The sequence below is a fragment of the Hippopotamus amphibius genome, chromosome 5 (genome assembly GCF_030028045.1).
Source record: "Hippopotamus amphibius kiboko isolate mHipAmp2 chromosome 5, mHipAmp2.hap2, whole genome shotgun sequence".
NCBI classification, from domain to species: Eukaryota; Metazoa; Chordata; class Mammalia; order Artiodactyla; family Hippopotamidae; genus Hippopotamus; species Hippopotamus amphibius.
Genome location: NC_080190.1, coordinates 5,823,181 through 6,843,869, shown reverse-complemented (window position 1 = coordinate 6,843,869; position 1,020,689 = coordinate 5,823,181). Strand labels below are relative to the sequence as shown.

The 1,020,689-nt window shown below is 44.3% G+C and overlaps 9 protein-coding genes and 1 pseudogene across 37 annotated transcripts; 5 read left to right on the top strand and 5 right to left on the bottom strand.

Moving 5' to 3' along the window:
- Positions 1-27,309: 27,309 nt before the first annotated feature.
- TEX36 (testis expressed 36) lies at positions 27,310-35,091 on the bottom strand. Its single transcript, XM_057737525.1, has 4 exons — positions 35,041-35,091; positions 30,166-30,297; positions 29,160-29,240; positions 27,310-27,606 (listed from the first exon to the last, which is right to left on the bottom strand). The coding sequence occupies exons 1-4, from the start codon at positions 35,089-35,091 to the stop codon at positions 27,310-27,312; spliced, it is 561 nt and encodes a 186-aa protein (XP_057593508.1).
- Positions 35,092-64,141: 29,050 nt separating this feature from the next.
- EDRF1 (erythroid differentiation regulatory factor 1) lies at positions 64,142-111,832 on the top strand. Of its 6 annotated transcripts, XM_057734151.1 has the most exons (26): positions 64,142-64,347; positions 65,337-65,545; positions 67,501-67,567; positions 68,203-68,328; positions 69,421-69,545; positions 69,785-69,941; positions 72,742-72,843; positions 73,111-73,232; positions 74,000-74,111; positions 75,402-75,549; positions 75,639-75,747; positions 76,049-76,160; positions 77,567-77,827; positions 79,537-79,608; positions 79,900-80,050; positions 80,247-80,318; positions 82,162-82,350; positions 82,693-82,893; positions 84,303-84,521; positions 86,529-86,752; positions 88,241-88,399; positions 88,570-88,719; positions 90,177-90,330; positions 102,951-103,066; positions 103,950-104,101; positions 111,001-111,832. In XM_057734151.1, the coding sequence occupies exons 1-26, from the start codon at positions 64,240-64,242 to the stop codon at positions 111,170-111,172; spliced, it is 3,789 nt and encodes a 1,262-aa protein (XP_057590134.1). In that variant the 5' UTR covers positions 64,142-64,239; the 3' UTR covers positions 111,173-111,832. The 6 variants fall into 6 exon arrangements, with proteins under 6 accessions (XP_057590134.1, XP_057590136.1, XP_057590135.1 ...); XM_057734153.1 differs by lacking the exon at positions 72,742-72,843; XM_057734152.1 differs by lacking the exon at positions 80,247-80,318.
- On the bottom strand, positions 108,419-152,768 carry UROS (uroporphyrinogen III synthase). Of its 7 annotated transcripts, XM_057734174.1 has the most exons (11): positions 152,530-152,660; positions 139,151-139,238; positions 138,889-138,972; positions 137,151-137,247; positions 134,387-134,461; positions 132,845-132,919; positions 128,035-128,115; positions 127,121-127,206; positions 126,113-126,211; positions 109,427-109,468; positions 108,419-108,748 (listed from the first exon to the last, which is right to left on the bottom strand). In XM_057734174.1, exons 1-10 carry the CDS (start codon positions 152,607-152,609, stop codon positions 109,457-109,459), a joined length of 777 nt encoding a protein of 258 aa, XP_057590157.1. In that variant the 5' UTR covers positions 152,610-152,660; the 3' UTR covers positions 108,419-108,748; positions 109,427-109,456. The 7 variants fall into 7 exon arrangements, 5 of the variants coding, with proteins under 5 accessions (XP_057590157.1, XP_057590156.1, XP_057590159.1 ...); XR_009053648.1 differs by lacking the exon at positions 127,121-127,206 and having other exon boundaries at positions 152,530-152,768; XM_057734173.1 differs by lacking the exons at positions 108,419-108,748; positions 109,427-109,468 and adding an exon at positions 123,821-124,360 and having other exon boundaries at positions 152,530-152,547.
- BCCIP (BRCA2 and CDKN1A interacting protein) lies at positions 152,767-166,433 on the top strand. 2 transcript variants are annotated; one of them, XM_057734179.1, is made up of 7 exons: positions 152,767-152,913; positions 157,053-157,127; positions 157,852-157,932; positions 161,607-161,696; positions 162,975-163,162; positions 164,628-164,802; positions 165,988-166,433. In XM_057734179.1, the coding sequence occupies exons 1-7, from the start codon at positions 152,767-152,769 to the stop codon at positions 166,156-166,158; spliced, it is 927 nt and encodes a 308-aa protein (XP_057590162.1). In that variant the 3' UTR covers positions 166,159-166,433. The 2 variants fall into 2 exon arrangements, with proteins under 2 accessions (XP_057590162.1, XP_057590163.1); XM_057734180.1 differs by lacking the exon at positions 161,607-161,696.
- Positions 166,222-223,848, bottom strand: DHX32 (DEAH-box helicase 32 (putative)). 7 transcript variants are annotated; one of them, XM_057734162.1, is made up of 12 exons: positions 223,405-223,844; positions 214,100-214,192; positions 192,772-192,965; positions 187,109-187,481; positions 181,794-182,039; positions 180,433-180,529; positions 180,188-180,346; positions 171,857-172,048; positions 171,022-171,171; positions 169,165-169,352; positions 168,112-168,293; positions 166,222-166,760 (listed from the first exon to the last, which is right to left on the bottom strand). In XM_057734162.1, the coding sequence occupies exons 2-12, from the start codon at positions 214,151-214,153 to the stop codon at positions 166,589-166,591; spliced, it is 2,007 nt and encodes a 668-aa protein (XP_057590145.1). In that variant the 5' UTR covers positions 214,154-214,192; positions 223,405-223,844; the 3' UTR covers positions 166,222-166,588. The 7 variants fall into 7 exon arrangements, with proteins under 7 accessions (XP_057590145.1, XP_057590141.1, XP_057590143.1 ...); XM_057734158.1 differs by lacking the exon at positions 214,100-214,192 and adding an exon at positions 201,569-202,078 and having other exon boundaries at positions 223,405-223,843; XM_057734160.1 differs by lacking the exon at positions 223,405-223,844 and adding an exon at positions 216,173-216,190 and having other exon boundaries at positions 214,100-214,189.
- FANK1 (fibronectin type III and ankyrin repeat domains 1) lies at positions 223,574-326,146 on the top strand. Of its 7 annotated transcripts, none has more exons than XM_057734168.1 (12): positions 223,610-223,906; positions 233,132-233,292; positions 234,371-234,422; positions 301,129-301,306; positions 308,939-309,063; positions 315,245-315,326; positions 316,688-316,762; positions 318,454-318,519; positions 321,979-322,144; positions 324,922-325,065; positions 325,587-325,664; positions 325,751-326,146. In XM_057734168.1, the coding sequence occupies exons 4-12, from the start codon at positions 301,281-301,283 to the stop codon at positions 325,988-325,990; spliced, it is 1,002 nt and encodes a 333-aa protein (XP_057590151.1). In that variant the 5' UTR covers positions 223,610-223,906; positions 233,132-233,292; positions 234,371-234,422; positions 301,129-301,280; the 3' UTR covers positions 325,991-326,146. The 7 variants fall into 7 exon arrangements, with proteins under 7 accessions (XP_057590149.1, XP_057590148.1, XP_057590151.1 ...); XM_057734169.1 differs by having other exon boundaries at positions 234,368-234,422; XM_057734166.1 differs by lacking the exons at positions 233,132-233,292; positions 234,371-234,422 and having other exon boundaries at positions 223,574-223,906; positions 325,751-325,795; positions 325,899-326,146.
- An 8,141-nt stretch (positions 326,147-334,287) lies between these two features.
- ADAM12 (ADAM metallopeptidase domain 12) lies at positions 334,288-686,367 on the bottom strand. The gene is made up of 23 exons (XM_057734683.1): positions 685,920-686,367; positions 638,421-638,557; positions 586,460-586,533; positions 465,180-465,258; positions 448,577-448,653; positions 433,260-433,440; positions 426,627-426,692; positions 425,490-425,561; positions 419,353-419,522; positions 416,390-416,474; positions 412,707-412,855; positions 392,154-392,331; positions 387,481-387,570; positions 385,533-385,728; positions 371,832-371,940; positions 371,521-371,719; positions 368,836-368,913; positions 365,956-366,064; positions 362,914-363,049; positions 362,200-362,308; positions 360,172-360,351; positions 338,104-338,234; positions 334,288-334,423 (listed from the first exon to the last, which is right to left on the bottom strand). The coding sequence occupies exons 1-23, from the start codon at positions 686,005-686,007 to the stop codon at positions 334,363-334,365; spliced, it is 2,754 nt and encodes a 917-aa protein (XP_057590666.1). The 5' UTR covers positions 686,008-686,367; the 3' UTR covers positions 334,288-334,362.
- On the top strand, positions 492,883-494,432 carry LOC130853204 (high mobility group protein B3). Its single transcript, XM_057734682.1, has one exon. The coding sequence runs from the start codon at positions 492,958-492,960 to the stop codon at positions 493,561-493,563; it is 606 nt and encodes a 201-aa protein (XP_057590665.1). The 5' UTR covers positions 492,883-492,957; the 3' UTR covers positions 493,564-494,432.
- On the top strand, positions 668,848-669,159 carry LOC130853053 (cytochrome c-like; annotated as a pseudogene).
- A 33,684-nt stretch (positions 686,368-720,051) lies between the features above and the next one.
- Positions 720,052-803,286, bottom strand: C5H10orf90 (chromosome 5 C10orf90 homolog). 5 transcript variants are annotated; one of them, XM_057734681.1, is made up of 9 exons: positions 803,183-803,286; positions 794,030-794,121; positions 784,538-785,657; positions 746,370-746,660; positions 743,110-743,294; positions 740,813-740,990; positions 725,087-725,150; positions 721,049-721,148; positions 720,052-720,960 (listed from the first exon to the last, which is right to left on the bottom strand). In XM_057734681.1, the coding sequence occupies exons 1-9, from the start codon at positions 803,226-803,228 to the stop codon at positions 720,922-720,924; spliced, it is 2,115 nt and encodes a 704-aa protein (XP_057590664.1). In that variant the 5' UTR covers positions 803,229-803,286; the 3' UTR covers positions 720,052-720,921. The 5 variants fall into 5 exon arrangements, with proteins under 5 accessions (XP_057590664.1, XP_057590659.1, XP_057590660.1 ...); XM_057734676.1 differs by lacking the exons at positions 794,030-794,121; positions 803,183-803,286 and adding exons at positions 723,026-723,126; positions 787,491-787,696; XM_057734677.1 differs by lacking the exons at positions 794,030-794,121; positions 803,183-803,286 and adding exons at positions 723,026-723,126; positions 787,491-787,696 and having other exon boundaries at positions 746,370-746,657.
- Positions 803,287-1,020,689: the final 217,403 nt, after the last annotated feature.

Below are 1,020,689 nucleotides of genomic sequence, written 5' to 3'. Positions count from 1 at the left end.
ATTACAACAAAAAATAAATAATGCTCTCCTTTCCTTCTGAACCAAACTCGCTCTCTTTCTGTTGGCTCAGATGACACCCAGCAGAAGGACCTTTGTTGGGGACTGATCAGGAGGGTTGGTAACAGTTTGAGCACCCCTGCGTCACACATTCTGCAGTAATTCATCTTTTATGTGCATCGAATTCATTTTCTTCCAGTATATTGCTCTTTCCGTTTTTTGGCTCTATCGTCTCATGTACAGATTTTTTTAAAATGTTTAACACTGTAACATTTACCAAAATTTTATTTTATGGTTTGTTTGTCCTCTTTTGTCTTTTAAGAAATTCTTCTCTTCCTGAGATCATACAGACATCATGCTATATTTTCTTCTAAAAGTTTTAAAGTTTCTTTCCACAGATTGTCCTTCCACCTGGAATTTGTTTGTCTGTAGTGTGCCCTAAGGTTCTCATTTTATTTTTTCATGGGGTAATAATCACCCCAGAACTCTCCTTTGAATCATCCATCTATTCCCTCCTGGTTTGTAATGCCACCGGGCTATAGGTCATATATCACATTTCCATCACATGTGGTTCATGTCTCTGCTCTCCCTACTCAATTTCTACTGTTGTGTAACCTGCTTTTTTTCTCAGGTAACTATATATTGTGACACATTTTTCCCCCATAACAAGGTTCTTTTACAATGTAAATTTCAGTGGCTGCCTAATAGTCTGCCATCCTTCATTTTGTTAGGTTGTTCCGTTTTTTCAGTTTTGCTCCATTGTAAATAACGTTGGGGTGAATATCCTTCACAGGATCTTCTTCTCTCAAACACATATTGATTTAAGATAAATTCTCTGAGTGAAATTAGCAAGTAGACATATTTTTAAAGCATTGGATAGATTTTGCCAAATTGCCCTCCAGAAAAATTGTACCAATTTATGTTCCCACCTGTTTCCTGCCACCTTCCTAACATTTTAATTCCTCAGCATTTAAATCCCTGCCAATTTCATGGGCAAAATAAATAAAGACATACTATTGTAATTCATATGTCTTTTATGACAACTGACAATGAACATTTTTTATGTTTATTGGCCTTTGTATTTACTTATTTTAACATATGTATGTGAAACTATCCTGTTCTAAGCCTGTTTATGTGTAGGTGCATGTGTCTTTTTCTTATTTATGGGTAAAGCTTTTTATATATGGAAAAATGATAACTCTTGCTTATGTAGATTGCAAAACTTTTTTTGCAATTTGCACTTTACTTTTGCTTGTGGTAGTTTCTCAATGTGCAGAAACTTTAAGTGTTGATATGGTCAAGTCTAGCAACGTTTTCCTTTAATATTATACTATGAGAAAAAAAAAGTCCTACCCAAAATCATTCCTTGACGTTTTCTTTCAGTCCTTTTAGGTTTTGTTTTTCACATTTTATTGTTTAATTCACTTGCTACTTACACCCAATCTGCAGGTGGCAACTGTGTCTTTCCCGTCTTCTCCAGCTTGGTGAAATCCCCCTACTGTAGGCTCACAGAGCCTCAGGTACCTTCCCTCTTACCACTTTCATGACGGTAATATTTCATGGTGTGTGATTCTTTGACTAATGTCTATGTCCTACTATAGCATGCAAGCCCAGTGCTCTGTCTCTCTTCCACCTTTTTGTCCCCAGCACCCATCAAAATGCCAGGCACCTGCATCTACTCACATGTTATCATTCTAGCTTTGTTTAGATCTCCTGATAATTTCCACTATCAGCCCTTACCTATTTCTATTTAGCTTAACTAATATGCACATATATACACACATATATATATACACATATACATGTATATAGTTTTATAGTTATACAGTTATATCCTATCCAGCCTTTTTATGAGTTTGTAGCCATATAAGGGGCTGCCTTGTCTCATTTGGCCATGTCATTCTCTTCTCTGTAATGGTTCTCCAGGTAGTGCCCCTGGGCTTTATAAGCAAGCAAACATAATATCTAAACATAATTTAGTTTGTCTTATTTCTACCAGTCATAATGCACATTTTTGATTTGTTTATTACATTGGCTAAAATTTCCGGAACATGTAGTTCTTTTATAAACAAGAAAAAAAACTATATAAAACCAAAATAGATGATGGCTATATTGTATTTAGGTTGCAATTTCTTTCAATTATAAATTTCAAAAGATATCCAGATGGTCTCCTGATGTGCACACAAAGATAATTTTCATCATTCTTACATCAGTACATAAGGCAGCCACCATCCACCCCCACGTCCCCAGCAGCCTGCGCTGGTCTCCTGTTGCACCACTGCAGTGAGTCCAGTGTTCCAGTGGGAAGCCAGGGTCATGCCCCTCCAGCAGCAGGGTACAGTGTCAAGGCATACTGCCTGGGTGTCAGGAAAGCTAGGACCCAGTCCCAGCCGTGGCCCTGAGCTGGCATCCTGTCTGGGACAAGCCACTATGCCTCTATAGGTCTCGTTTTCCCCCCTTCAGTTGAGGCACCTGCCTCCCATCTCTGCAGCCTGGGACTCCAGGCTTGTGTTGGAGTGCCCTTCAAGCACTGTGGGTCCTGCCACCTCCCAGCCCCTGCCCTCTGAGCAAAGTGATCTTTGCCAGTGCACATGCAAGTCAAGTGATGCCTTAAATAAGCACTGACTTGAAAGCCTGCCGCAGTGAGAGTATTAAGGAAACAAACCTTGGAGAATATCCTACATTGGCTGAGTTGAGCCCACACAGATCATGGAGAGAATAAACCCTAAAGCACTGTCAACCCACCGTAAGAGCACGGTGCCCAAGACGAGTGATGTCAGGGAAGGAGACGCAGTGGGAAGCATTATCAAGTCCAAGGGAAACAGAGACAAAGGTTCAAATCCTTAACAGCTGCCCAAGAGCCACCCCCCTGCAGAGCCTTCCCTTGCCCTCCCCAGTCACCCCACGCCAAGGCTCCTAGCGTCATGGTGGAGATCTCCCCACCGTGCTGTCTGCTGCTTGAGGACAGGGAACGTGCCTCATCCTTTTTTCCTTCCCCGAGCCCTTTTAGCCCTTTTACGTTTTTCAAATCATATTTTTAATTAGAAAATATCAACTGCTTATTCTAAAATATTTAGGAGATAGAGAAAGGTACAGGGAAATCGATCCTAGTCACCTCATCCATAAATCAAACATTACATTTTACAAGTCAAACATTACATTACAAACATTACATTTCCTCTCTGTTTTCAATGTTTTTTTTAACTCAATCATATTAAGTGCATAATCTATGTGTATATATCATTGTAAAAATTTCTTACATCATTAAATATTTTTCTAAGATATGATTTTTAGCAGCTACATAATTTTTCATCTCATACCTAAACATTTTCCATTTGCCAGATGTTTAACTCTGGTCTTTGAACTATTATAAATGACTCTGTAATAAGTATCTTTGCCGCTAAGTCTTTGTCTAAGTATCTTATTGATTCCTTAGGATAAGTTCCTGATAGGGGATCATTGGGTCAAAAGATATGAATTTTTATAAGAGCTGTTCCTATGTGTCACTACATTTCTTATAGAAATGTACCAATTCTGTCTGAAGTTATCCATCTCAACAAACCCTTGCCAGCATTAGGTATTTAAATTATAATAATAAAAATCTATGCTCATTTCATAGTGAGAAATGGAAACTCATTGTTGCTTTAATGGGCTTTTCTTTGATTACTAGTGAAGCTGAAAATTTTCTCATTTGGTTACTGTCCATTTGTAATTTATCTTTTGTGGATTTTCTATTCATTCCTTTTTCCCTTCCTCCCTCCCTCTCTCCTTCTTTTCCTCAGATGTTCAGTAAAACTGTGCTGAGCATCTATTTGCAGACCCTGTCCAGGTACCCTGGTGGACATGGGTCAGGAAGATGCAGTCAAGGACTCAACACCCCGGGGTGACATGCACTCCAGCAGGACACTACCGAACGGTCAATGACAATTACTGTGGGGCGGCAACCTCATGTAATTTTTAAAAAATTATGATAAAATACACAACATAAAATATACCATCTTAACCATTTTTAAGTGTACCACTGAGTGGTATCAAGTGTATTCACATTGTTGTGCAACCAATCTACACAACTTTTTATCTTACAAAACTGAAACTGTCCCCATTAAACAAGAACTCCCCATTTTCCCAGCCCCTGGCAACCACCCTTCTCCTTTCTGTCTCTTGGATTTTGACTACTCTAGGGACCTCATATAAGTGAAATCATACAGTATTTGTTCTTTTGTGACTGGCTTATGTCACTTAGTGTAATGTCCTCAAGGTTCAGTCATGACGTAGTAATGTGATAGGATTTCCTTCCTTTTTAAGGCTGAATGATATTCCATTGTGTGTGTGTGTGTGTGTGTATTTAACATATTTTTTGTTCATTCATCCCCTGATGGACATTTACGTTGCTTCCACCTTTTGACTATTGTGAATAGTGCTGCTATGAACTTGGGTGTACAAATGTCTCTTCAAGACTCTGTTTTCAATTCTTCAGGATATATACCCAGAAGTGGGATTGCTGGATCATAAGGTAATTCTATTTTAATTTTTTGAGGACCCACCATAATATTTGCACAGCGGCTGCACCATTCTGCCTTCCTATCAGCAGTGCACAAGGTTCCAATGTCTCCACATCCTCAACGGCACTTGCTATCTTCTGTGTTTTTGGTACTAGTCACCTTGGTGGGTACCAGGTGGTAGCTCATGGTGGTTTTGATGTGGGTTTCCCTGATGATGAGTGATGTTGAACGTCTCTTCGGGTGCTTGTTGGCCATCTTTACATCCTCACAACAGGTGATTTTTGACATTGCATTTGCCGTCACTGCATGTAGCATAGTCATGTTGGGAGGAATTGCCTTTCTGCGTTAGCTCATTCTTCTTTTGTAGTATCTTTAACATGAAGCTGACTTGAAATCACCCCTATGATTGGCCAGTTTCAAAATGAGAGAAAGCTTGTGTCCGTCCCTGGTAACCAAATCCTCCACAGGCCCTGAAACATCAAGGTGTGAGGCTCTGTAGAGAACTGATACGTAGGTTCGAGGTGACTCTGTAGGTGGGAGAAAAGCATTTTAAGTTCATTCCGGCTCTTCACAGCCTCACTAGGAACGTTATCTCAGCAAATATGTACCCAGGGATTTAATAACACATTAAAGAAAAGATGGGAGGTCAGTTACTTTGCATGGCGGTCTATGCAGTTTGAATTTACAAATAATCAGTCACCTCTTCGTTTTGGCTCTGGAGACAGGGCATCAGGACATATTAACAGCGATAGTCTTATCCTCGCCTCAGAGGGGACACACATGTGAGAATCAGCTGGGTTAACACGTGTGTGGACAGGCTGGAATGCTTTCTAAGGCAATGATTATTTTCCCTCTTGGTATCCTCAGTGCTTATGTCTCAGCCTTTCAGAATTACCTGCAGAGACTTTTGTGTTCTAAACTGGACAAACATTGTCGTCCTGGTTCTCTTCTCCCAGTTGTGAATTGTGACAGGCTCAAGAAAAGCAAATTAATTCCAGGGTTTATTGAAAAAAAGCACACTCTGGCTGCTGAATCTCTTCATCTCCCAAGACTCCCTGCTGCCAGGTATTACTCTGAGAACTTCCCAAACGATAGTGAAAGGATACTGGGACGACGCCTGATGCCCCAGGGATTGTTGGTAGCACTGTCCTTCCCCTGAGCTGGGGGCAGTGCTGGGGGAGTGTTGGCAGTGGGCAGATGACAAAGTGAAAAGCCCAAAAGCAGGTCACCGTGTGTGTGTGTGTGTCCTGCGGTCTCTAGGCTGTTTGGGGTCTGAACCGTACCAAAATATCTGGTTCTTAACACCGTCCTGAGAAAAGGCATCAGTGGCGCTGAAGAAAGAGGTGGGTAGCCCATTGCTGGTCGAGCTCAGTCTGAGGGTGCCACTCAGGCCCTGAGGTCCCCCAGGCTCCCCCACCCACCTTTGTACTGTGGGCTAACTTAAATAGAAGTTTAAGGAGACTGAGATAGGGAGGGAAACTTCCACAAAGTGAAATGTACAATTCTTCAGTTAAAAAAAAAAGAGAGAGGGCTTCCCTGGCGGTGCAGTGGTTAAGAATCTGCCTGCCAATGCAGGGGACACGGGTTTGAGCCCTGGTCCGGGAAGATCCCACATGCCGTGGAGCAACTAAGCCCCTGTGCTCTAGAGGCCGCAAGCCACAACTAGGAGCCCATGTGCTACAACTACTGAAGCCCCTGCACCTAGAGCCCCTGCTCCACAACAAGAGAAGCCACCGCAATGAGAAGCCTGCGCACCACAACGAAGAGTAGCCCCCACTCGCCTCATCTAGAGGAAGCCTACATGCAGCAATGAAGACCCAACACAGCCAATGAATAAATAAAAAAAAAAAAAAAAAAAAAACCTTAAAAAAAAAGAGACTAGAGAGCAGTAGCTGATGTCAGATGAATTTAATGGAGCGAAGACCAGGGAACCCGGGGACACTGCAGAGAGGGTTTGTGAGAGGAGGCTCAGGCGCAGAGGATTCCAGGAGAAGCCACTGACCCTCCAACAGCAAGCCAGGGGAGCTGAGAGCAAGCCGCCTTTTTGCACAGAAAGATAAGGAAGTGCATAAAAGACACGAGTACAAGCGCACAAAGGCAGCGGAGGAGCCATTGCCAGGGGAGGCCACCGTGACCTGGAGTCTGGAGAACAAACACAAGCAAAACAAGGTTTCCAGGAGACAAGCCAGACGACTTAGATCGCAATCTCTCCAGACTGGCAAGGGAGCACTTCTTCCAGAAAGTTCATGCTCTCCGTGTCTCCCCACCCCCTACACACCCAGCTCAGCCACCACGCAGCTGGCACGTGTGCATGGAAGCTCCCACCAGACTGCGTGCCCCTTGCTGGCAGGGATGGGCCTCATTTACCCCATGCCCAAAGCCAGAGCGGTGGCTGGCACAAAGTAGAGGCGCAATGAAAGTTTGGTGGAAAAAACTAAAAATAGTTGCGATCCCAACTCCCCCCCTCAAAAAGTTTTAAAGTTTTCTTTTGAGCAAGATGGGAGGCTATTAAAGGGTTTGCGTGGAGAATGGAGAGGTGTCCAAATGTGAAGGGAAATTCAGGTTTGATCCAAAGATATTTTGATGTTCTGGCTCAGTTCATAGTTTAAAGTGTTTGTTTCCATCTAGGGGCTGGCAGAATTGTGCGTCATAACATCTCTTTTAAAGGGAGAAACAGGAGGCAGGCTGGAAGATTGAACATGACACATTTCTTGCAAACTTTTAAAATAATTTGAGGAGCATTACTGAGATGTAGTTTACGTAACGTGCATAGGAAAGTCAGTACGTTGTAAGCGCACTTCTCAACGTAACCCCACACCCAGAGTAAAAGAGAGAACGTACCAGCACCCCAGAGGCCCAGCCTTGGACTTTTGAGGGTCCCGGCACCTGGCCTAGTCCAGAGCCACTTTTGGCAGCCACCACCCCCACCCCCTGCCCCACGTATACACCAGGTTGCGTTTTTCCAGCTCAAGGCCGCCTCCACGGTGGGTGAGGGATTCACTGAGCCCAGGTTCCTCAGCTCCCTCAGCTCCCTCGGGTAGTGGATGCTGTAAGAGCAGGTGTAGTGGACTCTGCAGTGCTGCCAGACATCCCCCACCCCCACCCCAGCACACACCTTTGGGGACTGAAGGGCTGCCTGGCCCAAGGTCACACCGCTTCCTGGGGACCCACATCCCATGTTTGATCAGCGCAGGGGATAAAAGCCAGGCCACCTGGACCCAAGTCAGGACAACTCTGAAGGGCCATCCGAGCTCAGGGGTCCCCGTAGGGACAGCCAAGGGTGTCATCGGGCCACCAGCATCACAGCCCGAGTCCTCCCTCTGCCAGTCCCACTCCCAGCCCCTCCCTCCCAGAGGTCTGGTCCCACGGGCTCTCCTGAGTGAACATCTGTACACTGGACACCACCTGAGTCTCTGCTTCCTGGGGCCCAGCCTGCCACCGGGGCTCCCTTCAGCCTTCCAGCCTTCATTTCTAAAGGTGGTGCTGAGTGCCTGCTCCGTCCTGGGCAAGGCCCGGGTGGTGGCGGACGTAAAGGGAGTTCTCATTGATGTTCAAGGGCTTCACATAGTGCTTTGCTGTTTACAAAGCACTTCCCTGCGCGCTGTCTCATTTGGTTTCTGCTCATTCGTTCATTCACTTTTCCAGCCAGTGAAGGGCCTGCTCTGCACCAGGATTTAAGATCCAAAGAAGAAAGTGAGCCTCCCCTCCCTCTGAGAGCTCCCAGGCTAGAGCAGAAGGCTGACGCCAAAACGGAGAATTCTCCCCGGCTCTGAAGGCCATGCTGGGAGAGGCCATGAAGTGGGGAAAAGGACAGTGACCAGAGTGCTGAGATTCCCAGGGGATGGGCTGCCTGGCTGGGTCAACAGCTGCAAGGCAGCACCGAGATCACTAAACCCAACATCAAGATGTACATCAGGCCCCGGCAGTGATAGAGCTGCACACAGACTGAGCCGTCCTGAGGTCTCCACTGGCCTAACCCACAATGGCAGAGTCTGTGGGGCCCAGGGGGCCTCTCATTTCCCCCAGTGCGACCTCCCAGGGGTCTCCTTTTCCCACTTGGTACAGCTCGTTGGGGCCCCCGGGGCAGCTAGGCGGGAAGAAAGCAGGGAGGAGAGTAAGGAGGGAAGGAGGGAGCTTCCTGGCAGTGGCTGGTGGGTGGTAGGATTCCAAACAAAAGAATAACAGGATCTTGGCAAGCTGCCCCAGGCCCTACTTCAAGCACTGGATTAACTTAAATCTGTCCTTGCTACTTTCCAGAGTCAACAGGATTTGTTGAATTTTGTATCTCCAGTAGGGGAAGAATCTTGAGAGAACAAGGTTAGAAAAATACCCGTAAGTGAGATGTTTTCACTAATCTGAATTTGGAGCATATTGACACTTGGAAAAAATTTCGATTCCTTAGTTGGGGGGGGTCAGACACGTCTTTAGAACATCTCTGCGTAGAAGAACAATGAACATCAGATTCTGCTTTTAGATGTTACAAAGATGAAAATATATCTTGTCTATTTATCAAATTAATCACCCTATAATCTAAAGACAAATGGGATTCCTAGGGCAGTATTCAGCCAGTAATTTAATACCTAAGTTTTTCTGATCAATAAACCATTGGCCTGTTAAAATATTTAAGTCATGTTTAGAGTCATTCAGAAAAAAAAAAATCTATTAACTTAAGTTCTTTGAAAGCATGTCTTTAAAATGTCATTCTCTATTTAAGCACTGCATTTTACCTTATTATAAAACAACACCAAACTTAATCGGAATAAAAATATTAACAACCTTTTTTGAATCAGAAGTATGTTATCATTTATTAAATGTTTTATTCAACAAGTATTTGAGCGCCAGTACTATGGCGTACCACCTCGTACAACTCCAGGGGCCACTATTCATGTTGTGATCTTGGGAAATGGTCCAGGTCTGTGTGAGGCTCTTGGAATACCGTTGTGGACAGCATGTTTGTGTCCCCCCAAAGTGCATGTGCTGAAACCTTAACCCCTAGTGTGATGGTATTTGGAGGTGAGGCCCTTGGAAGGTCATGAAGGTGGGGCCCTGATAAGAAAATTGAGAGACCAGAGTGTGCTTGCTCTCTCTCTCTCTCTCTCTCTGCTATGTGAGAACACGACAAGAAGACAACTATCAGAAAACCAGGAAGAGAGCTTTCACTAGAAACCAATCATGCTGGCTTCCCAGCCTCCAGAACTAGGAGAAACAAACGTTTGCTCTTTCAGGCATGCTAGTCTATGATACCTTGTTATAGCTGCCTCAACTACAACAGATGCCACAATGATAAGACACAGTCCCCGTGCTCGAGGAGCAGGCCGTGGAGTGTGAGACCAACCAGTGAGGACAGCCTCAGGATCAGAGGAGCAGTGCCCGCCGGAAGTGAGCCCAGGGCACCCTGGAGCCCAGGGAGGGCACCGACCCCGCCCGCCGTGGGATCTGGGAAGTGCCCAGTGTGGCTCCAGGAATGTTAAAGCCACAAACGTCTTTTCCAAGATTCTCCAGCTGAGAGGTTGAGAGATTCGTCCAGGCTCACCCAAGTGGCTTTAAAGCTAGAGTCACAATTTACTGCCTGTCCAAATTAGCATGTTTACACTCACAGGTTAAAGGTTATACAAGTTATTGGTGCTTTAAAAAAAAAAAAAACCTCATAGTAAAATATATTTGACACCATGTAATGATAAAAAACATTTGGCATGTTGAAGGGGGAAAAAAAAATGCAGCTGTTGTAGAATTCTCCCCTATAAAAACATCTGACTTTGTGTGCCAGGCCCTGGGAGGAAGCAAAGCTTTAAAGAACTCCATTTGGAGTCACTGCATCAGCCAGGTCTGCTTAATGCAAACAGCGCATGTTCTGTCGTAAATGATTTCCACCTCAGCACCTTGGACATGGAAACACAGCTCAAGTCCCTCTACAGCTAATTCATTATTGTGGCCTCTGATGTGGGTTTGTGGCAGTTGTGTGAAATATTCCTAGAATCCCTTTGCAGCAAACTTTCAGAGGGGAAACCAGCAGATGGGCTGCTTTGGAGGTCACTGCCTTTTGTAATAGATCAGCGTGTCTGTCTCCACCGCCACCAACCAGGAAAATGAGGTGCAAGCCTTCGCTGATCTGGGAGTTTTTTCCAGTGGTAATAGTTGGATCTTCAGATACAGTATGGAAGCATGGAAAGGACCTGTTCTGGAGGAATCCTCTAGGAGAACGTAGAGAGAACATGCACTTGTACACAGCTAGTTATGGAGATGCTACACTTATTTAGCATCTTTGCTTTCAAAATCATTTTTAAAGATGTTTATAGAACAAAAAGCAGGGCAGTAATCAAAGCTGTCTGCCAAGGGCTGCTATGTCCCAGGCAATGTAGTAGCCATCCCACAGGTGATGTGTGGTCACAGGTGAGGCACAGGTGTGGTGGGGGGTGGGTAGAACAGCCTGCTATCTGCCAGGCACAAGATCAAGTGCTTTACATCTATTACCTCATCCGATCCTCACAACATCCTCTTGAGAAAAACGGAAGTATGGGTTCCATTTTACAGATGAGAAAGCTGAGGTTGAGAGAGGCTATTGAGTTGTGCAAGGTCACAGGACTTCTACACACCAACTCTCTACCCCTGAGCTCTGGGGCCTCACTCAGCAGCTCTGGGTTGGGGCAGGGCAAATTGCAAGTGAGCGACCTGAGAAAGCCTTCAGTCCTAGCGCTGTTGGTACCATAAGTGCAATTAAACTGTGCACTGACCAGCCACAAAAAAGTACTGAGTGCATAGTGTATAAAAAGCACTCCATGATCAAGGCTGTCTAGAGTTTACAAGAAACATTTTGAGTACAACAATTTGTAATCAGTAAAACCCCAGGGTCTGAGAAGCCTATTTCTTCACCTTTCTTGGAGAAATGGAGGCAACTTTACCCAACAAATTAGTTCATTTCAATGTCAGAATTGCATTGGGGGAGGGGGGGGTCTGAGGTGAAAGAAAAATAAGTGTAATTGCTTCTTTTTTCAAAATCACATATTACTTTGTTCATTATGAAATAATGAAGCATTATTTAATCCCATTATGAAATAAATGAGATTGAGTAAATAGCACATCTGCATTCATGCAGTGATATAAAGTCAGGAAATGTTTATCCCACTGACATTTAAAAATAGCAGCTCAGTTTTTCTTCGTAATGAAGTTGTAGGTGTTTTCATTACAAAAATATATTTTATAAGAAATACAAATATGGCTTTGTTAAATTAACTGTTAGGGGACCTTTCCTACTGAAGTCTTTTCCAGATGGTTGTGTTTGAAATGTAGATTCACTTCTTCAAGATGAAGCCCATCTGTAGGCAGTGATCAATATCTAACAAAATCATCAGTGAAATGTTAAAAAAAAAAAAAAGTCAGTATGAGAGATATGAGAGACTAGGGTTAAGTCCACGAAAGCCCTAGTTCTGTATGTACACCTGCCCTCTTGTGGTTTTCATCTGCATGGTCGCCTACCGTGGCATTTTTAAGACTTTGAACATGGGTATCCTCACCAATATCCTACGTAGCTGTCTGTCTATACACCCAACCACAGGGCCTCGTCCCCGAATAGTTACTCTTGCCAACAGGCATTTATCAGACATCTCTGCTCCACCTGAAAGCCCGCAAGGCATGCTCACATTTGGGGATCGCAAAACTGGGGGGAAATTCTAATTACTGGCATTTCACTATCGTGGTCCAGCCGCTACGCCTGCATTAAAAATTACCCCGAAACATCACAGTGCAGAACACCCATCCGGCGAGTCAGGAATTCAGGAAGGGGTGGCTTCTCTGGGGCCTTGTGCAGAGACTTAAAGACGGAGGGCCGGAAACATCCGAAGGCTGCTCCACTGGGATCGGGTGGCGGAGGCTGGCCGTCGGCTGGGGGCCTCAGTGTCTTCGGCACAGGGCTCTTCACAAGGGCCAGTTTGGGCTTCTTCAGAGCATAGCGAGTGTCCTGAGAGAGAGAGAGAGAGAGAGAATGAGAACACCAGGCAGAAGCTCTACCCATTTTATGACCTAGCTTCAGAAATCAGTATGGTCACCTCCACTATTTCTATTGGTCATAAGCAGCCAGCCCCAATTCAATACGGGAGGGGACTACACAGGGCACGAACACAGTGAGGCATGGACCTCTGGGGACCGTCTTGAAGGCCTGGATCTTTGGGGACCGTCTTGAAGACTGCACACATTTCAACAGTGAACCTACGTTGTATTTTGTTTTTATGTGAGGTATGACTGCCATCATCTTCTGCCCCTAGTCCTAACCTGCTCTCCAGCCATGTGGGCCAGCATTTAGGATTGAAGGCCCCTATTCCTCCAGGAGAAGCACTAAGGGAGAAGCCCCAATTAGAGTAAGTCATCCCAGGGAAGAAGTGAAATCGTGTAGGATTTCGTTCTGTAAGGAAAAAGGGGAGGGCAGGGGAGGGACTCTAGCACAGCCGGGTGGGAGGTGGTCAGTCTCCAGGAAGGGAGGGAATGGGGACTCTTTACTCTCCTCTTCTGAGAAATCTCCCCCCGCCCCCCCCCGCCCCATTCCCTACCCCCACCTCCACCTGCACTTTAAAAGGATTTCATCAAGGACTCTGGGAGAAATATGAATGACTAATACACGTTAAAACACACACACCTCAATTTCATCAGTAACCCTGGAAACAGACATTGAAGCAACAATCAGATACCCTGAGAGGATTTTTTTAGGCAGGAAAGGTGTGGTCAGAATGCTTTCTCAATGACTACAACCTCATTTAATCTGCAAATTTACTGCTACCTATAATTATCTAAATATATCTCGTCTTAATTCAGATTTTTTTTTTGATTTTTAAAAATATGAGTATTTTTTTAATCTTAAAAAATAGCCTAGTACTCAGAAATACCAAAGCCTGGTCCTGTGATGACTACCCACAAGCTTTTGAGGGGACAATTCTGTAGCCAGAAGCTCTCTTGGTGTGGTCACATCTGTAAGATGGAGATCTCACTCCCAATTGTGAACATTCTGTGTTTTTATCGGAGAGGAGACGCCCCAGGGACAGAACCGCGGAGTATGAGGAGCCTGAGAAGAAGCCATTGGACTTGGGCCCCAATAACAGACGAACAGGATTTTTCCCAGGATTGCTCCTTCTGATAGGGTGTGGGGAAGTATTCTAGGGAGAGAGAACAGCATGAGCCAAGGCCCAGTGGTGTCAACAAGCACCACATCCTTGGGAAATGATGGGCGCGTAATGCCCCAAGGTGATGCAGGGAGTGCGTGGTTGGAGGCTGCACGTGGAGATTGACACTAGTGCCTGAGGACCATGGCAGGGAGGTGAACTTGGCTCATGGACTGGAGCCTTCAATGTTTTTTAAGCAAGGGCATCATGCAATTGGGTGTGTTTTAGGGTAATTACTCGGAGCCTGGTGGCCATAGAGGAGCAAGAGCATATAACAAAAATGACAGCAAGTGAGGGATAACAGGAATGCAAAGAAGGAAATTATTAAAGAGACATTCCTAAGGCAGAATGGCAGGATACTGGGGGTGAGAGGGAGGGAGGGAGGCATCTTGCTTTGGGCTTTGGTGGCTAGATAGACCGTGGTGTCTTTAGCCAAAATGTGTGATACAAAGGGGAGGGGAGCTTGAGCTCACATTTGGACTTGCTGAGTTTACGTGCTTCCGGGACAGGCAGGGAGCCAGCCCAAGCCCGGCCCTGCCTTGGGGGCATTTATCTGGTTAAAGTTAAATCATTTCTGCTTGTCTGCGTGTCTCCTCCACATGGGATTGTGCCATCCCAGAGGGAAGCCTCTCTGCTTTATCTGGAATCTCCTGTGCACCTGGGGAGGGTGCAGCCAGTTTTGCTAAATAAATGGTTGTCTACGTAAGTAATTGAGTGACAAAACGCATGTAAGTGAGAGGGGGAGGGGAAGGCAGAGAGTGAAGAGTGGGACCCGAAGATCACCATTTGAGAAATGGTTGGAAAAAAGGGAAGACAGTGAAGGTCATGGGGAAGAGCAGAAAGGGGGAGGCAAGAGAGTCAGACAGCAGATGTCTCACCCCAGCTCTTCATGTCAACAGACACAGCAGCAGCCCAGCGGAGAGTCCCTTGGACACAGACCCTGGATGGAAAGCCAGCACTGACCTGCTCATCCTGATGGTGTGGGTTTGTTCTGTCCACTTTCACACAGAGTCTGCTCCCTGTAAACAGTCCACGTGAGCAATCCAGCTAGTATCTCCCAAGCTGTTTTCTAAACAATGGGAAATGAAGAGAGATGCGAATTATACACCTGGTTCATTGCCTCATCTTTCTATATCATACTTAGGGAGAAAAAGTTTCCTAAGTATTATTAATTACCTGAAAGAATTCAATAACTGGAAAGACCTGATGAGGGATTTTTTTTTTAATTAATGGAGTTATTTTGGACATCTGTAAAAATCAACAGTCCTCCAGATGAAAGCTAAGATGCTCAGTCCTCTGGTACTTAATTGAATTTCTTGGGTTTTAGTTGATTTGCTTAACGTTGGAAGCCTCATGTGATTCTCTTTGTTCTGAGGAATAGGCTCTGCTAAACAATTAACTAATTGTTTCACTGATCGATGTCTAACTTTTTGTTGTTGTTGTAAAACCAAAATAGCAGCAGAAAATGTAGAAAAGAGGGAAAACCACCTCCCCAAATCCTGCCCCCATCCTGAAGTCTAATAACAATTGTACATTTCCAGTCCTTTGCCCTAAGCAGATAGCTTTGTAGTTGTAAACACAGGGGAGGCTGTGCCCTGCTTTTTTTCACTTAACATAATCTGATTCTCTTTTATGGGCAATGAAATTTGATATGAGGTACTGCTCACACAGTTTTGAAAGACCGTGGTTGCAAGGATTGGTGAGTATTTTCTAAGCCCCATCGACTTCAGGGAATCAGGAAATTAAACTTTTTATTTATTGGTCTTTGACTTTCCCATAAATGGACACAGTTCTACCTTGTTTGACTGCATTGTAAAAGCAGGCACTGGCTGAACAAAGACCATGCCGGTGAGTAATTAGGCATCAGGAACAGGCAAGGCAGCGCTTTATGGGGCCATTAGTACTTGCCCAGCTGCTTTCAAGGCTCCAGTCTGCTCCTTGGGCATTAAGACCTTTAGTTTCTTTAGTTTCAAAAAATTACCTACGTGGGTTTGTTGTTGTTGTTGTTGTGCGAATGTTTAAAAATAAAACTGATCTCTGGAGTCATTTAAGGGAAAGAATAAAGGGTGTTTGTTACATATGTGATTTTTTTAAAAGCCACGTTCTGAATCTGATTAATCTTGTGTCCACTTGAGTGCTTGGGGACTTAAAATATAGATGGAGTGATTCATTCTGCAGAGCCCGGGAAGGCAGTTCCCAGCTTTCCAGTGTGTCTCTTTTATGCTGAGCAGAGGAGGTGGTCTGACCTCCACACGTTTTCGTGACATCCCTGAGAGACTACGTTGTTATGATACGTTCCTCTGAGAGTCCACTGGGGTTGTTCATCTTAACCAGAGCTCTAGGGGGAAAGCGGTTTTTGCTTTGGGCACTTTTCCTGGTAAAATATCTCTCTTCATATATATTTAGTCCAGAGCAAAAATTGTTATCTTCTCTACCTGTGATCACAGCTATTAAATAAATAACTAAAGGGAATCTATCTTCAGAGGAGAAAAATTGGAGAGTTCTTTTCCACCATCGTGATCTCAGTAAAACATCACCATCCTTGTAGACCAATCTTTACTTACCTGCTGCAGCTTTGTAAAGCAAAATGATCATTGCCGCTTCTAGAATGGAAAAATGTCCATTTGGTTAAAATTCAGAAGGTTAAAAAATGCCCAGATCTGCAAACCCTGGTTTTAGTAGTTGGTGTTTTGAAACACTCCCTCGTGCATTAGTGCAACAAATCATTGGTGAATGTCAGACAGAGAACTAAGTGCTGTGACAAGGTAAAGGTGAGAGGGATGATGTGAGACTGTCCCTGAGGCCCTGCAGCCTGGGAGGAAATGAAGCAGATGCTTAACAGAGCAGTGGGCTCAGGGCTATGAGGGAGCTCAGAGGAGAAAAGAGAAACCTTACCTCCAGCTGGGGATCGGAGGGGAATGGCCAGGTCTTCCCTTAGCAAGGCAGGATGAGGGGTCAAGACCACATCAGACCCAACACCAACCTAGTGTTCCTCAGTTCTCTAGGAACTAATGTATCCACTGTTGGTGCAAGAGAATTGGAACTAGGGACCCAATTTTGTGAAGATTTAATGGCAAAGAGTCTTGATAAGAAGTGGGCACCACCCCCACAGCTCCATGCATCCAGGAGAAGGGATCCAGAGGGGTCACCCTGCCGGCCTCACTGACTGGCCATTGGAACCTTCCATGTGGCCAGAGCACCTACCTGCAGAACTCTCACCCTGCACCCAACACTGTGAAAAACACTTTGCATGCATTCTCTCAGGTAATCCTTAATCCTGGGAGGTGAGTTCTATAATTAGCCGCAATATAAGAATGTGAAAACCGGGCTTCCTAGGTGGTGCAGTGGTTGGGAATCCGCCTGACAATGCAGGGGACATGGGTTCCATCCCTAGGTCGGGAAGATACCACATGCCTCAGAGCAACTAAGCCCATGAGCTGCAACTACTGAGCCCACGTGCTGCAACTGTTGAAGCCCAAGTGACTAGAGCCCATGCTCTGCAACAAGAGAAGCCACCTCATGGAGAAGCCCACCCACTGCAACAAAAAAGTAGCCCCTACTCGCCACAACTAGAAGCCCAAGAGCAACAATGAAGACCCAACGCAACCAAAATAAATAAATAAATAAATAAAATTTTAAAAATAATTAAGATGTAGCAACAAACTTTAAAAAAAAAGAAAAGAGCAACTTGCCCAATTCTGGGCACCAAAGCTGCACTCACCCAGTAAGCTAAGACCAGCCTTCATAACTGCCCACTGCAAAGACATTCTAGACACTCTTTTGGTCGTCCCTTTCAATAATGCCTGTATGCTGGGCAGGTGCAGTATCTTGGGGTCTGGGGCTCCAGCAGAGAGGAGCAAGTGCACAGTCTTCTACTGTGCCCAACCACTGCCATCATCCAGGCCTGACACCCTGGTAGTGTCCTGGTGCCATCTCGTGCCCCAGCACCCCACGTGCTTTCTCATATTTCCTCCTGTTTTCCTTGCACACAGGCCAGCGCTCCTTCTTCGAGTCATGAATGAGCTTCAGAGCTGAGTTTCATTGCAGCCCAGACTGGACCCCAGTTTCCAGGGCTCTTGCAACCTCTCTCCTTAGTTACGGGCCTCCTGCATTTCTAGGACACTCCAATATTTACTCCTCGTGTTTGCTCTGCTATTTTATAAAGATGATTTGTTCAATGGATAGCCAAATGAGATTCAGTTTTGATATCTTTGTAAAGGATCCAAATACATTCACAAATACACTTTTCTCAATCCTGTGCTCCAGTTCTATAAACCTGCTCCACGTGTTGAGTCAACATCGTACCACTGCTCACGAGCACACACGTGCGTGCGCGCACACACGCCCACCACTCACCCCTGGGTGTGCTCAGGTGAGTTCCTCTCATTTCCTCCCAACTTCCATGGCATCCTTAGTCCCCTTCTAGCTTCTCCAAAACTCTGATGTGTTGCCAGTGCGTTTCCTTGTGTCCTACCAGCAGTATTCAGCTCTGGCCTTGGAATCACCTGGGAAGCTTTTAAAATATACCAAAGCCAGGTCCCACTCCAGACACCTGACTTAACTGATCTGGGTGGGACCCCAGCCCTGGCACTGCTGAAGGCTCCCCAAGAGACTAAATGGGCAGCCAGCCTCAGGAACCTTGCCTCCGGCCTTCTCTTGGTTCCATCTCCTCGCTTTTGCCAGCAGGAATGATTTTCACTCCCCTTTCATCACTTTCTCCTGTCTCACTCCAGATCTGCTAAACCCCGTTAGGAAACCCCAAAGCAGGAGTACAGACCCTCTCTAAATCCAAACCATCTCCCAGCTCCGGGGCCTCCTCCAGCTGGTGGCCCCGCCCACCTTGCCCAAGGTCCCACCTCAGGCACCTCCTTCTCAGATGAAGACCCACCCTCTACCTTTGTAGGAGGAAGCAGTCACTCCAGAGGGACTCAAGTCCTCCCTCTCCCCCTGAAGGTTTCTCTCATCTCCTCCAACACACTCATGCCATGTGCCCCTCATGTAGAAGAGGGTCCCCCTTCCAGGCGCACACCCCGCCAAATACGCACCAGCCTCAGCTACTCCTCCTCCATCCTTAGGCAGCCTAGTCTGTCCATGTCCATTCCCCCTCTTGCCTTGGTGTATAAGCACCACTCTTCCTTATGTTAAAAAAAAAAAAATTCTAAAAATAGAAAAAGGGGGGGGAGGGGGAATCAGAAGACAGAACCAGAGAGATGGCCGTGTGGGAGGACTCAGACCAACATTGCTGGCCTTGAGGAAGAAGCAAGAGGCCACAAACCAAGGTTCTGGAAGCCGGAAAGGGAGAGGAAATGGGTTCTCTCCTAGGACCTCCAGAAAGGAGTACAGCCCTGCCCACACCTTGATTTTTGCCCACTGAGACCCATTTTGGACTCTGACCTCCAAAACTGTAAGATAATAAATTTGTATTGTTTTAAGTAAAAAAAAAAAAATTCTGCTGCTGGCCCTCCCTCCATCAAGCTATCATCCCATCTCCTCCCTGTGTATCCGGTCCCCATCTTGAGCTGACCCTCCCTACCACTGGAGGGCTCCCCCTACCTCCCCCAGGCACCTTAAATGGAAGCCAGCTGCAGCCACAGTCATCACCTTCTCCCCCAACCTGGAGCCTTTGTTCTATCCCTGAATAGCTCTATTTATTTGAACAGGGGCTAAATGTTGCCTGACTTTACCCAAGAGCAAACCCTGTAACTTCACATTCCCCACTATAAGGTGAGAAAACAGCACCTCGTTCCATCTGCCAAATAAATCCTCACTATTATACTATTAATTCTTAATTTCACCTATCATTATGCTTTCAGTAAGTAAATGAATGAAACCCAAATAACTGTTTGTATCCATAAGTAATCAAAATGTGTTTAGTGCTTTAGCAGTTTGTTTTTCTAATTTTCCTTTCATTAGCAGAGAAAGAATTAAAATCAATTCCTCATCCAGAAGATAAAAAAAAAAAAAGACTCAGCTTTTGCCCTTACACATACCCAAGTTTTAATGTACACAAGAAACACAAATTTATAATTGTTCTGTAATGTAATATGTATCCAATATTACACACATTTCTATGACATTTATCTTATCTCCCTGATCACAGCTTAATAAAATTATAATTATGACCTTTCAAAATATTATCACCTGATCCACACTTAATCAGCATTCTTAGCTGGAAATCTTGGCGATTGCGAGGGGGGGTTGCAGCGTTTGGTCCTGACAGATAGTCTAGTTTGCATGCACTTCGAACAAGGATGAGTCTGTTGCTACTTACCCTAGCAGTCCAGTGCCCAAAGCAGGGGCTTGAGAAAAAGTCATTGAATGATAAGTAAATACACGGGCTGTTTGGGCATGTCTGACATGTATTGACATTGGTACCCATGAGAATGTGGCCCAAAGGGAGTGGGGCAATTGAGAGGGGGAGTATGGGGCAGGGTGGGGCAGAGTCGTGTTAAGAACGATCTGGAAATCGGCCCTGATTCTGTTGGTCAACATATCTGCTTTAACCAGAACTATCCCTGAGATTGACTGAAGATGCTTAAGTCTCAGATGGCTATGTACCAGCAGAGCCAAATCCTTGCTTTAAAGCTCTAGAAGGTCATAGATATTAGGCATTGGTTTCGTAAAAAAATATGCTTTGGAGGAACAGTAAGATTTTTCCCGTGGAATTATGCTGGGACTTTCCCATCCTCCATTGGAACTGCATTGACATTTGTTGAAGAAGGATTGGACATACCACTCATGGCTGGAAACAGTCATGGAAGCTTAGACCAAAGTTATAAACAGCAGGAGAATATTTAAAACAGTTTCAGTGTTTCTCTTTCAGGCTTAAGGAACAGATAGCAATGCGTTCTTGGGCAGAGAAGGCTGTATTCAGCTATGGTCACTTACAACCCTGTGAACAGCTGTAGGCGCATGGGTAATAAGCGGAGTTGCTCTTTCTTCTGGGAACTAGGGTTGTGCATGGTAAATGATACAGCCTGACCAGTGCCCAGGTGGAGCAGAAATAACGGCCCTTGCATCTGAACATTCTGGTGCTAGCTCCTATTTGGGCAGGGGGAGGGGGTGAAGGGAAGAAAATGTACGCTCCTGTGCCTGTATTACCCAATCTGGGAATGTGCAGATCTGTTTGATTTCGATTGGGAAAGAGAATAAAGCATTTGAAGTTATTTTGGTTACTGTGTGCAGAAATCACACGCTACACCTAACAAATTCAACGATTTCCTAGAGCCGTAGTCAAACGCGTGAGTTACGATTTTATTCATTCCATTTATTCCGTGAGTCAGGCTCTGACAGGGGGTTGATTTGTTGTTTAATATTTGGGGGGATTATTTTGGTATAGCCGTAACATGTTTACTTAAATACTGTGTGTTAAATGAGATGTTTTCATTTGTTTTGATAGGTACTTATAAAGGCAATGTACAGCATTTCACACTTACACAGCCCTTCCGAGTCCACAACGCAGCACCAGGATTCCTGCAAAAACTACCCTGTGTGTTTGGGAAGTGCCAGCCCCGTTCCACCCAGAGAAAAGCAAGGCATGAGCAGTGCTGTCAAGCCCCAAAGCCCAGAGCCGAGCTGAAGGGGGTCTTCCCCTCATCAATGGCTTGAGACACCACACTAGGACCAAAGACTGTGGGCAGCAGCGAAGCGCTCCAAGGAGGAAATTTATTCTTCCTGCTTGTTTTATGGTGCTTAGGGTGTTACCATAACAGCATGGATTCTTCCCTGAACTCAGCGGAACATATGGGAAACCTATACTTAGCTTATCATTGCAAACCCTTCCTCCCCCACACCCAGCTCCCCCCCAGGAGGCCTCAATATGGTACCAATTCTGTAGGTTTAAAAAAAAAAAAAGTTGAATTGAGTGAAGTGTCTGTGTCCCCCCCCCCCCCCCCCCCCGCGATCCATGGGCCAGCAGTGATGTCTCCTGAGCTTTGACTGGAGTTACAATTGACCACTAACCTGCGAAGAGGAAATTGTTCACACAAAGGATGGTCGTATCAGCCATGGGAAGAGAAACACAGCCACCACATCTAACTCAAGTGTGGAGCCACCAGAACAGAGATGGCTGTGGCCAAAGACAGCCACAAAATATGCAAAACAGAGGGCACAGAGCAATCTTTAAAATTAGTCATAAATGTCACAACAGATCAAATGAGAGTGTGCCTCTCTGCCTAAAAGCAGTGTTTAAGAGTTGTTCTCATACAGGAAAACATTACTCTGCTCTTTAAACTATTGTGTCTAAGGGTCTTTAGATCCGATTTCTGCAAGTACAAATTAGAAAGTCAAGTCCACAACACGGACAGTGAGTAACTGAAGCTTCCCGGTTTGGATCTAGAACGGATACAAGGCAGCATCACTCCAAAACGTTATTACTAAGCCATCAGCCATCCTTTTAGTGTCTAAGTCATTTCTAGGATGGCACACGTCCAAGTCTAATTCATTAAAAGGGAAGAAATCTATAAACACCTGCATGTAATTGATTAGTAAGTTGGGGTTTCTTTAACCGGTTGTTTATTCCTCTGTGTGAAGCAACATACTAAAACAAAGAACCAACGACAGCAAGTCATTGACATTTTGCCAGGTTATTAAAGACTTATTTTTGCAAAGTGGCTTCTTCTATTTGGGGTGTCAACCCTGGAGCCCCTACGACCTACCCCTCCATTAAAGTACTGTATCCTTTTGTTCTTGGTTCATTGGACTGAGAACTGTGAGGTCATTGGACAGTGTTTTTTTTTTGTTGTGTTTTTTTTGTTGTTGTTTAAGAAGAAAACAATTAAGTGAAAAAAAAACTGGTTTTAAGGGCAAATTATCTGTGTTTCTGTAGAGAGTAAACATACTCTTTAATCCCAAAGAGTAGAGATTGGTCTTCCCCCATCCCCACGTACCTGCTTCACATAATTGCAGGTTTGGTTCTTTATACCTTTTTGGTAACTTTTTGAATTTCATCTCCAGTATGTTGAATTTGGGGTCACTCTTGTTGCAGATTGTTGGTGTTTGAGCAGAGAAAGATGAGGCAAGGCAGAGGTTCAGCCAGTGAGGGTTTGTGAGGAGACCTTGGGAGAAGAAAAAAATGCAAGGAAATGTACCTGGTGAAGAACAACATCCTGAATGTCAGGGAGTCAGACTGCGACTTGCAGAGAACTTACCCCAGACAGAGCTAAGGCCATATAACCCTGTGCATGGGGATATGGACTTGAGAGTCAGGTATAGTGCAATCCCCAAAAGATTTTCAAGCATTCGCTTATTTTGAATGTCTGGATCAGGGACCCAAGAAGCAGGACTGGACATGAGAAGCAGCTCAGGTGTCGTAAAATCTGCCTGTTAATAGAATCTGGCATTCTATTAAACCAAACAAAAACAAAAACAAAGCATCTCTTTGAGACTGGGGACAAGAGGGATCACCTACAGTTTTCCTCAAAAAAGAAACAGTAAATGGGAACACCCACGATTACTAGTTTAAGATGTATAACATGTCACCAGACAGTCTCTTTATTTTTGTGTGTCATTTAAAATTTTTTATTTAGTGAATGTAAAAAAACACTTTGTAAAGGCTGTGGTAGGGTTGACTATCTCATTTCTATTTTTCTCCTAAGATTGGAAGTTCTTCAACAGTGAATTCTACCAGAGGTGGGGCCGAGGTGAGCCCAACCCTCCCTCTTAGATGAGGAGTCACCACCGTAGCTTCAAAATCAACACAAACAGTCTAGAATATTTGGTTTGATAAACATTATGTAGTTTTCACAGTACAAAATTGTTATTCACTCGATTGACCAGATGTGGAATCATATATTACAGAATAGAAGCCAACATTTAAGGGTTTAAAAAATATTCCTTGCAAATTGTGATCAACATCCGTGGAACCTGCCCTGCACATGTCACCGGTATGCCACAAGGATTGGGCTGCCCTGAAATGTAACTGAGAGCAGGGAGCACCCTCAAGGGGAGGGATGTGACCAGCATGGACAGAGACCTAGTCTTTCAGTGTCAGAAGACAACTTTGAGGATGTCTGTTTCCAACCTTTTCTTGAAGTGTAGGAGACACTCTTAGGTGGCTGACAGATGCAGCATTCAATAATATTGGCTTACATATTAAGAAAGTTGTTTGTTTTTCTATTCCATTCTAAGCCTTCTGTTTCAGTTGGGGAGAAAGCCTTGGGACTTACTAACATTCCTTTTCAAAAATCCGTAGGCAGGCCTCAGACAAGAAGTCTTGAGGAAGCAATAATGTTTGGGTGGAATTTAATCACACTGGTTTAGGTTTTTTTTTCCCCACTGCATTTACTTTTAGGTTACTTTCTATTTATGGCAAGTCATCTTGATTTTCTAAGAGATGGAAGGGTGAAGTGAAGTGTGTACATCAGGGATGGGCCAAACACAGCAGCTACTCCAGGGGTGCTAGTGTGGAGGCAGCAGATTCGGGAAGAGGCAGCACCAGGGCACTTGATGGGGTTACTTATAGAGATTATCTGTCAGAGAAGGTCCGTATCGCATTCTCTGCACCAAGCAGTGAGCTGGATCTGAGTCTGTGCCAAAGTAAAAGGATGGAGAGTACATGATTACTGGGGCCAGGGGTCAGGGCAGTGCCCTAGAAAGATGACAATAGATGAACTAGGAACCCTTTCCCAGAAGCACAGCTGGTGGCCACACTCCAGGCAGTATTCCCTGTCTCTCATCCATCCTCACACCAACAGTGTGAAAAGAACATACACACTGCCCACATAAAAACAAAAATCACTAAATGTTTGCACCACACTAAAAAGGCAAACAGACATAGCAATACCCGAGGAAACAAAATGGAGAAAAATAAGATATTAGAATAAGTAAAATTATTATGACAGAATTAAACATTGCATCCATAAATAAGAGCCAAATAGAGACCTTGAAAATTAAAATGTTGTTTGGTTATAGGACAGCCTTAGTACATTGGCTAAATAGCAGAATGGGTCACTTAAGAGCCAATTAGTAACCCGGAAGACAAAGTTTAGAGGCTCTTTCAGAACCCAGTGCAAATAGACAAGCAGATAGAAAATATAAAGTAATACTGAAGAGTCAAGGAAGATAGATCCAGGTATTTCAATTTCCATCCAAGAAGCATTCTAGAAGAAAAAGGAGAAAATGGAAGAGAGAAAATAATCAAAGAAATAATTGAAGAAAATTTTCTTTAACTAAAAAAAAACCCCTCAAAACCATAAAATTAAAAATAAAAACTCAAGGATCCTGAAAGTGAAGTATTCCACCCAATGTCCAAGTATACATATCATGTAAACGTTACACTTGATAAGCCAATTAACAACGTAAATATAATCTATAGATAATTTTGTAGCCAGCAAAGGAGGCTACACACATAAAAATAGAAACACACACACACACACACATAAAGCTGGTAAAACTTTAAATAAGGTCTGTGGATTGTACCAACATCGATCTCCTGGTTGTGATATTTGTGGTAGGTAGGATTCTAAGATGACCCCATTGACCCTCATTCTTGTATAGTCCCCTGGCCTTGTAATAAAATATAATGGAAAAGAATATGAAAAAGAATTTATATGTGTGTGTATATATATGTACATACAGCAATATGTATATGACTGAATCACTTTGCTGTACACCAAAAACTAACACAACACTGTAAATCAACTACACCTCAATTAAAAAAAAAGAAAATAATAACTTTTTTTAAAAAAGGCTACAGAACTGGAGCTGGGAGAGAAAATGGGGACTGGAAGTCAGGGATGTGAGGGAAATTATTTTTCACTGTTTATTTTTATTTCCTTTGAAATTTTTCCATGTACATATACTTAAAAAATATATATCAGGGGGGAAAAACAGGAAATTAAGAATATAAGAGAACATTCTTAACTAGATAAAGGTTATGGATCTGAAATCCACAATAATAGTCACAGTTCAGAGTGACACATTAGAATCAGCCTCATTAAATTCAGACATAAGATAAGGACATGCACTATCCGTGCTAATATTCAAATTGTACCCAATGCAATAAGATGGGGGGGATATAAATGCTAGAAATGACATAAGTTATTGCTTTCACAAATGATATAATGATCCTTATAGAAAATCCAAAAGAATCAACTGAAAAATTATTCAAACTTTATTTTTACTTTATTAGAATATTTTTCATTTGTTATTAGAAGTTTATCCAGGTAGTTAAATAAATACAAGATTCACATACAGAAATCAATAGCTTTTTTATGTATCAGACAAAACCAACCTAAAAGTGTAACTTAAAACACACACACACACACACATTAACAATAGCCACATTTCAAAATATACAGGAATAAACACAGAAAAGAAACATCATACTTATGAGAAAAAAGTTATAAAACTTCACTGAAGAACATAAAATAAGATTTGGATAAGTGGGGAGATACATCATGGTATAAAGATGTCAATTCTCCTATAAGTTATTATCTAAATTCAGGGAAATTCCTATCAAACTGCCAGTGGATTTACTTGACAAGCTTTTTCTAAAATTCATCTATAGGAAAAATATTTAAATAGAAACAGGGACATTTCGATATAGAATGATGGTGATACTCTTCCATTTAAAGGGCGATATAAATGGCCACTGAGTGGGAAAAGACGGTCAGCTTCGCTAACAATCAGAGAAATGCAAAAGAAGAAAACAACAAGATATCTTTTTTTGTCCTTAAATATCTAAAAGATATTTAGGGAGGAGAGAAAGAGAAACTCACAGATAGTATTGGTGGGAGTTTAACTGGTCCAGTCTTTTCCAAAGGTGATTTGGCAATATTTATTAAAACTCTGTGCATGTGGTCCAACCTGGCACTAGCAAGGTAACTTTCAGAGATGACTCCAGAGTACATTTAAACATGCACCCAAAGATCCTGATCGAGAGTGTTCATGTAGCACCAAGTCTGACAGCCAAAAACTAGAAACAACTCACATGCTCATTAGTAAGACAGTTTTTTGAAACATGGTACATCCATATTAGGGGATACAGTGCAGCAGTTTAAAAAGCAAACCAAACTATTCATACTGACACTGCAAGAATTTCCAGATTAGTTATGTACTCCAAGAACATATGTACTGTGTAACACAGTTTATGTTCAAAATTTTTATGTAGTTATGTACAAGCATATAATTGTAAAAGCACAGAAAGAAAACAAATGGTTGACTTACTTCTGGGGACAGGACAAGAATTAGAGATGTGGTGAAATCAAAGAGGACTCCTGCTTCCTTTGTTTTGTTTCAGATTTCAAGATGAAAATGTAAGCCTATATTAATTAATTTTAATACCTGCCCAAAATGTTAATGTGGTAATTTTAAAATTTAAACACAGTTTCATATAAAACACATTCATTTAAAATGTGTATATCATCACTTATCTTTATTTTATAAGGACCTGAATATTTTTCAACCGTATTAAAACCATAAAAATACTTTAAAGGTGGGAGAGTGGCAACGTTATCTGTTGCCTTTCTGGCTTCTCTGTATAAGGACTTTATGTTATCACTGCAAGAATACTTCACCTCAGCATTAGGGCACATACAGTCTATGTTCTCTAATTCTAAACAAATCTTACATCAAACCTCAGTGCTGGATCAGAAAACACGTACTTTTAGAATGTCCAATGAAATACCAGTATTGCAAAACTCATCAAGAATCTTCTGGAAGGGTTAGGGCTCCAGTGGAGAACCAGCCTTTTTGTTCATCGTGAACCTTACTTTCGGAGTCTTTTGCAAATACTCTGCATAGCTTTGCTGGGGAATAAATTTAAAAGTCTCCCATATCTCATTATAATGTCTTGGAAAGCGTCTGAAAATTGGGACCACCACAGCTTCCTGACAGGCATACGATATCTGGTTATTTGAAAAGCCATCGAGACAAGATGGAACATAGTCACATGCCCAAAGATTGAAATTTCTTGAAACGTGTTGCCTTTTTTCTGGGGAGATCTTCTTACGTCCCAGGTCCTAGAGAAGAATCACAAGATTAGCAGAAAAATATTCAAGGTCACACAGTTCAGATGTCTTTAGTAAAACCACCTTCGTGACATCCTATGTGTATCGTCACCCTTACAAGAAGCACCTTTTATCAGCCTGTTGGAGGCTGTAAACTGACGCAACATCCTGGTTCTTGAAGCCTTCCACTCCCACCAAGGGGACTGGACTTCTAGAGACACGGAGGGCAGAACCAGAGAGACCCCAGCCTGGACTGCCAAGTAGCTTCTCTACATCCAGGTGGCTCCTCAACGTATCCACCCAAGCTGCATTCCCAGCACTCAGTGGGATGGTTCTTACTCCAAGAGATCCGAAGATTCTTTCTCATCCCAGAGGATTCCCAATGAAGGAAGCAGCACCTTTGGGTCTCTGCCCACAGGCTTCCTCATCAACTCTTACTAATATGGCTATTAGAAATTTTAAAATTACATACGCGACTCATAATCTATTTTCATTGCATGGTGCTGTGTTAACCACTACTAACCAGTGCTATCAGACTTTATATTTCTTCTTTATTATGGGGAAACACCACCTCCAGAGAAAAGACAACTGCATTATGAGGAAGTGCTTCTTTTTTTTTTTAATTGGAATATAATTGCTTTACACTCTTGTACCAGTTTTTGAGGTACATCAAAGTCAATCAGCTGTATTTATACACATATCCCCATATTCCCTCCCTCCCTCGACTCCCCCCCACCCTCCCCGTCTCGGCCCTCTAAGGCATCATTCATCATCGAGTTGACCTCCCTTTGTTATACAGCAACTTCCCACTGGCTATTTTACAGTTGGTAGTGTATATATGTCTATGCTACTCTCTTACTTCATCCCAGCTTCCCTTTCACCCCCCCAACCTCGTGTCCTCCAGTCCATTCTCTGCATCTGCATCCTTATTCTTGCCCTTTCACTGGGTTCGTCAGTACCATTTTTTTTTTTTAGATTCCGTATATATGAGTTAGCATACAGTATTTGTTTTTCTCTTTCTGGCTTACTTCACTCTGTATGACAGACTCTAGGTCTATCCACCTCATTACATATAGTTCCATCTCATTCCTTTTTATAGCTGAGTAATATTCCATTGTATATATATGCCACATCTTCTTTATCCATTCATCTGTTGATGGGCATTTAGAGAAGAAGTGCTTCTTTACAACATGTAAGCTTCCCATCCATTCCTTTGACTCCTCCTTATGGATCCTGGCTCTGCCATCCAGAGACGCACATAGGCAGTCCCTCCTTCCGAGGACACATCTTCACAGGGCAGCTCGCAAGTGAGACAGCTTATGGGAAAGCACTTTGATAAGCATGGAATTCACAAAATCCTAGGCAGAAGGAAGGCTGGTGCAGATTTTGAAAGCTACATGGAACTTTGAGAATTTAATGCTTTTTTTCCCCCACTGGTAACCTGTTATGAGGTTTTAATTTTGTTCCAACGTTGAGGTTAGTCCTCTATCTTCAACACGTCTCAGGAAATCAAGAGCCCTGATGCTGTTCCTCATTTTATTAACAACTTGGAGAGAAATACTCACAGAGTCGAGGTAGAATCCAGAGTTCTGAAGGCTGTGGCGATTGTCGTGCACAGAGAAGGGGAAGTTGTTATTCACTGCTTGCTGGGAAAGAGCAAGAGAAGAGAGAAAAAGGCACACATCAGAACCCCAGTATGCTTCCAGAACCCACCTACAGTGGCATAAAAGGAAGAGGGAGGAGGCAAGGTGCTTGTAGCAAGAATTAAACCCATGGACAGCGATGGGGCAAACAGCACAGGGTGGGGTCTTGGGTGTGTGTATCAGCTCAAGCTTTGAAACTCAACCTTGCTGCCAGCCTGCTGAAAATCATAAAAAATTCCTTTTAAAACATCCTATTGAGGGGCAAGGAAGGGAAAGTTCTAGGCATGGAATTGAAACCTGGAAAGGAATTTGTGAGGCCATCTTCTTCATCTGGCCCATAAGGATCCTAGTAGACCAGAGCTCTCTGGTCCAGGGTGGCTAAGTGTGGAGTCAACCCTGCTTATCCCTCTGGCCACTTCATGCCCCTAAAGTTGCTCGTGAACTGGCCAGTGAGGAAGAACATGCATGTTAGAACTCTGTCCATTGGGACTTCCCTGGTGGTCCAGTGGTTAAGACTTTGCCTTCCAATGCAGGGGGTGCAGGTTCAATCCTTGGTCGGAGAGCTAAAGTCCCACATGCCTCTCAGCCAAAAGAAACACAAAAACATAAAACAGAAGCAACATTGTAACAAATACAATAAAGACTTTAAAAATGGTCTACATCCAAAAAAAAAAAAAATCTTAAAAAAAAAAAGAAAAAGAACTCTGTCCATAAAGGAACCTAACTTTATTGTCTGGACCAGGGGTTGTTCCTTCTAGAGAGTATTAGAGGCATCATACTGACTAGGGTATGAGGTGAGGATGCTACCAGAATTTAGGGACCCAGGGAGGACAAGTGAGAAGTTCCCTCCAAGCAAGACTTGTCTGGTGCCAGCGGTGCCACCCGCTTGGAGAGCCACAGGGGCACGTGGCCAGCGCTCTGGACTTACTTTCACCCGCACTTTGTAGATTGGTGGCAGTTTCTCCTCCACTTGCTGAGATAAATGTGGACTATGGGACTCTTTTAACATCGTATTTGTGATGGATTCTGGTGTCTTTTGCATTAGTCCAATGTGAGGGAACTGGAAAAACAGCACACGCCTTGATTAAAACCAGACACATCTGAATCTCTAAGCCAAGTATCAGGGCTTCCTCTGTAAAGGGATTAAAATGCAATTTGGGTGCTTCTGGCATGCGATGGAAATGGCATAATTTTTGTAATTTTCAAGTATTCTTTCCAAGACAAGAAATATTGCCATGGCCAGAGGCCACCACTGCCGGTTGTTTCAAGTTACAGGGGCCACCCTGCTGCTCGGAGCTTGGAATTGTTTCCACGCCTGGTGAGGAGGGTGTGGCCCCATGAGAGCTGATGCACTTGGAGGAGACAGAATGTGTTATTTGAGTTCTTCCTTGCAGTCAGGGAGCTCCCCACACTGAGCGCCAAGGATCTGGCCCATGTTCACAGGGGTGAGTCAACCTCCTGCAGGTATGAGGCAGACCTTAGGACACAGGGAAGGTGAGAGGGTTGCCTTGAGTCTCCCCAAGAAAGTAGAATGGTAGAGGGTGGGAAGATTATGTGGATGGCTGGGGGTGACCTGGGCATGGACTATAGAATCTCCCTATGAACAGGTGGGAAGGAAACAGGACCAGGCAGAGGCAGGTGGTCCCAACAAAGGCCTGGACAAACCCCACAGGGAGCTCTAGACATGGGATGCCTTCTCAGAGTCGTCCTTATGTAGTGAGAGGACTGGGCCTTTGTGAGCCTTCATCAATCAGTCACTGGGTAGATGAGGAAGGTGGGGACCCAGGAAGTAACCTTGGGGAAGCAGCTGTTTTCAGTAAAGGGATACCTAGGGATGGACCTCCCAGGCCACACTCTCAGCAGCTGGGCAAGGAGTCCGTTCCTGAATTCCCCCCAAAGAGGGATGTGAGTGGTGCTTGATGGCCACTGTAGCTCATCACAATTTCATATAAACAGCACCTCTTAAAAGCCACCCCAACAAAGTGGCCTTTGAAGCAGGGAGCTCTAGGAAAGGAATATGAATGGAAACTAAAATACAAACAGAAAGCAAGACCCTGACTCCGTGAAAATTCCCGCAAAGGCAGGAAGCATAATGTGGCGGTGGGTCACAGATGGTAGATTCAAAAGCCCTGAGTCCAACCCCAGCTCTCTCTTGTAGAGATCAGCCTTCTTCAAGAGACAATTTTTCCCGGCTCCAGTTTCTTTGTCTGCAAAATGGGAATGATAATACCTACTTGATAGGGTAGATGTGATTAAAAGAGAAAATGCATGCACCCAGAGAGTGTTCAACAGTTGTTGGCAGGTTCTGTTTCTGCTCACAGCTGTCCCCTCCTTTGTCCCCAAACCCACGGTCGCACCCAGGCCAGTCCTTCCTTCTCTTTGGGATGGTAATGATGTCGGCTGGCACTGCCATTCTCTCCCATTCCTTCTCAAGTCGTGATATAACGGTATACCAGGTGGCTTGTGTTTAATCTCAGCACAAGAGTGCATTTAGTGTGCTCCTATTTATGTCGAAAGGTGGAGAGATTACATCATCTCGGCGGTGTACTTGGTGGGGCATTGTGGGTGGAGGAGACGCGAAGCAGTGGTCCAGGGGACACACGGCCACGGGGAGGTCTTTTCAATGCAGAGCTGAGTGGAAGGAAGAAACAGAATGAGATCTACAACCCAACACACCATTTCTGTACATAAATAATCCATGCACACAAAACAGCTATACATAATTTACAAGAACACATCTCAGTGGAAGAACTCCCAGTAAACACGTGCGAATGGCTGCCCACGGGGTGAGCAGAGAGGGCAAGGGATGAAGCACAAGGAGACAAGCACACAGGCCAACACGCTGCCATGTGGACGGGCTCCTCCGGGGCAGGGCGGCAGGGGCACTGCGCAGGGGAAGGAGGTGGACTTCTTGCCATCGTTTAAATGTGTCTTAACCAAGTGCAGCTATTACATGGTCTTGTTTCCCACAAAGAAAATAATCGTATTTGGTTCTGATTAGAGCTGTAATACGTACTCACGGTTTTAAAAAGTTCAAACAACAACAACAACAACAACAAAACCATAAAGAAGGAAGTAGAATTCCCCTGAAATCCCATCACTCCTTCTCCTTAACTCTTTGGTGACCAACTTTGTCACGCATCCTTGTGCGACTGTCCACCCACACGCATGCATAATTTTGCATACATAGATCGTATTATAAATGTGATTTCAAAAGTTATAAATACCTTTTTATAATCTAAAGGTAACTTTTGGTTTCTGTTTCCTTCTTCTCACCCCCACCGCCCCAGCTAACGATAATAACAATAACAATAATAGCTCTCATATGATCCTTTACAAACACCTGTACCTACAAAGGGGACTCACACTGCTTTACAAAAATTGGACCATATAATGCATACTATTTTACACCGCGCTTTTCTCAGTTAACAATACACCCCAGAAATTTTTCAAAGTCAACCTATACATTTCTAATTCATCCTGTATTATGTTTTTTAATGTTTCTCAACAATTTTTAAGTAAATATAACTAATACAAAGGGCCTCCAGACTCAGAATCTTTCCCTTTTCCTCTCCTTCAATCTGGTTTTCCAAGTTATGGAAAATCGGGCTGGGGATGGGGAGTCTTTCTACATCAGGAAGGATCCTTCCCGCCAGCTAAATGACAACTGACTTGAGTTCATTTGTATTCTGCAAGTCTGTGGACTAAATCACTGTAAAAAAAAAATGGCTCTAGCATTTTAATTTCACTCTTTTAAAATATATATTTAATGGCTATAACATGATAGCTGTGAAATAAACCCTTCTGTTAGATATTATAACCGTGAAATATAGCTTTTTAACTAGTTGGCGGTGAAGTTTTTGCTGCATTCAATCACTCAATGACTGAAATATTAAATAGGAAGGTGAAAGTAGTGTCTGCAGAGAGCCTTTTCTACCCGGCAACAGCCAGATTACCACCAGCAAGGTCAACTGCAAAATGACTGTCACCTCCAGTGTGGCAATTACTATCTCCCAAATGGGCTGCTGCTGACGCAAAGCCAACAATTTCCTTAATTTCCCGACAAGATACTTTGGGAAACTTCACGTCAGCACTATTCTCTTTATGTTCTGAGGTGCCGGCAGCAGAAAAGACCACCACCAGAGGCTTCTTTCCTAAACTGGGCCCTGGTATATTCCTGGGACCCCAAAAGGAGATGCGATGTTCTTTCTTGATTTCTCCCTTATAACAGAACCCTGACTTTGTTTGGGGTGGCAACGTAGCCAGTTAAAAAATACCCCCCAAAACTCCCTTGCAACTAAATTGGCCAAATGACCATTGAAACAAAAGCAGAAGTCTGTGGGTGGGGCTCGTGGGAAAGTGATTGTTTTTCCTAGGAAAGGAGGCAGATTTAGCTGACGGGTGCCTTCCATCTATTTGTCCTTTGCCTTTCCTCTCATTTACCTGCCTGAGTTGACACACTGCACTAAGGATGACAGGACAAAAGGCTGAAAAGAACCTGGGACTCTGACAATGCCCTAGGGCATCTGTACCAGCCCTGAACTGCCTCCTTCTGGACTAACTGTTACTTGAGAAACACAGACCCCTGCCTGGTTAAGGCACTGTAGTCAATTTTTTACAGTATTTAGTCAAACACAATCCTAACTGGTGATAAAAAGAGGCCAAACTATTTAGTCTAAGAAGTTTACATTTGTCTCTTCCTGACCAATTAGTGTATGTAGTTCACACTATTTCCCATTTTACTTTGACTACCAGGAAACTCAGAGTCAAATTTGATGTCCAAGTAGCTACTGTTTAGGCCGTATAGCCTGCATATCTATGTTATATATTTTCCCAGTCTCAGCCTCTTAAAGTATATTTAAACTGGTTCTGAATTTTTATTTTTATATACTTTGCTACTTTATTGTGAATATTTTCCATTCAGCACTTTAAATCTTTGTGAAATGGAGCAGGATATCAATATAAATATATATCCCTTGGAATCTGCAGGGGATTGGTTCCCCCATCCCACCCTGCAGGTACCAAAATCTGAGGATGCTCAAGTCCCTTAGTTGCTCTTCAGTATCCGTAGGTTCTGCCTGGTGGACACAGTACACATGTGTTACATATACACATGTATTATATATTATATATATAATAGTTAGCATGTATTAAGTGGTTACTATGTTTCCATGCATGATACTAAGCACATTTGTACGAATTAGCTTATTAATCCCTACCATGGCCTCTAATCTTGCTATATTAGGCTCCCATTTAACAGACAAAGAGACTGGGATTTAGAAAGACTAAGTTGCTTAGGGTTTTTAAAGCCTTTAGGCCCAAATTTTGCAAAATGTTTTCCATTTTCCTTTTAAACAAAAAAAAATTTTTTTAATTTTTGTATGTATTGCTGCCCTAAAAGAGGCTAGTACCACAGTTTTCCCTGAAACAACCAGTACAGGCGAGGGGCGGGGGGGAGGATAAAGATACCAGCTTCACAGAGTTTAGATAATAAATTATGTAGTATGTCAGAAGATAGATGTTATGGAAAAAAGAAAAAGCAGAGCATACACCAATTACTGCCTAGTGGACATTCACAAGGTGCCAGTCTGCTGAGCGTTTTATACACATGTTAATTTCATTTGATCCTCCCAAGAATACTATGAGAGTCCCATTTCACAGATGAAGGAACTGAGGCTGGGTGAAGTGATTTGTCAGGTGTTATACTATGGTAAGTAGCAGAAGCGGGATCTGAACTCAGTTCTGTGTCCTAACCACACCCACGTGGCCTGAGAAAGGTGAGAGAGGGCATCATTCTTCTTACCCATCTTCCCTCCTTGTCTGAAGGTGGGTTGAAGCGTCTCCCTTTGGCCATTTTCTGCAGGAAGCTGAAGGGGGCTGAGGCTGGCTCTCTTATCCCTCCATTGCCTCATGAGCTCTACACCTGGTAAACCACTCCTCCTTGTTCCTGATCTTTAATTACCAGCCTCTACCAAGAAGGGAAGTCTGGGAGTGGTCCCTGTTGTCATAGCATCAGAGGCCACCCGTCACAATGGGGGAGGAGTGCAGGTTTTCCAAGCCCCCTGAGGGCTCCTGCCACAGGTCCCTCACAGCTGCCGCTCCCCAGTGTGTAAGCCCCCAGCTCCCAGGTGAGGAAGCCCCACACACAGGTCAGACAGGTGCGGAACAGTCTTGAGACAATGCCAAATTCTGCACCCTCCACATCCTCCAACTGATGACTTTCGAGTTGAATGTCCTTATGGTAACCATCTGTCCCAACCTCTTAGTTTTCAGAGAAGTGAGTTACCTCTGCCTCATGGCACAACAGTGGGCCAGGACCCAGGCAGCCCCACATGCTCCTTTCACGGCTGCCTGCATGTCCCAGCTCGGGCTCACTCACTGTGCGCTCACCTTACCGCACACGGCTGCGGCCACGAGGAAGCAGCAATCATGAGTAATTATTAAATGCCAGGTGCTGTGCTAAGCACGTCCACGTTTTACTTTTTCTCCACGAACCTTTGGTGTTTACAAATGGGGAAACAGAGCCACGTACCCAGTGGAGGGGGTGCCAGGTCATGGGACAGCTCCAGGGCTCTTGAGCCTTTCTGAGGGCCACCTGGCCTCCCCCAAGTTGCAGAGGTGGCCCCTGAGAGCTGGCCTTCCTCACGGGGCCCAGACACTCAAGTCCTGCCTCACTTCTACTGAGTTATGTGATTTCTGCTTTTCTTTCCCTCCCTCCCTCCCTTCCTTCCTTTCTTCTTTTTTAAATGCTGTGTCTTGACAATTCTCTTGGCTACTCCATGTGAAAATAAGAGTGAACATCTATGGGAGAATCTGTTCAACTCGTTCTCTAAGAAACTGTGTCCTTGTGCCCCTCTTCCCCTAATCATCGACCAGGGTGTCCTAACAAGAGTCGCCGTGTTAGTGACACGAGACCTCTCCTCCGGCCAGCACCAATGGCCCAGAGATGTGTGTTCCTGGATGAGATGCCTGAGGTGGAGCATGGACCGAAACTGAGCAGGCGTTGGAAACCATCTCCACTTACAGAAGAGGAAAGTGAGTCTCAGAGAGGTGAAGGGACTCCGCCATAGTCACACAGCTAATGTGTAGCAAAGCTCACACTGGAACCCAGGGGTACAGAGGCCAAGTTCAATGCCAGCATCAATAGGATCCATTTCACTGCACTTCCCTAACCACGTTAAACTATTGGGCAGTGAATTTTCTAGAATTGCTTTTAATTCCCTTTCTTTAAGCTGCATGAAACCGGGCCTCTTAGCCATGATCCTTCTCCATGGTGAGCTCTGGCAGGCCAGGGATCAAATGACTGCCAACGTGTGCTCCTCCGGTGGCCGTCCCTCCCAGTGGACGCCACGCCAGGGAGCGTGGCACAAATGGAGGGGAAGGATGAGTGCAGAAGGCTGCTTCTCCCACATCCCAAGACTGAAAGTAAAGCAATAAGGAGGGAGCCAAACATTGAGACGAAAAACCTAAAAACAGTGCCATTTCCAACACAGTATTTCATGGACATTCACTTTGTCTCCACTGATGGAGCAGAAAATCCTTTAGATCTGAAATCTCATTTCTAAATATATTCTGCATCTCCACTGTATGTAGTCTTATGCTCTATTAAACAGGGTATATGATCACTGGTTAAGGTGTATTCCAATTTTCCCCTTTCGAACGATTGTTTAAAATTCTAAAAAATTTGTCCAAGAAAATCAAAACTGCATAAAGAAAACCCAGCCAGGAAAAATGAAATTCAATTTTTCTTCAGCTAGGATTTCCTAGCTGCAGATTGGGGTGGGGTTGTTCATTGTTGATGTTATTGTTTTCAGAGGTTTGAATTACTGGGCTGAACTTGGAGACCCACCACTCTGAAAACAAGTCCTGTAGCACTCAGAGCACTCCCATCACCAGGGCTGAGAACACCAGAGGGTCAAGCTCCATCCTGCCTTGGGTCTTTGCATGAGCTGGGCCCTGCTTGGGATGCAGTGATGCAAAACGACCTGTTGAAGGCAGCTGTGAAGGCAGCGTTGAGCACGTGACTGAACACCCACTATGTGCCAGCCCTGTGTCCAAACAGGGCTAAGACAATCACGGAAATCAGTTTATAAGTAATAAATCATGGATTTGCCAATACATCAGATGACCAGAAACCCCAATTATTGATTAACCAAAAATTATTTTCAGTGAGCGCTATCTATAGCATTTGTATCTAATTGTTCTACCCAGTGTGTTTTTTGACATGACAGCTGTTGTGTACTTTGACTTTTAGATCTTTTACATCCAAAGTGTTAAGGACCTTATGAAAAGCAGCTGTGTCTATCGCTTCCACGTGTTTTCAGCGCACTGTGCCATTCCTTGTTTTGATTAACAATTTGCTGTCTCTTGCGGGAGAGAGAGTGGTGGAACCACGGATGTGTTTTCACAGACACGTCTGCCATGTGCCCACGTGTGCGGCCCCCACAAACGCTCAGACCTGTACACGGAGGCACGCTGCAGTTCATCAGGCCACCAGAGGAAAGTTTCACCTCCATCTTCACGTCCACAAATCCCAGACAACTTAACTGGCATATAGGGAAAGCAGAACCACCTGCACGTAAAATCTGGAGCATCTGAGGCATTCTCAGTCATCTGAATGATAAAACACATTTTCTTTTCACCCTGCAAGGTAACTATCTGGATTCTTTCTGCAAATAGCAAACGAATTGAGGTGACTCAATTGCACTTTTTTATTACGATTCAGGATTCATATGGAACTAATGGGAATTACAATGGATGCACAGCCCATTTGCACACCACCTTGAAAAGTACTCAGGCATCTGTCAGGTGAAGCACATTTTTTTGTTTGTTTTGCAAACTATCTGGGAAATTAACTGCCTCTTTCTCCCTTACACTCAAGAAAACAATTCCTTGATCAAGACAAGTAAGATGAATTGAAAGATAAGAAGGAAAACTTGACCAACTTGGAAGTTCACTCAGTTGAAAGGTAGCAACAGTAACATTGATAAAAACCCCTGACTCTGCTGACATGTCTGAGTCGGCAAGGATATGAGACATTGCCCAGGTAATGACAATTTTTGATAACCTTGCTGAAACACGAATTGCTATAAACTTTTCAAATTGTGTCTAGAGAAATTTTTGGTTCATTGATAACTTGGAGAACGGGTCACTCAAAGAATTACTGAAATCTAGCAAATGGTACTGGGCACAGTGAAGGTCACAGTAAGTACTGTGGCTGTCCTCATGAACCTGACTGTCTACTGGGGAGACAGATGTTATCACACAGATCATTGGTTATAATTGTGAGAGGTATGGGGAGCTCAAGACCATATGACAGAGGGACCTGCATGAATCTGAAAAGTGACCAGGAAGGTGATGAAGAAATGAAGAATGACTTCAATGAGCCGAGGGGAGAAGGGAGCACATGCCAGGCAGATGGAGAACCCATCAGAGGCCCTGATGTTGGGTGGAACGTGACTCACTCAGGAACCCGAAAGGAGGACAGAGCACCATGCAGGTTGGAGACGATGGAGGAGAAAGCAGAAGACGGGCCACTCAGGGCTTCCAGGCCGTCTGAGAGCTGTGGACAGCCACCTCGCCCTCTGTGACCTTGACCAGCTGGCCGCTGTCAGTTTCAGGCAGAGATTCGAGGAACTGGTAACCACAACACACCAGTTGAGAGCGTTGGCTTTTTTCGAAAAATCACCTCAGAAATAAGACTCACCCTTAAGATGCTGCAGGCATGCCGAGTTTATTCTTTCTCCAAATTCTGAAAAAGGCAGAAATATTTAGTTTGATTCCCATTTTCTCCACTGGTGGGGTTTGTTATTCCTGTTTTCACTTCTGTGTTTCCGCGTTTGTTGTGGTTTACACGAAGACTTGATGCTATTGTTTTCACCCCCTGGAAAGACAGCTGCTTTTGTCCTCTCGCAGTTTGAATGGGACAGTCCTCCGAAGACACAGAATAAAAGACAGCAGTAATTACAAGTGTGGTTCAAACAGAGAGCACTGGAATGGAAAATGCCAGCCTCCACAGTCGTAAAGCAAAACAGCCAAATAAATATGTATCTTTCAGCTGAAGAGAAAATGAAGTGTCTTAGATTGTGATGGAAAGTTCACCTCTATCCCACGTGGGGAGAGGAGAGAAGAGTCAGGGTCCCCCCAATGAAGAAGAGATCTGTAGGCCTTCTAAAATCTCCTCTCTCCTCTTGTCATGTACCATAAAACATAATGGAGATTTCATCAACTTGGCAGCAAATTGTGAGCTAATAAAAGAGCCTTGTTACAAAGACAATAAGAAGACAAAGTCATCAGTGACAGACGTGGGCTGAGTCCTAGCGTTAGGCTCCACTTTTTCCAGCTCAACAGGGATCCCAGGCTCATCAACTCAGTTAGTCCTGTGGATGACCGCCAATTTGTCCCTTCTTCCTCTGCTCTTTCTTCACATTCCAGGGTATTTCTGCCCACAGGGGGTGCCTTGAAAAGGCAAGTAGGAAATGTGCATAGCATCAAGTCTTGTGATGTTGCCTTCTGCACCTGGTCTTTTTTCCCTACCTCCTGCTAGGTTGACTGTGAGGTAAGAAACCTTCCCACCACCAAGGCCTCCCTGCTCCAGGCATGGTCCTTGGACCAGCAGCCCAAGCATCACCTGGAAGTTTATTAGAAATGCAGAATCTCAAGCCCCTGCCCAGACCTACTGAATCCAAATCTGCATGTTAACAAGACTCCCAGGTAATCTGTGTGCACCAAAGTTTGAGAAGCACCACCCCAGAGAGTCACGAGGCCCTGGCTGGTGTTTGAGACTTTCTCAGTCCTTCTGTGAAAGGACAGCGGATTCTGGGCCCCCGTGGGCCCATTTGACCTTGCCCCTACAGAGAAGCACTGCAGCCTAATCCTTGGACAAGGATCACCGTCCTTTTAGACTTTTAAAGATTTGGAAACAAGCAGGAAGCTAAAAGAGTTTACATCCTATTTACCTAGGAGGTTTCCCTCCGGCGCTTAAAATATTTCTAGATGGTACCACACTGATCTCAGTGTGCCTGATACGGAAGTAGGGAAGTGGAGAAGGTTTTCCCCCAGAGGACCCTGAGACACACGCTGTTTCTTTGCACAGTTACATAAACAGGCTGCAGTGTGGTTGTCTTAATGTTTCATTTAGATTCCTGCCCCATTGATTCAACGGCAGCTCGGGCAAATGAGAGTAAACCAAATTCATGGTTCCGCTGTGCCACGGTCCAGTCGTTTTGACGGTGGGAGAATGACCACATCACGGCTGTGCGCCTAATTAAGCACTTAGTCAATAACCTGCTCCCTCTGGACCGAGCCATTTGCTTTCTCCATTGTGGGAACGAGATCAAACTGGGCAGTGAATGTGGGTAATTCATGCAGGAAGAACTCATTTTAGGTGAGGGCAGATTGATTGGAATTAGTTATTTCAGAATCAGTGCTGGAGATGGCAGAGAGAAGGCGCTTTCCTTCCTCGGGTGATTCCATTACTCCTCCACAAAGGTGAGGCGAGGACCACGTCCAGCTCGCCAGGGGCACACACGTGTGGACCGTTTAGAGCCAGCATCCTAACGCGCAGGCGTGTACCTCTCTGGGGTGGGCTCAGCGATTTGGGAACAGACCATGGTTGGTATGCAGACAGCTCACAGCTGCACAGCCCTCTAACTGTTTTGCAGTGAGACAAGACCTCTCCATTTTATCTGAAGTCTCAGGACAGCTTATTGACTGCACTGTCTGGCTGTACAGCACATAATAGCATTGTTAGGGGAAATGTCAGTGAAGGCACTGAAGGGTGGAAAAACATGAAATCAAATTTCTCACATGACAAGGGCTTGGGTACTTGTTGGACTTTTGCTCCCACCGAATGGGGCCAAGGATTCTTTACAGGCTGATTCGATCCGACACCGTGGAGTGTGTGTCCAGCCAACCCACCCCGCAGTTAACACATTTTAAGAAGTCATCTCCTCTTCCTCCTCCCAGAAAGAGGTCTGGAACAGGCAGACACTGTACCAGTCTCTTCACAGAGAAATCATTTTTGTTAACATCCCAAGCCTCCTAAGATGTTGTGTTGTATTCTTACATCAGCCATCTGCTAGGGTAGGTGCATCCATACAACATCTTCCTCCGCTGGCATAATTAAAAGAGATGCTCTCCATTCGAACGTGGTGTTACATTTACATGCAAAGTTATGTTGCTCTCTCTTTGCCCTTGCCCTCAAGGAATTGTGGGAACTCAAGTTAATAGGCTTTTAATGGTTCTGTGATAACTCTGATTATAAACTGTGAATCAGACCGCGGGAGCATCGAGGTTCAGCTGCATCTCACGAAAAGACGTCACCGTTGCTTTTGATCCTTGGTTGAAATTTGGTTTCCAGTGTTCAGACACCACCATTTTAAAAAAATAAAAAATAAAAACAAAAGGCACCTCATGTGCTTCACAATTGCTTTGAAAACTATTTTAAAGTCTTTAAGCACACATTTTCCTTTTGATATATTAGCAGTATTTAGAAACACATCCTGTTGCTAAAAATTAAATTTCAAAGTCTACAATTGTATTTCCTGCTTCCTTTTAGAGGGGAAGATGCTGGGTTTATTTAAAACACATGCAACATGTTGGACACGTGTGCACACACACACACACATGCACTCACCATACGCGCTGCCTTCAACCTTTCACTGCCAAATATTTAGAAATAAATTTGTACTGTGTTCTCTGAACATATAATTACTGCTTTGAGGCTAGTTAATGAAAATATACTTTTCTTTGAAACATGTTGGCTCTACTAAATAAGCCTTTCCTTGTGAGTCCATAGATGAATCGATGGTGAGCCTCCTCGAAAAAAAAGAGGCATTCTCATCATTGTTGCCAGATGTCTCAAGCAAGCCTGCCAAGCTGGGGCCAGAAACACAGCCTTAAAATAGTAGGCACGGAACTGCATCGTCAGCCAATTAGGGCCCTGGGAGCAAATTAGCTCTCATTTCCCATTGGCCAGAGCAGCTGTGACTTGTGCAGGGACAGCCGGGGGGGACGTTCCAGCGAGCATCTCCTACTCTGGCCAATTGTTGCCGGCATCAGAAAAGGCCGCAAAGAACAGGCAGCCCCTAGTTTTAAAAAACTGCCTTGCTGAAGCACCTCAGTCCACTTCCAAGGAAGATCCCCATGGCCATCCCTGGAGAGTGAGGCATTGTCTAAGACAAAATAATCCCTGGGAGTGGAACTGACCTCTAGAGAGAAGGTCTTGCTCTCAGGTAAGGGAGCCCTTACCTACAGGCCCTCCTTGAGGAAAAATCGATGGGATCGTTTCAGTGGGAAATCCACAAGAATGGAAGCTGAGTGACAGAGCGACATACAGTACATGATCTCCAGTTGGAGGTTGCATTCAACATCAATTTTAAAAGAGACATTTGAACAAAAAAGCCCTGGGAAGCATCGAACCCTTAAAGACCAGTTCATCTGTAAAGAACAAAGGACCACTGGAGCAGAAAGTCTCATCTACAAAGGTCAGCTCTTGGCAACATATGCCCCACTGAGCAGCCAGGAGCACTTTAGACACTGCCCAACGATGCTGCCAGCACTGGCATCAGGACCAAGAATTAAGAAATTACTATTGGCAGCAAAGACTAATTTGGTTGCAATAGCTCCCCCAAAGCCTTAAAAATATCCATATTTATGATCCAGTAATTTTACTTCTGAGGACTTACCCCAAGAAAATACCAGCATGTTTGCACAGATATATCCCTAAGCATGCTCGTTACACTCTTTGTTGGGAAAAAAGAATTGAAACATAAAGTTGAACCCAATGCGGTCATGAAAAACATAGAAGAATGACACAGAAAAGTGTTTACACTGCATTGTACAATCAGAAAGAAAGGTAAATACTGCTACAGGGTGATCCTCTTTTGTAAAAATGTATATACCTATTCACGGAAAGTGCAAGGTTACACTAAGATTTTAGAATTAATGGAATTTCTTTTTTTTTCTTCATTGGGCTTTTCCAAATTTCCATCATGTGCGTGTATTGCTATTGTGGGCAGAAACAAAATTAAAAGAATTTTTAAAAGAAGGTATAGCAAAGCAAGTAACACGTGATCAATGTCTTACAACAGTTCAAGACCCAGGCAAGGAGAAGGGCATGTAAATTAAGCTATAAAACATACAGAATCAGTGATGTCAGCTAAGAGCAGAGAGGGCTAGACTGGCTATGGTCAAATCATGAATTTACATGTGTTCCAGGAAAGTGTTTTACAGGCAATCCTCCACATTGCGTTAGGTGCTGAAGGTACCACAGTCAATTATCAGTGGTTCATACTCTAGAGGGCCCATGGCCTGAGTGAGGAATGTGCCCACACTGCCAAAGAAGCATTTCATTCCACCCTGGTGGCAGGCAAAGTTCCCCCATCAGCTCCAGTGGAATCCACTTTAATAAGCTTTGTGTTGTGGAAAGTAAAATTATATAAAGCTTAAAGTCTGCAGAGGTATGACCCTTGGCCTTAACCCAAACTTTTAAGAGTGAAACCTTGAAATCAAACAATGAGGAATAATGAAGTTCCAAGTTCCAGCAGTAGCCCTGCTGAGATCTTTAAGCAGGAAGGCTAAGTAAGACATGCTCAAACGTCTTCATGGACTCTTCTGAATACAATCTGAAACTTTCAGTGCTTCACATCCTCAGGAATCAGACCCTAAAAAGGTGTATCAGGTCATTTTTGGATGCCTTCTCCTCTCCACTTTTGGAAAGCTTTTGCCATGACTTCTTTGATACCAGCATTAATTTTTGTAGTAAATAGATCGCCTGACAGACTTCTACCTGACAGGGGGTTAAGGCAGGCCCCAAGGGCACTGGCAAGTGATTAAAGCCAAGGCTCAGTCCTAAGGACCAGAGTTGATAATTTCCATATTCAATTTATTCCCTTGTTAATCACCCTATCAGTATCATTAATATAAATATAAATTAATAATGATCAATAATATTAATATAATTAATATATTTTTCTGTTAAAAAATAGGCATCTTCATCCTGTATCTTTGTTGATCATGTTTTCTGGATTTTAGTGCAGTTTTTTCAGACTCTTTGGTCTAAAAAAATTGCCAACCTCTGTTCTAACCTAATCCATTGGAGTAAAATAGAGTTTTTAAAAGTGTGTCTAGAATTATCAGTTGTCTGTTCTCTAAGTCATACTTTACAGCAAAAGTCACCTGAATACTAGTATCTCAATATTTCTTTGTATTTCTCAATATTCTCAATATTCCCCTGCAGGACAAAAATTCCAACACTTAGAAATGTATAAGCAATGGCAAAAAACCCCTAGGAAAACCCATCCAGGGATGGCCTCTGGAGGCAGTGTTGGCTGGTGGGTGAGAACAGAGTATGGGAGGTGGCCAGTGGCTTGCACCCCAGCACTGCCACTTACGTGCTGTGTGATCTTGAGCAAGTCACTTAATCTCTTTGTGCATCAGTTTTCTCACCTGTAAAATGGAGCTAAAAACTAATACTTGTCACTTTGGGTGATTGTAAGGACTGAAGCTGTTGATACAGGTCAAATGCACAAAAAAGTGCCTGACACGTAGTTGGGTGTAAATAAATGTTAGCTCTTTTGAATACACATTTCCAGTCCCCGTAAAGTGCATGAATTTTGTCAAGAGACTCATGGGAACTCGGTGGTGCTGAGGGCAGAAGGAGGAGGGAGCTTAGGTAATCAGAGATGGGCAGGACCAGAGCTAAGGACTGCTCTGAGGCTCTAGAAGTCTCTGCATAGAGCCGGGGCTTTGGGATGTAAAGGAGACTGATGGTCTCTGGGCCAACCTGAAAAGCCCACAAAGAACACATCCTAATTCCTAAAGATGGCTTCTCCAGGATTCTCCCAGGCCCTGGCCTTCGATTCTGCCTCTCATTCTCTTTCTCTGTCCAGATATGAGATCTCCTGCAGCTGTGTTGGCATCTGTTCTTCTTATGACTTGGAGGTGGGGGGTGCAGCCAGGTGGCATGTGAGAGGGTTGAGGACAAGGAGGAGTGCTGCACAGGAGGGGACCACCAAGCACCATGTGGGGAGCCTGGAAGGCTCAAAGGCAAATATGGATGCTGTTCAGCTTTGCTAATGGAAATCCTTGCTTCAGTCTGAATTCAGGTTTTCCAAGAAAAATCAACAGCAGTGACAGGCTCTTCAATATGGGATCCAGCCACAGGCCAAAGATCAAGCTTCGCTGAACCAGAGTGAGGGAAAAAATGACAGTCAAACATCTTCTTTTTCCGCACACAGACTGTCATCAGCTCTCCACAAGGTCATCCTGGAACTCCAAGGACAGTCCAGACCCTCCTGGCTCCTCAGTAATGGACGGAGGCAATGGTGCAGATAATCCAACCAAATGGTGGGTAATCCAAAAGCCATTTCCATTTGGCCTTGGGAGAAGTTTCCATGCTCGCTCTGAGTGTGGGTGTATGCGAGCCTCCCTGCCAGCTCTGGGGTGCACGGTGGGGTCTGGGCAAGTCCCAAGCTGAAGCTGCACTCAGGGGAAGGCGTCTCCCAGCAGCAGCTGTGCAGGCTGTGGTCACTGCAGAACATGGGCCACAATGCAGGCCATTTAGGATGGGATGTGAGTAGGGATTCTCCACCTGCCCCCCTTCCTTGGTCCATTCTCCATCCTCCTCTGACCTGTCCAGGAGGCTGACCTTGCCGATGGCATCACCTAGGTGCCTTTGCTCTCTGGCTTCCTGGTAGGTTTGAGCAATAGGACATGGGAGAAGAGAAAGGAGAGAAAACCCGGGATGTCTCTTCCCTACTTCCTTCCTGCTCTGGCACAATTTCTCTGGTAACATCTGCTTCCCTCTACCTCTGCACAGGCTCCAATTGTCACTGAGCTCCAGGACACCACTCCCTCCCTTATCCCCTCCGTCTCCCGGTGGTGGTGATGAAGGCTTGTTGTCCCATGTGTGCTGTCAGCCTGCACGCACCTCCATGAGCGGTGCCTTCATTAAAACATTTTCACTAAACCGTCTGGGGCGAGCTCTGATTCCCACTGAACCCTGGCGGATAGAGAGTGGTACAGGATGAGGCTGAAGCTGGAGCTGGGGGCCTGGGAGGGCTTAAGCAGAGAGGCAGCTTGATCCTCTCTGAGAGCACAACCCCTCCCTAGATCTGACTGAAGCCCACCGCCCCTTCTGGTGTAGAGGCCACTTGGCTCTACATTCCAGGCAAGTGGCATCAGGTACAATCTACCTGGATAATTCGGTGTTAGAGGCCAAGCCATCTCTTCCTTGTGGTCATCTGGGATGACCAACTTCCCTTGGGATTGGAGATACCATGTTTTAAAAGAAGTGACTTGCCCAACATCCTTGAATTTTCCTTCTCCTGAGCCCCCTTCTCTAATCCTGTCCTCTTAAAACTGGGATTGGGATTGTATCAGGGACCTTTTGTCGATCAACCTTGATCTTGACCCTGACCCTATTTTCTAGAATCACAGCCCATGGTCTTTCTCCCTAGTGTGCTCGAGTGTTTGGCTTCTGGTTTGTTGAAGCTGGTTTGTTGAAGCTGCTCCACATCTACTTCTGTGGCAATCCATTTGCTTATTCTTCTATTGATGGACAATTCAGTTGTTTCTGATGGTTCTTAAATCCAGTTATTTTGCAGAATTTCTGGCCTCTGTGAATGGCACCTCCATCCACCCAGTCCCACACACCAAAGATTCGGGTGTCATCCTCGTACCGTTCTCTCCTCCACTCCCCATATCCGAGCCTTCCTCAAGTCCTGGCATATCTTTCTAATTCATCCACCCCACGAACTCTGCTTCCAGCACCCTGATGTGAGTGACACTGTTTCTCAATTGGGTGACTGCCGCCTTCCACGAATCCCTGCATCCACACTGCCCTCCTTATCAAGACTTCTTGCACCCCATGGGCTTTGGAAACATGAATCAGACCATGTCAACTCTTGAAATCCCTTCAGAGGCCTCCATTACGCTGAGCACAAAGACAGTTTTTTTTTTTTAATATTTATTTGTTGGCTGCATTGGGTCTTCATTGATGCAGGTGGGCTTTCTCTAGTTGCGGCGAGCAGGGGATACTCTTCGTTGCAGTGCATGGGCTTCTCATTGCAGGGGCTTCTCTTGTTGCGGAGCACAGGCTCTAGGCATGTGGGCTTCAGTAGTTGTGGCATGTGGCTCAATAGCCGTGACTCACAGGCTTAGTTGCTCTGTGGCATGTGGGATCTTCACAGACCAAGGCTTGAACCTGTGTCCCCTGCATGGGCAGGCAGATTCTTAACTACTGCGCCACCAGGGAAGTTCCCCACGAAGACGGTCTTTCCTGGATCCACAGACTCCTGGCCTCTCTGGCCCCTGCTCTTGCCTCTGGCTGCATCTCGCACCATCTTCCCCTCCCTTCTTGCGTTCCCTCCACAAACCTCACTCTCTGCTCCCACTGGCCTTTGTACACTGCTCTGCCCCACGTCCACCTTGCCCCTTTATCTCCATGACTCCTATTCATCCTTCAGATCTTAAACATCACATCGTATAGACCAAGTTGGTTCGCCCAGGTACATGTAGAAACCTGAACCTTCCTTCAAAGCTCCTGTCACAGTTTGTAATATGTCATGTGTTCATGTGTCCTCTCTAGACTATTAGTTCCATAAGCCCAGGAATCATCTTTGGTTTTCTCACCCCTACATCCTGGTACGTGGCAGGTGTTCAATAGTCTTGAGTAAATAGTAGGTTTTATCTATTAAAAATATGCTACAGAGAAATTTCTGGGTCAACATGACCAATGTACCACATGATTCTCTTTCCTCTCCTTCTGGAATCCCTCCAATAAAGGAATTTTTCAAAGGTATAGACCCATAAGAACGAAGAGAACTAAAGAAGGGGCAATAAGAGAAGAAAGACTCAGCAGGTATTTTAGAACATACGAAGCAGGTGGAGAAAGTAGTGATGCAGCAAAGAGCAGCAGCGACACCTCAGAGGCCCACGGGCAGCACAGACCTGGGAGACACAGAGAGTGTGGGCCCTGGGGGCAGGGCAAGACAGGGGCTGAAAACAAAGGATTCGTTGAAAATCTACAGACAGAAGGTTTAAATCCTCACCCCTTTCCCACCCTGTGTTGCTGAGCAACTACTCCTCCCGTCTCCACTCTGACACCACCAACAGGTGAGCAGAGGCTCCTCCTCTGGATAGAATGAAGTTGAGAACCTTCACAGATGAGAACATGAGACACGGAGGTGAAGGAGCACAGGACCAAAAGCAGGCAGTTCAGTGAAAGGCTAATAATCCACAGTGAATCCAGAGAAAAGCCCTCAGGTGCAGGCACGCGCCTCCTGGCAGCTGCAAGTTGGCCAGAGCACACTGAATGGTCTCAAGACACTGCGGGGCAGGGATAGAGTCCATTACAATGAAAACGTGGGATGTCACAGCCGCAGTGTGATCCTGGATCAGCAAAAGAAGAAAGGCAGCTGTAAAGGATGATTTGAGACCATTGGGGAATTCAAATGCAGACTCTATATTGGATTTTATTTTACCAGTGTTAAATATCTTGCTGTGATAATAGTATTATGCAAATATAGGCCAATGTCCTTGTTCTGAGAAGAGCTATGCTGAGGTATTTAGGATGCAGGCATTGTGATATCTGTACCTTTCAAATATTCAACAAAGAAATTATACTCATACAGATAGATACGTGAATATATGCATAGAAGATAGACAGAAATATGGGTGGATGGGTGCATGCATGGATGGATGCATGACGGATGCATGGATGGATGGATGACAGACCACTGGCCAGGAGAGAGAAAAATGAAATCGGAAGCTGTTGTGGCAAAAGGTTAACAACAATGAAGCTAGGTGTGGAGTACTCAGGTGTTTTTGTTCTGTTCTTTATATAGTAGGCTTGAAATTTTTCAAAATAAAACAGAAAAAAAAGGAATCCAAGTAGCATAATCATGTCTCAGCAGCAGCACTGAAAGCTAAAATCAATAACAAGGGTACCTTATATGATACTGAGTGATTTTTCAATCCAGGTTTCTATTCCCAGCCAAACTATCTACTCAAATAGTGAGGGTAAAACAAATATATTTTTAACACATGCAAGAACTCAACATTTTAATACCCCATGTACCTTTTCTCGGGAAACTACTAAAAGATGTGCTTTGAACAACACAGATTGGATTTGGGAAATAGCACGGGAAAGAAGGGAAGCCACAGGATGCAGTGGTGCAAAGGAACACCCACCCCAGACTGGAGCAGGAGGACACTGGGTTTCTGCAAAAGAGGAAAAACAAAACAAAACAAAAAAGAACTCTTGTGCCTGCCCCAGTGGAGCTTGTTATTGGTAAACATGTAGCAGAGCATTAAGGGACATGTAGCGATGATAATATGTAGAAAACTGAGTAAATGCAAAGTTGATGTCACTGTTAACTATGGAGAAAAATGAGTACTCCAGGAAACAGACAAGGGAGTAGAGCAGGTCTGGCTCAGCAGTTGACAACATTTGTAAAGTTACAATAGAGAAAACACTGGTTTTTTAATTTAACCACAACTGTGTGGGAGTGGAGGTGGGGAGTGTATAGAAAGGTAGGGAGTTGGTTATGATTAAGTCCTCACTTGTCTGATTTAACATGTCTGGAAATGAAAAGATAATGTAAAAAACGAATTAATCAAGAAACAGCTGTCCAAAACAATTGAAAACAGAGGCCCAGGCAGGTGTTCGGACATCCACGTTCATGGCAGCATTTGCAACAGCAAAAAGGTGGAAACAACCCAAATGTCCACAGGCAGATGAATGGATAAACAACATGCGGCATGTATACACAATGGAATATTATTCGACCTTAAAAAGGAAGAACGTTCTGACACCTGCTGCAACATGGATGAGTCTTGAAGACTTTATGCTCAGTGAGATCAGCTGGTCACAAAAGGACAGATATAGTGATTCCACTTATATGAGATACCTAGAATAGGCAAACTCATAGAGACAGAAAAGAGAGGTTACAAGGGACTAGGGGGCTGGAGGAGCGGAGAGCTATCATTTAATAGGCAGAGTTTCCCCTTGGGAACATAAAAAAGTTCTGGAGGTGGATGGTGGTGATGGTCCCACAACATCATGGATGTGCTTAATGCCACAGGATTGCACACTTAAAAATGAAAAAAAAATGGATAAAAAGAAATACCCGTATAATAAAAATATCTGAAGGTATGGTGGTAACCAACAGGAGAAACAGCCAGGCGTTGTGAGCGCTCGCCACTAGGAAGTGATACGAGGAGATGGGAGGGATGTGGCCAGGGACTGCTCCTTTCTATTACTGTCCGTTCTGCACTATTTTACTTTAAAAGGTACACTGTTAACATCCTACAGACCTGCTTTAAATACTTCATGTATATGCTCATTTAATCCTCATATCATTATGAGGTGGGTGTCTGTTCCACATTTTGGAGAAAAGGAAACAGATCCAGGGAGGTGGGGAGGGCTCCAGTTTAGGCAGGCTAGCTCCAGAATCCCTGCCCTTAATCTTTCTACTTTGCTGCCTTTAATGTATGTGTATTACTGTGATGCAAGTAAAAAATTAATTTTAAAAATATGCTTGTATATATATTTTATGTGCTAGTGTGAGAATATCAGATTCCTGGGAGTGAAACACCCCCAATTTCTATAAAAGATGAAACATGGCATTCAGTTCATCACGTGGGCATAAAAGCTACTAGAATAACACTGATACTGACATTAGGCTCATTTTATTATGGCACTGAAGCACAGAAGCAAATGACTTGTCTTTGTATTATAATTTTTAACAGGTCTCCCTGGTTTTTGCGCCCTCCCCCCCCAATTTCCCCTCTCAGCTCCCCTGTCACAGTGATCACCACCATAATGGTACCTGTGGAAGAAAATACAAGAAAAATGAGCACTGAGAGTAGTAAACCAAGGTTCCTTTAGAAATAGAGGAAAATAATTTTGCAGTTAGAAAACATGTTGAAATATTATTTTTATAGTGAAAATAGTTAACATCACAATTTCAAATTACATTTCCATTTGAAATGGAGTCGATTTGCACCACCTACTGGAATAGACAGGTCTATATAGTCAGAGGTTTCAAAATTACAAAACCACTTTGAAAATTTTAGTTACATGCCTAGTTATCTTCAAGAGACCAGCCCCTTTGACTTGCTGGAAATGCCACATGCTAATTTACTTCAGGGACCATTTTCTAAAACAAACTTTCTTTAAAAGCCAAATTTAATCATCTAGTTAAATTAACAAATTGTACAACTGCTTATAAAAATGAAACGATTAAGCCAAATACATCAACCAAAGAGATAAAAATGTAAATTAGAAGCAAAACTGAAATCAATACACATTATCAGTTGCTAACTCACTATTAAAAAAGAGGATTCAAGCAGGCAAATGGAAAATGGCAGGAAACATAAGCAAACAAGATAATAAACAGAACATAACTCAACATTAATTAAAAAGAACTCACCCAATGAAAATTTGATAGTGTCTATATCCAAAGTAATAATCATTGTCGTGGCTTAATTACAGCTGAACATCAACACACAAAGTATTTGTATTTAGGTTTTTTGACATTTTAAAGGAAACATCAACAAAAAAATTCATTTTTCATGACAAACTACTCCAAGCAATACATTTCTGAATTATTATTGTGTAATTGACAGAGATTCAGGGAAAAATTACATCTACAATATCTACTATTCTAGATGAAATTGCTTTAGAATAGAATCCTAAATATATTACATTTTAATTTCTTGAAACATATTATAGCATTTCACTTATTTTATGGGTATTTTGTCTGAAAATTGATTTTATTTTTATATGTCAACTAAATTAGATGTCAACTAAATGAACTGAAGCATAAAATATGCCAGCAAGATATATTTACAAATGCACACAGCAAAATGGTGTGTAACAAGAATCTGATTTAAACTCACAAGCACAAAGAGACCCCATGCAACAGTGACCAACTCATCTGTAATCCTCTTTGTCGCTGCAGGTGATTTGTGCACGACAAGCCTGTTTACAGCGACAGATGTCATGAGCAATGTTGCTGGAAGGTTTTTCTTTCTCATTTTAGTTCATGGCTAGTGTGACTTCATTCTTAAGATTCTCATCTGCTTTGGAAAACTTGGGCTGTATAATTTCTACCAGGTGAGCGGACAGTCTCTCCCCAGATATCACGTCCATGGACCCTAGCCCTAAGGTTAAGGTTGGCTCACCACCTCCATGGAGATGACTGCTACACCTAAGTCTGCAGCCCTGACCTCTTTTTACAGCTTGAGCAGTATATCCTCCTGCTTGCTCAGTGCCCCCCTAGGCGTCCCAACGGTACCTCAAACCTATATGTCCCAGAGCCAACTCATGACCTACCCCTCCAACCTCACCTTCTTTCAGTGTTCCCAGATTGTCCATCCCATTTATTCAACAAGTACCCCTGGTATCTATTTCCCACTTAACCCTAACTCAATCTCCCCAAAGTCCTGGCCATTTTACTTTCTAAAACTCCTTGGAGCCTGTATGCCTTTCTCCATCTCTATCACTATCCCATTGGTCCAAAGGACCATCATGTCTAGCCCGGACCAATTCAAGATGGTGTAGCATCATTTACCCTGATCATGTGACCTTTTACTCAAAGCCTTTCACTGAGGATCCTGAGAAATTCTTTAACAAGGTCATGGAGACCTTACCTGGTTGATGCCCACCTGTCTCTCCAGCCCTACCTCTTACCTCGAGCTCCTGGGGCTTCTACCTTACCACCACCTTTCCATGCCTCATGCTGGCTGCAACTCTCTCTACTGGTACCAGGACTTCGCCTATGCTTTTCCCTCTGCCCTGAATTCTCTTCTCTCCCCTTTTTTCCTAGTTACCTCCTCCCTGACTTTCCTGGCTGGGTCAATTCATAGTTGCAAGTTCACATTTTGGAGGGAACTTATTTGAAAGTTTCTGCGTGGCCCCACTAAACTGTTTCCACACAGCTTTGCATTCCCAGCACCCAGCACATCACCTGTACATAGAAACATGGAATAATTCACTCAAATCAGGGCCGGGGGGTGCCTGTTCTGGCTTTCCTCCGGCCACCCCCTCCCCACATGGAGACAGGCCCACCTGGAGCTCCAGGGAGGCTGCCCTAATGGCTCCAAGCCTGCTTCAGGGTCTACTCTTCCCAGGCCTGACCCCCAAAGAACCTGGTGTTTGCACCCCTATGCCCAAGGGGTGGCCAGGGGTCATCTGTTAGAAAGGTCAGAGGATAGAACATTTTAATAGTTTCCAAGGGATGGCTGTGACAAGGTACATTAGCCCAGGAAGGAGGATAGAACATATTTTATTTAAGACATTGTTGGCTTAATATATAACTTAGATATTTAGCCATATGTTATGCAGACCTCCATTTACAGCTTCCCCAGGCCCTGAAAAAAAAAAAAAAAAAAAAACCAAACAGAACAAAACAAAACAAAAATCAAAAGACAAGCACAGGGGGACTTCCTAGGTGGCGCAGTGGGTAAGAATCCGCCTGCCAATGCAGGGGACACGGGTTCGATCCCTGCCCCAGGAAGATACCATATGCCACGGAGCAACTAAGCCCGTGCGCCACAACTATTGAGCCCATGTGCCGCAACTACTGAAGCCCACGTGCCTGGAGCCCGTGCTCTGCAACAAGAGAGGCCACTGCAATGAGAAGCCCGCTCACCACAAGGAAGAGTAGCCCCTGCTCACCGCAACTAGAGAAAGCCTGTGTGCAGCAACAAAGACCCAACACAGCCAATTAAATAAATAAATAAATAAATAAATAAATTTATAAAAAAAAAAAAAGCACAGGGTTTGTTTCATGTGTACCTGAGAATAAACTTTCTCTCTCATTTAACATCAAGATGATCCCCCGTATCCCATCTACAATCTGAGTTCAGAGGAGAATTGACTCTTAAGGTCAACAGAGACAGAAATATTAATGCCAACACTTGATAAGCACAACAAATGGGGTGGAGGCAGAGACGGGGTGAATTATTGAAGTCATTCAGTATTGGAAACATGTTCCAAAATCATCATATGACACCAAAATATTAAAAACTATGTTTTTTGGATAGTGGGACAATTCATTTTCTTGCCTTTTTACATTTTGCTACTGTTTGAATTTGCCAACATATATGGGCCTACGTTTGTAATGAAAACCTTATTCTTTTGAAAAATCAAGTTACTCTTCTGTTTCATTTACAAAACGTGAACATTTTGCCAAAGCTCACCATCTTCTTCGCTACCCCTTACATGGAAACAGCGCTAGGAATTTTCTGTCCACGTATTTATTTCACTGGCAGAGACAAAAAAACATATTTTCTTAAAACTCGGCAGAAAAAGACTGCCGTTATCCTTATAGTTTATGTAGTGGGGAATCACAATGAGCCTTATTTAAAGGTTTAAAAAATGCGTTGCCTGGCTGATGGAAGCAGGGTTCGCTTTATTTCAGGCAGCTATCTGAGTTTTCTTATACCACCCCTGCTGCCTCGCTCCCATTAGCCCACCTTGATTTCTTTCGGTTTCCTGACTGTGGTTTGGAGTTTGTTTTTTCATAGCCATGCCCTAAAAATCCAGTTTTGGTTTTCCTTCCTTAGAAATAAGTACTGTCTGATTACTAACCTAGAATGAACCAATTGCCCTCCTCCTGCACCCACCCCTCATTTCCCCATTCCTCCCACCAAGCCCCTTGCACCTGGTGCTCCAGCCACTTGGGGGATGCATCTGTCCCCACACCCTGCTCAGCTATTCCCACCCCCAGGTTTTGGCAAATGTTTTTCCTTCACTGTCCCACCCCACACCCAACCCGCCACATCCCTCCTCAACATCTCAGGCTCCACAGCCCTTCCTGACCTCCCGGAACATCCCCCACACCTGGTCTTTTCCCTTCCTCGGGGGTCACATGTGCCTTCTGTTCCTGAGTACTTGCTACAGCCCTTGTCCTCTTCCCAGAACTAGATCGTATGCCCGTGAGGCAGGAACCCTGTTCTGCTGAGATCCTTAACCCAGCGCTGTGCCTAGGACTAGGGGCGTGTCTGTTGGGTGGAAGGGCATTAAGCCTACATCGTTCGGTCCATCTCACCATTTCTCCCAGAACTGTGTGGGGCTTCCTTGAGAATGGTGTCTTCTCATAGCCAATCCAGCAGACCAACTCAAGACACTGATTGACAGAAGAAAATGGCCAGAAAAATGCAACAGGGAGCCTTAAATTAAAAATGATGAAGGGTGAGCTAATTTCAATAATCATCTGAGGAAGGGGAGGGTCCTTGGAAGGAGACCGGATGGTGTTGCTCATTTTTCAAGGTGGATGATGGTGATGGTACATGGAGGTTCGTTTTACTGTTCCCTCTGCTTAGGTGAGTATTTGAAATTTTTGTGGTGAAAAGATTTGAAGAAGGCAAAGGAAGAGGAGAAGCAGCAGCTGATTTGCAGACTCAGAGGGGACCCTGGGCAGAGGTGTAAGAGACAGGCCTGGGACATGGGTCTCTCCCTTTGGGAACCATCTCGCCTGGTAGCAGCATTCTGCCCTCCAAGCACCTCTCCTCCTGCATCTATACACAGCCCCCCATCACTCATTTACAGGGCTCTGCACACTCAGACCTTTGACCCAAGTAACACCATTCCAGGCTCTGTCTCTTGGCTAACACCCCATGTTCTAGAGCATTCCCAGATGGGCATGGGAGCCCTCCAAGCCATGCTCTACTTCCACTAACACAGTTGGTAAACCTTCATCCATGTGTGTGATATCACACACTGAGGTCTTCTGGGGCAGAAAGTCCTTGATGCTTCTTAAATCATACCAAGCAGAGCCCCTACAAGAGAGGATCTGCCGCGGGTCACAGGAGCCATGCTGTGGAAATATCTCCACTCCAGAAGCCAGTGGAGAATTGATCACCCTCTGCCCAGAACAGCTCCATTCTAAATGACCCCTCAGGAGGTCTTCCCTATGGCTGTGATCCTCCCATGAGTCACTGCACTTAGATAATACATGTTCATTGCAGCCAAGATGCACAAAGCACTGTATTGATTTCACACTCAGGTCTTTCCAAAACAATTCACGACATCCACAGCAATCATGTCCAACCAGTTTTAGGGTTGAATGAGCCTGAAACCCTCCAACAGGAGAGCTCACTCTTATGCAGTCCCTTTCCTACTTCCAGACCATTAAAGGAGAGAGATTTGTAATGTAGATGAGGCCAGTCCTTTTGCACAATGTTGACAGACACGAGGAAGATTCCAGAGAGAAATGCCACAGCAGCAAATGAATATAAACGATGCTTTTCCACTCTGTGCTTATAAAATGCCTTTTGTACCCAAATCTCAAAGTGCTCCAGGAAGCAAGGCTTTGACTGGCACGTCCACGCAGGATAACCGTGAATGGTCAGAGCTTCTCAAGACATTTGTGATAAAGAACAAAAGTGCAGGCACTTTTAAAATGCAATATTCTTGCCTTCTGGGTAGTAAACAAAAGTGTGCAGATGGATAATGACATCTGTGGATTCTGGCTTCATTTCCTAGAGAGAACAAAATGTAGATAAATATGTAAAAAACTGTCGTATGTGAATAACACCCGTGGTCCACCCAGTAGTTACGATTCTGCCCAACGTGCTCCTGCAATGGATTCCATTACTGGGTGCAGCCTTGTGACTGCATTACACCGAGAAGGTAAAAGAGATCTCCTCAATGCCCACAGGAAGACAAGCAGAGCAATGTGTAGTGAAAAGGCCCAGCTTTGACACCGGACACCTTTCCACGAAGTGATGCCTTCCTTTTATTCTCTCCATGGAAGCTTCCTTGGAAATGCTTAATGGCTAAATGATTCATTAGGGTCTGCAAAGTCCAAGCCCTTAATTAGAAAGGGCTGAGGGGTTGATTTGAAGGTTCATTTGAGAATTCTTTCCTTCTCATCCTCAGCCTAAGGGGCAAGCCCAGCATGAGTCACCGCTAGTGCTCCAGCCACCAACAAGGTGCCTGGAGAGCAGTCGTTAGTGACTTTGGAGCTGTTCCTAGGATTCATTTAGGGTAATAATCAGCTTCAGAGGATAAACCTCACAAAGATTCTAAGGACATTTCTGCCAGGAAAGTAACAGTTAGCAGAGACAACCTGCCCCTACGATCACTTGAGTTGGATTCTGAAAGTCAAGGCTAATAGCTTGCAGAAGAATTTGAGTTCATCAAGTATCTAGAACAGGAACTCCTTCAAATGCAGTCGAAATGATTTCCAAATCGTTTCAAGTATTTTGCTTAAATATTATTAGTCTACAGAAAAACAATTAAATAATTATCAAGAATAATTACACAAGGTACCCTGTGGTTGTAACTGAGAGTTCCTTGCTATCACACTGGTAGATTGCACATCAAAGTTTGCATTATCTTGTACTCTAAAATTTTTCTACTCTGGTCAAATTAAAGTGTAAAAGAAAAAGTAGATCATTAACTTAGTAACTGTTCTTGACTTAAAGAGCACCTAGCTTGTGGTTTTTGGTTCTAAAAGCAGTAGTCTATACACTTTCCTATCATACATTATTACTAGTTGAAAAAAAATTCTGAACATGTAGCCCCAATATATGCATATGAATTTATTTGTAAATAATACACTAATAGTAATACATTAGCATAAAAACACAAAAGTAGAAAATGTTTAAAGTCAAAAACAATATTTAAATATTTTAATTTTATTTATTGACTGCAAACTAGTTCTGTTCTCGCTAACGTTTTTTTAGAGAGTAAAGTGACCAAATAGGTTTATTTTTGTGACTTGGCTGAAAACTTTGTGACGTAGCAATTTGAAGTATTCTTTTAAGTTCAGTTTACTTTAAAACTTGCTTTTAACGACTGTCATCACTTAAAATATATCAAAAGATAAGTAAACTAACTAGGAAGAATCTCATGGCTTACCAAGTCAAACTGCTCATTTCAATTGTATCCACACATTATGCAAAGGTTTTAACTGAAATTTGGCTACATTTCCATCTTCTCTGAAGTCCATCAATCCTTCTTTTACAAACCAATTAAATGGTGTCAAGGAATAATTCAGAGAGACTTAGCTATTTGTTTTACGTGAAATTCACTTACTTGTACATGAGGAAGAAAGGTCAATTGACTGTTGTCATGGAACACAATTAAAAACAGGATGTAAAAAATAGAGGAGAGAGGAAAAAGCCTGCTGGCAGCTGGGCATAGTGAATCTTACAGGCATATTTTGGGGGTAAACAAATCAGTTGGAGGCTGACAAAGAGTTCAGTCTGGGCATTCTGGGTAGGCCAACTAGGAGTAACAAAGAAAACAATTAAGATGTGGATCCAAAAACTCTCCACCTGGGAGATTTTTTTTTTAATAAATTTATTTATTTTATTGGCTGTGTTGGGTCTTTTTTGCTGTGCGCAGGCTTTCTTTGGTTGCGGTGAGTGGGAGGCTACTCTTCGTTGTGGTGTGCGGGCTCCTCATTGCTGTGGCTTCTCTTGTTGTGGAGCACGGACTCTAGGCACGTGGGCTTCAGCAGTTGCAGCACATGGACTCAATAGTTGTGGCTCACGGGCTCTAGAGCGCAGGCTCAATAGTTGTGGCGCATGGGCTTAGTTGCTCCGTGGCATGTGGGATCTTCCTGGAGCAGGGATCGAACCCGTGTCCCCTGCATTGGCAGGAGGATTCTTAATCACTGCGCCACCTAGGAAGTCCCTGGGAGATTTTTTAAAGAGGTGAAAAATTTCAGTTTCTGTTTTGTGTAGATATTAGGCTTTTTTTTTTAACAAGCGATATATGTCATTTTTAGCAACAAAATCATATAACATTGGAAAGATTTGCAAACCTCTATGTTCAAAAATGCTCTCTCTATAGGATTCAGTTCTTTTGAAAACCAATGACTTTCCCACTTGTTAAAACATCACTGTTATCTTGAAGGAACAGATTAAGTCTGTTTATTTTTGTGAAACTCTCGCCTACAGCATCCTAATGACAGCTACTTGTCATCACAGAAAAGATGAGGAAATGTGGAATATTTTTGTAAAAGAAAATACAGCAACTCAATTTTTGAAGCTTGACAGTTCTTTTAAGTGCTTTGTCACAAGATGATCTGTGATCTCTGTGTGGTATATGAGATTTTCAAGGTCACCCCTCATCTTATTACAAAACTCTGAAAAGATTCTTCTAAAGGTCTTGTTTTGTCACCAGATTTTACCACGTGGTTGGCATCCACTGGCCTGCCCAAGCCACCATATGCCGTGGTAGATTGCATAATGGTCTGCAGACACCCGATGTCCCTCCTTAGGGGACCATTACTCTTCACCTCGTGTATCATTCTGGCCAAAAAAAGTGAGAGCCAGGGATGCTAGTCACTTCTGAGCAGGAGCTTTAGGAGCTAGTTTACATTTCACCAGTCTCTTTGTTGCTCCACCCCCCCACCCCACCCCCTACTCCCCCACTAGCTCCAGATGCAGGTTGCTTTATCAACATGGGTCCTGGAGTAAAAATTACCTGGACCAGTGAAAGTTTGTCCCAAATGTCACAGGCAACATACCGCTACTAAATATTTGGAAATTCTTACCCTTATTTTTTTTTTCACTGTTTATCTTAAATTTATTTATTTTACTTGGCATCCCTAGTTTAAGTCACTGGCATTTGGGAATCATTTGTTTTGGCTGAATAACCCAATCTTACTGGACTGATACATGAGCTGACCATGGCCCAAGGAAGGAGACCTGTGTCAACCTGTATGTTAGGCATTAGTAAGGCTTATTTTTGCCTTTACTTTGCAGATCAAAAACAAAAACAAAACAGAAGCCACAGTTCTTCCTGCACCCCAGGGGATAATCTTTGGAGAACACTGTTCTAAGTTATGGTCTGCAGGTCAAGGTGTTCAGACACTAGTAACTCACTGAAAATGTAGATTCCCTGGTAGTGGCCTAACAATACTGACTTAGGCTCTGGAGGTGGTTAGAGGATCTGCTCGCTTAACAAGTTCCTCTGGCTGGTGTTTGCAATTTGACTTTTTTAAAGGCTAACTCTACTAACTAGTACTCAGCACCTGGGTACTAGTCCTGTCTTTTCTATTTAAACTAGCTTTGTACGATGTTCAACAGGTCAACTCTGTTCTCCTTTCTGGATTGCATTGCTCTCATCTAAAGAGGGACAGGATTGGCTCGGATAATCTCAAATCTCTCTTCAGCTCAAAGTCCAGGACTGGGAGTCAGAAGACCAGGGACTTTCAATGTCCAGCAGGCAAAGTACACAAGTGAGGCTGGGTAGGTATAAGACACTAGGTCGTGGACGGCACTGGGGCAGAGGGGCCCAAGCCCCAGTCTCAGCGCTCCCTGAAGCGTCCCTCTCTGCAGGTGGGGCTGCTTGGGAATTTCGAGGGCCCTAAGCCTATCTGCCTTACATATAACTGTAAAAGTTTTGGAAAAGATTTCTAACTTTGCTTTGGAAAACACTGTGGGCTACAAGTAACTAAAAGTTTGATTGGCATTTCTCGGAAATCATCTTGGGTGCTGGGAGGATTTTTGTAAGCAAAGAAAATCTAACATACAAATTGTTTTAGAAGGGAACGAACGGTGTGAATACTAACTTTAATAATGAATGACATTGGCACTGCAAATTTTGTAGCTACTTCATTAAACATTTTTAGCTTTCATTTTGCAAGATTAAAAGTATATGTATCTTGGAGCCAACAACATTGTTTTTATGTCTCAAACATTTTGATAAGTATTTTAAAAGCCTCCTAGCACCAGTCATGTTACCTGTATTAGCCTAAGGGCTAAAACAGCTCTGTGGGCTGGTGCTGCTCTGGTGGTGGTAAAACAGAGATGCTTAGACAGAATATTAGCCCTTGAGGAGCTCACCGTCAGCAAGGGAGGCAGATATAAATAAGTAATTTTTCTATAAAGCGGCAACTGCAGGATAAACTCCATACAACTTTTGGGAACAAAGAAAGGGACCCTATGGGGTAAGGAGGGGGAGGTGTCAGGAGAGGCTTATTAGGGATGATACCTGTGATGGATGAGTCTTTAGGAATAAACCAGGTGAGGAAAGGAAACGTATTCTCAGCAAAGGAAAAACACCAGCAGACATAGATTTACAGGACAACTTGTTGAAGCCGCAAACGATAAACCATTCATTCAACGAACATCTCTGAACTGGTGATGGCATCAGGCACTGGGGAGTAAAGGTAAACCCATGAGAGCACGAATTGGTTACAAGATTCAGGATTACTGCTCCTGCAGGGCACAGCAGGCCACAGATGATGAAGCACACCTTGAGGGGGGGTAGGAGCTAGTGGGGGCAGGGAAGGAGGGGAAGACAGACACTGGGAAAATATAAAAATGGACATAAATAAGTGTCTTAAAATGTGAAGTTGTGGAAATAAGGACACGTTTTCCCACATTATATATTTCAATCACATACATTAAAACAATGATAATAACTTAAACCCACAGCACATAAACGTTATTGAAGAGGGAAAAGAAAAAATTAATAAGCACTTAGAGCTAGAAGAATGTATAAACTTTATGTAATTCAGACGTGCTCAGTTTCTCCTGCCATCAGGGATCATCCTCCTTTACCACCTAAATCTCTCTAGTCCTGCCCAGTGAGAGGCCCCCGGATATCTGGTCCCTCCTCAGGTTCCCCTCCACAAACAGTTCCCGGGCGTCCCTGGTTCCCCCAGCCAGACACCAGCTCTCATGTCCCCTCTACCGCTGACCTCTCTTTTTCTGTGCTGAGTTCCTGGCTCTCTGTGGTTCATTCTCCTCTCTGCCTTTTTACAGGCTGTTTCCAGCACATTTTCTCCCTAATCAACAAGGGTTCAGGCACTTACTTCTCAAGAGGCCTGCTATGTACGTAAGTCCTGAAGAAAGAATTACTGCTACCTTAGGAAATCCCTACTTACAAACCCAGAATTATACAATAAAACAACAGAATTTAAAGATCATTAGAAGCTAATCATATGTGCATAAATGCTTAATAAAATGCCATTTTACTATAAAATAATGCATCATCAGAAAGAAAAATAGGGAAATGAAGCTTTAAAGAATAAATTTTAAATCATTTTACCCCTTAGAGGTATGTTTTTATGGACATTGATACAGAAATAAACGTTTGTGAGATTAAGATCCTCTCACAGGTTTGCTTTAAATTTTTTTTATCACTTAACATTGCACACAATTTTATAGTACAGTTACATTTATAGTAACATACAATGTGTAATTTAAATGTTCTTGAGTATTCTTGAAAAACAATTTATTGATAATAGTTGCACAAATTAATGGTATTATGTACCAAAAGTAGACTTAATCATCCTCCTAATGTTAGACATTTAAGTTGTGTTCAACTTTTCACTATAATGTAAAACGAGTTACCTGCAAAAAACAAAAAGAATTGGCTGCAAAATACAAACAAAATTATAGATATCAAAATCAATATACTTCGATTTGTGTCTACAAAATACACTACAATGTTAAATTCATTGTTAAATATAAATCTTAAAAATGTTTTTTACAATTGAAAATAATTTGTAAATTTGCTAACAGTCACAAGGACTTCTAAATCTGCAGAGTACTGCATTATCAGCACCTGATGCAAACTACAAATTGAAACACCCAAATAACTGCAAGGCAAAACTAATTTTTCAAAAAACTTTCCAATATTTTTCTGCAAAACAAAACACACTTTTTAAAAAAAAATTATTTATTTATTTATTGGCTGCATTGGGTCTACGTTGCTGTGCGCAGGCTTTCTCCAATTGCGGCAAGCGGGGACTACTCTTCTTGTGCTGCGCGGGCTTCTCATTGCGTTGGCTTCTCTTGTTGCAGAGCACAGGCTCTAGGCACGTAGGCTTCAGCAGTTGTGGCACACGGGCTTAGTTGCTCTGAAGCATGTGGGATCTTCCCTGACCAGGGATCAAATTCATGTCCCCTGCATTGGCAGGAGGATTCTTAACCACTGCACCACCAGGGAAGTCCTAAATCAGACATTTTTATGAAGGCTGTGACTGCATGTAACTACGCTTAATACAATATTGGGTGTTGGCTGAGAGGATAACCGAGCCTAGCACCTTCAAAGTTCTAAACCGGCCTTGGCTAGTTCTCTACCTCTTTGCTACTCCAAGCACTTGGCATCATCTCCCGGGGGTCTGGTAGAGATGCAGAATCTATCTCAAGCCCCTCCCAGACCAACTGAATCAGAATCTCCATGTCAACTATATGCCTAGGTGTTTCCTGAGCCCTCTGATGCTGAGAAGTCCCTGGACCACTGGAACGCCCTTTGCTAGTTCCCTGGGGCCCGACACATAGGAGGCTCTCCGCAGATGCTCCACGAGTCATTAAGCAGCAAACTCTGCACCTCTGAGGGTGCCATCTCCTCTGCAACCCATTCCTTGAGCAACGGCGGAGGGCCTCCTCCGCGCCCCTCTCCCCACGGAGCCCCAGAGGCCCACGCATGCATTGTGATGCGCGGACAGGACGCCGAGCCCGGACTTGAGCCCGGACGGCGCCTCACCTGGGCATGTCTTCCCCTTCCTGGGCCCGTGAGCCCGCTTGCAAACCGAGGGGGCACTGAAAGCTGGGGCGGGAAGGGTGCTAAGACGTCCCTGTTTCATGTAACGGGAGCCGCTGCTTACACCTACAGCAGCTCCCCCCCGCCCGGGCAGAGAAGACCTCCGCAGCAACGACTCTGCGTGAAGCCCGCGTCCCAGGACCTGTTTGCCAACAAAGGAGACCGGCGTGCAAGGGGTGGAGCCTGGGAGTCGGGTAACGCGAGAGGTAGTTTCCCTAAGAGACGCTGACGGACGCAGGCGCACTACAGTTCCCGCCCCCTCCGCGAAGGTGGCCTCTACCGGGGGAGGCCGGGCCAGGCCTCTGGCACAGCACTCGCGAGATTTGAACGCGCCCGCGCCCGTTCTTCCTGTCAGAGGGCGGAAGTGCGGGGCGTCTCGGGCGTTTGCTGTGTGGGGCTGCCGCGCCGCTGGGCCCGGGTGCCTGTCGCGGCTCCTCGGGGCGAGCCTCCCCTCGCCTGCCCTGGACAGAGGTGATGGGGGACTCTAAGGAGGCCGGGGCCGAGGCTCCGCCGGCCGGGGCCGCTGCTCGCGGAGGGCTCAGCCTCCTGTCCCAAGGCGAGAACGAGGAAGCTTCTGCACAGGTGAGTCCGCCATGGGGCGGGACCTGCAGGGCTCCGTGGGCTGCGGGCCCGCTCGGCCAGGAGGGGACGTCACGGGTCCTGGCGGCTTCTGGCGCCTTCTCCACGCCTCCCCGACGGCCCCCTAACGGGGTGGAGGTCCTTGTGCCTGTCGACAAGCACTCAGGTGTTCACTTGCAAGTCAGTGGTATCAAAAGCCGTCCTGGCTTCCCAATGGACGGTACCCGATGGGTGAGTTAGCTGCGACCTCTGCTCCCCGGGAGGGTGCCTGTAAACACGTGGCTCCAGAATTGGCACAGCCCTGCAAAGCTGGCGGGAGAGGAGAGCGAGCTCACCGAGGTGAGACTGAGCTCGTGTTTGAAGGGCGCAGAGTGTTTGCCAGGCCGAGAGGGTGCTGCGTGAGAGAAGGTTGGAAGAGTTACCTCAGACCCTGGGCTTTCCTGGGGGTGTGCAAGTGAACCCTGTGCGGGTCCCCCAGTGACTTGCTATGAAGCTAGACATCCGGAGTGTTTGTGCCATAAGCTGACTAATCAATTACTAAACACTAACTTCAAAACAAAAAAGGCCCAGATATCTCAGCACAAACCGCTTTCTAAATGATGTTGCTGAAATTAAAATACATCTTTAATATTGAACAGAGGTTCTGTTACATAGTGCATGTAGTTAACGTGATATTCTTGACTCCTTGGTTTCGGCTTCTACATTTTCTTATGAAAGTTGTAAAGGATAGCTTGGTTGGCCTGTTTCCTAGCTAATAACGGTAACCATCACACTCCGTGACTCATCTTTTTTTTTGAAATTATGTGAAAAAGAGCTAAGTAAATGTTACAAATTTATGCTCACGTTTTTTATGTGCTGTTAGTAACATTGTAGCATATGTTCTTGGAAGCCTGATGTGGTAGGGTTTTTTTTCATTATTATTAAGGTGGGATTTTTTTTTTTTTTTTTACTCCTAGCAGTGTACATAAAGTTTCATTTACTGTGTTAATCAGGGATCAGCTTTATTCCTTGGAGGCAGTGAAGTGAAGAGCCGAGCTGTGGTGAAGTACTCTTCTGCCCCCCCTCGGACAGCATTTGCACGCCTGGAAGAGAAAACAGACTTGAAACTCCCACCTGCCAACTGGTTACGAGAGAGTGCCAAACTAGGGCCGGCAGGAACTACCATTCTTGGCAATAGTAGGAAAAGCAAGCCGTTTTCCAGGTAAATACTCATTGATAGCATTTTCACCTGTCCCTCAGCCCCACCCCCCTTAAAACTCTTAATACTTGCTTTTCAGTTTAATTCGTAATGTTTGTCAACGTGCCAAGATTTTGCTTTAGAAAAAAGATGATATTTGACTTTCAGTGTCCTTTTTTCCCCTGATAATAGGCTTCTGTTAAAATAGGAAGCATATGCTTCTTTTAAGTCCGTATCATGTTATTAACAAAGATGAGATTTGACCACTAAAATTCAATCAGCTGTTTTAATTTTAGCCCATTTACATACCTTTTGAATATGTGAATACAGAGAATTAGGGTGGCACATGATGAAGAAAACCCTTAACACTGCCTCACCTGTCCTGTGGAATTTTTCGTTAAATGATGGTGGATTGTCTGGTCTGAAAAAGCCATAATGTAAAAACACAGCACATTGAGTGAAGTACACCCTTGGCTTTGAGCACTTGCTGGAAATGCTGCTGGTGGTATTTAAGGTTGAGAGTGGCCTGGGCCTCACCAAGAAAATTGTGCTGGTGTTAACATTCTCATAGGCCGTTGAATGTGTGGGGCTCTCTTTTTTCCTCTCAGTGATTGAACCTAAAACATTTCTGCATAACATATAGCAAGAGCCATAAATACATTAATACCTTATGTGCCAGTAGTTTGGAAATTATCCTGATGACTCAGAGGTAAAAGTTATATTTGCAAAATGTTGCTTGTTTGTAGCATTTTTTATACTAGCAAAAAGAATTGGAAATAGTCTGCATATCTTCTTTTAGAAGAATGACTTAATAAGTTATAGGTCAACAGAATTAAGTGTTATAAAGTGATTTAAATGATAGTTATATTGACTGGTACAAACCCTGTGCTGAGTACTTTATGTGTTTATCTCATCTCATTCTCACAACAACCCTTTGAGTTTGGCACTGTGTAAACTAACTTTCCTGCAGAAAACTGAAGCTTAGAAAGGTTAAGTAACTTGCCTAGACCACATGGTAAATGAGCAGCATGCTTTGAAGTGAGGCCGTCCTAAGTAAGTATCCTGACTCTCTGCCACCTACTGACTGAAAAATGGTGACGTCAGCTGCTCTTCAGGCTTACAGATTATCGATGTGCCTCAAGTGGTACCTGGCACAAGTTGGGTGCTCAGTTAGCTGTTTTTTCTCCTTCTGGTTGAATTGGTGTCATGTGCATTTTTTTCTCATTTTTTTTTTTTAAAAGGGTAGTAGTGTATATTACTGGGAACATAATCCCAGACACAAAAATCCTGATAAATGTTTCTGTTGCTATTTTTCTCATCTCCCTACCTAAAAAGAATAACTCGAAGTGACTATTTTCTGTTGGATATTTTTTAGATTTCGTGACTACAAAAATAAAAATAATAGCTAATTCTTTTTATTCTAAATATTTCCTATTAATTGCTTCTATTACTGTTCTATTTTTATTACTATCTTTTATCAAATCCAAGATGCCATTTATTTTGTCACCCCATTTTTATTTTGTAAATTTATTTTTTATTGAAGTTTAGTTGATTTACAACATGTTAGTTTCTGGTGTACAGGAGAGTGATTTGGTTATACATATATATTCTTTTTCATATTCTTTTCCATTATGGTTTATTACAGGATACTGAGTATAGTTCCTTGTGCTGTAACAGTAGGACCTTGTTGCTTATCCATTCTGTATACATAATAGTTTGCATCTGCTAACCCCAAACTCCCAATCTGTCCCTCCCTGTGGCAACCACAAGTCTGTTTTCTGTGTCTGTTAAGTGATCCCATTATTTTATGTACCACCAAGAAGGAAAAATTAGCTGTGATGGTAATAGGCATACTGATTTCAAAGATGTTAGAATGTGGAAAATGTGTCTCCAAGAAGCGATGAAATATAGTATTATGTTGTAAACAATACCTGCACCACCATGAACGTGATTTTTGTGGCCTTTGTTTTCTCCGTTAGCTTTGGGATGGCGTATGACTTTATTGATTCAGTGGGGAACGATGTGGATGTTGTCTCTGACTCCGAAGTAAGTGTCCTCATTGCAAATGTCATTGGGATGTTTGTGCTGGGGATTTACAGCATGCTGTGTTGTGCAGTCTTGAAAAATTAGTGATGAAATAAGCTACAGCTGTCTGATTATTGAATGCCTTTTTTAAATTAAAGTAACACTGTTTACTGCAGCTTTCCTCAAAGAGGAGGGAGAAACTCCCGAAATACTGGCAATGGCAATATTAGTATTGATGGTTATATTTTAATGATAGCAGTTTTGAAGATAGCAGTTATAATGTTGGGTTATGTAATGTTACTAGTTGAGAATTAGAAATGATACTTGTAGTAAAATCCATTGATCCTTAGTTGGTCATTTTTATCTGTGATGCGTCAGTGTAACCTGTACATACTTAATGAAATTCCATCATGTAAAAATAAATCTTTGTCATTTACATTAACACAGGGTGACTGGTAAAGGTGATTCTGGTTTTAAAGCTCTGTCTTCCATATGTTTGTAGGCAGCTCTTTGTGTAAAGTACAGTTTGTATGACCTTGAGGAAATAAGGTTTATTATGCTTTAAATTTGCATGAAGTTAAAATTTGAAAGATTCCAGATCACACTACAAAGGTCTTTCTAAACTGTTTTTCCTCTTGATTTTTTTTTTTTTAAAGAACATAAAAAAGCTCCTGAAGATTCCCTACAGCAAATCACACGTGAGCATGGCGGTGCACCGTATAGGGAGGACTCTCTTACTAGATGAGTTAGATATTCAGGAGCTTTTCATGCGGTCTTCTCAGGTAATACTTGAAAAATAACAAGAAAAGCACTATTTTAGCAACTCAAGGGCATGCTTTTGTTTCAGAGAAAAGCCAATGTGGAAACGTGGTTGAGTGATTTTGTTTCAAAGAACATCCAACATGGACACGTGGTTGAGTACCTCAACCAAGAAATGAGAAGTTTCACTGAAGATAAAAAAGCTTTAATACAGAACAAATAGAAAAGAGAACAGCAAAGAAATTACTTTATTGATACCAACGGCCAGGGTTGTTGCAAGGGAAAGGGTGCAGTGAATGAAGAAAGTTGTGAAAAATCTGAAATTTAAGGGACTGTTTAAATTTTTGAAAAATGCTTTGTCTCTTTTAAAGAGATTGTCATGAAACATGGCTGCCAGGAAATGTGAAAAATGTTTTAAAAATTATTTCTTTTGAGTATATAATTATATTGGAATTAATTGGTTCTCTTAAAGCAGAGCTTGTGAAACTGTGGTAAATGACTATTCCCTTGTCCCTATTATTTTGTAAAATATAATAATGTAATAATGGTGCAGTTTCTGAGAGCTTACTCTGCATTTCTGTGTTTACCTTGTCATTACAAATAGTTCACGGTTGCAGATCATGGTGTTGCCACTCCCACAGGCTACTGTTTCAAGACTATTCCTGCAGTGCTTTAATATAGGAAAATAAGTTACAGTGATTTAAATGGACATTTAAAATAAATGTTTTTCCATTTGAAAAGACCACAGTTCAGCCTATATGTGTTAGCCACTGGGCAAGATCTTGAGAATCATAGTCCTTGCTTCCTAGCAGCTTATGATTTGGGGGTTATAAACACAGATAATTTTAACACAGTGTACATAGTGGGACTTGTTCCAGGCACTGAAAAACATACTGGGGAGAAGAGTCATCTCTCCTAGTCTGGCTTAAGGAGAGGAGGAAGACAGGGAGATTTCCTAAAAGAGGTGATAGGAACTGAATCTAGAAAGGTAAATGTTTTACAAGTATATGTTTATGTAACAGTATTTAGAAAATAAAGAATATTCCGTATAAGAGCAATAGGTAATGAATTGTTTTGACTGCAAGTTCTGTGTATCAATTTCTTATGTTATTCAGACTGGTGATTGGACGTGGTTAAAAGAGTTTTATCAAAGACTTATTGATCAGAAGTGGCAGAGGAAGAAAAAAAGCAAAGAACACTGGTATCAGAAGGCTATTCTTTCGAAGTTTTTATATTACAGGTACTTGGCTAATTGTGTATTTTTATCTTAGGAGGAAAAATGAAATTCCGATCTGAAACTTAATTTGAAGCCTGTGAAAGTGGTTTAAGTTTTGCAGCTATTATTGTTGACATTTGTCCTGTATTCATTTTTTAACAAGATTTATGCTTGATTATAGAACCTGGTTTTTAGAAACCGGTGGCCTGTTACGTGAAGTTAACGTCAGTAACAGTGCGGTGTTTTTCTCTCTGATTTGGCAGCATCAATGGGGATGGGGCTGCTCAGCCTGTCCCGCCTGCCGCAGAGCAGCAGGAATCGTCCAGCTCAGGTCAGGCCACGGACTCGGATGGGGCTTCATGGCCCGCCCCCTTTGAAATGCCTTCTTCAGTCTCTGAAGACCCCAGTGCTTCCAGTCAGGTTAGTTAGTACTTAGATGCTAATTTCGCAAACTCATTTAAGGAGACAAAACCAGTTATCCTGTTAGTAAAAAATAGATGAACGGGAGTAAAAAATATTCTATCAATTTATGTCTTCACAGTTACAAAAAGTACTTTTTTTAGTTTTTCAGTATGGAATTTACAAGGGATATTATGAATGACTAGATCAGATTTTTTTAAAGAAAATAATTCAAAAACATTTTAAAGTTTTTACCACATTTAAAGTAGTTTATCAGTACTGATTATTTCAAACTCATAAGGAGGTATGGTGTATTTAAACTGTAGAAATAGTAAATGCCTATCAGATATTGAGACTCACAGGCCTGTTTGTAATTTAAATACTGACCTTCTACCTTAACTTTTAGTCAGATTGTTTTCTACATGAAGTTGCTAAGACTTAACCTATGTTAATGTTATGAAGCTTTTAGAAAGGAAGAGAGTAGACTGTTTCCGCTTTTCTCTCTCATGTTCTTGGTTTCTTCTTATTGTTCATTTGTTTTTGTCCTCATTGTGTCTGTCAAAGAATAAATTAACTCCATAGACGTAAATTGCTCATGTTTATTTTTAGGAAAGTATATTGACAGGCTTGAGGAAGAGAAAATTAAGATCTTTAACTTGGTAAATTGTGTTTTTCCTCTTGCTGTGTGTTCTCACACATTGAACGTTCAGTATTTGTCCAGATTCTTTCTTTCCTCACAAATTATAAGGTTATAGGAGACAAATACCTTTAACTTGATTTTAGTTTCAGTAGGTTTTCAGATAGGGATACCTCATTAAACTATATTGTAAACTTAAATTTTTTCCAAAGTTGGGAAAGCTGTAAGGAAAAGGAAGGGAGTAATTACCATACAAGTCCATATGGTGGTAACCGTAGGAGGTGTGGCATGTTATATAAATGAGAAGGGACATGGGTGCTGGGCGCTAGCAGGGTCCCACGTCATGACTTGGGTAGTGGTTACGTGGGTAATTTGCTTTCTAATCAGTCATTATACTATATTCTGTGTTATTTGTTTTACATACTTTCCTCTATGTGATTATACTTCATTAAGGGAGTTTGTAAAAAATTATTTAGTATTCTATTCCTTCACTTCAAAACACACACACTATAAAAAGACCACATCATAGAAATACTAGTCTTCTACCACTCATCTCCCCCTTTATCAGCCTTACCATTCTGTCCTTGGAGGGTTACTGTGAGAAACCTTGGAGGCTTTTGCGAATCTGTAGACTTGCATGTGGAGGAAGTGAACTGGCATCTGTATAATGCTTCTTATGCCATATACTTTATGCCGTGTGTAGTGTATAAATTGTTTCCATCCTTGGAGCTGCACATGTATTATATTGATGGTATTTTACAAATAAGTGAATAAAGCTCATAAAAAGTAGATGTTTGTCTGTGGTCACACAGCTGGTGAAGTTCCAGCTAGGGTTTAAACCCTGATCCTTCTGACTTTAGAGGCCTGTTCTCACAGCAGTACTCCACTGTGTCTGTGTATTGCGCACATTTAGAAGGGGCCTGAAAGCAGTCGGGTTGTCTTAGCAATGGCATATTCCTGAGTAGAGCTATCTTGCCTAAAAGTAATCTTTTACAGAATACTTTTTGTAATATATATAAATCTCTAAATTTCAGCATTTAGAGATTTTTGTTTGTAAGTATTACCTCACGAAATCGTGCTCCCAAGAATAAAAAAGCTAGTTCGAGGCCTGTGTTAAGCAGTAAGAGAGTTTAAATAGGTCTCTGTGGTATGGCCTTGGAGCCAAACCTTTACTGAGAACATTATAACCTAGAACCCAAACTCACATTGAAGCCACTACCTGGCAAATATAATTTTGGGGGTTGATAACTTGTCTGTGTAAGTAAACAATATAATAAATGTTTGAAATCCTTTAAGGACCCTTTGAGAAGAAGGCAAGACATAGCAAAAGCACTGGAGATGTCCCCCTACACTTGCAGTCATATATACTTAGTTTGCAGGCATGTGCTAAGCCTGTTAGCACACACAGGAATAAACAAGACACACATGCTCACATGTGCACGCACATATGCCTGCTCGTCTTGGTTTAAAGTAACCTTTCTTAATGGCAACTGCCCTTATGGTTGGAAAATTGAATGGTAGACTGCCTTTACCTATGACAAAGATTCCCCTTCCTGTGTTTTCAAAATATATTCCACAGAATCTGATAAGAATAAAAAATGTAATGAGATCAGATAAATTTGAGAACATTGGATTATACAGAGACAAAGTAGGTTTTTCCAGTACAGAACCTCTTAGGGGCTTTTTATGGTAATAAGAATTGCTACTCTCCAAAAGCAAATCCTTGCTAAGCAGTGTTTTTGAAACCTGACTACGGGAATTTTTCACCCAGGGGCTAGACTTCTGTGAAACAAACACTAGGAAATGTGAAACTGGAGGCTGTTCTGATGACCAGTGTCTCAAAATATGGCTGAGGTTTGTTAGGATTCTTTTAATCCAGTAGGGGTGAGGTAGGCTGAAAGAGCATTGCTATCCCATTCACCCAAAAACGGGAAAAAAAGCTTAAAATAATCTTTAATCATTATTTAAGTAAGATCTAAATGTGATTAGCGTATTTTAGTAACTGATAATTAGGAGCTGAAGTATGCCACCCAGTGATGAGAGTAAATGATTTGTATTGGCCCAGATTTACAAAAGTAGATTTGAGGTGTATGTTTTAAATGTTTAGGTCATACTTTTTAACAGTTGGCCATTTTAAAGAACTTACGACACCAGAATCACTCCTTATCCTTGCGCTTTTCACAGGGAAGTGAGCCTCTTGAACTCTCATACATAGTGGGGCATGTGGCCTCAGCACCTAAAGAACAAAACCTGACTACTTTATTCAGTGACGGGGAGAACAGTCAGGTATGCTCTTCGTGGTGTCCAGGCTGAGACACCAGATCCCCAGTCTACTTCGTCATGTACAAGATAGTCTGAATTGGAATTCGTAGGGAAAAGATCCGCTTGATCCTGAGTCTCTTTCTAAACATCTCTGTGATCTCGTAGCTCTCCAGCTTTAATTTATCTTGTCTCTTTTGTCTTTTCCTTTTTCTAGTCTTTCTGTGGATCGTGGGGGGAGATTATGGATCTCCTGTTTGTTATATAATCTTTCTATTTTATTTTAAATCAAAGGGTCTTAAAAATGACTTTGTTCGGAATATTTTGTGGACGTTTGAAGATATACACATGTTAGTCGGCTCCAACATGCCTATATTTGGAGGAGGCAGGTATCCAGCAGTCAGCTTACGTCTCAGGTAATCAGACTGTGTTCCTTTAGAGTCGGGAAGATCCCACACACCACGGAGCATCTAAGCCCTTGCGCCACAACTACTGAGCCTGCGCTCTAGAGCCTGAGAGCCTAGAATTGGTGTGCCACCTGCCTTCACCCATCTGTTTGGCATCATTTCTGTTTTCTAGTTTTTTTCACTTCCCTCCTACCCCCATCAATTGCAATGGCCGGGTGTTTTGGCAAATGTGAAAGCCGTCTGGCTGGCTTTTCATTCTAGTCCTCAGTGCATGGGGTCAGAGATCTTATGTACTGATCTAGTGTTAAGTCTGAATCTGCAACTTGTGAGACTGTAATGCAGTTTATGTAACTGGGTAAGGAGATGGTTTACCAGCTTCCTGTTAACTAATGGTGAGCATTTTTTTTAGTGTTCCGGGATATGTGTTCGTATCAGCCCATGTGAATTCTGACTTGGGCACTGTGATGCACTCTCGTCAGTCTTTACTTCAGGTTGTGTGAGGGGCATACAATAGGTCCTCTGCTGTCGTAGTTCCTCCTATTCTTCCTGAAAACTCTTGTGGACACCGTTAGAAGTCCAAGGAAAGCTTGTGGAAAGATGTTAAGTCCAACACACCACATGAGCTACATGTGCATATCTCGTCAGAAGAGAAAGCATAAGTGGCATTCTCCAGCCAGGGAGAATAGATTAAAATATTTTAATTGAGGAAATAAGACTCGTGATTATTATGGAACCTGTTAATTAAATCATATAACACTGGAAATGTTTATTTTTAGGGATAACAACAAACCAATTAACGTGCTAACTGGAATTGACTATTGGTTGGATAACTTGATATGCAATGTACCGGAGCTTGTCATGTGTTTTCATGTAAATGGAATTGTACAGGTAAGACAGATACAGTATGACTTTTAAAATAATGTCTCTAATACAGATTGGAGCAGAAAGTACCTCATGAAAGTTTTTAAGGCCCTTAAATACTAAGGTGTATTTTGGCAAGGAAGATAGCTATGGATAAACTCAAATTTGAGTGTTTTCACGTTTGAGTTGGTGATATCAGAATTCTGGATGTTATAGGAGTCTAATTTTACAGGTAATTTGGGGGCAGGTCATAAATATATTAAAATCTACATTTATAGCCAGAGAACTAGTTTTAATGCCAGGCACACGTAGTAATTACCTGAAAGTGTCTAAACAGTGGAAGTGTTTATTTGTTATACAGATACCTTCTCAGCTCATGCAGAGTTTTAAGGCAAGGCCCTGGCAGTAATTGCATAAAGTAGGTAGCTTACATAACAAACTGTTATCAAGCATGTTTTATTTGTGACAGACTTTGTCCCCATCCGAAATGTTGGAGGAAAACAGTAAGGTCTGGTCACTACTCAGAACCATTTAATCTCTTGGGAAATAACACGCAGAGAGGAAAGTGGGGGCCGTGGGTGAAGTATGAGAAGTGCGGTGCACACAGGAGTCTGGATGACCAGAGAAGGGTGAGATCACCCCTGTTTTGATCTGGTCTATTTTCCAGTTGATTTGTAGTTTCTTAGAATACTTCAGAAAATATGGTAAGAGGCATTTAGGGAAGCGTGAGCAGAGGACAAGCTAGAGAAAAATATGGAGGTGCTTTAAAAACCATGATAGTAACGTCCTTGCAGCCTTTACTCCTGCTGCTGCCTCCACCCCCCATGCTCCATTTCTGTAAAGGAATAGAGTCCACGGCTCACGGGGAAAAGAGGGTATACTGGAGACACTGCCCAGGTGACTCTAGTGTCTGGGGGAAAAAAAACCCGAAATACATACTTTGAGAAAGCTTACTGGGTGAAGTCTGCCTTCATTTACCATTTTCCCAGTTGAAAACCATTAGGGTAGAATAGAAGAAAGTGTACAGTGCGACTTGTTCCATGGTTAGGACAGAAATGAGATCCTGCCTAAGTGTGTGGTTCAAGCTCTGGTGATTCTCCTTTGACAGTTATTCCCATGGTGAACCACCACATTGCTGGCAGGGGTGGGCCAGGTGCCTTTGGAGTATCAGAGCAGAAAAGGGACAGAAAACCAGTGTCTTAAACTCTCATGCTGCATAGGTCTCTAGCTGTGGGGTTTATGTATTTGGTCGCTTTTTAGTAAGAGAAGTGTTGCTGTGAGGGTTTTCTCTTAAACTATCTTCCATCTGTTTTACAGAAGTATGAAATGATAAAGACAGAAGAGATTCCCAATTTGGAAAACTCTAATTTTTCTACTAAAGTCATAAAAGACATTGCACAGAATATTTTATCATTTTTGAAATCTAATTGTACCAAAGAAGGACATACCTACTGGCTATTTAAAGGTAAGCTAATTCTTGAATGAATGATCATTGATTTGAGTGGCAACTGTAAAATGAGGTTTATTTGGTTTTTTTGTTTGTTTTTTCCCCAGCAAGTGGCAGTGATATAGTGAAGCTCTATGATCTCACTACGCTTTGTGAAGAAACTGAAGACAAATATCAAAACCCGTTCACAATGCCAGTGGCTGTTCTCTTATATAAGTGAGTGCTTTCACAGGTGAAGATGCAGAAGCAACCTTAGTGTGTGGCCACATTATCACGCCAAGGTTTTAAATGCCTCTTAGATTTTCATAGTTTAAAAAGTGTACGTATGTATGTGTGTATATATACACCTATATACTGTTCCAAAATAAGTGGGGAAGGGGGCGGGCAGGGGTGTAAAACACAGTATTCAGTTGTTTCTTATGGCCCTTATTCTACTGGAAGAAGAGAAGAGCGAGCCTAGACTTGAGTCTTGCCGAGAGTGGTGAAGGGGAGTAAGGCTGATGTCATCTTCTCCTAGGGTTGCCTGCAACATGATGATGAAGAAGGGTCAAAATAAGAAGCACTACGGGACAGTGCGCACCCTGCTGCTGAACTGTGTGAGGTTGCTGGACAAAAGCAGGCACCCTCAGGTAGGGTTGACGCATGCTTCCTGAGGGAATTCTGGCATTCCGATAGAGCACTGTTACCTAGACATTACAGCCGCCTGATTCACAGTCTGTGACTTCCCAGTCCAGTTTGGTAGCCAGTTACCACATGTTGTGCTTAATCTGAATTGAGATGTGCTTTAAATGTAAAATACACACTGAACTTTGAAGAGTGTGTGTGTATGCGAACACATTACATGTTGAAATATTTTGTATTTATTGAATCAAATGTAATATTAAAAATTGATTTCACCAGATATTACTTTTTTTAATGTAGCCACTAGAAAATTTAAAATTTTGTGTCTGGCTCATGTTGCATTTCTTTCAGATAACCCTGTTCTATAAATTTAGAACTCACATGATTTTAGTAAAGTAGTGCTGTTTTTCTTTTGTATTATCACTATTAGAAGGTGGAAAACTATTGTATAGTCTCTCTTAAAAGATGCATTTACATGAATGTCAGTATAAATAAGGTCCATATTCTGTACCTCAGTTTACAAAAGCATCTCTTAAAATAAGGTCAGTCCTGTGTGCAGTGGTTTTACACCACCCTTATTACCCTCAGTTGTCTGAATTTGACAACTATGTTTCAGTGTAAGGCTAGTTGTGTCCTGTTTAAATCAGAAAAGGTATAGGTATGTAGTATCTGTGATTTTTTTTAAAGATCCAAGTTAATTTTAGTTGTAGCCACATTCAGTTTGGAGATAAAGATTATCCTAGAGGCCAAACCAAGATAAACTGTTTTTGAAGAAAAATGGCAGAACAGTTTCTGGCTTAAATATCAAATTGCTGATTAAGGTGGTGGTGGTTAGTAAGTTAAAAGTAGTGTTACGACTATTGCATGTCTGAGATTAAGAATTACCTAAATAATAGAGTAAAATAAATGCTTATATATAAATGCTAATTTTAAGAGAAACCAGATTTTCTGGACTTTTCCCTCGTTAAGCTAGTGGAGGTTTTTCCCCCAGAACCGTAGGTTGTATAGTAAATATTAGTTACCTATTAAAGATAAACTTATTAGTTCATAGCTTGTAAAGAGAAATGCTGGTTTCTTGGTTGATATGGGGTGATATCTTGCTAATATGTTAGTTATGACACTTTACACATGAAAACTTGTCTCCAATGAAATACACTTGCCACTTTTTCTTAAGAGAGAGGGCTGGGAATGGAATAATTTTAGGAAATAAACATGCCAACCCATGAGGATTTCACAGAGTACATTCAGGGTATTGTTCTTGGAGTCAGGAATGTTTCCTGTGTGTATTAACAGTCTGTGGTGGAAACAGCCTGACTGCAGATCTCCTAAAATTTGTTAGTACAGTAGTAAAATCCATTCCACTTTAGAATGCTCAGTTTTAATGAGTTACTTGTATTTTTTTTCTTTTAAAAAGATTATTGCTTCAGCCAATTACATGCTTTCAGAACTTTTTCAATTGGATGAACCTAAAAAAGAAGAAAGTTCAGAATCTCCGTTAAATGAGAATTCTGATGAAAGTTACAGTGAAGAGGAGGAGGAGATGCCAGACAGCGATGAGAACGGATCCTACAGCACCTGTTCTGATCCGTCGGATGATAACAAAGCAGTAGCTATAATTAAGTCTGTTGGAGAATTGTCAGTTCCAGAAAAATACAAATCTATTCATCAGATCAGAGTAAGCATGTTGAAATTGGCATTAAAATTTCATCAGTGGAAAAGCAAGCAGTTGTTAACTGAATACAGTTAGCCTCTCGAAAGATGGCACTACTTCAGTAAATCCTTCATGGTCTAGGATCTAATAATCGTTAGCTTTATCAATTCTGAAACTTGGTTTTATAATTGTCCCGGGGTAACTGACCCACATGCAGACCTATGGTGGGCAGGTGTATGTGGGAGATTTTCCTTTCCAGCGACCGGTGTGCCACCCTGGCTGCTCACCACAGTGCTTCTTCCCGGTTGCCATGTTGCTGGGAGACTGAATGTGTAGGTTGCTTGGTGAACATAGAATCAGAGCAGACGGGTGGCTCGTTGATCCATATGTGGAGAGATCTGGCATGTTGTCCCTGTGCTACAAGACGGTACTTTTCACTGACTGTGGCCACGTCAGCTGGATTGGACATGTCTCTGTGCTGGTCACAGACCGATGGACCCTAACAGCTTCCTGCCCTTTAGGTTTCTGTGGTGTCCATTGCGTAGACTGTTGTACTATCCATCTTTTTCTAGATAGTGTAATTATGTTTCATTTTTCTAAATTATAATTATTTTCCAGGCATATTTATAGATAATCTCTTAACTTAAGCTCTGAGTTTAACTTTCAGATGGAAATTTTATATCCAGGTAGGTTTTTAGGGGACACCTCTCTGTCACCCCAGGACTTTGCCCATCCTTCTGACCTTCTCTTCATTTCTTCTCTCATTTACCTTATTAGCCCCACTGCCTTTTTTCTGTCTCTCATGAGCGGTCTGTCTTCATGCACTCGCGGCTTGCATCCCGCAGTACAGTAAAAAATGTTTCTGATTATAAACAGAATCACTGATTGTAAAAGGTACCTGTATTTGGGAAACTGCATCATAACAGAATGCAGTTATATTCAGAGAGTGATACGTTCACAGATTTTTTTTTTTTTTTTACAGAGACAGCACTTTCTGTCAATATCAAAAGCACTTATAAATACAGTCCTGGTATTCATGTAAACCTGTCTTTTGTGGTAGCTTTGCCATATCTCAGGATTTGCTGAAGTGCGGACAGCATGGCTACAGAGCCCGGCTGCAGCCTTTGCTCAGTGTGCTTGAGCACATTGCTTAACATCTGTTTTTTCTTCTCTGTGTAACAAGAACGGTAATTCCAGCCTCATAAGATTCACCAGGTGGAATGCCGCACAGAAGCTCTTACACATGATCTCACTTAGTAGATGGAGGTTATTAACTGATTCTGCTCCTAATTAAGTATATGAATTATACAGTGAGACCACTGGCAATACTTGTTAACTTATTGCTAAACTGATGATATTGTTCACTGTGTTACCAAGAACTAGTGCTAATTAGGAGTCCAGCTGACCCGTCGGAATTAGATATACATTTATTTAAAGCATTACTACTCCCACTCTTGCTTTTTTTTGTTGTAATAGAATTATTTTTTGAATTTTAAGTACTTAAAGCAAAATATATGCTGGAAGATCTTTTTTAAGCAAAATTTTTGTTGATGCTTATATCAGTTTACTCTGCGATTAAAACAATGCATTGACCTTAAAACGTCACATACCTCACTAAGCTAAATACACAGAAAATTTCAGAGTTATTGATTTGTAAAGTTTTAGTAATTTTCAGGAGATGGAATTTGTCATATTGGCAGCATATTAATAATTTTATATGTTTGTTTCTGAAGCCCAGTTGTGCGTTTCCAGTTTGCCATGACACAGAAGAACGCTGTAGACTTGTGCTTAGCTATGTTCTGGAGGTAAGTTTCAGTTTAGACTTCACTATTTCAGTAAAACTTGTACTTGATATGCAAATTTGTTTATTGGTGTCTAAACATTATTCTGAGTGATATTCTACTGTGACTTTTTTTCCCCCTTTAAGCATAAATTGAAAACTAATTTTTCCTAAGTTTCAGGTCAAATGTAGTTTTTTAAAATCTGTTTTCAAAATATAAATTCTAAATGTATTTAGTAGTCCAGATATCGCCTTATATTTAGTTTCCAGTTGGTGTTCAGTGACGTGTATAGTAAATGCTTTTCCTCTTTTAAAGGGTTTAAAATCTGTGGACAGCAGCATCAAAAAAGAAAGGGACCTCCCTGCTGCTGACCCCAACACCCCAATCCCACTAAAATATGAAGATGAATCCACAAGGGGGGGTCCTGAGGCTCTGGAGAAGCAGATGGCCTTGTTTTTGGACAAAAGTAAGTTGAATTGATGTGCAAATAAGGCCTTTTCAATGGAATAATATAGTAGGCCTTTATCAACAGCAGACTTAGGTCAATTAAGGCATTCACTGAAAGAAATTCAGAAACAGGATATCATGTGAATGGAAAGTAGGGGAAGATACCCCTTCATTCGAAATGTAAAATAAAACAGGATAATTTCCATCCTTTATAGATCGTTCTAACAAGAACATAAGGAACCTGCTACCTCCCGTTACCTGCCGTGAGGAACTAATGCCTCAACCCGGTAGGGTTCTCCTGAGAAAGCCCTGCTTCAGTAGACGCACTTGAGGGGTTAAGCGCAAGGACTTAGGAACCACAGCTTCAGATCTCGGCTTCACTAGGGCCAGTTGTTTGCCTTTTTTGAGCCTTGTTTTCTCTCTCAAAGTAGAGACAATAGTAGTGCCTACTTTAAAGGGTTGTTGTGTGGATTAAGTGAGTTACTGTACATACCGTGCTTAAAACAGTGCACGTGATGAGCGCTGTGGGCGTGGTAGCGGTTGCTCCTCACAGCACTCGAATAAGCTGCAGGTGTCACTTACAAAGGGTCTGATTTATTCCTCAAGAACATCACTTCATCAGGAGCATGTGAACTTTGAAGTAAAAGTCTTGAGTTTCTCATTTATTGTATCTAAGTTGTGTTTCTTTTTCCAACTTTATCCCCCCCAACCCAAGTCAGTTTTGAAAGCCTGTGTATTTAAAATAGTACCAAGTTCTTTCTGAAAAGTCCTTTCTTCTCTTCATGAACATAAGCATGGGGTTGGGAGTGGGACGGTGGATTCATTTCCCCAGCGTTCATGCAGTGCTCCCTGCGTGTCAGCCTGAGCCTGTGCACGGTAAGGACCATGGCAACGCTTGAGACCCATCTCTTTTTCACAGCGTTCCTTCTCTGAAATGCCTTTTCTGTCTCCTCCTTCCTCCCCATCTCAGCTGTTCAGGGTCTCCGTGCTCACCTCTGTCCCCAGTCAGAATTACTTGGTTCCCTCACCACTTGGTCCTGTGAGCACTTACTGAAGCGGGCCTTGGTCATTGTCAGCTGTGTTTAATGGTTTTGCACATGCACTTGAACACATTTGTGAGCAGAACATCATCGTCTTCATCTTGGGTTTTCTCACAGTGCCTCACACACAGAAAGTGCATACCGTAGCAAAGGAAAAAGAAATACATGCATGAAGAAAACCATAAAAGAGACTAAGTACTTTTCATCATTTCAAAAGACTAAGTGTTAGAGCTGATCAAAACAGGAGAAAATCTTGAAGCTGGGAGTTGGTGGGGTGGTTTCCACAGCATTTTGTTCTTCTGCCTGTCCTTGCACTTAATATATTTTATCGTGGTTAATGTTATCAGCCCATCTCCACCCCTGGTCTATGGGGTCTTCAAGGACAGAGACCATGTAACTAGATGTCACTGTTTCTGGTGGCTAGCACAGTGCTTGGCACAGAAGTGGTCATTTGTTGGCTGAAGGAGGCAGTAGTGGGGTGGACTTTAGAGAGTGTTCCTGCCAGAGGAGGCAGTAAACTAAGATGGGGTACAGGAGAAGCAGGGTCTGTGTGGGCAGCAAGCAGCACCTTGGCTTCAGCTGGTGGTGGGTAGGAGTAGAGTACCGGGAGGTAAGACTGAAAAAAGTAGAACTTGGGAAGTGGGCTGAGATGCTGAGGCATGATTTAGTAAGTGCTGAGAAGGCATTTTAATGTTTTAGAACAGGAGTTCCTCTGTGATTAAAGCTGTGCTTTAGGAAGGTGAACTTTTTGGCAGTTTGACGCTTAGACTAGAGAAAGGAAGTAGATGTCAGTCATGAGCTTCGTTATGTTACTGACCCCGAGAGAGAGGGACAGAGTTGACAGCTGCAGGGAAGCAGGCCTTTGGAAATCCCAAGCGAGAGAATCAAAACACTGCTCTTCTACTTCACTGCGTTTAATAGTAAAATATAGTATTTACCAGTTCTGTTGTAGCTATTAAGAGTACGTCAGCCTGGAGTGTTTTTATCAAGAAACAAAATTTTTTTTTACGGTGAGACTTACATTCAAATAAAATGTGCTAAAAAAAATAAAATAAAATAAAATGTGCTGCCTTTTTCCCTCTTGTCATAGTGGGCTCCCTTCAGAAGGGTAATTATTCCAGTCAATCTGGAATGATCCCTGGTTCTTGGCAACATAAAATGAAACTCCAGCTGATTCTCAAGTCATCAAAGGCCTATTATGTTTTGTCTGATGCTGCCATGAGTCTTCAGAAATATGGGAGAGCGTTACGATACATTAAATTAGCTTTGCAGAGCCATGGTAAGTCACTATAAATGAATGTGTTTAATGGGCATTGGGAGGAGAGAACAAAGAAGAAGGCATCTGAGTCACAGTGAAATTTTACTCCTATTTCTGTTTTAAATGTAATTTCAAAATAATTTTTTCTAATCTTGTATATGTTTCCTGGTATTTCCCACTTTGGTCTAACATCCCTTCATTTTGAAATACATGAAGTCATATGTGATATCTGACATGAAGTAAACTTAGAGTAGATACAGTGGTACAGATTGTCAGCTGGTAACAAACTGTCTTAATTTTGGCTGTATTCCTTCATCTGTAACATGCTGTGTTTTTTTTCTCCTTCCTGCCCTTTCCGCATAGACACTTACTGCTGCCTCTGCACCAATATGCTTTCTGAAGTGCTGCTGTTCCTTTCTCAGTATTTAACACTCTGTGGTGATATCCAGCTAATGCTGGCCCAGAATGCAAATAACAGAGCGGCACACCTTGAGGAGTTTAATTACCAAACAAAAGAAGATCAGGAGATACTGCACAGCCTCCACAGGGAGTCCAGTTGTCAAGGTATGCCAGTGAGGCGCATCCTTTGATTCAGAAAAGCGCCAGAAATGTTAGTGTTTCCGTGTTGCTGTTTTGTTTCATCATTTCTGAATGTTAAAACTAAACATGATTCTGTGCGTTTGTGCATAAAATGGTTTTGAAGTATTTTATGATTACTAATTATACAACTAGAACTAACTAAAAAATAATCTCTGGAGACAATTGTATTGACTTTTTAGACTTGTCTTTTTGTAAGGTTTTTCTAGGTAACCCTTTAATCAACTAACCAAGCCATGATTTTCTTTTGAAAGGGAATAACAGTTCGTAAAAGTGGATGAATTACCTTTTGAATGGTTCCTGAGGGCCAAGATACAGAGATCATTATTTTTTAAATGTAGTTCATAGTCTGTTTTTGGAGTTGTCAGATATTAAACCTGGGAGATAGGAGAGTTTAGTCCACAGAGCTGTATCCCTCCGTCTCAGTTCAGTACAGCTATACACACACTTTGCAATTAGGGCAGTAAGTGAGACATAATATGCTTTTGTAATGTATCATGGAATTGTTTTATTATGCTCTTAAATTTTTTATATCATTTGATATCCACATCCCAAAAAGTTTCAGACTGTTAACATCTAGAGAAGTACACTGGGGGATGAAATGTATTTTTCCTTGGAGTTTTTTGTTTTGTTTTTATTTTGTTTTTTGGTCTCTTTCTTCCCCTCTCCCCTTCTGAGTTTCTCAAATGATCATTTTAATAGACATGGTGAGAAAATCCTTAGTTTGTTTTTGCCACTCCCATCATGTTAGTTTCATTTAAGGTACTTCTTTGTAAGAGTGATGTGCTCCTTGAAAGTTATCAGCGGTAGTACTACCCGTTTTTTCCCTTAAATTCTGGGGCCCTGCACCTGAGTTTACTCCAGTCTCCACTAGATGGCAGGTTTAAATCTTTGAGAGCTTATCTGTCAGCTTCTTCAGTGACTTAAACTTACACTGGCAAACTGTAATGTACATAACTAGCTCTGGTAGCAATCAGAACTTTATTTCAAGAACTGTTTTCAGTAATTAAAAAGAAAAAAATGGTTTACCTTCTATCAGTGGACAACTTTATGTCTGTATCAATAAACAGTGGACCTGGTAAAATCTGGGTCTTGGGAATTGTTTGGTATTTTTAGGCAGGAAGATATTTCTTTTAATCAAAATGTTAATGTCCCAAGAAAATATAGTTATTTAAATAAATTCAGAGATCTTTACTTTTGAAGTTTAAAATTTTAGTTGTGTTAACTGAATCTTAGTATGTTTATACTATATTGCATATTGTAGTATAAATATAATTTTACTGTATGTTATTTTGTCTTAGAAGCATTAGATTACTTAGATGCTAAGGAAGAAGGGTTCATATGACTCATGGTGATGTTTCCTTTTTTCTTTTAAGGATTTGCATGGGCAACTGATTTGTCTACAGACCTAGAAAGTCAACTTTCAGTTAGTTGTAAATGTTATGAGGCTGCTAATGAAATCTTGCAATTTAGTGACTTGAAAAATCAAAATCCAGAACACTATGTACAATTATTGAAGAGAATGGGAAACATTAGAAATGAAATTGGTGTCTTTTACATGAATCAGGCTGCTGCATTACAGAGTGAGAGAGTGGGTGAGTACCTCTCTGGAGTCCTCTTTTTATTGCCTATTCTCTTAGATTTTACAGATTTCAAGCCAAGAACCATGGCATCTGATTTTATGTCACAAAGGGGTGCACTGTTAAAGAATCTTTTATTATTCAATTCTCAAGAAATAGAAGTAGAAAAAGACACTACTTCCCCTTGGGAGTCGTCATCTCAGTGTCCTCCGTCCTTCATCTGATCAGTTCAGAAGTGAGTTAGACAGTCAGCCACATGCTAGGCTCTGTGCTGGATGTGTAATTGGCTAAGACATAGGTCTCTGAGCTGAGAAGCCAGGTGTGAATACACATCTCTGAAAAATGCTGTAAGTACAGATGCAGTACAGTATAGGAGTGGGGAAAAGAGACGTTTCTTGAGGCTGTGGCGTCCTTGGAAGGCCTGTGGAAAGAAGCTGTAGTTTGGGTGGACTGGCACGTAATATGTAGGGCGTCAGCTGGCAGATGTAGGAAAGGCAGGATGTCCCGACTGGAGCAGGCAGCGTTAGGAAGAAGCCAGAGATCTAGTGTCCAGTGGGGGTGTAGAGGAGCAGCAGGTGGTCTTCAGTGACTCAGGCAGAGGGTGACGGATTCATCTGGGCCCATGTTGAATTTGAGAGGCCAGTGGACATGTGCGTGAGTGGTCTGATTTAGTAGTCAGTTAGGAATGTGTGCTTAGAGCCCTTTGGGTTAGCGGGGCAAACCATAGAACCATCAGTGGTTTGTTGGGAACCATTCACATAGGGGTGAAAGCTGAAGCTATGAGAATGGGTGAAAATATAGAAGCTGTACACACAGCATGAGAGAGCAAAAGGGCCGAGATAGAACCGAGGACAGCAGGTAGGTTGAGTAAGTTATTTACTGTGTGCCTATTGACCTGTGAGCTGTACTTGGCACCAGGGACACAGAGGTTATTGCTGGTGGGAGAACCTGTGCTTTTTTGTTGTTGTTATTTATATATATGTGATATATATATATATTTTTTAATTGGCTGTGTTGAGTCTTTTTTGTTGCGTGCTGGCTTTCTTTTTAGTTGCGGTGAGTGGGGGCTACTCTTTGCTGAGGTGCGCGGGCTCCGCATTGCCATGGCTTCTCTTGTTGCGGAGCACGGGACTTCAGTAGTTGCAGCACATGGGCTCGATAGTTGTGGCTCACAGGCTCTAAAGCACAGGCTCAATAGTTGTGGTGCACAAGCTTAGTTGCTCCGTGGCATGTGGGATCTTCCTGGAGCAGGGATCGAACCCATGTCCCATGCATTGGCAGGCAGATTCTCAACCACTGTGCCACCTAGGAAGCCCCCTATTTTTTTAAATTGAGATAAAAAAACCTGTGCTTTTAAGGTACCTCTGGAGGAGGAAGTCAGTGAAGGTGTATGAAAAGTGGCAGTCAGAAGCCTAAAATTAGAGAAGATACAGATTGTGCCTCTTAAAATTCATGGGACCATGTCTTTTGAGTCTTTATAAAATAGTGCTTTGCTTAGATGTTTTTATGTGCTTGCTTTAACATCAGCTGGTTAATAGAGAAGAGGACTCCTAGTGTGGTATTAGTCTGCTTGGCTGCCATTAAAGAATACCACAGACTAGGTGGTTTTGACAACAGAGGTTTCTTTCTCACAGTCTGGAGCTACAAGTCCAAGGCTGGATTTCTGAGACTTCTCTCCTTGGCTTGCAGGTGGCCACCTTCTTGGTGTGTCCTCACCTGGTCTTTTCTCTGTGTGTCCCTGACGTCTCTCTCTTATGAGAACACCAGTCATTTTGGATCAGGGTCCCACCTTATGACCTCATTTAACCTTAAGTGAGTCACATTTGTGGTTAGGGCCTCACCATGAATGGGGAGGGGAGGGAGCACAGGCGTGATGAGAACAGTGCGCTGCAGTCGATCCAGGTGGCTGGTGCTCCACTAGACATCCTGTCACTGCTGTACTCTCATCATCTCATCGAGAGACACTGGGGGGTTTATGCTGATACCTGCTTACGCACTTGTTTTCTTTCTTTTTTTGTGAAGTGAGCAAAACTGTGTCTACCGCAGAGCAACAGTTGTGGAAAAAAAGCTTTTCTTGTTTTGAAAAGGGAATTCACAACTTTGAGTCAATTGACGATGCCACAAATGCCGCCCTTTTATTGTGTAACACGGGACGACTCATGCGAATCTGTGCACAGGCGCACTGTGGTGCAGGTGATGAATGTAAACGTGAATTCTCACCAGAAGAAGGCTTATATTACAATAAGGTAACACGCTTGCTTCCATGTTGGACCTCATCTGTTCACACCTGATGGTCATTCACACTTTGCCATAACTCCACTGAAAGGTTATGAAACTAAAATAATAACTGCAGGGTTGGCACAGGACTAGACAGATCACCAAAACACTTAGAAACTGGCCTAAACTCAGAGTTTAGCAGTGGAGAGGACAGGTTGAATTGGCAGGGAAAAGATGATTGTTCAGTAAATTGCATTGGTGTAGTCAGAGTAAATGTCAAATGGGTTAAAGATCAACATGGAGAAGTCCCAGAGGAAGTACGGGTAGATGTGCATCTGATGGGATGGGAAGGGACTTCCCAGCATAACACAGCGAGCAAAAATTGTGAAGGAAAAGGCGGGTATATTCAGATGCATAAAAACTTTTTAATGCATAACAGAAAGCATGATTGAAAGCATTCCACAATCTAGGGAAAATACAGCACACATGACAGGCCAGAGGTTACTAAATCCTTAACATATAAAGAACAATAAAGAATCATTGAAAATAAGCCCTCTCAGCAGAAGAAAGAATAAATAATCTTGAACAAAAAGTTACACTTGTAAAAAATAAAGGGGGGGGGGTTAATATGTAAGAAAAATTTCAAAACTTAAATTTTTATGAAATTTAAAAATTGTTTCTTTTATCAAATTATAAATATTTTTTGGCAGTTGGTACTATCCAGCATTGGAGGAGGTACAAGAACCCTTATTTAGGGAATTTCCTGGTGGTCTAGTGGTTAGGGCTCCGTGCTTCCACTGCCATGGACCTGGGTTCAGTCCCTGGTCTGGGAACCAAGATCCCACATGCTGCATGGTGTGGCCAAAAATAAATAAATGAATAAATAAAAAACTTAAAAAAAAACCCACTCATTTAGTTGAGAACTTTAAAGCTGTTTATATGATGTTAGCAATGTTTATTGCATAGTGAACATTAAAAAAAAAGTGATCTTGTTTTTCTTTGTTTACATAAACATAGAAAAAAGTGGATAAATACACACCAGAAATGTAGAAATTATTGCTGGGTGATGGAATTCAGGGTGATTGTATTTGATTAAATACTGTGACCATGTATTTCAGCATGGTGGTGACAGAGGTGGGAAGGGTTGCTTCTTTATACAGTCAAACCCAGCAAATTTTTTATCCATAGACTTATTTTTTCTAGTTTGCTAGTTGTATAAACTGTATAATTTAGAAAGGAAAAAACCAAAGGAAAAAATGCATCCTCATGCTTTACACAAGTCATAAAACACTCAGCTTGGCTGATGACAGACTCGAGAGGAAATGTGGGGCGGCATGCAGTCCACCTTAAATTGCTCTTCACTGAAATCGTGTCATCAGTTTTTTTCCTTTCCTCGTGATGTTGTCCTTTTATAAATTCCCTCATGTTGAATTAACGCTGGGGGGACTGTGAGGCATGTTTCACGTTAAGGCATATATTTGAGCTGAGTCCCGACTGTCCTCTTTCCTCCGTTGCAGGCTGTTGATTACTATCTGAAAGCTCTCAGATCCTTGGGAACACGGGACACACACGCAGCTGTGTGGGACTCAGTGAATTGGGAATTGTCCACTACTTACTTTACAATGGCAACTCTACAGCAAGATTACGCTCCACTGTCTAGAAAAGCTCAAGAGCAGGTAAAATTTGCTGGATTATAAAGGAGTCCTAACCTCATTTATTCTTTTGTTTAACAGATACTGAGCATCTGTTAGTCTTTTCCTTGACAAGCAGTATTTAAATGTTTAATTTTTACATAAGATTATGGGATTGTCATTTTTTTTCCTCCCCCTTTAAAAAAAATACACAGATTGAAAAAGAAGTCAGTGAGGCTATGATGAAATCCCTGAAATACTGCGACGTGGATTCGGTGTCTGCTCGACAGCCTCTTTGTCAGTACCGAGCTGCAACCATCCATCACAGGCTGGCGTCCATGTACCACAGTTGTCTGAGGAATCAGGTATTGCCATTTCAATTCAAGTTCAGTGCCAAGTCCATTTAAAAGTGTTCTGGTGCTTTTCTTACATTTCTGTATCGATCTAAAATGCCATCTATTCTTTTAGCTGTTTGAGAAAAACTTGGACTGTAGGTAATTTTCCCCTCTCTCCTGTGCCATGTGTTTCTTCTGTTATAATTGGATCTTAGTTTGAAAAAGTTATGTATTTGCCTGGATGTATTATTTAGATTTTCTTTAAAAATGTAGTTAGGCTTTATAGTAACGATTCTATGCCAATTTTGAAGTATCCATCACCCATTTTTAAAAATTTTTGTTGTGAAATAGAGCATGTATATAAATTCACATAGAAAATGTATGTGAAGGATTTATACAGTTTAAAGAGTAACAAAGGAAACCCCTGTGTACCTCACCTTGAGGTTAAGAAATGGGAGAGTCCTTCAGGGATCCCCTGTGTGCCTTTCTTTTTTGAGTCTCTCAGTACCCACCCAGATTAACTACTGTCCTGGATTTTCTGTTATGTCCATACCTTTTCTGTGTTTTACCACTTAAACAGTATGTTAAAATTTAACTGATTGTGAACTTTATAGAACAAATGATACGGTGCATACTCTTCTGTGGCTTTTTGCTTTTTAGTTAACATCATGTTTTAGAGATTGTTTCAGGTTGATGCACGTAGCTATTCATTTTCTCAGCTCCATAGTATTCATTAAATGAATATACCACAGTTTATCCATTCTGTGGTTACTGAACTTTTGGGTTGTTCTAGTTTGAGGCCATTAGAACTAATACTATAAACAGTCTTATACATGAATTCTGATGCTCAAATGCATGTATTTCTAAGGGTAATTTGAGACCTGAGCTGAAGATGCCTTCCTTCAGAGAGGTTGCCTTGCTTCTGCCAGGAGTCTTGTACTTATAGATTCTCAGGGATATTTTTTATTGTTTTGTTGTTTTCCCTGTCTTAGCCTAGCACCAAGACAACTTATCTTGCAGTCCCTTGGGTGTGGGTTTACTTCTGGGTTGCCTTTATCCTGAAAATATTGCCCTTTGTGGTCCAGCTTAATGTGGAGAGGGCTTCTTTTCACTCTGAGCTGGCCCTAGACTCTTTTCCCCTTGCCACAGAAGGCCCCCAACCTAAATACACATTTGTCCAGACAGCCTAATATCCTCGTGACAAAAGCAAGCTTGAGAGAATTCCAAGGCAGTTCACTGGGGGAAGAGTTGTCTATTCAGCAAATCGTGCTGGGACAACTGGACGTCTACACACCGAAGGATAGGGCTGAACTCCTCCCTCACATAACATACAAAAATTAACTGAAAATGGATTTAAGACCTAAATGTAAGAGCTGAAACTCTAAGATTCATAACAAAACACTAAAAAGCATTTAGTGACCCAGAGACTTGGTTAAGTAGTTACTGTGAAATCCAAGCCTTAGGATTTATTTTATTTTTGGTTCTAGGTTGGTGATGAACATCTTAGGAAGCAGCACCGGGTACTAGCAGATCTTCATTACAGCAAAGCTGTAAAGCTTTTTCAGCTTCTGAAAGACGCTCCATGTGAACTACTTAGAGTACAGTTAGAAAGAGTAGCATTTGCAGAATTTCAGATGACCAGTAAGTCTTACTTTTTTATTTCTCAGATTTGTATGCATTGGCTTAGTGTTGGATTGTCTTAGAGTGAGGCAGACCTGTGGATCTCTCTTGGATGTAAGTAATATTGTTTTCTTTTGAGTTTGTCCATAGTTAATGTCTTTGGGTAGGGATTTTTTGAAATGCTTTTTAAAACTTAGAGAAATGCATTAGATCATGTTTAATGACTAAAAATACTGAAATATAGCCCAGGATTTCTTATTTGAAAGAAAATGATGACGTTAGTTTAGACAATTAAAGATTTTAGTCGTCATGCACAAGATGGGAGTGGAGAAGCAGTGGTGGGGGGTGGTGGGCCTCGCCCAGTCCCTCGGAGCAGAGAATTAAGACTGGAAGCTTTGGAATAGACTAGAACAGACTTTAACTGCAGAGCCTGAACAAGGTGAGGGTGAAGTGGGAGGGTGGGGGAGGGGTGAAAGCTAGACGCCTTATTACGTCATTGTCTATGCAGTGGGTGAGCTGGTGCTCCACCACTGAGGGTTGTTTTGTTTTGTTTTTTTAAGCTCTTTATTGGAATATAATTGTTGACACTCTTGTACCAGTTTTTGAGGTACACCAAAGTGAATCAGCTGTATTTATACATATATCCCCATATCCTCTCCCTCCTACAACTCCCTCCCACCCTCCCTGTCCTGGCCCTCTAAGGCATCACCCATCACCAAGTTGATCTCCCTTTGTTGTATAGCAACTTCCCACTAACTATCTATTTTGCATTTGGTGCTGTATGTATGTCAGTGCTACTCTCTCACTTCGTGCCAACTTCCCCTTCACCCTCTGCCCCTCAGCCCCATGTCCTCAAGTCCATTCTCTACATCTGCATCTTTATTCTTGCCCTGTCACTGGGTTCATCAGTACCATTTTTTTAGATTCCATATATATGAGTTAGCATACGGTATTTGTTTTTCTGACTTACTTCGCTCTGTATGACAGTCTTTAGGTCTATCCACCTCATGACATATAGTTCAATTTCATTCCTTTTTATGGCTGAGTAATATTCCATTGTATACATGTGCCCCATCTTCTGTATCTGTTCATCCGCTGATGGGCATTTAAATTGCTTCCACGTCCTGGCTATTTTAAATAGTGCTGCAATGAACATTATGGTACATGTTTGTTTTTGGATTATGGTTTTCTCTGGGTATATGCCCAGTAGTGGGATTACTGGATCATATGGTAGTTCCATTTTTAGTTTTTTAAGGAACCTCCAAACTGTTTTCCATAGTGGCTGTACCAGCTTACATTGCCACCAACAGTGCAGGAGAGTTCCCTTTTCTCCACGCCCTCTCCAACATTTGTTGTTTCCAGATTTTGTGATGATGGCCATTCTGATTGGTGTGAGGTGATACCTCATTGTGGCTTTGACTTGCATTTCTCTGATGATGAGTGATGTTGAGCATCTTTTCATGTGTTTGTTGGCCATCTACATGTCTTCTTTGGAGAAATGTCTCTTTAGGTCTTCCGCCCATTTGTGGATTGGGTTATTTGCTTTTTTGGTATTAAGCTGCATGAGCTGCTTGTATATTTTGGAGGTTAATCCTTTGTCTGTTGTTTCGTAGGCAACTATTTTTTCCCATTCTGAGGATTGCCTTCTAGTCTTGTTTATGGTTTCTTTCACTGTGCAAAAGCTTTTAAGTTTCATGAGGTCCCATTCGTTTATTCTTGATTTTATTTCCATGATTCTAGGAGGTGGGTCCAAAAGGATCTTGCTTTGATGGATGTCATAGAGTGTTCTGCCTATATTTTCCTCTAGGAGTTTTATAGTGTCTGGCCTTACATGTAGGTCTTTAATCCATTTGGAGTTTATTTTTGTGTATGGTGTTAGGAAGTGTTCTAATTTCATTCTTTTACATGTTGCTGTCCAGTTTTCCCAGCACCACTTATTGAAGAGGCTGTCTTTTTCCATTGTATATTCATGCCTCCTTTGTCAAATATAAGGTGCCCATATGTGTTTGGGCTTACTTCTGAGTTCTCTATTCTATTCCATTGATCTTCCTTTCTATTTTTGTGCCAGTACCATACTGTCTTGATCACTGTAGCCTTGTAGTATAGTTTGAAGTCAGGAAGCCTGATTCCACCAACTCCATTTTTCCTTCTCAAGATTGCTTTGGCTATTCGGGGTCTTTTGCATTTCCATACAAATCGTAAGATTTCTTGCTCTAGTTCTGTGAAAAATGCCATTGGTAATTTGATCGGGATTGCATTGAATCTGTAAATTGCTTTGGGTAGTACAGTCATTTTCACGATGTTGATTATTCCAATCCAGGAACATGGTATGTCCCTCCATTTGTTTGTGTCGTCTTTGATTTCTTTCATCAATGTCTTAAAAGTTTTCTGCATACAGATCTTTTGCCTCCTTAGGCAGGTTTATTCCTAGGTATTTTATTCTTTTTGTTGCAATGGTGAATGGGAGAGTTTTCTTAATTTCTCTTTCTGCTCTTCTGTTGTTAGCATATAGGAATGCAAGAGATTTCTGTGCATTAATTTTGTATCCTGCTACTTTACTAAACTCATCAATTAATGCGAGCAGTTTTCTGGTAGTGTCTTTAGGGTTTTCTATATATAATATCATGTCATCTGCAAAGAGTGACAATTTTACTTCTTTTCCAATTTGTATTCCTTTTATTTCTTTTTCTTCTCTGATTGCTGTGGCTAAAACTTCCAAAACTATGTTGAATAATAATGGTGAGAGTGGACACCCTTGTCTTGTTCCTGTTCTTAGAGGGAATTCTTTCAGTTTTTCCCCATTTAGAACGATGTTGGCTTTTGATTTCTTATGTATGGCTTTTATTATGTTGAGGTAATTTCCTTCTATGCCCATTTTCTGGAGAGCTTTCATCATAAATGGATGTTGAACTTTGTCAAAAGCTTTTTCTGCATCTATTGAGATGATCATATGGTTTTTATCCTTCAAGTTGTTGATATGATGTATCACATTGATTGATTTGCATATATTGAAGAATCCTTGCATCCCAGGGATAAACCCCACTTGATCATGGTGTATGACTTTTTTAATGTGCTTTTGGATTCTGTTAGCTAGTATTTTGTTGAGGATTTTTGCATCTATATTCATCAGTGATATTGGTCTGTAATTTTCTTTTTTTGTGACATCTTTGCCTGGTTTTGGTATCAGGGTGATGGTGGCCTCGTAGAATGAGTTTGGGAGTGTTTCGCATTCTGCAATATTTTGGAAGAGTTTGAGAAGGATAGATGTTAGCTCTTCTCTAAATGTTTGATAGAATTCGCCTGTGAATCCATCTGGTCCTGGGCTTTTGTGTGTTGAGAGATTTTTAATCACTGCCTCAATTTCTGTACTTGTGATTGGTCTGTTCATACTTTCTGTTTCTTCCTGGTTCAGTCTTGGAAGATTGTATTTTTCTAAAAATTTATCCATTTCTTCCAGGTTATCCAATTGATTGGCATATAGTTGCTTGTAGTAGTCTCTCATGATCTTTTGTATTTCTGAGGTGTCCATTGTTACTTCTCCTTTTTCATTTCTAATTCTGTTGATTTGCATCTTCTCCCTTTTTTTCTTGATGAGTCTGGCTAATGGTTTATCAATTTTGTTAATCTTCTCAAAGAACCAGCTTTTAGTTTTATTAATTTTTGCTGTTGCTTCCTTCCTTTCTTTTTCATTTATTTCTGCTCTGATCTTTATGATTTCTTTCCTTCTGCTCACTTTGGGGTTTCTTTGTTCTTCTTTTTCTAATTGTTTTAGGTGTAAGGTTAGGTTGTTTATTCGATAATTTTCTTGTTTCTAAAGGTAGGACTGTATTGCTATAAACTTCCCTCTTAGAACTGCTTTTGCTGCATCCCATAGGTTTTGGGTTGTTGTGTTTTCATTGTCGTTTGTTTCTAGATATTTTTTGATTTCCTCTTTGATTTCTTTAGTGATTCCTTGGTTGTTTAATAGTGAATTGTTTAGCTTCCATGTGTTTGTATTTTTTGCAGTTTTTTTCCTGTAATTGATATCTAGTCTCATGGCACTGTGGTCTGAGAAGATGCTTGATATGATTTCAATTTTCTTGAATTTGCTGAGGTTTGATTTGTGACCCAAGATGTGATCTATCCTGGAAAATGTTCCGTGTGCACATGAGAAGAAAGTGTATTCTGTTGTTTTTGGATGGAATATCCTATAAATATCAATTAAGTCGAGATGGTCTAATGTGTCATGTAAAGCTTGTGTGTCTTTATTTTCTGTTTGGATGATCTGTCCATTGATGTAAGTGGGGTGTTCAAGTCTCCCACTATTATTGTGTTACTGTCGATGTCCCCTTTTATAGCTGTTAGCATTTGCCTTATGTATTGAGGTGCTCCTATGTTGGGGGCATAGATATTTACCATTGTGATATGTTCTTCTTGGATGGATCCCTTGATCATTATGTAGTGTCCTTCCTTGTCTCTTGTAATAGTCTTTACTTTAAAGTCTAATTTGTCTGATATGAGTATTGCTACTCCAGCTTTCTTTTGACTTCCATTTGCATGGAATATCGTTTTCCATCCCTTTACTTTCAGTCTGTATGTATCCCTTGGTCTGAAGTGGGTTTCTTGTAGGCAGCATATAGAAGGGTCTTGTTTTTGTATCCATTCAGCCAGTCTGTGTCTTTTGGTTGGAGCATTTAATCCATTTACATTTAAGGTGATTTTTGACATGTGTGTTCCAATTACCATTTTCTTAATTGTTTTGGGTTTGTATTTGTAGGTGTTTTCCTTTTCTTGTGTTTCCTACTTAGAGAAGTTCCTTTAGCACTTGTTGTAAGGCTGGTTTGGTGGTGCTGAATTCTCTTAACTTTTGCTTGTCTGGAAAGCTTTTGATTTCTCCATCGAATCTGAATGAGATTCTTGCTGGGTAGAGTATTCTTGGCTATAGGTTTTTCTCTTTCAGGATTTTGAGTATATCCTGCCACTCCCTTCTGGCCTGCAGAGTTTCTGCAGAAAGATCAGCTGTTATCCTTATGGGTTTTCCCTTATATGTTATTTGTTGCTTTTCTCTTGCTGCTTTTAATATTTTTTCTTTATGTTTAATTTTCATTAGTTTGATTAATATGTGCCTTGGTGTATTTCTCCTTGGGTTTATTCTGTATGGGACTCTCTGTGCTCCTTGGACTTGGTTAATTATTTCCTTTCCCATGTTGGGGAAGTTTTCCACTATAACCTCTTCAAATATTTTATCAGACTGTTTCTTTTTTTTCTTCTTCTTCTGGGATGCCTATAATTCGAATGTTGGTACGCTTAATGTTATCACTGAGGTCTCTGAGACTGTCTTCTGTTCTTTTTATTCTTTTTTCTTTTTCCTGCTCTGTGGCGTTTTTTTCCCCCATTCTATCTTCCAACTCACTTATTCGTTCTTCTGCCTCAGTTATTCTGCTGGTTATAGCATCTAGAGTATTTTTAATTTCAGTTATTTTGTTATCCATTGCTGTTTGTTTTTCTGAGTTCTTATGAAGTGTTTCTTGTACTTTCTCTATTTTGTTATCGAGATTTTGTATCATTTTTACTATCATTACTCTGAATTCTTCTTCAGGCATTTTTCCTATTTCTTCCTCATTTATTTGGTCTTGTGGGTTTTTTTCCTGCTCCTTTGCCTGCATGGTGTTTCTTTGTTTCCTCATGGTTGTCCAAACTTTTGGGGTTGCTTGTCCTGGTGATAGAGGTGTTTATAGAAGAGTGTCCAAGCCTCAGACTAATGTCCAAGTGTTGGGTTAAAGAAATACTAAGTCTAGGAAACACATACATGTATAAGACACACAATTACTGAATCCATTAGGACATAAGGCTCTGGAAAGACCTGACAGAACCCCAGTATGCTATCAGATATTCAAAGAGAAACCCAACAGAAATTAACAACTGAAACAGAACAAATCAGAAGCAAAAGCAAACGAACAGACAGATAACACCTTACACATACAAACACTAATCCAGGGAGATTTTGTAAGCTAAAATCAAATATAGAAAAGAGCTAGAGTACCACCAGACAGAATGGAGATTCTCAGAATGAAATTAGAGAATTGTACTAAGAACTAAGATAAAGACAAAAACCTAATATTAAATACCAAGGCGGTGCGTCATCTGGAGAATAGAGCAAGGAGTCTGAGCAGATCGATAGTGTTGCTTATAAGTATGTTAAGATAAACTAAAAATGGATGGAAGAAAGGGGAACAGAAGAGCATATTGTGATTGGAAATATGCAAATAAAAAGAAAGGAATAGAAATGTATAAAAGATAGGGATGAAAGGAAAGTATGAGAGACATATTGTCCATACTACCAAAAAGTTAGCTAGATATAGAAGTATATAAAAAGGCAAAAAAAAATAGAATAAAAAATAGCATTAAAAAAATTATGTTACAAAACTTGTAGATCCCTTAGGACTAAGATCGTAATTAATAAAGGAAAAAAAAAAAATCCAGAACTGCTCCCAGAATGGACCAGTTCAATAGGATTGATACTAATATTTCTGTTTCCTTAGAGTCTCAGCTGTAAGTGTCCTTCTACTCGCCTTGGGTTTTTTTGCATTATTCTGTGGCCAGCAGAGCTTCCTTTATTGTTCGTCTGTAAGCGTTGGTGTGTGGGGAGGGAGAGGGTACAATAGTGGCTGCTTTCCCTGGGAGTGAGTGAGCAGTGGCGCACTGTTGTTTCAGTCAGGCTTGGAGGTGCCTGTTGCAGCAGGACGCCAGTGGCTCAGGTGTAAACAGAAAGTGTCAGAGTTGGGCCTCTCTCAGGGTTTTTTTTTTTTTTCTCTGCAGCCTCCCTGCTGCCGGGTGTTCCAAGGGGTTTTAATCCAGCCCCGCCCGAGTGCCTGAGGGTATTTGTTATCCCTGAGCACCTTAGGTGGCCCACAGGGCATCTTTCCACTGCCTGTTGCAGAGGCGCCAAAAGAGAGAGAGAGAGAGGCTATGCCCGCAGCTCCTCCCCCCCACCCGTGAGCCTGCAGCATCCAGCCACCGTCATCGCCGGGCAGCTCTCAGGGGCAGGCACTCCTCACCGCGGACCTCTTCCCTCCTGTCCTCTTGGTCCGTCACCTTACTGGCAACAATTTTCTCACCCTGAACCAGCTCTCCGGTTCCCATGCTCCCACTCCTGGCCCCTCTGTTCAGCTGTGAATCGACATCTCGGTCCGGGAACGCTGAGCTGCAGTGCGGACCCTCTGTATGTTTCTCACTCCCTCCCGTCTGCCACAGCTCCGCTGCTTCACCCTCTTTGAGCTGTTGTAGATGCCTCCCTACCGGTTATGTCGGGCTCCTTGCGGTCCCTCCTGGTGTCTGAGGTCGTCTGCTGGTGTTCAGTTGGTTCTCTGTGGGAATTATTGCGTCCTTCGGTGCATTCCCAATACATCTGTGGAGAGGGATGCATTCCATGTCCCTCTACTTCGCCGCCATCTTTTTCTCATTCAAGATTAGGTTCTTTATTCGATATTTTTCTTGTTTCTTGAGGTAGGACTGTATTACTATAAACTTCCCTCTTAGAACTGCTTTTGCTGTGTCCCGTAGGTTTTGGGTTGTGTTTTCGTTGTCATTTGTTTCTAGGTATTTTTTGATTTCCTCTTTGATTTCTTCAGTGATTTCTTGGTTGTTTAATAGCATATTGTTTAGTTTCCATGTGTTTGTATTTTTCACAGTGTTTTTCAGGTAATTGATATCTAGTCTCATGGCATTGTGGTCAGAGAAGTTGCTTGATACGTTTTCAATTTTCTTGAATTTACCAGGGCTTGATTTGTGACCCAAGATGTGATCTATGCTGGAGAATGTTCCGTGTGCACTTGAGAAGAAAGTGTATTCTGTAGTGTTTGGATGGAATGTCCTATAAATATCAATTAAGTCGAGATGGTCTAACGTGTCATTTAAAGCTTGTGTGTCATTTATTTTCTGTTTGGATGATCTGTCCATTGATGTAAGTGGGGTGTTAAAGTTTCCTACTATTACTGTGTTACTGTCGATTTCCCCTTTTATGGCTGTTAGCATTTGCCTTATATATTGAGCTGCTCCTGTGTTGGGTACATAGATATTTACAATTGTTATATGTTCTTCTTGGATTATATAGTGTCCTTCCTTGTCTCTTGTAATAGTGTTACTTTAAAGTCTAATTTATCTGATATGAGTATTGCTACTCCAGCTTTCTTTTGACTTCCATTTGCATGGAATATCGTTTTCCATTCCCTTACTTTCAGTCTATATGTGTCCCGTGGTCTGAAGTGGGTTTCTTGTAGATGACATATGTAAGGGTCTTGTTTTTGTATCCATTCAGCCAGTCTGTGTCTCTTGGTTGGAGCATTTAATCCATTTACATTTAAGGTGATTTTTGACATATATGTTCCTATTACCATTTTCTTATTGCTTTGGATTTGTTTTTGTAGCTCTTTTCCTTCTCTTGTGTCTCCTGCTTAGAAAAGTTCCTTTAGCAATTGTTGTAAGGCTAGTTTGGTGGTGCTGAATTCTCTTAACTTTTGCTTGTCTGGAAAGCTTTTGATTTCTCCATTGAATCTGAATGAGATTCTTGCTGGGTAGAGTATTCTTGGCTGTAGGTTTTTCTCTTTCAGGATTTTGAGTATATCCTGCCACTCCCTTCTGGCCTGCAGAGTTTCTGCAGAAAGATCAGCTGTTATCCTTATGGGTTTTCCCTTATATGTTATTTGTTGCTTTTCTCTTGCTGCTTTTAATATTTTTTCTTTATGTTTAATTTTCATTAGTTTGATTAATATGTGCCTTGGTGTATTTCTCCTTGGGTTTATTCTGTATGGGACTCTCTGCGCTCTTGGACTTGATTGATTATTTCCTTTTCTATATTGGGGAAGTTTTCCACTATAACCTCTTCAAATATTTTCTCAGACCCTTTCTTTTTTCTTCTTCTTCTGGGATACCTATGATTCGAATGTTGGTGTGCTTAATGTTGTCACCAGGGTCTCTGAGACTGTCTTCCATTCTTTTTATTCTTTTTTCTTTTTCCTGCTCTGTGGCAATTATTTCCCCCATTCTATCTTCCAACTCACTTATTCGTTCTTCTGCCTCAGTTATTCTGCTGGTTATAGCATCTAGAGTATTTTTAATTTTGGTTATTTTGTTGTCCATTACTATTTGTTTGCTCTTTAGTTTTTCTCAGTCCTTATTAACTGTTTCTTGTATTTTCTCTATTTTGTTGTCGAGATTTTGGATCATCTTCATATCATTACTCTGAATGCTTTTTCAGGCAATTTTCCTATTTCCTCTTCCTTTATTTGGTCTTGTGTATTTTTACCTTGTTCCTTCATTTGTGACATATTTTTTTGTCATCTCATTTTTCCCCCACTTTGGATGGACAGGGTTGTGTTCCTGTCCCACTGGGTGTTTGGCCTGAGGTTTCAAGCACTGGAGTTTGTAGGCTGTTGAGTATAGCTGGGTCTTAGTGTTGAGGTGAGTATCTCTGGGAGACCTCACTCTGATAAATATTCCCTGGGAACTGGGTTTCCCTCTTAGTCCAATGTTTTGGACTCAGAGCTCCCACCTCAGGAGCTCAGGCCTGACCCCGGGTTTGTGAATCAAGATCCCACAAGCCGTGTAGAGCAGGAAAATGAAAAAAATTTAAAAAAAAAACAAAAAAAAGAGTAGGAGAGCAGCAGGACAATAGCAAGATAAAAAAATACGGTAAGAATGGGAAACTAACAGATGTGTTAGAAAAAACTTTTTAAAAAAAGTAGATGGAGCAACAACTGGAAGGTAAAACAACTGCAATCACCGAAGTGAGTAAGTGGGAAGAAAAAAAAGAAAAGAAGAAGAAAAAAAAAGCCAGAAAAGGCCTTGGCTGTGGGGGCAGGGCTTAGACAAGGGTGGGGAGTGGGGGTGGGGGGGTAGGTAATGGGCAGAGCCTATGTTTAGAAAAGGCCCTGGGGGTGGTGGGGAATGGGGCTTAGGCCCAATGAGGCAGAGGGGCCCAGGAATGCCTCTGGTCCTGGGGACAAAGGACCAGGTCCAGGTACCCAGCAGGCTCCCTGGGCCCGAGTTGGTGAGAGAAATGCTAGGCACCTCCCCTAGTCCTCCAGTCTCGAAGGGTCCTTCCCCCTTGGGTTCTCCTCTTCCTCACCCCCTCCCTCCTGTTCCCCTAGGACCCTCACAGCTGGAGGGGGCACTGGAAGGCAGTGACTGACACTCAACAGGCTTCCTAGGGCCAACTATGCTAGGGTAACGCCTGCAACAGTTCCCCAGATCTCCCAGTCTCACAGGGTCCCTGTCTGCCTCTCTTCCTCTCCCCCACCCCGCACTGTCCTAGGTCCCAAGCAGCTGGAGGGGGCCCCGGAGTGTGAAAGACCAGATCCGTGGCCTAGCAGGCTTCCCAGGGCTAGTGGGCAGGGGAAATAACTTCCCTGCCTCCTTTGATCCTCCAATCCCAGAAGGCCCCCTCCCCTGCCCGGTTCTCCTCCTCTCCCCTGCTTTCCTTTTACATCTCTAGGACCTTTGAGACCTAGAGGGGCCCTTGAAGGACCGAAGACCAGGCCTAGGGGCACCACAGGCCTCCCCGTGCCAAGTGGGTAGGGAGATTTCCCGCAGCGTCTCCCCTGATCCTCTGGACCTACAAGGTCCCCCTCACCACTGTCTGCCTCTCTTCCTCTTCCCCTCTCCTCCCTCCCTCCCACTCCTGCACGACCCACTCAGCTGGAGAGGGCCCCAGAGACCGAGGGACCAGACTCGGGAGCCCAGCAGGCCCGCCGGGCCCAAGTGGGTTGTGGAAAGGTCCTCCACACCTCTCCTGGTCCTCTGGTCCTGGGACGTCCCACCACCGATCTGCCTCTCTTCCTCTTCCCCTGCCACGCTCCCAAGCCCCCGGGACCAACATGTCTGGGAGGGGACCCTGAAGAGTTGGAAACCAGGCCTGGGAGCCCAGCAGGCTTCCTGGGCCACTGGGCAGTGGAAATGCTTTCCGCTCCTTCCCCATCCTCTGATACCAGAGCATCCCTCCCCCCTTCTGCCTCTCTTCTTCTCCCTCCACCACTTCCCTCCTGTACTTCTAGGACCAACGGCCCAGAGGGGCCTCGGAGGGTGGAGGACCTGCCCAAAAGAAATAGCCAGTGGTGCCTCCCCTATTCTTCTGACTTTGAGAAATCCCTTCCCACCCCCACTGTCTGCCTCTCTCCCTCCTCTTGTCCCCCTCCCCCCCACACCCCCAGGACCCACGTGCCGGAGGGGGGCCTAGAGAGTGAAGGACCAGGCCTGGAAGCCCAATCTCTGGCCAAGAGGGCAGGTGAAATGCCCTCTCGCCTCCCTGTCCCCTGATCTCAAAGCCCCCACCCCCACCAGTCCGCCTCTCCACCTCCTCACCCCTCCTCCTTCCTTCCCACACCCCCACGACCCAGGCAGCCCCGAGGGGTCCTTGGAGGGTGGAGGACCCCGCTGGGGAGCCCAGCAGGCTCCCAGGCCCAGGAGCTCAGCAGGCATCCTGGCCTCCTGGGCGGAAGAAACCCAGTTGCGGTTTTGGATCTCCCTAGCCCCCAACGGTCCCTCCAGTCGGGAACCTCCCACCTCACCCAGCCACCCCCCAGGGGCGCCGGCTTCCCCTTCCTCTCCCCCTGACTTCCCCGTGGTCCTACCCGGTTGCTCTGGGGTGCCTCAGGTCTCCTTGGTCCTCAGGTTCCCCGCCAGCCTCTGGCACCGATCTATTTGTCGGGAGACGCGATCTCCACGTCTTCCCATGCCACCATCTTGACTCCCGAGGGTTATTTTTTTTCTAAATTCCCTCTTCGCCCTTGTTCACCTGCTCCCCTTGTTGACAGGGATCTTTTGAGAAAAATCTCTTGTGTGGTAAAGAAACAATCAACATTTATTTGAAGTACAGCAATTCCATTGGTTTCATTTCAGTTGTTTTCCTGTATAAAATCAAAATAAGTGTAATGCTTTATATATGTGTTAAGTATTACACTTATTTTGATTTTATACAGGAAAACAACTGAGATGAAACCAGTGGAATTTATACAGTATCTCTGGAAGGATGGACAAGAAACTGATGGCATTGTCGCTGCTGGGGAGGCCGGGAGGGTGGCTTTCAGTGTATGCCCATTTGGACCTTATACATCTTGAGAGTGTATTACCTGTTCAGAACAGTTTTTAGACATGCTTTTTACTAAAGGCATCATTTTAAAGTTTTTGCCAGTTTATATTGCACAGCTGAATGTCCTAGGTGGTCACCCAGGATTAACAGTAGCTCTTTCTGGGGATGGTCTGGGGTGATCTTTTCCAATTTGTATCTTTGAGTTTTTTGCCATGTTTGAATTCTTTAGAATAAGCAGGCATCGTTTTTATTAAAAAAACAAGAGAAGTAGATACTAGGAACAAATTTGCTAAGATGATAAGTATGGTTAACTCCCTTTTTAAGAAATGTTTACTACTGTGAGTATAAAACCAGACAGTGAGGTAGGGAAACAGTTATTATTTATTGCTTTGTCTAGTCTTACTATTTTTCTCTAGGGATAATTGCTAAACAAAAGCTGGATTTAGAAGATTTCTTGGGAGTCTCATGAGCTGCCTTTACAGTGTTTGAAAATCAGAATTTTCATTGATACGTTGACATTGGATGGGTTTCTAAGTTTGTATTTAAAGGAATGATCATTTTGTGTTTGACACTGTAGGTCAGAATAGCAATATTGGAAAATTAAAAACACTATCTGGGGCTCTTGATATAATGGTGAGAACTAAGCACGCATTCCAGCTCATCAGAAAGGAGCTTGTAGAGGAATTTGACCAGGTAAATGGAAAAAAGACTTACGATTGTTTTTTATGTGTCTTAAACTAAATGCTACATGATGAACGGATGTAGTGGGCATATGGGATGTGTGTATGTGTGTGTGTATATATATATAGTGTGTGTTTACAAATACACTCATAAATATGCATGCTTTGCATGAAAATATATTAACAGTGATTTGTTGTATTTTCTTGGTGGAATTATTAAACTCTAATTTACAAGTGTATCTTTTATATTTTAAAATTACTTCTTTAAATAACCACGCAGACCTTGGTTAATAATAAGGCCCTGGGAGTATAAAGTCTCTGTTAAGTTTTGCTTTTGTTTTTTTTGTTGTTGTTTTTTTAAGAGAAAGGAAAGGCCTATCTATGCCTTCTTTTATAATCTCCAGTAAACTGCCTGCAGTTGCATGGTGAGTGGGCTTAAGCAGGCTCCGTGGGGAGGTCTTTCCGGTTTGCCAGGCGTTGCCACATTCATGCTGCTTTCTGCTGAAAGCCTCCCTGAGTCCCCGTGGCCCCCAGCCTACTACTTTCCAAATTCTGGTTCTCAAATCATACAGTACCCGTCTCATCTTGCTCCTTGAGCGTCCATGTTGGAAAGTCGGGAGGTTTTTGTTCAGGATTAGTTTTTTCTGCATAAGTGCCTTGTAGGTATGAGACTTTTTTTTAATGTGGCTTAGTCTATCACAGTGTTCTCAGGGGAGGGAGGAGGAGGCCATGACAAGGCCACCAACAGGGCTGTCTGTCCCTGGGGAAAAAATTCATCTCAGGTTTTGGTTTTGGTTTAAAAGTTTACTGGGTTACTGGAACTGTGGTTCCATCACGTTAGTATGAAACTGTAGCTATGAGGTAGCTTAGGTGAAATAACATTTTGCTGTTTTTAGCCCAAGAATGAAGAGACCCCTCCAGCTGCTGATTCTGCTCCTAGTCTTAACCGAGAAGAAGTGATAAAACTCCTCAGTATATTTGAGTCTCGCTTGTCATTCCTTCTTCTTCAGTCCATCAAACTGCTTTCTTCAGCTAAAAAGAAAACAAGGTAAATTATTTGTGGAAATTTCTGTCCAAGCACATTGCCTATATACTTTTTATACTGATACAGTAAAAGGGTGGGCCACATTCTTGCTTGTGTTTTTTAAGTGGTGCTCTTTTGTGATTTGTTAAATTGGGTGAGCATCATCTCCACGTGGCCTGCTACGTGTTGAGATTATAGAAACAAGGAAATGTTGCTGCCTAAGGATAAGTACGCTATCGGTTGTAATGTTTTCCCTGGGAGACGAATGACCTGGGATGAAGACCTTGACTGTTTCTTGTAATTCTTCTGAGCTAATTTATCTTAATGGGAAATCAGAACTACAGTTTAGATACTCAGAGCCAAGCGCGTCATAAAAAGTATGTGACAGAACATCAGAGTCTCTCTAAAGCCCAAGAAACTAGTGAAGAAAAGAGTGAGCATCTCAGCAAATACACCTATAACATCTTACACAATTATGTTGTTTTGCCAGTTATTATGTTGGCATTATTAATTTGAAATTCTGGTAGTAAGTACCAGATCAGGAAAATAATGTAAACAATATGCCCTTTTTGAAAAAAGTATAAGTACATTCCCCAATTTATAAAATTAGGATACAGGTAATTTTTGTCTCTATTTTTTATGTTTTAATTTATATACAGTAAAAGTCATCCTTTGTGGTAAACAGTTCTCTTCAGGCTTTGACAGGTGCATGGAGATGTGTGTCTACTGCCAAAAGCATGACACAGAGCAGCTCCATCGCTCCAGAAATTCCCCCTTGCTGCCTCTTTGTAATTAAATCCTGTCCTGATTTCAGTTCCGACGCGTCTCAGGGAGAAAGCATTCTGGTTCCTACCATGAAGCGTAACATCACCCACCCACTTTTTGTAGATCAGGTTGAGGATGTTCCCGTCTATTCCTAGTTTGCTGAGGGTTTCATGAATGGATGTTAAATTTTTGTCAGCTGTTTGTGCTGTATACATTGAAATGACTGTATCATTTTTCATCTTTAATCTGTTAATACAGTGGATTACATTGATTTTTTTATTGGCTGAGTTGGGTCTTCGTTGCTGTGCACAGGCTTTCTCTAGTTGTGGAGAGTAGGGGCTACCCTTCATTGCAGCGTGCGGGCTTCTCATTGCGGTGGCTTCTCGTTGTGGAGCACGGGCTCTAGGTGCAAGGGCTTCAGTAATTGTGGCATAGGGGTTCAGTAGTTGTGGCTCATGGGCTCTAGAGCACAGGCTCAGTAGTTGTGGCGCATGGACTAAGTTGCTCCGCAGCATGTGGAGTCTTCCTGGCCCAGGACTCGAACCCATGTCCCCTGCACTGGCAGGTGGATTCTTAACCACTGTGCCACCAGGGAAGCCCAGATTTTTTGTTTGTTTTTTTAATGTTAAACCAGCTTTGAATTCCTGGGATAAACTTGTACTTTGTTGTGGTGTATTGTTTTTAATGTATTGTTGGATTCCATTTGCTAATATTGTGTTGAGAATTTTTGTGTCTGTTCATAAGGGATATTGGTCTGTACTTGTAATGGTTTTATATGGTTTTGGTATTCGAGCAATGCTGGCCTCATAAAATTAATTAGCAAGTGTTCCCTCTCCTATTTTTTGAAAGAGATTAGAATTTACTGGTGAAACCATCCTAATGTAGAGTTGGCTTTATGAAAAGTTTTAACAGTGAGTTGAGTTTAATTTCACAGATATAATGGTACTCAAGTTGTCTCTTTTCTTCTTGAGGGGAAGTCTGTTTCACCTGTTGTTGGGCTCACAGCATTCCCTTATTAGGCTTTTAGTGTCTAAAGGAGCTGCTAGTGATCGCCCTTCTCATTCCTGACTTTGGTAAGTTTTATTTTTGTTTTTTTCTCTGACAGCAATTCTGCTGTCATTCTGATCTTTTTTCTTCTATATGTCATGTGCCTTTTTCACTCCAGCCACCCTCAAGATGTTTTCCTCTTCTTCCCCCAGCAGTGTTGGCATGATATGCCTAGGTCATGGGATTTTTTTTCCCTCCTCAGTGTTTTTATTTCTTCTCCATTTTCTCTTCTTTTTCTTTGTTTCCGTTTATACCTATATTAGACTGTTTGCTACTGTTCTGCAGCTTTTCGGTGTTCTACTGTTTTACGCCTGTTTTCTTTTTGTGTTTCAGTCTGAGCAGTTTCCCTTGATCTCTCTTCAAGATTGTATGACACAAAACTGAGTCAGCCCAGTTGGACTTGCTGAGGGCATTCTGTCTCTTGTCACTTGCTCCCATCTCTGGTGTTCTCCTCGGTTCTCTCTCAGCGTTTCCCTCTCTCTGCTGGAGTTGCCCATCGGATGCTGCACGGGGCCCCCCTTTCCCATTTCAGCCTTGTAATCATTGTCATTTTAAACCCCTGTCAGATGGTTCCAGTGTCTGTGTCGTGTCTGAGCCTGGTCCTCTTGATTCTTCCACTCCTGGCAGTGTGTGGTCTCCTTGCCTTCCTGTGTCTGGTAATTGTTGGTGGGAAACTGGGTGTCTCCTATAGGATGGTAGAGACTGAGGGAAATGATTATTAAGCCTGGCACGTTTGTACACCTGTCTCGTGCTAGGCCTTCAGTGGGGGGTTTGAGTTCATTTCTCAGGTCTGGCGTTGAGCTGTGGTGGAGATTTTCTCATTGCCTTGGTTACCTCCCGTGCACCACGGGCTGCCAGTCCCTCTGGCAGGGTGGAGCAGCCCCACAGAGGCTTCTCCTAAGGTCTTCTCCACCTTCACATTCAGTCTTCCTGTGGTGCCTCAGAGGGGGCCTGTCTTCATGCTGTTACAGCTGCCAGCCGTCTTCCACGCTCGCTGGTCCCTCAGGGCTTTCTAGCTGTTGGGGGCTGACCAGGCTTCTCGCTTGTTTGGGGTTAGGCTCAGTCCAGGGCCGACCCTGTGTCCCTGAGTGTCAGGCGTGTGGCCCTCCCCCAGGGCTAGTGTTTCTTCTCTCCCCTTCCCCTGTGTGCCCTGACCTTCACCACCACCGTGGAGAGCAGGGTCCGGGTGGATTTGGGTTGCCTGCCCCTGCACCCCCGCGCCGTGCAGCAGCTCTTCACCTCGCCCAGGCCTGCATCACAGAAGCACTGCCTCGGGACTCTCACCACTCTCACGTGAGCTCCTGCTGGGGTTCTTACAGGACCAAGGGAACTCGTCCTATGCCTGCTGCCCCCGGGGGCCCCCGCTCCCTCAGCAGCCCTCTCTCAGCCTCTGCCAGCTCCGTAACTGTTGTAGCTAAATTCTTCTTTCCATGTCCAGCTGCACCCGCCCCAGGTGAGGAAGTGCTTTCCTGTCTCTCCCAGTACCAGCCTGTCTGTCCTTAGTTTCCAACTGGTTGGTTGCCTTGCAACCCCAGCTGTCTGGTGGATTCAAGCAAAGTCGTGGCCTTGTAGTTTGCTTTGCTTTTATTGTTGTTTTGTCGTAAGGGTGGGAACGATACTTTTTCCAGCCCTCTGCATCCTGAGCAGAAACTCCCTCTACTGATGGCTTTTGAGTGATTCTCTCTGGCCTAAGAAGAGCATTAGTTGTGAGAAGAGCACTGGATGTTAGGTGTGCTGCCCTCTCGGCCCCACTGTGGACCCTGGGCAGCTACTCTGTGTCCTGTCACTAGTGCACAGCAGGGTGTGGTGATGCAGGGAGGACAGGGTAGCAGACACGTCCATCTTCTGGAGAACCAAAAGGCAAAGGAGGTAGGCATGTAGTGACACAGTTGGAAAAACTCATGGTCTTTCCTGTTTAACAGCAGTGGGTACATTTTGAGAAATTTTTTTTACTGGTTTTCACAGAGTGGCAATATAAATATATATGAGATGTGAGAAACTGATTCATTGATTTTCACAAATCGATGGTTTGAGTAATTGGCTAACACGTGATAGTTCAGTCTTACAGTATCCTTTATACTCGTAACAGTCGTGTATGACCTAAGTCATTTTTATTTTAATGGAGAGTCCTCTAACCTTCTGTTTATTCAGGTTATTACTATTCTAGTTAAAAAGTTTTAATCTAAACTTTTTACACATGATGCATGAAGTCCTATTTAGCTAATCTGTGTTAGTTTGTTGAGGTTTATTAAATAAAAGGCTGTTAAACGTGCTGCATGTGTTAATACAGTTAACTATGTTGACAGGTTGCACAGCCTAGAGACGTACTGGTGAGTAAGTCAGTGACTATTCCTCTCATGTTTCACTGGTAACACGCGTGAATATCTGTAATTTTACTGTGGAGAGGAAAACACCATGTGCTGCAAGCGCAGTTAGTTCACCAGGAATTAATGAACGTTCTTTTTTGGAGTAAAGGGAAATCAAAACTAGCTTTTATTAATTTTTTAATTAATTAATGTATTTATTTTTTGGCTGTGTTGGGTCTTTGTTGTTGCACACGGGCTTCCTCTAGTTGAGGCGAGCAGGGGCTACTCTTCTTTGGTGTGTGGGCTTCTCATTGCAGTGGCCTCTCTCGGTGTGGAGCACGGGCTGTAGGTGCGCGGGCTCTGGTAGTTGTCACACTCTGGCTCAGCAGTTGTGGCTCTCGGGCTGTAGAGCGCAGGCTCAGTAGTTGTGGCGCACGGGCTTAGTTGCTCTGTGGCATGTGGGATCTTCCTGGACCAGGGCTTAAATCCATGTCCCCTGCATTGGCAGGCGGATTCTTAACCACTGAGCCACCAGGGAAGTCCCAAAACTAGCCTTTAAAAGAAAGGAAATAGTCATATGTTTTTGTTTTGACCACTTCTCCCCTTCTCTCCCACCAAAGAAAAAGAATAGAATAAACTGAGCTTGCTAATTTAATTCTTAGAATCCTAAAGAATTGGAAAGAAATCTAAGAAAACTAAGATGCACTTAGTTTTAAATAATTTTTGTTTTCCTTTTGAGATTGTGCAGGCACTTACAGTGTTGGTGTCAGCATTGTCCCACCAGAAACACTGGTTTTGTCTGTTGGGTTGTGTTTTTTCTTTTTGGATCAAGAATTTATTTGCTCTTGTACTGCATTTTAATATTCATTGCTCTAGCAGATTGGAGCTTCTTGACCTTTTGCTGGCTTTGGGGTTTAATATAATGGAAAACTATGAAAAATAGGCGTAGTCTCTGAGGGTTTGGATGCCCTCTGCTGTAGTCAGAGAACGGACCCTTTAGATTTATGGGTTTTCCTGGTCAGGTGTGTGCATGTGATATTTGGTTTAGATTAGTAAAAAGGAAAAAGAATGTAGGTTACCTTCTTTTGGGAAAAAGATAACCCTATGAAATGACGGGACCCCTCAGGATAGAGTTCATGGTTTCATTAACTATTGATGAGAGTCGCTTAAGGAGGGGAATGATTTGTAGAAATTGAAAGGTAACAGATCAGAACAAATCAGAGGGTCTTACATTTACGATCTCAGAAGCCGGCAGTTATCTTTAGGCATCCAGCTGAAATGACAGTGATGTTATTACCCACAGAAAATAAGGCATATTTCACACAGTGTTTCTAATTGTTACGTGCTGTTGCCTTGATTACTGTCAGATAGTAGTTTAAATGTCTTAGAAGGTTACCAGAGGTTTGTGAACGCTAACCTTCCCCCCCCCGCCCCCCACCCCAAAAAAACCCTAAAACATATCCATCTTAGGCTCAAAGTGCAGATTGTGCATGCATTTTGCACAGTCATTGTTACCGTGCTGGGTGTGGGGCTGGGGGTGGAGAGAGGAGGAGATGTGCCTGGTAAAAGTGGGAAGGAGAGGGAGGAGAGACAGGTCCGTGAGAGGGGAGTGTGAGGGCCTCTCACTGGTGGTCAGGCTGGCCGCCGTGTGGGAAAGGTAGGCCCTGTCAAAGAAGAACAGCGGAGCCGTGAGTGGAGCCAGGCTCCTTCCAGCCTGAGCCTCGACGTGGGGCAGAAGAGAGGGTCCAGGCTGCTGGTTTGCGCTCTGGCAGGCCTGACCGACGGGCACACAGGCAAAGGTGGAAGCTTTGCATATTGGAGAGTGGAAAGAACATAGCATTTGAAGTCAGAAAACATTTTGAGCTTGAACCAAATTATTTAACCCTTCTGGGCTTAGTTTTTACATCTATAAAATAAGAATACTGAGTCCTTGCTCCCGAAGTGACAGTGTCACGGGCAGCTCGCACGTGCACGTGTGCACTCTCAGAGCCCCCTGTGGTCCGCTGTTCCCTGTATGTATGGCCAGGGCTCTATCTTTATTACATCGGGACTCAAAAAATAAAAAGGATGCTAGACGTGAACTGCCATGTAATTACTAGTCTTTTTCAGTAACATAAGTCTAATCCACTGATCTACCCTACCAGGCAAATATTTTCAAAATAAACTGCAAACTTAAGACGTTTTCGTTAAAAGTTTTGAAATGGAAATTCTCACTAGAACTGTCCAGCTGAGGGGCCCTCTCCACACAGGAGCTGCACAGACGTTTCCGCACGTCCACCCCAGGCCGTGCCCGCTCCAGGGAAGCAGCGCCACAGTCGCCTTAGCTGTGCGCTCAGAGCGCCGTCCGAGGCCGGGCCAGAGACCGAGGCTGTCCTGCGTGGCTTCCCCGGGCCCCCGGCTCCACTGTTTTCTTCACAGCACGTGTCATCTGACAGTCTGTTCTCGTCACTGTTTCAGCGTGGCTTCTCCCAGCATTGCCTCAGTAGAGTGTGGATTCCGTGAAGGCAGGGACTTCCAGGTCTTTTTTGTTCATGACCATGAGCAGTAGTTCCTGGTACATTGTAGGCACTCGAATATTTATAAAAAAAAATAACCATTGGCTTTAATTGATGTTTTGAAATGTTTAAAAACAGGCCCATGAGCAGTCGATGTAAGAAGGTGGGTATGGAGTCACCACTGATAGAGCACCAGCTTCCCTGTGAAAAGTGATGATGGGCTGTCAGTGTTTAGTTTTTGGGTTTCTTTTACAGCTGTTGGTGGGCATCACTCTTTGCTTCATCTCTCTCTCTCTCTTTTTTTAACCAGTAATAACCTTGAAGAAGATGTAGTCCTCAAAACCAACAAGCAGACTTACTCGCAGCTTCTGAGAGCTACTGCGAACAAAAACACATCTCTCTTGGAAAGAATTGACGTTCTCATCCATTTACTGGACCAGCTGGCTCGCGGCAGCGGTGGAGGCGGTGGTGCTGTTCAGTGACTCCCGCCTGGGGCTGCATCCGCAGAGATGCTGTCGGTGCCTTCTGCACTCGGGGGCTAGTGTGTCCATTTGGTGCTTCATTTCATTAAATGTGAGGGAAATATCCACTTACAGCAGGCACAGCAGTGAAAACACAGGGTTCTCATTTCCCATGACAAACAATCGTGGTTGAGTTCTTTGGCTTCTTCATTGGAGGGGCCAACATCAGAATCAGACCTAGAGCTCCCACGTTCGTTTGTTTGAGAAGTATTTGGTACCTCAATATTAGCAGACTTGCTGTGAGGCAGTTAACACTTTTAAATATTTTTGAAGTATGTTAAGCTATGCGGGTTTAAGAGATAATTATCTTGGATAAGTGTTACTTTGGTCAAGGGAACTTTTATCCAAATTATTTTAGTGGTTCAGGTGGGTTAAAGAAACTTCCTGTACATCCAGTGTTTCCTTCTCATTTGCACAGAAAAAGCCACCCTTTCTAAGCTTCAGTACAGGATTTTTCGAAGACTAGCCATTGTGCGAGTCTGCCTTTAGTGCATGTTCTGAACGGATCTGCTTTTCTTTGACTTTGTATGACAGTTGATCAAGATAGGTACTCCCCCCCACCTCTTTTTTTCATTTTAAACTTGAAACTGTGAATAAGGTAAGAAAACTATTTTGAATAAATAAATTATTTATTTAAAATGTCTTTGTTTTCCATTTCACATTTCTTCACATTGAGTTTTGATTTGAACTGGTTTGATCAATAAATTTTACAAAGTGAAGATTAAAACATTAAATAAAAGTCTGCCATCCACTAAATTCTCACTAGAATATTATACTTACTACCTGCTGCTACGTGGCTCTCGTCCAGTTGCTGAAAACATACTCTATTTTTCCAGTGCCTACAGCATGCAAGGCTGCACTTGTCATAGTTAATTCATCTCAGTTTCAAGAAAGATAACATAATATACAAATCAAGCATACTGTTTCCTCTGGGTCGACAGTTTGGACTTACGTGCATGATGCCTTTGTGGACAAGAGCTTGCCCTGCCGCCAAGTCCGCTGGCCTGAGTGTGGGAAGAGGTGCTGCTGCTCCTGCCTCCCCACCCCCCCGGCCCACCCCGGCCCTCCAGTGCCACCTGCAGAGGACATTCTCTCTGCAGATCCCTCTCCACTCACCAGCCACACCCCTCTGAAGAAGTCTGAACTGGACTAGAAAATTGTCTGGAGTAAACTTGTTTTAAGCTGAATGTTTAGACTTTCTTGTACACTGAGATTTTCAGATGTTTTCACTGGTGAGTTGACATATCTGTTATAACTTGGCAGAATTATCACTTGCCATTTGTCCACTTCCTTGTAATTATTTACTTTGCATTGTCCTCAGGACAGATTTGCATCCATTAATCATTGAGGCATTGAAAGTTTTGCCTATATTGTAAAGCAGTTGTACAAAATCAACATCTGTCAGGACAACTGTCATTCTGTTTCCCCTTGTGGCAAGCATACACACAGGATAGAACTGTTAGTTAAACCTGGATATGTCCATTGACTATATCTAATTTTGGGTTGAATTCCAAAAGGATATTGTACTTAGGAAGAAGCTGGAGTTCAGGATGTTAGAGTTGCCCATCTTCTTTCCTCTCTCCTTAGCAAACAGCCTTTTAGTCAAGAGGAAAATGTGCTTTTAAGCAAGAAGATATCAATTCCAGCTCTCTTCCTTTGTCAAAGCAATAACATGAAACTTCCTATAGGGGAGGAAAATGTCCTTTTAAAAGCTTTTTGTCATTTGCTGATTTTAATTTAAAGCTTTTTAAAGTGCCTGTGTTTTAGCTGTGTCTTTAGAAGCATGGGGCATTTGTGGCCTGATCATTGAGAGTACCCAATCTCTCTTTCAGTTTAACTTCAGTGCCCAAATCGTCCTTATTACATATGACTTTGGGGGGCTTATGTGAAGAAGAGGTAATGCCCGTATTATAAATTACGTAGAAGTTAAAGGGACGTGATGCCCAAGATAACTGATACAGGAAACAATGTCATCCAATGAGCTTCAAGAGCCTTGTTTTGGTAGTTTAACCCTCAGAACGTGAATAAGCACCGCGAGAATGGAGAGAAAGTGCAAGGGCCCCAGGCTGGGACCAGGAGAGGAGAGGACGGTCAAGAGCGGAAGTGGCAGTTGACCTTTGACCGGACACAACTAGGGAACTTTAGTTTCTTTACCTAGAGACGTGCACAGCAGTATCTGTCCTGCCACTGACAAGTTGTAAAGAGCAAGAGAGACACAGACGTGAAAACCTTTGGTACAGTGTTAGGTATTAGAAAAAAAACTTGTTAGGACAGGGACTTTGGAGTGTAGTTAACTCGAATTCTGTGATCCTTTTCATTGAATCCCCAAGTTCTCAGTGCAGTAAAATCATTTCCACACCCTTGGCAGTTAGGGGGCGAGTAGGATTTCCTGTGATTGGACCCTTCCTGTCTCCCCGTGAAATCGGGGCCTGGGTGGGTGGAGGGACAGACAGTGGGTGTTGGGGATATGGCGACAGAGCTCTAGACAGAGTGGGAGACAGACAGGGATTCCTCAGGATACTTTTTTTTTTTTTAACTTTCCTACATTTGATTTTCTAATCAAGTAATTTAAAAGTCCAAGAAATGCTTTTCCCAATGAGCTTTAAGTTAGGGAGCCATATTTGCTTCAGTTATTTAAAATCTGGTTTGTTTTCTTTGTAAAAGAAATCAGACTTTTCTCTTAGAAATCCTCTGACTCTCCGTTTGCCTGTTTTTCTCATTACGAGTTCAAGAATCGACGTCACAAACGTCAAGCCACTGCTCTGAGATAGACCGCTTGGGAAAAAAGCCATTTGGGATGCTGTTATTTGTCCTTTGTTGACGACTTTTCAGTACGCATTGCCTTTGATGCAGAAGACCGAGTGGTGAGTGTAGGAGTAGTCGGCTGAATCTAGATCTCTGACAGCATGGTTTTGTGGCTCTATTCCTTGAAAAACCTTAGTAATCTTCATTGGATAAGGATCAAGGACTCGATTTCTATTCACATCAATGCAAACACCTGCAAAGCAAATAAAGTTAAGACTGGCTTTTCTGGAAATCATTGATTTTTAGGTTAATTTATAGCAATGAGGTAAGCAAATCTGTGGCTTTGCACCAAATTTTTTGGGCTTGACGTTCTTAAAAATTTTCTGTCTGATGGGATGATCTGCCATGGCCATACATATAGGTCTGTGGTAATTGAGAACAGCTTTCACCTAAGAACTTGGTCATCTGACAAATTTCAGTCAGGGATGACAAACGCAACACCAGGCTGGAAAGCCTTCTATTACAAGGGACCTTTGAAGAAGTAAATAAAGTGTTTTCTTCTGTCATAAAAGGCATCACCCAGGAACTTGGAACGCCAGGAAATCCTTCTGAAATCACTCTAGCTTCCTCCTTGTTCATCTTCTCTGTGGGCCTGGTCCTTGTCACTGTCATATATCCAGTATTGATTTTCTGAGAGCCAAACAGGGTTTAATGTGGTTTATTACTGTTAAGTCACAGGAGACAACAAAGACAGCTTTCAGTCTGGGCCCCGGCCAACAGTGACAGCCCACCATGATTCCAGGAGAAGGCAGGACTTGCAGTCTTCACATCCATCCGATTGAAGCCTCTGCTCAAATGAATGACTCCCCGGGCCTTGAATCACCTCTAGGTTTAACCCCAGGAATTGATTTCTCTTGTACATCATCGCTGCAGTTAGAGTGTGGTTGGCTCCACGCCCACTGGTGCTCATCAAAGGCAAAAACGAAGCAACAAAAACCATGCAGTCTTTTTCACGTAAACATCTTTGTTTTTGTCTCCTTCCTTTATAGTTTAAAGATTTTTCTTTTACGTGTTAGGGTCCCATGGGTTGTCCCAAATCATTTCCGTATCCTAATCGATACAACCTCTTTTTTTTTTTAATAAATTTATTTATTTATTGGCTGCGTTGGGTCTTTGTTGCTGCACACGGGCTTTCTGTAGTTGCTGCGAGCGGAGGCTACTCTTCATTGTGGTGCACAGGCTCCTCATTGTAGTGGCTTCTCTTATTGTGGAGCACAGGCCCTAGGCACGTGGGCTTCAATAGTTGTGGCTCACAAGCTCTACAGCACAGGCTCAATAGTTGTGGCGCACGGGCTTAGCTGCTCCGTGGCATGTGGAATCTTCCCAGAGCAGGGCTCGAACCCATGTCCCGTGCATTGGCAGGCGGATTCTTAACCACTGTGCCACCTTGGAAGTCTGATACAGCCTCTCTTTTTAAAGAAAAATATCATGATGCTTATTATTGGATTCTTTTTTATTCCAGGGGTTTAGAATCATCTAGTTCCACCACTGGCCCCATTTTTACAAATGAGGAAACTGGAATAGAGTTGAAGCAATTCACCCCTATTCAGACAGCCTAGGTGGAACCAGGGATACAGCCCGGGGCTCCCGAATTCCACCCAAATCACTACCCACTGACCTATAACCTATTTTGTGATTTTGCTCCATTTCATTTCAAGATCCAAATACTAATTTCATGCTCTGAAACAGCGTAGGATTATTTTAAGCTGTCCTTATTAGTTCCTCAGCCTGAATATTTGGTATATTGTTGGCATGCAACAGAATAAATCCAGAGTTAGATACTTTTTTTTTTTTTTTTGGCACACGGGCTTTGTTGCTCCGTGGCATGTGGGATCTTCCTGGAGCAGGGATCGAACCTGTGTCCCCTGCATTGGCAGGCAGATTCTTAACCACTGCGCCACCTAGGAAGCCCCAGAGTTAGATACTTTTGATACATTCCTCAGCAACCAAAATATTCAACATATTTGGAAAGGTTTACCATTGAGAAGAGTGTGACATGTCCAGCTAAAGGTGCGATTCACTCTAACTGGGATGGTTTTTGAATTTAGCGTATTCACAGCAAGTTAAATTTAAGATGTTTTTAAAGCTCCAAGAATGGAATACAGCTGTATTATAGCAACTGCCATCATGACCTAATTCTGTAATTGAGATTCTTGAGTGTTGCCAATATAAATTCTGGACTTCTTAAAGCGCCTAAAGATGTGCTTCCAACTCCAAAAGACCCGAACTATAAAAGTCCACCCCGAGGCCATTTCTTTATGTCCCTGAACTAAAATAATTCTCTTTCTGTGTGATGTGAAGGAAAAGATGACCAGATTTACACACAGGCCTCTCCTGGCAACGGGGGCGTGCAAAGTTTTCAGTTTGGCTCCAGCCTCTGAACTTCTGAGCAACGTAAAGCGATGTGATTCTATGACTGGGATTCAGGCTGAGCGAGGGCCCACGACTTATTTCTGGGTGACCAGGGGAAGGAAAACAGCAACCACAAAATCGTGTTTGTGATCAGACTGCGCACGCTCTGCGTGGGCCGCCTGCCTCCGCCTCTGCCCCGGGCACGGGGGCCTGGGAAGGCCCGGGGCCACCTTCTGTGTGTCACTGCAGGCCCCCACCTCAGCTTCTGCCTCCCGACAAAACACTGCTCCTCCCTGCTCAGAAACTGCCCAGTGACGTACCCGCTCCCCCGCCCCTGGTGTTCCCCGTGCCCTGGCTGACCTGTCTCTCCAGCCCAGCCTCACCGCGGACGAGGGCCCTGCCGCCCCTGCCTGGGCTCAGCGGTCTGGCCGCCGGGCCTCGTTCTCGCCCAGCTCTGAGCCCTTCCTTCTGCTTCCTGAGTCTGCCCCCCCACCGCACACCCCCTCCCCACCTCCCCTCACAGGACAGACTGAAGCTAAAGAAAAGCATACGACCTACCATTTATTATGCCTTAAAACTCAGCAATAACCCTCTAATATGATCACATTTACCCAGGCAGCATTCACATTTTCAACTGTGGCCTCATTCTTTATTAAATTTGAAATTAGCTTTTAATGGGAAATTAAAAACTAAGATGAAAGGGAGAATGAAATTACTTAAAATGTCACATAGGCATCTTGTACTTCCCATGTGACTATGACATGGGACATTTACACAGAGCCAGAGAGCCAGGGAGAGGCAGTCTGGAGCCTGCTGGCTGCCAGTCCTCACGCCTGTGCCCGTGAGGCCTGCTCTGCTCCCTCCTGTCCCTGGGCTTCCGTGAGAAGCCTCATGTAGCTAAATGAACCCCCTGTCTAGTGGAACTAGCTTGACCGGCTCTCCATACCTTGTGATAAAAGATACGTGACCAGGACCAGAACCAAACTCTAGTTTCTTCTCACTGCACAGCATGTTATCAATGTCAGTATACAGTTCTCAACTATACTCAGTTGTATGCTCTCTGTATAACATAGGTAACCATACATAAAACTGACATATTGGACTTCCCTGGTGGCACAATGGTTAAGAATCTGCCTGCCAATGCCAGGGACATGGGTTCGATCCCTGGGCCAGGAAGATCCCACATGCCTCAGAGCAGCTAAGCCCATGCGACACAACTACTGAGCCCATGCACTGCAACTACTGAAGCCTGTGCGCCTAGAGCCTGTGCTCCAGAAAAGAAGTCACCGCACTGAGAAGCCCGCACACTGCAAAGATGTGTAGCCCTGTTCTCCACAACTAGAGAAAGCCCGTGCACAGCAACGAAGACCCAAAACAGTCAAAAAATTAAAAACTGACATGTCAATTATGTTTTATATATATATATAGCCATTTATAAAACATTTAGTTATGTCCATCATATAAGTCAGTTATATTTATCAATTTACTTAGCCAGATCAATATATGTCAGTGAACACAGCTCTGAGTCGTGATAAGTGGCTATGTAGTGTCCACAGTGTGGCCAGAACTCTCAGGTCGAAGGACACTTTGCCTCCCTATGTGGCGAGGTTTTTCCTTCCATTTTTTTAATCAAAATCTCAAACTACGTTTTGATTAGAAGACAAACCCTAAATGTTTTCTCTGAGAGAAACAAGAACCTGCCAAGCTGCAAGACTTGGAACGAAATGATGAAAAGTATCATCTAGACGTTCTGCATCTTCTGGGAGACGAAAATAAACCTAAACGCAGGACAGAACTGAGAACCCTGGGATTGGGAGCTGGTGTTCTGAGGGCTGATGTCACACAGCCTGCGTCCCGACAGGTATCAAAGCCCCAGGACCTGCCTGTCCCTCTCTTGAGCTGTGGCTGAAGACAGCGCGTCTGGAAGTCAGGTCTCCCTCTTAGGATCGTAGGAGCAGGGGATTTATTACTGAAGGGTCTTGTTCCCTACAATTCATTTTATTTTTTAACTTATTTTTACTTGGCCTCGTGCAGCTGAGGACGGCTGGACTCAGGGAGGTGTTGCCTACCATTCAAATGATTGGCTTTTCTCCGGAAGTTACTTCTCTTCTCTCCAGGGATTACCAAGCCTTTGAAGGGACTGGCTTCTGAGGGCTGAGTGATTAACCAAATTACTCATGCCAGGTAAATTAGATTTTGAGGAAATCAGTTGGATTTGGGTGGAAAAAAGAGTTGAGGGAGGCGTGTGACCTACAATAAAGTCAGAATAAGGGAGAGGGGCTCCTGCAGAAGGTGCCTGGTCTGTCTGTGCAGGACACTCCCCACCTCTGAGCCTGGGGAAGGGTTTGGTGGAGAGTTTCCAGAATCTCCTTAAATGCTAAGACAGCATGACCTACTTGTCAGTGGGAGAACTGAAAACATCTTTTCCCCTGAAACACACTCATTTACAAAATGGGCTTGCATATTTTCAGCACTGCACACATGACATTTGGGAAAAAAAGACATCCCCTTAGTTATTCCCACAGGAGATTCTTAAGCCTGACTCTGGAGGTGATCCTATTTCAGGAGGCCCAGGGTTTGCGAGCAAAGCCACGGGCCCAGGTATAGGCCTGTTTGTGATTCACAGCTGCCCGTGACTGCCTATGAGAGGGAGAGGGTCCTCCCACCATGTGTCCTTCTGATTTCCTTCTCTCTGGACTTTTCTCGGTCCCTTTTCATTCACAAAGAAGCCCTTTACCCACCCTGGTCCAGCTTAGGAAGATTCATCCACATGTTACACACCGCATGCTCTGTGGCTGGGGTTCACTCTCCCTCCACTGAAGGAAGCACGGGAAGGTTGCTAGGTGGCTGGGGGGAGGGGGTGGGAGCGGGGGTCACCTTCACTGCTTCCCGACACTCCTCTGCCCAGCTGTGTGCTTCACTTCAAGATGATAATTGAGAGGCTTGACTTCAAGATTATGATCACCGTTGCTGGCGGCTTACTGGTCGCCGCAAGCCTGCTGATGTGCTGTGTCATCTGTCTTAGCTACAAAGGGACCAGGGCACCGAAGTGAGTGGTGTGGGTAAGAGTGGCTAACACCGCCCAAATGGGATCCTGGGGCTCTGGGCTGAGCAGGGTCCGCCCTTGCCCTGCGGCCGCACCCTGGGTGAGGTCAGGAACAGCGGCAGGGTTTGAGACGACAAAGGCAGTGCGTGTAGAATCTGGGCTTCTTCCCCCTCTGGTCTGGGGCTGTGAGCTCATAAGCAGACTGTTCTCAGCCGGGAGGCTCTGTGCTGCTTTGCTCTCACTTGACCTGGTTGAGTTTACCCTCGGGTGGTTGATTCCACACTGGTTGGCCCCCTCTGTCCAGGCCCTGCAGACTGGGGACTGTTGGGGAGGCTGTATGAATGCGTCTCTGCCTCTGTGCACTCAGACTGACTTCCTCTTTGCCTGAGTTGGGGGGCTCTTGGGGTGTCCGTGTCCTTGGCCTTGGCAAGGTGGGCCTACAGGCCTCTGGGGAAGCTGAGTGTGGAGAGGGCCCGGCTGACCTGACGATGGGGTGCAGGTCATGATCATTAACTTGCAGCTCTTTTCAAAATGTTTTTTTACTTTATCTGCAGCCAAGGAGCAAATCCAGGAGGTAAAATGAACGTTTCCAGTTTGGGGAAGTTAAACCCATGAGGAGGATGGGATCCCAGGAGCCCAGCCCAGCGGTCTTCGGGCTGCCGGCCCCTTCACGCCTGCACCTCCTGCCTGGAGCCGGTGCACACCAGGCGCTGGCGGGCAGACTGGTCAGCCCTGGTGCCATGTCCCTTCTCCTTGTAAAATGTTTGGGGAGGAAAGGACTGGGTCAGGGTTTGGGAGCGGGCAGAGAGGTATAATCGAGGGCTGGGGTCACGTGACACCATTGTCCCGCTGAGAACTTCTGACAAGTCTAAGAGATGGATTTAAAATAGAAATCGAATGTTGCTTTTAATAAAATCTCTGAAAGAAAACATGGCAACCAATGACACTGACACAAAGGGCAGGCGACTGGGTTTGCAAGGCGGCCGTCCTGGACTCCGCCGTCAGGCCCCGGCCCCGGAGAGCAAAGCTGTGGGCGCCCGCGCGGCCCGGCCGCTGTCCTGCGGCGGGAAGCCCCGGCCAGCCTGCGGAGCTCAGCTGCAGCCCCTCGAGGGCAGGAGCCGCGCTGGCCCCCGGGTTCCCAGCGCACGGCTCAGACGCGTTAGGTGTCAGGGGTCATGACCCGGACGTCACCTTTGCATCGGATAAACCTCTCAGACACAGCAGCGAATCCTGAGTAGCATTATTTTGCTTCCTGGTGGGAATACGGTACACGTTAGAATTTTAGGAAGATTTCCTGCTAGGTTCTTTTCTGAAAAACCATATATACCCGCAGTGGTTTTATTTTACCTTCCACTCACGTTTAACATCACTGCATCAACATCTAAGAGATTCGTTGGCGTGGAGCTATTATTTTAACTCGTTAACACGTAACAAATGAGTCACAGCACCTAAACCTTGGAACAGTGCCCAAGAACGCAGCCATGATTATGAGCTCGGCTGTAAGGTCCAAAGGGAACATCTTCAACTCACGGCTGCCCCACCCCGGCCCGAGGCCCAGCGCCGGCTCGGGCGTAGAATTCTGCACATTTCACCCTCTTCTCAAAGGTCTTCTTTCACCAACACTGCACGGCACGGGGGCCAGGGAGGTGGGTGCACCAGAGCCCATGTAAAGAGGGAACGCAGAACATGGCAGACCCTCTCCAGCACCTCTGTTCAATGTCTGCCCGCTGATCTGTCCTCTCCCACCTCATGTTCTGTCCTTCTGATCCTCCAGGACCTGGGGAACCTGGGGGTGGGGGCTCTATCAGGGTTGGGTGGGACTCCTGCCTCCCGCCGGCTCCCGGCTGCCACGTTGGGCCTGGGAGGCGCCCCGCGCACCCACAGCCTCAAAGCTAACCCTCCCCAGGCTGGCCCTGTGCCTGGCGAGCTCCTGTCCTGAGGCTGCCACTCACTCTCTTCCAGCCGCCAGACCACAGGCCATGAACCAGCAGAACCCTGGTCCTTAAGAGAAACGGTCATTATCTGGGCAAGGGTGAGCAGAACGTGTGGCCTCTCTGGGTTTAACTTTCCTGAGCTGAAAGTTACTGAGATTCCGCCGTCCCCAGTATCTGCAGAACCCGGGGTCCTTCCCCGGTCACTTTAAAACTCATGTTTGCCTACACAGCCCTCAGTTCTAAACTGCCAACTGGAGTCCCCAGCCCAGTCGCCAAAGCCAGCTTCCCCACTCACAGTGACAGCCAGCAAACCTGCCCCCTCGCTGCCTGGCTCACCTCTCTCTCACTGAGTCGGCTGCAACCCTTCCGAACCCCAAAATGACCTCCATCTTTAACCAAACCTGCCACACCTCACCTTGAACCCTGGTCACCACCCCTTCCAAAGGGCACATCAGGCTGCTGTGCGGATGAAAGACATTTAGCAATCCTTGTCCCCTGTCCCTACCCCCACTCTCACCCTCCCCGAACCTCCTCCCGCCCCTGCCCCTGCGGGGTGACGTGGCCCTTCCCTTCTCTGAGACAGCTCCTCCACAGACCACGCACCCTTTCTCACCTCTGTCTCCCTGTCTGCCTGCAGCTGGGTTTCCCGTCTCCTCCACTGCTCAGGGCCTGTTCCTACTTCTCCAGCTTCCAGTTTCGGCCAGGGACTGCACCCTGGCCAAGTGGGATGGTTTTCAGATGTGGCTGCAAATGGGAACCCCCTGGAGGGCTTCTAGAACGCCTGTTACTTGGGCTTTACTCTAGGAAGCAATTAAGGTGGGGGGGGGAGGGGAACGTGGGAAGGAAGCAGCTCCCTTTGCAGAAACACACCATGTGGTTCTCATACGCAGCCAGGGTTCCTGATTCAGGGTCTAATCGATTTCACTTTGATACAGAGAGAAAAACGTGCATATAACGCAGTGCTCTCCACATTATTTTACGCAATCCTCTGGGACAAATGGCTGCCCTGTGCAACCACCACCACGATCAGTTTTAGGACACGCCTATCACCACACACGTTCTCTCTGGTCCACACCCTGCGTCCCCCAGGTCTGCATCAGGCCCGCACCTGCACACGCGCACTCCCCCCAGCCCGCTGACCCAGTCCTGCGGTGGCGCGCTCGTCCCCACGAGGTCCCCATGACATTTCTGACTGGTCTGCTGCTCATCCCAACTGGCGAAGCTGCAGGTTTTCTCACTTACCTCCTATGGGGTTCACCACCTCTGCTGAAAAAGCCCTGGTTGTTTCCTCCTGCCCGAGTCCAGGGTGGCAGAGCTGCTGGTCCCAGCAGTGCGCGCACAGGGATAAGGAGCATCTCCAGGCCACCAGGCCACTGCTGCTGGTCTGAGCCAAAGAGCAGGTTTTCAAGAAAAAATGCTTCTCAAATTGTTGTCTGGCTCAGGTCAATTTTCAGAGCCCTGAAATGGTGGTAACAATTTTGTCCATTTCTACCCTTGTTTTCTCCTGGAGAGGATGAGCCTCCCTGCTCCCAGCTAGACAAGTCGGGACCTGGGACACTTTGCTGCAGGGCTTGCACCTGGACAAACATCTTCTTCAGCAACAAAATACAAAGAAACTATAAGAGACTAAAAATAACTGTGTGTGCATGTGCAGTTGGGGCAAATTACGGACAACAAGATACAAAAAGACGCCCCAAGACCCAACTGCCGCTCCTGAAGAGCCGGGAGCAAAAGCAGGGTACCATGCGCGCCCCCTGCACTCAACACCCCCAAAGCGGTAGGCAAACCACCTAAGCCACCCCTACGCTCACCGCATATAAGGAACCAGCTCGCCCACCTCAGGTTAATGTCCAGCTGTTGTGAGATGGTGTATGAATGTCATTGGTCCTGGTCTGTGTGCTGGGTTCACAAATGCCTTCTAATTCACCCTGGTTCTGTCACTCACTAGCTGTGTGACCTCGAGCAAGTCACTAAACCTCTTGAGTTTCCCCTTCTTCACCAGAGAATGGGAATACCAGTGACACCTCCTCTCGAGGGTTGTTCCCTGGCGTGGGCATCAGAGGGGCAAAGCCTCTGCCTGGGGCTGGAGTCGCGCAATTGGAAATGTCTTCCAACGGGACTTGCCCAGGGGACCCCGACGTGCGGGGAGCCCAGGGATCTTCCTCTCCCGCTCACGTTACTGACAGACAGAAACGGGTTCGTTCAACCCCGCTCAAAACCCAGGCCAAGATTACAGGCGTGGAAACAAAGTTCAGGGACAGATTCCCAAAGCCTCCCTGCAGGCCCTGCATCTGCCTGTGAGGCCCTCACAGTCAATCAGCCTCCCGGCCTCTGGGACACCGGCTGACGGATCTGCTTGTCTATCTCTGAGGAAAGAAAGCTTCCCTGTATGTGAATTACAACTGTCCACAGCTCACAAAGCAGGAAGTTCGAGTCCTTCTATAAGATGAATAAAACTCCTTCATACACAGCAAACTTTATTATTCGTACCAGGGTTGTCAGTTCTCAGAACACGGGCCCCCCTGCTTCCTCCCCAAACACAGCTTTGCACTGAAAACCAGACAGCAAGTGACAGCACAGTCAGCACGAGCGGCCAGCGCGCCTTGTTTGGTCTCCTCCCTGCTGCCAGAGCAGCCGCGTGCGCCGGGCCAGGGTCTGAGCTGCCTCCACAGAGGGACGTCAGGCGCGCGTGAGCCTGATGCCGGCCCCCAGGCTGTCCGGTCCCCGCTGTGGGGGGGCACCCCTCGGGCACGAGGCAGGAGTGTGAGGGCGGCGGCGTCCCGGGAGCCCCTGCTCAACGCCTGGCTCCACCGGGAGGCAAGAGCACCCGGCCCTGGGGGAGCAGCCCAGCCCAGGGAGGGCGCCAGGGCCCGCGGCTCAGCATCCGTGGGGCTGGAGCGCCGTCCTGATGCCGGATGCCAGCGCTCGTGGCGTCGGGCTCTCTGCGGTGCAGCTCACAGGCAGGCCCTGCGCGGCCAGGGCGTGGGCCGTGGTGGGGCCGATGGCCACGAACTGCGGGGAGAAGACAGAGGGGCCTCAGCGGGGGAGGCGGGGGTGATGGGTGCAGGGCCCGTCAGACACGCTGTTAGGACATCGCTCCTCCCGTGAGAGCTTATAAACACGACAACACCTCCTGGTGTGAAATGCCTTCACCTCTACAGCCTCACCGGCAGTCTGAGCGAGATCTCACTATAGCCCTGCGGCCCGAGTGTGGGGCAGGAGAGGCCTGGAATCCGTCAGCGCCTGCCGTGGGTGGGGCCGGGTGGACCACGGAACAAAGTCCTAAAAGGGCTCTGCATGTGGCAGGGGCAGTGGCTGGGCCCCCCAGGAAAGCAGAGCAGTCGAGACCAGGGCCCAGAGACAGAGGGTCAGGTTCAAATCGCAGCTCCCAGGACACTGGCCTCAGCAAGTGACCCACCGTCTCTTGGCCTCAATCCCCTCCTCCGTGAAGCTGAAAGGTTAACAGCTTTCCTCGTCCAGCCGCTCCGAGGACTAGATGAGTGACGCGTGTAACCACGGGGCCCCGTGCTGGGCACAGACAGTTGCCCAGTGACCAGCAGTGGCTGTGCTCATGGGGCCATCGTTAGCCCAGACGAGACGCTCCAACAGCCTGGACCTCGTCAGCAGGATGCCCCTCTCCAAACAAGCGTACGTCTGGTGGTTCCATCCAGAGCCTCACTTTGGGCTGAACGTGATTTTTCGTTGTGACTCTGGCCCTTGCTAGCTGTCATGACAAGTCACTTAGCCTTTCTGATCCTCAGTTTCCTCATCTGTGAAAGGGGCACGATGACCCTGCCTCTCTGTGCCAGCACGGGGCGAACTGAGAACTCAGCTTCTGGCAGAGAGGACGTGCTCACTGCCACCCCCCCGGACTAACACCATGGACGTGGACCCGCCCGGGAGCGGTCTGTGACGGTGAGCCCCCGACAGCCCAGGTGGGCAGCCCTCGTCCACCCTGCAGCAGGCGCCCGACAGCCCGGCACTGACACCTGTGTTCCATCCACGGGCACCGACCCAGGAGCGGGTGCACCAGCGCCGGGCGGGGGGAGGCCAGCGCTGTGTAAGGCCGAGACAGTCCCAGCCCTCACTCCCGCCCCGGTGTGCTGTGAGCCGCACCTGTTAGGAAACGTGACCTGGCTGTGTGGGCGCCTGCAGTGCTGGCAGCCTGTCCCGGGGGCCCCCAGTCATACCCGCAGCCCACTACCCAGGCCCCCTCAAGCCCTTTAAGAGCATCCCCATTACAGGCACCACAGGGCGGGGACTATTTGTAGACGCCTAACAAATACAGTCCCTAAAGGGTGCAAACAGAAATCCTTTGAATTAAAAGAATGAAAAGGGAAAACTTTTAGAATCATTTCAAGAGTTAAATGGGAAAAAAGGGAAAGGATGCTAATACCTGTGCCAGGCCCTGAGCTAAGGAATCTGCCTGTATTCTTTCATCTAATCCTGAGACTAACCCATCAGGGAAGACCACACACTTGTCTACAAAGGCCACAAAGGGATAATTATCTTCATGCTACAAATGAGACAGGCTCAGAAAGGTTAAGTAACTTGTCCAAGAGCACCAGCCAGGACGTGGCACTGCTAGCTGTGAGCAGGGGCCTGGGACTCCCAACGCCCTGCCTCTTCTACAGAGCTGCCACCAGGGCACCTGCGAGGTCAAGAGTGCTTTGACTTCACACTGAAACTCTAGGGTAATCAGTAAAAAAAAAAAAAAAAAAAAAAAGAATCTGAAAAAGATCAAAAGCCCACTGAATACCTCACCTTAATTTGGTCAATGTTGTCACCAGATAACTCTTGAATATGCTTGAGACTGTGTGTCAGGCCAGAGGGACTGAAAAATGTGATGCTGGCAGGAATGCCCTGTAGGGAGAGAGAACAGGATCAATTCCTTGCCTTGGGATCGAGGACAGAGATGCTGCCCCAGCCCCACCATCAACCCCTGGACCCCCAGGAGACAGCCCCGGGCAGCCCGAGTGCATTCACAGCAGGAGGGTCCCTGCTGATGCTGGTGTTCTGGGCTCCATCGAGGTGGAGTTCAGGGCAGGAACTGTTTAGAGAGGGGTGCGATGGGAGAGGCTGGACGCTGCTCTTTGGTGGCTCTGCTGGCTTCCAGATCAGAAGACATGGGCACTGTGGACCTGGCACCCAGGAGAGTGGACAGTGCCTCTAGCTTGTGTGGCCAAAGTGCACTGATCAAGTGAGACAGCAGTGAGCCTGCCTCCCCGTCAGCTCTCCATCCCTGCTGGAAATGGAGCAGACGGCAGACAGACCGGCTCTCTTGGCCTTTCTGCTTTGATTTGTGCTAGCAGGGCCTCCCAGAACCGGCAAGGCATTCAGAAGCCTGTCCTGGGAGAGGAACAGGCGGTGTCCTACTGGAAACAGACGTGGAAAATATCGATCAACCCAAACAAGAGCCGTGCACTCTTCTGCCTGGAGCCTCCAAAGGTTCCTGCGGCCTCCCAAATTCAATCCAGCCCCTCTCCAGCCTCTGCACTGCATCTCCACCAGTGCCCCACGCCATCCAGAGTAACAACGTCCAGGCCACTGGTGACCCCAGGCTTTCTATGTCTTGGATGCTATACAAAAAGCTTCTCCTTACAGATAGGTCTATTCCTACTTCCCAGATACAGAGATGGAGCCAAAAGATGGCCTCCTCAAAGTCGCGCAGCTGGCGACGGTAGAATCAGTGGCGGGTGTCTTGTGCCCCTTACCCCTGCCCGCACTACCCAGGTGCCCACCCCACCCCAGCTCCCCAGAAAGTCCACGCACCTGCTGGGAATAGTAGCTGTTCAGGTTCCCCTGGATTCCTGGGTGTGGGATCGTCCGGTAGACGGTTATGCTCTCCATGGGAATCCCTGGACCCAATCAAAACCAGGGGACAGACTTACTGCACCGGCAACACACTGCGGGCACAGTCAGTGGAGACCTCTCAGTGCCACAGACCCTCCCAGAACAAGCCACTGAGAGCTGGGAGGTGTGGACTCAGGCCGGCCCTCTGCAGCCTGCTTAACACCGCGGAGCGGCTGACGTGGTAGAGCTGGCTGAGGTGACAGAGGAAACTCGAGGGTCCCGAAACCTCAGCATGCCTTCGTTCCATGGATGCTTTCTGTTTGCAAGTTTGTGTGGGCTGCCCACAGGACTGCCCCGGCCCCGCCCCCACAGATGCCATCCGTGTGGAACCCCACACTGAGGGCCAGGGCTGAAGGCAGAGCCTAGAGGGAGTTTTACCCGCCTGGCGGCTGAAGCTGGCAGCCATGAGCCTTCTGGGGCCTAGACACCTTGGTCCCTGGCCCCTCGGAACGGAGCCGGGGGTACAGAGCTAGTGCACGGCTAGACCGGCTGGGCTGGAGGATGCTGTGTGTGTGCGGTCAGCTCCCCACTTGGACTGGCTTCCACGTGTGCCCGCCCCGGGGTCACTGCCACGGTCCTCCTGGAGAAGGCTCCATGCCCCTCTGCGTGCTCCCAGCTGAGCTGAGCGGGTGGAGGCAGCAGCTCTGAAGCAGGAGGGCAGACTGCACCTCACACCTGACGTGAGCGGTGCCTGCCTCCCGGCCTGGCTGGTCCAACCCAGGCCTGCTCTCCCTGGAGGTCTCCAGGGCTGACACTTCGTCATCACGAAGGCTCTCGGGGGACCCCAGAGAGGAGGGGGACGCAGCACCCTGGGAGTCTGTGCATTAGGTCACCTTTGTCCTTGAGCATTTTCGGCAGGATTTCTCTCTTGAGAGTTCCACAGGGAAACAGAAGAGGCAGTGCTGACGACTCCCCTGCAAATAAATAGGCAGACTCTGTAGAAACTCCGGAGGTGTGTTCCCGGGTGTGGGAGGGGCAGCCCTGGGCCCCGCCCTGCGTCTTTGGTTGCAGGACGGGGAGCAGGAGGAAGCTCGTGGGGTCACGCGGACAACAGTGCATGGAAAACTAACATCCACGCGAGCCCGGGGCTGCTGTCGCCACTGCTCCCTAACAGCCTCCTGTCCCGGTGGCTCTGGTTTCTGCCTCTGGAGGAGCCCGGATGGGACGCGAGGTGGCTGGAGCTCAGGCCTCTGCCGGGAGGCAGGAAGTGGCAGCAGAGAGTGGATGTGCAGCCGCCCCACAGAGACAAGCTGCGAGGACACTTCAGTTACGGTGGGGATGGCAGCCACCTGGCCAGGGGCCCAAGGGCCGGAGGGACGGCTGCGTGGGGGCCCCGTCTGCTGAGAACGGCCCTGCCTCCCGCCCCACGCGCGTCTCTGCTCTGGGAGACCCAGCTGGAGGCTCTCTCTGCAGAATTGTGGAGATAGCACGTGAGACACCACCTCCCAACAAAACTGATGGGCTGTCAGATGTCAGAATCCTCCCCAACTGTGAAAGCAAGCACTTTAGTAGAAGTGATCACTTTCCCCTTCCATCTGTCCATCAGATGTAAGACGTCTTAACGAGTGTTGCGCATCCACAAACATGTACGTCCCCACATCTGTGGGATCTCTCTGAACACATGCCCTTTCAGTGCCCGCAGTCACAGGAAGGAACAAACCAAGCTCTTCCCACCCAGCACCAACTCCACGAAGGCCCAGCTAAACAACAGGAATAACTGTAGGCGTCCTTATTTCAAGTTATTCAGTAACTACAAGCCGGTGTGTGTTTTCTTTCTTTAAACCGCTCTGTAAGTACCAGTACTGACATAAAAGAACACAAGGAATCGGGAAACTTTTAAATATATCGGGGATAACAGATGCCCTCTGATTTCTCTTTTCCAGTGTGAGGAAATGATTTTCTGCAGTACAGATGCCGTCCCTAGAGACACACTTCAAAGCCATGACCAGGTACTACTCTGAACCAGAACCCAGGCATCCCTCCAGTGTCTGTGTGTCTGTATGTGTGTTGGGTGGTGGGGTGTGGGGGAGTCTAGGGGCCAACGTGGCTCCCACGGACCCTTCCCAGCACCTGCTCTGGGGCAGCTGTGGGACCAAGCAGCCAAACCAGGGGCCTACTTTTCCTGCAGGCTCAACCCCAAGGGTGTGTAAAGGGCTTCTAGAAGACTCCAGAATCTGCCCTTCAATTGATGGGCAGAATCGGCTGTTCATGGCATCTCTTCCACAGGTCCAGCAGAGCACTGAGCTGCTCATCTGTGCTTCTGATTGTGGCCACTACTAGGGAGGTGGGGAGCTTAGCGGCACAGCCCGGAGCAGGGCAGGCGTCTGTCTCCCCCACTGCACCCCCAGTGCCCGGCGGAGAGCCAGGCCGAGCAGGCCCAACCAGCTCAGCTGGCTTTGTGGAAAAGCACGGCCTTATCAACACAAGGGAGGAAAACCTGAAAATGTCCTGGCTGAGAACTCTTTCCCGCCACAGGAGACCTCCCGAGACTGTATTTCCTGGGTGCTAACCTCCTCCAGGAAGTCAAAGGCAAATAATCAGCACTCCCAACCTGGATTACGTCCCGAGCAAAATTCCTCGTGGGACTCTTACACCACTGAAAGATGCAGCAGATCACTTGTTACATTTACGGGAATCAACCTCTGGCCGATGAGGACCTCTCTGGCCCATCTCTTTGCCATGTAAACTGACAGCATCTCCAAAAACGGCATTGCTTGACCATACAACTCTTCCTCTTTGCCATAAGACTGTTTATGGAAAATAAATGAATTAATTATTTTTTAAAAATGTCTTTTTTGGGATGAGCTTATGTCTACAGATTTTTAACCCAAATGGGCCAAAGCTAAATAGGCCAATGTTAAAGCTGGTTGATTCCGCAGAGGTGAGAGGTGAGGTCTCCCTGGGACGACAGGGAGGGACAGGGGCCTAGCGGGAGTCTAACCCGACATGAGATGGTGAACCACAGGGCTCAGGAGCTCTGCTCAGCATTCCTTTAACAGGAAGGGGGCCTGGCCTGCTGGGCTGTGGGGCTGAGGACGGCAGCTGTGTTGAAAATCCTAAGAGAATGTGATGTAGCTGGGGCAGGGGCCCGGTAAACAGTCACGGCGGGTGATTAAGACAGTGACAGTGAGTGTGTAAACGCCCTTCCGCTGGAGGACTTGTGCGTGTCTGTAAAATCCTAACACCCTCCAGGTGTGCGATGACTGCGCCCTCTCAGGCCTGCTGTGAGGGGCTAGTCGTGCAGGCAGTGGGCACTTAATGGTAGATAATTAGGATGATGAGGTCGACTGGGGGACAGAAGGAGAGCCCAGCAAGGGGGCGAGGGCCACAGGGACCAACCTTCAGTCAGCTCAGAGCAAGTCCAGGGGGACAGTTCATATAACCCGCACAGTCTCTCTGCCTCTGACACCCTCCCCCTCCTTCTCTTTCTATCAAAATGGTAGAATTATCTTCTGCCTCTGACCATTTAACTTGTACGTTCTTTGCCGTTCGTGGAGATACCCTGGGAGGAAAGGACTGTCAGAAAGGTGAGCTATCCGATTAAATAAGCTAAGAGCTTCAAGCGCCTATAACTGTGCCTGTCAGAGTAACTATGTGTTTAAGTTAAATAAATAAGCAGTAACTGTGAACTGGCCTGTGTACTCCAAGCGTTGGAAGCAGACTCTTGGCTTTTAAAACCAAGCTTCAGAGTTGACTGGGGGAGAAAATCGTTAAGGCCTGGGTCAAACTGAGGTGAGAGTCCTCAGCAGTCAAGAGGGACTTTTATTTGGATGGTATTCTAGTTGCAAACGGAAGATTCATTAGGACGCACGGGGTGAACACGGGCCGTGCTGTGCGGAGTCTGCCCTCCCGCCCGTCCCCTCACAGCTCTGGGACCTTGGACGGTCACTTGGTCCCCAGGGCCTCCACAACAGCGCTTCCAAAAAGAGCACTGGGCGACGCTGGGGTGCCCAGGGCTGCCCCTGGGGTGCTCTGAGCCGTCAGGGACGGCTGAGCTGCGGTCTGTGCCTTGTGTGACAGGGGGACCACATTTTTTTTTTATTTCCATTAATTTAAATTTAAATAGGCTCACATGGCTCCTGGCTGCCTGCAGTGGACGGTGGTGAAAACCAAACAAGACGACGCAAGGGAGGTGCCAGGAACACACTGACCGCCCAGTAGCGTCCAGTCCTCGATGTTAACACAGAGGACACAGAGACCAAGGACAGAGGAAACAAAATTACTCTTGAACGTGGAAAAAGGAGAGCGAGCTGGGAGCCTGGGAGGTCCCTCTGCCGCCCCCCACCTGAGCTCCCGGGGGCCTGGTCCACGGGGAAGGGGAGGACACAGGACGTTTCCAGGACCGGCTCCTAGGGGTCAACAAGCTCGAGAACCCTCACCAACGGCACTGGCTCCTGGCAGGAAGGCCTCCTAAGGCTCTAGAAAGATCGAGAAAGGCAGGTCACCTTGAGAAGAGGGGTTTCTACACACCACACCCAACATGAAACCACACAACACGGTCCCAGAAGCCATAAAAATTCCTGGTTAAGGTGTCCTCTCTCCCCGCCCAGCCTGACGCCACCAGCCCAGCGGCAGAGAAGACACCCTCTCCCGGGACAACCTCAGAGCAACACCTCAGGCGTCAGCAGCCAACCCAGCCCTGTCTCCGAGCTCAGCAAGCTCTAGAAAGGGTCTGCAAACCGCAGCCCTGGGTCAGAGCCTAGCCCACGGTCTACGGCTGCTCTCGTGCTACGACGGGCAGAGGACGTGCCCACAGAGCTCACGTATCCCGTCCTTAACAGACAGTCAGTCCCACAGCCCCTGATCTCAAGGAGTGAGGCCCTGATTTCCATCCAGTAACAGAAGGCAAGCTGGTTCTGTCACCTTTCACGTGGGTGTCTGATGTCACACGTCTATCAGGGAGGGGTCAAAGTGACGAAGGCACAAGAGCATGTGTCTGCAGTTGGAGCAAGCATGCGTGGGGGAGAGGCCAGGACACACAGCTTGGAGGGGGCTCTCTTCTATATACACACTGAGCCTTTCCGTCCTCTCTCTCCGAGAGTTCTGCTCCAAAAATCTTGGCTCTCATATCGTCAGAAGCCAAACATTTCATAAGTGGTTTAAAGCTTAATCCCTATTTAAATACAAACATCCCAGAACCCTTGCCATTTAAAGTCTTGGCCCATATGCTGCCCCATGATGAGCTTCTTGGGGGGGCAGTGAGTGGGCTCTTTAGGGGGAGCAGGCTTTGGGGGAGGGAATTCAGAGAAGGGAGCGATTCCTACCAGGACTTGGGGGCGGGGGGGCTGGCTGACAGACGGGCGGTGCCAGCAGCTCCTACCGCCTCCACTCCCCTTACGATCCCTGAGGAGGGTCTTGCATCCGGTTTTGTCTCCAACCCTTTCATTTTGTGTCGTGTTCGAGTTGTCTCAAGTCCTTGCATGGAGGGGCTGGAGGGCAGTGGGCAGAATCTCAGACCAGCACAGACAGACGCGGATACGAGGCGGCCGCGGTCTTGGAGGGGCGCACACAGTCTCACCAGCCACGTCACCACCATCGCCACCGAGAAGGCACCAAGGAGATGGCCCTTTCCCAAGGTGCTGGTTGTGAGACCACCCAACAAAAACAAACGGGCTTCCTTTGGGGCGACCTTGTTCTACTTACTGGAACAAATGTACTCTGCAAGTTTTTCTGCGTTCCCACAGTTTTCCCCTTCTGTCAGCAGGCCAATTTTATTCACTGGAAAACAACAACAACAATGAAATATATTTCTTTATGTGGTTATTAAAGTCCTTCTGTTCCTGTGTCATTTTTTACATGTGCAAATATGAAGGCACGCACTTTACAAATGACATGGAGAAAGTCTCCCCCTGGAAGCCGGTGCCGGGAGACGGGGGAGGCATCGTGCAGGCCGAGAGGGAGCTGGGTCGTGGCCCCGCCCGCCCCAGACCCACAGCTCTGGATGGTGCGGCATCATGTTAGCAACTTAGTCTCAAAAGGTTCACGAAAAATTAAGTTCTTTACCTTGTATTTATAACTTTCCTGTAAGTTTTCTTTAAAATAGATTGGATATATTATCAGAAAAGGGATTAGTGGGCCAATGGGTACAAATATTTTAACAAAGCTTTTGAATACATGCTGACCTAGTATTTCTCAAAAGATGTGAACCAATTTCCAAAGCCATTTAGCAATATTTAAATATATTGGTTTCACTGCACCCTTATCAGCAGCATTATATAGTTAACTTTAATTACTTTTTGTAAATTTAATAAGGAAAAAAATCATATTTTAAACTGAATTATGTTTTTTAACAAAATGAACAAAGCTAAGTCACTGTGTTTTCCTTCTCTGCCCTGCTCTCACCACCACACTCACATCTCTGCACTCTGGTTACCCAACGTGTGGGTTTTGCACACCAGGCAATTCCCCAGTTCTCAGCTCGGTGTCCCACAACTGAACTCAAGTCTGACTCCCGGGAGGTAGCGTCAAACCCCGAGGATGGAGGGCTCAGTCCCACAAACTGCCCCCACTTCAGACCCAGGTCTTCGCTGGTGCTTCTGACTGACCGGCTCTAAATTGGCGGTTCTCACAGCCCACTCCTTGGGTTGGATCATTTGCTAGAAGAGCTCACAGAACTCAGGAAAATGGTTCACTAACTACTGCCAATTTATCACAAAGGATATTTCAAAGGGTGTAAATGAACGGCCAAATGGGGGAGACACGGCGGGCAGCTATGGGAGGAGGCCCGAGCTTCCAGGCCCTCTCCCGGCACCAGCCTCCCAGCACCCTTGGTTTCACTGTCCTGGATTTTTATGGCGGCTTCATTACATAGACTCAGTTGCTTAAATCACTGGTCGCTGGTGATTAATTCAACCTCTGGCTCCTTTCTTCGCCCTGGAAGTCGGAGGCAGGGAGGGCAAGAGGCTGAAAGATCTTATCCTGATCAGAGATTGGTTCCCATGGCAACTAGCCCCCAATGTAAGGGGCTTTCCAAAAGTCACAGCATTAAAGTCAACTCAGGTGGAGTTGAAAGAGGTTTGTTATGAATAACAAAAGATGCCTTTATCTTTCTCATCACTTAGGAAATTCCAAGGGTTTCAGGAGCTCTGTGCCAGGAATCAGGATGAAGACCAAACATACATCGATTATTATAATCACAACATCACAGTCACCCTTCACTGTTTCATTTGTACCCTGACTGCTTACCTAGAGAAGCAGTAGCACTTCCCACCACGTACACTGACTTGGCATTCCATTTTTCTTTCAGAGACTTTCTCCAGACTGTAAAACATGAAACTCAATGTCAGCTGCAAATACCAAAGTGGCCATTTGGACTGCTGCCCAAGGCTGTTTGTTCATCCTAAAAAACTTGTGAGCAAGGCAAACTACTAATAACCAAATGTAAAGAACAGCAGCTCAAACCACAATCCATTTTTATGCTGTTCGTGTTCTGCAGGCAAATTTTTAAAAACCACTTTGGCAAATGTTTCAGTATGCCTTGCTTGAAATAGTAAATCATTTCCACAGTTGGCACGAGAAGCATTTTTAATGTATACAGTAAAGAAATATAACTTGAAGAATTAATTTGCATGGTGATACTAAAATTTAAAAATCTGGACTTTTAAAGAAAAAAATTACTGGTCATGAAAAAGAGGCAACTTAAATGTCTAATAAAGCAATATAACTGGTTTTATTTGGGACATAAATCTGAAAGCAGTCAAGAAACTGTCATCTCAGATGAGAAGGCTCATTTATCCATTAGGTCAAAGTAGAGAATATATTTCAGGTTCATAAACAAACACAATTTAATAGAGAACACTACTATCTTACGACAAAAAATAAACATTTAAGCATGGATTAAATACCAAGAGAAAATGGATTGTATAAATGTATCACAAGGCCACTTGGCATCCAACATCCTTTTAGAAGACAAGGAAACACTAGTTCTTGCTTCCTAGGACCTGACTAAGAGCACAACTTTCCCTTAAATTCATTAGTGTCGCCTACCCCTCACACTCCCTTTTAAACAGCAGTGAAAGATTGTTTCACCTTCTTTCCTTTCATACCCCACAAATGTAAATAATATTTATTTAAACATTATCTACAGCATGTGAACAAACCATTCCCCAAGGCTCACAGTGGACAGAGGCTCGAGCAAGCCCTGGGTGGAATCAGAAAGCCCGGCTCCAGGGCTGCCTCTGTCCCTTAACTCGGGTTTGTCCCCAGCATGTCAGCTACCCCACCTCACCTGTCTCTCCATCAAAACAACTGGGATTCACCACACCTCTCCTGCCTGTATCACAGACGTGTTTTAAGAATCAAAATAAGAAAACGTGTGGGCTATACTGTACACCTGTAGCTTATATAGCATTGTACATCAACTATACTTCAATTAAAAAAAAAGAAAAAAGAAAATCCATGGGAAAACGCTTTTTAAACTATAAAGCACTACAAAAACTTGTGTCCATTCTGGGGTTTTCTTCTTTTTCATCACCTTCACCCTCAAAAGGCACACAAAAGGGAAAACACAACTGTAAGACCAAGGTTCTGGAAGCGCCACTGGGAGAGAATACATGTGCTTCTCCATCTCGAGTCTTCTTTCTCCACTTTGGAAATAAAGGTACCTCCGGTTCTCAGTTGCCTCATGGACTGGACGGCACATGTCCTCATCCCTAAGAAAAGCCTCAGACTTTCTCCTAACAGGAGGTAAATGTGCATGAGAAGTCACCGAGGTGGTGACTTTCCGGCTGTAAGGAAAGCCTAATTACCCGTGAAGGGCGCATAAAGACCACACAGCACTGTCACCTGCTTGCGCTCACCACGCACCAGGCCGTGTCCTCAATGCTCCTCTCTGGGACTCAGACTCCGTAGCTAGAATCATAAATCTGAGACTTACAGCCCGTGTGGTCTTGGAGAGTTTCATGCCCTCTGCTCTACAGGCTCGTTCGTCAGGTGGAAATACTAATCATACCTACCTCGGGGGTAAAGCATTTAGGACCTGGTCTGGCACAGAGCAGGCCCTCGAGCTCTAATTAGTAGCAGAAGTGACGATCTTGGGAAGCAAGTATTATCGTGTCCGCTTTCCAAACAGAGAAACTGAGGCTCAGCGAGGTCAAGGGAGTCGCCAACGTCAGAATGGCCACCTGAAGCCAGGCCTAACTGGCTGCAAAGCCCTTTTGGTAACCACCTGCCCTGCTGCCTCCACTGGCTAGTATAACTGGAGCTGGTCTGGCCCAACCAACTGGCTCCAGGGCCTTGGACAGGTGCTGACTCTCCCCAAGCCTCAGTTTTCTTATCTGTAAAATGAGGACAGCAGGTGCGCCTCTGGCTGGCCTAAGACTGAATGAGATCATGAATGTAAAGTTAACATACAGCCTGGTATACAGCAGGCGCTCCATAAATGTTAGCTCAAAGCTGTCTGATGGGACAGACGAAGCTGGTTGTTGGGTCTGAGAGCCGGGCTCTGATGGAGCGGGAAGGAGGAGGGAAGGCCTGAGGGGGTCACGTCCCCGAGGGCTGACTCGGCACACTCTGTTCCCATGTGCTGCTGGACCTTCCCATCACCTCTGAGGAAAGAGACTGGCGCCCGTACACTGTGAGGGGGGCTGTGACCACCTGGCGGGTGAACCTGCAGACCCCTCTCAGCGGCACCCGTCTGGGCGTTCAGGAGGCAGCACCATCTCCTGCTTCCCGGGGTCACGGCACCACGAAGCACTCACCCCGCCAGAAGGCTCCCAGCTAACACGCCATTCTGTGTGGGACTCTAAAAAGCTCAGAAGGAATTTCATCTTCTCCTCCCTCCAAAGGTTACACAAACACGAAGTAACTTGGTATCCAAATACTTTTTGAGCTAAAAGTCACTGTACTTTTTCAAACCTGAAGTCCAGCTATTTCTGGAATCTAGGATCACCAACGGGAGATATCAGAGTAAAGAAAAGTCCGGTGGAATTCACAGCAGACCCACCCTCACCTTCAGTTTTATTGTCTTTCTCCAAACACAGCTCCACTGCTTCCACTGCTCTGGGGCTGGTAAAAATGAGTCCCCCGTAAACTTCAGGATGAGACAGCTGCACACCAAACAAGAGCAGAGGCATTTTATATGACGGTCAAGTTCAATATTTCCCAGAGTTCCAAGTGCTTCACAAGAGTAGTAGGCAAACTAATTCCTTCCATCCGTCCATCCATCCATCCACTCGCCCACTCAAGACATGAGAGCTTACCATGTGCGTGGAACTACTCTAGGCCTTTAAGGACGTACAAGTAAATTCATAGCATTTCCCTTAAGCAGCTCATGGTCTTGGGGAGGGACAGGCCAGTGCGATGCAGGGTGGCAGGTGTAACGGAGCAGAGGGAGCAATGTGACTTAGCCTGGGCATGGCTGGGGTACAGGCAGGACGGTAGAAGTCTACCTGCATCTGTAATAAAACTGGAATATTCAAGCAGCGATATCCTTGCTGAAGCCCTGGTCTTCGGGGATAAAAATGGTGATAAAATCTAGTGAACGTGCATTCTGAGCCGGGCACTGGGCTGTTATACACATAACCCTGCACTGAATCTGTCAGAGTGCCCTGGGAGATGGGTGGAACTATCTGCATCGCACGGATTAAGACACAGAGGCCTGGCGAGGATAAGGAACCTGCCCAGGGTGAGGGGCATAGCCCGGACTCGAGCATGTGCCTCTATGATTCCCCAGCCCGTGCGCTCCCTCACTGCACAATAGGAAAGGGGGTTCAGGAAGCCCCTCATGAAATAAACTGGCTGGGGGGTGATAGAGAAGCTCCTGCAGAGACTCTAGTATCTTTCTGCCCATGAGGTCCTGGCAACAACCTCAGATGATGAGCTCTGGGTCCTGTTACAGCTGCTTCTGGAAGAGCATGTCAATGTGGGTCCCCTTCATAGTCCTCAGCTCACACAAACCCAGGGCAGATGCCAAATCAATGTTTGTCGAGTAAGCTGTTGAATGAATACTTCAATCTTCAGCTCAAATCAAAAGGAGAACGCAGAGAGGCCCTCCACAGAGACTGATGGGCAGGCTCTGATGTGCAGAGCACAGGGGTGAACCTGGTGCTCACAGCGGCCTGGGAGCCTGGTGGGCAGAGCTGGCCACACCAGTCCCAGGAAGCCACCCTGGCTCTTGGCCCACGTGTTCAGAATGGAGCCCCCGGGCAGGTGTCCAGTGACGGGGTGCACATGGATGGGGTTGCTGGGCCCTGAATCTTTAATCAGGAACATCAGAGGGCATTTTTGGGACTGTCCCTGGCCATATCTATCGCTCCAACACTGGACAGTAGTCCCAACTCTCCCTCTTATCTGCTGGAGGACTCGGCCAAGTTGCTCAATCTGATGAAAAACAACAGCTGTTCGGGGCTTGGCTGAGGTCAGGAGGGGTGGACTGAATGAGAGGAGGAAGGTGAAGGGTCTGCACGGTTGAGAGCAGCGCAGGCTTGGTGCCATCAGCACGAGCGCCTCTCCAGGGCCTCCTTACGGGCCCAGGTCCAGGTGGGGTGGCTTACTGGAGGGGCTTGGGCTGAGGATCCAGCAGCAGCCGAGTCCTGGGGCAGGTGAGCGGGTGCCGTCCTTGTTTCACAGTCGGGTAGCAAGATGAGGGCTAGTAAATGCGTCCTTCCCACTCGGGCTGGCAAGGATGCTACACAAACCAAACGTGTCTCATTCAGAAACGAGGGTGCTCAGACACTGATGAATCTTACCTTCTCTGAAAAACTGGGAAGAGACAAAAACTCAAATGATAAAACAGGGATCAAAGTGGCTTCGAGTCCACATAATCCTAATTCCTGCAAATAAAAGAATACAGTTCTGAATTGGCTGGGGTTGTTTGGAAAATAAGGAAAAGGTCCCATTTCACAACTAATTCTGTGCCAGTTCCTCGGGTGTTAGCAGATGGACCCGCCCCTTGACTTCAATCACAAGGCAGTGCTGGGCTTTCTGGGACCCGGCACCGCAGGCACTTACCCTGATGTAGGGATCCTGGCCACAGTCGTCCTCCTTAGGGTCTTTCAGTAAAAGAACCTTCATTACTGCCTGGCAGTCCTCACAGGCGCTGTGACAGAGCAGGGAAACGGACCTTAATTAGACCTCAAAGGCTCCTCCTGAGCAGTGTCAGCTGGGCCAGCGCGGGAGCAGGTAATCAGCTGCAGGCGGACCCGGCCCGGCCCGCCCCGTGCGCACCATGAGTTGGCGTTTTCGGGCTTGCTCCTTCTGAAGACCCTGTCATCGATAAGGCCGGGGACAGCATGCTGGCACTTGATATCACTTGGAAAGGCAGATGAAAGCCACTAGGGAAAGGCAGTGCCCTAGCCGAGCATTTAAGGCTCAGAGAATATAAGTGATACATATTCTGGGTTATCTCAGTAACAAATAGAGAAATGAGTATCTTACACTTTAAGGAAATAATTACTTCCATTTCAAGATAAATATACCCAGCTGCTCATAAGCTCTTTAGGAAATAATTATATTGACTCTTCTATTTCTCAAATGATGTTTTATAAATGTGGTTGAGTACCATGAGATAATTTTTCAAAACTTTTCTAACAACCTGGAAACCAGTTGGTTGATATTTATCAAAAGGCTTATATACTTCATGCCCCCTCTTCCTATAATTTCACTTCCAAAGAGTAACATAAAGATGTTCATCCTGGTATTCTCTTTTAACTGACACATAAATGACATATAACACTGTGTAAGTTTAAGGCATACAATGTGATTTAGTATTTATATGTTGCAATATGGTGACCACCATAGCATTAGCCAACACCTCCATCACCTCACACAATTATTTCTTTTTTGAGGTGTGAACAGTTAAGATCTAGTCTCTCAGAAGCTTTGAAATTTATAATTGTATTTTGAAGTTTATAACAGTCTTGTTGACTACAGCCACTAGGCTGTGCGTTAGACCCCAGAACTTACCTTAGAGCTGCAAGTCTGTATCCTGGTATTCTTTTTTTTTTTTTCATTTTATTTACTTATTTATTATTTTGGGGGGGGGTACACCAAGTTCAATCATCTGTTTTTATACACATGTCCCCGTATTCCCTCCCTCCCTCGACTCCTCCCCACCCTCCCCGTCCCAGTCCTCTAAGGCATCATCCATCCTCGAGTTGAACTCCCTTTGTTATACAGCAACTTCCCACTGGCTATCTATTTTACAGTTGGTAGTATATATATGTCTATGCTACTTTCTCACTTCGTCTCAGCTTCCCCTTTCCTGGTATTCTTTATAACTGCAATAACGAGAAACCATGCAAACGTCTAACAATAAGAGAATGGTTAAATAAATCATGGTACAGTTATATGAAATCATTAAAATAGTCATAAACAACTTAATTATAAGGATTATTTAATCATAAAATAATGTTAAATTTAAAAAAGTAGGATTCAGGGGGGCTTCCCTGGTTGCGCAATGGTTAAGAATCCGCCTGCCAATGCAGGGGACATGGGTTTGATCTGTAGTCCGGGAAGATCCCACATGCCACAGAGCAACTAAGCCTGCGCTCTAGAGTCCGCGAGCCAGAACTACTGAGCCCACGTCCCGCAATTACTGAAGCCCGTACACCTAGAGCCCATGCTCTGTAACAAGAGAAGCCACCGCACTGAGAAGCCTGAGCACCGCAATGAAGAGTAGCCCCCGCTCACCACAACTAGAGAAAGCCCACGAAGACACAACGTCGCCAAAAATAAACAGTAATTTTTTTAAAAAGCATGATTCAGAATTGCATAAAGAGTATGACTTTATAAATTTTACATATACATATGTATGAAAGAATATTCTTTGGTGGCAGATTAGGGTGATTATTGTCTTCCCTGCCTCCTTCTATACTATCCAAAAATTTTTTACAATAAATATTGATTCCTTCTGTGTCAAGGGGGCAAAAGCATATTATAACCATCCTAAAGGCCTCAAAACAAATGCTACTGAAGACCTCAGAATAAACTCTGCTGGAAACGCAGGTTATATCTCATAGGTGGCATTAGACTACCAGTTAGTTACTTAATAAATATCACACGGTGCCTGATAATAGTCAGACGGGATACTGTTTGGAGCAGAAATGTGTTAACTCTGGGAGCCAATACTTATAAATTATTACTGAACATATTTCTGGAACATTATAATATCTCTGGGACATCTTAGGAAAATTTGGCTCCAAATTGCTTTGTATCTAAGAAACCAAACCTGGGTGAACAAACAATAATTATTTACTGCTGCTGTCGGGCAGTTAGCTGGGGATGGGGACTTGGGGAAATGGGCAGTAGCATCGTTTCTGTCATTTCCTGAAGTGACTCAGAACGTGTCTCCCACAGAATTTGGGAATCTCCCTTTCGGTGATGGTCACCCTTAGGTGTCCACGTGGCGAGGATATTTTCCCTGTTTAGTCACAAATGCTAACCTAGGTGCTGCTGGGCACGTATTTTGGAGATGTGATCAAGGCTGCCATTAGCTGGCTTTTAGTAAAAGAGATAATCCTAGGTTAGCAGGGAGGCCCTGGTTCAGGCAGTAGAAAGGCCTAATGGGCAGAACTGAGGCTTCCTTGAGGAAGAAGAAATTTCACCTGTGGCCACAGCTGCAGCTGGTGCCCAAGCCCGGGCTGCCTTTCCCGTTGGCTGGCACTGTGGATTTCAGCCCTGCCCCACGGCTGCACAGGCCACTCCTTGCACTAAGTCTCCTGACATGTATCCCCTATGGTTCTGTTTCTCTGTTGAACCCTGACTGATACACCTTCCAATCTGGGGGCTCCAGGAGTCTGGTGTGTCACTGAGTGGCAGGTAAAACTTGGCGTTTTCTGCTAAAGCATAAATCTTTCCGGGGCACACAAAGCAAGCAACTATTGTGGGAATCAGTGGGAACAGAATGCTGTGAAGCAGGCATCCTGCAGCCTCAGACCTCTACTCAGCCCACTGCCCCACCCCCACCCCCATCCCGGGGCTCCAGGATACACACCCCCAAGTTTCCAAAGCATCTGTTAGTACTGCTTTCAGATACCAGGAACCAGTCTCTCACAGAAGGATTTCTATGGAGGCCTCAGGCAGAGTCACCTGGAACCTCCCTCAGGGAGGGGAGGTCTGCCTTATCTGTTGGAGGCGTGGATAAGTTCAAGCACTCCAGGCTGTGAGGTGATGTGGCAGAGGTGACTGTGGTGCAGGTTACCTCTCCAGGACGACCTCTCTGAGCAGATGAATCTGAGTTGAGATCTGAATGATAACAGCAGGGGCTATTGAAGTGTTCAAGTGTCAGAAAGGGGCCCAGGGTGTCCCCGGGGGAAAAGGGTAGGCATGGCCCGAGTGCAAAGGACAAGGGGGACTCTGGTTCCATGAGAAACGGGAATCCACTGGACGGCTGAAGCAGGAGTGACAGCAATGGGATTTACACCTGAGAAAGACCTCAAGGCAAGGCAGGCCACTGCAGACTAGGTGTGGCTGGTCTCAGCAGCGAGGAAGTTAAGAAGCAGCTGGGGACTTCCCTGGTGGCGCAGTGGTTAAGAATCTGCCTGTCAATGCAGGGGACACGGGTTCGAGCCCTGCTCTGGGAAGATCCCACATATCGTGGAGCAACTAAGCCTGTGCACCACAACTATTGAGCCTGTGCTCTAGAGCCCGTGAGCTACAACTATTGAGCCCATGTGCTGCAACTATTGAAGCCCACACGCCTAGAGCCTGTGCTCTGCAACAAGAGAAGCCCCTGCAATGAGGAGCCCGTGCACCACAATGAAGAGTAGTCCTCCACTCGCAGCAACTAGAGAAAGCCCGTGTGCAGCAACAAAGACCCAACGCAACCAATAAATAAATTTATAAAAAAAAAGCAGCCAGATTGCGGATTCACGTTGAAGGCAGAGCTAAGATGTACCGATGTAACTCCATGTGAGACCATCTGTCCAGAGCCTGGTTTGAAATGGTTGGGACCAGGATGAAAATAAGCATCTTCCCTCTTTGAATCCCACCTAAATGCTTGGTTTACTCTGTGTAATCCTATCAGTAAGTCAACTGATACTCAGGCAGTCCAGCCCCAAAGCCCGTGCTCTTACCCCGTGCTGCCTCTCATACACTTTGCACACCCAAGTATTTGGGAAGACAGACAGGTATAAAGACAAAAAGTATCACTCTAGTGTAAAGTGCTTAGTTTAGTCATGAAAATATGTGAGAGCAAAACCAATCTACCCACTGCAAACAGAGAAAATATTTCTCCTGGGCTCTACTCTGTGGTTCTCTCAGGTAATAAAACTGATTCCTTCTGGATAACAACTGTTAAGAAATTCCACGAGATGGGCTGCAGGACTTGACACATAAAAATCAAGTACTACCCTCATCCCTTCTCTGCCGCTGCTCAAAGCATCTCTAACGTAAAATTAAAAGGAACCGTTGCTGATACTTCCTGACCATGCCGGAGCCCATATCAAGTTCACTAAGAAAGGGATCAACTGATAAACGCACACAGAGAGTCGTGCTAACACCCTGGTACTTTTCTTAGTAACTGAAAACTTAAAGCTGAGAGTGTTCAGAGAATTAATTCTCCCCCACCCCCATGCCCCACCGTGGACAGGTACCAGTCACTGAACCACTGGGCACATCCAGCCCAGGGCAGAACCCAAAGGCTCAGAGAAAGGTCTACAGACACCTTCTCAGAAATGGAGGGGAGTTCCCAAAAGGTCTTGCAGAGCCCAAGGGTCTGCTGCAAAGTCCCAAGAACCAGGTGACAGAAGCCAATCGTAGCAAAGGAAACACTTGCCGGGGGCGGCCTGGCTCGTGGGGCAGCCCGCAACCCCCCTCACCCCTTATCGAACACGTGATCACCAGCTGCTCTGTGAACCAGGAACGACCTCCCTGCCTGGACTCCCCAGCTTCTGTCCAACAGCTTTCTTTCTCCATTCATGGGGGCTTAGATGGTGGCATTATTGTAACTTCTCACGGGCCAAGGGAAGGACAGGAATAGTTGTAGAGCTCAGCGTGGACTGCCGTTCCTAGCTGGAGAAACCCACACTCCTGTCATCTCCAAAATGTACCCAGCATGAGTGAGAAAGAGAAACACTGCTACTTCTCACCTACACAGTTTCTCCTCCTTAGATTAGGACCACAGAGAAATCACAGCCAGCCCCAAAGGTGTAGGTGTCCTAACTCTCATGGAAGATATAACGGATTGAACTGTGTTCCCCCAAAGAAGTCTAACCCTTGGTACCTACAAATGTGACTTTACTTGGAAATAGGGTCTGTGCTGATGTAATTAGGTTAAGGTGAGGTCATAGTGGATCATAGTGTCCTTTATAGCTATGACTAATCCAACATGACTGGTATCCTTAGAGAAGAAAACCTAGATACGGAGACAGATGGAAGACCATGTGAAGGAGGCAGAGACTGGCTGCCACAAGCCAAGGACACCTGGGCCCTCTGGCAGCTGGAAGAGGCTGGAAGGACCCTCCCCTAGAAGCTTCAGAGGAGGCATGCCTTGCGGACACCTGGATTTCAGACTTCTGGCCTCCAGAACTGGTAACTAAGACAGAGGTGAACTGATTTCTGGAGCTGTCTATAGGACTGGTGTCTCCTAAGAAAAAGCACCTGTGTGTCTGCTCCCAGCATGGCCAACCCTTCTTTTTCAGCTGAGGAATTTGAGGTTGGGGTGGGGTGGGGGACCTGCCCGAGCTCACATGGGACGTCCAGGGCAGAGCTAGTACTGAACCCAGGCCTTTGGGGTCTGAGTTCAGTTTCCTCCCCCAGCTCATGCCCATCACTCCATCTAAAGACTGAAAGCAGCAACACAGCCTTTCCTTGTGGGTGATAAGCCTGCTTGTGAACTAGTACTTAGCACGACATTTTCACTCAATTATGAAGCTTTTCATTTGGGGTTTAACCTTAATTATTTTCTCTTATTTATTTCCCTCCACCCTGAGTCTCTACCACTTACCACGGAAAGGGACTTTACCACAGCCATCTTCTATTCTTGGGGCAGGGTCAGAGTGGGGGAGATGTCAGAATTTTTATCCTTATAGTTAGGGCGAAGTTCAGCTGCACCCTGAAGGCCTGCAAGCCCTGTGCCTGCCCAGCCTCAAGACCGAAGAAAGAGCCCGGAGGCAGCGACAGAGACAACAAGGGTTGAACGGAGGAGGGGATCTTAGGTGTCCGAAATGAGGTCCCGGAGTGACACCCCACCGTGTGCGGCAGATGGCGGCCAGGACACGGCAGCAGTCTTTGCTAGCTGGGAGGAGAGAGGTTACCAGTTACGGGGAGAGCTGACATCAGGTTGGTTCATCGGGAAGCCAGGGAAACCAGCAGAGGGGCCACCCCTTGCTGCCCCTTTGATAAACTATCATAGTGGAGATAGTTCTGATTCAAAGATTAGAAAACTCATTAGCTGGTGCCAAGAGCACGTGCATAGGCATTTACTGATCGCATCACAGGTTCTATGATTAAGAAGGAAGGTCAGTCAGGTGAGCAGGGGATGTGCAGAGAGCAAGAGGAAAGGCACCTTGGGTGGCCTGAGCACACAGGTGACCACATATCCCAGTCTGTCCAAGAGAGTCCCTGTGGGATTACTGACAGCACCCGACTGCACTCTCAAAGGTCTCCCATCTTGGACAGTAAGTTATGGAGTTGCCTCCCTTATAGTGGCTATGGAGGCCCACAGATGTTCTCTACAGCTTGATGGGGTGGAAAAAATGCAGGACTAGAAATGAGGAGAGTCATTCCTGTCCAAGAAACATGAGCAGTCTCAGCAACGTAGTGTCTAGCAAGTCTGAGAAGAGCATGGTGGCCAGGCAGCGGGGCCAGAGCGCGGGGAGCTCCAAGGGGGAGCAGATGGGCTCAGGGCTCAGAGCTGCCGTGCAGGCCACTCGGGCTCTAGTGAGGACCTGGCTGATTGCCTGAGTGAGATGTGATGCCACCGGAGGATTCCGAGCACAGGACTGACCTGCTCTGCCTTCTAGCTGAACGGGACCACGTGCAGGTGTGTGCAGAAAAGGCTGAATGTAGAAAACAGCACAACAGGGAGGCTACTGGAACCGTTTCGGTGAGAGATGATATGGGCTTGGACCAGACTGGCAGCTGAAGTGGGGGAAAGTGCCCGCGCTTGGATATATCATGAAGGTGTCGCCAACGGCATTGACTTGGACTGGACGCAGGGTGGAGAGAAAAAGGAATCAAGGTGACTCCAACTGGACAACCAGAAGAACGGGAGCACCACGTCAGGACGCGGAGAATGACACAGACTATACTTGAGAATGCGTCTTCTCTGCCGGCGTGCCCCTGCCCCTCAGAGTCCCGGGAATGGGTTCACAGCCGTGCCTGGGGTCTGGATCCTCTCAGCCCTCGGGGCAGCTGCGTAGAGCCCAGGGCAGCCAGAACCCACTTGCATTGCCTCCACATCCACCCGAGCCGGGGCTCACTGCCTTCAGCTGTAGACTGTAAACCCTCATCTGCTTATGGCAACGTGCTGAATGAATATTACCATTCACTCGGTGTGCCACAGGGTTAAAAGCGGGAGTACCGCTAATAGACGTCCAAATGGAGAAATCAGGCAGGTGATTTGGGCTCAGGGAAGGAGTCAGGTCAAAGGACAAAGATTTGGGAGTCATCAGTGTATAGATGGTATTTAAAGTCCTGGGACCGGGTAAGATTATGGGTAGAAAAGACAGGGACCCAGGACAGAGCCCTAAGGCACTCCAACAACGTCAGGTAAAGCCAGGGGGGCAGGGCTGAGGGGATCCTGGCAAAGAAGGAAAAGAGACTAGAGGGTGTTGTAGCCTGGGCTGCCATAACAGAATACCACTGACCAGGGGGATTAACAACAGACAGTTATATTCTCAGACTTATGGAGGCTACAAGTCCAAGATCAAGGTGCCATGAGGGGGGGTTCCTCGTGAGGCCTCTCTTCCTGGCTTGTAGACTGCGGCCTTCCTGCTGTGTGCTCACATGGCCTTTCCTCCGTGCTTGTGCAGAGACAGACCCCTGGTGTCCCTCCTCTTCCTATAAGGACACCAGTCCTATAGGACTAGGGCACTACCCTCGGGACTTCATTTAATCTTAATTACCTTTTCGAAGGCCCTATATCCCAAATACAGCCACACTGGGGGTGAGGGCTTCAACACAGGAGTTTGAGGGGCACAATTCAGTTTATAACAGAGTAAGTTACAGAATAAAGTGGACTGAAAGATGTAAATATGAGGAGTATCGCTATTAGGAAGAGTAGGAGAAATACGGCCATAACTGGCGAGGGAGGCGGTGGGGTCAAGAGAGGTTCCAGAGGTGTCCCCCCCGTCCCCATACACACATGAGAGACCCCAGAGCCAGGGTGGGCGTGGAGAAGGGCTTTGGGATTAGTAGCAAGTCAGGGAAGAACGCCGTGCAGCCCACTTGCAGAGCAAATGAGCATGGCCCTTTGGCCTTTCTCCTTGAGGTTCCTGGTGTACCTTGTTCTACCTTGTCCACCTTGCGGAAGCTCCTGAATTTTAGCCACAAGGAGAACTAAGAAAGGACAAGCTGGCCTTCCAGGCCGGAAAGCTGGTGCTCAATTAGGCAGGCAAGGGGCTCTGCCACACTGTTTTCATTTACCCAAGAAGCACTGCGTCTCTTCTTTGTGATGCTGGGTATCGGATGCCAGGCAAGGGACGCGTCAGGCATAGTGACTCAAGGAGCTGGTGAGGGAGGACACACCACCACAGAACTGTGAGCAAAGTGTTGAGAGAGAGACAGTCAAGGCACTTCCTTAGTGCAAACCACCAGGATTCAGAAGAAAGGCTTCAAAAGTGTGCCTCTGGGTCTGGGGCTCCTCTGATCCAGATTCTATAGATGACTTAGGGTGAAGTATGCATATTCTAACCACTCTGTATGGAAGGTCTGTTGAGATTAACAAATACAGGAGTTCACCATCAGATGCATGCAGAATATGTTTCAGATGGGTACAGCCAGCGAAGATGCTTTCATCTACTAGAGCCTGGAGTATTCTAGGGATTGGGGCAGGCAAGGGGGTTCCCAAAAAGTGAACACACACACCCCTTCTCAGCAATATGTCGCTCTGGCCAATGTACACCTCCACACAGAATCCTTTAGCTGCTCCCATCGAGAAGTTCAAATGCCGGTCATCTAGTCACTTGCTATGAAGAGCAAGCAGTGAAAAGGCACGTCTGTGTACTTGGCCTCTGTTGTGGATTGAATCCAAACTTTGTATTGTGAAGTCTTTTAACCCCCAGGACCTCAGAATGTGACCTTACTTGGAAACAGGGTCTTTGCAGATGCAGTCAAGTTAAAATGAGGTCATCAGGGTGAGCCCTAATCCTTTATGACCAGCGTCCTTATGAGAAAGGGAAACCTGCCCACACAGACACACACAGGGAACACACCATGTGAAGATGAAGGTAGAGGTGGGGGTGATGCATCTACAAGCCGAGGAACATCAAAGATGTGCCAGCAAACCCACTGGCGGCGGGGAGAGGGGCCTGGAGCAGAGTCTCCGCACGGCCTCAGAAGGAACCCACCCTGCTGACGCCTTGATCTTAGAACCTGAGCCCCCGGAACGGTGAGACAATACATTTCTGCTGTTTACACCATCTAGGTTGTGATACTGTGATAGGGCAGCTCTGGGAAACGAATACAGCCTCATCCAGACTGAAGCTACAAGTGTGGTGGAAACACAGCACAGGAATTCCTTCTCCCTGCGCTTCTGCGACCAAGTTGAAAGCTCTCTGCTGTAAGAAACTCCTGTGCGGAATGTCCTGTGAAGAGTGTCGTCATCTGCCCTCTGCCTCTACAAGAATTAAGTTACCAGCCACCGCAGTTGCAGACCTTTGACACACCCTGAAAAGAGTTCAGGGCAGAGATCAGGAACGAAGCTGAACTCTGGAAAAATGTGGCAGAACAGGCCTTCAAATATATTTTCAGGAGAAAATTTTATGAACCCAATTTCTTGCATCTTCTCAAACCTAGGAAAGCACTGAAATCCTTAACAGAGACCTCTGCTCCTGTGACTGGCAGCAACCTTCTACCACGATGTGTGCTTCCCTGCACGTGCCCCCTTCACCAGAATCACATGTATGCTGACCTCCCCCCACAGCTTCTGAGCAGCTCCTCCGAGCTGAGAGGCTGTCTCCCGGGCTACAGTCCTCAGGAAGCCCCAAATGAAACTTAACCCACAACTCTCATGTTGTACGTTTTTTTGTTGTTCTTTTTGAGGGGGGGGGTTCTTTTTTTCAGGTGTCAACTGTTATCTGCATTGCAACAACAGGAGGAAGCTGGGAACAGAAGGAGACACTGGGGTATTCTCAGGCTTTTAGACAAGGAGGACTGTATGTGACCCACTCTGGACTTTGGCAAGAGGCCTGGTGGGATGGAAGAAGCTTGTGCCAGAGGGGCTGTTCTTCTTGGTCTCAATTCCTGCATTTATGAAATGGACTGGGTCCTCTGAACCACTGGCTTTTTTTTCTTTTTTGGTTTTTAAAATTTATTGGGGGGGGGGGGCCTGCACCATGTAGGATCTTAGTTCCCAGACCAGGAATCAAACCTGTGTCCCCTGCATTGGAAGCGCAGAGTCTTAACCACTGGACTGCCAGGGGAGTCTCCCACTGGCTTTTCTGAGGGACTTTCTTCCCTGTAGTAGATGCTCAGTAAATATTCGTTTGCATTGTGGGAAAACAACACTTTAGATTTACTCAGCAATTTTTGGAGCAGGGGGAATGGTCACTTTTCCTTAAGGAGACAGGGAAGTGACTTGATTAAGGCCTCTTTGCTGGTAAGAAAGAGCCACACCTCAAACCCACACTTTTTAACTGTGTCCTGCTGCTCTGAGATCAGCAATAACAGCAGCCACCCTTTCATCCAGCACTTACTCTGTGTAATTTACCAGAGCATTTTACATGCAAGATCTTAATTTTCATTTAAACCAGCAAGAAAGGTATTAGTATTCCTTTTTTACAGAAGAGGAAACCAAAGCTCTGAAGGCTGGGTAACAGGTTCAAGGTCACACAACACACAAGTGGCAGAGGTGAAATTTAATCCACGTCTGGAGCCCATGCCCATTCTCCCAAGCACTTGCTACCACCTCTCTGCTCCTTTAAGATAAATTCTGAGCTGAAGGTGGAGATGAAGCCAGATGGTCAGCAATCTAGTCTCTGAGTGAAGTTCGCTGGGATCAGTACCATACTTTCCTGAATGCCAAAACCACAGTAGTCCTTTTATTCACATTTGCTACTCAGTCCCACTCTGACGGTGAGTTCACCACTGGAGACCAATCCGTAGCACAAAGTAAGGCTTTCCCCCCCTTCTCATATTAAAGCAATACATGCTTCCTGTGGAAAATTTGCAAAATGCAAAAAAGTATAGTTCCTCAAAAAATTAAAAACAGAATTCCTATATGATCCAACAATTTCACTTCTGAGTATATAACCCCCAAAATTAAAAGCAGGGACTTGAACAGATATTTGTACACCCATGTTCATAGCAGCACTTACAGTTGCTAAAAGGTGGAAGCAACCCGTGTCCATCCCTGGATAAATAGGTAACAACAAAAGTACATACAACGGAACGTTACTCAGCCTTAAAAAGGAAGGGAATTCTGACACATGTGATGGCAAAGATGAAGCCTGAAGACATTATGCTAAGTGAAACAAGCCAGCCACAAAAGGATAAATACTGTATGATTCCACTTAGATGAAGTCCTAGAATAGGCAAATTCATAGAGACAGAAAGTAGTGGTTTTCAGCGCCTGGGGGAGAAGAGATTGCAGAGTTCGTGTTTAATTGGTACAGAGTTTTGTTTTGCAAGATGAAACATTTCTAGAGATGGATGGTGGTGATGATTGCATAAAAATGTGGATGTACTTAATGTCCTTGAACCGGACACTTGCTTAAAACGGTAAATTTTATGTTATGCATATTTTACCACAAAAAAGTATAAAGAAATAGGTAAAAAATTACCTATGATGTTTCAGTGCAACTCTACTGATAGGCTAACACGGTGCCTGAGTCTTTTTCTAATCTTAGCCTTTCACAGGTTTTTCCTTCCAGTTTCCTCTCTCCTACATTATTGGAAGATACTTTTACATTGCTGTAGTACCCAAAGGAGCCATTTTAAGCTATGCCGTCATATATGAAGCCCTGATGTTTACACATATTATAATCCATGTTGCGGCCTGGTAGACTAGACTGTTAGGACGGACAGGACGCACAGAACTCAATCATGGGGACTGTGGCTGTGAGGACCCTTAAGATATCCTGCTTCCATCTCCTGCTGCGGAAAGATCACTGAGAGAGGTTACCACACGTCTGCTTAAACTTCTCCAGCAATGTCCAATCTCACAACTAAGGTGCAGCTCATTCCATTTTTGCAATCACACGCATCCAACCTACTCTCCTCATTGCACAGAGAAAAAAAAGGAAAGCCACAGATCTCACTCTCAGAAAGCTGATGTCTTCTCTAACTTATCAGTTTCTTTCCAAATAGTATTCTTTAAAGCAGGCTGCAAACTGGCCGTCTGTGGGATAAACCTGGCCTGCAGATGAATTTTATTTGACTCAAGTTTTACAAACCAAGATTTTTTGGTAAAAATCCAGAGCTCCCGGTTCTCGTGAAATGGGAAAACTGACAACACTGGGCGGCATTTCCGCTCGGCCACAACTGGCAGCAGCTGCCCGGTACCCGCTGTCTAGTTTGCCGTCGTCCCCGGCACTCTGTTCTCTCAAAACAGGCTCAGGTCAAATTTAGAAATCCCTACTGGCCCTGAAGCATGTAAGCTTGATCCCTGATTTTAAAGAAATCTTCAGGTCAAGAAGTGCGCTTGGGGGGGGGGGGAGGGGGCTTGGGGCGGGCATCAGGATCGGTGCCATGTGTCACTGACAGGTCTGTGCCACCGACAGCGCTGGGGGACGCCCGCCGCGTCGGGCCTGAGCCAGGCGTGCGGGCATCCGCACTCCCCCCTCGGGGCCACATCCCCCTCGGGGCCGAACACGGCCCGCGGACCACGGCCCAGCACGCAGGCCAGCGGCGGCCTCCGGGTTCCGCTCCCGACGCTTCACGCGCCGGCCGTGCCACAGGCGGGCCGCTGCGCGTCCGCGGAACTCCGAGTCTCCCTCGGAACCGAGAGCGGCGACACCTACCTCGCCGGGCCAGGGAGGCGCTCGGCAGGCGCCCGGTCGGGAGCGGAATCTCGCGACCGCGACCGCTGGGTAGGCGGCCCCCTCACCACGTGGCCGGCGCTGCCATGGCGACGGCCCACGCCGGGCCGCACGTACCGCGCCCGCGCCCGCGCCGGGGGTCTTGGAGCCGCGCCACGCGCAGCTGGAACTCGCGCATGCGCACCGACACCCAGGCCCCCGCGACCGAGCGGAGATGGGTCGAACCACTGCGCGAAGGGGAGAGAGAACCTTGGAGAGGCGGGAGGATGGATGGACAGAGGAAGACAAGGCCGAGACAGGACGCCGGATTGGACGTGACGCTGAGGCATCCCGGCTGTGGAATCCACCAGGGGCCGTGGGGCCGACGCCGACCCCGCGCCGAGGTTCTTCGTGACCTCCCAGCACCCCACCCCCGGCTTGTATGGGGGGGTCCGGAAGGGCGGGGGCGTGGACGTGAGGCCGCGCAGGCGCAGGGAGGCCGGCGGCATGGCGTCCAGGCCCAAGCGGCGCGCGGTGGGCGGTGCGGCCCCGGTTCCGCGCTGGGAGGAAGAGGACGACGGAGTCGAGGATGAGGACGACGACGAGGAGGACAGCGACGAAGAAGAGGACGAAGACGACGAGGTCGTAGACGAGGTGAGGCGCACGCGCGAGCCCTGTCTGGGAAGAAGCTTCCCGGCAGCCAGGGCCGCGTGCGCTGCCGGGGGCTCCGCTTCCCCGCCCCGAGGGGCGTCCCGGGACGCTGGCGGGGACCGGGCTCTCGCTCCCGTTCCGCTTCCGTCTCTTCCGCGCCGCGGCCGCGGGAAACTGTTTTCGGGAGTCCCGCCCCGCGCATACACGCAGTGGAAGGTCCGCCAGGACAAGGAACGAAGCGGAGGTATTTGTGGTGAGGGGGATGGACCCAGAGCGGGCCATGCAGAGCGAAGTAAGCCGGAGAGAGGAAAACAGGTGCCTTGTGCCGACGCAGGTGTGCGCAGTCTGGGACAGTGGTGCTGATGCACCCCGCGGCGGGGCAACAGAGATGCGGGAGCAGAGGCGCAGACGTCGAGCACGGACTTGAGGACCCTGGGCGGAGGGGAAGCTGGCACGTAGAGAGAGAGTGGCACTGACGTATACACACCACTGAGTGTAAAATAGGTTGCTAGTGGGAAGCTGCTGCAGAGCACAGGGAGATCAGCTCGGTGTTTGGTGACGACCTGGAGGGGTGGGATGGCGAGGGTGGGAGGGAGGCTCAAGGGGGAGGGGATGATGGGCATATATGCATACACATAGTTGGTTTCTTTCGTCGTGCAGCAGAAACGAACACAACACTGTAAAGCAGTTATACTCCAATAAAGATGTGTATGTAAAAAAATATTTAAAAAAGTTAAAAAATGAATAAAAAGTCCTGCCCCGGCCGGGTGGGCCCTCCGCATTGCCCCAACAGCACCCTCCTCGGGGACTTTCGTTAGTTCTTAGGCTAAAGCCCCAAATCCTTCTGAGCCTCCGGGGGGGCCCCGAGTTCATCCTGTGCCCTCCCGCACAGCCACCCCGCTGGGTCCGCGGTCCTGTCTCCCTCACGGCGGCCCCCTTCCCATTTCTCGAAGGCCAGCCTCCTGCTCCGCTCTACACGCTGTTTTTTTCCTGCAGTGTTTCCCTTCCTTGTTCAGATCTCAACTAAGCTGTCTTTTCTTTCCCTCAAACTAAGTCCTGGTGATATGTTCTCCTAGAACTGGGTCCTACCATAGAGCCTGGCATTAGAGGTACTTAATATTTGTTGAATGAGTAATTAGGACTGAATGGTCCTTAGGACCCCAGAATGTCAAATAGGTACCCCAAACTTAACACCTCCAAAGCAGAATTGATAATTTATGCCCCTGCTCATAATCTTTGCTATTTCTGAAAACCGGCTTTGCCTCTTGGTGGGGGTCGAGCCAATAGACACAACCAAGAGAAGATCTGGAGAAGGAAGAATGTATTACTTGCAGCAAGTAAGGAGAACACGGGGGATCTTTCTCAAAGCCGTATCTCCCTGAACAGCTAAACTGGGGAAGTTTTAAGTTACGGATACATGTATATTCATGAAGGGGCTTGAGCAGAGAATTCAGCATAAAATTGGGGCATAGGTGGACGGAGTCCCAGCTTTAGTTGATTGAAATCAGGAGGGTCAACATTATTCCATCCTCTACCTGGGTAGGGGCCTTAGTTCCTGCAGAACTTAGATATTACTATGTATAACCTCTGAGGAGGCACTAGAACTCTGCTTTATCACTGCACTATGGTTTGACTGCCTTTTCTCTGTTTCTGCATTCCTCTGTATCCTTAAGATCATTAATTATTGAGACCTGTTCAGGGGCAAGCTTTGTGGCCAGGCTGAGATCACAAAATGGCTTAGGCCGAAAATGGCTTCTCTTATGTCAAGAAAGTCTTTTCTTATTCTTTTTCTCCAGGGACCCTCTAATGTATCTGCTTACATATTTGGTCCCCAAATTCACCAGCTGCTCAAATCCAAAACCTGAAAGTTAAATTTAATTCCTTCTTTTCCTCATCCTTCATCAGTAAATCCTGTTGGCTTTACCTTCCGTATCCAGACATTTCTCATCAGTGATTCTGCAGTGGTCATAGTCCACCCTTCCACCATGTCTTGCCTGGACTTCTATAGTAACTTTTAACTGGCATGCCTTTTCCCATTCTTGTTCCTTTACAATCTCTCCTCCACCCATAGCAGAGAGATCTTTTAAAAATGTAGGTCTGGGGACTTCCCTGGTGGTCCATTGGTTAAGACTCTGCACACTTCCATTGCAGGGGGCACGAGTTCGATCCCTGGCCAGGGAACTAAAATCCCACACGCCATGCAGCGTGGCCAAAAAAAAAAAGAAAAAGAAAAATAGATCTGTTACTTCCGTTTTTTTTTAAATAACTTTTTCATTAGTTATCTATTTTATACATATTAGTGTGTATATGTCAACCCCAGTCTCCCAATTCATCCCACCACCCTCCTTTTCCCCCCTTGGTGTCCATACAGTTGTTCTCTACATCTGTGTCTTTATTTCTGCCTTGCAAACTGGTTCATCTACTTCCCTGCTCTGACCGCTCCAACAGCTTCCCGTTTCACATGTAAGAAAATCCAAAGTCCTAATGGTTATTGGACAGAGAGACAGCTGATGTGGCGGGATCAGAACAGGGAAGAGAGCGATGGGAGAATAAAGTCAGATAAACATGAGGTGGGAAGCGTGGGTGCAGGATTAGGGCTGAGGTTGTTGCGTTGGGCGTGTGATGAGTTTTCCGTGGAAGAGAGCTTTCCCTCGCAAAGCAACTCTTTGGCGCCTTGCCTTGAATGTCTCATTGTTTTTTATTTAGAACTTTAACTGGCTGTTTTGCTAACTTTGGGTTATAGAAATCAGTGCTTCTTGTGTTAACCCGGATACTCTATCAGACTGCAGTGATCGGAAATTTGTGTAGTAAGCGTCACTGAAGATAGTGTAAGAAAATAGGCACTTACATATACTGTTGGTGGGACTATAAATTTTTTTCTTTTTTTTTTGTCCCACCACACAGCTCGCGGGATCTTAGTTCCCCCACAAGGGATTGAACCCTCGCCCCTTGCAGTGGAAGCATGGAGTCTTAACCACTAGACCGTTAGGGAAGTCAGTGGGACTATAAATTGATGCAGACTTTTGGGGGGGGCAGTTTGGTGACATCAAAACTTAAAATATGTAAATTCTCTGATTCAGTAATTCTGCTTGTAAGAATTTACCCTCCAGCAATAATAGTAATACTAAATGTATGATTTAGGATCCCCAAGGACTGGGCTTATTTGGTACTTAAAAGCCTTTAAGGGTTTGTTTTTGGAGTGAAGTAATCCTTTATTTATGGACTATTTTAGAGGCATTGCCTCTTGGAGTCTGTTGTTATAGTTGTCTTACAGAAATAGATGAGGGCGCCTAGCTGCACACACTTCCTTTAGTTACCTGTACTCACCATATTTCCTCCTGCCTCAGGGCCTTAGTATGTGCTGTTCCCTGTGTCAGGAACTCTCTTTACTAGTCCTCACTTCCCAGCCCAAGTGTCACTTCTCTCAGGGAAGCCTTTCCTGAATTTCCAGCCTCCTGTTTCTTAAGCCATTACAGCACCATTCACCTGTGTCTTACAGCATGCATAGTCGTAAGTTTATATTTATTTTATGGCTGTTTCCGTAATGCCTGTATTCCCACCTAGACCGGAAGCTCCGTGAGGGCCTGGTCATTCATGCCTGCTTTGCTCACCTTTTCATCTTGCGTGCCTGGCACAGTGCTTGGCACAGAGGGTACTCAGTAAATATTTGCCTGGTGAATGAAGTGAGGCCTCGTACCCGTGGGTTGAATCAAGCTCTAGGCAACGCCAGGGACTTTTGAAGTGATTTTGTTCTTTGCTCACTCTTACCGCAGTCAGGTAAATAATAATTTCTCCTTTGCTTTATCCAGAACAAACTTTCTCAACATTAGAACTAGGTCACTCTGAGTGCTTTGTTCTTTTCACGCTGTTGTTTCAAAAGAGGAGACGGTGTGAAGGTGCTTTGTCATCTGTGCAGATGGCAGTCTTGGCAACGTTTGCTTATTTTGAAGCGTAGACGGTTCTGGTTCTTTTGGTAACATTTTCTTCTTCTTGTGCTTTTTCTGACACGTTCTGCAGACGGAGATAGAGCCAAAAAGAATGGGGTGGGGCAGGGCAGGGAGAAAAATGCTCAAAGTGGAAAATAATGCCTGAATTATCTTTGTGAGTTACGGATGACGGCCTGTTTTATGTGTCGTTTACAGGAAGTGAATATTGAATTTGAAGCTTATTCTATCTCAGACAACGATTATGACGGGATTAAGAAATTACTGCAGCAGGTATCGTCTTTTATTCATTACACATAAATTTGCTCTTCTTAGAAATTCCAGGCCGTTCAGTGTAAGATCTGTCAGATTCCGTTTTTTCTATTTTAGAATTCCCATTCCTACCCTCTGTACTCGCCTGGAGGGAAGAATTGCTTTCTTCTTATCTGGGCTCCCTCCCCGACTTGAGCCTCTGCTCCCAGACCCCTTCCTTTGATTGGTTAACATATTTAAGTATCCCTTGTTCTAAAATACCTTCCCTTTCATCTTTTAATTACTTGAGCTATTATTCTGTTTTTCTCTGATTCTTCTCCAAACTTTGTGGGGTTAGAGGAGTTCTCACCTGCCAGCCCTGTCGCCACAGCACCGTCTGGTGCCACAGGCAGCAGGCTCGCTGCTTACCCCTCATAAGGTGGCTTTGGTTCGTTACCCTTTAGAGCCTCCAGTGTCCTAGTCACCACATTGCTTGGCCTTATGTCAGCCCTCCTCCCCTCTCTTTCCTCCCCTCCTCTCCCGTCCCCAACACCTCCTATATTACCACCGACGGCCTTGTCTCAGAGTTCTGTGCCTTGGCTCCTTTGATTCTCTTTGGCTTTTTCTTTCCTCTTGGGATTGCTTTTTTGAGCCATCTTCCTGGTCAAGTCATTGAAATTTCATTATTTTTATTTGAATATGCAAATTAGAAGTTTAAGTAGAGAGCAAGCTTTGGTTTTAACTTTAATGTTTTTTCTCCTCTTAGCTTTTCCTGAAAGCTCCTGTGAACACTGCAGAACTAACACATCTCTTAATTGAACAGAACCATATTGGGAGTGTGATTAAGGTAAGCAGGACAGTTGTGTTTATTCTGGTTAAATTAGTTCTTTATCCTAAGTTCCTCCTAATTTAGAGCAAGCAGGCCAGAAACTCAAATTGGAAAGTATTCCTGGGTAGAAGGCCATCTCAGCAATGCAGGCTTATTAGATGCAGTGATCCGGGTAGTGGTAGTGGGGAGAAGGGGGCTGATTCAGAAGATGTTGGGGAAGTGAAATACGACGGGGCTTAACGAGTGATTGGCTCTGAGGGTGAGGGGAAGAGGAGTCGGGGTGACGCCCTAGTGTCTGGCTGGAGAACCACGATAGCAGGCCCGGAGGAGGACCAGGTTAGGAGGGGCAGCCGGGCGAGGAGGGGAACGGGAGTGTGGGTTTGTACATCTTGTGTTTGATGTGCCTGTGACACGTGCACGTGGGGTAGTGAGCAGCGGCTGGAGACTGGGCCGTTTTCAGCAGGGAACCAGACTTCCCAGACTGCAGCCGTGGCAGCGGCTGAGGTTGCCCAGGGAGAGCAGGGACAGACTCTGGTCATAGCAGCGTCACTTGGGTGAGTGAGCCGAGTGGCAGAGCCTGCCGAGGAGACTGAGGAGCTATGGGGAGGGGACGAGAAAGCCGCGCGTGGTCACGCAGGGCAGGGAGTGCGTTTGGAGGAGGGAGCAGGACTGGGACAAAGCCCGCCTCTTTGCGTCCTCTGCGGGCTCTCTGTTCCCTTTGCTGCCTGACACACTGCCCTGCAGCCTAGTGTTTTAGGGCAGAAGCAGTCATCTGTTTGACTTGTGAATCTGCACTTTGGACAGAGCTCAGTGAGGACAGCTCACATTTGCTCCAGTCACGTTAGCTGGAGAGACTCCATGGGGGCTGGAGGGTTTTCTTGCAAGATGGCTCCCTCCCATGGCCGGCAAGCAGTGCCGGCTCTCCACTGGAGCCCTGGGCCTCCGGGGCCTCCGTCCCTCTAGTGTGGGCCTCCCTGCCCAGGAGAGCCAGGTGGACGTGCAGAGCGCCACAGGGTACCGGCCTGTTTCCACCACTCGCTTGCTCGGCAGACATGAAGGTCTATGCAGGTTCAAGGGGAGGGCGCACAGAGTGGGAAGAGTGTCTGGGTCACTTTGTCAGATGAGAATGTGGGATAGGAGATATCGTTGTGGCCATTCGTGGAAAATGCCGTCGGCCACCGTGACCTTCACCTGTCTCCGCGAGCACCTCTGACGATGAGGACGGTGCCTGCTTCGTAGATGGGGGTGAACGAAATCAGATGCATAGAACAGTGTCTGGCACAGGGCTTGTGCTCTGTATGCATAGCTGTCCCCATCCAAGTCTTTTTCCTATTCCCAGCATCTGTCGTCGAGCTTATTGTAAAAAAGCAAAACAACTCCACCGCAGTCTAAGGTTCCACTCGAACGACCTCACCTTCAGCCATCTCACTTTGTTTTCAAAGCCAAAATTCTCGAAAAATAGTCTGCATTCGGTTTCCACCTCCTCTCCTCCTAAACACCTTAATCTGGATTTTACCTCCAGCACTCTCCTGACGTCCTGAAACTGATGGGATCACCATCGTCTTTGTCACTAAACACAACGGGCGCTTTTCAGACCTGCTGCCAACATTCGGAACCTCTGGCACACGGTGTCAGGAGGGAGAGGGTGGGTGGCTCCTTGGTAGCGCCCTCTGACTAGCTCCGTGGGGGGAAGCAGGCCGCCTGCTCCATCACCAGACACTCGTGAGCTCTGGCTGATCTGTGTCCTGAGACTTGATGGGTACCGATGAGAAGCAGGCACTTTTGTTTTTGAAAAAGCTTATTCTCTAGTGGGGGATTCCTCCTTTAATTGCATAATGACGCAAGTCTGAATTACAATTATGGCTTCCACGGAGTCACCCGAGGTGTCCCAGCAGTGAGACTTCCTGTTCCTAGGACGGGCTGCCAGAGCTTTCTCCGGAGCCCGTGTAACTGGGGGGTTTGGACTCTCCTAGAGAAGGCTTTTCCAAGGGTCATGGAGGGAAGGGGCTTCTGCGGACGGCACGTGCGAGGCTGGGGACTCAGGGCCTGGGTGTTATGCAGCCGGTTGCTCAGAACTCAGGGGCCAAGAAGAATCGTGTTGAGCAAAGGGGCCCAGGAGAGGTCGGGGTGGGCTGGGAGGAGGCGGGACTCGGGTCAGGCGGGGGGGGGCGGGTGGTGGTGGACAAGACGGATGGGGTGACCAGCCCTGCGGAGCCAGCGCCACTGCCTGGATGCCTGGCGCCTGTTGAGGAGGGGAAGGGGGTGCTCGCTGCTTCCCAGCCGGGTGAGTGGGGGGGGTTTCTCAGGGCTTCACGCTGAGGGTGCCTTCACCCCCCAGCCTCTGTCTGTCGGTACCACATGGGCTTTGCCACAGCGTCTGGGGGACGGAAGCTGTGTTGCTCTGGGGAGACAGGGCGGGTTTACACAGCTCACCGTTCTGTACCCCTTCCCCCTCGCCTCCAGGAGCAGACGTGCCCTTGGTCCTCTCACCCTGGACCTGTTCGTCTCTCCTGAGCTGCCTTCTCGTCTTCTGCTTCTGCAGCCTCCTGTTTTGTTGAGCTCGAGGCGTCTCTCATCTGGGCGCGTCGTGCTTTCAGTGAGCAGACCTCTGAGGCCTTGCCTGAGCCACCCCTGCCTTCCGTGTTCTTTTCCCACCGGCTTCCATAGAAACATTTGGCTGTAGAGCCTGGCCGCCCCTTTGCCTGGGGCCCCCGGGGGCGCTGCCCGCTGAGACCCAGAGCCACGTCCTCCCTCGCCCTCCTCAGGGAGCCCAGGTCCCCCCGCAGCTCTGTCTGCTTTGACCTCCGCCCCTGAGGCAGCTTCCACTCGCGCTCTGTTCCCGCCCTGCGGCCCCGGCCGCTGGGGGCGCCTGGCACTGCCGACGGTACCCGGCGGAGCCGCGGGTTTGGTGCCCCCTCCCGAAGGACGCGCTCGGGGACAGACGGGGCCGCATGGATCCCTGCTGTCCTTCAGGGGAAGAGCAGCAGCCTCATTGTATTTCATCCATTCAGCACATGTTCCCTAAGGCTGTAGCCTGTGCCAGGCTCCACGCTGGGGGCCAGGGCTGCTGCGAGAGGCGTTACCACTCGGACGAGCAGACCAGCAGCGGGGGAGGAGAATGCGGGCCACGCGCTGCGTGGAGCCCAGCCAGGCGGCTCACCTGGAGCCAGGCGGCTCCCTCTTCGTTCTGCTTTCTCAGCAACTCGTTGCCTCTCTTGCCCTCCTTTTCTTCCCTCTGCCCACGTGCACTGAGGCATGGTTCACCCTCAGCGGTGGTCAGCAGTGGCCAGTGCTCTGGGCATGGGTTTCGGGGGAGACAGTGTTGTGGGTCCACAGAGGAAGAAGCCCGGGCTGGCTCCTGCCAGGTCGCTTAAGAAACAGACTAAAACCGTTTCTTTCCTTCATGAGGTCTCACCTGTTCGGGATTTGTAGTACCTTGAGGAAAATGTCTTAAGAGTCTAGTATAAGGAAGTTTAGAGCAGAAAGAGGTCATCCAGAATGTAAGAAGAGGACAGGATCAAGGGAGGTGAAGTGATGTGATTTTAGTCCACGATGCTTTTCTAAGGTAACGACAGTAAAACAAAGTTATCGTCTGAAAAGTGCAAAGATAAATGAGGTCTAGATTCTAAGACTTGGTATTGCACTTCTTTCCAACCAAATATAAACTTAATTTTTTTTTCTTTTTAAAATAGCAAACGGACGTTTCAGAAGACAGCGATTCTGATGTGGATGAAGATGAGATTTTTGGTTTCATAAGTCTTTTAAATTTAACTGAAAGAAAGGTTGGTTTCACTGGGTGGCATTAGAGTGGTTATTCCTTAGGCCAAACCCTAAGGAGTTAATTTTATTTAATGCATGATGAAAGTGTCTTTTATATCAGACAGTGATATTAACTATAAATATGTGTGCTTTTGTGAAATCTTCTTGTAATCCTTTTTTCAGTATGAAGGCTTTTTTGTTTTCCTTTGAATAAGCTGTACCCAGTTACAGTCGTTCACTGCCTGTGGTGTAGAAGATTGTCACCTGGTTTTTCAGGAAGGCGTGTCCTGATGTTGGTATTGACACAGGAGCTGTTTTGCCGTCCCTGCAGCTGTTTTCTTTGATTCTGAGTCTTTGTTGCTTCCTGAAGTTGAGGACACTTACTGACATTTATTTGTATGTTCATTCATTTCTTTTTATTGACTCATTGATGAGTTCTAATGAAAAACCAGCAGCTTCCCCTGCTTAGAATAAGATGCAGGCTGTACTTTATCGTAATTTTTTTAAAAAGTTTATTATTTTATTGGCTGTGTTGGGTCTTCATTGCTGCACACGGGCTTTCTCTAGTTGCAGCGAGCAGGGGCTACTCTTTGTTGTGGTGCGCGGACTTCTCGTTTTGCGGTGGCCTCTCGTTGCAGAGCATGGGCTTTAGGCACATGGGCTTCAGTAGTTGCAGCACATGGGCTCAACAGTTGTGGCTCACAGGCTCTAGAGCTCAGGGTCAATAGTTGTGGTGCACGGGCTTAGTTGCTCCGCGGCATGTGGTATCTTCCTGGGGCAGGGATCAAACCCGTGTCCCCTGCCTTGGCAGGTGGATTCTTACCCACTGCGCCACCTAGGAAGTCCTTTATTATAATTTTTTTGTTGTTGTTAAATGAATTCAAGATGATATATATATTTTTTAATAATTTTATTTATTATTTTTTGGGGGTACACCAAGTTCAATCATCTTTTATACACATATCCCTGTATTCCCTCCCTCCCTCGCCTTTATTGTAATTTTTAAGTGAACTTTCCAGTTACTTCCATCTGTCTTTGTGGGATGGACTAGAATGTCTATCCCAGGATGTCTGAGTGTTAGTATACCCTTCTCCACCGCTGACAACGGGATGGTAAATAGCCAGGTGTAGTTACTTTAGAGAAATACTTAAGCAGTCAACACTGATGACATAGAAGGTTGTAAAGGTTTTGGCAGAACACTGCCCTTACCTGTAAGATAAAAAGTGATAGCTCTCATTTTGGAGTTTTCTCCTGTAAGTGATGGCCTGTAATAAAAAGCGAGCTTTCTCTTTACTTTCTAGGGTACCCCGTGTGCTGAACAAATTAAAGAGTTGGTTCTGCGCCTCTGCGAGAAGAACTGTGAAAAGAGCATGGTTGAACAGCTGGACAAGCTTTTCAATGACACCACCAGGCCTGTGGGCTTTCTGCTGAGTGAAAGATTCATTAACGTTCCTCCGCAGATTGCACTGCCCATGCACCAGCAGCTTCAGTAAGACACTTCGGAAAATGCCTGTGAACCGTCGTTTTGTCCCAAGTGGACTCACAGATGTGATGTAGATGGAATATGTTGGTATAGAGGGTTCTGCCCCTGGTTTAAGCACATGTGGGAGTACCTGTGAGATGCATGCATTACTCATAAGTGGCTTTTTTGAGGAGTTTTAGTGACTTAGGAATATCTTGACAATAGTCTTAATAATCATAAAGATTTACATGGTATAAAAACAGTTGAGTTTCACACAGATTTTTTACCCCACTTGACTGAAGTTTTCCACCCTCCTCACAGATGGATTTCTGTAACACACAATGTTGAGTAATTACAGCAGTAGCAAACAGTACAACTCCTCGGTCCCACTGGGAAGCTTTATGGCTGATGCACCCCTGGTCCTGAGACTGCATCTCTGGCTTCTCAGGGTTTGTCATTTTGTTTTTTAATGCAGGAGTTTTAGGTTTACAAGAACATTTAAATGTAAGAAGGGCTAAGAATTGATATTGCCTGTGCTTTGAAATGGAGGAGGATGAGATTACAGGCAGGCCCCCAGGCTTTATAGAATAGTATTTCTCAGAGGTCATGGCACTTCTTTGTGATTTCCTTGGAAATAGTTGGTGCAAATGTAACTATAGTCTGAAAACCTTTACTTTCCCATTTTCCCTTTACAGATTCATTGCTTTTTGGTTTTACTCTCATTTTCCCTTGCCCCCACCCCTCAGCTGATACTCCTGTTGTACTTCTGGTGCCTAAGTGCTTTTTGTTTTGCGTTGTCTTTTTTCCTGATCAGCCGGAGCACGTTTATTTGGTTTCCGGGGAGGGTTGTCTGCTTTCTCCTGATCCTCTGTTGGAGAAAGCTGCAGTGTGTTGCTCTGAGTTTCTTTACGTTTCTGTTTAGGCAGATGCACAGGGTTATGTAGGATCTAAAGAAAGGAAGGAAAGAAGTAAAGGCCTCATTGTTCTCTCATTGACTGTGGTAGTTCAGGGCACGTGTCTGGCTGTTCCTGCAGGTCGTCAGAGATGAGTCCCAGATGCCGGTGTTTGGAGACTGCGGTGGTCACGTGCTCTGATGGCACTGGTCATGGCCCTGTGCTTTCGTGTGCTTCAGTTAAATGTTTGTTGTTTTAAAAAATCCAGATGCTTAGGTATTTTTAACAGAGCAGTGATGTTGTGTGAACTTGAGACTCATCTGTTAGCTGCTGTGTATCCACAACTCAGACATAATCTGAGAGTCAGTGTACCATTAATTATAAAAGGCACTGCCACAGTCCGTCAGATTTGCACCTGGCCACATAAAGCTCATTGCTTTAGAAGCGTCCAGATCTAACATCTTTCCTTTAAGCCTGTGTCACAGCAGAACCCAGTGAAGAGGCCTCAGTGGTTTTCTCTGTGCTCTGGTCTGTTGGTGGATCTTGCCTTAGCCAGCAGCCAAACCGTGTGTGGGGGTGTGTGTGTGTTTGCCTTGTAGGAAAGAACTAGCAGAGGCACACAAGACGAACAAGCCATGCGGGAAGTGTTACTTCTACCTTCTGATTAGCAAGACGTTTGTGGAGGCAGGAAAAAGCAACTCCAAAAAGAAATGGAGCAGCAAAAAGAAAGATGAGTTAATGTTTGCAAATGCAGAAGAAGAATTTTTCTATGAGGTGAGACTGTCCTGTTCCATCTCTCTGTTTAGATGTAGATAAGGATTTTCTTGACTAGTCAGGACTTACTGCTCTCCCATTTATGTCAGAGTCCTGCCAGTGTGGCCATTCTGTTTTTAACCCTCCGTATCCCTGGCAGCTAGGAGCTAGTAACACTGGGAGTGGGCATGGGTGATCATCGACCACCCGATGGAGATCGGGCACTTACAGCATGCTCACCGTGAGATCTGTATTCTCAGACTGCCCTGGGAGGTTGGCATTAGCCCGGGTGCACAGATGGGGATGCTGAGTCCGAGGGAGCTTGGAGCCACTGTCTGGTTGGTGTGGAAGATGCCCCAGCTGGACCCTGCTTGCTCTCCCAGGCTCATGTGCTACCCTGTGCCCTTAGTCCTCGAGGCTGTTCCGCTGGTGGGATTTCTAGCACTTTCTCCCTATCAAAGCTTGTGCCATGACAGACAACCAAATACCAGAGCATATACTTTCTCATGCTGCCTTCCTCTCAAAAATGTTAAATAAGTCTCCGAGGAGGACATATTTTTCCTGGATTGGGTGATATTTATTTTAAGGCATCCACTAAAGACCAAAGCACTATACATTCAGCTCTGCCCTTATTTTCCAGGAAGTGAATAAGTGAAAATTAAAATTTTAAAACTGTGTGCCTCAGCACTTCAGGTGGACCGTGTCAGGGACATATGTATGGGTGTTATAAGATGCGCTAGTTATGCAGACTTACTTGTCTTCACACAACAGCTTGGTGCCAAGGAAGCAGCTCGGACAGTGGGTAAGACCAGCTGCTTAAAGATGCTTCTCATTAATTGCCAAATTTTATGAGTCTTAATTTCACTTGTGTATCACAAGATTATTTTGAGAATCAAATGAGATTATGAATAGGAGTGACTTCAGAATTATAAGCAGTATATAGGTGGGTAGTAGTAGTATTACTTAGCTGCCTGTTCACCTCTTAGAAATGGGACACTTCTACCCATAGTCCTCACGTAGGCTAGAAATCTATTTGGTGAGTGTTTAAAACGTCTGCCTGACTGTCCCATTTGAGCTTATTTGATTCTGTGTTTTGCTACCTTTAGCTGTCAGTCTTACTACATATGCCAAGCAGTACTTTTTATCAGTTAAATGAGTTTTACCTTTCGCTTGTCTGAATTTTACATGTATGGTTCTTTGGTTTAGAAGGCAATCCTGAAGTTCAGCTACTCAGTGCAGGAGGAGAGCGACATGTGTCTGGGAGGCCGATGGTCCTTTGATGATGTACCGATGAAGCCCCTGCGAACTGTGATCTTAATTCCAGGCGACAAAATGAATGAAATCATGGAGAAACTGAAAGAACATCTGTCTGTCTAACCCATTTCCCAGGGACAATGCTGGGCTTGTTTTTTGTAAAATTACCAGAAGACTCTGTGGAGGTTTACTGAAAAACTCATGACTTTATTCAGATTAAGGTCCTCTACAAAAAGCAGGGTTCTGTCACCCGTGTCTGTGACATATTTACAAAATATCTGCTTTTTAAATTTTTGGTCAAATTAAGAACAGTTGATTAAAAACTTTTCCAATAAGAAGAAAAACATGGAGCAGTAATTTAAAGAACTCAATAAAAACTTCTATTTTTAGTTTTTAAATAATATACAAAGTGTTATTCTTTTCAGGCCTATCCTGTGTAGGGTATGACATCCAGCTTCACCGTCGAGTCTGCACATCACGCCAGTGGACCAGCCTCAGGCTGCCTTTGGGATATTTATTGCACATCAGGTTTTGTGTAGAAGCTTCTTGAGAGTCACTGTATAGTGCATCTTTGTTCAGTAGTTTCAGGGCACTTCTCACACATTTTCTGTTCCTTTTTCACTGTTGAGATGGGTGATAGATGATCCATCACTTGCTGTAGAATATCCTTGCTTTCACTAGGAGGCAGATTACTGAAGTAGTATTGTGGTGCCAACTGCATAAACCTGTGTAAAACAGAAAATTATTATTAGTGAGAGGTACCAAATGTGACTGGGTAGGTACTTCCCAGGTCTGGAGAACCTGCTTGTAGAATTCTGATTTGTTCAAAATCTAGGCAGTGGCTTCGTCTGCCTTTGTAGAATGAATGCTTTCTGTGGTTTTCATGGAACCAATTCAGTTGCATTTCTAGGATAAGTTGGGTCCTCTGTGCCACACAGCATAAGTGACAGCCCCCACTCACCACTGGGGGAAACTGGTACTTCCCCAAGGCCCATCACAGTTTTGTGACAGATCAGATGAGGTGCTTGGGAGAACTCTGGGTGCGTAAGAGAGGGGGGAGTATCTTTCGTCTCTTACTAACGAATAGCACACCATATCCCGCTGCTGAAGCTGGACACACCTGAAGCTGGGCACACCTGCAGTTACTTGTGGCTCCTGCCTAGAACATCACACTGCCCAAGTGGTAGTGGTACCTTCACAGTGGGTCCAGCATCTGCAGCAGCTTGAGACTGGTCTCCATTCTCACTGCTGTCCCTACAGCCCACTCAGCCAGAGGGATGTTTAAAATCTACAGAGAAGAAGTTACCCTTGCTTGAAACTCTCCAATTGCTCTGTACTGCACTTAGGATCAATTCCAAACTCATAACGTGGCCCATAAGCCTACACCTCTGCTTCCTGCCTGTCTTCAACCTCGCCTCCACCCCTGCCCTTCGCCACTTGCTCCAGTCTCAGTGGCTCATCTCTTTTTTGTTTGCTTTTTTATAAATTTATTTCATCTTGGCTGTGTTGGGTCTTTGTTGGTATGTGCAGGCTTTAGTTGCGGCAAGTGGGGGCTACTCTGTTGCGGTGTGCGGGCTTCTCATGGCAGTGGCTTCCCTTGTGGACGGGCTCTAGGCATACAGGCTTCAGTAGTTGCGGTATGAGGGCTCAGGAGTTGCGGCCGTGGGCTTAGTTCCTCCCTGGCATGTGGGATCTTCCTGGCCCAGGGCTTGGACCCGTATTCCCTGCATTGGTAGGTGGGTTCTTAAGCACTGTGCCACCAGGGAAGACCCTGCTGTTCTGCGAGGTGGCTATGCTCATTCCCCCTCAGGGTCTGCACCTGCTAGCCCTGTTCCTCTTCAGGTGCGGCGTGCTGTGCTCTGTGTTCTATACTGTATTCTCTCTTTATGCTGTAATCTCAGAGGCGTGAACACTTCTTAGTCATCGATAGAGACCTGCCTTTAGACGGTACTCTCAACATAAATTTAGATTGGTAGCAGTGTAAATTTATATTGAAAATGTAAGGAAAACCAAATTTGTGATTTGCTCTTCAAGTATGAATTCAAAAGAAACCCCCTTTTTCTCCATTAAACATACAGTTCAGGAGAGATTTCTGAGGCGACTCTGATGTAGTTGTTGTCAGATATGCTGAATTTGTGGAAGAGAACCCACTCCGGCATCTTCTTGTTGACAGAGTAACAGGACAAGGGGTGCAGCTGTGCAACCTGCTTGTGCGTCAGCATTAAGTAGTTACCGGACCCATCAACGTCCCGAGCAATCTGAAAGGCAGCGTTTTAAAGAAAAAAGATTTTGTATTAATATGGAGATCAATACACAAAAATATGTTGTTTTAAAAATTCCAAAATACTTGATACAGAATAGTGAAAACTACAGATTTGCCACCCATGTTTTCTATTTTCAGATACAGAAAATAAGACACACACACGTCTTGCTCAGAACTTGGAGCCAGTGATGAGGACGACGAGTGGTGTCAATTTCAGGGCAGCGTGCCAGAACAGTGCAGCTTCCAAGGTGAAGGTTTTGGTCAAGAAACAAAGCTAGCATGCTCCCTGCCACACTGTGGACTGCGCACGCATGCAAATGTCCAGGGCTTCATTTAGTCCTCTTGATAACCCTGTGATGTAGGTACCTTACTTTTTTCATACAGAGGAGAAATCCCTGCTAAAATACCCTTTTTCTCCATTAAGACTGCTTTAGAGTTTAGCTGTGCATACTTATTTCTGTAACGTGCATTAGTTTAGACGCACTACGTTAGTCAACCTCCACGCTGGGAAAGAAACATTGGGGTGTTGCCTTTACTTGTTGTTGGGCATTACGTCACCAGGTAAATGGGAGCAAACAGGTGAGATGAGGGACTGTAACTGACGTTCAGCCAAAAAAAGTGTTGTAACAACTTTCCTCTGTGATGAAAAAGATCTTTTGGACAGAGTTAACATTCTAGCTTAGTCCCTCCATTCCCTTGAGGGGAAGTACATTTAAATACCAAATCTTTAATAACATAAGGGTTTTTAGTTTTATTTTAAAGTTATCCATAAAATAATCATCCCAAGTGGGAGATTTCTGACAGGATGTTCTGAATATGTGAAATTTTGTGGAGACCACACTGCAGGTGGCCTTATCCATTCCTACCTGCATGAAGTAACCAGACAGAAGAGCTTTCCTTAGGTTCAGAGTATTTTCCTTTGAGCCAAAAGCAGGTTCTGTGTAGGGAAGCTCAATTCGCTTGATAATTTCTAAGAGTTCAGCTCGGATAACATCTGCCATCCTGAGTGCAGAGCAGTTGAGGAAGTAATCGTGACACCACTTTTCAACACAGTCTAGGAAGGAACGAACAAAAGGCTGTCAGGACTGAGAGCCCAGGCCGGAAGGTGCTCTGTCTCTACCTCCTCTGCATCTCCCCTCCTAACAAGGTCACCACACAAGTGAGTGGGAGGGAGGCAGTAAGGACAGGGACCTCTGCTGGCCGTAGAAGTGGCTGTCCCTGCACTGCCAGGAAGGGAGAGGGTGCTGGCTGGCAGGAGCTGCAGTGGCTGTGGGGGAGTCCATGACCCCACCGACTGGAAAGTGCAGGTTCCTAGCGCTGACCAAAAGTACATCACCTTTCAACTGGCTCGTAAGGGGCAGAAGAGACTGTCTTAAGATCAACATTTTGTCCAGTGTGTATACAGCAAGGATGTACGTGGCCACAACATTTAATCAAACTAGGAGGGAAAAAGTTTACAGAAGAATACCTCTGACCCATGAAAATACCTCACATTTAATTATAAGAAAAGGGTTACTACCAGGCTGGTTTGATGTGACAGTGAAGCTCGCCTGCCCTAGCTGCAAATTTTGTATTGAAATTCAGTACCCTGGATCAGTGTGAAGTTATTCTTTCTTGCCGTCTGTGATCACTTAAGCTGGACCCAGAGTTCTGCCTGGACCTGGGAGTGCACATGGCCTTGGCACAGTGGGCTACGGACCTTCGTCCACCCTGTCCTGTCCACTCGCCCAGGCCTACATGGAGCCACAAGAGCATGCACGTGGTTACGTGATGACAGCCATTCGGCTTGCGTGCCAAAGATGCTGCCAGATTCCCGGTGTACTTTCTGGCTCCACTGACAACTTTTTCTTCTCAGCTTTGAAAAACTAACCGCCTGCTCTGTACACACCTGCCACTCTGATTGCTGTTATAGTTCCCACGTTACTTTTTACACCATCTGTTGGAGCAAAGGAGGTAAAAGCAGCATCGTGGAGAACAGAAGTGAGAATGACCCTCCCTGTAGGAAGGGAGCTCCTCTCTGGCTGTGACGGCCTCACTGCTTTCCCCGTCTGCCCCTGGAGACCCTTCCTGTCTTTAAGGCCCAGCATCGGAGCTTCACGTGGAGGAGTTTTCGTTCCCTCGTCACAGGGAACGGGAACACATCCACTGTGGTTTAGACATTCCCAGGACTCCTGCCGTAGCTTTTCCACAGGCCATCCTCCTCCCCTGGACGCACCCCCCCCCACCAGGCTCCAGCCTCCCTCAGCTCCTCAGCCTCCCCATCACAGTCCCCTGGAGCTGGCGTTGGTTGGTTGGTTTTGAGTGCTCCATGTTCTCTCTCCACCCAGCAGTGAACCTGCCACGTTATGAAAAGCACACAGCACAGCTTGACCGGTGGGCACCTAGAGATGGCAGTTCCTTTCCTTCCTCCCCGGACCCGGGAGGGCAGCAGCCATGCTGTGCTAGTCTCTGCGTCCCTCCTCCCTGTGTCCCCAGCGAGCGCGCTCTGAAGGCTGCAAGGCTGGGTGCTGGGGTCTGGGATGCAGGCCCGCCCTCGGGGAGCAGAAGGCATGGGTCTACTGCCCGGCAGGACCCTGCGGGGGCCTGAGGGCCTGGAGCCCGTCCCATGCAAGTGACCACGGGGGCCTGGAGAGAAAGAGTGTTTCACGAATAACAACTCAGCTTTGTGTGGGGAAGGGAAGGTGGAATTAGGTGATTTCTGAGAAGGCCGAGCATTCACTTACGCTCGCTGGTGGCATTCAGGGCCGTGTCCTGGTAGGCCTTGTAAATGTTGATGAGGGTGAAGTGATCTCCTTCAGGATGTAAGAATGTCTTCCAACATGACAAGGCGGCCTCCTCCACTCCGCGGGGCAGATGCGAAAAGCAATTAGGAGCTTTAAGAGGCAAAAGGTCATCAGGTCATCAATAATATGTTCCTTTAGCACAACAAGCGGGGGGGTGGGGGCCTCACTGCTGTTTGTAGCCCTGCTCCCGGCTTATTCTGTGAATAACATGTTATCCTTGTTTACTTAGAAATCAGAGATGTTTAGGGTGAGCTGTCATCATGTTTCTCCTTGTTTCTGTTTGTTATCTTTTCTCAGGTCTGCTAAGCACAGCTGACACCCTGCTTGTAAATATTACAGTGGGGGCTGGGGGACCTGAGCCCCTCAGAGGCCCCGGCCCCGGTCCCGGGACAGGGTTAGAACTCAGGTTCTAATGCAGCACAGCCTTTGGTTTGTTCCGCCAGTAAAAGAATCAATTAAAATCTATAAACCGAGATGAATGAGGTGGCAGGAGATAAAAACACGCACCTATGTTGGGTGGGGGAAGAATACTTCTAGTGACACGCTCTTCTTGATCTGTACCGATTACTTCAGCAAAAGCAAACTTAGGGTGCTTTCACCTGTCTGATTTAAGAAATTCACTGGGTTTTTATTTAGATTTTTTCATACTAAGATAATTCTTATAATTTTCTACCTTTTTAAACTATTAAAATATTTAATTATCATTTCAAATGGATCTCATTTAAATCTATACCTGCTGCAGACTCACAATACAAAAGAACCATCTAGGCAATACCTGTTACCATGGCAGCAATTGTTAGCATTTCATCTACACAGTCAAATTCACAGGATGCTAAGATAGACTTGGACAGTTGTGGATCAAGAGGAAATTCTGACATGATGATTCCAAATTCAGAAAGATTTCCATCATTGTCCAGTGCTGCCAGATAATCTAAGTCTTCCAAAGCCTGCATCAAGCTTTCTGGCGCTAGGGAAGACAAAATTAATAATTAGAAAGTCTTAAACAACCAAGATGGAGTAACAGCTACTGGATTTTCCCTCCCACACAAAACAACCAAACAATGAACAAAATATATGAAACAAGACAGAGAACATCGGGTAATGAAGGACAGTGATTCCTGAGGGGGGACACCTCAAGAGGCGAGCCCGAGGACTGCCCAGCTCACTGCCTTGAGAGTTTCCAGGCTGTGGTGTTGGGAAGGGACCCAGGGCGAGCTGCCAGACTTCCCGAATTACAGAGATGGTGCTGAGGGTCTCGGGAGCCTAAGGGGGCCAGAGCCTGCAGGTCAAACCTCCTGAGAGGACAGAGCTCTGCAGCGAGGACTCCGAGGAGCTACAAGAGCCCTTCACTCACTCAGCAGGACCCGTGGAAGAAACCACTCTGGGCCAGAGAAGGAACCATCCAGAGGAATGGAGGGTCAGCTCCTGGCGCTCACATGGCATCTATGCCCGTTCCCACCAGCCAGGCTGCAAAGCCTCATGATTCACGGGGTTCTGGGGAGGAAACACGGAATAACCACACCCACATGTGCACTGTTTCAGTGCCATCTCACTAGTCCTAAAATCAAGACCTGAAAGGATCACTATGCATCCCAGGACAAAGCTCAAGAATATTTATAGGAATACAAAATATCCAGTATCCAACGCAATAAAGTGTACAATGTCTAGGATCCAATAAAAATGATGAGGCATGGAAAGCAGCAAAATATAATCCCATAATAAAGAGAAAAACAAATCAACTGAAACTGACCCAGAACTCACAGAGATGACATATAGTAGACAAGGATGTTGAAAGAACAAATAAGGATTGAAGGCTAATTCTCTCCATCCCTTTATTTCCCTTTTAAGTTTACATAATATCAATAACGGTATAGTGTTTAAAGTGAGGTATTCTCCTTGTCCTTGCAAAATAAAGTCAGATTAAAATAAATACGTGTGTTTTTCACCAGGCCTCACAAAAAGCAAATCACTTAGCATGAAGCTACTGGATTGTCTACCTGAGAACCTGGAGGATTTATGAGCTACTGAACGGCTTCACTTGTCTCACTTCCAACATGTGCCCGGCAGGCGGGAGACAGAGCCTGTGGGGACCTGAGAAGCAGTTTAACCTCCCTGCAGCTGGACGTTCAAGGTAACGAACTGTGCAAATTTACTTATTTGCTGCCAAACTTTGACCACTAAGCTATTTGTCAAAATTTCAGGCTGTGTAACTCAAAAGCCAGTCCCAAATTCAGATTTGATAAAATCCCATCTTCCCATCAAGAGATACGGGAACACTGGGAGAAACCCCACTGCGGGCTAAGGAAGGACCCCCAGTGCTGCAGGCAGCTCCTCACATCTCCAGGCCTCTTGCTGGAGGAGAGAGTGCAGAATGGGCGTGGCCGCAACCTCTGACACATGACTTGCCAGCAAAAGATCAGTTACTGGGAAAGCAAGTGTCGGGCTGGGCTGAGGAGCCGTGAGCAGCCTGCAGAGAAGCCAGGCGTATGCTGGGGAACTCGGGCGCGGCTTTCATCACACTTGGTAGAAAAGAAGCTGAACATCCCTGTTTTTTATTTCCTTCATCAAGATTTAAAACTGAGAAGAGCATGGCCCCCAGGGGATTCCATTCCTGGGTTGTGAGCCCTCGGCCCCTCCCAGGCGCTAGCCAGGAGCACTGGTGGACTCCTTGTTCATCTGGAGACCCTGAGGCAAGGCTGAGACCCTGAGAAGTCACAGTCCCGGGAAGTAAACAGATGGCTATTTAGAAGAAAAGTCCGAGGTGCCATCAGTGAGCCATGAAATCAAAAGTAACGGCTGACCTGCCAGAAAAGGTGCAAGAAGCAGCAGCAGAAATAACATCTCAGATTAAACAGAGCAGGAGGGGGCTGGGTACACAAACTTAATTACTGAAAGCTGTTTAGAAACCAGTTTCTATAAATCAGCAAAGCTGCTGCACTGTAAGTTACAGGATCTCTGGCAACCATCCCTGTAAGCACCTGGCTTGACAGCCAGCCTCTGTCCCCAAAGGGCACCTACTCTTCGTTTTTATGTCCTGGAGTAGAGCTCGCTGCACACAGGGTTACTCACGGACATACCTTCGTGATGCTGCTCCCGGTCCTAACACCAGAAAGAGGGAGGACGTTCTTGGGGTTTTATTATATTAGGAAGAACAAGTTAATGAATGCAGATTACACAGGTGAAGGAACAATAATAGCTAACTGAATAGGATTTGCTAAGATTACATTCTACATTTGAAGACATCTCCCCAGTATGGCCCATAAAATTCCCTCCGGTACTTCTTTATGGCAGTGCTATTTAAGTGGAATCTGTGGTAAATAATGCTAACAAATGGAATACAAATGTTTTAGTGCAAAGCCTCTTCTTTACAGCGTGCAAAATCACACTGCTTTATTCTGAAGGCAATTTCAATATGGACAAAATGCCATTTTTATTAAGCTCTACTGCCAACGGCAGCTGTGCTCCCTGTGGGACAGCTCACTGCAAGGCCACATGCTGCCCCCCACTGCCAGCACGCTAAGTCACTTGAAGGGCTATTATCACACTATTTCTTTATGGTGACCATTCCCCATGGAACCCCAAATGCCAGGCACCCATACTGAATCTGCATTTTCCTGCCACAGCATCTGCAGAAAGGCTGCTCATGAAGAGGCCATAACTCTGGAACAAGGGTTTTAAAAAGTCCACCAGCTGGAGGGAGGGACTGACTCAGTGCTGATTCTAAGCAAGAGCGCAGGTCTGATGAGGAGTCCGAGGCACTGCTGTGTCATCTCCAGAACTGATGGCCTCACATAGCACCTTTCGATGGCCTTGAAAAGTCTGCCAAAATTTCAGATGTCCCATAGCAGGAATCATAGGTTGTTCCCCTCCCCGTCACAGGGACATCTACTCAGGCACTCAGCAGGAAAGAGAAGAACCAAGAGACAGACAGAAGCTGAGTACAGTGCTATTCAAGCCTCTGTCCTCAGGTGTCCCTGAGGCACTGCCACATTCTCGTCTTGGATTTCACAAGACACCCCACGTTCCTTATCACAACACACTTCAGCTTATGCTCGTCTGAGTGGCGTTACTAGCACTTGCATCCAGAAGAATTCTGATACGTATACTACATCAGAAATTCTGTCACAGAGGAAGAGTGTATCAAAAAGGCAGGGATGAAGTTGGCCCGGGAAGGAGGACAGCTGTGCTCACACAGAGCTTGCCGTGTGCCTCGTACACAGGTGAATTACATGTACACATGTGAAGACGGACACGGAGAAAGAGTGACAGCTGTACAGGGTGGGAGCAGAAAACGAAGTTTCTGGCCCTGAAGTTTCAGTGTGCACTGAAGTAAAGGACGCACGGAGGGGAGAAATGGCAGAATCACGACAGTGCTGGCTGGACAGTGCAGACTCTTGAAAGTCTTGGGACTTTTAGGGAATAGGATTAAGAGTTTGGTTCTGAAGAGGAGAGGAAGGAAAAGCCTCTGTTTCATTTAATTTCACAAGGACATGCTCATAAAAGCTGCCCTGTGCCTACCTCCTACCCTATACGGTACACAGAGCACTTCTGCATAATCTCACTTGAACCTCTTAATAACCCCAGGATACAGGAGGGCAGACCTTCTATTCGCGTGTTACAGATGAGAAAAAGGTAAGTGACTTGCCAAGCCCACGGGGCTAACCAGCCTCCTTCCTCGGCTGTAAAATGAGGATTTGAACCTAGGCCTTTTCGCCTGCCGCGTCTTTTCTAACCCGTGTGCTGTCAGCACAGCTGCCAGCAGCCTCGTGTCTTGCAGCTCCTCGTCTGAGCTGGGCTCTGGGCCACCACTGCTCCTCGGAGGGAATCTGATGCTGCCTCCCAAGGCCTGTGGATCGTACCTGTTTTCCACACCATTAAAACTGCCCCTGGGAGGCTCTTCTGCAGCTTGGGGCTGATGAGCCTCCTGTGTCACAGCTCAGGCAGCAGCCACGGGGGTGATGGCAGCTCAGTGTTTACTACAGGCAGGGGCTAGAGAGAGTAACGAATTTATCTGAACTCCACAAAGGAATTATCAATGCTTTGATGATGCTCAAATTCAGATGAAGGCACCGAGGCATCGAGAGGACATCCTTGTCGAATGTCACAGCTGGTGAGTGGGGGCTGGGGCTGGGTGCTGATTGGCTGCTCAGGCCTGAGCTTCCGGGGCAGTCCCCGAAATCTGGGCCACCTCTGGCCCAGTTTGCTGAGGGTGGCCCTGTTTCGATCTTTCACCAGCTTAATGAAGGACGGCATCCCCATTCACTCTCCAACAGCCAGGCCCGAATAATAAACCCCATGGTGGCCGGACCCACGAAGAGCCAAACGGGTTTCAAGGGCTGAAAGTGCTTCCATTCTGTGCCTTTTAAAATCTCCCCAGGTTGTCTTTTCATTCTGAAAAATTACCTACTGTCTTGCTCCCAAGAGCCTCACACCCTGGCTCTCAAGTGGTTTTAGCATATTTGTGCCCCTTCTCCACACTCCTCCGCTGTCTGAATACAACAGTAAGCTCTGTGCGGCCTTCATGAATTCAGAAACCTAGACCAGGGCCTCCTGCCAGTGCCGTGTTGGAATCCTGGCTGTTTGGGGGCGACCAGCAGCAGGCTCCCCGCTGCCGATAGAAGGACCGGCGGCCAGTCTCCCTCCCAGGGCCGCAAGGTGAGTGCCAAGTCCGCGGCCCGCTTCCCCTCCATTCTCCTCTTCGTACAGACTGTAACACGTTTAGAGCCTTTGTAAACTCCAAAGCAGAATCCCAAGTTTCCAGTGATTCCTGAACCAGCACTTCTCTGGTACACTCACAGACCAGACTCTTCGTGTGGAAGAGAAAACTGCAGGTCCTGAATCCCATGAAGTACCTGCCCCGTCACCACAGATGAAGCCGCTGCAGAACCTGTGCCCCTTTCACAGCCCTAACTCGATTCTGCCCTTGCCTCTTCCCCCATCTTTGCGAAGTCTCTGCCTTGTCCCGAATGCCACGTCTGCCAAGTCTCTATGTATTTGGGTCCACTTTTCACAGATCATTCCGGCCGCCACCAAAATGAGCCCTGAGTCCAGGAACAAACATGATGTCTGGTGTGGTCCTGACTTCCACTAGCGTGTCTCCAAAGTTCTGTCTGGGCTCCACTGCCCTCCCAGCATGGATGGCATCTGGGCCCACCTGAAGTGGTCAGCTGGTCCTGAGTTTCCTGATCCGGATCAACAGGGACTGTGTCACTTGCAATGGAAGACAGTCCTCAGCACCAGGGAAGAAAAAGAAACTGATTTTTTTTAAGGGCTCTTTAACCAAGGGGATTCGATGAATAGCCTCGTTACACCAAATCCATTCCACACGGCCTGCGAGTCCTGAGAAGGGAGGCCGGTCTGCTGCATCTGCGTATTTCATTTACAAGTGGAGTTAAATGCAGCAGCTGCAAGCATCATCTTTTTTTTTTTTCTTTCTAAACAATGAGAGTTAATCCACAGTTCTATTTTCCCCAAGCACAGGAGAAAATAGTTCTGTATGTACTGTCAGGGGACAAAAAGAAGTTGTCACTCTCACCCTCTCGTCCCCCGTTATCAGCTCGAAGCCCCACGGAGTGAGCAGCAGAGGGTGACCACTGAGAGACACGGGGGTTCCACTGCACGGCCGAAGTTTGCCATTTGTTCTTGAAAATCTTTGACGTGACAAGGCCTGCTCTCCTTCTCTCTTTATGCTAGTCCACCAACTAACGGCTATCATGACAAGAAGATGCCCAGGCAGCCAACATGTGGCGATTCTTGGGCTTAAGAGATGAGTTGTTTTCAAAAAATGAAACCTGTTTCTGCAGGGGGTGGTCTCTGGAGTGATGACTGTGGCCGGCCAACAGAAGCCCTGGGGTCAGCGGTGAAAGGCGGGAGAAATGGATGCAAGTGACAGACCTCAGGGGCCAGAGCGAACGCCAAGAGCAGAGTGGCTTCACTACTTGAGGGTTAAGGGATCATGGCTAAAAGAATCCTGCCGCCTGTGTTTCCCAGCCTTTCTGGGGCCGTAATACCCACCCACCCACCCCCCACCAGGGTCCCAGCCCGCACCCTCTCTAACGTGCCAAAGTCCGTATCACTCTGGCCATTGCTATAGAAGAAAAACGCATTTGTCGTGAGTTTGCTACACACAGTTGACAACCTTACCTCACACTCTGACCACTTCTTTCCTCCAAGCTGCTCCCTCAAGGTACGTTTATCACTCATGTATCCATCACTTCAGCTACTTAGGAAGGGGCCGGGCCTAACGGACCTGTTTTCAGGTGGGGCAGCCCTGAGCCAAGCTGGCTCATATCCTCAGAGGCAGGCATCAGGCTTGGGACTGCTTGGCTGTTATCCAGGTGAAGTGCTCATCTTCCCAGGGACCTAAATGCCAAGGTCTTCTTTACGTGCATTCAATTTAGGCCTCTGCCCTGCATGCCTGAGCTTCTGCTGGAGAACAGCACCCCCCTTCCCGTAAGAACAGACACCTCCGAGGGGGCAGATGGCTACAGAGGAAGAGGGCCTACCTTAGACGAGATGGGAGCTCCCCTGCTCCTTTTCCTCCTAGAGATTCCACTGCTCCTTGAGGGAAGAGTCTGTTGAAAACTTTAGATTCCAAGGGTTCCCCAAAGTAATTGATTTTCCAAAGTGTTTACTGGGAGACTTTCAGTATAAAACTCCCTACGGTTCTCGGGAAGGCGGCAGCGCTGCTGAAGAACACGAGCCCCCATGCAGACCTCCAGGTGAGACCCTGGTGCTGCTCCCCCGGACCGCCAGGGCGGCATCTTCCCCTGCACTGAGAAACTGTCTCCATGCTCTAGTTTCTTTCCTGCCTTTTCATTTCAAAGGTTAACTTTCTTAGGGGACCCTCTTCTTACCTAACCTACTCCAAATTCTATGCACTATTTTAAGAAATATTTTTGAAAGAGTAACTCTAATACAACCTATATTTCTCAAGTGCTTGTAATCCTAATGGCAGCACTGGACAAAACGACTGAAAAATACAAGAATTGAGACAAAGGACTGCAAAACAGTAGAAATTACAGTTTCCATTTTAAGTACACTCTGCTTACAGGTCTTTTAGCTGACTGCTCTCTTGTGCAAATTTGATAAATGCCACCACGGATATCTTAACACTGAGATTAATACATTGCCAATCACCCCCTTTGATAAACACAGTGACAGTTTCAACCACGGGCCTAACGTGTGGAAAAAATTAAGGACGTTCTTTTTATTAACGCACAAGTAAAAACTAAAACATCAACTGCAGGGAAATCTGTACTTAAACCAGACACCTTCAGACAGGGACTCAAATACCCACTCAGGTGCAATGAAATTAAGCTGCGGGTCGGGGACAAAGCAGCAGTTCCGGGGACAGAGTATACAGGGCTGGCGCTGGGCGGCCCGTCCCTCAACAGGAGCTGCCTGCCCTCCAGCTTCCTCAGCCTTCTGTCCAGCATCCAGTGGTTTCCACGGGAGCAGCACAGGTCCCAGCCAGGTCTGGTACTAGCGGGGAGGAAGCCAGGACCTCTCCCGGGTAGGGGGCTCTCCTCAGTGAGCTCGAGGGCAGAGGAGAGCACACCAGCAGACAGGTGCTCAGACTTTAATTATAAGGCCTCAGTCCTACGCTTAAAAACCACTCCCCTTCACATCTGTTTACCTTTAATTACAAAGGAGCCAACGTCTAGTGGGTCTTCCCCAGGTGATGGGATGACTCATGAGGAGGGGCCGCTTGCCTACACGTGTTCCCACCAAGAAGCACTAATGCTGCCAAGAGTCCTCTGCTCAGTTTGGCCTTACGCCCCCCTGTACTCTACTAACCCTCCCCCCCCACCCTCCCCCCGCCCCCAGGTTTCTACTGGCCTGGCCCCGTCTCCCTGCGTTCCACTGCCCAATGGCAGACAATTTTCCAGTGTCAGAACAGATATTTCCTAGAGGGTGGGGTTTTTTTTAAGTTTTAAATTACTTTAGAGCATGTTTACCTCCAGTGGGGAAAATGCTTCACGACAAACCAAAGCCCCGGGCTTGCCGCACCGCCAAGGGCCACTGCTCCTAGCACTGGGGATGGGCAAGGGGTAAGAGGGTGAGGCTCAGCCCGGTGCCTGCCGCCCCGCGAGCACACGGCTACCTGGTCTGTTCATGAAGTCACAGTGGCCTAAGCCTGCGATGTCGATTCTCTTCATAAAAAGCACCGTGCTGGTTAGGTTGGCTTCCTGCATTTCTGCTGGCTTAAGGGGCCGCATGTCTTTGGAGGCAAATTCCTCAGAATACAGACAGAAAAGTTTTCCTAGAAGAAACCAAGGAAAATGGTTTTTACGTTTGTGTTGCCTCCAGACGGGAATCACACGCGTTGGGCTGGGGCCCACGTGCTACCTGAAGAGGAGCCGAGAATCTGCCTGCGTCGCTCGGCCTGGCTCTGGCTGATGGGCTGCGTGACCAGCGAGTTGGCGCGTATCCTGGGGTTGTACACCTTGAAACGAAAGACAGCTTCTTCAGCATCAGCTCACTCAAGATTTAGCAGGCTCACTGGCCCTTAAAGTGACTGCTGTTTGCAGCACTTTACCTCATGAAATGCTCTGCTACAGACTCATTTCTTTTCTATAGTATTTATTATTGTTTCACTTGCCTTGAGAGGGAAACTGCAAGAGCTTTGATAAACGGATTTAAGGGTTGTCTGCGTTCATTGTAGCTTCAATAAACATGAGAGCTCTGTATCATCTGCTGAAATACGAATGCCGCTTCTCAAAGCACAACGCTGCTGAATGGTGACAGATGCTCACGTGCCACGTGGAGAGGACAACCTTCCGACTGTGCTGCGTTTCCTCAAGGTTCTATCAAATTGACTGTGATCCCAGGGGTCTCACCTTTACAACACATGCTGGGCTTTTCCAGTCCTATCAGCTAATACAAAGACTGCGGATGGCACTAACAGTGATTTTTCTTAGGCTTAGTTTAAAGGTAAGTAATAGCCCCAGGTTCTCTGAACAGTGGACAAATTCAATAAGATAACTCCAACTGGTTTCAAGGGAACCTTCCTAATGGCTGGAATTGCTCTGTCACAGTAATCAAGGATTTTTAGGGGACCCACAGTTTCCTGGAGGGATAAAGCTACACAACACCTAATAATGGTAAAAGGATCAATACTTGGGTAGGTTGTTTTTAGTTTAAATGCTATGATTTCTGAAGTCCCATTGTCTTTGAGAGTTTGAGATATCCTAGTTCCATTTTTCCTAATTTTTAATTTAAAGATACTGATTAAAAATATATATACATTTTTAAAAAAATTTAGGATGGAAGTTTATCATGTCAACTATAAAGCCAAAATTTGCTAAAATGAAAGTCTGTGTACTTGAAACTAATTTCTAGTAAATTACCTGGGGGAAGATGCTAATTACTTTGATAAAGGGGCTACCAAAAATACCCAAGAGAGGTATGGAAGAAAAGATTAGTTTAGGAGTCAAGTAATTTGCTTTAGTAGCTGTCTTTCCTTAAAACTGTTTCCTCTGGCACCTCAATCAATTTAATTTGTTTCCAGACCACCAACCTGCTAATGAAAGTCAGTTTACATGTGCTCAAGACTTTTGTTACTGGATGCAGTAGTTCTTCTCTGCACACATGGTCAAATACAGAGAAATCCCCAGATCATACAGTTCATCCTCACTTTCTGGTCAATAAAATGGTAGGAGCCCAAGACAATTATCAGCAGTCTATTTAACCTCCTTGATAATAATTACCTTTCTTCTCTCCACACCCACATCAATAACAAATTTGACTGTGTTGCTCCAGATCAATGACTCTCCCGAGCTGGCCGTTAACACCACTCGTCTCTGATAAACTTGGCATCTTTTTTCTGTTTCATCATTTGGCTTGAACAATGCACATTTCTCTTTTGGATACAAAGGAATAACTACCAGCTCTCCAAGATCTGGGTTTAAGTTAGATCCTTCCTGACAGACAGTTTCATAGGCTTTTTCAATACCCTAAAGTAAAAGAATAACATCACCCATGAGAATAAAAGTACACCACAAACAGGTTTCTCCAAATTATATAAGACTGTAGGCAAAGCTGCACCGTGCACACAGGGAAAGAAATACTCATGCTGTTGTCTACGGGTATCGTTAAATAGGAAAAGAAGATTTAACTACGTAAGAACATTTCTTTGGGGAAGTTAAATATAATTCATAAACAATTTCATTGCTTTTAGTTCAAAATCACTTTCCTCTTGTGAAATGTACTATCGTTGCCTCTATGCCTTTATCCTGCTATTTCTCTAGCTTGATGCAATTTCTCACATCTGTTAACAATGTCAGGTAAACAAAAGGCATTCTCACATAATGTATCACTGTGTTTTAATGGTAGCAGAACTAAGAATTATAAAACAATCTCTAGATTTCCAACAGAAGCATATATACATACATTCCACAATCAGGGTCTCCAATCTGGGTCATCCTAAAAACTATTACTACACATTAGCACTTTAAAAATAGCAGAAATGCAATGAAGTAGGCAGGAAATATTCACAGCTATTTTTATCTTTGCAAGATTCAGGAATTTGGAAATACCCTTTAAAAATGTTTCACTGTCAAATATATTGAAAAAATGAGTAAATTATGTGCCCTAAAACTACAAACAAGTAAGTATATTGGTACACAACGCTCAAAAAGCTAGGCATTTTACTCAGTACTTTATTTCTCAAATCACCAGACTTTTAGGACCTCATGTAAAAAAGATGTCACAATGTAATTCTTACACCTTTTACATTTGTTTCCAAAATTTCTGTTTAAGGGCCTAACTACCAGATGGGAGAAGCCACATTTCATTTCATTAGATACATTAGATTTCACTAAAAATCTAAGTAGAAAAGATGCCTTCCCATGACTGCTATTAAGGCTGAGTCCACTGCCCAGTGCTCCAGCTCACTTCTCCTTCCTTCCACATCACCTGTATCGTGGGACTGAACTAACTCAAGGGCTTTGTAGGCGGACAGATCTGCCTAGAAAAGTAGTGAGACCTGGGGTGAGCTATTTGAAGCTGCCGAGAGGCCCCCAGGAACCGCCTGCTGGGGCCCACACAGCACTTATCCAGGTACCTTCTCTTGCTCACACCTCCCTTTTCTGCAAAGTTGGTTTACTCGGGGCAGATGTTTTCTAACCAAGCAAAGAGCAGGACTATTGACCGTAATGAATGAAAACTTGCCATTTGGAATAATCAGAACAAAGCTACTTCCAATTTTTATAATTCTAATCATGTCATCATTTTAAGTGAGAAAAGCTTAGAAATTTCCAGGGAGAACAAGTCCTTGAGCTGTGTCTGCCGGCACAGGACAGTCGCACGTTCCTGCCAGGCAGCGGTGGCAGCCTCCGCACGCGGTGCTTCACCCTCCACAGCTACCCTGGAGCTGGAAGAGGAGGTTTGATTGCAGCAGTCCACTCACAAATTTCCAATCAAATTAACCTTCAAACTGCACTGAATGTAAGCCACTCATTTTTCATTTACTTCCAGTTGCTGAATTCTTAGTTATAGAGGGATTCTAATGTTGAGTTTTGTTCCAAATGGGGGAAAATGAGAATTTTAAAAAATCTTCAAAAAGAAAAAAGCAGAGCAAAATAGAAACAGATACTGTACCTAGTTAAGGCTCCTCAAGCTCCGCTGACAAAGCTTTGAGGCATAATCTTCAGAATTTAAAAAAAAGTGCTTAAAATACTCATCTGGTGCTTCAAACTGTTTCCTCACTTCCTTCTTATTCAGTGTGTTCAGAGCATTTACATATGTGGGGCTTTCCTGCAATACCTGCAGAACTATGGAAAACACAGTAACCTGCACTGAAGGTAGATGTCTGACTCCCAAACGAAAGGCCCACAGCTAGATGGAACATTTCCCAGGAAAACCTTCAACCTAAGAGCACCTTCCTCGTCACAGCTTCAAGCTGCACGATAATCTGGGCAGATAGTATTCGTAATCTTAATTTGTTTTCTATTTAATCTATTTCACTTTTTTCCTGGTGAAAAGATGGTGACGTGATAGGGAACAGCGCAGTGTAAACCTGCAGGGCTCCAAGTCTCAACTAAGCACAAGACCCGGGGGCTGTGGTGTTAATTCACAGCAGGTGAGGGGCTAAGCCGCAGTCAGAGAAACTGGGAGGCGCCTGAGGCTCACCAAGCCCGATGCTTGAGTATTTCTGCAATGTAAAGTGGGCCTCTGAAGAGAAAAAGTGACAGTTAGTACACTTCCGCTAGACTGCTTGGGTTTGTTTTCATATGACATTCAGTTGCTATGGCAGATTTTAAAGTTTTAAATCAAAATCAAGAAAGCTTCAAATAGCATGGGGAAAAAGGATCACCGGCTGTTAACATGGGTTTCGGGGCAAGACAAAATTTTCCAAAAGACAAATTCCAAGACCATAGGAGAGTATCTTAATGTTAATCCTGACATAAGTAGTAAAAGAGAAAAGAGTCTGTCAGGATACTGGACTATGTTCAGCTTGTTAAGTGGTGGATGGGGAAAAGAAAACCAGATAATACCTGTGGAATCTGGGGCTGAATTTTGAGGAGAAACACTGGTTCCCAGAGCAGGTAGGCTCTAGCCAACAGAATTGCTGCCCCACCCTGGGCAGCCCTCTGGGAGCCTCTAAACACGGAGGAGCCCCCTCAGAGACCGCAGTGCTGGACCCCGGCCACTTCAGCAGCCCCTGCCAAAGCGGTGACTCCTCATCCTCGGAGGCGCCGAACTGTAAAACCTACCCAGCGCTTTCACTACACTACCAGGTTCATGACTTTCAGACTCTGCAGGACTGACAGTTTCTAAACAGGAAATGTCTTTCTGGTCTGACTTCAAGGAAGATTATATACCTTTCTAAGCCCTGTGGATTTTATAGTTTCTACCACTATCCTAGGCAGAACTGTATCTTCTAAAGTCCGACAATTCAAAAGTCACTATGCCATTAATTATAGCTTAAACTTGTAAGAATCAAATACTTTAACAAATACTACTCCCAATTCTGTTATAAGCTTTATGTTTCAAAAATGTATTTTGGAATTTTTGGTTACTCTGACTGAAGATGACTAATCCTATCACTTTTTTTTTGTTAATAAATTTATTTATTGGCTGCGTTGGGTCTTCGTTGCTGCACACGGGCTTTCTCTAGTTGCTGCAGGCGGGGGCTACTCTTCATTGTGGTGTGCAGGCTCCTCGTAGTGGCTTCTCTTGTTGTGGAGCAGGGGCTCTAGGTGCGTGGGCTTCAATAGTTGCGGCACATGGGCTCAGTAGTTGTGGCTCATGGGCTCTAGAGCACAGGCTCAATAGTTGTGGCGCATGGGCTTAGTTGCTCCGTGGCATGTGGAATCTTCCCGGGGCAGGGCTCGAACCTGTATCCCCTGCATTGTCAGGCGGATTCTTCACCACTGCGCCACCTAGGAGGTCCCTATCAGTCTTAATTATACTGTGCCCCCCTCTCCCCCGCCCCTGCCATGCAGGTCTTCTTTTCACCTGGCAATTCTAACTTTCAAATGTTTTAGACTTCTAATTCTGCCACTCCCCTCTTCCTTGGGCTTCACCCAGTTATGCTGAGAACCTCTAATTGTTTTCATAAATCCTTCTCCTGTCTCCTTAATAATTTTATTACTTCCCTCAGGACTTTCTTGAGTATCTTGAATCATGCAGGACTGGGGAATGAGTACAGAATACATCACTGTAATAGGCAGAAGATTTACTATTCAAGAAACTGTATAATCTGTACATGAAGAATTGATACATATGCTGTAGTTATATATTTGAGATTCTAATTACTTTCTTTATGGAAACAGATAAAAATCTAAGTTGTGAGAAAACTGTCTAAAGTTCCCAAAGCTAAAGGATCAGTCACCCTTTATGCTTTGACTATAAAGCACAATAAATACTCCTGAAGGTACTTCTGAAAGCGTGTGGATACTTAGGAAAAGGCTCTGATAGAGAGCTCAGGTACTTGTCTTTGTTCAGCTGGTGGCTCAGCCAATATCAGTTTCCTCTTGGTTTCTGTTTAATCACTGGAATCACTACATATTTGGGTCATGGTCTAAAAGCCAGTGCTTTTACGCTCTGAGTGAGATGATGGGTAGGGGGAAAAGGCCAGGAAATCAGTCTCTAAGAAGAAAGGGCTAACTCTTGAGATTCTGGAGGCTTTCAGATTTGGTCAACAGAGCAGTGGAGACAGAAGCAGGACTACAGTAACCGCATTTTAAAAAATGCAACGCCAAATGGCATCTTGACTCTATAAAAGCAGTAACAGATGCTCAGTTGTACATGTCCAACTGTTCTTTTGAAAAGACATTTTTAAGTATCCTAGTGAAGATTTTTCTCATTCATCTTTTTAAGAAAATGTACGGAGATAGCCTTCCTGTGTCTGCTGTAGATTATATTTTCCTGCTGAATACTCCACTGACTGTTGCAGGAACACACGTGGGTACTTTTTGTTTCCTGAATCTATGCCAAGGACTTGGGTATCTCCAGCACATGCTCCTGCCATGAGGGAGGCAGCGTGAGTATGAGATGAGTTGGTGTGTCTTCTCTACTGAGACTGTTCACAGCAAGCCTTTGGGGGCAGCCTAGGATCCCCCCTGAGTCCTCTGGAAGCAAGTCAGCTCTGGAGGTCATCCCCAGAAACTCCTTAGATGCCCCACGCCCCCACCCCCATTCTGTGTTTCAGAACAGCTCCTGTATTTATTTTTCTTTTTTTTTTGCCATGGCTTGTGTGATGTTAGTTGGCCAACCAGGGATCGAACCTGTGCCCCCTGCAGTGGAAGTGCAGAGCCTTAACCACTGGACTGCCAGGAAATCCCCCAGCTCCTGCATTTAGAAGCACTTCCATGTTTGCCTTTCAGCACAGGTTTTATTTACTCTATGTCAAGGATTCTTCTAAAGTATGAATAAAAAGGCATGATGGAACCAAATATTTAAACAGTTAATTAGCAAACTGAAACCTGTATGTTAGTTATTAAAATCTTCCCAACAAGGTTAAAAGGTTCCCAGTAAGTAACCTTATTACATCTCTTAGGTTAGAATATTACTTACTTACTTGTTCACAGGCCAGAAAGACTACAATGTCACCCTTCTCACCCGAGTGGTGAATTTCAAAGATAAGGCGTAAAACAGACTCAAAAGACTCCTTCTGAGCCCCACTAAGGTACACAATCTCCACCGGATGCTTATTTTTCACTTCTAGGAGAGGCACATTTCCATAATAAGAACTGAGTTTGCTGATCAGGTGAGGTGAGGAGTTAATTATGAGCTTCAGTTCTGGTCTTGCTAGTAAAACATCTTTAAGAAGTCCAAGTAACACATCAGTTGCAATGCTTCTTTCATGAATATCATCTAAGATGATGACCCCATAGCTACCCAAGAAAGGATTGGACATCATTTCTCTTTGCAACATATCATCAGTACAATACCTACAAAGAAGAAACAGTAAAGTCAGAATACGCTCATGAAAAAAATCATACAAAAAACTCCCAACATAAACAACAAAAATGCCTTTCCTATATCCTTTTGTCTAAATCAGAAGTTTATATCTTTATTGGGGCCAAGATTCCTTTAAGCTGATAAAATCTACAGACCTTCAAAACAGAAAAATACACATGAACAAATTTTAAGTGCAGTTTGCATGTGTTCACAGACCCTCTGAAGACGATCACTGAACCCTGCCTTACATGTTTATTACAGATATTAACAACAGCTACATTTAACATTTGCCCTGAGCTTCTTAAACAAAAAAGTAATTCAGCAAAATACCCTTGTCAGGTAAGAGATCCCCCTCTGTCATCAGCGTTAGAATTTTGAGTCAGAGCACACACTTCAAGGGGAGGATACACGAATGACTGTCCTGTCTCAGGCTCACGGCCCAGTGAGTCCACTAGTAGGACTCTGCTGGTGGCACACTGTGGGGGATGACGTCACCAAGGTGTTAGCATCAACGAGTTTGAAATGTTGCCTAAATAATAATCACACAAAAGCATCTAAAAGGTAACCACCTATTTGAGGGCAGCATTCCTGGAGGAGGAAGGGGTCATTACTGATTTTAATGGAATTTTGCAGTAATTCTTGGGATGTTTTTAGAAATAATAATAAAAATAAATACCTATCCAGCACCATACAGACATCGTCTTTCTGATACTATTTACATATCTACCTATATGATTCCTTAAGGAAACCAATCTTATAAGTTTTCTACCCATTTAAGGTATTTATTTTACGTGTCCCTGTCTACGGCAGGTCTGAAACTGCTATTCTTAGAAAGGCCTGCTTGCAAGGTTGGCCCTTGGCTGGCATTTGGGAACTTAGATTTGGGAGGGTTCTCACTGTTCCCAGAACTGATGCTTACGGTCTGTAACGTGGTCTAGGCTGCTCTCCTTCTGGGAGTTTGGAATTTTAAAATACAGTAGGAGACAGAGGGTGCCTGTATGATCAGCCCCCAGTAAATATCTGGACACAGTCTCTAATGAGTTTCCCTGGTAGGACAACATTTCACACTTGTTGCTACAGCTTGTAGCTGGAGGAACTAAAGCATGTCCGAGATGAGTCCACTGGGAGGGTCTCTCAGAAGCCCGTGCCTATCTCCTCTGGACTTCACCCCTTGCGCCATTTCCCACTGCTGACTTTGCTTTGTATTCTTTCACTGCAGTAAATCTGAGCTGTGCATTAACTATACACTGAATCCTAGCAAATTATCAAACCTGGGGGTGATCTTGGAGACCGGTACAGTCTTCAATTAACCCTTTTCAAGGAAGAAAGAAAAGAGAGAAAACACCGACGTTCCAAGGGTGTGCCAGGCATCGTGCTGGTAGAATAGTTTTCATTCAACCTTTAGAATAAATCTCTGAGGTAGGCATTACTATCCCACTATTTATAAATGAGGAAACTGAGGTTCAGAAAGGTTAAGTACCCTGCATAAGGTCATAAAGCCAGGGAGAGAGTCAAGATTTATGCCTGAATATCTACTACATCTCACGCCATTGTCAAATTATGAAGATTGGTTCCTTGGCTGCCCTGGATTGGTAATAAAGCCCATGTTCTCCCTCTCTGCATCTTTAGGAGATCAGAACATTTGCTCCCTGCCTTTCTCCTATACTTGTTCTCATTCTGTCTTGCCAAACAAGCAATGATAAGTTGCTGATTATTCCTTTTCTCAAACTTAAGAAAGAAAATATATTGAATCCTACAGCATTATACTCTGTGCAAGATGCAAACAGAGATGAATCCAAAATCTAGCTTTCAGGTCATCTTTTGCTGAGGGTAATTAGCATGATATATTGATGTAAGTACTATTGACTCTTGTCTGAAAACAAGTTATTTTAATCTATGCTATTTCCTTAATGTTATTCCCTTCTCAGCAAAACTCATCTAAGCACTGATCTGATAGGAAGAATCGCTCCTTCTCTGCCAGGCAGAGGAGGGCTATGTGTTATGTAAACACATCCAGGCTTAATTAAAAAGGGAGATGTGACTCACCTAAAACTCTATGAGACTCAGCAAGCTAGACCGGGCCTTCCAAATGATTACATAAAACTAAGGGAATACGAAGGATCAATCCTAAAACTTACCATACAAACCTCCAGTTTTCTACATAAGACAGAGATCTATTTCTTACCTTTATATTAATAAGATCATGTGTATAGTCCTTAAGAAAATACTGTTGCTGTTAACTACGTAAAAAGATGGATACATTTTGGAAATGTAATTTATATTCTAAATTATTATGATGAAATTTCTGAAAGCTAAGAATATAATAAAATATAGGAAAGTTTTATTAATATTTTCTGAAATTATATGTATTGAATTAGACCTTAAATAAAAATTTGAGTAATTAAAAAAAAATCTGTGTTCTAGAGGGTCCATGTTTGAAATTTACGTGTCACTTCCATAAGATATTGTGATATCTAGTTCAGAAAAACTATTTTAGGTATATAGTATTCAGGTATCCACTGTTTCAAAAAAAAGCTTCAGAAAAAAAGCTTAAAGAAGAACTAAGCTGTTTTATATAGAATCCAGAAAAATGGTAGTGGCATAAAGATCATGTTTACTAAGTGCCTATTATGTGTCCAACAGACTAGATGCTAAGGAGTTACAAAGAAAATGAAAGAGATCATATGAAACACACAACACTACCTTCTATAATCAACAGTCATCCTTAGATCCTCTTATTTAGCCATTCAACCTGAGCTTATCAAAAATTATGGCTAGCACGTGTCTCCTAGGAAATGAATGTGGCTGAAACGGACCTTTCAATCACCCAAATCGCTCACACGTGCACTGTGCTCCCACGCACCAGCCACGGGCAGTAGCTCCCTGAGTCCTCACGACAACCCCGTGAGCAGGTGTCAACCACCGCGTTTCATGGACGAGGACGCGTAAGCAGGGGGGCTGGGGGATGAGCGCAAGGCGACAGGCGGGTGGGTGGTGGCGACACTCGTCTTACAGCCACATCGCCGGCTCTCTGGAGCACAGGGCACCAGGAGGAAAATAAGGGACAACCTCCTCTTATCACCCAGGGCTTTTCACTAGCTTTGGCCCCTTGGCTGCAACTCAAACCCTGTTAGCAACCTATCAGTATCTGCTGACCGTGCATTGGCTGGGGGATGTCAGGGTGGAAAGCACAGCAGCAAGAGTGACTGCAAAGTGAAGAGAGGAGATGAGAGGACCAGGCAGCCTGGCAGAGGCAGAAGGAACCAGAAACTGCAGTGGCCAAAGCAGGCCGCTGGTTCCCCTCCACCCCGTAAGGTGTACCTGCGGTCCAAAGGAAAGCTACAAGCAGATAAGAGCTAAAAAAATTTTTCAACAGAAACTGAAGTCCTTCCTTTGGCTGTTAGGATTGAATGCTTGCAGGGTTTTCATCATAAAGCAATGAAAGCCAAGTCCAAACACATAATAGATGTTTAAAAGGTGAGATGTGTCTTTGACCTACTCTGACAACATTATTGGGTTACTCATTTATCTCTATGACTTTCTAAAAAAAAAAAAAAAAAAAAAAATATATATATATATATATACACATATATATATGCACTCTTGGTCCATATTAATGAGATAAAAACATCGTAAGATTTCATTTTAAAAGTGACTACATCCAAGAGTCCTTTTCAAAAGGTTTCCAAAGTCCAGTCCATCCTTTAATTAAAACCATGACCCCTTGAGAGGCCACTTCCAAATGTAAAGAATGCAGAATGAAACTGCTAAGCACAGGGACCCTTCACCCTTTTAGGGCTACATGTCCTGTCCTGTCCAACTCTGCAACTAGTCTGTGAGTTCCCAAAAGCAGGGAGGGTTTTACGTTTATTTGTATCACTCATGGACCATTTTCATAATAATTTATAAACATATACGATGACTCAGGGACATCCTGGCCATAATAACAGGTTACATATCTTCAAGAAGTTCAAGTTCTACTTGATCGTAGATTCCCTATGGTTTAACACCGGCCTGAAGACTGATGTGTTCTCTTTTTGAAGATAAACATTTGAAGGAAAGCAGCTTAGTACAAACCAAGCAAGTTATTCAGCCTGTCTAAACGGGAGGAGAACTGCACCAGAGTCTGCAGCAGCCAGCTGGGACCAGGCACTCGCCTTTCCCTTCCTTATCAAGTGTGTTGAACATCCTCCAGGCGACAAGCCTGTCCGTCGCCGGGGATACGAGTGTGTAGAAACCATCCCTGCTGTGCTGTGTCACAGCATCCCTGTTACACTAGAGTAGGACGTCCCCAGTGATGTGCCAGGGCACGCTGGTGTGCCCCACAGGTGGGTTAGAGACATGCAGGTACACTGCAGCCAAGACACTTGTCTCCTCAGACCCTGGGGCGGTCAGGCAGTGCCTGTGGCAGCTGAAGCCCCTGGGATGGCCATCTTTGGCTGTAAGCAGCTCTGACCATTTCCTTGAGGTGCTGTAAGACACTCCCACGTCTTATGAGGGCTGTGCTGGAAAACCGCTTGAGAAACTGACCCAGAGCACTGATTTTTTCCACTTTTCTTTTTCCTTCTGTTAAGCTCTTGGAAACCCTGTGTAAAGGAAATCTTACAATGAAGCTAAAAACTGATAAAAGGATGCTTTTTTTTTTCTCTCTCATGACTGTGGTAGCTACTGAGAAGGGTCCTTGAAACCTGTAAGAATCTGAAAAGTAGAGTTTGAAAAACATTGACCTATACTGCCATGATGAAGGCTGAGACCAAGTTTTACAGAAGCCCGGCAGAGAGTTTTCTAATTTACATTATGGCAGGGTCAGGGAAGCGTTCCTGGAGCAGGTGACCTCTGCATGGGATTCTGCATGACGAGGAGGAATTAGCCAAGCCCAGAAGAGGCACAGATGTTCCAAGTGGAGGGAAGTGCATGTATCAAGGCACATGGCACACGGAGAACCACGTGTGTCGATGTGGCTGGCACGCAGAGAACTCACATGGACCCACTGTGAGGCGGAGCCCCAGAAGCACAGCTTGAAGATCTTCGGGGCTTACCTAACAAGTCGTGACTGTTTCCTGAGGACTATGGGGAGATACAGAAGACGTTTAGACAAGGAACCCTGATGGTGGCAGGGTGGGAAAATGACTGGTGCATGTCAGGCTGGTGACAGAGAGACGAGTTACTATCGCGCGTTATAGCTGCGTAAAGCAGAGAACGCAAAAACAAACTCTTCTAGGGTCGCAGAGGACAAGCCAGGAGTCGTCAGGCACAGCAGAGGAAAGCCCCCAAACGAACCTCAGGATCGTTTCACTGGTGCAGCAGTTCTCAAAAGGAATCACGTAGCCGACTTCATGACCAATGTTAACATCCATTTCGTCTGCCACCCGGAGGGCGAGCTGGACCGCAGTCTGCTTGTGGACCTGAGTGCATACCACACCCCCATGCTGGTAGTGGATGGAAAGGCAGTATTCGGCACACCACTGAGGAACCTTTAACGGGGACAAGTGAGACAGGGTCAGCCCTGCTAGGAAAACAACAACAAACCCACGTGTTCACCTTAGACATGATTTCTTTTTCTTCTACCAATGAATCAGCAGTGGACTTTACATCTTAGTGAAACTGAGCAATCTATATTTGTGCATAGAGTTAGTACTAGCAAATAAAGTTAGGGATAAACGGGAGTTATCAGGGATTGTAAAAGCTAGACTCCCGGATGAAAAAAAGGAAGATAAAAATCAAAGACAAAGTAAAAAAAAAAATTTTTCTTAACCTCAGCTGTTCTGAGAAGACTAATGTATTTAAGATTATTATTTTCTTTCTGGTTAATAGAAAGCACCATCAAAATATGGCTTCTGGTAACAACTTTTATGCCTTAAGCAATATAAATATTAAATAGCATTTAGATGGAAATTAGTGGTTCAAAATTAAAACATTTACATTTAAATCTAAATGACCATAACAAAATAACAAGATAAGCCTCCTTTACATTTCCCTGGCAATAAAAGCTAAAATACACTGGCATTTATCATTTAAATACAATGAGAAATAAGCTCAGTGAGATAATCAACCAATCCATCCAGATTTGGAAAGAGTCAATCCTAAGACTGCTCTCGAGTTATTTAATTTAAATCCTTTTACAGAAAGTGTATTATGGTTCAATTGACTTTAAGGAGTTCACTTGTGTAATTATCATATTAGAACGTACTGAATTCATTTCAATGCTGCACTCTTAAGGCGCTGTCAGGAAGTTACGCTTTGTTACATGTATTTTAAAAATACATCATTCTGAGTGTTTTCTAATAGATCCAAGGTATTTAAAAGTTTTAACATTTTTAGTTATGTTCAGATTTGTTATTTACTAGACCCATCATGGGATTCTTAGATTTTAATACTCACTAAAACTTGAAAAATAAACATAACTTACTAGAAATCCAGTAACTCCAAAATGAACACCTGCTGCTGACTGCAGGTTCCCGATAATTGAGTGCAAATGTAGTTCCTCTGTTTTAAGATAGGTGTCAGCCTTGTCAACAGGTTGAAAACTAATCAGCAGTTATTTACTGAATACCCACTTTGTTCTATGAAAGATGAACATTTAACACACTACGCTCAGGAAATCTGGAGTCAAGGCACACCACAGGAAATGATAAGGCACCCAAGTGACCAAAGTCAGGAGTTCTAGACCTGGCGTGCTACTTGTTTGTTATCTGTAAATCACAACTTCTCTAAGCTTCAGTTTCCTCTCCTGTAAAATGGGTTGAACGGATGAGACCTACCCTTCAAGTCTGAGCTCCTGTGCCATTTTCTCCACCAGGCTTGCTGTGATACCTCCCCTCCGCCCCTCACCAGGCAGGAGACCCCACCCCAACGACCACGGCACGGACCACACTTGCTGCAGTCGCTGGTCTCTTCCAGTGCAGGTCTCTTCACCTCCCTAGCTCTGGGAGAACAGAGATCTATCTTGATCATCAAATAATCCTAAATAAGTTTACTCAATAAATATTAGTTACATGAACAAATTAATTTCTTACATTTTCCAGAAATATTTTTAATTTCTATGATTCTACATATTCTACCTTGAATTGCTTCACAATCACACCTAACTGGGAATTCACATTAAAGTTTGTCTCCCTCATTCCCTAGCAAGTAATTTTTTATTCTTGTCAAACCCTTACTTTTTAACCTGATTCCCTATTTCCTTCTAGGTCCTCAGCTGAGACCTCAAACACCATTTTTGTGAAAAGTTATATTAAAACAGTTTGAGTCTTTGTCTCCCCACTGAGTTGAAGATCCTTAAGCTGGACATGCATGGTTCATGTTTCCCCAAGTACTTAATAGAGGACCTGACACATATGAGGGATAATAAACATCCGGACGGAAGGACAGATGAAGACATCAGAATAACTGAAAAGAAGGGAGAGAAAGGCTCAGACTCAGGACTTAGCATGGGAGAGAAGAGATAAAACCAAGGGACATTTCTTTCTAAGGAATAATGACCAGTGCTCACTAGCAGACTCATCATACATAAGAAGAAACAAATATTTTACGATTTCTGACTTAAAATACTCGGGTAATGGCATCATTAACAATAACTGGAAATTTAAAAGTAAAATAAAACAAAATAAAATGAATGAATGAATGAATGAAGCTAAACAGTGGCATAAAGTGCTCTGGGGGGAGTAAAGAGTTCGAGGGGAGGGAGAGGACCCTTGGGAGAGCTGCGAAAGTGGTCAGGGTAAGGTCATCTCGATGGGAGGACATCCAGGTGTAGCCAGCCTGAGATCAACGGGAAAAGCAGCCAGGAGCCGAAGTGAGGGGCCAGAGCTAGGTACACGCACAGAAGTCCTAGAATTTCAGAGCCGAAAGGAATCTCTGGGAGGCATGTAGGCCACAAGCTCATTTTACACACGAGGGACGTCTTAGAAGGGTGACTTGCCCCCGTCATCCTGCCAGTAAACAGCACAGCCAGAACGGATCCAAATCTTGCGATCTCTCCTCTAGCAACATGTAATTTCCGCCAGGCCGCGGTTGCTTCTGAGCATCTTTATACAAGGGTGGTAAAAGAAGCCATGAAGTTCTCAGCAGGCAACGTTTTTACTACTCCTTCTAGCCTAACAGCAATGCTAGGGGACAGTACTACGATGACAGTGGGTACGTGGCGAGAACTGCTGCCGAAACGACACCATCCAGTTTCACCAAAACATCTGGGTATGCTCAGTCTGGCTACTATTCTAAGATCAGGATAGCGTCTTTCAAACTCTAGAATTCTACGTGATTCCAATGATTATGGGCCACACTCCCAAGGTTCTGATTTTGTTTTCTGAGTGCATTTCATTTATTTCTATTTCCTCATATAAACAAATTCTGCAAGATTAGACTATTACAGTATGTTTATAATGTTATAAACATCATATAGGCCGGGCAGTGCAATAAATACAAACAACTTAGCAGTCCGCACTGTTCTTTTTGCCCTCCTCCACGACAGGGCAGATTATTACACCTATGAAGCAAAGAAAAGAACTCAGAAACAGGACAACTCTTCTAAACATCAGTTAAAATAACCAGCGAAAGACTGAACACATGCATATTGGGCTTAACGCTGGGATGCCTGCCGACACGGCCAAGGTGAAAGTTGAGCACAAGTCGCAGCTAACCACAGAGCGCCCACCCCAGGCAGCCCTGCCTGCGTACGATGGATCGCCCTTCAGTAACAGCCACACGTGGAGGACAACAGGAAGTGAGGCAAGTGCCAACTGAAAGGGGCACCTCTGGCCAGAAAGGAGAGACACGTGAAATCATCTCTCCTGATGACAACAGCTTCCGCGCTCTGGCGTTCCTTCCCAGTCACTCTAAGTGAGCGACAGCGCACTGTGAAATGTGATGCCACGGCCAACTCAAAGTATCGGCTGAAAAGAATTAGGATTCAGCAAATGTCGGAAATGGGAACATTTCATAATTTCAAGGGGCACGAAGGTTACAGCTTCACAGGGAACTCTTGCATTCTTTGCGCTTATAACAAATACCGTACCATCCTGTGCCCTGATTCTGATTCTCCTCTGGGAGTGGCTTTTTCTTTGTCCCCACAGTACCTTACCCTTCTCACCAATGAATTATGTGCCTGTTAGCGATTTTGTGTCTCTCCAGAGTTTCTCTTTGGAAGATATCCCCCCTCTCTTCCCTGGCATCTAGAATATACTTTAGTACTTAGCAACGTTGTGCAGTTTGGTGAACAAAAGAGAAAACTGTTCTTTTATAACTGGAAAAAAAAAAACCCATTTACAAATTCACCTGGGAGTTTCAGCAATAGACAACACCCACATATATATTTGGTCTAGAAACCTTCCCTACTAGAAATCAAGACTTCAAATATTTTCATTCTCAACTCACCTAACAATGTTTTCACATTCTCTCAATCCAGTTTTAAAGGCCATTTTCTGGACTGAACGATGTGCCACACATGTTAAAGCCCAAGCGGGAAGTCCGCCTTGACGCGGCTCCAGCACGCAGTCAGGGTCAGCGTAGTCGATGACAAAGCGCGACCAGCTCTTGGCTCTATCTCCTCCCTGAAAGCAAATCACTGGGACTCTGGTCAATCTTCCACTATGAGAGTAGGTAAGAGGAGTCCTCCGAGTAACCAAAATCTAATCTACGTCAAGGCTTCACCAACTTGACTTAGTAACTGGAGTTCTACAAGCTGTACAACTTCAGACAGTGAAGCCAAGACACTCCATCCCCACCCTGGGCAACAGGCAGGAGGCTGGGCTGCTGGACTCTGGGAGGCTGGGGCCCGGGGTGCTCCACTGGGCCTGATCCAGATCAGAACCAGGAGGGCAGCAGGGCAGCCTCGTGGCTGCCGCTGCAGCAGGAGGACAGCCATGTGGGTCACACTGGTGTGGAACCTCCTGCCCCTCTGTCCACGGCTAGAGACTCCGGCCCCTCCTCTAGTGGATATACGAGTAAAGGACATGAGAAGAAAGTCATCTGTGGACACACGCTACTACAGTTAAACATAGTCTAGCCCCAAAGGCCCCCAAGCCCTCGTTTTATGTCTCTGGTCTGCCCAGGGTGACTGATTTCTCTCCTGGGCCACCCAGGGCGCTGCTGTGCAAAGGTCCCATTCACTCACTTTTATTTAAGTACCAGAATCACGGAATCCAAAACTGAAAGGAACCACAAGGGCCAGCAATTCACCCAAAGGCATGAATCTCTACAGCACCACTCCTACAAGGCGCCTGAGCTGCCCCGTGTGAACCAGACTGTCAGAGCTCCCTCCTGAGGAGCGGGTCCCCTTCTGGATTAAATGTCACATGTCCCTGGATATCATAATTTGTACACCTCTTGAGTGAACACAGTAGACTCTGCCAGCAGAGAACAGGGGTAAGTTACTCAGTTAATAAGGTGGAGACATTCTATACCATCCAGACTCTTGATTCAGGCTAAACCTCAGGTATGTCGTGCTTATTCAGCTCACTATCCCATCCATTTCATGGGAAATTTCAGGACAAGTAAGTAAAATAGATAGTTCTAAAAATATTTCATTCTCTTTTAGGCTTTTTCATAAATCTGCCCCCAAAAAGGTAACAAGAAAAGGCTCTATAAATGTATGAAAAGTTGTCCTCTTTTCCAGAAGACAGTTACAAAATAGCCTTCATACCATCTGTACTAAAGAGTGATGGAATTTTTAGGACCCAGAAAAACACCTGCGGTCCTCTTTGGAAGGCTTAGGTCTAAAGACAGACTTTTCTTTGAAAGGTTTAAAATGCTGAGGAAAAAGAAAATAGTTTTGGAAGCTCTTTAAAAAATAACCAAGTTGTTTCCAGAATTAACAACCGATGCTCCGTTATTTAAATTAGTTTAGAATAGGCCCATTTTCTCATGTGAGTACTATTTTTTTAAGAACTTTTATTGAGATATAATTGACATATAATAAACTGCATATATTTAAAGTGTACAATTTGATATTTTTTCTTTAGTAATGTGAGTACTATTTTGATTTCTCCACCCTGAAGATACATACTGCCTTCACACTCAACAGAAACAAACATGATTTATTAAAATAATCAAGTTAGAGATGACAAGAGAAACCACTGCTAGGTATTAACATATTACATGATAACAGTTCCTGCCCTTTAAGATCACAAATTCTAAAAGAAAACTCAAGGAGTATATATTTAAAAAAAATTTTTTTAAACAATAGTGTGGGTTAGCAATTCTGAAACTAAATTTTGAGTATTCTAAGATTGAACAAGTAAAGATATGAATAATGAGTACTAAGAGAAGGGAGTTACAAATATGGAAACAGGGAAGACTAGAATGAACGCTGTACAGCTGAACTGGAATCAGGCATCAGCAGGACCCATGGTTTTTAAGAACAGAGAGACAGAAATACAGATAAACAGAAATATACATAGAGAAAGAACTAGAAACAGAGAAAGACAGAAATCGAAAGAGCTAGACAGAGGCAGAAACAGGGACACAGATGCAGAGAACAAATGTATGGACACCAAGCGGGGAAAGGTGGGATGCTGGGGGAGATGAACTGGGAGACTGGGATTGACATACATACACTAATATGTATAAAATAGATAACTAATAAGAAAAAGTAAAGAATTTAATATTAAAAAGAATTGTCAAGAAGAGAAGAGAAGAGAAGAGAAAAGGATAGAAAAGAGCTAGAGAGATAGAAGGAGAAACAGTTACAGAGCTGGGAAGACACACCACACATTTCCACGCTCTGCTCATTGAGAGGAGCTAGAAGCAATGATAAGCCAGTGGCAACAGGCGCTTAACACCCAGCTCTTGGTTTTTAAATACAATTCTGCACTGAAAGGAACCACCAGGCTCCTTAAGAAAAATGGCTGTTTCCAAGACTGGCGCAGGGAACATACTAGATGAGCCTGTAACATCTTACGAGGCCGGAAAGCAAAGAAATGCTCAGAGAATGATGTAAAAGAACACAAAAGGTATCCTGAAGGGGTTCCATGGGCCACATTAGGGACAATCTGAGCAGCAAAATAAACAGACTTAGTAATGAATTATCACCCACAGAATAAGAATTCATGAGTCCACACTGACATAAATAAATGAATAAATAAATAATGAAGAAAAAGTTCAGTTTTACAGAAGATAAATGTAGAAAGAATTTCAGAATCAGAAAAATCACCATTTGGTTACTACTGTGTAATAATGTCAAAGGTGAGCATCATCCAAGGATGCTCAAATTAGTAGATGGCGGCATGATGAGAGGCTGACTTCACATCGTCTCCAAGCAGCTCCCATATCGCTTAAGTGATGGGGGAAATCACAACTTGACAACAGAGTTTAACACAGTCACCACCTCACCAAGTTATCAAATTTCATATCACCAGTCATGGGAAAAATCTTCTGTCTCCTGCTATGATGTCCTGAGGAGGATACACAGCACTTCTCTGCTCTTCCTGCCACAAATGCAAAACTGGAATCTTATCCAAAGGAAACACCAGACAGATTCAAACTGAGGGATGTTGTACAAAATATCTAACTTGTACTCTTCAAACATGCTGCAGTTGTGAAGGACAAGGAAACACTGAGAAGCTGCTTCAGACCAAAGGTGATTAAGGAGAAGTGACAAGGAAATGCAATGTAACTTTGGATTGGATTCTGGATTAGCATTTTTATTTTTTAATTACAAAAGTTCTCAGTGGCAAAACTGATGAAATTTGAATGTTATAAGCTAGATTTTGGTAATTATATTGTGGCTAGCCCTGTTTTAGTAGATACTGCTGAAGTATTTGGAGGTAAAGCGTATCATATTATCAACTTACTCTTGAAGTGTTCAGAATAAAAATGTGTGTGTGTGCGCACACGTGCGTGTATGGAGAGAACAATAAAGTAAACGTGGTAAAATGTTAACGCTGGTGGAATCTGGGTGAACTACATGTGGAAAATCTTTGTACTGTTTTTGCAACTTTTCGTAAGTCTTGAAATTATTGCAAAATAAAAACTTCAAATAATTTTTAACTTGTCTACAGAAACCAGGAAAATTACACTCCAACTTTCTTCATTAGCTTCTTACGACAAACTAAAATCATTTATTTTAGCAACAACTCATCATAACAAATAGAAAAATCATAATAAATCCTTGATATTGGCAGCTATAAACCAGATTAAAGAAAAAAAAAACCCACCTATTGTCCATTCCACCTTTCTTCCAAGTTTCATTTAGAACAAGTAAGCCTCAGAGGAAATAAAGACTTGATGCAGCAAAGTATAATAGAAAGAGTTCTTAGAATTCCAGCTCAGAAAGTTATGTGACATTCGTTAGACAAATTATGAAATCCCTCTGGGCCAGGGTTTCATCATTTGAAAAAATGAAAGGGTTCTATCAGATTATCTCTGTGGTCTACTCTAATTCTTACATCATGAGACTCTATAAATGAATCTCATAGTAAAAATACTTTTTGTTTGCTTTACAATTTAAGAGTAAAATTTAGATCTCACTCAGATCAAACTTCAAGTTCAAATATAACAACAACAAAATGGCAAAGAAGTAGTCACTAGCTATCTCCCCTAACTCTATCCTCCTTTTTTAGATCTGAATTGTGTGGCTTTAGGCCTGGATCATATTGGGTCACAGTTATTGCTTACAGTCTGGAAAATAAGAATTTCCTTGTGCTTCTGACTTTCTGTAACTTAACCAACTTCACCAGCAAGCATAACCACACATTCTGATTATCAGACTGCTGAACATGTAAACATGCTGGTTAACCCCAAAACCTAAGGCCAGCAAATGACATCACATCTTTTAAAACAAAATATGCACAACAAAATAATTTGAATAGATTTTTCTACTATTCTAAAGAACATTCAGTGGTACAATAAACACAATTAATATCCACATAACCATTAACTTTTATTCAGCCGGCTTTCGTAAAGAAATTCAGGTAAGTAACTTACTTGTTGTACCTGAACTGCCAGCGCTCTTTTTTGCTTTGCTTTTTGGTTTAGATAATATCACTATTAAAACAGAACACCATGCTGTGACGCTGTAATTATTTAAGTAATAAAAAAGTACAACATACAAAGCAAATGCTTTTTCATAGCGGCTACTCACCTGAGAGCTTTTCCCACATTTAGCATCTCCTGAAATGATCACAATTTGACTTTGAAGCAGATTCTCCATAAAGGAGTATTTTTCCTTCCATATTGGAAGATCCTCTCTCTCTTTCAGAAGTTTATAATAACGTGATGAATACGGCAATCCATCAAAAGGGTTAAGTTCCAAATCCTCACAGGCCAGAATCCCCGCCTCATCCCCATCACTAGAATCAAGGGATTCAGGAAAATAGCGTTTTTCAGAGGAAGAGTTTGGACATTCCAGTTCTTCTTCTTCCATCTTGTCCAACTGAGCTTAAGCTGCTGGCATTCTCCCACAACAACCACTGCAAACAGTGTTGAAAGTCTACATATACAAACTCAGATGTCCCAATCTCTAGGACTTCAGTTCAAGGTTTTAGCAAGCTGAATTCCTCAAATCTGCATCTGTTCTTCTTTGCTGCATTAGCTACTGTGCTGGCTCACTCCAGTACTCTTCAGCACGTTAAATGATTGTCAATAAACCATGCTAAACACAAACAGAAAAAAAAAAAAAAAAAAAAGGAAAATCAGGTGCATATACGTACAAGATGTGAAAAGAAAAAGCACAGGCATTCAGAAGTAAAAGCATGATTTTTCCTCTTAACTGGATACGTCTGTCATGTCTGCTTAAAAGGCCAGGAATAATTTAGGTTAGCTCTTAAAGTCTGGTTGGCTGCAGTTCTCCCCGCCCAGCTTGGAAAATGATTCCACACTGGACCTGGTGCTCTCTGCTTGACCTCTATCACAGGTCCATGCATCTTGACTGACAGTGAATAGAAAGCAACAGGGGGACATTGTGTGAGCCTCAATCACGTGGTCACTAATCCCACTACAAAAGAGATGCCAGAACCTATAAAAGGGAAAACGGTGAGGGCCTGGGGAGTGTTCTCAAACACTGGCTACGAGAGCCTACTGTTTATTTATTTATTACTAAGAACTCCTCTGGTTTAAAGGAGAATATTAAAAAAAAATACTTCATTTTACATTTGCTTGTGCCAGTTTACAAAGTCAAGTGAGTGACTTTCTTACTTTTCCCCATCTGAGGCCACTGCTAGCCTTTATTAATGAGGTCTTTTGTTTGTTTAATTAAACCAGAAATCTCAAGCATATTTCTCGAGATTCCTGGGTCCAATATGTCAGATTCAAGAGGCAATAAAATACACTTAATTTAAATGAAGAAGTGAAAAATTGCCTAAGAAAGGGTAAAATTTAAACTAGTAACATTCCCGACGTTTCAGGTAAAGGGTCCTTCCTTTTCCAATCACTGGTGATTTTTTTTTCTTTATTTTTTATTTTTTTTAACTTTATTTTTTACAATAAACGCATATATTTAGAGTGTACAATTTGGTATCCCAGTCTCCCAATTCGTTCCCCACCACCAACCCTCCCCGCTTTCCCCACTTGCTGTCCATATGTTTGTTCTCTACATCTGTGTCTCTATTTCTGCCTTGCAAACCAGTTGATTTGTACCATTTTTCTAGAGTCCACATATATGTGTTAATACACATCTGTTTTTCTCTTTCTGACTCACTTCACTCTGTATGGCAGTCTCTAGGTCCATCCATGTCTCTACAAATGTCCCAGGTTCATTGCTTTTTACAGCTGAGTAATATTCCATTGTATGTATGTACCGCATCTTTTTTATCCATTCATCTGTTGAGGGACATTTAGGTTGCTTCCATGTCCTGGCTATTGTAAATAGTGCTACAATGAACATAGGAGTGCATGTGTCTTTTTGAATTATGGTGTTCTCTGGGTATATGCCCAGTAGTGGGATTGCTGGGTCATATGGTAGTTCTATTTTTAGTTTTGCAAGGAACCTCCATACTGTTTTCCATAGTGGCTGTATCAATTTACATTCCCACCAGCAACGCAAGAGTGTTCCTTTTTCTCCACACCCTCTCCAGCATTTACTGTTTATAAATTTTCTGAGGATGCCCATTGTAACTGGTGTGAGGTGATACCTCACTGTAGTTTTGATTTGCATTTCTCTAATAATTAGTGATGTTGAGCAGCTTTTCATGTGCCTCTTGGCCATCCGTATGTCTTCTTGGGAGAAATGCCTATGTAGGTCTTCTGCCCATTTTTTGATTGGGTTGTTTGTTTTTTTGATATTGAGCTGGATGAACTGTTTATATATTTTGGAGATTAATCCTTTGTCTGTTGATTCATTTGCAAATATTTTCTCCCATTCTGAGGGTTGTCTTTTCCTCTTGCTTATAGTTTCCCTTGCTGTGCAGAAGCTTTGAAGTTTCATTAGGTCCCACTTATTTATTTTTGTTTTTATTTCCATTACTCTAGGGGGTGAATCAGAAAAGATCTTGCTGTTATTTATGTCGAAGAGTGTTCTTCCTATGTTTTCCTCCAGGAATTTTATAGTCTCTGGCCTTACATTTAGGTCTTTTATCCATTTTGAGTTTATTTTTGTGTATGGTGTTAGGAAGTGTTCCAATTTCATTCTTTTACATGTAGCTGTCCAGTTTTCCCAGCACCACTTACTGAAGAGGCTGCCTTTTCTCCACTGTATATCCTTGCCTCCTGTGTCATAGATTCATTGACCATAGTTTATCTCTGGGCTTTCTATCCTGCTCCATTGATCTATATTTCACTTTTTGTGCCAGTACCATACTGTCTTGATCACTGTAGCCTTGTAGTATAGCCTGAAGTCAGGAAGCCTGATTCCACCAACTCCGTCTTTCCTTCTCAAGATTGCTTTGGCTATTCAGGGTCTTTTGCGTTTCCATACAAATCGTAAAATTTCTTGTTCTAGTTCTGTGAAAAATGCCATTGGTAATTTGATGGGGATTGCATTGAATCTGTAAATTGCTTTTGGTACTATAGTCATTTTCACAATGTTCATTCTTCCAATCCAAGAACATGGTATGTCCCTCCATCTGTTTGCGTCATCTTTGATTTCTTTCATTAGTGTCTTGTAGTTTTCTGAGTACAGGTCTTTTACCTCCTTGGTTAGGTTTATTCCTAGGTATTTTATTCTTTCTGTTGCAATGGTGAATGGGATTGTTTCCTTAATTTCTCTTTCTGATCTTTCACTGTTGGTGTATAGAAATGCAAGAGATTTCTGCATGTTAATTTTGTATCCTGCAGCTTTACCAAATTCATTGATTAGCTCAAGTAGTTTTCTGGTGGCATCTTTAGGATTTTCTATATAGTATCATGTCATCTGCGAACTGTGACAGTTTTACTTCTTTTCCAATTTGGATTCCTTTTATTTTTTTCTTCTCTGATTGCTGTGGCAAGGACTTCCAAAACTATGTTGAATAGGAGTGGCGAGAGTGGACATCCTTGTCTTGTTCCTGATCTTAAAGAGAACGCTTCCAGTTTTTCACCATTGAGAATGATGTTAGCTGTGGGTTTGTCATATATGGCCTTCATTATGTTGAGGTAGTTTCCCTCTATGCCCACCTTCTGGAGAGTTTTTATCATAAATGGGTGTTGAATTTTGTCAAAAGCTTTTTCTGCAGCTATTGAGATGATCATGTGGTTTTTATCCTACAGTTTGTTAATGTAGTGTATCACATTGATTGATTTGTGTATATTGAAGAATCCTTGCATTCCAGGGATAAACCCCACTTGATCGTGGTGTATGATCCTTTTAATGTGTTGTTGGATTCTGTTGGCTAGTATTTTGTTGAGGATTTTTGCATTTAAATTCATGAGTGATATTGGTCTGTAGTTTTCTTTTTTTGTAGTATCTTTGTCTGGTTTTGGTATCAGGGTGATGGTGGCTTCATAAAATGAGTTTGGGATTGTTCCTTCCTCTGCAATGTTTTGGAAAAGTTTGAGAAGGATGGGTGTTAGCTCTTCTCTAAATGTTTGATAAAATTCACCTGTGAATCCATCTGGTCCTGGACTTTGGTTTGTTGGGAGATTTTTAACAACAGTTTCAATTTCATTACTTGTGATTGGTCTCTTCATATTTTCTATTTCTTCCTGATTCAGTCTTGCAAGGTTATACTTTTCTAAGAATCTGTCCATTTCATTCAGGTTGTCCATTTTATTGGCATATAGTTTCTTGTAGTAATCTCTTATGGTGCTTTTTATTTCTGCGGTGTCCGTTGTAACTTCTCCTGTTTCATTTCTAATTTTATTAATTTGAGTCCTCTCCCTCTTTTTCTTGATGAGTCTTGCTAGAGGTTTATCGATTTTATTTATCTTCTCAAAGAACCAGCTTTTAGTTTTATTGATTTTTGCTATTGTTTTGTCTCTATTTCATTTATTTCTGCTCTGATCTTTATGATTTCTCTCCGTCTACTAACTTGGGGTTTTGTTTGCTCTTCTTTCTCTAGTTTCTTTAGGTGTAAGGTTAGATTGTTTATTTGGGATGTTTCTTGTTTCGAGGTAGGATTCTATCACTATAAACTTCCCTCTTAGAACTGCCTTTGCTGCATCCCATAAGTTTTGGATTGTTGTGTTTTCATTGTCATTTGTCTCTAGGTATTTTTTGATTTCCTCTTTGATTTCTTCAGTGATCTGTTGGTTATTTAGTAGCGTATTGTTTAGCCTCCATGTGTTTGTGTTTTTTACAGTTTTTTTCCTGTAATTGATTTCTAATCTCATAGCACTGTGGTCAGAAAAGATGCTTGATACAACTTCAATTTTCTTGAATTTACCGAGGCTTGATTTATGACCCAAAATGTGATCTATCCTGGAGAATGTCCCATGTGCACTTGAGAAGAATGTGTAATCTGCTGTTTTTGGATGCAATGTCCTATAGATATCTATTAAATCCAGCTGATTTATTGTGTCATTTAAAGCTTGTGTTTCCTTATTAATTTTCTGTGTGGATGATCTGTCCATTGGTGTCAGTGGGGTGTTAAAGTCCCCCACTATGATTGTGTTACTGTCAATTTCCTCTTTCATAGTTGTTAGCATTTGCCTTATGTATTGAGGGGCTCCTATATTGGGTGCATATATATTTATAATTGTTATCTCCTCTTCTTGGATTGATCCCTTGATCTTTATGTAGTGTCCTTTCTTGTCTCTTGTAACATTTTTTATCTTAAAGTCTATTTTATCTGATATGAGTATCGCTACTCCAGCTTTCTTTTGATTTCCATTTGCATGGAATATCTTTTTCCATCCCCTCACTTTCCATCTGTATGTGTCCCTAGGTCTGAAGTGGGTCTCTTCAAGACAGCATATATATGGGTCTTGTTTTTGTATCCATTCAGCCAGTCTGTGTCTTTTGGTGGATGCATTTAGTCCACTTACATTCAAGGTGATTATCGATATGTATGTTCCTATTACCATTTTCTTAATTGGTTTGGGTTTGTTTTTGTAGGTCCTTTTCTTCTCTTATGTTTCCCACTTAGAGAAGTTCCTTTAGCATTTGTTGTAGGGCTGGTTTGGTGCTGCTGAATTCTCTTAGCTCTTGCTTGTCTGTAACGCTTTTGATTTCTCCATCAAATCTGAATGAGATCCTTGCTGGGTAGAGTATTCTTGGTTGTAGGTTCTTCTTGGTCATCACTTTAAATATATCATGCCACTCCCTTCTGGCTTGTAGAGTTTCTTCTGAGAAATCAGCTGTTAACCTTATGGGAGTTCCCCTGTATATTATTTGTCATTTCTCCCGTGTTGCTTTTAATAACTTTTCTCTGTTTTTAATTCTTGTCAATTTGACTACTATATGTCTTGGCATGTTTCTCCTTGGGTTTATCCTGCCTGGGACTCTCTGTGCTTCCTGGACTTGGGTAGCTATTTCCTTTCCCATGTTAGGGAAGTTTTCAACTACAATCTCTTCCAGTATTTTCTCAGGTCCTTTCTCTCTTCTCTTTCTGGGACCCCTATAATGCGAATGTTGGTGCATTTAACATTGTCCCAGAGGTCTCTTAGGCTGTCTTCAGTTCTTTTCATTCTTTTTTCTTTATTCTTTTCTGCATCAGTGATGATCACCATTCTGTCTTCCAGGTCACTTATTCGTCTTCTGCCTCAGTTAATCTGCTATTGGTTCCTTCCAGTGTATTTTTCATTTTGGTTATTGTGTTGCATATCTCTGTTTGTTCTTTAATTCTTCTAGGTCTTTGATAAACTTTTCTTGCAACTTTTTGATCTTTGCATCGAGTCTTTTTTCAAAGTCCTGGATCATCTTCAGCATCATGATTCTGAATTCTTTTTCCAGAAGAGTGCCTACCTCCTCTTCATTTAGTTGTTTTTCTGGGGTTTTATCTTGTCCCTTCATCTGGTACAAAGTCTTTTGCCTTTTCATTTTCTCTATCTTTCTGTGGCTGTGATTTTCAGTTCCACAAGATGAAATAGTGCTGATACTGCTTGATTCTGCTGTCTGCCCTCTTGTGGAGGCAGCTGTCTAGGAGGCTCGTAGGTGCTTCCTGATGGGGGGGACTGATGGTGGGTTGGGCTGGGTGGGTGGAGCTCAGTAAAACTTTAATCTGATTTGGTGGGTGGAGCTCAATGACACTTTAATCTGCTTGTCTGCCAATGGGTGGGGCTATGTTCCCACCCTGGTGGTCGTTTGGCCTGAGGCGACCCAGCCCTGGAGCTTACAGGCTCTTTGGTGGAGCTAATGGTGGACTCTGGAAGGGCTCATGCCAATGAGCACTTCCCAGAACCCCTGCTGCCAGTTCCCCTGTCTCCTCGGTGAGCCACAGCTGCCCCCCACCTCTGCAGGCAACCCTCCAACACCAGCAGGTAGGTCTGGTTCAGTCTCTTATGGGGTCACTGCTCCTTCCCCCTGGGTCCTGGTGAGCACACTTTTTTGTGTGCCCTGCAAGAGTGGAGTCTCTGTTTCCCCCAGTCCTGTGGAGGTCCTGCAATCAAATCCCACTGGCTTTCAAAGTCTGATTCTCTGGGGATTCCTCCTCCTGTTGCTGGACCGCCAGGTTAGGAAGCCTGATGTGGGGCTCAGAATCTCAGAACGTCTGCGGTATAACTCTTCTCCAGCTTGTGAGTCACCCACCCAGCATTTATGGGATTTTATTTTAATGCGATTGCGCCCCTCCTACTGTCTCATTGCGGCTTCTCCTTTGTCTCTGGATGTGGGGTGGTTTTTTTTGGTGAGTTCCAGTGTCTTTCTGTCGATGGTTGTTCAGCAGTTAGTTGTAATTCTGGTGCTCTTGCAAGAGGGAGTGAGCCATCTTGATTCTTCTCCCACTGGTGATTTTTTAAAAATCTATTCAGTACTGCTGGAAATAAGCACCTTTTCACATTAATCAAGGGAAAACTAAAAAGACAGAAAAACTCAAGTATAAAAGAATAATAAAATACATTTCATGCTATCTTGTCACTCAGATCACTCTTTTTACAGCACCCCATTTATCGGAACTATCGCTTTTTTTCTTAATGTATAACACACCACTTTATTTTTTTAACTTCCTTTTTTAATTTACTTTTTACTTATTATATTTTAAATTTAGTTGGCTGCACCAGGTCTTAGCTGCGGCATGTGGGATCTTTTTTTTTTTTTAGTTGCAGCTTGTGGGATCTACTTCCCTGACCAGGGATCAAACCTGGGGCCCTTGCATCAGGAGTGCGGAGTCTTAGCCACTGGACTACCAGGAAAGTCCCAGAACTATTGCTTTAGATCATCAGAGTTAGTGGTCTCAAGTGGCTAGCTCCTAATCATAAGTAATAAAAAAACCTCCTCCATTGGTCAAGCCAGGCCCCAAGGAAACAGTCAATCACTTAAGAAACATTCGCTGAATGCTTTTTCAGGGCTTAAATTAATAAACTAGGCACTGGACACACACATACTTTGGGGGTAGGATAAAGAATAGAATTTTGGGGATAGAATTTTTAAAAAGTCACATATGAATAGGCCAAAAGAGGGAGAAACTAATAACCAGGGTGGGAAAGGACGTTTTAGCTCTATGAAGGTAGAGCTCTTCAAAATTCATTCTGAAAGCCATTGTCTTAAAATTATAATGGAATTATAATCGTGTGATAACACACATGTAACATGGAGTAACTCTACAATTCCTCACTGCCCCATGGCTGAGACCAGATCCACAGAATAGCTCCAAACACACGCTATCCTGAGATCAAAGGACAAGCTGACTTTGAGAAGATATCCAAGAATGAGAAAATTCTACTGCTTAAGAGAAGTTAACATTTTGTTTTATATTCAGTTTTTGTTTTGTTCTGATTAGAATCCCTTCCAAGGGATCTCCTCATACATGTAAATTAAATTACTGTTACTATGACCAATGATTGCCTTAGGTACTATTTCTGAATTGTTTTATCTTTAAAAAAAAAAAAAAAGGTAGAGCTATTATTTTTACCAAATATGTGTCCTTGAAATGTTTTTCTTAATGTTGTAGTACTCCCTGAAAATGTAATAATCTTGTAATTAAAGTAAAATCTTACTTATAAAGTACTGACCACTTTGAATCCTCAGGAAACAGTCACGTTTTCTGAATAGTCATCTTTCTAGAGATCTAAGGCTCATCTAGCCCGTTTATAACATACAATGTGTACAGATACATCACCCACTTCTGTTATGGTGATGACTGAAAGGTGAGCACAGAGTCTCTGCCACTGCTCCCAGGGAGAGGTGGAGCCTATTTCCTCCCCCCTCAAGTCTGAGCTGGCCCTATGACTCACTATGACCACAAGAATGCAGTAAAGTGATGCTGAACTACTACCAAGGCATTCGCATGCTTGAAACACTTCCCCTTAGAGCCAGCTGTCATTCTGTGAGATGCCCAAGCCACACAGAGAGGCCACTGGGAAGAGACCAAAGCTTGGTGCCTGCTGACAGAAAGCACAGACTGCCAACCATGTGGGTGAACCGTGGAAGATGCTTTAGCCCAGTAAAGCCTCCAGATGATCTCAGGCCCAGCCAACAGTACACCTGGCAGAAGGAGCAGCCACAGGAGCTGAGTCAACCCAAAGAACCATGGGAAGGGTACATGTCACCATGGTAAGCTACCAAGTCCCAGCAGCAGATAATCAGACTTCTGCCTACTAAACAGAATATATTCAGAATTTAACTTTTTCTTCATGACTCAAGGTCACCAATACATCAGTTCCTATAACAGAATGATGCCTTCAGATTTCCCTGAAGTGACAAGGGTCAAAGGCCAGACTGCAGCCCCAGAGTCCTCTTTTCTCCAGGGATTCAGTACCCACATCACACTGTGCACAGCTCGCTTACCTGGTGAGGCCATTCTCTGTCTCTCTAACCTGCTCTCCTACTTGGCATTTAGAAACCAGTTAGGCTTGTTTGACAGAAATACTTTTAAGGGTTGAGTCCACAAAAGGCTCTACACTGAATCCAATGACTCTGTGACTCTGAAGAGTAAAGCTATGAGGTTTGTGACATGTATTTTCAGTTCTCGCGGAATCTTTTTACTGCTATATAGACTGAGTTCCAGATTTGGAGAGGGGAGTGGCTGAGTTTTGAGCCCACTGACTCCCACAATAGACACAAACCTTACCTCATTTATCCAGCAACTGGTATGAGCCATGGCAATGATTTTCTCCTAGATGTAATTAAATACATACAAGAGATCCATGTCTTAGACAAATTTAGCAGTACCAACCTAAATCAGGGAAAACAAATAGCACGGCAGGCTGCACGTCACTCTAAATAAAATTTAATTAAAAACTGTTCTGTTATCAGTATAAACTACATTCTACTACAAGAATTTTAAATCTGAAAGATTGGCACTTGCTCCTTTTCAAAGCTATCCTACCTGATACTGTAGATTACATAAGTCGTCAAAGACTGCCCTTTGAAGTGAATCTATTACAACTCTTTTTTTTTTTTTTTTTTGTGGAATGTTTTTCTGATTCGTTATCCTCCCCTGTTTTTTTTGTTTGTTTTTTAAATTTATTTATTTATTTATTTTATTGGCTGTGTTGGGTCTTTTTTTTTTTGCTGTGTGCAGGCTTTCTTTTTAGTTGCAGCAAGTGGGGGCTACTCTTTGTTGTGGTGCGCAGGCTCCTCATTGCTGTGGCTTCTCTTGTTGTGGAGCACAGGCTCTATGTGCGTGGACTTCAGCAGTTGCAGCACATGGGCTCAATAGTTGTGGCTCATGGGCTCTAAAGCACAGGCTCAGTAGCTGTGGCACACAGGCCTAGTTGCTCTGCGGCATGTGGGATCTTCCTGGAGCAGGGATCGAACCCGTGTCCCCTGCATTGGCAGGCGGATTCTCAACCACTGCGCCACCTAGGAAGCCCTATTACAACTCTTAAGTGAGTATTTATGAAAATAATACATATGTAGTATAACATGAAACCAGCTACATGTCTGCCATTTATATTTGGCTCTGGTCCAGTGATTCTGGAAACGTAAACATAGTTTATAGACAATGAGGGATAATGTTTGCAAACGACTAAGTGAAACGATTGTGAAATTTGTCCTGAATAACTGTTTCACTGTTCCATGCTCCTCTTCTGCATTTTCCCTCCATGTTCAATTTAATATAAATGGGTTCTTTACACCTACCAAGCTCGCAAATGCACAATTTTAGCAATTGCAGAGCTCTGGAGATTTCCCAACACCTGTCTCGGGACCTCTTCCCTTTTCTGTCTGTAACAGGGCCTGCGTGGTCTCATCCTGTCTCATGGCTTTAATGCCATCATATGTGGAGGATTCCCATTTACATGTTCTGTCAAGCCTCTCTCCTAAACTTCAGTCTCATGTATTCAATTACCTACTCATCATCTCCAAGTTGGGTATTTAACAGGCATTTCAAACTTTACCTATCTAAAACTGAGCTCTGATATTTACCCCAAAGCCATAAACCTGGTCCTCTCATCTTCTTCCTTCTAACTGCTTAGACCAAAAATTTTGAAGTTATTCTTCACTTTTCATCTCAAACCCCACATCTGATCCTTCACTGGATGTGTAGAATAGCAGCCTCCTAAGATGTGCATGTCCTAATCCCCAGGATTTGTGAATATGTACTTTGCTTGACAAAAATGACCGCAGATGTGATTAAGTGAAGGACCTTGGGATAGAGAGATTTTCCTGGAGGGTTCAAGCTAATCATAAGGGCCTGAAAATCACAGAACCTTTCTCAGCTATAGTCAGCGGGAGATATGACTACGGAAGAAGGGTCAGGGAGATGCAACGTTGCTGGCTTTGAAGATGGAGGGAGGGGCCATGAGCTGTGATGTGACTGACCTCTAGAAACTGGGATTCTCCCCGACAGGGTCTAGAAAGCAGCCCCGCTGACCCCTTGATTTAAATCCAGTGAGACCCTGTGATGGACTTCTAACCAAAGCACAGTAAGATAATAAATTACCACTGTATTTGTTAAAGGAGCAATAGTAAACATACATCTGATCACGTCAGTGCTACCTTCAAAATATATCAAGAACCCCATACCTTCCACCGTGAACAGCTGCTCTGAGCCACCAGCCTCTCACCTGGATTACTGCAATACTCTTGACTGGTCTTGGTTCCACTCTTAGTCTCTTGGAGTCAAAGTGATCCTGCTAAAGTCAGCTCACGTCTCCCCTGCTCAAAAATTTCTAATGGCTTCCCATCGCATCTTACTCCAAGGAAAAGCCACAATCCTTAATAGGATCTGCAAGTGCTGTGGGATCGCGACCCATCACTTCTGTGCCGTTTCCACCGGCTCCCTGCCTCGCTCACTCTTCTCTACCCACGTGACCCCCTCGCTATTCCTCCAACACACAACACAGCATCCGCCTGTCTCGGGGACTTCACACCTGCTCTTCTCTCCGTCTGAAATGTCCTTTCCTCGGATATCCGAATGGCCAGCTCCCTTACTTCCTAAAGATCTTCATCAAATGTCAACTCTGTGAGGGCTTCCCTGCCACCTGGCTGCCTTGAACTCCTGCCCACATCCCCATGCCCCACACCCACTTCCTAGCTTCTTAATCTGCACTGTTACACCTCTTTATGTTGTTTACTATTGATATCCTCCACCTGGCTGCAAACACCATGAGGCAGGGATTGGTCTGTTTTGCTCCCCACATCTACAGCAGGGCTGGCACACAGAACGCATTCGATAAATACATGTCAAATGACTGTGTAAGTGATATTATTAGCACATCAGGGATACTGTTGTCCGACTTTCCAGGTTGCCCTCGGTTCAGTGAGTGACCAAGTCCTTCAAAACTTCTCGGGGGGACTTCCCTGGTGGCACAGTGGTTAAGAATCCGCCCGCCAATGCAGGGGACGCAGGTTCAAGCCCTAGTCTGGGAAGATCCCACATGCCATGGAGCAGCTAAGCCCGTGCACCACAACTACTGAGCCTGCGCTCTAGAGCTCACGAGCCACAACTAGTAATGAGCACATGCTCCACAACTACTGAAGCCTGTGTGCCTAGAGCCCGTGCTCTGCAACAAGAGAAGCCACTGCAATGAGAAGCCCGCATACCGCAATGAAGAGCAGCCCCTGCTCTCCACAACTACAGAAAGCCTGCACGCAACAACGAAGACCCAACACAGCCAATAAATAAAAATAAATTCATATTAAAAAAAAAACAAAAAAAACTTCTCAGGATTCTGTTCCTTCCATCTCGTCTTTCATCCCCAGATGCCTATGACCACCTACCTTTCTCCTCAGTCTCTCCACTGCAATCTCTCTTGCATAGATTTGCACTTTCATTATTTCACTCTCCTCAAAGTTCCAGATAGCCTGCTTCTGCTGAATGAATAGAGTTGAAACACTTCTGTTAGGAACTCACTATGTTTCTGGGTTTCGGTGACTTTTTTGCCCTCTTTCATTAACGATACAGAGTAGCCCCTTGCTGTTTTTAAAGCATATGGCCTGAAATTTTGGTAAATCACCACATCCATCAACTGAAATATTTATGCAAGCTCTTAAGTCTTCCCTTGAACCACATACCCAAACCACAAATTAGCTCCTTTTTCAACATTTATTAGAGCTGCTTTTTTTTTGATGACTTGAGAAGAATAATTCTGTAGAAAATCAGAGCTGCACTGAGATTCACACACCAGCGAACGTCACACTTGCTCCAGCAGACCCCTGATCTTTCGGGCCACTTGTAAAGAACCAATGTGAGGAGGCAACATCCCTAAGTATTAGGGAACTAATGAACTGTCTGTACTACTTACTATCTGTTTTCCCCCCATATTTTCAGTCTCTTTACTTGAACCATTACTGAGCTATGTCCTCTTTGGCAATTTCCAGAGTCTGAATCCAAATATAGTGGGTACTTGATTAGCAATTAGATACTGAGTAGATAATGAATCACTTTCTGTTCTTTGGGGATTTTATGCTTTTAAGAATAATGTCTGATTGTATTTTATTACAGGTATTATTCTTAATCTAATTAAGTTTTTTCTATTCTCAAGTTTTCTCATCCTCAATGCCTATATTTTCATGGCTTCCATTTTCTCATTCAGCCAATACTTAGGTGCCTACCAGGTATCTGCCCTGTGAACATGAGGGTGATACACGTGAACAGGCAGGGCTGGGTCCTGTCCTCACAGGGCTTACAGTCTAGCTGAGGATGAAGGTGAGATGTGAAACAAAGACTCTTAATCTTATAGTCAAGTAAGTAAAAGAAGGGAAAATGGCAGGTATAGAGTAGGAAGAAGAAAAGGACCCTGGGACCAGTAAGTTCATAGATGAACAAGGACTATGTCACAAAAATTTGATGTGCTATGGTAAAGAGACTGTGTCTTACTATAAGTGCCATGGGTCTAGCTTACCTAGTCAGTTCTTGATCAAAATATTTATTTTTTTATTCTTTTTGTTTTTCTTTACAGTTTTCCTAAATCTAATATGTTATTCAATTTTCTAAACATAATTTTTCTGACACCTACCTTCAATTTTCTTAAAGTTATTACTGAGATCAAGTTCTAGGAGAGTTAGTGACAGTTGAATGTAAATGGTAGAATGGAACAGATAACAGAGCTGTGAGCAAGCTTACCAAACAGGGCAGTAACAGAAACCAATGACTCGTTTTCATGTGAAAAATTATAAGAAATATTAAAAACTAAGTAACATTTCTTGACTTTGAGTATTCTAAATTATTTTCACATAGATCTGTGAAAATAGGTCTCTTCTATGATCTAATTCACAGCCAATCCTTTTTCACCTCCATTGTTTAGGAAAAGGGTTCTGGGGGAAACACACACACATACACCCCTTGCCTTAAAAAAAAAAATTCTTTTATATGACCCCAAATTTGTTTTGACACTAGCTATTTAACTAATGCATTTTTCTTGAAGAATCTGTGCTAATTTTTATTGATAGTTTTAAAATAATTTAACACCTATTTAATGTCTCTTCATATTCTGCAGAACAGGCAATTATTATTCAAATGTTTGCAAACAGGATCAAATAGAGAATCAGTCATTTCTTAAAAATCCTAGAACCTAAGGATGAATTTTCTATACTACTAATCTCAACAAGTTGTACTTTTGTCATTTATATTTAAAAACTAAGATATTCCCTAGTGTTGCAGATTTCTGAATCTCTCAGAAGAAACACAACCTTAATAAAGTAAACCCTGATCTCCATCTATTATGATAGTACAAATGCTGAAAAAATATGAGGTATTAATTCTGTCCTTTTATGGGAGCAGCTTAGCAAACAGAGACATCTGTCTACGTGGAACCTTTGGAACAACCCTGTAACACTAAGGCAAACACTCACCATATGCACTCAACACCTTTACTCAGGTTTTCACCTGGCGTCCTCTAGCTCCAGGCTTATGACAGACTTCCTAAGGTCAAGCTCAATCTCTGAGCCACCTTTGTGAAGGCTACAAAATAATATATAGGGCTTTGCACAGATTATGTGATCAATAAATATTAGCTGAAATAATAAACAATATACTTGTGAACCATGATTATAATGTTTAGAAGAAAGAAGGTTAATGAGGTATTACAAGTGAATAACAGCTGTCTTCAGGATAAAGGGCTATTATTTTTTTGGAGAACGGGATCATTAGTCCCATATTCTATGCCAATTCTCTTCAAAGTGCTTGTTTGTGGCAAGATAAGGAGCTTGCACCAGAATGTAAATTAACTCCCTGCTTCCTTCCCTGAAGTCTCGCTATTAAACTGAACTAAACAATATGATTAGTGCCATGGTCTATTTACATTCTGGCTCCAGCTCCTAATCTCATTGCGAACCAGTAACAGACTGTGGACTGACACTGGTCTGCAGACCACACTCTGAAAAGAATGTTCTATACAACCACTAACGTTGGACCAGTACTAACAATAAAAATAATAATGATGGCAATTCTACCAATTAGCCTTTATAGAGTGCTTACTGGGTGCCAGATGCTATAAGTACCTAAGCACTTTATATGGATTATTTCATTTAAACTCTTAAGGACCCCATGAGGGTTTACTTTATTATTTCCATTTTTCAAATGAGGAAATTTAAGCCTTCAGAAGCTTAGTTATTTTGTTCAGCTTCAAGTAGCTCCTCTGTGGTGGAGCAGGTGCTGAAGTCCTGCCGTCTGACCTCAGCTTCACCCCAGGTAAGTGTACAATGTGTGCTTAACCGCATCGGATGGCTCTGCTTCCCGAATGCATTAAAGAACACGGGCTCCCACCGCAACACTGCGGGGTGAGGAAACACTGGGTACTATGGGAGCTATCAGGCAGGGTGGTCTGGAAAAAAATACCACAAATCAAATACTGGGCAGTTTTTTACGGAAAGAAAAACGTAGTTGTGGGACTTCCTAGGTGGCGCAGTGGTAAAGAATCCGCCTGACAATGCTGGGTACACGGGTTTGAGCCCTGCCCTGGGAAGATTCCACATGCCACGGAGCAACTAAGCCCGTGCGCCAAAACTATTGAGCCTGTGCTCTAGAGCCCATGAGCCACAACTACTGAGCCCATGTGCTGCAACTATTGAAGCCCACGCACCTAGGGCCTGTGCTCCACAACAAGAGAAGCCACTACAATGAGGAGCCTGCACACCACAATGAAGAGTAGCCCCCACTCGCAGCAACTAGAGAAAGCCTGCGTGCAGCAACAAAGACCCAACACAGCCAATAAAAAACCAAAACAAAAAACAAAAAAAAACCCACGTAGTTGTAATCACCCACATAGACTTACCGTCAAATATCTAATATGTAAACTTTATTTCCCAGACATGTTATATTTTAATTGAAACAATGGACTAAACAATACTGGCATTTTTAGAATAATAAAATATCTAAAAAATACATCTCCAATAATATCAAATATTTCTTTACCCCACAGTGTTACAGTGGGATCCCGTGTTCTTTAACGTAGTCAGGAAGCAGTGTGGTAGAATATGGTTAAACACACACTGTGTGTTTTTAGAAGATTACCCCTTTCTTTTAATTGGCTCAGAGCTCCCAAAAAGCACATCGTACTGGTTTCTAGTATCTACTCAAAATCTTTCTTGAACAAGGTAAGGTAAAAATTCAGAATTTATTTTAAAAGTCTTATTTCTAGACTCCTAAAGTTGACTTTGTTTTGATTTTAAGTAAGCAAATCAATCAGCTACTTAAAAATACTCGAATAAAAAATGATACACTTTTTAACTCAATGTTGGCTCATACCAAATACAGCTTGAAAAACTAAACCTAAACAATTAATTTTTTAAAGAATCCCACATTCTATTGGTAATTTGCATATACAGAAAGACTTCCCAAGCTCAATCAATGCTTATGTATCATAATAACATATTACTCCCCAAGTATAAGTCTGTAAATCAAGGGCTTTATTAGAATTTCAAATGGCTGGGTCACTCAGTGCTTTTCAATATTATTTTGACGATTTTTTAAAACTGAATAATACTCTAAAAACTAACATTTGAGTAAAAGCAAAATTAATAAAGTATGCTAATATATTAATTTGGCTTATTTATGCAGTCTAGTTAGATATCTGAGCAAAGGGATGAGGGCCAATCAAAGCTGAAATCCAAAGAATAGGTTATGGCCAGTCTCCCCAGGAAAGTCAATGTATTTATTTATTTCCAACATATACAAAATGAACTTTCACCCATCTTTTTTTTTTTAAAGATAGTATTTGCTTGAGGCATTATCATACCTCTTGAAGTTGTATTTTACTTGAATTTTTGCTCTAAATGGCGATTGTGAAAAATCATGAGTATCAGGAAATTTTGTTTTTTATTAACAAAGCAATGGGTAGCCATTTTGCATGAACTTTAATAAAACAGTAATAAATCGATAAACTATGTTGTGCATTCCATGGCAGGTGGAGGAAAATATCGATATAATCATTCCGGGGAATGCCAATACATGAGCCTCCGAACAGCAGGGATTCTCTTTTATTAATCTTTAAAGATTTTCAGCTTACTTTTCTGGTCCCTCCTCCTTAGTGTCCTTGGGTTCTTCCACCACACCCCGCTCCTAATATAAAATATGTGTACCCCAGAGTTCTATCCTTGACCCTCTTCTCATTCCACATAACCTCCTTAGAGAATCTCATTCACATTGTAACTTCAGTTACTGAATGCTTCATCCAAATATCTAACTTCATCCTAGACTTCTACAGTTCCAGACCCACATGTCCAACTACTGCTTATGGGACATCCCAGTTTACATGACAGGCAATTGCAAAGTTAATGTTCAAAACTGAACTCATCCTCTACCCCACTTCTTACACTCCTGAAAAAGAAAAAGACTTCTTTCCTTCTTTCACATTCCAGATTCAACAACTGACAGAACAATCCCCCATCAGCGGGGAGACACCCCTGGCTTCTCCCTCATCTTCATCCCCAACAACACCCACTTCACCTCTCTCAGCCACCCCTCGTCCTCATTCCCACCACCACCACCACTGCAGCCGCCGGCCTTAGTTATCATTTCTTCATGGAATTACTGCAAAACCTCCAATTTTGTTTTTTCTGCCTGTGATTTTGGCTCTCCATCGTATGTCATTCACATGCTGCCAGTGATCCCTTTCAAGAGCAAAACTGATCATGTCACTGACTCAAGTACTGTTTATTACCTTCAAGATAAAAACCTCACTCCCAGGTTCTTTCTGATGTAGCCTGTATTTGCCTCTCCAGCCTCACTTCCCTCCACTCCCTTCTAAAAAGTTCTCTCTGCTCCAGCCACAATGAACTTTTGCCTAGAGCTGGTCTCCAATGCCTCTGCCTACGAAGCCCCCTGCCCTCACATACAATCCATCTGGTCATTTCCTAGTCCCTTTATGAACAGCAACTCCAGAAACCCAGAAGTACCTAACACACTATGGTTGCTCAATAAATGTTTGCTGTATGCTGGAGTCAGTAACAGCTCTTTACATTTAATAAATTCTTTGCAACATAGAAGGTATTTTCATTCACAGCTATAATCACATTTACTTTATTTTCATTCTCACAACTTGACTATTAGACAACCATCGCAGGTTTTATTATCCCCAGTTATCAATGAGAAAATAACAACTCCTGACTTTCCCAAGGTGGCAGAGCTAGAAATTAATGCAATCACCCCTGAATAAAGGCTTGTCCTCTTTCTATCATCCTACTTAAATTATCAAGTACACACTGAAAAACCACTATGAGCTAAAAGGAATACAGAAGAAGCCTACGTCATGGACTTCGTTCTGAAATGTTTAATCTAATCAGAGGCACAAGACTCATATACACACACACAAAAAAAATGAGAGAAAACTTTATAAGAAAGTATAGTATAGTGTGTATATATATACACACACCAACAAGGACCTACTGTATAGCACAAAGAATTACACTCAATACTTTGTAAGAACCTGTAAGGAAAAGAATCTGAAAAGGAATATATATATATGGCTGAATCACTGCTGTACATCTGAAACTAACCCAAAATGAACACAATATTGTAAATCAACTATACTTCAATAAACAAAAATAATATTCTAAAAAAAAAAAGAAAGAAAGAGAAAGAAAGTATACTATAGGGATAAGTGCCAAAGTGCATAGCGCCCCCAGCAGGAAAGAGAAATGCATTTACTGGGCAGTCACCTATCTCAGAAGACTTTCCAGGTGGGGGTTGGAGGAGTGGGTAGCATGGCTCTGTAGCCTGACTATACTGTGAACGATTAAAAGGGCTAAGAGGTGGGCACTTCTTGAGTTCAACAATTTGAGTGCAGACCATGACAGGTCTGCAGGACAGAAAGGAAATATCAAAAACGGAAATATAATTGTTCAGTCTTTGACTGAACTCCTTACAAGCTTCAGAAAATAACAGAGAAAGAGGGAAAAGTACCCTCACTCTGGCAAAACAACAAACAAAAATCCAAAAACAAAAATGAAAACTTCTGACTTATGATAGTAAGTTTAGGAAATAGAAATAACACACTCATTTGCTTTGTTTTCTTTTTTCTTTTTAAAATCACCCTACTTGGATTAAATAATGTTAACTTCCTACTGGAGTTATTTTTACTTTGAATTCTGATATGGATAAGAGACTTAAATAAGAAAAAGAAAGGCCACCTCTGTCTCTTATCGTTACCTTGCTCCTCCCTGAGATAGTGCCTTAGCTTGTTACATTCAGCTGAGCATCAGGGAAGTAAACCGTAATGTAACTACTCTATCCAGTGAGGAGCTTGGAAACTTTTTTAAAAATCAGGGCTTCATTGTTTTAACTTGATCACCAATAACACCCTGAATATGACAGCGAAAAGAAACAGAAAATGAAGTAGCAGAAAATCCCCAAAGGGACAACCAATACCTGTACCATTCATCTCAACCCCTAGGCACTAGCAACCTTCTGACCTCAGGATATTTCCTCCAATAACAAAGCCCATCCCTTTATCTACAGCAATTTCTCTAAAGCTCTTCTCATTCATGCAACAGATATTTAACAAGTACATTGTACTAGGTGCTGGAGAAAGAAACTGAATATGGTCCGTGCCTTAGACATTTTTGTACCTTCCCCTTCCCCCATTTTGCATCCCCCCCCCCATTTCTTCCATAGGTACACTATCCCCTAAAATCAAATGTTGCTTTTCAGCTGTCAAAGTCACCTATTACCAAAACTATTTCAATGTCAAGTTCATAGCTACTGATAAAAATCATTCCTCTATACTACAAAGTATTCACCAATGCATATTTCCATTTTTTCAACCTTAAAATCTGCATGCAACTACTAAATTCCTGAATCTTGGTTACTGTGGCATGAAGATCTACAATGTTGCCTCTTTTTTTCTTCTTTTAAATTATTGATACAAATGCCTAATCCTTTACTTTATGGGAAAATTTAACCTTACCTCTTTTTTTCTGTTAATAAAAGCCAAGTTTTTATCACTGTCCTGTCACTTAGACTAAGATATTATTAATGAGCACCATTATGTTTGTTTTGTAGATGAAAAGACCAATTCATGATTTTGCCAATGTGAAAACTAGAGTTTGAAAACACTGTACTACCAAAATAGTACTGTTGATCTTAGATACTTTGTGTCTAAAAATTCATCCCCTGTCTCTAAGTAACAGGAACAGGTAGTTAAGGTACCATGAAGTGTTTACTTTCCAACCTGAATTTATTACTTTAATATTTTAGCTTGTGAATTACAGGGGTTCTGTATATATCACATTGCTTGTCAATATCCACACATAAACCTTCTGGCTTTGACAATTAATCTGAAAAAGTCCCCATAGAGTCTGAGAGGGGAAAGCCTAATTCGGTGGACTATAATAAATGTGCCTTTCCATCACAGGATATATGCTTCTCAGGTCCAATTAACCTCTGAATGATTCTCTTTCTAAGAGGAAAGTAATTCTCCTTGATGACCTTGTCATCTACAGAGTGGAAACCTCTCTAGTGGCAATGAATGAGTAATCACTTACATGACCCCCAAAGGCCTCTTTTTTTCATTTCCCTCAAGTACTGTCTGGAGCAGCAGGAGGAATTGATGGAGGGGCCATAATCTCCAGACATGACTACTAAATCAATCATGCCATTTTCCTCCCACCTGCACTTTCAGTCTCATTCTTTTCCGTCTCTTTTCTCCATTTTTCCACCCTTACGGTTGTTTTGCTTAACCTACAGCACTCTCCCCATGGTCTGAATGTTTACAACCTACCACATAAAATCCTCGCTGAACCTCAAAGCTTCCTTAAAGCACCACCTGCATCAGTGTTTTAAAAACCAATACTAGGAAAGACTACAGTGTGGGATGACGTTACACTTGTTTCACAGCCCTGCAAAGTTTTGGTACAGAACATGTGGGCAGATGCCACAACTCACAGGAAAACCCAAAGGACTGAAACACACACACACACACAAACTAACTAAACGGGAAAGATCCAACTGGGGCCCACCGCCTGAAACGTGACACTTGGGATGACAGTGCAATGCGGAGCGGAGGGTTTCAGGACACGAGGTACACACTCGGCCCACTGCGGACCACAGAAGAGCTCGTCTGCTCCATGCTTCCCGCAAATGTGACACGAGTGCCCAGACTCTCCCCTCCCCAGGCCAGGCCGGGCCGGGACCCACGCCCCCCCCCACCACACCCACGCCCCCCCCACCCCGCGGCCGGGGCCCCCTGCTTGCAGGGCGGGTTGCGCAGGTTCGCTCCCCGCTCCGGGAGGCGGGGTGGCGTGGGGTGCGGGGGTGGGGTGGGAGGCTGGGGAGGTGGGGCGGGAGTTTGCGAAGTCTGGGGTGCGGGGGTCGGGGAGTGGGGAGGTCGGGGGGTGGGGGGGGTCGGGGGGGTGGGGTAGGGGCGGGGGTGGGGGGCTCCGGGGCCGGGGTGGGGGGCTCCGGGGCCGGGGTGGGGGGCTTCGGGGGTGGGGGCGGGGGTGGGAGGCCGCCCTCTCCCGAGCATTTCAGGAGTCGGGGCGGGGTCGTCCAGGGCCCACCGGCGGGCAGAGGGCCCCAGGCGGCCGCAACAGGTGCGCCCGGGCCGCCCCCCCCCCCCGCCCCTCCCGCCGCCGGGCCCGACCTTTACCTGCAGCGGCGGCTCCCGAGTCCGGGGAGGGAGGCCCAGGCCCAGGCCCAGGCCCAGGCCCGGCCGCCCTTCCCCGCGGGGCAGGCCGAGCTCGCCGGACGCACGGACCGACGGACCGACGGACGCCTAGGGTCGGCGACGGAGGGCCCGCGGGCCGCCGCACGAAGGCCCGGGCACCGGCCCCGCCGGGGACGCGAGGGCCGCCAGGGAGGGCGCGGCCGCCCGACCAGGCCTCAGGGGCAGAGCGTCTTCAGCCCGCCGCCCCGCCGCCTCCCTCGCTCGGTGCCCCCGGCGCCGCGCGGGTCCTCGCGCTCGCCCGCGCTGCCTCGCGGCATTTGGTCCCTCCCTCTCGCCGTCCTTCTTGCCCCTCCTCCCCCGCCCTCCGGGTTGTCAGGGCAACCGGGCGACGCCGGCCCGGGAGGAGAGGCGTTAGGAGGGGCGGCGGCGGCGCCGGAGGCTCGGCCCGCGGGCGCCCGGGAGCAGCTGACCATGGAGCCCCAGAGTAAGGGGGCTGGGGCCGGGGCTGGGGCCGGGGCCGGGGCTGGGGCGGGCCTCCCCGGGACGGGTGTGGGCCCCCGGGCGCGGCTCCGCAGGCTTTTAACGCTTTTGACATGGACGTACGGCCTCCCCCTCGCGCCTTCTTCTCCCCCCCGAGGGTCTCCGCCGGGAGCCGGGAGGCCGGTGCGCTCGCAGCGCGGGCAGGAGCGTGCGGCGCCCCCAGGGTGTTCCTTCCCGAGACGACTCCAGGCACATCCATTTCTTATTACTAGTACTGTCATCGTTGTTATTTTATTTGGTAGTTTGAGTCATTAACTGAAAATAGCCATTCTGCTTCTAAAATGTCAGCAACTGAATGTGCAACGAGGCTAGGTCTTGTATTTATTAAGAGAGATCCCGTCCTCTTCTCGGTAGTTTATTTGAAGGAGAAAAAAGCTTTGAGCTTTTCCAAGAGTGTTGAATTTGTTGGTAGAGGTTCTGCGAGGGAGGCTTGGACACATACACGCACACACACAGTTACGGTTTCTGTTTCCCACATTGTTTGACGAAGGTGGTCAGTAATATTAAATAACATTATATTAATATTAAATATTATTATTACTATTATTATTATGGTGACTACTACTACTACTATTCAAACCTCTCTAGGGACACCTTGCTCCGTCCTTCTTTCCCAGGCTAAAGTTTCATTGCTCCTTTTGTTCTTAAAATGAGAAGTGTTTTATACGGAGACCAGAAAGACCTTGAACTTTCATAGAAGGATGCAGTTTGACTCTCAAAACCAAGTCGTCTTTTCTTGCACAGTTTCAGAAATGGAAGTACCCAGACCAAATCCATTCTCCGGGGAATATGCTGATATGATGAAAGTTTCCAAGAAGGTTTTTAAACACTTTTTCCTTTCTTTTAACTCACTTGCTGAGGAGAGAGCTTACAAGTTGAGAATTATAGTTGTCTGAGTTGATTTTATACAGTATCCCATCACTCGCACTGGTAACTCTCTGGATTCTACATTTTATCTAACCTATAGAAAGAAATTCAACTTACAACAGTACTAAAATATTTGTCTCATGTTAAACTGATGCCAGGGTGTGTATGTTCTCTCTTTAGAGAAGAAATAAATTGGAGTGAAGTATATCCTTTAAAAACACCAACTTTATTTCTTCAGATTTATGTTACTGCTTAAATATGTAAACTGTAACCTTCAAGTCCTTCAGTGCTCAGACTCTTTGTGCACTCACTCGTTCACCGTATTCACTATGTTCCAGACACCGTCCTAGGGGTGGAGGATTGAACAGTGAATAAGACTGTGTTGGCTATGGTTGTCCCTGGAAAACTGAGCAGACACTTGCCCAAGAATTTCTGAAAGCTTCCTGGGGTCTGAGATTGGGAAAAAGAGATGCACAGAAGGCTCCCGGCAGGAAGCCAAGAGTGGGTCTACAGAATGACGGGCAAAGAATGAGGGAAAGGGATTCCAGACAGAGGGACTCCCTCGGGCATAGGCCCTGAGACCTGAGAGAGCAGTGGGCTTGAGGTTCAGAGTTGGAAGATCAGTAAAGCCGTAACAGAAGCCTGAGAGGTGGAGGGGAGGAGAAAGACAAGAGACAAGGCTGGAAAAGTGAACAGGAACCAGATCCTGGAGGCTTTGCAAAACTGTGAGAAACTTATTACCGCTATGAATTACACATTTATACCTCATCTCATTGGATTTTTTTTTATAAATTTATTTATTTTTATTTATTGGCTGCGTTGGGTCTTTGTTGCTGCACACGGGCTTTCTGTAGTTGTGTAGAGCGGGGGCTACTCTTTGCGGTGCACAAGCTTCTCATTGCAGTAGCTTCTCTTGTTGCAGAGCACGGGCTTTAGGCGTGTGGGCTTCAGTAGTTGCAGAACATGGGCTCATTAGTTGTGGCTCGCGGGCTTTGTTGCTCTGTGGCTTGTGGGATCTTCCCGGACCAGGGATCGAACCTGTGTCCCCATTGGCTGGCGGATTCTTAACCGCTGTGCTACCAAGGAAGCCCGACATCTCATCTCATTGGATTTAAGGTGGAAAATATTTGTTAAGTAATCTATGCCTCGGACACAACTATAAATTTATTCTTTTTCACATACTCTCAAATACTATTATCAATTTAATTTTAGATAATTCAAACAATAACCATTTACCTTAGGGAATTCTTTCATAGCCTAATAAACACGATTTTGGATACATATTTTTTTGCTGTCATTTGCTGTTAGTAAATATTTTAAAGGACAAGATTAAATGATCTTTAAGGTCCCATTTAACTTCAAGATTCACACCCAGCCAGGTTTCACCTGAGACTCAAGTTACTATTTTATTCTCTCAAAGATATTGGAGAATACTGTGGCTGTGATACAACAAATGTTACAATTATACTGTCATCATATGTTATTATGCCAGTATTATCTGACATATTTTAAGCCTGGTGTGTATGTGGTACCTTTTGTTACTGAGGGGTTTCAAATAGCATTTTACAAGAGTAGTTGAGTATAAGCATCAGTAAATTGATTAAAAGGAAGCCTCCTTCTTAATTGTTTTTAAGGATTAAACATATATCTAAGGACAACACCAAGGAACTACTAGAAATAACCCCCAAGTCAGTCTTATCCATTCTGTTTCCACACACTTAGGTTTCTATTACTTTTAGCAATGACCTTTATTAACTGTCATTAAAATCCAATAAACATGAACTCTTCAGATCCCACAGCTGGATCACACTCTGGCAATAGGCAGAGGATGACAAGGGCCACCACTGTTTTACAGAATGGTAATAAGTCAGTGATCCAAGAAATGGCTTGTCAGGGAAAGGGCAAGTTAAATAAGTTCACAGCCTTGGGCTGTTGAGAATGGTTTTGGCTCTTGTCTACACATTTACATCTTCAATTATTTTCTTCCTAAACTAGCAACACTATTGGGAAGGTAACCCATGTATGAAATAACATGGAAAATGTGCATCAAATTTCTTTTTTTTTTAAAGAAAATATTTAAGTTCAACAGTAATACCTCCTCCCTAATTTTTTAGTGAGTGATAAGGCCAAGGGGTAGCTATAGCGGTCTTTAACCCTCCCTCACGTGATCTCCCTAGCCCACCAAATCACCGTAAACAAACACATAATCTGAATTTTAAAATGTGTGTGTGTGTGTGTGTATATATATATATAAATTGCAGCATCCAGATAAGTCCCCAGTTCCCTCTTATAACCATATTGCCGCCTGCCTCCTAAACGCTCCCTGTTTGAAGTAACCTGGGCCTAGTTTAGGCCAGGCAGCAGTTTCTTGATACACACCTACCTTTTAAAAGAAACGCTAAATGGGATTCTGAGTTAATCCAATGAGTAGGAGACTGAGGCATATCCTTAAAGGAGTGAAGAGTTCTTTCTCCAAACCTGTTTTCCCACTGGTCTGTCCCACCTCCCCAGTTACTCCAGCTGAAAATCTGAGAGTCATCCTTAACTACTCTCTTTTACTCACCACCTCTCCTACTTACCCCACCTACCAGCATGTTTATTTCACCTTCAAAATACACCCCAGATGTGTGTCTTTCTCTCTGTCCCTGCTGTAATCACTGGTGCTCCAAGCCACCATCTTGCCTAAACCATGACGGGAGGCTCTGCTGATTTCTCCATTCCCTTTCCCCCAACTGTGCTCACCTGGAGCCAGAGTAAGCGTTTCAAAGTACACAGGTCATATCAAAAAGCCCTCTGGAGTTCTTATCCAGCCGCCTCTTCAAACCAGTACATAGATGATCTTGGATACATTATGCTTCAGGCATATCGGCCTTTTAGTCCCTTAAACATATCAAGCTCCCTTCAGGACTGCAGGTCTTTGCACAAGCTTTTCCTGTGTTATTCCTATCTCTGCTGTGATCACAATCTGTAATCCTTTTTTTTTTTTTTGGTTGCGCTGGGTCTATTGCCTGCCAGATCCATCTTTGGGCTTCTTTCTTAGTTGTGGCGCTCAGGCTTCTCTCTAGTTGTGGCGTTCAGGTTTTCTCTTCTCTAGTTGAGGCTCGCAGGCTCAGTAGTTGTGACACGAGGGCTTAGTTGCCCTGCAGCCTGTGGGATCTTACTTTCCTGATAGGGGATCAAACCTTCCTCCCCTGCACTGCAGGACAGGTTCTTTACCACTGGACCACCAGCGTAGTCCCACAGCCTGTAACTGTTTTGTTAATTTTCAAAATCTGTTTTCTCCACTGGGCTGGTCTCCAGTGCTTAAGCGTTCATTGAATGGATGGCACTGCTGTTAACACCTGGGTGCCTTATTTAATTTTATTTCCTTAAAAGCGTTGTGGTGTGCTTAAAAGTAAAGCCATTTTACTCAATAACAGAAAGGGCTGTGCACCGGTGAAATTTGAAGTGCCTCTTGTGGAAGGAGTATGCTTTGTTTAAAGTTCATTTAAACCAGGTGCTTATAAATGTCAGGTCAATTACAAGTATGGCATTCCTTTTTCTTCACTAGCTGAAAAGAGGTGCTTTAAGTATCTCATTCTATCCAGCAAAATTAAGGAAATAGGAAGGTAATCTTATTTTGGGGACTAAAGGACTGCCAGATCATAGACCTAACAAAAATCTTTGCACTGCCGTGGAGTGCTTGTTCATTAATTATCTGAGAGACTGGTAAGAATTTAAGGGTAATAAATTACTGAAGCCCAGGAGTGTTTTTAAAAGTCTCTGTAACAATTTTCTGTCAAGTAGTCTTAGTCTCTAAAGAATATTAATTCTATCAATTAGGTTATAATTCAGAGATTATCATTAAGAAATAAAAGCTTACATAAATCAAGTTTAAAACCTAGAAAAACAATCAAAGCAACACCTTTTAAATTGCTGTAGTTTAAAGCCCCATTAAAACACTAAAGCTCATTTCAATCCTGACCCGGGATGCTCAGCCCCGCTCAGGGCGGGGCAGGGCAGACTGAATAATGGGTGCAGTCGCGTCTCACTAGAAGCTCAGCATTCTCCCCAGACCGAGTCTCTACCTGGTAACTTGGATTTCACCTCCTCTTGACAGAAGTAAGCACTGTTACAACCTGTTGGTCTGGGAGAGCTGCCCAGACACACCCAGGAACGGAACTAACCCAACCAGTTTACTGGAGGGGCTTGTGCCTAAGCATCACCCAAGAATGGCCTGAATGACGCACCATGTCCAGAGGTGGTGCAAAGTCATTAACAGTAAACAACTCCCGCCAGTGTTCTGTGCGCTGCCCTGCTCCCAGCGCTGGGGCAAGCCACGGGCAAAATGGAGGTGCTTATCCTCGGGACCCTGCAGAATTCTGGGGACATTTGTGTCCTGCGCATCAGAAAGAAAGGAGGAGGCATTCATTGCTTTCATGTTCCTTTAGCTGTGACCCACCCCCTTCCAGGTTGTCAGGGACCCTCACCTGGCCTCACCTTCTTGGGAGGGTCCTCTCATTCTCACATTCTCCTGCCTCCTGGTTTCTGCCTGGAACCCCCTCACTGCCTATCCGTGTATCTGTCCTTTAAAACATCTCTCCGACATCACCATCTCTTAAAACTGTTGCCTGTTTACCCTCCTCCAACTCAAATCAGAGTTAATTTCTCCCTCTTAGGTACTGCTGTCTGCATTTTATTACTACTTTCATTATTCTAACATGTTGTAATTGATATATATTTATATGTTCAACTCTTCCATTAGAAGTTAACTTCAAATGGATTAAGGACTTAAGTGTAAGACCTGAAACTGTAAAACTAGAAGAAAACATAGGAAAAGAGCCTCTTAACATAGATCTAGACAGTGGTTTCTTGGATGTGACACTAAAAGCACAAGCAACAAAAGCAAAAATCAACAAGTGGTTACTCTGACCACATCAAACTAATAAGCTTCTGTACAGCAAAACAAACCATCAACAAGTTGGAAAGGCAACCTACAGAATGGGAGAAAATATTTGCAAACCATCCATCGGTAAGGGGCTGATATCCAAAACATATGAGGAACTCATACAACTTAATAGCAAAAAAACAAACAATCCATTTAAAAAATGGACAGGGGACCAGAATAGACATTTTTCCAAAGAAGATATACAAACGATCAACAGTTATGTGAAGAGGTGCTCAACATCACTGATCACCAGGGAAATGCACATCGAAACCACGATGAGATACCACCTCAACCTGTCAGAACAGCTGTCATCAAAAAGATCAGTGTTGGCAAGGATGTGGAGAAGAGGGAGCCCTGATCTGCTGTTGGTGGGAACATAAATTAGTATAGCCACTGTAGAAAACAGTGAACAGCGTGGAACTTTCTCAAAAAATCAAAGATAGAACTACCATGTCATCCAGCAATCCCACTTCTGGGTATATATCTAAAGGAAATGATATCAAGATCTTGAAGAGGTATCTGTCCTCCCATGTTCATTGCAGCATTAGTCAAAAGAGCCAAGATATGGAAACAGCATAAGTGTCTGTCTATGGATGAATGGTTAAAGATGTGATCTATTTACACAATGGAATATTATTCAGCCATGAGAAAGAAGGAAGTCCTGCCATTTGCAACAACATGGACTTTGAGGGCATTATGCTAAGTAAAATATAAAGTAAGTCAGAGAAAGACAAATACTGTATGATCTCACTTAAGATGTGGAAGCAAAACAAGCTGAACTCATATAAACAGAGAGAAGAATGGTTACCAAGGGCTGAGGGGTGGAGGAAATGGGGAGATGTCAGTCAAAGAATACACACTTCAAGTTAGAAGTGGAATTAATTCTGGGGATATAATGTATGTGGTGACTATAGTTAACAATACTGTACTGTAAATTCGAAAGTTGCTGAGAGAATAGGTCTCAAATGTTCTCATCACATGCAGACAGAAGGTAATTATGTGAGGTGAGAGAGGTATCACTCAACCTATCATGGTAATTGTTTCACAGTTTGTAAGTATATCAAATCATAAGGTTGTATATCTTAAACTTACACAATATTATGTGTCTGGTATATCTCAATAAAGCTGGGGGGAAAAGCTGTGAGGACATCATTTTCTTTCCTGGAGCTCTCTAGAGTAGGGGAAAGAAACTAGCCTGGTTATACTAATTACTTTAACTAAAGAGTTCTAAGACAGCAACTATTTGGTTATCCTGAGCCTTGCCTTATACAGGATTTGATTATAGGTATCTGGTTTATATTTTAAGTAACTTTTTTTGCCACTGTGAGCAACGGACTACCAGTGTCCCTTTACCACTGGGGGTCATCGATGTCTTTAAATCGAATCAGATTGAAGAAACAATCCCAGATAATCCAATATCAATTCAGAAAACAAACCCTAAAGGTTCTGTTCTCTGGGTCCCATTTTTGTGTTAATATTTGTATCAATTAGGGTTTAATCAGAAAAGCAGGACCACTGTGAGTGATACAGGATAAGGGGTCTAGAATAGGGATTAGACTTTGTGTAATTGTGGGAGCTGATGGAGATGTCAGTGCAAGCTGCTGTCTCTGTGACTCACGCTGGGCCTGAAGGTGCTCCACGTTGGCTGGGTGGGTGGTCGGGAAGGAAACCTGGATGCGAAGGTGGGGAAAGTGAGGACAGATTGGAACCTGCCAAGGCAAACCGGAGCCTGCAGGGATAAGCTGGAGCCCACATCTGTCTCACCACCCCCGACATCCGTGATGTGCGTGACCTGCCGGAGAACTGGGGGCCATCCCCGAGGAGCCCTGCACGTGCCCGGCACAGCGCTCTGCAGACTGGAAGGAGGAGACCTGGGGAAGGTTCAGCTGTGGCTTCCCACCACCAACATGAGCAGTCGGTGAACAGCCACAGGAGCCTGGTGCCCTGTACCGCCCTCGAGAGGGTAGGAAACAAAGTGGGAAATGCTGCTTCACCCCCACTGCTAGAGCCCACACGCGTGACCCGGAACCGATCAGGGCAGGGCGTTCTGGGGGAATCTTCAGTGTAGCTAGATTGGCCCAGCACAAAGCCACCAAAGCCTTCAGGCCATTTATCAGATTGAGGAAGTTCCTTTCACGTCCTAATTTGCCACAGTATTATTTATTTATTTTCATTCGTGAAGGAGTGTTAAATTCATCAAATGCTTTTCTGCATTTAGTGAAATGATCGATATTTCCTTTTTTTCTGCTAATGTGATTTAATTGATTGTTTTTCAAATGTCAAAGTAACCTTGCATTGATGGGATAAACCGCATGTGGTGATGGGGTTCTGTGTGGGGAACGGAGTGCTGAATTTAATGTTCTGTTTCTTAAAAGGACTTCTGAGCTTGTGTTCATGTGAGTGGGTCACCTGTGGCTTTACGTTTTGTAGTTTCTTAGTCTAGTTTCAGTATCAGGTTTACCTTAATCTCAAAAAATGAGCTTAATTTCAAGGATAGAGGATGTATTCCCTCTACTTTCGTTCTCTTTCTGTTTTTACTCTCTTATAAAGTTTTTTGTAATGTCGGTGTTATTGCTCCCTTAAATTGAAGAATATACCAAGTGAAACCATCTGTAACTGGGGTTTTCTTTGTGGGAAAGTTTTTAATTGTGAATGCTATTTACTTAATAGATGTAGGGTACATATAGTTCCATCTCTTTGTTTCAAAGACAGTCCTTTTTATCTAAAGTATCTAATTTATTGCCATAAGTTTGCTTATAATAAATTATCTTTGTAGTGTCTGTGGGATCCGTAGTGATAACCCTTTTCATTCTTTATATTGTTAATTTGTGCTTTATCTCTCTTTTTCTTGATCATTTTTACTAGAGACTTTTATTAGTTACCTAACACTGCATAACAGATTACCCGCAACATAATGTCTTCACTTATATATACAGAGAGGAGAGAGAGAGAGAATATACACATAAATTAGACTGCATCTTGCCAGCATGCACTGGAGACCCTCCCCTTGCTGGTTTGATGAAGTGAGCAGCCATGCTGAATACGTCCACTACAGGTGGCCTCTAGGACCTGAGGTTGGCATCCAGTCCACAGCCAGTGAAAAGCCTGGGTAGCCAACCATACAAACATAAGGAAATGACTTCTGTCAACAACCTGAATGAGCTTAAAGGTAGATTCTTCCCCGAATGCCTCCAAATAAGAATTTAGCCCAGCTGACACCCTGACAGAGAACCCACTTGAGCTGTGCTCAGATTCTTGGCTTGTAGAAAATGTGGGATAATAAATGCATGTTTTCTTAAAATGTTCACATGTGGTAATTTGTTATGCAGCAATACAAAAACTAATGTATTATCTCATACCGTTTCTGTGGGTCAGGATTTCAGCAGTACCTTAGCTGGGGGTGCTGTCTTGGACTGTAATATGTTGGCCAGGGATGCAGCCACCTGAAGGCTGGACTGAGGCTGGAGGGCCTGATTGCAAGATGGCACACTCAACATGGATGCCAAGGTGGTGCTGGCTGTCAGCAGGAGACCTCGGTAACTGAGCACATTAACTTCTCTATAGAGTTGCTGGAGTGTCCTCACAACAGCAAATGGTAGCTGCTTTCACCCAGAGTGAATGATCTAAGAGAGAGCAAGGTGGAAGCTGCAGTGTCTTTTATAGTCTAGCCCAGGGTACCACGCTCTATTAGCTGCATTATTGTCTTCATAACAGGTCAGCCCTATTCACTATGAGAGGGGACTATACAAGGGCACAAATAGCAGGAGGTGAGAATCACTGGGGGCCATCTTGGAGGCTGGATACCACAGAAATTATCAATTGTATTATTCTTTTTAAAAGCTTTTTGTATCTCATATTTATTTTCATATTTTTTCTATTTATATTTTTCTATTTATATTTTCTCCATTATGCATTTACTTTCTATTTCATTGATTTCTGCTTGTATCTTTATCTCCATCATTTAAATTTGCTATTCTTTTTAAAAAGTTTTTTGAGATAGTTGCTTACACCATTGCTTTCAGCCTTCTTTTTCAAGTAAATTCATTTAAGACACTATGAATTTCCCTCTGAGCCCAAATTTAGCTGCATTCCACAAGTTTCTTTTTTTTGTAAAGTTGTATTGAAGTATAAGAAAGTACACAATATTACATCTCCAGGTTGATGACTTAACACAAAGTAAACACACTCTGTTACTAGCACCCAGATCAAGAAACAGACTGCCACTAAGTATTTTAAAGTCTGAGTCTCATAGTGTTGCCAGCTACTTTAAAGTTCATATCTGATCATTTCAATACCGGAATCACTTGCAGGTTTGTTTTTCTTTTCTGTGTTTGTTCTTAGTTTTCAGTCCTTTGGTCACGTATCCTGCCATTCCTGGTAATTTTTGATTGAATGCTCAACATTGTTTGTAAAAAATCATAAAGGTTTTGGTAGATATCATCCATAAAGGATTTTACTTACTTTTGGTTGGCATTTAGGGTACAAATAAATCACCTTACTTTAGTTGAGGGTGGCCTGTTTTCAGTTCACTCTCATTCTTAGGATGTAGCCAGCCATTTTGGGGAGATTAGCTGAAAACCTGAGGTTTTCGCTCATGACTTTCCTTTTCAGCAGGCCTTGCATCTCATTTTTTGATCCCTTGCCGAGACCAGCTCAGCGACTCGAGGTGAGTGACGGGTGCCACAAGCTTGAAGAAAACACAGACACAGACTGAAGAGAAAGATGGGACCGGGAGACTCAAGACCTCTAGAATCAAGAGCCTCGCCGATTCATCCCACGTTGCTTTTATTTGGCTAACACTCCCAGGTTAATCCTATAAACAATCATAGGCTTCACATGACTGGGGCAATGATCTTTGTTTGCCTCCTGGGCCTGATTTGAGCAGGTGTGGATCTGAGCTGGGCGTGGAGAGCAAAACAGCCCTGGGGGCAGGAGACCTCTCTCAGATGGATTAGGGGTCTGTGCCCCACCCCTGTTGGCCCCTCTGAGACTGTGCCTGTCTTAGGTTGTTCCTCCCTTGAGGAATCTTACCCGTCTCTGGCTAACCAGTCATCCTCCAGGGCCAAACAGGGTGATATGAGGAAGGGTCTGTGCCCTACCCCTGTTGGCCCCTCTGCGGCTGTGCCTGTCTTAGGTTGTTCCTCCTCTGAGAAATCTTACCTGTCTTTGGCTAACCAGCCATCCTTCAGGGCCAAACAGGGTGATATGAGGTGTGCAGTGAGAAAGGGGCTGCGCCCCTAGAGACGGCCAACCCTCTGCCTATGCCCCCATAGTCTCCACGCCCGGCATCCTCAGCTCCTCCGCTGCTCAAGCAGGACATTCTGAATCCCATCGCTCGGCCCACATACTTTAACATTTTCAAGGTTTCAGAAAGGCTCCTGAATGTCTTCCCACAATCCCTAGCACCATGATATTGCCACAATCTCTGCTTATCTGTGTCAGCAAATTGCTTAAGGAGGAATCGCTGGGTTCATTTTTCTGTGTCACTTTTTCGCTAAGATCTTGGCCCCTTAAGCCTTGGTTGTTTTGGCAGTCTTCAACTCCAGTGTTTTTGTGTGGCTGTTGCAAGCTCTATGATACCATGTTCTCCTTGTCTTGCCCCAGCAGATTCCCCAAGGGCCAGTGGAGGGGAAATGTGGGGCCAGCTTCAGTGCTCTTTTTCTTCTTTCTGGGACCTTGGGCCCAAGTCTTGTCTACATTTTTGGACCTTGATGCCTTCATACAGCTGGGGGTTTTTTTTATATATTATCCAGTTTTTGTTCTCTGTGGAAGTATTAGTGTGATACCTGCTGGAAGCTGAAATTAGTATTTAAAATTTTAACAGAAGATCTTTTTTTTTAATTTATTTATTTTTTGGCTGCATTGGGTCTTCATTGCTTCATTGTGGGCTTTCTCTAGTTGTGGAGAGCAGGGCCTACTCTTCATTGCCGTGCTTGGGCTCCTCATTGTATTGGCTTCTCTTGTTGTGGAGCACAGGCTGTAGGTGCACAGGCTTCAGTAGTTGTGGTACATGGGCTCAATAGTTGTGGTTCACGGGCTCTAGAGCACAGGCTCCGTAGTTGTGGCGCACGGGCTTAGTTGCTCAGCGGCATGTGGGATCTTCCCAGGCCAGGGCTCGAACCCGTGTCCCCTGCATTGGCAAGCGGATTCTTAACCACTGTGCCACCTGGGAAGCCCCAGAAGATCCTTAAAGACATTTAATGCAGAAGAATTAATCAGAGCTTTCAATAACTTTTTCATAGCCTTGTATTTTTTTTAAGATCTGAAAACCTATGTAAAAATTTTCATGTATTAATCCAGCAGCATTTCCTATCTTTTAATCATTCAATATGTATTTCGCAAGTGAAAAAAATGAGTAAATTTTATATGTGATATCCATGTCTTCTAGTTTGTGATCAGATTGCAGAAGTCCTAGTTAATAAAGATAACTTTAAACTTCAGTAGATGATATTTTTGTGCTAAATCCTTGAAGATTAAAAGAAACTGTTATAACTATTTTATGTACATTGCATAGAAAGCACTTTTGATGGTTGAAAAATTCTACATATCAAAAATAAAGGCCAAAGATAACTAATGGAATAATTTCTCCAGGGGAAGGTAGTCTCTGCTATGTTATAATATTTTATCTATTAATTTGGTTTAGAATGTGTTCAGGATATCCCCTGAATTGGCTAAAGGTGTTACTTCAGCCTTCTTGAATCTACTCAGATGATGGTGGTCTTTTCTTTCTTTTCCTGTTGACTGGCTTCCTCTCTAATCTGTGTATATTTTGGGATAAGGACACCACTAGCTCCCAACTATATATCATCAGTTTCAACTGCCCAAGGAGAGACTGACTTTTCTTTCTTAACTTGAATTATAAAAATCCAAGGGCAGGATTCTTATTAGACCAGTTGTATCGGATGCCTACCCCATCATGAAGGATGGAGGGGAGGGATGTCTATGACAGCTCATGTGCAGGGAAGGCTGCGAGGGTCTGGGTGAATGTCAGGGCGTCGTCAGCCGAGGTGACCATGCAAAACCACGGTGGTTCTATACTGTGTCCAGTGGGTCTTCTGTTTGTTGCTGTGCTTCGTTAGAGGGAGGCCTGTTTCTCGTTGATCAGCTCCTCCAAAACTGTTACCATAGAAGCAGGGCGGACTCTTCATTGAGTTACTTCTAAGATCTATTCAGAGAAGCAGGGACCATTTTTGTTTTAATGACTCAACTGCTTTATCTTGCTTAAGGTGACAGAGACGAGGACTGCTAAAATCAAAGCACTACTGCAGTCAGGTCTTGCTGACCAGCGTGAAATTACCTCTTATTCTTTTATTGAGAGCATTTCAAACCTAAAGGTATTCAATATCTGAACAAAATTTATTAACAAGTCTCCTTTCTTCGCATTTCTCAGAATAAAATCATCATGGCAGTGCTCTCTAGGAAATCCTCTGTACTTGTACCCGCTTTCTTGTCCTCCAAGGTGAGAGAGTCAAATTGAACTTTAAGAAAGCTTTTATACAGATTAAGATGATGAATTTAGTCAGGCACAATGAAGTCTAAGACATGAGGTAGCCACAGAATTCTCGCTTTTTGGTGAGTAAGGGAAAAATAACTTGTAATTCAGTTAACTACATAATCCTAAGAAGGAGGCTGTCCTGGGCATCAGAGCTGCGGTAGCACAGCCTGACACAGTGTACTTAAAGCCAGCTTTGTCTCTTTCACCATTAAAGACTGAATGTGACAAAGTTCAGGACACAACTTCCTGGTTTAGTTCAGCAACTGTGTGATTCAAGTGAGCTTCAAACTTTGAGTATTTGGAACATGTCAGCTTCACAGAAGGTTGTGTATCACTTGTTCTGATGGGATAAATAATAAGGTCTACATCCTGCCTTCCAAGGCTCAGGTGCTCAATGGTGGTATGTCTGGAGGTTAGTAGAGCACCCCAGGATGAATTACGAGGTGGGCTTTTCAGATCTTTAAAGGAATAACAATTGCTGTTCAAGATTGGCGTTCATCCCTTTGTGCTCTGTATCTACATGAATGTGCAGCTTGTCTTAACTTATGCTTCCTATTGTAAATATATACTATATATACACAGAGAGACATATATATATACTTTTCATTTTGAAAATTTTCACAACTATAGAACAGTTCAAAGTCATACAATGAATATTTTGATTCCCTTCATGGAGATTTGATTGTTTACATTTTGCTACGCTAGATTTCTCTTTCCAGCTCTCTCTCTCTCTTATTCTCATTCTCTCTCACTCTCCCTCTCCCCACCCCCACTTCCTGGACACACACACACACACACACACACACACACACACACACACACACACCCTTTTGCTGAACCACCTGGAAGCAATTGCACATATCACAACGCTTCAGTCTTGAACACGTCAGCATGTTTCTCCTAAGAACTAGGACCTTCTCCTATGTAGTCACAGTACAATTAATACATCCTCCAAACTTGATGTTAATATGGTAATAATATCTAATATGTGCTCCCTATTCATATTTTCTCAATTGCCTTAATAATGTCCTTTATGGTGGTCTTTTTTTCTTTTCAAGTGACCAGGACCTGATCCAGAATTATATACTGCATGTAACTGTCCTATGCCTTTAGTCTTCTTCAATTTAGAACAGTCTCCCGTATTTTTTTTTCTTTCATGACACTGACAGTTTTGAAGTGGCCAGCTGTCTTTATAGAATGTTCCAGGCTAGATTTGTCTGATTGTTGCCTCAAGATGTTTTAAGTCAGATATTTTCACGGGGAATGTGACATTACACTGATGTGGTGTCCCTTCCATTGCCTCATGTTGGGAGGCACATGATACCGGTTCTGTATTCTATTTTGATACAGTGTCACTGCTGCCGCTGAAAAGGAAGAGACTAACTTTCTGGAACGCAAGGGAATTACGAGTTGGGGAATCTCAGTTAGGAAGAGAAAAACTAGTTTCTCCAGACTGTCAGGAGTGTGCTGAAAAGTGCCGGTCAGTTCTCATTGCTTAAACCACAGCTTGGTGCTTCCTACCATTGTAGGTGTGGGGTGTCAGGGCGGCAGGGAGCATGGACATGAAAGGCACGCCCCTCTTCTCTAAGACATCATCTGCTAGCAGAGGAGAGAACCTGACATGCAAGAAATAATTTCCCAGTGGGATAAGATAGTGTTTTTCAGCTTAGGTGCCGGGCACAGATTTGAGCGTGGCAACAACAGTGAACCTGTGGTTTGTAATTGGGCCAAACCCCACTCTCCATATCTTTTTTCATTGCTTCCCAGTGTACACTTACGACTCTAATTAGGTCTGTCTCCTTGCTGCCTTCCACACCCACGCCAGTCATTCACATGTTTATTCCTTCACCTGGTACCCTGCCCTCCACTGCTCTCCACCGTCTCCACGGGTAGCCAGCCTCTGAGATGCCCCCCAGAATGCCTCCCTTCTCCAGTGTTCCCACCCTGGTCCCCCACCTCATTGTGCCAAGGTTGGCCTGTGCGGCAGGAGTCCTGATGCCACTCCCTCAGTCAGGTTGTGAGCACCAGGGCTTCTCCTCAGGCTCATCTTCAGCCTCTCCTTCTTTCTCTTTCTTACTCTCTCTTTTTCCGACCACCTGCCACTTGCCGTGACGTGAACCCACTCAAGCATCCTGTGGAATGGCTTGCATGGTAAGAAACAGAGGCCTCTGGCCACGAACCAGTGAGGACTGACTCCTGCCAACAACTCAGTGAGCGAGCTTGCGGGCAGAGTCTCCAAGCTCAGGTGAGTGTTGCATGAGGGCAGCCCTGGCTGACAACTTGACAGCAACCTCACAGGAAGACTCTGAGCCACGTCTACCCAGCTAAGCCATTCCCAGGTTCCTGACCCTCAAACACTGTGAGATAATGGGTAATTGTGTTTTTAAACCACTAAATTTTGGAGTAATGTGTCATGCAGCCTTGGAATCAGACACCATCTTGTATCTGTTACTGTAACCCTGGCCTTTCTGATTCTAGCCTGTGCTGATCTCTCCCAACTAGAACTCCTTTTGCACTTTGCTTCTTTTCATTATTTCTAGAGTTTATTATTTTACTTTTGGGATAAGTAATATAGTTACAAGTTTCAAATTCCAAAGTTATAGAAGAGTACATAGTAAAAATTCTCCTCTTTCTGTAACACTGTCCCCCAGTTCCTGCCCTGTAGGCAACCACCATTGTTAGTTTCTGATATATCATTCCAGAGACAGTTTAAACATTATATACACAAGCAAATTATATATACTGCGTTCCTCTCTCTCTTCTGTACTTTGGTTTTTTTCACCTAACATATTTTGGAGAGCTTTCTGTTTAGTCCATAATGAGTTTTTCATTTTTTAAACAACCGTATAGTATTCTGTTGTATGAACTTACCTAATTTATGTAACCACTCCACTACTGATGGACATTAGTTTGTTTCCAGCCTTTTGCTATCGTGATAGGCCACTGTATCCTAATCCCCCAAACCTGTGAATGTTACCGCCCATAGCAAACGGGGCTTTGCAGGTGTATTAAGTTAAGAACAGTAAAATGGGAAGATTAGCCTGTATTATCCAGGTGGGCCCAATGTAATCACCCACAAAGGTCCTTATAAGAGAGAAGGAGAAATGTCAGACGTCGGAAGATGATGTGAGGATGGAAGTGGAGGATGGAAGTGGAGGTTGGAGTGATACCAGGTCAGGAACCAGGGAATGTGGGAAGCCTCTAGAAGCTGGAAAAGACTTGGAGATGGACTCTCCCTAGAACCTTCAGAAAGAACAAGCCTTCTGTTTTCGTTGGGCGAGACTCATTTTGGACTTCTGACCTCCAGAACTGTAAGATAATACATTTGTCTTGTTTTAAGCTACTGTATTTGAGGGAGTTGGTTACAGCAGCCATAGGAGACCAGTACAGCTTTTATTACCAACCACTGTAAACAAAATTGCACTAAATAACATTGTGTACCTGACATTTTGCATTTGTGCTAGTATATTTGTAGAATAAATATCTAGGAGTGGAATTGCCGGGTCAAAGGCAGTGTTAACAGCCTCCGTAGGGCTTATGCCAGTTTACATTTCTAACAGCATTATATGTCTCTCCTTTTCCACAACCTCCCCAACACGTGTGTTAGCAAACGTCTGCGTTTTTACCATTCTGCTAGTGAAAAACCCTACCGTCCTAGAATGACCTGTTAACGTTTCCTCATCTGCACAACATGCGTGGAATGTCCTTCAGAGTTAGGAGTAGGCGCTTGTTTCTATTTTATCGTCCATTGTTTGCCTGTGTCCCTCGTACTACCCGACATGAGCTGGGGTCTCCTCATGGAAACAAGTATCCAGAGACACGGGTAAGAAGTGTGAGGCAGAACCTGTCTCATCCATCTCTGTCCATCAAGTTCCATTTAGAAAACAAAATGTCTGTTTTGGACTAAAATACCCTAATGGCAGTCATTGATAAGTGAAGAGTTTAAGAAGCGGCTGCCTGGCAACGTGGGATCACCTCTGCAGTTTCATCGACATGGGGTGGGATCGTGTGTGGCCACACCCTGCCTCTGACTGCAGACCTTTCCCTCTAAGGTCAACACAATTTAGGCTCCTCGCCAGTCCTTGGCGATTGTTTGCAGGGAGATAAAACTGTTTGTTGTGCCCTGTTCAAGGACTAACAGGTGCCCCAGAAACTGTAACTCAAGTGCTTTTCTAGTGAAGCAAATAAATGGAAACTTCTGCCACCTTCCTCCTCTTCCCTTCGCTTGCGGCTGAGCTGTACTCCATTCCTCAGGCTTTCTTCCTTGCACTGCCGGCATCTTTGTAAAAAACATTTTTTTTTTCCAGTTTGCAGCATCTTTATTTACTTTTTTGAGATCTTGAAACTTCAGGGAAAGGAAAGCTATCACCTTCTTAGAAACATTGGAGACTTAAGTTAGTTGCTTTTGTTTATAATGTAGCCTGGTTGGTTTGAAATTTAATAAAAAATGTTACAGTGAGGGTTCTGATCTGAGAAATCTCCCCGTTAGTAACTTGAGCTGTTAGCTGAAATTTTTGTTTATCCATTTAATACGGAGTGTTCAGCTCCAGTGTGAACCAATGTTAGAGTTTAGGATTTTCAAAACTTCCAAGAAATGGCAAAACTTAGTGAATCAAATGTAATAAATCACGGAAGGACAAAACAAAATCTGACAATGAGCCCAAATATCAAATTTTTTTGTTTCTTGGAAAGGAAAAAGGATACAAAACAGTGAAACCTTTCAAGAGAAACGTGTACCTTCTGCCTCTTTGCTATTCTGAATAGGTAATTATTGACAGAAATACCCAACAAATGATTTTAAAGGTAGACCAGTGATTCTCTTTTTTTCTTTTCTGATCACACATCCACATTTTCATTGGTGCTTATTCTGCAAGACACCTGAACTTGAGTCTCTCAGTGTCTGCCAGAAGGAGGGCACCCCCGTGAAACAGAGGCTGTCCAAAGGCCTGGCTCTGCAGGTGCTCCATTGGCTAATCAATTGTCAGGTGGTAACTTGATTACAGGTGACTTAGCCTGAGTCAGGCTAGTTTGCCACGGCTGTTTTCTCTTAAAATTTTCTCAGCTCATAATAGCCATTGCCACCACGACTTCCAAATGGCAACTGTTTTACTTTCGAGTTAATTCTAGATTAAAAGCAAATCGTGAGTGCCAGCAGCTCAGTAAGGCAGGGCAGCACGGATGGGTACGGGAGGTGGTCAAGCCTGGGTTACTGGTTACTGGCTGTGGGATTTGGGATGTTTCCCGCTTGCCATGTCTCAGGGTGATGGTGAGTCCGACCCTGCAAGATTCCTGTGAAGGTTAAATGAGACAGTGTGTGAACTGTGTCCACCATTGTGGTGCCTGGCTTGTTAATGACCATGCAGTTCACACACAAAAAACTTGACATAAACTATGAAACAGATCTGGAAGAAAACAAATAATGTAAACCCAGACTCATCAGGCAAATGAAAGGGTGTCTAAGAAGAACCAGCAAAAGAGGGAGTTTGTGGGTGGAGTGGGGGCAGTCCATCTTTCCACAGAGCAGTGGGTAGCAGGGGCTATCTCTACCTGAAGCCAGCTCTTATTATAATTGTTCAAATATTTTCTATCCCTTAAGTTACCATTAGCACGATTATTTCTAAACTCCCTAATACCCATGACAGTACGGGACACTACTCTCTTTCCCTCAGGAAAATAACTTCTGTGGACAGTAGTTCCTCCCCACTGCTCGTCCCCACCCCCCCACCCCAAACAGACTATGTAACCGTCTTCACTTAAGATGTCACATACTAAGTTTGCATTACTTTTCCCTCACTTTCTAAAGCTTCTTTGTGCATCTCTCTTTTTATATTTTTTAAAAATCTGAGTAGTTTTGTTTTTTTTTTAATTTATTGGCTGTGTTGGGTCTTTGTTGCTGTGCGCGGGCTTTCTTTAGTTGCAGTGAGCAGGGGCTACTCACTGTCGTGGCTTCTCATGGAGCACAGGCTCTAGGCGTGTGGGCTTCAGTAGTTGCAGCACTTGGGCTCAATAGTTGTGGCTCACGGGCTCTAAAGCACAGGCTCAATAGTTGTGGCGCACGGGCTTAGTTGCTCCGCAGCATGTGGGATCTTCCTGAAGCAGGGATCGAACCCGTGTCCCCTGCATTGGCAGGCGGATTCTTAACCACTGTGCCACCTAGGAAGCCCCTGAGTAGTTTCTTTATGTGATAAGTTCCACACTCCACACTCATCCTCAGCTAGACTGTAAGCCCCGTGAGGACAGGACCCAGCCCTGCCCGCTCACCCATGTCACCCCTGTGTTCACAGGGCAGATACCTGGTAGACACCCAAGTACTGGTTGAATAAGAAAATGGAAGCCATGAAAATGTAGGCAGCATTGAAACACAAAGATGGAGAAACCCTATAGAGAAAATGCTGATTTCAGGCTGTGTTTCTTAACCATCTTCACTATTTCTCTCCTAAGGAGAGAAAAATTTTCTTCCTAAAAAGAGAAATCTAAGGAACAAGATTTTTGTCAGGTGTGGTTGAGTTTTGACAGGTCACAACCTCGGTAATATCCAAGACCATCCCTCCCTCCCCCGCCCCCAGGAACAAATTTAGGAGGGTGGGAAGTGGAGGATCTGAGGCCTGGTTTTTGTCTCTGGGAGCTCACTTCCACCTCCTGAAGGTTCGAGTCACTGTGGGAGGGCGGGGAGGTGGATTGTGGTGATCAGAAGTGTGATCTGTGGCTCCTGGGTTGGGCTGGGCGTGGAGGTGAAAAGTGAGAGCACTTCTGGCAAAGAGTTTGCCTCCACTCAGAGGGAGGCTTGCTGAGAGGGAGCCAGGAAGGCCGGAAGCAGCTGGAAAACCCCTGGGGCAGAAAGGCTGTGGCTGGCAGAGCCAGTCCTCCCAGGCCAGGCGGGGTGGGGGTGGGCTCAGTGAGTGATGGGTGTTAACCTACTGTGGCCCTAACTTCAACGTGTCCTTGAAGGAGGTCCTGTTAAAATTCAGTGCTTCTTATGAGACCCAACTTTCTGCATTTCTAACAAAAGCATCCTAGGGGCTGCCCAGGCTGCCCTTCCACAGGCCGTATTTTGAGTAGCATGGAATTAACTTACCCATAAACGTTACTTATATTTGTTAAGGAATAATTTTGCAAAAAATTGTAAAGTTATGACTCAAATAGGTATAAAAATACACATTAAATATTTTTATTGATGAAATAACCAGTAAGATGTTATAACCAATGCAAAGGGGATCCCAAGGACAGATACCTGTAGATCAGAAATATTGAAATAAACTTGAAAGTGATGCCAAAATGGCTTTGCCCTGTGGAGGGAGGGAGGGTTGCTCCTCCTGGGGACAGGTCATTTGCATGTCCATAGACCAGAATTGTTTGCATTGCCGCCTGTTCTTTTCAACTTAACACACAAAATAGGTGAAAGGCAATGCAGTGCTAAACTGGGAAGCCTGAAAGGGTGTGATCTGAACAATGCGTAGTTTTCCACTGAAGCACAGATTTCTGCCTAGAACTTGTAATTGACTGGCATTCTCAAATTTTGGATTGCTCTATGTATTAACTTGGCAGACTGTATTCACTGTTTGTGAGTTAGCAGTTTCTTTCTTGCCTCATTTTGCTTCTCTGGGTAGTATGAAAAAGAGCTCTTAAATAGGATTCCCATCCATAGAAAGTAGGAGCTATTAGTATTCCCTGCAGATAGGTTTATGAAGATACTCTAAAGAGAACCTTTGTGAGCCTGGGACAAACTGTCTTGATTGCTTAATCTGTATTTTTTGGTATAAAAAAATCTGTGTTTAAAACACTTGCCATTTGCATTATTTATAATAGCTGAAAGATGGAATCGACTCAAGTGTCCATTAACAGATGAGCAGGTAAAATAAACTACTCAGCCTTTAAAAGGCAAGGAATTCTGACCCATACTACAACTTTTTGTATTTTTTTTTATTTTATTGAAGTGTCGTTGATCCACAATGTTGTATTCATTTCTGCTGTACAGCAACGTGATTCCGCTGTACATATGCAGGCATTGTTTTTCACATTCTTTCCTGTTAACGATTGATCACAGGATATTGACTCTAGTTCCCTGTGCTCTACAGTAGGACTTTGTTTAGACACAACTTGACAACATTATGCCAAGTGAAGTAAGCCAGTCACAAAAGGACACATACAGTAGCATTCCACTGTCAAATGACAAAAATATAACAGCTTAGTAATGAGTTTGTCCTTTATTCAAGAGAAGGCTATCCGTGGATTGGGGTTTCAGTGCCTCACACACAGTGGAGCCCTCTTCCCCAGGGATGCTGGGCAAGCGCAGGTTATGGAGCTGGAAGCAGTAATGTGGGGACAGGGCCTGGCTGGCTGGGGGTGCATATCCGACCTTATTTTAGAAATACCGAGCAGTGATGAAATCACTTTGAGCCCAGAGCTGGACTGGCTAACTGGATACACTGTGTTTCTGGTCAAAGGGAACATTTACAGGAACATGAAAGTTCATTCTGCTGACCTGGGACCCTGGCAGGAGTGGCTCTGTTTTGGGCCTAGGAGTTTATTTCCACACCGCTCACTGGAGTAGCCAAGTTCATAGAGACGAGGCGAAGCAGTGGTTGCCAGCGGCCAAGGCGGGGAGAACAGGGAACTGTTGAACGAATGGGTACAGGGTTTTAGTTTACGATGATGCACATTCTGGAGATGGGCAGCGCTGATGGTTGTACCACAATGTGAATGTCCACATAAAAATGGTTTAAATGGTAAACTTTGTCATAAGTGTTTTTTACCAGAATAAAGATTCTTAAACATCTGCCATTTTAACACCAACTAAATACTAAGTGCGTTATATATATTGGGTTGGCCAAAAAGTACCTTCGGTTTTTAAGTAACAATAAGACACAATTTTCATTTTCACCAAGAACTTTATTGAACACCGTATTCACCCATTTGTTCCACTACCTTCTGCCATTTTTCAGGCAACTTCATAATTCCATCTTCCCAAAACTTTTCATCTTTTTGACCAAAGAACTGTTCCAGGTGCCTTTTACAGTCCTCCAGGGAACTGAAGTTTTTTCCACTAAGAGAATTTTTTAACGACCTAAATAAATGGAAATCCGAAGTTGCAATGTCTGGTGAATACAGCAGATGAATCAGAGCTTCCCAGCCAAGCTACAACAGTTTTTGCCTAGTCATTAAAGAAACATGCAATTATCCTGATGGAAGATTATGCATTTTCTGTTGACTGATTCTGGATGCTTTTCATGAAGTGCCACTTTCAGTTGGTGTAATTGGGAGTAGTACTTGTTGGAATTAATCATTTGGTTTTCCAGAAGGAGGTCATAATAGAGGACTCTCTTCTTATCCCACCGTGTACACAACGTTACCACCTTTAGATGAAGACCGGCCTTTGGTGTGGTTGGTGGTGGTTCATCTCGTTTGCCCCATGATCTCTTCTGTTCCACATTATTGTACAGTACCCACTTTTCATCATCTGTCACAATTTGTTTTAAAAATGGAACGTTTCTTTTACCTTTCAGTAGAGAATCACGTGCGGAAATAGGGTCAAGAAGGTTTTCTTTGCTTAACTTATGTGGAACCCAAACATCAAAGTGACTAACATAACCAAGCTGGTACAAATGATTTTCAGTGCTTGATTTGGATATTTTGAGTGTGTCGGCTATCTCCCGAGTGGTGTGATGGTGATTGTTCTCAATTAATGTCTCGATCTGCTCACTATCAACGTCCAACAGGTCTACCCGACCGTGGAGCATCATCAAGCAAGAAATCTCCAGCAAGAAACTTTGCAAATCACTTTTGACATGTTCAGTCACAGCACCTTCTCCATACATTGCACAAATCTTTTCGTGTACTTCCGTTGCATTTTTACCTTTGAAGTAATAAAGCATAATATGCTGAAAATGTTGCTTTTTTCTTCCATCATCAGTATTAAAATGGCTACACAAAAATTCACCAATTTTGATTAGTCTTTTTTAAGTGCATACTGATATGACAGCTGTCACATACAGTCTAACAAAATTGTTTTGAATGAAGTTCAAGACAACTAAGTGCTGCTAGAGCCATTTTATGGAAAAGAACAAACTTTTTGGTCAATCCAATACATTTCCACTGATTATAAAAACTACCTTGCATAGTAAATATCATTCCCAGTTTGCAGATGGGGAAGCTGACCCTCAGAGAGACTAGTTATATATGCAAGGTCTTGGTGTGACTTAGGCCTTGGTAACATTAAATCATGTACTCTTTCTGTCCTACCACACTCTTCTCCAGATAGCTAGAGGAATTTCAGTGGTAATCCCCAAAATAACTAGTAGAATTAAAAATGTAACAATAAGGGGACAAAAGTATGTTGTTTGATGAGAGATCAGCTACAGACAGCTGAGACTGGTTTAAGTCTATGTATCATTGAAAAGTAAATCAATAGGAAAGGGAAGGAATTTTCAAGTCTTGAGATGAAACAGAAGTCATGAGAACTGCATAAATTTAAATCCTGGTTCACTGAAGAGAACCAGGAGTTCGCTACTGGTGGCCACAGAATATTCAGTAAGGAGCTAACATATCATGAACTAGGAAATTATTTACTGTCGAATATAAACAAACACTAGAGAACACCGGAGGTGAGAACACTCCTCTGACTCTGCCATGACTGGCCTGGGAGACCTTGAGGAACAAGGGGAGGAATCACGCCTGATGTTTGGATTTACATAAAGCAGTTAAGACGAGCCAGCCCCTCAAGCTAACGGTGGCTGTGGCTGCTCCACTGTGGGGCGTGTGAACTGTGATGTTTAGAAAGGTGGATTCTCTGTGGGGTAGGAGGGATTTGAAGCGGGTCAAAGGTGCACAACCCCAGCTGACCCTCGCTGACCTTAGCTGGCTGGGATTCTGCTGGGCCCTTTCGTGCCCTTCCTTCCTCCTGCCGTGACCCTGGGTCCGCCTCCTGCCCACAGCTGCTGTGGACTCCTTGCCCTGCATGCATGATGAAATGCTCGGAGGTTGGCCACGAACCTCCAAGTGGGTTTTTCCACTGAGTGTCAATATTTTCTGGTTTCTTCTTTCTGACCTGTCTTTTAAACCAAACCCCAAAGCTATGTGATTTTACTTTTGTGATTGTGTGAATTCTCCTGGGGCTGTTTATTCTTGATTCCTTACTTCACTGCCCAGTAAGTGTATGACTTACTTGTTCCTGCCTTTGGTGCTTCTGGAATTTTAAGTACTGTGACTTTTCACAATGAGCAGAATATAGATTTTGCTAATGCTACGATCAGTATTAGTTCCTTTCAGTTCAGGTGACACCAACACCATGTAAGATAATACAGGGGAAGAAGATGGACTTAGACAACTGCTGCCTCTTATACTGTCTATGACTGGGCTTTTAAACATTTAATTATTTTTGACTTCATTTGTTTTTCTCATTGCCGAAGAGCATTGTCAAACATAAAATGGAATTTCAGACTCTAGTGAAGAACCATGATGTAGAATGCAGGAGAAATTGGCAATCATTCAGCCTGTGCATGTTGCTTTTTAATTTTATGGATTTCAGATAGAGACCAAACCTTGAAATTGCTGGTTTGAGTCTTTCAGAACTGTGATGGTACATTTAGCTCAGTTTGAGATGAGACACTGGATTAAGTGTTTTCTTATAGCCATCTTTGTAAGCTGTTTAAGTGAATTGATACTGCCCATCACAATTCACTAGGTTTATTAAGTAGGAAATTTAGGGACTTTTTTTTCTCTTTCGCTGAAACTGTTTCTCTTGATAAAACTTTTCCTAATGAAAACTTGCTGTTTCGGAGTAGTGCTGGTAATAAGTGCAGACACTCTGAAATGATAATTTTTTTGGCAGAAGACCACGTAAACGTGGCTGTTTCTCTGCGTGCTTTACGGGGAGGGTTGCCAAGTGCCGTTAAAACACTGATCATAAATAAAGGCTGTGTCAGAGCTTGGGCTCAGCCACTGTGGCTGCTGTTGACCTGGAGCAGGCACTGGGACACCGATACACCAGCGGGGACACGGAATTTGCAGCATTGGTTTTGCAGCTCAGTTGCCAGGACTCAGATCTATCAGTAGGCCAATCCTTTATGATATTAGGTGAGGCTTTTTGGTTAGGGTCTCTTTTTTTAAAAAAGAGGCTTAATATGGGTTTATATCCCTTTATAACACAAACTTGGAATAGCTATAAAGGCCTCCTATTGTTCTTTTGTGATGTCACACACTGACCTCACTGACTATCTAATTATTTCATTCATTACTCTGAAAACATTTGTGTCTACCTCCTGCTTCCTCTCCTTTGATCTTGGCGGCTCTTGGCCTTTTGGACTTACACAAATTTTAATGAGACGAAGGATTTCCATTGGTATTAAGTGGATAGGTCATTCTGGCGAGAACTTTACAGTATGGAATCTTCCAATCCATGAATTTATCACACCATTGATTATGTCTTTGCATTCTAACATTATGTGATCTTTCTCTATGAAGGTCTACACGCTTTGTAGATTTATTACTAAGTTCACTGCATTTTTGGTGCTTTGTAAATTATATAATGAAATATAATTGTCGGTTGTATGACTAGCTAACTCACTATATCAATAGATTTTTTTTTAGATTATCGGTGTACATAATCACATCATCTATAAATGAGTTTTTTTTTCCTTCACTGACAGTTCTTTTATTTTTAATTTATTTTTCTTATTGCACTGGCTAGGACCCACAGTAAAATGTTGACCAGCAGTGCTGACAGTGGTCATCTTTGTTTTTTCAATTTCAGAGAATACTTTTAGGGTTTCATATCAAGAATGGTATCTGTTATTTCTGATTTCCTTTATCAGAATAAGGGAGTTCCTTTCTATTCCTAATTTGCTTAGTACTTCTAAAAATCATGGAATGGTTTTTGAATTTTAACAAGTACTTTTATGCATCTGAGGTTTTTTTTCTCCTTTAATCTACTAATGTGTTGATTATCTTAATTATTTTTTTCCTGTTAAAATCAATAAAGCATTCTAGTATAAACAAAACATATCTTACCCTTTTTATATATTGTTGGCTTTAGTTTGCAAAGACATCTTTAAACTTTGTTTTCAAATTTACATACAGTACATTATCCTTTTTGGTGTGTAGCTCTGTGATGTTGCCAAGTCTGTGTGAACATAGGTTTTCATTTCATTTGGGTAAGTAGCTAGCAGTAGGATTGCTGGATCACATTGTCTGTATATGCTTGACTTTATAAGAAACTGCCCAATTGTTTTCTGAAGTGGCTGTACCATTTCAGTTTCTTTAACGATACAGGAGTATTCAAACGATCTATTCTTCAGTTTGGTAGTGTAGGGGAGGCCAAACTTCATCTGATCCATCTTAAGTTTCCAGCTGGGGCTCTTTAGCAGAGAGGTTAACAAGAGAAAAAGTTTATTAACTTGCACAGTGTCCATCACACAGGAGAAACTTCAGTGAAAAGTAACTCTAAGCGGTGGCTTTGAATTCTGGTGGATGTAGCATCCTCAAGAAAAAGCAGTACCTTTGTAGAGAAATGACAGGAGAAAGGAAAGCGGTTTTCAGCTTCTAAGGGCACCAAACTATGGTAAGGCAAATAAATACATGAAAGGACAGCTTAGCGGGGCAAGTTTTATCCGTAGATTCCTCTGGTGCTATCTCTAGGCTAAGTCTCTCTCCAGTAAAATAACTTATATATCCTACCTTTAGGCAGAAATGGGGGAGGGTAGAGAGCTTTTCCTGCCTGTGCTGCTGCTTTATTGCCTTCAGCTCAAAAGTAATTTTGAGGTGACGTTCTGGTTTCCTTCAGTAACTTGTTGATCTAAGTTGATCTGTATAGTCTGATTTGTAGGATGTATAAGCATAATGTTTTTGTTTTAAGCATCCCTCATTAACAGCCTCCTGCCTGTAGGGGCTGTAACAATGCTCCCGTTTTCATTCCTGGTGTTATTTGTGTTTGTCCCTTTTTTCTTGTGTAGTCTGACTAGAAGTTTTTCTATTTTATTGATTTTTTTTTTTTTTCAAAGAACAAGCTTCGGGTTTCATTGATTTTTTTCCTATTGACTTTTCTGTTCTAAATTTTATTGGCTTAGTCTCTTTATATTTAATCTTCCTACTGCTTGATTTAGATTTATTAATTCATTCTGTTCTTCATCTGTTTTCTTAAAGCAGATGCTTAGATAATTGACCTGATATTTTTCTTTTCTGATGATGTAATTTAGTGCTATGAATTTCCCTCTAAGGAGAAATTTGGATAAGTTGATGTTTATTCAGTTAACTATTTTCTAATTTTCCTTGAGACTTCCTCTTTGACCCATGGATCATTTAAAGTATACTGTTTAATTTCCACATATTTGGCGGTATTCCAGAAATGTTTCTATTGATTTCTAGTTTAATTCTCTTATCACAAAACATAATTGTTTGATTTCAATTCTTTAACTTTTTTTTTTTTTAATTTATTTTATTGACTGTGCTGGGTCTTCATTGCTGTGCACAGGCTTTCTCTAGTTGTGGCGAGCAGGGGCTACTCTTCATTGTGGTGCGCAGGCTCCTCATTGCAGTGGCTTCTCTTGTTGTGGAACATGGGCTCTAGGTGTATGGGCTTCAGTAGTTGTGGCACATGGGCTCAATAGTTGTGGCTCACGGGCTCTAGAGCGCAGGTTCAGTAGTTGTGGTGCACGGGCTTCGTTGCTCCATGGCATGTGGGATCCTCCTGGAGCAGGGATAGAATCCCTGTCCCCTGCATTAGCAGGCGGACTCTCAACTACTGCACCACCTAGGAAGTCCCTCAATTCTTTAACTTTGTTAGGGTTTGTTTTATGGCCCAGAATATAGTCTCTTGCACCCTGGCATACTAATCATTCTTCAAGTTTTGACTTCTTTTCCCAATCTGCCTGCTATTTACCTTTCAGAATCCCCAGGTCATTGCTTATATTTTGTCCAGAGTTTTTCTTTTAATCAGTGGGAATGACAGGCTACAGCACCCATACTGCATCTTGGGTAACACTACAAATTGTCAATACACTTAAAAAATTTTTGACCCACATTGAATAACATTGGCCTGTAAATAGCGTTACTTGCACTCGCCTTGTTGGGTTTTGGTATCAAGGTTATTTTTATATTATAGAACAAATTGGAGAGTTTCTTTTTCTATTATTTGAAAGAGTTTGTGTTAGATCTTTTTTTTAACTTGTACGTTTTGTGGGAAATTTTGGTGAAGCCACCTGGCCTTGGAAATTTCTTTACAGGAAGGTTTTTTTGACTATTGATTCAGTACATTTAATATGATAAGGCTTCTCATCCTACTTTTGAGTCAGTTTTGATGTTGCTTTTTACTAGATATTTGTTTTTCATATATACATTAAAGTCTGTTGGCTTAAAGTTATTCATAATTGCAACTTTTCAAAGTCTTCAGATCTATAGTGCAAGCCTTCTTTAATGCTGTATATTTATTTTTCTACTGCTTTTTTTCTTAATAACTCTCACTAAAGGTTTGTGAATTTTATCATGCTTTTTAAAGAACCAGGTTTTAGCTTGGTTGATTATATTGTGTGGGGGTGTGGGGGGGGGGTGGCGGCGGCGGTTTGTGTGTTTGTATTTTATTCACTTCTTTTATGTCTTCTTTGTTTGAGCTTTTCTTGTTCTATTTCTAATTTATTGACCAATGCTTAGTTTATAGATTTTTGCTTAGTTTGTAGATTTTTGCTTAAAGTTCCTTTTCTAATGCTCATATTTAAGATTGTAAGTCCCTTTAAGAATGGATTCAGCTGTCTCCTATAGTCTTTAAAATGTATAAATGATAATTTTTCTTATAATTTTCTTTGGTCTGTGAGTTATTTAGAAGTGTATGTCTCAATTTCCAAAAGGTGAATTTTCTAATTTAGGCTTTTGTTTCCCATAGTTAATTACGTTATTGTCAGAGATTGTGATCTTTATTATTTCACTTCTTTGAAACTTATTTGCTTTTTATGCAAGTATATGGTTAATTTTTTGAAAACTGTTTCACGTTTACTTGAAAGGAAGTGTATTTCTGGAGTTGTTAGATCTTGCATTCTAATATGTCCATGGAGTACATTTTTTTATAACCTTTTAAAATCTTCACCCTAATTTTTATGTTTTTTCTATTTTTTGAGAGATAAATGTTAAATATCCCACATGATTGTGGACTTGTCTTTCTCTTTATATTCTTTTAATGTTTGCTGATTTCTGAGGCTATATTTGGGTATGTATGGTTTAAATATATGTGTTTTGTTCTTGCCACACCACACAGCTTGTGGGATCTTAGTTCCCTGACCAGGAACCAAACCCGCACCTTCGGTAGTGAACGTGTGGAGTCCTGACCACTTGGACCACCAGGGAATTCCCAAAATATGTATCTTTGTAATTTTAACTTCTATCAATGTTTTTCTTTTATGTGTGCACTCAACCTTACGATTCATATAGTGACAGTAACTGTGGTTAAACGGTGCTGCATGTATGTGCTACGTGTGTATTTACCTGTTTTTTTTTCTTTCAGCCAATCTGTATCTTTATACTTGAGATATAATATTGTGAACAGCATGGAATTGGATTTAGCAATCTAACAATTTTAACTGGATCATCTGGTCAGTTTGCCTGTATTATGTACCCTGATGTTGATTCTGTGCTTACAGTTGAGTGTCTGATACGGAAGTGTATGTTAGTATATTGTTTGTATCACCATATTTTATACTTTCTATTTGTCCTACTTTTAGGTTTTCTCACCCCTATTCTCTTCCCTTCCGTTGGATTACTGTGGTATTTTTTCTTTAGTCATTTGGGAGTTTTTGCTTGTATTCTTTCAGTGGCTATCATACTAATCTAAACATGCGTATGTAAGTTATAAGTGTCTAAAGTTGGTTTATCCTTTTGGGTGACACAAGAACTTTAGAATACTTTAATTGCCTTAACTCTTGAGTTATGCTATTATATTCACATTTATTTTCAACTTTTTATTGAGATAATTGTAGAGTTACATGCGATTGTAAGAAATGGAGATCCCATATACCCTTCACTCAGTTTCACTCAGTTTCTCCCAATGTTAACATCTTTCAAACTATAGTATTAATGCAATATCACAACCAGGAAATTGATGTGAATGCAATCTACTGATCTTACTCAGATTTTACCAGCTTTACATGTACTCATCTGTGTGTATTTAGTTCTATGCGCGTTTATCACATAAATGACCACTACTGTTGTCCACACACAGAACAGTTCCATCAGAGGGACCCCTTGTGCTGCTCTTACAGCCACAGACACTGCTCTCTCTCCCTCACCACTGGCAACCTTTAATCTGTCCTTCATCTCTATAATTGTGTCACTTCAAGAGCATTATCTGAATGAAACCATACAGTATCTGATCTTTTGAGACTGACTTTTTCATTCAGTCTAATTCTTTTGAGAGTCATTCAAGTTTGGGTATATTTTAATTTTACCATTTTTAATTTTATATTTCATGGGAAATTACATTGTTTTATATATTTAATATTTCGTTTAACCACAAAGGCACCACTTGTTTTGTTTTGTTTTTGTTCATTCCTTCTTATATCTCAGACCTTCCCCTTGGGATTACTTTCTTCATGCCTGAAACATACCCTTCAGTGTTCTGTTTAACAACGGTCTCCCAAAGCAAACTGCCTAAATTTCTGGGTACTGTAACCTCTCCTTGTTTCATTCTCAAACTTTTCTTTAGAGAAAACAATAATTTTAAGGTACCTATGGGTGAGTATATGCAGCTACAAGAAACATACAGGTAAGATTGTACATGTACAACTCAGTGGATTTTTTACTTTATTAACATATAAAACTTGGAATATTACCAGCACCCCCAGAAGCCTCTCTGACTCCCTTCCAGTTGCTCCTCTTACCTCCTCCCCAAAGAGATCTCCCATCCTGACTTTTTTTTTTTAATAAATTTATTTATTTATTTATTTTGTTTATTGGCTGTGTTGGGTCTTCGTTGCTGCACACAGGCTTTTCTCTAGTTGCTGAGAGTGGGGGCCACTCTTCATTGCGGTGAGCGGGCTCCTCATTATAGTGGCTTCTCTTGCTGTGGAGCATGGGCCCTAGGCGCGTGGGCCTCAATAGTTGCAGCACATGGGCTCAGTAGTTGTGGCCCACGGGCTCTAGAGCACAGGCTCAATAGTTGTGGCACACGGGCTTAGTTGCTCCGTGGCATGTGGAATCTTCCCAGGGCAGGGCTTGAACCTGTGTCCTCTGCATTGGCAGGTGGATTCTTTACCACTGAGCCACTGAGGAAGTCCCCATCCTGACTTTTTACACTGTAGATTAGTTTTGTCCATTTTTCATGTTGTAAACAGAATCTTACTTTCCTTGTGTCTGGCTTCTTTTCCTCAAGGCTGGCCTTGTGAGATGCCTCCATGGTGATGCTCATGAGTGGTGAGTTCACGTTCATTGTTGCACGCATTTCGTTGTACGGACGTTCCACAAGGTCTTCATCTCTTCTGCTGGTGTAGACATCTGGGTTGTTTTCAGTTGGGTCTATTACAAGACTTGCTGGGACCTTTCTGTACACGTCGTCTTGTGCACACCTGTACACTTCTGTTGGATATGTATCAAGAGTAGGGGTGTTGTTTTCAGAGTGTCTGTATGCTCAGTTTTAGGAGATACTGCTAAAAATTCTCCATGCTGGTTACGTCAGTTTACAATCCCACTGCCTGTGTATGATGCCCCAGTTTTTTTTTCCCATCCTTCCAAATACTTATTATTGTGTCAGCTTAAAATTTTTTTTTAATAAATTTATTTCCTTTTGGGCTGCATTGGGTCTTTGTTGCTGCACACAGCCTTTCTCTAGTTGTCGCGAGTGGGGGCTACTCTTCATTGTGGTGCTCAGGCTCCTCATTGTGGTGGCTTCTCTTGTTGTGGAGCACGGGCTCTAGGTGCCCCGGCTTCAGTAGTTGCGGCACACAGGCTCAGTAGTTGTGGTGCACGGGCTTAGTTGCTCCATGGCATGTGGGATCCTCCTGGAGCAGGGATTGAACCCATGCCCCCTGCATTGGCAGGCAGATTCTTAACCACTGTGCCACCAGGGAAGTCCTGCTTTAAAATTTTTAAAATTTTGATTTAGTCATTCCAGTAGATGTGTAGTATCTCATTCTCTTTGTAACTTGATTTTCCTTGATGCCTAAATAGGTCGAGCATCTTTTCATATGTCTTAGTATTGGCTACTTGGATATTCTCTTTGGGGAAGAGCCTGCTCGAGTCTCTTGCCTAACTTTCTATCGAGTTGCTTGTCATTTTTATTATTGATTTGTTTTATTATATTGATTTGTAGGAATTCTTAAGTATATTCTAGATCAAAGTACTCTGGTTATATTTTCTCCCACTTAGTGGTTTGCTTTTCCATTCTCGTCATGGTTTCTATACATTTTATTATAAATCAAGCACTATATATAGATAGAGACCAGAGAAGTGTCCATATCTAAGCTCATTCATTGGTTGATTTGTCTGTATTTTGTTTTGCTCTGGGAATAAGAAGCATAATAAAACAGTCTCTGCTTTTCAAGTGCCTACAATCTAATGTCGAATCAGTTAAGTAAATTGCTAATTTCAGTGTGATGGGGTATAGAAGGAAAAAATGTTAAAATTCTGCTTGCATTTAAGTTTAGAATTAAACTGTTAAGATTCACTTTAGTAAAGAAATTATAATTCAGTAGTAAGATGATTCTCATAACTGAAAGATATTTTGCATTTCATTTCTTAGATTTTCTTTATAGCTCACCATACACAGATATACCCCAAACATACATTGTTTAGTTTTTGCCTGTTTGGCTTTAATATAAAATGGCATCAAACCACGTGTAGTCTGTACTGTTGTGGTTATGGTTCGATAAGCTTTTAAGACCAATTACATTTTAGTGATGGAATTTCAGGCAGTAGGAAAAATTTTGTGCCAACTGCTTCTATTAAATCAGTAGTTCCTAAAATATGGTACACAATGTGACTTTAGGCATTAACATTTTAAAATGTTGATCATTTTATATTTATTTTTATAGCTACTTTCTGAAGTTGATTTTTTTTTAAAGTGATGCCAGCTTTTTCATTTGCTTATGGCATAAAATTTCAAGTTAATTTAAGAACACTGAAGTCAACAATTTTGCAGGTGGTAGACACTTTCTGTGTCTGTGTAGCATGACAGAAATTTGAGGTGGTGTGGGAATGACATCCTTGGGTAATCCTGCCTCATTTCCAAGTAATGCCTTTCTCTGGCCCCGGGAATGGGTGAGGACGATTTATCATCACTTCCTTTTGGCTGGGGCTGCTGTCTGGCCAAGGCAAAGTTACTCCCAGGAAAGTTCCCATTAGCTGAGACAGCAACAGTGCACTAGGCAGTGTTGTGAAAAAGGTGGAAGGTAGCCTAGGTTTGCCATTCTTCTGCCATGAATGCCTATCAAGGATGCTCTTAACTGTCAACAAATTTATAATTTCTTTACTTACAAGATTAGATACCACCTGTGTCTGGTCTTCTTCCCTGACAGATGGGGAGGTAAAGGGTGGTATTGGGGTACTTGTTAGCATTTTGAATTGAGGAATGGATGTACAAAAACTGAGCTCTATCCTGAGCCGGGGGGAGCCTCAGTTCCAGAAAGAGTGATGCTTGGAGGGTAGGTATCAAAGGATACGACAGAAGCAAACAGCAAGGCACAGAGCCAGAGCAGGAGGTGGGGGTTCTGGAGGAGAGTGAGCTTGGGCGATGTTCTCCATCCAAGGTGAAAACATGAGGCCGCAATGCATTTCAGTGCTAAAGTAGAGCAGATTTTATAACGTGCTCAAGTCGCATGGTCATCTGTCTGTAGGAAAGAAGCCAGAATCAACAAGACCTGTGACTATGGATGTGGGAGAGGAGAAGTACAGTTAGTTTGGGAGAGATAATAAGAGTTCAAGTGCGGGATGGTGGAAGCATGATGATCTATCCATGACGGCAGAGAACTAGCTGGAAGGGAGTTGATGTGGACAGAAAGATAAGTTCAGTTTTTCACATAGGAAGTTTGAGGTTATGGGGCCAATGCATGAGGCTAAAATGGTCAACGACACAGAGCTAAGCGAACGTGGTGGGGGTTGGGGGGAGGTCTTCACTGGCTGGAGACCATAAGCCAGAGCTGTGGGGGTGGCGTAGGAGGGAGGCAGACAGACAGACAGCTGACTCTGCACATAGCACAGGAGAGGAGCAAAGGCCACAGCTGGTGAAGTTGCCTAGCATGATGCCTTCCGGCACATAGCATTTCAAAACTGTGGGGTGAAACATTTGTTAAATACCTGTGTAGATATTGGAGGTCAGAAATTTAAGAGATGTAGTAAGAATTCAGCTTTTGGAGGTGGAGATTGTGGTAAGCTTAACCTTGAAATGGGGTCTTATACATGGAGCTTAAAAAAAAAAAAAGAAGCGCTTCAAGCTCTTGCAGCAGTCAGCTTATCTGAAATAGAGCCCAGGACTTGACTTCTCAGCCTCCCACTCAGAACCTTGTATGGCTCTCATTTGACACATACTTTTTTAATCACCCGGCTGGAGGGAATCTAGCTTAGGCAGTAGGTGGCAATGTCAGCAAGCAGGTGAAGGCCTCAGGGATGCCTGGCTATTCATAGGGATGGAGTTGTGGGCAGAATTCCAGTCCTGGGTGGGTTAAGCCCGATCCCAGAAGCCAGTGGAAGGGACAAAACGGACTAGGGGAGGGGAAGGCCCACACTGAGGGCAGCTGTTATTTACTTAGCATTGGGTGCAGAGCATTGTGTGCTGAGCTCTGTGTGCTGAGCTCATATTCTGAGCACCTCGAGGCTTATCATGCAGTAACTCGGCTCCCCTCAGCCAACAAGATTTCAGAGGTAGCTGAAATGGGGCAGAGCCAGGATTCCATTCCAGTTTGACTGTCTTCACAACTCTTGTTCTTCGGGACTTCCCTGGCGCTCCCTGGTGGTTAAGACTCTGCACTTCCACTGCAGGGGGTACAGGTTTGATCCCTGGTTGGGAGCTAAGATCCCACATGTGGCATGGTGCGGTGCAGCCAAAAATTAAAAACAAACAAAAAACCCACTTGTTCTTCATTACCAGGCGATAACTGTCTCTTGCTGCAGCTTGGGTACAGTTTGTGCCAGCCCTGCAGGCATGTTGCCACGGACCTTGCTGAGCTGTGGATCCCAGCATAATGCTATTTTTCCCTCCAGGTCTGCTCAGTGCTGGAGCTCAGCTGGGTTGAGACCACCCCCTCCTGGCATCCATAGTCCCCTCTACCTGGGGGTGTGGGTGGAGCTTCTCTTGTCTCCGCTTCTTTCACCAAAGACTTCTCCTGTCCTGATAGAGATACCCTCCCGAGGGTCATCCCCTTCACCCATCCCATCCACTGCCCCATTCATTCCTTCACTGAAAGTCATCTAGTGTACTCTGTGGCAATCTTCTCTATAATCTTCCTTCACTGCGTTGATCATTGTTTGTAATGGGGAGATTATCTGATTCTTCTTTCTTTGCCCCATGGAACTGTAAGGTTCCTGAAGTCAGAGCCCGTGTCTGTTGGCTCAGCTTCGTGTCACCATAGCTGAGCACAGTGCCTGACACCAAGAAAGCATTTAACACTATTTGATGAGTGAGTACATGAGTGACTGCCTAAATTAACTCTGATTATCCTTTATTTGCCAGATATTGTATTATCACAGCCTTGTGTCTCTATATTCAACATGGTAAGAAACTGAAGGCTTGCTAGCAACTTAAATTCTATTCAGAGGTAAATCAAAATTTTGTGGGTTCTGAAGCAATTTGGGGAGCCTTCTTTAAGAAAGAGAATGCAAATTATCAATACAAAATTGGTTCTAAAGATATATATTTAAAATGACAAAAAGTACAACTAATTAAAAATATAAACAGCTGACAAATATCACAAATGTAAAAATCCAGAAAATAACATTTTAACTAATTGCCTAATACATTTGTGTTATATTTTGTCCTGTATATTTTGGCTGCATGTTACTGTATCACCTTTTGTACAACAATGATTTTATAATTGTATGACTAGACTAGAAAGATAATTTAGTCTTTACATAAATATATAGTTCCTATTTAGTCTAAAATTATTAAACTTCTTGCACAATGTTCTTGCTATATTGTATAATAACTGTAGCTTTTTTTTTTTTTTTTTTAAAGTTAATGAGGGCTGCCAGCAGGAGAAAGGTTTGCATTCTTTCTTTACCTTCTCTGAATGCATCATTCCGTATGCAGGTGGTAGCTAGCACAATTGATGGTAGGTTTTCAAACTTCAGGAAAATCATGGTCCCTCTTCCCGGAGCATCAGTTTTACTTGTTAGTACACATATGAAAATTTTTATATTAAAAGTTAAAAATATCCTAGACTTGAATGAAAACTATATTAAATTTTAAAGCTCAAACATCAGGCTTCATGAGACTATAATTCTGAGCTAATATCTCAACACTTCTGATTCTATGAGAGTCATCTTGGTTTCTGTTATAGTGCTTCCACTTATTTATATACCTTTGATTATTTAATTTAGTGACCTTTTTCTTTTACTTTGTTACTTTACTGAAATTTAAAACATACTTGACGTACACAGCATGCACAGAAAAATGCATATGTCAGTGTGTGGCTTGCGGAATTTTCATGCTGTATACACACCTGTCCATCCAGAACTCAGGTCAGGAGACGGCGCGTTGCCACTACACCAGAAGATCTCCTCACGTTCCCCTGCAGATACTGTCTCCACCCCTGGCAAGGCACACACCCCTGAGTTCTAACAGCAGGGCTTAGTGGAACCATCCAGTGTGTACTTGTTTGGCCCTGGCTTGTTTCCCCAACATTCTGTTTGTAGGATCCATTTATCTCGCTGTGCATAGTTGCAGGTTCTTCATTCTCATTGCTGTTTCCTCGTGTGAAGGTACCGCACGTCATTTATCTCTTCTGTTGATGGGCGCGTGGGTGTTCCTAGGGTTTGATTGTTAGGCATAGTACTGCTGTGAACATTGCACTACATGTCTCTCTGTGAACATATGTATGCATTTCTGTTGAGCATACAACTAAGAATGGAATTGTTGGATTAAAGGGTATGCATGTGGCCAACCTAGGTTAGATGTTGTCAAATATCTGTGCAGAGTTTTCCAAAGTTGTGGTTTACGCCCAGCAACAGTATTTGCGAGTTCTTGATTGTGCCACCTCTTCACTAACACTTGGCATTTTCTGCCTTCTTAATTTTAGACTTTCTAGAACCTGCGTAGTGTTATCTCATTATGGTTTTAATTTGCATTGCAACTTTAAAACACTGACACTTTAGAAAAGATTCTGCTTCACAGCTTGTTTTTGCTAATGTGTAGATTTTCAGAATTGTCAGGTATGGAAAGACCTCTACCTATCTTCTTTCATTTCATGTATAAGCTGTAATAATTCAGGGTGTTTCCCACACATAGGCGTCTGGATGAATAATCTGACACATCCACACAGTGGAGTACTGTGAAACTTTAGAGAGAGCGAGAGAGGAGGAATGATCTCCATGAATTGCTATGGAATGACTTCTATAAAGTGGAAAAAAGCAAGCTGTAAGAGTATAAGTAGTATGCGACCTTTTGTATATATGTGTATATATGTATATTTACAGAAATAAGTAATCAATCAGACTCTAAAGAAATCAAACATCCAAAATAGGAAGTGAGGGGGCGGAGTGGGGAAGGGACAGTTAAGTGAGATTTGAAGCTCCCTGTAAAGGTGAACATTAACAACTAGCTGTTAAACTGTGTTCATGTTTTAAATATTAAAGCATAAAAGAAAATTTACAAGGATGGGTGAAACTAAACTTTTATACAAATAGAAACAAGTGGACCTGTTTATCAAATTACACAGAAAAGGGATTCATTTAACCTTTGAACACATTTTTTCAGTCTACAGCTTTAGTGGTATATACTCTAAAGAGAATGACTAAAGAAATATCCAGCATAGCTTAGTGAGTTTGTTGATCTCTATTCTGATACTCTTTTGGATAGATTCTGAGGCCGAGCAATTGAAAGGCTATATTGATGCCGTTGGAGTTCTCCCCATGGAAGAAGGGACATAGAAAGGTGAAAGGAGCAGAGTAATCGCATGTGGATCCAGTTATTATGAAATATATATATATATATTTATATATATATTTAAATATATATATTTTTAAATCCTGTCTACTGAAGGTTCCTAGAAACAATGACTTCCCAGCAGGAATGAGCACATTTAGTGTAAGACCCTGGTTTTTCTAAATGTTTCCCACTAAAAGGAAGTAGGAGAAATGGCTTACGGAATCGAATGATACCAGTATTGGAGCATGAAAAGAACAAGTTGAGCCTAGAACATCCAAATGTACCGATAAAAGGAAGAAGGTGCTTAACGTATACAGACAGGTGAAAATGATACAAGAATCAGCTTGAAGGGTCTCAGCCAGATTTGGGACAATTTGAACATCAAAAGGATAGTGGTAATACCTTTCCAGTGGCGAGAACTGGTAAACACCACTGTAACCAAGCGATCAGACAACATCACTAGCAGTGAACACACCCGCAGTGTTACCTGCCACCTGACAGGCATGTCATTACTGCACAGGAAATGGGCAGCATTTAGTTTCACCTATGCATTCCTTTTGCTAAATGTGTTCAATATGAATATAATTATGACTGTGTTATCAGACAAGTTCATACTGTGGCACGTTTTCCAAAACAGCTTAGACTCTTAAATGTGAATGTAATGAAAGAGAAAAAGGAGATCTGTTCAAGAAACAAGGAGACTAAGGAGAAGTAGCAACTAAATGCCACTGGTTATTCATTGAATCCTCAATGGTTTGAGGGGGAAAACCTAGTTAAAAATGACACAAATGGCACAGTTTTGGGAAATTAGAATATGAACTACATATTAGATAACATTAATTCAAAGTTAAACTTTTTGTATAGGAGAATGCTCCTCTTCTTAGGATATACATTCTGAAGCATTTAGAGGAGAAATGTTATTATTTTGTAAATTTTAAATGGTTCAGCAAAACCCCAAAGAGTATATACACATATCTCAAAATATGGCCATATTTGGTTTATGTTAACAATTCGTCAAACTGTTCTTTCTGTACGTTTGAAATTTTGTGAAGTAAAAAGTTGGGGGAAAATTACTGCCGGGCATTTCAGGTGTCTGTGCAGTGACTGATCCCCGTATCTCTTCCATACTCATTTACCAGTTTGTCACTGATGGTTGCATAGCAGGAAATCTGTTAATATAAATCATGGAGTTAATAAATGAAAAGAATGGCGAAAAAGCATTTGATGAAAGTAAACATCCTTTTCAGTGTCAGACACCTTTAAAGTAGGAATATATAGATGACTCCTCTACATGATAAAATTATATTTCATTCTTAAACACCAGCACCCTGCTTAAGGGAGCAGCACCGAGAAGCACCACCATTAAAGACAGGGTCAATACAAGAATTTCCACTGTCACTGTGCGTTTTTATAATTGGATGGTAGTAGCTAATAGTTTGACAAAAGACAATAAAATTTGGAAAGGAGAGATACAGTTTTCATTGTTTGGAGATATGAATATCTAGCTAGAAAACCTGAGAGAATTAACAAACCGTTACATATAATTAAGATGTCCAGATTAAAAAAGTAATAAAGAATTGTGCTTTCAGCGCTGTGGAAAACAAAGCATTTGGAAAAACCCTGCCTCCCCTTATAAAATTACTAGATCCCGGCTATGATTTGTGCATTCTGGACTTACAGGAAGTGAGGGAAATTTCCAAAGACCTGCTCCCCTTCTGAAAAGGGAGTAGCAAACCATAAGGATGAGAAGTGGAAGCCATGAGCTTTAAGCTCTAAGGCAACAGTGTTTAAAGGTAATGTCACAAATAAGTCGTGTTACTATCAAAACAGAGTAAAAAGCAAAGGGGGTTAATATTAGAAAATCTATAAATGACATTTACTACACTAACAAATGAAAAAACATTTGGTCATTTTGATAAAAGCAGAAAATCATTTGAAAAGTCAACCCTCAAATATGGTTTAAAACGCTAAGCAAATTAGGAATTAGGAGTAGGAATTTTCTAAACCTGATAAATGGTTTATGTACAAATTTTTTTTTATGTTAAAATTATTCCCTTTAAAATCAGGATTAAGACAAGTATAATGTTTGAGCATCGCTGGACAAGGGGAGCTAAGGCTAAAGACTAGAAAGGATGAAACCACCAAATGGTACTTTTATTTTTTTCAGATTTTATGATTATCTACCAAAATGGTAGTTTATCAAATACTATAGAAACCACAGACAGATTATCTCAAGTCTCACACGGTAGCTACCAGAATATCAACATGCAAACATCAATTGATACGTTTCTCTGATACAAGTAAAAAATTGTTAGGAAGCACATTTTAAAATATTATACAAAATTAAAAAGCTAGGAGTACACATTTTGTTAGATGTAAATCTCATATACAGAAATTTATACAACTCCATTGAAAGACAGTACAGAAAGACTCATGAGTGCATCTCACACGTAGGTAGACTGAGAATTGTGCAGTTGTTAATCTCCAGTCAGAGTTGTGCTGGGACAACTATCCGTGCGGGAGAGCCTCTGAAACTGATCAGCAGCTCACTTTACATGTAGAAATCACTAGCAAATGGGTTAAGAGCTAAATATGAAAGGTGACATTTTACATACTTGGAAGGATATGTAGGAAAGTATATTTCTCATCTTGGGATAGGCAATAACCTTTTTCATAAAGAGGCATTAGAGCAAGGAAACAAATCAGTCTTTCAGAAAGTGAACATTTGCAACCTATCTGATGAAGGATTAGATTCCAGTATACGTAAAGAGTTTCTACAAATCAATTGCAACGTATAGAAAATGGACACTTTGCAGAAGAGGGAACATGTTTGGCAAATAGAATCACATGAAGGCACTTAATCTCTTTGGTAAATGGAAATAAAAATCAGGATCACAATGAGATATCATTTTGCATCTAAAGGATTGGCAATAATGAAGTCTGATAATGGTGTGTTGAATAGATTATGGATCAATAATTTTTATAGCTTTAGTGAGTGTAAGTTGTTATAAGCACTTTGGGAAACAATTTGGCATTATCATGTAAGGTCAAGTACTTGTATACTTACAGACAAGCAGACTTCACTCTTAGGTCTAGACTCGGAGAAACTCGTGTGTAGGTACCAGCAGGCCAAAAATGTACATAGCTGGACTCTATGCAGTAGCAAAACGTGGATACAATCCCATGTCCATTGTCAGGAGAATGGCTGAATAAATCATGGCATATTCACATAACTGAATTTAATACAATAATATAAAAATGTGAACCACAGCTACTCACAACTCGATGCATCTTAGTAATATTTAATGAAACAGCCAATTTTAGAAGATAATGCAATTTAATATCATTCATTCATTCATATAAAGTACATTTACCAGCAAAACTAAACAATAAGTAGATTCACAATACAATGTTAAAGTACTTTGACAAACGATAGGAATAATGAACAGAAGTTGATAGTGTCTTTAGAGGGTTAAGGGCCAGCACATACACTGGTATTAGTACTGTTCTAGGTCTTCAAAACAGTACTGGTGGTTGCTTTCCAGTATCTGCTTAATTGTTTTATTATATACATTCCACATACTCTTATGATATCAAATATCCAGATAAAAAAATTACTAAGAAATAATTAGCCTTCATATATACAAACAATAACCAATTAGAAGATATAGGAAGGACACTTCCTACTTGAAATGATAGGAATAAATCTCACAGGAAATGTGTGAGATCTTGTGAAGACGATTTTGAAGGGCTACTAGAGCCATTAAAAGGAGACTTGAAGATGGAAAGGCATAATTTATTTTCAGAAAAATTTATTTCATAAAGATTCCAGTTCTCCCTGAATCTGTAAATTTAACATTTTGTAAGAATTCTATAGTTTGTTTTCCGTTTAGACAAGCTAATTCTAGAATTCACATAGAAAAAAGTATATAGGAACATGCAAGTCAAATTATGAATCCAATCTAGATAGAACCAGATATAAAGCTTTAGTAAACCCATCTGGTATGGGTATAATAACGGACATAAGGTGCAGAAAAAAACCCTAATCTTATCATTAATATAAAGATAACATTTCAAATCAATGGTAAATTTGGGATTGTATAAGACATGATGTTGAAGGGACCAGATAGCCATATATAAAAAGTTTAATCCATACTTCATTTCTAAATTCCAGAGGATTAAATATTTCAATGTTAAGAAGTAAATAATTTTAGGAAAAGAAGAAAATATGAAATCAAAATAACCTTGGAGTGGGAATGATCTTTCTTGTCATGAGACAAAGCACCATAAAAGACCGATAAATTTGTATAAAGGGGAAGAAAGTATGGAACAGTAAAACTGACAAAGTTGGAAAGTTTTAATTTATTTCATAAAGAACCAATTTCCTTAGTATTTAAAGGATTTCTACAACTAATAAGACCAACTACACAATAAAAAGGCAAAAGTTTCAAACAAGTATTTAATACATTTTCTAAAAGGAAATGCAAATAGCTTTTAAACATCAAAAAAAGTTCCGTCTTGGTACGAGATGTCAATTAAAATGACAAGGAGTACTCAATTGGAAAACGAACAACACGATTAAAAATGGGGGAACATCTAACGGACCTGTCATAAAGAAAATATACAGATGACACATAAGCAAAAGTAAAAGTGCTCAACATCATATGCTATTAGGGATTGCAAGTTAAAACTATGAGATACCACTGTATACTCTCAGCATGCTGAAAATCCAAAACGCTGGCAGTGCCAGGTGCTGGAAGGATGTGGAGCAGCGGCTTCTCTCATTGCTGGTGGAAATGCAAAATGGTACAGGCGCTTTGGGAGACAGCTTTGGTAGTTTCTCACAGAACTAAATGTACTCCTACCATGTGGCCCGTGTTAAACCCAAAGGAGTCGAAAACTTCTGTCCACACAAAAACCTGTACACAGATGTTTATAGCAGTTTTATTCCTAATTGCCAAACTTGGAAGCAACCAAAATGTCCTTCAGCAGGTGAGTAAATGGAGGTACATCCAGACGATGGAATATCATTCAGCACTAAAAAGAAACGAGCTATCAAGCCCTGAAAAGACTTGGAGGAAACTTAAACGCATATTATTAAGCGAAGGAAGCCAATCTGAAAAGGCAAAACTAAGGAGACGGTGAAAGGATCTGTGGTTGCCAGAAGTTAGTGGGGAGAAAGGGATGAATAGGAAAAGCATAGAGGGTTTTTAGGGCAGTAAGACTACTTCATATGATACTATAATGATGGACACACGTCATCATACATTTGTCCAAACCCATAGAATGTACAACACCAAAAGCGAACCCTGTTGTAAACTAGGGGACTCTGGATGGTAAGGATGTGTCAATGTAGGTTCATCAGTTGTAACAAATGTACTACTCTGATGGGGGATGTTGACAATGGGGGAAGTGAGGGTGTATGGAAATTCTCTGTACTGCTCAGTTTTGCAGTGAACCTAACACTGCTCTTAAAAAAAAGCATATTAAAATAACGTCAGGGAGATACCATTTAAAAAAGGTCTGAAAATTTGACAACATGCTCTATTCCCTGGGGTGTGGAAGTAGGCATAGATTTTGCTGGGGTGTGGAGGGGGAGTCACAGTGATCCAATAGAAACATGTATGTTCCCTGACTTCACAATTGCACTTCTAGGAATGTATCTGGTGGAGGATACATTCCTATGTGAATGAAAAGGTATGTGTACACACTGTTTATAATAGGAAGAGATTGGAAACATTCTAATGCCCTATAAAAAGGTTAAATATAGTGCATTCATAAAATGGCATACTTTGTAGCTATCAAAAGAAAAAGGAGGGTAACTCAGTCTTCAGTTGATTTTTTTTTTTTTTTTTTTTATGGCTTAGAAGAGTTTCAGCTTTGCAACTCATTATTGGTAATTCCATGTACATTTTTAGGATTTTGCTGTCAAATCTGCTGCCATTTCTATCAGGTTTTCTTCCTATATGACCATTTCACATTTTCTTGTGTCGCGGTCATCATAAATACTCATTAAACAGAGGACACTTGTTATTAAACAGTTTGTCACTAATGTCTTCATAATAGTGGCAATTATGAGCTTCATTTTATCTTTTTTAAAAATTTTATTTATTTAGTTTTGGCTACATGCAGGCTTTCTCTAGTTGTGGCGAGCAGGGGCTAGTCTTCATTGCGGTTCGCATGCCACTCATTGCAGTGGCTTCTCTTGTTGTGAAGCACGGGCTCTAGGCACGCGGGCTCAGTAGTTGTGGCACATAGGCTCAGTAGTTGTGGTGCACGGGCTTAGTTGCTCCACAGCATGTGGGATCTTCCCGGACCGGGGCTCAAACCCACGTCCCCTGCAGTGGCAGGTGGATTCTTAACCACTGTGCCACCAGGGAAGTCCCTCATTTTATCTTTAATTTGTTATTTTAGGAAACTTCAGCAAAAATTTCAGTGTTTGCCCAATGTGTTCCTCTGACTCACTTCTATTTAATTGGATTATCAGAGAATCCAAGAGTCTGTTCATTGTGGTTGAAATTTATACCTTCCCTTTAATTACTGCTCTTACTGAGATCTGAAAAATTTTCCCTTATGATTTACTTCTTGATGTCAGAATAATTTCTATCTTGCTCATTTTTAATCACCTTTGTTTCACATTTCAATGATTTTCTGCATTTTATTCTGCATTTAATAAACATTGAAACCCTTCATATATGTCCAAATATAAAATTTAAAATATTTTTACTGACTTAATCTAAAATAGGTTTCCAAAATTGCAGTTAAAATGGCAGTCAACCTTCATTAGTTTTTAAAATATTAAGATATTAAAATTTTGAATATCATAAAATATATCCTTTTTAAAAAGTGTACAATCTAGTAGTGGTTTTTTTTTTTTTTCTCAGTATATTCACAAAGATGTGTAACTATCACCATGATCTAATTTCATTTCATAACCCCCAAAGGAAATCCCATACCCACTGGTACTCATTCCCCCTTCCCCTCTCCTTCCAGCCCCTCACACCACTGATTTACCTTCTGTCTCTATGGATTTGCCTATTTTGGACACGTCATATAAACAATTACACAATATGTGGCCTTTTGTGCCACTATTATTAACTTTTTGAATAAACATTTTGTGCCTTATTTGTGTTCAAGTTTTCCTTCTCACTCATAGAAAATATGTTTTAGAGTTGTTAAAATATCATTGTACTTTACAATGTTGTTGTGCTTTAGAGTGGGCAAACAAAAAAATCCCGTTTGGCATGGATGTTTAAAATGCTACATCTAATATAAGAGAGAAACCCAAGAAAAGCGCACAATGGTTGTAAGATCCTGAAGTAATAACAACTTTTCCTGATGTGATTTAAGGATGAGCAGCAGACAGAATACTGTACTGTATTGTATTCTATTTATTTTTGGCTGCGTTGGGTCTTCGTTGTTGCGTGCAGGCTTTCTCTAGTTGTGGTGAGCGGGGGCTACTCTTGTTGCAGAGCATTGGCTCTGAAGTGCAGGCTTCAGTAGTTGCAGCACACCAGCTCAGTAGTTGCACACGCTCAGTAGTTGTGGCACATGGGCTTAGTTGCTCTGCGGCATGTGGGATCTTCCTGGCCCAGGGATCAAACCTGTGTCCCCTGTATTGACCGGCAGATTTTTAACCATTGCGTCACCAGGGAAATTCCAGAATATATTTTAAATACTTACTAACGTTTTTAAAGTGTGCTTGAAACTAACACCTCTCCCAGCAGTCACATTGTCATTAATGAGTTTCAGGTGTGGAACGTGGGTTATAGTTGTTCAGACTACATTTATTCTGTTGAAAAGCCAAAGCTGCATTTGAATAATTCTTGTGTGTGCCTTAATTTCAGATGAATTTTGCCAAAAACTTAAAAATGGGTTTTCTGCACAGCTGATTGGTTTCCTGTCTTAGAGCAGCATACATAACGGCATACACAAAGCAGTTCACTATTGAAGAATCTAAAGCAATAGAGTGTTATTTGATGTCTGGTTTGTTTATTTGATTTCTCACTTCATTTAGTTCAAGTTTTCCCCATTTTGATGAATTCTTTATGAGCTGTTTTGGATAAATAAGTCACATTGGTCCTTTCATTTTGACAGTTTTCCAAGCACTCATGTAAAAATTGATCAAACCCAGCAGTTAGTCTGATTCTCTGAAATTTTTGTTATTTGAAAGCATCAGTTTTCATTGTGATATCTGATGGGTAAACATTTTTTATTTAACCATTTTATACCCTCAGCTACTCTTTTTAATACATCACAAGAATGCTGAATGTTCTCTTTTGTCTGTTCTTCAAAGTAATGTTAAAGTACACTTTAATTCAATTTATGTATAATCCAAGTGATATATGATCTATGAAGTCTGATTTTTGAGCATTCTCAATACATTTAATTCCATCTGAAAATATATCTGCTGTAAGTAATGTGTCTCATAAAAATACTTAACAATATCGACAAAAAACCCAATATATACATTCATCAAAAACCCCAATATGCACATTCATCAGTTGTGAAATCGACCAAACAAGATCTGATAACCATCTGTCCATATTCAGATTTGTTTTACAATTCTGGTTTGAGAGGCATTTTAACAAATTCTTTGTATGTTCCACTTGATTCTCTGTAAATTGGGATCACGATTTTGGAGGAAAAAAACTTGCATTCACAGTATGTAACAGACCAGGATGAAAGTTCAGGGTACTTATGGAAGTCAACGAATTCATGAAAATGAGGCTGTGCAGACAGTAGAAATAGTTTTGTTTGGAAATTTTGTTTCATGTTTAGCAATACTCTGATTCTCATCTTCTCACTTTTGTTGTCACTTTCTTGGCTATCATTATTCTTTTCGAAATACCTAGTTCTGCATACCATTTCAGCCATTAGATTTTAATATTTTGTTGTTATATAGGTGAGATTTTAACATTTCAAAAGTTCTGCCAATCTTCATTTTTTTCAATTTCCTCCTTTAGCTTCTGCTAGAATCCTTACTTCCCATTGTATTTGAATTTGGGAATCATCAATAATTGTAGAAAAAAGTGGAAAATTTATCTGAAATTAAGGCAAACGAGAGCAATTCAAATGCATTTAAAATTTGCCACCATATTTCAACTGAGGCCCATAATTATGTAATCAAATTATTCTTATACTACAAATATTGAATTATTGATGGGATACGTGTAGGAGTTTTTCACTGGAACATTTGTTTCTTCAGGCTACTTTGCTGTATTGGTGGCAATTTTGTATGCTGTTTTATCTGGAACTGTCAGACTTTGTGAGCACAAGATGCATCGGATAATTTAAGGAATGCATAAATCATGCAGTCTCATCTTGAGTTATACTTGCTCTTTGCAATAATACTTTGTGTCCTACAGACCAAGAATTATGACAGATTTTATTTCCTGTGATTTGCTGCAAAAAAGAAAAAGTGGTGTGTTTGTAATGGTATACGGCTGCACGTTGTATATACTTCTGACAGGCGAAAAGTTGTGTTTTAATTAGATATTAATGAGATCCAAATCCTCTGCTTGAGATTTTAAACATTTGATGTTTGGAAGAGTTTTCCAGAGACTAGCTACTGGCGCTATACATTTCAGTCTCCTCTACTGGTCGTGTGGCAGTAGGACTTTTCACCCCAAACCCATGTGATGGGGCGTGAGCCCAGTAGACGGTAGGAGTATCCCTGGAAGCGATTGCCACAGAGGAGGGGCAGCAGAACTTTGCTTATACACAGGAGTGACTGCAAACTGCACAGCTGTGCCTGCCTTGTCAAACCGAACCAAATGCGTTTCTAGCTCCACGTCCCTTGAGTCCTGTCCCAAGAATACCAGTTCCTGCAATACACCAGACGCGGAGAGGTGGTTGGAGGGGAAGTTGGGGTGGGAAGGGGGTGCTCTCCTAACAACCTGGAGTCCAGACATTGCAAATTTTACAAGAAAATGTTTTACCACGTGAACACATTGCTAGGAGCCCTCCTCGAGTCCTTCAGGGGGCCTCTGCAAAGGAGAGACCCCCAAAGATTCAGGTTTCATTAGCTTTATAGTAAGTCTCTCTCTGGACCTAATTATTTCATGGCTTAGGGACCCCCTGCCCCACCAAAATATTTAGTGAATATGGGTTCAGCTGGACAATGTTGGCCTACGGGGCCCACACCATGTCCAAGATTCCTTGTATAAACATTGTGTGCGCCACCTCTGCTGGGGAATGCTTTCCTTCATGCTGCCTCTGCCTTCTGCAGGATTTTGCATCCATCTGCTTAAATGTTTGTGGATAAAGTGCTCCAGCCCAGTCTTGGGGTCTGGGGAGTAAAGAGGAACCATTGTCTGTAGCAGGAGAAGCGCCTTTAATGACCAGTTCTGGGGAGGAGCCAGGAACTACACATGGAGAACCTCTCGGCCCACGGCTGCCAGGGCTCCCTGTACTGGGAGGGTTGCTGGGTCCAACCTGTGCTGGGCAGCCTCCTCGTTTACATTAATCAGCCTCTCTGGCTAAGAGGCCGTGGCCTGGCCTGAGGGCTGGGTAGTGACTTTCAAACTTTGCTGTCTATACCTCTGAAGTAGAAAGTGCTGCCTCAGCAACCTCTGGGGGAGGGTGGGATCTAGGAGGTTGTGTGGGCGTCTTCAGACCTTCCCACTGCCTGCTTTTTCACTAGATCACTTCTAGTTCTATGTCTTGTATATTGGAATCTCAAAGGTGAATTTGTCTGCAGGATGAGTTTCACTGCAGGGAAAAAAATTATTGCAACAACCTGGATTCTGGGTTCTGGAAAATGAGCAGCTTGTGAAAGTTCTCTGAGATCTAGATCCCAGGGAGGCCAGCAGGGCCAGAATGCCTCTTGATTGCTACTTTGTATTTTCTCCATTTCATGGGGAGCCACACCCCCCAGATCCAGCAGAGCTGTGTGGTCTCTGGAGTCAGACAAACTAGGGAAGGCCTCTGTGTCCCAGGCTGTGATGTGGGTGAGGGTTCTGCCTTCCTCCTCCGGTGTCCGTGAACCTGAGATGAGATAGCTGCTCCAAAGCACTTAGCATAGCATCTGGCCCAACATAAATGCTCACATAAATATTAGTATTATCAAAGTGGTTTTGTTACTGTGGTGAAAAGCAGAAAGTGATTCTTGTTAGAATCAAGAATTTAAAAATGAAATCGATATGTTTGATATTTCAGAAGAATTTTAATACTTAATGGATTTTTTTTTTCCCATGCAATGGATTTTTAGTGTAAAAAGATAGGGAAAGGAAAACGAATTAATAGAGTATTTATTCAACTAAGAGTGAAAGATAGTTTAAAAACAATTGCCTAGAATGATAACTTTAGCAGAAATCACTGAAGTTTTTTTTTTGTCATTTGCTTTGCTTGATGAAGAATTTCTTGGAAACACTTATAATACTCATATTTGATGCGACTATCTTAATGACGTTTTAATAAAAACCCACTTGTATCACGTGATTATGCATATCATGTGATTATTTAGCTCCCAAACAAGATCACTTTTCTTCCAAGTAAGAAAACATATACCTTCTACAGCAGTGGAATGAATGCCGGGGAGGCAGGGGTGGAGTGGAGGGAGCATATCATACGCAAGGCAAATTCAAATAATTAAGGTTTTGAAAGTTTCCTCTTCAAATGAACTGCAGTCAACATCCTGGCTATGGCAGAATGCCACCTAAGGCCACATTCTTATTTATTCACATTTTAAAGGTAGAATCAGGAGGAAGATGGAATTTGATGTAAATAACTTTGTTGTATAACAGTTTGGCTCCAAGGTATTTGCTCTCACCAAGAATGCAAACACTTCACACAGGATACGTAATAGATCTTAAAGCTTAAAACAGTACTTTTATGGTACTTTTTTTTTTAGGGTGGGAAGGGACCACAGCCAAGATGAGGACTGGATATACTTGAAGGGGGATTCAAAGTGATGTTTACTGAGAAATTCACTTTAAGAAAAGAAAAAAAAAAAAAAGGCTTTCTTAAAGATTGTAGAGAAAATATGATTTATTGGAGATATCCCTTGCTCACATGCTCTGATATGAAGCCTCCATATATAATGCAGGTTATACTGGTGTAGAAAGTGGAAAGGAACAGTCAGATTTATTGTTATGTGCGAGCATGCATAATTTTTCTTTTTATTGCTTTCCCCACTTCAGATCAAGTTGGAATTTTTCACTTTTGACCAGAGACTCTTGTTGGGTTTGCAGAAAATATAGCAGAGGTACATGAAGTGTAATATATTTATTGTATATGTTTGTAATGGTGTAAAGTAGTTGAAGTAATTTAAAAGTTATGGTTAGGAATTTCAAATGAATTTAAAGTTACAGTTTAGTGATTAACTTATAAGAGTTAAATAATTATATGTTAATCTGTGGATGTGTTCGTTTAGTGATTTCAGTGACCAAGAAGGGATTCACTCAGGCTCCTTAAGAAAATACCCGACAAACTAGAGGGAAGGTAATTTTAGTAAACAATTCAGAAGGAGAAATGTGAACTCACTATAAACTTGTGTAAGGGTCGGTCCTGGGTAGTATAGAACCTATCACAGTCTTTCTCTAAATAATGCCATACAGTTTTACATTATGCATAAGAATCTTACAATAGCATACTTCTCTCTTCCTCTTTTTTAAAATTTATTATTTATTTATTTATTTATTTTTAGGCTTTGTTGCTGCGTGTGGGCTTTCTTTAGTTGCAGTGAGCGGGCTTTCTCTAGTTGCAGTGAGCAGGGGCTACTCTTCTTTGTGCTGTTCGGACTTCTCAATGTGGTGGCTTCTCTTTTTGAAGAGCATGGGCTCTAGACGTGTGGGCTCAGCAGTTGTGGCTCTTGGCCTCTAGAGCGCAGGCTCAGTAGTAGTGGCGCAGAGGCTTAGTTGCTCAGCGGCATGTGGTATCTTCCCAGACCAGGACTCAAACCCGTGTCTCCTGCATTGGCAGGTGGATTCTTAACCACTGTGCCACCAGGGAAGTCCCCTTTGTACTCTTGCTGTATTTTTCTTCTATATATCCTATTAACCTCCCAATATATTTCTATAATTCTATTTTAGGCAGATGGTATATTTTATTTACCCACACATTTGCCATTTTTAGTGTTCTTTATTCCTTTGTGTAGATGCAGATTTTCAGGTTTGCCAATGATGAATTCTCTCAGCTTTTATCTAAAAAAACTTTTGTTTTGCTTTTATTTCTTAATGAGATTGTCACTGGGTAGAGAAATCCAGTACTCAGTACTTTAAAGATGTCTCTACACTGATCGGCTTACATATTTCTGAAGAGAGGTCTGTTGTCATTCTTATTTTTATTCTTCTGTACTTAATTTTTTTGTTGACCTGTGGCTGTTTTTAAGATTTTTCACTGAATTTCAACAATTAGATTAGAATGCTATTTGTCATGGTTTCCCTAAGTTTATTTTGCTTGAGAGTCTTGAAGTTCTGTGGGTTTAAACTTTTCATCAAATTTGGGAAATTTTGGCTTTTTTTTTTTTTTGGCTTAGAGCAACAGACATTTATTGTCTTACCGTTCCAGAGGCTCTGCTCCCCTGAAGCCTGTAGGGGAAGGATCTTTCCTTGCCTCTTCCAGTTTCTGGTGTTCTCCTGGCAATCCTTGATGTTCCTTGGCTTGGAGATACTTCAATCTCTGCCTCTGTTGTCACGTGGCGTTCTTGTGTCTGTCTGGGTCTCTTTTCTTCTTATTAGGACATCAGTCATGTTGGACTTTGGCCCCACTCTATTCCATTGTGACCTCATCTTAACTAGTTACATCAATTACCTATTTGCCAATAAGATCACATTCTGAGGTTCTGGGGGGTTAGGACTTCAACATACTTTTTTGGATATACAATTCAACTCATAACAGGGAGACAAGTGAAGATGTAGGTAAAAGAGAGTCCTGAGTTCAGTTTTCTACAAGGAAAATAGAAAAGCTAAAATCTATAAGCAAAATTAAGTGGCATATGATGGTCAGTCAGTTTTTAGTACTTTACTTTGTATTTCCAGTTTACTTTCTGAAATTTTGGAAATATTTCCACATGTTCTTTTCTTTTTATCAGCTGCTGTGGTAATGATACTCTTCCTCTGTATGCATATTTCTATTGTGTTTCTATGGATTTGGTGTTAATAAACATTACTGGTGATGAAGACAAGCGTGATAAAGTTTCCTACACAAAATTGTTATGATAATCTCACCTTGGGAGATTAGATGAATATGTTTTGTTTTAGAACCTAAGGTTGAACACATCAATTCAAATCAATGTGCTGCTTCCGCTCAGCATGACCTGCCCATGGAGATGCACGAGCGAGATTAAACATTTGAGGCAATAATGACCCTCAGATCTTTGAGTAGGTCTTAAAAGTATTGCTGTCATTTCTTTAATTTTCTGTGTCCTTTTTCTCCTCCTCCTTGAACTACAGTTACATGTACGTTGAACTGCGATGTTCTTTCAGATCAGTGCTACAATTCTCATCTTTTCTCTCACTATGCTTCATTTTACCAATTTTGTATTGCTATGTCTTCTAGTTTATTGGTATATTTTCTGCCGTGTATAATCTGCTGTTAATTCTATTCAGTTTTTCATTTCAGATTGTATCTTTCATTTCAATACGTTCCAATTTGGTATTTTTATGTCTTCTGTCCTCATCACGTTCATGTTTTTCTTTTTCTTGAACATGTAAAGCATAGTTATATTAGGTAACGTACTTGTTTATGAATTCTATCACGCTATTTCTGGGTTCATTCCTATTGATTGTTTTCATTGTAGGTCATATTTTCTGCCTTTTGCATATTGATGACATCTTTCCTAAAATAAAGTTTTTTTTTTTTATCACAGTTTAGATTTACAAAAGAAATTACAAAAATTGTACATGGTTCCCACATAATCCACATGCAGTTTCCCCTACTGTTAACATCCTACATGAATATGGTACATTTGTTACAAATAATGAACCAATATCAATACATTATTATTAACTGAAGTCCACACTTTATTCAGATTTCCTTAGTTTTTACCTGATGCCCTTCTTCTTTTCAACGATCCCATCCAGAATCCCACATGACATTTAGTTTTCGTGTCTCCTGAAGTTCCTCTTGGCTGTGGCAGTTTCTCAGACTTCTCTTGTTTTTGATGACCTTGGCAGTTTTGGGGAGTGCTGGTTAGGAGTTTCACTGAATCTTTCAGCTGGGATTTATCTGATGTTTTTCTCATGATCAGATTGAGTTTATGGGTTTTAGGGAAGAAAACCAGAGGTGAAAATGCCGTTTTCATCACATTGAATTAAGGATACACAGTCAGCATGACTTAGCACTATTGATGCATCCATTCTAATCACCCGCGGAGTCCTGCTTGTCAGGCTTCTCTGGTTAATGGTAAAGTTTCTCTCTTTTTCCCCTCTCTTCCTTATGGAACTCTATGTGCAGCCCGCACTGAGGGAGAGGAGTTACTTTCTGCTTCCTTGAGGGCAGAATATCTCCATAAATTATTTGGAGTTCCCCAGCATAGGACACTTGCCTCTTCTCCCACATTTGTTTATTCATTCCTTTATTTACATTAGTGTGGACTCATGGATGTATATTTTATACTTTGAGTTATAGTCCAATACTCAATTTCTTTTGTTGCTCAAATGTTCCAGCTTTGGCCATTGGGAGATTTTTTCCCCAGCATTAACTTACTTTCTGGCACTCTAAGATGCTTCAGACTCATCTCATCCTCCATGTTTCCTGCTCCATTTCTAGAATCAGCCCTTTCTCCAAGGAGCCCTCATTTCCTTAATGGAAGAATGATGTTAGAAACCAAGGTCTCCGTGCTAGACGAGCTTGTTGCTATTGGCATGTCTTTGCTTTTAGAGCCTCTCGTCTGACAGAGCAAGGAAATATATGAGTGTAGACACGTACACCTAATAACTACTTGTGTATGTAAGTGAAGTTAAACATGCATTCCTACTGATGTCTCCAGCTGTAATGCACTAACATGTGGCTCATTCTAACCTCCTCTCCCTGCTTATCTGCAGATGCCCACTCCAACAGAAGTCTGTCTCCCACCATCTGCCATCCATTTACTTAGCTGTCTAATTCCCCACATACATGCACATCAGTATCAGAATGGTTAACCTGTACCCCTGTGGGAAACAATGTTATCAACTAGCATATAGTGCTTGTGTACAGTTTCTTTGGCCTTTAGTTTTTTTTTGCTCGATTAATTTTTTCTCAATTTTATTTGCTTATGTGTGTATATATGTGTGTATTTTGGATGTGCCAGGTCTTATCTGCGGCACATAGGATCTTTGTTGCAGCATCTTTAGTTGTGGCATGCATGTGGGATCTAGTACATGGACCAGGGATCGAATCTCAGTCCCCTGCATTGGGAGCTCAGAGTCTTACCCACTGAACCACCAGGGAAGTCCTAGCCTTCAGTTTTAGAGACTGTGCTTATTTCCAGAGTTACTTAGGGGAGACCCCTTTCCCCTTACCTCAGTGAGATGGTTTCACACATTTGTAATACAGTCACATTGTTTTGTCACATTCTGTATTCCACCTTGAGGTTCTGCAACCACCTAAATGACTTTTTATAATTTGCATACATTAAGCTTCACTCTTTGTGCTGTAAAGTTCTGTGGTTTTTTGACACATGCATAGTGTCACGTGTCCACCTTTACAGCATCAAGATAGTTTCACTGCCATAAAAAAATGCCCCTATGTTTTCACCTGTTCATCTCTCCTTCCCACTCCTGAAACCTCTGGCAGCTATCTTTTTACTGTCTCCATAGTCTTGCCTTTTCAAGAACAGCACAATTGGAATCGTACATATGTATCTTTGTCAGACTGGTTTCTTTCATTTAGCAATATACACTTAAGGTTCTTCTGTGTTTTTTCACAGCTTTTCATTGCTGGATAACATTCCATTGTAGGGATGTACCACAATTTCTATATCCATTGAAGGACCTATTGTTTCTAGTTTTTGGTGGTTATGAATAAAGCTGTTGTAAACATTATCATGCAAGTTTTTGGGTAAACATAAGTTTTCAAGTCAACTGGGTAATTACCTAGGTACATGATTGCTGAATCATATGGTAAGACTATGTTTAACTTTGTGAATAAAACTGCCAAACTATCTTCCGAAGTGGCTGTACCATTTTGCCTTTCCACCAGCAATGAATGAGAGTTCCTATTTTTCTGCATCTTCGTCAGGCATTTGGTGTCATCAGGCTTTTGGATTTCAGCCATTCTGACATACAGTGTATAATAGTGTCACGTTGCTGTTTTAATTTGCAGTTCCCTAATGACGTATGGTATTGAGCATCTTTTCATGTACTCATTTGCCATCTGTATGCAGTCTTTGGTGAGGTGTCTATTCAGCTCTTTTTGCCAATTTCTTAATTGGGTTGTTTTCCTATTGTTGAGTTTTAAGAATTTGTTTTATATTTTGGATACAATTTCTTTATCCAGCATATGTTTTACAAATATTTTCAAAGTACTTTCATTTTTTTTAATGGTAAGTGTGTTTATTTTATTCTTGTTCCTGAAGGGGATTTTTACGGACTGTATGGTTCTAGGCTGACAGCTACTTTTCCTTTTCTCTCTGAAGATATTACTGTATTGTTTTCTGGCTTCCTCTATCATTGAGAATTTTGCTGTCATCCTGATGTTCCTTTTTAAGGGAATGTGTGTTTTTTCTCTAGTTGCTTTTGGGGTCTCATCATTGCCTTTGATGTTCTGTTTCATTTTTGTGTCGAGGCGTGTTTTTTCCTGTTGATCCTGTTTGGGATGCGTTTTGCTCCCTAAAGTTGTGAATTAATATTTTTAATTAGTTATGGCACTTTTTCAGTGATTACCCTTTAACTGTTGCCTCTCCTCCATTTTCTTTATTCTTCCTTTCTGGCACTCTGATTAAATATGTATTAAGTCTTCTCATTCTATTTTTTTAACCTCTGTTTTATACTTCAGTCATTGCTTTATCCTGCATAAACTGGGTAAGTTCTCCAGGTATATAATTATCTTTTTATCTCTGCTTACTTTGCCTTTAACCCACCTACTTAGTTTTGTATTACAACAATTATATTTTTGCTTCTAGAATTTCCATTTGCTTTTTTCCTCAGATATTTTTGGTCATTCCTAATAGGTGGTGGTGGTTGTTATATATTCAACTTTGGAAATAATTCTTTTATTTCTTTAAAACTTTTGTACCTGGCTCTTGGATATTCTGAGTCTGACAATTTCAACCTCTTCAGTTCTTGGAGGGTATTTTTAAGTGTAGGTTTTATTATGATTCAGGTGTGGTGAGGCCGACAGACCAGGAGGTGACCGCCATTGAGAAGGTGGCTTGCTGCTCTCAGTTCCCAAGGGGAAGGGCCATGCCACTTAGGGTGTGTGTGTGGGGGGGGACTCAGGGAGGTGTCAGGAAGCAGTGTGAGCCAGGGGAACTGTGGGCAGGAGCCTTGCTGTGGTTTCTGTGGGAAAGGAACACACGGCAGAGTGAGCAGGCTTAGGATTGGCTAGTTTGAATAATTTCCACAGGCTCTGGGGTGTAGGGGCTGTCCCTGGTTGTTTGGTACCTGACCTGGGGTGATAAGGGCAGGGAATATTGGCCTGCAGTTTAAGAGCCAGTGGGCGGGGGGGGGGGGGGGGGGGGGGGCTCCGGATTGGTTATATTTTCATATAAAAGATGCATTGGAGGGCACATTTACTGTCTCCAGGAATTGGCTAGCCCTGGGAGGGGTGGTCTCCCCAGGGTCAGTCAGGCCCCAGGTGTCTAAACAGAAGAATGGAAAAACACGTTTATTAGGAGGGCCTATGTCTCCGACTCTGTGAGTGTGCTTGCCTTCCTTCGTGTTCAGTGATCTTTGGCTTTAAACTGTGTGGCTGAGTTGGGGGACTCTTTCCTTCAGGGAGCATTTGCTTCTGTCCTGGAGGTAGTCGGGGGGCTAGCGGGGACCACGACCACTTTGGAGCCCCCTGGAGACTGGCTCAGAGCAGGAGTCTGGCTCGGCGGCTGCTCTTGCTGCTTTCCAAGTTCACTGTCCTGGCAGCACGGCTGCTGCATTACTCTGGCCTCATGGTAACCGCACGCCCTGCTGCCTACAGGCCAGGTTCTCCAGCTCTGCTTCTCCACTGTGCTGACTCCCTGCTTCCCTGCCTCTGTAGGTTCCTTTGTCCCTGTCTTCTGGGTGTTTCTATACAAGCAGACATCAGAGATATTGTGGGTTCAGTTCCAGACTGCCACAGTAAGACGACTGTCACAGACAAGGGCATTACTCAAATGTTTTTGTTTCCCTGTGCGTGTGAAAGTGATGCTTAGACTACACTGTTGTCTATTAAGTGTGCAAGAGTTATGTCTGAAAAAACAATGTACATACCTTAATTAAAAAATACTTTATTGCTAAAAAACGCTCACTGTCATTTGCGCCTTTAATGAATTGTTGCAACATCAAAGATCATGGATCACAGATCACCATACAAATATAATAATAATAAAGAACAAGTTTGAACTATTGGGAGAATTACCAAAATGTGACACAGAGACATGAATGAACAAGTGCTATTGAAAAAACATGACACAGATAGGCTTGTGCAATGCAGAGTTGCCACAAACCTTCAAAGTTTTCTTTTTCAGAAAAGCCAAATCTGTGAAGCACATTGAAGCCAAGAGCAGTAGAAAGGAGAGGGGGTATGCCTGTCCTGGGTCTGGGACGGTGAGGCACAGATTTCTGTTCCCTCTGGTTCCTGATTGATCTGAACCCTGCTCATATTTTAAAATGTTATATGGGGTGGGGAGATAGTGAAGAGGTGGGCTGTCTCTGGATAAGTCTACGTTTTGTGAGACCAGCAATGTCTCAAAGGATGTCCCATCCCAGGTCTAACTGTTGTGGAGTGGAGGGTCCTTCAGAAGACTCTGCTAGTTTTTGATGCCTGAATCTGATCCCTTTTCATGACCTGTCCCGCTGCCTCCCTGGCCCTAACTGACCACCATGATCTTTCCACCTGAATCACTACAGTCACTGGGCTCTCTGCTCCGGCCCTTACCCCATTTTGGGCTGTTTCCAATATGGTAGCCAGAGGGATCCTGCTAAAACCTAAATTGGATCACTCCTCTACTCAGAATCTTCGAATTGCTTTCCATCTCATGCAGAACAAAAGTCAGATATTTCACAGAGACCGAAAGGCCGCACATAACACTCTCCCCCGCCCTTTTCCCCCAACTCGTCTCCTTCATTCGCTGCGCTGCTGCCCTTGGTGCTATGATATCCTGTCCTCCCTGCGGTGCAAGGACGGTGCTGGACTTGCTTCTGTTGCAAAGCTTTTGCGCTGGCTGTGCCTGCTGCCTGGGGAGCCCTTCCTCCAGATATTTGCAAGACTGGTGCTCTCAGCTCTGTCAGCTGTTTCCTCAGAAGTCACATCCGCAGCGGAGCCTTCCTCTGCCACCCCACTCTAAAACTGCAGCTGACCCCACACTCCCTATTCCCGTTCTCTGCTTTATTTTTTTCCTTGGTACTTAGTATCATCTTATTGATACATACTATATATTTTCTCTTCTAAAAATCACCTTTATTGAGGTATAATTTACGTATAATAAAATGTAGCCATTTTAAGTATACAGTTAGATGACTTTTGCCAAATGTGTTCCCCTGTGTAACTACCACTGCAGTCAAGAGAGAAGGCATTTCTGTCACTAAGAAAATCCCCATAGATCCCCGTGCTACCTTCAGTCACAGCTCAAGGCTGCCACTGATCTGAGCACTGTCATTATCAATGTTTGCCTTTTCCAGAACTTCGTATAAAGGGAGTCAGTCTGTGTGAACTCGGATGTCTGGCTTCTTCCACTCAGCATCAAGTTGTTGAGCTGCATCTATGTTCTGGCACGTATCAATAGTGCAGTAACTCATTAATAATTGTTATGCATTAACTAACCACTCTTTTTTTTTTGCTGTGATATTTCCTTGTATGGATATATCATTGTTCATTTATGTGCTGATTGGCATTTGGGATTTTCAGGTTTTATTGATTGTGAATAAAGCTACTCTGAGCATTTATGTCTACGTCTTTGTGTGGACATATGTTTCATTAACTTTGGGTGAGTACCTAGGGGTGGGATTGCTTACTCATTGCACAAACCTATAATAACTTTTTAAGGAACTGGCAAACAGTTATTGAAAGGCATGGCACATTTTTGGATTTCTGCCAGGATGCTGTGAGTTACAGTTGTTGTGCATCCTCGCCAACACTGGGTGTCCTCAGTCTCTTATTTTAGGCATTCTAGGTGTCTCCTCCTCATTGTAATGTGCATTTCCCTGATGACTGGTAGTACGGAACATCTTTTCATATCCTTATCAGCCATTTGTAAATTTTCTTTTGTGACATACCATGTCAATTTTTCTGCTTATTTTTAAATTGTTGTGTGTCTTCTTATTATTGAGTTGTAATATAAAATATATTAATATATTCTGAACACAAGTTGTCTGTTAGATACATGTATCATGGATATTTTCTCCCACTCTGTGCTTTACCTTATTTTACTAATGGTGATTTTCAAAGAGTAGAAGCTTTTCAGTTTATTGAAACTCAGCTTATCAATTTTTTTCCTTTTATGGTTAACACTTTTTATGTCCTGCGTAAGAAATCTTTGTGTAGTCTGTGGTTGTAAAGATTTTCTCCTAACACTAAATGTATTTTGCTTATTTTGTTGTCTTTTCCCCCCACCCCTTCAAACATAAACTCCTTGAGGTAGATATTTTTGTTGAATTTGTTTACTGCTCAATCCCCAGTATTGCCTCAGTGCGTTGTTCATAGTAGGTGCTCAGTAAATATCTACTGAATGAATAAATGTGTTTTTATAATTTTCTTACACATGTATATATAAACAACACATTAGGTTATTTTGCTTAATATAGTGAATATAGTAATATAGTGAATGTGAGCTGAAGTAAGAAGCACAGTGGTTCCAGGTAGCATCTAAATAGAAGATGCCGTTTATTGTTTGTATAGTATTCTGTGATATAAATGAACCTCATTGTACATACTTGTTCTCTTGTTGAGGCGATTTCCAGTTTTTCATTACTATGTTATTGATAATGTGACAATGGTTTTACCAGGTTGACTTGTACAGGTGTGGATATGTTTTACCTCACACCTGGTGTGGGGGTTGATAATATCCTTATTTGCCTGGAGGTGAGAAAACTAATCTCTCCCACACAGTTGGTACATTGATACTTGTTACTTTTAAAGGGCAATTTGGCAATATGTACCCAAACTAAACATAAACACATCCAAAGACTCAACAGTTATACTTCCAGGAATTTGTCTTATAAAAATACTTGCATCACTCTGTAAAGTTAAAGGCACAGATTTTTTTAATTGGAGTATTATCTGTAATGATTGTATACAAAGAGTAGTTTATTTTTAAAAATTGAGTTAGTCACATGTATTAATATGCAAGAATCTCAACCAATAGTCTGTTAATTGAAAAAGGCAAGCTGCAAAACAGTACCTTGAGTATAATTCCCTCTTTGTAAAATTTTATATATCTTTGCTAAAGAAATCTTTGAATTTTCATCAAGCTGTTGCTGGTGGTCATCTCAGGGGAGGAGGTTATGAGAGAACTTTTATCTCCTGTTTCAATATTTCTGTGTTGCTTGATTTTTTAAAAAAAATCAGTGAGTAGGTATTGCTTTTATATTAGAAAAAAAGTTACGCTATCACCTTTTGGGGAAAATGTGCTTAATTGAGAGAATTATTTTTCAGTTTCCAATATTATTTATTTATTTATTTGCTGCATTGGGTCTTTGCTGCTGCATGCGGGCTTTCTCTAGTTGTGGAGAGTGGGGGCTACTCTTCATTGCTGCTTATTGCAGTGATTTCTCTTGTTGCAGAGCACAGGCTCTAGGCGCATAGGCTTCAATAGCTGCTGCATGTGGGCTCAGTAGTTGCGGCACACGGGCTTAGTTGCTCTGAGGTATGTGGGATCTTCCCAGAGCAGGGCTCGCACCCATGTCCCCTGCATTGGCAGGCAGATTCTCAACCACTGTGCCACCAGGAAAGTCCCTCAGTTTCCAATATCTGAATAGCTGTCTTTGTTTCTTTTTTGAGATAGTACAGCAGGCTTTTTAGAACTCATCCAAGTAGTTCGTATTTATTACCTTCTTTGTTAATTGATGTTATACTTGAATGCCTTACATGGGCCAGTTTTCATTTGTCAGATTATTTTGTAATTTTGGTTTTTAAAAGGGATATACATTTACATACTATAGTAAGACAGTGTGAATGAAAAAAAAAAAAAAAACTATGGTTTAAAGATAATTTCAAGTAGAAATCTCCTAAACATTTTAAGTAAGTTTAAGGAAAGAATTGAAGGGTTGAAGGGGGCGGGGGTTGGGGGGGAGGTGTGAGAAGAGTGGGAGGAGGTTGAGGAAGGAAGTTGGAAAGGTTGAAGAGGGAAGCAGTACCTGATGGGAAGATTAAAAAGATTTGTGTTCAAGCTGAGATCAAAGCTGTACATTTGTAACGAGTGCAGAGAGGGGAAGTAAATCTGTTTTCAAACTGTTTCTTAGACATTGGAGGAGAGACTTTTTAGGAGGAGAACTATAACATACTAGCTGCCTTTGAATTTTGTTTGCTGAACAGGTTTACTATTTACAGTGAAGGGTCTGACAATGAATCTTGGCCCTTAAGACATGCTTAGAGGCAAGAAACAGTTGAATATGAAAGCAGTCCCATAGTAGAAGCAGGAGATTTCTTATTCAGGATATTATTCTGACAAATGCAAAGAACAATGGCCATTATTTATAATTAATACTCAATTTATGATCCTGGTTCTTTTGATACTGGCTGTGAAAGTACCATTTTTTTTTCTGTGTACACTGTGGTAACCTATTTAGAATGAGTGAGTTTGGAGAAACGTATGGTTGAAAATTGTTTTTATATGGTAAGTTCAGCCAGTCCTTCTGTTTGTTCTTTTTAATCATGAACCATTGCTGTTGGAGAACCAGGGACATGGTTATACGTTTTAAAAGAACCTCATTTGGAAGAGCACGGTACGTGGCAAATGTATTGATATATAATGAAAATTGCAGTGATTACTCTTAAAGATTCCTGTTTATCAGCTATGTTGATAACGAGGGTTCAGTTTTCCTCTGGAGGTCTTAATGTTAGTTGGACCACTCTGTTCCTTTCAGAATTATCAGATCCATTTTTAGGTTTGGATTTGCATTCCGAGAAGGTTGCACGGCACTTTACTGTGACAGGAAGTGGAACGATGGGTCCTTTTTCTTGCTGTCATGTTCTTCATTGCCTTTTCTGGGCTGCATCCTTGAGGCATGAGCTCAAATGTTTCTTGGCACCTTAGTCTTTTTCCTTTAGAGCAACGATCACAATTGTAGGAATTGTTTTGGGGTCTCTTGTCGTACGTTTGCATCTGCTGCGAGACCAGACTCTGTGAGAACTGGACCTGCCCGTCTTGTCTTCTCATACTCTCAATACTGAGCAGAGTGCCTACCACATAGCAACATTCAAAAAGAGTTATGACAACCAAAGAACAGAGTATGGTTCGAAAACAGGAGATTGGTGGGAGAGGGAGCAGAGAAGGAAAGCGGTGGTTGAGAGAAATTTAAGACCATAACCCCTGATGTAATCACACTTTAAACTGTAAGAATGCACCAAAAAGCTGTAGGGTTTCAAAGATTTTCATGTCAGTATGCTTCATTCCATTATATTTGTGTGAATAAGAGAGGTTCATAACAGTATTTATGTTACAACCTGGATTGAGTTAGTTTTTATAGGGCTGCGTGGGAGGCAACTGACAAACATAGGAGTCAAGAGACAGTGTCACATCCTATGGGATGATGCATATGAACTAGAAGATGGGCAATGTGATGATTTGACCTCCCAAAACATAAGCACTGGAGACCTCTCTTTCTATCTACGTTTCATACCTACTGGTAAATAATATGCAGTTGAAGTACTGATAAGCCTTGACAGCTATAGAATAAAATATGCTAAGTTATATATTATGGATTAAGACACTACTTATCTTTCATAGTTAAATTATTTGCCACCTATTTTAAGGAGTAATACAAAATCCCTTGAATGTTTGAATAATGACCGATCAGCTTGGATCAAACATTAATTCAAAGTGGTGTTGGGGTGGAAAGTGACGGGACCTCAGTTCATCTCAAGGAGCTTAGTCTCTAATTGGATTGAACTTGTCATTGGAATGTAGAAAATATTAAAGGCTTGTAACTCCCAAGGATTTCTGAATTTGAAACTGGACCACCTTTATATAACATGTTAAAGTAGTTTTGAAGTATAGGTTACCTGGATACCCATTGACTTGGGAGATGAGTAGGACAATAAGGATGTAAATACATCCATGCATGCAGTACCTTGTTCTGTTCTTTTACTAAATAGTTCAGGCATAACAGATATAAGATAATAAATATTCATGTGCCACCACCCAGCTTAGGAAATAAAATGTTGCCAATAAAATTATTTCTCTGCCATTCCATTCCTTTCTCTTCATCTTCCTTTTGATGTAGTTTTGTTTTCTCAAGCTTTATGTAAGTTGTATCATTCTGTACACATCATTTGACAACTTGCTTTTGTGATTCAACCTGTCCCCACCCCGACTAATTAATATAGATATATTTAATCCACTTCAATCCAATGTATGAACATTCATAATTTGTCCAGTCCTCTCATGCCAGCCATTTAGGTGGTTTTCAATTTTTCCCAACTGCATAGTTGCTGTGAACATTCCTGCACATCAGGGACTGTAGCTGGGAGTGGAATTCTCACTTCCTGAACTTTACTTCACTTTGCTAGGTTGCTCTTCAAAGAGATTTCCCAACTTGTGCTTCCATTGGCAGTTTAGGAGCGTTGCCTCTGTATCTCTTCTCTGCCATTGGCAGATTTCAGTTTTTTTAAAGTTTGACTGTGCAATCTCATTGTTTGAATTGCATCATTCCGATCATTGGTGAGGTTGTGTGTGCTGCACTGGCATTCTGCTTCTGCTGAGTGGCTTGGGCAGACCCTTTGGTGGTGGGGTTTTCTTAAGAATGTATATATTCTACAAACAAACAACCCAATCAAAAAATGGGCATCGGACCTAAAGAGACCTTTCTCGAAGAAGACATACAGATGGACAAGAGACACATGAAAAGATGTTCCACATCACTAATTAGAGAATTGCACATCAAAATTACAATGAAGTATCACCTCACACCGGTCAGAATGCCCATCATCAGGAAGTCTACAAATAATAATTACTGGAGAGGGTGTGGAGAAAAGGGAACCGTTCTGCATTGTTGGTGGGAACATAAATTGGTGCAGCCACTATGGAAAACAGTATGCAGTTCCTTAAAAAACTAAAAATAGAGCTACCACATGATCCAGCAATCCCACTCCTGTGCACGTATCTGGAGAAAACTCTAATTTGAAAAGATACATGCACCCCAGTGTTCATAGCAGTATAATTCAGAGTAGCCAAGACATGGAACCAACCTAAACATCCACTGACAGAGGAATGGATAAAGAAGATGTGGTACATATATACAATGGAACATTACTCAGCCATTAAAAACGAAGGAAATACTGCCATTTGCAGCAACATGGATGGACCTAGAGATTATCATACTAAGTGAAGTAATTCAGACAGAGACAAATATCATATGATGTTACTTATAATGTGGAATCTAAAATATGACACAAATGAACTTATTTACAAAACAGAAATAGACTCACAGACCTAGAGAACAAACTTATGGTTACCAAAGGGGAAGGGGGTGGGGGAGAGGGGATAAATTAGGAGTTTGGAATTAGCAGATACAAACTACCGTACATAAAGTAGGTAAACAACAAGGTCCTACTCTATAGCACAGGGAACTATTATTCAATATCTGTAATAAACTATAACAAGAATCTGAAAGAATATATATATTTCTATATATATAAATAAAATAACTGAATCACTTTTCTGTACACCAGAAACAAACACAACATTATAAATCAACTACACTTCAATTAAAAAACATAAGCTAAGCAGATGCATTGTGAACATTGCCCTGTTGTCACTAACACATCTTGCCATTTCTCACTATAAATACATTTTAAATTTCAACGACATGCTCTATGTCAAAAGAGTATAAGTAGTGATTTGACTTTTCGTATCTGATTGTGAAAGGCATTGTCATTTCACGGGGACTCATAGCTGGTTTCCACTGAAGAGCTATGAGGCTTCACACCACGCAGCCTGTGCCCAGGAGAACAGGCTCTGAGTTAGAAGCCTGGGCTGACAGCCCTGCCCACCACTTGCAGGTTTTGAAGACTTGAACAAGCTGCTTTACCTCTTTGAGGCTTGGTCAGCTCCTCTCCCTTTCTCATTGTGAGGTTTAGACACACTGTTGAGTGTGCTCCAAGCCAGCCTGCAGTAACTTGTAGTTATTAGGGAAAAGAATAGCTTAGAAGAACACTTCTTTGTCTGTTACCTATTAGCCATATAGAATTCCAAGCAGGGTTTCCATGTAGCAAAAAGTATAAAATAGGTGAGCATTTTCAGAAGTGTTACCACTACCTTATGTCTGTGAAGCCCTTATACATCTCAAGTCACTTTTCAGTATTCTTTAATCACATTATTTTTTTTTCTTTGCAGTAAATCTGACAGGCAGGGAAGGTATTATCCCCACACTCCCGATGAGGGATATCTGTGGTGGAGTCAAGGCAGGGGGGAGAGATTCCTGATTCTTACTCTAGGAGGTTTTGTCATTTGTGTTTTGCTTGTTCAGCTTTTGTGTTTGGTTTTCGATGTCTGAAGTGATTTTTGCCCTTGAAGAGCTTACTAGCAAAGTAGGGAGAAGCAGCTTTGAGCAGTTTGCATTTTACATTGTTTCCTCTTAAAGATAAGGATGCTTGGGAATAACACTATGAGAAAATTTTCTAAAGAAATTAAAATGTTTTCAATAAATGACGTACTCTTTGCCCACAGGCTCTGCTAGACTCCTCCCCCGATCCTTCAAAACTCACATAAGGGTCCCTCCTCTGCCCCAGGTTAGATGGGGGGCCCCCTCTGCTCCTGCCGCCTCCCCTTTCCCAGCGGCGTGCCTCTGGTTTGTATGTGGTGCCAGGGTTCCCTGCTGGTCCCTTAGCACCCTTCCCCCACCTCCTGATTGTGCTCGTGGGCTTGGGACACGGAGTCGGGGTCCCACCAACATGCTGAATGAACGGATGTAAACTTACTCCTTGGAAATACATGTGGTGCAGAATATCTCCTTGACACCAAAGTGGTCAATAAATTGAACCAGAGAGTAATTGAAACGTCTCATACTATGAAGCACCCACATTGACTTATTCTTGGTTTATTTTTATCAGACTCGTTTCTGTTATATACATACAAGCTCAGGGAGGAAGAATCTAGACTGGTAGTTTTATCTTAGCTGAATTTTGTTTTCATGAGTGAAAATGCGCAATTCTGTTTTTCTTATTCAATGCTATTACAACATTAAAATTTACCAAAAACCCAGCATAATTCTACCACTCTAATTGTCTTTCATATTTCTGAATTCTTTTTTGCTTCTGTCCATATGCATCTGTAGATTTTATTATCATCAGTGTCTACGCAGATTTGTATTCCTCCCTCAGCATATATACTTACACTAGTATATATTCGTCCATGTGGCTTCATAGTGGCTAAATATTCTTGCATTTAAGTGATGTACTACAGTGGATGTAACTAATTCTTTATTCTCAGGCATTTATATTGTTTGCAGTTTTTGCTGCTATCAATGATGCTAAAGTGATTCTCTTGGTTTTTATGTTATTTATGTATCTATGTATTTAAATATAGGCAGGTAGTAGACAGCATATAGAGAGCTTGGGGGCATGGTTCTGGAGTCACGTTGCCTGGGCTCAAATTCTTGTTCTGCTGCTTACTTGATGCCCTCCCAGGCAAGTTATATGACCTTCGTGTGTCTATGGTCCATCTCTAAAATGGGGGAAATTCTAGCACTTCCTAAGATTGCTGTGAAGATTAAATGATAAAACATATGTAAGTTGCTTAGGACACAGGGACTTCCCTGGTGGTACAGTGGTTAGGACTCCATGTTCCTGATGCAGGGGGCGCAGGTTTGATCCCTGCTCAGGGATCTAGATCCCACATGCATGCCACAACTAAGAGTTCTCATGCCACAACTATGGAGACTGCAAACGGCAACTAAGGAGCCCGCCTGCTGCAACTAAGACCCAGCACAACCAAATAAATAAATGAATGAATAGTTAAAAAATTGCTTAGGACACAGTCTGATACAAAGTGAAGGCTCATTGAAACTTAACAATTAAACGCTATTTACAATAGCCAAGGCATGGAAGCAACCTAAATGTCCATCGACAGATAAATGAATAAAGAAGATGTGGTACATATATACAATGGAATATTAGCCATAAAGAAGAATGACATAATGCCCATTTTCAGCAACTTGGATGGACCTAGAGATTATCATATTAAGTGAAGTAAGTCAGGCAAAGACAAGTATCATATGATATCACTTATATGTGGAATCTAAACAAATGATACAGATGAACTTATTTACAAAACAAATACACTCACAAATGTAGAAAACAAACTTACAGTTACCAAAGGGGAAAGGGGAGAGGGATAAATTAGATGTTTGGAATTAACAGATACATGCTACTATCAATATATATAAAATAAACAACAAGGTCCTACTGTATAGCACGGGGAACTGTACTTAATATCTTGTAATAACCTATAATGGAAAAGAATCTGGGAAAGAATATATAGAAACTGAATCACTTCACTGTGCACCTGAAACTAACACAACATCCTAAATTAACTATACTTCAATAAAGAAATTTTAGCTATTAAGTAATCCAGGTTTAGGGGACAGGATTGGAGGTAGGTGGAAGCACAGATGAGATAAGATTGGCCATAATCTCGCTGATAATTGATGAAGCTGGGTGTCAGGTACAAGGAGATTCACTACACTGTACTATTCTTTCTACTTTTTTATATGTTTGAAATTTTTTAATAATAGAAAGTAAAAGTACACATAATAAAAACATTTTAGCTTCTAAATTTATTTTTTGGTTTTGAATTATTTTCTTTGGACATGTTTCTAGGAGCAGGGTCACCATGTGGGGTATTTTTATAATCACTGTTTTGAATATAGCCAGATTGCTTTAGTAAAGGTTTGACGTATGGTGCTATCCACAAACTCTAAGCCTGTTTTAGCACAGTATTAAACAGCGTAAGATATTACCATGACATGTTTGTCACCCATAAAATGTCATAAATAAAATGGTACCTCAGAGTTATTTCCCCTGTTTTAAAGTTAGTAGGAACTTCAAGCATTTTCTTAATTGTGGTTACTGGTGGTTCTCATTTAAAAATTTTTAAGTTTTCTACTTCTGTCCTTGATCCTTTCATCTATGAGGGTTTTTTAGGATTCATTTTATGAAAGCAGTATAATAGTTTGGTGGAATAAACTCATTTTAACTGTCATATTTCATTTTTAAGTGAAAGAAGAAACTGTCATCACTATGTGGGTATTATGGTATTTGATTGGAAAATTCCTTCTTTAATATGTATTCATGGCAAACACATTTTTTGGCACTTTTAAAATCCCAGGTGTAGGAATAACTACAATCTCTACGTCCTGCTGATCTGGAACACGTTCTTGATTTATGGTTGCTATAAATGCGTGGTCGAGCTGTGATGAATAGCTCCGACGTGGGCACCACCACTCTTCCTCATATAGCGTCCCCTCAGTGTGCTCTCATCTTCATGGCGGACCATCTGCCACCAGAGGCCAGGCTGCAGATGTCCCTTGTCAATGAAATTTGAGCTCAGTAAATTTGCAGGTGTCTTTGGAAGGACAGGGAAACTACCATTCTGCTTTTACGGTATCCCAAATTTATAATGAACGTACTCACGTTGGCTTTCTCTCCTCCTCAGTCCCTGCTTTTCATGATGCCGATCACAATTGCTAATTCCAGTACACATCGTGATCACAAATGCTCTGTAGCTCTTAAAATGTGTTCAGCTGCCTCTTGTTAAGATGCTGAGTCATGGTTTTACCCATCTTTGAGTTTCCTCCTATAGGGCTGGCACATTTCTGTTATAGTATTACAACCTACATATTTAAAATTTTAGAATGCTAAGGCCTAATATTGTACAGTGGTTTATTTAAACTGTATAGTTTTCTCTGTTTAAACCTGTAATTTGTAAATAATAGCTTTTTAAAATGGATTTCTGGTGTACTGGAGAGCCACGTTTTTTATACCATCTTCATAACCATAGGGACTGCATGGTGACAGTGTATGAAGCCCTCTGTTTCATTTTCATAGTATTTATTACTTGACAAAAGGCAAGAGGGGCACAAAACTGTTTTGTCAGATTTGCATAAGAACTTTCTTATAAAAAGCTTTTATAGTATACAACACATACATAAATTCTCATATAATTGTCCTTTTGAGATCAGCCTTGTAGTTTTGCTGCTGCTTTTCTTTGTTCATTTTTTTGGAAAACTTTTTTTGGGTATATTTATTTATTTTATTTTACTGAGGTATAATTGACACCTGACATTATGTTTCAGGTGTACAACATAATGACTCGATATTTGTATACATAGCAAAATGATCACCATCGTAAGTCTAGGTAACATCCATCACCATGCAGACTTTAAGCATTTTTTCCCTTTTATTGTGTGTGTGTGATGAGGACTTTTAATATCTACTTTTGGCAGCTTTAAAATATGCAATATTAACTGTAGTCACCATGCTGTACGTTCATCCCCATGACTTAATTATTTTATAGCTGGAGGTTTGTAACTTTTGACCCCCTTCACCCATTTTACATACCCACCCCCCCTGACCCTGGCCATATCCCACTGGCCTCTGGCAACCACCAATCTGTTCTCTGTTGAAAAACTTTTAAGATAAAAATCTGCCCGGATGGAAAGAGCCTAATAGTTGTTTAAAGGAAAGATGCAGAATTGAAAGCAAGGCTTTTTTTCCCCCTTTTTGTTAGTAATCTTTCGAAAAGTTAGAATAAACTTTAAGCCTGAATTTGTGACATAACATTATGTGATTGGCTAAATTTGGATACTGGTTATCAGACTTAAATAAGCAAAAGCACCTTTTGAAAGATCTGATACTTATTATCGGGAAAAATAGCGTTCTAAAACTTCTGTATAAAAAGTAGCGTCTAAGTTGTGTCTATGAATATGTGTTTGTGAGTGTGTTGTGTGTGTGTGTAAATATATATTATAAAGTTTATGAAAACAATTCCCCCAAATAGTGTTTCTACTTAGATAAATATAAAAACAAATGTGCATATAAACATCCTCATTAAAAAATAGCAAAAAGGCGAGCTTTTGAGTTTTTCAAAATGTTGATTGTAGTCACTTTAGGAAAGTTACATTATTACTTGCCATACAGCCAGTAGGTTCATCCCAGGGTAGAATGAGTCAGGGCTGTTATCCTAGATAAGCTTACCTCCCCTTGCAATTCTAGCTTCACTGTGAAACTTGAGGATGATAAAATTTAAGGATAAAGGTACTTGTTCATGTATTGGTAGTAAACTCAATTTAGCATACTTTCTGATAAGGTGCCTGCTCCCTGCCCGGGTACAAACAACCTTCTCAGATTATCTGTGAGTTATTTCACTAATTGTTTTACCCACATTCGAGAACCTTTTCTCCTCCACATTCTATGCTGAACATCAGGAGGCACCTGTCTGGCTTCCTACCCACTTCACAGTGTCAAAGTGAATGTCACTAAACCTCTTGGCCTCTTGGCCTCCTGTGGTCCTCCTAGACCATCTTATCTTCCTTTCTGTGGATTGAGGCCCTGAAGACGAGCAGCCTTCCTGACCCCAGTGCTGAGAGGGAGCTGCCCTTGCCCCCTCCCCCTGTGTGTGACATCCCCACACTTCATTCATTCAGATAATTACCTGGCTTTCACTGTCTCCCTTTCTCTTGCTAAGTTCTCTTGCTCATTTAAAAATATCCTTGGGGTTCAAAAGCATTCACAGTTTAAACGTGATTTAAAGTGAGTGGCTGGAGGAAATCTGGAGATCTAACCAATAGTGGATTTTTCACTCCAGGTCTGCACATTACATCTCTGTTCCTGAGAGCAGTGCGGTACAAGGTTAAAGTCAGGACTCCTGAGCCAGGTGGCCCGTGTTTTCGTCCTGGTTCTGCCAGTTATCACTCTGTGACCTTGGGGAAGTTACTTAACCGCTGTGTCTGAGATTTTTTTTTTTATAATGGTCAAGATAAAAATCCTTATACCTTATAGAGTTGTAGTGAAAATTAAATGAGTGAATAAAGTATCCATGACGGTATCTGGCACAAAGTGAGTGTCACGTAGCTGTGCTGCAGTCTTGTGTTCTCCTCCCAGGAGAGGGCCTGTGACTGCTGTTTCTGTCACCCCCTCCCGGGGGCTCGGAGCTAACCCGGGCCTCTGTCCCCTTGGCACAGTGATGTTTGCACTCTGGCTAGTGACCTGTTCATATACCTATTTTAGAATCTATCCTAAAACTAACATCCTCAAATATTTGTCATGACAAAAACACCAGAATTTTTATCAAAGAGAAAGCACAAACTACAGTCAAATGTTGTAAGGATTAAAACACACCTGTCAGCTGACTCTAGGTTGGCTGAAAACCAAAACAAGTTTGGCCTCACCCCCTATTTATTTTTTGGCCACCTAGAAAGCCATCAGCTCTTACCTGATGAGGACATTCACTCATGGGCCGACCCTCTGGGTCCTGTCTGGCATTAATAGTTTTCTGCCAAAAGCGGCTCTTGCCTAGCTGGAGATTTGCATCTTGATAGGTTGTGCTTCAAAGTAAAGATGTAGACCATCATTGCAGGTCAGTGCACTAACCTTTGGGGTTCTGGGCGAGTAAAGTGGTGCGAAGTGTTGTCTTGGGACCAGCAAAGTCAGCTGCTATGATGGCCGCGCCTTCTGTCAGTCTTCATTTACAGGTGCTGAACCTCAACGAGGCTGTGGGGCCAAGAAACTTGAATCACTCCTTAAAAGAAAGAAGTGCAACAATAAATCAACCTTGTAGACACCACCCCCTTTCTGGTGTACTGGATATAGAGGGGGTGATGGCTAGCAGGGAGGGTTCTAACTCTGTCCTGAGCCTGCAGATGGCGGTGGGCATGTTGCAGGTCTGGTGGCAGTGGACCGTCTGTGGCCTGTGCCGAGCTAACAGACAAAAGCCTCTGACTGTTTGCCAGTATCGATGATGAGTAAAGAGCAAGGCATGAGAAACACGTGCACAACTGGGAATATTATCTTTTTATTTCTCATATCAATTTGTGAACCATTTGGTTGGTCCCTTTTGAAATTTGGCATTCATTTAGAATTTCTTACCTATCGACTTCCAATGGGATTATTTTTTTTCTGTCATTTTTTTTTTTAAATTGAAGTATCGTTGATTCACAATATCGTGTTAATTTCAGGTATACAGCACAGCAATTCAGTTATGCGTGTGTGTGTATATATACATATAATATATATTCTTCTTCAGATTCTCTTCCCTTATATGTTATTACAAAATACTAAGTAGAGTTCCCTGTGCTATACAGTAGGTCCTTGTTTGTTATCTATTTTACACAAGGGTGAGTCAAAAAGTATCCACACGCTGGTAGTATTAAAACTTCTATAAATTCTATAGCCAGAGTGCGGATACTTTTCGACTCACTGTCATATATAGTGGCGTGTATATGTTAATCCCAATTTTCTAAGCTAAATGTCTTTGGAATAGAAACTTTATTCGGCTTCTACTTACATTGAGGGTAATCCATAACAGTCCACCAAGCCTGGTCTTTGAATGGTTTTTGGGGGCTCTGAAAAAGAAAAAAGAGTTGCTCGGTGACGGTGTCGTAACGTAAGGATGTGAGTCACCATTATGTTCCCCAGACAGAGTTGCTGGGACAGAATGAGATGACTCATGTCGAAAGACCGTGTCTGACACATGGTACACCATCACTAGTTAGTCGCCCCACGGGTGTTGATTAGTATTTAGAACGTTGAAATAGGTTTTGCTGAGAAAACCCACCGCTCCAGGACTTCCCTGGTGGCGCAGTGGTTAAGAATCCGCCTGTCAATGCAGGGGACACGGGTTCAAGCCCTGGTCCGAGAAGATCCCACATGCTGCTGAGCAGCTAAGCCCGTGCACCACAACTACTGAGCATGCACTCTAGAGCCCATGAGCCACAACTACTGAGCCCATACGCCGCAACTACTGAGCCCACACACCTAGAGCCCAAACTCCACAACAAGAGAAGCCACTGCAAGGAGAAACCCATGCACCAGAACAAAGAGTAGGCCCCACTCACTGAAACTAGAGAAAGCCTGTGCGCAGCAATGGAGACCCAACACAGCCAATAAATGAATAAAAAGGAGAATCCACAGCTCCATAAGAGTAATATATAGGATTTATTTTCATAGTTATTTCTTAAAATTCAATATTTCAAATATATTGTCCCAAAATTATTGAGAATCAGCATACACCCCAATGCACCACGAAGGTTTAAAATGTTAGCATTTTGCCATATGTGCCTCAAATTCTTAATGACATGAAACCTTACAAATATAGGAGTAAGTCACCCTCCCTACCCCAGCATACCTCATCCTTTCCCTGGCTTTTTCAAGAGAACTCTGTCCTGGCGGTGTGCATTCTTCCTGTCAGTGTTTTTAACTTCTACTACATACCTATGTTCATAAATAATATGTAGTGTTGTATGCCCTAAAAGGTTTATGTAAGCAGTGTAATAATGTAGTGCATCCTTCAAACCTGTGTTTTTCACACACTCATTTGAGATTCAGGTTGCTATAGAAATACTTCCTTTTAGCTGCTGTGTAGGATACCATAACTGAAATATTCCACAATTGACTTAGATACTTCATATCTGAGGGTGAGTCAAAAATTATCCTCACTCTGGCTATAGAATTGATAGAAGTTTTAATATAACCAGAGTGCCGTTAATTTTTGACTCAACCCTTGTATGTTATTTATTTATCACAAAGCACTGTGAGTTAAGTGTTTCCGACTCGGTTTTGAAGCATGTATTCAAACCCAGGTTTCTCCAATTCCATCAAGCCATGCTTTCAATAAATATTAGGAAAATAAAGTTGTAAAGAATGAGCTTGCAGGCTGCCCGCTAGTGTATCTGTGGGATCTAAATGTAAAGGAAATTGGTGGTTGTCTCTCCTCCTTGCCTGGGGCAAGCAAGATCACGGCAGCCTAGTCTTCCTGGGGGGTAGGGATGTGGGTGGGGTGGGGTGGGGTGGGGCTGCACTGCAGGAGGCCCAGGGTCTGCAGGAGTCACCTACAAATGTGGTAAATGAATGACATTTAAAAAAAATCTAGGGCTTCCTAGGTGGCGAGGTGGTTGGGAATCCCCCTGCCAGTGCAGGGGACACGGGTTCAGGCCCTGCTCCAGGAGGATCCCACATGCTGTGGAGCAACTGAGCCCATGCGACACAACTATTGAGCCCATGTGCTGCAACTGCTGAAGCCCACACACCTAGAGCCCGTGTTCCACAACAAGAGAAGCCACAGTAATGAGGAGCCCGCGCACCACAACCAAGAGTAGCCCCCACTCACCGCAACAAAAGAAAGCCCGTGCACAGCAAAAAAGACCCAACACAGCCAATAAAATAAATAAATTAATCAAAAACAAATCTAAGTGTAGTTAATCTACAATGTTGTGTTTCAGGTATACAGCAAAGTGATTCAGCTATACATATATAAATATATATTCTTTTCCAGATATTTTCTGTAGATACTGAGTATAATTCCTTTTGCTATACAATAGCTCCTTGTTGTTTACCCTTTTTATATATAGTAGTATGTATATGTTAATCCCAATCTCCTAATTTATTTCTCCTCCTGACCCCTACCCCCTTTGGTAACCATAAATTTGTTTTCCATGTCTGTGAGTTTGTTTTGTAAACAAGTTTACCTGTATCTTTTTTTTTAGATTTCACATCAAAGTGATATCAAATGACATTTGTCTTTCTCGCTCTGACTTACTTCACTTAGTGTGATAATCTGTAGGTCCATCCATGTTGCTGCAAATGGCAGTATTTCCTTCTTTTTTAATGGCTGAGTAGTGTTCCATTGTATATATGTACCACATCTTTATCCATTCATCTGTCAGTGGACGTTTAGGTTGCTTCTATGTCTTGGCTATTGTGAATAGTGCTGCTGTGAACACTGGGGTGCATGTATCTTTTCGAATTAGAGTTTTCTCCTGATATCAGTAATATTTTTGAGGCCCCAAAGACCCCGAGGGACAGGGAGAGGTTTTAAAAGAAGTGTAATGCGTGGACTCAGCCCTCAAGGAACTTAAAGTCCAGCAGGGGAGATGAAACTAACATGAAACAGAACAGCTGGGTGTGGAACAGCTGGGTTGCACTGTGCCCCTTGTCATCTTTTACAGAAATGGAATATCCTGTATTTTTCTCTGCATCTTGATTTCTCCCTCGACAATACCTTCTGGAAATCATTTCAAGGCATCTAGCATAGAATGAATTTATATATTCCATGCTATGGGCATAGCATCATTTATTTGTTCTCATTAATGGGTCATCTCCTTTTTGCTGTAAGTGGCTAAAAATCTGTAGCAGTTAATGTCCTCATATATATGTCCCTGTGTGCTCAGATTTCTGCAGGAGGGTTTACCAAGGGTGGCTGGTTGGAGAGGAGGGTATATGTATTTTTAATTTTTAACAGATGCTCACAGACTGCTTTCTAAAAAGGCTAGAATTCATATTTCCCCACCACCAATGTAGAGTGTTCTCTCCCTACATTGTCACTGCTAATACTTATGATACCCCTTTTTAATGTCTGACCGTATGTAAAGTTATATCCAATTATCATCGTTTGCTGCAGCCACTAGGGACTACAAATGCCTTTTTGGACATTGTGTTGGTTATTGTTGCTGTTTTGTCTACTGCTCATCTCTTGCCTGGTTGTTATTATTCACCTTTGGGTTTTTCCCTTGGTTCGTTTGTAAGAGCTGTTTATATAGAATGGATATCAACACTTCGTCATCTGTGTTACAAATATTTGGACCAGTGGTATCATTTTTCTGTTGGTTTTGTTTACCACTGAAGGATGATAGCAGCAAACTGAGTTTCATCGGCTCTAAGAACAATCTAAGTAGTTCCATAAGTTAAGTAGCCTTTTGGAAGGGTCCATGAGTAAAGTATGATGTCGATGGGTGTGGTACGACCTGCTTGTTGACGAATGTGGTAGCTCACTGCGTCAGCTGAATTTCCTAACACTCATGTTTTTCTTTCTTTTGTTTTTTTTTAAAGAGAACTTTATTTATTTACTGCTTTTTGGCTGCGTTGGGTCTTCGTTGCTGCGTGAAGGCTTTCTGTAGTTGCAGCGAGTAGGGGCTACTCTTCATTGCAGTGTGCGGGCTTCTCATTGCGGTGGCCTCTCCCGCTGTGGAGCATGGGCCCCAGTCGCACTGGCTTTAGTAGTTGTGGCACGTGGCCTCAGTAGTTGTGGCACTCAGGCTCAGTAGTTGTGGTGCACGGGCATAGTTGCTCCACAGCATGCGGGATCTTCCTGGACCAGGGACTGAATCCGTGTCCCCTGCATTGGCAGGCAGATTCCCAACAACTGTGCCACCAGGGAAGTCCCACTCATGCTTTTCTGATGTTCTTCAAGCCACAGGGAGGAATATTTACATGTGTACCAGATGTATAGAAAACACAGTTTGATTTTCGAGCAGCTATATTGCACTCAGCTGATTTCTCTTCCTTATGGAAATAGAGTCCTGAAATACTGTGTCTTTTTTTATTTTTATTTTTTTTTAGAAATCACACTATCCTCAAAGCCTCATCCACCTGTTGTGGGCAAAGTGACTCATCACAGCATTGAATTATACTGGGATCTGGAGAAGAAAGCCAAGCGGCAGGGACCCCAGGAGCAGTGGTTCAGGTTTTCTGTTGAAGAAGAAGACCCCAAAATGCACACTTATGGTATCATTTATACGTAGGTGCAATGTTGAACTGCTTAACATCTTGCTTTTATTTCTTGATTCGCTGGAATGGTTTCTGTTGTCTCAAAGAAGACTCATTTTGAAATTAAATGAACGAGGCAGCATCATTTGCATTCATTCTTTTCGTGAATGGTGAATTTTGGAAAATAAGCGTGAGCAGTTGCTTTGAACTTAAACCTCCTAGACCTTTGAGAGCTCCTTAGGCCACTGAAATATCCTAATGGTGTATTTTTAAAATCCAAAGTGTAGAGACAGAATCGAAGGAGAGTTGGGTGAAATCAGATGAGGTTCCCATCAGGCTGTTCTGGTCACAGATGTGACAACTTCCCGACCTCGGCTCACACCACTGCTCCCTCATTAACTCTTTCCAACCAACCTGCCGCCTTTCTCTCAACCTCCATCAGATCCTGTCTTTTTTGCCTTTTCCCTTGAATGTGTTTCTTTCTGTTTTTATACAGCTGGTTCCTTCACACCATGCACATATCATAACAAATGCTGGCCCCTCCTCACAAGGCCACCTGAAGCAGCCCTCCTCCCACCCAGCTGTCCTCTCTGTCACGACCTTGTTTCATTTGCCCTGTGACATCTAGCTCTGCCGGAGTCATTTCACTGTCGGCCTGTTCATTTTCTGTCTCCCCACCAGCCTCTAAACCCCACAAGGGGCAGGTAGGATTCCTGCCTGCGTAAGGCCCTGTCCCCGGCTCCTAGACGGTGTTGGCACACAGGGGCCCTCAAGATGCCTGTCCTGTGGGTGAATCAGTCAATGCAACAGGAATAATGAGGAAGTCAGTGTTTTCTTAGCCTTCTCCTCAACCCTTATTTCTTCCTTTGACGGCTTTAATGCTCACAACGTGACAGTGTGTTTCAGGAAGAAGACCAAAACTGAGATGCAAATACGGTTTTATATTAAACTTTCAGTTTTGACATAATGGGAGCCTCGTATCTGGCTGTAAGAAATCATACAGAGAGATCCCCTGTACCTTTTGCCATTTCCCCCAGTGGTAGCATTATGGAAAGCTGTAGGGGGGCAGTGTCACAGCCGGGACCCCAGCAACGCTGGACAGTTGCAGCACTTTGCTGGACTTCTCTCCAGGTGGCGTTGTGGTCGGGGTGCTGATGTGAGGTGCATGTGAAGGCTTCAACTGCTACCTGAACCGTGGTGTCCCTGTGATTTGATGACTGGTTCTTTGTATCTAGAAAAAAACATGCATTTCCTGAAATGTAGTTGCCATGTGAAAATAATTCCTGGCCCGACTACTTGAAATGTTATTTTAATCATGTGATGTCATGTATTATGCTCTGGTAAGTAGTTTCCACCCAAAAGCATGAATGCCGATGTGATAAATATTTCTGTTTCTCTCAGACCACAAGCCACGCTTGGGCACGTGAGCGGGGCTGTCCTGGGCGCTCCTTTACTTACTGCCTCCCTTTCTCCTTTCCTGGGTGATCAGCTGTGCCCACTGGCCCCCAGCTCGTGTCTCTCTGTGTTTTCGTGTTTTCCCAGAGACCTGGGTGCTGTCTGGCCAGCTCACCAGGATGGTTGCCTGGCCTTGCAGGACCAGCGGGGAGGCCTTCAGACCCCCAGCACTGAGCACAGTTGTGAGATGCTCACGTTCCCTCAGAGGACCAGCACAAACCTTGACGCTAGGTGGCAGAGTTAGACTGTGTTAGTCTTGACCTCTTGTCTCCTTAAATCGCTCTTCCCTAGGTGTATCATTAAAACTAGCAGATGCCTTTCTTTGAAAAAGCCATTATCTAGGCTACCTGACCTCGGGACTGTGGGTTTAAGAACTGCATTTGGACTTGTCAGTTTCTATTCGTCTTCCCCACCAGCCGGTCTTGAATCAGTGCTGTCGTCTTTGACGTGGGCTCTCCTTCTCACAGCCAGGTGTCTAGTTTTGCGAGTTCTCCCTTTACACATCCCTTCCATGCTTTCCCTCCTTAGACCATGGCATCTCCCCTACTAGGATGCAAGTGGGACCTGTTTTCTGACTGGTCATTGCCGAATCCCCAGGTCCTTTCCTGCAGTGGTCCAGCTTATTTGCTGGTTGAATGAATGGCCATAGCCCTCTTTTCCTGCCCTCTATCCCTTCCATGTTGCTGGGTTAATTTTCTTTTTAATCTTCCTTTTGTCAGATTGTCTTCAATCGGTTTTCATTGCTTGAAGTGGTCCCCAACCTTTTTGGCATCAGGGACCGTTTTCGTGGAAGACAATTTTTCCAAGGACCGGGGATTGGGGGGGTGGTTCTGGGATGACTCAAGCGCATTACATTTTTTGTGCACTTTATTTCTATTATTATTACATCAGCTCCACCTCAGATCACCAGGCATTAGATCCCAGGGATTGGGGACCCCTGGCTTGAAGGACAAAGGTCACACTCCTTAGGATAACATTTGATGCTCTTCACAGTTTGCCCACAACTGCCTTTCTTGCTATTGCTTATTTCTGAGCACAAACCTTCCAGTGACATCTGTTTACTGTCCTCTGAATATGCCTTGACTTTTCCTGCATGTGTGTTCAGCTGTTTTCCCTGCTCAGACAAACCTCCCCTTGCTCCATCCTTTCTTCCACCCAAGTCAGATTCCACCTCAACTGAGAAGCCCCCTTTTACTACCCTATTATCCACCTCTCTAACTTCCTATGATAATTGGTACCCAAGTCATGCATTTCATTCATTCAATTAGCACCTACTAGGTGCCAGACACTCTTTTGGATGCTGGGGATACGGCACTAGACAGACAAAAATTCCTCCCTCATGATGAGGAAGACAAATGATAAATAAGATATTGGGTTGGCAAAAATGTTTGTTCAGGCTTTCTGTAACCTCTTACGGAAAAACCTGAAAGAACGTTTTGGCCAACCCAATAATACATAACTCAAAATCCAGAGTATGTCAGTTGGTGGTGAGTACCAAGTAGGAAAGCAGAGCAATAGTTGGGGCTTGGAGTGGAGGTGGAGAAGGGGTCACTGAGAAGGTAACAGCTGTGCAAAGAAGCAAGTGAGGGGTGTCTGGAGGCCCTCCCCGTGAGTATCTGGAAGAATGTTCCAGGCAGGAGACACAGCAGGTGAAAACGCCTGGAGGTGGGACCATGCCTGGCGTTCTGGGTGAATGAGCAGAGTAACGGGGATGGGGCCAGCGCGGGAGGCAGGTCTCGGGGACTGTCACTCTGCGAGGTGAAGCGCCCCTGGGCACTGACGAACTGGGGAGGGGCGTGGCGCCTCTGCTCTGTGAGGGTCTCTCTAGCTGCTGAGCGGTGGACAGGCTGTGAGGAGGCAGGTGGCCAGGGCAGGAGGGACTAGCTAGGGAGCTTTTGCAGTAATTTAGGCGGGAGATAACAACGGAGTGTGAAAAGGGGTGAAATCAGGGTTTTCAAAGACAGGTTTGAAAACTTTGCTGGTGAACCAGACGGATGTGAGAGGGAGAGGGCCGTCGAGGGGGCGTCAGCAGACAGCTCAGGGTCGGCTCGTGGTGCCGCGGGAAGCAGCAGCTTCAGGAGTTCAGCAGCTCCCGACAGCAGTGCGTGTTTCCCACCCACAGCCCCCGTCGTGTGTGGCCCAGCTGGCAGAGTGGCCTCTGCCTGAACATGGCCAGTCACAGTGCCAGCGGATGCAGAGAGCGTGGCTCCTGTTTCTTGAAGCTTCTCCCCGGAATGACACACCGCACCTCCGTTTATAGTCATTAAGTCCTGCCGTGTCCAAGCTCAGCAGCGCTGGGATACAGAATCCTCGGGAGGGCACCGAGTGTCTGTGAACAAAACCCCATCTTCCACAGGTGGCACCAAGGTTGTGGCCCGAGCAACTTGAACAACAGAGATTCGGGGTGGAGCGGAAGCTCATTTGGGGATGATCAGGTGTCCAGGTGGAGAGGTCAGGGAGGCGGTTGGGGAAGAACTGGCCAGGGGAGAGTCTGGGCTGGAGGAGTGGACTTCAGTGTCATCAGCAGGAGATGGGACTAGCAAGCTGGGGGTGGAGCGCAGCGAGAGAAGAGAAGTCTGGGAGCTGGGTCTCTGGGCCTTTCAGTACTTACTTTGTTATGTTTCATGTTTGTTCAGCTCTTGCATCACATATTTGCTTTGACTGATAACAAAAGGGTATGCATTATGCTCTGGTATATTTCCTCTGTTGTGGAAAGAAGTTCTAAGATTGCTTCATCCTTTAAGCTACCACGCCTGGGCCGTGTAAAGTAGTGCTTCTCCAGAGGTTCGATAAACTGCTCCTGTGAGGTGTCCCCGCATCTGTGCTGCACTTGGTGTCACCCCTGTGTCTGCGTTGTAGTCACTGGAGGACCCCAGTGGGCAGCTGTGTCTCTGGTTCTCTCCGTGGGGCCAGCTCTCCTGATGCTGTGAGAGCCTCCACCTCCCATCACTGTACCTGGTGGCATCTGTTTTCTAAGACAGTTCTGTAGTTTCTCTTCCCAGGGGTTATGAAGGTGCTGTTTGCTTCATGGTGAGCTTATGATGTTTAGCAACATTAGATTTTATTGGCGGCACTTTTGGTTTTCTTTTGGTCTAAAGCCATGTTAAGTCTTTGCCACCTGGCAACTGAATTCTATTGAAGTTTGGGCATTGTATTCTCACTGAGCTCCTAAAGATCTTTTCAGATGCCACACATTGAGGGCTCTGTTTCTATGATTCAAATGGCTATAGATATGGACCTATGCTCACATAATGGTAAAACCCACCCATTCATAAGATTATTTTGCGCCAAGCTGATATATTTTAGTTTATTGTTGTTATTATTTTTTTAGACCATGTAGTTTTTCTGAATATTTATCTTGGTTTTAGAGCTTTTTGTTATATATGGTAAATCTATTTATATCTATCTTTAACACATCTGTTTTTTGGCTTCTTAAGGCTGTTGGTATCATTTCTTCATTGTCTTTATTAGTTTCTTTGTTATTGGTATATGATGTATCAGTTATCTATTGCTGTGTAACAAACTGCCCCAAACTTAGTGGTATGGCTCAAAATGTAAAATAGTCACATGCTTGCTCATGTTTCTACAGTTTGGAAGCATGGGGAGGGCGTGTCTCTGCTCCACAAGGTCTCGGCTGCTGGAGCTCTGTTGTGGCTGAAGGATCCAAATGGCGTCACTCATGTGTCTGATGCCTCTGCTGGGGTGGTGGGGACAATGGGTGGCTGGCCAGGCTCCTGTGTTTTCCTCTGTTGTCTGGCATCTTCCAGCGACTCTCACCAGGTGGCGTCTCCCTCCAGTGGGGAAGTTGAATGTCTTTACCTGGTGACTGGCTTCCAAGGGAGCAAAAGCAGAAGCTGCCAGGCGTATTGAGGCTGGGCCCAGAATTGCATAGCATCCCTTTGCCACATCCCGTCCTACTTAAGGGGAGAGGAACTTGACTCTAATGGTAGGAAGAATACACGCACCTGCAGGATGGGAGGCCACCTTGACTGACGTGACTTCTTTAGTTGGAGAGAAATGTGCTTCAAGGAAAGGTAGTCTCAGTGAAGAGGGCTGTGTCCACGCTTGAAGGGCAGAAGAACACAGACGAGGGTCAGAAGGGCCTCAATGCCCCTCCCCCCCATCTTTTTCTCTGCTCGGTTAGCGCTCTGACCAAGAAATCAGTTAGGTTTTGGTGCCTGGAGGAACTTGTGATGCAAAAAACAGATCTCCAAGTGTTCTGGACTTCATTATAGCTTAAAATTTTACATTTTGGATAAACAACAAAGGGAGAGAAACACAAAGGGTGAAGGGTCTATGGAAATCGTTCCCAGTTTTCAAACATGGTCCTCGAGGTCTCTGAGCGGAGACTCCTCTCAGGAGCACACATCCAGACCTGCCTGATCGCCCGGCACCAGGTTCTTCTGTCAGTTACCCTTTGCTCTCACCTAACCATTCATCCCCCCCGGGAGTCCTTGTCCTTCTGATCCTCATTCCTTTCTCAGACTGCCTGGGCCCTTCCTTCCCCTGCCGTGTCCGCCTGTCCCATGTCTCACTTTACATCAGAGGCCTCCCCACTAAGGACATGCTTCAGGGCCCCCTCTCCCCTGGCTTGCTCCTCACGGTGGAGGAGTTACGTGTCTGATGGCTGAGCTTAGGAGATAGAATTTAGAAGCCCTCCTGAGTCCTCCTAAAATATCCTGAAGGGTTCTCCTCCCCCTGGAGCAAGGGTTGGGTCAGTTCTCTAAGCAGTTAGCACCGCACCTGCAGCTGTGGGAGACACTGCTTTTCCAGGGGGGTTATCAGTAATGATGCCAGCTCCCGCACTGTCCCTGCAGCCTGACGCGGCCGTCACCCCTCCCTGTCCCAGACGGCCTCTCTTCTTGCGCCCGTCCGTGGGAGCTGGCAGATCCATCTCGGCCCTGAGCGGGTCCAGGGCTGCCTCCCCGGCCCGGCCCAGCACCGCCCACGTAATGGGCCCTAGAGAGGCTTGCTGAGGTGCGTGGAATGGAATTGATGTATAAATATTTAGGTCGCACATCAACCTTTTTGAAAGATGAGTTGTGAATCCCAAAGTATGATTCTGGCCTCTGTACAGGTCTGCTGAGAATGCAGGAAAAATTAGAGACAGAAAACGGGGAAAACGATGGTAAGCTTGGTGTCTGAGGGGCTGCAGAGAGTGTCCTGAAGGGAGGAGGGCAGGACCTGGGCTGGACGTGGAAGCAGGGAAGAAGGACGAGCTGGAGATAGTACGTCCTCATCCCCCCACCCCCCCAGTCCCTGCACAGATCAAGTCTTTGAGGTGTCAGGAGAGAAAGACTTAGATGAAGGCTTTGAAAAGAGATACATGGAATTTAATCAGATGCTCATAAAGGTTTTTGGCAGCAAGGGGGAGCTGAGGTTTTGGGTGTTATTGGGATAGACATACAACTCCGTGGACCTTTGGAGACCTGGTATCCTAGAAAGTGGGGCACGGGGGAGCCAGACCCCCAGGCCCAGCCTCACGGGCAGCGGGGCGGGTCCCAGCATCTCCTGAGTGGGCAGCATCGCAGGTCTGCGTTTCCTGGTGCTCATTCTGCGGCTCGAAACGATTTGACTCAGTCCTTCCGCCTGGAGGCCTGCAGATTTCCATCGCAGCCTCTAATCAGTTTCCTGTTCTCCAAGTGTTCAGCACCTACTTCCCACAAATGTTTTCCCAGGTGAACCTGACGGTGTGGCATGATGTGAGAGTCGTTTCTGTGCTCTCGCAGGGGCTCTGAGCAGTCACATCCTCTCCCTGCGGTGGGATTTTGCCTGCAATAGGTGCACAGCCGCCAGCCGGACAGCCTCACCATTCCTCCCGAAGACCCCGCTCAGACGTGACATATGTTCTGCTGCACTGCCTAGCTTAGCTTTCAGATGTGAACCTTTGCCATTTGAGAACAGCAACAACAAAAAATCACAGGTTAACATGAATATTTCTCCAAAGTACAAAATCACAAGCCAGCTGTGTGTTGGCCCTGGGGGAGGGGGGCCACGGCATCGAGGGCCCCCTGCCGGACGGAGTGGATGCCTGGCTTGTCCTTCATGCTCAGGAGTTCAACCCAGGGTGACAGACACCACCAAGGTCAGGTCTGTACTGGAGGTAGACAGTGTTCAGAAATTCCTTCCGCCTGCTCTTCTAGTAACTCTCAGAGGATGCTGCCCCAGTTACCTGGTGTCATCATCACGTGTGTCTCCTTCCATCTAGGGGATACGCAACCAAACACGTTGTGGAAGGTCTGGAACCACGGACCCTGTACAGGTTTCGACTGAAGGTCACCAGCCCCTCCGGAGAGTATGAGTACAGCCCAGTGGTCTCGGTATCTACAACCAGTGAGTACACAGCGCTCAAGCTCATTTATCTGCAGGTGACAGGCAGTGTAAAGGTGAAGATAGTCTGCTTTCTGCTTGGCCTTACCGGAAGCAGAAACCGTTCCATTTTTTAACGCTGTGATAACATTGTTCACTGGCCAGGCCTGGCCGTCGCATAAGGGAAGTCTAGTTATGCTTGAACAAATATGAGAGCTGTTTTTGTGCCAGCACAGCCCCGGGAGGGCACGTTCAGAAAAAAGGATGGAGTCACCTTTCTCAGGAAACAGGCCAGAGGGGTGTGGGCCCAGCAAGGGTTCCCAGTCAGGGAAGCAGGCTGCCCCCCCGGGCGACCTCAGGTGAGGGGGCCACTCAGCGTTGAGCCCCTTTAGGACACCTTCAAGGTATCTGTCATGACTTGACACAGAAATCTGATCCCTGGGGATGCTCTGGGTGAGGAGGAGTGAACAGTGCTGCTTCCGTCCACAGGACGAGGGGAGGGGGAGCCCCACACAGAGGTGGGGGCCAGAGGCCGCATCCTTTGCCCAGGGCAGACTTAAGGGTGCAGATGTTTTCCGTGATCGGTATTTTAAAACATCATGAAGGTGTGTGTGTATGCAATGCCGTCTTTGAACTAGGATGTTGCGAAAATTAAAACGGTCAGACGTGTTCTTCATGGCCCACCCACATGAAAACACAGACAAACCTCTTTTGGTTGCACAAAGGTAGTTAAACATTATTTTAAATTTTTGTGAGTTAAACATTATTTTAAAATTTCATTCAGTGTAGCATTTAGCTTGTATACGTGTATACATATTTTCTGTGACTTTCAATTGTGTCCTTTAGGTGTTTACGGATGGACATTTTTGTGTGGATGAAAGGTAGTTCAGATTTTGAGTTGGTTCATGATATCTTCTGTTGCGAACAAGGCATTAGGGGATTGGGTCTCAATTTAGCAAACGGAATTTAGTTCAAACTGAGGGTGGTGAGGGCATATACACCCCCCAAACAGTGCTCAGCTAGCTGTGAAGTAGTATAGTTTCAGGGGAGACTTTTGACGTGGAATGGTCATTTCTGGAGCTGCAGGTCAGGAAAGAGAGCTTGGCCCTGAATCTGGGTGAAAGCATTTCTCTTCTATGGAAGATATTGAGCTCTTGGAGATTTTAGGGGAAAGAAAAGAAGGCAGAGCAGCAGACTGTGCCTTAGTTCTGTGTGTGCTGAGGGAAGGCACAGAGAAGGGAGGAGAGGGGCCAGGAGGAAACTGGGCAGGGAGAGCGCGGCGTGTGAAAAGAGACTCCAGAGGGCCACTCCTCCAGGCCAGCTCTCGGCCCCCTCCCACCAGCCCCAGCCACTCCAGCACTCCTCTGGCTCTGCCCCTGCGTTCTGGGGTGCCCTCCCCTGCACTCCTGGGCATGCCGAGCCCACACCAGGGGCAGAGCTCCGCTCCAGGCCGTTCCTCGGGTGGCTTCTCCTCGTCTGCCCCGCACACCCCTCCTCCCCTGGCACAGAGCAGTGTCTCCCACCTCTAGTAACACTCCTTGCCTCTGATTTTAGGTCTTCGTTCATCTTTGTCTTCCACCTACTTCTGTGCTCCTGAAGGGCCAGGGTGGGGGGGTCAGTCACGTCTAGCTATGGAAGATCCTTAGGAAACAGGTGGGTGGACGGTAAACGAAAAGCCCCGAGTCAGCATGGGAGGGAGGGGGGGGGGCTCTGACTGGCTCAGCTTGCCCTCCTGTCTCCTGGGGGTTGGATCTGGCTCCCACAGGCTGGGGAGAGGCCCCCTGAACCTGCCAGCTGAGGGGGAACCTGGTGCACAGCCAGCCGCAGTGGGAGGCCCCTGGCATCCTTAATATCACCCCAAGCCAGGGCAGGGGCCCCTGGCCTTCTGGTCAGAGCTTTCCTGGAGTCAGGGCACCATCCTGAGCTCTTCTAGGAAGGCAGAGACCATCACAGCTCTTGATCTATCAGCTGACAAGGGTGGTGCCTGCGGGCCAGGTGTGCCTTCTCCTTGCCAAGCTGGCTTCTGAGAGGCCGCTGTGGATAATTGGTCCAGTGGTCCAAGGCCTCTGTCACTGCCATCCATGGCTTCTGTGGGTCATCAGACAAGACCTCCTGCAGGGACAAGGGTGGGCTGGAGACGAGGTTCCTAGGGAGCTGGCGTCAGGTCACAGCACGGGTGCCTGCAGCCCGGGTGCGCTCTCAACCTCAGGGCCCTCTCCTGGAGGGAAGGATCAGGTGCCCCTCCTGCTGGCTGCTGCTGCTCCCTTAGGCTGTTGTTGTCCTAATAGCCAAGGCAGACTCTCCTGAGGAGGCAGATCATGCTAAACAAAGAATTTAAAATGTGCACATTATATAAAACAAGTGAAAATGCTTCTGTGGGCTGATCATTTGCATTTGGTTTGAAAGTGTTTTAATGAATCACAAAAGCATGTACTTTGTTTGAATAAAGGATGCTCAGCCTTTTTTTTTTTCTCCCCCAGGTAAAGTACACGAGACTCTTGCTTAAATGAGGCATGCAATTTTAATCAGTTGGGCCTTTAAAAAGAAAGAAAAACAGCTGCTGCTTGTTAATTGGCAAATATTTTCTCCAACGAGTGCATCACTTATTCACTGTTTTTAATAGAGACTTAAATTCCACCAAGAAAGGTGTTATCACCACATTTTACTATCTGTGGGGACGTCTGCAGCTGCATGACCCTCTTCCGGAGCATGAGCAGTGGCCTCCTCCCCCTAGCCAGGCGTCCCACCCTGTGGTCTGGTGCCGTCCGGCGCGCTGTGGTGGGTGCTCATGGGCATCCCTGCCGCGGGCGGCATCAGTTTGATATTTGTAATGATTGTGACACTCAGGTAAACATAGAAAAACAAACCCACAGAAGCAAAGCCTGCCGTTGTCATCTTCCATTGCACTCACTGATGGCCATCCCCTGGGCCAGGCCCACAACGTCTTGGAGGATTCGGGGGGCAGAGGACTGGGCCGTTCTGCTGACCCTGGAATGTCCTCTCTGTTCTTCAGGACTCCTGCCTACAGTGGGAGGAGAAAGAGCTGCTCAGCCCTGCAAACAAGGGCCTCTGCACTTCTTTTCTGTTCCTCTGTCACATTCCTGTGACCTGCGAGGCATTGTCGTGCCTCGGTGGGTCCCCGCCTGGGCTGGTGGTCATCGTGGGTACCTCTTTGCCTTCCTGGCAGGGGGCTGAGAGGGTTAATGAGTTAATGCTGAGAAAGAGCGTTCCTCCCCGATGACAGTGATTGCTTCCTTTTGCTGGAACTCAGCAGGCAGGGAAAGAGGAACAAGTATGTTGTTTTCCTTCTCTTACGTGAGATGTCCCTCCTCAGGATAAGTTGGGAGAGCGCTGATGACCCCTTGCAGAAGCTGGGGTAGGCAATACCGTTATTGAAATTATATCCTAATATCAGCATACCCTGGTCTCTCCTACCCACAGTCCTCAAGCTTCTAAGCATGAAATGAACTTATTTCCTTTTCCGATATTTGCACGCTGCAGAGCTTCCTGGTTAGGAGGGGAAGTGGCCGCACCGGGAGAGCCGTGCTGGGCGGGTAAGAGGGATGATATGGGCTGGAGGTGGTCAGGGCATAATGTGCTGGCTGCTGCGTGTGCTTTTAGAGCTTTCCTTCAAATCCCAAGAAGTTAGCGCTTTTCTGAAGCTTTCGAAGCTTTGGGCCTCCCCTTGCACTTTACACATTGCAGGGATTAGGGATTTGTGTGTGTATTTAGGATGTCTGCCTGTATACAACATTTAGTAAGAGGGGAAGCATAGAGTGCATTGGTCAGCCACCTCAACATCTGTTAAAGCCCCAAAGGAAGGCATGTGGCCTTACAAAAACCTCCCTTTGAGCTCTGATGTTGCCCGCTCCTACCTGATGACCTTGGGCAACTCACTCAGCCTTTCTGGCCCTGTTTTGTGGTCTGAAGGAGAATCTAAAAGCATCGTGTGACGTTCTAGAGACAGCTTAGTTAATAGGATCTAGTTAGGATACGTCTAGTTACCATACTTTAAAATTCAGTAGAAATAGGCTGAGCTTCCTATGTTCTTCTAGATGACTCTGTGCAAATCACTTATTTTGGTGTTTTTAGTGGCAATTGAAGAGTCACAGCAGTGGGGGCCTTTCGGTGGGATAATGGAGGCTTTCCCACCACACCATCCGTCTCCTCCTTTCTGGGAAGTGAGAGGGAAGGAAGGGGAACTTTCTGTGGGTTTCGTTTGCGCGCTAAAGTGTAGGTCATGTTAAGTCTGTTTGGCTCTCGTGCAGGGATCCTCAGCCTTGGTGCTGCGGGAGTCTGGGGCTGGATGATTTGGGTTGTGGGGCTCCCCGTGTCTGCAGGGTGCTCAGTGGCACCCCTGGACTCCAGCCACTAGGTGCCAGTAGTACCAATCCTTAAGCTGTGACAACCAAACACGTCACTAGACTTTACCAGATGTCCTCTGGGTGCAAAACTCTGCCCTCTCCCATAGACCCTCCTGAAACCACGGGGCTAGACATGACCTCCCTCGGAAGGTCAGCGACGGCCGTGGGCCTTGCCCTCTGATGGTTTTTCATGATACATTTATTTGAGACTTTTGGTGGAAAACTATGTGTGGAATGATGAAAAGGAAGTATAATGTAGCTAAGACATCTTGAGGAGGTTGGCAAGCTTGAGCAGACAAAATTGTTATTTCAAAACAATTTTAACTTGGCTTAAGTTTATTTTTACCAGAACAGAAGAAAGGGTATCAGCTAAAGGTCAGTCTGATAGGGATCCCTTCATTCTTCTGTCCCACTGTTTCCCGGTTTGTACTTTCTCCAGCGAAAATCCTCCAAGGAAACCAGGAGAAAAGCGGCTTCTATGCCTGGGAACTGACGTCCCAGGGTTTTTCCCCCATGAGGAGCAGGGATAGGAATTTTATTTCCCAACTGGCAGAGATGGCCAGGGCTCTCTGCAGGCCAGACTGTAAGAGGGAGGATAAGGGGTGGGGTGAGCCCTGGGAGGCAGTCTGGGGGTGCCGTGGGAGAATGTGGGGGGTGGGGGTGTGGGTGGATGTTTTCTTTGAGGGCGGAGAGTAGTAACAGCTGAAAGTGAGCCCTGCAGCGTGACGGGCAGGAGAGGAGCATGTGTGTCTCCTTCTCTCTGGGGCCCCTGCTGTCAAGACTAGGCATGTGAGTTACTTAATAAACATCTGTTGAAGGAATGAATGAGCCCTTTGAGGCAGCTGAAGCCAGGGATTATCAACTCCATGCCTGGGGGGCAGGTAGGGTGCCCAGTGTGGGAGGGGGCTGGGCACCAGGCAGGATAGAAAGGTGGGCTGCCTGGGCAAGGGCAGCTGCCACTCCGTTACCATCACCTTGACAACAGATACCTAGGACTCGTGGGTGCTAGTGTAGCGCTTCACTTGCATTATTTCATTTAAACTTAATCTTCATCATCAAAAAAGTCAGAATGTCATGGATGGTGAAACAAATGTCCTGATGGACGGGCTGCTGTCACGCGACCCTGTGCTCTGACACTGCTCATTTTTGAACTTCTGCCCCAGTCTCTTCCACCAGGAGTTAATACACAAAGGCCTGCCCCTCTTCCCACTGTTCCTTTACTGTTTCTCAGAATCCTTCGCCTGCTGTCCTCTACTTGGCAGGCTCGCTCCCACCGTCAGGCTTCCTCACAATGTTCCACCTTTCTGGTTATGAGCCCTGCTGCCCCCCCGCCGCCACCCCCAAAGCTCGCAGGAGGCAAGGCCAACGTGCTCTGTTCCTGGGAAGGACTGAAATTGTGGATTTCCAATGTTAAAGCAATCTGTCTGTTTTGTTTGTTGTTCACATAGTTTAGTGACTCCTTGGCAGACAAAACCAGCACATCGTGACAATGGTGGAGTTTCCCTTGCTTGTAAGAGACATTTATTTTATTAAGGCTTATGAAATCTGAAAGGATTATTTTCAAATATCAAAATAACATCCACACAGCAGTACTTTTATAACTTGAAACTGTCCCAAGCCTTTAGGACAATCTAAATGTTCTTCTCTTAATATGTGAAAACAAGGTCTTTTTTCAGTAAAAGGAGGAGTGGAGCGTGTCACGTGAGACATACTCAGTGGAGTTGCCAAGTGCCTTCTTGGAGGTGAACATGAACTTCCACTCAAGGCCCAGGAGGAACAGAGCTGGAATGCACCTTCTTTCGTTACATTTTGGATGACTGCTTTCCATCTACTTTCTTCAGGAGAACCCATAAGCAGCGAACACTTGCACAGAGCTGTCAACGTGAACGATGAAGATTTGCTGGTTCGAATACTACAAGGAGGGTGAGAGGACTCTGCCTTTCAAAAACTTTTACATTGTTTTTAATGCCCAGCAAGTGCTTAGAAATGCATTCATGCAGCTTTATTTTCCTAAAATGTCCCGCGGCTTTGAAACTGGCTCCAAAATCAATCTCAGGTGACTGATGTGAAATCAACATGGTTCCTAAAGATGCCCTAGAAAGCCCCATGGAAATGGCATATTTTGTCATCATTAAAATTTTTTTTCATGTGGGAGAAGTATAAATTAAAAGGTTTATTATTTTTTAAATAAATTTTAAATTAGTTACCTATTTTGTACATATTAGTGTACACATGTCCACCCCACTCTCCCAGTTCATCCCACCCCACCCCCACCCCCTGGCTTTCCCCTCTTGGTGTCCATACGTTTGTTCTCTACATCTGTGTGTCTATTTCTACCTTGCAAACCGGTTCATCTGTACCGTTTTTCTAGATTCCACATATACATGTTAATATATGATATTTTTCTCTTTCTGAGTTATTTCACTCGTGACTATTTCATCATTATTTAATGAACATTGAAAACAGAAATGACAAGTCTGGGTGTCATATTTTCTTCCCAGCAGTAACTTATGCCTCTTGCTTATATGCTGTAGTATTTAGGCAAATTTCGCCCCTAAATGCCCATTCCTAATTCCTGATGAAATTAAGGAATCACTAAATCAGCTGTTTCTAATTCAAAAGGCTTGTAAAACCCTAGAGGGGAAATGGCAAATACAGCTGCCACCAGTGGGATGTTTGAAGCTGGTTCCCAAATGAAAACGGAACAATGCTATCTAGGTCCTTTTTGACTTGATGTAGTTTCAAGTGCCTTAGAAGACAGGTCCTCCGTGAAGGGAGGCTCCGTAAGTTGAAGAGAAGGTTTCTGCAAAAAGCCACAGCTTCCAAGCTGCAGTTTAAGAGCTGGGCGTTCTTCTTTGAGCAGCAGTGCTCTGTGCCCCGTAAGTGAGAAGGGGATGGGGACAAACGTGGGTCTCCCCCACTCCAGGCTCACGTGGGTGGAGTTGAGAGCCTGCAGTGGAGACACTGTGGCTCCCGCTGGTCTCAAGGGGCTGTGCTCTTCATGGAGGGTTTTTATCAGTTTGCATAATGGTTCTCAGTTGAGGGAAATGCCTATTTTAAGTGAAATTACAGCAATTTCCTCTTTCCATGTGGATTTGAATCCTTTAAAATGTTAGGCAGGGCGGTCTAAGACAAGAAAAACTTAATGGCCCAGAAGGAACTGGAATTTTCAGGAAAATGAACCATTTTCGCCACCTGTGCCCTGAAAGAGAAGCCAGCTGTGAATTCCCAGGGAGTCCTGCGGGCGCATTAACCTTTTTTTTTCCTTCTGTGTTTTCCCCAAGTAACGTGAAGGTTGATGTTCCCAATAAGTTGGGCTTTACCGCCCTGATGGTCGCTGCCCAGAGAGGATACACCAGGTACGGCTCTTCCCTCCGCGTCCCTTAGTGAGGGGTTGAGCACCTCGCTTGGCCCAAAGGCTCCGCTCTCGGGACAGAGATGGGAGGGGAAGGGCTGCGGGAGAGCCCAGCTTCTGTTCTCTTTCCGAAACCATGCCACGTCGGGGCTAAACAGAAACTCAGCTGCTTTTATCATAAAGTCACACAACATGCAGGAGGGGGTATAAAAACATATAAGCACATGGTGAGGAAGAGAGGTAGCCATTGTAATTACATTTTTCAAGGTATTTTATATGTTCTGGGAAAACTGGTTATTGGAATGTGAATTTCTTTAAAAAGAGAAAGGGGAGGGATGTTCATTCTGGAAAACAAACTTGCCTGATGGGTTGTTCAGATGCAATTTCCACTGACACACGCCATTTTCTCCACTCCACACAGAGATAAGCATAAATGCTAACAGCTTGGTTTTGGCATCATATTTATATTTTAACTATTGAAGTGCCATTTTGAAAGAAACAGAAATGGATTTTCATTAAATGCTACCATTTGAAAATATATTTCCAATGGTCTTTAAAGTGACAGTAAGTTAGTTTGATAGTCTAATTTGTTTCATGTGGTGTAGTTTTTCATTTTCAATGAGTAATTCATGTAAAGGGTAAAAACCTGTTTATTTTTATGTTTTTATTTTTATTTTTTAGGTGGAGAGGCAGTTTCCTGGTTTAGTAATGCTCTGTCTCTATTTATTTACTTTTTTTTATACACAAAGGACTTTAATTTTGTACATTTTTTGGAATAGAGAGGGAGAAGAAGAAATCATAACGGAGGGCTGTGAGAGGAATCAGGAGTACCTTACAGGACCACACAGAGAGCATGGCTTTGGGTACTCTTTTTCTACCTTGGCTCACTTCAGATTTGCAGGGTGTGGTTTCTTCATTTAAAATTCTGGATTTAGGGAATTAATTCCCAGGCAGTCCAGTGGTTAGGACTCCACACTTTCACTGCTGTGGGCCCAGGTTCAATCCCTGGTTGGGGAACTAAGATTCTGCAAGTTCACTCAGTATGACAATCTCTGAGTCTATCCATGTTGCCGTAGATGCCATTATTTCATTCTTTTTTATGGCTGAGTAATATTCCATTGTATATATGCACCACATCTTCTTTATCCATTCCTCTGTTGATGGACATTTAGGTTGCTTCCATGTCCTGGCTGTTGTAAATAGTGCTGCAATGAACATTGGGGGTGCATGTGTCTTTTCTAGGAATGGTTTTCTCTGGTTATATGCCCAGGAGTGGAACTGCTGCATCATATGGTAGTTCTATTTTTAGTTTTTAAGGAACCTCCATCCTGTAAATTGGTAGAGATAGTGGCTGTATCAATTTACATTCCCTTCAACAGTGCAAGAGGGTTCCCTTTTCTCCACACCCTCTCCAGCATTTATTGTTTGTAGATTTTTTTTAAGGACCTTTATTGAGATATAATTGGCATACAATAAACTGCATACATTTAAATTGTACAACTTGATTTTTTTTTTTCTTACTAGTAATGTATATATGAGTAATGCCCCGTCTTTAAAGCCAGCTGCATCCAAAGGTGGAGAAGAGAGTGTTGCCAAGACAGGTCTTAGATACAGGGTGTTCATTTTTACTGTATTATGCGGGTTCCTCTGCATCAAAGCTGCTTATCCAGCGACACTGAAATTTGTCTCGTGTAGGCTTGTGAAGATCCTCGTTTCTAACGGCACAGATGTGAACCTGCAGAATGGAAGTGGCAAGGACAGGTAGGTGCAGAACATGCCCTGAACTGTTCCCATGCTTGTGTTACTAGGCTTGGGTTTTTGATTTAACCCAAATATTTTCTTGTTTCTTTTGACAGCACTGAGAGGTGATAGGTCACAAAGGAATGATGGCGACTCAAAACCTGGCTCACTCATTATTCTTACATTCAACAGGGTATTTGGGGATATCCATTATAATGCATCTGCCTTCCCTGGCTTGAGCCCAGCAGACACCAAGCGCTCAGTAAATGATAGTTATTGAAGCAGTTATCTCCAGCTGTGTGCTGGGCATTTGGCTGTAAGCGCCTGTGGCATTTTGTACCTCCCTAGGGGCTCTCATTGATTTCGCCCGACCCTGTTAACTAAAACTCTTAGGTGTTTCCAAGGAAGCAAAAGGTGATCACAAAGATACAATCCAGGAACTTCCCTGAGGTGAGAGGGCTGAGTGCCTGGCAGGAGAGGTTTATGGAAAGAACATGATACTTGGAAGCCTATTCTTATAACGATGAGAGAATGTTTTAGAAAGACTTAAAAATAGTCGCTAATCTAGTAATGAAGTTTAGTTAATTCCAATCAGCCAATAGTTATTGAATGACTACCACATGCCAGACTCCGTGCTTGGCACTTGGGAAGAACAGTGAACAAAATGCACAGCCTTTGCTCAAGGAGCTTATAGTTACATGATGCATGCAGGTCAAAGGTTTATTTACTGCAAACTAGTAAGTAAGGAGTAGCTACAAAACACTGACCATGTATGGTAGGCCACAAAGAGAACGTCAATTTCTTCTTTCTTTTTTTTTCTTCTTTTTTTTTTTTTTTTGGCCGTGCCTCTTGGCTTGTAGGATCTTAGTTCCCCAACCAGGCACTGAACCCAGGTCACGGTAGTGAAAGAGCAAAGTCCTAACCACTGGACTGCCGGGGAACTCCCAAGAGAACATCAATTACTAAAATCAGAAAGCCTACCTACCACACTCTCTGGACACAGTGCAGCAATAGATTTTAGTAATATTTTAAAAATCACTTATAAATTTAAAAAGTGGTTTTCTGAATAACCCAGGTAATTTTGGAACTAAGCCATCAACTTAAGAAGTCTGAAAAACAGTAGTGCCATTTTAAAAAGGAAAAAGAAAAAGGTAGTGAGAGGTAGTTTGAAAAACTAAAGAATTTTTTACAGAGTAGAAATTAGTTAAAAATTAAAGGTTGTTGAGAAATGTAAGAGCTACCTCTTAAACAAAAATCTATACAATAAAATGGACCAATTTCTTGTAAATCTGAGAGGAAAGAAAAAATGAGAAATCTGAAAGGATTCATAACAGCAAAGGTAAACATGAAAAGAAAGTGGCACATTTGCATCTAAATTACATTTACCCTAATTACATCAGGGGCTTCCCTGGTGGCACAGCGGTCAAGAATCCGCCTGCCAATGCAGGGGACATGGGCTCAAGCCCTGGGCCGGGAAGATCCCACAACCTGTGGAGCAACTAAGCCCATGCGCCACAACTATTGAGCCCACATGCCACAACTGCTGAAGCCTGCACGCCTAGAGCCTGTGCTCTGCAAGAGAGAAGCCACAGCAACAAGAAGCCCACACACCACAACAAAGAGTAGCCCCCACTCACCACAACCAGAGAAAGCCAGTGTGCGGCAACAAAAATAAATAAATAAATAAATTTATTAAAAAAAATAGATTTGATCAAATCATTGAAATGGGTACTTTTTTGGAGAAAATTTAAAACCATCAAAATCAACCCAAGAAGCAGAACATTTGAAATAACCAATACCCATACAAGAAATGAGAAAATGTAGTAAAAGATTACCTCCAAGATAGGTTCTGTGGTTTGTCTGTTCTACCCATGAACTTGTTCAGATTTTCTAGGTACTGACAATAACCTTGAACTTTTCCAGAGCAGAGAGGAAGCTGGAAAGCTGCTGAGGATAGATGTAGTTTTAAAATCTGATAGAAAGAAAGCTATTTGTATGTCATTATGTGAAGACATTTATGTGTGTCTTCCATCCTAGCTAAGGGATCATGCAGGAGGTAAGGATGTCTAGATTGGGTAGACAAAAGGTGAAAACCTGTGTGTGTGTGTAATTGGTCCTCTGTCTTTTTTTTTTTTTTTCTTATAGCAATGACTTTTTGAGGAGACCGGATCAATTATCTTAGAGGATGTCCTATGTTCTTGATCTGCTCAAATTGTCTCCTAGGTGTGAAGGAGGCATTTAAATTGTTCATTATTTCCAATAAAGTTAAAATTAGGCTTAAAGGCTTGATTGGATTCGGTTTCACTTTTTTAGCAAGAGCACTTCAGAGCTGGTGTTGTGACTTCAGTTTGCCTCTGTCAGGCCTGTGATGCAGGTTGTCCCACAGTTGGTGATTCTAGTTTTGATACTTTGGTTAGGGTGTAACAGCTAAATCTTTTCTTTGTAAAAATGTAGCTTCCCATTGCAATTAGAAAATAATCTATGGGTTAGGAATTGGGTTCAGCGAGAATATCCTGTTCTCTATTAAACTTTCATCCCCAAATTTTAGCATCCACTGTGATCCTCACCTGAATCAATTATTTAGGTGGAACTTGCTAAAAAGTGATTTTCTAATTCCATGATTCCTCCTGTATTTATTAGCTGGTAGTCTTCTGTTAACAAAAGCTTTCCTTCATCAACTGGGAATGGGCTATGTTTTATTCTATAAAGACAACCTAAAAGTTTATTTCCTTTAAGGACCAATATTTAGAGTAAGGAATTTGTTTAATAGTTATCTCTAATAGTGTCCAATGAGTTTTTTTCTTTTTTTTTTCTTTTTGAACATCATCATGGATCGGTAGATGTTTTTAAGTCTAACATTTTACTCAATTACAGTGAGTATTCATTTTTTGGAGGTATAATTCACATGCTATAAAATTCATTCTGCTAAAATGTATAATTCAGCATTTACAAATATATTAACAAAAATAAAAGAGAAAAATATATAACAAACTTGTGTAACCACGATTACTATATAATTCCAGAGGGTTTTCATCCTCCCAGAAAGAAGCCCTAAGTTCCTTACTAGTCACTCCCCATTTCCTCTCCCTCCAGCCCCGGCAACCGCTAGTCTGCTAGTTCTGTCTCCATGGATTTGTCTATTCTGGACATTTCATATAAATGCAGTCATACACTATGTGGCCTTTTGTGTCTGGCTGCTTTTATTTGGTGTAATGTTTTAAGGCTCGTCTACATTGTAGCATATATCAGTACTTCATTTCCTTTTTACGGCCAAATTATATTCCACTGTATGGATATACTGCAATCTATTTTTCAGTTGATAGGCAGATACATTTTATGTGAATACTTTTCATGGCTTTTCTACCCAAATTAGGATTTCTCTCTCAGGTTTAAGCTGGGGGGTGGGCGGTGGTGGTAAATGTGGACCTGAGTACGGTGACCACACTTATAGCCAAATGCTTCTTCTGCCATGTGTTGCAGTCTAATGCTTGCATGCTACGCGGGACACCTAGATGTCGTGAAATATCTCCGAAGACACGGTGCTTCTTGGGACACTAGAGACCTAGGAGGCTGTACAGCTCTGCACTGGGCTGCAGATGGGGGCCACTGCAATGTGATTGAGTGGATGATAAAGGACGGCTGTGAGGTACGGGATCATCCTTGCTAACTACACACAGAGAGTTAAGAACCTAAATACTGTTCCATAGGGTTTAGGAGAAGCAGGGCCTTATGTGGATGCCTTTGATTAGTTGAACCTAGAAATGATGGAGAAGGTTCTCTGACTTATGAGCAAGAAGGTTCCTGAAGCCTTGGGAGAAAAGATCATTATAGAATTGTTATGATAGCGAGGCTTCAGATTGTCACGGAGGCTCATCTCGTGTAGGCAAGAAAGAAACAGTGCTGCATCCAGAGCTGGACCTGATGCTGCTCCTACTTTGTTTATTCCTTTGTTCATCCCCTCATTCATCTCTTCTTTTCATCTGCCATCAAAGCTCGATGGCGCCTCTACCACGTACCAGATGTTGTCACAGGTGCTGGACACACCCAGATGTTCAGAACTCTTATGGCCACAGTGCTGCTTATTGCTTTTAGAGTTAGATTATTTTTATTCTTGGTTTGCTTTAAAGATTAGTCATTACAGAAAGTTTCCAAAGAGCAAACACTATATCAAGACTAGAGCAGTCCAGCTCTCATGTCTTTGCTTTGAAGCACGCATGTTGGTTTGCTTCTGGTTTCATGTCATCAGAAAGTACAAATTCTACTTGGTAAATAGAGGTAGAGTCATTTGGACTTCTATAGATGTTTGAAGAGGGGCAAATAGAGTTAGCTCAATTATGGTAACTGCTAATAACTTTGAAAACTTTAGTTCAAGACCTCAAAGAAGTTAAATAAAAATTGCAGGGCATGGAAATAAGGAATGATGAACAAAACGTTGGCCTAACTGTGATTGCCAGATGGTGTAGAGTATTGAGAAATTAAATTGATGACCTGGAAAATAAACTTAGATGGAGAAGAGTTATGTCTCCTGGAAGATGTTCGTAGATTTGTTCTCGTTTGCCTCTGAAGTGTGACTGAGGGAAAGCAAGGTGTAAGTGGTGGGATCCCACTGCTTCCTGCTGCTGCTTTCAGAGGGCTGAGAAGAGAGCCCCTTGAAGGAAAAACCTCATGCATTAAGATAAATCCCTTTTATTACATTTCTTGTTGGGTTTTAGACACATGCACAAGAGGTGGGAAGGATTAGCCTGTGCGCCTGTGTGGTGGTTAGGGCCGGCTCACTCCTGCCTTGGGTGGTGGTGACGCCACATTCCTCGTTTGGTTTGTGACGAATTCTGCTCGTGCTTTGGGCCCAGTGAAAGTCTAGCTAAAAACGGAGGTTCACCTTTGCTGAAAGAAGGGCAGGTCTCTGCCATCAACATTTAAATACTGGGATTTTGGTAGTGTAGGCTCTCTGGGCTTCAGTTACGAACACACTCATTTGGGGGTAAATTCCATCTTTTTCTATAGTGCTGAACTCCATAAACGTGTCCACTAAAGATTTCTGTGTGGCTGGCAGGTGGCTGGTGGCTGATGTCAACAGGAGTCCCTCTCTGTTCCTGGCAGGTGGTTGGCCCAATGCTTTGGAAGACAGTGGGATGGATCTGGGAGCAAAGTGGGGTGTTGTCACCCTCTTTTAGAATTGAATGATCTGTACTGAGAGTGACTTATTTGCATGGGGAACCATTTCTACATTTAATGAGCCCTGTGACCTCAGGAAAGGCATTCGACTTCTCTGAGATTTGGTTTCAACATTTGTAAACAAGGAATAAAAATCGCTACCCCTGTTTAACCCTCAGGACCAAAAGAGAAAATGTGCGTTGAAAATGTATAAAGTACCCTGTAACATGAGGCGATTATTTTTTATTATTTAAATATAATGGAGCTTGCTGCCCAAAGGTTATTTGTTATTTGCAGGAGGAAGAGCTGCAGATCTTAACGGTGTTGCAGTGGGTAACCTCATGCATACACATCCCCTGCAAGGTGCTAGGCCCTTCGAGGCAGCTCCTTGTTTGTTATTCAGGTCTGATGTTTCACTAAAGCTGTAGCTATCTTGGAGGAATTCTCCTGTAACAGAATTAGGTGTATGTGTCCACGCCTTGTGCACCGTGCATCTGTCTGTTTTCACATGTATATATTTACTTCAGAACCACTCTTCGTGGGTTGACGAGGTCTTCATTGGAATTGGAGGAGGCAGCATTTACATTTTATTATTCTATAATACGTCTTTAAAAGCACGAAATTGAAGGATCTTAATGTTGGGCAGATTATTGGGAAATGGCCCATCCTATTACCAGGTAAACTATGTTTTGGACAAGACATTAGGTCGGCTATCTTTTCAGATTGGATTTCCGGTAAGAGATCTGGTTACTTTGTATTTATGCCGTCTGTAGTTTTCCTGCTTAAAATTAATAGGTATTGGTAAGTATCAGGGTGGGTGTTTATGTTACTTTCTTGTTCCAGAAGGGATTTAAAGTTGCTTAGGAAGATACTTAAAAGTAAGCAGCCGAAACTCTTTAAAAACCAGGCCAGGAAAGTCAGGCACAAGGAAATAAGGCAGGGTTCACATGGGGCCAAGGAGAAGGTGATTCTGTTTCATCTTTCTGTCCTGTCTTTCTTCCATTTGAACAAAATGTAAATGAAGATGCCAGTGGGTGGGCAGTGGTGTCCTGGGGCCTCTCAGCACCCTCTAAAGTGGTCCAAACACAGTTGCTCACGAGTAAATGTGAATGAAACCCGCACAGTCCAGTCAACTCTCACCAGGTCTAGAAAGACTGCTCTCTAAATCAGGGGGATTTGGGCAGGTAGACATTCCTTTGATAAGTTTCTGATGAGTGGTTTTCAGGAAAAGAAAGTGGGCAAAGAGCCGCTCTCCCTGTGGATCTCCAGGTGGACGTCGTGGATGCTGGCTCAGGGTGGACCCCGCTCATGAGGGTCTCCGCGGTCTCCGGGAACCAGAAGGTCGCCTCTCTGCTGATTGACGCAGGCGCGGACGTGAATGTGAAAGACAAAGACGGGAAGACCCCTCTCATGGTATGCCCTGCTCCACATAGCAGCCTGGCCTGACAGGTGGAATTAAGGTCAGAGCTGCCCCTGTAACAGCAGTTCCTGTGAGTTAGCCACAGAAGAGCTCGGGGTTTTGGTTGTGTAGGTTTTTTCCCTATTGACCTGTGAATTAATACATGGCAAAGTCACCATAGCATTTTTTTTTGGGGGGGGGGGGTCACTCTAGTATTTTTGTTGTCTTTTTACAACTCTTTCTTGAAGGATTACCAATCCCAGTCCCTGGGGCCATTTAGGATCAAAACAAAGAAGCGCTGTTCTCTATCCTGGTTTGGCCTAGGACTTGTCATGTCATCTTACATGGAGAAAAGCAGATTTCCTTTCCTTTCCTTGCTGTTGCCATGGCTGTGCCGCGAGGTACACACGCCCATCCTGCAAAGCCACAGTGGCCCTGGCCAGCTCTGCCTCTTGAGGATGCTGCTGGCAGATGTCCTGGATCTGCCTGCTCCAGGCACCCCCTCTGCTCACACCCACTGCTGTTTGTTTTCTAGGTGGCCGTGCTGAATAACCACGAAGAGTTAGTCCAGTTACTTCTGGACAAAGGGGCAGATGCACGTGTGAAAAATGAGGTATGTAACTCCATCTTCATCTGAGAATTTTCCCTGGAGAGAAGAGAACATAGACACAAAAGAATTTTTCTTGTTTTCTCTTTCAGTTCGGCAAAGGTGTCCTAGAAATGGCCAGAGTTTTTGACAGACAGGTTGGGATGTTGTTTCCGCCCTTTGAGGCTCATTTTGTAGCACTCACAAAAAAAGAAAAACACCCAAACCTTGGATTACATGCACCTGTTTTTGTTTATCTAGAATGTAGTCTCCTTGTTAGAAGAAAGGAAAAAAAAGCAAATGCCGAAGAAGTCATCTATTCACTGACCGGGGCACCTCTGATCTCCCTCTGAAAGCCAAGTGAAACGAAGCAAAACGGGACTTGAACTAGAGAGACAGAATTCTGCATCTTTGAGGGCTATACATTTGATTATTTATTTAGTTGAAGATTCACAGTGACTTTTGTAACATACAAGTGTTCCCACTTTGAAATACATCTTTTTACCTAAGCACGCGTGGTGGTGGTGTCGTCATTGGGCGTCTGCAGAACGGGGATGTTTTCTCGTGCTCAGGCCTTTTGGAGGTAGACATGAAGCAAAATATTTATGTCCCGGAGCTGCACATACACGGGTCTCCCTCTTCCCGCTCCTGCCCTCCAAGCTGTCCTCGGAGTCACTCCGGGACCCCGTGGAAATTCCTGCCCCCATGTGTTTTCAATTATGTCCTTCCCTCTCAAGGCCTTGCAGGCCGTGTGGTGAGGCTAGTGCTCCCTCCTGGAGGGACGCTCCTCCCAAAAGCCCAGGAGGCCACGTGAAGAGTTTTCTGCTCAGCCGTTGGCCTCACATCAAAGCACAAGATACATATTTCGAGACTCCGATTCTGCTCTATTAGAGGAGTCTTTTTAGAACAGACCTGTCTGAGGATGTGTTTGCATACACTCAGGCCCTGACAATGGAAAGACCTGGCCTGCTGGCCTGTTGACAACTTTGCCAAAGGGGAGTATATATCAGTACATGGAGTCCTCAGAGCAGAAGGGGTTTTAACACCGATCACCTGGTTCAGAGACAGATAGGAATAAGCAGGTCTGCCGGTTGGGAGCTCCGACACAAACGTGTTGGAGCTTTAACTCAGCAGACACACTTAAAAGTCAGCAGAAGGGCACTAGCTGACCACATGCATCTTGTGTCTCCGGAGACAAGCTGGTTATCTAGGCCCCATGAGAAGACTGGCTGCAGAGGCCTGCACAGGACTGGAATTTTCTCTGCAGGGGAAGAGCAATTAAAAGGTAATCAAAGCGCCAAAGCTCTGGGGGAAGAGCGTAGGGAAAAAACACACAATTTTATCGATGTTGGCCATTCTCAGCTTTGTTTCATATGGTTTATAGAATACCCACCTTAGGAATTGGATCTGTGGCTCATATGCGGTCCTCTCCTCAGATATTTCACTAGTACTTTACCTTTTTTTTAAAAATTTTATTTATTTATTATACTAGTACTTTACCTTTTGTACAAATGCTTACTCCTTTACATCTGCTAGAAGAGATGTGTAAAAATTTCTCAAAATCAGAGCATCGTCACGACGTCCCGAGGCTCCTTTCCCCCACCGTGATCAATGTTGGCATTCACCTCAACTTCATTTCTCGGTCCGTTGCAGACAGTACTCACTGCAGGAGCTGCAGGAAGAGGGCACAGCCCTTCTTGTGGACGTCAAGCTTGGCCATGTAACAGGGCTGACTTTGATCGATGAAACGTGAGCGGAAACGGCTCCTGCCCCTCCAGGTGGAAGCTTTAAGAATCCCCAGGTCCCTCTTCCCTCTGCCACAGACCAGCTGTGACTTGGACTGAGACCACTCCATCAGCCCGGGGTCCTGAGACAAGAGCCAGAGCTCACCCAGAATGGACGTGACATGCAAGTGAGAAACAGCCCTTTCACGTTGTGAGTCACTGAAATGTAAGTTATGCTTTCGTCGCAGTATAACTTAGCCAAAAATGACTGCTTGTAAGGTTCTAGCATATACCTGTGAATTTAATTTTCCACTGAAGCACCTCTCAAGTCCTATGGTTTCCAGTTCTGTCTTATTCAGTCTTATTTATTTAAATTCAGACTTTTAAAAACTCGGGAATGGATATTCAATTTTATCAAATGTCTCTGTTAGCATCTCTGCTAATCATAATATGGCCTCTTTCCCTACAGGCTATCCACTTGCTGACTTGGATTGCTAGATTTTAAATGTTGAACCATCCTTCCATCCCTGAGATGATCTCATTGGGTTACAGTGGCTACTGGGTCCATATGCCCACATGTATGTGTGTTTGCGTTTTTTTTTTTTTTTAATAAGTTTATTTATTTATTTTATTGGCTGTGTTGGGTCTTTTTTGCTGTGCGTGGGCTTTCTTTTAGTTGCGGTGAGTGGGGGCTACTCTTCGTTTTGGTGCGTGGGCTCCTCATTGCCGTGGCTTCTCTTGTTGTGGAGCATGGGCTCTAGGCACATGGGCTCAACAGTTGTGGCTCACAGGCTCTAAAGCGCAGGCTCAATCCTTGTGGCGCACGGGCTTCGTTGCTCTGCGGCATGTGGGATCTTCCTGGAGCAGGGATCGAACCCGTGTCCCCTGTATTGGCAGGCGGATTCTTAACCACGGCGCCACCTAGGAAGCCCTGTGTTTGCGTTTTGATATTTTTCCGTAATAAGATTAGATGGTGGTTTATCTTGTGCTTTTCATCTTCCCAGGGAAGTCACCCATGCCTCTATTAGTTTCATATTTCTGATTAACTTATACTTTTTGTTTTATTTCTGAATTGGAATTCCCTCTGGATTGGAATCTCCTGGAAAAGGGCACGAGCAGCGGGCTGTCACAAGCATCCCAGGTGACTGCTTATGATTCAAGGGGTCCAAGAAACATGGCTGTAGAGTGTGTCATCCCCATGGTTTCATTTGCTGCCTGCTAGATAATCTGCTATTCATCTTTGACTCAAGAATCACTGCATTTCTAGGGCATAGACTGTTTTTCTACTTTTAGTGCATTATAATATTGAGAATTTGTACCACTTGGATTTGAGTGTTACTTTGTGCATTAATATACAAAATTATATAGTTTCTTCCAGAGGCACTTTAAAAGGTATATTTTGTATTTTGAAGTATCCCACTTTATATATATTGATTATATATGTATATAATCAATTGATCTACATCATTAACTATGTCTAAGGTCTTCTATGTACTTATTTTTTGCCTACTTGGTTTGTCATGCGTAGAGGGTGGTAAGAAAAAGGACCTTTGTTACCATTTTGTTACCATATCTATTTTTCTTGGTATTTACCGCAGTTCTTTATGAAATTGGATGCTATTTAAAAAAAGTTGTAATAGAGTCCTGTTGCATTTAGATTTCTATTCTGGATATGCCTGATGTAAATGTTTCTAGTCCTGCTTGCTTTCTTTTTGAATTTCTCTCTTCTATAAATAAGGTGAGTTTTAAAAATTTATTTAATAGGTTATGTAACACATTGTCCAAAAAAGTATTAGATTCCCACCCCCACCTACACCCCCCGCCCTGCCCCCAGTGTGTGTGTGTGTGAAAAGGTAGAAAAGCATTGTCTTCCTTCCCTGTCCCATCACCTGACTGGCTCACGTGGTCTGCAGTGTGCATCCCCCGACCCTCCAGCTCACCATCCTTCTTCGTTTCTTACACATCTATAACCAAGTGAGACTACACATACATTTTTCCACAGGGGAGTTCCCCCTCCCCAGTAATGATTGAGACACGTCTTTATATTGACCTGTATACCATTTATTGGATATAATATGCGTAACAATGATTTTTTTCTATGGAAATAGCACGTTGTTACGTGTAGACCCCCAATATGAGAAATGTGTACAAAGGTAACAGACTGTAACATAAAAAGGTATGTGAAAAAAAATTAGCAAACCAAAGCATGATAAATGGATGAAGCACTATAAAAATGAACGTACTGGTTTAGTAGCTGTAACTTTGTACTGTGCTGAATAGCCTGTAGCCAAGTTTTAAAGAGTTACACTTCTGTGCCACACACATCCCAACAATGCACCTTCCTTAAAACCTCCCCAACTTGACCTGACAGGCGGTACAAGAGCGCAGTGAATTCTGATGCTGCTTGTCCTCCTTGGACTCTTAGAGGATTTTATCTTTCTACTTTGATATATTTTTTCTATCACTGTCTTTGCTACTTAAGTACTTGCTTATAGGCCATGAACATAGATATCATTCCACTTCTTTGTAAAACTAAAATGATCACATGAGATGTAGCCTATCATCTGGATTTAAAGTGTGCTACATCGAGGATAAAAAACGATCTTATGGAAGGAGACTCACAGGGAGACTACAGGACACGTTTTTTGAAGATGATGTGGAAAAATCAGGGTTGGTACAGAGTATTGAACCTGGAAGAGCTGAATCACACTGAGAATTCCTTTAATTGTGTGTTTAATCTTATGGCTATCTCTATCCACTACTGAATATTATAACAGTTTTACATGCAGTGCTTCTTCTCCTAGTTTTTCTCATATAGAACAGGCTCTTAATGGCTGGACTCGAAGCTGCCCTTGCTGTCCCAGAAGTAAAGAGGGGGTTTTCTTTATGAAAGGCAGGGCAACAGTTCATTCATGTCCAGGTAAATGGCTTCTGGAAGCATCACTGCACAGAAATGGTTCTCTGCCTGGGGCTCATGAATCTTTCTTAGCTTGCTGTTACTGGTGTGACTATTAGAGTTTTCAAATAGGTTTAAAAGAAACAGATGTCAATGGGAACTGTAGAGTGAGTCAAGAGAATTTTGTAACCACAGGTAAACTGATTTTCTATGGCCAACCACTCCCCCCCCCCCCCCCCTTCTAATAGTGTAAGTCTTTAGGCGGGAGGTGCCTGGGGGAGGGATGCTACTGGATTCCATGCTTGTGGGGGAGCCTGCACTGGAGAAGGCTGGGCTTTGGGTGTCTGATGGGTGGACTTGTACGGCAGCCACCACTTTGGTTGACTTAAAGTAGCTACAGATGCAGAGACCTGTCAGAGACAGGAGAGGCCTTGGTACTGGGTTGGGCCTGGGGAAGGAACTTGTGTCTGGGTGATGAGCAGAGGCAGGGAGATGTATTAGCCTAGGGTGCCTGTGTCCAGATGTGTTCATGGCCTGCTCGTGAGTCGTGGCGGGGGAGAAGAGCTGGCACCTGCCATGTCCCCCACCAGCCAGCCATGATGTGGGGGTCCACAGCCTGAGTCACCCCGGGGGGTCACCACTGGCACTGGGAGACGTCCGGGTGTAACGTTTATCTGGGTTACTTATGTTTGGTTGGGGTCATTTTGAGAAAAGTGGGGACGGACCCCCAGACCGAGTCTGCCCTGGGCTTCCTGCTCCCCAAACACCTCGGGGAGCCCTCCAGAGTAAAAGTTTTAAATGAAATAAGCCTCACGATGAAAGCCTGCGAAAGCGTCAGGTCTCTGCCCAGGCCCCGTGCCCTCTTGGGTGTCGGGGTCTCAGTGGCTCAGAGTGCTTTGTAAACAGCAGTGAAGAGATGGCAGGAAGATGCTTGAGCATCCTAGCCGGCCCAGCACCAGGCTCTGTTTAGCACCATGGAGATCACAGGCTCCTGGGAACCGTCTGCCACAAAGCAGAGTTTGAGCTGGTTTTCTTTTAGGGGCTACATTGATGTGTTATATTGATTTGCCAGAGAACAATGGCCTCTGGTTTCAGCCTGAGAATTCCTAATAAAGTTAAGAAGGCATAAAAATGTCCCCTTTGAGACTAGTCAGGAGTATTTATTCTCATGTAGTTTAATTTGTTGCTCTTGTGGTTTCTGTGACATCATCCCACATGTGTAAGCTGGAAGAATCCACACTGGGAAGTGTAATCTCTGTATGCATATTTTGACAATGGAAAATGTTATGTATTGTTTCTCTTGGTTGCTACACATCTGATTCCATGTGTCAGGAAAACAAACTGTTACACAAAATTTCAGGCGATAAACTTTTCAGTAGAATGCCTGGAAGTTTAGCCATCTACTTCCCAGTTAAGTGGGGTCATATAATCTACAACTCCAATAAGGCAGAGGAAGGAGAGTGACCACCCTTAGGGCTGCTCTGTGTCAAGGCGTGCTGCCTTCCTCAAGGAGGGCCTTCTAAACCCCCGTCAACTCTATTACTCATGCCTATACAATTAAAAAATATGAAAAATAGACTGCCATTGAAATATAAGTATTAATTTTTGTTTCTATCATCTATGAGGATATAAAAAGGGGGAGGAATACCTCCCACCCCCCCCAAACAACCTGGCTATTGGTTCCTAAGTTATAGTAAAATGAAAGTTATTGCTGAATATGCTTCATTTGATAAATATTGCATTTGGAAGTATTGTTCCTTTAATAAGGGGATATTAGGTTTAACTATGTTCTTTTCCAGAAATAAATTGCATGGCTCTGTAGAAGCACTTAGTACTATAGAGAGAAGAATATGTCATCGGCCATGGCCCCTAAGTGGCCATTGTTGACTAGATGTAAGATCACAGCATTAACTTCCTTTAATGTCAAACTATTCCTGGTTCTCTGAAATAGAAGCACAGGAATTACAGTTAAGGACAGACAAAAAGAAAAAAAGTTCACCTCCTCTTCCTTGCACCAAGAGAAGGGGCTACAATGCCAGGTCCAAAGATTTGGGCATCTACAAGTACCCACTTAATGCACCATAAAAATTCTGTAAACTTTTCAATAGCATATGCTTTTGGCCTTAATACAATTACCAAATAGAATACCAGTTACAGTAATTCTGTATGTACTCATCAGCAGTAATATTTTCTAACATGGCTTTATAGTTTTAAGAAATTAATAATTGTATAATGAACAGCTGCATGCTATAAGAGTTGGAATGTATTAGAGCCGAGTTCCCTTTTGTGTGTGTGTGTGTGTGTGTGTGAGAGACAGGGATTTATTGAGTTTAGCCACGATCGTGAATACTCTGTTGCCTGGATACGGGGGGAACACAGGGAAAGTTAAACGCACTCTTGTTTTCTGGAAGGCAAACCAAGCTTCTTGGTACGTTTTGTCTTTCTGCTTCAAGGCATAGAAAAACCAATGAAATGACCCCAGATGAAGTCCCTATCATAAAACAGAGTGGATTATGGAACTGTTGTCAATTGCCTTCTAATGTGAAAACTAGTCACATATGACCCCGCTAGAAGACAGAGGCATGATGGCATTTTACCTTGCCTGAGTCATTTTGTAATTTTCATGCCATTGGATACAAGCATCTTCAACATCTCCTTGTGGAAATGGCTCCCCAGTCAGACATCTGAAGAGTGAAAGGCTGACGAGGCTGCTGCCCAGGGCCGCATTTGGTGACTATTGAGGCTCAGGACTTTGATTTCCCTACCCCAGCCGGTGATGCTCACCAGGTAAGCTGTAAGTGCCTAGGAAATAGATTCAGACTCTATGTTTAAAGATGCCTGCAGCCAAGCTGGGAAGATAAGATGCCCCAAAGAGAACTTACTAGTAACTTAGGGTTCTTTGTCCAACATATACGAACACGGGTAGCGGACCATAACCTGTCCCAATGAACACAGCATTTCATTTGGTTGTAGTTTTTGCAAGCATAGGGATTCTGCCTAATTTTTAATAAGTTGAGCCTTGCAATAAAAGGAGATTCTTTTTAATCTACAGAATTGATTCACTAAATCTGGTTACGGGTTCACATCTGAAAATAGTTATGCTCCACAGGAAGCCTCATCTAGCTGCCGGAACACTGAATCATTGTATTACAGTCAAGAACACAAGGTGGTAATTTGTTTAGCTCCACACAGTACAGGGAGATGGAGGTTTGCAGTGCTCGGGCAGTAGCTGTCTTGTGGAAACACCACCTTTCCCAATCTAAATAACGTGCTGATGCCAGCACTCCGTAAAGGGCAGCCAGGAAAAGAAGTTCTTGGTGTTTCTGTAAAGCAAACTTCTCTGCCTGCTCTCCAAATGTGCTCATGGCTGGTGAGCTCAAGGTCAAGTTTCTGCCTGGCCTCATGTTCCAGTCTCTGTCCTGGTGTGGCCACACCTTAAAATTCCCTTCCACGACCCAGGTTCTCTCCAAAGCTTCCTGGCCAGAAGCCAGGTCCTCCCCTGCTACCTTGGCGCTTCAAGGAATAACCCAGCTGTGACAGGGCCCAGGTTATCCCTGAAAGCCAAGCACAGCCTGGACCAGAAGCCAGGCTCTGGCCTGAGATCAGGGGCTCCAGAATATCACTCAAGGTTCTACCTGGGGTCTCTTGAGCTGTGTCTGGTACCATAACCACAGCCATGGGTAGCTGGGGAACTGCTTTCCAATAAAGCCTCCTTCAAAAAGTAAACATCCTGTCCAGAATCCCATAAAGCACGATATTTCAAGTTCACTAAACTATTAAAAGCACAACAAGCCTTCCTTCCATGGAAAACTCCGTGATGGTAAAAACAAAACAAAACAAAAACAAAAACAGGCCCACTACAGCGCACTGCGCTGTAACAAGCATTCGGCATAAATTAATAATTTACAAGTACCTGAGCAAGTAAGTACACAGAGCGCCACAGCGCAGCACAGCACCAACGGCAGGAGCTCAAAGTTCTTCAAATTGTGGTGTTTGAAACATTTAAAAAAATTCTAAAAGTTGGTACAAAAAATAACTCCGACTGGAGTTGAGAGATAGTGCAAACTTCTGTCTTCACTGTAGAACAAAGGTGTCGGCCTGCTTCTCACTTAGCATAGGCGGTGTGGGCGGGTCTGGGCACTTGATGGGGCTGTTTGGGAGCAGGTCTGCAGGAAGAGCAACCAGGGAGACAGGAGAAAACAGAACTGTGGTTAGAGGCCCTGCCAGCGCTTTCTGCCGACGCCCGGGGTTGCAGACGCCTCTTCCTGCGATACGCTTCCAGGACCAAATCCCACACTCTGCCCTGGGGGCTGGAGACAGCGCTTGCTTTCAGCAGGGGGTGCAGATCCCAGAAGGGACCACACTAAGGGCTGCAGCATCTTCCGCCGTTTATGACCCTTTGCAAAACTACTGCTCCCGTCCGTCCACAAAGGGACTCGAGAAGAGCGCGGTTCTACAGAAACATGGTATGAGCCACAAAGGTTGAGTCTCACGTGGAACTTTAAACTTTCTAGCAGTCTTATGAAAAAAGTAAAAGTAGCTAAAGCTAGTCATATATTTCATTTAACCCACCCTATCTGGAGTAGTAGGATTTCAATGTGTCACCAACATAGAGAATTAATGAGATGGTTGACCTGTTTGGGGTACTGACTCTTCAAAATCCAGTGTGGGGACTGCCCTGGTGGTCCAGTGGTTAGGACTCCGAGCTTCCACTGCAGGGGACATGGGTTTGAACCCTGGTTGGGGAACCCAGATCCCGCATGCCGAGTGGTGCGGCCAAAAAAAAAAAAAAAAATCCAGTATGTACTTGCATTGCCAGCATCTCTCATCTTCCACCAGCCAGTGTGCCCAGCGGCTGTTGTATTAATGCAGCTCCAGGGCACCACTGGGCATGTGGGAGCCCTCGGAAATGAACACACAGTGTTCTTATTCCAGGAGGAAGCCAAAGCCAGCTCCCACAGGTGTCAGCAACTGGCAGAGATATTACAGGCTGCTGCTTGAGGTCATTTAAAAGAGAGCCTTCCCCAGAGGATCTAAATAGACATTTAGATCCAAAGAAGACACACAGATGGCCAAAAAGCACATGAAAAGATGCTCAACGTCACTAATTATCAGAGAAATACAAATCAAAACTACAACGAAGGTACCACCACATACCGGTCAGAATGCCCATCATCAAGACGTCTACAAATAAACTGAGGGAGAGGGTGTGGAAAAGAGGGAACCCTCCTACACTGCTGGTGGGAATGTAAATTGGTATAACCACTATGGAGAACAGTATGGAGGTTCCTTAAAAAAACTAAAAATAGAGGTGCCATATGATCTAGCAACCCCACTCCTGGTCACATACCCAGAGAACGCCATAATTTGAAAAGATACATGCACCCCAAGGTTCACAGAAGTGCTATTTACAATAGCCAAGGCATGGAAGCAACCTAACTGTCCATCAATAGGTGAATGGATAAAGAAGATGTGGTATGTATATACCATGGAATATTACTCAGCTGTAAAAAAAAGAACAAACTAATGCCATTTGCAGCAACGTGGATGGACCTAGAGATTGTCATCCTGAGTGAAGTCAGAGAAAGACTAATATATCACTCATGGGGAATCTAATTTTAAAAATGATATAAATGAACTTATTTATAAAACAGAAACAGACTCATAGACTTCAAAAACACACAGTTACCCAAGGGGAAGTGTTGCGGGGGTGGGGGGGTTGGCGATAAATCAGGAGCTTGGTAGCAACACACACTACTGTATTTAAAATAGATAACTAACAATGACCTACTGTATCGCATACTCTGTAATGACCTCTATGGGAAAAAATATGAAAATGAATATATATATAACTGAATCACTGTGCTGTGCACCTGAAAGTAACAACACTGTAAATCAATGACTGTCTAATAAAATTGAAAAAAAATCACTGCTTCAGGAGAGGCAGGAAGAAAAAAAAAAAAAGAGGGCTTCCCATGTGGTATACATGGGCATACACACACTGGAATATTATTCAGCCATAATAAAGAATGAAACAATGTTCTTTGCAGCCACACAGATGGACCTAGAGATGATCATACTAAGCAAAGTGAGTCAGACCGACAAATACCATGTGGTATCACTTATGTGTGGAATCTAAAATATGACACAAATGGACTTATCTTGAAACAGACAATAGAGAACAGACTTGTGGTTGCTAAGGGGGAGGGAGGGTGGGGAAGAGAAGGAATGGAAATTGGGATCAGCAGATGCAAGCTATTGTATATGGAACGGATAAACAACAAGGTCCTACTGTAGAGCACAGGGAGCTATATTCAATATCCTGTGATAAACCACAATGGAAAAGAATGTGAAAAAGAATGTATATGTATATATGTATAACTGAATCACTTTTTTGTACAGCAGAAATTAACAATGTTGTAATTCAACTATATGTCAATAAAATAAATTAAAAAAAAGAGGGCCTTCCCCTCTTCATGTCCCTGCAAAGTGGTATTTTTTCCTTCTGAACAAGAAAAGCAACTTGAAGATCAGTGTACAAAAGCACAGTGAAATAATTAGGACGCTCGGCAGTTTTTCTGTATCTGTATCGTCGGGAATTAAACCACTGTCCTGACCCTTTGACCGGCTTCATCTCAGATTTATTAGACAGCTATCTCTTTCACGGGCCAAACATTTTTCCCAAGATCTGTAATGAAATCACGAGTGTGTGGCTTCCCCTTCAGAGATGCTGCATTTTTGAACCCAGGGCCTGGCTAACACCTACCTTTGGTTTTTTTCTGAGCTCACAAAGCAAGCTGCCTGCCAAGGGGGCACGTGTTTTGGCTGAGGGTTTAACCCATCTGTGTGCTGGTGAATGTTTAACTACCCACTGTGGGGAGGAGGAGGAGGGCCTGATCTGTAGCATTTGCTGATTTCCATAGTATAAATACTCATGTTCCCAACATGACATGGCTGACCATGGAAGAGATGTGCAGTGGCCACCATGGCATGGCATTTTCATCACATAGAAATGACAGATACAGTAAGCTCAAGAATGTGGACTGCAGTAAAATATAGTAAAAACAAAAAAGTGGAAGTGAGGAGCTTTGAGCATTTATTACCTTTGTTTTTAATATAACTGGTATCATTGCCAGTTTACATAATTTTAAAGAATGACTAGGCTTAACGCCTAGCTTGCAAAATTCCTGGAAATTTAATAGTTCTTGCAAACCAGCGTGAGCCGGCTCCAGCACACCATGGGGTTAAACCTCCTTGCCTGAATCAGGATTCAGGGCTGTGCCTTCCGAGTCCCCTTTGCTGGTTGCAGGGGAAGCTCCCCATCACCCCTGCCCAGCACCTTCTTTAGCCTAACTTCTTACAGTCCCCTTATTGCATCAATGACCCTCCAACCCCACCTCGTTTCTCGGTACCCCAGCGGTTGGGCAGAGGCCATCAGGTCCAAGTGGGATTTCTGGAGGTAAGTGTCCAGCTTTCACAGTATTGCACCACTTGGCGGCTTTGTCTCCTTTGGGGGACATGACCCAGCCCAGACCAACAGCCACAGCTTTGAGGGATCTGTTCTACTTGATCTTGAGTTGATCTCATGAGTAGGCTGGGATCACTGCTGAGAGCGACATGTGACGCCTGCGATTGTAGCTCCTGGCTGTTTCCTGCTTATTTTCAGATCTGCCCTTGCGTCTATTTTATATTGTCCCCAGGTGTTGGGAGTGCAGGATGCATGGCTGACCCTGTCCCTTCCCGCCCCCCGCCCCATGTCCTTCTACGCCTTGAGAAACATAGCTCGGTGCAGCTGCCCCACGTAGTTTTGGGGATAAAGAAAGGGACGTGGGTGCCGCACACCAACCTGATGGGCGCCAGGCGGAGCCCGGACTCCTGCTGCCCCAGGGTCCTGGCGGAGGCGCTGGCCAGCCGGGTGGTCTTGCTCAAAGGATCTGCAGGCAGAGGCTTCTGAGGAGGGTTTGGCTTACGAGTTCCCTGCAACAAACCACAAGATTCTGCATGATCACCATCTCCGTGAACTCGGACAGGACCCTGACCTCAGGAGCCATTAGCGTCCCCTAAACAGGAGGACAGGGAGAGGGGTGAAGTCACTACATGGCACAAGTTTCACTTCCTGTAAACTTTCTGAACACAATCCTCTGACCATACAGGTGTGGTGGTGGTGGTGCGTGCGTGTGTGTGTGTGTGTGTGTGTGTGTGTGTGTCGGGGTGGGGGTAGGGGTGACCTTTGTTAAAGATTTAACCACAGCATCATTTCGTTACGCATGCCCAAACATGAGGCTTCAGTGGCCATGCTGTTCCCAGGCTTTGCAAGTATAGCTGATGCTGGTGTTTCTGGGCCAGTGTTACACCCAAGGGATGTAAACTTTTCTGTGCTTTTAGGTTTCTTTTCAATTTATAAAGGCCTAACATGAGAAGTTGGTGAAATTTTCAAAGAACACGTTTCTTCAAATTTTCCAGAATTCTGTAACAGAACTTGTTCAGCTGTGGATGAACTAGATGACGAAGGTGACCTTCACCCATCAGTGCGGGGTCAGTAATGTCCCTCCACGAAATACACTAAGATTCTTCTACCAAAATACTTTCTAATAATTAGTTCAAAGAACTACAAACTCGCCTGGAAAATGGCACCCAGAAGGGAAACCTAAGACACAGTGGTTTGAGGGACAGGTATTGGCCCGTAAGGAAGCTGACGGGGAGGTTTTGTGTTGACCAGAGGCCAGCGAGGGAGTAGAAGCTGGGCAGAGCATGACCTTGGAGTATCTGCTCTGGGTTTTAGGCAAAGACCAACACTCTGGGACTCATGCTAGTCACTTGACTTCTCTGAACCTCAGTTTCTCTGTAAAGTGGGAGAAAACAAGACCCATCTCACAGCACTGTTATGAGGACTAAACAAAATAATGCTCGGGAAGCTCCCAGAACACAGATCACAATGAGTGAGAGTCACTTGTGTTCCTGGGGCCCCTTCCTTGACTACTAGGGGTGGGGGTGGCTCACTGGAGCCAGGCTGGGAAGTCAATGAGTGTTGATAACTCTCTCCTGTGGGTCCAGGGTGAACACAGGCATCAAGACGCCACCTGTGCTGGTCCTTAGAGCTAGAAGCACTCACGGATGCACAGAAAGTCTACAGGAAACGATGCTAGACACTCCAGACAGGACAGCCTAATAAACAGATGACCTCATCCACTGTCACAGGACTCAGTATTCCTTACATCCAGGGATACTCACGATAGGACATCCTAATAAACAGATGACTTCATCCACCGTCACGGGACTCAGTATTCCATTCATCCGGGAGTACTCAAGATGATTTAAAGACATCTGAGTTGAATTTCTCATAGTACTCATCCCACTAAAATTACATTTCCATAGCAATCGGAGTTCAATGAAGAGAATGAGACAATATAGTCACCATTTAACGTATCTTTGTAAAGCAAAGGAACCTACCCCAGAAGTCTGTCAACCACGGCTGCAGGGAAAATACACCAACTTGAAACAATGGGCAACCGAGATAGGAAAGAGCCACTGAACAAGGGACAGACTTAAAAGTGACATTTGTACATCAGCTGTCAGTAACGGAAACACTGACAGCCTGTATGATGTAAAATAGGACACATCCTTCACTAGGAATTCAGATCATACCATGAGCACGAGCTCCGAAGTCAGGCTGCGGGTATATCCAACCAGGCTCAGCGCTTACAACTCTGAGAGCACGCGAGTTATTCACCTTCTTTACGTTGTACAGAGGAGATGATGTGAGGGTTAAGGGAGAGATTATCTATTGATCTCTGAGCACAGAGCCTGGCACACAGCGACCAATAAGTGTTAGCTGCGACTGCGTCACAGCTACTATTATTGACGGAGTGAATTTAACCATCAAAAAGCACCATAATCCAACCAACTCCGGGCGATAAACCATGGCACTAAATCCAGCTACATTTCCTACAAGGTGGCAGAAAGCTATGAGCAAGACATTAGTGTGCAAAGTGAAAATGAATGCACGCGCCCATAAAGTTGAAAGACTTTGAGGATTAAATCATTCCTTACTAAATGATACTAGTTTTGCCGCTAGGTATGAATAAGTATCTAGTCTTGGTAGTAAAGATAACGTCAGGTTTTCATTACACTACAGGAGAAAAAGTGAGATCTATGTTCCTGTGTATCACAATATATTTGGATTTATCACGGAAGCTTAGGAGATAATTAAGTTGGCCATTCATTCCGGTTTGCCTGGGGCATTCCCAATTTACAGCTGTGTTTAATTTGTTAATCACAATCCCTCTCATGTGCCCTGGCTTAGAGGACAAATTATATGGTCACCACAGTGATAAAACCCCAAACTGCGATGTTGATTGAAAGTTCTGATTCAAACCTGGGCTCAGCAGAGGTACCAATCTGCTTCCCTCCTGCCATGCCACAGGACATGGTTTTGATGGAAACATGAAACAGGTAGCCACCTAGGTAAGATGCAAGCTTCCCACCAGGCACAACTGGGACAAACTGGCATCATGGAACAGAGGGGAGGGGCTGGTCAAAGATGATGTGTCCTCCCTTCTCAGGGGTCAGGCATGGAGCCCATGAAACATCTGGGCAGAAGCGCCAGCTGCACGTGCTTTGACCTTGGAGAAAGGAATGGTACTTCCACACTCCCTTTTAGGCACTGCTTCTCAAGCTGCCTTTGCAAAACCTGAACCTGGGCTTTCCCAATGAAGTCCGATCCAGCCTGGCCACAGAGAGTCATCGGAATGGAGCTGAGGAATGACTCCAGGCCAGGTCACTCACACTCAATAAACATTTCTTCCGATTGATTTTCATTTTAAAGAAGGAAATGAGTTCAGACCCCCATTTGTCTTCCTTCTCCATGTCTGGGTACTGGAGAAAAATCGAGATCTGTTATTAAATAACAGATTTAAATTTCTTCATTTTCTGCTCATGTTTTAGCAATAGCCACATATTTCAAACTTTTTAGAGGGATGAGAACAAATTTTTAGATCCAAATATGGCCCTTCACCTTGACCAGCATAGAGAAGTCTCAACTGTTATCTCCTTCTGCATGATCAGCAAGAGGGATCTCCCAGAAAAATGGGATGTTATCACAGGAAAATGCCAGGGACGCCACAGAGACCGCCCGTGAGCTCACGCAGGGCCAGGGGGCTGCCTAAACATCGCTCATCATCTGGCCCATCCCTGGCCCTGACACGTCACGATAACACCAAGGACAACGGGTTCTCAGGGAACTGCCTCAGCTTCTTCTTACTCTTTATTCAGAAAAAGCAGGGGTCCTTTAAAGAACACTTTTAGGACTTCCCTGGTGGTGCAGTGGTTAAGAATCCACCTGCCAACACGGAGTACACAGGTTCAATCCCTGGTCTGGGACGATCCCACATGCCGCAGAGCAACTAAGCCTGTGCACCACAACTACTGAGCCTGTGCTCTACAGCCCGTGAGCCACAACTACTGAGCCCATGTGCCGCAACTACTGAAGCCCGCGAGCCTAGAGCCCATGCTCTGCAACAAGAGAAGCCACCGCAATGAGAAGCCTGTGCACCACAATGAAGAGTAGGCCCCTCTCGCCACAACTAGAGAAAGCCTGCGTGCAGCAACGAAGACCCAATGCAGCCAAAAATCAATCAATCAATCAGTCTTAAAAAAAAAATCTTAAAGAGAACACTTTTACACCTATCTGGAAGATGTCCCTGAGTCCCTTCTTTCTAAAACCACCTGAAAACAATAAAGAAAATGCACAAGAACGAGCAAAATTCCACTTCTGAGAAAAACCTATAGTCCCGCACAGATATATGAGAGAAGGATGCAAAGTGTCCAGCAGGCTGGGCAGAGGAGAGACCATGGAAGGGACACCTGTCACGGCCAGCCTGGTGGAGTGCAGAGGGGGAGTCAGCCACCCTGCCTGCCAGGGACGAGAACAGGGGGTGAGCAGGTGATTCGTGCATCAGGGCTAAAGGGGCAGCTGAGGGGACCTGGCAGGGTCTCTGCTGACAGCAGGGAGGCCAAACCAGCACCATCCCTCAAAGCCCATTGTCCCATGATCCCCCATGAGGTGGGCAATTTGGAGCTGGCCCCAAGCTCTGACCTGGCCTTTCCCCCAATTGTCTGCAACTGGTCCTGCTTTCCAGGAAGACCTCCCTTTCTTTAAAGAGGAATTTAGACACACTAATCAAAGACACACTAATCAAAACTGCTGAAAGAGGGAAGGAAGGCAGGAACCATGGTAAAAGGCAACCTAAGAACCCACTGGCAAAATGTTTACATACGGAAACAAAAAGGGAGCTGGCAAAAGTCAAGGGCAAAGGGGAAGGAAAAACTAAAGTGGCAACGAAAACCAAAGACCAGGACAGTACTGAGCACAGTCAGGGCTGTGGGGTCCAGCTTGAGGGAAATGGGGAAAAGACCACAAAGGTGATAGAACATATACATAAGTTGTGTCACTTAGGGGATCTGAGCGAATAGTAAAGAGAGAAAAGATATCCAAACTTAATTAATAAAAACTTTTCTGAAGGAGTCAAATCTATGGATTGAAAACGTACACTGTTTTCCCTGGGGGAAATGAATCAGGCTCGCCAGAATTAAGACATAACCTATTAAAGCTACTGGACTTCAAGGATACAGAATCACGTCACTTACAGGGGAAAAGAAAGAAGCCAGCTTCTGATTTCTTCAGAGAGAGGAAGCATGTGTATAGGAGTTTCAGGGAAGGCTAGTGTGATCTACTGATTTTATTGCATAAACTGTCACTGAAAAAAAAAAAAAAAGCAACAGCCCAATGTCTTTGGAACATGCAAAAATCCAGAGAAAATACTTCTCAAGAGCTCTTCTGGAAGACATTCTGGAAGTCCAACAGAATGGACTTCAGCCAGCCAGGAAAACAATGACTCAGTGGCAAAAGGACTGAGCACTAAATTCCTTCAATGTAGACCCAAGGCTAATAAAATTGTGGGAATTATGGCTACAGAACAGAAAGTAAATGTTAGAAGCCATAATAATACAGACATTATAGAACTAAGCAAAGCCAGGAGGTAGATGATCCATTCCAGATATACGGCAGACTGGGCTATTCTGACCTACCTTCTCTCTGAAATTGTTGGCTAAAATGTATTTAAAATTTTTTCTTAAAAGCATCAAAGAGCTACAAGATATCAAGATGTTATCAGGCCAATATCTAAGTGAAAGGAGAATCCCAGGGGGATAAGCAGTACACCAAAGCTTGTAGGCATTTGCCAAATTAGGGAAACCTGGGTTTTGGTTTTGATACCCTTTTAAGGTAAGGGATGCAGGTGTCAAAGGTCAGCACCAGCCCCAGTTTCATAGGAGACCATTCTCTTCCTGACCTCTCCCCGATAAAGCTGGGCTCTGCAAAGGACTATACCTCAGGGTAAGAATGTTCTAGAAGTAAACACATACTACTGTCCATCCCTAGCAGACTGCAAGGAGAGTTCCCTTGGTGCTGGGCAGACCAACCTGGAACTACAAATTGCGCTTGAGGACCTGAAGCTGACATCACATCATCTGGGTGTCTCAGTGAGCCCTGAGCCATTTCAAGGGGCCGCAGGCTGGTTCTGCCCTGGGCACCTGACAGAGGCAAAATACACTCTCTCTGGAGGAACAGACTTCATCCTAGACCTGAAAGAGCTCCCAGAGAATTTTCCAGAAGAGTAAGCAGCTCCAAGTAAATGACCAAGCACCCAAAGAAGCAAGAAATCATGAGAGAGAGAGAGACAGGGAGCAACAGAAACCTCAGCAGTAACACAGCCAAAGATTTCGAATTTGGGAATTATTGGAACAAATTTTCTCACCATTATTTAAAGAAATAAAAGACAAGCCTCATATCTGAGTAAGAACCAAAAAGAACATCCAGAAACAAAAAGTAAAACACAATTGAGTTTAAGTACACATTTTGTTACGCTTAGTTTGATACCACTTATATAAACTGAAAAACACAAAATATACTGTATATTTTTCATGGATACCTATTTATGTAAAAATATTTGAAAAGTGCTATAGAAAATCAACACCAAACTTAGGACAGAGATTGTATCTGGAGCAGGTAGTCTATATTGTTTAATTTTTCCTTAAAAAAAAAGAATTGTATGCACATTATATATCCGAAATTTAAATAGGTGTATACATAGAAAAACAGTTATTAACAAGTTATTGCTATGTAGTATAAATGTGGGTGAATTTTAGATCATTTTTACATCCTTAAATATTTTAAGCACAGGTACTCCTCAATTTTCAAAAGTTTGCTTTACCTCACTTTTATGAAAGACATACTTTAGTACCTGTTTTCACTAACCAAAAGAAATCCAAAGAGGATCTTCACTTTTCCAAAAAAAGGCAAAAAGCAAAAATAGCTTTCAGTGTTTTTTGGGGCAGCAGCTGTTATAGAGGCTGCTCACCCTGAACAGTGGGAGTGGCCCTCCAAGCTCCTTCCCCGTGAACTACTCTCAGCGTCTCAGCATCAAGCCACTAGAGCTTTGAACTGTGTCCATGAGCATCTGTGCTTGATCTCAATTTATTTTGTGCATCCCTTAACAAGACGTGTCCCAAGGTAATCGCTTCTTTATGTTATTTTGGCTTATGAAAGTTTTCATAAGAACGCTCTGCTTTCAGATAGCAGGGAAATCTGTATTTAAAATATTAACAATAACAGAATTAATTTTAATCTTTGGGCCAAAGGAGAAGACAAAAGAGAAAACATAGACTATTTAAAAATTATAAACATGGAAAACACTACAAATTAGAATAAGCACAGATACAGCAGTGTTTGGGAAAGTCCTAGACTTACATGGTATGTAATGAAGTATGAATAAAAGCATGAATAAAAATGAAATGATCTAAGAAGTTAGAGAAACAAAATAAACTTAAGTGCAAAAGAAAAATCGAAGTCATACAGATAAAAGCAGAAAATAATTAGTAAAATAAATTACTATCATTTAGCAAAGACATTACAGACATTCTAATAATGTTAGATATTTTCATTTAATTATCACAAAGTCCAATGAGAGAGATATTATTTCAAATTTGTAGAGGAGAGATGAAAGTAACATTTCTATGGTCTAATGGTAGTAAAAGGAAAATCATATATAAAATCTAGAGCTGGTTCTTTGGGGGTGCGTAGAGTTGAAGAGAAACCAGATTAATAAAGAAAAGCCAATATTGGATAAATAAGTACACAAATACAATGAACAGTGTTGAGGGTTAGTTAGGTGGTCATCTAGAAAAATAAAATTGGATTCATACTTCATTTTATACACTAAACAGCGGGTGGATCAAATATTTAAATGTGAAAAAAATCATGAAGGTATAAGAAAAAGAAAAACTTGTTTGTAATCTCTGGGTAAACAAGCCTTTCTAAACACAACAATAAAAAGTGGCAAAGGAGGTGACAACACAGTTTATGAAAAAGGGAAAGAACAAGTGGATTTTGAACCTGTGAAAAGATCCTCCATCTCATTTATACGAAGAAAAATATAGACACTTTTTTTTCAACCTGTCATATTGGCAAAGAAAAATCTCTGATCGCACTGCATTGGTGAAGACTTGGGGAAGAGAAATTGGGACGACTCCCTTAGAGGCATTTCTGCCTCATCTGCCAAATTTCTAAATGCATACAGCCTTTGATAAGCAACTATGGTCCCAGGAATTTATCCCATATCCATCATCATGCATGGGTCCAAGGTACCTGGGCAAGAATATACCTGTTTGAAGTAGCAAATGATTGGAAATCACCCATGCGGCCATCAGTAAGGGAAAGGTTAAATAATTTACAGTGTGGCTCTACTGTGAAATACTACACAGCCAGTGAAAATGATGAGGTGTGTCTGGAATAACCAAAGTGGAAAGAAGTATGAAGTGCACTGACATTTGAATTCAAAATAAGGATCTAAGGTTTGAAATAAGAGTGATAGCAAGGTGTTGACTGCTGAAAATGGGGGATGGGTGGGCAGGTTTCATTGTACCTTTCTCTCCAATTTTGAGTGTTTGAAATTTCCAAATTTTCCATAATCTCTCACTCTGCAGAGAGAGACAGGTCAAAGAGACTTTTCACTGTATTCTAAATTACATTTTACAAAAGCCGAGTAACAATGATTGCTTCTGGGAAGGGAGCCTGGTGACAGAGGTGGGAGAGAGACTAATTGTTTTCTGAATAACCTTTTATACTGTTGGAATTTTTTACTTATAGGCATCCATTGCCTATTACAAAATATAAAGGTAAAGTAAGTCGTATCAGGCATCCATTTTTTTCATGTACAAGTTGGGTGTTTACAGTAACAGAAGTGAGTGGAAAACCAACACTCCTTTGAATACTGTAGTCAGTTAAATGGCTTCGCTCTGAAATCACTTCTCTCCAGGGAGATAAGCATGCTTCCACATTAGTACCTTTAGAGACATCAGCTGGGTTTGTCCTGTAAATATAAGTGTCTCTTCTACAACACTGCATTTCTTGTGGTTGTACTGTTACTGGTATAAAGTCAAGCACCTTCAGTGCTAAAGGCTGAGAAATTTTTCTTAAACTGATCTCATGTCCTACGCAAGTGTTTTCCTGCATAACCAGTACTTTTGTAAAACTTGTTTATGTTTCAATTGTACATAGTGTTTTTTTAAAGAAATATATAGTATTTTTATTTAGGTACCTCCAAACTTGAATTCGTCTGTGTGAAGCATTGTAAAATGATACGTTTCTCTTTTGAGTATCATGGTTGTACAAAGGTTTTCACTGGTTCTATTTTTCTACTGTTACTGACAAGCATGTAACACTGACTTTATCCTGCATAGCGTTGGCGTTTCAAATAAATGGCCTGGATAGAAAAAAAATTAGTGTATGATATGAAACCCAAAAAATTTTAGCTGAAATTTCTGGAAGTACTGGGCAGGCAGACATCAGCAGGAGTCCAAAACCTTGGTAGCTACACTTTAGGTTTACAGAAGGAAGTGACTCAAATTCTTACAAGCCCATGACTCATTGGTATGGTGGCCCCCTAGGGAGTAAGTGAGCCTGTGACAAGGCTCATTATTTACTATTGAAAATTCACATCAATTCAGCATATTTCCTACATGTCTACTGTGTCCAACGGACTGGGCTTAGGTGTGCCTGGAGGTGAATAACTCAGTCGTGTGCCTTCTGAAATGGGGCGGACAGGTGTCTAGGTAACTCCAGGCTGAGGCAGCAGGTGAGCAAGGAGACCCCTGGGAGGACTGCGGAAAGGCTCATGAGGAGGGGGTCTCGGATAACATCTAGGCAAAAGGGTGAAATCTGGGGAGCAGAGAGAAGGCACAGAGAATGCTTTCCAGCATGTTTTCTCAGCTATTAGCTTTAGGTTTCCCTGTAGTCATGAAGGCTTTTATAACAATCAGTTTTCTCGTATTTCATCTCACTTACTTGGGAGAACATCTTGACGAATGGGTTTCCTTTTCTCGTTGCATACTGGCATTTCTGAAGAGTAAGGGCCCAGATTATCAGGTTTCCAGACTCTGTGAGTGCTGGTTTAAGTATCAGACACCAACACGGGTCAGAAGGGTGCAAGACCTCATTCAAATTCATTCAGATGCTGAATTGTTCTGTAGAAGATGATTTGAAGAATCCTTGCATTCCTGGGATAAATTCCACTTGATCATGGTGTATAATCTTTTTAATGTGTTATGGGATTCTGTTTGCTAGTGTTTTGTGGGGATGCAAGAATTCTTCAATAAATGCAAAGCAATCAATGTGATACATCATATTAACAAATTAAAGAATAAAAACCATATGATCATCTCAATAGATGCAGAAAAGGCTTTTGACAAAATTCAACACCCATTTATGATAAAAACTCTCCAGAAAGTGGGCATAGAGGGAACCTACCTCAACATAATAAAGGCCATATACAACAAACCCATGGCAAACATCATTCTCAATGGTGAAAACCTGAAAGCATTTCCTCTAAGATCAGGAACAAGACAAGGATGTCCACTCTCACCATTATTATTCAACATAATATTGGAAGTCCTAGCCATGGCAATCAGAGAAGAAAAAGAAAGAAGAGGAATACAAATTGGAAAAGAAGTAAAACTGTCACTCTTTGCAGATGACATGATACTATCATGGAAAATCCTAAAGATGCCACTAGAAAACTACTAGAACTAACCAATGAATTTGGTAAGGTTGCAGGATATACAATTCATGCACAGAAATCTCTTGCATTCCTATATACTAACAACAAAAGATCAGAAAGACAAATTAGGGAAACAACCCCAAATACCATTGCAACAAAAAGAAAAAAATACCTAGGAATAAACCTACCTAAGGAGGCAAAAGACCTGTACTCAGAAAACTATAAAACACTGATGAAATAAATCAAAGATGACATAAACAGATGGAGAGACACACCATGCTCCTGGATTGGAAAAAATCAATATTGTGAAAATGACTATACTACCCAAAGCAATCTACAGGTTCAATGCAATCCCTATCAAATTACCAATGGCATTTTCACAGAATTAGAACAAAAATTATACAATTTGTATGGAAACACAAAAGACCCTAAATAGCCAAAGCAATCTTGAAAAAGAAAAACGGAGCTGGAGGAATCAGGCTCCCTGACTTTAGACTATACTATAAAGCTACAGTAATCAAGACAGTATGGTACTGGCACAAAAACAGAAATACAGATCAATGGTAAGGATAGAAAGCCCAGAGATAAACCCACGCATCTATGGTCACTTAATCTATGACAAAGGAGGCAAGAATATACAATGGAGACCAGACAGCCTCTTCAATAAATGGTGCTGGGAAAACTGGACAACTACATGTAAAAGAATGAAATTGCAATACTCCCTAACACCATATGCAAAAATAAACTCAAAATGGATTAAAGACCTAAATGTAAGACCAAACACTGTAAAACTCTTAGAGGAAAATATAGGAAAAACACTCTGTGACATAAATCACAGCAAGATCTTTTATGACCCACTGCCTAGAGTAATGAAAATAAAAACAAAAGTAAGTGAATGGGACCTAATTAAACTTGAAAGCTTTTGTACAGCAAAGGAAACCATAAACAAGATGAAAAGACAACTCACAGAATGGGAGAAAATATTTGCAAATGAAGCAACAAAGGATTAAGCTCCAAAATATACAAACAGCTCATGCAGCTCAATATCAAAAAAGCAAACAACCCAATCAAAAAATGGGCGGAAGACCTAAATAGGCATTTCAGCAAAGATGGCATACAGATGGCCAAGAGGCACATGAAAAGATGCTCAACAGCATTAATTATTAGAGAAATGCAAATCAAAACTACAATGAGATATCACCTCACACTGGTCAGAATGGCCATCATCAAAAAATCTACAAACAATAAGTGCTGGAGACGGTGTGGAGGAAAGGGAACCCTCCTGCACTATTGGTGGGAATGTAAATTGATATAGCCACTGTGGAGAATAGTATGGAGGTTCCTTAAAAAGCTAAAAGTAGAACTACCATATGACCCAGCAATCCCACTACTGGGCATATACCCTGAGAAAACCATAATTCAAAAAGATACATGTACCTCAGTGTTCATTGCAGCACTATTTACAATAGCCAGGACATGGAAACAATCTAAATGTCCATCGACAGATGAATAGATAAAGTTGTGGTATACATATATAATGGAATATTACTCAGCCATAAAAAGAAATGAAATTGGATCATTTGTAGAGATGTGGATGGACCTAGAGTCTGTCATACAGAGTGAAGTAAGTCAGAAAGAGAAAAACAAATATCGTATAATAATGCATATGTGTGGAACCTAGAAAAATGATACAGATGAACCTATTTGCAGGGCAAGAGTAGCAAGGCAGACAGAGAATGGACGTGTGGACATGGGGGAGGGGGAAGGGGAAGGTGGGATAAATTGGGAGATTGGGTTTGACATAAATACATTACCATGTGTAAAATAGATGGCTAGTGGAAAGCTGCTGTATAGCACTGGGAGCTCAGCTCGGTGCTCTGTGATGACCTAGATGGGTATGGGATGGTCCAAGGTGGGGACGGAATATATGTATACGTATAGCTGATTCACTGCACTGCACAGCAGAAACTAACACAACATTGTAAAGCAATTATACTCCAAAAAAAAAAGATGACTTTGAAAGTTTGGGCTCAACCTCAGAGCGACTGACCATCACCTGATGGTTCCGAAATCACGGTCTAAATTAATTTGCTTTGCTCCTACTTGTATCCTTACAAAGAATTTATGAATGAGTAGTTATTGCTTATGAATAACAGCCTGTGTTAATTGTTCATCACTCTTTGTATGGGTCCAGGGAGGGAGGTCTCCTTGAAATAGCTCTCCCCCATTCCCTCTGAGGCTACTGAAGCCAAGTCTGATTGCTCTACCGTCTTAGAAGAGATATACAAGATTGGCTAGTCTTGTTTCATAAAATACAGTGTGTTGTATGTTCTACAGATATAGATAAGGTGTGGTAGAGGAGAAATGTCATGCCTGTCCGAAACATGGAACTGAAAATCTCCACCTCTACAAAAAAATGCGTGGAGGATTTTTCATTTAAGATGCTATGAATATCCAGAATGCAATGCCAACTACTGCTTTGGTTCTAAACAAGAGCTGGTTCTAAGAAAGACCAGTTAAGATGAGAATGGCTGGAGTGTGACACTGTTACAAGCAACAGCAGAGAGAAATGCAAGACCCTCTTGTTATATCTCAGGCCTGCGTGATGCCAGAAGGTACCCCCCAACCCATCACCTTTATCTCTGTGGCAAAAGTGGAGAACATGAATTCAAGATCGCTGAGGCAGTCAGTGATCTAAAACATGCTCCCCAGCACAGTCCTCCTGCAGTTTCTTCCTCCCTCCCCTCTCTCCATCCACCTGTTCCTGCACCTATTTTATGACTGCAGGTGGAGCACATGGGTTTGAGCCCTGGCTCTCCACCTCTGGGAGTTCTGCTGTTTGGCTTCACTTTGCCTTGTCTCCTCCTCTGTAAAATTGAGCTGTTGGCGGTATCTGCCTCCTAGGCTCCTTGAGAGGGTTAGAAATGCCTGACACTCAATACATGCTTGCTACTTTATAACAATTCAAAACACAACTGAGAAGCTCCTTGAACCAAAACACATAATAACATAACTCACTCTCTCTCTCTCTCTCACACACACACACACACACACACGCACACACACGTGCACACACATGCATTTATAGACCACTTGGTTATAAGAATAAAAATAGAAACTAATCCTGCCATTGCTGAAATTTCTTTAGCACAGACAGGTTGTGCCAGAAGTAGGGTTGGTAAATATTCTCACGGATCCATCTGCTGTCTCAGGAAAGGACTTTGATTCAGCAAAAATCAATCTAAGAGGCTCAATCGTCCTTTTTTGCTTCCTATTGTTCTAAGAAAGAAGCTCATCTGACTGGAAAAACTATCTTAACCAGTCAGTTCAGTAGCATAACTCACTGATAAGATTCCACAGAGAAAAACCACTTCCTAACATAGTCCAGGAAACTAAGGGCTTAAAAAAACCGAAAACAACAGTCCAGATCAAGTATGACCACCCATCAGCACATATAGTTCAAATGCCATTTTATGGGGCAAACCTTAAAAACAAATACAGATAAATGCCCAGTGACACTTTCATGAGATTTTTACTTGTTAGAAGAATGGCTCATCTACGGATTGCAGGTGCCACTTATACCCCCATTAGAAACATGGCACATTTCAGACTGACAGCACAAAATTGCGTTTCGATCTCCTAGCACAGCCTTCCTAGACATAATTTTGTGAGCAGAGAAATCTATTTCTTAGATGTGACACTGAACATGTTTTTATTTAAACTTTAAATGAATGAATGAAGACTATTAATCATAATAAACTGCATACAGGATTTCAGTTTGTCACATCCTAGAAATCTAGCAAAAGTCCCAGAGTTTGTCCCCGGTCCTCTCCTTTTCTCATCCAAGAATAAATTAAGCACCCTGGTGTTGGCAGGTAAGAATGTCACCTGAGTGTCTTCACATTTTCTAGTCTTTGGAGTCACACTAGTTTTTAAATTCTTATTTAGTAACTTGAGACCCTCTCTTGTGTGATGGTAGGACACTCCATCCGTGCCCAGAGCTTTCTCAGGGTCCCTGGGTGGTGTCTGTGTCAGGGGGTTGCACCTGCCACTCTGGGCTCCTCCAGGCTGCTGTCTGGGTCCTCTCCCTGAGGCCCAGGCCTGACTCTGCAGAAGGCCATCCTCCGCCCACACATGTGCCCCTAGTGTGATGGCAGCGTCTCTTTTATCTGCCGACCAACTTGAGGCCAACACGAGATGGCAGTGGTTACCACCCTGAGCTGAGGTTTGAGGATGTATGGGCAGAAAAGGAAAACGTAAAACTCAGTGTCAAATGTTACTTCTCCTAGAGTTGCTGACCAGCCGGGTGCTTCTCTGGCCCTCTTCCCTCCCCAAAGTCAAGTCAGTTGACCTTACAAATGATGTCTGGGGTCAGGGAAAGTGATCCTTTCACTCTACAAAACACAGCTCTTAAGCTCATGCACCCCGTCTCTCCCCTGGCCTGGGTGTCAGAGCTCAAGCCTGCTGCCTGAAGACACCCTTCCAGAATCCTGCTCAAGACACAGGCCTGCTGCGCATGTGTACTTTCTCCCCTTAATATATATTACTTTTTAAAAAATGGCCATACAGTAAAATTGACTTTTCTGGGGTGCAAAGCTGGATGATTTTGAACACTTTTGTAATCAGAGGAAAACCACCCAAAATACCTTAAGATTAACCATCAACAGAAAGCTTCTCAAAACCCTCTGGGATCCCTCTGTAGCCACTCCTGGAACTTGCCCTGTTTTTCTTTCCTCTTCTTTCCCTTCCAGAGTCTGAAATGAACTCTCCATCCAGCAGCTGTCAGTGCAGAAAACCTCCCCTGGTACTTCTGAAATGGCTTGTAAGATGGAAATGGATGCTGGCTGGTCTGATCTTCTCATCTAAGTGCCCATTCCTGGCGGATTGTGACCCTAATATACAAGGCAGGGCAGGGCTAAAGCAATGCCAAGCAGAGCAAAGATAGTCTATCGTGGCCCCGCCTACGTGCACAATTGTAGGTGATCACACACCCCGTGACCTCTTATTTTTTTAATCATTTTTCTAGCCTTTTCTCCAGCCCACATTTTGCTCTCATGCTTAGGCTGTGGTTGGGGAGATCTTGGCAGCAGTCAGCAAAAGCTAGTTGGAGACACTGAATTATTTTCCTCTAAAAGAGCTGACGGGATGAAAAGGAAATGAAAGTTCGTTTCCTTGATCAAGGCTGAGGAGTTAGTTTGAGAAGTTTGAGTTCCAAGGCTCATTTCTCCGAGAAGGAAGTGGCAGCTGACAAGAGGAGTGGATTCAACTGTCCTTGATTTTTAAAAGTCACGCAGAACATTTGATGGAAAGATCAAATGTTTTCTAGAAAGAACTAACTTACCCTTCAGATGTGACACTGACCACTACTGTGGTGTTTGTGCTAGCGTTTTCCTTCTGGAAAGTGTAGATGGTAAGTTCAGACCATCGAAGCAGGGCTCGCCGCGGAGCCACGTGTTGTCGCGTCATGGGGGACAGGGCACGAGGATCGCTAAAGTACAAAGTGTCCCTGGATTCAATCCGTGTTGCTGAACAAGAGCCACCTCCAAATAGGCACCCCACCTGCGTGGAATTAATGCCAGTCCCCTCTGTGTGATGGGAGAGAAAGTGTGAGCTTCATCTGTATCATATGTCTCGGAAAAGCTCCAGACAGACACCAGCCCGGAGTGAGAAATGTGGATTTTTCATTTACTAGTGTTTAAAGGGTAACATTTCCTTAGTTTCATAAAACAAAATGCAGGCCTTTTTTGGGGCCTGCTTTAAAGGTAATCTTGAAGGTGTTGCTTCTGTAGGCATTCACTGCTGGTAGGAAAAAAGACACCAGCAAGTAGAAATATCTTTCCTATTAGAGACAGACCCAGTTTCACATGGTACACAGGTGAGATGCTTAAAGGGAGACAGGAAAAGCCTCAGTACCAGGGAATCCTTGGGGAAGAGGCTTATGCGCTCTGTGAATATCTGAAATTTGCATACAAAATATTGAGTATTGGTGCATTTTCTGAGGGTTCATAGCCTTCATCAGATTCTTGAATTAGTCCAGAAGCCCAGAAAAGTTTAGAAAGTGCCCACCCCTTCCACCAATGTAAATCCAAGACAGGTTCAAAAAACACATGTAAAAGAGAACGGTCAACAGGCAGCAAGATAAACAGAAGAAGTTATAGGTGGATCTTAACTGATTGAAATGGGAGAGGACCTTGCAAGCACAAAAGGAATAGGAGAATTCACCAAAGATTAATAAATTAATATTCAAGACTGGAATTCCTTTTATAGCAAAAAATAGCATACATAAAATTGAAAGGCAAATTAGGGAGACGTGTACGGTAAATTACTGGAAAAGGGTACATACTCTTATTTAACCTAGTAAGAAAACTGAACTCTAACAAATGAGGGAGAAAAACTCAAAGAGAAAAAAACAGGCAAAGAAGGGAAACAGACACGTCACAGAACAAACACAGTTAATAGCAGCTGTCTGCTGGAGCCGGCTGGTACCAGCTCATGTCAGCTGATTCTCTACTCCTCATTCAGTGACATCATGTTAATAACTTGAAATTGATCATGGTGGAGTTTTTACAGCAGAGACGTCACCTACAAATCAAGGCTTTTTTTTTTGGACAACCAATTTACCAGCACATTGTTTGTTAACAGACACACAAAAAGCAATTCAAGTGTACCAGCAATCAAAGAAATGCAAAAAAAGAAATGAGGTCAGGACAAGATGGAATAAGCACATTTCACCCTATTCTTGCAAATGACAACAAAAAAGTCTGGAGAAAATTCATAAAGCAACTGACAGACACTCTGAAAGTTGAAGAAAAGTAAATGGACTGGCTAGGGACTGCAGAACTCAAGGAACTACCTAGTAGTGAGCCCTTGTTTTTTGTTTTCTCCTTCTTTATATCTTGGCCTGGGCTCTAGAGAGTCCCCCGTCTGCAAATGCCCATAGTACCAGGCAAAAAAAAGCCCGAGGAAAGCCTGCTATCTTTAGCTAAAAGAACAAGAGAAGGGTGACCCAGTAAGAGAAATGTTTTGACCACATCTGATCTTACTCTACCTTTAGGTGAACACTAGAAAAAAGCCATGCTCTGCTGTCCCCACTGGGCACCACATCCTGGAGATGGCAGAGCTCTGCTTTCCACTCCTCATTACAATAACAGGCTTCATCTCTTCCCTGGAACAGAGACTATGGATGGAATTTTTCAGTAGATTTCTCATCACCATGAAGACCAGAAAGAAGTAGGACAACATTTTTTCAAATGTTGAAAGACTGAAACAGTCAACCCAGAACTCTATATCCATTGAACATAGTCTTCAGGAATAAAGGTGAAACAGACATTTTCATATGAAGGAAAACTAAGAGAATTTGTCACCAGCAGACCTGCTTTAATCAAATAGCTAAAGGAAGTTTTTTTTTTCCAGACAGAAAGGAAATAATAACAGAAAGAAACCTGGAACATCAAAAGTGAAGGAAGAATGGAAGGAGTGAATATATGAGTAGATCCTGTAAACCATTCTTCTCAAGTTTAAAAAATTATGCTTGATGCTTGGAAGCAAAACTGACAACATCTGAAGTGGTTCTCACTACATTAAGGTAACACTTAAAACATCCATATCAATGAAGGGAGAAGGATAAAGGGATCTAAGAGGTGGTAAAGTTTTTACTTTCCATTGGAAGTGATAAAATATTGATACTAGTAGACTGTGATAAATTACGCACATACAGTGTAATCTTTAGAGCAGCAGTTTTCAATCAGGAGTGATTCTGTCTCCCAGGGGACATCTGGCAATGTTTAGAGACATGATTACACATGCTATTGCCATCTATAGTTGGTAGAAACCAAGATGCTGCTAAACATTCTATGATACACAGGACAGTCCCACACAGCAAAGAGTCATCCAGCCCAAAATGCCAACAATGCTGAGGTTGAGAAACCCTGCCCTCGGGCAGCCATACACACAGACGTATCTCATAAAAACTATAGGTGAATCAATATGGAATAGTGAAAACTGTTCAACAAACCCACGGGAAGTCAGGAAAGAAGAACATGATAAAAACATATCAATACTTATATTAAAAGTAAATGATCTACATACATAAGTTAAAAGACAGTGACTGACAGAACGGATGAAAGAATACACGACCCAACTATATGTTGTCTCTGCGAAACTCATTTCAAGTAAAATGACATAGGTAGATTAAAAGCAAAAAGAGGGAAAAAGATACACCTTGCAAACCCTAATCAAAAGAAAACTGGAAGAGGGCAGACAGCAGTATCAAGCAGTATTTCGTCTTGCAGAACTGAAAACCACAGCCACAGAAAGATAGAGAAAATGAAAAAGCAGAGGACTTTGTACCAGATGAAGGGACAGGATAAAGCCCCAGAAAAACAACTAAATGAAGAGAAGATAGGCACCCTTCCAGAAAAAGAATTCAGAATAATGACAGTGAAGATGATCCAGGACTTTGAAAAAAGATTGGATGCAAAGATCGAAAAGTTTACCAAAGACCTAGAAGAATTAAAGAGCAAACAAACGGAGATATGCAACACAATAACTGAAATGAGAAATACACTAGAAGGAACCAATAGCAGATTAACTGAGGCAGAAGGGCGAATAAGTGACCTGAAAGACAGAATGGTGATAATCACTGATGCGGAAAAGAATAAGGAAAAAAGAACGAAAAGAACTGAAGACAGCCTAAGAGACCTCTGGGACAATGTTAAATGCACCAACATTCGCATTATAGGGGTCCCAGAAGGAGACGAGAGAGAGAAAGGACCCGAGAAAATACTGGAAGAGATTATAGTTGAAAACTTCCCTAACATGGGAAAGGAAATAGCTCCCCAAGTCCAGGAAGCGCAGAGAGTCCCAGGCAGGATAAACCCAAGGAGAAACACGCCAAGACATATAGTAGTCAAATTGACAAAAATTAAAGACAGAGAAATGTTATTAAAAGCAACAAGGGAAAAATGACAAATAACATACAAGGGAACTCCCGTAAGGGTAACAGCTGATTTCTCAGCAGAAACTCTGCAAGCCAGAGGGAGTGGCATGATGTATTTCAAGTGATGACAGAGAAGAACCTACAACCAAGAATACTCTACCCAGCAAGGATCTCATTCAGATTTGACGGAGAAATCAAAAGCTTTACAGACAAGCAACAGCTAAGAGAATTCCGCACCACCAAATCAGCCCTACAACAAATGCTAAAGGAACTTCTCTAAGCGGGAAACATAAGAGAAGAGAAGGACCTACAAAAACAAACCCAAACCAATTAAGAAAATGGTAATAGGAACATACATATCGATAATTACCTTGAATGTAAATGGACTAAATGCACCAACCAGAAGACACAGACTGGCTGAATGGATACAAAAACAAGACCCATATATATGCTGTCTCGAAGAGACCCACTTCAGACCTAGGGACACATACAGACGGAAAGTGAGGGGATGGAAAAAGATATTCCATGCAAATGAAAATCTAAAGAAAGCTGGAGTAGCAATAGTCACATCAGATAAAATAGACTTTAAGATAAAAAATGTTACAAGAGACAAAAAAGGACATTACATAAAGATCGAGGGATCCATCCAAGAAGAAGAGATAATTATAAATATATGTGCACCCAATATAGGAGCCCCTCAATACATAAGGCAAATGCTAACAACTATGAAAGAGGAAATGCAAGGCAGAAACAGAGACACAGATGTAGAGAACAAACACATGGACACCAAGTGGGGAAAGCGGGGAGGGTTGGGAGGGGATGAATTGGGAGATTGGGATACCAAATTGTACACTCTAAATATATGCTGTTTATTGTCTGTTAACTGTATCTCAATAAAAGTTCTTAAAGAAATTAAAAAAAAAAACTGAAGTGAATGTATTAATGTGAGATAAAATAGATTTTAGAACAAAGTCTCCAGAGCTAAAGAAGGACATTACATAATGATAAAAGTGTCAATTCCCCAAGAAGACACAATAATTCCAATTGTTTTGTACCAGGAACAACAGAGCTTCAAAACACATGAAGTAAAAACTGATGGCCGAAAAGAGACATTTTCATAGTTGGAAACTTCAATATCCCTTTCAGTAATTTACAGAACTGCTACACAGAAAAATATATTTTGTGTTATGTATCAAACAGGCAAAGCTTTGAAATGTTAATAGTACTAGCAAAGTCGTGGTGAGACAGATGCTCTGTACTAGTATGGGAACATAAGTGCATATCCGTCCTGAAAAAATGTTTAATTTATGTATTAAGATGCTTAAAATGGTTATACCATTTTTCAACCCAGTTTCTTCACTTTTAGGAATCTCTCCAAGGGAATAATTAAAGTGGTCCAAAACTTATCTGTCTAGACCTTCATAAGAGAGCTATTTATAATAGCAAAAATTGGAGACATCGAGACATACCCACTAATTGGCAAGTACTTAAAAAAGTATTCTAGGGACTTCCCTGGTGGCGCAGTGGTTAAGAATCCGCCTGCCAATGCAGGGGACACGGGTTCAATCCCTGGGCCGGGAAGATCTCACATGCCACAGAGCAACTAAACCCATGCACCACAACTACTGAGCCTGTAAACCACAATTACTGAGCCCACGTGCCACAACTACTGAAGCCCGTGTGCTTAGAGCCCATGCTCCACAACAAGAGAAGCCACTGCACTGAGAAGCCCATGCACTGCAACGAGGAGCCGCCACTCACTGCAAGTAGAGGAAGCCCACGCACAGCAACAAAGACTGAATGCAGTCAATAAATACATAAGTAATCTATTTAAAAAAGGTATTCTATATACACATTATATACACATATAGTGCTATCGATAAAATAACATTTTAAAGAATTTTTAATACTATGGTAAATGGGAATGACTTTAAGGCAAAAAGTAGTATATAAAGCAATATATATATATATAGAATAAATTATGTTAAAATAGACATTTAATTATAAGTATAGAAAAATTGATAGAAGAAAATATAACATTGTAGCAATGAAAAATTACCAGTGATTATATCTCTGTGCTTTTCATTTGGTTGTTTTTACTTTTTTCCCCACCTCAAGTTTCCTATTCATGTCATAATAAACAGAAACTGTTACTTCCAAAAACAGCATAAAAATGAGATCATATACGCAAAGCATCTTATACACTCTTGCATCCAGTATGGAGAAACTAAATTGGTGGTAGTATTTTTGTAAATAATTTTTGGGGACTTCCCTGGAGGCCCAGTGGGTAAGACTCCACACTCCCAATGCAGGGGGCCTGGGTTCGATCCCTGGTCAGGGAACTAGATCCTACATGCATGCCACACTAAGAGTCCTCATGCCACAATTAAGAGTCTGCACGCCACAACTAAAGAGCCTGCATGCCTCAACTAAGACCCAGTGCAGCCAAAAATTAAAAAAAAAAAAAATTTTCTTGTAAATAAATTTTGAAGGTGAAAAATGGTAAGAAAGTATGCCCATTTTCATTCCTAAAGTGATCATCTCTGTTTTACTGCCCAGGCCTAATGGTTCACGGTGTCCCCAGTCATTCCCCAAGTGTCATGGTCCAGGTGACAATGGACACCCTCACTATTCTGAAAAGATAAAAATATTCCTAATAACAACTAAAGGATATTGCACTGTAACTACACACCAAGCACCGCACTCCTTTACACAGAGGAGCTCATTTATCCCTCTCGGAGCTCAATTATCTCCATTTTATACAGGCGCTAAGAACTTAAGCAACTCGTCCAAGTTCAGACATTAGCAAGTAGCGGAATCTAGATGTGAACGACCTCCATCAGATTAACAGCTGAGGGCGTACCTGGGCCTGTCTGAGTGCAGGGTTGGCTGGCAGGGGTCTGGCAGGGACGCAGGGCACACGAGGAGCTTGGTGCAGGGGCGGGAGCCCTCGCTGAGGAGAACTGGGCAGAGGGGCGTCAAGGGCTTTGAGGGGTCTGCTGATGTCCACGTGCTGACACTGCGGCAATCTCCTGGTATTGTCCTGCGGGGTCAGAGCAAACAGCCATGACGCGGTCATTCCTGTGTAATCCCTGGAGGGACAAGCAGTGCTAACTCACCTGCTAGAGCTGAAGGGGGAGCGGGAGTGGAGGCAGGGGAAGAAAACAAGGAATGACAGCACAGGGAATCTACTGTTATTGATGTAAATCTAACAGAAGCAACTTCCCCCACCCCCAAATCTGGAATAGTGGGATCGATTTCTATTTGAGTGTTTAAAAACTGGTTCAATTCATTAACAAGTAGGTGCAAGGCAACCTCAGGAAGCACCAGCACGTATGAAGACAGAGACCAGAAATTAAGGAAATGACAATGGACTTGTGAAAATGAGCCATAGTTCGATGTCCATGAGCCGCGATGAAAACCGAGGAAAATTCCTGGGAAGGAGCATCGGGGCTTCTGGAAGCCAGGCCTCGGTCTGGAGCATCGTCTCCCGCCTGCTGGCATTGCTTTTAGCGACAGATGCAGCGTGGGTCTCTTGCCCCCTGTCCCTCCCTGCCTCCCTCTTTTCTTCCTTGTTCTCTATAAACAGCTTTACTGAGGTTTCATTGACTATTAATTGCATACATTTAAAATGTACAATTTGGTCAATTTTGACATAGATTCACACCCATGAAACCATCACAGCAAGCAAAACAGTGAACACATTTATCATCCCATCATCCTTCCTTCCCGCCACCCCTTCTCCTTTTCCCAGCAGCTATTGATTCCATTTCTTTCACTATAAATTGGTTTACATTTTCTACGATTTTATATAAATGAAATCATCGTTTTTGGTCTGGCTTCTTTCACTTGGCATAATTACTTTGAGATTTACCCAAGATGTCATGTGTATCAATAGTTCATTTTTTCTAACTCTGAGTAGCATTCCACTGTGTAAATATACCAGAGTATGTTCATGCTTTTACCTGTTGATCGATATTGGGGTCATTTCCGGTTTTTGGCTCTTCAAAATAAAGCTGCATCTTGGGCTCTTACAAATGAAGCTGTTTTTCCTATCGTCCCAGGGTTGGGGGTGAAAGGTGGTAATGCTTATTAGGAATGGCTGTCTCCTCTTTGGAACTCAAACCTCTATACTTTTTGGATCAAGGGAGACAAAATCGGTTTTACTCTTTCTTTTTGTGGCTTACTGGGTACCTGATAATGATAGAAATCATTTGTCATTTCCTGACACCAGTGCTGTTCCCTGCTACAGTCTGGACTCTTGCTGAATGAGTTCAATGTTCGAGATTCTTGTAGGTACATCAGAAACATTTGGTGGGGAAACTAAATATCAGAGTGAACTCTAGTCATAATTCACCAGGGTAGTAGGAGGGTTAAGAGACAACAGGGAAACAGGAGGTCCTTTGGTTTAAGGATCCAACTCTTCGAAGCCAAAGGCTGGACAGAGCTTCCACAGCCCAGGGCTGGAGCAAAATGGGCCCAACCGAGGGTTCAGTGTAACTCTCAGAAGTGCCCTGGGAGTAGAGTGGGCCACAGAAGCTCTCCCAAACCCGGTCGGGGGAGTAATTCTCACATCACAGAAGGGGTCCAGCATCAGAACCCTGCCTGGGCAGCAGACCCAGTGGGCCTCCTAGGAAGCTGGCCACCTGGGTGACGGGGTTGATGAGGACCACGTACCATGTCCTGCAGGGGACATGGCCTCAATGGAATCTGGCACCGTGAGCCGCTTTCAGCCCCACCCAACCATCACCGCAGGAAGCCTCTGTTGTCCTGAGGGCGTTGACCCAGCGTTTCACAGCAAGAGCTCCAGGGTCGAGTTCTGCTCAAGCTCCTATTGAGAAACCCGCGTCTTCATGTGCTGGCTCACTTCTTACTTTGTGTAAAAACTCACCTTAAGTGTGTTGCAAGGTGGCGGCTTCCTCACTGGGCCTTTGCTGAGGTGGGTGAGGTGAGCCTGACCGGGCTGGGGACCCCTGGACGGCCGGGTAGGGCGCACACACCTGCAATGCAATCCCAGACACGCTCTCCGAGGGAGCTGTCCCCTCTGCTTGACTTGACTTTTTCTATTTTGTTCACAGTGACACTCAAAACCCAACTCACTTATTTTAACTTAGTGTGGTAAACATGCAAGAGAAAAGTTATCTAACACCCTTATAAGATTAAAACAAAAATATTGAATTCTTTCCCCCAAAGCCATTATTCTGTTAAATTAGTTCTTGCAATCCATAGACATACAGCTTTGGGACACCTGGGAGACACTTCGTATAAAGCTGGCATTTCAGCAATGATGTCTCTGAATATATTTGGATCAAAAGCTGCCCCATTGGATAAAAATATTTTAATATCCCACGTCTTATAAAAATTACTAACGTAAGGGTGGGAAAAATACACCAGTGGAATTCATCAACACTCTGCCTATTTATGTAAAAAGTGGCAAACAGTTTGAAGGGAAAGCGAAGGGGGCAGCTGGTCTGGCAGAAATGTTAAAACACCAAGCCAACAGAAAACCTGACCTCTTCCTTGCTAAGAAAATATAGTGAGAAGCAGCCCACTGCACATTCTTTCAGATGCTATTTCTTGAAAAGATGACCCCAACCCAGGGTACCTTAGCTTTTCAATGGTGGTTTTTTTCTCTGTGAACAGCAGTCGTATCAATGTCTTCCTTTTGAGATAAACCACAAATCCAGCAGCAAGAAGACACAGGATGGTCACCAGAATTCCTATCGTCAAACCTTGGTTGTCTGAAACAAAGCACATCTGACTCAGAGAAGGAGGCAGTTATAGTGAGATATGGGGAGCATCAAACGGTGACATTTACGGCAAAACAGATTTTGAAGGAAGGGACAGAAACGGAGTGAGTACATCCCTGAGTGGTGTACTGATAAATTAGTCTCACTTCGAAGGTCATGTCTGGGATACAACCTGCCTTGCCATTTCCTCCTGACAAGTCTGGAACTTGCTAATGGAATACAGTCTGGCAGGTGGGACCATGCTCCTGGCCACACGAGCCCCCCGAGCATGACAACGGCAGGGGAATGGTGGCCACAGAAAGTAGCAGGAGCTGTCACTGGAATCACATCGGAATTAAAGTGGTCCCCAAACTGAAATCTTCCCCGCCCCCGTCACAAATACACGCCTGCAGGCTCTTTCCTTCTCTCATTCTTCGGTGTTGGAGTCTGTTTTATTTTTGGTTTTTGTATTTTTTTAGACCAAGACCTTACTTCTGGATATCATCAAATTAGAAGGTGAAGAAGAAGAAAAAAACTCAGTTTAAATGAAATGCTCTTGGGTTTTGTTTCGTTATGTTAGGGACTTAAAACACAGCCTGTAGGGGCACATCCCTCTCTCTGGGAGGATGCTGTTTATTGTCTCTAAGGAAACGTCCCCCTTTCTGTGATCCGATCCCATTTTGTTTAGTCCAGAGACACTAAGACTCCTCAAGGGTGTGGAAAGGAAGGGAAAATCAAACCATCACGTTGGTTTCTGACTGCAGCTGCGGTCCAGGGCCGCCTGGGGAGGGCTCTAAATGCCGGGGTTTGGAGGAGCTGTATTTGCAGTTTCATCTGGGCTGTGAATTCCTTGAGAGCGCAGGTCTCAATTCATTTGTCTCTGTTCTCCCGCCAGCAGCCATCCGTCTGTGCGTCCCATGGTAGGTGCCCTGCCGTCCTTTCAGGCTGCTGGTGACAGCTGTGGAGGTGGCTTCTATCACCAGGGCTCTCCCACCCCACCTCTGACCAGGACAGTCAGCGGGCTGGGAGCCAGAGCAGCAGCGGCTCCCCCCGCCGGGGGAGGAAGCCTTCATACCCTCTCCGTTTCTGGCCTTCGTCCCCAACTGACACGTCCTAACAGGGATGTGTCTTAGTCTAAGGTAGACAATCCACATAGGACCGTCTCGATTCACTTGTGTTACTGGAGAAGGCTTGCTCTGGTTTCCTGGCCAACATGTCATTCTTTTGAGACTGTGAGCTGGCACACACAGGGGCCTCTGCTGAGCAGCAGGAGGCTTGAGCCATCGTTTTTAGTTCCTTTACATCAAATCCCTACGTCTTAAGCTGCCTCTGTGGGTGCCTCAACATTTTGGAGACCACCAAACCTGAGTCCCCCTGGTGTCCACACCAAAGAGACACCCAGAGCGTGCGGCCTGTCTCCCACCATCACGGCAGATCCCTTGAACGCTGTCTGGCTCACGTGAATGCAGACGGAGCAGGCGGCGGGGGTCCCCGAGGCATTACAAACTAAACGCTGCTATTTTAGAACAATAAACTCTTCATGGCCAATGAGAGAAGTCACTAAGTTGCAGCAAGAGGCCAGCCATCCAGGCGGGGATGGCGGTGAGGAAGCGGGATGCTGGGCCAGGCCTGGCTTCTTACGCCCTGGGACAGATATGCGCTAAGAGGCAACCCCTTGGGGCTCTTTTCCCACCTGCTACGGGGCCGGGAGGACGGGAGCCCGGGGTGCTCTCGGGAGCAGCACTGAGACACGTCCACCTTTAAGCAGAAGGAGGACCAGGAGCTCCCTTCCCTTCTTCATGACACCGTTTCTCCAGATGTGCCTGCTCAGAGGGTCTCTCCCTCCTGGCCCTGTGCCCCCTGCCCGGTCCTGCAGGGCAGTGTTGTGTCTGTTGTCATGGAAATGGAGGCCAAGCCACAGATTCAACCCCGCCAGTCACAGCAGGACTCAGGACGCATGACGTCCTCTCCGCAGTGGCGTTAGCCACCGTCTGAGTGTCCAGGGGCTCAGGTGGGCACCGAGGCGGCAGCACAAGTGTGCTCAGGGAATTCCTGCTCACCCCCGGCTCCCTGGCAGGGCTTGCAGTGGGTGCTCTGCACCACTGGCCTTGCGTCTTTCACTTTACAAGGGGCATCACTCACGCCTGCCCCTTACCTGGCTGACAAGAGCTCAGAGACGATGGTCCTGCACTAGGAGACCACTTCTCAACGTCTTTGAAGAGAAAAGAACTGATGGTCCCAGCACAGCCGCCCTGAGGGGCTTCTTCACGGGTAGACTTGTGCCTGAGTCTTAGCTGTGTGACTCTGCAAGTTACTTAACTTCCCTGAGCCTTGGATCCCTCGTAAGGAAAGAAGAATGAAGCCCACTTTGGAAGGATGTGATGAGCTGAAGCATAGGAAACGTGAAGCATGGTGCCTGCACCTCTCAGCAAAGAGAAGCCACCATTGCTGGGACTGCTGTTGCTGTTGGGACCGGTCCCTTTATGAAGACGAGGGTGTCTTTCTAGTAAGAGCTTTAAAAGGCATTCGACTTCACTCCTCTTGGCCCTGGTACACAGAGGCTGGCCTTGACAAAGTCCTTTGATCCAACCATGAAGTTCATACCCACTTGGTAGTTGGTGGTAGAATGACCTTAGCTAAGAAAGTGTCACAGGCTAAGACCCGGCAAACGCAACCCCGGAGTAAAGCAGAGCGAGCAGTCTCTGGGAAGATCAGGTAAGGACGAGAGGGGGTCTGGAAACAGAGAGAGGCCTCAGGCTGTGTCAGGTCTGCGTGGGGTCCCCGGCTGGGTTTCTGGCTGCGCCCCGACCGATGGCTCATGAGCCCTCCATCTTGCTTGGAAGGATCCCCCAAGGGCCTGGCTTCCCCCTGCCTCCAGGAGCTCATCCCACTCCCTGGGACGCGCCGGCCCCTCTAACCTGCTTGTCGGACGGGGCCGCTGTCCGTGCTTCCTCCAAAGCCAAACTTGTCACAGAACGGGGGCGCCCAGTGGGCCTCGCAGTGGCAGTGCTTCCTGTTATTACACACCTTTCAGGCAGCAGGGGAGAAAGACACCAAGAGGGAAGCAGGGTTAGGACACACCTCCACCTGGGGTGGTGCTAAGTCTCTGAGCCCTAACTGAGCCCCAGAGCTAAGCAAAGGCCCTGTGGTCAGAGCCCCCATCACACCGATACGGCCAGACTCCATACACGCCGCTGTGAGAATAAACTCTAAACCCAGTACCACATAAGGCAAGCCCAGAACCTGAGGCTGTGAATGGAACATAAAGTGCTGTTGTTACATCAGCAGCTGTTGAGAGAAGGATGGAGGCTACCGGGGCTCCCCGGCTCCCCTCCCCCACACTCTCTTCTCAGTCAATCTCCAGGTTTCTCTTTTTAAATCTAGGAAACCCTCCCGATCTGGCCACGATGAGAAGCCTTCTCAGTGGTGAGGAGGCGCCCTGCTTCAGGGACATGGAATCCAAGCCCTTGGGCATCGTGGGCCCGACAACCCTGGGACCTGCAGACGGAAGGCTCGGGGAGCCTGGGTGACCCGGGGTCCCACAGTGGGCCGACAGCCGGCCTCTTGCTTCCCAGTGCCCACAAAGGCACCGCTTCCTCTAAGTCCACTCTGACACCTCAAGGCTGATGCCCGCTTCCTTCTTGCAGAGACCCCCAGGGGCCATTCCCAGCTCTCAGTCCTGCACGGTGGGCACAGCCAGTCTCAAACTGTGTCCTCATGAAATGAGAGGATGGCTCTGGTCCCACTGGAAAAGGTGCCCAAGAAAGCAGGAGGGGGCGGCTTTGCTCTTAGTGGGCCCTGAGACTCCACCGAGGGGCCATCTCCGGCTCACCTGGTTACTAAGAGTGACCGATGGTGGCTGTTCCCCACCTGTGATGACCGATTCTGCTTGTTATTGGTACCTATTGTCACACATGGAACTGACTGAACTATTACAGGAACCAGTGGAATACGGGCATGAAAACAAGAGGGAATTCTTTCTATGGCAATGAGGCTAAATGCTTTGGGAACGCTGGATACATACAAGTCACTAAAAAGAATTTTTTGACAAATTTGGAACGGGTGGGACAGCTGCAGAATGATGGAGAAAAGCTGCAAAAGACAGGAAGGATTCTGCACTCTGGTTGCTCCTCTGAGTGTGTAAGTTTCCCTTCCGCTTAGAGAAACAAAGGATACATCGTAGATGGTGCACTTCGGGTGGTTTGTATAAGGAAGTCAGGGCCCAGCACCCACCAGCCAGTACACCCATTCCGCAGGCGTCAGCCCCACGTGAAAACACTGCTGGATGGGGTCAAACACACACTTTTCTATTTTAAGACACAATAAACATCTGGGGCATATTTCTCATGTGTGATGTTTTCCTGCTTTTCACGGAGTCTTTTTTGATGAATTGACCACATGCCCCTGGCGCTTCCAACAAGCAGGCCAACAGGCAGGAAGGCCTGAGATAAGAGAGAACGTGTGTTTCTACGAAGCTAACACTCAGCAGAATGAACTGCTGAGTAGCATAACCCACGACACTGCCTTGAGTCAGTGTCTTGCCTGTTTTCTCAGAGATGCTGCTGCTGGTGTACCACTCCCTGGGACTCAGGCACTGTCCTCCCCGCACTGCTCTCCCACTGCAAGTCACAGTCACGTGCCCTTCTGGCAGCTTGTGGCAGAGAGATTACAGTCCTAACCACCCCACCTGGAGCGCTGCTGGGGAGCCTGGCCTCACTAGGGAAGGACTGGGGTCCTTACTTGTTCCCAAATCATGGCTACTCCTCCATCCACCCAGAAAATGTGGCTCTTTCCTCTCCGATGTGTGGATGGGACCCCACGATGCTGGAGATGGAGGAGTCCAGGTCCCTGACCCAGCCTCACTGGTCATGTAACCTTGGATGTGTCACTATCCCCACGGAGGCCTGGACTCCATCAGCAGTCAAATAATAAGGCTGCGCTAGGTCATTTCTTCCAGCCATTAGAACGGAATCTATGATCCAATGAAGACATAAAAAGATTCCATTTTATACTGACGGTCAGCTACACTCACCGTCAACAAACCCATCTGAGGTGACACTGCAATCCTTTATGGTTACTGCACAATAGTAATTTTATACAAACCTCCATAATTCTATGTTAGAATCATTGGCGAGTGTCTGCAAGTTTTAAAAATAGAATTGGGAGCACAATTTCTGTAGAAAAGTTTCAGAAAAACGAACCACTGGCATAGCTAATCAAGATTAATATGATTCCACTGGAAATAATTAAGCCCATCAGGAAAAATAAATTAGGTTTTAAACAATTAGAATCCTCTCCCCCCTACCTTAAAATTCTCTGAACTAAAATAACAGCCTCTCTTTAGTGGAAACCCATTGTATGTGATTTCAAGAACATGTGGTCAGTATGTTCTGTCTTCTTTGTTTTAATTCCTTTTGGAAATATTTCAGTTCAGACACATATTTTGAATCTTGATTGTAAGAGAGAGAGCTCTGTTTGAAACACTAATGAAAAACTCTTCATGAAGGAAGGTTAGTGTTAAAATTACTTTGAAGATGACAAAGTCCTTTTATTAAAAAAAAATCCAGAATGTTAATTTAAAAGATAATTACCACTCAATCTGATTTTCTTTGTTAAATAAAAATCCCATTTCTTATGAGATATAAAGGTCAAAGACAATGAATGTCTTCAGAAGAAAATATCGAGGAGCCACTGCTATGATTTTGTGAAGCTATGGGTGGCTAAACTCCTTTACAAAGGAATGATTTAGTGCTGGACTCGTCATGGGCCGGCTGCACGGAGGCAGTTCACCGACTCACCCCTCGGCCGTGGCACTGCAATGCACACTCGTGAACACCGAACACACTCACGTTCTGACAGCGACGACTGAGGCATATCTGCAGAAGGGGGAAACACAGCAGAAATTGCAGTCTGTCTGAAACCACACACGCACGCATCCATCTGTGTAGTTAAGAACAGAGCCATAGGTAAAGAAGATGTGGTACATGTATACAATGGAATACTACTCAGCCATAAAAAAGAACCAAATAATGCCACTTGCAACAACATGGATGGACCTAGAGATTGTCACACTGAGTGAAGTCAGTCAGGCAGAGACTTGATCATATGGTATTGCTAATATGTGGAATCTAAAATAAGGGTACAAATGAACTTACCTACAGAACAGAAATAGAGTCACAGATGTAGAAAACAAACCTACGGTTACCAAGGGGTAAGGGGGGGGAGGGATAAACTGGAAGACTGGGATTGACATACACACATTACTATATGTAAAATAGATAACTAACAAGGACCTCCTGTATAGCACAGGGAACTCTACTCAATACTCTGTAATGACCTATATGGGAACAGAATCTAAAAAAGAGTGAAGATATATATATATATATTCACTTTGCTGTACACCTGAAACTACACAACACGGTAAATCAACTATACCCCGATCAAAATTTAAAAAAAAAAAGAAAAGAAAGCAGAGGAAAGCTTGGGGAAGACCATCTTTCAGTTGATGTGAACGTGGCATCATGGTGCATTTTGTCTTGGACGCGGATGTGGATCCTGATACCTGCCTCCAAACTCAGCCCGTCTCAAGACTCACATCCATGTGGACACTACGGACGTCTTCTGTCTTCGAGGCACTTTATATGGTGTGGGTCAATCCTGAAATTATGGTAACTGATTTTCTCATGTTTTTTTAGAGCTTCCAATGAAATCTACATTTTGCAGCAGTTCCCCCCTCCATTAAAAGACGTAGGAGAGAACAAAACAGACTAGTCCTTCACCTGAGCCTATACAGACTCAAAGACTCCAAGAATCCAGGGTCCGAGAATCTTGTAGGGGAGATATTAAAATATGGGAACTTTTCCAAAATACCGACTGACAAGTATTATCGTTGATGACATAAACCATCAACAGACATGCTCAGTAGAGGAAAACAGACGCTTCCCTTGTATTTATCAAGCCTCTGCAGAGGCAGTAATTTGCTAGAAGATACTGGGCTGGTTGAAAGCGTTTACTCTTATTTCAAAGGTGCATAATATAGTCCAGACTCAAGGGATTAGCCTCTTTATCTCCCATAAGATGTTACAAATTAGTGGAGTCAAAGGAAGAAAAGTCTAGTTTTTAGATTACAGAAGCATTTTTAATCAAGCAGGACCTTCCTATGGGACAGTCGCCATCTGACCCCAGCAGCTTATCTAAGCAAGATTAACGCCCTTTGAAAAAAGTGCTGGTCCAAGCAGCAATCAGGGCTGGTGGGAATCTCAGCCAAGGGGACTGTCACGTTCCGGCTGAGAAAGGCAACTGTCTGGGATTGCAGTGAACACAGCAGGACCCCAGGCAGAATCACAGAGTATGGGTGCTGTCCTCCCCCAACTCACGGGCCAGGCTAAGGATGGCTTTTAAAGAACCAGTGTTCTGCAGGAAGGAGATCAAAGCCCACTGAATCCTGCACATAAAGGGAAAATCTCACTGATAAATTAAGTCCTTGGAATTTCAGTGTTCAGATGTACCTGGCCTTGGCTGTTCAGACCACAGTTTAAATGGTGTCGGTCTAATGTCAAGGCTTGAATATAAGCGAATGTGTGTGGTTAAGGAGACACTCAGAATGTATAACGTTTCCCATATCATCCTGTTTCCTTAAGGATAAAGCCTTTGTAGTGTGTGGGGAAAGAGGGAGGGGTGGACAGGAGGGAACTCCTGCCCCCGGGATCTGCTACAGGAGCTGACTCTGCACCTTTCCTTTCTGCTCTGTGACCTCCGTGCTAGTAAGGATTTCATAATCATTTTGAAAAAGGGGGCCTAATAAAAGCATCTTCCTTCCTAAAATGTTTTATTAACTTGCTATCATTCAGAATGATGAGAAAGGTTGGTGGGAAAAAAAAAAATCAATGTGGCAGAATACAAAAACCTCAAAAAAATTGTTTTCGTTTTGGACTTTATTTCTAACCCCCCCCCCACCCCCACCGCCGTCCCCAATATCTCAGTCTACCTTTTCCCCTGGTCTCCAAAAGAACCCCCTCTGGCTTTAAGCTTTTCCTATCTCTTCCCTCTCCTGTCCCTCTATGGGGGTCTCTGAAACTACATCTGACTTCCCATCCTGTCCAGGTGAGAACAAGTCCCCACTGTGCCAAAAACCCAGGCCACACTTTCAAAAACAATGTAATACACTGCTGTGTTTCCTTCCAGAGTCATTTCCTGGCTGGAAACTCTCATAACACCCAGAGTGTAGAAATGACTTATTAACACTCCACGGCCCAAAAAACAAGCTCGATTTTCCCAAATCTGCATCTCAATGGTCAGACCAGAATCTAGGATTTGCTGACTTTTTCTTCTAGGTGCAAAGGACTGGATTCCGGAGGCAACATTCTGAGAAGTGGATTTAGGAAAACAAATCAGCCGGGTAACTCAGTTCTCAAACAGGACGTATCTCAGTGGGCCCCCTTCCAGACTTACATCTGTGATGCAAGGGAGCATTTAGGTCTTACTTTTCCATCTGCACACTTTGTGCCAGCAAGCACCAGCCCTGGGTCCGGCAGGTCATCGCCCAAGTACACGTGGGTCCCACGGCACAGAATCCGACCTCCTTCCTGCAGGGGGATATTTGTTTCTATGGAAACAGCATTGGTACCAATGACTGGCCGACTGGCGCCTCCTTGACACTGGATTTTCCCACATTTAGCATCTCTGGAAAGGCAAGAACAGACAGTCCTCAAAGAAGGAAAGTATGGAAGCAGCCCCAGGTGATCTGGGAAGTTCAAAGCCACAGCGTGGTCAGGACGCAGACCCCCAACCCTACCTCATCTCGCACTTGGCAAAGGAACTCTTGGAGTCTTTGCCGCAGTTGCCGTAAGGGTCACCTGCAGAGTTGACTCTCTCGAAGCAGATCCTGGGGGCAGGTTTAGCACCTGAAACAGAAGCAAAGCAGCACTTTCACCTCCTGCAAGTGTTCTGAATATTCTTCTTTGAACAGCACTAGGCTTTCAGGTTAAGGGGAGACGTGCTCAGCGCCCGGAGACATCGCACCTGGCGTCTTGGATGACGCCTGACACGAGCCCGGCTCAGTCCACCGCAAAGCACGCGTTTCATCCCTCCCTCTTCCGGAGGGCTGCTATCCAGGCCCATGGCATGTGCGGCCTCTCAGGAGGTGAGGCCTGGCTCTGAGGCCAGACCCGACCCCACACCAAAGGAGGCGGCTGGCTGGCTGTGGGGAAAGGGGAGGCTTGCTCTCTTGAAAAACTTCCACACGATTCTGGTGAGAAAATGCAAGCCAGAGCAGACTCCAAGGAATAGTGACGACTAGTGTGAGGAAGAGACGAGAGAGAGCGAGACTGAGACAGAATGCGCAACGCCGAGACCTTACACCACATTTTCAGCCCCACAAAGCTCCTTATCGGAGCAGGCACTGGCCTCAGCGAGCGCCTATGTCTGCAAGGCAGAGACGGCTCTCAGAGGCCACGGAGGCATGAAACCTGGCGGTCCTTTCACACAGCAGGACAGCGCCCTGTAGAGAGGGGCGTGGGAGCCCGAGAGCTCAGGTAATGGCCACTTTTGGCATATCTTTTGGTCATGGAGAGAGAGAACATGTACCTGGGTTTGTGTTGCCAAAGCTTCGGAAGGCTCTCGAACCCTGTCATAGTGGTTTCTGTTTAAGACTACGTGAAATTCAGGAAAATGTTCCCCATCCTTCAGAGTAAGCTGTGCCCTGTGTGGTGCCCTGGGCCTGCCTTCCCGCCCACACCGGTGTCCTGTCTGGGTGCTGGCTCTCACATCTGCCAGGATGCCAGCTTCCCCGAGCCCAGCTCTGCCTCCTGCCCTGCTCTGCACCCTGCTCTGGGGAAGTGCCACTCGCCTTCCGAAGTGACAACGTCATGGTAGGCAACGCTCCCCTCCTCCCAAGGACCAGACGGTGTTCTTATCACTAAAAAGTCCATCTTTCTTCAACCTGATTACTCATCAGACATGTTCAGCATCTCATTAAACAAACAAACAAGCAGACAAATCAAACCAAACAAAACTCTTGCAGCAGCTGAGACCAGCAACAGTTCAGCCGTTGACCTCTGCACGAAGCTGCCCCCGTCCTGGACCTCTCACTTTCCCAGTCTCTGTTTTCTTTAAAAATCATTTAAGAGAAGTCTTCCAAACTCCTCCCAAAGGGCATTTCCCTGAACTGGACACAAGTCTCTGTCCTAACCAGATTAAAAAATGGGCAAAAGAACTCTTCAGACATTTCTCCAAAGAGGACATTCAAATGGACAACAGGTGTATCTCAACATCACCACACATTAGGGAAACACAAATCAAAACAACAATGAGCTATCACCTCATACCAATTTTGGTGGCTGTTATACACAAAACAAAACAAAAGATAAGCATTAGTGAGGCTGCGGAGAAAAGGGAACCCTCCTATATTGTCGGTGAGAATATAAACAGCCATTACAGAAGACAGTATGGAGGTTCCTCAAAAAATTAAAAATAAAACTATCATGTGATCATCAGTCCAACTTCTGGGTAAATATCCAAAGGAATGGAAATCAGGATCTCAAAGAGATACCTAAATCCCCATGTTCATTGCAACATTACTCACAAAAGCCAAGACACAGAAGAAACCTAAGTGTCCACTGATGGATGAATGAGTAAAGAAAATGTAGTATATATGTACAAGTGAATACTGTTCAGCCTTTAAAAAGAAGGAAATCCTGCCATTTGTGACAACATGGGTGAACCTGGAGGACGTCATGCTGAGTGAAATAAGTCAGACACAGAAAGACAAATGCTGCATGACTGTGGCATCTAGGAAAGTTGAACCCATAGAAGCAGGGAGTAGCATGGTCATCACCAGGGGCCGGGGGCAATGGAGAGGTATTAGTCAAAGGGTACAAAGTTTCAGTTGTGCAAAAGGAACAAATTCTAGAGAGCGACTGTGCAGCATACTGCTTCAAGTTACTAAGGCGGTATCATACATTAAAAAACTTGCCAAGAGGGTAAATCGTATGTTTAGTACCCTCATCACACACACACACCAATAAGAGTAAATGAAGAGGGTGGGAGGAGCAGCTTGGAGGTGAAGGGCAGGTTTACGGCATGGATGGTGGGGATGGTCCTCAGGTGTATGCGTATCTCCAAACTCATCCAGGTGTACACACTAAACCTGTACAGCTTTCTGTAGGTCAATCATTAACTCCATAAAAGGGTTAAAAAAAGTCTGTTTTCACAGCACATTCTCTTCGTTTGTAGCTTATTTTGATGCTGACCCTTTTTAGTCTGTTGTGATGCTGTCATGGGAAATCTTATTTTTTAGGCATAAGTACCCACTCACCCGACGGTGAGTCTTTTGATTTTACTTTTTTCTATTTGCTCGGTGGGTATATATTCACGATCTCCACAACCTAATCACCCACCCAGAGAAAACCATAAAAAGAAACATGTACCATGATGTTCGCTGTAGCACTATTTACAATAGCCAGGACATGGAAGCAACCTAAATGCCCATCAGCAGATGAATGGATAAAGAAGATGGGGCACATATATACAATGGAATAGTACTCAGCCATAAAAAGGAATGAAATTGAACTATATGTAATGAGGTGGATAGACCTAGAGACTGTTATACAGAGTGAAGCAAGCCAGAAAGAAGAACAAATACCGTATGCAAACTCACATATGTGAAATCTGAAAAATGGTACTGATGAACTCAGTGACAGGGCAAGAACAGAGATGCAGATGTAGAGAATGGACTTGAGGACACAGGGTTGGGGGGGTGAAGGGGAAGCTGGGATGAAGTCAGAGAGTAGCCTAGACATAGATACACTACCAAATAATAATATAAATAGAGAGCTAGTGGAAAGTTGCTGTATAACAAAGGGAGATGAACTCGATGATGGATGATGCTTTAGAGGGCCAGGACAGGGAGGGTGGGAGGGAGTCACGGGAGGGAGGGGATATGGGGATATATGTCTAAATACAGATGACTCACTTTGGTGTACCTCAAAAACTGGTACAAGAGCAATTATATTCCAATAAAGAGCTTAAAAAATAAAAAAAGTGAATGGATACAGAAGATGTGGCATATATATACAATGGAATATTACTCAGCTATAAAAAGGGATGAGATGGAGCTATATGTAATGAGGTGGATAGAACTACAATCTGTCATACAGAGTGAAGTAAATCAGAAAGAGAAGGACAAATATTGTATGCTAACTCACATATACGGAATCTAAAAATGGTACTGATGAACTCAGTGACAAGAACAAGGACGCAGATACAGAGAATGGACTGGAGAACTCGAGGTATGTGAGGGGGCGGGGGGTGAAGGGAAAACTGAGACGAAGCGAGAGAGTAGCACAGACATATATATACTACCAACTGTAAAATAGTCAGTGGGAAGTTGTTGTATAACAAAGGGAGTCCAACTCAAGGATGGAAGATGCCTTAGAGGACTGGGGCGGGGAGGGTGGGGGGGACTCGAAGGGGGGGAGTCAAGGAAGGGAGGGAATACGGGGATATGTGTATAAAAACAGATGATTGAACCTGGTGTACCCCCAAAAAAATAAAAATAAATAAATAAATTCTAATAACAATAATAAATAAATAAATAAATAAATAAATAAATAAATAAATAAAAGCTCTTTTACCAGAATAAAAAAAAGTGGAGGCAGGAAGTCACACCCTGGGAATAATAATTAAACACATGATAAATGTTTTTGACTTTTCTCAAACCCAATTTGCCAGTTGACCTCAATAAGCCTCCTAACCCGGCACTGACAGAGGTTCACGAGGTCCCACGTGGCTTCCCAGCTGGACTGTGAGATTCAAAAGATACGACTGAGAGATTAAGAGTTCAGTAGTACTCAGCTGTAAAAAGGAATGAAATAGGGACTTCCCTGGTGGTCCTGTGGTTCAGACTTCGCCTTTCAATGTATGGGGTGTGGGTTCGATCCCTGGTCAGGGAGCTAAGATCCCACATGCCTTGAAGCCAAAAAAACAAAACATAAAACAGAAGCAATATTGTAACACATTCAATAAAGACTTTAAAATTGATCTCCATCAAAAAAAAAAATCTAAAAAAAAACAAAAACCCATCAAAAAAACAAAATAATGCCATTTGCAGCAAGATGGATGGACCTAAAGATGATCATACCAAGTGAAGTCAGACAGAGAAAGACAAATACCATATGACATCGCTTAACACGTGGAATCTAAAATATGACACAAATGAACCCATCTATGAAACAGGAACAGACTCACAAACATAGAGAACAGACTTGTGGTTGCCAAGGGCGAGGGATGTGGGGAAGCGGTGGATTGGGAGTTCGGGGTTAGCACATGCAAACTATTATATATAAACAACAACGTCCTACTGTATAGTAAAGGGAACTATACTCAATATCCTATAATAAACCATAACAGAAAAGAATAGGAAAAGAATGTCTATATATGTATAACTGACTCATTTTGCTGTACAGTAGAAATTAACACAACGTTGTAAGTCAACTATACTTCAATAAAATAAATTTTAAAAAATGAGGTCAGTAGTAAACCATTCTTTCCGATGCCTAATCTTTTGGGAAAACTGTGTTTTATATTTGCATGTGTATGGGAGCTAAGAAAAACAAAATGTTTATCAAGTCTCAATTCCTTTTGAAAGGCCTCCTCCTGTCTGATTTCTACAATTGGTGGCCGTGCTGCAGCGCCGGAAGAGCCGGGACTCAGAATAATGAGGGCTCATCGGGTGTCAACCTTACCTATCAGGAGACCTTGGTCAAGTTATGGGAACTCCTGAGGCTTTGTTCCCTCATTTGTACAATGAGGCAAGGACAGCAACTGACCTGAAGGTGCTGTGAGGCTCAGTGAGTCCCCCAGACTCTCAGTAAACCTGAGTTACACTGAGGACGGCCATTGATCATGGGGAAGGGGATGGTTTGGCCCCTGGACATTAAGGATGTGAGAATGTGTGAGGGGAGGAGAGCTCCTTGGAGCTGATCTTGTTTGCAACACTTGCCATGTTTGTAATTTTTGGGTTGGCCAAAAGTTTGTTCGGATCTTTCTGTAACATCTTAGTTCAGGATGATGTCGGTAGGGGCTTCACACCAGTTTCCTTCACAGAGGGCTGTCCCCGGCGCCAAGAACATCACAGGAAGCCAATGAAGACTGCCAAATGACTGGGGGACCCACCAGGGAAATGAGAGGGAAGAAAGAGAATCTCCTGGTCAGAAACCCTGGGAGTATTTGTACATACTTTGCATATTAACTAAAAAGTATAGTCATAGCTCAAGGATCTCAGCTTCCCTGCATCCATCTCCTTCTTACTCATTTCAATGAGTGAGGCTCTTGCTACCCTGAGTCCTGTGCTCATTCTGGGCACCTCCCAGCTGGCCTGAGCTGGGCTGGGCCTCCAGAACCTCATCTCACCACGCAGGTGCTGAGCACCATCCTGAAAGAGGCAGCAGGAGACCTCAAGTGAAGACACTTGAGTTTGACTCCTTTTTATTCCACTGAACCCTGGGAACAAAGAGCACCTTCCCTGTAATTCCTTTCCTTGCCCTTAAACCAACAGCCACGCTTTACACAAATGGGGACGTTTCGGATCGCCAGCAGGCTGTATGTTGGGCATCCCCACTGTTAGGTATTGTGCTGGGTGCAGCATGCAGCAGAAGTCAGTCCACAAAGAAACAAAGCTGAGCGGGGTCTGACCAGTAAAATGTAATTTGCCCAGTGGCTTGAACAATGCTGTGTTCTAAAGGTTGACTTTCTGTCTCTTGCAAGAAACCAATAACTGTCTATTTCCAAGAGTTTTATTCAGTTTAGCTCTCATCCAGAACTCAAGGGAGCAGGAGATGCCACGTCACACTTTCCTGTCGATGTATCGGAAGGGCATGTCATCAGTGGGGCACAGCCCGGACACTGTGGCTACGACGTGGCAAAGGGAACTCACAGGATTTCATCGGCTGCATATACTTGGGGACAGGCTAGTTAGATCTTGCTTACCTGATCCCTTCTCACATACCTCCTCCATTCTTTCATCTGGAGAATTGAGGGAAAGTACACCATGACGGGTAATTCCTGGTCAACCTGGAGGTATGAGATCTTTTGAATCTCCATCCTCAAGCACTTGGGGATTGAAAACGTTCATCAACTTTCATCAATACTCTGAAACTGCTGTTGTTTCAGTGGGGAGGGGGGAGGTGAGAGGAGGAGGGGGGCAGAACCCTATTTACAACGCTCGTTCTGGTCCAGTTGACTTTCTTACCCTGAAGTCTCCATGTTGGGATGAGAAATCGTGCACGAGAAACACGATGTTTAAAGACCACGGGGTTTAATAAATGAAACTTAAAAAAACTAAAAAAGTATATAAGCAGCTGAAACTTGATCCAGATCACAAGCCCTATTGCTGCCTCCCCTCCAATTTCAGGCTGTAGGACAGTGTCACGCAGGGTTTTAGACCACCTCCTGGGAACAGCAAGCTCCCAGCGAGAGGCTGGGCGCTGCTCACCCACCTGTACCACCAGTGGCCTGCTGGCCACGCCCCTCCTAGGAGGTAACCTCTCTTTATAAGAGAGCCTGTGCGTGTGTGTGTGGTGGGGGGTGGTTTGGAGCAACCGTAGAGACTGGTGAAAAGGAACTGCAGAGTAGAAGACTTGTGATTGTTCAACTGCTCGTTTTGTCTCATCTCTCTCCCATTTCCCTTTTTCTTACAGGAAACCCATTTTATACGGTGCGGGGGTGGGGTGGGGGGCTAACGTCCCTAACAAACGCACAGGGATGGGCGTGAGAGTCAAGTCTGGCCCGTCAGCGTGCCACGCCGCTGGTCATAAGATCGGGTCAGGGATGGACACAGGCCCAAAGCCAGGTGCATCGGCTTCTTCCCTGGAACCCGGCGGCTGGGGCCGGGAGGATGAGGGGCCTGGGCTGCTGTGCTGCTGGCCATCACCGGCTGAGTCCTTCAGGGTCTCCCTCCATCACCACCCTCGCTTGAGGCTGCGGACTCTGCTGCTCTCATTCACCCTGGTGGGCTGTCTCGTCCTCCCGTTTATCACTCTTGCTTTTGCCTCTTGCGATGTCTCGAGGCTCCTGCCTCACTGTAAAAACCCCTGTGGACCGGGATGGTGCCTCAGGCCTGCCCAGAGCAGGTGTGTTCCAAGAACGAATGAGTGAAAACCACAGGGAAAGCAACTGAGGGGAAGTACATCCTGTCTCCGCCGCCCTCCCCAGAGGAAGTCAGCTGCGGTTTCCATAGAACAAAGCATCCTGGGTAAATGAACACGGTCTCCTGGTCTGCCTTTTCTGGGACTCTGGGTCTTCACTTATTCATTTATATCAAATGAAGTATTACCATGCTGTCTTAAGAGGAAAGAAGACATAAAGTCACAAAAAGACAGACATTTTACTCCCTGGAAAGGAAAACTGTCATTTCTTCAAAGTTTAGATGAAGTAAGAAATCCTATAAGCAAGGAAACCAGAAGGGGGGCTCCATGCTGACCTTGGGAGCAGGGACAGCTCTTGCAACAAAAGAAAACATCATTATAGGAAACAGACTAGAAGATGCAAACCCCAAGCAACTTTCTGAGTGCCCTGGCCGTCAGGACCTACTGATGCCAGGAAGGACAGTGGAGGAGGGTCCAGCTAAGTGTTTCACGTGGCTTTTGTGTGTAAACAGCCACCCGGCATTTATCTTAGAGACAGAAGGGTCAATAATCTAAAAGATGTAAATGATTTCTATCCACTAGTAAGACATTATCAAGGTACAGATCTGGCTTCAAAGTTGCTGCACTTAAAGATATCTGTCTTCATGAAGATGAGAGACTTCATGTCTATCTCACGAAAAAAGGTGACAAGCTTTCTTATCGCTACTACATTACATCAATTTACAGCCTTTGAATTCTTCACAATGGAGCACTTAGATGTTCTGCCGTTATCAAAAGATGAAATTTAGCCTTTCAGAGGGAATTCTGACATTGTACTGCATTCTACAAGAAGTGATTGAGTTTAATTACCAAGTTTATCTTCAGAGTGATATAACTTATTTATAAGTGTAGTTTGGAAGCTCCTGAGGTCATGATGTCTTTTGAACAAGAGATGATGACATCTTGTATTAAGCCCACAGTTTACCTGATCTAATCTTTCCTTAAAATGACTCCACTGCGCAGATGCACGTTCTCAATTCAGTCTCATCAGCTCCTTCCCCGGTCACTAATTTCCCAAACCCCTGCCACTAATGTCCACAGACAAAGGCATCTTCACAAGGAACCAAAGCCTGCTTGTCCTCCCCACAGTTCTCCCTCTGTCTCTCCTTTCCACGTTGACCTTTACGTCCGTCGGAAAATGAAGCCCAAGCAAACACATTCTATCATTTCCTTCTCGCCCAATGAGACTAAAAGGAGACTTTCCTGCCTCCTAAACACTATGACTCTTGGCAAAAATCACTTTTCTTTCCATCTGTAGCCACCAGAGCTGTGGATGATTAGTAACTGTACTACCCCAGGTGTGTCATCATGAAGCAAACTCATTTAAAACCAGCCTTGCCGATAAACACTGAACAGGCACCAGCCCGTAAAAATCATCTGGCCAGCTCACACGGCATCAATCAGGCAACACTATTTTTTGGTGAGTGATAACATAGATAGAACTAAGATATTTCAGGACTTCCTTGATGCAGATTGTTTGTGGTTCTAGACACACAGTTATCTGTTAGATTAATTTCCAACCAACGTTTTCAGTGATCATGCCAGTGGTTCAGATAAACGACGCCAGCAAAAGTAAATTTTCTGCCTGAAGGAACACATCCAGCTATGTTTCAGAAGGAATAAAGGTCATGTCACATGGACAGAAAATCTTTGTGGCTATTAAGACTCAAGTGGGTAGAGGGCTAAATACAAGGTATGGCTTGAACCACAGATAACATTTATGGGTTTGGCATTAACAGATAAAGTCTTGAGATGCAAGATTTGTGGGAAGAAAATCAGTGAGCAGAAAATGTCAACTCCAAGCCTGCAAGAATATCATCAATAACAATAATTAGGAAAACAAGCAGATGAAGAAAACCCCCACAAGGTATTCTAAGAGTGTATTAACTTTGCCAGTTAGGAGTTGCAGGCATATGTTTTGAATTTTCTATCATTTTATTTGTAGAAAGACTTGGAAGCAGGATTATTTTATTGAAGTATGATGCTGAATTGAGAAAAGTCCATTTCAGAAGGGAATAGTTAGCTGGAAGGAAGGGCTTCATCCGGTCCGTGTTTGGGTAGCCAGATCTAGGGAGTGAGTAACTAACCAACTTCCTGAAAGTAACGGAGGATTCTGGCCAGGTTGCCAATGACAGGGGCCAGCGGAGCAAGAACTCAGTGACTAGATTTCTGAGTTACTGTTTTTGTAGGGGGCTGAAAATGACCCCAAAGCAAGTGTGGCCCCGATCTCAGAGCATCTGCTAAAGGATGGGAAGTGAAAGACTGCACATGCATCCTTGACAATAAGTTCTCCTCTTCTGAATCATGAAAAGCTAATGCAAAACAACCAGCGTAACACAGCAATACACTGCTCTCAGCCGAGCGCATCTAGCTGGCCAGGACCCGGTCAAGGAAGTGACCTCTGTCCCCGGGACTGTCACGGTCACATCCTGACGCTACTGCAGGTCCAGGCAAGGGTGCACTGGGACTGTGGGAAGTATCTCACTCTGGCAGAACCAGGGCTCCTGGTCAGCATCTCACAATAGCAAGACGTCGCCCAGTAGTTAGCAAAGGAGAGAACAGGGTGGCAGACAGGGTTCTCTGCTCTCCAGGTCACAGCCCAAGCTCTGGAAAAGCAGAATCCCCAACAATTCCCTGGAATGGCCCCCCATTCCCGTGCATCTTGACCCCTGCTGTTCCGTACTCAGGAAATCCCTTCCTCTCGCACCCTGGACATGACTACCCCAGGTCTACCTCGTCTGGGAGCCTTCCTGCTTGGCTCCCTGCAGCTGAGCCCCCTCTCTCTTCCCTGCTCCGCCAGATCACAGCCCTCCCCACAGCCCCGGGCACTGCCCCAGCTGCATGCTGCGTCACGCAATACACACATGCAATATATTCACACACATGAAATAGATAACAGGCTATGTTAGAGGACGATATGCCCACGTGGTAGGCGTGTTACTGTCCCCACCTTATAGATGAGGCACAAGGTTGAGCAACCTACTGAAGGTCACCCCGCTTGTAAGTGGTCTGTTCAATGCCTGTGGTAGCCGGAAAATGGCCCCCTGAAAAGGAGTCCACGTCCTAATCCTTGGAACCTATGATCATGTGACCTTACACGGCAGAAGGGACTTTGAAGATATGATTAAGTTAAGGATCTTGAGATGGGGAGATGATGCTGGGTGACCTGGTCCAATATAATCTCAAGGGTCCTTATAAGAGGGAGGCAGGAGGGTCAGAGTCAGAGAAGGAAATTTGACCACAGAAGCAGAAGTCAGAGAGAGAGATTTGAAGATTCTGTGCTGCTGGCCTTAAAGGTGGACGAAGGGGCCATGGGACAAGGAACTGCAGGCGGCCTCTCAAAGCTGGAAACGGCCGGGAAACAGACCCTCCCCTAGAGCCTTCGAAGGTAGCACTGCTCTTCCAGCATCTTGATTTTAGGACTTCTGACCCCAAGAACTATGAGATGATAAATTTGTGTTGTCATAAGCCACTGAGTTAGAGCAGACACAGGAAACTCACAAAGTGCCCTTGAACTCGACAGTGAGGCCGCCACATTGAAATAAGGAAAGGTACACATGGCATTTGCAAAGGGAGTGGTTGAAGGCCCTTCTAAGAAACCCCCCGGTACAGAGGCCCACAGCTGGTGGTGGCACTAAGTTCTCTGCTCTCCCGAGGAAGTCTGTGTGGTGACTGGAAGTACTAAGAAGGGGATGGCTGAGGTAGACGGAACCCCAGGAAGTCACCAGCCTGAGGGGCTCCTCCAACCTGGTCCCCGTGCATTTCTGACGTCAGCGATGTTTTGTCTGTGTGCTGTGGCCCCTTCACAGCAAGCCCACCGTTGCCCGGGCAAAGGCCTTCTCAGTCACCGGGGTGAGGATGGGAGGGGAGATAAGGGGCTGGCCAGGAGCCCCAGGGAGGCAGCCCCTGCTCTGGGGGTGGTGCGGTCCCTGGAGCCCAACCCTCGCTCACAAGGATGTTGAGGGCTCCAAGCAGGTAACTCCCTACTGCTTTTGAAAAGCTCAGCCTGTGAGTCACGCTGTCCGTTTGTCTGCCTGTCTGGCTCTCTCTGGTCAGGCAGCTCGAGGAGGACTAATCCGGTGAGATAATGAGTACCAGCCTTGGTCACCATGAATCGAAGGCAAGCCGCCAGCTGAGTCACTCGGTGGTGGGGGCTCCGAGAGAACGTGGGGCTCCATCTGACCTCACTCTGGAACTGGGGCCAGACGCGATAATACAGCAGGGCACCGAAGCCCGCGTTTCACTCCAAAAGCTCCAAGTGCTGTGTGTGCTCTGGCCACGGAACACGCCTTGGAAAGGAGTGGTATAATGTCCCTCGTAACTCAAGAAGGGGAGATTACTGAGTCCGGAGAAAGGCTGGGAAGGGACGGCCACTAGGGACTCTTCAGGCCATGAAGACTTGGCCTGCAGCAGTAGCCACTGTCCCAAAGTGACCCCACTTGGCTAAAAGGTATCTGAAGTCACTAAGCCATTCAGAGTCCGTACGACCATGTGACGTGTATAGTGAGTGTCTACTTTGTGTTTGTCATTGAAAAGCATTTGACACCGTGAGCCCTACCTTATGTGGGTGCCCTCCTGTCCAGCCCGGGAGGAGGTCAGGGCTGGGGGCTGGTCAGGGTCCAAAGATGAAGCGCTAGGGCTCCAGGGACCACCACCTCCTCTTTCCACCTGCTCAAGCACATGGGTGAAGGCTGAGGCATTGGGAGAACTCTCCAGAGAATGAGACAGATGGAGGCTGTGCTGCCCCCTTGTTTCTGCATCCAGGCTGCTCTCTCTTCTCCCCCGGAAAGTTCCTGGTGCACAGGGGCATCTCTGGCTTGTGGGGGAGGTTAGTGGGCTCCACAACAGGACCCAGCCCCAAGAAATGTCTGCCCTCTTCTCCACGCTTGGGTCACCGCTTTCACATCAACACTTAAAATCCGAGCTCTGGGGTTTAGTCACTGTTTTCTGCCCTCGTTTACTTCCCTCATCACTCCGAAACCCAAAACCTCACCATAAAAGTCTGACAAAGGCCCATATCGGATTTCTCTCCCCTGCAGAGCCTGAGCTTGCCTGGCCCTCTGCCTGGGCCTGGCTGACCACAGAGGCCTTGCCACAGCTGGGGCCTCTGGCCAGAACTGAGGTCACCCTGCAGCCAACGGGAAGAGCGAGAAAAATGACAAGATAGTTTGGGCCACCGTCTTGGAAAATACCCTCTGTGGGATTCACCGCCAGAATCCTGGACGCAGGAGACAAGTGGCCAGCCCTGGAGCGATAAGCCCCTGCCCTGGGCTGCCCCACCAGGCCCTGGCTCTCTGGCCCCAGAAGATGGGGCACGGAGGACAGAGACACACAGGGGAGTGAGTCTTTCCCCTTTCACGTCTGAGCTTCCATTTAATTTTAGAGCATCTGGGGGACTTCTGTTCAAGGCCTGGTGATGGTACAGTGAGGGAACTACACCTGGGCTTTGGGTCACAGGGATCTGGGTTCAAATCCCAGCTTCATGATCGTGGGAAATGACTTCTGGCTTCTGAGTTTGAGCTTCGCCTTCCAGAAACCCATAGTCATTCCCTCTCCCTGGCAGGGGCCGTGGGAGAGTTACCAGGGCCAGACCATACCGAGCCCGGGCCCAGCGGCCCACGCGCAGGAAGTGGTGAGCAGTCTCCCAGGGACCCAGTTATGCAGCAGATGCTTCCCGGCCACCTTCCCACCTGGATGCTTTTTCTGGGACACACACGTCTGTCACTCTGCCTTTGGAACCGAAAAGGCGTTCAGGGCCCTTAAACATGTGTCTCTGTGTTCCTCCTCTGGCGCCCGGGCCTCCCACGCTGGGCCATCCCTCTGCACATCCTTCCCCGCCACAGACTCACGCACAGGTCTGCTCTGGGCCTTCCCGAGGCAGGCCCCCCGGCCCTCCAGCGGCACTGACGTTCTCTCCGGCAGTTGCGGTCCTTGCTTGAAGCGCTGAGAAGCACTTACATGGTCAGGGTGGCGGTGGTGGCAAGTTCTGCTGTCTGTCTGCCCAACCACCTGTTGAGCTGTCTGAGTGCAGGGGTCCTGGTGGATTCGTCCCTGTCACCCCACGGGCACAGGGTAGGTGCTCACACATCTCTGGTTGGACGGCACTGAGCTCCTCGGGGCGGGGGGGCTCTGGGCAGCACCCACTTTTAAGTGCCCAGTGCCCAGCAGGGTCCCAGTCCAACTAGGGAGCCAATCGCTCCAGCTGAACAGAAAGAAGCTTTTTGGACAGCGCACTCCAGAAGGGATGCTCACGGAAATGGAGAGCAGGCTCCCTGGCCCCAGCTCTCTGCACACAGGTGGTGGTGGCCACGTACCTGGTCCCCACAGGGTGACGCACTGCTGCTCGTGCGTCTGGCAGATGCCGTTGTAGCAGTAGCCGTCTACCCCCTGACACATGTGCCCGTCATGCAGGTACACGTTGGCCGGGCAGTGAGGACTGGCACCCGTGCAGAACTCCGGGAGGTCACAGGAGTTGCTGGAGTCCCTGCACGCCGTTCCTGCAGGTTTCAGCTGAAAGGAGAGGGCCATTTACAGCACATGACTTCGGGAAAGCGGGAAGCAGGGTCTCGGCAACACTTTGGGGGTGATGGGAGCAGGGCCACTCTCATGTAGCCTCACACAGAGGAGCAAGGTTTTCAAAGGACGTTCCCTTGACCGCAGAGAGAGCTCAGTAAGTAAACAGAGTCTCGGTCTGGGCTCTGAGGTTCACCTTTCCATTATGGGGGCAGGGGTAACTAAGATCAGCTTTTTAAATTTCATGCAACATGAAATTAAACCAGGGTTTTCTGGTGAGCAGACAAGCTGATCAGTGGCACCTGGCACCTCAGAGGCAGGGAGGGGATGCTGCCTGATGGACCTAATGATTCTTTTATTTTAAGGACCTTTACTGAGATATCACTGGCATACAATAAACTGCATATATTTAAAGTGTACAATTTGATGTTTCTTTTCTTATTAGTAATGTATATATGGCAATCCCAATTCATCCCACCCCAACCTTCCCCCACTCTTTTCCCGTCTTGGTGTCCATATGTTTGTTCTCTACAACTGTGTCTCTATTTCCGCCTTGCAAACCGGTTGATCTGTACCATTGGACCCGCTGATTCTTAAGAACAAGATCTCTGGTCATCAACATTGTCACGTGTTTTAAGATGACATTTGCACTAAAGCATTAGTGGGCAAGGTGACAAAAATAATTCCAAGGGCACACTGACAATAGCAATTTTACTTTGCCATCAAATCACAGAGCCAGAAACCTGCCTGTAGGACTTTAGCAGGGCAGGAAGAGAAGAGGCAAAGCACGGCAGCTGTACAGGATGTTAGAAGCCATCCAAACAATGCCTGTCTTCTCGTGGTTGAAGAACTTACGGCTCAGGGTGGCTTGTCTGAGGTGACACAGCCAGAGACCTGCCCCGCCCCAAAGCCCTGCCAGTCACCTCCACCGCCAGCTGCTGCGCGCCAGGGGTGCCAGCTTCTCTTAACCTTCGCTCACCATAAGTTGATTACGAGTAGGAAGGGGATGAAGGATACTTTCTGTGGAATGTAAAATGTCGTAATACACTTCAGAAACACTGTGCTCTACTTGGGTCACTAAGAGGAAGTTTCCTGCAAGCTGAATGCCAAGATCAATTGCTTAATTAAAAGGAAATAAAACTCTACCCTTGGAACCTTTGAATCAAAAGCTCAGGCTTTGACTCTGTCGGATCTCAGCTCTGAATAATGAGACAAACAATGGAATTGCCAAAACGAATGCCGTCGTGGTGGCAGAAAATGGCAAACGTATAAAAATGCCACTTTGGCTGGGCTGGGGCAGCCAGCACCTTCCCTTGGAGGGACGTCAAGATCAAGAGGTCAACACAAAATCCCTGGAACAATCCACCCAGCTCCTCCCCCAGCTGGCAGATGCTCTTTGGGATGGAGCAGAGGGACCTGGCATGAGCCTCCACAGGAGTGGGGACTGGTTCTCTACACCTTCCTCCAATAGGACAACCAGAACATTTAACGTGGAGCTGGAGTTTTTTGGTCCAATTACTTTTCAGCCCATCAATAAATAACTTACTGCAGATGACAGCGTTAAAACGTGCATTTCACACGAACGTTGGAAGATAATAAACATAGGAGGTAGATGGTACCAGCTTGCGTGTTGTGGAGTACAGTTTCCACAGCAGCAAGTGCTGGGAAATCATCCTGCCCTATGGCTTGCCCTGCATCACTGTTGAACCAGCCGAACACGTGGGTGACCTTGGGACCAGGAGGACTCACCTGGCAGTTTTCACAGCACAGCCCGTGTGCGCAGACAGCATCTGGCTTCAGGGTACAGGTGGTGGCGTTGCAGCAGAGATTCAGACACTCCTGGAGACGGGAACGGGTTTGACAGGGTTGCATGGGGCAACTACTCATGGAAAGCAAAAGTGACAGAGAAAGGAAGAAAGAACCAGAGGGCCTGGCTCTTGAGCTGAAAACCAGACTGACTGAGGATTATCTTCCCCTGGAAGAAAGCAAAGCTTCTGATAAGTGTTTATGAACTGCCTGGGAGTGCATGTCCCTGGGAAAAGTCAGTAGCACTCAAGCATCTTTCATGATGGGGTGGGGGACCCGGACAGGAAGGCTGGCTAGCTCGGGAGGCCATTCACGTCAGCAGTGGGTGGGGCTGTGTGTGTGTGTGATGACTGTAGACCTTAATGCAGTGAATCGTACCAGGATCACTGGAATCCTTTGAACTCACTGTATAAACTACATAGGTGCACACAAACGTTACTCCTTGAGGACTGACCGAGAGTTTAATCTAGAGTGTACTGGCAGGAAATGAAGTCAAATCAATTGTGTTTGAACCACAGTTCCCTGCAATCCAACTGGAAGCCATAGCTGGACTCTTGCACAGCACAGGTGGGCTGTCTCACCTGATGAGACGCTCCTCAGGTCAGAAACACATGTTAGAATGAGCAAGAGGCCAGAAGGAGGTCTATGGGCTGTGCCCATTGATTCGCAAGGGATTTACACATCAGATAGTAGCTGGATTGTCCTCTCTGAAACACTGCGAGAGAGGAAGTGAACTCCTTTGTTATGCTGTGTTTCACAGGCACCCAATTTTTTCTAATAAAAGGAAACAAGCGATTGGTGCTTTTGCTCTGCTCTCAACAAAAGGCTTATACATATCTATTAAGTGTATTTATGATGTCCTTGTGCTTTAGAACATGCCAGTAACTTGGAGTTTACACATCTTAGAAGAAATTGAATTATCGTTAGAAGAGTTCAATAGAGTCTTCAGGACTGAATTGATCAATGTCCTTTTATATTGTTTAATATAGAATGTGTGCTGAGCAATTTATATACTATTGGCTAGAGTGACACCCATCACATACTATTTTCATGGTATAATAGTCTACCCCCAAAACCATCTTCCATGAATGAATTTATCCTTAGTATCATAAATACATGAATAAAATGTCGATACTCCATAAGATCTACGGCTCACCCAGATATCTGAATTGCACCCTGTGTAAAACTCTGTGAATGATGTTCCCATTTACTGTTTGCTCCTGTTATACTCACATCCCAAGTTATTAAATTTTAAGTTTGTTCAAGGACTTTATAAACATCCGGAGTGTATAATATATACAATAAGATAAAATTGCCAACCAGAAGTCATAGCTATAACTTTCGGAACCGTACGGGTGTTTAACTCATGGACTTACAACCCTAAAACATGTAGGAACTTGTTTTGTTTTTGTAAACGGAGTCCGTCAATTGCACTCCTGATTGGTGCCGTCACGTGTACAGCAATGCTGCCCTGTACGTCATGGTCTACATGGCTCTTGTAATAACACATTAGCCAAATTACAGACTTCCTTGCACTTCTAAGTTAAATCAGCCATCCTAAAACTGGGTCCTAAGATCCTTTAAGAACTAACTCCCACCCCCCACCAAATCATTAAATAATACACGCAGCAGTTCAAATGGAAACGCAGCCAAGTAGAATGGTTTTGACTTCAAAGGGGATTGATAATGTGAGAAAGATAACTAAGTTTAAAAGATATTTGCAAGCTACTGGCATCCTATTGACTTTAAACAAGGAGATAAGGCTGCTTTCCCAACCCTATTAGCTTGGAAGAATGAGTGAGTTGTCAGGATATCCTTATGGTGGATGTAAATCCTGGACAGAAGGCTTCAGCACTCACTTGCCTTTTAACTACCCAGAATCTATTTCTTCCTCAGAACTCTATTTACCAGAAGAGAGATTCTTCATCTGTTGAGGCATTTATTAGTTTAGTACTCAATAGAGAAGTTCACCAGAGCCAACGAACACTAAGAAGAAAGAATAATGAAGCCATTGGAGAATTCTCAGCAAATGCCCTAATTGTCATTCTTGGGTTGTAGGTAGTAGACAGAGATTCTTAATCACAACGAACTGGGGTAAGATAATAATGCATCTTCTTGAAGACAGGGGCCATTATTTCTGGGAGCAAGGGAGCAGAAGCTAGTTCCAGTCATGAGCTGGGGCAGTTGTTCTAACCCCCTTTACTCACTGATGTGGTGACACTAGAGGTCTCTGTGGTCCAGGGGATGCATAGGCCAATATGAAACAAAGGCATGATGGACATTTCCAGGGAGGTAAAGAACCCAGGTTCACAGGTCTGACTAAAAGTTTTGGTCAGTTTGGAAACTGGGAAATGGGCTTTCATACCATCAGACACAGTTTGAGCTTAAACCTTCAAAAGTAAGAAATAAAAAAATTAGAAAACTAAAAATTGAGGCAAAAGGCTTGCCTGTGACTTTGAAAGATTTCTTAGAAGAAAGAACTCCAGATGAAGAGAACGAGAGTTCTCTTCAGATATTAAGAACTTCTACTAAATAAGGACTCTAAACACAGAAATATACAGTTGGGAATTACATGGAGGGAGACTACGGCTCTTACATAAGCAAGGAGTTTGATTCATCAAAGCTGTCCTGCAATGCAATAAGCTGCCTGGAGATGGTGGCGGTGGGGATGCTGGTGGGGATGCTGGTGGGGATGCTGGTGGTGGTGGAAATGACAACAGGGATGTGGTGGAGACGGTAACAGTGGTCATGTTAACAGAGGCGATGGGGAGGGGGCAAGGATGCTGGTGGTGGTGCTGGTATATGGAATAAATGCTGCTGACAGAGTCATGCCAAACCTGAGAGTTCATGGCTCCAGGAAGAGCTGTCAAATTTACTTAAGTGAATAAACAATTACAAGGAGTTCAAATAAAAGATAAACCATTTCAAGTCAATGTGACCTCTCCTGAGAAACAGGAGTAATTTAAACTAATTTTGTTTTTCTTCTTTAAGCAATTAGAAAAAAGTCTCCAAGCAACTTCCCCTTTGCATAACCCATCCCATGACAGTTTCAAGTTCTCCTCTGCTAATCTGAAAAAGAGTTTCTATAACACCATAATTGGGACTTTGTTCCTACATAGTAACCATTCTCTATGCATTGTGAGCAAAATTAGACACACCTGTGGACAGCGCTGAGACCCTGGATGAATCCTGAGCTTGGCAAGGGCAAAAAAAATTTGCTCAAACCACCTCTTCAACTTCCATCCCCTAGCACTTATATTCACTCCCAGCTTCTTACAGAAATGGTCAGATGGAGACCAAGATCATTCCTGCCGATGTGGGAAAGCTCAGAGACTTGGAGACTGGGATATGATGAAGATTCTATAACCAGTTGTTTGTCTGATGAACACAAGAATTGGAGGGATGTCCCAGATCTCAGCACAAGTTCCCTTCCATCCCTGAATTCCCCTTTCAGAGCAGCCCTCCAAGACATGCTCTTCCTAAGCCCTCATCAAGGCCATTTGTGAATTTAGCTAAGCCCGTCTTGAACTTGCCTACCACTGCAGCTTGCATAAGCCCTCAGGGAGGGACTCCCACATGTAGACAGCCTGCTATACAAACGACTGGCTTTGATTTATTCTAAATCAACCTCCTCTAAGCTTTGAGGGGGTACTTCTTTTACCAGCCAGTCTCACTGCGTCCTGTCTTTCTCTTCCCTTTCCCAAGATCGTTCAGAGATTAAGAAAAGGCTGTTATGCAGCAGCTTCCATAACACAGGGAGATCAACTCCATGATGGGTGATGACTTAGAGGGCTGGGATAGGGAGGGTGGGTGGAGTCGGGGGAGGGAGGGGATATGGGGATATATGTATAAATACAGCTGATTCACTTTCTTGTACAGCAGAAACTGGCACAACAGCGTAAAGCAATTATACTCCACTAAAGAGTTTAAACAAACAAACAAACAAAAAAAACACACACACAAAACAGCTGTTATAATTTTGATGTTGATTAACTTTATCTTGGGCCCTACAGAAATGAGAAAATGTCCTGACACTGGCTGGAAGACAGGGTTAAATAAGCCTTTGGCTGGATAAATATGTTCCCCGCTCTCGCTGATTGCTTCTGAAAGCTAACAAGCAGAGAGGCTGGAGCCTGGGAGCCTCAGGTCGTGCATATAGAGGAGGCTGCGGCAGCAAAGGCAGAATTTCAACTTGGGAAGAAGCTCTTGGTTAAAAATGAATGCTGCTTATTCAAATTCCCCTTGGGTTGCACACATTACAGAGAGAAAGACGTGGTGCTTATTAGCCATTGAAGCCAGCATTCCAAGGCTTTCTTCTCTGTCAAACTCAAAGCTAAATGCTTTTTCACTGTTCTTGTTCTCATCTTGCTGAGACTACTGCATCCTTCAGCAAAGAAGATTCTCTATCTTTTTAAACCAGTGATACAACTTATTCTATGCAATACTTAAAATTCAAGAAGGACACCCTGGCTTATGAAGTTTGTTCAAGGTGGCCATGGAGGACTTTTCCACCCTGCATTTCTAGCACTTTCATTCTGCTGCACAATTCCTTCAAGTTCTTGCTTCTTGGCCCAGCCACGAATGTGAGACAAGCGTTCTGGAAACGTCTCTCTTACCTCTGGTTCCCCACAGTCACACTCCTCTCCTTCTTCGACATACCCATTCCCACACTTCTGGCCTCCGAAGGACTGCTTAACTTCGGGCAGGTTAAAGAGGCACATGCCCATGCCCTTCTCCAGGCTGGCCTCCAGGTCCTTCCTGCTGCAGCTGCTGAACACCACGGGGAATGGGTACCTGTGGGGAAGAGCCAGGATGTCAATTGTCAGGGCGCAGAATGGCCTTGAGCATCCTTCTCGTGCAGCTGTGTGTGGTACCCATGGCCACCATCTGCCCAGGCGGCCACTGTTGGTCTCAGTGAACAAAGGCTTGAACAACGTAAAATGAAGCACCTTCAACTACACCCTGAGGTCCAATCCTGCACAGTTCCAACACCACTGACAAGGAAGTGCTTTACCCAAAAAGAAATGACCTTCAGATGGTTTTCAAATCAACACCTTTAGAACATGTCTCATTACAGACATCATTAATAGTTCTGTGTGAAGTGATACGATGGAAAGTGAATGCTTAAGATCTGTACCCTGTAACATGGCCACATGTTGATGTCCGTGTGGGAAAGTACAAAGATGAAAAAAGCACTTTAAGTCTTTAAGCAATTTTGAGTTTAGTTTTGTGTATGGTGTGAGGGAGTGCTCTAACTTCATTGACAAGTAATAAATACTGGAGAGGATGTGGAGAAAAGGGAACCCTCCTACACTTTTGGTGGGAATGTAAGTTGGTGCAGCCACTATGGAGAACAGTATGGAGGTTCCTTAAAAAACCAAAAATAGAGCTACCATATGATCCTGCAATCCCACTCCTGGACATACATCTGGAAAAGATGAAAACTAACTCAAAAACATACAAGCACCCCAATGTTCACAGCAGCACTATTCACAATAGCCAAGACATGGAAACAACCTAAATGTCCATCAACAGAAGAATGGATAAAGAAGATGTGGTGCACACATATATATAATGGAATATTATTCAGCCATAAAAGAATAGACTAATGTCATCTGCAGCAACGTGGATAGACCTAGAGATTATACTAAGTGAAGTCAGACAGAAAGACAAATATCATGTGATATCACTTATATGTGGAATCTAAAAAATGGTACAAAACAGAAACAGACTCACAGACACAGAAAATAAATTTATGGTTACCAAAGGGGAAAAGGCAAGGGGAGATACAGTAGGAGCTTGGGATTAGTAGATACAAACTACTATATATAAAATAGATAATCAATAAGGACCTACTATATAGCACAGGGAACTATATTTGATATCTTGTAATAACCTATAAGGGAAAAGAATCTGAAAAAGTATATATAACTGAACCACTTTCTGTACACTAGAAACTAACACAACATTGTAAGTCAACTATACTTCAGTTAAAAAATAATAAAGGAAATCATTATCCCAAGGAGTGGGGGAAGGTACAAATGACTGATCAACTCCATGGCGTCACAGACACAATCCCCACAGGGGTTCAGACCCCCCACGGTGGGTCAGGGCCGGCTGATACTGGTCTGGGCCTATAAAGGGCAAATCACTGTCTCCCCAGGCACGACTCTAAGAGAATGGAGGTGGTCGGAAGTGCAGGTCCTGCTCTTGCCTTGAAAAACCAGGGCTACAAAGGGATGTGGCCAAGTCAGCCAACTTCCCTGCAAAGCTCATGCTCCCCCTTCCATGGTCCAGAGGGGCTGTGTGATAATTCTTGGTGATGGAGTTAGCAGAGGCGAAATGATGTGTGTCACTTCTGACTGAAGGTAGTTAAGCGGCTGTTCCTTCCTTTCCCCTGCTGCCAGCTGAGCTTGGACCATTCCAACATCCTAGGAGGCGGATGAGCCAGACACATCACCTGGTCCTGACTCACTGCACAGCACAGAGCCCCATAGCATCACATGGAAAGGAAACATCTCTATGATGGAAAGCCCCTGGAAATTGGGGGTTTGTTTCCCACAGCAGCTACTGTTCCCTAACATATGTAGAGCATCTTCCTGTCTTTAACGAATGCATTTTTCTACATCTTAGGCAGCAATTACCCTAAGGGCTAAGCACACCAGAAACCCAGTTTTATTACTTCGTGAGGAAGCAGGGCCTGCTGACCAGCAAGCCCAAGCACCCTCGCCCATGAGGACGTTTACAGGATGACATTATAGCTGGATCCCAATCAACTGGCCAAACCAACGCGTGTTGCTATGTTTCCCCAAAGACAGCAGACTCGCCACCATTCCGTGATTGAGTCTGGCAATACTTCAAGATCATGATGAGTTCCAGGGTCAAACTGGTAACACTACGCTAACTCCCCAAGGGTTTTCTATCCATCTCAGGTTATTAACGCTGAAGTCTGATTCTAATCTACAAGTAAATTAATGTGTACGTCTTGCTTTTGGATATGAAGGCAAAAAACCAGGACTTAGCTGTAGTGCTGTGACAAAGCTCCTTTTGAATTCTTTATAACTTTTCTGGGCAGGCAGATTGATTATCCCTGGTATCAAAGTAATGCTGAAGAGCTTCAGATGATGAGCCACCAGAAAAAGTGTAATTGTGCCCATTTAGAAGGGCTTTGTGTTACCAAGATGACAGTACATCATCCAGGGAACTGACAGTGGTACTTCCCTTCGCAGTGGAAGAGATGCAAACTTCTACCATGTGAGCATTTCCCAGGACACCTGTATCTCAGGGCCTGACCTGGGAGACTAAACCTCATTCTCACCCAACAATACTCAACCAGGTGTTGTGATGAACTCTTACCAGTTCCTCCTGGGAGGGAACTGATATCTAGAAAATGTTAAGTTAATTAGGAAAGACACCAGGATAAATGGTAAGCCTCAGGAAGGGTTTATAGCAAGATTAACAGCAGCTGAGAAAAGCCCACTGAAAGAGGGGTATCGATCATCCTGCTTCCCCGGTGAGCAGAGGATGCCCACGAGCGTCTGGGGATTAGAGGGCTGAGACCAGCTCCAGGCACAGCTCAGACCAGCCCTCCCATCTCATCATCTTTCAAAACAACAAACACATTTTGGTTTTTTCTCTTTTTGGTGGGGGTGGGGGGGGATGTATTTAAAAAAGGGATACAAATAAGATAGATGACAGTTTAACTCCAGGATTTAAAATTCAGCTGGGAGAGGAGAACTGATCACTGTTAGCAAAAAATAACTCTCTTTGTGTCTGTGCTGCATGTGGTCAGACAGGAGTCAAGTTATCTGCGTAATAACATTTTAGTTCGTAGTTTTTTCCTATTCTGTTGAAGGACAAACCGGAATGCTTTTAAAATCCTCTCTCATTTAGAAATCATGGAGAAATAACATTCATCCAATTCACAGCTTTCCAATCTTGCCCCGAGGAACAGCGTCCAGGCACTAATTCCTCGAGGTGCCTCTGTTGTAACAACAGAGCTGTAATGTTCTCCTCAGAAGCCAGACGGGGCGTGGATGAGTTCACTGACACTGAACTTGGTCCTTTCTCACCAGCACTCACAGAACGGAGCTGGGCTTCGCAGCACGTAGCCCGATTTCACCAGCACGATGCCTGCCTTCAAAGTCGGTACAAGTAAAACCTCCAGCAGCTGCCGGCCATGGCTCACAGCTCCTGCCCTGAGCACGTGTGAGCAGGTCCTCTTTCCCTCCAATCTGGGCCTTTCTGACTCCCTCAGAGTAACCCCAGGGGAGCAACCTCCCCTTGGGGAGGCCAGCGACCCCCACATCTTCCTGCCCTCTCCGTGGACTGGACCGGTCAATATTCCCACCTTTACGTGAAGATGGAAAAACACCTCTGCCGTCTCCACGACCTCTCTTTTGAGGACAAATGGCAATGTGTCCAAGGAGGATTTGTACCTGAAGAGTATCTTTACTGCCTTCATGCGTTCTAATTTCTCATCATGGAGAGCAGATGACTATTTCTCTCACAGAATATTCCTGAGCCCTATGTGGGCATTCAGAGAAAGTCAGCCTTTAGAGGAAGAAGAGCAGAGTAACCTGTCACTCATTGTTCAATTATTCTGCAAATATTTAACACCTACTATGTGCCAGGCATTGCTCTAGGCTTTGGGGAGACGGGAGTGAATAAAACACACAAATCCTAGCCATGGTGGAGCTTGTATCCAGTGGAGCAGGCAGATAATACAGAAGATAAGGGAGTGTTAGAAAGGAATGAACATTAAAGAGAGAAATAAGACAGGCTGGGGGAGGGTGGCCAGGCAGGACCTCACGGAGGGAAAAGGCATCTGGGGCTCTCACCCAAATATGTGAGGGAAAAAGGCGGGAGAACATCTGGAGGAAGAACGTTCCAGGCCGAGGGAGCCAGTGCAAAGGCGTGTGGGCAGGCGTGACTGGCCTGGAGGGCTTTGTTCAGCAGAAGGCAGCAGGCTCTTCTTTCAGTGACAAATACCCCGAGGGGCGACCCCCTCCCCAGAGAAGACCCTTAAGTCCTTCGAGGTCAGGCTGATGGCAAAAGACTACCATGCAGCATCGTTAAATGGGGGAGGGGAGCTTGGCCCTGCATGGACCAAGCACTGATAACAGCTGAAGGTACTTTACATAAGAATGTCAAAATCTTATTCCCCCCCCCGCCTCTTTTTTTTTTTTTTTTAAACAAACTAGTTTTGATTGACAAGCAAGGGTCCGCCTATCATCTCCCCTCTTCTGCTGGGACCCTCGTGGTTGACTGGTGTGTAGGAAGGAAGAAGAGAGCACCTAAAAACTATACCTAACCCAACGGCCCTCCCTCAATAAAGAGAATTCAGTGATCTAAAGTGATTTCATGCAAATCAAAACTGCAATGAGATACCACCTCATACTGGTCAGAATGGCCATCATTAAAAAGTCTACAAATGACAAATACTGGAGAGGGTGTGGAGAAAAGGGAGTCCTCCTGCACTGTTGGTGGGAATGTAAGCTGGTGTAGCCACTATGGAGAACAGAATGGAGGTTTCTCAAAAAAAAAAAAAAAACTAAAAATAGAGTTACCATATGATCCAGCAACCCCACTCCTGGGCATAAACCCCGAAAAAACCCTAATTCAAAACGATACAGGTACCCTTATGTTCACTGCAGCACTATTCACAACAGCCAGGACATGTAAATAACCTAAATGTCCACCGACAGATGAATGGATAAAGAAGATGTGGTGTACACACACACACACACACAATGGAGTACTACTCAGCCATAGAAAAGAATGCAGTAATGCCATCTGCAGCAACGTGGATGGACCTAGAGATGATCACACTACGTAAAGTCAGCAAGACAAATGCCATATGTTATCACATACGTGGAATCTAAAATATGACACAAATGAACTTATCTATGAAACAGAAACAGACTCAGAGAGCAGACTTGTAATTGTCAAGGGGAAGGATGGAGTGGGAGTTGGGATTTGCAGATGCAAACTATTATATGTAGAATGGATAAACAACAAGGTCCTACTGTATTAGCACAGGGAACTATATTCAGGATCCTGTGATAGACCATCATGGAAAATATAAAAAAGAATGTATGAATATGTATAACGGAATCATTTTGCTGTACAGCAGAAATTACCACAACATTGTAAATCAACTATATTTTAATTAAAATAAAATGATTTCAAATCTCAAAGATCAGGGAATTTGATGATACCAAATACTGGAGTCCTCTAATTAAAACGGAATCCTAACTTACACATATTCAAACACCTTTTACAATGTCTAAGTAGCCACTGGTTGCATAGTACCTAGTGTACAAGAGATATCATTGACTGTTGGCTTAAGGATTCATTGAACAGTTCATTGGTTTGCATAAAAAATGGGCCAGTGGACCTTGAACAAGACATGGAATCCACTCTCCAGCGCAGTGCCAGGATCCATGGACAGGGCAGCACAACGATTTTTCAGGCTGCTATGTCTCCAATTTGGCCACACCAAGAATGCCTCCAGGAAAACGCTCACCACAGCCAAGTTCGTCACCCTGCTTCTGAACTTTTGAGGATAGCAGAATGAAACTTTTTGGACAGTACTTCACTACTTCTTCATTCACCCACTCACTCACTGGAGAAGTAATTACTATATTTAAAGCTCTGAGGAGGATCCCGTGGTGATTAAAATATGGCCCCAGCCCTTCCCCGTCTCCTTGCTGGACCTTTGCCAAGGGAACTATTGGACACGCCTACTCCCCACACTGCGTCTCCATGCATATAAATAAAATAGAAATATACTCACATGTATAAACACATCCTGCATATTTATCCACATACAGGGATCATAAAGTACAGAAACATATGTAGTTATATTGAATTGATATACACTATACATATTTTTTTGAAATAAATATTGAGAACATGCTTTAAGCTAGATGCCGGGTACTTTCTCATAGGAATATTTTCTGCTTTATACTTTTTCTAAATTTACATTTTAAAGCAACCCAGTGAGATAGGTATCGTTATTTCCATCTTGCAAATGAGGGGAGGGAACTTGTTTAAAAGTTCTCAGCTAGGGGATGGCATAGACGAGATCTGATCCCAAGTTCCGTTATTTAAAAAACCTACTTTCTTCACTGCAGATATCAGTTCAGCCCGGACCACCTGCAGTCAACTGTTGAAACGTGAACAGTGATCCATCCAGCCCTGATGTGCTGATTTACGTACGAAGGAGGAATCCTCCCATCACTCAACACCTGCCTGGATCAGGGCCCTTCAAAGTGTGGTTCCAGCTTCAGCATCACCTGGCAACCTACCAGAAACGCAAATGTGCAGACCCCGCCCAGACCTGCTACCTCAGAAAAACTCAGGGGTGGGTCTCGGCAACTGTGTTTTAACAAGTTCTCCAGGTGATTTCATTTTAAATTGGGGTAAAATTCACATAATTCACCACTTAAAAATATACAATCCCATGACTGAGTACATTCACAGTGTTACACAACCATCACCACTAATTCCAGAATGTTCTCCTGAGCCCCCTCAAACAAACCCCAGCCCTTGAAGCAGTCGCTCCATCCCTCCTCCCCATCAGTCTCTGTCAACCACTAATCTGCGTCCTGTCTCTCTGGATTTGCCTAGTCTGGACATTTCACATAAAAGGAATCATCCAATATGTGGCCTTTCTGTCTGGCTTCTTTCACTCAGAATGAAGTTTCCTCCACATGGTAGCACTATTAGTACTTCATTTACTTCAGTGACTGAATAACATCCTATTGTACGTAAGACTACACCACAATTTGTTTATTCATCAGTTGCTGGCCCAGGTGATTTATTAAATTACCAAAATTAAAGTTTGGGAACAACTGACCTCGGTTCAAAATTCCAATGTTGTAAAGATAACCTATGGACAAATCCATACCTACCGGTGTAAGCGGTAAGAAATGTAAACGAGGTGCGTCATTGGTCAGCTTTCTTGCACTTAAATTAGAAATAGTTTTGTTTCCCCCTGTGGTTCCGTTTTCTAAGAAAAGCTCGATGCACAGCATGTTGAAACCTTATGTGATTGTAGGCACGGGCTAGAAGTTCCATGAGAATCTGTCTCTTAAAGCCAAATTCAAATCACAAGTGAATTTCCAAATATCTTTCAGTATTAGAGCAGGTTAACTGATTAATCATTGTACTCTACACTAATTAAGGTGCCACCAAAGGTTCTGACTGTGAACAGAGAGGTGTTTTTGTTCTGAAGCAAGTTCCTTCCACTTGCTTTAAGCTCCAAAGTACGGTAGTTCTGCCCTCCTTTGGCTCATTCTGTTCCCTTATTTCACGGCCTTATTCCCTAGACTATTAATGAAAAGAGCATCGAATTGGGCCACGTAGTTGCTCACGACATTGAAGATCCTGTGCAGCCCATGGTCGGTAGTTTAAAAAGACAACCCTCGGTTTCTTCTACAGCTTTCGGCAAACTCATCACAACGTGCTTTTTAATACTTTTCATAAATTATCCCAAATATGTCAGGACAGCAGCTAATTGAATTGACATATAGCAGTGATAAGTTGGTGCAAAGCAATATAATTGGAGAGTTATTCAGAAAAGAAGCTCTTTTGCACAGTATTTTCCCTTGGCACAAGAACGCTTTAAAATGATTATACCTAGGACCCAGACAAAAGTGCTGCTTTCAGCTCACAGGCAGAGAATTTCCTGCAGACACCTCGCCAGGGTGACTGGCTCCTGTTCAGATGTGACCTCTTTAGTTAGACACATCTGCCTTTTTTTCCTAATATTTAACTACCAAGGACACTTGGGGGCAAATTTACTATGCTGAATGCAGGGTTAGACATATAAAGCCGATGAAAGAGACAGCTGGGTGATATTGGAAAACACATACACACAACCCACTTTTCAAAAGAGGAATGCCACTTACAGCTTCCCACCATAAATGCAGTCACGGCTTAATATTTCAGCCGTTACCAAGCTGCCAAGTAAAACATTATTAGGGGTTACTTTTACTTTGATAAATCTGCAGTCAGAAAATTCTTTTCTTGTAGGAGCCTATTGTGTGTCTCACGGCTGTATTCTTGGGGGTGAATCATACTACGCCCATTTATCAACCTTGACAGTGGAAGCTGGGAGTTATCTGCCTTGCAAAAGCTCTCTGGGAATTATCTTTTGTTGTTGGCAATTAGGCAGCCAGGGAAAGCAGCGGCAATCAGGCTGGATTCACGGGGGCTGCAGGTCACTGTTCTCGATGTTTCCTTTGACTTCCTTGCCTCATTAATACATGTGTGCTGGGTCCCAAAGAATCCAGGTTCCCCAGCTCCAAGCTCTGGGGGTGACAACAGCCCACATCCTGACTGCAGGAAAGAAGGGCAAGTTACCAGAGGAGGAAGGATGGAACAGTCTGGACAGCTGCTGAGAACAGCTTGGAGCTGACACAACTGTGTGACAGGAAAAGCCAACGTCGCAGGAAACCGGGGATGGGAAATCATCCAGGTTTCTCTGTTTAAATCGATTGAAAAAAAAAAAAAAGAAAAAAAAAAAAAACCTCACATCTTCTACAGCTGATAAATGATTAGATGGTAAAGGGATAACAGCTTTGGGGAAATATGTTGCTGACACTGTCTCGCACTGATTTCTTCCTGCAGACCGAAATGGAGTTTTATTTTCTCCTGACAGTGGAAGTGCCAGATGCAGCAGGCCTGGGACACATGGCACAGAGTGGGTGCAGAAGAATCGAAATTGGAAGACTAAGGCTGAGCACCCCATCTATTAAACATAAAGCTCAGTGTTAAAACCAAGCCTCAGTTTTCACATCTGTAGACTGGGAATAATAACTAACTTGCATGCTGAGGGAGAGGACAAATGAGCTTCAGACACAAATGGGAACGTCTCTGGTTAACTTCAAAGGTGGTAGTTGCCACTATTTGCCTGAAAAAGATACGTATCTCTTGCTTACTTAGAGGTGCCTCTGGCTATTTCGAATTATGGCTTGCCAGTACCTTATACCTTCTAGGGCTTAGAAACATTTTCCAATAAGGTGTAGAATTTATTACAATTGTAGCCAAAATGTAGTAATCTTTAAACTGTAAAACCGCAAGTCAACTTGAGAGGAGGATGATTCAGGAGGCAAAGGATTGATTACATAGGAACCCTCGATTTAACACACATGTGGTGTTAAAGAGACTGCTCATTCTGGAAGGGCTGGGCTGTCTCTAGCCCAACCAGAACATGGGCTTAGGAACCACCAACCAACACAAACAAAGATGCTGTTTCGATGACTGTTCCCTGCCACGCGGCTGTGGTGGTTCTTGGTTGCTGGAACGTTTTCCAAACATCTTTCCCAAAGCTCGTGCACCATAAGCGCCCTCCATGTATCCTTCCCACCGTTTCCTCCACAGCCAAGGCCTAGGTGGGAGCTTAGAGGGGAATGTGGTCACAGAAAGACCAGACCTGCCCTCTGTTCTCTGACAACACGACCTACTGACTCTGTATCACTAAATCTGCAACCAGCTTGAAGAGCTTTTCCAAAAACAAACAATAACTCACAGTTCAGGGCCAGGTCTATGCATCCCTAGTTCCTCCAGGAGCACAGGCCTCCCACTGTTACCATCTTCTCGTCCTTGGGGCAACGCAGGGCCCACTTACAGCACTGGGTGCAAGGAGTCTTGGTGGGGATGGATTTGCTCGGCCAAGTGTCAACCCCCAAGTTCTAGGGCCATCTTGAGAAAAACCTTTAGGTCTTTCACAATTACACCCTGGAAGAAAAACTTGCAATCACCACACACAGAATTTAGGAGCTGACTAAGAGGCACGTCCTGTTGGGGCGGGTGGTGGTGTCTGCACCCGTAGGGACTGGCCTGGTGGTCGGCAGCCTGGCGGGACTGAGGTGCAGCCCAAGGTCACCCTGTTTCAGGGGCTTCTGACTTCATCTCACCCCGCACGTTCAGGATAATGAAGGAAAATATTACCAGCACTTACCATCCTTGAGCCAGGCCCTGCTGTGCACCAGAAGCCTGGTGGGCGTCCTCGCGCATTGACCACCTGGTCAGTCAGATTATATCATTCCTATTTTACAGATGAGGAAACTGAGGTGCAGAGAGGTTAGACACCTTGCCACAGTCCTCTGGTTCCAAGGTCAGGGCTGAAAACCCAGCTTTCTGACCTGAAGGCCTGTGCTTTTCCTCCGCAACCACCCTGCCTCAAGGGCAGTCAGGAAGCTCCGCCAGTGGCTTCCAGGCATCACCCCCAGGGCCAGGGCCTCAGGGCAGCCTCAGGTGTGACCTGGCACAAATGGCCCAGAGCCACATCAGCACCCAGGAGGAGGCGGGCGGGGGTCCAGGCGCCTCACGCTCCCTGGGGTCTCCGGAAGGTAACAGCGAAGCCCACGGTCCTGCCGGCGACCCCAAGGGCATCTTTCAGCATCTCCCTGCATGGCTTTGATGCTGTGAAAATGGTGGCTAGATAACTGGGGTTTATGGAGCACACCTGAGGGCACGCACACACCTCAGGGAGGTTGTGAGCCCACGCGGGCCTCAACAAGCTGCAGGCAGAGGGCAGCCTCGCCCACCTGGACAGCGCGGGACTCTGCCGGGGGGCTTTCCCGGGTGTGCGGGGAGGTGGCCGTGGGCCCGAGCCACCCTCTGCCCGGCCAAGGGTACCCGGCGTGACCCTGGACATGCAGGCTGACACAACAGAACGGAACCCCGGCAGAGCCCACAGGAATGCAAAGTGACTGCATTAGGACCAAACGCCTGAGCCCGTGGGCTGCCAGATGGGCCGCAGACGGCGGAGGAAATCACCAGGCCAGGAGCGCGTGATCAAAAACGTCCTTGGTAGGACATTTCCATTGTTAATAGCAAACACCTGCGGCCAAGGATGGCGCCATCGGCAGCACGTTATAATTCACGTCTTTAACACGTGAACTTTGACCTCTGCTCCTCCTCCCCGGAAACCAATTAAAGTGTAAATGTAATTTCTCAGAATTTTTAATAAAGGAGACCAACTGAGCTCTGGCCTGTTGAGGGGTGCACAGGCGGCCTCTAGGCGTTACCAGAAAATAGACCTTTCACGTCTGTGCTCTGATAAAGGCAGGGGACTCAGGGCAGGGGCCCAGCACCACATTAAAGGGGCCCAGCCCATCAGAGGTGGTGTCTCAGACTCCCTTCTCAGCTTCTCTTCCCGGGGCTGGCGTGGGATGGGGCTCTGGCAGATGTAAACAGACCCAGGGGTTAACAGAGGGCAGTTTATGCGTTGAGATAACTCCACCCATCCCTCCTGCCCCCGGGGACAGACCAGTATAGATCACGCCGCCCGTGGCATCTGCTGGCTCTGCAAGTCTGTAACAGGGAAGACGCTGTCAATCAAATATGCTAGAAAAGGTGGTCATGGTAGATGCTTCTCAGCCACCCAACGAGGGCTGAAGTCCGGTCCGCCCTCCTCTTACCTCACTGAGCTCCTGATGCTGGGGTAGCCATCAGGGCAGCCTGCAACTCAAGACTGGCACCCACGTCCCCCTCACCCTCCCGCTGCCCGCCAGGGATTGGGAACTGAAGGGTCCTTTGCTCACAGGGGCCAGGGAATAGGCTAGAGGCAGGAGCCAGAGGCTGTGGACTGACATCTTGAGTCTGGTCCTAACCAACTGCGGGGCCTCTGGCCTTTCTGAACCTCAGTTTCTCATCTGTATGACGGAGGTGATTGTATCTGCCCTTTCCTCTTAGAACTGTGACAATTAAATGAGAAAGGAGATGTGAAAGTTCTTTGTAAACTGAAGAGTAATCTAGGAGGTCTACAGGGTCATATTCTTACAACCTCCCAGCTCCTACTTTAGCTAAATTAAGCACAGGCTTTCAGGAGAAGCCACTTCCGGAAGAACTCCACCTTTTAAAAGGAAATTGCTCCTTGGTGTCCATGGAGTTTAAAAAAAAAAAAAAGGACTCAGCCTCCTATTTACCGGGGGTTTCTCAGTCCTTATTCTTTTTTATTTTGTTTTTCTCTTTATTGTATTGTTTCTGTTCTTGTGAGTTATCATAACTCCATTGTAGATGATGTGGAATATACAATAAATGAAAATGACAAAACTGCAGCAGATGGTATAGTATAAAAAAATAGTGGCTTCAGAATCATCTCCTTAGAAGTCTAGCCATTACATGAAAGGTGAAATGTGGCTTCACTCTGCACATATCTGACTGTGGGGGCAACACCCATCTGTCTGTCTATCTACCCAGCTGCCCACGACCATCTATCCATCTGCTATCAGCTCACTCAACCATCCACCCATCTACCCATCCAACATCCATCCATCCACCCACCCAGCCATCCTTTCAGTCCAAAAGTATTTATTGAAATCTACTATATCCCAGACACTGTTCTAGGTGCTGGGGACTCAGCAATGAACAAAACAGACAAAATTCCTGACCCAGTAGAGCTTAAAGTGGGTCCTTCTGAATGCTGTTGGTCACAGAGAGGCCCAGAATTTGCTCTTGACCTCTCACCGTGGCCTCTGTACCACAAGTCCTGGGGAAAGGAGGAAGCCGTGTGTGTGTGTGTGTGTGTGTGTGTGTGTGTGGAAGGGGGGAGGGATTGGCAGAATTTCAGCAGCAATGTTTTCACACATGTTCTACCACAAATAAAATGCTACATTAACGAGCAATGACAGGAAATAATTCTCTGCTGTTGTAACCTAAGTTGAAGGAGATTTGCAGAACTAAATGTCTTAAAAATGGGCCAGCCATCCTGCTTCCCAGAAGTCACACAGGGACAAGGCTCTGTACTGAAAAGGCTTCAGTCCCTGCATGGAGTCCAAACATGGCAAACCCAGCCCAGGTGACCTCCATACGGTGAGGACCTCCAGGAGGCAGGGTGGCCCAGCCTCAGCCTCAGTCTGGACCATGGAACTCCCTCGAAGCCTGCGGTGGGAAGCCAGCCCATCTTTCTCTGACCAGTTCCCCGGGACAGACACCCTTCTCTTCCTGAGGTTTACAGCTGCTGCACATTTTTATTTGCGATAAGTAATAGGAAGGTGGAAAGTCAGGGGCTTGGCTCCTGGTGACTCAGCCTTACGTCCTGGGCCTTCCATTTGGGTAGTTTTGAAAACATAAGCAATTCATTTAACTTCCTGAGCTGCAGCTGCTCATCTTTAAAATGGGTATAACCACACTCACCCCACACCTTTGACTGATGAAAGATACATCCCCAGTAACCTCTAGGGTCAAAGTCACGTTTGCCTCCATTCATTTCCCTCAAACTGGATATTCAAGGAGCAGTGGCCACACAGACCAGTCTCCCTAGCTTGACCTCTGTTTTGTGTCCAGTTTAAGAGAAGAGGACATCCTACCATGCCCTTGGGCAGTGACTTGTACTATCCCAACTCTGCATTAATTACAGACAAATCCCTTCATTTTCCAGTGAGCAATACCTAATCCTACAGAGAAGAAATAAGAACATGGTCTGTGTTGAGGAGTCCTCTTGAACTGCTGTAAGGAATATCTCCTGCCAGTTCATTTCCCCCTTATGGTTAGGTCGGGAAGTAGCCAACTCAATTACTCTGGCTGGAAAATTGATTCTGACCTGTAGCATTTTCAGGTTACTAGAGTTCCTCATTTTGTTGCTGTTTATTTTTTTTTACTCCTTGGATAAAGATTTCCATTTTTTTTCCCCTACTTCCACTTTGAAGAAGGAAGTAAAGACTTTCTTAAACTTTTCATTGAGAAAAAGAATAATCATCTTCAAATGAACTTATATGGGGAAATAATTTTCTCCAATCGCATGCTCGCAAAATCCCTTTATAATAAGTGTATTTCATGACCTCAGATCCTCAAACTTCAAAAGGGGGTGAGTTTTACTTATATATATTTTGCACTGACTTTTTTCAAGAAAGCAAGTTCTTCAAAGGTATAGACTTTCCAGATGCGTCGAATTTCTATCAACTCCTACCACATCTGAAACTTGGGAATTTTTCACGGAAAAGTACAGTTGATTTTAGTTTCTCAAATCACATTTTCAGATAGAGGACTTCTCAAAAATAAAACCAAATTCCCTGTAACATGAACTAGGAATTCCCAAGGAGGGTCTGCCTAACCCTATGCAGTTCTTCCGGGATGGGTTCAGACTGGACTTTACTCCAGAATGTTCCCTGCTCACCACCCCTTCCAACCTTTGCTCCTTGTTCACAATGAATTATTGGTCATTTTTTAAAAGGTGGAGATGTTATTATGGCAATGTTGAAAAATTTCTCATCTTTTAGAGGCACAACTGAAATACTTATAGATGATGTTATGATACCCACGACTGTGTAAACAGATGAGATTAGGTGCCCCTGCAGTGAGCCTCATGGTGCCCCAAAATGTCCTGTATCAGAGCCCTGAGCTTCCAGTCTGTGATCACCAGTTTCTGTGCCTGGGACCCACCCCCACAACATAAGGCCTTAGAAGTCACGGTTTCCACCTTGTGTGTCTGTGGCCCCACTCTGCTCCTTAGGCTCTGGCGCACAGGTACCCTGGAAATGCTAGTTGAGTAAATGAGTGGTTTTGCTATAACTGGTTGCCCAGCCCGGTTTCCTGCAGCTGGCTTGTCCTGAGTTGGAGGTAGGGCCCACGTCCTCTCAGTTTCCATGAGCGAAGGTTGAACTTGGGTGAAGGCCATCCAGCTGTGCTTCACGTCCAGACAGCTGTGCAGCAGGGAGGTATGCAGTGAATGTTTCCTGAACTGAATTATACGGAATCGAATGAGCCAATTATCCACACTTCTGAGGAAGTGGGATGGCAATGCTTTTACCTTAGACGTGGTTATTTGATCCAGTTGTAGATGTTATTCCTGAACGCCCAACCTCAGCTGAATGTAAATTATCTACACCCCTGGCGAGCGAGCGGTAACCCTCATTTTCTTGGCCCCACGTTATCCTGGGCACTCAATGCACTGCCCTCCACTGTCCGCTGGCAGCCAGGCAGCACATTCTTTGCCAGTCTGGATTAAACAAAACCCAAACAGCTCCAAACTCTCCATCTTAGCATCAGCACGAAAACCATGGCACCAATTCCTTTCAGATACATACATGGAAATTGTGGAAGTGCACTTCTGTGGCTCTCGGAAGTACAGCTCTGAAAGAATCTTACTGAAGGAAAAGCAAAGTGAAGTCCTAACAGAAAAGAACCTTTGACATCAAGTCTACAAGACTGGTGAGGTGAGCAGGTGAGGGTGTGGCGTGGTCCACCACCTGGTATGCTGGTGCTGGCTCCTCCTTAATGGGTTCCAAATGCCTATTAATTACACTAAAATAAAACTAGAGGTAATACATTATTTCTCTTTTAACAAGAAGCTCCCTCCCCCTGACTTTTTTTTTTTTTACAGACAGTAAACCCCTTAATTTGGCAAACTACAATAGCTCAGATGCTATGTGATCTTAAAAGTGAAGAATTCTTAAAAGACAAATGAGATCATGTTATTGCCCCACCTAAAACCCTCCAGTGATGTCTCCCTGCCCTGGAGACAAAACCATGTTCCTACCAGTTCCTACCATGGTGTGGGCTTTGCTTGCTGTGGCCTCTCCTTTCTCTCCAGTAGCATCAGCACCACTTTGCCCCCAGCCCCGCCCCGTTCTGATCCAGCCCCACCAGCCACTGGCTTCCCGTCAGTGATGCTCCCCCCTTCAGAGCCCTGGCGCATGGTGTCTCTCCCCTCCCCCCACCCCAAGCCCACGCCCTTCCATCTCCACAGGTTCTCCATCCCTCTCTTCCTTTTGGTCTTGGCTTAAACGTCACCTCCACAGAGAGGTCTTCCCCAAACCACTAATTAATGTCGGGTCCCCTAGCTCACGCGTCTCCTTTCCATCTTCTTCTTTGCTTCCTTCATAGCACTCCTTTCAACCTGCAGTTTTTTATTTACTGTTTTTCAAGACTGTCTTCTCCACAAGAACACAAGTTCCATGAGGGCAAGAAAAGGGTCTGTCCTGTTCACGGGTGAAATAACCCCAATATCTATCAAAGCGTGTAACACATTGCAGGAGCTGAGTTACCGTGTGTTTTAGATCCAGCTGCATCCCCTCACGAGACGGCTCTATGACTCCAACTTTCATTGTAACAGAAAATTTTCCGCAAAAAAGAAAAGGAAGCTCTGAGGGTAATTTCTGAATGCTAATGCTGCCTTTTCCTACTCTAGGAAGTGACACTTACTATTATGCTAAATATTCTTTTCCCAAAGTGCTCAAATTATTCACGTTTTCTTACTCGCATAAATGTAGCATGCTTCGTCCTCAACCCCGAAAGACCAAGTGCACCAAGAAGCTCATTAATGGATGGACTCAACTGAGTTCAAACTACCACACGAATCCCCAGATATTGCTTTTGCCAAAGAGTAACTTCCAAGACAGGTCTTAATGTTAACTATCCAAAGACATAAAACACACACTCTCACACACTCAAAGACTTGGAGTAATTAATGATTATAATTTGTAAGGACTGCCCCCCCCCCGGAACTATTCCTGTAACATGCAACTGAAGCCATGACACCCGTGTTTAAAAGAATTCTCCTCCATCCTTGTATTTTCAAGTCTTTGGGTCCAATTCATGGATGATGGCAGTTGGTGAAATTTCAGAGTTAGGATTCTGGAATTTTTTTTTAAGATTGTTTTTGATGTGGACCATTTTAAAGTCTTTATTGAATTTGTTACAATATTGCTTCTGTTTTATGTTTTGGTTTTTTGGCTGTGGGGCATGTGGAATCTTAGCTCCCCGACCAGGGGTCAAACCTGCACCCCCTGCAATGGAAGGCAAAGTCTTAACCACTGGAGCGCCAGGGAAGTCCCTGGAATGTTTCCATAAAGAATAAACAAGGGGTATTAAGGGATGCATTTCTTTCCTTTAAACCATCTGCAATACTTGATTCTTTTTGACTCTGGGAGACTTTCATATCATGAAAGCAGTCCCTGATTCACCTTTTTGTAAGTCACCTTTGGGGCTAAGACTTAAATCATATTTTTAACACTTGAACCAGCAGTGGGGAGGAAGTCGGGAGGAAGGTTTGGACGTGGGCCAGTTGAAAATGAGCCATTCACACAGGAGCTCTGGGCACTGATATGGCACTAGAAGTGTTTTCCAGCAACTGCGAGCAGGAATTCTGAAAAAAAGCCTTTAACTCTTCGATGGTTCCAAGGCCCCTGTGAGCTAAATAATAATAATAATACCTCCATATATTTGTGGAGTGATTTACAATTTACAGAGACATATGCTCTCATTTAATTCACTCTCCCAATCTCATGGGGACCCTATGAGGTAAGAGAACGACCACGTTGAGATAATACTGGAGGTTAAAAGCAGCCTGGAAATTCTACAATGGGTGATGGATGACTGAGGTGGCCGGAACAGCTTGACCTCCCCCTTGCTGTGGGCTTTTGTGATTAATTCACCCACTTGCTTAGGAAGTTTCTTTCCATCTGAGAAAATTAAAAACACTACTCTCTGGACAGGAATGTGGGATCATAAATGAGAACCAAATAGAAAAGATTTATGCGAAAGCACAAGCTCAGCAAAAGAGGAAACTTAGAAATCGCTAATAAGGTATAAATCAAGGAAAGGCTATTAGCAAACCCCTGGTAAGAAAAAAAAGTTTTTTAAGTGATTTGCTGAGCTCTTAACAATACCATTTCTACCTATGATTTTCAAATATCTCCAGGGTAATGTGGCTAGCATCCTTAAACACTGCCACGAAGACTTTCCAATTTGAAGGGCTGTACACGAAATTACAGAGAGTACCAGAAAGCAATGCCTTGCTATTGTGCCTCTAGAATTGTATGATTCTTAGAGCTGTAGGGTCTTCCTCACCTGTGCATTCCCCACAACAACAAACACAGGGGTCAAAGTATTTGTTTAATGTGTGAACAAACACGTGAAAGATTGGGTGGATGAATGAATGGCTGGGTAGATGGAATGATGAAAACATGGACCGATGGATGGATGGATGGGTAGAAGGACAAACAAGATGAATAATGAATAGATTGATGGAAGAAAGGAAGGAAGGAAAATAGACAAAGACTAACTCACTCATTTTACTTATAAAAACATAAGAGCCAGAGAGGTTACTAATTTGCCTATTTTACAAAAAACAACTAGTGTCAGAACTGAGGCTGTCAGGTCTCTTCAATCGCAGTGTAGTATTCCCAAACTAGATTCTTCTGTCTTCCATTTGCCTCTTTAATCAAGAGTTCTGAAACATTAACAGTATTGATTAACAATACAATCTTAGTCTCTGAGAACACCTTTTGGAGGCATATAGTCTGGTGTGTTTGTGCCTATTTAATAATCAGGGAGATGAAGCACAGAGTGAATCTTCTGTGGCCACTTTGAGCTCATCAAGGATGAGAAAGCACAAAGACCATTCAGTTTCACGTCAACTTCCTGCCAATTTCATCTTCAGAGATTCACACAGCAAGCTGCCAGAGATGCTGGACCCTATCTGGGCTGGTGGAATACTGAAAGCAGAAGATATCCACAGGCCCTGGCCCAACCTCACCCTCTAAGAAGGAATTCTTTGCCTCAAATACCCAACAAACAGTTATTTTGCCCCTGCCCAGGGAGTTTAAATGACAAGGAGCACAGTACTTCTCAGAGCAATGTGCCTCCCTTTTGGGAAGCTCCCCTTATCAATATTTAGAGTTTTGCAACATTTCACTTCCTGTTGGTGTTCAGCCTAAGATACTTTCACTTCTGCCTCAGGTTCTTGGCTTCTGTCATCACAGACCTAGAGAGCAAGTTCCTCTACTAGGTCTTGGTGAGTCCTTTGAACTGTGCTTAAGACAGAACCTCGAGCAGAAACAATGCACACCTGAAGGCTTTGTGCTAAGGGTGGCGATGGACAGGAGAAGCGGTACCTTGCTGGGACAAGATGCCTCACTGACCAGCTCCCATGAAATGACAACGCCCATGATGTGAGCCGTGCAGGGCTGCCCTACAAGCCATCCGAGAGGAGGCCCATGAGGCTATTGGTTGTAAAAGCATAACCACGTTCTATAACAATCCATCCCGCTTCCGGGACTTTTAATCCTCTTTAAGCAAGTGCCCCCCACACACCACGACTGCCCCCTTGCAGGTCTTCACGGAGGCCGGTCTATGTGATGCCCGTCGGCACTTGCTTCCGCTCCCAGTGCTTCCTTTCAGCAAACCCAGAGAGCTGACTTGGCCTAGGAAGTGCTGTAAAGATAAGCACTGGGTTTGCAAGGCAGAAATAGAGACACAGATGTGGAGAACAAACATATGGACACCAAGGGGGGAAATTGGTGGGGGGGGAGGGATGGTGGGATGAACTGGGAGATTGCGGTTGACATATATAAGCTAATATGTATAAAATAAAGCTAGAAAATAAAAGGTATTGAATTGCCAAAAAAAAAAAAACCTCTCAAAAAAAAAAAAAAAGATAAGCACTAGGAAGGTCTCAAGGTATAAAAAAGAACCAGCATCATAACAAGTGCGTGTTTTCCTTCACTAATGAAAACCTTCCTCCGTTAGCACAACATTCCAGTTTGGGAGGGGCCCTTACAGGTGTAGGGACATATCAGAATGTATAGTCACTCCAAGTTGCATCTATCTCCACCGGCTCTGAATTCTCCAGTAATGAAACTGTCTTCCTTTTTTTCTGGGTGAACCAAGTCTAGAGCTTCAGAAAGGCATTAAATAAGGAAGAATGACATAACTGACCGAAACGGAAAAGTGGCTTCACTTAAACCTTTAAGATCTGAGAAGGGGATGTGGTATCAGAGGTGGGGACCCTACAAATCCCCAAGCCACTAACACACTTCAGATCTGCTCCAGGGGCAACCCGGAGGGATGACACGCCTCCCCACATGGGACCCACCTCACCACGCCCACTCTGCCCGGAGGCTCTACCAGGCCCAGATGGAGCTGTAGGCGCAAATCAAAACCACGTGCTGGGATTGCAGGGTAATTTTCAATCTCTAAACAAAGACAGCATCTGTGCTCACCACTTCTCGTGGAGGAGCTCAGGCCTCACGCCCTTGGGCTCTGCAACCTGGGTGCTTCTCTCAGAGAAGCACAGTTCACGGAATTTCTTTCTGGAAGCTTCCCTGGGCGCCCTGGCCAGAAAACCAGGGAGCCCTTTGCCCAGCTGATTCCCGATACACATTTCAAGTTGCAGCCCGACTCTGAGAGCCGCTGGAAGCATCAGTACTTGCCCGGTTGAAGGGTTCATGATGCAGCCTCCTTTGTCCGCAGCCGTTTTGCAGCTACAGCCCCTCTCCAGTGTGTCATGGTTCATCCCGAAATTGTGTCCCAGCTCATGTGCCAGGGTCACGGCCGCACCAAGGGGACTGTCAGAATGGTCCTCAAAGAAAATACAAGAGCACAATGTATAGTTCACATCTTTTTGGCCTCTTTCCCAGTCCCCCCACCCCCAACCCTGTCCCCCAGACATTTATCTTTCATTAACATCTGACGGAATCCAATCTCCTATAAGGAATCAAGATAGAGACCCATTACTTAGTTCAAACTTAAAAAAAGATGTGACCTATTTTATTAAACTAGTTTGGGGCCCCCTCTGCTGAGAAATGCATTCCTCATGAATCCTTATAGGATTCCTTGTGTCTTTACGTGAAATAATCAAGGCAATCATTTCCCTCCTGCCTCCTACAATCTCTCACAAGACACCATTCTATCGAAGGAAACAAAAGGTTGTCCTGTATCATAGAAAGAAGCAGCTCATTCCTTCATGGGTGATAAAAGTACCGTTTTACCCATAATTAAGATGATGCTGATATAAAGTCCATAGGGGAAGCAGACTTCGTACAGTCTAAGTAAGATCTGAGCAACTGTTACTGAGTATGTCTCTTGCTGTCTACTTGGTAGAGAAGGATATCTGCAGACTTCATAAGAATTCACCATAAAAGCTAACTACATTGAGTAATCTGTTTGAAGACTCGTTGAATTAAGATTGTAATCCAGTTATGCCTTACTCTTGCTGGCCCTTTGTTTTGTCAGGTGGACTCTGGAAATGGATGGAGGGATCCTGATTCTCTGACTTTTGCTGCTGGGAGTTCACTCAGCCTTTTGCTTGGTTTTGGAAGGCAGGTTCCCCACTCAGCAAGCACTGCTTGCCCACCCTAACTTAGTGGAGCGCATGCATGGCTTGGCTAAAGAGATATTAGAAATTAATTTTTAAAATATCATTACTCAACTTTAACAAACTAAAGTTAGTGAATCAGTGACTGTGATTTGAAGAAATGGTGCCCGTGATTGGTGTTTCTGCAAAGGCCTGCACACCACCGAGTGATGAAGGTGACACTGAATCCTGCTTTGTGCTACCCAGGAAAGAGGATAAGAGGTTACCCAAGAGGTTTCCTGGAGGCAGTGATACCGTGCTTTAGAGAATGCATCACACACACAATCTTCGTGGGACCTCTTGATATAGGTGTGTTCATGTAAGATTTAATAGGTTTGCTGTCGGTAACAGCTGTAGCTCCCTTTCTCACTGGCCCTTGGTCTTAGAAAAGAGTGGCACGTCAAGGAACCACGTTGTTCTCAGAATAGACGAAATTCTTAATAACTTTGTTTAGATTTTACAGTTTCCTGTTGTAGGAAGCTTCACAAATATGTTTTAGGAAATCAGTTTTCTTCGATCTAAGAATGCTGGGATCTGAATTTAGCATGCTTTGGCGCAAAATTCAAGGAATTCATCCTTAAAAAATAACTCTTCATCAGATTCTTTTGTATCACTGGACATCTTGGTTTTGTCTTGAATTGCCTAATTGTTTCACATTCTTTCACGCATAGGTGATTATACACAGAATGTTTCTTAAGAGATCCTGATAAACAGTTTACCTTTCTAATAAGACAAAAATCTATTTCTTTAGTTCTGGCATTATCCCCAAACCAAGACTATTTTAGTCCAGTTAGATACAAAGGTGTGGCTTGAAGTTACTAAAATTAACGATTTGCTCCATCTTGGAAAAATAGAGAAACAGTACAAAACTCAAATTTTCAATGTGATTACGATTCCTGTCTCCTTGCGACATGATTTCCCTCCTCTTAGATTTGTGGGTCCTTGAAAGAGGCATGGCCGTACATAACACCCACGAATTCAACTTTAGAGACACAATAGGAGAAAGTCTCGATGTTTTAGATCTGGTCAAGATGTTGACTTGGTTGATGTCACGAATTTTACAGAAACTAAAGGAGCTGTGGACTTTCAGCCTACATGATGCTTCTCTTCTATGTGGAGTAAAGAAGGAGTGGGCCTAAGGATGGTCTTCACTGCTGGCCGGCCCGTCAAACATACTTCCTGTTGATTAACTTTGCTCTTGACTTGCTTCCTACTATAGTACATGTATCTGCTTCTATTTCCCACATTCGTTTTCACCCCGTTTTTTTAATAGGCTTCCCTGTCTGCTTTTAAAGAAGGAAACTTGATCAAATGCTTGCATGGAAACAGAATAAAGGATGTGACCTTAAAAAAGCTGCTTAATACAATCAGATCAGTTATAAGAACCTTTAAACATGCCACAGCCACAGAACCTGCCATGCTCGTAAGGAATTCAGTTTCAGCGCTAAAAAATATTTATGCCAGTTTTAAGCAGCAAACTCAGTAGTGACAGACCGTGGAACCACGCAACAGAAAATGATTCCCTCTTAAAACTTTACAGGCTGCTCTGTGAAAATACAGTTGGGATCTGACTTGAAATGAACCTGGCACCAACAAAACCCAAACTTTCCAGTGACTTCCATGGTGGAGATCACATACAGGGATTCCAGGTTCAAAGAAAACCAGAGGGCAGCCCGTTAAGCCAGAAGTTCACTGGGTGGGTACCACCCCTCCAAACAGCCTCCTCTGCTTACATATTTAGTGCATGTTTATGTTAATTACCAGTGCCACCCAGAGAGGAGGAAAATATCCCTTGTGGATATTCACTATTTGGGTTGGGCAGTAGGTGGAGAGCAAATAAAAGTCAGCAGAACATTACTCCTTCAACCCTTTAATACAACGGAATACTCACAACCGTTCTGTCTGAAAAATGTGGAGGAATCCGTGGTTTCTTGGAAGGGCAAGGTTCTGTTTGTTTAACAGAGATGGCGGGATGGTTCTCCGAGGACACTCCCTGTCTGAGGGCGGGTGCAAAGGGGATACTGCATTTTCCCATCAAGGACGGCAACAGCACGGGGTGAAAAGCCTTCCTTTAATTACCGGATGAAGGGGAGCCTCTCAAAGTTACCTCCCTCTTGCACGCGTAAGAAACAAGTCCTAAACAGTCTCCCCATTTTATTTCCTTTTACGAACATATATGTGACGAAATGATCCTTGTCAAGCAACCAACCTAGGTCTCTGCCTTCCAAGAATAAGGTTCGTATAAAGACAAATTGGACACTGGCTAGGAGGTATGTCAAGCATTTGCAGCGGTAGATAGTTAAAAACCTCAGACTTTTGGCTATTGTGCCTGGAGGCAGAACCATCAGAAAACCATTCTAAAGGTAGTATTTGGTGAGACCGCAGCCCATCCCAGAAGCTGAGTGATGAGGGCAGCCCCAGTGCCCTGGCTCATCCCAAAGCCGGGAGGAACGCCTGGATGCAGATGCTTGGACCAAAATCCCACTTGAAACTTTTTCTCCGTAAAAGGTGTAGACTGGCTTTCATTAAGATGTTTTTACAACTCACCTTTCCTGTGTACAGCCTGATGTGTTTTATAAACAGTCCCTAGAATACTGTTGGGTATGGAAGATCATAACCTAGAGCTAGAATTATATCTAAGAAGCATTAAAGAAAAGGACGTAATTTGACCAAGTCTGATAAAAGGAGAGATTTCCTGGGAAATCATCAAGGGAAGGAGGTGTGGACACGGCTGTCGGCTTCGTGGTGCTGCTGGCTTACCATGACGATTCCCCCGGACTGCTCCGCCGTGCACATGCTCATGATGGGCGCCATGCCGATGGTGGTCCCTTGGAAATAAACTCCACTAGAAAGAAAAGAAAGGACCTTCTTCAATCAGTATAAAGACGTTTTCTAATATTTGAAACTCTGTTGGACGTTCCTATATTCCAACAGGAAAACTACACAAGCACACGCAAAGACGAAAATAGCTGCATGACAGTATGTTTACAGGTGATTTTTATCTTTGGTTCTTCTAAAATTTACCTTACAGTTCACCATGGTCTTATAATCCTTTCAGATTTTGTTTTCAGGACAACAACTGGTCCCGACTTATATATTTATAAGTTGTATCCTGCCTATTTTCTTTTTTTTTTTTGGCACACAGGCTTAGTTGCTCCGCGGCATGTGGGATCTTCCTGGAGCAGGGATCGAACCCGTGTCCTCTGCATTGGCAGGCAGATTCTTAACCACTGCGCCACCTAGGAAGCCCCCCTGCCTATTTTCTAATGAGCTGGGGTGGGGAGCTGCTCCTTTTAAACAACCTCTGCGGATGTTAGGGCTGAAAAGAGTCACAGAGCATCACTGCTAACAAATGAAAGGCATGAGATGCTTTACTAGATTTTTCTGGTGCAGCTGAATTTTGCTTTCCTGGGTAACATTCCAATTAGGCCAAACACCCAAACTCTTCCAAAATGTCCTAATACAGCTTGCAAAAGTGAAATCAGCAGGAAAAGGACTGAAGTAAGCACCCACAAAGCCTTGGCACCCCAGGAGGAAGCTTCTGGAAGGGGAACTCATGGCGTGGGTGCAGGTTTTCCCCTCTATGGAATCTTAATCAATGAGTAACGACATCGAGGTCTCTTGAATGCAATGCTGTTAATTCCAACCTCATGCATTAAAAATCAAACATTGTATTTGCTGAATCTCCTTTAAGGGAAACAAATGACTTACCCATGTTATCTTGGCTATGTACATATACAGATATTACACATATTACTTGAAATGTTATATATTTTGGCAGTGCTCAATTGGATGAAACGGGATAAGTATATATAAAATATAACCTTGTCTATGTATGTATGTACGTATCCAATCACCCATCTATCTATCCTCCAGCCAGCTACCCTATTACACTCATACATACAACAGTAGGGAGTGCAGCTTTTATATTTACATCTATACAGACCATTATAACAGTTACAAGTATACATATATATAAAAAAATAAGGTTATATAAGAGGCTAATTTATTTCCAGATGTTCAAGTTGGACAGACTCCATTTGGGAGAAAAAAATCAAAACAAAACACTCTGACTCTACTTTTAGTAGTTCAGGATTAATCAATGCATAAAATATGAGGCAACCACAAATATCCAGGGTGGGGAAAAAAAACAACCCTGTGAAAAGGCCAAAGTAAATGATCAGGGAATGCCAACAGCCTCAGTGCAGATGTGGGCCTTTGCTAAAGTGAGGATAGGGTAGGACTGCTTTTCAACTTCCCATAAATGTTCAGTACACGAGATCCACTTTGTCAAAGAAGAGTGTGTCTGACCCCAAACTTTCAATTCAGTGATATGAGCTACATGAGAACATAGTAATGGCATAAACTGTTTAAGAATTTTAATCAAAAGCTGTTCCATTTAGGAAAAACCTACTTAGATTATGATTTTTTTTGTTTAAATATAAAGATGTCTGCAACATGTTACCAATGTGTTATGTTACAGGCGTGCTTTCCCTCATTTTATTATCTTTATGACCCTTGTCATGCTCTGAAATGTCTTTGTTTTATTATCATCTTCTCCCAGCAGACTGGAGACTCCCAAGAGCAAGGAGGTTTACAGTGTTGGTCATCGTGATGTTCAAAGCCCCTAAAATATGTTTTCTTCCTCATCTGTGCTCAATACACATTGACTGAACAGTAGAACACAAGGTTAATCTGCAACACTGCTGGTAATCTCTGATTTGGAAACCAAGAGTAACGGCACAACAGGAGAAGGAATAAAGATTTTTCTCCAGGCAGCTGACAATGATCACCCTGATGTACTGTCCTCAGATCTTGCATGAGTATTTTTCACTAATAATGATAGAAATGAGCTTTTAAAAAATATACTACTCAGGACAACTTGATATCAGGACTAAGCTAGAGGGAGGGATGGATTGGGAGCTAGGGATTGACATGTACACACTGCTGTATTTAAAGTGGATCACCAACAAGCACCTACTGTAGAGCACAGGGAGCTCTGCTCACTATTGTGTAATAACATCCATGGGAAAAGAATCTGAAAAAGAATGGATATATGTATATGTATCTGAGTCACTTTGCTGTACACCTGACACTAACACAACATTGTTAATCAACTGCACTCCAATATAAAATAAAAATTAAAAAAATAAGGTCAATAAATAAATAAAAATATGAGAGAAAGACATTAAAAAAGAAATGTTTTTGTGAATATCAAAATGTTAACTATTTCAATGGTCTTCATGACACATATAATCTGTAAATTAAATTTGAGAAGTCATAATAAAAACCTTCAAGGATTAATAGTATAAAAAAAAGACTTGGGACTTCCCTAGGGGTCCAGTGGTTAAGACTCCACACTTCCACAACTAAGATCCCGCATGCTGTGAGGTGTGGGCAAAAAAAAAAAAAAAAAAAAAGACTAAGCCTAGAAACAGCTGCATAGGGGAAACGTCCAGGTGTTAGAAGAAGGAAATAAGACATCAGGTAGAGGGATAGGTTTCCCAGGGTATGCAAAGAAAGACTTTTCCAACAGCCCCCAATTTCAATTGAGATGGCTTCTCCCATCCCCTAGCGTGAGCTGAGAAGCCCCCTTTGCCCCGGTCTAGTTGGTGTGTTCTGTTGGACGATGTGCAGCTTCAAGGACTGTCAGGTGAGGCTAAGAGGAAGCAGATGTGCTGAGATCATTCTTATTTTAAGAGGAGAGATAACAGACGCCTTACCTGATAAGCTGTGCATTGTCATGGGATTTGCGAGGTAGAAGCTTCATTTTTCTCCAGTCCAGAAACTCATGGAGGCTGGTGAACGGGTCCTGGCTTATGGAGCATTTGTCGATGTCATTCCATACCTCCACGCCCACCAACACGATTCGAATGTTCAGTGGTCTGTAAAACTGAGGGAGACAGAAGACAGGCATCCTTGGGGGAATCACATTAACGAGTGTGATCACTTACGGGGGATCACTTATGATGCTGAGTAGAACAGATTTGCAAGTTCTGAACTCCACTGACATGATATGGAAAAATCTCTCTGTGCTCCCTTGTTCCTGTGACATTAGAATTTAAGGGATATTTTCAGTATCTGATGCAAGGTGATGTGCTAACTGGGTTCTCAAATGCAGTTGACCAATTAGATGTTAGAGTCACCAGCCTTTATGATGTCTGCCCTCATTTGTAGGGAAGCACACATTTCAACCAATTCATTGGTGATTTGAAACAGGTGTATAGATGTGTATTATTGCTAAAGTTGATACAGTACAGCTAAAGACTGCTAGTTCATATCTACTGTAAGAAAACCAATAAGTGATTAGGATCTTTCAGACACTCTGCCAAGCACAGTAATTTGTTCATTTTAAGAGAAATGTTCCACCTATGAGTTACTGAAAATGAATCTATATTAATCTTTTAGCAAAGACTCAGACTTGGCCGACCCTATCATATTCTGTCACCTATAATTGACCTAGAAGGTTTTAACTAAATGAACAGATATCTTTCAGGATGATAAAGCCATACACAGAACGTTTCTTCAGGAACTTTGAGGACGAGACGTTTGCTCCCAACACATCATGGGAAAGACCTGGTAAAAGAAACTCCTCTGTTTTTCAGGTTTACCACTCACATCAAGTCATCTTGCTTTCCTGTCCCCAATCTTTCTGTGCCCTGACTTCCACCTACAGCCCTTTCTTCACAAACAGATCATCTTGGGTCAGAGGTAGGTAGAGCAACTCTCCCAATGTCTACGGGATAATTTTGTCCCAGATGAGCTTACGGGGGCAGAATGAGTGGTCAGGGTAGAGGTAAGAGCTCCCCACTGCCCCCGACTACATTGCTACCTCCCATGGCATCACACAGACATGGAGGCAGCTTTTTGTTCAGGGTCCGCGTTGGGCGGGGGGCTGTGGGTAAGGACGTGGGATCACCTGGCTGGCTGTACAATCTTTCATAAGGCTGCGCACAATGAGAGCGTCCTCATCTTCTGATACTCCAAGTAGCCAAGGAGAAAGATGTGGCTGGTGATGGCAGCCAGAGTCAAGCTCCAGATGGGAGCAGGTCCTATTCTTAGCTGCAAGAAGCATCTGGGCCAAAAAGTAACAAAAATCACAGAAGCTCCGCATCTGATAGCTCAGCCCCATTCCAGCGTGGTGAGCTCAAGGGCAATGAACTCCACCAGGCTGAGCACTGACCCTGGGTTCTGACCCACAAAAGGCAGGCTCCTCTTTTCCCTTGCCGATCTCTCTCTAGTCATCTGGTGAGCATTAGATTAGCAGAGGACTGTGACTACATCACGGAGTCTAAACGGATTGCAGCAGTCCAACTTGGTTTCAAGCAGATGATAATTACGGGCATTACATTAATAAGTTAATGAGACAATTATACGACCCAAATGCTGCCCAACAGCTTGTTTTTAATCAAGAATTGCTTGGCTCATGGTATCCACTTGCGAGCTCCCAGCCCAGGCTTTCCAGGCACAATCAAGTTCCTGGCCTCCTCTGGACTCTGAGCGCACACGCCTGGCTGCAGCGCTGCACTGGAGAGCTTAGACTCTGGGCTGTGTCACAGACCACAGTGATCGGAAGGCAGAAACACAGGCGATGCAGTGGACGTCGGTCCACACCAGCCTGCTAAGCGACATCCTCAGGGTCAGGTGCCCCGTGGGGGCTGCAGGGTCGTCATCTGTGCCAGGGACACCCTGTTTGCCTCTGGAGAGGGTCGTATGGACGTGGTGGCTACGGTCTGTCAAGGTCTAATTGTTGTAATTTCTCAGAGCTGGCTTTACGGTGTACTGATCAAGGGTCTTTTCATAATAATGATGCATTGCAGTTTCCACCTATTAGCCCTCTCAAGTCACAGAACAGATTTCATAGCTAGAAGCATCGAGTCCAGCCCCCCCTCTCAAAACTGGTGCTACTGATGAACGGTCACATACGCTAAACTCACATCGCATCATCACACGCGGTCCCTTTGCTGCCTGTTGAGATGCTCTTCCTGGGCTGCCAATGGCTTCCTTTGGTTCTTCCTAATAACAATGACCACAGCTAACAATGAGCATTTCCAACGTCCTAGGCACAGTGCCAAGTGCTTTCCAGGCCATTGCTCTCTCAGTCCTCATAACACTCTGTGAGTTAAGAACTATTATTATTTTCATGTTACGGTCAAGGACATTGAGACGTGGAGGGACCAGGTAAGCCACTCAAGATGTAACTGGCATAGCTGGGGTTTACACAGGCAGGCTGGTGCCCAGGTTCCAAACCACTCATCACCCAGCCAGGTAAGGGCGAGTGCTCCGATTCCCTTCCAGGATGACCCACTGTGACCCCAGCCCCAGAGAGAAGCACAACTGGAGCCTGGCGGCTGCCTGCCTAGCCTGTGAATCCCAGGACGCATGTGGACATGGCTCAAGACCAGCTGAATCGATTCACCCATTAACATAGCAGCGGCAAGTATCTGCTTGGCTCTGTCTGTGTGCTGGGCTTAGCACCGGCACAAAGAGCAAGGATTAGGAAACCCTTGCCCTTGGCTCCCAAATGCTCAGAGGTCAGCAAGAGGCTCAAGGCAGCGGACCCTTAACCATTATTCCAGTAAACGCCAATCGAGTGAATTGCCAAGAAGGGTGCAAACAGGAAGTTCAGGGGATGCTGGGCTTGAGGGCTCAAAGAAGGCTTTCTAGAAGAAGTGGATCTGAAAAAACATGGGTAGGATTACAGGGCGGTCCGCTGGGGTCCAACATGGGAAAGTGCACCCCTCAGGCAATTGGTTTGGGAGAGGGGGAGGAGGACTCACACAAGAGGGAAAACACCTGAAGCTAAATGCACGCAAGATGAGTCCTTTAGAAGTAGGTCACAGAGGTGCAGCCTGAATGGGTGGGCAGCTGGTGCTGACTTCGCCGTGAGTAAGAAGTAGGACAGATGGCAGGGGAGAGGCGAAGGAGGCGGTCACTTTGTTCGGCAGCACACAAAGCCAGCCCCCCGCTGCCCTGCAGTGTAATCGGGGCCCGGGGAACGTCGTACTCCCCATGCAAAGGGTTTGTCTGCCAGTACAAGCACTGGACACGTTCTCAGTGTTTCACGCATAGGGGAATTGCCTGAACATTTCTGAATGTCACCTCTGTCCCTAAATCACGTCTCGGACTCTCAGTCCGGGATGTGCTTCTCCCTCTTCCCTTCAAGCCAATGTAGCCGGCCAAGCAGTTATTAGTTAAGAATAGCTAAGAAGAGCCAAGATTTCAGCAAATGAGGAAGTTGCCACTGGAACGGTCACTGTTTTTTGAGCCAAGGTGCTCGCACTTGTAGTTGCAAAACTAAACTTTGGCACACTCACTAGCGCCCCGGGCTCATCAGTTAGTAGACTTGGGTGCACAGAGCATCTGAAGGAGCCTGGGTACCGCTAGTGGGTCTTCAGGGCCTGCTGGGGACAGAGGCTTGTGTGTGCTCAGCAGTTCAGTTCTCTCCTTGCCAGAAACACAAGAACAGGCAGGCTGGTGAATCTCACCGAGTCTGTCAGGACTTTTCTCAGATATATTGTTCTTTAGTTACCAGGGCAGGTTATTAACAAACCTCCAGTTGCTCATTTCTGGTTTTGCAAACTGAAGCAAGATATAATACAGGATGATATGTAAAGACATACAAACACGGAAGACCAAGCACATCACTTTAAAGTAGGATTCCAGCAATTATCAGCCCAAGTCTATTATCGTTTATGGTTTCTGTTGGCCTCCCAGGCCTAAGAAGTACTTTAATTCTTTGTTTCTTGGTCCCATCTCACTGGAGGAGTCTGGAATGTACTCACCTAAGGCCTCCACCCATCAAGCCAGAGACCCTGGACTGAGGCTTGGAGTCAGCATTTTGAAAGCAAACGTATAGACAAACACAAACACACACACACACACACACACACACACACACACACACACACACACACACACACACACACACACACACAAACCTTGCCAGGGGATTCTAAAGCCCAGCCCAGACTGAGAAGCAGGTCCGACTCCTATGGTCTCTGGCATAACCTCTGGGATCCACCCCTCCCCCTCCCTGCCAGAAAGACTCACCATTTACAGCAATTCTCTTGCATCCACTTGACTTTGGAATAAAGTTTAATTTTCAAAAATTCGCTATTCAAAATACATCAGCAAGCGCAGGCTACCTGGGAGTCTGACCTGCCTAAAAGTTCTGGTGGACGGGGACGGTATTATCCCAGGGTGCCGTCAACCATCTGTGTTTCTCCAGCTTTCAGGAAGTTCCATCTGGCCATAGCCTCTCTCTGAGCACCCAGCCCTGATCTCTGGCTGCTCAGGGTGCCCCAGGAGACTCCTGCTCTTGCTTTTTGGGTAGGAAGCCTCGTCCACCCATCATCCCAAACTTGCACTCACTGGGACCCTGCCCTTCGCAGACTCTGCTTCTGCTTGGTCAAGGAAGGCTGGGAGCCACAGTAAGTGGGTAGAGTCAAGGCCAAAAAATTCCTGCAGAGGAGACCAGGGCTTATTCCTGGTCCTGCCTGTTAATGCCGTTTGAACATGTGCTGATTACTTACCTAGCCTCTGGGAAACTCAGCTTCCTCTGCTATAAAAATGGGAATACTGGTATCCACCTGGGAGTGTCTGCAAAGAACTCAGTGCCTGGCACATAGTAACTGCTCACTACATTGTTAGGAACCATCCCTCCAAATGTCTCTAAATCCTCGACTTTCTCACATCCCCACTTCCCCGCCCCGGTCAGATCATCATTTCTGTACAGTAGACACCTACCAGCTATACTGGTCTTTGGTGACTCCATCCTCCACACTAACGGCAGGCACAGGCTTGTGTGGTCCTGTGCGTCTCTCCTGCTTAAAAACATTCACTTGACTCTCGGCTGATGGCAGAAAAAATCCTGATGGGGTCTGCATGGCTTAGCAGAGCACTCAGGGCCCTGGCCACTGAATCTCCTGTGGTTTCATGTCCTCCTGCCCTAGCTGTGGGCACACACACACACACACACACACACACACACACACACACACGCACACACGCATAGATGCACCGGTGCATTTCTCCCACTGTCCTCAGAGGCAGGAGACAGGCTATTGCTAGAATTACAGTCATATTCAGACAAGGGCTGCCAGCCACACAGCACGCAGAACCTACAAAGCCTCATGTCCAGGCCCCACCTAGACACCCGAGCAGCAAAGCCTTTGAAAGCTTCCAGGCAACTCCAACATGCTTTGGGCTGAGAGCCCTCAGCACCAAACAGCCTGATGCTCACCTGCACGGTCTGTCACTGAAGGCAGGTGGCATAGGTGGTTTCATCTCCTCGCGAACAGGTCGCGTAAGGAGCATTGGTGCACAAACATGCCTGGGTTGGACCAGACTTTTAGGATCTCTTCCAGTTCTGAAATCACCTCTGCAAAGCTGAGCTCCCTCCCGAATTCTTGGTGAGGAATTTCCTGACGGCTGACTGAGCCGTCCTGGGACCGTGGAGCCCGTGGGTCCCTTATCAATGAGCGTTCACCCTCAGGGGACCTGTGGGACCCACCCAGGGAGACCTGGGAAGAGGCCCACTTGGAGCTCTCAGGAGGGTTGGATGCACCTTACTGGGGTTCTGGATCTAACTGGGGGGGCCCAGATGCCTTCCTGGCCAGAAGAGAGTCTGGCGAGAGATGGATGCCAAGGCCACCGTGGTCCAGACAGTGTGGGGTGGCATCTCCTGCAGTTGCTCCAGGCTCTGGGAATCCTCAGAGGAGGGGGAAGTCGGGTACCAGCCCAGGATCAGAGGCAGAACCCGGCCTCCCTAAGTCAGATGTGGTGTGTTTCATTACCTCCACCTCATTCCCAAACATTTACATGACGGGAGCGATTTAATTACCCCCAAAGAGCTTACCTTGTCAACGTGATTAGCAATCTCTATTAATCGCTGCTTGACTTTTTCCAGGTCTTTTCCTTGCCTCTGAAACTTAATAATTTTAAATGTCAGCATTAATAACGACAAGCCTATCAATCAAATCTCATCCTCCAGCTCCTGGAAACGAGAAGTCTCGGGTTCTGCAAATCCCCCAGGGCCCTCCCTGGCTTATGGTGAAGTAAGATCCCATCTTACGGAGTAATTTCCCCATCCAGGGACTTTCTGAAACTCCCTGAAATTCACCCAAGCCAAGTGCTCATAAGACAGTAACTTCTGTGATTTTTCCAAGCTCATAAATGATGGAGGCAGTGACATGTTTTGGCAAAGAGAAAACAGACAACCAGAAGGCAGTCCAAAGCCATTCTTCATATCATCGACTTGATGTTAACTTCCTCTGAAATTTCCTTTATATTTGTTTTTAAAAATTAAAGCGTGAAAGGAATAGAAGCACATGGCAACAGGTCAAACAATACAGAGAATGGATAAAAAGTTAATAAATTTTCCCTTCGCCCCTCTAATCTGACCTTCCAGAGCGGGAACAATTGCCTGTGAAATGGTCAGATCTGTTTCATTCGTATGTGCGGAGCCCATCTGGGAGAAAATGTCACCTCATTCATGATATGTAGTAGAAGCAAGAAATGAACGCAGAGAGGATAATCTAAAAAAAAAGCTGATTAAAAACTAATTAAAGTGAAAAAAACCCAACACAGCATCAAGCTCTACTTTGAAGGTAGGATTTTTCTGCTGTGTCTCTACGGCCTTCATTCATTCACTGTGGTTTAGGACATATCGGACATTTTTTAAACTAAACGTTTCCCCAAAGCGTTTTAGAATACATTCTAAGACCATGTGCATTTCCCACAAATAATTCTCCCTGTTTGCTAATATTTCCTTTTCTGCAGTCCTTGCTAATGTTCTATAATACTAGATACATTCTTAATGTTTTGTACTTTGTAATATCAGGAAACCACTTTTTTTCAATGGGTCGTTTACAATGCTTTCAAGGCCTCATGGAAAATGAAGTAAAATAAAGCAAGTAATAACTTGCTAAACGTTTTCTTTTCCCTGTTTTTTTTTTTTTTTTTTTTAAACCAAGACATTTCAAAAAGATCTTACCTCTCGGTTGTCTGCTACGATAACGAGCTCTACGTACTTGGTCATCTTGAGGGTCTCTCTTTTTTGCTGCCAAAAGTAAACATGGGTTTAATTTCCCTGACTGCCTCTCTGGGGCTTTCAGAACGCCGTCGATCTCTCCCGACTCAAGCACTTGAACGTAGGGGACAGCCCATCCCCACTGACACCCCTGGCTCCCACACCTCTCTTCCACCTAGAAGTTCACCTCCAACCCCAACAACCTCTGTAATACCTTCTCAACATGAGCGACCAGTTTCCACTCCCATCTGGGAAATCCTTACAAAGGAATCTAACCTTTTGGCTGGATCACTGATTTTAGGATCAGAACAAGTTGAGATCATTATTAAACAATACACACACATAAACAAGCAGAACCAAAGCTCCCTCTGGAACAGGAGCCAATGGCTGCTCGTTTCGGGCCGGGTGTAGGACATTTCAAGATCACTACAGAAGATGATGGAGTTCAGGGTCTCGCGGGTGCTCCCTTTGCCTTTGTGGTCTGGTTTTGTGATGTGAGAAAAGCGGAAGAGAATATATTTTGAGCAGGAACTGCGTAGCCATTCTGGGGAAACAGTGAGTAGTCCATTTCAGGGAGCTGATTTCTTGTGGCTGGTCATTTAAAAATCTGGTTAGAAGCAAAGGAAGACTAGGAAACAGCCAGGCAGGTAAACAGGGAACCGAGGCAAGCGAGAAGAAGGTGCTAGGAGAAACACCAGAAAGGAACAAAAGAAACAGAATAGAAAGAAACAGTGTCAAGAAAAAAAAAAAAAAAGACAAATAGGCCACTGGAGAAAAGAGATTTGGTAAGAATGCACTCGTTGAGAAGAACATGGAAACTGTATATCAAGGGGAAGAAGATGCAGACAGCCCGAGTATGAAGTCCCTTCCAAATAAAGGCAGCCTCTGAAGTGGGTGACATTTTAATCACATTTCCTCAAAAAGCATTCGTACTCTTCCATGAATTACTGGGAGAATCCCAGAGGCATTTTTAGAAGAAAAAAAGAGCAATTCATGGAGGGTGGTCTCAAAAAGCAAACATGAAAAACAAAAAACAAAGCCTTCTGTCTCTGCAGTAAAATGCAGTCGGAGGAAGTGGGGGTTGAACAGGTCTCGGGCCTCATAACTGATATGGTTGCTTATGAGTTAACTCCACACACTGCTTAATGTTGAAAACTCGCCTGTTACAACCACGCTTTCAGACAAAAGCAAAAATGACCCAGGCATGCTTTGAATCAGCTTTCCAGTCACACAGTCCTGAGGGAAACATCTTTTATAAAACAAATCCCCATCAGTCCGGGATCTTCCAAACAGATTTTTACAAGAAAAATGTTTGAATCATAGCAGGGTTCCTCCTCACCGCCCAGCTGTGCTGATTCATGAATTTAGGTATCCCTAAAGAAATCTGGAAACCTTATGGGGGAAGGAAAACTAAAGCACCGTGAAAGGTATAATTTCTCATACTTTTACAACGTTACAAGGAAAAAAGGTTAAGCTTTGTAACTACATGTTGTAGGCATGCTTTATGGTGATAACTACATACTCACAAAGGAAAAAAAGATGAGGCCCAGTGGTACCCACTGGTATACGCAAAATGAGACACTTTTTCAGTGTGAAGATCTTGCCCCTTCTCCTCATTGAGGTGTGGAAAGCAGAAGCCTCTTTCCCCCCATAATTCCCTGATTTCCCATTAACACATTCAGCTCATCTTACAGAAGAAAATACAGCTCTATTAAAGAAAAAATAAAGTAGCCTCCCACTGAAAAACTCATAGGGAGAGCCCTGGTTGTTTAGATGTTGACACCTTTCAGTCTGCGAAGGGGTGAAATAAATGACCAGGGGATATTTCCAAATGGCCTTGGATCATCATTTAGAAAATACACAATTCCAGAGAATGAAAACAAACACATGAACCCAATTTTCCTGTCTCTGCAGTTTTCAGAGAACTCCAAATTTTCTCATGAATGCAGAGAATTCCTAGCTCAGAGAGAAGCCTAACCACATAACAATAAAAAGACATGGGGGAGTGGCCAGCTCATGGCCAAGAAGGTCCCTGCTTCCATCAGCTGCAAACGCACAAAGGCTTCAGTTACCTCCACATGATTTCCACCTATGTGGGCTCTCTGGTTAAAAACATCATATTTAAAATTTTTGATACACAGAGCAACATCTGCAACTGGTTGCTTGATTGAATTTTCCTTTTGAGATGGGGGATGATGAACAAAAGCCCTTCCCCAAACAGATAACAGCACAAGCCTCTGAGAATGGCCCAAACATCTCTGCTCCAAGATAGAGACCAAGGCGTTCTCTGAGTCTTGCTCAAGTGGGAAGCTGTTCTTGGGTCTCTCAACGTTATCACAGCCAAGTTCTTGGGGAGAATGGCCCCTACACACGTTATAACAAGAACTCCGGGGTTGGAAACTTAACCTGAGCCAGAAAACAAGCTGAGATGAGGGTGACGATACAGTTGCATTGCAACTCTCTCTTCCTACGGGCCAGGTCCCTGGAAGAGTGCTTCAGGGAGATGGGATAAGACGGCGTAAGTCCTGAGGCTGGGAGAGCTTGGAGTGTTGTAGCAGTGGGCAGGATGGCTATCGTCTGGTGAGCGAGGGAAGAGCGTGGATGAGATGAGGCTGAAGATGGAGACAGGACCCGGGGCCATGGCGAGGAGGCTGGCCGTAATCTAATTATCCGAAAGCAGTGGGGGCCCCTCGAATATGAAGTCCTTTACACATCACTCTGGCTGCTGGGAGGAGAATGGATCATCGGGGGACAAGAGTGGAAGTGGAGGGTGCAGTGAGTGCTGGTGACAGTTAGGATGGACAGTTAGGCAGTAAGGATGGAGACAGGAAAACAGATTCAAGTTGGGTGTTTGAACCAAACACCAACAAAACAATAACAATGGAACCAGGACCGTTTCCACAGACGGCAAGATCAGCAAATCTGATGAATCAAAAGTTTGGTTTATCTTCCTCTGAGTAAAGAAAGATCATTGCTGGCTCAGGCCAGGCTCCGTGCCTTGACTCTAAGGCCACTTTATGAATATGTATGAGCTGAGCCCTGGCCTCTGCCTGGCCACCTCTTCCATCCTCACCAATGATCTGCCTGGGGACCGAGCACACGGATCACATCTGTGTGGGGTACAGCCTCTGAGGCCTGGCTAATAGTACAGGGTGCAGAACCAACGAGCAAAAGAGACAAATGCAAAGTATTGAAATCGAGTCTGAAATGCCAGTGGCAGGAGTGAGCGCTATTATGTATTTATCTGAAGCTTTAATCCATTCAAGACTCAGTAGGAATCCACACCTGGAGATTCTGGAACCTCAGTTCACACGGAGAGACGCTCGGGGCCAAGGAAGCAATAGCAGTGCTGGCTCTCTTATCCACCAAGACTGAAGAACGACCAAGGCAGTAAGGGAACTTCGTACGGCCTCACAGAGGAGGTACAGAGGGGAGGGCGGTTATATTAGAGAGAAATTAAACGTGCCTGCTCTAATTAACAAGTTTTCTAATGGCTCTGGCCAGTTCCTGATATCAACTATTACCAGGCTCTACAGATAATATACATCACTCTTAATTCTACCCTCACGACCACCACCGTGGCTTCTATTAAACCAACACGACAGTCTGTCTAGAAACCCAAAAGTGACAGCCCTGGTCCATTTCAGAGTGGCTGCCTTTGAGGAAACTACAGGGTCTCCCTGACCAGATGTCCTATTTGTACTCAGTAGCCCAAGCAAACATTGCTTTCTAGAGAAGGCACGGACGTCTCCATTTATTCACACTTATCCATCAGGGTGGAGGGAAACAACAGCACACATCCTCCCCAGAGAGGAGAATTCAAAAAGAATTTCCATTTGCCTTCGGGATGTATTCTGTGATTTTCTCCAGTAGCAGACTCACGGCCTTCCCCTTCCTCATAGCCTGCTCAGGCTTGTGTTAAAACTCGTTTGCATTTTTGAATGAACAGCTGATGGAGAGGAAGGGAGCAGTCATGGGAGGGCTAAAGTGGTAAGTGCTCTCTGCAGGCTGGACTTGAAGAGCTGCAGAGGAGGGAACCTGCGAGGAAGCCCTCTGACTGCAGGCACCCTTCCAGAAGCAACTTGGGTTCTCACTAAAATCGAACGTAGAGCCTTGTAAAAATGACAAACAATAGCTCAAGCTTATATTATAGCCAGTGCATACCCCGAGTGCAGATTTATTCCTGCGGCTCTGTGAAGAAAAACGCACACATCTGCAGAAAAACCTCAGTCTGCAAGCCAATCTTTGCAATAGTTAACATTTAGCAGGGGCTTAAAAATGCTGGGAAAAAGCAAATGCTGTTGCTGCAGTGCACAAACCGGAGGCGCTAACTGCAGTTACATTGATTTTTGAGTATAAAATAAAGGCAATGTTAAGTCTGGCAGGTAAGCAGCATCGAACTGGAATACTTCCCTTTCATGTTTCCTGTAGGTGCTGCCCCAAGCTGTCTTGTATAGAATTCCAGTTCTCCCATATTCCACTTATTTGAAAATTATTTTTTGTCTTGTTTTCGTGATACAGACGTGCTTTAAGGGAAAGCCATTTTCTCTTCCGTAAAAACAATCACAACTCTTTCTAGAGAGAAACAGTGACAACGAAACTGAAGTGCACGGGATGCCTCCCTTTCAACTGAAAGGTTCAGTGCACATCCATATGCATCATTAACAAAATGGCATCGTTATTCAGGGTTTCCCCATCTCTCTGCAAGTCAAAAGGACTGGAAATGACGGTGTCAATCATAGTCCCAAGGAGCTGTAAGCGTAGTTAAGAATAAAAATACAGCTGGTGAGGACCGACCAGCCGCGTACTTCTAAATGAAATGGCAAACGTATCTGAGTGCCGTTTAAACTGTCAGGTTATACATTTCACAAGGTGGGATAACGTGTGTTCAGCAAGGTCCTCAAAACAAGATGCCCTGAAAACAAAATGCAAATGTTCTACGTGTTTATGACGGTGAAAGCTATGGCCTCATCACATCTTATCCAAGGTCGGGAATCAAAGGCAAGAGTGTTTGAAGCATAAAACAAACATGGCATGGGACCACCGAGGCTGGTCTTTGTGATTCCACCTCCTAAATCTGTCACTCTAAGATGGGTGGGGGGGGAGGAAGCAGCAGCAAGATTCTCTAGAGCTGTTGCTGCCGGTGGAGGAGGGGGGGACTTTTCAAGCCCTATTCTTGGGGTTTGAGATTCAGTGCCCCGACTGAGTGTCAATGTCGAGGTCACTCACCGTGCCTGACGGGGTGTGATGGGGAAGAACAAGAAAAAAAAGGTTGCAAGCACCTACTGTAGAAAACCTTGGGAGTATATTAACGCAGAGTGGAAGCTAGCATCACACAGGCTGAATCAGGACGGAAAGAATGAATGTAAAATTAAAATGAAAGGGCCCGAAGCAGTTCAATTAAGAGCCGGTTAGGGGAACACACACCTATCCACAGGTAGGAGGGAAATTTTAAGAATGAGAAAAAATCATTTAGGATACCGATTAGTGTTTGAATTGAGAAAAACGATTAGGAATAAAGAGAGGCACAACATTTATGAAGTGTTGAGTGGTAAGCGGTGTAACTCAAATTAAGAGTCAGCAAAGACAAAGGGTGTTAAATGGAAACTTGAAAACATGTCCCCAGACCATCAAACATAAGCACAAGTGACATCATATCTACAAATTCTTGATTTCTCATCAACAGAGGAACAAGAAAGATAGATAAAGATGAAAAATCAGGAAATTGCTGATAACTTCCTATCGGGTTGTAATCCTTTGAATTCGGGGCCTCCAGCCAGATGTGGCTACCCGGACTCCTTTTTAAGAGTTCCGCTTCTAACTGTGGAGCCCACAGGATACTGATGGAAAAGGGTCAGGCAGCCATTCGGGGTGCAGGCTTCCTGGTGCGGCACCAGGGGGGACCTCTTATCTGGGAGGGAGATCTGTGGTTCAGCAACCACTCTCTCCGGTCCTGCAGCAGAAGGGAAGACCTGTGATGAGCAGACCCAGGGGCAGGTGGCCAGAAAGCAGAGACCCTGCGAGGGAAGGGGTACAGGCCCCCCTGGGGTGACCACCGCCCCTCAGCCACACTGCTGGACCAAGACCCATTTCTTCCAGGGCAGGCGAGTGGGCAACGGCCGGGAATGCTATGCAGACCCTAATGAAGACCCTAATATAAAACAGCCTTGCGATGGCGAAACCTCCATATTGTCTCTCTCTTCCCATAGAAGGAGAGTTGCCTGAGGGTCTCTTCCCATAGAAGGAGAGTTGCCTGAGGGTCGGTCCAGTCCTGTGTACCACGGAGGGGCCCAATGGAGGGGCAGACTCCTGGGTCTAGGCCCAGAAAGTTCTCACTGGAGACATAACGAATGGTGATTTTGTGTCCTCTGAGCCTAACTCTGCCCAGCATAGGTTAATGACTCTGAGGCTGACGTTTGCAATACAATGATGGAGCTTTCGGTACCTGATTACGTTCTGCCCACATCCTATCAACCACCTCCAGATAAAATGGGTGACTCCATCCCTCAGACACAAATGGCAAAACTTCTCCAGATGGCCCAGCAGGGGGTGTCCCTAGATGGAGCCCCCAGCTCCCCGGAGGGGTTTCCCGCCTACCCTTCTTGTCCAGGTCTGGGAGGGCGCTGGGAGCCTGTCATGCGCGGTGAGGCCCGATGTGTTCGAGCCACAGGACCCCCAGGTGCCTTGCAGGTTCTCCACTGGGAAGAGTTTGTAATTGTTGGTTGCATTTTTCATTGGCTCCAAAATATAGGTTCTATTTTCAAATGTAATGAGTCCCCTGTTGAGAAAGAAAGAAGAAACATTACGTAATATTTAAGGGCAGTTTCTTGTTCATGGCTAAAACCCAGTTCTTAATGAGAGAGAGAATAAAAGGAGAAACACCAATTTATTTATATTCTCAGGTCTGAAGTGGAAAGGGCATTTCTGTGCCATATGCTTGCATTGATTTATTTTTGCAAATCTTTTGAAAACTAAGTCTGAGAAGCTCTTTGTTTCAACTGTTTTATGGTAAAGAATAGACTGTGCTTAGCCTTTACGTTTTTTGTTTGTTTGTTCTTTACTCCTCAAGGATACATTGCTGGGAAGAAGAGCTGAGACAAAAGGTGTTTCATCCATTTAGAAAATAACTAGATCTGCATTAACAGACATGGTTCAGAAGGGAAATCTCTTTTTTTTAAAGGAAAATTCCTACATCTGAATCATTCATCCTGACCAACTAAATTTCCTAAGTAGTTGAAGGGATTCTAAGGTTGAGTATAAACCTATGCTTTTTTCAAACTTACGGTTATCAAAGGGTAAGGGAGGGGAAGGGATAAACTAGGAGTTTGGGATTAACTGGTACACATTACCATACATACTACAGATAAACAACAAGGTCCTACAGTACAGAACACAGAACTATACTCATTACCTTGTAATAACCTATAATGGAAAAGAACCTGATGAAGAACATATACATATATATTATATATATATCATAAAACTGAATCACTTTGCTGTACAACCAGAAACTAACACAACATTGTAAATCAACTATACTTAAATACAAAAAAGAATTTTTAAAAAAGTATGCTTTTGGGGTAGTTTACTTATTTAATTTGTGGGAGATGTGTGAATAAAGGAACCAATGTAAGTGTACAAAGCATCAGAACAGTTCCTCAAAGGCTGAGGTCTATCCCACGTCTGTTCTGGCTAAAGGTGGATGGCTCTCTAGAGGCGTGAAGAACGTCCCAGCCCCGAGACTGAGAAGGAGGCCTTCTGAATCCAGCAATCTGGTTTGAGCTCCAGCTCTGCTGCATCCTAGCTGTGTGACCTGGTCCTCTCCGAGGCTTGGTTTCCTCACCTGGGCAATGGGCTGCTACAGCACCTGGTTAAAGCTCTCAGCCCAGTGGAGGTCACGAGTCAGGGCTCGAACGGCAGTAGCTGTTTGTTATTGACAAGGGCAGACCCATGGATGAGGCTTCTGTTAATGTGTTCATCCACAGACGGACAACTGCAGGAAGGTCCTGTGCTTTAACACCTCTCTCCACATCCTGGCCATTTGTGGCTCCCTGATACGACATACAGCTTTAATAGGATAAATATGGGCCTTCCCTGGTAGTGCAGTGGTTAAGAATCTGCTTGCCAATGCAGGGGACATGGGTTCGATCCCTGATTCGGGAAGATCCTACATGCCGTGGGGCAACTACGCCCGTGCGCCACAAAATTTATTTATTTATTAAAAAAAAAGATGAATATACTTCTGAGTGATAATAAGTAAAGAAGGAATCCTTTGTGCTAACATTTAGATTTGGGAATAAAAGAATAAATTCTTTTAAAAAATGGACACATCTGCTAAATATTCTAACTTGCAGAGACAGAGGTAGCCTTAGGCCGTGGACCCCAAGGCATGTCTGACCTTCTGGAGCAGGACAGGGCTGAGGCTGTGTCCTGCTTCCTGGAAATAAGCCATGTGAGTTTCCTTCAAGTGATGGGGGCACATCGGCCTACACATGGGTTTTCCTTTCTCGTTTCCAATGTGGAGCAAGAAGTACTTTAACTTAAAAAGGCTCTTCCTGATGTTGAAATCAGTTTTCTCTTTAGAGAAATGGAAATTTGGGCAACAGTAAATGGGTAGCTCTGAGACTTCCCACACACCTAGCAACTTCTGTCACTGATCAAGTTGACCACAATCATGAACACATGCAACTTTCATGCAAAATTCATCTGATTGCGCACAGATGCTTCTAACACAGGGACTCAACCTTTTTTGAGACACGAACCTCCTTATACTCTCCCCAGAAGAATTCACATCTACATAGATCTACAATATTTTGCAGAAAACTTCAGGAGATTCAGGACGATGATGCGGTCCATGGTCTAGGCTTAGGGCATCAGTTCCAAGGATTTAAGAAAAAGCTTAGTCCTTAAGGAACAGCTGAAAAAGTCGGGTGCTCCATTAGTTTCTTTCAGACGACCTGAGCTTGTTTCCAAAGGATGGAGCTTAAAAGGTGTTCCTATAACATCCACTATTGCTCATTTGTCCAGCTATCCTATGCTTATTGACGGCCCATTTATAGGTGACTATTTAACCATCCTTAAATTTTAACGGAATGACAGTATTTCAATATTCAAGTGGTATGGAAGGAAGAGGTTTGAATTAGCCAAATGTTTATTTTGAACACAGCTGACGAACCCACACATGCTAATCAGTTCATTATTACTCAACTGCTTTACTCCACTGGTCCTGTTCTGTGAAGTGTTACAGGCAGTGGAAGAAACAGCAAGATCACGTCCAGGATGAGCACAGCCTAACTGAGAAGACTGCACCAAGATACACAGGGCAGTTGGAAAACACTGACGAGTTAGGCTGTGTGTTACCAACACTCATGGCACCTAACTGCTCAGAGATGGGGAAGCCAATGTGATCTGGAGTAACTGAAAATGTTTTCGCTATTTCCCAGTTCCACAGATTGATTGAGTCATCACATATAGCTGTTCTCTCATACTCCCTGGCCCCCTACGCCCCACCCTCCAGCGAGTGTCTTCATGTATCTCCAAGTAGATCATACACACATGACTTTGGTCATCAGCTCTGGGGTGGCTTGTATTTTTTTCTTCGAAAAGTTTTTTATGAACTAAAACTCAGATTTCTAAGTTTAGAATGGGTAGTAGGAAATTTCTGTTTATAAAGGTTGATTTTGAAAAAGCCTAAATTAAGAAAAAGATCTTTAAAAAAATAGGCCAGAGGAAAGTGGAAAATGAATACACTTGAGGGGAAAAAGAGAGATTGGCTAGAAAACTGACTTTCCTGACCTAAAAAGAAAATGACACCGACATTTCATTTTGCATTGCAACATTTTCTATTTTGCATTGGATTTCAACAAGCTGAACACACAGTAAAACATGTCACCAAGTTCTAATCACGAGAAGCATATGACTTAAGAAGTTTTTCTACTTCATGGAAAATTTTTAGAAATTGTCACACAGTCATAAAAATGTTCTGGTGTCTCCTTTTACCTTTTAAGTCATCCAAAGACCGGATGTTGAGAAACTGGGGTGAAGGCTTCCCCTTTGCTCCAAACAATTGGCAGCCTATGATACATCTTATTTAAATAACTGCTTTGGACTGTCTTGTGTATAATTAATCATTTAGCTCTAGAGATTGCTGGAAACCACAGTGGACACAAAATTCAAGGATTTGGGGTTTCTGAGATGTAAAAATGTAACGTTCTCACAGCCCTTTCTGGCCCCAACCTAGATAAGCGAATGTAATTGAAGTTGCATGTCACAGGTATTTAGTTGTAAACTTGGAGTTGGAAGTATCTCAGAGTGTGGAATTTAAATCCAGCAGACTTTGAAAGTGGGGCTTTTTTCCCACTGGTAGAGTAAGGGGAGAGAGGTTAGAAGACAGTTTCCAATGTTTGGGAAAGGGGAAGACTTTGAGTATCTTCTCTACGGGGAGATTAGGAGGATCAGGAGAACACTGGACTGAGCCTCATGGGGAGGGTGAAGCCAACTTCCTGGGCAGTGAGCAGTGAGTGGTGGTGAATGGAAGGAGCAGAAGAGACGGGTGGTTGGGGGTGATGAGGGCCGCCCCTCATGGCACTCTGCCTAGGGTCCAGGCTCAGTGCATCCCCACATAGCACAGCTCAGGTCATATTCCCCGCTGTCCAGGGCACGCAGGTAGCTGGAGGTATAGGTGGGACCCAGTCTCCACCCCTGTGTCTGAGGCTTGAGATGTTCAACCCCCACGCTCTCTGCCTGCCTCCCTCCAGCGCTGTTTTGAGAGGGATGTGGGGCCAGGAACAGGGATGACCGTGGTGGAGGCATGAGTCAAAAGGGAAGGGGCCAGAGAAATGGAGCTGCTGCTTTGAAAACAGGCACCCTCACTTTAAATTTCAAAATCCTATTGTTTTTCCTTCAATGGAAACAAAGAGGAGTCTATTACAATTTTAATAGCTTAAATATTAAATAGATTTAATATTTTGTTAGCTTTCAACGTGATAACTCAGGGGACCTTTACTTCCTCAAGATAAGTTTTTGTCCTTAAAATTCAGTTTTTAATCTCCAAAGCAATGGTGTGTCAGGCAATAACACAGTTTAATGGTGCTGTTCTTATTATGATTTTTCTTACTACTCCCAGGCAAGCAGGGTAGTGGCACATGGATTTTGACGACCTGTAATAAGATGATGATTCAAAATAGGAATTAACCTTGCTAGTTCCGTGTTCAATTGCTAACTGAATTTTCTTGGAAAAAGACTTTGGGGCTCAATACTGCGCTGCCTATCATAAGTCAGAAACGTGGTTGGCATGAAATTTAATTTCAGTCCTTTCTGAGATGAGCTCATGGGTAAAAGTAATATCCCACCTCATCTGTGTTTGATACACAGTGATGGCAGCAGTATTAGTGAACACATTAAGCACCATTGGGCTTATTTTCAATAAGCAATTTCCGTGTGAACCACTCACATATAATCAAAACAAATACTCATTATCCCCTGCTATGTGCAAAGCACCAGGCTAGTTCCCATGAAACCCATAAAGCATCTCACCCATGGTTCCCGTTTCAAATATAATTCATAACTGGGTTTGGGAGACAAGACCAAAGAGGTAAAACAAACTGTTACACAAGATTTTAAGAATAGCTATTACTGGCACATCAATAATAATAATAGCAGCTACGATTGATGGCTACCCTGAGCCAGGCTCCTTTTCAAAATAACAGCTCTGTTGAGAAATAATTCACCAGCCATTAAGCTTACTCTTTTAAAGCATGCAATTTGGTGGGTTTAAAAATTTTTAGTGTATTTACTGAATTGTACAAACATCACCAACATCTAATTCCAGAACGTTTTCATCACCCTCAAAGCAAACGCTGTCCCATTAGCAGTCACTCCTCACCCTCCCCTGCCCCCTCCCCCCACCGCCCACGAGCCAGGCTCTTGAAGTCTCTCTTTTCTCTAATATTTATAGCAGTCCTGTAAAGCAGGTACATGAGCCCCTTTCACTCACAGGAAGCCAAAGATGAGAGCCCAAGGTCTCCACGGTGGGCTGAATTGTGCTTCCCAAAAGATACGTCCAAGTCCTAATCCCTGGTACCTGTGCATATAACCCTTAAAAAGGGGGGGAAGGGTGTGGTTTGAGGATGTGATTAAGTTCAGGATCTCAAGATGAAGTTATCCTGGATTTAGGGGGGCCCTAAATTCAATGATGTGTGTCCTCATAAGAGACAGAAAAAGAAGACACAGAAACAAAGGGGTGAAGGCCATATGCACAGAGGCAGAGGTTGGAGTGATACAGCCACAAGCCAAGGGCTGCTGAAGACCACCAGGAGCCAGGAGAGAGGCATGGAGTCCCAGGAGTCCACTCTGACAACACCTTGCTTTCAGACTTCTGGCCTCCAGAACTGCGAGAGAAGCCATTTCTGTGGCCTTAAGCTCCTCAGTTTGTGGTCGTTTGTTACAGCAGCCCTAGGAGACTAACCCAGGCACACGGCTGGTCAGCCGCAGAGCCAGGATCCCCAGGTGGACCTAGCTCCCGAACCTGCTCCCCTGTCCTTGGCCACACTGGATGGTCCGCCCCTCTCCCAAGTCACCAAGGACTTGTGCCAGGGTGGGCGCAGCAGAATCCCGAAAGCAAAATGCCAAAGCAACTCAGAGCTGCCCACAGGCCCGGCAGTCAGCCCAGCGCTGACCTAGGAATGGTTGATAAATGGCCCGTGTGAAACAGGGGGGCCTTGAAGGGAGTTCTGGAGGATGGGGAGGACCCAGAGATGAGGGGAGCTCACTCACGGGCCAGGTGAGGGGCCTTGAAGGAGCAAGAGTGCAGGCAAGAGGAAGGTCAGCGTGTGCTCAGGAAGAAACGCTGTGGCTGAAAGGGAGACACGTGCAGAAGGACAGCAGGGCCGCAGGAGGAGGGCCGGCACTGGACTTGGGTGGTGGTCGATGCCAGGCAAGGTGCTGACCTTGGCTTCAGACCCCGGGCTACACCTGTTGGTGTCATCACTCATCATGCCACACACGCTTCATGCAGATGACAGTACTGCCTCTTCTGTGCACTTTCAACTCCCAACCGCCAGGACGTTGTTCTTACTGGCCCCTCTTCCTCGGTCTTTGCCCACTCCATCCCGGGGACGTCTATCAAATACACCTGCTCCTTGTCTTGTAACCAATGACGGCCACCCTTCTGGCCTGCGGGACGCAAGCTGCTTTGGGGCCATGTTTTCACCCAAAGGGTTCCATCGTTCCCGGGCAGCCCTCGGGCAGAGCCTTCCAGGCTGAAGCAGAACCTCTGAGGTCTAGGATTCCCCGGGCCCATCCGCTGAGTTTCTCGCTGGTTTTGTGTACATCTACCTCACGGCACTTGCTTCATTGTATTAAAATGATGTCTGGCTGCAGTGATCAGTGTGTGAGGAGGTGATGGATCAACGTCTGCAGAAACGCTGTTGCACGAGCACATGAGTTCATAGAGGCTCTGACCTGGAGGCCTTGGGGAGCTGTGTGGTTTTGAGTGCAGAGGGTGGTGGGACTTATGATCAAGCAGTGTTTTTGAAACATGACCTTCCGGAATGTGCAAGACTGCCGTGAAGGGAAGGGTGGAGGCAGGAAGCATGGGTGGGAGGCAATTTAAAAATCTTGGAGGGAGGGCTGCTCTGGGGTGGCGACGGGGAAATGGGGAAGGGGAGATGGGCGAGGGAGACGCTGTAACTGGGGTGGTGGGAGGGGCTGGTGCCTGAGGGAGGTTATCAGAGATCCCCCAGGGGCCAAGCAAGGAGCCTGGGATGGGCTGGACCTTTAATGGAAAAGCGTTCAGGAGCAGAGCCAGTCTGAGGACCGAGGAGTTTGGATTTGGACGTTCCGAGTTTTGAGTGAGAGTGGGGCCTGGGAGAACTGAGACTTGACCTTGGGGGTCCTTCAGGGTGGGGACCAGAGCAGCCTTGGAGATGGTGCAGATGGGCTCCGAACCCAGCTGCGGCTCTCACAGATGTTTACACAGGATGACAGAATGCACACCTCCACGGGAGGAAGAGGAGGGGACAAGGAGAACCCTGGCCAGAGGTGGTGTGGTCTTCGGGTTGGAGGGGAGCCAGCGTAGCTCAGTCTTTTAAAAGCCGCAGGAGCAGAAGGTCACAGGGCAGAGGTCAAGGTCACATTAGCTTTGCCTCCACTCTAAGCTAATTTCTTTCTTAACATGATCTACTACACTTTAAAGATATTTTAAAGATTTGGACTGGCCCGGATTAAGTTTCACTGACCACCTGATGGCTTGGGGAGAGCACATTTATTCCACCAATGTTTACTGAGCATCTATGAGTGCCAGGTTCTAGGCAGTGCTAGGGTGGGCCCAGGGCCCTGACTTCCTAGCAGACAGGACAGCAAAGGCAAGGTCATCTCCATGTGCCTGACTTTTCGGCCCCTGAGACCACTTTGCCCTGGGCCATTGAAGTTGAGCTGTGAGATCTGGAAAACCCACATCCACCCAGATCAGTGACCACTCAAGTCCAGCTGAGAGGTACCAGGGAGGATGGTGATCCATGACATCCCTGGACGTGGCCGGTCCTGCGGGGGGCTGAGGCTCATTTCCCAGCACTCCCATCATTCCCTCTGACTTGTTTCCCTCCTAAGATCCATTTTGCACTTTCTCAGATGAGACTTCTGGTTGATTCTTCAAATGAATCAATTCAACTTGCTTGTTAAATTATAAATAATAACACTGCATCAAAGCAGAACTTTTTCTCTCTTTCTTTTTTAAAACATAGTGTTTGTGTTTGCCCTGATCGCTAAATTGCAAATGATTACTTTCATTATAATGGTTATTTCTGATTCCATGGACCATAACACTGGTCAGTTTCACCCTCTGAAAAATAAGTTGATTGACTATTTCTCAGTAGTGTGGGGGACAAGAAGTATTCCTGCATTTTGTGTTATATTTGATTTCATTGCATAAAATTTAGTGCAGTAAACTTTATATTACATAATTAAAATTAATGCAAGATATTAAAGGAACAAGTACAGCAATGTGTGTACTTATTCAGGTACCAATTAACCTGGCATGTGAGTATTTTTATTTAACTGAATTTTTTAAAAGCATCTTGTGGGACTTTCCTGGTGGTCCAGTAGTAAAGAATCTGCCTTCCAATACAGGGGATGCAGGTTCAATCCCTGGTTGGGGAACTAAGATCCCACATGCTGTAGGGCAACTAAGCCCATGCGATGCAACTACTGAGCTCGCACACCTCAAGTAGAGACTGCATACCACAAACTACAGAGCCCAGGTGCCCTGGAGCCTGCATGCCACAACTAGAGCAGAGAAAACCCGCACACCACAACTAGAGAGAAGCCCACACGCCGCAACGAAAGATCCTGCATGCCCCCAGCAAAGATCTTACATATTGCAACTAAGACCCAATGTAGCCAAAAAAAAAAAAAGCATCTTGTGTTGTAAGTAAGCCAAGGCAGAATGGGTGCCTTAATCCAGGGATGTAAACAAATATCTAGAAAGCATCTGCTATGCTACAGGCACTGTGCTATGGAAGCAAGGGCTGTCTATGATGGAACAGGTGAGACAGGGTTGAGCTGCATGGCGAAGAGTGTCTGGGAGGCTAGGGTGGGCTTCCTGGAGGAGGCATCATTTGATTTGGGTCTCGGTGGGAGAGTGAACCTTCCGAAGCCACTGAGAGGTGGGGAGAGGAGTGTGTCCTGAAGCACAGCAGGGATCAAGGCAGAGAGACACATGTAGGGCATGTTCTGGAAAGAGCTAGAAATGAGGGGGGCTTCTTCAGGGTAGAGGATGATGGGGCTGAAAAAGAAGGCTGGATCTAAGTTGTGCAAAAGGTCTAAGTGGACCAAATGTGGAACGAGCAGTCAGCCAGACTTGGGTTTGAGATGGAGTTTTGCCTATTACAGCTGAGGGCCTCTGGGGAAGCCACTTTCTCAGGCTTCGCTTCCTCATCCATAATCTGAGGAGTGTAATACCTGCCCACGGCTTAGTGAGTGTCACACAAGAACGTGCCAAGGCTTGTGAGCATCTGCAGCTCTGAGCTCAGCATCAGGACCAGGCTCCTGGTGACTGAGCCTCAGCTGCTCTATAAAGCAGTGGCACTAACACCTGTCCCTGCCCTCCTGAAAGCAGAAATTGTGATGACGGCCAAGGGTAAAATCTGACATAGCCTGTATGTTATCACCTTTGGGAGTGTGTGTGTGCGCACGCGTGCGCCTGTGTGCAAGAGCATATGTGAAAGCGTGAGTGTGTAGGTGTGAGTGTACACTTCACACTCAGGTATCCTAAACCCCACTTAAAAGTGAAATTGTCATTACAACGAACACCTAGTTTACAACTCTAAACACCAGTTTCCTTATCTATTACGTGAATGCTTCCCTTAAGTCTGTCAAAGCACAGGTGGTTCCTTAAGAAATTAAGCCTCGCTTTAACCACCATGTCCACAGGGGATGGGAAAACTCTTGGCCCATTCCAAAAGTGTGAGCCCCCAAGAGTCCTTATGTCAGATTTCCAAGCAGGAGCTGGGAGATGGAACAGAGGAGGAAAAGAAATGGTGAGAGACAGTCTCTTCTCCTAAGGATCTTGTGCTCTAACCAGGGAGCTAGAAGGGCGTGGCAATGTGGTGTTTGAATCAAATCAGGACACATGGACACGGCTATTTGGATGCCCCTGCAGGAGCGAGCCAGGACTGGATGTCTGTCCCATTACAGAACACAGCGCCTAAGCTCCTCTGGGATGGGGGCAGAATTCTCTTCCCATCATTGGAACAGTTTGGTACCCATGCATGACAGTGTCGAGGAGCATCTGGTGCTCGCGGGGATGCTCGTGGGCTTGGGGACTCAGGAGCAGGGGCTGAGGGATGAAGCAGCAAGAGCAAACCAGGAGAACCATGAACGCTGCACTGACACTGTGCTGTCGAGGGCTGGGCATCTTGGGGAGACATATGATATGGTACGAAACTAACTTATGACCCGAACTTCCCGTTTGACTTGGAGTCCTTTCAAAGGAAGAAGCTCCACGGTTGCACCCATTTTTATGACCTATTTTCCACGTTGCACTTTATTCCCTCCATTAAAGAGCTGTTTCCCTCTTTAATCCCCCTTTCTGCTGGGATCTCCATGCGTTCTTCTCTCCTTATCTTTTCCCCTTCAAGTTTCAAATGAAGAAGGATGACTTGTTTGCCTCCCTCCTCCCTCCTCTCTTCTCTCTTCCAGGACAGAGCTTTCTTTGCCTGCCCCTCTTTGATCAGCCTTTTTGAAGCAAAGCAGGATGTTCCTTCTCTGTTTTTTCTCTGCAAAACTGTAATCTGCTGGGCTTTAATTAATGCATCCCCCAGGACACTTGAGCTTTCCTCCACATTCCTAGCTCTGCATGTATTTTGGGGTCACACCATATTTCACATAATTTTTAATCCCTGTGTTCTTTCTCAAAATCTACCAGGCTGGTGCTACTCTAGCTGCATTTTTATTTCCCCTCTCAATTGATTCTTCTGCCAGGGAGCAGCTGATCGAACACAGCTTTGTCTCTGGTCTGATTCTCAAGATCATAGAGTTGACTACATAACTCCGGAATTTCTCTGTTGATGCACGGTCTGCTGCTTTTGCAACAACAGCACAAAGATCTGGAAATTAAAATTCTCAGGAGCTCCAACCCCACACGGTGTGCTCTGTCAATGCTCCCACCCCGTCTTGGTGGTCGACACCAGACGACGCAGCACTCACTCCCCTAACTTTTCCTGAAACCCCAGCCACAAATAGTTCACAGTATCCCTCTTTGCCAAATTGTGGTCTGTGCCAGGTACCCGGGAAGGAACATTCTCCAGGTGCCGGAAACAGGAGGTGGTCACTGAGACTCAGACACTCTACGGAATCTGGTCAGAGAAATGGACCCCTGTGTGCAGGAGGAACCAGGGACGCTGACAGTTACCTGCACCTTTGTGGGGGGGGGGCAGGCCTAGGATGAAGGATGGGGAGTAGAGAGCAAGTGGCAAAGCCAAGCAAAGGGGGCAGATCTGTCCTATTTAAATATTATTCAGGAATACTCTATCCACTCGTTCATCTTCATATTTTAAAACTAATTAATGTCACTGGTTTGTAGATTGTTTTAGTGTAAAAGGCAGCTATTAGGAATTCCCTGGAGAATTCTTTATCCATCAAGGGTTTGATACCTATGAAAACCACCTGAAACTTATCAGACCAGCCCCGATGTCTCCATTTATGCCTGGTCTCAGTTTTGCTAGTTTAGACTTTTCATAAACACATGGAAGCTGTTGTTGGAGGCGGCTTGTAGTTTCTGTGTGTACCTGGCCCTCATCTGTCCTTTTCCTGGTTTTCCTTCGTGTACCCACCCCTCCCCTGCTCCGCCCCTCCCCGCCTCCAACGCCCCCTGAGGCTGCGTGTGGTTCACTCTCAGCCTGGCCCAGGGATTGGGCACATAACCTGTTAAACCAGAGCATCCCACCCACCACTAACCATGGTGATTGTTTCAGGGAGGGGCCCATGCCCCAGTCAGGGACAATAAGCTGCATTTTGAGGACTTCTGCTGAGCTTGAAAGAAGGGCCCTCATTCTTCTACTTGCTCTCTGAGGATGTAAGCCTGGAATTGTCTGCAGACCCTATATCATCACAAAATAAACAGTTCCTGAGAATGAAACCAACACAGAAGAAGGTAGAGGCCAAAGATAGAGAATGGACTCTGATAACATGAGTTAGGGCCTGGAACCAGCCATGCCTGCAGCCATCACTGGCTTTTTCAATAGCATAAATCTACCTCTATGTTTTGTCTTTAAGCCAGTTTTAATTAGCTTTTATGTTCTTTGCACACACTGACCTCTATGTTAATTTGAGGGTTGGAAATATCTAGCCTTCAAAACAGGTTCATCTTTTAGGCTCCAGCGAGGTACAACAGTAAAGTGTGGATTTCCCATGTATGTATTAAAGACTTTCTACTTTCAGGCTCATTGGACACCATACAGGAGTGGGGTGACTGTAATTCCCAGGTGTGTGTGGTCCTCCAACCACCATCTGTGTGTCTCCACCTGGCTCTCGTAGGAGCAGTGGAACCCTGCATGGGATTAACCCAGAAGCACTGCATGTTCATGCCTTCCTGACTGGCGCAGTCCCAGAATCAAAGAATGTGAGACTGTCTCAAGCGGCTGATGGTTTTCCCATTGGCTGCTCACTCAAGGTCAGGCACAAGGCTGGGCTTTCCCATGGGTCATTGTACTTAATTTCACCACCACCACCTCAGCTAGAGACTTTATCTCCATTTTAAATATAAGGCAACTCGGGCTCAGAAAGCCCAGTGATTGGTCACTGCTCGAGCCATTGTGCTCTAGGGCATGGACATCTATCTGGTGGTCCCAGAAGGTCCACCTCCAGCTGGTCACTCACCTTTGTCCCAGATGCCAGAAGATCTGACCCCACCCTGTCTTTCATCTCTGTCTCCCCCAGAAGCCGGAGCCCTGGCTTTTCAGGAAAACTGGGCCCTTGTCCTCACACAACGCTTCAGTTCTCTAACTGACCCCACCCTCCTCCCTCTGCCCCTCAAACCTTCCCACTGTGCTCTGGGGACTCACTGTCCCCCCCCCACCCCCCGCCCAAACTATCCTCCCCTGACTCTTTCCTGAACGTTCCCATCACCTTCTCACCCCAGCCCACGTTTGCTGCCGTGGTTTCCCTGAGTGCGGCTGCAGTAGGCGAAGGGAGAAGGGATCCACATTTTGAACAGGCTGTTAGATTCCAATAGTAAATACTTAAAAAGGAATCTGGTATCTCAAGGACTAGGGGAGATGTGAAGAAACAGTTATAGTGGAAACCGGGCAGGCATGGTGGCAGAACGCAGTGGCAGGACTGGGCTGGTCACTCCCTGCCCTCCTCCAGGCGCCTCCATCCAAGCTGTGCTCCGGTCACAGTGCCCAAAGCCTGTGGGGATGCTGTTGGCAGCTGAGAGAGACTGGAAACCACCTAAATGCACGTGGCGGAGAAAACGAGGAGAGGAGACGACAGGGTGTCTGTGGAACGTAAGGCTGTGTGCAGAGAGGGACGAGGCCGCACTGCATGGACCAGAGAGGATGGCGCTAACCGATGCTGAACACCGACCCGAACTGCAGGGCGCGCACTGCTTCCTTTCCACAGGTAAGGTGCGCAGGTGCCCTGCGCCACGAACAGCAGCGGCCATGGGCACACATGTTGGGGGCTGGCAGGGGACACGTGGGGCAGGGACGCCCCAGGGGAAAGGACGGGCAGGAGGACCCGCGGCGAGAGGCTGAGCAGGGTCCTCCGTCGGGGCCGGTCCAGCGCCAGGGCCGCCAGGCCTCCAGCCGCTAGCAGGGCCCAGGACTGTGCGTGCGGACCCGGCTGCGGCCAGACTCCTGTGCTGTTATTCTAGAGAATTCCATCACTGGTGGCTGTGGTGTCAGTGGGAGCTGCCCACACTGTTACCTGTTAATTCAGGAGTGTCTGTAAACGCCCACAGCACGGCAGGACTGATGGGAGGCCAGGTTTCCAGCAGCGCCACCCTCGCTCCCCTTCGGGGGCCGGCTGTCTCCATCCGCCCCCATGCGCCCCCATCGGTCTCCATCCACCACTGCTAAGCCCTGACCAGGGCCCTGAAGTCTCCGCTTCGCGAGCATCTTGTGTAGCATGTTACATGCGCTGAGTTGTCCAAGGTGCACTGTGGTATGCTGTGTGTGTTGCGTATACGTGTGTGGCATGTTGTGTGTGATAAACTGTGTGTGTTACAGTGTATGTGTGGTATTTGCACTGTGTGTGTGTGGTGTGTGTGTGCGGTGTGTGGTGTGTGTGTGGTGTGTGTGGTGTGTGTGATGTGTGTGGTGTGTGTGCGGTGTGTGTGCAGTGTGTGGTGTGGGCGTGGTGTGTGCGGTGTGCGGTGTGTGTGTGTTTGTGGTGTGTGGTGTGTGCGGTGTGTGGTGTGGGCGTGGTGTGTGCGGTGTGTGTGCTGTGTGTGGTGTGTGTGTGGTGTGTGCGGTGTGTGTGCTGTGTGTGGTGTGTGCATGGTGTGTGCGGTGTGTGATGTGTGTGGTGTGTGTGCGGTGTGTGTGGTATGTGTGTGGTGTGGGTGTGTGCATGGTGTGTGTGTGGTGTGTGTGCGGTGTACATGGTGTATGTCCAGGGTGTGCACCAGGGCTCCCTCTCGGCCCGTGCCCCGGGGCCTCGCAGCCACACAGCGCACAGTCCCAGTCCCGCGTTCCGGGGCCTCTCCCGGGCCCTCCACCCTGCCCTCCGGCGCCACCGGCCACAGCAAAGCAGGACTCTGAGGACACAGGCTGCTAGTGCACAAAGTCGATCGATAAATGCAGTCAAAAGGCTGAGGCAGCTGGAAATCTGTCAAGCAGACTAGTTTCCTGGGGAGCCCACGGGGCGGTTACTGAGACTGGAAGGGGGGCTGGCTGGTCCTGGGCGGCAGAGGGGGTCGTTTCCTGCGTCCGTCGGGCAGGGCCCCCCACCCACGGCACTCAGCTGGCCTGGATCTGCGCTCAGTCAGCCTCGCACTTTGTCACCTAGTGAGAAGAGACCCTTTTCATTTTTATTAAGCAAGCAGCTGAAATGCTAATACTTAATGTTCTATTTTTTAACACCAGGAATTGTTTAACATTGAGCCACAAAAACAAAAGATAGTCCCCAAGTCCTTGGATGCTGAAGCCCAGTCCACCTATCAGGCCTGAGGGTGGCCTTGAGAGAGGAGCAGGGACGGAATGCCGGCAGAGGTGGGGGCGGGAGGGGAGGGGAGGAGGAGGGCTGTGGTGCGGAGGTGAGGGGTGGTGCTCTTGAGTTGTCACCGAGGGCTCCTCCGTCCTGCCAGGCGGAGGGGAGGCCATCAACTCACTCTAGTGCTTTAGAGCGGTGGGAGAGGAGGGTGGTCTGCGGTAGCTGTGCTTAAGACCAGAGCTGCCACTGTCAAGGTCACTTACCTGAGACCAGAACAAGTGCTGAGACTGACCGTGGAACCAGAATAGCCTTGCACGTGTCCATGGTAGTAACAGTGACCCTGAAAGGAGGAGAAAGTCGGTTCAGTCATGATGTCTTCTTGCCCACTCACAGCAAACCAGCTGCCTTCATCATCTTGTTTTCAGCTACAGAATTCCCTTTTGCATAAAATATTGCACCAGCAGTCCTGTTTAATGCCAGCCCCACGTGACCCAGCCAGGATCTATGGCAGGAATCTCTGATTTACTTAGAGATTATCAATAGGGCTTCTAATTGCATCCCGGTTCCACTGTCATCTCTCTGACACCTTTCAGGAAAGCCCTCATGCAGAAGGTTTTATAGAATCCAGCAGCTGAACAAATCACATTGCCATTGCCATTTTCCGCTCATGTAAATTGTCTTTTGTAATGAGATGAGGAACCATATGGGGTATTTAAGCACACTGCGAAATGCAATAAAATGAGGCCTAAATCTATGGCTTATGAAAACAGAAAAGGAGATGAGAGGAAAGAGGGGTGAGGAGAGATAGAGGGTACCTCGATGAATTGCCCAATTGAGAGCAGGAAGTCTCTCTTAGCAGGAGAGAAAAATAGGGAGGTCTTCTAAGACAAAAGTCCCTAGGTGACATGCCTGCAATATTCCATTTCTTTAATAATGTCATTTGCAAAAAGAAACCTCAGCACAGACACTTCCTTACTGAAGATAGATATCTGTCCAGAATCAAGGTTAATTTTATTGTTGAACAAAGGTTACGTTGCAGCTCCAATTAAGTGGCTGACTGGTGAGAAATGCTAAGTGCACTCAGTGCTCCTCATGCAAGGCCTCTGAATGCTGGCGGTGTGTGGTCCTGCAGCAAAGGGCTGTGTCTTCTAAGGGGCAGAAGTAGACGCTAGGGTTTCAGCCTCAGCACACAGCTCCTTCAATCAGAACCACAGTTAATCACTTTTTCCAGGGCAGAGCTGGGTGTCCAGCTGTCCTGCCCGACAGGGACAACATTCCAAAGACCACCTTGACTTTGCTAAGAAAGAGAGCCAGATGGGACTGAGTGGCCAGGGAAATCCCATAATACCATGAAAAAGGGGCCAAGATGATCTCTTTGTCACTGAGCAGAGGGCAAAATTTTGGGATCATCTGAAAGGCAATTAGAGGAAGGGAGTGTTGCAGAACATTTCTTTATTTTCTTTTTCTTTTTTTTATAACTTTTATTGAGATACAGCTAACAGACAATAAACAGCATATATTTAGAGTGTACAATTTGGTATCCCAATCTCCCAATTCATCCCCTCCCAACCCTCCCTGCTTTCCCCACTTGGTGTCCATGTGTTTGTTCTCTACATCTGTGTCTCTGTTTCTGCCTTGCATTTCCTCTTTCATAGTTGTTAGCATTTGCCATATGTATTGAGGTGCTCCTATACTGGGTTCATATATATTTATAATTGTTATCTCCTCTACTTGGATGGATCCCTCGATCTTTATGTAATGTCCTTTTTTGTCTCTTGTAACATTTTTTATCTTAAAGTCTATTTTATCTGATGTGACTATTGCTACTCCAGCTTTCTTTTGATTTTCATTTGCATGGAATATCTTTTTCCATCCCCTCACTTTCAGCCTGTATGTGTCCCTAGGTCTGAAGTGGGTCTCTTCGAGACAGCATATATATGGGTCTTGTTTTTGTATCCATTCAGCCAGTCTGTGTCTTCTGGTTGGTGCATTTAGTCCATTTACATTCAAGGTAATTATTGATATGTATGTTCCAATTACCATTTTCTTAATTGGTTTGTTTTTGTTTTTGTAGGTGCTTTTCTTCTCTTATGTTTCCCAGTTAGAGAAGTTCCTTTAGCCTTTCTTGTTTGGTGCTGCTGAATTCTCTTAGCTGTTGCTTGTCTGTAAAGCTTTTGATTTCTCCATCAAATCTGAATGAGATCCTTGCTGGGTAGAGTATTCTTGGGTGTAGGTTCTTCTCTGTCATCACTTGAAATATATCATGCCACTCCCTTCTGGCTTGCAGAGTTTCTGCTGAGAAATCAGCTGTTAACCTTATGGGAGTTCCCTTGTATGTTATTTGTCGTTCTTCCCTTGTTGCTTTTAATAACATTTCTCTGTCTTTAATTTTTGTCAATTTGACTACTATATGTCTTAGCGTGTTTCTCCTTGGGTGTATCCTGTCTGGGACTCTCTGTGCTTCCTGGACTTGGGTAGCTATTTCCTTTCCCATGTTAGGGAAGTTTTCAACTATAATCTCTTCCAATATTTTCTCAGGTCCTTTCTCTCTCTTGTCTCCTTCTGAGACCCCTATAATGCAAATGTTGGCGTGTTTAACATTGTCCCAGAGGTCTCTTAGGCTGTCTTCAGTTCTTTTCACTCTTTTTTCCTTATTCTTTTCCACATCAGTGATTTTCACCATTCTGTCTTCCAGGTCACTTATTCGCCCTTCTGCCTCAGTTAATCTGCTATTGGTGCCTTCTAGTGTATTTTTCATTTCAGTTATTGTGTTGCATATCTCTGTTTGTTTGTTCTTTAATTCTTCTAGGTCTTTGGTAGACTTTTTGATCTTTGCATCCAGTCTTTTTTCAAAGTCCTGGATCATCTTCACCATCATTATTCTGAATTCTTTTTCTGGAAGGGTGCCTATCTCCTCTTCATTTAGTTGTTTTTCTGGGGTTTTATCTTGTCCCTTCATCTGGTACAAAGTCCTCTGCTTTTTCATTTTATCTTTCTTTCTGTGGCTGTGGTTTTCATTTCCAGAAGACGAAATACTGCTGATACTGCTTGATCCTGCTGTCTGCCCTCTTGTGGAGGAAGCTATCTAGGAGGCTGGAACGCGCTTCCTGATGGGAGGGACGGATGGTGGGTAGGGCTGGGTGGGCAGAGCTCAGTAAAACTTTAACCTGCTTATCTGCTAATGGGTGGGGCTGTGTTCACACCTTGCTGGTTGTTTGGCCTGAAGCTACTTAGCATTGGAGCTTACAGGCTCTTTGGTGGGGCTAATGGTGGACTCTGGGAGGGTTCACGCCAATGGGCACCTTTCCAGAACCCCTGCTGCCAGTGCCCCTGTCTTCCCGGCGAGCCACAGCTGCCCCCCACCTCCGCAGGCAACCCCCCAAAACCAGCAGGTAGGTCTGGTTCAGTCTCCTACGGGGTCACTGCTCCTTCCCCCTGGGTCCTGGTGAGCACACTTTTTTGTGTGCCCTCCAAGAGTGGAGTCTCTGTTTCCCCCAGTCCTGTGGAGGTCCTGCAATCATATCCCGCTGGCTTTCAAAGTCTGATTCTCTGGGGATTCCTCCTTCTGTTGTTGGACTCCCAGGTTGGGAAGCCTGACATGGGGCTCAGATCCCTCACTTTATTGGGTGGACTTCTGCAGTATAACTGTTCTCCAGTTTGTGAGATACCCACCCAGCATTTATGGGATTTGATTTTAACGCGATTGTGCCCCTCCTACCATTTCATTGTGGCTTCTTTTTCTCTGGATGTGGGGTGTCTTTTTTGGTGAGTTCCAGTGTCTTTTTGTTGATGATTGTTCAGCATTTCTGCAGAACATTTCTTATTGTGACTTTTTCTTGTTGATTCTGGAAGTTCTTTATATATGCAGGATATTAACACTTTGCCTGTTATTATGTGAGAAATGTCTTTTTAACTGACTTATGATATCTTTTGTTGGTTTCCAATTCTTATAAAATCAAATTTATGCATCTTGTATATTGCTTAAGATGGCTTTCTTCAAGGTTATACATATGCCCTCTCTTATTTTCTTCTATTTCTCTAGTCTTAGAATTAGTTCTTTAATCTAAATTGGAATTTATTCTTGTGGAGGTGTGAGGTTGGAATCTAACTTTCCGCACAAACTAAGAGCCAGCTGTTCTCCACCACCATTTTCCTTTTCTTACCAATGTGAAATGTCACCTTGTCATACATCAAGTGCCCACATACGTATGTGGCTTCACCTCCGTGTCCTCTGTGCAAGTCCATGGAGGCAAACCTCCATCTGCCCATTCCTGAGCCAACACCACACTTTTAATTCCTCTTATTCTATAGGAACATTTTGATAGAGAGCAAGTTCTCTTTTTTGATTGTGATTAAATTCACATAGCAAAAAACTCATCTCTTAAAAGCATACTATTATGGGTGTTAGTACATTGACAATGGTGGGTGGCCCTCACATCTAATTCTAAAACATGTTCTTAACCCCAAAGAGAAACCTCACACCCATTAGCAGTCGCCTCCCATTACCCGCCCCGGCAACCACTAAACTACTTCCTGTCTCTACGGATTTGCCTACTCTATTCGTTTCATTTCATGTAAGTGGAGTCATACAAAATGTGGCCTTTTGTGTCTGGCTTCCTTCACATAATGTTTTCAAGGTTCATTCATGTTGTAGTATTAGCACTTCATTCCTTTTTATTGCTGAATAAAATGACATTGTAAGGATGTACCAAATTTTGTTTCCCACTCATCAGTAGATGGGGATTTGGGCTGTTTCCACTTTTAGGCTATTATGAATAATGCTGCCATGAACATTTATGTACAGGTTTTTGTGTGGACATATTTTTTCGGTTCTCTTGGGTAGACTCTATGGGTAGGTATAGGGTTATAAATCTGTGAGTGGGATGGCTGGATCTTATGGTGACTCTGTTTACATTCTGAAGCACTGCCAAACTTTTCCTAAGCAGCTGAACTTTCCCCATTTTACACTCTCAGTGTTTGGGAGGGATGTAGGAACTTGTCCACATCCTCACCCACACTTGTTACTGTCTGTGCTGTTGATTACACCCATCCTAGGGTACATGAAGTAGTGTCTCACTGTGATTTTGATTTTCATTTTCCTAATGACTTATGATGTTGAACATCTTTTCATATGCTTATTGGTCATTTGTATATATTCTCTATTCAAATCCTTTTTCCTATTTTTTAATTGGGTTTTTGTCTTTTTACTGTTGGGTTGGAAGAGTTCTTCATGTAGCCTGGATACTAGACCCCTATATGATTTGCAAATATTTTCTCCCATTTTGTGTGTTGTCTTTTTGCTTTCTTGATGTCTTTTGTAGCACAAAAGCTGATCAATTTTATGAGGTCCAAACTCTCTATTTTCTTAATTTGTTTGCTTATGCTTTACACGCCATATCTGAGAGACCCTCACCTAACCTAAGATGAGATGAAGGCTTACACGGATGTTTTAAGAGTTTTATAGGTTTATCTCTTACATTTTGATCTTTGATTCACTTTGAATTAATTTTCGTATAGGCTTAAAGCAGGGGTCCAATTTCATTCTTCTGTATGTGGATATCCAGGTGCCTAAACAGTTTGTTAGAAAACTCTTCTTTCCCCAACTTGTCTTGGCAACCTTGTTGAGAGTGAGTATTCTTTTGATACTATTTTTTCTTCAAAAGTTTCTACATTATTATTGCCTGTTTTCTCCTTCAGGTGAATTTTAGAATCAAATTCTAAGCTCTGCAATAATCCTCTGAGACTTCAGCTTGACTACTTTGAATGTATAGGTCAATTTACTCAAGATTTGTAGTTTTCAAATAATGAGTTTTTCTATTCACATACACGGTGTATCTCTCCACATAACAAGAGCATTTTTATGTCCTTCAGCCTAGTTTGAGATTCTTTTTGGAATGGCTTTGGAAAGTTTTCCTTTGGCTTATGTCTAGGTATTGTATAGGCTTGTTGATATGAATAGGATCTTTTTTGTATTATATCTTATACACGGTTATTTTTAATGTAAAGGAAAGCTTTTTTCTTTTTTAAAGTTGATGTTGTATCAGACACTCCTGCGGGGCCGTCGTTATCCGTTTAACAGTTTGCAGCATCGCTTGGATTTTTTATGCTGTTGATTATACCAACTGCAAACAATGACAGTTTCGGGGCTCCTTTCTGACCCCCATACAATGTTGAGGAATGAGGTGGCCTGGTGTCCAGGGAGAGAGGTGGGAGAGGGGACTGCCCACAGAGGGAAGGCACGTGTACAAAGATGAGCAGTGGGGGAGAGGGGACAGTTCAGGAGAGGGTTTGTCTGCTTGGCTGGAAGACTCTGGTGCAGGAGCACAGACTCACAGCCCTGCTCCTCCCTCTGGCAAGGGTGTCCTCTCCAGTGAGCCCATGGCTCAGAAGAGGGTACATGAGGGAGAGTGGTGGCGGACACTGCCCAGCCAGCCGCCAGGCATCCAGCCAAGCCGTGGGGGACCCGCGCAGCCAACCTGTCTCTTCAGTTTCCATGGGAAGTAACTTTTGAAAGGCTCCATGGTTCCCCCCTCTAGGTAACTCTAGCTTTGGGTTCTTAAGGGAGTCATGATAACAATTCTCTAAACACAGGGAGATTGTGTAACTGGAACGTAATGCCCCAGGGCATCAGAGGGGTCTGGTCCCCTCTGCGCAGGGTGGGGGGATTTCAGCCCTGGGAACCCAGCAGTCATGTCGCAGCTGAGATGACTCAGGAGGTGAAGGGGCCCAGCTGGTGTTATAGGTTAGGCTGTCTGGGGGAACCAGGATCACTGGTTTTTGACTTACCCATCTTTGAGGGTCTTGTACATTAAATACTTTGCTCCATTTCAGAGAACTCGGAACTATTGCTATAGGAAACCAAGTATTGGTTAAAATATTAAGAACCAAATGGTGACAATACTCTTAATGACTGACCTCTGAAATTTCAAACTCATTTATTCTCCATCTTAATTTATTTTTTAATAGATTACTTATCAAATGTACTTTCAAATTAAATACCCAGAAATATAAGCTCATTAAAGCATGAGCTGAGAACAAATTAGTATAAAATTAATTTCCAGTTCAACAACTAGGCTGAATTATTGCTTATAAAGGAGGAGGGGATGGATTCTAGCCCTTGCACGCTGATCCTTAAACAACCCCAACTCTCTTAGTCAGTACCAGAGGTAATGCCTCATTTCTCAGCTCTAAGACTACTTTACGTTCACCTTTCGAGAGCTGACTAGCAAGCCCATTGCTCACTCTTGACTGTGACTAGGACGCCAAATTCCAGATCCTCCAGGACAATTACAATCTCATCACGCTTTATGTTTTTCACGACGATTAACTACATGTTTAAACGAGTGCGATTTGGTTTTTATAACATAGAAGTCATCATATAGATCAATGGACAGTCAGAGAGACAGACTCATCACACCAGGTGTCACATGACTGGTTGGGGAATTTGACCATGGGGAGTGGAGGAGAAGTACGTTCCTACCCCTCTGGGGGGCTTGACCCCCTTTGGCAGTGGCCAAGGTCGAGGGAGAAGTGCAGGCAGCATCCCATGGGGTCCAGCAGTGCCCATCAGCAAAGTCTCCAGGTGAGTGTGTGTCCCCATATGCGAGGGCCGGGTTGCCGCCCTTGGACTGATGCTAAGGGGCAGGAACCTGCCAGGCCTTGTAGATTTGCAAACATGTGGCCTGTTGGAGCTGGATGTGGCCACACCTGTGAGAGATGCAGGAGCCCATCATGCCGTGGAGGTCTTGTGCCCCAGGGCCCCCTGGGTCAGGTGGTCACAACAATGACTGTGGCAAGCGTCCGCAACGGCACCCCTCCCAGTTGCCTCCAGAGAGTCAAACGGTGCCACGTCTGTCTTTCTATCATGCTCACGACTCTAAAGACGTGGCTGAACAAGACATCATCTTATTTGCACAGTCGTCTTGGCCTCGTTCTGCTGATCCAATACATTCTCTTTCTACCAACAAAACATAACATAGAAAAGAGTCCCAAACATGCATAACCACAAAATTATATCTTTCCCTTTACAAAACCTCTAACCATTTATTTTATATACTTACTACTTAACCTAATGCATTTCCCTCCTCCAGTAAAATAAATTCTCCTTCTGTTTAATACTATCAATCAAATATAATGGCGGGAAAGAGGAATATGGAATAGGAACCACTGAGCTTGAAAACAGTAGCCCTCAACTCTGTGCCATACGAGAAGTAAAATAAAAATTCTGTTACCCAACTCTCAGTGGACTAGAAAGAAAAGAATTTTACATGCTAAATTGCTAACAAAAGTGGCCTGACCTTGTGATTAAAGAGGACCTGTGAGCAGACAAATTCCATTAGGGAGTAAGCTGAACGAAAATTATTTTCAATGTTCTTTTCCTTGGGAACATTCTAGGGCCTCCCTGCCACATGCAATACGACAAATCGTCTTGATTTAGCATTTGAATCGCACAGTGTTCTAGCTGGAAGGGAGCTTCAGGCCGTGTGAGGCCGGCCTTCCCTGAACAGATGTGGAAGCTGAGGCCCTGACTGGTTAAATAAACGTCCAAGGTCACAGAGCTGGTTCACAGCCGAGCAGGGACTAAAAGCCAGGCCTCTCACCCCCAGGTGGACAGCCTCCCTCCACATCTTGTTGCTAGGAACACGCACCTCTACAAAGAAAAGCGATCACCTAAAATCCAAACTTGAACAAAACGCTTTCTCAAGTACAGCAGAGCCTCGTCACAACGTCACTCAGGGAACTGAGGAAAGTAAAGTCATTTCCAGACTCAGAAAGATCTGCAGATAGGAGGGGTGTGAGGGTGCGTGAGTGTGTGTACACACGCATGTGTGTGCACGAGCTGCTGACTTGCGTTTCGGCACACCTGTGGTCCCGCCTTCCCTCCCTTGTGCGGAACATCAGGCCCGCACATACCACACGTTTGCTTGAGACTAAAACAAGGTGATAGTGCATTCAAGCAAAGGAGAAAAATGACTTTGCAGCCCGTGTGTTTCTCTGACGGGGCGACATTGTGCTTTCCCCGAGAGCGTGCAGGACGCACTGTTGAGCAGTCAGCATGCCCATGCTCTCTGAGCCATCTCTGCTCCCAACTCTAACCGCCTCTGCCCCCAGCTCTAACCATCTCTGCTCCCCAGCTCTAACCATCTCTGCCCCCAGCTTTAACCGCCTCTGCCCCCAGCTCTAAGCATCTCTTCCCTCAGCTCTAAGCATCTCTGCCCTCAACTCTAAGCATCTCTGCCCTCAACTCTAAGCATCTCTGCCCTCAGCTCTAACCATCTCTGCTCCCAGGTCCAACCACCTCTGCCCCCAGCTCTAACCATCTCTGCCCTCAGCTCTAACCATCTCTGCTCCCAGCTCTAACCATCTCTGCCCTCAACTCTAAGCATCTCTGCCCTCAACTCTAAGCATCTCTGCCCTCAGCTCTAACCATCTCTGTTCCCAGGTCCAACCGCCTCTGCCCCCAGCTCTAACCATCTCTGCCCTCAACTCTAAGCATCTCTGCCCTCAACTCTAAGCATCTCTGCCCCCAGCTCTAACCATCTCTGCCCTCAGCTCTAACCATCTCTGCTCCCAGGTCCAACCACCTCTGCCCCCAGCTCTAACCATCTCTGCTCCCAGCTCTAACCATCTCTGCCCTCAACTCTAACCATCTCTGCCCTCAACTCTAAGCATCTCTGCCCTCAACTCTAAGCATCTCTGCCCCCAGCTCTAACCATCTCTGCCCTCAGCTCTAACCATCTCTGCTCCCAGGTCCAACCACCTCTGCCCCCAGCTCTAACCATCTCTGCTCCCAGCTCTAAGCATCTCTGCCCCCAGCTCTAACCATCTCTGCCCTCAGCTCTAACCATCTCTGCTCCCAGGTCCAACCACCTCTGCCCCCAGCTCTAACCATCTCTGCTCCCAGCTCTAACCATCTCTGCCCTCAACTCTAACCATCTCTGCCCTCAACTCTAACCATCTCTGCCCTCAGCTCTAACCATCTCTGTTCCCAGGTCGAACCGCCTCTGCCCCCAGCTCTAAGTGTCTCTGCCCCCCAGCTCTAACCATCTCTGCTCTCAGCTTTAACTGCCTCTGCCCCCAGCTCTAACCGCCTCTGCCCCCAGCTCTAACTATCTCTGCTCCCAGCTCTAAAAAGAACTCTGTCTGCTTAAAAGACCGGGAAGAACCAACCTCAGGGGCCACTCACATTATTTGCAGTGCTGCAATTCGGCACTAGAGAACGCAGCTTACAAAACTGTGTTCACGATCTTTGGGACCGCCCTGCAAACCAGGCCTGGAAACAGCAAGTCTGCAATAGTGAGAGCACTGGATCGATCTGGAGTTGAAAGTCTTGCGGTTTGAGACTTAGTCTCCATTTTTAATTTGTAAAATGGGATTGACACTTGCTGCCCAGGGTCTTAGGGATCAAATCAATCTGTGAAACGTATGTCATTGTCACAGATCTGGGATATGACAACATGTACTTAAACCCATTATGCTGTAAGCGCTATGTTCCCCCTGTCTATCTCCCTCTGCGCTGGACCCCAGCTCAGTGTATTTTTGCTGAATGAATGAATGAACATGCGTGAGAGAAGCTGACCCCTTAGAGAGCAGGGAGTGCCATTTTCTTACACTCCCGCACTGGTTCCTAACTCCCAGCTCTCAATCTTCTTGGCTGTTGTGCAGGACTGTGTAGATGGATGCAGGAGCAGGAGGGACTTGGTGGGAGTGGGTCAGAGGAGCTGGGGCCAGCAGCCACCTCACAGAGACACACGTCTTCAGAGCCCAGTTCCCGGCACAGCTCATCGACCGCTTTCTTGCCCACAGCTGCCTCTCTCCTCCTATTATTCCTATTCATTAAGGACTTCAGAAGGAACGGATGGTCCAGGGTGGCTAAGAGATGTTGTGAATCCATCATCAAAGCAGAGCAGTGGCTACAATAGGCTGCTTTTCTAGAAGCCTGATTGTGCGCCAGGTTCAGTGTCTGTCTGTTTCATGTTCACGTTCCCAGCTGGTTCAGTGCTGGGATTTCAACCTGGGCAGCCTGCCTCCTGGCTTCTGATCCCACCCTCTACGCACACTGCTTCCAGACAGAAGGCTGTCCCAGAGCCTCTGCTGACACCTTTAGAGAAGGAAAGTCACCACACCTGGAGCGCCTATGGGTACTCATTGCACATTCCACACGGATTTGGCTCTTCCGTTGTTTGGCTCTTAAAGCATCTTTGTCATGGGTACATCATGTCATTTGTGGTCAGACAGTATCTTCCTCCCTCCTACACACCGCCATGTGGCACTAGACCTTACTCAGTTCCCCTGGGCTTCAGAGCGATGAACTCAGCAAACTCCCAGAGGGCTTTCAGCCCCTCCCTGTATCCCAGGCCAGCAGGCCAGCAGAGCATCCTCTGCACTCCCCAAGAAACACCTGCTAGGTCTCTCTCTTTGCAAATGAATGCCAGCCCATTCCCGAATCCACCTTGCTACAGTTTTATATACTAATTTCACAACACAAGCACCATGGCCAGGGATGTACAACAGACACACTCCAGAGTTTTGTTTGCATCACAGTGGTTAGGAGCTCAGATTCTAGACTCAGGTTGTGTGAGTTTGAATCCTTATTAGCTGGGGGCGGCGGGGGCGGGGAGGGCTTGGTCTAGTTACTCAACCCCCTATGTCTTAGCTTCCTCATCTGGGTATAAAAATAGCAAAAATTGATTTATTGTGAGGCGCAAACCACAAAATGTATGTAAAGTGCTTTGCACAATGCCTGGTGTGTTGTTGGTGCTTACTTCATGTCACAGTGGGCACTCAACAAACATTCGTTGTTGAATGAGTGTATGAATGGATGAATGTGTGCATGAAAAGGCAGGGAGTGTCACCATCGTGGAATGGGAATGCTGGTTTCAGAACTTTGGACTTGACTGAGGAGACGTTGAGGAAGCTATTGATGATTTGTGAGGACTGAAACACAAGTGCAAAAGGGAATAGCATAAATAGAAAGATGCTCTGGAAGGATCACGTAGGCAGGAGTGGTGGCTGGATTAAACATAAGTGAGACTAGAAGTGGGGAGAAATGTCAGGTGGCCATGACATCTTCCAGCTGAGAAGAAGGGAGGGGCTGAGCTGCAGTCAGTGGATCAGGAAGAGGGGTAACGTGGCTGTGAAGGTGGAAATCAACACAGGACATGGTGAGGACCTGCGGGGAAGAGGGGGTGCTTGGTGCCTCGGTCAGTGAGAGGACAGAGCAATCTCTTGAGACCGAGGTAAGCCTGGAAGAGCTGATGAATGAGACGTGCGAAGGGTACAGAGATGGTAGGGAACTTAATTCTTTTTAAAATCATTTTTAAGAATGTGGTAACAGGCCTAACTCACACCTGGTACCCATAATGAGATGGGAATGGTCTATGTCTTCCCTCCTACTCCCAGAATCATTTTCTATCTTCTTCAGATGTTCTCTAGCCGGGATGGGATGCGGCTGACTCCCTAATACCCGTTTGCCCTGACATGTTCAGTCCAAGCTGATTGTAGAAGGTTCTACTCATTTTGATAGCAAACGTTTGCCACGGAAATGAATGAGATGTCATTCAAACAATACTTTCAATCAAAATATGCGATATCATGCCTGTCTGATGGTGCAGCCTCAGTGAACATTGACTGAAGTCCCACTTTGGACAGCTGTTACAGCAAATGTTTTCATAAATTTTTTTCAATGAGAACCACGTACAACAAATGGAACTCTTCTGGGTATTGCTCAGGTGTAGAAGGTCAGATCTTTTCCCTTCTCTCTGTCTCCATCCCCCTGGCCCTAGCCGCCATCTCCTCTTACCTGGGCTTCGGGCTCATCCACGAGAGCCAACTGCCTGACCTTGCTGAATCCCTGCTCTTGCCCCGCTGAGGACCTTCACACTGAAGCCAGTGGGATCTTCCAAAGTCTATCCCCAGTCATGACACCCCCTTGCTTGACAGCTTTTAATGGCTTCCCCATCTTCCTCCACGACAACTAAATTGTCACCTTGGCCTCCACGTCCTTCATACTCTGGTGCCTGTCAAACTCTAGACACTTCCCCGCCTCCAAGTAAAACTTGGCATTAGCCAGGAATGTCCTTCCCTTTCCCATCCCCTAGTTCATGGCTTCTTGACTTTCAGATCTTGGGTCACATGTTCCTTCCTCCATGAAGCCTTCCATGATTCCTTAGACTAGATTAGGCCCCTTAGCCTTTCCTTCAGTGAACTTAGCACAGATTTTGATTCAGTCTGTGATTCTTGGAATAATGTCAGTCTTCACCCTCCAGCCCCACATGGGCCCTCTGTCTGTTTTTATTCTCCTTGGTGATCACAGGGCCTGGCAATGGGAAGGTGCTCGGTTAACGTGCATGTAATAGAAGGATGAGTTTGGACCAAAGCACTGACAACATTTAGGAGACTTTCTGGAGGGCCATTCTGGCCTTCCCCAGAGCTGTCTTTTGGGATGGAAATAGCATAAATGTCATGTGCATCGTCTCCCACAGGCCTTATGAAAACAGACAGTATAAAACATAATCTTCCCTGAGATGTGGCCAGCAAAGGCTTAAGCCACAAATGTTTCATCCTGTCAGGACAATAGAGAGATAAAAGACCAGGGATCAATTCCAAAATTAAAATCAGCCACTAGTCTGCTTGTCAACCAGCTTACAGTGATTGTTGAGAGATTAAATTTAAAAAAGAAAGACGCTAGCCAAAAAGTGGTTCTTATTTTATATATAATTTTAAGTTTAGGGAAATTCATTGTGTGCTGACTTTGGGGGAAAGGGGGATGAGTCAGCACATTTCTTTCTGTTTCCCAGCCTGATTCAATAGAAACAAAACCCCCAAAGCTGCATCTGCCTCCTCGCCACGAAAGACAATACGAGGCCTTGAGCTCCCCTGAAGGGGTTTCTGCTGGAAGACTGGCTGTCTAGGGCTGAGGGTTGTCTTTAGTGAAGGAGACTGTTCCCTCCTTATCTTCACAGTAACGTGACTGACAGCTCAGAACAGCACTCAAAGGAATGGGGAAAGGTGGCCCCCAGAACAGGAGACAAGTCATTGCTTTTCTAATTGTAAAAGCAACATATGCTTGCTGTTTCTGGAGGTCTGGGGGTGCCAATTAACCCAGCCTCCAGTTGCTTCACCTACTGAAGAAAGATTCAAAGAGTCCAATGATGATCAAAACACAGTATGAGTTTACCTCCAAAAGAGGGGTTTCTGGTATATTCCATCAGAGGACACACCTTAGGTCAGGCCAGAAGTGAGCCTGCCTGCAATTCCTAAGCCTCATCTCCCCACCCTGTTCTTATTAGCCAAGCCTGGGGCCCATCTCGGGGAGGCCGGGGCTGCAGGAGACCACTGCTTGGACTCCACAGAGGGGTGGGGAAGGCTCACCTCCCTTGACTGAGGGAAGACAGCAAGGCTCACCTCATGGCCTTTCTAAGGCAGGGGCTCTGCCCCCTCCCCAGTGCGCCGGGGCCAGAGGTTGCCAGGGCCTACCCCCTCCTTCCCTACTCTCCCTGAGAAGATGCTTCCACGGGGAGGAGTGAGGGAGTAAGTTGGGGGAGGCGGTAGATGTCTGCCCCATCTATGCAGTGACCCCGTGGAAAGATGAGGACAAGACAATGGCTATCAACATTCCAGCACCCTTGCATCCAGGCTGTTTTCTAAAATGCCTGGATTTAGCGCCTTCGGCTTTCGCAATGCAAGTCCCAACAGTCCCGGCAGCTGTTGGACCCTCGTTTATCTACTCCCCTATTTCTTCTTCTCTTTTATCACATTTCTTTTCCCAAGTGAGAAAAAAGGATCAAAAATGCCTAAGAAGAGGAAACTAGTCGGGGAGATGGAAACAGAAAACATGAAACTACTAAAATAACTTTGGAAGCATATCTTACTCCTTCCAGACGGTCTGTATTCAACAAGCACTTTCACTGTCAGCTACAGTGGAGATCTGGAGGGCTCGAGCCTATTGTCAAGTATGTCTAGGATCTCTTTTTTCTGTTTCTATTTGGAACAACAATTTGCACTGTAAGGAGAGACTTTGTGCTAAGCGTATTTTAAATGACATCCTCTTAGGAGAAAAAAGAAAAAAAAAAAGTCAGGTCAGGGCACCAATGATTACTTATATCTGAGATGGACCCTCAAGTCTTGCTTTGTGGCTTCCATCCTTCTCCTGTACTCCAGGCTCATATACCTACCTGCCCCCTGAACACTTTACTTGGCTGTCCCACTATAAACTGAGTAGGGATAAACCTGTACTCATGGTCCCCTCCGTCTTCTAAGACCAACAACTGTTCCTTAATGATGCCACTGAGAAACAAACTGCCCATCCCATGGCCTAAACAGAACATGGGGGCATTGTTGGTGCTTCTTTAGTTTTTTTTTTTTCCCCTATATTTTCACTCTGGAATTCTTATTGGACCTATTCTGTTCTCTTCAAAACATTTCAAATTCTTCTCTGACTTTTCTATTATCTTGCTTTCCTGGAGGTGCTAATTCTCTTGTATTTTTGTCCCTGACGCTGGCTTTTGTTAATCATGTGTTTTGTAATTTTGATTGTGGGTCATCTTTAATAATATTCTTTTTTTTTTTTGATATGGGAATCTCATGTAATCTGGGCTGTATAAATATTCCTATAGAACTATTTTCGGTTGACTTCAGCTTGGGCCATGGGACCTGGGGTGGCTGATTTGGGACCAGTTTGAGGTTGGTACATTGACTGGCAATTCCATTCCTATGCTGGTATTAGAAATTTGGACACCAGTCCACCCCATTCCAAACATACACTTTATGAGGCTCGCTGGGGTTTTACTTTCTCTGTTTTTTATGAAAGCTTTGTTCAGTCCAGGGCACCTGGAGACGATGCTCTCTGCTGCCCCTTCTCTGGACTGGAGTTTACTTGTCCCCTTTTTCACAGAGGAAACATCTCTCTGGGACCCCAGCTTTTGTGGGATTCTCAATTGCAGCCACCCACTTCTCTTGTCCCAACCCCCAAGCACTGAGTTCTCCCTCTGGGTCCTAAATGGCCCATTGGGGTCTCATGACCTCAACTTCCCAGCCTAGCGCTCTAAGCTTACATCCCTGATCTGTTTCTGCTTCCCAGGAATTTCTCTGACTCTCTCAAGCTTGGTCAGGCATTAAATAAACAAACAAACAAATATAAATAAAAATAAAGGCTACTTGACAACACTTCAGTTGTAAATGTAAAGCCTTTCTCTAAGCTTATTCTTTTTAAAACAAATATGCATAGCTCTTTAAAACAGGTAACTGTCCTGGTCCTCAGAGGGCAGCAACTCTCTTTAATGCCCACATTCACACCTGAACCTGAGCATGGTAAGCGGTTGTTAAGAAGAATAAATAAATAAATTAGCATCTTGTCTAAGTTACATATAAAAACTTCAGATACTATGAAAGCTAAGAGGTGATAAATGTCACCTTCCAGTAACAACCATGATATAGAATCATATCGACACGGTGGATACATTTATGAAAAGTTTAAGCAGAATCAGTTTTCCTTTGAATTTCTTTAAGGGACTTGCAAGTTTAATGTAGCCAAGTTCAGCCCAGGGGCAACTGCTTTCTGAGCCATTTCTAATTTGAGCTTGGTTTCCAGGAAGGATTTGCCCAGTTTAGCATCCCATGGTCACTGGCAGGTGGGTTCAAGGTCAGCCTGCAATAAAGCCATACCTTCAAAGGACTGTCCTGGCACAAGGTCAAATTTTTCTGGAGTTACAGTGGAATGCCCAAACAGTAAGTGATGCCCAAGCTCTTCTCAGGGTCTAAGTGAAGGATCTGGGCATGTGACCTTGCTTAGGATAACACAGCTACGGAGTCTCAGCACAGATCTGATAGCACAGCATCACGGTGGCCCCAGCATGCACGACTTACTGTGTAATTTCGAACGAGGGAGACATCAGTGCCATCTTGCAGATAGTGGGTTTCCGTGAAACTGCTGGCAATGAGACCTCTGTGGAAAAATAAAAACAACATAACAGATGAGTGGAGAATCACACTGATGTGTTGCTTGTGGATGTCTAGGTTGTAGGGTGGCAAGGGTCTGACTCCCTCTTTATTTTACAGATGACCCACTGAGGCTCCCATAGGGCCTCCAACCTGCTCAGGTTATCCGGGGAGACCAAGGAGGAGGCTCAGGCAGGCGAGATTCATGCGCTTTGAACAGCAGCCCGCACAGTACAGGTGGGGCCTGCCTCACTGCCCCCACCTCACTCCTTCAACACACGCAGGTGTGTGACACACGTGTACATGCACACACACGCACACACCCTGCTACAAACAGCACACACAGATTTCTGAGTTGGGAGAACCACCCTTCTGGAAGTCACAAGGCCCCACTACCTGGAATCAGCAGCTAACCTGCATGCTGGAAAAATAATTTTGGACCCACAATATTGGCCCTGGTAGTTCTGCAGGTAACAGAGCCAGCTGTCAATATTAAAATGTCAAAGGAGGGTTTAGAACGACGATGAAATGTTAAAGACAGTGCTGCAGGAGGTGAGGAAAAATGATTTCAGACACACTGCAATACTGAATTTCTAAAATGAATTGGTAGAAGAAAAAAACCTCTATTATCCTAACCAAAACTGCATGCAATCCACTAGATCTTCACTGATGCGAGCAAAGCCTGAGCTTGTTTAGGTTTTAAACTATTTTGTGATTTCTTCTGTCGTATGCACATTCTATCCTTCTTAACATGACCGCAACAAGTGTTCCTTTGCACCTACTATGTGCTGGGTGCTGTGCTAGCTGCTGGGATATAAAGATAAATAAGGACACTGCCTGGTGAGGTGGCAGACAGACATAATGCAGTGAGGGGAGGGTGGGAACAGAGGCGGGACGGAGTCTTCCTGGTTGGACAGACGCACAGTAGGTGGAGGGTACTGAAAAGGGGAGGCTTTACAGACAACAGAGGAGGAGTCATCCAGGCAAAGGAGGGCTGGGAGGAGAAGGGGGTTCCAGACAGAGGATGGCAAGGCCAGGAGTCCTCAGGGTCTGGAATCTGGGAAGCCAGGTTGGTGGGAGGCAGGGAAAAGCTCTAAACATCTCTGGATTTTATCTGTCTGGGCAATGATGAGTCGAGAGTTGTTTTAAATACTGGACGTTGCAGGAGGTGCGGCGTGCAGCAATGAAGCTGTCTGCCCTCCCTGCCCAGGGGATGCCCTTCTGCTGGGGTCACTCCACGCCCCCGTCCTGAGATGAACGTGGGACCCAAGCTAACCTGTGTCTAATCTTCCCTGCAGCCTGCCTGGAGCTGGGGCTTCTGCAGAAGAGGTCTTTCCTCTTTGTTCTCAAAGCTTCACACAAACACGCTCAGGGCTTCCCGCAGCCTGGCCCCTGGCTGCAGGACAACGCTGCCTGGGGAAAACCCAGCTGTCACCAGCTGTGACAAAGGACAGAAAGGGGGGATCTTCTAGTTGCCTTGGGGCCCCGCTTTACCTCTCCTTTTCCTCAATAACCCCCTGACTTTTGCTTCAGCTGGTTCAAGTTGGGTTTTGCAACCAGAGTCCTGATAAACATGGGTGGGAAGAAATCAAAGTGGCAATGCTGCAAACGTAATAGATGAGAGAGAGAGTTTCCTTGCAAAGTCAGATTTCTCAGACCCTCTCCAGCCAAGTCCAGAACTGAGAGTCATCTCCTGTTTTATAAGGGTTTCGATATATTTAGGTCATGCCTGGTTTAAATTAGTTAGACCCTCCCAGCGGGTCTGAGTTGCGCTCCACTTAACAGCGATTGTTCGAAAAGAATATGACAGAAATATAAAACGCAGACAATCTTTCGCACTCACTGACAAAGCTCATGGGCTCTTCCACACCCCTCACTTTTCCCTCTGCTCAGGAGGAGGTACATCTGGCTGGAGGAGGTTAAGCTCCCCGCTGGCTTCTGGCCTCAAATCCCCCTCTTCTAAGCATCCCTTCTCTGCATCATCACAGGACCCCCGGGGGTGGGATCCCTGCCAGCAGCCCCCGCTGGAGGGTCAGGAGCAGAGGAAGGAGAGCGGGCAGGGAAGGTGATGGGAATTTGGAGAAGGAGTTGGTGGTCATCCTTCACGCGGCCAAGAGTTCTAGGAAGGGCTGGGAGGTTGGTGACCTTGATGGAGCAGCTGTGGGAGGGGGCCCAGGAGAGGGGCAGAGGGAAGGTCAGGGACACTTTCCAGAGGGTGGTTCCCAAGGGAAGCAGAGAGATGGGGTGTGAAAGGGGAGGGGGTCGCCTACAGGGACAGGCTGGAGGGTGGCCAGTACCCAGAGCACCAATGACAGCGGGGACAGAAGCCATCCCCCACGTGAGGTGGGACCTGTAAGGGCCTAGTGGTCTTGGTGAAGGAGGGGGCTTGGTCACCTTCCAGATTGCAGGGAAAGGAGGAAAAGAAAAATTTAATATAATCGGAATTATATTATGATGCCTTATATGCTTTACTATTCAATAATCATTTTATTTTACTTATCTCTTGTTAATAATCTAGTCATTCTATTCCTAGCAATAGTGGGTCCTCCCTTTGGACACATCAAGGTATATGAATACCTAATACTAAGAAGAGTAACACAAAGAAGAGGAATTTGGAGAACAAAGGGAGAGAATTTCAAGGCTTTCTAACTGAAAGATGGATGTGCAAGACGACGATTCCCTTCACGGATGAGAAACGCAGAAAATGCGTCTGGAAAGCCGGGGATTGGAGAAGATGAGTGTTTGGTAGACCACAATCAGCAAACTGGTGGACAAGAAAAACGTGGAGGTTTAACAGCAGCAAAATGAATGATGAGGTTTTAAAATGTGACTTAGTCCAGTAATACAAAGACCTATGACTATTTCTGCCTAAAACCCCCCCACTACTTTTCATTGTATCCAAATGCCACTTAAACAGAAACACAGCATCATTACACTCTGAGCTCTAGTGAGTTCTTCAGTCCTGTCCTATGTCTCCTTTTATTGACAGCGGTTGACATGGGTGCTCCTGAGGACAGTCTGGGCGTGTCCCCCTACAGTTAAGACACTGAAGGACACAGCCCTTTTTGAGCTTTTCTCAGAGTCCAGAGAAGGAACGCTGACTTACAGCTCAGACTCACTGATACCACTGTGAACAGCACGTCTTCCCACGTGGAGCCGAGGTGGGGTTGATGCTTGGTGAGGACGGAGGCTCACGCTCTTCCGTAGTAGCCCCAGCGCGGAGAGCTCAGAAAATCCAGAGCTTTCTCAAGCCTCAGTTTCCCATGAGGGACGGGGACACGAGATGGAGGGAAGCCTGATGGCCTGGCCTCTGAGGCCAGCGTTCCATCCCGTGGGTCTGGGAATTGGGGGTCCGTGGCCCACACGCCACATATCAGAACCCATCCCCTCTCTGCTCTGATTTCGTCTCAGTGCCAGACGGTCCACCCCACGTTTCCCTCAGGTCGTGAAGAGCCCGGGGCAGTGCCAGTGTCCAGGTCCCACGTTGGGGTCATGCCACTCCCCACTGAAAACCCCCGAATGACTCCCCAACCCATTCAGACACAATTCCAACACCTTCCACCGCCGCCCAGGTGCTCACAACCTCACTCTCCCAGTGCATGATGCCTCCTTTCCCTGTGGCCAGCTCTCTCCCAGCCAACACGTCTGCTGGCTCGTTCTAGAACATTCCACACCCTCTCCCATTTAGGGCCTTTGCATTTGCTCTGCCTTGTGCCTGGAACATTCTCCGCCTGGCTTTTCATGAGGCCAGCTCCTTTCTATCCTGCAGGTATGAGCTTAAACATCTTTGCAGAGGGCCCTTTCCAGGTCATCTGATCTAAAGTAGCCTCCACCACCAGCATGCCCCACATCGCAGACCCCCCTGGGTTTCCTACTTTGCTTATTCATCTGTTTATTTATTTGTCTCTATCCCCTTAAGAATGTAAGGCGCAAGAAGGCTCTGTGCTCGCTGTGGCCCCGCCCCCAGCCCAGGCACTGTGCTAAGCCCTTTACTTGTTTTGCTAGGTTCTGGCTCTGTGGGTTAGATACTATTTCTATCCCAGTTTAAACAAGGACACCGAGAGACAGGGAGGTGACCTGACCTGCCCAAGGTCATACTGCATATGGTAGCATCCAGGTGGCTGTGCTTCAGAACTTGCTCTCTTAACCACTGTGTGGTGCTGCCTCTGCAAACTGGTCAAGAGATAACTGCTGAGTGCCTGCCTTCGGGGGCCGTGCCAAGTGCTGGATAAATACACGCTGAGCAGACTAACGGATGAATAGATGGGTGGATGGATGGGTGGATGGATGCGTGGACAACTGGATCTGAGGGGAATGCTGCAGGCATATTCTCTCTTTGTCTATCGCCTCCCAACCCTGGTAACACGTGACTCACATTCCTCTTAGGTACCATGACCTGCCAAGGAGCCATGAATGAAACTGGGAAGGCGCTCAGTCAAAGCTTCCTGAGATGCGTGTCTGATTTAAAAGGGGCCAGAAGTCAGAGGTCCCTTGAGAAAGCTGAGAGAGGTGGGTGGACAATGGCCATATTGGAAATGTGACAGCAGTGGACCTATCTCCCTTAGATTTCCCCAAGGAGAAAATCCAATTAGATGGATTCCGTATGTCAGCAAATGGGGACAGAAGGTGAATGCATAATTTCATGAGACCATTCTTTTTCTCTGCTTATTAGATTAGCTGATCTAACGAGGCATTCTGTTCCTCCCTATGCCAGAAAATAAAATGCCAGGAATTGATTTTGCTGTTTTCCATTTGTTCTCTGTTACAAGTGGCACTACAATAGTCTCTCATTTCACCAACATTTATTGTGTGGGACATTGGGTATAAGACCCCAAGAGCTCACCATCGGGTGGAGGACAGACCCAAAGAGTGATCAGATACACCCAAAGCATTGTGGGAGTTCAAGGAAAGGCTTCTAACCCTGGGGGAGGTGGTACCCAAGTGAGTCGTGAAAGATGGGGAAGAAGGAGTCAGGTTGAGGGGGATTAGTGAGGTGGAGGTGGGGAAGAATGAAGAAGAGAACATTCCAGATAAAGTTACTACACCTTCAAAGGCATGGAGGCATGGAGGGTACAGAAACAGCACGCTAGGGGGGTTGGGCACAGGGGACGTAAAACTCTACGGAGTTCCAAGTTGTTGAAGCGCGGAGTTTGAGGTCGGGAGACGTGCTGTTGTTCAGATCGGCAGGTTGGGGACAGGTGTCACGGACTCTATCCCGGACAATGGGGAACTGTTAAACGTGGCAGTGACCTGAGCCATATGAGCTTTGGAGCTAAAGGCCACTCTGACAGTCGTGTAGATAGGCCTCTGAGGGGGGAGAGACAAACAGGCAGGGGAACGGTGAATTAAGAGGCTGGTGTGAGCATCCGAACAAAGGGCCAGACCAGGACAAGAGCCTTTGGGATGGAAATTCAGGAGAGGCAGAATTAGGAACCTCAGCTGTCAACTGAGACGGGTAATTCCTAAAGGAGGGAAAGGAGAGGGTGAGTTCAGCTCTGGCCGTGCTGAGTGCGAGGGGCCTGAGGCCAGTCTCTTGGATATTTCAGCAAGCAGCTGACTCTGTGAACCTGAGGGGCAGGAAGTGGCTTGGCGTGAAGGCAGAGGTGCGGACACTTGGACAGCACACACTTGCTTCATGTGAGAACGCGTGAGATCGTTTCCTTTCCAGTTGACTATTGTGTTTTCTGATTTCAAAGTCTTTGGGTGGATAGGGCTGTAAAATGATCATTTAAAATTTACACTAAAACATTATGATGTAGATAACGTACCTCTGTATAAAATTTGTTGCATCTCTGAAACGATTTCAGTATTGAAATAAAAACCATTACCCCCAAGTTGCTTTTCTTAGATCAATATTGAAATGATCCTACTCTAAATTTACCATTCTATGATTTAGTGTTAGCGTTTAAATGAGGTGGATTTTGCCAAAATGACATATTTTATTCCTCAAAGCAAAGGAAAGCAGGAAGAAACACCTGCTCATTTTTACATCTGGAAGGGAGCCCTTTCTCTATCCCCCACCTTTGGAGTGAGTTAACTATTCCTCTCTTGTGTTCTGCCAAGGTTCTGTTACAGGATTTTCCCTGTTCTATTCTTTCTTTTTGACTTGCCTTCGCTCACATTGGTTTGAGCTAAGGGGCAAAAACTCCATTCCTAAGCCTAGCACAACTCCATTCCTAAGCCTAGCTCACAGTAAATGCTTAATCAATAAATGGAGGGCGTGACCAGAATCATTATTACAGAAAAGCAACCCAGTTTGGATAGAATGTATTCAAACTAACTGGATCAGTTAAAAAATAAAAGACCTTTCCTTCTCTTTCTTTATTGCTTATTTCTCTTTTTGGTTCGAAATTGTTGTCACTGATGGTGGACAGGGTGTGTGGGGTGGAATAATCACATCCACTTCCTTGTTATTTCAAGAGTTTCAAATGCTGTCAGGTCATCAGGACCATCCCTGACAGCTTGACATCAATTTTAGAACTGCTTAAATGAGAGAAACAGAGAAAGGAAAACTTAAAGATCAGCATCAATTACTTACAATATGAAAATCTCATCGATGACATGTCATCTTTTTTCTATTATTTCTTCGAAGACTATGTGTATGGTCTGTGGGCTTAATTATTCTGTGCGGCATACTCGCGCAATAGCGTCATAAGACAGCTCTTGTTTGTCAATTAACACCAGAAGGCACTTCAGACACTCTCTGCAATTAAATCACACAAACACTGGAGGCTTCAGTGATCTTCCTAGTGAAACCCATTTGGTATTCAAAGGATCCAACCCAGTTTTCTGCTGAAGATTTACTCCACCACAAGTTATTATTCCACAAATTACAAAATCATTCATATATAAATTTGGGTAATGGTTTTCTTTTATGAGAATTTGGAAATACAGCTACAAAGACTTTCACATGACGGGTAAACTGCTTGCAGCATTAATAAAACGCAGCACACAATAAAAATCATAATTAAAAATCATGATCAGGATTTTCCTAGTTACTAAAAAGAATATCCTTTATTGAAAATCATCTATTCTTCAACCCGAGCTAAGTAAATATAGAGAAAAGATTGAGGGAAAAAAGCCAAAATGTACCCAGACTGGATTCTATATTCTTCCATCCTCTGCAAGAACCCACTCTGGTTTTTAGTGAAAACTCTAGGCTGGCTGGCATCATGGGACTCAATGCTGATGTCATCAGATCTTTGGGACTATTTTATGGAGAGATCAGACCACTGAATAATTTTCTGTAAAGACAGTGCATTGAGGTATGAAATCACAGGAAGAAATGGAAAATAAGAAAAAGAATCAGAGATCGGACTTCCTAGGTGGCGCAATGGGTAAGAATCCACCTGCCAATGCAGGGGACACGGGTTCGATCCCTGCCCCAGGAAGATACCACATGCCACAGAGCAACGAAGCCCGTGTGCCACAACTATTGAGCCCAAGTGCCGCAACTACTGAAGCCCACGCACCTAGAGCCTGTGCTTTGCAATGAGAGGCCACCACAATGAGAAGCCCGCACACCACAATGAAGAGGAGCCCCCGCTTGATGCAACTAGAGAAAGCCCGTGTGCAGCAACGAAGACCCAACACAGACAATAAAATAAATAAATAAATAAAATAAATTTATAAAAAAAAAAAAGAAAAAGAATCAGAGATCTGGTATTTTCTACATCTGAGCTTTGCTTGAATTTCTTTCAGAAGCTGGTCTTTGCACATATTTATGATTTTTGTTTGCCTTGTGGGAAGAGTCATCCTACACTGTTACATAACTTACGCTCTGGGTTCTTGATATGGGGAGTGAAAGCAAAGCACCACCAACCATTGTCACCCATGTCTTGTCCTCTTCATCAGCCTGTCCACTCCTCTCCCTCTCCGACCGTTCGTTGGGTCTCAGTGTGTCAGGCCCTGGGCCACCCTGTCAATTGCACTTTCTTACTCTTTCTTGGCAGAGACCCTGTGGGGTAGGGACTGTTGTCAACTGCCTAACAGGGAAGAGGAAGACATTCAGAGAGGTTAAGCGATTCGTCCAGAGCCATACGGCTGTGCTAGCAGAGGCTGAACTTGACTCTATGTGGCTCCAAAGGCAGCCTCATCCTAAACCCTGGTCAACACTGCTTTGCCAGGAAGACATGATCCTGAAGGTCTGAAAACCAAGCAGCAGCAAGTCATATTCCCTCTTTTTCTGGAATCATTTTTCCCACAATGCTAAATGGAGCGTTCCGCTGTTTCTCTTAGCACTCCATTCGATTTAGCTATAAAATTCAAATGATTTTTGGTTACAATTTCAGCATTTGGGGATCCTAACCATGTAGAGCTGTACATCTGTATGAACAATGAAGCCCTGACACTCAGCTCTTTTTTGTTATTTTCCATTTGCGAAGAGGCTCGAAGTGATCAAAACAACTATTTTTTTCCTGGAATTAAAAAAAAAAGTTCCCTTTCTCTAGCGCGGTCTCATTTAGTTTCACAAACGAGAATAAATAAAACTGTTGATGCCGCGTTTTAGAAACTGTAGGGGACAATTAAGTTTCCTGCAAAATAATTTCTTCATAAATTGCTTCCATCTTAAGTCCCAAGTGCACAGAATTTTGGATGCATCCCTGTGGCACTGACCCTGAAACATGTTGCCATGTCTGACATTTCCGACTATTCTGATGACCCTCTCTCCATTCGTGAAGTGAACAGATGACATGTGCCAGTGTGGACAGTTGCAGACTCTGTGGAAATCTCTTTAGGAACAGCAGGGCTGCTTTGCCAGCTGCGTTTTCCAGCTGCAACACGAAAGCAGGTGAAAAATGGTGGGTTCCTGCCTTTACAGCTCCACAGCTGTCATGCTACATGGGCCTAAAGCTTTGGGCTACTTTTTCCCCTTTTAAATGACCATCTGTAGTTTGAAAGTCTTTTGACTGTGGGCTTACAACTGTTCTAGGCGGTTTTTTTTTCCCCCAGTCGTGCCGCATGGCTTGCGGGATCTTAGTTCCACTGACCAGGGATTGAACCCAGGCCCTGTCAATGAAAGCGCCTCGTCCTAATCACTGGACCGCCAGGGAATTCCCTGTTCTAGGCTGTTCTTGATGTGCTAAAACGGTCTTCATAGTATAAGATTTATCAAGCTAAATTAACACAATATTTAGAAAAATAGGGCTGTAAAACAGGAAAAGTTGAAAAGCCAGTAAACCATTATTTCCAAAGGTTCATAAAGACCCACGTCCACTTCTCTCAGAAAGGATCTCAGGAATAGATGTTTGCTTTATGTAACTGTTACAAACAGCCATAGTCGGCAGGTGCCTGTTCGGAGATGAGGAACCTCGGCTCAGAGAGGTTAAGTGACTCGTCTGTGGTTGCACAGCTAGTACTATGCAGATAGCCCACCTCTGCTGTCCAAGCTCTTACTGCTACACTTACACAATTTATACTTTCCTTTCATCTTCCATTTGCCGTTTGTGCTCATGTCCCTTAAACAGACACTGTGTTTAATATGCTAATACCTGACTGAAAACAATTAGAAGTTGTCGCTTAGCTTGGGTGGGTCTGTCTCTTTCCCATTTATTGCCATGGGTTCAAAATGCAAAGGAGCAGTTAGGAATGATACGAATCGGGGTTCTGCTCACCTCTAGTCTAAGGAATAACCACCTACGTGTGGTGATTTGACATGCACTGGTGTAGGGAAGGTCGACACTATTCCACAGGGGTGTGTATGAAACTTCAGTAAATGCAGAATCAGGCGCATTTATATCTATTCACTGGTGCTAACCATCACCTGAAAATGATCAAGCAGGTCTGACACCAGAAGCCAAGTCAACTTTATTCGTTTCCTAATTGCTCATCGCGTCCTACACGGAGGTGGTATTTATGAGCTGCTGCTCAGCGACCCCCACAGGGTGTACAGCGTGCAGGGACATGTCAAGACCAGTGGTTCTTTGAGTCGTTACAATAACAATGTGAGGTTGGCATTCTGGCCATTTTATGGATGTAGAAACTGAGGCTCAGAGGTGTTAAGACATTTGTCCAAGGTCACAGAGCTGCCAAGTAGAAGAGACTGAGGTTGTTAGGTGCTCACGTTATCTTACACCCAGCCTGTGGCCACGGCTTGTACATGGAAAAGCGAGCTTCCCTCCCCTCCGCCAAAACTGATTGATTATTCGAAGGAATGCTTTTACCAAATTGAGTCACTCAACAGAGGGCCCAGGGAGACTGAAGCTGAGAGGAGTCTCCCCTGGGCTCAGTGCTACAAGGACTGGGGTGGGGTCTTCCTTAATCGCGTTTGGGGCTCCGGCCTCTAAGTCAGTTCCTGGCTCCCAAAAGGCTTTCAGTCACTATCTGGGGCACGCTTGGGCTGATCTATTTCCAAGTAATACAAATGTGAAGGCAGACAAATCTGCCTTCAAAACACATCTCTGACAGCAGAGAAACAACGGTGGTGGAGAGCACATCTGGTTCTGCTATTTTCTGCTCTTGTGACCTTGGGCATGAAATCTGACCTTGTATAATTGGAGTTTTCTCATCTAAAATGGGGATAATAGGACCTCCTCACAGGGTTCTTCTGAAGAAAATGTACACGAAACCGTATAAACATGTGCTCAGTGAATGTAAGCAATGATTATTTTCAGTAAACCTGTCGGTTTCCATCCGTCTTCCCGCCCGCCTCCCGAGTCCAAGCCACCATCTCTCTCACCTGCCCCTCTATGATAGCCTGTATGCCAGCCTCCTGTTTTCACCCTTACCCTGTACCCACCCAGATTTCACACAAGAGCCGGCGTGTCAAGTTTTTAAAATAAAAATCAGATCACATCATTCTCTCACTTAAAATCGTTCACTGCTTCTTCCAGAATCCAGAGTCGATTCCAACTTCCGTAGCAGGGACTGCCCCCCTCCCCAAATCCGGCTCACTTCACTTAGGCGCTGTTCACGTCTAGCCTTCTTATCTTGGTCTGGGACATTCTTCCCTCCTTCTCGACCCGGCCAGCGACTAGTAGCCCTCAGCCTGAATGGAGCTCTCCGGAGCAGCCTTCCCTGGCCGCCCCTTCCTACACCTGGTCCTCCTCCGCTGCCCCTCTGGCAGGACCCTGCTCTCATGCTCTGCTCATCGCGTTTACTGCTTATTTGCCCGGTGACTTGTTTGAGGTGTGCGTCCCCCATTAGGGCAGGGGCCTCCTCCGTCGGATCCCCTCTGCATCCTCAGTCCTTAGATCTGGGCCTGAAACCCAGCAGATGCTCAATGAAACATTTTTTGAGGGAATGTAAATATCAAGAATGAGAAAAATACATCAAAGGCACTCAGAGACAATACTGAGTCATTATTGAATTGCTGCTCTTATAGGGTATGAGAAAGGGTTTCTTCCTACTCCAAAACCCCAAAACCACCACCACTACCACCACCAAAACACACACACACACACACACACACACACACACACACAGCATCTCACAGATAAAAAATCCTTTGACCCTTAAAAGTTCCGCCACCTAGAACAGATCTGACCTTTTCTTCATATGGTGGAATAAATAATATCCTTTTTTTTTTTTAATCTTCGAAGAGCATTTTCTCAACTTCTAGCTTTAAAAAATGTCTAGTCAGATTATTTGGAATCACCCAATCAAAACACCTTTACATCCCTGGACACACAGCTTTAAACCTGAAAAATAAGATCACTGGTCTGTCTGGACCTTCCTCATAGCAGCCAATACTTGAGGGGCTGTGAGTGTTACCTGGCATCTTCCACTCAGCCCGAGGCTGGGAGTCCAGCGAGGCTGCAGGCCTGATGACCTTTTACAGCAAGTTGGATGCAGTTCAGCCCGTTTTCCTCACCCACATCACTCAGCGAGGAACTTTATTAATTGGTGCTCTGAGGCAAAAGAGGGGATGTTCTTGGCCGCGGCAGAAGCCAGCCCGCCAGCTCCAAGGCAGACCTGCAGACCAGCCAGCTGGGCTCTCTTAGACACTGACCTACATTGAACCAAACTTGCAGAATGTGTGTTCGATCAAATGTGTTCCCTTCTGCTTGCTCAAAGAGAGTTTTGCTCTGCAAATTTCCACACCATCAGCGCCAAGAGAGAGGTGCCAGGAGTGACCTGGGGCAGGGAAAAGGACCCTCACTTTCCGGGCTCCCTACATCAGCCATGGAACTGCTCAGACCCTCCTGCAGATGCTAGCAAGTGATGTGCTTGGGTTTGGAAATGGGTGTCTTTCCCCTTTTTAAAAAAGGGCCTCTGGGTATGAACCTGGGTGTATGGAGCCCTAGTCACTGAGAGCACCTCATTTCCTGCTCTGAGTCTGAGAGAGCCCCAGATTTCTGCCAGCACTGAGTGGGCACCAATGCCTGTGAGAGACCTGTTTAGAAAATACGAATCATTAGGAGAATGAAGGGCTGTAAAATGTAAAACAGAATCATAAATCCCATCTGAATTCTAGTTGCTTCTCTAGAACACAGAGAGTATTCTTCCGTTTTCCTTAAAAAAAAAAAAAAGAAAGAAAGAAACCACAACAAAAGTACTGTAATATCCACAGTGAATATTTCTGTTTGCCAGTAACTATATTCTAAATGCTTAGCTGATTTACTACCTGAGCAGCAACTGGGCTTTTTTTCTTTTTTTGTATCTGGAAGGGTTTTGCATGTAGACCTGATGCTGTGGAACTTTCAGAGGAGAGGGACCAAAGAACAGACCCGGGTGACGATGGGCCATTGAAGGACTTCTCTCCAGGAGAAAGGCCACCCCAATCACCATCCCCGCAGCTGGGAGTTTGAGCGCTCCGCCTCCTCTGTGTGGTGCGAGGGTAAAATGGACACTTTTCACAGTGCCTTAATTTCTTCTTCAATTGCAGCTCCCTAGGTCAGAGAAGAGTTTGGCTAATTCTAACAGCTAATTTTCTACAAGCACTTAAGTAGCTTCGTCAGAACGATGGGTGGGGACACATGATGTTGCTTTCATTATTCTTAAGATCAGGTGATATGAAGGACCTTGTTGATTTAGTTAAGTAATGCAACACATGACAAAACAACACCCTAGGTCATGAAACACAGACATCTTTAGTAGGTATCAGGGACTTGAACTGTGAAACTGGTTAAAAACCACGTCCTGGGTGATGAATTGGTTCATATTTGATTGAAGCAGTAATCCATTACACTTATGAAATCTGCAGAGCTCACCCGCTCTCCGAGAACATATTCCTTACTTCGAGTGCATTAAAAAAAAAAAAAAGCTGCTGGCATTACAGCAATGACAAATCTTACAGCACTCAGCAAAGAGTCAGAGCTTTTTTCTTCTAGATGGAACTTCTCCACTGTGAAGTCTCCCAGATGTCCTGCGTACAGGGCAAAAACGGATACCTACTCGACGCACCGAGCCCAGAGCATTACTTCATTTCTCTGGACAAACTTTGGCCAGAAAAAAAGACAAACGTGCTTCCAATATTTCTGGCTTCTCAGCCATGGATCTGTTTCTCAGATGACAAAGAATTGTGGTTTCTTTAAAAAAAGGAAAACAGAAGAATACTTCCTCTAAAGAACCCAGCAACTAGAATTCAGATGGGATTTATGGTTTCATTTTCACACAACCATCTTGCACGCAAAGCTGGGAATTGGGATTACATCATGTGTGCTACTAAACTCATATTCTAAAAACATGCTCCAGAAAGGAGTTCTTCATTAAAAGCTGAAAGCTTTCCATGTGTCTGGGGGAAAAAAAAAAATAGTCAAATATGTTGAGGAGGAGGAAGGCACAGCTGAATGATTAAAAATTGTAATTTACACTGATCTGCCTCAGTAATCTCACCTAACAGTTTCACGAAAAAAAAAAAAGAAAAAAGAATATAATCACCTACAAGCTTACTGAGTGAGTCAACACTTCTTGGGGGTCAGAAAATAAATTAAGTATCCTATACTCAGAAAACTGAGGAAACGGATCAAACTAGAAAATGGATAAAATGTCAAGTTAGTGCTCTTTATTCTTCCCATAAGGCTGGACATTTCCGAAATTCACTAATCACATTTCAGCTCTCTGTAGGTCTGAGCATGGTTTGTCCCAGGACATGTGAATCTGGACCGGTTATTATCTGGACCGGTCCTGGGGAATTATTATTCATTTTCCTGGGTGTAACAACGGCACTGTGGTTACATAAGAAAATTCCATTTTATTGCAGAAAGCATATTAACACGTGGAGGGGTGAAATGACATGATGTCTGATGTCTGTTTAAATGACCTCAGTCTTAAAACTTACTGAATCTGGGTGATGGGTGTCTGGGCAGGTCTCTCAACCTCAGCACTGTTGGCTTTGGCACCCGGTAGCCCTGTGCTGGAGGCTGTCCTGGGCACGATGCAGGGTGTTTAGCAGCGTCCCTGGCCTCTATATACCAGTAACAATCCCCACTTGTGACAACCCAAGCTGTCTCCAGACATGGCCGAACCTCCCCTGGGAGGCAAAACCGTTTGCAGTTGAGAACCCCTGATATCTGGGAGGATGAATACTTTCCCTGTTCTTGACTATATTTAAAAGGTTTCAGAATAAAAAGTTTTAGTTAATGGAGGGAGAAAAAGTGTAAAAAAAATCATGGTGCTGAGTCAGTCTCTTGGACTGTTTGGAGAATATTCCTGAGGAGTGTGTCAGCAGATGCTTGGGGCCCAGACACCAGAGAATTTCGGACTCTGGTCCTGGACCTCATCCTCAGATCTCAAGAGGAGCCTGGACCCACCTCAGGCCAGGGAATCAGCATCTTGGGCGACCTGGGCCCAGGAATATGCATGTGAAAAAAAAGAGCTTTAGTCTGCGGTTACATTTTATCCTGTTTGCTTTATCCTTTGTGGAGTGCCTCACTCATTGTCCCTCTGTCTCTGTCTCTCCCCAACCCACTACCCACCCCACGTGCACGCACCACACACACGCACACACACACACACACACACACTTTTCCTAAACCATGTGAGGGTGATTACACACATCATGGCCCTTGGCCCCTAAATACTTACTGGTGTATTTCCTACCAACAGGGCTGCTCTCCTGATCACAGTGCAGCTGTTAATGTCAGCAAATGTCACAGTTACACGATTCTTTGCTCTTTATTTGTGTTCTGACGTCCACAGCCGACTCAGTGATGCTCTTTGTAGCATTTATTCCCCTCCACGACAGAATCCGGTCCAGGATCAGCGACTGCACTATGTAGTCCTGTCCTCTTCTCTCTCTCTCTCTCTTTTTTAAAGTATTAACAACTTTGAGAAATAATTCACATGCCATACGATTCCCTCATTCCAAATATACAACCTAGTGATTTTCATGTCTTCACACAGTTGTGCAACCATCACCACACTCTGATCTCAGACCACTGCTATCCCCCTGCCCTTGATGCTACACCATGACCCTCAGCCTTCTTGAATTTGAAACATTTCTGTTGCATCTCTTTTTGGCTGATGTTGACATTTTGGAGGAATATAGTCCCCTTCCCTTTTTATTTCTTTTTTAATTGTTTATTTATAGGCTGCGTTGGGTCTTCGTTGCTGCACGCGTGCTTTCTCTAGTTGCAGGGAGCGGGGAGCTACTCTTCATTGCAGTGCACGGGCTTTTCTTCACGGTGCCTTCTCTTGTTGTGGAGCACGGGCTCTAGGCACATGGGCTTCAGTAGCTGTGTCACACAGGCTCAATAGCTGTGGCTCACGGGCTCTAGAGTGCAGGCTCAGTAGTTGTGGCGCACGAGCTTTGTTGCTCTGTGGCATGTGGGATCTTCCCGGAGCAGGGATCGAACCTGAGTCCCCTGCATTGGCAGGCGGATTCTTAATCACTGCGCCACCAAGGAAGTCCCTCCTCCCCTTTTAAACAAAATGTTCCTCATTTGGGTTTGTCTGATATTTCCTTGTGATTTAGTGAGGTTACACACTCTCAACCAACATGCTTCCTAGGTGATGCTTTCTTCTCCAGGTACCCCCTGTGGAGACACATGGGGTCCATCTGTCACCCCTGCTGATGTTAACTTTGACCACCTGGTCCAGGTGCTGCCTGACTTCCCCACTGACCCACTCCATCACTGGGGGCTAATCTAGGTAGGAATCTGGATGAGGAGCAAGATGACAGCATGGGCTTCAAGTGGCTTGTGATTTGGAAGGAGGAAAACCAAGTGGTTATTTTGGTGCTGCCCACTCCCTGCTCTCAGGCACAGCTCCTGGAAGATGAAGATGCTCTTTCGGTGCCTGTCAGGGCCGGAGGTGGGGTAGGCTGGCTCTGATCTGCACAGCCACCCTGCCTAGCAAGAAACTGAGCGTCGGCTGCCCGGTTGTTAATAACACTCTGAACAACCTCATCACATGTGTGGATGCTTTGCGATCCCTTCAGGGACCAGTGGAGGAGGAGGGCACCCTCTGGAAGGAGGGAGGCTGTCCTTCTTCCCCAGAGGCACCTCGGGTGTGGGAAAGAGTGACCTAGCCATCCAGCACCCCCTCCAGTTCAGGGGGCCTCACCACCAGTTTCCCCAGGATGCTCAACTCCCCTGGGATGAGCTGGAGGCCCCCCAGAAGCTCCCCTTTTCTTTTGCTCTGCATCCGGCCCTTTACCACTTCCCTCAAATGTCCACAGCACAACGTGGGAGCCACTCCAGGAAAACCGCCTTGTCTCGCGGGATGAGGAGAGGTGGCAGTGGAGAAGGTAAAACTGAATCTGCCACTGATGGACTCAGAGGGAGCAGGCAGCTGGCTGTGGATGACGTGCCATGGATGCTTTCTGTGGACGGGCTTGCTCTTTGGGCTGCAGTAAACCCTGGCCTCTTTGCTCTTGACACAGCTGGGAGCCTCATAAGTGGGGGCCTGCCCCAGGCAAGCAGGGCATTTCTGCTCAAGAAGTGTGGGGGGTGGGGGGCAGATGTGGAGACCACCTGCAAAGCCACAGTCCCACAAGAATGGTCAGGAACACAGTGACACAGCCCACGACATCACCTCCCAAGGACCCATACCGAGTAAACAGAGCGGCACACACAAGGAGATGGTGTTTACAAAGAGAGGCAGGAACACCGCGGAGCATAACAAACAGGACCTTCCGAAGACCTGTCTACGCAGCCAGCCAGCAAGCCACACAACCGGGTGCCGAGACTTTCAACTTTCCCCAGCCTTGGCCTTGCCTGCTCGCAGGGCAACGTTAAAGGATATTATTATTATTTAATCGTAACAATAACAATTGCTCAGAAAATACAAACCAAACCTGGAGAACCACTGGAACACCAAGGAGAGATTTCTAAAGGTTTTTATTTTAAACATATGTCTCTAAAATGGTCGGTGGAGAGTGCCAAAAACACAGCATCAAGTCTATTTTTCTTTTTCTGTGTACATGACTTGCTTTGGAAACTGCCTATAAATGCCCTAAAATTTGTGTCTCTCATCAAAAACAATTGAGGAAGAGTACAAGGAGTTCTGAGGCATAACCTAGTTATTTCACTTGAGTGGAGTAAGAGTGAAGGGATGGGATGATCGGGTGACACGAATGTGAAGTTGTGGGGGGGGGGGTGTCAGGAAGAGGGTTGACTAGTCCCGTCGGATTGCACAGAAGAGGCATCATCTTGTACAACCTTTTGGAAAACCAGCCCAGAGATGCTGGCTGCCCTGCGAGTTGGTTGTGGAGGGACAGGAGAGACCCCAGCCCCACTCTGGAACTTCTCAGGGGCCATGGCATTGGGCAATGGAGCGCAGTAGGCATTCAATCCCCAAAGGTGTAGGATATTCTATTCCCTTCTTTGGGCATAGGGGCCCTGGAAGATCTCTCCCCAAAGCTGTAGGAGGGAAATCCACACTCCCTGTGTGTGAGCTTAGCATCAAGAAACAGCTGTCCTCACCCTGACCCTGCATACCACAAAGACTTCTCCAGGGGAGTCAGTTCACCGTGGTCCTCAGGCTGAGGGTCAGGGAACTGGGTGGCTAATAAAATAAAACAGACCATGCACTGAGTTAGCTCAATGATGTCACTGAGTACATATAACAACTACAGAACCAACCCCAGTAAAGTTGAGAATGTTCTTGGGAACTCCCTCTGAAAGAGCATCACAAGTGAATATGCATTCAAGACCTTCTCAGGCCCCACTACCCTTTGCTTTAATGGTTCACAACTCAAGTGAGAAAGTAAACAGTGCTCTCTGCCCAAAGCCATGATTCAAAATTCTGGCTTTGCTATCCCTCAGCGTGGGATTAATTATTGCAAAGTCTCTTAGGGGATTCATTTATATATAATATAAAGTAGAGTTTACTGTCATTTTAAATAAAGACATTGGAGAAATTTAAGACATGTGAAAGGTAGAGAGAATATAGAACCAGACGTGGCAAGACACTGCAATTCCGAGAAGAACTTGGAATCACTGATCTAGGGCATATTCTGTCTTGTGTTCAGAATAACTAAATAGCTGAATTAAGTACAGTCTGTATTATTTTATTTCAGAGTAATACAATTCTTTTCTTTCAATTGTACAGGAAGCAACAGTGTAACTAAAATATGATAATCTTTTAGCTTAAAAATAATGAACTTATAGAAAATAAATTGGAATAAAAACTTAATTCAGAAGGGCTTCTAACAAAATATCTCATTGTTTCCTAAAGTATGGAGATTTACATGGTTAAGCATAAGGTAATTCTTTAATGTGATGTCAATGGACCAGAGACTCTTATCCTCTAAGAGTTTAGAGAGAAATTTGAAGTCATGGCTCCTAATCTTTCAGAAAAGGGCCCCCTTTATTTAAATAAGAGCTGTCCCATTTGTACAGAGCTATAGTGAATCTACCATTGTATCATTTTTTCTAAGGAGGGGTGTGCCAAGCAGAGAGCGATACAGAGTAAGAGCACGTAGCCTGGTCAAATGCATTTGGTATCATTTATGGCTGTCTGTGGCTAAAGTTGCATTATGAGAAATATCTATGAGAGCTTTTTAGGAAAGGAGAGCCAGGTTGTCAAGAACTACTAAGAAATTTAGAATTACTTTACCTAGGAGGAAAACAGAAAATAGAATTAGACTGTAAATTAAAAAAAAAAAGCAAAGGTCAGAAGATAGATCTGATGTTGGTGAGATGTAGAACGCTGATTATTATTATTATGGAGTAATGATAGTGGCCACCATTGGTTGAGCCCCTACTGTGTGTCATAAAGGACGCTAAGCACACGCTCACTGAATACTTAAAAAAACTCACAAGGGCCTATAATTCTGCCCATTTTTACAGAAGAGACAAGGCCCAAAGAGATGACATATTTCATAGTCAAGTGCAGATGCAGGATTGGGACCTAAGTTAATCTGACTCCAGACCTGTTTCAAAGTTTCCTACTAAAGATTTGAGACTCTAATAGGAAGAGGTTTTTCCCAACTGACTATTTAAAAGATAAAAGTGAACAACATTTTGGTTTCAGAATGTGGGAAGGAAGCCTGGGGAGAACCTAGATACAGATCTGCAAACAAACAAACAAACAAAAACACTAACAAAAACTACATACAATACAATGAATAAAATAAAATATCAAAATCAAGAATGACCTCATGCTTGAATATATTGCAACAGAGGATGGGAATTCAGCTACTGTAGAAGCCCTTCTTCATTACCAGGCTTTTGGCCAACAAGACTTGGTTGGAAGGACTTGGACACAAGCAGTCTGCCACTCAAGTCTTCAGTTTCTTAATTCAGGTTCATTAAATAAGAACCTCTGTGTGTTCATTCAATGTAACTAGTTAACCTCAATTGGAATAAAATTTTAGCCTATAATTTAATTTTGGAACTTTTTTTGCTAACAATAACTGGGTAAGCTTTTGTGTCTTATTGATGGCCATCACTGACATGAAAAATGGCTTTGTCAATATCTCAACATCTATGTTAGACAAAGTAAAATATTATAACCATTTCAAAAATCTTTCCTGTATAAATGGGATCTACTCTCTTGTGTAGAGAATAAATATAGTCTCAAACAATCAAAAAAAATTATGGTTATGAAGCTCCATATCAGAGAAGGATTTTTATGATAACATGGTACTGTTATCAATTCATATTATGGAATTAAGAGAATTTTACACCTTAAATTCAAATCAAACTTGTTAGAAAAATTGAGAAATATTCCTTATTTTTCCCTTTTGGCTTTTACCAGTCCTCATTTGTGGACACTGTTTTTTGTTTTTTGTTTTTTTTAACCTATAAACGTCTTTAAGATATTTCTGTAAATAACTTATATAAGTATCAAGAGTCTCTTTTATGTAAAAGAGTAATATACAAAAAAGCAACACATTTCTTCGTATTCTTATAAAAATAACTATTTATTACTCTTTCTTTTATGGTATCAAAAGTACTAGAATACATGCACAAAGAAACAGGCTGCAGACAGAAAAAAGAAATCAAAGGAGATAAAAAGGTGAAATCAGAATACTTCAGAAATAATATTCCTTGTAGAAATGTAAGAAAGGAAATGTCTTCATTGCATATGAACTGAACAACATGACCTGTACCTGTCAATATCCACTCAAGCAGCCCCCCCATCAACATGATTGTATCATTTATTTCATGAATATAAGTGGAATGTGTGAGACTCTTTAATCATACCTGCCAAAAGCTGTCATAAGTATCCATTAAAAATGTAGTAGTTCTGAGAAGGAAGTTTATAGTGATAAATGCATATATTAAGAAAATAGAAAGATCTCAAATAAACAACCTAACTTTACACCTCAAGGAACTAGAAAAAGAAGAACAAACTATGCCCCAAGTTAGCAGAGGAAGGAAATAACGAAAATCAGAGTAGAAATAAATGAAAGAGACTACAAAAACAACGGGAAAGATCAACGAAAATAAGGGCTGGTTTTTGAATAAATAAACAAAACTGGCAAACCAAAAAGAGAGAGAAGACTCAAAGTCAGAAATGAAAAAGGAGACATTACAACTCATACTACAGAAATACACAGGATCGTAAGAGACTACTACTACAATTATATGCTAATAAACTGAATGAACTAGAAGAAATAGATAAATCCCTAGCAACATAAAACCTTGAATCAGCAAGAAACAGAAATTCTGTGGACCAAAGAGTACAGAGATTGACTCCATAATACAAACAAACAAACAAAACCTCCCAACACAGAAAAGCCCAGGACCAGATGGTTTTACTGGTGAATTCCTCCAGACATTTAAAGAAAAATTAACACCACTCTGTCTCAAGTTCTTCCAAAAAATTTAAGAGGCGGGAACACTTCCAAACTCATTTTATAAATCTAGCATTACCCTTTGGTAAGCCAAATACAAGATAAGGACACTACAAGAAAAGAAAACTATACATCAATATCCCTGATGAATATAGATGCCAAAATTTTCAACTAAATATTAACAAACAAAATTCAACAATACATTAAAAGGATTATACACTGAGATTTATCCCTGGCATACAATGATGGTTCAACACATGCAAATCAATAAATGTGATACACCGCATTAATAGAATGAAAGATAAAAATCTCATGATCATCTCAACAGATATAGAAAAAAGCATTTGACAAAATCTGACATCATTTCATGATTAAAAACCCTCTACAAATTGGGTATAGAAGGAACATACCTCAACATAATAAAGGCCACACATGACAAGCTCACAGCTAACATCACACTCAACAGTGAAAGACTGAAAGCTTTTCCTATAATATTAGGAACATGGCAAGGATGTCCACTCTTACCACTCTTATTCAGCATGGTACTGGAAGTCCTAGCTAGGACAATTCGGCAAGACAAAGAAAGAAAAGGTACCCAAGTCAGAAAGTAAGAAGTAAAATTGTCATTATTTGCATACAATATAGTCTTATATGTAGAAAATCCTAAAGACTCACCCAAAAAAACTGTTGGAATTAGTCAATGAATCCAGTAAAGCTGCAGGATATAAAATCAACATCAGAAATCAGTGGTGTTTCCATACACTAATAATGAAACATCTGAAAAAGAAATTGAAAAACCTATCCCACTCACAATAGCATCAAAAACAAACAAACAAAAATACTTAGAAGTAAATTTAACCAAGAAAATGAAGGATCTGTATAATAAAACCTACAAGACTTTGATGAAAGTAATTGAAGAAGTCACAAACATATGGAAAAATATCAAATCCTGTGTTCATGGACTGGAAGAATTAACGTTGTTAAAATATCCATACTACCCAAAGTCATCTATAGATTCAACACAATCCCTGTCAAAATTCCAATGGCACTTTTCATAGGAATAGTAAAAAAAATAAAAAAATCCTAAAATTTGTATGGAACCACAAAATATTACAATGAGCTAATGCAGCCCTGAAAAAGAACAAAGCCAGAGGCATCAAACTTCCTGATTTCAAACAATGCTACAAAGCTATAGTAATTAAAAGTGTGTTACTAGCCTAAAAATAGACACACAGACCAATGGAACAGAATAGAGAATCCAGAAATAAACCCCCACATATACAGTCAACTAATATTTGACACAGGAGCCAAGAACAGTCAGTGAGGAAAGAATAGTCCCTTCAATAAATGATGGTAGGAAAACTGGATAACCACATGCAGAAAAATTAAATTGGACCCCTATCATACCACCCACAAAAGTTAATCTGGAATGGACTAAAGACTTAAACAGAAGGCATGATACTACAAAACTCCTAGAAGAAAACATAGGAAAAAAGGCTCCTTACCATTGGCAATGATTTTTTGGATATGACACAAAAAGCACAAGTTACAAAAGCGAAACTAAGTCAGACCACGTTAAACTACAAAGCTTCTGCACAGCAAACGAAATAATCAACAAAATGAATAGGCAACCAACAGAATGGGTGAAAATATCTGTAAACCATATAGTACACAAGGGGTTAATACCCTCAATATATAAAGAACTCATACAACTCAATAACAACGACAAAAACAATCCAATTAAATCCCATTAAAAATGGGCAGAGGAATTAAATAGACATTTTTCCAAAGAAGATATCCAAATGGCCAATAGGTACGTGGAAAGGTGCTGAGTATCACTAATTATCAGGGAAATGCAAATCAAAACCACACTGAGATCTCACTTCACACCTGTCAGAATGTCTATCATCAAGAAGACAGAAGATAACAAGTGTCCGCAAGGATGTGGAGAAAATGTACCCTCGTGCACTGTTGGGGGGAATGTAAATTGGTGCGGCCACTATGGGAAACATGGAGGTTTCTCAAAAAATTAAAAATAGAACTACCACATGATCCAGCGATCCCTTCTGGGTATGCATCCAAAGGTATATCTATACATAATGTTGCAATGAACATGCAGATGTTTTTTCCATACCCTCTCAGGTTCACTGCAGTGTTATTCACAAGAGCCAAGCTATTGAAACTTATATCCGTCAACAGATGAACTGATAAAGAAGACGTGTGTGTATATATACAATGGAATATATTCAGCCACGAGAAAGAAGGAAATCCTGTTAATTGTGAAAACATAAACGTCTTGAGGGTATTGTGCTAAGTAAAATAAATCAGAGAAAGACAAATACCGTATGACCTCACTTATATGTGGCATCTAAAAAAGCTGAACTCAGAGGAGAATGGTGGTTCCCAGGGGCTGGAGGTGGGGGCACTGATGCAAACTTGCAACTAGTAGATAAGCTGGAGAGCTGGTGCACAGCATGGTGATTACAGTCAATAATACTGTATTACACACTTCACAGTTGCTAAGAGACTAGATCTTAATTGTTCTCACGACAAAAAAGAAATGATAATTATGTGACTGTGAGAGGAGTTAGCTAACACTACAGTGGTAATCATATTGCAACATTAAAAAAGTACCAAATCAACACCACTGTACTTACACAATATTATATGTCGATTAAAATCTCGATAAAAAATGTGTGGTTTCAGCAGCTCTCCTTTCCTCTTTCTGCTTACTTTGGTACCACTGTAGTTATCACTAGGGTCACAGCAAGTCACTGTACCTTCAGTCTAAGTCATTTCCCAAATTGTTTCTATTCTGGATTCTTTTCTGTAATCAATTCATTCTACAAGATACCATCAATTCAGCACCGCTTTCTTTATCCACCGGACTCAAAATGAGCTGGTTGGATTGGTCAGAATCAAATTAAGTTTCTAACTCTTTTAATCTATCAAGAGTGGCGATGACTCTGTAACAGAACAAATGAGATCAATCCTAGAGAGAAAGTTGAAGTGATTTAGAAACCTTTTGACCTTGTGGGGGAAAAAATGGGTCATGCCTTTTGAGTGCTAAAAAAAATCGAGTCACACCTACTCTTTCTGTATTTTGACTGTGTTCAGCATTATGAATTAATTCATTCCATAAACATCAGGTGGCTACAAATGCCAAGCCTGGAGCTGGGGGTACAAAGATGAATTAGACAAGGTCATGTATTTTAGGATGCTTCTAGTCTACTGAGGGCAACCTAGATGTGAATAAGCAGAAATCAAGTGTTAGAGGTGCTGGCCTAGCAATCTGTGTGCAGCACAACGAGGCTGGAAAGGGAGAGTAGTCCACTGTCACCGGGTAGGACAGGGACAGGGATGAGAGCTGAAGCAAAGCTTCTGGGATGTGATGACTGGACACTGATGTTTCTCAAGTCTTGCTGTTGGCCTTCAGAGAAGTTCTTTTATAATATTTTGAAACCCATGCCTAAAGTTATTCTTCAACGAGGAATATTCTTTACGCTGTAACATCCATACAGTATCCATCTAAATAATACAGATGTGATACGGACAATATTATTATAAATAACAGAAATTATTTGGGATGATTGCTATGTCCAAGGTGCTCCATTATGCGTTTTTAAATCCTCATAATAGTCCCTGGCACTATTATTATCCTAGTTTACACATGAAGACTGATGCTTGGAAAGATGAAGAATGTTCTAAAGGATATTATTAAGTGGCTGAACTAAGATTAGAATCTGAGCTTTCTGGCACCAGGGTTCAAGGTCTAAAACTAAGCAAGGCCTGTGGTAAGGAAAGCCTTTCCGAGTATTCTGTACTCAAGGCCCAGGCTCTGTGATTCTGGAGGGACACACCAGCAACCCCCCACAGGCATCATGACCTCAGTTTGACACCTGCAGGTGTGGATGTCTGTACGTGGTGATATGTAAGGCTGATTACCATAATCAGGAAAAAGTAAAGATAAAACACTGGAATGCTTAACAAAAAAATATGGGGAATCTGAACATAAAAGGTAAGCTTGATAATTTTTACAACACGTGTCTTTGTTTGGGATGCAATCACAAAATATCGCAGACTGAGGGGCTTATAAGCAGCAGAAATTTACTATCATGGTCCTGGAGGCTGACAGTCCAGGATCAGAGAGCCAGCACGGCTGAACAGGGGCCCTCTTCCTAGTTTATAGCTGGTGCCTTGTTTGCTGTGTCCTCACATGGAGAGAGGGGTTAGGGAACTCTGTGCGGTTTTTTTTTTTACAAGAGCAATAATCCCATTTATCAGGGCTCCACCCTCATGACCTAATCACCTCTCAAAGTCCCCACCTCCTACCATCACTTTTGGGAGTCAGTATTCAAATACACGACTTTGGGGGAGGACACAAACATTCAGACCATAGCAATATGGACCAGTCTTTTTGTTTCAAAACAAGATAAGCCCTAGTATCTATCTATCCAGCACATGGTCCAAAAGGACTTAAAACCAAGTAACAAAGAGCCTCATTTTCCTCGTGTAAATATTTATGAAGTTTTAATTTGCTTTTGCACTGGAAATTATTGATCTTTTTCCCTATTCAATTATAAAACCTTATCGTATGCAAAGAACCTTCTTAGAAAGAAAGTTAATGAAGAGTAAGTTTGTTATTTTGTTGGTTTTCATTTCCCAATGTGGCGCTGTACTTGGAGAGAGGGCCATGGTGATTGCAATTATACTAAATACACTTACATTATTGAGCAATCAGCCAAAACATTCTGGATGAGGAAAACATACAACTACTGTTGCAATGAAGAAAGTTTAGATGTTACTTTTAGGCTGATAATTTAAACAGTGAATACTAGTTCATGAACAAAACTATACCAGCTTATTAACATAAGACCTGAAAAAGTATCTAATGAATATAAAAGCAGATGGTGCTACCCTGGGATTCTGGTCTGGTTTCAGTAATTCCTCAAAATAATCCCAAGAGTTATAGAGTTATATTGAGTTACATTACATGACACCTATGCCTACTGCTTCATAAGTAAGAATGGTATTTGTGTTTATATATCCATCCATCTGTCTATCAGTCCACACATCCATCCATCCATCCATCCATCCATCCATCCATCCATCTATCCATTCATCCACTTACACATTCAAAAAATTCTAAATAAGTGCCTTCTAAGTATCAGGCACCATGGTGGGGAGTAAAAGACAAATGTGACATGTGAATCAAAGAAGAAACAGAAGGAGAACCAGGAAAGAGATGTGTTGTGGGATTTCATCTCCATTGCTTATTTGGTTGAAATTGCAGCTTTGTGTTTGCCTTAACTGGTATTACATCAATGCACCTGGAAATCAGCCAGAAGCTTTTGACAGTCAAAAGATAGACCTGAGTGGCAGTCCTTCTGGTTTCATGAATTATACAGGAACCTCGCCTGACTTGGAAGGAGCTGAGAATCTGCTGTGTACAGAATGACTTTTCTCTGGGAGCAGCAGCAAAGCATAATCCTTCCGAAGGCACTGAAAGTACTTAATTAGAGAAATAAATCAAGACTGCAATTCAACCTCACACGGTGCTGGCAATGCAATTCATCCCATGAAGGTGATGGCGGCTGGCAGGCATGTTAGGAAATGGTGACCACGTTAAGACACACTAATCTGCCTGGTGGCTGGTGAGTTTCCTTTGACGTGGCTTGTCAGGAATAGCTCTATTTCAAAGCCACAAAAATGTAAAGGGAAAGTGGATGGGACAATCAGAAATCTGATATCTAGGTTCAGATTTATATGATAGCAGAGAGTGCTTATCTGCAGGGTCTAGAACATAGTAGACATCTAATTGAAAAGTCAGAGGCTGAACACACATTTCATACATTCTGATACAGAAGGAAGATCTTTAACAAGGGACCTAGATTTGTCCAGCAAAACAAAAAGAATATTCACTACAAATTATTCTCCTGCATGTATTCACTTACTTAATGAAGACTGGTTGAATTCTTGATCTTTCAAAGTATCATTTGTGTGGGGTGAGGATACAAAAGAGGAAGGGTAAAAATAACAGAATTTGTCTTTGGGAAGTCTGAAATTTCTATGGAGTTGTAAGATTAACATCACATACAAGAGCTAGAGCAAGGCTAGGAAGAGCCCAAACTTATGCAAGTGGCTGCGGGGATTCTAAGTAAATATTCGCCACGTGAGACAGAAATAAACACCCTCAGAGACCCATAGGGGTGGACTTAATGGGTCCATAAAGCAGTCTTGCTCAATGGCATCTCCTCTGTCTGTGTTAGTTACTCACCAGTCTGCTCTCTCTGAGCATCACAAATTTACGTAATCTCGGGGAGATTGAATCCACCACCCAATACTTCCGACCCTCATGACACAGGAGTGTGGTGTCTGCTAAGACACCATCAGTGTGCAATCAGGGCTTTGCATTTTATTTACAGCTTTACTGAGTCATAACTGACAAACAACACTGTAAGATATTTAAAAAGAACAACATGGAGGCGGCTCTCGTGGAGGCAGCTAGCGCGAGGCTGTGGAGCGCTGAGCCGCGCGTCGTGCCCTGCGCTGCCCAGACTAGCGAACAATACAGTCAAGATGGCTAAAGGTGATCCCAAGAAACCAAAGGGCAAGATGTCTGCTTATGCCTTCTTTGTGCAGACATGCAGAGAGGAACATAAGAAGAAAAACCCTGAGGTTCCTGTCAATTTTGCAGAGTTTTCCAAGAAGTGCTCTGAGAGGTGGAAGACGATGTCTGGGAAAGAGAAGTCTAAATTTGATGAAATGGCAAAGGCAGATAAAGTGCGCTATGATCGGGAAATGAAGGATTATGGACCAGCTAAGGGAGGCAAGAAGAAGAAGGACCCTAATGCCCCCAAGAGGCCACCGTCTGGATTTTTCCTGTTCTGTTCCGAATTCCGCCCCAAGATCAAATCTACAAACCCCGGCATCTCTATTGGAGATGTGGCAAAGAAGCTGGGTGAGATGTGGAATAACTTAAGTGACAGCGAGAAGCAGCCATACATCAACAAGGCAGCAAAGCTGAAGGAGAAGTATGAGAAGGATGTCGCAGATTATAAGTCTAAAGGGAAGTTTGATGGTGCCAAGGGTCCTGCTAAAGTTGCCCGGAAAAAGGTGGAAGAGGAAGATGAAGACGACGAGGAGGACGAGGAGGAGGAGGAGGAGGAGGAGGAGGATGAATAAAAAAAACTGTTGACCTGTCTCCTTGTGGATACCTTAGAGTAGGGAGCGCCGTGCTTGACACACCTCTCGGCCGAGACGTGTCTGTTGCCCTCGTTAGGTTTAATTGCCCGAATGGATCATGACCATATCGTAGTCTCTCAGAGTGCTCTAGCGATTGTCAGTGCTTTACATGAAGTGGCCATGGGTGTCTGGAGCACCCGGAAACTGTATCAAAGTTGTACATATTTCCAAACATTTTTAAAAAGGAAAAGGCTCTCGTGTTCTCCTCACTCTGTGCACTTTGCTGTTGGTGTGACAAGGCATTTAAAGATGTTTCTGGCTTTTTTTTTTTTTTTAATTTTTGTAAGGTGGTGTGTTAACCCTATGGTCATTGGCTAGGAATCCCGAGTTCTCAGCTGTACATAATCTATAGTTTGTAAAAAGAACAAAGCAACCGAGACACACTCTTGATGCTCCTTGCTTGGCGTGGAGGCTGTGGGGGCGATGCCTTCCAGAGGGGCCGTAGCTCAGGGCGTGCACTGTGGGGCTGGACCTGTGGCCACTGCAGTGGGCATCCGTTTAGCTTCAGGTTGTCTTGTTTTGTATATAGAGACATCGCATCCCGCTGCCATTCTTAGCTGTGGAAAAGGGGGGGTCGGCTGGCATGAGAAGTGTTTTGGATCCTTTTTAGTTGAAGTGCGGTAGTTTTAAAACTGTTTGTTTTCTAAACAAACCGTAGAACTCTTCATTGTCAGCAAAGCCAAGAGCCACTGCATCGATGAAAGTTCAAGAACCTTCTGTACTAAACACGATCTGCAACGTTCTGTTATTTTTTTTTGTATGTTTAGAATGCTGAAATGTTTTTGAAGTTAAATAAACAGTATTACATTTTTAAAAAAAAAAAAAAAAAAAAAGAACATGATGATTTGACATACGTATACATTGTGAAACAATTACCCCAATGAGTTAATATATCCATCTCCTCATATATTTTTTCTTTTTTTGGTGAACACTCTAATGTTCTACTCTTTCAGCAAATTTCAATAAGGTTTTATTAACCAGAGTCACCAAGGTATACATTCAATCCTCAAACCTTATTCATTTTAGCACTGAAAGATTAAACCCTATTACCTGTCCCTCCCTACTTCCCCCGCCCTCCAGCCCCTGGCAATCACTTTTCTACTCTCTGTTTCTATGCGTTCAACCTTGTGCTTGTTTATTTTGTTTGTTTTCAGGTTCCACACATAAGTGATTCCATGCAGATTCTGTCTCTCTCTGTCTGGCTTATTTCACTTAGAATAATTCCCTCGCAGGTTCATCCGTGTTATCACAAATGACAGCAATTCCTTCTTTTTTTAAGGCTGAATAATTGTACACACATACACACACACACGCACAGAGCACATTTTCTTGATCCATCCATTCATTGATGGACACATACGTTGTTTCCATATCTTGGCTGTTGTGAGTAATGCAGCAAGGAACATGGGAGGGTAGATATCCCTTCCATACCCTGTTCTCATTTCCTTTGGATACATACCCAGCAGTGGGATTTCTGGATCATATGGTAGTTCTATTTTTAATTTCTTGAGAAACCTCTATACTGTTTTCCACAGTGGTTGCACCAGTTTACATTTCCACCAATGCTGCACGAGGGTTCCTTTGTCTCCACATTCTCACTAGCTATCTCTTGTCTCTTGATAATAGCCACCCTGACAGGCATGAAGTGACATCTCATTGTGGCTTTGATCTGGCTTTACATTTTACAACACTGCACCCTAGTCCTGGGATGACGACTCCAAATAGGAAAGCTTGGCTTCTTTCCTTGGCATTTACACACTCTCCTAACACAGTCAAATAGGTGAAAAAGGCATTTGGGGGCAAACACTAAAGCACGGGCTTTCCGAGGACATCTCTGGCAAGTATGTGATATTGGATTTACACGCTTGTTCCATAGTTTTACTTTTAAGACGTCTACTTTTATTAATTTACTGAAACATTTCTGGGATGTCTCCTCTATCCCCCCACCCCGCCATCATTCTAAGTACTGAGGGCACGACAAAGACAAAGAATTGGACGTGGTTTCATCTTTCACCGAAGCACCTTGAAGGCAGAAACAGCTGTTCTCCCAGAGCCCACACAACAGGTAGCCAATGAAAGTTCAATGAGTGGCTAGATGGATGGAAAAATGAATAACTGATAGGATGTGTTGAAATCCAAACAGAGATGTTATGGCAATTTACGTGTAACTGTAGAATAATCTATTACTGAAGCCTATGACTAGCACTCAAAACCTTGGCATCACAAAATGTTTCCAAAATGCACATTAAAAAATGATTGTATAATACGGTGAATTATCTAATATTCTTTCCCTACATTATTACTATCCTTATATTCTGCTTCCTTTGTCCAAAAAAGAGCATGAAATCTCTATTTAACATCATAATTCATGAGCCAAGGCATCTGGATTTAGTGCTACTAAATCTGTACCAGGACCAGAACTTTGTCTCACCAGAAAGGACTTATTTCAAGCCCTTTCCAAGATCCACTCTATCCCCCTTCTCCCCGTCACCTTCTCCATCCAGAGAACATCTGAACTGAACTATCAGATAAAAGTGAAACTGCTCAGTTATATTTTAGTATCACTAAACTGTGTGTTGTCACAGCAGCAACTTTGAGATCATTCTAACAAATGAATCTACACAGGTTTTATGATTTTTTTTCTAAGTAATGAAGCGGTTTTCTATAGAAAGCCCATGACTCTTGAGTGTTACATAAAAATGGTCTCAAATTTTCAATATGCCACAAAGCTTATTAATCCCACTCTGATTTCACGCTTAAACGTCCATGATTACATTAGCCTCCCAAATATGATTTATTTAGACTTAAGTACTCCAATTTTTATGAAGACATGGCAAATGCTGTATCGTATTTCACAAATTACAAATGACATTTTCTAGACTAGAATGAAGGGATTCAGCACCGGACTTCAGTTTTATAGTGTGTGATTTTGTCAAAAGCGTAGTATTTGAGCACCTTCAAATCTCAGAGACCTTTCCGTTGGCCACCATCACTGTCGTCTTTCAAACATGTGAGCCCTGTCTGTTGACAGCTATGCTGGGGCAGCACAGGGCAGCAGAAAGTACAAAAGAACCATCTGGGTAGGTCAGAGTTCAAGTCCTTACCAGCTTACCCGCCCTTCCCTCTGCCGCGGTACAACAGGGACAACAAGACAGTATCATCCTGCCATCCCTCCACGCGAGGATCAGAAACTAAATGTCAGTGAGCAACACCATCCCACAGAGCAGGAGCTGGCCACGGAGCGGAGCCTCCTGAAAGAATTAGAGAAAAAGCCAACGTTGCAGCCTAACGACTCATCTAATGAAGCGTGAGCTGGATTCTCAAATTCCCTCTCTCTGGGCCTCCCATCTTACTCAGGACTGCCTTCCACAACAGTTTGGATTTTACAATGCAAAACTGAGTTGAGCTCACGTCCGTGGGTGATGACGTGTGACTGCTGTGGCGTTGTTGGCTCATCTGTTCTCTAAGTCACAAAATATTCTTTTCTCTGATGTGTATGAGGAAAGAAAGGTGTTGCGACCGCATTGCATTTTTCAAACCTATTCTCATTTCTTCACAGTAGTGCAAAATGGAAAGGTTCGGAGCTTACTCGTGGGCTTTCATGATTGGAATTTCTGTTTGCTAGTCAGGGCTGTGCCCTGCCGTCGAAGTGAAGTGCCTTTGATAGTTTTAGGGAATCAGACTAGAGATCCTTTTCCGAACACAACGCTCCCACTTGGCAAGAGTCAAGGGTTGTTGGAATATCTAGGTTCTATTCACATCTGGTTTTTAGAACAGAGGGAAAGTAATTTTCAGAAACTATATCACGGGGCCAACTGTGATCTATTATATGTTTAAGGTGAGCACCGCAAAGGGAAAACACCGTGAGAGCTTTCCTGAAAGACAGGAGGGACAAACAGGAGCACACTGAGCGGGCAGCATGTCAGATGGCAGAAGGACCAGACGTGCCATCCCGAGGAGGGAGGAAATGGAGGAGACAGACAGGGTGTGAGTGACAAAGAGCAGATGGGGTGGGAACTACACCAGCCCAGGCAATTCATCTCCAGCGATAATTTTATCAGCATTGTTACTGTCTTGTGAAACAGGCCATCTCAGATGAGAGCACGTTCCCTAGCTCTGGGATGAATGAACCCTTGGAGGAAATGTTTCTAAAGATATTCCAAGATCAGCCAGAGGAGCGAATTAGGTGACTGTCAATGAATGTCCCTCGTAATCCTGAAGTTCATGATGTTTTGTGTGAATATCCTGTCCAGCTTTGCACTGTAATTGCGAGTCACTGCCCTCTATCTGGAATGCCGACCGCTCAGGCCCCAGCAGAGTGAAGGCGCTAAGGGAGGGGCTGCCTCTGCCCTGCGTTCCCATGGATTCCGGCGAGAATGATAGTCTGTCAGCTGACGCCAGCCAGGTCCGCGGCAGGAAACTCATCCCTACAATTCTTTCTGGCGTCTATCTTCCAACTGTGTACGTGCACAGCTCCCAGGCCTGTATGCAGTAATTCTATTAAACGTACTTGGCCACCATTACCTTTGCGAGAATCATTTAGCCAACAGTGAAGAAACAAGCACCTGTTACTGGAGAACATGGTGCTTTGCCAACGGCAACGTTCAGGCAACATGTCTGGCTGGGCAGTTATCTCAACGGAGAAGAGTTTACTCCCCTTGGAACCATCCCTCTAGCTCTTTAAACAAGGAAGCACTGTCTGAGTCTTGTTACATGGACTGACACCTTGATGGGACGGACAGCACACAAACCCTTCCGTCCAGGCAGGATTTTCCTTCCATCTCATAAACAGCTCTGAGATACAGGAACCAGCATCTTTGTTTTCTAGTTGGGGGAACGGCGCCTCAGTGAGCAAATGTGCTTCCCCAAGGCCACACGGTCTCCAGGGATGGGCAGCTCAGTCCCCGCCTTTGGATTCCAAACTGTGTGGTCTCCCTGTAGTACCGCCACCACCTTTCCTGGTCATGGTGGCTTCTCTCTGTCCTATTTTTAAGCTAATGATGTTAGTGCTATAATAATTAATTACTCTATTCATTGTACTGTTTAGATGCTGCTTACTTTCAAGAATCTTTTGCATTGTGGGAATTACTACATAGGTAAACTTTAATATTTTGTTTTAAAGTACAGATACCATAAAGGACAGGCGTCCCCTGGGAAATGACCCTCTTTGGTGAGATCGTCTCCACGTCATTTTTATTGTCCTCATTCCTTCTCTTTTTAAAGCTCTTCCCAACTGTGAAGGAAATGAAATAAAAAAAAAAAATGTAATGTTCCAAATGAAATATCAAGTGCCTTTTTGCTGCTGGAGGTATTTCTGTAAATGATTTCGACCTTCCTTCTAGCTCCTCCTGAAAGCCAAGGAAACCAAAATGCTGGCACACAGGCACCTGGGGGTGCTGGGCAGGCAGTGGTGCCCCTATCTGTACACAGAAGCCTCGGGTCTGGGGTCACCGTTAGGCAAGAGCCTGTGTTGGGTGCCCTGGCTGGAAACTCCACCCCGAGGCAACACTGTTCATGCCACTGAGGGTGGTGGTGAAACATCAGAGCCCTTGGCCACTTCAAAGTGACTTCAAAGAGACCACCTACAGGAGGAACGGGTGCCAGGCGGGAATAAGCCAGACAGCCCACACCAAGCCAGTGTCCTGGGATTTAAGTTCTTGCTGGAGCTAAAGCTGAAGGCACTTCTAAGACCCCTGGTCCAGAGCTTACGTGCACACAGCATCACGCTCTGCCAGCGGGTGCCAGCTGACACCACCCCGAGCCTGTCATCCGGCTGCCGACTGGCAGCCCAGTGAGCGGGACCTGCACCTGAAGAGAAGCATCACCTGATTCAGCTCTGAGATGCTCAGCTCTCACCAGACACCTGGGGAAGAGGTTTAGGGTCCTGAAGAGGTGATTTAAGGCTCTGAGACAGATGTCATTTGCAAAGGCATATTATGAAGGGGGCGAGATGCAGCGAAAGCCACACTGGAACTCCTGTGACCTGTTCTCAGTCTCTGCCACCCTCTTCTTCCTCCCAACTTGAGTCTCCACATCACTCACTACTTACTCAGTTTCTTTCCCCTGGCAAATCTAGCTCATGAGGGAAAAAATATGTTGAAAGGACCAAAAGTTCTAAGTTTACAACCCAAATCAAAGCCCCCTCCTGTGGATCTTTATTAGATGCTGTATGTACCACTGAGCACGTCCTAGTTTTTCTTGGCCACATCACAGGATCGAGTGTGGGCTCACAGAGCTGCCTCAACAAAACGCAGATCCAAATCCTTCTCGTCCAAACTCACTGAGTGGAGCATCTGAGGATCCGTCTGTCTGACAGTCTGTCATGAGGGGTTACTTCAAGCCTATCATGTGTCAGGCATTCTGCTCAGAAGGAAAAGCACACAAGCCTTGCCTGCACGTGACCTGCCAGTCAGTGCTCCAGACCACTCTTATTTCCTAAGTTCTATTTCAGGGACCTTAGTCAGTCATAGGCATCCTCTGTATATGGAAGCATTTCTCTTATATTTGAGCCCATGACATCTCTTTATACACCTTTTAACCCCTCATTCCACCTTTGGGATCCTTTTTTTCAACAACACTTTTAAAAATTAATTAATTAATTAATTAATTAATCAGCTGAGTTGGGTCTTCGTTGCTGCACACAGGCTTTTTCTAGTTGCAGCCAGTAGGGGATACTCTTCGCTGTGGTACTTGGGCTTCTCATTGTGGTGGCTTCTCTTGTTGCGTGGATGGGCTCTAGGCATGCGTGGGCTTCGGTAGTTGCAGCGCATGGGCTTAGTAGTTGTGGCTCGAGGGCTCTAGAGCACAGGCTCAGTAGTTGTGGTGCACAGGCTTAGATGGTCGGCGGCATGTGGGATCTTCCTGGACCAGGGCTCGAACCCGTGTCCCCTACATTGGCAGGCAGATTCTTAACCACTGCACCACCAGGGAAGCCCCCCAAAACATTTTAATCTTCCTGTCTATTACCATCCATATCCAGCCAGCCAGCCATCCACCATCCATCTATTTATCACCCATGCACTCATCTATCAATTCCAACCACTTACCCACGCATGCATTTGTCATCCATCCATCCATCCATCACCCACCCATCCACTCATGACCACGTTCTGTGTGCCAGGTGTAGTGTGAGCCCTGGTTGCACAAAGGTCCCTGTTTTTGAGAAGCCTGCAACCTAGAGCAGGGAGACACACATGCAAGTGTGGTGAGGGCTTTAGGAGCACTGAGGAGAGAGCCCTAGGCTTACTCATGGAATTAGGGAAGACTCCACAGACCTAATGACACGGGGGGGGGGGGGGGAGGGCGTGATGAAGAAGGGCTCCCCAGCAACGAAGGGTGAGTAGGAGGTTTAGACAGCAGAACAGCACATGGAAAGGAAAAGCAGCAGAAAGACCAGATGGGGCCAAAGTGGGAAGGATCACGAAGGCCAGAGTCAGCCTCCACCTTACAATCTTCCTTTTCCTTTCTCTGATCCTAATTTTATCATCACAACAACAGCGGCTGTAACCATGTCTGCTCTACCCTGATAGACCACCGACTATTATGACTGTTTTCCAAGTTCCAACTATGAGCCAGGCATGTGCTAAACACGCATCACCTATTTATTCCTCTCAATAACCTATGGGGTTGATACTATAATTATTCCCACTTTATAGGTGACAAAGTGAGGACAGATTGGGCTCCCTGTCCCAGGCCACACGGTCAGTACTTGGTGGCACTGAAATCACACACTTGCTGCAAAGCCCGCTGGTTAGGCTGTCACACCTGCAGCACCTCCCTGAAGATGGAACCATGGTGTTTCCCCGACCACCCAGCTTCTGTGGCAGCTCCTCTCACTCTGTATTTCAGACACACAGTCCCACTTAGTTCTTAGCATCCTGTAGGTCTTCCTCTCCCTTCCTCAAATGGTCGCTAAAAACACAGCATCTCTAATGGGGCTGCGAGCTCACTTTTTCAAGTGCAGCAGCTGATGCCAGGCGGTTACTAAGGACCCGGGGCTTGCCTTCCCCACCTGCCAAGACATCCTGATGGGTGTAAGTATTCTGCCCAACAACCGGCCTGCTTGGATTGGGGCCGAGAGGCCCAACACACGGTATGTCCATTTCTGCATCCACCTAATTTAATCATTTAGTAAAAACGACCTAAGTGCCTGCTACATACGGGATGCTGGGGATGCAACAGCATCAGCATACATAGTTCTGCTCTCGTGGAGTTTAAAGTCTGGTGGGGAAGCAAACAAAATGCAAAGAGCACGAATTACAACTCGCAGCTCTTTTCTCTATGAAAGAAACAGATATGACTTGGAAATTGAAAATGAGAAGGTGATGAGGGACAAACCCCTTTAAAGAGATGCTGTTAGGCTGAGGCCAAAAGGAGGAAGGTGATGGCTTTGTGGATGAGTTTGGGGAGTAGTATTCCAGCAGAGCGCAGAGAGGAACCAACAGAGCCCAGAAATGGACACGAGAGAGGGGAGTTGGAGCCCGCGGGCAAGGGGAGGATGCTGGGGAAGTCAGCAGGGTGGGCAAGTACCAGGGTGGAGAGTTTGGGTTTTGTTTTAGGTGCAGGGGGAGCCTTTGAAGGGCTTTGGATTGCGATTGCCATGGTTTGGTTTATGCTTTAACCCCTCCGCGTGTTCAGGGGAAAACAGATGGAAGGTGGCAGGGGTGGGAGCTTGGAGGAAGTGAGGAGGCCACTGAGCGAGTCCAGGTGAAAGTCAATGGTATTTAGACTGGATCACGGTGGGGTCCGTGGGGATGGAGGCTGCTGGGTGGATTCAAGACTGACGTGGGTGGGAGGAAGGCAGATTAGAGGGGGTGGGTGAGGAGAGAGAGGATGTACAGAGGGGTCCTGATGTTCTGGTGTGAGCAACGCTGTAGACGACACGTGCCTGAGATGGAGGGACTGAGGCCAGGACTGGGCAAAATTCCAGAGTCCCAAGGCTAGGTGGCAAAGAAAACCCAACAGTGTCCAATTTTGTGGGCAACAACCTAAAATAGGGCTTGAGAGGGTAGAACTCTGGAGCCGGCAAGTCTGGGTTTAAATCTTGGTTCTGCTAATGACTAGCTGTGTGCCTTTGGGAAAGTTGTGGTCCTGGTGAAAACTGCCTCAGTTAACATATACGGAAGGTGTCTAGAACACAGGTGTTTGGTCCACAGTAAAAAGAGCAACCCAACAAATGACAGCCATTACTACAATTAACAAACGGGCAGAGCACCCCTCTGCCCGAGGCCCCATCCTCCTGGGTGCACATCAGCTTTACCTTCTAGGGGCTTAGGCTCCTATGGGGGTAACACACACACAGTTGCGCATAAGATATACATTTTAATACCATTTTCATAGCCAACGGCCACTTATTACAGGCAAAGAAGCGTAACAGGATTCCAGGAGAAACACGCCAAGGGAATCAACTCTATGCAGATGTCTGTCCACCCATCTCACTTGCTTGTTAATTTGCTGTTTGAAACCTCCATTTTGTACTTCAGTAGATGTGATCCTTTTTGGAGGTATTTTTCTGAAATGCCCTCCCACCAGCTGTGGATCATGTGACTCCTGAAGTGGTTATGAAATACTGTAAAAGATCAAATTTAAGCAAGGGGTCCAGCGGCATTTTGTACGATATGCCAAAGGTCTGTTTCATCATGGGACTATCTGGTCCTCCTCCAATGGCGTTAACTTCGCTGGTCTTGAGCTGTGGGTTTGCACCATGTAATCTTGCAAGAGATGAAAACATTCAACTTACTTCCAAAAGGAGAGAGGAGGCAAACTTGGCCACAGGATTTACTGTTAGGGGTTCTTGCAAAAAAAGGCAGAATGTAGGCGATGAGCTTGACTAAGCAAATGATTCCAGGAGAGAATGAACTCAGGTAACTGATGTGATAGAAGGTTTTGCTTAATTTGCAAAGTCGCTGTAATCTGATGGCACTGAGGAGAAAAATCTATCGATCTTGACACAGGTGAAAGCCATCAGGGACATGCACTTACCGTGCACAATAAAGCTGGGAGCTCCAAATAAAACTTGGTCGTGACACCCAGAAATAGTTCAGACTTCTTTCGAAAGATAAAGGAACAACAATGGCGTTAACACCTCTTAGGTAAGTGAGAGGCCAGAAATGGGGAACCAGTGTTGAGAAACTGATCTGGAAATTGTTGGGGGGTGGGGGTGGGGACGGCTGTTGTACAGCCTGAAATACTTTAGAATCAGTGCTTCTTTTCTTGGGGAAATTACATTTGTGAAATGAGGAGAATGCTGTTTAATAAACACTCTAGGTGCTTATCAGGAGAAGATAAAAAAAAAAAAAAAGAAGAAGAAGGCTCCACATGCAGAGTGTGAGGTGAGCAAATGCCAAATCAAACTTCGGAGTGACCCAGTTTCAAACAAGGAGGTATCCTGGGTCCTTCTGTTTTCTGCCAGCAGTCGCAGACACCTAATAAGAAGTTCACAGGCTCGAAAAATAAAATGCTTTCTGGAAGCTGTCAGCCCATCTGCGTGAAGACTAGAGAGGAATGCTTTCAGCTGTTGGAGAAAAATCAAAGGCGAAGGAGAAAAAAGGAAATATACACCTCCCCACTTACTGTGGAGCAGAAGCAGTTATGTTTGCTGAGCCAGTAACGGGTAGTCTCAGGAAGCCTTTCTCATATGCACAGAAAGACACTTCAATTTTAAGAGACCGCTGGTGTTGACTTAAATGATTTTTATTCTAATATTATTTAAATATGTACAATCAAAAAAACCAGGTATTAACATTTCCTTATAGCACTTGACCCACCACAGGCAGATGTATAAGTGGAATACCAACTGAACTACCCACCCAAGAACATTCAACCGAACGATAGTCATCCAACCTAACAGATAACATGGTTTTGTTGAAACAATTAAAACTGCTCCCATTGAGTTCCAGAAAAATGTGACGCTGATTCTGGCTCTACATTGAATGTTTCTGTCTTTGATTTTAATAATACTCTTGCACATAACAGCTTTTTACACACTTTGGGGATACAGAGTGGTACACAAATCTTCAGAATTTCATCTGTCTGACTAGAATAACTGGACTTTCTAGGACTCAGAAATTCTTCCGGTAAGTAGTCTTCAAATGTCTCTGTCAATGAGGTAGAATTTGATCACCTTGTTATTTGAAGCCAAGGCAGTATGATTATAGTATAAAAAAAACTGCATTAACTATGTCCCCATCTTAAATATTGTTGGACTCCCGGGAAATATTTTTCCTTTTATTTTTACTATTCTTTTTACAAATGGTAAATCCTTGGGAACTGGTATCTGAAAGATGAGCATCCATGAAACTGTTAAGAAATTGACCTAAAACTTGGGAAAAAGGCAAAAAGCTTACTATGTGTGTTTTCCAAGTCAAACCAGAGCACCACCTAACAAGCCTGCCATAACTAGAGCAGGGGGTAGCACACTGCCACTGGTAGCCTAGTTTTTATAAATAAAGTTTTATAGAAATACAGTCATTTCAAAAAAAAAAAAAGAAATACAGTCATTTCTATAATATCAATAGGCAACTATCATATGTATGAAGGCAACTTGGTGTTATGATGGTGTTGCTGAGTAAGCGTGACAGAGGCTGTGACCTGCAAAGCCTAAGATATTTACTATCCGGCCTTTTGCAGTAAAAGCTGGCTGACCCTACAACAAGGGACGCTACTTGGCTTGATTTACTATTTGGTATTGATTAGGAACCAGGCTCTATAAAGTCAGATGTTAACTTGCAGAAGAGGGATAAATTGCAAGTGGTTTCTGTAGAGTAAGTTACAGTTTTAGTGCCGTGAAAGACATTGACCAGTGCTGGATCTAAGTTAGCACTCCCATTTCATCTTTCTTTACCCCCTTCTAAGCCAGCTTTGTCATCCTTCTGGTTTCCTCCTTAATGAGCTGTCCAAACCCTTTGACAGTTACTCACCACAGATTTGTATTTGAGGCATGTTCTTAACTTTCTGAAATGTGTACTTCAACAGACTTTATTTGTTTACATCTGATCAATGAGTATACATTTACCGACCAGCTGTGATTGGTTCAACGACCAACAGAGCCCTTTCTACAAAAGCAAATAAGGACTGGAGCTGATAGAACAGTGTGAAAGATAAGTCCAAAAACTATTATACATTAGATATGTCTGCTCAGAAAAGAATGTGTATAGTAAAAGTCATATTCTTTCTAACTGACTGCTGAGTTATAATTCATTACCGATGAGTGAGATTATAGATGTTTAAAGTTTTCCCCTTTCCTTTCTTAATTTTCTGTAAAGAGTGTCTTGTAAAAATTTTTAAGGGGGGGGGCAGAATTTTAGTTTTACAAAAATTTCAGTTCAAGGTAAAAATACAAGGTGAAAGCAGTAAGCAAAAGCACAAAGAGCTAGCTTAGTTTCCAAGGGGAAGAGGTAAGTTTTTTCTCCCAAGAAAAATGTGGAAGGCCATGTGCTTTCAGTGGGAAATTAGCAAACAGGAAAAAATTCAGACAGGGCCAGGGAGCCAGACGAGAGGCCTTGGAAGCCAGACTGGCAAGTCTGACCCATCATCTTGGTGAAGACAGAGTCACTGTGGCCTGAGGAGCGGAAGAAGGAGAGCAAGGTAAGAGCCCGATGTGCTGCCCAGACCTGAGATGAAAACAGCACAGTTCTCGGCAGAGGTGGGGAGGCAGGGACCACAAAAACAGTTGAGGAGCTATTTCCAAAGACAGACTGAATGGTGACTGAAGTTGCTCTGGTGATGGGCTGGTTGGGAAGAGTGCCCATTGGACGTGGGAAGGGGACAGGGTCTTCCGGATACACCACATTAGAGATGTCGCCGACACATTCCAGTGGTGAGTCCTAAGGAAGCCAGCAGCATCTCAGCCACCCTGGGATCCCTGAGGTTTAGCTACCGGGATGCCTTTGGCTACCTTGCCCTTGACACTCTCAAAAAGATTGGATGAGAATCGGGGAGTTCTCACTTGTGGGAAAGGAATCTGACTTAAGAAAGCCTGGTCTGATGAACATTCCTGGACACAGAAAGGATTGGCATGAAGGAAGCTGCGGCATTTATTCATCACTGGTGCCCAACAAATGCTACATCACTGAACATGGGCATTTGTTCATTTATTTAAAAGATGAGCACCTACTATGTCCTGGGCATAATTCTAGGCCTGGGAACACAGCAGGGAACAAACAATTGAGATCCCTGTCATCGCAGAGCTTCCACTGCAGCTGGGGAGACAGACAAATGAAGACAGTCTGTAGTACATCAAAGGTGGTAAGTGTTACGGAGGAAAAGAAAGCCAGGAGGGCAAGGGGAGTCCTGGCTGCGGCAGCAGAGTTGCTCTTTTATCCAGCGGGATTAGGGACCACCTCTCCATCAGAGTGACTTTGACCAAGGACAAAGGAACAAGCTATGTGGATCCCTATGAGACTAGGGGTTTGTGCTGAGTGATGTGGGGAGTCATGGAAGAGCTGTGAGCAGAGGCCGGAAGAGCTGATTTTCATTTCTCAGGGTTGTGCTGGCTGCGGTGCTGATGCAGGAGAGAGAGAACGGTGGCTTGGACCAGGGAGGGCGTGGTGCCTCTGGGAAGATGGCTTCAGGTCCTGGACACAGACAGATCAGACTGATAGAGTTCACTGCTGGGTTGTCCGTGGGGTGTGAAAGGAACAAACAAAAGTCAAGAATGTTTCCAAAATGCTGTTGGCCTTGGTGACAAGATAAAGAGAAATGCTCTTTACTGAGATAGAGAAGAAATGAGAAAGGAAGAATTCCATCTTGGACACATGAAGTTAGAGATGCCCTTTCCTGGTATAAGTGGAAATGCCCAGTAGGTCACTGGACATGTCAACATGAGAGTCAGGTGTATAGCTGGAGGTATCTGCCGTGACTCAGTGAGGAGTGAGCATATAAACTGAGGAGAAGAGGTCTGGGGACCAAGCCCTGGGGTGCTCCAACATGGCGGGGGGGGGGGGTGCGGTCTGGGAGAACAGGAAGAACCAGCAGGGGTCTGAGAAGGAGTGGCCAGGGAGGTAGGTGATGAACCAAGACGCCAAGTGGATAAAGGTTCTGAATCACAGTTAAGAAGGTCAGGACTGGGGACTTCCCTGGTGGTCCAGTGGTTAGGACTCCTCGCTTTCAATGCAGGGGGCACAGGTTCAATCCCTGGTCAGGGAACTAAGATCTCACGTGCCGCTCGGTGCAGGCAAAAAATAAACAACAACAACAACCAAGCAAACAAAAAAAGGTCAGGACTAAACACTGAGCTTTGGATTTAGCCACTCAGAGGTCATTGGTGACTTAGCAAGAGCTGTTTTGGTAGAATGATGGGAGCAAGAGAACAGGAGGAAAGGAAGTGATAATGGCAGAGACTGGGGACAAATCCAGGAGAGATGTTCTACACGGGAGCGGCCGCTGATGTGGACGCGACGTGAAGGGATTTTTCATCTTCTTTTCTTTTAAATTGAAATATAGTTGATTTACAGCGTTTCAGGTATATCTATTCTTTTTCAGATTCTTGTCCATTATAGTTTATTACAAGATATTGAACATAGTTCCCTGTGCTATACGGTAGGTCTCTGTTGTAGGGAGGTTTCATCTCTCAAGACGAGGGATTTCAGAGCCTTATTGACTCAGTGTTGCCCAGGACAGAACCCAGGCCTGACGATGCTGGGGAGAGTGGGGAGAACCGTAGGATCCACATTCTGGTGCAGGTGAGAGAGGACAGGGGCGGGACACAGACGGTGCACGGTGCCAGAAACTCAGGTAGCAGAGCTTCTGGACATAGATACAGGCAGGGGGAGACGTGGAGATGGGACTTGTGAATGTTTGAGAAAAGAAGAGCGTGGAAGAAATTGGGAAACACAGCAGGCGGCTCTAGGGTTCACCTGAAATGGGTGGTTAGGGCAACGCGGACAATGAGCAGCCTTAAGGTGAGCGATTTCCAGAGTGGACAGGCAAGAGCCAGCCTGGTGGTGGGGTTGGGGGGTGGGGTAAGGGAAAGGGTGACACCTGAGCATTTGGAGGCGGAGAGGAGGGATGCTTCAAGTGGCAGAAGTTAGAGAGAGAGGCCGTATGGTGGGAATGTCTTTGGGAGGTAGGACGGATGCAAACAGAGGAAAAGTCTTCATGAGCCTGAGCACCGGACAAGAGGGTGGGCACCTGGAAGACCTCCAAGTTCTCCACTATGCATCAGGTGACATCATCTGCCATGAGCGACAGGAGCAGGTGGAGAAGGGGACTCAGCGTGCACTGGCAGCCTGCCACACGTTCAAATCTGACATCGCTAATTCACAAGAAACACAAAGATGCAGAGGAAGCATCCCCACGTGGGAGGGGGCCAGCCTGCGGTCAAGACCAACGGCCGTGATGGGCAACAGTCTCCTCAGGGGGCCCTGCAGCCTCCCCGGCGAGTCCTTGCTCACAGAATCCGCAAATGGGGGACGGGAGAGGGTTGACTTAGCCCTGGCAGATGCCACATGATGTCCAGTGTCAAGAGACACATTTCAAATCCTGCCAAATTCAGTGTCAAGAGACACAGTTGTGCCACGGCTGCGGAGAAGTCACACTCTCTGGAGAGAGGTGTAATGAAGTGTCAGATGATGGAGTTTATATGAACAGGAGAAGGACCAGAAGGGTCCCAGTGAGCTCCATCTCCCATAGGCTGGTCTGTTCCTGGCCCCTGAAAGGGAGTCAATGGGAGGGACCAGATTTCTGGGTTTCACTGGTTCTTGCAAGGAAATATTTGCCATCTGGTGTGAGGATGTAAACTGTGCAGCCAGGGCAAGTGCAGCCAGGGCAAGTGCAGCCTCTCTGCTGAATGTTAGCCCTGTGGCTTCTGATTTGGGGCCTGAAGACCTAGGAGTTCCCCCTGCCCACCCCCGCCGGCCCCCGAAGCTGTGGGGACCCGGTGTCTCTGACTCCGTCTTAGGGCCAAGTGCCTGGCACCCATCCTTGCAAAGCAAATGCACAACCCATAAGAAACGAACTCGTTTTCCGTCTCAAGGTACATCTGGGCTTAAACCTGACAATATGCTCTTTCAATTCTATTTTTCTTTAAACCCCACCAAATTTCATGTGTATTTATGAATATACTGTTACGGCCAAATTCCGGACGATGTATTCACATTTGAAACTCCCAGCTGTGGTGAGAAAAGAAGAGCACATTTTTCAAGAGGGGAAGAAATGACTTTTCCCAATATATCAAAAATATGTCCCATTTTATTACCACATATCTGATATCAAAGAGCAAAGGAGGAGGCTTGAGGGGAAAAGTCTATAGACTCCAGACTTTTCCTAAAGGGGAGCCTACCCCTCTTCATGGTGAGATTTTGAACTTTCCTGCTGCAGGAAGATGGGGTGTTATATAGTCAGTCCTCAGTCTCACTTGTAAAACTCCTTCCCAGGTTGAGGGCCCTCTTCGGTTTGGGGCAATTATCTGGATGATTCATTAAGGTAAGAAAAAGTGATTTCCAGGACCCAGATGATGTCGGTGAGGTGATGTGAGTCAATCCAGCGACGCTGCTAAAGCCAGCCTGCCCACCACTGCTGCTGAGAAAAGCAGAGGCAGCCGTGCTGCTGAAACGACCTAGGTCAGAGTCACACCAGCAAGCAGCTCTGCTGGTGCCTGCGCTGCTGTCGGTACGAGGGCAGCCAGTCCTTAGGACCATCCGGAATGCAACGAGCTATCCAGTCAACAGCCTTCTCCGGCTTCCAGTGAACAAGGTGGTCCCCTGCCAGCATGTCTCTGGTGCCAGGGAGGGTCCACTTAAGTCCTGCCCTCAGCCCACTTCCACCGCCCAACCCAGAAAATCTCTATTCCCGGGAAGTAGGTGAGGAGGAGTAAATTAGGAGTTTGGGATTAACACATACGCACTACTATACATACAATACTGAAAGATAACCAACAAGGAGCTACTGTCTAGCACAGGGAACTATACTCAATATTTTGTAATAACCTATAAGGGAAAAGAACCTGAAAAAGAGTATATATATTCTTTATATATATATATTTGTGTGTGTGTGTGTGTGTATATATATATATACACAACTGAATCACTTTGCTGTACACCTGAAACTAACACACAAGGTAAAGCAATTATACTTCAATTTAAAAAAAAGAAAGAAAACCTCTGTTCAAGGCTGTTATCAGCAAAATGTGTCTAAAGTATCATGTGACCCTGTGCTGATGTGAAGCTTCCTAAATGTACTAGGGCTTGTACATTTCATACAGCTGTATGGCCAATGCATCTCAACAAAACCAAGTACTCCTTTTTAGACTTCCATGAGTTATTTTTCATTAAATCAGAAAAACAAGTATTTAAAATTATAAATAAAATACAAAAAAGTTAACATTGTTTCCCTACCTGTCAGTAATATTCTCTGATAACGGAACCCAATAAGAATGCACTCTTAAAATAAGTTCTGTCCCTCTCACTCTAGCTAATTGAGATGGTACATGATCGTGAAATCAGAACGAAGGTTTGTTCTGTTAACAAACAGGCAGCGACTCTCTGACCAAAGGAACGCTTTTTGGTCCAACAATTGGCAAATAAACACAGAATTTTCACTAAGCCAATCGTAGCACCACATGCAGACACTTGATGAGGCCACACAGGATACACGGATGAGGTCTTCCATACACATCATGACCTACGCAATCCAACAGCAGGAAGGATGGTGGAAGCAGTTAACTCAAGGCCAAAGGGATGCTCTAAGCAGAAACACAGATACTGTAAGTGCACATCGCATGTTCTGGAGACAATAAGAGATGGATCTGGGCAGGGTGCAGGGCTCTTAAATGTGGGTGGATGGGAGGTTAAGACTAGAAAGGTAGGCTTGGCCAGACTGGGAAAGAGTACGAGCGCCCAGCTAAAGCAGTCAGAACTTCTCCCACAGGAAAGAAGGTTTCCTATCAATGGAGTGATAGGAAAGGGGGATTTTGAGAAAGAAAAACATGATGTTGTAGCCTGAACTGTGTCCCCCCAAAAAGATGTATTCAAGTCCTAACCCCGGTACCAGTGATTGTGGTCTTATTTGGAACAGGATCTTTGCAGATGTGATCAAGTTAAGAGGAGGTCATAGGAAGTAGGTGGCCCAATCCAATAACTGGTGTCCTTATAAGGAGAGGGAGATCTGAGCACAGACACACAGAGGAGAGTCATGTGAAGAAACAGAGACACAAAAGAAGGCCACGTGCCAACAGAAGCAGACACGGGAGGGCTGCGTCCTCAAGCCAAGGACCACGAAGGGTTACCAGCGACCCCCAGAAGCAGGACGAGGCCGGCAAGGATTCTTCCCTGCAGCCTTCAGAGGGAGCACGGCCCTCCCGGAAATCAGAAGTCCTTGATTGTACACTGCTGGCCTCCTGAACGATGAGAGAATACATTTCTGTTATTTTTAGCAAAGTACCAATTTGTGGTACTTTGTTATACCAGCCCTAGGAAAGGAATAATTGTGGGGCTGTGCATGATGGAGCAGAACAGGGAACCGCACATAACAGCCAGAGATGATGGTGGCGGTGACAGTGGGTAGAGCTGGGAAACCGTTCTCACAGCAAATCAGTAGGACTCGGAGCCTTAGCAGCTGTGTGGAGAAAAGGAGAGGGAAAACAGTAGAGATCCAGAGAGCCTGGGGGGCGGGGGGCTTCCACTGACAAAAAGACAGACCAGGAGGGAGGGAGGAAGCTGTTCTGGGAGCTGGCCGGGGGCCCTGGGTAGAGAACTGTTAGGTGTGGAAGCAGTATGTTGGTTTAGCGATGATATAATTAACATGCAGGAGGTCCGGGAGAAGAAGCCTGACCCTCTGTGCTGTAAGGGCAGAAAAGTGGAAAAGTGCACGAGTCATAACGGGTATAAGCACCAGAAACCAGGCCTCCTGGACTCCCCACTCCCCTCGCCCCCTCTTGAAATGTGCCCAGGTAAATCACAACCTCCAAACAGCTCAGCTGAACTATTCTTTCACTGTGGCTAGAGATCTACCCCATGTGGAGAAACTCAGCTCCAAAATGCATTCACGTGGGTTTATAGCTATTAGTACCTGTGGAGAACTTTTGCTTTATTTCAAGATCTTTAGAAAAATAAACAAGGCATGCCATAATTGTTGGTTAATTTGTTTTCAGTTAATCAATTCCAGATTTTGGCCTTTCTGATTATTGCCACTTTTACCTCTTTGGGTCCACCCTTAAGTTCACCCAACTGTAATTTAGTATAAATTTAATGACTATCCAATGACATTACGAAGTCTGAAAATCTTCCTTTTTCATCTTGAGGTGTTCCACCCCATAATCCGAGGGCTTGAAAAATCCCCAAAGTACTCTATTTCTTCTTCTCTCTTTCTCTTTTTTAACCAGAAGAGAATAAGGGTCACTCTCCAGTCAGAATAATTGCTGGAGAGGAGAAAATATATTTTTAAAAACTTTCTCACAAAATTACAGATTTAAGATGACAATGAAAGTAAAATTGCAGTTGAACTCCAAAGCAAAACCTTCAACTAAAAATACAAGCTGTTCACAACGTGCAATTTGGCTGTGGCCAAGGGGCAGAAAGCACTTTGCTTCAACAGAATTCTCATCAACTCTGAGTGTCTACAGAATTCAAGTGGCTTCATAAGGTCCCCAAATTACTGGAGGTTCGCATACCTAGGTGTCTCTGAAATGCTGTTCTGACATTTTCCTGAAGGTCAAATTGAGACTCAATCCTCAAACCACCGAAAAAAAAAACATGTCTTCCATTCAAGACATTTTTCTTTGATTTCACGTGGTTGCAGATGGTACAATATAGGGGAATTATGTATAAACTTCTGTACTGGTCCCTTTCAAATGTGCCACAGAAAATTACAACTTCCAAACATCTTAGTTGAACTGTCTTTTTACCGTGACATCTTTGAATAGACATTTTCTGTGACAGTGCAGGTGTTCAACAGCACATAATTTTAATCGGGGGAGAAGTATGGAGATATTTACAAGTGCGATGTTAATATGGTAAAAAAAAAAAAAACATGTAGAACGTTCATTTCTAAATTGAACGTTTCTTACCTTAATATCTAACAAGAGTATGAATTTTATTTAATCCGTAGGAATCACAGCTGTGATTTTCTATAAGGAACTGGAAAGCATGCTTTCTTTGATATGTATTGTATATTAATGTTGTATGCCCTCTTACCAACCTCTATTCAAAAGAATTACAGGTAGAGGGAGAAAAAAAATTACTTTGGTTCAACTGTAACTAAAATCATATTTAAGGTAAATACTGCCACAGACGTTTTAACTTTATTTTATAAAAAGCAAGTATGGTGGAATTCCTGTATGGAATGTAGGTGCTCCAGCCAAGAAAAATTGTGTTTTACAGATTTCAGACGTTCTTTTTTGAACAAATATAGAAACATAAACATGCGGAAACACAGAAGTCAGTGAGAAAAATGATTTGGGCATAAACGCTAGAAAAGCATCAAATACCATTTCACTGAAGAGTCATTCAATCTTTAGGCAAGAAATCATGTTTCACAAATGCACTCTGCATATCCTTTACTTATCCGACAGGATCTGGTCAAATATCTTTGTAGGTACATTTTTCCCACCTACTCCCTCAGATTCCTCAGAAACTGCTCAGCTGCACTAAAACTAAAATTGAATAACTTTGGGTGACAGGGGCTGTGACCCACTGAGCTCTGCTCCGACCTTCTCTTGGGATCCTCACTGTCCCTGATGGACCTTTCTTTCCGTGGTAGATGCGTTCTTGGAAAAATCAAGTAAATCAGATTTTTTTTTTTGGTGAACCAAGTCATCTTTTCGGTGCCCCCAGGAGTTTACCCAGGAGTTGAAGAAATTCTACAATGAGTTTTTTGTTAGTTTGTTTTGTTTTTAAGAGAAGCAGCCGCTGCAACACAGCCTGTGACGAATGGCTTGGCTGCCCAGCCTCTAGCGGTCCCAGCCCTTCCGGCTACCTCTGGTCACTGAGGCTGGAAACGGCCAGTCTTCCTGCGTCTGTGATCCAACCCTGGTCAAGGGGTCTGCTGGGGCGCTTTCTGGAAAGGTTTTCTTCCCTACTGGGAAGAGCAAAGCAAGGGAGGAAACATGGCTTTTTGGAGACACTGTGGGGTGACGGTGTGATGCTCAGGTGTGTGCAGCATCAGCTGTGACCACAAGGGGCGCCCCAGAGCGCTGGGGGCATTCAGGTGCTGAAGGAACAAAAGCTAGAAGAGCCATCCTGGACAACTGTTTACACGAGATAATACAGTCCTCACTGTCAAGGCCACATTGGGTTGGTGCTTTATTACTCACCCTGGAAAGCACATAACTGCTTCATGCTCCGTTTTCAAGGCTGAGGGCCCTCTGGAAAACCCCTCTCCATCCCTCAAGGCTGAGCCAAGGAGCAACTTGAGGGAAGCTCACCCAACCCCGAGGCCAGGCTAGTCAGTCCTTCCCTGGCGCCTGGGCACACAGGCGGCCTCAACTCTCTGTGCCAATATGAGTCTGCTTACTGGCAGGACCAGCTACAAAACTGGTGGTTCCCAGTGCAAAGGAGAATGTGGTGCTCTTTCACACATTAGTAACAATTTCTAGACAGTGACATCAGAGCATTAAACAAGGGTGGGCCCTATGTGACCAGGTGGTTGGCACACCCATGAAGTTGGCCCTGCTTAGGAGTTTATCTTACCTACAACAACAGAGCTCAGTAAATCTTTTCTGCAAATGGCCAGATAGCAAATACTTTAGGCTTTGCAGGCCACACAGGCTTTGTCACAACCGCCCAACCTCCCCTGGTAGTGCCAAAGCAGCCACAGTCAGTCCACAAGTGAGTGGGCATGGCTGCATTTCAGTAAAACAGTACGGCAGGTCCTTAAAAAACTAAAAATAGAGCTACCATATGATCCTGCAATCCCACTCCTGGGCATATATGTGGATAAAACTCTAATTTGAAAAGATACATGCACCCCAAAGTTCACAGCAGCACTGTTTACAACAGCCAAGACACAGAAGCCACCAAACTGTCCATCGACAGAGGAATGGATAAAGAAGATGCGGTACATATATACAATGGAATACTACTCAGCCATAAAAAAGAATGAAATAATGCCATTTGCAGCAACATGCATGGACCTAGAGATTGTCATACTGAGTGAAGTAAGTTAGACAGAGAAAGACAAATCTTATATGATATCACTTATATGTGGAATCTAAAAAATGAAATGAATCTATATACAAAACAGAAACAGATTCACAGACATAGAAAACAAACTCATCGTTACCAAAGGGGATAGCGCAGAGGGTGGTGGGAGAGATGAGTTAGGAGTTTGGGGTTAACATATACACCCTACTATAGGTAAAATAGGTAAACAACGAGGACCTACTGTATAGCACAGGGAACTATACTCAATATCTTATAATAACCGATAATGGAAAAGAATCTGAAAAAGAATACATACATACACACACACACATACACTGAATCACTTTGTTGTACATCAGAAATACAACATCGTAAATTAACAACAGTAACAAGTGGATTTGACCAAGGAGTCCTTGTTGGCCGACCACTGATCTAGAGCAGAGCCTCCTAAACCTTAATGTGCTTGGGGATCACCCAAGCATCTTGGGACAATGGATGCAGCAGTACAGAGTGTTAGTGTAGCCTGATCTGCACCGACAAGCTCCCAGGTGATGCTGATGCTGCAGGCCCTGGGACCACACCTTGGGGATGCATACTGGTGCCTGAGAAACACTGGCTTAGAACTGGAAGGCGGGACCATGTGATTTATCTCTGTGATCAGTGGCCCACACAAGAAGCCCCCTCTAGACCCCTCCAAGGAGCCCAAACTCCATGAAGACAGGAGCTGGATGACCTGTTTTACTCACCACCACTGTATAACCAGCACCCAGCACCCAGCACCCAGCACCCAGCACACTGCCTTGTGTGGTTCAATATATGTTCAGACATGTAAATTAATTACAGTGACTCCATAAACATGTGCTAAATGAATTCACTAGGACACAAGCTCCCAAGGGACAGGGACTATTTCTACACTTCTGGTATCTTCTAGACATCCTAGGAAAGAGCCTCTCATTATAGACTTTAAATAAATGTTTGTTGACTATTTCTAGATGTATCTTACCCAGATTCTATGTTTACACTTCCACCACTGTGGTTCTTCTTATCCATTTTTCCCCTCTGTCCATCAACCCTTCCCCCTTCTGCTGGTAACATAACCCACACTCCTGTGGACACTCTGTTCTAAGTGGATTAGGTAGGTCTCACTCCAGTTATCGTCACAGGAATTGGCATGGAAACCAAGTTAGGCCAGAGTAGCCCCAGTTTCCTGGCCATGGTGATTGGTTCAGAGGCAGGCACAGGATGGAAGACAGGCCAAGTGAACACCACTGCAAGTCTTTGCCGCTGGCTCCTGGGAAAGAAGGTATCTTTCACCTGCAGTTCCAAAGCAGAGACCTTGAGTCTGGGGATGCTCATGGCCTTTGTGACCATCGTGGCAAGAGACAGCCAGAGAAACAGGGCCCTGATGATACTCTAAGCCCTTGGTTCCAACCATGCCTGAAGCAAGTTGTATCTTGCTTCCCAGTCATGTGGTGAAAAAACTTTTCTGTTTTCATTAAGCATCTTGAGTTGGTTTTCTGTCACTTACGACCAGAAGAATTCTGACTCCACAGGAAAAAAAAAAAAAAAAAAAAACAAAACTCTCTCTGTACTTTGAGCCAGCTTTATTCCTCTTAAGTTACATTAGTTTAGGTGCAAGAACCCATTTTATACAGGATGGCTAAAGATTTAATATAATGTTAGTGAAAGCTGTAAAACCTGTAATGAATGAGACCACCCACATCCACGGACTTGTTACCGTTTCTTGAAGCTCAGCTCAATCCACACCAATTCAGGATCATTACGTTTGTTAAACATGTCTCTCACACAGAGAGTCCTTTTGCAAGAGATACGCATCCGTACAACAAGTGGACACCTGGCATTGGGCAGGTGAAGTGCAGACTCACACTGTACTTCCCAGAAGTGAAGACAAAACCCAGGCTAGGAAATCCTGTCTCAGATTTTGCAAACTCCTTGTATCTCTGCCCTCCCATCATTTTACGACTCCCCGTGGCAGTCCAAGAGGATGCACAACATGATACGGCTGGGGAAATGCTCATCAGTGTATTGTGGTGATATTCTTTTTTATTGTTGTTGATACTTGAAAATATTTGAGATAGTCTGGTCACCAGATGATCGGTTTAATGAGAAAAAACATCTCTGGGATCTGGGTTCATTCCAATAATGTACACCAACACATACACTCATCCACATTAAAAAAAAATAACACATCATAGTCTAAAAATCTGTGGGGGAAGGCTGTAATCCAGCCTTCCCAGCAAGACTTCATGTGTCTGGAGAAATGCCTATTTTTTTTCCCCCAGCAGCATCAAAACAAGTTACCTTGAATACAGGAAAGCTGGGTCTAACCTGAACTCAAATAACTGGACCTCAGAAATCTCTGACAGTGTGTCGTTGTTACACTTTCTTTATGGGGGAAAATACACTAAGAAAACAAGGTCATTCTGCAAGTTAAGACCACTAGTCTCTAGAGCTAGTCCACAGACACTGAACTCCTTTCTTACCCCTTTCAAAAAATATTTGCCATATACACCGGAGATGCTGACCCTAAAAGATTTCAAGACCCCAAATCCCATAATAGCAACAAGCTATTAAATTATACTCAGTCGGGACATTCTCCTACCTGGTCTAGGGATATGGACTAATCCAACTCTGAAAACATTTTCAAACACAAGCATTAAAGGAAAAGAGTTGACTCCTTAACATTCAGCCAGGGAATCAAGTTAATCATAACATCACATGAATAAAGAGAAACAGTCTCCTGCTTCTAGAACAACGCGTATTCACATCAACTGTTGACAAAGACGCTAATTGTCTCCTGTCAAAAAAAATACTGTTTTCTATTACAGAATGTCTGTCTGTATCTGCTAAGACCAAATGCTAGATAATTACAAGATTATCTGGCTGATACCACCATTTAAAGGAAAAAACTCACACACACAAGCAAGAACCATGCTAAGTTCCAAGTGTGTGACAGAAGTGGCTTTTCTTTCTCCTGAAGTCTTTGCGATTCTCTGAAGATAGGAAAGAAGGAAAACAGCAATTAGGAACATGAACTGGGAGTCACTTCAGATGGTCCTTTTGTGACCTTGAATTAGAAAGCTTGGAGAAAGAGAGGAGAGAAAGGACACAGAAAAAGGAGAGGGGGTTATGAAGCCTCTTTGTCCGCATAAGGGAACGCTGCCTGATTTCGAGAATATTAGCGGAGCCCACATACTTTTGATTTGCTAAGTAATAACTAATGATACATTACTTCTTTTTTTTTTGCAATCTGAGCCATGTCACAGCACAGATTATGCCAACTAACATAACACAGTTTGAAGCCAGACATTTATGTGAAACAACATTAAAACGATCATTTAAGAGACAATTCTCAAAGAAGAGACCAACATACAACTGTGTACTTGAGATATTTTCTCAGATTTGAGATGCTATTGATATTGAGGAATTTTCCAGGCTCTTGTCCACCACTAATAAACTCAATATAAAATACGATGGCTTCCAGTCTAATAATACTGACTCACATAGCAACTGGTTACTAAAATATAATTTCTTTCATGGCTCACTAACATTTTTGTAGAAGTTTCAAAGTCTATATCATTCCATATTATTTACTGATAAGAAGATTATAACTGCTGTTATTCAAACGGTTACTCAAACTCCAATATTCTTCCAGATTCTTCTTCTACTCATCTCCTCCTTATCCTCATCCCTCAGGAATTAGAGATGAAATTTCAGAATATCTTGTTAGATAAGATTACAAAAATCTTCAAAAACAAAACAAAACCTTTACATGTTTTAACATGATTAACACTAACAGGAAAAATCGTGGAAAGCTGGCCTTCCAAGTAATTAACATATTTCCATTTCTCCGTAATTTTTTTTCTGGTAATATATTTTTAAAATAAAGATAGTTGTTTTTCACAGAAGTACATCTTGTGGATGGGATTATGTAGGTTTGCAAACTTTGTTTCTTGGGTTTTTTTCTGTTTTGTTTTTCTGCTTGCTGCGCTGTGTAGCTTGTGGAACCTCAGTTCCTGGACCAGGGATTGAACCTGGGCGCTGGCAGTGAAAGCCAGGAATCCTAACCACTAGGCCACCAGGGAACTCCTAAACTTTGTGTTTCTCGATATGCTGCTCTGATGAAAAAATATTTCTAGTGCCTGAGATAAGGGAAGGAAATTCTTGGAGAATTTGAAGAAGCTGTCATAAAAGTTCCTTAATTTAAATCACTGGTGCTGAGCTGGGGATGGTTTTGCCCTACAGACGACAATGGAAATGCAGCTGACCCCTGGGCAACATGGGTTTCAATGGCACAGGTCCATTTACACGTGGATTCTTTTTCAATAAATATGTACCACGGTACCATACCATCCACAGGTGGTAGAATCTGCAGATGCATAACAGTGGATATGGAGGGCAGACTATAAAGTTATACTCGGATTTTCAACTGCACGATGAGGGGAGGTCAGCGGCCCTAAGCCCTGTGTTGTTCAAGGGTCAGTTGAATTTGAAGACATTTTTGGTTGTCATAACTTATGTGGTAGATCGGGGGTAGAGGCCAGGAAGGCTGCTAAACCTGCCGCAACGCACAGGACAGCCCCCCTCAGCAAAAAATCTTCCCCTTTTCTGCAAAAGTCAATATTGCTGAGGTTCAGAAACTTGTTCTAGCCTGTCAGCCCCTCATTCTTGGTTGGCTGGATGGCTCTCAGAGCTCCTAGAGACTCATATGTAATTGTGTCCACGAACAAATAAATGTAGGAGGCACAGGAAAGGCGCACCACACAGAGAGCTCTTTTTTTTTTTTTTTTGGCACACGGGCTTCGTTGCTCCGTGGCATGTGGGATCTTCCTGGAGCTGGGATCGAACCCGTGACGTCTGCATTGGCAGGCGGATTCTTAACCACTGCGCCACCTAGGAAGCCCAACACAGAGAGCTCTTAAGGAAGGTACAGTAAAAAGAAAGAAATCACATTGGATTTAACTTTGCTTTTCAATGATGGGTGATTAGCCAACAGGAAATAGACCACATGTTTATTGCAGGACAAAATCAACACCTCAAAACGAAGTTGGAAGAAACCAGCACCTCACAACCTAGGAAGACTGAGCAGAAAAAAAGAACAGTCTAAGCATCCTGGTTAAAACAATCTTTTGACTGTAGCAAGAAAAGGCTACGAAACCCAGCGGGTGAGGAAACTTCTTTGAATCGCATCCGTGCCCTGCAGCTTAGAATGGGGAAGAAGAAGAAAAGAGAGATTTTTTTTCCTGTTGCTTCTTACGCCTTTCTGGTGATGGCATCCCCTAGCCGACGCCAAGTGAGCTTTTTGTCCATTATGTGCCAACTTTTTGTCATAAGAATATTCTCCGAGAATCTTCAGATGACAGACATTTCTTTTCAAGAATCAAGGAAACTTTTCTATTACTCATTATTACTGCTGTCAAAAGTTGCGACCAGTGAGAGCCATGAAAGCCTGAATTCTGGAGGCAAAGAACACTGTCAATTCACAGTCAGTAATTCTGGCAAGGAACCCAAATCCCATCAACACAGGAGGTACATTTTTCATTCTTTAATTGCTTCTCGTGGCTACTTCCAGAAAATGTAGACCGTTCACACCTTGATGAAGAGGGTGAAAAGATAGTGCAGCTTATGAAATCTTTATTCTGGTAGCCTCCCGGGGTGTAAATTTCTTTAGACACCTCTATAAAATTCTGCTGGACATGGAAATTGCTCCAAACTGATAAAAATGAATGATTACCTGACTGACAGTGCTGTTTCTTTCTTGTCTTGGCACAAAAGACAAAACTGTCTTAAGCAGTAGCTATTGTTTAGAATTCATAAAGGTAATTGATGGCGATAACATAAAGGACTGGGGTCTCCTATTGTCACGTAGAATTTATTAGGATTTGTCATCTCGATAGGATGGTATTGTCATGCTTCTGTTGTGACAAATGCAATCGTCAGATTTTATAAACTGTAGAATTTGAGACAGTGCTCACATGATTATCAAAATAATCCAGATATTTCAGCTGCATTCTGTCGACAGATATTCAAGAAGTTTGCAGGAAGAGGATAACAAAGCTGGGACTATACTGTCACACTGGATAAAGGCTTTAAGCCATAGAGGATCCAAGAAAGAGATTTAATTAAACAAGAAGCTTTTTATTCTTTCTTTACTACAGCTCCCGGTCCAATTAGCATTGAACTCAACAGCAGAACACATGACTCAACAGATTTAGGGGTCTGGACCCATAAAAGTTCAAAATATAGCTGATTATCCTAGTGAGCACTCAACGTCACTGGAGGATATTCTACTAAAAACAGCGCACGCGTAACTTATTCTCCTTCATGCTTTTCTTAATGCAGAATCACATAACTGCATCTTGGGATTCTCCAGACACTAAGTTTAAATTCACACATTTGAGAACTTGATTACAGAACGTCCTGTCTCCCCACCACCCGCCAGTGCATCCATGCCTCTGGCTTCCTCCTGAGCTGACCCGCTATGGGGAAGGTCCATCCTTCACCTCTGCCAGGTGAGCTCCATTTCATCCTTCCAGAAGTGGCACACGACAAAGTTGGGATAACAGCTAGACGCTGCTGACTGATGCTTCACTCTTTTCAATTTTACTGCAATAGTAGGCAAAGCACTTTTCCTCTTTGGTCATGATCAAATACTTAAGGATGCATTTGGACCTCTGAGCTCAGTCCCATCAGCTGCTTCATGTGTATTTTCCCTTATGCACCTGAAGTTTTTTTTTTTTTTTTTTTTTTAGTAATAGCATTATTGAGATATAATTCACATACTATAAAATTTACCCTCCTTGAACAGTTTTTTAGTATATTCATAGAGTTGTGGGAGGGATCTTTTTCAAATACATGTCAGATCTATTCCCAATCCTCAAAGCTCTACAAGATTCATATTTTGACCATCATTTTTCTTCCGAAGTGTCCAGCAGACAATAGGTGTTCAATAGATACTTAGAGAAGGACTGTACCCATTATTTCAGAGGCAAGCTAAACTCAGAGATCTACTAAATGTGGAAACATCTGTGTTCTGGCAAAGGTATTATAAAAAGAACTTTATAAACAATAAAACGCTATAGGTATAGGTTATCTTTTTTCACTTGACAGTAAATAAATTGTAGATGATGTGTATATGCTTTGTTCTTAAAAAAGAACACACTTCCTTTATCTAATTTCAGACTAGGACAGTTCAGAGAAGATGCTCAGACTGAGTGGTGGGAGGATTTTGTTGAACATTACCAGTTCTTAAGTGAATGTCTCAGGCAGAAACAAATCAACCAGTAATCGATCAAACATTGGTTTCAATAGGACTTTGTGAACTAGACTTTACAAACTCATTGAAATAAACAAGGCACCCACAGAACACACTCAAACACTTTCTCTAGGAGAGTGGCAGAATAATTGCCAAGGATAAAAATATGCACAGGCTAAACTACCCACCAACATAAAACTGAATATTTATTCTTAATATTAAATCTCCACGTGACTAAAACTGATGATTATTGTGCTTTGTAATCCATACACTGAAGAACTCCCAGGATGTCAAAAGCTTCCAGATGGAAGCAGGTCATCAGGAAGGTGTTTCAACAATGTTCTTAAAAAGTTTCCCTGTGGAAAGCTGGAATGAACTCTCCATGGCTTATCCTTTCAAAGCAGAGACCATCCGTCGCCTTGACTTTCCATAAAATTGTAAAAGCAAACTACAACAGCTTCCGTCTTTAAAAAACCAGCTTTCTGAACTGAGGTGAAATCCACGTTCAGTGACAAGCAGCTTAACAAGAGTCTCGTTACTACTCTTGGGAAAACAGCACAGTGACGACCAAAGTCCAATTTTATGACTTGAATAAATCACTTCAAAAATATGAACTCAGAAGACTAGAAACAACTGGCATGCCCATCACTAAGAAGCTGGTTAGATGAATTAGGGTTTATCAACACACGGCATTCTGTCCAGCCATTAAAGCCATGAGGCAGAAACCTGTGGCTGGTAGGTGCCGGCAAGAAGCTGATGCAAAACGACCAGCACCGAGTGGTCAGGTCCCAGCTCTGCCCTTCACTAGCTGCGGGACTCACGAAAGTGACTCCCTCCCCTGTTTCTCCATCTAAAAAGGAGGTGGGGGGTGGTGGGAAGAGCTCCCACCCTGTAGGGTGGCTATGAGGTGTCTCAGTGAGAAAATACTTGTGCGGCGCTGAGAATGGCACCTGACTTGTAGCAAACCTCACGGGAATTCCTGCTGCTGTTCTTCACCTGTCATCCCTAATCATCAGTGGTAGCACCACGCGGACATGTTATATGTGCACGAATTGTCTCTGGAATGAAAACCTGCCTCCCAGAGAAGGTTCTGGAGGGTCTGGGAGTAGGGGGTCAGGAGCAGATTCGCTTATTTACAAATCCCTTTTGTAGTGACACAATTTCTTTTTACTGTATCCGTTTCTTATTTAAAAAAAAAAAAAAAAAAAAGAGGCACTATTTTTCTTTCAAGTGAAGAAATGGGGCCAGACAGGAGCAAATGTTTTTGAGATGAGAGTCCATGACTTCATAATGACTCAACATAGCTGAAGGCAGTGGGGGGCGGAGGACCATGCCTGGGCCCCTCTGGCCCTGGAATAGCTGGCTCCCAGGAATGGGGCCCTGGGCCCCGCCACGGGCGTTACTCCCCTTCCGTGCCTGCTGCGTGGCTGAGGGTCCTGCTCCTGCCCCGACCTTCACCTCTGACCCCTTCCCTCGTCTTGCCCACTCTCTTCTGCCCGTGCAAGGTGGCCTGCAACTCAACGGGCCATTTTCCTGCTCAAAACCCTTCTCTATACCCTCACCCCCAGAGCCTGCTCCAAACTCATGGACCTGGCCTGAGAGGTCCTCCAGCTGGTCTGACCACCCTCCGTCCGTCCAACCGGATGCATCCTGACCTTTCAAAACAGGTCAGCTCCGGTCAGCCTCAGGGGTACCCTGGGCATCCCGCTTCTGCCATGTGGCACTCAGCTATGCTTCCAGGCCACCTGCATCCAAACACCACTCTGCCACTGGCAGTCCTGGTGTCCGACCTGGGCCAGTGCCCTCCTGTTTCTGGTCCTCAGCCTCCCCAGGGGGACACAGGTATGACACCACCATGGGCACCACTGGCAGGAGGGCAAAGGGGCCTGTGGCATCCCAGGTCTGGGACAATCCCACACCGCGTTTCTCTTTCCTCTTACCAACCCCCCCCCCCCATGACTCTGGGTTTAAATCTGCCTTAATTCTGGGGGGAGATCACAGAACAGAGCTCTCCCCCAAGGAGTGTGTGGTTCACTTCAGGGCCGCCTGAAATTGCAGCACAGGATGAAGTCACTGACATTGGGGCTCAGATTCTGGGGTCTGCAGGGAATTGCTGGGGAGCGGTGGTTGACCAAAGCCCTGGGGCTGTGAGGGGAGGCTTCACGTACAGGGGACACACAGTAGGTAAACTGAGGACAGGAGCAACCGGGAAAGGTGCAGGAGGAGAGAGACAGTTGCCCATCAGAAGGCACTGAGCTGCCTGAGGAGGGCACCAGTGCGAAACCCAAGCCCACAATGAAAAGCAGTCCATTTCTCAAAACAGAGAGTGTGCTAGTGACACACTAGCAAACTGTCTACCAGTCACCCCAGCACAACTACAGCTCGAAGGCTTATGTAAAATGCACAAAAGTCAGGTGTGTTGGCCAAAGGTCCCTGGATCCATGAACACATCACTGTTTTAACTAAGGAAAGCTCACCAACTGCCCTGTTTTTCTGCCCTGCTAAAATATTGCCTTCCATGTGACCCCTCGATTCTCAGTTGCAATGGCTGCATTCCCCAAGTCACTGGATTTCACCCTTTTGTTTTCCCTTTTGCATTCTTGCTTTGCCATTTGGTGTTAAGAATGTCTGCTCACAGCGTGTTTCTTTTAAAAAGATTTGAATGATTAGAGAGAAGATGGTGAAACTTCCCAAATGACACACTGATGTGTCCTGTCCAGATGAGTCTTCACTCGTCCTGCTGAGGATTCCAATCTTCACGCCCTCAGTATTCGATAGAGTTGGGGAGATAAAGCTTGGCTCTACCCAATGAGGACAAGCTACGGCCTTTCCTTTAACTGTAAAGCTCATTCCGAAGTTAAAAGAATTCCCATAAAGATTAAAAAACAAACTCCATGCAAGCAGCAGTCAGCTTGTTGAAGCTGAGCCATTTGTTTCGAAACCGGACCAAACTCGAAAGCTCTCAATTTCGCCTTTAACAAGATGTATTCCATCAGAGCTTTCTACATAAATCACAGCCTGTGATAGACCTTTTGTTTCAGCCTCAAGAAACTGTTAGGCCTGAGTAACTCCAGGAAAAGGGCTTATCCTCCAAGACTATAAATCTTCTCTTTCTACCTAATGTGAAATGTATCACACCACTTCAAATGTTACTTCAGACTCATCCTTTATTAACGATGCCTTTGGTTCTGACCATTGGGAATGTTGAACATATATCAAAACACCAAAGGGCTTAGTAGGTCAGGGAGGCAGCCTCCTCCCTTCCTGGAACCCAGCCAGGCTGCCAGGGTGACCCTGGCAGAAGGCCAGGGGACACTGCCTGGGGCCAGAGAATTCCAGATTCTGAGAGATGATCCTTGAGAGTCTCCCAAAGGGGTTCCAGCCCTGCAGCCACAGCCACACCTTGCCCTTTAGTCCCTGGTGCGTTTTCCCTGGAACTATCTACATACTGTGGTTTCACCTGAAATTCCACGTGACCACTGAGATTTTTGTTTCCTCCTGTTCTCTTGATGCTCAACTTTCACTCTGAGCTCAAGAATCAGGGATAGTAGCAAACCAAGCCTTAATTAATAAAAGTGAAGCTTCATTAATAAAATAATGAGAGTAAGTAAAAATGTCTTTTACAATGGAGAAGGCTAAGATGAATGCCCTTTACTAACAGTGACTATTAAAAAGCTAAATTTTAGTAACCCAGTGAACATCCTAAATGCATGTGATCTTTGAAAAGATGAATGAAAGCTTATCCAGGGGAGGGCAGATGTTACTGAGAAAAAATAATCAGTCTCATAGGTTTCCATAGGAAGAAAAACACTCCAAATCTATGAAGCCATCAGAGGGAAATAGGAAAATCTTATGTATTTGGCACACTTTTGATCCATATAAATTATGATATATTCTAACAAGAAAAATGAGAAGTTTTGGGGACCTCCCTGGTGGGGCAGTGGTTAAGACTGTGCTTCCACTGCAGGGGGCACAGGTGCGATCCCTGGTCAGGGAACTAAGATCTTGTACGCTGCGTGGCACAGCCGAAAGAAAGAAAGAAAGAGAGAGAGAGAGAGAGAGAAAGAAAGAGAGAAAGAGAGACAGACAGACAGAAAGAAGTTTTTAATTGCATGGAAACATGACATCAGAAATTTTTTTTGGTTTTATGTAATTCAGTTCCAGTGAGCTTCCAGCAGTTGCAGCAGCCCTATTACAATATAATCATCCATCACTGTCAACAATCAAAGCCAACACAAGCATCAGGTGCCTGTACATTTAGGACGGCCGTCATCCAAACCGGGACACCTCTGACAGTGAAAAGGGACACTATTAGTAAATGTGACCAGATAACAGACACAGACCAGGCTGCACCAGGCAAACCTGGACACACAGTCCCCCTAACGGTGTCACCTGCCTAACTCCACATCTACCCACCCAGGTAGCTGTTACCATCCCCATTTCACATACAGGAAAACACAGCCTCCAGCAAAGTCACCCGGCTGGTAAATAGAAGAGCTGGGCTTAGAACTGATTCCAAAGCAGTGGCTCTTCTGGGCAGATTCTCAGCCAATAGGAGGCTCGCGGTGGTATCCTGGTGCTCTGGGTCTGTGAGAAGGGCCAAGGCTGAACCCAGATGAGAAAACACTCAGGCTCTGGCAAAGGGTCCAGGAATGGGTTCTGCGGGCAGCGGGGCATGAAGGCCCTCGCCCACTCACCCCACTGCCCTAGGTCTGTGTCTGCTTTGGTTTCCTCTGTTCAAACAATGCCCTTATCCAAAATGTGACTGAACACAAAAGCCAACCTTAGGAACAAAGCCTTCAAAGGGAGAAGCGACTGCTCGATCCCATTTCTCATGTGTCACTAGGATGAGCATGGCAGCTGCTGGCTGAGGATGTGTAGAGATGTTTGGGCTTATGAATGATGGAGAGTAGTTCACATATTTGCCGTAAATGTTGACATCAATGTCTCCCATCAAGTGCACACTTGTTCCACACCTGCCCTTGTGCCGGGCACTTTACAGACATCATATTCAATCCTTCCAATCTTGCAGGAAACATGACCCCAAATAGACAGGTGAGGAAAACGAGATGCAGAGGTTGCAGGTAGCAACAGGGCCAAGATGTGATAGCCGGTATAGAAACCCCAGAACCTATGCACTTTCCTCCACAACTGTGCAACCCACACGGCTCAGCCTCTTTGGTGTTGCCCTTGAATGAAAAAGTACAAAACCAAAAGCCAACTCATGACCTCAAGCCTCCAAAGGATTTTTTACTCAAATTCCATGCTGTGATGCTTTGAGCTCAGGGCCTGTGCCTTGTCCTCTGTGCCCTGTCCTCTGTGCCCTGCATGGCCATCCCAGTGACTCCTTCAGGAAGCTGCTCAGATGGAACTATCACCACGACAGGCACAGGACAATGGCACCCATGCCCTTCCTCCCCCGGGCAGGCTGGGAGCCCTCACTAATCTGGATGTACACTCATCTCTTTAGCTCTGTGAAGCATAGATACCAATGGTCTTTTCCTTTTTCTTTCTTTTTCTTAAGATTGGCAGAGCTATAAAATGTCCGTGTTTTACAGAGAAAAGCAATGTCCATAAATCCAATTGTAGGTGTTACTAGGACACTATATTTTAACAGCTCAGAGGAGTCTGGTGAAAATCCTTACGGCTGCATGGCCTTAGTCAAATATAGTCACTTATGATAGAAATAGACACACCGTCATTGTCTAGAGATCATCTTTTCTCTCGTAGCTTTGGGTTCTGTGAGATGATCAGTAAATTTTGGTGATGTCAGTTCAGCCATCAGTTTAATAGATTTGATAGATTAATTAACTCCACTTATTAAAAATATTTTTTGATGGACTCTCTTCTTTGCTATTACCAGATAACTCTGGGTAATTGAAAAGTTTTTGTCAGTTTGTAGGGAAAAATAGGAAATAGGGGTTTTGCATTGAATTGGATAATCAATGGGCATTGGCCTGGGTCATGTCTGTCAAAACTAGGCCACTGGGAATTGGAAATCAGGTGAACCATGGAGAGACAGGAGGTGGATAACTCTGGGATTCTCCACGGTAATAAACAGCATGTTACCATAACGAGTGGGATGTGTCCGAACCTTGAAAGAGACCACACCCAGGCTCAGGGCGCTAACAGGTCTCCTTTGGGGATGCTCGCAGAGTCAGGCAACTATGAGGGAGCTTCCACCCTTCACAGGAAACCAACTGTGTCTCTGTATGGCTACTTGAAATACGCCTGGAGTTCATTAACTCAAAAGAACTGGGTTCCCCTTTTCGAGGTTGTAACAGCAGTAGTAAATATTTATTGCATACTTGCTAGTTCCAAGAACTTTACAACACTCTCTGAAGGTAAGTGGAATGCTAATGTCCTCATCCAGCTAAGGAAACAGTGGTTGCGGGGGTGTAAATAACCCATCCAAGGTCTTGCCCTGCAGGAGGCCACCGTGCCACGTTCATTACCCCTGGACCGGATGGCCCCATAAAGTGCAGGACTCCCAGTTAAGTCTGACTTTCAGATGAACAATGAATATATATATATGTTTTTACCATAAGTACATCTCATGCAATATGTGAGACCTATTTGTAAAAGACTATTCTCTATCTGAAGTTCAAATTTAAGGCAGTGTGCATATTTGTATTTGCTAAGCCTGGCAGCCCTTAGTATATTCCTTCCTCCAGGATGCTAAGGACCGTTCCAAAGGTATGACCGTTTCACTTACAAAACAACTGGCTTTGAAAGCCTTACCCAACCCGAGCAGTCAGAAAGGATACGGACGACTGTCCCTGTGTTAGGAAGCCACTGCTTCCCAGAGGCAAGTCTGACAGCATCCGGCCCAGAGGGCACCCTGAGGCTCTTGCCCTGGGGCACCTGCTGGTTCCTGGGTGAGACTTTCTGTGATCAGTGCCTCGGGGCAGGGAAAGCAACAGCTCTGATCACGCATCTCCTGCAGGCCCCTAAGGCTCAGAGGCTTCGGGAACACATTCTGATCCCAGCCCTTTACGCAATGCTACACAGGTCGTCCACATCACTGGAGCATGGACTCACACGGCCCCGTCGAGAGCAATCTGACAAAACATATGCAGAATCTTTTTTGCCCAAGCGTCACCGCACAAGCTGTGACTCTGTCTCAAGGGAACAGGGTGCTGTCCTCCAGGGCGTGTGTAACAACAGTGTTCCTCCCAGTATAGTTTATATTATAAAAATTAGACACACCTAGATGCCCAGTAACAGAAGAATGGCTCAAAGAGGTGGCAAATGCACTCCATGAACTAGTTCTCAGGCATTAAAGACTGTGGTTTGGAAGATTATGCAGCAACATACATATAGTATATTTTTTTAAAAAAAGGGATGCAAGTCATGTTGACATTATGATGTAATATACACATATATAAACATGCTGAAGGGGACATATAAAATAACAATTACTATACTTAAGTTATTGGATTATGGGTGATTTTAATAGGCGCCAGTTTCCACTCTTTTTTTATAATGTTAAAACATGTGGACAAGGTTAAAATACCTAAAATAAACTCTCTGCCATCTGTCTTTTCTCTCTCACTTAAGGAAAAGGAATTTGGCCGGCAAGTCGCTGTTCATCATTCACGTGCAACACAGAGGGGAGAGAGAGAGAGGCCGCCATCTGTCATGGGGGAGTGGGAGGCAGGTGCGAAATGCAAAGGCCTGGAATCTAATCTCCCCTTTGCCCGGGAGATTAGCTTGTCCTCATTCTTCCCAAAGAGCAAGCGGGCTGAGCTGGGCGCTATGAGACTACCGTGTGAAAGAGGCACTGGGTCATCCAAGGTGTCACAAATCAAAAGTGAAAACCGGCAGCATCTTTACTCTTCTTGATGCCAATGTTGACCTCTGAATTACTGAATATACATAGACCCTCAGAACTAGAAAGCCAGACTGGGTTTGAAGAGGTCATCTCGTCCTGGGCCGCCCAGTAGGCAGCCACTGTCCATCAGAAGCCCCCTCTCTAGAGGGCTGTCTCCCGAGGTCCTCGGAGGCTGAGTTCGGCCTCTTTTGAGCTGTGATGCTGGCTGCCTGGCACATGGGCACTGTGATTCTCTAAACAAGAGGGGTAACAAAAGGGACAGCTCACTGGCTCCCAGCCTCCGGGATTACTGATTGCATAGTCTGGGCTTCTGCATAAAGCTTTTGTTTGGGGAGAGGATGCCAGGTAGGAAAATTTCGTCAGCACACCATTCTCCCTCCTAAAAAAGCATCCCGTCCAGGGCGATTTGCCTCTAGGGTCTTACATGAAATTGAATTGGCAGATTTCTAAGGTGTGGCTCTACTCCCAGCTGTGTGTCCTTGGGCTAATCCCTTAGCCTCACAGTGAGTCAGTTTCCTCATCTGAAAGTGAGCTGCTTATCCGGGTGGGTGGTTGGAGGAAGAGCTGAGCACAGCCCTGACCCACAGTAAGTGCTCAGCGCACAGGCTTTCGATGTCTCTTCTTGCAAAGAGCTGTTCCCGGGTCCCAGCAGCCACAGAACGGGCTGGCGTCCGACCAACCCAGCGACAGCAGATGCTTCGGTGGCTCTGACCAGCAGCTGACCCTACACTCGCCTGCTCAGCTTCCGTTCTCACCCTGCATTTCTGGGTTGTTTTCTAGCCATAAAGTGATAGCAATCGAGGCAGGGACTTTAATTTTCAGGAACGGTCGGTGAGAGCAGAGATGGCTGAGAATCTGTAATTTCACATTTTCATAGTGTGAGAGGCAGTAGATAAAAAGCACGCAGCCTTCCCGTCTACGTGCACTCACTCTCCCGTCCCGAGTTGCTTTGTGACTCTCCTTAGAGACCTCAGCCTTTATTCAATACATACTCTGATTTCTTCGGAAATTAGACTTGCAATAAGAAATTTTCCAGCGTTTCACAAAGAGCCAAGGAAAAAAAGCCTTTGTCAACTGATCCATCATACTTACTAATTGTTACTCCATTCCCCGGAGACTCAGAAAGCGCAGCTCTGGCAAATCTACTGCAAACGCTTTATTCAAATAAAAAAAACATTCTTCATTTTGCCTCTGCCAGTTTTCCTATCAATTTATGGTTTATAAGTTTTCACAAGTCCTTCCATTTAGACCGGATACAAGCTGGGGGGAGGTAGTTTGCCTATAATGTGCACAATTCCAAATAGCCTTTCACACTGTAATCTAGTAATTCCTGCTTCCTCAATAAGAATAAGGTATAACGCTCTGACACAGATTCAAACCTGATTTCAAGGCAGATTTTCTTACATTTCAGCTTCTGCCTGTCATGCTCTTCTGTTCTTGCAAAGCAGCTGAGGTTATCAGTACCGAGACTATGAATGCTAATTGGGAATGGGTGTTATTTCTCCATGGAAATCATTCTGTGGTCTGTCTTTGCCATACACATCACATGCAGTAAAATGGAGAACAGCTTTCCATTTTAAATGTCCTTGAACGTCTGAGTTGAGAATCTATTAGGTGTGTATATACAATTTTTAAAAGGCTAAGACTCAAATGTGAGAGAGGTCGGTACGAGCAAGCAATGCTGGGAGAATTCCCTCGGCTACACCCTGAGCGTGCACCCCGCACTCCGGGAAAAGCGGTCCCGGGGTCCCTTCCTCCTCACTCTACCGTGTAGGAGCGAGGTGATGGCAGAGCCACGCACACACGCGGGCTGCGGCCTCTGGTCAAAATGACCAAGGCTGGGTGTGAGCACCGAAGGCTGGAGGGAGAGGAGAGCTGTGTGTGGGGTGAATGTGGCTGCTTTGGGGGCAATGGTAACGACCAGGGTGCTGGGCCCTTGCCCCATACAAGGCCCAGAGCAGCAGTGGTGCCTCCGATACCTCCTGGAGCCCTCACAGCATCCTGCGGGGAGATGCTCAGTTCTCCAGATGAGAACCCACTCCTCAGGGAGGCTGGCTGACAGTCAGGCCCGGATGTGAGCCCAGCACTGTGCCCTCAGAGGGGAACTCAGGACCCAACCCCAGCTAAGGCTCTCGACATCCAGGGTCCTGCGGGCTGGGGAGAGTGCAGGGGAATGCAGCTTCCAGGTGGGCCTCTGGGTGACCTCAGGGTCACTCTCCCCGGTTGTTACCACACACAGATAGGTCGGATACGAGACCGATGAGGACAGCCCTGCAAGAGGGCCTGACTCAGGCATCCCTCTTTGGTTCTTCCCCATCCCCCTGGGGCTGGGGTCACCCCAAGTTCAGAACCTCCCCCTTCCTGTCACAGCCCCTTGCAGCTCCCGGCTGGGGCTGTGACAGAGGAGAGCCCCGGGAAGGAGAAAAGCCCTGCCGGACACGTTTCCCACCTCTGGACACCCCCGGGCCTCCGTCTTGCCTTTCTGGAGCTGGGAGCTCGTGGTTTCTGGACCCAGCCCTATTCCCTGGGGCCCTTCTGGTGAGTGGACCCCACAGGCTCCCGCATAATCCATGGCACTTCGAGGCAGAGCCTGAGAACTGGCCCAGGCAGAAGAGGGAGGAACAGGAGTCAGGAGGATGGAAGGTGGGTCTTCCAGCTCTTAGGAAGGTTCTAGAATGGGGTGCCTGACCCAGTCACAAGGGGAGAACCAAGGGGCATCTTCTCACACCACCGTGTCTAGCCCATCACCTTGGCTGGATTTCCACACATCACCCCCAGAGCTCTTCTGCTTCCTGCCTTCCCGGACCCACCTCGGCGCTGCACGGCCACAGCGCCGTCATCACGATGTTTTCTGCCCCACGCGCAAACGTGAACGTGGGCAGGGAGGGCCACGGGGGAGGGGGCTGGCCTGCCCAGCTGGGGGAGGGGGAGATCCCAGAGGTGTTCTGTAGCCCCTGGCCAGCTGGTCCTTGGAGGGTCCCAGGCTGCTGCAGCAGGAGGTAAGGGGGCAACTGCTGGGGAAACTGGGCATCCGGGCAGCACCACCGCCAAGCCAGCTCCACCCAGCCTCCCTTTCCACACAGACATGGGTGGCTTTCATTTCAGGCATCTCCTGCCACCTGTGACTCAGGTTTGGGTGTGAGATGCAGCTCTTTAGAAAGGAAGCACCCCAAGCAGAGGGAGGGATGTCTGATTCCACTGTTCCCACGGAGGCGAGGATGCTTCTCTGGGGATGAAGAAGAGCGCCTAGCTGCTCAGATCTCACCCGGTTGGCCCAAGCCCCCAGAAAAGGGAGGATGAGAACGGGTGGCATTTGTTAGAGAGTGATTTACAGGTTATGTCACATCCTGAGCTTACAAAGCAAAGAAGCAGAAGTGAAATAACGAGAATGGAATTATTTAAAAATATGTCACACTCAGGGATCACAAGCTGTGGTCATAGAGTTTCAAAGATGACTGATGTAGCACAGTTTTCTTGCCCTTACTTTATAGGTGAGGAAACAAGCCCAGAGAGGTAAAGAAACATGTTCAAGATCACACAACAATGGGGTGTAAGGTCAGGACAAGGACATGCTTGATCCTTATATTATCTTGCCTGATTATGTGGAAAATCACTTGGCTTTTACGTTTCTGCCAGAAGCCAGGCTTCTCTGAATAAGTGGGCAGAGGCCTTGTACGTTTCACACACGGGGCTGGAAGCGAGCACGCATTCAGGGTGCAAATGACGAGCCCCCTTCACAAAGCAGACTGGTCTTATCTGCCAGTCCGATAACCAGCTGGGATTTCTGTACACACGATTTTCAGCTTTTACCACCAAAATGAGTAAGAGATTTCCTATGAACTGCAGTTCACAGAAACGAGGCTGGGAACCGTGCTCCTCTCTGAACTCTCTAGAATTGCAACAGGGAATTCCCAGGGTCCCAAAACGACTGTTCCAACAACCTTACAACAGGATGTAAGAGCCCACTGCACAGTAACTCTAGCCTACCTCCCACAAGGAACAAAGTTGAAGCTTTTTATAACTTTAACAGAAACAGAGTGGAGTGGAGTGAAGTTCTCCCCAAACCTGAAATGGGCAGCTGGGGTTCAGTCCGAGCACCCTTGGAGGGCAGGAGGGATGAGCGACCAGCTGCAGGCCTGGGCACCTGGCACATATAGTCCCTGCAAGCCAGGATCATGCTCTGTGCATGTGTGGCAGAGACGAGTTAGAGATGGCGGCTGGACTTCGGAACAACGAGTTCTGTGTGATTCCCACGGGTCCCACGCTGTTACTCAGCCCCTGGATGTCTGCCTGACCACATCTCTCCAGGATGGAATCAGAACCACGTGGGGAGGATGGATGAATCCAGGGACCATGCAGGGAGGAAGGACCCGAGTGGGAGCAAGAGCAGGACAAAGATGCACGTGGACGTGGCTTATAAGTGCTATGCTCCCCTCGTGGGCGCTTCCTGTGGAGAGGAAGGTGCTGCCCTCAGCTGTCCTGCTGCTGACCACACGACTGGAGAGTCTGAGGGCCCCTCGAGCAGACTGACACCAACTACACAGTGGAATCTCGTGGACCTGAGTTTGAATTCCAGCTCTGCCCCCAACTCACTGAGTGACCTTGGGCAAGGGCTTAGTTTCTGCATCTGTAAAATGGGATTAATAATCAGCCTCCCCCCAAGTTTGTTGTGAATGTAAAGTGAGAAAAAAGCATACCGGGTGCTCTGTATATAGTAAGTGCTCAGTAAATGAAAATAGTATCCAACACTGATTGAAGGATTATTCTTTACCGGGTACTTTCGCCAGATGCCAGGACATAGGGATAACAAAGACTGACTTGGTTTCTGCCTCTAGAACTGATGGTCTGAAGAACCAGGGCTGGTTTTCAAACTGTACTAAATTCTTGGGTAGAAATATGAACACATCCTTTACTGGCTGAGGTGGATGAATTCCTGTTTTCTGTTCTCTCTGATGGTATTTTTATGAAGATAAATGTTTCCCCACTATCATCAGCATCACCACCATCACCACCACCATCTCCATCATCACCACCGTCTTCACCAGCATCATCACCACCAGCATCACCTTCTTCATCATCACCACCGTCTTCACCAGCATCATCACCACCAGCATCACCTTCTTCATCATCATCTTCAAGCACATTATTAAGTATGTACTACATACCAGGACCTTGGCTTAGCCTCTTGAATGGATTATCTCATTGACTTTCAAGTAGAGCATTCTTTGTAATCCGCACCCTTACTGCTCAAAGCATGGGCCAGCAGCCTGTGTACCACCTGGGAGCTTGTCAGAAACACAAATTCTCAGGTCTCACCCCAGCCCGACTGATTCAGAATCTGCATTTTAACTCTATTCCTCGTAATGTGCAGGCAAGTTCAAGTTTGAGAAACACTGGCTCATAGTGGCAGTTATCTCTTGGCAAAAAGTGACTGGTTTGGAGAGAGTTTCCCATCGTCCCTTCAGGCCCTTTCACTCTTGCTTCCCGGGGGCCCCACAGACCAATTCCACTGACAACCTCACAAAGCTAGAAAACAAAGGGGCAGAAAAACAAAAAATCACAATGCTTTTATGAGGCTGGAAGAGATCTGGAAGCAGGGAAGAGGGTGAGAAGGACGAGAGTCCTGGACAGAGGGCTGGCAGCCCTGCCAAGCCCCACCTTTCGCACTTCTCCCAGGCCTGAGGTCCCTGGGGGAGGCATAGGCGGATGCCTTCCTGTGATGACAACCCTGAGTCAGGGCCTGTGGTCTGGGAAGGGAGGAGCTTCCACAAGCCAGGGGAAGAAGGGATCGCTGAGGACCGCCCCAGACTCTCCCAGCTTAGACCTGAAAAGGCAGAGGGAAGATGCCTAACAGGGGCAGCCTGCCAATGGACCACTTGGGGACCCCTGCTTGCCCCAGCCCTGGCCAGGTCCTGTTGACAAAGGCAAATGAACACTGACTGAAAGTTTACAAAGTCTTAAGAATCCCCCAATATACGGCCAGCAAACAATTAGCATGAATGAAAGCTTGACAATTAGAACGTGAGTTTTTGCCCCATTAAATGCACCCTAAGAGTTTTCCTCCATTCAACTTCTATTAAATGCAAAACTCCAAGAGATCATTTCACTCAAGTCCAAGAACCAGCAGCTGAAGAACAGAAGCAAAACAGATTTCCGAAAAGTAACCAAATGGACGATGTTGGACTCAGATAGAAGGATTTAATTTTTATAAAACCCTAAGATAGTTTAGTCATATTTTTTAAACACATGTTTTTTAGAAATACTTAAATGGAAAACATCCTCCCCTTGAGTCTATTTCATACTAGAATGAAACCAGATTATTAGAAATCATGTTTCTGGTAGGGTAATTTTACACTCTAGAAAGGCGGGACAATTTCATACTAAATGAAATACTTAGTTACACATATTTGTCCTTCCTTGTGGTGCTTTCAAGTTGGGATTATCAGGAGGAAGGGTGGGCTTCAAATTCACTTTTCTGACCATAAATCACGATCCACAGTAAAGACAGGCCAGCCCACCCACCCGTGCACGGCTCTTCTGCTGCGTCCAAGTCTCCTCTGTTCTTTAAATGAAAAAGGCTGTCTTCTTTGCAAGTACATAATAAATCTATTTGTAAGGCCAGTGATTACTCAGAGTGGGATTTTTATAGACTATTTTTTGAGATCGGAAATCTTATTGGCTGTGCATACAAGGTTTGTTAGGGGCCGTTCAAAATCAATGTGTGAAGAAGGAAAATCTCCAGCACCTTTCTGTGATTCCCTTGTTTGCCCAGGGAAACATACAAACAAACCCTGGGATAACCATATTCACAAACGCCGAGCCCAGAGGTTTCCTTATTCAAGTGACCACCTGTGTGGATGCCTTCTGAGCATCTCCTAGCCCTGGAGGCAGGCAAGGCCCGGGAATGGACAGAGAAGGATGGTGAGGGGCAAATACTCTTAATTGACCTGTAGGCTGTTAACTTTTCTTTTGATAAAAAGTCTGTAGAAACCAAATCCAAGTCTCATTTGGTTCCAATTCCTGCTCGGCTCAATGCTGACTCTGGCAGGTGCTGTCTCTTCTCAACAGGCTGAAGGGTAAATTGTGTTAGGTGTATTCAAATTTTATTCACTGTAATGACTTTATAAATAACGGTTTTTCAATTTTTTAGAATTATAAAGGCAATATCTATTAAAGAGAGAAAAATTATAATTGCCAATAATACACCCTGGAGAAGATTAATTAGCATTTATAGATGTTTTCTATTTTATTCCCATTTTTGTGCATTCTCTCTCTCTCTCTGCCACCTTCCCCCACCTTCCACTCACCCTCTCTTCTTCCGGTGGCAATGCTCACATTTTCCTTGGGAACCTTGCCCCTTCTCACGCTCAGGCCCGAGGTGCAGCTGGAGCTCTGCTTTCTGTTTTAGTAGATGCTCTGAGACAAGATTTTTCATCTCTTACTGATTTCATTCTTCTGCTCTCACTGTTGAAGAGTGAAAGCAGACCTTTCAAGACCTTCGTGAACTGCTCCCAGCTCACATGCCCATAGTCCAGGTGCACGGCGGCCCAGGAACTGTGCTTCCCCAGCACCATATTTACTCCCAACGTGCCAGCCCACATCCTTGGGCCTGGCCAATCCTACCTCTTCTTTATACGTGGCCAGCTCTCACTGAGCCTTTCCATCTTGGCTGAGATGTGACTTCCTCTAGGAAACCTTCACTGGGCACTGTCTAGTCCTATCTCTCCAAGCCCAGGGCAGGTGTCTGTGGCCTCCGTGTAATCATCCAGCATGAGGTTGTCATGGTCCCTTCACATATCTGTGCCTCACATGCAGGATGCAGAGGGCGGGAGTCCAGGGGTGAGTAAATTTCCACCAACCTTTCACCCATTCACTCCCCTGGTAATGAATATCCTTTTGCATACGCCTTGGAATACATTAGCTACTTTCCTTAAAATAAATCCCTGACATGAAATTGCTGAGTCAATAGTATAAATATGTTTAACAATCTTACTATTCATTGCCAAACTGCTCTACCAAAAGGTGCCTAATTTCCAATCTTCCAGTTTATGTCAGAGTCCACCTATTTTCCTGAAACCTCATCAACACTGAATTAGAAGTCTATTTAATCTTTGCTGATCTTATAAATGAAACAAGCCTCTCATTTGAATATGCATTCAAGCACAAATCAATTTGAATATTTCCCTAAATAGTCATTAATCATTTGTACTTTGTGATTGTCTTAAGTTAATTTTTATTTCAGTGTGAAAGTTTCTTGATTTGCAAAGTTCTTTATATATTGACTATATTTATGCTGACAATACTTTATTCCAGTGTATCTTTTGCTCTTTGTCCTTGATTTTTATATTTTAAGATCTGTAAGCTTTAAATTGCTATTTAATTAAATACTGCACTCATATCCTTTGGAGTTTTTTTTTTCTTTAACTTTATGTTGAGGAAGGACATACACAAAATCTAACAGGACTGCGTCCTTTGTAGGTTGCAAAAGACTACATTTTCAAGGTTGTTAGTTGAATTTTAGCAACCAAAAACACTGTATTAAGATACTGCTTATCTGTGGAATCTTTAAAAAAGAAAGATATAAATGAACTTACATACAAAACAGAAACAGACCCACAGACATAGAAAATAAGTTTATGGTTACCGAAGGGGAGAGCAGGAGGCGGAGAGATAAATTAGGAGTCGGGGATTAACATATACATATACACGCTACTATATATAAAGTAGATAACCAACAAAGACCTACTGTATAGCACCAGGAACTATACTCGATATTTTGTAATAACCTACAAGGGAATAGAATCTGAAAACGACTAGATACATATGTATAACTGAATTACTTTGCTGTGCATCTGAAACTAACATAACACTGCAAATCAATTATACTTCAATAAAAAACTAAAGTAAAAAAAGAAAGAAAATTAAAAAGAACAAAAAACAATCCTTAAAAACAAAAAAAGAACGTAAGACATCAATTCAAAAGGAACTCTTTGGTGCATTGCTCTGCTGATCGAAGATCCTCCATGAGTCCTCTTTTGACTTTTGCCCACCATGTACAATAAATCTACATATTCTTGTACCTTAGTAGCTTTAGTTTTACAAAAATATTTCTTTAACCTACTAGAGGCTGGGGTTTGTTAGAATAGGACATTCTACTCCACTAAGCCAAGGTTACTGGAAGTATGCTAGAGAGTTATTTTCTCTGTGTTGGAACATTTGACCTTTTTCTCTCAGTGTTTTCATAACAGTGATGCTTTTCCAGGACTTAAAAATCTTAGGAGGGAGGAAATAAGGGAAACAGAAATAAGATATTAGTAGGAAAAATAGCTCAAGCTAAATGGGTCCTTCCTATGATACAAACATGCTTCAATAACATCCCTCTCCTCAACAGAACCGTCTCTGTCTCCAGTGCTGCCTCCTACCTGCTCGCAGCATCTCTCCTCCAACTGTCTTGATTTGCTGTGTCTACTTCCTTGTCCTTCACTCCTCCTCACCTGCTGCAGCGGGGCTCCTGCTTCCACTCCCAGGGTATCAAGGTGACCGTTTATCTCCCAGGTGTCCAAGGACACCCCCCTTCCTTTTCTTGCAACAGGCACTGCCTGGGTCCAGGTTTCTCTCCCACCTTTCAGCTGCTCCTTCTCCTTCTTCTTTGTGGGATCCTCCCCTTCTCCACCTCAACATGTTGGGGATACAGAGGGATACAAGGGGTTGGTTGGTCCTTGACCTGCTTTTCTTCCATACCTTCTCTCTTTAGATGACTCAATCTAGACTCTAATTACATTCTTTTGATCCCCAGTTGTTTTCCTTTCTCCAGCCTGAAATCCAGACAAATCCGATTGTCTTTTCAACATCTCCACCTGAATGTCTAGCAGACATTGCAGACTTCATACAGATAAGGGAACCTCTTGATATCAGTACCCCCTCACCCCATTCCCCGCTACCATGGGCTGAATAAAGCCCCCACCCCCACTGCAAGACATCCATGTCCTAATTCCAGCAACCTATATGCTACGTTACCTGACAAAGGGGCTTTGTTAATGTGATTAAATTAAGGACCTTGAGACATGAGATTATCATGGCTTATCTGGATGGTCCAATGTAATCACAAAGGGTCCTTAAAAGAGACAGGCAGGAGGTTCAGCGTCAGAGAGATTAGAAGATGACATTCTCCTGGCTTTGAAGAGGGAGGAAGGGGCCAAGGGTTAAGGAATACAGGCAGCCTCTAGAAGCTGGAGAAGGCAAGGCAAGGATTCTCTCCTACAGCCTCCAGGAGCCACTCAGTTTATGATAATATGTTCAAGCTGCAAGAGGAAATGCATCTATCCACACCACCGAGACCAAACCAAACCAAACGCTACTCCCCCTGTCTCCTCTGCTAGCACCTCCAGATTCCAAAAAGCTTAGCTGTTAGCCTTTCATTATTTTTTTTAGCCTTTCTTTAATTTTGTCTCTCATGTTGCACATCTAATACCGTCATCAGCTGACACACACAAGGAAAAACAGGTCCGTCATGTTAGAACTGCCTCCTATATAGTCAGGCATCTATTTCTGTGGTCCAGGTGAACGTGGCCGAGGTTGGAACTAGCAAAATAGTAGCAGGACTAAGACGGAGGGAAAAGAACATAAAAATTACTTATGATGTAAAATCCATAGGACTTTGGGAAATGATGGGGTCAGAGGGCTGAGTGGGTGGGTGGGTGTCTGGACAAGCAGTGGAAACAGAGAAACAGAGGAGGAAGCCTGTGGGACAAACAGGCGGAGTCGGGAAACCTTCCTACCCCATCTGAGGTGTGCGCGGCATCATCTGGGCAGAGACCTCCAGCTGCCCATTCAAGGCGCCAAGGGCTGAGCTTTACGGGCAGAGATGGGCCCGAGAAGTCACTTGGGCCTCACCAGCCAAGAGGTGGGGCTCAAATCACCCCAGAGGGTGGGTCCCCAGGGGCAGGGTGTGAGGAGGACACAGCCAACGGCAGACCCCAGGGCTCCCTCGTTTGGGACCTGGGAAGGGGAGGGACAGACGAGGAGGTGGCAGGAAAGAAGCCCTGTGAGTGACCACAGGGCACAAAGAGAGCTCCCGGTCATGGAATGAGGTCAAGAAGGGGGCCAAACAAAGAGAAACAGGGACTGTGACAAACACTGCGGAGTTCACAAAGGTCAGCGCCAGAAAAGGTCACGGGGAGGGGGTCGTTATGTGGATGGAAGTAGCAGGGATTGCGGCTGACAGCAGATGGGGATGAGGAGGGATGTAGAAAGATGGCGGAGACCCTGTGAAGAGGCGCTGTGGTGCCCACGTGGTTCTGGTGGGCGGGGAGAAAGGAGGCATAGTTTCAGGGCTGGTATATTTCAGGTGCTACATAGGAGCTGGTAAGGCGGGAGAGGGTGGAGACACAAGAGAGAGACCCATTATGCAGGAGACCCTAGAAAGATGAAGCCTGGCCCTCCAGGAGCCCCCAAAATCCAGCAGAAAGGAGAACAGTCTGTAACTGAACACTTGTGAGTCAAATGTTTCTAACCAGGGGGCTCCCCTTGCTCACATATTTTAAGGTGAGCCCCGCTGCATTAGGACTGTATTTATTCTTCAGTAAAGTGGTATTTGATTTACGACCACAGATAAAGAGGTAAGTGGCAACTGTATTTATTTATTGCACTTGGTGTTTTATGATCCTTTGTATACATAATTCTGTATCCCCAAAGGTTCTATAAAGGAAAGGAGAAGAGATTAAGCAAGGGGCGATATATCATTGTTATCTTTGTAGGTGCAAGATGAGAAAATAAACACACACCTATTTTACTGTACAGAAGGTATACGCGGGCGGTAGCTAGTCCTCCTGAGAAAAGCTATGAACAAGCTGATAACACAGCAGGCTGAATACAGAAATTCCCCAGCTAGTCAGCACTTACACCCTTCCCACCGGAGGCAAGCCACTGGCCACAAGCTCAAGCAAGTCATAGAAAAAAGACTGGAAGGAAGTACACGGACATGTGATGAGAGTATGTGCCATTTCTCTCTTTTTTTTCTTTTTGCTTCTCCATGTTTTCTATATTTTATATCATGATCATAAGTTGCATCTGTAGCAAGAAAAATAACAGTCATTACAACAAGATGCATGTCAACAGAAACTCAAAACGGTTCTCTAATTAGACATGAAGTGGTTGTGTTTGTTTGAAAGCTAGTTAAACAGCTGCTGCCAATTCTCAAAAACACAAAGGCAGGTGTCACTTTGCAATGGGGATAATCTATACAAACACCTGCACGTATAGAGGAAGAACACACTGCTATTTCTCTTGACTCGCACACAACTGGACACTCACAGCACATCTGACACCAGGTGTGCAGGGTTTTCCCCCACCAAGCAATTCTCTGTGATACCAGCTGGGTGTCCTACAATCCAACTCTGACAGTAACCAGAGTAAGCGCAGACCCCTCAGGTGAAGGGCTTAGTCTCCCAAGACTGCCCCCCACCACCAATAAGATGCCAATCACAGGTCGAAGGTCCCTGTGTAACCTATAACCTCTGTTCAATTTGGCTACAAATAGGAGGTTCCCACAACCTCCAACTGCTGGATTTATTTGCTAGACCAGCTCACAGAACTCAGGGAAACACATCTACCAGTTTATTTTTTAATAAAGATATGATAAAGGATACAGACGAACAGCCGGATGAAAAGACACATAGGGTGAGGTCCGTAGGGGCCCTGAGTGCAGGGGCTCCTGTCCCTGCGGAGCTGAGATGGGACCTCCCAGGACGTGAATGGGTTCAGCAACCCTGCAGCTCTCTGGAACCCCTACTATTGGGATTTTTACGGAGGTTTCACCACGTAGGCAGAATCGATCATGAACTCCATTTCCAGCCCCTCTTCCCTCTCCAGGGAAGGAAGGCGGGGCTGAAAGTTCCAAGCTTCTGATCACAGTCTGGTCTTTCCAGTGATCAGCCCCCATCCAAGAGCCCACCCAGAACTGCCTTATGTAGAACAAAAGACACTGCTATCACCTGGGAAATCCAAGGGTTTAGGAACTGTGCTTCAGGAACTGGAGTCAAAGACCAAATATTAGAACAAAATCACCTTATCACTTCGGAAATTACATGTCAGGAACTGGGGGCCAGAGATCAATATAACATTTTCTGTAATTTCACAGCATATAAACCAACATCAAGCATAGAAACAACATACAAACAAAGGCTTAGAAACCGGATCGAATTATACTATTTATAGTTCAACAATAGGACTCTTTCATTACCTGTTGAGCAGCTAGTCTGGGCCAAACAATGGGCTGAGTGCTGTGAAGGATATGAAGGAAAATGCAGTACAGATAGGATGCACATTCAAGGCACGCCTGGCCTGGCGTACACAGCAGCACCTTGGTTATCCATGCTTCTGTTGGCCCGTCTGGATGCTGAGTCTTTAAAGCATAGACCTACATTTTCCTCCATCTCTGAAAGTAACGAGGAGGGAGATCCAAGTATGGTGGTAGGTCAGCCAGCTCTGGAAAACAGGAATACTTCCCCAAAGAGGGAGGGGTGATGACGCCAGAGTTCACTCCAGGAAATAACCAGGGATGGTCTGTCCATGGGTCACTGGATGAGGGCTTCCGTGCCGAAAGGAAATCCCTCAACTCAGAGGGGCAGAAGCATGAGGACCAGTCCACTAATTATAACACGACACTGAGAAGGCATCACGCTGTGGGTGGGAAGTCAAGGCAGGGCAGCCTGTGCCTAAGACCGGATGGACGTGGAAGGAGATGGGAAGTGGCGACGGGGAGCTGGGAAGTGGTGACGGGGAGCTGGAGGCGGGATGGGAAGGGTCAGAGACTATGTCCCTCCACAGGGCTACTGAGTCCAGGCCGGGCCACCACCGGTCGGTGGGTCACAGGCCAGGGCAAACCTGAGGGAGTTAGCACCTCCAGGCAGGAACACAGGAGCAGCACAACTGTGGTCATTCAAAGGCAAGAGAAAGGCAGGACAAAAGCTTGTCCTGCTTCCCTCCCTGTCCTGCAGGGAAGCAGGGCAAGCTCAAGATGAAGCATCGGATAAGGGCTTGGTGACCCAGCCTAGGGCAGGGGGGAGTCCAGGGACTCGGGCTTGGCCCACATGGCTGTGAGCCCAGGCCCTGCCTGCACTGGCTTCTTGACCTTCCTCAAGTTATTTAAACTTCTCTCATGAGTGTGTCCTCATGTGCAAGATGGGATTGAACACCCTCACGGGGCTGTGGGGCATCAAAGGGCCAAGGCCCGTGGACGGCATAGAGCAACATTCAGCTCAGTTCACACTCGAAAAATGTTGTAATGATTCATCCACCTCCTTCTCCAGCATCACTGCCCATTACTGCTCCTCTCCCACCTTCCGCCCCGGGTTTCATTTGAAGGAAAGCTCTCTATTGTTTTAAGATATGTTTAAATATGACTGGTTTATAGGAACAATAATGGACATGTTCAAAGAAGGTGACGGCATCAGGAACCTGAGAGTCAGATTCCAGGACCTGGCAACCTGTTGAGTAAGGAGGAGGCAGGGATGCAAGGAGACAGGGATACAGAGGAGGCAGGGATGCAGATGAGATAGGGATGCAGAAGAGGCAGGGATGCAGAAGAGGCAGGGATGCAAAGGAGGTAGGGATGCAGAGGAGGTAGGGATGCAGAGGAGGTAGGGATACAGATGAGACAGGGATGCAGAGGAGACAGGGATACAGAGGAGACAGGGATGCAGAGGAGGCCGGGATGCAGATGAGGGGAACAAATGAGAGGAAGCGATGGCTGACCTGCATATTGACAGGATATGGCCAGATCAAGGGAGCACTGGAGAGTGTGGTGTGTGCAGGGGCAGCTCAGGGGATGTCCCAAGTTCAGGGTCAGGCAGGCTGGGGAGTGAGAGCTGGGGCTGGAGTGGGAGGGGCTTAGGCAGGCTGACTGCAGTGCTGGGGTTTAGGTTTCATCCTGAGAGGGAGGGAACATCACTGAGGGAGGATAGAGAACACATTTACGATTCAGAAACAGAGAATGCCTGCAGGCTGTGGCTGAGCTCCAGGGGAGAGGTGATGGGGCTGGACCAGGTGAGCAGCAGTGCAGACAAGAAGAGAGAGGGAATCCAGACGAGTAACAGAGGACGGCCTCAGCAGGACCTAGTGCATGAGGAAGGGCTCAGGCCGATTCGGCCCACTCGCGGGCGTCCAGCTTGGGCCACAGGTTGATGGAGATGTGGGGGCCCAAGGTGGGGAGCCCCAGGGACAAAGGTGGGGTGAGGAGAGCCAAACTGTGAGCTCAGTTTTGGATTTACAGAGTCTGAGTGCCTGTGGGACAGCTGAGCATGGACAACCTGGTTTCTAGAAATTTCCAGACTGATCTGGAACTCTAGAGAAATGGGAGCTGGAGACATAGGTCTGTGTGTCACGTGGAAAAGTGTAGAAAGGGAGGAGGCTGCAGCCGAGGAAGACTCTGAGGAGCACCAGCCTGGAGGAGCCCTGGGAGGGTCTAGGGAGACATCGGATCACAGAGGACAGAGAGAACCCCAGGGTGTGGCATCGCCCAGGCCCAGGGAAGGGGCCCTTCCAGGGGTGATGGCTGTGGGAACGTCCGCCCTGGGACAGGCAATAGCAGGCTTTGTCTGCAGAGAAGCGAAAACAATTTAAGCTGACCAGAACCACGGTGCTTCTTACTACAGGCGAGCCTCAGCAATTCTAGGCAGTGTCAGTGATGAGACCTCCTGGTGCCTGGCGAACCTCTCCCACCACCCTTCGCCCCGGCCTCCCATCAGCCACTGCATTTACTAACACATTTCCCAGCGCTCTTTAGACAAATACCCTCTCGTTCTATTTAATTTGGAGATTTTCTTTAAACATGCTTTTCTTCCTTCTCTGGACTATGAGAAATGCGTAACCCACTGTTTTATTCTTTGACTTGGCTGTTAGAATGCTACAGGAATTTTTTGCTGGTTTGCTGGTCTGCAAGGACAAAGTTAGGTCCACAAAAGAATCCTCCAAAGCATTCCTGTTAAAAAGGCATTAAGATGGTTTTATTTGTACGAATTCAACTTTCATTCTTTTTCAGGAGTCCGCATAGTATGTAAAAGGAGAGCCTTTACAATTCTTGCTACCATGATATTTTAAGTCATATTCTGAAAGTTTAAGATATAAGCCCCCAAAATATATAGAACATTCTAGAAAGTAACACAAGAACATGGAATTTATTCTCTAGAATAGGAATCTGTGTGGGCATTATGCTTAAATATCTATGTCATTACTTCTTCCAGTCAATAGCTCGTTAAAAAAATCTGTACTTATCTGCCTGGTAAAAAATCACAAAAAATAGAAACTCCTCTTTTCCCTCAAAATCTTAACTTGGGGGACTTCCCTGGTGGTGCAGTGGTTAAGAATCCGCTTGCCAATACAGGGGACACAGGTTCAAGCCCTGGACCAGGAAGATCCCACATGCTGTGGAGCAAACTAAGCCCGTGTGCCACAACTACTGAGCCTGCGCTCTAGAGCCCTCGAGCCAACTACCAAAGCCCGTGAGCCTAGAGCCCGTGCTCCACAACAAGAGAAGCCACTGCAATGAGAAGCCTGTGCACGGCAACCAAGAGTAGCCCCTGCTCTCCGCAACTAGAGAAAGCCCGCGAAGTGATGAACACCCGACACAGCCACTAAACAAACAAACTTATTAAAAAAAATCTTAACTTGGTTTCTGAGGGCAAACTTGACATTTCACTGGCACTCTTCTACATTTTCCCCCTTTTCCTTTATAAAGAGGATTTGCTTCAGAGACCATGCAGACAAATGAATTATTCATAGGCAAAGAGATAAAATAGAAGGGTTCCAGGACTAAAACATTTAGGCCTCAGGTTTTATGAGTGTGAGCACATTGACTAAGTGCGCACCTTGGGAGCCGAAATAAACCAAAATTAAGAAGTAAAAACTGTCAATATTTTTTAAAAATTATTTTTTGGTGGGAGTAGGGGAGAAATGCTCCCAGCAATGTCAGCTGAAAGACTAACTTGATGCCGAACTAATTCAGATAGCATTACTTGCACACATAACAATGTTTTTTAGCTAGAGGTAGGATAGGAAAACTACAGAGCCAGAAGTTGCATAGGAAAAATATCATTTTCCATGAATCTATGATATTACATCCTATAGAGAAGGCATGTGTAGATACAGCCTTTCCTATAAGACATAATGTAACAGTGAAGCTCTGCTGAAAATTTCACCAATGGGGTCAGCCGCTCACCTCTCACCACATCTGCAAAATCTGTCTCTGGATTTCCAACCATCCATCTTCTGGAGCAACTGGGATGTCCAGCCCAATGGGTGACTCAAAGCTTCTGTTCACGGAGAACAAACCCCACGTTTCTAAGATAACGGCTGTGGGGCATGACATGCGCTTTTCAGAAATTAGTTTAAAGCATACAGTATCTATTTAACTCTGTTTCTCCATGAGGAAACAGAAGTCATCTTAAAAGGAAGAAATACAATAGAATTCTTCCCCGTAGATCTAAGGAGGGATGCAGTGCATGGGTTCAGCTTTCTGATTTCCATACCAGACTCCTGAAACCTTGTGAGGTTGAAGAGAACCATTCATTTCATTTGGAACTGTCTGATTACCTATTAGTGATTTTCTTTTTTTTTTCCAATCTTTTTTTAAATTGAAGTACAGCTAATTTACAATGTTGTGTTAACTTGCTGCTGTACAGCAAAGTGACTCAGTTATACGCATATATACATTCTTTTTTCATATTCTTTTCCATTACGGTTTATCCCAGGAGATTGGATATAGTTCCCTGTGCTGTACAGTAGGACCTTGTTGTTTATTTATTCTAAATGTAATAGTTTGCATATACTAACCCCAAACTCCCAGTCCATCTCTCCCACTGATTTTCTAATGGGAAGAAGAATCTGGTCCCTTTCTAAAGAAAGGCCAGCAACTGCCCCTGAGATGGGCAGGTGGAGGCTGTGTGGGAGGATCCCAGGGGATTTTACTGAGGATTTTACACTCAGTTGCCGGGTGTCCCCTGCTCTGCCTGGTGCCTCCCACCCTGTCTTCTTCCTCCACCCTCCTAAGTGCAATTCGGGGGGCACGTCTCCAGATCACCTGCTGTGGCTTCTGCCCTGAGCGGGCACAGACCCCTGTGCCAGGCCTGCTCTGGCACATGTCCACCCTGCCCGCTGGCACACGGGATGCTCAGCAGGGAGGCGTCCCATCTGCCCTGCAGGGACCAGTCTGAAGGCAGAGTCCTAGTTCAGCACCTCCCACTCAGACAAAGCCGGGGGTGTCCACTTCTAAGGACCCTTGACGAGTTGAAGAAAAGTACACGATCAAGTGACACACAGCCTTTGTGAAGACTCACTGAGCTGCAGAGCAGTGAGCACTGCGGGTGCAGGTGATGGACGGTGGACAGGATGGAGGCCCCTAAGAGGAGAGAAAAACTGCACTTCCTGATCAGAGCTTTCATGGGCATGTTAAGATGTCTGTGATTTACACAGAGCTGTTGACGTCAGGAAACCTCCGGGGTGAGGCCCCTAGGGATCTGTTGAGTGCTGTGACATGGAGACAACCCACTCCCCATGTCCTTGCTTGAGGCATCAGAGCAACCCCACAGGAGGCGGCGGCGCCCTGTCCCGGGGCTGGGCTGACTCGGGCCTAAGACCAGACATCAGCCACCACCTGGAGGGAACTCCGGGAAGGATTTGACATCCTGGGGCTAAAAGAGCTCTGGTTTTCTCACTATACTCGACGTAGGGTCGCCTTACTTTTCGACAGCAGGGGTGCACAATTAAGGGACCACAGTGAGCACCTCCAAGGCCCTGCCTCTCCGCACCCTCTCTAAGGCTGTCCAGAGAAGAGCCAGCATCCAACAAATGCCCTGAAGATAATGTCCCAAGGAAAAGGCGAGGACTCTCCAGCCTTGGGGGCGGCCGATGGTGGAAGTCTGAAGATGAACCTATTTCCTAGGATCTGCCGGGCGCCTTACGGGCATGGAAGGGAGCACCGTACTGTGCAGGAGGCCTGGGCACCATATTTGTTTCCAGCTTCACTGTGTGTCTTAGGAATCTCTCCTACTCCTCTGGGCCACATACTGGGCCCAAAAGGAGAGGGAGGTTGTAACACCATGGGCAGTAATCAGAGTGAACTTGGGGCTATTTCCCACACCAGTGCTTTTCAAATTCAAGTGAGCACCAGAATCCCCTGGAGGGCTTGTTAAATCTCAGACTGCTCACCCCCACCTCCAGTTTCTGACTCAGCAGGTCGTGGGTGGGTCCTGAGAACTGGCATTTCCACGTAGTTCCCAGGTGACACTGATGCTGCTAGTCTGGGGGGCACCCTCTGGGGACCACTGTCCTAGAGGCAGGTGCCCACGTGCATATTGACTGAGGCCACATATTGATTTAGCCAGGCCCTGGAGATAAAGCAGGAACGACAAAAATCGTGCTGTCAGTGATGCTGATAGGTAATGGAGGAGATGGGCATGAAAGGAAGAGATGCGATTATACGTTATGAAATGAGCTGTAAAGGGAAAGCAGGGGGACCAGGAGGAAAGACTAGGGGTGGGCTGGCCCGTTTTAGACAGAGCGGTTAGTGGTCTTCTCTCGACATTTAAGCTGAGGCCTGAAGGCTGAGGAGAAGGCAGCAGGCAGGAGTCGGAGGCAGAACCTTCTGGGCAGAGAACAGACGCTGAGATGGAAAGGACACATATTTGAGAACTGAGAGAAGAGCGGCTGGACCCTGGTAAGCGAGCAGCTGAGAGCAGGACACCGGCCTGGAAGGTCATGGTCAGAATTTTTGACGTTATCGCATCAGCACCGAGAAGTCGCTGCGTCACTTGCTACAGCTGCCGCTACGTCCCCACCACGCCTCTGTTTCAGAACCAAAGACCTTACTTTGCTGATTGCCAGGGCTTATGCCAAACTCTCTAGAACACAATTCAGAGTGACTTCCGAATGTCCTGTAGTCCCTGATGAAAGGATGAACAAAATGTGTACCCATGCAGTGGAATATCATTCAGCCTTAAAAAGGAATGCAATTCTGACACGTGCTGCAACATGGTTGAACCTTGAAAACAGGCTGAGTGAAAAAAGCCAGACACAAAAGCCACATAGTGTATGATTCCACTTACAGGAAATGTCGAGAATAGGCAAATCCACAGAGATAGAAAGATGACCGCTTGCCAGGAGGTGGAGGAGATGAGAAAACAGGAAATAGGAACTGGCTTTAATAGGTATGGGGTTTCTTCGGGGCAGGGGGGTGATGGAAACGTACTGGCATGAAATCGTGGTGATGGGTGTACAGCATTATGAAAATGGTAAAAACTGCTGACACTGTACATGTTACAAGGGTGAATTTTATGTGATGTGAATTATACCTCAATTAGAAAAATCATAACTGGGAAGTAAAACTGTCTTCTAGAAAAACGTCATCCAGGAAGTGGTGTCCTCCTATCTCTTAAAAACACGACTCTATTCAACCCTGCAGCATCTCTATGTGGGGCCACATCTTGCGCAGATCAGGTCAAAGTTCAGTCTACTCTTTGGAAGACACAGAGGCCATGACAGGTAGTGGCTCCTTCCTGTCCCTCACTTGTCTGGGAGGCCCTGGCAAGTCCGTGGCAAAGCAGATATGTTTAAGGCCAGAGTAAGCTGAGTCTGAACCCTGACTTGTACTCATTGGCTGTGTGGCCTGGGGCAAGGTGTGTAAACATTCTGAATAGTTTCCTCTGTAAGATGGGTAAAGAACGTTTACAAGATTACTATACGGATTAATACAGAATAAGAATAAGCAACAGATACGCAGGAAGTCGTGTTATTCACTGTCTTATTGATACACTCTATAATGTCTTGGCAGTTACTGCATTTTATAAACGCTCTTTGGAATCCCTCATGGCACAGAAAGAGCTGGTGGGGTATACTCTGTAAAACACAGCATATTTTTTCAAATCCAATAATCATCTCCTGACATACACGTTTGGAATCTTAGACTGATTTTCCCCGCATCACGTGAATCTGTCTGCTTGCTTCAATTCATGCCTGTAAAGCTCTGTTTTGAAAAAGTTGCATGCAAATCACATTTTTACAATTCTGATAATATTTTCCCATTGTTCCACATTATATGCTCAGGGGTGATTTATCTTCATTTGTGATTCACTCTGAATTGGCAGCAGCTCCAAACACTTTAGTTTTAAGCCTCTTTTCTCCCCAGACTCTGTCAAGTTGTAAAGACATACTTTAAAATATCCTTGACATTTGAAGGAACCCCCACTCACCTATGCTATAAAATCCAACTTTTACTTCTGAGCCTTCTTCTACAAGCAGGGGATCGAGTTGTACGTCTGGTTCGGCAGTCAACACTGAACAGGCTTGCTTGTTTTCCACTGAAATCCCCCAAAGACTTTCAAAATCAAGGCAAAATGATGCAAAATTAAGTAGAACGTAAGCCGTTCTGGCGGAGCGTGAGGGAGGTGGGGGAGGGGGCCGCCACCTCTGCGAGCTTGTGTGAGCACAGCAGTGCGTAAACCCCAAGCTCCTCCCTCGCCTGCACACAGTGTGCCCTCCACAAACCCGCTGGCAACACGCTGAGGAAAGCCCTTCGCGGAAGATCCACTCATTTTTGACGTGGGCTGATTAGGTGCCACGGTGCCCTCTCCCGACATTCTATGTAAACCACAAACAAAGCCATGACCCCACGATGCCCACGTTTGGGCAGAAAGAAGGAGACCCACCCGCTCAGACTCGCAGCTCTGGGCTTAGTCATGGTGAGAAACGGCACTTGTTAGCTCCTTCTAATGCCTCGTTTGGACATCACAAAGTTCTGTGGGCTTCTAGGATCTCCGGGAAGGGCACGCTCCCCTGTTCTCCACACGCAAGCGGTCCCCCGGAAGAGAGGTGACCCAGCCGAGGCCGTGACTGAGGCGGGGACAAGCAAGCCCAGGCTGTGGTCCCTCGTCCACCCCCGTGGGGCTGGAATGACTTCACCCTTTTGCTTTTCCCCGTAGGCCCATTCATCCTGCAAGTCCAGAGCAGCTGTGGTGGCTGCATCACGTCTCAGGGGAGGTGGGGAGACGGCCAGCAGGACCACATCGCTGGACAGCAGGTCTGTCCTCTGCATGGGAGACCCTGGCATGGGTCCCGCCTGGAGGAGCTGAGGCCACCATCCATCAAACCCTTATCTGAAGTCTCGGACCAACTCTTAGATGTTTAAGCAGCATAAAAGTAAAATTGATAGTAATTATGGATTGCAATCTTGAGTGTGCAATTATAACCAGAGTGAAATCTTATTGGTTTCTTACTCTGTACCTGGCACCATGCTAAGCTCTCTTCATACATCAACTTGTTTAATTCTCTTGCCTCCCTGTGAAGCAGAGACTAATATCATCCTCAGAGTGGACCAGTGGAGAGCAACTGTCCGTGTGTGTGTGTGTGTGTGTGTGTGTGTGTGTGTGTGTGTGTGTGTGTGTGTGTGTGTGTGTGTGTGTGTGTGTGTGTGTTTGTCATTTAGGCAAAAATGACAACATTTATGGGATGCATTTTAAACTTTCAGGGTAAATATATTTTTATTGACTTCTTTTAGAGGGCATAAAAGTGGAATTTTAAAGATACCTGCTTTATGAACAGATAACATATGAACAAGAAAACATACTCTGCTTTTTAAACACATGGGTGCAAACATCTATGCATTTTGGAGAAATGGCCCAATGGGGGCAGCTTCTAACATCTTTTGCCCTAGAATCAGACCACAGGATGTTCTGCAGAGCTGGGAGGGCTGCTGACTGCCCTGAGATGGTACAGGCACTGACACTGGGTAATTTAAGACTCAGCCTTAGTGATGGTCCTCTACAAAATAAGCTCTTTTAAATTCTAGAGTAAACTAGTTTTGAAGAGATTTGTAGCTTTATTAAAATCTGGTGAAAGGCACAGTACCAACTGGATCAGGCTGGGGGCAGAAGGTTTCTGTTGCTCAAATTCTAGTCATTTCCAGACTCCTACTCATGTTTTGGCAACTCTGTGATTAGAGCCCAAGGGTTCAGCCTTAAAACTGTGGCTCTGATGGTCTTGAGTTCTCGGAAATGAAGTATGAGATATCTAAACAACTCATCAAGAATGTGATACACAACTATGCACATACCATGAATCCAACACTGGTAGGATTCAAAACCGTCCAGCACAGGCTTTGTCTTCCTTCAGCTTACACAAAATCCTGGGCGATAAGACAGATAGGGAAAGACAGCTGGAGAGCACACGCGGGGTCTCCACCAGGTCGTGTACCAGCTGTATTTGAACGGTAACTGCAGACAGCATGGAAGAGGGGAGAGGGTGCAGATGGTGAAGACGGAGGACTCTCTAGAGGCAGAGAAAAGAGGGGCCACGAGGAACCAGCATGTGTTGGAACGGGCCCAGGGTTTTCTGGAAACCTTGGGCTGACTGTGTACTGGGGAATTATGGTGAATACAGGGGAAAGTTGGGACTGGAGAAACCAACTCATAGGGACCCAATCCTGTCCCTTCAGCAGTATTCAATCAGTGTTTATCGGCATCTGTTAATTTACAGGTCTGGTGCTGGGGATTCAAAGGGAAGACATTATATGTCAGATCCCATGTAGCTCATACTCAATGAGTATCAGCAGACCTATTAATAGTTTAATAAAATCCGCATGCTATGATACAGATGTATGGGTAAAAAGAAGACGAAAAATTCTATCTGGGCTGCAGCAGGGGTAGGGGGACTGCAGACTGAACAGGAAAAGCTTTCGAAGGTTACACTGCAGTTGTACGTTAAAAAAATGAGTGGGCACTAATTCACCAGGCAAAGGTGATGACTGCATTCTAGGCAAGAGAGTTGTATGAGCAGAGACATGGAGGTGTCAATGTTCAGGCATGTTTTAAAATGAGGGATAATTCCATTTAGGTGAAGCCGAGGGTATGTGATCTGGAAGAGGGTTGCCCTGAGGAGGAAGAGGATGGAAAGCAGCAGCCCATGTGAACAGGGAGCCTGCAGTCATGACACGAAGGGACTTCTGAGCTCTCCTAAGCAGCCAGGATTCCCCTTCCCACCATCGGGGGACCATCAAAGGTGCGTGAGCATAACAGTGACATCTGTGCTTGGGAAAGAACACTCAGCTGGCAGAGAGAAGACAGAGAGAGGACCATGACAAGTCTCAGATTCTAGTCTGGCATCTTTATAAGATACATTGGTGGCAGGAAATTTCTGGAAGGTCATCTAGGAGACTATTGAAAACCCAGGTATGCAGGATGCAAACCTGGAGCAGGGCAAGGAAGAGGAAGGACACACCCAAGAGGGGCTCTGAAGGAAGAAACATGAGCACTGAGACCAGATCTAGACAGTGAAAGAAAAGTTCCCGCCAGCCTGAGAAGAAGGGATTGCAGTTGGGAATGAAAGCCCGCTAAGCAGAGCTGGGCGAGATAGGAAATCATGTTTGGAGGGACATCCCTGAATGACTGGATGGTGGATGATCGGTCAGGGCTGAGGCATTCATTTTGTAATCTATGGCATTGGGAGACACGTCCCAGAGGAAGCCTACGAATTAAGACCCCAGGGCTAAGACTGAGTGCCTTGGCATCATCTACACTTAGAGGCCCAAGTAGAAAGAGAAGCCAGGAAAGAGAATTAGTAGTGGGACAGGTTGGGGACACTAGGAAAAAGATTGTTGTGGAAGTCAGAGCAGGGGGTAACCCCAAGGAGAGGATGACAACAGGGATAGAAGACTAGAGGAGAGTGGACTGAGAAAAAAAGATACTGGATTTGACAAAAAAGTGGTCCATCCTTTGGAATCTCTGAAGTGGAGGTAGGGTGGTATGAGAGGAAAACGGATGGAGAAGAGGGAAGGCAGCAGAGCCTACAGGCATACAGAGTTTGGCTACATGATAAAGGAGAAAAGTTTGATAGGGGATGGATGGATGGATGGATGGATGGATGGATGGATGGATGGATGGAAGGAAGGAAGAAGGAAGGAAGAGTGGGGGGTGGATATGGATTTTTCTTTAACAATGGAGATATCAGAGCTTATGTATGAGGGTGAGTCAAAAATTATCCACACTCTGGCTGTAGAATTTATAGAGGTTTTAATATAAATAGAGTGCGGGTAATTTTTGACTCACCCTCGTAAAAGTAGAATGAGAGAAGTAAGTGGAGAAGGGCTTAGGAAAGATGGTAAAAACAAAGAAAATAAATAAGGACACAAAATCCTGGAGCTCTGGAAGAGAAAGAGATAAAGAGGAGCTAATATACAGGCAAAAGTGGCCCAAGGGACAAAATGGTAGTAGCCATCTTTCCCAGAAACAGAGAAAAGGATGAAAAGACATCTGTAGGGATGGTGATCTATTCGTGTAAAGTTAAGAGTAGTTGCTTAACTCTCCACTTTATTTTGAACCTGTTATAAAACATCTCAGATTTAATAGTTTCTATCCTCAAGGAAATGCCTACGGAGGACCCAAGGTAAACTCTGCTAATAGCCAAGCCATCCATGCAGGTACCTATTTAAGCTCTTATTTTTCTAAAGCAAAGAAGAAATGCCACTTGATATTTAAATGAAAATAGTTTCAAAATTGTATTAAATCATTTCTCTTTGGAAAATAACGCCAATCCTTTAAAAGATCTGAAAGTGGTTCCTCAGAAACCCTTTCTGGGTCAAACCTCAAACGGTTGATCTCAAATCAACTTCACTGTATCCTGAGTCAGAATGCCAGGAAGTTTAAAGGGAATCAAGTGTCTGCTTTATTTAGGCATTACCGCCTTTGGAGATGGTTTTAAAATATCACTGTATGAAACAGTCATGTATAATATTAACTCTTCTCGTGTTGCTAGACAAAAAATAGCCTGGATTCCACTCAAGTACAATGTCAACAAAACCAGCAACGAGAAAAATTTCGCAGCAACACTAAGCAAATTTCTCTCCTGTATCACAGGAGTAGCAGGAACTTGGAAGCCCTCATGCACTCCACGATCACCATCAGATATTTAGGAGAGAGCTTGCCATCAGTGACGCAAGGGCAATCCCAACATCCGAATGGGTCCTGAGAAACTCATGTGCTCTCTGGCCCCAGTCATCAGGAACTGATGGCATTCCAGAGCCAAAGAAGACAGTGAATCATGCACCACAAGGCTGGGCGCCAACCTTGAGAATAAGTCACCAACTGGGACTTCGTTGCTCTTATCTAGCTGTTGGTACTAGTAAAAACGTCAAGCGTGAATAATGAGCGTGCGATACTAAAAATACTTCTAAATCAGCATGGGGGCAACAAAGAGATCACACAGTCAGCTCACAGAGGCCATAAGTTCGCCTCCCTTTCTGTCTAGACAATCACTAAAACTCCAAGAAATAAAACTGGAGCCCATTCCTGAGCCCCCGCTGTGACTCAATGACTCAAGGACAGACTTTTTTGAACTTGGTAATTTCTTCAGACCGAAGACTTGAGAATCAGAAGTGTCTCTGAGGGCCACAAAAGCAGCGGGCCCTGGTGGAGGATTGCAGGAGAAAGCATGAGATGTGGGTTCAGGTCCCAGGCCCTACACACCGCTGCTCGGAGGGGTCACCGCTGAAATTATTTTGTATTTCACTCTGGGTCGTGGCTCCTACACATCACTGCGTGGAAAGGTCAACTGTCACCATTCACATGTTATTTTTATTTTTATTCTTACACAGTGTTTAAAGGTCACACTCCATTCACAGTTATTGCCAAATCTTGGCTATGTTCCCTTTGTTGTAGCCTCTCTTACACCCAATTGTTTACACCTCCCACTCTCCCACGCCCATGTTGCTTCCCCCACTGGTAACTACTAATTTGTTCTCCATATTTGTTAGTCTGCCTCTTTTTTGTTATATTCACTAGTCTGTTGTATTTTTTAGACTCTGAATATGGGATGACATACAGTATTTATGTTTCTCTGACTTCTTTCACTTGGCATGATACCTTCCACGTCCATCCATGTTGCTGCAAATGGCAAAATTTTCATTCTTTTTCATGGCTGAGTAATATTCCATTGTGTGTATGTACCACATTGTCTTTATCTATTCATCAGTCAATGGACACCTGGGTTGCTTCCATACCTTGGCTACTGTAAATAATGCTGCTGTGAATGTTGGGGTGCATATATCTTTTCGAATTAGTGTTTTTCACACCTCTTTTTAGAATAAGGCCTAATGTATGTACCAGATGTTCATCTAGGCACTGGGACTCAGAAACGAACAAAATTGGCAAAATTCCCCATGTTACAGCATTTAGCACAGAGGCTAGCTCATCATAAATGATCATTCCTGTCTTTTCTTCTGCCTCCGCCTCTGAACCAGGACACACAAATGCTACTATGTCATTGTTGGGCCCACCCCCAAGGCAGCTCACTTTTGCTTGTAGAGCTGTAATCATACGTGCGTCCCTTGATTTCTCTGCTTATACTTTGTATTTTCCACTTGCTGGTCCATTGCCACACTCGATGGCCAATCTGAAGACATCTTTGGCCCTCTGACAGGCTCATCAACACGTAAAGACATTTCAGTATTTTTGACAATTATCAAGAGTGTATCGGAGGCTTGGCACTGTTCTAAGTGCTTCTCAGGTATTTACTTATTTCATTTTCAGAACCACCCACTGAATACAATTACTATCCCGGTTTACAGTTTGAGGAAACAGAGGCACAGAACAGTTAAGTAATCTGCCTGAGACCACACAGCTTGTGTTTCTCCTAAGTCTTGCCTCCAACAGGTGAAAACGTTCCCATTCTTTTTTTCCAGTTGGCTCTGGAAGAAATTTCCTTCCTCTGTAGTCAATTTCCCCTCCTAAAATCTAGCCACTTTTGACAGTTAATGGAGTCAAATTGAGCCCTGCCTCCCACCACCTCTAGAAGGTGGGGTGTGTTCAAGTCTGCAGGGGGAAACACAGGACTTAGATGCTTGTAGAGGTGCTTTGGAAAGCCAGTGCCACATGGAACCCTTGCCTACAACGTAATTAAACCTCAGGAGTGCTTACATGCTTACACAGCTGAATTCACTTTCCTCCTCTTGAATTCACTAAGCATTTTGCTTTGCACCCGGACACAAGGACCCACTGCTTTGACTGGTCACTATAAGGGCACATGTCATGGTCCCCATTTAACTGTAACTTTCTCAAAGGTAGGACTCTGCTTAGCACAGGGACCCATGGGCTACAGATCACCAATAACACGGGCAGAGAATGAACAAAGCAAAAGTCTGGTGCGTGGTCAGATCCCACCTTCCACCAGGGCAGGGGCTCCAACCCGCCCAGGATGACAGAAGCCAAGCACACTGACCACTGGCTCTTCTAAGTTCTCGGATGAGGTTTCTTCTCCCAGGATAACCCCAGAGTGCATAAACACGGACCCAGGGACCCAGTAAACCTAAAAACACCCCTCACAAGCTGACACTCACCAGGGCCCATGTTTACTTAAAGGAACCAGCTTTTAGGAGATGTGACCTGATAGCAAACAGCTCTCCCCAAGACAGACCACTGGGGTTGATGCAGGCTGACATTTTGTTCACATTTATTGGAAGGTCTGTGTGTGCGTGTGTGGCGGGTGTTTGGGGGGGGGGGGGCGGGGGCGGTGTGGGCGAGTTCATCAAATGTTCAACAATGAGGATTTTTAGAAAGGGAATATTTTGACCTGGTCTTGCTGTTCTACTGTATCATATGTTTTTCTCAAATGTTTAAAAAGAATGTTTACTCCTTCAGGACTCTGATTGATTGATTGATTTACCATTTCTTTTTTTTTAGTTGAAATATAGTTGATTTACAATGTTGTCTTATTTCAGGTGTACAGCAAAGTGATTCAGTTATACCTATATATGTGCACACACACACATATATATACAGCTCTACTATATACACACACACACATATTCTTTTTCAGATTCTTTTCCCATATAGCTTATTACAAAATATTGAGTATAGTTCCCTGTGCTGTACAGTAGGTTCTTGTTGGGACTCATATTTAAACAGCATTTTTCTGATGATTTTTTTGGGGGGATGTGGAATTAAAACAGTGAACTCCAAGAGGGACAAAAAAAACTTCTTGGGATTTTGAAGTCATCATCAGCTTTTTTCTCCAAACTGAAATTTTTATCGTGTACAATCACATGCAGTTGGCAAGCAATAATACAGAGACATCCTCTGTACATACGTATATTTTGTCCGGTTTTCCCCCAATGGTAACATATTTGCAAGACTCATAACATCACAATCAGGATGTCGACATTGACAGACCACTGAACTTCACATTTAATTGCATTCATTTGTGTGTGTGCATCATTATTTAGAATAGCTTATATTGTTGATCTGCTATCAATCATTTCGATTTATAATTGTTCATACAAAACTGCTCACTTTTCAGTTCTTTATGATGTGGCAGGCATGGTGCCAAAAGCTTCATGGCACCATGGAAATGAATCCCCATAACCTTCTGGCCTCCTTCTTCTGGTAATAGAAACTCTGCCTTCCCCACTGGCCAAAGAAAGTTCCTTGTTTTCCTCTGGCCAAGGAGTGGGGAAGTGACTTAATGGCCTATTAGATACTCTTTCTGGAATATGACCCTGACAGGATGACACAAGGGCTGGACTTACAACATCCCGACAAGCCTGCCCACGGGTTCTCCCAACAAGATCCAAGTGGCCCTGGTCTTCGTCCTGTCTGAGATCTGGCTCTCTGTACTTTCCTCTAGTTCTGCTAGCTACTCCACATCCTTCCCATACATCCCCTTTCTGCTGAAGTCAACAGAGTCTGTTTCCGCTGCCTGCAATCAAAGAAACCTGTCAACTGAGTGGGTGCTGTGATTATAATCCTCTCTTTAGGTGAGGAAGCAGGCCTACGGGACTCAGGGAGCCGCCCTAGGCCATGCGGCTAAGAAGGGGCGGAGCAAGGACGTAGAGCAGCTTGCCTCTCTGCAGAGCTGATGCTCAAGGCAAGGAGCTACGTGCCTCCTGATGTTCATAGGGACAGACACAGGACACAGCAGGCATTCGTGACTCTGGGTTCCTTCTCTGGGACATCTCTGGGCGGTACGTTTAGCCATGCTCTGATGTGTTCTCTTAAGCCTCCAAGCAGACACTCTGTCGGGGCTACTTTCTCATGACCAGACATGCTTGTGTAGGACTTGCTTCACAGTTCTGCTGCCACTGCAGAATGACTGCACCCAGCAGTACTCAGCACTCACTGATTCAAGGGATCCTTTCCCACCTGCCCCTCCCTGAACCTCTTCCCCCAGGGTCCCACACAGGAAATGCTGTTTCACCATTCTAGACGTTTACTGTGAATTTAAAAAAAAAAATAAGAGAGAGATGGGAGGGAGGAAACACATACATTACACCCTTGAGTCACTGCAATGCATTTCTTAGGCATTAGCTTGTGCTTTACAACTGGTGTTCATCACAGGGTTTTCATCTGCTCGCCAGTGTCTCATCTGTCCTAATGACTCCTGACGAGGACTCATTCCTTTCAGCATGATTTATGCTAGCTTATCATTTCCTCCTTCTCCGGGGGAAGCTGCTCTACCGGGCAGCTCAGCCCACACAGGGATCACCACGAACCAGCCGCCTCTTCACGTTTGGGAAACCAGCTAATGGCGCTGTCCACAAACGACCCCCCCGGGAGACTGGGAGCCGTCTGCTCACTGTCCATGGATGGTGGAGCCTGGATACAATGGGAACACCCACCCCCAAGAGAAAACTCTGGGTCCTCTGATAGCTCTTGGACTCACTTTCCATTAGAACATCTCTGGGGGAGTTATGGCGGGGGTCCTCTCACACCACCCAACTTGTCCCTGTGGAGGGGCGCCCCGGGGCCCAGGGTGCTGTGTGGGGGTGGGGCTGGGGCAAGCCGCGAACAAGCCGCGGTCACGGTGTGGCCTGAGCTTGCACGGGGTTGGTGAGAGGAGCCTCACACACAGGGAGGTGATCCTCAGCCTTCCCCGTCTTTCTCCCCAGCAGGTCCACCAGCCCCTGACCTGCCCTTGGAGGTGAGCGACGGCAGGCACAGCCAGATGCCGAGGGCCAGGGCGCCGGGCGGGGACGTCACAGCCCCTCACCTGGCCCTGCTCTCCAGGGCAGAGCCATTTGGTTGGTTCTCCAAGGCTTCCCACCCCCCTCCTGGGCAGGACTCTTCACCCCCCAGGCCCGTCCCTTCCCTTGGAGACTCAGGGGATGCTGAGCCGTGGCAGTGCAGGACCAGCCTGGGTCTGGGTCCCGGCTCTCTCCCTGATCTGGTGCTGGGCCTCCGTTTTCACATCTGTAAAACAGGGATAGTGACAGCACGCAACTCACGGGGGTAGTGTCAGGGGTAAATACGTTAACATAGATGAAAATGCTTAGCACGGATCTGTGCTCCATCCATATCAGCTGTTTGCATAATCATTCCGCCCCAGGGCCCACCTGCAGCCCCGACACGCCCTTGACCCAGCAACCGTTTCCACCCCTGAGAGCAGAGACAAGCTCCTTCCCAATCTGGGGACTCAGCCCATTTCCAGAGAAACTGTTCTTGCTTCCTGCCCTCCCTTCCTCACCTTGCTCATGGGGTCCACCCCTCGCAGTCCTGTTACCCAGTGTGGATCTCAGACTCACTGAGATCCTAGACCATCATTCCTGCCCTGGGATTCCAACAGGGGTCCCACAGGAGATGCCACCTCCCGGGACACAGGACCACCAACCGCCCTGCCCTCACGTCCCCAGATCTCCCCTGAGCTGCTGGGCATGCTGCCATCTCCAGGAGCCACCCTTTCCTGGTGGGCATCTTCTCACATGTGCAGACATCATATCAAGACAATGGGCCTCAAAATGTCCATACGGGGTAAAACTGTAATTAGAGGTAACCCCACTCCCTGACATCAGCCCCCTCCCTTGAGGCTCAGAGCACACGCATTCTGGCTGTGACCTGCCATGGTCATGGCGGCATTTGGAGGGCGCTGCCCTCCGAGCACTGCTCTCCAGTCATCAAAAGTGGGGCTCATCTTGGACGGCTTTGGGGTGCTCCTATTTGAGCTCATCTGTTGGCTTCTCCAGTGACACGTCACTCCAGGTCAGGGCAGCCTCACAGCCGACTGCCAGTCATCAACATGTCTGGTGGGGCTTCCTTCATCTCCCTTCATTATTCAACGGGGGTTTGTGAGGCTTGATAACTGAACACAGTCCCTAGGCTCTGACTTTAGGAGGCAGAGAGGGCTCACTTTTATCCCAGGAAGTAACTGCAGGTATGGGAGAGCCCCAGAAGGTGCCCTGAGTCAGGTTCACGGCTACCTTCAGCCCCAGCCTCCCTCCAGCTCCAGCCCCTCAGATCACACACACGGTCCTCACAACACCATCCAATAAGGCTCTTTAAACATTCGAGAGGTGTTGTTGGCCGTACTCTTCAAGTTGAAGAAAATAATCAGCAAAGGTTTCCAGGAAAACTGATTTTGAAATCCCAGCAGAAAACAAAGGTGTCTTTGGTGCCCTAGTTTGTATAATGAACACCCAAACACCGTTTCCCTCGTACAGGGAGATCCCCTCGTGATCGCAGGCTGCATCTTCCCCTTCTCTGAATCCCAACAAGGCGCCCGGCTCCACGAGGGCTGTGTCCAGGAACAGCTGAGTGACAGTGCAGAGGGGATGGGGCTCGTTGCCCGGACTAGAGGCGTCGGCACAGAGGCAGCACATGTCTGGGGGACACACGGGCCCAAGAATGATGGCGTGACCTCTGCTACCTCCACCAGGAGCCACATCCAGGCAGTGTGGACTGTCCAAGGGCTTCCTGGGTTGGAAGTGATGCAGGGGAGGAGGTGGGCACTGGCTGGGTCTATGGCCCTGCAACTACAGAGTAGGAATTCCAATGACCAGGAAACAACCCCCACCCTGGGTCCACCACCTGGAACTCTTGGTTTAGTTTCCAACCCTACTATCTACACCATGTGCACTTGGGCAACTGCCTACACTTCCGTGCTCTTAGCATCTGCATCTGTAAAATGGGCAAGGTGACCCTTGAGGTCCCTGCAATCACTGTGCCCTGAAGGGTCTAGCACCCACTGTGTGTGAGGCTCAGGTCCAGGTGTTGGGGATTCATCTGTGGACCAGACCAGACCTATCTTCCAGGTCTGACTTTCCAGCAGACTGTCTCATTTCCAGTTACTTCCTCTCTGGAAGGTCTGTGAATCTGGGATTCTACTTCATTTATCTGGGCAATAGCCCAGTTAGAGACACAGAAATTGAACCAAATAAAAGAGTAACTGGAAGAAAAGTTCCCCCTGAGTCATTAGAGGGCCTGAAAGTGATGGAGATGAGACTAAGTAGGAGCCATAGGTGATGGGGAGACGGCAGATTTACCCAGAAATCTCTTGCATCCTATTATCAAGATTGCAAAGGCTGGTTCTTTAAGTACCATTTCAGCATATTTATTCCTAACAAGTAGTGTTCCTGCAGCTTTGAAAGGGGAGTAACAGTAATAACGATGATTATGAAGAGACTTCTGTGGCTTTAAACTCTCCTCTCACCAGCTCTCAGCAGCTGCCCATCCACTGCCCAACCCCCAGTGCTCCCCAAGCTGCTTCTGCATCCCTTCCCAAAGCCCCCAGCCCCCAGCCCATCTCCCCTGAACGTTTATGCTTCTGTATATGTGCGGCCGGACGGGACTGTCTTTCACTTGACAGCAAACACCTAACCTTGATGCATCTGCACAATACACTGACATACAACACTCAGGCTCCAAGGACATGCCAGGAAGGAATGAGCTAAGTCAATGACGTCCTGAGGCCAAAATGTCAGTTACACTCACTCCAGTCTTCTCACAAAACATGTAACAAATAAGTAACCTTGGCACATCCCAATCCCAGGCAGTTCTGGGATCCAATGCTACAATGGTATTGAGGTGATTTCTTTCCTGCTGAGAGAAAGCAGGAGCTGCTCTGACTTTAGCAAAGTAACTCTTTCTGATCCAAATAAAACTTAGAGAAGAACTTCTCTATGCATATAAGAATCTATTATTTTCTCCAACTTTCTCAGGTTCATAGAAGTGGTAATGTACTTCTGTGCTGTATTTATAAAAAAAAAAACAAAAAACTTTTTATTGACTCTTAAAACTATGTGCAATAATAAAAGAAAAACGGGGAAATATGACTTGTCATGGCAATCACATAAGAATTATATCGCATATAAAATGCTACAACTGCTTCGTAAAATAACTTTCATCTATCAACCGTGGAGATGGCAGGGGAATAAAACTGCCCTCATTTTATAGAGGTAAGAATAAGGATAAAGATAAAAATATATAAATGCATAGGTTAGAACTTTCAAAAAATCAGTCCTTCCATGGATTCAGGAAAGACTCAGCTGAGCAAATGATACCAGGCATTTATAAGCAGGCAGCTTTTCAACCAGAGGTCATGGATTTCTGGAGAAAGGGAGGCGCCTGTATGAGCACAGACCCTGGGGACAGCTAGGAAACTTGGTACCTGCCATATCTGCCAAGGTTAAGGGCAATCCCAAAGAGAGGCTTTCTCCATTTTCACAATGAGAAGACACCAAAAGGATCTTTGACCATCATATATCTATACGTTTGTATTTATATTCGATTTACATAGATATGTATACATACCATGGAAACAGTCAACTGTCTACTTACAATATTTGTGAGTTCAGTTACATATTTAAGATGTATTGCATACGTTCATTATTAAGCTTTTCCGCACTCTCGCACCTCACAAAACACTTTTCTTTGAAATCTTGGTCAACCTCAGGGTCTTTCTGAGTCACCTAACAGTTCTCTAGACCTAGCATCTTCACCTGTATCTGAATAGGCTGGGATTCAGTCATTTTCGTCCACTTCATTCCAGCTCCACGGCCTCCACGCTCAGTGAATCCCTCCAGCTCTTATGTCACGTCTGCATGGGCCTCTGACGCCCACGCACAATGTCCAACATTTCATTCTCAGCGGAGCAGTCAGGGGCTCATTTTCAAAACACAAATTGCCTTCTATTGCTACCCTGCCTGCAGCCTTCAGTGGCTTCCCACAGTGTGCAGGACACAGTCTGTCAAGGGGCTTGGTGGGGTCTGGTCTCTGTCAGCCTTTGGCTGGCGGCTCATTCTCCCAGCCTCTGCCACCTGGCCCTCGGCCAGCGCCTCCAGCCACGAGCTCCACCCCATCCAGGCCTGTGCACCTCTGTCTGCTCAGTTTGAAACTCACCTGGCTGCTCCCACAGGTGATGGTGCCCCCAGCCTGCCAGCCTTGCCAAGACCCAGACAACTTTCCTCCCCTCACGTTCACACTCTCAGAAGCAATAACAGAGGAATTCCTTAGCTGTAGTCTTACCTGTTTGACATCTTTCTGCCCCACGAACCTGCAAGCTTTCAGGGGACAAGACCTTCTCCTTGGTTCTGCACTGCACCCCAGTGTTTGCACCATCTGGGGGAGGGATATAATAGCAGCAGCACCAGCTACCATTTAAGGGACACTAATCATACCTCAGGATCTATGCTAAGTCCTTTCATGGACTGTTGCTTTAATTCTTTAAACAAAAGGATAATCTTGGGGATCCCCATTTCATAGACATCAAACTGAGGCTTAGAGAGGTCAATTCTTAAATTCACACAGCACAGCCCAGGTTTCATCAAGGTGGTCAAATTCCTGGCTTCCATTTTATCTAGTAAAATAAATAACCTTCTTGGATATTCAAGCAAATGTGACACAGAAGAAAAATACTTTAAAAAAAGAAGGTCTAAAAGGACTAATCAGGCTCAGTAAGGTTGAATCGTAAGTTCACAAAAGGAGCTGTAGCCCTTGGGGCTCCCAAAATCCTCTTTTCAAGATTTTTGCAAAGTTGGTTTACTGCAAAGAGGTATCACATGTCTTCCTTAATAACAAAAACAGTAAAGTCACTCATTTTTGTTTGTTTACTTAAAAGTTCTCAGGCCCATGATCTGGTCTGAGATAGTAAATATTTTAGGAAAATGCAGTGCTAATACTTGATACTCAGAGAGGAGCCTGACTTCCTGATTCCTCCATCACACTGGCCTTGGGCGGTCCTGCATCCTTGTCTGCACATGGGCTTGCAAGGCAGCAACCCTTCTCCAGCCTCTGAGAAGCACACAGGTACAACTGACCCAGCTGACTGATCTCTTCCAGAAAAAGTTTCAAAACCCTCATAGTATGGTTTGGTGCCCAAACAATAGTGACAAAAAATTTTTTTTAAACTAAACTGAATATACCCAGAGAACACCATAATTCAAAAAGACACATGCACTCCAGTGTTCATTGCAGCACTATTTACAATAGCCAGGCACGGAAGCAACCTAAGTGTCCATCAACAGATAAATGGATAAAGAAGATGTGATACATATATACAATGGAATATTACTCAGCTGTAAAAAGGAATGAAATTGGGACATTTGTAGAAACATGGATGGACCTAGAGACTGTCACACGGAGTGAAGTGAGTCAGAAAGAGAAAAACAAATATTGCATATTAACACATATATGCAGAGTAGAGAAAAATGGTACAAATCCACCGGTTTGCAAGGCAGAAATAGAGACACAGATATAGACAACAAACATATGGACACCAAGTGGGGAAAGTGCGGAGGGTTGGGGGGAATGAATTGGGAGATTGGGATTGCCATATATACATTACTAATAAGAAAAAAAAATACCAGATTGTACACTCTAAATATATGCAGTTTATTGTATGTCAACTGTATCTCAATAAAAGTTCTTAAAAAAAAAAAAACTAAACTGAAGGAAGTAGAGTTGGCCTATTGGTGGTCACAGGAAGCAGTGGACATGCTATGGTGATGGGTTCTTTAAGAACTTAGAAATAAAGGAAAGAAACATTTACCCTTCAGGCTAAACTGGTAAATCAATGAAGAAGGGAGGAATTCTGTCAATTACACCTCAAAAAGAAACTCATGGGAAAAGAAATCAGAGTTGCGGTTACTAGAGGCAGGGTGTATGTTTGGGGCGGGGTGCGGGAGGGCGAGGGGTGCGGGCAGGGATTGGATGAAGGGAGTCAAAAGGTACAAACCTCCAGTTATAAAGTCAATGAGTACTGGGGGTGTGATGTACAACATGATAAAGATGATGAACGCTGCTGTACATTATAAATGAAAGTTGTTAAGAGAGTAAATCCCAAGAGTTCTCATCACAGGGAACATTTTTTTCTATTTCTTTAATGTATCTCAACGAGATATGTTCCCTACTTATTGTGATAATCATGTTATGATGTATGTAAGTCAAATCATGATGCTGCACCTGAAACTTACACAGCACCGTGTGTCAATTACACCTCAATAAAACTGGAAAAAAAGCAGGAGAAATTCTGGAATCCACAGAAGTCCCCCTTAATCAATCAGAAGCCTCCCAGGTCTGAAGCTAGAAGGCGAGGCTGGAGACCTCGGCGGAGGCTTGGCTGGACTCCAGGGCCTGCAGGAGTCTGACAGGGATGGCCAGTATGGCCGAAAGAGGGACCTGTAAATGGAAAGGGCAGCTCGCAAGAAATCCAGAGTGGGACATCCAATACAGACAGGAGCAAGGAAAGAACACCATTGCTGAGAGAAAGACACCAAATGTGGAGGCCGGCAAGGTTCTGTTCCCCAGAACTGGGGCCTGTTGTCGGGCAGAAATGGCTTACTGGGTGTAGCTCTGCCCTGAGGTAGTAATTCAAAAGGATACACGCACACCAACATTCCTAACAGGACTGTTTACAATAACCAAGATATGGAAGCAACAGATGAATGGATAAAGTAGACCTGGTATATACACAATGGACTACTGCTCAGCCATAAAAAAGAATGAAATGGTGCCATTTGCAGCAAAATGGATGAACCTGGAGGGTATTATGCTAAGTGAAATTAGAGAAAGACAAATACTATACGACATCACTTATAACATGGAATCTAAAAAATGCAACAAACGAGTGAATACAACAAAAAAGAAGCAAATTCACAGATACAGAGAACAAAACAGTAGTTACCAGCAGGTGAGGGTAACATAGGGGTGGGAGAACGGGAGGTACAAGCTCTTGGGTGTAAGATAGGCTCAAGGATGTACTGTACAACATGGGAAATATAGCCAATATTTTGTAATAACTGTAAATGGAAAGTAACCTTTCAAAATTGTATACAAAATTAAAAATTTTAAAAAATCAGAAAAGATTTTTTAAAGAGCTAGTTTATTAAGCATTATTATAGGCCGGGCACTGGGCAAAATGCCCTACGAGAATCACATAATTTAATCCACCCCAGCTCTAGGAGGTATTATTCCCATTGTATAGATAAGGAAACTGAGGTTTAGAGAAGTTAACTGTTTGACCAGCGTCCCACAAAGAATAAGTAGTGGGAAGGGCTTCCTAGGTGGTGCAGTGGTTAAGAAACTGCTTGCCAATGCAGGGGACATGGGTTCAATCCCTGCTCCAGGAAGATCCCACATGCCGCGGAGCAACTAAGCCCGTGTACAAAAAAAAAAAAAAGAATAAGTAGTGGGGAACCTTTGAGTCCCACCTGTCCCTCCAGGGCTGTGGCTGAGCCACCTGACTGTCCCCGCCATGCTCCTCCGGATCGCTCATCCCTTCTTCTGGTCCTGACCACAGACACAACCACCCAGGGCTCCTAAGAATGAATTTCAATCTAGATGTCTGTCACATGTGAGCTTGAGCCTTGTGGCTCATACCTCCTAAGCTCTGTCAAGAATAATTTCTGGGTGTGTAAAGTCAACATGACCTCCCTGAGGTCACGGTCCAGCCTTTGAGGTCAGCTGCCACCCCAGGTGAGCAGGTAACACCTGGGTCCCACCGTCTGTAAGGGCATGAGCAGTTCTGCCATACATGCTGCCTAACTACCAAGCTGCCTCTGCTCTGCTGTCCAGGTCGGTCCTGGGAAAGTAGAGCAGCTACCAGGAGCAGCGCTCTGGGCTGCCTGCTGAATTATCTGCGCTCACAAGCAACTCTGGATGCAAATTTGCATCTGAAAAGTTGATCTCTGTTCCTGCCTGGGATTCGCATAAATCAAAAACGGTCAGTGTTTACAGCAGAGTCCAAAGGGACAGCTGTTGGGACAGCCCCAGGCACTTAAAACTTCTATATGGGAACCAAGAAAACTTCATGTGAAGACAGGAGACTGGAGGAACTAATCGCCGATTTTCATCTGGTTCTCATTTAGAAAAATTGGACTACTGGGGAAAAGGGTAAAAATAAGAATTGGAAGCAAAAAAAAATGCTTAAAGGCAAGCAGCTCCCCCATTCTGAACATGTAGAGGTCTGTACTCACAATGCTACTCTTTCCTTAAGGCCGGTTAATTGTTCCGATAGCTTATCAGGCTGTAGAGAAGGTGACATGAAAAACTGACAGACGATGGGGGATTATGGCCACAGTACCCAAGAGAAGCGTGGTCATTCAAAACCAGAGATCATCAGTCTTAAGACGGATGGGGTTCGCTTGGGTAGCGCCACGGAAATGATGTCTGCCTCTGTCACGACACCCCAAAGGCACCACGACAGACCACCCCACATCACGCCAGAAAATATATAACTGTGTTGTACGTCATATAGATTTGGTTATATACACACAATATATATATACACATACTGTATGTATTGGTAAATTTAAAGCAACTAAGATTATACTTAGAAAAAGGCAAACATCACTCAATTCTTTGGAGAAGAAGGCACGACAAAGATTGGAAGAGTGAGAGCAGTGTATTATTTATCTCATTTCCCTACTACACTAATCAGAAATCTTAATTTATCCATACCCACATGGTGAGTATTTGTTTTAAGTCAATACAGACCAGTCTATCCTTTGCTGGTCTATAAAATGCAGGCGCATCAAGGACTGAGAAGGACAGGAATCGTGTGCGGCTCGTCTTTGCTGCCCAGCCCCCAACACAGCGTCCGAAACACTTTGTCGGATGAACGAAGGAGTAGACAGACATCAGTGCATAAACAGTGTGTGTGTATGGGCAGCATCAAGCACTTTAACATCAAAAGGTGAAAAATAAAAACGGCAGAACACATCCCAGATCGAAAGCCTTTTTCTCCATTAACAAAAAGGATTGATAATATTTTGTAATACTCAACCTATACATGCTGGAAAGAAACAACATTCAAATCTTACCTTCTTAGAAGCCCTAATTTCTATTTCTATGTCAAAATATACTGATTATTTTCAGGGCAGAAGTCATATTTACGCTGCTGTAGACTTTTTTTGAAAAGTCACTGAAAATATAGCCTAAATGAATAGATTTTCCAAAACATAGCACATGAGTCACTGGTTCAACCTAACAAAGTGAACCGTGGCATTCTAAAATGACCGCTACCATGTAACATTATATTACATAGGATGTGTGTGAGGATATATAAGTGTATTTATGCACGCTATGTCAGTATAGAAATTTAATTACACATACATTCTGAGAAACCCCACTCAATATTTGTGTTTGCTTTCACTATTTCCACTTATAGGAATCCCATGCCAATGATTAAAGAAAATAAAAAGATGCTAATTCATCAAAATATTTAGTCATTTCTCATCCTTGGCAACAAGTGATCCTTTTCCTTATGTTCATTCCAATGACAGTGCCCTCTGTAAATCAATTAGAATTTCTCACCAAGGAGGTCAGAAGAGAAGGATAAGACAAACGTGTTCAAAAGGAGCAGTACGATAGCTCTTTGTGGACAGAAAAGGTTTTGCCACAAAAAAATAATGTTTAATTTTTAACACTATATAAAAGAATGTGAAAAACGAACACTAAATGAGCACTCAACTACCATCACTGGGTTTGAGAAAAAGAAGACAACTAGCATCCTGGAGGCACCGCCTTTCTTCTATCACCATATTTGTTTTTTAGATAATTTTCAAAGTCGTTCAGGAGATTAAGGGTGTGATCATGTACCAGTAGGTGATGAAGGCTATCCGACTTTCATCTAATGCTGTCAACACTCCAGGCCACAGGTCACCTCCTCCGTTCAGTACTTCCCGCCAGGTCTCCATCCCTGGGTCTTCCAGGCCTGCCTCATCTTTTTGGCCTTGAGCTTCCCCTGAGTACACACATCTCCCTCTGATATGTAATCTCATGTTTAAATCGCCCAACAGACAGGCTGTTCTGGGTGCAGAGATGCACTTTGGATCTTAGGTCTCAAGGGAACAGAGCTTAGAGCCACGTGGAAGGAGTTACTGACTAAAGGTTTCCCGGCTCAGTAAAATACCACTAAATGAGAAACCTTGGCTCTCCTAGGAATTGTTCAATTGGTCTCAATGCTCAAATACAATATGCTCTACATGACTCCTCATCTAGTATCACAAGTACAATTTCTCCCAGTGTGATCAGTTCAAGAATTCCTCTGAGTGAAGCAAGTACATATGCTAATTCAGGAAATTACTGAGGCCATAGATCTTAGAGTGAAGATGTGTCCCTTGAAAACCATCTGATCTAGTCCTCACGCTGATAAGGCATCATTATCTTCAGATTACAGAGGAGAGACCTCAGGAACAGAGAGGCTGATTGATTTGCCTAAACTTACAAAGCTTACAAATAATAGAGATTTCATGTTTCCTTCTCTTCGGAAGGAGGAGACTAAATCTTCTTTAATGCTTGAAAAAATAAAAAGTAAAGCAATGGCAGGCATACATCATTCTTCCCCACATGGTCATCTTCATAATTTCTATCAATACGAACTAGAATGACTACTCTGAAAACAGAATAAAATGCAGAAGCATTAGTTTGTCACGGGACGGGATAGTCTATGTATCTGGAGAAAGTCAATCAATTTATGTCTCTTCTTAGCAACCTTGATTCTTCCCTGAAATATAATAGGGCATAAACCAATTAATTAATTAACTAATTAATAACATATTGCCATCTGTATCCATGATACACTTAGGTTCTAATTTGCAAAAATTACTTTGGAAAAAGCATCAGTTTTGAAGAAATAATTTTCTAAACAAAAAGAGATTTGTGTAATGTCTACGTAGGTAATTTATGGTCCAATGTAAAAACATAGGCTTTTAGATGCAGTAGTGTCTTAGAATATAAGGAGTAATGTAATCAGGTCATAAGAATCACTCTATTTGGTAAGATAATAAATTTGATTCATAATTTAAATGTATTTCTTTTCTTTTTTTCTTTTTTTTACAATTTAAGTGTATTTAAACACAGTTATTAAATTGTAGGAATAGTACTTTTTACTTTTAATGTCATTATATATTTTTTTCATTTAACCAACCTCCTAACATTCTATATATTTTGTCAATATTAATGTACAAGAGATCAGGATTTTACTAAACATATTAATAATTGTTTTGTGAAAACTGCACATAAAAACCACATCCCAGAGCTCCCCAGGGCTTTTGTGGCATTGGGATTTGTCACATGGGTGCTGCTGGGCCGCCAACACAGCACAGAGGGACTCGCCCCTGGAGCCTGTCACATTTTTCAAAGAAAACCAAGAAAGTGACCAACAAAATCCTCTAGGCCAGTTGAGACTGAAGAGGTAGCCTTAGAAGGGCTGTGAAAACAACTCTATGCTTAAATAAATCATCTCCCCAAATCATTTCCCTGCTGCGGAGGTTGGCTTTATATCATCTTCGATCTGCCACATGTTTTTCATATGGAAGAAAATCATAAAAAAATAAGGACTCTTGTTCTCCACTTATCTTAAATCCACTTGATCCCACAGTGAAATCCACCAGCACACTGAGAGGAAAGACGTGACTATTTCCTAACATTTTTAGATAAAGGCCCTCTTTCTATTTTTCTCAGGTGTACCTGAACAAGGCTGGCTAGCCTCTGCACCTTTTCAGGCTATGGGTCTTTGAGGAATTCACTGCCATTTTCCTTCAGTGTGACTACATCTAATATGCTTGCCAATGAAACAGCTGCTTTAATTTGCCATTGCTGTTGGCATGGAAACAGCCCTTGAAGGGACAGGCCATGTCTGGACTCCAATTCAGACCTCTGGTTTTCATGCCAGCAATGCTGGGACCAGTGTCTGCCTTCTGCATCTGCTTCCACATAGCATGCTGGGATGCCCTTGGTTTTAAAAGGACAAGAAAATCAGAGTCTCAATAGAGTGGCTTCAGGGTCAGGCTCACAGCCTGCCCTCCAGCAGCTGCTCGGGGACAGGCTCCGGTACACTTCTGCATCCCCGTGGAGTCTGTCACAAATGGGGGTGCTCAACAAGGGCTGTGCAATGAACCCCCAAGAGTGAGGTGCTAAATTTGGGGAACACAGTGGCTATCAACAGGCAAAGGCAGAGCAATGATTAGGGGTGTTCCGTAAAGAGTGTATCCTGCCTTTTACCTTGGACCTCGGGGAAAACCAGTACTTGACGGGGGAAAGCTCTTCTCTAGAAGAATTCCACCTAACAAATGAAGCACATCACTCCTTTGCTAGACCAAAAGAGAGAACTGAGCTAGGCGTTCACTGTTACTGGCCACTGACTCTGGCAGGTAAAAGCTGACGCAGAGCTTTATAATGGAAGCGTCAGAATGTTCCCTGATCCCAGTGATCCACCCAACACTGCAGACAAGAGACAAGCAGAGGTGGACTTCCCTGGTGGCGCAGTGGTAAAGAATCCGCCTGCCAATGCAGGGGACACGGGTTCGAGCCCTGCTCTGGGAAGGTTCCACATGCCACGGAGCAACTAAGCCCATGCGCCACAACTACTGAGCCTGTGCTCTAGAGCCCGTGAGCCACAACTACTGAGCCCATGTGCCGCAACTACCGAAGCCCACGTGCCTAGGGCCCGTGCTCCACAACAAGAGAAGCCACTACAATGAGGAGGCTGCGCACCACAATGAAGAGTAGCCCCCGCTCGCAGCAACTAGAGAAAGCCCGTGTGCAGCAATGAAGACCCAACACAGCCAATAAATAAATAAAATAAACAAATTTATTAAAAAAAAAAAAAGAGAGAAGCAGAGGTCACAGAACTCCTGACATGATACAAGAAAAGGACACAGCATCCCCCACGCTGTAGTCCTGCCAAAAACCAGAATCTGAATCGGCTCAAGGCTGTAGCTCCAACTACCGGTTAACAGAAAACACAGGGGACAGAGGAATGGGTGAGATGACACCATGGGGATGAAATCAGCAAATTGAGAATGTGGAAAATTCTCCTGGGCAAGCAATCTGGTTTCACTCACAAGGCTTGCAAGATTTCAACTGCAAGAATTTAAAAAAGGAACCGGGAACCCATATATTAAAAAGACTCAGATGTAGCAACCAAACCAAAGTGTTTCAGGCTCTCTGCAGAGTTAGTTTTATTTATTGTCTCATGTGATCAATGAAGAGTCATTATGTCACATTATGTCACCATTACGTGGTCTTTCTGTTGAGAACATGACAACTAGGAAAAGGCAAGAGACTTGCCGTAAATACACCAGCCTGCACGGCACCTGCAGCACCTGCACACAATCACCCCGGCCACGCGGCGGGGAGGGGACAGTGAAAGGACAACCGCAAAGCCAGCATCAGCTCTCCCCTTGGCCACCAGGGACCATCTGGAAATGGCCAGGACAACCATTACTGTCCATTTGGGATGCAGTTCTGGAGAGGAACCCTGAGGACACAGCAGGGTTTTCATCAGAAAATCATACACCCACACACAAGAAGTGAAAGACTGCAAGTGCCGTGATTAAATGTGGAGACCCAGTTCCACACCAAATACCCTTTTCAAGTCCTTCTAACTTCACAGAAGACACTCGAGGCGGCCACACTCTCACACTGGCAACCAGAGGGGCACCATTTTGAAAAGGTTGATCTTAACCGGTTTAGGCTCTTTAAAGTTAAGTCAGGTTGGAGAACAGGAACTCTAAAAATGGTGTTCTGACCTTTTCCAGTGTCTGTATAACTTCAAAGACTGACATGAGGAGGAATGCTCAAGGGAATTTGGTTCCTATTCAGGGAACAAAATTTAGCCCAACTAGAAAGATCTTACGTGTTCAGGCTGAGAGACTGTCACTGAACTCGGAACAAGTCTGGTCTAGTGAGAAGATCGCTGACGTCCGTGTAGCTGGCATCAATTCCACGAGTCTACAGTCACGCTTAGAAAATTTTCCACCATCCCTTCCCCCCTTCATCAAAGTGTCGAAGTGACCGCTCTTGTACTGCCCAGTTCCCTAAGGTGAGGGAGGAAGCTTATTAAGCCACAGGAATTAGGCAACCTGAGGAGGTGTGTGATTCCCTGTAGGAAAGAACATCCCCATGGGCCGTGCATCAGCCCAGACAGAAACCCCAACCAGAAGCAGCTGGCCAGCGGGCGTCTCCTGACAATCCCAGCAACGTCCACCAGACCCTCCTGCCATGATGGAAATGTTCCTGTAGCCAAACGTGATTACAGTGCACTTGAACTGTGGCTAGTGTGACAGAGGAACTAAAGTTTTAATCTCTTAAAATTAATTTAAATAGCTTCACATGGCCAGTGGCTCTCCAATTAAAGTACCAATATAACTCCTTGTGGGATACATTAAAAATACAAATCTCCAGGCCCTATCACTGGGGATTCTGGTTGAATAGAGAGAAGTGGGGCCAGGCATCTGTCTTTGGAATAAGCTCCCCAGGTGGTCTTGATGCTGGTGGTCCCCCAAACGCCCAGAGTTGAAGGAGGGCAAGAGTCTATGTGTGGTTCTGGTGGAAGAGCACACCCACTGCATAGAGACAGATGATAAGAAGGACATGGAGGGACTTCCCTGGTGGTGCAGTGGTTAAGAATCCGACGGTCAATGCTGGGGACACGGGTTCGATCCCTGGTCCGGGGAGATCCCACATGCCGCGGAGCAGCTAAGCCCGTGCGCCACAACTACTGAGCCTGCACTCTAGAGCCCATGAGCCACAACGACTGAGCCCGTGTGCCAGAATTACGGAAGCCCGCACACCTAGAGTCCATGCTCTGCAACAAGAGAAGTCACCGCAATGAGAAGCCTGTGCACTGCAATGAAGAGTAGCCCCTGCTCACCTCAACTAGAGAAAGCCCGTATGCAGCAATGAAGACCCAACGCAGCCAATAAATAAAATAAATAAATGAATAAATAAAAGTTATGGGAAAAAAAAAAAGGAGCACATGAAATTGGGCTTGGGAGTGAGCCTGGAGGCCACAGGCTCGCCCCACCTGGCTTCCACCTGGATATTACAGGAAGCATTGACACCACCTTGGGCTGTGACAGCTATTCAGATACTCTCAGGGCCACAGCCAATGTCTCGTGATGTTCCACCCTCCACAGGCTCATGGTCTGCAGCTTAGAGCCCAGCCACTGCTGCAAACATCCACGGATCCCAAAGAAACGCCGTGTCCAGTTCCACATGAACACCCTCCACAGGTCACCTCCAGACTAGAACGTGTGAGGCCCGTACGTCCACCTTCCTCCAAGCCTCAGAGGACCATGCCCACCAGGATCTATATCTTTGTGTCCATGACCCCTCCTCGAAGGGCAAGTCCCTGGGCCTTTCCTAGGGTTCTCTCTTCTAGTCAAAGGTCACCACTGTTCTTCCAGCGTTTCACGTGTAAGAACTACCTCTGACGTCTTCCTTTCCATTACACCACACATTCAACTGCCAATCAGTTTCTGTCCATTCTCTGTCTAGAACATTCTCATCTACTCCCTTCTACGGGAGTCACTGTCCTGCTTACAGGCCTTGCTTCCGTGAGGCCCCATGGTCCTTAAGAGAAAATACAAGGTCTTATCATGGAGCCAAAGGTCTCACGTGGACTGGTTTCCACTCCTCTCTCCCCGTCTCCCTCTTGCTCACCAGCACAGGGACCTTCATTTCTGAAACACTTCTATGCTCCTCCCCCTGCTTCTGGGAACTTCCAGTATATACATCCTTCTCTCTAGAACCCTCTATGCACTGCCCCCCTTTACCTGGCTCAGCCCTGTTCACGCACAGCTCAAATGCTGCCTCATTACACGACTTCCTTCCCTAGACCAAGCTGGGCCTCCTGCTTGTCTTCTTAGCTCTCAGCACCACTGTTATTCAGTACTGTTTTGTGATGACCCATTTAGTGCTGGGCTCCTTGACTGACCTCCAAGAGGACAAGAACTTTACCGCGTTGACAACTCTATTGCCAGTGCCAACCGTAGTGCCAGGTTATGGAATAAATGTTTGTGCTAAAAGCAGAGCTGCCATATGGTCCTGTAATCCCACTCCTGGGCACATATCCAGACAAAACTATAATTAGAAAAGATCCATGCACCCCTATGTTCATAGCAGCACTATTTACGATAGCCAAGACATGGAAACAATCTACATGTCCATCAGTGGACGAATGGATAAAGATGTGGTACATATATATGATGGGATACTACTCAGCCATAAAAAAGAATGAAGTAATCCCATTTACAGCAACATGGATGGACCTAGTGATTATCATACTGAGTGAAGTAAGCCAGAAAGAGAAAGACAAATATCATATGAGATCTCATGTGACATCTAAAATATGACACAAATGAACTTATCTACGAAACAGAAACAGGCTCACAGACATACAGAACAGACTTGTGGTTGCCAAGGAGGGCATGGAGGAGGGATGGATTGGGATTTGGGGATTAGTAGATGCAAACTATTATATAGAGAATGGATAAACAGGGGCCTACTGTATAGCACAGGCAACTATATTCAATGTCCTGTGATACAAACATAAACTCAAAATGGATAAAAGACCTAAATGTAAGGCCAGACACTATAAAACTCCTAGAGGCAAACATAGGAAGAACACTCTTCGACATAAATCACAGCAAGATCTTTTTTGACCCACCTCCTAGAGTAATGGAAATAAAAAAAAAAAATAAAGAAGTGGGACCTAATGAAACTTAAGAGTTTCTACACAGCAAAGGAAACTATAAGCAAGACGAAAAGCAACCCTCAGAATGGGAGAAAATATTTGCAAACGAATCAATAGACAAAGGATTAATCTCCAAAATATATAAACAGTTCATCCAGCTCAATATCAAAAAAACAAACAACCCAATCAAAAAATGGGCAGAAGACCTAAATAGACATTTCTCCAAAGACGACATACGGATGGCCAAGAGGCACATGAAAAGCTGCTCAACATCACTAATTATTAGAGAAATGCAAATCAAAACTACCATGAGGTATCACCTCACACTGGTTAGAATGAGCATCATCAGAAAATCTACAAACAGTAAATGCTGGAGACGGTGTGGAGAAAAGGGAACACTCTTGCACTGTTGGTGCGAATGCAAATTGATACAGCCACTCTGGAGAACAGGATGGAGGTTCCTTGAAAAACTAAAAATAGAGTTATTATATGACCCAGCAATCCCACTACTGGACATATACCCAGAGAACACCATAATTCAAAAAGACACATGCACTCCAGTGTTCACTGCAGCACTATCTACAATAGCCAGGACATGGAAGCAACCTAAATGTCCATCAACAGAGGAATGGAAAAAGAAGATGTGGTACATATATACAGTGCAATATTACTCAGCCATAAAAAGGAACAAAATTGGGATATCTGTAGAGATGGATGGACCTAGAGACTGCGATACAGAGTGAAATGAGTCAGAAAGAGAAAAACAAATATCGTATATTAACACATATATGCAGAATATAGAAAAATGGTACAAATCAACCGGTTTGCAAGGCCAAAATAGAGACACAGATGTAGAGAACAAACATATGGACACCAAGTGAGGAAAGCGGGGTGGGGGTGGGGGCTTGGGGTTGGATGAATTGGGAGATTGGGATTGCCATATATACATTACTAATAAGAAACAATATGTATAGACATATATATACTACCAACTATAAAAGAGATAGCCAGTGGGAAGTTGTTGTATAACAAAGGGAGATCAACTCGAAGATGGATGATGCATTAGAGGACTGGGATGGGGCGGGGGGGGGAGTCGAGGGAGGGAGGGAATACAGGGATATGTGTATAAATACAGATGATTGAACTTGGTATACCTCAAAAAAAAATAAATAAATAAAATGAGAAAAAAAAAGCTTCTAGGATAAAAAAAAAAAGAAAGAAACAACATGTAAAATTGTACACTTAAAAAAAAAGCCTGGGATAAACCATAATGGAAAAAAATATGAAAAAGAATGTATATATATGTATAACTGAATCATTTTGCTGTACAGTAGAAATTAATGCAACATTGTAAATCAACTATACGTCAATAAAATAAATTAAAAAATAAAAATAAAAACAAATGTTTGTGTATAAATGACTAAGTAAAAAAACAAATGGTTTCATCAATTTCTTATTGACTAACATTAGGAGTCATTTGAATTAATAAAGACTGATAAGATTTGTGAATGGCAGAAGGGAAGCTGAGAGATAAAAACATAAGATGAGATAATAAAGTTTCTGCAATACAGTTTTGCCCTCATTAGTCAATAATTAGAATCACCAGGCAAATTAAAGCTGGAGGTTCTGACAGGCAGGTGAGGCTTCTTCTGCAAGAGCAGAAATGGAAAGAAATAGCACTGTGTATGCAAAGATTTTAAAAATCTAATTACTGAGGATGTCAAGATTGTGAAATTAAGACCATGACAGCAACAGGAACCCAAATCATTAGCACACAAATCCTTTCCAGCTCTTGTCAGAATTGAGATGTTCGGCCAGCATCAAAACTTAAGGGTATAGGACTTCCCTGATGGCGCAGTGGTTAAAAATTCGCCTGTCGATGCAGGGGACATGGGTTCGATCCCTGGTCCAGGAAGATTCCACATGCCTTGGAGCAACTAAGCCCATGAGCCACAACTACTGAGCCTGTGCTCTAGAGCCTCCGAGCCACAACTACTAAGCCCACATGCCGCAACTACTGAAGCCTGCACGCCTAGAGCCCATGCTCTGCAACAAGAGAAACCACTGCATTGAGAAGCCTGCACACTTCAACGAAGAGTAGCCCCCACTCGCTGCAACTAGAGAAAGCCTGCACGCAGCAACAAAGACCCAATGCAGCCAAAAATAAAAATAAATACATTTATTAAAAAAAATAAAAGATTTACAGGTATAGATTAGGCATAATCTGATCTCTATTAATTTAGGACATTTGACACAGGACATAGTTACGGTGAAGCCAAGGATATAATTGGGTGAAATAACAACATCACCGAATCCATAAGAGTATGTCACTGAATCGTTCAAATGTGATCATCAAAAAGAACATGAGATCTAACCTCTGGGCACAGAGTGTACACAGACTTTCATTCCATTTTGCAGACGAGGAAGCAGAGAGGGTGTAAGCAGCCTGCTGCTGGAGGCAAAGCTGGGCTTCAGCACCTGGCTTCCTGACTCCCAACCCAGCATCCTTTCCAGAAGCTTCCTCCTTGAATAGGTAGCTTCTCGCACTACCCAGGACAGACCTTTCACCTCCTGCTGACTCACTCCTGGCCTGGTCCAGGCTGTCCGTGTTCCATCACGCCCTCCTTTGACACGTGGTCAGAGTGCCCACCACAGGCCAGGCCACGTGGAAGGGGGTGGCGGGGGCAAGTAAAGACCTTGCCTGTGACCTTGAGGACGTCTCTGGCTGGTGGGAGAGGTGATGAAAGTCCAATAGTGGAGGTGAGAAAGGTGGCAGGCAGCTCTCAAACACTGTGCTTCAAACAGCGCAGGGGTCAGGGTTCTGCATGTGGCCCAAGCAGGGTAACGCACAGCACAATGGTAGCCCTTCCGGTCCAGGACCCATGTCAGGGGCTTGCGCACACCCAGGTGGCAGCCACCTTGCAGCAGCTGCATGGCCTCAGAGGCTCACATTGAATTTGCAGGTCTCTTTCGCAAGAACTACTAGTCAATTTCCTTCTGCATGTACAATGTTTATTTTTTTGTTAACCCAAGAATAGGACTTTACATTTATCCCCATTAAATCTCATCTTGTTAGTTTTGGCCCATTGATCCAAACTGCTGAAATCTCTGTAATCCAGATTCTGCCACGCAGAGCACAGTTTTACCCCACCAGCTCTGCATTGCCAAGAAATGTGATCAGCGTACCTTTTATGTCTTCATAGCAATGGGCTGACACAATTGTGGGCCAGGATGCGGTCTTTGTACACTGCCCTAAGGCCACTGACAGCGATCTCGGTCCAGCTGTCCAACACGATTTGGTTCAACCTGAACAATGGATTAATATCCTCTGGGTGGTTACTCAGCCAACCGCTAATCCACCCAGTCCTACCTCTGCACTAGCTGCATTTCTCTTCCCCGCATCATGATATTCTGAGATATTGTCCCATAAACGCCTTCTCAAATATTTATGCCCATGTTTGATAAATTTTAAATGCTCCTTTCTGCAACGAGAGTGAATATTAATTAGAGTTGCCTCTTAAGACATGTCTGGAATTATTACAGACAGAAGAAAAGTCAATGCCAAAGTTCTTCTAGCTCAGAGACACCCCAAATATAAATCAAGTGGGCCATGGACTTCCCCTGGCAACTGCCTTCAATCAGTGATGGACAGGGCTTGAAAACAGAAAGCTCAGTGGGTTTGAGATATGTAGGGAGTGATCTACCACCATCAGTTTTAATTATCCTAAACTGGAAAAACGGATGTCTAAGCTGGCCAGCCTGTCCAATAAAGCATTTTGATCAAAGATGCAGTTGCACAGAGCACCTGTTTGAGGAATGGCCTGGGTGTCCGTGGGGATCCAGGAGAGTTATGGAACTTATAAAGCTGGTCCCTGCAGTCCCATAGGCAGACAGCAACATCGTGAAAAATGCTTCTCCAGGGAAGCTTTCAGTTTCTTTAAACATTCAATTATGGCTCTACAAACACAGATTTTAAGTGAACAGCATCTGATCTTTGCACAAATTAGAGATGCTAGAAGGCAAATAAAATAAGGCTCCCTGAAACAACTATGTAATACAAATTCAGCCCTGCTTCATGAAGAATTGGTTTACCCAAAGAGTTTTGGAGTGGGGTTACTTAGATGACTTTCTTTTCGCATTTGCTTTAGATGATGGCTTTATGATTGAAGGCACTGAGGACACCTTTATTCTGGTTATGATTTTAAAGCAGGTTTTTAATTAAAATAGATTTCTGGATACAGTCCATGGGTGGAGCTTTTTTAGCCCTTGCAAAGTTGCTGGAGGCCTTTCTACCATTCACCATTTTCTTTTCATGAATAGTAAACACTTCAACATTCTTCATTACAACCATTTTCTAGCTTTTACAGCAGCATTTTTCCTTCAAAATAAAGTTTTTCTAATTTTAACAGTAAGATTTTCTTGTTGTAAAACATCATCAGTAAAGAAAGTAAATGTCGTCCACATCTTTCTAGCCTACATGGACATGAGTATCATTTTAAGATAAACACTGAATGCCATGTAAACTACTATCCAACATGCTGTTCCAACTGATTATATTATCAATGCTTTTTACAGTAATAAAAATCTCCACCATCATCTTTAGATACACCACTGTGTAGTACTCTATTTCATAACTGAGCCATAACTTATTCAAACAATCTCCTATTGATGTACTTTTTCAGGGTAAAACTTTCTGCAATGGACATTCTTGAACACAGGGCTGATTTCCCCCTGCAGGCTCTGAAGCAGGATACCAATCAGGTTACCTTCTGCTTGGTCAAGCTCTCTGTTCTGTTGGTTGTTAAATATTTACATTTATCTTGCTTGCCTGCACATTTATCTTTGGGTTCTTACGGCGTCATTTGGATAAATTCTCCAGTTGGCTCTATTGAGCCAAAGGCTACACAAATTAAAAATTCTATTTTATACTGGATGGTTGATTACCTTCTATGCCTGACAAACCGCCAGGAGCATATATGCATGTCATTCTAGCTATAAAACTGTATAAGTTTTTGGTATTCAACATTTCAAAAGCAAAGTTCTTATGGGACAGACATGTCACCTTTTTCAAAAATTTGTTATAATGGGGCTTCCTAGATGGTGCAGTGGTTAAGAATCTGCCTGCCAATGCAGGGGACACAGGTTCGATCCCTGCTCCAGGAAGATCCCACATGCCGCGGAGCAACTAAGCCCGTGAGCCACAACTATTGAGCCTGAGCTTTAGAGCCTGTGAGCCACAACTATTGAGCCCATGTGCTGCAACTACTGAAGTCCATGCGCCTAGAGCCTGTGCTCCAAAACAAGAGAAGCCACGGCAATGAGGAGCCCACGCACCACAACAAAGAGTAGCCCCCGCTCACCCCAACTAAAGAAAGCCCGTGCACAGCAAAAAAGACCCAACATAGCCAATAAAATAAATAAATAAATAATAATAAAATAGCCATTTAAAAAAAATTTGTCCTAATGAAGTATTTGGGGGAAATGGATTATTAAAATAGTCATATTACCATGCTTTAATTTTGAAAATGTTATTTTTAACAAAATGAAATCTCCACAATTAGTATAAGTACCAAAATTAAAATAAAGCTATAAAACGTTATAGGAACACATTAAACGATCTCCAGATACTTTTCTAAAACACACTGTGACAGTGAAGTTGGGGAAAGAAACAAACCAAGAAGAGGTAGTTTTATGTTTACAACTTTTCTAATTTTGAGATTATTTAGTGAAAGGCCCAGAATTGGAAGTGAGCAAATTAAGCCGCCCTTTAAAATGATCTTTTATACAAAGTAGCTACTGTCGAGTAGTCAGCATGCACTATACTACTCCCCTTAATGGAAGGTAAATCATTTTCAAAGGGAACCATGAATAAGGCTATTAACCCACTTTACAGACTCAGAGAACCAGATGGGTTCAAAAAAAAAATGCATTTCTATATGCAAAAAGATGTCCATTATAAAGCTAACTGAAGAAGCAGGATATCAAATTACACACAGACTATGCTATCAACTAGGAAGACAAAAGAAGCAAAGCCCTATTTACCAGGAAAAAAATCTATGCGAACATTCACCAAAATACTAAGCGGGATTGTATTTGGTAACAGGGGTTCTGTTTTGGGGGGGTGGAGGACTCGATTCTCTTTTCCCTACAGCTTTCAATTTTCTACATTGGACATCTATTCCTTTTAGAATGAAAACAAACAACCTGAGGTTTTCTTAGGTCAGTTTCGGCTCCCCTACCTGCAGCCCTAACATCATGCAAAGGTCCAGGCTTGGTCTCACTCCTGCTATTTACCCCATTCCTCCAACAGACTAATGATAGGAACAGGCGCAATAAAGACACTTCCCACATCCAGCTGCCAATCTTAAAATCTCCTCCAGGAAATGCATCACCACCAGAAGCCTGCTTTTCTTCTGCTCTTTCAAGGAATACCTCGTTTCGTCCACTGAGATATTTTCAAAACCACAAACAGTGGCGTACAAAAATTAAAATGTCCTTGATATTCTAACATGAAGAAAAAAGCAGTAGGAAAATCTTTACTTTGCTAGAAGAGACATATCAAAAGCAATGTACAGGTTTCCCGTTCAGTCCTGATTATCCAAGATGTACGCCCAAACCTCTCTTTTACGATCATCAAGTCACAAGAAAAGCTAAAAACGCATTATTTACTGCTCACAAAAGCTTTTAACCCATCTAATGTTGAGGGGGAAACATGCAAGAAATGCAAAGAGGTGGGCTGCAGACCCCAAGAACAGGCCATGCTATTTTAAATATATTCATTTAAAATACATTTATTTTTAGTATATATTCATATGCATTTTAAAATGTATCTTTTTTTTTTTTTAATAATTGGTGTTGGCCATGGTATCAGATACTGAATGCGAGAATTGGCCATTTATGATCCCATTCATCTGACTGGCTCAGGACCCTCAAACCAAAGCACCAATATAAGTAAGGGATCGGACTCATCTACATGGAGATGCTGAGTTAGATTTCTGTGACTCAGCATCTCTGGCAGAACTCACTTCAGTGAAGCTGTCTCATCTACACTGTCATTTCAGCAAAAAATTAGCATTTCGCTGGTGGGTGAGAAACAGGGACCAGTAATTCTGAAAGAGAGAAACTCCTATTTTGAATCGAGCATGACTTGGGAACTTGACTTATATCTTTAAATACAGATTGCTTATTAGGAGAGCTCGATTCTTTTCTGGTACTAATCAAATAGAACAGCAGGGGTCCTTTCAGTCTGAGGAACCAATGGGGAAAGCCACAGAGTGTAAAGGATGACAGGAACGTGAGTTGTTTTTACTTGTGCCTTGAAGCAGGCACCGTTTCCTCCTGGGAAGGCACACAAAAGCTACAATAACACCCATGTGCCACAGAAAAAAAAATATAATACCATTTTCTGGAAATTTCTATAATTTCCCAAAAAAAGGCCAAGTTTTTAAATAAAAAGATAAAATAAATAACTTCATACCACTGGAGACAAGCTCTGAAAGATAAAATAAACTTTTGGTATTTCCCAAGGAAAAAAGAGCTTCTACCCATTTGAAGCTGTTTCTCCTTATATAACCCAGGAATTGCCAAAAGTCAACTAATTACGGAACACTGTTATTGGAACAGTACAGAGGATGCTTAAATTCTATCCTTGAAAAATCAGGCTCTGAAAAAAAGAAACATCAGAACTATGAGAAAAATCTGTTGAGCTAGAAAGTACTCTTTTAGAGTGATAAAATTCTTTATTTTTCCATTGGATCATTTTTTTTTTTTTTGAAGTTAATTCCAGCCTCAAATCCAAATTTGGATTACGAATCCACACATTTAGTTCTGTGTCTCTAAATGCCAACACCAATTACACAGCACTTTCCAGTCCCCATGTCGTAACTTTCTCCTATTGTGCTATAAACAGGAATTAACTCGACTTACTCATTTCTTTCCAGATTTATGATCAGTTCTTTGCTTTCCAGTTGTATTCGAAAATTCAACACTCCTGGATGATTCTGAAAGATAAATAAGAGAAGTCAGTTGAAAATCATTTCCCTTTGACGTGTCAATTTCTGAATATTCTCTGTAAACACAGTCAATGGAGGGAGAGAAAAATGCATTTTCTTCCTGGGATCATTCTGAGACCTTGAGTAGAGGAGACCAAAACAAGCAGGACAAGAGTCTGGAAAACGCCTCACCCTCCCAGAAGGTACTGACACACCTGCATTCCTGGCCTCTGCACTCCTTTCCTTGGGCCACGTACATTTGGGATCCTTCTCGACTCAACCTCCATCTCCCATAATCGACTCCTTCCTTGGTTTCCCTGTTTCTAGGGAAGGCACTTTCATTTCCCCAACTGCTCATGTCAGAAATTTGGAGTCCTTGTCCCTTAACAACTCCATCCAATCCATGGAAAGGTCCTACTGAGTCACCCTCCAAAACACAATTCCTGTTGTCCAGGTCTGACACCTCTCCACCTTGCTCTGGTTCAAACTAGCATCTCTTACCTGAATGCTGCAAAAACCTGCTATCCTGGGTCCCTCCATACCTACCTGTGCACCCCTCCCATTCATTCTCCAGTGGCAATGGAGAATATTTTTAAAAACACAACCTCATCCACCTACCCTTGTTTGTGACAAGCCTGCACTGACATCCCACCTCACTGATGATAAAATGCCAACCCTTTTGTAAAAAGTGTTTATTGAAGCATAGTTGATGGAAAACAGTATATAAGTTACAGGTGTACAAGATCATGATTCACTATTTTTAAAGGATATAGTCCATTTATAGTTATTATACAATATTGGCTATATTCCCCATGTTGTACAATATATCCTCATAGCTTACTTTATACTTATTCGTACATCTTAATCCTCTACCCCTATGTCGCCCCTCCCCACTTCCCTCTCCCCACTGGTAACCACTAGTCTGTTCTCTGCATCTATGAGTCCGCTCTCTTTTTTTGTTATATTCACTATTTTGTTGCATTTTTTAGATTCCACATATAAGTGATATCATACAGTATTTATCTTTCTCTGACTTATTTCACTTAGCGTAATGCCCTCAAGTCCATCCCTGTTGCTGCAAATAACAAAATTTTCATTCTTTTTTATGACAGTAGTATTTTTTATGACTGAGTAGTATTCCATTGTGTATACACACACACACACATATCGCATCTTCTCCATTCATCTGTTGATGGACACTTAGGTTGCTTCCATATCTTGGCTTTGTAAATAACGTTGCTGAGGACACTGGGGTGCATCTATCTTTTTGAATTCATGTTTTTGTGGGGTTTTTTTGGATATGTAACTAGGAATGGAATTGCTAGGTCACAGGGTAATTCTACTTTTAGTTTTTTGAGACACCTCCATACTGTTTTCCACAGTGAATATGCCAGCTCTTTAACGTGGGCAACACCTGTAACTTACATACTATTTTACATCTGGCTTGAACTTCCTGGTCCCCCATGCCCACCTGCACTGTCTCCTCCTGGCTCACCCGGCTCCAGCCACACGGACCTTGCCAGCTGCTCAAACACGCCAAGCTCCTTTGCAGCTCTGAGTCTTCACACAGGCAACCCTCCCTCTGCCTGGAATGCTTTCTCCCAACTCTTCTACTCAGTATCAGCTTAAATGTCAATGATCCAAAGAAGCCTTACCTCACTCCCCAGTCTAATGACATCTGCCTCTCCCCAGGTATTCTCTTTCTCCCAGTCTCCTGTCTTTTTCCTCCTTGTTAGGAAGAACTCCCTTCCTACTCGTTATAATTCACTATGTTGACTTGTGGGTCCACTTGTTTATTGTGTCCACGAAGGTGCCAGACAAATAATAGAAGCTCAGTTAATATCTGGTGAAGGAGAGGATCAATCAGTGAATAGGGTAAACACTTCTCCCAACCTCTTCTCCCTCCTGCTAGGCAAACACCGTCCTCCTCCTCTTCTCTGGGCCACAGGAAGCCCTAGTCTGTGTGTGCCCATCTGCCAGTGGGGGGGCCAGGAACCTATATTCTCTGTTCTGTCCCAGAAATTCCAACAATTTTCTTGACCTGCCCTGGGAATGCAACCACGTGACTTTGTCCCTTAACTTACACCCCTACCCTAGGTTCTCTCCCATCTAAACTAGGGGGGTCGGACAGCCCACACCATCGCTTGCTGAGCCCAAGCCAATGATTCAGAGTCCTCACCCAAGTCGAAATCGACGTGCCATCCCAAAGTTATTCTACGAAGCCTCTCCCTTGCATCGCCTCCTTCTGGGCAGGCTCAGTCACTGTAGGGACGGACAGTCAATTCCAAACCCCCGGCCCGGCTAGCATGTTTCAAATGGAGGTTTCACATGTCTATTGGGCATTTCTCTCCAAAAGAACTTAAAATGTTTAATGTTTATTTTAAAAAATGAACGCTGTGTTTTCATTCTAATGATGTGGAAAGAGAGCTCACCCAGCATGACCACACCCTGACCAAGCTCACATGGCTGCTGTGTTCAGGTAAGGGCTGGGCAGTACTGCACGGCTGTCCAAGCTGATGTGAGAAGGGGCAGAGGAGGCTTTAATTCACAAATCATGCAGCCCAGCTAAGGAAGGGTCGAATGCCATCACTGCCCAGCGTGGAAATAAAGTTCCTTAGCAGCTTATAAAGAGCACAGTGGAGGAGAGTCAGGTCAGGACAAACTGGCAACACAAACTCAACATCACCTGCTCCCCCCGGGCAGCCTTGCCCTGGTGCTGCAAGGACCATTTCAGTCTTGTTCAAACATCATCACCTAGTCAAATTAGCGCTGCTAACTTCAATGTATTGGTTTTGTCTGCCTTTGCTTTATAAGTTCTTTCCGTCTTATGCTTGAATAAGAGATAGGAGAATAAGTTGATACTTAGTTCTCAAACATTCCGTATTTGAAAGACACTATTATATTTGAAAGACACTATTATAACTCCAGAGTTCAAGGAACTTTTTTCACATGGCATTTCAGCTCTAGTATGAATTAACAAACAACATGCTATTATGTTTTAGGAGAAAAATGGACTGTAAATTCCAATAGCCAACATTAAAATAATGAGTTAAGATGAAACAAAATTGAAACAAAACCCACAACAATGGAAGGTCACACAAGTTTTGGGAAAATGTTACAAGTTGCATTAACTAAGGCTGTATAAGTGAGGGTAGAGTCACAAGGGTGAAATTATTCAGTTTATTTTTAGGGCAGCTCTTGGAATTTTTTTTGTATTTCCCCATGTCTAATGTGGTAACCATTTGCCACATACGGCTATTAAACGTTAATTAATTAAAATGAAATCAAAATAAAAATCAGTTCATCAGTCGCACTGGACACATTTCAAGGCTCTAAAGCAACACATAGTTAGTGGTTATGTCTGCTAGACAGCCCAGATGTGGAACAGTGCCATCTTCATGGCAAGTTCGCAGACGTTTCCATCTTCATTGGAGTCAGCAATAAAGACCTAAAATTTGCATCATCCAATAGCTGCCTGAGAACTAGACTATTTTGAATATTGGTGCCTGTAGGGGACAGCATTAAGTGCAAACCCAAGCTGGACTTTTTAAATGTGCTTTAAGAAAGCTCTTCTCAATTTTAACTGGTAGGTGATATTATTTTTTAAGTAGTTACTTAAGCTTGAGAGTTAAATTGGTGGACTTCCATACATATAAGATGCTTAAGTATATTTTCTAAATTTAAACAGATCTGTTTTTTATGGATTCATTTTAGCAAATGATTATACAAACATCAGTGAGCTAGTGAAAAACACACTTTTACTTGTTATATTTTGATACTGGCTGATGTTATAGGAATTGCATGGGTTTCTGAGTGTTTGCTGAAGTTTTAAATTCAATATCGCTATTCCTAGACACACAACACTTCTTTTGATTTTAATATAACATACAAAAGCGTTTCTCAGCCCTGGATTTGCTTTTGATTCTGTCACAAGGACTTTTACCTAAATTTAACTATACTTTCTGAAACTTGGATTTAATTCTAAACACATATAGAATGTTCTCTCCAGGGTCTGCAATTTGTAATCATTAATTACATCTCAGAGAAACAAGATTTTTAATTATGCTTACAATAAAATATTAGAACAAAAATATATCTCAATGTTCTGTCAAGATGTGTCCAAACAGCATATGCGTGAATATGTCTGTTTATGTGCATGTGTTTTATGTATGTGTGTGAAAAGTTACTTTTGGACTTCCTAGATGGCGCAGTGGTAAAGACTCCGCCTGCCAATGCAGGGGACACGGGTTCGATCCCTGCTCTGGGAAGATTCCCACATGCTGGGGAGCAACTAAGCCCGTGCGCCACAACTATTGAGCCTGTGCTCTAGAGCCCGTGAGCCACAACTATTGAGCCATGTGCCGCAACAATTGAAGCCCACGTGCCTAGAGCCCGTGCTCCATAAGAGAAGCCACTACAATGAGGAGCCTGCGTATCACAATGAAGAGTAGCCCCCGCTCGCAGCAACTAGAGAAAACCCGCGTGCAGCAACGAAGACCCAACGCAGCCAGTAAATAAAATAAATAAATAAATAAATTTATAAAAAAAAGTTACTTTAATTACAAATTGTGTTTGCCTAAGATATGGACACACACATCATTATTTTATTTAGTTTTTTTCTCTTTTCCCGCACATCACTATTTTAAAGATAAACCCTGACAATTATATTGGTGAATAAAAATAAAATATTTGCAGCCCCCTTGTCCCCTGCGAAAAATCCAGCCAGCTTAAACATGAATATTTGTACTAATTCTACATAAAGTCTCTACAGGAGCTGTTAGAACACTCTAATGTCAACATATTTCAAATGAATATATTTTCCCCCAGGGAGGTAGAAAGAGCTTTATCTGTATATTTTAGTTGAGATCTGACTGGTACAGGAGCAATCAATGGAGAAGGAGAACAGAGAGCTATTTTAACTCAAAACCACTCATTGCATTAGATTCTAAGTTTAGAAGCATGTATTCATTCCATTTTCTTTTGATTTTTAGACATTGGAGATGATGAACTAGTGTTGGTTAAATGCAGCATTCCTTTTGAAAAACGGCACCTTGATTGCCCTAATGAAACTGCGTCCTTTACTGAAAGCTTAAAGAACTGCATTTGCCAAATAAATCAGTTAAGTGCTTATCAATAGGCTAGAAACGTTTTGGCAATTATTATAATCCTATTTTTTTTAATTGGTAAAAGTATATCCAAAAGAATATATAAAATGTATAAGTACAATTTAAAAAACAACAATAAAATAATCATCAGGGTACCTACCATCCAACTGAAAAGTCAAAATATTACCAGAATCTTAGACAGCCCCCTGTATTTGTTTGCTAAGGCTGCTGTAACACAGTATCACAGACTGGGTAGCTTAACTAACAGAAATGTATTTCCGCACATTTCTGGAACTGAGAGTCCGTGATCAAGGCAGGTTTAGTTTCTTCCGAGGCCTCTCTCCTTGTAAGTTCCTAGTGGAAATGAGTTTGGGCAGGCTCCCCCAAATGTTCTGCCCAGGCAGGTCTGCACAGTAAGGGTCTGGCCAGACCCCGATGCCTGTCACTCGGACCCTCAGCTGCTCTGTACTCTTTCTGAAGTTTCCCACAATGCACTTGTCCAGCACATCCCACTTCACTGGAAATATAAACACGTGTTTAAAAAGTGATTTTCTGATTAGCTACAGTTTTTTTTTTTCTTCTCAGTATCATCCATTGGACTGCCTTTATTTATTTATTATTAATGACATTTTGATTCACAATAACCTCTTAAACGATATCCTATAACAATGTAACTTCTTTTCTTTGCTATCTGTTACTCACAAGCAATAGTATAACAACAATAAAGGAATCTTAAAAATGATCTAATTTCACATTTTACTCCAAAATGCTGGGTTGCCATTCTTTAACTTGTGTAATTGGGAGCTCACCCAAAATTGAATTTCAATTATTTCACCCATGATGGGTGCAAAATATCCCAAGTCAATAAAAGTAGCTTTTCATGGATGCAAGGATGCTTATGACTTTTTTTTTTTCCTCTGATGGATGGAATGATACACAGCATCATCTCCTAGGTGTTTCTATGTCCTTAAAGAATGGCCAATTTTCAATGACTTAGGAAAATCTGAACCTGACCATGAAGTTGAAACAAGGTGGCAGTGAGCCTGCAGAAGGAAGGGAATTGCATTAAAAAATCAGATGTGGGGTCAATAGCCAAGTCCACTCCCATCACCTCTTCTAGGCTATCCTTTCAAAGACGATGGTCAGTTCTGAGCCAAAGTCGTTTATATCAACCATTGATACTAGAAGCTTAGAGGGACCTAGGTTTTCAAGCAGAAAAACAATAGTAAAATATTGCATTCAAGGGACTCTGAAATAACTAGATCCCTCTCCGGCACTAAATAAATGCTTCCGACTACAGCCCTGGCACTCATGGGGCACGAGGGAGTCATTTATGGCTATGAATATTTAGAGGCAATCTTGATCACCAACTTTAATGTTAGTGCAGTAGTTCCACAGCCGGGAAGATATGGGCACCGTGGAATCAAGAGAGGACAGAATTGAATCAGCCGGAGAATAACACAGTGAGGAACGAGGGCACTGCAGCACCATAATGGGCGTCTCTGGCTTGGGGCGTTTTAGTTATTACGTAAATAACAATAATGTTTATTCATGAGTCACTGATACTTTTCTGTGATGGAAAACTGACCTTAGCAAACCACCTGTTAAAATGTGCAGAACGGCACACATTATCCTTAGGTAAAAAGTGCTTCTGAAAGATGTGGAATGTAGTTTGAAGTTGTTTGTGTGTTAAAATGTTAGGTTATTTTTCGTGTGGATTCTTCTTCCTGTATTTCTCTGCATGATGGGTTTACAGATTTCCAGCCCATTTCTCCCTTCCCACCAGAAAAAGCACAAGATCACCACCTTTGGCATGTGGGATGCTCTTATTTCAAGCTCTTCATGCTGTTGCTACTGGCAGGATCGCTAAAGCTTAAATCTGGGGCAAACATTTTCATTTTTGATTACTGTAGCTATAGCCAGATCATCTTAAAGCCTCATCAATTCACTGAAACACTGCCATTCTGCCCCCATGCATCTATATGCTATAGGATTACACTTTCTCGTGCTCTGTGTCTGTCTGAGGACAATGGCAGCTTCTGAGCAAACAGTGGTCATCTGTGCCCTCCCAGAGCTCACTGCTGGGTTGTAAGAAGAGACCCACAACATGACAGAAAGCAATGCGGGAAGCACGCTGATTCAGGTTTCTCAAACTTAACCCACCTAAATTCCAATTCTTCTGTTACCACCCCACCCTCATCCAACGCAAAGGGGAACACAGGGAAAATCCACACCAGCTCCCCCAGAACTCCCAGAGTCAGTAACAATGTGTCTTCTCAAACCCTTTCAGCTGTGACCCACTGTTCTTAGAATAACTGTGGTCTTCACACCACCAAAGGTCTGGCCCCTCTCACCCCTCAGCTCCCACCACACGGCTGAACTGGTCAGGCTCTGACAGGCTTCTGGGCCTCGGCACCGGCTGAGCCTTTGCTGGGAGATGCTCCTGGGCTCTCGGGGGCCTCACCTCCAGGTCTCAGCCCGGACGTCACCCCCATCCCAGTGGGGCTCTTTGCCACACACACCACTTCACGCCCTTTCTAGCCCTCTCCTCATCTGTGGTCCTGTCTTGCTGTGTTTATTTTACTTGTTGATCATCTATCTCCCCTAGTAAAAGAGAAACTTCCTGGGAAAAAGGAATTTTCTGTCTTGTTCTATATCCTATTCCTGACACCCAGAACGGGGCCACCCAGAAACATCTGTGGGATGACAGAAGACAGGCGTGGCAGTGGCAGGAGATGGCAGAAGGGATACTGCCTCGGGGGACAGCAAAGCTGTAAGTGTCACCTCAGGAGGTATGAAGGGCCGTCTGCGCTCTCCTCCCCGGTCACCCAAGCACAAGGCTGAAGTCTATCCCTCTGAGCCCCATGGGCTGCCCGCCTCACTCCCAGAGGTTCATGTCCCACAGACGCAAGTGGCTGCACAGAGGATCCCTTCGTCGTGAGCAAGGAACCGGGCTGTAGAGGTGCCTTGGGTTCTGCTCCTCCGCGGAGAGGAGGAGGGGCTTGCTGGGAGCTGGACCACCTATACTCAGGGCTGGCTGAGAAGGCCAGTGAGGGCGAGCTCCCAGTCTGGCTCCTGGCCCCTTGGGTCACTCGAGAGGACGCCTGCTTCTCCTGCTTAGTTTGCTTGGACCTTAGTGAAAAAGAGTCCAAACCAGAGCAGAAGGGTAGAGAGCGTGCAGCAGGAGGAGGAGGGGATGAGACCAACGTAAATCAATGTCAAACACAAGGTGGGGAGCGTGGGGGCTGCAGAGCTAGAAATCAGAGCCATGCCGGGGAGGGGGAGGGGAAGTCAGGGTAGCAGGGACTTGAGGACGTCCTATTCTGCCACTTAATGGTTCTTACCTGATCTAACATCAGGACGCCCAGGGCGGGAGGCCAATGGCTAAGATGGACTTCCCCATCAGCCATGCACCCGCTCACTCATAAGATCACCGGCAGCCCTAGCGCCACGGCCTGTCATCCCCCACACAAGGTACCAGCCCCCTGGATGCTGCGAGTCAATGAGGCTGCACCACCGAAAATAGGGCTTGTGATGAAGAACGTCATCATGGGAAGAAGGCCTTGGCTGAGTGCCAGGGCCCAGGTTCACTTCAGCATCTTCAGACTGCCTCCAACAGCCAGGAAGAGGGTCACTGAGCTCCCAAGTGATGTCTAGGGGCATCTTAAGTTGGACGTTTAGGAAGCAAGTAGGTAATTCCTCCTCCTTTGATTGCAAAGGAACAAGAACCTCACCTACGAAAGAACTATTTCATTTCATCTTGGAAACAGTGTTTTTCCAGTTAGGAGGCTGTACCTGGGAGGGGGTCAGGCCAGAGATGTGTCCACAGACAGGCCGGGTGCTGCCACTCGGGCTAAGGGACTGCTGGTCAGTCATTTCACTCTGCTGGGCCTCAGTTTCTTTACCAGGAAACCGGGGATGACAATGTCCATCAGTGTGGCTGGCAGACTAGTGGGCCCCCAAAGATGTCCTAACCCTGGGAAGCTGTGCATGTGTTACCTTTCCTGGAAAAAGGGACCTCGCATATAGGATAAAGGGAGACAGGGAGATACTATCCTGGTTTATTCAGATGGGCCCCGTATACTCACATGGCTCCTTAGAAACAGAGACCCTTTCTTTGCTAGGGTCGGAGAGATGCCACAGGAGAAGAACTTAACCACTTTGCTCACTTTGAAGATGGAGCAAGGGAGCCACGGGCCAAGGAAGCACTGGCCTTGAGAAGCTGGGAAAACGGCCCTTAACCTTCAGCTGGCGAGAACACGGGGACCGTAGCCCAGCGACCTCCAAGAGCTGAATGCTGCCAACATCTGAACTGAGTGGGGAAAAGACGAGACCCTCCCCTGATGCTGCCTTCATAAAAGGCAGCTCTGCGAGCACTCTGATTTTAACCTGGTGAGATGTGAAGCAGGAAACCCAACGAGACCGCCAGCGTCATGACCTTCAGAACTGAGAGATCAAAAATGGGTATTGTTTCAAGCCACTTAAGTTGGGGTTAGTTTGTTAGAGCAGCAATAGAAAACTGAAATCATCAGGAAGACTGCTGTGAGATTCAAATAGTAAAATGTCTGGAAACCATCATGCATGATAAAATGGAAATGCGTGTTTATTACAGAAATCCAATCACAAACAAAACTGCTACTTCCCAGCACGACAGTGACAAAATACCATTTCACTTATTATTTATTGCTATTTACCCCAATTGCAACCCTTCTATACTTTCTGAATTTTGATCTAAGTGGGCATAATAAATTAAGTTTTTTTAAATGCTAACAAGTTTTCAAAAAGAAATATTATACATTTATTAATTGGGGGCCTGTTTACGAGGCAGGCACCGGGCCAGTTCCTGGGAGATGGCTGAAAGCAACTTACCTCTTCCTTTGTGTCAGCAGCTCTTTGCAGGAGGCCCTTTGTCCTGTCACTTTAGCAGCAATATTTTAACTTAACCTTTACACCAGGTGTCCTCATGCTTCACTAACCTCCGACCCAAGCACATCTTTCAAATCTTTGGGTCACACAATGCCTTACCTAACCCACTGATTCTTTTCTTAGATTAAAGAAGTAGAGATGCAGAATAAGTAATTAATGGATGATGAGATCTTTCCCCTAGCTTCCCCTTTAGTAATCTCAGGAGCAAACTGCATGAACAAGACAGCACCTGAAGAAACATCACGAGGAGTCAGCAAGTCTGCACAAAGTGAAAGAGGACAAAGACTCTGACCTCTTCCCCTAATGATTAACGGCGACTAGCTTCCCCTTTTACCCGTAAAAAACTTTCATGGTCAAGCCGAGTCTTCTGAGTTGGTTCTGGGACACGAGTCTACCTTCTCCCCAGGTGGCTGGCCTCCTGAATAAAGCAGACTTTCCTTTTCCAACCAACACTCGTCTCTTGAGTATCGGCTTTCGAGCTGCAAGCAGACAAAACTGAGTTTGGGAACACTTGCTTCATATGGAAAGATCTTATACCTGTATGACCACCGTTATGGAAGGGGATAAAAGGTTCTGAAAGACCCATGTGGACTTAACACAAAATAGATGAATGTACTTCATCTTGATGTGAAATATTCTAAACATGATACTTTCTAAGATTTGCTTACTGATATAATCAGGGATATTATCATATTAGAAAAGAGGACAGAGCATTGCTTTTTGTAATGACTTGCCTAGTCTTACGAGACACAGCCGTAAAATAACACGCACTGTGTTTATTAACTAGAAAGCCTGGTTTCCAATTGAAAGTTCATTTATCTACCTAATTTGATGTCTGGAAACATTCATGTACCATTTTTTTCCCCCTGCAGCACCATTTCGAAACTGTCAGTCAGAGAAAGTTAATAGCTTAAGTTGCTGGTTTGTGTGCATGCAAGCTGTCTTCTGGAGGGAATATCCCATTCATATGTTGACTAAGGGCCATTTATAAAGCATCACTGTAATCTCTTTCAAATAAACATTAGCGGAATATAACAAACTCTTTAAAAAGTAATCCTGCCATCGATCACGGAGGCACTGGCAAACCACTCTGTCCTAACTGAAGCCTAGTGCAAACAAGTTCGCCTAGTGCAAACAGAATTACAGCTAATTGCTAACTTTTTATAAAACACACCCTAATTGCTCCATGAAAACTCATGCTAAAAGCCTCTCAGAGAGCTATGAGAATTCACATTTCACAACTTCAGACAAAAACTGCAGTATCAGGGGCTTCCTAGGTGGCACAGTGGTTAAGAATCCGCCTGCCAATGCAGGGGACACGGGTTCGAGCCCTGGTCCAGGAAGATTCCCACATGCCGCAGAGCAACCAAGCCCGTGAGCCACAACTACTGAGCCCATGTGCTGCAACTACTGAAGCCCACGCGCCTAGAGCCCATGCTCCGCAACAAGAGAAGCCATGGCAATGAGGAGCCCGCGCACCACAACGAAGAGTAGCCCCCACTCACCGCAACTAAAGAAAGCCCACGCACAGCAAAAAAGACCCAACACAGCCAATAAAATAAAGAAATAAATAAATTTATTTTAAAAAAATTGCAGTATCAGTGTCACCAGCTTTCCCCATTGCTGGCCTCTCACACTATTTCTTGGGGTGTTTGGGCCTCAGAATCAGGAGGGAAAAAGAGCAGGAAGGAGAAGGGCAGCTGGCAGGAGCTGGAGAAGGAATCCAGGGGCAGGGTTAGGAGATGGAGCCAGAGAGGAAGGGGCTGCGGGTGTGGATGGGTGCATCCCTGCGACGGAGGACACAAGAAGGGCAGGGAGGACTCGAGTGGCCACACACTCCAGTGGGTTGAAAGGATTTTGCACCCCTTGAAGACACAGTTTTCCATCTGCATCCTAGCTCAGTTCTGGGACAGAGAGGTCCTCAATCCGGGGTACTTTGCTGAATGAAAACTCGAGTTCAACTTTCTCTCTGTTAAAACACTAGTAAAGCCAACCAATCATAAATCCAGTGACACTTATGGACAACTTTGTCCTCTACATAAAGGACCCCCAAGTCCAAATCTCCAGCTCTGACCTCTATCTTGTCATGGGAACGCCAACAGTCACGTCCAACGGATCTCTTATCCGCAACTCAGATGCTATAGGGCTTAAAACTCACTCCCATGTCCCCACAACTTCCCAAAACACAGTCCTCATCCTGTGCCCCTTCTTACCCCTACTGTCATCATCAGCATCCTTTTGTGCTACATTCATGCCATCTTCTGACTCTCGTCTTTCTCCCCATCCCATGTTGAATTAGTGGTCGAGCCCTGCGGATGCCGCCTCTGGATATCGCTGGAATTCTTTCTGTTCCTGCTGCGTGGTCCTCATCCCAGTCCCCCGGTCACTCTTGCATCAGCCAGTCCTAGACATGGGTCCCTGAGCTGTTTTATGAATGCAAGGCTCAAATTCTACTTCTCCTCTTCATCCTGGTCTGAGCAGAGGTTCCTCAGCACCTCGTCCTCCTCAGTCTGCCCACTCTCCCTCCCTCCCCACTCAATTCGAGAAGGCAGAGTTGACAAACATTTCCTATAAAGAGCCAGATAATAAATATTTTAAGCTTTGTGGGCCATTCAGTCTTTGCCAGGACGACTCATCTCTGCCCTTGCAGGGCAAAACCAGCCACAGACAATATAAAGCCTTACTTATGGACACGGACATACGAATTTCACATAATTTTAAATATCATGACATACTCATCCCCTTTTGATTTTTTCCCCCAAGCCACTTAAAAATGTAAAAAACATTCTCAAATCTGAGCTAGCATCAAAATCACCTGCAGGGCTTGCTGAACGGCAGATTGTAGGGTCTATCACAGAGCTTCTGATTCAGTGGATCCAGGCCAGGACCTGGGTGTTTGGACTTTTAATAAGTACCGAAATGATGCTGCCACTGCTGGTCCTGGGGCCACATGTTCAGAACTGCTGTGCTAGACCACGTGTGGCAGGGTGATAGCTCATGAGCTCCACTCAGCCTGCCGCTAACCTTATTTTGGCCTCAAAGTGCACGCCACCCAGTTTGTCCGTTTGATTTCATTGTTACCCTCTGAGAGTCAAGAGAATTCTCAGACAAACCTGGATGTGTTGCTTCTTGGAGGTAAAAATATATATATATCAGAAAACTAGCAACCCTGGGCTTGCAGTTTATGGGGCAACAACTGGCTGAAACTGAAGACAAGCTGCCTGTTCTTCCAGTCCCACCTGCCCTACTGTACCTGCACATGGAGGTCAAGGGGCAAAGGTGATCTATCATCTTATGCCTGGCCAGCTTCATTGCTCATAACACCAGCCTGACCCCTTGCAGCATTTGAATTTGCAATCTCTGGTCTAAAGTCAAACAGGATGCTGACACAAGTTGGATGATTAGAAACATGTGGAAGGAATGGATGAGCTCACCTTTCCCTCTCTTGCTCCTCTGGCCTCCTGAACTCCTGCTCATCCCTCAAGAGCCCCTGAGATGCTCCTGACCTTTGAAGCCTCCCCTGACGGCTCAGGTAGAACTCTCCTCTCCCCTCCCTGCACTTTACACTTCCACATTCTGCCTGGACTGTACTTATTTCTGTTCATGACAAAGTGCTCACTAGGCTACAAGCTCCTGGAAGCCTGAGCCAACTCTGAACGTCCGTCGAGCTGCCTCGGGTGCTACTTTCTTATACATCCAAAGCACCGAAGCCAATGCTTATTGGTTTGATTACCTTGGTCGATACATTCAAAACTGTTGCTCATTCATCTTTTCATCCAATAGTTACCTGCCAGATACTGTGCTATGTTCAGGCAGTCTACCCTGCTAACCGATAGTGACCTTCAACACAAAGTTCAGAGTCATGAAAATATCTCATTATACTGAACAAAAGAATATACCAGCTACTCTGTTATTGATGTTGTGTTGACAAAGTTATGTATTTAAAATCACCCTTAATCCAGACAATTTCTAGACCAACATAGAAAACCTCGTCCTTGCCAAGAGCAAGGCTGGAGTTATCACAAACGTGTGATCAGCAAATCCTCAGCCTGTTTTGAGCTTTCCCGGATTAGCCATATTAAACTAAACCACAGAGTGTAAATGTGACAGCATTGAAGAGGCTACTGTGGAAACTGCAGGGTTGCTACCAGGACAAGATGCGCTGCCTCCACGCGGTCACAATGAATGAAGCTCACAGTCACCACTGTGCCTTCATGTCCTGCACTGGGGCTGTCCGTGGCTTTGGCTTTGTGAAAGGACAGCCAGCAATGCTCAGGGCTCCATTTTGTCCTGCTGGGAAGAACGAAGAGCAGCTCCATTGCCTATAAACGACCTCATAACATCTATGCAAAACTGGACCAAAAATCAATGACTTGGACTTTAAAACTAGGTAATGTTGAGTTGACAAAGGCAAAACAGAGGAAGAAGAGTCAAGACTGCTAACAGATGCAGCTCAGGGGTATGAATAGTTTATAGCTGACTCACAAGGCTTTTCACCAATGATAACCAAAATTCCATTATTTTCTGGAGATAGAATGTCATCCAGGGATACCTGAAGTCCTGCTGAAAAAATCTTGTATTTGTAACAATGTCAAGGAGAATAGTTCAGAGATGATTTCAGATGAGTTAGTAGCTAGGAGACGTTCTGTACAAACAAACTTGTGCATCTGCGTATGGATCTTCCTTAAACTGAAAATAGGATCTTACCTAAACGTGCACTGAAATAAGGAACTATAAAAACTGCTGCATGGTCATCGAGTTTCAATTACAGGTTTTCCTGATAATTCTTTATAAATAGAAAAACTGGATGTACACATGGAACTATATTCTATATCTTGTAATAACTTATAATGAAAAAGAATATATATTTATATGTATGTATAACTGAATCACTTCACTATACACCAGAAACTAACACAACATAGTAAATCAATCACACTTCAGTAAAAAAAAAAATTTTTTAAAGCTGGGCCCAGTGGAAGATAAAAGGAAGTGATCAGTGAAGCCCATCAGTAGCTTTACCCTAAACTAGAACTTGACTTTTTCATTATAGCCACCTTCCCCTCCCTAAAAATAAACAGGGTCACAACAGACTCAGGGTCAAATTCAAGCTCCATGAATTCCTACCTCTTGACTTAGTCACTGTAGGTAAATCATAATAATATCAGCTGGGAGGATTAAATGGCATGGTTTATAGCAACACCAGGACAGGGCTGCCACCTAGGAGGCACCTGATGTGATTGACAGGAAGGATGACACCACACGCTGCTTGTGTTGATCACACCGCTGTCCCTTTTTCTAAGAATATACTTCTGCCTTCCAATCTAGCAAAACATTCCTGCTCTCACCATCTACCTTCCATTTTGTTGTAAACCATACATCTGATAGCAAAAACACACACACGCATGTTTATTTCTGTTCTTCTATTGGAATTGTTGAAAAACAGAATTCCTCATAAAAGCCTTATCTACACTGTCAATCGTGGTTACCTGAATAAGAGAAGAAAGATGAATAAATCCCTCCTCAGTAAATCTAGGGCACTTGGTCCCTCACCCCCAAAATATACACATGTACCTGCCCCCGATTCACCTGTACATTTTTTTTTTTTTTTGGCCCATCCTAGAAGGACGCAGCTTGTAAAGAAAAACAAGACAAACAAAACTATGGGATGTGGCGTGGGCAGAAGGCAAGCAAGCTCTCTTCATCTGATAAGAAAAAGCTCAAAATAAACCACTGTGATGAAGCACTGAGCAACAGGGAAACACACACACACTCGACGGGTAAATTATGCATCTATACACCGCGTCTGCTGCAAGCGATGCAAACTGCTGGCGGGCAGATTTCATGAAAGGCAGTGGCTGGAGAGAACGGCAGGCTTCTATCCACCCCTTGTTGGTGGAGACCATCAGGACATGTGTGCCAGGACACATTTTACATTAAAATGCTTGATAGGTAACTGCCTGTTCCTTCTTTTTAAATATCCTGTTGAAAAGAATTCTATTTTCAAAGTCACGCCAAGTCACTGTTCCCTCCTCAAACACATCTATTGTAGGAGCTACACACCCCTGCTCCTTCCACGGTTTTCCACCGGGTTTGGTTATCAAGGAGTCACTATATACAGGGGCTCTGCTCTGGAACCTCAACATGTTTTAAAATTTTATCATTTGTTCTTTATTGTGTTGTATGAAGTACATGCATAATGTAAGTATGCACTGTAGGAAAATACCCATATTTCCAAATCACATTATGTGGTGTAGACCACAGCCTGCAGCAGCATGGTTGGATTTACACTTTACAATCCACTGTTGGCTGCTGTGAAAAGTATGATAACAGATGAGAAGGGGAAAACAGCTAAGTAGGAATACACTTTGCCAAACATACACATACACAGCTTACAATGGAACCCTCATGGAAACAAGTCAGGTGACCACATTTGATGTAAATCTATAAAGTGTAGACTCCAATAAAAAGCCAAAGGCACATATAAATGTATTTTAACATTAAAATTATTCACAGTAATTCTTTGCTTGTGTCTTACCAACATGTATCTGACAATCAAAATTTCATGATGTAGATATAATAGATGAGTTAGACCCTACAGGAGTGACAAGAAAATCCCCCAAATGCTTAAAGTCGTTCAAATGTGAAAACAGAGAACAGTTTCAACAAGGAGGAATTTGCCATGGTGAGCCCAAGCCATCTAATATAGAAAAGAGTCTAGAAAAAAGTCTTTGGTGTTAAATACATTTTGACTTCTTGCTCAGAGAATGTTCTTAAAATGCAGTCACGGTTGTAATATTTCAGATACGAGTCACCTAATTTAGATTTCTGTGCCACTCCTCCACCTCGGAGATCTGTACCTTAAAGGTCTCTAAGTTCGGTCCAGGACGCATCAGCTTGTCATCAGTATGATCCCAGCTCTTTATCAAGTGAATGACTATTATCCCAGATTCTCCCTTCCTAGACCTGCTTAGCTATTTTTTCAATTGAGCTGCAGGCCTTGTCATTTTGCTTATTGATTTATCTTATGAATTTTGACCCACAGTTCCAACTTATTGACAACTTTTAAAGCCATGACTCTTGGCCAACCTAGTAGCCGCTCAGTGCCATGTCAGGCTTATTAAAGTACGATATTACGGGGTTGGTGGGATGCCAAGAAATGAGCACTTTCATGCTCAGCTGGTACAAGTGTAAATTGGTCCAGCCTTCCATGAAGCAATCTGGAAATAGTTATAATATCCCTTAAAAATGTACATAGCTTTGATTCAACAATTCCACTCTTAAGAATTCATTTAAAGGAAATAACCAGAAAAGCATGCACAGATATAAGCAGAAAGATATTTAGCACAGCTTATACTGAAAGGTTACAAAATGCCTATATATGCACCCCAGAGGAATGGTTTTTAAAAATGACACAGGAAGAAAGTGATAGGATATTACGGTTATTAAGCTGATGGTCCAAGAATGGAGAAGTTCTGCTTCTGATGATGACAGTGTGAATAATTTGGACTCATCTCCCCACTGAAAACAACTATAAAAGCTGGGCAAAATATACACAAATTCTACGTGAAGACAATGTAGAGCTTCCAAAGTAATCAAGAATCATGGGACCATGACGCAAGGACAGAAGAAAGCCCAAGGTGTGAACCCAGACTCGGAGGTTGACTTTCCCACCCAAGGCCTCTATGGATATTAGGAGAGGCAGTTTAGAGGTTGAAAATTTCAGCAGAACTTTCAACAGACTCACAGGGCTGAGGGGATAAAATCTGGATATCAGAGACTGCTAAGAAGCGGTCCTGGGTTTTGGATTGGGATCTCAAAATGCTAAGCCCTAGGAGAAAGGGTGAATCAGAAGTAGACTAGTCTTCACAGAGACTGAAACCTGCTTAGTCCCTGATCACAAGCACTCCTGGCTTAGGCACCAGTCATATAACATGCATGTCTCAAGTTATCCTTAAGCTTTTCATATACAATGTCTGACACTCAAAAACTAACTGGGCATAAGAGGATACCAAAAAGAAGAGACTGAAATGCAGGAGAAACCATAGAAACTGATCTATAGGAGATACAGTTAATGGAACAAACAGAAACAGACTTTTAAAATGACTATGCTTAATAGGTTCAAGGAGTTAAAAAAAAACACAAAAATTTCAGCAGAGAAATGGAACCACATGGGTATTCTAGAACTGGAGAATATAACTCATTGGATAGGTTCAACAGTAGTTTAGACATAGCTGAAGAGAGCAACAGTGAGTGGAAGTAGGTCTAAAGAAATTACACAGGACTAAAGCATAAAAAGACAAAGGGTGGAAATTTTATTAACAGGAAAGAGCTTAAGAGATGTATGGGACATGGTCAAAGGTCTATGAATGTGCAGAGACACAGATAAGAATACAAGAGAAAACACAGCAGAAACAATATTTTAAGAGAAAATAACTAGGCAAAAGAAATGAAGACCCACATTTTAAAAACACCATGAATCCTAAGCACTATAAATAAAAGTAAAAACCACACATAGACCTAACATAGTAAAATTTCTGAGAAAATAGAGATGAGGAAAAAATACAATATCTTAAAAGGAGCCACAATAATTGGCAGAAAACATCACAGAAAACAATGGAATAATTGCAGTGCTTGAAGAAAATAATTTCAATGTAGAGTTCTATATCTCATGAAATACCCTTCAAACTTGAAGTTGAAATGAAGATATTTTCAGAGAGACAAAAATTGAAGAACTCATAAACAACAGATTGCATTAAAGGAATCCTAAGGGCTTTTCTTCAGGCAAGAGGAAACTTACCCTTGACAGCTGCTTGGAGGTGCAGGAAGACAATGAAAAGGTAAGATTAACACGTGGGGACCTCTAAATACTAAAGATATGATACATCAGTAATAAGAGAGAGAGGAAGTAGAGCCCAATGGATGAGTTTATAGCAGTTTAAACACAGCCCATGTCCACTTTCAATGCCTTCATTTCCAATGACGTATTTTTCAAATGGAAGATTTCCTGACCCAAGGGCCTTGGTGGTCCTACCTGGAACTTTAATCACTAGAGATATAGTCTATATTTCTTCTGGCTGCACCCATTTCTCAAAAAAAAAAAAAAATCTCCTGAGCATTGATCATGTGCACACTGTGCAGTGTGGTGGGACCACAAGGATGAAAACACCCATTTTATAGGTGAAGAAGAGAAACTCAGGAAGAGTAAGCAACTCGCTCAAGGTCACCAGGCTCATAAGTGGCAGAGCTGAACTTCGGGTCTATTTCCTTGTCACGGATCTTTTACTAAGCAAGTCTCACTCCCAATCAAAAATGATGTATAGGAGAACTCGAGGTTTGGGAGGGGGCAGGGGTGAAGGGGAAGCTGAGACGAAGTGAGAGAGTAGCACAGACATATATATACTACCAACTGTAAAACAGATAGTCAGTGGGAAGTTGTTGTATAACAAAGGGAGTCCAACTCAAGGATGGAAGATGCCTTAGAGGACTGGGGCAGGGAGGGTGGGGGGGACTCGAGGGGTGGGGAGTCAAGGAAGGGAGGGAATACGGGGATATGTGTATAAAAACAGATGATTGAACTTGGTGTACCCCCCCAAAAAATAATAAATAATAAATAAATAAATAATTAAAAAAAATATGATGTATAGGGACTTCCTAGGTGGTGCAGCAGTTAAGAATCTGCCTGCCAATGCAGGGGACACAGGTTCGAACCCTGCTCTGGGAAGATCTCACATGCCACAGAGCCACTAAGCCCGTGAGCCACAACTATTGAGCCCATGTGCCACAACTATTGAAGCCCATGTGCCTAGGGCCCGTGCTCCACAAGAGAAACCACTACAATGAGGAGCCCGCACACCACAATGAAGAGTAGCCCCTGCTTGCAGCAACTAAAGAAAGCCCGTGTGCAGCAACGAAGACCCAATGCAGCCAATAAATAAATAAATAAATTGATATATATAAAAAATGAGGTACATACGAATGCTCAGCTGGAATTTATCCACATTATTCTCTTTCTCTATAATGTTTTATTGCCGTTAAGAGTCAGCTTTTTCCTCTCACATCTTTACATCTCTGTCACTCTCTTCACCATCTTCAAGTTATTCCCTTTAACCCTTTTTCCCACTCTCTATGCCTTTGTAGCATAAAATATCTTGAATTCATTCATGAAATGTGCAACCTCTATTTACTCAGACGTCAAGGCTACAGCATTCTGCCATTGAAAGAATCCCACTGGGATTTCCAACCATTTAAGGTTACTGCCCAAATCATGCATAGCTTCTATCCACTCACCCTAGCCAAGACTGGAGTCAGGATCAAAGCTGAAGCTCCAAGGTGGCCCAGGAAAGAAGGAAGGAGGCTGCTGTTTCCCTCCACCTGCCTGACCCTATGCCACCTGACGGGATCTGGGCAGAGGGGAGAAGGCCAGTGATGATACCATCAGTGGGGCTCCTTTCTGCTTCCCATCACCGAATTCAGTGCCTCCAAGCTGAGAGTCAGCCCCCTTAACTCTGGCAATGACTTCTGTGTATATCTGCATAAACGACCTGGAGGGGAAAATTCCTTCTACCCAGTAATAATCAATCACATGTCTCCATATCATTTACAGTCAGGACACACTTTTATAACACTGAAATACTGCTTCAACATTTCTGCTATTAACATAAGACCCTGATTTTATTTGCTGGAGAACTTATTAGCACAGGACCTCACGTTTTTTATTCACAGGAAACACAAAAACTGACCTGACTAAAGAATAAAATTCTGAACAGGAAAATAAAAACAACCCTTAAAGCCCAGATATAAAAGTCTACATAGGGTGAGTGTTGAATTCCTCTTACATGTCCACAGATTAAGTGCTGCTCATGTACAAATATTGCTATGAGATTCCACAACTATATTATGATGAAAAAGACCAACTTTTGAGGGGTCCGAAGGTTTCTGTTAGCAGGTCTTTTGAGTTTCACCTGCTGAATAAAGACAAATATTCAAAATAAGCAAAGATTTTAATAGGTAGGTTGAAATCAATGCTTATCAACCTGGGTGATTTTGCCCCCAGGGCAAATGTGGCAACATCTGGAGATGTTTTCGATCGTCATGACTGGGTGAGGGATGCTACTGGCAAAGAGTGGGTTGAGACCAGGGATGATGCTAAACATCCTACTGTACAGAATAACCCAGTGTTCCACTACTCCTCCAGCAAAGAATTACCCAATCCAAAATGTCAACAGTGCCACAGTTGAGAAGCCCTGGTTTAAAATTTTTCTTCATGAATAGCTGTATTTAACCAGATGGTCTATAACTTAATAAATACTAACAATTCCCTGCTTTAGCACTCTTTCTCATTATTTTATTTATATATGCAAACAGATGGATTATGTATTTTTTAAGACCACCTTTGAATAGGAGAAAACGTGCCAAAATATAACTACATTCAATCCATGTCAGTGTGAATGTAGTTTCACTCAGCCCCAGAGATGATGGAACACTGGGAAATAGATTATTGTGTAATAGATTAAAATCTGGGGAGGTTTTCTGGAAGAGATAGGTCTTTCGTTCTCATTAAAGGAAGAGCAGGGCATGCTGGTGGGAGGACAGGAGAACTTTCATGTTTTTGAGTTAAATGTGCAAAAACTTGGAGACAGGCGAAAGGAACATGGGGGTGGGCGTTGTGGTTGATATAGCTGGGGCAGTGGATTTCGGGAGGGATGTGTATTTGTTTGAGATCAAGGCTTATAGGGTGTGATCACTTGGCAGGAATATTTGAAGACAATCAGCAGAAGTTTGCATTTAATCCTGAGCAATGGAAAGGCAGGGACCATTACAAGTCCACTGAGAAATTCTCAGAAGATAAGAACACATCAGTCTACTCTCCTTTCATCCAACTGGATGACATCGCCCTTTGCAAAAACTCTTCCCTAATTTTCAGGTACAGTTAATTCTCTGCCCCCTTAATCCTAGTTTATACTCCGTGACTGGAGACTAATCACTTAATCTTCTTCAAATTTAACGAACATATATGGGCAGCATGTATCATAACCATGGGACAGCTTGAGCCACTTAAGAAAAATTTCAAATCCAAATAGCGTACAAAAACATCCTGGCCTTATCTAGAATTTCAACATTCTCTGGAGAAGCAACAATCTGTAGTGTGTTCCCTGGAGGGATTCTCAGGGTCATCCAATGCTGATGCTTAAATCAAATAATCATTTGGCTAAATTCTCTTGTTGTTCCTCAAACCCTACCCCACCCCCCATGCTTTCATCATTCCAAACTGTTCACTCTGCTTCACCATGTTTGCTTCTGTGCCAAACTCTGCAAGTTCAGCCCCCAGCCCTCGACTATCCTTCTATTCAGATTCAATCTTCACTAACTTGTCACTGTGATCACACATGTGCTTCTGGATCCATGCTCGTTTTACGTGCAATTTCATGGAGTTTAGGCTGAAAATGGAAAGTCAGCAAGTTTTAGAAAGTAATTGGTCTTTAACGATATTTTGAACATGATAAATGAGTTTCAGCAAAACCAGAATTATTATGATAAGAAAGAACACAGATAGCTGGGAAGAATTCACCCCCTGCATGAGGACATAGGATAATGAGTAGAGGTCCATGGTACAAGAGGGTGGAAGGAGTCTAAAGAGCTGGAAATAATCTCTATAAATTTAAAACAAAAGCACAGTTGTCTCCTGTCTAAAGCCAGTTTGTACTGGTTGTTTTTAAAAAGGAAACCTCCAACAGAGAGAATCCTCTGTTATGCTAAATTATAAATCACCACTAAAAAATAACTTTTAGAAAGAAAGCAAAAGGTTTTCCCAACAGGTTTTCCATACCATTACTAAAGAATGCATCTTTCCAGAATTGTGAATGCCTGAATCAAGGATATTTTTTAGTCTTAATAAAGTAAAATCCAAATTACTTCCAATTTCCAACAGTTGAGTACAATCACTATGACGTGAGAAAAGAAGTGACCCACACAAGAGCAGAGCAAAGGAAGATGCAATACAGCTTTTGAACAGGTTGAACATTGCAGATAAAAGAAGAATGTAATCCAAGGAAGGTATCAGCCTGGGAGGACACTGATGTCTGGGTGAAAATAAGGGAGTGGGGAGAGAGGACTGATTTGATAACTTTTCTATGTGATGTTAAACATTTTTACATGTGTGAAATTAATGTTTCTCTAAGTACTATGTGATCTATTGCTGTCTCAGGAAACACAGATATTCCTTTCCGCATGTCGGTTATAAAAATCTCCATTCGTCACAATGTGTTTTTCATCCTTTAGGTATTTCCAAGTTGCTCTTGCTAACCTATGCTTGTCACTACCATAAAATCAACTGTTTTTATTACTGCTGTGATTGTGCTGGATAAGTACAAACATGTTTGTAGGCCCTTTCTAAGCAAAACTGTCATTCTCCCTTTTATTAAACTGGGCTTTCGTGATTAGTGGGAATAGTTAAATAGCTGTAGAAATCCAATTAGAAAGAATGATGTAACAGCCTATACAAGGGTCCCAGGCCATTTCCCAAGACTGGTTGTTAAATTACTTCTTAAGAAGAGAAGATCCACATACAGCACTTTTTCTTCAAGTACTCATTCAGGGCAATTAAAAAGGTCTTACCCTATTCCTGGCTCTGGGGAATTTTTTGAGGTGAGGTATTATGGTTTGAGTAAAACCAAGGAGGATGGGAAAGGGAGATTACTTCTGCACAGCAGGACAGGAAAACAAGCAACGTATTTGAAACGTGGTCTAGGTATACACATGCTTTGAGACAGACTGTGCACAACGAAGCCTCTTTAACCTATGATGGTTTAGGCTTCTGAATTCACTACAAGGTAATGTGTTGCTTTGTTTCTCCTAATTTCAAGATCACCATTACATTATACCCCAAATTGGCTGATTCATAGAAGAGTGAAGATCGTAGGCCAAAGCTATTTTTTAATTCTCCCACCATGGTATGATATTATTCGACAGTAGACTATGAATAAGTTAAAGAAGCATACTGTAAATTCCACAGCCTTTCTCAAGCCAAGTTCCTCCAGAGATTAAGCTGTAATGCCTTAAGGCATACATTATACATGATGAATTCACTTTTTTCCTGTACATTTAAGTGGTGTTGGTTATGTATCATTCTTGGGAGAACTGAGAAAACAGACACAAATCATTTTCTTGTCTTCTGTCTTTCAGATGTGTTTCTCCAACTGAGGAAGGCTGTGCTTCACACAAATAGCATCAATTAGCCAATCAATCAATCAATGAATCAATGGAGATAGAGACACGACAGTGTAGAAAACTAGAATACTAAAAACACAACAAAAACTCTACACTAACCCAAAACACAGTAAGAAAAACAAACACAAAAATAGATGGAGAAGTAGAAAATAAAGGGCAACCACTTCAGTACAATTAACTCTATCAATAATTACACTAAATATAAATGGTCTAAACACTCCAAAATAAAAAACAGAGATGGTCAGACTGTGTAAAAAAGCAAGACTTTAATTATATGCTGTCAGCAAGAAACACACTTTAAAGAAGCAGATAGGTTAAAAGTAAAAGGATGGAAAATTACAGACTACAGAACATAAAATACTATTTGATTAATCAGGCTTCAAATTTTAAAAATTCTTTTCATTAAAAGACATCAACCAGGCTCTTGATCCTAGAGGTCTTGAGTCCCCCGGTCCCATCTTTCTCTTCAGTCTGTGTCTGTGTGTTCCTCAAGCTTGCGGCACCCGTCACTCACCTCGAGTCGCCGAGTTGATCCCGGCAAGAAGAGAGATTAGAACAGATCCTGAAGGTGGCAGCCATCACTTCTTCTGTTTTCTCTTTGTGAGAAGCCAGTCACTAACTCCAGCCCATACTCAGGAGGAAGGAAGACCGCCAGAGTAACGTGAGGTGAGAATTCCACCAGCCCTAAAAGGTCTCTCCACTAGAATCTCCAGAAAGGAACACAGCTCCGCCAGTACCTTGGATTTAGCCCAAGAAAACATCCAAACTACAGAAAGGACAAGCAATGCCAAAAGTTTGGACAACCATGAGGAAACAAAGAAACACCATGCAGGCAAAGGAGCAGGAAAAAAACCCACAACACCAAATAAATGAGGAGGAAATAGGAAAAATGCCTGAAAAAGAATTCAGAGTAATGATAGTAAAAATGATACAAAATCTCGATAACAAAATAGAGAAAGTACAAGAAACAGTTCATAAGAACTCAGAAAAACAAACAGCAATGGATAACAAAATAACTGAAATTAAAAATACTCTAGATGCTATAACCAGCAGAATGACTGAGGCAGAAGAACGAATAAGTGAGTTGGAAGATAGAATGGGGGAAATAAATGCCACAGAGCAGGAAAAAGAAAAAAGAATAAAAAGAATAGAAGACAGTCTCAGAGACCTCAGTGATAACATCAAGTGTACCAACATTCGAATTATAGGCATCCCAGAAGAAGAAAACAAGAAAGGGTCTGAGAAAATATTTGAAGAGGTTATAGTGGAAAACTTCCCCAACATGGGAAAGGAAATAATGAACCAAGTCCAAGAAGCACAGACAGTCCCATACAGAATAAACCCAAGGAGAAATACACCAAGACACATATTAATCAAACTAATGACAATTAAACACAAAGAAAAACTATTAAAAGCAGCAAGAGAAAAGCAACAAACAACATATAAGGGAAAACCCATAAGGATAACAGCTGACCTTTCCACAGAAACTCTGCAGGCCAGAAGGGAATGGCAGGATATACTGAAAGTCCTGAAAGAGAGACACCTACAGCCAAGAATACTCTACCCAGCAAGAATCTCATTCAGATTTGAGGGAGAAACCAAAAGCTTTCCAGACAAGCAAAAGTTAAGAGAATTCAGCACCACCAAACCAGCCTTACAACAAGTGCTAAAGGAACTTCTCTAAGTAGGACACACAAGAAAAGGAAAACACCTACAAATACAAACCCAAAACAATTAAGAAAATGGTAATTGGAACACACATGTCAATAATCACCTTAAATGTAAATGGATTAAATGCTCCAACCAAAAGACACAGACTGGCTGAATGGATACAAAAACAAGACCCTTCTATACGCTGCCTACAAGAAACCCATTTCAGACCAAGGGATACATATAGACTGAAAGGAAAGGGATGGAAAAAGATATTCCATGCAAATGGAAGTCAAAAGAAAGCTGGAGTAGCAATACTCATATCAGACAAATTAGACTTGAAAGTAAAGACTATTAAAAGAGACAAGGAAGGACACTACATAGTGATCAAGGGATCCATTCAAGAAGAACATATCACAATGATAAATATCTATGCCCCCAATATAGGAGCACCTCAATACATAAGGCAAATGCTAACAGCCTTAAAAGGGTACATCGACAGTAACACAATAATAGTGGGAGACTTGAACACCCCACTTACATCAATGGACAGATCATCCAAACAGAAAATAAATAAAGACACACAAGCTTTAAATGACACATTAGAGCATCTCAACTTAATGGATATTTATAGGACATTCCATCCAAAAATGACAGACTACACTTTCTTCTCAAGTGCACACGGAACATTTTCTGGGATGCAAGGATTCTTCAATATACGGAAATCAATCAATGTGATACATCATATCAACAAATTGAAGGATAAAAACCATATGATCATTTCAATAGATGCAGAAAAAGCTTTTGACAAAGTTCAACATCCATTTATGATAAAAGCTCTCCAGAAAATGGGCATAGAAGGAAATTACCTCAACATAATAAAAGCCATATATGCAAAACCAAAAGCCAACATTGTTCTCAATGGAGAAAAACTGGAAGAATTCCCCCTAAAAACAGGAACAAGACAAGGGTGTCCACTCTCACCACTATTATTCAACATAGTTTTGGAAGTTTTAGCCACAGCAATCAGAGAAGAAAAAGAAATAAAAGGAATCCAAATTGGAAAAGAAGAAGTAAAATTGTCACTCTTTGCAGATGACATGATATTATATATAGAAAACCCTAAAGACTCTACCAGAAAACTGCTAGCACTAATTGATGAGTTTAGTAAAGTAGCAGGATACAAAATTAATGCACAGAAATCTCTTGCATTCCTATACACTAACAACGGAAGAGCAGAAAGAGAAATTAAGGAAACTCTCCCATTCACCATTGCAACAAAAAGAATAAAATACCTAGGAATAAACCTGCCTAAGGAGGCAAAAGATCTGTATGCAGAAAACTTTAAGACATTGATGAAAGAAATCAAAGACAACACAAACAGATGGAGGGACATACCATGTTCCTGGATTGGAAGAATCAACATCGTGAAAATGTCTGTACTACCCAAAGCAATTTACAGATTCAATGCAATCCCGATCAAATTACCAATGGCATTTTTCACACAACTAGAGCAAGAAATCTTACGATTTGTATGGAAACGCAAAAGACCCCGAATAGCCAAAGCAATCTTGAGAAGGAAAAATGGAGTTGGTGGAATCAGGCTTCCTGACTTCAAACTATACTACAAGGCCATAGTGATCAAGACAGTATGGTACTGGCACAAAAATAGAAAGGAAGCTCAATGGAATAGAATAGAGAACTCAGAAGTAAGCCCAAACACATATGGGCACCTTATCTTTGACAAAGGAGGCAAGAATATACAATGGAAAAAAGACAGCCTCTTCCATAAGTGGTGCTGGGAGAACTGGGCAGCAACATGCAAAAGAATGAAATTAGAACACTTCCTAACACCATACACAAAAGTAAACTCCAAATGGATTAAAGACCTACATGTAAGGCCAGACACTATAAAACTCCTAGAGGAAAACATAGGCAGAACACTATATGACATCCATCAAAGCGCCATCCTTTTTGACCCACCTCCTAGAATCATGGAAATAAAATCAAGAATAAATGAATGGGACCTCATGAAACTTAAAAGCTTTTGCACAGCAAAAGAAACCATAAACAAGACTAAAAGGCAACCCTCAGAGTGGGAAAAAATAATTGCCTATGAAACAACGGACAAAGGATTAACCTCCAAAATATACAAGCAGCTCATGAAGCTTAATACCAAAAAAGCAAATAACCCAATCCACAAATGGGCAGAAGACCTAAATAGACATTTCTCCAAAGAAGACATACAGATGGCCAACAAACACATGAAAAGATGCTCCACATCACTAATCATCAGAGAAATGCAAGTCAAAGCCACAATGAGGTATCACCTCACACCAGTCAGAATGGCCATCATCACAAAGTCTGGAAACAACAAATGTTGGAGAGGGTGTGGAGAAAAAGGAACTCTCCTGCACTGTTGGTGGGACTGTAAATTGGTACAGTCACTATGGAAAACAGTTTGGAGGTTCCTTAAAAAACTACAAATAGAACTACCATATGATCCAGTAATCCCACTACTGGGCATATACCCAAAGAAAACCATAATCCCAAAAGAAACTTGTACCATAATGTTTATTGCAGCACTATTTACAATAGCCAGGACATGGAAGCAACCTAAATGCCCATCAACAAATGAATGGATACAGAAGATGTGGCATATATATACAATGGAATATTACTCAGCTATAAAAAGGGATGAGATGGAGCTATATGTAATCAGGTGGATAGAACTACAGTCAGTCATACAGAGTGAAGTAAGTCAGAAAGAGAAGGACAAATATTGTATGCTAACTCACATATACGGAATCTAAAAATGGTACTGTTGGACTCAGTGACCAGAACAAGGATGCAGATACAGAGAATGGACTGGAGAACTCGAGGTATGGGAGGGGGCGGGGGGTGAAGGGGAAACTGAGACGAAGCGAGAGAGTAGCACAGACATATATATACTACCAACTGTAAAGTAGTCAGTGGGAAGTTGTTGTATAACAAAGGGAGTCCAACTCGAGGATGGAAGATGCCTTTGAGGACTGGGGCGGGGAGGGTGGGGGGGGGCTTGGGGGGGGAGTCAAGGAAGGGAGGGAAGATGGGGATATGTGTATAAAAACGGATGATTGAACCTGGTGTACCCCCCCAAAAAATAAATAAATAAATAAATAAATAAATAAATAAATTAAAAAAAAAAAAAAAAAGACATCAACCAGAGAACATAAAGTTAAGCTACTTCATGGGAGAAAATATTTGCAATACAAAGCATCTGTATGTAGAATATACATAAAAAAACTGTTACCACTCAAGAAGAAGAGTTTAAATAATACATTTAAAAATGGGCAAAAAAATTTGAACAAATATTTATCTTCCTCCCCCCAAAAGATATTTGAATAGCCAATAAGTGTATGTAAACATGGGCTATCTCATTGGATATTAAGGAAATGGGAATTAAAACCACAACGAAATACCAATACTCATCCATTACAATGACTGAGATTAAAAAGACTGAGAATACAAGTGTTGGTGAGAGTTGGAGCAACTAGAATGCATAAATTTTGATGGTGGGAAAATACAACTGCACAACTTTGAAAAACAATATGACAACTTCTTAAGAAGCTAAATATGTACTTAGCACTTAAAATAGAAATTCCTAAATATTTTCCCAAGAGATATAAAAATATATGTCCACAGCAATTTACACAGAGATAAACATAACAGCTTTATTCTTTTTTTAATAAATTTATTTATTTATTTATTGGCTGCATTGGGTCTTTGTTGCTGTGCACGGGCTTTTCTCTAGTTGTGATGAACAGGGGCTACTCTTCGTTGTGGTACATGGGCTTCTCACTGCGGTGGCTTCTCTTTTTGTGCTGCCCAGGCTCTAAGCACATGGGCTTCAATAGTTGTGGCACATGGGCTCAGTAGTTGTGGCTCATGGGCTCTAGAGTGCAGGCTCAGTAGTTGTGGCCGACGGACTTAGCTGCTCCGGGGCATGTGGAATCTTCCCAGGTGAGGGATCGAACCTGTGTCCCCTGTGTTGGCAGGTGGATTCTTAACCACTGCGCCTCCTGGGAAGTCCTAACAGCTTTATTCTTAATACTCAAAACTTAATAGCTCAAATGTCCATCAACGTGAATGTATAAATGAACTGTGGCATATCCAACAATGATTTAACTATTCATCAATACAAAGGAATGGACTGATACCCACAACAACACAAATGAATCTCAAAAACAATGTTGATAAGAAGTGAGACACAAAAGAGTATGTATTGTATAATTCCGTGTATATGAATTTCTAAAAGAAAGAAATCTTTTGTGACAAATACTGGGGCCAGGGTTAATGGGAGGGAAAATATTTTCAGTGGGTTTGAATTCTAGGTTGTCCATTTTTCTTACTTTCTATTTTCTTCTGATCAGCATATTTCTGTTGAAAAGTCAACTGTAAGTTTTAATTTTGCTCCCTTGAAAGTCTTTATTTCTTCTGGATGTTTTAAAGACTTTCTCTTGAACTTTGATCTGATGGGGTTTTCTCTGTATTTATCCTAATTGTGATTCACTGAGCTGACTCCTTCTCATGACTTAAAACAAGGTTCAGCCATTATCTTTTTAGATAATGTGGCTGCCCTAATTTTTCTCTCCTTTTCTGTATGGAATTCCAGTTACATGTAAGTTCAGCTTTTGACTGTTTCACACGCTCTGTTATGTTCTTTCCATTTGTTTTTCTATATGTGTTTCATTTTCTTCTATTGCTCTATCTTCAAGTTCACTATTTCTAACTTCTGTTTTCATTCTGCTGTTAAACTTTCCAATGAATACTTAACTTTAGATATTGTATTTTTTGGTTATAAAGTGTTCATTCGATTTATATTTTAGATTCCAAGCCACTGTTGAAATTCTACAGATTTTTCTCCATTTGGAACATTTTTTTTAAAACCACACCAATCCTAATTAATTTTAAGTCCTCCTCAACTAATTTTAATATCTGGGTCATCTATGAATTTGCCTTATTTGTTTTTTGTCTCCTGATTGTCAGCCACAATTTCCTGACCCCCCTCCCCCCTCTCCCGCCATGTCTAGTTACTTTTTATTTCACAGCAGACATTGTGTAACAAAATACCATAGAGGTTCCCGGTGACATTCCCCATCAGAGAGAGGACAGTCTTTCCTTTGTGGGCATATTGAAGCAGTGTGATAGGTCCCTCACATGTCAGGAACTGAGCTGGGTCAGGGCTGGGTTGCACTCTTAGTAAGACTCAGCTCACCTCTGGTTAGTTCCTGTGCCTTAATGGTGACCTTCCTAAGCTTCTGAGAGTCTGGAGGATTTCTGTCCTCTCATCCCCAAAAGACTGCAAAAGAGGTTCAGTTCTATCTTTTGGAGGTTTGAAGTTTACTCATTAGTTTCCTTACCCGCACAAATTTAAAATCTGGAATGAGGAGGAGACCAGTCATGTGATTGTTGCAAGCCCTATTCCTTTAGCTGGATCTGGTCTCCTAACCACCATAAAAGTGTGGGAACAGAAGACATGCAGATGGCTAACAAACACATGAAGAGATGTTCAATATCACTAATCATTAGAGAAATGCAAGTCAAGCCACAATGAGGTATCACCTCACACCAGTCAAAATGGCCATTATCAAAAAATCTGGAAACAATAAATGTTGGAGAGGGTATGGAGAAAAGGGAACCCTCCTGCACTGCTGGTGGGAATGTAAATTGGTACAGCCACTATGGAAAACAGTATAGAGGTTCCTTAAAAAACTAAAAATAGAACTACCATATGACCCAGCAATCCCACTATTGGGCATATACCCTGAGAAAACCATAATCCAAAAAGAAACACGTACCACAATACTCACTGCAGCACTATTTACAATAGCCAGGATATGGAAGCAACCTAAATGCCCATCAACAGATGAATGGATAAAGAAGATGTGGCACATATATACAATAGAATATTACTCAGCCACAAAAAAGAATGAAATTGAGTTATTTGTAAGGAGGTGGATAGACCTAGAGTCTGTCATACAGAGCAAAGTAAGCCAGAAAGAGAAAAACAAATATATATATGGAATCTAAAAAAATGGTACTAAAGAACCCAGTGTGATAGGGCAAGAATAAAGATGCAGATGTAGAGAACGGACTTGAGGACATGGGGTGGGGGGGCAGGGGTGGGAGGGAAGGGGAAGCCGGGATGAAGTAAGAGAGTAACATTGACATATATACACCACCAAATGTAAAACAGATAGCTAGTGGGAAGCCGCTGCATAAGACAGGGAGATCAACTCGATGATGGGTGATGATTTAGAGGGCTAAGATAGGGAAGGTTGGAGGCAGTTGCGGGAGGGAGAGGACATGGGGATATATGTATACATACAGCTGATTCACTTTGTTGTACAGCAAAAACTGGCACAACAGTATAAAGCAATTATATTCCAATAGAAAGATTAAAAAAAAAAGTGTGGGAGATTTTACTCTGCTTTTCCCACCCAGCACGTCAGTTTCCTAAACTACAACAGAACTTACATGTAAATTTATACTACTGAAGCCAAGGAAACTTTCAACACCACCAACCTTTTCTTTAGTACTTTAAACATCCTCATAAAAATCTTGCTTTCACTACTGATTTACTTAGCATTTTTAACAGATATTATAAAAGTGAACTTCTACCCAGCCACTGTTTAAAAATTCAAGTTTTGAGAAAGTGGTGTTTTGACCACTTTTCTTCAAAACTTGCTTTTCTATCTGAGGAAATGCCCTCAAAATATATCCTAGAAGTTTAAAAATATTCACTGCAAATTGGCTGATGTCTGGTGTGCTTTGTAGTGAAGGACATCTGAACATCTCATCTCAGATAAGAAGTATTATCATCCCTTAGTTAGCAACTGCAAATAACAGCTGTGAAATGTTGAAATCCTTTTAATATTATATCCATAGCTGAAGGTCAGATCTTATCACTTACAGTCCAAGAATGAGGCATGTGTCAGCTGTCATGAAACCTCCTCTGGGATCACTGGAGAGATGCATTTATATAGTTGAGTAGACGTCTGCCATTTTTGCCCTCTTGCCTTCCATTTCCCCCATGTACAGTCCCAGAACCCAGGGTTCTTTAAGGGAATCACCACTCCCCCACTCTGTCCTTGTGATTATGGTTGACTGTCTCCTCCTCCCAATCCCGAAGGTGGACAAATGGCCCAAGCTTGGTCAGTCACTTACTCCAGGCCTCTGACCACATCATTCATTTCAAATGTTGAAACATGACCCAAACTTGTTCTCAGAGACTCAATTTGAAGATTCTTGTTTACATGGCTGAGGGAGAGAATGTCTGTGGCTGGGGTTAAAGAGGAGGAGATACGAGACTGTGGCTGTTGGCAGCCGTCTTGCCACCAAGAAGATGGGGCCCCTCTGAGAACAGAGCTAGTCGAGAGGAGCTGAGCTAAGAGGTGAGAGAATGAAGACCAGTTCTGAGGACATTGGTTGAGTCCCTGAAGCCAGTCATGTCTGAAGCCAGGAAATACCCCAGGACTTTTCAGTTTTGTGAATAGAAAAAACACAAGCAGGTTTTAGTCACTTCTCTGTCATTCATAACCACGAGTTGGTTTATTCCTCAGGTAATTCTCAACAATGGATCATCACTTTCAGCCGGAGACCACTCAAAAACAAAGGCTAGAATGGTGAGCTGGGTCCAGAGTGTGGAGATATAATTAAATGGTGTGGATTGCATTTACCTTGAGTGGGATCCACGCTTAGGAACTGGTTGTGTCACAACCCAAATGTCAGTAAGCCACTCAGCTTTCAAGGGGAAGCAGCAAAAACTCACTCTTGGGGAGCAGCCGCTGGAGAGAATGGCACAATATCCAGATTGAGATGCTCTAAACTGGGATTATGCACCTGAACTTTGGAAATGATCAGGGCTGGAGATAAGGCTTTTGTCATGATAACAGAGGTGATAGTAGAAACCTTGGGGTATGCTGAAGGGATCCAGAGAGAGGGTGCAATGAAAAGGAAGTAGAAGACAGAACCTTTGGCGTTGCCTAGTTTTGGAAGGCTGGTGGAAGAGAATAGGAGTAGGGGAAGAAGGGATTGGATCAGTCAGGGAGATAGAAAGAGAATAAGAAGAAAAACTGGGACCAAGAAATCCAGGGACAGCAGCTAGAAGGAAAAGAAAGAGATCACCAACTACAAATACCAAAAAGTTGAAGACCCCAGAGACTGAGATGGGCAAGGAACTTACCAAGGTCATTGCTGACCTTGCCAAAAGGTATCCCAAGGAAGTGGTAGGGAAGAAGCAGGCTGCAACATTTATAGAGCAAATCATGAAAAAGCAGACCCCATGAGTAACCAGCAGCCTCTAAGATCCCTGGGGGGCTGAGGCAGGGGCAGAAAGGCAGGCACAGAGACACTGGAAGGTGGATGCCAAAAAAATCAACGCCATGACGTTATTTTTGACTGCAAATTACAGCTTAGGATGCCAGTCTTATTTTTATCAGGATGGTATTAAAAACCCACTCCTGGGCATGTATCCAGAGAAAACCATAATTCAAGAAGATACATGCACCCCAATGTTTATTGTAGTACTATTTACAGTAGCCAGAACATGGAAGCAACTTAAATGTCCATCAACAGAGGAATGGATAAAGACGATGTGGTACATATACATACAATGGAATATTACTCAGCCATAAAAAAGGAATGAAATAATGCCATCTGCAGTGATATGGATGGACCTCAAGGTTGCCATAGTGAATGACGTAGGTTAGACAAAGACAAATATCATATGATATCGCTTATATGTGGAACCAAAAAACAAAGGGGGTACAAATGAATTTCTCTACAAAACAGAAACAGAGTTACAGATGTAGAAAACAAATTTATGGTTACCGGGGGTGAGGGGGGAGGGATAAATTGGGAGATTGGGATTGACATATACACACTACCCTACATAAAACAGATAACTAATAAGGACCCTAGCACAGGGAACTCTACTCAGTACTCTGTAATGGTCTATGTGGGAAAAGAATCTAAAAAAGAGTGGATGTACGTATAACTGATTCACTTTGTTTTATACCTAAAACTAACACAACACTGTAAATCAACTATACTCCAATAAAAATTTTTAAAAAACTTAGTAAATATAGGTGTGAGGCTAACATGCAGAGTAGAACATATTCAGGAAAATTACCAAGAGCTGAATTATGTCTGTTCAGCAAGAAGGGACCAAAACTGGAAACTGTGCACCATGAAGAGAATAATAAATCTTGGGGCAGCATCCACTGTGTAAGGAGATGTATGGGCCCTAGAAAGTAGAACACGGCTTCTGCCCTTAGGGGGCACCAGTCGACACTGAAGTTCAGTGTGAGCATAAACCCTCCAGGAAGCCTCCCTGAGCTGTGCTGCACTGGGTCTAGGGCCAGCACCGATGCCAGGTGTGGCTCTAGCACAGATCGTGCACGGTGTTTTCTCTTAGGTGTCCTGGACTTGCCTGTTTGTGTTCCGTTAGACTCTGGGCATGGGGCTCTGCGGGAGACGGGCTTGCTGTATTGGGAGGCATGGGGTTCTGCCTGGGACTAAATAATGCTTGTGGTGTGGTTCTTTCTACACCTATGCTACATTGAAGTGACTGCACTGTGTTACAAATACATCATTTTTCCTTGTTGTTAAAAAGACAGGTGTTCATTTATTCTACCGGGCTGAAAACTCCAGGAAGTCAGGGATTATAGTTTCTTCATCTTCATAGCAGAGAGTAGACAGTCCGTTGGGGTTACCAGATTTAGGAAAAAAAGAAAAAAATATAAACAACACATAGTTAAATTTGGAATTCAAATTCAAATACAGCAGGGACATACTTTGATACAAAAGCTATTTGTTGCTTGTCTGAAACTCAAGCCTCACTGGGCATCCTGTGTTTTCTCTGGCAACCCTACATCCCACCCATGTTTGCTGAACGAATGCAGAAGGGTAACTGGGTAGAATGAGGAAGGATAGACCCGGGAGAGGACAATTACTCGTTCTGAACCCAGTCTCCAAAAACAGTAATTTGTAAAATTAGCATAATACTAAAGGTATTATATTGACAGTACAGTTAAGACCATAAGAAGAAGAGATGAGAGACACCCACAGCAGGAACACCGGCTGAGGGACCACAAAATGGGTAAAGGAGGTGGCCCCACTTCTCCCACAGCTGGGTCCTGCCCTCTCCCACCCCCAGGATCACAGCTCCTGGTGTTAGAACCCGGCTGTACCTCTGCATGAATGTGGCTGAATGTAGGTGGTATTCTTCCTCAACACAAATACCAAAGAAGAAACACTGTGTGCAGCTGGGTGGTCCTGCCCACATGGGGGAGGGATTCAGAGATCATGGGGTCAGTGGAGCCCGGGTGGTCAGGGAAGGCTTCAGGGAGGAGACGGGCCTGTGGTGGGGCCTTCAAGGAACAGGAAGCCATAAATACACAGAAACCTCTTCTTAGGCTCTAATTCTGAATTCTTTGTAATTAAATCTAAAAAATAAGCCAAACATGAGACCAAGATTGTGGTTGCTTTTCAAACACTCAGTTTGTTTATTGTTTTAGCCTTTTCCCTGCTTCAGTAACAAATGATTTTCTTCTCCCAGCAGATAACAGTCCCATCACCCATGTCGGGAAATGCACAAATTAGTTTCTGACACACTGTGACCACTGCCCTGTCACTGCAGGCCACGTGCACACACACGCACCTGGTGGAGAAGCACCACCAGGCCAACAGCTTCTACAGTCAAGTCCTCGGACTCTGTATTTTCTCCTTTTCTTTAATTGTAATTGACATCTTCTTACCTACTTACCTCCTCCTTATGTGGGAGGCAACTATTTTGGTTCCAATGAAGACAGCATTTAACTTCCTTACAGTTTCCATGGGGCAGAAACTTGGAATATCTTAGCTGAGAGGGTCTATCTTGGGGTCTTTCATGGGGTGTGGCCATGAGGGCTAAAGTCCTCTGAGGGTTTGGCTGGGACCAGAGAATCCTCTGCAAGATGACAGCTGGAGCTGCCTGTTAGCTGCAGGACTCCACGATCCATGCAGGCCTCTCCACAGGGATGCTCAAGTACCTTTGTGGCTTGGTAGCTGGCTTCCCACAAAGGAGAAATCCGAGAGACCAAGGTGAAGTGTAAGGTCACTTCTGCCTTATTCTACTGCCTTATTCTTCTGCCTTATTCAACCCTGACTCCATGTGGGAGGGGGCCTCAGAAGGGCAAGGATCGTTTGAGAGGCTGGCTCTCACAAAGCCAGTTCAGAAAATTCAAAATACGCTCATTTGAGAGCAAAGTCTCCCACCCCGGATATAGAAGGACATTTTAAGATCTTATAAGGAATGGCCAGAGGCCCAAAGAGCCCACATAAAAGGGAGCAGAGAACACAGAGGTCTCATTAACACCATCTACTTCCAGGTGATGGTCCCGTCTACCCATCACCCATCCGTCACCCGTTCATCACCCACCCACCCAGATAGCATTGGAATGTGCCACACAAGCGTCTGTGGTGGACTCTGGGGACTAGTTGTGAGCAAAAAGAGATACGTCCCCATCCTCTTGGAACAGACAGTCCACTTGGGGAGGCAGACATTACACTGGGATACAAGCAAATAAAATGGCGAGATACAATGTGAAAGACACAGAGTGCAATTACAGCAGCCAACACAGTGGGTACCTGCTTCCGCGAGGTGACCAGAAGGCTTCCCCAAGAAGGCGGTTTTGAGGCAGAGAAGAGGCTCACCCACCATGAGATGAGGTGGGTGGTGCACGGATCCATGGACCAAGGTCAGGAAGAAGCGTTAGTTCACAGGAAGCTTCCTAGGTCCCTTTTGGATGGAAGCCCAGAGGAGAAGTCAAGTCAGGAACAAGACGAGAAGCGGGGTGTGGAAGATGAGACCACCCACTTTGTCCTGAACGGCTTAGAGGGGGTGGCATTCAGGGCATAGCCGTGGGGCGGCTCGAGGAGCTGCGGGCGGAGAGGGATCAAACCTAGAGAGAGGGGTGTGAGCATTGTGGCAAAAGAAGCCCGTTTGATTGCTAGAGAGGAGACCAGATGGCCCAGGTGAGGCAAAGCAGAAACCAGCTGAGAGTAGTGTGGGGGGTGGGAGCCTCTTAGGAGCAAGCGGGCTGTTTCCTTACCCCCGCCCCCAACCCACTGCAAGGCTATGAGTTTGCATATACAGTAGGAGTGCAGTGATTTGGGGAATCACATGGGTGCAGTATGTTCTGTTAGAAAAGGCCAACTCCACTTCCTCTCCCCAAATGGATGCGAGGGGTACAAATAATGCCATTTTGTATTAATGCTGATGTATTAATTAACGTATTAACGTCAGATGTGTTTATCCAACAGTGGAAATGCCTCAGACAGAAGCAAGAGGCCCTCGGACAAAGACCCACGACAGCAAGTCCCCTGGGCTTTGGTCCTTCACCAGCAGGGGTATGAGGCCCACAGGTAACACTGCCACCCTGGATTTATCTTCACTGAGGCAATGTGCTGAGTTTGCATGGGTCTGCAGAGAACAAGGCCCCTCTGTCTCCCTGCTCTGGTCGTCTCACAGGCCTGGACCCTGCTTTCTGTCTCCAGCACAACCTACCTACCCCCACTGCCACCCCTCTCCTTCCTAAAACAGAAGCTCTATTTCAAACCTCTTCTGAAACTACAGCTCCAAATGCCACTCCACTCCTCGAAAACCTTCTGCTGCTTTCCAGTGATTTCAGAGTGGAATTCTAACTTCTTAGCAGGACATTCAAGGCCTTGCTTCATCTGAAAACTACCCCCCACCCCAAAGCCCCAATCCTGATAGTATCTTATCTAATAGGTGCTTAAGGGTCATTTGTGAAAATATCCAGAGAAAACTGCAACCTGCCACTCAGAGCACAGGCGATGCACAGCACGGTTCCAAATCTCCACTATGATCCTCTCTGTGTCAGGAGATGGAGCCAGGGAGGGTTACCATAGGCTTTTGCAGTTTGTATAGAAGCTAGAACTTGTCAATTAATGTTTCTTCCCATTTGATCCAGAAACATAAGCAAGGAAATTCTAAGGCTGGCTATTGCAGTCTCAGCTGCTTCAAATAAAATAAATTAGTTTGCTGTCATATCCATAAGAATTTCTTGAAAGAAGTTGACTCCAAGGTTAGTGAGTAGAAGAGGCTGACTCTGTGTGTGCTGAGATTCTCGGAATCTGAAGACACGGGTAGTTGGAAACGGTAAGGTTTTGCTGAGAATTGTATGTGTGTTGTCTTTGAGGGTATTTACTTAACTAAAGACATATGTTGCCACAGCTTCTGGACATTGATTTTATGGGAAAAGATCTTTAAAGCTTCTCCAATTCATTTCTCTACCTGCCAACGTTGCCTGCCAGCTCTTTCCTCGTAATGCCTGCTGGTGCCAAAAGAATGTCTCCACCAGCCTGTCTGTTAGAACCAACAAAAAATGCACTCAATGTTTTGTACTTGACTTCAGAATGCTGTTTCTGTCCTTCCCCTCGACGGTTCCTTCTAACCCTGTCTGGGCAACTGAAGTGTGCAGTATGAAGATGAGAGGCTTGGTTTAGTCCTCAGCCCCCGGAGGAAGACCAGTGTGTGTAATGCCCATTACAGGCGTTTCCCGAGGCAGCTGCCTTCCCAGAAACGTTTCCAGACCGAACCAGACGAGGATCACTACCTGCCAAGGCTGGAAAAACTCAGCTCTGGGACTCCACCGAGACTGTTCTGGAGATGAACCTTAAAAAGTGCCCTTCTCCCCTTACTTCAGCCATGAGGCAAGAGGGGCCTACAGAACCGGAATTCGTCATCCTTCCAAGACAATCCAGACATGAAAATGGGAAGACAGCAGCAATCCCATCGTCTGCAACCAGCACTCCCGACGGGCAGAGACACAGACATAGGAGGCCAGTGTTAGCCAACCCAGAACTCTGGGGATCTCATGCGTTCCCACGTACTCTCCTCAAGACACTAAAACCAGCAATGACTTGGCAATGCGAACACATTCCTATTAGCTGAATAGGCACCACCAAAGGTTATATGCCCCAGTGGTCTTGTTTTGAACTGTAAAAGAAGAGGCTAGATTTCAAAGGAGCTATGATAAAATTCTCTACCCCTGGTGGGCTCTTAACTTTTCCTGATGTTTGTACTGCAGGAGGGGTTGACATTTCCTAGTGTTCTGTTTGAGCAAGGTTCAAAGTAGTTCTGAAATGAAACTGCCAGCTTTCATGCATGTCTTGAAAGGGCAAAATACCTCTAGTGCCTAGCACGGGGCCTGGGACATAATGGATTCTCAATAACTATTTGCTGATTAAATGAATATGCAGAAAGAATGCAATAGAAAAGCAGGATCATCTTTAATAAGCAAAAATGTTCCCCTTAAAACTCTGAGATAGAATTCCATTGAATGGTGCCTGGTTCCTAGGCAGGGCCACCACCCTCAATTCTAGGGACCAAATGGACCCTGCCCACCTCCCCTCCAAGCTATGCAGGACTTAATTTGCACAGCTGTACGTGGCACCCCTGAAGCACTTATTGGATGGAAAAAAATACTTTGCTGAAGGTCAAGGCAATGTTTTAAAATGGCATAATTTGAAATTCCCCCATTGACAAATTTCATTTTAATCATTTATATTCTTTTCCTGTGTTTAAGGAAAAAAAATCAATATGTACAGCAAGCATGTATAAACTATTATATACAAACATATATAAACTATATAAGCTATAAACTATTCAGTGTGACTGCTTCTATAAGTAGGCTAAAATCCTGCATGTGGGTCATGGGTGACCAAAGTCTGGGAAAAGTATGTAAAATATGTCACCTACCTATACAAATATAGCCCTGCTAATCCATCAGTGATGGGCAACAGAGCATGTATGATGGTTTCTGAATTTATCCACATATCTTCAGAGGTCCTTTGTGAGATGCCTGCTGGGATCAGACATGCCGGGGAAGCCCCAGGAATGGAGCCAGGGTAATGGCTCCGACAGGAATCAGGAATCCTAATGCAGGCACAACCCACAACCCTGGTCCTGGTCTCGTTAACTCTGTGCTCTCACCAACTCTGTTCTGGGTTTATGACCATGTTTTTAAATGCTATGCCTGGAAAATTAGTAGGTTCAAGCAAAAGGAAGACCCTTAGTACCTTTGCAGAGTAAAAATTGCATATAAAAATGGTTACGTAGCTGAAGAAAATCTTTTCCTTGCCACTTTTAGGAGAAGGTCGAATTAATTTCAAGTAATTAGCAGAAAGGCAGCCTTGAGGCATGGACCAACTCAGAGAGTGTAAAAAGGTAGAGTTAGGTCAAATGATAGAGTTGGGAATTAAAATTTTAAAATAATATTTTAGGGAAAAGAACAAATGATTGGGTTTGATTTCAAGAGTTGAAGTAGTTTACTGAAAAGAGCCATTCTTCTTTTTTGACCTGTATAGGTACACCTATTTAAAAAAGCCAAATTCCTGCTATATTTCCTGTTACACAATTTTTACAATTAAATATATTGTAATGGTGTGCCTCAGGCATGATTCAGGTAGCAAGAGCACATACATATATTTACTTGTTTTGTCAGCTGAGGAAACCAAGAAGCAATGACACCATAGCAGCAGTGAGCACACCCACCACCTAGATCTTGGTTTCTAATATCATTTCCCAATGAACCAACGAACCAGGGCTCCTTGGAGAAGTGGCTCATTTTAGGAATGGGACAGGAAGTGTATAAGATAAACCTGGTGCATCTTGTGACAGAAAGTAAAAAAGGGCTAACACACACACACACACACACACACACACACACACACACACACACACAATATAATAGATATATATCAAAAGGACACAGGAGCCGATTGAAAGGAACCTCAGTGGCCAAAGCAGGAACAATCTGAACAACATTAAGTAGTGCTAGATTACACCCAAAAATATAAAATAAATATCCCTGAGTCCAAGCTTATATAAATAAGTAACTGAATATATAAATAAACAGGTAAGGTAGACAAATCCTACATGCAGAAAACTTCAAAATAACTTATGTAGCTACTTCAACATTCAAAGAGGTGCAGCATAATTCCTTAAGTGTGGGATGTACACAGTGACTTCCTTCTAAAGAATTCAGTAAAGAAAGGAAGGAAAAAAGAGGAGCTTTATAAGTGGAGAAACTTGACAAGCATGACCTCAGTCAGCTGATCAAGGTTGACATCAACAGTGAGAAATCCTGCTGACACTATGTGCCCTCGATATGGTATAATGGGAGCCGTGCTTCGTCTCTGTGGACTTCTCCTCAAAACAGATAAGCCCAGTTCAATCAGGAGAACATCAGACAAATCCTAGTTGACAAACATTCTACAAAATCCTTGACTCGTACGCCTTAAAATTGTCAGGATCATGGAAAACAGAAAGTGTGGGAAATTGCCACAACCAAATAGAGCCTGAGGAGATATGATGACTACATGTAATGTGGTACTTGGACGGGCTCTTAGAACAGAAAAAGGACATGACATAAAAACTAGGAAAATCTGAATAAGGTGTGGACCTTCGTTAATAATAATGGATCAATACTGGTTGTGACAAATGCACTGGAATAACGTAGGGTGTTAATACAGGGGAAAACTGGGTGTGAGGTATATAGAATCTCTGTGTTACCTTTACAGTTTTTTAGTAAATCTAAAACTGTTCTCATATGAAACACTTATTTTTAAAAATCTAGCAAGAGCAGGGCTCCCTAGGTGGCGCAGTGGTTGAGAATCCGCCTGCCAATGCAGGGGACATGGGTTCGATCCCTGCTCCAGGAAGATCCCACATGCTGCGGAGCAACTAAGCCCATGCACCACAACTACTGAGCCTGTGCTTTAGAGCCCGTGAGCCACAACTATTGAGCCCGTATGCTGCAACTACTGAAGCCCACGCGCCTAGAGCTCTGCAACAAGAGAAGCCACGGCAATAAGGAGCCCAACTGCCCACACACCACAACGAAGAGTAGCCCCCACTCACCGCAACTAAAGAGAAAGCCCATTAACAGCAAGGAAGACCCAACACAACCAATAAAATAAATAAATTTTAAAAAATCTAGCAAGAGCAGCCTTTGAGGGAGGGAGAAATCAACTTTTATTCTTACCTGTCCCGAATCTCCAATGGGCAGGTTTCTGTAAATACCTGGGAGACATGTATTTCCTTTTGCGCATTTATATGCAGTGCCCACCAGACATTCTCCACGGGTAGATATTTACCCTCAAGGGAGCAAAAATTGCTACTTGGGAGGAGATAAGAATTCTTAGGTATTACAATGGTTTATTCCACTCCAAAGCTTAAAACTACCCCACAAAATCTTATCCTTTAGTATTTAATTTCCCTCTTTAAGGAGAAATTAAATTTAATTTAAATTTTGATTAATTTAATTTTTCTCTTTAGGCAGGCAGCAGTGAAAATATGATTGTAAAATAGTGCTGTCTGCCACTCAGAAACACACACCTTAGGCTCACAGAGATGCATCTAGAAATGGGGGAGGGGGTGGTCAGGAGCATGTTAAATCAAGTCCAGAAGGAAAGGCTCCCCACAGGAGCTCTCTACACAGGCGTTAGGTCACAGTCACACGAGAGCACTCCGTTCAGTTGTCTTTACCATGATTTTACAGACTTGCTTCTAGGCACTCTCCTGGTAAGTTTAAAAATACTTCTCACTTTTTAAGAAAAGAACAGGAGGATTTATTTTTTAATCTGAGCTTTAAATTTTGGTTGAATGAAACCTCACCATCAGGACAATGGTGAAGGAACAGTCCCCCTTGGTCACGTTTTAACTTCAGGGAAATTCTAGAGTCAAGGCACAGCCAACGGCTTCCTCACGTGACATGCACCTGTGAAGTGCCGCACGAATACATGTGCAGTCTCTCTGGGGGAGACAGACATTTTAGTCTAAACTCAGATTTATAAATTATCATCCTTTCTGGAAACTGCACGTTCTTCTAAATGTCCTCAATCTCCAGAACCTTTCTCTCTTATTAAAAGGGTTCTGGCTAAAATAGTAGAACCCATATATCATTAATTGTTACAAATGCACCATGCATCTGGAAATGTGACTAACAGGGAAACTGGGTGTGGGGGGTAGGGGACCACTCTGTACCATCACTGCAATTTTTCAGTCAGTCTATTTTACCACTATTCTACTTTTTTCTGAAAAAAGAATAAATATATATACTTATATGTATAACTGAATCACTTTGCTGTACACCCGAAACTAACAGAACATTGTAAATCAACTCGACTTCAATTAGAAATTTTAAAAATGAGCATCAAGCAGCTTCTGGAAAAAAATTCAAGCTCTTCTAAAATCATGAATTTTAAAAATTACATGTCTTTTATTAAATACTTATGTAAATTTATTATAGCTATTAGTTCACTAAACTTTGAGCTCCTCAAGGGTAGGATAGCGTCTCACCCATGCGTGTGTCATGGGAACTTGACCTTGAACCTGGGACATAACAGGCATTCACATATCCTTGGATGAATGGATGAAAAACTGAAAACAGAATTCATCCAACTTGTTTTCTCCTAATATCAAATACGCCCGACACATCAGTCAAACAAAGAGAGTCTTACCCAAGGATTATCAAAAGTATATATTTTATAACCTCTGTCTGTTTAAACAAACCACTCTATCTCCCAGCATTACCCAAATTTGTTATTTTAAAATACAATTTTTTAAAAAGACCCAGTTCTACAATGATGGTACAAGTTTAAGGAAGGAAAAATGTTGCAGAAACTGTAGGGAGGCCCGATTTTACAGACAACTTTCTGGAAAATAATATTAAGGCCTTGCAAAGAGGTCACAAGAAATAATTGAGTTAGCGGGGAGCATCATGGAAATGTAGCCCAGAGCCCTCCTTGATTGAGTGGCGAGCATCCAAAAGGGCGGGGGGAGGACACAGTGGAACCAAGCACAGTATGTTGGCTTGCTTCCTCCCCTTTGTGTGCTGACCAAAGAAGACGGGTGAACAGGAAAGGCCTGGTGGGGAGCGGGGACAGAGCCCTCACATGTGGTTGAAGAAAGCCAGAGCTCCCTCGGAGGGCAGGACGGACAGCTGGCCAGAAGTGCTGGCCAGAGCCCCCCACGCTGTCCCTCTGAGCAGAGACCTCCCCTCTGGAGTCCAGATTTATGAACCAGTCCTGACATGATGCACAAGGGAAAGAAAGCTAAAGATCATCCGGGAGGCAGCTGAGCGCTATGGAAAGACGAGACTTCAGAATCTAGCTGTCAGCCCTGTAACTTCCTGTCCTGTGAGCTTCTGCATCCTCGCCTACAAAATGCACACAACGTCCACCTTGCAAGGCTGCTGCTGCTGCTGCTGCTGCTGGGGGCACCTGGTGCGATCACATCTAAGTATGTCTAGCCCGGGGGTCACAAACTACAGTCTGAGGGCCACATCCCGCCCACTGCCTGTGAGCTAAGAACGGTTTCACATTTCTTAATGGATAAAAAAAATTAAAGGAGAATACTTCAGGATACATGAATGCTTTAAAATTCAAATTACAATGTCCACAAATAAGTTTTATCAGAATACAACCACACCTATTGGTTCACTTATTATCTGCGGCTGCTTTTACTTTTAAGCTACAGTGGCAACGCTGAGTAGCTGTGACAGAGATCATACGACTCACACAGCTGAACACATTTACTGTCTTCATTTAAAAAAAATCTGCCCATTTTTGGTCTGGCTCCATCCAAAGTGAAGGCTCTCTTTGGTAACTGTTTCCTTACCCTTCTCAGCTTTCCCCTAGCGCAGGGGTTCTTAACCTGGGGCAACGAGGTACACGCCCCAGCCCAGGGCATTTGAGCTGACTTGGCTGGGGAGGAGGGTACTATTGGCATCTCATGCGTAAAGAAAGACCAAGGATGCTGCCAAACATCCTACAATGCACAGAATGGCCCCCTTCCCCTACGTACACAATCGAGAACTATCCAGCCACAATGGCAACACGGCTGAGGCTAAGAAGCCCTGCCCTAGTGTAATAGAAAGACCAGGATGAATTAAGGGAAAGAAGAGTGGCTGGCATTTACTGAGCACGGCGAGGGCGCTGTATCAGGCAGCAAGGTAACCATCATCATCTCCTTCACAAATGAAGAAACAGGCTCAGCAAAGGCGAGTCCCTGGCCCAACATCACACAGCAAGGCAGAGGCTGTGCAGGAGTCTGAAGCCATTTCTGTATGTTCCAAAGCCTTTCCTCCTTCCACCCTGCATGGAATCAACTCTTAAAAAACAGTTGAGTGGTGATGCCTTAGAGGGCCAGGACAGAGAGGGTGGGAGGGAGTCGCAGGAGGGAGGGAATATGGGGATATATGTATGAATAGAGCCGATTCACTTTGGTGTACCTCGAAGGCTGGTACAGGAGTGTAAAGCAATTATATTCCAATAAAGAGCTTATAAAAAAAAAAAAAACAGTTGAGTTCCGAAAGATACAAGGGTGCCAGCTTCTACCTCGCTAATCCCTCTCCCAGAAGGGTGGGCAGGACCTTGGCTGGACCGGTTACGTGAGGCCAGAACAGGAGCCTCCTGTGTGGCAGACATAGCCTCATGGGGACTGTCAGGCAAGGGGTGGGGTTGAGAGTCCAATGGGAGTTAAGAGATGGGGTGTGGGGTGAAGAATAGGTCATTCTAGGAGACCATACAGTCTAGAAATAATATTCCAACTTCAGAGCCACTGTATATTTCTTATGAGGAGCTTCACAGGAGGTACTTTAACAAAATTATATTCCTAAGAGGAAGCACTACTGGCTGGTTTGTAAGCTAATGTAAGCTCAATGTCCCAAAAGTCAAAAGGCTAACCATTGAGTTTACTCAACCAAGCTCAGGCCCCACCAGCTGGCCTGCAGCATCTCCTGCAACGACCAGCATACTCCCTTAGAGAAGAGGAAACTCATTCTCTACAGGGCTGGCCATGCAAGCCCCTGGAAGAGAGAGGCACACGTGGGGAGTTATTCCAGGTAAGACATTAGCAGCCACAAAAGTGAAAAACGTCACATTCTTCCAAGCCATAAAAGATCTCCAGATGATTTAGAAGCACCTAAACTTGCTAAAAGGAGGTCAGTAACGTCTGAAAGCTCCAGGTTGTCCGAGAGTGGTTTGCAGCTCTCTGCAGAAGTGGAGAGGCCCCCCAGGCACCCTCTGGTGTTTGAATAAAATGCAAATGTTGACTTTTGTCCCCTCTGTCTTCTATAGCACAAGGTACCTCCACACAGTGAACAACCCAGCCCCCAAGCACAGAGGAAGGCTTACAGCCCGTATCCTCACTAGATGCCAGCACTGCACTAAGGGACAAGGAAGCAATAAAGCTGAGGCCACCACCCCCGGGGAGAAGCACAAATATAAACTGGTGACAGCAGCAGTATGATCCCTGTCAGAGGGCTGAGTCCCAAGTCACGTGGAGTTAGGGTCTAAAGCCAGTGCAGAAGGCACAGTGGTACCCAAGGCAAAGTCGACTGTAATCTTCCAAATACCTTACGGTTTTCATCCTTTATGCAAGTTCATTGTGGCCGTTTCTTCTCTCCTGAACACTGCTGGGCTGAGCACCGTTGAGCCGGCTGATTTGGGGGTCCCTGCTATATAATTATATCCAACTGAAAAAACCAGGCTCACTCAGGGAGTAAGAGACTTGCCTGTTTCAGGTGAAGGAAGAAAGGAAACAGCAGACGCCAATTTCCCCTCACGCCTCCCCCCTCCCCCTCAACCTATGCCCCAGCCACATGCTCTTCGGGGAGATCAGAGGATGGATGTGGTGATTTAAGCTGGATGTCTGCAGCATCTGTTTCTACCATGTCCACAGGCTCAACGTGCACGAGTGAAGCATGTGCGGGGTGTGCCTGCACATCACGGAGATGACTGATTAGGACACAGGTCTGGGAAGGACGAACGTGGCTGGGGAGGTCAGAATGGGCTGCACAGAGAAGGTGCTAGTTACGCTTGGGCTTCAGGAATGAGTAGGACACAGGTGGCAGGGACACAGCAAATGCCAGGCATGGCGGTAAAGAACAAGGCATATTTAGGCAACAGGCTCCCACCGACGAGTAGCATGGCTGAGAGGAGGGAGCTGAGCCTCCAGGGTCAGAGCGGCCTGGTCTGCAAAGCATCTCGGGTACCAAGTGAAGGAACCTGAGTCAGGTATGTCACGAGATGTTTCTGAAGGATGAGATGTCTTTAGTCTTATGATTTGAGGGGCGTTGGGGGATGACAATCTTCTCTTCCAGGGGTGACGAAATAAAGTAGAGAACATGGGTGGGGGACCGTGTCCACATCGGGACCTAGTGCAGTAAGGTAATTGGGAACTTCTGGCTGGAGGTGCCTAAAATCCACTGGACGTCAACCTCAGGGGTGTCAGCGCAGAGTGGGCGATTTGTATTTTCAACTGATGTATGTTGGAGGATGATGGCAAGGTGATCACACCCACGTCACCATCATCCTCCAACATACATCGTGGTTGCCACAGTCATTCACAGGAGCCCCTGCCCCTCCTGCTACAGGTGGATAGTGAGGCCACAGGAGGGAACGACTGGGCCAGCAGGAGCCCTCAGTCAGAAACGTGCCGAGGAAGAAACTCAGGGGAAACCAGCCGTTAAGGGACAAAACCAAGAAGAGGAATCAAAAGCAAGAATTAAAAACATATGAGAGCAAACAAGAGCGAACAGGGTCTCAGGAGCAAAAGGAAGTGAGCGTTTCAAAGGAGAGTGAATCAGTGTCAAGATAAGTAAGATAAAGAGCGAGAGGCATTCACTGGCTTCAGAGGTTGGGAGGCCACCTGTGACCTTGGCAAGAGCAGTGGTGATGAGGTGTCGGGAGTGGAAGCTGCTACTGAGGGCTGCAAAGGACCTGTGGGAGGAGGCAGGGAGGGGGACGCGACCACCCCTCTGAGAAGTCTGATGGCGGAAGGGTGAAAGGGGATGGTTATTTGAGGGAAAAACTGGGCTTGGTTTTCTCAGCTGCGAAATGAAGCAAATGGAAATCTATGCAGCAGATTCTACTTCTGCCATTTTAATTAGCTGCTATTTGATATTTAAGATCCTCAATATGCTAAGGGAAGCTTTGGTTTCATGTTCTAATCCTTTTGCCTTTTTATTTGCCATTTCACGTACTATTTCCATCATTTCATTCTCATGTGAAAGCTGGAAATTGGAAATTTCCTGGAGTATTCAAAGGCTGAGCTCAACTGAGGTCATCTCACAATCAATCCCATCTTGATATGTCTTCCCTGGATCCAGAGTTAATTTTTTTCAAGACATGAAATTGGAGATTGGTCCCTAAAGACACTTTCAACTCTCAATATCACCTTACATTGGGGTGGCAGTTTTTAGTTTCCAATGTATTTTCACAGCTATCATTTCATCTCATTCTTACAATGACCCTAAGACGGAGGAAAAGCAGATAAGCTTACACTCATATATCAAAACAATGGCAAGCAAACAAACAAAATACTGGAAGCTCTCCAATGCACATGAGGTCACGCTCTTTGCTGTTCCTCTATTCTTTCAACTACATGACCAGTGGCAAAGATGACTTGACTCTTGATTTGTAAAGGACATAATAATATCCCATTCAGATATATCTCCATCACAGATGAGAAAGAGAGAAAGAGAATCTGAATACTTTTGCCTGAATCAAGTTGATGCAGCTTGAAATCAGTTGAATCCAGTTCACCAGTGCTCTAGCGCTGGACCCAGCAGCAGTTTCCACTGCTGCCATGGTTCTAAACCTGTGTGCTCATTAGAATCACCTGGGGGCACACGATAAAAAGGAAGATGCCTGGGCCTTCCCTCAAACCAATTAAGTCAAATTGTCAAAGACTGGCTGAATGGAAAGAAACGGAGCAGCAAGGAATAAATTAGGGGAGCAGGAAAGCAGGAATGCAAACCTAAAAGCCTATATTCTAAGGTCTGGCAGGCACAGTTGTGCAGCAAAGTATATACGTGAAGTGAGCATGTTTTGCATACTTGAAGATACACCCTGTTAATGCAGTTTAAAATCACAATGTTAACTGTTATTTTGATAACAAAGGAGGATGTACACATTCACGCCATTTGGCAGGATCCCTATTCCCACAACAAATATACACACCTACCCGGCGGAGAACTGCGGCACGCACACACGCACACGCATGTTAACAGACATTTCCATGCACCCCTTTTCATGCAGGGTCTTAGTGGTTAACCACCAAATAAGGGTGCACGTGGTCATTACAGAGCCATGATGCTGACTCCACAAGCCATATGTTGAGATCAGCCCTGTGGCATCATGACAGGATGCCGTTCCCCAAATCACCTAGCTCCCTATTTCCTTAAAGAATGTCAATAACCTGGAGTTATTTTAGTCAGTAGGTATGTGCCTACTACCCACCTCATTCTAATCCTGGAGGTAGAGTCCTAGAGGAATTGGGACAGCTATCAAACAATAATGGTTTTTCCTGGTTTTCTACAAAGATGGTGTTGGTGGGCCCCGGTCATCAGCTTGTGAGCTTGGCCACAGCGGATGGGTCAATTTCCCCTCTGGCCTTCCTCCTGATGTCTGCGAGGTGGCTAGCTGGTAGTAAGGATGAAGCTGCAGGTCAGAAACTGAAGCCACCCTGAACTGGTCCTTTCCAGAGGCACACTGAGGTCCAGCTTGTTGCTCTGATGCCCTCCAAGGAGGGTTGCCAGACAAAACACAGCACACCAGTTTCATCTGGATTTTGATAAACAGCAATATCCCAAATATTGCACGGGATAGACTTATGTCAACAAATACTCATTGTTTTTCTAAGTCCAAGTTTAACAGGGCATTCTGTGCTTTTCATTGCTAAATCTGGCAATCCTACCACCAGGGAAAAACTCCCTTAAAGCCTTCTGCCACCCAAGTAACTTTAGATTCTTCCATATTTTTATATTATGAATTAGTGCCTATCACTATTTTAAAGATATACTTTATAAAATAGCATACTTCTCTTTTTCTGAATCTACCATATCGTTTCTAATTCTGTAAATTAGTAGCACGATGAAATTTTCTTTAATGTCAAGTTTCTCTTCTAGGAAACAGCATCAATGTCACTGTGATTGACTTGTGTTTTGTATATTCCGTCTGCAACAGTCTCCATGAAGCAGAAATATTGAAAAAGTTTAGATTTGTCATTTGGATCCGTTAAGCCAACCTTTCTGAATGCTCACTTTCAGCTGAAAGCCTCTTTAGAAAATAAAATAATGAAGTAAATCATATTATCATTACAGACATAAAGGTGGGCCACTGCAGCCCTTCCAGAACATGACAGAAGATTTTTACAACCTCAACTGCTCTTCTAAAAAAAAAAATCTGTTTTCTATTATAAAAAATAATCTAAAAATAGTTCCACATAACACAAGGACAAAGCCATCTGTATAATCTCTCCAAAAAGCTCATATTTCTATAGATTTTATCACTTTCCAACTGTTCCAACACGTTCTGAAATTTAAGTCACTTAGATTTGTCAGACAAAACTCATCAAAATATTAAATTTAATCACTAATACTTCAACTATTTCAGATTATTCTTTTACATCACAGAAGACTCAAATTGTGTCAAAGCAAATAAAGCATAAAACTTCATTAAAACTCGTTACGAACTTTTTTAAAAAGTTGCATTAAAATGTTTCTACCAATAATTGATTGATAAAACCAAAATGTTGATAAAACAGACATGAACATAAAAAAATACCCAGCCCTCAAGTAAAATGAGCTGGAAGTTGTATAATCTGGAAATGTTATCCCTGGTGTGTGCTTGAAAAAATAATTTTCCACAAATGCAAAGAGTGCTGAGATGCATCAGAACTGTCACATCAAAATCAGTGTGCATTTTATCTTCTTAATAATGAGGATTTCACTTTATAAGAAAGGATAAAGTTGGGATTAAAGTAGATAAAGACAAAACTTGAATAAGAGAACGTGAAGGCAGTTAATGTAATTTTTAAACTTCAGTCATTGAAAAGCCAAGAAGAAAAACAAAACCCAAAAAACTGACCTTTGAGTCGGCGTTCTTCTTTGGGTTCCATGGGTCTCCGTTCAAAAGAGAGGCACTGACCACTTCATAAGCTCCTCTCCCGTCCCTCATGCTGGCCTGTTGCACGGAAGGTACGAACCTGCTTCCCAAGTTCACCCCTACGACACAAAGAAAAATCCCCATGCTTACTCCAGTCTGAAGGAGTTTGGCATCAGAACTATGACATCAGTGACTCAATGAAAATATTTGGAAGTTAAATAAGGCCACGGAAACACCATCATTTATTAAATCATAGTTAAGTGTTAAAACTGATTAATTCTCTGTCAATCGAACCAAAAAATTTTGTAACGTAAAGAAAACACGAGCTAATTTTTTCCTTCAAGCCCTGTGGCATGTGCTGGGTGATTAGCATCATCAAAGTATATAATTCTGTCCTTCAACGAGCAACAAAAACCCACGAGCTGTGACTTTTTAAATGACAAATTAATGCTTTGCTTAAGATCAGCTCTATTAAAAGTCTCAAGGCTTTAGCTGTATTAGGACTAAATCCATTTACTGAAGTCCCAGCAAATCAGTTAAACACAATGCCAACTCTGCTCTCTGTACTTACGGAGGCTAATTTTATGTGCTTCAGGGAGTGATTCTATAGACAAAATTAATTTGTCGGTTCGGGCTGACTAGACTGGTTCATGCAAAAAAATTAAGTCATCCAATCAACGATTATATGATCTTGTTTCTTGGGGTCCTGTTGAACCAGTTAATATACTGACACAGGTTCAAGGTAGCCCCATTTCCATAAACAATCCTCATGGAAAGTATAACATTTTTCTCTTCTGGAGAGTGTATCGCTTTCTTAACAAATACGGTCATTTCTCCGGGCTAGCTCCCCATGAGGTCACACTCCTGCTATTTGGTACAACCACAGCCTATCCCTCAAGGTAAAGGATGGGAGCTGATTCCTCACATGGTATTCCCATTTCTTCAACCAAGACTCATAATTTTCAGACCTGAGTCATAATAGCACAGTTTCAAGTTACTAAAGAGTTCGCATGTATTGGGCACAAATGGTATTGAAATTTTAATCCTAGACATTTTACAGCTCTCCAAATACTTTTAAATCCACACCATTTTATCATTCTCAATGTGGAAGTCTGCAGTTATATTCAGGTTACGAAAGGATTACTACTTGAGTATTAACTCTCCGACACAGCCTCTCTGGAAAATTCTCAAGCTGGTCACAAAGCATTTAAAACTCCCAGTTGCTGAGCGTCAAGGGACCAGGGATGAACCGAAAGTTGAGACTATGGCCAGTGGCAGAGGCGATGAGCTGGGGCCATCAGCCACATGGGGTGGGGAGAGAGCGAGCGAGGACCACGGGCTGGGGGAGCAAGAGGAGGAGGGCTTGTGGTCTAGGGCTGGGGTGAGCTGCGTTTTCAAGGATGAACCCGTGTTCGAGAGATGAGGGTTCCAGCCGTGCAAGCGGAGGGGGCTGGCTCCGGGTGGTGACAGGTGCGGACACTGGTGGAGAGCAGGATGGAGGAAAGAACGGCTGTCTGCATGGAATTCAACAGAAGTCTTTCCTGGCTGCAGACGGGGCAGCCACTGACGGCACAGAGATGTCGAATAAATGAACTTCATCCAGTGGCTTGATGTCATGCCCTTTAATGTGCTCCAAGATGGCCCAGAGTCATTGCGAGCAGGGGCTTTGGAGTGAGACATAGGTACCAGCCCAGCCAGGTGTTAGCCACGGGTCCCGGTCCAGTCGTTGGCCCACTTATTTGTTTGTTCACTCACTCACGCGTTCACTGAACTACCTGTTGACTGCCTTCCTTGTGACGGGCCCTCTAGACCTGATCTCTTCCATTCAGAAAGCCCATTCTTTGTGCTTCAGCCCTCTTGTCGCCTGGAGCTGCACCGCCCCGCCCCTGCCTACACTGTTGGGATCCTCATCTCTTAAATACAGCTTCGCCCCAGAACACCTGGTCCTCTCCATCCTGTGTATGTAAGAGAGGGACCCAGATCAAGCTGCCCTCGTGACTCGTATTCTTAACTGGGAGAGACATGACTGAACAAATGAGACCATTTCAGAGAGTAACCAGGATCCTAAAAAAACAGGGCTACGGGGACGCTCTGTGCTGTCCTTGTAACTCTTTCATAAATCTAAAATGATTTCAAAATAAAATTTAATGTGAGAAAAAACAAGGTGGGGAGGGCTGCTTTTGATGGACAGGGAGGGGAGACCTTTATCTGCCAGGATGGGAAGCATAGAAGCCTAGACGTGAAGATGAGAACCTTCCAGCCCCACCCAGAGCCGTGGGAAGCACATGTCAGCAGAGGGTCAGCAAATGCTTTGCTTTTCCATAAAGCGAGGCAGAGGCCGGGGAGCCCTGAGGTAGATAATCCACATGAAGCGTGGAGAACACCAACTGGTATTTCATCAGCGTCATTCTCTAGCTTTGCCAAGACCCCGGTCTCTTGCTCAGGACTCTCGGGGGGATTCCCATGTTGAATTTACTGAAATGAAGTGAGTTCTGATCCAGTTACACAGCTACTGCAGAGCCGGACTAAGAGTGCAACTGACCGAACTTATTTTGAAACAGTGCTAGTGTGTTGTTTGAATCGGATTAGGAAGGCTTTGAAATACCTGTAATTATGGAGTGAAAATAGCAGATTTATCTGAACTTTCCCCTCAACCAATGAAAACCACGCCCCGTGCCAAGAGTGACCCTGGCATTTTAATTTTAATCTTAATTTTAATTAAGATTTTAATCTTCTGAAAAGCCAGGTAAAACTGTTAGAGTGATTGCAAGCATTTTCAAATTTCTTCTACATAAACAAGCCAACTTGATTATAAGCTACTCCTGGCAGCTCTGTGAGTTACGTTTCCAACACAAGCGAATTGTTAAATTGAGTACTTAATCGCAAATCCAATTGCCCAAGGCTTGTTGAATCTAAAACTGGAGTCTTTTATCACCCACCACCCAGCCGCAGTAGGGAAGATGGGATGGTTTCCATGGGTATTCCAGCCATGATGCTCAAAGGCCTGGAAGATTATCACCCCGGCCTCAGAGACTTAGAGAAAAAGTCTTTGCATTTAATGGGTCTCGTTTAGAAGCTGCATGTCTTGGAAGAAAAGAGATGGTGCTATGAAGTTCAGGTCTCCAGCGGGCAGGCCAGGAGACGCAGCAAGGCCCATCCTTGACTTGGGGGATGCCAGGGGTGGGGGGGGAAATGCCTTCGTGGGGTTTCCTATTCGATAATCAAACTGAAGCTGCTTGCACCAAACATAAAGAACTTTCTTCCTCCCCTGGACCTTTTTCCTCCAAAACTCTTAGGAGCAGAGAAAGAGTTATTTACTCTCCTAAAGGCAAAATGTTCCAACCACTGAACAATTCCCCTTTTCACCTACATATTCCAACATCTTAATCCAAAAGAAGTCCTTCGGGGCTGATTTTTTTTTCCCTCTAAGAGGCTTTATTTTCTAAATATTCCAAGGAGAATTGAGAGGCAGACTGTGCCAGAACTTGTAGAATGTTGTGCAACCTTTTAAAGAAATTGAATAACTACGCTATTTGCTGAGTACAGTATTTATGATCTATACCCATGGATAATGAAGCCATCTCTCAGCTTTTTAATTGGTTTCACAATACCTCTCCCCCACCCCCAGCAGTATATGGAGTCAGAAGATGGTTTCTTATGAGCTTTGCTTATATATTTATACGCTGGTATTTCTTTTAGATGATGCAAATAAAAATCTTATTTGTACTGCATGGATAGAATAAATTACACACAGCTGTGAGATATCAGAACGTGTTTTATGGCGTGATCTTGTTGACAAATCATAAAAGCAGGCCGCACATTCAAGCCCTAGAAACCCAGGGGGAAAAAATATGACCTTAGAAAACATACAGTTTGCATACATTTTGTTTTTCCAAATATTTGGGCATCAACAAAACTCAGTTGACTAAATGAAAAATGTGAATAGCTTATCCTGGGGAGGAATTTCCAGCTCTCTTTCTCTTGAGTAGCCAGATACATGGCTTGTCTTTCTGATAAAATGGCCAGTTTGCTGCAGTCTCACAGTGGGGGAAAAAAAAGCATATTAGCTATTTGGGCTTCTAACTCAATTAGCTTTCCCATGAGGCAGGTGTGTGCCTACTTTGCTTGTGTGAGTTTGTCATCTTCAGACCTGATTATGGCTGGTGAAGATGAAAGTTATAGATCTGGTCCCTTAGGCAAGAATCTTTGCAGTGATGGCTTTTAAGGTCTTGGAAAAGCCAGTAATAAAGACACCCCCGAAAGTGACTTCAGATCCCCCCTCGCGTGGGTCACCCAGGGCCTGGCTGCCCATGGAAGCCTTGCCTTGTTTCTGCTCAGGCCAAGCCTCCTGGACCTAGCTTACTAAGGGAAGTCTAGACCACCCTGATCCCACGTAAGGGCTTCAGCTCACCAGGGGTGGAGATTGACACGGAGTTCTGAGATAGTGAACAATGAGAAGGTCTTGGAGCCGCAAGACCTGGCTCTGGTCTTGACTCCTCTTTGATTTATCGCCCTCAGTCAAAGTCTGCATCTGAGGTTCTGCCCTCTACAAAATGGGGACCACATTCTCTCCTCCCCTAATTCTCATAGGGTTAATTAAGGAAGCTCAAATAAGTCAGTGTAGTCAAAGGACTTCTGAAAAGCTTAATGCACAAAATCAGTTTAGGATGTCAGAATCCAGGTTTCCAGACTCCTAGACAGTGGTTCTCCAACCAAACCATGCTGAAAGTGTGAAGATAACAACTTCATATCCATCATTAGAAGATGCAGGGATTTCAGTACTGTGTGGGTATCCATTCAAGCAGCCCAATGAGCCACTGGGGAAACAACCTCAGATGAGATTACTAGTCAAGATAAAACATCATGCCTGGAGTTCTGGCTTTAAAGGGAAATCACTATCAATACCTACATGAACCTAAGAGAGGAGAATTAATCTGAGGTACCAAAAGTAGGATTAAGATAAATATTCCTTAGAAGAATCTAGCTGGGGGTGGGGGGAATTGAGGCAACCATTATGAACTGCAAAAGACTCTGGGGAGATGGTCTTAGAAACACATAAAGCATTTTTCTTAGCCCCAAATACCTGAGAGCTAAAGAAAATCTTATAAAATTTACTGAGCAGCGTCTTGGTCCAGGCAAACATGGGGGCGATGTCCCCCTAAAGGACAAACATAATTCCTTGGTTCAGATTCCTGTCTACAGTCTTATCCCAATAACTATGTCAATCTCTCATCTCATCTGCAGACTCCATGCGTGATAATTAGGGATGTGATTTTTAAATGCTGTAGCTCAAGGATGTTCAAAAGAACCATGGCAAAAGTTAATCTAAAAAAAGAGTAATTTTACAGTAGAAAAACCTAAAAAACACTACTGTCAGTCAGATGATCAAGGTCAACATCAACAGCCAACGTTTCCTTGTGGGGAGGTACTCTTCATAGGATACGATGAAAATGACCCTTTACCTCTGTATCTCACTCCCTAAAAACCATAACCCCAACCTAATCTTGAGACAAATGCCAATACATGCACATCCTACAATACATTTGACCAGCACACCTCAAAACTGTCAAGGTTATCAAAAACAAGGACAGTCTGAGAAACCGTTACAGCCAAGAGGAGCCTAAGGAGACATAATGACTAAATGTATTGTGGAACCCTGCCTGGACCTGAGGAACAGAAAAAGGACGTTAGATAAAAAATAAGGAGATTAGAATAACGTATGAACTGTAGTTAAAAATATTGTCAGTGCTGGTTCATTAATTGTAACAATTGTACAATACTCAGGTAAGATGTTAATAAAAACCAGGGGGAAACTGGAAACTGGGGTGTAGGGGAACTATCTACACTGTCCTCAATTTTCCTGTAAATATAAACCTATCCTTCCAAATGAAGCCTATTAATAATAATTTGAAGATTTAGTCTGCATTTTGCAAGAAGAATATCATTCTAGAGCAATTCAAAAAATCGAAAGACTCAGAGATGGATGGCTGTTATCACTGATGGCTCCAAATACCAGCAAATAGAGAGTCTCCATCTCTGCTCTAACACTGCTATTTGATCCTTAGGCAGTGGAAACCGCCCCCCACCCCAAGTACATCCAGAGAACTCTACAGAACACAGAAACAAGGTGCTATAAAAACCTGACATTCTTTTGGTTATTGGCTACAAGGCTCTGAAATAGTACAGAAGTGAAAAGTTGGTTTAGGAAAGTGACACCAAGTGACATCACATAAATGCTTTGATAAAAGGATACTGAAACAGAACCAGCTTCGCTCACAGCCTAGGATTGTAGCTGTCCACACCGGAAGGCTAAATTATCAAGACGCAGCCTACATAAGGGAAGCAGCTGCAGTATATTGAGTCAGAAGATGGGTCACGCATCCACCACAGGCTTCACGGATGCTCTTGGGCTGGTCTCTTGCCCTCCTTGATGTGCAAATCCTTTACATGTCCAAGAAGGCTATGGACATTGTCCACCACAGAGGGCTGGCAAGAGGGCCAAGTGACATCATGGATGCAAAGTGTAGGTGGATGTCATTTACCTTAGTTTTTTGTTTTTGTTTTTTAATCAGTCTTTGGAAAGAAACATACCAAAATGCTCTTGAGGGTCTTCCGAATGTTGGGGGTATGAAATCATTGTGCTTCTTCTTTATGTGTGCAGGTATCTCTGATTTTTCTATAATCAGACATATTACTTTTATGATGGATAAAAGATTTAAAAAAAATCAATCAGTTGGACTCATGATGACAAACTGACTTGTGATGTTCTACTTTCTTACCAGCTTTCCTGGCATCACAGATACACAGCCTTGGGCATTGCTGAGGACATAGCCCATCTGGAATTAAAAGCAATCAAGTACCATGTAACAATTACAACTTTGAAAAGATGTTTTATATGTCATTTAAAAATTCAAACAAAACTAGTTATTGCTTCCCATAAATGTTTCAAATGGATTCATACCCCAAGTACAAGTTGTCTCTACCACACATAAAAATAACTTTTCATGCCTAAAGTGTCTCCTCTCTGTGGGGAGCAAAATCATTTACAATACTAACTTACATTTTTATACTCCTTTGCTGGTCAGTGGAAGCTAATGCAAGTCCTGTTTTACAAGTAGTGAAACTGAACTATGAAGTTACATGGGTTATTTCTAATAATTCCCAATAATAAATGGCAGAATTTATGGCAAAATCCAAGCCCTTTGCATTTCAAATGCATTCATTCACTTTGTCCTTCATCACAGGGACAAAGACATGCTGCAGGAATTTATCTGTAATACTTCTAGGGGTGGAAGATGGGGAGTCAGAATTTTCCAAAATTGACTTTGCAAGAAATAAGTGAAAAATGGAACTAATTATTAAATCTTACCCCAGGGTACTGATGAACCTAGTGGCAGGGCAGGAATAGAGACGCAGATGTAGAGAAGGGACTTGTGGACACAGGGTGGGAAGGGGAGGCTAGGATGAACTACGAGAGTAGCACTGACATATATACACTACTGTGTGTAAAACAGATGGCTAGTGGGAAGCTGCTGCAGAGCACAGGGAGATCAGCTCAGTGTTTTGTGATGACCTAGAGGGGTGGTATGGGGAGGGTGGGAGGGAGGCTCAAGAGGGAGGGGATATGGGGATATATGTAGACACATAGCTGGTTCACTTTGTTGTACAGCAGAAACTAACACACTCCTGTAAAGCAATTATACTCCAATAAAGATGTAAAATAAATAAATAATGACTATCAAAAAATTTAAAAATAAAAACCCTTAACATAGTAGAAAAAAAAAAAACCTTACCCCAGGAGCAATTTTTGAAGTGAACAGCAAAAGGACAATAGAAACTTGTTTATGCCACTCACTGCTGTAAACTTACTAGATGGAATTAAACAACAATGACAGAGCAGCCACTTAGCATCTACACTAAAGACCCCCCCACCCCAAGGGCACAAATATCCTCGCTGCAGCACTGTCGTCAACAACCTCCTGCTGAAATACACTCCCCAATCGGTAGCACTTGGTGGCTCTGTTTTTTTTCCACCTCTCCAACCTGGGCTTGTCTTCTCCACTCATACGCCTTTCTCTGGCCCCCTTTCCTCCTGGGGGGACTTGAATGTCCCCCAAGTCTCAGCTCTTGGCCACCCTCCCTCCCTGCTCTTACTGTCCCCAAAAGAACTCATTAATTTTTAAACCGATGTTGCCTGAATCAATATTTTTCCATCTGGCCAATTCACCCAAGCGCGGTCTGTATTACAATATCTACTGGACACTTTTTGTCTTGTCACCATCATCACCTTGAACTCAGCCTGCTTAAAAACCAAAGGTTTCCCCCCATCCCCCAGTCAGAAAACAAAGTATCTTCCATCCTACATGCCTTGCTAGAGCTACCAGCACTCACCGCTCCATAAGTCCCACGGCAACATCTTGGACACCATCTTTTTTTTCTATCGCCCACATTCAGCAACTCCAGTTGGGTCTTTTGTGCTTTGTTTTCGCTTTCTTCTGTTTTCTAAAAACTCTACTTTCTAGCTGAACCCTTCTTCATAGCCTCATCAGCTACAGGCTCCCCCTCCTCTAATCTTAAAGGAGAGGGTATATTTGATAAGAACAAAAGTCTAGGGCAGGGTTTCCCATCAAGAGAACACAAACACAAATGCCTTAATAGAGCAGGTAGCTTTGTGTGGTCTAGAGCAGAAAGGGCCAGTATGGCTAAAATGGAGTGAGAAATGGCACGGACAGAGGTGTGAGCAGAAGTACAGAGGGTAGACGAGGCCTAGGTCATGCTGGGGCCTTATAAGGCAGCGTTTGGCTCTTATCTGAGTGCAATGGGAAGGCATCGTAGAATTTTATGCAGAGCAAATCAGACATTTTGCCTGAGAATGGAGTGCGTGAAGACTGGAGAAGAATGGATAAGTGAGAACTACTCATAAGGCAAAAATGCAATGTTGAGTATAGATTCCATAACTAATAAACATTTCCAGGTTACAATGGTGAACACTAATTAAGCAAGTGCTATGCACCAAACCCCAGGCTAATCTTTTATAAGTTTCACCTGTTTAAACTTCGCAACAACCCTAGGATGTTTATTCCCATTTAGTAGGTGAAGAAATTGAGGCAAGGAATTCGCCCATGTCCAAAGCCCTGTGAAGCCAGGAAGCCACCCCAGGGAGCCAAGTTCTAGGATCTACGCTCCAGCCACACTATACAATAAACACTCACTCTGGCCAGGAAACACGTGGAATAAAATTCAAATTCTTTCCTGAGGCCTGTGAGTTCCGGAACCTTGTCCCCTGAGAGCTCCATCTTTCCAATTCTGCTGTGACCACAATGACCACCCTTCTGACCCTTTGTATGTCCAGCTATGTCCTACCTCATGTCCCTTGGATTTGCTGTTCCCTCTGCTGAGAAGACTCTACTCTCAAACCTCTGCTTGCCCTCAAATCTCACTATTTATGTCTCAGCTCATTCTCACCTCACAGAGGCTGCCCCAGTTCATACCCTTCCATCCATCCCAAGTTTCTCTCCAGCCCATCATCCTATTTTGTTCCTTGTTCAGCATATACAAGCTCCGAAATCTGTGTCATTTATTTATCCTTTTGTTTCTACCACCCCACCCCCAAATCTAAAATGGCAAGTGGCAGAGGCCTTACTTGTCAAATTCACGGCTATAATCCTCATATGCAGACAGGATTTATTTAATGAATTATTACCAAACAAACAAAAAGTTCACATGACCTTGGGATCAAAACGACACCAGGGAGGAGTCCCGGGGTGCGGTTCTCATCACAGAGGTTCTGACGGGTCGCTGATTTTTAGCTCACCAGGCATCGTCTGGCTCCTTGCAGGTTGATGTACAGAACCAAACCCACGTGAGACGTATTTATAAGCCAGAATTCCAACTTACTTATTTTTAATGGAAAAGAGCTGGCAAGTCAACCAGAATCCCCATCTCAGGCATTCTGCTAATTATCTTCCCAGCAGGAAACCTTCCTTGAAAAACCAAATTAAAATCAGAACAGAGAACTAAGGGACTAGAATAGAAACTGTCATCACAGAAGCCTAATATTTCCTTCTCTATTCAAGAGTGTGTACCTGCCATGCTCACCAAGGGAGCACGAAATCCCAGCAAGCAGGCGCTGCCCGCAAGACTATGAGCACAGGCTGATTATTTGAACTTGAATGCCTTTCCTACAGACTCAGTGAGTTCTCGAAGGCAGGCTCTGCAACACTTGTGAACATGCCTGACTCTCATACCACCATTGAGAAACACTTCATTTTCTTTATGAGAAAACCCCTCTAAGTTTTCACTCAGGCAAGAGTTTATAGACCTAAACCCCATGCGTGTTTACAAGAAAATAGAGTCAGAATGCCAAGATGCAACACTGGGACCATATCCTCTACCTCCTGCCCCTACTTCAGGAATTTTCCCTTCCCCACTCGCCACCTGCCAGGAACTCAATTGTAGGGATGCTGTGGCTTGGGCCGGACGGCAGGGGGAGCAGGGCAAGACAGGGAGTCTTAGACTTGAAGGATAGTTGAGGATGGGGGTTGCTGAGTTGGGGAACACCTGCCTAAGTAAGTCCTAACGATCACGGGGAAAGTGTGGCTATCAGGAGGCAGGGGTTGATGTGATTCTTAGGACTTTTTCTAGCTGATGACTGCCCACTGAATGTGGGGGACCCTAATTTAAATAGTCAAACAGGGTACCCCAAATGATGATGACACAGGATTGGAGTCCTGAGTTCGGGGACGTTTTAGTTCTATGTGATTTGACAAATATTGACTAGGCTTCTAGAATGAGTTAGGAGGGTGTTTTATAATTCTAAGCAGAAATACGTTTGATCTCAGTTTTTGAAACTGAACAATGGGCTTACCTGTCTTTAAGTCCTTGCTCCCCTTTACACAGATAAAGCCAAAAAAAGTCAAGAAAACTGTTCGGTTTAAGAATTTTTCAGCAATTTCCTATCAATGATACCCAGCTTTATTCTGACCTATTCTCACAGACAACAGAAGCAGCCGATCCTTGGCTGGGCAACCAGTATCTTACGAGAGCAGGTGCATTGGTGGCTGGGTAGCACTGCCCTGGTTTAAAAGTCACGCTAATGATGCATTCGTTATTCTACATGGACTTTCCATTCTCTGTAAAATTAACACGGATGTGTCATTCACGTGCCACTGCTGTGAGAAGGCTGCTGATGACACCAGGAGCTGGCCCTGTCTTTTCCTGTTTCTGCTCACACAGTGTGCCAGAGCTGAGTCAACAAGAGGGGGTACCATTGCCGGTGGCCTCCCTGAACGGACGGAAGGTGGGTCAGGGGTGGGGAGTGGGCAGGGCTCCCTCCTGCCTCTGCTGTATCTGAACTAGGACTGTTTCCCATCCATTCAGCAATGACCAGGCCCTGGCAGGCTGACGACTCAGGAGACAACTAGTATAAAGAAAAAGCCCTGTAAAAAATACATGACCGCTGGTAAAGAAAAAAACATATTTCTTTGTTGCTTCAACGTGCATTTATTTGTCCCTGAGGTTCAACTTTCTTATATTTTTATCAGTTATTTTCTTTTCTTAATTTGAGAATTATTTGCTCATATGTATTGGCCCTTTTTTATTCTTTTCCATTATGGTTTATTACAGGATGTTGAATATAGTTCCCTGCACTATACAGTAGGACTTGTTGTTTATTCTATATTGCTGATTTTTAACTGATCACATTTGTTTTAATTTATGTATGTGAAACTTTGTGAGTTAAAAATATTAAACAGGCTTATTTCTAAAACAAACAAAGAAACTGCTGAGTCAGCCAGAATCCTCCCCTAAGAGTGGAGGCTGGTCCTCACACCCGGTGGGGATTTTTCTTCTGCTGTTCTCAGTGGTGTGTGGGCAGGTGGTGTTGGATAACAGCCCACAGCATTTCAGGGTTCCATGGGATCAAGGACAGTTCAAGCTCTGCCCTTCACCAAAGGTGGGACCTTTCTAATGTATACAGTGGAGGACGCAGAACTTCACCCCTGGAATAGTTGAGAAAATTCAAGGAGATGGCTTGTGGGAACACCCAGTACCTGGGAGCGCTCAATGAGAAGTAGCCATTACAGAGGGAAGAAAGATTTCCTGGGAGCTTTCATGCTGTGTGTTCTTTCCTGAAATTAAACTTGACTCTGCCTTCAAGGAGTCACAGAAACAGCAAGGAGGGGAAATATGAGGAAATGGAGGTATATCAGGAGAAAAAAGGTATTGGCCCAAGTCCAATAGGAAGTGCAATAGATGTGATCTATTACTGGTCTGCTTTCAGACTTTGTTCAGACAGAACATTCGTTTTCATTATGTGGAAGAGCTGGACTGAGATCTCTTCCATCTCCATCCCACAAAACCTTCACCCCTGAGGAATTTTCTTTGATCATCACTGTTTATGACAGCAAATAATAAATTGGGATCTATGGAGAGTTGCCAGATGTTGCAAACAAAAATCTGACTTCCAGCTCAATCTGAATTTCAGATAAAGAGCAAATGATTTTTTTTGTATAAGTATGTCCCATGCAATACTGGGGACATACTTATACTGAAAAATTATTCAGTGTTTATCTGAAATTCAGATTGACATAGGAGTCCTCTGTTTCATCTGGCAGTGCTAGATTCAGGCTTCCTTGAATAGTTCACTGGCCCAAAAGCCAAAAAACTTCAACCAATTCTTAGGAACATGTTCTGATTTCAAAATTTGAAGTTAACATGCAAATGCCTGAAGTGTAATTATTCTCCATCAATTCGGGGTGTCTGACAATATTTTCTATGGCACAGAATTTGAGACCAAATAACTTAGTGACATATTTTGAAGGAGGAAAAGAGATTTAAGCTCACTCAAGAACACACCTCTTAAGTAACCAGATCCTCTTAATCTCCCAGCTTGTCTAACCCAACTGCTAGGAGACAAAGTCTATACACAATAAAGAGTTTCATTCAAGGGTCCACATGACTCCATCCGTCACCAAAGCACATGTTTGGCACAGATTGAAAGCCAAAATCAGTCTAACAAATATTTCAAAACTGAATTTATATCTTTCTAACACATGGTTTATATACGGATGTAATACCTAGAGAGCTTTGCAGTTCTCAAATAATATCCTGGCGAAAGTACAAATGATGTCTGCAGCAGACCACAATACCAAAATTATTTGCTTTTTAAATATGTTAGAGAAAGCTAAGCTTAGGAGAGGGCCACTGCCCGGGGGTGCCTGTTTTAGTATGCAATTGTTAGAAGAGACTAGAGCCCAAACAGACCCACGAGAAGCCAAATATTTGTGTAATTCCTTAAACAAAGAGGATATTGCTCTCAAAAACTCCAGCTTTAGAATGAAATCATCAAGGGTGGCAACTCCTATTTTAATAAAGGTCAAAAGTTCTGAATCTCTCTTCATCTAGGAAAACCACCTGGACATGAAATCTCTAACAAAGCATACACTAATATGTTCATTTCTGCTAGTCCTAGCATCATGCCTTTTATGTACGCAAGCGTGCTCAGGTCTACTGGCCTGTTCCTCTAAGTGACTTTCCCCATAAAACAAATTTCTAGAGGAAACCCCAAAATTATTTTAAAATAGATATTTAGTTTTCGCTGTCAAAAAACCATAGCCTCATAAATTTCCTTTTTCTTTATCTTTTTTTCATTTTCCCCCCAACTGGAGACACAGCTCCAGTCTCTCAGAGAGCAGACATATTTACCACTGGCTGGCCTATGATATTCTTGTAAATATTTCAGTACCTCCCTGTTCCCAAGTAGAAAATGGAAAAATTGAAACAACTCAAAGAAGGCAGGGTCCACGGGCTGGCATGCATTGTAATTCCACTAACTTTTCCAGTGTGTCCTAAGGATTCCTTTTTGTGAGAAGGGCTGGGCGGGCAGCAAAGAAATTGTCACATCGATTTTCTGTGGAAATCATACAATTTGTATTCTGCAACTTGACAGTATCAGCGTAAATCCGAGCCATATGGAGAGAAACTCTCCTCCTGAAATCACACACACACACACACACACACAGAGTACAGAGTTCTCTAGATTCCTGGAGGGCAGACTTTGAGAAAGGGAGAGGGAGGGAAAAGAGGAATTCAGGCCAGGGACGATGACGGAAGGGTTGACACTTAGACTCACTTTGTCCTTCAGCATTAAAGGATGCTCCTGCCCCAGAGCTGGACTTTGCTCATTTCTTGGAAGATTTTGTGTAGAGACTTGTGTGTATGAGCATGTGTGGTCATAAATGACAATCTTGGGACTTCCCTGGTGGCGCAGTGGTTAAGAATCCACCTGCCAGTGCAGGGGACATGGGTTCAATCCCTGGTCTGGGAAGATCCCACATGCCACGGAGCAACTAAGCCCGTGAGCCACAACTATTGAGCCCGTGTGTCACAACTACTGAAGCCCGTGCACCTACAGTCCGTGCTTCACACAAGAGAAGCCACCACAATGAGGAGTAGCCCCCACTCGCCACAACTAGAGAAAGCCCATGTGCAGCAAGGAAGACCCAACGCAGCCAATAAATAAATAAATAAATAAAAATAAATTTAAAAAAAATGACGATCTTGTACCAGGCATCTTCTGGTTTACAGTTTACAGCGTGCTTTCCCTATATGTTATCTCAAGTCAAAAGTGCTGCAGTAGGTTGTATGGGCCCCATGTTACTGAGGGGTGGGAATGGGGACAGGGTGGGTGGGAGTGAGCCCTGGGGAAGCCACATGCCTTGTCAGAGCTCACACCCCTGGCAGCTGGCAGAGGGTCAGCCCAAACCCCGGGGCTTCACCTTGCTGTGGTCACCTGAGACCCAGAGTCACTGTGGTCTGGGCTGTCGGCTGACCCCCAGTGCCCTCTCCCTTTAACCTTCCAGGATTCTGTGCTCGTGCTGGCCTCATGTCTGTCGGGGAAGCCACACCGCCACCTCCTCCGCAGGGTGTCCAAATTAGCTGCGTAAGTTAGAGGAACAGGGCTTGTGGATGGGCAGGCTTTCAAGAGAAGCTGGGCTGCTAGCAAAGAGGTGCCCAAGACTGCGGCTCTCAGGCCCGGGGGGCCAGGCTCCCCTCTCCTGGCGCAAAGGTGGCACCAAGCAACCGAGGTCCCCGACTTTTCACTTCTGTCCCTGGCTTTCCCCTCCAACCTCAGATTTCCTGCAGCCCCCTGGACCTCCCCAGATGTGATCTGGTAGTGAATGGGGCTCCAGGTAGCTCTGCCCTCTGCCAGCCCCACCCACATCAGTGGGGTGTCCAGTTTGATGGACAGGCCAGTTCTCTGCCTCACAGGACGTTACCTTGCATGCTCAAGGTACAGAGGACCCCTATCCACCTGGAGAGCGGCCCACATCCTTCTGCAAGGGGCAACTCCATCCTGCCCTGAGCCCTCTGAGTGCTGTGTCTCCTTTTCCTGACACAGAGCCTATGCAGCGGAGGTGGTCATCACCTGGCCACCTGGGAGCTGGTCCTTGAGAGAGGGATGGTGTCTTACTCTCCTCTGTGACCGCAGCCCCAGCACCACTCCTTGGCCCTACCACATGCTAAATAAATGTGTTGAATGGATGTGCTAGAGAGAGATGAGGTCCGGACGATGTCAAGGGATGTGCATGAAAACTCTCCTGGGTTGACGGCCTGGGTCCAGGGTCCAGGAGGAAAATGCCAGCCTCCCCATTAACAAGACAATGCCTCCATCCGTGCACTGCTTGTGCAGCCAGGCTTCAGCTGCCTTCAGGTGTTGTCTACATGTCCCGTGATCCCAGCCTTTAGCCTTCACCTGCCTTGGGACTCACACCAGGGGTGGACCACTGAAAGCTCTCACAGGTCACAGGAGGGCTCTTTTCTTCCATCACTGTAACCTGGCCTTCTCCCCCCTAGCAAGCTGTCTTGGGATTGTCACAGAAGGAACTCAGACCTCCAGTCTTGGGACCCAACACGCATCAGCGCCCCTCGGAGGGTCAGATCCACCAGTGGGTGTAACATTAGGTCCATGGGGGGACAAGTTACTCCCTTCTCGGTTTCCTCCCAAGTCTTCTAATGAGGACAAAGGCGTTGGGTACAATGTGCCACCAACCTCCCTCGCCCTGGGAGTGCACCCTTCTCATAGAGGGGGCAGGTCTCCAGCTCAGGGCCATCAACAGGCACCATTATCTGAAATTTAACAACATTGTGTTGTGCTCCTTCGATTGATTTTTACAATATTTATGACTAAATATTTTTTACAATATTCATGGCCTTCTATGTATAATATGGAAGTGCAACTTCCTTCTTAAATAAATTTGAGTAAAATATATGTATTGACTTAAAGGAAAATTTAGGATAAATTAAGGGGAAACTGAGACGAAGCGAGAGAGTAGCACAGACATATATATACTACCAACTGTAAAATAGATAGTCAGTGGGAAGTTGTTGTATAACAAAGGGAGTCCAACTCGAGGATGGAAGATGCCTTAGAGGACTGGGGTGGGGAGGGTGGGGGGGACTCGAGGGGGGGGGGAGTCAAGGAAGGGAGGGAATACGGGGATATGTGTATAAAAACAGATGATTGAACTTGGTGTACCCCCAAAAAAATAATAAAAAAAAAAAGAAAAAATATGTAAGTAAACAATAGCACAGGTGATGTACACCTCTAAAATAGTCATGAACCTGTGGTTGCCAAGGGGGAGGAGAGATGGGGGAGGGTGGGATTGAGAGTTTGGGATTAGCAGATGCAAACTATTATATATAGGATGGATAAACAGCAAGGTCCTACCGTATAGCACAGGGAACTATATTCAGCATCCTGTGATAAGTCATAATGGAAAAGAATAAGAAAAAGAATGTATATACGGGTAACAATCACTTTGCTGTACAGCAGAAATTAACACAACATTGTAAATCAACTATACTTCAATCAAATAAATTTTAAAATTAATTAATTAAAAATTTAAAAGTCATGGAGAACACAACACCAAATTTGGAAACTTGGCAGTGGATGGCCTGCTTAGACCATAGCTGGCCAGCACCGCTAGGTGCTGAATCACCTAAGAGGCTTGATAAACAAGCAGGCCCCCCCAAAACAGCAGAGCTGAGATCCTGATTCAGGGTTGGGTACCAGGTGGGGTATGAATCTGCATTCTAATAAGCTCTAACAAGCAGGTGATTCCAGTGCAGGCCATCTGGCAAACCAATGGTCTCAGAGATCCTGGCCTTTGAACCAACAGCCCCTAACCACCACCCTAAAATAGAAGCACAATGGCTGTTTTTGCTGTGGGTGTGTCCCTATTTGGCGATCCCCACCATATTAAAGCAGGCTTCTCTTTCCCGCTCCAAAACATCCACCCTTCATCCATGAGACACTTGAGCATCTCCTATGTACTGCATACAGCCCACAGAGTCAAAAGGAATCACCACACTCCCCATCCTCAAAAGGATACAACACCTGAGAAGAGGAGATGTCTGACACCTGAACTCTGGTATCAAGGCACTCACAGCATCATGAGGTCAGTATTTAACCTGCCAGCCTTTATCAAGCACCTGCCCTGCTGGAGGTCTTGGGGTCAAGAGTCACAGGTCACTAGCCCAGCTCTGCAAGATTTCACAGTGTAAGTGGGGAAGACAATGGTGTCAGACTAAGACAGTGGAGGCCCCAGGGAGAATGCCCACCCCAACCTGGAGAAAGGAGACCACGGTAGAGGTGAGAAGACAGGACTGTGATCAGGAGGCTTCTGAGAGACAGAGGGGAGAGGTGGCAAGGGGGGAGGGGCCTGAGGACAACACTCAGGACCATGGAAGCCACACATGTAAACAGACACACAGTGAGAAAACATGGCAGACACTGTGGTTACATGAGTTTATTGTTTTTTCCATTTGATTTGCAGAGAATCTCAACACTGTTTATTAAAGAGCTGAGTTACATGAGGGGCTCTGGTCACAAAAAAAAGTGAATAAGAGATTTATGACTCTTCTAATGCTGCCCACTGTTTGTGACTAGACAAAGCTAACGCAATCCAGGTCTAGCCTGGCCCTGCTCATGTACCTTTTGGAAGATTTCATCATGAACCTTCCAGAGTCCCTGAAAAGAAGGGAAACTGCCTTCTGTAACCAATTGAGTGCTCTGGCACAAATAGCCAACCAGAGGCATCCAGCTGCCCTTCCCCAGGGATAATGCCCCTTCCCGAGTCTACAAGATCTTGTCTTAATCCTGCCCAGGGAATCATATTTACTGCAACTTCCATGGGCCCAAAGGTAATGCCAAAGGAAGGTAGCCATTTAATTTTGATGACAGATTTTATAGACATTTCTCCAAAGAAGACATATGGGTGACCAATAGGCACATGAAAACAGGCTCAACATTGCTAATTATTAGAGAAATGCAAATAAAAACTACGAGTACCACCTCACACCAGTCAGAATGGCCATCATTTAAAAATCTACAAATAACACATGCTGGAGAAGATGTGGAGAAAAGAGAACCCTCCTACATTGTTGGTGTGAATGTAAGTTGGTGTAGCCACTGTGGAAAACAGTATGGAGGTTCCCTCAGGAAACTAAAAATAGAATTACCATAAGATCCAGCAATCTCACTCCTGGGCATATATCCACACAAAACTATAATCTAAAAAGATACATGCACCCCTATGTTCATAGCATCACTGTTCACAACAGCCACGATATGGAAGAAACCTGAGTGTCCATTGACAGATAAATGGATAAAGAAGATGTGATACATATATACAGTGGAATATTACTCAGCCATAAAAAAGAATGAAATAATGCCATTTGCAGCAACATGGATGGACCTGGAGATTATCATACTAAGTGAAGTAAGTCAGAAAGAGAAAGACAAATACCATATGATATCACTTATGTGTGGAATCTAAAATATGACACAAATGAACTTACCTATGAAACAAAATCATGGACATAGAGAACAGTCTGGTGGTTGCCAAGGAGGAGGGGGTTAGCCGAGGGATGGAATGGGAGGTTGGGGTTAGCAGATGTAAGCTCTTATATACAGAACGGATAAACAACAAGGACCGACTGTATAGTACAGGGAACTATATTCAATATCTTATAACAGGCCATAATGGAAAAGAATAAAAAAAGAATGTATGTATAACTGAATCACTTTGCTGTACAGCAGTAATACAATGCTGTAAATCAACTCTACTTCAATAAAAAATAAATGTATGACAGATTTTAAATAACTTCTATATTGATAACGAAACTTTTAAAAGGGAAAGATATTCACATGTGTTTACTTGGCTCCCTTCCTATGCTCCATCTCAGCCTCTGTAAATCCTGCTCCTCCACTGGGTTGCCATCTATCTTTGGACAGTCCTTTGACCTTCTCAGCCTTACCTTCCTTATCTGAAAAATGACAGACTTATAGGTTGTCAACCTGGCTTCTTGGGGTTCCAAGGATGTAGCAGTGGGATGCTGGGAGTCGTTCTTATTAAAGTAAAAGCCTCAGATTGCATCCCACAATAATGCTGGTTTATCTACTGCAACAGGTTCCTTGCAAGCCTTGGCTTTCAAATAACTAAATAATTTCTCCTCTGTTCTGGGAGGAAGGGTAAGGGAGGATTCGGAAGTCACTGCACATGGTGTCTGGGATGCAGTAAGTGCTCAATGAACATTTATGCAGGGAATGATGAAAAAGGTTGGTAACCGCAGGACTGGGTGAGTTTCTTCTATGTTCTGAAATCCCACAATTCTTTATATTCTGTATACCTTACTGGCAAATTACACCTGCAAATGACATTTAAATTTGACTAAAATTCTCATCATTAATTTTTTTAAGAGTAGGATTTTAATGGAAAAATCGTGTTTAATGTTGAGAACAAACTGGTTGGCTATTCAAAATGAAGCCTCCGTGGAAGTAGTCTTTGGAGAGAAAAAGTACTCATGAACCTCTAACTCTTCTAACGCATCCATCTGCAACGTGGATGCCATGCACTTGACCAGATAACCACTGCTAAGAAGATTTTTTTGAAAAAAGGAATACTCGAAGGAGATACTCAGTCGGTGGAATTCTACATCTATACTCATTTTTTTTGGAGTGGTGGCAAAATAAGGAGATGGAGGTTTTTCACATATTTATGTTAAAATTTGCATCAGTCTTGGAATTTAGTAGTTCACAGAAAAATCCATCCAGCAAGAGATTTATGTCAATCTCCTAAACGGCAATTCTCCACAGAAAAAGGAAACAAAATTTCAAGGTAGAAAATGTCTTAAATTCTATCTAAAGAATGCTACTCATCAAAATATATGGGGTGGGGCTGGGGGTGGGGGGGAGAGCCAAAAATTTACTAGCAGGAAAAGGTGTAGTTTTAAATGCTTTTATGACCAAGAGATATGAATATAAGCAAACTAAGCATTAAACTAGGAAAAAACAAAACCAAAACAATGAAAATTGAGAGGAAGGAGTTAAGAAATAAAAGCAGAAGTTATTAGAAGCCATAAATAAAAACAGTAGATTTGATTAATAAATCTAAGACCATTCTTCAGATAGACCAAATATCTATCTAAAATTCTGTCTGAACAAGGAGAAAGATAAAATGTAAGTGTGTATAAATATAGGTACAACATTTAAATCACAATCAAGTATTACACACTATTTATACTAATAAATTTGAAAACAGGGATAAAATAAAGATTTTCTAGGAAAGGCTAAGTTAAAAATTGGCTAAGAAATGGCAAAACCAATGACCATGTAAGAAGGTGAAAAATCTTAAGAGATTTATGTTCCCATATAGATGCAGGGCCCAAGGGAAAGTTTTTAAAGTCCCCAAAAACAGATTATTCTCATACTATTTTTACTAACCCCCAAACCACACGTACACTCACACACACACGCACACACAGGACAAAGGAAACTTTAGAGTTATGGCTGGTTGCTAGAATGGCCCCAATACTTCATTGTCCCTCTATCTGCGCCCCAAGGACCTCGCAGTTTTGGGGCTGGGATAGCACTTTTCCCATTTCCCTACGCTTTGATACTGGGTTTGACTACCGGACACATAATGGAATGTTAGCAGCTGGGACCCACTAGAGGCTTGAAATGGGCTTTCGCGTTAGGGCTTGTTCCATCTAGCTCCTCCAGCCTCCCGTGAGAAGGAGCCTAGGCAACCTGCTGAAGGGAAGGGACAGACATGTGGAGCGGAGCCTGATCACCCCATGGACAACGGACCCACAAACACCCCAGCAAGCCTTGCAGAGACCAGAACTGCTCGATGCCAACCCCTGACTTGTAGACTCAGTAGCCAAAGAAATGTTTTTCGTTTGAAGCAACTAAGTTTGAGGTAGTTTATTAAACAGTATGTATCAATACACAACTGATATAAAACTGCTTTGCCTACTTAATCCAGATTATGAAAAATCTGGAAAATTCCTACTTGAACACCAGAAATAGAGTTTTCCTTAAAATAATGAGCTTGCCTCTTAAATCTACTGTCAATATCATAATCAATGGTGAAATGCCAGGGGCCTTCACATGAAAGACCAAAACATAAGAGGGATTCCTGCTATTTGCACAAGTGTTTAAAACTGTTCTTTATATTTGAGAGACTATGATAAAGTAATAAAAAAGAATTCAGAGACATAACTGTTAGAAAAGAGAAATTATTTACAGGTGATATGATTACCCAAGAAAATCAACTGAACATCTACAAAACCAGCAAGACATTTTAATAAACACACTAGTCCCAGAATTTATATATATAAATCAACACAAGAAAATGCCACTACTAAAATAAAATTGAAAATTGGATCCCATTTACAGTGATAAGAAAAGAAAAATAAGAAGGAAAAAAACACCTAAAAGTGCTTAGTAAGAAATGGATGATAATGCTTCATCCAAGATTTGGGCTCGAAACAAAGCAGTGCCATAATATGTAAATAGCTTTCAGCAAGTCAATAAGAGAGGACAAGGAGCTCAACAACAAAGTGACCAAAGGATGTGAACTGGCAATTCAAAGAAACAAGAATCACAAACAGTTGATAAACCTAAGGGGGAAGTTCAACTGCATCATTAAGTATTGAAAGAGAGTCCATCTCCTGCACCCAACTCCTGCACCCACCCCATCCTTGTTTCCGTGCGCAGGAACTTCTATTAGAGAAGCACTCCTGACCTTGCCTCCACTCCCAGCTCCTCCAGGGGAGGAAAAGTGAATACACGATGGAAGAGACTGGGAAGAGAAACTTGGTTCATGGCTCTGTTTATGGGTTCTCCCTCCCTTCTCGGATCTGTCCACAGCACATTCATCCTGGTCCCCTCTCTCACATACGTTAAGGGTAGTGACCCTGTGAGGCAAGGTCTGACCCTGGCCCGCAGGACAGATGACTCTCAAATCCGGAAGTGAAACTGCAGCAGGTCCACTTGGCCACGGACCGAAACCAAATCCTCCCATCAGCTTTCAAGTAATAACGAAGAGTCTGATCTCTTAACATTCAGCCCCGTGAGGCATCAGCGAGCTCCAAATCTCAGAGGCAAAGAGCGGTATTGCTCGCTAGACTCCTAACCCCCAACAAGAGATTTAAAACGTGAATTAAACGACTTTAACCTAGAAAATTGGCAAAGAAAATGTGACGATAACTGACAACCGGAAGGCCAGGAGCGGGTGCTGAGGAGGCTTCAGAAAAGCAGGCAGGAAGATCATGAACGAGTATCACCTTCTGGAAGGCAAACTGCAACACTCAACACACATCTGAGAAGGTGCGGACTCCTCTCTGTTTATCCGCAACTTTAACGCAATCTTCTTCCCATTTATTGTGATTTCTTTCTAGATTCTAACATGTATACGGAGAATAAGTGAGACGGTACAGAAAAATACGGAAAGAATTGTATAAGGGGTTTCGCTCTACCAGATATTAGCCATATCAAGCAGCAAACTTAAATGTGCAGTACTGGTCTATGATAGATTGATAGAAATGAACCAACGTGAGGAAATTGAAAATTTAGTGTATGATCGAGGTAGCATTTCAAATCAACTGAAGTAAAATAGTGGTCACGACTGGGTAGCCAGCCGAACAGAAAATGGATTCCTAGTCTCAATCTTAATATCAAGACAAATGTTAGGTGCCTCGATGATTTAGTGTAAGAAAATTAAAACTATAAAACCGCTGGATGAAAATGCTGGTCCCACGCATACTTCCCGTGGCCTTCCTGGGTCTCACAGCAGGTTGCAGCCTCCTTCCCACGACTCCTCTGATAACTAACAGTAGCAACCCCGTGAGGCTGGATCTGATATTGTCCAGCAGGACATGAGTAAAAAAAATCCATTCTATCTCTGGAGCAACCACTAAAAAAAACAATAATCAAATTAGGAAATATAGCTAAAAATAATGGAATACTAAAACAACTCCATCAAAAAGAAAACAGGAAAAGAAGAAAAAGAAAAACACACTGGGCAAATATCAAAGAGCAAGATAATGAACTTAACTCCCCATATGAATAATTAGATTAAGTGTAACTGGATTAACTGTCCCATTTTAAAGGAAGAGACCCTCAGAACGGATTAAAATGCAAGGCCAACTATTTACTATCTATGAGAAAGGCACTTTAAGCATAGATACAAAGACAGGTTGAAAGTAAAAAAATAAGTCAATAAAAATGGAAAAAAACACTCCGTGAATACATACGCATACACGAAGCATAAGAAAGCGGAGGTGGCTGTATTAACATCAGTCAAAGCAGACTGAAAGGCAAGCATCAGCACCTGAGACCAAATTTCATAGCGAGAAACAGGTCAGTTCATCAAACAGACGTAACGATCCTAGGTGTGTAAAAACCTAGTAAGAGTTTCAAAAACACATGAGGAAAACTGACAGAACTGCAAGGACAATTCTACCAATTGCGAATTCTAGTTATAGGTTACACGGCTTTCCCTGTAATGGATAGAAATGGTAACCAAAAAAAAAGCAGTAAGCTTATAGAAGATTCGACAACACCATCCACCAACTTGGCTATTTATAGAACACTACCCATCCAACAGCTACAGAACACATGTTCCTTTCAAGTGCTCATGGGATATTCACCAATCCAGACTACAAGCTGGGGTAAAAGACAAGTCTCAACAAGGTAAAGAGCAAAACCATAAGGACTCTATTCTCTGATTACAAGAAAGTGAAATTAAAAATTAAAAACAGAGATATCTTTTAAAATCCTCACATACATGGATATTAAGTAATGTATTTCTAAATACGCTAAGGTCAAATAGTTAAATCACAAGAAACTTAAATTTATTGAGCTTAATGACAGTGAAAATATAGCCTATAAAAATTTATGATATACGACTAAAGATGTGAAGCTAAGCAACTTGTGCTTACAGGGATGTTTATATTTTCAAATGCTTGTATGGGAAAAGAAGAAAGGTTTTATGTCAATAATCTAAGGATTCACCATAAGAAAAGCAAATCAGAGACAAGGTAGAAAGAAATAAATGCTAAAGCATAGAAATAATTGAACTAGAAAAAGCGAGAGAAAATCTTTGAAACCAAAAGTGGGTTGTTCAAAAACACTGATAAAATTAAGTTCCTAGCAAGATGAAAGAAAAAGTGAGAGAGATCACGATTTACCAGTTTCAGGAATTAAAGAGAGGACATCATTATAGGTAACATGGTAAAAAAAATTAGGGAAAATGTTATGCCAATACATTTGTTAACTCGGATGACATGGACACGTTCTTTGAAAGACACAAATTACCAAAACTGGCACAAAATGAGATATGTCTTACATGGCCTTACATCTGTTAAAGAAATTGAGCCTATGATTAATCCCCACCCCCCACACCCCTCACAACCTCCTCCATCCAATACTCATGCTGTACTGTTCAGTGTATCTCCACTAAAAAAAAATAATAGTATTTCAGGAGTTGAAAGTTTTATTTTAATGGAAAACATGTGTTCAAATTTCCTCATTCATCCTGTGCAATATGAAGACAAACAGTGTAGTAGGAATAAATAACTGAAAATCATCAATTTCACGTTCTTCTAAGAAAAACATCACATCACACTTATATCAGAAAGAAGTAAGTGTACTAACATTTTTAGGGTCTGGTATATACCCAACAACACATGCTGTACACACACACACACACACACACACACACACCCCTACACCTCTAGATAGCTACAGTGATGAACTCTATCAGACATTTAAAAAAAAATAACACTTTTATGCTAACTTTCACAAAATACGGAAGGAAGGAGAACCTTCCTAACTCTTATTATGAGGCCAGTATAACCCTGATACCAAAACCAGATAAGAATATAACAAGAAAAATACTACAAACCAGTATTTCTTATTAATATAGACATAAATCTTTAATAAGATATTAGGAAATCAAACCCAGCATGCCCTCTCTCTCTCTCTCCACACATACACACAGACACACACACAAAGAACGGGCCTGCTAATCTGTACACCTGAATAGTCCACATTCCTGGGACTATACCTAAACAGGCCACTCGGTTCTTATTCATAAAAACTTTTCAGCAACATGAATTTCACTTTTCCTTTGATAACCTACTTCAATATTTCATGAGCTGGACTTAGTTTTTAATGCTATTTCTGCAAAGGACTGATGGTAAACCACCAAGAGAAAAATGTATTATAAAAATAAATAGGTCACAACCCTAAGAAATGTACTTAAGAAAATTACTGTGAGTTTATCGACAATAAACTTTGATGTTTTCAAATGTTTGTATATAAAAATGATTTTCCCCAAACCACTGAAATCATCCAAAGTGGACATAAATAAAAGGATAACCAAGGCCAATGTAAGGAAACAATATAAAACAAAGTAAAATTTGTGATTTGCAAATTAGCCTGATGTGAGGTTTTGTGGCTTGTTTTTTGTTGCTTTTGTAGATGGTGAAGTTGAGTCTGTTTTAGAAAGCGTCATTTAATCCTCCAATTGAATTTTGACTCATTTGGGTCAAAACCATTTCAAAGGTTTAAAATGTGGGAGAGAGGGACTAAAAAGGAAAAAAAGTGAATACACAGTGAAGTTGATCTTCACTAGCTCAGCAGATACTCCTAGGGAAAACTCACACCCAAATCAGCACACACACTTATTCACGCTCATCCTTCCATCCGTGCACTTCTTGGTGAGATCACAGGAAGAAGCTAAAACTGGTAGAGACCTCTTCAACTTTTAGTAAATGATCAGCTCCTAATTTCTAGTCAATAACAATAACATTCAAAGAAGAGTTTCATCTTATTTCCTGGAGCTGTTTCTTTTGGGTCACTCATCGATACTAACTACCTTTTCTACACCATATATTAGGACGCCTGGTCTTTTTAAAAGAGATTTTCCAAATGTGCTCATTCATTTACAGGAAAGTTTGTACAAAGACAAAACATTTCAGTAAAGGGTCTAGCTTCAGTGACCACATTTGCTGAAAAAGAGAAAAAAGCACATGAAGAGGGGCTCTTCACTCATTGTGCCAATATTTATTGAACAGCTGGGATGTGCTAAGCGCTGGGGACAGCAGAGAGGAAGATGGATATGGTCTCTGTCACCATGGAGCTTAAATTCTAACCAGGAAGACAAACAGGTCCTCTGATAGAGAAATAGCGCTTTGAATGTGCTTAACAAGGGGGACCTCTCCTCCCTGAAGTGGGGCAGCGAGGACCAAGAACAGATGCCCTGAAGCAGTGATGTCTAAGCTAAGTAGGAGTTAGACCAAACGCTGTCAGGCAGAGGCAAAGAATTCACTGCAGCACAAAAGGACACAACAGTTGAACAATTAAGGAACAAAAAGGCAGAAACACATAACCACCTCACTAAGAGGATGCTGCTACCAATTCTGGCACCTGTACCCAGTAAGCTGATGGCTCTGCAAACAGAAACTTCCAGCTGTCAAAGCCACACCTGGTATTAACAACACTCATTACCCAAGTAACTCAGTGTGGTGGACAGGCTGTTAAGACGGTTCCCAAAGACCCTGCCTCCTGGTACTCCCACCCTTGGGTAATCCCCTCCCCGAGAGAGAGGCTGGCCGGGTGCGTGGCTTCTGCCCAGTGGAATATGGCAATAACCTCCATGATTCGGTTACAAAGACTTGTGACTTTTTTCTTTCTGGCAGACGCTCTCTAAGGTCTTCTCCGCTTGCTTGCTTTGATGAAGCTGCAGTGTTGGATAACTGATGGTTAGGGACATGAGAGAGGCCTCCAGCCAGTGGTCAGCTAGGAGCTGAGACCCCATCGACAGCTCTCCAGGACCTGTATTCTGCAAACAGCCATGCCAGCTTGGGAGCAGATGCTTCACCCGTGCAACCTTCAGATGAGCGCCTGGCCCTGGCCGAACCTGGACGGCAGCCAGGGAGAGCAGCTGAAGCAAAGGGCCCACCAAGCTGTGCCCACATTCCTGCCCCATGAAACTGTGAAGTCATAAATGTGTGTTATTTGAAACCGCTAAATTGTGTAATTTGTTACACAGCAATTGGTAACGAACACACTCGTGCATGTGCATCTAGAACTTTAATATTTTCTAGAGGCATCCCAGAGAAAAGCAAGCGACGAGGGCATGGTCTGTGTTTATTTGCGAGCAAGAACTGAGGTCTGTGTGCTTCATCATCAAACAGCACGTTTCTCCTGCAGAGAAAACATATTTTAGCTAAGTCCACATGCTCCTTTAATGAAGAAACAAAGGGTCAAAGATACTGGACCTTGAAAATGGGTTACTAGGGACTTCCCTGGTGGTCCAGTGGTTAAGACTCTGCACTTCCACTGCAGGGGCCATGGCTTTCATCCCTTGTTGGGGAACTAAGATCCCGAGAGACCGAGATGCAGACAAAAAGAGGAAAAAAAAAAAAAAGAAGAAAAAAAAGAAAAGAAAATGGGTTACTAGTCCTACCTTTCCCACAACTCCCTGAAGGTCAGGACCCACCCCCAGGAAAAGTCCCCGGGGCTCTACCCAGTATAAGTCTCAAGGACTCCACTCAGTGACTTCCTAGGAAGATGAGATGTTCTCTCCTCAAACCCCGATGGTCCCAAAGCAGCATAAGATGGAACAGCCACAAAGAGTTCTGAATCTGGATGGGTGCTTGGAAATTCTGGTTCTTTCCATGGTGCCATGATTTATAATGTGGGCTCTGAAATCAGCCTCTCATCCGAAGCAGGGGCTAAAGCAAGTCACAAGTTCTCTGAGCCTTAGTCCCTGCTTCCGTAAGATGGAAATAAAAATGCCACACACCTCCAAGGCTGTGAGATTTTAAGGAGAGAACCGATGGAAAAGGCTTAGCCCAGTGCCTGCTGAAGGGTAGGTTAGTTGCCAAGTCATCACTGTGACTGCTATTAGCGTCTGTTCTGTTTCCATTGTTCCTATTTGTACAGTAATTCAGGTACAAAACCCCAGTTGTGCCACCTGCTAGCAGTGTGTCTTCATGCAAGGTTAACTTCCTGAGCTCAGCTTTCCTACCTGGAAAAGAGAGTGAGCATGTATCTACCTCCCAGGTGAGTGGTGAGGACGGACTGAGAACACAGGTAAAGCCCGTGGAATGGTGCCAGTGTACAGAACCCACAAAAGCAAAGACACCTTTATGGAATTCCTTAATTCTGTCCTCAAAGTATGAGCAGTTACCATCAGGAAATATGACTGTATCCAGGTACGAAGGTAAAACTGTAACCAGGAGCCCTTGGGTGTTGTCTGATAACATGTTGAACTAAGACTGAGTTGACATTTTTGAAAATGCATTTGCTTCTTTGCAGCTCAGGGGAGACGGTCGCCGGAACCAACAGTTTAAGAAAGATTCAGGAGATAAACGATCTTGGCAGTGGGGGAAAAATATCTTTGCCATGACTTATTATTTTTTCTATAAATTGGGAAAATAACACCATTCAGTCTTGGTGGTACATTTCTGTCAGGCTCTGGAATGTTCTAGATCTGCACTGACTGGAAACACAAGGATGCAGAGCCTCTCACCGACTGCATTGCTGTAATCACATACTCTAAGCAGTAATGCACACAAAAGTTAAGAGCATACATCTATGCTTCCCCCATAAAATGTGAAATTCCTTTCTATCCCTACAGCAATTCTTTTCTTTTGAAATTTTTTTTAAACCTAATTTTTTAAAATTTGTTTTACTTATTTATTTTATTGGCTGCATTAGGTCTTTGTTGCTGCATGCAGGCTTCTTCTCTAGTTGTGATGAGTGGGGGCTACTCTTTATTGTGGTACACGGGCTTCTCATTGCCGTGGCTTCTCTTGTTGCAGAGTACAGGCTCTAGGCACGTGGCATGTGGGCTCAGTAGTTGTGGCTCGCGGGCTTAGTTGCTCCGCAGCATATGGGATCTTCCTGGACCAGGGATTGAACCCATGTCCCCTGCATTGGCAGGTGGATTCTTAACTAGTGCGCCACCAAGGAAGTCCCCCAACGGCAATTCTTATGAGCGTGTTCAATTTTATTTTCCTTGCAATTCTACTCTTAAACGTCCTCCCAAACCCCATTCTCAAGAAGCCAAGAAGCTGAGGGCTGGGAAAACGCCCCTGGCCTGGGTCTCCTTCCTCTGATGCCACACCCACAATATGCCCCATACAATGGAGGAGTAGGAAACTAACACGCATTTGTTTGCTATGACTAAGTGATATATGCAAGAGTTGGCATTATTAAGGCAACCTCAAATGGTCCTTCTTAACAAAGAAACGCCCCAACCCAAGGTCAGTAAAAGCAAAGAATGAAACCTGAGATTTAAGGTGGGAGAAAAAGGCACAGAAATGTCCGGCTCTCTCAAACCTCTGCTGACCATTGGAATTAACTTGTACAACTGTCTATTAAGAACAGGAGGGGAGGGTAGTTCACCATTGTCGAGAAATGTGTGCCTCCCAAGACAGGAGGGCAAATCCACATGACTGAAGGAACAGGGGGACCACATGCCCCACAATCCAAAGGGCAGACTTTAAATTACAAAATGCTTTTTCCAACATTCCCCTCATTCAACAGTCTCTGCAACCCAGTGAGGTAGGCTATCTCTGTATTCCTCTATGATGAATAAGGAAACTGAGGTTCAGAGAGACTTAGCAGGTTCCTCAAAGTCACACAGCTACAAAGAGGCCACGTCAAAACTCAGAACCAGACCTTCTCACTAGAGAATTCTGGCCAAGATCCCAGCCAGCTCTCAATTTCATTCCTACAGCACGAGAACACACGAAATCCACATGGAAGTGACATCAGGGGAGGTACGTCAAAGAAAGCATATTAGGGCTTCCTAGGTGGCGCAGTGGTTAAGAATCTGCCTGCCAATGCAGGCGACACAGGTTCGATCCCTGCTCCAGGAAGATCCCACATGCCACGGAGCAACTAAGCCCGTGTGCCAAAAAAAAAAAAAAAGCATATTATTTGATGTCATTTATGCCCATAAGAAAAGCAGAAGCTTAGACAGCGGGACGTTCGGCTTGCCAGCGGCCCCCACTTAGTCGTGCACCGGGAAAGAACGATTTCAAAATGGGTGATGTTGAGAAGGGCGAGAAGATGTTTGTTCAGAAGGGTGCCCAGTGCCATACTGTGGGAAAGGGAGGCAAGCACGAGACTGGGCCAAATCTCCGTGGTCTGTTTGGGTGAAAGACGGGTCAGGTTCCTGGATTCTCTTATACAGATGCCAGCAAGAACAAAGGCATCACCTGGGGAGAGGAGACCCTGATGGAGTATTTGGAGAATCCCAAGAAGTACATCCCTGGAACAAAAATGATCTTTGCTGGCATTAAGAAGAAGGGAGAAAGGGCAGACTTGATAGCTTATCTCAGACAAGCTGAGTAAGAGTTGGCCACTGCCTTATTTATTACGAAACAAATGTCTCATGACTTTTTATGTGCACCATATTTAAATTGATCTCATACACTAGAATTCAGATCGTGAATGGCTGATGTAATACTTCTGTCCTGATTTAAATGATTGGCTTGTGGCTAAATGAATATGGTCAGCTTTTTGAATTTTGGTAGCAATTCCAGTTCAATAAATGCTATCACTGTTTTCCCCTTCTAAAGAGATGATTAAACTTGAATAAGAAATGTTAAACTTTTCAGGGAGATGGTGAATGCCTTCTCAAACCCTATAAGAGACTGGTTTTATATTTAGATTTCTATAACTGGTTATATTAATATATTTAAATATTGAGAAGATCCCTTCACTGTCTTATAGAACAGAGCAAGATTCACCTATGTTTCAAGTTGTGTTCATTTGCCTTTTAAGGCAAGGGCTGAAGATACACTGATAATGTCCGCTTTATCTTTTTGGTCTTAAGTACGCCAATTTAATTAAAATTCTCTAAAGTATTTCTTTAGAAATACTTTAGTATATCTTCACTGAGTAAAAGGCATTTTAGTGTGGTTTATATGTAGCATCAAATAAAGAATATTTAGCACTTCTCACATTTTGTAGGTGATCTTTAAGATCAGATGCTTTTAAAATTCACCATGACAAGATGTTAAGAAACTTTGCTCATGAATTCTTTACAAAGTCAGACTAAGTTATCATTCAGGATTGTCTTTTAAAAAGGTATTCAGAAACACAACTGTAGAACTACAGTATATGTGTGATTGGTAATGATGCTTTTGCCAACTCAGAAGGGTTAAAATAGAGGAGCTATATCATTAGCACAGATTTGTAAATTATCTGATCATAAGGTGGGAGAATTAAAAACAAAGTGACAGATCAAAAAAAAAAAAAAAAAAAGAAAAGCAGAAGCTTCTCTTAGGGATCTTTTATGCTTTAGACAGTTGTCTTGACTTGGCTTTTCAAACTACATCCTAGCCGGTCTCTTCTGCCACCCTTGTTGAAATCACTTTCTTACCAGGCCTTCAGCTGTGCTGAGTGAGAATGAGGGTTGAAAGCACTTTAAGGGTGAACAGGGACAAGAAAAAGAGACTGAAACGCGTGTCAACTTTGAGAGGAGATTTCAGGAGGACCATCTATTACAGCTGAGTAAGACTTTCCCTACTAAGAAACTGGAAGCAAAACTTAATGAACTGAGTAGACGAAATCTGACACAACCAAATTTTCATGACAAATCAGACATTTGATTTTTCTAGATAAATCAGCGAAGTCATCAATCTCTATGGGACCATATCATTCATCCCCAAAGGTACAAGGTATACAGATGAGGGTTCCAATCATCAGCTCACCCCATTATACAATCTACTCTCTACATTAGAATTTTAAAGTATGGAACAAATTCAATAGACGCTCCGGGAAGGCTCATATGATCGGAATTCTGTTGACACCTCCGCTGGCAGAGGAGCGGCTTCTGGGAGTGTGTGCCGGCCTTGTTTCCCAGCTGTTCTCATTTTGCCTCAGCCAGAGGGAGACGGGAGCAGCTGACGCCTTCACCCCCAAAGCCCAGCTTGGCCCCCTCACCAGCACATTTCACCCCTGCAGCTGCCAAGGCAGAGGCTAACATACCAGCAGGAATGCAGCTGACTCGCTTTCCTGACCGAGCTTTGGAGCAGTATTGGAAGCCGAGAATCAGGGTGCTGGGGGGGAGGGGGTTCAGCTCCTCTTCTGTACGTTCCTAGGATCCACGCACTCCACACTGCAGGAGTCGAGGGTCTGCGTCTGCTTTTCTCACCCTCATATCCTTAGCCCCGACACACATCCAGGATGACAGTAGGCAAATATATTGACTGAGAGAATCAAGGAATCAATGTTGGGAATTCCAGTTCTGAAAGCGTGGTGGTGCACTGAACTGATGCAGATAGAAAACCTTCTCACTGCAAACACATAACAAATGCTAAATAAAATGTGACATTTTTATAGCACATACATAACTAAATTAGAAAGAAAGGAAAGGAAATTACCAGGATCCATAAATAAATAATGAATTCCTAGCCAGCACATCCAGACACTGCCAACGCCACGAAATCTAGGAGACCCAGCAGATACAGGCCTTCAGTCTAGAAGCTGTAATTTTAACGACAGGAGGTATGATCTGGAACACACGAGATGGGAAACTGGAGCTGAGATCCTTGCAGAAAGCCAGGATTCCACAGGACCGCCCTTCCCAAGTTCAAGGGGCTAGAAAAACTCTACCAAATGCCCCAGGAAAACTGCGAAGTGGTTCTCTTTACCCAGACTGCTGGTGAGAGTTAGGCAGTCTCCTGAGAGAAATCAAAACTTGAAGACTTCACCGCATGGGTGTGGAGACCAAAATTACAATAACCATGTTGTGTAAAATTCCCAAGATGAGAAATTAACATAAAAACTTGGCTCAGATGAGGAAAAAACCTTGAAACATCTATGGTAAGTAAAACTCTGCTCTCCTGGACCTTCCACAATCCAAGATGCACAGGACTCTCATGGCAGAGACAGTGGTGGAAAGGAAAAAGCTGAAAATGAGTTCACAATCCAAAATCGCAAGGCATTAGAAGAGATAATTTAAAAGAATACAGATTCAGCACCCTAAGAGCTAGAATAATCAAAAAGGGATAACAGCATATGCATCCCAAAGTTTTAAAGACAGAGAAGCAAACATAGAAACCATAATGAGAGATAGTGAAAGGACTTTAAAGATCTGTCAGGTTTAAAAAACAACAAAATTAAACTTCCATAAATGAACAGTTAAAGGCATTGGAAACTGCAAAGTAAGTCTACAGACCATTCATACAGCAGTCTAGACACAGCTCAAGAGAGAACTGTGAAGTGGAATTTAGACTTGGAGACATCCCCAGCATGTAAAGCAGAGTGATTAAAGAGATGAAGAGAAGTTAAAAACAGCATGACTGAATGATAGCATTCAATTACATTAAAAAGAAAGTATCAAAGGAGATAACAGAGAAAATAAGGACAAAGACAGTCACTGAAGAGAGAATGACTAAGAACTTTCTATAATTGATTGCATTCTAGAAGCACAGCAAGGCCAAATACATAAACTAAAAATGAGTCCATATCAAAAAAACACGATAATAAAACTACAGAACTACCAACAACAAAGGACAACCTTAAAAGGAACAAGATAAAGAGGCAGGTTTAGTGCAAAAGAACAATCATTAAACTAAAGAGTTCTCAACTGTGGCAGTACAGACCAACACACCACAGGTAATATCTGCTGAAGGACAATAACTGTCAATCTAGAATTCTATACATAGCTACAGTAACATTTAAGAGAAAGAGAAAACAAGCATTGTTCAGGCAAACAAATATAGAGGATTTGCTCTTCACAGACCTTCAATGCAACATGTCTTTGATAAAAAGCAAACTGAATCCAGGAGAAAGAAGAGGTTTGCAAGAAGCCATGATGGAAAGAAAGGCACTGTAACCAGTGCCTGCACTACTAAAAACAAAAGCAAAGCCTACCACCACCCCACTATACTTTTTTGATGAGAGATGAGTTTCAAAATGGTAGACTAAAATACTAGACAACAATTAATAATAACTGGGAGGGATGATGGAAGTCATGGAAGCATTCTCAGCTGGTGGTGTTTGGGAGGCGGCCAGAGTCACTGGCTACCTCTACACTTTGTTACCTGAAGTGCAATATTAAAAACTTGACAGTTCTACTGAATTGTGGAAACCAGATATATAATTAATTTAATAGAGCTGGAGACAAGTAGGTGTATATAATCCTTCAGCAATATAATAGGAGACAAGAAAAAAAAAGTGTCTAAAAATAGCAAAATTTAGTAAACTTTTAGTAAATAGAGAACAAAACGGAAAAAGAGTTCAAAAACATCAAAGGTCACAATACACATGAATGGATGGTCCTAGTGAGTTAATAGGCAGCAATTATAAAGTTGTTAAATCCAGGCATATTTTGTTTATAATAGACAAATGTGAAATATAATGATATGGAAAATTTGAAAGTGAAGAGATCGGAAAAGACATATCAGAAAAAATATTAACACGGAGAAAACTGATAGAGTAATATTTGTCTTAGACACATCTGAAGCTGTACACAGTTGAACAGACCCAACAAACTAGCCTTAAAACGTATGATGCAAGACTGACGGAATTACAAGGAAAAATGGAAAATCTAGGATTATATTAGATTCTTAAAACCTCCCTTAGAAACAGAAATATTGAACAAGAAATGTTAGTCATAAGATATGACATCAGTTAAGCTTAATCTAACTGACATATCTAGAACTCTATACCCAATACTTAGAGCATATACATTATTTTTAAACACGTAATTTTTATAAAAATTTACCATGTATTAGCTCATAAAGAAAATTTCAAACCCATGAGGGTCAAGAGGACACAGATCACTTTCTTTGACACCAGTGCAATAAAATCAGATATCAATAACAAAGATAACTAACCTTACCCCAGCATTTAGAAAGTAACATACACACACACTCTCACATACACACCAACCAAAACATATGTCTAAATCACTTAGCACTCAAAAAATCATAATGCAAGGTATAGACTAGTTTGGCCTAGATGATAACACAAAACTAAGAGCAAAACAATCAAAGCAGTAATTGGAGGGAAAAATTCAGCTTAAATGAAAGAGCTTTCAGAAGAAGTGAGAAATAGAATAACAGTATAAACCCCAAGAAAGTAGAAGGGACAGAAATTAATAAAATAGAAAACAAAAATTAAAGATCAACAAAAGAAAAATGCAACAAAATTATTTCAGAAATAAAGAGATAATATGAATAGCACTATAACCCTTGAGGAGATTAAATCAACTATCAAATTTCTGATGAAAAAAGCACCATGCTTTGATGATATTATGACAAGTTTCAGCAACTGTTAAGGAAAAAATAACCTCTTACACCTAAGCTGTCCTAGGAACAGAAAAAGATGTAAATAAAACTCGCTAAGTCACTTTATGAGGCTAACAGTAAAGTGTTGGTAGGAAAACTAAATGCTATTTGGAGAGAGGAAAATCAGAGACTAGTAGTGGTTATGAACATTGTCCTACAGGGGCGAAAATCCTAAATAAAATTTTAATAAGTGGGATCCAACACTGTATTTTAAAAACACACCAAAATCATGGAGGATTTATTCTAAGAATTCAAGGATGGTTTAACAACATAAAATCTATCAATATAATTCATTACACTACTAACAGAATAGAGGAGGGGAAAAAAGTTTTTTTAAAAAATTTAACAGTCATGTTATATGTTAAAAAAAATCTTAGCAAACTAGCAGTATAGAGGAATGTTCTTAGTCTATATTAAAAAAAGATAAAATGGCATATATAACAAAATTTTTCAGTAAGCATCTTAATCAGTGGTGAAAAGCTATTCTCACTAAAGTTGAGGGGAAAAAAACACATTTGCAGTCACCACTTTTGTTTATCATTATAATGGAGGTGCTAGCCAATGAAAGAAGAGAATTTAAAAAGGCAGAATGCAAAAGAACTATAAAGGAAAAAACAAAAATTACCATCATTTTTAGATGATAATTAGAATTTCTATGAAGTTAGTCTACAAACCGTTAGAACTAATAAAAATCAAGCATGGTTGCCAAATTCAAAAGCAAAGTACAAAAATCAGTAACATTCATTTATACTGAAGAAGAAAATATCAATTAGAACTTTTTAAAAAGATATAATTCCACAGATAAAACAAGAATAGCCATGAGCTGGTACTTGTTCAGGATGAGTAACAGACACATGAGTGTTCATTATATCAATCTGTTGACTTTTGTACATATTTAAAATTTGCTGTAATAAAAATTTTTAACTAAAAAAATAGTGATGCCATTCAGAATAACAGTGAATCTAGTAAGTACTTAGAGTACCTCGAAATCTATCTTACAAAGATGTGCAAGATCTTCAGAAATTTTTAACTTATTGAATAATATTAAAGAAAACATATAAAGAAATGACCACATTTATGGCAGGAAGCTTTGATGTCATGGTGATGACAAATCTCCGCAAATTAATCTGTAAGTTCCCATGGAGTATTTTGAAGAACTTAGCAAGGAGATTCTAAACTTCATATGAGATACTACCATTTCAAGAATACTCAAAACAATTTTAAAAGAGAGGACGGGAGACAGGAAGAGGAAATTAACCTTTTTTTCAAGCATGGGCCAGGCCCTGTTGAAAGCACTTTCCATGTATTATCTCATTTAATCCTCCCATACCCTCTGTGGGGGCAGATACTATTATGCTACCATTTCACAAAGGGAATAACTGGGGGGAAAAGAGACTTCACAATTTGACTGAGGTTTAGGGTGACCAACCACCATGGTTTTCCCAGCTCTGAGGGGTCCTGAGATGTGGGATTTTCAGGACTAAAACTGGGAAAGTCCCAACAACACAGGATGGTCACTCACCTTTCCTAGGTCATATGTCAGTAGCTGGCAGAACTGATAGGCAAACCCCGACAAGCTGACCCCACTGTCTGCCCCCTATACCACTATATACCAACCAATCTAAATACACAAGACTCATTATAGCACAGAATAGTGAAAACAGTATGATACTGAAAATAGGGTAAAAAAATTATTCAGAGACAGCAGTATCAAGCAGTATCAGCAGTATTTCGTCTTATGGAACTGAAAACCATAGCCACAGAAAGATAGAGAAAATGAAAAAGCAGAGGACTTTGTACCAGGTGAAGGGACAGGATAAAACCCCAGAAGAACAACTAAATGAAGAGGAGATAGGCACCCTTCCAGAAAAAGAATTCAGAATAATGATGGTGAAGATGATCCAGGACTTGGAAAAAAGACTGGATGCAAAGATCAAAAAGTTTACCAAAGACCTAGAAGAATTAAAGAGCAAACAAACAGAGATATGCAACACAATAACTGAAATGAAAAATACACTAGCAGGAACCAATAGCAGATTAACTAAGGCAGAAGGGCAAATAAGTGACCTGGAAGACAGAATGGTGAAAATCACTGATGTGGAAAAGAATAAGGAAAAAAGAATGAAAAGAACTGAAGACAGCCTAAGAGATCTCTGGGACAATGTTAAATGCACCAACATTCGCATTATAGGGGTCCCAGAAGGAGAGGAGAGAGAAAAAGGACCCGAGAAAATACTGGAAGAGATTATAGTTGAAAAATTCCCTAACATGGGAAAGGAAATAGCTACCCAAGTCCAGGAAGCACAGAGAGTCCCAGGCAGGATACACCCGAGGAGAAACACACCAAAACATATTATAGTCAAACTAACAAAAATTAAAGACAAAGAAAAGTTATTAAAAGCAACAAGGGAAAAACGACAAATAACATACAAGGGAACTTCCATAAGGTTAACAGCTGATTTCTCAGCAGAAACTCTGCAAGCCAGAAGGGAGTGGCATGATATATTTAAAGTGATGACAGGGAAGGACCTACAACCAAGAATACTCTACCCAGCAAGGATCTCATTCCAATTCGATGGAGAAATCAAAAGCTTTACAGACAAGCAACAGCTAAGAGAATTCAGCACCACCAAACCAGCCCTACAACAAATGCTAAAGGAACTTCTCTAAGTGGGAAACATAAGAGAAGAAAAGGACCTACAAAAACAAAAACAAACCAATTAAGAAAATGGTAATAGGAACATACATATCAGTAATCACCTTGAATGTAAATGGACTAAATGCACCCACCAAAAGACACAGACTGGCTGAATGGATACAAAAACAAGACCCATAGATATACTGTCTACAAAAGACCCACTTCAGACCTAGGGACACATACAGACGGAAAGTGAGGGGATGGAAAAAGATATTCCATGCAAATGAAAATCAAAAGAAAGCTGGAGTATCAATAGTCACATCAGATAAAATAGACTTTAAAATAAACAATGTTACAAGAGACAAGAAAGGACATTACATAAAGATCAAGGGATCCATCCAAGAAGAGGAGATAATTTTAAATATATATGCACCCAGTACAGGAGCACCTCAATACATAAGGCAAACGCTAACAACTATCAAAGAGGAAATGCAAGGCAGAGATAGAGACACAGATGTAGAGAACAAACACATGGACACCAAGTGCGGAAAGCGGGGAGGGTTGGGGGGAATGAATTGGGAGATTGGGATACCAAATTGTACACTCTAAATATATGATGTTTATTGTCTGTTAACTGTATCTCAATAAAAGTTCTTAAAAAAAAATTGTTCAGCAGAACAAGGAAACCAGAAGCAGATCTGTCTAGATTTGGTGTTTATCAGGAGGAAAGGATTCAATAAACGTTACTTACCCCATATAGATAAGATAACAATAAATGGTTATCTTATCTATATGGGGAAAAAAGAGACCATGTCCTCATACAATAAATAGAAATAAGTTCCAGTTATACTAAAACTGAACGGTAAAAAGTTAAAATTTAGAAGAAATCATAAAAATCTCTCTTGGAGCTCAGGAAAGAGAAGGATTCCTTAAATCAAACTTAAAAAGAAAAATGGGCACATAATAAGTGATCCAATATACACATGAATACAGCTGATTCACTTTGGTGTCCCTCAAAAACGGGTACAAGAGTGTAAAGCAGTTATATTCCAATACAGAGCTTAAAAAAAAAAGTGATCCAAAGAAGAAAGATACAGAACAGTACAAACACATTAAGAAAAGCCTTCAAGTCTCTAATAAGCAGGAAAATACCAATGACAACAATGAACTATTTCACATCAGCCTGGCATCATTTAAAAGTCTGAAAGTGCCAAGTATTGGCAAAAATATGGATAACCAAAACTCTCTAACAAGTAGGCATGAAAATCGGTGCAACTGATTTAGAAAGCAAGTAGCAACATATATCCAAGTAGAAAAGTGGCTCACGCTGCAACTCAACCATTCATTTGTAGTAGATTCCCTAGAGCTCATGCTTATATGTGAGGAGATAGGCACAGTATCCTTGTACCAGGGCAATATCAAAAAGTAGGGGAAAACAGGTATTTATCCATTCAGCAGTGTACAGGTTACGGTTTAACCATTCATTTCATTCACTGAATGAAACAAGCACATGTAACAATATGAATAAGTTTCTGAAAATACATTGATTTTTAAAAAAGCAAGTTGCAGAAGGCTGTTGTATACAGCAGGGTACCGTTATATAATATTTAATACATAATATCAAATATTGATTAAAAATACACACACATATACATACATATATACTACATATATGTGTATACATATGTATATATATAATCTACCTACCAATTTCAGAGTAATGGTTGTCTTTTCAGAAAGAGGATGAAGACTTGGATGGCTGGAGAGAATGGGGAGTGGATTATAGATAATATTTAACATTTTTCATCTTTAAACTTTAAAAATGCTGAAGCATCTATAGTAAAATCTGGCTGGCAACGATATGGGTGTGTAACTTATTATGTGTCCTTTTTTCAAATTTTACAATATTTCATATTTTGTGAAAGAATGGATAATGGGGCCAAAATTCTTTTTCATGACCTTTTTCATGATTATATCTCAAATATACTGAAATTGGCTGAATATATGATCTTAGTTTAGAAATGCTGCTTAGCTTGCTTCATTTCAGGAATACATGTATTCCATCAACCAGAGTACAGCTGGATTTTAAGATATAACATAGACTCTAAGTCCTGATGCAGGCTCCCAAGTACACCACAAAAACCCCCAAGATTTAAAGCAAAACCAGGTTCTCTGATGACAGTCAGATTCAGGTGAACACAGATCTCATGAGAAATGCTTCATCCTGTCCTGGCTTTAATCACAAATATAGCAAAACACAAAACAAGGCAACTTTCGATAACATTGCAGGCCAGTATTCACCACGCCCTGCCAAGAGAAGACGTCAGGGAGTATCAACAACAGTTCTAAGAATGGATCACCTAAAGGGACCGGGAAGGCCAATGCCTCCAGGACAGATGGAAGGTTCAGAGTTAGTCCAATGAGGCTGCCCAATTTTTTTAAGCAGCTGCCTAGAAATTGAGCTTTTAGTGTCACCTTGGGATGACATAAAAGCTTACAGGATAAAAAAAAATCAATATGACGCTGAATTATTTGGCTTCTCCATCTCATCAATCAGTTGGAGGCAAGGTATACTGACCATTAAATAAAGCACAAGGAACCAGGGTGAAGAATGAGCTGGGGAAAGTGTAAGGACTGAAATGGCAGCCTGTGAGAAAGCATGATATTCAAGGTGCGCATTTCAACTGGCAAGTAAAGTTTATTTGAACTGCATTATGATTCTGTTTCAAAGTAAATTACATTACAATCTCATTGCTATAGACATTATAATTATTTCAAAGATAGAGTATATAGATGACCAAATGTTTACTATGGCTAAGCTAAGACATGGTCCCCACCATGAGAGCCTAGAGATGGCCCTGCATGGGCCACCTGGCAGACACTCAAGCATCCGAAGCCATGGTTTCCTCCTCTGTAGAGTGAGGGCAATAACAGGACCAACTGCAAGATTCTTCCCCGAGGATTAAATGAGACAGTGCATGCAAAGATCTTGCAATAGCTCCTGGCACCAAAGCACGCAATAACTGCCTTTTTAAGTAACTGTGTGCTGATATGAAAACTTTAGGCTTTGTAAAATACTAAACAAACACACATAGAGAAACAGCTAGAACAAATGCACAGAAACTATTTCCCAAAACATTCTGTATAGATTATATCAACCTGACTTTCTCAAACCCAGAGAGCTGATAATTAAAGGACTGTACATGCTACAGAGCTGTGGGCATGCAGCCAAACGACTATAGGGCTAGCCATTTGGTACAGAAGGAACATCTGAAAATGTTTCTCACACCTGTCTTTATAAATCATAGATACTGCAAGAACAGTTTAGCTTAAAGAGGCTTCTGGAACATACTCTGATACAAGAAAAAAACTTTTTTTGCAACTGTAATGAGTTCATTACAGCATCATCTACACCAGAAAGAAATAGGCTTAGCTTCTTTAGATGATGTAGTTGCATTCCTTTAAAAACAAAAATCCTTACTGTTTCCACAGCTGCAACATCTATCTAATTAGGTATATGTTGACTTTGAGTATTTATAGATTTTTAAAAGAAAGTTTTGAAACATTTAATAATGGATGTAATTTTTGTTTCCACAAGGAAGGAAAAGAAAGAGCCAAATGACAAGTGAGACTTTTAAATGTAATGGCAGACTCACAGGTGTTTATCTGCACTCCCTCCTGAAAGCCTACAATATAAATCAAAACATAAAAATAATAATTAAAAAAACAATGAAGAATTGGAGAGAAAATAACAACAGGTAAGAGAAAGCAACAAGGCTTTAGAAGAGGGAAGACAAGTGATTACTCAGCAGAGGAGAGAGAGGTGAAACCCTGTTGCTTGGAGAAGAGGGAAGCTGTCTAGAAGGTGAGATGGATAAGAACAACCTTGGAAAGACTTGGGGATGGGAGGCACTGGGCACCTCTGATAGTCAGTACAGGCTGGGCTGAAAAGACCGTAAGGAAAAGTTAGAGCTGTAGGTCCCTTGCAAAGCCAGCACAGCTAAGTGACTGCCCCTCCCATTTCATCAGACAGGAGATGTGTTTTCTGGAGACACTTAAGTGGACAAGTTCTGTACACAAGGTCCCCTGGCACAGCAGAGGAAGTGGTAGCAAAATACCAAATTGAAAGCAAAAGGATTCTTAAAAAAGAAAAAAAAAAGCAAAGCACACTCATGGGTGAGACATCCACCTTCACCTTGTTCCCCTACTCAGTTCACAGGCTCCACAGCCAGTCTTAAATCCTCAGCAGGAGGCTGCAAAATTCTTCTTTGGGGAAACTGAGCAGCAAAAGAGAAAAGATATAGTCAGTGATGTACGGAGGTTGCCCCAACAAAATGAAGGCCAACCAATTATTAAGCCCATCTTTGAAGCACACGGAAGTTTAAATCAGCTTTTTAGTATCTCATTGTCAAATATAAACAGACAGCCAAAATACAGACATTTGAAGAAAGTCAGAGACTGTAACAAATGGGGGGTGGGGTGGGGAATCTGAGAGCTAATAATGAGAATAAAGTCAGCGAAACACCGTTTAAAAAGTAAAAGTTAATACATGCCAAGAGTTCAGAAAAACCTTACATCCATTATTTAAAAAAAACAACAAAGCAGAACCTTATTTTAAAAAAGGAACATTCATAGAACAAGAAACATTTCTTGGAATTTAAATATATAGTAGCAGAAATAAACAACTTGGGTAGCAGGGTTGGAGTGTGAAATTAAACAAACTCTCCCAGAAAGTTGAACAAAATAAAAGAGATAAAAAATAGAGAAGACAATTAAAGGATGTTTTTAGGAAGTTAGAACATTCAGCTAATAGCAGTTCCAGAAAAAGCATGACAAAAACAGTGAGGAAGAAATCATTGAAGAAATAACAAAAGAAAGTACACTAGAACTTTACAGCATGAATTTTCAAACAGAAAGTCCCAACATGACTACTGATAAGAACTTAGCTAAAGCACATTATCATAAAGCGTAAAAATACTGAGGATTAAGAGAAGATGACAAAAGCTTTGAGAAAAAACAGGCTACATATAAAGGATGAACGATCACCATGCTATCTACTTCCCAAGTGGCAATGGGCACAGAGACAATGAAGAAATGCCTTATAAAATACCAAGGAAATATGATTTCCATCTTGAAACTTTATTCCTAAAGAAACTAACAATCAAAGGTGATATATATCACCACCTTTAATATATATATTATACTGCTGGTTTGTATATATATGCATGAAAAATCATGCAGAACATATTCTAACCTTTTTTCTTACTCATAAAACTCTGTTTTGACTGAACACCAAAGTGTACAACTAAAAATATTTACTTTCCTATCTTCCCATGTAGCAAGCAGTGCCCCTGTGTCACAGTGTAGCCAGGAGGAAATCTGCCACAAAGGTTTCTGGAAATATTCTTATTTTCCCAATAAAATAGATGTGGCTGACTCTGCCTTTCACCTCTTCTGCCTTATTATTGCCTAGAATGCAGATATAATCCCAAAATGTACAGCAGCCATCATAAGACCATGAGGCACTAAGCATAAAAGCCAAAGCCAACATGTACGCATGGCAGACACAAGTAAAAGCTCACGTCCGTAACAGTACCGCTGACTCACTACACCAGCTACTATACTCTTTACTGCACAAACGCTTGTAAAGATTTTTTAAAAACTGCTGTACAGTAAGTCCCCTATACAGGAACCTTCAAGTTGCGAAACTTCAAAGATGCGAACACGCGTCCCATCAGCATCAAGTGGGAGTGAACCTGCAGCTCGCCCTCCGTCTCCTATTGCTGACGATCCTCAGCTCCACCACCTCCCACCTCCTCTCCCTCCTCCAGTCAGTAACTCTCCTTGCCTGTTCACTAGATGCCAGTCCCTGCATGCCAGCGGCTGCACTGTACTACCGTACTTTTCAAGGTACTGAACTATAAGATTAAAAATGTTTTATTTTTTGTCTTTTTATGTATTATTTGTGTGAAAAGTATGATAAACCTATTACAGTATGGTACTATATAGCCAGTTGTGTTAGTTGGGTATCTAGGCTAATTTTGTTGGACTTATGAACAAACTGGACTTACAGACATGCTCTCAGAACAGAACTCATCTGTATGTAGGGGACTTACTGTAGGGTTTTTTGTTACTTGTAATGGAAGGTATTTAAGCATTCCTAACAAGTTAGCAAAACATTTTATCTCCTGCATGCCCTTTTCAGGAAGTTACTAGAAGATGTGCTCCACAAAATAAGGAACAAACTAAAAAAAAAAAAGTTGCCGTGTTCAGAAAACAGGTGATCCAACACAGGAAGGATATGAGAGAAGTTTCTAGCATCTTGGTAAGGGAGTATTCCTAAGACAACAGCTGACATGCAAGCTGAAAAAGTAACCAGTTTACACTGCAACTGGAAGATAAAGGGCTCCAAGAGAGATAATACCAAGAAAAACTAAATAGTGGATAGATTACCTGCTGTGTTTGCTCATATCCAAAGGAGTTTACTATTTTCTCAGAGAGTTTAGAGGTAGAGATTGTTACACAGGAAACAAAGCAAAACAGTAAAAAACAAAAACAAAACAAAGCAATTATTAACTCTAGGAAAAACAAAAAGTTGAAAGGATGAAATGGAATTACAGAACATTATGTGACTCAACCATAAGCAATATTTGCTTCATGGTGCAAATATTAAATTTTTTTTTGTTATGGCAGTATTATATTGGAAAGTCAGAAAGAAGAGAAGCCAGTGTGGCTGGAGTAAAGTGAGCAAGGGGGAGAATGGTGAGAAAGGAGATAATAGAGGAAAACAGGCAATAGGTTATCCAGAGGTTTGGATTGTCTTAAAAGCCATAGAAAGCCACTGGAGAGTTTTAAACAGGAAGCCAGCATGATCCAACTCATGATTGAGATTGATGACTTTGGCTGTAGTGCTGGGAAGAGTACACTGAGAAGGGACAAGAGGGGAAGCCAGCGGACGAGTTAGGAGGCTACTACACAAGGGATAAGATGCTCTGCAGAAGAGATCAAAAGAAGGGGAAAAATGTGGCCGAGGTTCAGGAAGGCCACTTGAAATGGGGGGAAGTGGGCAGACAGGAATACATTTTGGAGGTTGGAGGCTTATAGAGGGAAAGGGGAGACTCAGGATGACATTCTAAGTCTTTGCATGAGGCATCTGGAAAAGGCAGAGGATGTTATTACTGAGTTGGAAAGATGCGGGCAGATAGTGAAGAATGGATTCAGGAGTAGAGGGTTTGGGATCTTGGGTTTTGTTTCAAACCCGTTAGAGCTGAGATGCCACTGAAGGGTACCAAGCAGGCAATTGTTGTGGGACTCACCGTAACACAGAGAGACAAACCCCCAAATATGCTCTGCCTTCAACAAGTTATAATTCTTCCCTTTTTCTTGCCAATGCAAAGAAATGTTTCACTATATGTTTGGGTTTTCAAACAACCTCAACGCTCTGATTTGGTGCACTGATTGATTTAAGACTCGATACTGAGAATCCAAGGATAAACAAGCAGTGACTCCTGGGATATCACAGCATGTAACCCATTCTAAATGTTTAGGCTTAACTGGTTTTCTAGTTTGAGTCATATCTATCCCAAGGAAAAACTGTCTCTACCAAAGCTGCAGTCATAAAATAATAAAAGTCCTTCCTCCATGAAATAATTTCCCATTATTAGCTCGATTTAGTAAACATTTTCCTCTTAAAAAAAAAAAGATCGTCCAAGCTCAGTGGACTTCCGTTTATGTGTACAGAGAGCACGTGCCAAGTCAAAGACCACCTCAGGCACACCCTGAGATTCTGTTTCAGTTTTTTCAAAGTTCTTTTTCAATAAATATTCGAAAGGACCAATTCGTACAAAAGTCTTTCAAAACATTTTTGACGACTATTATTTTCACTTGCAGGTCATACAGTTATTTAACTAAACAGTCAGCAGTATTCTGTCTTGGCGTTCTCATTGCTTTGAGCAATCCTTTCCTTCAATCATTCATTTCCCAAATTGGTCTCAACGACGTGTGGATTTTAAGGAGAGCTGGCTTTTAGCCAGATTACAGTAGATGCCGTGCGGGGGGGTGGGGGGATGGGGGTGGAGAGTAGCAGTGGCGATTGCAAAATTAAACGTACCATAAGGTGGTAACGGTTCCTGATCAGGCCAGTTGTTGAAAAATAAATGCCTGTTATATAGAATCACAGAAATTTAGAGCTGGAGGCCAAGCCAGGTCTTTCATCGGTAGGCCGACAGCGCCTCTAGCGGCAGAAAGACGGAGGTGGCGGCGGCGGCGACCAGCAGAAACTTCCGAATTTTTAAAAAGGCACCTGCTGTTTGAGTTCTCATTATGCAAAAAGAAAAGATCCACAGGTGCCCAATTTTAAGGGAAAACAACTCGGGGAAAGCTAGATCTATACAAGAGCTGTAACAGCCACACTTGAGCTTAACTTGGAAATGAGCTGTCGCTTTACACAAGGCTGGTTGAAGCGACTGTTTAGCTGAGAACCTGACGGAGCGGCGGGAGAAAAAGGTTCTGCTCTGGTGCGGCCGCCACTGACACCTAGGGAGCTCTCCGGAATTCGAGAAAGAGGGAAAGAAAATTCAAGAAGTAGGCAAAAGAGTCCATTTTTAAAATGGAGAGCGCCGTGGAGCGCAGCAGGCACACCTGCGGGCGCGGGGATGGCTCACCTGCGCCGTGACTGTGCGTCCCCCCAAAGTGTATCCTAGGGGGAGACAGGGGTGGAGAGGACACCGCACGGAGGGCTGACCCAGAGCCAGAGACGGGAGGAGTCACTCAGGCACAGGGCAAGATGACCCGGCGCGCATCGTCCCGGGCGACACGTGTAACTGTCAAGGCAGACACCCTGGCACATGAACCCTGAGACGGGAGGACACGCGGCGGCGGCCCCGAGGCCGTGCCACCCGGGCTGCGCGCTGGCGGCTTCCGGGCCCCGAGCCAAGCGCTCCCCCCCCCGGGGAACTGGCACCTGGAGGGGGTGGGGGTGGGGGGCCGGGGTCCCCTCCGAGCCGGGAGCCCGAGCCCCGGGGCTGCGCAGCTGCGTCCCCGCGCGCCGCCTCGCGGGGCAACCCCGCCACTCGGCGTTCCCCCAGGGCGGCGCGCGGTGGCCCCGGACGGCGAGTCCCCAGCGGGCGGGCGGCAGGGGAGAGCGGGGGGGCCGGCGGGGAGCCGCGACTTACCTCGGGCTGCGCGCGGCGCCAGCAGAGCCCCGGCCAGGGCGAGCAGGAGGGCGCGGGCGGGGGGCGCGGGCGGCGGGCGCGCTGCCATCGTCGCCGGCCTTCCGTGCAGCAGCTCTCGGGGCCGGGCGGCGGGCGCTGCACCATCCCCCGGGGGCGCCGAGCGGGGGCCGGGCGTCGCGACCCGAGGGACTTCCTGCCGCGGGGACTCAGCTCCGAACCCGTCGCGCAGCGCCCGGGCCGCTGAGCAGCTAGTCTAGGCTTTCATTTTTTTAACAAAGTTTTCCCCGGCGTGTGTGTGTGCGCGCGTGTGTGCGCGTGTGTGCGCGCGCGCACGCACGCTGTTCTGGCACGAGCCAGCCTTGACCGTTGCAATAAATGAGCAAACTGTCCGAGTTGGCCCGGGGACGAGGGAGATCGTTAGGGAGAGCAGGCAGGCCTGTGAAATGGATCCGCGGCCAACAGTCCCCGTTCTCATTACCACGGAACAAATTATCCTCTCCCCCGCACCCCCGCCCGCCGGCGGCGTCCCGCGGGTCCTAGAGACCGCGCAGGGCCCCCCCGCCGGGGGCCCGCCCAGCGCCCGGGCGGCTCGGGGCAGGGCGCCTCCCGGGCCGCGCGCCCCGGCGGCGGCACAGACGTGGCTCGGTGGCGGCGCGGGCGCCCGGAGCGCACACCTCCCCGCCCCGGGATGATGTGGCCGCGGGGCCCCGGGCGCCCGGCTGCCAAGAGCACACGCGGCTGCACGGTCCAGCTTTCCAGTCTGAGGCTGGAAATGATGACTCGGCTGCTCGCTCCCGGCCCGCCGGGAACCCGCGGAACTCGGGTAGCAGGTCTGCAAGGCTGTCCGCCGCCGGGGCCGGCGTCCCCGGGCTCCGTCCCCTAAGCCCCCAAGCGGACATCTCGTGCCGGAGAAGGAACTGGAACTCGCAGGCACGCCACGTCCGGGCACGCTGCTTTTGATGCATTGCTTTAGGTTTTACGTTGATAGATTGGCTCGGGTGGCTCTTCCATGGCATGGACCCCAGAAAGGGTGCCCGGCGATTTCCCCCCAATTTTCCTGATCCTGAGAAACGTCTGGGTTTTTCTGTTAAGAATGCATATTCCCGGGTGTCCTGCGCCCTTGAATGAGCCTCTCCAGGCCGCGGGGCTGGGGGAGTACCGGGTGTTTGGGAAACACCAGTGAAACGTGAATGGAGATTGGGATTGCCATATATACATTACTAATAAGAAGAGAAATATCAAGTTGTACACTTTAACTATATGCAGTTTATTGTATGTCAATTATATCTCACTAAAAGTTCTTAAAGGGAAAAAAAAAAGAAAAGAAAAATGAATGGAGAGTATTGCCTCTGAATCCGAGTTCTCCGCGGTCTCCTCTTCTGCCTCGGACGGCCTCAAAGAAACGTAACAGTTTTTATAACGGGACTCGCCCTCTCCGAGACCGTGGAGAGCAGCAAGGAGAGGGCTACACACACGAAAGGAGCTGGAGGGATCAAGGATGGGTGCCCCCCACCTTGTGGAACCACCGTGATCCCCAACCTCGGCCACCGACTAGAACCCTAAGAGCTGCGGAGATAATAACACGCTCATCCAGATTAATCAGAATCTCCAACCACGGATGGAGCCCGAATAGTTTCCAAAGCCCCAGGGGATTCTACTGTGCAGCCCAGCCGGGAGGGAGAGCCACCCACAGAAATCTGCCCTGTGACCTCCCACCAGCGTCTGACCAAAGTGCTACTCCAAGAGGCATTTAGGCAGCATTTGAGGAAACTCCCCTCCTCACCATCTCTTTTTACTGCAAAGTGGCTTTTCTCCTATCTCCCTCCCACCCCCAGTTTTCTGCAGTGTTCCCAAGAAGCAGGTCAACCCCTCCGAACAACGTGCAGGCCTTTTTAAAAAAAAACAAAAGCCCGAGGCACTGGCCCCAGGACCCCCTTCTCAATGCCAGGACGTCTCAGTACTCCATCTGGGAGCCAGGCCTGGGTCCAAGCCCCAGTTTAAATCCAGCCCCACTACTCACCCCTCTGCCTGTCCTTTCTTTGTTCATTCATTCGCTCAATCTGCGATTAGCAACGCTGTGTTAGGGACTTGGGAAACCAAACCAATGAGAAATGCCTCTTGCCTTCAAAGACTTTTCTGTCTGGTAGGACACACGGATCAATCATGACTATTGAATGGTGTGAGCTGGTTACTTGGCCTCTTTAATAATTATTAGGTGGTTAACTACCACATTATTTATTGCATACTTCATATAATCTGAGTATTGTGCTAAAGTGCGTCCCATGTGCTGTTTCATTTTAAAATCCTGAAGATATGGGTGAGGAAATTGCAGTGTCTAGAGGTTAAGTAGTTTTCCTGTGGTCACAGGGCCAAGAAGTAGGTCAGCGCCCACACCAGATCTATTTGCAGACTTCCAGGCTTCGGCTTTAGCATGTGTTAAGTGAAAGTATTTAATAAAATACAAAGCTCCCAGGTGGTAGTGAGCATTGAAGGAGCTAATAGAACACCTCCCCAAGCCATGGGATTCCTGATGTTAAGAATTCAAATCCCTTGGCATTTGCACTGGCCATCCTTTTCCGGGAGGCCTGGGAAGGCCAGTTTTAGCAAGTACCCAGTGGTTCTGATGCTTGTGTTCCGCAGAACTTTCGGAAACACTGCACAAGAGAATTTTAAATTGTTTCCTCTGAGATCAATGGGGGAGACTCGCTTTAGGAGGAGCCCAGCTGCTGGCCTCTGGAATCTTTCTGACTGGTTCAACGGTTTATTCGTAACGGACGTAATATTCAGTGTGCACTGGACCGGGGGCTTTATATACATTCTCTCCTAACAATCCATTTCTTTTTCTCCTTTAATATTCAGCTCTTGACTATAGAAGTCCAATTTTTCTTTTAAACTTGGAAGCTGCAAAGCTTTCTCCGAAGGGCTAAACGTGCCCCCAAGACTGTCCTTGGTTTGTTTTTGACTGAATGAAACAAAACAGCCAATGCAGGGGGGGGAAAAAAAGACAGTAAAGAAAATCCTACCCGCCAGCCCCGGTTTCTCGACCTTCTAACCCCCATCTCTGTGAAGCAAGGAGCCTCGGTTGACACTGTCCATAAGGACTCCATGACCCTCAGGAACAGCCGGCCTGGCAGAGGGGGAATCCCACGTCCGGCAGATGGCCAGCCTTTGGATGGGAACTGCCTCCTCGCTTACAGGAAATGGAAGCTGACATGGCATTCAATACTGGATTGTTAGGTAATGGTATGGGGTCAGAGGCCAGGGTCTGCTCATTAAAATTTCAGATAGATGGCTTGTTGTCCTTTCCTTTCCAGAAGAATTGACCTTTGCAGTCCGTTTCCTGTGTGCTATTTCTGCTCCACAGCCTGGGCATTGACAATGAACAGGGCACTTATTTCTTACCCAAGCTCACAAGCAGATGAAAAATGAAGGCAAATGTTCCTAAGGCAGGATGTTACAGGCAGCCCCTCCTGATTTCTGCTCTAAGGGAAGGGTCAGCCTCCTTGCCGCTAGACCTATTGATGAAGCTTCAGATGCAGGCTCACAGAACAGCTTTTATCTCTCCAAGCACAGTTCCCAAGGCTTGCTGCGAAAGTAAACAAACACAATCGCCCCATGATCAAGATTCTTGGAAATCGTTTTAATTCCATCTCTCGGGGAGATTGAACCTCATGATCCTCTCAGCCTACAATAACATGAAGTCCACTTTTGTTTTCTTAGATCTTCTCACTTCAAGAGTCCATACCTTCACCTCCAGAAACTTGCCCCCAAAGAGCCTCCTCTGGGCAGATGAACCCCTCTTGGCTCTGATACTTCCATTACTGCACAGAATCCCATCCAAACTAGGGAAAGAATGCTCTTGGGGGGGGGGGGGTCAAGGACTCAAGGATGCTCAAGCCAGAGGGACATGGAAGGTCACTTAGGCTGGCTCCCTTCCCCCATCTATACACATCTGTGTCACCCTGTCAATTGACCATCCAGCTTCCCCTTACATGCCCACTGTGGTGAGGAACTTATTATCCACCCTCCCAAGAGAGCCCATGTGAAGTACCCCAAGCGACTGACAACGCCCAGGAGGAACAGAGAGCCCCCCGGCTGCACTGGTCCATCCACTCCCACCATCACTAGGACGGGAGGAATGAAACGACAGTACTTGGAAAAAGGCAAATAGGGAGTCTTGGAAACAAACACAACTCACAAAAAGAATGACCAAATATTTGTAGATCCTCCTTCATTCAAGACATGAAGGTTAATCTCCTTCCCTTTTGCTGCAGGCTGGGCTTAGAGGCTCGTTCCAATAAATAAAATGGGGCCAAAGTGACCGTGTGTGAGATTTGAGACAAGTCCTGAAAGGCGTGAGGGACCCAGGTCACTCACTGTGGGAGAAACCAGATGCTGTGTGGTGAGGACGCTCAGGCAGCCCAATGGGGAAGAACTGAAGAGAGAAACTGAGGTCTCCAGCCATCGGCCACACCAGTGCACCATCTTGGAGGTGGATCTTCAGCCCCGGTCAAGTTTTCAGATGATGGGAGCCCAGGGCAGCATCTGACTGCAACCTCCAGCGAGACCCTGAGGCAGACCCATCCAGCTCAACGGCTCCTGACCTCCTGACCCACAGAACCTGCATGAGATGATGAATTTTCATTGTCTTGAGCCGCTAATCTGGAGGATGACTTGTTATTCAGCAATAGATGACTAATACATACCTAATAAAGCAAGCATTCCATTTTTATATTTTTTTAGCCTCCAAGGATTCCTGATAATTTCAGTATCAAGGGAACCTCCCTTCCTGTTTTCGAGCTTTGAATAAGAGTTCTAGATAGGGTGGCCACGGGTCCCAGTGTTAGTCCTAACATAATTGCAATGGCACCCCCCCACCCCCCACTCTTACAAGCGCCCTGGTTTTCTAACAAATTGCCCTGTTATCCTATCTGTAGAGAAGTATGTCTTTTGTGTGGTGTTGGGGGCAGAAGGCGGAGATAGGCACATAAGCTTTGTTCTACATCTTGACTCTCTTCCTTCTATGAGTGATGGTTGAATGAGTGACTGCTCTCACAGTGATGGGTAGTACACCTAAGCATGGCAACAGCGATGACAGCCAGAGCAAACTCTCCAGCCATATGGAGTTCCGCAAGGTTCTGAGTATTTTCACGACATGGTTGGCCAGTCACACAATGATCTGATCTAAACTGCCGCTGCTGGAAGCTGTAAGACATTTTTTACCAGGTGCTAGAGAACTTGCAGGCATTTGCTGCTGATTGTATCGTGAACACATCACTGAGGAGATGGGATTAAAGGTTGTGGATGAAGAGAATGGCCAAAAAAAAGCAAAGATGCTCCCACCATCTAGGCAGGCCACTCACTTGTCATCTGAAGAGATGCCTGGGCTCCCAGAAGCCCCGAGATCCCGGAAGCTGGGATCAGTGGGGGCTTTAGAGACAAGCCAGGGCCTCCAAACCTCCGCGTCTCCAACAGGTCTTCTCCCCAGAGAGGCCAGCCTTATTGTACAGTAACTCCACGGGAGCCCGTTCCAAGACATGCATACATTTATGAAATCCTTCTTTACCTGATCTCTCCTGTGGCAAGTTAGGTCATTTGCCTCTCATTCTGTGCTCTTGAAATTGGGAAATAACTGGGCAGCAGCCCCTCCTCATGTATATGAAAGCAGTTCCCATTTTGTCTTTACTGTTTTAGGCAAATCAACCCCAATTTCTTTAACTTGCCTCTTGGGTCCTATTCTTACTCTCTTTAATCACATCTTTTTGCTCTCTTTTGGACCCTCTCCAGTTTCTTGATTTCTTTTAAACTGTGGAGGCCAAATGTGGTCACGGAGCTCTAAGAAGGGTCTGCGTGGGGCCAAGGGAACAGAGGTTGCGCTTGCTGCATCTGGTTTATTGGCCGGGGGGTGGGGGGGGTGGGGGGGGCATGTCTCTCTGTTGTTGAGAATTTTAACTTCTCTTCGGAGGCCTGGACTGGTTTCTACTTTGGGGCTAAGGAGCAGTTCTGGGTGGTTCTGCGGAGGCCAGCCCCTCTGATAGAGGTGTGTTTGGCCCTCCATCCGTCCATCTGTCCATCCATCATCCATCCATCTGCTGCGTGGCCCTGCTTCCTCACAGTGGCTATTTCAGTCCACTTCCTGGATCTCAGCTTCCCATGCTTCTTTGATGGACACTTTGAGGCAGGGCTCTTGTCTCCCATTAACTCCTTGATGAACTCGGGCAGAAAAGCCAACTCCAGTTTCTAGAGCCTGGGGTCTATTTTTCCTCCTGCACTAAGCTCCAGTCTGGGAGCTAACGTCCCTGCATATTTTAGCAGTTATCAGGCACTTGACATTTTTCGTCACCACCACATCCTGCCTCAGCAGCTCCCCCGTTACCATCATCCCACCAATACCCATCAGTGGGGAAAGCACCACTGCCTCTCTGGGTATAAGCACTGCTGGCATTCCTTTGCCTCCAGTATTCTTAAGCAATACTCACAAGCAACTTGTCAGCTTTCTCTGTCCTAGGCTGGGCTGAAAAATAAAGAAAAGAAGGTTGAGCAAACATCCCCAGATCTCCTCTGTGTCCTGTGCTGGAGGTTAAAGACACAGACGACAGCCCCATTCTCATGACCCGCTAGTCTTTGTGATGCAGAGAAGACCTAAAACAGTCAGAACAAACAGCATCTGTCCTGCATGTACTCTGCCCCAAGCCTCCAGGATCCCACCAACCCTCAGCAAATCCTGCTAATGACTCTTCTTTTAAAGGAGGAAACAGAGGCTCTGAAAATTGACGTGCCCACAACTGCAAAGCTTGAAAGTGGTACGGCTGGGATTGGATGTTGGGTCCTTCTAACTCCAAGGATCCTCCATCTCCTTCCCTCTGTGCTGATTCTGGCCCCAAACTCAAGTCATATCTGACCCCTTCCTTTCTCTCTCCCTTCCTCAACCATACCCTCCTAATTAGTTTTCAACTCCTGTCCGTTCAACCTCAGAAATCCACCCTGAGTCTAACCCCTCCAGCCCCTGCTCCCAGGGCTACCAATCATGGTACCCCCCCTCAGTGAGAGTCATCAGTTCCTGGAGTTGGTCTGCTGTCATTCCATTTTAAGATGAAAATATCATATGATATCACTTATATGCAGAATCTTAAAAAAAAATGATACAAATGAACTTACTTACAAAACAGAAGCAGACTCACAGACATAGAAAACAATCTGTGGTTACCAAATGGGAAAAGTGGAGGGGGGGGAGTGATAAACTGGGAATTGGGGAGTAATATATACACACTACTATATTTAAAATAGATAACCAACAAGGACCTCCTGTATAGCACAGGGAACTCTGCTCAATAGTCTATAATAACTTAAATGGGAAAAGAATTTGAAAAAGAATAGACACATGTACATGTATAACTGAACCACTTTGCTGTACACCTGAAACTAACATTGTTAATCAACTATACTCCAATATAAAAGTCTAAAATAAAATGAGCATCTGACAAGCTTTACTGGATCCTCATTGCCTTCAGGAATATATTGAATCTCCTTCATGGGATGTCCGAGGATATCTGGGATCTGACCACAGCCAGTGTTCCTAGCCTCATCCTTCTCCCACCCCAGATACACAGCCCACCCTTTAGCCACATGGGACTGCTCAGCATTTGAAAAGTGTTTGACCCTGCATGGTTTTCTGTATGCTTCTCTCAATATCAGAATGTCCTTTTCCCCCTTTTCTACCAATTGATTCCCTGTTCAAGGTCCAGAGAGGTGCCATTTCCTCTGAGTTGTCTTTTCTATGACTCCGGGCAAAAGGGAGCCTTCCTCCCTTTGCTTGCACAGTTCTGGGGATCCACTGCTGGCAGTACTGTTGTCTGAGCTTGCCCGCCTTACTAGACATGGCGCCCCTTGGACGCTGGCCTCCTTCCCGGGCTCACCGTTGTACCTGATATGCCCAAGCCCAGCCCCAAGCCTGGCGAAGAGATGGGACAGCAATTTCTGGTTGAGTGGATAAATGAACCAGTGTGTGCCACATTCCCACTGGGGTTTTTATGACTTTTCCTCTCTATACAGCTTTCCACTGCAGGCTCACAAACAATGATTCCCTGCAAGTGTATTTATTGCTGAGGTCCAAGAAGATAAGTAGGCAATATTTCATTTCTTTCCCAAACCGTTCTCCCAATAACCTCTATAATTATTCCAGTTAAGGCCCATTACCATTGCAAATCAAGTTAGAGCTGATTTCCACAGAGCTTAGCAATCTGCACCAGGACATGTTTTATGTTCTAAAATCGTCAATTTTTAACTAAGTCTGTTACTTCTGGTGCTATTTTCAATTTAATAGAAACAAAATAAAACTCTCTTAAAACTCCAAACAACCTCAAACTGTGTTTTGTTCTGGTAATCAGACAATGGATAAGGATTGTGGTTACTTGGAGATATTGCCAACAATGGAAAAAACAAATAAGAGCATGAGTCAGAATAATTTAAAGCCAGAAATGTGTGTTGGTAAAAACTCAGAAAGTCACATGCAAGAGTCTGGGTCACAAAATCAGGTTTGATGGTTTTGTAAAAATCATAATCTCATATATTAGAGAGCCCCTTGCACCTGGGAGCGTGCCAAGAAACCTTACAAAACCTAGCCTTGGGAAAGCAAAATCCCACACCATCAGGAAAATGCTGTCTCTCTTGGGACAGGATGTAGACAGTCTCGTGCGCCATATGGAAAATTGAGGCACCGCGGTGAGGAAGCAACGTATCACTAAAGAGGAGACCGTTAAAGTCAGGGAAAAGCCATTCCTGCAGCTAATCCTTTTAGGCTCCTTTCCAGCAGCACAGAGGAAACTGCAGCATCACTGCGGGTGGGGGTGACGTGGGATTGGACTCTGCGTCCAGCTGCGTTGCATCGGAATACCAGAAGCATTACCCAGAAGTGTGGTTTTGCTATTGAAAGCCAGCAACTTCCCTATCCATAGAGGGGAAAAAAGTCCCCTGCTCATTCATCCTCAGGCAGCATGCCGTCCCCAACCCTGTGATGGGCTTTCTAATGACCACTGGGCTTAAATCTGCCATCCTAGTCCCAATGACCAGCACCCATGATTTCCATCCTAGAGGCGGCCATCCTCGAAAAGAAAATGCATGCGGTCAGCAATGGTGCAATAGAGTATCTGATGCCCCCCCCACCCTGCCCCGCCACCAAATGGTCCTTTAGGTCTTATCAGAGCAGACACAAGAGGTCCAAACACACAGTCTTTCTGGAGCTGAACCCCACTTCCTTCTTCTGCTTAGATTCATGGCAGTTGACCTATTTTACAGCTCTTTTACTGACCTACTTTTGAGTTCTATTTTGGAAAGTGGCACAAAAGTCTCTCGGATCCCTGCAGAAGAAGAGGAAGAAACACACGCACAGGCACACACGCACACACACCCCAGAAACCAAGGCTGTGGTGATTTTCCGTAAAAGAGCATTTGTTTTTCCTCACCAAAAAACTTGTCAGAAAGCATTTGAAAAGTGTCGACAGTCCTTTCAGAAGTGAAAAATATATGTTAACGTATTAGATGCTTATTTTCTGGTAAAACACCTGCAAGGTAAGCTCAACGCCTGCTGATGGAAAGCCTCATCTTACAGAGGCCAGGAACTGATGTGTTAGTCCAGGAGACTGGGATACAAATGTTCCTCCCCACCAAATCACCCCTGCTTAGGGCCACTTGATTGGAGGTTGCATATCCGAGTTGTAACCCCACGGTAAGCTGGTGGGATAAAAATTACCTATCTTTTTAAAAGAGAGAATTCTATTCTGGATAGCAGATGACCAGACATCCAGTTTCCAAGTGCTAGTTATAGGTCTACCCAACAATGATGCTATGAGAATGGTGATTACCATTTGTTGAGCTCTTCTTACAGTTCAAACACCTCACATATGTTATTTATCAACTTTCATATTACCCTGTGAGGTATAGTTAACTTTCCTATTTTAGAGATGAAAAACTAAGGCTCCGTAATATTAAATAGTCAAGACCTCACCGCTCCTAAGTAGCAAACCCAAATGAGGCCTCAAACCCAGGTCTGCCTATTTCCAGAGTCTGCATTTTCTTTATCTAAACCAGATTGCCTCTTGTAAAAGCAGATTCCACCAAGATTTGGCCTTAAATCCTGGGATCATCCCACTGCCAGTAAACCATTTGGTTTCTGTCCCTTACCACCTATAAAATGGGAACACTCTTTAACTTTGATTGATTTTTAGGTCAATTAAAAATGGAAAGATATTAAATGCAATGTGGTATCCTGGGTCTGATCCTAGAACAGAAAAAGGACATTAGTGGAAAAATTAATAAAATTTGAATAAAGTCTGGAATTGAGTTAACAGTAATGTACCAATGTTGGTTTCCTGGCTTTGACAAATGTACTATGTTATCTTAGATGTTGACAATAGGGGAACCTGGTGAAGGGTATATGAGAACTCTCTGTACTATCTTTGCAACCTTTCTATAAATATAAAATTATTCCAAAATTTAGAAAGTTTTAAAAGAGTACATCTAAACAAATTAAACAATTAAAAATCAGTTTTTCTTCTTTTGTGGTTTCTGATTATTGAGATTTGCACCCAGTATTATTTATTGTAGGCTGAACAGACACGTGGACTAACATTCTCCAAATATACATCAATGCATTAGGATTAATAAATTCATTTAAATAAATCTATTTAAAAGTGCTACTGAATGCAATGAAGTTTTTTTCCTTGTGTATTTTCTTAATCAATGAATGCCGAAAGTGGGACTACTAACCAATGTAAACATTTTCAACATTATAAATTGGTGTCAAGAGGCAAGTGGAGAAAAGTGTGTATAGTATGCTACCATGTATCCAAGAAGATATAATATGAATGTATGTGTATGTGTATAACATTATACTATTATTATATTGTTTTTTAAATGAACAACAACAACAGAAAACCATAAGTATTTTTAAGTTAGTCCATACAAGGGGAAGAAGGGATCATGGCAGAGGGAAAGGAGCAGGTAAGACTTCTTGGAATATACTTTGATCTGTAGATTTTGTTTTGAAACTGTAAAAATATTCTTACACAATTATAAAACAAATTGAAATATTCAAAAAGGGAGTCCCTAAAAGTCAAAAGCAAAATGAACAAATAAACCTAGGTACCTATTGATTTGTGGCATGACCTCAAAGGCAGAAACTATGCCATGTGAACATAAACATAACATAAACATAACATAACATAAACATAACATAAACATCACAAACATCAATTTGACTGTACATCCTTAGTAAGACATACCCTAAGAATAAAAAGAGCATACAAAAGAAAAGACAACTTAAAGGGTTTTTAACAATCATAGGGTTAGGGTGGTGATTCTGAGATTTAAGATTGATGGGATCAAGTAAAATACCTTCTAAATTCTAACTGAAAGTATTCTTTAAACTCATTACATATTTTATTGAAAAAAATTTTTCTCTAGTTTTATTCCCTGAGAAGGTCTGGGAACAATGACCAACCCATCACTGATGAATGCTTCTGGTCTCTAGACTGTGGTCTCTAAGTACCATTTCACATTAAATGCAACCAGGGCTCCTTGGAGAAATGGCCAATTCCTGCTTTGGGGTGGGAAATCCAAGGCAAGCCTGGAAAGTCCTGTCATATCAGAAGAAAGGAAGCTATGAAATCACTCGAGTCACATCACAAAGACCCAGGAGCTAACCTAACTAGCCCCCATCCGTCAGAGATGGGGCAGTTTGAGCACCAAAAACAACTGAGTTGAAACACCCCAACATGTTTGTATTTATGAATTCACTAGGATAGATTTAAAAAAGCAAACAAAAAACATCTCTTTAGTGTCTCAGATGCACTATTTTGAAAATGGGTTAATGAAGAGAAAGATTGAAGCATTTATCCTGATTTCTGTATAAACTCTGCCTCAGGGTGTTCATATACTTGATGGGGAAAAGTCTCTCTTTATAGAATTAGACAAAGTAATAAATGAAGAAGAAACAACAGAATTAGGGTGTCACCATTTTGCAACCCCTAAGGAAATTACAGATCTAGGAATGATCGTTGGTAGCTACTAATGTCTCAAGGAGAGATGACCAGACGTTGTGCCTCTTGATGAAAGTATACAAATGCTATGTCCGAACCTAGCCAAGTAAATTTTTTTAAAGTGTAAAGAGCAGAGAAACATATTCAAAGACACCCTGGGGATGCAGCTAGCTAAATCTGAACTGTGGGAAACTAGAGCAGTGCTAGTCAACGTGGGTTCACAGACCAGCATCAGCAACACTTGGGAGCTTGTAAAATGCAAATTCTCAGGCCCTACCCCAGAGCCTCCTACCCTGGGGTGGGGCCCAGGGATCTGTATTTTAAGAAGCTCTCCAGGTAATTCTTCTGTATGACACAGTGTGAGAAACACTGATATGCAGGACAAGGCTACTATACCAAAAGACTGCAAGAAAAATAAGGGAAACTTATGGATTCAAAAAGAATTTTTAAAAATAGCAACAACATGCAGTATGTGAACTTTGGCTCCTGATTTGAACAATCTGTAAAAATCTTTTATGAAAGAAATGTAGAAATTTGAATATTGAATTGATACTTGATATTAGGAAGTTATTACTAATTTTTAAATGTATGATGGTCTTGTGGTTATATTTTAAGAGAGTTCTTTCTTTTGGCAATATGTACTTAAATATTTGTGCATGAGATGATGTCATATTTAAGATTTGTTTCTAAATAATTTTGGGATGGGAGGTGGAAAAACAGATGGGGTTATAACAGAAACAAGATTAGTCATGACTTCATAATTATTGAGATTGGGTGTTGGGTATATGGTAGATCATCACACTATTCTCTCTTTTTTTATTTTCAACATTTCAAACTTGCCATAATAAGATGGATTTTTTTAAAAGACTAATTCAGGAAAACAATGTAGCAAATAAAAGAAAACGTTAACATTGTTAAATAGCTTGATGGATATATTAGTGTGATCATTATAACAATACTTGTCTTTCTACTTTTCTCTGTAATTGTAAATGTTTATAATTAAAGGTAAAAAAAATTCATTGGAAAAAAATTGAAATAGGCTTTCACACTTAAAAATGTGGGAGTCACTATGGAAAACACTGACATATTTGCTTTGGCCATTATTGAAGTTTTTTATGTGCAGATACTGTATTAGACAAGTTCAGATTTTATTAGCTTAAATATTATTGCCGCCAATTTAAAACTGCAGGAAGTGAGGTCCAGGAAGGCACTGTCCAGGGTCACTGGGATGTGGATGAGGTCAGTCCCAAGGTGTTCTCTATTCCGTGTGTGCTCTTCGTAGAACTGTACCATTTACAATTAAAAATAAAAGCTTTTTTTTTTCCAGCATATTGTTCTTAATGCCTACAAATGTGGGGATCCTTTATGTGTTATTCCACGTTAAGTGATCACATTCTGTTTTGTGTATTTGTTACTTGATTTTTGACTTTAAAAATTTTTATTGAGTTATAACACAAATGTAGTAAAGTGTGTAAATATTAAGTATACAGCTTCATGAGTTTCATTTATGTATGAAACACGTGTACCACCACCTAGACAAAGGGGTAGCGTATTTCTAGCCCTCTGCCCCAGGTAACGACTATGCTGACTGCTACCACCATAGATAGAATAGGATCCTAGTGGGTGGTCTTTTGTGTCTAGCTTCTTTAACTCATCATGATGTCAGTGAGTGTCATACATGTTGCATGTAGCAGTAGCTTATTCCTTTTTTATCACTGCGTAGTATTTCCATTGTATGACTAGACCTCAATTTATTTATCCATCCTATTTGATGGAAATTTGTGTTGTTTCCAGTTTTAACTATTGTGAATAAACCAGCAATGAACATTCTCGTAAATGTCATCCGGTAGGTATACTAGGTATACACACACTTATTGTGCACATAAGCCCAAGAGCAGAATTGCCGGGTCATAAGAATAAGACCATATATTTACCTTTAGTATGTAACTGCCAAGATGTTTCCAGCAAAGTTGTACCAACTGTTACTCCTGCCAGCAACATATGAAAGTTCAGTTGCTTCATATGACAGTGACACAATTGTCACTGTTTCCACATTTCTGATATCACCCTGTTTTGGGAAACGCCTCTGAACTAACCTGTGCTCTCCTGAAGAATTAGCCCCACCTCCTCTGGCCCCTGCAGCATCTTTGCCATTTCTGTCACAACTCTTGGCACCTCTGGCAGGATCTTTTGTTTCCTGTGTTTCTCCAGATCCCTCAAGGTCAGGGCAGTGTCTTATTCTTCTTGGTATTCCAGGATTGAATACAGGGCCTGGGACACAGTCATTGCTCAGTCAATGTCTGACCCAATGAAGAAGTGAATGAATGAATGACAATTAATCAATCAATATTCTTAAGAGCCTAAAAGCTACTTACCTGGTAGGACTTGGTGCACATTTTATATAAACAGCTAAATTCTTTGGACCAAGTGAACCTTTTCCATAGTTGTAACACACAGGGAGAACTTGGCCTGCAAGTCCCAGAGCTCTCAAGGATTGGGAAACATTTTCTATCTCCAAGGCCACATTTGCACTGGGCTTGGAGTCACAAAGGAGCACAACTCAGGAAGCTGCCCTTGTTGGCACAGAGCTTCTTCCCCTCCAGCCACCATATTGCCATGATCACAGACAACAGCATTTACACACCCACATTATCAATACTTGCCAAGGCCAGCAGTCTTCTCTGTACGGAGGCTTGATGGGATGCAAATACTATACCTGTCCTGGTTCCATGTCTGAGTCCAGGAATTCCCAGCAGTGATCTCATGGTCCAAATGCACATGCCAACATGAGAACAATCTCAGCGACGTGATTTTGGTCTTCCATAATAGACATGTCCACATAAAGGTTGCTATTTGCGTAATGGGGGATTGAGAATCCACTGCTGTGTTAAAATCACCTGGGTGCCTATGTAGATAATTGTAACCATCGGCAATTAAACTGAAAAGCCCATCGTTCAGGCAAATATTTGGCTTTCCCTGAACTTCAGCAAAATGATTGCACCAGTGGGCTGACATCTGTGACTTTGGTTGGGAGGATTCCGTGAGCATTTCTGTATGTAGAGACAACTGCAGAATGAAAGCAAACTCAAAGAGATTCAGTGCTGAGAAAAGCAGAGCTGGGAGAGGGACTGAGGGAACGGAGCTGAATGTAATTCCAGTCTCATCAGTGTTTCTTTAAGTCACACCAGCCCGGAGGTAAGAACGAGGCTGCATTCTCTACTGCATTTTACTGCATTTATCTGGGTCTTCAGTGCATTCCCTGTGCTGGCTCCTGTGCCCACACAAGGACACAGGACTCAGCCCTTCACTTCCAGGGGGCCCCTAGGGCACGCGTGCTTTTGAGCAAATGCCCTTGGCCTGCACTGTCTCCCCACCCCCACCCCAGCACTGCCTCCAGCCCCATCTCCCTGGGGCTGTGCACAAGGACACACCAGAAGGGCCAGGTGACCACTGCTGTGACACGGGACGCCCGTCAGGCTTCCCTGTTTCCAAGTGTCTCCTGGGAATTTTAGAGAAGCTAGCACTTGCCTGTTCAAGCCGAGAACGTCTATTGCTGGGGGAGTGTCCTCGTAAGTACCTTCCCCGCTCCCCCAAGGAGAGAAAATCCTGTGTGGGGGGCCCGCACTCCTCCAGGCTGCTGAGGTTGGTTGATTTTTGCCGGGCAGATTCCTGGCGTTTTCGTTGCAGGAGGAGAGAGGCCAGCGAAAGAGGTGAAGACTTCCCTGAAACTCATCAATATGATTTAGAGCTCCCTGCCCCCAACACAGATTGGACTGCCTTTGAGTGTTTGTGGCTCTTGAACCACGTTTTTTGCAAGTGACCTGAGTAGGTCACATTCAAGGTCCCTGTACTCCTAGGTCTCGGATGCGAACAAATCTAAACACGAGGCCCATCCTCCTAGACAACCCAGTCCTTCCTGGGACACCTGTGACCGGAAGGGCCGTCTCCTCCCCCAGGATGAGTTCCAAGCAGAAGGTCAGTGTCCCAGCAGTGAATGAAGCTGGGGGTTAAGCTGATACAGGAGTAAACACCCACAAAGGGCTTCATCCCGGCAGCTCTTCCTGTCCACTCAGGCTGGGTCCTACATCCAGGGGGGTGTACACATCACAGGAAGGCCAAGGTCGTAAGAACTGTTTCCTGACTCCAAATTTGACCAATCAAAACTCAAGCCCCAGTCAATTAATCAGATAAATCTGGACAACATCAGATGAAGGTCTGTTTGTTCCATTTTAAACCAGACTGAATGTATATGCTCTTTGCATGCACAGGTATACAAATTGATAAAGGAACGTGTATATGTGACTGATTATGAGGGAAATTGTGGTTGTTTAAAGATGTTTCCAAGTTAATGACTGTCCTACTTTCTAGAGACAGTTAATGACATGAAATAATGCTAATTAGTACTTATAGGGGAAAAAAGTAAGATTTAAATTACATAACATAAATTCAGTGTGTTTCTGTCATCTATTTATCACTCCTACTCTCTAAGTATGTAACTAACTAAATATAAAAATTGATAGAGGTATTGTACAAGGGGCTTATAGCCAGTATTTTGTTTTAATAACTATAAATGGAAAATAAACTTCAAAATTGTATAAAAATTTTAAAAAGTTTAAGAAAAAAATTGATAGAAAATACACTAAATATTCATGCTGGTTATATCTAGTTGATGGAATTGTGGATGACTTTTGTTCCCTTATTAAACTTTACAAATTTTTCTTAAATTATATTCAGTTAGCCTTTGCTATGTAACAAACTACTCCAAAATTTAGTTGCTTAAAATAAGAAATAGTAAATATTATTTCTCATGATTCTGTGGGTCTGTAGGGTGTTCGTTGGGTCCAGGCTGGCTTGCTGGGTTTTTGTGGTCAGGGTGGATAGGGTGGGTCAGGAGAGCCTAGTACAGTCAAATTTGAGTTTCTGGTAGTTGGCAGGCTGCTTGGTCTCAGGGCTTGAGCTGGGCTGGGTTGTCTCTACATGGAGGCATTTTTCATTCTCCTGTGGGTCCAGGCTCAACACATGGAGGTCTTGGGGGTCCAAAGAGTAGGAGGAAAGGTCCTACTGTGCAAACTCTTCTCAGGCCTCCACCTGCATCACCTTTGCTCCTGTCTATTGGCCAAAGAAAGTCACACACCAAACCAGCAGGGTGGGTGAGACTTCCCCGAAGGATTGGCCCACGGCAGGGGGTTGGGGGGTTGTACTGTGGCCATGTGGGAAAACATGCGTGTCACTGAGATTAAAGATGTTTCTTCTTAAAGGAAAAGCAGAAGAAAGTTTTGCCAAGAGATTTGGAATTTTGGTTGAGAGTTCAAGAAGCCAGAGGTTTCTAAGAAAATTAGATATTCACAGAACTGATGAGCCCCCTTCGTGGCCAAACTTGACTATTACTGACTTTACAAAGTCTAAGAGATGGTGGCCACTCCTTCACCTCATTGAACTTGGCTCCCTTTTCAAAGACTTTTTTTTCATTAATAAATAAATGTTTTGCGGGAGGCAGAACTTGGTGCCATGATCTTCATTGCCTGTGCCTAGGGTAAGTTACAAGTCAGAAGAGAATTAAGCCTACAGATGGAATTAAGGTTGGTAATCAATAGACTTTAAAATAGGGAGATAGTCTTGGATTTTCTGGTGTGCCAGTGTCTGTAAAGGCAGCGGAATCGGTCCGGGAGGCGAGAGGGATGAAGGGGCAGGAGCGAGGTGAAGTGGCTTTCAAGACGAGAAAGGGGGCCGGGAGCCAGGGAGTGTGAGTGGCTTCTAGAAGCTGAGAATGGCCCTCAGCTGATGGCCGGCAAGGAAACAGGGACCCCCAGGGAACCCACAGCACAAGGCACTGAATCCTCCACCACCTAACGTGCTCACAAGTGGATTCATCCCCAGAGGCCCCGGAAAGGCATCTTGTGACACCCTGACTTTCCCCTAGGGAGACCCCTACCAGAATCTGACCTCCAGAATCGTACAGTCAAACGTTTATGTTGGTTTACGTTTGTGGTTGTTAGTTACAGTGGCAATAGAAAACGGATACAATGTTCATGATAAAAATTCTTAGACTATACAAAAGTACGAGGAAAAAAAGCAGAAACCACTTTGACTCCTATTATCTCTAGATAGTCACATTTTAGTTCACAGGTATTTTTACATATTTAGCTAAATACAAGCAGCTGCACTGAAGCACTGGGAAAACACCTCTGAAAGGCCATCCTCTTATCTGGGTCTGATTGCTGTTTCCTTCAGGAGATGCCTTTTTGAAATCTGACTTATGACTTCCCTCTGAAAAAGAGCCCCCATCGCTATTTCAGGAAACAACTGCGCCAACCAGATTTTCCTAGAACACCACCCAACACCAGAAAACCACATTCCAATGACGGCAGCATCCACACAGTCATGACCCTGAAGCCTTTTTTGAAAGATGGAGGTCACTCTAATCTTGTGACAACAACCTGCTGCAGAAGTGAAATTCGCTGACACAGCAATAAGCACATTTCATTACTACCCACTCACACGCGTGTCTTGGCAGAAGGACAGCCTTCATCAGGTACAATGTGCCAGCCTTACAGGTTCTGGAGCCGTGAGACCAGAGCGTTTCCTGGTCTGCATTTTCTTATAAAAACTTGACTTTCAAGCAGCTGCTTAAACGGGCAGCAGACAGTTGGGTGGGGAGTTCGTTTTCCTCCTCTGAGCCACCGGAAGACAGTCGGGGACTCTCTGCCAGGGCTCCCTTCCAGGCCAGGTTTGTTCATCTTTGCCAAGAGCTTCAGCCTGGGAGGCCACTTTTCCTCGCTCTCTCCCCAGCAGAGGATGGGAACAACTGCATCTCTGCTCACTGTAGTTCGAAGAGTTTCTATCCTGGAAAATGAACCAGTTCCTACTTTGGTCTCCGGACAGGGCGGGGCGGGGGGCGGGGGGTGGGGGGAGTGGGAGGGAATGGGGGGGTGAGTCTTGCTGAATATCACTCTCCTTCCTGGTCCAATCTCGCATCTTCCCAGGCAGGGGAGACAGCAGACAGCTGCCTGTGAGCCTCGCTTTCTCTGGGGGGTGTCCACGTGTCACACTGTTTGCAGACAAAGTCTGGAAGTGCCAAATGCTTCCTCCCAGCCTCTTTCCTCAACTCTCCTGCCTCCTGATCCAGCCTTAATTCCACCTGGGCACTCTGTCTGCTGCCCTTTTAAACATCAAAGAACAGCTGCTCTGGCCGACGTAATGGTTGTCTTTATTACTCCTGAATGACTTGAACCTTTAAAATGTCACTTCCTTGCAGATCTCATTCGGTGTAAACGAAACTGATTTTAAAGTGAAAACTTGTACTTGGAAGTTTATCCCTGGGGATTGTGTCTTTTTCTACCCTTCAGCTGGCTCACCCTTGGGTCTGACATCCTGACATAGATGTATGGGGCTCGCTTGCAAACCCTTGAGACTCCTGCAGTTTCTAAATCTTTTCGACATGAACTTAAAGAGGCAGGCATCCCTGAGGACATTCCACTGCTGCGATCATGTGTTTGGCATCGAGAATATCGCTGTGTTTCATGATTTTCTCTTCAAGCAACAGTTCTGGTGGTATTCTTTTTAGAAATGATTGTTTTCTGGAAGGTTGGACAAATCATATTAGAGAATGACCAATTCCTTCACGTCCTGGCCCGGCATCCACCAGAGTTGCATCAGCAAGTCTTTTTGTTCTGGGGTGCCATCGGCTGTCTGTGGTCTGTTCAGCAGTGACAGCCTGCATCCTTGTGTTTATCCTGGTCCCCGGCAAGAAGGATGCAAAGAATAGCATCCCCATTTCAAAGTCACGGCTGCATCAGGCCACGTTCACATACAGCCAAACATGCACTCAGCAAACACACCGAAGGGCTATGCTCAGGACTTTGGGAGACAGCGGCCCCTCCCAAAGGCACGAAGTCAGGTCATTAATCAGCCTTGAGAAGAAGGGTGGGAGCAACCCAGGAGGGCTATGTAGCCTGGAAGTGAAATGGAAGTGAAACCATGACCATGCCTGTGATTTTAAAATAAACACTTGCCCCAGGTCAGTGACCAAGGTTTCTGAAAACTGAGCTTTTTGGAGGTGGGCCTTTCCTATCAGGGTGCTGATGGCTCTGGTCATCGCCAACTTGCCCCTCCACCAACACCCCTGCCAGGACTCATGGCCCGTGAGTCTCCATATGCACGTTTACCTCCGAGGCTGGGCTCACAGGTTCATTTCATAGGGGCGCAGTGCCTTCCAGAATGCTGTATAGAGAAGGATTCTGAGGCCACACGTGCATTAGTGGGAGAGAAGGGCCTCAGGCAGGGAATGGGGAGAAAGGTAAGTCTTCTCTGCTGTGCTCCTGGGGGGTCCCTTCATGCTCACTTGTCCCTGGTGGAGGGGTCCCCCGATAAGTGTGGTTTGGGACTCAAGGGTTCTCTATGTCCTCTCCTTCCCGACAGGACAGGTGAGCCTGGCCTGCAGACCAGGTGGCCTCCCCATTTAGGGGGGCTTCTTTCTCCGGGGCCCCAGCAGGGCCTTTTCGGGATGACCCCGCCCCCCATGCACACACCCCACCCAGCCGAACCACTGGTCCTCTGTTGCTATTTACTTCCCAGGGGTAATAAGTTCTTCACATGTGACTTTAACGCATGTATAAGATTTCCTCAAACGGATGGACTAGTTTTCACTTTTCTTTTGTTGAACATCAGGCTTATTCACTTTTTTTTTCTCTTAAAAAGAATATTATAATTAAATTTTTTACACAATGCCTTTTTAAAATTTAAAAGAGTTTCTTAGAATAGAATCCCAGAACTAGGATTATTAGTTCAAAGGAAATGTATATTTTAAAACTTAGATATATATTTCTAAGCTGATTTCAAAGGAGTTATATCAACCTATTGTATAGCCAGTAATTTTTAAATTATTTAAACATTTTTAATATTATTTTAAAAATTATGTCTTAGGACATAACAATAAGCTATTATTTTTATCTAATTACAATGGTAGAACGTTTGGAAAATATGGAACAAAAAGGAGGGAGAAAATAAAAATAACATGAAGGTCACTATTTGGTGGAGAAGGGCATGATTTCTGCAACTTACTATCAAACAGTTCAGAAAAAAAAAGAATATATATGGTGTTAAATAATGTGTAATATTACATACATAATATACATGTTATACACACGTCATACACATGAAATATAGTGTACATCTTATACATATAAAATTTTACATATATATAAATTATGTAATGCATATATTATACACATAGTATTTTATATACTGTAAAGTTATATATTGTTTTATAGAGAGAGTCATAATATTTTTGTGGAGCGAGAGAGAGAAGAGTAGAGCAAACACGGCGCAATGGGCCCAGCGGGTAAGCCTGGGTGAAGGTAGGTGAGACTTTTTTGTACTCTCCTTGCAACTTGCCTATAAACGTGATATTATTTCAAAAGAGAACAATAACTTTAGGGTAACATCCTTTTAGAGTTTTTCTCCTTTGCATAAAAACACCATTTTCTGCCCATTTGGGGTTCACGTGATTTGGCTTTCTCAGCAGAAGGCTTCATCGCTCGCATCGACGATCAATATGTTGCCACGACCTTTATTGATCATGTTATGGGTGTAAGCAACTTCCTTCCTGCGGAACGTTCAAGCCGTTCCCAATTTTTCACGATTAAAAATACTTCATTAAGTGTCCTTGGACAGAAATCAATAATCACATCTTTGGTAAATTCCAGTACTGGGAAGGGCAGCTAACACAAACTGCCCGACGCCCCTGGACAGGTTTCTGTTAATTCACTTCGCCACTCGAAATGCAGAAAGAGTCGCCTTGTCACTTGCTAGAAACACAGCCCGCTCAAACCAGCCCAGGTGGGAAACGGGGTCTCCTGGGGGGCTGTGCGGGAGGGGCCTCAGGGTCTGCAGCTGCAGGAAGCGCAGCCTGGCATTTCGGACCTGGCCCAGAGCGGCCTTCCGACCCTGACCTTCTGCAGCCATCTCCTCCGCGCCACCCGCCTCTTGGCAGCCTGGTAGCTGGCTTCCCTGCAAAGCTCCGAGTTCTGATTCCCTCTGCTATCACTAGTGGGAGGCTCTGACCTGCACTCCGGGCCTTGCCGTAGAGCTGCTCTCCGCGTGAGGGCAGGTGGGCAGGGGGTGGGCAGGAACAGGGAGGTGGTGACCCGCACCTTGGAGTCACATGGCTCCCTGTACGTTCACTACAGTTTTCATTCAATCTTGACAAAAAGGAAATAAGGAAATGTTGATAGATTGAACAGTTTCGTCATTTTGTAAGCAGATAGGGTGAGGGTCCCCAGAGAAAGAGAACCGGGCATGGCTTTCTTGACATGAGAGAAGCCATTTTGGCCTAAGCCATTTTGTGATCTAAGCCTGGCCACGGTGCCCTTGAACAGGTCTTAGTAATTAATGATCTCAAGGGAAGTCAGGGAATGCAGGAACAAAGTCCTGAGTCAAGAAACAATAGTTCAGAGGTAAAACGGAGTCCTCGTGCCCCCTCAAGGGTTACACATAACAATGTATCTTTGAGTTCTACAGGAACTAAGGCCCCCAACCAGGGAGAGGAGGGAATGAGGATGTGACCCTCCAGATTTCAATCAACCAAAGCTGGGACTCTGTCGACTTTTGCCCCCATGCAAGGCTGAATTCGCCTCTGCTCAGGCCCCTTCATGGATATGCCTGAACCCTTAGCTTAAAACTTCCCCAGTTTTGCTGTTGGGGAGACACTGCTTTGGGAAAGATCCCCGGTGTCCTCCTTACTTGCTGCAAGTAGTACATCCTTCCTTCTCCCGATCTTGGTTGTGTCTTTTGGCTCCACACCCAACAAGAGGCAAACCCAGTTTTCAGGTAACAGTTTTCATGGCGTTTCTTCAGATACTTGTGATGTTCAGCATTTGTGTGAGTTTGGTGACCATTTTCCTTTCTTCTGTAAAGGACCCGTCTGTGTCCTTTCACCATATTTCTACTGGAGCATTTTTCCTTTGTTGATCTGTATGAAGCCTTCATAAAGGCTATTACTCTTTGTCATGTAGCTCAAATATTTGTCCCACTTTGTTGCTAGCCTTTTTATTTTATTTTTTGGTACTTAGGAAGTTTATTGTGCGCACATGGAAAAGACATTTCCGGAACCGGGATACCGGACTAGATGCTGTCTGTTGATGAGCTTGTGTGTTGAGGACTCAGTGACTGGTTATAACAAGAATTTTCTTAAATGATATGGATTTGGCTAACGGTTACTTCATATCAATTTTGAGGAACAGTTTAAATTTTGCTTATGATTTCCAGAGACACAAGCAAGATGTCACTGAGGTCAAGTTGGTCCTGCTTGTCTTGCAAAATAAGTTGAATTAAAGCCTTTTTAATTTTGCTTACAGTGTCTTTTGACATTTAACACTTTCTCATTTTGTACAATCAAATGTCTTTTTTTTTTTTTTTAACTACAGCTCAACATTTCTAGAAATGCTTCTCCCTTTGCGTTCATCCAAGAGGCTTTGCCTTCCACATATTTGTACATTATGCATCTACATGTTTTCCTCCAGCCACTTGGGTTTTCCACCCTGCATTCCCTCTGGTTCACCCTCACGGTACCCAGCACAGCGCCCCAGGAAGGCACTCAATCAATGAGTGATTGCTGTTGACTCGAATAAAGGGTAATGAAAACTCTTTCTGGTCTAATGACTTCTGAACGTTATTTGCGAGGCTGCAAATGGAATTCAAGAAGCCATGTCCTCAGTGGTACCCTAGTGCCTCTCAGAGGATCTGGCTAATTGAATTCAAACCATATGTGGGAGCTAGCCTTCCCAGGACGATGTGCTCAGAGGCAGTGGGGACAAGCTTCTTCCAGATTCTGGGAGACCCACAACAGGAGCACATGGAGATGGAAGGCAACAGCTTTCTTCTTTCCCTTCAGAGATTTGGATTATGATGTGCATCTTCTAACAGTAACCATTTCTGAAAACTCATACAGAGTTGATAACACACAGTGCTGTCGGCAAAGAGTGAAGCCAGCTTGTTGTTTTAACAGAAAATCCACACACTCAAGGCAATGAGTTGACTGTTACTATTGATCTTTTTACAAGGTGATGTCTTTGAGCACATACGATAGGATTCCCATGGTGGGCCTCATGGTGCTTCCAGGACTTTAGATCCCATTTTAGAAAGTGCCCGCAGAAAACAAAACAAAAGCCATGTAGTGCATTTCTAAAGACATGCTATTTCCACAGTTGCCCATGCTTTCTCAACTTTGGGGAGCAATCTTTGGTTTGAAATCTTGCTTTTTTGACAGAATTATTGATTCTGTCTTGACTCCTTCACTACAAGTTCACGAATCATTACAAATTAACATTTGTACAATAGTCTCTTTCACCAACATCAAGAAAAAGGGAGCTTGGGTTTTCTAAATAAAGTGTCTGGAGAAAACCAATGTGTGTATCGCACAGATTATGTTGTTAATAATGCATTTTTAGGTGAAGTTAATATTTTACAGGTTATTAATAATATATGGGTTTAGGGAAATACGTACTTCTATAGAAAGAAGAGAAAGTTGTAAACCTTGAATCTCACATCTTTGTATCACAGGGCAGTTGTGACCTATATTTGCTGAAACTTTGCTGTTACTTTTCATCGAGAATTAAGTTCCTTCACTGATATAAGCTAGAAGTTTCAGAATCCGGAAATTCGTTTCCACTTCTGGTCAAGACTGTGCTGATGGTAACTCCTCCCCCCTTCCTTACCCGTCATACATGTCACTCATGGCTCTGAGCACCTTCAATGCCAAAATGACAGCTTTGAAGAATCAAGTCGGGACATGTGAATGTCACTTATCTACGTGTATATATAGGGAGTCGTTCTCACTTCTCAGAATGTGATTTAAACTTGGCAATTTCCATTCAGAACTTGAAAAGAGTCTGTCTGTCCCATTACTTTTGACTCTGAAGACAGACTACGGGCAGCGTTCACTTTCCCAGATGGAGCTAGACACAGAAGGAAGAAAAGTGAGGAACAGCTGGCAAGGTCCAGATGTAATGCTAAAAACTAAGCCCGGATAGGTAATGACTTTGAAATGAGAACACCCTAACACCCATGGGTGCCCAGCTCTCTGCCAGGTGCTGGGGAGGAGAAGCAAGACACACCCCCGCCCCCAGGTGCTTTCAGTCTGGTTGAAACATCACATTATTCTGTTTTTCCCATGTCACGAGAAACCTACTTAATTCTTCCTTACTCTGCCACACCTGACATTTACTGCTAAGGACGCAAATTTCCAAGGCAAATATTTTCTAATTTTATTTCCCCGAAGCTGTGAGGAATCTTATTCCATAATTTAAGTCTGTTGGAGTTCAGAACATGCTACCCCCAAATCTGGAACACTGAATATTTTAAGTGGAAGGAATTTGGGAAGTGGCAGGTGCAGGTGCTTCCTCCCCAAAGCAATCACAAGAGCCTCATGTGAGAGGTGCCCTCCGTGTTCCCAGAGGAAAGAGCATCCTTATCTCAGGAGATGGACACCTAGGGGAACCCGAATGAACAGGTCTCGCTAAGTTTCCGCAGTTTCCCATCCTTAGCTCAGACCCTCTGTCCTACTATGTTTTCTGACAACTTTTGCTCTGCATCAAAGCGAATAGAAAAATGCTCAGGGTTAACCATTTCTTTAAGTGCTCATTTCCTAATGAAGGTTTCCATGTCATGGAAAACTGAAATACGAGGGTGAGTCAAAAATTATCCACACTCCGGTTATATTAAAACCTCTATAAATTCTACAGCCAGAGTGCAGGTAATTTTTCACCCACCCTCGTAAATTTGTCTGCTTTCTCCTGTTAATCTGTCTTTGTCCGTCTAATTTTCTGACCCAGCCAGGGACCCTAAGATGGTCAAGGAAAAGCTTTTCCTCCTGGTCTCTCCAGTGTCAGTAAAATTACTTAAAATGTTAGTGAAATGCAAAACTATGTCTGCACCTTCGATTCTTAGACACACGTACACACACACGGCATGGTGTCAACGTAAGAGCTCAAAGGTTCTGGTGGGCAGCAGGCATGGTTCAGATCTCAGTCCAACCCACCAACATGAAATTACCCAGGCTGGTTACAGCATCCTCCCCTGCTTACTCTGTTTCCTTGTGTAAAATGGAGATTATTCCGTGGGTCACACCACACTGGAGTCATCTCTTAATTCAGAGGCCAGCTCAGGGAAGGGAGGGGACCAGCAGGGGGTGATGCCCCAGGCCTCTGCCCTGCAGGAGGACCAGATGGGAGATGGGAATCTCCAGTCCTGCCTTACTATGCTGAGTGGGATTCTAGAACTTTTATTTTATTTATTTATTTATTTATACATCTTTGTTGGAGTATAATTGCTTTACAATGTTGCATTAGTTTCTGCTGTACAATAAAGTGAATCAGCTGTATGTATACATATATCCCCATATCCCCTCCCTCCTAAGCCTCCCTCCTACCCTCCCTATCCCACCCTTCTAGTTCATCACAGAGCACCGAGCTGATCTCCCTGTGCTCTGCAGCAGCTCCCCACTAGAGAAAAACAAATAGCACATGCTAACGCATATATATGGAGTCCAGAAAAATGGCACGGATGAACCTAGCCACAGGGCAGGAATACGATTCTAGTACTTTTAAAAGAAACTTTTCATGTGTATCACATCCCTAAACACGCCGGTTTCTTTAGCTGGTGCCCCATCGATCTGTTTCAGAGGTTTCAGAGCTGGAGGAAACCCTGAGGGGTTGCACATGTGCGTGGAGAAAAGTCAGTCTGCCTTGCAGGTAGCACCTAGGGATTTTTAAGAGTGATTTTAACATTATAACAGTGCATTCTTACCTGACTTAGAAACTGTCCCCGCCCCCCAACACCCCCTCCATACACGCACAGGCACAGCACCACTCCATCTCCCACTGAAATGAAGTCAGTCCGGTCAGAAGCCTGCCCATCTACCATCTCCTAGGGCTCACCTGAGAGTGATGAACGTGAAATGCACATGATTTGTCAATGTGTAGGGAACACCAGTTCATTAGCCTTGAGACTTTTTGCCCCAGGAAGGAAAGGAATGGGGATATCTCAGAAAACGAAGAGAGACCCTGGAGCAACTTGAGCCCGAAAGCCCACCCTCTCCGTATCTGGTCTTGAAAGCCAGGCTCTGTGGGGTGGGCAGAAGGGAGAAGGTAGTTTTTAAAATTCCTTGAGTTTCATTAGCGTGTCAAGGACTCCACCTAAGTAAGAGACTTGATCTTGGAGATTATCTATCTATACGCCAGAGGCAGAAGGAATCCAGGATATGACCTAGAGGAGAAATCCACTTCTTCTAGGTTGGACAGAATAGGAGCTTTTTTTCTCCAGTGTGTGTCCAGGCCTTGCCACGGGGCCTGCAGGAAGGTGTCGGGAAGTTCCTGTGTGCTCCATGGGTAGACGGGGAAGCTAAGGGTACTGCTTGGCAAACTAGCAAGGGAATTATGCCAGCGAGAGCAAAGTACCCTTGTAGACAAGGGCTGCAGAGCACAGGGACGGGGGGTCTAGGGGAGTCACTGTGTAAGCAGATAGGTTAGGGGGTCCCTGGAGAAAGAAAATCAGGAATGGCTTTCTTGACATAAGAGAAGCCATCTTGGCCTAAGTCGTTTTGTGATCTCAACCTGGCCACCAGGCTTGCCCTTGAACAGGTCTCGGTAATTAATGATCTTAAGGATACAGAGGAAAGCAGGAACAGAGAAAAGGCAGTCAAACTATAGCGCAGTGATAAAGCAGAGTCCTCCTGCCTCCTCAAGGGGTACACATAACAATGTATCTGAGCTCTGCAGGAACTCAGGCCCCCACCCAGGTGGGGAACAGAACGAGAATGTTGACCCTCCTGACTTCAATCAACCAAAGCTGGGACTCTCTTGACCTTTGCCCCAATTCTAGGCTGAATTCTCCTCTGCTCAAGCCCTGTCATGAATACGCATGTACCCTTAGCTTAAAACTACCCCAGTTTTGCTGTTGGGGAGACACTGCTTTGGCAAAGGTCCCCCATGTTCTCCTCACTTGCTGCAAGTAATACATCCTTCCTCTTCCTGATCTTTGGCTTGGTTGTGTCTATTGGCTCGATACCCACCAAGAGGCGAACCCGTGGCTCAAGCTCAGAGAGCTCACCTGCTGTGGATGTGGGTAGCAGATGCGGGTGGAACGGGCAAGGAGCAGTGTGGATACCAGAGGTCCTGTCTTAGTCTACTTGGGCTGCCATATGAAATATATTTCGTGGGGCTTATGTAACAGAAATCTCTCACATTTCTGGAGGCTAAGTCCAAAATCAAGGTGCGCGCAAGATACGTTTCACTCTGCGTTCTCTTCTCTTGGGTTGCAGGCGGCCGCGGTTTTCTGTGCTCACATGACCTCTTCCTCGTGCCCTCGGAGAGACAGAGTGTCAGCTCTCTTCTTAAAGGACACTAGCCCTGTTGGATCAGGGCCCCACCCTCGTGACCTCACTTAGCCTTAAGTACTTCTGTAGATGCCCCATCTCCAAACACAGCCACAGGGAGTTAAGGCGTCACCAAGTGGATTTGTGAGGGGTACAAACATTTGTCCATAACAGGTCCATTGCTCTCCGAGGACCAGATAGCAGATCTGAGATTCTTTTTTACTATCCCTTGGTTCCTCTCACGTGCATATGCATATGAGAATACATGGTAATAAAAATACATGGTAACTGTTTGTCTTGGTCGTGTTAGTCTGTTTTTTGTTACAGAGCCCTGGGAACCTAAAATGGATAGAGGGAAAATGTCTCCCTGTGTGACATGTGGTTAACACTCAAGAAAAAAAAATGCCTAAGCTATCATTTTTAGAAACACTTGGACGGGATCCTGGGTCCTGCAGTTTTCTGTTCAAGCTCTCTTCTTTTCTGTTCAGACGATGCTCGCTGTCGACCAATCAGAGACCCCTTCATGTGGGGTGGGGCGGGGAGGTAGATGACTCTTGCTCAACTGCTCATTGAGAGTTAGGGTTGAAACACCCCAATCTGAAACAAATTCTGCAAAAGCATGTATCACCAATTAGAAGCAATTCCACCATCTAGAGACACTGATGTCTACACACCCCAGTTTAATCCATGCAAAAATCTTTGTTATGCCTTGTAGAGACGTAGGCTTAGCCTTGCTAACGAAATGTCACGGGCTACCAAAAACCCAGAAAAATATCCTGGATTATTTTGTCATTTTGATTTAATAAACGTTTCGGCTGAGAGAGCAAGGCTCGGAATTATATTTATGTCAGCCTATAATAATTTAAATCTGGCCTAACCAGCCTCCAGGTATATTTTTAAACAAAAACAAACACAAAAATTCTGTACGTGCGCGCAATAGCTTTTGATGGTAAGCACACATTTGGCAACACGTAACCGTTAAGTGGACGGTCATTGCTAATTCCTTTGGTATCTGTGTTATAACAATAGTCACGGGGAAACACAGCAGATTTAACACACAGTGTGGATTTATTTCGTTATAAATCGGTGGCAATGAAAAGATTTATAATTTCCCTCTTGCTGACATCAGTGGGCAAGTAAGGCAGGCAGCCCCATCGGCTTTGATGAAAAGATATTACACGTCGTATGCAGTTAACATGGGTAACGGTTGTAATACCTTTCTCCTGATGTCAGTTACAGCTGTTGCCCCATTTCAGGCATGCCAGCAAAGTACAGCTCTTTGAACAAAGGAAGGATGTTCTGAAAGTCATCCACAGGACACTTTTCCTGTGTCTTCCACGTTTGGTGCTGTCTCATCAAAAAGGTTTAACGAAATCTGTAATTTTCCTTCCCCCAGCAGCAATTTCGACCCCAAACTTCTTTCTCTTCCCTTTTCAGCTTTGACAACAACCCAGCCTTTTTTTTTTTTAATTTAATTTATTTATTTATTACTTTTTTGGGGGTACACCAAGTTCAATCAACCCAGCCTTTTTGAAGATTCTAGAAGCAAGTCAAGTCTTCCCACCCCTGGCCCCTTTGTCAAGGTCCTGATGTGTGAAGATCTGAGAGAAAGACCACTGCTTGAGGTCACGTTTCCGGCTGCAGCCTGGCAGGTAACAGCAGCAGCCCTGATGTGGATGTGAAAACCTTCTTAGAGAAGCAAGGAAAGGGGGAAGGATTTCCACACCTCCCCACCTACACAGCCCAGACAACGACCTCAGACAGTCCCTCGGGGTCACAGGATCAGAACTCTGCCTGAGGCGGCAGGCAGGACTTGAAAGAACCCCCCGTTCTGGGGGCGACGTGCTGCACTCCACGTGGAGGAAACATTTGTGTGGGGGAGCCCGCCTCTCCCAGACCAGCAGCCCGAAGGAGGGGAGAGGGGCCCTAGAATCTCAGCGAAGTTTCTGCCAGCCTGCTCTCCGGAGAAGCGGGGGACATCGTGTCCACGGGGGACAGAGGAGGCTGGGGCGATTTCCGAAGTGTTTCAGTCCTTGGGGCCGCTGGTGCAGCTCAGCAACAGCCAGTTCCTAAAGGTGTCTCTTTAGCTTGACGTTCGTGGGTCATTGTCAAGTATCGATGAAAGTACAAATACAATGAACTCTGTAATAGCCCTCTGCTGATAGACTCACTTTAATCACTTCACAGATCATTTCCTCTGCTTTTAAGGCACATGCCAACACTCACACAAACCCACGGTGAATCTTTTTTTTTCCTATCAATTCTTACTTCCTTAACCCAGAACCCGCCTGTCCCTGCTGTCAGAGACCCTCTGGTGGGGTGAGGTGGCCGCACATCCCCTTTCTCTTGTTCTGCACCTGATCTGCCTCCCGCTCAGACTCTTGGCCACTTGACACAGTTAGAGACCAGGTCCACGGCCTGCAATTTTTATACCACCAAGTGCTGACGTGGGAGGACTTCTGGAGGAAAGGATTTTCAACCGCTCTTCAACAATTGATTGTTTCACAAATAGTTCTCTCAATGAGCCTCCTTTCATCTGAGCAAGCATTTGCTGACTCACCCAGGGAGCACACGGCTTCCAGGAAGTTGGGTTGGCAACAGGCGCCGGCGGAAAAAAACCCAGGCAATTGTTTTTCCATTATTCCATTACCAGCTGGCAGAGAGGACAAATCACCAAAATAGGAATTTCTCCTTTGACGTGAAGTCGCAGAGACCATGGCAAGGCAGCCTGGTTCTGGGACTGTCTGGTGCATCCATCTCAAATGATTCTAAGTGTTGCCTGGTCCAAACTCACAAATCAGCACTCCAGAACTTTAACTCCTGCTACCTGCTTTATTGCTGAAGCATTGGTGCATGCCAGATCCCAAACACACTAGACGTAAAGAAATCAGCTCCAGGACAATTTGACTATTGCACTTACAACGATAAATTCTACTTAGGATTTCAAAACCTTAGTCTTTCCCAAAGTCTGATTTTAATAAGAGAATCCAGCACATGGGTGACCAGTTCCTGACAGAACTATAGGGACAGCTATTATGATTCAAACCTTTACTTCCATATTTATTGTAACATTATTATATTTCTGTTGCAACCTCATTATAACAGAAAAGAATTTCTGGATATCTGAAATTCACTCATCAGCATTAAAAAACAAACAAAAAAAACCTACAATAATAGAGAAAAAATCAACTGAGCAGAAACCAACACTTTAATTTGTACCCTTGTCCTGGGCTGGCTGTCCAGAGGGAAGACCAGCTCAAGCCAGACATCGTATATTCCTACCCACTACTTACCTCGGGCACCTTCGTTAAGACTGTCCTTAGAAATACATTATTCAGTGGCATTTAATCTCAAGTGGGCTTTGATTTATTCTTTTGATTTAAACACTTGACATCAGGTTTGCGAAGAGGGGGATGCCCTTCGTGGGCATTTTTGAAAGCTGGCTCTGTCTAGGCATTCTGAGATATTTAGATGTTAGCGCACATAAATCCACTTCTTAAAAAGTGTCACAGAACAGTCTGGAAGTGGCTGGGCCCTGAATTTAAATTACTGGTTAGGAAAAGCTCTGGAAACTCTCTGAAGATATTAAAGAAAAACAAGTAGAAAGTGTGGCAGGATATCTACGTAAGAAAGATTGTCCCAAACTAATATCATAGAGTTGATAAAAAGTATTTTTTGGAAAAAACATTAAAAATGTAAACAGGGCTTCCCTGGTAGCACAGTGGTTAAGAATCTGCCTGCCAATGCAGGGGACACAGGTTCAATCCGTGGTCCACGGAAGATCCCACATGCTGCGGAGCAACTAAACCTGTGTGCCACAGCTACTGAGCCCACACACCGCAACTGCTGAAGCCCACATACCTAGAGCTGGTGTTCTGCAACAAGAAGCCTGCACACTGCAATGAAGAGTAGCCCCCCACTCTCCGCACCTATAGAAAGCTCGAGTGCAGCAATGAAGACCCAATGCAGCCAATAAATAACATAAATAAATAAATAAATTTAAAAAATAAAATAAAATAAAAATGTAAACAGAAATTCTACATAGCATCCTGGAAGAGGCCTCCTAAGTTCACAAAAGCCGAATTAACCTTAAGGGCAAGCCTAACCATGCTGTCGACATTGTTTCTAAGGGTGAGAAGAGCTTGAGAGATGACAAGTTTGCAAAGCATCTTGTCTGTATAACTGATTGAGTTTTACTGTAGCAACGCCCACAAATTCAACTTTTTTGGTGCATCTTCTCAGTGCCAAGCTGAGGGATTATGAGAATGAAGAACTGGTGGCCCTGTGCTGAGGGTGTCTCAGGACACTACGTCACGTCTATGGACATATGACAGGACACACTTGGGCAGGCATTGTCCTAAGCACTTAGCTCACACTGGTTTATTCCATTCCCATAACAGACCTAAGGAGGAGACACTGTAATTATCTCCATTTGACATATGAGCAAACTGAGACAAGGTGAAAGAACTGGGCTCTCGGGTCAGTTTATCATCCTGCACCTCCAAACGCACCCTTTTTGCCTGCTCTGTTGAAATGTGTCCAGACCCTTGAAATGCTTTCCCTCAGCCTGCTGTCACAATGCCACGCTTTGCAGGCAGGGGGAGCAAGAGGGACACTGCAGGAGAAGAAGAGCGTGGCTTCCCAGACCTGGGACAGTTGCTCCATGTCCCTGCAAACATGCCCCGCCCCCAAGTTCCTACAGGTTGAGGCAGCCAGCAGGACTCGGTGCCCAGCTGCCTCCCCAAATACCTCCCTCAGGTGGTGCTGTAGCAGAGTGCCTCAAGGAGACAGCTCCCCCTGCATCCTAGAGAGTAGATTTCCAGCAGGTTCCATCCATGTGTCACCCCAGAAACTCCTCTGCACCTGCTGAACCATAACCACTGCATCTCCAACAATATCTAGATCTCAGCCCAGAGGCCTGGAGGCTGCTCGTCCTCGGGGCGGCACTGCTCCTTTATCTGCTATTCCTGCCCGTGTTCTTTTGAGTTATCTTTACTCCTCACCAGCCAATCCTGCGTTACTCCAGTCCTCTCTTATGGTTTATAACCGTGTACATTACACTTCCTTGTTCACGCTACTGTGAGGCTCCTCTCTCCTGATGGGATCCAGGCTGATAACCTCACCTACGGCCACAGGCCAGGGAACAGCGCGGCCAAGATGTGAATCCGGGGTCTCTGCTCCTGGTGGGTGGTCACCTCATCTTGCTGGGCAACGTGACACAGGTTCTGACACCATGTGCACCCAGCATGAAGTCCTGATTCCACCAAGGGCAGGGCAGAGGGGAGGTGGACCCAGAGGCTGAGCTTTCAGTTTCCAGCAAACCCGCAGAGGAAAGGCATCCCAGGAAAAGGGGATGGTGTATGCAGCTGTGGGAGGAGGGAAGGGGACAGAAGCGTCCCCAGGGCTCCTGACTAATCCCCTAAACTTCCTTCTCATTCCTGGGGAGATTCCTAGTGAGATGTGGGGCCTTCAGGATCCTAACCTTGCTCTCAACAGCCCCCCACTCCTCTCGTGCCAGCTCTCTGGGAACATCCTTCTCCCTGGGCACTGGGGAGCATGAGCGCCCTGACCTGGGGGCTGTGATGGTCAGAAGGCGGCGGCACAGGAGCAGGTCAGAGGTCCCTGATGGACCTTGGTGACATTTCTGAGCACCATCTGCACTGGCTGCTCGGTTCATAACGCAAAACAGGGAACAGAGCAATATGTTAACTTTTTGTAATAACTGCATTTATTTTCATTTTTGATCAAACTATTATTCTTTACTCCCAGACACACATTTACAAACAATGGACACTGTAATTGTTTGGAGGGACACATGGCAGAGCTGGAGCCATCAGGCCATTTTCAGCAACGCCGCTCTTTCTGGGGGCTGGAAGGTTTGCAGGAAACACGGAAGTCACCTACCACTTTTTTCAGCCAATTCTGCCCTCATGGCTTCCATGGAAACAGACTCTTCTGCTAAATGAAGAGCAGGGTAGGGGTAGTGAGGGCTGCTCCGACCTCCCCAGGTCACCACAAAACAGGTCACTGGTCCCCAGTCTCTGGCAGGACACCCGCCCAGTTGCAAAGTCTCCATTGTTACATGGTACACACATCCAGAGAGGTTTCAAACATACTGTGTGATGTCCCGAAATTTGGAGTTTGCAGAACTGGCAGAAGTTGGGATTGGTATTTTTAAAGTGATATATTTATGTCCTAGAAATTTGATGGGGAAAAAAACCAAAAACAAAACAGCGCCCAGGGATCTAAGCCCACGTGAGCACAGAAGGCCTTTCTGCCTGGGTGGAAATGGTGGGGGGGGGGGGGAATCAGAAGCCAAAGATAAAATTCAGAAGTAAAACATGAAGGGACTGTATCGGGGAGGTTCCGCTGAGTTGATTACCCCCTGCAGTCTGATGATCCATTTCCTCAAGGGTGACCGTCCCTGCTTGGTTCGGGTCAGCAATTCAGGAAGCTAGGCTTTCCTTTACGGAAAAAAAAAAAAAATCGAAAGTAAAATAAGTGTTTCACGTCATGAAGATAATGCTAAGTTTAATGGTTTATGCTGCGTTTGAAGTCATCCCAGGTCCAGGTAGAGGGTCAGCAGGGCAGCCTGTGGTTAGACTGCGTTCCTTTGAAGGAGCTGGTCCAGTAGTTGCTAGGGAAGTAGAGACAAAGATGTCAAGTTCAGAGTCAGCATCTGGGCACCACACACACGTCACACCTGCTGGCGGCCAGGCCATTACCTTTTTGAAGACGTCGGCCCGGAGTCTGTTACTCTGTAAGATGACCCTTTTCTTTTGTTCTTCTTTTTTCTTTCTAACTTCCGGCAAGTTATTATAGATTCTGAAACAGATTCAGAAAACATTCTGAATGGTAGGGAGACAGCGTGTGTCTGCTGTGGATCTGCATTCTGTCTTGTCAGCAGGCTCTTCCATTTCAAAGGGAAGATCAGCCGCATATGGGCCACCTCGCATCTGTGAGACGCTGAGACCCGGGGCTGCCCTCACGCTCTCCAGATGGGGCTGCCCAGGCAGGGGCCATGCAGCAGACGGAGCCCCACCCAGGGCAAAGCTGGAGAGGCCAGTTGTTGGTTTAGAAGTCACTTTTCTTGTCCCTCCATCCTCTACGGTAATTAACCACTTGCTTATAAAATGAGAGATTCCAGACCTACCGCTTTGCCACTCCAAGTGTAAACTTACCTTTTACCAAATACCTTCTGCCACACAATTTTTGTCTTCCTATGACTTAGAAAAGCGGGGAATCAATGGCAGTAGCAGGAATTGTACTGGAATAATACACACGTAAAATGTGTTTGCCTCTCTACCTACCGCATTCCTGATTACGCTGTTTCCAAATACCTCTCAGGCGTACGTACTATGTTCTTGCCCTGGTATAAAATTAGGAGCTTCCAAGATACAAGCATGGCCCGAGGGACCCTTCTTCCGGGCCCCTCCTTCTTGCTTGCTGACAGATACTGTTTATGTACTGATGCCAAACAAGATTTCTGCTAGAATCCACGGACACAGAGGAGACACCGTAGTCTGAGCTTTTAGGGTGCTGTACACGTGGCAATAGGCTTAACAACTTTTTTTTTTTAAATTTTCTCTCATGTTTGAAAGCCAGACAAAATTTGTTTAACACATCCCCCTCTTAAAAATAATAATTACAAATTGTACAAGTGTTGATGATGACAGTGTCCGCGGGTGACACTGTCTTGGTTATTGGGCACTAATCATCTTTTTATGAATTTATCTTTTTAAAATTTTTATCTATATTTTTTTTATTGAAATATAGCTGATTTACAATGTTGTGTTAGTTTCAGGAGTACAGCAGTGATTCAGTTATACATACACATATATATATATTCTTTTTCGGATTCTTTTCCCTTATAGGTTCTTACAAAATATTGATTCTAGTTGCCTGTGCTATACAGTAGGTCTTTGTTGGTTATCTATTTTATATATAGCAGTGTATATGTGTTAATCCTAAACTCCTAATTTATCTGTGCCACCTTTCCCCTTAGGTAACCATAAGTTTGTTTTCTATGTCTGTGAGTCTATTTCTGTTTTGCAAATAAGTTCATTTGTATCATTATTTTTTAGATTACACATTTAAGCAATCTTATATGATATTTGTCTTTCTGTTTGACCTACTTCACTTAGTATGATCATCTCTAGGTCCATCCATGTTGCTACAAATGGCATTATTCCATTATTTTTTACAGCTAAGTAATATTCCATCGTATGTATGTGCCACATCTTCTTTATCCATTCATCTGCTGATGGACATTTAGGTTGTTTCCAGGTTTTGGCCATTGTAAATAGTGCTGCTATGAATACTGGGGTGCATGTGTCTTTTCCAATTATGGTTTTCTCCAGATATATGACCAGGAGTGGGATTGCTGGATCATATAGTAGCTCTATTAGTTTTTAAGGGAACCTCCATACTGTTCTCCATAATGGTTGCACCAACTTACATTCCCACCAACAGTGTAGGAGGGTTCCTTACTAGGCTAATCATCTGACACGATGATTTCCCAGGTAGCCCTCACAACAGCTGGAAGAGACTTCGTAAGTGCCCTGCTGGTATGGGAGTGAGAAGCTCAGCCTCAGCGAGGTCAGGAGGCCAGTGATGTCCCTCAGCTGGTGAATGACGTCCCCCAGCCTCAGTCTGTCTGACTTCAGGCAACACTGTCCCCCAGTCATGTAGCGTAAAGTTACCTGGGAATTGCTTGCATGTAGCACAGCACTGGGCACACGGAGGGCGTCGACATGGTCTCAATGGATAAATGAACACATGACTGCCAAATCCAGGAGCAGTTCTAGAGGACCAGGGGACTGTCAGGATCAGTAGGAAAGAGGACATGTCCCAAAGCTCCACAGTGGAAATTCTCCTGGGTCCTTAGAGACGCATCTTCCCAATCCTGACCATCTGATCATGTGGGGACTTTAGGATAAAAATTCCTAGGCCTCAGTCCTGGAGCTTCTGCTGCAGTATTTTCTTAACAGAGCATCCTCAATAAATTGTGGTACATTTACACAATGGACCACTTGGCATCAATGAGGAAAATCAGCCATATCTGTATCTTCGGACACAGAAAGACCTCACGGACATAAAGTAAAAGAAGCAAGCTACCGAAAGATAATATACAGCATGATCCCATTTATGGTTAAAAATTAGATAATTGTATATGTACAAATAAACACCTATTTTCAGGCAGAGAGAAAGGCCTGGAAGGATACATAGGATGCTGATAACTGCGGTGTCTCTGGAGTCAGGCCAAGGTTGGAGAAGTGGGGCGGGAGGGGGATAGTTGGTCATGAGAGACTTCAGCCCTCTCTCCTTTGTTTGAATTTTTTAAGTGAAAATGCAATTTAATAATATAACTAATAACAAAGAATACAAAAGAAAAGAAAGATCCAGTGTGATTCTGTGGGTGAGTAAAGTCTGAGAGCTGGGGTCTGAGGCCACCCAGGGCACAGCCCACAGAGAAGAGCAGAAACCCCATTACTGACCACATCCAAGGAGACCCAGCTTCCAGCCAGGGGAGCCGTGACATGGGGAACAGGATGACTCACTCACCAGTCTTCTTGGGGCCTCAGTTTCCTCTTCAGTAAAATGATAGGGTGATACTCTGTCCACCAATGCTGCTTTGAGAGCTAACATTTTAATTTCAAGTCTCCATAATAGCAGCTTTGGGCTTAGGGACTGGGAGGGGAAGATTTGGCTGAATTTTCCACCCAACTGAAAAAGGAATACTTTTGGCAGGAGGAATACACAACTTTGCACTTCTGAAACAGCAGGTCTGGAAACCCAGTGGCCCTTTAAAACCCCAGTTAGAATGCTGCGAATTGGGTCGTTAATGGGATGGTTCCCCTCCTCCTCACTTTCACTTTTTTATTGACAATAAAGTTCCTTACAGATAATCAAAGTTGGTTAATTATCACAGAAACAATAGAATCATGGGAAAAACAGAGATTTTGTGCCTGGAGTGGGGAGAAATGTATTCTTCCTATTGCAATGGTTTCTCTAAGTTGCACTGTCAATTTGGTTTAATTATAATTCCTCCCAGTGCTAGATCCTTTATTACAAACTAATATCATTTTACTTGCATGAACTTGGCAAACCCTGCCGAGTTATTACATTTGGGTTGGGAGGCCAGGTCTCAGAAAGAATGGCAGCCTTTGTGTGTTGGTGAAAGTGAGTGGGCGTCTAGGATAGCAACCGGCCAAGCAGGACAGGGAGAGTTTGCCGGCAGCAGGGCCGCCAAGCCCGCCGGGGATGGGGCGCCAAGAAGGCCACGTTGTGGCCCTCTGCGGCTTCACTGGCCCCCACGTGCCATTGGCCTCCAAGTGTGGATGCTTTTCTGCAGGCCCTGCCACTGTCAAGGCCCTCAGGAGACCCAGCTTCTCTCCTCCTCATAAAATTACCTGTGAAGGTGCACAGTGACGAACAGCACCTGCCCAGAGCCACGACAGCAAAGTATGGAAGGGGTCCTGCTGTGAGTCTGGGGATCTCTTAGAGACCAATTACCGGACTGCATCAGAATCCAAGACCCACCACTTTCCTAAGGTTTTTCCAAGAACGACATTAACATTCAGAGGCGCAATTTGACAACTACACTCTGTTAGCCAGCTTTTCAAATTCACGGCCAAGAAGACCTCAGAGCTTGAACGTGGACCTAGAAACAGTGGCCCCGCGGGATGGCACCTGGGCCCATCAAGCCACTGCTTCTCCCCCCTCCCCCACTTCTTTCGACCTCACACAATAAAACCAAGTACCTTTTAGACCGCATATGCATCTCCTTCTCTGAAATGTACCTTTCTTTGGGTTTGAACAAGTTATCTGGAAAAAGAAAAAATGGAAAGAGGATTAATTTTGGAAGGTACAGATATTGCACGCTTCTAGACAAACATCATGGTGGGCTTAGTTCACTCCCTGTTATCCATCCTTAACCTAAGCCCAGTCTGTTACAAACACAGCAGGACTCAGTAGACACACGCCATGAATGGGTTGTCATGGAACTGACAACTTGACAAGCTGGCCTTGACAACAGTTAAACACGGGCATGAAGTTCAAGGTTAGCGTCTAACAGACTTTATGGACTGTGATTCCTTTGCATGCTTCATTTAGAAATAGAGTCATGGTTCACTAGGGCACTGCCGGGGTGGCACAAAAATGTGTCAGTGTCGCTCTGGGTACAGAGCCCTGGCTCATCCCATCCACAAAAAATCTCCACACTAGGTTTTTGGTGCCTCTGAAGACAAGCAAACATCCCAGCTCTTGCTAGAACACTTTGAGAGCAGGAGCTTTCGCTCACAACTGCAGCCCTCCATTAGGAGCGCTCAGTCTCTGCATCCTTTCTAATGAGGGATTAGCCCTTTCCGAGGTCAGAAAATATAACGGAAAACAGCATAATAGTAAAGTCTGTTTAGTGTCCTTTGAGAAAATGCACAGTGGCTAAAAATCACTATGAGTCTGGAATTTTTTTTAGTGAAAGTACATATTGCTCATCACAAGGATATTTATAGACGGCACACTTAAAAATGGAATGTGTTTTTTTAAAAAATCAGTGTATACCTTTTTGCAGTAACTCTGAAACCCCCATGAGACTCTCAGCCCTATAGATTATCCAAGAGGGTGGCATACACAAACGTTCCGTGGGGTGCTTGTTGCATGGGATGCATCTGAGCAGCTGCCACACATACAGTCTGGAACCCCTGGATGGTAAGCAGCGCACCTGCCTTCACTCAGCATCAGCAGACAGGTGGCTGGGTGTCCCTCAGTCATGGAGTTGCCGTGGGCTCCCTGTGATCCCCAGCCAAGACCCCAGCACGTTTGTATTGGTCTCCCCTACCTGGGCCTGTCCCCCCTCACTCAACACTCCAGTGAGGCCACCAAAGATTTCTCAGGCTTGAGAACACGTTGAATTTTCCAGGAATATACAAGAAATTGGGAATAGAGGCATGGGTACGAAGACCTCTCTTCCCTTCCGGGGAACCACAGCACAGCTACTCATGTGCAATATGGAAACAACACAGTGGTGGAGCTTGTATTCTGTCTGGTTATAAACGTAAAAGAAAAAGATGGGGACTTCCCTGGCGGTGCAATGGTTAAGAATCCACCTGCCAATGCAGGGGACATGGGTTCGATCTCCGGCCCAGGAAGATCCCACATGCCGCGGAGCAACTAAGCCCGTGTGCCACAATGACTGAGCCCATGTGCCACAACTACTGAAGCCCCCGTGCCTAGAGCCCGTGCTCCATAACAAGAGAAGCCTGTGCACCGTGATGAAAAGTAGCCCCTGCTCTCCGCAACTAGAGAAAGCCCGCTTGCAGCGATGAAAACCCAATGCGGCCAAACAAGTAAATAAATGAGTGAATGAATGAAAAAGATGGCACCATCATTCCCTCTCAAAGACAAGATTCAAAGGAGAAATAAGAGAAAGGAAGAGGAAATCAGGAGAATTTTCCTAGTGAAGGAAAGTCCCTAGTGTTTGGAAAGGCATGGGGCCACGCGCACCAGGAAAGTCAACACTGCCATGAAGACCCTGATCTTCCAAGACGCCTCCCAGGACCCATGCTCCACTCTCGCCAGGACCTCAGGAAACGCCCAGCAGCATTCCAAAGAAATGCGGTGTCCCCTTGAGGCAGCCGGGGTCTTGAACAAGCAAATATGTCTCTGCCTGAGGATCCCCACTCAGGCAGGGAGGAGGAGTGTCCTACCAAGAGGAAGACTCCAGCCCTCAGGAGCTTCTCAGGAGCAGGGAGGGGCCCGTGTGCACAGACACACGGTCCCCAAGGGAACAGAAATGGTACAAATTGTATTTATAACAGTTACATAATCTCAGTTCAATTCCATGTGGCCTCCCCGCAGAAATTAGTTTTGTTTTTGTTTTGGTTTGATTTGTTTCTTTTGAGCACCTGATACCACAATGAGGCTTTCCTCTTACTTCCAAGAGGAAACAAAAGCAAATGTGAGCTATTTGGCACCTCCACTGTTCTGTTTTCTGAACTCTTCTCAGCCTGCTGAGCCGCAGCACAAGTTCAAATTCTGGGCCCCGCAGCCCACCTTAGGTGCAAAACCAGCAGGTCTGTATCCTAGAGGGCGGAGCCCACACCTTGCTGATTGCTGTTGACTGTGAGTTTTCATAACAGCCCCAGGCCCATGTGATGGATAGTAGGGGGTGCTTCCTGGATGGGAGTGAAGAGAGGAAGAAAGCAAGGCTCTACCTCCCTGAAGGAAGTTGTTTGAAATAAATCAAGTGTGTTGCAAATGGCTCCCAACCTCACTAGAGTAAAAAGAATCCTATTTGGCCCTGTGAGAGGGAAAGCGGAAGGAAGAGGGGAGGGGGCAGGGTGACACCTGAAGGTCAGCATTACTAGTTATAATAAACAGCTAGTGTTCATTGGATCGCAGTAGATCTTCACACCAACCCTGTGACATGCTCATAACTTTTTTTGTATTTTAGGGTTCCCTGCTGAGGTTCATACAGTGAACAAGCGAGTGGCAGAGCTGGGTTTCAGTCCCAATCAGTCCAGCCCTGTCCACACGTGCCCTCAACCTCAGAACACCGCGATCAACCTGTGGTTGCAGAATCCATCCTTTGGGAGCCCTGACAAGTGCTAGACCATGACCCAGGAGACAAACCCCAAAGTCCTTTCTCTTCCTCCTTCCCCCCACACTTAGTGAGCAACTACCACGCCTCCAGGGGATGCTCAGAAGAAAAAAAATGGATAAGATCCTGACACCAGGAGACTTCATTATTGAGGGAGGAGTCGGATAATTAACAAACCAGCTACAAAGTATCGGGTAAGTGCCGAGATGAGATGAAAAGGAATTATGGCCACATGGTCAAGGGGGACCAGGGTGGTCAGGAAGGCCCCTTGGGGAGGAGATATTTAAACCATGACTGGAATGACCACAGGAGCCGGCTGTGGGGGCCAGTAGAGGGAAGAGTGAGGAAGGATCAGGGGCCACGGGGAATGCAGTGTGAGGCAGGGGGCACGAGGGCACGAGAAGGCAGGCCGGGAGTAGAGGTGAGAGCAAAGCCAGCTGTGGTTCTCCAACCAGGCTACACTGTACCACCACCGGCAGAGTCTGACCATGATTCCCACGCCTGGGCATTGGAATCCAAACCAGAATCTCCGATGACTCTAACAGGGGAAGGACAGCTCTGACCCCATGTTAGATCTGTTTCTTTTACTTTAACCTTTGTATCCTATTGCTTTTGCTCCAAGTTAAGATTGTTGCCTATAGCCTGAAATAGACAGGAGAGCCTAGTCTCAAGGCTCTGACCTTTAAAGTATAACAATTTTCCTGTTCATAGAGAGATAAAAAGTTGCAGAGCAGAGAATAACATATGTCTTGTTGGAGGTTTACAGGAACATCATGCCCTGACCTACCTGGACAGCTGTGAGAACAAAGGATTCCTACACCAAGAAGTTTGCAACAATCAACCACACCCCTCCCTCACCTGGCCTTTAAACATGCTTTGCTGAACCCGTCTGGGGAGTATGGGCTATTTGGGGGGCACAGCCACCCACTCTCCTTGCATGGCCCTGCAATAAACCTTCCTCTGCTCCAAACCCCTACATTTCAGTATTGTTTGGCTTCACTGTGTATCAGGCACTTGCGTTCTGTAACAGCTCGGGGTGGGAACCATCACTGTTGGTTATTGCAAGCCTATTAAGGCGATTTGCAAGTCTGTTAAGTTTTCCTTCAGAATAAGAGAGAGGGAGAGCCACGTGGGGTTTTAAGCAGGGGATCTGATTTGGATTCTTAAAGGATGGCTCTAGCAGCTGTTCAGAACATGCCCCAACTGGGTGGAGGAAATTCAAACACGGCAGCAGGCAGGTAGGTCAGACGATCACAGCTGGGTAAGCAGCGCTCAGCACAGCTGGGAAATGGGCGGACTCAGGACTCACCTACACCCACCAAACATGAGTAAAGTGAGTTTTGAAGGGAGAAGAGAAAACCAGAGTTTGTCGGGGCGGGGGGATGGATGGGGAGTTTGGGGTTAGCAGATGCAAAGTATTATATATAGAATGGATACACAACAGAGTCCTGCTGTATAGCACAGGGAACTATATTCGATATCCTATGATAAACCTGAATGGAAAAGAATATGAAAAAGGATGTGTGTGTGTGTGTATGTATCTAAGTCACTTTGCTGTATAGGAGAAATTAACACAATGTAAATTAACTATACTTGAATGAAATAAGTGAAAGAAAGAAAAAGAAAGAAAGAAGGAAGGAAGGAAAGAGAGAAAAAAAGAAAAAAGAAAAAGAAAGAAAGACAGACAGAAAGAAAAAGAAAAAGGAAGGAAGGAAGAAAAAGAAAGAGGGAGGGAGGAAAGAAGGGAGGAAGGACGGAAAGGGTGAGAGAAAGAAAGAAAGACAGGCTTTGGGTTGGAGCAACCCTTCCTTTGACTGTTAAGTTTTCACCTCTTTGGTGCTCAGCAGACTCAAAGATCAGTAAGACCAAGGGCTCACAGCCTAGGGTGAGAGCCTGATACACGAGGCCTTCAGGGGCCAGGACTGACATCTGCAGAGGGAGAGGGCTCATGGGGGGTATGCAGTCCACCAGGGAAAGGGGGCAGCTGGGCAGACGTCACAGCAGGAGACAGCTGAGCTGAATCTTGAAAAAGAAAGAGGGGTCTCGACCGTGGGAGGAGGGCTGGGGAGGAAGGTGGCCCAGGCGGAAACACAGCAGGACGACGGGGACCAGCCTGCAGCACGAGGTGGTTCTTCAAGGAAACAAACAGCAGGACCCCTCAGAGACCTCGTTTCCTGGGATGAAAGCCATCCTGCACGCACTTTGCTCCAAAAGACAGCAAAGGCCCATCTATCAACTCCCTTCTAATGCAAACTCTGCCTTTATAAAATTAAAGAGACTGAGAATTTTCCTTGGAGCTTCGAGTATTCTAATTCACTAACATGGAAGAAAGAACTGTGGTTGTATTTACCTCCCATTATCATTCAGACAGAGCAGGGTTGTTTTTTTCTTCCAATAAAATTACTAAAGTAGTAAACTGCCCATTTCTGTCTTTCTGAAAAATCCTTTTTTTTTTGTTTGTTTTTAAACCCGAATCTCTTGTGTCTGGCTCATCATTGTATCCACACTACTGGCCTGTTGCTCATTTCATGTGGCAAAGGCCAGACACACCGAGCCTGATTCAGGTTAACAAACAACCAGCTACCAAGATTTTGGTGCTTCTGAGGCTGTTCTTGGGGGGCAGCGGAGTAAAAGCCAAGTCCCGACATCCCACCAATCTCTACAAGCACACGCCGGTGTGTATTACAGCCCTCAGCTCACATGTGTGTGACATGCGTGCACACACAGGGGCAGGTGGCCTCAACATCCAGACAGCTGACAGTGGCACCAGGAGGCAGCCAGGACCCCCCGGACACCAGCATGATTGGTTGTTTATGAGGCCAGAGCTAATTTTCCCCCACACAGAGTCCATAGCTACAGCTGTGATTGCAAAGCTTCATTTTTTTTTCTATTGAACAAGTAATCTAAATGATAACCAATTCCACACTGGATTTATCAGTGCAGCGCCCTCGCAGAAGCTGATTTTGTGCAGTCACCCTGAGCACTTTGAAGAATTGGCTTCCCCTAGCTTACAAACACCAAAACCAAGAGATGCCTGTTGGAGAGAATCCGGCTGGGAGCCAATAAGCCAGTTTGGAGTGTAGATGCCAAGTCTACACAGGCTAGCATCTTCTAGGAAAGACCTCCCAAAAGGAATGGAAATGGGGTATATTTTAGGGAAGGAAATCTCTAGAGGATTTTACCCCTAAAAAAGGGCCCTAGTATGTGTGTATTCTAAGGTCACGAGGCTGTTCATTTTGTCAGTTTCAAAGCCAGTGAGCAGCTGGCCTTCCTGCCGCCGCTGCTGGAATAATTACATCATGGTCTTCAGGAGTCACATCCAGCTACTTGCACATCATTTCCATTCAGCTCACCTCGCTTGGACCTCCAATTTGCTGACGTGGGCAACGGCCGAGTGGTCTACCTTGGACTAATTAGCCCTCCAGAAATTAAACGGTGTGCATTACACCATAGAAAAGCAAGTTAAAGACTCATAGGTTGTTTGTCTGCAAAGTGTTCTTTTGATGATAAAATCTTGTGCTGGATAAACATCCTCATTTTTCTGAAATCCCTTCTATCCTGTGGGACCCTAAATGACAGTTAGTGGATGAGCAACACATTCTAGGGACCTGGAAGGTGGGTGGAGGCTGCATATTTCATTTACATAAAAATAACACTCAATTACCATTTGGACACAAAAGAGAGATGCTAATGTCACAGGTCAGGAAGGCGATGAGGCTCTCAGATCCTTTGAGAAAGGACATACAGAATTAAGATATGAAAACTAAGGGACTTCCCTGATGGCACAGTGGTTAAGAATCCGCCTGCCAAGGCAGGGGACACAGGTTCAATCCCTGGGCCGGGAAGATCCCACATGCTGTGGAGCAACTAAGCCTGTGCGCCACAGCTACTGAGCCTGCAACTACTGAAGCTTGTGCAACTAGAGCCCGTGTGCCTAGAGCCCGTGCGCCTAGAGCCTGTGCTCCACAACAAGAGAAGCCCGCACACCACAACAAAGAGTAGCCCCTGCTCGCTACAACTAGAGAAAAGCCCGTGCGCAGCAACAAAGACCACCCCCCCACCACCAAAAAAACAAGAAAAGAAAAGAAAAAGAAAAAGGTCTGCGGAGGTCTGCGGAGAGATCTATTCCCTTTTCCTGCTCAGGTCACAGGCTCCTGGTTAAGACAAGGGAATTGTTCTTTTTGCAGAGCTCAGCTCCTGCACACACTGACTTATCCTTGAGTTTAGAGCAGGATCGCCGTCTTAGGCTTTCGGGAAGCAGACGGTACTGGGAGCTAAAGGGTGCGTTTGAGACAGGGTCTGACCTTGGGTGAGGGGGGTGGTGACGGGAAGGGCCACCAAGCACACCGGCAGCCCATGAGCCTCCCCACAGACCCTCTAATAGTAACATCTTTGATGCACCATGAGCAGACAAGGCCCGGGGACCGTGGTTTCAGCTCCCCCAACTAGAGGAACCAGATCCCCAAGTTAAACTCATCTGCTTAAAAGGAGTCTTAATACAATCCCTGGTGACATCCCACTCTCTCTCTCAGACCCAAGAGCTCCATCACAAGCTGCTTCCCCCCCTGCCCCCCAGGGTCCTCTTCTATATGGTTCTAGATTCACTTTACTTGGCTGTCTGCCTGGCTGAATCTCTCCCCAAGGGGCTCCGTGAATAAGCTGAAATCATGCAAATTCAGCTTACCCTGCTGTCTGCAGCATCAGAGATTCACAAACCCACCCAGATCCCTACTCAAGACCAAACACTCACAAACTGAACCCTCGTCAAGGGCTCTCATCAGTTGCCTAAAATGTGCATTTTTTTCTGGGGCCAGCAAAGTGATGTACAGCATGGCACACAATGAGCACATGGGTGAATTTAAAGGCAAGCCAAGGCAGCTTCACCCAGTCTCTAAGATGAAAGGACCCCAGTTCTTAATGACCTCACTACACACAGCAGGAAATTCATCATTTGTCTCTGCTTCATGAAAATAATATGAGCATTAGTGCATTAAACAGCATGCTGTTAAGGTGTACCTTTGATGCTGCCTCTGGCCTGCCTGACCCGCCATACCTCCATGAAAAAGGTGTCTATTTGGGATCTGAGTCTACAGGCCTGCGTCAGTTTAGGCCTCAGCTTGGTGCTCTGTGCCCTGGGACTGGCCACTCAAGCTCACTGACCTTCTGCTCCTCCTCTGCTCAGTGTGGGGACAGTATCTGCTTTAAAGGTCCTTGGAAGGTCTCATGGGAATGGTCCGTATGAAAGTGCACTATAACCACAGAGACGCCAGTAACAGCCACCATGCTATCCAGCACCACCCACAAAGCATCCCCTGCCCCTGGCCCCCCATTCATGATTTAATGCACCCTATGACTCAGGAAAGCAGGTCTTTCCTCTTTACAGGTGAACAAAGAGGCCTCGCGGTTCAGTAACTTAATCTCAGGTCTCAAAGTGAATAGGTAGGAGGCCTGAGAATTGAGTTGCTGATGGAATCAATGGGCTGTTTATTCTCTGCAGAAGATAGATTGTTGTGGTTCTCAAAGTGGGGCTTATATTTTCACCTAAATGCTAATAACATCTGTGTGGCTTCTGCTTCCCTTTCATTCCCTGAACCAGCAGTCTCAGCATCACTTGGGAACTTGGTACAAATGCAAGTTCTTGGCCCCCCCACAGTTTAGCTGGATCAGAAATTCTGGGGCTGGACCAGTGGTCTGTGAGTTCACAAGACCTCCAAGCGATTCTGACGTTTGCTCAGGTTTGAGGACCACTGAGAGAAGATAACAAGACTATTAACGGAAAAAAGCCGAGTCCCTATGTGGGTTTCCAGGCTTCGAGGAAGGGCTGCCAAATGTCATACAGGATGCCCAGTTAAATTTGCATCTCAGATCAACAATGAAACGCTTTCTTTAGCATAAGTATATCCCAGGTATTCATAGGATATTCATGTTTCAGTGCTCTGAAATGCAAATTTAACTGTGCATCCCATATTTTCATTTAAAGAATCTGGCAACCCTCTTTTGAGGGTATGGAGAACCTCTCTTTGCCATGGCAACAATCAGGTCCCACAGCCCCAGAGCCCCCAGTGGCATAGGCTGATCCAGCTGCCCATGTCATGGGGAAGGAAAGCCTCTGCCCTCATTACACGGTTAGTTCTCTGGCAGTTTATTGCTTCCTCCAGCCATTTTCTCAGCTCTTGGTATGGACAAAGCCACCCTCCCTGGTTATTTCACATTGTGACATTTGTGAAGCGCTTTCTAAAGGGATTCTGAGTGGCTCCTCTTTCTCTGTTGGTCCTGTGTTTGGTGACAACATGATGACATTGTTACAGATGCCAGGGGAGCCCACATAGAGACAGGTCCAGGGCCTGTCATTGGACAAGCTTCCAGTGAGGCCACAGACTGTGAAATCAACACCACACCCCACTGCCCAGAGGTCCCCAGGGTCCTCAGTCATCGCTTTCTGGCATTGCTAGACCAAAGGGATTCAGATAAGTAGAATAAGACCTCCTTCCCACAGTCCCAGATTACTGTGGGAAGTGGCAGACTGAAACTCCAGTTGTGGTTTCTTTAGCAAAACATGGTAGATATTTTTATAAGCAAATATTCCTAGAGCTATATTTCCAAAGTGGACTCTCAAGAACCAGGTAAAAGCATTCCAAGGTCAAAGAAGTTTAGAGAAAACAAGCTTAAACAAATTTAAGCAGGCTTCCTTGTTGCAGGACTTATCAGTGCCTTTAATATACAAGCACATTGTAAACCTCCCAGAGAATACAGCATACAAAACAATCTGAAAGGATCGGTCTCCCTCTGAAATGCATTTTGGATAGTCTAGGCTTAAGGATGCTGGGGAGAAAAATGGCAGTAGAAGAATATTAACAGTTATAATTAGTTCTCAGTTTTCAAAGTTATTTGTGGCTATACAATAGGACTTTATACATATTGATATATAAAATCTGGTATACTTTTGCCACATTTTCTTAAGAATGCGTGTGTTGAATGGCAAGTTTAAATCACTTGTATAAAGGAACTGTAACAATGGCTCAGATCGCACTTCATCATGAAAAAGCTACATCTAGGACATGTCTGAAAGGCTAGCTGTTGATGTGAAAGTCACTGCTCCAATTCCAGCATTATTTAGAGAACCACAAAATATGGTGATTTATACATGATGAATAAACTTTCATTCTGGTTGCCAAGTAGATTTATATCCTTAGTGTCACTGCAAGGTTTATTACTGAACTGCACTGTGGGATAAAAGGGAAATCATTTGGAAAATAAAATTCAGGCAATTGGGAGAGTTCCCATAAAGACATTTTCCCTTACCATTCTACAATTCTGTGTTTTTTACTTTGCATTGTTTTAATTAGAATAAAATAGTTCTACTTCTAATCAACAGACATAAATTGATCTTTTTTTCCCTTGTTTCTTAGGAAAAAACACAACACAAAAGCTTTATCATTGGTCCGCGAAGGACACCAGTAACAGTGTACACACAAATATGTTTGAATTAGGGAAACAGTCTTGTAGCTAAATCATGCTTCTTGTTTTCTTTGCAGACTGATGAAGTAACAATTGACTTTTATCTGATAAGCGCATTTTAAAATTCCTTTGTGAGTAATATTGGGAGAACTAGCCCCAAATATTTATTCAGATGATTGATGGAAAAACATTCATGAGATCAGATCGGTAATAATAGGGACGGTGTGGCCAGTGCTAGCTGCGTGCTGAATAGCACGTTTTTATTACTGCGATGACTTCCCCAGCCATCTCATGTCTGCTGGGTCACTTCTCTAGCTAGACGCTCGGGGAATGCAAATTAATTTTAATACTTGCTCCAGCCAGAAACCATCAGTGAAAGCAGATCAGCTGGAGAAGGAATCTGCAGTGCCTTCTGGAGAATTCCACCCCTCTACTGGTCCGTGATGTAAATGGCTGTGCTTGGCTCACCTTGGGAAGTGTGGATAATGCAATTCAGATTAAGTTATTCTGCTTTGCTACACGCAGCAGAGCTTCCCAGAGTGACTTGGTGTGGCGTGTGCCCACCGGCACTTAGAATCCAGGGAGATTCTTCTGGCACACTCACACGACTATAATCCAAAGTGTAAAGGTAAGAAGGTAGGCCATCTAGAGAGATACAAGAGACAGGAGTGCTCCAGTGGAAGAGGTAAGGAGGTGGAGACTGATGGGAGTAGTCAGGGAGGGCTTCCTGGAAGAAGGGTTTTCCTAAAACCATCTTTCTGATGGGTTTCCTACACATTCCCAGGTGAAGGAGACAACCTGAAAGAGCCAGGAGGACCACCCCAACTATGAGAGGGGAAATAAACTGAGACAGTGGCAAGGCAATGTGGGCTGTGTTTGAGCCCTGCTCGGCTTCCCTGCTGGCTGTGGCCCTGAGTACAGGGAGCAGCAGTGATTCCCAGTGAGCAAAGCGCTCAACTGGGAAGTGAAAGTCACCATGCATTACAGTCAGAAGCAAGAGCCTTGGGGATGAGAGGTTAAGACAGAGGCTGAATTTGAGATGGGCTAGGGAGGTTAGGCAGGATGTTGCAGGGCAGAGAAGAAGAGGGACAGACGAGGCTTCTATCAGGTGGTCTGGGGGCACTGATGGGGAATGTTCCCAGAGGTAAGGAAGGACAGCCAATGAGACCAATGGGAGAAAGTAGGCAGGTAGGCAAGTCAGGCTGGAAGGGGTCTGGGTTGCAGGGTGGGGATGGAATCCAGGGAGTCTGAAAATCTAGAGATGGTGAGGGTCCCGCTGCGGGAGTCACAGTGAGGGCGGGATAAAGCCACAGACTGGTCACCAGGAGATACTGACTGAGCCCCTCTACCTACAGGTGCTCTCCTGCCTACTAACTGCAGGTGCTAAACTGCCTACTACCTGCAGGTGCTGTACCTGATGCTTCCCACATGCTTTCAGCCCTTCCTGCCCCAGAGGCATCCTGCAGGATAGAAGCAATGACTGATTCTGGAACATTCTAACTCCCAGCTTACGGTAAGCCTTTGAACATGACCAGTCACTGCCCCTGGGACCCCAGGAGCTGTGCAGAGCTGATGAGGAAGCCCCGCTTTTAGCCCCAGGTAAGACATGGGCAGGGGGAGCCCTGACTGGGGAAGGAAGGCGAGCCCACAGGTTAGCGAGTTGGTACCTCAGACGCTAAGAGCAAAGGCCACCCTCCTCCCACTTCCTTGAGGCTCATCTTCTCTCCACAACTCGGCAGTCACCACGTCCCACCGATTCTGTCACCCTGCATCTGTCGCCCTTCAGCATTCCACTGTCTAGCCTGCCTTCATCACATCTTGCCTGGAGCTACATAGCGTCGGCTTTGACCGCAGAATAAAGAGAAACCCAGAAGCAGCATATACAATGCCTGGTAGCCCCCTGGACTCCTCTTCAGCGCCTCTGTCTCCCCCTCTGCTCCCCACCCCCATTTTACAGTCCAGCCATAGCTGAACTGAGCACCCAATGACCTCTCCCTGTGGTGCTTCCACATCCTCCCCCAGCACATCCCGCCCTCCCCACCCTAATTACTACTCACCCTCATAGTCTCTCCTCACCCTAATGCAGTACGAGGTCTCCTCCATCAGGACCGTATCCCAAGGTGGGAGCAAGGCCACCGCCTGTGAGTTGCCATGGCAACCTCCTTTCATGGCACTTGGCAAATCCCAAGATCATTGCCTACGTGCTTTCCCCACGAGGTGGGGAGGTCTGTGAGCCCAGGGACTGTGCCTGGCACACAGCGGGTTCTCAAGAAAGGTTTGCTGAGAGACGGATGAAGATGCTCCTTGAGTCACTGCTGGAGCCACGCCCAGGTGGCTCCCAGACAAGGAAAGAGACCACATGTTTGTTAGCTTTGGGAACTCAACTACAGATGATGAGTTAGTCAAGACAGGCTGGGGTTGTAGGCAGGACCTTCACAACGCTAATTCCCAGACTCTCTCTGGTCCCAGTTGGTGATGAAAATCCCGCATCTGCACACAGGCAGCCCAACGAACACTCACATACATGTGCACGCACACGCATGTCCGCATGCACGTGTCACTGCCCCGTGCCTTAGAGACTGCTCAGGATTCATTAGCCAACGGGAAGCAGAGCTGGCCCGCTGGCCCTTGCTGTAATCGTCCTTGACTTCAGGCGTGCGCTTTGCCAGCAGCCCCTGCCCGAGTGGGCGTTTGTCAGCTGCTGAAGGTCCCACCTGAACCTCTCAGGTCTGTGCCAGGCGGGCCCTGATCAGAGGCAGCCACCCCAGCTCGGAAAGCAATCCGAGTCTTCCTTCTAACAGACGTCTTGCCACTGTAGCCGGAGCTCGTTCACGCATATGATTTATTAACTAATTTAGCGTGTAAGAAAAACATCTGCAGCTTGCTTTTATCATCTTGCCAGCAGACAGGCTGAAGACAAGATGTGTCCTGCAGACTCGCTTAATGGGGCCTTAAGCACTCCCTGCGCTTGTCCAGAGCTCGCACGAGGCTCTGGTTTCAGAAGCTGTCTGATTGAGCCGACCTAATACCAACAAACACGAGGGTAAACCTCTCATCAACCATAAATACCGCGGGGATCAGAAGAGTGGCCATAAAACCCTACGTTGAAGTCCGCCCAGAGCATTCTAGTCATTAGGACTGCCTTGGAATTTGGGGAATAAAAAGGTGCCTTGGTTATTTAAGACTATCGACTGGGTCTGATCACCTTTTATTATTATACACGATTTTAAGAGTTTCATTCAAAGGAATATGAACTTGTAAGGGTAATATCTGTTTGGGGCAAAACATCACAGTTGGATGATGGAGTGGATAGAACTGTCTCCCCAAAAAGATACGTTCAAGCCCCCTCCCCTGTACCTGCAACTTGATTTGGAAATAGGGAATGTGCAGATGTGTGCAAGTTAAAATGAGGTCATACTGGATGAGGGTGGGCCCTACTCCCATGACCGATGTCCTTATAAGAAGAGGAAATTTGGTCACAAAGACACACAGACACAAGGGAGATGCAAGTGGGGATTAGAATGACACATCCATAAGCCAAGCAATGCCAGAAGCTGCCAGAAGCTACTGGAGCTGGGAGGAGGGCAGAGGATGGATTCTCCCTCTGAGCCTCCAGAAGGAATCCATCCCGTGGATGCCTGGATTTTGGACGCCCCCAGACTGTGAGAGAATCAAGCTCTGTCACTGTAGCCACCCAGTCTAGGGTCGTTTCTTACAGCGGCCCTAGGAAATGGATACGGATGACCAAGGCAGCCTCCCTCTGATACTCGAGATGACGACACTCCAGACCACTGAGGCCCGCCGTGTGGCACAGCTGGGAGGTAGCTGGCCCAGGGGACGAGGATGAATGGCCCCGCGCATCACAAGTTCCCACACATCCATGATCTCCATTTTTTTCTATGCAAAGTGATGGGAGCTGACCGAAAAGGAAGCCTTGTAGACACCATTTTTTGTGAATACATATGTTGAGCTCTAACGTGACATTGTTTTATATTTGTTGACAACACATTTGTTTATCTAACCATTTTCATCAAGCAGGATCTTCAAAGAGGTTGAGGTCAAGTGGCCCACACACCATGGGCACCCTGGCAGCCCTCCTCAGAACACGCCTGGACATTGAAGGCCCCAGGGGAACCCCCAGTTGTGACTGACACTTGGTCCCTCATGGCAGCTTGAGCAATCTGCACCTGAACCCAGACTGCTCTCTGTTGAGCCAGAGACTAAGGAGCTGCCGGAGAACACACCCAAATAGTCTCTATCTGCCAGTCGGCTTCAAACCCCGATGAGAGAGACATTTTCAAGCGGAGAAAGTCTTTGCACATATATTTTGTTGATTTCTTTTTCTCAACATCTTGGAAAGTGTCACTGGGGCCAGGCAGCAAGTGTACTACCAGATAGTTCACCATGAGAAGGATGTGTTCAAGTTCGCCCTTGCTGGGGTCTTGGACGACTCCCCCAGCAGAGCTCTGCAGGGCTGAGGGGGACGTAGCCTGCCCAAGGTTAACAGGAATTCTGTTGCCGCACCCTCTGTCCACCAGCCCCCTGTAAGATCTTGGTAATATTTGCTAAGCTGCATTTTATTGAATATGGTTATTTCTCCAGAGGACTTGTATTCAGAATTAGACCCGTGATTTCACCTCCTGGGGGCCAGAACATTTTCCTAGGGAGAAAGATCTTATTCCACTAAACAAAGAAATAAAACGGAGGTTTCCTCGGGCCTTCAGATTTTAAGATTTGAGTTGGCAGCCCATCAGAATATGCTCCCATGTCCTCACTGCAGCCCTTGTCTCTTCTGGTTATCCTTGCTGGTTTAATAGTCTGTTTATAAACTCCGTGAAGAAAGGCCCGAGGCCAGCGCTGCTCACTGCACTCTCCCCCGCTCCCAGCATGCAGCCTGGCCCAGAGAAGGGTCCTGATAGCACCTTCTCCAGGCAGTCCACGAGCGCCGCCCTTGCAGGGTCAGTGTGACACCGGCCTCCCGGCGCTTGCAAAGCTGGCCATCCCGTCTCTGAGCTCACAGCAGGAAAGGGGTTTCAAGATGACGGATGTTGATGCAGACACACTGGAGTCAACCTCTCACCCTGAGACCTGTTTTGCAATCTACCAAGGGCAAAGGGCAGCTCTTGCAAATATCTGTTAAGGAGCTAAGAATCTGAACCGCTGCCCTGGGCTGCTACAGTGCTGTGGCTTCTCTCCCAACTAAAATAGTAACTTTGTGTCCCAAGTGATTTCTGTGGAATTCAGTGCCCATATATAATCTCTCAAGATGGGCTGGCTCCCGGGGCAGGCCTATGACCCTGAGGTCTGGGTACTCGGGCGAACACGAGTCCTGCACCTGACGGGGACAGCATCTGGACCATCAGCTTGGGTGAAGGTCCCAGCCCTGGGATCCTGCAGTCGCGCTGGCCCTCCCGAGGCGCCTGAAGCTTACCGCTAAGAGGGTGGGGAACGGTGAACTGCTTCTTGCTGGCGCGGACGGGCAGGAGGCTCTGCTTCTGGCCCAGGCTCTCCTTCCGCTGGGCTTTTCTCTGCTGAACCATGTGTTCTAGCTTCTTCAGACGTTCTTGTGAGCGAGAAATGAAGTGAGGTTTGCGGGATTCCAGGGCCTCCTAAGAGGAGCCAAGAAAACATTTTCTTCTTAAGAGAAGTGATGCAGAAAGGCAACACAGCCGTCTGATTTGGTCAAGAGGCTGATCAAAAGTACAGTGTGTGAGCACGTCCCAGTTTTCTCCCAACACCTCATGGAAAGACAGCACATGTACGTGGACAACGCAGGTCTCAGTCAGCACCAAGGGCCACCCCCGCAGCACCACTGATAATTACCAGCATCAAACTGTGAGCACGAAGGCACACCTCCACCCGTTCCTTCTCCTACCTGTCAATTCATCCATTTCCAGAATCTGAATGCCCTGAATTCTGTATTCCAAAGCGACATGGGTGGGAAAGGAATGGGGGCGTTATGAGTCACCTGCTTCTGCTGGGAGCTGGATGCCTTAAGCAGCACAGGACCAGATCATCCTCCCAGCATGAAACATGTGTCTCTTCAGGAGAAGCAGTAATCGTAGTTAACAAACAGCTTCTCCTCCCAGGAAGAAAGAGCTGGCAGGGGAGCTCTGCCTTTGCAAAATGTTCCTGCAGGTTCCAGAGAGGAGGTCAGAATCCCCACATTTCCTCAGCCTCGTCTCTCGCCGCATCCCCTCCTCGTGCATGAACGAAGCCCCCCACCCCCACAGGTTTGCTGAAGAGGAATAACCAGCCCTGACATTCTGCTCTGTGCTAGACACTAAGCTCCACGCTTTATGTATATCTGTTGTCTGAGAATCTCTGCATCGATTATGGAAGGCATATATATTTATCCCCCTTGGTCAGAGGCAAAAACGGAGGCTCGCTGTAATTTGGTAGGTCGCCTGGAGACCCTCAGCTGTGGGTGTCCCATGCTTTTCCCACCCCGCCTTTCATTGTCTTCACTTGCTGTTCCCTACAAACCGCTATCCAGGTTGATCCCCTACCCAGAGTACCACGCCCAGCCACGCCCATCGGCTCAAGTCTCAGTTCTCCCAGTAAACTGCTGGGTCTCCCTGTTCAGCCTGAGCATCGTGGTACCTCACGGACCACCCCGCACGAGTGATTCATACACATGTATTGTCACGCTAGGCTGTGAGCTCCTGGACGGCAGGTGGCCAGTCTCCTCCATGTCGCATCCCTCACAGCCACTGCCCCAGCTGTGCACACGGCAGGTGCTCAGCACAGGCCCTGCAGAGGTGCCGCTGTAGCAGAGATGTCCTCTGCCCCATTCCTCTCCCAGCCCTCGAGGAGCTCAGACTTTCCAGGGAGAGGGCAACGTGGGCCCCCCCCCCGCCACCCCGTGTCACAGACGGGTGCCCCTGGCCGCTGTGCCAAGAAAGGAGTCTCTCAGCCTCCAAGATGATGCCCCAGGTGCCAGGCACGAGTCACTGGGGCCTGGAGAGATGGACCCTTGGGAACGGCCTATGGGCCCAGGTGTGGCTGCTGCCTTGGCTGCCTGCCCTGAGGCTGGAGGCTTAGGCTGCTCTGGGGGCACTTGAGTCCCTCCCAGTGGGCCCACCCAGGGGACAGGGGTGCAGGGCTGGCAGGGAGAGCCTGCTGCACGTCTGCAGCGGGGGTTACAACATGTCACGTGTCTCCCAGGAGGTGTAGCTGGCTTTCTCTGGGTTGCTTGTCTTTCTCATCTTTATATCTGTGCATTAAAAAAATGTGTACATATTACTTCTACAACTGGGGAAAGATACCAAAAGAAACTTCCATATCCTTAAACTCAAGGTCATGTGACTTTGGTACTTCCTTAATCTTTCAAAGGCTTAATATTCTTATCTGAATGTGGGGTTATAGGGACTCCTGCCTCACAGGGCCGTAAGGATGGAAGGCCCTAATGCCCACGAGGCAACCCCCTCCACGTCTGGGCACCTGAAAGTTCTCAACGAATGCTGTCATTGCTCCATTCACAGTCACTGCGGATGTTATGCGATCCCCATCCTAGCCTGTTGGTGTGGATATCATCATCTCCTTACTCACACAGTGGAACAGAGGCCCAAAGGGGTTAGGGGACCTACCCAGAGTCACACAGCCACCAGGAAGCAGCGTCAGGTCTCCAGCCTCAGAAGCAGAAGCGAGGTCATGTGCCCATGGACTCCCTCGGGAAAAGTCTCCCCTTGGTGGGAGAATGAAGCTGGAAGGCACGGGGGGCCTTACCTGCAAGGTCAAGGAGCTCGCGGGCACTTGCTGGCTCTCGGAACAGTCTTCTGGCAGATCGTGGGTCTCGGGTCCCTGGTGGGGTGCTGGCTTGGGGGCCGCTGGCTCGGGCTCGGGCCTGGTGAGGTGCTCGCTCTTCCTGCATTCCTTGATTTTAACAACCAAGTCACAGCACGTGTAATCTCCTGGGAGAGAAGATGTAGAATTCCACTGAGAGGGGACCAAGTGATTTTCTCCTGTCCCCTCAGCACCGTCAGACGCAGAAGACAATGTTGAAAATAGAAACACCAGTGGGTTATCAATGGGCCTCGTTACGCTGACGAGATGGTGACACATTGCAGACCCCCGGCTGCCCTGGTCGCGGGGAGGCATGTTTGTATGCAGCCAGCCCTCGAGACTCGCTAATGATGCCGTGGAGGTACTCCCTTGGCTTCTGATGTTCAAAATGCCTTTGCTCCCCATGCAAAGAAACTCTCTATTCTGCGCTTCCTATTAAGCGTGTCCTGTACAAGTATTACAGGGGGGTTGTTTGGGGACCGTGTATTAATTTATCTTAGGTTTGCTACACTAATGATGTAAGACAGAGGAACGGTGTTCAATTATTTATTCCCTCCCCTTAATCTGCCGGAGACCAGCACTGGCTTTGCATTCATAATCGGAACTCTCTCTGTCTCACCCTTGGATCCGGCCCCATCCTGGAGCCGTTTAGACACTCCTTGGTAGAAGAGGTCAGGGGATGAGTAGATGCTACAGCACTTCGCGCAGGGTCACCACATTCACTGACCACCTACTGACCAGCTGCTCCGCCTGGAACACAATGTCTGTCCCAGCCCACTCTCCCTGTCTGAGCTCCCCTCCTCCTCTCACCACATGTCCCCCCAACCACAGCCTCACCGGCCTCTCTGGCTCTAAAACTCAGTGGTGGTCTCCTCACTTTTCAAGTACATGCCCTCGCATCTCCACGAAGCCCCTTTGATCCCTCTACCTGGTGACCTCCTGCCTCCAGGCTGAGCCCCAATTTTTCAGGAGGCTGCCCTCCGCTTCCTGAGGCACGCTCCGTCCTGCCTCCCCTGTGTGCCTGCTGTGGGGCACACTTCACACACCCCGCAGCACCAGCGGGCCTGTCACAGGATGCTCTACACCCACAAGGCTGCGACTCTCTTGAGGGCTGGACAATGTCATATCCACTGTGCATCTCTGCACACTGCCAGCCGGGGTGCCCGGAAGCAGCTAGTTCTTTTGGGAGTGGAGAGGTGGCCACAGGACACATCTCCATGGTTCTGTGAATCTTTTATCTGAGCCGCCCAGTTATAACCTCCACCATTAACACCCAGATCCTCTCTGGTCTGGATCAGCTGTAATTGCCTCCATTTAAAAGCCATCGATGTTCTCTACCACCTACAAGCCCTACAAGAAGAGCTGACTCCCATGGCTCGTTCATGGTGGGTGTTCCACCTCTAGCTGCCAGTTCTGATTCTCTACCAACAACACACTACTTAGAGGTTCGCAGATCTTTCTCCTTGTTCTTCTAAGTATTTGCTCCTGTTCTTTCTGGAGATTTCCCTGTTGCTCCCCCATCCCTGCTTCAGGTCTAACCACTAACCCAGATATCTCTCCCCCAACCTCCTCCAGCTAGAGTTAATTACACTTTCCATGGTACTGTTTGCATCTCTTGTGAACCTTTATTCTAGTTCACTCTGTACTCAGGGAAGCCACGGTTTCCTCCCACCCTTCCTTACCACCAGATCCAGAGACCCAAGGGCAGTCCTAACCCGCCCATCTTCCTCAGTGCTCACAACAAAGCTTCATCCATCAATTTCAAAGTCTCCACTACTGTGGTCAGTCCTTCCCAGCGACATGGTCTGTACTCATCTCTGGCTGGTTTCAACACCCTCCCTGGCCCTCTCTCTTCCATCCTCCACACTGTCCAGGAGACAACCGCCTTCAGAGCAAATCTAATTAGGTTCTCTTCCCTTCAAGGGCTTGGCCCAGCCTTCAGCTCAGACTCCCTTAGTGAGTTTACAAGGACCTTCCAACTTGACCCATGTGACCTTGGATTCACACTAGGCCTCCCCTCTACCCCTGCACTCCCTCCAGTCCCCTGGAGCCCAGATCAGCCGTGCTCTTTCCATCCATTCTTTGCTCTGTGTGTGCCTTTCCCTGAGCCTGCAATACTTTTCACCCTCGGGTCTGACTTTTAAACCTCTAATCGGCTTTCACGTTCTTTCTCAAAGTCATTTCCTTGAGGAAGAGGTCTCTGTCCAGTCCCTCCTTGAAGCATCTGGAGCTGTCCTCAGCTTCCTGATAGTTTGCCACAGGCATGGTTATGACCCCAATGTCTCTGGCACTGGACTGAGAGCACCTGGAGGGCAGGAAGCACTGCACACAGTGCTGGTACACAGTAGGTGTTTAATAAATGCTTCTTTGATGGTATACAGGGCGGTATTCAATACATGCTTCTTTAGTGTATTAATGAATAGTGAGCTAGGGATTCACTTGGGTTCCAAGAAAAATTATTGTTATCAATTACCATAAATATTTTAACTTTTTCAATCCAAAACTCTATAATCTTTTTCTTTCTGTCCTATCCATAGCTCTTTGGGAAAATTTTTAGAGTGACAGGAAATCTAAATTTTCCTATGATCTAACTGGATACCACAGATCTTTTTTTCTATTTTATTCATATATATATATATGTAGTCACTGCAGTATTGGAGGGGGTCAGCCACTTGGCCTTTAGAGAAATGATGGCCGGGTTTGAATTCTCGTTTTGAAAGGCTGAGATGGTGACCTATCTCAAAGGCACTGTGAGGTCATGTTTGTTAAGTGCCTGACACACGTGGGCACCTACACCCTTCAGCTATTATCCCAGCTAGTCAGTTACTGAGCACCATGGTCAGCCTGGCGGACCTGCTGCCTTCAGGGCAGCCACACCAGATCTCAAATCTTTCCTAGCTAAGCCTGAGAGCCTGCCAGGCACCTGGAGCAGCTTTCTTTTCAGTCTCAGGCAGTGCTGGCCTTGTGCACAGTAGGGCTGGAAATTCCTGACCTGTGCAGTGCTGCCTTCTCGATGCTTGGGAGGTAGAACTTGCCCCCCATTTAAACCTGCGGGTCCTGCTTCCCTCTCTGCTTGTACAGTTGGAGAAAAGGCAGCTTCATAAGAGAAGCTCAAGTGAACCAGGGCCTGGAAAGACCCTGCACCGTTTACCCTATGAAGATCAAGGCAGAATCATCTCAACCCTACCGCCCTCGCTCCTTACCTTTGGGGAACTCTCTCTCTATCTGAACACCATGGTCTTCCTGCAGAGATGTGCGTAAATCTTGGAAGGGGCAAAGGAACCCAGGTAAAGGGATGCTGGGTTTCGGGAAGCTTTGCTGTTGACTCTCTGCGGGTTCAGAGAGGTCACTAGACTGACAGCTGTTGCTTGGAGAGCTAGACCCATCAGGAAGGGGATCTTTAACCAGCTTCCGTTCCACAGGGGGAGCAGACACAGTCACACGTGCTCCTTCTTGTTGCTTCTCGCTGCTTCCAGAAAATACTTTTGGTTCTACTAAAAATAAAATGAGAGTTGTGCTCAAAACATCTGATGAGCCCTCCTCCAACATACTGACTTCTGCACACCGTGCTCTCCCAGATGGGCTGCAGCACTGCCTCAGGGCGGGGGGTGGGGGGATGCGGAGGGATGGGAGCCACTGATGCCACTGTGCACGTCCTCACCCAGCAACGACACATGGTCACCAGTCCTGGCCAGACGTCCCTGGGGTTCCCTTGGGAGCCCTCTACATGCACGGCTATCATGCATGTGGCTCTAAAGAGACTGTGATCCCTGGTACCCTCAGGAGCTCAGAAGACCTTCTGGACAGTAGATAACTGAGTGGGTGGTTTAGCACATTGACTCTGGGGCCAGATACCTGGGTTCAAATCACACCTCCACCACTTGTATGCTAGCTGGCCTCAGCTATAAAATTGAGGTGAATACTATAGCAAGGTAATAATATTAAATATTATATATTTAATTTTATTATCGTATTTATTTTTGTAACAAGTTTACCTACTTAATAAGCAACATATTTATGGAATTTATATAATCATACTTTATATAATAAACAACACATGCATATTATTAATATAAATACTAAATGTTAAAATCGAGGCAATACTATAATAAAATAACGATCCAGGCAAGGTGTTTAGCACAGTACCTGATACACAGTAAACATGTAATAAATGTTTGTTATCGTGATTATTCCAGAAACATTGATGCTGGGTTACGTCCTACGGCAAGTGCAGAGGCAGGAGGTAATTGATCAGGTGTCTGTGCTCATCTCCAATAAAACAGCGTGTCTAAAAGGTGTACGTGTTGCTTGTGACCACATTGTAATATCAAAGTTCTGGAAACCACCTTACGCTCATCAGTAGGAGACTCTTCAATAAATTACAGCACTCCCGTGCTTCGCAGCAGTGAAAGAGAACAAGGCGTGCGCTCCTGGGTAGATGTGGAATCATCTCTAAGACACATCATCAAGTGAGCAAGGGTGGACAGTGTGTCAGATCTGCTTTCCCAGTCAGTGCTAATCTGCTGGGAACATCTCTGCAAGGACCCTGAAGACCCTAGGAACTGGGCTGTCTTGGGTGAGGGCAGTACGGGGGCCAGGAACTGGGGGCGGGAGAGGGACTTTCTTTTCACTCTTTGTTTTCGCTTTCCTTCTTTTTCTTTTGGGATACTCTATCAAGTTTTAAAAGTTATTCACTTTAAATAAGGCCGTGCCTCTTCACCCGATGTCACCTTCACCCGATGTCACCTCCTCCCTCTGCTGAGGCCACCTAAGGGGAGACAGGCACGGCTGCCGGTGGGACGCACTCAGACCTCCTGTGTAAGGGGGCAGGAGAACGGTCCCGGGCACCACTGAAATAGTCGAGATTCTTGGAAGATTCTCACCATATTTTCTGAGATGTCTTACACACAAAAAGGACATGAGCCCATGACTACCAGGCACGGATTAGAGCAGTGACTTCTCTTGAAATGCTAGTTATCTGCAATTCCTTCCAGCCTCTCTGTCCCTGAGTCCTGGCATCCCAGCCAGTGTGAACAGGCTGAGCGCAGTGAGGCTGGCGCAGCAGTGGGAAGAGACAGAACATAGATGGTCCCCTCCATGGGCTTCCCTGCTGTGGGACCTGAGGCAGGAGGGCCAGAGAGGGGGTGGACCTAGCGTTCCTGTTCCCACAAACACACAAACAAAATAAAGGTGAAGTAGCCCCTGGGTCCCTGTGCCTGGTACATGAAAGTCCCCCCAAATGGTGGTTGTTACAGACCTTGTCCTTTGGAGAGGGATATGGGCTCCCACGGCAAAGTGGGGCTTTGCTAATTTGTACAGAAAAATCTTTCCAACCATGTATTTCAAAAACTGTCAATTCTGTTTAAGCATAACATATCATAAGCAAAAAGTCCTAAAATAGTTCTTCCTTTCTCCTTTGCTTCCTTTTATTAGGAGTTCTTTTAAAGAATCAAAACTCAAAGTAATTTTCAGTGATGCAGTCCCAATCTGCCAGTTCCATCCTGACAGTAGACTCTTTAAATTCATGGATTATTTATAGACTTATGGAAATCTATCATCCATTCATCCATCTATCTATCTGTCTATCTATCTCCTACCTATTTACCTATCTACCTATTTATTAGCTAACTTTCTGTCTGGTTTAATGTAAATTCTTGTGTCAATGTGTCTATGCACGTCAGAGGTTCCAACTGTGACTTGAAAGCGTTAAAACGAACCCTCCAAAGTAGAATGTAGTTGGTGAACTGGGGAAGAGAAAAATATGCAGTCACAGAAAAACTTTCCTGACAGCTTATCGATCAGGGCTTTGTGTGGATTCTGAGAAGTACAATCGTCAGCTGTTGAAACTATCCCCAGGCAGAGCCTTCGCCAGGCAACATCATCTTTTTTTCCCACACACTCTGCACGCAGGTTGGATGCAGAGTTTTCTCTTCATGGCACAATTTTTAAACTACATCACTCCCATGCAGACCCGTCACCTCCACGGGCTCTGTCCATCTTAGGAGAAGTTGAACCACGCAGCAGCCTCTACCCGGGTTTTCTATTTCTTGGACTGAAACTCAGAGCCTGCTTCCTGAGCCTGATGCTTGGAGGTCCTGTAGGTTCCCTTTAAATAGCAACAACCCCAATTCCCTCTCTAAAATGCATTACCCACTGGGTTGATATTCTATAGCTCAACTATCCAGCAAACTCACCTACCCGGAGCTGAGCTAGGCTCTAGGAGGTAAACCAAAACCAACCAAAAGATCTACCCAACATCACGAATTCCTGCTATTAAACTCTTGTCTTTGACTCAGAGAAGAGATCCTTGGACCATTACATAGGGTTTATCTGTGCTCCTCTAAAGCTCATGTTTGCTGTGCAATGTATTATATTTATAATTAAAGACATGAGAACACCTATGAACCTCCTAGACTAAGAAGCAGAACTTTCCTTGGGCTTCAGCTTTCCTACCTGAGCCCCTCCAGGATCATACTCACCCAGACAGAACCGCCTGCCTAAAGTTTCTGTTGCCTGATTCATTGCTTTTGTCTATACTGTTACCACCTATGTAGGTATCCATACACAATGTATTTTCAATACCAAAAGTCTGAATAGCAAGCACAAAGCCAGCTCTTTTAAGGTAAGGACCTCATTGCATCCGCTAGGAAAAAGCTTTCAGGAGAAGAGAGCTCAGCAGACTGGCTGGGCCATCGCTTCCCTGAGAGTTGATGGGATGTGATTCTGGGGGGAAGGTAGTGGTGAGCCACGCATGCGTCCTGAGAACAAGGGGCTGACCACCGCCGGGGCGTCAGGCAGGGCTGGCGGCCAGGGATACCATCAGGGGAGTGGACTGTGCTGGATTTTCTGTTCCTGACCTCACCGTGTCCAACGGCAGACCTCAGGGTGCGTCTCTGTGCTGAAATGTGGGCTCTGAGCTGCCCCAAGTGCAGGGCAGGGCGGGGAGGGGTATCTCACCGACACAGCATCGAGACCAGCTGAGAACAGACCTGAGTCCGGGCCAGGTAAGGGCACCACCAGACCCTTAGTACAAAATGAGAAAAGGCTGCCCGAGCCTCAAGACACTCCGCCTCCACTGGCCAGAAAGTGCCATAATGAACCAATTTGATAGAAAAAGATGCTTCACTGCTTCTTTCCAAACATTAAGGTGGTACATAATCTTTCGTGTTCTCAGATGAGCCCCTGTGGAGCCACTAGGCCCCCGTTGGCACACAATTCTAATAACGGGGGCACTTTGGCTCATGACAGGAAATGAGCAAGCGGAAGGCAGTTGCTTGGGGGGCTGGGGGTGTGGGGACCAGCACAGCGCCAGGCTCTGTCAGTGGAATTGCAAGGCATGAGCAGGAAAACCATACAAATCACACACAGGCCCAGACAGCAGAGCTGTATGGGGACCCGCTGCAGCCCAAGGCAGGCAAATAACAGAGAGAACACACTTTAGAATCATTTATCTCCTAGTTTAAATCTGTTACAGGTGTTTTGGTGTCAAAGCTGAAACCAGTTCTCTAGAAAGAGCTTCTGTAAGGGTTTGGGTCTCAGCTCCACACCCCTCCCTGCCTTCTGAAAACAGACTGAAACCAGCCGATCAGCCAAAGAGATGTTTCTGAGCAAAGTAGGCTTCCTTGAATCCAAGGCCATATTTTATCTCACATCTGAATGGTTTGGGAAGTGATATTTTCTCCCCTCAAACACTAGACCATCTTGCAACAGACTGCGTTAGAAATACAGTACCTGAAGCTTGCGTTGATATTTCTGGGTCATCAATATGTATATCAGTTTCTAAACGCAACTACAGGCGGGTCTCAGATTCTCCTAAAAGTCTGATGTTATTTGCCACTACCCTGAGTGGCCCCAGACTGCCCTTCACCCATTACCACTTTTTTAAGCTCCTGTGTCTACATCTCATGTATAGTTTACCCCTCTGACCTTCCTGCCTCACCTGTGGGCTCTCCTCCAGCAAACCCCATAATTGTGGGACTTCCCTGGGGGCACGGTGGTTAAGACTCCACGCTCCCAATGCAGGGTGCCCAGGTTCAATCCTTGGTCAAGGAACCAGATCCCACATGCGTGCCGCAACTAAGGGTTCACATGCCACAACTAAGGAGCTGGCGAGCCACAATGAAGGAGCCCACCTGCCGCAAATAAGACCTGGTGCAACTAAATAAATAAATATTAAAACCCATAACTGTGCACCTCATTGGAAATCAAAGACGGGAGCTGGATAGGACATGCATGCATCCAATGGAAAGCCACTCTGAATGGTGCCCCGGGGGTGAATCTTGGACTCTCCTCACTTTAGGCAGGATTTTGCTGTCCCCAGGGACACAGGAGGGACACAGGAAGCGGCTGCTATGGGGAAAGGCAAGGCATTCTCTTTTCAATACATGCTAATTTGTGGACATAGAGATCATTTAACTGGTCAGGGCTTCATCTTCCGGTAGCAGATGAAAACTTGGTTTCCTCATGGAAAGCGGTGTCCACTTGGTGCCCTGCCTCCCGCCTGATCTAGACTTCTGTTTAAAATCAGTTGATAATTGTTTCAGCATATTTCTGTTAAATTTCTACATAGAGATGTTGCAGCCCAGGCGGGGAGTCAGAAAGGCGGTGGGGGGGGGGGGGTAGCAGCAAATGGGATAAACAGCTCCCGGCAGAGAGGAGAGGATCGGGAAGAGAAGCTGTGCTGGGACCTGCACGTCCCAAAGCCCATCCACACGGCAGGAGCTGAGCTGCGGCTGGCGCCATCGGGAAGAGAAGACACCAGGGGCCCAGACGGCAACTGGAAGACCAGACAGCAAGGATGAAGGGGCGTCCAAGAGCGGCTGGGCCAGCGGAAACACACAAGCGAGTCCTGTCCTTTTCAGGAAACAAGACGTCCTGCCCATACCAGGCCTTCCTAGATAGTAAACAGGTTTCTTCTGCTGTAAGTGGTAAACCTTTCTCCCCAAAGGAGACTTAAGGGGGGAGGGGTGATGACCAAGAAATAAAACCAACTTGGGAAAAGCAGTGTCAGCAGCTGCAGACCTCTAAAAGGATCCTTCCCTTTCTGGAACCCAGAGCAGATAGCGGTGGGCGGAGGGGTGGGGTGGGGCGGGGTGGTCGTGCTGAGAACTGTTGTTAAGATGTCAATACAGCGTTAGGACAAAATATGCAAGCCCTGGGATTGGAAGAACTCTGTATTCAGAGGGGAAAGGGGAAAGATACAGTATGTTCCTTATTATTGTCCTAGGGTCAAGTTTCAAGAAACCATGTGGGTTACGGCCTCTGTGCAAAACAGTATGGAGGGCCCTTAAAAAACGAAAAATGTAGTTACCATATGATCCTGCAACACACACACACACACAAAATGGAATACTACTCAGCCATAAAAAAAAAAAGAATGAAATGCCATTTGCAGCAACATAGATGGACCTGGAGATTATCATACTACGTGAAGTCAGACAGAGAAAGACAAATATTATATGATATTGCTTATAATGGGGAATCTAAAAAAAAGGTGAACTTATTTACAAAACAGAAAGAGACCTACAGACATAGAAAACAAACTTATGGTTACCAAAGGGGAAAGGCAGAGAGGTATAAATTAGGAGTTTGGGATTAACAGATACACAATGCTATATATAAAATAGATAAACAACAAGGTCCTAATATATAGCACAGGGAAATATACTCAATATCTTGTAATAACCTATGGGGAAAAGATTTGATATATATATCATATATATATATGAATATATATATATATGATATATATATGAATCACTGCACTGTACACCTGAAACTAACACAGCATTGTAAGTCAACTATATTTCAATTAAAAAAAAAGATGCTTGTGGGGAGTTTGCACACAGCAACTGGTCAGACCTGTTTTTTCAACTACGTCATATTCCTAGAGTCTTAAGACTGTTGAACAAAAATCTCTAAACATACAAGCCAATATTTGGAAGGCAAAAATAAAACCCACACATATACACACACATGTACACATGAACACACACACACACCTGCCTATTTTCTAATAAAAGAGTTACCTGAACTCTCTTGCGGGTAAGAAGACGCACAAGTTCCAGTCAATGATTAGATCACACCTTTCTACCTGACGCCAAGAAAACAGAGTCCGTCCCAGATTATCAATTTTTCCATAATCCTTTATCCCAAAGCATGACTCCAATTCCCAAAGCATAGAAAAAAACATTTCAAGCTTTTTCAAAACTTGTTGCAAAAGTTTCCAAAAGTGATTATTTGAGGTGATAATTTTTTTCAGTAGGGCGTATTTCGTTTTAAAAAACACTTTGTAAATTGTAAAAGCAATCAATTATCCTTGTCAAATTTGAAATATTAAAAAAATAAAAAGCATTGACAATCTGTCACTCACAAAAATGTTCCCAATGGTTTTCTCTGGGAGGTGTAGCACATTTCTAGTGGAGTAATACACAACCGTTTTCCTTTCTTACATTTCCATCTTGGATGCAACTTCTAACTAGACAGACCAGCCTCTGCCACAGCAGGGATGCACCAAAGCATGGGTTCATCGACATGCTGTTGTCTGGGAGGATTTATTGCTGTCGATGGCCACCTTTCCATTTTGCTTAATAATTCTGGCGGGTTTTCGTCTCTTCTCCTCCTCCAGGTTTTCCTATGTGCTCTGAGAATTACCAAGCAGGTAATGCTGCAAGGTAAACACTGATGAAAAAAATCAAACTGACCTGCCAAGTGTCAAAGGGCGCAGTAGAGAAGAATGTTGGTTAAGGCTCCTGCAGAGTGAAATGCCCGCTCGGAGCCAGCTCTCATTCCAGAATCATCACTGTATATGTGTGTGTGTGTGTGTGTGTGTGTGTGTGTGTGTGTGTGTGTGTGTGTGTGTGTGTGTGTACATGTGTGCATGCATGAGTGTGGTGAGGGGGAGGAGGTTCCAGGTCAGACTTTTACCCCACGACCTGCTCTTTCAAAGAAATTGCTTGACCTCTTTATCTTCAATCCGACAACCATCCACTGAATACCTACTACATACCAGGTGCTGATATAGAATGCTTGGGATGCAGCAGGAAAAACAATAAAGTTCCTGATCTCATATCAAGGACGGTTCGCTCCAGCCCCTCCTACAGCCAATGACCAGCACCTCTACTCCAGTCCCCACTCCTACAGCCACATTCCATACTTGAAATATACCTATGCCCAGAGCTGCTTCCCCTCGGAGCCGGTAAATTCAAACCTCCCGCTCTCTGATGAGATCCAACAACTCTTTCAGCTCACAGAATGCTCCCTCCACGCCTTCAACATCACCACTGAAGACCTTCAGTCGCCCCCACCCCTGGTAGACTCAGTTGGTTGTGTACTTGATACCCATTCTTGTCTTTCTGTTTACTTAGAGAATCCTCATTTTGTTCAAGATGATAATGGGCCCAGCTAAAAACCACATTTTGCTGTGGCAGGCTACTGCTCCAGCCAGTGAGATGTAAGCAGAAGTCCTTTGGGAGAACTTCCGGGAGGGTCTCAAGCTGGTTCAGCTGGTATTCACCGTGGATGTGGACGTGATGGCTGGAGTCCTGGCAACTATTCTACAAGCATCATAATGAGGGTAACACCTGAAGGAAAGTGGAGCAGAAAGGCAGAGGCTTGAGCTCCTGAGGACACTGTGGGCCTGCCATACCCGCCCCAGACTGCCCACCTCGGGATTTCTTTTCTTTAAATTGAAGTATAGTTGATTTACAATGTTGTATTAGTTTCAGGTGTACAGCACAGTGCTTCAGTTATATATATGTATACATATATTCTTTTTCAGATTCTTTTCCCTTATAGGTTATCACAAAATATTTAGTATACTTCCCTGTGCTGTACAGGAGGTTCTTATTTGCCCGGCCCTGGATTTCTTTTACAACAAAAATAAACCCTTACATTTTCAAGCCATTGCTTTTTGGATGTGCTGTTACTCATAACTAAACACAAGTCATAATTGATCTGACACCCCCACCGCCCGCCAAGGGCATGGGTCTGGAAGGGCCAGGTGAGCGGTCGCTTGCATCAGAATCGTAGGGAGGCCCTGTTGAAACCCACGACCCGGGGTGGCCCAGCTCCAGCGCTTCCAGCTCAGTAGATACAAAGTAGAGCCCAGAAATGTGCATTTCCAGGCTCCCAGGTGGTGGCACGGAGGCTGCTATTCCAGGAACCACACTTTGAGTACCACCAAGTTAGGTTACCACGCAGTAAAGAAACAAAGAACAAAAACACACTTTTGTGCCTCAGCGCCCGGCTACTAAACACGTGGTCTACGAACGCCGGCACTGACCACACCTGGGACCTTGTCAGGGAAGCCGAGCCTCGGCCCTCCCCTCTGACCTACTGAATCAGAATCTGCCCTGGAGCCCCTCCCCAGGTGGGCACAGCACCAGTCACGTGCCCAGAGCCAGCCTGAGGGGCGCTGCGCATCACAGAGGCTTACGGAGGCCCCACCCGGGCCTCTGCCTCCGTGACCCCTGAGGCTGGGAGAAAGGGCACACACGGTCTGCACTGGCCCATCAGGGCTTCTACTCCCAAGCCCTCCGATCGCTGGGTTTCAGTGGCCACAGCAGACTGTCAAAGTGGAAGGATGTGCAGTCCTGCCATGCACCCGCAAGGAGAGCCAGAAAGAGGAAGGACAGTCTGAAAGACTCCCAGACAGCCTTCTGGTTCCTCAGCCTCCCTTACCCCTTCAGCTGCTCTCAGACTAGGGACTAAGGACATTCGGAAAGGTACAAGTGCAAAGGGCGGGATAAATTAGGAGTTTGGGAGGAACACATACACACGACTATATATAAAATAGGTAAGCAGGGACTCCCCTGGTGGGACAGTGGTTAAGAATCTGTCTGCCAATGCATAGGACACAGGTTTGATCCCTGGTCCGGGACGATCTCACATGCTGCGGAGCAACTAAGTCCCTGGGCCACAACTACTGAGCCTGGCTCTAGAGCCCGTGAGCCACAACTGTTGAACCCACGTGCCACAACTATTGAAGCCCACGTGTCTAGAGCCTGTGCTCCACAATGAGAAAAGCCACTGCAATGAGAAGCCCGCACACCACGACAAAGAGCTGCCCCCGCTAGATGCCAACTAGAGACAGCCTGCATGCAGCAATGAAGACCCAATGCAGCCAATAAATAAGTAAATATTTAAAAATAAACAAATAAAATAAAATAGGTAAGCAACAAGGGCCTACTGTACAGCACAGGGAACTCTGCTCAATATCTTGTAATAATTCATTGTGGAAAAGAATCTGAAAAAGAATATATATATATAACTGAATCACTTTGCTGTACACTTGAAACTAACACATTGTAAGTTAACTATACTTTGATTTAAAAAAGTACAAGTACAAATGTAACCACTAGAAAAAAGATCCAAACCTTCCTAAAACTAGGAAAAAAATTATAAATAAAAAGCAATGAATACATCTTAGAGATAAAGAAATACAGCAAATATAACCAAAAGATTATAAATTTATGACAAAGCTGGCACCAAACATTAGTCATACCATGAATACAAATGAACGTAACTCACTTATTTAAAAAAAAAAAGCCTTTCAATGCAGCTTGCAGGCCAAGGGAACTTTGGCGATGCCCAACAGAATCGCATGTGAACTTACCTTTCAGCCCAGAAATGCCCCCAACTAGGAATCCTCTCTAGTGGGCTCACGAGGTGGTCCACAGACCTAGCCTGCATCATTGGCTGGTTTGCTCTGGTCCTCTGTCAGCAAATGAGCCAAGGGCAAAAGGCACAGATCTGAGCATGAGGGCTCAGGCCGCTGCGGAATAACGGCCCTACCATGTAATCAACGGACATCACTTGGACAGACCAGGCGTAAATCCACCAAACAGCTAATTCTGATTCCAGCACTGAACTGAGGGTGTCATCGCCTGTTCTGAGAAGTCCAAATGACCAAACAAGGAATGAACCCGATGTGTGGGAGCTGACTGACAGAGCCCAGCAGGGTCTTTTAGTTCGTGAACATGTCAAAGTGATGTAGAAAAGGCCGATTTGAAAGCCAAAGGGCAGCAAAACACAAAATGTGTTAGTATCCTATGATACTAGGCAGTTCAGGGAGGCCTCCAGCCAAAATGGCGAGTGAGGGCTCATCCAGAATGGATTAAGGCCAGATGAAGGCCGTAATCCCCTTGGACTGATCTGACATAAGCCCCTTGGCGGTCCACACACAGGCACATCTTGACGTTCCCACATTTTTAGAGCAACGCCCCACGACGGCTTCCACATTCAGAAGCTGAATGTTAGCACATCGCGACTCTTGTTTGGACTGCTTGTTCTCTGTCACTCATTTGAATATATACTGCATTTCCCCTTCTTTATAAAAATGAGTAGAAATTGGTATATGAATCTGTTTGGGACTCATTTAATATAATTAAGATGAAGATGGAAGTCATCAGGTGTTAGAAGAAGCAGATCTTTAACCTTAGCTCAGCGGTCACTGAACGAGAGCCAGAGACTGGTTGATTTCGTGCTGAGTTGTGATGGAAATGAACAAAATTAAAGAGCCAATTTGAAGTGCTTAAAATGATCAAAGTCTGGGCCTAAAGAGTGAGTTATAAAATTAGGGATTTTATAATACCGTTGAGGGCTCTGATCTCAGAATTCCCTTTCTCAATGTGTTTTCCTGTACACAGTCAATTTCCACGTGTGGTTTCAGGACTCTGGCTGAAAGGAATCCCCTATTTCGGTGCTTTGTGGGGCTAGGGCCAGGAAGGAGACAGGCTTGCCTGACACACAATACGTTCACTTCCTGCCTTCCCAGGTCAGGCGGGTTCCTCCCTCCAACCCCAGCCAGACCCTCATTTCCATTCCAGGATCTGCAAACCCCATTTGAGGAAGATATAAATACCTCGGAGGGTTCCATGTCAGAAAAGGAAGTGAATTCCGAGGCTGCGGGGCTCCCGTGGAAAAGGCTCTGGGTCCTCCTTCCCAGTGCTGTTGGGACCCGCTGGAAGCACTTCCTTGCCTGGCTGATGGCATTTTTCTGGTTTTCTCAGATGCTTTTTACAAACCTCAATCAAGTCAACCCAAACTCAGCTGGAAACATGTGGCCCTGTGTGCGTCTTCTTTTAAGAATGCTGCACCCTCTGAAGAACTATTTCTGAAAATCAGAATTGGAGAGATTCCCCAAAGCCTCTGCAGAGAAGCACAGGCCACATGAAAATAGTAACAAAGAATAAGGGAAGCAGCCAGGCCTCAGCCACTGTGCACAGGATGAGCCCCTGACGCCAGACGGCTCGCATAGTTCATGTCCTATCATTCCCACCCTCTCCCCAAACGACCATCATCTCCCAATGAAATAAACAGTTGGCATCGCACAGGACAAGCACTCACTTTCCAATCCCTCCCGTTTCATATGGACTTCCTCACTTATTTACTTCTCGTCAGAAGAAACAAAACATATTTAGTTTATGGGCTTGCCCCGAGAGGCCACTTAGGTACAGAAAAATGGAAAGATGTTGAATGGTTTCTTAGATGCTACAGTGAGTATTTGTGTCTAGTGGAAGCATTTCCCTTAAATCCTAAAGAGGGGAGGGATTTCTTTGCAAAAATAAACTTATCATCTTACTGAAAAACCATCATTTTGGAGCAAAGTGGAGAAGGCAAAATCACAAAAAATGACAAGCTCCTTCTGAACCAATATCTAATACACAAGCCTGAGGAAAAGAGAGAGGCCCTGTGTGTTTTTACCCTTTCTGGTAGTCTCCTATTGGCTCGGATAGGAGATCACTTTCTTGTGACATTTTTACATGTTCAGTTAATACAGATGACTGTTGTTTTATATAAATTGGCACCTCTGGCAGTGAATTATACAGAATGATGGTAGGATGGGCCCTTTTTTTCCCATTCCAAACATCCTGCCTTTTTTTTTGGTCAGAGTATCCGACTTATTCTTGATTTCAAAGCAGTAAGAAAAAAAAAAAAGATAGTGGCTTGGTTTCCATGGGGCTTTTAAATCTCTAAACACCGCAATGCAGTTTTCCAAAACCTCTCTTAGGAAGGTAGGTCACTGTGTTTCACACCCTCTGGTTCTACCCAGTTCCTGCTGTCCGTTGAACCACTCGGTTTCTCCTTGATGCCTTTCAAAGGACTATTTGGGGTCAAGCTGTAGGGTAAGTACAGCACCCTTTAAAAAATGACTTTCCAGGCAGTCGGCCTTTAGGCTGCACTGGGGCTTGTTGATTTATTTAAGAAAATGTTTTCTAAAGCGGTCATTGTTAACACGGTACATGTCAGCGTTAGGGGAGGCAGAGCGAGGGGTACAAGGAAACTCTGCTCTTTTTGCACCATGTCTGTAAGTCAAAAATTCACTCACACTGAAACGTTCTAAAAACAGTCATTTGTGATACGTTAAAAAAAAAACTTCCCAGGGTAACGGTTTTCAGATATTTGAAAGTCACTTCTCAGTAACTCTGTACCATGACTCACTATCTCTATTCACCAAAAATGGCATAAACATGTTTGTCAAATGCTGCGCCGTACATATTAAAACATCCTGATGCATCTCAGCAGGGTTTACAGTTTCCATCAATTTGTGGGTGAGCAGAGGTGGATCATCAGCTACTTGGAATCCCCCCAAGGTCAGGTTCATTGACCTTGTAGCCACACAACTCCTCACAAAGCTCAGGGCACAAATCCACCCAGGATGTCAAGTTTGCACCAAGATGGCATCTCAGAAAGATGGAAGACATTTGGAACACAAACGATGGAAAGAATTAGGAATACACACCCAGAAATCTGGGGCCTACTCCCCACTGGTTCTGCCTCCCATTAACCAGTGATGGTGTCCAGGTCAGCCCGTCCATCTGGCCTCAAGTTACTCATCTATGCAATGGGATAATAACAATCCTGCTCTGTGAGGACACAGGACAATGTGAAAACTCAAAAAGAATAATGCACGGGGAAAGGTGAGCCTTTGTTATAGTTTCCCCAGCCCTAAGGTGGCCCATATCTAAGGCACAGCCTTAAAAATAGGATCCATAAGGGATATGGGTGGACTTTGTCCTTTCTTTCAAATTTAGCAAAAATATACACACAAGGAAGCAGAGAGGCAAGAAGACAATTTGTTCAGTCTTTGACCCATGTCCCACCCCTATGCCCAAAGTCTATTTCCTTCCCATTTTGCCAAATTACTGGATGAAGGCCAGTGAAGGTCAATGTGGGTTAGGTTTGGGGCCATCTTATATGGTGGGATGAGAGCTGTCCTTGCTGAGTGGGCCAAACCGAGCCATCCTTCCGGTCCTGCGGGAGCTCTGGAGAAGGGGGCTCTGCTCTCCAGCCCAGCGGCCTTGGTCTATCCCTTGACTGTGCCAGGCCTCCTCCTTGTGTCACGCAGTGGTTTGTCTGCCGGGGAGCAAGGAAGACAGAGGATGTGGGGCCACCTGCAGGGAGATCGGAGGCCCTCGGGTGAACTTCAAATGCAACAATGAGCCTGAAAGGGGAACACCAGCCTCTGCCTCTTCTGCCTCTTTCCTTTAACCCTTCTCACCTTCAAAGATGCCCTGACCCCTTCAGTCAGATTTAAAGGGATGCGAATATCTGCACTGGGGTGGGGCAAGGGGAGAGGAGCACACAGTGAGATTCATACCAGACCTCCACCCAGCCCCAGGCCCACGACGGCAACCAACACAGTCAACCCTGCATAGAAACAGAATTTCTTGGCAAAGACCTGTCTTAAGCTCTAGGGTCACGTAGGTATGCTCCAGAACTGGGGAAGAGACTGTAGTGAGAGGAGGTGTTCAATCGGCAGTCATGGGTTTCCCAATAAGCACAGCAGATCCTACCCTGCCAAGAGCTGGAGGGCTTCAGGTGGGCCAGAGAAGGCTCTCTGGGCGCTGAGCTCCCAACAGACCTCGGTGGTCCAATCCCAGCGCGTCCCCAGTGGGGTCTGACTTGCGGAGAGCCACCCCCAAGGACACAGCTGATGGTGGGCGGTGCAGGGAGTCCCTGCTCTGCCTGCTGCTATTTACACACTTGGGGATGATTCCTTTCCTCCACGAGGAGGCCTTTCTCCCATTAAGGCTAATGGGAGCCATGTGGCTGAAATGAAGGCATTTCATTTTCCAGATTTTCTAAAAATAAAAAATGTGGTGACGGAAAACATATGTATTGTTTCTATTTGGGACTGTAAAAACACAAACAAAAGGAACCAGAGAGATTCACGGCCAATCCTTCTCGATTATAATAGCAGATAAGGTTACTTGTCATTAAATAGATTTAGGTGTGGGATGATCTGAAATCCTGCTCAATTTGCTATACGAGTGGAGTTTAAGTAACGCTTTTTTTTTTAACTCCTTGAAAAATACATCCCATCTTTTCTTTGATGACCAGGATACCGAAAGGTTTTTTGAGTTAGTAGACTATGGAATGGTCACATGCTATGGTTCAAAATAAGAGCTGTATGCCACAAAAGTTTACTGTAAAGAAAATGACTAAAAAGGGAATTTTATTTTCCTAATGACTTTCATGATTTGCTTGTAATTATGTATGGTAAGGATTTTTAAATTACCTCTTGGATATTAAAAAAAAAAAGAAATCACAGTTAAAAACACCAGCATCCTTTTTAAGTTACATGGTTAAACAAAAGGTGGTGATAAAAATGTTAACAGCATTCAAAATACCAACAGCACCATGGGCCAAACTCAAAGCTTTACAAAGAAGCAACACTGAAAATGAACCTCTGGTCTGCTTTGTCTCCCGTAAGTGTACTATTTTCTAAAAGCTGGCTAAATTTCTCAATCTTCTATTGGCATTAACATTTCTAATTTCCATCTAGAAGCATTTCCATGTTTGTTTCACTTTTTCCATCACTTGAATTTACAGGCATCTTTAAGTATGGCCACACCTCCGTGCACAATTTGGTCCAGTGCTTGGAACCTATAGATACAACCAGTTTGTCTGGCGAGGAAGGTTTCTCCCAGGGACCTACGATCGTACGGCGGTCTACTCACCATCTCATACATTTGAAAATGATTAAGCAGGACCTGAGCTAAGCATCCTGTTCCTTAATTCAGTGTCTCATATATGCCCCAATCTAGGCATTACCTTGATTCCCTCCTTCCCTCTGCTCATGGAATCCATCCGCAAGTCCTGTTAAGTCTACCCTCCTAAAACCCACCTGGACCACACACGCTTCTCCATCTCCACTCATATCACTCACCTGCTAGCTCTCCTGCTCTGCTGACCTTCCTGCTTCCACCTGAGATCCTGAGAAACTGTAAGTCAGCTCATGACAATCGTCTGCTAAAATCCCTCCCATGGCTTCCCATCGCACCGAAAATAAATCACAAACTCCTTCCCACCTCCCGCACTCACGTGGCCCCTCCCCGGCCTCTCTGCTCCCCACCTGGCCCTGCTGACCTTGGTCCCTTGAACGTGCCAACTCCACTCCTCATCACATCGAGGGCTTTCCACCAGTCATTCCTTTTGTCTACAATGCTCATCTTCTCCACCTTCACAAGGTGGGCTCCTTCTCATCATGTAGATCTGGGCTGAAATGTCACTTACTCAGAGATGCCTTCCCTGACCACTCTAAGAAGCCAACAGGTAGCCAACTCAATCACATCACCTGATTCCAATGCCCTGCAAAAGCTCTATCCCCACCAGAAATGTCTCATGTTAATGCTTCTATTGTCCACCTCTAACCACTCACCAGTAAGCTCCATGAGAGCAGGGACCTTGCTTTGCTTCCTGCAGTACCTAGATGATACCCGGCACGCTCAATACACATCTGGCAAGTGATACATCACCATTTAACTGATGGCTCCTGTCTTCACGAGCTTTTAGCACATGAAGAGCCTGGTAATATCGTGAAGACTCACTTGCCTACCTGATAATAGGAGATAATGAAGAGAAACACAATCCCCATCCAGAAGTATCATCAAGGAAATTTTGACAGTTTCTTATGGGTGAACATTAACTTAATAATTCACAAGTATTTCTTAGGTACCTCCGATGATCAGGCACCCCATTATGAGCTAGGGGTATGATCTGAGCAAAGAGATGGGGATACTAGTCCCACAGAGTGGGCAAGTTGGGAAATCTGTGGCAGAAGGACAAATGCCTTAAACTTGGGAATAATTCCATCCTCACACTTATAATAACAAAGGAGCCTGAGTGCTGAGTGCTCTCAATTTCAATGGCCTCAAGGAAAGGAAAAATTGAGACTAAGCCTAATTCGCGAATGGCATAGCCATCTCTGTACTTTTCTGGCCTTTTGTTTTTCTGAATCATTCACTCTACCCAGGAGGGTTTGGAAACCTCCCTTGTCTTACCTGGGCCACACATCCATTTAGCTGAAAGGGACGTGGAGGGAGGAGAGGATGTTGGGTCGTGGGCATCCCAGCCCAATGGAGGCTGGATATTAGCAAAAATGCAGAGGTACAGATCCTATTATAACCATTTCACCATGGACGTCAGTTCATGCCCTTTTCTTCTCCAAAACTTTTATAAACTAAGTGGCAAACTTGACCAATTTCAACTTCTCATTCTCTCTGCACATTCTCGTAGCAGAAGCACAGATGGATAGAAAATTAGACAAAAAGCCAGGTGGACAGAAGAGGGGAGACAGAGAAGCAAAGAGCTCAATTACACTTTGACTGAAATCATTTACTTCCTAAAATAGCTAGTGGTTGTCGCTATGGCTTTTTCCTGGATTTGAAATTACATTTTCCATTTCCGACACGACCACCACACTAGCCATGTGAGGGCAATTTTCAGGAAGGAAGCAGCAGATCAGCTTTCCAGGCCATGTGGACCAGACAGCAAACCCTGATGTGTCACTGGGGAGAATAGGATGGTCAGACTTGTCTGAAATTGGGGGGGAGGGGGGTATTTCCTTTCAAGAAAAATTAATCCAAATTTTAAAGGGGAAGTTTCTCTGCTGGAAAAGGAGTTAAGGAGGGAGTTTGGTTTGGGCGACCCTTAATTTTAAGTTTCCTGCACCTGTGACATTAGGCACACTTGCTGAATAATACGTAACAATAGGCAACATTCAGAAAGTCAATGCATTTTAAGATTACCGTCTGGAAGACATTGCTGGCTGAAGCTACACAATGCAAGACAGTTAAATGGTTTATATCCAATGAAGCTGTTATTAAATAAATCTTGTAAAAAGCAAGACTGCTCACCCTGTTGATAGGCATGTGGCTGGCAGGTTTTGCATGAGGCCAGGACAGCTGGGAGTTGCACAGTATTAAACTAAGAGCATCTCAGGCTTGGCAGGTGGAGCCTCAGTGAAATACGCTCTTGAACACTTAGCATTCTAGTCTTTGCGAGTCTTTGGACTTGCAGTCTAATTTCTTTTGGTTGAGGAACTAATTCAGCTCAGCTGCAGAGACCAGTTTTTGTGCTTTACGTTCTATAATGTAATTAACGATTCACATCCAATTACACCATGTTAAAAATCCTTTTCCAATTCTTTCTCTACTGATCCTGGACTCAGTGCCTATGTGCCGACTGGATCAATGCTCAGGAGAAGAGCAGAAAGCACATCGGCGAGCACAGAGCTGAGCCTGCCGGGGATCGGTGATATTTTAGCCTAGAAGTCGTCTGAAGATACACACCTGCTTTCAGTTTGTGATTTGAGATCATGTGATGTTCTTCTGTAAGGAAATCCTAAAAATATAGGACATCTTCAGAATGAGGTGTTCGCATTACCGCCGGGAACATGGATTTCATACCCATCTCTTGGTTTCCTGGAGCCCTGGCGAGCCCCACGATGCCCCTGAAGGAGGCCCCAAATCCTTGCTGGGGGTCCCCCTCCACACCGGGTCCTGAACTGTATCCCGTTTGTGGTGCTTCAAGCCTCCAGGGATCCAAATACACATTCTATTTGTCATTCTCCAAGATGTCCTGCATGTCCGTAACTGCCGTGGGCTCCATCCCACCAATGCCACCTTCTCCCTGGAAATTCACCGGGTCACTCACTGGAAACCAATCCCCGCCTCACTCTTCAGGCTCAGCACAGAATCTGGATTACCCCATTGGCCTGACTTTAACTCTTTTTGCATTTCTCTGTCTCTCACTAACCTGTGTGTAACCTGGGACAGAGACAGTTATTTTTCTCTTCCCTGTATCCCCAACAGTGCCGAGCACAGGAGTTCTGTTCTCAACAAAACTTTAATAAAATGTGTTCAAGTTGCATTCCAGGTCTCTCCACGTGCCTGCATATTCCCTCGAGGTCCATCACTATTTGTGTTCTCGCAACAACTCCAATTCTCTAAAGACAAAGAAGTCGGAATGCAGTAGTGGGAATGTCAAATGAAGTTCAAAATGACTTAGGGCTCAGGATGTAGTGGCCCAAAAGGGGCGGGCTATTCATCAAGGTCCCCGGTGACATAAAACAGTACATTAAAGACTCCTGGGAAAAACCCTAATACTCAAAGAGCTGAAGGGAAGATAGAAGATAATTTCCAAAGCAGGAAATTCACATGGCCAATAAACAAACAATTACAGTTCATCCTTGAACAATACAGGGGTTGGGGCACTGACATCAAAAAGCCGCACATAACTTTACAGCCAGCCCTCCATTCCACATACGCAGATTAAACCAATTTCAGACTGTCTAGTACTGTAGTATTTCCTATGGGAAAAAATCTGCATGTAAGTGGACCCACGCAGTTCAGACCTGTGTTGCTTAGAGGTCTACTGTAATTCTGTTTATTTAATTCTTATTTGCAATTTTGAAATTAAACAAGAATAAGATACTTTCACCTATCAGATCAGCAAAGGATAAAGATACATGTACTCAATTCTAGAGAGAATAGAAGGAGACAGAAACTCTCCTACAATGCCATTGGCAGCACACATTGCAGCAACATTTCTGTAAAGCAATTGGCAGTATAAAATCAAAGGCCTTAAAAGTTTCAAATCATTTACTCAACGATTCTCCTTCCAAGGATACAGCTTAAGAACACAAGCAGAGTGTGGTCACAACTGTACACAAAAAGATATACATTAAGTATTATTTATAGCAGTGAAAATTAGCAAACAAGCTAAATGACCAACATTAATAGTTTAAAAATTTATATCGCCACATGATCTGAATGTTAGACAGTTATCTCATGTTTGCAGAGAAATTTTAATAACACGGAAAACAGGTCACTCTGATTCATACCGTGATAAAAACTGTAATGATGTTAGAAAAAGCTTAATAATGTCAACAACAATGAAACTTAAATAGACACCATTTAAGTCTACTTGTGTAAATGAAAAGACATTCAATATATGAAAATTAGTATTCTAATGACATGACTATTAAATTAATCTACAGATTTAATTTTTGAAGCTCCCCAGGATTCTAAAATTATTTTTCTATGGACAGCCAACTTAATAAAATTCTACTAGAAAAAATAAACAAATGAGATCTTTTATTTCCTGTAATATGGTACATTAGACAGATAGCCAAAAACCCTTATGCTATAAAACAACTAAAAACCTTGGAGAGAAACATAAATACATATTTTACCTGTATAGCTCAGCTTGTAGAAAAGTAAGGAAACCCTTCAGAGCTCAAGAAGAAAAGCAAAGAACAAATCCAGTTGCCCTAAAGGCTGATTTCTGGTCGTCTAGAGCTTTGGATTTGAGGACAAATACAGGGAAGGAAACGAAACCTGGCCCCTGAGAAAGTGGGGCTGGACACCACTGCATAGACACTCAATTCATAATCACAGGCTCAGGGCCAAGTTCACCCAGCTTGTCTAGTGTGAGCAACTATGAGCTGAAAATGTAACATCACGTGAGCCCGAGAGAGCGTGGACATCTCTGGAGGAACATGTCCTCTAACTCAGAGAATTCCCACAGATAAAATTCCAATGAGGGTGAGCTCAGAATCACAGCAAGAATATACATAAACCAGGAATCACAGCACATCCAAGGAACAACCGCCACAAGCAAGAGGCAATGAGGTAGACTGTAGACTCAGACCCACAGATACCCTAGACATAGAGTACTGCCAACATCAGGACAAATTTATGATACAGCTCCAAGTGGCAGAGACCCAGAGGGCAATTACATATGCAGCAGGATCTCAGCTATTTGTAAGAAAAAAAAAAAAAAAATAGACGTGCATGGAAGGAGAATGGAAGAAAATATACCAAAATATGAACTGTAATTATTTAAGGGTACTGAGCTTTTTATTTTGCTTTTTGTTATTCTCAGGTGCCTATAATGTATTAATTTTATAGTCAGGAAAATCTATTTGGGCATAGAAATTTCATGAAGATGATAAAAGGTATATATAGTAGAAATACCAGATACAGGATATAAAATAATGGTATGTTTCAAAGAATAAATGTTAATCAAAATTATGAGTGAGGCACAAGAGACTACAAACTTACCAACATGATTTCAAAAAAAAACTAAAAAGCACTCCCAGAAATAATAAATACATTGAGATTTAAAACTCCCATGAATGTAGGTATAGCTGAAAGTAGAATGAGTGAAGTAGAATACAAACCCAAAAATATTTACTAAATGTGTCGTAGAGAGTCAACTAAATAGAAAGTATGAAAGACAGGCTAGGAGAAAGGAGGATGGAATGAGACAGTAGGAAATACATCTGATCAGAACTGAAAGGAGATGATAGGAGAAATGGAGAGGAAATAAAGAACTGGCTGAGAAATTTCCAGAATTTGAAAAAGAACCATCAGATTCATGAAGCACAACAAAGAAACCCACATCTAGAGACATCATAATGAAGCATAACACCAAATACAAAGAGAAGATCTTAAAAACAGCTCAAAGAAAAGGTACACAGGTATGACATTAGACTTATAAGCTGCCTTCTCTACAGCAACAGTAGAAGCCTAAGGCACTGAGATAATATTTTCAAAGGGCTGAGAGGAAATCATTGTAAAGATAGAATTGTATACCATGGAAAGTCTTCTTTCAATAACATGGTGAAATGAAGATGTTTTTAGAATTCCCACCTTTCCCAACTCTCAGATAAACCTGGGAGAGTTTACCACGAAGAGTCCCTTCACCTGATGTGTCTCCAAAAAGAACGTCTAAAACATGTACTTTAGACAGACGAAAATTGTTATCATCAGCAAAGATCTTACCTGCATAAAGAAATGGTGAACACAAAAATGGAAAACATGAGGTAAATCTAAACACTGATTTTATAAAAGTAACATTCAATTTGGAGGAGTCACAAACACAAAACAACATAGAACCAAAACACATAATAGTAGTAATATGTCTGTCTGAGTGATGGTAGCTAAACTGCTCTAAGTTAGTAAGTTGTTTGAGACATAATTAAAAATACTGATCACCTTTTGGCTTTGTTAAGTTCACATGTTAAGTCATGACTGAAATGATAAAAATAGTTTTAACTTCCAACTAGCAGAGAAAAAAAATCGAATGAGAAAAAAATTAATTCAATACAAGGCTATTAAAAAGATACACAGGTAGGACAAATAGAAAACCTAAATAATATGATAGAAATAAATCCATATATATCAATAATCAAAATGAATATAAATGGCCTAGATTTTCTAGTTAAAATAAATATAAGATAGCTAATAAAATTTTGCAAAAAAAAAAAAAAAGAGTAATGGTCATAATCTAATCTTGCCCTATCAGATAGTAAAACTTTACTGCAAAGCTACAATTAAAACAGTGATATTGGAGTATATGCAGAAAATATTTGGAACTGAATGGAAATGAAAAAATACATATCAAAATTACAAGGAAATTTATATCTTGAACTGCTTAGATGAAAGCACTTGATATGAGCATTTGGTCTAAACTTTCCCCTTAAATTAAAAAATTAAAAAGAAGAAATTTAGGACAGAGTAAATAGACACATGGAAATAATAAAAGCTAAAAGCAGAATCCATGTAATAGAAAATCAACAAACAACAGACAAAAATCAATGGAACAAAACCTAGATCTTTGGGAAAAATCAATGAAATGGATAAACCTCTAGCTAGGTAAAGAGAAAAGAGAAGACACAAATTACCAGACTCAAAAAGTCATAGAAATCCTGACTAGTCACATAACAATTAAAAAAATTGAATTCATAATTAAAGCTTTCCCACAAGGAAAACTTCAAGCCAAGATGACTTCACTGTTGATTTCTATAAAACACTCAAGAAATAATGTTAATCTTTCAAAATCTCTTTCAGAAAGAAAAGAGAACACTTCCCAGTTTAATATATAAAGCTGGTATTTTCCTGATATCAAAACCAAAAACATTTCAAAAAAGAAAATGACATGTTAACGTTCCTTAAGAACATAAATGAAAAAAAATTCCTAAAAAGATTAGCAAATAGAATCTAGCAATATGCTTAATTTTTAAAAGCATAATGCATCATGACTAAATAATTTAACCTAGAAATAAATAGTTAACATATGAAAATCAATGTAATTCCCCATACTCACAAAATGAAGGAGAAAAACCCTATTATTATCCCAATAGGTGCATTAGAAGTATTTCAGTATTCAACATCCATGCTTGATAAAAAGCTTTCATCACATTAGGAATAGAAACAAACAAAAGAACCTGAACATAAAATTGGCGAAGAATTTGAATAGACGTTTCTCCAAAGAAGATATATAAACAGCCAATAGGCACACAAAACGATGTTCAACATCACTAGGGAATCATTAAGGAAATGCAAATCAAAACCACAATGAGATACCACTTTACACCTATTAGGATAGCTATTATCAAACAAAACAAACAAACAAAACAAAACAAAAAACAAGAGAAAATAACAAGTGTTTTCAAGGATGTGGAGAAATTGGCAGCCTTGTGAGAATGTAAAATGGTGTAACTGTTACAGAAAACAGTATTGTGGTTCCCTCAGAAAATTAAACAGAGAATGATATATTATCCAACAACTCTACTTCTGAATAGGTACCCAAAAGAATTAAAAGCAGACGCTCAAATGTTTGTACACCTGTGTTCATAGCAGCATTACTCACAACGGCCAAAAGGTGGAAGCAACCCAAGTGTCCATCACAGATGAATGGGATAAACAAAAGGTGGCATTATCCATACAATAGAATATTATTCAGCGAATATTATCCAGCCTCAACAAAGATGGAAATTCTGACACGAGACAACATGGATGAACCCTGAGGACGTTAGGCTAAGTGAAATAAGCCATCACAAAAAAACAAATACTGAATGATTTCACTTATATAAGGTGCCTAGAATAGGCAAATTAATGAAACAAAGAGCAATGGTGGTTACCAAGGACTGGGCAGTAGGGTGGGGGTGGGGGGGTAATTAATCTTTAATGGATGTGGAGTTTCATTTCTGCAAGATGAAAACATTTCTGTGAATGAATGGTGGTGATGGTTGCAAAACAAAGTGAGCATACTTAATGCCACAGAACCGAACACAGCAAAATGATTACAGTGGTAAATGTTGTGTTATATATATTTTATCAGGATGAAAAAAGAGAATAAATTAGGAATAGAAGGAAACTTCTTCAACCTGGTAGATGAAATCTATTTATCTATCCATCCATCCATCTCTGTTAAGTCCTTATAGCTAACCAGGGAATAAGTCAGACACACTCACTTTCATCAGTTCTATTCAATGTTTTACTATTTCTTACCTGGTGCAATAAGGCAAGGAAAAAAGAAATTAAAGGCATCAAGATGGAAAAAAAATAAGTAAAACTTTGTTTATACATAATATTATGGCATACATAGAAAATCCTAAGAAATCTACAAAAAACCACTACTACAATTATTAAGTGCTTTTAGCAAGGTTGCAGGATTCAAGGTCACTATCCAGATATCAATTATCTATATTTCTATGTGTAACTAAAAAAAGTTGGAAATGGAATTTGTAAAAACTAGTGTCATTCATTTACAGCAGCATTCAGAATATGAAATAAGGATACATTCAACAAAATATGTGAAAGATCTTTATAATGAAAACTACAAAACATTGCGGAGAGAAATATCAAAGGCATTAGCCCGAGTGAAAGTACTTTATACAAAGAAAGCCCAAGTTGCCTTAATTTATACAAATTCTAGAATAACGACAGAAAAAAAAATCAGTAGTTTCCTGAGGCTGGGGGAGGATATAAATTGACTGAAAAGGAGTCAAATGTTTCTCTGAGGTGATAGAAATATTCTGTATATCATTGCAGTATTGGCTACATGGGCTTATATACACTGAATGTGTGCACTAATCAAAAACAAAAGGCAGAGTGTGGGATCAGATTGAGAAGGCATTTTTAAAATATAAAATTAAAATTTGAAAAAAGTGTAATGGTAGCCAGAGTCTCTCCTACTGAATCCTGCAGTGATGCAATATATCAAATGCCAACATTTTGCACATGGGAGTATCTGAAAGATTCCCCCTCTTTCAAACCCATAGATGGTAACAGGATAGCTTTTGTAAGTCATATAATATTCAAATGGCATGAAAATTTCTAGAAGAAAACAACTTAAGTCAGGAAAATCCTTGTATAAACACAAATTCTATATATGATTGGCATTTCCAACCAGTAAAGAAATAATGGATTACCCTGTCAATAGTCCTTAGACAACTGGCAAACCATTTACAAAAAATAGATCCCAACCTCACACCATCTGAGGAAATCCATCCAGAGGGATTACATATTTAAATAAAGGAGCTAGAGAGGAAGTGAAAAGCCTATCAGTGAAAAAAAAAGGAAAAGGATTAAGAAGATAATAAAAACATCTGAATGTCAAAAGTTACCATAAACGGACATGATGACTAAATGCAACGTGGTGTCCTGGATAGGATCCTGGAATAGAAAAAGGACATTAGTGGGAAAACTGATAAAATCTGAATAAAGTCTGTAGTTTAGTTAACAATATTGTAGCAATATGAATTGCTTAGTTCAGACCAGTGGTTCTCAAAATGCAAGTGATTTTGCTCTCCAGGGAACATTTGGCAATGTCTGGAGACATTTTACTTGTAAACTAGGGAGAGAGGGGGAGGTGCTACTAGCATTTCACGCATAGAGGTCAGGGATGCTGCTAAATATCCTACAATACACAAGGTAGCCCTCTGCAACCAAGAATCATCCAGCTTGTCAGTAGTGCCAAGGCTGAGAAACTCTGTCTTAGATACAAGTACTGTGATTATAAGGAGAAGCTATTTATACAGGATGCACAGCAACTCTCTGCACTATCTTTGTAACACTGCTGTTAACCTAAAATTACTTCAAAATCCAAAGTTTGAAAAAGTACAATAAACATTAAAATATAAATACAAAAGGATATTTTTAACATAAATAAAAATTCAAAAGAAAAATGGCCAAAGAAAATATAGAGGAAATTTACAAAAGAAATATAGATATATAACAAACACATGCGAAAGTTCAACTTCTCCATCAAAAAAATACAAATTCATATATCATAAATATTACTTTCTGCGTATCAAAACCACATGAAAGTTTTTGTAATGTCAATACCCAATGCTTGTGCATGTTCAAGGCAGCCACTATTTAAGTATTGATAGCATAGCTTGATACAACCATTAGAGAGTGTCATTTGGAAGTCTATATTAAACAGTTAAAATTGTGCCTCTCCTTTGACCCAGAAATTCTAGGAATCTGGCTTAAAGAAATTACACGAAATGCCCACAAAGATTTCTCTACAAGGACATTTATCAACGCATTGTTATAAAAATTCAAAAAATGGAAACAATCTATTTAACAAGAAGATTAAAAAAAAAAAAAGCTTAGGTAAATCCTTACAACAGAAGCCTATGTAGCTATTAAATGATCAATAGGGAACATGTAGGACATGAAAGGGAACTTGACAATCCATTGTTGAGAAAAAGCAACCTCGAAAATGATGTTTTGCATGGTCCTCTGTTTGTTAAGAAAAGGAAAGAAAAATTAAAAAATAGAAGTTTGTTGCATACACGGGAGGATCCAGGTAATCTATCCGGGAAGAGCAACTGAAACATCAACAGTGATGTTATCTCTGGGTAGTTATGGTTGGTTTTTATTTTCCTCTTTTTGCTCATCTGCATTTTAATTTTTACAATACACATGTGTTATGTTTTCAAGAAGAAGGGGAAAAACATTACGAAAGCAATGGAATTGAAGAAGAAACATTACATATGCCTTATTCTAAGAAGCATTTTCATGGATGATTTTAGACCTGGAGAGAAACCACAGTGCAACCAGCAGTGTCAACAGCCCAGGTCGACCTTGGAGCAGAGAGAATCACGACAGGCTTTGCCATAACCAATCACATCACCACAAGTTCTCCCGACATCTCCCTCAGCTCTGTCTCCCAAATGTACAACACTGCGATGTTTGGTGCATTTCACAGACCACCTCTCCCAAACTCTGTTGCCTGGACTCTGATGCTCCACTTTTCACTGCTCCTTTGCTACCATTTCTGAGCTGAAGTGGGTCACTTGGTCTTACACACACATGTATTTATAAGGGTGCAGGACAGGATGCCACAGGACCTCTAAGTCATTTGTTCACTATCTACATAGGCTGTCTGAACAAAATCACTTAAATACGGTCCATCTATACTCAAAAATGGATAAGCCTCTATCTTCTTAAAACACCAGGGCCATTTTTCTGCTGAATAGACAGCACAGATTCCATATCACTGCATTCAGCTGCAAGCTTGGCCCTTCACTTCAGCCTCCTGCCCAAGGAGGGAGCAGATTTTAAGTAAAATTCTATACTTTCCCCCTTCATTTCAGCCAACTTATACATTTACACATGGGAAAGACAAGACAAAGCCAGAGCACCAAATATCACCATAACATTCTGCATATTTGCAAGAGCTGGGCCTCAAAATTGGCTCTGAATCATCCAAAAGATAATGTAGGAGAAACATTAGGAGCCGCAAAGGCCACATCCTCTGAGAGGTTAAGGACCAGAATTATTCAGGAGGTGTGCAACTCGGGGAAGAGGGACAGTGGAGAGTTTTGTCCTTGTGAGGCCAACATAAATGCCATTATGTAATATGAACGACCCCATCCTTAATGTAGGCTTAGGACATAATACCAAAACACAATGAAAACAAAAGCAGTTCTTCAGAAGACCAAAATGATGTAGTCCTTGTATGAAAATGCTTCAATGAATTGAGACAAACTGATTTTTTAAAATCTGAATTTTTGTAGCATTTGTCTTTAACTTCTGAGTCTACAGACAACCACCACCTATGGGGGCCAATTTATATGCTCCTCACCCAGACTATGTGTTTGAGTTTTCCTTCAGGGCATTTATCACAAAAATCAGAGTGGGAAAGAGCAGGCATTTGAGGGAGCAAGTTCTAACCGCAAGTGGCACAACAAAGGCTGTGTTCCTGCAAAGAGAATATCTGTGCTGTGCACCTGCCCTTAGGACCTCCTGGCGGCCTCCACTCTGAACAGTCTGACAATGACCCCTAAGCAGTGAGAATCAGGCTGCACAGTAAAGAGGGCATGATGACCTGTGGAGAAGGGCTGTCCTTGCAGAGTAGCAGAACATACCACCCCAAAATATGCCACTTGGCATAAGGATTATTCCGTGCTGAAGGCAATTGAGGAAGATGGCACCAGAGGAATCAACATAAACTTTACTAACTAGCCTTTATCTACCATTAGTTTCCTCGCATATATTTACCCTCCCACTTTGACAACCTTGGAAGCCTAAAACTGCTCTCCTATGTCTTATCACTTCTCCACAAATTTACTGTTCTTTGTTGAAGATGCTATATAAGCCAGAGTTCTAAACCACTGCTTTGAGTTACTCATTTTCCTCTGGGTATCTCCCATATACATACGAGGAATACATGTTAATAAACTTCTGTTTGTTCTTCTCTTGTTAATCTTTTTGTTATAGGGGCCCCAGATAGAACTTGGAAGGCTGGAGGGAAAATTATTTTCTTTTCCTTACGTCCTCCAGAACAGAGCTCTTAAGCAGGGAGGCACTGACTCAGATTCCAGGATAGGGTCTAACATAGGCATTTTGAAAAAGCATCCCTGACATATCTGATGCCCTTCCCTGTTAAGAACACCTCTTCCACACTCTCTGATAACAGCCTCTGAAGCACGTAAGATCACTAGAATGGCCATTATGTGAACTGTGGTACTCCATCCACAGTAATGCCTTCATGTGGTTCTGACCTAACGTGGGAATCTAGTGACCCATTGACAGCCATGTGAAAAAGATTTCTGCATTTAACAACAAACTACCTGGACAACATAGCTTCAGATGAATGTATGGGCTGATCCTACCAATTTCATTCTTCTCTTATTCTCTTAGTCAGTAACACTGAAAATAAAATTATGTGTTTTGGAAAAATCTGAGCTTCTGCTTTCAAATAATTGGGAAAATAGCAAAAAGTCATCAAGCTAAAGGAATTAAGCACACTACCTATTTCTCACATCTCCCTAATTTTTTCCAGGGTCATCTATACCTGGAATACTTTTCCTTACTGAACATTACTACCACTTCCTCTTTCCAAGACCACGTCTAAATTGATTCCCCACAAGCTCAGATGATACTGGAGACTAATAATAATTCTGAAATGTACTGAGTTCCCACCATACACCACGCTGCCCAGGGCTCCTCACGTAAATGACCCCATGGAGAATACAAGGCCAGGAACCAGCAGAATTGAAACTCAGATGCATCTCATTCCCAAATCCATGGTGCTTCTGCTAGATCACCCTATCATTGTTTTTCATTCATGTATAGAGGGTTGATCTGCAGGTTTCCATTTAAAAGATCAGACCATTATCCTATCAGCCTGCTATGGGTCTTGAATCCATTTCTCTTAATCTATCCCAGGCAAACCTGAACAAGTGGCCCATGAGAATGACCATTTCCTAAACAAATGGGGACACACCCATTCACACAACAGAGAGCGTTACTCAGAAAGAAGAAAATAAGCCTTTCTCTCCATAGAGACAGCTGGGGTGGCTGACATGAGCAACCTTTAGAGACCTGATAGAATGTTCTGAACATCATATCCAAGATTATGGGGAAAATGACATAATTCCACCAAGCCTTACCAAAATAAATAGAAACACCCTCCCCCCCCAAAAAAAAAACCCCTTCAAAATATTTTTGTAACATTGTTCATGCATTGTCTATTTTTTGCATTAAATTTGACCATCTGTAGGATAATAAAGTTCTCCCTTGACAAAACTTGATTATTCTTACTAAGTTCTTGGAGAGAAACAGTATTTTGAGAGTTTTTCCCCTTCATTTTAAAATGAAGCAGGGATGTATAGTCTTCACTTTACTTTTCACAACCTACCTCTGGACAGTGAATCTCACATGACTCCCCACACTTTCCTGGCCAGAGAGGTTTTGGATGACCATGGGGAGAGGTGGTTTGAAGAAGGAAAGGCAGCTTTTAAGTGACCCTGACATCAGCAAGGCTTTGTTGGGTCATCAGAATGACCTGTCCTCTGCCTAGCGCCCAGGCCCTGAGCAAGCACACTGTGCTCTGTGGCTCACTGATGGGTGTGGAGAGCTCATTGCCCTTGACTTGGACTTGGATCCTGACCTCCAGAACACTGCAGTCTAGATGAAGAAAAAGGGTCCCCATATGCAATGTGACATAGCAAATATGTCACATTGAAAGGAAATAATATTCTCAGAGTCTAGTACCTGAGAGACAGCACTGGGTAGATGCACTGAAGCTACATCACAGTCTGGTGAGCCATGAGAACTGCCAAGCAGGTGGTCCACAGTAACCTTACAGGTAGGCTGTGAGGAGGCTGGGGCACAGTGCAGGCCAGCGGTTCTCAACCGAGGATGATTCTGTCACCTCTCCCCCAACTCATGTCATGTCTGGAGATATCTGTGTTTGTCACAACTGGGAGGGAGGGCTACTGGCACCTCCTGGGTTGAAGCTAGGCATGCTGTTGAACAACCTACAGCACACAGATAGCCCTACAACAGAGGACTATCTGGCCCCAAATGTTGATACTGCCAAGGCCTAGAGAGGGAAGGCAACACTGGGGTGCGGGGGATGGGGGGTAGGTGGGGGGGTGGGCCCTGAGTCAGCTATGGCCAAGGTCAAGGTGAGAAGCAGGAGGTATGAAGCAAAATGCTCCCTTTTACTAGCGACCAAACAAATGCCAGCTCAAACCACAACAGAGCGGTATTTTTCATCTGGAAAGTTGGGAAGATTTGCAAATTAATACCTAATCTTGACCAAGCACATACAGAAAGACCCTTCACTTAGGTTTCTCCTGAAGTCTAATTTGGCATGTGTGTCAAGAACCTTAAAAAGGCTGATACTCTCCGATTTAGACACTGCATTTCAAGGATTTTTTTTCAAAAGAAAATAATCCGGCATACAGAAAAGCCTTCTATGCCCAGTGTTCACATTAATATTATCCCAAAAAGTGAAAAATGAGTAACTACTTTAAGGACCAATAATGAAGAAATAGTTAAACCCCGATATATCCATAAAACACACCATTTCAGAGTCAATAAAAGTTATCTTTGTAAAGTGCTGTTAATATCAGGAAAAATTTATGATATAGCTCTACGTGGCAGGGACCCAGAGGGAAATTACATATGCAGCAGGATCTCAGCTACTTGTAAGAAAAAGATAGACATGCATAGGAAGAGAATGGAAGAAAATATACCAAAATATGAACCATGATTATTTAAGGGGACTGAGCTTTTTACTTTGCTTTCTGTTATCCTCAGTTGCCTATATGTAACGTATTAATTTTGTAGTCAGGAAAATAAATCTATTTGGGCTTAGAAATTTCATGAAGGTAATAAAGGCTTGAGTGAGGAAAGCGGCTGTGGACATGGGAAAGAAGGGTTGTGCGTAAGAGACTTTCCACTTTGCCAATGATTCGATGTGGCAGCAAGAGCAGCACAGCATTCAAAGATGACTCCACCTTGTCAGCCTGGGATCCAGGAGGTAATGGGATAAATAAAAGTCCCTCCCTCAGAAAGAGCTTCTTGACCAACTCCCCCTTCTAAACGAAGCCTCCTTTGTTAGACTCTCTCACGGTCCTCTCCTCTCCTTAGAGCACTGACCACGATCTATAATGACCCACATATTTAGGGGTCTCAGTTGGATGTCTGTGTCCCACCAGACTGTAACCTGCATGGTGGGGAGACCACATCTGGGTTTCATTTCAGCTCCGTGGAACCGAAGGCTCGCCCAGGGCTTGGTACCATGGCCGCTATAATAGATGTCATGTGAGTGCAGGCAGGCTGTCCAGATGGCACTCTGGTCTGGCACGAGCAGGAGGTGCCAGGGTTGGACACATGCCTCCAACCACTTATTGAGGATGGTGGGTGACACAAAAGTGCCTGATTTTGCTGCTGACGTGGAAAGAGGCGGGAGAGCCGCGTGCCAAGGGTGAACCTTAGGGAGCAGCTGCGTCTGGGGAGGGAAGAAAGGATCAGAGGAAGCCGGGAAGGGACCGGTGAGAAAAGGCAGAGGAGAACCCAGAGGAAAGAGGGTTATGGGGGTCCAGGGGAGAGAGCTTCGCCCCTGGACTCTGAGCTTCTCTCCTACCTCAAAATCAGACTTGTCTAAACAGCGGTTGGGATAGAAAACCAGAGCCAGGAAAATGAATACGTTAATGGACTAGGAGAAGAGAGGTCAAGAGAGAATCTGGTCTCTCATTCCGCAGGTGAAGAATGGAGACCAGGGGTGGGGGGGGGGGGGTACCTGCCCAAAGTCCCCTGGCACTGGCCCTTGAGCAGGGCTGGCACACCTGCTCTGTAAAGGCCCAGGCAGTAAATACTGCAGCCTTTGTGGGCCACACGATCTCTGTTCCGGCTCCTCAACTCCACTCCAGCAGCCACAGAACATCGCGTGAGTGAGGAAGCACGGCTGTGCTCCAGGGAAGCTTGATTTACAAGCACAGGCGGAGGGCTGGTTCGGACCCTGGGCCGAGGTTTGCTCCTCCCTGCTCTCAGCTGTCACTCCACATCAGGGGTCCCGTTTCACTGTCCATTTTTCAGCTGATTCTAACACTCCCTGGCTTCTCTTGCTCTTGATAATAAAGCAAAACACAGACACTCATTCTGCCCAATTCTCCTCTTACTGCTTCCCAATAAGAAGACACCATCCTAAGACTGCTCACCGGGTCCTTGGCCACACTCCCTCAGCTGGAGGTCATGCGGTCCCAGCGTGAGTGCCAGCCAGGCGCTGGCAGTGGGGTGGAAACGTCCCCCTCTGGTTGAGAAGCACCGAGAAGCGAGGAGCCTCAGGAACCTGCAGACACACCCCGTGGGCACTTCTGGTCACCGTGGGCACTGCCAATGCATCTGGTCACTGGCAACCTTGCAACCGCCATCCTATTCCAAGTCACTGCTCCTGGCTCCATTGTTCAATACACACTTGTTGAGTGAGTGAATAAATGTCGAGGGTAGGACCAGTCGGGAAGTGGGAGAGCCTTCCTAGAGGAAGCAACACTCCAAGGAAACATCCCAAGAAAGGCTTGGAAGAATCAGTACCTGCTGAAGAGAGAAGGGGGCTTTCCTAGGCAAAGGGCATAGCAGGGTGAAGGCAGAGGGGGCAGAAAGAGCAGCGGGTGCCTTCAGGGAGTGGGGCAGAGATGCGTGTATGGGGCAGAGATGCGTGTACACGCCAGAGGAATCAGAAGAGCTTAGATTTTTGGAGGGCCTATTAAAAATATATATCCAGGGTGGGAGAGCAGAATTCTCTGCATACAGGTGCTAAGGTCTATACCCTAAGCCCCCATCCCACCACCCCAGGTTCGGCCTTGCAAGATCCTTGGCTTGTTTTAGAGAACTACGAGGCCACAGAGTGGAGAGAATAGATTAAACAGCAGAACAGCCAGCTGTGAGGCCCTCAGATGCCCCTTGGGAATGAAGAATGTAGTCCCCCACCCCCCACCCACAGCCGCTTGAGGTCCTGCAGGAAAACGGTTCTCAGAAGTCCAGCCCGACTCTGGCAACCGGCAGGCTCGCCCAAGGTCACATCCCCTTCCCAGGGGGATAAAGGCCCAGCTCCTCACCCCCCACCAGAATAACTCTGAAGAGCCACGGCAAGTTCAGAGCCCTCTAAGGCCTTCCTTGTGACTGCATCACAGAACGTTCATGTTCTCTGTCCACCCCTGCGTCCCTTCCCACCCATGAGTGCCATTCCCAAGAGCAGTGCGCAATCAGTGCCCATCCACCTCCACCTCAGAGCTGGATTTCCAGAGAATCCAGCAGGGAACACTGGTGAACAGTGTAAACTTTGTCTTGGAGGACAGACGATAAGGAGCAGGCCAGTTGCAGCCGGCACACCAAATCGGGCCCCCTGCCTGCTTTTGTAAATAAAGTTTTATTGGAACAGAGTTTTATTTACGTATTGTCTGTGACTGCTCTCCTACCACGGCAGAGTTGAGTACTTGCTATGGAGACCACACGGCCTGCAAAGCCTAACTTCATTGCTACCTGGCCCTTACAAAAAAAAAAAAAAAAAGTTTGCCAACTGCAGTTCTAGATCATTAAAGAAAAAGCAGAGTTGTAAAATAAGAGCTCCTCAAATGTTTTCTGGCATCTCTAGCAAGACGCCTTCACGCGCTTGGAGAGCTGGGTGTAACGCAGGCTTCTCTGGCAGGCCTGGCATGTACACATGCAGTGTCACGTACAGTGATGTCCTGTGAATGGTGTAAGTGCTTTCTTCAAGGAATAAACCTCACTCGCTACTAACGTGTTAGACCATTGCATCAGAGCACGCATAAACACAGCATTTCTTCCGTGACCTGGCAGCGGTTCCTTCCACTCCAGTCATTCCCATCTTTGGCCACTGGTGATACTAAACTGCACTGGGGACTTCTCAGACCGAGGCCACCAAAGCAATTCTAAGACGGGGGTCCACACAGAACATCAGCTTCTGGGGCAAATAGATGTGGGCCAACAGTGCATCTGGCAGAGTCTTCTCCAAAAGCATCTAACAAAATCAGGTGGTTTTGCTACATCTACTCGGTTGTCTGGGGAACAGGCGAAAGCTTCAGATCTAGGCCACAAATGGGAATGAAACTGGCAATGAGTAATGTATCGAAGTCAATACTGGTTTAGGTACCCAACACCTAGTGAGGAGAGAAACCTTCAGATCGGTACTCTACATCCCATAGCACACCAGAAGAACAGATTTCGGGCTGGGAAAGATTTCTGAGGTAAGTTTTATCTGTATCCAATGGCACGGCTTGTTACATTTAGTTAGAAATTAACCGTGTGGCCTATTACTCTCCTACTAGATTCTACCCAGGGTAGCTGGGCACCACATGCTGGTGTTATTTATATGCCCAGGAGTCGTCTTTGAACATCACCTTTGACAGTGACAGGGAGACGGGGCCCACCACCGAGAGAGTCCCCACCATCCTAACTGCTCTGCGCTGGGCTGTCACTGAGGATGGCGCAGTGGGAACCAAGCACACAGGACTGTTCTCAGCTCTGGCACTTCACGGCCAGGTGGGCCTGGGGAAGTTACTTAATCTTCAAGCCTCATTTGTCTTGTCTGCAAAATAGGAATAATGATATTCTCGTTATAGAATGATTTGAATGATTCAAAGTAATAAATACAATGGATGTAGCCTGGGGCTTCACATCTAGGATTTACACAGTATATGCTGTGGGTACTGGTAGGATGACGATGCTGATGAAATTCTTCCTTACAGTAGATGCAGGGATTTGTGCAATGCCCATCTAGCAGGTGCTAGCAGGAAGCATCTAACAGTGAAGATGTAATTAACAAACTTACATGGACTGAGGAAATGAACAAAGAAGGAAGCAATCTGTTAAGTCCTCAGCCTCTGAAAAGAGAACAGGTACTCCTGAGTCTGTTAAAATGCTATGTCCCAGCAGATACAGCCAATCTGCACGGCACAATGTCATCTCATTTTCCCCAATCTTAGCAATCTTGCTGGGTGCAGGTCCTGGAGGCTCATTCAAGAATACAGTTTATAGGACTGTCTGTCTGATGACCTAATGACTGGAGCTAAAATTGCTTTGCCTCCATTTGTAAAATCTCCTGGGCTGTACCTACGTTGCAGCTCAATGTAAGTCCACTAGCAAGGACACTACTCATTTGATACTTTGGAATCTTTCAGATACAAAGAATCAGATTCAGAAACTATGAAGTATGAAGACCACTAATAGCACGTGTAGCCATGGGAGGCTGTCAAGAATGCCTCAGACAAGATTCCAGCTTCATACAGGAAAATACAACTAGTTCCTTGGAGTTTTAATGAGCATTGCCACTGTTGGAAAGCACTCGCATTAAGGTTAAAAATCTTTGTCAAGACTGAAGGTCAGAGAGCTCACCCTTGAAGCCGTGTGTAGATTATACTAGGACAGACTGTGGTGGTTAGAATCTGTGGAGCTGTGCTTGTAAATTTCAGGCAAGACTTCTATAGCACGAACAAGAAGTGCTTTCTTGTCACCAGGGAAGAAATACATTCCATTGTAAATTAGTTTCTGACTGAGAGAGTGCAACAGTACAGGGATGTGTCTGTGTGTGTGTGTGTGTGTGTGTGTATTTGTACACGTGGATGAATGTGTCCCAAACAGTGAGCCCAAGGTCCTATAGCTTTGAACTTCATGACTGAGGGACCCAGTCACGTGGAACCTCTTTCCTGTATAGATTTCATCTCAGAAAAATAAAGCAGAATTTGTTTCAAGCTAAAGGGGACGTTCAAGAACACCAAATCCATCCCCTTCTCTAGTTACCCAGAGACGAGGGAACAGGCTCAGAGTGTGGCTTGTCCACGTTCACTGTGCTGGGAAAGAATAGATCAGAAACTCTGAGAAAGGTGAACTGGCCTCCATGAGTATCTCCTTTCTCAAATGGTAGACCGAGGCCATGTGATTAGAGTCACTCAAACGCGCTACACGTGGCTCTCTGGAATTAGAGCTATTCTGAGGGAAGTCGGCCCAGGGGAAGCAGAAATTAACTCATACTCTTTGCCTAAGAAAATCAGTTACAGGAGAAGTCATCTCACAAAGTCACAATCAAAACTCTTCTCTGTGCCAAAGCCAAAAATAAGACGGGGGGATTTTCTCTGCTTCTGCTCCTCTCCTCTGAGATAAATGTTGGAGACCTGCCTCCGGTGATTTTTAAGGATCTTCTGGTGAAAGTGCTGTAAATCCAAATTATTATTTCATACTGTGAGAAACGGCACAAAGACTAGGATGTGCTTCAGTGGGGGGAGCATACAACAGTGTAGGTCGTATATTTCTAGAAACGTCATCAACAAGGAAGAAGAAATGGCTGGCTAGAGAAATGCCTTTAAAAACCAAAGTGAGGCCCAGCCTTGCAGCACTAACGGCTGCTTACATTTTCCTTCTTGCAGTAAGTCTGCCAGACTCAGAGGCATTCAACAGTCTAATCAGTCTGAGAGGCATGTCAAATTGCCTTAAAAATCTCTGCGCATTCAATATATACACACTTGTTAAAATCCGTTACATCATTTAACATTTGTATGCACATTATAGCTTTAAAGTGTTTTACAGTCATTTTTATTAATTAAGCTTTTAATGGACAAAAATTACACTGTAAAATTACTATGCATATGCTACTTTCTCAATTTTACTACTATTATCTTTAAATATTTTCCCCAAGTGGAAAGTCACTAATTCATAAACCAGAGTCTCTTGTGGAAGTGTACACAGGGAAGGAAAGAAATCTGGCCTCTGGTTAAGGCCTGCTCCCCACTCCACCCCTGATCTCCCTAGAAAGTTACAGGGTGCCCAGGACAGCTGACCTTGGGAATTCTGCCTGGTCCTGGCAATGGTGGAAAGGCAACAAATCCCGGCCGAGCTGCCCCAAAAAACACAACTGAGGAAACAGAAAACTGCTGCTTCTGCTGCTTGGCATGGAGAGTCCCCAGTCTGCCTCTTTTTGAAGATGTCCCATGATTACTATACACACTCACACACACACACTCACACTCTCACGTGTATGCTCCAATATGGAGCTCTGTGGTCTAGGTTTCTAAGACCAACCCATCACTGTCAGCTACCTGACTGAAAAATAAAAAGTGAAGAACTCTGGACACCTCCAGATATGCAGATGTTCAGACCAGAAAGACAACACACCTTGGTTCTTCTCATCCTGTTTTGGAAAAACAAGGGCCTAAATGAACTTCATTTGGGGTCAGGTTTCCTACTCACTGCCTATGGTCTAGAGCTGTTGACGAAAACAAAAGTTTGAGGGAAGGCCTTTCATAATCTATAGAAGTATCATCTGAGAAAATCTGTCCAAAGCAGACATCAACACAGAGCTGTCAACAGTCAACCTTGAGTGGAGCAGAGGAAGCAACTACTGAGACCTGCTTCTTGGAATAGGGTACGTAGAAGAAAACTCACTCTCTACGCACCTTGGCAATCACACCGCTTACCTGAAGGGGCGGGAGGGGTCTGCGCTTGGCAGCGGGGAGAACAGAAGCATCACTCACCTGCCGTGTAACTCCAGCCGGGGATGTGAATGGACAGTTGGTTGGCATGACGATGACCGCTGGTGTGACGAGACACATGGTCCTCCTTCCCTTTTCTCACAGTGACCTGGTTCCTTCCTGAATCTGTATTTTCCAGTGTAGGAGAGTCTCTCCAAGGACACGTGCCAGTCCCTGCAGTCCCCAGACGTACCCGCCCCAACGATGGGTTTTGCTTCAAGAAACTTTCTTGCAAACCCAGGTTCCAGTGCGGGCCCAAGAGGCTCTGGTTTCCCTCCGTGAGCTCGGGCTTCCGGGCTCTGCTTATTGGCTGTCCGTTAGCTGTGCCGCCTGCTCCATCTGGTGTCAGCCTGTGTGAACTGCAGTTTAGGTTGAGGGACAGGATGGATCTGTGCATCTTAGGGCCAGCAAGTCGAGGTGGCTCAATGGGGACAGACAGGGACCTGTCCAGATAGTAGATGGAATTTGGACACGGCTGAGACACTCTGAGATGGACACAGGAGCTGAACACAAGCGGGCTCTTTCCCGCCCGTGACGGTGGGGTGCCTGGAGAAAAATGGTCCTCCCTGTTGTCCACGTTGGTGATCCAGTACTCGTGTCCCTCACACAGACGTGCGTGGGCTTCAGGGACATTCAGCCCCATCACAGAGCTGTTTCTGGAGAGTTCTGTACAGGCGAAAGGTCCATGGGGCCGACTTGGATCGGCACCAGAGGCCAGAGCAGAGGGGTCCCTGAGCAGAGCATCCCGGGCCCTGCATTGGATGCAGAGCGGGTCCCTGACAGCCTCCCACACCAGGGTGCTGCTGGGGGGGCCCACACGCCTGGCCGTGATGGTGATGGATGCAAACCCCTTCTGGGAGCCACTGCACGGCTTCTCCTCTTGGAGCGGCGGCTCTGTCACAGGTCCTTGCTGCCCCACCGGTGTCTGAATTCCTAGTCCCCCAGGAAGGAATTCGAAGGCCCTGTTAATGGTGACTCCGCTGCGATTGGCCAGGGTCGGCTTCATGGGATACACACACGGCACAGGCAATGCGGCCCCATTTTCTTCTGATTTATTCTCATCAATCAGCTGTGAAATGACTATGGATGAAATCATTTTTGTGTTCTGCGATGCCAGAGTCCCCTGCAAATGGAAAAAGATGGCAATTATTCAAGCAGTTCATTGTAATTCAGGCCAGGAACTCTTTCAAGGACCAAGAGGATGCTGGAGATCTTTGCTCCTAACACTCAAGTGTTTCTCATCCAAGGCCTTTCATCATGCACCCAACACCCACCTCCTCTGAGCATCCGAAGGGCAGGAAACCCAGATCTGTTTGTGAAATGATTATACATTCTGGAAAAATTCCTCTGACTGGGGAATTGGTTTCTCTCTGCTGGGCGTCTGCTCTTAGTTTATTTAATGGTGTTTGTGTCGATGAGGATCGTCAGATTTCCATAATCACCTTCACCAGGCCCAGGAGCGCCTGCACACAGCTCCACAGCCTCCCCAAGGAGGCAAGGCAGGATTCTGCAGCAGGGCTGGGACTTGGGGGCACAGCTGTACACGGGAGATGAGTCTGTGCTCCTCCACAGAGACAGCAAATGTGATTCCAAGGAGCGCCCCCACCTCGGTCCCCAAATCCCTAGAACAAGCCTCCATCTTTGCTGATCTAAACTGGAATCCATCCCTGGCTCAGGCTCGGCATCGCAGGGGTCAAAGTCCAGAAACGGGAACAATGGAAATCAAATGCCCAAGCCTGACCATTGCCCAGACGAACACAGTGATGACAGTCACGTAACAGAATGGGATGGGGGTGGGGGTTTGGACCAAGACAGATGCGATTTGGCTGCATTTCAATGCAGTTGCATAAGCGTGAATTTTTGTCCAGGATAATGATCAAGTATTGCATGCTTCCTAAACAGCAGAGCCTATGTCCTGACTGTAAATCACTAGTGTGTCCAAAACAATGTGCTGTGATTTTTAATAAAGCACCCAAGCAGGTGGAGACCAGGAAGAAGACTGTGCCCTCATTTGTGTTTATTACGTGTGTGCATAGGAAGCACCGCAGACAGCGACACGGAAGATTGAACGCGCCCGGTACTAGAGAATGCTTGCAGGGTCCTGCGCCTCTGTGTTGACGTTCATTAATCTACATGCTTAAAATGAACCCTTGCGTGAACTGCACAGCATCCAAAATAACCCTGGGAACAGCTCACCACATGATGCCTGCAGGATCTTCACTCCAGGAGCCTGAGGGCCTAACTGGTGCTCAGCACTTAAGCAGCAGTTCTCAAACGCCAAGGTACCTGAGAATCACCTGGGATGTTACACGTGCAGGTTCCCCAGGCTCCAGAGACTCTGATTCTCTAGGTCTCTGGGTGGGGCCCAGGCATCTACATTTTAACCAACATCCCTGGGATCCTGAGGTAGGTGACCCAGGGAACACACTCTGAGAAACACTGACGGAGTCATGGGACAGCTGGTCTTTTCGAAAAGAGTGGGGGTGGGGGCTGCGTTTGATGAGAGCGAATTGTTCTCTTTTCCTAAGATGGGATAAGAAAGCACAGTGGCTTTTTTCTTTTCTTTAGAGCAGGATGAATATTCATTTACTCAACCAGTGGAATGCTCTCCTCCAGCTGGACTTCTGATGGGAGGACCCCCAGCCATGTGATGTTAGTATCTAAGGCTCATTGCATCCTTGCTATTAGGCGTGGGAAGAGGGACAGCTTGTATTTCTTCGCTTTTCCTTTGTTTCTTGTCTCATGGTACTCTCCATCGCCTTACACGTTGTTATATTTGAAAGATATGTGGTAACACTGTAAATCAACTATACTCCAATATAAAATAAAAATTAAAAATAAAGATACGTGGTAAGTCGCAAATTCAAAAGATGACAAGAGATAGGTGAAGAAGAGGGAACGGATAGGAGGGTCATTTTGAAAGTCATTTAAAAAAAAATCAAACCACCGTGGCTACCTTTTTCCAGATGGCCAACGCGAGCCAGGCTCTGCTTGAAACCTCCTCCTTCAAGGTAGGGCCTCCTCTTCTGTGGTTCTCAGCCCAGGTTACACACGTGAGTCACCTGGGAGCTTGTAAACACCCCAGTGCACAGGCCTCACCTCCAGCAATTACATTAGAATCCTCGCAGGTGGGGCCCAGGCATCAGTGCTTTTTAAAGCTTCCAGTTGATTGCAAAGGCCGGCAATGTGAGAGCCACCTGGGTGCTAGAGGCACCTCCCTCCTCCCTCCCCCTCCTTCTCCCTCCCCACTCTCCGCCCAGCAAGTTCTGTGGCTGTAGTTCACGCACAAGAAAACTGAAGTTCACCTGATACCAACTCCAGGTCTTTTGACTTGAACACCACAGCTCCCATTTTAAATTTCGTTCTGATAATACCTGTTCCCGTGTGAGCTACAGAGTGCATAATCACATCCAGAAGGAACTCCTTTGACACTGGTCTTTGAAAAGAAAACAAATACCCATCTTGGAAACTGGGCAGCATTGGTCTTAGAAGGCATTGTTTCCCAAAATGTGGGCCAGTGATCACCTGCACAGAAAACACCTGGGATTTAAATCTGCATTTTATGTAGATTTCTGAACCCCTCCCTCAGAAGAACTAAGGTGAATCAGGATCTCAGGGGATATGGCCCAGAAGGTGTATTTTTAACATCTGCCAGGAGACTCTTCTGCACGGATAAGATGGAAAGGATGCTAGGCTAAGACTTGGACCCCCTGGCATTGCTCCTGAACCTGGGGCTCCCAGACTGGCCACAGGACTTTGGAGGCAGCCTTGGTTTCCATAGTTGAAGAGCAAGGAGCAAACAGAGTAATTCTTGTGGGGATGCCAGGCTTTCTTTTACTCTGGTCTCCAACATTAAGAGGGTACCCCCACTCTTTAGGCTCAAGATCCCATGAGAGCCTTGGCCTTGGTATAAACAAGGAGTGTCAGGAACAAGGGGTGTGTGTCTAGGAATGATGAAGGCAGTCTCAGCCTGGAACGAGGGCAGAAAGGTGCTGACTCCTGCTACATCAACCTGGCTGCACACTTGAGCTGAGTTAGGGAGACATGGCCGGGAGCCCGGGGCTGCCTGCACTGGAGGGACGCCCTCAGGGCTGCACTGGGGCTGTGGGCATTACAGCAGGAGGTCCTAGAGGCCGAGAAGGATGAACTAGAGAATCAACAACCATTTCATTACCTTGGGCCTGGCCAGTGCTGCTGTGACTTTAATCCCATCACAGGCAAACAGATGAGGGAAGAGACAAAATGAATGGGGTGAATCTGAACTTATTTCTAAAGCCCTGTCATCACTTAGGATGTCCCCCAGGGTGACACAGTTCCTGGGGGATCAATGCTGATGGAAGCCCAGTTCCAAAGAAAAATCTGTCTGCCTTCTCTACCTCATACGGAAGTTGTGGAAATCAAAACCAATGATGGGCGTGAAACTACCTCTCAAGATATGAACATGTTATGTAACTCCTGGGTGTGACTTGTCCTGTGATTTAGCAGATCTCAGTGGGTATCTGATATACTCAAGCCTATGGAGGAATGAGGTGGATATTTATATTGAAATTGCTACGTATTTCACGGGAGTTTATAATGAATGCATTTGAGTTTGAGTTACATAACCCATTACATATGCAATACAGTGAAATTTTGTTACTGTGAATGTGGAATGAAAGTAACTATTTTAGATGCAAATTCTGTTATTCCTAACATAGAGTCATGGTTGAACCATTTATTTATTCACTCATCAGACAAATATTTATTGAGCACCTACTAGGTGCCAGGCTCTGTGCTGCCTGCTGAGGGAACTTCCCAGACTCACAGAATTAACAGACCAGAGATAACATTAAGCAGGTCATCAGATTGCCAGGCCAGGGATCATTAGCTTAAATTCTACTGAGTTTTTTCAGGTGTTTAGACTCAGCTTTGACAAAAGCCCCAACCAACAAACTGAGAGAAGTTAAAAAGGAAACACTGTATTCTTTGCCCTTCAATCTATATCATAATCCTGTATGGTAAGTTCTACTTATGAAATTCTATTTTCTCACTGAGATCTATTAAATAACTAACGATAAGGTCTAACCTCTTAAAAATCAGTATCAGTTTGCCAGGGCTGCTTATAACAAAGGACCACAGTTCCGTTGTGTTGGCTTACACAACAGAAATTTTATTTTCTCACAGCTCTGGAGGCTACAAGTCCAAGATCAAGGTGTCAGCGGGGTTGGTTCCCTCCGAGCTTTCTCCCTGTGTCTTCACATTCTCTTCCTTCTGCGTGTGTCCGTGTCCTAATCTTTTCCTATAAGGACACCGGTAGTACTGGATCATGGCCCATCCTACCTAATGTCCTCATCTAATCTTAGTCACCTCTTTAAAGACCCTGCCTCCAAATACACATTCTGAGGTTCTGGGAGGTAGGGCTTCAACATATAAATCTGGGGACACTCTTCAGTCCTTAACAGACTATACTACATCACTTTGTGTCCTCCTTTTCTGGGGGCGGGAAACCAAGGAGGAGAGGAGACAGAGGGGCTACTTGATATTCCTATCCACCTACTACTTTTAAAACAGGACAAATTTTCTTAAAAAGTAATCACATCTTGTATATCAAGCATCTTCCCCAATTAAGCTATTTCAAGGCGTCACTCCATCTGTCCTTTGTTAACTGAACACGGCTTTGAAAAAAGATGTCTTTTATCGAAAATAAAATTAACCGATGTAAGATCTGATTTGAAAGGAAGAAAATAATCCTGTATTTAAAGTAGAATGTTCAAGGTCAGAGAGAGAGGTCAATGAATAGCTGGGTTTTATGTCTGGCTTTGGTAGTAAATCACCCATTTCCTGACCATCACCACACAACACTACCTTTGTACACTCTCTTTTTCAGAAACACCGCTTTCAGGTATTGATTTCTTTTAAATGTTTCAAACATGATTTTGTAGTGCTGGTAACTGCTTTCATAGTTTTATGGATTTTATTGACTGTTTTTAACTTAATGCCTTAAGGCATATTACTAAGAAGGACTCCATTTCATAAATTGACGTGAGAGAGAGATAAACAGTGGCTGATCAGGGAAATCAGATGCTGGACCACTGGAGTGAGGATGCTTCCATTCCTGTAGCAAGTTATTTCTCCAAAGGATAAGCATCGAATCCAATCCATAGGTTTGAAATCTGTACTTTTCTCCATGAGACAGCAGAGACTTTGGTCCAGTGGAGACTTTGGTCCAGGCTTCCTACGGATATACTCTGCAGTTACCTCTGCATTAGCTGCAGGTATGCTTACTCCTGCTTCGTTGATCTAAGAATCATCATCACCAGGTAATCTGACAACCTACTGGTAGTTCATCCTGAATGTAAGAGTATTTTCAAATGTACGGGTTCACTCTGGTATGTAACAATAGGGAAAGATGGTTTTAAGACAAAATGGGGAAATTGGAAATTGGAAGACAGGGTTGACACACACTACTACATATAAAATTGGTAACTAATCAGGACCTACTGTATAGCACAGGGAACTCTACTCAATACTCTGCAATGGCCTATATGGGAAAAGAATCTAAAAAAGAGTGGATGTATGTATGTGTATAAAAGATTCACTTTGTTGTGCACCTGAAACTAACACAACATTGTAAATCAACTATATTCCAATAAAAACTTATAAATAGGGACTTCCCTGGGTCCAGTAGTAAAGAATCTGTCCTGCAATGAAGGGGATATGGGTTTGATCCCTGGTTGGGGAACTAAGGTCCCACATGCCACAGGGCTACTAAGCCCACGCGCCACAACTACTGAGCCCATGCCTCTCAACTAGAGAGCCCACATGCTGCAAACTACAGAGCCCACGTGCTCTGGAGCCCTCGAGCCACAACTAGAGAGAAGCCTGTGCGCCACCCAAAGAGCCATGTGCCACAATTAAGACCTGACACAGCCAAAAATAAATTTTAAAAAATCTTATAAATAGATAAAAATTAAAAAAAAAAGAAAAATTGGAGATTTTCTCCCTCTCCATCAGGCAACTTTTATCTTTCCACACATTTACTAGAATCAAAGGATTCAGTGCAGTGTAATGTATGACAGTGAAAACCTGGCAAGAATCTAAATGTATTTAAAAGGAGATTGGGCAAGTAAATCATGGCATGCATGACTGCATTGTATTCTGCAGAAATTAAAAATAAAGATTACAAAGAATTTAAATTATATAGGAAGTTGCCTGTGATAGAATGTTATGTAATAAAAGAAAGCTATAAATGTTGATGTACATTACAGTCTTATGTTTAAAAATGCATGGGAAAAAATATTTCCTTATTTATGTATTTCTATATTTTCCTAAGTGTCTATATGAAGTTGCCATTGTTTTCAGGAAAATTTAAACATTGTTTAAAAAAAAAAAAAGAAAACTCTGTTCCATATTTCATTCCTTTTAAGTAATCACTTGGCTGAGGAAGTGCCTGCATATCATTTCTATGGCTTCGATGAATTTGAAAGGAAAAGTGATCCATCTTGAGCAGGCTCTGGAGGAGAGGCGGAGATTTATGGCAGTTACAAAGGAAGGGCATCCGTTTGGAGTGTTTCATCATCTTACAGCAACCTTTTAACAAACACAGAGGGACCAGCTTTAAAAGCTCAAAGTTCGGAGGGAAATTTGAAAGTCACACTACTTTCTGATCAAAGTAGATGATCCAGATCACTCCAAAGCAGAAGTTTAGAAGGTACGGTTTCTGGGCGTTAACTCAGTCTTAGATAATGATCAAGTCATAGGTAATGATCAAGTGTGTGTGTTATAGAGACCCAGCCACAAGGCCCCAAAGATCTATATCATTTAATGACCAAACCGGCTAATTTTAACATCAACAGGAAAATGCTTAAATTTACCAGCTCAATGTGAAAAACATATCAGAAAGATCTTCAGATGGTATCTTTCTTTAAAAAAAAGAAAAAAAAAAAGTAGCAGTTGACTTTCACATTATCCTCTGCTTCTTAATGGGGCATCGCCTCCCAGGGATGGTTCTCAATGGTCCACAGCTTCTCCAACTCGTTTCCCTCCCTGCAACCCGGATTCCTGCTGCTGCTCTCAGGGAACACGTTAATTATAGCTACGCATCTTCGCATCTTCAGACAGGGAGCTCTGTGTTCCACACAGAAATGGCTTTAAATATTGATGACTAAATCTCAGGACCCAGAATAATCTCCTTTCTCCATTGTGTGAGATTTCAGGCCTGGGATCTCTGAGGAAACGTTGAACTTTATCAAATGCAAAGCTAAATCAAAGGATAATACCTAAGAAAAGCATTTAGGGGGCAAAATTATTTTTTACAGATATCCTTGCTACTTTAATGTTATGAAGGATCAATTCTTATCATTCCACCCTCTCTTAGAATTACAAAAGTTAGTGGCAGAATTTCCATTTGTGAAAGACAAGAGATGCCTTGTAAACTGTAACACTTGGGACAGAAATTCCTTCAGGCAGGAAAGTCCATATTTTAAGCTCTGTTCACTGGAATGAGCCTTCTCTACACCAGCCCTTTAGAGCAAGATCATAACAGAAGCTCTGGAGCCAGATGGCTTACGATATGCAAGATTTGGGGCAAATCAACTACTGGAGCTACTGAAGATTTAATTTTCTCAACTGCAAAATAGGTATAATAACAATATAGTCGCCCCTCAGTATCCAAGGGAGGTTGGTTCCAGGAACCCCCTCGGATGCCAAAATCCAGGGATGCTCAAGTCCCTTCTATAAAACGGCAGTGTATTTGCATACAACCTACGCACATCCTCCTGTACACTTTAAATCATCTCTAGATTACTTATAATACACAATACAAAAGTTATGTAAATAGTTGATGGTGTGTGGCACATTCAAGATTTGCTCTTTAGAACTTTCTGGAATTTTTTTCCAAATAGTTTCAGTCAGGAGTTGGGTTGAACCTTCAGATGAAGAACCTATGGATACAGACAGCTGACTGTCCCTCCTTTCCAGGATCCTGGTAAGGATGAAATGAGTCGGTTAGACAGAGTCTGGCATGTGATACGTTGTCAATACTACCACTGTGTACAGAGTTTTTTTTATTGTCTAGAATCAGAAACATTTCATTTTGTAAATATGACCTCTAATTTTCTTCTCTGTATGAGACCACTGACACTTTTTGCAGTTATAACAACCTGTGCTAGCTTGTTAGATTTCAAATTACCTCTTCTCCGCCTTCAAAATGCTGTATGGTAACATCCTCTCTCTCCAGCAAATTAATTTTGGTTTAAAATGGAGATTCAATCACCATACCCTCCTTTGAGACTGCTAATCTACAAATTATTGGTCCAGATTATAAAAGAATAATTGAATACCCACTGCATACTTTAATGTAAAGTCTTAGTCATTGATGGTCAGATTTTCTGCTGTGGTGGTTCCATTTTTGACTAAACAAAATAAAATGCAACCACATCACAAGTAGGCCAGCGATCATGTTTCACAGTTGGCCGCATCTTGCTGATGACTCCAGAAGTCAGAAACATATGTTACCTCGGTGAAGTCAGATTTCTTCTCCGGCACATCAGACTGGAGACTTTTAAGGGCAATTTGATCGTGGGGACTGTACTGGTTGTCCTGTAATCCTAGGCAAAAGGAGATAATATTGCTACGTTTTAGTATACGACAGGATACAATGGAGTGTATAACTTTACTATAGAATTTAAAGTCGCTCACTCAAGTATTATATGAACCAGCAGGGAATCTGGTGGGTCATACTGTGACCCACAATAAAGCCTTGTCTGTTTCCCTCATTCACTTCACCCCTTCACAGAGGCTCTGAGTTCATTACCACTTAGTTTATCAGGCTGCAAGTTTCCTTCCTCTATATCGCTGTTCACGTTCCTAGACTCAGTAATCACTGAACAAGTTTAGGCCTCACACATTCCCCTGTGTCCTGAGTTTACACCCAGCAGGAGTGAATCACACCTATGGATTTCTCAACAGCCCTGGAGTTAAGAAAGCCTGAACTGTAAGATCAACTTTCATCCACTCTTCACGCAATCATTCTGGAAGGAGCTGTGAGTGACTCAGACATGATACTGAAGCTGCTTTGGAATATCTGAGGGTAATTCTGTGATGACACTTGTGAGGATAAATGAGACACCATGGACCACCCTCTACATAAAGATCCGTCGCAGCGATAGCTGAGAATATCATGAAGTCCAAGTACACATGGCAGTGGGCCAAGAATGGTAGAACCTGGGCTCTGGTCCTGCCGCTACTTTCCACCAGCTTGAAAATGATGCACGAGTCTACGGAATCACTCTATGGAGTTTCCTCATCCACCCAACCTGCCTTGCACACGTCATGGAAAGCTGGGTAGAAGGAAAAAGGGCTCGGCAATAGAAGCCAGTGGTATTCGGACATCTGCCTGGGTGTCTCGCTGCTATTGCAGGAATGTGAGTCCAACACAAGAAGGTGGGGTGATGATGAAAGTCTGTGCGGCCCCATCCCCCACAGCCCAGGGCCAAGATGTCCCTTCCACAATGCAGATATTCCCAGGAAAGAGATTTTTCAAAAGGCTACTGAGAATGCTTTCCCAACTGTTGGTGGCAGTGATGAGAAAGAAGGGATTTAAGAGAGCAGCTAACATATATATATATATATATATATAGAATCTAGAAAAATGGTACTGATGAACCTAGTGGCAGGGCAGGAATAGAGATACAGACGTAGAGAATGGACTTGAGGACACGAGGGGGGCTGGGGAAGCTGGGACGAAGTGAGAGAGTAGCATTGACATATACACACTACCAAATGTAAAATAGATAGCTAGTGGGAAAGTGCTACAGAGCACAGGGAGATCAGCTTGATGTTTTGTGAAGACCTAGAGGGGTGGGATGGGGAGGGTGGAAGGGAGGCTCAAGAGGCAGTGGATATAGGGATATATGTATACATAGGGCTGACTCACTTTGTTGTACAGCAGAAATTAACACAATACTGTAAAGCAATTATATGACAATAAAGATGAAATAAATTAAAAAAAAAGAAATCAGGCTCTCTAGATTAGTGTCTTGTCTCTATCAACTAATGAGAAGGGTTTATTAAAGAATTCAGATAAAATTTAGAGCATTTTATGGGGAAAATGATATGCTATAGTATTTTCAAGTTCGGCAGATTTGCAAAGGGGTCAGGACATGGCAATTTCAAGGGCCACCAGTGACCCATCCAAAGCCTATTTCTGTCTCGTCTCATCCTTGGGTGACAACAGAGCCCCCGTCAGATCTGCCCAGACGTGTGGCTGTGTCTCCATCTATGCCTGTTATTGAGTGACAGAGACAGTCATCCAAGATGATGTGCACAGATTACTTCCTGTGAAGAACAAATACAAGACCTGAAAGATGTCATGGATTTCTGTGCAGCGTCGATGCATCATGATGAACTGACAATGAAGCTGATGAAGATGGAAATCTCCCAGCTCTGGTCCTGCGACACCGTGTTTAAGATACTCTGCAGTCAGCACAGGCCTGAGGCCAGGCCAGCCTGGGTCTGCATCCCAGCTCGGCCCCAAGCTCACCTGCAGTAGGTGTTTCTTCACTGAGTTTCTTCATCCATAAAGTGGAGAATATAACACTTCTTGCCCAGCCTTGCCATCCATGCACTAAGGGTAACGCATGTTACCAAGGGTGGGCTGTGGGATTGATGATCCATAAATGGCCCTGGTTATGACTGTGAATGAGCAGGACCAAGGCAGCTGCTCCCCCTCCCCCACTCAGGTGGTGAGGGTCACCTATCACCAAGGCATCCGTGCTCTCTGGACTCAGACCACGACGAGGTCCCAGGGCCTCTAGCTACATGTGAGGCTTTGGGCAAGTGACTCAGCATCCCTTGGTTCCTTGCTATGAAATGGAGAAGGAGGTGCTTACTTCACAGAGTTCCTGAAAAAAGGTTAAGTGACCTAAATAGCTAGCCCTTAGCACAATGCCCAGATTATAACAATATGCAACAAGCATTAGCTGTGGAGAAGTGTCATCATCTCTAGCAGGGAGGAGGGAGACTGCCACCACCAGATGAGCAGGGGCTGTGTATGAGTGTCTTACCGCTGCTGTAACAAATAGCCACAAACCTAGTGGCTTAAACAACACAAATGTGTTATCTTACAGTTCTGGAGGTCAGAGTCCAATACAGGTCTCCCTGGGCTAAAATCAAGGTGTCGGCAGGGCTGCACTCCTGTGGGAGGGTTAGGGGAGACCTTATTTCCTTGCCTTTCCACCTTCTAGAGGCTGCCACATTCCTTGGCTCACAGCCCCTCATCACTCCAACCTGTGCTTTCATCATCACTTCACCTCTCTGTGATCCCATTTCATTCCTATAAGGACCCTTGTGACTAGATTGGGGTGGCCAGAGAATTCAGGGTAAGCTCCCCATCTCAAGGTTCTTCATCCCTGGGAGATTGGGATGGCCATATATGCATTAATATGTATAAAACAGATGACTAATAAGAAAAAAAAATTATATTGTACCCTTTAAATATATGCAGTTTATTGTATGTCAATTATATCTCAATAAAATTCTTTTTAAAAGGAAAAAAAATTAGAAGGGAATTTAAGTACCAAAAAAAGAGAAGGGTTCTTAATCCCACTGGCAGAGTCCCTTCTGCCATACAAGGTGATATATTCACAGGTTCTGGGGATGAGGATGTGGACATATTTGGGGGGACCATTACCACACCCATCACAGCCTCGTTGGGGAGACCGAGATGGATGTATTGGTTGGAAGGTGGGGCATTTAAAATGATGACAATATGGAAAAGCACTTACAATGCAACAGTAATTGAAAGAAAGGAATCGAAGCTTTAGGAACCCCATGACTGCAACATTCAAATTTTTTAACAATGTGTGTGGCGATCCACACAAACAGTAAAGTTGTAACTTAGAGAGATGAGGCTATTTTTGAGTAAAGTTGAGGTGTGGCTGCAGCCATGCATGAGGACGCCTGATTGATGAATGACCCCAAAGGCCTCAGGAGAGGAGTTACCAGAATGGTTAAAAGTAAGACTTTGGGGAAAGAAACACCCTGATTCAAATCCATCTCTGACACTTGGGCAACCACGTGGGCAATTTAAGTCATTTGGGGTAAGTTCCGTAGATTGTCAGTCTGTCTTCCCATGTGTCAGAGGAAACACGAGACCTGTCTCCTAGGGGGGTTACAAGGAACAACATGACAATGCATACCAAGGAACAACATGACAATGCATACCAAGAACTTAGCAGCCCGCCTGGCACATGGTGACACATCCCCTGTCCCTTCCCACCTGACCACATAACTGTCACCACTGATAGAGCCCTCCCCCCACCCCGACTCAGTGGCCCCACCCTGGCACCTCTGAGCAAGGCAGAGCCAGGGGACATTGGGGCAGGTTATCAAGAATAAGACTGACAGGGGTTTGGGCATCTTTCAGCAGGTGGGATTGGCGTCTCCAATACAGAAATCTGCAGAACCCAGGACACATGGCACCTGGCCTTGGTTTCTGGAAGAGATCCGCTGCAGGGGCAGGAGGCGGCCAGGCAGGCTGCTCCCTCGCTCCACAGTGCGAGCTGGTCTGTCCCAGAGGCCTCGTGGGGGCAGGTGCCTGTCCCAGGGCCAGCAGGTCAGTTTCACTCTGCATCAGGAAATGGCCCTGGTTAAAAGGAAACTGGCAAAGGGTGGGCAGGTGGGCGGGCCCTGAGCACCTGTAGGACAGACGGCTTCGTCACAGCAGTCGGGCAGCCCAGGTCCGAATGCTAGCTGTGTGGCTCTGTAGTTCATGTAACTTTGGCGCCTCCAGTTCCCCTGCTATGGAGTTAGAACACGGAGACGACGCCGTTCCTGCCTGGCCCTGTGGCCTTGCTGCCCCCGGCTGTTGGGAGGGCAGCTGTCAGAGGCTCACAGCGTTGCTTTTCTCTGAGACCCATCCTCTAAGGAAGGCGATACCTTTCTCCACTTTGGCCCACAGCCAGTGGTGACTCTGAGGGTACACAAGTGAGGGCAACTCTGTAGTTTGTTCCAGAGCAGAAACCAAGGGCCAGACTGTACCTGAGACCTGTCCTTCCCCAGCGCCTTCCCCATCAGGCCGCCCTCACTCTCTCTCTCTCAGGCTTCTGTCCTGATGCGCTCCCCTCCTTCATGCCCCCCAATCCCTGCCTCAGGCTCTGCTTCTTGGCAACTCGGCACGGTTCCAGCTCACAGTGGTGGCCAGTAGTGGGGGACTCTCAGTGTGGGCCCCCAGACCAGCAGCCTCCGCATCACGGGGTGATTTATTTAGAAATGCACATCCCCTGAAATGATGCTGTTCGCAGCAACATGAACAGACCTAGTGATGAGCACCTTAAGTCAGAGAAAGACAAATCTCATGTGATATCACTTATACATGGAATCTAAAAAAATAATACAAATCAGCTTATTTACAAAACAGGAACAGACTCACAGGCATAGAAAACAAACTTACGGTTATCAACGGGGAAGGAGGGGAAGGACAAATCAGGAGTTTGGGATTAACATCTATACACTACTATATATAAAACAGATAAACGACAAGGTCCTACCATATAGCACAGGGAACTACAATGTACTCAATATCTTGTAATAACCTACAAGGGAAAAGAATCCAAAAAAGAACATTTGTGTGTGTGTGTGTGTGTGTGTGTATGTGTGTGTATAAAATCTGAATCACTCTGCTGTACACCTGAAACATTAAAATCAACAATACTTCAAGAAAAACATTAGAAAATAAATTTTTAAACAATGCACATTCTCAGGTCCCACCTACTGACCTGCAGACCTACTGATTCAGAAACTCTGGGGCAGGACTCAGCCTCCTCGGCTTGACTTAAGGCTTCTAGGACACTCCATGCTGCTCAAGTCCAAGAGCACTGTTGGTCTTAGACTAACAAGCTCCTGTACAGATGGTGACTTTCAGCCCTAGAGGGAAACCAGAGTGCTTTTGATTCACAATCATCCCAGGCTTTTAGAAAACCACACCTAGGGGATGGTCATGGGGCCTTTATCAATGTCTTCAATTAGAATGAAGCCATCAAGAATGGCAGCGTGCTGTTATTTTGAAACAAACTAAAACTCAGCCCTGTTAGCCACCCACTCATTGCTGGTTAAGGAATCAGTTGTGTGTGGTGCCGTGTCCTCTGTGCCCGGGGAGGGTGTCAGTGCACAGGCACGTCTGATGAGTATTTCTCTCCCGTGATGGTTGGAAAGGTGGAACATGCTTCCCCCTCCATCAGCCTGAGCCCCTCCTCCAAAGTCACTTCTGCTCTTGAGGACTTCCCCGAGGTGCAAGTATCAGAGCAACCTGAACTGAGCAAGTCACGAGGCCCTGAGCCAGACTCTCCTGGAGTCCAACTTCCTCCCTGGAGGAAAATGTGCTTCAGGGACGGGATCCACCTGAGCGGGAGTTTATGCCGCACTCGGGGTGATGGAGGCCCTGGGCCGAGTGGCAAAGGCAGTGGGATGCTGTCCCCTCCCACGGCTCTAAGAGGAAGTCACAGCTTGGCTACCTCAGGATCTAGCAAACCATCAGGTGAGCCCTGCCAGCCAAGAGACCCAGGAAAGGTGTGGGATGGGGTGGATGTAGACAAAAGTGGACGTGGGGTGGGGAGAAGGCGGTGCAGCACAAGGAGAGGTGAAAGAGAAAGGTGGAAATGGATGAAGAGAAAGTATAAGAGCAGAGAAATCCCGCAAATCTGGGAAAGGGCAAGTAGTACATTGGGTGAAGCCTGGGACACTGGTAAGGCAGTGCATACAATTCCCACGCGGCACCCAGCACTGCTTGAGTTGTCTGCACAAAAATAGCCGACAAGCCACATGATGCATCGCCTAATGAATCCATCCATCAAAGTGGCGTGTAAATAATGAACGCCCCAGCCTTTCGTTAGTGCAGAGAGCTTGCCTGTTTTCATATCTCTATCATGTGTATCAGGGGCAGAGATGGGACAGTCACATTCCTACTTTGTAGACTGTAGACACCTTCCCTCATTTCTACTCTGATAGGAGGCAAGGTTTACTCGGAATTTTCACCTGCCTTCAACAGTACCCCTTCTTAATTTTAGGCGGGTGTTTCTCAGAGAATCACTTTTCAGATCTGAATCAAGCGAATCATCTCTGTGCGATGTGACCCTGTTAACTACCCATGCCTCTGGACCATCTTTCCATGTTTGACTCTGGAACAATGGGGTCGTCTTCTCCCTCTCGGCTACTGTGTCTTCCTTATTCTATGGGGTCCTCTCCTTGACTCCATCTGTCTTCCCTCTGGGTCCTCCTACCAAATCTCAGACCAGTGCCAGGGGATGCACGAGACCTCACCTGTGCACACCAGCCCTTAGAACCAGCTGCCTTCAAGTCCGCTTCCAACTCAGCTTTTCCAAAAGGGGAGCGGCCAACCCCCCTCGAGATGCTGCCCCTGCCCTCTCCTCTTCTTCCCCCTTTCCCTTTCCTCCTCCCTCCCGTTCTCGCTCCTCCTCCCTCCCGTTCTCGCTCCTCCTCCCCTTCCTTCCACAGGTCCATTTTCTTGGCAAGTGGCCACCATCCTCCCACAACAGAAATCGAGGTGCTTCCTCCACACCCACCCTTTCCCTCATCTCCAGTGTACAGCTAAAAGCCAAGTCTTGTTTTATCTCATGAAAAAGGCTCTACCACATCCCATCACCTTAACCTTCCCTGAGCTGCCTGGTCTCAGCAAGGTCACAATCAAGTGGCGACCCCACCAGCCTTGTCTCCTGTCAGATTCTCCCAAATCCCCTTGACATTGCCAGTTTGTGACCTTGTGAAGATCACATGCTCTTTTGAAAACTCTAATGAAAGGGATACTTCCCTGCCCCCCCAAGAACAGGACCTGGGAAACACACACATAACAATCTGAGCCCATGTGCAGGGGGTCCTGGGGGCTTAAGGAGACCAGGATATGGGCATATATCCAGACAAAACTCTAATTCAAAAAGATACATGAACCCCTATGTTCATAGCAGCACTATTCACAATAGCCAAGACATGGAAACAACCTAAAATGTCCACCGAAAGATGAATGGATAAAGAAGATGTGGTACATATATACAGTGGAATATTAGCCACAAAAAAAAGAATGAAATAATGCCATTTGTAGCCACACAGATGGACCTAGTGGTTATTCATACTAAGTGAAGTAAGTCAGAAAGAGAAAGACAAATACATATGATATCACTTACATGTGGCATCTACAATATGACACAAATGAACTTATCTATGAAACAGAAACAGACTCACAAGCAGAGAACAGACTTGTGATTGCCAAGGGGGAGGGGGTGGGGACTTTATGGGGGAGGGATGGATTGGGAGTTTGGGGTTAGCAGGTGCAAGCTATTATATATAGAATGGATAAACAAAGTCCTACTGTAGAGCACAGGGAACTATATTCAGTATCCTGTGATAAACCTTAATGGAAAAGAACATGAAAAAGAATGTATGTGTATGTATAACTGAATCATTGTACAGCAGAAATTAACACAACATTGTAAATCGACTATACCTCAAATTTAAAAAAAGTAGTCCAGGGCTTCCTAGGTGGCGCAGTGGTTGAGAATCCGCCTGCCAATGCAGGGGACACGGGTTCGATCCCTGCTCCAGGAAGATCCCACATGCCACGGAACAACTAAGCCCGTGTGCCAAAAAAAAAAAAAAAAAAAAAAAAAAGTAGTCCAAAGACTTTGAAGTTTAAAAATCTATTAAGTAAAACTATTTCTATGAATGTAGCTAATAAAATCTCTCCTGAGTTCCAGAAAAATTTTTTTTTAATTTAAAAAAGGAGATGGGGATAGAAATCCTTAAAACAAGCCTCTTCTCCTTCCCGGATGTGGCTACTTTGACGTCTCCGTGACCTTGGCCTTGGATACCACCTGCCCAACTTTCCCAGGGGGCTAACCCCTCTGCACAGCTCAAATCACCTCCTCTCAGAAGGGCCCCTAGGTCTGCCCCCACCCCACATGCCTTCCAAGCTATGTTGCTGCTTATATTCTTTTTATAAGAGCTGCCGTAACAAATGACCACAAACCAGGCAGCTTAAAACAACAGGAATTTATGCTCTCACGGTTCTGGAGGCCAGACGTCTGACATCAAGGTGTTGGCAGGGCCACGCGCTCCCTGAAGCATCCAGGGAGGAATCCTTCCTCTCCTCTTCCTAGCTTCTGGAGGCTGCTGGCCACCCTCAGCATCCCTTGGCTTGTGTCAGCATCACTGCTCTGTCTCCATCCTCATGTGGCCATCTTCCCTGGGTCTCTAAATCCCACTCTCTTTATAATGACCCCAGTCACTGGACTGAAGCCCCATCCTAATTCAGTATGACCTCATCTTGACTACATCTGCAAAGACCCCATTTCCAAATAAGGTCCCATCCACAGGTCTGGGGGTTCGGACGTGAATGCATCTTTGGGGGGACACAATTCAACCCAGCACAGTGGCCCTGACAGGCTGGCGCCACCGTGTCCTCACCACCCTGTCCTGTAATCATCTGTTCATGAGTCTGTCCCCCAAGTTGACAGAGGTCTTTAGAGATGTCTCATCATCACCTTCCCCTCGTGCTCAGCACAGCACCTGCCAACTGAAGACATGCGCTGAGTGCTGACCAAACAAACAAGTTTATATTTTGATAAGAGTCGTATCTATGGGGAAAAAATCAGAACATACCTTCCTCAGACCGTTTGATCATATTCCACCGATGTTTCAAAGACATTTTACTTAGATTCAAAGGTCTTTTAATGACAAGGACGCACTCAGCTAAAGGAAAGAGAAACCAGCCACAGTTTACATCTGTAACTCCTCTTGGATGAGTCAGGCGCCCACCTTCTGTGTTGGGCTGAAGAACCTCCAAACACTCTACCTGTGATGAAGTCACCAGAAGGTTTCCATGACAACCGGGCAGGGGGTGGGGAGTCTACCTTGTGCTATTTCTTCTGAGCAGGAATAGCAATCATCACATTGACGTTTATATCTGAGGCTTTGTTAACAAGTAAGAAAAGTTTGCACAACCATTAAAGTTTTCTGCAGAGCACGGTTATATGTGAGACAAAGACCCATTTTATCTACTGCCTACAGCCAGATACCCATTTCCTCTCAACTTCTCATTACTTTTTTATTTTTCACCTTGTTTTGATGATGCTGGTTCTCTTGCCAGGCAGCATTTTTACTGCGGAAATGTTCCCTTAGTATTAAAATACATTCAGATAACATCACAATGTTAATTTGTTTACCCTACTTGCAATACGTGTTACCAATTTTTGCAAACCAGTTTATCTAGAAAATTGGGCAACACGGCAGTCTGTTTACTGTGCAAGCTATTATAAGAACGATCAATTCCTACAATTTAATAAAACACCTTTGACACTAAATTATAATGAATATTGTTTTATAATATATACCCAGTCATGTTTGAGGTGGCTTATAATTAACAACACAGATAAAACCCGGCAAAACTGTGATAAAAGAAGCAAGTAATGAGCTGGAGAAATCACTGGGCCATAAAGCCTGGGCTAAAGATGACCCTGGTGTAGAAGAATCACAAACTAAGGGTGAGTTTGTAGCAGCCAAGGCCAAAAGGGGGACATGACAAATTGCATACCTCATTGCCTTTCAAATGAAATACATACGGAGAGTGGTTTTATCCCCTGGGATAAGGCATTGATAGCATGGGTCATTATATAAATGGATAGCACCTTCGTAAGCTGGTTCATAAACACCAGGACGATGTAAATTTCACTGGACAACCCCAAGGTGCTTTGTGTCGGGTCAATGTCACTATTATGTCATCACGGCTAAAATTTATTGTGCGATGATGGTAAGACAGACGTTGGATACCCAGATTATCTCCTTTAACACTCAGAATGACCTCTGGAGAAAAGCACAATTATTACCCCCATTTTACAGATGAGAATGCTGAGCCTTGTTGAAGCAACCTGCCAAACATTACCTGTCCAATAAGCTTCAAGCAGAGACTTTGCAACATTCACAGTCAGCGCACATGCAGAAAAGGTAGAAATGAGGCAGAATCTGTGGGATCTGATAACCTCTCCTGTGAAGCTTGAGAAAGCGGACAGAGCAGCCGGGGTGTGGGCGCCAAGGCCAGGAGATACCTGGGGCTCCCACATTCTAATGCTGCTTGCTCCTCAATAAAAGGGGCAAACCGAAGGGCTGGTCTCTATGAAAAGAAAGGTTTTCACTGGCCCAGCACACTGTCTGTCAACAGTGCCCACCCCCGCAATGGAAGGTGTTACTGGCCACAGTTTCACATAATTTCCATCTCTCCCAGAAAATGATGGAGTATAATACAGACCTGTGCAATAGTGAATAAAAACCTGCCCACTAATTCTGTAGCCACTCTGGCTCTGGCTGATTTCCCAGACACCTGGAATCGGAGGCTCCTCGCCTCTGCCCTTGGTGTCCGTGTGTCGCTCCAGGGTTTTCCTTCCGTGGGGCGCGAGCTGGGTCTCCCCTGCAGGATGAGGTAAGACCACTGGGCGCAAGGACCTTACCGACAAATATGCTCGTGCGCATGCGCCAGCCGGCTAACCCCCTGAGCCCGGCTCACGTGTGCGGCGTTGGTGGCGTCACGCCACGACCTCAGTGTAGCCACCAGTTACTGGGGACCTGACGTCTTAGAGGACCTGAGCCAGGCGCTGGGCGACCAAAGATGACTGGAGCACAGGAGTCCCCTCCTTTAAAGAGCTCAGAGCCGATGAAGGAGTAAGAGGCTTAAGGGGACATTTTTCAACGCAACGTGGATTTGATTATTTCCTCTATGGGCTTTTTCCCCTTCTTACTTGTGGTAAAATACACAAAACATAAAATTTACCACCGTAGCCATGTTTGTGTCCAGTTCTGTGGCATTAGGCACGTTCATCTACACCATGTTGGGAAAACATCACCCCCATCTACCCGCAGGACTTTTTCATCTTCCTAGACTGGAACTCTGTCCACTTTAACTCATAACCATTTCTCCCTCCCCCAGCCCTGGAGCAGCGCCATTCTACCTTCTGTCTCTATGAATTTGACTACTATAGGGACCTCACGTGAGTGGAATTATAGCGTCTGTCCTGTTGTGACTGGCTTATGTTACTCAGCGTAATCTCCTCGAGGTTCATCCATCCTGTCTCATGTGTCAGAACCTCCTTCCTTTTAAAAGGCGAATAGGGACTTCCCTGGCGGTCCAGTGGTTAAGACTCTGCGCTTCCACTACCGGGGGTGCAGGTTGGAGCCCTGGCTAGGGAACTAAATCCCACGTGCTGTGTGGTGCAGCCAAAAAAATTTTTTTAAATAAAAAACTTTAAAAATAAATGCTGACTAATATTCCACTGCATGGATGGACCATACTTTGTTTATCCATTCATCCGTCGATGGACACTTGGGTTGCCCTCACCTTTGGGCTGTTGTGAATAAGGCAGCCGTGAACACGGCTGCACAAATCCTGCTTCCAGTTCCTGCTTTCAGGGTTCTCTACAGGCTGTCATCTGCCTTTCATTCTGGGCCCTAATATCTTCTTAGCAATCACTGGAGTCCTTTTTGGAAGGGTAGGAAGGGCAAAGAGCTAGCCACGTGGATAGATGTTTCTCAGTCATCTTAAAAGATCTGTCCTTTCCTCCCTTCCTACCCACGTGCAGGAGGAGGGGGAGAAGGAGTGGGTCTCATTTGAAGCCCTTGACAGAGGGACGCAGTTAAGCACAGGTGGTCTCTGTCACGTAACCCAAACATCTTCAACGGTGGGCTCCAACCTGAAAGGGAGAGAGGGTGCCACCCACCCCCTCCGCCCCCCCTCCCCCACCCCTCCTCCAGGAAGGACTCTGTGAGCTGGGAGGCAGCCCAGGTGAGAGAAGCCAGGGCCTGGGCAGGGCCGAGGGGTCTGCTCAGCTTCCTGGGAACGTGCAGCCCCAGCGAAGCAGAGGCCGGGGTGTGGGCGGCAAGAAGGAGCCGTGGCAGAGGTGGAAAGACGAGGATTTTTCCTCCTTTCTTTTGGGCCTAACACAGCACTATTCAGCAGGACGCGTCCAGACAAGCATCCGAGACACCAGGCTCAGATCCCAGCCGCCGTTCGGCTGTGACTTGAGCCGGTCAGCGCATCCAGGGCTCAGCTACCCCGTCTGTGACATGAGGAGCGTACAGGGGCCTGCGTGGCCTCCAGGATGCCATCTGGCTCCGCCAAGGGTCTTGTCCACGATGGCTGGGCCGCGAGGTGCTGGGGACCCTTGAGGGAGGGGGTGTGGGTGCGGCACCTCCACTTCAGCTTGCTGCTTTCGGAACTGGAAAATGGCATCGTGACGCCCTCTCTTCTTCAAGGAACGTCAAGCTCACTGAACAGCATCATCGCTACCTTATACTGAACATCATGGAGCGGTTTGATTTCAGAGGTAACCGTGTCTGCCCCCCAGGCCCCTACCCTGGTTGAGGTCCAGGCTGCAGCGAGGTCCCGATCACCCGCTGGTTACCTGAGCAGCTTTCTGCAGGATGAGCAGGGGTGGATTGTGTGCCTTTAGTCGGGGCTGGATCACAACCGACACACAAAGAAGAAAAATGGGATGTTGTTGGAACCTCCTGCAAAAGAACCTGGAGCTCCGTCTGGCCCAGCTGCAAAGCCACATTCTCTGGAGAGTCCAGGAGAGGCTGTCAGCTCAGGGTTCGTTCTGTAAACAAGCCACCGAAATATGTTCATAAGATGTCAGCGTGGATTTGCTCTCCTTCACGAGGGGCAACGTGACTCTTGTTTGCGGGGCTGTGTGCCTTCTTGTTCCTCATCCTTTCGGCTGCCTTGGCTGGAGCCTGGCTGGAACCCACAGAGATGATTTCAGGTTCTGCCATGAGCTGGACAAATGAGGTCGGTGCAGTGTCTGAAAGCTCCAAGTCGTGAATCTCTCATTATAGGAGCCATTAGCCACATCGGGGGTCTGGGGAGAGAGATGCTGTCACCGAACCAGACCGAGAGCCCAGTATTCAAGGAAAAACCCAGGCTCAGAGACGCTTACACCCTACTGCCATCATCTTCTATTCCTACTTGGAAAGCCAGAGTGGCCTCACTGCAGGATTCTCCAACAGCTCACCAGCCATGGTGGGCAGTTAGAACAAGGCTGCTATTCTCGCTGGCTGTGATTTTTGTTTTGAGTTGTTGTTTAATGGACAAAAGACCTGAGCACTCAGTGTCTCCTACTAGTCCCTCCTGCTGTAACAGATCCCACACTTAGGCAAGAACAAGGGAAACTGCCCCCTTATGTGTATAGGCTTGTCCTCACCTGCCCTTAACAAAAAAAGGAAACAGAGGCTCAGAGTGGGACAGGGCTTGCCAGAGAAGCTCCTGGCTGGGAAGTGGCAGAGTCAGGCTCACTTGGTCACGTCTACTCAAGACCCCAGATCACTGGCTGTCAGTCAAGTATCTTCTAACCACACCCTGTCTAGCTGGGATGAGCTGCTCTCTCCCTGTAGTTGATTCTTTAAAAAATATAAATCACATGCCATAAAACTTATCCTTTAAAGAGTAAAATTCAATGCGTTCTGTATATTCACAAAGTTGTGCAACTAGCATCTAATTCCGTAACATTTTCATCATCCTGCAAAGAATCCCCATACCCATTACTCCCCATCCTTGGAAACCACTGATACATGTTTTCCAGATTTGCCTATTCTGGACATTTCATATAAATGGAATCATACAATAGGTGGGCTTTTATGTCTGGCTTCTTTCACCGAGTAACATGTATTCAAGGTTCATCCATGTTGTAGCACGTGTAGAATTTCATTCCTTTCTATGGCTGAATAATATTCATTTTGTATCTGTATTCACACTGTGTGGCTAGTGCATCTACTCATTAGCTGATGAACTCTTGAGTCGTTTTCAGTTTTTGGTTATAATAAACAGTGCTACCACGAACATTTGTGCACAAGGTTTTCTGTGGACATAGGTTTCTTTTCTCATGGGGATATACCTAAGGGTGGAATTGCTGGGTCGTATGATAAGTCCGTGTTTAACTTTTTGAGGAAATGTCAGTCTGTTTTCCAAAGTGACGGCACCATTTAACATCCCCACTAGCAAAGTATGAGGGTTTCATTTTCCCCTATCTTTGCCAACACTTGTTATTATCCATTTTTAAAATTTCAGCCTCCTAGTGGCTGTGAGGTAGTATCTCACTGTGGGTTTGATTTGCCTTTCCCTAATGACTAACAGTGTTATACATCTTTTCATGTGCTTACTGCCCATTTGTATATCTTCTTTAGAGAAATGTCTATTCAGGTACTTGGCTCAAATTTTAAATTGAGTTATTTGTCTTTTTATAGCAGCTCTAGAAAAAAAAGAGGATCATAATGCTTTCTATTCCCCGCCCACCCAAATGAGTGAAAGGAACAATAGTGATTCTGAGACCCGCCCCTCCACCGAGGCAGCATCTCATTTCTACGTACCCTCAAGGATAGCAGCATCATTGCATGAAGGCATAAGAGAATGTTCTTGGTGTCCCACAGATATGAGCTTGAATCTAGTCTGAACACTTAAAAAGTTTGTGACTTTAACGATCCCCCTAACTTCTGTCTGACACAGCTTCCCCATCTCCCAAACAGGAATCGTGATATCCAGTCACTGGATTGATATGAGAGCCAAGAGAGGAGACACACAGGAAGCCCTCATGTGACTTGGCACATGGAGAGTACCCAATAAAATTCATCTCCTTATGTATCCAGCAAACATTTTTTATAGCATCGCCATGGGCCAGGCACTGGTCTAGACCCCAAAGTCACAGCAGCAAGCAAAATAGACAGAAAATCTCTGCCCTCATGGAGATTAACATTCTAGCAAAAGTTAATGATGTGTTATTATTGTAGTTCAACGTTTTTACTCTTGATTGCAAAATAAGTACAGGCTCATCAGAAACGAGAAAGACAAGGTAAAGGAAGTTTCACTAATGAACTTGAACTTTAGAGGGAGACGAGGCATTAGCTTCAGTAATTACAGCTCTCCTGCCAGCACCCCAGCATGGCCTTTCTTCTGTACTTGCACAGAGACACAAAACGGGAGAAGCCAACAGCAGTGGCTCAAGAATGTGAGAAAAGGTGGGAATGCCAAGATTTAGCACTTCCAGGTGTCCAGGCAAAAAGAGGGATGATGCACACTTACCAATCTGGGGGAGGGGGTTAGAAGCATAAGAACAGATCATTAAAACCAAAACTGGAAAAAGAAGTAAATGAGAAGAGTGCTTGGGAAGAAGAGTGAGCAGAGCAGCTCTTGCAGCTTGAAAAGCCAGTCCAGTGGGACTGGGTGGGGCTGGGCACGAAATTGAATGAAGAGTGAAACTGCTGGCCTGAAGAGCTCTTCTGCAGACTGGGAGCAAAATCCACTGCAGCAAATGAGGTTGAGGAGTCATGGGAAATGCAGCTGTGTTTGGAGGTCAGCAGTTCTGCACTGGAAACACAGAAGCCGACTTGCACTCAAGGCCAGCTGCATCGTGGACTAGCCATGTCAACGAACAGGTCACTGACCTTCTCTTGGTTTGCTCATCTGCAAAATGGGTTAGGCAATTCTGACCTGACCAAGCAGGTTAGACTCTCAGGTTAGACTGCTTTTAAAGAACACTTGTACTACCTGGGAAGTGAGGCCTCTAGCATAACCCAGTTGTTGATTCCCAGCTTACTGTGGGGTTTTCTGAGATGCCCAGATGACGGCAGCCTCTTTGTGCATGTGAGGGGATAAGCCAAGCCTAGTTAGAGAGGAAAATCAATAAGGCTGCTATGTGGAGAAAGACACAAATATTTAGGACAGAGTATTTGTTCTATCAGATATCAAAAATTACTTTAAAGATGTAGAAAAAAGATATTGCACTGCTACAGGAATAAATAAGAACAGACTAATGGTAAAGAATAAAGAACCCAGAATGAGACCCTTACATATATGAAAATGTGAAAAATAATGAGGTAATTTGGATAAAAACAAATATAATAAGTGATGATGGGACAGTTAGTTATTATTTTAGAAATCAAAATCAGTTCCCTAATTCTTACCATGCCCACAAATCAATTCCAGAGAATCTAAAACCCCAAATATGAATGATAAAACTTTAAGACCTTTAAGAGATAAAATAGTTAATATCCTTATGATTCTGGGTAGGAAAGGATATCTTTAAAATGTTCCCAAAGCAAACACTACTAAATAAATTCAAGTATTTTTAATTCAAATATTTCTGACCATCAATAGATGTGATAGAGAGGGAAGACAAACTAAAACTTAGAAAAGATATTTGTAACCCATGTAACAGACAAAGAAAGGGTTAGCATCAAAACTTATCTTTAAAACTTCTGTAAATTATTGATAATTTGAGTGGGAATTCCCTGGTGGTCCAGCAGTTAAGACTTTGCGCTCCCAATGCAGGGGCCCAGGTTCAATCCCTGGTCAGGGAGCTAGATCCCACATGCTGCAACTAGAAGATCCCACACGCCTCAACAAAGATCCCATGTGCTGCAACTAAGACCCACGGCAGCTAAATAAGTAAGTAAGTAAATAAATAAATACATACATATATATTTTTTAAAAATTATTGATAATTTGAGAAAGACTAGTAACCCAATGGAAAAAATAGGCAAAGACAGAACAGGCATTTCTCAGAAGAGGAATGGTCTCACTAGGCAGCTGAAAAGATATTCAACCTCATTAGTAAACAAAGGAAAGAGGAGAAAATCACAACAAGAGACCATGTCACATCTACCCGATTGGCAAAAATCAGCAGTACTAAATATTGGTGAAGCCGTGAGGCAACAGCAATTCCCATGAGTGGCTGGTGGGCAGGAACTGATGCTTGAAAAATAACCCAGTAAATGCGAGGATGAGAAATTTTGCTCTTATTTACACGATTTCATCAAAATCTAACTCTCCATTGATTATAAGATGTACAGTTACATTATGTATCACCAAGAAAGGGAAAAAAAGCTGCTTATTTATATCCAAAGATGCCACTAATTTTAATACACCGTCTGATTTCAGATATATTAACATACAAAAAATATATCTTAGAAGAAATAAAATATGGTATGTATATAAAAGAAATGCTTCCTCATCTGCACCGCATTTACAAGACGGTTCACAGCATCATTGTTTTTAATGGCAAAAAACCTGGAAACAACCAAAATGTTCTTTGACGGGAGAATTTATAGATAAACTGTGAGATAGTCAACTATCCAGTAGTAAAAATAAATAAACTACAGGTGTATATATTAATATGGATGACAAAAAACAAGTCAAAATGAGAGTAGAAATCAATGAAACAGCAGGAAAAAAAGCACAATAACAGAAAAAAATAACCAAATCACAAGCTGGTTTGCGGGGGGGGGAGGGGGGGAAGCAGGGGAAATCAACAAAACCAATTAAGAAAAAATATAAAAACACACACAAATAGCCCCTATCTTGTTGTCATTGCATCCCAGCCTCCATGTCTCTAACTTGGCCCCTGGCTCTCTCTGCCGCTGGTGGGTGACCTTATGATGATCCTCCTGGGTGGTCCTGATGCTCAGTGGGTGAGCCGCTGCCTCCCTGTCAATGTCACCTTCCAAGAGGCCACGGAGCCTGGGCTCTGAGGCGCCTCCCAGGGGCTGGCATCACCACTGCATCTTGGTCTCATTCCCAGCACTTCCCTTGGCCCCAGGAATTCAGAGAAGACAGTTCCCTCACACTCTCTGAGCTTGAGCCTGGAGCCTTTACTGGGCTTGATCCAAGTGGGGTCTCCCCAGATCCATCCCGGTAAGTAGAGTCAGGACTCATATGCAGAGCGAACGCAACGTAAGTGTCCTTTAAAAACTCTCTTGCTGCCGTATTGCAAAGCCCCACAGCATCCCAGCAGGACCCCCAACAGTGGCATTCTGGGACCCGCTCTCGGCTTCACAGATAGCATTTACATATGCTTATGCTTAAATCGCTTCCCAGCCATAACACACAGATGTCAAGGTGGAATATCTTTCCTAAGTCTGCTAAGCATAGACGTAAGTCCCTTCTAACTCAGTGGAAGTCTCTTATCACTTAAGGCTCAGCTCAAACTATTTCCCTCTAGAAGCTTTCGCCCCCAGAAAAAGCACACCAGTTTTTCTTGTGTTTCCAGGGCACTTTCCCACATTGTACTGTAGTCATCAGTGTACTGTAACCTCCTGGGGACAAGAGTCTCCACTGTGGACCCCCACTGCCCATCTGGTGCTTGGGGAGAGGAAGCAATGAGGAATGAACTCTGACATGGGAGGACCTGAGGCCAACTTTGGCTTTTGCCAAGTTAACCTCTCAGAGCCCATTTCCCATCTGCGAAGTGAGAACTGATAGGACTGCTTGCTGCACAGGTAACTCCCAGCAGAAGCACCCGGCACATGGCAGAAGCTGAGAAGTGGCAGCTCCCCTTCAATACAAGAGCTGATGATATGTTCGCTAAACTGAGCTGAATGCCATGTGCTGGTTCTCCAGGGGTAGACCCAATCCACAGTGTTCACCTGGCACCTCTTGAGGCTAGGATCCGCATAAGAGCTGGAGCCAGACTGGACCAGAGCCCCCAGGATGTATCTACATATAAAGCAGAGGAAGGAGGACCCATTGCGGGGGGAGGCACCTGCTCTTTCTCCCTCCCCTCACCCTTCCTTGGAGCGCCTGTCACAGCCACGCCCTTCTGCTGAGGAACTTCCTTCTTGCCCCACCAGATCAGCCTCCCTGGAGAAGACCTCAGCTTTGCACATCCAAGTCCTATCCCACCAAGGGCCCCCTCCCACCCCTGAGACACTGGGGGCCTTGCGTTTGTGCAAACCCAGGTCTGCTTGGCGGTTCAGACTCTGTGCTTCCAATATAGGCCTCAGCACGCCCACCTCTTGTGCCCTGACTACTGCTCTGGCTTGTCCCTTGAGAATTCCGGGGCATCTTCTCTCTGCTGTCTCATTTTCTTTGGCATCACAATTGCCATTCTCCACCGTGCCTGCTCTTAACGTTGTAACTGGGCATTTTGGCTTCCAAATCTCTCAGTTCTTTGGATCTGGCTGGAAGGTGTCCTGCCAAGCAGAGGCTATTGCTGTGCTTGGGATACCCGGTCCCTCGTTTCACAGGAGTATCACTGGTGTCATAACCAAGATCCAATAGACACAGCCAGCTCTCTTATGATGTCCACAGAGACAGCTTCCCTACAGCTCTCTTTCACTCCCAAAGGGAGAAAAGATAATAGTGCCCACTGGGTCCACATGACTTCCATTTTTCTAATAAGAATATAGGAATTTCTAGAATGAATTCCAGGTTTGTTTGTTGTTGCTATTTTCATTCTGCTTCCCATCCACCCAGCTAATTGACAGAAATGGGGAATAACTGGTGGATCTGGAAACTTCCAGTAAGCTCCTGTTCATCTTGCACCCACACGGTGGGAACAGAGCACTGCCTTTCCATACCCAGGGGTCTGCACATGGCTGTTGCCTTTGGTGAGTCTCTGTGGAAGTCACAGCCACCCCCTCAGCACCTTCCCCCCAGTCCCCCCCCCCTCACCGACCCCCCAGGAGAAGAAACAGGCCACTTCCATCTCGCTGGGAAGGAAATGATACCCAGGTGGCTTGCTCAGGGCACCCCAGATACCTTTCATGAAAAGCCATCTAGTCTCATTTCAGTCCCAGGAAATTTGTGAACAGATCCCCAAATCCTGCAACACCACTGTCTGCTACAAGATTGTAAAACACGAAGCTGTGCTCACACCTCTATCAATCAAGTGCATTGTTTGAATTGCCTGAATGGAAAGGAAATACTGAGAAAAGTATTCACCATTTAAACCCACGGACACAGGAATTCTGATTCGACAGAGAGTTTTTTCTAAAAATTCATTTTTCTTTAGTCTGCCTTGAATCTTCCCATTAGAAATAAATGAGGAGAAAACGGGGCCATTTCTTTCACCAGCGACAGAAACGCAGTCTCCTCCTTTGCCTTCCTCAGTTAGGACCTTCCCTTCTGAGCATCCTCATTAGGGAACACCGGCTGAATAGTGATGAGTCATAAAACCCCCGTATGAAGCATGGCTGTCCTTGAACTTCTAATGCCTGCTGGCTCGGGCCCGCATTAGGCGTGAGTGCTAAAATCCCTGACAGAGGTTCCTCGTCTCCAAGAACAATCTGAGCTGTCACTACAGAGCCCACGAATAGGTGACAGGTAGAGCAGAATCCTGCAAGAGGGTGGTGACCAGGAAAGCAGGCAAGACCCTATTTGCATGTTACTGGTTCTGGAAGGGGTCTCTGCAGTGGTCCTGCACTGGGATCAGTGGGCATTGAAATTAGAAACCAGGTCCTCAGTCCAGGACAACCAGAGCCACCATTTGTCACAGAACATCCTCTCTCAGTGGGTGTAGGGCCTTGATACAACTTTGAACTTGAACTTGATACAACTTTGAACTTGGGAGGCGGCCGTCAGGGCAGTGGTGGTTAAGAGGTGGTGGGCAGTGAACACACCTTAGCAAGCACGCTGTCAGTAATCAGCCCTAGTCTCAATTCTGTCCTGTACGTCAAGAAAGAGTAAGGATTGCTCGGGTTTTCCTGAGTGCAGCATGAATTCAAACCTAGCCCTGCCCGACTCTAACCAAAGCTTCCCCACCAAGCTACACTGGCCTCAAGGAAATTGTTTCAGCCTGTGCTCTCAACACCAAAACTGTCCACCGCAAACCATGCGTAAAGTAGTATTTGTGTTTATCCAGACAAGATTGCCCTTGAATTCTTTCAGAGCCTGAGTCTGATAAAACATCTGCTGATCAAAGGCAGTCCCGAAGATCCTGCAGCAGGAAGCCTGGCCAGCGAGGAGGCTCGGGGTTCTCCATCGCATAGCTTTTGTGTTTCCCCTAAAACAGAAAGCTTCCAAGGGCTGGATCTGGCAAGTCCATTTCCCTGCCAAGTCCTCAAGAAGCTGGAATAGGAATGCCTGAGATTAAACAAACGCTGGGATATAAAAATAAAGAGGAATGTAAGTGGGTTTGGTGCTTATCTGCTTTTCCAACAAAAGATAACAGGTAATTGCTTTTTTATCACTAGCACTTGAAATTTGAAAGTAAAGAAGGAGAGAGGCTTGCTATCACACCTAAACTTTGCAGTCCATAGATCCTTAACTTCCATTTCTTCTGCCAAGGACCAGTAGTCGAACTGCCCTGGTGCTCATACAATTCAACACAAAAAAGAGCCAAAAAGCAACAAAGGAAATGTCACCATGTCATTTCCAATGGGAGGGATTTATGTTTAGATTTTGTGAACTGATTACCTGCATACACTGCCTCTCCTTCCCACCCACCCCCAAAAGTTCTAAATTGTCCTCAATTCTCTAAATGTAACCTTTACCAAAGAAGAGGCGGTCACACAAGGGGAATGAGGTGGTTGTGGCTTTCCCAGGAAATGAGAAAGCTGTTGCCTAGTAACCCAGCTCCCCCCACCCCCAAACTCCAGCTTGTTACCTGGCTCTTGGTGAAAACGGAACATCTTTAATAGACACAGCTACTGCCTTCAGCTGCCTGAGCAAAGCATTTGCAGGGGAGCCCTCCTTTCTCTCCTCTCTCGTGCTTTCACAGTGACAGGGAGAGAGCACCAAAGTCTCCTGTCTGAGCTTCACCCGCTGCTTTTCTTTAAGATTAAGATCCTCGGATTTCTCACCACTTTCCGGGTTTCCCTGTGACTCGGTTCAACAAAAAATTGACGCTTTTCTGTCTAAAAGTTCTCCGGATGCTGAAGAATGTCTGTGGCCCAGCAGAGAAAGCGTCTCCTTCATCTGGTGGCAATTCTCCAGGTTTTGACTTATCATTGAAAATTTTGAAATTGATAATATTTATTGAATATGGTCATGGGTTGAATTGTGTCCCCCCGCCACCAACGTATATGATGAAGTCCTGACCACAAGGACCTCTGAATGTGACCTTCCTTGGAAAGAGGGTCTTTACAGAGGTAATCAGGTTGAAATGAGGTCATTAGGGCATTAGGGTGGGCCCCTAATCGGTATGACTGGTTCCTTATAAAGAGGGGAAATTTAGATGCACAGACACACAGGGAGAGCATCGTGTGAAGATGAAGGCAGAGGTGGGGGTGATGCTTCTACAAACCAAGCAGCGCCAAAGCTGTGCCAGCAAACCACTGGCAGAGGGGAGAGAGGCCTGGAGCAGAGTCTCCGCACGGCCTCAGAAAGAACCCACCCTTCTGAACGCCTTGATTTTGGACTTTTGGCCCCTGGAACTATGAAAGTAAATTTCTACTGTCTAAGTCACCCAATTTGCCCCACTTTGCTCTGGCAGCCCTAGGAACCGGATACTCGTGTTTCCCGGGTACCGTGCACTGGGACAGGTGTATCGTTTTCCTTTCTCATTGAACTCTCACAGCGAGCCGCGTATGATGAACCGTATTTAGCACATAAGGAGGCTGTGGCTTAGGAAAGTGAACTCACTTGTCTAACACCCCACAGCGCCTCAGTGAAGGAGCTGGAATTCAAATTCAAGTCGGAACGCCATGGAAACCCAAGCTCGCCACCCCCATGGTATTCCCCCTCTGCTGATTCTAGATGTAGCTTCCCACATCATCCCACAGTGAAGGGGTTCCTCCCGAAGTAGCTAACAGCACAGCCAGCTGCTAACCAGGGCAGGGAAACCCACAAAACCAAGGCACTATGAAATATTCAGCATGTTGACAGGAGGCATACTGCCAGCTGAGCGGAGGCCAGGAACTGGTCCTTGGCTGATGGGCAAGAGATGTCTGCTGCAGAAAGCTGAGCCTGGAGCAAAATTAGCTTTGAAGTTTATTAAATCTTCGTGTCTCTAAGGCCAAGGGGAGAAAGAGCCAGGGGGTGGCTCCTGTGGTCCCAAGCTGAGCAAGGCAGCCTGGAGGGACCTTTCTACCCCACTGGCAGGGAGCAGGACATGTTGGATATATTTTTCACATTTGGAATACGCAGCAACTCTGCTGGAATTTGGATTACTGCATTTACTAGGAAAAGCAAAACTGCTGTAAACACAGGCAAAAATCCATGCTAGGGTTCTGCTCCACAACAGAAAGAGGCTGAAATTATCACTAGCAGATGAAGGTGAATTTATGCTACAAATAACATCACTGTGTTTGGAAATATAAGTACATAGGGGAGGGTGTGGAAGAATTCTTTGTCATTAATGGGAGTCTCTGTGGTAGCGTTTTATGACAGAGGCAAAGGTTTTATATCAAAGAAGCCACCTCCATCTTCTACATTATTTAAAAGGTGAGAGAAGATAAAAAAAAATGCATTTTTGTGATTATTCTATCCACACAGACCTTCAGCCAAACTGCTGTGTAAATAATTTTATTGTATAAATATAATATAAAGGAAATATGAAAATCTGATCAAAACATTTTAATAAAGCAAAATAAACACAAACCTTATTTTGTGATTTTTTTTTATAAAACAGGTAAAATTTCTAAGAAAAATGCATTTGGAAAAGCTCATAAGCTAAATTTTTCCCCAGCATGCAATGGCTAAACATGCAACTTGACTTCTGGGTATCATACAAATAATGAGACGTATTGTGACAGAACATGAAATGCCAAATAATGAAACTTCAGAACTGGGGAACACAGCACGCATTCCCAAGGTCACGGGGGTGCTGCCAAAGCTGGAAGGTAAAGAAGGAAGAGGCATGAAGTTGAAATGGAAGAGACAAAACTCACATCCTTTCAGGTGATATGACCACCTGCCTGTAAACCCAAGGATTTCAGCTGAAAACTTTTACGACTGCTAGGAGAGCTGAGGGATTTGACCACAGTCAAAAGCAACCTCTAAGAATCAATAACTTTCATAAAGAGGGGGACTAATTAATTAGAACACATCAGAAGGAAAAAATTAACAATGGCAAGAAAACCATAATATACCCAGGAACACACCTAACATGAAATACAAAATACCTATGTTGAGAAAATTCTAAAACTATACTGGAGGAAATAAAAGAAAACCTAAGTGAATGGGGAGGCATGACATGTTTCTGGATGAAAAAGTCGAAGTGTAAAGTCAATTCTGCCTAAATTAATTTCTAAATTCCACATTTAACTAAAAACTGTCAATAAATAACTAAATAACTGACAATATGATTCACAAATGTATGTGGAAGAGACAGAATGCATAAAGAAAACCCAAGATGATTTTAATAACGTAACGTGAGAATGGGATAGTGTCATACCACCTATTAAAACTTACTCTAATGCTGTATTAATTAAAACAGTGTAGTCTCAGGAAAGGAAACGATGGACAGATCAATTGGATAAAACAGAGAGTAAGACATCCATGTACATCTGGGAATTTATTCTGTGAAGAGGACATTTCAAATCAAAGGGAACAGGATAGCATATAAAATTAGTAATCCATTTGAGGGTAAAATAATGTTAATAACGTTATGGGCCATACTTAAAGCCATACACAAAACTAAATTTAAATGGATTAAAGGTGTAAACATCAAAAAGTGAAATTAAAAAATAATAATAGATGAATCTTTTTTATAACAGTGGGTCTTCTTAAAGAAGACAAAATATCCAGAGGTCATAAAGGATTAACAATTGAACTATAAAATAATAAGTAACTTTTATATGACAAATATTATTACATACAAAATTAAAAGACAAATATTATTACATACAAAATTGAAAGAAAATATTAAAATTTCTAATACCCAGGCTATAAAAGTAATTCTTATGGTCATATTAGAAGAAAACACTTTAGCAAGTGAGTAAACGATTTGAACATGGATTTCATAGAAAAATAAATACAATAGGATAACATACATTAAAAAGATGATAGGGCTCTTTAGCAATTGGGAAAGTATAAATTAAAACAACAATGTTTTAAAAAAAATAAGCTACAACAATACCTTGTGTGGCAAAGGATATTATAAAGAAAGAGAAATCTACAGAATGGGAGAAAATATTTGCAAATCATATATCTGATAAAGAGTTAGAATCCAGAATATGTAAAGAACTCTTATAACTCAATGATAAAAAAGACAAGCAACCCAATTTAAAAATGGGCAAAGAACTCGAACAGACATTTCTCCAAAGAAGCTATGCAAATAGCCAACAAGTACGTGAAAAGATGCTCCACGTTATCAGTCATTAAAGAAATGCAAATTGAAACCACAAGATACTACATCATATCCACCAGGATGAGAACAATTAAATCTAAAAGAAAACAAACCAAAAACAAAAACAACAAGTGCTGGTGAGGATACGGAGAAATGGACACTCCCTTACAGCACTGGTGGGAATGCAAAATGCTACAGCTGCTGTGGAAAAGTCTCATAGTTCATCTAAATGTTAAACACATAATTGCCATGTGACCATACTACCTTACATACTAGCCAAAAGAATTGAAAACAGGTATTCAGACAAATACTTGCACACAACATTCATATTAGCACTATCTACAACAGCCAAAAGATGGAAACAACCCAAATGTCCATTATAGGATGAATGGATAAACAAATTATCGCACATATATGTGACGGAATAATACTCAGCCATGAAGAAGGATGAAGGACTAGTACCAGATGCAATGTGAATGAACCTTAATGACATCATGCTAAGTAAAAGGAGCCAGACACAAAAAGTCACATATTGTATGATTCCCTTTATGTGAAATATCCATAACAGGTAAATCCACAAGGAGGAAAACTGATCAGTGGTTGCTAGGGACTGGGGGGAGGGGAGAAGAGGAAATGACTGCTTAATGGGTACCGGGTTTTCCTTTGGGAATGAAAATATTCAGGACTAGATAGAGGTGGTGAGAGCAAACAACATGAATGTACAAAATGTCACTGAAGTGTACACTTAAAATGGTTAAATTTTTGGTCCTGTGAATTTGACTTCAATTAAGATCAACAATGAGATACCATCTCTTTCTTTTAGTTTGACAAACACACACACCCCTATAAAAATCCAGTGTTAGGGTTGGAAAGTGGGTTCTCTCCACACCATTGGCTCACATTTACAAGGGCAGAGCATTTAGGGAAGGTAAATTTGGCAATATCTGTCAATATTTAAGATGCACATGCCTTGTAACCTATCAATTTCACTTATTCAATTCCACATGTGCCACAAGATAGATGCATATGTTCACGGGTGCTTTCTTTGTTTAAAAAAATGAAACAACATAAAAAATTAATATCTGGCAAATGGCTGGTGTTGATTTTGCTGAGCGCCTCAAAGAAAAACCCGAAAGACCATTTGCTCTTTAACCGCCCTTGAACATCCCTTACATCACCTATAAATTACGTACATGTGATTTGTGTAAACAACTCAGTACAGCAATAAAAATGTAAAAATATGTAATTTACACTATAACGTATAATACGTAGTTCCATAAAGTGGTTGCAATAAAAATTAAATCACTCAAGTGCTACACTGCTTAGACACCCTTCAACAAATTAATAAATATTCAAACAGCGGGCTCTGCCCACTGATGGATAAATGTCCCCGCACTTTGGTTTTTTCATCTGAAAAATGGGGATGCAACACCCCGCCCCAAAGGGTCACAGAGAGGACACAGTGAGTCAATGCAGAGAAGGCCTGGCACTATATCGGGTGCATCTTAAGCCTTGCAGTAAATGTGGTATATCATCAGCCATTCAAAGGGTTGATATTCTGGAAGGGGAGGTAGAGAACTGACAGACAATTTTATATAATGAAGTGTGATGAGGGCTCTGGCAGCTGTGCGCACAGGTCCTGTGGAGAACAGAGAAGGAGCACCCAGGGCAGGCTGACCACCCAGAGGACCCTTCCCAATACCTCTCAGGCCAAATGAAGCTGGTTATCAACCCCTTCTCTGAGACCAACGCTAATATACAGCTCCCATGGTCACAGATTTCATTTCTCCATGCCTGTGCTAGCTCCATCAGCACATATGTTTAAGAATTCTCTGTATTTGTTCTCTGGAAAATAAACCATTAGAAAGAAAAATCAATGTTCATTAGCAGTGCCATTACTTGCAAGAAAATCCTTTCTCAAGGAAAAGTGGTAGAGGACCCTCCAATAGCTGGTGTCAATCTGACCTTCCCTGCAGGACTGAGTGTGTTACTGACTCAGCTTCAGGCTGTCATCTCGCCCCAGCTGGACGCCAGGGGCACACGACGATGCTCGATGCTCAGGAGGCAGCTGCAGGTGGTTGGGGCTGGGGCAAAGCGAAGAGCCTCCTCTGTGAATGGGTCCCTCTCAGTTCAGCTGATGGAAGGTCAGATCTGGTGTTGCCAGACCTTCTAGTCTTTTAAGATAAACTCTAAGCCTGAATTTTCATTTGAAAATTTCCAATTTTTTAGTATTGTAAACAAATTCAAAGTAAACAACGAAACAACACTCTTAGAGCCCAACCAAATAATTTCGTGGGATGGACCTGGCCCCAGGGCCCCAGTTGGTAACTTCTGTGACACGTTTGGCCTTACAGGTTGAAAACTGCACGTGAAGGTGTCACAGACCATGGCTGTGGACGTCCTGAGAAAACAATCTGCTCTGTTCTCTGGGTTCCGCAAGCCCTTCCTTGCATGTGAGTTGGTATCCCACGCCCAGCCTGTCAATCATTTGCCTCTGGGACTCGGCTCCACCCTCCCCTCCACACCACGCCCCCTTGCTGGGGGTGGGGGCAGGGTCATCATTTGAAATAACACCTGTAACTCTGTACAATGCTTCACATACACATCACTTAACAAAAACAAATCACAAGATGCCTTCCCACCGAGAAAGCACACAAGAGTCTTGTTTTCTGTTTAAAGACTCAACAAAATTTGTGACATTCAGCATCTCCCCTTTGTCAGTAGAGCTTTTAGAAAGATTATCTTAAATGAATACACAGAAAAATGATGGAATCAGGGGGAGAAACTACACAGCCACCAGGCAGTGCTCGAGCAGAATTGATTTTTCTTAAGTGAGATGAGTGAATAATCACATGTGCATGGCCGAGGAGAGAGACTCTGAAGCCCACTCTTTCCCAGACAGTGTAATGTCCCTGCCCTGTCAATCTCACAGTATGCGCTGGCCAAAGGGTGGAGGACCTTTGATCATCTGCTGATTTTTAGTATCTTTCCCTTCCTCTTCATCAGCACTGGCAGGGTGACTAAGGTTCACGCCAGTTTCTAGCCTAGGTTTTCCCATCCCTGGTGTAGGCAAAGTGATTTTTAAACACCACAATCATTTTTAGAACAGAAAAATGCTGAGCCATTATTTAATGCAGATGGCTCACAAACACATGAAAAGATGCTCAACGTCACTAATCATTAGAGAAATGCAAGTCAGAGCCACAATGAGGTATCACCTCACACAGGTCAGAATGGCCATCATCAAAAAATCTAGAAACAATAAATGTTGGAGAGGGTGTGGAGAAAAGGGAACTCTCTTGCACTGTTGGTGGGAATGTAAGCTGGTACAGCCACTATGGAAAACAGTTTGGAGGTTCATTAACAACTAAAAATAGAACTACCATATGACCCAGTAACCCTACTACTGGGCATATACCTAGAGAAAACCACAATCCAAAAAGAAACATGTATCATAATGTTCATTGCAGCACTATTTACAATAGCCAGGACATGGAAGCAACCTAAATGCCCATCAACAGATGAATGGATAAAGAAGATGTGGCACATCTATACAATGGAATATTACTCAGCCGTAAAAAGGAATGAAATGGAGCTACATGTAATGAGGTGGATAGACCTAGAGACCGTCATACAGAGTGAAGTAAGCCAGAAAGAAGAACAAATACCACATGCTAACTCATATATATGGAATCTAAAAAAAAAATTGTACTAATGAACCCAGTGACAGGGCAAGAATAAAGAATGCAGATGTAGAGAATAGACTTGAGGACACGGGGCTGAGGGGTGGGGGGTAAAGGGGAAGCTGGGACAAAGTGAGAGAGTAGCATAGACATAGATACACTACCAAATGTAAAATAGATAGCTAGTGGGAAGTTGCTGTATAACAAAGGGAGATCAATTTGATGATGGGTGATGCTTTAAAGGGCCAGGACAGGGAGGGTGGGAGGGAGTCATGGGAGAGAGGTGATATGGGGATATATGTATAAATACAGCTAATTCACTTTGGTGTACCTCAAAAACTGGTGCAAGAGTGTAAAGCAATTATATTCCAATAAAGAGCTTAAAATAAATAAATAAGTAAATAGACAAAAAAAGAAAAGATGTGGTGCATGTTGTTCTGTGTGTGAAGGTGACTTAGAGCCCAGCCAAGGTCATACATAATCACCCCACCCCCACACCTGTGCCACTTCACAGAGGGTGTGACTGTACCCCAAACACCCTCCTTCATCTCCAGGTACCTGGTTTCACCCAAAGCCAGGTCCCTGCCCCCAGAGACCTGTGGGACATGGGATGAGGCTGAGCATAGTAAAAATTTCCCATAAATTACTCTTTGGGTACAAGATGTACAAGCCATGGTTGGTTTTCCAATATCCTGAGCTCTTGGTAAAAGTGTCTCTGTGGCCTTAATCAATTCCTTATCCCTCTCCTTTCTTTATGTTGAGGAAGCATCATGTTCTGCAACCCTGGTTAAGTTAATAACACAAATACTTTGATTTTTTTGATCACTGATTAAGAATCCTTTAAAATTGCTTTATTCTTACCAATATAATATGGCTGTTTCAGGCTTAACTCTGTCCATTTCCTGTGATTACAGGACAGCTGGGAAACCATAACTCAAAAAGATACACGTACCACAGTGTTCATTGCAGCACTATTTACAATGGCCAGGACATGGAAGCAACCTAAATGCCTAGCGATAGATGAATGGATAAAGAAGATGTGGCACATACATACAATATAACTCAGCCATAAAAAGAAACGAAATTGAGTTATTTGTAGTGATGTGGATGGCCCTAGAGTCTGTCATACAGAGTGAAGTAAGTCAGAAAGAGAAAAATAAATACCATATGTTAATACATATATATATATATATATATTATATTCTATATACATAGAATCTAAAAAAACAGTACTGATGAACTTAGTGGCAGGGCAGGAATAAAGACACAGATGTAGACAACGGTCTTGAGGACACAGGGGAAGGGGAAGCTGGGACAAAGTGAGAGAGTAGCACTGACATATATACACTATCAAATGTAAAATGGATGGCTAGTGGGAAGCTGCCGCATAGCACAAGGAGATCAACTCAATGCTTTGTGATGACCTAGAGGGGTGGGATAGGGAGGGTGGGAGGGAGGCTCAAGAGGGAGGGGATATGGGGATAGATGTATACATACAGCTGATTCACTTTATTGTACAGCAGAAACTAACACAACACTGTAAAGCAATTATACTCCAATAAAGATGTGAAATAAAATAAAATTAAATTATGCAAAGACATACTGAAAAACACTATAGTTAAATCATGATGAAATTCCTGCCAGAGGAAGGCAGGGGGCAAAAAGAAAAACAAAGAAATGAAAAACAGGGAAAACAAGCAGAAAGCAATGAATAAAATGGGTAATGTAAGCACTAACATATCTAAATTACATTAAATGCAAATGGTCTAAATAAACAAATTGAAAAGCAAAAGCTTGTGGAGTGGTTTAGAAAGCATGACCTAACCGTTTGCTATCTACAAGAAACTCACTTCAAATAGAAAAATATAGACAGGTTGAAAGTAAAAGGATAGAAGCAGATATATCATGCAAACATTAATCGAAGGAAAGCAGGAGAAGTTATATTAATATTAGATGAAGTAGACTTCAGAGCAAAAGAAATTCACCAGAATGAGAGGAACAATATTTAATGATAAAAGAGTCAATCTATCAAGAAGACATAGAAATCGTAAATGTGTGTGTTTCAAACAACAGAAATGCAAAATATGTGAAGCAAAAGCTGGTAGAACTGAAAGGATTAATAGACAAATATGAAATTATATTTGGAGATTTTAACATTCTTTTCTCAACTGTTAGTAGAACAACTAGACAGAAAATCAGTAAGGAAACAGAAGAATTCAACAACACCAAGAACCGACCAGATCTAATCAACATGTACAGAACACTACACCAACAATGGCAGAATGCATATTACTTCCAACTGCCTGTGGAACATACACCAGAATACACCATAACCTGGGCCATAAAACAAATATGAACAAATTTTTTAAAACTGAAATCATAACAAGTATGTTTTCTGACTACAGCAAAATTAAACTAGAAATCAATAGCAAGAAAATCTCTGAACACTTGGAAACTAAGCAACACACTTCTAAATAATCAATGAGACAAAGAGGAAGTCTCAAGGGAAGCAAAAAAATGAACTGGATGAAAATGAAAATACAACGTATCAAAATTTGGGGGACATAGCTACGGCTGTGCTGAGAGCAAAATTTATAGCACTAAATGCATACAATAGGAAAGAGGAAAAGTTTTAAATCAATAATCTGAGCTCTTACCTCAAGAAACTAGAAAAAGGAGAACAAACCAATCCCAAGGCAAGTAGAAGGAAGCGAAGAATAAAGCTGAAGCAGAAAGCAATGAAATAAAAATTTAAAAAAAAAACCCAAAACACAGAAAAACAATAGAGAAGATCAATGAAAAAAAGAGGTGGTGTTTTGATAAGACCAATAAAGTTGAAAAACTTCTACTGAGAAAAAAAAAAAAACAGATTACCAATATCAGGAATGAAACGGGGATATCACTGCAGATTTGACAGACATCAAAAGGATAATGAAAGAATACTACAAACAACTCTATACTTACAAATTTGAAAACTGATATGAAATGGGACCAATTTCTTGAAAATACAAATTACCACAACTCAACATGATATATATAATTTGAGTAGCTCTATAGCTAGCTATGAAAGAAATTGAATTCATAAGTCAAACCTCTCCCCCACAATATTTCCTGGCACAGATGGTTTCATACAAGAATTCTACCAAAGATTTAAAGAACTAACATCAAGTCTACATGATTCCTTCCAGAAAAAAGAACACCTCCCAGTTTATTTTATGAAGCTAGTATTACCCTGTTGCCAAAACCAGACAATGATAGTACAAAAAAAAAAACCAATATCCCACATGAATGTGGATGCAAAATTCCTTAACAAAATATTAGTAAGTATAATTAAGCAATTATGGCCAAATTGGGTTTGTTTCAGAAATACATCTAGTTCAATATTCAAAAATCAATGTAATCTATCATATCAATGGGCTGAAAAGAAAAAGCACATCATCAAATCAGTGGAGAAAAAGGATTTGACAAAATCCAACACCCATGCATGATCAAAATTCTCAGAAAAATCTTAAAAATCTACAAAAAGCCTAAAACTAACATTATACTTATTGGTGAAAGACTGAATATTTCCCCCTAAGATTAGGAACAGGCAAGTATGTCTATTTTCACTGTTCTTTTTCAACATAATGCTGGAAATTCTAGCCAGTGCAATAGGCAAAAAAAGTAAATAAAATGCATTCAGACTGGAAAGAAAGAAATAAAATGGTCTCTATTTGCATATGACATGGTTGTCTACATAGACTATCCCAAGGAATCTATTAAAAAATTCCTAGAACTAAGTGAGGTTGCACATGACAAGGTTGCAGGATACAACATAAACACACAAAAATCAATTGCATTTTTATATAACAGTGAACACATGGATACCAAAAGCTCAATTAAAATACCATGTATAATTGTTCAAAAAAATGAAATTCTTAGGTTTAAATCTAACAAATCATGTGTGCTAAAAATGACACAATGCTAATGAAGGAAATTAGATATAAATAAATGAAGAGACATTCCATGGTTATGGATTGAAAGAGTCAACATGGTAAAGATGTCAGTTCTCCCCAAATTGATATACAGGTTTAACATAAATTCCACCAAGCAAGATTTTTTTTGCAGACATAGACAAGATGATTCTAAAGTTTATGTGGAAATACAAAGAATCTATCTAGCTAAAAGAATGTTGTAAAAGAATAAAGTGGGAGAAACCAGTCCACCTGATTTCAAGATTTATTATATAGCTTTAGCAATCAGGACTATGTGGTATTGGCAGATGGATAGACACATAAACCAATGGAACAGACTGAAGAGCCCATAAACATATCCACACAAATATGTTCAACTGATTTTTGACAAAGACGCAATAGCAACTCAGTGGAGGGAAGATGGTCTTTTGAACAAATGGTGCTGAAGCAATTGTACATCCATTGGCCAAAAATTATCCTTGACCTAAGTCTCTCACCTTATACAAAAATTAGCTTAAAATGGAACTTAAATGTGAAATGTAAAACTATAAATATTTTAGGAAAAAAATAGGAGAAAAACTTCAGGATCTAGGGCTAGTCAAAGAGTTCTTAGACTTGACTCTAAAAGAATGATCCATAAAAAGGAAACATTGATAAATTGAACTCCATCAAAACTTGAATATTTTGATCTGTGAAGCCCTTATTCAGAGTATGAAAAGACAGGCTACAGAATGAGAGGAAATATCTGCAAATCACATACCCAACAGAGGGCTACTACCTAGAGTACATAAAGAACTGTGAAAACTAAGCAGTAAGGAAAACAAACAATCCAGTAAAAAATGGTCAGAAGAAGTGAAGATACATTTCACCAAGGAACATATACAGATGGCAAATAAGCGTATGAAAAGATGTCAACATCATTACCCATGAGGGAAATGCAAATGAAAACCACAATGAGATAGCACTACATATGCATCAGAATGGATAAAATAAAAAATAATCACACACACACATGCACACACACGAGGGTGAGTCAAAAATTATCTGCACTCTGGCTGTAGAATTTATTTTAATTAACTTTTAGAAAAGACAAATACATCATTTTCAACATAATCTCCTTGCTTTTCAATACACTTTGTCCATCTGTCAACAAGCTTTCATATTCCCTCATTACAAAATGTTTTAGGCTGAGCTGTGAGCCATAAATGCAGTGCTGTCTTCACTTCTTCATCAGAAGTGAATCTTCATCCTTGTAGGGCTGCTTTCAGGGGAACAAACAGGTGAAAGTCTGAGGGAGCAAGATCAGGACTATAGGGAGGATGCTTTAACACCTCAAAATGAAGTGATCCATGATACACTTAGGTTTCAAAATGTTTGTGCAAGATGTGTACTGAAACAACTCACAGAAGAGCATAAACAGAAGTGTTTGATTATCTGCAAATAATATTTGGACTGATACTCTAGGGAAGCTGAAAATTTCTTAAAGAGAATCATTACTGGTGATGAGACATGGATTCATCACTACGAGCCTGAGAGTAAACAGCAGAGTATGGAATGGAAACATCCTCAATCACCTACCAAGGAAAAGTTCAAAAGTCAACCATCAGCTGGAAAATTGATCCTTACAGTTTTCTGGGATTCTCAAGGGCCAGTATTGGAACATTATCAGGAAAAATGTTCAACAATCAACAGTGCTCGTTACAATGAGATGCTTATTGAAGAGTTGAAACTTCAGATTAAATGCAGAGGACTGCTATCCAAGGGCGTTGTGATCTTGCATGACAATGCATGTCCACACACTTCAGCCCACACTGTCAACATTCACACACGTCTACATAACTGAATCACTTTGGTGTAAACCTGAAACTAACACAACACTGTAAATTAACTTTACTTCAATTTAAAAAAATGGTTATTAAAAAAATGACAACGTCAAATACTGGCAAGAAAGCTGAAAAACTGCCTCACTCACGCATTGCTGGTGAGAACATAAAATGGTGCAGCCAATCTGGACAACAGTTTGGCAATTTCTTGAAAAGCTAAACATGCAACTACCATACAACACACCAACTGCATGCCTGGGCACTTATCCCATGACTCTTCTCTGATTATAAGCTCCTTGAGAGCAGGGGTCTCTATCTGTTTTGTTTGCTGTCATTTTGCCAGGGCCTGGAACCACACAGCATACACTCAATAAATACTTGTTGAATGGGTGAAGGGTCCACCTTTGTTAACCCCAAGTGCCTCGCAGTACTGGTGGTAGCACTAAATGCGGTCTGCCTTTGTCTCTGTTAAATCCAGTCCCAGGACAGAAACCTCCACCCTGACATCTCCACATGATGATCCGAAACCTCCGCCCACAAAACCCGAGACAACACAACTGCAATGGAACTGGGCATGCTCAGTCAGGGAAGTCCTCTTGGCAAATAGGGAAGGATGGGAGAGGTGGTCCCCTATCTAGGTGTTATCTCCACAAGGGTGGCACCCAGCTACACCTTCATAGGCTGCTGAACCCAAACAAGGCTGTTTTTCAGAGTATATACTCATCAAAGCCCATTTGCCCTGAGGCTGGACTGAGCCCTGCCAGAGATATTGGCTTTAAAGGACATTCACCTGAGCTGGATGCAGTCCCCACCACCCTGCAATCCAATTATGTGGCATTTCCTTCCCACCTGGTCAGACCACCTACCTAGTGTGAAAGGAAATGCAGGAGCAGTGTGTCTTAAAGGCAGAGGGTGAAGTCCTAGGACCTTAGCTCTTGCTATATGGCCAGGATAAGTTATTTAATCTTTCTGAGCCTCAGTTTCCTCATCTGTATGACAGGGATAGAACCAGTATCTATAGCGTAGAATTATTATGAGAATTAAATGACAGAAAATATGTAAACTATCCAGCACACTACTGCAATGCAGTAGGGGAAAGAAAACATTTCCAATAAATAGTTCTGGCCAAATGGACATCAGTTTAAGGGAAAAAAAACAAACTTTGACCCCTGCCTCACACCATAAACACAAATCAATTCAAGATAAATCATAGACCTAAATAAGAAGAGTCAAACTGTAATGCTTTGAGAAAAAGACATAGGAGGATATCTTCATGACTTTGGAGTAGGCACAATTTTCTTCAAAAGAAAGAAGCTCTGATTTATAAAGAAAATACAGGTAAGTTGGACTTCAGAAAAATCAAGAACTTATATTCATCAAAAGACACCATTAAGAGAATGAAAAATCAAACCACAGATGAAGAAAAGACATCCACAATACACATATATGTATCCTCAATATATAATGAACTTCCACAAATCAGTAAGAAAAAGAAAATAAGATTTAAAAAATTTGTGACTTGAAAAGGCACTTCATAAAAGAGGACATTCAATGTCCAATAAGCATACAAATAGGTGCTTGACACTAGTAGTCATCAGAATAACTAAATTAAGAAAACCATTGCTGAAAAGCAAAAATTTATATGTTCGGCAGTACCACATTTTAGAGAAGATGCAGACATTGCCAGTGTATGGGTAAGTTGATACAGCTGCTTTGAAAACCATTGGGCTTTATCCACAAAGCTTAAAAAACCCTATGCCTACCCCATGATGCAGTTGTTCCATTTCTAGGTATATATCTAAGAGAAACGAATGAACATGTCCACTGGAGACACAAATAAGAGTGTTTGTGGCAGATTTTTTCATTACAGCTGAACACTGGAAATAACTGAAATGTTCACCAACAGTAGAACAGATAAATCAATAGTGGTATATTCATACAATGGAATACTATGCGGTCATGAAAAAGAACACTAGGATAATGAAACACACTAGGACATGGAGGAATCTCAGACATGATGTCAAGCAAAAGAAGAAAGATACCAGCAAATCAGGTTGCATGAGTCCCTTTCCATCAAGTTCAAAGGGCAAGAGTCATCTGTGCAATAGAAGTCAGGAGAGTGGGTTACCTTGGTGAGGTAGGTGGAGGTGGTGGTGATGGATGAGGAGGGGAGATGAAAGCACCTTCTGATTTGCTAGACACGTTCTATCTTGATATAGGTGGTGGTTATAGGAGTACAGACGTGTAAAAATGCATCAAGCTGCACACCTAATGTGTGCTTTGCTGCATGTATGTGATATATCATTGAACATAATAAAACTCCACTAAGGACAGGGCAAGACACACAGTAATTGATCAAAAAGTGACAAATCATTATGGCTAATTTTACTATCATAATAATAGATTCCTTCCCAGCCCCATCCGCTGCTACTAGTGTTCTGCAGAAACTCTACAGGAGAAACACAATGCGTTTTAAGCTTTAACTCAGGAGTTTTTAAACTACTTTTGTTTTCCCTTTTGCCTCCAAAAATGTCTATGAAAGTCAAAGACACTTTTATTTGAGGCAACTACTCCTGCTGGTTATACCTTCAGCAAAATGCGCACCACAGGCAAGGCAGCATCAAGCCAGGGGAGGAAACACATGCAGAGGGAACGGCTGATTATCAGAGGCGTCGGATAACCTGGGATCTGCAGAAACACTGGCTGCTGGCTCCATCCTCACAGCACTCACCTTCCTCAGGAGTCTTTTAAAACACTGGGAAATCTCCCCAGAATATCCCTTTTATTTGGGGAAGACAATCTGATGTGGTGCACACAAAAGAAGCAACTTCTCCCAAGATATGTCATCTGTAGATGATCCGTAGGATGTCACCTTAAAACCAGGAAATTAAATAAGGAAGGTTGTGGTGGTGATAGAGCTGGTCCCACCTGGCTCATCACATTTCATTTCTAACTAATTCACAACTTGACTTTGAGTTAACCTTGAGTGTTTACAGGATAAGTGGATTGGGCTTTGAGGGAGAGGGAGTGGGGAGTGGTACAGCGGTGCTCCAGTACCAGCTCCAAAGAGAGAAAGAACTGGGAGAGACTGACACATCAGCTTATGTGTCTCATCATGCCCAGTTTAAAATAAGCTAAAAACCCTTCACATCCACACTTGGGTCCATGCACGTGAAATCAGCATCACATAGAAATGCCGATAGAAGGAGGCAGCTAGAAGTCCCTCTCTCTACATGAGTGGTTGGCTCACTTCAGACGTTGCTCATTCTTAGAAATAGAGAGAAATGATTACATTCCATAAAGATATCACTCTGCCTGTGCCTGAGTCAATTTCACATTTTAACCTGCTATCAAGCTTCTGTGAAATTGTGCAATTTTGGTGAATGCCTGTGAACTTGTGAAGTGAGTCATCCTCATGTTAGCCAAAATTGGTGAAAACCGTCTGGCTCAGCCTGCATCAGAGCATAAACAAATCTTTGCTTTCTGATATTATCAAAAGCAGCTGGTTGCCTGGCACTTAGCCAACTTGTGCCAATGCCTGGGACAAAATGACCATTGGTTGAACACTGTGTCCTGTATAATTTCAGATCATCTATCATGATGAAGAAATGATACCTGATCTGTGATACAGAAGATGGCAAAATATCAACAGTGGGTATCAAGGAAGGACTAAAATGTAAGAAGCAGGGACAGGAGTGGACCCAGCCAAGGGAACCAAAGTGACACCATCTTCCTTCATGCTTAAAGGAGAGCACGGACAGTTTCTCCCCGTGGTGATCAAACCTAGATGCTTTTCTAGCTGCAAAACTCATGAAATGATCCTTGAAATTATATTACCCAGAGAAATTTTCCTTCATTGCTTATTTTGATATAATTTCAATAAATGTATAGTGTGTGAAATTATTTCTTCATTTCATCCTGGTTCTGAAAATGAAATTCAATTTATGAGCCAGTGTGTGGAACACTCTGGCGGAGCACACCCCACCAACAGTGTACTGTTCACTGCAGGATGAGGTGTCTGGGTGAGAACAAATAACCCTTTAGGGGCAAGGTGGTCTTCAGGTTTATCTCCAGTGGGTTGAACCATGGATTCTGGATTCTTAATCAACAATGGCAACTCAGACACTCTATTTCTTCAATCTGTTTTGTGATCTCTGAAAAGAAAGAGAGACCTCCCAGAAGCCAAGAGGGCTAAACCCCATGGTCACATCTGTGCACCCCCAAGCGTGACCCCAGACAAGGAACTTGGGTACAAGCCAGAAACCCTGACCTTGAGAGGGATGGGTAGGGCTGTAGGGCTCGGGCTAGCTCTGTGAAGGCTTTGGATAAGAGAGAAGGTTCGTTCCTAGGGAATATGTTAATAGGATGGTCACGGGCGATGGGTTTTTTAATGACTTAAAAAAGCATAACATATTTAAGACACATAGAGGTATAATGAATAATCAATTGCACAAAGGCATACTCACCACTCAGCTTAAAAATAAATATTACCAAAACAGCCGGTAACATTTATACCCCCTCCCTCAGGTAAACACTGCCTTGACTTTGGTGTTTATCCTTCCCATGATCTGTTTATACAAAAGGATGATTCCTTTAGCAATATATGATACTGCTTTGCATGTTGTCAAATGTTTATAAATAGTATTCTACTGTTTCTGCTCAACTAGAACTTGCTTTTTTGCTCATTGTAATTGAGACCCATTCATGTAAACACATGTAGGTCCAATTAGCTCCTTTTCACTACTGTGTAATATGAATGGGCAGCCTCTTCTCCCTCTTCGCTTTTTTTTTTTTCTTTTCAAATTTTCGACATCATACAGGTATTACTTTTACCATCAGCAGAGAATAAAGTTTTAAAGGGGGAGACATCCTCCCCTTGACCGACCCCCACCCCACTTCCTTCTAAATTCTCTTTCTCGGGGGATGACCATGTTGGGTCAGAACCCTCCTTTCTCCCAGCCAGTGACCAGGTCTTGCCAATACCCTTCCTAGCATCTCTCAGATTCCTCTCTTATCTCCACCTTTGCTCTCATGGCCTCCCATCAGGAGCCCATCTTTTTTGCCTGGACTGTGGTGATGTAACTGCCCAGGCTTCTTCTCTCACCCTGCCCTAGATCAAGTCCACTTTTATTAATTCCAGCTGCTAATACCCCAGATCTGGCTACCATTCCCTCATGCTAGTATTACTTTACCAGCTTCATTACTTATCTTCTGTCTCTAGTCTCACTGACAGGAGAACCTTTCTAAACAGAAACTTGAACCTCATCAAACCCTCCCCTCCACCTTAAAAACCCTTCAGCGATTCCTCATTGTCTTCAGGATGAAATCCAAACTCAGAGACAGGATGTATAAGACTCCTTGTAATCTGATCCTTGCCCATCTGGCCAGCCTCATCTCATCACCACTAAAGAGCTTTGAGATACTCCAGTCTGGCTGCACTCCCCCTCCTGTTAGCTGTGGCATCTTGTCTCTGCCCTCTCCCCAGCTTTCCCTGCCTGCCCAGTGCTGGCTACTGGTCCTTCAAGACTCCTCTGAGCATCCTCAGGAGGTCTCTTCTGAGCCCCCTACCCCATCCAAGCTGGGCCCCGGCTCCATGCCCCTCGGCATGCCCCACGCGTGCTTCTCACATGGCTTGCCCACACGGGTAAGTCCTCACCTGTTCATCTCTCTTCTTCCCCGCACGAGCTGGGTTCCCAGAGCTGAGCTGCGCACTTTGTATTCCCAAGACCCAGCTCAGCGCCCACACCTGGCAGGTGTGGGGTGAAGGCTGGATAAACTCCATCAGGCTGCTGGGGGGAAGTGATGGCCACGTGCCTTTGGAGACCCTAAAGTGCAATCATCTCATTGCGATTATTGAGAAACGTGGCCCTCTGAAAAAGGTAGATTTTCTACATAACCGAAAGTCATCCCTTTGAGCCAGAAATACTTTTATTTAGTAATTTATTTAGAAATTATTCTGCGCATAGTATATGCCACGGACATTTGGCCAATATTCTCAGGTGTGCCTGGGCTGTTGTCTCTAGACACATTATTTATCATTCAGAGGTCAGTGCCCATGCCCTACAGTTGTTAAACATTTTGAAAATCACTCCAGATTGTTTGCTTTCTTGAATTTTTAAAGCAAGCAATGAAGATGTTCCCATCATCTCCTCATTATTAAGAGCATCCATCCTTCGTGACAGAGCCCACAGCAGGCTTGGGCCCTACTCATGGGTCCCACATGGCTGAACTTTTACATGTATGGTTAATATCCCATCTGTCAATGACCTTCTCTGTCATCTGTCACTTCTCAGTCAACAAGGAAAAGTCCTGTGTTTGAATTAGGCCTCTTTTAGTGCTATTTAGAGCTGCCACTGGGAGCAAACTGAAGGTGGCCAGGAAAAGCCACACCTCAGTGCAGCAGTGGGTCCAGCCTGTCACCCCGATCCTCTCTCCTCTCCTCCCTCCTCCTGCCCCAGAGCCCGGCTGGGCATCTTGCAACCGTCACAACTGAGTCAGTGCAGGTGACATTGGTCAGAAGATGGGTGCCCGAGGAGCTGGATCATCTCTGTTGTGTCTAAGCAGCAGCCCAATGGCTTAAAAAACCAACCAACCAACCAGCCAGCCAACCAGCTTTACCTTGTTCTCCTATGATGCCAACTGGCAAAGTTAGGATATTTTGTATAACAGCTCAATCTAGAGTTGGTTTCCTTGAGTAAACAAGTCAGAAATATTTTTCTTGGAGTTTATTAACAGTTCTTGGTCATGCTCAAAGTATTTGGTGGGAATTCTACTGAAAGTAGACCCTCAACAGTTTCAGGGAAAATACACATTAGATTTTCTGTAACTGACAACGGTGTGAAATTAGACACCTCAGAGAACTGTATGATGTTTGGATTTTCCCGTCACAACAGCAGTGTCTATGATGTCAGGTTGTCTGACAGCTGCACTGTTTATTTTACGGTATTTCTCTTAATAATAAAAGCCATATTTGGACACCATCACTCCACATGTTTCCCCCAATAATCTTAAGCTTGTTCTTTGTGCAAAGCCACATATAAGAAATAGTTTTTCCCTTTCTCACTGGACAGCACTCATGGGCCAGGAAGAGTTACCTTCAGAATAAAATAAGCAAGACCCACCCACCCCCCCCAATTTTTTAAATGGGTAAGACTCAGCCTGAGATGAAAACCCACCAGTGATTACAGCCTTCATTTTCAATTTCTGCATTTACTTGCAACGGGAGGAAAACTGAAATTAATTTTCCACTTTATTTCATTGGCAAACTATTTTTCACTTTGCTGAACGTTCACAGCACAGTGATAAATGGCAAATAACAAGCCACCGGTGCTCTCAGTGCAGGGTTGGAGGCCCCTTGACTTTACCTTAATGGACACAGTCACGTGGTCCCTCCTCCGGGGGGAAGCCTGGCTGTGGGTCTGGCCCTGACTCACAACAGCCTTCAGTGCCACTGGAGGGCAAAGGTCTCAAACCAGAGTGACCTCATAACCTCGCCGAAAATACAGCTCTTCACTGCGAGAGAGACACCTGCACAGAGGTCCTCTGGTGATAGCAAGGAACCGAAGTCATCCCTGTCTACACACCTGCTCTTCCACACCAGGGCTCAGCAAACGTTTCTGCAAAGGACCAAAGAGTAAATACTGAGGACTCTGCAGAGTATACGGTCTCTGTCACAACTATTCATCTGCCACTGCAGCATAGAAGCAGCCGTGGACAACATGAAGATGATGGGCCTGGGTGCATTCCACTCAAACTTTGTTTATGGGCACTAACGTGAATTTCATATAATTTTCATGTCACTAAAGATTTTTCTTTTATTTTTCCAACCACTTAAGAAGGTAAAAAAGATACATATATCTGTAACCCAGAGATCTTACCAAAACACGCAACATGCTTTTCTAGGACAGCATCTACTGGCCCTACAAAGCCGAGTAGAAAGTGCATCCCTTAAGCCCTTTGGAATAAACTCAGACCAAACTCCAGCAGGTGATTTGAGATGCTAGCATGATGCGCTGGTTTTCACCCTGGCTTCTCTCACAGAGGGGTTCACAGTGGACAAAAAATTGAGTCAATATGTACAGTCAAAGGTATCAGCATGGCCAGAAAAAAAACTGGGAGATGTTTTGGAAGAAAGAATCTTTGAAGAGTGCACTAAGAATATCATCCCCAGCCTGCCGCCGGTTCCACAGTGTGGGCCCTCACCCACTAATTAATCTTAATGGGAGTGCTGCCTGCTTCTGCTCATGATATGATGATGAAAATTCAGCACACATCGCATTCAAGCATCTGCAAGGCTTGAATATCTTAGGAGCCGGAGACTCCATGGTGATGAAATTGCAGCCAGGGAGCTGGTTCTCACTGGAATTCTGCGGGAGCACAGGGAGTGTGGGTGTAAAATTGTAGGCAATTACATTTTATCCCTGCTACACAAGTTTCTGCTGAATTCATTACCATTTGCTCTCAGGATGGGGTTGGGAGACTGGAATTTTGGTGGTCCTGATGACAAAATTCAAAGCCAATGTTCCCTCTCTGTGCTGCGGAGAACGGCGGGATGTCCGCACGGCAATGAGGCTTGGATGCGACTGACACATTTTACCTCCTGGAACTGTAGCTGCAAATTAAACAAGCCAAGGGCAGAGACAGAGGCCAGGCAGACAGCAGGTGGAGATGGTGCCTGATGCCAGGAAGCAGCTCCTCCTCTCCAGAGGGCTCTGGGTCCCATTCTCATGCTAAGTGCCCTTCAACACCTCCAGGCAGGACTGCGGGGAGAGTGGAGAGGTGTAAATCCAGATGGTAAGTGAGAGAAAACCCCCAACTGGGAGCTGATTGAGGAGGGTAAAAGCCAGGACTAGGAAGGTCCCCGCAATTAGGAATCAGCCCTGACAGGGCCCCCTGGCCTGGGATGAAGCTGAAGGGTTAGCAGGCCCACCCCCAGCTGAGGAGCTGACTGGCTTCCCTCCCTCTGTCCCAGCAGGACGGGGTGCCCTGGGGAGCTGCAGGCCCAGCGGGTTCCTGCCTGTCTTGGTTTGTCCGGAGCCCCTGTTCGCACAGCCCAGAGGGGCCCCGGCAGAGGGAGGGGGAGGGGGCCCTGCTCCTCACTGTCCTTAGATCCAAGGGGATTTGCCCCCCTCCCCCAGCAGGTGAACAGGAGGCACAGAGGCCAGGCCTCTGCCCGGAGGGACATCTGATGCTCCATGCGTTCATCTTCCAGCAAAGCCAACGGGGTGGCCCGGGACTGGAGACATTCTTCTAAGCAGAATCCTTCAGTTTCCGCATGTTCCATGAGACAGAACAGTTCCAGACACAAGACAGGAAGTCTGGCTCTGTGAACTGACACCTTGGTCACTCTGGGAGGCCCAGGTACCCTTGCTGATGTGCAGACTGGCCCCACCTGTCACGTGGGCACAGCACAACCTGCAGACCTCAGCTAGTGGTGCCTGCATCCCCACCTCCGTTTTAATGAACATCAGTTGCATGGTCACAGCTGACCGTCCTACAGCCTCTAAGGGCCCTGTAACCCGTCTGAGGGTTGGTGACGTCTAGGGAGCAATGTCTGCCAGGGCTCCCCCATCAGGGCAGGCAAACTGTTAGACGGGCCCTCTTTTATCATTTACCAAATGCACATTATGTGTCTGCCAACGTGAAGCAGTATCTTCACATTTTGTAGAAACTGAGATGCCCAGGGAGGAGGGTGTTTGATCCGCTGCGTCTGCACGGCGGCTGGAAGAAGCTGGTATGGCTGTGAAGGGCAAGTCTGTGCCCGGCTTCTGTGTGCAAGTATCACACGGATGCTCTGAAACCATCCACGAGGGCAGTATTTACGCTACAGAAAGTGGCAAATACTAGGACTTGGGGCAACTCCTCCCCCTCCGGCCGCCCCACCCGCATGCTGGTTGCTGTTGGACTGCCCGGCACAGAGCTGGACACATCCAGGCCACCGCTGTGTGAACGGTGGAGAGCGCCTACCCAGCAGCATGGCTGTGTGTGGTCAAACAGGGGACCCTGGCCCACAGCACGCCTGCCACAGACCCCACAGCCGCCGTCTACCCAGTGATAGAATGGGCCCTGAGGCCCCAGCCTTCACCCCAAACGCACAGTGATGCACAGGGCAGCCCAAGTAGTGTCCTGCCTTGGCTTTACCAGGGCGGCACCAGGAACCATGAATGGCCGCAGTGCAAGGCTCCCACGCTCACCAGATATACCACCGTGGTCAAGAAGAGCTCTGGCCCCCGGAGCCCATGTCTCCCCTTACGAGAGGGGGGCAGTCCTGGTCTGGTCCTTAGAGGGCTGTCGTGAGGAGTGAGTGAGATGGCTCCCGTGAAAACCCGCAGGCCAGCACGTGGCGCTGCGCCCAGGCCACGCTGCTGCTGTGGCAGAGGTGGCTGAGCGAGATGCAGCCGGCCAGCCTGCACAGCCGAGGAACCTGCGCGCTCTGAGCAGAAGGAAGACAGCCCAGTGCTGCATCAAGCCTTCGCTCACTTGCCTCCAGTGAGGCTTCCTGGTCCGCAGACCAGAGAAGGAGGCAGCCGCGGCCAGTATGCCAAGACACACACCTTCACGCCTCCCTTCCTCCAGTGCTCACCTAGGATCAACCAGACACAGTCCCCACCTTCCAGGGACCCACAGTCCAGGGCAGGGGGTTAGAGGCCGGAGCAGGAGAGCCGAGGACAGGCTCTGTCCACCTTAGCCCTGGGACATTCCGGCCGGAGCATTCTGTGTGGGGGGCTGGCTACGTCCCCAGATGCCAGTAGCACCCCCTTCAGCCCAGTTCCCAGACATGATGAAATGTCTCTTAGGGGGCAAACTCACTCTGGCTGAGAACTGTGGTATCTGCTCCAGGGGCTGTGGGGGCTGGGAGACTAAATCGCCAGGCTCTGCTCTACGTGCTCAGAAGGAATCTGGAAACGCATCACCAAAGTGTTAGCGGTGATTTTCCCAAGTGAGCAATGTTGGTATTGCTTGGCCTTTGTAAACGTCCTCGTGAATAACAAGGTGAAACCCCGCCCCTAACTGCCAAGAGCCTAGGAAGGGGTCCACAGGCAGTGACTAAACCAGAGTGCTGAAGGCCAGGATCTAAGAGGCGGCAAGGGTGGCCCCACGAGGCAGCAGCAGGGACGAAGGCCTCCCATGGGTGCTGTCTTTCTCCCTCCAGGCCAAACACAAGCCAACAATCAAAACCTAAAAACCACCAGTGAGCAAGGGGCCATCCCTGCAGCAGGGAGCTTGGGCCCATCAGGTTTTGTGTCCCAAGCGCCCACCGATGCCTGGCTCGCTGTCGGGGCTTCTGCAGTGTCTATGGGACCAACCCCTCCTGCTTAGCAGACAAGGACACTGGTCCCAAAGTGACTTTCCTAAGGTCTCAGAACATGTTAATAGCAAACTAGTGTAAGAAGCGAGAAAAACAATGATGACACCTGATGGTCACCACTTCCAAGTGCTCACAAGGCCCAGGGCGAGGCTAAGGATATTGAAGATGTCATAGGGTCTCCAAGGCCCTCTGCGAGTTAGAGATGCAGTTATTCCCACCATTCTACAGGGTGTAAGTCACTCTGTCAAGATTCCACAGCCAGAAAGGGGCAGATCTGGAAATGAGACTTAAGCAGAGCCCATACTCCTGACCCCAAACTGCATAACTTCCCCCTAAAAAGACAGGTGATGGACAGGAAAGGCCTGATGGCAGGACGGTCATCAAAAAGAAAGCCACCAAATCAGGCATATTTTCCCAACCGGCCCTCATCCGCAATTCTGCTTGAAAGGACCTCTGCGTACACTCAGAGCACGTGTCTCCAACAGAGAAGTCCGATGTTGAAACCATAGCAACCTCCTCCAGCTCACATGGGAGCGGCCAGCCTTGCCCCACGTCCAGTCCAGCAGGAAAAGTGGCTTTGTTCCTCCCTTTCCCCACCTCCCACTGTGTGTGGCGTGACTGCTAAGTGCCTTCCCTGGGCCCCTCCCTTTCCGAGTCATCCAATCAAATATTAAAATGAAGACATCTTTGTGTTGACTCCTACATTGAGGAACGAGACTCTGACCCGAGGCTTAAAATATATATGTTTATATATAACTTTCAAACTAGTACATCAATCCATTTGCTGTCACTCTCCCTAAAAACAAGGCATATATAGGAGCCCCAAGCTCTGCTTTTAAAAATGTCCTTCTGAATTAGCATCTGGGAAATTGGCCTGTTTTCAGCAAAACGGGAAACTTCTCACCACTCAGTGTTCCCGGGCCCTGCACTGGGCTGGTTTCAGGCACTTCAAAGCTCCTTGTCATTTGAACAAATTGGAAACAGAAAACAAAGGGATGAGAAAGAAACTATGTCCGTGCAAGCACTCTCCATCCAGGAGGGAAGCAAAGTCCCATCGGCCTTTGATGTGGCCCTGTGGCCACATTCCTCTCTAAAAGCTCCAGACACTGGTCCCGACAACCTCCTGTTGCTGTTCTGAAACTGAGCCTACCCAGCTTTGCGGACAGTGCGCAGCACACACAAGCCAGTGCACCCGATATGATACTGCTGGCCGTGAGGTGGATGCTGGTGAAACTCAGTTCTGCTGCTCCATGTTTCCCTCCCATCTCAACGTTCACATGGAAGGCCATTTCCCTTGTTACCTCTCTGCGTATTTTCAAACTACTCTGTGGTCATCATTACTCATTCTTCTCGAGAGTCCTGTGAGTGGACTCAGCTGCTGGCCAGGTGTGGGACCGAGAGGCAGGCCCCGGAGCCACAACGCCTGCCTTCAAGCCCTGGCTCTGGCATTTGTAAAAGGATGACCTCGGATGGCCTATTTCACTTCATTCTGATTTGGCTTTTTTACCTTGTACATATTCATGATCTCAGTACCACGTGATGGGGTTACTGGACGGACCAAATAGAATATCTGGGCTTAAAAGAGAGCAGGCAACAACTGAGGTCACTCTTTTTATTTTTAATTCAACTAATATCATTTGAGGACCCCCGTGTATCAGGCATCATGTTAAGTGCTGGAGACAGAACAGTGAAGAAACTGGACTGAATTCCTGCCCTTCAGGAGATAAGGGCAGGAAAGCAGACAAGAACATGAAGAATTACATTTGAGTTTCAGGAAGCTCTATGTTGGAAACACAAGGGGCTGAAATATGGGAACTGAGGGCAGCATGGCTGGATGAGTGGACAGGGCTGGCCTGGCTGATGAGCCAGCTGAACGAGGGGGACACGGCTGGCAGAGAAAGGGAGCAGGAGGCCGTGACCTGGGCAGAAGCGGGAAGGACCGTGGGGAGGTAGAGGATCTGAAAGAGGACAGGCACTGGGGCCGGTGAGCTAGAAGCAGCAGTGTACATGACCAGAGGTGTTGAGACTTTGAGAAAATCACTTTTGCTGATGTGCTCAGAGGGGCAAAATTGGAGGCAGGGAGAACAGGTAGTGAACACACTTCAAGGCAGGAGGCGCAGAACCTGGTGATGGAGCTCATGTGGGGAAGACGGGATGGAAAACAAACCATAAGTTTGTTCTCTATGTCTGTGAGTCTATTTCTCTTTTTTAAATAAGTTCATTTGTATCATTTTTTAGATTCCATGACCTGGATTCCCTGCTGAGGCAGGAAAGCTTGAGGGGGAGATGGAGGGAGGCAGGATGGAAGGAAATGGGACATTTCATTTAGAAGTGTCCAGACTGAGATGTGGGTTACCTGCCCTAAGGTGGCATCGAAGGGACACAAGTGTGCAAGTCTCAGCATAAAGGAGATACTTACATCCATAGGAATGTCCGAGAGGGGACGGGGAGGAGCTGGGTCGAGGCTGGGTTGGGTAAAGAAGGTTGAGCAGCAAAGCAGACCCAGAGGACGTGGCCAGGGAAGTGAAGGAACCCAGGCAGGAGAAGGTGGTGTCCTTGATCCAAGAGAAGAGGGAGGCGCGCTGTCCTCTGCTGCTAGGAGGTCAAGGCATTCCAGGACAGAGGGGCGCTGGCCTTGGTAAGAACAAAGGCCACGGCGGCAGGTGGAGGAAGACTGGGGACCCTTTTGAGAAGTTTTCCTGAGGGGAGGTAGGGAACTGGAGTGGTAGCTTGAGAGAGATGAGTGCTCCAGGAAGGATAGCTTTTCTTTCTTTTTTTTAAAATTAAAGTATATTTAATTTACATGTTGTGTTAGTTTTCGGTGTACAGCAAAGGGATTCCATTATAAATAGATATAGATATAGATATAGGTATAAATATAGATACAGACACAGGCATAGGCATAGACATAGAGAGATACTCTTTTTCAGATCCTTTTCCATTAAGGTTTATTACAAGATATTGAGTATATTTCCCTATGCTGCACAATAGGTCCTCATTGTTTATTTTATATATAGTAGTGTGTGTATGTTAATCCCAAACTCCTAATTTACCCTCTCCCTGTCTTTCCCTTTTGGTAACCATAAGTTTGTTTTCTATGTCTGTGAGTCTATTTCTGTTTTGTAAATAAGTTCATTTGTATCATTTTTTTTAGATTCAACATATAAGTGATATCATATGATATTTGTCTTTCTCTGTCTGACTTCACTTAGTATCATAACCTCTACGTCCATCCATGTTGCTGCAAATGGCATTATTTCATTCTTTTTTATGGCTAAGTAGTATTCCATTGCATACATATATATACCACATCTTCTTTGTCCATTTATCTGTCAATGGGCACTTAGAGGACAAGCTTCCATGTCTTGGCTACTGTAAATAACATTGCTATGAACATTGCATTGCTTGTATCTTTTTGAATTAGAGTTTTCTCCAGATATATGTCCAGGAGTGGGATTACAGGATCATACGGTAGCTCTATTTTTAGTTTTTTTTTTAAGGAATCTCCATATTTTGTTCTCCATAGGGGCTGTACCAATTTATATTCCCACCAGCAGTGTAGGAGGGTTCCTTGAGAAAGGGTAGCTTTCTGGGTCAGGTGTGTATGCTGATAGAAACAGTCCAGGAGAGAGGAGATGAATGATGTCATATGAGGGATTCCAGGTGAGATGCTTGTGAGAAGGCCGGGGGTGGGGGAGGGGGGCGGTGGGAGCAGAAGCAGAGTGGAGGCTTAGGCCATAGACCAAAAGATCGGCAACTCTCATGGCCATAGAGAGAACATTCTAATTTTCTGTTTCTGTGGACAAATAGCCACAAACTGAGCCCTTAAAACCACACAAGTCATATTATCTCATGATTCTCTAGGCTGGAAGTTGGGCAGGAGTGACCCAGGATCTCTGTTCAAGGTCTCCCAAGGCTGAGACCAAGCTGTCAGCCAGGGCTGTGCCCTCATGGGAGCTTGACATGCCCTTCCAGGCTCACTCAGGTTGGAAGAGAAAGGATTCCGTTTCTCGTTGTTGTAGGACTGAGGTCACCATTTTCTTACTGACTGTTGGACTGAGGTTGCTCTCAGCTCCTAAGGGCCACTCACCACATGGCCCCTTTATCTTCAAAGTCAGCACAAGGAATGTCCCTCATGTAGGAATGTCTCTGACCTCATCAAGGACCTGTCCCTTTGAAGGGGTCCCCTGATTGGGTCAGGCCCATCTAAATAATCTTCCTTTTGACTGATTCAGCTTCAACTGCTCAGTAGCCTAATCATGGGAGTGACATCCATCCTATGGACATGCTTGGCACACGCTTAATGGGATTGTATAGGGTGTGTACACCAGGGGGCAGGATCCTCAGAATTCTGCCCATTGAGGAGAGAGGGAAAAGATGGAGAAGAGCAGAGGCACACTGGGGGCGTAGAATGGGGAAGACAAGAGATTTTGCAGCTCACAGTGTTTATTTCTCAGTGCAAAATGAGACAAGCTCATCTTCTGAGGAAGTAGGAGGAGACAGCATGGGAGGCTTGAAGAATGAAGACAGGAGGTGAAGGAACTGAAAGGCCATGCTGGCAGAGCAGGCTGGAGTTGACGCTGAGATGGAGGGTGTGACAGGCGCATGAGTGGGCGCGACAACCAGGGAGAGGGATGCATGGCGGTCAGTGGGCAGTGCTGCACTGCAGTCGGGCTTTGCCAAAAGGGAGGAAAAAACATTCCGGGAGCAGTAGTGTGGGTAAGAACCTCCCAAAGACACCTCCTCTAATTCCCAGCTAGAGCGCAGCCGCGGGAAGGAACAGGTGTATGAACCCCGAGGGCTCTGAAGTAACCTGAGAACCTGTTCTTAGCACTTGATGCAAAAGCAGCAGCCCTTCCTGGGTCCAGAGAGACTCCTGCCTTCTTGATCGCAACATGAATCCTTACAATAAACTGGCTTCATGTGAAGGAACTTGAGTGGGTCTCTGTTCCCTAAAACCTGGAAGCCCCCTCAGCCCACCCACACCAGGCTCTGTGCCAAGTACAGAGGGGATGGAGACACGTCCTTCCTTGGACCCCTGGTCCTTCCTCGGAGGATTCCACAGCCTCATGCAAGCCGACCAGAAGGTCATCATGGCACAGACCCAGACAGACCAGAAAGGGCGCAGGAGCCAAGTGTGTATCTTGGCAAGAAGTTTTCAAAAGAGGCGTGAAAGTTAAAAATGAGATGCAGAGGGCTGGGTGAGCAGTGAGAAGGGTGTGACTTGGGCAAATGACAGGAGTGGGAGTTTATTGGCTGCAAGAAGTCCCATCTCTCAGCAAACCTGTTGGGCATCTGTGGCCAACCCAGGCTCATGGCTCTGTGATATAAATGCTTCGCCAACAAAACAACATCACGATGGACAATTTTAAGATTGTATCCACTAAAATCCAATCTTGACACAGGAAAATCAAGTTGCGAAGGAGTCCCAAAGCTCCTGAGTATTTCTGAACCATGAGGAAAGCAGGTATGTGTCACCTTCAAGCTTTAAAGAAAGAAAAGATAAAGAAGGAAAAAAGAAAAGAAGAAAAGTGATGCTTCTCTTTAGCTGGTGACCTAGCATGTTGCATGGTGGCTGTATTCATGATTCATTGTAATCCTTGTGAACCAGAGGCAAGAGCATGCATCTAAAAGAAATACCTCTTTAAAAATTAAATAAAGCAAAAGCTCGCCGCGAGTGCTGGTGTTTCGCTCCATGCAGAGCTGTGCCCTGATCATATTCTCCTATTTTATTGCAGCTCCTTGTTTATGCTGTATGCTCTCTCACTTTAATTCCCCCACATAGCACACTTTCTGCCTGCAGACTCAGAGACTCCTTAGGGCAGGGACTTCATTAAGGTTGGTGTCAATCAATGGAGAGTTACGTGCATTTTCCGGCACACAATGAACTTTATACACAGCCCGACTTCCCTGCTTTTTCTTCCCTCGACTTCCCTCCTTTATCTTCCCTCCACCCCTGCCCTTTATTTAAGTCGCAGGAATCAGATGCATTTAAATGGACCCCTAGAAGTTAGTATATTATTTCCCAGTTAGTGAAGATTTATTTCATGTAGTATAATGTAATGCTCAATGATTTTTTAAGCAATAAAAGGAGTTACTTTAAAACTTAATTAGGAAAATTTAGAGACTATCCAGGATTCTTGCTGAATTTCTGAAAACTTTGGAATCATGCACTGAGATTCCTGAGATTTATCTAACGGAAATCCTAGGAAGGGTTTTTTGAGCTGCTGTAAAATCATTCTCAAGTATACTCTTTCTTACAATTTCACCAAATGTATTTTACAAAAGAAACAAGAAAACAAACCAATGCCACGGTTTCTATGAGAAGCCAAACCACCTTACTGACTCCCTCCTGTATTCTTTGGGGAGGTCCCTAAGAATCCTTGATGTTTCATTAAAATGGATACAACTGTGCTCTTTGCCAGGCTTCTGATTTCTTTCACTGTCTTCCAAACTAATATGATCTCATTTAAAAGGAAAAAAAAAAGTAAAATTATTTGAGTCATAGTAGCACCCTATAATAGAGACTATAATAGAATCTTCATCAAGATCCCACAACATCTTTTCCCAGTTCGTCTCCTGCAGCATCCCCACAGCCAGCACGCAGTCTCCAATGCGTCTCCCTCCCTTCCTGCTACACGGAGACCCATCCTTGGCCTACAGCTTTATATATTTCCATTAAATTGGAAGTTCCTGTCTGCAGGAGATTGCCAGGGAAGAAAATGTTTGGCGTCTCTTAAAGAAGCCCAGATCAGAAATGTAAAGGCAATTTGAAGATTCAGCCTGTGAGCTCACTGTTCTTCTGGGGACGTGGAGCCTTCTTTTACAGGTGAGATCAAGTGAGCAGCCACTTTCCAAAGATAGGACTCCTTCACATTCACCCCTGCAAGGGGTTCCCACAACCTCACTGCAACCCAAGGTGCGGGTGAGACTCACCAGGGTGACTTGCTCTTTTGGGAGGGCTAGTGCAGCGCCCCGTGGCCGGAGTCACCCAGAACAAGCGCAGTTGGAAACCTGGGCACCTGGGGTGGTGGTGCTGCTCTTGCGGCAGAAACTCTGCCTGGTTGGGCGGGGCGATCCCCTGTTGCTGGGCCACAGGGGAGCCTCTGGGTGTCCCTGCACACTGGGAGGATGCCAGAGGCAGGAGGCAGCACATGAATAAGAAATGTGCTCTCAACTCCCATCATTAGCATTCCATTCAAACAGGCAAATGAAGCATCCTTTTCCTTCCCTGCTTAAAAAGAGAAGCACAGCCTCTGCCTCCAGGATGGGGGTGAGTGATGGGGACCTGGGACCAGGATCTTGTTCCCAGGGTTGAGCCTCCAACCACCAGGCAGCGCAGGACAGTGCACCACTAGTGACTAGAAAGGAACATCATCACCCTGCGCCTGGGGGTGGGGGGCTTAGGACCCCAGGCTGAATAACCGCAAGACCTCGGACCTCTGGCTACCAACACAAAGGGGCAGCAAGCACATAACAGCAGCACAAGTAGTCAGGCCCGTGTGCTCCTGGCCGGAGGGTCAGCACTGAGGACCTGTGCCCCCACCGAGGAAGACCCTGATGGTGACAGTGGCCAGGACGACTTCCGACGGCCTTCTGAGCAGCACTCGGATCTGGCCTCTGTTCTCAGCGGCCTCAGCTCCAGAAATAACCCCACAGCAACCTGTATTCACAGCACATTTATTGCCCACTCCGGAGCATAGCAGGGCCCTCCATAAGCCTATTTTGCCCCTGCTTTGATGGCCCTTCCATGAGCCCATCTCTGCTGTGCAAGCCCTGCTCCCCTTTCCTGCCTCTGAGAAGTCTCAGGGAGAGCACCACTCCCTCCAAAATTCCCAAGAGAGCCCATACCTCCACCCAGTAAGCTCTGCTCCTCCCCTCCACCCCCACCCCACACCCATCAGGACGTCTTTGCAAGGAGGGATTAGAAAGAATCTCACAAGCAGAGGAAAGATATATAAACTTTGCCTTTTTAACCCTTAATAAACATTGGTTGCCATTTGAGAAATTTGTTCAAGTTCTACCTTCACGCACGGAGTGCGCGTGAGGATAGGACCATGATGAGAATAGGCTCAGTCCTGCTCTAGGGGAACTTACAGGTCCAAGTTTATTATAGTCCACTTTGGTTTAGCAAAAATGCATTATGTTCCTTGCTCCAAAACAAATTCCAAAACAAAGTAATTAAAGACTTAAGCAGTAAGAAATAAAGTCAGAAGTACAAAAAGGGGAAATTTTTAATAAACTGAGCGAGAACGCTTTGCAAAGCAAGACCCCAAGTGCAGAAGTCATGAAAAACTGAAAACTTTGACAACCTAAGGAATTAGAATGTTCTGCATGGTGACAAAAAATACGCCATAAGCAAAATTAAAAGATAAATGACAAACTAGTAGAAAGATATTGAACACTCATATGTTAGACAAAAGATGAATTTCCTTAATGCATAAAGAGCCTCTACAATCAATAAGAAAAGGAAAAATGATAGAAGAGAATAATGGACAGAGGACATAAATGAGTAGTTCACAGGGAAAAAGTTAAAGCTGGCTCTTAAAAATATGAAAATATGTTTACACATTATAAGGAAAGAAATACAAATTATAACAACCTGAAAAGGATATTACAAGACAGGAAAATTAGAGGCAAGTCTCTCTCTTTAACATATATGCAAAAATCTTAAGTAAAATATTTGTAAATTAAAGCCACTGATATTTAAAAAGAACGATACACCATGATCAAGAGAAGTTTATTGCAGGAATTCAGGGGTGGTTTAACCCCAGTCTATGTAACATACAACATTCACAGGGAAAAAAGAAAAATAACACAAACATCTTGAAAGATATAAAAATAATCTGCCAAGTGCTATTTTAAAAATCCAGAGCAAATTTCATTCTCAATAGTAAAAAGTAAAAACTTTCTCTCTGAGGATCAGGAATGAGAGAACTGTGCCTCCTCCAACCACTTTTATTCAACATGAAACCAGAGGCCCAACTCAGTAAAATAAGGCAAGAAAAAGAAATGACGTGCAGAAGTATTAAAAAGAAAGAAACCCCTAATTATATAGGGATAACATAATTATGTATATAGAAAACCCAAAAGAATCTAAAAACTTAAAATTAATAAGTTGAACTAGCAAGGTATCTGGGTGTTAGAGAGCAGGATACAAAATGTAATTGTATTTCTATTCACTAGCAACAAATAAATAGAAAACAATAATTTTAAAAATTATGTTATATATAAAAGCACTCAAAAAAACGCCAGGAATAAATCTAACAAAAGCTGTGTGATAACTCTGGGCTAAAAACATTAATAATATTGAAATAAGAGTAGAGGCAAATAAGTGGAGAGACATACTATGTGCAGGGTGCAGAAGACCTTATACTGTAAAGATGTAATTCTCCCCAAATTGACCCACATATTCATCACAATCCCATCAATATTCCAGAAAAATTTCAGGAAGACTTTTTGTGGAATCTGACAAGTTGATTCTAAAATTCATATGGAAATTCCAGGCAATCTTAAATGACAAAGCTGGAGGAATTACACTACTAGACATCAATAGTCATCCTAAGTTACAAAAATTAAGACAATGTGATACTAATGAAAGGATGGGCAAACTAACCAGTGGAAATGAATATAGCCCAGAAACAGAGCATCACCTCATGTATGACAAATGTGATACAATGATGTAGTGGGGGAAAGGATGGTCTTTCAATAAAAGGGATTGGGTAAAACTGATATCCACGGTGGGGGAAACATTTCTGGACCCCATCTCATGATACACAGGAATCAATCCCAGATAGATAGGGTCTTAATGGTAAAAAATAATAAAGCTTTTAGTGGAAAACTTAGACAACAACATCTTAATGCCCTTAAAATAAGCAAAAAAAACAAAAAACAAAAAACAAAACAAAGATTCATAAGCAAAATAGTTGCATTATTCATAATGCATTCATAATGCCTAATATATTAATAATATTAAATTAAGAACTATTCATGAAAAGACACCATTAAGGGAGTGAAAATACAATCCACAGAGCGGGAAAAGGTATCAACAATACACATATCCAACAAGGAATCCATATCCAGAGTATATAAAGAGTTCCTACAAATTAGTAAGGAAAAGACAATCAATGCAATTTACAATAAGCGAAGGACGTAGGCTTTTCACAAGAGAGAATCTGCTGATGGCTAATTCCCTAATCAACAAAGGGAAATGTGCTCAATTTCATTAATTATCAGGGAAAGGCTAATTAAAACCACTGCAAGAGAGCTTGGTTTGAGCCATGTGCTGTGCTAAATACTATTTTTGCCCTGAGAATTTTTTTATAGTAGAAGCAACAACAACAACAAAACGCCAAAAAAACCCCACACTACAAGAAACCACTAGACAACTATCAGAATGGCTAAAGTGAAACAATTGGAAAATGCCAGGTGTTGGCAAGGGTGTGGAGCCACTGGAATTCCCATAGGGTGCTGCTGGTAGTGTGCCTTATAACATTACTTTGCAACAATGTTCGGCACGCCCTGTGACCCACCGGGTCACTCCTAGGCATATGCTCAATAGAAATGCTTCATACGTTTACCCAAAGACATGTACAACGATGTTCATAGCAGCTCTTTTCATGATGGCGCCAAACTGCACATTAGTCCAATGCCCAGCAACAACAGAATGGCTGAACACATCGTACTTCTGCACAAAGAAACCCTACTCAGCAATGAGAATAGGCAAACCACAACAACATGCAAAAATATGGATGAATCTCACAAACACAATGTGTGAAGGAGATAAGACATGAGCAGTGCATACCTCCAGATTCCACTGACACAAGGTATGAAACAGGCCAACCATCTGGTCAGAATATCGACCCCGGGAGAGACAGGATGGAGGCATGTTCTACATCTTGATCAGGGTCCTGGTTACACAGGTGTGATCGTTTTGTGAAATCATGGAATTGTGTACTTACGATATGTGCATTAAAAGTTTTTTTTTAAGTCAGTTCTGCTTTTACGGGCACGCATTTGCTGCCAGCTGCCCAGGCAGCAACAACATAGCCTATATCCTTTTCTGTCAGGAAGCAGGGCCACCAGGTCGAACTTATCAACCACTTGCATATAGATGTTTCAGCAAGATTTCATTCTGAAAGAGTTTCACAAATCTATATTTCTTGATGCAATTTTACACTAAACAAATTTCACTCAACTCTGTTCAAATCAAGGACTGTTTGAAACTTGGAAAAAGTTCAGCGTGTATACTATTCAGACAAAAACAACGTAAGTAATATTTTCCCGAAGCAATGTCTTATTGAAAGCTACCATCATTTTATCACAAAATATTTCATATTATATTTCATAATATGTAATATTTCATACAGATATGTGGTGAAGTAACGGGGAAGAGCCAACTCTTACCTTGCACTCGTTTGGAAGGCATCCGTGCAGGTGCTGGTGTGTATTAACCCACAGTTGCCTGCAGGACACGCACAGTGTGGGGTTATTATCAGCTCCACTTACAGATGGAGAAACTGAGTGGATAAACAGTCAGTTCACAATCACAAATCTCTTTTGTTTTTAAGACTTTTTTGATGTGGACCATTTTTTTAAGTCTTTATTGAATTTATTATAAAATTGCTTCTGTTTTACGTTTTTTGTTTTTTTGTTTGTTTGCTTTTGGCCATGAGGCATGTGGGATCTTATCTGCCCAACCAGGGATCGAACCCTCACCCCCTGCGCTGGAAGGCGAAGTCTTAACCACTGGACCTCCAGGGAAGTCCCACAAATCTCTTATACGAAGCTGATGGGATGCAAACCCAGGTGTGCTTGGTTTCTGCACTCATGATTCTGCCTGAGGATGATTTTCACCCAGGAGTGTGAACCTGTGGATCTTGGCGCTGCATCGATGTGCCTCTCCTGGGCCACAACGGATTTCCTGCGGTAGACACCTGATGGATGGGAATTGATCCATTTGCTGGCCAGAATCCAGAATCTGACCTAAAAGCTACCAAGTAAGAGGGGTGGGGTGGAGATGCATGAGAGATAAACAGGTGAGGGAAACCCACGAGCACCTGAATTCTTATTGCTGGGAACCCTGGGTGCCCTGACTCTTCCTGAGACCTGGATTTTCAACTCTTCTTTGGATCCTACAAGATCTGTCTTCTTCTTTTCTTTCCTTTCTTTTCTTTTTAGCTTTCGACTTCTTTCTTTAACTTGATTTGTTTCTGGTTTCATTTAGAAATAATTGACATCCATCACTCTATAAGTTTAAGCTTGATAGTTTGATTTACATATATTGTGACATGATTACCATAATAGGTTCAGTTACCATCCATTTTCTGATATAGATACAATAAAAAGGAAAGAAAGAAAACAGGAAAAAAAAATTCTCCTTGTGATGAGAACTCATAGGATTTACCTTCTTAACAAATTCCTATAAATCATATGGCAGTGTGAGCTGTAGTCATCAGGTTGTACATTGCATCCCTAGTACTTATTTACCTTATAACTGGAAGCTTGTACCTTTTGACCACCTTCCTCCAATTTTCCCTTCCCTCACCCCCCACCTTTGCTAACCACAAGTTTGATCTCTTTTTCTATGAGTTTTTTTTTTAAGATTCCACGTTAGTGAGATCATACAGTATTTTATTTTCTCTAACTTATTTCACTTAGCATAACATCATAAAGATCCATCCATGTTGTCACAAATGTCTCTTTTCTAATAAATCTATTTTTCCAAAGGCTAATTTGCGTTGGTTTCTCTCACTGAAATGAAAAATGAAAGAAAGAAAAAGACCAGTAGGACAAGATGCTAATCTTCAACTTGTCCACAGCATAAACAAGAAGTACATGCGTGTCTGTACATACGTGCCTGTGTGATTCTGGACAGATTTCCACCATCCCTCTGGCACTGTCACAGAGCCACGCTGTCAGTTTTCTCCGACATTCTCCGCCCTATTTTTCCAACAGTCCTGACTGACATTTACAGTTGGTACAAGAGGCATTAATTTACACTAACAAGGCAAAACTGCAGGTGTCCAACCAAAAAACTCACTCACAGCTTGGCTGAGAAATAACCTGCTTAGCCTGGCTGCCTTGCAGAACGGGAGCCCTGGGAATACTCACTGCACCTTCTGCTAGATCTGCTTTCTCACTCCTCGGCCTCACTTAGCCCCTTTGGCCAAATGGGACTAAGGAATATTCACACCGGGAATTTTGTTCTGAAGAACTTGAAGGAATTAGAAGGGGGAAAAATCACATTATAGGGAGAATTCCAGCCCCAGAGTTTATGGCAGGTGTGCACCAGGGCAGGGCCTTTTTCCTAGGAGCACATCCTTGAGTTCAGACAAACAGGAGAGGGCTGTTAGAGGGCTGCCCAGTGGTGTGGAATTCCTTGCCAGCCAGCCTGCCACAGCATCTTCCAGGTCACATTTGCCAGCGTTAAACGTGGGCTTGTGGACAACTATCTCATGTAAAATATGATAATTACCTTCCCCGTGTCTTGAAAATTCCCCACATTGTGAATCCTACACTCGTAGCATAGACACTTAAAAACAACCAGAAGAACTACATTTCCCAGCACACTCTGCTGCTAGGATGCAGCCGTGTGACTCAGAGGCCACCAATCAGATGCCACGTTACAGACTGGTTTGGATATTAGTCACAGAAGGAATCTTGTGGGACCCTCTTACTGGGGCACAGTGGCACCATCCAACTCTCAGAAGGCAATGTAATTCTGAGGTTGGCAGCTGTGGTGCCAACTTCTGGTTGTAGCCTGCTCCCAGGGCCCCTTCGAGGATGTCCCTTAATAACCCCCTGAACTAGCAGCCGGGGACGTTGTGGTCTGCAACTAAGAACCCAGGCCAATTCCCCAGGTCTCTGCTGAGTCTGTATTAAGGTCACTTTTAAAGACTAGGGCTGCTTCTCCCCTGCTCCTCTCTTCAGGAGCTTCTATCATTTTTATTCAGAGCATGGGATTGTCCACGTTACTCTGCTTCCCTGGTTATCTCTTTTGATTTCCTTTTTCCTTTTCCACAATTCAGATGAAACCTAAGACAGTTATTAAGCTGGCATGGAAGGTGTGGAAAACACAGTGGTGTGGATGTGCACATCGGAACCCTGCTGAAAATCACCAGCGCTCACTGGAAGTATCTGCTGTGATCAGGGAAAGAACCCACGGAACAGGGAAAGAGGGCTCGTATCTCCAGATTCCATATTAATTTCCTAGTCAAATGTGAGATGAAGCCCCTCGATTTATTTGAGGGGGTGGGAGTACATATATAAAAACACAACTATGGAAATGAATGAGGAGATGCGTATCTTCCTATTTGGTTCTTTTTCTTGTCTTCTTGTGATTCCTGTTTTCTAAACATCCTAAACAAGTAGTCCAGAAATCACTCCAATGACCTCAAGGAGTGAGCCAAAGTTTTGCAATGAAAGGTGTGCAGGACTACTTAAAACACTGAAAATAAGAATCACGCACCACTCTTAGCAAGAGGTGGTGGTGCCCCAAAATCACAGCCCAAGAGACTGTTCCCTCAAGTCCAGCGTCATTCCAAGATGGGTCCCTCAACCTTGGTTGACACTTTTGATACTTTGGGCTGGATAGTTGTCAGTTGGGGATCTGTCCTGGGCCCTGTAGGACATATAGCAGCATCCCTGCCTTCTACTCGTTAGACGCCAGTAGTACCCCTCTCCCCAGTTGTAAAAACCAAAGATGCCTCCAGACATCATTGCCACCTGACCCCTGAGGGATGAAATCACCCCTAGTTCAGAACTATTGCTCAAAATCTGTGATTTTGTGAAAAGCGCGCAACAGACCACTTTGCCAAACCAAAGGGCAGGAAACACTTTGTGTGCGCGCGTGTGTGTCTGTGCGTGGACTTACACAAGTGTTTTAGCTTAAGAAATAATGCTTTTCAGTCACACACTTAAGAGCTGTACATTAAACCTGAAGGTAATTTTCTTTTATCTCTGAAACTTTGGAGAGGGAAAACCATTATGAATTCTAATACAAAGAGCTAAATAATCTCTCATCCTCAAAAGTCATTTCCCTCTATTTGAGATTTTATATTGAAAACAGATTCTAGGTTGTCTATAAGATCCCTTATCCAGCTTTATATCTGGGGCTTAAAGGTGATGAATTTATATTCTTAAATTTCATTCTGTTTCCTACGTTTGAGGGTAAGCAATATCAGTTCTGTTCTTTCACATCATTTCTTGGAAATATTCTGCTCAGACTTCAGCCTGGCAGTGGTGGGGAGATCCTCTCAGCGTCTGGAAGGAGCTGTGCCCTGTCGAAGCTCGAGCTCTGCAAGGACAGACGACTAGAGCTGGCCCTGCCTCCCAGCTGGCCACAGCTGCCCAGAGTTCCCGCGCTCAGCTCTCTGGGCTCTTCCAGCATTTGGGACCACCGACTACACGGTCTCAGGAAAGACATCCAGCTCCCCAGCTCCCCCGTGCCCAACAGGCTAGTGGGAATGACAGGCAAAACTGGATAAAAATTCAGTGCTCTGACCTTGAAAGGAACTGCGCCCCCACGATAACAGCCAATCTGTAGATCCATCCAAAACACACAACGCACCCCGCCATCTGGTACGTGTCTAGGAGCACGGATGGAGCCCCATGCAGGCCAAGGACGTGCCCTGTGCTGGGTGGGCAACACCCAACGAAGCCATCCGGGACCTTCCCACCCACAGAAGACCTCCACTGTTTTTGTTTGCCCCACAACTTGTCTGTCTCCTTGTGGTAACAGCGCAAGAGACTCCCCCTGCTCCTCCCCAGAAACCAGCTGACTTGAGAGTGGCTGACATCCATTCACTCGAGAGTAGAACCTGGAGGTGAGGGTTGAGGAATATTACCACTTTTTAGAATATTAATTTATTTTGGGATTTTAGGATATTATTCGTTTTTTGTGTTTTTTGTTTTGGTTTGGTTTGTTTTTTTTTTTACAATTTTTCACAATTCTCATGCCCTTTCACCCCCAATCTCTGAATGACACTGTATGATATTTGTGTGTATTTGGAAGGGTTCCATGGGTGAGTCAAACAAGCCCTCCCTTCCCCTACAAGTATGAGCATGTGTGTGTGTGCACGCACATGCATACATACACACACACACACACACACACCGGCCTGGCAAGCACTGGCTGTGGCCAACCCAGAGCCCCAGGAGGAATCTAAGCAGAAGAGCAGGCATGGCATCAGACGCCTCCCAGCAGCGTGCGGGATGGGTGGAGGGGGACCAGGCTGCAGACAAGATTCCTTCCGGGATGCTTGTCTCCAACTGTTCAGGGAAGAGACAATAAAGGTAGGAATTAAGGTGATGTTTGAATTCTTGAAGATGGGATTTGGGCGTTGCAAGCAGAAAGGGAGGAAGGGAGGGAGGAGAGAAGGCAGAAAGGAGTGGTCGGATCTAGCACGTATGGGGCAAGTGTCAATACAAAGAACAGAGAGTATTCCATTTGACTCAAGCAAAGGATGTGTGAGCCGGAGACCGGATTGGAAAAGCAAATCAGGGCTCGACAGCAGAGAGCGTTCAGCGCCAGTTTATGGCGCTCCGACCTTATGCCATAAGCTGGGGGGTCCTGAGCGGGGCCCCCAGGCCACAGCACCAGCCTCAGCTTCAGCAGCATCACCCAGGAGTTAGACAGGAACACAGATGCCCAAGAGACCTCCGCCTTCCCCCAGACCTAAAGAATCAGACACCTTTACCATGAGGCCTAGCAATCTGAATTTTAAGAAAGCTGTCCAGGTGGAAGCCTCCTACACTGTTGGTGGGAATGTAAATTGGTGCAGCCACTATGGAAAACAAAAATAAACTTTAAAAAAACTCCTCAAAAAAAACCCTAAAAACAGAGTTGGCCATATGAGCATACAATCCCACTCCTGGGCATGTATCTGGAGAAATCTGTAATTCAAAAAAGATACATGCACTCTTATGTTCCCTGCAGCACTATTTACAATAGCCAAGAGATGGAAACAACCTAAATGTCCATTGACAGATGAATGGATATAGAAGATGTGTATATACACAATGGAATACTACTCAGCCACAAAAAAGAATGAAGTAATGCCAATTGCAGCAATATGGATGCAACTAGAGATGATCATACTAAGTGAAGTAAGTCAGAAAAAGGCAAATACCATCTGATATCACATATACGGAATCTAAAATATGACACAAATGAACTTATCTGTAATTTGAAAAAGATACATGCACGCTTGTGTTCCCTGCAGCACTATTTACAAATGAAACAGAAAGACTCACAGACATAGAGAACAGACTGGTGGTTGGCAAGGAGGAAGGTGGGGAAGGGATGGATTGGGAGTTTAGGATTAGCGGATGCCAACTCTTATATATAGGATGGATAACAAACAAGGTCCTACTATACAGCACAGGGAACTATATTCAATATCCTGTGATACACCATAATGCAAAAGAATATGAAGAAGATATACAGACAGATAGATAGATGATAGATATAACTGAATCACTTTGCTGTACAGTACAAATTAACACAATGTTGTAAATCAACTATACTTCAATAAAATAAATTTTTAAAAAAGAAAGCCCTCCAGGATGCTTGCTGAAGTTTGAGACCCACTGCTGTAAGCAAAAGGAAATCGTTGAAGATTATTAAGCAGAGAAGTAACGTAACTCTGTCCTAAAACAGGCAACTTATTTTTTCCAGTCTCTCAAGATAGGAACAGTAAATTCAAAGTTTAATTTGTTTTCATGTCCTAATTCTGCACCTTGCCTTTGGCACAGTTTCTAACATTCAGCCTTAATAATCTGAGGAATGGTTTTGCTACTATAATATTTACAATGTAGAAACACCTTCCTGGAGCAATATTCAGGTGTGATGAGTAGGAGCCACAGGAAATCTGTTCAAGGAGGAAGAGATGTGAGGATACTGTCTTGAAACCAAAGCCTTTAGCATCCCTTGGCAGCTGCAGCCTGTAAAACTTTTGCTTTAATTAAGCAAAAGAGCATCTCTGGAGCCCTGATGGAGGTGGCCCCCTAAGGCGCGCACTCGAGAGGTCAACGAGAACATCAGAAGGTGGTCTGAGCAAATGTGATGCCCCCTCGAGAGTAAATTCACGGTTTATGCTGCTGCCAGGATATGTCTTTTTCCCCCCTCACTTTATTAAAAAAAAATAACATTAAAAAACCAGGTCAGTAATTGCTGCCCAGCACCTTTGAAATGGCTATTTGCATCCGTTTCTGTCCTGAAGGTCTTAAATTTCCTGCGGCAGCTTGAAATCTGCCTGGAGAACATTTTCTTAATTGGGTCCCCCAATCCTGAAAAGTTAAGAGAAAGAAGATTCAGGTGTGGAGGGTGGGAGACTCTGGAGAGTTTCTAAGTTCCTGGATAAGATGGAGAGAGGGAAACATCCAGCGGGAGATCAAGGCTGTGGTTTAATGAGGCGGCGCTTCAATGTTAAAGTATGCGCTTTGTCCTGCCATCGCAGGTTCCATTCCTGGTGACTGTCCACTACCCCAGCCCCACCCCCAAACCTCAGCAATCCGACTCTGGACAAAAGTCCAAGATGACAAGGTTCTCAGAGCCCAGTGCAGGAAAGGACCCTCCACAGCCTCTTCTCCATCAGCAAAGGAGGCAACCAGTTGACAGTGGCATCAGAACAACAGGACCCATCCAAAGGTGATTCTATAATTATTCATCTTTGCAGTCACGCCATTGTAATTGCTGAAGAAACATTAGCTATGTGATTTCACACCTGGGGTGACGGAATCCATCAATCTATGGCCACCCGTGATGTCACAGCCCAATGATGTCATAGCGGTGGCATCAAGAAGGCCTCGCTGTTTCTGGCCACTTTTACATTTTATTGGATAATTAATGCTTGAAAGCGTAGATGGGGTTCAGAGCATCTTAAGGCTTTTGTGAATCACATTTTATGAAACATATTAAAATGCCCCCGTAGAACTTTAGGAGGTGAGTGGAGAGATGGTTGATTAGCTGACATAATGTGATATTTTGTAGGCATTTCATTAAGCATTTATTAATTTTATACTTTTTCTTTTCACATTTTGGAGCCATTAAAATGGTTTTTTAGGTCCCAACTATTTCACAGATCTTTGGAACACAGTCAGGCTGAGGCTGTAGAGGCTACAGAACCTAAAGTAAAAGAGCCCTTGTGAATTGCAATTGTGAGGCATGTAATATGCATCCCAGTCATTAATTTACATCAGGACACGAGTTGCCAAGAGGACACTACAGAGGATTTCCAAGGGGGAGCATGTGGGAACAAGAGAAAGAGCACTGAGCTTACTCTCTACAGATGCTGGAAGGATGGTGGAGAAATCACAGGGTGAGGATAGCTCAAAATCATCAGGAATATGGTTTCTAAGATGTGTATTATTTTTAAGGTATTTATTTCCTATCATACATTATGTTCTCGGCTACCTTGTAGTCTTAAAAAATTCTTTTTTGTTTGTTTTTAAATACTGTGCTGGTGGAGGGGGTGGCATTAGAATAGCTTTCCTGGCATTCTGGGCAAGACATTGTCTACCTTAATTCTGCATGGGGAGGGTGGGAGAAACTGCAGGGAGTGCCACAAGGAAAAGTCAAGATGAGCTCCGAAAAGCAGGACCAACCCAGGGAGGGAATGGCTGGTGAGTTCTAGATCCACAGGAGCAGAGACAAGCTGTACACCCATTGATAGTTGGGTAGGTACCTAATTGTAGATGACCAGGCAGATTTGACCAAGAAGGAGATAGATCTCTGTGTGCTGAAGCGGTAAGATTCCCTCCAGGCACATTCCTGGGGGGAAAACGTGAGGACAGTATGAATAGAAAGATCTCATTTACATAAGACACAGAAGAGAAGCCAAAAGCAGAGACAAATCACCTGTGTCCAATATAAGTACGTATAAGGAAATGTAAATGTCCAGTAAAGGACTGGAAGGAAAGATGTGAAAATGTGGGCAGTGGTCACCTCGGGGAGGGAGTAGGGATGGGGAAGATGAGGGCTGAGGGCGGATGTCCTCCTGAATTGTGCGATGCATTTGCAGCCCTCAGCAGGTGTCAACATCTCACCTGTCCTGGATACCATTCTTGTTGCTACGTAGGGGTGAATGGCGCCTCCGGGTGGTTACGTTCTAGTAGAAGGAGAGAATGAATAGACACATAGATACGTAAACCAGGGGCAGATCCGTGCATGGAGAGGACTGAACGGAGTATGTGATGGAGAATGGCAGGGTGGGGTGGAGTTGGAAGACGGTGAGGACGAGCCAGGGCAGGTTCTGACTAAGAGCACAGGCAAGAGGGTCACCCAGGGAAAGGCTCCGCCATGCGGGGAAGGGGTAGTTAGGGAGTTTGGGGACCTACTATACAGCACAGGAACTCTGCTCAATCTGTTCAATGCTATGTGGCAGCCCGGACGGGAGGGAGTTTGGGGGAGGATGGACACATGTATATATATATACGGCTGAGTCCCTTTGCTGTGCACCTGAGACTATCACAACATTGTTAATCGGCTAGACTTCAATATAAAATAAAAAGTTAAAAAAAAAAAAGAGCAAAGGTCCCGAGAGAAGTACTCACCAAGTTCAAGTGGCAGGAAGGAGACGGATAGGGCCAGGGAGCAGTGAACAGAGAGGAGGTGGAAGGCAGGCTCCACGAAGGCAGGGAGGGGAGACAGAGGGTGTGTGCTGAGGGCGGTCACTCTGGGGCTGCAGGGGCAGGGGACAGGCTCACGAGAAGAATATTCCAGTCGTGGGGAGGGTGGAGGGTGGGTAGTAGCGGTGGACGTGGTTTGACAAGGGGAGTGTCAGTAGAAATGGTATGAGGTGGCGGTTGTTAAGGTCCACTTTTGAAGGAGGATTTGGCAGGACTTACAGACACGTTCAGCGTGGGATGTGCAGAAGAGAAAGATCAACTACAGTCTGTGGGTGAAGGCCTCAGTAACTTGATGGAAGATGGTTTCGTTGTTGAAATTCTGTTGCTGAAATCAGGTCCAGCTGCTCCCCGCTCAGAAATCAATACTCCAGAGGCAAGTGTTAGTACAAACGGAAAACGTGGCTTTTAATCAGAAAGCTGGCAGTCTGGGAAGAAAGTGGACTTGTGTGCCAAAACCAGCTCCTAAGATTCTGCTTGGCCATGGAAGTCTTTAAAGGAAAAGGGGAATTAATTTCAGTTAATCATGGAGATGGGGATCCCACTGTGCAGGTTGGTCAACACCTCGTGATCTTTCTTTAGATGCTATCTTGTTCACACAGAGAGTTTGTGAGATTACTGAAGGGGAAGCAAGGGAGGAGATCTGGTCATCTGTTAATCACTTATTCTTCATTTCTACTTCTTTGATCTACAGAAAGAACCAACAGGTTAGGTAAGGTTTTGTGTGATCAAAAGATTTGATAAGTGTGGGGACGTCCCTGGTGGTGCAATGGATAAGAATCTGTGTTTCTAATGCAAGGGGGCCTGGGTTCGATCCTTGGTCAGGGAACTAGATCCCACATGCATGTTGCAACTAAGAGTTCGCATGCCACAACTAAGGAGATGGCAAGACACAATTAAGGAGCCTGTGAGCCACAACGAAGGAGCCCTCCTGCTGCAACTAAGACCCAGAGCAACCAAATAAATAAATAAAAAATATTAAAAAAAGAAAAGATTTGAAAGGGGTACTTGGGCCAGAGATGGGTAGAAATGAGGGCGCCTGGTTTAAGGTTATTTACAATACAGCTTTGCCTTCTACAAAGAGCTCCTTCCTGCTAAAAGCTGCTTACAATTGGTGAGACTGGGGAAGGCAGAGAGTGTGGCAATATTTGGAGGGGAGATCAACAGAGGTGCCAGCGTGTGTTGCCACCCAAGAGGAGATACAAGTGGACAGTCCTCTGGGCAGGGGTGGACAGCCCTCTGCAGAGGGGTGGAAGCTGTGAGTGAGAAAGGCCATCAGCAGAACCTCGATGGTGCTAAACACCACGGGGCAAGATGAGGTCCCTCCAGAGACAAGCAGGTGGGGGAGAGAATGGAGCTCAGGGACCCACCCAGATGTAGGGGAGGGGGGGAGGGGCGGAGCCATCAAGCAAGACAGAGAAGGGAAAGGAACAGCAGGTGACTGAGTGGCTTCAAGGCTAGAGCAGAAAAGGGTTTAGGAAGAAGGAAGGGACCCACTATCCCAGCCACTCCTGAGTGGGAGGCGCGGTGGATGGAGGTATGACAGCACAGCCATCACTGATGACCTGGCATCTGTGGTTTCAGGGCGGGAGGGAGAGGAGCTGGATGGAGTGGGTTGCAAATAGAATATATTCGTGTTTGAATCTGCCATCGGAAAGCCCTCACTGAGGACTCGGGAACTCCCCGGCCTTGCTCTTGAGCTGTTGAATTAGGCCTTTATTTTGCTCCCACCTGCACTCACGGTTATTAGTTAGGTGGCAAGAATGCAGAGTCTCTGGAAACCCAAGTGAATCATTACAACGTCAGGCTGCATTTCAGAAAGTGGGGGGAAAAAGTCCTAATGGATACCCAGGAAGCTGACCTCCCCTGCACACTGATTGATAGATTGGGCTCTTCCACTGAGATGCAGAATGTGCTCGCATAGCCTTTGGATAACTGCCACCCGTCCTGACAAAGCCATCTTTCATCTCTCCTGCAAGTGACAACATCAGAAAAAGAGTATGTAAATTATTTAGCTGTATGGGTTGCCCATTTTCAGTGTTTAAAATGCTGAAGATAAGGAATTTTGTGGCATTTCCAGCAGCTCTCAGCCAGAAGCAGCGTGGGGAGCTGGGGAAGGGCAGGAGGCGGGAGAGCTTAGTGCAGCTGGGAGGACACCTGCTCCAGCTCTACATCGGGCACGACTCACCTGGACAAACTATAGCCTTCCCTGGGCCCAGTTTCCCTGGCTTGTAACTTAGGGATTACACAGAATTCTAACGTTGTTAGATGTGGGGCCCTTTGCTCAAATGAAACCCTATGCAGAAGACCCATGAAGGCAGAGATAAAAGTGGAGATGCGTGGTTGGGTTTGGGGGAAGATCTGGGATCCCCCAGCCCTCGCTAAGTACCCCTTTCCATGGATGTGTGCGTATCCCAGCATCGCTCCTAATCTTGGTCGCTGGAACTCCTCAAGCTTACTGGACTATTCATTTAGAAAAAAACACAAGCCTCAACCCTTATCTCATACCACACACAGAAATTAATTTGAAATGGATCATAGGCCTGAAGGTAAAAGCTAAAACTATAAAACTTACAGAATAAAACATAAGAGAAAATCTTTGTGCCTTGGCATAGTAAATATTTTGTAGTCAAAAATGCCAGAAACCTGACCTGACCACAAAGACAAAACTGATAACTGGACTTCATCAAAATTAAATTCTCCTGCTTTTTGAAAAATGCCATTAAGAAAATGAAAAAACCTGCCACTCATTGGAAGAAAATATGTACATTACACTTATCTGGCAAAGAACTGTACCCATATTATATAAAGAGAGTTTTATAATTCAACAAGAAGACAACCCAATTTTAAGAAACAAGCAAAAGTTTAAACAAACACTTCATAAAGAAAGAATACAAATGACAAATAAGTGCATGAAAGATATTTAACATTTTTAGTCATCAGGAAAATGCAAATTAAACCCACAATGAGATACCATTCAACACCTACAAAAATGGCTAAAGCTAAAAATACTGACAATATCAAGTGCTGACAATCGGGTGCAGAAGTATGAACTTCCACACATTGCTGGGGGAATGTGAACAGTACAGTTCATTTTGGAAAACAGCTGGAATTTCTTATAAGGTTAAACAGAGGTTTACAACACAACCCAGTAATTCCAATCCTAGGAATTTACCCAGAAAGAAATAAAAACATCTATCATCACAAAGATGTGTATGAAAATGCTCTTAACTGTGTTAATCACTGCAGCAGTGCATCCATGCAATGGAATATTACTCAGCAATAAAAAGGAGCCAGTGAATGTTCTAGCCTGGGGGGTCAGCACTTTCCTGATCCTGGAGGTGAGAGAACACAGTGTGTTTGAGGACCTGCCTGGTTGGGGCAGAGTGGGGAGGAGTGCAGAGGCTGGGAGGAGGCAGGCGCCAGATGCCTCGCATCTTGGGAAGCGTGCTAATTAGCCTGGGTTTGTTCTAAGGGCAGCAAAAGTGGTGCAGCTGATGAACTTGATCAGATTTGCATTTTTAAAAGACAGCTTGTTGCTGGAAAGAGAGTAAACGGGAAAGGAGCAAGAGTAGAAGATTAGAGACCAACTGGGAGACCTGAGATGACCACGGCCAGGATTGGGATGGTGATGATGGAGGGAGATGCACGCAGCTGAGAGAGCCTCATGTGTCGACATCAATAGAAACTAACAACTGATTGGATTTGGGGAGATGATTTCTACTTCTCCCTATTAAATGTCATCTTCTTAGCTCCTACCCTTCATTTTGGATTCTGTCATCTGACACAGAAGCAATTTCTCACAAATCTGACCAAGCGTCTGTCTGTGTCACCTGAGTCATTGCTGCAAATGTCAAAACAAGACGAGGTGCTTTACGGCAGGAGAGACATAGCATAAGAGGAAGAAGGAGAATTACATGACTTACTCTTTTGTAAATAGTCCTGGCCCCCTAGAGGTCTCCAAGGACTAGCTCATGGTCTCCTGCATCCTCAGCAACCAATGGCAGAGATGGGTCCACACACAGAACCCTGAGCATCGCTTGGTCCCCCCACCCTTCTCCAGCAGCTCCAGCACTGAGACGACAGATCTAGCAGAGCTAGACTTTGACCCTCCTGTGCAGTGTGCTATAAACCCAGGTGGATAATTGCATCTGATGTGCTTTTCTCAGAAGGGAGAAAGAAACAGCCAATATCCTCTTGACATCTTTCCTTTTTTGAACATCCTACAATCTGGCCATCTGGGAATTAATACCTTTGAACACCAAATCCACTGGAAGCAGATATTTAGAACAAAACCTGCCTTGTCCTCCTGCTATGCCACCCAACAGGTTATGATTTAAGCATCCATCACACCTGTATGGCTTCACGCCCCTTGCCTGCAGGCTCCTCAGTTCTTACACATTTTCTGTGTCTTCCTCTTCCAGACCTGTAATTAAGCTACTCTTTTGGCGCACCGTTTCATTTGCAGTTGGCATGTGAGCTGGTCTTTAGGAGGGAAGCGATCATCAGCTCACGGATGGGCCTGTTCAGCAGCGGCACTTGTGAGCTGATTTGAGCAGGCTGTCAAAACTGAGTGAAGGGAGTGAAGAGTTTACAAGGGAGTGTTCCCATCTTCGGCATTGGGGTAGGCAGGGAAAAGATGAAAACGGACCTACTGTGTTTCCCTTCCTCCCATCCTTCCTCCTTCCTTCCCCCTTTCTCTCTCCCCCACCCACCCCCACCTCCACCTCACTAAATGATGAAGGATTGATTTGCTGGCTCACCATTGTCTATAATTCAGCCTTGCTCTGTCTTCTGTTTTTTAAGAGCAGTTTATATTTTATTTTATTTTTTAATGAATTTATTTATTTATTTATTTATTTATTTATGGCCACGTTGGGTCTTCTTTGGGCTTTCTCTATTTGTGGCGAGCGGGGGCTTACTCTTTGTTGCGGTGTGTGGGCTTCTCACTGCGGTGGCTTCTCTTGTTGCAGAAGCACAGGCTCTAGATGCGCAGACTCCAGTAGTTGAGTACGTAGGTTCAGTAGTTGTGGCGCATGTGCTTAGTTGCTCTGAGGCATGTGGGATCCTCCCCGACCAGGGATTGAACCCATATCCCCTGCATTGGCAGGCAGATTCTTAACCACTTCGCCACCAGGGAAGTCCCCTTGCTCTATCTTCTAAACAAACCTTCACATGTACCTGCTGGCAAACATCTAGTTGCTATTTTGTTGACAATAACTTAGAAACTCGAGGACAATTCTATTGGGGGTCTTTGGGCCTCAGCTTCAGCCTGTTTCACGTTTCCCCAATCTCTGCTCTTTCTGGTAAGGTCTCCCCTGCACGGGAAGCAGAACCCTCTGTGCACTGCAGAGATAAGGTGCTGGGCCCCACTGGAGTTCTACACATGAGAAAGCAAAGCTGGAAGCAGCCCATGGAACCGTCAACGGGTGGATAGACAGACCCACGGGAAAGACCAGGAGACGGAGGCTGGACAGGGCCCAAGTCCCTCCCCCGACGCAGGGGAGAACTGCCACCCTCTGGCAGCCTCCTCTGCTTTGTAGGCTCCTAAGTGCTTCACTCATAGCTGTGCTCACAATTAGCGGTGGATTAGAAAAGCTGCTAATAGGGGATTGGGGCACTAATCCCCTTCCAATTGTTAATATTAATTAAAGCGCTGTTTTATTTCCTTATGCAACAAACACTCACTGCTTCTTTTAAAGGGGGAAATAGAGAACGCAGTTTGGTTAGGGTAGCCCTTGGCTTGGTTTTTCCAACCAGGAAAGCATCATGTGTTTTCATCCCTGGAACAAAGCTTTGTGATGGATGGGAAACACAGGAGGAGGAAGAGAAGCCCATTCACTTTCCACCATTTCACTGGTGAGACATTTCTTAAGTTCTAAGACATCACGCCCCTCATTTTCCCCAAGAAGTTTCTTATTGGCCATTGCAAGCAAATTATTTAGATTAAATCACAGACAGGGCTCACTTAATGGGAACCACGCTTCATGGGGGGTGGGGTGCAGGTGGGTGACTTTCCTTGTGGCCAAGAGGGTGCTGGCCGGCTCCCCACAGCTGGTATGCTGAGCGCAGGGATTCTGAGCAGGGCGCGTCATCTTCCCTGGGGAGATGCTAGGGAAGATCTCCTCTTGTGGTCAGTCCGACGAAAACACCCACTGAGCTCTGGCGTGTGTAGAACCCTGTGCTGTATGCAGACAGGAGATACAAAAGATGGACGCAGTGCGAAGCTCACGGGCATCCACGTGGCAACCAGAGCAAAGCAAACGCAGATAAGTAAAAGCCAACCACGTATAGACTCTAGAGGCACCAAGAGCCTGAGAAACACCCCTGCACCCCATCAAGGGAAAACCCATCTCATCAACGTTCTGAATTTCAAGCCAAAAACAAACAAAAAGAGAGAGAGATCTAAATCTTCCTTTCTGCTCAAACCAGAAAATTTACAGGATGTACTGCAGGCTCAGATACACACTAAAAGACTGTGTGTGTGTGTGTGTGTGTGTGTGTGTGTATGTGTGTGTTTCTGCATGTCTGTGTTTAACTGCAATATCTTCCCTTAATTAAGGGACACAGAAGACAAGGGCTGTTTTATTGATCTTTTTTTTCCTCCAAAGCACCGTAAATGATGCCTGACCCCACATAACCAATTTTTCCAGTTTCCTGCCATTTTTGGTGTTTTTATGCAGCAATTATCTCATTTGATCTAAATGACTTTCTAAAAATTTTAATAGAATAAGGTGATTTTCCTAGTTATGTCCTAGAATTCAGGGGCTGGATGAAGTTCCATGCTCTAGGCTCTTATCACACCGACATTCTTTGGGGACCAGAATGACCAGCAAGCCGCCCTCCTAGGGACCCACAAGGATGTCCCGCGAGGCCAAGGCTAGGGCACCGCCCCTCTCACCACACAAGGGCCTGCCCTGTGCCTGCCCTTGTGCTATCAGGGACCAGGAAAACACCCGAAGACTTTCTCACACACTAACTCTCTCGCGCGCGTGTAAGGAGTTACAGCTCTAAGTGCTGCAAACTACCGCATAGAGTGAATAAACACCAAGCAACTACCAGGCATTAGGGAAAAGCAGAGCCAGGCAACAGCCATCCTTCCTGTTACTATGCGAACATCCTCTCTACAGCCAGCCTCCTCCCACCTGAGAGCAGCTGTGCTCCTCCAGGTGAGGCCCACAGACCTGGCCCCAGGAAGAATGGTCCCTGAGTTGTCAGCTCATATTCTGGGATGAGCCCTTTTGATGAATCACATCTCGAAACCGAGGCATCAGCTGTGATGCACAGCACTGTCTCCTAGGCCTGAGCTACAGCGGGGGTCCTGGATGCACTGCCGGTACATCCTCCCATAACCCCTGAGCATCCACTTTGGTGAATAAACCACCGAGAGCCTAATAATGATGCTAGTAGTAACATAAGCTAACACTCAGGGAGCAGATGCTGTGCCCTCCAGCCCTGCACTTTATTTGGAATGTCTCATCTTGGACCCACACAGGGAAGTGAAGCGAGGGCAAGAGACCCGCAGGTCACCTGGCCATGAGGGGGCTCACCTGCATCTCAGCCGGGGTGGTCCAGCTGCAGGCCCCCTGCTCCAAGATGCTTCCCTCCAGCACACAGTGGGATCCCAGGAGCACGCAGCCCCTTGTGGGTGGGAGCAGCGCCAAGCACGGCCTTCCCGGTTTGCTCAGAGCTCATATCCGTACAAGTGCCTGGGATTCAATATGTAAGTCAATGTGCCCAGCTGCTGAGAGCAACTTAACCTCTCCCAAGTCAGGACACAAAAGGGATGGTGTGTAATAATTGTCAGGTTTGGGGGCTCCTTTTTTGGTCTTTTTTTTTAGTGGCACATAAAACAGTGGTGAAGCTTACAATCGGTGGCTCTTGGATTTGGTGGAATATGGTGATGTTTATTCAGCCCATTACTGAAATCTATTCCAAATGGGCAGTTTTCAAAATTCAGAATAACAGACAATTGGTAGTGTGGATAAGGCAGCACCACAGAGTGACAACTGGGAAGAGGGACAGAGTGGAGGGAGGAGGGGGAAAGACAGACAGACACTAGACACGGGCAGCTGTGGGGGAGGGGACCGCCCTTTGCATCAATCACGCTTGAGAAACTGGAGGAGAGCTCCGGCCTGGAGATACAGATGTGGGCGTCCTCTGTGCCACCTGATGTCTTGGATAAGACAGGATTCCTGTGTCTGACACCTGGCTGCCCCCACCTGCTAGCTGTGTGACCTTAGGTAGGTTGCTGCAGCCCTCTGTGCCTCAGTTTCCTCATCTGTAAAAGGGGCCGATAGCTGCACCTAGCTCCTAGGTTAGTGCAAAGGGGAAGTCTGTTTATATGTTTAAAGTGCTAAAAACAGCCCCCAGTAATTATTTCTAGATCTACATTTTTTTTTAATGAAAGGATTCTTATACCACTTTCAGACCCAAAAAGCAGTCACAGAAGCATGGTTGAATCCCCACAAATATTTGGATTTGGAGAAAGCTTCTGCTGGGTGACAAAAAGAACTGTAAGCACAGGACGGTGACAAGGAAACTGACATCAGAGGTGGGCTGGTGGCCGCCCTCCCCGCTGGATTCAGAGATAAGCAAAGACACACACTCATCAGGGGTGAGTTGGTACAAAGCCTGAGATGAACCCCACTGGATAAGCTTGAGAAGGGACCCTTGTGTTCATTTTCCCTGAACCTGGCTCTACACGGTGTTTAGCTCCTCCAGGATGCTTTTATTTTCTCCCACCTTGACAGGATCCTTCCCAGCACCGGGCAAAATGCAGGTTGGGAGAATCCCTCTGGCCTCTCTCAGCAACCCTGGTGGCAGCCCGGCTGGCCCTGACCTTCTGCCCAAATGTCCCTCGATTCCTAAGCAAAATGGTGCCACAGGGAAAAAACACAAACCCCCGCGTCACCTGGGAGCCCTCACCTGTGCCACATTTTTATAAAGAAAAAAAAAAAAGCCTTCAGGTAATTTATCCAATATTTTTGCCTGAATTGTTTGGCTATCTCAATCCTTCCTTTCATTTCTCAGACTTGATCTTTGATTGAAAGGGAAAAATACAAACCCACATACATGCGCTTTTTTTAAAAGAGAGAAAATTGCTTAAGCAAAACGTCTTCCGTCTTCAGGGAAAACCACATCTCTACTATTCAAGACTTGGAAGATAACCTACAAAACACAAAGGCACTTGTTGCATCTTCCCCTCCCCCCAGACAACTAGCAAAGTTCATTTTAGAATTTTTATTTCCCCCCAGAAACCACAGAGTAAGACCACATTGCTCAACACCCTAAAGGTCGGAAAGGCTGAAATTCTGATAACAGACACAGATTTTACTGAGGTCACAATTTATCTGCGCTTCTCTGCAAGGTCCACCAAGCTTGAATTTCTTTAGCTACACGGATTCATTTTAATAAGAGCTGACAGTTTAATCAGGTAAGATAAGGCACATTTTCATAATAGGGCACAAGAGGTATGCATATTTTTCCATTAATGGATCTTGGGATTTGGTCACGTAGCGCCTGCATAAAATGTAGACATTTCACCCCAGGGCACCCTTTTGATCCGGTGCCACACCAGGAAAGCTCAGGAAAAAAAGGCAAAACTAGCTGGAAAAGATATTTTAGAATAAAATGGATTGCACGTATTAAAAAGAACTCGCTTTTCAAATGAATGTTACTTGGTGTCTTCAGTCACGCCTGAGCACTTAATGGCCATTTTTAACCTTATAACTAAGAAGGGAAAAAATAAAACCATGAAATTTCATTCTGAAAAATGGCTTCATATTTATTCTAAGTTGAGACAGAATGTGGGCCAGCAAGCCACGAATACGGATGACGTAAACACCCTCAAAGGAGCACGCACGTCCAGGGGCCGAACCAGAAGCGATGAGGAGGTGGAGATGGATTTCTCTGACTCCTACGTTCTCCTCTCCCGACCGCGGTGCCAGCCCAGGTCCCTCTTCTGAGAGGCACAGCCACTGGGCCAGTGGGGAGTGGGCAGGGCCGGCCCTGCGGGATACCAAGGGGAACTTGGTTCCCTCTGGGGACTGGTTGTAGAGGACCCCAGAGAAGTCCCACCGGTCCTGCAAAATAGCTGCCCCTTGGTGACTTCTGGTGGGAACAGGCTGTGTAAGTGGTCCTGGGAGAATCTATAGGAGGGGGGAAAGATGGGCTGCCTCCCCCAAACCCTGGTTCCAGAGCCTTTGTAGCCAAGGAGCAAGGTAGGCTCTGAGGTCCCCTGGTTTCCTGCAGATGCCTTGACTACACCTGCTCGTAGAGATGGAGGTGGCTGAGCATCCTGCCAGGTGTGACATCGCTGCCTCTGAAACTGGACCCAGAGCCCAAGAAGGACGAGGGCCCGGGATTAGGGACCTGACAGCCCAAGAGTGGAGGAACCGCCAGAAACCCAGAAAAGGTGGCCCTTCATGAAACAGAACGAATAGAGGAAACAAAGGAAAACTTAAAAAAAAAATACTACAACTAACACCACTAATACTAATAAGAATGAAATTCAACTGCAGTATTTTGTAAATTACTTTCTCTAACGAACTTTTAAAGTTCCATCTATGAATTGAAGTAAAGGGTGGCCACTGTTGAGACCCAAATAGTAGCCTCTAAATTAAGCGGAGGAAATAATTCAAACTACAGAGCAGCAACTCAGAGGCAATGCACTTTGGGGTCAGAGTATGTCAACACGATCCCACCACATGCTGGGAGTCCCAAGAGTTCTGCCCTCAGTACGTAAAACAACTTTCAAGACAGGAGAATGCCCTTCAGGGATGGTATTGCTGTTATCATTAAAAGAATGTCCTTGACTAGTGTATAGCACAGGGAACTATACTCAGTATTTTCTAATAACCTATAAGGGAAAAGAACCTGGAAAAGAATATATATATACTATACACACACACATAACTGAATCACTTTTCTGTATACCTGAAACTAACACAGCATTGTAAATCAACTATACTTCAATTTTTTAAAGAAAACAATGTCCTTTGACAAAGGAAATGATGGACAATGTCACTCCTGTAGGTTGTAATCAGTGTGAGAAATGATTTTGGTTTTAAAACACTTGGTGGAGAAAACAAGTTTGGCCCTTTCCCATGATACCATGGACTGGTCTGGTTCTACCAGTGGCTGCTGGGCTGCTTCACGTGGTTGGTGACCATCTGTCTTTCTTTCTCTTTGAATAACCTGAAGATGCTACAGGTCATTCACGCTATTTGTGAAGGATATTCTGAGGTGAACTGTCCAATATCAACTTTCTTGGCAAGTAAAATCAGGTAACTTACTGCCAGAAAAACAAAAAATGTCTAGCATTCCACCTGCTGTAGTCTGCTTCCAAGAAACGTTGATGAGTTCTAGTGATTTGCTGTTAGAACACAGACTGGCAGCATAACAAGCCTTTCAGGATTCGGGGGTAGGGTTTTGATCATTACAGTTGTGTAGCTGTCTTTGTTGAGGGGTTCATCTTTGGACGATTTGCACAAATGCAGGATATCCCTTCATTTCCATGATGAACCTGCTAGACATGGAGGAATCTCCTGGATTTCATTTCCAAACCTCATATTCAATTATACGATGAAGAAAAAGACCAGGGACAATAGCCATCAGCATAATCAAGGCAATGACCTAGAAGAGTTAAAGGAGAAGCTTTCAAAAGTGAGCATTTCTCAGGACTTCCCTGGTGGCACAGTGGTTAGGAATCTGCCTGCCAGTACAGGGGACACGGGTTCAATCCCTGGTCTGGGAAGATTCCACATGCCTCGGAGCAACTAAGCCCATGCGCCGCAACTACTGAGACTTCGCTCTAGAGCCCGCGAGCCACAACTCTGGAAGCCCATGTGCCTGGAGCCCGTGCTCCACAACAGAGAAGCCACTGCAATAAGAAGCCCACTCACCGCAATGAGGAGTAGCCCCTGCTCACTGCAACCAGAGAAAGCCCTCGCGCAGCAATGAAGACCCAACACAGACAAAAATTTTAAAAAAAAATTTAATAAAAAATAAAGAAATAAAAGTAAGCATCTGTTAAAATTGCAATTCTTAAAGTGTAGGGGCCCCCATGATCCTTTCAGAGCTCCACAGGGTCAAAATTATTTTTATAATGTTACCAAGATATTATTTGCCTTTCCCACTGAGTTGACATTTGCACAGAAGGTACAAAAGTAATGATGGATGAAACAGCTAACACTTTAATACGAACCAAAGCAGGGACACCAAACTCTACTCGCAGTCCTTGCACTCTTCAGCACCATATACTTGTATAAACCAAAACAAACATTGCCCGTTTCTCTTAATGTTTTTGGTGAAACTGATGCATCCATCTCAGCCTTGTGCCCTGTACGTGACACCTCCCATCTACCTCCCCAGATCCACTCCGCCCTTCTCCGCCTGTGCTTGGCCCTGGCCGGCTCACCCACACTGGTCACAGTGACAGGGGGCCACAGGTAGGATACAGGAAGAAGAGAAGACGGGGTACTTATTCCCCTGGCTCCTCTCCCGGGCCCTCTATGGGGAGCTGTGCCTGGTTCCTGTAGGCGGCTCTTTCTCTCCTCCCATCCTCACGTGCTCTACCACCTATAATACAGCCTCAACTCACCACCTCTGGTGGGACTGGAAAGAGCCGCTGACACAAGTCCTAGGGTTCTGCGCCCTCCCCTGCCCACATCTTATAAATGGCCCCATTTTAAAGCTCTCCTAAAATTACCCAAATGGGACATGCTTTCTCCTTCCAGACCCTTGACCAATGGACTTGCACGGGTCCAACCCAACGTCTTGGCATGGATGGTCCTTGGGCATGGGTGGCCCTGGGGAGGGCAGGGGCCGCTCCTGTCCTGTTCACTGCAATCCCCCAGGGTTGAGGAGTATCCTAGGCATAGAGCAGGCTCTTATTGAGTATATGTTGGATGAGCGAGTGATAAACGAATTTCCATTTTCATTCTGTCCACATATTAAATAAAATGCTTTAAAACACTTTAGAATGGGGATTAATTGACTCTCATAGTCATTATTTTAATCCACAGCTATAATCAAACCTCCACCCAGCCACAGTTAATAAATGAAAAACAGACTCATAATAACAAGTCAGCAGAGAGGAGCGCTCACGTGAAGCCCCATCTGGGCATCTCACGTCGGACTCCACGCTCCACCCGTGCTCTTGCGACTAGCGGAGGGATGGAAGCCTCTGTATTTGTTCTGGGTTTTTCTTTTTCTTTTTTTCTATTTGCCTTTTAATTTCATTTGCGGCTTTTTACCATAACTTGATTAAGATATGATTCACACATAGTACAATTCACCCACTGAAAGTGTACAAATGGATGTTTTTTGGTATATTTACAGTTGTTCACCCACACCCGTGTTTAATTTTAGAGCTTTTTCATCACCCCCAAAATAAACTCCAGTACCCATCGCTAGTCATTCCCTCTTTCCCTCCAACTCCCCAGCCCTAGGCAACCACTGTCTGTAAATTTGCCAATTCTGGAAATTTCATACAAATGAAATAATACAGTATGTGGTCCTTTGTGATGGCTTCTTTGTTTAGCATCATACTTTCGAGACTCACCCAGGCTGCCGTATGTCTCAGGACTTCATCTCTTTTTATAGCGAGATAATAGTCCACTGCATGGAGACACCACATTTTATTGATTCATTCATCAGTTGATGGACATTTGGGTTGTTTCCACTTCTGGGCTATTACGAATACTACTGCCGTGAACATTAGTGTACAAGCTTTATGTGGACATATGTTTCCATTTCTCTTGGGTGGGATTGCTGGGTCATATGGTAACTCTATGTTTAACCTTTTGAGGAAATGCCAGACTGTTTTCTAAAGCAACTAAACCATTTTACATTCTCACACTGATGTACAAGGATTCCAACTTCTCTACACCTTCACCAACATATTATATATATATATGTATTTAATCTTTATTGGAGTATAATTGCTTTACAGTATTGTTTCAGTTTCTGCTGTACAGCAAAGTGAAAGGGCCACATGTATACATATATCCCCATATCCCCTCCCTCTTGAGCTCCTCCCAACCTCCCTATCCCACCCCTTTAAGTCTTCACAAAGCATCAAGCTGGTGTCCCTGTGCTCTGTATTAGCTTCCCACTAGCCATTTATTTTACATTTGGTAGTGTGTATGTGTCGATGCTACTCTCTCACTACGTCCCAGCTTCCCTTCCCCCCAGTGTCCTCAAGTCCATTCTCTACATCTGTATCTCTATTCCTACCCTCCCACTGGGTTCATCAGTACCATTTTTCTAGATTCCATAAATATGTGTTAGCATACGGTATTTGTTTCTCTCTTTCTGGCTTACTTCGCTCTGTATGACAGTCTCTAGGTCCATCCACCTCACTACAGATAACTCAATTTCATTCCTTTGTATGGCTGAGTAATATTCCATCGTATGTATGTGCCCCATCTTCTTTATCCATTCATCTGCTGATGGGCATTTAGGTTGCTTCCACGTCCTGGCTATTGTCAATAATGCTGCAATGAACACTGTGGTACATGTATCTTTCTGAATTCTGGTTTTCTCTGGGTATCTGCCCAGGAGTGGCTTCGCCAATGTATATTATTACCTGTCTTTTTTTATGGTAGTCCTAGACTCACTGTTAAATACTTCCAGGAGGTGGGATTTTTTTTGAAGCTGGCCTCAATCAGCTGTCTGAGCTCCCCACGGCAAGTGACCACGTGTATGAGGGATTATTCTAGAACTGGTTCCCTGGCACCTCACAATTTCTCATGTTCTGTCCAAGCTCCAAGGTCACTGAGTAGAAGTGGCCCCAAGTAGCAAATCAAGAGTCCAGATAAATTCCACAAAGGCACGAATTCTACACACTCTAGAGCAGTGGTCCCAACCCTTTTGGCACCAGCGACCGGTCCTGCGGAAGACAATTTTTCCACGGACCGGTAGAGGGGGAGATGGTTCAGGCGGTAATGTGAGCGATAGGGAGCAGCAGATGAAGCTCCACGCGCCCGCGCACCGCTCTCCTCCTGCTGTGCAGCCCGGTTCCACTCCCCGTTCACAGCCCAGGGCTTGGAGACCCCTGCTCTAGAGCATAAAGCCATCCTGTCCAATATGGTAACCACTAACCTTAGGTGGCTATTCAAATTGAAGTTAAAGTGAAATGAAATCAGCCACACCAGTCATACTTCAAGGGCTCAATAGCCACCTGTGGCTACCGTATTGGGCAGAGCAGATGTACCACTTTTCCATCACTGTACAAAGTTCCAATGGACAGCATGGAAGAGGAAAGACAAGATGCTCTACACATCACCACCTGTGAGAAACATCCATCAGAGGGGCCTTGTCCCCAGACCCCTCCACTCATGAACCCCATGACATACACTCCTGCAGCCCATTTTGCTAGTCATCCCAAAAAAAGCTCAGAGTTCTTGGGGAGGCCAGGGGAAAACTGGAGGGGTGTGTATTTTGATGTAGAAATGCCAAAAATTAGACCTCAAGACCTTGCAGGTGGACCACCATGTTTTCCAATCGATTCAACATTTAAGTTATTCTTCTCACTCCCCGGGTCCAACTACCAAAACCTCAATGTCTGGGATGAGAAATACTGAAAATATAAAATGATCTCTTTCTGGAAATTCCGCTATGAAGGATCACCAACATTTACGCGTTTCCAAAAAATAGAATGTGCTGTATGTGTGCTATTCGTAATTAGCAGTCAATTAACACTTCTCAGCTTCCAGCATGTTCGAAATGTTAACCAACATTCTGTAAGAGAAAAAGAGTTGTTCTTGAAGCAGCAGTAGTGTATCACATACTAAAGCAGAGTCAGCCTTGAACTCTGGGACTAGTATCTGATGGGGTATACCAAAGGCTGGGTTTCACACATCTTTATTATGATTACTATTCAAAGGGTGTATTCTTTATACCTTGAAAGGGAGGCAAAGATGCTTTCCTATTTGTACAGGAGATATCAGCGGGCACTGGCCTTATCTGTACTTTGCCACAAGTTATATGATGTCTGAAGGCCAAAGCTACAGGTGAACCTTTCAACCCACTTATACAGAAGTTTGCAATGACTAATTCAAATCTGAAAAATTATCGAAAGCAACTTAAAAGTCAAGTTCTCCACAGAGTTTTCCCCCACTTTAAATCACTGTAGACAAGCTAACTCTTGCCAGGTCTTGTTTTAAAGAGGAAGCCGGTAACTTCTCCATCGGGACAAATCAGATTCACAAGTATGTGACCTGCAAGTAAAGATCGAAGGGCGGCCAGGGAACACATCTCTCTGGATGGGAGCCTCTAGTCTGCGCATGAGCCCAGGTGTTCAGCGTTTTGCCTCTGAACAGAACACCAAAGACCCCCTGAGAAGCTGCTGATTGGGATGGCCTGGCATCTACCATTCATTCAGTAAGGGTGAAGGGCGGCCTCACCCCGTGCTCCCCGCTAAAGGCAGCTGGGACACCATGTACTCCACTGAAGCTGGCACCATTCTCCCTCCTTAGAGGCCTGTGTTCTATATTCTATATGAGCGATTATGTGGTCTCTTCACATGTCCAATCTCCTCACATGGTGGGTCCCAAAAGCAGCAGTAGGATACGGAGCCAAGTCAACATAGTTGTGAAGCAGGTTCAAGAGGGGGTACGAGCTGAAGTTTTTCAGGGACAGAGAGAAAGCTTAGTACAACCACAGAGGCCATTGCTCTGAGCTCCTGTGACTCTACCTGTCCACATTTGAGGAGGTTCCCACTTTACAGAGAAGGTCACAGAAATTGAATGACTTACTCAAGGTCATTGGGATAGAACAGGAATCAAGGTGTCTAGTCACCGCTTATAAAGGGAATAAAAATCTTCATAAAATGTGGTGATCACTTCCAAAGAATATCACAAGGTCAAGAATAAGCACAGGACTCAGGGCTAGAGAGAGGCAGGGGAAGACCGTAGGGCTTGTAACTCCTGCTCAACCCTCACACTGAGCTATCAATTCCAGATACCCCCTGCCCTTCCCATATCTGTGGATTAAGGGTGTCCTGCAGGGGCAGGTGGGGCACTGCGAATTTAGATGAGAAAACCAGCTATCCCATCTGAAGGTGGGTCCTAGCCCACAGCTAAGACCCTTCCATGGTTTTCCATCCTCAGCTCAGCCTTTTAACACCAGCGAAGACTCATCAAACTTGAGCACTAGCAGTCAACAGAGAGGAGTATTGGCCCCGAAGGGCATCGTTCTCAGAACATGACATAGGGCCAGAAGGAGAAGTGGCATCAGCTTCTGTTTAATAGATTTACATACTTTGATAATATCTGAGAACATCTATGAAATATAGCAGCAGAAATACTTTTTTCTACACCAGCTTCTGGGCTCAGTTGTGTATCATTTGGCACTTAAACAACGTAACAAAGTCCTGAAACAATGTGTATTATTTCTCACGATTTTGTGCAATGGCTGGATGCTGCTTCTGTTCCAGGCTGGCTGGCTGGGGCTAGATGGTCTAGGATGGCCTCACTGGCACGTGTGGGTTCTCACCTGGGAGAGGCTCCCATCACCTGCTCTCTCATCCTCCAGGAGGCTAACCGGAGCTCACCCGCATGGAGGCACAAAGCTTCCCAGAAATTGGAAGCGATCAGCCCTGCCTAACAAGGACTTTTCAAGCTTCTGCTTGCCTTGCAGCCGCTGACACCCCTTTGGCCCAAGCCAAAGTCATGAGGCCCAGCCCCGAGTCAGCTGAGAGGAGCTACCCAAGGGCGCGGCTACAGGAAGGCATGATTCATTGGAGGCCATTTCTGCCGCAACCTATCACAAACCACCCTAAACCAGCAAAGCACAGCTCTTCTGTTGAACGAAATGTAGAGAAGACTTGAAATTGTATCTAAGCCAAGTTGCTACACTTATTAGTGATATTTCATAACATGACTTCCGTAACTATTGTCGAAAGAAGATGCATTTAAAGCAAAGCTATAAAAGTATGTCTAAATACAATGATCTGATATGACTCATACTTTTAATTTCCTTACCTTTTATTCTCTAATGAAATCTCCTTAAGGTTTCTTTCAGTTATTCAGCAAACATCTTTTTTCAGTTCCTGTGATTATAAGGCATGGTGAAGACTCAAAGATAAGTAAGGTAACCATCTCTCTCCACCGGAAGAGATGCAGTCTCTACCCAGGTCGCTGCATTTGCCATGAGAGAAGGCAAAGGCGTTATGGAGTAGAGAAGCAGAGAAAATTCCAAATAATGCCAAGATTAGGCTTTAGGTATACCCCATGTATATTTTAGAGTTGTAGCTTCGTGGAATCCCCAGTTTTCATCCGGTTCCAACTTGGCCATGTGCTGGGCACCTCCCACTGCCACCTTTATTGGCGTCTGAGATCTCGGCATCAGTGATGGGGATTTCTGAGTGCCCTGGACCCTTGGACAGGGGACCATCCTCTGGGATGACTGGAGCTGAGCAGTGTCTCAGGGCACAAATGAGCATGTTTCTGCTGGACAGTTGACACACAAGCTCCGCACTGCTGGTGCCTGTGATTTGCCTGAAGCCGATAATCTCTTGGTCCTCTGCCATTCTTGTCTGACTACATCCTCCTCCCAAGCCTGTGAGTGTTTTATCTGTTCTGGGGGGGAGTAAACTAGCTCTGTAAATATGCATTCAAATCTGTCTGCCTCACACTTAAACCAATGACTATTAACTTAATAATCAAGCATTTGCCACCATCTAAGCTTCTAGTTCTGCAGCGATCCTCCTGCATCAAGCAGTAGGTGACCCCTCCGTCTAGCTGTCCTAGGGGAAAAGTCCTCAGAGCTCACCTGGCTGGGAGGTGAGGTGCACCAAGGGACCATTCAAACAGGACTGCACCCATCCCACGCAGTGTCCCAGAGAGCCGGGCATCCAGTTGGCATCTGTTCAGACAGGAGGTGCAACATAAGCTGGGACTTGGAAGGATTTCAAGAGGCAGGAAGGCCTTGTAGATGTGGGCAAAGGCACAAAGGCCGTCATGCCACATGAACCCTCTAGCAACTTCTGGCACCCCTTGCTCAGCAACGTGGCTAACTTAACTTTGAAGGGCAGAGCAGGGCTTTTGGGTATTTGAACCTGGTCTTTCTGGTCTGTACAATCCATCTCCTTAATTAATGTCCATTCATGATGAAGGTCAACCTTGTGGCCATTCATGCCACGTGAAGAACAAAACCTTTGATCCTTGCTCTTTGCTGTCTCCTCCTAACTGAATCTCAGGCAGAAAGAAAAATTACATCAAGTCCTCCCTCCTTGACCCAGGGACCTTTAGTGCCCCGGCAAAGTGGGGCTGGAACGTTGATATGTGACCTGGCTTCCTGCCCCTCCTCTTCCTAACCAGAGCTACTTCATCTAACTTGAAAGACAAAGGGATACTTAAATCCCTGGACTGTGTTTCTACTGAAACTGTCAGGCACCATTTGCTGTCAAAAAACCAAGCTGACTTAATTCCTACCTAGAGAAACTTCCTCCTGTTTCTCATAACCCAAAGAGGGGCAAAGTAAAACACACATTGTACACAATCGTACTGTACAAATTTCTCTCTATATGCTGGACTAATTTTCTTTGAGCTGCCTCCTCTTTAACTTCCCCAAATTATACACTTAAAGCCACCCCAAATGAGAAAATCTGGGGCATTTCTTCCAATTGATCTCAAACCAGGGAGTGTTATGAGACCAGTGCTCTGTCCCCACTCCTCTCCCCAGGGTACCGATGAAAAGAATGTTCTGCTTACAGATTGGCAAGAACAAGCACCACTGCAAAACAACACCACCGACCTAAATACCCATACAGAGATTCTATGCCTTCTACCCCTCATGGCTGGTTTGGATTCTTCCAAGCCATTGGGTCGAGGCCTCATGGCTCAGGCTCTGATACTCCTCCAGTCCAGGGCCAGTCTTCTTAGCAGGTGTATATTTCATGGCTGAACACTCAGTCTTTGGGTATCAACACACACTGATACACAAGCCCCTTGATTTGTTTTCTGCGAGAAAAGCATCCCCAGTGCTGTGCTTTATTGGCTTGAATGGCTTTTGTGGGTTTTGCCAGGGCAAGGAGCCTTGATGTCAAGACCTCTGTCCTTGCCTGTGTCCTGGGATCCTCTCTTTCTGCCAGGCTGATCTGCTCCGTCATCCTGCACTTTCTCTCTAAAGAGAAAAGCATCATCTTACTTTGGATTTGCCATTACAAACGTGGACTGCACAGTGAGAGAGAGGAAGGTGGAGGGACATCATCAGTCACAAAATCCACGAGCAATAAATGTTAACGTATGCCAATTTCTCGTCGGAGCTGGCTGTGGGCCACGGTTGACGCTTAATATTTATTGAGTGCCCATAATGGATGACACCCCTTCTGACCTCCTTGTGGAACAACCCTCGGGAGGGATAGAAAATGCTTTCCTAAGGGAATAAACCTCCCTCACTGTGAGGCTCAGAAGGGAATCTTGAAGCTAGAAGGGCTTTTATTACCATATTTCATCAAATTGAAGGTGCCTTTCAATCTTACAATCTTATATTGGTGTGCCATTATTTTCTGGACCTAAGAAAGACACTACCATTAATTGCAAAGTGCTATGGACTGCACGGTGCATCTAGGTTTCAGCAATGTTAAAATGTGCCAAAATGTGCATCCTAGAATCAATGCTATATGTTATTTTATCTAGCTTTGCTCCTGACTTTGATGTGGAAGCTTTTTAGTGCTGGGATACTGTTTGTTTCCTTCTTGGAGATTCTAAGGCAGAAGCCTCCCACCTCCCTACAAACTACTGTTGTATCTGAATCATCCTTATTCTCAACAAATCTTTCTGACTGCCTGGCCAGACTCTCTATTACTTTCATTTATACTCATTTGATTTTCCACTCACCTGGATATACACTAGACGTCTCCATCCTTATTTTAAATAAAATTCTGTATTTGCTTAAAGACAAGAATCAAGCGCCCCCGTCTTTTCTCCTATAAGTCAAACGACTTCGATTCCTTTTTAGTGAAGGGTGACACATTCACACAGAAAAGGACTTGATAATTTTTACAAAGTGAACACATCTGGACAATCACCACACTGATTTAAAGTATGAGCCTCCTTCACATCTTCCCCGCTTTGTTCTCCACCCCAGGTTAATCATTCTGACCTCAAGCTGAACCAGAGATTCGTTCTGCCTGTTTTGAGCTGTATATAATGGAAGCACACAGTGTATACACCTTTGCATTTGGTTTCTCTTGCTCAGTCTTACGCTCACCACCTTGCAGTGTGTGGCAGCAGTTTGCTCCTTTTTAGTGCCACAGTATTCATATCCATTTCAGTCTTGCTAGACATCTGGGCTGTTTCCCACTAATGCCTGTCATAAACAAGATCATATCATGGATATTGTCATAAATATTTTCCAGGACACAGAGCCATACAGTCCTGCTGGGAATATACATAATAGTCGAATCACTTGGGGACTTCCTAGGTGGTGCAGTGGTTAAGAATCCACCTGCCAATGCAGGGGACACTGGTTTGATCCCTGCCCCAGGAAGATCCCACATGCCGCGGAGCAACTAAGCCCGTGAGCCACAACTATTGAGCCTGTGCTGTAGAGCCCGAGAGCCACAGCTATTGAGCCCATGTGCTGCAACTACTGAAGCCCTTGCGCCTAGAGCCCGTGCTCTGCAACAAGAGAAGCCACCACAATGAGAAGCCCGTGTGCCACAACAAAGAGTAGCCCCCGCTCACCACAACTAGAGAAAGCCCATTTGCAGCAACAAAGACCCAACACAGCCAATTAAATAAATAAATTTATAAAAAGAAAAAACAACAAAAAATATATTTAAAAAAATAGTTGAATCACTTGGTCATAGGATATATACATGAGCAGCTTTAGTATTGATGGTCAAGAGTTTTCCAAAGTCATCATGCTAGTTCAGGCTCCCACAAGCAGTATACAAGCATTCCAACTGCTCCAAATCCTCGCTGACACTTGACGGTGTCTACTTCATTTTAGCCATTAGTGCGTGATATCTCACTGCAGTTTTAAATTGCATTTCCCTGATGATTAATGGTCTTAAGAACCTTTTCATATATTTGTTGGCTATTGGATATCTTCTTTTATGAAGGACCTGTTCAAATCTTTGGCCCTTTAAAAATTGGGTTGTTTTTTCTTATTGACATAGAAATTCTTTATATAGTCACACTGGATACAAATCCTTTGTTAGATCTATCTTTTTATCAATCAAAATTACCATCTACCACTCCATGGCTTGTTTTTCTTTTTCTTTTTTTTTTTCACTTTTTGGCCATGCCTTGTGGCATGTGGGATCTTAGTTCCCTGACCAGGGATCAAACCCGTTCCCCCTGCAATGGAAGCATGGAGTCTTAACTTCTGGACCAGCAGGGAATTCCCAGTGGCTTGCCTTTTCATTATCTTATGTGGTGTATTTTGATGCTCAAGAATTCTCAATTTTAATTTTAAAATAATTCAGTTGAACAATCTTTTCCTTTACAGTTGGTGTTTTATGTTTTACCGACCCCACAATCATGAAAATATTTTCCCATGTTATCTTCTAAAACCTGGTTGTTTTACCTTTTATATTTAGGTAAACATTTTACAATCCACCTGGAACTAATTTTTTTTTTTTGTATATTTCCAACTGAGTCAGGATGATCCTTTCCCACGTCATCTCGGGTGCGCCTTTGTCACACATCAGGTGACTCTGTACATGTGGGTGTAGCTGGGCTCTCGATTCTATCCCTGCTCAGATTCCTCACTGTCTTGACTACTTTAGGTTCTTGCTTTAATTAATAAAAAACAACCTAATTTTTTTAAAAAGGCAGATGACCCAAATAAACATTTTTCCAAAGAAGACATATAGATGGATAATAAGCACATGAAAAGATGCTCAGCATCACTAATTATTAGAAAAATGCAAATTAAAACAACAAAGAGATATCACCTCACACCTGTCAGAATGGCCATCATCAAAAAGTCTGCAAATAACAAATGTTGGTGAGGATGTGGAGAAGAGGGAACACGGTTGGTAGGAATGTAAATTGGTGCAGCCACTGTGGAAAACAGTATGAAGCTTTCTCAAAAAACCTAAATATACAGCTACCATATGATCCAGCTATTCCACTCCCGGGGGTATATCCAAAAAATAAAAATAAAAACACTAATTTGAAAAGATACATGCACCCCAATGTTCATAGCAGCATTATTTACAAGATATGGAAGCAACCAAAGTGCCCATCAACAGACAAATGATAAAGAAGATATGGGGTGTTTGTGTGTATGTGTGTGTGTGTGTAAACACACAATGGAATATTACTCAGACATAAAAAAAGAATGAAATTCTGCCATTTGCAGCAACGTGGATGGACCTAGAGAATATTATGCTTACTGAAATAAGTCAGACAGAGAAAGACAAATACTGTATGATGTCTCTTATATGTGGAATGTAAAAAAAAAAAAAAACTACAGATAAATGTATATGAGAAACAGAAACAGACTCACAGGTATAGAAAATAAAGCAGTCAAAGAGGAGAGGGAATGGGGTAGGGGCAAATTTGGGGTATGGGATTAACAGATACAAACTACTGTGTATAAAATAGCTAAGCAACAAGGATATATAGCACAGCACAGGGTATTATGGCCATTATCTTGTAATAACTTTTAATGGAGTATAATCTGTAAAAATATTGAATCACAATGCTGTACACCTGAAACTAATACAATACTGTAAATCAGCTATACTTCTATTTAAAAATAAAAATAAATCATGCGAACAAAAAATTAAACCATAATAAAAATTTGTTATCAAATTGTCACCCATGTGATTCACTTGCAGAACAGTGTCTTGAGCAAAAGAACTTAGTCCATTGAAATTAAAGGAATTTTAAAATTATTCAACAACTTTATTTGTATTTCTTGAGCATCATTTCTTGAGCACCTTTCTCCATCCCAACTTAGTCCACTCCCCTATTTTCCATCACAGAAGTCAGGAAAAAATAGAAGACCCTCCTTGGAGGGTGGAAGGGGCAGAGGGAAGGGAAGTTCAGCAAATCCAGACTGGTCAGAGAGGAGAAAAGAGCTAGAGAGACTCACTGTTAATCATTTGTTTCAATTTGTTTGGTTTTAAACTTACAGAAGCCATACAAACATCTTATAAATTTTAGTAAATGAAAGGAGAAGAATATTTGTGAACTAAGTCAACAATTATAAATGTAATGCATCTCTTCCTGGTCTTTATTTCACAAGTCCAATTAGTCATTGCTTTTTAACTTGACATAAGCATCACAGCATGTCTTGTATTATTGCAACTTATTCATAACTTCTATTGCAAATGAACACAATATTTGATTAAGTGTATTACCAAAATTTACATAATCTTTTCCCTACTCTTAAACTTTTAGGTTACTTCTGATTTTTCTTAAAATAGATAACACTGCAATGAACATCTTCAAGTATATGATTGTTTTCCTTGTGTTGAATTATTTCTTCCCAGTAGGTTTTATTAATTTATATGACCACTGACAATATTCAATGTCAACATACACGTACATATTGTGAGTTAAATTTGTAAGATGAGGTTAAATATTTTTCTATGTGTTTTCTAGTTACATCTTTTTTGTCCTTTGCACATTGATGCAGCAAGGTTTCAATATGTTTCTCTTCAATTTGCATGACACATCTTTAGATGACAAAAATAGTCATTATTTGTCTTTTGTTAGACCTTGTGCTCTTTCAGGTCAGGGCCAATGTGGACTGTATCTGTGTGTCTTCAGTGGTTGATTGGCACATGACAGGCACACAGCATGTGCTCAGTCAATATTTGCTGAGTGAATGAGGTCATATTTGTTTCAAGTATTCCTCCCCATCTCTTGTTGCCATCTGTGCTTTGTGCATGGATGGAATTAATAAATGTTGATTGTTTATTATGATAATGATGACATATGGTATACTTATTCTCAGTGGCATCTGTCATGAAAAAGAGTCCCCAATTTAGTTATTTCAATCTGACAATCTTACAGATTGTTTTGCTGAGCCATTCCACTTATTCTTGACATTAATCAAAATTCCTCTATATGATTTAGTATAAACAGGAAAATTTAGAGAGAATTCTGCTGACTTTCTTTAATGCATCAATGACCATTTTTCTTTTCTCTTTTTTAAGATTTTTTTTTTTTGATGTGGACTGTTTTTAAAGTCTTTATTGAGTCTGTTACAATATTGCTTCTATTTTACGTTTTGGTTTTTTGGCCCCAAGGCATGTGGGATCTTAGTTCCCTGACCAGGGATCAAACCAACACCCCCTGCATTGGAAGGTGAGGTCTTAACCACTGGACTGCCAGGGAAGTCCCAACACCCATTTTTCATACTCTACAATTATTTTGCATTTCAGGGATGCTAAATTACCTGAAGTCCTCTAATTGCAAAGGCACTGCACTCTCTCTTGCTTCTTGGCCTTTGAATGTACTGTTCTCTGCCACTTCTACCACCCCTGCCCCATCTCCATCCCCTAACTGGCTTATACTCTGTTCCTTCTGATGCCCAGTTTAGCAAACATCCTCCTGGGCTCTCCCTCCTATGAGCTGGTTGAGGTGTTCCTCCCCTCTGTCTTCCTAGCACCCCGATTTTTCCCTTACCCCAGCCCTTTGCATCAAGCATCAGAATCACCTGCAGGGGTGGTGTCTGGTTCACTCTTATGCTTACTCCCACCATTCGCCCTGGGACATGGCGGCAATCAAAAATTTACTGTGGAATGAATGAAAATAATTAAAATAAACTGCATGTATGTAGAACAGACTTGTGGTTTGCCAAGGGGGAGGGGGTGGGGGAGGGATAGATGGGGAGTTTGGGATTAGCAGATGCAAACTAGTATATATAGAAAGGATAAACAACAAGGTCCTGCTGTATAGCACAGGGAACTATATTCAATACCCTGTGATAAACCTTAATGGAAAAGAATAGGAAAAAGAATGTGTGTGTGTATATATATATATATATATATATACATTTTATATATATATAAAACTGAATCACTTTGCTGTGCAGCAGAAATTAACACAACATTGTAAATTAACCATACTTCAATAGAAAAAATAAAAAAATAATAAACTCCAAGTAGATCAACCTTCTCTAGCTCAACTGATGGATAATGTCATCAGGCTTAGAAAGGAGACCCAGATTCGACTTTACATGCTTTATCACCCCCTGCCCATGGGCAGGCGCTGCCGTCTCCTCCCTGCGAATAAGAAAAAAACCCAGATTTTTCTTTCTATTAGTGTTGTTTTTAAGTCTGGACACTCTATGGTAGTAGTTCTCAATTGGGCAATTTTACCTATTTTTAAAAAAAATTTTTATTGGAGTATAGTTGATTTACAATGTTGTATTAGTTTCAGGTGTACAGCACAGTGTATTAGTTATACATATACATATATCCACTGTTGTTTTTTTTTTTAGATTCTTTTCCCATACAGGCCATTACAGGGTATTGACTAGAGTTGCCTGTGCTTTATAGCAGGTTCTTATTAGTTATCTATTTTATATATAGAATTTTACCTTATAGGGGACAGTTGTCAATGTCTAGGGACGTTTGTGGTTTTCATAACTAAAGGCAGGAGGTGCTGCTGGCAGAAGCCAGGGATGCTGCTAACATCCTGCAGTGCCCAGGACAGACCCTACCACGCGCAATTATTTGCCCAACGTCAGGAGTGCTGGGGAACCCTACTCTATGACATCCTTCTCTGTTCCTTCAGAAACCTCCCTGCTACCACTCAGCAGTCTCCATTTCCCCAGAAACCACTGGAAGCATGCAGAATGCCCCTGCAACGGCCACGGTCCCCGGCTCTGACAGCGCCAACCCTGCTTAGTCAGAAAGGTGCACACCCTCCTATTATGCAGAGAAACTCAACAACCCTTCAGATAGCTACTTGACATAGAATCATTTAATTTACATGTGCAAGCCCATATTTTCCTACATACTTATCATTGCCACAAATTAAGGAGCAATATTGGAAAACCTCACATGAAATATTAACAATATAATCTGATTTCAAAATGCTCTATGCAATTGCCCTCCAGAAGAGACACAGAAGTTAGAACAAACAGCACAGCCCATGGCCTCAGGCCCCATCCTTGCCCCACCAGCAGCTCTGAGAACTATTGGATAAGCTCACAGTTCAATGTCACTGTAGACCACAGAGAAATATTTTTAAAATACAAGTAGGAACACACCCTCCTCTGCTCAAAACCTTCCCTGGGCTCCTGACTTCAACTTGAGTAAAAGCCAAAAGCCTTACCACGGCCTCAGGGGCCACCCCCATCTGTGATGTCACCCTCCCACCCCTTTATTATCAGCTCCAGACCTCCAGTGCTCTTCTCAAATCCTCTAGCTTGTCCCAGCCTCAGCGCTTTGTCCTCCCCCAAATTTCTGCATAGCTTACTTCCTTCCTTTGTGTATCTCCAAAGTCCCTTTATCCACAAGGTCTTCTCCAAGCACCTGTAGGAGGCAGTGCACCGCCATCCTCTCTACCACCCTCCTTTGTTTCTTTCTCTTTGCAGAGCCTACTGCCAATTTATATTTTTACTTATATCTTTATTTATATCTCTTTCTCCCCAAGTAGAATGACAGTGTATGTGGCAGGGTCTTTGATGGTTCCTGGCTATAGTCCCAGCCCCTAGAATGGTTTCCAGGACACAGTGTTGACTTAATAAATAGCTGTGGAATGAATGACTCCACCATTGCAACTTGAGGTCCATTCCCGTAATGCAAAGAAACAAGGAACTTCGCTGATCAATTCAGCAAGTAGGTATTAAAATCTTTCTAGGTGTTTGCAAGTGCTAGCACTGGAGGATAAGGACAAGATATAAAACCTCGTCCTTTTTTGGTTTGTTTTCCATTCGAGTTTGCATCAAGAACTGCCTCTGGCTAAGCTAAGCCAGTGAGAATTGCGGAGCTCACAGAATCACTAAGAACACTGAGAATGTGGAGTCTGCAGGAACCAAATGGACTGTTGGGAACTAAACAGCCAAGAGAGTCAAGAGAGAGAGTCATAGTTTACCAACTATGCTTCAATTTTTTAAAAAATTAAAAATTAAAAAAAAAATTCGAAAAAGAATGATTTTAGAGCCGGACGCACTGTCAGAATAAGAACGTTGAGCTATGTGACCTGTGATTTTTTCTTTTCTCCTCGGTACTCATTCCAGGGTCAGAGTTCTAGAAGAGGGCATCTGATGGGTCACCTGGAGGATACATGGTAAATGTATCGAGCAGGAAGAGGAAGGTTCTAGCAGAAAAGCTCCCCAGGGACCACGTTACCTTCCCTGGTGGGGAGCAGGCATCCGTATTTACCCCCACAAGGCTGGCCACAGTGAGTTACGTCATCCCTAGAAAGAGCTTGGCGTGCTGGTAGGACATAGAAAGGGACCCTGGACAGCAACGATAGACACATAACCGCTACTCCCTTTCCCTCAAGGAGCTGTCAGTTGTTAAGTGTTAACCACGAGTGAAGGAGGCACCAAGTCTAGGGGTCCAAAGGCCCAATGGCCATGCCAATGTGGGGAGCTGCAGGGCTTCTGAGGAAGGGGCCCCATGGGACCCTAGAATCCCCTCCCCCACTCTTCCTTATTGGAATAGGAGATTATATCCAAGCAGACTGTGGTCTGTCCTTTCCCACTGGAAAACGTGTAAAATAGACGTTCAGTAAATGTCTCCGGAGCCCTTGGGCCAGAACAGCCCTTCCTAACACGTGTTCCTTGTGACACTTCTCCTGCAAGATGCTCGTCATGCAAAGGCCAAGCAGGTTTGCAGAACTTTCACAAATACTCCTGTTAGCGTAACGAGGGGTCTGAGAGCCTCTCAGTAAAGAAGACAGCTCACTTCACTGACCCAGTGTCTCCCAAACTGACTTCACCAAGCGATGTTTTTTATAAAATACAATAAGGATTTAGCATGCTGCTTAACTGGTAACCAATGAAGCATCCTTAGGGAACTTGACTCAGAAGAGAATGTTCTTTTAGGGTGTGGCCCCACCCCCACCATCTCACACCTGATTGGTTCCAACATATCCTGAGAAAGAAGAGGAGCTGGGAGGACAGGAGTGAGGAGGAAGCAGTGTTAGATAAAACTAACACACATTCTTTAAAGAGTTGACTAACCTCATTTGGCGATTTCTTTACCTTCTCTAAAGCTGTCAGAGACTCACATGAAGTAAAGAGTGGGCAACGTAGAAATTTAACTGAGGATTGAAATCCAATCACTTCATTTCTTCACATTGTTCGCCAGAATTTTATCACCATCTTCAATTCCGATAGTGGATGGTTGTGAGATTGGAGAGTTTCTCAGAATACTGGGTTCCCTCTCAAAATGTGGGAGGGCCTCAGATGGCTTTCTTTTCCTAATCAATCACCACCCTCCTCTGAACTAAAGACAAGTAATCACGGAAAGCAGGCTATTACCTCTTCCCTGTCCATCCCCTTTAGGCCAGTCCAGTGCCGCATCTCCATCTACCATCTGCCTCTCAGAACCCACAGTGGTCCTGGTTGAGTGAGCAGGCAGGGAAAGCGGGCACCTGGTTGGCTGAAATGCTGACTGCAGCAGCTTCAGTTAAGCTCGCGGGTGTGGATGCTTGGGGTCCGTCCAGGAACTGATGTGCTTCCTACCTTGCCTCGCCTGTGAAAGGCTCATTACTGTGATAATAAAATCTTGCCCTGGCTTTAGATATGTTCTTCCAACTTAAGGAGGGATTATTGCATCTTTGATATCACAATTAAGATGGATCAGCCAGGAGAAATAATTATTGATCCTTGAACTATTGTGCTGATCTGTTAAAACTGCTAAAATACACCTTGAGCAGAAACACTGAATCACAGGAATGGGTAACTGAGCTCTATTGGTGCCATGGTTGCAGGCTGCCCAGGTAGGCTGGTGCCAGCAATAAAAGGAACAGGCTTGACACGAAGACCACTTCACCAGGAACATGTAACCTTGATTTCTAAGTGAAAGTGCCACTGTCCTTGGGGTTGTCAACACATCTCAACTCTTCTTTGGCTGTCTGCAAGGACGTTTCCATCCAGCAGCTACCTCGGCTGCCGTGACAAAGGCCATCTTGGTAAATTGAAACAAAGCTCAGTGAAACCAGGTAAGAGCATGTAAGAGAGGTGATTATCTTTTTGATAATGGAGACAAATTGGTTGTTTTCTTTTCTAAGGAATGGTTCCACTAGAATATGCCTCACAGATGGTGAGGAAAACCTCGGTGTGGTCCATGTTGATGAAACAGCAATGCAATAGCATCTGATTTAGGGGAGCGGCACCCGAAGGGAAACCTGCAAGTTTCCCTTGTCCCTTGTCTCTATGTGGTTCGTGCCTCCTGTTCTAAAGCCACACTGAAACGCCAGAGGTTTGGCTGCTCTCAGATTTAAAAAAAAAAAAGAAAAAGAAAAAGCAAAAAAAGGAGAGGCATGGGATAGAGGGCGATCCATCGTCAGTAAGAGAAAAATCTTACAGTTCATTTCTGCACTTTGGCAATTACAGGGAAGGAGGGGGCGGTGTGATGGGCTAAGGTGACACATCATCCTTTCTCTGGCCTTCCCCAGCAAAGAGGAAACCAGGACCCCAGCCACTTGGCAGAGTGTGTTTTCATGTCAGTGTGAATATATCTGGTTTATTTCTGAACTTAATCGGCCAGTTTTCTCTGAACCAGAGGCCTGCTAATTCTCCCTATCAAGATGAACAGGTATCTCTTGAAAAAATGCATGGAATTCCACCCAATCTATAAAGCACACATTTGTTCTCGTCGTGAAGATGGGCTGCTCAGTGTGATGCGTGAAAACTCCTTCACCCGCCAGTTAGGAGGGCCTGGTCCCAGTCCAACCAGATTGGGTCACTCATTTGTTCTGTGACTTAGTTTTCTTATTGGTCAAATGGAGCAAGGAGGTCTCTAAAGAACTCCTTAACGTTCACATTCTTGGGGTCTTCCAATGTCCATTTGCTATAATAAATTCAAAATTTCGAGGTCTGTGTCTTATTTAGGTATTTTCTAGGCCTTTCTCAAAATTGGCACCCATAAGATGTTGGATGGATGGATGAAAGTTTGGATGGATAGATGGATGGATGGATGGATAACTGAATGGATGGAAGGAAGGAAGGAGGGAAGGAAGGAAGGAAAGGATGGAGTTGGGTGATCGAATGCTATGTTTGTCACTATTTCATGGGTTCCTTATTTGTGGAGAATTCCAGCATTCACAATGAGCCTTCTGCCTGAGTTCTATCTCCGGGAACACTGAGCCAAAGGGAGGGACGTTGATCTTGCTGGAGGTCAGCCTCCCAGCTGGGTTTCATTGGCCCCAGCCTCTCAGCATTGAGAATAGCACAATAATAAGTAATTTGGGGCTGATTTTGCTGAGTGGATGGTTCTGCATACTCGGCAGTCACCGCCCCCTCCCCCCGCCCGCCCCAAGCTGCGTGTCTCCTTGGCCACGTAATATCGCCTTCCTGTCCCTCATCTGGTCCCCGCAGCCTCTCTGAGACCAGCCTTCCCTACCTACCTCTCACTCTCCATTTTCCTCGCAGACAGGAGTGCAACTGGTGATCCCAGTTCATTTCAGAGGGGCTGGGCTGTGACCGTCCTGTTCCTTCCAGACACCGAGCTGCTGCCACGTGTCCCCCCGCCGCACATAGCAGCACCCCCTTTGCCATTTCCTCTACCGGGTGGCACACCCTGGCCTCTGAGAAGACCTCTGAATGGCCTTTGTTTAAGAAGCCGGGGTCTGAATAGGACTCCCTGAACCATGGCCAATCCAGAAATTAAGATTCCAGCCACGAGCCAGTGTTCCATATGGTCACACCCTCATTGGGATTGGAAGGCAGACACAGCCTTCAGATGTGGCATTTAGGGCCCCAACGGCCCGTGAATGATGAAGGCTGATTTCTGCAGCATTAATTTTCCATCATTGACCTCTTCCTGCATTAATTGTGAAGGGTGAAAACTTTTATGACGACAGCTTCTTACATGCTAATTCCATCTTTTTGGCGAGGGAACAAGGAGGCCAGCTTATCCCGTGTAAGAAGGACAGAGGCAGACACCCTCCGGCAAAGGTTTCTGATGAGCCACGTCTGATGGACACACGCTAATGAAGGGGGAACATCTGGCCGGAACCCAGCTTCGGCACCCTCAAATCAGACCCCTGCTTCACACACAGCACATCTCAGTTATCAAGAAAAGCCGGTGCGGAGACAAATGACAGGTGTTAAAGGCAAAAGCGGGAGATGCAGCTTCCAGCTGCCCGACAGATGCAGACATCTGAAGGGATCTATTCTTTCTACAGAGGTTTGAAAGGGGGAAAGTTTTCAAAGTAATTTTAAATTCCACGTATTTAAAATTTGAGTCCGACTTACCAGAAAAACTGATGCTCGCCAGGGAGGAGAAGCCGTTTGCAGAAGAATGAGCCTATAAATAATAGGGCTATGCATGCTTTGTATTCCGTGTGGATATGACATCCTTTCCCATTAGTAAACCCACATACTTTGTATTCAGTAAAGACAGGAGCCACCAGCTCTGCAAAGCTCCGGCCAGGGCCGGGGCCAGGCGGTGCAGTTTGATGAACGCCAGCTGCAGGGAAAGGTGAGTGGGGGCGGGGGTCTCAGACCCCAAAGACTTGTGTATGAACGTCACTGCTCGAGAGCCTCCTTTTTGCATTCACCAAATTCTCTTTTAACTTGCAAATATTCCTTAGAGTTTTATCTTACATTCACTAGATGACATTGTTCATCTTTCTTTCCTCTTAAAATACAGATAATAAAAATAGCCACCGCCCACGTGTGCACTTTGCGCCAGGCATGGTGCCAGCATGACTTTGTCTAATCCTCTCAATGAGCCTGTGATGCAGGGACTATCACTGTTCCACTTTAATAGCAAGAAAACAGGCTGCGGGAGAACTTTAGTCCCCGGAGATCTTGAACGGAAGGAGCTTCCTACTCCACTTTTACGTCAAACACCTTCATTCAGCAAAACCTGACTGGACCCCTACTGTGTGCTGAGTCCCAAAGATGCTAAGATGAAGGGGTCCCAGTGTGGTCCCAGCGCGGTCACCCTGTGAAGGAGCTAATGGGGGTGGCGGAGAGAAAAGAGAGGTGACCGCTCTCGTTGAGATGGCCCGGGCAGGACTCTCAGAAGTAGCTGAGGGACCCTGGGGTTAGGTTAGGTGAGGGTCAGCAGTGGGAGAAGAATACAGAGTGAGGACAAACAAGAGAAGGAAGAGGAGGCTTTTCTCAAGTCTGTCTGACAAGACCTGCACATGTTTGGTCTGAAGTCAAGCATCCCCCTGAGTGACCACCCACCCCAGCTCTGCAGCCCCCCGAGCACATGGTGCTTACAGGGGCTTACAGGCAGCTGCTTCAGGGCAGCCCACCCAGGGTTCAACCTGACACCAGGCAGTTCTGAGACCTGGGCAGGTTACGAAACCTCCTTACTTCTGGACTTAAGATAATCACCAGATAGAGAACAAACTAGCGGTTCCCAGTGGGGAGAGGGAAGGGGGAGGGGCCGTATAGGGGTAAAGGACAAAAGGTACAACTATTATGTATAAAATAAGCTACACGTATATATACTGTACAACACAGGGAATATAGCCAAATTTTAGAATAACTATACAGGGAGTATAACCTTTAAAAATTTTGAATCATTATATTGTATACTTGAACTTATATAACATTATATATCAGCTATAACACAATAAAAAAAATTTTAAAAAGATGATCACCAGCACCTCCTAGACATATTGAGGGATTAAAGGGGATGCTTCGTGTGACGTCATCTTCAATTCGTCCATTCCCCTGCTGTCCACATTCAAGCCTGGAGCCAAATCTTCGGATTCTACTTCCACCACCTATCTGAGTGCATCTACCAAGGCCAGCACCTTGGTCACCACTCTCTCATGTCTGGACAGCTGCTGCAGGCCTTGAACTGGTCCTCCTGCATTCACTCCTGCCCCCCTTCATTTGCACCACCTAGGGGGACTCAATGCAAACTGGAGGGAGCTTCCGGCCCCTCACCCACATGGACGCCCTTCCCAGCCTCTATCAGCGTCCTGCACTTTTGTACTTATCGTGTCAGATTCTATTTCTTAAACAAATTTGCCCAAACTATATAGTCTTTAGGCCTCACAACACCTGAATCGGCCCCAGCTTGCGTAAGTGATCTTGTCACAAAGCAAAATGAGTCCCGCAGCTTCCTCTTTCCAAATGCTTTAGTTGCTTCTGCATTAAACAGAAAGCTCACCCCTGTTAGCACAGCCCTCCAGACTCCACCTGATCTGTCTCACATCCACCCCTCCAAAGACTTTTCCTATCACTTCTCCCTTCCTCCATATGATCAAGCCACACCGGGTCTCCTTGTAGCTCCTCGAAGGTACCCTTCCTCAGGACCTTTGCACATCCTGCTTCCTCTTTCTGAAGCAACCCTGACCCTGCACCTGGTGTGGCAAACTCCTTTCCCACCTTCCTGACCTGAAGCAGGTGTCCCTCTGTTTTTCTCTCTTATCTCCTGCTGCACTAACGCTGCTTATTTGTCTTTTTCCTTGATTTTTGTCCATCCTGAACCTTAAGAATATAAATTTCAGGAGGGCAGGTTCCACTGATGTCATGTTCAGCGCTGCCCACTCAGCACCCGTCACAGTGCCTCGCACATAGTAAGTGCTCAGTAAAATGGGGGCCGCCACTCTGATTCACAACCCCCACCTCCCAGGCCTTTGGGGTCCCCACACTTCCTTGATGGCGGGGACTTGAACAGTGAGTGAATGATCAAAATCGAGGACGGGCAGTGGAAATACCAAGACCCAAGGAGCAAATCCTTGGATGATGAAACCATCATTTAGGAGTCATGGGTGCAGCTTCCCAACTTGACCTTGACCAGGTCAAGGACCAAACCGCTGCAGAAGTGGCAAGAACAGATGGGGCAGGCGTCAAAGGGGGACCAGACACTGTCTTCACGTGTGTAGCCACGGGTGCCCCAGTAGAGCTGGAAAACGGTGGCCCCAGGAACAGAATCCCAAGACATATCAACTGGTGACATTCATATGGAAGAGATGAGATTGGAAGTCTTTAAGAGTGACCTTAAAAGATACCGTGTCTCCCGGACTCCAAAACCAGAGACTCCACAGCTAATGAATGACTAATCGGACTCAGACCCAGATCTGCCTGAGCTCGAGGTATTGCCTTTCCAGGACCCTAGGTGTTGTCATGCAGCCATTGAACAGCTATTTATCAGGTCCTGTTTGCTGTGCCAGGCACTGGGGCTGCAGTGACACGGGGATGCGTGTGGTCCCTGGGCATGTGTGTGGCTTCAGGCCCGTGGGCAGCTAGCCTCCAGAGTGTGCCAGGCACAGATGCTGAAGCACACACAGGCCCCAGTGCATTCACTCCCATCACAGAACACGGGGCAGAAAACAGGACCCTCATCTTAGGGATGAGTGACTCAGCAGCCCCCTAAGTTATGGACCGTTTCTGAAGCTCAATATTCGTATCGATCAAATGGGCATATGTGTACCTTCCTCTTGGAGTGGTTGTGCAAAACACACAAACCCTGTTCATGCCCAGCAGACAGCCAGGTGTGGAGTCGGTAGACGGATGGCATGAGGAGCCCAGTTCTCCACCCACCCCTCCCGGACCCCACCCTTTTCAAAGGGCTTTGCAGCTCCTTCCATCAAGAGTGGGGTCTCTTTTTCCACCTCTAGATCCTGAGTTCTGCTGCTTGAGTTGCTTTGGCTTGAAGACATGTTTCTGCACTTCAGTTTCTGCTCTCGCCCCTGGCCTTCACCCCAGGTGACCTGCTTGAGGGGACCTGTCACCCCAGCTGACAGCCTGCCAACCCCAAACACACAAGCAGGCCCCGAAGAGACCTGAACCATCAGCCAAAATTGCCAACTTGAGGCCTGAGAGCCAAAGAAATCCTTATTATTCTATGAGCCACTGAGTCTTGGGGATGATGAGTTTTTTGGCATTACCATGGCAACAGATACCTGAATTCCATTACTGTTGTTCATCCTTTATCCCCCTCTGAGTCCTCTGACAAACAGCACTTCCAGATCTACACGGAGCCCCATCTGATGCTGGGGTCTGCTGTCACCACCCAGATGTTGCCCCTGCCCACCGTCACCCACGTGCTATCACCCCACCTGCGAGGGTGCAGCATCCAGGCTCCAAGGGCATTTTCCATCATCTCTCTGCTGATTTCCCAGAGACCCATGAGGCAGCAATTTTGCTGATAGGCAAGAAATGGTATGAAGAGAGAACGTAGGACGTTCCAGGGCCAGGAGAGTCCTTGGAGAGGTCATGGCAGTGTCTGCCTGAGATGGGCCAGCACACACAGCAAAGAGGTCACCAGACACCCACTGGAGTGCACAGGAAGTCCAGGCCGGGGGCACAGGTCTGAGCCATCCTGGGACAGGAAAGGACAAAGCTGCAGGGATAAAGAGGAAGGTAGGCATGGGGAATGGGCTGAGCTTGGTGACCCACTGGATGTGCCCATTTTCCTGGTGTGCCAGACATGCACTGAGCCCACAGATCACAGACCTCAGGTGGTCCTTCTGCCCACGTGCTCCGCCTCAATCACCATCTCTCTCCTTCCCCCAACACACAGCTCAAACAGGATGTTTCAGAAAAGGAAATATAACTTGTAAGCATCTATATTTTTTTGGCAGGAGGGAAAAGGGTGATATCCTGAATGCTAATTTAAAAATCAATGATTAGCATCAGTCACTAGTCACCAGAGAAATGCAAATCGAAACTGCAATGAGATATCACCTCACATCTGTTAGGATGGCTCTTACAAGGGAAAAAAAAAAAAAGCAAAAGACAACAAGTGTTGGCAAGGATGAGAAGACATTAGAGCTTTTGAACACTGTTACTGAGAATGAAAATGGTGCAGCCGCTATGGAAAACAGTATGCCGGTTCCTCAAAAAATTAAAATTAGAACTACCACGTGATCCAGCAATCTCACTTCTGGGTATGATCAAAGAACCAAAACCAGGATCCTGAAGAGATACCAGCGCTTCTATGTTCATTGCAGCACCAATCACAAGAGCCAGTATGAGGAAACTCTCTAAATGTCCATCAACAGACAAATGGAGAAAGAAAAAGGTGGTCTATACATACAATGGAATATTATTCAGCCCTAAAAGAAGAAAGAAATCCTGTAATAGATGACAGCATGGAAGAATCTTGAGGTCATTAGGTTAAGTGGAATAAGCCCGTTACAGAAAGACAAATACGGCATGGGTCCACTCATGTGGAGCATTAAAATGGCCAAAGTCCCCCCATGGGCTGGGGGGAGGGGAGGTGGGGGATTATGAATCAACTGGGCATAAAATTTCAGTTAAGCAAGATGAATAAGCTGTAGAGACCTACTGAACAACATTGTATCAATAGTCTACAACATGCACTGCACACTTAAAGAATTTGCTAGGAGGGTAAATCTCACGCTAAGTGTTTTTAACCGCAATAAAATAAAAATATTTTAATGCTTACGATTAGTGTTTTATACATATTATAACTACTCCTCAGAACAACAGTGCAAAGGAGGTCCTCTCATTCCCATTTCACCAATTGTGAAGCTGAGGTCACTCACCCTCCCATGTCCAAGAATGTACAGTGGAAGAGCTGGGATTTTCCAAAGCCTCTTAGTTTCACCCCGGAATGCGGATTGCAATCTTGTCTCTGAAGGCAGAAACATTATCCTTTAACCCCAATTTTAATTCACGCTCAGGGCACCCCCAGTGCAGAATCCACATTCCCCCACCTGGTCACGTACGCAGCTTTCTGGAAGGGCATTCTCAACCTCCCATGTGGCCAGCTCTCAAAGCTGCCCAGGAACCAGGCTGGGCCATCCTCCCCGGCTGCCTGTCTCGATGATTTGTCGCCCTCATACATGGCTCCTCAGTCCCATAAAAAGGGCTAATCAAACCTAAGCACCGGCCAGGCATTAGAGAAAGCCACATTTGGAGTTGAGTGAGTAGCTGGAGGCCTGCCAGGGCCGGTACGAAGGATCTAAAAGGAATGCTGAGCTGAGGGTCATTAAAGGAAAGCTATTTAATACCAGAGAAGGAAGGGAATCTGAAAAGCGCCGTCCTATTGTAGACTCCTGCCGCATCCCATCTCCCAGTTAAAACCCAGAGCACATTCCCACCTCTTCTCCCTTCGCGGGATGCGGTGAGCGCCGGCCCTCCCTCCGCCCGGGAGAACCTACAGCATCAGCTCCAGCCCTAAGGCGCTAAGATAATCGCAGTCAGGAGAGCCAGCAAATAAAGCGGGATTTCGGAACTCGAGTGCAGACAAGTGAGGAAGCGGGACGTCTCTAGGTTAAAACGGACCGCCCGCACTGAAAACCTGCTCGTTCCAGGGAGCTCCGGGATAACCGTGTGAGGTCTCAACGTTCAAAGGGAAAGCCATCAACTTCTACTCCAAACGGTCTGTGCCCTCCTCCCAGCCCTGTGGATGACGGCTTTCGAATCACACTCCGACAGGCCAGCAGACTTCTGGAACATCTCAGGCGAGGGGCCCTCCTGGGCACGCGTGCTCACTAACCCCCTTCGGCCAGAGCGCCTCTGCTTCTATCTGTTTGATAAACTGGCTTCCCATGAGATTTCATCTTCAGAAAGAGTTCCATTTAAAAACATCACATACACCACTTGAAGGCAACTCAGCCCTCTGTGGTCAAGGCAGTTTGTGAAAAACAGAAACTTCGCAGCTGAAGCTCTTCATATAAGATTCAGGAGCTGCGCCCCCAGCACAGAGGACAGGCAGCGCCGTTGTCGAATACCAGCCTAAGGGGAGAATGTTCTGGAAGCTTTTATAAACAGAGGGCTTCTCGGGTGCCAAGGCAGGCGTGCGGCATGAAGCCAAAGCCCTTCAAAGAACAGTGGCAACTTCGAACGATGAGCAGGTCTCACCTGCCTCCTGCTGGAATCCAGGAATACGGTTTGCCCCTGGAGATGAGGGTCTGTCTTCCCTCAGAAGCTGGAAAGGGGTGTCGGCCCTGATCTTCCTTTCCTGGCCACGGTGCCTGCTCACAAGGAGCTCTCTCTCAGCCAGGCAGCTCCTCCCTGCCGACTGCATTTCACCGCCTGAGCTAAGGACAAGCTCTCAGCCAGCGACCCCACCCAGAGAGCGTCATCTGTTCACAAGTTGATGCTTTACAAGAATGAACTTATGGCCAGCACTGGTATTTTTACCAAGACGTAAAATAAGTGATGTGGGTAGACGGTTTTGCTTTATTTGGAAGATGCTTTCGTCATATCCTCAGGCCCTCTGCCTGCATCACGTTACGGCTGCCAGATAGAAATTCCTTTTGTACTGGAAAGCTGGACGCTAACACGATTGTGATATTAAAAACACAATAAGCTTCCAAAATACGTTTAATTCCACGCATTGCTTTCAATGGATGTTGCTTTTGTTTATGTGCTTTTTTTCTTTTCAAATATATTTCTTTAGATGGCCAGCTGGATGCAAAGGCTACTCTAAAAAAAAAATAAATACTACTTCAGCTTTTAACTAAGTCTATTCTCTCCACGCCTTATTAACAACATTTCACCAAAACAAGCAGCATTCCACACAGCGGGGCCCCCAAGAGTTTGGAAAAGTGCCTTCTATTTGGAGACGTTTCCCAACAATATACAACCCTCGGAAGGAGTGTGTGACTTCAGACAATTATTTGTAAGTGTTATTTTTCTCTTGGGGGGCTCTTGATATACAACTAACAATAAGGAAGTAGAAACCAATAAACCTTTCTAATTTAAAGCAGCCTAAAGTTGCACCAATAACAGTGTCATAGCCCAATGCAAGCCTCTGCACAGGCTGGGGCTCAGAGCTCTGGGGCCAGCAACATGGGGAGGAGAGAGGGTGATGACATCAGAGGGAGGAGATTGAGAAGATGGGGCTCAGGAGAGAGGGTGGGGTCAGTTCAGAGCGTGGAAGAAGGGAAAGCAGGAAGGAACCTAGACACAGTGCCTCAGCATGTCACCTCAGAGTCCTTTTTTTTTTTTTTGGCACACGGGCTTAGTTGCTCCGCGGCATGTGGCATCTTCCTGGAGCTGGGATCGAACCCGTGACCTCTGCATTGGCAGGCGGATTCTTAACCACTGCGCCACCTAGGAAGCCCTCAGAGTCCTTTTGATGTCAGCCATGGTGATGTGTCTCTCGGGGCTCTCCTTCCTCCAACCAGCCTGCGCATGCCCCCAACAGGTGTTTACAGAGCACCTGGGCTCGGCATGCGGGCTGGCAAGCAAAGTCTAAGCTCTCATGCAGCCCATAAATTGGGATGAGGGGAGACATATTCATCAAATACAAATAAACATCACATGACCATGACAATGGCGTCAAAGGAGAGGAAGGTGGACTCCAGGTACCTGAGCTGAGGGTGGTCTTGAGATCAGGGATGGCTTCCCTAGGACACCCAGGTGAGGCTCTGCAGGACGCGACAAGGCCACCAAGGGAGAAGGGTCTGAGAGGCATCGCTCACGCAGGAGGGTCAGCTCCTACAAGGATCCCACAGCTGGAGGCTTGTGCAGAGCAGGGGTGGAGCAGAAACAGAGAGGGGGAGGTGGTGGAGCTCAGGGGCCAGTGCCCCCGGGCCTTTGAGACCACAGCAAGAACTTTCTTTTTTTATAATAAAATTCAACATCCATTTATGATAAAAAAAAAAAAAAAACTCTCCAGAAAGTGGGCATAGAGGGCACATACCTCAACATAATAAAGGCCATGTATGACAAACCCACAGCTAACATCATACTCAATCATGAAAAGCTGAAGGCATTTTCTCAAAGATGAGGAACAAGACAAGGATACCCACTCTCGCCACTTTTACTCAACATACGATTGGAAGTCCTAGCTCCAGCAGTCAGGTAAGAAAATGAAGCAAAAGGAATCCAAACTGGAAAAGAAGAAGTAAAACTGTCACTGTTTGCAAATGACATGATACTACATATAGAAAATCCTAAAGATGCTACCAGAAAACTACTAGAGCTCATCAATGAATTCAGTAAAGTCGCAGGATATGAAATTAATACACAGAAATCTGTTGCATTCCTATGCACTAACAATGAAAGATCAGAAAGAGAAATTATGGAAACAATCCATGTACCATCACATCAAAAAAGAATAAAATGCCTAGAAATAAACCTACCTAAGGAGGCAAAAGACCTGTGCTCTGAAAACTATAAGATGCTGATGAAAGAAACCAAGAACTTTCTTTATTCTAAGGGCAACTAAAAGGAATGGAAAGATTTTAAGTGGGGAGTGGTGTGACCTCAACAGCTCATTCTATAGGTGAAGACCAGACAGAAAGCATGGACTAGTGCATTAGTCCAACCAACATGGCAGCAGGGATGGAGAGAAGGGGGTGGATCCCAGAGATGATTAGTAAGTAAATCACAGGCATGTGGTCATGGATTGGATGTGGGAGTGTGAGAGACACAGAGAGACTCCTAGGGTTCCAGTTTGACCAACCAGATGGATGGCGGTACCATTTCTGAGATGGGACAGCAATCCTGAACTTAGAGAGATGGCAAAGTAGATGGAGAGCTCACATGCTTTGGGGGAAAAGAATTGAAAAACTCATTCTCCCTATCTAAGAACAGGACACAGTGGCCCTCAGGGACTGTCCATGTCACATCCACCCCAGCATCTGACTTACTCAGATCTGGATAAGTTTCTTTTGTTCCTCAGTATACAAGAGGCAGTACCTGAGTGTCCATGCCTCTGAGAGGAAGCAGTTAAATCTGGCTGGATGCACTTCTTTCTGACACAAAGCTACACGACTGGGAAATCTTCAGCTGAGCTCTTTGCTTGGTCCATTATTTCACCAGTTATTTTAAAAATTAGATTATGTACCAGGTGATGGGCAAAGATGAAGCTAGAGGCAGAAACTCGTACAGGGGGAAAAAGTTGCTTATTGCACTATGTAGGGGTGATTGCAGCAAAATTGAGGCTCAAGACCCAGGCAGCCTCTAAGCAGAATTCAGGAGGGGATGTAAGCAGAACAGTTATTCATTCGAGAACAAATGGGGATCATCACGTGCCCCTGTGACAAAAACAATTTGGTCTGTTTTCTTTCCAATAATGTCCTATACAAGTTGGCACAGCTGACCCAAACGTGTCTCTCAGAGTCTTGCTCAGGAAGCGGGAATAAATGTCCTTTCTTCTACGGGGACCGGGAGTTGTGCAGCTCTTCCCATCTCCCTCTTGCAGTACAGGGTGGAGGCTGGTGGAGAAAGCAGAAAGGAGCCACTTGGGTGGAAGCCTGTCCCTCTCAATGAAGGAAACTGAATCACGAGGACAGGTGCCTGTCATACGAAGCCTTTGAAAGAATCTTGGAAAAATCCAAAGACAGATGCTTTCCCTGTCAGGGTCTCAGCGGCTGTCACAGGATCCAGTTTCCCAGCCTGTTCCGCAGGCTTCCTGGGAGGGGCAGTGTGGATCCCTGGATGCAATCGATCCTTCATACAGGGACTTCCCTGGTGACACAGGGGTTAAGAATCCGCCTGCCAATGCAGGGGACACAGGTTCGAGCCCTGCTCTGGGAAGATCCCACATGCCGGGGAGAAACGAAGCCCGTGCGCCACAGCTATTGAGCCTGAGCTCTGCTCCGCCAAAAAGAAGCCACCTCAATGAGGAGCCTGCACACCACAATGAAGAGTAGCCCCTGCTCGCCACAATTAGAGAAAGCCTGTGTGGAGCAGCAAAGACCCAACACAGCCAATAAATAAATTTAATTAATTAATTTTTAAAAAACCCTTCATACAAATAATACCATTCAACCTAGTGAACAACCGAGTTCATGGGCCAGGCCCTGAGAGATGAGTGGGACAAGGTCCCTGCTCTCTGAGCCCACAGCCTTGAAGGGGAAAAAAGGACAAATCTACAGAGGAAACAAGAAAACAAAAGTTGCAAGAACCGATCGCTGAACAAACAAAATGCCCTCGGGAGACTGGGGGTGGGGTGGGTTGATACAGGGAACTAATCTGAGAAAGGAAGGATTTTCTTTTTCTGAGAAAGGAAGGATTTTCTCCACAGAAATACGTAGAAGTCAGTTTCAGGAGGGTCTCCCATGGCCAAGGAGAGAGAGAAGCACGTGTTGAGCACACATGCTGCAAGGCTGCCCAACTGGAGAAAAATCTAGAAGAATGAACTGAAGTCAGAGGGGGAAGGGCACCAAACGTTGTGCCAAGGAGTTTATACTTTGCCCTCTGAGGACTGATGCGATTTCTGCCGGAGAAACTGCTTCGATTAAAGAGACTCTGAAACTGTTGCTCAGCAGAGGAACCCTCGCCAGGGTGGGGAGGAATCTGTCACACGGCAGTGTGATCAAAACAGCGCAGCACAAAAATGACCCACATGTTCAACTCTAGCAGTTAGAGCCTTAATTTAAAAAACAGGTTTTTCGGGGAAAACAAACAGATCAATTTGGTGTCCCTCAAATGAACTTATTTACGAAACAGAAACAGATTCACAGACGTAGAAAACAAACTTACAGTTACCAAAGGGGGAAAGGGGCGAGATAAATTAGGAGTTCTGGATCGACACGTACACACTACTATATATAAAGCAGACACCCAACAAGGACCTACTATACAGCACAGGGAGCTCTACTCAGTATCTTGTAATAGCCTATAATGGAAGGGAATATAAAGAAAGAATACATATATTTACATGTATATGTATAACTGAGTCACTTTACTGTACACCTGAAACTAACACAACATTGTAAATCAACTGTATTTCAAAAAAATTTTTTTAATAAAAATAAAAATTAAATAAATTTTTAAAAAAGAGTTTGAGATGAGCAGATACAAACTACTACATATAAAAATAGATAAACAACAAGGACCTACTGTATAGCACAGGGAACTATATTCAACATCCTGTAATAAACCATAGTGGAAAAGAATATGAAAAAGAATGTGTGTATATATATATATACATATATATATATATGCTTAACTGAATCACTTTGCTGTGTAGCCGAGACCAACACAACATTGTAAATCAACTGTGCTTAGATTAAAATAAATAGATAAAAATTTGGTGTCCCTTCTCCACCTTGTTTGTAGAGAAACTGTATCACAAATAACACCCAGAAGAAAAAAGAAGCATAACTCACATCAGATCCAGGGTGGTTTTTAAAATATAATAGAACAGCCCTTCCTCAAAGCATGGTCAAGAGTACGTGTTTTACTGGGCAACTGACTGTTTGACTCTAAGAAATAAAATTGAAACTACAATTATGAAGGAAGCAAATCGCTGCTCTTATAAAAGCTAGAATAAAGGAACCATTATCCTCAAGTTGTGAGTGGAAATATAATCACTTCATCCCACTCATCAGTCAAAGACCCACCCTTTAAAAACTGCCAGTTGCAAAGGTCGGGCTTAATTGATGGGGCGGGAGAAAATTTCACGCTGTCCCACCTTCCTTCCTGAGCCAAGTGAATTCGCAATTAAAACTTCCCAGTGACCTTCCTCAACTCCCTTTGCCGTTCCCTTCCTGTAAGTGATTTCCCCAGAAATGGCTTAAGTGGGTGCCTGAGTCCCCCAGTCCTTGCTAAACCCTTAGAGCAAGCAGTCTCAGCAGACAGGTAGCATGGTGATGGGGAAACACTAAATGGAATCTTTTTATAACACGCAGAATGGAAATTTGAAAGGGACTTCCTACCTTCCACTGATTTTGAAACCAGAGGTGAGTTTGGGCATACATAGTCATCCTTCTTACATTTTTTTCTCCCTTCGTGGTCAGATCCTATGAATCATAGTAAACTGAAATTTTACCCAGGCCAACAGATTTCAAAGGCCTGGACAAGAGGACAATTTTACCACTAGAAATCAGCTCCCTGCCCTTCCCAGTCCTAGAGCTGCCCGTGACCGAGGCAGTGGCAAGTTGCATCATGCAAATGCAGGAAACAAAAAAGAAAATTCAGAGACAACGTACATTTCAGATTTCCTGCATGAGTGCTCTGAACCCCGACTGGACCAAAGACCCTCCATCTAGCTTCTGTAACCGAAGCCACCTCGCACACCACTGAGTTTTAGAGCTGCCCCGTGGACGTGGGGGAAGCCTAAACCACTGTTGTTAAGGCCTTAGGGAGTGGAGAGACTTTTCCAAAAATAAAGGACGAATTGAGGGCAAGGTCCACACTGGTGCTGGACCTCAAGTGACAGAACAACACCCGACAGCAGGTGTGTGGTTCCCAGGACAGCACTCCTTTGCACCCCGTGTTTGGGGGTCCCTTGGGCTTCATAGCCCACCCTCTTCCCACGTTACACACTGTCTTCTGCACTAATCTCAATTAATCTTCTGGTTTCTCATACGACCTACCTATAAATGACAATCACATCGAGATCAATAACACTGACCTGTCTCTGGATCTCAACACCAAACTTCCAGCTGCTTCCCAGACATCAACGACAGATAGTATCTCACGTGCAGAGCATCCAAACCCCTGCAAACTCAGGATCCTCCCACCAGCACCAGCCCTTGACTCCTGAATTTCCTCTCCAGTTGATGGTAGCCCTATATGCCCAGAAACACCTTTATCTCCTCCCTTATGCAACTGCCTGTAAATAATTCTGCCATTTCCCAGTGCTCCAGTGGTTCCAACAGCCCCTGCCCCTGCCCTGGCCTAAAACCCACATCATCTCCTTCCAGGCATATCACAACGGAGTTGTCTTCCTAGAAAACAGATCAGACCACATATTCCAGAAACTTAAAAATATTTATTGGGTCTCTTTGCCTACTTAATACAGATTAAAAATAAATAAAGAAGGTTATTTATTTTGGCTCAACACAATCGAAAAGCTTCTAACAATTCCAGCTGTGTGAGCAAGTCACGAGCTACCTTCATCTAATAGAGTGAGTGCCCTGTCCTTGGGGCTTATTGTGTGGTCGGCCCACTCTGCAGAGGCTTCCTCACTCCTGCGCAGGAAGGAAGGGGAGGGGTTTTAGAGTCAGGCATCAGGAAGAAGTAGGACAAGATGACCTTGATGGCCTATCTCAAACTTGAGATTCCGAGGGTCTACTTCTGCCTTTGGGACATCAGCCTGGCCCATGGATTCCTTCTGGGAAAAGTGCCCTGTTAGCCATACCGCTAAGGTTGGATGCCCAGAAGCCTGGTATCTAACACTTGACCTTGCCTCCTGACCTGAGATGACTGACTCAGGATGGATATCGTGGTCCCTCTGAACAAAATCTGCCTCACCCTCTTTAACAAGTGTCAGGAATGAGTTTCTTTAGCGTGATTCCTTGCCTTCTGCCGCAATTCCCAAGGTTTAAGACTGCCTCAAGGCAGTGGAGAAAAGACATCCTCTTCAATAAGTGGAGCTGGGAAAACTGGACAGCTACATGTAAAAGAATGAAATCATAACACTCCCTAACATCATACACAAAAATAAATTCAAAATCGATTAAAGACCTAAATGTAAGGCCAGACACTATAAAACTCCTAGAGGAAAACATAGGAGGAACACTCTTTGACATAAATCACAGCAAGATCTTTTTTGACCCACCTCCTAGAGTAATGGAAATAAAAACAAAAATAAATAAGTGGGACCGAATGAAAATTAAAAGCTTTTGCACAGCAAAGGAAACTATAAACAAGACGGAAAGGCAACCTTCAGAATGGGAGAAAATATTTGCAAACGAATCAACAGACAAAGGATTAATCTCCAAAATATATAAACAGTTCATGCAGCTCAATATCAAAAAAACAAACAATGCAATCAAAAAACAGGCAGAAGGCCTAGATAGGCATTTCTCCAAAGGAGACATACAGATGGCCAAGAGGCACATGAAAAGCTGCTCAACATCACTAATTATTAGAGAAATGCACATCAAAACTACAATGAGGTGTCACCTCACACTGGTTAGAATGGGCATCATCAGAAAATCTACAAACAGTAAATGCTGGAACAGCTGTGGAGAAAAGGGAACGCCCTTGCACTGTTGGTGGCGATGTAAATTGATACAGCCACTCTGGAGAACAGTATGGAGGTTCCTTGCAAAACTAAAAACAGAGTTACCATATGACCCAGCAATCTCACTCCTGGGCATATACCCAGAGAAAATCATAATTCAAAAAAACACATGCACTCCAATGTTCATTGCAGCACTATTTACAATAGCCAGGACATGGAAGCCACCTAAATGTCCCTCAACAGATGAATGGATAAAGAAGATGTGGTATATATATATAATGGAATATTACTCAGCCATTAAAAGGAACGAAATTGGGACATTCGTAGAGACATGGATGGACCTAGAGACTGTCATACAGCGTGAAGTGAGTCAGAAAGAGAAAAACAAATTTGTATATTAACACATATATGTGGAATATAGAAAAATGGTACAGATCAACTGGTTTGCAAGGCAGAAATAGAGACACAGATGTAGAGAACAAACACATGGACATCAAGGGGAGAAGCGGGGGGAGTTGGGGTGGGACAAATTGGGAGATTGGGATTGCCATATATACATTACTAATAAGAAAAAATTATCAAATTGTACACTTTGAATATATGCAGTTTATTGTATGTCAATTATAGCTCAATAAAAGTTCTTAAAAAAAAAAAAAAAAGACTGCCTCAAAAGTGTTCTTCCAGAATGAGAACTTTGAAAATCTAGATAGATCTAAAAGGAGAGAAAGAAATCCAGGAGATGTATCTCCCTCCTCACCTAGGGTTGCTTGGACACATTCCCTGCAGCTTGGACCATTAACCTCTGGCCTCAGGACCAGCTTGTACTTGTTTCTAAGTCATTAAACTGCTAACTACCCCTTGAGCAGGCATCCCCGTCGGAAGAGCCGGAGCAGACCCATTTTAGCTGACCTAGTCCTCGGGAAATGGAGACAGACACATCGGCATGAGGTCACCTGGGCCTGACTGTTCTCCCAGGCACCTCTGAGTGCCCCAAGAAACTGCAGCATTCTTCCCAATGTCCCCAAACTCCCCGTGGGGTGCCGGTGGCCAGTGTACTTCCTGAGCCAACCGCCCAGCCACCAGAAGCTTCTACCCGTAGATTCACATTCTTACTATAGGCAATTTCTGGGCTAGGTTTTTAAAGGATCCAAACTAAAAAGCTGCCACTACTAAAGAATAAGCTTATAAACCATGCTTTGGGGGCTCCAGAAAGGATTAACTAGGAAAGCTCCTTTCAAATAACATTTTTGTCTTGGGTTGACTGTGTCAGTTAAGGAAAGGATTTCAGATCCCTGATACCTCTGATATAGGCAGGTGGTGAGGGGTAGCGAAAAGAGAAGCTACAAGTATGTGTGTGTAATCACACACACAGACACGTTTATACCAACTCAGCAGCCACATTTACAAACTAAAATTCAAATGGAGATTAAAAAATTAAATTTGCTACGTGAAAAACAATTCTTTCAGAATTCATTTTTGCTAGAGTCTCTGAATAGGAATATTCTATTAACCCAGCAGCCTTATTACGAGACCATCAGAAATTTGACCTACACCCATATGATTTCTCTCATGAAAGAGAGTAAAAAAGCTTAGTTTTGTGCCATTTACATTAACAAACTTAGCAAAGTTAGGGACAGGAGCCATCTCACCTACTGTTTCTACAGCTGAGTGCCTATGAATCGAAGCTTCATAAAAAATGATTTATGAGCACAAAGATACCGTGCCTATATTTAAATGGGATGCGCTCCAGCTCTGAGAAGATTCCATACTTGTCCCATTACTCATTCTTGGCGGAACCCTGCTCCACGCTGGCCTAACCCCCGCCTCGCTCAGCGATCTGGGGTAATCTGGGCTTCTGAAGGCACTACCTAAGGCAACCAATATTTCTTCTGCATTGTTTGTTTTCTCAGAGACTGGCAGCCTAAAAGCCTGTGTGTTTAGAAATTCAGATCAGCTTCAAGTCTTGTCGGAGTCACTGAGCTCTCATTTCATGTTTGGGGGAAGATCAGTTTCCAAAGCACATTTCATTATTAATAAAAATAAAGGAGACAGGGAGTAAATCAAGGCTTGGAGGGAGTGCCACCCGGTCAGAGGCGAGTTCTTTACCTGCATCTGAAAGACGCCCGTTTCCTTCCCAGGCAGAGTGAGCTTTGGGGGATGAGAAGAGCCGACTGTGGATCTGGAAGATAAACAGAAACCTTCCCAGTTTTATATTCTTATTTGCCAAGTATATAGTCTTCAATAATGTATATTACTATTTTTTTTAAAAAATCAAGAAATGTCCCTAGAATCTCTCCTTTCTCCCAAGAAAGAGCTACAGATTGTAATGAATACACTTATTTCCATTTTCTCCTGTTAACTCTGCCAATGAATAAAAGGTGGTTTTCTCTCTGTCTCTCTCTCTCTCTTTTATTGTTTTCTGCTTGTGGCCTTTCTGGGTATTGAAGAAAAGTATTATTATTTTTATTGAAGTATAGTCGATTTACAGTATCATGTTAGTTTCAGGTGTACAGCACAGCAATTCAGATATATATATGTATATACACACACATATGTATACACACACACAATATCTATTCTTTTTCAGATTCTTTTCCCTTATAGGTTATTATAAAATACTGAATAGAGTTCCCTGTGCTGTACAGTAGGTCCTTGTTGGTTATCTATTTTATATATAGTAGTGTGTATATATTAATTCCAACCTCCTAATGTATCTGTACCCCCCTTCCCCCTTTGGTAACCATAGTTTGTCTTCTACGTCTATGAGTCTCTTTTTGTTTTGGAAATAAGTTCCTTTGTAAAGGGTGGATTTCGGATGATGGCAAAATCCACAAGAAAGAGGCAGGGAGGGAGAAAAGCTCATCAGTGAATGTGGATTTTACTAGTAGATCAAAGAAACGCATCTCATATTTCTTTTCTCTCCTAGCAAAGTGCTGAATGGGTGTTGAGCTAAAATTGGACATTCAATAAATATTGATAAATTGATTAATCATGAGCCATCAAATTTCAGGAATTAGCCTTGAAGGCCCAATGAAAACAAGATTAATGTACACAAAAGTGTTCTGCTGTCTGCAAGCATGGTCGTGGTGCTGACTTTCTCTGCCAAGTGACAAAGGTTTGTAAGTTTATTCTGAAGGCAGTTTGCTGTGGGCGAGTCTTTCGGTTCTGGTTTATAAACTTCTAACCAGGGACTCCTCTGGTGGTGCAGTGGTTAAGAATCCACCTGCCAATACAGGGGACGCGGGTTTGAGCCCTGGTCCAGGAAGATCCCACACGCCGCAGAGCAACTAAGCCCATGCGCCACAACTACTGAGCCTGTGCTCTAAAGTCTTCCAGCCACAACTACTGAGCCCTCGGTGCTGCAACTACTGAAGCCCGCGTGCCTAGCGCCTGTGCTCCGCAACAAGAGAAGCCACGGCAATGAGAAGACTGTGCACTGCAACGAAGAGGAGCGCCTGCTAGCGGCAACTAGAGAAAGCCCGTGTGCAGCAATGAAGACCCAATGCAGCCAATCAATCAAGTCAAAAAAAAAAAAACCAACAACTTCTAACCAAACTCCAGAGTACCTGTTCCTCACAGGGTCTCCCCCCATGCCCGTCATTCCTCTGACTATCCCATGACCTTTCCACAAAGCTGAAGAATAACTCTTTGGATGCCCCTGTTGTAATCTTATCCTGATTTGAAGAGGCTACACATTCATGGATCTGGGGCCGGGCTCTAATTCTGAACCAGTTAACTGCTTAGTCCCAGGACGGAGTTGAGCTTTCCATGGCTCACGTCTCGTTTTTGGTGCCCTCACATCCCCAGCAGCTGGGCAACCAGTTTGGGGACTGCAGAGTGGAAGCCGCAGGCACACAATCCTTCTTTTCCAAGCGGAAGCCTGGCCTCTGAGACCTCACAGTAACAGAGAAAGAATGGGGCAGGACCCAGACTGCGACGGGGTGAGATGGGGAGAACTAGTTACACAGCATTTTCTGCCACTTTCCAGGCTCCGCCTCCCAGGGTCTAACTCAGCCACTGCCAATTGGTAATGTGATTATTAACTATAATAAGCAGAAGAACTGCTGATGGTTACTGAGACTTCACATGGGCCGGTGCTGTGCTCCGTGCTTTCCATACATCCTCTCATTGAATTCTCACAACTGTTAGGAAGATATGCTGCTCTCAGCCCTGCTGTGGCAGCTGAGAAAGCCAAAGCTAAGGTCCCCCACTGGGTATCGGGCAACACAGCCAGCATTCAGACTAGGCTCGTCAGACCCAAAGCACCTGAGCTTTCAGCCAGCATGTTCCAAATACTGTTATTGCTATAAATCGAAAAGACACATGCACCCCAATGTTCATAGCAGCATTATTTACAACAGCCAAGTCATGGGAGTAACCTACATGTCCATTGACAGAAGAATGGATAAAGAAGATGTGGTACATATACACAATGGAACATTACTCAGCCATACAAAAGAATAATGGCATTTGCAGCAACATGGATGGACCTAGAGATGATCATACTAAGTGAAGTAAGCCAGGCAAAGAAAGACAAATATCATATGATATTGTTTATATGTGGAATCTAAAAAAATGATACAAATGACTTATTTACAAAACAGAAATAGACTCATAGACTTAGAGAAGAAAGTTATGGTTACCAAAAGGGAAGGTGGTGGGGGATAAATTAGGAGTTTGGGATTAACATGTACACATTACTATATATAAAATAGATAACCAACAAGGATCTACTGCATAGCAAAGGGAACTCTGCTCAATATCTTATAATAACCCATAGTGGAAGAGAATCTGAAAAAGAATATATATACATAACTGAGTCACTTTGCTGTACACCTGAAACTAACACAACATGGCAAAGCAACTGTTATCTCAATAAAAGAAAATTTTTTAAGGAAAAAAATTAAAACAAATGCTGTTATTGTTATTTTTAGTAAGTATTATTATTTGGCCATCTGACTGTATCTGGCCGTGCTTATATAACCTTCACACTTACATATGTCCTTTTCTCAGACGTAGCACAGACATGTCATAGGAAACACACTTGAAAACTTTTCAGGAAGGAAACAAAAGTGCAGTACAGTAGACATGAGGATGGAAAGTAATTTAAATCCCAAATTCAGCAGAAGTGGGTTCTCTCTCCACTGCTTCGAACACAATCAGTCCTGTGGTCTGGAAGCTGTCTGTGGCTGGAGGGGTGCAGGGAGACTCCAGTCCAGCAGAGATTTTAAGCGTCCTCTCTCCAGGGTCATTGTCTTGTTTGGTTCTTTTAAGGAAGTGTTTTCTGTGTATTTTTTTGAAGTAATTCCATCAAGCCTCACAGGTCAGGTGACCTGGGACCTGACTCAGAATCAGGTCTGCCCAGCAAGCCCCTGTGCACCACGTGACCCTGGTTGAGAGCCCAGCCCCACAGCGTGTGAAGTTACAAGCACTGATGCGTACTGGTACCACCCGAGGACAATTTTGCTCTCTCGGGTCCCAGCGGCTGGCAGCAGATAACAAGCTGACTCGGCTCCGCAGCCCTCTGTAGATGCCTGGCTTCTCCGAAGCCTGGAACTGTCTTATAAGGCTCCGGGCATTACAGATCCCAGAATTCCCAACAACGGGAGATTCAGGAACCTCAGTCACCATCTGAGCCCGGGTCTCAGGGCACCAGTGATGTCCTGGAGACACGTGGCTTGGGCTCTACCTTCTGCGAGTTGCTCATTGAAGTCCCTTCATGTAGAAGACAACACTGTCCATTGCCCTTAGGAGAGAGCATCAGAGGAGCCTGATCCAGCGTGAGCTGCCCCTGCTGGTCTCTGTGCATCACTGGGCCCTCCCCTGACCACATGTGCCGTGTGAGCTTCCCTCATCCCCTTGCATTGAATTCTCTCCCAACCACAGGGGCTTTGCACTGCTGTTTCATCTGCACAGAGGGTTCTTTCCCTAGTCCTCCTCCGGACCCCACTTGCAAGGCCTGCTCATGTGTCTCTGCAGACACCACTCTCAAAGCTCAGCTTCTGATGTATAAATTCTCACACAAGCGCTCTTTTCCTCCAGAGCACTCACTCGCACGCACACATTGACTTGTGTGAATCTACAGCTGATGTCTGCTTCTCCCCTAGACTCTAACTCTTCTGAGAATACAATTATGTTTGCCTCACTTGTCAACGTATTCCTAGCTCCTAGTATAAGTCCAGACCCATAGTAGGCTTTCAATAAGTATTTGTTTAAAAAAAGGATGGAAGAATGAATCAACCAATTAACAAAAGCAAAGTCTCTTCCCCAGGCTAAGCTGTACAGTGGCTTTTAGAACCTACTGTTCCACTTCCTCAGAGACCCTGCACCCTTGAGGGTCCTCCTTGTCCTCTCTGTCTTGAACTTCACCTGCCCCAGTTTTTCTAACCATGTCCAAAACTTTCTTTTTTTAGTTTATTTTTTTTTATTGAAGTATAGTTGATTTACAATGTTGTGTTAGTTTCAGGGGTACAGCAAAGTGATTCAGTTTTACATGTACGCATATATATTCTTTTATTGTATTCTTTTCCATTATGGTTTTTTTTTTGCATTTTTTTTTATTTATTTATTTTTTGGTTGCGTTGGGTCTTCGTTGCTGTGCACAGGCTTTCTCTAGTCGCAGGGAGTGCGGGCTACTCTTTCTTTGCAGTGAACGGGCTTCTCATTGCAGTGGCTTCTCTTGTTGTGGCTCATGGGCTCTAGGCACACGGGCTTCAATAGTTGTGGCACACAGGCTCAGTAGTTGTGGCTCACCGGCTTAGCTGCTCCAAGGCCTGTGGGATCTTCCGGAACCAGGGATTGAACCCGTGTCCCCTGCATTGGCAGGCGGATTCTTAACCACTGTGACACCAGGTTTATTATAGGATGTTGAATATAGTTCCCTGTGTTATACAGTAGGACCTTGTTGTTTATCTATTTTATACAGTAGCGTGTGTATCTCCTAATCCCAAACTCCTAATTTATCCTTCTCCCCTACCCCTTTCACCCCCAGTAGCCATAAGTTTATTTTCTTTTTTCTTTTTTCCTTTCTTTCTTTCTTTATTTCATTGGTTGTATTGGGTCTTTTTTGCTGTGTGCAGGCTTTCTTTAGTTGTGGTGAGTGGGGGCTACTCTTCACTGTGGTGCGTGGGTCCCTCACTGAGGTGGCTTCTCTTGTTGTGGAGCACGGGCTCTAGGTGCGTGCACTTCAGTAGTTGCAGCACATGGACTCAATAGTTGTGGCACACGGTCTTAGTTGCTCCATGGCATGTGAAATCTTCCCAGCCCAGGGATCGAACCCGTGTCCCCCGCATTGGCAGGTGGATTCTTAACCACTGGGCCACCTAGGAAGCCCCATAATTTTATTTTCTATGTCTGTGAGTCTATTTCTGTTTTGCAGATGAGTTCATTTGTATCATAATTTAGATTCCACCAAAATCTTTCTTAACTTAAAAGTGAAACCAAAAATCTCCCTCCACAAACACATGCCACCTTCCACCTTTCACCTTCCCACTCACCCCAAGCCTCATTGCAGCAGACAGCCACATGCTCTTTCCCTCTGCCTCGCGCCGCTCCCCCCCCCACCCCCGCCAGGCCTCAGTTTAGCACAACCTCAACTGAGCCACTGTCACGTATGACCCTGAAATTCTTCTGGCTCTTCTTGCTATGCTCTCCAGGCCCCACCCACCAGCCAACTCCGGGGTACTTGCTGTGCCAACAACTCCTGTGGGTTACATCTCCTAGATATCTCCTCATCGCATCTCTGCCTCCTTCTCGGCTTTCCCCCTGCCTCCATGCTCCATGGAGGGCCCCAGAATTCTTGCCAAGACCACACATTCCAGCAGCCTCCTCCCTCCACGGCACCACCAGTCATGTTTCTGTAAAGCAAATCTGGGTGTGTCCCTCCCCAGCTTCAAACCCTTGGATTTCTACAAATTCAAAATATAGTTCAGCGGGAGAAAGGGATAAATTAGGAGTTTGAGATTAAAATTTACACACTACTATATATAAAATAGACAACCAACAAGGACTTACCATACAGCACAGGCAACTATACTCAATATCTTGTAATATCCTATAATGGAAGAGAATATAAATAAAGAATATATATACTTATATGTGTATGTATAACTGAATCACTTTGCCGTACAATGAAACAAACACAACATTGCCAATCAACTACATTTCAATAAAAATTTTAAAATATGTAGAGAGAGTTAAAGTCATACAAAAGACATTTCTGCAGTGTGATTCGCTGTGATAAAACACCAGAAGTATCCAAAATATCCTACAGCAGGGACTGGCTCTGTCGGTCAGAGCACATGTGTCAGTGTGTCAGTTAACACTACAGCAATGCCCATAATTCACGCTACAGTCTCCACATCTGCGGACGTAACAATTCATCATGGCAGCTTCCAATGCTACGCCAACTCGGATATTATTTCCTAAGAGACAGGGAAGCTTTGGTGATTTCTGAACAAGGAGAGTCAGTGCCTTATGGTCAGTTATGTGTTAAAGCTTAGTCCTGTGTACACATTAGATCACAGGCTTGTCTCTGGAGCCTTGAGTCATGAGCTGGTATTAGTTGCTGCCTATGTAAGATGCAACGTTTCGCATCTCTATTTTACCCAGACTAGCATGCAATATGTTTGTTTTTTTAACTCCTTTGTTGTGGTTAAATATACTTCACATAAAGTTTAGCACTGTAACCATTTGTAAGTATATGGTTCACTGGTGTTAAATACCTTCACGTTATTATACAACCATCACCGACACCCATCTCCATCATGCTCTTAATCTTATAAAGCTGAAACTCCCGCCTCCCCCACCCCCAGGCTGTGGCAACCACCATTCTACTTTCTTTTTTTTTTAATTTTTTAAAAAATTTATTTATTTTATTTTTTATTTATTGGCTGCATTGGGTCTCCATTACTGCGCAGGGGCTTCTATAGTTACGGAGAGCAGAGGCTACCCTTCATTGCACTGGCTTCTCTTATCGCAGACTATGGGCCCTAGGTGTGCGGGCTTCAGTAGTTGTGGCACATGGGCTCAACTGTTGTGGCTCGCGGGCTCTAGAGCGCAGGCTCAGTAGTTGTGGCCCATGTGCTTAGCTGCTCCATGGCATGTGGGATCTTCCTGGCCCAGGGATTGAACCCATGTCCCCTGCATTGGCCGGCGGGTTCTTAACCACTGCGCCACCAGGGAAGCCCCCCTACTTTCTTTCTCTACGATTCTGACTAGTCTAAGTACTTCATACAAGTGGAATCACACAGTATTTGTCTTTTTGTAACTTGCTTATCTCATTTAGCATAATGTCTTCTAGGTTCATCCACATTGTACACTATGTCAGATTTTCCTTCTTTTTTTAAATTAATATTTATTAGAGTGTAGTTGATTTACAATGCTTTGTCAGTTTCAGGTGTACAGTAAGGTGAATCAGTTATACATATACATATACCCACTCTTTTGTAGATTCTTTTCCCATATAGGTCATTACAGAGCATTGAGTAGAGTTCCCTGTGCTATACAGGAGGTTCTTGTTAGTTACCTATTTTATATAGAGTAGTGTGTATATGTCAATCCCTACCTCCCAATTTATCCCTCCCCCATTTCCCGCTTGGTAACCACAAGCTTGTCCTTCTTTTTTAAGACTGCATAATACTCCATCGTACATATACACCACATTTTGCTTATTTATTCATCTGTCTATAAATACACTCCAGTTGCTTTCATGATTTAACTCTTGTGAATAATGCTGTACAAATGCTCTATAAATATCTCCTTGAGATCTTGCTTTCAATTCCTCTGAGTACATACCCAGGAGTGGAACTGCGGAATCATATGACAATTCTGTTTTTAATTTTTTGAGGAAACAACACACTGTTATCCACAGAGGCCGTATCATTTACTTTCCCACCAACAGTGCACAAGTGTTCTGTCTGCCATCCCTTCACCAACACTTGTTATTTTCTGGGGTTTGTTTTTTCTTTCATAGTGACCATTCTAATGCATGTGAGGTAGTATCTCATTGCAGTCCTGATTTGCATTTTCCCTAAAGATTAGTGATACTGAGCATCTTCTCATGTGCTTCTTGGCCATTTGTGTTTCTTCTTTGGAGAAATGTTTATTCAAGTCCTTTGCCCACTTTTGAATTGAGTTGTTTATTTGTTCTTGAATTTTAGGAGTTCTCTACCTATTCTGGATTATTCTCTTATGAGACATATGATCTGCTAATATTTTCTCCCATTCTGTGGGGCGCCCTTTTACTCTGTTGGTATTGTCTTTTGAGGCACAAAATTTTAAAATCTTCATAAAGCCCAATTTGTCTATTTTTCTCTATTGTTGCTGTGCTTTTTTGAATCATGTCCAAGAAATCATTGCCAAACCCCATGTCTTGATGGTTTTACCCTATGTTTTCTTCTAAGAGTTTTATAGTTTTCGGTCTTTGATCCATTTTGAGTTAACTTTCGTACACGGTGTCAGATAAGGATCCAACAGGAATGATCATTAAATGACTCCTCATTCAGTCCACGCAGGACTTTATCTCCCTTAGGTCTCTGAAGCCATCACTGTGTTATTTAGTGAATGGCTGCAGTAATTTACCAAAGCCACACCGTAGGGGGAAAGATTCAAGGTCTCTTTGTCACCTCTGAGCCTGAGCCTACTTCAAGCCTGGGGCCACACCAGGAGCTAGCACTGGGGGCTCATTGCACGCCAGGCAATTACCTCATTGGACCCTAAGACAGCTCTGTGAGAGAAATATAATTATGATTTCCATTTTACAGAGGTGGAAATTAAGGCACAGAAAGGGTGAGTAAATTGCCCAAAGTCACACTCACCTCGTAAGCAAGTGAAGAAGCCCAGATTGGAACCCAGGCAATTAGGATGACTCCTTGGGAGTAAAAACCTGACTAGGATCAAGCACATTAAGAGAACCATGATACCCAACAATCATAGGAAATGTTCCAGTCTGCAAAGCTCTTTCATACACATCACCTCATCTGGATTCTCCAAAGCCCCTGAGAGGTGGCCAGAAAACATGGAGGTTTTTTTATGTAGAGGAAATAAGACCTGGAGAGGGTAAGAGACATAAATGCCCAAGAACAAAAATGGTGGCTCTGGTGCCTACACCAGCCCCTCTGAGCCTGGTCTGGAGTTTGTCCACATCACCTCACCACATGCCTCCTTACAGAGTCCAAACTGCCAGTAGAAATTCTGGCCTCAAACCCAGCACCAGCTAGGATATCAACCACATTGACAACAAACTGATCTATGAATTCCATCAGGAGCTAGAAGCTGGTTTGAACATCGTGGGTACAACAATACTGGCACCTTCCATTTGTATAAGACTAAATACTCTATAAAACGGCTTTCACATTTTCTCACTCAATCCTCCCAAGTCCTGCCATAATAGCTGTGCTCTAATGAGCAAATGTGTTATTGTCTTTTGCTGGATTTATTGTTTACTGACTCTCCCATCAAGATATCTGAGTACTCACTATGGACCCATAATCCCTTATGTGCATTTCTAAAATTCATGATGCTCTGAAATATGAGAGTTTTTCTCTCTGAGTTTGTTGAAAACTAATCTGACAGCAAAACCTTACCTGAACTAACCTAGGGCTATTTATAATATTAATTTATTCCATTTAATGTGAATATTCATGCATTTTATTGCAGAAACGTCAGTGAGCTTAATTACAGGGTGCTACTCAGATCCCCCTGGGAATGTTATGCAGGATCGCCTTTATGAAATAAAATTAAAAAGTCACTGTTGAATTACATTTGGCCCCAAGAGTTTTGGACAGAGAATTATGGGTGGGCACCACAGATATGTAATGAATTTACCAGCCCCTGGATTAGTGTTTTCCAAATACCCCTTATTCAGTCCCCGCAAGACAGACATTATCTCTACCTATAAATACGAACACTGGGGTGTGGAGAGATTCAGTAATTTGTTCCGTGTCACAGAGCTGCTAAATGCCAGAGCCAGAACAACTAGAACATCACGTTCTCAGCATTCTCCCTACTAGCATGAGTGTGTGTGTGTGTGTGTGTGTGTGTGTGTGTGTGTGTGTGTGTAGGTGGGGGACGTAGTTAGAGATGGCTCATGGGCTTTGTAAAGCATGAGCAAGTAAAACAGAGACTGAAACTTCATGTACTCCAGGAAAGAAGAGAGAGGAGAAAACAGGAATTTTCAGGCCTGCATAGAACCCCACCACCACTTTGCTTCTTCTAGATACCTGCCTGGTTGGCAGAGAAAATAGAGGAGAGATTCTGAAGCTACTTGTATCCCAAGTTGTCAAAGACCCAGGGTGGATTTTGGCTGGCAGGGTTTTCTTTTCAGGATAATGGCAGACACTGGTTGGAGTCTACCAAGAGAAAAAGAGGAAAGAGGGCTATTTCTTCTCAGCATCCCAGTGCCTTGTCCTGGGGTTGCTGGAGGTACCACTAAAGGGCAGATAACAAGCACAAGGTGTGGATGGCGTTTTGGGGTCTGGAATGCACTCTCCATGGCTAATCTAGATGCGTGATTGATCTCCACCAGCATTGCATGTTTGTATTCAATCTTCTGAACTCTCTTCTGCAACAATAATTAATGTCAGAGCAGTTTACGGATCAACAGTGTATTTTCTGCTTAATGCAACCCCCCACCTATAATAACTCAAAACTGAGATTTATCACTCTGCCACAGTTCCCTCTTCCTGCTTCATCTCTTCATGTTTACATCTACTTTAACTTTTTCTAATCTAAAATAAATCAGCATGAAAAGCATTAGATTTTTCATTTAGATTCTCAATTGCCTTTTATTACCAAGATAATATCCCTTATCTGATTGCAAATAGTGGGACCATTCCCTTGTTAGGATCTGAAAAAAGATGCTTCAGTTCAATCTCTGCATCTCTCCTTGCTTCTCCTTCACTTTGGTTTTCAAGGGTGGTGTCTGGTGGGGTTTTGGCTTGAAAATGAGACAAGTCAGGATGTAAAGAGGATAGATCATTTCAATCATTCCTCCTCTTGGGAGACTCACGGAGGAAGGAGGCCTCCCCTGGCTGCCTAATGAGAAGCAGTCTTGGGAGAATTCACTCTTCACTTCCCCACCCGTGACTTCAGCCCCCTTCTGTTTGCAGGGACAAATGGGAGCAGCAATGACGAAGCACTTGGCTGGAGACTTTTATGCAAACATCAGGCGTGGGGGGAAGATAACACCGTATTATAGGCATGTTAATTACCCAGTTACAAAGTCAAATTTAGCCGAACTGTTTTGTATATCAAAGAGGTAGATTTTCCCTGACTCCTTGAGTTTTCCTTTCAGCATGTTCTATTATGTTTTAGCACTGGCAACATTTTCTCCTTACTTTAAAATGGGAGCTGATGATTCCAGAAAGTGAATCCATTTCTTGTACCAGGTGGAAGCTTCTTTCCCCAGTAATTGTTTACTGTTACTGTCTACTTTCCCTCAATTAGGGGCCCAAACTGCTTGAAATACTTTATCGAATACAATAAAGTTACTCTGACTTTGGAACACCTCAGAAAGTTCTGAGAATTCAGTCGCCCACTCAGTCCTACAGCTTTTAACTCAATTGCTGTCATTTTTCTTCTTTCAAAGAAACAGAGACAAAAAAGACGAAGAAGAAGAAAAGGGCGAAAGTATTTCCTGTTCTTTGGCTCACCTGTTCCCAGGGACTCCTCCCCTGGGCCCATGGGGAAAGGGAAAGGCCTTACCATCTCACACTGATGGCTGCTTTTTATGATTTCTTTTAGCCAGACTGACAGAAAGCAATCTAAAAGGAGCTCTCTTTATAGATGGCTTTCACACCTTTTCAGAATTAGGAGAAATGATGACTTTTCCTTGGTGAGAAACAGCAGAATGGGGTCTGTCATGGCTTAATAACAAAATAATAAGCTGCCCTACACAGAGGTTACCCCGTGCCAGGCACTGTGCTGAATGCTCCACAGGCATTATGCAATCTCCATGGCAACGCAGGAAGGAGGGTACCACTGTGCTCTCGATTGAGAGGTGAGGAAATATGATTTTTAGCTTTATTGTTAATAACAACATCAATAATAATATGATAGACCCACAGCTATAGAAAACAGACTTCTGGTTACCAAAGGGGAAAGAGTGGGGAGGGGTAAATTAGGAGTTTGGGATTAACACATACACACTACTATATACAAAATAGATACCCAACAAGGACTTACTGTACAGCACAGGGAACTCTACCCAATATTTTGTAATAACTTAGAAAGGAAAAGAATCTGAAAAAGAATATATATATTCCTTTTATATATAGAATAAAAAGAATATTGTATATACATATACAATAAAAAGAATATATACATTCTTTTTATTCTTATACATATATACACATGTATAACTCAATCTCTGTATTGTACACCTGAAATTAACACAACATTGTAAATCAACTATACTTCAATAAAACAATAAATACTTTAAAAATAAAATAATAATAATAACACGATACTGAACTCTTAGGGTGAGCCAAGCACTGCCTTCTCTTTGTGTGTGTGTGTGTGTGTGTGTGTGTGTGTGTGGCTGTGCCACGCGCATCATGTGGGATCTTAGTTCCCCGACCAGGGATTAACCCGTGCCCCCTGCAGTGGAAGGGCAGAGTCCCAACCACTGGACGGCCAGGGACGTCCCTGCCATGCCTTTCCATCCACCACTTTCTCCGGTCCCCACAAATGCGCTAGATTTCTTCACTCCATCCTGTATAGGAAGCAACGGATGCTGAAAAAGGGAAGAGTTCATGCAAAGTCGAAATTAATAAAGGGCAGAGTCGGGACCAAAATCCAAGGGTACCTGAATCAGGGCCCCAGCCCTCACCCCTCTGCTGCCCCAACAGAACAGTATTGACTTCATTAAGACGCCAGCGCTGTGACAGAAACTTATCACAGTTGCAAAAAACCTGCGAACTGCATGATGTCAGTTACCGAACATGCCAGACCAGGCAAAACTAAAGTAGCAGAAAGCAGACCAGTGGTCGCCAGGGCTGAGCTGGGGGAGGACGCTGGGTGCAAAGGACACAGGGAACTTTCTGGGTCAGTGGAAATGCCCTCTTTTCTGATTCGGTTCTGGTTACATGACTGCATGCATTTGTCAAAACAAAATGAAGGGCACGTTTACAAAGTGCATGAATGTTAATGGATGTAATTTATGCTTAATAAGGATGATTTTCTAAAAACATATTATGAATCAGTGTAGAGTTTCTTTTTTTTCAAAGTATGTATATATTTTACTTGTAAATTATACAGATGCACACATATGCAAGTTACTTGCAAGATATATGTGTACACATGTAGTACTATCCCCATATATATCACATACATATTACATGTATATTGTCCCACGTAAATACATGTATGTATTGACATGTAAATATCTCATGTATGTTACAAAATAGATACAGGCAAAAATTTGAAAGGGATGAACTAAAATTTAATAATGAGCGATCTGTTAAAGGTACAAAATTGTGTTCTTACTATAAGCAATTATCACGAGTATTCTAGGGAGAATAAAGTGACTGAATTACGTCATTATAGCCGAGAGTTTCAGTTCCACACACAGAGATAGTGAGAGAAACGACAGGGCCCTGACCTCAGGGATCTCACCACCTAGTGAAAGACAACTGTCTCAGGCTTCTGTAAACACAAGTTCGTGCAGGACCACCACCCCCTGCTCCGGACCTGCACCCAGAAGGGCCCTGTGCTGGTTTAATGTCGCCATCTTGGACTTTTTAAAACGTGTGGTATAATATACACAACATAAAATTTACCACTGGAAGTGTCTAATTCCATGAGATTAAGTACATTCACCTTGTCATGCAACCATCACCACTCTCTGTCTCCAGAGCTTTTTCACCTTCTCAGACAAACTGTATCCCCAGTAAACAATGATTCTGCATTCCCCTCCTCCACCCAGCCCCTGGCAGCCACCATTCTACTTTCTGTCTCTGTGAATTTAACTATTCTGGGTACCTCAGAAAAGTGAAGTCAAACAACCTATGTCCTTCTGTGCCTGGCCTATCTCACTCAGCACAAGGTCCTCAAGTTTCAGCCATGGTGCAGCGGGGCTGCCTTTCACTCTGTGGACAGGGTCCTTGGATGCACACAGTTTTTCATGTTGATATATTTTTTTTCTTTTGTGGTCTGTGCTTGCCATCTTGGGTTTTTTAAATAATTTTATCTGTGAACTTGTGTTTTATGTATAAACCCCATGGGACAACAGAGCATGCATGTCAGCAGAAAGACGTGTGCTGTGTGTGTTTGTTGATTTCCTTGCTGTCCCATTCACAGAAGGCGTTCAGGTGCCCCTTGATCACAGATTTCAGGTGAACTTACAAGGCGTGGGAATTCGGTGAGATTCAAAGAGAATGCAAGGTGGAGATTCTGTGGCGGCGCAGTGGTTAGAACCCGCCTGCCAACGCAGGGGACATGGGTTCAAGCCCTGGTCGGGGAAGATCCCACATGCCGAGGAGCAACTAAGCCCGTGCGCCACAACTACTGAAGCCCGTGCGCCTAGAGCCCGTGCTCTGCAACAAGAGAAGCCCCTGCAACAGGAAGCCTGTGCAATGCAATGAAGAGTAGCCTCTGCTCTTCGCAAGGAGAGAAATCCCACGCAGCAGTGAAGACCCAACGCAGCCAATAAATTAAATACATAAATAAATATTAAAACAAACAAACAAAAAAACAAAGCAAATACAAGGTAAGCTAATTACCCCGAGGTCAAGTAAGCAGAGGGCTCATAGCCCTGAGAGGCCATGCTTTCCACTGGAACCAGACTTGCTTCAAGTGCAGGAAGAAGCCTATAAATTTCTGAAAAACACAAGTGCCTGAGCAACCCTATTGAGACAGACTGGGACCTGGTACCTAGGACCCTTTGCTGCAGTTCTTGTACCTGAACAAGCCGTCTTCTCAATCAACAGAATACAAAGAAACCACAAGGGGCTAAAAATATCTGCATGTGTGCACAGTTGGGGTAAATTATGGACAACAAGATACAAAAAGACCAAAAACCCAACTGCCGCTTCTGAAGAGCCAAGAGCAAAAGCAGGGTGTCAGGAGTAAAAGCAGGGTACAATGCATGCCCCCTGCACTCAACACCACCACCTAAGCCACCCCTCTGGTCTGACCCCTGGACACACCCCTACCCTCATGCCACATAAGGAACCAGCTTGCCACCCCCACCTTGAAAAGCAAGCAAGGGAACCCTGCTATTGGAGCCTTGCATGAATTTTTTGTCTGGCCTCTTATCAATTTCTATTAATTAAAGAGGCCAAAAACTCTGGCTGGCAACTCTATCATATCTGTTCTTAATCCTCTTACATCCCTGCGTTAGCCAACTGCTTATGTTGAAAATAATGCCATAGAAGGAAAGAGAGAGAAGAGCAACCACAGTCCCCTTTCCTTTTGGGCCTTCCTTACTCATCAGTAAACTGAAGGTAGAGAGTATTGGTAAAATACGATTATATGAAGGAATGAAATTAAAATCTGAATTGGTTTGCAGTGTTTCCGTTGTTCTAGTACGAATATATATATGAGACGTTTCTGCAAAGAAGACATACAGATAGCCAGCAGGCACATGAAAAGATGCTCAATATCACTAATTATTAGAGAAATGCAAATCAAAACTACAATGAGATACCACCTCACACTGGGCAGAATGGCCATGATTAAAAAGTCTACAAATAATAAACCTTCCTACTGTTGGCAGGAATGTAAACTGGTGCAGCCACTATGCAGAATAGTATGGAGGTTTCTTAAAAAACTAAAAATAGAGCTACCATATGATCCAGCAAAACCACTCCTGAGCATATATTCGGAGAAAGCTCTCTTTCAAAAACATACATGCACCCCAATGTTCATAGCAGCACTATTCACAATGGCCAAGACATAAAGCAATTTAAATGTCCATTAACAGATGAATGGATAAAGAAAATGTGATATATATTTATACGTACATATGAGGGTGAGTTAAAAATTATTCACACTCCAGTTATATTAAAACTTCTGTTGGCCACACTGTCTTATCAGCACTTTCCGTACAAGGCTACTGTCTCCCCAGTCACTGCTGTGCAGGTGTGAACGTGTTACATCAGTTCATTTGTAACTGCGGTGCGAGGAAAATGGATGCCCCACTTGTGATCTGCATGAAAGAAGAGCAGCGTGCAGCGATTTGTTTTTTGTGGTCTGAGGGTGTACTTGGTGCTGTTATTTATTGAAGACTTTGTGGGCAGTATGGAGAAAGTGTTTTGTCGCGATGAAGTCTGTATGAATGGGTAGAGATGTTTATTGAAGGACTGAAGCCTAAACTTAAGATTAAGTGCAAAGGACCACTATGCAAGGGCGCTGTGATCTTGCATGACAATGCATGTCCACACACTTCTGCCCACACTGTCGACACTCTGCAAAAAACTTCATTTTGAGGTGTTAAAGCATCCTCCCTATAGTCCTGATCTTGCTCCCTTGGACTTTCACCTGTTTGCTCCCCTGAAAGCCGCCCTATGAGGATGAAGATTCACTTCTGATGAAGAAGTGAAGACAGCAGTGCATTTGTGGCTTGCAGCTCAGCCTAAAACATTTTTTAATGAGGGAATATGAAAGCTTGTTGACGGATGGACGAAGTGTATTGAAATCAGGGAGATTATGTCAAAAAATGATGTATTTGTCTTTTCTAAAAGTTAATTAAAATAAATTCTACAGCCAGAGTGCGCATAATTTTTGACTCACCCTTGTATATAATGGAATATTACTCAGCCATAAAAAAGAATGAAATAATGCCATTTGCAGCAACAGAGATGGACTGAGAGATTATCATATTAAATGAAATGTCAGAGAAAGGCAAATATCATATGATATTGCTTATATGTGGAATCTAAAAAAAATGATACAAATGAACTTATTTACAAAACAGAAATAGACTCACAGACATAGAAAACAAATGTATGGTTACCAAAGAGGGGTAAGATAAATTAGAAGTTTGGGATTAACATATATACACTACTATATATAAAATAGGTAAACAACAAAGACCTACTGTACAGCACAGGGAGCTCTACTCAAATACCCTGTCATAACCTGTAATGGAAAAGAATCTGAAGAAAAAAAAATATGTATATAACTGAATCACTTTGACATACACTTGAAACTAACACAACATTGTAAATTAGCTATACTTCACTATTTTTTTTAAAGAGGAAAAAAAGAATACATGCACGGATGAGATTAAAAAATAAAAACTGTATCATTTCAGTAATTCCACAGATAACTTAAATGCTTTTATATCTGTGTCAAAACTGGGATCATCACACAATAGAAAGATGAACAGTAAAATTCATGGTAATAATTTAAAATTTTAATTTTGCTTTATTTAGACCAACATTAGATAGCAAATAAAAACCATCAAAACAAATCAAGAGAAAGACCATGGAAGGAAGGAAAAAGACTTGTATTTTAGAACCGTGAAGGACTATGTTTCCTGGCTTTTTTAACATGGGGACCACATGTTCATTTTGTATTGGTCCCTACAAATGACACAGCCAAACCTGAGTGAGTGGCTGTTTATTGTGGAACCACTGCATGGAAAGTCTTCATATTTTTGTTCCCTGTGTCTGAGAGCTGGCCCAGTGGCACGCACGCATTGAGAGCACAACAAAGCTTCCTTCTTGGATATTACATCAACAGCGAGGAGCAAACAGTGTGGATCTGAGCCCACCGCATATCCCGTGCACTGAGAGCCCCTCTGCATGTCCATTAACCGAGACCCAGTCCCTTTCACACACCTGGCCTAACCCAGCGCCACTGAATAGGCTTCCTCTGAAACTGCAATGCATTGCAAAGCAGCTAAGCCAGAGAAGCCAGCAGTGTCCAGAACTCATTACAAAGGAACTGAGCACATTTGTGGCTAAAATAATGAATTTTGTGAATTTTCTGTAGATGGAGGGCTGGATCAGAGGCTCTGAGCCCTCTGCAGGGTAGCTGTTCAAGGGCCCACTGTCTCGCCCCTGGTTGTGGTGGCTTTGCTGAGAAGAGGCTTCTTGTCCTCAATACAAAATGGCAAGCAATTTGTTGTCTGCTTTAAGAAAATCATGCCCCATTTTGCCTTCAGCCCTGTTTGTTTCTCTGATACATTTTTATTCCTAAATCCTGGATGTTTTCCAAGATACATTTTTTTGGAGCTATCTCCAAGTCTTTTCTGGATGGAGGAAGGATATAAATTAGACTCACAGAGAGGAAATTAAACAATTTATCTATTCGGAATTTGATTAATGAAAAGGGGAGTAAAAGGAGTGACCTCTATTTTGGAGCTTCATTTCAGCAAACTGGAGCTGATTGTCTGTCTGTCTGTTGATGACTAAAAAATGAGTGAATCTGGACGCGAGCCTAACATACATATCAAATCAAAGGATGCTCTCTTCCATGCCCGAAGGAAGTCACCAACCATCATTCACTCCAGCCTCAGGTTTTCATCTAAAACACACTTCATGCACTTTTGTTCATTCATCCATTCATTCATTCATACATGTACCTCATGATGTTTCTTAAAGACTGATCTTGTGCTGGGAGAATAGTCATGAGCTAGAACAGACTAGCGGCACCTTTCTTTATGAAGCTCCTAGACAGGCATTCACACCTATGTGCCTTCAATTCCAAAGGCTCCTATAATTTCCCTTTTTGCACAGATACAAAAATTTTAACTATAGCGTGGTAAGCAGAATACTCACATGTCCCATATGTTCGCTTTCCTTTGAATGTGAGCAGAACCTGTGAATATGATGGGCTATCACTTCTACAGTTAAGTCATGTTATATGGCAAAAGGGTTTTGCAGATGTAATTAAGGTTGCTAATCAGTTGATGTGGAGTTATCCAAGGGAGATCATACCAGGTGGGCCTGACCTAATCAGGTGTGTCTTTAAAAGAAGTCAGAGGGATGCAAAGCAGCAGAGATTGTCCTGCTGGCCTTGAAGAAGCAAACAAACATGCTGTGTACTGCATATGGCCAGAGCCATGTGGCAAGAACTTGAGGACAGCCTCTAGGAGCTAAGCGTGCCAACTGAAAGCCATTAAGACAATGGGGACCTCAGTCCTACAGCCACAAGGAACTGAATGCTGACAGTAACCAGGGAGTTTGGAAGAGGCCTCTGAGCTGCAGATGAGATCACAGCCTCATCTGACATCTTGATTCAGCCTGGAAAGACCCTAAGCAGAGAGGCTAGAACTGTGAAATAACAAATAGGTCTTGTTTTAAGCTACTAAGAATGTGATCTTTTGTTTTGCAGCAGTAGAAGAATAACACGGATAGTATCTGCCAGATTGTTTTGCTTTTTTCTAATAGCTGATCAGAGGTGAAACTATGCATGATCCTACACTAAATGGATATTATCTCACTCATAAGTAAATAAGTTGTTCAGTTAATTTATGCAGTGAGAACAAAGAAACAAACATATTCCTTGGACTACAGAATACTGATTGATAATGCTTGGACCACCATGTTGGGAAACACTGACATATACACTATTTAATATGACGTGGGCCAATCTTGAAGATCTGGCCTCTGCCAAGTATACTTGGCATATATATTATAAAGACACTTGACAAGCAAAGCTTTGACATAAGTTCCACTAAATTAGGAACACTTTTAGCTATTATTTCTTCAAATCTTTTTTCTGCCCTTGCCCCCTCCCCACTCTTTGTGAGATTCTAATTATATGTGTCTTGGGTGTCTTGAGATCTCTCCCTCTCTTTTTTCTCTCTTCAGTTAGAAATTTCACTGATCTTTTCTTCTGTAGCATCCAATTGCCTGTTAATTCCATCTAGTGAAATCTCTATTTCAGATAGTATGAAGGAATCATTTTTTTCTTCTCTATAAGTTCTATTTGGTTTATTTTTATATCAATTACTTCTCTTCCCATTGTGGTAATATCTTCCCTTACATCCTTGACTTTAAGGGGAAAGTAATACATTTATAATATTTATAAGAGCATTTTAAAAAGTCCTTCTTGCTATTCCATCCTTTCTCCTTCCATTTATGGATCTGCTTCCATTAAACGTCATTTCTCCTGGTTAAAATCACACTTTCCTGCTTCAACGAACACCTAGCAAGCTTTATCTGGATGCCAGATATTTTTAATTTTTATTATTGTTTCATGGACCTTGTTGTAATCTTGTAAGGAATGTTAAACTTTGTTCTGCCAGGTGGTTAAACTGCTTGTGAAACAGCTTGATTCTTCAAGAATTGTGTTTTAAATTGCTATAGGATGGACCTAGGATAGCCTTTACTCTGGAGCTGGTTTAGCAGACTTCCAAGGTAGGACCCTTCTAGAATCTCTACTGAATTTACCATACATTGAATGAGGTCTCTACATTCTGGATGGTGGGGAACTTCAATGATCTGTGGTCCTAAGTGAGCTCTGAGACTTGTTCATCTGATAGCTTCCCAGTAACTGTTCTTCCCTTGCCAGTTGTTCTTTGGCCTCGTGGAGTTTCACAGCCCTGATTAGTCTTCAGCCACAGATTCAAGGGAACCACAAGAAAATTTCTGGAGCTTTCTCTGCCTGGTTCACTCCTCTCGGGAACTACATCCTGTAAATTCTAGCTACAGTTCTAGAGATCTGGGTTCTGTTTAGGTTCTGCCTGCCCGTGCCACCACATAGAAACTGCCATTCCATCTGCCTAAAATGTCATCCCCTCTCCATTCTTATACCCCCCACTCCCACACTCCCTGCTGGTCCGGGGAAACTCCCCATCTCCCGTGAAGCGCATGCCCAGAGGTCTCCTCCCCTGTGTCATCTCACTGAGTTATCTGGGTCTACAGCTCCAGAGAGACCCCCTGACTGGCATGCATCGGGTGCCTCCCGAACCAGACGATGAGAAGGGGCAGGGACCCTGCCTTTTGGACCTCTATGTCCCCAGCACCAGGCACAGTTCCTGGCACATAGTAGGTCCTTGATACTTTTTTTAAACAATCCAGCCCCTAATATTTCCTCTTGAATCCATCTGCTCACTGAAGGGGGAAGAGAACCTGGGACAGCAAAAACAGAGGACCCTTGTGGGACTTACAAGCTGGAGGGAGGTGCTTAGCCAAAAAGCCAGGGGAAGGAAAGGTGCCCAAAGCAGAAGAGAGAGTCAGGGCGGGGTGGGGGCGGGGGATGGGGGAGGGACGGAGGGGGTCCCTGACACCTCCTACAGCCTGATTCTGGCATAGCCAGCTTTCCCTAGGGTCAACTCTGAAGTCTCACAGGTCCCCAGCTATTGCTGTCAGGACAAAGGCTACACCCTTCTCTTCTCTCCCAACACCATGCAAGAAACACGACTGCAGATTCGGACGTCACTAGGGCAGAAGCTGCCTTCTGCCGCTGTGTTAGACACTGCCTAGCTGTGTCTCAGTGCCTCCTGCATCATCTACCTGGGCCTTGAAGAATTTTCTCTTTGGAAAAACAGGGCTCATGTGCCTGGCACAGCTGTGGTGAGGCTCAATGAGGCGATTCAGGGACCAGCCAACACAGTCCCCTTTGTTCCATCCCCATCTCAGCTCTCCTTGCACAGAGTGGTCCGGCCACTCCGCTCTCTGATCATATCTCTGCACTCCCCTCTCCCCGTGCCCCTTCACACCAGCTTTCTCAACACAGGCAGTGCACACGGGCTTCTTTGTCATTCTCTCCTTGGTTCACGCAGTTGGAAAATATCAGTCTGAAACTTCCAGGTCAAGGTTTCAGACCTGTATCAGAATCACCTGGTTTTCGTGTTAAAAGCAGAGATTTTTATACTCAGCCATAAAAAAGAATGAAATAATGCCACTTGCAGCAACATGGATGGACCTAAAGATTGTCATACTAAGTGAAGTAAGTCAGACAGAGAAAGACAAATATCATATGATATTGCTTATATGTGGAATCTTAAAAAAATGATACAAATGAACTTATTTACAAAACAGAAACAGACTCACAGACATAGAAAACAGACTTATGGTTACCAAAGGGGAAAGAGGTGGGGGGAGGAATAAATTAGGAGTTTAGGATTAACAGATACACACTACTGTACATAAAACAGATAACAAGGACCTACTATACAGCACAGGGAACTATATTCAATATTTTGTTATAACCTATAAGGGAAAAGAATCTGAAAAAGAACATATATATAACTTTACTGTACACCTGAAACTAACACAACGTTGTAAATCAATTATACTTCAATTAAAAAAATGAGAACATGTCACTCCTCTGCTTAAAATTCTCCAATGATTTCCCAGTGTACTTAAAATCTAAAAGCTTAAAACGGAAAAAAATAAAATAAAAGAACCAGACATTTCTGAACTCTATCCTTTCCCAGAGCCCTGGGGTCTACATTCTTAGAAAGGTCTCCTGAGGGTTCTAAAGGACACTAGAGTGTGAGGGCCATTCCATCCTTTATGAGGTGACAAACCCCATTGAGATCCTGGTAGGTCTTCTAAGGGAGGATGCATCTTACATGAAAAATGCCCTATTGATACCTCCCGACTCAACCCTTGCTTTACCAGGCAGGAATCAGATGTGCGTGAACTCACATTCTCAATAATCTCTTGTGAAAGATGGAATTTGCACCTGACCACAGGACTGGGTGGGCTCTGAGTAGAAACTGCATGTTCAGCTCAAGCACGATTTGGTGACTAATCTCTGAGCTGCTTGGGGAATAGAGGTTACTGAGCCAAGCGGACAGGAGGTCATAAGTCCCTGTCACCTGGCCCTTTGAGTGTGGGCAAAGTGGGAGGGGGATGTTCACCAAATTTAAACAGGACTTCTGGCACAGGGGCAGCATCCTCAAAACACTGGTCACTATTAGCTTGGATGCAGGGGCCACGTCTTCATGCCATGGCTCTGCTTCAAAGTTGGGGATAACAGAAAAAGGCACATTGGCACTTGAACACCAACAACAACTGACTTTTACGGAACGTGCCAGGTCCGAGGCTCAGCCTTCATATAGATTATCTCCTTTACTCCTCCCAGAAACCCTATAAGGCAGATGTCACCATGGTTCTCATGAATACAGAGGAGGGAACTAAGGCTCAAAGAGTTCAAGAAACTTGCCAAGGTCACTCAGCTAGCAAAGCCCCAGAAAGACGCCATCCAGTGCCCTGGGTCTTGATCACACCCCCTTTCATCTGCTATCTCTCCTGCTTTGGACTGGCAGAGGTGTGGATGTGTTCTCCCCTACTCATGCCCAATTTCCTGATGGAAGTTGGCCAAAATGATGTCAGATAGATCTTATGAGGCTCGGCTATAAATGTTTCAGATCAGCTTGCACTTGATCTTTCATTGACATTCACAGCGCAGTTAATTTGGAGACCTCAAGTCACCAGGTATGCTTCCTGACATATCAAAACTCATCTCAGACTTCTGACATCTTGTGGTTCTTCAGGACCTCGCCGCCTGATGGCCAGCCTCCCGTTGGCAGGAGCAGGGAGGGGCTGCTGTGGCGAGTGGGCAGCACTGATTGCCGAGGGTGGTCGCTCCATCTTTTGCCTCCTGGACTCCCTCCTCCTGCATCTGGACAGAGGCTACCAGCTATCGTCGATGGATGAGTGGTTGATGCTTCTAAGAGATCCTGGGAGGATCGCCAAGTACACTGTCAGGTCCCAGGCATAAGGCAGAGGTTTCTGACCTGTTCATTGGGCGGCAATGCTAATTGAAATATTTACTGTCCTTTGCACAATGTCCTTTCTTCAGTCTTGACTCTGAAGGGCTCAGTCCCTTCCCTGCAGCCAGAGCCACCAGCACATCTCAGCAAAAACGCCCCTCGGAGGCCAAGACTTCAGGAAGAAAAGTGAGACTCAGAAGGCTCTGATCTGGCTAAGTCTCTTCAGCTTGGTTTGGAAATAGGTAAATTGTTTTGCACATTTGATAACTGTGAGAAGAAAGGGAATGTTGGTTTCACCTTCTGTTTAGTCTCAGTGACTTCTTTATTCCCTGAATAAAGTTATCTTGAAGGCCAAGCACTTAAAGCTTGAGTGCTTTTATTTCATACGACCTAAGGGTTCACTTCAACCACTGGAAAACATTCATCGAAGCCCAGAGGGGCATTTTTCAACTCCAGTGGGACATCAAAACCACCTGGGCAGACAGGTCTACTTCCAGCCATGATGGAACAAGCAGACAAAAGCTATGAAGCAACTGTTTCCAGACACTGGGCACAAGCAGTGCAGAGCTATGATCCTGGAGGGAGAGGTAACCAGAAAGGTGAGCCCTACTATTGTCCTCACCTAGAGGCAGTTTCCAGGCTGCGTATCAGGAAGGGGAAACTTGTGAGAGCCTGGGGTTTCACTGAGTGCAGGAGGCAGAGGTGAGGATTCAGAGAGGCTGAGGTAGCTAGAATTTGTGTGGCCAAATACCAAAGAACAGCAAGGAAAGAGAGTTCTAGCAACCTGCAAGGGGGCCCACCAGTCTTTGGCTGAACACTGATTTGCACGTACTTAAGGGAAAACTACCTAAAATCAGGAAAAGAACTACCAGACAGTAGTAAGTCGGACACTTTCAGGACCTCACCCAGAGCTGGAAACAGTTCGTGTTCCCACTGGCCCTGATGGAAAGATCTCACATTCACGGGACATTAAGTAGAGTCCTCACAAGGATCATGCCTTGATAGTGGGGCTGAACTATGGAGAACAGAATGGAGCTTCCTCAAAAAGCTAAAAATTGAGTTGCCATATGATTCAGTAATCCCACTTCTGGGCACATATCCAGACAAAACTATAATTCAAAAAGATACACGCACCCCTATGTTCAGAGCAGCACTATGGACAATAGCCAGGACATGGAAGCAACCTAAACATCCATCGACAGATGAATGGATAAAGAAGATGTGGTCCATGTGTATAATGGAATACAACTCAACCATAAAAAAGAACCAATTAATGCCGTTTGCAGCAACATGGATGCAACTGAGAGATGATCATACTAAGTGAAGTGAGTCAGGCAGAGAAAGACAAATATCACCTGATGTCACTTATATGTGGAATCTAAAATACGACATAAATGAACACATCTGTGAAACAGAAACAGACTCACAGACATAGAGGACAGACTTATGGTCGCCAAGGGGTAAGAGGGGCACGGGAGGGATGGATTGGGAGTTTGAGGTTAGCAGATGCAAACTGTTATATATAGAATGTATAAGGAACAAGGTCGTACTGTATAGCACAGGGAACTATATTCAATATCCTGTGATAAATCATAATGGAAAAGAATATGAACAAGAATATATATATGTATATATATATACATATATATATAACGGAATCACTTTTTATACAGCAGAAATTAAGACAATATTGTAAATCAACTATACTTGAATAAGATAAATTTTACAAAATAGCGAGGCTGAATTCGCCCAAGATTAGGGTTTTTCAGCCTCCACACTATCAATGTTGCAGACTGAGTAGTTCTCTGTTCTGGGGGCAGGAGACTGTCCTGGGCACTGCAGGACATTTACCAGCTTCGCTGGCCTCTACCCAGTAGGTACCAGTAGCATCTTTCCTGAGTTGTCACAACCAAAAATGTCTGCAGACATTACCAAATATCCTCTGGGGGCAAAATCATCTGTGATTGAGAAGCACTGCCCTTGACTAAAACCTGCCAAGAAGCAAGGCTTTAAAGGATCAAAGTGTTTTCAAGCACTGTAACCTCATGCCAGAACAAAGTTCAGTGCTCTTTAAAGGAATACAGCAAAATCAAACACCCACTGTGGGTCACAATGGCCTTGGCTGGGCCACAGGTATACACAGTTTTTAAAACTCATCCTGACAAAACAACCCAAATATCCACCGGCAGATGAACGTATAAAGAGAATGTAATATACACATACTGGAATATGATTCAGCCTTAAGGAAGAAGGAAACCCGACCATTTGCGAAAACATGAATGAAACTAGAGGACATTATGCTAAGTGAAATAAACCAGTCGCAGAAGGACAAATGGCATGATTTGTCCTGCATGATTCCACCTATATGAAGTATAAAAACTAGGCAAATTCATCGAAGCAGAAAATAGAACAGTGGTTGCCAGGGGCTGGGGGAGGGGGAATGTGGAGTTGCTACTCAATGGGTATACATCTTCAGTTATGCAAGATGAATAAGTTCTAGAGGTTTCCTATACCACATAGCGCCTATGTGTAACAATACGGTACCGTTGCTTCAAAATATGTTAAGAAGACAGATCTCATGGTAAACGTTCTTACCACCAAAAAGGAAACGAAATGGCAACACCCAAAAGAACACGAGGAACTTTTGAGCCGTGATGGATATGTTTAGTGCCTTGATTGTGGTGATAGCATCATGAATGCATGAGTATGTCTAAGCTCATGAAAGTGTAGACATTAACTATGCACAATATTTTGCATATCAAAAAAAGGATAAATATAAAAAATAAAAGTTTGCCATGATTCTTCTATTCAGCCAGAATTGAGCACCACAGTCAAATCCAAATAAATAAATAAATAAATAAAGATGAGTCGGAAGAGGAGCTGGAAATGATAAAATGATACAGGTTTGGAGAAATGTTGAGAAGCATGGTCAAATGGCAATCATCAAATACTGAAACCTTCCCTGGTCCACCTAATGATTAAATGGATTAGAAACTGTCACCTACAGGAAGACAGATGGGTGAGACTTGGCTGGCGTGCCCCAGCCCACACCTATCATCAGAAAGGTCTCGGTGATCAATTAATAGACGCCGACTCACATTCCAACTCTGGGAGATGTGAGCACACCTCTGAATCCTATGTGGCTTCCCTTCTAACGTCAGGGAAACCGTCCATGCCATGCTTCGTAGGGAATCTCAGAAGGTGGCCATGCTTGCCATGTTGACAGCGGCCAGAACTCAAATACAAATCCATCTCCCTGCCCAGTTATGGTTATTTTGATGTCCGAAATTTATCAGGTATGTCTGCAGGAGGAGAAAGGCCCTGAACATACTGTGTTTTGACTACTTTGGGGCATTGTGGAGGCAGCAGGGATTGGGGCTTTGCAAACACAAAGAGCCACACATTCAGCCCTCTCATCACCACCTGCTTCCAATCCTCGCTGCCTTTCAGTTATGACAACATATCTGCCTGTCATCCCTATTACGAGGCAGTTTAAGTAAGGGAATGAGCATGGCTGGACCAATCCCTAGGACAGAGTTAGGCCTGTCCCAGATGAGAGGCAGCGTCTCCAAGCACTAAAACAGCTCAGGACTAAGGTCACAGTTTTAGAAAAATGCGAACCTTAGACCTTAACCTCAGCTCACCTAGATCTGCCGGTCCACCTAGGAAGGACTTGAAATCCATAGGTTTTTACAGAAAGAAAATCTCCCAAACTCACTTTTCCTGGAGAACCAGCCAGTTTCTTTAATGCAGCACCTTTGTGCATTGAGAGTTCATCCCAGTGACCTTGCTCATTTTTCGCCCCATCAGGTACTTTATGGTTAAAGCCCTGGCAGGTTAACCAATGGCCTTGGAGCCTTCGAGAGAGAAGGGGTCACTGGGCCAAGTCTAACAGGACCCAGTGGCTGTTAATTGAACTCCTGTCAGTTCAGCTTGGAAATTGAGCAAGGAAGTTACCTCCTAGCTGGGTTTCCTTACCTAAATGGTGCTGACATGCGCCAGCGGGAATAACATGAAGAACAGTCCAATGAACGTGGAATATTTTAGCGTGAAATGTTTTTGCTACTGCAAGAACAGAGCTCGGAATTCAGAGGGATCAGAGGTGCGGATCCCATCTGAGTTTTCAAACTCGGCCTGCCCTTGAGTGGAGGAAGCAAGCCCTGCCCAGACCACCTTTCAAATCGCAGACATAGTAGGGATGGTCCAGCTGACCACCCTGACTGTTGCTGGTCTCAGACTCACTCTAACAGAAGACTTTAGACTCCAGGTGACACTCAAGCAGCAGGCACACAGCCTCAATTGTTGGCTGTATTTGGAAACAGGGGTTGGGGAGAAGTTGAGTCACACAAAAAAGTGTTGTAGCTGTGACTGTCAGTATAATAGATGTTTTTTACAATCTCCTACTTTTCCACACTGTTATTTTCAATGTTGCTATAGGAATAAACAAAGTTTTATGCATACAAAAAAAAAAAAAATGGGAACACCGGAGTTGCTCTCTGCCAATGAAGGTTTAAAATGGAGCCATGAACACTTTTTTAAAATGCAAGCTGATATAATTCAGCAAGTTTCTCTCTCTCTCTCTCTCTCTCTGGAGGACTGAAAAATAACCTCAGTGAAAATTATTTAATGATAAAATTCTGTCCCCATCTGATTAATTCCTTGTGAATAATAATATCTCTGGTTTCCTTCAATTATATTCTAATTGCACACCTTTTGCTCTGGTTGATTGGGCAATGAACTAATGAACAACTATTATTGAATTTAATTAACACCATTATTTCTGTGGCCTTTAGATCCCTGTGGTGAACATGGAAATTCACAATCCCAGAGCTGGCACTGGGAGAAGCCAGCCTTGAACCCTGCAGAACAGGTTCTGACATTGCCCTGGAATAAGGAAGCCCAGTGTGGGGAACAAAAGACCTGGAGTTTTTGCCAGCATTCATGAGAAGCCTTTCCTAATAACAGCATCAGTATTCAGAAAGGTTGCCTTTTCATAAAACATTAGCAATTTGCATGTTACATTTATCAAAAGGGATGGGTAAGTGAGCTATATGGGAATCAATTACAATGTCATTCATAATTTATTGCATGTACAATAAAGAACTGATCAGATTTCATGTGTGTTTACCTTCTGAAGGATAACTGCTTGTGGCTGATTCTAGTTACAGAATACAAATATGTTTCAGAGTAATGTATTTATCTCACTTTGACATTCTACATCTCCCAAGTTCTCCTTTTTCTCCCACAAAAAGTCATTTCTGCTTGAAAATAAGAGCTCACCCTCAAAAAATAAAAGCCCAATTCTTACTGGCATAACTTAAATCATTCTAGTTTAACTTGATCAAGGCAGGGCATAGATATTCTCCTGCAAAACACATCAGGAAACAAATAGGAATTTGTTTTTAAAGATAGATGATTGCAAACTTACAGAGCTAAGAATATTTAACTCCCAGAAATGTACCACAGTTTCTAAATGTGGATACAAATTATCCAACTCTTTGGTGCACTATTAAATGTTTGTAAATGCAGACTTGTGTGTCATGTGTAAATTACAGTTATCCAATATGCTCCCCCCTCCTCATATTTCAAAAACTGAAATAAATTAAGAGATGAGAAAGTCTTTTCCAAACCAATGATTAATTTCTCAGACCAGATAGAACATCTGAGCTGTCTGATGAGCAACACTCCATTTCTCTGAACAAGCTGTGTGCCCAAATTCAGCCTTACCTGGTATCTGCTGGCTGTCTGCTCAGCTGTCTTCAGGCCTTGGTACATATGGATGATACAAACTTTGGCTCTTCGCTGGGAGGGAAACCAGTTCCTCTTCACGAAATCCATGACCATCACATGGTTTTTCAACTCGGTACTAAATGTTTTGATCTGAAAAGTCCGGTGGATGGCTGTTTCCGCGTGGCGGGCAGCATATCGCTGCTGATGAGTTTTTGTAGGAATTCCAGACTGCTGCATGATACGCGGAATCTTGTGACTTCAGGGAGTGAGCCTGGCAAACACAATTTTCTTTGTTTAATCCAGGTGTCATGTGCAGCAGGAGACACTTGGGAAGTGCCTGGGCTTAGACCTCTCCCGGAGTTTTCCAGCTCCAGACCTAATTGTTTCCAAACCCCAGCTGCAAAGTATGTAGCATTTGCACGTGGGAACCTCGAGGGTGACCTTTACCTGCCATAAAAATTCTTCTTGTGGTTGTCCGCCCGTCTCCAGCACTTTCACCTGTGTTCTCGTGTTGCTCGAAATCTTCTCTGATTTCAAAGACACATTTCTCCTTCCCGCTGTATTCAAGTTTTGAACACAGAATCCACCCGGTTACAGCGGGGTCCAATATATTTTTCAGTCTCTGGCCCCTGGAATCCAAAGAAATTATTTATGGGCTCTGTACAAAGGAACCAGGAGTGATAATTGCTGCTTTTTATAATTCCTGCTTTTTCTTGCCAGGACTGAAAGGAACAAGAACAGACTGCTACTGACACAAAGGGTGACCTCAGCCCTGGAGAAGATAAGAAACACATTCAAGTGAAAAAAAGTCAAGCACAGAGGCAGTGATGGGTACAAGCGAGCACCAGAGACACAGAGCTCGGGTAGGACACCCTGGGTGCCACTCAGCAGGGGTGCCCTGGCTTAGCTGGTCCCCAGCCAACCCTGGGAATCCCCTCACCACCCAGAGCCTCGGTTTCCCTGTGAGGAAACTTGGAATAATAATACCTGCCATGCACAGTGTTGTTGGGAGGATCAGGTGAGCAAATAGCATATAATAGAATCACATAAGCATCTTTTCCAAAGAACAGTTGCATGTTTTCTGCCCAAATTATGTTGCACACAGTTTTTGTCTTGGGAAAAACACATCTGCTTCCATATTAGATCTGTTTCTTTTACTTTAACCTTTGTATTCTATTGCTTTTGCTACAAGTTAAGAATGTTACCTATAGCCTGAAATAGACAGGAGAGCCCATTCTCAAGGCTCTGACCTTTAAGGGTATAATATTTTTCATTCACATGGAGATAAAAATTTGCAGAACAGAGAAGAAGGTTTGTTTTGGAAGTTTACAGGAACAGTGCAACTGGACCTCCATGGATAGCTGTAAGAACAAAGGATTCTGGCACCAAGAAGCTTGCAGCCACCAACCACAGCCCCTCTCCTTTTTGTAAAAAGGAAGCCTGAATTCTGACTTGGGGAAGGTGGTTCTTTGGAATATTAGTCCACCATCTTCTCGGTCTGCTGGCTTTTCAAATAAAGTCTCTATTTCTTGCCACAACAACTCGTCTCTCAAGTTATCATCCTGTCCTGCTGCGAGCAGCACAAACTTGGACTCAGTAACTTTCTCTCTACACATATAATACATAGTAAGTCCCCTACATCTGGACCTTCAAGTTGTGGACTTTCAGAACTGCAAACGTGTGTTCACATGTCCAATCACATAAGTTAGTTCACGTGTCTGGCTTACATTGTCACGTGCATGCATCCTCTACAAGTGGTTGTGCTTTTTTGTGTACTTTACTGTACAGGACTGTATAGAGTACAGCAGTACAGTATCTTTATTTTAAGCCCAGGATAAGCAGAGGTGATGTAGCTGGTACTGTATTGTACTTTTCAAGGCATTGCACTGTAAGATTAAAAATGTTTTCTTTATTTTTTGTGGTTTTTATGTATTATTTGTGTGAAAAGTATTATAAACCTATTATAGTAACCCAACTGTGTTAGTTGAGTACCTAGGCTAACTTTGTTGGACTTACGAACAAACTGGACTTATGAACGTGCTCTCAGAGCAGAATCCATTTGTATGTAAGGGACTTACTCTAGTGGAGATTTAAATGATGCTGAAAATTGTTGGATTCTGAATTTCAAATCATTCAGAAATGCAGATACATGATATACTCCTTTTCACATCATGTTTTGATATCATTTCTGTTAACCCAGTCATTGAGAAGTGGGAATTACAAGCCTTGGGTCAGGTGTCTGGGCCAGGAGGGAGCAGGCCACACGCACCCAGGCTATATCCTGAGCCCACACACAGAACTCTCTTCTATGGGCAGCCTCCTCTTGGCTTTTGGCAAATATGACCCTTAAATAGTTCTCCCTCTCCACATGGAAAGCCGTGGGGTAGCATGAAGACGTGACTCCAAATGAGCTTCCTGGAAACAGAGCATCAGTCCCTGGCCCAGAACCGAACCTTTGCTGCAGCAGGCAGGAGCTTAGCAAATCACACTCAGAGGTGCTAGGACTTGGAGGTGGAATGTTAAACTTCCCCCTTGGGAGGCAATGGGAATGTGGAAGCTGAGAACAAAAGCAGAGTAAGAGATAGAAAAGACTTCAGAGGTAATTTAGGCCGATGTTCTCATTTAAGTGTTAAGACAACAGACCCCTAGAGATTAAATGCCAATCCAAGACCACACAGTAGAGTTCCCTGCTCCTTAAACAGAACACTGTCTGGTTCTGCCTGTGGTTCTCCTAAGGAGGGCAATGAGAATGTCAAGACCAACTGATGGCAGCCATGGTTCCTATGGAAACACAGCACAATGGAGATCGATGCCCGGGAGGCGTGCTGGACCCGCCCCAGGGAGCTACACACAGGGCGCCATCTCAGATCTGGAAGCTCCCAGAAAAAGACAGCCAGGGAAGAAACTCGCACAATAGAGAAATTAAAATTAAACAAGGACAGCAAAGGAAGAGGGCACCATTTTGCTCTTTGGGGGCTGTGAAGGCCATTTCCTGAGACCCCACAGTCACCATTTGAACCAGCTTCTGCTGGTGCCTGTCTATTCTCAACCAGTAACTCCTGCAGACCTGGTTTAGGAAAAAAAAAAAAAAAAAGGCAAAGTCTTTCCTGTCTCCACAGCACACCAAAGGACTCTGGGCAACATAGAGGCCAGGGTACTGCCCATCCAACTCTCCTGATCAGCAATGGGAGGTTTGCTGAGGGGTGACTGGCCTCTGGTGAGAGCCACGGTAGCTCTGGAGGCTCCAAAGATAGTCCTGACTTTCTCTCCCCCTGACCACAGGTAGGGCTGGGCTTTAACCAGCCATTTCAGCCACGAGAGAAAGGAGTCACATTGTTACCAAACACAAGTCTGTGTGCCCTACACGGTGAGGCCAAACGATACCAAAATGTTGGATTTTAGAGCAGAGGAAGCTTTATTGCAGGGCCATGCAAGGAGATGGGTGGCTCATGCCTGCAAAACCCCAATCTCCCAGAAAGCTTTCAGCAAAGCGCTTTTAGAGGAAAGGTGGAGGAGGGGTGTGGTTATTTGTTGCAAACTCCTTGGTGTCAGACCCTTTGTTCTTGAGGTCAGGTCATGGTCAGGTCACGATGTTCCTGTAAATCTCCACCAAAACAAATGTGATTCTCTGCTCTGACAAGAAAGGGCAAGGTCCCAAGCTTCAACTCTTGCCCTCCGAGGTCCAGGCCTGGCTAAGAGAAGGGGGTCCCTGCAGGGGGCCGGTTACCCTCCCGGGAGCGTGCGTCCAGCACCCAGTCTGGGTCCTCCTGCCAGTGCCCAGGCCTGGCTGAGGTGGCAGCTCTCAGCTGGCAGCGCCCTAAGATCCAGGTCCCCAGACCCTGCCCCGCCGTCATCACTGAGGGAGCCGGCGCCCAGGACGCAGCCAGCCCTCGGGCTTCTCAGGCCACCCAAACTGGGTGGGCCGGGTCCCAAGAACCCCGACCCGTGGAGACCGCGGCCACCGCCATCTGGTCGCGGAGGTGGGGATGAGGGAGAGGTTCACCACCACCTCAAGGCCTGGGCCCGGCCCATGGGCGGCCGTGGCGTGGGCTCCGGAGCCCTGCAGGACACACCCCTAGCCTGTCCCTGGGGCCCCATCTCACCTGCCACCCGAGACCAGGGAGGGCCTCAGGGCCCTGGGGAGAAGCCTCCATCCACCTCTTACCTGGCTCTCTGCCGCGAGGACCACGGCCACTGCCCAACCACTGGCAGAGCAGGACCTCTGACCAAGCGCTCCAGGTCACGCTCATGGTCTCTAGGTAACAGTCGGGTGAGTGCTACTAGCTGCGCACCATCTCCGCCCCTAATATGACCCCCTCATTTCCTTTGGTACTCCTCAATTTTGAGGAGAACACATAGGTATGTTTTGGATAGAGAGGTTAATCATAAACTCGGCTCTAGGGGGACTCGGTGTCAATGCGACCTTCAGCAGGTCTCCAGGATTCTTGGTCAATAGGACTAGGTGGAAAGCTCAGGACTGTCAGACTAGATCCCCCACCATATACGAATATACATATATACATACATACACTACCAAATGTAAAATAGCTAGTGGGAAGCTGCTGCATAACACAGGGAGATCACCTCGATGATGGGTGATGACTTAGAGGGATGGGATAGGGAGGGTGGGAGGAGTCGCGGGAGGGAGGGGATATGGGGATATAGGCATAAATACAGCTGATTCACTTTGGTGTACAGCAGAAACTAGCACAACAGTGTGAAGCAATTATATTCCAATAAAGAGCTTAAAAAATAAATAACAAAGAAGGCAGAGGGCAGGGGGGACGGATGGCGGGGGTGGAATGCTTGGTGGAGAGTCAGCGGGATGGCAAGGGCACAGTCGGGGCATAGGCCCCCCCCCACCCCCAATCCTGAACACACTAGCACGTGATGCCTTAAGCACAAGCCCCTCCCCTGGCCTTCAGGTCGCATTTTCAACAAGGCCCTGGCGGTTCTGACACCCCTGAACGTAAGAGTATGTCAATCCAGGCCGTGTGTGGACATAGCAGAGAGCGGCTCCCCACCTCAGCAGGCCCCCTGCAGAGAAAGCCTCCTCTGTCTGGACCGCTAAGGAAGGGCTCATGTCCCTCCATCCAGCCCTGGAACCAGTGGTCTGACTCCTAGCAGGGCCACCATCTCCACCGCCCCATCCGGAAGCACAGCCTCCAAGTCAGAAGACTCAGCTCCCTCTGGGGGCTCTCAGCACGGGCCCCGCCACCTCAGGTGGACAGCAAACCACCATTGCCTCAGTTTCCTCATCTGTGTAATGGGGTAACAATAGTGCCTTCCTCCTTGGGCTTCTGCAGAGACAGAGAGCTGGCACGTGGAAAGGGTTTGGGGCAGCCTGGCACTGGGCATGTACTTCACAGACTCCAGCTACAGTCACCCTCAAAGGGTAAAGGTTTTCAAAGTAGTAAATTGCCAGACATGTTATTTTAATGATAAGTGAGGAAGATTGTTAAGGAGAAATAGGAACTGAATGGGACGTCATAAGAGCCCAGTTCCAGGACTCCCTCCACCATGCAGTGGTGCCTGGAACCAGGGGTGGAGGGGACAGCCTTGACATCTCCAAATGCAAAACAGAGATAGCCTCCCCCCTGAGCAGTGGGGTGTTAACATTGTGTCAAGCAGTCAGTGTATGTGAAACTTTGGGATTGACATACACACCACTATATTTAAAATAGAATAGATAACCAACAAGGACCTACTATATAACACAAGGAACTCTGCTCAATATTCTCTAATGATCTAATTGGGAAAATAATTTGAAAAAGAATAGATACACGTATATGTATAACTGAATCACTTTGCTGTACACCTGAATAAATAAAGTATATATTTAGAAAATTATACTTCCTCTTAGTGTCTTTCTACTACTTTCTCCTTTGGCATAAACTATTTGAGCTTCTGTCGCAACCAACAGAGTTCGGGTTAGTCCTTGAAAATCCATTATTTTATTAAACAAACACCTGTGACGTGCTTCTCTATGACAGGTAGTGTACAGGCAGCAGAGACACACAGATGAAAGGGACACTTTGCTTCCACGAAGAGTTCACTGCCCAACAGTGGGACAGATGCCTGCCAAACAGGTCCCCAGAGCACCAGGAGTGCTTCCAGTGAGGAAGGTGTGCACCAGCTGATGCTGAGAAACCCTCAAGGAGGAAAGGATGTTGCAGTCTTGAAGGATGCCTGGTGGGCTGCCAACCGCCCACGGCTGAACTTGCATGCACAAAAGTGAACTGTAGGGCTTCACTTTTCACTTTCTGTGGATACATTTTGTCAGAAAGCATCACAGCCAAGAAGGGGAGGCATTAACTGAAGCCATGTTTGCTTCAAATAATCATCACTCTTTCTGGAAAACAACTACCTGAATCTTTTGCTGTTTTTTTCTTAAACCAAATAACTCAGTCATCTATAAAAGTCAGATCTCTGACCTTATTATGTCCTGCAGAAGATTCTAGTTAATTTCCCCAAATTGGTCCTTGGGGTAACTAACTAAAGCTGTACCATTGTTAAAAATTGCAATCCAATGACACCAAATCAACATAAATGAGCCTTGAATGTATTTAGTGTTGAAACATATGTGAAATTAATCTCTTCTTTACTCCTTGCCCCTAATACAAGATGCAGGGCTGTATAGGATACTCAGTGAAGTATTTAAATAATGAATTATTCAAAAAGAAAAGGAACTACAGGTACCTGATGCCAGGAATTTACGCCTGTGAATTCTTAATCTGTTCTCCAATGGGATTAGCATTTACGACTATGAAAGATGTCCTAATTATGCAGTTTCAGAGCTGATTTTCTGCAGGGCCTGCGCAGATCTAAAAGCATTAGGCAACAATAAAAACAGATGACTATGAATTTCTGAATTCATAATTTGATTTCCCTTTGGGGGGAAATGACATTTTTATTTACGAGCGCTTCACTCATCAGGTGGGAGCCGAAGTTTTCTCTCAGAGGCACAGTGCTGGCTGTGAGAGCATCTAGACAATCATCCCTTTTAAACAGATGTGTGAAATTCACAGGGCTGTCGGACATAGAAATGATGCAACGTACTTCTCCTCCTAATCCCTACCCGCTGGGGCTCTAAGGCAAAACAAAAGGACCGAGAATAATATGGCTGATTGTGGGATCCTGTGCCTTTTAACCACGGTAGGAAGAGAATGCCAGTTCACTTGATGAGCCCTGTTCCCTTGCAAATCATTCAGCTGTGCTGGGTTTTAGCATCAATGCACAGAAAGGGGGTGATCATTTCAGTGATCACTTACAGGTTCTCAATAGTTATTTGTTCAAAGGATGAATCAAATGAAAAGGTATCAGCTATCTTTTCCTGTATGGTATACTTTTTCTCCCATGGCTGGCCTTGCATGCACAAAAGTCAACCGAAGGCACTCACTTTTCACTTTCCATGCATACATTTTGTCATAAAGCATCACAGCAGAGAACGGAAAAGCATTAACTGAAACCACATCTACTGCAAATAATCATTACTCTTTCTGGAAAACAACTACCTGAATCTTTTGCTGTTTTTTTTTTTTTCTTAAACCAAATAACTCCGTAATCTATAAAAGTTAGATCTCTGACCTTATTAATGTCCCACAGAAGATCCTGTTTAATTTCCCCAAATGGGTCCCTGGGCTAATTAAATAAAACTGTATGCTTTTTTCTCTTCTATAAATGGAAAAAAAATTTTTCTGCTTCACTATACAATGTTTGGAAACGACATTAATTTGATGTTTCTCCTAACTTTCCAAGGGGAAGTGGCAAAACTCAGGAGAAAACGAGCACTGGTATGAACCATGCTGCCCTGTTCGTGCACAAGATTCATTTCCCCCGACTTTGCAACCCTTCAGAAATCATTTACTTTTCACCTGCTGGGTGTTCAGCTCTTAGCCAACTACTCCAATTCCACGCTCAAAGCCACCTCTAATACTGCCCCAAACCAAAGCAACACGCATCGAGGGAGAGATCACACAGCCCTTCTTCAAACTCATTGGGAGGAGCGAGTTATTTGAAGACAACAAATGATATCATCATATTTTCTCTCCAATGTCTGAATAGATTTTGAATAAAGAAAACCCATGAGTTTGTTAGAAACTGTGTTTGATTTTTAATATATTTTGGCAAGCATGAGAGGGTGGTGAAGATTGTGGTTGAAACTTTAAGGAAATATAAAACTTAATCTGCTATTTACATCCTTGGTCAATTTTACCCAAAAGGAAAACCTATAGCGTCAGCCACATGTCACTATCCTCCCACGAGAAACGGATGCCAGGCCATGCTATGGGAAATGGCAGGGTGGGGCCTATGGCCATTGTCCCAAGAGGGGTCACTCCACACTGCCCATATTTCCTTCTCACAAACACATTGACCGTCACTCTTGGCCATCTTTCCTTGCTTGTAGGAATTAAAGAGTATGTTGAACAGGGCTTCCTTGGTGGCACAGTGGTTAAGTGTCCACCTGCCAGTGCAGGGGACACGGGTTCGATCCCTGCTCCAGGAAGATCCCACATGCCGCGCAGCAACTAAGCCCGTGTGCCACAACTATTGAGCCTGCACTGTAGAGCCTGAGAGCCACAGCTACTGAGCCCATGTGCGGCAACTACTGAATCTCACACGCCTATAGTCCGTGCTCCGCAACAAGAGAAGACACAGCAATGAGCAGCCTGTGCACCACAACGAAGAGTAGCCCCCACTCACTGCAACAAAAGAAAGCCCGTGCACAGCATAAAAGAGTCAACACAGCCAATAAAATTAATTGCTTAATTAATTTAAAAAAAAGATTTAAAAAAGAGTATGTTGAACAAATTTCTGAAATCCAATGTTTATCAGGAAAACACCCAAGCCCCCGGGGAAACAGCTGGCCTAGCACCAGTGAATAGTGCGGCCACTCCCGGACTCCCAGACCCAGCCCTTCCTCCCATGGGGACAGCAGGTGGGCAGCTGTTTGGGGGGCAACAAGACCGTCCCCCGCAGTGCAGAGTGGCGGGCACCTGTGTGGACGAGGCCTCGTCCCAGACCGCAGCTCATGCTCATTGAAAGAGAATGGCCTCCCACACCCACCCACTCGCACACGTGCGCGCACACACACGTCCACAGAAGATGTGTAATAGTCCATGTGTGTCTTCTGAAAATAAGATAGGCCTGGTACAAGTTACCTTTTAGGTCATTTCATATAAATAGAAGAATTTTCTAGCCACCTCAGCTGTCCATCAATGCATAAGACCTGTGAACTATGGCCTGCAGGCCAAACGTGGCCCACAGCCTGTTTTGTAAATAAAGTTTCACTGGCACATAGACGCCCCCATTTGTGTACGTGTCATCTACACTAGGGTGGCCGGGTTGAGTGATTGCAGCACAGACGATGTGGCCTCCAAAGCCAAAAAGGCTTAGTATTTGGCCCTTGACTGGAAAGGTTTGCAGCCCCTGAAATGAGACCCTCTGATGAGGCAGTGAGCTCACTGTGTAACCATGACCCAGAGAGGAGACCCCTGCTTTGACCATGGCATATGGACTAGCCCAGGGTTACCAAACCTCCCTGTGCTACAGAATCACTGGGTGCTTCTGAAACCACATACCCTCAGGCCCTGCCCGGCCCCTGGATCAGAATCTCCCAATGAGAGTGTGGAGCGGGGCTGGCAAGCAGGGCTCAGCCCTCTGGCGGCTCCAATAACAGCATCTCCCAACACTCTCTGCTCTTTCCCAACCATCGTCCCATTCATTGCCCTGTTTAGGTCTCACGGAGCTGTGAGTGTGAAAGGACAACTGTGATTCTCATTTTACAGGTGAGCAGGGGACTCAGACAAAGTGCAGAACCTCTTTCATCGGCCCAGACTACTCTCCGTGACCTCTAAGATCCAAGATCCTATAAAGTCCCCAATGAAATAGGAAAGTCAGCCCCAAAGACCAAGTCCGCTTCTCTCACCTATAGCCCAGCTGCTGTACGTGCTTGGGCTTGGCACGCTGCGAGGAAGCAGGATGCCCGCCAGGTGTGTGCCTCTTGCACGAGGGCATGCAAACCTCTCACTCATTCAAGCAGCAAACGGTCCCACGTGCTGGGCACCAGGCTCGGACCAGCCCAAGACTCTGGCTTTGACTGTGGCTAAGACTATGGCGAGAACTAGGCAGCACAGCCCCTGCCCCCCTGGAACGTTCTGAAAGAGTTAGAGGTGGGGGGAGGGGAGCCTGACCCAGATAATTCTATGACGATTTCCCTGCAACTGTGACTTGCTAATCACACTCCCGCCTGGTGCCCCGTCCCTGCACATCTGCTCAGCTTCTCCTCGCTTTACTCCACTCCCAACTTAGATGCCATCTTCAGAAGGGACCCTCCCTGGCCAAACACCTCCCTGGCCCTCCTCGGTTCTTCTTCATGTTACTTCTTACCCCACATATATATTTATGACTGTTTCTATAGTCTCTCCCTTACCCCCAGGAATGTAAACTCCAAGAGAGCGGGGCGAGGTGCCAGTGGTGGTGGCTCTCCTGTTTGCTTCTTCCTCCCTACCTTCCTTCCTCCCCTCCCCTTCTCCCCCCACCCCTCTTGGCACTGCCTAAAGCGTGGATGAACAACAGGGTTACGCCAGGCTGTTATGAAAGTGGGTGTTGGGGGGGGTGGGTTAACCTGAAAGAAGGGTTTACAGGGATTAGACCTTCTCAGCAGTACCTGAAAGTGCAAGGATGGGTTGGTGTTACACGCAGACCTTGCACTTAAGCCCACGCCTGGAGCCCTCGGATGCTGAATCGCACATCTCCTGTGGTACCTCCCAGTCCCCTCGACCCCGTCTCTTGCTCTCTCTGTGCAGCTCTGGCCAGCTCTGTGCAGGGCCACCTGGGCCAGCGGGGGTCGGGGGCTGGGGTTAGGGACAGGCCTGAGACGCACTTCCTAAGGCTCGTCCGCAGGGCCTGTGACGGAGTGCCAGCTGCCCAGGGTGCCTGCCCCCCCGGCCCTCACCTTGGCCTTCCCACTTTTTCAGTTTCCCTCCTTGGTTCCTCACTCACGCTTCCCCCCAGGGACACGTTCCAGGTCAGCTGCTGCTGCAGACTCTGCTCTCAGGAGAACCCGGGCTGAACCCAATTCCAACTCGCCTATGGCGTCCCCTCGACACCTCACCCCCAGGTCCCTCAGGGACCTCTCCAGTCCCATCTTTGACCTTGAAATCTGTCCCCCAGGCACTACGGTGGTGCCCAATCTGCTCTCACTGGGATGAGAATCAGAATCTCCTCTGGGTCCTCCTAAAGTCCAGCCCCGTGCCCTGCTCAGGACAGAATCCCAGTAACCACTGGTTACATGTGATACTGTGGTCACAAATGCATCCACACAGGGGAATAGGAAAGGAAGCCTGTAAGTAAGGAGACTGCCAGGGGCCACGAGTCAGCTGTCCTCACAGAACCTGAGTTAATCACCATTCGGAGCACCTGGTGTGACTCTACTTCCCTGGGAACTCTTTCCGTGGTCCTGCCTGAGGGTCAGCGTCCTTCTCCTGGAGGCATCAGGGTGAAGGACTGTCAAACACTCAGGCAGATCACAGAGAGGCTGAAGGCCTTGCTATAGGTTTTTCTCCGATTCAAACCTGTCTTCAAGGGCGTGTAAGCCTGAGGAAGTATCACCGAGGTGTTATTTTTAAACCCATGCCAGGAAAGTATAAGGCTATCTCTTACTGACTCAGAACCGGTGAAGGGACCTGTAGGCCTAGGAGATTTTGCCCCAGCGGGCATCCCTGTTAGGGCATCCCTGTGGGGGAACCAGCAAAAGCAACAAACTCCCTAACAGTGAGCTGCTCTCCCATGCCCTCTCCAAAGCTGGCAAGCATGGGTATCTCCAGCCATTGTCCGAGCTCCCTCCCTGCCCCTGAGTGGGTAACTGCCCCTCTCCCCCTCCCTCCCCATCATAGGAATCTCCCTCTTGGGGCAATAGCTTTCTATTAATAGGTTTGGATATAGTTCAGCAAACGATTCCACTTCTAAGCTGCATTTGACGCTATCTCACGCCCACTAGGAAGACCATGAGGACACCTGCCAGACCTCCTCTCGTGTGTTCCCTCTTTTTTGTTGCTGTTCCTAACACTCAGCTGTATTCGCCTTTTTTTTTTTTCGTCTCATCCATTCTAGCTTATTACAAGATATATTGAATACAGTTCCCTGAGCTACACAGTCGGACCTTGGTGTCTCTCCAGGCGTGTTCCCTCTTGATCACCTGGTAGACCCCCTCCCCTCACCCTCCTTGGCACCTGTCTGACTGGCCTCCACGGGCCCAGGGGGACAAACCAACGGCAGCATCCTCTCTGACAGGAGGCGCATCTGCTGGACCAGTCTGGCCAGTGTCTATGACCAGCACGCACTGTGCCCTGTGCCTGCTTCCTGCGCCCAGGCCCCAGGCGTGGGGCAAGGCCATCTCACAGTGCAAATTCACGCCCTCCCCTTCCTCGTGTCGCCAGGTTCTCAGCCTTGGGGCTGCACTGCCCAGCCCGTGCTCCTGGCCAGCCCATCACGGGGCGGGGGTGGGGTGGGGTGGGGGTGGGGGGGGATGGAGCTCGGATTCTGATTCGGCCTCTTCTCCCTGGGGCGCATCACAAAGGACTGGTCCTCGATCCTCGATCCTCGGGTTTCCTTCGTGCTTTCTCCTCCCCGGCTTCAGTTTCCCTGCTCTGCTTTTTGCTTTGGCCGAGGTTTCTCTGTGCTGCCCATCCTACAGTTCACATTCAGGTTGGTTGACAGCCCTATTTTTTTCACTAGACAGACATTTATTTCTCCCCGTTACCCATCCTTCCCTCAGGTTGGTATAAGGCAGGACACTAAGGGAAAATAACCCTCTCCGAAAAGGGGCTGAAGAAAGAAGAGGGACTGGTTTCAACTGGATCATTCAAAGAGTCTGTCATTCAGCATCACACACAGAGGTATTGCTCAGAATTTTGAGACCACTAACGACCAAAAAAGGCAAAAAAACCCCAAAAAACTATTCATTTTATCTTAGGTAGCTGAATTCATAGAAACGTTTCCTATTACAATGTGAAATAAGAAGCAACTCCCCACAATCTAAGTCATTTCTATCTGAGTCTGAATTTAGACACATTACAATACTATCACATATTAGCCTAAGGTAATGCAGCAATGAGAGTTCTAAAGTGTTTACTGACCATGGCACCAGATTCGTTGTTTCATAAACAAAGGAACAGCCTCGTTTTGGAGAAATGAAATGAACGAGAAATACAGGGCTGGACCTGTCCCGCGCCCTTTTCAAAAAGAAGAAAACAGAAAGTCTGAGGGTTTGGTTTGGAGGGGACAGGGTTTACATAAGGAATCTACCCTGCCAGCCCATGCAAAAGCTAAAATGGTTTTCAAAGATACAGCCTGAGTCCTCTGAAGAAAGGAGTGGCAGCCCTTTCAGCACGTTACCTAGAAAACAAATAATTCAGAGTCTAGCCCAGGCCCTGCTGGGCAGCCCTTGGTGGAGCTTCCTATTGGTCAGTGTCCAGACTTTCCTGCTCCCACCCCACCTCGTCCCTGCTGAAGCCGACACAGTGGGCTTCCTCGACTCTACCAGAATTTCAGTGAAGCTGGGCTGCCTTTTGTTCAGATATTCACTCCATGGACACTTTCTGAGCACTTTCCCCATATGATGGGTGCAACTCTAGACAGCAGGAAGACAAGGTTAAGTAAAACATGGTCCCTGATCACGCACTGCCAGTGGGAAGGTAGAACGGTGCAGACACTGTGGAAGACAATATGGTGGACCCTTAAATGATTAAACGTGGGATTACCACGTGATGCAGCAAATCCACTTCTGGGTATACACCCAACAGAACTGAAAGCAAGGTCTCAAAGAGATATTTGTACACCTGTGTTCACAGCAGCCTTACTCACAACAGCCCAAACGTGGAAGCAACCCAAGTGTCCATTAATGGATGAGTAGATAAACAAAATGCGGTCTAGCTAGATGATGGAATATTACTCAGTCACACACAAAAAATGTTCTGATGCGTGCTGCAACATGGATGAGTCTTAAAGACATCATGCTAAGTGAAATAAGCCAAATACAAAAGGACAACTACCCTATGACTGCACTTATATGCAGTCCCTGGAGTAGCCAAATTCATCGAGACAGGAAGCAGAATGGTGGTTGCTGGGGCTGCGGAAGGGGGGGATGGGGAGTTACTATTTAATGGTTATGGAGTTTCAGTTTTGCAAGATGAAGGGGTTCTGGAGATGGATGGCGGTGATGATTGCACAGCAATGTTATTGTACTTAATGCCACTGAAGTGTACACACAAAATGGTTAAGAGAGAAACTTTTACTTTGTGTATGTTTCACCACCAATAATTAAGAAAGAAACCAAGCATGGTGCCTGCTCTCAAGGCTCCTAAAGCCTGGTGGCCCCGGGACAATGGTCTCCAAAGCTGGTCTGAGCACATGCACAGAAGTGCTGGTGTCCACAAGGGTGGAGGAAGATTACATCCCTCATTTATACGTACTTTTATCTCATCTTTTTTCAATATCTGTATCAAACATATTAATACAATAGCTCGTGGTTATACTTAGAGACAAAAATTGGGCCTATGTCAGGAGTGCCCTAAAAATTCTTCGCTGGTGAGGACAAATGATAGAAAGTCAATGTGTCCCTATCTCGTTTTTGTGGCTGACTTTGATAGACAGGAGATGCTCCTTAGACATCACTCAGCCTGGAGCTGTTTCCGGTGCGGCATGGAGGGATGGCTTCTGTGCTCCACTCTCTCTCAGGAGCCAGTGAGTTCCATCCTTCACCCTGCAGTCACTGTTCATCCTTCTGACTGCAACACCACTTCTCTCCACACACCGACCCAAGCTCACCCACAAAAGACAAATCATAGGAGGGAGAGACGAGACCCTGTGTATTTACTTGGAGCAAAGGACCAAGAACCATGATTTCAAGCATCTCTGTTACTCTCACCCAGTTCCCCATAGCGGCCTCATTGTCTTCATATCTTACCTGTCTGTTAGGGGAAACAGGGACATGTTTATGTTTTCTTATATCTCAGCCAATTGCGTTCATAGGATGCTTCCTACACTGTGATCTTTAATCTGATTAACAGGCTTAAGTCCCATTTTTATTTTATCTTGTCTTGTCCTGCTTTTGTTCTATCAATCAAGTCACAATGTAGAAAGTAACCAAACTAACATAATGGAAGCTTATTCTTCCCCGATTTGTATATCCTGATCACATTTATCTTGCTGTTGCTCTTTCACCTTATTTCTTTCGAGTATTACATGAACATTTACATGTGTTAAGTTATAAAAATATATAACCTCGTAAAAGGGAGTTATCATTGGCATAAAATACTGCCGCCTGACAGCCTCATAAGCCACTGTAGACATGACAGGGCTTAAACGTGAAGTTCAAGTCTACCTCACCATACACAGCAGACATCTTCCAGGAAAACCCAGTGTATGTCAAGAATATTGTAGTTGGGTCATTCTTGAAATACACAAAAAGAGCCAGATTTTTTTTTTTTAACTGAACTGATGGTGAGTCATTTTCTTCAGTTAACAATGCTTATAAAACTATTAATTGCTTGCAAAAGTTGCCCCATGTTTGTCTTTGCAGTGTTTTCTTAAGCAGGTTGTACCAGCTGACAGTTTCTCTCTCCATCAGAGAGCCCCTTAAATCTCATGACGCCACTGACTGCAGATGATTGGTGAAAGTTCAATTCAAGCTTAGCCAATCCAATTTTCTCAGAGAAGCTTTGTCATCCGGGACAAAGAGACTGAGGGCTGCCTTCTAACGCCGACCGTGCCAGAGCCATGCACATGGGGATGACCAGAGAAGCTGGGCTACAGAGAGAAAAAAAGCAGACTGGCAGCAAAGATGAAAGGGGAGAGAGAGCTGCTGGAGCACCCTGGTCTGGCTGGCTGGTCCTCACTGTATTTGGGATCCAAGGAATCCACTTTTATTCTGACCATAAATCCCACATTCCTTGCTCCTAGGTGAGCAGAATTTTGTACCTGCCGGTCGAGCAAGCACACTGACTAGGATGCATTGGGCGATGCAGGACCAGCACAGAGGGCCTCCCATGCACTCCCCTACTCAACCCCAGAGGCTTCTCGCAAGCCATCAGCTTCACCTGTTCTGCCTGCTTTTCTTCTTGCTTTCTAATTCACCAGCTGTTCACGGATGGCTTCTGGAGAGGGCTTCAGGGAAACACTGCCAGTGATCTTCTGAAAAGGAGCCCAAGTCCTCCTGATGGGAATTTCCAAGCTGTCATGCACTTCTGCCTTAATTATAACTAATGGAATTTTCAAGTTGAAAGGAACTTTAGACTAAAGGACTATATGGGCCCAAATTTGCAAAATAACCCTGATTTCAAAGATACTGTTCAATTTTCAATCGATTGATTATTTTTGTTTCAGAAGATGTTCTTCTTTCTTCTGCTGGGGACCAGAGAGAGTAAGAATGGACCCCGTAGCTAATCTCAAGGAGCTCACCGGCTCGTGGAAGGTCAAACATATACAGCGTGTTAGGATTCTTGGGGTTGCCGATGACAGAAACCCACCTGCACCAGGCTGGACAAAGAGAGGAATCCACTGGCTCAAGGAATCCATGGATGGATCGAGGAACCACAGTGCCAGAAGGCCAGGGACTTACTGGGAACCTGGAACAACTGGATCCTCCACCTCGACTCTCCCTCTGCCCACACCATTCATGCTTAGTTTACTTAGTGATGGGTGGGAGGAGATTGTCTCCCATAGAGGCCTGGAATAAAGATTAAATTTTAAATATCTCAGAGAAGTGCCTAGGGTGACGCCTAGTAGGAGCTCGATAAATTTCCGTATTTCCCCTTATAGGTGTCTCATGGTAATGGAGCCCCAAAATATACAATTTGTTACCTGACGTGCTTTCTGTGGGATGTAATGGAAAATGGACGACTAGAGGAAAGGGAGGGATAAAGCAGAGATAAAGGAACTTTTGAATCACCAGAGAGAATCTTGCAGGCATTTTTGAGTCCGACAGAGATGTTCTCTCCTCACAAAAACCAGAGAGGTGTATTCGAACTCTCTCCCTCCCAGGATAGCTGCAGAAATCATCTTGAAGAAAGCCTTATCACAAAAGAAACCACACCTCCTAAATAATGCACAGATAAGTAAAATATTAAAATGAAACATCTAGAGCTAGAAAAATAGAAATGTATTTACAGTGTTTATGGGACTAAGTTAGAAAATCGCTGTAGATTCAAGAATGAATTTGGACTCAGAGAGACTGAAAACACTCTGGAATTAGCATGTAAGTATTGATTTTAAAATAAGTGAGCATCCTTAGAGCAACTGCCATGGGCTGATGCTGGTTAGGAGATTAGAAGTTGAAAAACTCAAGGAGACTAAAGGACAAAACTGCTCTCATCATCCCTAGCTAAGGCGTCACCAATACCCTGATGAGGAGAGACCCAAAGGAAATAATTAGAAGTGAGGAAAAGGACATTTTTTAAAAGACAAAGGTGCTAAAAAAGAAACAACTGAAATTTCTAATTAAGAAAGCAAATTACAAATTATATAACACAAAATTGTATACACACAGAAAGCAGGACAAAGGGAATGTGATAAAATATTACCAGTGGTCTGCTTGTGTGGTGCTAGTATATAGGTAACTTGTTCTTACTGTTTTTCTTTTCAGCTATGAATCTGCATTACTCTTCATTAAAAACAATTTTAGGGAAATGTTTAAAAATGACTTCTCTTACTCTGAAGAGCAGTACCTTGAAGATCAAACTGATGTTTGAAGAGGAGTTCCTGGAGCATAAATTAGGTGCATAACTGACTTAACTGGGTGTTGGTTTTCCAGATGCCAAGCGGGCTTTATGGAGAAAAGGTGCTCATCTAATCCTCACAAGCACCCCGGAGGTTGATACTGTGAAGGGTGAAGTGAGACATGAAAAGGGTTACTCCCTGGGGCAAAGATACAACATGGAGGTGGGCTGCAGTCTGACTCAGAGCCCACCCTCTAGACCTCTAGGGGAGCCAGTAACTTCATCAAAGCTCATCCTGCTTCGACAAGATGTTCCATTAAAAATAACATAAAAGTTGCTCATTTAGGTCTTGTAAGGATCCTGGGGCAGGTGCAGAAAACAAGTCTCAGAGAAGTCGGGCAACCAGACCACAGGTGCACAGCTGGAAAGGGGCAGAGCACAGATGTGGTCATCCTTCCTGATTTCCATCCCGTGGCTGAGATTCCAACTCTTCTCATCCCTCTTTGGTCCAGGGGTTTTCCCAGGAAATGCAGGAGCACAGTCAGCAGGGGCTCATCAGGAACTTCCCAGGAGCTAATCACCAGGGCCCCAAAGACAGCGCCCCTGCCTGAAGGAACACAAATCCCCTGGGACGTGGGCATGCACACAATCACGGCATGTGACATGGCTGTTACGGTGATGGGTATGAGATTAAAAATCGGCCACGGAAGACCCAGGAGGGTGCCCTAGTGGCCCAGGAAATAAGGAAAGGAGCCAGTTAGTGTCTGTTGCAGGCTTGCAAATGGTGATCAATTCTCCTGTAGAATTGAGGCCAGTGACCCTCGAATCTGAGACTGGGGTACTCCCGAGAGAGTCAGCTTAATGCAGAATCTGGAGGTGCATCCTACCTTGCTTTACCTACCCTGAGATCCCAATAGCACCCTGTTGATGTGAACTTCTTTCATCAGCAAATGTACTATAAGCTACATACCATGTATGATGCTAAGTGGAGGCACCAGTTCAGAAGCCAAGTTTCCTGGGGACATTCAAACTCTTGATCCTGAGCCCACATCCTAGAAGGGCCAACTGTGGCCATCACTCCATCTATTGAGTCAGAGTTAGTGACACCCCACAGTGAGATGACATGGACCGTAGAGAGGAAAGAACAGTGAGAAAGGGGGCTGAACCCCTGATTCCAAATTCTGTCAGTAATTGGATTCTTTGCCCTCCCGCATCTTTCACCCTCTTTTCCATAATTAATGCTCCTGAACACTAGACTCACCGAGTCTTATAACTGGAATTAGCTTTGGTGCTGGCTGCCCCTGTGTTTAACACAAGACAAAACAAAGCGTAAAGGAATTAAGAACTTGTTCGAGGTCACACAGCCAGCTCGAGGTGTCCTTCCCATTTATTCTAAATGGAAGCTCTTTGGGGATAATCTTAAATAGGAGCTGAAGACTCCATCCTGGGGGTTACTTCCAGGAGCAGTAGCTGAAACTGGTGAAAATTGGTTAAACCAGCATCTCAAGAAACCCTGGTCTCTGGGGAACCTGGAGGTCAAAGTGGTACCCTCCTCCCCCTTTCTCTCCCCTTTCCACTCTTTTTGGGGTGGGTCACCTCCCCCTGCACATCTCGAATGGAGTTTTCCGGCCACAAGGAAGGAAACTCAGATGTCTGGCTTGACAGGATGAGGACAGAGTGTGTGGTCTGCAAAGCCAGACCCACCAACCAGAGGTAAGGGCCCTGCAGCTCTAGTCCCAGCACTGCCATTTGTTCTGTGGACTGAACAACTGGAGCTTCAGTGTCTTTTTCAGTAGAATGGGCAATGTTTGCCTTACTCACCTTAGACAGTAGCCCATTAAAAAATAATAATTCTGATTGTTACAATGGTTACAATCTTGAAGATTTTTTCAAGACTATTGCAATAGGAGAGAGACCAAGCTTAAGGGCAAGTGGAGATTTATAGCCAAGGAGCAGAGGGAGGGGCTCAGCGGATGGAAGATTCCTAAGAGGAGACATCAAGAGTCAGGGGGATTCTTAGGGCTTCCCTGGCGGTCCAGTGGTTAATATTCCACACTTTCACTGCAGGGGACACGAGTTCGATCCCTGGTCAGGGAACTAAGATCTCGCATGCCATGCGGCCCTAGGGAAAAAAAAGAGAGAGAGCGAGAGAGAGAGGGTCAGGGGGATTCTTGCTAAAGGCAAGCTGAGGTGATCAGATATCAAAGATGGGAGGTGAGAAGTTTGATCAGATATCAACAGCAGGGGTTCTTGCTAAGATGGGCTGGGCAGACCAAAGATGGGACAAGGGCCAAAGTCAAGACCTAGAGGAAACGAGGTCTCAGAGGAGGGTAAAGTTAGGTCCAGGAGGCTGTGTCATGTTAAGCCACAAGAATCAAAGAAGATACTCTGTAACCTGCATGTTAGGAAACTGTAACAAACAATTTACATAATGTTTTTTGTTTCTATTCCTTACAGACATTTGCTATGAAAATTATTTAGAAATAATTTGTATTTAATAGCTGGTAAAAAAAACAACAACAACACAGTTGGCATTTCAAGTCTAATCCAACCAAATATACAATCTTCAGGCTCTGGAAACTCTGAGAAACAAAGTTCAGGAGCCAATGATGTTATGACCATCTGGCACTAATCCTCTTTCACTATCATCATAGCTAATGGCCAGTCGGTCCATGGACCGCTGGGGCCTGGACCTATCAGGCAGCTGAGTGATGGGCCAAGCCAGCTGCCTATAAGACTCTTGGGATGGTTCCCACTGCACAATTGGGATGTGGCACAGAGGGCTTTGCTAATCACTCGTGTCCTTCCAGCCTGGGGGAAACAAAAGTATCAATAGAAACAACTCAGAGAGCAACTTTCTCATCATGTATCGTCTTCCTAATCATTGTAAAGACTGCTATTTAATATCTGCCAGGATTTTAGGAGGGGACTTAAATTTGCTTCACAGATTTGAAAACATTGCCAGGAAAAGGATCACCTGGCCAGATGGGTGGTTTCTCTTGCCATGCTGCATTTACACGCACTTTTATCCATCCAGAGAGCTTTAGTGTGTGCCCAGAAGATGAACTTAGAAGACCCAGAACCGAGGATTCAGGGAAGCGAATTAAATCTGGCCAAGGGAAGACCATTGGGCTCAACAGTCCACTACAACACAGTATAGACCATGTGGATGTGAATGCCTGAGCCCTGGGCTGTTCTTCCTCTGCCCAAGAAGCCACATGTTTTCTTTACTTCAGGGCTTCTATCCTCTACCTCCTCAAAGTGAACACCTGTAAATACAGAACTGCCTGTTGGTGTGTTGTGGGGGAATTCAAAATTGTCATTGACTTCCGATGCACCAATACCCATTACCAATTACCCTTACAAAAACAAGAAGGAAGATGGAAGGTCTTATCCAAGTAAAGTCTTCCATGATTCCCCAAACTCAATGCAAACATTCTCTCAGCCCTCTGATGTCCTGTGAGTTTTCTTCTTTTAATATTTATGTATTTATTTAGGTTGCGTGCAATCGTCACTGTGACATGCAGGCTCTTTAGTTGCAGTATGCATGCGGGATCTAGTTTCCTGACCAGGGATTGAACCCGGGCCCCCTTCATTGGGAGCGTGGAGTCTTACCCACTTGACCACCAGGGAAGACCCCTTCTGTGAGTTTTCTTCTGAGCACATGTTACTGTTTTGTCCTGTGGTTATTTCTGTCTCATGCACCATATTCCACCACTTCCTTTGAGGACCTATTAAGACCTCGAGTCAATCAAGGCATAGCTTCTACTGACCTGAGATGCAGCCTCACCGTCATCAGTCACTCTCCCAGGCAGACACTGCTGGGGGGCAGCACTGCATTGGAAATAGTCAATTGGTTGCCATTTTGAGCCTAGACAGGGAGGGTGGGACAGCCTCTTATTCCCCCTGGTTTCTCCCTCTTGTGTCGGAGTGAAGGGTTTGTTTCGATGCTTAACTTGCCTTGGGTTCTCAGCTCTTTCAAATAAAATGTCAGACCCTCTCACCAAAAGCAAAGAGAGCTTGGCAAGGCCCTACTTTGTGAGTCCTAACCTTTCTAAGGAGAGAGAATGTAGACAGATCTTAAGGGGCCCACATGCCCCTCACTTTTTTCTCCCCTCCTCCCTGCAGGACGTGAGGCAGAGGCCATGGATGTCCCACCAGCCACTTCAGACAACTGGTCAAGGTGGTCAGCTTTGGGGAGGCTCCTGCAGGAATCCCACCCTTTGCAGACACCTGACGCTGTGGAGTTAGGGTCCCTGGAGAGCTTTGGATGCGGATGGGGGTGTGGGTGGGGGGCTCCTACTTATTCTGGAGAGTAAAGCCAGAGACGTTCAAAGCAACGTCTCAGCAGCGCCTGATGTTCTGCCCACCTACCCCTGTAAGAATTCCTTCCTCTGGGGAAGCCCTGGACCATATAGTGGGTGGGATGTCCCCACTGGGAAAAGTCTTCTTCCTTGTGGACGTGAAACATCTTAAAGAGAAAATGTGCTCCTCCCATGACGGGTGTCAGTGAAGTACTACCCACAAGCCACTGTCAGATGCCTGCCGTCTACACTCAATAAACTGGAGGAGGCCAACAGCCAGTGGTCCAGTAGAATCGGAGTCACCTGGGAAGGTGAGGACTGGGACAAAAGAGGGATATGCTTTGGGGAATAGATTTGGGCTCTGAAGATTTGATTCTATTAACCTGCTGAGTCTAATGAAAGGAAACCTTCTTCAAAAAGAGTCAACACATATTTACATGAAGGGGGAGAAATATATCCCTCAGGAACCCAGCAACAAACACATGTGAAAATGCGACAAGTGGACATAAAAGACACAGGACCACACTCGGCCAGGCGGATCACAAAACCAAGAATGACACACAGATGGCAGGTGGGCTCCTCCAGGCCCCCACACCTGAGCCTCTGATGTCCTCTAAGTTCTAGAAGCCTGAGGATTGAAGTCCAGACTGTTGAGGCCACCTGGCTGTCCCTCATGGCCAGAGGTGACCTGGTTGGAGTGCATCACACGGCAGAGCATGGAGAACTGCTGTGGAGACCACAGATGAAGTCAGACAGGCGGGGATGCAGAGTCTGAGCCAGGTGGGCTTGGAAACAGGGAGCTGAGGGCCGCTCCCAGGGCAGAACCAGCAGGGCCAGGTAAGGAGGAGGCTGGGGAAGCAGAAGAGCTTACTGCAGGGCTGCTGAGCCCACTGCGCTGGTATGTGGTTAAGGCCTCTGTGACCTCTGCCTCCTAAGACAATTGGTTCATGACAGGGCCCATTTGCCCTCCCCGCCCCCGCCCCGGGGAACATTTGGCAACATCTAGAGACATCTGCGGTTGTCACAAACTGGGAGGACATGCTACGGCATCTGATGGGCAGAGGCCAGGGATACAGCTACCACCCCACAATGCACAGGACAGGCCCCCACAGCCGAGGTTATCCTGCCCCAAATCTCAACAGTGCTGAGGCCGAGAAAGCCTCCATCAGACCAGTACGGAGGACACTCGACATTCCAAGTGCAAAGTGGTGCCATGTTTGGGAGATCCCCGCCTCCTGAGAATTTCCACTTCGAATCTCAGACCTGCCCCCAAAGCCCTGGAAATACCCTGATATTCTCACTCACACCATGAACGAAGTGACCTGAGGCCGGAGGGTCCTGAGGCTGGAAGGCTGGCTCCATTTTACCCACTCTCAGTTTTCTAAGCAGTGTTCTTTTGTAGGGGGAGGAGGCCCCGAAGAGAAGCAGCTTAGGAGAAATGAATCGCTCCCCTCTCTTGCAATGAAACGGGAAAGCTTTCATTTGACTAAACAGGGGTCATTACCCTTTGAAAGATGTCTTCCCTTTTGTCTGATTCAAACTGGCCATTTTTCATGTAAACTATACGCTAACTGGGAAATGACATTTCTACTCTTTTATAATACAGATTAGAGAAATGAAGAAAAATCTGCCATAAACAATAGAAAAAGCCATTATTCAGATGAAGCACAGCCTGCAGGAGGCCAGTCTGCTGGAGAAGTGAGCCCTGAAATCAGCGTATGGCTCTAGGAGTCGGTCTCAACCGCAGCTGCACATTAGAATCACCTGGGAAGCTTTGAAACTCCCAGTGATCAGGCCAATGGAACCTCGGAAATGGTTCTCAGACTTGTGCTGCAGAATCACCTGGAGGGCTTGCTAAAATTCAGTTTGCGGGCCCCACCCCCGGAGCTTTCAATATGTAGGTCAGAGGTGAAGGCTAAGAATTTGCATTTGTAACAAGTTCCCTGGTGGCACTGATGCTGCTGGTCTGGGAACCACACTTGAAGAACCACCGCTCTCAGGAAGGGACCCAGGTATCCCCAGGTGTACAGCCAGTGTTGAGAATCACTACTCAGGGACCGACTTCACCAAGGGAGGAGAAACAGTTATGTGGGCCCCTTGTACCTCTCTGCTGTACCCAATCAGTGCATTTCTGAAATTGAGACTCGCTCAATGAATAGAGAATGTTGAGGGGAAAATGTTAACTGTAGAGTGGACAAAGCGAGAGACACAGCCTCACCCAAAGGTCAAGGTTAACATCACTGGTACTGAATCATGTTGTATCAAGTGCCCCCAACACAACATGACAAGGAGGGCACATGACCCATGTGGTGTTTGTTCCCCAAAATCGTAACTTCAGGCTCATAATGAGAAAACATCAGAGAATCACACACTGAGGGATATTCTACAACAAGACTGATCATTACTCTTCAAAAGGATCAAGATTATGAAGGTCAAGGAGAGACTGAGGAAGTGTCACAGATTGGAGGAGGCTAAGAAGCCCTGAGGACCAAGTGCCTTGTGGGACCCTGGATTAGATCCAGGGACAGAAAGAGGACATTGGTAGAACCCTGAGGAAACCTAGACAAGTCTGTAGTTTCATTTGCAGCATGGTACCAATGCCGATTCCTTAGTTTTGACGAATGTCCTGTGGTTATGTCAGATGCTAGCACTAGGCAAAGCAGGGTGAAGGGAACCCTCTACTGTCTGCACAGCTCTTCTGTACACTGAAAATTATTTAAGATAAAAACAATCTTAAGATAAAAGTAACTTTTTATTATTAAGATAAAAAACAATTCTCATTTAAGAATCCTGGGACTGTAAGATTTTCTCCACTCCTTTCACAATTTGGAGTTTATGAAAAGATCCACAAAGAGATTCAGGTAGTTATAGAGACACCACCATTCTCTAAATCAGTTCCCATTGGTTGCTGCTGACAAGGATGAGGTAGGGTACCTGATAGCATCTGAGGCAGGACATGGGCAAATGTTTTCGTTTTAGTCCTAAGGTACTGGTTATTAGGAAAAATGATTACTCCAGTATATGGCTAGGATAACACTGAGGAGATATACAAAACAGCACAATTTGTGAAACGCAGACAGGGTGTAAAGAGGCATGCATTCCTGAGTCCTCACCCAGCTTCAGTTTACCCACCTACGAAATGAGGGGCTCAGACAAGATATCCTTGAAGTCATTCCCACTGTCCTGTTCAACAATTCACATGGCTATTGGGATTTTTGAATAATCTTTTTTTTGAAAGCAAGGCACGCCTTTGTCAAACACACTGGGAAATGTGAAGGAACATCCACAATTGTCTTTAAATCACTTTATTGATGACTTCAGTTTCTTCTTTACAATTTCACGTTTTTGTCTCAATTTTGCAAAAAGTGTTATGTCATGCTTTTCTAAATCAGGGGAAAATGAACTGAAACAAACACACAAACAAGTACAGGAATATCAGTGTTTTCAAGACCCACAGAAAGCAAATCACATATGAGAAGACCACTGATGGCTTGGAACTGGATACCTCTCGTCTCTGAGAGATACTACAGATTGATAAGATGTGTAAATACGAATGTCTTAAAGCTCAACAAGATGCTGAAAGAAATGAGCTTATTCTGTCTTCCACAATACAGAACTGATTTTCCTTTTGCCTCGAAGTCTCAAATTATGCTGTTTTGAATCTATTCCATCAACATGTTGGCAGGCTCTGGATGTGATCAAGAGTTAAAATGCATAAGTACAGTTTGAATCCAGGGTTTTGGAGTGTTAAAACTAAATGGAGACGTCCATGTCTGGCCATGACGGAATAACTGGTCTCAGGTTTCCCCTCTTGCCCAAAGAGCTGTTATGAGCTGAATGCTTGTGTCTCCCCAAAATTGATATGTTGAAGCCACCCCAAAGTGATGGTATTTGGAGGCGGGGCCTTCAGGAGGTAATTAGGTTTAGAGGAAGTCATGAGAACAGAGCCTGCATGATGAGATTAGTGTACACTACTATACAGTGTACGTAAAATAGGTAAGCAATAAGGGCCTACTGTATAGGCCCTACTGTCTAGCACAGGGAACTATATTCAATATTTTTTCATAACCTATAAGGGAAAAGAAAGAATAGGTGTGTGTATATATGTGTATATTTATATGTATATATATATATCTGAATCACTGTGCTGTACATCTGAAACTAACACAACATTGTAAATCAACCATACTTCAATTACAAATATGTCATTTAAAAAAGATAACGCTAAACAAATGGAGACAAAATATAAGCAGTTGGTGAATCTTGGTAGAGGAGTACTGGCATTTTTTACTAAATTTTCTGCAACTTTTCTCCAGGTTTGAAACCACATACAAGTAAAAAGTTACAAAAGAACTTGCTGTCGCTGAAAGGAACAGGGGCTTCCCTCGTAAGCATGATTTCAGCCCACCAGTCTCACCCTCAAAGCCATGTCTCACTTCCAGCAGCGGGACATGGTGCCCACAGACGGCCAGTTGCTCGGGATGATCCAATATGGAATTAAACACTTGCTGGACGTGATGCACCCAGAGAACGAGCCCAGGTGAGTAATCAAGGGTGAATGAATGCTAACATTCTCTCCCCAAATCCTGCATATTGACCCCTGGGCAGGAAAGGTCCACTTCCTGGTCACCCATATCACTCGTCCATTCTCTAGGCACTTAGCCTGTGACATACTGAGATACCAGGGGTGAAAAATCTTTGTAAACTTTGATCTTTATCAAGAACACCATCTTCAGTAGCTAATGTTGAAGGGAATTGCTAGAAAGAGATGTTCAGGCAGCTCATCCAGTCCTCAGCTCTTCCAAGCTTCACCCCTGCATCAAGTCAGTTTATCAGGGACCTGCACACCTGGTTACTATTTTGGCCACTGTGATGGTTAAAAAATGGCTACCTATTCCTTGCTATTTCTCCCATCAAGCAGTGGAGTCAATTTCCCATTTCCTTGAATCTGGGCTAGCCCGGTGGTCTGGTTTGACCAATAGAATGAGGAGAAAGTACCACTGTGAAACTTCCAAGACTGGACCTTGGAATGTCTACATATGTCAAGATGTCTGCAGCTTCCCCTTTGCTGTTAGAAGGGTCCTTTTGACACCCAGCAACCGTGTCATGAGAACCGAGGCATTCCTGTTGACAGCCCAGCTGAGCCGCCGACAGCCAGCACCACCAGCAGCCGTGTGAGGGATACTCACTCCAGCCAAGTTCACGTAGGATGCAGCCCCAGCAGACACTACAGTGCCACTGCCCAGCTGGACCCAATCAACTGGCAGACTCAGGAGACATAATAAATTGTGATCTTTGTGTCAAGTCACTAAGTTTGGGGTGTTTTAACGCAGTAATAGATACCCGAAACATTTCCCCCACCCCTACTTACTGTGGTATCTTTCACTGAAACGTACTCTGGTATTGGCTCATCTGCTTGCATTAAGGTACATGATGTGAAACTGCTGTTCATACAAAGGTCATTACTGTCTCCGCTAGCGCTCTTCCAAGGACAAAGTTCGCGTCGACCTACACTATTGCTGTGAGGACCCATAGCAGAAATTCTCAGGTGTCAGCCGTAGGTGTCTGAGCATCTGCTGAACAACTCGCCTGTATTTATCTTACTGCCAGTGTGAACTTTGTAACTGACCCTGTTTCTCTCTTTGCTTTGCGCGCTAGGAAGCTTGAGGCTGAGTTTGTGAATTGCCTCAGTCAGCAATGAACTAACCCTCTAGCTTCATTTCTTCCTACTTAACATTTTCTTTTTTCTATTTCCAACCACTTATTCCAGCATCGTGTATTACTTGCATTTTGGGAAGTTACATCAAATCCTTTGTGGTCTGAGACAAAAGATGAATAAAATGTGGAGAGAACACAGGCAAATAAACATCACAATGTAAACTTCCAAATTTACCACTCCCCATTTTTCTGTAAGTGTCACAAAGTGCCATTAACATAAGGATATAGAAAATGAGTTATGTCTTGTTTGCCATGAGGGGCAGAAAAAGGAATTCCATGATCCGATTTGTAAACTTGCTGCCAAGATCATGGTTCTCAAACTCTGATACATTATTCCACGTGGTAACAACTTTCAGTGATACAAGATGCAGTGGACAGAATGATGGCCCCTAAGGATGGTCACCTCCAAATCCCCAGCACCTATGAATATGTTAGGTTACATGGCAAAGGGCATTAAGGGGGCAGGTGGAATTAATGCTGCTAATTATCTGCTGTTAAAACAGGGAAACTATTCTGGATTACTTGGATGAGCCCAAAATTATCACAAGAGAACTTAAAAGTAGAAAAGAGAACCAGAGAGATGCAGCTTGAAGATGCTTCCCTCTGACACTGGCTTTGAAGTTGGAGGAAAGGGCCGGGAGGAATGTGGGCACCTCTAGAAGCTGGAAAAGGCAAAAACATAGATTCTCCCCTAGAGCATCCAGAAGGGAGCAGCCCTGCCTATGCCTTGTATTTCAGCCTGGTGAAATCCACTGCAGGCTTCTGACATCCAGAACCATAAGCTATAAAACTGTATTGTTTAAGCCACTAAGGTGTGGTGATTTTCCACAACAGCTGTAGAAACCTAACACATAGGATAAGGGACAGGGCCTAAGCATGCGTCCAGGACTCAGTAACCTGGGCTCACGTTCCCATCTCATTCCAGCCATTCTTCCATTTCCAACCCCTTCACTACCCTGTTTTCCTCCTACCTCTCCCCGTTTAATCCCCCTGGACCACTTGGCCGGAGTCCTCATGCTTCAGGCACTGGCACTCATGCCCTCCCCTTGCTCCCCCCGCCCCAGCCATGCTCTTTCTTGTCCCCACTTCTCCCAACCTGTCCACCTGCTAAAATCCTACTCATCCATCAAGGCCCAGGTTGATGGTCACCTTCTCCCTGGAGCCCTCCTTGGTTCCACCTGTGTCCCGCCCACTGCTCCACGCCACACAGAAACGGCCCCTGACTGAGAACACTCGTGCGTTAGAACACTGTTACATCAGCATTTTGGGTTGGCTTTTCTATAGCCCTGCCCAGAACCAACACTTTGAAGGCAAAGACACTGCTTCAGTCACCTTTGCCTCCCTGGTGCCTGGCTCTTAGTAAATGTTGTCCTAATAGGATGGGAATGAACAAAAACACAAGGACACAACCACACTGCCCACACTAGCAGATCTTTCACCATCTGCAAAATCCCGGTGTCAACAAATTGGAGGCAGCATGGGGTCGAGAGGCTGGCTCTGCCAGCAGGTCACCTGGACTCCCTCCAACTCCACCACCACGGGGCCATGGGCAAGTTTCAGGATGTCTGTGTGTCCCTTTCCTGACCTGTAAAACTAGGAGCAGAGTAGAAAGCCTCCACAATTCAGCACAGCCAGGATAAAGTGCAAGGATGAAGCACTCAATAAACACTATGTGTTATTATTTATTTATCATCCTTTAAAAGAAGTCTCCATATTTATACAAGTTCAAAAATGACAGAGGAGTTCAGCTTTTGCCATTAATGGAGAAAAAGCTTTGGCCACCATAAAGGGCTGCCTGATTGTTGGCTCAAGTGCGTCCAGGCTTTTTAGGTCCTCTTCTCTCCCATCACACCTCCCAGGCTTCAGTCCCTTCTCTTTGGATGGGGTTTGCTTCACGTGCAGATACTCGTGGAATGTGATTCTTACAGGGTCAGAGCAGCCAGCACATGGCTCTAGAAATCAAAAAGCCTGAAGGGCAACCTGGGTCCAAGATGAAATTTACAGGAAAACCACCCAGGAAACATGCTGACAGACACTCTGAGCCCACCCAGCCCCTGAGACTCTGATTCTGTGGCATCAGCCGGCTCCCCAAAGCAATTCTGATGTGTGTGTCTGTGGAGCACCTTTGGAGAAACCCTGGATAGTAACCCTTAAGTCCTTTCTTGCTGGGTGTCTCGATAGAACTCTTGCAGGAACGCTGCATGAATCCCTACTAAATGCTGGAGAATTTCTGACCCCCCCCGCCCCAGAACGTGCAGAGGACACATGCACCTTTGCCTTCCTGCACCCATTTCCCCTCCTTCTGCAGCAGCAGACACACTTGGCCTTCGGGTCACCCCGCTCCAACATAGTATGTTGTCATGCTGAGGTTGCCAGTGGAGGGCCCCAGCCCCACGTCCCAGCGGGGGCTGCTCCCGGCAGAGACCATCCATTCATTGCCGCTCCCCCAGTTCTGCACAGCCGGGCCTCAGACACCCTCTGAAGCTGGGGTCTCCAGCTTACCATTTGCCTGTGTGCTGCCCACACCCTTCCAGCAAATGCCTTTCTGGGTTGCTTGCCAGCTGAAGTTCATCTCTGTCGCTTGCAAACAAGCACCTGAACCCCTGCCCTGTCTGTGACCTGGTCCCAAGCTGAGGCCCCACGGGTAGGGATGTGACAGGTGTTTGCCAAGAGGGTTTCCTAGTAAGGGCTGCCTCCACAATAGGGATGAAAAACAAATTCTGTGCCATGTTCTAGGTTTGTGCAATAACAGCTATCAATATTCAAGCTGCTTCCGGGTGATTTAACATGAAAGAGCAGCCCTCAAAGGCAAAGCCCTGCCTCCTGTGAGCAGCATTTTAAGAGGATGAATAGCGCCCGGGGAGCGTGAGTGACAGCAAGGAGCACTGTGCCGTGCAGCTGAGTGGCGATGCGGGAAACGTGGGGAAGATAAAAAGCAGGAAGTGGTTCTCTGTGCTGCCCTGGGCCAGGTCCCCCAGAGGTGGGAGACGTATTGGAGACCCAGCAACCTCTTCAGGCTTTAGATTTTGTGTCCCGCAGGTTGATACCTCCTTGATGACTTCAGAACCCAGGATGGAGGCGACATCTAGGGATGGAGCCCCTGGTAGCAGTTATTCCTGCCCGTGGGAACCAGGGTGCGGGGGGAGGGGGACTTTAAGAACTCTGTGGGATAAAAATAGAGTTGCCATATAACTCAGCAATCCTACTCCAGCGCACGTGTCCAGGAAAAGCCGTAATTCAAAAAGATACATGCACCCCCATGTTCATAGCAGCACTACTCACAATAGCCAAGACATGGAAGCCACCTAAATGGTCCATCAACAGACAAATGGCTAAAGAAGATGTAGTACACATATACAATGGAATACTACTCAGTGGTAAAAAAGGAGTGAAATAATGCCATCTGCAGCAACATGGATGGACCTAGAGATGATCCTACTAAGTGAAGTACGTCAGACAAAGACAAATACCATATGATATCACTTATATGTGGAATCTAAAATATGGCACAAATGAACTTATCTGCAAAACAGAAACAGACTTGTCGTTTCCAAAGGGGAGGTAGGTAGGGGAGGGATGGATTGGGAGTTTGGGTTTAGCAGATGCAAACTCTTATATACAGGATGGATAACCAACGAGGACCTACTGTAAAGCACAGGAAACTATATTCAATATCCTGTGATAAACCGTAATGGAAAAGAATATAAAACATAAAAAAAGAAAACAAAAATATATATATAACTGAATCACTTTGCTACACACCAGAAACTAACACAACATTGTAAATCAACTATATTCAATAAAATAAATAAATAAAACATCTATTTCGGCCCTTTTGGGTGTATACCCAGGAGTAAAACCGCTGGGTTACAAGGTAATTCTATGTTTAACTTTTTGATGTACCCCCCCAGACGCTTTTCCACAACAGCTGCACCATTTTACTTTCCCACCAGCAACGCATGAGGGTTCCAGCTTCTCCATTCTCATAAGATATATATATATATATTCTTTTTCAGATTCTTTTCCATTATAGGTTATATATAGTTCCCTGTGCTATATGGTAGGTCCTTGTTGTTTATTTGATATATAGCAGTGTGTATCTGCTAATCCCAAACTCCTATTTTATCCTCCTCCCTTTCCCCTTTGGCAACTACATGTTTGTTTTCTATGTCTCTGAGTCTTTCTGTTTTGTAAATAAGTTCATTTGTATCATTTTTTAGATTCCACATATAAGATAATATATGAGATTTGTCTTTCTCTGTCTGACTTATCGATACTTCACTTAGTATGATAATCTCTGGGTCCATCCTGAAATGGGTGTTTACACATAAACTTATACACGAATGTTCACAGCAGCACTAGTCACAATACTCAAAAGGTGGAAGCAGCCAAGATGCTCATTAAATGATTAATGGATATTTGAAATGTGATCTATTCATACAATGGAATAGTATTTGGTCATACAGTGAATAAAGTACTGACACACACTATGACATGGAAGAACCCTGATAACATGTTAAGAAGTCAGACACAAAACGTCACATAGTGTATGATTCCATTTATATGAAATGCCCAGAATAGGCAAATCCTTAGAGACAGGAGTAGATCGGTGGTTGCTAAGGACTGGGGGGAGGGGAGAAGTGAGGGATGACAGCTTAATGTTTACAGAGTTTCCTTCGGGAGTGTTGAAAATATTCTGCAGCTAGATAGAAGGGATGCTTGTACATTAGGAGGTACTAAGTACCAATCAAGCATATGCTTTCAAATGCTTAAAGTAGTAAATATTATGTTATGTGTATTTTACCACAATTAAAAAAAAAAAAAAAAGAGTCCTACCAGCCACAGCTTACAATTTAAAGAGAGAAACAAAAAGGAAGCTGGCAATGATGAACTGTGTGACAAAGTCATCAATAGGGAAGGGCCAGATACGATGGCCACAGAAAAGGAGTTTATAACTTGAATGAGGGGAGGGAGTCAGCAAGAAAGACTTCCTGGAGGCAGTGCTATCCAAACCGGGAAAGGAAACCTTAGAGATTCCAGACTGGCACCTGGGATTGTGGGGCGGGGGTATGCAGAGGGGCTGGAAGAGGAGAGGATGGGGAGAGCCTGGTCGGTGCAGACGCCCAGGTCCATGACCGCCTTGGCAACTGTGAGGGGATTTTGGAGAAGCCGAGTGAGAGGTGGGGAAAGGCAGGGAATGACTCTGGAGTGCAGGAACCAGGCACCACACAGCTCTCTGGCTGCAAACGCCCTGTGGACGGCAGGTCTCCCCATTCACACTGGTCTTCCTGTCCCAGCTGAGCTCGGAGCAGAGGAGGATGAATGGGGAGGTCTGCTGGCTCCATCTTCAGCAATGTCCCAGGTAAAACCATCCGAGAAAGGCGTATGGAAACCAGGAGAAGGTTCTCATCCTCCCAGCACCCCTGTGCCTCCCATTCCCCCCTCCCCCCATGTTTGGGCCCTTGTCCGAGGGAATAGACAATAGAAACAGGAGCAGTGGAGAACTCTCAAAGAAACAAATGATAAAGGGACTCCGACATTGATTGAGCGCTGACTCTCGTACCAGATCCCGTGTCTCCAGTTTACAGATGGAGAAACTGACGTCACGATGTTTTGTCAGGGTTACAGTGGTAGTGAGTGATGGAGCAGGCACAAACCCAGACATCCCGGGCTCAGTCCTGTGTGCATAACTCCAAGGCCAGCAGGGAAGAGAGGAAAGGAGAAGGCGTGAGACAAGAAGACTCAGCCTTCAGCACCAGGACAGGGTCCAGGGCAGAGAGAAGCCCAGGCCTCCTGTGTGTTCTTCCTGCTCCATTCTGTGCATCGCCTGTCCCTGCTGCCACCTCCCCTGGCTCACAGAGCGGGGGTAGGAGACACCCTGCTTTGATCCCACCCCTCCAGAAAACACCCCTGGGTGCCCGTGGTGCTTGAACCTCCCTCCTGTACCAGTTCAAGTCTCAACTTCCCCTCTGCCACCTGCCAGCTGCCTCACCCAGCTCAGTCAACCATTAGCTTCCTACAGGACCCAGGCCTTGGTCTCTTTTCCCCTAAAAAGCTACTCTCCTCCAAGCCCCACTCCAGGCTCACCAGGCCCGTGCCTGCTGGCGGGTCTGTCTCCTTACACGTGGCTGGAAAGGGGGTTCACTCTCTCACTGGGACTCTGGGCCACTGCAGTGAAGGGATCCTGGTTCTAATATCAGGAATTTCCCAGCACCCCCTGATTTCCCACTGCCCTGGATACGAGCTGGTTACATCAAAGCAGCCAAACTATTCAGCCTCAGAAGCATCTGCTGCTCTCGAGAGCTCTGGAACAGGCATTATAAATAGCTGTTCTGGGGCCTTCGTATCCGGATAACCTCGAAGTGTTAATAGAGCTTCCTGAGGTCACAGAGAACTTCCATCTTTCCTGACCTACTGTGCTTCCCCAGAGAGAGATGCTCTCTGCTAAGGGTAGACATGTTATCTTTATAAAATATGAGGTTATTGTGAATCTGTGGAGGCGTGCACTGAGTTAAAATCATGAAAACAGCAAAAAAAAGGTAATTATTTAATTAGGGGAAAAGAAAGAACCTTTAACACTTCAAAACTCAAGTCAGAAATGTATCCCCAATGTTAGGCAACTCAGAATCCCCATCCTTGTACCAGAGGATTCATCTGTCCCGATTGCTGCTCCTGAAACAAAGCACATCTCTGTACCCTTCCTCCTGTTGTTCTCTCTTCCAACCCGCCATCTCCACTGCCCCATATCCAGCTAGGAAAATTCTACTCAGTCATCAAGGCCTAGCTCAAGTGGCCCCTCCTCTAGGAAGCCTACCTGGGTTTCCCCTGGCTGAACGGGTGGCTTCTCCCCTGAGCTCCCTCAGAACCTCGAAGACATCCCACTATCATGTTTATGGAATTGTTTTATTGGCATTTACCTCTGTGGCTTCTCATTAGAGTAAACCTTTTTGAGCTAGAGACCAACTAGCCCATCTGCATTTCTCCTGGGCCCAGGCATAGCCTGGCACACAGGAAAGGCCCCCCACAGCCAGGGCTGCTGAATAAGAGGGCACTGACTTTCCAACTTCTAAGGAGGCGGTGATGGAGCCAAACCTTGAGGATAAATGTGTGATTCTATTTCAAAGTTTGGCTGGAATACTTGATGCAGAATGGCCAGACTTAATGGATGAAGGAAAACTGATAAAGCCATGTGGCTGCAACTAAATAGAAGGAAAATCAGGTACCCACCTTCAGGGGGTTTGCATTTAGTTGAGAGCAGGTAGAGACAGGCAGTAAAATAAATATATAAGAATTTCCGGAAAAGAGAAAGTACCAACTGTGTGTCAGGTGCCACGCTCAGAGCTGGAGATAGAAGAGTGATAACAACCTCCTTCCCCTGACAGAAATTATCATCGAAACAATTTTTGCAAATAATTACATAATCCCTGAATCCCACCTTTTCCAGTCACAAGCTTGGGCATATGCAAAAGTAATTTTATTTTTTTCTTACCTGAACTTAATTTCTATCTTAAATTTCATCCACCAGTGGCAGGAACGTAACTCTAGATCATTCAGGTTAAGCCCAGTCAGTTCAGGCTCCTCTTCACCCCTTTTTCCTGGTTGACCTTTAAATTCAGGGAGAGGGGTTTATACTGTGTTAAGCAGAGAAAGGAAAGGAGGAGGGGGCCTTGGTGTCATCAGTCCAAGTGACAACTCCTAGGGAGCCCTCATTTCCTCTAGTCACCAGTCATCAGTATCAGTTTCTGCTAGCATCTATGAAACAGCCTCAGTGCCATCTGGTCTACCAGCAAAGTCAACGAGGTCAGTGCAATAAGGTCAGTCCTCTCACCTCAGCCTCCAGGACTCCTCAGTTTAACAGCCATCTCTGCCTACTTCTGCATTTCCTCTGCCACTTTGCCAGGTTTAGCAAATAAAAATACAGGATGCCCTGTGTTTTATCTGGCAACTCTTCCTTTCAGACACAGGAGGTTCCGGATGCCCTTGCCCAATGCTCTGGGGTTGCATAAGCCCCTGAGTCTCTAAGGTCTGCTCTGCCCAGACCCCTTCCCCATCACATCTACCCCCCTCCTCGGATGCTGCACTGCACAGGGTGGGGGACTAGGATTTGCTGCTTTCCTAACCAGAGAGTGGGGCTCAGGCCTCCTTTGCTTTAGAGGTTTTATTATCTCTCTTCCTTGGGAATATTTACCAAGCTCCTTGGGGAAGGGAGAGGGTGTGGAACGAGCCCCTTTTCAGACTCCTACGCTAAGCATCTAACATTTGGATTCTCCCTCTGACCCTCCCCAGCAAGAGCCCAAGAAAGTTTTTTCTTCTCTAGAGCAAGAAAATTGGTTCCTTAAATCTTCTTCTAAGTCTTGCCTAAATCTACACCTCAGCTTCTGAAATAAAAGCTGTTCATTTTCTTTGAATTTTGGCTAAACTAACCTTACCAACCCTTCCCTAAAGGCAACATGTTTAGTGAGGATAGAAAAATATTGGGGGGAAAATAGATTAACAGTTCAAAATATTATTGAGACATTCACTTCCAAATGGGCTGGGGTCACTGATGGCTGACCAGTGCTCACACCTAGGATGGCAGCAACAGCTTATAAAATACAGGAATAGCCTGTGTTAATCCAAGTCTTCCAAGAAGAAGACATCAAGATGAGATTGACTGTGCAATGACTTTATTAGGGAAAAAAAAATTGTGAGAGAAAACTAAGAGGAAGCTGCGAAAAGACGTCAGACCATGATGCAAGTCTGATGGCAAGTGAAGGAAAAAGGAGGGAATGAGATGGTCCAGGCTGCAGTGCAGTCTGAGGAAGGTTGGACAAAGCCCCCAGGAGGCTCTCAAGCCCAAGTCATCTGGTAGAGGAGTCCTGTGTCTCCCAGGAGTGGGTCTGGCTTAGTATCCACAGCAGCTTCGATCACTGGCTGAGAGCAGGCCATGAAAAGTGTGTCCTCAATACAAAGGCAGTGATGGATTTCAGAGCTCAGCAGCTGGGGATCTTGGTCACTTATGCTCCCAATAACTGGAGGTTTGTGCGGATCTTCTGTTTGGAAGCAGTAGAAAGCTACTGAGGCAATGAGAATTAGAGGGACTAAGATTCCAGAAAAGGAAGAATTTTAGAGAGGAAAGCTGGCTGTCACTGGTTGCTGTTACTCTCAGGACATTTTCCAATTCTAAGTGTGGAAAAAGGCTGAAAATATTATAAAGCTTGGTGAAAAAATAGGTGGAGGGCCACTTCAGGGGGACAAAAAAAAAACTTGACAGAGTTCTGGTAGACGTTTGGGAGTCCTCAAGAACAATGACTTGTTTCCTATCAATATTTGCCAAATTCTGAGGCTACACAGAATGTAAGCTAAAAATTTAGGTGTAAACCCCTGAAAAACACAGTCTCAAGAGACAAAGATTTGCATTCAGGACCTTCTAAGAGGAGAAGTCTTATAGACTTAACTTGAATCTTAGCAGAAAAACCTTCGAGGGTCAGAGATGAATCAGGGTAAACTGAGCCTTCCTAACACTGCAAAAAATCAGCAGCTCAAACCCTGATTGCATTGGGGTAATCAGCCACTGCTCCCTAATCCCAGCAGAGAAAAGTGTCAAGTCCCATCTAGAGGAAAACAAAACCATCTGGGGCCTCTAAATTAACAAATTACTAAGTATACCAAGAGACAAAAATCACTTGACCAAATAACAAGAGGGGGAGGGAAACCTAGACAATACAAACATACCCACAAGGATCCAAACATTGAAATTAGCTGACAAACTATAAAATAACCATAATTAACATTTCTGATAATTTTTAAATGGATAATAGACATATGATAGATCACGTTAACATAGAACTATTATCTATAAAAATCAAATGGACATTCTCCACCTGAAGGAGATAATGCTTAAAATTAGGAATTCATTAATTGGATTTAACATAGTAGAATACAGGATTGTTGACCTATACTGGAAGACAGATTAATAGAAAATATCCAACAGAAGCATGGAAAGGGAAAAAGGATGGAATAAAAGCAGAAAGGAATATTTAACATTTATGTGGGTCACAGCCAAAACATCTAATATGTGTATAATTGGTAGTCTGGAAGGAAAGGAGAAAAAGAATGGGACGGAAGCAACATTTGAACTGATGATGACACAGAGAATTTTCTAAAACTGATGAAAGATCAATTCATATATCCAAGATGTTCTACAAAAGTATAAAGAAAGCCATAATAAGATACATCATGGTAACATTAAAACAAATTAAAAATATAGAGAAAATCATTCAAGCAGTTGAGAGGAAAGAAACTGTCTTCAAAAGACCAACAGAAAAGCTAATAGCTGAGTTATCAACAGAAACTGGATTCTAGTGCCAACAAAAAGAAAATCTTTAAGGTTCTTCAAGAAAATACTGACAATCTAGAATTTAAATCTCAGCAAAAGAGAAAATGCTTCAAAGATAAAGGTGAAATAAAAACATTTTAGACAAATAAAACCTGAGAAAATTTGTTGCCAAACATCATTTAAAGCAATATTAAAGAGGTTTCTCAGAAGTCCTAGCCACAGCAGTCAGACAAGAAAAGGAAATAAAAGGAATACAGATTGGAAAAGAAGTAAAACTGTCACTGTCTCCAGATGACAAAGTACATAAAGAAAATCCTAAAGATGCCACTGAGAAACTGTTAGGCTAATAAATGAATTCAGTAAAGTTGCAGGACACAAAATTAATGCACAGATATCTGTTTCATTTCTATACACTAACAGTGAACTGTCAGAAAGAGAAATAAAAAAACAACCCCATTTACAATTGCATCAAAAAGAATAAAATACCTGGTAATAAATCTAACCATGGAAGTAAAAGAACTGTACGCAAAAAACCATAAGATGCTGAAAAAAGAAAATGAAGTTGATACAAACAAATGGAAAGCTATACCATACCCATGGATTGGAAGAATTAATGGTTAAAATGACCATACTACCCAAGGCAATGTACAGATTTAATGCAATCCCCATTAAAAATTTTCACAGAACTAGAACAAAAATCTTTAAAATTTGTATGGAAACAAAACAGACCCTGAATAGCCAAAACAATCTCAAGAAAGAACAAAACTGGAGATATCACACTTCTTGATTTCAAGCTATACTACAAAGTTATAGTAATCAGAACAGTATGGTACTGGCACAAAAACAGACACATAGATCAATGGAACAAACTAGAGCACCCAGAAATAAATTCACACTTATACAGTCAATTAATCTATGACAGAGGAGGCAAGAATATACAATGAGAAAAGATTGCCTCTTCAATAAATGATGTTGGGAAAACTGGATAGCTACATACAAAAGAATTAAACTGGACCACTTTCTCACATCATATACAAAAACAAACTCAAAATGGACTAAAGAATTAAATGTAAAACTTGAAACCATAAAACTCCTAGAAGAAAACATAGGCAGTAGACTCTTCAACATCAGTCTTGGCAATATTTTTTTGGATCTGTCTCATCAAGCAAGGGGGCAAAAAGCAAAAATGTAAAAATGGGACTTCACCAAACTATAAAGCTTTTGCACAGTGAAGGCAACTATCAACAAAACTAAAAAGCAGCTTACTGAATGGGAGAAGATATTTGCAAATGATATATCTGATTAGGGGATAATATTCAAAACATACAAAGAATTCATACAACTCAACATCAAAAAAGCAAACAACCCTGTTGGTGGGAATGTAAGTTGGTACAGTCACTATGGAAAACAGTTTGGAGGTTCCTTAAAAAACTAAAAATAGAACTACCTTATGATCCAGTAATCCCACTCCTGGGCATATACCCAGAGAAAACCATAATCCAAAAAGAAACATGTACCATAATGTTTATTGCAGCACTATTTACAATAGCCAGGACATGTAAGCAACCTAAATGCGCATCAACAAATGAATGGATAAAGAAGATGTGGCATATATATACAATGGAATATTACTCAGCTATAAAAAGGAATGAGATGGAGCTATATGTAATGAGGTGGATAGACCTAAAGTCTGTCATACAGAGTGAAGTAAGCCAGAAAGAGAAAGACAAATACTGTATGCTAACTCATATATATGGAATCTAAAAATGGTACTGATGAACTCAGTGACAAGACAAGAACAAGGACGCAGATGCAGAGAATGGACTGGAGAACTCGAGGTTTGGGGGGGCGGGGGGTGAAGGGGAAGCTGAGATGAAGTGAGAGAGTAGCATAGACATATATATACTACCAACTGTAAAATAGATAGCCAGTGGGAAGCTGCTGTATAACAAAGGGAGTTCAACTCGAGGATGGATGATGTCTTAGAGGACTGGGATGGGGAGGGTGGGGGGGAGTCAAGGGAGGGAGGGAATACGGGGATAAGTGTATAAATACAGATGATTGAACTTGGTGTACCTCAAAAAATTAATTAATTAATTAATTAAATAAAAAGAAAAAAAACTTCATAAAAAATAGATACATGCACTCCAGCATGCACTGCAAACTATGAATATGAGGGAACCTTCTTAGTCTTATAGTTTCTACCTCAAAACCCCCCACAACAATAACAAACATCAAATTGAATTGTCAAATTGAATTATTAAAACTTCTCCCTTGAGATTGGAAATGAGAAGGTACCTACTAGCACAACTTTCATTTACCTTGAGCTAGTTTTCAGCCAGTAAAATAGGGCAAGAAAAAAGTAAGCTTCTTGAGGAGTGGAAATGAAGAAATATGCATATGGAGAATGTATAAATGAACCTACAGAAAACTACTAAAATTAATTAATAGATTTAGCAAGTTTGTTAGATATGAGATAAATACACACACACCAGTTATATTTCAATATAAGAGAAACAAAGTAATAGAAAATGATTTTTTTAAATTACCATTTATAATAGCACCACAGAACTTCAAATGCAACAACTAAGTATAAGAGAAATGTGGAAAATCTCCACACTGAAAATTTTTTACACATATTTCTGTACATTAAATGAGAACTAAATACATGGGGGGATATATCAATTGCATAAGTTGGAAGACTCAATATTGTAAAGATATCAGTCCTCCCAAATTTTCATATATGCTTAATGCAGTCTCAATCAAAATCCCAGCAGGCTTTTTGAGAACATTGACACACTGAATCTAAAATGAAATGAAAATGCAAAGGTCCAAGAATAACCAAAGCAAATCCTGAAGGAGAACAAAGGAGGGGGGATTCACATTGCCAGATACAAACTCACAAAGTTATAGTAATTAAGACAGTGTGGTATTGTCATAAACAGAGACAAATAGGCCAGTGGGAAAGAACAGAGTCTAGAAACAAGCTCACAAACTGGGACCCTTAATTTATGAATCTATAGTGCTGTAGGAAAAAATAGTCTTTTCAGTAAATGGTGCAGGGTCAATTGGATATGTATATGAAAAAAAAAAAAGAATTTTGTAACCCCTGCCTCACACTGTAAACAAAAACCATTTCCAGTTGGATTGTGCATATAAATGTTAAGATAAAACAATAAAGCTTTCGGGAAAAAACAGGGTAATATTTCTATGAACTTAGGGTAGGAAAATATTTATTTAAAGGATACAGGAAGCATTAAAAATCAAGGAGGAAATCAGTAAATTGGGCTATATCAAAATTTGAAACCGGTTAAGCCAATGAACATCATTGAAGGAATGACAAGGCAGGCTACAGAGTGGGAGAAGGTAAATGCAATATACATATCTGTCCAAGGACTGATTTCCCAAACATGTAAAGAAGGTCACCAAATCAATAAGAAAAAGGCAGATAATTCAATTGAAAATAAAGATGGGCAAATGACTTGAACAGGCACTTCACACACACACACAAAGAATATCGGAATGGCTAAGAATGCAAAGGTACTCAATTTCAATAGACATTAGGAAAAGACAAATTAATACCACAACCATCTATCAATACAGATGCACCAAAATAGTTAAAATGAAAAAGACAAATAACACCAAGGATGTGGAATACTACAACTCTCATACTCTTCTCCTGGGAATGTAATGTGTTTCCGTCAATTTGGAAAAGTGATTGGCAGTGTCTTCCAAAGTTAGCTATGTTGTATGACCAGCAATGTCATTCCAAATTAAATATCCAAAAGAGAGGCCTACATGTTTTTACTAAGAGGCACGGATTAGATTATTCACAGCAGCACTTTTTTTATGCCTCCCCATATTTGGAAATACCTGTTTTAACAAATGTTCCCCAGGTTGGTAAATGTATGTGTGTAAATTTCACATACATGTAGATACTAAGTAATAAGGAATCCTACTGTCTCATTTGGAAACAGCAGCACTTTTTATAATGGCTCCAAATGGAAGACAGCCCAAATGGCCATCTGCAGTAGAACAGATAGTGATATATACACAGAATAGAATCCTTTACCACATTACAAATGAACAATCTACAGCTATGTAAAACAACATGGATGGATCTTGCAAAAATAATGTTAGGTGAAAGAAAGAGAAAAGAATACCGTGGTGTTAGGACTTCCCTGCTGATGCAGTGGTTAAGAATCTGCCTGCCAATGCAGGGGACACAGGTTCGAGCCCTGGTCTGGGAAGATCCCACATGCCTTGAAGCAACTAAGCCTGTGTACCACAACTACTGAGCCTGTGCTCTAGAGCCCGCGAGCCACAACTACTGAAGCCTGCATGCCTAGAGCCTGTGCTCTGCAACAAGAGAAACCACCGCAATGAAAAGCCCACGCACCAAAACAAAGAGTAGCCCCCCGCTCTTTGCAACTAGAGAAAGCCCATGCACAGCAACAACACCCAACACAGCCAAAAATAAATGTTTATTTTAAAAAAAAAAGAATACTGTGGTGATCTCAAGTATGTCCACACAAATTCCCTCCCACTCCCTTCAAGAAATAGGACTTAATTCCTCTTCCCTTAAGAGTGGGCTGGACTAACAAATAGAAGAAACAAGCAAGTGACAGTTCAAGACTTTGGTGACTAGATCATAAAAGGCACCAAAATTCCTCTCTCTCTTGGTATGTCACCCTGAAGGAAACTGGCTATCATGTGATGAGCAGCCTTATGGAGAGGTCCATGCAGCAGGGAACTGAGGCCTCCAGCCAGCAGCCACAGGAATTCAACTTCTCAGAGTAACTCCTCCAGCACCAGTCAAGTCTTCAGTTAACCAGTCCTGACTAACGTCTTGACTGCAGCCTTAGGGGAGACCCCAAAGCCAGAGCCACCCAGCAAACCTGGTCCTAGATTCCTGACCCACAAAAACTCTGTGAAATAACAAGTGTTTTAAGCTAGTAAAGTTCTGGGGTAATTTCTTATACAGCAATAGGTAACTGACACAACACATCTTCCATGAGTCTGTCTATGTAAATTTCCAAAATAGGAAAAACAATCTGGTATTTGAAGTTAGGCTAATGGTTCTACTTGGGAATCGTAGTGACAAGATGGGGACGTGGGGGTGGATAGTCCCCAACAACGGCACCATCACTTTCTCCTTTCCCTGTTCATCCATGCCACGCCTTTCCCTGGGCAGGCCTGGTGATTTGCTTTGATTAACAGAATGTAGTAGGAAGGACACTGTGTCAGTTCTGTGCCCAGTCTGTCAGGGGTCTAGAAGTTCTCCTTCTTCACCCTATGGCGAAGACAGTAACCATGCCGTCAGTAAGCCCAGGCTAGATCACTGAATAGAGAGGCCACGTGGGTGTGCACCGAGGTACCAGATATGCGAGTGGAGGCTTCTCAGATGCACCAGCCCAGTCCAGCTGCCAACTGAGCGTGGCTGACGGTCGACCCAGATGACGGCACGCAGAGCAAACAGACCGAGCAGCTGAGTTCTGACCCACAGAACGAGGGGAGTTCGTAAACTGCTTTAAGCCACAAATGTCGGGTGGTTTGTCTGCAGCAATAGGAAACTAGCACTTCTGGGAAACGTTGTCACACTCATTTCTCGCCTGTGAAGTGGAGGACCTCCTCTCATTGGGGATGCAGTCAAAGCCTTCTCCAGAGTGAGAAGGGCTAAGGGAAGCCGGTTCCCTGGCACAATAACTTACTCTATGAAGAGGCTTTTACGCACGTCTCACAGTCAACAGGGTGGTGAGGGTGATGTCACTGGTCACCCTTTAGCTCTTAGTCTCAGCAGTAGGAAGGTGTCACATGGCAACAGAGCCGGGAGAACTGTGAGGCCCCCGGTGCTTGAGCCAGGAATCAGGGCTCCCTCAGTACTGCATGGACTTTGAATGCCTTACAGGCTGCTTCTCATTAGAGAAATGTCATCTGCCCTCTCCCTGCCCATGTCCTTCCCTTCCCACTTTTCTCTGTAGCCCTTCTTTCTATCTTCTCTACTTTTCCAAAGATGAAATATGCAGCTTCAATATCCACTGAGCTACCTAATTTTCTTTTCTTTTTTTTCTTTATCACTCCTGTACTGGGTTGAAGAGTGTCCTCCCCAAAATTCATGTTTTTTCCTGGAACTTCAGAATGTGACCTTATTTGGGAATAGGGTCATTGTGGATGTAATTAGTTAAGATGAGGTTACACCGGAGGAGGGTGGGCCCTTAATCCAATATGACTGGTGTCCTTATAAGAAGAGAAGAGTCACAGAGACAAACACACAGGTAAGAAGGCCCGTGAAGAAGGAGGCAGAGATTGGAGGGATGCGTCTACAAGTCAGGAAATCTCAAAAGTTGCCAGCAACCGCTAGAAGCTGGAAGAGGCAAAGAAGTATTCTTCCACAGAGTTTTCTGAGAGACCCTGATTTTGGACTTTTGGCTTCTAGAACTTCTAGAACAGAATAAATTTCTGTTGTTTTAAGCCACACGGATTGTGGCAATTGGTTAGGACAGCCCCAGGCAACTGGCACAGCTCCTTTGGTAGATTTTGGACTGGAATTTGTGTTCATGGGAGAGCATGGAGTGCATATTGCATACACATATTTATTGTTGCAGGTTGGTGTCTGGTCTATGGATTCAGTGTTGAGAGAAGAGAGGACCTCGGGCCTTGGGACAGGGGAGGCAGCACCGGGTCAGAGGGCGATGGAAGAGGGCTTCCCACTTGAGTTATAATTGCACGAACAGTCACCCCAAAGATAAAAACTAGTAATGGAAATTCTCTTCAACTCACTTCACAGACATTGGGGTGCCAGCCCCAGTGGGTTTTGTCCCTTTATTCTGAGAGTGTCACTCCCTTTCCTTGGGACCCGCCACCCCCTCCTCTGTCTCTCCCACTCCGCCTCCTATCAGAGAGTCACTCCCAGGCTGGCCAGTCACCTAAGCTCATGCCATGGCTACAGGGCTGGGCCTAGGGATGGACACAAAGGTCAGTCCATTCCTTCCCTGGGATTTTATACACAGAGGCTGTGACAGAGGAGCCATCCTGTCCCCCTGTCCCCTGGGGTCTCTAATCAGGGAAGCCACAGATCGCCAGTCATCTCCGTGTCCCATACCCTGATGGCACCATGATTCCCTCAAGGATGCTTAAGAGTGGCTTGAACCATGACACAGCACAGGGAGGAGCCACAGAGGGATGACCAGGAGAGGCTGGCCAACGTCACTGAGGTCCCAGTCCCCAGGCCAGTTTCACACAACCCAGTAAACTCCTTGTTTTTGCTGAAGTTACTTTGAGATGGATTTCTGTCCGTTGCTACTCAAAGAGCGCTGGCTCTTACTACCTCCCATGTCAAGTATAGAAGAAGACAGAGAAAGAAACAAACTTTGGAGTTTTTCCAGGTTGTTTATAATTCGTGGGGGTCTTTAAGCAAATCATATTTTCATTAAAATGCATTTGAAAGTACTGGTCTACTCATGGTGCTGTGTGAGGCCATCAGAGGCGATCCACACAGGTCTTCCCTGGGGGTCCAGTGGTTTAGACTCTGTGCTCCCAATGCAGGGGACACGGCGTCAATCCCTGGTCAGGGAGCTAAGAGCTCACATGCTGCATGGCGCAGCCAAAAAAAAAGAAGAAAAGATCCACACGGACACAAGGTCTGCTTCTTTCATTTGTTCACTCATTCATTCAGTAAGTCAGTCACAATCCTTGCCTCCAAGAAGCTTACGGCCCTGAGGGTAAAACAGGCATTTAGGAAATAATTACATGCTAGAAAATCCAGTTAATTTCAACTGTAATGAGCACTAGGGAAAAAAAGTACAAGGTTCCACAGAACTGTGAAGAGGGGACACCTCAGATATTTCCTGACATTCATGTTAAATACCAGGCATCGAGTGGCCCTCCAGCTGCTGTGGGCATCTCCAACCCCACGTATGCACTTCCTTGAAAGCTGTTTCTGAACCGTGAGTGAGTCATGAAAGTACAGCTTCTGAATTCTTTGTATCTTATACTGCGACACTCACTCGATCACAAAACCACGAATTCCCTCAATGCTGTTACTATCATTAAAACAGCTGCCACTACATCTACGAATAGTAGAAACACTAACAATAGAGAGGGAAAGGGCCCTGGAACACCCCCCCACCCCCAATGTTCCCTCCTGCACACGTGATCACTAGTGAAAATCACTGTGCTTCTTTCTGCCAAGCATTTACGAACGTGTATCTCTACATACAGAAACACATAGGATTCTTTTTTACATAAATACTATATTATTTGTCTGCAACTTGCCCTTCTTTTCCCTCTTGACAACATGACTATGTCGGTTTTTTCCATGTCAGTTTTTCTACGCTAAGTTCTAAGTGCAACTGCAGGTCAAATGTTGCACACATCATAATTTTAAAGACAATGCCGGTTTGACCTCCAAACGTCCCAAAGGGCTGAAGAAACAAAGTAGCACCCAGCCCTGATAAGCCGAACTTCCTGTGCCTCAGTTTCCTGACTTGCACAGAGGCAATTAGTAATCTGTCCCCTGCCTACCTCCCAGGGCGCTTGTGAGAACCACATCAGACCCAGTGTGTGTCCACACTATGAAATGTGCAAACCTTGGGGGAGACCCAGCAAGGACTTCACAGGCAGCTGGTGGCCTCCCAGCTGAGCCAGGCAGGCGGGAGCTGCAGCCCGCTGGTCCCATGGCTGGCGCTTGGAAATCACAGCGCTGTTTGTCCCTGGCATTGCTTAATGAGCACCAAACCTCCTCAATTGCAGAGAGAACAAGCACAGGCTCTGCCAGGCATATGAATTGCATGGCTTCCTTAATATATTCAGAGCATGTACACTCAGCATTAATTTAAAATCGTCCATTGCTCTTCTTATCAGGGTAGAGGACACTGGTGCATTTTAGTGTTATCTTGAAGTTAATTTGAGGCTTTAAATATTTAAGTGTTTGAGAACTTGTAGTCTGGAAGGATGAAACACTGAGAGTGCCGTAGACTGTATTTATTTATCTGCGGGTAAGATACGGGACAACCTCCCCTCTTGAAATAACACTGACTTTTAAAGAAGTCTCTTTAAAAATTCATTTTTCAGCTATTGATTCTTTCAGTGAAAATGCTCTGTCTGAGAGGTAAAGAAATAATCGCCGAATAGCTTCTTATTCTAATGGAATATTTGGGTTAGAGTGAATGCTAGGTGATCTATGCAAGTGAGCAAGGATGTACATTTGTCACATGAGCTACTAGCATCTTAGAACCCAGCCCAGTGACCTTGCTGTCCCATTGCAGCACACCCTTCACCCCACCACGGCATGACCGTCGTGCCAACAAAATGTGCCAGGGAGCTGCTCCCTCAGTTAGAAGGCACGTCTTTTGTTGTTTCCTAGGAAGAACGATGATTTTCATGAAACACTCGGGTACCTTTTGCACAGCTCATCCATCCACCCATCCATCCACCCATCCATCCATCCATCCATCCATCCATCCATCCATCCATCCATTGATTCAGGGGGACTATCAGCTGACAGTTGAATGTAGGGCCTAGAGGGTAAAGAGCTCCCCACTCAGGTTCAATCCCAGATCTGCTGCTCACCAAATATTTGACCTTGGGCAAGGCTCCCCTCCACTTAAAGCGAAATAGAGATTTTTTAAAAACACTTTCTTCTGACACTGTTTAAAGATGAATTACATAATGCACAGAAGCACTGAGCACACTGCCAGGCACAAAGAAGTGTCAGTGAATGCTGTGCACTGCTGTTAATGCTCCCGACTGCGGGCAGGGTTGGGCAAAGCCCAGTAGGGGTGCCAAGATGAAGGAGGACAAATCTGCACCCACACCTTGGAACCCAGACAACATATAAAATGTGATAAAACCATGATAATCTGCAGAGAAGGAGTTTTGCATGCAAACTGGCATTGGAAATCCCAGCATCCAGGGATGCCCTTTGTGGAGAGAAGAAACACCAGGAGTTGAGAGGCTTCCAGGGAACAGAAATAACTTCCCATGTGGGACGGGGATTCGTGGAAGGGAATACATGGTTTTGACACGAGCAGGCACTGTTTCGGCCATGTCCACAAATGCTGCCCCATTCCATGGAAAGATAGATTGGGACCAGAAGAGGGTAGCACCATGAATGCCCACCAAGACATGAGGACTTGATTTGGTTGGAAACGGGGCTGCTGATCACTTTTGAGCAGAGTAGGGCAGTGACATAATCACTGCTGGGCTCCGGAAGGGTAATCTGGCAGCAGTATGAAGAGGGAAAGTCTGGAAGCAGGGAGACCAGGTGTGGCCTCACAGGGGTGCCCAGTGATGCATGATTAGAGGGGGGCTGGTAAAATAAATCTTGATCTGTTACTCCTCTGTCTGCAGGATCCCTCCCAGCAGCTTTCAAACATACTAGAATTTCCAACCTTGGCAAGTGGCAGTATGGGGCAGCCCAGTGGGCTCAAAAGAAAACACTTTAAAAGATCAGTTAGATAACAAACGAATTTTTAAAAACCATGAAGATGTACCTTTCTACTGGGAAACGTAACATCAACAATTCAGTTACAAGAAAACAACATCATCTGTCCTAATGCTACTGTGATTTGAATGTTCTTGCTATTGTAATTTTGTTTGTATCTAATGAATCGCTTGGTTTGGTTTTAGAGTTGTTTGAGAGTGATCACCATAGGACTTTATACCTCTTTCTACACGGGTACATATGCAGTGCAACGATAAACCCGTGTAAGTCATCAAGCTCCCCTTGATCCTACAACCTCTGCAGCCGCCGCTCTACTCCATCCTGCTGTCGTACTTTGCAAGAAACTCACGGCCAGAGATATGTGAACAGCAAGGTCCAGCTCCCCACCTCCCATTTTCTGTGCCATTCATTCCATTGGAGCTTTCACTGCCAGGCTTTCCTCAAGGTCACCAGTGACCTCCAGGCCACTCAACCCCCGTGCTCTGTCTCAGTCCTTGTCTTGTTTGAGTATCAATAGCTTTTGATTCAGCTGACTTTCCCTCCTCCAGGGGGTGCTTTCCTCACCTGCCCGCTGCATCCTCTCTCCTCCTCCTTTCTCATTGCTGCTCCTTCCCAGGAACCCTGCTGGTCCCTCTGCATCCTCCTGACCTTTAAACCTTGGTGCACTCAGTCCTCAGGCATCTCTTCTCCATCTGTCTTCGCTCCCCAGGTGAGAGCACGCATCACAGGCTATTAGCTCTCACATTTATAACTCTAGTCCAGACTTCTGCCTGGGACTCCAGATTCGTATTTCCAAAGGCCTGTTCATCGCCTCCACTTGCCTATGTCATGTGCCTCTTGAACTCAAAATATCCAAAACTGAACTCCTGATTTTCTCCCCTAAATCTGTTTGTCCTGAAACATTCACAACCCTAGTAAACGGCAACGCCGTTCCTGCTGCTAATGGAGCCAGAGCCTCTTTCTCTACCAACCCACGTCCAATGAATCAGCATCTTCCTTCAAAAGTCACCTGTGATCCAATCACTGCTCATGAGCATCCGGGTTCAAGTCACCACCTGCTCTCCTGCATTAATGTAATAGCTTCTTCCTTCCTCCCTGCTTCTGTCTTTGACCTTCCTATAACCTCTTATCAACACTTCAAAACTGTAAGGCAAATCAAGTCACACTCCTGGTTACAACCTTTCAAAGTCTTTCTATTACACGGGGAACACCCAAAGTCCTTACACTGGCCCTATGTGACCTGCCCCAGCCCGCCTCTTTAAGTTCATCTACTTCTCTGCCCCTTGGAGTGGTCCACTCCAACCACATGGTCCTCTAGCTGCCCCAGGACCACACCAGGAACACTGTCTGCTTCCATGGTGTGCTGGGGCCGGCTCGTGCCCACTGGCTCTGGCTCACAGGGGACAATTATGAGTGTTCCTTCTAGACTCCACATTCAATGACATCATGTTGGTGGCTTAAAAGCAGCTATGGTGGGTGTATTTATACAATGGAAATCAGCCAATGTTGCAAATAAAATCTCATTTTTTTTTCAGAGGGATGGTTGTTAGTTACTTACCAGCACAGCACTGCTGTGCCTAGAACAATCTGTCCCGATTTGCCTCTTTACCCCTTTGCTTCCTCGTGTCTCTGCTCAAGTGCATCTTTTCCAGGGGGTCCTCCCTCATCACACTATAGAAGATAGTAACCCCTGCACGCACTCCTCTCCTCCACACCCTACGTTGGTCTCCAGCTGACATGCTATGTATTTAATACTTGGTTTACTCCTCTGGAATACCAGCTCCACCACAACAAGGACTTTGTTGTGTTCATCCTTCATCTCCTGCACCAAGAACAGTGCCTGGCATGTTGACGGCACTCAATAAATATTTATTGAATGAATGAATAAATTCACTTTATGAATTATTCCACGCACTTATGAACTTCCCAGTGATTATGCAATACATTGAAATATTACAGAGTTAGAGAAAGAATAAGATAGATGCATCTATGATACTGACATAAAAAGACACCTAAGATTTAAATTTAAAGAGCAAGTTGCTGAAACTTCCCTGATGGTCCAGTGGTTAAGAATCCGCCTGCCAATGCAGGGGACACAGTTTCAATCCTTGGTCCGGGAAGATCCCACATACCGAGGAGCAACTAAGCCCATGCACCACAACTACTGAGCCTGCACTCTACAGCCCGTGTACCATAACTACTGAAGCCTGCGTGCCTAGAGCCCATGCTCCACAACAAGAAAAGCCACCACACTGAGAAGCCCATGCACTGCAACGAAGAGTAGCCTCCCCTCACCGCAACTAGAGAAAGCCCACTTGCAGCAACAAAGACCCCACACAGACAAAAATTTAAAAAAAAAGATGTTTATTTTAAAAATAAATAAATGAAATTTTTAAAATAAATTAAAAAATAAACAGCATGTTGCTAAACATGTAGTAATGTATGTATGTATATGTACATATGTAGATACATATATATTTACAAACATGTCTTAAAGAATATAGAAGTCTTCCACACTTTAATTTCAGATTGTGATTTTTTAAGCAATTAACAATTAGCATTCATAAATCAACTATACTTCAATAAAATTTTTTAAATAAAAATAAAACAATGAGCATGCGTTGCTTTTGTTTTGATATATTGCAAATCTGGAAAAGCAAACAATGAAAATTCTCTGGGTCATGAGCTCCATGAGGAGAGATCAGAGTCATATTCACTGGACATCTTTAGTATCTAGAAACTTCCCGGCAAACAGTAGGTGCTCAACAGCGCTAAGGAACGGTAGAGTTCAAGCGAGAGCTAACACAAGCCTGGACTCAGCAGCGTGTGTGGGGGGCGGGCAGTGTGATGTCTACACTGGCAGCATCAGGAGTATGTGAACGAACGCATGGGGCTTTGGGGGCCAAGGAACAGGAAGAAGCAGAGGTGTGATCATTTATTCGCTCACATTGCCTGAGTGGCAACTTCCTGCCAGGCACCAGGCTGGCATCTGGGGACAAAGCGACGAACAATGCATGGTCTACCAGACCCTAAGGGTTCCAGCATCACAAGCTGAAGCATAGAACGTGGGAGGAAAACCGGGCTTGGGAAGGAGAGCAAGGAGCCCCCTGAAGACGTGTTGCACCTGCAGAGACGTCCCAAGCCACAAACCCGGAAAGGCAGCCAGCACTCAGAGTGGACTCTTTGTGTTTGGCCTCAGGTGCCCTCCCCGCTCTTGGGCCCTTACTCGCCAGGACTCACTGCTTAGATTTAACACTGACAAACTGACCACCACATTGAATCCCAATTTAGGGTGCAAGACCATTAACTTGGAAGTGCCTCTCTTATCAACCCAGTAACGCAGCATGGGAAATGGACAGAATTAGACCTAGACAATGATGCCTTTCTTCTTGGGAAATCAAACGTGTCTTGGGTCCGCGATGATACCCTATTACACACACCATTATCTACAAGTTCAATCTAAGAGACATTTCTCTTCTATTTTAAGGAATTGTGATAACTCATTATGGAAAAGAAAGAAAAAAGATCAGGCACACTTCATTACATGTTTTCCCTCAATTAGGTAGAGAGCTCGGTGGATTAACATTCAAAAAGATATAGATCTTTCCTCTGACCTGGATGTTCACTGGGGTTTCTCAATGTCAGGCAGTGAAAATCAAGGTAAAATCAATGTTATATGGTAAACAAACACATGCATTATTGCATTTTGAAGTTTCCCCAAGCCAAGCGTTTCAGCCATAGTCACTTGGTAAAAATAAATAACTTCCCTCTACTGTTTTTAATGATTTTCTATCTAGAAATGGGATGGGTGTGATAGAAAAAGTCTTAAGATTGGTATAACGTGCTTGCTTCTGTGTCTCAGCAGGTCATTTGTCCTCTATTACTTATTTCCTCAACCGTAAAAGTGGTTAGAATGATAATCGCGTCACAATGCTGTCATGAAGGTTAATAATGTACTTTAGGAAATTGTTATGACATATTCCGGCAAGAGCAATTATTACTTGTATTCATTTGTTAAGTAAGAGTTTTAGTCGTATAGACGTATTATTAAAAATAATTGTGTCTTAAGCTGGTGTAACTACTAATTACGTACATTTTCCTGCAACTCCTGCTAAATAACCAGCTTTTTAGAAAAAACCCAACGTGCAAATCATATTTATTTCCCCACATGGCCTTAGCCATCACGATCACTTCTGATTTTGTGATCCCTCCTTTCATTGCAGGAACATCCCTTACCCGACTCTTGTGTTTCCCACAAGCATGGTCAGTTTTCAGCTATTTGATGTTCTTTGGGGAAAAGACTATGTAAATAAAATAGAAAGGCAAGAACTTATCAAGCAAAAGCACAGAAGTCTCCTCCTGAACCAAGTCTCCATGGGTTATTTGGTGAATAACTGAAGCTGATTTAAGAACTTGTATTCCACGGAAGCAGGTTTTTTTCTCACCCTGAGACAAGGCTTTCCACTCATCCAATTTTGCCTTAAAGCAGAGTAGCCCAACATTGATAAAGCAGGGAGCAGAGTGAAGACGCTGTGGGCCATATCACGTCATCAGTACTGGGGGACGTGGGGATGATGGTGGAAGGATGATGAGGCTTTGGTCCTGCGGGTAACTTAACTCCCATTCAGTTTTTCAGAAGAATGAGCGTTGAGCACCACACAAACACTGACCTCTTTTTCTCCCTGATTAATTTCTCCCACACTTTCCCTCCTCCCATCACCCGCTCTCCTCCCTCCAAAATGTTTATCCTCCAACATCCCATTGGTTCAGAGAAGAATTAGAGGCTGGTGGGGAGAGAGCCGTGGTGAGGAGGGGCAAATGCTGGAGAATATCGAGTTGTTCCCATCAGGCTGACATCTCTGTTTGATCATTGTGTTCAGTTTCAGATTTTGTCCATCTTCCCACTGAGATCACAGTTTGCACCTGAGTTTCTCTTCTGAAAATGTTGCAGAGCATTTGTGTTTTAAGGTGTTTAAACCACCTACACTTTAGCAAAACGTTGGTCTTTGAAAGTGACCCTCCTGTCCTTGGCCTTCATACTAAGTGAAGGTCAGGATTAAAATCCAGCTCTTTCTGCCAGCGCTTTCTTTAATGAGAAAAACAAAATTGGGTCTGAAGTAGATTAAATAACTCATTTGATGTCACTCGAGGTGAAGCTGAAACATGAGGCATCGATAGAAGCAAATATATGTGTTTTGCCATTTAAAGGTCTTGAGGGTTCAAATCACTTAGCGTTTGGTGACACATTGTCCCTGTGGCTCTGTCCCCCAGACTGGAAGCTGAATGTCTCAGACTTGCTCTTACTTCTTCCATCATTCCCGCAGGATGTGAGACCTTTGGAAATATCCACAAAGTCCCAAACTTTCACTGCTTGAGAATCATCTGGGGTATTTGCTACATATGCATCTTCCCAGGCTGCTCCCCTGGAAAACCTCCTTCATTAGGTCTGGTGGCAGGAGGCAGGCATCTGAATTTAAATATTTAACAGGTTCTTCATGTGATGCTGATACAAGTAGCCCATGGAAAACACTTTAAAATACTGAATAATAGGGTGGCATTCTCCACTTAGGGTGCTCTTCACCCATCCTGCAGCCTTTGACATGATCATTGTCTTAGAAACACTCCACACTTGTGATAGATTTATAAAGAAAACAAACCCAGCAGAAAGGGAACTCAATAGTATCAGCCCCGGGACCTCCTTGGTGGTGCATCTGCACTCCCAATGCAGGGGGCCCAGGTTCCATCCCTGGGCAGGAAACTAGATCCCACATGCACACCGCAACTGAGAGTTCGCATGCCACAATTAAGGAGCCTGCCTGCCACAACTAAGACCCAGAGCAACTAAATAACTAAATAAAAAATAGTATCGGCACCTTCCTGGTCTTAAACATGACTAGGATCTTCCTTGCCTCATACTTCATTACATAGGCCTTGACCTATTAGGTGACTATCACACACATTTATGTATTTCATCCACACACAAATTCCCTACTAGCGCTGCAGAACAGAAGTGAACTCGTTTTAGTAAGTCATGCGTGGTGACTGATGGAGACTTGGGCTGTTTGAGAAAGTCTGAGGAAGGGCAATAATCAGCAGCTCCAAACACCGTCTGGGGGAAGCTGAATTCTGGGGAGCAACCACATCTGCAATCCTGTGGGTTCATGGCTCAAAAATGGGTAACCTTCTTGCTTAGGGGTGGAAAATTTCCCGAGTGGACACGATCAGCCACTAACTCAAACATTAACCCAGTAGCGCAGTTGGTAATTGCAGAGAAGGTCGCTTGAAATATATGGAATGTAACAAAACTTAGGCTGTGCTTCATCTTTGTTAGTGTTTCTTGAGCATGGTATTGATGGAATACATTCCTGTGAGGGACCCAGAGGGACTTGCACTCAAATCTTCCCCTTGTCCCTGACTCACTGCTGGGATGCGGGAAGCTGTGGTTTCCAATCAGGAGCCTTTAGACTTGTTTACCAGAGTGGCTCCTGCTCTTGACACCTCCTAAAAGGAAATGAATGTCCCTGTGGGATGGTTTTTCAATACAATGCAGTTTTGAAAAGCCCATCAAAGTTGCCTCTTGTCTGAAACTTCCCTGGTGTTCTTAACAAAGGATCTAAAAGGAGGAGAAATTAGCATCTTGGCTCTTAACTGGCTATATCTCGAGATGAAGATGCACAGACACTGAACTGGCTTCTGCTGCAGCTGCTCTTTCATGTACACACTCTTTCTCTCTTAACAAGGAATCCCTACTGCTCTTTTTGAATGCCAGGACCACCTTGATCTGGGGCTCCATGAGTTCTTGTTCCTCTTATGAGAATGGCAATCATCCTTTAAACAACATGCCAAGAGATCAAAGATCTGTGTAGCACTGTACTAAAATCAGAGTGTCGACTCCTGGGGGCATGAAATACACTTTTCATAATTCCTACTGACAACACTCTGACTAGATGACTTTGTCCTTGTGATCCTGGTAGATCTGCTAGAGGAGAAGCTCCTGGAAGTAGAACACAGGGGCCATATGCCATCTGCTCAAAGGAAACAACCCCCATGGAAGGCATAGGGCTTGAATGCATTTGCCTGCAAGCTGAACCTCTGCAAGTGGGATGCCACTACCCCAGTGTTAATCCCACTGATATAATCTACTGCTTGGGGCTTTCTAGAGACAGTGTGACTTGGCGAGAAGCGGTTCTAGGCATTGAATGGGACCCCAGTATAAAGGTACTACTGATGTCAACCTCAGCTTTGGCAACCAAGATTCTTCTGGCAGCTAAAGGATCTTCCACACGCCAGTGCTCAGGCAGGTTGACAGGTGAGCAGCGTACAGAGGTGATTCACTTGGTTTCGGGGCACATGCTCCAAGGTTGTAAGGGAAAGGGGTAAGGAAATGAGAGAAGCTGGCCTGTTTGGGATGGTAGCAAACTTGGATGGGCAGCTCCTGTCCAAAAGGACCTGCAGCTGCAGAGCTCCACCCAATGCTACCGGTACCGTGGCAGCCCTGAGCTGCCAGATTTTCTTATTTTTCAAAAGAAGCCAAATATTCATTTTTTAGGTGAAAGCCACTGAATTGTTCTTAATCAACTTAATGCATGCATATAATTTAAAAATCAAAGGTTTAGAAACTATGGAGATAGTAAAAAGATCCATTGCCAAGGGTTGGAGGGGTTGGCGGGGGGATGAAAAGACAGAGCTCAGACGATTTTTAGGGAATGAAAATACTCTGGATGATATTCTAATGGTGGACACGTGTCATTAGGATACATTTGTCCAAATGTAGGACACCAAGAGTGAGCCCTACTGTACACATGGACTCTGGGTGATAACGGTGTGTCAACGTAGGCTCATCAGTTGTAACAAATGTGTCATCTGTGGGGGACATTGATAGTGATGGAGGCTGTGCACGTGTGGGGCAGGAGGTATATGGGAAATCGCTGTACCTTCCTCTTGTGCACAATTTTGCTGTGAACCCAAAGGTTCTAAAAATCCATGTTAAAAAGAGAAGAAAAACAGGGGGGGAAATCAAAGGATTATCGTAACAGTGGCCCCTGCCCCATCCCTCTCCAACCACCATCCTCAGTCACCACTTTCAACTGCTCTTTTTACGTGTTCACTATTACTGAAAGGTATGGTTAGTCTGCTCTTTGTGTGCTTGTTCTAGGCATAGCCCGTTTATTTCCTGCATTCACTGAGGCTGATATTGTGTAGCTCTTACAGCACCGACCCTCCCAGCACAGTCACAGCCCCTGTTCAGTGACCTCGGCCTCGCCAGCTCCCTAGTCCCGCTGTCACCTGGGGCATCCATGTGCCCCTCTCCTGAGTTGGGATCCCTGTTTTCTGGATTCCATGGTTTTCTCAGTTGTCATTTTGTTGAAATGTATTTCTGGTAGTTTCCTCAAAAGGCTGCTTGGGAGGTAAATTTTTTGAGACTTCACACATTTGAAATGTCTTTTTTCTACTCACAGCTGATTGGAATTTGGCTGGCATAGATTTCTGCCTTGAAAACCACCTTCCTTCAGATTTTGAAGGCGTCTCTCCACGTCTTCCCATTTCCAGAGTTGTGCTGGATAAATCTGATGCTCTCTGATTCATCTTCCTTCGGCTGTGTCCTGCTTCTCTCTCTGCGAATGGTCGGCTCTTCTCTTTACGCTTGGTGTTCCAACATTTCATGGCGACAAAGGGAGGTGTCAGGTAGACCTCCTGGGCCTCACCCACAATGCCACACATGAACATGATGATCTTGGGCGTGTCACTGACCTCACTGTGCCTCTGTAAAGCCGGGCTGAGTGTCCTTCATGTGCTGAGCGATGAGATGATACATCAAAACCCTTTCAACAGAGACTCCTCTGGTTGCACAGTGGTTAAGAATCTGCCTGCCAACTCAGGGGACACAGATTCGATCCCTGATCCGCGAAGATCCCACATGCACGGGGCAACTAAGCTGGTTCGCCACAACTACTGAGCCTGTGCTCTAGAGCCCGCGAGCCACACCTACTGAGCCCAAGTGCTGCAGCTACTGAAGCCCACACTCCTAGAGCCCGTACTCCACAACAAGAGAAGCCACTGCAATGAGAAGCCCTCACACTGCAATGAAGAGTAGCCCCCACTCTCCGCAACTAGAGAAAGCCCGTGCACAGCAACAAAGATCCAACGCAGCCAATAAATAAATAAATTGAAAAAAAAACATCTTCGAACAGTGCTTGGCATGTACTGAGCCACCAATGAATGCTGGGCTTTTGACTGCTGATATGATCATCATTCTTTGTTTGAGTTTGGCTTTTCCTTACGGTGGTTTGTGTCCTTCCATCCTGTTACTTAAATTACATTTTTGATAATTTCCTCTCTCTGTTTTCTCTCATCCTTTGTCTTGGAATTCCCATCAGTCAGACATTGGATTCCTAGACTTATCCTCTCCTGCTCCCATTCTTTCCTAGTTCTCATTTCTCTTTCTTTCTAATTATTATTCTATTTTCTGAGCTATTTCCTGGATCTTCATTGCCAGGTTCCGTTGAGCTCACGGATGGCTACCGTATTTCAGTCTCCAAGAGTTCATTCTACTTCCCTGCTGGCTCCTTCCCCACTGCCATCCTGCTCTTGGTTTCTGGATGCAGCGTGAGTTCTTCTCTCTCTGGGAATAACAAGTAAACTTTGAAATTGTTTTCTATTTCCCACAATGGCTTTCCTCAGGATTTTCCCCCTTCTATTTGTTTGCTTTGTTCTCTCAATTTCAAGTGCAGGATTTCCTCCTCCGCAGGCCCTCCTTGACTTTTCATTCACACCCAAGAGGGAGGCCCCCCCAAGCCTGTGCCCGTGGGTTGACTGGTGAGCTACACCCCCAGGGGGTCCAGGGTCTTTTCTCCAGAGTCCTGCTGTGTCCCTAGAGTGGAGTCCTCCAGTCCTACCTGGGGACGCAGTCTGGCCACGACATTCCAGGCAGGGTGGGGACAGGAGCCGGGTGTCCAGGATCAGGGTGCAGATTTCTACCTAATCCTCTATATTTAGCCCTGCACTTCACCCCCGCCGTCTGCAGCCCAGATGCTCCTCACCTCCGTTTCTTTAGAGAATGAATTTCCTAGACACATATGAGGCCAGATGCTCTGGTACAGACTTTCTACGAGTCCCACTATCCACCCTGCTGTCCTCACAGCCTGGGGTCTCCTGGCCCCACTGGGCACTTTGGCTGCTTCTCCCCGACATCGCTCTGTTAAGTCAGTTTTCACTCTGGGAGGGGATGGAGATCTGATTTTTTTTTTATTGGAGTATAATTGCTTTACAGTATTGTGTTAGTTTCTGCTGTACAACAAAGAGAATCAGCTGTATGTATACATATATCCCCCATCCCATCCTTCTTGAGCCTCCCTCCCACCTTCCCTATCCCACCCCTTTAGGTCTTCACAAAGCATCTAACTGATCTCCCTGTGCTCTGCAGCAGCTTCCCACTAGCCATCCATTTTACATCGGGTAGTGTGTATATGTCAATGCTACTATCTCACTACATCCCAGCTTCCCCTCTCCCCCCAACCCCTGGTGTCCTCAAGTCCATTCTCTACATCTGCATCTCTATTCCTGCCCTACCACTAGGTTCAGGGTGTGGAGAAAAGGGAACCCTCCTGCACTGTTGGTGGGAATGTAAATTGGTACAACCACTATCAAAAACAGTATGGAGGGACATACAGACGGCCAAGAGGCACATGAAAAGCTGCTCAACATCACTAATTATTAGAGAAATGCACATCAAAACTACAATGAGGTATCACCTCACACCGGTCAGAATGGGCATCATCAGAAAATCTACAAACAGTAAATGCTGGAGAGGGTATGGAGAAAATGGAACCCTCTTGCACTGTTGGTGGGAATGTAAATTGATACAGCCACTGTGGAGAACAGTATGGAGGTTCCTTGCAAAACTAAAAATAGAACTACCATATGACCCAGCAATTCCACTCCTGGGCATATACCCAGAGAACACCATAATTCAAAAAGACGCATGCACTCCAATGTTCATTGCAGCACTATTTACAATAGCCAGGACATGGAAGCAACCCTAAATGTCCCTCAACAGATGAATGGATAAAAAAGATGTGGTTCATATATACAATGGAATATTACTCAGCTGTAAAAAGCAATGAAACTGGGACATTTGTAGAGACATGGATGGACCTAGAGACTGCCATACAGAGTGAAGTGAGTCTATAAGAGAAAAACAAATATCATATATTAACACATTTATGTGGAATATAGAAAAATGGTACAAATCAACTGGTTTGCAAGGCAGAAATAGAGACACAGATGTAGAGAACAAACATATGGACACCAAGTGGGGAAAGCAGGGAGGGTTGGGGGGAGAATGAATTGGGAGATTGGGATACCAAATTGTACACTCTAAATATATGCAGTTTATTGTATGTTAACTGTATCTCAATAAAAGTTCTTAAAAACAAACAAAAAAAACCCCAAACAAAACAAAACAAAACAAAACAAACAATATGGAGTTTCCTTAAAAAAACTGAAAATAGAGCTACCATATGACCTATCAATCCCACTACTGGGCATATATCCAGAGAACACCATAATTCAAAAAGATACGTGTACCACAATGTTCACTGAAGCATTATTTACAATAGCCAGGACATGGAAGCAACCTAAATGTCCATCAACAGATGAATGGATAAAGAAAATGTGGTACATATATACAATGGAATATTACTCAGCCATAAAAAGGAATGAAATTGAGCTATTTGTAGTGAGGTGGATGGACCTAGAGTCTGTCATACAGAGTGAAGTAAATCAGAAAGAGAAAAACAAATACCATATGCTAATGCGTATATATGGAATCTAGAAAAATGGTACTGAAAAAATCTGATTTTTAAAGGTAACTAATTCCAATTTTATTCTATTCAATGGGACAGGTTATGGGGCAAAAAAAAAAAAATGTGTCCAGATGTTATAAGCAGCCCTTTGGCCAGCCAGTAACCTAGGACACCCCTACTCCAGTCCACGTATAGTAAGAATGACCTGTGATGTTGTTAAAAACCCAGATTCCTATCCCACCTCAGACCCATTAAACCAGAAGCCCTGTGGGTGGGGCCCAGGAAGCTGCATGTTTAACAAGCTGCTCCTGAGAGGTCTGGATGCAGGCGGCCTGGTGTTTGTCACATGTGGGTGGACACTACACGGTGGAAAGCCACCTGGGAGCCAGGTCTGCTCGCCTGGATCACAGCTCGGCCTCCTGGTGAGTGATTGCTAGTCTCTGGCCACTCAGCAATTATGAACTGCATGTCCACTTGACACTGGCCTCATGGGTGGTTCTCATGCATTGTGAACTGTAAAGCACAGCCCAGAGATGTGTTGATCCCATCGGGGCAGGCAGTGGGGGGCTCGTCGATGTTCTGCTTGGCCCTGCACCGGGAGCAATTTTGATAGGAGCAAAAGTAAACTCCATCGTGCAACGGTGCCCTTTGTGCAGGTGAATGCATGGACCAGTGCGTATTGGAACGGGGGGCCTGATGCGCACAGCACAGCTAGAGGAATGGGTGGTAACACGTGACAGAGCACTTTCTCGGGAGCATGACATTGAGCTGTCATTTCCAAGAGAAGAGGGTTGCGGTGCAAAAGTGGAAGATGGAAGATCAACTCTCTGACGTAAGGCAAATGTTTCAGGCCACAAAAGCAGCTTGGGCTTAGGACCTCCAAGAGGCTGGGGACCCAGGGACGGACATTAAAATGAGAAGCAGCAGAGAACTTTCAAAGGGAAAACTCAGTTACCATGCGGAGGACTCTGGCTGCTGCCCCATCTCCTTGGGTTGGCGGGTGCCTTAAATACCCCTCTGGACATGCAGACCTGAGGACAAGAGGGGTTTCTAAGGTTGTACCCCAAGAAGGCCTGCTGTATTGTCAACGAACATTTCTATAGGACCCCAGCATGACATTAAGGAATAAGCACAGCAAGCAGGCTTGGTTCTAGACAGGAGGACCAATGCCTTCCGTCCTTCATGATTCAGTCTTCTCGTCTAGTAAATGGTGTCTCACCATCTACTGAAGTGTTTGTGAGCCTTTACAGGTCCACACTCAGCTCTCCTTCCAAGCGCAATTATCTTTTCTCCCGACAGTGTGTTCGTCAGCTCTGAGGACATAGACTGCCTTCATCACCTCTGTATATCCAGCACTTAACACTGTGTGGCCCTCTGTAACTGCTCTATAAATGGCTTTATTGATCCAGCAATCCCACTCCTGGGCACATACCCAAAGAAAACTCTAATTCAAAAAGATACATGCAGGTCTTCCCTGGTGGCACAGTGGTTAAGAATCCGCCTGCCAATGCAAGGGACATGGGTTCGAGCCCCGGGCCAGGGAGATCCCACATGTTGCAGAGCAACTAAGCCCATGCGCCACAACTACTGAGACTGTGTGCCACAACTGCTGAAGCCCAAGAGCCTAGAGCCTGTGCTCCGCAACAAGAGAAGGCACCGCAATAAGAAGCCTGTGCACAGCAACAAAGAGTAGCCGCTGCTCTCCACAGCTACAGAAAGCCTGCGTGCAGCAACAGAGACCCAGCACAGCCAAGAAAATAATAATAATAAATAAAAATTAAAAAGAATTTTTAAAACTCACATTAAAAAAAAAAGATACATGCACCCCAATGTTCATAGCAATATTATTTACAATAGCCACAACATGGAAGCAACCTAAATGCCCATCAATAGATGAATGGATAAAGACGATGTGGTGTGTATATATATATATTATATATACTATATATGTATACAATATATAATATATATGAATATTACTCAGCCATAAAAAAGAATGAAATAATGCCATTTGCAGCAACATAGATGGACCTAGAGATTATTATTTCTCTGTCTGACATAAGTGAAGTATGTCAGACAGAGAAAGGCAAATATCATATGATATCACTTATATGTGGAATCTAAAAGAATGATACCAATTAACATATTTACAAAACAGAAACAGACTCACAGACATAGAAAACAAACTTATGGTTACCGACGGAGGAAGGGGGGAGATAAATTAGGAATTTGGGATTAGCAGATACGCACTACTATACATATAATAGATAAACAATAAGGTCCTACTGTATAGCACAGGGTACTAAATTTAATATCTTGTGATAACCTGTAATGGAAAAGAATCTGAAAAAGAATAGATATGCCTATGTATATGTACAACTGAATCACTTTGCTGTACACCTGAAACATTGTACATCAACTATACTTCAGTTTTAAAACAAAAAAAAATCAATGGGTGAATGAGGCTCCCCACATTTCCTGTCACTTCCTTGTCTAGAGTCTGAACTCTATAAACATGGGAGGGGGGGATCTTAAAAGCTGCTCTTGTTACTAATCTTTCTCAATCAAGGGAGTGGATGATGAGTTTCCAGGTGTGTAATGTTTTTTATCATCAAAAGGAAGCACACTGCAGTGTCCATCACCATGGTTGACCAGATGCCCTAACTCCAGGACCACCCAGCTTGAGAGGCTGCTGTTTGCTTCTCTTGTGAATAGGACCAGCCTTCCCTTGACGGGAGCTCTGTAACCCCAACCCCACTGTTTCATAGTCATCTTTCTCAGCATTAAAACATTTCCTCTTCAAAATACCTCTATTGAAAATAAACTGGGACTGTTGAGGCAATGCCTACTAATAGTTAAAATGCACAGCAACTCCAGGCAGTCAAGGATATTTGTGAGAAGATGTTCACTACAGTCTTGTTTGTAATAGCAAAAATTGGAGACCTCCTTAAAGGCCACCAATAAAAATTGGTCAATAAATTATGATACCCCATACTATGCAACTCCTGAAACAGGTACCTGCCTATACTCACTTGCAAGGGTACCCCTGCTGGATTATTGGGGGAAGACCACTATAGAGAGAATACACACAACTTTGTTAAAAAATTAAGATGTCTATCAATATATAACAGATGTGTATATGTTTCTCTGTGCACAGAAAAAGTTCTGGAAGGATACACATCAAACTAAGAATAGTGATTACACCCAGAGGATGTAATTGGTAGGGAGGGAGTAATAAAGACGATGATTTTCATTTTTTTACTAGAATGGGCTAATTCTGCAATTTTTAAAAAATCCTCAATCCCTTATTAAAACACAGATCTCTATGAGAGGGGTCATTTCATGTCGAGGTCCAGTAGCGTGGCTGGAACCTGGGTGAGCTATGGGAGGAAGCGTTTATTACACAATCTGCTGAGAACCAAGCCAAGGATTTTCACAGGGAAGGGGGTGTCAGAGCCCAGACAGAATGCACATGGTGGAGATGCCCTGTCCAGCCAATTCCCCACCTACAGACCAAAGAACTACCTGTGTCAAAGAGGGATTTGTGGAGCGCTGCCCTTTCTGGGATGGGTAATGATGCCCCACTGGCAGTTCCAGTCCTCCTGCATCCTGTCTCTACCACAAGATTTCCTTTTGCAAAGAGGCTGCCCATGGACAGAGTACGAAAAGCAACGGACTAAATTATAAATGGACTGGCCTGTTACCCATCTCGTGTTTTCCCTTCCTTAATGTTCAAATCACCGTATATTTTTAAATATCAGCACCTCTATTTGGTCAGAAGAATTTAAAACCAGTCACATTTGGAATAGATACATGTATATGTATAACTGAATCACTTTGCTGTACACCAAAAAGTAACACAACATTGTTAATCAACTATACTCCAATATGAAATAAAAAGTTTTTTAAAAAATACATAAAAAATTTAAAAAATAAACAAGTAGACCAGTCACATTTGAGCAGCTTGATACAGAGCTAACAGTAGTTCCCATTACATAAAGAAATCTCTGGCATCCCCCATCCTGAGCTATACCTCCCCTTCTGGATGATTTAGCAGCTGACTGACACCTAAACACTGCCTTTTACTGAAATCAACAAGGGCTAAGGGGCCTAGGATTTTGCTTGAGATTCCAAGCAATCTGCTGACCTTTCTCCAACACCACTTATTATATTTTAGTGTCGAAATCAATTGAATGGTGGGTTCTAAAGAGAGCACCTGAGTACATTTGTGCTTTGGGGAGCAGCAGCCTGAGCTGTCCTCATCCATCATGGTTAGATGGAAGGGGAAATGCCTCCAAGTGGGTCGTTTTCTTTCAACTGCAATATGCTAGCGGAGCACATAAGGATTCTATAACATGCGGCAACCACTGTGATTTATCCGCATAAGGCAATGCCTGAGCCAAAAGAGAATGTAAATCTCGGAGAAATCACGTTTCTCTGCTGGCAAAGTGGACGGGCCATTTGTCCTGGAGGTACCAACCACGTAAGGGTTACAGTGCCCTCTGGTGGTGGTTGTTCTTTCCCGCATTGCGCCATCCCTGGTTCTGATTTGCCCCATGGAAGACCAAGGGAACTCCGTTCAGTGGACGGTTGAGAGGATGGGAGGCCCAGAGGAACAGAGCATCTGAAATCGAAAGGAAAGCAATCAACACTTAGAACAATGACAAGAATGACTAATGGGTGCAGGTCTGGCTTCCCCCTGTCACATGGAGAGTTGTCACCTGACAGAAGAGGCAATAGGTGCTGTAAAGTTCTGGTGGGTCTTCTCCAGATCTGCTGGAAAATACGGTGAAATGCCCAGCCACGAAGAAAAGCAGCACTGCCCAGTGGAAGAACATGGACCTGTTTGTCAAAGAAGCAGTGGGGACGGTTCAGCCACTTGGTGGTTAGGGGACACAGGGCAAGTTATTTGGCTTCCATAGTTTGTTCATCTGTGAGATGGGAGGAAGAAACCCTACCTCCTGAGTCATTATCCAAACAAACAAGACAGCATGCATGACGGCTTCCGTCAGGGTCTAGTGGACAGCAGGTGGTCCCTCGGTGGCAACTGTCACAAAAGTGCTGCAACCCCACATCTTGTTTAAGGTTCTTTATGTAACTCAGTGAGACTATGGAAGACAGTGAACATTTTTATTTTATTGACATATAGTTGATGTGTAATATTATGTAAGTTCCAGGTGTACAAAACAGTGATTCACAATTTTTAAAGGTTATACTCCATTTATAGTTATTATAAAATAATGGCTATGTTCCCTGTGTTGTACAATATATCTTTGTAGGTTATTTTATACCTAATAGTTTGTACCTCTTACTCCCCTACCCCTATAGTGCCCCTCCCGCTTCCCCCCCGCGCCCCCCCCCCCCCCCCCCCCCCGCTGCCGCACTGGTAACCACTAGTTTGTTCTCTAGATCTGTGAGTCTGCTTCTTTTTTGTTATACTCACTAGTTTGTTGTACTTTTCAGATTCCACATATAAGTGATATCAAATAGTATTTGTCTTCCTCTGTCTGACCTATTTCACTCAGCATAATACCCTCCAAGTCCATCCATGTTGTTGCAAGTGGCAAAATTTCATTCTTTTATGGCTGAGTAGTATTCCACTGTATATATGTACCACATCTTCTTTACCCATCTGCTGATGGACACTTAGATTGTTTCCATGTCTTGGCAATTGTAAATAGTGCTGTTATGAACAATAGGATGCATGTATCTTTTCAGATTAGTGTTTTCATTTTTTTTTTCAGATATATATCCAGGAGTAGGATTGCTGGGTCGTATTTACTTTTTTGAGGAACCTCCATACTGTTTTCCACAGTGGCTACACCAATTTACACTCCCACCAACGGTGCACAAGCCCTCCCTTTTCTCCACACCCATGCCAACATGACAATGGGCATTTTTAAATCACAAATGTGTATAATAAAGTCATGCCCCCTTTCCTCTGAAGGTGAGGTCTGACAAGATGAGGAATCCAATACAAACAACCTTGCATGTTCTTTACTTTCCCCTTCTCAGTTCCTCCTCTGCTTGTTGGGTCTCATTCTAAAATTAACAGGCCTCAATGGCTCTTTCTAAAAACCTCTCACAAATTACTCTTAAGTCAAAGAATTCCTGTGTTAGACAACCCTTCTTGCTCAAGTTGATCCAAAGTATTTCAAGGAATCAAGATCAACAACGTGCTGACAAATTTTAAGTTGCAAAAAGGCAACCGTTCTGAGTCATCCCCTGACCACTGAGCTTGTGTATAAAATGTACTCCTAGTATCACTGGAAACATCCCAATGGTCTACATCTTGATTGGGTGATAGCTATACGAATTTACACAATAATATATTGCACAGAACTACACACACACACACACACACACACACACACAAATGAGTGAATTCTGAATAATTCTGTGGATTGCACGAATATCAGTTTCCTGGTTGTGATATTGTACTCTAGTTATACAAGATGTTACCATTGGGGGAAACTGGGTGAAGAGTATGTGAAACTTCCTTATACCTTTTTTGCAATTAACTTTGAACCTATAATTATTTAAGAATAAAAACATACCAAGGAGTTTGCTCTAACCCACAATTAGTGACAGACATAGTAACTATTATTCTTCAAGGTAATAAGACATTAACAGTAAGCCATGGACAAAAATTATGCTCATTTATATTGCTTTTTCATATTCAAGTATAATATTTCATTTTCCTCCAGCATCTACCAAATTTTCTCAATTTTAAGTTTCAGTGTTTTTATATTTTAACCTCCTTGAAATCAGAATGAGTCTTATAATGGATAGCATGTCATAATTAATTAGCAGCATTCTTTCTTTCATATTGGTAGATAAAATAATAGTGCACTTTCAACTGTTGGCACTCGAGCATAGATGAAATACAATGGATATGACAGTCATTTGTGCTGTTTACGCAAAGCCACCTGCTCTCCTCCAGGACACATGGGAGGATCGTGCCTCGCTGCCCTCTGGAAGCTCAGTGTGGCTGTGGGATTGACTTTGGCCAATAAAATGTCAGCAGAAATGATGCCCCTTCCAGAAGAAAGTCTTTAAATGCCTGTGAGCCATACGTCCTTCTGCTGCCGCTATGACCACGAATGTTTTAGCTGCTGGGCTCTTTGTCAGCCTGTGTCCCATAAGGAAGGAAGTATGCAGAAGAGCCCAGGTACCCACAGTGAATATGAAGCATGAGGTAAAAACGAAAGCTTTATCATCCTAAGCCACAAAGATGGAGGAGATGTTGTTACTACAGCATAACTTAGCTGATCCTAACTAATGACATGATGATCAATGTGGGCATGCTCTCTTATATAGTCAGTTTTCACTGTTCGCAGTAGTTATGTTCTATTAAGTTGTCATGAACACTGAACTGGGGAATACTGAGTCATCGCCCCTAAAAGAAATACAAGATTAGGTTCCTGTGAGCCTCTGGCCACATTTTCATCTACTGGTCAATGTATAACCTTGGTTTATGTGCGTCTCTGTTTAAAGACACCTAATTTAATGTGTACTGTTAACTCATTAACATTGAACCTGTGACCAACAGCACCGTAACTCATGCCAAAATAAGACTTATCTAATGTGTATTTTCTCCATGAGGCACATCTCGGTCTTCAGGTGCTCAGAAACACTGGATAGGACTTCTGTATGACACATGGAGTTCATTTTAAACAGTAAAATCACCAACAAAAAGCACAAAATTAAAGCTAAAATGTGACAGTAAATAAACTGCATAAAGGACCCCGGTTTATGGTCTGAGAGCTGGACAAGGAGGCCGAGGGTCGCCTTGTTTGACCTCAGATGAGAACGTGCACATTGAGCCATGAAATTTGAGCCACAAAATTTAAGCCACTCTGTGCAGGTGTTTGTCCACAAATGGCCACAAACATGCAGTGAGTGTTGATTGGAGGTCACGAATAAATCTTAGTAAGTAGGTGAATTCACAAATACCAAATCTGTGAATAATGAGGACCAACTGTACCAGCAGTTCACCAGCTAGGGTCTGTGGACCCCTGGGTTTGCTAACACACTTTCAGAGAGTCTCTGATGCTAAAACAATTTTCACAATACCACCAAGATGCTATGCACCCTTTTCTTTGTGTAGACACTTGCACTGATGGTGCAAACAATGGTGGGTCAAACTGCAGGTGCCTTTACAACCAATGAAGGCGTGCCACCAAATGGCACTAGTCCCCATCGTGTTCTTTACTGCCCTGTGCTCATTGAAAGAAAAAAAAAAGAGCTGGTTTCACTCAAGAATGTTCTTGATGAAGCAGTAAAAATGACTCATTTTACTTTGTCTCTATCTTTGAAAACATGTCTGAATATCCCTGTGGCTAAATTGGGAAGTACATATAAAATACTTCCACTGCATCTCACAGGACAATGTTTGTCTGGAATAAAAGTTCTTGTGCAATTACTTGAGTTGTGCACTGAGTGAGACACTTTTTCATGCAACTCTGTTTCTACTTGAACAGACCTCTGAGAAACTATGGGTATTCAGACCTGGACAACTAGCAGACATTTTCTCAGGAGTGAAAGGAGTGAGCCTGTCACTTCAAGGAAAACAACTGATATTATTTGCTGCCGATGATAAAATTTCAAGCTTTCAGGTGAAAATTAGATGTTGGAAAACTTGTGTATGCCCCTATGAGCTGGAAAGCCTTACAACATGTCAACACTTTTCTGATGTGACTGGAGCTGATATTAACTAACGTAACTTTTGATAGTGTCTAATGTAATGTATCAACATGTGGAAGAGCTGCCTCACTTAGTCCAACAGTATTTTCCCAGTGGCCAGTGCACGATGTTACAAAATCAAGCCTGGGTAGAAGATCAATCCAAAGTACATGCTGGGAAAATGGATTTTAATATAACAGAGAATAAAAAGTTCATTGATATCCTTCCATATTCCATATCACAACTAATTTTGAGGGATGCTACTACTTTTAAGTTTTGATACAGTATAAAAGTGAAATAGCCACAATTATCTGAAAAGACTATTGGAATCATCCTCCTTTCTCCAACTACATACACTGTGTGAGGCCAGGTGTTTCTTATATGCCTCAACAAAACCCATCACATTCCATAAAGAAGCAGATAGGAAAATGTAGCTGTCCTCTAGTAAGTCAGACATTAAAAATGTAAAACAATGGTACTCTTCTCACTGTCTTTTTCTTGGAAAATATAGGTTTTTTCATTAATATGTTATTGAAGCCAAGACATGGAAATAACCTATCCATCGACAGATGAATGGGTAAAGAAGATATGGTACATATATGCAGTGGAATACTACTCAGCTATAAAAAAGAATGAAATAATGCCATTTGCGGCAACATGGATGGACCTAGAGATTATCATACTAAGTGAAGTAAGTCAGACAGAGAAAGACAATACTGTATGATATCACTTATATGGGAAATCTAAAATATGACACAGGGAATTCCCTGGTGGTCCAGTGGTTAGGACTTGGCTTTTCACTGCTGGGGCCTGGGTTCGATCCCTGGTCAGGGCACTAACATCCTGAAAGCCATACTGTGCAGCCAAAAATAAAAAATAAAGTAAATAAATAAAATAAAATATGATACAAATGAACTTAACTACAAAACAGAAAACATACACACCTAGAGAATGGACTTGTGGTTGCCAAGAAGGAGGGGGAATGGGGGAGGGATGGACTGGGAGTTTGGGGTTAGCAGATGCAGACTGGTATACACAGACTGGGTAAACAAGGTCCTAGTGCAGCACAGGGAATTGTATTCAATATCCTGTGATAAACCATAATGGAAAAGAATACATACACATAACTGATTCACTTTGCTGTACAGCAGAAATTAACACAACATGATAAATCAACTATACTTCAATTTAAAAATTAATATGTTATTTATGTTAACATGTCATAGGTCTGTTATTGTTCTTTTTAAATTAATTAATAAATAATTTTTAATGTCTCAGTTAAGTTCCAATGTGGGAAATCTCATTAGATAAAAACCCACACAAGTTCTCCGGAGTTCTCCATCATTTAAGCGTGTTTGAGAAGAGCTGCCCATGCCCTGTGCTACCTAATCCACACTGGCATCCCTATCTGCACACATGCTGATTCTTACACCAGTTACAAGACTACGGTTCTAGAGCTCCTCCCCCCACAGCAAAAGAAATCAGGAAGAAGCTGGGTGCCTGGAGAACGCGAGGCCCTGCAGACAAATTCCCAGCCCTGCAGACCTCATGACCAGTGGGCTTCACTTTTCAGAGTCAGTGCAGGACACTCATTGCGTATGGAAGGACGTCGATTACTCCATGCAGAAAGTGATGATCTTTACAAAGATGAAACCTCTCAAGAGCAGTCCTCTTGGATAGCAGTCCTCAAGGGTCAACGGATGGAGGATTTGCTGACCAGAGGGTTCCCGTGCTATGTCCCCATCCTGAGCAATCTCATCAGCTCATGGACTTTCAACTACCACCGGCAGCAGGGTTTCTCGACCTGCCCCTGCGAGGCTGTGAAATCTCCTTCTGCTTCCCCAGTAAAAATGCAACAGAAAAACAAGACCAACAGCCCAAACCTTAAAAGCTATTTAGGTTTTGTGTGCCAAAGACGGAATGACATTGCCTGGCACTCCATGAGATGGTGCAAATTGTGTCAAAGACCCACTCCAGGCAGCACCCCCCCCCACCACCACCAAAAAAAAAAGATCTCTCTCCTTTCTCCAGTTCTTCCAAAGCATCCCTCCTCCCACCTCCCCACTCCTGAAAAATCCCTCCAGCCCATCTTGGCTTTCAGGATCCATCTTTTGTTTACAAGTACTTCTCCCGTTTTCTTATATAATCAGTCTAGCTTTCTTCCCTATGCCCTACAAAAATCAACACAACAAAAGCTCCCCCCACAAAAAAAAAAAAAAACAAACAAACAAACAAAAAAAAAAAACCCAGATCCTTCGGGAAGAGGAATAAGACAGGTTGAAAATACTTATTTGCAAATACTTTTGTACAAATTGCTTTCTTTTCTAATAGGCAAATGACATGCAGTGCCAAAGTCTTTTATTTTTATGGGACTAAGAGTTACCCAGGAAGTGTGTTTCTAAATTTGGAGTTCTTAAACAGAAATCAGCCCCATTTAAAAATTTACTGAGGATTCTGCCAGACAGTATTGCTTCTCTCCGACTTCCTGTGCAAATAAGCATTTGGAATTTTCAGGGGTAATGCCTGGTCCTTAACGCATCGTCAACATTGCCTTGAGTCCTGCTCGGGCTTGCTGCTCTTATTCCATTTTAATTAGAAATCTTTATTAGTTTGACTTTGTCATTATCACTTTAATTTCTTGTGAGCTATTTGGTCGGCTATATAATGAGATGCCTATTAGCATCCGTTGCATTTTTGGCCCATAATTTTCCAGCCCAGATTTAGGACGATGCATAATGGTACAAATATGAACCCTTCAGACTCCTATTGCTAAGATTTGCAAGGTGTTATTATAGATAATTATATAATGATAAATATATTATATAGCTTAATTTGTTGTTATAGAAATCATTTCCTCAGAATGTCTTCGGACAGTGAAATTTTGTGGTTATTGAAAGTATTCTTTCAACTGGGAAGGCAAACAGGGCAGTTTGGGGCCACAGTATCTGTGTCTCAAATAACTAATGTCGGAAATATTTAAGAGGCAATGATTTGCAGCACATGCTGATAATTCCTAAATCAGAATCTCTAGTCTATGATTTTTCCTCATCTCTGGTTTCGTATATTCAACCAGTTTTCACACATCAGCTCCTTATTTCCAAAAGGGAAAGCATCTCCCCTCCCTCACACCAAACTTGCAGCTTTTAGCTGTTCCTGTCTTAGGAAAGAGCATCACTGTTCACATGTTCACATCTACAAACCAGGTTCCTCTCTCTTCCCCAGTCCAATCCCTAAGTTCTGTTGGTTCTGCCTCCTAGATACTTCTTGAATCCCCCCTTTTCTCCCCATTCCTTCTGTTATCACTTCAAGGCACTGCCACCTCTCACCTGAATTTTTCGCTGCTTTATTCCCAGCCTCTAGAATCATCCCTGGCACACAGTAGGTGCTCGTGCCGAATCATTCGTAGCACATAGTAGGTGCTTGTGTGATATCTTTTGTCTGTCTCTTTGGATCCACTCTCCTCCCTTCTTCCCTTATTCCGGGCCCAGGAAGCTGACCTGATGGACCATCTCAGCAGGACGTCTTGCCCTCTGCAGTGTTGTTCAATAAAAATAAAATACAAGCCACGGGCGTGAGTCACACGCATCATTCAAAATCTTCTAGTAGCCACATTTCAAAAAGTAAAAAGAAATAGGTGAAGTTCATTTTAACAATGTATTTTATTTGACTCAATGTTTCTGAAACATCACCATGTCAACTTGTGATCAATAGGAAAAAAAGTCCTTTTGAAATATTTTACAATCTTTTTTCTTACCAAGCCTTCGCAACCCAGTGCGTATATTACACTTACAGCACATCCCGATTCGCATCAGCCCCATTTTAAGGGCACCGGGGCTGCGTCTGATGAGTGCCCACCACCCTGGAGAGCAGAGGGAGGGAAGGGAGTAAGAGCAGGGTATTTGTGTCCTGAACTCCCCCCATCACGGGTTCTCACAGACTGAAGGGTCCCATCTCATGCTAAACAGAATCGCAGTCTCAACACCCAGTGTATCAGTGACTGGAGGCTGCTGCAACAAAGTACTGCAAACTGGGTAGCTTAAAACAACAGACGTGGGGCTTCCCCGGTGGCGCAGTAGTTAAGAATCCGCCTGCCGATGCAGGGGACACGGGTTCCATCCCTGGCCTGGGACCATCCCACATGCCTCGGAGCAACTGAGCCCAAGTACCACGACTACTGAGGCCCAGGTGCTCTAGAGCCCGTGCTCCACAACAAGGGAAGCCACCCCAATGAGAAGCCTGTGCACCGCAACGAAGAGTAGCCACTGCTTGCTGCAACTACAGAAAACCTGCGTGCAGCCAAAAATAAATAAATAAATAAATAAATAATTTTTTTTTTTAATTGAGGTTAAAAAAATTTCTTAAAACAAGAGACGCTTTTCTCTCACAGTTCTGGAGACTATAGATGTGAAATCGAGGCGTTGGCAAGGCTGTGTTCCCTCTGAAGCTTCTAGGGGAGACGGTCCCATGCTTTGCTTTTAACTTCTGGTGTCGCCACTATTCCAGGCTATCCTTGGCTTGTGAACACATCACTCCAATCTCAGCGCCCATCATCACTCGCCTTCGCCCTGTGGGTCTCCGTGTCTCTTCTTACAAGGACATTGGTCGTGTTGGATTAAGGGCTCACCCTACTCCAGCGTGGCCTCATCTGAACCAATGGCATCTGCAATGATCTTATGTCCAAATTACATCACATTCCGAGGTTCTGGGAAGGTCGTCAGTTTGGGGGGGAACAGTCTCCAGCCCAGGACAGCCTGTAACTTTGAGCAAAGGATGGGCATGCCCTTGCTGTTTTCTCACTAGTTTGAGACCCATCTTTATGAAGTACTAAATTTCCATATGCACTTGGGTCTATTTCCAGATTTTTCTACTCTGTTCCATGGGCCTGTCTATGCAAGCATCAGTTCCATAGTACTGAGGTTATAGAGCCTTCTTGGCATGTTTTAATGTTCTAATTCTAGAAGTTTTATGATATGTTTAACCTGTGCTCTTCACTCCTCTGGCTCATCTTCCTCTAGCTTTTGCTTGTGAATCTTCCTCATTTGTTCTTTGAAATAAACTTTAATTTACAAATTAACCTGTGAAGAATTGATATATTTGTGAAAATGAGTTTCTCTATCCAAAACATGGCATGTTTTTCCACTTCTTCATGGCCCCTCTTGTATCTTCTAGGGTGTTTGCTTTCCATAAAGTTTTGGACATTTTTTAAAAATAAATTTTTATTTACTTATTGGCTGTGTTGGGTCTTCATTGCTGTGCACGGGCTTTCTCTAGTTGCGGAGAGTGGGGGCTACTCATCATTGCGGTGCATGAGCTTCTCATTGAGGTGGCTTCTCTTATTGCAGAGCACGGGCTCTAGGCACGTGGGCTTCAGTAGTTGTGGCATGTGTGCTCAATAGTTGTGGCTCAAGGCCTCTGGAGCACAGTCTCTATAGTTGTGGTGCATGGGCTAAGTTGCTCCTCAGCATGTGGGATCTTCCTGGCCCAGGGCTTGAACCCGTGTCCCCTGCATTGGCAGGTGACTTCTTAAGCACTTCACCACCAGGGAAGCCCTGGATATTTCTATGTAAGTTTATGCCTAAGTATTTCATTTTCTTTCCTGCTATTATCAATGCAGCCTACTCTTCCATTAAGTTTTCTAACTGGTTTTTATTTATATATATGACAACTATTGATGTGTGTGTTGATTTAATAACTTTATTTACTAAGTTTTCTTACTATTTTATAGGAGTCTCCCATTGATTCTTTGGGTTTCTACATGGTCATATTATCTGTCAACAGAAATACATTTATATTCCTTTCTAATACCTACTCTGTAAATGCTTTATCTTGTCCGATTGCATTGGCTAATAACACAACGTTAAGCAGTAGCAGAGACAGTGGGCATTAGTTCTTGTTCCAGACCTTCACAGCAAAGCCCAAGTGCTCTCCTATTAAGTCAAAAGATAACTTTGGTCTGAAGCATATATATCTATCACGTTATGAAAGTATCCATTAGGACTTCCCTGGTGGTCCAGCGGCTAAGACTCATGCCCCCAATGCAGAGGCCCAGGTTCAATCCCTGGTCAGGGAACTAGGTCCCTCATGTCACAACTTAAGATTCCACATGGATCAACTAGAGATCCCACATGCCTCAACTAAGACCTGATGCAGCCAAATAAATAAATATATAAATTTTTTTAAAAAAACAAAACAGAAAGTATCCATCAGTTTCTATATTACTGTTTATAAAATGAATGGGTATTGTTATGGGGTGAATTGTGTCACCCCAAACTATTCACGTGTAGGAGCCCCGTACCTAACTTCAGTACCTCAGAATGTGACTGTAATTGGAGAAAAGGCAGTTAGAGGGGTGATTAAGTGAAAATGAAGCCATTAGGGTGGGCCTTAATTAATTCTGACTGGTGTCCTTGTAAGAGGGAATCTGGACACTCCACGAGGTACCAGGAGCACGTGCACACACAGGAAAGACCAGGTGAGACAGTGAGAAGGAGACCACATGCAACCCAAGGAGAAGCCTCAGAAGAAACCACCTCTGCAGACACCTTGGCCTTGGACTTCCAGCCTCCAGAGCTGAGAGAAGATACATTTCTGTAGTTCATGCCACCCAGTCTGTGGTACTTTATTATAACACGTCTAGCAGTCTAATGTAGATATTGAATTGTGCCAATTACCTCTTCTGTATCTATGGAGATCAGCAATGACTTAACCCCTTAGCTCTATTAATAGTATGGCATATCAATATATTTACCAATATTGGACCATCCTTGCATTCTGGAGTGAATCGCACTTGTTTGGTTTTTTTGTTTGTTTGTTTGTTTATTTTGTTTTGTTTTGGGCCACTTGGTTTGTAGGATCTTAGTTGCCAGACCAGGAATTGAACCCAGGCCTCGGCAGTGAAAGCGCCAAATCCTAACCACTGGATAACCAGGGAATTCCCAAATTTCAGTTTTTTTTTTTTTTTAAGAACTTTTATTGAGATAAAGTTAACATACAATAAACTGCATATATTTAGAGTGTACAATTTGGTATCCCAGTCTCCCAATTCATTCCCCCCCAACCCTCCCTGCTTTCCCCACTTGGTGTCCATATGTTTGTTCTCTACATTTGTCTCTATTTCTACCTTGCAAACCAGTTGATTTGTACCATTTTTCTATATTCTGCATATATGTGTTAATATATGATATTTGTTTTTCTCTTTCTGATTCACTTCACTCTGTATGACAGTCTCTAGGTCCATCCATGTCTCTACAAATGTCCCAGTTTCATTGCTTTTTACAGCTGAGTAATATTCCATTGTATATATGTACCACATCTTTTTTATCCATTCATTTGTTGAGGGACATTTAGGTGGCTTCCATGTCCTGGCTATTGTAAATAGTGCTGCAATGAACATTGGAGCGCATGTGTCTTTTTGAATTATGGTGTTCTCTGGGTATATGCCCAGGAGTGGGATTGCTGGGTCATATGGTGACTCTATTTTTAGTTTTGCAAGGAATCTCCATAGTGTTCTTCATAGGGGCTGTATCAATTTACATTCCCACCAACAGTGCAAGAGCATTCCCTTTTCTCCACACCCTCTCTGACATTTACTGTTTGTAGATTTTCTGATGATGCCCATTCTGACCAGTGTGAGGTGATACCTCATTGTAGTTTTGATGTGCATTTCTCTAATAATTAGTGATGTTGAGCAGCTTTTCATGTGCCTCTTGGCCATCCATATGTCTTCTTTGGAGAAATGCCTACTTAGGTCTTCTGCCCATTTTTTGATTGGGTTGTTTGTTTTTCTGATATTGAGCTGCATGAACTCTTTATATATTTTGGACATTAATCCTTTGTCTGTTGATTCGTTTGCAAATATTTTCTCCCATTCTGAGGGTTGTCTTTTTGTCTTGCTTATAGTTTCCTTTGTTGTGCAGAACCTTTGAAGTTTCATTAGGTCCCACTTATTTATTTTTGTTTTTATTTCCATTACTCTGGGGGGGATCAAAAAAGATCTTGCTGTTATTTACATCGAAGAGTGTTCTTCCTATGTTTTCCTCTATGAGTTTTATAGTGTCTGGCCTTACATATAGGTCTTTAATCCATTTTGAGTTTATTTTTGTGTATGATGTTAAGGGGTGTTCTAATTTCATTCTTTTACATGTAGCTGACAAATTTTCCCAGCACCACTCATTGAAGAGGCTGCCTTTTCTCCATTGTATATCCTTGCCTCCTTTGTCATAGATTAGTTGACCATAGTTTATCTCTGGGCTTTCTATCCTGTTCCATTGATCTATATTTCTGTTTTTGTGCCAGTACCATACTGTCTTGATCACTGTAGCCTTGTAGCATAGCCTGAATTCAGGAAGCCTGATTCCACCAACTCTGTCTTTCCTTCTCAAGATTGCTTTGGCTATTCAGGGTCTTTTGTGTTTCCATACAAATCATAAAATTTCTTGTTCTAGTTCTGTGAAAAATGCCATTGGTAATTTGAGCAGGATTGCATTGAATCTGTAAATTGCTTTGGGTAGTATAGTCATTTTCACAATGTTGATTCTTCCAATCCAAGAACATGGTATGTCCCTCTATCTGTGTGGTCTTTGATTTCTTTCATTAGTGCTTATAGTTCCGAATTTCACTTGTTCTTAATGTGTCTCTCCTTTCACGTGCTATTGCATTCTTTTGGATAAATTTTCATTTCAAAATTTAACATAGATACTTATCAGTAAGATCAATCAGAAGTTTTATTTTCCAGTGAAATCTTTTCAAATTTGAGGATTAATAATATACTCACTTTATAGCAAAGTTTTTCTTCATTTTTTACACTCTAGAATTAATTGTGAGGTATTGAGATTACATGAACTTGAAAGATGTATTTTAGGCCTGGTGCTTCTTGAGGAGGATAGTTCTTTAATAATTTCTTACTTCTTCTGTGGTAATAAGTCTGTTTAGAGTTAATGTTTTCATTAGGCTCAATTTTGGTAAGTTGTATTTTTCTAGAAAACTCTCCATTTCATCTAAGTTTTCATATTTATTTGCATAAAGTTGTGAAAAGTACACTCTTGATTTTTTTTAATTTATTTTTTGTTTTACCCTTTGTCACTTCTAATGCTATGAATTTCTGATTTTTCCATTTTTAATTTGAGTAGCTGTTGGTTTGTCTGTTTAGTTGTTTTTTTCACTTAAAGAAATCTACCTCTGCATTTTTTTATGATCTCTACTGTTTTTCTCCTTCCTAATGTATTAGCTTATTCATGGTTATTAATTCTTTCCTTTTTTCATTATTATTGCTATATGTATTTAGTGCTACAAGTTTTCTGCTAATACCTCTTTAACTGTATCCCTTAGATTCCAATAGATCATATTTTTAACCTATACTTACTCTTCAGAACTTTCACAATTTGATTTTGCATTTTCCTTTGACCGAGAGTTGTTTAATAGAGGGTATTTTAATGTTCTTTTGCTGGTGGTAGTGGTTTTTGGTTTTAGTTCTTTATATATTTTGGTTATTAATCCCTTATCAGATATATGGCTTGCGAATATTTTCTCTCATTCTTTTGGTTGCCTTTTCAATGTATTGATTGTTTTCAATTTACTGACTATTGTTCAATTTGCTCTTTAGAAGTTCTTTAGTTTGATGCAGTCCCACTTGTTGATTTTCGCTTTTGCTGCTGGTGCTTGCTGTTGTTGTTTTATACTTAAGAGTGGAAGGATATTTATTGAGATCTTCTTTGTGAGTTAAGATTTCATCAATTTTCTTAATGTTCCATTTGTACTTTAAGAGATGGTGTCTTCTCATATATTGCTGTTTAGATTCCTATACATAGCTATAAGATTTGCTCACTGAGCATGCTAATTATGTCTTCTGTATTCTTTCTAATTTTCTGAATTTCTCAATTGAGAGGAGTGGGTTAAGTCTAATGTTATGTGCTTGACGAATTCTCCTTGAATCTGTTGTAGATTCTGTCCTGCATTTGTTGCCACATCATTGGGTGTCTACATGCTAGTAACTGTGGTATCTTTTGTGATTGGATCCTTGACATTATAAACTGTCTTCCTGGTCTCTTATAATGCTTTGTGATCTGACATCTACCGTGCCAGATATCAAGTTGTCTTTCTTGCATTTTTATTCTTCTTTTTTATTTCATTTATTCGTCATCTCACATTGCATAAATTTGTCCATTCTTTAATAATCTTTCTAGGTCTCTTTATTTTAGAAATGTCTCTTATATAGGGCATAGTGTTGGATTTTTCTTTAGTAACCAAAAATGTAAATCCTTCTTTTAATAGTCTAAGCAGATTTACATTTATTACAGTCAACATATTTTTGCCTCAGCTTCATAATATTATATGTCTTATGCACATATACATAGGTATATACTTACCTATGCACACATACACATGTATATGGAAATACAGATAAATGTCTTTCAGTATGTAGTCATTTTGGTTTATTATCTTTCTGTCTTAATGAGGTTTGTATTTTTGTGCAAGTAATTATCTTTACACAAACACCACTTTATAATACTTTAGTCCCTCCTCACTTAACTTTCATCTATTGACCCCCACCATAAACAATATCAGCAGTAACTAGTGGCCTCTTCGTTGATTCCTATGCTCCTCCTCAACATCTAACTTGAAATAATATCATTTTATTCCCAGTTAACACAAATAAGTTAATCAGTAAGCTTATCCTTGGAATTTACTCTTAGGTCATCAAAGTTAATAATTCCAATTTCTGTAGTTTAAACATTTTAAACAAGCACAATATACTCCAGGAATGTTTGATTCCCTATAACCCTGATGACCACACTGCCCTCAGTGCTATGTCTTTGTGCATTTTCAAACAGTCATTGGATACTTATTAAGTAGCCAGTTTATACCCAGCACTGTGCTAGGTACATATAAAAGTTTAATTCCTGTGAGTAAAGCCCATGGGACAACGTCTAGCACAGAGTAAGTCATCATCATCACCACCATCATCACCATCAACACCACTATCATCACCAGCAACACCACCACCACCATCATCACCATCATCACCACCATCATCATCACCATCACCTTCATCATCATCACCACCATCAACATTGTCAACATTAGCAGCAGCAGCACCATCATCATCACCATCCTCATCATCACCATCCTCATCATCACCATCACCACCATCATCATCACTCCAAAAAGACATTAAAGCTGACCCCTGGGCATTGAATGTCCTGAGTAAGCATATCCTGGCATTCAAGGCACTTTAGGATCTGACCCCAAACCCTTTGTCTGTTATGGACATTCAGGCTTTTTTTCATGACCTCCTGGAGTCTATTCCACTTTCCTTTCTTTTTTTTTTTTTTAATACATTTATTTATTTTTGGTTGCGTTGCGTCTTCATTGCTACACGCGAGCTTTTTCTAGTCGCAGCGAGCAGGGGCTACACTTTGCTGCAGTGCGCAGGCTTATTGCAGTGGATTCTCTTGTGGTGGAGCATGGGCTCTAGGCATGCGGGCTTCAGTAGTTGCAGTACCCGGGCTCTAGAGCACAGGCTCAGTAGTTGTGGTGCATGGGCTTAGTTACTCTGCAGAGTGTTGTATCTTTACGGACCAGGGTTTGACCCCGTGTCCCCTGCATTGGCAGAGGGATTCTTAACTACCACGCCAACAGGGAAGTCCCTATTTTACTCTTGTTTTGTTTTGCTTTATAATTTGCTTTCTATTTTTTAAGCTCTTTATTGGAATATAATTGCTTTACACTGTTGTGCCAATTTTTGAGGTAGACCAAAGTGAATCAGCTGTATTTATACATATATTCCCATATCCCCTTCCTCCCATGACTTCCTCCCACTCTCCCTATCCTGGCCCTCTAAGGCATCACCCATCATCGAGTTTATCTCCCTATGTTATATAGGAACTTCCCATGAGCTATCTGTTTTACATTTGGTAGTGTATATATATCAATGCTTCTCTCTCACTTTGTCCCAGCTTCCCCTTTGCCCTCCGCCCCGCCGCCCCGTGTCCTCAAATCCGTTGTCTACATCTGCATCTTTATTCTTGCCCTGTCACTGGGTTCATCAGTACCATTTTTTTTAGATTGCATATATATGAGTTAGCATACAGTATCTGTTTTTCTCTTTCTGGCTTACTTCACTCTGTATGACAGACTCTAGGTCTATCCACCTAAGCATACCCTTATTTCCCTCTGAGAAATCAGCTCTACCAAACTCTCACTCCTGGTTCTTGGAGGAGATCTGGTCTCATCCAGAGGATAAGCTCCAGAAGTGAAACACACCAGCAACATCTAAGCCAATCAGTGAATAAATCACATTTCCTTTGACACACGGGTGGGTTCAATGTTATGCACATGACCAATCAGAGGCAATGAGATGCAATAAGACTTTTTGCAGGTATCCTGGGAAATACATATTATTTTCTGCTGAGAAATATAAGGACTGGAGCTATTGCAGCTCTTTTGTGGTCATGAAAAGAAAGCTTATCTGGGATG

Excerpts from the sequence above, each read along its gene's own strand:
- LOC130853204 (XM_057734682.1), top strand. The coding sequence starts at position 492,958 with ATGGCTAAAGGTGATCCCAAGAAACCAAAGGGCAAGATGTCTGCTTAT.
- BCCIP (XM_057734179.1), top strand. The coding sequence starts at position 152,767 with ATGGCGTCCAGGCCCAAGCGGCGCGCGGTGGGCGGTGCGGCCCCGGTT. Across the intron at positions 161,697-162,974 it reads TAAATTTAACTGAAAGAAAG|GGTACCCCGTGTGCTGAACA; the intron begins GTTGGTTTCACT and ends TTTACTTTCTAG. Across the intron at positions 164,803-165,987 it reads AAGAAGAATTTTTCTATGAG|AAGGCAATCCTGAAGTTCAG; the intron begins GTGAGACTGTCC and ends TCTTTGGTTTAG.
- ADAM12 (XM_057734683.1), bottom strand. The coding sequence starts at position 686,007 with ATGGCAGCGCGCCCGCCGCCCGCGCCCCCCGCCCGCGCCCTCCTGCTC. Across the intron at positions 638,558-685,919 it reads GGCGCCGCGCGCAGCCCGAG|GGGTGAACTTGGGAAGCAGG; the intron begins GTAAGTCGCGGC and ends TTTGTGTCGTAG. Across the intron at positions 465,259-586,459 it reads ATAAATCTGGAAAGAAATGA|AGGTCTCATTGCCAGCAGTT; the intron begins GTAAGTCGAGTT and ends ATTTTTCCACAG.
- TEX36 (XM_057737525.1), bottom strand. The coding sequence starts at position 35,091 with ATGGCCAAAGGGAGACGCTTCAACCCACCTTCAGACAAGGAGGGAAGA. Across the intron at positions 29,241-30,165 it reads TCTACAAAGTGCGGGTGAAA|CAAGCAGTGAATAACAACTT; the intron begins GTAAGTCCAGAG and ends GCTCTTTCCCAG. Across the intron at positions 27,607-29,159 it reads CTGGATTCTACCTCGACTCT|GACCTGGGACGTAAGAAGAT; the intron begins GTGAGTATTTCT and ends ATTCTTCTCTAG.
- DHX32 (XM_057734158.1), bottom strand. The coding sequence starts at position 201,850 with ATGGAAGAAGAAGAACTGGAATGTCCAAACTCTTCCTCTGAAAAACGC. Across the intron at positions 180,347-180,432 it reads GATTCTCGGCTCCTCTTCAG|GAAAACTTTTCTGTCTGTAT; the intron begins GTAGCACGTGGG and ends GGTTTCTTCTAG. Across the intron at positions 166,761-168,111 it reads TCAGAAATCTCTCCTGAACT|GTTTATGCAGTTGGCACCAC; the intron begins GTATGTTTAATG and ends TGTTTTACACAG.
- FANK1 (XM_057734165.1), top strand. Across the intron at positions 309,064-315,244 it reads GGTCTCGGTATCTACAACCA|GAGAACCCATAAGCAGCGAA; the intron begins GTGAGTACACAG and ends TACTTTCTTCAG. Across the intron at positions 322,145-324,921 it reads TGATAAAGGACGGCTGTGAG|GTGGACGTCGTGGATGCTGG; the intron begins GTACGGGATCAT and ends GTGGATCTCCAG.
- C5H10orf90 (XM_057734681.1), bottom strand. The coding sequence starts at position 803,228 with ATGTCTTTGAAACATCGGTGGAATATGATCAAACGGTCTGAGGAAG. Across the intron at positions 785,658-794,029 it reads AGAAATCTGACTTCACCGAG|GGGACTCTGGCATCGCAGAA; the intron begins GTAACATATGTT and ends TTCCATTTGCAG. Across the intron at positions 721,149-725,086 it reads ATGCATATGCGGTCTAAAAG|AATCTATAATAACTTGCCGG; the intron begins GTACTTGGTTTT and ends AATCTGTTTCAG.
- UROS (XM_057734173.1), bottom strand. The coding sequence starts at position 139,213 with ATGAAGGTTCTTTTACTGAAAGACCCTAAGGAGGACGACTGTGGCCAG. Across the intron at positions 137,248-138,888 it reads TTCCCAGTTTTTCAGAGAAG|CTGTCTCATCCTGAAGTTTA; the intron begins GTAAGATTCATC and ends TTTGGTGTGCAG. Across the intron at positions 127,207-128,034 it reads GAAAATGCTCAAGGACAAAG|GGATTCCCATGGAGAGCATA; the intron begins GTGACCTAATGC and ends GATTGGGTCCAG.
- EDRF1 (XM_057734151.1), top strand. The coding sequence starts at position 64,240 with ATGGGGGACTCTAAGGAGGCCGGGGCCGAGGCTCCGCCGGCCGGGGCC. Across the intron at positions 74,112-75,401 it reads ATGTAAATGGAATTGTACAG|AAGTATGAAATGATAAAGAC; the intron begins GTAAGACAGATA and ends TCTGTTTTACAG. Across the intron at positions 88,400-88,569 it reads CTAGAAAAGCTCAAGAGCAG|ATTGAAAAAGAAGTCAGTGA; the intron begins GTAAAATTTGCT and ends AAAAATACACAG.